Genomic DNA, 1,153,433 nt, shown 5'->3' on the forward strand with positions numbered 1-1,153,433 from the left:
GCTGTCTCTTTGGTATTGAATCAAAAGAGCTACAGAAATTCAACCTCATTGTCCAGTAGGCCAGATACATTTCTCTTTTAAAGCGAGTCATTTATCTATTGGTTAATTAACAAGGCAGGTGCTCTCATCAAAGCTGACACAATTGGAGTATGTGCACTACCATCAGATTGGCTCTGTCCTAGGCATATGTGGAATATTTTTGAGACCAACACGAAATACAAAAATTATGTAGATCTTGAAATTAAGTTAATCTGAAATTACATTGTCAATAGAACAACAAGTTTATTGTCCTTGTAGCTTTCGTTTAACATTTAGATGTCCAAATGTTGACTTTTGTGAAATATGGCAGCCAGAATGAGCTGGAAGCCTATTAGGAATGAGGTCTGAATTAGTATTCTCTTGGCACCAAAAATGTGCCATTCATATTTTCTTTTGTAGCTCTAATTACATATAATAATTCTAGGTTTTTCGTTTTTAAAAGAGCCCTTCATGTATAGAATACTGTAAAACTATTCAGTTCATATGTCAACCCTAATTAAAACCTATCTCAGAATTCATTAAAATTGGATCAACTGTGTAATATACCTTACAGCAGTGCACCGTTAGATGAAAAAACTCCACCCTCCATTTTCCCCTTTACAGTTTTTGTGGTCTAATTAATAGAAACCATTAATTTGGAGGGATGAATTAAAAATGGAATGAATAGTGTGGTCTTTGTGTGATTCTCTAAAGGTTTTCTATGCCATAATCAAGGTGAAGAGAAAATGCTTATTGCAAATGTCCTGAGCTGACAGAACCATATATTTGGAATCATTAAGTCTGTGGTAACTAGTGAAAATAAAATGTATATAATGAGGATAAAATTAAATGGATGATAGATTCCAAGCTTTAATGACTCAAAGAAAAAAACAACAACAACTCCAGTTTCTAAGTCCATGCTAGTCAAAGGGAAATAAAACTCATTATTTAAAAAAAAAATAGCAAGATGCTTTACGATTTTTATCCAATTTGTAGTGTGGTGATAGAAATTTGTTGAAGTGGCCCTAGTAGACATTATAAATATGTATGAAAAAGAATAATGAGTCTTTGCTATTCAGAGAAAATGAAGTAAAAAATGTGATCAGCTGAGTAATTAGGAAAATATATGCTTTCCAGGAGGGCAGAAGTGTGAAAAGCTCTGTGTTTTCACACCAGTACCAGAGTGGTTGTCCTTCTATTTAAAAAAAAAAAAAAAAAACTTTGAGAAGGTGTTCATAGACAAAAGTCTGACTCCGATGGCTATGTCTTAGTCCATTCAGGGAAATTACCATAGACTTGGTATCTAAACAAAACACACACACACACACAAAACATCTATTTTTTCCCAGTTCCAGAGGCTGGGAAGTCTAATCTCAAGGTGCTGACAGAGCCGATGTCTGGTGAGAGCTGCTTCCTGGTTCACAGATGACAGTCTCCTTGCTTTGTCCTCATGTGCTGGAAAGAGAGCTAGTTTTCTGGGGTCTCTTTTCTAGGGCACTAATCTCATTCATGAGGGTTCTACTCTAATGACTTTCACCTCCCAAAGGCCTAACCTCTTAATACCACCACATTGGGGGTTAGGATTCTGACATATTAATTTGGGGGACACAAACTTTCATTATATGCGATGGTGATAACTCTGAAGATGATTCACAATGAAGCCATTGCCATAACTTTGCACAGATGATCTACTAGAGAATAAAACAAGTACTAAAGAGGCTAACATGATAATTAGAGGCTAAAGCTAGAGGTAATGGTCTAAGAAGTTATTCCTTTAAGAGATTTGTTGTGGGCAACCTCCATTAAAAGTTTTTAGAATGGTTAAGCTAGTGATATTTTAATTTCTACTCCTGGTTCTATCTTTAACCATTAGAAATAAATTATTTGTATGCAAAAATCTCCCAGTAAAGTAAACTCACATTATTATTCCTGACCTGAATCATTTTCAAAGCTGAGCTACTACTGGGAACTGGAATTTGTAGTGTTTTAATGGGAAAAATTATCTTGGAATTTGATACAATGGATACTAACACCATAAAGCCTCTGTCTGCACCCTAAACTTGCTCCTGCGACTTCTGCATGAAAAGAATTCTACACACTAGTCATTCATATATAAATTAAAAATATAACTTAACTCAATGATTTTGTACTTTCAACAAAGAAAAACTAATTTTGTCTTAGGAAACATGTTTCATCTAATGCTTAAACAGCTCATTAAAGACACATGGTTGATCTCAGTGATATTGTGAATTATTAGTTAATTTCTTAAAAATTTATAAGAATGCATTCATATCCTTTTCTACTTCCCTGATTCTTGAACACTTACCAAGTTTGGTATGGGTATATCATAGTGAAAACTGTCTTTCATGAGATAAGAAACATGTTCAGAGGACATGATTCTAAACCCATGCCAAAAAGATAAGCCTGAATGAGTTTTTTATGTCTTCAAATTATACTACTTGTTGCTTATTTTTCATTTTTTGGAAATCAAACTGATAATAATAGGGCAAGAGTTCTCAGAAAATGGAATACCCGTAGACATTATACATTTCATAAAAGTTCTGAAACCTTTTTGTCATCATCATATTTGCTATCATATAACCTGAAAATAGGACAAAATAAAAATATTCTCTCCAGATAGTAACAATCCTTCAAACTTAATAGCTATGGCAGAAATTGGCTGCTAACCAAACTGGTTTTCCTTTCTGCTGAATCCACAGATAGACATCATTTATAAGCCTTTTTTGAAGTTGGATGGGACCACATGTCTGATGTCTGGCTCCGTGGCCCGTAGATTGTGAATAGAAGCAATGTATCCTACTTCTAATCTGGCTCAAAAATCAAAGTGAATGAAGTACAGAAATTTTGGAATTGAAAGAGATGGGAAAATGGCTGTCACTTCACTTCTAAAAATAGAAAATAAAATTGAAATACTTCTGGAGAATCCAATGGCCTATGACAAAGATCAGACCAAGGGTGTGGAATTCTTACTGAAGCAGGAATCAGACTTCCAAGGCCTCCACAGCCCCGAATGAGGACCTAATCGCCCACACCAACTTCAGATATGGTGATGTAGATGGTAGATATTTCCACAGGGTAAAGGAAAGGGCCAGGGAGAAAAATGGATAAGAGCTGTTCTCAGAATCTAAATTCAGAGTCTAATCAAGAAATATCCCCCTATCTATGTTTAGCAACCTTCTAAATGTCTGCTTGGCAGGATTTCATAAATTCTTACCATAGTCACTTAATTTATTTGTTTATTTTTTCCTGAATGGAAGCTTTTATTGTAGGTTTTTTTTTTTTTTTTTTTTTTTTTACTAACTTTGTAAATTGGGCATGTGTATGTTTTGAGAGTAAGGAATGGAAATATGCTGATTTATATTCATAGTGTTATTAGTCCATAAGGAACCACGTTCAGATTTAATGGAGAGTTTTTGCATCACCAGAAGATTCTAAACTTCTAGCTAGATGCAGAGACTAGACAAGACTTTAGGGAAATGTGAGAATGAGTTCTACATTTTGTTGTGGGAATAAAACTAAAATGAACATTTAGTGACTATAAGACTGAGGCATAAACGGGCTAAATTTAACAAAAATTATTTCTTCTTTCTTTTGGGCACACATTTTCTGGTCTTATCATGCTTAAACATGGCATATAGAAACTTTTCACGTGTTCTTCTATACTTTCTCTTCTTCTGCCTTGCAGTTGATGTTGAATGTCTGAGTTGACTATAGAAGCCATGTTTTGAAGACAATAGAGGCTTCATCAGCCTGGCTATTGAACACCTGTATGGAGGAAAGTACCCCTCACCTCAACCATGATTTTGCATAAATGAGAAATAAACTTCAATTGAAATAAACCACTCAGATTTCAGCATTTATCTGTTATATATATACTAGAGGCCTGGTGCAGAAAAATTTGTGCACTTGGGGGGAGGGGGGGAGATTCCCTCAGCCCGGCCTGTGCCCTCTCGCAGTCTGGGACCCCTCAGGAGATAACGAACTGCTGGCTTAGGCCTGCTCCCGGGTGGCAGAGGGCAGGCCCAATCCCTATGTGAAGCCCCTGGTTGGGCTCAGAGCAGGGCCGATTGGGGAGTTGGGGCACCACCCCCTGTCACACACAGAGCAGGGTGGATCAGGGGGTTGGGGCGCCACCCTCTATCACCCACAGAGCAGGGCCGATCAGGGGGTTGAGGCGCCGCCACTGCCACACTCAGGGCAGGGCTGATGGGGAGGTTATAGCTCTACCCCGTCACACACAGAGCAGGGCCCTTGGGGTGGGGGGTTGGGGCACCGCACCCTGTCACACACAGAGCCACAGGGTGATCAGGGGGTTGGGGAGCTCCCCCCTATCAGGCACAGAGCAGGGCCGATCAGGGGGTTGGGGTGCCTTCCCCTGTCACGAACAGAGCAGGGCTGATAGGGAGGTTGTGGCTCCACCCCCTGTCACACACAGAGCCGCAGGGCGATCAGGGAGTTTGGGCGCTGCCCCCTGTGACGCTTATCCCGGTGCCGGGAGGCATATTACCCTTTTACTACATAGAATAGAGGCCTGGTGCATGGGTGGGGGCTGGCTGGTTTGCCCTGAAGGGTGTCCCGGATCAGGGTGGGGGTCCCCACTGGGGTGCCTGGCCAGCCTGGGTGAGGGGATGATGGCTGTTTGCGGCTGGTCACACACCCTTCAGGGTGGGGGTCTCCACTGGGGTGCCTGGCCAGTCTGGGTGAGGGGCTGAGTGCTGTTTTCAGGCTGACTGAAGCTCCCAACTGCTCCTTTATTTATTTATTTATTTATTTATTTATTTATTTATTTATTTTTATTTTATTCTGGGCCAGCTTTAGCTCTGAGGCTTGGCTCCAGCTCTGAGGCCTCAGCTGCTGAAAGTAGGTATCTGGTTTGTTTAGGTTCTATAATCGAAACTCTGTATCAGCTCCAGCTCTGAGATCCCAGCCGGCTGAAAGCTGGTTTCTGGGGTTTTGTTTAGCTTCTATATTTGTTACAATGTTTCTTAAACTGCAAGCTCAGAGGCCGGCAAGGCAGGCGGGGAACGTTGCAGTCCTCTGTCACTGAAGCAAGCAAGCCTCATGTTCAGTTTAAGCTGCCTGGCTGCCGTCCGCCATCTTGGCTGGCAGTTAATTTGCATATCGCCCTGATTAGAGCCCAGTGAATGAAATTCGTGCATGCGGGGATGGTGCCCTCAGCCCAGCCTGCACCCTCTCCAATCTGGGACCCCTTGGGGGACATCACTCTCACAATCCAGAACCACTGGCTCCTAACTGCTCCACTGCCTGACTGCCTGATTGCCCCTAACTGGTCCCCCTGCCAACCTGATCACCCCTAACTGCCTTTGCCTGCTGACCTGATCGCCCCCAACTGCCCCCCTGCTAGCCTGGTCACCCCTAACTCCCCCCCCCCCCCCCCGCCAGCCTGGTTGCCCCTCACTGACCCCCTCTGCTGGTCTGGTTGCCCCTAACTTCCCCCTACTGTCAACCTGGTCACCCCCAACTACACCCCTCTGCTGGCCTGGCCACCCCTCACTGTCCACCCCTGCTGGCCTGGTTGCCCCCAACTGCCCCCCTGCCAGACTAGTCACCCCCAACTGTCCCCCCTTGGCTGGCTTGTTTGCCCCACACAGCCTGCTGTTCAGTCGTTTGGATCCCTCACTAACCCCCCTGCAGGCCTGGTTGCCACACTCAGTCTCATCCATTTGGTTGTTTTGGATGTGACAGCCCCTGGCGCTCTCTCTCTCTCTCTCTCTCTCTCTCTCTCTCTCTCTCTCTCTCTCTCTCTCTCTCTCCTTGTCAAAATACACAGCTTTTAAAAGTCCCACTTAAAATAGTATTTTTAAGATTAAGAAATCCAACATAGCATATTGCTGATTTTAATTGAGATTTTAATTGAGATTGTGTTTGAAGTGATAAAAATCATAAAATTTTGGGTTATGTTATAATCTCAACAACTAAACAACTATTCTGTTTTCAGTACTATCAATCTTATTGACATGGAAAGACAAGAGAGTTCTTTTTTTTTTTTTAAAAAAAAAATATCCCAATGATAGTATTTTGCATGAATTTTTGGAAGGAAATAGAACATGAAGTTGCAAAAATCTCTTTACATACAACATAAACCATTTGTGTATTAGGAAGTTCTTCAGTAGAGTGAAAAATTACAATTAGAAACATCAAGACAAATAAAATGAGTCTGTGGAGAAGGTTAAAACTGGGTATATTTTTAGGGAAATTAGAAGAAAATTGGGAAACATTTTTCATAGCAAGAATGTTGGCATCCATTAAGGTTCAGCTCAGAAAAGTAACACCTCAGTTCTGCAGCTGAAATTCTAGCCTGGGAAGAAATCAGTGGAGACTGTGGGACAGGGAAACTTTCCTTATGTATTACTAATTTCCTCCTCTCAGTTGTACTAAGGGCTTCTGATTTGGCAAGAAATATACATATTCTCACTGCCTTTTTAGTAGTTTCCTAAGAACAAGTGTGAGTCAATACTCAGTATTGAAATTGATTTCTATAATCCTGAGACCCTATGTTGCATTTTATTTATTTATCTATCTATCTATTTATTTAACAACTATTTATTGATCATCTATTGTGTCAGCCACTGCTTGTAAATATTAGAGATACAGTAGTGAACACAAAATTCTGCCATTATGGAGCATACTTTGATGAGAAAGACAGAAATTATGAAAGATAAATTGCTAAATTATATATTGTTAGTTAAAATGCTAAAGAGAAAAGCAGAGAGAAAGAAGAGGGATATAAATAATTGAGATAGAAATGATAATTTTTAAAAGATTGGTAAGATTTCAATGAAAAGGTAAAATTTGAGGAAAGATATAAAAGAACTTTTGGACCTATCCACACTGATATGAAAGCAAGATCATTCCAAGTAGAAGGAGGAGCAAGTATGAATACCTGAATAGGCAGCGTACTTGACATGTGTGAGGAACAGGAAGGAGGATCATGAGACTAGAGTTAAATGAGTGTGGAGGGAGAGTTGCAGGGAAATATTTATTGCAATTTACGATCAACATGAAACATATTGCAAGTTCAAATTCAATGTCACTTCTTTGAAGTCTTTTTTACCTTCTTCATACAGTTAATTATTGTGTCTTCTGTGCACCACAAATACTTTATAAACATACTTGCAATATTTGTGTTGTAATATTATATTGCAACATTTTCATAATTTGTGTTGTAATCATTTACTTATGTTTCCAACTCTTTCATTACACTGTGAGTCCCTCATCCTTATATAACAACACAGTGTTTTGGTAAAAGTGTGCACTCAATAAACACGTGGTGAATGAATGAATGAGTGAATGAATGAACGAATATCACATTGTAAGTCAGTCTAAATGATATAGAGCAGTGCAAAAAGGAAATTTAGTCAGTGTTAAAAATTCCCAGTAAATATAGGGTCATCATTCACTTTTCTAAAGATGAAAGCCTGATAGGTTAGGGAAATAATGATACCTCTTTCTTGACTGTAGCCATGAATTGCCATTATGAAATAAAGGACCTACAAAATAATTAGTCATGAATGTGCCATTTAACTAATAATTATGATTTTATATTTGTATTTTTCCAGGTTATAAATTTTAATCTTTTCTCTTTATTAATATTATTCAAATTATTGAATTAATACCTTTATAGAGAACAGAGTTTAGATAGAATTTTCTTTCTGAGGCATAAATCTGGAACTTGGTTCAAAGACTTTTTGAAAATGTCCATGTTATGAGAGCTTACCAGTGTACAAACTAACATTACTATAATCTCAATTTAAAAGAGAGACAGTTGATCTGATTTGGAATTCTAGGCTGTTCTATGAAGCTGCTTTCCCAAGGGTAATTAGCTTTGATATAAATTTTAATATGATTCTTACAATTTGCTCACACACATAATCTTGTTTTAGGCATTGAATTAGAATACAAAAAATGCCTCTTAAGACTAAAATATCAAACACATATATAAAATCCTTTATGCTTCTCTACACTTTAAACAAATAATTGTCATGAACACCAGACTACTATTAAGAAATCCCTTGTTTGAACTATTTATTGAAAGTGTATAGGTTTAAAATAATATGCTAATTCTATTCTAAATAACATTAGGCAAATATTTTGAGTGAGAGAGACTTTTTGTCTGTGTGTTTTGATTGCTCTTTTAAAAAAGAAAACTAAGCAAAGAAATTGCTTGCTCTTTTTTTCTCCTACTAGAAAATGTCCATCTTGAGGAAAGAAAAGTTGTTTTATCTATCTATCTATATCTATCTATCTATCTATCTATCTATCTATCTATCTATCTATCTAATCTATCTATCATCTATCATCATCTATTTATAATCTATCATCTACCTAGCCATTCATTCGACCTCCCCAAATTGAATTTTTCATCTTTATGAACTATTAACTTCAGACTTTATATAAACTACACTGTACTTGTCAAGACTACATCAAAGAAAATATAAAATTCTGATGAATTTTTCAATACATTCATTTTAATGAACAGCTGAAGAACTTTGGTGTAGGAGACCCTAAATATGAAGACATAATTGGATCTTTTTCTCTAATTACATTAAAATAGATAAACTTCAATAAATTAGTATGGCAGCAAACATATAATGGTTTCCATGTATAATTTTTTACACTCACCTACTTACAAGCATGTGTAATGGACAATTTTTATTAATTTTACTAACTTGTATCTGAACACCCTGCCTCTTCCTAAATGTCTCCAATGAACGGATTTTGGTTAAAAAAAGGGCCCTGTCTTTTGATTCTAAAACTTCAGTGGGGTAGATATTGCACGTATCTGACAGCTTAATTCTTGAGTATATAAGCTTAGGTATGGCCAACTGCTCAGGACTATGGATCTTGGGAAAGTGAAGCAGATGGGAACAAATAGATACTACTTAGGGTAGCAGTAATAGAGCTGAGATTCAAGTGGAGGTGACAGGTGTCCATGAAGGCAGTGCGCTTACCTGTGGCATGACCTTAGCTGGGTTTGGGTGCCTAATGGCTGCATTTTGGGTTGCATTTCCTGTCTTGGTGTCATCTTGTTCTCCCGATTTTCCATCATTGTGAAAGCGATCCAAAATTCTTTCAGTGAATTCCTTTTCTGCTCAAGTTAGCCAGTCTGTCTCTGTTGTTTGCAACCAAGACTGATGAAATATGACATGTGAATATACTGATAGCATAAATTTATGAAACACTGACACCCCTTAAAATAAAGCTGAACTTTAATTTGGTTTTGGAAAACATTTTTAATTTCTCTTAAAGCCTGATATTAAGAATTAAATTCTTAAGGCTTTGGAGATTTCTTTTTTATAGACATCACCAAACGTTTATATCTGACCATTATAGATCTGAATTTACTTCATTGTGAATATTTATAAAGTGCTGACCTATCCAAATTCAGATGTTATTTTTTTGACTGAGCAGTTTTAGCAATTGTAGGAGAATTCATCATTAACAAAGTCATAGAGCAATGGAATTTTTATCTCTTTCATTATGTTATGTGATGAAATAAAATATTGTCATATTTTCTTGAGAAATGGGTTCACTGCTGTCAAAATCTAATTTTAGATGAATAACAACTAAAATTTTAAAACTTAAAGGAAGCATGAGGAGTGGCAACTTGGAAAATATAGAATACCAACCTTTATTCACATCACTGTGTTTACTAATTATAAATGTGGAAATTGAAATCACATTGCAAAGAGAAGATATTATTTTTCATGATAGATCCAGGGAGCAGGAAGTACACACACACACACACACACACACACACACACACACACACAGGAAGTTTTTCCTTTGGCAATATTTTATTTTATGTTTTTAAAGTTAAATTTATATAGGTGACATTGGTTAATAAAATTGTATAGGTTTTAAGTGCACATTTCTATGATACATGGTCAGTATATTGCATTGTGTGCTTACCACCCAAAGTCAAATAATCTCCTGTCACCATATATTTGGCCCCCTTTCTTTCTCTCCCACCCCTTTCCTCTGGTAATCACTATACTATTGTTTGTGTCTATGAGTTTCACTTTTATATCCCACAAATGAGTGAAATTATATGATTCATGATTTTTCTCTTCTTTTTTGACTGACTTATTTAATTTAGCATAATATTCTCAAGGTCCATCCATGTTGTTGCAAATGGCTATATTTCATCTTTTCTTATGACTGAGTAATATTCCATTGTATGTATGTACCATATCTTTTTTATTCAGTTATCTATAAATGGAAACTTTGGTTGTCTCAATGTCTTAGCCACCATGAATAATGCTGCAGTGAACATAGGGGTGCATATATCTTTGCAAATAAATGTTTTCAAAATTTTCTCCATGTCAGCATTTAAAGCAGTTTCTAACTTCTGATTAATTAAACACAATATGTTACTTGTGCTACAATCTTAGTAAATGAATCTTAAACAGAAACTGTTGGCTTCACTCTAGTCATTTTTTCTTCTCCCCTTCCCCTTCCCCTTCCCCTCCTCCCCCTCCCTCTCCTCCTCTCCCTCCCCCCTCCCCCTCCCCCTCCCTCTCCCCCTCCCCCTCCCTCTCCCCCTCCCCCTTCTCCTCCTCCTTCTTCCTTTTTTTTTTTTTTTTTTTTTTTTTTAAAATTACCCAGAACATCACATGCCTGGCTTGCAAGCTTATTTTCCAGACCACTGATAGCAATGCGGGTTTGTGTTTGTGTGGATATGTTTTGTTTCATCAGCTTGAAGCAGTTTCAAATCTCTAGCTACAATTTCTTAAGGAGTATGTCATAAATGAGCTAATGACCACATTTATGCCATGTCACTTGTCAAACGTTTGGTAGGGACATGTTGAATTTGGGGATGACCACAGTCCATGTTTAAGAAACTACTTGAAGTATGGTGGCAACCATACTTGGGTGGGAATTGCTGTTTAATATTTTAATGCTGCTGACTTGGCTTCTGTCACTATTTGCTTGCTATTTTGATTTCCTGAATTATATAAAACATCCTATTGATTGTATACCCTATTGAATACCCTATTGATTGTAATGTAAATATCCCGTTGGTTGTGGTCATACTGGTTTTAGAAACCACATTCCTCTGTACCTGGAGACCAGCTCTGCACAATTACTCTAAATTGCCTCAGTGGCTACAGATAATGTGTTTCCATTGACTCAGTGGTCCCAAGACCCGAAACTATAATTAATCTTTGTAGATAACTAATCGGCTCAATTTAGCTTCTGTAACAAGCTGCTTTTTTTGCAAACCAGGTTCCTCATTCCAAACCCCGAGATGTAATGAATATCTTTGTGATTTTTGCCTATATAAATCTGGTGTTGGGGCTGTGTAAGCACTACGAGATTTGGAGAGCAAAATGCCCCCTCGTAGTCCGGGCTTCAAAATAAATGTGACTCCTTAATTCGACTTCTTGAGGCGTCCTTGTGTGATTCGCGGGGTACATTACAACACACTTAGAAGACTATGAAGGAGTTCTGTGGATCTTACCAGGTGCTTTAGAACCAGCAAGAAACCTTTGTTCTTTATTATTAGCATATTATAATCTCCAAAGAATATTCTATAAGTCTTTTTTCTAAAATATAGTTCCCAAATTTTCCCAGGAAATTCCATGAGCTTGGGATACTTGCTTAAACACAACTCAGAACTGCAGGAGATAGAAGTATACTGTGGTTAAGTGTGAAGTTAACTTCTTTTTTTTTAAATGTGAAAGGTCAAAATTAATGAAGAAACTAGCAATTTCTAAGTTCCACTGAGGACATTCCAATGCTTTTAGCAATTCTCTTGAAATGGAAGAGGAAAACCACCCCTTAAACATTTTAAAGCTTTGAAAGCCTAATGAGCCATGCTACCTCCTGTAGTTTCTACCAAACCAAGATTTGTGCAAGGACTGGGCTCATTAACATTTAGTGGAAACAGATCATTCAACTCTTGGAATAGCTTCTTGAAATATTTTCATCATTACCCTTGTATTTGGTTGCTGAAATATTGCTTTCTCAACTGTTACTTCATATTTCTTCTTGTTGTTAATGTAAATGTAAAATGTTGATTTCAAGTCCCATAGATGCATAACCATGGGCATAGACAATGGGGTGGAGAGGGCTTGGAGATGGGGGGAGACGGGAGCTGGATGGAAGAGGTTAATGGGGGGGGAAAGGAGAACCTATGTAACACTTTCAACAATAAAGATTTAAAATAAAAAAATAAAATCCCACAAATTAAATGTCCCTCTCTCCAAATGACAAAAATACTTTTTCTTTTCATGTGTCCAAAATATATTCATTTTTCAACAAGGTAGGTTCTTGATGCAAGTTGTTCCTGTTATAGTTTAATTGTTTACTTTTCCCCAACTAAATAAGGAAGAAAATTAGTAATTAGAATATACAGAAAATAGAATATTAGGTATATAGATAACTTAAGTTTTTTGATTCATTACAATAAAGGTTACTATGTTATCAAAATATTAGCAATACATTTAACTCAACTATTTTTAAGATTTTTACATCTCATAATTTTAGGGAAAATTTTGTGTTACAGTAAAAAAACCCTACATTATTTAGAACACACCCTTCCAGGTTACTTAATTCTAATTCTATGAGGACTTTAACTTTTATTAATTCGAGCTATTCTACAAGGTTTAGGTAAGTTATACTAAGGCAAAATGTACAGGGGGGTGGCAAAAGTAGGTTTTCAGTTGTTGGTATGGAAAATAATGCAATAATTAATACATAATAATAGAAGAAGAAACTGTTTTATCTACTAGCAACTGTAAAACTATTTTGCCCCACCTTGTATCTTGTGTATAGACATGTAAATGAATTCTGCTGGTTAAAGATTCAAGTGAATTCTCCTTCTCTGGAAAAAGCCAGTTTTGTTCCACTAGCAAATTAATTTCAATATTCTAAATTTATAAATGTGTCTGTTACTTATTGTCCTTTTATCTGGTTGTAACATCTTACCCTGGCCTTCATTAATTAATTGTGTTCATTTTGTATGTATATGAAAGTCACTCTTTTCATTTTTTTCTTCAAACTATGAAGTTATGTCCACAAGATTGGTATTATATTTGTCTTTTTACAACAAAAATACAAATGTATTTCTTAGGTTGTATATAATTTAATTTCTAAAATTATGATCTCCCTCTTGTTTTACTGCCCCAGCACAAGCAGATGTGCATAAAATTAGTATTTTGACATAAATTGTCTGAAACATAACTCAAAATTAAAATCAGTATTCTATTGTGAATTTTAAAAAATGTTTTCATGTATTTTGGTCTCCATTTCCCTAAGAATTCTGTTGATTGAAGATGCCTGGGAAATAATCTTAGTGGATTATCCCAAAATTAACAGGTCTTTTGCAAATTGCTATGTTAGAAAGATATATATGATGATGATAATATCCTCCATTTGGTGTGATGGGCCTAACATTACAAGGGCTGTGTGTCCAAAAGCAATTGCATTATATGTTTCATACCCCAAAAGTTTTAGATGAGATGTATACCATGATCTGCCTTTACACCACATCCCCTCTGAAGACATTGGAAAATAAAGAGATAGATTTAAAGAAAAATAATAAAGTTACTTATATGTAAATATAAATATACTTACAGTTGTTTGTGAAGCTAGAGATGTAATTACATCTTTCTTCTGTTCCTAAGGAGGCTAATGGAAATAGAAACACATTTTCCATTGCACATTTGGCTCAAACCTACCTCTTAGTAATTTATAATCTTCAGCAAGTGACTTAAAATATCTGAATCTCGTTTTCATCAATACATAGCAATGGCTGCTCAAGTGCTCTGGCACTGGAAAATATAAGGTAGAAATAGTTGTGGCCCTTCAGGAGTAATTCTAGCGGCTGCATCTGTCTCTGAGGCAAAGCACATTTCTTAGATTCAAGGTGTTGGGAGAGTCATGCTAGTCTTAGTATGATTGTGGGCGGAGCTTTTAGGAAGAAGTCCAAACAGTGTTCCTTCTTTCTTCCTCTCCCATAGACTGAAAATTATTTATTTGATTCATTTGTCAATCTGTTCTCTTTCCTCTAGAAATGTGAATCCCTAAATATTTTCAGTAAATAGAATTGTTAGAAAAAGGTGCATATGAAGGCGAAATCATATTCATTTTGGGAAGTTCAGGGGAGGTACTTTGGTGTTTGGATCAAATTTCACTGTTAAATGAATTATTCTTGGAAACTTTTCTCTTAAAATTCTTAAATTTCTGCCTGACAGGCTAAAGTAGGTAACTATTTCCCAAATACCTGGGTGTGGTTTTGAAGTATCTGTGTTCTAATCCTGTCATGTTCAAAGAAAAAATAGCTCTGCTTCACATGCTAGCTTGCAGGGTCTGAGACTTGATGCTTCTGCTTCCATGTGATCAAGTGTAGTATAAAAGTTACAAGGGGATAAAAAATGAGCCAGTGGGAAAATCAGATGTTTATTAGTGTGTTTTTATGTTTATGGGGGGTAGGGGTTTGGCAGATGTGGTTTTCCCAGAATAGCAATGACACGCATATTTCAAAGCAGCTTATTTCACCAAGCATGTATCTTTTTCAAAGGTTTGCTGTTTTGTTTGTTTATGTTCCTTTTTATTTGGTTGACCATCAGAGATGGACAGATTTGGAGATGAGGGCCTAAGTCATTCACTTAGGGTGGCTCTCATTTGCATATTATAGTAGTCACAAACTAAGAGCTCTCAGAAAAATCATGTTTTACTTGGAAAGCAGTTTTTAAGAAAATTGAATCTGAATGCCTTGAGGTGGAGTATATGCCCCCTGTTTTATACCCAGCTGTCTTATAAAATTATGCTATCTGTCTGAATCCTATACACATTTGAGTTTTTGGATACTTAGCCCATAAAATCAAAAAGATTTTATCATCAGTCTTTTGAGAACTCTGCTGCTTTTCAGCAGATAAAAGTCCTAAATAATGATAATAAAATCTTTCCAGAAAAATTCTTCTTTAGGATGGATGTCAAAGCTTTCGGAAAGGCTACAATGTGGAGCCCTTTGATACTGTAGCATCCCACATTTTCACCCTGTATTTCTTTGGAGTACCTGAAAGATGTGAGTGTGGTACCGTGGATGGATGAAACACAAAGAAGGAAATAGCAGAAATATGTTTAAATTATTTTCTTCCTTTTTTTCTCTTAAACTAATAAAGTTTTAAAATAAATCAAATACATATTTTAATTGATAAACTGAATTTATATTCACCTATTGGAAACAGTACAACATATCTTACATCAGATTACGAAATATGGATGTTTTACTAAAAGACAGGAAGAGTTTTTCCAAGTCTTTAAAGTAAATACATATTCAAAGGATCTTAAGGCATACCATTTATTCATATTCATATCTATTGAAATACTGTACATCCACATACTTCAATAAATAGTTAAAAACCTGACCTCTTTTTAAATCATTTCTGAAATTCAAAAAACAATTTTTATTGAAAAGATTAAATAGGTAACTTTTGGCTGTGTCACAAAGCTAAACACAATGGATAAATTAACAATATTCAATAAATTTGATCAATATAGATGATTGGCTTTGATAAACTTCTCAGAGTTTTCACACATTGGGGTATTTATGTATATATAATTTGTCCTGAATTATCTGGCTAATTTTCTCAGTTCTCCAGTCTACTTTCTAGATATAGTTTAAATGTCATGATGAAGCATTAATTTTTCAGTTAAGTTTTAAATCCTCCAAAAGTAGCTTTAAGTTTGACATTCGCTCTCTCAAATCTTTTAGAGTCCCCCATAATACACAATATTATAAATTGGGTAGCACTTTTCATTATATAATTGCTGCATAATAGGAACTTCATGGTGTAACAGGACTTTTGTTTTGAATAGGATCACTGTAAAACATAATTACACCATTTTTAATTAAACCAAGAATGCAAATGAACTACCCTAATATTCCAGTTCTTCCTCTCTTCCTCCTATTCTTGCTTTCCTTCCTTTCTCCCTTCATTCCTTTCTTCCTCCCTTCCTTCCTCCCATTCTCCCTCCCTTCCTTCTTCCTTCCTTCCTTCCTTCCTTCCTTCCTTCCTTCCTTCCTTCCTTCCTTCCTTCCTTCCTTCCTTCTTCCTTTTTATCCCACTGTCTTTACCTCCTTCACTTTTCTGTCTTTTCCTTTTCTTTCTGCTATCCTTTCTCAACTGCTTTTTATTTTTTTCTTTCTTCTTTCTTTGAAAAAGAAATTCAGGGCAACAAAAGGAATCCCACAAATGTAAGTTGTGGAAATATAATGCTGAAATGAATAGCTAGAAAAAATTATTATACATCAAAAGATAAATCAATTTCATAAAACTGCTATTCTGAAATTGCAACAATCTTGTACAGTCAGGACTGATAAAATGAAGTAATCAGACGTCTCATATGTCCATAAATGTAAAATCATCTACTTGAACATTATATGCAATACATTCACACAAAAAAGCAAATACTGTAGCCTTATTTGAACAATATTGAACTCATAAATACTCATGATTTCACTCTGTCCAGGGGTCTAGGAACTAGGAATGTTGCTGTGATACAGAAAAACATAGTGAATACCTCCTCTATTTAAAAATATCACTCAAGAACGTCTCTTCTAACATAAAGGCAAATACATATAGCTACTGAGCTATGACTGTACTTCTGTCACATTCTATGGTAATAACACCAGACTCCACAAATTTGGAATCATGACAACACTTTGAACTAATTATTTGGTTCATCCATAGTTTATATCTCGATTTACCTCACATTTACCCTACAAACCTTACAAAGAGGAGGTATTTTTAACTCTAGGAAAGCGGTCACTGTATAATATGCATTCTTGATCTGTTTCTTTCTCCCAAACAATGATACTGATGGTTAACACTTTTGTGGTAGCACCACTATTTCTAGTAAGTAGATTATTATGGAGTGTGCCACTTTAAAGCTGCAATACAAAAACAAAAACAAAAACAAAAAAACAACTTTGTAATTTGCTTCCAAATTCCACAAAGGATATTTTAAAAAATCAAGTCAATAATAACCAAAGTTAGAATGCTGTATGTATTTAAGAGAACATTTTAAATACATCAGTCAAAATAATGTAATAAATTATTAGTGAGTAAATTTAATAGCATAATGCCATGTTATTGTCATTTTGTGAAAACATTGTATATTTACGCCTCCTCATTTAGGATTCATTTTTCTAATTAAAATAGATTTATGGTGTACTTTGGGACTAATTTTACTTGGAAAAAAAACAATTTCCAAGTTCTCTCTTTCTGGGAAAAAATATTAGATATCCTAAATATGTATAATTTCTATGGAATTTCCTGTATTTATCTTTATTAGTAAGTTTTTGGTGTTTTTATGGCTTGCAAAGGGGACTGACTGTTTGCAGAAATCTCTGTTGGTGTAATGAAACTGGTAACTTTATCAAACTTGTAAAATGACTTTCAAGGCTATGGCCTTTTTTTTAGTAAAGAATAAAACCATCAAACTATTCCTGTAATATAAACTACTTCTTAAAGTAACAGCATTTTCCTTAAAAAAATGTAGTTTTCACTGTGATATATTTTAATACTTATGATAATTTAATAGTTAATATCTTAAGATATTCTCATCACTGGTCTTGTCTTAATTTGATCATATCATCCTTATACCATGTAAGAAAAAGATAAAGCATGGCAATATTTTTTTCTTGGCCTTACTTGTTTGGGGTGACATGGCTGTAGAGAATTATTACAGAATTTATTACAGAATTAGTTATTTCAGGGATTGATCTGCTGCAGACCAGCATGAAACATTTGTTGTAATATATTTTGAACAATTGTTTTATATAACATGCATCCCAAACTATCAACTGAGTGACATTTTCAGATGAAAAATATGCAAAATGCTCCAGTCAACAGGAGCACCTTCTCATACCACCTCTCCTGCCACGGAACCAAATTAATTTTGAGTGCTTACCAAGTCAGGTAATACTAGGTGATTGGAATTTGTGTCCTTTCTGAAAAACCATCCTAGCAATTTTGGCTTGGAATGGTGAAAGGAAAAGGTGGGTTGCTGGGCAATCTATTGGCTGGACTGTGCTGCCATTTTAAAGGGAATTATTTCCCAAAGTGGATCTAATATTTAGCTACATTGAAATAAATCATATGTCAAAGGTACCTGTATTATGTTAATTAAATTGTTTTTCATCACAAAATTGAGTTATTGTGGGGCAAATTTCACAAACCCCACTGGTAACGAAGGGATTTTTACAGTCCTATAGCTACTTTACTCTTTAGAGATCAGATATGGTTTAACTTTATCATTATAGTTTATTTTTGTTTTCAATTGTAGTGTTTGGCAATATGTTTTTATTAGTTGAAGGCAAAGAGAGAAATACTTCATGAAGGCACACCCATGCTGAACTTACAGGAAAGAAGCAGAGCTGCACAGCCAATTATATTACAAGGCTCATTCCTGAAACCTGAATATCATGCGAGCAGAAAAATCTAGATATGTGTGTGTTTTGAAGAAATGATCTGAAGGCAATACTATTTGCTTTTTTTTTTTATCAAAAGAGAAAAAAAATGCATCTTTGTAAATGCGGACTGATTCTTATTGAAACAGGGAAATGAATGCTTGTATTGCAGCCTTAAAGAATCACATATTCACTGCAATATTCGTTTTTGTAAACTACAGCCTGCAACCTAGCAGACCATGACTGAATGCTTTTGAAAAGTTGTAGGTTACAAACATGAAATCACAATTAATATCCTCTAAAAGTAATTTCAGAGCCTTCACATCTTAAAAAAAGGACAGTGTGCACTGCTTCACAAGGTAATGTAGCTAGTCAAAAAAAAGGATAGAATTGAAGTATTTACATAATGAGCATTCTACAGAAGGCGATCATCCCCTTGCAAGCGCTGCTGATTATATCCCACGCTGCTTTTAACAAACTGTACCCGATTGGATCCAGCCATCAGCACTTTCAGAGGATTCTTAAGAGCCTTTTATGGGTCTTTAAACTTATTGTAGAATGGCATTCTTCAGGTGGAATATGCTGGTGAAAGAGGACAGTGTCAACACAAGGTACCAGCAGGAGAAAAGAACGTCGGCGCTCCCGGTAATTCCATACTGGGCTGTACTTGGAGCTGGAAAGAAATGGAGAAAGACTAAATCAAAATCTAATTCGTGTCTTTCAGGATCTTAACGATAATCAAAAGGCAGCTGTGTATATTGGGGAGAGCCCTGGTATCGGAGTCAGACAGAATTAGGTTCACATCTGTTTCTGCTGTAGGACAATGTGTGACCTATTCGACTAACCTTTCTGAGCCTCATTTTTCTTAAGGAGAAAAACAGAAGTGATATAATCCACTTGGCAGGGCTGCAGTGAGAATTGGAGATGAAGTACTCATAATAACACATTGCACTGGGCTGAACTCATGCTAAATACTTACTATTTCACAGCTAACATTATTCCTCTTATATGCATTGTTAATATTTGTAGTAGTGAACGATATTCACTCATGCATATTCTTCAAAAACATATTTTTATTGAGATAAAATTGACGTATGACATTGTGTAAGTTTAAGATGTACAACAGTGTTGATTTCATATGTTTATATATTGTAATATTATTACCACCATAGTGTTAGCTAACACCTCTATTATATCATACTAGGGGCCCGGTGCACGAAATTCGTGCACTGGGTGGGTGGGGGGGTGTCCCTCAGCCCAGCCTGGCCCCCTCTCACATACTGGGAGCCCTCAGGCGTTGACCCCCATCACCCTCCAATCGCAGGATCGGCCCTTTGCCCAGGCCTGACGCCTCTGACAGAGGCGTCAGGCCTGGGCAGGGGACCCTCATTTCCCCCATCACTGGTTCTGCCCCCAGCCCAGGCCCGATGCCTCTGGCCCAGGATTCAGGTCTGGGCAGGGGACCCCCAGACCCCTCTGATTGCTGGCTCTGCCCCTTGCCCAGGCCTGATGCCTCGGCCAGAGGCGTGGACCCCCATCACCTTCCGATTGCCTGATCGGCCCCTTGCCCAGGCCTGATGCCTCCGCCAGAGGTGTCAGGCTTGGACAGGGGACCCCCATCTCCCCCCGATCACTGGCTCTGGCCCCCGCCCAGGCCTGAGGCCTCTGGCCCAGGAATCATGCCTGGGCAGGGGACGCCCATCTCCCTCTGATCGCTTGCTCCACCCCCCGCCCAAGCCTGACGCCTCTGACCCAGGCTTCAGGCCTGGGCAAGGGGACCATCATATCCCCCCAATCCCCGGCTCCGCCCCCCGCCCAGGCCTGATGCCTCATCACCCTCCGATCACCAATCACCGGATCGGCCCCTTGACCAGGCCTGAGGCCTCCGGCAGAGGTGTCAGGCCTGGGCAGGGGACCCCCAGCTCCCTGCAGTTGCAGGCTCCGCCCCTGCCCAGGCCTAACGCCTCTGGCTTAGGCGTCTGGCCCCAGCAGCGGGGACCTGCAGTGGCAGCAGGGGGTGCGGCGATCGTGGGCTTCGCTTTAGGCCCAGGCAAGGGACCCCTAGCTCCTGGGACTGCCAGCTTCGACCGTGCCTTTGCCCTGCCCCCCAGCTCTTAGCTCCCCCCTGGGTTTCTGATCACTGTCAGTGGCAGGGGGCTTCTTCCTGCTTTCCCTTTCGCCTCCCTGCATTGTGCCTACATATGCAAATTAGCCGCCATCTTGTTGGCAGTTAACTGCCAATCTTAGTTGGCAGTCAATTTGCATATAGCCCTGATTAGCCAATGAAAACAGTATCACCGTACGCCAATTACCATTTTTCTCTTTTATTAGTGTAGATAATTATTATTTCTTTCCTGTGGTGAGAATAATTAAGATCTAGTCTACTAGCAACTTTTAAGGTTATAATATAGTACTTTTGACTATAATTACTATGGTGTGCATTAAGTCTCCAGGACTTAATCTCTTGATGAGTTCCAAGTTTATACCATTAAATAACAATCCCAAATTTCCCCACCCCTAGCCTCTGGTAAACACCAACCTACTCTCTATTTTTATATGTTCAGCTTTCTTAGATTCAACATATAAGTGACATTATACATATATTTGTAAATCTTTTTTACTGGTAAAATATTGTACTAAATGCTGCAACAACAAACAAGTTCTCTCTTCCAACAATGTTTTTGGCGGTGAAGAAAGATATTCAAAAATATAATACAACCCTAGAAATATCAGAGTTGCATGTGCAAACTTCAATGACACAGAAAATTGTGTATTTAAATCTGTCTGTGCAAAGGAGGGATGAATTAACAGAGAATTTTATCATAGGAGATGGTCATTTGGGTAGAGGTTACAATATATTCAAAAGCATGAGGAAAAGAGAGAGCACAACATATATTCTAGGATCTAAAAGTAGATTAGTATTGTTGCACCATGAAAATGGAGGCCTGAAGTAGAGGGAATTAAAACTGGGACTCTAGGCAGATAGAATGATCTTAACTATAAAGAAAAGAGTTTAGCTCTTTATAATAAAGGAAGTTTTGAAGAATTTGGAGCTGTTGAATGATATGATTACATTTATTTACACATTAGAAAGATCACTGTTTTATACATGAGAAGCTCATGTGGTACCTGGCTAACAGACATTTTGAATATTTACTGAGAGATTTCACCCAGAGACTGACCACACCTTGGGAGTCTACCGAATGAATTCCACTTCATTTCACAAGAGAATAGTTACCTCTTTGAATGCGAATTAAATTGTGTTCCAGAAATTGAATGTCGCAGACATGCTCAGCCTTGCCTGAGACTGATTCTCACTTACCATAATAATTATAACAGCAATAATAAAAGAAACCTCAGCAACATACTTTTAACTACTTTTTCTTAATGAAACCTGGATTTCAAGCACTGTTTTCTAATACAAAATAAATAATGTAATAAAAATATATTATTTCACTGCCAAATCCATAACTCAAACCAGGAAGCAGTTTTAGTCACTGAATTTGAATTACCAGCAGGTAGTTTTTAATGGAACTTTCACCAAAGACTATATTTCCATGTTACAAGAAGAATAAATTGCCTTGTTTATACCTCTAAGAAATTAGAGGGGATGACAGATGCATTGGACCCTGCCAGTGGGAAGTTTTCTTCACATTACAATTGTTGGTTCCAGGTGAATGAGATTCAAGGGCTAAGATTACTACTCTTTAGTAAACACAGAGCAAAATCAACTATTTAATGCTTCTATTTGCATCACAAATGAGTCCTAAAGAATGAAAAGATTATGAAGAAAACACATCTTTATCATTGGACAAAGGTTTGATATATAACAAGTCTAATATAAAACCACAAAACTCCTTAAATTACTTTCCTTGTTCAAGCTTAGAAAGATGTTGTATTTTTAAAAATATAAATAAATATTTAATTGGTCTGTTGCCTTCTCAATGACAGCTATTTCAGAGTTATTTTTGCTGTGGTTTTTAAAGAATCTTGAGTGCAATCAAACCAGTATAGCAGGACTAATAACAAACAAAGCATATAAAATGATTTCATAAATAAGAAATAAATCCCAAAAACTAAACATGTATAACAAAGATAAAATTTTATTATCTTGACTAATTAAATAGTGCATTAAGTGGGTAGACTATAAAGGGCCCTCAAAACTCCATATCTATTCTTTAAAGTGCATTTTGGGGGCAATCTTTTCTAAATCTCCTCTTCTCCAACAGGCTGAGTAGATTACCCTAGTGTGTCATTAGGTCACCATATATATTTCTTTTTATACAACTGTAACACTGCACTGCTAATATATTTATACATAATCTATTTTACTAGATTGTAAACTCTGCCTGTTCATGTTTTATTTATTTTGATGTTTCCAGACACAAAGTCTGGCAAAGTCTGGTACCTAGTAGATGCTTAACAAATGTCTGTTGAATGAACAATTCAGTTAAATAAATAAATAGGTCAGAATTAAAAGGGGTATTTTTCTCTTATAAAAGGACTTTCTTCTAAGGCAGTGGTTCCCAACCTTCCTAATGCCGCGACCCTTTAATGCAGTTCCTCATGTTGTGGTGAGCCCCAACCATAAAATTATTTTCGTTGCTACTTCATAACTCTAATTTTGCTACTGTTATGAATCATAATGTAAATATCTGATATGTAGGATGTATTTTCATTGTTACAAATTGAACATAATTAAAGCATAGTGATTAATCACAAAAACAATATGTAATTATATATGTGTTTTCTGATGGTCTTAGGCGACCCCTGTGGAACCCAAAGGGGTTGCGACCCACAGGTTGAGAACCGCTGTTCTAAGGCAAGCCACTTGCCTACAGGCTAGAGAGTCTTCAATACACCTCTTTCAGTCATCCAGCAAATAGGCACTGAAGTAGGTACCAGGCTCTGTACAAAGTACTGGGAATACAAAGGCTAATATGATAAACATGGTTCTTTTGTTCCTTAATTCCATATATGGCCATATGTACTCTATATTCTCCTTTTTATCATATACCTTCAATGCCGTCTTTTTCCCCTACATGCTTTTACCTTCTACCCAGTCTCCTATTGTGTTAGATAAAGGTATATCAATAATATATTTAAAAATTAAATACTACTTTGCAACTAACAGAGTATATATTTGTCCGTTGATTTCTCATATTGATGTACTTTTTAGTCTTGTGAATGCAATACTTCTATTAATCCTAAAATAAAGTAGGAACCTGTTGCTGCATTGTTAGCATGCAATTACTATAAGAAATGAACTGTAGAATAGCTATTGACAATTAGTAGGCCAAAAAACAGAGTGGAGGTAGTCAAGGGAATGTGAGGTCAATTACCTAATGCCAAGTCATCTATCATGATTCATACTCCTTAAGTAGATGTTGAACATCTTTCATGTGCTGGGAATTGAACACAGCTAAAAATTAATACAACTCAATCTCCACACTAGGAAAGGTTCATTCTAGTTCAATATATAAATAAAAAATCAAATATAGAACATTAGAATATATGTAGTGAACAAACATGAGAGGGCTCTCCAAAGAGTCATGGTAGAGGTGAGTAGTCTAGGTGGCAGATACAAATACAATTATTTTTCACAAAATGCAATGATATACACATGCTAGTACATGTATATCTCACTGTAAAAAAATGGTGGCATTGGGGTTCATTGACTTGGGGTATCCTATTACTATATAACCTTAGTTCCATTGACTGATATTTATTTATTTTTTTTTTTTGTGTGTGTGTGTGTGTGTGTGTGTGTGTGTGTGTGACTTGTTGACTCAGTGATTTAGAGCACAAGACCAATAGCACTAAACGTAGGAGTCTCAGTGCTATTTGGACTAATTAGATTTGCTTGGCATGTTAAATCCCAATCAGCTACATAAGAAATTATAGGAAATCTTAAGAAATTACAGAAAATAGCTGTTAGTTATTAGTAATTAGTTATTAGAAATTAGCTTCAAGACCCAGTTCAAGTATCCTCTCCTTTGAAAGAGAAAACTCTTTATAAAATCCCACTTGCCAAATTAATTTGGCATCATTTTTGATATCTTATTTACATATCAATTTTTTTCATTAGACCAAGAATGTCAAGCCAAGATTTATTATATGCATCTTTATCATTGGTATTGAACAGAGTCTGATACTTAGTAAATGTTCACTAATATTTATTGAATACTGATAGTCCATTTCCCAAACTATCACCATAAACATACAAGGAGGTACAATGCCTTGAACACTTTTCCCAGAAGAATATTGCTTTTCACCATTCATTGTTTACTTTCTAAGACTTGTACAGAGTCAGAATACTTCCCTTCAGTATTTGAGCAAGAAATAAATCTTGAGGCAGCCCATAGAACGGAAGAGCAGGCACCCGACTTTGTACCTCATCCTCTTTCAGCAAGAGACTGGGAGTACAGATAAACTTATGGCCCTTAATATACATCTGAATTTCTTAGGAGACATCCAACTGTGCCTTTGGGATGGTCATATCTTTTTTATGTTCTTTGCCATGTTTTTAGTTGCCTGAGAATATCATACTGCTTCTCATCCTAAGTAAAATTAGGAGGAATAGGACATGTGAGGGTTTTGGTTTCATTCTGAGTGATATGGAAGCCTTAGGAGAAGTTTGAGCAGGGGAGGTTAGCTGACAGTTTTAAATAATTGCTTGGGTATCTTGTGACCAACTGACTGTCCTAGCAGATGCGAGTAGAAGACTATGTTAGCCTGAAACCTTCAGGGGTCTCCACTGACTATTGAGGGAAGCCAAGGCTCTGTAGCTCAGTATTCAGGGCCTCTGTTATCTGGCTCTAGTCAACTTATCCAAACTCATGCACACTCAGCCCCAGTCACACGACCCATTTTCTGAACACAAAAGTGTTTTTATTACTCCCTGTCATTTGCACACTCCATACCCTTAAGCCTAAATGGTCTTCCTTCCTATTTCTCTTCTTTATACATCAAAGTCCTACTCATCCTTAAAGATCTAAAATACCACCACCTCCAAGAGGCCCCCCTAATATCTCTAATAAGAAGTGCTAGTCTTCTTATTCCTGATTTCAGAAACAGTTCTTTTAAAATTTATTTTATATATATATGTAAATGTATAGCTTTCTCTTCGGTTTATAAAACATACGAAGTCATGGAACATTCCTCCTTATAATGTGAGCATCTATATCTTTTATAAATGTGTTCAATAGATGTGTATGACAATGAATATGGAAAAATGTTCTTAAATATGTATTTATATAATTCAGGACAACTTCTATAAAATACTTCATTAGTTGCTCCTATGATTTTTTTTACTCTTAAGACAAAGTGTGTGAGAGGGAAACTGTTCTCTTTCTTTTCTACTATGTCTTTAATTGTCTTTTTTTAAAAAAATTGATTTTAGAGAGAGAGAGAGAGAGGAAAGGAGAGGGAGATATTTAAAGCACACACACACATACACACACACACACACACACACACACTCAGAATGAATTTGCTCATTCATTTAGCAAATTGGATGTGTGCTATGTGCTAGGCATTCTCTGAGCAAAATAGAAGTGGCCTCTGTCCCCATAGAGCTTTCTCTTTAGCTTAAGATGTTGTCCATGAAACAAGCATATTTTACTTCAATCTTAATCTACACTTGGTTAAGAAATCATTGTTTCTCTGCCTATACAAACTGTCCTCCAAGTTATCTGCCAAAATATGTATTCTCTTCATTTTCTGGGTTTATTTTATTTAATGCCATTTACTGTACTGTTAGATATTTGGCCATTCTCCTGGTTTTCAGGCTCCTTGAAGGCAAGGAGTATGACCTCTTCCTTTCCCCTTCCTCTGTCTTTCCCCGAAGAGAAGAGTGTGGTGCATGGCCTTTAGAAGTGGTTCCAGGGCTGATCTAGTGCTGTGTTTGGTTTTGGCAGGGCTCCCAGGCCTGGAGCAGAAGGGCCTGGGCTAGTTGTGGAGTCCAGGCCTTTGGGATCTCTCCCAGTTGTCAACAGGAAGATCCAATCTGTGTTTTAACACATATCTTACATCTTGTCTAATTATAATTATCACCCCCAATTACTTACAGCTGCTGCATATTATTTTCAGTGTTGGCAGTTTTCCCTTGTATTGCTCCAGTTTTTATTTTTAGGCAAAAGCCAATGTAACTGAAATATTTAGTTTTGGTATAATACCAATTACTTGCCTAGGCAATTTTCTTATATTACTCAAGTTCATTACTCAAACTACTAAGATTCTTGTTGCAATCTTAGGTAGAGTTACTTAAGCTACATTAACTTTGCTTCCATAAGTAAAAACTGGCCTCAACTTACGTTTTACTGAGGAAGATTATGCCTTAATGAAAAAGTGAATTATTTACACCTAAGTTAGACTAGACCATATAAAAGAGATTAATGTGGATTCAAAATACAGTGCACATTAGTTTACTCAGAAATCACGCACCACTGATTCTATCCAAAAGACAGTGAAACTCCGTTTCATTACATACTGTGGGAGGCATTTGCTCCACAGATATTTGAGTCCTCTCTTTGGGGAGATCTGCCTCTTAACCCCATCAGTAGATGGAGGAGATACCCAGAACCTCAGATGACCCCCACACTTTTTTTGTATTGCTTAATTCTGCCTAAATACTTGGGGGAGATTAGGAGAGTGGAAGAGCCCTAGAACAGGATATGCTTTACAATAGACTGTATAACTTTGGGTGTGGTGTCTGGAAGAATCAGACAAGTCTCAGCACAGATAACATCAAATCATTATTCTTTTTTATACTATTTCCTGGGCAATCATATGGCCCAGGCCCTACTATGGGATGTGTTAAAAACACAGCACAAACCATGTCTTCTCATGGACTTTTCACATCTGGGGCACAGTGCCTTCTGAGGGAAGGGCTTTGTTTGTGTAGACATTGCACGCTCCTGTACTTAGACCCTCAAGATCTTCTGCTTCCCCTCTGGCTTTGGGGTTGAGGAATGCCTGAGTAGCATAGTTGTCATGTGGCCAGGGCACCGATATATATACTTACGGATTCCTTTTACACAAAACACCTTTATTGTACAAATTTCGTGCATGGGGGCGGTGGGGGGGTGTTCCCCTCAGCCCAGTCTGCACCCTCTCCAATCCGCGACCCCTCGGGGTGTCCGACTGCTGGTTTAGGCCTGATCCCCAGGCAGTCGAACATCCCTCTCACAATCCGGGACCACTGGCTCCTAACTGCTCACCTGCCTGCTTGCCTGATAGCCCCTAACTGCCCCCCCTGCTGGTCTAGTAACCCCCAACTTCCCCCCTTGTTGGCCTGATTACCCCCACCTTTCCCTCCCCCATGGGCCTGGTCACCCCACTCAGCCTGCTGCTCAGTTTTTTGGTTGCTCCTCACTATCCCCCCTGCGGGCCTGGTCACCCCATGTGTCCTGCTGCTTGGTCATTTGGTCGTCCCTCACTAACCCCCCCTACGGGCCTGGTCTCCCCATGCAGCCTGTTTGGCCATCTGTTCGGTTGTGATGGTCACTTAGGCTTTTATATATATAGACTAGAGGCCTGGTGCAGAAAAATTTGTGTACTCCGGGGGGGAGGGGGGGTTCCTCAGCCCGGCCTGTGCCCTCTCGTAGTCTGGGACCCCTCGGGGGATAACGACCTGCTGGCTTAGGCCTGCTCCCGGGTGGCAGAGGGCAGGCCCAATCCCAAGGTGAAGCCCCTGGTCGGGCTCAGAGCAGGGCAGATTGGGGAGTTGGGGCGCCGCCCCCTGTCATGCACAGAGCAGGGCAGATTGGAAGGTTGCGATGCCACCCTCAGTCACGTTCAGGGTAGGGCCGATTGGGGGGTTGGGGCACTGCCCCCTGTCACACTCAAGGCAGGGTCGATGGGGAGGTTGCGGAGCCACCCCCTGTCACGCAAAGAGCAGGGCCCATCAGAGGGTTGGGGCTCTGTATCCTGTCACGCACAGAGCAGGGTCGATCAGGGGGTTAGGGAGCTCCCCCCTGTCATGCGTAGAGCAGGGCGGATCAGGTGGTTGGGGCACTGCCCTCTATCACCCACAGAGCAGGGCCGATCAGGGGGTTGGAGCGCCACACCCTGTCACACTCAGGGCAGGGCCGATGGGGAGGTTATGGCTCTACCCCGTCACACACAGAGCAGGGTCCGTGTGTGTGTGGGGGGGGGTTTGGGGCACTGCACCCTGTCACACACAGAGCCACAGGGCGATCGGGGGGTTGGGGAGCTCACCCCTATCAGGCACAGAGCAGGGCTGATCAGGGGGTTGGGGTGCCTTCCCCTGTCATGAACACAGCAGGGCGGATAGGGAGGTTGTGGCCCTGCCTCCTGTCACACACAGAGCCGCAGGGCGATCAGGGGGTTTGGGCGCTGCCCCCTGCCACACTGATCCCGGTGCCAGGAGGCCTCTCGGCTCCGCTGATCCTGGTGCTGGGAGGCATATTACCCTTTTACTATATAGGATAGAGATCTGGTGCACGGGTGGGGGACAGCTGGTTTGCCCTGAAGGGTGTCCCGGATCAGGGTGGGGGTCCCCACTGGGGTGCCTGGCCAGCCTGGATGAGGGGCTGAGGCCTGTTTTCAGGCTGGCGGGTGACTGAAGCTCCCAACTGCTCCTTTTTTTCTTTTTTTTTTTTATTCTGGGCCTGCTTTAGCTCTGAGGCTTGGCTCCAGCTCTTAGGCCTCGGCTGCTGAAAGCAGGTATCTGGTTTGTTTGGGTTCTATAATCGAAACACTGTTTCAACTCCAGCTCTGAGATCCCGGCTGGCTGAAAGCAGATTTCTGGGGTTTTGTTTAGCTTCTATATTTGTAACAATGTTTCAAACTGCAAGCTCAGAGGCCGGCAGCGGCAGGCGGGGAAGGTTGGAGTCCTCCGTCACTGAAGCAAGCAAGCCTCATGTTTGCATCAAGCTGCCTGGCTGCCGGCCGCCATCTTGGCTGGCAGTTAATTTGCATATCTCCCTGATTAGCCAATGGGAAGGGTAGCGGAGGTACGGCTAATTACCATGTTTCTCTTTTATTAGATAGGATAAGCAGTTCTCAGACTGGTAGAATAAGGTTTAATTTATGAGCTGCTATTATCATAGCCAGCTTTGAATTCCTGTCAGTCAGCCTTTGTTTTTAACATTTTTAGAAAGAATTAGGCTAACCGGTGCACATTGGTACATTTTTTATGAAATTTGAGGTCTACGTTATAGAAAATCTGTATGTAGATGCTTATTTATGTTCATTGCAGTATTATTTACAATAGCCAAGATTTGGAGGCAGCCCAAGTATCCATCAGAGGATAAAAAAACTGTGGTACATTTACACAATGGAATACTACTCAGCCATGAAAAAGAAGGAAATCTGACTCTTTGCAACAGCATGGATGAACTTGGAGAGCATTATGGCAAATAAAATAAGCCAGAAAGAGAAAGAACTGCCACATGATTTTAGTTGCATGTGGAAGCTAATGAACAAAATAAACTAACCAACCAGATAGAAACAGACTCATTGATAGTGAATAAGCTGACAGCTGTCAGAGGCGAGAAAGGTTGTAGGGCTGGGTGAAAATAGTGAATGGATTAAGATAAGAAAAATACAAAAACACTCTGAGACACAGAAAAAAAGATACGTATTCTAACATTTTACATTTTTACTTTTTCACTTGGTCAAACTATCTTCAACACATTCCAACATCTTTTACAGACCAAGCCTTCGCCAGCATAAAATTATAGAGTACTTATTTTCACTGAAAGTATTTCCACTTTGATTTATAAACAACGAGGGGAATGGCTAGAGAAACCACACCATTCCTTTGTCTCTCTGACTCATGGAATTTTCCTGGCAGCTTGTTCCCAGCCACCGCTAAGCTGTTTCTCTGGCAGACCCCCAGCCTTGAATCTTTTCTGTTTGCTGACTAGCCATGTTGCCAAAGTTCATGGTACATAGCCCTATTTACTCAACGTCAACTACATTAGGAATATTAAGCATTTGTTTGATCCTGCTATTACCTATATTGATAAATCTGCCTACTTGTAGATAAATACTTTTATCTGCAAATAGCCAGCTAAAACTCTTCAAGAGAAACAAATTCTGCTGCCCTTTTCTGTCCTTCATATTCATTGAAAATGTTTCAAAGCTTGAATTGAATTGTTCACTGATATCTTGTAAATGTATTTTTTTTTTATTTTTTAGCAAGTCAGAAGTGATTTACAATCATCTATATATACTAGGTCTTCAGGAGAAGTGCGTTGCCAAAAGAGATGATTTTGTAGAACCCTAACTGGTTCTTTGAACTTGAGCAAAGCACAGTTGTTCAATCCAGGTAGGTTTGCAGATGGGTTTCTATATATGTGCTATTACATATTTTGGAGTATGTGTGTCTATGTGTGTGGAAGGGAGTATGTGTGTTTTAAAAGCTGGCTTTTTGTGTGTGAAATATTTACCCAGACATACAATACAAATTGCCTTGACTACATAGGTTTTTAGTTTGGGCCTTTAAGGAATCATTTAGGTGAAGAAAAGAGGTTTTCACAGCAATAAAAATAGAAACCCAGCTGTGCTCTTAAGGTCACTAATAGTCACTGCCATCAGCTGTATCATCAATGTGACATTGCTAGTGTGGTGAAAAAAAAAAAAAAGGGAGAAGTTGCAAACCAGTAAACACTGTTGCAAGTTGAAGGCATTTTTAAGGTCTGCATGTGAGGTTATGTGAGTGTGAAATTATTTTTGATATAAGTGTTTAAACTTGGAGCTTTGATGATCAAATTGTCTTGTTTATTACATTTTATTCTTTACCTCTTTTGTGTTGGGAAGGTTATCCTAAACTAGCTTCTTTTCTGTTATTCTGCAACATTGTTCTTTAAGAATGAAAAAAGAATTTCAGAAGGTTTGATTATTTCTTCCATTATTTTTTGGCGGGGGGGGGGGGGGGTGGAATACTCCATTTACCTTCCAATTTTTTTCTTAACTTTTCAAATGCAATAAAGCCAGTGATTACCTGGCCTGTAGTTCTGATTCACTTAAATTGCTCCAATTGTTATGCTCCAGGTTGATTTTCAGTGACTCTCAATGATTCGCTAATCATTTCCATTATACTTGGGCTATTTAAAAAACCTTCATAACATCCAAGGCCCTCTGTAATCTTCCTGAAAGTACCTCTACAGCCCTATCGCTGACTGCCCTCTGACAGGGTCTTCTAGTCACAGGAGGCAGGAAGGCTCTTCATTCTCAGAAAATGGCCAGGCACTTGTGAATTTGCTCACATACTGCCTTCCTCTGGGATTGACTTCTGTATCCTTTATTCTAGAATATGTTAGAATAAAACCCATCTTTCTATGCCTATCTCAAATGCAAACTGCTCACAAAATTAGACTCTGTCAGAACTTTAGGGATTATTTATTTTTTTAAAATACGTTTTTATTTTTTAAATATATTTTTATTGATTTCAGAGAAGAAGGGAGAGGGAGAGAGAGAGAGAGAAATATCAATGAGGAGAGAGAATCATTGATGGGCTGCATCCTGCAGGCTCCCCACTGGGGATCAAGCCTGCAACCAGGGCATGCACCCTTGACCGGAATCAAACCCGGGATCCTTCAGTCCACAGGCTGACACTCTATCCATTGAACCAAACCAGCTAGGGCAGAACTTTAAGGATTGTGGAGGACAGCCTAGCCTGCTGCCGCAGGGGTACAGGAGTGGGAGCCCTCTTGCTTGTGGGGTTCTTGGGGAGCCACTGAAATAGCATTTTCAGAAGCCTCCACGGCACAGTTATATTCCTTGGGTTGTCATGTCCCAGTTCTCCCAAGCCAGTCCTGAAAGAGGCAGCTGGGACTTCAGCAGAGCCAGAAGCTGGGCCAGTGTCCAGAGTTTCCCTTCCATGTTGCAGCCGGGTGTGGGTCAGCATTCAGGCCAGATTCAAGCCTACCAGTCCATCTGTGGAGTCCCACATGGCCCTGCACCATGCCGCACAGGGAGCCCAGACCCCTGCAGCAGGCGTCCTAAGAAGATGAGAGGGAGAGAGAGAGAGAGGGAGAGAGAGAGAGAGAGAGAGAGAGAGAGAGAGAGAGAGAGAGAGAGAGAGAGAGAGCCACTGACTCGCTCCTAGGTTTGATTGATGGGCAAGTACCTTCCCATGTCACTCAGACCTTACTGGGAATGTGTCTATCTGGTCTTCCCTTTCACTCCTTTCCTGTTAAATATTAACAATGGCATCAGCGCAACCCTTCAGTTTTATAGATGAGATGAGGCTGGTGGAGATTGAATGATGTGCTTAAGGTGGAGGCAAAAATAAAACTAGAATTCAAGTATGCTGACTTCTTGTGCTTCTGTTTCTATGAAATTTCCTGATTTGCTACCTAACTCTAGTTGGAATTAACCTGCCATTTCCTCTTTTCTCTTATAGCCATTTCTTTTTACCTATACTTTATCACTCCCCTGTTAATTTCCTTCAGTAGAGTCTAAGTTTCTTGAAAACAAAAATCGTATTTAATTTAATTTTGTATGACTCACAACACTTGATCAAGTGACTGGCACTGCAAAATATTTATTACAGAGAACCATAGAAAAATTGTTTTAATTTCTGTAGTTTAATGAGATTTTACTATAAAGTTCAAGAAAAAGAAAGGCATATTATAAGGAAGGTAATACCAATGAAGAACTCGGGATTTGGAAACATTAATGACCATTGTAGAGGGAGACTGGTTCTATTTTACTGAAAAGAAGAATCTTGTGTTCTTTAGATGTCTCTGACGATATCATACCATAAACTGGCAGAGCTACACACACACACACACACACACACACACACACACACACACACACACACACACATTGAGAGAACTGTTGGAGAATCGCTCTTGTTGGTGACTTCTTTTTTTTCTTTAAATATATTTTATTGATTTTTTACAGAGAGGAAGGGAGAGAGATGATTTTTTACAGAGAGGAAGGGAGAGAGATAGGGAGTTAGAAACATCGATCAGCTGCCTCCTGCACATCTCCTACTAGGGATGTGCGAGCAATCAAGGTACATGCCCTTGACCGGAATCGAACCTGGGACCTTTCAGTCCGCAGGCCGACGCTCTATCCACTGAGCCAAACCGGTTTCGGCAAGGTGACTTCTATTTGGATGCATTAGTTATGAATGGAGACCTTATTTGTATCAAGCACATCATGTACTAGCTGAGAATTTCTAAGCCTCAGTTTTCTCAGCTGAACAAAGGCAGTCAAAGCATCTTCCTCATAGTGTTGCTGAATAAGCAAATGAGCGAAGAAAGTGCTTAGTTAGCTAGTGCTCATTTAAGTGTTCATTAGATGGTAGCTTTTAAGATGCATTAGTATTTGTACAGACCAATGCAAACCCCTACTTTGGCCCAAGAAGAAATACCCAGCCCTAGCTGATTTGGCTGAGTGGATAGAGCATTGGCCTGCAGACTGAAGGGTCCCAGGTTTGATTCTGGTCAAGGGCACATGCCCAGGTTGCAGGTTGATCCCCAGTAGAGGGCATGCTGAAGGCAGCCAATCAGTGATTCTTATCATTGATGTTTCTTTCTCTCATTTCCTCTCTGAAATCAATAAAAATATATTAAAAAACAAATAAACAGAAGAAATATCCAGTTGTTGGAATGAGGTTATGTGTAACTCAAAATTCTACCACACCAACAATACGTTACAGCTGTAAAAATGAAGACCAGGAAATTGACTTATTAAACCAATTAATGCCTAAGTATCTAAAAATACTTATGAGGACTTCTTGTGCTTTGTATATTGTTCTATGGGCTGGGATATAGTCTTCATATATAATTCATCTAAGTAGAACACAATGCTCTGAGCAAACCATACCAATAACCCCTTGGGTTTCAATTCATGTTTGTTTGTTGTTTTTTCTACTTGGAATCACCTTCTTCTACTTCCTTCCAAATTTCAAGCCTCCGTATAGAATGCTTTTACTTCTCGTTAAGGACACAATTCAAAGGTTATCTCTGTGATAACTTATTTGGCCCTTCAACCACCACTTGTTCTCTCTGCTGAGGCCCCATTGGAATTCAAACCCCTCCCTCATGGCCTTGCTCACTGACTTGCCTCCTCACCCAGACTGTGAGTTCCTAAAGGGCAGGAACCTTGACTTTTCCATCTCTCTTTACTTCTTTTTTTCTTTTCCCTAGTGGCTAACACAATGATTGCACATAATAATGTTTTAATGAATAACTGCTTCTTTTCCCTCCACATAAGATAAATTTGCAGAATATATTTGTTTCACAGAACTTTTGTGTCCTACCTTACATCCTGTTATTCATTACCTCTTTTCTTTAGCTACTGCTGTGACAACCAGCTGTGTGCAAGGCAAACAATTCTGAGATATATTCCATATGGCTCCTCAGAGGGTCCCCAGGAGGGAGGGGCCCAGTGACCCAGGGACCAGCTCAATAATATGCTCTTGGACTGGCTTTCCCTTCTTCCCTGTTTAACTTGTTCCAATCTCCTTGAAATTCCTTTCCAAAATAATCACCTATAAGTGAGCTGCTCATTTTGGGAGGACCCAGACAAAGATACCACTCTTATAGGAAGCAGAGAACAGCAGGTTATAAGTACCGTGTCCAGTGTAACTTCCTACCCCCCTACAATGCACGGTGCTTTGCACATAGTAGATGTGCAGTAAATTAATTTTGGATAAATTGATAAAAAGTGAACATCCTATCTCTTCATCTCCACTTTTCTTTGCCTTTAATAAGTCACTTGCGTTGCTTTTATGAGGCCTGCATTAATTATATTGTTAGCAGACACATATTCTTAATAATGTAAAAGGGGCCTTAATTAAATCTGATTATTTTTTCCTCATAGATTTTTATCCCGGGAATATTACCCACTGTTTTATACCATCATCATTTTGGTTTCTGCTATACCAGCAACATTGCCTAATGAAAGTTCTGTCTCCTATTGTATTTTTTAAATATTTAAAAGCACCCATGGCTCTTATATTTTTTATTATGATTTCAACTATAAAATACTCATCTCTCTACAACCTTGAAAAGCTCATTTTCAAGGTTTCAGACTGCCTTGCAGTTTCTGCTTAAGTTGATCCAACTTGTAAAATGGGAAAGTGGAAAGTACAACTGCTACGAAAGGAGCTTGAGGACGTGTGCACAAAAATTAAGTATTTAGAGAACTCTAGTGCAAAGATGGTCTATCCGAGGATGCAAAGAAAAAAAGATAAATACATTTTCATAGTGATTCTAGCACTGAACACATTACCCACTATGGGTTAATATTGAATTTTAAGGATATTTCGTCACGTTCTTTCCTCCAAGTAGAGACAATATGATGCTTATAATTTCTCTGGACACTAGTCAAGCTATTTTTTAAAAAGGGGGAAGTGGGGATAAAGAAGGGGAAAAATGGGGGACATCTGTAAACAATAAAATAAAATAAAATAAAATTTAAGAAAAAGAAAAAGAGGGTGGGAATTTTCCAAACTATTATATTAGAAAACCTTACCACTGCCTCATTTTTTTTTATAGATATGGCAAATTTGATCGCATTATTGTTTGAAAGAGTTTTTGACTATAGCTGAAGTAAGGCTTCCTAGAACTACATTAATAAGTTTTTCAGTCAATCATCTGATAAAATTATATCCACAGTTCCTTTGATCACAAATCACAAGGAGAAGCCTTGTCATTTCATAAGACAGAGCCTTTAATATATTAACAGACGCCACACTTTAACAGTATTTTCCATTATCCTTAATCAAAATACAGCGGACCCTTGAACAATACGAGTTTGAACTGCACAGGTCCAATTGAGGATATTTTTCAAAAAATACTGTAAATGTATTTTCTCTTCCTTACGATTTTCTTAATATGTTATTTTCTCTAGCTTACTTTATTGTAAAAATACTGTATATAATACATAATATATAAAATATGTTTTAATTGACTGTTCATGTTATCAGTAAGGATTCTGGTAAAGAGTAGAATATCAGTAGTTAAGTTTTGGGGGAGTAAAAATGATACGTGAATTTTCTACTGCATAGGATGTTAGTGCCCCAAACCCACTGTTCAAGGGTCAACTGTATATACATTTAAACGTCAAACTGGAAAATTAATCTCAGACTCAAATAATTCAGAAAATGAGTAACTTAAGAAGAATTGAGTTTTATAATATTAATCACATTATTCATTCAACAAATGCTTACTGAAATTCTACTTTGTGTTAGGCATTGTGCTCAGTGCTGAATGTACAAAGATGAACAAGACTTACTCCTTAGCTTTGAGGAATTTTTATTGTCAAGTAGAAACAAAATATTCTACTCTGAAAGAAAAGGGATGACTTTTTACCAAATCATGTATTATTAGAATTCCAAGTTTAAAAGAAACTTTGAGAGACTCTATTCCCCTTTGTCAAGTATAATCAAATCAGAAATCTAGTTAGAGAAAGGCATTGTAGGGTTATGCCATTTTAAAGCCAACGGGACTGAAACCTAGACAGGAGAGAGCTGCACAGAGAATTAATTTAAATCGTCAGACTTTGAGTTTTGTGTCCTTTCCAGCACATTGCACTGCCCACATTAATTTTAGTATTGTGTTTCAGGTTTCTATAACTCTTACTGCTTATTAATATTGAATGAAGCAAATACCATCTGCAAGTGTTTCTAAATAAAATATGATCAAAATAATTTCATAATCTACTAAATTATCCAACAGTTACACATCACTTTAATTAGTCATTTCAAGTAATAAAACACAAATGAGTTTTTTCTATATACATGCTAGAAGTGACAGTTATTTTTCAAAATATCAAATCTTTGAAATAATTTCCAAGATATGTAGTCAATGTATGCTTTATGTATACCTATCATGTGTTCAACTTGTACTTTTTAATGCATCAAGCATATTGAAGCTCATAGTATTTCTTGATCAAATATTAGTGGTATCTGAATAATTGTCATATTAGAAATCTAATATGAATGGTTAAATTATTTGTATAAAGAAGAATGAGAACACTACCTAGAATCAAAATAATAGGTATCTAAAGTTCTGCAGAATGTCTAGATCATGTGTTGATTCTTCAGTTTCTCAAAGGTACACATGAATTCAGAAAAAGTAGCATTCAGAATATCTCTGCATAAAACACAGTGCTTTTTCTGTTTGCTTGTTTTGTTTTTAAGTAAAAACCAGTTTCAGTTTGTTATTCATGCTTGAGGTCAGGACTTGAAAACTTGAAAAATGGAAAAGGAATTAAGGGAACTCTAGATTTTTAGAAAGTAAGGTCTAGTATAAAAACAATAAATGTGACAATTTGGTTTTATTGCATTAACAGTTTCTGTACACCAATTTCTAAATCATTGCTAATGAAATCAGAAAGTCACATGTAAATATTTGCATTCTAATATACATTTTCTATGTCACACTAAATTTAAATGTAATTGCAATTAATACATTTAGTATTATTCTAATGGTCAAAAAGAGTTTCTAAAATTCCCTGTAAATTTATGTGCAATATTTAAGGAAAGCAACCATAAAGCCATTTCTTTTGTAGTTTTAGAAAAATGTCTTAATATAAAAAGGCTTGGGCTATGTAACTGAACTTGGATGTACTTTAAAAGTCTTAAAATTAGAAAAAAACAGATGATTATTTTCTCCCTTCACCAAAAAGGAAAAATGTATTAAATGTTAATATCGCATTGTTACAACCCCCCCTCCCCCGAAGAAATGGGATATAAAAAGGTTGCAATAAGCACTGTGAATATTTCTACTAATCTTACCAGAATCTCCTCATATATTAAACCATTTCTTGCTTATCCTGTTTAAACTGTTCTTCTGATATTCTTCACATATGAACAATATGATCCTTTGTTTAAGCATTATGGCAGATACCACATTATAAAAAAAATAATAGAGCAGCCTTATCTACATGTCTGAATTAGGAACAAGAAACTCACCAATAGTATAAATAGAATTTTTTCATTAAGCAGCATTTCTATTTATTACAGAGCAACAATATTTTTTTAGATTTCAATTTAACATTGAAAACAAATCCCAATTTTCCATCTCTTTTATGCAGCTGGCTGATATACAATGGCAGTGTCTATTGTTATAGAACTGGCTTATTTGTGTACTGAAAGCTTAACTCAAATTTGTATGGTTTAGAATTTCCATGAAATGCACACAATGACTAATTTCAGTATTCCCTAATTTGTCTTAATGGTTTTTTGGGTGAGAATTTTTCTTCTTTAAGATAGCCACAATGTCATTTTTTTTTTTCCATAAGGAACAAGGTGACAATTCCTATGAAATCTCAGAGTCCAATGCTAAAGGTAAGATCCTAGGTCAAGCTCAAAGTCATTTATAGGACTATGAAAACTACCTCAGACTAAATCTGGGGTTACCAGCTATGGAAAAAATAAGCCATGGAAAGTCTTGTTTTATTGTTTGCTGATAATGAAGTAAAATATAAGGTGGACATATTATGAAGAGGATTTTTAAGTGAAAGGAAGTGGTTGAGAAGAAACAAAGTGAGTTTTAAAAACATATTGAAACAAACAATTCTGGGGAAGGAGTTGTCTTGGGAGATCCCATGATTAAAAGCATTAGCAGAAAGACAATCATATTCATTTTGGCAACTTGCAAATACATCTCTGCACATTAGACATTTTTAGTCCTTTTCTACTTAAGGATGTGCTTACTAAATTATATGAGTCTGGTAATTCCAACCATTCTTTGAATATCCATCCTAAAATACACGTTATACTATTGAATTACAATTGGGTTTGTTAAGTTACAGAAAAGGAATCTTAAGTCAGTAAATATGGCTTGATCTCTAGATCACTGGATCATAAAAGTAGATTCAAAAGCTGTATTTGTAAAAGAGAAAACTACAAATCCTTGGGGAAAAATATTGTCAGTATTTCTGAGGTACCACCAATTAGAGCAGCGGTTCTCAACCTGTGGGTTGCGACCCCTTTGGGGGTCGAACGACCCTTTCACAGGGGTCGCCTAAGACCATCGGAAAACACATATATAATTACATATTGTTTTTGTGATTAATCACTATGCTTTAATTATGTTCAATTTGCAACAATGAAAATACATCCTGCATATCAGATATTTACATTATGATTCATAACAGTAGCAAAATTAGAGTTATGAAGTAGCAATGAAAATAATTTTATGGTTGGGGGTCACCATAACATGAGGAACTGTATTAAAGGGTCGCGGCATTAGGAAGGTTGAGAACCACTGAATTAGACACATATTTGTCTGTTGTTTATTTGAAGAGAGTACGTTTTTGTCACTTCATTGGTAGTAACGATCAGAAGCCCTTTTCCAGCTGGTAAGACATAATGCTGGAAAAAACTAGACTCTTCTACTTGGCATAGGTGACTTACTATTTTAATTCCTAATAAGACGTACTTCCACTGTTCAATACAGAGTGGTTATTACAGTATTAATAATCATTGGTTATTGAGAGTTTTAGGGGAGAGAATGTTTGTGACTATGCTTTATAGTGTATACATCAGTTTATAAAAGCAATTTGGTTCCAGGGCATAATTCTCAGGTGCTGATAGTTGGGTCTTTAAAGAAAAAAAAGTCCCTTTTAAATTTGTTGTCATTTGTTAAACGAAGAATGGTACTCTTCAGGTGATCAATCAACCCCCTCAAGGCCATAAGGTGAAGTATAATGACCGTCAAAATCTTCTTACCTAGATGCTCAGCTTTATCTATTAGTACTTGGTGTGATGAGTTATCTGACTTCCAAAAGTATCTCTTTTATCATTCATTTGTTCATGCATTTGTGAATTAATTTAGGAAATATTTACTTAGCATCTACTCTGCAAGAGTTCTCTGGGTGTGACAGGTAAGCCCCATCTCCCATTTCCGGCTAATGAATCAAACACTAATCAAGATACTGCTGTGCGTGGATTTTGTGAATATAATTAAAGTCCCAAATTAGTTGACCTTAAAATATGGAATGATCTGGGTGGGCCTATTCAAGTCTCATGAACTCCTTTAAAAGTAAGCTAGGTCTGCGTGGCTCAATGGTTGAGCGTGGCCCTATGAACCAGGAGGTCATGCAGGGTTTGATTCAGGTTGGGGCACATGCCTGGGTTGCAGTCTCGATTCCCAGCAGGGGGTGTGGGGGGGGCAGTGAATGATTCTCTCTCATCATTGATGTTTCTGTCTCTCTCTTCCTCTCTCTTTCTCTCTGAAATCAATAAAAATATATTAAAAACCAAAAAGAAAAGTAAAAGTAGGCAGTTTTCTCCACTGGTGGCAGAGAGGAAGTCAGAGACTACAATCCAGAGGGACATTCCACTTGCCCTTGCTCTTGCTGCCTTGAGGACCGAGGCCCTGTGTTAAGGAATGCATGTGAGCTTCAGAAGCAGAGAGCAGCCTCAGTCTTATAGCAGCATGGAAATGAGGACCTCAGCCCTATAACCCAAAAGAACTGGGGCCTGACACTAATCTGAATGAACCTGAAAGTGGATTCTTTCCTGAAGCCTGTAGATGCCTTGCAAAATTATACATGAGTCTCACCAAAACCTTTCATTTATTTTTTAAAAAATGTATATTTTTAATTTATAGTTGACATACAATAAATTAGTTTGTGGTATAAAAAAATTATTCATGGTAATTATTTCCTAGCGATAGAAAACAAATGCAACCAATGATCTCCTTTCATACTGGAAGACAAAAGCAATGCAAGGGTTAAGGAGACAAGATTTAGAAATAGGAAACCAAAAGGTGGAATGATTGAACATCAAATGAGCAGCCCATATAATAAGTGCTCTTAGCTCCAAGAAAGCTGTTTCACAGAGGGCTGGACTGCTTTGAGTTCTTCCTAGACCAGGGTGGGTATAAAGCATGGGAATGCTTGGCAGGGCAGTATTTCTCTTATAACGTCAAACAAATCTCCCTTTGAACCAATTTGTCTATCTTTAATTCATGCTTTTTTTAGGTGACATTCTAGAATCCTATGCTGTGTCTGATGTCTGTGTTTTCTACAAACCTTTCCTCAGTTTTGCAAACAATAAAAACAAAGGTTCCAATCAGAGACTCCAGGGGTCAGTACTATTGTCCCATTGAGTTGAAAGGAAATAATCAGGAGCCACTTATAAATCCAAAATTATTCCAATTCCACGCCGAGTCCTGAATGAGATAGTACGTACATCTATGTAATCTCTACCCAGAGGACTGCACGAAAGCTTGACCAGAAGCTGTGTGTGCATCCCCCCTCACACCTTTTAATTGTAAAAAGCCTACAACTGCATACTTATCAATGAATAACTAATCCTCGTAAGCACATAACCATGCTCATTTTCTAACCCCTTTGTGATCAAATAATGAATACAGATGCTACAGAAAATAGGCACCATGGCAAATTTGGACAAATAGCATTTAGAGGCAGAGACAGAAAGCTTTGTCAAGCATGATGCTAACAAAACATAAAGCAAAAATCTGGACCAAAAGACAAAACAAAACACCAAACGGTCCCCAGTGGCTCATGATTTCACAAGAGCCTGTATCTGGAGTCTCTTGGTTTAACATGATGCCCTCTATTTTTCTAGCAAGCACACTCTTACAGCTAAAAGATGTTTGTAGTATAACGATCATTATTTACCGCAGCTATTGAAGCTGCAAGAATAAGTGAGTAAATAAATAAAAATAATAAGTAAATAAACAGATAGATAAATAATAAGTAAAAAAAATACATACATAAATAAAATAAAGCCCTGAGCTCATCTTGTTTTCCCAAGGTTATCATCTAATTGTGTTTCCAGTGGGGGAAAAGACACACACACACACATGCCCTTAAAAATGCTTTTTTAATAGACAAAAAGTAAAGCTGACGCTTTTTTTACTTGTACAATTTCTTCATTTAAGCTGCTATTTGCTTCTTTTCATGCATGAGTAGAAGAAAGGATGGAATGAACAAAGCATGGATTTTCATTGTTCCTGCCATGTAAAGTTACAGCAAATAAATTACACAGAGGAAAGGATAAATGTAGAAATAACTGAAATCTTTTTATGTAGATGAGGTGAAAAGCAGTCTCCTTTAGAATTGCTTCTCTAGGTTATAATAGCAATTTATGTTAAGAGTCACTATGACAAATCAGCCCATAATTTATTTTAAGAAGTCAAACTAGCAAGATCAAGTGGATGGTAGGTGGTATTTCATCTTATCATATTAAAACAGTCTTCCCAAATGTAAAAGATAATCTCAACTGCAGTGTTCTGTAAGCAAACAGAAAATTATGTAAATCTGATTTCCTTACTAGGCGTTTGCTATCTCTTTAAAGCTTACTAAATCATATCCAGATCTGTAAACACAAAAGCACTGGATCCAAGATACATTTGCTTTTCAAACACTCAGAACGAAAAAAATAAAAAAATAAAAGGTATTTTGCAAGGTGTAATTGAAAATTTCCTATCTGTTTTCAAAAGCTAACAAATCAACCATTGTGTGAAATTTTAAAAAAGTACAAAACATCACCTCTTTACTTATTATGGGCTTAATTGCTTCCTCATAATGGAGTGTGATTGCAATAAGAATAGCGCCAGCTTTGAAAATTACATATCAAAGACATGCCAATGAGAAGCTGGAAGCCTACCTGGCAGCCAGGCTGAAGTTCTTCATCTGTACTTTAGTTTGCATGACTCCCTACCCCATCTCCTTTGGGCCTGTTTAGGTTGATTCCTAGAATAACTTGTATTTACTGTGTAAGCTCACCTAAAAATGTCTGCACCTGTATGCCCAAGCCTTGAAACTCCAAGGCATGTAGGCACACGCAAGTAGTTGGGTATTTACCTGGCCCCAAACTCAGAAATTGTCTTCCTTCTAGACACAAGCCCCCTGCATGGCCCAGGCTACAGCCTGCTTTTCCAGGGTAGAGAAGACAGGCCTTGTGAGCCAGATTGCATAAGCATCTCAAGTCAACAAACATGCCAATGGATAGACTGTCCTCATTTTCCCTTTTTTTTTTTTCTGAAGAAGAAAATCTTTTGATGTTAAAGTTAATTAGTTAAGTTCATTCCTATCATGGATTTGCATCCATTTGTGTTAACATAGCTTAATCTTTTTGTAAATATATGTCTGATCTTATATATTCTTTCACCAATGATTTCTTACTTTGTGTTTATAGCAAGAGAGAAAATCCTTTACTTTTTCTATGAAGCGCTGACCAAGGGAAATAAATCAATAGGTTAAAAAAAACCATTTACATTACTAGCTATGTTTTAGTTAATAGAGATGCATAGCATTTCCGGCACCTTTTAAAAATGAGCATACTAAAAACCAACTCCATTTCCAGATCCTGGCATATAATATGTTTAAGTGTTTGTTGAATAAATGAATTGTATTCAATAAATACAGTAAGCAATAAAATACAAATTTAATTTCTATATTAAGGAATCATGTCAATTGTAAAATAAGTCAATACTCCATTCTAACTGTCTAGAAGTTTAAGTGATAGACTAAGACAATGACACGAAGAGAGTAATGTTGCACTTCAATATGGCATGAGCCCTACAAGAATAATATGCAACAAAGAGGGTAGGAAAACCAATAGAGATGTGCTCAAAGGGAACTATGCAGCCACATAGAAGAACACACAGACTGCCAACACACACACTTCTCATATATGCCACCGCTTCAGAGACACACGCAGACACTTATCAAAGGGACAAAGGAAGACGGAGAATTATCATTATGGGTGGGGAGGGAGACTGCCCCAGCATTTTGTGTATAGGCTAATGCTCCAAAAGACTCCAAGCATCCTCCTGTATTTTCACAGCTGAAAATACGAATGGCAATGCTAGCTCTTGGTGCTTGCCCTTCTGGCTGGATGACATTCAGCTGAGCTCTGTGTTTAGCCTGTGGGCAGAAGGGTTACACACCTGCTGCACAGGCAGCCTGTGTTAAGTCTCATCCTAAATAGCAGACATGGAGAGACCAAGCCAAAGCTTCACAGAAATAAAAAGGACTTGTCTTTTTATCCATAAAACAGCTACAGTGTTAAGGCACTGAAGATAAGTCCTAATAATTTCAAATGCTGGGAATATAATGTCAGTGAAATACAAGGCTAAAGAAAATAAAACAATTTACATGTTTGAAGACCTCTTGGACTTACGACAAAGTAAGAAGAATAGCTGATTCTTTCATAGACCTATATACGATGTTTAACTATTGTTCTAAAAACTCTGCAAATATCAATTTATTTACTCCTCACAACAGTCTTACTCGCCCCAGTTTATAGATGGGATGAGCTGACACATGTAAGTGCTGCAGATCTGTTTTCAACCCAGTCTATATGATTTTAAGATCTTTGCTCTTAACCACTTTATCATGCTGCCCTCACAGAGAAGCAAAAAATCCAAACGTAAAAAATTTTTGGAATAAGATCTGCCATTAAGAGCAAACAAGCGGACACACAAACAAACAAAACCACCTTTGGAGTCAAATAAAGAAAAAGAAAAGAGCACTTTAAAAATATTTAGCACCTAGAGTTAAGGTACAGATAAAACCTTTTAAGACATCTCTTTTACAAACAAACCAGTATGAGTAAGGAGAAACCTTTGCGTGACCTACACATCATTTTTTTTTTTTTTGGTTTTATGGTTAAGAGGTAACATCTGGGTAGTTTCAGTATATTTTTCATAAACCACCTTGCCTTGAATTGCTGATACCACGTTATAGCATAGCCATGTTATTTTCAACGAACTTAGATTCAATGTACCATCTATTTCTAAAGAAGGAACAAACTATCGCCCAGTATTTAAATGGATTCTTTTACAAGTAAGGAATATACATTGCCTTGTACCACAGCAGTTTTTATTATTTTTAAGGTAAAATGAAAAAAAAAAAAAGCCTGAAAGATTAAGTAAAGTCTAAACTGCATTTCATTTTTAATTCAAATGCTCAGTGCATTGCACGATAAAATCCTTACTGGTGAAAATCTGGCTGAGTAAAACTTCCTTTTGTTAATAGCCTGAGCCAAATCACCCAGAGCCAGTGGCCTCTGAGGCAGTCTGCACAGAGAGCCATCCATCGGGGGCTTTGTCCATCTGTCAGGCCCACTGTACAGAGCGTGCCATTTTGTTCTCACCCTGGGAGCTCTCTAGCCAGTCTAGACACTCCCCCCACCACCTCATTATTCTGCAGCCAGACAAATGGGGGCAATTAGAACATCGTGGTAGGGGTGACATAAGATGGCATGGTGGAGAAGGCCCTTCCATTAAAAAACGCACACAGGTTGCTTTGCTTAACACTTTCAGATGGAAACTTTGTGTTTGTTTTCAGTTCAAAGTGATTCTGCAAGTGAAATGTTTAAGAGATGTATTTTGTTTTATAGTGAAAATACAGCTTATGGGTTCCCTGTGCCCATTTATGGAGGATTCACTGGTGTGTATGTGTGTGTGTGTATGTGTGTGTGTATGTGTGTGTGTGTATGTGTGTGTGTGTGTGTGTGTGTGTCTGTGTGTGTGTGTGTGTGTGTGTGTGTATGTGAGTGTGTGTGTGGTGATTTGCATTTGTTATTCAATGAAGTGTGTTTAGTGCCTACTATATGTTATAGGCCTTTTGCCAGCCCCGGTCTCTCTTCTCAGAATGCCAACTGCCTAGTAGGGCAAGGAAAACCAATGCCTAAAAAAATGCTACACGAGTACCAAGTCCCCAGGGCCACTGTTTATGGTCTCGTGCTGCAGTATCAAATGGGGGCAATGTCCCTTTAAACCACTTGGGCAACTCATCTCTGTATTTTTGTTGTTTGGCATCTTTTGGAAAACTTTGGCCATTAGTTGGAAGATGCCTTTTCTCCCTTTTAGCGAATAAGAAGATACCTGTTAGATCTTTGGTTTGCTTTGGGCCTCAGCTGCTTTCCTGACCCGACCTCTGCTCCCGGGTTTTGCCCTAATACACCCTTTATCTGCAGCTGTCTGCTGCTTTTTCTTGAGGCTTCACTAGGTAAGTGGGAAATATAATGTGCCTCTTTTCCTTGTTTTTATTTAAAATTAAGTTTTGTGTTTCAGATTTTTAAATGAAATTAGATACTGTGTAGTTAATGCAGTCATACTGTATTTTCACTGTAAAAACTCTTAGATGTGTGAAAGTCCTATACCACAGAATTACTTATAAAACACTGAAATTTTAGCTTGATGATACAGGAAATATATAATTCATACATATTACTAAATTTTCAGAAATGGTGTGTCATAACTTTTTTATAGCTGTGACTCTCCACATAAGAATAAAGATAGAAGTGATTATTTTTTGTTTAAGCAATAAATACATATTCCCTGACATTGTTTAGATATATTCAAAACCCACAAATACTGATTTGAAAGCAAAAGAGAATGTATCTGGAAATATGATGCAGCTATAAATCATGAATTCAGTTTAATATTAAAAAAGTACAGTTTGGATAAGGTAAAAAATGGCTATAGGATTCTAAGTTTTCTAGTAAAACATGCACTAATGGAAGAAGAGGAGATGAAAGATGTGTATGCAGGACCCTATAGAAGAATGTTCGTGATCAAGCCTCCTATTGTTTCAAATATTTCATCCAGTGACTATAAAATATCAGCTCTAAAAGCAGGTTTATAGTTAGCTTGTCTGATTAGAAAACTCTCTCATCTTTTGAATCTTTCAAAGTTTCCTTCAGGTCAAAATAAAATCAGGCATTCTTTTTACCTAATTAAATTAATCTAGGATTGCATTCATGTTATACAATATAAGGAATAATTTTAGGACAAAAGCTAATTTATAGCCCTAAAAGCAAAGTTGATAATTTTAAATTGTACTCAGAAAAAAATGTTATGTAGAAATTCCACGCTTCTATATTGGAGATATTTTATCTGAAGAGAAAAGGATTCATATTTCATTCATTCATTCACCCATTTGTCCAATTATTTATCCACTCACCCATTCAGCAGACATTTATTCAAGACCTACTATTATCCAGGTACTACTTACACACTAGGGATACAGCAGTAAACACACAAGTTTCTTGCAATTAGGGAGCTTCTATTCAGGCAAGGGAAGAGAGAAAAAAATCAATCAATTAATCAATCATTAGGTGGTGATAAGTGTTGAGAAAATTAAAAAAATAGAATATGGGAATAGGAAGTGATTGGAAGGGTTGGGTGCTGTTATATTTATGGTCATGAATTTGGAGACTTGTGACTAGAGAGTTGTATAAAGTAACAACATGAGCCATAAAGATATTTGAAGGAAAACTGTATTAAGCAGGAGGACCAGTTAGCATTAAGGCCCCAAGGCAGGAGCATGCTTCATGTGTTTAAAAACAGAAATAAAATGAGAACAGCTAAAATACAGTAGGAGAGTCCAATGAGAGGGTGATTGTAAGAGATGAGGTTATAGAACTGGGGACAATGTCACACAGGCCACAGTGGAGACTATTTGGATTTTATTTTTAGTGAGACAGGGATCTATTGGATGGTTTTGAGCAGAGGAATGACAAATTTTAAATGTATCACTCGGGCTATTGGTGGTAAAGAGTAGATGAAGCTGGGGAGACAAATTAGGAGTCCATAGGCATAGCCCAAGTGAGACATATGTTTTTGCAGTTGCTTTTAAGGAATCTTCAAAGTAGACACCAGCCACTGGGCTCCGCACTGTCCCATAACTGTCCTGGGCAATACAGAAGTGTGACTCCTGGGGCACAGTGTGCATGGGAGACAGAGAGGGAGATTATTCTCTGCAAGCTTAAAGGTTTGTTGATGCTGATACTAAACATGGTAGTTCTCTATATTTCAAAACAACTTGATAAGCAAACAGAAACAACTGAAAAAAATGACTAAAAATATGTTTTCAGTCAAATATATTTTTTTAAGAATTGAAACCATATTGAGGTTGTTGAATCAGTAATGAGCCATCAACTTAGAAATAAGTCCTGTTTCAAAGTGTATTGAACTCAACTATACACTTTGAAACTATATTTTAGAGCTTTAAATATAAGCTATATTAGTAGTTCTACAAATATTGTAGGTACATGACTATAAATATATGGTTCAGAAAAAAATTAATAATATTAAATATATTTATCTGCATAAAGGTAATCAGTAAAATCATTATAAAATTATTATTACATTTATATGAAATGTCTAGAATAGGCAAGTAGATAGAGACAGAAAGATTAGTGGTTGTAGGGCTGAAAGGGATGGGATGTTTTGCGGGGTGATAGCTAGAAGGTATAGAGTTTCATTCATAGGTGATAAAATTTTTATAAAATTGATTGTGGCTACGGTTGCACAACTCTGAATATACTCAAAACCACTGAGTTGTATGGTTTGCAAATTATATCTCAAAAAAGCTATTACCTCCTCCCCCCCCCCTCCCGAATGATGATGAAACTGATGGATGAAGTCTTACTCATTCATATAGAGCCATGGCTACATAAATTCATGTTTTAAAAAAATCTAACACATTAGTGAGTCAAGAATTTAAAATGCTTTGCACCAAATATGAGAATGTTTACAAACTTTCTGTCCACTTTGCATTTACGAATGATTATGAGAAAATTGGGGACAGAGGAAGTGAGGCTGAGAACAAACTTGTTGGAAAGAAAAAGTATCATTAATCATCATCTGACTGCCACTTATCATTAATTAACTGCTCCATGGAAATTAAGTGCCTGAATTTGTGCAGTCTAACATATGTCTAGAAGATCTGTTTGAAGTATCCTTTGTGCTTATGGTAAATTTCAGGCAAGGAGACCTCATCAGGTCAGGCATCAAGAAGAAGTATGACTTTCTTTAAGTCAAAGGAAGATTTATAGTGAACATGTTCTTCTTAAAGCAGCACCGCTTTTTAGGGGCTTTAAGACTTCTCATTATTAACAATTTTGAAATCTGGAGACACTTTCTCACAGGGATTGCATGCCCTGATGGGCATGGTTCTTACATTTATTTTTTTATCAGCAATAGCTACCAATCCGTGGTTCAAACCAGCTACCTACCAAATTACACTGCAATAAAGAAAATATTTTTTTTCTTGTTTTTGTTTTGTTTTAGGTTGAAAAAGTACCTAGGCACAATAGTAGTTTAGTAGTTTTCACTGGTTTGGAGCATCACACAAAAGAAGGCCCTGGATTAGGTGCTGTGATGAACTGGTCTCAATCCAAACCCATGATTCTAGTTGTCAAAGGAACCTAGACATCTCCCACAGAATATTGCAAGTGAAGTGGGGCCAGACACTCTTGAGTGAGCACCTGGCCCCATTTGGCGCCAGGACCTGAATACGCTGATCTGAAAGACTGGCAAGTGTCCCTGGCCAGTGACAGAGCAGTGGAAACCTGCCTCTTCTTGGTAGCTCAAAGGAAAAGCAGGTTCCAGGGGTCAGAGGCAAAAAAAAAAAAAGTGATTACTTTTGTGTCTGGCTGGATTATATTCATTTTTATCCTGCCCTGACCAGCAAATACCAGGTAGCTAGCTGTTCATTACCCTGTCTAAAATTCCCACAAAAACCAAAGTTCCCCTACATAACTTTCCAAACAAATCCCCAAATCTTATTTTCTTTCTTTACTCCTGACTACATTTTCTATCACTGTTTTTATTCTTCTCCAAACTACTCTAATTAATCACGTCTTTCAAGCACTATACAGTAAGCCTTTACTTAATTTGTCAAGGTTCTTAGAACTGTGGCTTTCATCAAAACGATGTATAAGGAAACCAATTTCCCCATAAGCTAATTGATATAAACAAGAGTCAAGTTCCTTTGGCATATTTTTGGTCACAAAAACATCACCAAACTTCTTAATAAAAATCCAAAATGCTTCTAATATTAGACATTGTAATAAATGTGAACTACACAAACATTTAAAGAAGATCAATAAAAACAAGTGAGATAATTCTCTCTTAACTCGCTTATTCCAGTTCAGGGTCCTGGTTGGCCAGAGCCTGTCCCAGCAGCTCAGGGTGCACCGAGGGAACCTATACTGGACAGGACACCCTTCCATCAGAGGGCACACTCATAGCCACACCCCAAATCACTCAGACTGGTACAATGTACATGTGGTAGTTCACCCCACATGCACATCTTCGGGATGTGGGAGGAAATCAGAGCACCTGGAGAAATTGCAGGCAGGCCCGGGGAGAATGTGCAAACTCTGCACAGACAGTTGCTCTGGGCAGGAATTTCCCTTTCTTTCTTTCTCTTTCTTTTCTCTTCTTTTCTTTTCTTTTCTTTTCTTTTCTTTTCTTTTCTTTTCTTTTCTTTTCTTTTCTTTTCTTTTCTTTTCTTCTCTTCTCTTCTCTTCTCTTCTCTTCTCTTCTCTTCTCTTCTCTTCTCCTCTCCTCTTCTCTCTCTCTCTCTCTCTCTCTCTCTCTCTCTCTCTCTCTCTCTCTCTCTCTTCTTCCCCCCCCCATTTGTGTTATAATGAAACAATGTTGAACTAAATGGCAGTTATTTGAGTAACCGCTGTATACCGCTGTAATCAATTTTGGGTAGGGCTCTGTGGATAAGAAGACCAACTGATTTTACAGAAGAAAAAACTGAGACAGGTGAATGAGAACCATAAATGTTCAAATAGGAGAAAAAGTGTCAAGTCTATTATGTATTGGCTGGGTTTCTAGGGTGTGAATGGAATTTCATCATATTACCTTTCCTTCAATAAATTTTAAAATATACTGAGTATTTACACTGATGCCCTATGTCCTTTCCACAGCTCATTAAAGGTCCTAAGCAGGACTCAGGGTGAGAGATTCCTATTTTCCCTTTTTTAGACTTTCTTAGCACTTCTGTCTGCTTCCCAAATTGTTTTACTGTTATTTGATGATCTATTTCTGTTCCCTGGTTTGTAAGCCTAATGAAAATAGGTGTCATGTTTCACCAACTATCACTGATTCACCTACAGTATCTACCACCAGGTAATATCCTGGTAGGTGCTAAATATTTTTGAGTGAACAAAATAAGTGCCTTTATCCAAAATATATTGCACCTTATTCTACAAGTAAATCAATGCATTTTGTTCATGGATGAACACAATGACTGATGGTTTATTAGGAAGTGAGACATACTGAATTATCAGTAAAGTTTCCTGAGCATTGATCCAATTTACCTGTCCAGGTGTAATTCTGCATTCATTGCCAATAACCACAGCCTGTAATAGAGTAATAAAGTAGTTGCTTTGATGAATATGATTTTATTTTGATTACAGATCTGTTTCCAAATTATAATTTCTATTCATTTTCAGCATACAAAAGTATCACAGAATTTTGATACATGAAGAAAATCTTCAGTAGTCTACATGTTGAGTTCACTTCTCATTATTTTAAATGGATAAGGATTTTATTCAGAAAGGGTTATCTTTAGACCCTTGCCATGTCAGTGTGGTTTAAGCACCAATAGCATCAACATCAGCTAGAGGTTGTTAGAAATACAGAATATTAGGCTTCAGCCAGACTATTGAATTAAAGTGTGCAATTTAACAAGATCTCTAGGTGATTCAAATGCACATTAAAGTTTGAGAGGCACCACATTAGGTCTTTATTTCTACCAAGGAAATTAGAAATGTCATTATTTGCAGAATTGAAAGAATAAAGTCTTACTGTGTCTGATTTTGATTGGTCCTACAAACTCAATCAGCTTAGCGGATGCAGGTGAGGAGCTTAGTAAGGTTTTGAATATTAATGTTTCCACATGATCAGAATCACAGAAACATATTGGTCACCTTTATTTTGAAATGGGATAAAACAAAGTAGCATTTATAGGGTGCTCACTGTGTGCAGAAATTTAGGTGAGGCTTTCCAGGCCATTACAAATAAATATATTTCTTGGATGGCATGTTTGTTTCAAGATATAAACAGTTGAATCTAGGGGACATGTGGCTAAAATAATTGTTATGTAAATTAGACCAGAATACATTTCTCCCAGGCAAAATTCATGGCCATGTCTGAGAATGTGATCAACCACATGACCCATGTGCTATGTGATCAACCATCACTTGGAAGTAAAGTGAGGATATCAACTACTTTGAAGTCAGTGTGACTGGGTACAAAAAGGAGTCAGTGATCAGAAAAACACAATCATGAATTTGTATGTAACCTGGTGTGGTAAGTTGTGCTATTGGCCCCAATCCATTAACCCTCCCTGTATCCATATGCTTTGCCATGTACTTTTCAGAGCCTCCCACTGTAGGTAGTGCTTCCCTGCTCATGACTTTAGTTCAGTCATGAGACTTGCTTGAGCCAATGACAAGAAAGAATTGGCACTGTACCAGTTCTGACCCTAGGCATCAAAAGAACTTGGAGAACAGTGATGCACAAGAGTGCATCATGTGAAGCTGGGGAGATGAGCAGAAGTCAGAGCATTCAGGGTCCTGTAGACAACAGTAATAGATTGGATTATATTTTTAGTGATGGTGAGCTTTTAAGAAATCCCATTCTACCCTCTAGCATAGGTATCTGAATACATGTTACCACCTTTACTAGATTTTTATAGTCCCTTGATGATGGAAATCTATATAATCTATCATTGAATTCTTCTATGTAAGCACAAGATGGGTGTTTTGTAAGTATGTCAAGTGGTAATTGCAATGGTTATGTGTGTTAATATGCTACCAATAACACCATTGGGCAAGCATTTACAAAAATATAATAATCAGATGGGGAAAAAACCTGAAAAAATATTGTTTATACTGACCACATCTTTAGTACTTTTTATTATTATTATTATTAGTTAAGGTATTACAAATGTGTCCTCATCCCCCATTAACCCCCAATCCGCCCCCTCCCCCCCCCCCCCCCGCCCCGCACACTCATGCTCCCATCCCTCTGTTGTCCATGTCCATTGGTTTGGCTTATATAGATGTATACAAGTCCTTCGGTTGATCTCTTCCCCTTACCCCCGCCCTCCCCTACTTCTGGGAATTGATAGCCTGATCGCTGTTTCTCAGTCTTTGGATATGTCCCTTTTCATCAGTCTATGTTGTTCTCTATAATCCACACATGAGTGAGATCATGTGATATTGATCTTTCTCTGACTGGCTTATTTCACTTAGCATAATGCTCTCCAGTTCCATCCATGCTGTTGCAAAAGGCAAGAGTTCCTTTTTTTTTTTACCGCAGCATAGTATTCCATTGTGTATATGTACCACAGTTTTCTAATCCACTCATCTGCTGATGGGCACTTAGGCATCTTTAGTACTTTTTGGTCCTTGAAGATGGGAATCTAAATTACCCAACACTGAATACGCTCCATGGTTATCACAAGGTTGATATTTGGTAAATATGTCAAGTGGTAACTGAAATAGGTACATGCCATTTATAAGTCAATGTTTTTAAATTGCTGATTATGACATCCTATAAAAGAAACAGAATTACAAAATGGATGTGTTCATTTACCATGTTAGAAAACACATTTCCATGAATTACGTTGAATGAAATACCACCTTTATATACTAGTAAATGTTTAGCAAATAGAAACTCCACATGTTACATGAGCATTCATATATGAAGCATTTTAAATAGTTTTACATTACTTTCCAAAATAACACATAAACAATTTGCTGTTATGAAATAATTAGACATTTTAACTTCATGTGGCACAATCCTAGCAAACGTTTAAAACTGTAGTAACAGTAGGCCAGGGTAATGGGAATTAGTCTTAAAACAAAAACATGAGACAGTTCTGAAACAACATTAGGGATCTGCCTACTGGGCCTTGTTTTGATAGGTTATGGATGACTCTGACCTTTTGTCAGAAACAGTTGAGGGTTGTTGTAGACAAGCATCTTCCCAGATGTTACAGCATCTTTACAGAAAAAATCCTATGTTCTTTTCCCCCTTTATTCAGGATCCTACTGTGTTCAAGTTAATCTGTTATCTGCACACTGAAAGGCTCAGATAGCAGGTGGAAAGAGGGAAGAATTGGTGATTTCTGCCACTGAGTAAATACTTGTTTACCATGAACCTCCTCGTGGGTCTAGGTCTAGGACCAGGGTCCAGAAAGCTGACAATTCTGTTTGTGTTTTTTTTTTTTTTTTTTTAATTTATTGCTTAAAGTATTACAAAGGGTATTACATATGTGTCCATTTTATCCCCCCGCCCTAGACAGTCCCCTAGCCTCCCCTATCCCCCAGTGTCTTATGTCCATTGGTTATGCTTATATGCATGCATACAAGTCCTTTAGTTGATCTTTTACCCGCCTACCTCCTGCCCCCCAACCCTCCCCGGCCTTCCCGCTGCAGTTTGACAATCTGTTTGAGGCAGCTCTGCCTCTGTATCTATTATTGTTCAAAAGTTTATAATGGTCTCTATTCTCCATGAATGAGTGAGATCATGTGGTATTTTTCCTTCATTGACTGGCTTATTTCACTTAGCATAATGCTCTCCAGTTCCATCCATGACGTTGCAAATGGTAAGAGTTCCTTCCTTTTTAGAGCAGCATAGTATTCCATCGTGTAGATGTACCACAGTTTTCTAATCCATTCATCTACTGATGGGCACTTAGGCTGTTTCCAGATCTTAGCTATGGTGAATTGTGCTGCTATGAACATAGGGGTGCATATATCCTTTCTGATTGGTGTTTCTGGTTTCTTGGGATATATTCCTAGAAGTGGGATCACAGGGTCAAATGGGAGTTCCATTTTTAGTTTTTTAAGGAAACTCCATACTGTCTTCCATAGTGGCTGCACCAGTCTGCATTCCCACCAGCAGTGCACAAGTGTTCCTTTTTCTTCACATCTTCTCCAGCACTTGTCGTTTGTTGATTTGTTGATGATAGCCAGTCAGTCTGACAGGTGTGAGATGGTACCTCATTGTTGTTTTGATTTGCATCTCTCAGATGATTAGTGACTTTGAGCATGTTTTCATATGTCTCTTGGCTTTCTGAATGTCCTCTTTTGAAAGGTGTCTACTTAGGTCCTTTGCCCATTTTTTGATTGGATTGTTTATCTTCCTTTTGTTAAGTTGTCTGAGTTCCCTATAAATTTTGGAGATTAGGCCCTTATCAGATATGACATTGGCAAATATGTTTTCCCACACAGTGGGTTTTCTCGTTGTTTTGTTGATGGTTTCTTTTGCTGTGCAGAAGCTTTTTATTTTGATATAGTCCCATTTGTTCATTTTCTCTTTAGTTTCAAGTGCCCTAGGAGTTGTATCAGTGAAGAAATTGCTTCGGCATATGTCTGAGATTTTGTTGCCTTTGGATTCTTCTAGAATTCTTATGGTTTCTTGTCGTACATTTAAGTCCTTTATCCATTTTGAGTTTATTTTTGTGTGTGGTGTAAGTTGGTGGTCTAGTTTCATTTTTTTGCATATATCTGTCCAATTTTCCCAACACCATTTATTGAAGAGACTATCTTGGCTCCATTGTATGTTCTTGCCTCCTTTGTCAAATATTAATTGAGCATATTGGTTCGGGCCGATTTCTGGGCTCTTTATTCTATTCCATTGATCTATATGCCTATTCTTGTGCCAGTACCAGGCAGTTTTGAGAACAGTGGCTTTGTAATACAACTTGATATCTGGTATTGAGATCCCACCTACTTTGTTCTTTTTCAGGATTGCTGCAGCTATTCGGGGTCTTTTTTTATTCCAGATGAATTTTTGGAGAGTTCGTTCTAGATCTCTGAAGTATGCCGTTGGTATTTTAATGGGAAGTGCGTTGAATTTATAGATTGCTTTGGGTAGTATGGACATTTTAATGATGTTGATTCTACCAATCCATGAACACGGTATGTTCTTCCATCTGTTTATGTCTTCCTCTATATCTTTTTTCAACGTCCTGTAGTTTTCTGAGTAGAGGTCTTTTACCTCTTTAGTTAAGTTTATTCCTAGGTAGCTTAATTTTTTTGGTGCGATGGTAAACGGGATTGTTTTTATAATCTCTCTTTCTGAAAGTTCACTATTGGTGTATAGAAATGCCTCAGATTTCTTGGGGTTAATTTTGTATCCTGCTACATTGCCAAATTCATGTATTAAGTCTAGTAGCTTTTTGATGGAGTCTCTAGGGTTTTGTATGTATAATATCATGTCGTCTGCGAATAAGGACAGTTTTACTTCCTCTTTTCCAATTTGGATGCCTTTTATTTCTTCTTCTTGCCGAATTGCAATGGCTAACACTTCCAGTACTATGTTGAACAGGAGTGGTGAGAGGGGGCATCCCTGTCTTGTTCCTGTTCTTAGGGGAATTGGTGTTAGTTTTTGTCCATTGAGTATGATGTTGGCTGTGGGCCTGTCATATATGGCTTTTATTATGTTGAGGTATGATCCTTCTACTCCCACCTTGCTGAGAGCTTTCATCAAAAATGGGTGTTGAATTTTGTCCAATGCTTTTTCTGCATCAATTGATATGACCATGTGGTTTTTTTCTTTCAATTTGTTTATGTGATGTATCACGTTTATTGATTTGCGGATATTGTACCATCCTTGCATCCCTGGGACAAATCCTACTTGGTCATGGTGTATGATCTTTCTGATGTACTGCTGGATCCGATTTGCTAAGATTTTGTTGAGGATTTTGGCATCTATGTTCATGAGGGACATTGGCCTGTAATTCTCTTTCATTGTGTTGTCTTTACCTGGTTTTGGTATTAGGGTGATGCTGGCTTCATAGAATGAGCTTGGAAGTGTTCCTTCCTCTTGAATTTTTTTGTAGTTGTCTGAGGAGGATAGGTTTTAGTTCTTCCTTGAATGTTTGGTAAAAGTCCCCCGTGAAGCCGTCTGGTCCTGGGCTTTTGTTTGATGGAAGCTTTTTGATGACTGCTTCAATTTCTTCCATAGTTATTGGCCTGTTGAGATTTTTAGATTCTTCCTGATTGAGTTTTGGAATGTTGTATTTTTCTAGGAATTTGTCCATTTGCTCCAGGTTGTCTAGTTTGTTGGAGTAGAGCTGTCCATAATATTTTTAACAATCATTTGCATTTCTGTGGGGTCTGTTATTATTTCGCCTCTATCGTTTCTGATTTTGTTTATTTTGGGTCCTCTCTCTTTGCTTCTTGGTGAGTCTGGCTAGAGGTTTGTCAATCTTGTTTATCCTTTCAAAGAACCAGCTCTTGGTTTCATTGATTTTCTGTATTGTTTTTTTGGTCTCTATGTCATTTATTTCTGCACTAATCTTTATTATCTCCTTCCTTCTGCTCACTCTGGGGTTTCTTTGTTGCTCTCTTTCTAATTCTTTGAGTTGTAGAGTTAGATGATTTACTACCATTTTTTCTTGTTTTTTGAGATAGGCCTGTAAAGCTATAAACTTCCCTCTCAGGACTGCTTTCATTGTGTCCCATAGGTTTTGGATTGTTGTGTTTTCATTGTCATTAGTTTCCAGGATGTTTTTAATTTCTTCTTTGATCTCATTGGTAACCCAATCAATATTTAATAGCATGCTATTCAGCTTCCAGGTGTTTGAGTATTTTGGGTTGTTTTTATTGTAGTTCATTTCTAATATTATGCCATCGTGGTCTGCGAAGATGCTTTTTATGATTTCAATCTTCTTGAATTTGGGGATACTTTGCTTGTGACCCAATATATGGTCTATTTTTGAATATGTGTTATGAGCACTTGAGTAGAATGTATAATCCGTGGCATTGGGGTGAAGTGTTCTGAAGATGTCTATTAAGTCCATCTGATCTAGTGAGTCATTTAGGATTGCTGTATCTTTGCTGATTGTTTGTCTAGAGAGCTTATCCAGTGCTGTCAGTGGTGTATTAAAGTCCCCTACTATGATTGTATTGTTGTCGATCTCTCCTTTGATATCTTCCAGGAGTTTTTTTATGAATTTGGTTGCTCCTGCATTGGGTGCATATATGATTACCAGGGTTATATCTTCTTGTTGTATTGATCCCTTTAGTATTATGAAGTGGCCTTCCTTATCTCTTGTTATGGCCTTCACTTTGAGGTCTATTTTGTCCGATATAAGTATTGCTACCCCAGCTTTCTTTTCCTTTCCATTTGCCTGAAAGATATTTTTCCATCCTTTCACTTTCAGTCTGTGTGAGTCCCTTCTAATGAGGTGCTTTTCTTGTAGACAGCAGATGTATGGGTCATGTTTTTTTATCCATTCAGCCACTCGATGTCTTTTATTTGGAGCATTTAGTCCGTTTACGTTTAAAGTTATTATTGAAAGGTACTTGTTTGTAGCCATTTCTGTTTTTGTGTGGCTGTTTTCTTTCTGATCTTTTTATTTCTTATTTTTATACCAGTCCCTTTAGCATTCCTTGCATTGCTGGCTTGGTGGTGATAAACTCCCTTAGCCTTTTTTTGTCTGTGAAGCTTCTTATTTCCCCTTCAAGTTTGAATGATAGCCTTGCTGGATAGAGTATTCTTGGATTCAGTCCTTTGCTTTGCATCACTTTGTAAATTTCTGTCCATTCTTTTCTGGCCTGATGTGTTTCTGTTGAGAAATCATTTGACAATCTAATGGGAGATCCCTTGTATGTAACTTTCTGTCTTTCTCTTGCAGTCTGTAAGATTCTCTCTTTGTCCTGAACATTTGCCATGGTAATTATGATGTGTCTTGGTGTGGGTCTTTTCGGGTTCACCTTGTTTGGGACTCTCTGGGCTTGTGTGACTTTTTTCTTCCCCACCTCAGGGAAGTTTTCTGATATTATTTCTTCTAATAGGTTTTCTAATCCTTGTTCATCCTTCTGTTGTTCTGGTACCCCTATTATTCGTATGTTGTTTCGTTTCATGCTGTCCCAAAGCTCCCTTAGGCTCTCCTCCTGTCTTTTAATTTTTTTCTGCAATTGCAGTACATTTTGCGTGTGTTTTGCTTCCTTGTCTTCTAATTCACTAATTCGGTCCTCCGCTTCTCCTAGTCTACTGTTGATACTTTCAATGGAGTTTTTCATTGCAGCTATATCACTCTTCATTTCTTCTTGGGTCTTACTTAAGTTGTTGATTTTTTCATCTGTTTCTTCTAGCTTCTTCCATATGTTATCGATTTTTTCATCTGTTTCTTCTTGCTTCTTGCTGAGGTTGTTGATTTTTTCCTCCATCCGGTTTATGCACTCTAGGACCCTTATTCTGAATTCTGTTTCTGTCATGTTGCATGCCTCTGTATTACTTAGCTGCTTTTCTGGAGAGTCCTCCTTCTCTTTCCTTTGGGGGTTTCTTTGTCTACCCATGTTTGATCTCACTGACATATCTAGACGTTGAGTCGTTCAGTGGTTGCTCCCTTGGTGGCAGTGACTCCTTGGTCTGTGGTTGCTCTTCGGGCGGTTGCGGTAGCAAGAAAGCTGACAATTTTGTCTACTTTCTTCAGCTATGTAAATCTTAGATATATATTTATGCATGAAATATTTACTGAGTGTTATTTACTCTTGAAATTCCTTTGTAAATCTCTTCTCTACCAGGAAGCCTTCACTGATCATTCTAGGTCTTAATGATCCATTCCTTCCCACAAGTCCCTATTTCTTGTATTACTTATTTGGCACTTAAGAGATATATCGCCTTTGAATGCCTTTTATCTTAAGATTATTTCAAAACATTTCATTGGGTCCACTTTTATGATCTATGTTATTTCTACAATTAAAGAATTGCTGAGGGGCAGAGGGAGCTCCTCATATATCTTTGTGTCCCTATAGCACTTAGCGGGGAACAGACAATATATATTTGTTGATCAAATGCATGCATGCATGCATGAATGAATGAATCAATGAATGGCTTTGTGAGCATTATTCATTTTTTTTTTCATGAAATTATATATAGTGGAGCCTTGACTTACGAGATTAATTTGTTCCGTGACGGAGCTCGTAACTCAAATTACTAATATGTCAATTCAATAGTGAACGAGTGAGACACGTGATGCTGGGCTGATGTTGTGGTGTTCACTGTGACGTTCGCTGTGCCAACTAGCGGTGGGGTATCTGAAGCTGGCTCATAACCCGAATTTTAGCTCGCAACTCAAAGCAAAAAATCAGCCGAGAGACGGCTCGTATCTCGAAAAACTCGTTAGTCAGGACACTCGTAAGTAAAGGCCCCACTGTAGTGTCTATTCTTGTGAAGCTCATATTTTAATTGGAAAAATATCGCATTCATGTATTTTTATAAATTCACCTAATGCTAACAGTTTTTTATGATTTGTGAGAAACATACGCTAGCCTATTTTTTTCTAATAGATGTAAGTAATATTCATTTGATGTTTATTTACAGTTTTTAGCAGATGGTAATATATAGCCAACTCTTGATTAAATGATGTACAGATTTTCTAGATTTTTTCATTAGCAACTTCAACTGTGTGAGAGGGTTAAAATGAGAAGTAAATTTCAGCTTTTGTTGTAGAAAAACTGTTGTAAATTGACAGAAAGATGAAAGCCTAGCCCTATTGATTTCTGTGACCCTTTAACATCATCTGTGGACATCATTTATGCTTTTGGTTCTTGAATCAATAATTATCAGTAACTGAGAATTGTGTTCTGTATCTACAGATTCTCACCAACATGTGTGGAAATACATCTTACTCTTTCTACTTCTACCCCTTACTACATTTTAGCTATAGGAATCCTAGAGCTTGAAGATATTGAAATTGTTATAATCAGAGAATGTAAGGACAAATGCCCCATCATTTCCAGTCCCCTTCTTTAAATGTTCTGCTGTATAGTCTATTTAATAGCTGCAACTACTCAACTCTGAATGCATTAAAACACAAATGCATTCAGAGACAATAAGAAATCAGTGGGCATGGCTATGTTCAATACAACTTTATTTCTGAAAATGGACATTTTAATCTTATATAATTTTTAAGTGTCATGACTTTTGATTTAAAAAGAAATATTTAGTGCCCGGCCACCATGGTTCAGTTGAGCATTGACCTATGAACTAGGAGGTCATGGTTCGATTCCCAGTTGGAGCACATGCCTGGGTTGTGGACTCAATCCCCAGTGTGGGGCGTGCAGGAGGCAACCGATCAATGATTCTCTCATCTTGATGTTTCCATCTCTCTCTCCTTCTCCTTTCCTCTCTGAAATAAATAAAAATATATTTTAAATAATATTTAGTAATTTAAAACCCATTTTAGCTGAAGGACCATATAGAAACAATCATTAAAAATATATAACTACTTTTTTGCTACTACTGCAGAGTTAAATCCTTGCAGCAGGGTTAAGTACTTGTGAGAAAGAACATAAACCCACAAGACAGACTATTTACTATTTGGCCCTTTAACCCTTTGAGTGCCAACCAATATCCTAGGAACTATGCTAAAATTGCCAAGGCATTGTTGCTGATTTTACAGTAGTTTAGGAAAAAAATTATGAATTGCAAGTAAATGAAGTTACATATTCAAAAACTTAAGGAAATCTTTACTACATTTGTTTTCATCTTTGACATATATTGTTTGCTGATTGTATTATAAAATACTAGTAGAAAAAAATTGAACAAAACATATAATGTTAAAATAGAGGGACACCCTTCTCCAATATCTTCCACAAAATAATCATCTTCACAGCAAGAATTGACATATTTAGCAATATCATCATCACTAATAAAAGCAGACTTAGAATTGGACGCCATTTCGAAGCTTTAGGGCTACAAAATCTGAGTAAACTTCATAAAATCGTAGTACCTGTAAAAAATTAGGCCGATAAATGCCAGTGGTCAATTTTAGAACTACAAACCTTCGGCACCATAAGTAATCTGCATTTAGGTGCCATCTGTCAATAAAGAGTGAACTACTAGCATCTAATGGAGGAGCGTGATAGCGCTCCCGGCACTTTTGGCCAAAGACTGGAGGAGTGCGATTGCGCTCCCAGGGAAACTCTAGGGGTTAAAAAAAAGTTTGTCAATCCTTGGTTTAGACAGTAAAATAGCAGTAAGTATTCAAATGCTGTACAAAGTATAATATAAAATACATTTTTGCCCCCAAAGCAACACACATTATAACATAATAATATTCATGAACTCACATAATGTATTTTGAACAGCTACTATGTACCAAGCTCTGTTCTAGGCATCAGTTACTACAGCTCAATAACATAAATGGGCATAATATCCACCCTTATGGAATTTACATTTCTGTTTGAGAGCCACATAATAACAAATAAACATGCACACACACAATGCATAAGGTAATGTACAGTTAAAATGATCCCCACAAATACTTCTGGCTTCTGAGCAAAATTAGAAATCACAGAAGTAGTACCGACAATTTTATTTTAGGGTTGTCCAAGCTTGAGGCTGCAAGCTGCCCATTTAAACTCTAGTTGGGGTTAATGACTAATGAAGAAAGCTTAAACTTCGTCTGCTCAGAAATGGCAATAAATCAAAGAGAAAATACAAGCTCAAGGTTAAGACAGCCTCAGTGTATTTTTTAATGAGTTTAAGCTTCAAAACTGTTTCAAAGCAAATATTTTAGATAATAGAAGAATATAATTAGAGAAATTTAGAATTCTCTATGGAGCCCTAAAAATAAATGTCTCTAAATATTGTTGCACTTGAAGTAAGTTGAAGATTTATGGTTATGGAGGAGCAGATTGATAGACCATAAAAATGAATTAGAAATTATGACTGGATAGACTAGAGTAAGTGATCTGCTTGGGGTCCGACTCCTGAGTGTTCTGACTTCAGTAAAGTTCTCAAAGCAAGAAACTTCAATCTAAACTGTGGATTTCTGAGAACAATTCAATTTATGATACTGGGAGATTAAGACAAGAAATATTCATGGCTTTAAATAAAAATGGAATTCTTCAATATGCTTATTCTTATGTTCTAGCAAGCAGTTGGCTTCCTGATGAGAACCTGCATGGGAGAAGTCCAATGGTCAAGTACAGTGTTTCAGTCACAGTTATATGACCTACTGGATATCTACAAGGACATTTAGCAAATGCTCTGTACAATGTGACTCTGCGGTGTAAAATCCCTGTCACTGAATATCCTAGCTTTCTGTTGTAAGAATTAAAAAGAAAAGCACAAGAAGGAAACAAGATCATACTGTATCTTTATTTTCAAATCCTCCCTCATATTTTCACTTTACTTATTAGAGTATCCTTTTGTAAGGAATTGTCAAAATAGCACTAAAAGGAACACTACTATTGTTGGTGAAATAGTCAAAGCAACTCAGAATATAAAATTTCAATCACGTTGCCGTAAAGAGTTATGAGTGCAGAGGACCTCATGTAGCCTTTAGAGCATCTATGACCACATTAGAAGATATTTTCTTCCTTATGAGAAGCCACGCTTCCTCAATTGAGATGAACTCATTGGAAATCATTTCACAGAAAACCGCGAGGAAAAGGAAATAGGAGGCATTTCAAATCAGTTGTGTACCAAATAGATTTCTGTTTATTTTGTCCTGAGACAACCATCTCAGAAGACAAAGCCGGGGGGGCTTCTTAAATGTCATCAAATAGTGACTGTTTCATAAAATCAGGAAGCACGCCTCCGCAGTGTGCTCACTATTTTGAGAAAGTAAAATGAATTATTTTTGACAAGATTGACTTTTAAGAATTGTGCACAACACTGTTGAGAAGGGGAAATAATTCAAAACCGACATGTTTTACATGGATTATGTCTCTATGACCAATTTAAAGGACTGCAACTTTAGTTGGCATGTTGTGATTTTAATTAAACACGGCCATATTAGATTGTTGTTTGTTCAGAACAGACACTGGGTATTCATTATTACTTTATTTTCTTTTTCTTTTTAATGTAAACTTTTAAGTGAAGTAGAACAGAAATGTGCATAAATTGTAATGTATAGCTTGAAGAGTTTGTACAAAGGAAATATATTCATGCCACCAGCGTCCAGATCAAGAAGCACCCCTGAAGGAACTGTGACCTACTTCTGGTAACTATTCCAATTTAAAAAATATTTTTTATTGATATTAGAGAGGAAGAGAGAAGGAGAGAGAGATAGAAACATCAAGGATGAGAGAGAATCATCTATCAGCTGCTTCTTGCATGCTCCCTACTGGGGATTGAGCTCACAACCCAGGCATGTGCCCTGACCCCATGACCTCCTGGTTCATGGGTTGATACTCAGCCACTCAGCTACATCAACCAGGCAACTGTCCTGGTTTTTAAGAGTAATTACTATATTGATTTCTAACTGTGGCAATGTTTTAACTTGAAATAAGCAGAATCAAACAATATATACTCTTTTATGTTTAGCTTATTTTCATTCAATATTATGTTTGCAAAATTTATTCATGATAGTGTATGTAACTGTAGTTCATTCATATTCATTTCTGTATAAAATTCCATCTGTTCTGTTGATGGACATTTGGGTTCTTTCTAGATTTGGGCCAACACTATTATGAATAACACTATTCTGTGCATTCTTGTATATAACTTTTGGTAAACATATGTCTATTATTTCTATAGGTATATCTAAAAGTGGAATTGCTATGCCATAGAGTAGGAATATGTTCAGCTTAATTAATACTGCCTAACAGTTTTCCCAAATGGCTTTGCCAATTTACACCCTTCCCCAAATGTTTAAGAGTCCTGTTTGTTTGATCCTAGCCAACCATTACACTCTGTCTTCTTCATTTTAACCATTCTGTTGGGTTTGGAGAGGTTTCAAATTGTGGTTTTAATTTTTATTGCCTGATGACTAATGACAGTAAGTGCCTTTTGAAACATTTATTGCTTATTTGGATGTGGTCTGTGTAAAGTACTTATTCACTTTTTTTCCCACCGATTTGTTGCTTGCATGTCCAGCCATAATTTTATTGTTTATAGAAATTTTTCTATATATTCAAGATAGAAGTCCTTTGTTGAATATATGTATTACTTACAAATATCTTCTCCAAAACTGGAAAAGTGGTTTGTTTTTTTATTTTTTATTATGTTGTATCATATTATTGAATAGAGACACTACCACTTTTTAATATTATCTTCAATTATTTATTTATCAATTAATCATAGTAAGATACATGATTTATTTGAGTCTTATGAAGTCCCAAATAGAAGGATCTATTTAACCAGCATATTCAAGTTTGGCCTATATTGCAAAATTCTATTCAGAAATTTTGCCCCTAAGGTATGATTAAAAATCAGGCTATATAATATGTTCTACCTTTTTAATTATCAAAATATTTTGGCCTCAGTGTTTTCTTTGTAATTAACTATCTCAATTCCTATATTTAAAATATGACCTTTTCCAATTTTGAATATAAATAAATGCTCAAAAGACTTGAAGATCATTGAAAATAAAAATAATTATATTTTACTGACTCTATGGGCATGAGGGTTTCATACCCAGTATTTCTATGCCACAACCTCTTCTTGCACTGTATGTGACTCCTTGGAGTCTGTTTTATAGTGCATTATCCTCTTGACTAGTATCCCTACAATGCCTGCTCCACCTCTGCTGGAAGCTAATTCCAGCAGGGCATAATAAAATGCAAGAAGTCCTCAAAAGGTTGATGGGCTTCTATATTCAGCAGGGCTGAATCATGCTATTGCTGCTGGAATAGCTGAAAGCATTTTCCCAAACCTAAAGATTTGCATATATTATTGCCTGCTGCCTGACAGCCAGGGCAGTTCCCCCAACCTGACAATGCCTACTGTATACCAAACCTTACCTTTGATATGTATATCTGCTTTGCTATAGGGCAAAATGTGTGACTAAAGAGCCCTGGTTCCGGAGATAGGGAGAACTTTGTTGCTATAGCTAAGTCTCCTCTGGCTCCCCCATGTATTCCAAATTTATATTTCTAGTCTCTTTATTAATTTACACGCAGCCCCTTCTCCAAATTCCTAAACCCTTCTAGATGCTGAGAAAGACCCCGGCACACCTCCATGAAATATACCTCCTTCCTGTTACCAGAGGTATCTCTATCAACATACATTGACATAGATCACATCCCAGGTAGAAACATTCCTATGCCTTAAAATAAACATTACTTGCAATTCTTTAAACAGCCAGGGGTTAGCACTCTTCCACAATTAAAATGACTTTACCCCCCTTATTTTCTTTCAACTCTGACTCCTTTAAATCTCAGTTTATACACCTTTGTAAGGCCTTCCCTGACCTTCATAAGCACAATTGATTCCACCATCTGGGCTCCCCAAATATTTGAAAACAAGTCATATTTATCTCCCTGTTTATACATTTTTCTCCCTAATTGACTGTGAAATTTCAGGCAGAGACTAATGTCTTACTCATTTTTCTGTTCACAGTGCTTGGAATGGGCCCAACAAAGTGTCTGTATAAGTCTGTTGAGTGAGTAAATGAATGAACCATTATTTTCTGTAAGGTTTTTTCCTTTTCAAAATACTACAAAAATATGAATAAAATTTGAGTGCAGAAATTGTGTCTCCTATCACAAGGAATGATTAAAAATAAAGAATAAAGGCAAAGCTCTGGTCAGGCAGCTTAGTTGGTTAGAGCTTCATCTTATATGCAAAGGTTTTGGGTTCAATCTCCAGTGAGGGCTCATACAAGCATCAACCAATGAATGTGTAAATAAGTGCAACAACAAATCAGTGTTTCTCTCTCTCTCTCTCTCTCTCTCTCTCTCTCTCTCTCTCTCTCTCTCTCCCTCTCTCTCTCTCCTTCTCTCTCTCTTCCTTCCTCTCTTTCTAAAAATTAATAAATGAAAATTAAAAATAGATGAAAGCATACATTTACATGGAGACTAAAAGAGGAAATTCTTCAGTAAACTTGCATTTTTTGATACTTTCCCAGAGCTGAACGTGAACCCCATGGGAAGGAAAAATATGACCCTAGAGAAGGACATTATAAGCTGTTTCCTTTTGTCCAGCTGGGCTGTGTACCGGTCACTAAATGGTTATTTGAAAATTTTCGTATTTGGGGTCTTTAGTCAGTATTGAAAGATAGAAGTGTTGAAAGGAGAGAAGTAAGGCTTTACAGAGCTGAGAAGAAAGAGATGGTTTGCAGTGCCTGCTGAGAAAAAAAAGCCATTGTTCCTTACACCCTGTCAGATAAGAGAACTCCTTGATAAGAAGAGGCTGTGAGAGATTAGAGAAGTAGATGCAACATTCCCGAAGCAGAAAACTCTCAAAGCAGGTGGCAGGGCAAGGTCTCCCCATGGATGCAGGGTAGGCTTCCAGCAACCACTATCTGACAAACACACAAAGAAGGTTAAGGTGCTCCCCAACTAAATGTAAGTTATACAATTGGCTCCAACTGTTTCACAGGAAACATTCTAAGTTACATCACGAAGAGCTTTCTGAAATCTTCAAGTACAGTGACAACTGCACAATAAAAGGGCATAGGATAAAAATCTCATTACTTTTATTTTTTTTCCCCTTTTCAGGAGGCTTATGTTTTGATGCTGTGTCTTTGTCAAATTTATTTGAGTTGTCAAAGTGTAACGTGAGACTGTCACAGAGAGAGTCTTAAAGCATAATGCTTTCATGCCTAGTCCGTGTGCTATTCATACGGAGGTACCATGGTATTGTCTACACTACCCATGCGATGTAGGTGTTAGATACTTCAGTGGCCCCCTCAATTTGAACCTGATCATAGCAGAATTCATATTGACTATTGCAATATCAAGGCTGGGAGAGGTATGAGAGTTAATGCAAATATTTAATCATCCAGCCCTGGGCGGTATGCTCAGTGGGTTGAGCACTGTCCCATGCACCAACAGATCACAGGTTTGATTTCCCAGTCAGAGCACATGCCTGGGTTGTGGGCTCAATCCCCAGTAGAGGACCTATCATGGATGTTTCTCTCTCTCTCTCTCTCTCTCTCTCTCTCTCTCTCTCTCTCTCTCTCTCTCTCTCTCTCTCTCTCTCTCCCTCTCTCATCAATAAAAACATTTAAAAAATTCAATCATCCATAAGAAAATTTTACTGTTTCACAATATAAGCTAGACTGATTAGAAATCGTTAACATTTAATTACTTTGTCACTATTTACATTGACTAAAATTATATTCAATGGTACCTACATTTTTGTGAATTTTGAACAATAAATTTTATGTGGAAAAATAAAACAGCACTACATTTAAGGCAGTTATTTGAATAAAGGGTCACCTTACTGATCAAATCTGAGCTTCAAAATTACCTCTGAATTTTTTAACTTGGAAGACAGACCATGCCGGTAATATTAATTTTAAGTTAGATTCTATGAACCATTATGCAATGACAGATATAAATAACTACAGTTCAATTTTTGGAATTAAATTTAAGAGCTACATTTTTATTGTTGTTGTTAATCCTCACCTGAGGATATTTTTTCCATTGCTTTTCCAGAGACAGTGGAAGAAAGGGAGGGAGGGAGGGAGGGAGGGTGAGAGAGGGAAACATTGATGTGTGAAACACATCAATTCCCTGCCTTCCACGCATGCCCTGACGGAGGGTGGGCAGGGAACCTGCAACCCAGGTATGTGCCCTTGATCGGGAATCGAACCCGAGACCCTTCTGTGCATGGATGGACACTCTAACTTAGTACACTGCCCACAGCAAGAGCTAAAATTTAAGTTTAACATAAGTAAATTATGTGCTAGCATTATTTGAGTAGCTACTTCAAGTTTATAATACAATTTCATGTACATTACTAGTATATCACTTAATTCTCATAATACATTTTTCAGCAAATTTTATCTCCCGCTCCTTTTTTATACATGGTAGAACTGAGGCTCAACAAGATTGAGTCATGTGCTCAGGATTATACAGTAATTAATTAAATGGACTCAGGACTCACACTTATGTCTCAGAACTTCAGATCCTAAACCACATTGTCATGTCAGCCTGGACTGTCTTTTTTTCTTTTCTTTGTTTTTCTATTGAGTAGCATAAACCCAGAATATAATTTAAAAAAATGAATAAATTTATATTTGCTGTTTTTTTAAATTAGGAGCTTATCATTGTATACCCATTATTTTTTACTAAAAGTTCTTTCTGTCATGAGTTCAGTGCAATCAAGAAAGGATGTGATGTATCATTTAAATTATAAATGCTGTACATAACTAAAACATGAGAAACATTTTCTTAAGAGGAATTATTAATATGTTATTCTAAAAAGTAGATGTAGTTTCAATAGTGGTTCTCTTTGGGTATTGAAAATATGGATGACTTTTTCTCTTTTATGTTTCTATACTTTCCAGATCATCTTTAATGACTATGTAATACTTGTGGCACTGGAAAAAATGTTTTAAAAGAAAGTGTATGGTCTCCTGTTGGTCTTCAATGTTTTGAAAATTTGAGCCAGCCCAACCTCTAGTGTATTGGACTTCAGAGAGCAGTCCAATTCTTACATCCTCTCCTCTAAACCTTTCATTTCTAATCAATTACACCAGTTGGGCATTTGGAAGATGCTCCTTCCAACTCTAGAATTCTTTAGCACTCCTTTGAGTAGGTCAGATCTGCTTGTTCAAGATAAGCTTTAAATAGAAGTTCTTAAATTGTTCCAAGACTGTTATAAAAAAGTCTGAATTTCTTTTTTTATCCTACTCTACAGTGAAAAACTTATTTCAGGAAAGAACCAGTAGAACCAACAGGTGCTAGTAGGTGCTACAGATTTCCTAGGAGTTGGAATCATCACTCATTTTACAGCTTGACTATTGGTCTTGAGGCCAATACTAAGCATATAGAAACAGACAGAGCTCTGCCTTTGTCCTTGAGGGGACTGTGTGAAAACTATGTTACTATGTTTATAAAAGCAAATATTTAAAGTTCCTTTGAAAAAGGATACTTTAAAAATTGGTTATTCCCATTAAAAATATTCAACAATCCTATTCTATATTCTAGTACATAATCCTAAAAAATGAGTCCCAGGTGTGATTTTGTTTTTTAACAGGTAATATTCATTAGACTGTAAATTCTTTCAGGGAAGGGTCTGTATCTTATATATGTTTACACCCACATCCTATCTCCTAGCATCAGTAGAGACTGAAAATTATCAGCTGAATAAATTCCATTCAAACACCATGAGGCATCTTTCATGTTACACTGAAAATATTTGTGATTTTATTGTGAGGAAAATAGCAGTTCCTGATAGCTGATAAATTGTATCAATTTATAAACTACCCCAATACACATACACACACTCATACACATGATTACCTGGAACCTCCTTTTATTTTATTCCTTCAAGTATTTATTTAGGTGGCCAATTCTCATCCCATTCGGTTTTATTAGTGCAGAGATGTGAAGATAATCCTCAATGATATCACTACACATAAAGCGCAACAAAATGTCTTAATTTTTAAAAGTTTAATAAGATTTCCTGTTAAAGTAGTAATCTACATTGCTACAAGGATTGAAAATAATTTTTACCTTTTATAACTGATGTGGTGAAACTTCTCATTTAATGTTCCAGATACAGCAAAGGTTTCCACAAGGGCAAGATAAAAGGGTTGCTTTTAGACATGCTCAGAGTAGGAGAAAATGCATTGTGAAAACACAGTTCATGGGGGAAATACGGACTTGAGTAGTCATTAAATCCATGTCCCTGTCTCATCACAGGGTTCATACTATCACTTCAGTTAATGATTTTGAAGCCTCCTTTGCCTTTTTTCTCAGCATCCAATCATGTTAACACTCCCTACCATCTACCACACTATGAAGTTTCAGATAAATGAAAGCAGTTATTAATGAAGAAAAGTTGAAGCCTATTCATTTAAAACAACTAAGAAAGGTGAGTAAAAAATAACTTCAAGGAAGACACAACATAATAGTTCTAGCTCCAGCAATGTCATCTGTACTAACAACCTTTATAAAAGCACCTATAGCAGATTTATTTCAGTAGCATAAACACTGGAAGAGTCCTTTGACTTCCAAGAGGATGAAATAATTCGTAGGTCATGAATACATAAGGTTTATTTCTTTAACCGAAAGTATTTCACCACTTCAAGAAGTATTTATGAGGCAAATTACTGGAATAGTATGGAATTAAATTTGGTTTTATATAGCATCCTTCATATCCCAAGTACCTCAATAGCTTTTCTAGAATACAGAAATGCAGTGACAATTGGAACTTGAAGAAGCTATTATGCATTTAAGGACAGGCTTGGATTCAGAGATTTGCTTTATGGATTCAGGGAATAGGATATTCTCCCACTCATCTTTGACAAGTTCTGTGTCATCTTTATGTCCTACCTGAGCTGCAACCAAAGACAGTCAGTGGGCCCTAGTGTAGTAGCTCCCTTAATTAGAGAGTAACCTGTCCCTAGGGTTGCAGGAATGGGGTTGCAATATTAGAAAAACTTTGGTGATAGGATTTGAAATCCTCAAATCTCTGGCCCTGTGATCAGTGAGTCATCATACTTGATCTAACAGGGGTGGGCAAACTTTTTGACTCGAGGGCCACAATGGGTTCTTAAACAGGACCGGAGGGCCGGAACAAAAGCATGGATGGAGTGTTTGTGTGAACTAATATAAATTCAAAGTAAACATCATTACATGAAAGGGTACGGTCTTTTTTTTTTTTTAGTTTTATTCATTTCAAATGGGCCGGATCCGGCCCGTGGGCCGTAGTTTGCCCACGGGAAAATACCAGTCAGTGCCCAGGCTATGAATAAACTTGCATTTAATTTCCTGGGAAGATGACAGTGACTAAACCAAGTTTTATGCCAAGATGGTCAAGAAATGGGAAAACTGGAGACATATCAGCTTATTGTGTGGTAGAATTATAATTTTTGCCAGGCTGGAGAAAGATCTGAAATAACAACAGCAGCCTTTTCACTAAGATGTGGGGAAAAGAAGCACAAACAAGTGCTATTGCCCTTCAAGGTATTTTATATGGCAGAACTGTTTGTAACTGGAAAGTATTGTTCTGTCAGAGAGGAACTCCCAGAGAAATGAAAAACTAATAAAGATCAACATGAAACCTGGAGTGGTTCTGAGAAGAATGTTCACTGATGGGGAACAGTACTAAATGGAGAAGGCCCCACACGCAGTAGTCGAAAGGTTAGAACTCAGCATTATACACAAAAGAAATAACCTCTGCCCTTTACTCTAAAGTAAGCCACAATTACACTGCAAATGTTAGTCTCACATTTGCCCACAAAAACTGGTGGCTGATATGGGCCCACTGTTTTCTTCTTTTTTGTTTCTTCTCTTCAACCCTAATTTGCGAGCTTGCTTTCTTATTTTTGAACTTATATAGCACATTCTATAGACTTGAGTTGCCCATTTCTCAAGAATATCCATAGCCTTAATTTATTCTCCACCCACCTTCTCAACTCTGTGCCAATCAGCATCAAATGACAATTTAAATGACTCATATTTCCGCCAAATTTAAACATTTCCTGTGCAGTTTGTGTTTAAGAAATTCTCACTAGAGTGTTTGCCTGCTCTTCTTATAGTACTGTCTGTTGTCATAATTTTAAATCCAACTGGTTTTGGCTTGTTTGTTTGATACAGCTTCTTGTCCCTTTACTTGATAGGAAGAGTCTCAGATATTTACATTATCTTCCACATAGATACTGTTCACATATATTACCACTACTCTCTGAACATATTCTCATCTTCTAACATGTATTCACATCACTTAATTGAATCCTTTTTTAATTTGTGTGAGGGGACATGGAATTTTCTCAAATATCCAGCTTTCCTTTGGGAATTTCTTTTATTTACCTTCCATTCTTACAATGTGGATCCCCAAACCCTGAATTGGTTGGAAAATTCTTGATTCTTGAGAGGAGCATGGGAAAACAGAAAAAGCATCACATCTGTGACCAGAAGAACCACCTTTAGATTTTGGTCTCCCACTTAGTGTGTATGCTTTGGCAAATCACCCCTTTCTATTGCCTTGTCTAGAAAATTAAGATACTTATAATATCTACCCTACCACAGAGTGAATCAGGGAATCAAATGTGATAAATGCAAAGAGGCTTTGTAAACTACTGTAGTGGACATACTAATAAGGTGTTATCTTACTCAGCATCCTTTCATAAGACACCATTCCTTCCCTCTAACAATTTGTGGTTATATGAAGGTGGCTCTGCCTCTTTCAGCCCTACCTTGTGGGTAAGCAAACTATCCAAGTTTGGCCTATTAGATCTCATGTCAATTGCTTTTGAATGCCAGTGAACCAATAAGACTTAAATATTGAATAACAGTTGGGAAATTTATTGAGACCAATGATCACATTCTGAAGAAGCTATCTATTATTTCCCATGATGCAAATTCCAAGAACTGATCTCTGTTCTTTTGCAAAGATAAATTTTTCAATATTGCCTACAATTCCATTATCCAACTTATCCAAAGTATCAACAGTATTGAGGTTGAGAGTAGCTTGTTCAAGTTCATCCAGTTAGCTTTTTGCAAAGGTGGGCCTTGAGTTAAGACTTTTGACTAAGAGATGGTGCTTTTATTGCACTGTCTTTGTTATCTTTTCATGTTTCCCAATTAAAGTTCTTAATTTATGGTTAATCACTGTAAAAATATAAATTTATATTCTATCTCCTGTGCCTTATAAGCTCAAAGAGATAAAACTTGAGGTTATAGTATGTGTATGTTTCACTGCTAGATTACAAAGTATTGTGTGTTACTCCTCAAAAATACCAGTTGGTTCAGAATTTCAATATGGAGAAATTCCCTTATTCATTACAAAAACATTTTCAACAAAGAATATCCCTTTGTAATTAGTTTTCAATAAATGGGAATACATATCATAAAAATGTAATCAAAATTCAAAACTAGAGTCAAATTAGAAGATTTCTAAAATCCCTCTAAGGTTTGAAGATATATTTAAATACTTGCTTAAGTATGATATAGATATATCTTGAGGGACTCTAAGCAGAGCACTGTGGAAAATCTGACCTGCAGAAGAAATCCTTGCTAGGTTTCAGTAAGGGTGTTTTTTGTAGAGTGGAGGATCTCACTGCTTGGTCCCTTTTAGTTCATAGGTAGGTAGAGAGCGTTTTGTCCAGTGTAATGAGGTATGCACAGATCTGGTCATACTATAAGGGACTTGATTATTTTGGAAGGTAGTAAATGTGCCCTAATCATTTTTTTCATCTTCACAATGACTGGCTCATGGCAAAATATTTGTAGAAAATTTGTAGGCTGCTATTGTACAAAACTCTGTGGAAAGTTGAGAGGTAAAGGAAATTCTGAAAAAGTTCCTATAAGACACACAAATAACTACAAGCACCAGTGAACATGTCCTGAAAATTTTACCATATAACTCGGCACAGATAAATCTCATTTTGTTCTTCTTTTCCTATATTTCTCCCTCCTTCTATGCTTATTTTCCCCAATTTTTAAAATGTCTTATTTTGGCATTCCAGCAATTTCACTGTACCTCTGTGAAAGGGAATGATGACAACTCATCCCAATTTATTTTAGACTATTCATTTTAGCACTGAATTTTCCTGTCCTGGGAATCTCTTTGACTTCTTGCTTCCCCGATTGGTTTCTATTGGATGCACTACTACCTTCCTCTAGTTTCTAGGAGTCCTCACATCTCTTCCACCCTCCTCTCTCTTCATTTGGTCACTAGGTCCTGGAATTCTACCTTCACAGGGCTCACATCTACCTCTTCCCCTCCTTCCACTCCCAGGGTCTATGTTCTCCTTATTTCTCCCCAATGCCTGGACACCAGGATAATATTTGTAATGTAGCATCTCATCAAATCACTCCTCTCTGCTCAAGGACTTTCAATGATGTGTCATCGCCTAATAGATAAAGTTAGGATCCAAAGATCAGGATCAGCCTCCTACTTCAATTTCTAATATTTTCTTTTATTTATTTTGAATGTGAACTCTGTAACATAAATGAATATGCTCAGTACACTCAAATCCACTTTTAATTTTTTTTCATTCATTTACCACATGTTTATAGTCCCTGTATGACTCAAAAATGGTGCTATGTCCTAGCGCAAGGATTTTCAATCTTTTTCATGGCACACATAAACTAATTACTAAAATTCTGCAGCACACCAAAAATACATATTTTGCCAATCTGACAAAAATAGGTATAATTTTGATTTATTCATATTGAACAGCTATTGTGTTGACTTTTGTCATTTTTTTTTAATTTGACAATCTAAGGGAAAAGAGGTCAGTGCCCCTGGCTAAATCAGTCAGGTATTGCATGTTTTAAACATTCTTGTGGCACACCAGTTGAAAATCACTGTCCTGGAAAAGAGGAAATGAGAGAGAAGGTTTCTGACCTTATGTGTATTGTTGTCTAGCAAGTTTTTCTTATTGCAAATTTAGTGAGGAACTAACAATGTTGACACTCACACTTGAATTTACATGTATTATTTCCCTTAGTTCTCACAACAGCTATTGTTTTTCCTATTTTATAAGAAAGGTAAATAAGACTCAGAGAAGCTACATTACTACCCAACATCACACATCACACAGATACACAAGTCTTCCCTTACAGTCATCATTGTCTCTAAACTCCCACAAAATTTTATTATCTGTACCAGTCCTTTGTCATTAGATTAAACATTGTCTTGTCTTAATATAGTGTGTATTTGTGTCTTGCAAACTCAGGTAAATTGTGAGCTCTTTGATGACAGGGATTGAGTGACATATTTTACAGTTGCCTCTGTAATGCCCACCATAGTAGTGCTTTACACATAGTAGGTTCTTATTAAACATTTATTTTCTATTGTCAGTTTGCATTGCCATGTTTTAAATAATTTCATTCAGACAGTCTCTTTGTTGCTCAATTTTGATATGGCTTTAAGTATCTCAAAAGTTGAAACTGTGTCTTTATTCACTTTTGTGAAGCCACTTCCTATCATGGGGTCTGGTGCACATGACACCCAACACATATTCCCTAAACGATTGGATGACTGAATTAGGACTCTGACTTCCTCATGGTAACAAGGGACATGTTTTCTACCTTCTTTTCCTAGTGTTAATCAACTACGTCTTTGACAATGAATTATATTGGATCCACAACTTGGTTATTTGTTACCTAAATGACTTTAACTTTCTCTTTAACAACTCTCATGCTTCAGTATCGCCCAGTTTCCATCAGTCTCATATGTCTCTGACAAAGTTATCTCCCCTCTGCCTCTTTGATCATGTCACCCCATTCCTCAAAACCCTCCCCTGACACACAAAACCAAACCAACTCACAGACTGCAAGCTTCAGGTTCTTTATCAGTCCTGGCTATTTTTCCCCCCTTGTCTAGTTTATCTATTTTCATTGCTTTAAGCATTTTCTTTCTTCAAGTAAAAAGTAAATTCTCCCCTTCTATCTTTTACTCTATATTTTGAAAACTACTATTTCAACTTGGGGATACCTTTTCTTCAATTACATCCGTTCTTAAATTTAAAAGATCAGCTCTGAAGGGGACATCTGTAATACTTTTAACAATAAAGATACATTTAAAAAAATAATAAAAGATCAGCTCTGGTATTTTTCTCTCCCAGAAAGTCTTCTCTAACCCTCTTCTAAGAAAAAAAAATCCACAAAATAAAAAATAAAAAATTAAAACCCCCACAAAATCTCCCTAGGGGTACCAAATTTATCTCTCAAATGGTTTACAAATCTGAGATTAGAGTGCTCATACCTCAATTTTCATTTTTTTCTCTGATATGTGACTGCATTAATACATTTTATACCTCTAAATATGTTACTTTCACACTCAATATCTTTTCAAAATGTTATGCTGCCCACCAAATTAGGCTTGCATTTAAAGTGCCTAATGATTGCTTTAAACTTCTATTTAACTCTGTACCTTACCTACCATTCCACTATCCTGGCAAACTTTGCTTTGTACCCCACCAAACCTTTTCTACATCCGTTCCGTTGTTCTTAATAAACCCTTCAGCCAAGCATGCTCCCCTTACCCTACATCTGCATGTCCAGATCCTGCCAATCCACCAACACACAGGCTAAGTGCCAACTCTTCCAGGGGCTTCCCTTAACTACCTCCACCGAGAATCCCAGCCTAAGCACTCATAATGTTTTCTTCACATAATTGATTATGTTCTGCATTACATACAAATTACTCATGCTTGTGTCTTTCCCTACCTGCTATCATGCCCAGAATTTCCTTACTCTCCTCTTCATGTACTAATTTCTTCAACTTTTAGATATCACCTCAATCATCACTTCTCATAATGCTTCTAAGAATTATCTGAACAAGTCAAATGTCAGTATTATTGTCACTCACAGCACTATGTACTTGGTCATGACACTTGTCACAGTTGCAATTTACCTTCAGTTGAGTGATTATTTCATTAATGTCTGGCTCTCCCTCTATGCCACAAAAGCAAGTCGCTATGTCTCTTTTGCTATGCCAATGTGCACATTCCTAACTAGACACAGTATTTGTATTGTAGCAGGTCCTTAATAGGTGGATAAATAAATGAGTGATACATATATTTACAGGTTGAGGATAATGTTTCATAGAAAGGATCACATATTAAAGTGATTTGTCACTTGATGAATACCATCAGTATTTCTGAGTTGGGGAGCACTGCTGAATGAGCCACACAGGAAATGAGTTAGATTGCTTCAGTTCTTCTGAATATTTGTGTGACCATGGACAACAGAGCCCGGGATCTGGTGGGATAAGCAAGGCGCCCACGACTAATGTATAAAATTTAAGTAGTTTCTTACATCTTGGAGAGTGAATGCCACACTAAATTTTATATTCTGGATACTTTACTTCCTTCACCCCAGTCTCTAAGCCTTGATAGACATTTTTCTTAACCTCTTTCAACACCAGTTTTCTTAATTATAAAAAGAGAATTAAAAAATGTATCTACCATATAAAGTTGTTTTTAATATTCTATGAGTTAAAATGATAGTGTACCTGGTGCATAGGACTTGTCAATAGGTATTAGTTTTATTACCTATTGTCACCAAGACTAGAGTAAGGCCTTGAGGCAAGGTAGGTTTAACTGGCATGATAAAGCAGGGCACATTCTGCAATTATCTGGAAAAAGAAGTTAGAAAGCACTACAGATAGTTAAAAGAAATATATAAAGAGCAAGAATAAAAGAAAGAGGAGTAGACAAGTGTCAGAAACAAACTCATTTGCTTACTTCTGATTAGGCCTAAAAAATTTTATAGTGATAGTAAAAGCAAGTTTTGAGGTTTTGGTATTTGGTTTAATTCAGGTTGTATAATTTAAAAGAAACTAATTCCATATCATTGACAAATAAAATATTTTTGAGGCTGACTGGTGTCTGAACCTGACCTAACCCTCTCTGGTCTTCCTCATGGATGATGAACTTTCTATTTAAGTGCTTACTTGTCTTCTTCATGATTGAAAAACTGTTCCTTATTTTCAATCAACAGGTGTTCATCCAATGTCACCTATTTACAATAGCAACACTAAAACCCCTTAATGTATAAAAAACATTATTATCCATTGTTATTCTCAAGAAAGGTAGTTGCTCCACATCTTTGGCTAAATTAACAAAAATATAAATTTTTTCTTGCCAATCTATCATGTTACAAAGATTCCTCCCCAAATTGTATATCTTCCTAATGTATACTTCTTAAAATAAGACAGATCACTTCTAAATGATGGTCTTTAAGATTTGTATAATTAGCCAAACTAAATTAACTTCCTGAACTTGGTCATGATTGCCTAATGTGGTCTTACATCCATTTTTTGTTGAAGAAGTTTGGATTAATTTATTCTCTTATAAAGTTTGAATGCATAATCAGATTCTAATTTGATTAAGCAAACTGGCCCAGAAAATTTTGCAAATTACTCTAATAGGTTCTCTTGGTATTTCCCACAGAAGGCCAAATGGATGTTGACAGAAGGACACACTGTTTTGCTTATAGTCTAATTTTCACATCTGACTTATATAAATGTCACAAGTGAATCTCAGACACATGGCCAATGTCAAATATCCATATGATGTCCTTATGAAAAAGCAATCTACATTTAAAGACTGATTAGAGAAGATGAATATTTAGCCTGAAAGAAACTGATTATTGAGGTGTGAGAATCAGGGACGGCATAATGGTATGGTGAGAACTTTCAAGAAAGGTGTGCATTCAGAAAGATATTCAGTGAAGATATTGTTGAGAAAATAGTCCACAGCATTTTCTCTCTGAATGCCATGTGCTATTCATTGTAATAAAGGCTTTATATAACTCTTCCTATTTATTCTTTATGGTCTCTTTAGCCTATGAGGAAATGGGATCTTAAATAGCTCAAATAATAGCCAGTGTCAGAAAACTGGCCGAAGAGGATTCAAGCCCTGGTTTTCTTATTCCTGAGGTTACAATTTTAATCATCACATCATACATGGGTTTGGCTACATTAACATACTAACCTTCATTCTTTAAAATGAGGTGTTACAGAACAGTTAACATTATTAGAGTAGTAGGTAATTGCATAAAAAACCTATAAATAAAATTCACTTATCAGTAAAATCAATGATGTAATCCAATGCAATGAGGGGAAAAATACTCAACAGCTTTAGTGTGAAACCCATAATTGCTCTTTAAGTAGGAATAGCCTAAGTTTGTTAGGAATGCCTTTTAATGTTCTTTCAGGATAGGACCCATCTTTTAAGATCAAGTAAAGATTTAATAGCTGGTATTAGGAAATTCAACAGAACCTTTTAGAAGAGGAGCCTTTTCATGACAGTGTGCCAGTTAGAGAGCAGTGGAAATGCAAAGAGGAAAATCAAGCACTAATAGGTGCTCTCAAGGTAGTTTCCTTTTGTAGTGCAAAGCAGGCCTTAGAAAGCAGGGCTGTGCCCAGCAGGATGACCTCCTGCCTGGCTGGTGACTGTGAGCATTAGGCCAATCACAGAAGATACTTCAAACGATTTTACCCTGGGGAGTGTAGTGAAAAAGGCTTTTGTATTAAAAGACAGAGATTGCTGGAATCTAATGAACAAAATAAGCTAACAAACAAAACAGAAACAGACTCCTAGATACAGAGAACAGTATATTTTCTTTTCTTTTTATTCATTTATTTTATTTTTTGAGGTTCAAGGCTGAGGTTTCTTTTTGTTTTTGTGGGGATTTTTTGTTTGTTTGTTTTGTTAATCCTTACCCAAGGATACTTTTCCATTGATTTTCAGAGAGAGTGGAAGGGAGGGGGAGAGACAGAGAGAAAAACATCCATGTGAGAAACATCGATTGGTTGCAGCCTGCAACAGAGCGAGGTGCGTGCCCTTCACCAGAATCGAACCTGAGACCCTTCAGTCTGCGGGCCCACACTCTATCCTCTGAGCCAAACTGGCTGGGGCTATTTTTTTCTTTTGAAGGAAAATATAAGGAGCATATTTTTTTTGGTACTGTTTATTTAAAACAGTCAATTGATTAATTGGTAAACAAGTTTTGACACAAAATTTTATTTATAACTTGTGAGTTTCAAAAGAAATAATCCATTCTCAATGACCAACTTGAGAAGACTTACACATATGTGTGTTTGTGTGTGTGGGTTTATGGTCACACTAGATAATACATATGATGAAATAGGGGAAAACATAGAAAGAAAATAAGATGAAGCTAGATGTAGACATGCTGTAAGGACTTGTGTAGTTCTTTCTTTTTACTGGATAATTCATTGACTTAACAAATATTTATTGAGTGCACCTTATGTACCTGACCCTTCTTTAGATACTGAACGTTTGAAGTGAACAAAGAAGATAAAAATGTCTGCCTTCATGTAAATTACAATGGAGATTGGATGGGGCGGGGGAGGGGGAGGATGGATAAGCATAATAGCTCAGTAAATTGCATGCATCGTACACAATAAAGTAACAAAGACTAAGCAACAAAATTAAACAGCAGAAAGGAGACAGTTGAGGAATGCTGGGAGAGGGGAATAGAATTTTAAGTGAGGTGCTTTTTTAGGGGGATTCACAGTATTCTTGTTCATCTGCTTCCAGAACTATGAAAGGACTACACTGCCCTGCCCTGTTGAATTTTGTCATGGTCACATGACTCACTTTGACCAATAGAATAGGATCAGAAATGATGTGTCACATTTGAACAGAAATCTTTAAGGGAAGTTCATTATTCTCCAAGTTTTCTTTTTCCTCATATGGCAATCAGTCACTGATGGTACAGGTTCCTGCGTCCACAGGTAAGGACACAGGGGCAGGGCTCTCTGCTGACCCTGACAGTCCTGCAATGTGAGCAAGAAGCAAGCACACTTGATGGCCTTTTATTATGTCACTATTCCACCCATCCTGAGAAGTACAAATGATCTGAGTCCATTTTAAATAGTTGCTGAAACCAGACTGCCAATGGGATGCTTTATAGCAGGAGGTTGCTGAACTATAGACCAAATCTGACCCCACCATCTATTTTGTATGTTCTGCAAGTTAAAAATAATTTTTACATTTTTCAGTGGTTAAAAAAATGAAAGATAAATCCTATTTTGTAACCCATGAAAATTATGTAGAATTCAAATTTTAGTGACTATAAATAAAATGTTACTGGAACCGAGCCACATCATTCATAATGCAATGCTTCTGGCGGCTTTCCTGCTACAACAGCAGAGTTTGTAGTTGTGTTGAGTAGCAAAGCCTAACACACAATTAGGCCCTATACAGAAAAACTTTGATGAATCCTGCATTATAGCATGGCTATATCATTGCTGAGAAAATGTGGTGTTACTCTTCCTGGGCACGAGAGTTCTAGTGTATAAAACCTTTCCATAGCTCCTGTAACAGGAGAACCTGTGAAATGTCATGAACACATTCACCAGGAGACTTTCTTATTTGCATTTCTTTTTTTTTATATACTTTATTGATTTTTTTACAGAGAGGAAGGGAGAGGGATAGAGAGTTAAAAACATCGATGAGAGAGAAACATCGATTCGCTGCCTCCCGCACACTCCCCACTGGGGATGTGCCCGCAACCAAGGTACATGCCCTTGACTGGAATTGAACCTGGGACCCTTGAGTCTGCAGGCCAATGTTCTATCCACTGAGCCAAACCGATTAGGGCTTTTTAAAAAAATATATATTTTATTGATTTTTTACAGACAGGAAGGGAGAGGGACAGAGAGAGTCAGAAACATTGATCAGCCGCCTCCTGCACACTCCCTACTGGGTATGTGCCCGAAACCAAGGTACATGCCCTTGACCAGAATCGAACCGGGGACCCTTGAATCCACAGGTATTTGCATTTCTTATTATGGCACATTGCAGATAAATTCATAGTTCATTAAAAGCAGTTCTACACTGGGACAAAATGATGCAACTACATGTTTTGTACAGGCTCTGTACTAGACTTTCTTTAACTCTCAAGGAATTTATACCCTAATTAGAGAGCAAATGCCCCCAAGAATACTAACATTAAATAGACAGGGCCTATGCTAGATTACTTGTATGGCCAAAAACCCAAGGGAGACTTCATCAGTCAGAGTGAGGCATGTCCCCTTGGAGAAGGTCAGAGTTAGACTCATCTCTTTCATGGGCTGCTGCTGTTGCTGCTAAACCCCAGTTGGATTTCAAGACATCTGCAAAGGCTCCATGTAGTTAATAAAAGTAATTAAAGTCAAGTTTTCATCCTCTATCAACAGATTGCTTACGTAGCCTCTTCATTAAAGAAACAGAGCAAAAAAAATCAGATTCTCAGGTCAAAGTTGACCCCATATTGTGTTATCAAGTCAGGGTTGCACAACTACTACATATTATTATTATTACTGGGCTGCACATTACTGTATCCAGTAAATATGCTATACTATACATTACTCTGATTTTAAGTATGACTCAGAATGGTTAAGGAATATGGGAAATCTGTTGGATTAGGAAAGATTCAATGGCTTTTAGTTATTAGCAACACGGTTAAGTTTAAAAGAGAGAGCAAATGAACTAAAGAGAAATGTAACTGAACAGCATGCACCAAAGGAAAGTGTTGAGGGGATGATAAAGAAAAAGGCAATGAATGAAATCTAGTCAAATTAGGGTCCAAGATTCCCCCACCCCCCGCCCAATACAAATACCAAAATCTGTGGATGCTCAAGTCCCTTATACAAAGTGGTGTAATATTTGCATATAACCTACCACATTCTACTGTATACTTTAAATCACTTCTTGGTTACTTGTAATAACTAATACAATATAAATGCTAGGTAAATAGTTGTCATACTATATTGTTTAGGGGATAATGACAAGGAAAAAAAAAGCCTTTATATGTTCAGAACAGGCACAACCATTGCAGGCCTAACCATATAGTACATGTCAGCAACAATTGAAACTTTTTTTTTCTAAATGGTTTTGATCCTCAGTTGGTTGAATACACAGACCTAAACCTGTGGATCTGGAGGGCTGACTGGATGTATCCATGTTAGTGCCATTCCCCTTTTAACTTTACCAATTTCACTAAACCAATATGGTTTTTAAATTATCTAAAATGGAAAACTAAAGATACTGAGTTTTATTATAGAGTACCAAACCCTCCCAAGGATACAGTTGTACTGCAGATGTAAGTCCATGCAGAACCTACATGTGTATAAATTAAAGAGCTTTCTTTATAGACCACAGAAAATGAAGCACACCTGCAAGCCAAGTCCTCTGGGAAAATATGCTTTCCAAATGAAATACAAGCATGCTGCCTCAATCGTGTGCACATCATTGACTAGACAGAGCACCTCACACTGGAAACTTGTTGAGGGAAGCCTGCACCATGGAATCCTATATAATAAAAGGCTAATATGCAAATTGTCCCCTTGACTGAGAGTTTGATAGGGAGTTTGACCAGGAGTTTGATCAGGGGCGGGGTCGACCTGCCAACTGCCCATGGCCCCTCCACCCGGCCGGCCCTATTGGCCCCGATTGGGGTGGGCCGGCTGGACCCCATTCATGCACGAATTCGTGCCCCAGGCCTCCAGTCTAAGATAATAAACTGAATCTGTGGTTAAAGCACCACCAAAGGCAGTGTGGTGGCACACAGTTCTGCAGCCGAAAGGAGCTTGGCTGGTGATTCACTCAAGAAAATCCAAGTCAGCTCTATCTTCAGGGGAGGATTACATTTCCAAAAGAGAGAAAGGCACTTCTCATCCTTCCTTCACTGGGAAAATATCTGGGGATGCTTGGATGCAGGTTCAGATCTTCGAATTTGCACGTTTTATTTCATTCACCATCTCAAATTCCTGCGCCTACTGCAATGTTAATACAATTATAGTACAAACAATGGGAAACAATTTTAAATTAGAGTTTTGGTGAGATCAACAGCAATAAAAACAATAAAGTCATTTATTGAGTGTTATTTTGTTCCAGCGACTGAGGTAGATCTGAGGATGCAGCAATGAATAGGACAGTGTCTGCAGTTCCTCCTGAATAGCTGCCAACACAATCCCTAATTACCCGCTTCATTATTTCAGGAGCAGAACAGTGCTGGGCTGCACATTGGTCCTGCTGACAACTGGTCCCCTGTCTTTGTGATTTGGGTACTGGATTGACCCCTAGTCTTCTAGAACTTATTTTAACAACATCCCCACGTGCTGATTTGGAGAAAAGGAGTGATACATTTTTTTGAAGACAGTGATGATATCAGGGTTGCAACTTATTTAAAGTTGTATATTTATGAGCCCATTAAGTTACATACACAACTCAATTTTGCAGTTTTCTTACTCATTTTATCACTACTTTCTTCAAGTCCAACTTTCTTACAGGATGGGCATTGGGGAGAGAAAGCTGCATCAGTGAATAAGTAAACTGCATCAGTGAATAAAGAGAAACTGTACTTAATGGGAACACATTGGGCGCCTCTGATCAGATTAATGGTATTATTATAGTTACACTTTAGGCAGAGGAACCTAGCACAGGTTATAGAATGGATAGAAATAGAAAAGAATATTATTTGGGAAGATATCTTAGTTTATGTTACAAATAATAGGTCCTTAAAATAGAATGTATATATACAGGATATTGAGGAAAAAATGATTATTATAACCGATTTCTGCCAAGTTGATATTAGAGATTAGTATTTTATGTGTTGTAAAATGATTAATAATATAATCTTTGAAGATTGACAGACCCACATTACACTCCTAACTCTCAGTTATCCTAGCTGTGAGATAACTTACACTCTTTGAATCTCAACCTGTATGCAAACAATAGGGATGATAAAAAGAAATATGATGATTTGTGTGAAACAGTTAATGGTGCGTGGCATACGATATATAGATACCAAATGAAAGCCCTTAGTAAAAGAAGTAGCATCAGTAATGGTAGTAACAGTACTACTAAAATGCTATGTAATTACATATAATCAACCACTGTCCAGGGCTTGATGTACATGTTCACTATTTTCAATCCATTTATTCAACAAATATTTACTGACCACTTACTTTCTGACAGGTTTTCCCTTCTCTGGGACCGGGGACACATGTACTTAACATAGTACCCCAAATTCCTGTCCTCTCAGAGCTTAAGTTCTAGTAGGAGCAGATCGATTACAAAATCTACAATAATAAAAGCGTAATATGCTAATTAGACTGGACGTCCTTCCAGAGGACCTTCCGGATGAGGCCGGGGCTGCGAGGGAATCCAGGGTCCCGGATGCCAGAGAGAAGCCAGTGCCAGCAGCCGGGAGAAGGAAGGCCTACTCTTGCATGAATTTTGTGCATTGGGCCTCCAGTACAAATCAGGGGCAGCCCTTGAGCCAGCTCTCAAACAAACCTGGAAAGTGCTTTTTCACATCTTTCATGCTTTTTATTTTACATGCCACAGCCAGAAGATTTAGTCCTTGTCCATGGCCAACATTTATGTAGTAATACTAAAACATGTATTCATAAAATATGCCTTATGAAATTAATAAAGGAAAGGAAAGTAGGATAAAATTGGCCTCTGTCTTCTAAGAAGTCATGCATTTTGGCACAGACCTTGAGGCTGAAAAATTGCCTTAGGTTAGTCAGTAGGTTAAATTTAGAACTGGAGCCATATGACTGGATCCTGAGGCTGTGTTGGTGTGTAAGGCCCGAGAGAGGCCTGCCTGAGGTCTGGTGGTTTGTTAAAGTGGGTGTCATCATGTGAGAATACAAAACACGGTAATAAACGAACGCTCAGATAATGATATAATCTGCATTGATCTTGTTATCTGTCATTCATGCTGTACTGCAGAGCCAAATTTCACTAATGCTTTAGGAACAGTAGGTGAAGGGCGCCTTTACTTTTTAGTGCCATATTTTTAAAAGTAGAAGGTTTTTAATATGAGAGGAAATTTTAACTAGTGAACTACTTATTTTGATCTGGTAGAATTTTTCTCATTTGCATTTTGGACAATTATTTATGACTTCTATAGATAATTAGGGGTTGTGTGCTTTTTAGAATACTGAAAATAGCATTAAAAACATTAGCTGAACCAGTAATTTCAATGGAGGTATGAAGTACTTTATATTTTGACCTTTTAAACATATTGTCCTATTGGAAAAAATTGCCTGTCAAAATTATAGCTATCTTTCCAATTGATATCCAGCATTATAAACAGCTCTTGACTTAGATATAACACATTTAAATCTAAATATTTGGTGGTAACCACTGATAATTGTCCTCATAAATCAAACTTCACTGGTTTTGAATATTTTAAATGGAATCGTATAGTATATTGTAAATAATAAATTATCTTCTAGTGAAAATTCTGTGCTTTCCAGAATGTTTAATTATCATTCCTCTCAACATATCTAAGGGTGAGAAACTTTTGTTTGTTATCCCACAGACAAGAAAACAAAATAGATTACACATATACAAGTATCTTATTAGCAACTTAAAATGATCCGGCAGTATCATTTGTCTTGTCCTTATAATCACATTGATGACTTGGAGGGGGAGGGGGATGGTACATATATTTTTGATGATTATTTTGATGTTTCATCGGTTACTTCTATTTATTATGTTAGTTTAGACAGCGGGGCAATGGGCTATGTCTAACCATGACTATTAATGAATCTTCCACGCGGGATGAATCCATCAGTGTTAAAAGTCTTACTGCCAAACTGAGCAAACACATTTCCTAAGACCTTATCAACCTTGACATGGAACAGATGAGCAAAAAGCTAAGCTGAACTGATGAAAAGTATCCCAAGTCATTAACTACTAATGATGGAGCTTGTAAAGTACCACATCTCTGGAGGAAGAAACTGGCTTGCCTTCTATGCATCATATTTTTATCTGCATTTCAATACTGCTTAAATATGTACTTCATTACCGGGCACAACTACCATAGAAGGGCACCTACTAAGTCAGAGCCATAAAACAGATCTACAGCCTGCTGGCATGTGAAATTTCTCTAATTTATATTTTTTATGAAACTACCCTCACATTATGTGGTTGGCAGCATAAATAATAAAGCATGTTACTTAAGCAATTTTACATTTACTGTACTAGTAAGTAAATGCAATGGCCACCCTTATTCTCAAACAATAAAAACTACCCAGCCTTTTCATGAAAGATGATTGCAATTTCCATTGGCCTGTATGTGCAATAAAAAACCATAACTCATCAAAATTTCAGCTATTTTCTCTTAAGATAGAAGAGCATTTTGCTTAAACATCGAACGTGATATTAAATATTCATGAAACTGAATAGAGTTTAAGTACTAAGTAAAACTCAAATTCTTTTCAACTAGATTGAAATTCTTTTGAACTAGGTAAAACCTGCCACTAACCTGGAGAAGTGTTCAAAAAATACCATAAAGCGATTGTACGATGTGTTCAAAGGGCTACAGTTATTTGGAATTGATTTTTCTGAAAAACGTGTTCCTCCTCTGAAATTGATTCATGATAACAGGCTCCATTTGGGTCAAACAGTATTTAACCGCTTGTAAATTTTAATTAAATGATTTGTCACTTTGAACACATAGTTTGTCATCTTGCAACTAAACGATGTGTCTTTATCAGAAAATGACTCAGGGGGAAGGCATTCATCTAATTTGTCACTTGGACACCCATTAAGATAATTTGGTTGTTGCATAGGGATAAAGTTGAAAATTTATAAAATAGGGTGCACCACTTTTAGTAAGCAGGATCACATTGTAAACTATTAAAAAAACATAATTTTCTCTATAATTAAATCCTAATAAGTACTTTACTTCTGGTCATTTTTCATTAGCAGATGTTTAACTTTCTGAGAAGAGAAAATTCTCTGGCTGAATTTAGTATCTGCATGAAAATATGGGGTCACACATGAAAAGCTATCCGCTGAATTACAATGACCTGGGTTGGGGGGCACTCATTCATCACAAGCATTTACATCATCACAGACCCAGCTGAGACCTTGTCTGCAGCCTGATTAATTTGACCAGAGATAGCCTGGGACAGAGTGACAGGGACACGTGACTAGTTATTGCGACTGCAGAGATCATAAAGCCTTTCTCTAAAGAAGGGCATATTTGGCAGAAAGGAAGGCACTAAAAATATTCATTTAGTGCCCAAGGATTATTCAAAGGTTAGTGTATATATGTTTAAGTGCTCAAGTCAAATAGGCCAAAGCCGATAATCACTGTAGATGACAGTGCAGTTGGATCTTTTCCACACTGACAAAGTGGTGACATCACCCAACAGGGAGCAGACATATTAGCCAACATTACAAAACATGAAATTGAAGAGTAGAGTATTTTTAGTCGTATTACTCTCAGGAAGTCCTGAACAACTCGGTGATAGAACAGGCTTGTGTGAAGTGAATTAGACCTTACCTATAATACCTTTTTCCTACTAAAGTCTAAGTCCCTTGAAGTCAAGGACCAAGCCTTAGATGCCAATATTCCCCTTCAGAGTCTATGAACACAATGCATCAAAATCTTCTGGGAGTGTTTTTATTTATTTATTTTATTATTCCAATGGCCCAATTTTCATATATGCAGGTTCAGATCTGGAGTAGGGCCCAGGTACAGGTATTTTCACATTCCGATTTGTAGCCAGGGTTAAGAAGCACTGAGCCGGCATAAGCAGTGCTCAAATAATATGCAGTGCTCATACAAGATTTGAGAAAGGCTTGTTTCTATTAGTAGAATAGGTGATCTCCTAGGCATTCACATTTAAAATTTAGCACTATCTTGAATTTCTATTTCTTCCTAACATCCTTTAATCATCCCTCATCCCGCCACTAGCAGCCTACCAACTGTTTATTCTTCTTTGATCTCCGTTTGTTCTCTCTCCTCATTATGTTTCATATATCCTGACACATTTACTAATAGCTATTACAAATCTGTTTCCCAGCCAATGCTGTTTTCTTTCTCTCACATATCTCATAACTCCATTAGTAAATGCTCCAAAAACCTTTGTAAAATACAACGCTTATTAAGTTATACCTCCGCTTGGAAACCTCCAATGGCTTTGGAAACTGAAACCATCTATCCCTACCTAGTTTACTAGTTACATTAATGTATTTTCTCTTCCATTGTCTTTATTATCAAAGGAGATTCTTGCCTAATAAATAAATGATATTGTGCATTGCAGGGACTTTCTGAGAGATCCATTTATTCTTCAGCAAAAAGCATCAGTAGTTTATATCCTAGACTTTTTGAATTCCTCATCTCAAAAGTTTCAAAATACTCTCCTTGCTGTGTCCAACAATTCTAAACAATTGTATGGTGATCCTTACCCTATCCTAACCAAGTTCCATGTTGAAAGGCCTACCCTAAACTATACAGCAAGTTCTCAATAAAACCTAACCTGATCTTCTTCCTCTGGGGCACTACCAAATTTCTCAAGATTGTCTTTTTAGTTACCTACATGAACATCAAACTCAGCACTGTCTTATCAACATGTTGCGTTAGTGATATTTGGGAAGCCAGTATTCTACACTTCTTCAATCCCAGCAGAACTGTGTCCCAGCATTCCTTCCCAGCCTGGTATTCCAGATCTTCCAGAGCAGAATCTCAACGATCTTTCTTATCGTATCACTTACAATTCACCTTTACCTTCTCTATGTGTCAGACTATGTGGGCAAACTTCTACTCTCTGCAGACATCACTACCCTTCTTATTCCATGTTGCTCCCTCATACTAACATCTCTCTTCAGCTTAGTTTTCACCCGAACTAACATTTGAGGAGAATTTATAACACAGCTAAACAATTGGGATTAGATTATTTTTATGGTCCCTTTGAATCTTTTTATGTTAAGACCTATCATTGAGTCTATGCCAGCAGTGAGGTAAGGAGTGAGCAATAGAGGGATATTGGCTAAAAGGATGGAAAGATGTTGATTAATGATATACTATCAACCACAAAATCCCCTGACTGGCTATGATCTTTTTCTAATTTAGAGATATTTACAAACTTGACTTTCACTTTATCTTCTTTCATTGTTTGTTAATGTCAGCCTTAATATGGCTTTAGTGAAATTTCAGTAGGTGAAGGTTTTGCTCCCTCCTCCTCCAGGATCATGACTATGGCGTAAAAAACTGAAATTCAATTGGCTTAGTGAGATGTGTGCCTCCCAAAGACATTTTGATTCTTAGTACTCTAAGATCTCTTAGGCACTTGTAAATTGGATGTACCTTGATTTATCTGTAGCTCTATTATCATCCTGGGCTGTAGAGCCAAGCTGACTGATCTGAAGTTCTCTTGGTTTCTATTTGTTTAGAAAGAGTGGTGGATTTGAAACCTTTCCTTAGACTGGGGGTTGGTGGAAAAGCTATTTTGTTTTATTCTGAGTCATGAAAAGGCAGTACATTTATATTATGTAAGTGATAATTCATAAGGCATTTGGGAAATGAGTATCACTTAGACACTTAGACATTCATTAAAAAAAGAAATTATAAAACAAAAACAGGTAGAAGTAAAATAAAAGCAAAAATATATGAGATCAAAAAGTGAAGAATTAAAAAACCTTACTTTGGGACAGTGGGGCAGAAAAAGAAAAAGCGAACCATAGAATAAATTCACAAGAAGGGAGGTAAAATAATTTTAAAATGTGTATTAATAAAATACATGTAAGATAAAATAAAAACAGAAGGTAAATTGAAGGACTCCAACAATTGTATGAAATAGATTTCTGCAGAATAAAACAGAGAATAATAGGGAAGCAATACTTGATAAGAAAATAGATGAGAATATTCCAGAATTAAATAAACATGAGTCCTAAGATTAAAAGTTCTCATTGAATATCAGCAAGATAAATGAAATGAAATTAAATACATACTTGACACATGAACATTATAATGAACCTGCAAAGGACAATAATAGGGAGAATATCTTAAAAGTTAAGAGAAATAGAGGATAGATTATCTCCAAAAGAGCAAAAATTAGACTGACAGAAAATTTCTTATTAGAGTAGATGTCAGGAGATCAGGAACGACAGCTTGGAATTACTTAGGGGGAAAAAAAAACCACCTAAAAAAACCCCCCAAAAACCTGTCAACCCAGACATACAATATCCTATAAAACAAATGGGAGGTAAAATGTTAACACTGGGCCTATGATTCCCTCATTATCTATTGGGTTGGCAACTGGGGGGAAGTGAATGACCTTCAGCTTCCTTATAAAATACCAATGACCTTGAACAGACCTCTTTGCAGTATGATAATGGTAATTACTATAGACAGGGAGTCTTTATCTAGAAAATGTTTTTCAAAGGATATACTTTGCGTAACTAGATTGCTTCTTGTAAATGAACCTGGAGTTTATGGATTTATGGAGCATGGCTTGCTGGAGAATGGGGGGTAGTCATCTAAGCACTCCCCTATGTCTGTAATTATCAGAGTATAAAATAAAAGAGCTCCAAGTCCCTAATGTCTTATTTTATGAAAAATTTAGCATACAGGGGTTGGCAAAGGTAAGTTTACAGGTGTGAGTACATGAAACATGAAGTTTATTCTTGTACTATTATGTATTATTTATTATGTTATTTACTTGTATTACAACTGTAACCCTACTTTTGTCTGACCCTTTATGGTGCTCAACATTATTCTGTTTATCTGAAATGGAAACACATCCTAACACAGGGAAAGGAACATTTTCAGAAGCTGCATATGTTGGTTTTGAGTTCTTGCAGGAAATGAATGTCTTGCCTGAGCTCTCCCTTGCCTGTATCCTTTGAATCATTAATCAAGTTTGGTGCTGGGTAAGTTCTATAATGTGCAGAATGTTCTTTGGAAATTCAACCCTTTGGGTTAACACAGCTATCATTAAAATATCCTGAACAAATTTTCAAGCATACCAAGAATAAGAAAGCTTGCCACCCACAGACTCGTACTGGAAGAACTAGAAGATGTTAACAAAAAGAAAAGTTAACCCAGAGGGAAAGAGGATACAAAAGAAACAATGATGAATACAGAAAGTGATATATTTTGGTAAAGTTAATTAACTGTTAAAGGAAGAAAACATAACAAAATCAGTGAGTGTGTACAGTCTTGTGTTACTTTACAATGGGGATGCCTTCTGAGCAATGCTTCATTAGTCAGTTTGTCATTGTGCAAACATAGATTTCATTTACACCAATGTAGGTAGTATAGGTTACTACACTATAAAGTATACCGCTGTCATATATGCAGTTCATCGTTCATTGAAACACTGAGCATGGATGTGTGTGTATATGTTTGTGGGTGTGTGATGCTTTATATAAACTCTCATGAGTTTTTTCTTAAACCAACTTGACTGATCTAGAGAAAATATGAGCCAGTTGAATGATTTATAATTGAATGGCAGGAAAGAAAAAAAAATGAGGGAAGACGATACTAGTCTTTAATAGCTTTAACAGATTGTAGAGTCAATTCTTGACTCATGTCCCTTTTGTAGCATTCAATTGTCACTTTTGACAATACAAATTAAAATAAATTTATAAAACAATATATGGCCACTCACATTTTATCAGGTGTGTCTTAAACAAGTTAACCTTGCCAACAGATGAGTCTGTCCTTTGGTCTTTGCTTCTGGGAAGCCACATCTAAGACCTTGGAATAGTTGGTAGGAGGTCTTTATTTGCCTGGGAGTCTTGGCCAATGTAAGCAATGCAGCTTTGAGCCACACCAAAAATGTGATTGAGGGTGGGGGCTTTGGGTCACATGGTATCAGCTGTATCTTCTGAAGGGCTGAAAGCTGAGATATCCTATGGGCAGTCAACAGTGTTTATGTGATAGAGGCCCAGTAAAGGCTTGGGACACAAAGGTTCAGGTGAGCTTCCCTGGTTGGCAATGCTCTGTGCATGTTTCAGACATCAGTGCCAGGAAAGGAAATCTTGACTCCCTGGGGAGAGAACAATGGAAACTCCACATTTGGAAGCTTACCTGGATTTTGCCCCATGTTCTTCCCTTGGCTGATTTTAATGTGTATCCTTTAATGAACAGTAATTAACAGTAATCGCAAGTATAGCAGTTTTCAGTGGATTTTGTGAGTCCCAGTCTAGTGGATCATTAAAACTGAGGTGGTTTGGGGGACCCACCAAACTAATACTAGGTAAAATGAAAATACTTAATGCATGCTCATCCACATGATTATAAGTTTATTTCTTTCACCCTGGATTGTCAATAATAAGCACATATTGTTGAGTATCAGCTTGATATGTACATGAAGAAGAGTATTGTCTATGAATCAATTTTAATTCTAACCAAGGCTATTTGGTAATATTCCTTATATTAAAAATTGCTGAATGTATGCAGTTTTATTATTTATTTATGTTTTGATTGAATTTATTGAGGTGACATTGTTTAATAAAATTATATTGGCTTCAGGTGTACAAATCTATAATGCATCATACGTATATTGTGTTGTGTGTTCACCACTCCAACTCAAGTCTCCTTCCATGATCATTTATCCCCCCCTTTACTCTTCTCCACCTCCCTTCCCCTCTGGTAATCACCATGCTACTGTCTGTTTCTATGAGGTGTTTTTGTTTGTTCGTTTTTGCTTACTCCCTTCACCTTGTTCACCCAGCCCCACAACCCCCTTCAATGTGCGCAATTTAAAGTGTTACAAAAACAATAACCAGACAGCTTTGCTTTATATTGTTTATATGAGGCAGATATTTCAAAGTCTGCTTTTTGTGTGTGTGTTTTAGCAGCAAATTTTGTTGACTTTCACTGGAAGCCCATCTTTAGGGCAGAAGATTTTGGTGGATGTTTTTGTGCAGCAGGTTTCTTGACATCTGTGTGTGGAAAGCTATTTTTCCCCCCTCACAGGGACTGGTCAAAGGCTGAGGTTTGCTTTCAGTGACATTGCGTTAATTGTCTCCCTTGAGGATGCCAGAGTGCTGAGGGCAAGTTAGCATTTCCTGACTTCTGCTTCCTCTGGATTCCATGCTCCTTGCCTCTAATAGCACTGTTTATGCCTGCAGCGTGGCTGCTGCCACCTCCTGCTTTGCTGGGACTTGCTCTACTACCGTTTACTGATGCCTGTCTAGTGAATTTAAGGGAGAAAGTGTCCAGTTACTTTGGTCTAGTTAGCTGCAGTTGGTGCTAGATGGACAGAGGGGTGGTTTTAAGGAGAAGCAGGGTTCTTGGACAGTGAAGCCCTTGCTTGAAATCCCTTCTGCTCGAGGCATTTTGTTCTCTCAGTGGATTATAGAGCTTCATTATATTTATTTTCAGTCTACATTTTGGGTTTGATCTCAAATGTCTCCCAGAGAGAATGAGGAGATATCCCAATAAACAGATCATGATATTATCCTCTGGGAATGGTTTTTTATTGTTTGTTTGTTTTGTTGCACAAGATCAACACCTGTAGGGAGTCTGAGGGCATGAGAAATAAAAGAAGTCATGATGATCTTGCACATGTATCACTTTATCAGTGTTTCCAAATAAACTGAAGCCTGTTTCTATTGATTTGAGATGCTTTTTCATAGGCTCCTCATAAAAGGAATGTAAGCTGTTATCCTTTGTCTCACTCTGCTTTGTTCTCCAAGAACGGACACTCCGTATATTATTGATTTCTTTTGCTATTAAAAGACACAATGACTGTGGCACACTGAGGATGTGTGTGCTGTGCACATGTGTATATGGCATAAAGAAACTCTGACCAGTCTACAAAGGTACAGGCTGAACATGTTATTCCCCTGATTAAAATCTTTCAAAATCTCCGATAGCAAGGAAAAAAAATTCTCAAATTCATTGACATGGCATTTGAAGCATTTCATGATCTGGCCCATAGACCCTTTTCCAGCTTCAATAATTCACAGTTACAATGATTATTTGTGAATATGACATTCCTCGCTCATAAAACATGTTTCATAGTAAATAGGTTTAACTTCTGAAAAGGATTTTTAAGTTCCCTTCCCAGTGCTATATCCTTCTCCTTTGTCCATAGTAAGTTGATATTTATCTGGAAACTGCACTCTTCTCCTAGTCTCAGTTTGGGTGGGGTTAATCCCCTACATCAGCACATCCTATTCCTCTGGATAGTAGATAGTTAATGAACCAAATTGGGCCACAGAATGAAAGCAAGTCACAAAATATAGGTAGGATCTACCAGAAGAAATCACTTTTTCGCCATTCCCCCGACCATGGTATTGAAAGGAATTTTAGAGATAAAACAGTAAGGGTTAGGGAGTCTTAGGAATAAAGAGGGTCCATGGGGGAGGGATGCATAGGTGAGGAAGGCATACATGCACAGAGAATAGAATAGTGCCACAGGATAAGGGGAGAAGACGGCATACACTCACAGAGGATAAAGAAAAGTCACAGAATATTGGGAAGAAGGAAACATACTTTCACAGAGGAGAGAGAAATCTCTACAGATGCTGGAAAGAGGGAAACATTTTCACAGGAGATAGAGGAATGTTGCAAGATAAGGGGGAGAGCAAGAGGGGGCACCACGTGGGTTTTGGACTTTGAAGCTGACACTCTGCAGAAGGGTGACCAATTAGAAAGCATAGGGTCATAAAATGGGGAAGGGGTCCAATTAGAAAGGAGCATGAAGAGATAAAGAACTACAGCATTTATAAACCTTAGAAAAAATGGGGCTCAGTTGGTTACCCCCTTGGGAACCACTTCCTACGTGTGAGTCTGTATTTGCTTCCAATAAGTTTCCACCCTTTTACTAACAAGACCTTTTAGTCTGCGAATTTGAGGCAAGAACTTGCAAGAGGGAGATCCGCTTCCCGAACCCCATGTTTTAGTATTGTGTGAGAATTAGAGGTCTGGAACTTGTCTATCATCTTGCTTCTACAGGGAGAGAGAATTTGATTTGTTGGATGTTGGTGTAGGCATGTGAGGATGAAGCTGATATCATGGATGATGAATAGACAGACACAGGGCAGAAGTAATTTCTCAGTGACATTATGAGCAGCTTAATCAAACATTACCTGAAGCCTACCCTTATTTCTTCCCAGCTTTATTGAGATATAATTGACACATAATGTTGTGTAAGTTTTAGGTGTACACTGTGTTGATTTGATCAGTTATATGTTGAAAAATATTTACACTATAGATTAAACCTTACCTAAAGACAGCACCCCTTACAATTTTTGGTTACGTGAGCCAATATATTCCTTTTGTTATGCCATTTCAAATTTTTGTCTGACACTTTAAAATGTAGCCAATGGTCCTACAAACAACTGCTTTGTAAAAACATATAAGAAGTATAGTCTAATTATAAAAGTTTCCTTATTGATAAAATATTTTCCGTTTGAACTAGACAGAACTAATCATTTTACTTTTCTAATATAAAAATAATTTAGCTCAAGAAACCTGATTGAGCTTTATACGTTTTCAAATCTTTACTTATCCTAGGTTCTGCTTAGCTGAGCCAGTCAGTTGAATCTGCTCTAATGATATTCCCTGTGCTTCTTTAGTTGGCCTGAACTTACTTCCTGCTGCGCTAGTCTTGCTTGCTCCTTTCTTTACCTGCTGACCTCTCTTAGGCATGTATGCAATACCCTGACATGGCATGAGAAAAGCAGTCAGAAAACCAGCATCCCATTGTAGCTGGTTAGATGTAAACCAAATCAATTCACTATCTAGTAGAATCAATCAGCAGAAAAAAAGTCATTATAACAGTATATCTCACTTGCTTGTTTTCTCGCCCAGACAGGCTAAATATTTAATAGGAATCCAGGTGTTATTTATTCATTTTTATTAGGTTCTTCTGACACCCAGTCCTACATTGTGATGGGCAATTACGGTAAATATATGTACATGGAGAGAACTTTGCTCTGGTAAAGTATTTTTACACCAATCCCAGTCCAATTGAGTTATGGTTTAAGTATCTCTTGCTTAAAAACTTTATTTATAGGTAGTATATATATACCTTAAACTGTTTGTATTCTTTTATTCGTGAGAAAATCAGAAACTCTGATTGGTACTGAATCTTTTTTTTATGACAATATGCAATTAATATTGTCATTGATTTTGTTATCTACAACGGTGGTGTTGCTTATTAAAGATTCTTAGTAGCTCTGAAATTGCTTGCATGTAAATAAATTACAACTACACAATTGTTTAGTGTGCTTTGAATATTTATATATTTTTTTACATGGTTTATCTAAATTTTACTTGATTATAAAATTTTCAAGGATGGCTTGCTTAACATTTTCAGGCTTTTAAAACATTGAAAATAAAAACAATTAGAAGGGCCTGAAAACAATGAAATTGGTAGACTACATTTCAGTCAACCTATATAATTAGAGTGGCCATATTTCCCTAACTCCTATTAATAATAATAAAAATAATAATAATAGCAATATTAGCCAGTACCTATTGTTTACTATGTAGCAGGCATTATTCTGCTCTTTATAGGGAATATAAGTTCATATGAGCTCTTTATAGGGAATAATTTATTTAAGCATCAAAGCAATCTTATTAATGACAATATTATTTCCCCCAATCTACAGATGAAGCAACTAAGGCCAGAGAGATTAGGCAACTTGGCTTGACCTTTTAGGATAATAAGTAACTAATAAGTAAAACTGCAAATCTCTCTCCTTCTTACTTTGTTGTACCCACTCCCCTTCCCCTCCTCCCTTCTCTCTCTCTCTTTTTCTCTCTTTCTTCAACCCTCCCCCTCCCTCTTCTCTCTTTCTTAGAAAATCTTTATCACTTTCTAATATACTGCATAGTTTACTGATTGATTATGCTTATTGTTTGTCTCCCCTGTTTGAAGGAGAGCTCCATGAGGGCATGAATCTTTGTTTATTGTATACCCCAGGCCTGAAGCAGTGAGGGCACACAGTGGGTAGGCAATGCCTACTTGCTGAATGAATGAATGAATGAATGAAGTTGTAGTACCAGCAGTAAATAAAGGGTGTCTGGCAGCAGAGTACTTGCTTTTATTCACAACTCTATCTCGACTCAACCAACTGGAAACAAGTAGAACTGGACTCTATAGTAAAAGAAAAGATATTTAAAATAATAACTTATGAATCATGGCCACACCAGGACTTTTTGTATCCCTAACCTCTAATTCTCTCGAAGAACCTTACAGGTGGGAATACTTATTCCTAGTTTAAAATTAATGAAACAGGAGAAACCAAGATGGTGGCATAGGTAAACACCGGAGATTGCCGCCTCCCACAACCACTTCAAAAATACAACTAAAAGACGGAATGGACATCACCCAGAACCACAGGAAGGCTGGCTGAGGGGAAATTCTACAACTAGCAGGAAAGAGAAAAGCATACCGAGACTTAGAGGAGGCACAGTGCTGAAGTAAAATACAAAGGTGCGGAGGTGCGGGCAGAGCTGGCTGGCAGCTGAGGGCGCGGTTGTCTGTTTCAATTGGGAGGGAGTCTCAGGCTCTGAGCTCCAGTTCCAGCCGAGTCTCTGGGGACCCAGACACAAACGGGAGAAGCGGGACTGTCTGGCATTGGTCGGAACTGGAGGGCAGCTTTCTCTCTGAGGGGCTTGCAGCGATTACCGGGACACTGAGAGGCAGAGCCTCTGGGGATGGAACTGAGAGCAACCATAACTGAGAGCAACCATAACTGCTCGCTCCGCCCGCCCTGTTGATCCCCTGGGACCCGCCCCGCTCAAGCCTTGCACACAGGCATTTGCTGGTTAGCCTCAGGCAGAGGCTAGATTAGCGCTGCCCTAGAGATCCAGGACAGAAGTTCTCCCACTGCAGACACAGCTGATTCTCACAGCCAATTGGCCTGGAGATCAAATCCCTCCCAGTGTTACCTACAACAACCAGGCTTGGCTACAAGTCTGTGCACAAAGGCCACAAGGGGGTGCACCAAGAGTGTCTATCTCAGGTAATTGGGACACTTAGCACAGAAAGCCACTCTATCGACACAGCAAAGCACAAAAAATGCCGAGACAAAGAAACAGGACGCAAATGACAGAAATGGAGGAAAGCAGGCTGCTGGATATAGAATTCAAAACCACACTTTTGAGGTCTTTCAAGAGTCTCTAGAGACTGCCGATAAACTTAATGAGATGTACAAGAAATCTAATGAGACCCTCAATGTTGTGATAAAGAACCAACTAGAAATTAAGCATACACTGACGGAAATAAAGAATATTATACAGACTCCCAACAGCAGACCAGAGGATCGCAAGAATCAAGTCAAAGATTTGAAATACAAAGAAGCAAAAAACACCCAACCAGAAAAGCAAAATGGAAAAAGAATCTGAAAATACGAAGATAGTGTAAGGAGCCTCTGGGATAGCTTCAAGCGTACCAACATCTGAATTATAGGGGTGCCAGAAGATTAGAGAGAGCAAGATATTGAAAACTTATTTGAAGAAATAATGACGGAAAAATTCCCCTACCTGGTGAAAGAAATAGACTTACAAGTCCAGGAAGCGCAGAGAACCCCAAACAAAAGGAATCCAAAGAGGACCACACCAAGACACATCATAATTAAAATGCCAAGAGCAAAAGACAAAGAGAGAATCTTAAAAGCAGTGAGAGAAAGAAACTCAGTTACCTACAAGGGAATACCCATATGACTGTCAGCTGATTTCTCAACAGAAACTTTGCAGGCCAGAAGGGAGTGGCAAGAAATATTCAAAGTGATGAATACCAAGAACCTATAACCAAGATTACTTTATCCAGCAAAGCTATCATTCAGAATTGAAGGTCAGATAAAGAGCTTCACAGATAAGGAAAAGCTAAAGGAGTTCATCACCACCAAACCAGGATTATATGAAATGCTGAAAGGTATCCTTTAAGAAGAGGAAGAAGAAGAAAAAGGTAAAGATACAAATTATGAACAACAAATATGCATCTATCAACAAGTGAATCTAAGAATCAAGTGAATAAATAATCTGATGAACAGAATGAACTGGTGATTATAATAGAATCAGGGACATAGAAAGGGAGTGGACTGACTATTCTTGGGGGGAAAAGGGGTGTGGGGGATGCGGGAAGAGACTGGACAAAAATCCTGCACCTATGGATGAGGACAGTGGCGGGGGAGTGAGGGCGGAGGGTGGGGTGGGAACTGGGAGGAGGGGAGTTATGGGGGAAAAAAGAGGAACAAATGTAATAATCTGAACAATAAAGATTTAATTAAAAAAATATTTCCAAGATAATTCTGCCACACAGGATCAAATGCATTGCGCTCAAAAATGTGCGCTCACCAGCCCTCTGCAAAGAGGGGGCTGCTGGCAGCACAGCTCTACAAAGTCCTCTAGGCCTCCTGTCTCTGAGGCCGCTCAGTCACAAGCTGCCTGAAGGTTATGGTGATTCACACAGGGCTGGATGCTCGAAGAGGAAGTTACAATGGGGGATGGTCCTCCCCTCGGATGCTTCGGTACTTAGCCATGTCTTCTGGAAAGACTTTAGAAAGTTCTTGAGTCAACAGGCTTTTAAATTTCTTCTTCGTATCAATCTTTAACTTGTTCATTTTTCGCCAGAGCTCTTTCCAGGCACTCTTTGGTGTAGAGTTGTGGGTTTCGACCTTGATCTATATATTCGAAAACTTCTAAAGGTACAGTCATGTCTGGAAGCTGCTGTCTGCACTTATCAATATCCTGTAAGCCGGTCACGATCAAATTCAGTTTCCGGTTGAGCCCGGCCTGGCTGCTGGGCTGGAAGTCGCTGACGATGATGCCGAGCTGCCGGATGTTCTCCAGAACTTCTCCAGATGCTCCTCCAGGTGGTCCAAGTTCTCGGCCATGACCCCACGACCCCCTGCAACCCCACTCGGGTCTTCCTACTTCCGCCCGAGCCCACCGCCACTTCCCTTTCCTCTAGGGGCGGGAGGAGGGGGCTGGATCTGGATACCTGAGCGCCTCATCATGGCTGGATTCCAGGAGCACATAACTCAAGAGAAGCAGGCAGAAGCTGTACTGCCTTTTATGGCGATGTTGGGGTCCAACCCCAGCAGGTCCAGGGGTCCCCAAAGGTGTGGACAGAGTCCCGTGAAGAAGGAATGACATGGAGACAGCCTTCAGTTGATCAGCAGCCTAGCCAGGATCTCTAGCCAAGATCTCCATCCAAGTTCTGTGTGTTATTGTCTTGTGACATCTGTATTTATACCAGTTGATTTTAATCCCATCAATTTCTATTCTAAAGGTTAGGGCGTTTCTTATCTCCATTCCAGGGAGTAAAGATTATGTAGCTTAAGCATGATTGTTCGTAGTTAAAGTGATTAACTACCCACCTGGCACTCAGTTAAGGGGTTTTATTCCCTCCCTAACTTCAGGGGAAAATCCCTACCTGGGGAAACAACCTTTCTCAGAGAGGTGACCTTGGTTAAAACACATAGCGCCAAGAAGGGGAGCAAACATATTGAGAACAGTATGCCATATACGCCAGGTCCCTTGAACCATATGCTGTGCAGATGTTTTTTCCCTGCACCGACTGTGCCAAGCAGCAAGGATGGACCAGCTTCCGGCATGGCCTAACCTTAGAAGTCCTATTATGTCACTTCTACCAGAGCCTTGGTAAATTTAGATTTCTGGAGAGGGAACCTAAACCCAACCTGCCCATGGGAGAAGCAAATTACATTGTTGGAAGAACAGGTAACATGGACAATCTTATTGAAACCATTTTCAGATAATACAACCTGTCACACTTCATATTGCAAATAATAACAATGATCTACCGGCCTTTTCCTAGGACTGCACAAATGGTTAAACATCTTCAAATCTTTTCTATAACTAAGTCCATGAAAGAGTTTGGAAGAAAAATACCCCCGGTAGATTTAAAAAGTACACAGTTGAAAAAATGCAACCTAAATTCATGATTAATTAAATAAAGAAACCTCTGAGAAAATTAAGAATAGAAAGAAACGTCCTGAATCTAATAAAGGATAAATAGTAAACTCTTGCAGAAGGCAGCAGACTTAGTGATGAAACTGTCACCCCAACTATTCAGTATTACTTTACACTGGAGTTCCAGTCAGCTTAGAGACAGTCATGGAAGTAAGTAGCACGTGGCCATTCCTTATGTCCTTGCTATTGTCTGCCCTTATTTTGACATTGAATCTCCTGAATTGTCATTAAAATTTATTTTTCATAAAAAAAATAAAATTAATGAAACAGGGTCTCAGAGATGTCAAATAACTTACCTGAAAATTACAGTGTATGACTAGTAAAGATGAAAGCCTGAGTCTGATGTGCTTTTTTCACACTTAAATATTAGGTTCCTTCTATTAAGCTCTTATTTCTTTATTTTATAAAATATCAATAGCTAATGTTTATTAATGGACTAGAGGCCCAGTGCACGAATTCGTGCACCACTGGAATCCCTTGGCCTGGCCTGAGGGATCAAGCTGAAACCAGTTCTCCAACATCCCCTGGGGGTCCTAGATTGTGAGAGGGCACAGGTCAGGCTGAGGGACCCCACCAGTGCAAGATTGGGGCTGGGGAAGGACTTGGAGGTGGGCCATCTGGGGAGGGACCACGGGAGGGCTCCAAGGTGTTTTCGGCCCATCTCGCTCAGTCCCAATCAGTCGGATCCCAGCAGCAAGCTAACCTAAAGGTCGGAGTGTCTGCCCCCTGGTGGTCAATGAACGTTATAGCGAGTGGTTGAGTGGCCTTAGCATATTATTAACATTTTACTCTTTGATTGGTTGAAAGGCCAACGGGTTGACCACTATGACTGTTTTGCATGCTTATTTCATGTAATAAATATTATTCCATAACTTCATAATTCAGGCACTATTATTAAGCCTTCACCAGGAAAGAAAATTGATGTAGCATTTGATTGAGGTCACATAGCTGGTCAGTGGGAAAAGTACTTCAGAAAACCCAAACCCAGGCCTTTCCACACTGTCCTGGGCAGCCTTCTTCTATAAGTTCCTGCTAGAGCCCAGTCCAGTAGATGTTCAGTCCATGCCCACCCACATGAAGAAATGAGAAAAAAAAAAAAATATATATATATATATTTTTTTTTTCATAGAATATATAGGAATAAAATATATGACAGAATTGAAAAATTAATTTAGCATCTATAAGCAAAATTTTTGCCAACTGAAAAATTTCTCTTTATTATAACCAATGACTCTTTTGGGAGCATAATCACTTGGGTAACAATAACCCTTTCTTGGTTTAGTCCATATATATTGAGTATACTTGTAGGTGGCTCACTTTGCTTTGTGCTCCTCTTTTTAAAATGGTACAAGTGATAAGAATGAACTCTATATCAAAATGAAACAAAACTTTTGAGTGGATTGGTGTTCCTTGGAGCATGGTTTTATGGGAGTAGTCTTTAGCTATTTCTACCAATGAAGACTTTAGAAACTATCACACTTATTCACAGAATGACCCTTTAAAATAAAACTATTTTGTAAACTATATTGCTAAGAGATAATGTATAATGTTAGGCACTGACTTTCTTAATCCTCCTCTCCCTGTTTTTTTTTTTTTCCTTTTAAGTGTTTATTTGAGCAACTGCTTTTATAAGTATCAAATTTTATTTAAATTGTTTCCCTTTTCTATTCATTTGTTTTCCTGATGAAGAAATGCTTTTTAGTCACGTAAAAATTACATTCATGCCTTTGGTTTAAAATTTATTAAATTTCCTTTTGTTGTTGTTTTTCTCTTTGTTTCTCTCTCTGAGCCCCATTTTTCTCATGTTCCCTGTATCCTTGTTTTCTGGACACTGGCCCACTCCTGAAGACCAGAGCCCAATTTCTGGAGCGAATTACAAGTAATTGAGCCTTGGGACTAATGTACCATCTCATTTCAAGCACCAGGTCTTTTGATATTGATGAAACACTGAGTCAGGTGCAATGAAGATTAAACCCCTGCTTATTTTTTAAAGTGCCATTAATTCTTTTTTACTAATACCTCTATACACTAAACAGCCAAAAGACAAAAACAAAACCCATGCCACAAATAACTGCTCATCTTCATTGCTGCCAACGCATAAACACATTAATATTAAATAACTAGTTTTCGAAACATTACAAAAAGGTATTTTCGGCTGAGTCACTGAGAAACATCTTGCATACATAGGATTTTTTTTAGCATAGAGGGGAAAAAACACCTGCCACAGCTCATCTCTCTAAACCAAATAAACTGTTAGGTAGGTGGTAGGCAACAGTGAGACTTATATTTGCCTAATACACAAAATCTTTTCTGATTTAAATATCTTTTTACATGTACAAAATAGCTGTCACTATTTTAAACATAAACTCCGGTATCAAAATATGACTAAGACATGTTGTTCTGCCTTTCCATTTTTATTATTTATTTAGTTTTGACTTTTAAATTTTTATTGTTGAAAGTATGTCCCCCTTTTAAGTTCTCATTTCCTAAGTCTTATATAGGAATTTGTGCCAGTAGAGAATTTTTTTATTGCTTATTAAGAATAAAAATATTTGGGTATCTGTCATTTTTAAGCCCCATATAGAAAGTCTCCAAACTGGACATGGCGAATAGAAGTTGTGTTAATCAGGACTATCTCAATGCCTACTCCACATCCGTACTTCCCCTAGTCCTTGCGGCTGGGCATAACTTAATCCAGTGAGCCATGTAGGCATTAATTCAACAAATAATTGACAGGTAACTATATATCATCTGCAATGGGTGCTGGGGATAAAGTCATGAGGAAAGCACTGCCCTGAGGACACTTCCATTCCAGTTGAGCAGGGGAAACACACTTTTGTAATTCAAAAAATTATTCAGTACAAGTGAGATAAAGACACAGATTAACCAGGGAAGATGCATTGAGAATGGCTGGGTGGGCTGCATTTAGAAAGAGCCTGGCCAGGGTAGGACATACCCAGAGAGGACATCTGAGCAAAGACTTGAAGAAGTCATTACAAGGGCACATGGTTATAGAGACCTATATTCCAGGAAGAAGGACAGCCAGTGTAATGGCCCTGAGACAGAGGCCACTGGACAAGTCATGTTCTAGGAATAACACAGAGCTTAGTCTGAGTCCACCGGATTGGCCAAAGGAAAGAGAATTAGGAAATACAGTCATAGTAATGGCAGAGTGCCCGATGATGTACGTTTATGGAGACTGTTACATGGTGCTGGGCTTTTACTCTAAGTGAAAGGGGAACCTATGGAGAGTTTTGAGGAAATAATCCAAGTAGAGATGATGGTATTAGTATTATATTTTCACCTCCAGAGATGATTGGACTCCAGTGAGGCGTATGTGTGTATGTTTAGTTATATATAGAGATAAGCCAAAGTAGGTTTACCATTGTGAAGCACAGAGTTTATTCTTGTATTATTTTTTTTATGTCTTTTTCCATATGAACAACTGTAAACCTACTTTTGCCTGCCCCATGTATATGTAACTATGCATAGAGATGTATCAAACCTTTAAGGTGGGCATGGCTCATAGGTTTTATCTCCAGTGCCAACTCTCATCTGTTGGTAGTGGCTGCCAGGTGTGCTGGGATGAGAAAGAGTCTGAGACCACGTTCTGGCTCAGAGGGAAAGTGTCCCGCAGTGTGTGAGGTGGTGTGGAGGTGATGGCAAATATGTTCAACCTCTGTTCAAAGGCAACTGTCACTAGTAGATTTTAAAAGGCAAAGACTTTCTTTCTCTTGGCTTAGAACACATAAACTATCATTTAACAGTAATTTCTACAATAGCAGTACCTAAAAAGGTTTTTAAAATGGCACTTTCACTAAGAATTTTCTTCATCAAGATATCTGTTCCTTAGCACTAAAGAACAAAATGTACCTCATTTTCTATACTCTCTGGAAAATAACTGATGTGTTCTTACAGAGTATAAACTTAAAAACCATACAGGCTTTTTAGGTAAACTAATTAACTATTACCATGTTCTCCTTAATATGACTGTGGACTTGGAGTTCTGACTGAGAAGTACTTTTGCTAATATCAGCCTGCCATTCTGTTTAGCTTTTGCAGTGGGCTTCGTGTATACCAATTTTCATGATGATTTCAGAATTCTTAGAATGACTTCATTTGGGCACATGGATAAAATACAGGCTAGATGTTACCCTCTAGTACTATTGGGATAATATTCCCCTTCACATAATGTTATATTTTTCATCCCCAGGGCCAATTAATTTTATTTATTGCTACTGCCTGTAACCCTTAAAGAATACATATGAATCTCCATATACATGTGTATAAAATAAAGCCTTAAAATGATTTATTCAAAATAGCAATCATTTGCATTTAGCAGGCATTGCAAATTTATCTTTCTGTATAATGCTGCTACATCTTAAAAAGGCAATATCACAAATGAGATTATCCCTTCAGAAAGCAATCCCAGACTAAAATAAATCAAGATATGTAGACTTTACAAATGGCCTCTAATATATTGAAGATTACCAGAAAGTGTGTGCAACTCAGATGTTCTAAGACAACAATTCATTGTGGAATTCTCAGTGAAGGTTTTCCTTTAAAGATATATTACCAGCCTCAATCCAAGAGCATTAATAATCTTCTACCTTTTCAGAGCTGAGAAGATGGACATGGGATCATACAAACTGAAGTCTTCCAGTCCAACTCCCTCTTTTTAGGGATGGAGAAACCGAGGTCCAGAGAGGGAACAACAGTTTAGTGAGCAAGAAAGGCAAGAAACTACTGGTGTTAACTCACTAAGGACTTTTTATTATACTACACTGACTTGGTCCAAATTTTCTTTGTATGAAACTCTGCCTCCAACTTCCTTGCCATCGACTAGAACACAATAAACCTTTAATATGTGGAGGTGATAAATTGGCTATACCATTTTTTGGCTAGTGGAAATATTTACAGTGTTTTCCAATAGGAGCCAAAGTTATGAATTAAATAACCATCACCAAGATTGAGGTTATTTTAGTGAGATGAGGAACAGGATTCTGAGTTTGGTAATTTTAGTCTTTGTTTAGTTAGTAGATAATTGTGGGAGTCAATTGAGAAAGGAAAGCAAAGCAGGCGGTGTGGTGGGAGGGGACGGAGAAAGGAAGAAAGGTACATTTACTCTATCACTTATCCTCTTCCTTTCTGGCCATAGACTTTACCATATAATTTTTTAAAAAAATATATTTTTATTGATTTCAGAGAGGAAGGGAGAGGGAGAGAGAGATAAAAAATCGATGATGAGAATCATTGATCGGCTGCCTCCTGCACAGCCCCCATTGGGGATCGAGCCTGTAATATGGGCATGTGCCCTTGACCAGAATTGAACCTGGGACCCTTCAGTCCTATCCACTGAGCCGAACCGGCTAGGGCCCATAGAATTTTCATAGTAAATAAAAGAAGACAAAATTCAACCTATTTGTCTAGGCAGGAGAAGAATATAAGAGGTTTGAGACAGACCTCTCTAATAACCCAGCTGATGCTTCAACTAGTATTAGCATAGCCCCAAACAAAGTGACATTCAGACTCAAGCATAGCATACTGGGCACAAAACAGGTTTTGCCCTTTTAGTCTCTGAAACCTTTCTATTGCTAGTTCAGCTTCCACTGTTAGAAAGTTGTTTTTAATGGCATATTTTTCTGACGGTATGTTATGTGTCCTGCACTGACATTTCAACATCCTTTCCCCTCCTGAATTCAAACCAAGTTTAAGAGCTAGAGATAAAATAAAATTATCACAGTTCCGGGCAACAGCCTCAAGTGAATAAATACTATTAATAATATTAAAAATACTTTAAATTATAAGTAATAATGCTTGCTATTGTTTCTCTTTTTGTTATGTAAAATCATATAGTATCTAACATTTCCAGTTATTTTCCCCCCACAATGTTCTGTACCATCATCTTTTTTTTTTTTTTTTTTATTAAATCCTCACCCGAGGATAGTTTTTCCATTGATTTTCAGAGAGAGTGGAAGAGGGAGGGAAAGACAGGGAGAAACATCAGTGTGAGAGAAACACATTGATTAGTTGCCGCCTGCATGCTCCCTGACCAGGACCCGCAAGGAGGAGCCTGCAACCGAGGTATGTGCCCTTGACTGGAATTGAACTTGGGACCTTGGGCTCTGCAGGCTGATGCTCTATCCACTGAGCCACACCCGCTAGGGCTGTGCCATAGTCTTGAAAGTTTGGTCAGGTGAAGGAGTGCATATACTTTGCTATGCAAAACAGCAAGGCTGCACAGCAGTTGGAAGGGTCTTAACCACTTGTGCTCTACATAGAGACAGAAAAAATTAAGAGGAAGGGAGAGAATACCTAGAAGATTTTTACACTTCAAAGGTGTTTATAAATGAAAGAAGATTCAACCTAAAATTGGCCAGTCTTTCTTTCATAAGATCACGCCACACTTTTAGGAAGTAATCCCTAGTAATTACTGTGAGAGCCCAGCAGAGAAGAATCAAGAATCTTCTTGATAGCACAGTCCTACCTACTAATGCTTTGTTTAAGGTGACAATGACATCTGAAGATGCATTCTCCTCTCCAGCTCCCCGGAAACTAGGAAACTACTTTCCCCTTTTTCCTCACTGCTGCCTCCCAGGCAGATGATTTTAGTATAATGCCTGTAACTACTCAGGAGCCCCCTCCTGAGATGTGCTTTGTTCTCTAAAGCCTTTTCAGCTGCATCCCTCTGATTCTGGTCCCAGAGCTTTGTGGTTCTTACACATTGTTATTGTAAATTCCACAAGTTGTTTATTCACTTATCAAACTCTCTGAGTTGCACACCTTCTTCCACACTATGTGGCCCTATTTCAGTAACATTAGTCAAATTTCCTAATATGAAAGTTGCCAGGATGGTTCAAAATGAAAATAATGAGCTAGCTGAGAAGTAAATAGTACTGATTTATAAAATGACAAAGTTTTGCTCAAAAACTTTGCTTATGGTGCGAACGGTTTATGTTGCCTAGATACCCTAACATCTGGTAACATAAAAACAAAAATATTTTGTGGACAATGGACAAAAGTTACCTTTTGTAAGCAAATGTACTTTTCCTTTAAATTTAAGAAAATTTTGTTTGCTCATTAATTTTTCTTTACAATGTAACAAATTTGCAGCAACCAATCCTATATTCTTTATTTTTTTTTTAAAAAAAGATATTTTTATTGATTTCAGAGAGGAGGGAGAGATAGAAGCATCAATGATGAAAGAGAATCATTGATCACCTGCCTCCTGCATTCACCACCTACTGGGGTTCCAGCCCACAACCTGAGCATGTGCTCTGACTGGGAATGAAACCATGATCTTCTGGTTCATAGGTTAAAGTTCAACCACTGAGCCATGCAGGCTGGGCTATTCTTTCTATTGATATGCATATTTTCTAAAACATGTTAATAGTGTGGTCAATGGAACAGATGAGCTTACTTGGCATTTTTTCCAGCATCTTCCTGATGGGTCTTGTACTACAGAGGCTGGAGACCTAAAAAATGGCATTCCCTGACTCACCTGGAGTGAGACTTCTAGATGTGATATATAATTCGCAAATAGCTGTATATGACTCAACCTCAGTGCTTAGGTTAACAGACAGAGAGGGAGTGGTATGTGGGTCCCTTTTGCTCCTGTGAAACTTACAGGAATAGTAGGGTTCTGGAGTTGGCAATATGGCCTACCCCTTGCTGATCTCAAGATTCTAATTAAAGAAGGGTGTTTCCAGAGGCATTAGTTTGTTTTGTTTTTTTAATTAATTTTTATTTTTTATTGCTTAAAGTATTATAAAGAGTATTACATATGTCTTCTTTTTTCCCCCACCTTTGACAATCCCCTGGCCTCCCCTACACCCCAGTGTCTTATGTCCATTGGTTATGCTTATATGCATGCATATAAGTCCTTTAGTTGATCTCTTACCGCCCCCCCCCTTCCCCCACTTCTGCCCGCTGCAGTTTGACAGTCTGTTTGAGGCAGCTTTGCCTCTGTATCTATTTTTGTTCATAAGTTTATAATGGTCTTTATTATCCATGAATGAGTGAGATCATGTGGATTTTTCCTTCATTGACTGGCTTATTTCACTTAGCATAATGCTCTCCAGTTCCATCCATGCTGTTGCAAATGGTAAGAATTCCTTCTTTTTTTTTTTTTTTTTTTATTGCTTAAAGTATTACAAAGGGTATTACATATGTGTCCATTTTATCCCCCCGCCCTAGACAGTCCCCTAGCCTCCTCTATCCCCCAATGTCTTATGTCCACTGGTTATGCTTATATGCATGCATACAAGTCCTTTAGTTGATCTCTTACCCCCCTACCTTCTGCCCCGCAACCCTCCCCGGCCTTCCTGCTGCAGTTTGACAATCTGTTTGAGGCAGCTCTGCCTCTGTATCTATTATTGTTCAAAAGTTTATAATGGTCTCTATTATCCATGAATGAGTGAGATCATGTGGTATTTTTCCTTCATTGACTGGCTTATTTCACTTAGCATAATGCTCTCCAGTTCCATCCATGACGTTGCAAATGGTAAGAGTTCCTTCTTTTTTACAGCAGCATAGTATTCCATCATGTGGATGTACCACAGTTTTCTAATCCATTCATCTACTGATGGGCACTTGGGCTGTTTCCAGATCTTAGCTATGGTGAATTGGAGACACTAGTTTTTTGTAGGATTTCCCAGATTCTCCAGCTTTCTGGCATTGGCTAATGTAGTGATTTTCATGGAAGGAAGGTATGAGCTGCTGTTCTAGAGCCAACCATGGAGACCAGCCTAGAAACTGTTACTGCAGCCTTCCAAAAATTTTGTTAGCATAATTCCCTGTAAAAGTCACTTTCTGCTTATGATTCCACAGAGATGTTTTTGCCACTGAACTTTCACTGATTCAAGTTTGAGGTCCTAAAACCAGGGTTTGAGGAACTGGATGGTTTTGAATATTCTCCAAATTCACCATTCCATTTCTCAGAGTCCATTCTTTCCCCAAACAGTGCTATGATTTTCTGCCCATGGCCTTATTCAGTAATTCACAGAAACAGATACTTCATGCAATTGTTGGCTAAATTAACCAAATATATTTGCCACTTTTGCCACCATGTACCAAGAACTACTTGCATCCTTTTTATATTATAAACATATTTTCCCTGATTTCATACACAAGCCATTCAAATAACCCATCCCAGATTCCTGTCTTTGAGTGTCTGTTACCTGCAACCACTAATGCACCAGAAAGATGATTAAATAAAATTAAAGGGTATTCCCCCACCCCCAAATATGGTGTTGTATAATGAAAGGATTGTAAAATTTGGAAATAAATCAATCTAAACTTGAAAACTGGGTTTACCATTTTATTTATTACTAGAGGCCTGGTGCATGAAATCTGTGCACTTGGTGGGGGGGCGAAGGGGTCCCTCAACAGGGCCTGCATCCTCTTGCAGTCTGGGAGCCCTCGGGGAATGCCTGACTGCCAGCTTAGACCCGCTCCCCATGGGGAATGGGCCTAAGCCCGGCTTCTGGCTGAGCGGCGCTCCCCCTTTGGGAGTGCACTGACCACCAGGGGCAGCTCCTGCATTGAGTGTCTGCCCCCTAGTGGTCAGTGTGCATCACAGCGACCGGTCGTTCAGCTATTGGTCGATTTGCATATTAGCCTTTTATTATACAGGATTGGCATGGCTTTGGAATGATTATTTAACCTTTTGGATTCTGTTTCTGAGGAGTTAAATGCCTTATAGAGTTCTTGTAAAGATTAAATGAGATAATATATTCTCATGCATAAAGCCCATGTTTTTCCTAGTGGACAATTATTCTTCCCCATTTTGTGAGGAAGTAGGAAAGATAAGCAGATCCTACAATAAAAGCCAAAGGAGGCAAGTATTTCCTTTGTTTGTATCAGGCCACATAGGGGACAGGAACAATGACCTAAATATAGTGAATTGAAGGTCTTTCCTGAGATTTGAAATCTTCCAGGTAGATTGGAATTTATTCGTTAAAAATACTAAGAAGGTAAGTGTGGAGTCCTGCCCTGACAGTTTTACGCTGACTATCCAGTTTTCTGTTTCTTGTCCCTCGAGAATTCCCTTGCTTCCTGTCCATACTCAGGCCTGGTTCCTGTCTCTTGTTGATGTGGTTAGATCCTAACTTATCTTTCCAATAAATTAATTTTTTTATTTAAGTTCTTCATAGTTGGTTTCTGTTGTTTCCCATAAGGAACCCTGATTGGTAGAGTATTCATTGTTCCACTCCAAAAGAGGAAACTAAGACACAAGAGGGTTTTGTTACTAATCCAAGGTCACATAGCTATGAAGTAGTAAAGCCATGATTTAAAGTTGGGTCGTTCAGACTGCAAAACCCCAGTAAAAGCTGTTTTTCTGCTAACAAGAGCTGTCTCACTAAGCCCAAATTTGTCCAAGTGATCTTATTTCCCTGGAGTATACCTAGGAAGCTCCTATTCAAGCCAGTCTGAGTTACTGTAAAATAGGAAGGACAGAAAACAAAAGGAGGATTTAGTACATTGCCTTCAATTCATCACACCTTGGCCCTAAAATGGGATAAAAACAGAAATGATTGCACTTATTGGAGAGAAAAAAATAGCCCCTCACCACCCAAATGAGGCAATAACCTTATGTTAATCCACAAATTAAATTGATTCACATTATCACTTAGGTTCTAATCTATATAACCCACTTACTATTTAAAAGTATGACATAATTTGAATAGATTCATACTATGTATTTTTCTTTACATTATGAAATAATCATTGGACTGTCAATGTGATGTCTATAGTTCTATAGTAGACACAATGTTCTTGTTTTATTTAAAAAAGTGTTATTTTCCAAATTATTCTTTTGTAGGAGTATGTTTTTTACTTTGTACATACCAAGATTATAGAAATCCAGCCAAAGGTGACAATAACTATTATATATTTGTTCTAATTTTGAAACACAAATTTAGAACTAATATACATTTTTACTCATCTAACTAATATGAAACTTCAATATTCTTATTCAAATAGTGCTTATGACAATAGGATACAGTGTTCATGGCCAATGACATTATTTTAAAAAGCAACATGTAAGACACACGACCTAAATGAGCATTATTCTCCAACTTTTCATTGATCTGTTTTATCATCTTTCTCTCTCTCTCTCTCATCTATCTCTATCTATCTATCTATCTATCTATCTATCTATCTATCTATCTATCTATCTCTATCTCCGTATATCTATATCTATATCTATATCTACATCTATATCTATATCTATATCTATATCTATCTATATCATCTATATCTCTATTTATATCTATCTATATCTATCTATGTCTATGTCTATGCCTATGCCTATGCCTATGCCTATATCTATATCTATATCTATATCTATATCTATATCTATATCTATATCTATATCATCTATATCTATATCTATCTAGTTAATCTATGTGTATCTCAGATATATTCTTTCTTGTTGGCAGAGTCTAGTGACTCTGGGGTAAATCCCCATTAGTCTAAACAAGTCCAGGTATTGTTATCCCCCCACCCCCATTGCTTGAAGAAAGACCATGTGACTCAGTCTTGGCAATGATTGAGTCATATCTCAGCAATGCAGGACCACTGGGGAGGTTATTCTGGGGAATGTTTCCTCAGTGATAAAAGGAACCACAGAAGAAGAAATGGCTCCTTTTTTTTTCCCTCTTCCTTTGGACATTGATGTGCCTGCATGGAAAGCCTGGAACTGTAGTCAATTTGTGATTTTAAGGGCCTTAACAGAACACAGAGCAGTATTAATGGAAATAGCTGATTCCTGAGTCACTGAATTAACTAACTATGGAGCTGCTTTCTTGTTATGTGAAATAATGTTTCCTTATTGTTTAAGCAACTTTTTTGGGGATTTTCTGTTATGTGCAGCCCAAAGCATCTTAATTGATACATAAAGCAAGTATCTCACAGATGATCTTAGCACAATGACTGGCCCACAGTGAGTGCTGGAATAGCATTTATTAGATAAATAATGAATGCCAGGAGGTTAACACTATTTGGAACTCACAGATTTAAGCAAACACTAAGGAGCCCATATTTATTTGGGCTAAGGATGATAATAACAGTGGCTAAAAGAAAATAATGGACATAATACAACTGATACAATTGAGGGAAATGCAGGAAAAGGAACATTTCAGAATCTCTAGTGACCGCCTCGGGGCTTGACCCTTTCTTTCTTGAGTGAGAACATGAGCTCACAGCGGAGTGTTTTCTGCTCACCGGCATCGCAGTGTGAATGCCATTGGACCCTGCCACGGCCAAGGCCGGCCCTCCCACGCTTCTAGCCTGTAGGCACCACACTAGCAAACGTGCTCTCATTCCCAAAGGGCTACATTTTCAAAATGGAAAAATAAGACAGCCGCCAAATGTGTAAAATATAAAACAAAACAGAAGAATGTGCTTCTTGGCTTTTCTATCAGCATTCTAGGAGATAGTCTTTTGAAGGCTCATTTAATTGGGCAAAGAGAAAATATAAACTACCATGGAAGGAAGATTCTCATTTGAGGAAGAAAGGTAGAGATAGCAGTGAAGAGCATATATGTCCCTCACAGAGAGAGCCTGACTACATCTGGAAGTGTTCCTGAGGCATAGGGAGTATTCCCCTTCTAATGAGAAGTTCTAAACCATTTGCAATAATGTCAGTACCTCTTGAAAATTATCAATTAAACTTTAATTGAAAAAACATTAAGGCCTTTTCTCCACCCTCATTATTAAAACCTCACAATTAACCAGGCCCTTGATCTTGAAGCTCTGGCCTTCAAGTGTCCATACAATGTACGATCCTGATCTTTCTCCCCTACCTCCAACTATAAGGAAATTAGTTCAGCAATTTCCCTCTCCCTTCTCCAAGCAGTCAGTACCTTCCTTTCTATTTTTCTCTATGTCCTCTTAGTTTTTATATTTATGGATTTGTCTCAGAATTTTATCTAAGTAATTTAATATAAAAATATTTACTGGAACTGTTCAAGACACAAAACTGGTTTGGTAAAACAAAATAAAAAAAAAAAATGCTTAAAACTTTGACCCTACTCTCAAGAATGACAGAAGCAAGTTTAGTAGACAGATACTTAAATAGTCCTAATATAAAACATACTGTGGAAAATTTCATAATGAAAAATCTTTAAGCAATGAAAATAGAAGGAACTGGCCTCCCACTGGAGTCTAAATGTAAACTGTTTTCTGCCTACTGCCTACTGAACCTCTTTCTTCATTTCAAATTCAACACCCTTAAGAACAGTGGTTCTCAACCTTGGCTGCACATTAGAATCACCTGGGAATCTTTTTAAAATCCTGACTTCTGGGCCTCATCCTCTGGAAATTCTGTTTCTTTGTTATGGGGTGGGGCCACAACATTAGTAACATAGAAACAGAATTTCCAGAGGATGAGGCCCAGAAATCAGGATTTTAAAAAGATTCCCAGGTGATTCTAATGTGCAGCCAAGGTTGAGAGCCACTGCTTAAGAAGGAAATTTACCATCTTTCCTCCAAAAATTGTTCTCCGTTGTGATGACTGTTTCTACCAGTACTAGCAGTTTCACAGTTAGCCTAGTCACTCATGCTTGAAAGATGGGTATTCTTCACATTTTCCTCAGATTCATGCTCCCCATCTAGCCATTTACCAAGGTCTGTTCATTTTTCTTTAAAACATCTCTTTTATCCTCCTGTTCTATAGTCGTTCCCACCTGTCTAATCCAAAATTGGATCACTTTACACCTATATTCCTGCAATTTCCTAGCACATGTCAATGGATCCAGGCCTTCCCTCACGTGAATCATTCTGTGTACTTCAAAAAACCCCCCAAAAATTCTAAAATAGGAAGAGACATTGCCCTCTAAAGCAAACATTTCTACAATTTGAAAATGCAGGTGAATAGCCATCTACAACCTGAATATTGATAGTAACCAGCTACCTAAAAAATGTTTAATTTATAGATTATTTTAATTAATAACAAGTTTTTTATATTTCCCTGCCCAGTGTGGCTCAGTTGGTTGAGTGTTGCCGCATGAACCAAAAGGTTGCTGGTTCCATTCCCAGTCATAGCATGTACACAGGTTATGGGTTTGATCCCCAGTACAGGAAGCAACCAATGAATGTTTCTCTCTCACATTGATGGTTTTCTCTCTCCCTCTACCTTCTTCTCTATTGGAAATCAATAAAAACATATTTTAAAAAATTATTTTAAAAAGTGTCTTATATTGCTAGTCTATACTTTTTTGATCTATTTTTCCCCATTGAATTTTAGTTTTGCTCATTTGAAATATAAAATCCCATCAGGCCTTTAAAGAAAGATCTCATCTTTTTTAAGCCCTATTTTTTTTAAAAAATGCCTAAATAGACACTTCCCATAATTGGGCCTGATAGAAATTTTAAGCCTCATCATTTTGATTGCCCTCTTTTCATACTTTACAGTTCCCAGGATCATTTAAAATGTGGAAATAAAAATACTTTGGAATTTCTCTACATAGAATTTTCATCATTCCACTCATCCCACAAACTCAAGAATCTTAAATATTCTCAATTTTTATAGATCCAAAGCACAACTTCTGAATTACTGTCCTCTGTTCTAGCCCAACTTATTTATCTCCACTTCTAAAATATCTCCTGCATAGCTAGATTGGCTCCTCACTTCAGCGTTCTTTCTCTTTCATTCATTCACATATACATCTAAGCCTTTCCTTATGTTTATTTTTTTACCAGAAATGACTTATCTCCTGTCTTAATGATCTCTTTCCTTTAAAACTCAGTTCTAGACTATGTTGCAAGGAATCTGGCTTTGCTAAAAGAGAAGTCTCAATTTAGCCCTGGACCTTTGGAGAAGATCTCTAGGTCTTCCGCATGTCCTGCTTGATAGGAGTGTCTCTGTTTGTCTGGGGGCTTTGGCCACTACCAGACAGTCTAACAAAATGATGTAAAACAAGGGCTTTGAGGCCGTGCTACATCAGTTCTGACCTCTGTGAGTGGGTGGAGACGAAAAGGCAGCCACACAAGCAGTCTGTAATTTTAAGCCCTAATAAAAATTGGACACCAAAGACTTGAGTGACCTTCCTTGGTTGGCAGTACTCAGTGTGTATCGTCACACAGTGCGTCCAGGAGGAGCTAACGCCATTCATGACTCCACAGGAAGAGGTCATCCAGAAGCTATGATTTGGGCCCCTCCCAGACTCTGCCCTATGCGTTCCTTCCTTTGGCTAAATTTCCGTATCCTTTTTTCTGTAATTACCATAAGCACAATAGCTTTCAATGAGTTCTCTAGTCCCTCTAGCAGATTGTCAAACGTAAGGATGATTGTGGGGATCCCTGAATTCATTGTCATCTGGTCTGAAATGACCATGGCCCTGGGGAACCCACAAAATTACAGCATATGTCTAAAGTGAAGGTAATCTTGCAGGGACTGTTCCCTCAAACTGTACAATTGGTTAAACTCATTGCTTAAACTCATTTCCTACTTAAAGCCTCCTTTAATTACTATCTACTTCACTGATATCCTCTTCTCTTAAATAGCTATAATATTTAAGTTGAGCATCACAAAATCTGTCATAAACATATACCATTGAAGGTAGATTATTAAACAGACATTAAGGTAAGTATCAGTAAAGGTTTGGATTTTGGTAACCATAGAAATTTAGTACTTTGGTAACTTCTGAGATCAGAAGGAAGTGAAAAAAAAGGGGGGGGGTATATAATGCTATGAAAAAGTGGGGTAAAGAGAAGATGATAGTAATATTGGCAATAGGATATTAAGTATTTTCATAAGAAACCATTGCATTAAAGGAATAGTTTAACAATTCTATCAACATTTAATGAGCATATACTAGGCATTGAAAATGTGCCACCAACTCTCTGAGGATGAATACTTGAAGAAAGTATCTGATAATTGTTACAATTTTTGACAGAAATTTATTTTTGAGTCTTTAGGTTTTGAGAATCAATCTAGATCTGCCTTTCCCACATCTTAAATTTCAGCTGAGAGACTGTCTACATGCTTGCTGCTTATGACTGGTTGTTTACTTCTTAATTATAACTTTTTTTAAAAAATTAAAGTTATTGGTATTACATTGGTTAATAAGATCATATAGGCTTCAAATGTACATTTCTATGATACATGATCTGTATATTTCATTTTTTTCTATTTCCTTTTCATGTAAAAGATGCCAATGGTCAGTGTACAGCTCTCACCCTGTTTAACAGAAAGGGATAATTTTAAGTAATGTAAGATACTCCAAAATAGAAAGAGTAGTCATGAATAGCACATAAATAGAGCTCATAAGTAAATATACAGATGGAAATAGGGCATAAAAACCAGAAGGGATAGAGGAATTAGAGGGCCAGAAGTGATCTATGTTGGCATCTGCAACTAGTGTGAGGAAGATATCCATGGAAACTTAGAAAAGTCCTGAAATTAGAAATGGTGATGGATTGATTCTTGGTTTGAGTACAGCAGCAGGTGGTGGAGGAGGGGGTGGGAAGAATGAAGGCACCCATTGGCCAGAAGTTTGATATACTCTTCTTGTATAATACACCTTGCTTTCCTGATCTTATTTTTACTTTTCTTAGAACTGTAAGGGGATCAGTTCCTTGGGCTAAGATTATGACAGATTACATTCTTATTTATTTTATTTGAAGGTAATGCTTTTCAGAAAGAAAATCATCTCAAATAGGCATCCTGATGAGTCCTGATGCACCTTAAATTGGGACAATTTTGTAAAAACAGAGTGTTTGATTTTCTGCATGTTCTGCTCAAATAACACTACAGACGCTGGCTGAGCTAGGGAGATGTGCAGTAGATTGGTAACAAAGCAAGAATTTATTGTTTACCTACCAGGGACCTATGATTTATCAATAGAATAAATATATAAACCCCTTCTTTATAGGCAGTCTCCACATTCCACCAGACCCCTTCATAGATAGTTAAACCACCTGCAAATTTGCTAACATCCATCCTCAATACTTAAAAATTGATCAAACAAAGTAATACATTACAATTTGATGTGCTTAGTCTGGTTTCTGTTTGAAACATTAGCTTATATGAAACAGATAAGCTAGGCATATTGTGTCCAGTTTCTATAATGCTGATTCTAATACAATAGAAACAATAGGGAGACAAGCTTAATTAATAATGAGATTTCCAATAAGAAATGCATGTTTAGTTGAAGTGATACTAGCTAGTACTTTACATACTGGGCCAGTAAGTGCTGATCAATTGACAAATGATGCTGTTCTTATGTAAAGAGAAACTTCTTTCTGATTGAAAGAGATGAGAAATACACTTTTTCAGCAAACCACATATATCTTTATGATTTTCTGTGTTCCAATAGCCATCTGAAATAATGCCATATATATTGTGCATTATAAATATATATGGAACTACCTGAATTTACCCTGCATATTGTTTGAAATGTGCATTTTTCTTTAAACAGAAATATTTATTTGTATTCTATAGTTTTAAAAAATTTCCAAATATGTTTTTCTCAAAACAATTTGAGAACCTTTTTAAAACTGAGGGTTTTCAATCTATTTTATGAGATCAGATGAATAAATTACTTTCAAGGCAGCTGATTCCCCAGGGTAGAATTGGTTTGTTGTTTCACTAAATTGTGGTGGTTTAAGAACTCATTTTTTTTCAATATAGAATCGCTACTTCTTTAAGAAGCTAAATAAAGTGGTTGAAGAAAGAATGTAATTGCAAATATATAGATGTAAATACATGCAGCATAGAAAAACATGAAGATATATAGACCCAACAAAAATTCCATGTAAATAAAACCTGACCCTAATGTGTTCTATAATTAGGACCTCATTTTCTATTTGCTAGTATTTGTTTGAATGATGTTAAATTACATAATTTTTATGTTTCAGTCAAGGTAGGATGCTAAAAAAATATCATCTCCATCTTTTTTCATAAAAAAACCAAATGTACGCTGAATTAAAACTTATGAGATAATAATCCTCCTGGTCCCTAACAAAATAGTGAAAATCAACATGAGTTCATTAATAATTATGGAAATGATATTGTTTCTGTAAGTCTGGGACTATCTAAAATAAGTATGCAAACAGAAAAACATGGGCTATTTTAACAGCTGATAGGTAGTGGTCATCTAGTACCCCCTTTTCTTGGAGTGGTTTAAAAATTCTCTGTATATTTAAGGTGAAGTTTGTTGCATTCAAAATCATAGCATCGTAAAGCATGCCTTTATCTTTCTCAAACACTTCTGTCAGGGTTAGGAAGTATTCTGCAGTAAGATAGTGTGTGATGGACTAGTTGACTTCCCAAGGTCTCTTAATCTATGAAGTGAAAATTAATATCCTTTCATCAGACAAGGCTGGTATCCAATTATCTGCAGAGCAGATGTTGTGCTTTTCTGCTGGGTATAAAGAAAGGAGATGTGCTTCTCATGCTTTAAGAGCTGTACCGATATGAGTCGGGCATGCTCACTGTGCTTTACTACCATCCTAAAGATAAACTGCTGGACTGTACAGCAACCTCCTGCAATCCCTCCAAACAGCAGAAATGAAAAGCAGAGCTATGAAAGGTCCAGCTTGGCTCTCTTCGTCAGTAAATTATGGGACTATAACTCATACAGCTGCGATGGGTACTTCCTGTCTGCCAGATCCCTTTGCTTCCATTTCTTCTGCCCACTGGGTATAGCCAGTCATTTCCAAAAGCTAATTTGCAGTTGATTATGCAATCTGCCAAACCCAATCAACGTACATACTCATGACCACTCATAAGATTATTTGCCTTAATCATAGGAGACCTCTAGGTCATTACTCCACCAGAGAGAATATATTCAGTGGAGATGGTTGAGAGGGTGCCCATTGCACAGCTGCCTGCCAGGTCTCCTGGCTTCCATTATTTTCATCTCTTGGATGCTGTCAGTTCCATCCAAAGTCATTTCAAAGGCAAATATTTCCCATCAGTGAAAAAACATCTGCTGACTATTGCCTTCAGAGGCAGCAGGGTAAATACAAAGACCTTGAGGTCACTTCAGAATTCAGGCTTTTTTTTTTTTTTTTTTTTTTTTTACTTTTAAGGGATAATAATGTTAGTTTGGAGTAAGAGTTCATTCTCTTCTATGTAGCAAAATAAACTAACAGAATGTCTACAAACAGGTGTCTAACAGAATGGTCTTCTAAAAACCAGGTCTCTTGCCCTAGACCAGTGGTTCTCAACTTTCCTAATGCCACGACCCTTTAATACAGTTCCTCATGTTGTGGTGACCCCCAATTTCATTCGTTACAAATTGAACATAATTAAAGCATAGTGATTAATCACAAAAACAATATGTAATTATATATGTGCTTTCCGATGGTCTTAGGCAACCCCTGTGAAAGGGTCGTTCGACCCCCAAAGGGGTTGCGACCCACAGGTTGAGAACCACTGCTCTAGATGGTTTGGCTCAGTGAATAGAGCATTGGCCCTCAGACTGAAGGGTCCCGGGTTCAATTCTGGTCAAGGTCACGTACCTTGGTTGCAGGTTCCTGGCCCTGGTCAGAACATGTGCAGGAGGCAACCAATTGATGTGTCTCTCTCACATCGATGTTTCTCTCCTTCTCTCTCACTTCCTTTCATTCTCTAAAACTCAATGGAAAAATATCTTCAGGTGAGGATTAACAAAAATAAAAATAAATAAATAATCAGATCTTTAACTTTGGGATTCTTTGGCCTATAATCCCTCTCAAATCACTGTTTGAAATTTTTATATTCAAATTTGTTTTTTTAAAAATGGGTCAGATCATCATATTTTAGCAATATATATGTACATATACATTGTACATGTATATTGTGTCTGTTTTATGTTGGGCACTATTATGGGCACTCAGGATGCAACAGCAAACAAAAATGACAATATTCCCTTCCTCATGGTGCTTACATTCTAGTGGCGATAGAAACATCGGTGCATTTATTGCAGGATCATTTCTTCCTGAGCCCTGACAGAGCCATTGCACCCTTCTCAACCTCTGCTCTGGAGAGTCACTATTAATCCATAAGAGGGAACATTTAGAATGAGACTATTGGACATCTCTGATCTAGTGCAGTGTATCTGCGATAGAGAAATAACTCAGCCACAAAACAAAGTCCATTATATTGAAATACCTAAATCAAAATATTTACACCATAATAAATGCCAGATAAATGTATGGACCCTTAACTATCTAAGCTACACCCCTTCTCAACACTGAGTCTCATTGAACTGTCAAGAAAAGTGATTCTATTTATTGAATGAAACTTCAATTTTAAAACATATCCTAAAAGGCTAATTAACAAATTGTTATTAAAGAATTTTTAATAAAATTTTTATAAACCCCCAATCCAAACATAATACCAAAAAAATCAATTGTATAATTTCTTCATGGATCTTCTGTAAATATAAATATATTTCAAGAAAATAATCCATAGTTAAATTTTGTTTAACTCATTACATCATAGGTTAATCTGGCTGCAATTGTGTTGAATATATTATTGCCAGTGACATCTTCGTTTGAGCAAGTTCTAGCCTCAGCTATTAGGGTTAGATTAGATTGAGAATGAATAAAACTATGAATGGACAAGTTGATGCTTGTAGAATTAATCTAAATGAGGAAATTACAGTAATAACTTTCTTCATTTTTCCTACTTTGAACTCTTCACTAGGATCCCAATTTTATGCTTTTTAAAATCTGATATCTAAAGTGAAAACCCAATATTTTACAAGGATAATGTCTTGCTTTTGGAATTCATCAATTTCTTTACATCTGATACATAAAGAAGTGCCATCTTCTTTGCTTGTATAAATTTTTTTTTAATTTCCAAAGAGCAGATAAAATACTATCTTACCCTCAAAGAGTGTATCATTTCAGCCAACTGCAATAGACTCCTCTAATATCTATCAACATTAATGTTTGTAAGAATAATAGCATATTTAAATATGATAATTTAAAATCTTAAGTTATAACTTTCTTATGTGGTCTTTTGAAATTGTCACAGATTTTCTTCTCCACAATAGGATTGACATTAGTATGCATATGGTACCAAAGAATAATATGAGATTTTCCAGGTATTTATTATCGGCCCACATAATTATTATCTATTTACTGTATACACACATGTACACACACACAAACTTCTATTTGTGACCCAATAAGTTGATATTTGATAAATACACAACTTTTAATCACTTGACATATATATAATTGATTTATATTTTTAAGAAAACAATGGCATATTTTTTTAAAAATTAATATATAATTTGGGATACATTAGTGGTGATTCAATGAATAAATGAACATTAATCTTACTATAAAGTAAATATTTTCAACATATTTTTAATGTAATTTGGGATCTAAAGAACCCCACAGTCTGTAATATTGCCGAATGCCTCAACCATCAGTTTTCTGGTTGTAAAATGGATTTGACCTGAATTTGAGAAACAGTGAAGTAGGCTTTATCATCTGCTTCTGCTTCTAAAAGCTGTATGACTCCAGAAAATATCTCCATGAGCCCTTTACAAATAAAAAGCCAATATTTTATGTTAATACAAATATGTGCACTCCCTGATAACATGCCAAAGAATGACAAAATATACAACACGAGAGTGAAAAGGCAGTGCTTATGAAAATGCAAATGGTAAGAAATTTCATGCAGCCTAAGTACAGATGAGGAGAAAAATACATTAGGGACATTTACATATCTGCCCTCAAAAGTGTTTATTGCAGCTATTGCAAATCACATAAAAAACATTTTGTTAAAATAAAGCATATTCATTCCTTGTTTATGTATTCAGAAGTTAAACATTGATCAGCATCTTGCCATATGTACAGAGTTCTATTGACTTCTTTCTTCCACTTTCAGAAGGCAAAACACATTCTACCTAAACTTCAGGTTTACGGTAAATTTGAATATATAATTAGGTATGCCCTGCAGTTATGCACTCACAGGCCAAATCTTTTGGAAAAGAAGATACACTCATACCTGAAGGTTGGTACACTGAGTGTACTCACAATTCCTTCTGGCTATGAATGTCTCCTAAGGCATAATTAAGTCTGTAAACTCTTGTGTTGCAAAACATGGTTAAAATGTCCCCCTCCCCAACCCCTCCAAGTCTAGGGTTGGCTTGATGACTTAGCACAGTGGTTCTCAACCTTCCTAATTCCGTGACCCTTTAATACAGTTCCTTATGCTGTGGTGACCCCCAACCATAAAATTATTTTCGTTGCTACTTCATAACTGTAATTTTGCTACTGTTATGAATCATAATGTAAATATCTGATATGCAGGATGTATTTTCATTGTTACTAATTGAACATAATTAAAGCATAGTGACTAATCAGAAAAACAATATGTAATTATATATGTGTTTTCCGATGGTCTTAGGCGACCCCTGTGAAAGGGTCGTTCGACCCTCAAAGGGGTCGTGACCCACAGGTTGAGAACTGCTGACTTAGCAGATTCAGGCTATAAAGAAGTTTTGTTGGAGTGTGACTTGGGAAGATGGAGCAAAATGAAAACAGAGCATTTTGTCAGCTTTTGTACCTTAGGTACGACTGATACCAAGCCCTGCAACATTAGGCTTTGATTAATAAGAAAGAAGGAGTAGTATTCTAGTCATTTATCAGCCTTCTGTATTGCAGGGTATCTCATAGTATCTAGTGTGCTTAATGTATAACTTGAATTTTCAAGACAATGATATAATATGCAGAGTCTCCGAATCTATTTGACCAACAGAACCATTTTGTCTCAAAATACACCACAAGACTAGTATTTGCAGTCAAGTATATACACTAAGTGGCCAGATTATTATGACCACCTGATGTTTGTAGGCAAATTAACTATAATTTCATGCTGAAGTTGCTAGAGGGCCAGACCATTATAAATAAGGAAGCAGGTTGTTTACCACGACAGTAGAAGTGATTTTTTTCTGAAGATATGGATAAACAACGTGATTTAACAGCCTTTGAACATTGGAGATTGTATATATGAACATGTGTATATTGAACATATGTGTGTGTGAGTGGCCAGATTATTATGACCACCCTATCAGTACTTCATTGGGCCACCTTTTGCCTTCAATACTGTGGTGATTCTTCTTGGCATTGACTCCACAAGATGTTGAAAGGTGATGTGAGGAATCTGACATCATGGCTGATGAATACCACTGTCCAGTTCTGTGAGATTTGATGGTTGTAGAACCAGCTGCCTGGCTCTTTTAACTTCATCCCACAAATGCTCAATTGGGTTGAGATCTGGTGATTGTGGGGGCCACCTAAGCAAGGTAAAGTCTCCCTCATGTTCTTGAAACGACTCCTGCACAATACGAGCACCATGGCATGGCGCATTGTCTTGTTGGAAGAAGCCATCTCCATTGGGATACGCCATCAACATGATAGGATGAATTTGATCAGCAACGATACTTAGGTATGTTGTGCTATTCAGACGTTGTTCCACACAAATTAAAGGGCCCAAATCACGCCAGGAAAACATGCCCCAAACCATAACATTGCCCCCACCAGCTTGAAGGGTTGTACTCATGCATGTGGGGTGCATGCTTTCATGCTGTTTCTGCCAAATTATCACTCTGCCATCTGCATGATGCAACTGGAAACGTGATATATCAGACCACATGACTTTTTCTCAATGCTCGTCTGTCAAATCCTTGTGTTCCTGTGCGAATTGGAGACGTTTTATCTTGCTAACTGCAGACAGCAAAGGTGTTCGAACAGGCCTTTGGCTGTTTTGCTGATACTCACTCCATGGCTCCGAGTGCCAACAATCATCCCACATTCAAAGGCTGTTAAATCGTGTTGTTTACCCATATCTTCAGAAAAAAATCACTTCTACTGTCGTGGTAAACATCCTGATTCCCTATTTATAATGGTCTGGCCCTCTAGCAACTTCAGCGCGAAATTATAGCTAATTTGCCTACAAACGTCAGGTGGTCATAATAATCTGTCCACTCAGTGTATAAACTCCCCTCTGTCTTCAAAAGCCTTTATTTCACTTTTACACATCATGTGTATTACATTTAATTGTTCATCAGATACTCAACCAAAGTGGAGAGGGTTTAGCTTCTGAGAGCCCAGAGACTTCCACAGAAGTTCCACAGGGTTGAAGCATTATTTTTAGTTATTGATTCGATGTAGATCAATGTCAGGATGTTGTAAAGTAAATCATCTGATAAGAAATGCTTTTGTGGTTCTGTTGAGATAAGCTTAATAATAATAAAAAAAGATATGGGCTTTTTTAATTTTTTTAACATTCTCATGGCCGAAACTCTCAGCATCTGTATTTGTACTGAGGTGATCGGTCAAAAAAACAAACAAACCCATAGAACCAATATTAAATATAACTGATGTGAATAAATGTGAGTGTAAATACACAATAAGCACATCTTTCTTCTTTTACATCTAAACTTAAATCATCCAAATTCTACATCAGGATTTTAGAAAAATTTACCCTCACATATGCATCTAATTTAGGGTTTAGATATTATAAGTGTGATTATATTCTGTTACATAGGTAGATTCATTGAAAATGTGTCAAAAGTTAGAATTACTGGCATTTTAGATGCAAGTAAATGATAACATATGATGCATAAGGAAAGTGATCATAGTTTGCTTAAAGCACAATTTTTATTCTTTATTCTAAAATTAAAACTGATATTTTCTTCTCAAAATAGAAATATTTCTTCCTTTTTGTAGAATCAAGTGTTATATTTTAAAGTAACTGTCAATTACACTAAAATAAATCTTTTGTAATAGTGAATGTTTTCAGTTGGGATTATTACATGTAAAAATAGTTCTCCCCCTCCATAACAGTGTTTACAAAGTATATACCATACACAAAGACTAAATGTCAATGGCACACAAAATTTGTATAATATCTGTTCACAGAAAAATTATGTATGACATTCCTAAGCTAGGTTGCACTGAGAAGGAAACAAATATTGACAAATTAAAAAAAAAATGTGTAGTCCTACCCGGTTTGGCTCAGTGGACAGAGCATCGGCCTGCGGACTCAAGGGTCCCAGGTTCGATTCCAGTCAAGGGCATGCACCTTGGTTGCGGGCACATCCCCAGTAGGGAGTGTGCAGGAGGCAGCTGATTGATGTTTCTCTCTCATTGATGTTTCTAGCTCTCTATCCCTCTCCCTTCCCCTCTGTAAAAGTCAATAAATTCTACATTTTAAAAAAATAAAAGTGATGCCTTTAAAAAATTGTGTAAGTAAAATAAACTATAGGCATAAGGTGTAATAGAAACTGTGAACATCAAGAAACTAACAGTTTTGCTATATATGTAACATGGATAAAAAATACCACATACACAGAGTAAACTAATACATATGACAGATTAAATAATTTCCCTGATAGAGGAACTATAGAACAATTATATAAATGATTTAGAAAGGCCGAATTCAGGCAAATCTTGTCGAAATCAGTTTTATTACTTTACAAGCAGACTTTATATAGTAGTTCAGAAAGTTAAAGTCTGGGACATTTTTTGGTGTTGCTTAGGCATATTTAGTTCATTAGGTTGCTGAACACATTTTCCTTCCTGTTTTCTGTCTGGTACTGAAATCTCTCCTCACCGCTCCCCCCCCCCCCCCCCCCCAAAAAAAAAAGTGAGCCATAGCCATGAAGAAAAGTACACAGTGGATTTTATCTTGGGAAATCTACCATTATTTAGGGTCTGGCTCTCAGTTTTGTGAGAATAAAAATCTATTTCCTCTATGTTCTTTAGTTAATAAAAAAGGTAAAGGGCTATTGCCACATAAATGCAGAAGAAACTGAGGTAGGTGTGCCAATTTCTCCATGTATAATAACAACTTCGGTTGATCAGCATCTTTCTCCTGAAGACAAAGCCTGCATTAGTACTGATATCTCCCTTTATTACATACATTCGAGTTTATAGATATTTTCTTAAAATATCTCAAAGCCCTAATAGGCATGTTTTTACCTTCGGAAACTGAGGTTTAGGGAAGTTAAATAGCCATTTAAGATCACACAGCTAGTAATTCACCAAGTCATTCAAACCAAAGTCTTAGGCAGTTTAGTTTCCCAAACTGAAATGTGTCTGAATTCCTATTAAATAGATAACATATTCTTGTGGACCTGAGACTGTTCATGGACCTGAGATTTTTAAAATTTAATTATTATTCATTACATAGGGGGATGTCTTTTTTCATATCTGGCAAAATGATTCTCTAAGGATTGTCATAAAAGTGAAAAGAAACAAAAAAACAAAATTCTCATAGAATTTGTGGGCCCTTCAGACTATGGGTGAGAATCTCAGTTGATAAACAGGCTTATTTTTTAAGATCACAGAATTCAGAGTCAGATAAATCCTGACTGCAATGACTCCCTCAGCCCCCCACCCCCTCCCCCACCCCCGGAAATTGCAATGAAAAGATCTACCCCTAGGGTTGTCATAAAGGTTAACTGAGATGATGTATTTAAATTTATGTAACACAGTGTTGGCTACAGAGTAATTGCTTAATCAATAGTCATGCTGTGATTTGGGTTTCCACCCAATGCTGTCCACTAGGACCTACTGACACTCCCCGTCCTCCCAGTTATTATAATGTTGCTCTTTATGTCTGGATTCAGATTCAGCCCCAAGCGTCCATGTCCTGCTAGGCAGATCCAGTTCATTTGTCTGCCAGAGAAATCTTCCCTGCACAGGGCTTAGAGGGACAATGTTTTGTCTCAAAGATTCCCTTGGCCTGTTACAAATACACACCCTACAGTCTGTTAAGATCTGGAAACTGTGTACAAGGCAGTCAAAGGCCTAAATCTTTTGTTTGTTTGTCTGTTTATTCAAGGTAATGCTTAAGCCTTATCTGTTTACTATTAGAAAACAGACTTATTCCCTAGTTCTTGAAGTAGCACTTCATTTTGGTTCCTGAGCACTACCTACAATGAGAAATATCTCGTGTGAAAAAATACGTACAATCCACTGACCCATAGGTCTTCTCTAGTGGCACAGGCATGGCTGAGACAGGGAAAGGCAAGAGGGGAGAGTAGATGGAGAGAATGGGAAGGTAATTTCAAATCTGCTTTAAGAAGGTATGAGGAAAGAATAAAGAAGATATGAGGTACCAGAAACTTTCTGTCACTCCATCCCAGCATAGCAGGTTTGAAGGGTTCATTGATCTGTGGTTACAGGCGCCCTCTGGAAATTTTTGCATTTGCACAAGACCCATGACTTTTGCAATTTTCCAGGGTAAAGGACAAGTTAGCTATGATTTGCCACGCTTGGGAATTTTAGTTAGTAGCCTAATGATATAGGAATCTGTAGGGTCATTTTCTATCACTTGAGGTTTGTTTCATGGCCTCTGACCTGGAGCAGCAAGATCTGTGTCTGAGTTGAATCTTTTTTCATTCTAAATTCCCAGATTTAATTTAAATGTTTCAGAATAAACTATATTCACAAAAGTTCTATGACCCTCTGACTGGGAAACAGTCAATTTAACTAAGCTCATAAGGAACAGCATGGCAATTTCACAGCTGATTTAGAACCATAGACCTTTTATACCCTTTTTGTAGGAAAGCCATAGAATTTAAGAGTTGAAAGCATTCTTTAAGATCATGTAACTCTATCACTCCATTTTTACAGTCTATTTTCCCAGGGAAATGAGAGTTCCTCGAGGACAAGGACCACATCTTAATCATCAACGTTCACAAATATGTTGGGACATGCCTGACACCCTAAACTAGTCACTGACTTGATTTTACATGTCCTAATAATTGTGTTGTACTCCCTAATTAGATTCTTTTATAACACTCAGTCCCAAACAAATGAAATGGTAAATGCAAATAGATGAGTGTGGCACCGTGCATTTCAACCACCAGGGAACGGGATGGAATTTTTCATTTCTCAATTGGCTGTGGATAATGAGCAATTTCAATACATTACTATTAAGTCTGTCGGAGCAATCCTTGCCCAAGGGGTTAGTGCAAACTGTACTCTAAGGAATATTACTGTAAGAAAAAAGCTCTTATAAAATTCCAACACCAGTCAGTATACGGAAAGAACACTTGTGAGTCTTCAGTAGAGAATACAGCACAGAGGTGCCACCTAGTGGCGGCATTCTTCTGGCTGTGAAAAGCACAGGTTTTTAGCATGGAGAATGCGATTTGAATATAGTTAGGGCATTTTAAAATACATTATAATAGAGAATGTATCTTCATAATTTGTTCTGCTCTGTCAAATGCAGTAGATAAGCTGGGTAATGCTCTGTAAGCCGTTATAAGTCACAAAGGCAAACTAGTGTAAGATGTTTATCCAAGTGCTTTCTCCTTATGGGTGCATGTAGTCTCATCTGTAAATAAATCCAATAAACAGAATTGCTAACAGATGATGTGTTAAAAAGTAGAGGACGCATTTCTGAAACCACTGTAATATTTTAGGGCTACCTCCTAAGATTATTTTTTAAATATAGCACACTCTGTACCACACAATATACACTTGATAAAGGATGTTCAATGAGTGAATGCATTTATGAATGGATAACTACATGAATCCTTGAACTTAAGGAATTTCAAGAGAGATGACATTACCTTTGAAGACGGACAGGTATAATTTGTCCTCACTGTCTAGATGACCTGTAGTGAGACCACCATCTGGGTAGTTTGGTATAATCTCATTTGAAATCTGAGAGAAATTCTGAAATTAAGGGACTTTGTTGATTCAAGTTAGGAAAGGGTTAGAGGGTAAAACTAGAAAAAGGATAAAAAAATACTATTAATGAAATATAATTTGAGAATTTCTGAGACGTGACAGCAGAAATCACCTCTAATAGGATATATGCATTCATGGTGTGAACCACGTCAAGTTGTCATTATCAATTGTAAGATGTGTGTATAAGACCTCTCTCTCTCTCTCTCTCTCTCTCTCTCTCTCTCTCTCTCTCTCTCTCTCTCTCACACACACACACACACACACACACACACACACAAACACAAACACACAAAACATAGAAAAGGCCAGGCTCATGTGTTCACATGTGTGGTTTCCTAACAATTATGCACCTTGCTGAGTTGATTAGTGCTACTGTGATACAATAAAAAGAAATAAGAAAATGCACTGAGCAGTCCATGAATTGAAAAGATTTTGAGTACCGGGCTACATGATCAGAGGCAGAAGTCCATATGCCCATGAACCAATCAGTAGTTTTTTGAAAACCACTAACATCATCTCTCTTCAAAACTTCTAAGATGCAAAATGTGACATTAAAGGATGACATTTGTTTGTTTAGATAAGCAAAAGATAGTTGATTCACTTAACAAGAAAACCAGTTGGCATATTATTAGGAAAAATGCCCAAACATGGGCCTCCCACTCAATAATGGCTCAGATTTGTGATCATTATCAGGCAGCCAATCAGCAGTTGAGTTTGGTTTGTTAGATTGTTGTGACATTGGGATGAGAATAGAAGTAGCACCCCTAACACAATACAGAAAGACCCGTCCAAAGAAAATATTTGCTGAGTCTTTGGGTAAGTTATTTAAACTCTCTGAATTTAAAATTCCTTACTTATAAAATGTTGATACAAATAATTCAGATATCACAAGATGCTTTTGTGAAGTAGATGTTGGTTGAAAATAATTTTAAAACTGTAATTCACTTTGTAATATGAGTTATGTATATCATCGTCTTCAAATAAAGCACTAACAGCCTTGTCTATTTGTACTTGCAAAGCCTCTATTTCAGCAGTTCTCAACCTGTGGGTCACGAACCCTTTGGGGGTCGAATGACCCTTTCACAGGGGTCGCCTAAGACCATTGGAAAACACATATATAATTACATATTATTTTTGTGAATAATAACTATGCTTTAATTATGTTCAATTTGCAACAATGAAATTGGGGGTCACCATAACATTAGGAACTGTATTAAAGGGTCGCGGCATTAGGAAGGTTGAGAACCACTGCTCTATTTAGTCTACTTAAGGTACACAATGGGTTGCAAAGTTGGCTACTACAGTTGACCAGATGGTCAGGAAGGGGCCTAGGATATAGATTCCTGGATTTAGTGATTTATATGGCAACAGAAAGGCTCTTCTATCCTATATAATAAAAGGGTAATATGCAAATTGACCCTAACAGCAGAACCACTGGGAATGACTGGTCACTATGACACACACTGACCACCAGGGGGCAGACGCTCAACGCAGGAGCTTCCCCCTGATGGTCAGTGCGTTTCCACAGGGGAGCTTTGCTCAGCCACAAGCCAGGCTGATGGCTGCCAGTACAGCAGTGGTGGTCGAAGCCTCTCCCGCCTCCTCAGCAGCGCTAAGGATGTCCGACTGCAGCTTAGGCCTGCTCCCCACTGGCAAGTGGACATCCCCTGAGGGCTTCCGGGCTGCCAGAGGGATGTCTGACTGCCAGCTTAGGCCCTTTCCCCTGGGGAGCGGGCCTAAGCCAGCAGGTGGTCATCCCCCGAGGGGTCCCAGACTGCGAGAGGGCACAGGCCGGGCTGAGAGACCCCCCTGAGTGCACAAATTTTTGTGCACCGGGCCTCTCGTCTGATGATAATCTCTCAGTGTGCATGGTTAACTTTGAAATTTGCAACATTAGAAATAAATTATTTAAAGTTAAATAGGGAGCCTTTTTAAAAACACTAATACCCCTAAGAAGGTGTATAACTGAGGTTGCATTAATCCCATCACAAAAGCATACACTGGTTTAACAACTTATCTATACTAATGAAAGGGAAATATGCAATTAGATCAGGAGATCTTCTGGGCAACCTTCCAGGGATTAATGGCGGAGCACAGGCCAGGTGGGAAACACCTGCCTCTGCTCTGCCATTGATCCCAGAGCCCCAGCAGGGTGGGCAGGGCCTCCATGTGGGCGGGGATCAATGGTGAGCCCAGGCCTGGTGGGAAGGGCCTCCTTCTGCTCTGCCATTGATCACAGAGCCCAGGCCTGGGGGGCAAGGCCTCCCTGTGGGCTGGGATTAATGGTAGAGCCCAGGCCGGGTGGGAAACACCTGCCTCTGCTTTTCCATTGATCCCAGAGCCCCAGCTGGGTGACCAGGGCCTCCCTCTGTGCAGCATTGATCACAGAGCCCTGGCAGGGTGGGCAGGCAGGCAGGGGGAGGCAGATGGGGGTGATCATGCTAGCAGGGGTGGCATATGGGGGTGAGCAGGCTGGCAAGGAGGCCAGTTAGGGGAGAGCAGGTTGGCAGGGTGGGGCAGTTGGGGGCATTCAGGCTAGCGGGGGGGGGGGCGAGGAGGATGGTCGGGGGGACAGTTGGGGCGATCAATCTGGCAAGGGGTGCAGTTGGGGGTGAGAAGGCCAGTGGGGGGAGGGAAGTTGGGGGTGAGCAGGCTGGCAGGCAGAGTAGTTAGGGGTGATCAGGCAGGCAGGCAGGTGAGTGGTTAGGAGCCAGTGGTCCCGGATTGAGAGAGGGATGTCCGACTGCCGGTTTAGGTCCGATCCCACAGGAATTGGGCCTAAACCGGCAGTTGGACATCTCCTGAGGGGTCCCAGATTGGAGAGGGTGCAGGCTAGGCTAAGGGACACCTCCCCCATCCCCCCAACACTGTGCACAAATTTCATGCACCAGGCCACTAGTCTACTAATAATAGCTGGCTGAAATTTGTTCATTTTCCCACTCTAGATATGGTCCTGGATTTCTAGTACAGTGAGAAGTTCTGGCTGCATACACCAACTGAGGATATGGATGTTCTACAGGAGGCCAGGGGCCACTTGTTCTTCAAAGGTGGTTGAGAACAGCGGAAATCAGATTGCTTATCTTCCAAGCAATTCACCCTTTATTCCTAAATGCAAAATCCCCATAAAAACACCTCTTTTCCTTTTCAGTTTGTTTTCTAGTATTCAGAATTGAAGTTAACTTAAAATAAATGCATTCCTACTTAGAACTAAAAACAAGCATTTGCTTGTGGCTTTTACAGAATCTGGTGTCCAAGAACAAAGGAAATGTTTCCTACATGTATTAGTGAAAGGCTAATCACTTAATCACACCAAAAGTCATTAACTCCAATTCTTTCAAGATTTATGAGCATTTCTGATTCTTTCCTGTATAGATTCTTTCTCTAATTGACCAGTGGGCCAGTTGGGATTTATCTTTAACGTTAAGATCTTTTAGTCTTCTGTGTGTGTGGGGGGGGGGGGGGGGGGGGGAGGGGGGTATATGTGTAACATCAGTTTATTTGTTTTATAATGTAATATTGTTGCCAATAATGTGGCCTGGTGAGTGTGATCTTAATAGATATTTTTACCTCTTGTACAATGAAATAGATAACTATAAATATCTATAATATTAAAAGCATAATATGCTAATTAGACTGGACATCCTTCCAGATGTCCTTCCTTCCAGACAAAGCCGCAGCAGGTGGGGGCCGAGGCAGAGGCGGCAGAGGTTCCTGGCCACGGCGGCGGGCGGGGGCCGGGACCAAGGCCCTTGCGTGAATTCCATACATCAGGTCTCTAGTTTAACATAAAATCTAACGATCAAATAGCCTGTATTCTCAAACTCATTACCTGCATATTAAAAAAATCCAAGGAGACTTGGATTCTGAGGGAAAATATTAGATGTAGAGAAAAAGAATGATTTGATTACCTGAGGTATAGACAGAATAATGGCCTCCCAAAGATGTCCACATACTTATGACTGGAAACTATGAACTTATTATATTACATGGCAAAAGGAAGTTAAGGTAGCAGATGGAATTATGGGTGCTAATCAATTGGCCTTAAGATAGAGAGATTGTTCTTTGTTATCTGGGTCCAATGTTATCACTGTAGTCAGAAGGGTCCTTAAATGTGACAGTGGGAAGCAGTGGGATCAGGGTCATAGTGATGTAGTATGAGAAAGACTTGAATGGCCACTGCTGGCTTTGAAAATGAAATAAAATAAACAAAGGAATGTGGAAATCCTCTAGAAACTGGAAAAGGCAATAAAATGGATTTCTTAGTAGAGCCTTCAGAAAAGAATGCAGTTTTGTTGATAATTTTAGCCAATAGGATTTATTTCAGAATTCTGACCTCCAGAACCATAAAATAATAAAATTGTGTTGTTTTAAGCCACTATGGCTATGATGATTTGTTACAGCACCCATAAGAAACTCATGCACCTAGGAAATCATCCATCCATCCATCCATCCATCTATGCATCCAACAAATCTTGCATGACTCCTAAATGCAAGACACTGCCACATTCACCTATTCAGGGTTCAGCCATTGGAACTGCCTTTTGCTAACTTCTATTTTCTTTCTTTCCACTGATCAACCAGGAGTGGTTAGATGAGTAAGAAATTTTCTCTTTTTCATGGAGATTTTGGGAGAAAATTCTACTTTCCATCAGCCTTTGGTTTTCTCTTTTCGAGTAGATATATAATGAGAACTCTTTCCTAAGGTAAATCTGGGCTCATGCTGGACTTAGAATAATGCATGTATTTTTCTTTTACAATATAAAATACAAAAAATATGCATTTCAATTCTTCTAATTTTTCATCATGTTGAAATACTCCTCACGTTAATTCACTCATCATTTATGTATTCATGCAATGAGATTGGATGTTTCAGACACTGTAAATAAAAAAAATAAAAAAAACACAAATAAAAATCTTGCTTCCTTCTGTAAAGGGTCTTGAAATCTAGAGGTACGATAGACACATATCTCCAAATGTAATGCAAGGCATTATTACTTGCTTTGATGATTGTAACATAACTCTATAATGTATTATACAGTCCTATGCAATAGTATGTACTTGGTAAATACTTATTAGAAACTCTAATGTCTGTGTTATTTTATGTATATATAGTAAAGTAGTGGTAATCATTAGTAATCTTAATACTTCTGCTATATATAAAATGATTTGATTTAGCATTTTAAAGGCTTGTTACTAGTATGTATGTGCTTGAAGTATTAATCCCTATGCTTGGACATACTTTACTTTGAGCCCATTGTAACTCAAAAGACCAATAGCCTAAAAATAATATCTTGAGACAGAGTTGATGATATGTCAATGAAGAAAGGACTGAATAAACAGTGAGAGCAGAGAGCACCCCACTTTTCATTATAAAAGACCATGCTATTCTAAATTGCATGACAGATTTTCTGCTATACTTTTATCTAGAAATTAATCAACTAATTATGGGTAATTATAATTAATATCTGAATTCATTATATTCAGTCATATTATTAGAATTTGAAATATATTCTGAGCTGTCTTAAATTCCGTATACTCTAACAATCAGAGAATAATGGAAGCTTGATTGTTTTAATTAGAAAAATCCACAAACCTTAAAATAAATTTTGAAATAATATCACAAGTTTGATACTTATTTTGCAGGAACTCATCACCAGCTTTTACAGAGATGTTTGTACTCAGATAACTATTTTCTTAAGAGATGGAACCAAACTTGTCCCTAGGACTGCACTTTTAGAGACTGCTTAGTGCCTACTCACCTCCATTCTTGATTTTTACAAAATATACATTAATAATATTCTCATTACACAAAACAAAACTTTGAATCTTTTCCCAAACAACAGGATAAAGTCTAAACCATTTGGTGTGACATTTGGGGTATTTTTGCTATCTTGGTTGGCATCCCCACCATCCATAGAGAGGTGGGATTCATCCTTGCTTGACCCTTTCCTTGTCCTCTAATTCTAATCAATAATCAAGCCCTGATGAATTTTCTTTCTAATTTTTGAGTTGGGCCCATTCTCTCCTTGTTACTACCACTGTCCTATATCAGGCTCTTTTCTTTTCCCTGATGCCAGTCTTGCTCATATTAATTCATCTCTTACCTCGATCCTCAGAGTTACAGGAAGCCTAATAAGCAGCCTATGTCTATATTTAAATAGATCAAGCTTCCAAGCAATGGACACAACACCCTTCATGAACTTTCCCATCCACTTTCCTAGTCTCACTGAACTCTGCTCAATTTACACTCCAGAAATTACTTGGAATTGCTCTCAAACACGCTGTGCTGCTCTATGCCTCTCTTCTTTTGCCCATGCTGGGTTTTCCATGTAGAATGGATTTCCCCCTTTACTCCTATATTTAAACTACAGAATTGAAAATTCACCTCCTTCAGAAAGCCTTTCTAACATTCCTCAGGTGGAACCAGAGTTCCTAGAGTGCAATACACACATCTCTGTGAAAGCACGTGTTGCATTATATAAATTTCTTCTGTTTTCATTCTTTCTGAAGATTGGGATGTGAGAATCTTGAAAGACAGGCAGTGGGCCAATCACTTTGCATCTCTAATACATAAGGTAGGATCTGAAACATTCAGGTGCTCAATAAGCATCTTGCAGTTCTTGAGAACTGACAGAAACTTCACAAGCTGACTTATATGTTTAACTTCTATCAGTTTCCTCGCATTTATTATGCTCTAGTTCTATGAACCACATGTAAGTTTATCATCTAGTCATCCACCCATCCATCCACCCATTCATTCATTTAGTCATCCATCCATCCATAGATAGTCAGGTACATGCCTTTGATTTAAGCATTTTCTATTGAGTAAACAACTGGGTAAATTACCCAGCCTTTTCTTGCTATCATGTAAGTACTTTATATTTATTATTTTCACCCTTCTCTATTCATGAGTTTTACTGAAGCACACTACTGTTACTTATGTTATTTTTCTTTTTAAAACAATGTTTATTTTATTGATGTTTTACAGAGAGGAAGGGAGAGGGATAGTTAGAAACATCGATGAGAGAGAAACATCGATCAGCTGCCTCCTGCATGCCACCTACTGGGGATGTGCCTGCAACCAAGGTACATGCCCTTGACCAGAATCGAACCTGGGACCTTTCAGTCTGCAGGCCGGCGATCTATCCACTGAGACAAACCAGCTAGGGCTATGTTATTTTTCTTATGTTCTAACCCTGAGGACTACATATGAGTTCTTAAACTATTTATTCAGTTTTTCACTCATCCAATTCTTGAGGTAAGATAAACCCGTGACAAATGGACATTTTTATTTTCTAACATAGAATACGATGATGCAATTAAAAAATGGTTTGATATGCTTTCTCAATTACCAGTGGAAATGCTAGAATATAAATATTTTATATATTTATATAAATATTTATATTTTATATAAATATATCTATAAACTGTTGTATGAGAGTGAGTTTTGGTTTAATTGGTAGTAAATTTGTTTTTATTTTATTATCTTCTTTTTAGGTGTGTTTTAAAAGTGATAAAAGATATGACCTAATGTAAACCAAAAGATGTTATGTAGTTAGTTGTCTAGAAACTTTTTAACATTTGTGTTTAATTTTTGGTTCAAATGCTTTGGCTAGTTCAGCATTTTTATTGAAGCCATTTGGCATACCCGGAGAACTTGATAAGTACAAGGCACAGTAGAGACCACGGATAAAGATCAAATCAGATTTCACCCTGATTTTTGTACTTTCTACCTCTTTGACTGTTTAAGGCTTTCTTTTGCTTGTGATGGTACCCACATTTTTTGTAACTATGCTTAATCTATGAAGATCATGTTCATATATATGAAGATTTCCTTCAGGCAAAGTTGCCTATTTCCTCTTCTAGACAGAAATTATAGGCTATATTATCTTTAATAATGCTTGTTTACACACGTGCCATTCTCTTTAATAGGTTATAAATCCCTTTAGGATAATAACCTTATTTCCCCACCACTCAGTGTCTGATACAGCTGTTACTCAATTCATGTTTGCTAAATGATGAACAATATCCTTCAGAGGAAGAAAAGAAATGGGGCTTCCTGGTGTAAGTTGAATTAAGGCATTTCCTGTTTTAAAAGTCCAGAAGAAACATTCTGTGTTGTTTTTCCCCCCCAAAATGATTTCTGTTGTTTAAGTGAGGTACACATAGTTGATGATCAACTATGTACTGGACATTTTCATTTTTGTTTTGCTGTATGCTTGCTGACCTTGGGTAAAAACAATTGTTTCTCTCTTTACTCAGCTGTAAAATGAAACTAGCCTTGTTGTATGGACTTTAAAATGATGGTACAACACTGATAAGTACAATGTGCTATTTTAAAGTAACGACATTTTTCAAGGACAGTTTAAGCTTCTGCATTGAGTTTTTGTGTGTTTCCAAATATGAAAAAATCATACTTTTTGTTTGTTTTTGTTAATCCTCACAAAAATATTTTTTCCATTTTTAGAAAGAGAAGAAGGGATGGGCAGGGGAGGGAGAGAGGGAGAGAGAGAGAGAGAGAGAGAGAGAGAGAGAGAGAGAGAGAGAGAGAGAGAGAGAAACATCCATGTGAGAGAGACACATCAATTGGTTGCCTCCTGCTCATGCCCTGACCAGGCCCGTGTATCAAACCCACAACCCAGTTACATACCCTTGACTAAGAATTGAACTTAAGACCCTCAATGCGCAGGCCGACACTCTAACCACTGAGAAACACTGGCCAGGGTGGAAAAATCATATTTTGAAAGCGCATTTCCATTTGTCTAAAGATTTATAAATAAGCCATTTTTACTACAAACAATAATGGCATTAATTAAATTAATTACAAAATAATATTTGTTTACTACTAAAGATTACTTCTAGGAACAAATTAAAGACAAATGTTAGGTGGGACAAACCCCAATTCCTTTTTTAAAAAATATTTTTAGAAATATTTTTATTGATTTCAGAGAGGAAGGAGAGGGAGAGAGAGAGACAGAAACATTAATGATGAGAGAGAATCATTGATCTGCTGTTTCCTGCACGCCCCCTACTGGGGATTGAGCCCACTACGGGGCATGTGCCCTGATAGAAACTGAACCGTGACTTGGTTCATAGGTCGACATTCAAGCACTGAACCACACCAGCCGGGCAACAAACTCCAATTCTTAATCTTTTGCCTACAGACTAAAAAAAGTTGGCTGAAATAATGTCTATTAAATTTTTTGAGTCCACATGAAGTCTAGTGAATGCTCATTTGGCTAGACTTTCACTTTTTGAATAGTCAGCTTAATGATATGTAGATAGTTATAACCTAGAAATGTAAATTCAAAATTAGAGAGTCACTGTGAATTTGAAACTAGAGTAGGAATTTTAGCCTTGACTTGTTGGGCTCAAGGTCACAGTAAAGAATTCTTCTGTAATATATTCAGGTAGACATGCTGCTCTAGCAAACTAATAGTTTTAGAGATACTAGTTTGTCCTCTTCAAGGTTGACAGATTTCAACTGTAACCTCCTTTTCATCCTTTAATAAATACAAGTCAAATATTAATCTTAAAATATACTTCAAAAATGATCACAAAAATGTAAATTAAAAAAATGGAAATGGTTAAATAGCTTTAATATGGCCTAATGGCAAGCATTTTAGGACCACTACCCAGAATAGCACATAGCAAAGAAATTATAATAAAAGTAGTCTAAATTTTCAAATTCACTGCATATCTCATTTGTTGTAAAAAAATGCCCTGTACCTTTCAAACTTTGAGACTCTGAGACTGATCAAAGAAGAGTTTTCTTTTGTTCTTATTACTTACTATATTTCATGGCCTTTTCTTGAATAATGACTTTAATAATTCAATTTTCATTCCCATCAGTTGAAACAGATTCTGACTTGTCAAGAATATAAAAATATAAGTTATGACTTTAGGACCTTCATTTCTTTAGAACTTATGGACATAAATGATATAAATCCACTTTTTTCAGTATATTTTCAATGTGTCCAATATTTTCATAACTATATCCACTTTATCTCTGCTTTAACTCTCAGGGAGTAATATTACAAAAATATGATTTGTCTTGAGTTATTTTATGTTCGTTTTTTCCACTTATGTAAAAGCAGTAAATGAACTAGTTTAAAAATCTGATATTTCTTATCCCCTGAATACTTCTGTGAGAATTTTCATTTACTATTTTTATTTGGATAACATGTTTTTAAAGGTTTGTTTTAAATGACTGGGCCTTTTAACAGATTGGCTTTATTCATAGGGTAAATTATCTTCCCATCTACCTTTAATGATCTTTTGCCTAGAGTTATATACTGCCAAATTTTTCATTTTTGTATCTTGCACAGCAGACTGCACATACTTTTAAAAGCTTTGTTTATCACTTATACCACTCTTTAAATCCTGCTGTAACCACATGTTCTTCAGATCCCTGATGAAGCAAGCCGATCTCTGGAGGCCTTTAACAAATTCACAATTAATGAAGGATAAGTTTCATTGAAAGCTGTGTTTGTTTTTGATCCTTCTATTTATTTCAATTAAACATATATTTATTAATTTTTCTACAATAATTTTTTAAAAGCTTACATAATCTTCATCAAAGACTGTAGTGATAAGGAGTTCCATTTTAAAACTACTTTCATGTGTTCATAGTTTTGAAACATTGAATCCTTGCAATAAATTACCCATTTTTGGGTCAGTGTCTGTTTGACTTTTTTAATGTCTGTTGCTTTAGGCATTCTATATGCAGTGGCAATAATTTTAAGGTCTCAGAGAACTTGAGAGAGTACATAGCCCTATTTTTATATAATACAATATATCTCTATGTATATATTACATATAATATTTTATATACCTGTTATATTCATATTTTTCCAAAATTTGATCTACACTTTTATCATACTCCCTATATAGTAGGTGCTTTACCACTAATGACATACTCAATTTTCATAATAGCTCTATACAGTAGATACTATTATTACCCCACCTCAACCTATTTTACAAATGAAGAATTTGAAGCAGAGAGGTTAAGTAATTTGATTAAGTTTACACAGCTAATTCTAAGTAGCAGACCTAGGATTCAAAACCAGGCAGTTGATTGCAAAGTCCATGTTCTTAACCTTTATGCTATGCATTGTTTGAAGAAACATGAATCTTTGTAGAAGCAAGAGCAATTTCTTTGTTTGCTTTATGACGTTAATATTTTTGTAAGAGTCCCTGCCACTGAAAAAACTTTTGATATAAATGATCTACTAAAAAAATCCTTAAGTCAACAAATACTATGTTACTAAATGACTCCACATAGCACTTCTTAAAATATTTTGCATATCATTCTTCTTTATCTGAATAAACAAGGAAGATAATCTACCTTTTTAATTTATCAAGACTTCCTCTAATAATTAGGACAATGGTTTAAGAAGAAAGTAAGTACTTATTTAACTTAATTTCAATCCATGAGGTGACACAATGATATGGAATTTATTAATATCCTCTTTAAACTTGATGGAGAAAAAAGAGATAAAAAAGTTGACTGACAAGATTAACAACTCTAAGATCTTATATGAGCCTGAGATTATATAACTCTGTGGAATCCATAGGTATTCATAACAATAAGACTTAGTGAGTCTTTTTATAAGTTAAGAGAAAATTAGATTCAAATGACTAAAATTCTAATTATATTAACGTGGCATTCAAACTCAGGAAGCTATTAATCCTACCTTTAAAATAGAAAAATGTTATTAATTATATAACATGAACTTTGTCTATATCAACTATAAAATCAGTTAAAATAGACTACTCAAATATGTTTCAGTTGAGGGATTATGAAATGTATTCTATAATTTGACCAGAAAGTGTTATATTATGAGATTTTTTAAATATATAATCATAGACTTACTTAAACTTGCTTCATTTGCGGGGTGGGGGCAATTCATAATCATCTAAAGTAATTTTAAGCATTTTTGATTGATTACAATTTGAGATAGATTTTTTTTTCATTTCTAAAATACTCAGTTTCTCAGATCAGCAAATCCTGTTTTAGACTAAAATTTAGAGGCATTTCTGGAAGGAGAGGAGAAACAACTATTTAACCAACTTATACCTCTTCATGGGTTGGCAGCATCAACAAATTCTTTTACTCAGCAGTTACAAGAAAGTCTATGAACTTTCTAAAGCTAAATAACTTCAGCAGTTCCACTTTCTTCTTTAAAGAGCCAGCAGCCAACTTTCAAATGAACTTCTAAATTCCTATATAACAGGATAAAAGTTGTTTCTAATATCAATAGCTTTTATCTTGATTTCATGTCATTCAGAAATGTTCACAATAGAAAACAACGCTTAAAAACTCACTTATACCAATGGCCTATCTTTTCAGACTGAGTATTTCTGGTTGAATTAGGAACAATCTGAAAATAAAACCCAACTGAAATAAGTCCTTTGACTTGTCAGTTTCAAGAGACCCAAATCTCCCACTATTATATTCCAACAGTGGAAGCATAGGTATTTCCCCAGCTATTGTTCCTTTTAGATGCACTAAATGCTGTCCTGTTTTATAAGGATTTTATAATAATGAAATACTACACCAAAGTAAATAGTTTTTAAATTGCTACTCAGGAAACATTGCACACTCTCTTCAGACAGGTTTGCAAAGATATTGCAGAAGCTAATCGCCTGGCAACTCTGACACAATGTGACACAGATTTACTGCATAAACCCTAAAGAATAAAGTAAAGGATATTAGTCTCACATCAGGGTCAGATCACAAAATCCAAAGGGAAGACAAATCACAGACAGACGAGGACAAGTAACAGACGTTAGAGCAGCACCGCAAGCATGTGGCCCGTGTTCCACTCAGTTTATTTCTATAACAATGAAGAGATCTTGTTTAATGGAGAAAGTACCCAGACATACTTTGTGAATGTATGTGGATACTGACCTGGACTTGTGACAGGACTAGAGGTAGTAGGCTCAATAATTTCTACAAAAAGGGAAAAGGAAAGAAAAGAAAAACATTTTGCGTATTAATCATACATAAAAGACAAACACTCATGAGACAATCAACGATCATGCAACACATACACAAGTGGTCTTTTATTTAAAGGCTTCCCTGACCTTGGGAACCATTGAACAAAGACCAGCCTCTGAGTTTACACAAACCCCATCAGTGTCTTTGATGTTAAGCCATCTTTCATACAGAGCCAACGTTTAGGAGTCCTTTCTGCATTCTAATCCACGGCATCATGTTTGACTGTGCTAAGGTTAAGGACTGAGCCTTAGAGTCCTTACAACTTCTTCCTAGAAAAACGATAAAACCTATATGTACAATGTCTTATTCTGAGAGAGCTAATGCCAGTTCCTATAAAGTCATTCAATCAGTTGTTGTTTCTTAATATGTACTAAAAAATGGGTAAAATTAAACTCAAAATGTCTTTTTGAAGATAAATCTCTTATTTTTACAAGCATATCAGCAGAATTTGGTCACTTAGAGGATCAGTGATGTCTGCCTTTGTGTCTCTACATAAAATGTAAACACACACAACCCACACATATGCAGAAACATGTACACATTTTGAATTACCTAAAATATATTCATGACTAGAAGGCACTGCTGTTTGTAGTCTAGATATAACTATGCCACTGGTCTATCAACCTAATTTTCCAGCAAGTATCTAACAAATAATAAATCTTAGCAAATTTTAAATTATGTATGTACTTTTATTTAAGATTTCTATTTTTAACTTTTTAAATAGGATGTTTCTTTTCAAGTGTTAAATGGTGGTGATCATAAGAATAATAGCAATACAAAAATTAAACACCATTATTGATAATCCCAAAGGCTATGAACAATATTTATTGAAGGAGAATGCAAATATCAGGAAAACTTGGCATTTTTGAGACACTCTAATGATGCATTGTCCTGAGAAATTTATTTCAGTACTAACTGCACACAGGTAATCTACTCCCTTTTAACCTAGTTAACAAATATGTCCCATAATAGTAAAAAAAAATCTAGATTCTTAGAACTAAACGCAGTGAGTATGGCTGTGAGAGGTAAAAGGATAGACGGTCATACAACATTTTACCTGTGAGCAAGATTTGCCTCCTTGCTCAACTATGTTCCTATGACCTACAAGAGAGGTTGTAGAGCACAAAAAGAAAATTTCCCTTTAAATTTGCTAACTGCTTTGGGGCTCTTGCTATCTTTCACTGATTCTTCCACTGATAAGGCTATGACAAATTCCATTCAATGGTGAACTCAAACTCCTTCTCTAATGGTCTAGTTCAGCTATTGCTTGGAATAATAAAATCCTAGTTTAGTAAGAATTATAAAATGGAGCTTCCAAAAATATTTCTGGGGGTTGATTTTTTGGATGAATTAAAGCCTGCTTGTGTTCCAGTCTGCAGGATTCCCTGGGTTGTGTTTTGACTGTTCCGAGCCAATGGGTCATGTAAAATGTTCAGGAGAGTGGATTCGGGTCATGGCTTAAGTTTCATTAGATCTGGGAAGGGGGAGTATAACTTTTGAAAAGAGACATTGCAAAATAATTACATAACAAGGTACAATTAAAAATTCAAAAGTCTTGTCATCCATCTGGCAGTGAGACTTGATGTCGTCGAGAAGTGACAACTTACTAAGACAACTCTGCACTAGCTTAGTTAAAAATGAGAGAATTTTTCTAATTTCCTTTACCGAGGACAGCTATATGCACTAATGTATCACAGTTAATATTTATTTTATGTGTCAAGCTATATTTTAGGTGCTGGGATTATAGTAGCTAATAAAACAGTTAAAATTCCTGATCTTATGGAGTCTATGGATTGTATCATGTAGGTTTTGAAAATATTACAATATTTCATTCTTATGTCAAAATTCCATTATTTATAGAAAATTAAAATTTAAAATAAAATATCATGGATAAACGCTACCCTAATTTAAAAATTATTCTTTTGTTAGGTTGCATAAACCCTCAATTATTTTTTATGCATTTATGGTTTTAATTTTTCTTTAAAAACTCCTTCAAAGAAAAGAAAATCTATGTTTAAATTTGTTTAATGCTGCATAGTGGATCTCATTAATATACACTAAGAGTGTGTACTCAAATAAAAGGATTTTATAATTCAAAAGAAGATTGAAAGCATAAAATGGATGGAATGGTAGAAACTCAATCAGAATATTTATTCAGGGGGAAAACTAAATTCAGTAGGACAGTGAACAGAGTTTTCTATGTTCAGTAATTTGGACATTTTCACTTCAATTTCTTCAACTGTTTGGCTTCCATTGTTTTGAATTTATAATGCTTATTTGAGTGTTCATTGGAAAAGGTGGAGTGGCATGCAACTACAGCTTCATCTCAGTGCAAGGATGGTAGAAGCAAACAGCCATCTCTGTACAGCAAGCTCTTCATTGTGCTTGCTGATGTAGAGCTAAACTGCTTATGTAAAGCCACATTGTCTTTTAGAAAGGTCTTTTGCAAGAATACAAAACTTTAGTGCATAGAAAATTATGTTGTACATAGCATTTATTCCATAATTTCATAGTCAAAACATAATTTAGTTTCAGAGTCAATGCAAGATATTTGTCCCACATTGGCCTAGTAAGATAAGTTTATGTAAAACAAGAATTGGGACCAGCTAAGTTGGTTGAGTTGAAGATTTCAGATTATAAAAAGCTAGAGGTCATCCATGGGGCTGGATGGGCATGAGCGGAAGAGAAACCAGAGGAAGTAAGGCCAAAGCACCAAGATTAGAAACGGCTGGTGCAGAAGGTTGTGGATGAGAGTCAGCTCAATTATTTGATGTGAGACAGTTTGACGAGTTAGAAAGGACCCAGATTAAACTGGTATTAACTCTCAAATTTGCCATTATTCAAATATGATGGTGAGCAACTTAACAAACCTATCCAACTCCAGCGTCCTCCTTTACTGACCATAGAAAAGAACTCCTACTTGGATGGTTGTTGTTAGGATTAAATATATTTTATGTAAACAACCAAGTGAGAGTGAGTAGCAGAGTAGTTTTTGTTATTACTTATAAAAGTGAAAGAAAAAATTAATATCTGAACCAATGACAAGAAAAGTAGAGGGTTAGGATTTGGGAGGATTTAACTTTATTAGGTAGAGAAAGATGGAGAACAGCATGAGCAGTCGAAACTATATAAATAACTAAATTCCACCTAGAATGTGAACATTGATTTTTTCCAATTAAAAAAGTTAATGTACTATGCTTTTGGGTAATTATTTGGGAGGCATATTGGCTCTTGGAAAATAACTATAGAATTCAAGGTATTTAACGGTTCTGATTTAAGTAAGAGTAGAAATTTATAGATCAAGATGTTACAAGTTTTGTGAGGGAGAAATGAACTTTAATTTTAAAATGAGGCTTTTGTGGCAAACTTCAGGCATGCATTATTAAGATATACAGAGATATTTTAAAATAAGTCCCCCTTATATCTCCAAAGTATAATGATTCCACTAACTCAATATGGCCAAGTTCTTTTTAATGAAATCTTTTATTACACAGAAAATACATACAGTTTGGATAATAGTTGAAGCTGACTAGATCCAGTAAGTCTGCTATAGATTTCCTTATATTCTTCAGGTATTGATTCAATTTTTCAAGAACTACTTTTTTAAACAGCTGTTAGAACAACAGTATTATTATTATATTAATTAAAATTACTAACATTTATTAAACTCTTAATGTGCCAGGTACAGTTACATATATTAAGTATATATTAACCAATTTCCTTATCTCAAAGACTCTAGATATGCACTATTATTAATTCCCCCTGTACAGATGAGACAATGGAGCACAGAGAGGTTAACTAACTTGCTCATAGTCACACAGCTAATAAGGAGTAGAAATGGGAGAGATGCTGCAATAGGATGTTTTAGCATTCCACTTTCTCAAACTTTTGGAAAAAATACTGTGCTGACTTTCATTATAGTTTTACTTAAATGGGGCATTCTTATACAAGGGATCTTACAATTAGTTACTCTTCTAACTTTCCCAGTAACAGGGTAAGTCTTTTTATTAGAGGTAGGTAATAAAGGAGTGGCTTCTGTCACCAAATTGGAAAAGAGACATAGTCAATTTTCATTTTGGAGGCGTCTTTAATAGAGGACTCTGGACAAAAGGGTTCGTAACACATAATTTTCAAATCTTGTTCTCATATTCCAAGCCCACACTAAATATAGTTGTTCACTTCTGTATAAGCCTTCATGCCATAAAGGGACAATTCTCCAAATAGCTCAGAGGACATGGACATAACTGGATTACACAGTCGAATAAGAGTCTTGACCTTGTAAACTCCCACTCTGTTAGCACAGTTTGACCAGATATTGCTTAGCTTTCAAGAGCGTTGTTGTTTTTATATGGATCAGATTTGAGCTGTTGTTTCATCTTAGTAATCAACTTGTAAGCAGTGAAATATTCTTCAGGAGGTGCCAAGTGGGCTCTCCTGATGAACAACAGTAAATGTGCTCAGTGAGACTTTCTCATGTGTCTCATTATGTGGAGAAGCAGAGTGAGCGCTCCGGGGTTAACAGCAGAATATATCATTGTAGGCAACTGTATTACTGTAGGGAATGGCCTCAGCAAAGAGATGGTTTTAATTGTACATAAAACAGAGGTGAAGAGAAGTTCACCAAGACAAACATTTTCGGCAGTTATGTGGAAAAAGGAGGTGTCCTGAAAAACAAGATTTTACTTTGTTAGTAAATGTGAATTTGGCCAGGAGAGGAGGAAATGCTATTAAAACAAGGTGTTGAGGAAACAAGTGTATTATAAGCAGAATGAGCCTTTAGGTAGATTTCAATACTATTGTTTACATTTTTCTAACCCTGCACACACAATATATTGCTAGATTGTCCAGCATCAAACCTCTTGGTTTCTATGTATTTTGGAAGTTCATATTTGGTTTCTTGGTTGTTATTTTATCTTTATGTTATTACACAGCCATGACGTGTGTGTTATCTTTTAGACTGTAGAGAGATAACATGATTTTGTGTTGAGACATGGCAGGAATTAATCCTTTTGGTTGCCATGGTTTCATCTGAAAGCTCTGACTCCCAATCATTGCGGAGTGGAGCAATGTCATTTCACAGTAGAATAAAGAGGATGTTGCCCTGCAATGACCACGGTTAGTGCTGATGGAAGCCGCAGAAGACAGCTTGTGAGCTAGGTTGGACACAGAAGGCAGAAAAGGTGACTCTTCTTTTTACCTTTGCGGGGAGGCCAATAAAGGGTGTGCCAGGCCTCCTAGGGCATTGGAATAGCAGAGACTTTGTGCAGTGAGAACAATTTAGACATCACACTTTTGCCTCCAGAGAAGAAACACATGACCTGTGAACGTTCATGGGGTTGTAGCTGACATCAGTGACCACACGGTCTCATACAAACAGCACTGTCCTGGCGATTAGGTTCCATCCTGTCTGCTAATCAAAGCTGTGTAATTCTAACCCAAGCCCACTTTTCTGACATGTAATTAAGAAGCTAGAATAGCTGGCCCTCCTACTTCACTGAGTTATTTTGTTTTCATCACATGGTTGTTGTTTAAAAGATGGTGTAGCACAGTGGTTAATAATAGCGGCTCTGCAGGAAACTTACCTAGGACCAAACCCTGGGTCCAAAACTTATAAGCCACTTACCCTCTCTAAGTTTGTGCATTTCGTAAAATGAAGATAACAATAATATCTACGATTCAACATTGTAGTGAGGGTAAATGAGAAAATGCATACAAAACACTGTGCACAGTGACTGCCTAGGAAATAATTAGTCATGGCTCTATAATAGTTAACTTATATTTTTAATCAACATGATGATAAATGACCTTTAAAACTATTACAGCACTATCAACTATAATAACATGTATTATGTTATCATACGTGACTATCATATAATTCAACCTGAAAAGTATTTTTCCCCTCAAGAAAACCATTTCGTTTAATGAAAAAAATTATAAAGGTATTTCCAAAATTTTATAAGGAAGAGCTTACATGTCAACATTAGCTGCATTTGCCCTCCCAAAATTCACTGAAACTTTACAAATGAACAAGATTATTCTGCATTTATTTTGAAGAAGCTTTAGTGCCTCGTGGAAGGAATATGCTCCATATAGCTGTTGTTTGCAGTGCTTGAGTGTGTGTGTGTATGTGACAGGGTAAAGGAGGATTCACAGAGGCATAGAATCAGAGTCGCATTGAGTATCTCTACATATGTGTTTAACTCCAGGATGCATATGAAGACAAAGCCCTGCATTGAAACTAAAATAAGCATGTTTGTTATCCTGATAAATCTGAGGGTGTATAAATGTTGCTGTACTTAATCTTGGTCAAAACAACTTCTTTGAATATGAAATATCCTCTTAGTTGACCCAAAGCCTGTTCGAGTGAGGAAAACGTTTCTGTAGTAGCAAAGGAGCATTAATAACAGATGGTGTACTCATATGCCTAATAATATTAATAACTTTCTAGACATATCAGTTGTTTTAATATAGTTCTTTACTGGGTCAAATTTTGAGAGAACAATTTTGGTCCATGTTATGCATTAAATAGATTGAAACGTTTGTCCCAAACTTCTCCTAAATAAACTACCAGCTTTCAGTAAATAGCATCATCTCAAAAGGCCACCAAAGAACTTTCAGTTTCAGTGAATATTTCAATAGCACTCAGGCGCCAGACTCTGTGACTTTTGTCATTATGTCAATGATCTCTGGAAAGGATCTGATGAGAGTGCTGTGCTACTTCTCAAACATACCACCCAATATCACGGGACAATACATACCTCAGCTTTCAGCAAACACACTTGGTTTTCACTCTCATGCAAATTAGAACAAATATCGAAGTCAAAAGAATGTAGTTAAGGACACAATACGCTTTCAAAAGAGAAGCATTAACCACTGATGTATTCATAAAAGTCCATTGTATTGATGTCATGCAAGGAAATGCAGAGCTCAGACAGCTGGTAATTAATACTTGGACCGTGTATTCTCTTAAACCTACAAAATCCTAATTACTTTCAAGGACTGAAATGCAACCTGTGAGCCTTTTCCAACTCTTCCCCACATATGACTGTGCAGAGGAATGGCTTTTAGTGACCACCTCTGGATTTTGTTGACACAGGGATCCCCAAGGAGCTTGCAAATGGCCAGATACTTTGTGATACTCACTTCACTGCATTAGCACGTTACTTTATCAGTTTGATACACTGGATCTAAAAGGTAGTTCGATGAATTTAAATCAACACTATTACTGAGACTTAGGCAAGTGAGGTATGCTTTTAATATGGTTGGAGTCAGAAGAAATATATTTAAATCTCTGCCATATACTAGCTGTGAGATGTCTTTTTCTAAAAAAATCTTTATTGTTGAAAGTATTACATATGCCCATTGACTTCTTCTACCCCATCCCCAACCTTACCCCAGGCCTTCACCACCCTATTATCTGTGTCCATGGGTTATGCCTATATGCATACAAGTTCTTTGGTTGAACACTTCCCACCCACCCACCCTCCCCCGCCTTCCCTTTGTGATTCGACAGTCTGTTCTATGCTTCTATGCTTCTATCTCTCTGGATCTATGTTCATTTAATTTATTTTGTTCATAAGATTCCACATATGAGTGAGATCATGTGATACTTATCTTCCTCTGACTGGCTTATTTCGCTTTTGCTGTGAGATTTTGTATACGTTAATAATGATAGGTAAAATGGGGTTTTCAAAATGAAGAACCAAGATGAGACACCTAATAGAGTGACTGGCATATGGCAGAAAGATACTAAAGTTTGCATGTGTGATTCCTTTCTTACTGTGATTAAAAAATTTTGATATTGTAGAAGAAAACTTTTAGTCTCCAGCTATTCCTATGCCCTACTTGGGCAATATATTTGTGAACACTGGGCAATCAAGAAAAACACACACCTTAAAACTAGTAATTACAAGGCAGTTTGAGAATAGTGACAAATGTCCCTTGGAGTACTGGCTTCCCTGAAAATATGTTAAATGAGTCCACCTGTTGGCCAGTGTGAAACAGCCTACAATGGCAAACTATGACCAAGAAGGATACTATGGAATATCTGTAATAAGCACTGAAGTGAGTTGCACTTACATGCAGCTTCTGTAAGCTGAGTAAGAACAGGTTCAACATAGAACAGCAGGAACAGAAAAGGCTGGCAGAATGTGTGTTCCTAGAGTTGTCCCATTGCTCTGTTTGAAGCCACATAGCAATGATACAACTTTTCGGATACCAAAGCTAGCAAAAATGAGGCCTACTAAGGAGCAGCTATGCTATTGGCTCAGCTAAGAAAAAATACCAAAGGCCAAGGGCAAAGCTTTGAGAGATGATCACAGTGGGTTTCCTAGAGAAGAGGTGCATGATCACTGTCACACCGACAAATCAAATTATTTGAAGATATTCATTTTTTTACCTTTTGGGTATCTATTTCCATGACATTATGCTAAGTGTGTGGGTTCAATGGTGATAAGACAAATTTCCTTCTCTTTAAAATACATTACATAAGAGATTAGCAATGAATAAAACAAAATAATTCATAGTTTACACTGTGGTAAGAACTATGGGAAACAAATACAGAGTACATTAGGAGCATGTAGCAGGGGAATCTGCATTGTAACTATGATGTGGGATTAGAAAAAACCTGTTGGAGAGCCAATACACTAAATTTTAGTTTTCATATTTCACTCATGTGCCTTGTCCAGGCTGGTGACTGGCAACAACACAAAGAAATGTTGATGGATTCAATGCTGGTGCAAGCTTCTAGCAAGTAGCTACCACGCAGACTGTACTGGGCACTGCTCTTGAGAATATGGGATGGTGAGAGGCCATGACAAGATGGGCTCTTTAATAATCCCAGCTAGAAACAGATGATGTTACAGCCTGAAGACATCTTCAAGGCTATCCTGATCCCACCAGTTCCTAACGGATGAGAAAATGAGTCCCAGACAGATACGTATCGTGATGTTCCAAATCACACAGCCCCTCAGTTACAGAGATGGAAGTAGAAGCTCATTGCACTACAGATCCAGTGACAGCGAAGAAGAGAGAAATCTTTGCAATGTTCTACCCAGTAATATTATTCTAAAAATGGCAATCAAAGAGAGAAAAGTCTCCTTAGTAATGTGCCAGGGTAGGTGGTATCATAATTTCACTACTGGCATAACGTTTGGTCCCATAACTCTATAAGGCAAGGAGAGTAAGTGACTGAGGATCAAGGACTCCACAAGCAATTTTACTTGGCGTCAAAGCCTGACTCAAACAATTCTGGAACATATTCAACTTTGAAAAAATTTTCTGCTTTGTCTAAAATTGACTTGGAAAAGTGCAAATGTGCACATGTATATTTAATAGACTGTCAGGTGAGTGTAATAGAGTGTAACAAGAGAGTATGTAAAATTACACATACTCATACATACATGTATACTGTATATGTATGCATATATGTGTGTGTTGCATGATATGAATATACATATCATGGTAAGCCTCTTCGTTTATTTATTTCCTGTATTTGTCGCTAGAATGTAAGCATCATAAAGGCAGGGAATTTGTTTTGTTATTGTATTCTCAAAGCCTGGAACTGCCTAGCACATAGTGGATGCTCAATAAATATGTATTATGTGAATAAAAGAACATGTGTGCAATTGCATGTGCTTATGTGGGTGCATCTGCTCATGTGTAAATATTGTGATGTGGACATTTGCTTATACATACATGTCATATATATGTGACAATTCTGCAAAATCCAGTGAAACAGGAGGATTTGTGACTCACAGACTCCAACCAAACATCTTAAGGATACAGTTTAAATAGATTGCCAAGATGAGAAGAATTCTATTACTGAGTCTGAATGGAAGTTTCAGCTTTGCCTGCAAAATAAAAGCTTTTTCTTAAAAAAAAAATTATTTTTAATTATGCAGGATTGAAGCAGTTACTATTATGCAAATTGAAATAGTAAGTCTGATCAAGATATTTGTTGCCCTGACCGTATAATAATTTTTATATTTTACTCTCCTGCCATTTAACTCCAAAATGTTTCATTATCACAAAGAAAGAAGATTGATAATGCAGAAGGGCATAACGAATTAGACTTACATGTGTCCTATTTGCACGATCTAATGCACATACATAAAAGAGAAACGTATGATTATAGTCAAGTTTAGTTTTAAAGAACAAACTGTTTCAAGCTCAATGTATTTAGTTATTACTTGGTCTGTATCTTCTAGTAGATGTTGTTAATATAAAGACCTTTAACATACTCAGAAACAATTTGAGCAAATATCAGTTATGACTGGTTTTTACCCCAAAATACATATTTCAGCAAAGCAAGTTATTCTTGGGCACACAGAATTAAACTCTTAGGAAATAAGTCCAGGATACAGCACCAGTTGATCAGGGTGGATAGAATGTTTAGCCATTCAAATCATATTAGGTTTAAGGCTTTATATGAATTCAAAACAGTTGGTTTAACATTATTTGCTTATTTAACTTTCTCCACCACAGTGTTTGAGGAAGATGCACTCATTGAGGCAATTGTCAGAAAACAACATTATCTATGTGGCAGGCCCCTCCGCCTTTATCTGCAGAGGATACAGTCTAAGACCCGCAGTGGATGTCTGAAACCACAGACAGTACCAAGCCCTGTATATATACATTTTATTTTTCCCTATACATACATACCTGCTCACTTAAAGGAAGCACTTTACAGCTTCTCTTTGCCATAACTGAATTGCCAGCATCACTACTCTTCTGCTTTGGGGCCATTATTAAGTAAAATAAGGGTTACGCGAACACAAACACTGCAATGCCACAGCAATCAATCTGACAACTGAGATAGCTGTTAAGTGACTAAAGGGTGGGCAGGGAGTGCATACAGCATGAAGACACTGGACAAAGAGAGATTTCACATCCTGGGCGGGACTGAGCTGGAAGGCGTGAGATTTCATTACACTACTCAGAATGGTGCTCAATTTAAAACAGATCAATTGTTTTTTGCTGAAATTTTCCATTGAATATGTTCAGACCCCAGTAGACAGCAAATAACTACAACCACAGAAAGTGAAATCTCGGGTAGGAAGGACTGCTGTATAGTGCCTTGCCAAATTCAGAAACTCCTCAACCTTCCTCTAATGCAGTGGTTCTCAACCTTCCTAATGCTGCGACCCTTTAATACAGTTCCTCATGTTGTGGTGACCCTCAATTTCATTGTTACAAATTGAACATAATTAAAGCATAGTGATTAATCAAAAAACAATATGTAATTATATATGTGTTTTCTGATGGTCTTAGGCGACCCCTGTGAAAGGGTCGGTAGACCCCCAAAGGGGTCGCGACCCACAGGTTGAGAACCGCTGCTCTAACGGTAGGCTCTCCCTTCCCTTCCTGCTCACTACATCTTTCTATCATTTGCTAAAGTAGTCTGTTTTAAGTGACTTATTTGTTTAACATTCATTTATCTAAATCATTTAAATAGAGCATTTTTTACAAATTAACATTAGTTTTGCATCGAAAGTGCCTAGAGGTAGTGGATGAGAAAAAAATAAATCCATACTAGAAGCCAGAAAACTTGAGTTCAGGTGGTATCATTTACTAGTTTAATAATTTTGGATTAAGTCATGAATGCTTTGAGCCCCACCTTGTCACTTGGAAAAAATGCGGAAAGTAATATCTATCTCTTTTACCTCACAATGATAAAATTGGTAAAATGGTAAAATTAAGCACTTTCTCTGGACTTTGTTTTACACAACTGTAGAATGGGGAAAATAATGACTTGTCTCATAAGGGAATTGTGAAAATTAAATGATTTCTGTCAAGATTTTAGCATAGTACTCACTGGGTACATAATAGGAACTTTAAAAAGTTAGCAATGATTATTAACTTGATGAAAATAAATTACATATGTGTCCTATATTAGTTATTAAAATTATTTGCATTTTCTATCTAAAGACAGCACAGGATGGAAAACTGTTGGAGAGGTGGATGGAAGGCAGTCTGAGTAGCTATGGTTGGAACGAATGAATTAGTCTACAATTCCATTGAGATCCGGGTTACTTTACAGGAACACAGCAAGTTTCAGTAGAAAGAAGGTAGACTATCCTGGGACTCTATCCTGGCTGTGATTAACTCTGCAGCCCTGGGCAACTTACCTATGCTCTCTAGGGTGTTTCCTCAGTCAAAAAGTGAAGCGAAGCCAAAACCGGTTTGGCTCAGTGGATAGAGCGTCGGCCTGCGGACTGAGAGGTCCCAGGTTCGATTCCGGTCAAGGGCATGTACCTGGGTTGCGGGCATATCCCCAATAGGAGATGTGCAGGAGGCAGCTGATCGATGATTCTCTCTCATCGATGTTTCTAACTCTCTATCTCTCTCCCTTCCTCTCTGTAAAAAATCAATAAAATATATATATATATAAAAAAAATAAATAATCCATCGTTAAAAAAAAAAAAAAAAGTGAAGCGAAGAGTCAAGAAAGAGAATATAACTTATCAGCTGCCACAGGCTAGTTGTGATCAGAATTGAGCTCAGAGTTCAGGTTTTCTGACTGCCGGGTCAGGTCTCCTGCTTTAGAGGCTAATTGGATGCTGGCTCCACCTGAATCACTTCATTTATTGGTTCAGGCTACAAAATGTATTAATTATTATAGGGAGTAGATTGGGTATCCGAGATATAAGAGTGTGCATGAAGAGACAGAATCTCTGCCCCATGAAGCCTAGTCTAGTAGGGAGGAGTGGTTTGGGCTATGGAGTCCCATGTTGGATTCATAGAATCCCAGCTGAGCTCAAAACCACAGATCTGAACTGGTTTGTCTACCTTTGACCTGTCCGCAGAAGGAACAGGGGTACCTTACTGTGGCGAGCCCGCATGGCCATGGCATACTCAGCCCCAGGGCACCTTATGTGCCATGCCAGCTCATCCTGGTTCAGTGACCCTGAGAGGGGGTGGTGAAAGATTGAGAAAAGACAGACAAGAGAATGAGCTGGTTCTGGGTGGGACGCTGCCCCCTGATGGAGAGAGAGCACCAGCGCCCACAAGCCGTGTCTTTATTTTATAGCAGATGCCACGAGGCAAAGTAAGGGTGTGGTCAAGATGTTTACCAGCATTCTCCTGGGTTTTGATCCTACTCAATTACATGCACCTGAATTATATCAAGCCCACATCAGACACGTGGGGCCACGTGTTTGGACCACAGGTTCAAGATTACAACTACAGCTGTTGGTTATAATTGTGCTGGGAAGGCTCTGCCCTCCAAGATGGGACTTGCACGTGGCAATGAGAGGACTGTGCCCTCTCATCGGTCCAAGGCTTGAACCTGTCCAAAACACTGTAGCGGCTCCCCACACCTTATACTTTTATCAGGTAAGGGCATACTACACATGCACCTTACTTTTTAGGAGTTTCACTAGTGTCCACGGCAACTACCAAACAAGTTTTGTGGGAGAGAAAATCTCTCCTGAGCTATCCCAGCTTGGAGGTGATTAGACTCCTTTGGAAGCCAAAGCCCTGTGTTGACTTCAGTGTTTCATATAGCCCCTTTAAATACCAATTTTGCAGATAGTCTACTGTCTTCTGTATCTTCTTTCCTTTTGCTTCTTTTCATCTCTTTCTCTCTTGACATATTCTTACCTTAACATTTTCCTTTGTCTTTTTTTAAAAAAATATATTTTATTGATTTTTTACAGAGAGGAAAGGAGAGGGATAGAGAGTTAGAAACATTGATGAGAGAGAAACATCGATCAGCTGCCTCCTGCACACTCCCCACTGGGTATGTGCCCGAAACCAAGGTACATGCCCTTGACCGGAATCGAACCTGGAACCCTTGGGTCCACAGGCCAATGCTCAATCCACTGAGCCAAACTGGTTAGGGCTTTCCTTTGTCTTTTAATGGGATGTGGGCTGTGACACTTTTGTACATGACTCATTTTGTGATAAAGCTCCCAATATTTCCATTTCCTATGGATTTGATGTGCCACCTGGAGCAGGCAACCCTGGCAACTGCCTCTGCAGGAAGAATCAGACTTGGTGGGGGAAATTCAGGCTGTGTAATGGCTCATAAGGCATAACTTTGACAAGGATGGACTCTGTATTTACAACTTATCCCATGTATGTATTTAAAGACATCATGATTTTATGGACCAAATGGTTATATCTGAGAAGAGGAACCTGGGTCTGATAAGCATATAAGTGGTATCCTATCAAAAGGAAATGTAATCTTTTATTTAAGATTTAAAAGAAATGAACACAACAGCTCTTCAGTCACTAGTGACTCTCCCAAACTATATAACCAGGGTTGGTTATAGTTAGAATAATGATAAATTGACCAAACTTTCTTTAATTCAAATCAATAAGGAATGCCCATACAATATACAATTTTAAAAAGGCTCATTCATTCAATAGACAATAAAACAAAAATTTAACAGTGAAAAATAAAATCACTTGGTTTATCTATTAATTAGCTAATTAATGAATTAATCTATCTATTTAAAAGTTGACTGAGTTCCTACTGTGTTCCAAGTACTATACTATGTGCCTAAGATACAAGGATAAATAAGACTCATTTTCAAGCGGGGGCAAAATAATTAAAATAAAATCTATGTAATATCATATAAAACATAAAGAAGGCAAATATGTTTTTAAAGGTGGTGATTTTAGTAGTATGCATGAATTGAATACATGCCGGGCAATGTTCTGAATGCTTTAACACATTAACCCTTTTAAGCGTCACAACAATTCAGGGAAGTAGATACTATGATGATCCCATTATTAAAGAGGAGAAAACTGCAAGTAAATAAATTGAGTCACCTGTCCAAGGTGACACGGAAAGTAAGTGGCCTAGCCAGAATTCAAATCTAGAGTACATTCACTGTAGCCTGTGTGCTTAACACTGAAGCCTTGGAAGGTGTTATGGTTCTTAGAAGGTATTGGGGAAGGGTGGTCCTCAGTATAACTGGGTGGAAAAGATAGCCTACAAGACTTAAGGAAGAAGAATTAATATCTGCATTAGCAATGATCAGTTTTATATATGAAGAACTGCTCTACTGGTTGATGCCTCTGTAAGTCATTTCTAGGTACTAGCTAATCAGGTCACAAATTCAAATGGATCATAATGAGGGTGAAAAACTAGAGGGAGGCTGGCAAGTTGGCTTGACACCCTAATCACTGTAAACATTGCTCTTATTTTATTTTAAAAACATCTTTTATGACTATTACAGCTAATAACTGTGTCTACCAACTTACTTTTCTTCCATAATTGTTTTGATTATGGCCACTACTATGTTTTCATATAGTTAAAGTAAGAGGTGGAAAAATCCTTCATGAATAGCTCTCCTATTCTCCTTGAAGCTTCTTTGTTTGAATCCTCATTTTACTGCCAGTTCAAAGCAAGAGTCCCTTGCCTTACTGTCTGATACTGTCCATCTAATTTGTTCATCTGTCAAGAGACACAGACAATAGACTGGAGAGTATTTGTTTGGGGATAATTAATTAGAAATTATAGCACATGTGTTTTGCAAAAGTCACTGGAGTAGAAAGAGGATAGGCTGTGTCTGCCACACACAGGCTATTCTTATGTCTTTCCGATTTGGAAAGAGGACTTCCGAAAACTGGACTCATAGCTCTGCAGCTTTAAGATCTCTTGGAGAAGAATCAAACAAAAACGGTCCACAACAGAAAGAGAATATAAAGTGAGAGATACTTAGAGATGTACAAAACATTGTAAAGTAAGCATGGGAGATTAAATAATAGGAAATTCTTCCATATCAGTGTGGTCCCAAACAGAAGTGGAAAAGGGAAGAGCGCTGCTTTGCCAGTTCCGCCAAAGCCAGCCTTCACGATGGCTTCCGTTATTCACATCATTGTACCAGAGCTGGTGTTTGACCAACAGCATGTGGCAGAAGTGATGGTATGTAACTTTGCTCCAGATGAAAAGAGACAATTCAACTTCTGTCTTGAGGCACTGCCCACCCCCTCTGATCAGTAGCTTGGGGAAAGGCATCTTATGAGCAGCTCATGGAAAAGTCCACATGGAAGTGACGATCTCCTCCCAGCAACCACTCTGAGTGATCTTGGAAGCAAATCCACTAGACGCATCAAACCTCAGATGACTACAGCTTCAGCTGTCACTTTGAGTGCAGTCTCATGTGGGACCACCTAGCTAAACCACTCCTGAAATCCTGGCCCCTAGACACTGAGATAACAAATGTTTGTTGTTTTAAAGCTAATAAGTTTGGGGTGGTTTATTATGTAGCAAAACATAACCCGAACAGTCCCACTATCTCTCTTCTTGAGATAGGACTGGTTCTGTGTTCATGGTAAGCCTTTCCATAGCTGGTGGCTTTTCTCAGCAGCAACGTTCCTGCTGTTTGGGTTTAACGCTTCTCTGAGATACCTTCACACTACGCGAGGTCCGCTCCATGCTGCCTTCAAATGCAAGGGTTTGTAATAATGGATTTTGTAGGGCTTCAACCCTCCATGCCAAAACAGTGCCCTCCAAATATCTCAACTTTCAGAAAAGAGGAGACATAATACTTTCAGGCTTTGGGCTCCAGTCTAGATTTGACTTCAGCTTCTCGCTGTTTCAAAGACATCTTAGATTCTTGGATATTCTTGACGTTTGAATCATGTGTCAAGATGTTGTTGATTCTAGTGATGGCAACATTTCATCTCATATGCAGAGCAGATTGTTCAAACATGCTGAGGCTGTGGTGCTCCTTCCCATTCTGCTGTTCCCAATTTTATTGTCACTTCAGAAATAAACCACAACACGGAAAGGAGCACTGAGGAGGCGGCTGTAGGAGCCCTGGGGTAGAGCTAAAAGCAGCTCCCTTGATTTTATGTTTGAGCCATCTGGTGCTTACATCAGCTACCACTTGTTTTCAAATATATATTATTTGTGACTTTGTAGAGCTGAATAACACGAGTCCCCTTGGTACAGCAAATATTGTCAACATACAGTGATTTAAATAAAAGAAGGAGCTAGTCATTTTATATAAGTCTGTGTAGAGAGAGGTTAATAGCTTCTCTGTACTGAGAATAGGAAAGTTGTAATACTAAAAAAAGCCTAAAACTTCAACCTCTTGGACACCAGGAAAATAAACATTTTTAGAGACAGCATTTGAGTCTTGAGTAAAGGCTAGCGTTTATCGAATGCTTCCTTTATCCCAGACACTGTGCTAAGCACTTCAAATGTTTTATCTGATCCAGAAAAAAGTGAGAAAATTCTGTAGCAATGAGAAACTTTTAAATATCAAGGAATTAGCTTAAATATTATTTGTTGTCTTGCTATCTATATATTCCACAGAGAGCAGGTTAATTTTCTTGTTATTGCACCATTTGGAAAGAATAAAAGTTCTTCTTGATCAGCTTGAGAGGGAAAGAGACAGTGTTCTGCATTGGCTCTCCTACACTTTGATATGGAAGCCACACATACCATGATCGCTCAGAATATCATTGGTTGGACCAAGTCACATGATCTGGCCTACAGTCTTCCTATATGCCTGCAAGGAAAGGAAAGCCAGATCTAAGGTCTCCCTCTAGAAGTCTCTAAAATACTTTCTTTAAACAGACATATTTAATATGTGAAGAAACCATAACACAGAGAGGTAAAGTGATTTTTCAAAATCATTTACCTAATAAGTGGTGGAACTGGGTATATTTAAACCTGGGTCTGTTAAAACCCAAAGCTCATGACCTTCACCAGTACATATGGAGGAAAGGATTCCTGGCCTATAACAGCTCTAACTGGGGGATAGGTGGGGTCATAATATATCTATTCTTTAGATAGCATTAGCATTCTTTCATGGGTTGTTTCAGATGTTTATTTCATATCCCCTAAGTGAGTGAGCACAGGGATCATGTCAGCATTTGACCACCATTGAAAGCTCAAGTTCCTAATATATTGTCAGGCACATACTCTAGTAGCAAGTGCTCAGTAAATTTTGGTTGAAATCTATGGAATGGATGCCTAATTTGTGACAATGAATTATGTACTAGTATTACTGTATATACCAGCATCTGAAGAGCATAGTCACTGCTGCTTTAGGAAGAATAAGAAAGTTTCCAATAGTCATTTCCTTCCTCATTTATACAGTAAAACAGTAAAGTTGAACTATATTATAAATTTCTCATTCTTCCATGAATGTAGAAGCATTATGGGGCAATCATGTCTACTGTCTAAGGCCAAATGGTGGAGCAGTCAGTTCATGTTTGAGTTATTTTGGCTGCTTCTTTCTTTGTCACATGAGTCCTATTTGGAGCTCCCAAGTTCATCACATATTAACTTCTTCATCTACGACCATTTTCATTCTCCTTCTCATTGTCCTATTACTTTCCAAGCTTCTCATACATTATTTTTTTTCACTTGTTCTAATATATAAATAGCATAACATTTTCAAGTTGAGACTGTCTGGACCTTGCTATTTTATTCCTTCTGAGCTCCTTCCTCTCCTAGGTCCTGAAGTTGCCATTTCCTAAAAGCACATTTGCTTCAAGAATCCATTCAGGCTCTAACTCACTTGCTCCTGTCAGAATCCTGAAGCTGACATTTTGTTGCTGACCCGATTTCTCTGTCTATTGCTGTGAACATGACTTTTCTTGAATCCAGCCCTCCACGCCAGAATACTATGACCACAACTATGGGACATTGATACTATCACCAAAACTTGAGACATTTGGATAAAAAAATTCTTATTCCCTTCTGTATAATACCCAGTGTCAATAGTCAACCTTTCATCTAGCTCCCGAGACCACAGCCTAACCTGGTGCCCAGGGGCTGCCCCCTATTATTCACCTGCTGCTCCTTATCACTTGGCAGGAGAAATTGGACCATGCTTTTTCCATGGTACAGAAATAATCTGCTTGTAGTACTTAGAAGACAATAAGTGTATGAAGAGGGATTTAGAAATTTTGTTCCCTTTTCAGTATCCTGAAATATACCACCTAGGAAAGCTACGAAATTAGTCCTACCTAAAATTCATTGTTTTAAGAGTATAATGCATCTCTCTGAGTATAACTTAGAATACCTACATCATAGGCATTATGTTGTCACAGAGACCAGCATTCTAAAAGGAATTTATTAGACTACAGTGTTGTGCTCTACATTTTATGTTCTTATGAAGAATTTTTATGGATAATGTTTATAAGTACTTAATTAAATGATATTGTATACTCTATCAGGATTGCCAATGGAATGTCTCTTATTTTAACATAAAAGTGCAAATATGACTACACTTTTACAATATGCAAACATACTCTTTCAAAGTGATCTTTATTTCTTATAAAATATAATCATTGACAGTTTTTGAAAATAGATCACATTCCATTAGAGATAATCATGAAGGAAAAATCATTCATAATTGAATTTAATTGAGGGGATTTCAATCACATTGTCTCTCTTTTTTAAAAAAAATATATTTTATTGATTTTTTACAGAGAGGAAGGGAGGGGGATAGAGAGTTAGAAACATCGATGAGAGAGAAACATCAATCAGCTGCCTCCAGCACACCCCCTACTTGGGATGTGCCCGCAACCAAGGTACATGCCCTTGACCAAAATCAAACCTGGGACCCTTCAGTCCGCAGGCAGACGCTCTATCCACTGAGCCAAACCGGTCAGGGCTCTTATTTTTAAATAAATAATGAGAAAGGGAAGGTGAAAAATACATTGCCTGATATACCATATAGTTGAGTGTTTCAAAAGACATTACAGGCAGCCATACCCATATGTACACATGCATACCTGTTTACAGCATATGATTATGTACACAAACAATATATTTTACTAATACTCAGTGTAATATACAAAAGAAAGACTAGAAATCAAGACTCGTGTTCTTGTTCTTTTCTGCACTTACTCATGTTTAGAATCTTAGGTAAATTACTTAATGTTATTTAGCCAGTTATAGAATAAAAAATTTAAATCAGAGCAAAGAACATGGATGCTAGTTTCTCCTCTCCTACATGTAGACATTTGATCAGGGCACTCATTTCTGGTGCCAACATGCAGTCTCAAACCTTTTATAGTACATCTGGCAGCTCTTCCAATTGATTTGATTTTACACTGATATAAAGTCCATTGGTCATCCCAGGAAGATAACTTTAAATGTTTCTTCTGCAATCTCATTAAAAAATATATATTTACCATCTTTCATATTGAAATAATATGGTAATGTTCTTGGTAATAACTTATTCATAGTCATGTGGATAATAGCAAAACAAGTGATAAGAGTATAAAAACATCTATATCTTTAATTACAGATATTATTTCCTTCTCCTTCTTGAAATACATTGTATATAAATAGGCAAAAATGCATTTTACTTTACCACATTGTCTGAGCAGAATTCAGCAATTGAAACTCTCCAATTTCTTGACAACACAAAAAATTGGCAATGATGTTTCTTTGCATTTGACTTAAACATAGGGACATACACCAATATTTCTACTCATAACTTTTTGCAACACAGATTTAATTTATTTACATTTTATATCATTCCACAAAAGAATTGAGTCAGCTTGTAAAAATGACATATATTTATGATGCAATTGCCTGCTTTTTTCTTGTTTTCTCCTAATATTAAAAATTCTACTGAATATACTTTCTAAAATAAGATTACATTTCAAACTACATTGTTCCCATAAAATATGTTTCTGAGAAGCATGTACCATAGTATTTTATATTTTACTAGAGTCCGGTTGCACGAAATTCATGCACGGAGTGGGGGTATCTCTCAGCCTGGCCTGCACTCTCTCTAATCTGGGACTCCTTGGGGGATGTCCAACTGCTGGTTCAGGCCCGATCCCTGTGGGCCTGTGGGAACCACAGGGATAGGGCCTAAATGGCAGTTGGACATCCCTCGCACAATCCGGAACTGCTGGCTCCTAACCGCTTGCCTGCCTGCCTGCCTGATTGCCCCTAACACTTCTTCCTGCCAGCCTGATCGCCCCCTAATCGCTCCCCTCCTGGCCTGATTGACGCCTAACTGCTCCCCTGCCAGCCCAGTCCCCAACTGCCCTCCCCTGCTGGCCCGGTCACCAACTGCCCTCCCCTGCTGGCCTGATTGCCCACAATTCCCCTCCCCTGCTGTCCATCTTGTGGTGGCCATCTTGTGACGACGTCACACGAGGGCATGACACCAACTGGGCTTTTATTATATAGGATACTTACCTTCTTTTTGAGAGGCCAGTCTTATATCTAAATTTTCTGGTATCTTTAAATAATGAGGCTATTTTAAGCATTTCAGAATGAGTAGTTAATTGCCTAGCCTGGAATCTGTCTGGTACCAAAGTATTAATGCCTGAATTAATTTTCAACTTATAACTGTTTTCATTTACACCTACTTCCTTGGTAGTTATTCAAGGCAATTTCATCTTCCCTGTCTGTGGCTTATATGTTAATGTATTTCATTTTAATGAACGCTCTTTAAGCTGTAGAAGTAGGCCATACGCTATCAGAATGTGTCATATGTGGAGAAATCTGACTCAAAGATAAAGCTTTCAGATGAGAGGTTTAAAGGAATTGTACAGTGGAGATATTTTTAAGTCATAGCTGAGATTTAGTCATCTGACATATATTTCTATAACAGGTTCCATCTTTTTCTAGGAATTAAACACAGATGAGGATTCATATAGGTTTGTGCAGTTTTAAAAAATTTTACCTGTGACTATGGTTGTGCACACAAAGCAATCTAAAAAAAAAAAAGTATGCTGATAGCTTTCAAAATAACTTATTTGACAACTCAAATTGCTTCAGCCCAAGTATCTTTACACTATTAACATACTCCTAATAATTACATTTAATTAGGTAGCAAATTTCTTTTCCTGTTTAACATATTTTTTTTGTTAGTGCCAAATATCTCATCATAGAACACTTTGAAAGTAAGACTTAATAGTAAATTGGGCTTATAAAAAGAACTTTTTATTGTAATAACCAAGTCAGCATTCTAAATGAAGATTTATTGCTTTAATTAATACTTTTGAGAACTAATACAAATAATTTTGTTGTTTGGCTTTCATCTTTATGCCCTTCAGATATTTTAGATGCTAGAGTAGGGAAATACAAATGGTTTATCATTATATAAACATGTTTACTCAACTTTTGAGCCCTGACAAGTTTTCTTTTTTGGAATATTGACTTTTTTCTATTATTGAAAAAGTGGGCATTAATAAATATAAATGAGACAGGTGTCAATCAAATGCTAATTATAGACCATGTTATTTTGCTAATTGGGCAATATTGTATGCTAATTAGGGACATTATTTTCAAAGAATTAAATACTAATATAAAAATCAAACAATTGTATTAACTCTCTTAATAATTCAGTTAGCAGAGATATTGGGGTTTCTCAGCCTCCTAAATCCTATTATTGCCTCAAACTCCAAAACATACAACACAGGATATTACATTTCTATTCTTGGATGGGATTTCTTTACAGACCCCATACTCTCCTATTCTTGCTGGTAAAAAGATTTGGACAAGCTAGAAGAAAATTCAAAGGCCCAATTTATCATTTCTCTTGATTAGAGAACAGCTTTTGAGCATGGAGTTCCTGGAATTTTTCTTCTCTGTATTTGACCAATTAGGTTGCCAGAATCAAAGATGCCAGCATGTAGAGCTGGCTAGGAGGTTGAAATTAGAGCAGCTCAAGTACCTAAAGGGGAAGGTTCAGTACACCAAAGTTCCAGGAAACCTAGAACCTTAAGCTCAAGATCTTTCCAGTATCTCCGGTGAAAGACACCAATAAGTACCCCAAGTACTCAACAGTTTCATTTTTCCCTCCCTCCTGAAAGTGCACTCTTTCAAAGAATCATTGCCCCCCCCCCCCAAAAAAAAAAAACAAAGTTGGGGAGAAGCAACTTGGAATTCAATTGGAGACCAAGTATTCTAGCCTTTTGAGTCCTAAGTTGAGAAGCCCTCCTTGGATATTGCTGCCCTGCAGCTTCCTCACTCTCAAATTACTGATATCATCTATTTTATATCATATCCAGTTTAAACAGCTCGTCATTTTCAAATATCTTTCAGCCAATGAGGATTTCTGGCATGCTGACTCTGACTGATTGGTAGTGTACATGGCTTAGTAGTAAAAAGGCTGATAAGTAATGCCTTCCAGGGAAGAGGAGAGAGAAGATGCCCACATGCCATGTTACCCCCGCCCCCAACCCCTCGCCATAGGGAGAGGCCATTTCCTTTCTGAATCTTGGTTTATGGTATTATTTGCCATATAAAAATGGGAATTTTTATAATGTTTACTACTTGCAAAAGATATATAGGTAAAGGAGCTTGTTTGTGTTCTCTGCCCACAAGGAAGGAGAAAGTGAAAATGTTATTCTAAAAGTGACCTGGAAGTGAGAATTCTATGAGCACTGCTGCGTGTGCACAGAGCAGAGCACTAGCCGGTCTCAGGGATCAATGTTTAATATTTTGCCAAGTTCTATTCCTTTTGTAGGTAACTTTTAAAAATGAGGTAAACATAAATTCATTAAAATAAAATAAATATCCTCTAGTAAGACTATATGCAGTTTATCTTTGAATGGGTGAAAGTCACTTTCTGATGCTCCTTTGTTGCTATCTGTTACCATAGGAGTTGAGAATATCTTCAAATGTCCTTCATCCTCACTGAGGTATTTGTAATATATACGCTTGAGAATAAGATCCTTGAGGAATTTTTTCAAATTTTTGTTGGGTTTCTATCTGACAATGTTCTTACATATCAGCCTGAAAACTCAGTCAAAGATATTTTTTTCTGGTGTTATGTTATGTATGAAAATATGACTATAGATCATCTCATATTTGATAGTATGAGATCATAAAAGATGGTACAGAGTTCTGAACTTGACATACCTAGTTAGAGAATATTATTTAATGTACTATAAAATATCATTTACCAGACCTCTTCTCTTGAAATGAAAATAAAGTAGTTTTTATATGAATTTTGATAGCCCAGATTCATCAAACCTTAATGCACAATAGCAGTCTCTATATTGCATCGAAAACTAGGATTTCCCTGCTGGATTTTAGCCTTTGAATTATAGAACTCATATTCCATGTAATGTGTCTGAAAAATCTTTCTATATATATTAAATGTCTGAAGCAGTCTGCTCATTACCTAGTCAAGAGATTGGCCAGACAGAAAGTGGGAAGTATTTGCTGAAGAGAGGGGGGCATATAGCTCTATTAGTTAATGGGGAAGAATTTGACTGTTTGAAGAATTAATGCAATGTGGCCATTATGTCAAATTGAATGTTATGGTTTACTTTGCAATTCCAGAAGCATTTACTATGATAATGTATAAATTCTTGTGCATACATTATCTTGGATAAACATAAAGTTCTAAGAAAAATCATCAATGTGTAACATTTTATCATTCTATCCTTTCAGTGACAGTGTTTTAAAATAAAATTTTTCCATTTCCTAACTCTACACACAAGTGAATACACACACACAAACTCATACTCACACAACCACACTCAGAGAAAATAGAACACAAAGAAAGAGAGAGGGAGAGGTATAGTCTCAAAGTGCAAATGTAAAGGGGAGGAGATATTCTGTTTTTGAAGGTAGACATAAATGTTCAATTAACCTATTTCTCATGTCTTTTTTATGACTATATATGGTGACAAATATCTATATATATAAAAGCCTAAGTGACTGTTTGACCTCTCAACCATCTGACCAGTAGCTATGATGCACAATGACCACAAGGGGCAGACGCTCAACGCAGGAGCTGCCAAGCTGTGGTGACTTGGCAGCTGCGGTCCTCAGGGGACGCACCCGGAACGAGAGAGGAGGAAGCCCGTTCTTGGGGTGTGTCACCCAAGAACCACCCTCTAGCAATCTGGGACCCCTCGGGGGATGTCAACGAGCCGGTTTCAGCCGAATCCCCACAGGCCAGGCTGAGGGACCCCACTGGTGCATGAATCCATGAACTGGGGCCTCTAGTTCCTAATAAGAGGGTCACAGACCAACAGATGTGTAAAACAGCAACATGAAAACATCTCAACAGATGTATAATATTTATTTTGGATGAAATAAATAGGAATGTGGAGAGCACATTTTGCAAAGCAGGAAGACTCCTTAAATTAGGAAGGCTATGAGTTGGGATGGTTTTAGACACATTCTATGGATTGATTTGAAGAATTCAGTAAATACCTTTTCCACTGCATATTCCCAAATACTGTGAGACTTGATAGTTTGCAGTTAAAGAATTAGTTCTTTGAAGTAGATGTAGTTCATCTCCCACATTTCTTTTTGGAAAACACAAATGTCTTTGTGAGGGTACATTAGAAAAACAACCATCTTAAAGACTGCAAAATAGGGGAAGAGATTGTAAAGAGAAAGGAAGGAGTGGAGTCTTAAATCCTGAGTTAGGTGAGGGCTTAGAATTGCTAATGACTTCTAAGTAGGGTGAAGCCTGAAAAATTTGGCTCTGTTCCAGACAAGTGTTAGCTGGAGGTGATATGGAACCAGGGGACTGTCAAGTCTAAAAATGCTTTGATAGTTACATCAAGTATTGGAGGAAATAAATCAAAATGAGGGAGAAAGCAAATATTGAGAAACTCTTTCTAGTTTTTCTTATTGTATTATTCCATTAGATTAAATTAAATTGCTTATCACTTTAATCAAGCAAAGTCTTTATTTGACACTAGAGGCCTGGTGCATGAAATTTGTGCATCCTCTTGCAGTCCAGGAGCCCTCAGAGGAAGTCTGACTGCTAAGCCAGTAGTCAGACATCCTTAGCGCTGCCATGTGCTCGTCAGCTGTGAGCCCAGCTTCTGGCTGAGCGGTGCTCCCCCTGTGGGAGTGCACTGACCAACAGGGGGCAGCTTCTGCATTGAGCGTCTGCCCCTGGTGGTCAGTGCACATCATAGTCACCAGTCATTCTGTGGTTCAGTCAATTTGCATATTAGCCTTTTATTATATAGGATATTTTTTCCCTTTAACTTTTTATTTTGAAATAATTTCAGACTTATAGAGGAGTTTCAATAGATAGAATAGAGAGTCCACATATACCCTTTACCCAGCTTCCTCTGAGGTAAAATCTTATGTAGCTATGAGACGGTTACCAACTATAAGTTATTGATAATCAATATAATTACCAACACCAAGAAATTAACATTGCTACAATATCCTTAGTTAAACTAAATTTTATTCAGATTTTCCCTGTTTTTCCACTACTGTGCTTTTTCTATTCCAGGATTCAATCCAAGAAACCATGTTGCATTTAGTTCTCATGTTTCTTTTGTCTCTTTCTAAAGATAGCCTGTGATATTTCTTTGGTGTCTTTCACTACCTTGACACTTTGAAGTGTACTGCTTGGTATTTCACAGAATGTCCTTCAATCTGAATTTCTCTGATGTTTTCTCATGATTAGACTAAAAGTATATTTGGGGTAAAAGTATAGTTTTTTTGTTTTTTTTTTAGCTGGAGGTGACATGGAACCAGAGGTATGTCATGAGACAGAGCTGATATTCCCAGCCCTTCCCTTTCTACCATATCAGGGTACAGTCTATCAACATGTCTATTGCTGGTAATGTTAACCTTAACTGTTAGGTTACAATAGTAGTTTCTGTTAAGTTTTTCCTCTGTAAAGTTACTATTTTTTTTCATACTCAGTTTATTAGCAGTGAGTCACTACGTCTAGTCCATAGCAAATGAGAGAGAAATTAAATCCCACCTTTTAGAGGGTAAAGTATCAAAGAATTTGTGAATATACTAGTATGTTAATTCCTCACAAATTAATACATATTTTGGGGATGATACTTTGAGGATATGCAAATATTTTATTTCTATTTAAAACTTTCCCACTTATTTTAATACACATCTGCTCTTACCTACAGCATTTATTGCCATGGTATTCTGATGGTGGCTTCCTATTCCCCACGTTTATGAATTAGAATTCTTCAGTAAGAAAGGATTATTACTCCCTCTCTGTATATGCATTACATAATTTATTTCTATTTGTATGGACACACAGATATTTATTTTATTCTTTGGGTTATAATCCATGCTATCAATATTTATTTTGTAGCTTAAATTGTTCCAGTTTTGGCATTTTGAACTCTTTTGGGTAGTTCCTATGTTCTTTTGATATTCTTCTCAACCTTTATTATTATTATTATTATGATGATGATGATTATTATTTGTACTCTCTTATCTATGGGCACCACAAAATTTTCTAAGCCCATCTTGTATTTTCCCTACCCATTCTTAGAGTCAGCCATTTCTCCAAGGGTACTTGGTCACCTGGTTCCTATTATTGGAGAACTAGAGGCCTGGTGCATGAAAATTCATGCACTGGAAGGGGGGTCCCTCAGCCTGGCCTGCCCCCTCTCACAGTCTGGGAGCCCTCAGGGGTGGGAGGTGACCTGGCAATCAGGGGAAGGCAATGCCCCATCACACCTCTGCTGCTGCCAATGCCGGCAGCACAGGCCTCAGCTGGCCCTGGTTACCTGAGCCTCGGGCGGCCCTGGGTGGCTGGGCAGCCACCATCAAAGGCTTCCCTGTGCCTCGGGCCAGCCCTCAGTGGCTTGGGGGCTGAAGGGTCTGGGGGTCTCTGGAGGCAGGTGTGCGGAGTGGCTGGGCCCGCCCAGGGGCGGGCTCGGCCTTGCCGTATGCCTGCCACCCTGGCAGGGCTGAGGGGACTGGGCACCACCATCTTGTGGCTGTGGGTGCTGCCATTTTTGAGGGCGTGGCAGTCAATTAGCATATTTCCTCCTTATTAGATAGTATGGTATTAGAAATCAAGATCTAGGTGTGAGTTGTGCTCATCATTACTGGGGTGTCAGTGCTTCTAGGCCTCTCAGCAAGTTTTATTAGGGAATGTATCTATGTATACTTACTTATGTAAGCACACATATCTAATTTACTTATATATCTGTTTGTATCCATATTGAAATCAACATGAGTTCATATTGATATTTCCAATCCTAATCAAGCACCACCGTTAATTATAGCATTTTGTCTTTGCCTAATTGTAATTTTTTCCTCGGACAATGGAAATGCTGACTCTCATTATCTATAAAATATTTACTTATTTGTTCATTCTAGTATGCATGAAATATTGATTTCAATTGCTAACCATAATTCTATGAGAAGTAAATGTACTAACTGGAGTACAGTTTATTTTTATCTTTAGCCTTACAGTATCAAATCAAAAGACAATTTTAGTAAGTTCCTTAGATCTGCTCTACTCTTCCACATTAATTTCAGTGTGGTTATGTGATTCATTTGTTACTCAGTTAGATTCATTTGTCACAGTCTGCATTCCATCTTGGGTTTCTCTGACATCCTGTTTAATTTTTTAAATTTACATAAAATAAAGTTCATTTTTCATGATGTACATTTCCATGGATTTTGACAAAGGCATAGAGTCTTGTATTTACTACCACAGTATCATGCAAAATACATTCATCATCCCCAAAGTTCCCAGTAAAGTTTACTGAAATAAACAAATAAAATAAACAACAACAATAGCAACCCTTTAAGTTTTAAATACAATTCTTAAAATTGCTTTGTGATGTGCCTCCTAGGTTGGACTGTGATTGTCTCTGGACAGATCCCACTATTTGCAGGGAACCTAATACTCCACAAAACACCATTGCATGTACACATCAATCCACACTAATATCTCTTAAATCACAATATAATTCTGGTCAAAACAATCTTCAGGAATTGTAAATGCTGTGAATATTTCATGATCTTTAGAAGACTCCCAAGATCTCAGCTTAGAACTGCTTGTTCAACCTAATATTTTACCCTATCACTTTTTCATACTTTATTTTACCCTCTCACTTTTCATACTTTATTCTGCCCAGTGTTCTCAAAGCATTGTCTAAAGATCAGCTGCCTCACCTTCACTTGAAGTCTCATGTCTATGGTTATCACCTGCATAGATATTGCCCTGGTCACAGAGAGGCTGTAGTGATGATGACAGTAAAGATAATGGTGGTGATAGCTATAAGTCACTTATAAAGAACTTTTATATGCACTTTTATAAAAAAAAAACTTTTTACAGTAATTTTTACAGATATTAAGTAAACCTATTATTACAATATCCACTTAAAGATGAGGAAATTGAGACTCAGGGATTATCTCCTGGCTAAAAAGCTAATAAATAGCAGATCTAGGACTTAAGTCGGGTCTTCTTTGTCAAATTTCTTACCCATCTCATTATCTGTGTTGAATCTCTTCAGTGCTACCACAGTGGGTGAAGGGGAGGGAAGGGGGAGAAGTAATAAAATCAATTTTCATCACATATTATCTTAATATATATCAAGTATTGTATAATTTTCCATCATATATATTCTACAATTTACTGTCTTTCTTTAATTCTGTAAGATAAATACGACCAGATGAGGACATCAGGACTCAGAGGCAGAACAGCTTCCCCAAGTCACCCATAAGACTTAACATCAAATTATGTGAGCAAAGACTGCATTTTCTTTCCACTAGATCACATTGTAATTTTGTTAAGGTGATTAGAATTACCCTTATCTCTGAGACCCAATGTTTTGTGTCTCATGAAGGTGAACATTTTAGATCCCTTAAAGGACCAGCCACGACTCTAATAGGCACTAAATGAGACAGGATTTGATGCTGTATGAAAGAGCAAGCTTTATATCCATTCTCTTTTCTGATGTAGAAAAAAATTCTGACTTTTGCCTCCTAGACTTCTGAAAGCTGCCCCTAAGGGAAAAATTCTCAAGAGCTTTAAAAAAGTAATGTAGCTTTTGCTAGCTAGCTACAACTGGTTTTGAATCAGGTTTCACTATGCATTGACTATATGGAGTTGGACAGGTTATTTAAAGTCTTTGAGATTAAACTTTATGTTCTGTAAAATTGGGAAACTATGTCATAATGTTGCAGTGACAACTAAGTAATATGCTGCATATGAAGTCTTTAGCATATTCTGTCAATGATCATGAGAGCAGGTATTAGGGTAGGCAACTCTCAGTCTCTCTTAGCTATTTCAACAACCTCACATTCCTTTTAGCCAATAAAGAGATTGAGTTTAAAGAGTTTACCAAGAACATAATTAAAGCAAGCCTCTAACAAAGATCAATGGTCCTGTTAATTTTGATTCAGCATTTAGATTACAAATGTTCCCATAGCCAGTGTGATTATATGTCCTGGTTTGCCTAAGACAATCCTTATATAATTTTTAATAGAGCCCTGTTTTACTCTATTAACTTACTATCCAAGTTTTTCAATTTGGATAGTAAGCTATGAGGTCACACTACTTAAAATGTTTTTAAAAAAGTCTGCATTAACTAGTTCCATTGTCTTTTACTCCTTAAAGATAAACTAAAGAGACTTACTGAACTGGATAAAATTACGTGCTCACTTGAATTTATAAAATACTAAGTCAAGCTAAATTTGAATTGATAATCCTAAACCTTTTGTAGAATAAAAATAAAGCTGCTGTTGGAATAGTCATATGAGATAGAAGTGCTTAGGGTCCCAAGTTTTCAATATAATTGTTCCTCCACAAACTTTGGCCTCCAAATAGCTAAAGGCAAGCATAAACAGTGAATGCACAGACACTCGGAATCCTGTATGGCCAATCATATTGAGGTCTAGAGTTTTCAGCGTTGAACAGATGGCTTAGGTGTCAATTTAGTATCTGCTCTGCTTACATCAAAAAGAGAAAAAAGTGACAAAGTATTTTTTTGGTTCTTTCTTTCATGAATATGCATAAATATAGCATTCATGAATCATTGAGATGTAGGAGACTGTTAAGTTGCACTTTTGCTAGAGTTAAAAAACACATATGATTAACCATACTTTGAGTAATTACATGTCCTTATTTAGAAGACATTTTTTTTTAATCTGTTCCACTGCTGGTTTTTGGGCTGAAGCAAAATGTAAGCACAAAAATACACCAATGATGAATTATTAAAGGTGTTATTATTCCCCTGTGGCTAAAAGCTTTCAGGTGTCAATGTAAGTTCCAAAGGTTTGATTCCATTATCATGAATAAATCATATAGATTATTTGGAAAAATAATAATTAAATTTTTTAAAATATGTATTTTTATTGATTTTAGAGAGGAAGGGAGAGGGCAAAAAAGATAGAAACATCAATGATGAGAGAGAATCATTGATCGGCTGCCTCCTGCACACCCCACACTGGGGATAGAGCAGGCAACCCCTGCACGTGCCCTGACCAGGAATCAACCTCCTTAGTTCCTGGGTGATGCTCAACCGCTGAGTCACAGCAGCCCGGTGGGAAAATAATAATTTTAAAAGATGATGATGAGAGAGTGAAAAGAGTACACTTTCTCAATAGGACTTATTCTGCATTATTGCCTTTTCTGTTGTTATCTTCCCTACCATTTGAAAGCATAAATTTTCCCTAGAACCTAGAGAAATAGTATTTCCTTCTTTAAAATACTGCATACAAATTTTCAGGTTTACCTTGGTATTTTTCTTGTTCTAGAACAAGGTTAACAAATGTATTGCTGTGCTTACCATTACTCCCATCATACACCAGCAAATAATAATCTGTATTTAGGTCATATTTTAGTCTACAGTGAGGGCCTTCATTTTACTTCCCTTTAAATCATTAATATGGATCCTCTTTGCTAGCTCATGCTATGGTAACAGTCTTAAAATATCAGTGCCTCCAAAAGAAAAAATTATTTCTTACCCAAGTTACTTGTTGGCAGTAGGTGAACTGCAATTCTGCTCCTTCTCCATGTGTCTTCCTTCTAGGGTCAGGCTCAAGACCTATTTCTTACCTGGCTCATGCCCTTCTTATGTAGAGAAAAAGTCCAAGACAGAGCTACTAATAGTTCTGGTGGCTTCTGTTCAGACATGGTGTACACTGATGTTGAGGGAAGGGAGGTCTTACACATCACTTAGAAGTGCAAAGATGTATAATCCTCTTAGAGGAAGGAAAGGGAGATTTCGTGACAAATAGTAGAATCTCCTGGAGACATAGGCTTCCTACCTGTTTTTTTTTTTTTTTTTTTTTTTTTTTTTTTTTTTTGAGAGCTATTGCGCCATGCAATATATTAGAATAGAAAGAGACAGAACTACCTTCTATTTAAATGCAGTGAGAGATTTCAGGTTTCCTGCTGACTCTGGGAGATACTTAATCTCCTGGAAAGGCACATCTATGGCTTTTGACTGGAAACCAATAGATAAGTGGCCAGTGCATGAACCCAAGATATGGCTGATTTTTTCCCCTCACGGTTTTTATGCTGCTTTGCACCTGGACTCCATGAGCTAGTTCAGAGAAAGTCCACAGAGCACTTTTGGACAATAATGTTTTAAATGCCTACATAATTTTGATTACAGATCATGCTTAAATGGATAATTTAAAATATGCTCCAGTCATACAGAGGGAGAGTAAATTATCTTCTATTATTTACAGAAATACTAGAAAGACAAGTAAACAGTTGCTAGGTCTTTTGCTATCACTTGAAGAAATAAAAGACTATCAAAATGGTAACACCATGAGCCTGGAGGAATGTAAGTGCAAGATATATTTATTTTTGTGTTACATTTTCTTAACAGTAGTAAGTCTGAAATAAGGAAAGAGACTTTTACTGGGAATACTGCCTTTCCAGTGTAAAGGAGGTTGGCAACTTTAATCAATAATTTCTAGCTTTTGAGAACTGGCAGTGGTGGTTTCAAAAGAGAAAGAATCACAGTGCTGAATGAAAGTTTGGGGACTTGTCTCAGCAGGTTGACATAAGATGACTTAAAATGATGCACTATTGGTGTCCTTTGTCCTCACCATAGGTGATAGATGACTTTGATCCAGAACAGGCACACGGATCAGAAAACAAAACAAAACAAAAAGCCAAGTTTCCAATCTATCATTTCAAAGTAAAGATGAACTTATGTTCAAATGGGGAAAGATGAAGGACAAAGGCATTACGTTTATTAAATACCTGCTCCCTTGCTACTCACAGCTTTGGTGTTACCCAGGAGCTTGTGAGAAATACAGACTCTTAGGCTCCAGATCAGACCTACTGTATCAGAATCTGCATTTTAACAAGATTCCCAGGCGATTTGCATTAACTTTAAAGTTTGAGAAACACATCTCTAGGATGGCCAGTTCCTCGCTAGGGAATGTGTGTATATCATCTTACATAATCATCACCACACAGTCATCACCTTCTTTTTCAAGGGTTAAGAATAAGAGAACTTGTATCAGATCTCATAAATTTGGTAAGATCACATACATGGTAACCAGTGAATCCATTAGTTTTTATTTCTCTCACTCTGCCATCTCCTCTCACTTTTATATTTTATTCTTTTGCTCTGAATATGGAAAAAAAATTAAAAGCTTTGCTTCTTTAACAACTCCATTTTTATACAATCCAAAACCCAATGCCCTCTCTACTCATATTTGCTCTCTTATCTCCCTCCCCTTCCTTAGAGCTGACAAGCACAAAGCTATACCGTAGGCACTAAAACAACAACAAACAAACCTTCAAAAATCAAAATGATCTTTTGTAGTTCAAAGAAATAAGGAAAATATTTATCCATATCTGTGCTTTATCACTTATGGATACTGATGGTTTTCATAAAATTGCCAAGGCAACAAGTACTATGTGGCTATGATCAAATATTTACATTCCACAAAGGTAAAACTGGAACTCAAAGATCATATAATTATTGAGTCAGAGCTAAAAAGGGTGTTAGAGATCATCTTATCCCATGTCCTGAAACCTTAGGTGACTCGAAGTTCACCTCTTATAGTGCTATGTTTAAAATCCAGGTGTCCTGATTCCCAGCTTGGGGTTCATCTTTTTCTACTACAAATCACTACCTTTAAAGAGGACCCATTAGTTAGAAATCATTACAGAAGCAAACACATTGTGCATGGTATCTTCAAATAAATAACCAGTCCTGAGAGCCTCTCCTCCCACCAGTCAATGACCCATTTATTGAGGGCTAACCAGGTAGAATAAAATGGTACTAAAGGAAACATTCTCTGATGGCTCCTGGGAGGAGGCCCTCCTTCCACTGCTTGGAGGCTTTCTATGAATTCTACCCAGAAACAGGGTTGAATTAGATTCCCACTGAGATCTTACTTGACTTAATCCTTGGCTTGGGGTTACTAGAGAATTAATGCATATTCAAAAGAAAAGAAAAGGAAAAAATAAGCAGCTGGAGTTTGTGTGCTTGTGCATGCTTCTATGTATATAGACACAATGGTGTAAACCTGACCAGGACGTCTATGATTCATGTCATTTCTTGTACACAGACTTCATCTCAGTTCTTAATGGTTTTCAGTAATAAGCTATTTGCTTAGCAAGAAAAATAAGTGTCTCTCCCTATGATTGCCAACATTGTCCTGGTTCCTGTGCAGAGCATATTTCCTCTTTAAGAACTCAGGCCTGCTAAGTAGGACAGAGCAACAAGTACTGGCATGCCGACAGGAACATGCAGACTACCAGCTGACTGATAGTCTCTTTCCTTGGTACACAGAAATGCAGAGAGACAAATAAAACAAACAGCACATACACTTGAGAGAAGGAAAGGAACATCAACTAACTATAATGAATTAAGTGGAAGTCATGGATACTGAAAAAGAGAGAATACTCAGAGGGTCAGTGAGGAAGGCTGGAGAAGACATTCTTAGAAATAGGGTAGGAATGTCCTCTCTAACAAACTTATATAATCCTTTAACATTTCCTAAATATGTTTTTATTCTGCATATTTTGATAATACTTTCCTGCTGACTTATGCCCACAGTTAAGTCCATCATAAAAAATAAATGCTATGATTGAACACAACGTCTAGCACACAGGTAAAAGGCCATTGAAGACAAACAGAGATGGGAGTTATGTTGCCACTAGCCAAGAAACATCAAGGATTGTTGGCAATCACCAGAAGCTAGGAGGGAGGCATAGAGCACATTCTATTCCAGAAAGAACCGACCCTAACAACATTTTGATTTTGGATTTCTGGCTTCCAGAACTGTGAGAGAATAAATTTCTGTTGCTTTAAGCCAACTAATGTGTGGTAATTTGTTATGACAGCCCTAAGAAATTAATACAGAGATCTAAATGAATAAATTTTGAATATACCTTTAGCTTTCAATGCATTTAGATTTTTAATATTATATTGTCATTAGAAAAATGTGCCAACAAGGAAGAACAAAATATTTTTTAGTATTTTCTGTATTTTAAAGCTAGGAAACCAAGGCATAGAGAAGGCGACAACTAGTAATACAACTTTCAGGCAACTTTATTACGAGCATTTATTGAACACTATTCTTCATCAGATAATTTGCTCTGGTGGTATTTGTGCATCTTCTCATTTATTCTTAGAAAAAATACTCCCTGTGAGATGTATTATATCTTCCAGATTAAGTAACAATGTGAGTAAATAACAGAGTTGGGTTTGAACCCAGGTCTCTTTAGTCCAAGTAAGTCCATGGTTTCAAACAGGGGTCAGAAAACTTTGTAAAGAACCAGGTAGCAAATACTTTTGGCTAGGCAGGCTAAATGACCTCCTTAGCTACTCTCCACTCTGGTCTTCGTATCTGCAGACAATGCATAAGCAAGTGGGCAAGGCTGTGTGTCCACAAAATTTTATTTATTGACTTTGAAATTTGAATTTCAGATGATTTTTCACTTGCCATGATTTATTATTCTTTTGATTCTTCCAATGATTTATAAGGGCAAAAATAATGTTTAGTTCATGAGCCATACAAAAATGGGTGGCTGAAGATGTTCTATGGGCAATAGTTTCAGACGCTTGTTTAACTATAACAAGACCAAGGGGACAGCCATGAAAAATCCTGGGAAGTAAAACTAGAAATATACTCTAAAAGGACACAAGGATGTTACTTCATTGAATTTGAAAACAAATATTTCGTTTGAAATGTTTTTCTTTGTAGCATCTCTCTTATAGCAGAGGTGTCTCCTCTTCTCCCTACCAGTCTGAGAGTCAAGTTCAATTGGCCAGTGAGGTCTTCTGTGAAAGAAAAGTGAATAAAGGTTTTGGATAGAAGCATAAAGCAGGTGTGGCAGAGGCCAGAATGAGGAAGGACTGGCTCATATTGAGGAGAAACAGGGAGATTGTTACACTAAATCCTGTGTCACCTGGGCCCTAATACAGAGGGAGTTATCAAAGGATGGCCAAGCAGGATAGAGAGGAAGTGGTTTAAAAAATGTCAGGTAAGTGGACTGTGGGGAGAAAACAGTAAAAGACCATTTTAGAGGGACAAGGAACCAATCTGGAGCTGCCTTCTTGCCTTCCTGCCTTCAAAATACCTGCAATCCAGACATAAACTAGTTGATCCTTAGCTTTGCCTGCAAGAGGAAAGTCCACAATTGTTTTTTCTAAGGTTTATCAGTTGACTGCACTCATGACTGATCCTAGATGAGCAAGAGATGTCTCTGTCCCTTCTTGACTCCTTTCACCCATGTGGATACCGCATCACCATACTGACAGGCCATCTGGTAAGATCATAGGAAGCCATGGCCTGAGACTCCTACATCTGATGTTATGGGAGCCAGAATGCCCAAGCCTGACATTCTTGAGCTGAGAAAATGAGTGATGCCTCTTATTAATATTCTAAACCAGTGGTTTCACCCTCATTGCTCTCTCTCTTTTTCATCACATTTAAAATTTTAAATGTAAGATAATCTGCTAGTGCTCAAAACCTTTTTAATTGATACTGACTCTGAAGTAGTATATACAGTGAAGTATAGAATCAAAAGATTAGGCATTAAGAGTCTAGAAGTGTTCTGATTCCCTCAGGACAATTTGACAATAAACAGAGAAAAGAAAGCTATCAATTTTATTTAGAGAAATGCAGACCCACAAAATTATATTATTTGCTTTTTGTCATGTTTTCTTTCTTTTATCCCTATTTCCATTATATTTCAAAACTATTTTCTTGAGATAAAATGTATTAAATAATGCAGAGTTTGGTGCAGTTTCAAAAGAACATTTTTTTTATATAGACTCTGCTATGAATACAGTAGTTGAGTATTAGATAAATGGCTCAAGGGAAGATTGTTCTAAAAATACTATTTTCCAGCAAAAGGCATAAATGATTTAGAATTGATAAGCATGTGCTATTACCTATACTTTTATCAACTGTGGTTTTTTTTGAATAGTCACTTATATTTTCTAGTAATGAATGTTTATATGCAGTGCTTTTCTGCTTTCTTGATACTTAGAATATAACTCAGGTAAACCACTAACACTTGATTTCCACATAATAAAGACATGAAAATTCAGAGTTTTCTGTGTTATTTATTTTAGATTTCACATTGTAATTGATTTGTCATTGTTCAGTTCAAAATAAAGTATATCGGCATATGCAATGTATAAGTTCAAAGACTCATAAAATGATAGCATTTCCATTCCACTCATTCAATCACACGTGTATCAAGAGAAAAGGCACTTTTGTTCATTGTCAGTTAGATTGTTGATTTCCTTGCCTGTTTTAGGGAAGTCATTTTATTAACTTGTTTCTGAAGTGGGCAGATTAGAGGACTTTTAAAGCTTCCTTGACAGGGAATATGCATTCTACACCTGAGAGCCCTAGGACCTCAAAGTATTATGAGCTCTAAGAAGAATCTTGCCAAATGTTTAGTCCTCGTGCCCCTGATTCTATTCTTTTCCCCCTGAGAGATAGTCTATAGATGTAGGGAGAAAACCCAGAAGGCCAGGAAGAGGGCTAGGTTTCCAGGAGTCCCCGAGGGATGTAGAAGTTATATGCCAGATGTGTAAACCCAGAAATAAGTAATTTATTAATTATTAGTCACTCAGATATTTATTGCAACTGCTATGTGATGAGTTCTCTGCTGGGAATTGGTTTTCTAATGGTAAATAGAAAAACATATTAGTGGGGATGTGAAGAACACCCTCCCAAAATTATAAAAATGTGTTCATATATAAATTTATATGTAGTTTGTATATATTGTATTTCCTATATGTGTGTATATCATCTGTGTTTTTAGAGTCAAGTTCAATTTGTCAATGAGGTGTATATATAGCATATAAAGTAAAATGATACATATTTCATAGGTGCATAGGTGTGTACATATGTACATATGAGTGTATGTGTGCATACAAACATAAATATATCAGTATATACATATATAAGGCTTCTTGTGGCAAGGATCTTGTATTATCTACTAGAGGTCCGATGCATGAAAATTTGTGCAAGAGTAGGCCTTTCTTACCCGGGCTTCCAGCACCGGCTTCCCTCCTGCACCTGGGACCTGGGCTTCCTTTCTCTGGCTGCCAGCAGGCACCCAGGACCCCATCCGGCTTCCCTTGGGCCTTAGCTTTGTCATGAAGGACGTCTGGATGTCCGGAAGATCTTTCGGCTGTCAAGTCTAATTACCATATTACCTTTTTATTATTACAGATTGTTAGGAGTAATGAATGAATTTTAGAATGTTAAGTCACTTCACATAAGACTGGACCTAGGGAATATATTAATAATCTGGGGTGGAAGGAGGGGTTGAGAAGAAGAAAAGGGGAAGGAGAGAAAGTGAGCCAGCACACATCTGCTGTGCAGCCTTGTCAAGATGCAGATAGGTAAACATGGTACTTGGATTCTCCCACAGTGACATCCAGATTACAACGGAACTACACAACAACCATCATTCAGACTGCCTGAAATCTAGTTTAACAGAAGTCCCTTAACTAAGGACATAAAGATAAAGCCACACATTGTCCAGGTGGTTAGAGTGTTCCCCCAATACATCAAGGTTGAGGGTTCTATCTCTGGTCAGGGCACATGCAAGAATCAACCAATGAATAAGTGAAACAACAAATTGATGTTTCTTTTTCCCTCTTAGTCTCCTCTCTCTCTCTCTCTCTCTCTCTCTCTCTCTCTCTCTCTCTCTCTCTCCCTCCCTCAAATCAATCAATCAATCAGTCAATCAATCAATCTATAAAAAGAGGCCACATAAAGATTGGTAGGAGGGGCAGAGATGCTGAAAGGACTGGTCCCACACTCATGTGTGGCAGATAAAAATCAGGATGGATATCTCTGCTGCAGAGGTAACCCCTGCGAAGCCAGGGGCCCCAGCCCCACACCAAGCCCTGCCCTGGGTTCAGTGCCAGGAATAAAAGTCCCCATAACTTCTGGCTGTAAAAATCAGGCAGAAGCTCCTGGAGTCCCAGGGAGTTCCTTTTAAAGGGCCTGTATACAGATATTGACTCTCTTGCTCTGAGCCTCAGCACTGGGACAGCAGCCAGAAAGACACCAGGGAGATATGGGAAGGAGCTGAATTTTTTGGCATCAGGGTGAGAGCTGGATGGTACATCTTTCTTCCAGACAGAAGTGCTGGCAGAGGCCATTGTTTCTTTGATGAGCCATTTCCCCACAGAGCCAGCTGATGAATCTAAGTCTCCATCAACCTTGGCTAATACTGTTCACCCCGCCTTGGTGATTCCCTAGGAAACTGTTATACCCAATTTGTTGTCCCACCCAAGCCCTTTCCAGTGTTTTCTATGTATAAATGGCCTGTCCTGTCTCATGTTGCAGACTTTCCTATAATCTCTCTAACAAGCAGCATCTGGCTTCTGTGTATCCCATACCTCTGGCTAAGTGGCCCAAGACCTGGCATTAGCAGCAGCCAGCCTTGGTTCACAGCTTGGCTTCTACTGGGTACCTCCAAGCCCAGCAGAAGTAGCAGCCATCTGCCAATCTCTTTGTAGCTGATAGCAGGCTTACTTGGGCAGTCACAGGTGGCACCTCCTAGAAAGCCCCAGAGCCAGTGTGCTGAGTGGAAAGCTTTAGACTATACTGAAGCACTACCCATTCACCTCCATGAGTGACACATTGAGGATAAACTCAGCAAGTACTTGAGCCCCACCAAAGTGAATTCTGCTCTGTGGGGTTGGCCCCTGAACAGTAGGGTCCTTCATGATGGTCACAGCCAGTTCTCATAGCCGATTGGCCTGGGGTGAGGTCAAGTCTCAATCAAGGCCCAACTACAACAGGAAAGTGTACACAACCCACAGGGAATGGTGCTCCCTGGAGCACCCAACTCAGGTGACTTGGGAAGCTGCACCATTGGGCCCTAGAGGGCACCTACTATATAAGACCATTCTACCAAGACCATGAGACATAACAGCTCTACTTAATACATAGAAACAAACATAGATAGCTGCCAAAATGAGGAGACAAAGAAACAGGTCTCAAATGAAATAACAGAACAAAACTCCAATAAAAGAACTAAATAATACAGAGACATGCAATCTACCAGATGCGGAGTTTAAAACACTGGTTATAAGAATGCTCATTGGACCTAAAAGAAGAATAGAGGAACTTAGTGAGAACTTCAACAAAGAGATAGGAAACATAAAAATGGAAATAGAAAAAACAAACAAACAAAAAAAACACTAGTGGAAAGGAAGGAAACACTAACTGAAATGAAGGATACTTTACAGGGAATCAACAGTATAGTAGAAAAGCAGAGGATCAAATCAGTGATTTTGAAGATAAGGAACCAGAAAACACCCAATCAGAATAGCAAAAAGAAAAAAAAATACAAAAATGAGGGTAGTATAAGGAGCCTCTGGGGCAACTTCAAGCATATAAACATTCTCATCATAGGGTTGCTGGGAGGAGAGGAGAAAGAGCAAGATATTTAAACCTATTTGAAAAAATAAAAACATTAAACTTGCCTAACATGGGTGAAGGAAAGAAAACATACAAGGCCAGGAAGCACAGAGGGTCCAAACAAAATGAATCCAGAGGCCAACACCAAGACACATCATAATTAAAATGCCAAAAGTTAAAGTCAAACAGAAAACCTTAAAAGCAATAAGAGAAAAGTATTTAGGTAGCTCCCATAACACTACCAGCTGATTTTTCAACAGAAACACTTCAGGCCAGAAGGGTTTGGCACGAAATATTCAAAGTATGAAAAGCAAGGACCTACAACCAAGATTACTCACTTTATCAAGCAAAGCTGTCATTTAGAATGGAAAAACAGACAAAGTGCTTCCCATACAAGAAAAAATTAAAGGAGTTTATCACCACCACCAAATCAGTATAATAAGAAATGTTAAGGGTCTCTTTTAAGAAGAAGAGAAAAAAAAGATAAAAATAGAAATAACAAAATGGCAATACATATTTACCTAGCAATAATTACTTTAAATGCAAATGGTGAAATGATCTAATCAAAAGACATACTGTGGCTTAATGAATAACAAAACAATACCCTTACATATGTGATTTTGGACTACTTAATTTCTTGATGACTCAGTTTCCTGAAAACCAGAAAAAATAAGTGTTGATGCAAGATAATTTGAAGGACCAGATAAAGGATTTTTAAATGTAATTCTGGCAATGTTATCTACTGCTGTTTTTCACAATCTTTTGACACACACAGGAGTTTTTCAAGGGAAGCCCATAAAAGGATTCTGGGAGAGAATAGCTTAGTAATTTTTATGTCTTTTATAGCAAGAAGAAGTTGTTTTTAATTTGTATTTGTTATTATTATAGACTTGGAATATATAAAAACCCTGGGTCATAATGACCAGTAAGGACTGAGGCTCGACCAACCAGAAGTCAGTCCTGCAGTCAGCGGTGGTTTGCCGTGGCAACCCAGAGCTGACTGTTTTCACTACAGGCGGGTGCCCCAGCACTGACTGCTGAGGGGGCTGTGAATCAGGGCCAGAGAGAGGCCTGAAGAGAGAAGCAGGGACTGATCTGTTGCCTCTGTGGCAGCTTTTGGTCAGCACTTGCCTCTCTCTCTCCCAGTCTGGCCAGCAGCTGGCCTTCATTTCTCTCCAGGCCTCTACCTGGGCTGCTGATCAGCCCCACCTTTCTGATCAGGCCCCATTGATAGGCCCAGAGACACTGACTGGCATAGAAACCTACCAATCAGAACCAAATCTGGATGAAGTGTGAGAAACCAATGGCTGCCTAGGAGGTGGAGCTTTTGACGCTGACTGGCATAGAAACTGACCAATCAGAACCAAATTGGCCGGCAGAGGCGGGCAGTTGGGAGCAAAATCAGGCTGGCAGGGGAGGGCAGTTTGGGGTGAGATCAGGCCAGCAGGGGAGGGCATTTGGGGGCAACCAGGCTGACATGGGAGGGCAGTTGGGGTAGAGATCAGGCCATCAGGGTAGAGCAGATGGGGACGAGATCAGGCCAGGAGGGGAGGGCAGTTAGAGGCAATTAGGCAGGCAGGCAGAGGCAGTTAGGGGCGATCAGGCAGGCAGGCAGGTGAGTGATTAGGAGCCAGCAGTCCCAGATTGCAAGAGGGATGTCCGACTGCCCCCAAAAGGTCCCCAATTGGAGAGGGTGCAGTCTGAGCTGAGGGAACCCCCCCTTCATGCACAAATTTTATGCACCGGGCTTCTAATACATATATATGCCACTTATGGTCTTTTATTTGACAAGTGGCACATAGTTACATTTGTACTCCAATGCCACTGACACTCTCACAGAACTTTATATGTGCCTTCCCTGCTAATACTACTAGTATATAGTTCATTGGGGTCTGAATATATATAAGTTTTTCTTAATAGAAAAAATTATCATATTCCCCAAGAGAAAAGTAGCTGAAATGTTTGTAAGCTTTAACCAAATTGAAAGGCTAGAGAGTTAATAAAATATTTTGTTTGTAGCTAATAGTCTAAAGCTTTTGTAATTGTTTTTTGTTGTTGTGTTTGTGTGGTTTTTGCTGGTTGGATGGTTTGTTTTACATTCATGGAAGAAGACTGTTTACTGGTATATATCTTTGATACTAGGTAAGTAGGTAAGTTAGCTCATTGTGAAATTAAACTGATGATGTTTCAAGAAGTAAAACGTTTCCAGAAAGCTAATCAATACATTAATGAGTGAAGAGCTCATATACCATGTGAGAAAATTCATATTAGAAAGTGAGACACATTTTAGTAAAAAAATAACATTTTATTATTACTTCCTTCTTAGTCATGAATATTTTTGGGGGCAGACATATCTAAAGATTTCTGAAAATTAAGATGCAGGAGCCACACATGTTCAGTTGCCTCTCAAAGCATGTGTAGGAAAGATGTCCTCACATTATTTAATCAATATAGGACTATTTACTGAGGCACAAAATCATCTATTGTTAATCATAATCTGAGTCAGCATCATGAACTTACCATTTTAACAAATAAATAGTAGTTTTCTGTATGATTGACCAAATTGGTTTTGCCATGACCCAGGTCAAACCAAATAATTGGCAAAAATGTGCAAAACTAATAGTAACAAAAACAAACTTTTAAAATCTGAAATATGAGATGATTATACAGAAAGCTGATATCTTTCAAGTACATTTTTTGGAAAATGCCTTTTTTAAGAGTCAGTAGTGTAAAACTGGCACAAACAAATATGCCTTGTCTACATCACAGCTAATTTTCATACCATGCCCAGTATAAGCATGGAGTGGGGAAGACAAAATTTCCAAATTAACTCTGAGGATCAGCCTTTCTCTCTTATATTAGAACAATGATGATTTCTGGGTTTAAATACGCTTTATTTAGCTCAGTTGCAACTTGCTCATTAGAGTTTAAAACTCTAACAGTCCATCAAAGCATTTGTGACCTCTCTAATCTCTTCCATTCCTTATTCTTAATCACAACTACTGAAAGTGTCCATTAGGCTTGCAAACACATAAGTGTTTTAACCCACTTGAGGTTGGAATCATTGTTATGGAAACAACTCTAGGTAATAAATGTCTGACTGCACATATCATTGTGCTAGACACTCATAAATGAATAGAAATGGCACCTTGCCTTCTGGTTTGTTATATCCTCAAAGGAACCCCTAGAGGAGTAATCAATGAACAGTTGAAATAGGATGGCCATTTTACATTGGTTTGCTAATATCATCTTTTTAAAAAATTAAATATATTTTATTGATTTCAGAGAGGAAGGGAGAGGGAGAGAGAGATAGAAACATCAATGATAAGAGAGAATCATTGATCAGCTGCCTCCTGCACACACCTTACAGGGGATTGAGCCCAAACCTGGGCATGTGCCCTTGACTAGAATCAAACCTGGGACCTTTTATTCCGCAGGCCAATGCTCTATCTTCTGAGCCAAACCAGCTAGGGTGCTAATATCATTTTTAAAGCAATTTTTAGTTCCGGGAGATGACTGGCAAAGGAAGTGTCCCTAGAGGAGCCTGGGGGTAAAGGAAACCTCCAGAGATTCCTTATAGTGAATAAGAACTCCTTTGCTGAAGGCCTCTCCTTCCCATATTTGAAGTCACATGATGTCACTGCCTCTGGTTTAAGAACACTGGGTTTGTTTAATATGGGTATGAATTGTTGTGTGCTAAGAATATAAATAGTTTGAGATTTGACTGAGGGAGTTTGTATTACTAAACACACGCATAAGAAATAAAATATAGGTTTACCTTTCTATGCCACCGAAGAGGGTTATAAAGAGAGCTCGATCTAGAAACAAACAATGGTCTCTATTAAAAATGAGACTCAGATAGATTACGATTAAGAGGATAGAACCACGGAATGGAGGGAAAGGAACTTGGACATTGGGATATTCACACTCCACATCTTCCTGATAGCAATTCAAAAGGTTAAAATATTTCTTTAAGGCCTCTGTAGCTATCTGTTCACTAGCCAATGACACCCAGAGCTGTGAGATGTATTGTGTAAACCAGCAAGCTTGCCAGACCAATCTGCTTTTATCCGACCCTGTGTCCCTTGAACTATGCCTCACTGTCTCTCCTGGGTAGAGGTGTAAGCGTTACAGGAGAGAGCAAAATATCCATCTAAGGGCCTGAGTCTACTTTCCATATTTTGTTTGCACCTGACCAACCTCTGGGTAAAATGCTTAGCTACAATGAAGATCAGAGGGACTTAGTTAGGTTATTAACATTTCCAAAAATCAACCTATTTATTTAATCCCACTCCATTTCCAAAAACAAGGGCAACAGATTTCGCAGACATGGAGTGATCGCTCAAAGACCAAGGAAATGGCTAACCTAGGAAAAGAAGCAACCTCTTCTGAGTCCCTGGCCAGATTTCTGATTTAGGCTTTAAGCGCTCTTTCTGTGGGAACAGCAATGGACCCAACTGAAAAACTATACTTTCTAGCTTTCCTTACAAATAGAGTGGCCATGTGACACAGTTCAGGCAAATTGGGAAAGCTCCTAAAAAGATAGCAGATTCAGTCAGCCTATGGCCCTCCCTTCTTACTTGGGGCATGGTTGTGATGTTGGAGAGCTGTCTGCTATCTTGTATCAATGAGACAATAAGAACATGCTAAGAGAGATTGAAGGAATAGATTTCATGATCCTGTTAACACTGTGGTGCCAACATGACGGCCAGTTTTCCTATCTCTAGACTTGTAGTTAGTTGCACAAGGAAAACAAACCCACAAATTTTTAAAGACACTATTTATCAGTGTCATTTTTTACCAGCAATGAAAATTAATCCTAAATGATATACATAAAGATATAGAGTATAAACACATATGTGTTCATATAAGAACATATTCGTTAAAGTCTCTGAGTCTAACTTATAACACTAGGAATGGATGTTATCTTAAATTGGAACTCTGCCTGCAATTGCAGGCATATTCCATTGCATCAGTAATTCTACCCTTGAGGCTGTGTTTGTAGGAAGAATCTGGTGACGAGGCTTCTGGTCTGGGCTCTGCCACTAACTCTCAGGGGTACGTTGGACTAGTTATTGGGCTGCAGTCTTCCCACCTCAAATATTAAGCTTAGATAAGATGACCTTTTTAGGACTCTTATAGCCTTTACACCTGAGATTTAACAACTAGATCTTTTTCATTCCCCTTATCTCAATCAATTTGTGATCTCACTTTAAGTATATTTTGGACTAAACAGACTTTTGTGAACCTAGGAAAGTTTCTTTTGCTTTGGGGATTTAAACATACTGCTTCCTCTCCCTGAAGCCCTCTAGCCTCTCCTTTTTGCCTGGCTAACATTCACTCAATCTTAAAATCTATGACTAGATACCAGTTTCTTTAGAAAGTGATGTCTGATCCTTGAGTGTTACATTGGTCTGATAACACATCTACATCTTCCACGGATTATACATTTCTTGAGGATCGGGTCCTTGTCTGCCTTATTCCATTGCATCACTGGATATGGGTCCTAGCACAGAGTTCATATTTAGCAATGAAAAGATGAATAAATGCGTGTTTCTGTAGAGAAAAGATATTCCAACTTTCAAATACTGGGCTAATGAACCAATAATTTCCAGTGGAACATGGCTTACCTATGTGTAAAGGTAGTTTGGCTAGAGTAGATATATATTTATTTATGTATGTGTGTGTTGTGGTATGTATAAAATTAAAGACTTTTCATAATATTAAATCTTAGATACATTTTCTAAGTATATACAGGTCCTGACTGGATTAGTCATAGAAATTAATAGGAATAATATACAATATTTGATGTGGTTTGGACAGTGATAGTGTAATTCATAATCGTGGCCTTCAAAGGCAACTTTCCTAAAAGCATTTCAAGGAAAATAAAAAACTCATTTTAATTTTTTAATTTTAGTGTATTTTTAAAATTTTTTATAGAGAATACAAATAATCAGTTGAATAAATAAACAATGAGATGACTGTCTGGTCCTTGATTGAATGCTTTTGGATGGACTATGCCCCACCTCACCTGCAGAATTGAAAATGATGAAAATGAGTTTGCCCTCTGAAAGTTAAATGATGAAAGCAACAGATTGGAACAGATATATGCAAAATTACCTCTTAAAGACAAAAAAAGATTATACAGCAAATAGAACTCAACAGAAACCTGATGGACTATATTAATACCTCTAAACAAAGAGTATGTTACTCCTAAGGGGATAAAACAGAGATCGAGGGTCTGGTCAGCTGCATGCACAGATAAAGGAAAGTCACAGAGGCCCATCTGGAAAGAGGAGAAATTCAGAGATAGATGTGATGCATGCACCTCACAGAGAAAAGAGAGCCATGATTACTGAACTTTATGCATATTTTGTCCCATTAGTAAAGCTGCCATTTTTTTAGAAGAATGAAGCGATACTGATTTGACCCTGATGCCATTAAATATTTGATTTATTTATCTCTCCTTGTTCTGATTCCAGGCTCACCAAGCAACCTGCTGACTATGATTTGGTGTCCCACGTGGGTTCAGCAACAGAGAGTGAGCCGATCCTACAGACTTCATGTATTTTCTGTTTTCACCCAGTGATTTCTGATGATGAATTAATAAAATGACTTCTGATTATGACATGGCTTCTCATGTAGCTTCATTTTAGGAACAGAGTGATCTGGTCATGATAATATGAGTATTATAATTTAAGTCACTCTCTTATAATTAATAAAGCAGTATCCTGAGGTCTACTCAGGTATATGTGGTGGCCTCATATATTTATTATTAATTAAACAGGATATAGGTAAAGCACCTGGCACCTCGTAGGAATTCATTAGTTGTCTTTCCTCTCTCTCCTCCATAGCTTCAGTCACCCTTTTTATAGCTATACTCTCTTGAACTTTATTGTAAGGTAGGGATATATAATTAATAAAGCAGTATCCTGAGGTCTACTCAGGTATATGTGGTGGCCTCATATAAGTTTTAAAATGATGACATATGTCTCAAGGTATGCAGCCTATAAAATATGGTTTTCTTATTTTAAACAAAAAGAATGTGAAAATGAAATAACTAACTTAAACATTTTGGGGGAGTCATATAAAACACACACACTGATCCCACCTATATAAAAGGCAACTTTTTTTTCTTTCGCTCTTTCTTTTTTATCTTTAATGTTGAGAGTATTAAAACAACCTAATGAATCTGTATTCCTCCTCCTCAGACACTGGACAGATTAGAGGAGAGATAACATTGAATCTGAAATAGATTGTGAGGTTAATATAAGACTTTGAACACTTTTAATGACTAGGTGATATATTTGTCTTTCTGTTTTCATAGGATTAAAATATTATAAGAAAGCATCCTTCAAGGCTTTAAAACTTGAATTTTGAATGTTGCTTAAAAATTGACATGGAGTGGGAATGAGGCATAGTGATAGAGTCCATTTTAAGAGGATGATGTTTTGTGTTGCAGCAAATGTCAACAAGGAATGTTTTCTGCATGTGTGGGCACTTAGGTATGCGTGAGTTTATCATAAAGACAGAATGAAATCTCAATTGTACTGGGGATATTATATGAGTTTGAAGAGATTGAGTCAAATCATCCCTACCTTACAATAAAGTTAAAGAGAGTATAGCTATAAAAAGGGTGACTGAAGCTATGGAGGAGAGAGAGGAAAGACAACTAATGAATCCCTACGAGGTGCCAGGTGCTTTACCTATATCCTGTTTAATATACGCTATTTCCACCTCTAGGTGAGCAAAGTAGAAAGAGATGTAATAACTCAAAACTCCCTTATAATTATATAATCTTATAATTAATCTAAATTATAAATATATAAAATAGGTATATAGAGATAGTAAGGTCTGTGTGAAAATAAAAGTAGTTTTGTGAGAAGGTTAGATACTGTACAATTAATATGCAATACAAGGGGTAAACATAAAAAATAGACATTTATAATGAAAGCCTGTTATGCCCTAGAAGAGTGTTTGTAATGTTATTTTGTGCCAATCTTAATAAAATAATTTGGAAGAAAGAGAGGGAGGTGTCATAGAATGCAATGTCATAGAGACTATGAAAGGTTCTTTTGCTTCCATTACAGTAAACATATTCTTTTTTCAACTTCTGCTTCTAGAACTATAAATTTCAATATATTTCTGACATTTTCTATATCTAATAGCACACTATCACATTGCCTTATTTCCCCCTCATTAATTTTCATTTGCCCTAAATTTTAGTACATGTATCGAAGGATTAAAACTCATATTTTCAAAGTCTGGAGAGATTCTTTGGGAGAAGCAAAGTTTTCTCAAATCCAAACAAACATAAAAATAAGCAAAATATCATTTGGGCAGCCAATTCTCTGACTAAGAGAATATTTTTAAAAGTAAGCCTGATTTTTCCCGAGGAACATATGAGACAATCTTCCTGCAAATTTCAAGCACAACCAAGTTGCTTCCCAAATTGGCCATTTGCACTCCAGGGCTAAAGCTGAAAGTGCACAGAATTGCCTGAGTAATTCAATTGCAGCAGAATCAATGCAAGTGTGAACGCTGCCCTGGTCAAAGGTTGGCCCTTGGGCTGAAACTTAAATCAATTTGGGGTAAGCTAAGTTTGATTACACTTTCAGTGATGAAGCTTTCAAAAGCAATGTTGAGCTTGCCTATTTAGAAACTGCTTAGTTCTATACCAATCCACACTCCTGGTTAGATAATCATCTACCTATGTTTTGGTAATGGTTAAGTCCTGGAGTTGAGCAAAAATGAGAGAAAGAAAGAAAAACAGAGGACATAATTCAGAAAGCAGAATATAAATAGCAGACGAGAGTCTGTCTCTAATAGTATGTGAGTCAGTGGTGGTTTTAGTCTTTTGAAAAAAAATATAATGATGACAAGCATAAGAGAGGCAAAGGAATCAGGGAGTATGCTAACAAGGAAAAGAAAGGTAAATCATAGATGGGAGATGATTATGATAGCAATATGTGTCAGTCTAAGGATATTTTGGCATATAAGACCCATGCTTTCAGGTGCTGCTGGCAGGAGGGATATTGGGGAAATACAGGTGGTTCTGAAGTATGAAGCGAAATGGGTGTAACAAAGGATGTCAAACATGGACTCCAACAAGCAGTATGCTAGCTTGAGAGAAATAAACCCTTTCAATTTATCTTTTTCCAGCAGAGTCAAGCCTGCAGGGTTGTGCAACCAAAGCTTATGCAAGTCTTCTTAAAATGTATTTACTCAGTTAAATAGTTTGATTATAGATATTATCTACATTTGGGTAAGCATATTATTATACCACAAACTACAGGTCTCCCAAGATGTTATGATTTATTTTTGGAGAAAATATAAATTTCCCTACAGGTTCAACCACTAGTTCTTAAAACATAGGCTATCATCCCGCCAGTTTCAGGAAAATATATTGTTATATCTTGAGTCATGAAGTCCTTTAGAAACCCAGTGATTCCTTATAATTGGACAGAGTAGTACTCTAATGGTTCTTTGACAAGAAAGATGATCAGCCTCACTAATTAGGCTGCTCCACATGTGCACTAATTGGACTGATTAAAAAATTAAAGAAAGTAAACAGAAGAGCATGTGACTGTCTAGTAACACATTTTAGAGCTGAGTAGCTTAAGTTACCTCTTTTCCTTAAAGCTTCTTGGAGAGAAAGCTTGTTAAAAAAGGACAGAATTAGAAACATCCAACCTACTAAACATGTCTGGCCATGCCATAGGTGAAATAGCATTTCTATGCAAGCACATCTTGCTTGACTTATTCAAATCTTACTTAAGTATACATTGGGCGGATATCTAATTTGCATCTCTGGAGAGAACTCTCCAATGAATTATATTTTATAAGTAAGGAAATCGAATCCATGCTGAATGGACACATTCAACAAGGACATGGCATTTTCAGCCCCTTCCCCAGCAGCTTTATGGCTACTAAAATGGAATTTACAGCATTTTAGAGAAAGCATGGCCCCCAAAAATATCATTGCTTTCACAATTAATTCTTTCTATTATTTTTCTTAAATCTGAAATATCAACACAGGGAAAAAAAAAAGCCAATTTCACTTTATTTTTTTTTCTTTTGGTGATGTTCTCTATTAATTATGCTTTACATTGCCCAAGGAGAAATGGGAAGTTTTATAATAATGCCACTTAGTACTTGTAATAATCAGCATATTCACACATATTCTTGAATTTTATAATAGGGGCTGCATTTCCATTTTCTTAGAAAAAGAATCACAGCACAGAAGTGGAGGTGGGAGAGTAGATGAGCCCTTATCATCTGATCAAACTATTAGATCAAACTTCAAATCTAGTCACAGCTGCAGAGAAAGCAGTGCATGATGGGTAAATATTCAAGAGACTTCTTAGAAATAATGGAAGGGAATCTCTCATAGGACCTCTAATATGCTCTGTCAAAGTAAAGGCTGAGAAAGGCACTATTAAAGTAGAGGATGGTAATTTTTTTTCTAGAAATATTGGCATATTTTTATTCTTTCAATGTCTTAATAAGCACGACTCTCATTTTATAGGGTCATGTTTGGACCCAGTTTGTTATAGGGTTAGAGCTTTGTGAAATAAAACAGCAAGCACAAAGGTCTATTCTAGTGCTTTTTCATAGGTTTTTGGGCTACAGAATTGAAACTGTGAACATGAAGGAAATTTCCCTGAAGAGTAAAAATCTTTGCAGAGATGACATGATTAGGCCAGCGGTGCTATTGAGCTAAACTTCATGGAAACTCACCACAGAGCAAAACACATAAAAATACAATTCTTTCTGTCAATAAAAAATAATTTCGAGTTCAACAACAAAAATGTACAGAAGGGAAAAATATTGGCAGCATTTCTACTTTGCTAAGGAGTAAATATAACTGTTTTGAATAACAATCAATAAATACTATTTTGAAACATATATAGATTTCTTAGAACTTAAAGCACTAGAGCTGAAAGAGAATTTGGAGATTAGTTATTCTCGTGACTTCATTTTATAGATGAGGAAACTGAGGCCAGAGAGTTAAGTATCTCTACAAGTAAAGGCCAGAACTTAAATAGTCTGACTCTTAAGCTAGGGCTCCCAATAAATTTTTGTGGTTAAATTTGAAACTCCTTTTGCTTTTGCTATATCTTTTTGGTACCTAATTCCCACACGGCTGCTACTTTTCAAGGCTGATCAATGACAGCAGCAAATACCAAAGCTCCCCTCTCTCTTTGGCATTTACTGACCCTTTGTCAGCTATGGGGACGTATGTACAGTCTTAGTAGCTTGAGGATACAGCTGTCAAATTGCCTTTTAACCTGAGAGAAACACATTATTAGAGTAATTAATCTTGTACAACCTTCTCCATCAACCTGACTACTTTTTTTTTTATCAATGCAAGTGAATGCTTATGTGCATGGCTGATTTAATGAATAATTCTAATAAAAAAAGACAATATCATGGTGATATACATAAGTTCATTAATAAATGAATCAAAGAACCGGTGCTGTTCTGGGATGCTCAGTGAGATACAGTTACACAGTTATTGAGGTGTGTAGATCTGGGCGTCTCTTGGCTTACCCTTCAATGTTTGGATTATACATAACAGAGAGGAAAGGAAAGGAAACTAACATTTAATGAGCACTTCCTTTGAAGTAGGCACTCTATCTCAGTCAGCTTATATATCCTACCTCATTTAATAGTCACAAAAATCCTATAAAATAAGTTTTCCCCCTCTTATTTTATGGGTGAGATGACTGAAGTTTAAAGATTGGGATTGAGAAAACTGGCAACATCATGCAATGTGGGATTGTGGTTTCAAATCAGATCTGTTTGATTCCAACGCTTTTGGTGGTTGGCTGTACAGTGGAAAGAACAGTGAAAGTAGAAAAATCTAAGTTACATTCTAGCCCTAGGTCTGCTGTGACAATGTACAGCTTTGAGTTCTGATTCACCTTCTTTGGGCCTAAGTTCCCTCACCTACGAAGAGATAGCTAGACCAGGAATTTTAAAACCTAACTTTCTGGAATACTACAACTTTTTGACAGGTCCTAGGGTCACTGTATCATTTGATACTGAAGGAAAAAGAGGGGATTTTCCAGGTTTACCTCCAAATCAACCAAAGTAACCTCAATTATATATTTGTTGTATAAAAAGGTTTGCATTAAGTTTTACTTGGAGAAAGAAAGGAATTCATTGATTTAAAAAGTTTGAAAAAGATTGACTAGGCAATATTTGACTTACTCTAGCTATAAAGTTATGACAATTGACATGGGTAACTAAATCTCTGTTAGTATTTATATTTGGTTTTCACTGGTGGCAATTTGGCGAGCTGGGGCGGCACAGGTTCCAACAGTTATTCTGTTTCAAGCTGTTGGGTTATTCGCGAGTGGCACTGAAAGACCATTTTGTGTCTGGCTTCTCAAGAACACAGCTCTAGGTTTAAGGTTGGGAGGGAAAAAATCCTCTATTTTTTTTTTTTTTTTTTTTTTTGCTCATAGTCCATTTCAGCAAATTTGCTTGCATCCAATAATCAGTCCATATTTCTGTTTAGTAGAGTGCACTTCCATTGGCAGATTTAGATATATCAAAATCTACCTACAACTGCAAACCTGATTTTTGTCAAATATTTTTTACTAAGACATCCGCAAAAGGCTTCACGTTAACATGAAGCTGTGAGGATAAAACAAGTTGCCTCGCACAGCATGCTGTCTTCAACAATCATCAATTCTAAATTTATTACTGCCTCTTTCAACCAAAACCCCATCTCTTTTAAGTTGCAAGACGAGAGATCAATTTCAATCTAAAACATGAATCATTCAGATTTGTGGTATCACCTTTCACATGGAATCAAGGTTCATTATAATAGTCAAAAATAACAGAGAGCCATACAATTGCTAAGTGGCATGTGGGACATTTGCAGCAAGCAGAGAGATGAAATATTACTTACAAGGGCACAGCTGGTTCCATGTTCAACAAATCAGTCAAAAAATAACGTTTGCCTGCATCAGTCAGATCTAAACAGGGAAAAACTGTTATGCTATCCACATTCTCACTTTCTCCAATAGCCTCTTCCATTTTCCTTTCAGATATAAGCTACTGATATATATATCAAAGAGGAGGTGTTTATAAAATTAGAAATATTTTCTAACATGAGAGGAGATTTTCTAGAAAGTTATATAGCACTGATTCTATAAAGCATTTAAAATTGGAACATCATAATCGTCTCCACAGGGTTGCCGAGGCAAGGAAAAGACAGTTTGGGTGGATCCTTTGGATGTTTTATATGTAATATTTCTTAGGCAAATGTTTTACTATATGAATAAATGTGTGTGTGCATGTGTGTGTGTGTGTGTGTGCGCACACGCATGCGCCTGTGTGCATTAGAACTTATCTTCCAGCAAAAGACTTGATACCACACTTTTGGGAACACATTAAATGGGGCGGAGGTGGCATCCACACACTGTATTAGTATTATTGTTATCTATTTTGAACTGTAAACGCTCTGCTAATATTAAAGTTGAATTGTCCCAAATATTTTCTTATATTAGGTTTCAGGAGAAGGTTGTATTAAACTAAGTTATGTACATTTTAAGTGCTTGGTTTATGTAGCTATGATCTCCTCCTTCTTAACTAATTCTTTTTCCTTTCCCTTTTAGATTTTGAGTCTTTTAATACATGTTCTATAAAAAAATATGTTCTTTTGTGAAACTGGGAAATGAAGCATATATCAAATGTCTTACCTATACTAGTAGATGTTACTTTTATTGGTTATTAAATTACTGATCAAAAGATAGTGTACATTTGATTAACTGGACCCATAGATGGCAGGATGGGACCATGTAGTTCACATTCTTTAAGGAGAAGACTTAGAGGAATCATCCCTTTCAGTTGCTCAGATTCAGGAAGCAAAAAACACAGTTGAAAATAATAATAACATAACAAATAATTATGAACCCCAATTTTTACTTAACAAAAATATTGTCTATGAACAATTGGCACACTGTCATCATTGCTACTTTTGTTAAAGCACTTGCTCCCTGAAGCTGATCTACAGATGAGTTAAGTGACTGCAGAATATTTTCATCCTCTCTTTCTCTCTCTCTCATACACATGCACATACATGCACACACACACACAAATACTTTTTAAATGCAGACATATTTCAGAAATTTCTGGATAGACAATCTAAAAGATGAGGGATCCATTGTATACTAGCTTCCCTATAGTTTTTTTTCATGATCCAGTTTGTTTTCCCCTTACTTGATAAAGTATATACTCTACCTGAAGTAATTATATAGATGAAATTACTAACTCCTGTACTTGGAACTGCAGTCCCTCTTATAATTACAGTCTAAGGCCTGTGGGCCATGGAAGGCAAAGGCATTGGATCATATTAAATCAGAGCATTTCTTCTTTACCTGGGGCCAAAGAAGCATGTGAGAAAAGAGGCAAACTGGAATGAGGGAGGCTTGCAAAACAGCAGGAAGCATGGCAAGTATAGTTCACCAAAGATTGACATTTTTGCATCTTTGTAGGCTAGAGACATCTTGACAGAAACAGCAATTGGGCCTTAAGAAACCCAAATCAGACCAGATGCTGAGGCATCAAGGCAAATCATCAGCCTGTGTTCTTCCTTTCATAGCTTAGCCTACAGAAGGAGGAAGCTTACTGAAGTGTTTCTGTTTCCTCATCAACTTATTTAACTTAATCCATAGCAATGTGACATCAAATCCCGGTTTTCTATAGAAACTGGTCTGGTGAAGATCACCAGTAACTGCCAGTTGTCAGAGACAGTGGCTGCTTTTCAGACTTTCTCTGACCTGATGTAGCATCATCACTGCTGACCTTCCCTCCTCTTGAGCTGGCCTCCTGCCATGGCTTCCACAGCACTGATCCTCCTCTGGCATCTCCACTGACACATGCTTCTGTAGGATGCTTTTCTTCCACTGCACACTCCCCCATGCTCCTGATGTTGATTTTGCTTGGATGTTGGTCCTTGCTCATCTTTTCACTCAGCTATGCAGGTTTTAAAGCTATGCAAGTTTTAGGCACTTGGTAGTCTCATAACTGAAACTACCACCTCTATTGTGATAACATCCTAATCATCTCCATTCTGGACTTCATATGCAGCTACCTACTGAACATCACTTCCAACTGATACGCCTAAAATTGAACTTATTTCTCTTCTTTCAATCTCTACCTTCTTCCTGGATCTAAAAGTGCTAATTTTCCTATCGCGTTCTATTCTGGTTAATGCCATCCAAACTAACTGTTGGGAGTTACCAAGGTTCCTACAACTGCCTGCTATTCTCTCCAGGTCTGGAACTTATCTAGAGTCCTACAGTTCCCTTTCTAGTCTCGATTCACTCACTCCTCTCTCCTAATTATCTCTTAACTCTCTCATTCCTGCTACTCTTTTTGTGCAATTATCTCCTTTTGCCTTTATTATTGTAAATCTATAGCTTTCCACATTGCCTAAGAAAATCTTTCAGAAACAAAATCTGTTTATATCCGTTTTTCACTCTCCAAAACCAGAAGGATAAAGTCCAAATTCCTTCCTGTCCTAATTCCACCACCTTGTCAAGCCTGATCTCACAACAATCTCTTCTTCCACATTTTACTCTAATCATATGTCTTCAAATTATTTCATACTGCAATGTCAGAGCTGTTCCATATGAGAGAATCTCTCTCTCTCTCTCTCTCTCTCTCTCTCTCTCTCTCTCTCTCTCTCCAATACGATTCCAACACCCAGGCTCAACCCAAGCACATCCTTAATTCAAAGGTCATCTCCTCTATACCTTGCCCTGAGTCATTGAGACTGACTTGATCATTCTCTTATTGTGCTCATAATTGTTGTTGAACAAATTCTGTGGAGTTCTGCCTCTAAAAATAAGACAGTGATGACTAAAATGGTATTTGAGCTACATCTTAGTCATAATGCATGTAGTGATATTACCTGCTCTAGAGAACATTGCTTTGATGATGCTGGAGACTGAATTATCAGCTTCTTCTCTACCCTACTACAATACAATTGACTAGATTGCATTAGTTTTCTATGTTCTTGTCCCCATTCTATCATTGTCTAAGAACTCTTTGAGGATGGAATCCCAGGTCTATTAATATTTTATTTCCAATATCTAGCATTTAGCACAGTGTTTTGAATATTATGAACAGTCAATATGCATATTTGAAGAATGAATTGTCTGAGCCTGAATAGAACAATTGTTTCAGTTCTGCATTATCTCTTTGAATTTTTTAAATGTCTGAACTTCTATGCTGTAAACATCATATTAATCTGAAATTAGTGCCACGAAGTCTGTTTTGTGCACTGAGCAAAAATAGCTTTTATAAATTAAAGAATAGCACTTTAAATTATTAAAGAAAACTTGATAAAAACTACAAGATGAACAAACATGTTACATGTTTGTTCTTTCAAAGGGTATGTTGTAAATGACACAATTTACCTCTTACTCCACTGATGGTTTTACATTCATAGTGATGGAGAAATGTATGAGTGAAAAGCTTGGGCTCCAAAGCCAGACTGTCAGGATTCAAGTTTTTGCTTTGGCTTTATTATTTATTAACTTATTAAGTATTTGACTTTGGCCAAGCTTTTAATCTCTCTTTATCTTAGTTTCTTCATCTGTAAGAGGGGAATTATAAAATTTATCTTTTTAGGTTGTATCTGAATTAAATGAACAAGTTTATATGAAGAGATTAGAGTAGGATCTGGTCCATAGTAAGCTAACAGTAAGCGCTGTGACATGATTTTGTATAGCTAAATGCACATTCTACAGTTAAAACCCAGTTCATTAATTTATTCATTGTCCTTTCAATCACTTACTCAATGTTGAATTTATTTATTCATTAAAGATTTGCTGATTGCCTATTAAATATTAAGCACTGTATTGTTTATATGAAATATAAAATATTAGATATGACCCTGTCTTCTCAACAAACGTAATTTGGTAAAGAGATGAAAATACATAAAAATAATTACTGTACACAGGAATGCAATAAGATCTTTAGATGAAGTTGTACAAGTATATTACATATGAATATTTTTTCAGACTTCCAGGGCTATGTTCATAATTATAGACAATGTCGATTGCATATTATGTCTTTAATCACAAGTAAAACAAATTGTGTTAGTACTTCATAGCACCTCTAAAATAGGAAGCCGGTGGCAAAGAGAGAGTGAGATCATTGAAGTCCATCCCAAAGATACCATGTTTCAAAGCCTTTTGAGCAGAGCTTCACTTCCAGATGATTGTACTAAGGTCCCCAGAGTGAAATAAACACTTACATAAGTGTCATTTGTTCCTAATTTGTGGCATTCATGAATGCTTCAATTTTGAATATCAGAATGTGACTTAGAAGTTTAAATAGCAAAAGCCTAACATATTATTAAGTCTTAAATTTTCTTTACTTTGCCTTTCTAATTCAGTTATTCTTTCAGATTCTTGAATATTTAAACCATATAAATATTAATAGCATATTGAAGAAATACCAATATTTACATTAATTTGGAATTCACAGTACTCTATAATATTTTCAGTGCTTTATATTATTCATAATTACACTAAATAAAGCATCGTCATGGAAGGAACTCCAGCAAGTATAAATGCCTATTGCATGACAAGCAATACTTTTCTTTCAGAGTGGAGATAATAAAAATATTAAGTAATAATATTAAGTAATATTAAGCTAGAAAAACAAATGAAGTAATATTTGAAAAGTGTATATAGAACAAATAATTTTCAAATGACTTTTTTTATTAACAGCAAACTGACACATATATTGTATATATATTATTTAACATCAGAGGTTTTTAAATCATGGTAATTCAAAGTTTACAAATCATAAAACTTCTTATTATAGTAAATTTTAAGTAGTAGGACTATTATATATCCCATCCTCATTTCTCCAAAATGGAAATGATCATGTCTGTGATTAACTAAAAATATTTGCATTTTTCAGAGACAGTTTAGGATTATAGGATGATAGCATAAATATATACATCAGGTTTCAGTAAAACTATAAGAGATAAGGATGATTCAGCTAACTGTGGAACTGAAAATACAGTGAATTCTCTGTCATCTCCTTTCAACATTTTGAGAAACACACCATTTCCAAATAAGGAATATCTAAGGGTTACAACATTTTGTTGTTGATTCAGCTGCTAAAAAGCACTAAAATGAATTGCAGGAGGAAACATTACATTAGGTTGCAGACCCCTCAACTCATCCTTGTGTTGGCTCTTCTGTTTTCATTTCTAGGAACTAAGATATATACTGTATTATATATATTAGTGAAACCTTAAGTTGTATTCTAAAATACACTTTTGAATAAAAATGTTCTCTTTATAGATAAAATATTTTGTATGTCATCATTTACTTACTATTTCATTGTGTTTATGGAATGTGAAATTCTTACTATTTCAAGATGAGTATCTAAAGAACATCAACCAAGAAGAGTACATTCAACCTAAATTAATCCACGTTTCAAGATAATATAACACATTTTAAAAGACAAAACAAAGAAAATCTCACTAAACTAAATATCTTTAGTCAGGAGACATTTTTCAGTGGATCTTATTATATATGCTTCCCCCCCCCCCTTTCTCATCTCTAAGACATTTTTCTAAGCACATGTAGACTTCTATAGAGATTATAAAATTCTCAAGCACCCATATTATTTTGGGGCCAAGTTACTCTGTGTAAGAAATGTATCACATCAAGTTGAGTTCTAAAATGGACATACTCTTTTACGTTTTATCTCTACTGATAGATAGAAGCCAAGAGGCCCATGGGGGCATTTTGGCAATACTGTTACTTACGGTTGAGAGGCAGGCTCGCATTGGTTGTGCCTAGCTTGTTGGCAGCCACACAAGTATAGTTCCCGAAGTGCTCCTGTGTCACATTGGTAACGGTGAGAATAGATCTTGTGCTAAAATTTTGAATGATAATTCCTTGTTGGCCATTGAAGAGCCTAGAAGACAAAATAAACTATAGGTAAGTATGTATTATAAGTATCATTTCCATTTTTATTTTAGATGGGATTGTAATGGCAACCCATTGACAGTTTTGACCACTGGCATTGGTATATAGCATGATAATGTTGAATTATATTTTCCTTTTATTAGTAGATATTGGACAGAAGAGGCCATATGACAACTGTAGACTGTTCTTATGGGATTATTTGCACTATTTAACAAACTGAGCTTAGATATGCATGACTGATTTATACATTGTTTTGTATTTTAGAAAATTAAACATACCAAAACAATGGCATCTTATCTGTTAAAGTCAAGAAAGAGTAGAAAAAATTAAATATAATAAATAGTCCACTAAAAGCACAAACTGATAGTTTCTAAGTAAACTGGTTGGGATATGTCTAGACCAGTGGTGCTCAACCTTCCTAATGCCACGACCCTTTAATACAGTTCCTCATGTTGTGGTGACCCCCAATTTCATTGTTACAAATTGAACATAATTAAAGCTTAGTGATTAATAACAAAAACAATATGTAATTATGTATGTGTTTTCTGATGGTCTTAGGTGACCCCTGTGAAAGGGTCATTTGACCCCTAAAGGGGTCGCGACCCACAGGTTGAGAACCGCTGGTCTAGACCAGTGGTCGGCAAACTGCGGCTTGGCAAACCGTGGCTTGCAAGCCACATGCGGTTCTTTGTCCCCTTCAATGTGGCTCTTCCACAAAATACCGACTTCTGCACATAAGCCACGAAGTTTCAATCGCACTGTATGTGCGCGCCCGCACATAGTATTTTGGGGAAGAGCCACACTGAAGGGGCCAAAGAGCCGCATGTGGCTCACGAGCCGTGGTTTGCCGACGACTGATCTAGACCATTTCAGGTGATATTATTGAATAACTCCCATTAAAGTTTAACCTACACCTGAGATAAGGTGGTTCCAGGGTCAATACCATTTTACTATTGCCATGTACAATGAGACAGAGGTATAGTGCTAAGGATAGTATTTAAAGTTGAGTCTCATCTCTGCCACATTTTAGGAATATGCTTATAATAGTCCTTTATCTTTTCTGGGCCTTAATATAGATTCAGTTTTTCCAGATTCCACCTGGACTACCCATTAATCTCTCTCCAGACTACCAGCAGATGCCCTCGCTCTCACTCTGGCTGGTATAGCTTCATTGTTCTCACTGCTTGCTATGCCCAGACCTGCTTCACTCTTTTCCTGAATCTACACTCAATGCTCATCATCTTCTTTTATCTCTGCCATCTAGAGCCTTCCCTCCTCATTGAGGTCTGATCTAGTCCCATCTCCCTTTCTCTGATGCACCTTAAATGAATCTCCTCTCTTTCACTCTGCATGTATCTTACCAAATGGTTGTAGCATTTATAAAGCAAAACCACATTCTTGAATTGTTTTTTCTAGCAATTTCTATGCACACAGGTCTTTTCAACCCAAATAAATTCAGATTCCTCACAAAGCACAGCCCTATGGACATACTTTATATTTGAATCCTACATTGCACTTAATAGTGGTATCCTCAGTAACAAATAGTTCAGAGTCAATGGAGTCTGGGTGATGTCCCGACACCATAGGGACTGGTAAGCTTCTTTCAGTGCCCCTTCAGGAAATTCTCTCTCTCATTATGAATTCTGCTGTAAGGAGGATGCCAATCAGATAATAACTTCTCCTAAACTAGCCCCTCTGTTTATTGTGAAAAAAGATGTGCTGATCACAATATGGGCTATGTAGGCTCATGTTAGTTTTACCTTTTAATGTGTTTAAGTTTTAGCATTAAATATTTCTTTAACTTTAAAGATGCTAATAAACGGCATTCCTCTGAGAGTCTAGATTGAAATTGTTTGCATTATGTTATGTGACTTGCATCTGAATTTAGATAAAATACACTGCAGTTATATGCAGATTAAAATAAGCAGCCATCCTTGATTACTTGGGGAATTCCTTATAGTTCATGTACTAGCTGGATTTGAATTATCTAAAACTCAAACTTTAATCAGATTAATAAAGCTTTGAGTTGAAAAAAATATTGGAAAATCTTTAAATTGAGCAATAAACCTAATGATCTCAAACTCTGACACAATAAATTAGGGCATAACAGCCTGGCTGGTGTGGTTCAGGGTTTGAGCGTGGACTTAGGAACCCAGAGGTCACTGGTTTGATTCCCTGTCAGGGCACATGCCTGGGCTGCAGGCTCAGTCCCCAGAAAGGGCATGCAGAAACATCGGCTGATCAATGTTTCTCTCATGATGTTTCTATCTCTCTCTCTCTCTCTCCCTTCCTCTCTCTCTAAAATAAGTAAAAAAATATATATATATAAAAATATATAAAAAATAAATTAAAAAACTAGGGCATAACATATTAAGACTATGGCAGCTTTTACTCCTCTGTCTCATATTGTAAATCTATCAAAATGTAGGCTAAATTCAGTGATATTACACATTTTTCTGCATCACATTAATAACTTTGCCTTTAATGAATTAGTTTATGTCCTATATTTAAAAAAATCAGTTTCATTGTTTTTAAGAACATAAGTATTATAGCTCAAATCAATTTGTTCATAATTATGCTATGGACTTATTTTCTAGAGAACTTAGCAACTCCCTAGACTACTAAACCCCATTGTGCCCCATCTACCAAACCAAGATCAATTTTGTTGCTAGATACTTGAGAAAAAGTCAGTGTCTTCACTTGGCTAGACTCTAGGGAGAAAATCTCAAGGGAATATTGAGATTCAATATTCCCTTGAGTTACTTTAAGGCACTGTGGTCTTATGTTCCTTATTGCTATCTTTCTAAGCTGGCTTGTAGTTCTCTGTCCTTTAATGTTACAAAGCCACAGATGTTGCTAGATCATGCATCACATCCATGTTCTGAATATCTAGGCCCATTTTTGACTTCTGCCAGCAGTGCACATCAGTGCTCCAACCCTTGCTATTCAGATCAGTCTGGCAGGTGATTATGACCAATAAAAACAGAAAAGGATTTTCCCTGGGGTTGTTTCTTCCCTAGGGGAAGCCAGCTCTCTGAGATTACTGGAGAATCCAAGGCTTCCTTCTTCTGTAGTTGGAAGTTTCAGAAGTGCTGACTCCTCAGGCATCACTTCAGAACCTATCTTTGCCTGGTGGATGGCTGCGACAGCCTTGGCAAAGCTGACCTTGAGGGAGAGTGACTTCTGAGATGGAGTGGATCTCTTAAGAGTATATCTCTGTGATTTTCTTGCAGGTATCCTGGGGGTAATAAAGAACTTTCTCAGCTATATCAATTCTGAAAATAGTAATTAAAATGCTACAAAGATGAGTTCTGCGCTGTGATTAGGGCCTAGGCTGGGCAACACATGTTCTTTGAAGATTTTTGAAGGCCCTTGAGAAAGTCAAAGCTGAAGATAAGAATCAGGTATATTAACAAGTGTTTACAACAGAGGGCATTTTAATCACAAGGGAGACCCTGTTAAGATGAACACATCTATTCTCAGTTACTGCATATAAAAATTTGAGCCACACCAGGAAGTCCTATCAATATGGCTCTAATGTAATTTTACTCCTTGATAAAAAACAAATAATAAAAGAGTTTTTTAATCGATGGTACTTATTTTTTCTTTAGGAAACAGATTTAGTTTAGTATGGTCTGATATAATTATATTATCTGTATTATCTGCAAAGAAAATGATTCTTTTTTTTATCAGTAAAAACATATATTTTCCAAATTGAATTGTTATTATGTGTTAAAGAAAATGCTTGATCAGTTTGAAGCATATATATATGAGCCTGTTCACAGGTGATCCTGGCCCCATAGATTTTTCATATCCATTTCAGATTTTTTTGAAACCAGACTTCCTTGCATTAGTGATGTGAAATCTGAAGTGGCAACTCAAGAAATTGTTTATAATATACCTTTCAATAAAACCAGAGAACTAAATTCAGAATGCTGCTTTATTTGGAGTTATGTATCTCTTTTCCCTAAACACTTAATTCTTTCTAGTTCTAAGGGAACCATTTTTGTGTTGACTTAGATTATAGAATGAGACATTTTTTTCTCATAGTCCTCCTCCCCCCAAAAGAGAGAGTAACTAATTTTGCTGGGCTAGATCAGCAGCATATGGTGCTTTTTTATAAATATGTGGCCATCTTTATTTTTTCACATTTTTACCATTCAATGGACCTCATGGCTATAAGATTCTTCTATTATTATGGTCTCCTACCTTCAGTCACCAATAGGAGTTTGTGCCACTATAAACTGAATGTTTGTGTCTCCCCAAATTCACATGTTGAAATCCTAATCTCTAAAGGTGATGGTATCAGTAGGTGGGGTCTTTGAGAGGTGCTTAAAAGGGATTAGTGTTTTATAAAAGAGGCTTCAGAGGGATCCCCAGCCCCTTCCGCAATGTAAGGATACAACAGGAAGTTTGCGACCCAGAAGAGGACAGTCACCAGATATGCTGACACCTTAATCACAGACTTCCAGCTTCCAGAACTGTGAGATAATTTTCTGCTGTTTCTAAGCTACCCAGTCTGTGATATTTTGTTATAGCAGCAGAAATGGACTAAAACACATACTGAGAACCATTCACCTTATTCTTATTCCTCTGCCTTGTGCTAATAAATGCCTCAAATCTATGAACTGCAGGATATTAGCTTTGCCAGAAGATGCTGACAACCTATCAGTGACACAGCCTGACCAACTAACTAGTCTTGAATTAGGGCAGCCTCTTATATTTTCATTAGAGGCCCGGTGCATGAAATTTGTGCATGGGTAGGGTCCCCAGGCCTGGCCAGCAATCAGGGCAGATAGGGGTCTTCCAGGTGCTGGCTGGGGCCTCCCTTCCATGGCTGCCGGCTACTGGCTGGGGCCTTCTTTTGTTCCCCACCACCTCCTGGTGGTCAGTGCACGTCATAGCGAGTGATCAAACTCCCAGTCTCCTGGTCAAACTCCTGAGGGGATATTTTGCATATTAGCCTTTTATATCCTATCTAATAATAGACAAACATGGTAATTGACCTTACCTTCACTACACCTCCCATTGGCTAATCAGCATGATATGCAAATTAACTTCCAACAAAGATGGCGGCTAATTTGCATACTGCAGGCAGGGCGGGACAGTGCCATCCCACCTGCCCCTCCATCATCCGGGACTGCAATCTGCGACCTGGGGTGGGGGGCATCCTGGGGCAGCTGGGTGGTGCAGCGGCGATGGGCTGGCCCACCCGGCCTCCATCTGGCCCTCCTGCAGGGGACCCGGGGCTGCTGGGTGGGACCATGGCGATCTGCCACCCGCCCGGCCTCCAATCGGCCCTCCCGCGGGGATCCGGGTCCCTGGTTGCAGGCCAGTGCCCGTGTGCAGCCACAGAAGCCACCTGCCTGCCACATCCCACCATGATCCACTGAGTTATGAGGCTAGAGAGTAAGGAGAACTTCCGCCCCTGAGTCAAAGTGGGGAGCGGAGGACACGGCCTCCCCTCCTAAAGTCGCCAAAGGACAGGACCTAACCTAAGCCACATCCTCTGAGAGAGCCCGGCAGGCACCACTGACCCTCTCTGTAGGCCGGGCCCCCCTCCCCCTTCCCCTGTCCCTGCACAGCTCCCATAGCTCCCCACTGGCTGAGTCAGGCACAACAGGTTTGCAGCCACAGGGGCGATTTAGCAGCTAATGAAAAATGAAAAAATGCGAGAATGAACAAATGAAGCAGCTACTGCAGTGGGGAAAAGACGTTCATCAAATTCGTTGTCTCTGAGAAACTGAGGCAGCCAGCACAGGCCCCTGCACAGGATGAGGCTTCTGCTTCTAAAGAAACGTCCTGGGGTTAGGGGTGAGGGAGGAGTCTGTGCTCCCCCTCCTGGTATTCTTAACACCCAGAAACCCCTCCCCAATCCAGGGCAGGAATGTTCCATGCTGATTGCCTCTAGAAAGCAGAGAACAAAGAGGCACTTCTTGACTTCAGGCCTCTAAACCAGTGATTCTCAACCTTGGCTGCACATTAGAATCACCTGGGAATCTTTTTAAAATCCTGATTTCTGGGCCTCATCCTCTGGAAATTCTGTTTCTTTGTTACTAATGTTGTGGCCTCACCCCATAACAAAGAAACAGAATTTCCGGAGGATGAGGCCCAGAAATCAGGATTTTGAAAAGATTCCCAGGTGATTCTAATGTGCAGCCAAGGTTGAGAACCTCTGCTCTAAACAGACTTGACCACTGAGGGCAAACACCTGCAGCTGAGAGGGGGCAGGCTCTGGGTGTCGAGGTCCAGAGCATGGAAGACCTCCTGGGGGAGCAGTGGATCCGGAAGCCTGTGTGTACTGGATCAGAGACACTCCTGCCTCCCATCCTCCCCTGCCCTGCACATAGACGTGCCTGGACTGGGGTGAGGAGGAGAAGGAGAGCTAGAGGAAAGGAACACTGAGTGTTTGTTGCCGGCCATGTAAAAAGGACTGTGACCTCCTCGCCCACTGAGTCACTCCCTAAGGCAGCAGGAGACGGAGGGTCTGAGAGCAGCCACACAGCGTTGTGGCCGTGACCCAGGCACCAAGATGGTGTACGTGCAACAGGGCTGAGGAGGTGTCAGAGGACCTCACCCCAGAAAGCCCAATAGCTCTTTGTGTGAGAGAGAGAAGGTGTCAGGGAAAAAGGGAAAGAGCGAATTGGACTCAAGAGGCCTCAAGGCCCAGATGAGGAGAATATACCAGGGACAGCATGGACTTGAGCTCTGAGGTGAGGGTCAAGGGCAGCTGGGTGGGGGCCAGCCCAGACAGAAGACTGAGGTCCAGATGTCCTTGATCCTGCTAGGCTCTTTGGCACCTCTGCCTGAGATATAAACTGTCTGACATGGAAGTACAACTCCAGAGAAGGGGGTGGGGAACCTAAGTTAAATAATATTTTGTTTTTGTTTTTTCACTTGGAAGAATGTGGGCTGAAGTTGAAGTTAGGTTTGGTTACTAAACAATAAAGAAAGCAACATTTCTTGCACACCCGACTGTGTGGTCTGAGTTTTCTGCTGCCTATAAACCGAGAAAAAGTTGTAAAATGAAGTACTAATCTCTAGGGTTTAGGTCAGACTGAGGAGTAGTGCCACTCAGCCAGAAGCTGGCTCATGGCTGGCCAGTGCAGAGGTGGTGGCAGGAGCCTCTCCCACCTCCGTGGCAGCACTAAGAATGTCCAACTAACGGTTTAGGCCCGATCCCTTGGGTGCCTAAGCCTTTAGTCGGACATCCCCCGAGGGCTCCCTGGCTGCCAGAAGGATGTCTGACTGCAAGCTTAGGCCTGATCCCCCCGGGGAGTGGGCTTAAGTCAACAGGTGGACATCCCCAGGGGGTCCTGGACTGCAAATGGGCACAGCCCGTGCTGAGGGTCCCCCCCTACCCCGAGTGCACAAATTTTTGTGCACTGTGCCTCTAGTATATATAGAAGTGTCAGGGAAGTATGGTAATAACTAGCAATACTTATATTTCTGACTCATGAAATGTTCAAAACCTTTACAATCATCACTTTCTCTCAGTCCATAGCTATCTAGGCTGGCCAAGAGAGCACACAGCAACACCACAGAGCAAACCTGACCACATAGCCATTGGCACTGATTGCTAAGATTGTGAAAATAAATGGACCAACTTACACCAGACCTCATCCATTTTATTTTTATAAATTCAGCCTCACTACACATTTTGAGGATTTTATTTATTATCTGCCTTTCCATGTCTGCAGTAACAATAAATATTTCTAGAAATCTAACTTTCAGGTGCAAATAGTCACAGAAAAGCTCCATTGCTAATATAAGAAACATATATGAGGGTATCAAATGACAATATTTATGATATTAAAATAACTTGGAATAGGAGTGGTAGAGATGTTCTCAAATAATGGTAGAACTTTCATAAGACTTAATTTATAAGGGAGTAAGATAATAATATATTATGTTATATAACTGAATATCAATACAATCTTATTAATTGATCTTTGGGTATTAGCATAGCATAGATGAAAGACAGTTCTTAAACCATACAAGTCATTTTTACAGAAAGAAATGTAACTTCCTGCAATGGAGTGTATATTTGCAGCACTCAAGAGGTGGTATGAGCTAAAGATATAATTCAACAAGGAGATTTATAAAAAGTCATGGGTAATGTTGAGGCAGGTTAACAGAAAAAAAAAAAGGAAAATTTACTGGCAAGTGGAATGCCAGAACAGTTGAGCAATTAACAGCCAGCTAATAAATCACAAGACTCTATTCTACTTTCTATCCAAAGATATCTAAGAGCAGGTAGTTTAAATCACCTTAGTCAGGGTGGTAGATAATTAAAAATAAACCAACACAGTTATAGTCAGATTAATCCAAGATAGAGATGAAACTAACCAATGTGCTCATTTTAATACATCAGCATATTAAACGTCATGCCCAGAAATCTAATGAATATTCTGTTGATACCCTCCCCTGGGATCGCCCCTAAAATCCCCACCTATAGAAAATAGATAAAACCCTCAGGACAAAGGACCCCAGCAAGTGCTCTTTGACCATGTCCTTGCTCCCCTTTCCTCAGACATGCAATTTTCTTCTTCTATCCTAAGCTCTGAGGGTCTGCATGAGACTTGCACCCAGAGGAGCAGTGGGCAGTGGCAGCTTCTCCTGGGCTTACCCCCTGACCTTGTCTCCAGGGGCTCTTCCTTTGCCACACTGTCCCAAGCTGTAATAAACTTACTCTCACTTTCACCTGGATTCATGTCCTGAATTTTTCCTGCAGGAATCGAGAACCTGGAGGTCGCCTGACAGGCACACACATAAGGGTCAGATTGTTCAGGTGCAGGGCCAGCCCTCAGCACTGAAGCAGTCCAGTGATAGTGGTAGGACTCTGATATGGTCTTAATGGAAATGAAGCTTAATTTGGTCACCAAACGATGATTGAGTACCTCCTGTCCTTAAGACACTGGTTTAGAAACCAAGAGGAGGAAGAGATGTGACATGGTTATTATCTAAGGGACCTTAGATCCACATGAAAATCTGAAGATGAGATTGAGATGGCATATAGATCCTTGTACAATACACTTCATAATGCCTCTCTCAATGACAGTATTCTCGCTTCAATATATTTTGGCTCTAAATCACTGTTGTACTTCTAGTCTTCTCATTGTGAGTATGAATGTTTTTATTTGTGGAACATGTTAGCTGTTCTTAACACACTTATGACTGAAGTAATCTAACAAAGATTTTTAGCATTGCACAAAAAAAGGTTGATGTTAAAAGTATGGAAAGTTGACCTTCAGAAAACATTTAAACATTTTCAAATGTATGTCAACTAATCTTCATCTCAAGCTGAGGAAGTATTATTAGACCATTTTACAGATGAAAGATAAGAAGTTTAGAAAGATTAAGTTAATTAATCTTGCACCAACTGATATGTGATAAAACCAAAATTCAGATCCAGGTCTTCTTACTACTATTGGTATTCTCCCCAAGTAGCTACTGGCATTTAAATCACTAAGCAGGAACAAGAATATTGCTTTTATGTTTGGAGAAGTCAGAAATCATCTTGGTTCAAGGAAATCAACTCAAACCAGAAAATAAGACAAATGGAGCTAAATAAAGTGTTATGTGGCATTTGAAATATACAAATACCACAAATACCAAGTTCAATCCATGGGGTGAATCTAATGGGGTAGAAAGTCAAAGATAAATGTAGGTTCAATTTAGGGAGCTATTTGGCGGTTTCCTTGGAGGTTAACTATTATTTGGGGGCTAGTTATGTGCATCAGTGCAGCCTCTTACCGAGGCTGTCTTCAGCCTCCAAAAGAATCTGACTCTCTAGGCTACTCTGAGAAACAAGAAATGAGCATTGCCTTCCTCTCTTCTCAAACTATATCCCCCAGCACACAAAATTTCAGTATCAATTAATGTTTGTTTTCTCCCCCTAGATTCACTAAATATTTGGGTGGTAATCTCACCCTATAGTATATATGCAATATGCAATTAGAATGGCAGAAAAATACAACCTAGACAAGTAGCAAGAATACAATATTTTTAAGTAATTTCAAAATTGTTTCTAAAGTTCAAGCGCTAGTGATGCTACAGAGTTATTGTCAAATCATCATCATATCAAATACTTCTCTTGGTGACACCACTTCAGTTGTAAGTTTTATATATTAGTATGGCTTTGATTGCTGTCAATATTCCCTGAGAATGCAACTCTACTAGGGTAATATTCCTGGGTGGTGTTGCCATTCACTGTGTTCCAAGCGTGTAGCATAGTGCCAGGTACTTAGTAGGTACACAGTGAGTAATTGTTATACGCCTGACTGAATAAATTGTTCTCACATTTTTACAATTTTTAGTTTTTCACCTGTGAAATTGGAAAAAAAAATAAAGGCAATCTGAATAAAGTGTTGATGTAAGAATGTTTTTAAATATATAAAATGTAACATCTATGCAGATATACATATCAAATGAAATAGGCACTAGATATATGATAGGTGTTATTATTGTTTAATGATAGGGTCTGTTTCTTAGAAAGAACAGATACATTTCCTCTCAGATGGCAGCAAAATATTAAATATTGAGCACACAGGAAATTATTTTGAAAGAAAAGATGTAGGAGAGTGACTGAAAAGATCGTGGCATCATGATTTTAAGATGCGCCACGCTCTCTCAGCTACATGAGCATTATCAACCTCATCTAGGCTTTTCACAGATGCGCAGGGTAGGTTTTAAAAAAGTTAAAAGGAGGAGTAAGAAACTAGAGAGAAATTAAAATTTTTTGAACATGCTTCTATAGCAACCTAGTGGTTTATCATGTTGCTTGGTACCCAAGGCTCAAAAACAATATGATATCAGTTACTCCTAGAAACAGACAAGAATATCATGCATCACTGTCTTAGCCCCAAGAGTTATCTATCTTTAGTTGCACATTTGAATATATTAATGCTATTATAATATATTAGGACGCTTTAATGATTTAGACTTTATTAGGCTATTTAAAATGTCTTATTTACTTTATCAATTTTAATGACATTGATAATTTTAGATTGGAGAGCTTTGAGCTGCTTTACTTGTGACAGTTTGATTCAGTTTGGGGGAGATACTGCCTGTTAACCCCACATAGAATAAACAAAGCCTACAGTGCAGGTGTCAATCCTCTCCTGACTGCAGTGAATCTTGTATCCCTGACAACCTGGCCTCTGACTAGATCTCTCCCCTATGCTTGAACTGCTTTGCGAACATCAATGTGTCCATGATTTTAATGTCAAATTTCATCCTACAATATACCAACACAAGCATTTTGCCGAGACCACATTCACATAATAGAAATCCTGGGAAGTCGGACTTGAGCAATAGAAACCGTCTTCCTTTCTGTAATCATATGTTGAGTTGACAGCATCACACAATCTAGGGTGACAGGATGCATTTGTACTAATATCCTCTTATCAGTTTGAAAGTGTATTAAAATAAGAATGGCTATACTTTGTTGTTATTACAAGGCCACACAACTCATTTTCACAACATAGTGTATTCCAAAACACCATGTTAAAGTCAATGAACAATGGTGAACAGGGCAGAATCCTCACTCTTAGGTAGATTATAGTGTAGAAGGAGTGATGGACAAGTAAAAAAGGTGAATATCCTATATAATAAAAGGGTAATATGCAAATAGACCAAATGGCAGAACCACCGAACAACCAATCAAAGAGTAATATGCTAATGAATGCTAAGGCTGCTCAACTGCTCACTGTGATGTGCACTGACCACCAGGGGGCAGATGCTCCCACCGTTAGGTTAGTCCCTCAGCCTTGCCTGCGCCCTCTCACACCAGGACACCTTGGGGGATGTCGGAGAGCCAGTTTCAGCCCGATCCCACAGGCCACTCCCCTTGGGAGGGCGCCAGATGCAGGGCTCATGGCTGGCGAGTGCTGCATGGCTGGCGAGCCTCTCCCAATCGGACTGATTGGAGTGGGACTGATTGGGAGCTAGCCCACAGCAGGCACAGTGGGGCCTGGATGAGCGGGAGCAGCAGGTAGGAGCTGCAGGCGGCATTGGACTGTGGGTTTCAGCACGATCCCTGCAGGCCACCAAGAGGGACCCTACCTGTGCATGAATTCGTGCACCAGGCCTCTAGTGCTTAGAGAGATAAGCTCATGGGAGTACTCCTGGAGAGCTTCCTCCAATAGTGAAAAAGGCTCAGGGTAGTTTTCCTGGAGAAGGTGACATCTCAATTGAGACTTAAGAACAAGTGGAATAAAGCAAGCCAAAGGTAATCAGACAAGAGTGTGCATGTGGAAGAGTATGATAGGGGTCAACATAGGAAAAGGCCTGAAAGACAAAGACCATGCCACAGTTTGGGAAATGAAATATTTCAGATGGCTATCATCCCTATTGTGAGAGGGTAGGAAGGCAAGATTCATAGCCAGAGAAGTAAACAGGGGCTAAAACATGAACGTCTACCATACCATACTGTGGTGTTAGGGATCTTATTCTAAGGACAATGAAGAACCACTGAAAGGATTCAAGTATAAGTTCAAACATTTATTTAAAAATTTAACTATAAATTTAAGAACACGAACACATTCCAGGGGAATGTGAGGCTGTGGATGCAGTATTGTATAGATCAAGAGCAGAATGGACTTCTTGGACACCTTTGACAATTTGGAGTCACTGTCAGCCATGACAGTTATGTCAAGTGCTATGTCAAGACTGAAGTTAATGGGATATAATGGGAATACCTTTAGGAGGGGTCCTAAATGCCCAAAACCACAACTCTGGGTGCCTGGATAAGTACTACACCTGCACACCAATATGAGTGGGACCTCCACCCCTGGTGGACTATAAAATCTCAGAGCTCCACCCACCCAATGCTCTAGCTTGGCTGTATCATGGATCACACTCGGAGACTTTCACTCCATGTGATGTGTGCCACCAATGCAGACACCTGCCGTAAGGGACTCTGTGCCAGACGCGTGCCCTGCTTACTTTTATCAGCTAAGCTCCCTCTCTCTGTGTCACATGCATGTGACTCTATTGGCTTATTGGAGCTGTCTCTCCTAATAAACCTGGCATTATGGAAAGATACAAATGTGTGTGTGAGTCCTTTCAGGGATGCTCCCTTACTCAGGAGAAATATTAACATCTCGGTGTCAGCGTGTCCCAAACCAAACTCAGCCTGATCCCTCCCAGCCTCAGATAATGGCTTCACCATTTACATTGCTATTGAGATAGAAAACGTGGGATACCTTCAGATTGTCATTTTGTTGTATCTAATCAGTCACTAAAATATACAAATACCATATTTCCTCTCTTGCTGTTTTTTTTTAATTTCAACTGCACAACCAATACCCTAGCTTCAATCAATTACATATTTTTCCCTTCCATTTCTCCCAATTGCTCCAAGAAACATTTGTGAGACAGGGAGTGGGTCATTTTACTACCTGTGCAAAGCTCTTCAATGCCTTCCCAATGTCTATGCAATAAAATTCAAATGTCTTATCCTGACATTTAAGACCTTCCAATTCTTGCCCTGAGTGACTTTCTAACCTTACCTCTTATTACACCTGATTTCACATCCTGCACCACAGGCACACAAAAAACTCTTCACATTATGGTGTGTGATGTTTCCACTGTTATTTCCTTGCCTGTGATTATTTTTGATCCCTTGCAATGTATGTAAAGGCTGCTCACCCTTCAGTGTCCAGCACAGAAGTTACCTTTCCTTAAAGCATGTGTTAATGATCTGACTTGAGTAGAATGTACTCTTGCTGTGCACTTTTACCAGACTCAATTTAGAGTTCCCTTAGGTTTTCTGACTTAGTACCTAATTCACTGTGATGAATTTTATGACAAATCATAGACTCTAAGTCAGGGGACGCAAGCTAGAGATGGTCTACTTTCGATGTTGTTTGACTAGACCCAAGTTTTAAATATAATGACATGTATTTATGTCTTGCATGGACACATGCCTTCCATTCTCAGTAATTGAAATGCTCCCACTTGTTTCACATATGTTTCCCTTATCTTCCCGACCTCAGATGACAAAGTCATCACAGAGGTGATGGAGTTGTGCTAATAAGAGTTTGGTTATTGAAAGAAGTGAAATATCAACAGAATGGAATTAATAAAATAATGTAAATAAACACAGAAAAATAATAGAGAGGTAACATTATAAATTCACGTTCCTTCAATACAGGAACTTATTTCCTTTAAAAATCTTCAACTTACCTCACAGATAGTGTCCAAAACATGATGTTGAATGAAGTAAAATCTGAGCTCAGCAAGGAAAATCATTTTTTTTCTTTTTTAAATTAAGGGATGATGAAAACACATATTGACACAATTTCACAACTTGGTTTTGAGACTAGAGGTTCACGGAAAGTCAAGCAGCTATTACAGAAGATGAGGAAGGTTTTTTTTTGTTTTGTTTTGTTTTTAATATATTTTTATTGATTTCACAGAGGATGGGAGAGGGAGAGATAGAGAGAAATATCAATAATGAGAAAGAATCATTAATCAGATGCCTCCCACATGTACCCCAATGGGGTTCGAGCCTGCAACCTGGGCATGTGCACTGACCGGAAATCGAACCGTGACTTCCTGGTTCATTTGTCAATGCTCAACCACTGGGCAACACCGGCTGGGCAAGGAAAATCATTTTAACATGGGTTCGTAATGAAGTTATTTCTGGTATCATTCTAAATCTAAACATGTGACTGCTCACTCGAGAGATGAGAGAAAGAATGAAAGAGTGATGGGGAAGAGATATATTTATAGTCTCTTCTGAGTAATCAAGGTTGTGGTGTGAAATCTAGATGAGGGATATTCTGGCACAAGAGTCAGGAAATTAAGAGTTTGTCTTGTTTTCTGCTGTTTTAAAAAATCACTTTATTGAGGTATACAAAGCTGTATATATTTATATGGGTTTGGCAAAAGTAAGTTTACAGCTTTTCATATGGAAATAATACAACAATTAATAAATAATAATATAAGAATAAGCTGTGTTTCACGTAGTCACAACTGCAAACCTACTTTTTCCCCACCCTGTATTGTACATATGATGTATACAAACCTGCAAAAATATTGAGGATATGTATACACCTGTGAATCACTACCAAGGCCATAAACATATTCATCATCTTCCAAGTTTCCTTGAAATTAGATTTCACTCCTTATCCAGCACTTCCCTTCAACAAGTCATATAACCTTTATGAGATACAGTCTTCCCTCAGGTGTAATTTAGTTAAAATGGTGCAAGGAATGGGTAAGATTATATGTGTGTGGTAAGATTGTAAAGTCAGCATGTAGGGTAAATCTGCATGTCATTAAAATTGTCCTTGAAAATTCCTTAAACTTCCTCACTTTAAACTACCATACTTTAAAAGAATCTCAAAAAGAGAGGGCAAATATGCCAAGGGGGGTAAAAGTCACCTTTTGGAGTGTGGGAAGAAAATAACAGATAGTCCATCTAAGAATGTCCATTGGCATCTTATCTTTTAAATTTGATCTGTTGTACTTCATTTAATGTATGCAGTATACCAGTTCAGAAATGTATGTGCATAATTTGTAAATAAGTATGTATATATTGGTAGTTTTTGCTAAGGTTTAAATTATACTCATCAGGATATAGGTTCCAAAAGTGTTCTAGTTGTAGACTATTGTTTTTATATCACTATCCATGGTTGAGCTCCAGATGAAGTGGTAGTTTGAGAACTATGTGATATTAAGTACACATCTTCAACATGAGATATCTGTTAGATTGGAGAGCTACACTGTCAGAGGCATATGGAAATGAAGACCAGTTGAAGGAACAGCAAAGTATGTCCCATTTTATGTCTTTCTGAAACTCATAGAGCAGTATACACGTCCGCACTATTTGAATTGTTATTATTATATGTTTATATCTTTCTTTTTTCTCTCTCTCATGCAATACTCCAAGTTTAAAGAGTTGACTCTATGTAAGTGAAATGTAAAAATGTGCACATTTTGCAAAACTACCATATATAAAAAATGCTTTGAATATCACAATGTGTTATAGAAATGTAATGTATTCCTACCTTTGACATAAATAAATTATATGAAAAACAGCAAAGAAAGAGGATCATTGATGATACAAAGAACTATTTTAACTCATTTTCTGCTCTCCTTGAAAATAAAATAAGGGAAGAAAACACCCTCACTTATATTTTTTTATTAAAGTGAATACTACTCAGATAAAATTTATGGCCTGTCTAGATGATAGGGTCGTATATATCTAGAATAGGAAAAACGAGAGGAAAGGTCACTTTATTTCATTATGATTTCTCAAGTTCATCTCACCTCTGTAGAACCAAGAATGAAAAATCATCATTCCCTAAAGTAAAAACCTAACCTAACTGAAAAAGGTCATTATATCTCTGTGTAAAGGGAGCATGGCATACTTAATTTTGGGCATTTTCCTATCCATTCAACTACCTACATACATTTTGTAAATATCTGTACATGCATGTTTTAGGCACATAGATAGCTAATCCAAAGCAAAACGGTAATACTTATCACATTTCCTCTACAGCAGTGGTATAGACTGACTAAACAATTAACAAGATTCTGAAATGAGAGATATGCTGACATGATATTGGCTATAAAATGACTTAAAATGCATAGATGAAATTTAAATTTATTGCTTAAAATGTCAAAATATTATAGGTACTCATCTCAAATACAAAATATTTAATTTCTTAGGTACACATTTGTTTTTTAACTGATATATAAATAATTTGTAATGTTTTATTATATACTTGCTTTTCATTCATGGAGCAAATCTATATTTACCTCATTTGTAACTTTTGTATCCCTATCTTAAATTCTGATGGAGGATTAAGAAAGAAAACATGTTATTAAAGAATTCCAAAAATCATTGCTACTATTGGTCATTTGCCTGAATACAGGCAAAGTGAATAATGTACTTTTTAAAAAAATGCCTAGAGCAGTTAAATGTCATTAGAAACCAGTGGGCTTGTCTTTCTAGGCCTCAGAGCGGGATTTGAGGATACCCAAAAAAAGGGAGGAAATTCAAACAAGCAAGCAAATAGCAAAATTCCAATCTGAGACAAAGGGTAATGACATCTTCACAAAGTAATGTAAATCCCATGTTTTTGCAAAAACATGAGTCCATTAAAATTTATGTATATAGTCTTAATCATAAATGAATGTACAGCTCTTAAGCCATAGATTAACTTAATTTCATGTCATCAAAAATATGATTTGCTTAATAGTAGTTGCCTGGTTCAAAGTGTCTTTTTACTACATATATAAGGAATATATTTCTTCTTATCAATCTTCTCTGTTATTAATAAAAACATTAATTTGTGGCTCTCTATTTAATTGAACACACAACTCTGATATCCCAATATTTAAATGTATCTGAAACAAAATTAAGTCTAATTGTACTGTCCCTGCCAGGTATGCTGAAAGAGATTACAGTGTTAAGAAAAGGACCATTTTATAGCAAGGGATAATATTTTCATAACAACTATTAAAACTTGAGTCATTCTCAATACTTATCTAAACAATGCAATGCATTATGGTCAAGTGGCTAATATTTCTAATACAAAATAATTATATTATCCATGATGGAGACAGTGTGGGAGTCATCTTTGAAGATGGCATCTAATGATTCTTATCTCCTGATACTTATGTTCCTGTGTGGCTCCTCTACATTGATTAGGATCACCCTGTGTAATCAATCAAGTATTGCAGAAATGACAGAGCATGGCATCTGAGACTTGGTCACAAAAGATACCTTCAGCTTCTACCTCGCTTTTTCTTGGATCACTAGTTTTGGGGCAAGTCAACTGCCATATCACGTTGACAGTCCAGCAGTCCTATGAAGACGTCCACATAGGGTTTAACTGAGACGCTGTCAATAACTAGTACTAACCTGCCAGGCATGTTGGAAGTGAGCTATCTTGGAAGCAGTTCTTCCAGCCCTCCTCAGGCTTCAGATGCTGATCAGAGATCTGGAGTCATAAATGTACAGCTTAGCTGACCCTGATTTCCTGACCCAAAAAACTGATTGAAATAATAAACGATCACTATTTTAAGCTGTTAAATTTTGGGTTAACTTGTTACTTGTTCAATAGATAACTAACAATGCCAATATATACAGGGAAAAAGGACATGGACTAAGAGGTTGACAAATCTAAAATGTATCTTGATGGCAACTTAAAGTTGGCAGACTCCAAAGGACCATATCTTAGTTTTGCCTTCAGTAAATTGAAAATAATAAATTGTACCTCACAGAGATTTGAGGACTAAAAAAGTTAAAAGTGTTTAAAGGGCCTGGAAAAATGATTTGTCTTCAGTAAGTATTTGCTTTTTTTTTAATGTTCTTTAAATTGTGCTAAATTTGACAAGATTTTCTTTTAAAGGTTATCAAGTGGATTATTTCCAGTACATAGAAATGGATTCCATAGAATGCAGAATGCTATGCAGAGAAAAGACTAGGGGTGGTCAGGTACTGTCTCTGTTTTTTTTTTGTGTGTGTGTGTGTGCTTATTTGTTTATATTTATTTTATTGACAATCTGACTTTGAACATTTAAGACAGGTGACTTTTTATAAATATCCCCTTAAGTAGAAATAAAAACAGTGTGTACATTATTTCTGAATATAGTTGTAAGCCCCAAGTATAAAAGATCTCTAGGAAATGAAACTTCTCCAGATGTTGTGGAAACTCCCCTTGACTCTGACAGGGTCTCTGACAGGGTCTCTGACAGCTTCGTGCTCTAGTCAGACACCTGGAGGTCAAGAAAACAACTCAGAAACATGCTCTATCTGTTGCTTCTCTGTGTGCCTACTTTGACTCCACTATTTTTGTGTCTTTGACTAAATAAATGGGGAAATTATAGCTGGGTGTTTTTATGTGTCATATTTCCTTTGGCTAATTCATAATTGATTTGCAATGCCTTTACATTTGGCCTTTAATGTTGACATTTCAATTGATTTTTGGTAGACTCTGAGGGGCCATGAGTTAAACTAAGTGCCATAGTGTAGGGGTTAAACTCATGGACTCTGCACAAAGAACTGCAAGACTTTTTGGGTTCAAATCCAAGCTCTGTCACTAACTTTATCAACCTGTGCAAATTACTCTGAAAACACTCTGTTCTTTTATCTCTCCCAAACAAGTAGAAGAAAATGATGATATCTATCTTACAGGTTCATTATAAAAATAAGCTGGTTAATATTTATTAATAATTTGGAACACTGCTTGTCAAATAGCAGTTGCTTGTGAGTTTTTCATTTTGATGAGGTAAATATTTGAATGGCCTGGGCTTTGAAACTACCATGTAGATCCAATTAGTGAGTGTAACAACAACTGCTCAGCAACAAGCATATTTCTTTCTCCTATTTCCTGCATATATTTAAGTGTGCTTTACTATAATATTGAGAGGAATTTGTATATTCTAATTATGTTTGAGAATTTGAATATTTCCTCAACTCCAATCCCAACAAAGATAAATGTATACTTTTCTCTGAAATGAAAATAAGTTTGCTATTTACATATGCATTTTATTTCATAGCTCTTAGACTTTCTCTAGATGTACAAGTGTGTTGGGGAGTGACACTGATTGGGGAATATTAATCTATCTTTGATAGGAGTGGTTTTAAATTTCTTTGAAAATCCAATAATAGCTATAGTCCATCTCCTCAGTAGGAAAAAAAAGTCACTGAAGTTATGACTATGAGCATCAATTGGCATTTTGCTATAATTGCTATAGGCCAAAAAAATGGACTAGGGATTATTACAGCCATTTTTTAAAGGTTCTGTATTTAGGAAAGGGAGAGAAAGAGAAAACAAGAGAGAGAGAACAAAAAATACCCCCAAAACAAATGAACAATCAAAAAATTCAGGACATCACCTCACAAAATATTGGAAGTAAAGTGGACTTTAACGAATGAGCTCTCATTTGCACTACTGGGAATAATTGTTTGTTAGCTTTTAAGAAAAATGACACAAGATCAAAAATGACTTTAGTTTGTCATTATTTAAAATGTTTTTATTTTTTTATTTTTAGTTAATTAATTATTTTTTTGTGGAAATTCAGGGGTGGGGCCAAGGGTGTGGGGGGACTGCAAGGATGTCCCATGAAAGGGAGGTTTCTGAACAGGTGGAATTAAGGTTCTATGCATCCACCCCATATCTACCAGAAAAGTATTACTTTCATACTGTAGCTATTACTTTTTGAGCTTCTAAACAAGATTGCATTTGAATAAAGGAGTTCATAACTTTCAAAGTATTGAGAACCACTTTTCTAGATGATTGTCCATAAAGATAATCACAAATTGAAGTTATCTCACCCTGGCAGGTTTCTCAGTGGTTAGAGCATCCACCTGCAAACCCAGTGGTCTAGGGTTTGATTCCTGGTCATGGGCACATACCTCGGTTGCAGGTTCCTCAGCCCCGGTAGGGAGTGCATGTGGGAGGCAACTGATCGATGTGGCTCTCTCACGTTGATATTTCTCTCTATTTCTCTCTCCCCTCCTCCTCCCACCCTTCCACTCTCTTTAGAAATCAATGAAAAAATATCCTCTGGTGAGGATTAAAAAAAAAAAAGAAGAAACAAATATGCTAAAGAAAAAAACAAAAACAAACAAACAAAAAAACAAACTGAAGACACCTCAACTGGGTAACCAGCTGGATCTGAGAAGGTTGTATTAGGGGATACATAATCTTATAGGGTGCAACAAGGGTGACCTAGAGAGGTTTGTCTTATTCTTTTTTTTATATATTTTATTGTTTTTTTACAGAGAGGAAGGGAGAGAGATAGAGAGTTAGAAACATCGATGAGAGAGAAACATCGATCAGCTGCCTCCTGCACATCTCCCACTGGGGATGTGCCCGCAACCCAGGTACATGCCCTTGACCCGAATCAAACCTGGGACCTTTCAGTCAGCAGGCCGACGCTCTATCCACTGAGCCAAACCGGTTTTGGCGAGGTTTGTCTTATTCTAAGTAAATAAAAACATGGGGGCTTCCATGAAGCCACAGAAAGGTAGATTTAAAATTAGTAAAAGCATTAATTACTTAGTTAAAAGAATTAAAAAGGGAATATCCCAAATGGTAGAAGAGATTCTATGCAAAATAGCTGCAAATTTTTTTTTTTTTAAGTAGAGCTACAGTCATGGTTGAACCTATCATTTGCTTGAATACATCCCTCCCTGGTTTTAAAGTGAAATATATATATATATATAGCTACTACCCTTCCCTCTACATCCCATCTTCCAGTTAATCCACAGCGGCCCCGCTCTTCTTTGATAGCTAAGACCAGCTAAAGAGGTTTGAATGTTTGAATGAGCTGACTGGTTGAAAATAAAGAGAAAGTAGTGGAGTCCTGACTTCTCTTGTTCAAATGTTCTTGCCAAGGCCTTCTGAGGTTTCTCAAGGGGACAATGGTACAGAGCTGAAGTTAGAGGAGCCTTAAAATCACATTGGATAGTCCTTTAACCATGTACTTTATTTCCTCTACAGCCCCTTTAGTGACAGAATATCTAAAACACAGTGAGCTATAAAACAAAGTGTTAGAATGTCTTGAGGGAGAGCAAGGCAGGTGAGAGTGTTGAGTCTTATCAAGGAAGCTGGGCAGAGACAGAGGCTCCCATGGCTTTTGGAGTGCTCTCATGGAGTCTATGCCCAAGTCCTTTAAGTGCTGGTTTACTTCCCAATTAAATGTGGTTGCCAGCAAGAGCAATGGTGTGCTGGTTCAGAAGGGAGAAGCACAAATAAAAGAATCAGTGATGAGGGATTTGCAGGCATTTCTCAGATCATATAAACCAAAGTGGACATTTCTTCAGGATGCTATTAGCTACTCTTCTTTCCCACATGGGACCCTTCAGTTTGCTTGCCTGCGAGGAGGCTGTTGAGAATCATTCAAGCCAGTTAAAGAAATTGTTTAAAGTAAGTATCTGAAACAGAAACACATTAGCTCAAAGTGCTTGGAACACAGTAACAATCACAAAGTCCTTACTTCTTTTCTCCTTTGTACCATTCGAAGGCTGGAGGCGGCACACCTGCACCTTCGCATCTTATCAATCCACTGCGTCCAGGGGCCACGGTACCGGATTTAATTTCCTGGATGGTAGGAGCAACTGAAAAAAGAAACACACACAAATAAACCGGTGGGTAAGTAAAAATCATCTTCAGCAGAAACATAACACACATATATTTCCATTCCTTCTATATTCAAAGCAATCTTACGCCTGATAGGCCAATGCATCACACTTTCAGGGTGTTATGCTTCTAATACAAGACTTTCAGCTTCATTTTTCAAGTTGGACAATAGACGAATGTTCCCAGAGAGTGTAGAGTAAATGCAATACATTTTGGCCTTGCTTCCTATTGGAAAACAGCATTGGTGAGGGACACACTTCATCTACACTCCAGTCAAACTATACTCCAATAATAGCTCTCAGATATTGAGCGATCGCTCGAAGCCAGGCACTGGACTAGGTGATTTTTGTTCATGATTTCTTCACAGCAATACCCTAAGCTAGATGGCATCATCCTTTTTTACAAATATAAAAATTGAAACTCAGAGAGGGTAAATAATTTGTCTAAGGTCACACAAGAATTTGAACTTGAAGCCAGGCATGTTGACTCAGAACCTAAGCTCTTTCAGTATTCTATGCTTTTCCCTGTCTGCTCCCCATGTATTAGCTCTTTAGCGATTTTTTAAAATGTGGTTTCTTCTACCTGGAATGTTGTTCTTCCTCATTTCCACAGATTCAAGTGCTAATTTAGGTGTCACCATCTTCAAACTCTTCCCTATTGCTCTGGCTACAAACAGTTTTCCCATCTCTAAGTAGTGTTTATAAATTTCCCATCCCAAACTATTTCTAACTTGCATTGCATTTATTTATCAGTAGCTCAGGATTCCTTGTTAGTTTCCTGAAGGCAGGGTAAGTATGTGATCAATTTGAATATTCATATATTAGAGCACAATGCTTGGCACAAAATGATGCTTGAAAAGGTTTTCGGTAGAATAGTCATTCCTTTATTTATTAAACAGTTATTGAGCCATCAAAAACTGTCAGGTATTTTCCAAGGCACAAAGCAGTTAAACTTCCTGACAGGATGAAGCTTGTACTCTAGGGGGATGGAGAAACAGAGTATAAGCAGTAAGTATCATAAATAATTAATTTAAATGAAATGTTAGAATCTGATAAAATATGTGGTAAAACATACAGCAAAGTAAGAGACATTAGAGCAAAGAATGGATTGGAATTTTATGTAGGGTAATTTGATTAGGATTCATTGAGAAGGTAAGATTTAAGCAACACACATAGTCTTCCAGGAAGAGGGAGCAGCTTGCAATAAAGGTCTGAGGCTCCAGCAAGCTGATTTGTTTGAAAAAAATATCAAGGGGATCTGTGTGGCTGAAGCAAAGAGACAGAGAGAGAGCAGAAGATGGAATGTGATGGGTAATTTCGTGCTATCTAGACTGGGTTCAGATATTTGCTAAAAATTACTTCTTGGTGTGTCCATGAAATATTAGCATTTGAATCAGTGGACTCAGTAAAGCATATTACCCTCTCCAATGTGTGCTGCCTCATATAATCCACTGAGGGACTAAAGAGAAAAAAAGGCACAGGAAGAACTCATCTCTTCTCTGCCTAACTGCTGAGCTAAGACAGCCTCTGAGTAGTTATTAAACCATTGGCTTCTCTGGGTTTCAGACTTTCAGACCAAGACTGAACTATACCACTGGTTTTTCTGGGTCTCCAACTTTTAGACAGCATATTGTGGAACTTCTGACTGTATAATCACTTAGTCAATCCCTTATAATATATATTATATATATTATATATATTATATATATTAAATATATTATATATATTATATATATTATATATATTATATATATGTAAACACATATACATACATATATACATAGGTGTTTGTATATACAGTTGACCTTGAACAACACAGGTTTGAACTGCATGGGTCTACGTATATGCAGATTTTTTCCAATAAATTCATCAGAACATTTTTTTGGAGATTTTCTTAGTACTCTGAAGTAAACATACCAATTACACTAGGCTAGCATAAGGCAATCATATTGCTGCTTCTTTATTACCAATGCATGAATGCCTATATATAAATACCAATTTCTTTTTTACATTATCTTTTCATTTCTGATGTCTACGAAGCTCTTTATTTCACCTTCAATGTTAAATGATAGCCTTTCTGGGTAATCTTAGTTGTAGCTCCTTGCTTTTCTTTACTTTGAATATTTCATGTCAATTACTTCTGGCCTGAAATGCTTCTGTTGGGAAATCAGCTGGCAGGCTCATGAGAGCTGCCTTGCAGGTAACTGTCTTCCTTTTAATGCACTTAAGATTCTCTTTAACTTTAACCTTTTCCATTTTAATTATAATGCTTCTTAGTATGGGCCTCTTTGGGTTCATCTTGATGGGGACTCTGCTTCCTGGACTTGTGAGTCTTTTTTCTTCACCAGGTTAGGAAAGTTTTTAGCCATTATTTCTTCATACAGATCATCCCTCTTCTTCTGGTACCTCTGGTACCAGAGGTACCTTCTGGTACCTCTAGGATGTGGATGTTGCTATGCTTGATGGTGTCCCAGAGGTCCCTTAGACTTTCATTTTTTAACATTCTTTTATGTTGTTGGTCTGTTTGGGTGTTTTCTGTTATCTTGTCCTCTAAATTGCTGACTTGATTCTCTGCTTCTTCTAACTTGCTGTTGATTCTTTCTAGTGTAGTCTTTATTTTAGATACCGTGTTCTTCATTTATAACTGTTTCTTTTTTATTGTTTCTATGTCCCTTTATATTTTTTCTATCTTCTTGTTTAAATACTCACCGAGAATTTCCATTGTTTCCCTAAGGTCTTTGAGCATCCTTATAGCCATTGTTTTTTATTCTGTATCTGGTGTCTTGGTTGCTTCCATTCCATTTAGTTCTTTTTTATGGGGATTTCTCCTCTACTTTTATTTGGGGCATATTTTTGATTCCCAATTTTGTCTGACTTGTGTTTATTATTGTGTATTAGGCAGGTCTGTGATGACGCCCAAACTTGTTATGGTGGTTTTATGTTGTAGGTGTCCTGTGGGGCTCACTGGCTCGGTCATCCAGACCACCTGAGCTCGGAGCTCCAGGAATGTCTCTTGTGTGGTTTATGTGCACCCAGCCTGTCATCGCTGAGTCCTAAATGATATGGGTGGGTTTACCCCTCAGGCTGACTGACTGTAAGGATAAACCTTGATCATAGTGGAGGAGCTGTCACGTGGGGGCTGTGCCCTGAAGGGACGTTGTTTTAGCCGCATCTGGTGCCTGCCAAGATCTCCCTTCGGGTGTGCCATTTTTGTGGTTAGTTGGGTCAGGCTCTGATCTTCTCTAAGGCTCCCCACTCATTGTGTTGGTTCTGAATCCACTTGGATGGGGTTCCAGTGCAGGTTTATATTGGTGCTTCCGGTAATCAGCCTAGAAATACCTGCCTGGAACTACCACACAATTCACTGTTTGTGGCTGCATCTATTGGGTCAGAGTTTGCATAGGAGAGGCCAAGCTATATACAAGGGTCAGCTTCCTTCAACTCTGAGCTAAGGGTAGATCAGTAAAAGTTCCAAGGCACTCTGAGCTCTACTTCATCCTATTGGACACACCCTATGCATTAGCTCTCTAGTGATTTTTTTAATGTGATTTTTTTCTACCTGAAATGCTGTTCCTCATTCCCACACCCTGAGGTTGCCTGGTCTTTCTCTAGAACTTTCCATAGAAAGACTTCACAGTGGGCCCAAGCTGGCTTCAAGCCACAGACCCTTACACAAGGCCCAAGCTCCAGAGGGCAGAATATCCGAGGGTCAAGAGAATGGGGCTAGTGGGTCTCTGCTCGCGGGCAGTGTGGAATGATGGAAGAGCAGACAGGACCTTGAGAGTCATTTTAAAGACTTAACTTTTCCTCTGAGTGAAATGGTGAACCTCTACAGAGGAAGGACATAATGTGACATTTGTTTTAAAGGTTACCACTCTGGCTGTTGTGTTGAGAAAAGACCAGTGAGGTCAGGATGAAATCTGAAAACTAATAGAAAGCTATTGCTGTAAGCAAGGCAAAGTTAGGTTGACAGCTCTAACTGGGGTCGTAGTATTAGAGGTAATGAAAAGTGATTGGCTATAGTCTATTGTAAAGTTGGAGCCAATATGATTTCTTGACATATGTGAAACAAAGAGAGGAATCACTTTGGAAGGTTAGAATACTGAGAAGGAGAAGACAGTGTAAGTAGAAGAGATTGAAAGGAAACATTGGCATTGTAAGCACGTGTCCTTTTTTAAATAGAATTTTAAGAGCAGTTTTAAGTTCACACACAATTGAGCAGAAGGTACAGAGATTACCCATATATTCCTTGTCCTAACACATGCATAGCTTCTCCATTATCTATACCCCCTACCAGAGTGGTACATTTATTGCAATTGACAAACCTACATTGACACATCATTGTAACCTAAAAGTCCACTGCCTTAAAATTTTTCTGTACTCTATTTATCTCTACCACCCCTGAAAATCATTGATCTTCTTACTGAATCCAGAGTTTTACCTTTTCCAGAATGTTATGTAGTTTAAATCTTATAAGATGTAGCCTTTTCAGTTTGGCTTCTTTAACTTACTAATATGCATTTAAAGTTTCTCCATGTCTTTTTCATGGCTTGGTAGCTTATTTCTTTTTAGCATTGGATAATATTGCATTGTCTGATGTACCACTTTATCCATTTACCTACTGAATAACTTCTTTGTTTCTTATAAGTATTGGTAATTATAAATGCAGCTATGCACATCTGTGTGAAAGTTTTTGTGTGGACATATGTTTTCAAGTCCTTTGGGTAAATACCAAGTCCTTTGGCTCATATGGTAAAAATATCTTTAGTTTTCTAAAAAAAAGCAACTGTCAAACTGTCTTTCTAAGAGGTTGTACAATTATGAATTACTACCAGCAATGTATGAAAGTTCCTATTGCTCCAATTCTTACCATCATTTGTAGTTGTCAAATTTTAGTTATTCTAATAGGTGTGTAGTGGTATCTCATTTCTTAAATTTGCATTTCACTGATGCCATATAATGTGGAGTGACTTTCCACATGTTTATTTGCCAACTGTATATCTTCTTTGGTGAGGTGTTTAGTAAGGTCTTTGGGCCATTTTTTAAATTGGGTTGTTTATATTCCTATTGTTGAGTTTTAAGTGTTCTTTGTATATTTTAGATAACAGTCTTTTATCATATATGCCTTTTATGATATATTCTCCCAGTCTGTGGCTTGTCTTTTAATTTTATTGATAGCACTTTACACAGAGTGAAATTTCTAATTTTAATAAAATCTAGCTTATCAATCATTTCTTTCATGGATCATGCCTCTTGGTGTTATATCTAAAAAGTCATCATCACCAATCCCAAGGTCATCTAGATTTTCTCCTATGTTATCTTCTAGAAGTTTTATATGAATGTCTTTTTTTCATATTTTCTTTTCCACCAATATTTAAAACAGAATACATTTTAAATAGCATTATGAGAAAAAGTTCAACATAATAAGAACCTTGAGGATGAAAATACTAATTCATTCAGATGAATGACTTGAGTAAATGTGCACTTTGGATATATTTTAGGTTTCTTTAGAAAGCAATAAAAAAGTACAGAGTTTAATGATTTTTCAAAATGTGGTGAATATGAAAACTGTAAACACTCCTAAAACAGAACAGTGCCTTTTCTTTAAAAAATGCCCTTGCAACTCCATCATTTTCTGTTAAGGATGATACTTCACTTTGAAATTATAGACCTCTACATGTCTGTGGTATTTTTATTCTTAATAGTAAAAGTTTAACTTATAATTCTGAAAAAAAATAAAATAAATATTTTTATTGAAGTGCTTGGCAATAATGCTAAAAAAAAATAATGAACATATTTACCCAGAAAGTCTCACCCATAAGAAAATGTGAGATAATATACATACACACATTTTTATATATGTATATATGTAAATACATACTACATATACAGTGTCCCAAAAATGTATATACACTTTAACAGCTGATAGCTCAAATTTTAAAATTAATTCTATTTTAAATAAACACCACCTTTATAATTTATGCAAAGTGTCTATATACATTTTTGAGGGATACTCTCTCTCTCTCTCTCTCTCTCTCTCTCTCTCTATATATATATATATATATATATATATATATATATATATATATATATGCCTAAATACAAACACACAAACACTCAATCATATCAGGAATCATTTTAATAATGGTTTCTGTGTTAAGCAAAGATCCATGTTCCCCTATAAAAGGAAATAAAATATACAAAAGACATCTATAAATAAAAACCCACCTATTAGTCTATTATTATGACACTGTTTTGCTTGTGAAAAGTATAGATCAGATTGTATTTCCACTCTTGTCCTCACAAACTGCCATCTCTCTTTTCCCCTGTCAGGCTAAGGGACCATAATCTTTTATGATATTCAGTTGTTATTGAAGATGAAATAACCATATGCATTAGGAGACCCATCACAAGCTTCTATTGATAACCTGGTTAGATCAATTAGTCTCTTGTTTGTCAAGGGGGCTGTGACTCACTACAAACTAAACCATGAAATCTGGAACACTGCCTGAAAACCCAGGTGTAATGAACTGAAATAAAAATCTAATTTGTCATTAGAATGCTTTTATGCAGTACAGTGTGCATATGGCTCAGCACTAGGTGTTTCACCACACAAGTCAAAGGAACATGATGCTCTTGTCTAAGCGTTCATGGGCTGCTGTGATGAACACCAAAAATGTCATATGGAAGTGTATAAATAATGAATCAAAAATTAAAATTGAGCATGATAAAAAAAGTCCCCAGAGTATTTTTTTGTGTTACAGAATTAAAGAGCTATGAGCTATGGGTAATCAATATGGAGAGGAGAGTCTCACACAGATTTCATTTTGAGGCTAAAATTCTTAACTTGAACTTGAAGGCTCTATTGATTATTCTTGGGAACATGAATAAACTCTTATTCATGTTATTCTGCCTCTTTTGTAAATGACTACTTAAGAGGAAGAAGATTAATCCACTTATTTGCTTTTAATACCTTCATCAATTCAACAAATATGTTTATTATGGGCCACATTGATAAAAATAATACTCCTGGCCTCATAGGAATATTAGTTTTGAGATTTAGGACTTTGGGGGTTTATTTTTTTTTTTTTGGGGGGGGAGTATATATACATGTGCAAACAGTAAATATATATTTAAATTTATATAAATAATAAGAGATTGATATGAACTGAAATGAAAACTGAGCAAGGTAAAAGAACAGACCCTTACTGATAAGGCATAATTGAACAGAGCCTTGAATGATGTGAGAAAAGGAATCAAGTAGTTATCTGTAGGAAATTAGTAAAGTAAGAGGAAACAGAGAAGTCAAAGGCCTGAGTTGAGAGCATGCTTGAGGTAGAAACATTCTTAACAGATTAAAGGAGGGGCAAGATGGTCTTTGAATTTTATTCTAAGGAGATGAAGTTTTAGATATTTGTAGTAAAGGAGTCACATGGTTTAATGAACATTTTATAAAGATTCTTTAGCTGATGTGTGAAACATAGTCTGCAGAGAGGCAGGTGAGGAAACAGACAGAGCAGCTAGAAGTCTATTTTTAGAATGATGAGAAAGTCATTGGCCAATCCACAAGAAAGGTGGGAATTGAGATAATTTTAATTAATTACATCATTGGTCACGAATCAACTCATTTTAGTTAACGGGCAGTGACAGGTCATACAGTCAAATTTCCAAGTTTACATCATTCTGAGCCCTATTATTTTGCACACATAAAAGAGTTATGTGGCCACAAAAATGTCTGATTATATCCAGTAAGTTTATTTTCTAGGGCATATCTCAGAAACTGTGACATATGAATTTCTTATCATATGGAACTTTTTCCAAACATATGAGACCACAAAATTGCAAAAGTTTTTATATTTGAGTTTTTGTGGGTCTTTATTTCTTGGGACATATTCTGGGTATACTGGACAGTTGGACTAGTAGATGTTTAAGGTCTATTCTACATGCTATGTTACATGATCCATGACTTTTCAGATCAAAAATCATCACAGATTCAACAGGCTCATGAGCTATAATATATTCATGAATTTTACATGAGGAGAAGACCTCAATTATTTGCATTATCAAGATACTTACTTGCCAGAAATATAGAATTCACAACACTTATGACTAATTAATTCTACAACTGGAGCTATAACTATATATATAAAAGCCTAAGCAACTGGATGACTGAACAACCGAGTGACCAGTCGACTGGTCGCTATGATGCGCACTGACCACCAGGGGGCAGACTCTCAATGCAGGAGCTGCCCTCTAGTGGTCAGTGCACTCCCACAGTGGGAGCACTGCTCAGCTAACCAATGGGCACCAGACACCAGGCTCAATGCTGGTGAGCGCATCTGCCATGGTGGCTAGCCTCTCCCACCTCTGCGGCAGTGCTCCTGAGTGGCAGGTGCACCGGGGCCAAGATGAGCGGGAACTCTCTGGTGCCCAGCCCTGGCTCAGGCTCCTCCCTGACCACGTGCCACTTCATGCACTACTACATCCCTCGGGGCATGTCGTACTGCTGGTTTCAGCCCATTCTCCACCTGGCCTGCGGGGATTGGGCCAAAACCATCAGTCCGACATTCTCCCAAGGGGTCCTGGATTGTGAGAGGGCACAGGACAGGCTGAGGCACACCATCAGTGCACAAATCCATGCACCAGGCCTCTAGTAGTGAATTATAAGCATGCTTGACTAAGTCATACAAAGCACTCATTTCCCACTAAAATGTTCCATGTCCTAAGAAATCAAATTGGGCCCTTCATAGAAAAGACAATCACATAATACAACCTGAATGATTGCTCCCAGAGCCTATTTCGTTTACCACCACACTCTATTGCTCTGTGAATTCTGGCCATGACCAGCAACACAAGCTGTTTTTATAGGGAGTGGGAGTGTAAATGTGTGCATCTACATGTGTTTGGGCTTCTGGAACTGTTTTTCTTTCCATGGAGATAGTTTTTTGTTCTTCTCAGATATAATGTCTTCCAATTACATCAAAGAAGCAAAGAAGACTTCTCAAATTGATGAGTACAAATGGCATCCTTTGGAATAAACTGATTCATCTGTATTGCTGAAATTTAGGGATACTGTCTTTATGTCAGATTATATATGACTATGAGCTGAAGCAATTGAACACTAAAGCAAATTAATTTCAGAAGAATTTTATTATAGAGATGTGGGGAACAGCAAAGAACAGATGTTGGGAAAAGTCAGGAGTGAAAGGGTGTAGAAGGAATATTTAACTCCTGTGTGATTAGATGCTTATAAAAGAGCATTCTTCCATTTTCATTTACTCAGTGGGATTATTTCCTATCATTGTTTAGCCAGTAATTTCAGGATGAAGATAATTGAAGGTTCTTCATCCCAAACTCCAGGCTCTGCAGGTGCAAGCAACAGAACCTTAGCACTTGGCACCCAATAAGCCTAATTGAGATTCAAGGGTATTTTTTTAGTTACATGACACCAGCCACAAAAACCTTCTTCCTCTCTTGCCATCCTCAATGGGAACATTAGTTTTGTACAGTCTTATTATTAAAAAAATAAGAAAGAATGGGCCTTAGTTGAACTGAGATAGTTGAAATGAAACATGAGAGTTCCAATTGCAAAAGTATTTTGAACATCACCCTTTCCCTCTCAAAATGATGGACAATGATGAAAGTACCATATTAAATACTTACAACAATACAGAAGGATGAGAATTAGTAAAAGAAAATAAGTCATTAAGAAATTCATCCTACAGAAACTACATAAAAAAGCACTGTGGTAAATAAGCATGTTGACCTTGGTCTAGACTCTAGAACTTGTGAGCTACACTAAAACAGCCTTGATAAAATAGTCTTTTTAAAAAAATCTAAGGTTTTCAGTACCTATCAGAAGAACACATCATATAGGATGTGTTCAGTAAAATATTGTTACAGATGAAATTGATGATAATTGCATAATTTGACAATCTTTCAAAGGTTGTCATAGATCCCATAGAAATGGATCACAAGTTCAATAAACAATTTCTATGAGGCAAATATATCCTTGCATTCTGAACTAATTTGTTCTCACAGAAGACTAAGAACTCCATGTTATTGCTAAGAGAAACATTTTAAAAAAGAATTTATTCAGTAAGATTTTTTTGGAAAAAATCACACTACTGAAATACAGCTGAATCATAATCTTCATAACATAAAGGACTTTCACATTGAATTACATCCCTGGCTGCTTTCTCAAAGGATGAAAATAATCCAGTTTATAATGTATCTCCAGCTTCCCCAAGACCTTAAACATTTAGCTAGTGGCAAAATAGTGTGGTGAAAAGGATCTGCTTTGCAGTCAAACAAAAGTGGTTCTAACATTCATTGTTTACCTACCCCTTCTAAACCTTAGTTGTTTTTCACCTGTAAATTACATAATGCCTACTTCACAGGGTTGCTGTATAGACAACATAAAACACTTCATGGAAAGTGCTTACCTCTGTGCTTTTCACTGAGTTAGAAGTAAACATTAGCTATTATTAAACAGGAAATATTACAAGTTTATAGGGTATCATAGACATGCTTCATTTAAAAGCATGGAATCATGATAAGGAATGGTTAGAAAAGGGAACTGATCATTTAAAAAAATACATTGCCGAAACTGGTTTGGCTCGGTGGATAGAGCGTTGGCCTGCTGACTGAAAGGTCCCAGGTTCGATTCTGGTCAAGGGCATGTACCTGGGTTGCGGGCACATCCCCAGTAGGAGATGTGCAGGAGGCAGCTGATCGATGTTTCTCTCTCATCGATGTTTCTAACTCTCTCTCTCCCTTCCTCTCTGTAAAAAATCAATAAAATATATTAAAAAAATAAAAAATACATTGTCTAAGTACTATACATGCGATTAATTTAATTACAATCTGGACTAGTATATCATTTTTACTCTCCCAGAATTCCATCCATATTCTACTTTTTAAGTGTAGTTAACCAAGAAAATCTCCTTGAAAGGCATTTGTGGTAAGTTTTGTCCTATTTTTTGTTGACCAAGAAGGAAGAGGCATGAGTTCATAAATGTGATACAAAATAAAAATTGTGTGGAACACAAAGGTATCCTCTCATGAAAGACATGCAATGGTGAAGGTACGTTATAGGTTAGGGCATACAGAAGATCATTGTAAGGCATAAAAAGATCAATGTATTGATTCAGTTAAGCATGTGATGAAATCTCTCACAAGACAGACAATAATAGGTGGGATTTCATATATAAACTTGACTTCAATGGTTTTATTAAACATGTAGTGTATTAAGCTGTTATCTCAGATCCCTTATGTTTACACAGGTACATAAAAACAAAACATTTTGTAAAACATTTCAGAGCTAAGATAGCAATTGCATATTAAGTCTGATTTTAGGTGAAGGCCCTTATATTGGTCCCCTAAACAGTCAAAGAAAAATCTGTGCATTTTTAAAAACTAAAACATCAGAAATTCTTTCCCTAAATTTATGGTTTGATGTTTTTATAATAATAAATGTGTTCAAAGTGGTTAAATATATGCAAGCTCTCATTAGTCATTTATATTGTGGTGTGAATGGATCTGAAAGTGTGTTGATTATTAATGTGTATCTGCTAGAAACCATTGAAGAATGAATGGTGGGGTTATCTGTGACTCATGAAGTCGATAAAAGAACAATAAAGAGAGAAAGGGTTATATAATGAGTTTGTTGGTGCTTAGGCAGAATTCATTCATATATAATGTTTTTGGCAAGGCTTAGCACTAGTGAAATTACAGCTTGAAGTAGCTGCCCCCTTATAGTCAGCAATGCTCACTCCACTGATGCATCAACTGTAAAATGTCTGAAATTTTTTGGGCCACCAGTTTTATCAATAGGAATTAAATGGTTCACTGTTTTCCTAGCTGGTGAACCCAAACTTTCTTTCTTTAGACTTCACTCATGATTTGATCTCTTCTCTGTTGTCAGTCATGCTGAAACTATAGTTGTATATGATTGATTTGGATACAAGGACACATTTGCAAGAACTGTGAAGTTGGGATTTCCAAAGGCATCTCTATTCTCAGTATGTGCTATCTTGTAACAAAAGTTGCCCATCAATCCAAACCTTCTGAATTCTTAAACATTTGAATGCATTATTTTCCTATTAAAACTATTATACATTTCCTAATATAAAAATTATTTTCAGTGAATCCCCAAAAAATAAAGATTAGGAGAGTTCAAATGTTTTCTTTAGATTACCCATAAAACATGAAAATATTGTTAGGAATTTTTTTCTCATAGGAAAATTTTCTAGTTGTAGTAATCAGTCAAGATATGTTATTTAAACTTCTATGTTTTTTGTTGCTGCTCTTGTTATGTTTTAAGTCATGGTTCATTTTAAAAGATTAATATTGATCTCCCAGAGTATAAATAAATTAGTCTTATATATAAATTTAAGTTTTTTTGCAGTCCATCAATGTAAAAAATGACAGCAATAAAGATGTATTTGGTAATAGATGGGGATAACACCAGCGGAATCTTTCCTTGGGCTGGTTTCTCACCAGACCATGTTTCTCTCTGGCCCCAGGGCCAACTTCTTCAAGGACCTAATAGTACATGTGAAGGCACAGGGAGCCTTGAGCTGGTATGGTGTTGGCCCTATGCTGAGTAATCACTGGATCAGATTTTTTAGTTGTCTGAATGGCTTATTATTTCTTTTTCTTTCTGTGGCCTCCAATAATCTTAAAATAGCACATTTAAAAAGCTGATTAAAATTGTTTAATTCTAAGAAAAATGAACAATTCATATTACTAATATATTCTGAAGAATTACTTTCCAAACATATTCTTGGAGAAAAGAAAGATTTTGAGTAGATAAAAAAATTAAAATAAAAAATAAGATTTATATTATAGAAATACAGTTGTAAACTATTCTTTTCTCCCTGCCCACCATCCTCAAATGCATGACAGAGAATGTTAGACGTCTAGCAAGAATATAGGAATGTGTTAAGTGAATGACATTTTCCAAAAGTATAGGCACAGATTCCCTAGTAAGAAAATGAGCATTGAACTGAACCATTTCTCCTCTCCATGTATTTTGAGGTGGCAATCAGGTGTGTCCTTACACCTGCATCATGGAAGTTGCATTGCTATAGTATTTCTGTGTGATTTAAAGGGTAAAGTAACCGAGGTCATGACAGTGACATGGATGTTCTTCATGCATAGACTTGCCATTTTCTTATGAACAAGTAGAGAAACAACATAGCAGAAAGGGATACTAGAGGTAGAATTGAGAGGTATTTTTTCTTTGCATTTGTAAAACACAGTTTTGCATACTTGTATTTATGAAGAAAGTTAAATCACAGGAAACATAATATGTAGTAACTAAGAGCAAAAGATTAAGAAGACATAAAGTAAGAGAGACATTTTACCCACAGATAGTATATCTTAAAGAAATCAAAAGACCTGGTAGGAAGGGTGGTAGAAGCACTGTAATTTTCATAAATAATAGTATGAATTTATTTGAGAGTATAGAATGTTTTACAAAGAAAAAATGTCATCCTTCAAAAAATGATTAAGCTAAACATGATATGAGAAAACTCCAACAGCCAAAGTAATTTGACAACTAAAGGGTGTGTCAAGAAAAGAAAAGTCTGACTAACACGTAAGAAATTCCATGTCAGCAACAGCAGCACATGGATGTTTGGGCTCTTTCTTCCTTTGCTCAGAAAGAATATATATATATTCAGCTGCTACCTTCCTTATAATCTCAATCTTATTTAGTGCCCCTTAAGTCAAAAATCATGCGATTCCTCTCTATTTATTGCACTCATCCTGTAAAACTTATCTGAGCATTTGATGAACAGTTGCTATTACTAGTCCATAAATGTCGTTACAAAACACTCCCAAGTCTTGAGAGACCCTATAATTTTGTAGGTCTGCCTTTAAAACGCATCTCATCACTTCTCACCACCTTATAACTACCATGATGGTGCAAGCCCACATTATCTCTTGCTTGGAAATATCATAACTGGTAACCCCTGGTTTTGCCTTTCCTCCCTCTACAGGCCATTCTCAGTGCAGTGGCCATCATGTTTCTGTTAAAACAAGAGACATCCTCCACCCTTACTACTACACGCAGCAATGCTCTGGCTTCCCCCTTCACTCAGAATACAAGTCAAATGCATTACAGTTGTCCACAGATCCATAAATAATCTGGCTTGCCTGCTCTTTCTCTGACTATACTTCTGTCCATGTTCTCTCTTGCCCAATCAGCTTTGGCTACACTGAACTGACTACTAGATATTCATGGGACATGTAACAAGAGTGTTCCTACTTTAGGTTCTTTATACTTAATAATTCCTCAGTCTGGAATACTCATCACTCAGATATATGTATGTCTTGCTAGCATCTTCATTTCCTTTTAGGCCAGCAGTTCTCAACCTGTGGGTCGCGACCCCTTTGGTGGTTGAACGACCCTTTCACAGGGGTCGCCTAAGACCATCTTGCATATCAGATATTTACATTACGATTCATAACAGTAGCAACATTACAGTTATGAAGTAGCAACGAAAATAATTTTATGGTTGGGTCACAACATGAGGAACTGTATTTAAAGGGCCAGAAGGTTGAGAACCACTGTTTTAGGCTCTACTCCAATTCCAACTTAATTAAGAGGACTACCCTGACCCTGTATGTAAAATATAATCTTATCCCCTTACCTACACCCCTTCCTCTTAACCTTCATTATTGTTCTCATTAATAATAATCTCCATACAACATAATATATATTTACTTCTTTGTTTGATGATTGTCTTTTTTCCCTTATTAGAAAGTACAATCCATACAGGAATTGTGTGCCTGTAAAATGAATAATGCAATATCTGCAAATAGGTGACCTTCATGTTTTTGCTATATAATATAACCTTATTTTTTCATCCCTTTAAACTTAGATGAATATGTAAAATACATATATTGTCAATATATAATCAATAATAAATGTTTAATATATTTATTATCCTATATAATAAAGAGGTAATATGCAAATTGACCATCACACTCTCACACAAGATGGCCACTCCCATGTGGTCACAAGATGGCCACCATAAGATGGCCGGCAAGGGAAGGCAGTTGTGGGAGATCAGGCCAGCAGGGGAGGGAGGGCAGTTGGGGGGGACCGGGCCTGCAGGGGAGGACAGTTAGGGGTGAACGGGCCATCAGGGGAAGGAGGGCAGTTGGGGGGGACTGGGCCTGCAGGGGAGAGCAGTTAGGGGCGACCAAGCTGGCAGGGGAGGGCAGTTGGAGGTGATTGGGCCTTCAGGGGAGGGAAGTTGGGGGCAACCAGGCCTGCAGGGGAGGGCAGTTGGGGGGACCAGGCCTGCAGGAGAGGGAAGTTGCGGGTGGCCAGGCAGGGGCAATCAGGCAGGCAGGGGAGCAGTTAGGCGTTGATCAGGCTGTCAGGGGAGTGGTTAGGTGGTGATCAGGCTGGCAGGCAGAAGCAGTTAGGGGCAATCAGGCAGGTGGGCAGGCAAGCAGTTGGGAGCCAGCAGTCCTGGATTGTGAGAGGGATGTCTGACTGCCGGTTTAGGCCCGATCTCACAGTCAGACATCCCCCAAGGGGTCCTAGATTGGAGAGGTTGCAGGCTAGGCTGAGGGACACCCCTCCCCGAGTGCACGAATTTTGTGCATTGGGCCTCTAGTATCTATTTACATATTTATTTATTTATTTATTTATTTATTTATTTATTTATTTATTTTTAATACATTTTACTGATTTTTTTACAGAGAGGAAGGGAGAGAGATAGAGAGCCAGAAACATCGATGAGAGAGAAACATCGATCAGCTGCTTCCTGCACATCTCCCACTGGGGATGTGCCTGCAACCCAGGTACACGCCCTTGACTGGAATCAAACCTGGGACCTTTCAGTCCGCAGGCTGACACTCTATCCACTGAGCCAAACCAGTTTCGGCTACATATTTAATTAAATTTAACATATTCCTTATAGTACTTAGATATTATTTAAAACAAAGCATCAGAAAGTAAATGGTTAACTTTAGCATTTTATTCTTATATACAATATAATATCAAATGTAACACTACATAACTTGGCATTAAAATACTATATTTCTGGACAGAAGAGTTCTAGAAAAAATTCAAGCACTGTTTGTCTATGGCTTCTACCAATATATTGTGACTCAGAAAGCAATTACTGATAACCTTTGGGCTTATGCCATATTTTAGTCAGCTATTGCCACACTAATACTATGTAACAAAGAACCACCACATCTTGGTGACATATGACAGTCAGCATCTATATCTCACTCATGTGTTTGCTCTCTGTCTATTCTGCAATGCCCATTAGTCAAAGCAGTCACTTGCTCAAGTCATCAATGAGCCATTCTGGCTGAAAGTCTCTTCCATACTAAAGTCACAGAGAGTTCAATGGGTTTGCCTTGAAAAGTTTATTTCCCACTAAGGATTTCTTCTTACTGAAGTAATCCTTTGAGATAGCCTAGTCATAGCATCAAAATAAATTATTTCAATGTGTGTGTGTGTGTGTGTGTGTGTGTGTGTGTGTGTGTGTGTGTGTGTGTTAGCTCTGTTTCTTCCAAGCTGGAAATAAACCTGTAATTGGTAACTAAACCAAATGTTCGCAGGGCATTTTAAATGCATAATACCTAAAAAACAAAAATAGTAAAACAATAGACAGACTCTACTGACATTCATTTAGCTACAGAAAATATGCAAAAACATTAGGTAGAACAGGTTTTGTCTTTTGATATTTTAATAAGCTTTGGAAATTTCATGCCTAATAGTTATGTTGCCCTAATTACTCATTATATTTCTAATAAGCATTTTATATTTAATTGAAATGCTTATAAAAATTTGGTATGGACAGTAAATTATTATAACTAGCATGTGCATAATGATTATGAACTGAATTTATTAACTTTGCTACCACCATTCAGTTTTGGTAACTTTCAGTTTCACCTTGGTGATTAACCACATGGTCAAATTAAACAAATATTTGTGTAGAATTAATTGTAAATGTCAAAAGCAGTGTCCTCTTTTTTTGTTTCTTGCCAATTTTCATCAAATTTTATTTTTAATAGCTGTTAATTAAGAGACAAGCTCATTTAAAAATATTAAAATATTATTAATTTTTCTTAATTATTTAAAGATTGTAGGCTTGTTAAGACATTTCAACAGGGAGCCCAATGCCAGGTGATTAGAAGCTTTCTGCTAGGTAATAGTGAGTGGTTTGTTGAGATGTCAGCTTATTTACATCCCAAACACAGAGGTATGCAATGAAAAAATGATAATTCTCATGTTTTATAAACAATGAGAATAGTTGGCTTATATCAATAAGAATTTCTTTTCCCATTTGGCATAAGTATTTCCACAAGTCTCAGATGTTAATTCTTTGTCAAATTATTTACATTAAAAAATACTAATAGCTGCAGATTAATTTTCTACCTTGAAATATAGTTCAGTGTCTGAGTCAAGTAGCAATCAATACATGCTAGTTGATTATTAGATGGTAATAAGATTTCTTTGTAAAAATTCACATTCACTTAGAAATAAATAAAAATAACCCAAACTTGAATGTTAATGAAAACATATCTTTGTCAGTTGAGGTCCATATTTTTGGACTCCAGATAATCTTACTCCTGACCTGGGTAATATTTACCTTCAGTGAACAAGGGAAGGTATGAAAGACAAAGGTCATGCAAGATAAGCAAGGAGGATTTTATCTAAAAAATTCCTTGATATAAATATATAGTATAGCAGCTAAGAGCTCTGCATTAAGAATTCAGTTAGGGTCTTAGCTCATAATTAGTTATTAGTTGTGGAATATTACCATATATGCATATGATAACATTTTAAAAAGTTTAATAGTTTTAAATGTTTTTATATAAGGAATGACTACATAAGTATATAAGGAATGAGTATGAGGAAAAGCCTTGAAAATGCTAGGTACTATCACAAATACTACTGCCACCCTGATTCAAAGTGATTATTTGGCAGAGCGATGCAGGTAACTTAACATTCACCTTTCTCAAATTATCTGGGATCATATCATTTATCCATTGATGAGTGAAACATATATATATATACTAATATATATATATATATATATATATATATACACATATATATACATATATATATTAGTATATATATAATCATGTATATGTGTATGTATACATAAATATATGTCTATATTTGCATAATTTTTAAATCATATGTCATCAATTGACCATTTAGAATATAGATATAAGAATCTCATATACCATTCCACTGTTTACTATGTACTTATATTCTAGTTTCCCTTTTGCATTACTTTTATGAAAGCAATCATCTCAAGACTTGTATGCTATTTATATATATTAATTAATATTGTTTAATTTCTATGATAGCAGTGTTATTAATAATAAAACCATTATATATAACCATCATATTATTTTATGCAAATTGTGGTATTTAAGTATGCATAGAAAACACATATAACTGCATATTAATATAGTATATTGTTAGTATAGCATCAATATTAGTAATAATGCTATTATCTCCATTAGTGCATTATAGTTTCTAAGCTATGGTTTATTTCTTAATAATCATTTTTTCTGTAAATAGCAAACATTTATTGAGCATTTGCTGCTTGTCATTTACCATGACCTTAGCAGCAAGAACTATGCTTTGCACATAATAATTTATATAATTTGAGTAAATAAATGAATGAATTATAGTTTTCCTATTGTGTACTCTGTTGACTTACAATAGGAAAGCTTTTTCAAGATTACTTTTACTTAATAGACTGAGTCAAAGGGTAAGGGGAAAATAACAAAGTGATAGATAAAACTTTTCTTAATCCAGTAAGTATTTTCATGGCAAGATTCTCTGAATATTTATTTAATTTCATGAATTAATTAATAAAGCATTTTGTTAAGAAATATACATAGTGCATAAGTCTTTTGAAGTATTTTTTAACATGATTTAATTCTAAAAACTTAAATTACTTTGAAATTGAGTTTGTGCCAAATTGTATATTCTTCTTGGTAATATAATACATAATACTAGAATAAATAAAAAAATGTTTCCTGTTTTTCTACCCATTTTTCTGACATCTATGCATTTGATTGTGCATGCCCAATCTGAAATTTTCATAACTAAACAGTCTGTACCTTGTCTATGCCTGGAGCTCTTGGTTCTTACCATCAGGAATTCTTTGTCATCTTGTCAGTAATTATATATTATAGTCCCTTGGCAGTCACATGTTAATATTTACATTTCTTAACTTTCCCTGAGAGATTTCAAAACCTCAGTACTTGTATTGTTATTTTCCTGTGATGCAAAATTGAATCTTGTATAATTCAATTGTGGGTAGGGTGGACTAGAGGAGTTTGGGTGTAAAGGGGTGAAAATTGGCTCAGTTCAGTTCATCATCCAGGGCTGAACTATGGAAGTGTCAACAGGGTTGGAAAGTCCTGGGGGAAATGATTGACTAAATATGGGATTTCAGGAGAAACATCCATTCTTAGGGAAAGTCAAAGATGAGGAGAGATTTTAATTTCATATATTTGGCTTCCTTCTACCCACTTGTTCACTCCCATCCATAGAAAGTAGAAAGACTGATTTTTGCAAGTAGAGAGGGATAGTCAATTATAGATTGACCACATCTCTCTCTTTCCTCTTAAGTACCTAGCTCTCAGAAGGACATGGACGTTTTACAAAACCAGGCAGCTCATGTGGGGAGGCCTGCACTTCCCCAGTATGTCTCTGACTGCAAGATAAGTTCACTTCTCATGAGCATTACAATTTGGTGCACCGGGCCAGAAACCTTGATGAATAGACAGGAGAGGAATTTAAGGCACAAAATAAGCATTCAAAGACAGAGGGTTTTGGCAGGACCAGGTTGCTTTGGACATGAGTTACACGTACTCTGTGAGCAATTTCTACAATTGTTTAGCTGTCTTGAATAGCTCTGACCAAGAGTACAGCTTTAGGTCTTAAATGTGCACCATATGGGATATTCACACTAGCATATGGGTCTTTGTCCTAAGAGAATTATTTTTATGATACAGATGAGCAGAAATATTATAGAGAAAGAGTCATTTTTAACAGGAGTGCCTTGGATTATGAATGTTTGAGTCAACTGTGCAAAGGTATTAATTGATGTTATGGGTAGGAATGAGATTGCAGGATTGAGAGAGAGCTTTTCAAAAACTGGTATCTCCTATTTTGTTCCTCTCCATCTTAAAAATACTTCATATTGTCTAAGCCAGGCTAATAATATAGTATCCTGTTAGTAATAATATTTTTTTGATCTTGTCCCTGGAGAAATGATATTGTATACAAGCAGAGAATGTTAAACATAAAACAAATAGTCAAAGAGAAACTAAATCTAAGCTAGAAGTAATTGGTTGTTTTTAAAGTACTCTTAATCTTATGTGCAAATACTTATCTGTATTATACAAATATAGGTGATTTTTTCATATCTTTTAAATATTTTCTGAATAGAAATCCTTAGAATGGTAGTGCTATAGTAGTCCCAGAAACAACTAAATATTTTGTTTAAAAATGTATTACAGTAAGTTCTGAGAAAGAAGATTGTCGGACTTGTCAAAGGAAAGTAAATAATTGGAAGCAATTTTTAAAAATCCAGATACATGAAGAAAATAATTTCTATTTCTAATTGGTTTCAGGAAAATTAATAGTCTAGAAGTTCTATGTATATTTCATACCTTTCTACTCTTTTGTAAACCATTTCATTTTTATTTTTTACTTCTTATTTTTATTATCAAAATGATGGAAATAGTTTTCTAAAAGGCAAAGGTAAATAGACTTTCATGTGACAAGTGAAACTATGAAAGATTAGAATTACTATCGGGGCAAGGTTTATCATGGAATGATGGATTTACAGGAAATAGCACTGAATCATTGCCATCAAAGGCAAACTGCTCCATTTTGAGAGAAAATTCCATAAGATTCTATCAGATTCTAATGTCTTCTAAGAGATATCATCAAGTAATATTTTTCAGACATCCATGGCATATTGGTATTTGATTTTATAGAATGCCTGTACTATTTTGAGTTAGCTATCATATTGTTAGTGATTTTCAAAAAAAATTATTAAAACAACAATTATCATAACTGAATGCTATTCAATGGAAACTTTAGTTACAAGCATAAAACATATGTGTTCCACTAAGCAACAATCTGGATAGTATTTATAAATGTGCCTGGGGTTCTTTAGAGGAGTCTTTTCCTATATCCTTAAGGTCCTGTTTCTGTAATAGAATCCCAGGTCCTCCAAGTCAGGGAAAGGACTGGAGTAAATGTCAATGCAGATGCTTACAAGTATTTATGTGGGGAACAGGAGTAGGGTAAATAAGGAGACATTTATTGTATGAACTGTATGGTGTACAGACTATCAATAAATATTTGTTCTATGTTTCCCTTTTTATGACAGAGAGGAAAAGTTGGTATTACAACATTTCCCATAGTTAGGGTGTTCGAATAATATAGTGTAAGTATCTTAACACACACCACTAATATGAACTGCTTTGATATGCACTCCCTTCATATGCAGAGGCCTAAAGAAGCCAAATAAGCTAGGACATTATTACATATCATCAATTTCCAAGTTTTTTAGGAACAAAAACTCATCAACTAATTTATACATCCTAGAAATTTAGGGCATTTACAGATGAATGAAATAAATTCCTTTCAGTTCAAAGAGTAAGGCTTTTCCCATATTATTGTTTGATTAGAGGCCTGGTGAACAAAATTTGTTCATGGTGGGGTGGGGTATCCCTCAGCCTGGCCTGCACCCTCTCTAATCTAGAACCCCTTGGGGGATGTCTGACAATCCCTCTCACAATATGGGACTGCTGGCTCCTAACCTTTCACCTGCCTGCCTGATTACCCCTAACTGCTTCTGCCTGCCAGCCTGATAGCCCCCTAACCATTCCCCTGCCAGCCTGATTGACACCTAGCTGCCTCCCTTGCCAGCCATCTTGTGACCACATGGGGGCAGCCATCTTGTGCAAGGGTGTGGCGATCAATTTGCATCTTACCTCTTTATTATATAGGATTATATGTTCAATTATATGTGATCATACAAAAGTGAAATATCCTAATATAAAATTAAGGGGAAATAGATTAAAGGAATGCTTAACTTAACTGAGATGGACTTTACAGTGATGATTATTTTTAGGTATATAATTTGGTATGAGGTAATTTAATATCCATGGATAGCAAAGATAGTAGTGATAGAAAAAATTCTAAATGTTTTCTGCTTATAGAAATTTTAAACAATCTATATAAACTTTCATATGCTATGTAATTTTAATCATAATGAAGATAGAATGGGAAACAGTCACACTGATGTCACTATGGCTAATCAATATTTACTAAGTATTATAAATACTTAGGAGAAGGAGTAGAAAAAGAGGAAAAGGAAGAAGGGGAAGAGGAGGAAAAGAAAGGGTTAGTTGACACTTACATTGGTCACTTAAGCCATGTTACTATCTCTGGCATCAATAAACCCATTCTGTCCTCACACATACAGTCCCTAGCTAAGTACTAATAATGAGAATTAATCTAAATTAAGCATATATTAAGTGTCAAATACAGCAAAGTTCTTTAAATGCATTATCTTAAGAATACATATATCTTAAGAAGTCTGAAGCTACTTTATTTTTATCTTAAGGATAAAAAAGTTGAAATCAGAGAGGTTGAGTCACCACTCAAGTTCATTTAGCTGACAAATTAGATTCAAATCCAGATCTTTCTCACTCAAAATTTTTCATTATACAGGTAAACATAAGTTATTCCACAAGCAGTTTGGACATGGCTATCTCGGTTCATTTAATTTCATTGTGAGAGAATAATCTTTTCATCTCAATTAAGTTTGCCACCTCCTCCTTGAAGACCACATAAATCCTTCCAGAAAGATATCATCCCTCCCTCCAGCTCAATCTCATCTTGTGGATCACATGGACCTGTTCACATGGCAGCACAGTATAGCTTTAGAATGGATTTAAATTCTGTGAGTCTTTGAGCTCCACAATCCTGTTTACTCCTTGGTAAAATGGGAATACACACCTTCATTGTAGAGTTGTTGTAAAATTAGATTATAAAAATAAAGCACTTAGCAAGTTTTTAATGTTTGGTTCTCTAGATTGGATGTGAATTGGACAGTGATAAGAACATAGACATTCTTCATATACTTAAAATTAACCAGAGGACCCAGCATATATGAGTACATGAAATTCATATATGAGGAAATGAAATTCAGCCCATTATTTCCCATCCTAATGAAGGACAAGGGACATGGCAAGAGCTAGCATAGGTTGAGCACTTATTTTGCGCCAGGAACAGCTCTCAGCACACACAGTTCATGGGCTAAGACACTTAACTTTCACAACAATTCTATAAGTACTATTATGATTTCCATTTCATAGCTGAGAAAAGAGAAGGAAAGTGTCTGAGGTCACACTCTTAACTGCAACTGTTTTATGGGTAGTAAACCTTTAGATTTAAAAACCCTTCATATTCATAGAAAGGATTATTATTAACATACCGGGCATTTTCCATAATGTTTCCACCTGTGTATATGCTAACTGTATTTTCTGAATCCTTTAAGAACACCATGTTCCCAATATTCAGAATCTGTCACTGGATAATACCACCATGTCAGAATACTGAGGGGAAAAATGGCCAGTAGGTTTTAATAACTATACTCATACTCATTTCACCTGGTACAAGGGGAAGGGATAAAATAAAGATATAATGAATGACAATAAGTCTATACCCCAAACTCACACCTCATGTGAAAGCCCAAGTCTCTCCTGTGCCAGTACTATGGTGTCAAAGGGAAGGCACGTGCATTTCTCAGCCCTGTGAGCCAGTGAAGAGCACTGTGCAAGTAAGCCGAAAAATAGACCATCTTTGCATGCAATGCTGCTGCATATTTGAGGGAAAATATATGGGCGGGGGTGGGGGGAGGCACAAAGCAAGTTCCCCACGCCAATCAATGGCTTTGTCAACTAGGTGAGTTTATGCTTTATCATTTTCATCAGCAGAAAAAAGAGTTGTAATTACTGAGCATTTCCACAACTCTTCAATGTGCGGCTACAAAGAGCTCCTTCAACAAAGCGCCTTTTCATCACAAAGGTTTGTGCTCCTATTTCTTTTGTTGCTCTTGCTAAAGACATTTTGTCAATATTTTCTCAGTCTTTGTGTCTTGGGTAGTATGAAGGTTAGTGTCTATGGTCTGGCAGAATGATAGAAAAATGTGTGTGTGTGTGTGTGTGTGTGTGTGTGTGTGTGTGTGTGTTGTGTGTGTGTGTGTTGTGTAGGGAGATGGAAGGTGAGGTATAGTCCTTTGACACTATTATTTTTAAAATGTTTTTTCAGAGCAAATACTGCACTGCTGGTGAAGAGAGAAATCAGAGTCACCAACTATTATTCATTTGTGTTTGGGCTCCAGGCATTTGTGACCTGCCAAGTAATGTGGTGTGGGCCCAACAAGCATGTTTCGTTGATGCACCTGAGTACCTGAGGCAGCATGAATAGAGATGTACATTTCATCTACAGCGACTTCATGATGTATTAGCAGAGGGGTTGAGGAAGGGGAGGGGAGGACACGAAACCAATCAGGACTCTCCAAGGAGAAAAATCAGGTCACTCAGCACACAGTTCCTCACTTCAGTCCTAAGGATGCTTTCGACTGTTTTTGCCAACCGACATTCATGCATCCAGACAGAACTGCTCTTCTTTTTTTCTGAAATGCTCAATTCCAGCCTTATGTATTGCCTGCCCTTATGACTCATTCATATGTTCATTTATACAATTATGGACCAACTATGTAGCTTCTATTATTATTCTCTAAGAGCAAGTAATGCGTGTAATGTGAATGAACTGCTGTTCAGTCAACAGTTTCCACTATGGGTTACCTCATTGTAGGAACAGATTATGTGTTAAATGCAATTCAACATGGGATTCTCTCTTGGTTGCTCTGTGGCCACACTGCTATCATAATGGGAGTAGAAACCATGGCCATGGAGAGAGCTGTGCATATGCAAAATTGGCTCTGTAGAGACTCATGGAGTTCAGGACTAATCTGCCTGGAACATGGAGCTTCCCTGAAACTGAAATGATGCTCTTGGCTTCAAAAGATACATTGCCAAGGAGAAGATGCCTCAGAGTGTCAAAGTGAATTACTTCTCTTCACAGCATTCTCTAGTCACCCCTAGTGATTCAAACCAGGAAACAGCAGAAATGGAATATCCTGGCTCCTTTTAATGGTAGGAAGTTCCTGTCTTAATGAAAGTGATAGAGCATGAGAAGTGGTTGGTAAATTTTAAGTCCTGGGAATTGAGTATTCCCACCCATCTAAATCTCTCCCAAGGTGACAATTACTTGAAAAATAAAGTTCTTCATTAATAATTCAATATCGACTAGAGGAAATTATTTCAAGAGCTGAATATATATGAGCTTAAATATTCAACCTCAGTTTGGAAGATTAAGAAGTCATTTATAATTTACTAAAAAATTGAGAGCTTTTGACTACAACATAAAATCTAATGACTAACTTGGAGTCACCAGATATTTGCCTTATTAATAGATTGAAATGAATGGATAAAAAAACCCAGACATTATTCTGTTTTTGTGTGTGTGTCTCTGTGTGTGTGTGTGTGTGTGTGTGTGTGTGTGTGTGTGTGTGTGTGTTCCCAATACCTAAGAGTGCTGGACACACAATAAAAACTCAATAGACATTCATGGAATGGGTGGTGGATAACTCCTCACCATTGGGCAATTAACCAAAACTTCTCAAACAAAAAAGTTCCTCCAAAATCTTTGTAGAGAACCAGCTGCTAATTCTGCTGGTGTTGATTTTGCAGAACCCACACAACAAAGTATGTAAATCCACGAACTCAGATGGCGTTTCTGAGGACACTGCTCATTACGACTGTATAATAAATGGGAGTGCACAAGTCACCATTAGCACAGAACAGATTGTTTGGGCAGCAAAGACAGCAGCTGTCACAGCTTGACAGCTTTCTTGTTAGTAAATCAGCTTTACTGACAGCCTATTTGATTGAGAACCACTGTTCACTGACAGTGTGTTATAGCTGATATACATATGTATCTCATGAAAAAATGAGACAGTTCCTGAAAGTTTGAGGAGCTACTACCCTGTGAACTACATTAAAAAAGAATGAACTTATGAAGCAGGTCTACTAGTGCATAAAACATGTTGTGTTCTGAAAAACAGAATGTTACTAACCAAAGTACACATGAAAGCAATGATGGGTGACCTAGTGGTCTCATTTCTGTGCATTGTTTAAATGCCTTCCTGTTATAAAAATTTTATTTGCAACCAAATGAGGCCAAAGTGAAAATAGAACCTTTGGGAGAAGCCCATTCATCCTACTTATTAAATCTTGGGACTGTCACAGGATAAATGTCGGGGGGCGGGGGTGGGCATGCCTTCTCAGATTTGCACTTGGGATAGAAGTACCATGAGCAGACAGGGGATGACATCAGTAAGAAGAACCAGTCATGGATAAGACAGGTGAGTGTGGTGTACACTACGAAGCACAGACTTGGCGATGTATTTCAATGCCGAAAAGTTACTGTTCAGGCAAAGTAGAGATATAGGAATAAGAATAGTTTACATATTTTTAAAAAGTGACAAGAATGACATCTCACTGGAACAGAAGTACCACTTTTATTCATTTGGTCTTCTCTGTGAGGTTCACTAATCTATGGTCCCTCAGCTTTTCTTTAGAAAGATCCATATGCTTGGGGCCTTAGGAAATATGGTGAGTTAATGCATTTACCTGATCACGTTCTCCAAGTTCCCATTTTCATCATTACTAAATTAGGCAGAGTTTCTGGCTTCTATGCAAATGAGAGGCAGGATTGGAATAATCAGCATGCTTGCAGTCAGGTAGCAGAGCAGCTACACTCAGACATTGAGGTAGGCTGGCTGGGTTGTGCCTGTCACTACTGGCAAATCCAACTGTTCTTGGTGTAGGTGCTGCTAATAATGCCTGGCAACATGGCCAGAAAATAAGTGTTTGAACAAATTATAAAATGTTTAAACCATGAAATAAAGTATAAAGCTGATCATGTTTAAAAAGAGAGGAATATTAATATATAATTTGATGTGTGTATAGAAAGAAAGAAAGAGAAATGGAAGGAAAGGAAGGAAGGAAGGAAGGAAGGAAGGGAAGGGAAGGGGAGAGAGATGGGGAGAGAGGGGGAAATAAAAGGGGAAAGAAAGAGAAAGAATAAGAAAGAGATCATGGGTATATCAATGAAATATTTTAAATGTTTAAGGAGGTCACAAATTAATTAGGGCAGCAGGGTTTTTTGTTTAATTTGTTCATTCATTCACTAGATTCACTAGAATTAATAAAATAGACTGTTCTTGCTCTAGTATTTAGTATGCAGTGGGAAATCTATAAATGTTTCTTATAGCTTACAGTAGGCAAAATATAAATATCTGTTCTATAAAAGTTGAATGTGTTTCTTCCTCATCTCTTTCGATATTTCTTCTTCTGAGAGTCTGTAGCAGCAAGAGTCTCAGGCAGAGAGTCACTGTTTTATCTAGTATTGGACTTGTATTACTGTGACTTTTAGGCAGGGCTAAATATACTCCTGAGTGAATAAGAACAGTTAAAAATAAAAAATAAATAAACAAAAAAGAGAAGTAAAATCAACCAGATAAAGGAGCACAACCATAAATTTGGTGTTGCCAATCCCTTTAAATGAAGATGATTTCTATTCTATTTTGGGCAACAAGGTCAGCCTGATGAAGCAGGGTGCCTCTTCTTCAGTGGGATGTAAGATGATATGAAATTGCATGTACCCCAGATATTTCCCCTACCCTCCTCTGACCTGACCTGAAGTTTCCCCAATCCTTCCCACAACATTAGGCTTGTCAACAAGTCTGTAGAATACAGTTTCAAAAGTTCAACCTTTTGGACAGAAGAGACCTTATGTTTCAAGCAACATGTCTTTTGAGTGATCATGGTAATGTTGGTGAGTTAGTGATTGTAGGAGTATCTCATGCTAGAAAAAAATGAATCATTGGAAAACTGGTGGTTGAATTTGAGAATAGATTGCAAAGTCAAGCAGCAAATGTTGCATCAAAAACATTAATTTCATTGACTTTTCAACTGTACAGGGCTAAACGTAGCTGAAAGAAATATATTGGCCTGTTATGCTGCCTCTGTAATTTCCTAAGACCCACTCTTAGGAAGCCAGATAGATGAGAAAAGAACCAGTGTTTAGGAGAGGGAAGGATATTGTTATTCTTTACACTGCTACTACCCCAATCATAATTCAAACACAAATGCATGCTCATGTGGGTGGTTGCTACAGTTTATAAACTTCAAGCTTCTTTGAATTCTGGTTCAGAAATATAGTAATTTTCCCAGATCCAACAGGACCTCATAAACAATCTATAGTACTTCAAGTGGTAAGTAGAATGCATTTAGAACTGGCATTTGATATGATTTGGAATCATAAAGGGTCAATAAAAATAATTAATTAGCTTTTCTGAATCATTTAAATGAATAATAAACAATTTGTGGTGGTTTTTATTACTTAACAAAAATGTTTCATGTGGAAAAACATTAGGCCAGAGGGAAGGGAACACAAAGCGACAGCACATTCTTTTCTTACCCAGTTAGAGCTTCTTCCACGCGCTGACAGTGGCAGAGCTCCCAGCAGCCCAAGGGAGCAACACATTCAACTGGGAGCAAAAGCCATCATCACTCCAATGGCTCTCACCCACCCAGATTCTGACCCTTGTGACTCTGACTGCTTCTCCTGTTCCCTGTCTGCTTTCAGTCCTCTGCAACTGCATGAGTCTAACCTTCAGGCCTCAGCTCTAGGTTTTTTCCCTGGAGCTGAAAACATTCTTCCCTAGATAGCCACCTAACCACCTTCTTCACTTCCTTCAAGTCCTTGCTCTAACCTTCTCAAAGAGTCTCTAGGGAGAACTCCATCCTATCTTATCTAATAAAAGACAAATAGGGTAATTAACCGTACCTCTGATATGCTTCCCATTGGATAATCAGAACTATATGCAAATTAACTTCCAACCAAGATGGTGGTTAACCGCCAACAAAGATGGCGACTAATTTGCATACTGCAGGCAGGGCCAGACAGCGCCATCCCGCCTGCCCCTCTGCCATCCGGGCCTGCTATCTGCGACCCCAGCGGCAGGCGGCCTGTATGGGACCTGATCCAGGGCTGGCGGGCGGGACCACAGTGATCCACCACTGGCCACGCCCACAAACGGCCTCCACGGAGAACCTGGGTTGATGGGTGCTAATGCACCAATCCGCCACCGGCCACACCCACAAACAGCCCTCCTGCGGGGATCCGAGGCTGGCAGGTGTTAATGCACCGAGCACACCCGGGCCGCGTTTGCCCTGCGTGAACTATGCAGCTGGGAGAGTGGCGAGGGGCCGCTGAGAGCAGGGCAGGAACTTCCCAGGGTTTGCGTCAGGCAGCCCAGAGCAGAGTGCAAACTATCCCGATGGGTAGCTGCTTGCTCATTCACTTACTTGCTCATTCATTCACTCATTCACTCGCTCATTCATTCACTCCTTCACTCACTCAGCAAACCCTCTCAGGTCCCTGGCACCAGGCCAGGTACTGAAGTTGAAGCAGGATAAGACACAGCTATGTCCTCAAGATGTTAGTAATTCAGTATGCCGCCAGGAGAGGGGTGCCAGGCCACTGGGAGCAGGGCAGGAACTTTCCCAGGGTGGGCTTCAGGAAGTCAGGAGTGGGTCCGGAACTTCTGCCGTGTTGCCATTGCAACACGGCAGAAGTTCCCGCCCCTTAGCTGCTTGCTCATTCACTTACTCACTCATTCATTCACTCATTCACTCACTCATTATTCACTCACTCAGCAAACCCTCTCAGGTACCTGGCACCAGGCCAGGCACTGAAGGTGAAGCAGGATAAGACAAAGCTATGTCCTCAAGATGTTAGTAATTCAGTAGGGCGAAGCAGGCACATGAACGAGGCAGTTGTATGCACAGATGCAGTGTACTGGGTTCTGTGAGGGCTGTAACTAACACCGACTTTGTTCCCTTGATAAAATGGGGCCTCAGGAGCCAGGCCACCTCAAGCCTGTAGGCCTGTGCCTAGGCCAGGAGTGGCCGGGGTCCTGGAACATGACAGAGGGTGCAGGTCGGGCTGAGGGGTCTGGCCCCACTCCTCACCCTGACCCCCGAGTGCACAAATTTTTGTGCACTGGGCTACTAGTCCTATCTAATAATAGACAAACATGGTAATTAACCATACCTCCGCTACACTTCCCATTGGCTAATCAGGGTGACATGCAAATTAACTGCTAACATAGATGGCGGCCAGCAGCCATGCAGCTGAAGCAAACATGAGGCTTGCTTGCTCCAGTGATGGAGGAAGCCAAGGTTCCCTGCCTGCCGCGGCCCAGCTCTCAGCTCTGGATGCAATAATGTTTCAATTATAGAAGCTAAACAAACCCTAGGTACCTGCTTTCAGCTGGCAGCGGGCTCAGAGCTTAGAGCGGTAGTGATGGCAACAGAGTTTCAATTACAGAAGCTAAAAAAACCCAGATACCTGCTTTCAGTCGCCCGCCAGCCTGAAAACGGCCCTCAGCCCCTCACCCAGACTGGCCAGGCACCCCAGTGGGGACCCCCACCCTGAAGGGGGTGTGACCAGCTGCAAACAGCCATCAACCCCTCACCCAGGCTGGCCAGGCATTCAACCGGGACCCCCACCCTGATCCGGGACACCCTTCAAACCAAATCAGCCAGCCCCCCTCCCGTGCACTAGGCCTCTATCCTATATAGTAAAAGGGTAATATGCAAACTGACCCTAACAACAGAAAGACTGGGAATGACTGGTCACTATGACACACACTGACCACCAGGGGGCAGATGCTCAATGCAGGAGCTGCCCTCTGGTGGTCAGTGCGCTTTCACAGGGGGGAGCTCAGCCACAAGCCAGGCTGACGGCTGCCAGACCAGCGGTGGTGGTGGGAGCCTCACCTGCCTCCTCAGCAGTGCTAAGGATGTCTGACTGCAGCTTAGGTCTGCTCCCCGCTGGCAAGTGGACATCCCCTGAGGGCTGCCGGGCTGCTAGAGGGATGTCTGATTGCCATCTTAGGCCCAATTGCCCGGGAGCAGGCCTAAGCCAGCAAGTGGTCACCCCCAAGGGTTCCCAGACTGCTAAAGGGCACAAGCCGGGCTGAGGGACCCCCGACTCCCGAGTGCACAAATTTTTGTGCACCAGGCCTTTAGTTCATAATATAATTTCCTACTTGGCCAGCGTGGCTCCATGGTTGAGCTTTGAGCTATGAACCAGGAGGTCATGGCTCGATTCCTGGTCAGAGCACATGCCTGGTTGCAGCCTCAATCCCCAGTAGGGGGTGTGCAGAAGGCAGCCAATCAATGATTCCCTCTCATCATTGATGTTTCTCTCTTCCTCTCCCTTCCTCTCTGAAATCAATAAAAATATATGTATATATATATATATATATATATATATATATATATATATATATGTAATTCCCAACCATTGACTGTCTGTATCTTTAATTTTTACCCATAGTGCTATAACATTCTAATATATAATTTACTTTTTTGTTGTTTTGTTTTTCATGCCAGTCATATATTGTCTGTCGTATTTTGCTAAAGTGAAAACTCAGTAAAGCCAGGTTCTAGTTTATTCACTCATGTATCCCAGCACTCTAAGAGAGTGTCTGCCATGTGATAAGTACTCAATTAATAGTTGTCAAATGAGTATAATAGGTGTGAGATCTTGGGAAAGGTACTGAAAACACATAACTCAATTTCTACAGCTTTTAATTGGAAATGATATTGATGTAGTGAGGATTGAATAGGCGAGGTATCAAATGCTTACCCTCAAGCTTGGCACATCTACAATATCCTTATTATTAATAATAAAAGGATCTTCTACATCCTCTTGTGTTACTTCCAATACCATAGTGATCCATATCCAGAGGCTTATTCTGATAATTTTCCCAGATTAGAGTCTGTTCATACACTGAGTGGCCAGATTATTATGACCACCCCATCAGTACAATGAAGTGAATTAGTTATGCAAATAATAAAACCTTGAGAGTATTTGCTTAGGAAGTTTTCAATATTCAGTATTTTTGGAAGTGTCAATGAAGTATTGATGGGGTGGTCATATTAATCTGGCCATTCAGTGTATGAACAGACTCTAATCTTGGAAAGACTCTATTGTTAGTGAAGGATTCTGAAGTCTACTAGAAAGAACTATTTTTTTCACCATAAAAATATTCCCCTCTTCTGTCAATTTCCTACTAGCTTTTCCTACAGGCTGTTCTCATACCATTTATTCATTTATATAAGTCTATATCTTACACCATTTTGCTACCTTGATAAGCTATATTAAGACATTCTCTTATGCACTCTACCCCTCAAACACAAATTAGGAACCAACCCATGTAATAAGGCAGGTTTGCATCATGCCCTTTCAGTTTTCTATTTTTCAATTCTAGCAGAAATCTTAGATTACATTTGAGTTTACAGTTATTTTTAGAACAACTTCACATTTTCTGACTTTTGAAAAATGCAAGCACTTTTAGAGTGCTTTTCACAGAGTATGCTTGGAATACACATTTGTTGAATAGTAGGTAAATCAAGCTTTGTGATATATTTTGAGCATAACAACTCAGAATACTAAATATTCAAGTCAGCAGTGTCCCCACAGTTTATGGTTTAATCCTTTAATGCAGAAAGAAATATGAGCACTTAATAACAGCACTACTTCTCACATATTACGCTTTATTTACCTAACATAGTTTTAGGAATACAACATATTCCTGAATTAGGTGGTATTTTTTTATTTGCACAGCAGCAAACAGAGTAGTCTCTCAAAAACTATTTTTATAATAAAGTAACAAATGAGTGAAATAAATCATTACCTTAGGACTTCTTATGCTTATTAAATATTCAGTAGAACCATTTTTGAAGCCCATGGTAAGATTTAATTTCTCTTACAGAAAATGACTAAGCCTGAAGTTTCTGGACATTTGAAGAATATACGAGAAGCAAAAGAGGCTAACATTTATCTCCACGTTGTCTGTAGTTCCTTGACAGATTAGGTAGAATAGGAAAAATGGGTTTTAAATTTTATTCAGGGTTAATCAGTGGACACATATTCGGTTGGTGAGAAGTTGAGTAATGATTGAGAAGTTCCATATTTAATCATCGGTTGCCCGCCTTGCCCTGCATAGGTCATGCCCTCTAGACAGGTATTTTTAGATTGTAACATTCTTACGAAAGAAAAATTGCTTCTCAGAATGTGATCCTGTTCTTCTACTGCTCCCATTATCTTACAGAAGTGGAAATAGTATTAGCACTTTGCCCCAAAATGTGAAAGTTTACCATTATAATATTTGGTGTTTGCAGACATGGATTCTTTGCCATTTCCAACAATGTGTGTGTGTGTGTGTATGTGTGTGTGTACATTTACATATATACATTCATGTACATCTATATATTACTTATATACATTAATATTTTAAGCAGTATTTCATTATTTTTCTTTGTGGTTTCCTAAGAAATAGTGAATCTAAATCGGTAGGTCACTCTGAACTGCCATAGTATCTCTTCTAGAAAAGCAGCATTGCCTCATAATTTAACTATAACTAACATGAACCCTCATTACAAAAGAAAATATGCCAGAAGTATCTATAAGTGAACTGATCCTCCCCCCCCCCAAGAACTATGTAGTACATGGCAATTAAGAGAAAGGTTGATTTTAGGGCACACCTAACACATGGGTTCATCCTGGTTCTCTGCAGGAGAATGTGTATTAGAAAGCAAGGCAATCTATTCATGGTGGGAGAGAATTATTAATGAGCATTACGCATTTGAAAAATGGTTTCTCTCTTCATGTTTAAAAATACATATATTATTTCAAAGTAAGGCATAATGGAGTCTGTTTGTCCTTGACCAGAAATCATATCTAAGTCTCAGAGAGAAAGCTGATCTGTTATGCTTCTGCACTGCTGAGGGGGATCTTCAGGGTTTTCCCACAGGAACACTGCAAGGCTGTGAATGAGACCAAAGCAGAACAACTTGCATACTATTGAGCTAACGTTTCTAACTTAAAATGTTGTCCCTCAGTAATATTTCTACTAATTATTATTATTATTACAGATACTGACTATGAGTGAATATGTTAAGGAACTAGTTAGCTATGGATATGGTATTTCATTTAAAAAATAATCTTCGTGTTTACAATGTGTGGCTCTAGCCATGTCACATTTATTTAAAATATATGCCAATGAAATAACTTATTTATCCAATAAAAGAAAAACCAACGGAATTCTTTATATTGTACCAAATGTGCTCAGGACTCTTTTGGTTCACCTCCAGTCATTCTTCATATGCTCTTTCCAGTCCCAAGTCTAAGCCATAGGAACTTTCTTTTGCCACCATTTTCTATCTTTGGGAACCACCTGCGAACACTGATTCATTTGGAAGGTTTTCTAAATGCTTGCATGCAGTCATCATTCTTTTCTAACTCAAGCGTCCATTAACCTAAACTTACAACTTTCAGAAATTTGACCAGCCAAAATTTCACTGGTTCCACAGAGTTTGCATTGGCCCCATCCCTGGTATGTAAGGGCAATCATATATCTTTCTTACAATCTTATCTATATCATTATTGGTGAAGAAGTAGTCATTTGCTTACAATAAACATTTGAGGTCTCATATAAGTACTTTGATTCTGTGCTAATAGATGAACTATCATTAAGCCATTTTTCTTTTTTCTTTCCCCTCCCTCCTGACAAGCTCTAATGACCATTCAATGACTCAGGAGTGAGATTTAATTCAGTTGTTATTTTCTCTGTGGTAATGATAGATATATACTGATTCTTCTACACCTTTTCCTTCATTCCCCTTTACGGATAATGTTACTCCTTGCAGCTAGGAGTGAAAAGAACCAAAGAACAGGAATTGAGTGTATGATCTCAGCCTTATTAGCAGCATGCACTGATACCTACAAATGTCAAACAATCTGCCTTCAGACAGTGTCTACCCTTAGCACACTATGTATGTGACCATAACAATGACACATTTCTATGGAAATCAAATTACGTCATGGCTACTACAGATATTATTCATAAGAGCATATGCAATAAGGAAAGAAGGTAAAATATATGAGAGAAAGCAATGGAGAACTCCTTCAATTCCAACACAAAATAATATGTAATGTATTCTACTAGTTTTCTTGAGCCAGAAATATATGTAGTCAACTGGCACTATTCCCACACAGTTGCTTGTAAGTTTCTTAAAATAATGCTTTGGGGCTAAACTACCTTATAAATCATCTTGGTCAAGAAACAATTTTGTTCAGAAATTCAATTTAAAACAAAAACCAGACCAGTTTCTGAATTACCTGATCACAGGGAAAAAAAAAGCCATTCAGCTATCAAAGAATGTATATGCAGGGAAACACTTTTATTTTATTTTTTTTAAGATTGGCATGGCCCAGAAAGCAAAGAACTTGATTGCCAGGTTAAATCCAATAATTTTGACCAAAGCAAAAAAAAATGTTCATGTCTATTTGGTTCTGTCTTCCCATTTTAAAGATGAGGAAACTGAATTTCAGGGAATTTCAATAATTCATTCAAGGGCTAAACATAACACTACAACTCTGTTTGCTTAGAGATGTTTTAGTCCTAAAAAACTGTGCAGCGATCACTCAGCTGGGAATTAGAAGGCCCGAATTCCACTTCTGGCTCTTCTAACAAGATGAGAGCCTCTGCAAGGCACCTACCTGCTCCGTTTCCCCGCGTGGAAACTGCGGAGCGGAGCAAGAGCATCGCCAGAGGATTCTCCCAGCTCTGAAGAGCCATGATTCAGCCACAGAAATGGCTACATTGCTTCTCTTGCTTTTCGTTTGTTTTTCGATGAGCCTTTAAGGGTGCCCTGACCGCAAACCATTCCTGTCAATTACTCAGGGGACTGCATATGGAAACGTTCACTTGCCTTTCTCTGGCTTGTTCATGATATCTCTCCACCATGTTCTGTTTTCAGTTACCATTCCCTCTTGTCACCTAAATCTTTTTCACTTCTTCAACTCATTTTTTTTTCTGTTCAGTTCCACACCTCAAATAATTTTCCAATGACTGTCGAGACTATGGCTGACTGCTTTCTCTGATCCTCTCAGCTGAAATTGACCCTTACTTTCTTTGCGCACATTTTCTTAATTTCACCACTCTCTAGTTATTTAGATATATGTAGAATGTCTAAGAATCATGTGACAAATGTCCATTTTAATTTTAATCAATGCAAATTAAAATCAGATGTCATATTTTATCTATCAAAAATGAGATATTACACAATGATAATATTCAGTGTTAGTTGTGTGTGCAGGAAAAACAAAAGTTTCATGTTCAGAGAGTATCATTTTAAACTGGCACAGCCTTTTCAGAAGGATAATTTGCTAAAACATATCAGAAGGCTTAATATGCATTATCTCATGACCCAAGAATTTCAATTTAAAGAATTTATTCTAAGGATACAAATAAAGATGTACAAAAGAGCAAGTGCTAGAATTATGATCTCATCATAGTATTACTATATAACCAAACTGAAAACAACCTATTAAAAAACAAAATGCTGTTTTAAATTGTGATATACCAGTATAAGATACTATTTAGCTATTAAAAAGCATGTTTATGAAGATTAGCTAATTGTATGGGGACAGGATAAATATATTGAAATGGAAAGGGTACAAAACTATATACATGGAATCTATAGAAACATAAAATTCAAAATTTTAACAGTGATTATTTTTGGATGAATATTCTTTTTCTCCTTATTCTCTGACTTGTAAAACCCATGATGTACTGCTACTACCTAAGAAGTCAAATTATAAATGTGGAGATATGTTATGTTTTTCCTGGCAGGGTGTCCTGGTCCAGGCAGTTTGAATGCTGAGATGAATGCTAGGTGGGAAGTCAGAGTCTGTGGCTTTACTCTTAGGTCTCTTCAGTGTGAACTAAAGACAAGTCAGACAAATTTTTTGACTTTCAATCTCCACATTTCTAAAATGATGTGATTGGAGAAAAGTGACCTTATACAAAATATACAACAAAATTGAATACACATGGAAGCATACAGTAAGGAGTTGCTGAACATTTTATTACTAAGTCTGACACTTCAGATTTTTCAGTGCTCCCATATAAAAATAAATAAATAGATGTATGGCAGGAAAAAATCGTATTTCTCTTTTGTCTATTTATTGGTGGAAAAGTTTTAAAAGATCGAGTCAGCCTATATGGAAATGCTGTGATGTTAAATAGAAATTTCAGTGACCCTTGCATAACAGGATCCATGATTGCCAGTTTCTTTCTGGTTTGAACTGGAAGTTGTAGTTTACACTATTTATGTGCATAATGACTCCATACAGATGGGGAAATCAGATCAAGTGGAATCAGAACTTTGGGTTCTAATTAGATCCAGCTGTTCGGTGGAAGTTGAATCTTTTATCTCTGAGGCAAAAAAACTAGTAAGCACAAGTTTCACAATTTAAAGAGCATTTGGAACCTGTGAAAATATAAATGCAGAACTAGCAAATTTTGAAATGTAGAACTGTGTCTTTATCATAAATTAATCCTGTCTTTTTGTGTTGTTATTGAGAAAAGATCATAGGAGCTTTCTATCTGCAGCTTCCGTATGAGAACACTTTTCTTTCTTTTCCTTTTGGCCTTGTATATTTTTCCAAAAAGGAAACTTTCTACCAATAAAGCTTTATTTTTTTAGTTGTATTTTTCTAAGTTTTGATTAAAATAACTACAATGTCATCACTGTATTGAGAGTTGTGATTTTTAGTGTAAAAAGAAAAAATTAAAAGTAAATATCAACTATATGGAGATCTAATTTTGCTTTCTAATGACTTTGAGGCATCAGCTTTTTGACACTTTTATTTAGGAAAATAGAATAATACTTAGATAAATAACTTTGTGCTCTTCTATGAGATAAATATTAACAGTGTTTTGATAATACATTCATACCTCAGTCTTAAAAATAATTTTTCAAAAAGTAAAACCAACCAAACAAACAAAACCCGACTACTATGTGGCAAATATCTGATCTGTGTTCTTTACTGATGTATGTCATTCCCTGGAATGGTGCCTGACACACAATAAACATTCAAAAATATATTTTGACCCTGGCCGGTTTGGTTCAGTAGATAGAGTGTCAGCCTTCGGACCAAAGGGTCCCAGGTTTGATTCCAGTCAAGGGCATGTACCTTGGTTGCAGGCTCCTCCCAGGCCCAGGCCCTGTTCGGGCTCCTGCAGGAGGAACCAATCAATGTGTTTTTCTCACATCAATATTTCTCTCTCTCTTCTACTCTCTCTAATAATTAGTGGAAAAATATCCTCTGGTGAGGATTAAAAAATACATATATTTTTTGAATGAATAGAAAAATGAAATTCAAGGATATACGTATTTTTTGATCAATGAATGAAATATGCTTATATAAAAGTATTTACATTGAAGAATAACAATTGACCTCTCTGTGGGAGATTAAACTTCCACTAAGCTGAGCTTGTGGAGAGAGTCTATATAGCAGAGTGATAGTAACATTGACTGGGGGGATGGGAACGGTATGGGTTCAATTCCAGGATAAGAATTTTGCTTATATAACCTTAGGAAAGTCACTAATCTTTTGAATCCAGATTGCTTTTCTACAAAGTATGTATAATAATGTCCAGCACAAGGAGTTGCTTTGAGGTCTGAATAAGAAATGTACAGATTCCATAAACAGCATCATATTAAGTTACTGCTCCCTGGACATGCCTATCTAACCCCTGTTTCTCTCTTTTGCTCTCATCCTTTGCTTTATCTTTTATAACTTTCAGCTCCCCTAATTGAAATACAACTTATTCTACCCAGTTCAAATGTAATTTCTCTATGAATCCTTTCCTGATTCTCCAATCAGATTTAATTTCTCTATCTTTGTCATAGCATTATCACATTCTATTCTGCATATTTTGAACTTACTTTTGAATGTATATATCTTGCATATTACTGTATTTAGTAGTGATAGTAACAACAGCAGCAGAAACTAGTATCAATTGAACACAAGTGTTTAAGTATTTTTCACACATGATCTTATTTAATTCTCACAATTTTACATAAGGTACTATTATTACTTTTTTTTTCAGCATTCGATGTTAAAGTTACCTAACAACTAAATAACTACCTATAAATTCTTTAAATGCACCTACTCTATTCCAGGAATTATACTAAGTGCTTTATTAAAAGCTCTTATGATTGTTATCTAAACCAATTGTATGATGTAAGATACATCTATATTTTACAAGTAGGGAAACTAAGGCACAGAAAAGTTAAGTAACATAATCAAAATTATGTAAACATAAATGACACTTAAGATTAAAAATTAGGTACATCCAACTCCAAGTCCAAAATCTGCATTCTTCCACTGCCCAATAAACAAGAGCATATTATTTCTACCAATTACTCAAGAAATACTTCTTTGAAAAAAACTATATTTCTTCTCACACATAATTATTCCACTATTTACACGGTGTCATAATATGGATCTGTATCATTTTTTGCACGAATTGTCAGACTTTAGTAAAAAATAGTTTGATTAGTCATTTTAGTTTGTAATCTGAATAAAATGTTTTCAGGTTAATTCCACTCTTTATCTCATTTTCTAACCTAGAAGTGAGCAAACTGGTCAAATCCAGCGATCTGAATAAAGTAAAGTTTTATTGGAGCATAAGGTAACCATCTGTTTACATATTGTCTGTGGCTATTTACACATTACAGTATCAGATCTGAGTAGTGGCCACAGAGACCTAAGGGCCCACAAACCTAAAATATTTATTATTAGCCCTTCACAGAAACAATTTGCCTGGCCCTGTTCTAAATCATTATGGGTTCTATATTATAGTCTCATCTTTGGTAAATTGTCTCCTTCCCTCTAATTCAATATTTTAAACTATCTTGGCAGATGTAGAAATTCATTGAGTCATTGACTCCCACTACTCCCCAAGGCAAAGTAAATTCATTGACAGTAGATCAAGGCTCTGTATTAGGTACTTCAAGTACCAAGTATAACCAACATCAATGCTAAAAAACAATCTGTTTGCTTCAATTTTTGTTTTAAAATCTCAATTTTCAGGTTCATAATTTATTATAATCCTTTTTAGTAAAAGGCTGAAAGAATAAAAAGTGGCAATGGTGACTGTAAACATAGTCTATGAATCTGAAACTCTTGACTTTCCTGTCAATCTAATATCTCTGATCTCACTAAAACATTCTTTGGAGTGTACCTAGTAAACACGAAATATTTTAAATAGTTCAGAAATGCCTAATATCCATGTGGTACTCCAACTTCGCCCCCCCCCCGAAATTTAAAATTACATTAACAATTTAAAAAACTTTCTATTTCAGAAATTTTTGCTCAACTAGATGCATTACATAGGGATTCTTTTTCCACATCATTCACTTTCTATTTTGCTTTCACATTTCATTGTATAAATTAGCTTAAAGTTTTTTATATTTGTTTATTGTATTTTTGGACCATTGACTTAACAGTATTATCTGATTGCTAGTGTTACTCTACTTGCCTGTATTTACGAAATAAGTGATGTTTATTAGAAGCAGACATTTATCACTGAAACAATGCTCTTGTATGCCAAGCATGGTGCTATTACTTCCATGGTCATCACAGCTCCTGCTTCTGTTGTCAGCATGATCGGGTACTGCGCTAAGGCTTTACATGCTGTTTTGTTATCATAACCATTTCAAGGTGGATAATATTTCCATTTGAGAGATGACAAAACTGCAGCTCAAGCTCATGGCTAAAACATGGCCAAGCTACTTTTAAAACCCATGGCTCTAAGGCTCCAAAGTCTCATTCTTTTCATTACATGCCACCTTACATCACCCCCTTTGTTATTGAAAAACAATCATTATAAAACCGTCTGTGCATTATTTAGCACTTAAAAGAGATAAGCTGTCAAGACATGACATGGACAAAACTTAAACACACATTGCCAAGTGCAAAAAGCCAATTTGAAAAGTCTACATTTGGTATGACTTTAACCACATGACATTCTTCAAAAAACAAAACTATGGAGACAGTGAAAACATCAGTAGTTGCCAGAGTTTCAGGAAAAAAGGATAAGGGATGATTAGGTGGAACACAGGACATTTTTAGAGCAGTAAAAACTATTCTGAATTATTCTGTTATGGTAGGTGAGTGACATTATGCATTTGTCAAAACCCAAAATATCTAGATATATAAACCCTAATATGCAAATAGACCAAACAGCGGAACAACCAAACAACCCATAGCTATGATGTGTGCTGACCAGCAGGGGGCATGTGCAGAACATGGCAGGTGTCTGCCATGGCGGAATGGTGGAGGTGAGCGGGGATGCCAGACCAAGGCGGGGTGCCAATCACTGTCATCGGGGAGAGCTTCTGGTGGTTACTGAAAATTCTTTGCTCCCCTGTGCCGCAGTCCCACCTGATGATCACTCCCACTGCTGGCGCTGGTACCGCTTGCACCTGCAGCTGGTGCCAGAGTCACTGCTCACACTCGCTGCCGGGGCCCAGCACCAGCTCCATCAGCAGGTGCGAGCGGTGGCTGCTGGCCCCAATCGCCCTGAAGGCTTCTCCACCTCCCCCTGCTTCTGAGGGGTAATTGGGGCAGCAGCTTCCACTTGCACCCACTGCTGGTGCCAGCTGCAATGGCTCTGCACCTTCAGTGGGTGCAAGCAGGACCTGTGCTGTCAGCATGTGGGAGCGGAGGCAGGAGGGCTAGCTGCCAGCAGAAAGGGAGAGCCATGACAGGAGGGGCTGGGCAGGGACACAGAGGATGGGCCAAGACCCACCCCTGTGCCCAATGCAGCCTCTCAGCCCACAGTTCCTTTCAAGGTGCATGAATTTGTGCACTGGGCCCCTAGTATAAAATATTAAGAGTAAACCCCAATGTTAGGCTTAGTTATTATTAATATATCAAGATTGGTTCATCAGTTGTAACAAATATACCATTCCAACGTAAGATACTAATAATAGAGGAAACTGGTGGTAGTGTTAGACTAGTCAGCTAGTTAGGTACTAAGCAAAGAGAAGGGAAAAAGCTAGCTAAGCTTAATTAAGTTAGGAAAAGAGCTTCCCAGACACTCCAGGGGATAGCCACATGGCCCCACCAAGGGATTAATGTCCCTCTGTCTCTCCACTGGAAGGACTGGCTTTCCAATCATCTGAGGGAGCAACCAGTCCCTTTGTCCAGATTAGGGTGGGGAGGATAAATGGTAAGGGGAAATTCCTCTGCTCAGGCATTCCCAGGAGACAAAATGGTGACCACAAAGGGAGGAGACAAACCTGGGAAAAGGGGATTGGACAGGGGTAGGGCCCAGCATAGCCCTAAGAAGATCCAGGAAAAAGACTGGATAGTGTGAAAGAAAGCCTGCTTTCATCCAAGCCCAAGGAAATATAACCAAAGCTTAACAAAGGCGGGAGGCATTCTTACTCTGGTGGCCACGCAGGCTGAAGTGCAGCACCGGATCTCAGGTGGGATGGGAACAGAGAAGGTGCTGGACTATTGGAGCCCTGAAGCCAGGCTAATGGCACGCAGCTCTGGGGCCTGGGCCTCCTTCTGGGCTTGGTGGGGACAAGGGTAAGTCTGTGGCTCCAGAGGCTGGACTTCTCAGCTCTTTGGAGCTGAGCCACCTGGTGGTGGATGAGACATCACCTAATCAGTGATGGCGAACCTTTTGAGCTCGAGCTCGGCGTATCAGCATTTTGAAAAAGCCTAACTTAACTCTGGTGCCGTGTCACATATAGAAATTTTTTGATATTTGCAACCATAGTAAAACAAAGACTTATATTTTTGATATTTATTTTATATATTTAAATGCCATTTAACAAAGAAAAATCAACCAAAAAAATGAGTTCGTGTGTCACCTCTGACACTCATGTCATAGGTTCGCCAACACTGACCTAAGTCCTTCCTTTGTTTTCACTCCAATAAATATTGCCACTATACCTCAGATCCTGCTATGAGTGTATCTCTGAAATAGATTTTCTGTGATAACATATAGAAGAATCCCATTTCCCCTGGCAACAGTCAGAGGGGAAATACAGGAACTCTATATTTCTGCACAAGTTTTCTAACCCAACACAACCTAAAATGTAAAGACTAGGGCTTCTGGTTTCTAGTGCTACACACAGTTCTAAAAGTGAGTAAGAAAGCTGAATAGACTGAAAACAAACAAACAAACAAAAAAACCAACTCTTCTTGGATCCTAAGAGAAGGGAGGACAGATGAGGAGGGCTGGGCTGCTGCATCCAAGGTTAAAGAGACACAGTTAAATACAGGAAATCACAGCTTACACTAGCAGGGACCCATCAGATGAAACCACCCAGGGAAGCTAGGCCATGGTTCAAACACCTGAAATGTAAGTGACGAATTGTCCAAGGCTCGGTGAGTAAATTCTGAGAGTTAAAAACTCCATGGGGATGCAGTTACTGGTGGGGAGGTGGGGGCACGATATTGTGAGATTTACATTCAGGACTTAGACCAGGTTCTGGCAGTAAGTATCTGAGTCAAAGCCCCTCAGGCTTCCAGCAGGCAAAAGGGAAAGGAACCATTCTGAAATGCACCAGAGCACTCATTTCATTTGAACAAGGCCAGCCCTCAGGTGAAACTAGTTAACCAGACAGAGCACAGCAAGGATGATGGGCCAGGTACAGAAACTCGCCAGGCGGAAAGCCCCGGATGCCTAGCAAGGGGCAAAACTGGGAAAACAAGAATCTTGCCTCCAGGCTTTCCTTTCCTCCCCTAGCTTATCACCACTGGTCATGAGACTTGGACCCCTGAGCTTTCATATCGCTGGTCACGTGGTTTAGACTCCCTGAAGATAACATCTACGTCTCAGTTGTATTTTTCCAGTCCCAGAAAAGCAGCGGAACCTGACAAGTGGCGCCATGGCTACCACAGGACCAGATGCACTGACATGGATTAATGACTCCCTGCCCTGGCACTGACCAGTCAATGGAGACCATGACCCTGAAAGAGCACTCCTGGAGAGCTGATGAATATTCTATTAAGATCCGCCCCTCCCAAGATTTCTACCTGCAGGAAAGAAAAGGAAGAAAGGAAGAAGGGAAGAAAGGAAGAAAGGAAGAAAGGAAGAAAGGAAGAAAGGAAGAAAGGAAGAAAGGAAGAAAGAAAGAAAGAAAGAAAGAAAGAAAGAAAGAAAGAAAGAAAGAAAGAAAGAAAGATGGAAGGAAGAAAGAAAGGAGGGAGGGAGGGAGGGAAGGAGGGAGGGAGGAAGGGAGGAAGGAAGGAGAAGGAGGGAGGAAGGAAGGAAGGAAGGAAGGAAGGAAGGAAGGAAGGAAGGAAGGAAGGAAGAGAAAGACTCTCAGGACAAAGGACCCAGAGCAGGTGTTCTCCCTAGGGGAGCATGCCAACCCCATTTCCTTTTCCCCTCTTCCTTTTAGGTGACCCCACGACACTTGTAACCAGGGGAGCAATGGGCAGCAGCAGCTTATCCCGGGCTAACCCCCCTGAACCTGTTTCAGGGCCCCCTTTTCTCTGACTTTCAGTGAGTCAGAGCAGCCCAGTCTAGGCTTTCCTGTTGCCTCCTCTATGCCCTTCCTTATTTCATTGTCCTAAGTATATTTTTTGCTGCCATCATGGATCCAATACCCTTTGGCTCAGTGCTGTGTAGCCCTTCCCTTTGGATATCCCCATCCCCAACCCCTTTCCTTTAAATAAATTCAATTTCTTTAGTCTGTGATGGCTATTTAGCCTGCCCACACATCACGGATTGAACCTTTCTCAACACCTAACTTGCTGAGGTATAATCAGAGCCTAACTGACTTGGAGGGAAAAAATACCTGACTCTAGGGTCTAGACCAGCCGTGGGCAAACTACGGCCTGCGGGCTGGATCTGGCCCGTTTGAAATGAATAAAACTAAAAAAAAAAAAGACCGTACCCTTTTATGTAATGATATTTACTTTGAATTTATATTAGTTCACACAAACACTCCATCCATGCTTTTGTTCTGGCCCTCCGGTCCAGTTTAAGAACCCATTGTGGCCCTCGAGTCAAAAAGTTTGCCCACCCCTGGTCTAGACCAATCTAGACATTCTGTCCCACCAAAGGGAAGAAACACTTGTGAAGTTCACAGTCTAGAGGCAGAGACAACTAAAAGACAGACCTAAACTTCAGATTATAGAGCAATCCTCTTGCCCCACACCTCACCACCATATTATAAAAGCCTATTTAAAGCAGTTTATCTTATCCAGTACATCATGAACAGCTAGCAAGAAAAATTATAAGGTATACCAAAAATCAAAAAAAAAACCAAACAAACCACAATTTGAATAATAAGAACAAGCATCAGAACCAGGTGTGGGAGGGAGGTTGGAATTATCAGACCAGGTAACAACTATGATTAATATGCTAAGAGTTCTAATAGATAAATAAGACAGCAGGTAAAGATGGGCAATGTAATCAGAGAGATAGAAATTTTAACAAAGAACCAAAAATAGATGCTTAAGATTAAAAATAATTGTAATAGAAATAAATAATGCCTTTGATGGGCTTATTAGTAGACTGGACACAGCTAAGGAAAGCATCTTTGAGCTATAAGATTTATTGATAGAATTCTTGAAAACTTAAAAGCAAAGATTTTAAGACTGAAAATAACAGAAAAGAATATCCAAATATATAGGACAACCTCAAAAGGTAGAATATATGCATAACAGAGATATTAGAAGAAGAAAGAGAAAAAGAAACAGAAGAAATATTTGAAGCAATAATAACTGAGAGTTCCCCAAATTAATGTTAGACACCAAACCATGGACACAGGAAACACAGCTCAGAAAGAGCCAAAAATGATAAATGCCATAAAATAAAAAAGTAAAAAAGAAATATATCACCGAAACTGGTTTGGCTCAGTGGATAGAGCGTCGGCCTGCGGACTGAAGGGTCCCAGGTTTGATTCCGGTCAAGGGCATGTACCTGGGTTGCGGGCACATCCCCAGTAGGAGATGTTCAGGAGGCAGCTGATCGATGTTTCTCTCTCATCGATGTTTCTAACTCTCTACCTCTCTCCCTTCCTCTCTGTAAAAAATCAATAAAATATATTTTAAAAAAAGAAATATATCTAGGCATGTCATTTTCAAATTTAAAAAAATTAAACATAAAGGAAACATTTTAAAAGGTGACATAGGAAAAAAAATACACTTGCTTACAGAGAAACAAAGGTAAGAATTATGTCTGACTTCTAATAAAGCGTGTAAGCAAGAAGAGAGCAGAGTGAAATATTAATGTGTTAAGGGAAAAAAGCAACCTAAAGTTGTATGCTCTGTGAAATTATCCTTAAGAACTGATGGAGAAATACTTTCTAAAAAAAACAAAAAATGAGAGAATTTGATAGCAGTACACCTGCTTTGCAAGAAATGTTCAAATAAATTCTTTAGAGAGAAGGAAAATTATACAATTGAGAAACTTGGATCTACATTAAAAAAAAAGGATAAGGAAAAGTATAATAAAAATAACTTTTTCTTATTTTTAACTGATTAACAACTAACAGTTTGTTCAAAATAACATCAACAAAGTATTTGCTTAATTTAGCTATGTATGATCTATGCACATAAGTGTTTATATATATATGTATATATATATTTGTGATTATGTATGCTTATATAAAAGTGAAAAATGGCAGCAATGACACGAAAGAAAGGAATTACAATGATTTTGTTATTATTCCCCTACCTGTGAATTACAGTTACTTGAAAATAGACTTGGATTAAATGAAAATGTATATTGCAAACTCTAGGGTAACTGCTTAAAGAAGTAACAGAGAAAAAAGATGTATAACTAATACATTAATAAAGAAAGAAAATGCAATCATATGAAATGATCAATTAAAATCACCAAAAACAGTTAAGGACATGATAGATATTAACCCAACTACAAAACCACTCTGAACATCAAAGGTCTATATGCAGCAATTATTCTATAATAATAAAAGGGCGATGTGCTAATTAAACCAGGTGTCCTTCTGAATGTCAGGATGAAGCCGAAGCTGGGGCTTGAGCAAAGCCTGGGTCGTGGGTGCCTGCCGGCAGCCGGAGGACAGAAGCCTGGGTCCCAGGTGCTGGGGGGGAAGCCAGTGTCAGCAGCCAGGGGAAGGAAGGCCTACTCTTGCATGAATTTTCATGCATTGGTCCTCTAGTATATATATATATATATATATATATATATATATATATATATATATATTCAAAGTGGATCACAAAACACAACTATCTTTGTAATATAGGAAATCCACTTTAAATATAAAGACACATAAAGGTTAAAAGTAAATGGATGGAGAATAATGTAACAGTAATCAAAAGAAAGTAGAAGGTCTATTAATTTCAGACGAAACAAACTTCAAAGGAAAGTTATCATGGATAAAGGAGGGCATTGAATGAAAAAGGAGTCAATTCTTGAAGAATATATATAATCCTTAAAATGTATGCACCTAACAACAGAACATCAAACTACATGAGCTAAAAACTAATAGAAGTGAAAGGAGAAAATGATATACTCACTATCATAGTTGAAGACTTCAACATTACTCTCACAGAAATGGACAGATTCAGTAGTCAGAAAACCAGTAAGGATATAGTTTAACTCAAGAGCACCCTCAATCAACTTCATATGATTGACATCTATAAATTACTTTATCCAACAACAGCAAAACTTGCATTTTTTCTCAAGATCACATTGAACATTCACCAAGATATACCACATTTTGGGCCATAAAATATACCTTAATACATTAAAAAACATAGAAATCATACAGTATTTGCTCTATAACAGCAATAAAATTAAACTAGGAATCAATAACAGAAAGATTAATAAAAAGTTCCTATATACATAGATATTAAAAACACACTCCTAAATAACACATTGGTCAAAAGAGAAGTCTGGAAAAAATTTAAAATATTTTGAATTGAATGATGATGAAAACACAAGTTATCAAAATCTGTGAGGCAGATTTCAGAGGGAAATTTATAGCATTGAATGCATATATTAGAAAGATCAAATATCAATAATCTAAGTTTCACCTTAAGAAACTATAAAAAGAAGAGAAAATTGAATCAAAAGTCATTAAAAAAAGAAAATTATAAGAATTACAGCATAAATCAATACAATTGAAAACAGGAAATAGAGTAAATCAATGAAACCAAAAGTTGGTCCTTTAAAAGAAACCCACAAAGTCAGCAAGCCTCTAGCCAGACCAACAAAGAAAAAAGAGAACCACAAATTAATGCTATCAGAAATTTTAAAAAAATATGGTGTCACTACAGATCCATGGAAATTAAAAGAATGGAATTAAAAGGATGATACTCTGAATAACTCAACTCAATGCCCACAAATTTTATAACTTAGATAAAACAGACCAATCCCTTAAAAAACTAAATGGAAAAAACACACAAAAAAGAAAAAGACAATCTGAAGGGTCCTACATCTATTAAAGCAATTGAACCAATAATTAATCACCTTCCAAAACAAAATGTACCAAGTCCAGGTATATTCACTGGTAGATCTACCAAACATTTAAGGAAGAAATTATAGCAATCCATTATAATCTCTTTCAGAGGAGAGAATTAGAAATAATACATCCTAACTCATTATATGTGGTCCTATTACCAACTCAGCCTGAGACAGTATAAGAAAAAACAACATACCTGAATTCTCTCATGAACATTGATGCAAAAATCCTCAACAAAATATTAGCAAATTGAGTCCAAAAATGTTTTAAAATACGTATACATCATGTCCAAGTGGCATTTATTCAGGGTGTTCAAGACTGATTCAACATTTAAAAAATAAATCAATATAATCCATGCCATCAACAAACTAAGAAAGAAAAATCACACAATCATATCAATAATAAAGAAAAAAAGCATTTGACAAAATCTAACACCCATTCATATAAACATTCTTAGTAAACTAGAAATAGATGGAAAATTTCTCAACTTGATGAAAACTATCCAGAAAAATTCTACAGCTAGCATTGTGCTTAATAGTGAGAAATTCTTTCCCAGTAAGACAAGGTATAAGGTAAGGATGTTGTCTCCCAGCACTCCTTTCAATGTGATACTGCAGGTCCTTACTAATGCAGTAAGGCATATTCACTGATTGAGAAGAAAGACACAAAACTGTCTTCATTCACAGATGACAATTATCTATGTAGAAAATCCAAAAGAATGGATTAAAAAAAGACTACTGGAACTAATAAGCAATTAGAGTAAGATTATTGAATACAATGTTAATATAGAAAAGTCAATTTCTTTCCTACATACCAACAATGAGCAGGAGGAATATGAAATTAAAAACATAATACTATTTACAAAAATTAAGCATTTAGTTGTGAATCTACTTAAATATATAAAACTAGAGGCCCAGTGCACAAAAATTTGTGCACTCGGGAGGGTCTCTCAGACCAGCCTGTGCCCTCTTACAGTCTGGGACCCCTCGGGGGATGACCACCTGCTGGCTTAGGCCCACTCCTGGGGGACTGGGACTAAGCTGGCAGTCAGACATCCCTCTGGCAGCCCGGCAGCCCTTGGGGGATGTGAACTTGCCAGCGGGGAGCAGGTCTAGCTGCAGTCAGACATCCTTAGCGCTGCTAAGGAGGCAGGAGAGGCTCCCACCACCACCGCTGTACTGGCAGCCATCAGCCTGGCTTGTGGCTGACCAGAGTTCCCCCTGTGGGAGCACACTGAACACCAGGGGGCAGCTCCTGCATTGAGTGTCTTCCCCCTGGTGGTCAGTGTATGTCATAGTAATCAGTGATTCCCAGTCGCTCTGCTGCTAGGGTCAATTTGCATATTACCCTTTTATTATATAGGATAGAGGCCTGGGTGCATGGGTGGGGGCTGGCTGGTTTGCCCTGAAGGGTGCCCTGGATAAGGGTGGGTGTCCCGCTGGGGTGCCTGGCCAGTCTGGGTAAGAGGCTGAGGGCCATTTTCAGACTGGCCAAACCCCCTTCAGGGAGGGGGGTCTGCTAGGGTGCCTGGCCAGCCTGGGTGAGGGACTGATGGTTGTTTGCAGGCTGGCCAAGGCCGCCAGTGGGGATCCTTACCCCATGAGGGTGTGGCCAGCCTGGGTGAGGGGCTGATGGCTGTTTCAGGCTGGCCACAGCCCCTTCAGGGTATGGATCCCCACTGGGGTGCCTGGCCAGCCCGGGTGAGGGGCTGAGGGCCATTTTCATACTGGCCACACCCCCTTCAGGGTGGGGGGTCCTGCTGGGGTGCCTGGACAGTCTGGGTGAAGGATGATGGTTGTTTGCATGCTGGCCAAGGCCCCCAGTGGGGATCCTCACCCCATGAGGGTGTGACCATCCTAGGTGAGGGGCTGATGGCTATTTTCAGGCTGTCCACAGCCCCCAGCCACCCAAGCTCCCAGTGGAGGCTGGCTGGAAGCAGGTATCTGGGATTTATTTATCTTCTATAATTGAAACTTTGTTGCCTTTAGTGGAGGCTACAGCCAGCCAGGGCAGGCGGGAAGCTTGGCTTCCTCCATTGCCCAGGCAACCAAGCCTCCTGCTTGTTCCAGCTCCATGGCTGCCAGCCGCCATCTTAGTTGGGTTAATTTGTATATAGTCGCTCTGATTCACTGGTGGGCGTGGCTTGGGCGTAGCAAAGGTATGGTCAATTAGTATCTTTGTCTTTTATTAGTGTAGATATCTATAGAGGAAAATTATAAAACTCTAATGAATGAAATCAAATAACTAAATATACAGCATATATTTCATATTTATAAATAGGAAGACTTGATGTTTTTAAAATGTTAGTTCTTAAATTGATCTATAGATTTAATGCAATCCAAATCAAAATCTAAACTGATTATTTTATTGGTATCAAAAAATAATTCTGAAGTTTACATGGATAGACAAAGGACTCAACCTAGCCAACACAATATTGCAGAAGAAGAGCAAAGTTGGAGGACTAACCCTAGCTAACTTCAAGACTTATTATAACAGGATAATAAAGACACTGTAGCATTGGTGAAAGAGTAAACAAGTAGATCAATGGAATAGATAGCTCAGAAACAGATGTCATAAATATAGTCAACTGATCTTTGACAAAGAATCAGAAGCAATGTGATGGAGCAAAGACAGTATTTTCAACAAATTGTGTAGAAACAATTGAACATTTTTAAGCAAAAAAAAAAAAAATGACACAGACCTTACACTCTTCACAAAAATTAACTCAAAACATATCACAGACCCACATGTAAAATGCAAAACTATAAAACTCTTAGAAGATAAAACAGGAGTAAATCTAAGTGACCTTAACCATGTCATTTTAGACACAACACCAAAGACACATCCCATGCAAGGAAAAATTAGTAAGATGGACATACTAAAATTAAAAAAAAAAAAATCAGCTCTGTGAAATACAATGTCAAGAGAAGTAGAGGACAGACTGGGGGAAAATATGCAAAAGATAAATCTGATAAAGGACTGTTATCCAAATACAAAGAACTCTTGAACTTCAACAATAAGAAAACAAACAACCTGATTTAAAAAATAGGCCCAAAAATACCTTAAGAGAGACCTCACCAAAGAAAATATACAAATGGCAAATGAGCCTATGAAAAGATGTTCCACATCATATGCCATCAGGGAAATGCAAATTTAAACAGGAGGTACCATTATGCCCTTATTAGAATGACCAAGATACAGCACATTGACAACTTCAAATGCTGGTGAAGATGTAGAGCAACAGGAATTCTCATACATAGTTGGTTGGAATGCAAAATTTTACAGCCACTTTGGAAGGCAGTTTGGTAGTTTCTTACAAAACTAAACTTACTCTTAGCACTAGATCCAGTAATCACATTTCTTGGTACTTACCTAAAGAAACTGAAAACTAATGTTCACACAAAAAACATGCACACAGATGTTTATAGCAGCTTTATTCATAATTGATAATAATTGGAATCAACCAAGTTCTTTAGTAGGCGAATGGAATAAATAAACTGTGGTAATCCAGACAATGGAATGTTATTCGATGCTAAAAAGAAGTGTGCAATCAAGTCATGAAAAGACACAGAGAAGCATTAAATACATATTTCACTAAGTGAAAGAAGCCGATCCCAAAAGGCTGTATATGCCTATCAGTAGATGAATGGATAAAAAAGCTGTGGAACATTTACTCAATGGAATATTATGGAGCTATGAAAAAGAGAGATCTCTTACCCTTTGAGACAACATGGATGGACATCTAAGGCAAATATCACATGATTTCACTTATTGGTGGGATATAATGAACAAAATGAATTGACTAACAAAAGAAGACCCAAAGCATGGAGGCCTGGAATAGATGGACATACCTCATGTGGGGTTGGAGGGACAAGGAGAGATAAAGCAAATAACTTACTAGGTATATACTTATATGAAAAGCTCATGGACACAGATAATAGGATGGTGAAGACCTGAGAGGGTGAATAGGGGCTGGGCGGAGGTGGTTAAAGGGGGGGGGGTATGTGAGACAACTGTAATACTTTCAAATATATATATATATTTGAATGATTTCAACTACAGTTGATTTTTGCAGAACCTGGGTGGATAGGATTACCAACACCCCCCCCCCCCATGATTAGTTGAATTCAAAGATGTCAAAGCAGGGATACAGGGGGGAGGGCTGACTATATTTTTATTGGGGGGGGGTGAGGAGGGAATCCATGCAGTTCAAATTGTATTGTTCAAGCATCAACTGCATTTGGGAAAAAGGCAAAACCAAACCATGGTGACAATAAAAAGATCAGTGGTTTCATAGATACTGGTCATTCTAACAAGGTTGTGCAAAGATATCTCTTGTTTAAATTTTCATTTCCCTGAGGCATTTGCTATGGAACATCTTTTCATATGCTTACCTGCTGTGGGAACCCTGATCAAAGTATGCCGGATGTTCAAGGCCAATCTGAGTGTGGGAGCCCTGTGCAGAATACGCCAGATGCTCAAGGCCAGTTCATCATATGCAGGTGCAAAAGCAAGGACATAGCGATTACTGTACACAATATGCAGGCATGCCTTTCTGTAGCCCAAATATTGATGTCACTATTTGGCAAGAAGCCATTTTTGTCTAAGTTAATATAAAGATGTGTTGTTGACCACCTGGTGTGAGGCTGCTTGGTATGGCTCCTGTGTTTGCTACTGTTAGCAAGGGCTGCTTTGTAGGGCTACTTCGTAAGCTTCTTTGAAGAATTGTTTTGTCTGATGGCTCCTTAGTAGTGATGGCTACTTAGGCTACAATAAAGACTCTCCCATATGCCTATGATTGCTCATATCTTCTCTAATACCTAGCATCCATGAAGGTCAAGTTCCTCTCAGAGGACCTGTGCAACCCACAATTGCCATTTATATATCTTCTTTGGTGAGGTCTTTCATAAGATTTTTCTGCACATTTTTTAAAATCAGGTTGTTTTCCTATGTAGAAAGAAGTTTAAGAGTTCTTTGTATTTGGATAACAGTCTTTTATCAGATATTCTTTTTCAAATATTTTCTCTCAGTCTGTGGCTTGTCCTCTCCTTCTCCTGACATTGTCTTTCACAGAGCTGGTTTTTTTTTTAATTTTAGTAAGTGCAATTTTTTCTTGCATGGAATGTAAAGATGAGTAGGCAGGGCACCGTGGATTTTTAGAGCAGTGAAAGTACTTTCTATGATATTATAATGGTAGATGTATATGCTTATGCTTTGTCTAGTCAGGGGTGGGCAAACTTTTTGACTCGAGGGCCACAATGAGTTCTTAAACTGGACCAGAGGGCCGGAACAAAAGCATGGATGGAGTGTTTGTGTGAACTAATATAAATTCAAAGTAAACATCATTACATAAAAGGGTACGGTCTTTTTTTTCAATAGTTTTATTCATTTCAAATGGGCCAGATCTGGCCCGCGGGCCGTAGTTTGCCCACGGCTGGTCTAGATACATAAAATATACAAAACCAAAAGAAAATCGTAGAGTAAATTTTTGGGTTTTGGTACTTATGATGTGTCAATGTAACATTCCTCCTTGGTAAAACATCTATCAGTCTGGTGAGTGATGTTGATAATGGAGAGTGATATACATGTGTTGAGGCAGCAAGCCTGTGAGAAATCTCTGTACCTTCCTCTCAGTTATGTTGTAAGTCTAAAACTGCTCTAAAACAGTCCACAAAATAAACTCCACTAAAATATAAAATAAATAAATCATGAATATGGTTGTGATTTCACTCATAGTTAACTCATTTCCTTCGCCCATTGTCTGTTCTTGAAAGTGCATATTCTGTACTCAGAACATATTCAGTAGGGTGTGAAAAGGCAGTGCCAGCTATGAGATAGGATGCAAGATTTATTGTTGGTTAATATCAACTAGGTCAAGTGATAGATAATTTCTGAACTCATTCTGACAGAAATGACAAGTGATACTATTAATGCAAGTGGATACATTCTAAACATAAATAAAGTTTTGACATTATGGGGTTCTGATTTTCAATGGATACATAAATTTGGGAGAAGTTTTCTAACACATGAGTTCAGTAATAGAATACTAAGTATTTCCGACTGACAAAAAATTCCCTAGATAAATGGTGGTGAAAAAATGCAAGATATTTTATATTGTGAGTTTTAGTATTGAAGTGTAGTAAAATCACCCATCACAGCTAGGCTATACATATTTGAATTTGCATGTTTGTCAATGGAATTTTCAGTTCTGTGCTTGGCTACCTCCATTTGAAACTCTTCCTATGGAGTCAAAACTACTTTTAATTTCATTCAGAAGAGAATTTATAATGTGTGCTTATATTCATTTATTCAAGAAGTTTTTATTAAGTATCTTCATTTTGGCAGAGTCCAGAACTAATTACTGAGGTGGGAGGTTTAAAAAAAATTATAGTGATGTTCTGAATGTTCAAAGGTCTTAGACAAAGTTGAAGAATAGCTTAAGCTAAGGAATTAATAGCATATACTGGGAAGATGGATTTTAGGGCCTTTTGTATTGATATGTCTGAAGAAAAGAGTGATCGGACCAAATGTACTAAACAGGCAAAAATAAATATGAAAATATCACCCTTTGTAGCTTAAATCCTATCATAGACTTAAAAACATTAAGTTCCTTGAATAAAAATTTCATTGAAAAATATACACAAATGTGTTTTCAGGGGATTTGTGGACTCCCATTCTTCCTGCAGTTAATGATTCTTCAGTATTGGGAATCTCCTAGCATTACTTTATACCAATACAGAATATACATTATGCAGAAATAGCTAGCACACAGCAGTATCTGTGTGATACAGGGGTATCTGGTGAAGTACCAATTACTGTTTTTGCAGGTGCTTGGGAAGATCTTGCAAAATCTGATTCAAATTCCTCTCATCTACTTGCCTTGGGAATAATCTATAGTTTTGCAGTGTGATCCAGAGCATGGATTTCTGAACACCCACTTCCCTCATATCCTTCCCCACTCCACTCTTCCTCTGCTGTTTCAGAGTCTGAAAACAGAACAGTAACACCCACATGTATTGTCTGTTTGTCAGGCACTGTGCTACTGGAGGAGTTACTTGAGGAGTAGAATGGTAAGCAAGGCAGACCAGTCCTTGTCCTTCTTTAGGTGTAGAAGGCACTGAGCAAATTATTACACAAATGATTGTTTAATTAGAGTTGTAAAAGGCACCAGAAAAGGGAAGGAAAAACTGCCAGTCTATTACAAAACATAGTCTCTTAATTCTTATCCCAAGATCTCCTGAGCAGTTACCCTAGCAAGCTTCGGCTTGGTAACATTAAGTACCATTATTGTTACACATTTAACATTGCTATCTTTTTGAAGTGCATATTTAATACAGAATTCTAAGCTAGAAGCAGTATATATATATATAATTAGCTTTCTTAACCCTGCACACAATCCCATTTAGTTTCCCCCATTTTAAAAGTGAATAAAGTGAATAAAGCTTGTCCAACTCCAGAGTATTTATCAACCAAGATTGAATTCTCACTGAGCCCAACTGACCCAAAGGTCGATCCCAGCGCTCACCTTCCCTATCCCAATCAAGTGCAATGCCTATTTAAAAAAAATCTAGTGCATTGATGTAAAAATGGCATAATTATCATTAAACCCTCATGGTACAGTGAAAAGGCAGCATTTTCTATTACAAGGCAAACCAGTTCTGCTGGCCCTTCTGCCCCTCTGCCATCAGAGAGAATTTCTTAACATCTTCAAGCCTTTGTTTATCTATAAAATGAGAAGTAGGACTAGATATCTCTTAGCCTTTTTCTATCATTGAAATTATGATAAATTTTGTTAATCAGATTCTACAGCCCTGACATAAGGGGAATTCTCCTCATGAAGAAGAGAATTTGGTGATTTATTTTTATTAATTTAAGTACCACCTTCCAAGTCTCAGTTATCTAGATATATCTGGTAAGTTCTTAGAGAAGGTTTTGACCTGTATTTTCCAAATAGCTGTAATGTGTCTCTAATTCATTTATTAACACATGGAATTGGTGTTCCCAAATTGGCTCCAAGGCCATACTATTGCAACATAGACATCTAATAATACTCTTCACTTCAAAAATAATAACTAGGCATTGTCACACGGTACATAGAAAGATGCAAGAGTATTGAGCAAGGAACCCCGTGGGCCACTGTAGTTTGATAAGGAGATCTGAAACAGCAGTCCACAAAGAATGTCTTGAAATAGCTTTACACTCAGACAGTGAAGCACAATAGTAAAAAGAACTAGTGAATTCTTTAAAAAGCAAACAAAACCTCATGTTTCTTCACAGGAATCATCCCTGGGATTGGGCTCTAACAATGGTTCAAAGAGATTCTATCTCGACCTTTACGAAAACTGTAATAAGTGTTGGGAAAGGCCTGAAATCAAGAATAAAATAGAATTCTCTGCCAAACATCTGTTCTTAGTGAATTAAACACTCGTTTTGGCTCTGAACATCATACTAGTAAACATCATCTGTACTCTGATTTATTTGTTGCTTTATATTACTATAAAACCAAATCACTAATCACAAAAGATGCCCCCAAATTGTGTTAATGTATTTAGAAAGAAATATTCAGTTTCTTCCTAAATGTCCAACATGAAGAAACTAATTTAGAAACAAGATCTTTCTAGAAAGAGTATTTTAATAACGTCAAGGATTAAAAAAGAAAGGCAATATTAGGGTCTGGCAGGAGAAGGGAGCAGATGCCAACAACTGAGAAAAGGAGCTTACAGAGAGCAGGCTGGGAGCCTGCCTGAACTTTACATATGCCAACTTTGATGACTTGATTATCCCTGGGGGCTCCTTTGTTAATAGATAATAAGGATGAAGTTTGTTACAACTATTGGGGATGCTTTACAAGTGCTTTCATAATAGAGAAAAAGAAAAGAAATGTTTTCAAAATCTATAGTTAGATTTAGAACTAAATTAATAACTACAACAGCATGGCTGAAAAACATATTTTATTCTTGTGGAGTAACTCACTCAGATAGGTTTAGTGACTTGTCCAAAGTCCCTTGACTATACATTCTTTCTTTTTCTACCAAATGACTAATCTTTTCAGTCATATTTCAAATGTCATTTCCCTCAACGATCCCTGCACAGCCCATCCAAAGCATAATCAATTGGTCTATGCATCCATTATATCATATGTATACTCCCACATGTTTTATTTTGGAGAGTGAACTTCTTAGGTGCAGGAATTGTTCATTTATCACTAGATCCACAATAGTTAGCACAGTGTTTGATGGGTAGAGATTACCATGTCAAGATTATTTTTGTTTATATTCTTTTTAGGGATAAATGGATATATAATTAAATCTTTAGTTGAATGAACTTATTTCTGTTGCCTACATGCTTTATGATTTATTCATTAATTTGACAATAATTACAATTTTATATGGGCAGGAATAAACTACTTTTTTTTCTGCATCAAGGATTCAGAAACCTGTATTTTCAAGTCTGTGCCAGATGCCTTGTAAATGTGCCAAACTTCTGAATCGCTTAATATGGGCCATGTGTTAAAGAGCTGCAGAACTGTTAGTTATGGCAAATGGTGGCTACTGCATCTCTGTGTCTTGCATGTAATCTTTTCTTTTTCTTCTTGACAAAACATTTTTAAGATGAGGCCTCTGATTACATCTGACCTATATAATACAATAATAATAAACAGAAAAGAGTAAAATAAAATTAACCAGAGTTTCTACAGAAATATACATTTTATCCACTTTAAACTAACTCTGTAAGGCTAAAACTTTCAGAGAACTACAGCCTTCTGAATATATTCTATGTCAGTAAATTTTGTACTTGACAATTGACATGAAAATATTATTATAGGCCACAAAATTATTACTCAAAATAATTCTTCAGCAAACCCAAAATGTAAAGTTGGAAGTCTCGATAAGGAAAGTCTGAAGGGTTTAGATGATTATTTTTGTAACACAATTGTGCAGGCTAAGAAATGTTCATTTTTTTGTAACTAGTTTGACCCAATCTGATGAAGTGGAGGTAGTGACTTCATGGAAAGACCACTGATCTTGGAGTTGGAGGGCTTTTGCTGACAGTCAATTTTCAAGACTTGCTAGCCATTTGACCTTATTTAACTACTTCTCCGAGTTCAGTTTATAAACAGCCAACAAGATTCCTAATCCTCAGTTGAGTGGGGAAACCAGAAACAGTTGGTAGTTTGTATGTTGCATGAAGGCATCCATACAGGAGAACAAGTTGGTTTAAAACCCAGTCTGTTCTTCAACAACCAAATTGTGAGTCCTGGAGTTGGGCTCTGTGAAGCAGGAGGCAGGGAGGGTATTCTCCTTTGCAGTTTCTTCTGCTTACCTAAGCTTATACCCCCTCAGGCTGCATCTGCCCAGAGAAGGTGAACTTTTTCTAGTTCACTCACTGCTGTCCTATAATCTCCTGTGATCCTGACTGTGAAAAAACAAACCAGAAGCTGTATCTATAAATTCTACACACATAAAAAACATTATTAATTTTAAACATCTTTGGGGGGGGGGGTTTGTTTTGTTTGTTTGTTTTGATGTGGTCTTTTATCAAACATGTTATAGGAGTGGATTATCAATCTATGGAAGAATGAATTATGCTTTAAATTTTTATCATTTAATGTAAATGATGAATATTCTAAGGGTAATACAAACTTTATAGTTCTATATATAACTACTAGAGGCCCGTTGCACGAAGATTCACGCAATAGGCCTTCCTTCCCCTGGCTGCTGGCACCGGTTTTCCTCCAGCACCCGGGATCCAGGCCTTTGGTCTGGCCACATCGGAGAAGCCAAGCCTCGAAGCTAGGCTTCTCCACTCTGGCCTCAGCGAGGCTTTGCTTCTCTGCTCTGGCTGCAGCAGTGAGGCTTGGCTTCTCGGCTCCAGCTGCAGTGGAGAAGACAAGCCTCTTCAGTCTTCAGTCGTCTTCAGACTTCACTCCGCGCCTTCATATGCAAATTAACCCGCCATCTTTGTTGGGTTAGTTTGCATGCTCATCCTGACTGGCTGATGGGTGTAGTGGAGTGATGGCCAATTTACATATTTCTCTTTTATTAGTGTAGATTATTATGCCCACTCCAGAAGAGAACTGAACTCAAATGAGAGAAATGAATGTACATAGTCAGGCAGCTAATTTGTGAAAAAATGAGAATTCAAACACAAATCTACCTGATATTCAGTCCTATGTCCTCTTTCCCCCACCCTACCATACTGCCTATATTAGTAGAGTTGAAAGTATTTCTCTCTCCATACTGCATCTTATTAGTTTTCTGGCTTAAGGCTAAAGGTTTAGAAGAAATGTAGCATGGAGATTAAAATTTTAGGCTCAGGAATCAAAGACACAGGTTTAAACTCCAACCCTGTCACTAAAATTGGGAAAATGAGTTCTTCTTTGTAGAACAGAGATAATGATAGTACTTCTTAGAGTTGTAAAGATTAAATGAAATAATATATAGAGAGCTGTTAGTTAGCACCATGCCTGCGTATAATACATAATCACTAATCTTTTCTAATAGGGAATAAGAATTTGTAGTTTAAATCTCAGTTCTACTATTGACTAAGCACAAAGCCCTGAATAAGTTATTTAACCACTCTCAGCCTCAGTTTCCTTCATTAGTAAAAATAGAATTAATTGCCAGTACTTATCTCATAGTGACTGGGAAAGAATTAAATAATCAAATATAATTAACAAAATATCAGCATCATTATAATCTGTAGATAAAGCTTAGATGTTTTTGCTATTCTCACTCTGAAATTCAGTGGTAGCTAAAGCAGGTGATTATGTGTGGACCATGGAATTGAAAGCAGCTATTGATATATACAACTCCCCACCCATTTTGCAAAGCAGCATCTCTTGAGAGATATTCAGGTACTATCATGCCCTACCTAGACTTGTAGACTGAATCTTGGTTATATCGCTCACTGAAAAAAATATTTAAATTTTTGTCCCAGTTTTCTCAACTGAAAAATTAGAGTTTTAAATAATAGATATATCACATAGTTACTATGGGTATCAATACTTTTAATAGAGTAAATTACAATGCAAAATATGATCATCTTTATAACCTAAAAAATGGGAATTCTGAATATATAACTATTGCAAAGTGACAATGAAAATATACATCAAATCATTTCTGTGAAAATTGTACTCATCTGAAATTCCTCAGTATTTTTAGGTTAATTTAAAAATAGAATTAAAAGTAGTTCAGTTTTATTAAAAAAATATCTACACATGAAAAAAATTGATTTATATAGAAACACCTCAAAAATATCAGTCTTGCTATCTATTTACTTTCAGGAATTAATTATTTTTAGCACTTTTGATTTTTAGTATTTATAGTGGTTACTTGTATTACTTAAAATAGTATAGTATTTCCACTGATTATATTTAAATTGTATATATTCACTCCTGGGGATGAAAGATGAATAGATTAGAAATTAATCCTTCTTTCTTCTCACTTTCCTATATCTTAATTCTTGGCATGTTATTTTATATCATCAATGTTTGCAACATACTTATCTTTTATTACTTATAATTAAGTTTTCTTTCCCAAATCTTGAACCCAGTAATTTAAAATCCACAAAATCCATCTTTGCAACCTATGAATAGATACATATTCTTAATTACAAACAGTAATTGTGTTTTGCTATGCCATTAAATTCCTACTCCTAAAAGAAGAAATTCCAAAATGCCAAAGTCTACTGGAATCCCATTTAATTACTTTTGCATTTTCTTTGCATCTGCAAGTTCAATCAGCTGTCGTTTCTTAATTTGTCTCCTGCCATTTTATTTCTGATAGCTTTTTAAAATTTTACTGGAGTACATCATTGAGAAATTGATCTAAACTCTGTGTCTTTGCCCATTTGAAATGAAATGTCTTTATTTTGCCTTGATAGTTTGGCTTGTATGAAATTCTACTAAGTCCAAAGTATTGGTTTTAGTTGTATTTACATATTATTAATGTACTAGGTTTAATTACCTGGGTAGCAGCCCTAGGTTTTCTCTAAAGGTAAGTCAACTGTCTCCCTATCTGACCTCTGTTTTAAAACGTAACTAACTCTCTTGAGAGATAACTATGGTGTCTATTAAGTGGGCATACTGACTGTATACTGACTGGCCATTTCCATTTTAGGATGTGTGAGGGTGAAGCTGTTATACATGCCGAGTCCTTTAATTGTTAAATAAGAGACCATTGTAGTTCAGTAATGAATAAAAAACTCCAGTGCATTTCCCACTGAAGTACAACTGACCTCTTAGTTTTCTTTTTTAACTTGTGCTCTTCATACCTTTGTTAATATCTAGCATTTTCAAAAATCATTTCTGTCTTCCTTAGATCCCCACACCCACATCATAAGTTCAAATATGCAGAAAATTCTCTTCTTACAATATAATTCCTGGGTTTTATTTATATGCCCAGTGGAAGCCAGTGGGATGAAATAATAGAGTTCTACTACTCTACAAGCAGTTCTTTCATTAATTACCTTGATGATTACCAGTGATCTGTGATTTCAGTTTCACTTCTGAAATTGGCACATGATACTTCTGAACTTGGGAAAGATGGCTCTTATTCTTGCATTTGTTATTTCATTATTTTCAACTTCAATCCCATTCTATGTAATATTTTATCTTCTAAGAATTCCTCAAAATTTCATTTGCGATTTTCTAGTTCTTCTTACACACACACACATACACACACACACATACACACACACAATTTTTTGTAATTTCATTGGAAATTTGCAAGATAAGGGAGTTAGATGTGTGTTTCAAGTCTGTTATTTTGTACTGAAATAAATAATATTAAATCTATTAATTTTGTTTTTGAACATAATTTGAAATGAAGCTTTGTGAGACTTCAACAATTTTCTTTTTCACACAATCAATCAAAACTTTGCCTTGTGTTACTTGGCCTCTAAGAGAAGAAAAAAATCACACCTCTCTGGCAAGGTTAAGGTACATTGTACAAAATATCTTTTTGTGTTTCTGACACTCTTTTTCCCTTGATCTGTTTAAGTTGATCCTATTATTGCAGCAGAATAGGAGAAGAATAGTAGTCTGCCATTTGGACTTACTTTATCTAGAAAAATGTAAGTTTCTGGGATAGATAACCTTTAATAAGAAGGTATAAACACACAGTTTCCATCAAATCTTTTTTTGGAATGACTATCCAAATGTGGAAATGAGTTAAATCCGACAAGATCAGGCCAAAGTAAAATAACTGTCAAAAGGTTAGGTCAGCAAAAGAAAATTTAATAACAGCATATCAAATATTTACCAAAGCTATTTGCAAAGTTAAATCATTCATGAAAATATATTAAACACTTTAAAATAGGCTTTCATATGACAGATGAGAAACACTTAGGAAGTAAAAGTAGAATATTCTGTAATAATAAAAATAATTTTTCTAAAACTATAGTTTCCTTTACACACAATTTTCATTTATCTTGGCTGTCTGGGGACAAAATACATATTATTTTAATACCATGTTTAAGTTCAACGTACTTCCTATTGACTTTAAATTATAAGGAGTTATTTGGCTTCTATAAACAAATGGATATTTGGGTTCAGAGTGGAAAATGAGCAATATCCCTGAGAGATTTCTATTGAACCTGAACTATATTAATTCTATACATATATGGAATCTTATCATGTGATAGATATGAATATACATGCAAGGGATAAACATGGTTCCTGCCTTTTAGGAACTCACACTCAACTTTGCTTGCAGTGATGTAGCACACACTCAAGGCATGCAGTTTGTTCCAATGTAAAATATTCATTTCCCTTAAATTGAGCCCCACTGTGCTTGATAAAACTCTCATCCACTCATTCTAATTCTTTGCTTTGGAACTACACAGATATTCATTCCACTTTTCATTGAATAAAACTTCATATACTTTGAGACTAATTACAACTTCCTAAACCTTTATTCTTCTGGATAAAAGATTACCAGTTATTTCAATTGTTAATAGAACATGTGCTCCAGAGTTTTAACACTTTAGTTATCTTCCTTGAAGGTATGCATTTTATTTTTGAAACTTTATAGGTTCTCTGGTGCCTACAACATAGAGTCCAATTTCTACTACAGGGCTCACTCATCATTAAAATATTAAATATGTTTATTTGACAGATTCTGTGCTGGGCATTTTGGACACAGTGGTAAACTAGAGCTAGTCCCTGCCTTCAAGAAGTTAACAATTTAGTGATCAGTCTCATTTTATGTTATTCTCCACACACATTAAACACTGACCCTGCTCCTCAATGTGAATGCGCCAATGAACCCCTAAATGCTTCGGAGAACTTATCTAAATATCTTAGTCACTCAAGTACATTATTTATTATCTACTTCCAAATAATGGTCTTTTCTTTTTAAAAAAATATATTTTTATTGATTTCAGAGAGAAAAGGAGAAGGAGAGAGAGAGATAGAAACATCAATGATGAGAGAGAATCATTGATCAGCTGCCTCCCTCATGCCCCCCACTAGGGGGATCAAGCCCACAACCTGGGCATGTGCGCTGACCAGGAATCAAACCATGAACTCCAAGTTCATAGGTTGATGCTCAACCACTGAACCATGCCAGCCAGGCAGAAAAGTCTTATTTTTTATACCATTTCCCTGTTCTGAAAATAGTTTAAAAACTTTGGGATATTCAATACCACTACAGACAATACTTATTTGCATTAAAAGCATGGGTCTCAAAACAAGTCCTTCCTTTATGGAAGCCACATGCTAAGAAAGCCCTTGAGGGGGGGCCATCACTTGTCTACCTTTGATTGCAGAGTGTGGAAAAAAGACCACCATGGAATAGGATACTCAGTTCTTTTAGAAGCCAAAGCATGGGGACTCAATCAGCATTAAACATGAAACATACTAGCATCTATTGTGGATCTATTACCACAGAACTTTTATTTAGACTGGGGCATAGAATAGGCAGTGTTCATCTCTGGAAATGCCAGTCAAGCCTTTCACAGGAAAATGAACCACATTGATGGTGAAATATTTCAATCCCAAACTGCAATTATGTTGAGATTTACTACAAATCCCTCATCTAACAATATACCTTCTCCATAGTAAAAGCTTGCTCTCCTTTTGTTCTGTAAATCTATGCCAAAATATAGTTCTCGTTATTATTTCAGAAGTGTTACATACTGGAGAAAGTTGTGCAGACAGGGCTGAATAACGTCTGCATTTCATCACTCTTTAAAATGTAATTTTGAACATTTTTTAAAGTTGCATTGTAAAACACATTACAGGCTATGATTATTTATTTTGCTACCAAAGCCATTCTATTATTTCCCAACTACAGAGTCTATAGAAAAATGTCTCGTGAACTCATATTTAACAAACCAATTGCAGTATTTTGAAAGCATCTGTCTATAGGCATTAACAAATATTTGACCAGGTATTAACATTTCTAATATTATTATAGTGTACCTTTCTATAGAAAAATATTAATTATTATATGCCTGGTCATCAATTGAAATCCATAAAGAAAAAGACAACAGAGTAGGCTGTACTGAGGAGGCAGTGCATTTGACCGATGTTGGGCTCCCTAAACAAGGTGGAAACCATATGTCGAATAAATAGAATCTTATCAAATGCCAAAATAAAACAATTTATTTCTTGACAGATTTAAGGCTAGAATTACAAAGGTTTGGCTTTCAATGTGAGTGTTGTCAGTTAAAAGGTAAATTCAGAATATTTTGAGCAATCAATGCAAACTGCCACAGTGACATTAAAAGCTGGTCTCAAAGACATTGTAATGAATGAAGCTTTTTCATGTAACTATGTAATAAAACCAAAGTCTGTGAAATACACACAAGTGAGAATGCGAATAATAATTCCAGAAATATGGTGCCAGATGGGCAAATTAGTGCTGCAATCTGGTGACATGGCCGACAGAGGTCCAGATGGGGTCAGGAGATCTGGGTTCTAGCTGCAAAGCTATGCCTTGGAGAGAACTATGTAAATGGGAAGGAATACAGTACAGAAGAATTATGGGAAGGTTTTAAGGAAAATCTTTACCTCATAATTTTGTTAAAAGAATCCATATAAGGTGTCCCAATAGTGCATTGTTTGATGAAGGCTTTACTAAAACTCAGCTATTACCTTTAAATTTAGTCTAACAAAATGATTAAGGGCACAGCCTCCTAAACCAGACTGTCTGGGTTCAAATGCCTCCTTATACCTCCTAGATTTGTGGCTCTGAGCAAGCTATTTCACCTCTCCTAGTGTCAGCTTTTGCACCTCTAAATTAAGCTTCATAGTAGGTTGCAAAGAATTAATGCTGTTCAGTGCTTAGAACAGTGCGTGGCATGGTTTGGGCACTAGATAAATTTTAGCTATTAGTATTATTATCACTATTAATATGATTAATCTACATAAAAGTAGCAATGGATTATATTTAGCCCACAGGTTTACTCTTCTTCTTTTTTTCTGAAATACTCAATTAAAAAAAAACCACACAACACTTTTTTCCTTCCTCTTCGTATTTTTTTTTTAATATATGTATGTGCTAACAGTTAAAATCATAATTTTGGTTGGGTTGAGCCAAATATAACTTTCAGATAAGACAATCTTTTTGTGTGTCATTTGGACATGTCTGACGAGCTCACAGAGAATCACAGAGGTTCATTCATAGTGGTAAATTGCCCATTACTCTCGCTCCTCTTTCTCATGGGAGAACAATGCATCCTTATTTGACCAGAGGAAGCTGAAACTCCTCTCCTTTGATTGGGGGAATACCTGGGCAATTACTGCCTGTGTCATTCCCAGGGCAGCAGTGAAAGCAGTCACTGAGAGCTGCTAAAGCATCATTTTTGTGACTGTCAGGCTAGAGGAGAAAAGAGCCCGGTGCTTTTTAGCACAAGCATGAGGGTACAGGACTACTAAATGTTAGAGTTACACTCATTCTTGGATAACTATTTTCATTGACAACTGATAGAATATTTATCTTTGAAAGATATGTATCATTAAAGATGTCACTAGCATTGGAAACAACGATTCCAATGATTCTCGTTAATGGGAAGATAGAATGTGATGGAGAGGACCAATATTCACTTTTTCTTGGGAACCTAGAATCCACCCTTTACCTAAAGCAGTGATGGCGAACATTTTGAGCTCAGCATGTCAGCATTTTGAAAAACCCTAACTTAACTCTGGTGCCGTGTCACATACAGAAATTTTTTGATATTTGCAACCATAGTAAAACAAAGATTTATATTTTTGATATTTATTTTATATATTTAAAAGCCATTTAACAAAGAAAAATCAACCAAAAAAATGAGTTCACCTGTCACCTCTGACACGTGTGTCATAGGTTCGCCATCACTGACCTAAAGCATGAAAAAATCAGAGTCACCTGAATAACACCTGGGAATTCCTGGAGACTTAGGGAAGGAACACAAGGAAGAATGCCTTGTTTAGAAGAGTTGGTGTTTTCTAACAGAAGTGGGAAGAGTCTTGCAGAGAAGGACTCTGTGGTTATAGTCAGAATATGAGGCTGGAGAGCCAGGCCAGGAATGGAGAGAAGGTTTCTGAGATCAGAGAGCTTTGTGTGAGACAACAGTTTAGGTCACATATGTTGTCTGTTGTTCCCATATTATTGTAGATTTGCCAAACTCTTTTAAAATTATATTAATTTTTAAATGTATTTTGATTCTATTTTGAGTGCATGCAGATTTAGAATTTTGATGTATTCCTAATAGTAGACCTCTTTATCATTAATTATGAAATGTTCCTCTTTATCTCTAATGAAGTTTCATATCTTAAGGTCTAATTTGTCAGATACCAGTAAAATTATGAACACCAATTCTCTTTTGGTTCATGTTTCATGGTATATCTCTTCCTATCTTTTTGTATGCAGAGCTATATCTTTGTATTTAGGTTGTGTCTGAACATCCTTAGTCTTTGAATCTTAGTATATATTCCATTTACTTCCATTGAAATATTTGGATATATATCTACCATCTTACTATTTTTTCTCTAACCTGCGTATGCTGCATTTTATCTTCTTTTTAATCTTTCTCAATACTTTATTGAAAATATTTTTAATATTTTATTTTTTCTGTGTCACTTTTTTGTTGAAGATGTTTTATTATCCTTTGATGATGTTTCTAGATATTAAAACATGCAATCTGAGTTACTGCAGTTTAATTTAGATGATTACTTTTACTATTTTACCTATAATATTAGTATCATAGAACACTTAGCTTTACTACTTACCTCCAATCTTTTGTGTTGTTGCCATCATTTTAATTCTAGGTATGTTTTTAATATTCTAAGATGCTATTAATAGTTCATATAGTCAATATTCACTGATATGGACTTCATGTTTACTCTCTCTCTTATTCTTAATTCCTTCCTGAATTTCTGTGTTACCATCTGTGATCATTTTTCTTCTACCTGTAGAACATTTTTTATGTTTTCCTTTAGTGCTCATTTGCTAGTGATGAATTATCTGAATTCTGGTTTATTTGAAAGCATTCTTATTTGACTTTATTTTTGAATAATCTTATTGGGGTGTACAGTTCTGGTTTGATATTATTTTATTTCAGCACTGTAAGTTATTTGCCCATAATCATTATGTATTTTTTAATTGAAAAATTAGGAGGGATATAGGGGGCAAAATATTTGATAGTGGAAGATATTTGAGTTTGGGTGGAGGACAAAAGCAATATACAGATCATGTATCATAGAAGTGTATACTTGAAACCTGTATGATCCTATTAATCAATATCACCCCAATAAATTTAATTAAGAAAAAGAAAATTTACCTGTTTGTCTTATTAATGCTCTTTTGAAGATATCGTCTTCTTTTGGCTGCTTTTAAGGTTTCTTTTTTTTTTTTTTACTGTCTTTAGTTTTCAGAAATTGGCCTATTATGTACTTTGCATAGGATTCTTAATAGTATACATCTTGTGGCTCATGCAATTTTAAAATTTTGATTCCATCACTTCCATCATTTTGGAAAAATCTTAACCATTAGAGCAAAATATCTCTTCAAGTTGTTCTTCTGGTCCATTATCTTTCTAGTCTTCCCTTGGAATTCCAATTATCCATATACATTTTTTACAATGTCTACTATGACTCATATTCTTTTCTGTACCTTAGTGCTTTCTCCTCGAGCTTTACTTTGAATATATTCTATTGACCCATCTTTCTATTCACTAATTATCTCTTATTGTATGTTTGACATGATGTTAAACCCATTGGTTTATCGCTTACTGTCAGTTATTATATCTTTTCAGAATTTTCACTTGATTATTTGTATAGAGTCCAATATGCTGATAAGATTCTCCATTATTTCATGTATTTCTTTGAAACTATTAATCATAATTACCTTATTGTCTTGTCTATTACTCCAGTGGCTTGGTTTTGTGTGTGTCTCTTTCTCTTATCTCTTTTTAATCTCTTGGGTTTAGCCATTTGTCCCTGTCTTCAGCATGCTGGTTTTTAAATTGGATGCCCTACATTGTGTATTAAAAATTACAGTTTCTAGATCATACTGTCTTCCTCCAGAAAACACTTTTCTTCTAGAAAAATAAGGTCAGAAACTGATTATGTTAATCAAAAGTAAGTGATCTTCATTAATATTTTTTAAAGTCTCTACATATCTCTGGTTGGTTCCCACTCATGGGCATAGCCATTTGTGAGTTCCAAATGCAAGCCAGGAGCTTACTAGGGACCTTCCCCTTGGTATCTATAAAAATACCAAATATTTTCTCAGTATAGAAAGATTGGTAGAAACTCAATTCAGTTTTCTTAAGGCTTTCCATTTAGTTTCTAAAATTTCCATGTTATTCTTAAAATTTGCCATATATTTTTTTTGGGGAAAAAAATCCTGTCAGGTGTAATTCCTTACCTATCTTTTCTCACCTGCATCTTGAACCTTAAAGACCCCTCTCACCCAGTTTTGTCTCCTCAGCATAGTGAGGTCTGAAAAAAATCCCTCTGCTCAAGAAAAACTTAGATTTGTAGCCTCCAGTCCTGAACCTTAAATCAGCAGAATAAAATGGCTAAAAATGTTAACTCATAATATCCTCCCTTCACAAATGTTTGCCTCAACAACTCTTTAATGCCTTTAAGTAATTCTTTGGTATTTTTATATTTTCTTCTTGTGTTTCATCTTGAGCACAAGTCTACCTCAAAAAAATTCATCTTTGTTGAAAGCAAAACTCCAATAAGCTGTTTTTAATATACTAAATATTAATCCTCATTCTGTTATATTGTGTTATTTTAACTTTGTAGTAAAGAACTTTATATATTTACTAGAAGCTCAGTGCGCGAAATCATGCAGCTCTGCCCACCCGCTCAGGCCCTGCCTGCTCACCTGCAGCCCTGCCCACACACCTGCAGCCCCACAATGCTCACAGCCCCGCCCACCCACGCTGGTCTTTGGTTGTTACGGCCACAGGCCTTTTATAACATAGATTATTATTAGGGTTTTCTTTTGGTCTAATTGAGTTTGATGGGGAAATATGATGAAGTAAGGTGAAAGCAATTCCACTTCATTTTTGGTGAAGTTCCAGAGATAAATGACTGGTGTCTTGTAATGAAGTTTATACTCTTGCTCCTGTCTACAGCCAACAGGTCAATTCAACTGTAAACACTGGAGAAGACCTATGAGGTAAGTAGCAACATTCAAATTGCTCCATAGTTAGTAAAATTCATCTTTAAGAGGAAAAAATGGAGGAACATGGCAAAACCTTGACAACAGTTATGAATAATAATTGAAAGAAAGGGAAATTATAGGAAACAATTGTAAGTGATAGAGTTTGAAAGGCAATGATTTTAATAAAGAAGATATAAAATGTATCTAGGAGAAAATTACTTTATATGGGAAACATATTTTAGGGTATTGTTCTCAAGCAATGATATCTAGTGTATTGTTTATAAGCCTGCCACCTTGCCAAGTTCATCATACATTCAACTCTATCTTAGTCTCCAATCTTTCATCCTTCAGTTGTCTCAGCTTCCATTATATTCCTCATTATGTATGGCTTGATCAATATCATGGTCAGGGTCATTCTGATTATCCTTTATTACAACCAACTCTTCTTCAACTGCATTATTAGTTTGTAAATCATAGGTTCATGATAGTGTTCAATTAACCACACTTACAAAATTCCACTTTATCTACCTCACTAGATTTATTATTCTTGTTTCACATTTCTAAGACAGATTTTCTTCCTGTCCTATATATATTTGTACCATCTCATAAATTACTTTCTTAAAAGTTACTTTAATAATAAGGGTCATGCCAAATAACTGCTATGAATGGCTAAGTATATTGAAGGATTAAACTTACCAATTTAATACTGATTCCTAAAGTTAATATCTTTTCCGCTGAGAAAATTTAGGGCAACATACTCTTGTAATGTTATTATTCACTTGATTAAATTTTTGATGTGGAGACCAAGTGAAATTAAAGAAAATTATTATAGTCATTAAAAATTAACCAAATTCCATCTTTGTAGCTTTTAGACAAAGATAAAAGATACCGTGGAGTAGCATTTTTAAAAATGTATTTCAAAGGACATCTATTTCTTGCTCAATTGTACGTTCTACTAAGGCAGAAACCATGTCTGCCTTGTTCGCCACTATGTATCCAGATTTTTACACAGTGGCACATTTTAGGTGCTTAACAAATATATGTTGAAGCAATAAACATATGAAAGGGGAATATTGATGTCAATCATGTCAATCAATGTTCTCTTCTTCACAACCACTCACAACCTTTCATTGAGGAAGTGCTCTGAGATTACTCAAAAGAAGGATAGATTGTTCAGTGTTTTCTTAATGTTGCTTTCAAAATAGCAGGCTGTAGTAATCACTTTGATAGAGGATTATTATTTACTAGAGACCTGGTGCACAAAAATTTGTGCACTCAGGGGTTCCCTCAGCCTGGCCTGTGCCCTCTCATAGTCTGGGACCCCTTGGGGGATGTCCACCTGCTGGCTTAGGCCTGCTCCCGGGGGGTTTGGCCTAAGATGGCAGTCAGACATCCCTCTGGCAGCCCGGGAGCCCTCGGGGGATGTCCACTTGCCAGCGGGGAGCAGGCCTAAGCTGCAGTCGGACTCCTTAGTGCTGCTGAGGAGGTGGGAGAGGCTCCCGCCACCATGCTGTGCTGCCAGGCTTCAGTCTGGCTTGTGGCTGAGCAGAGCTCCCCCTGTGGGAGCACACTGACCACCAGGGGGCAGCTCCTGCATTGAGCGTCTGCCCCCTGGTGGTCAGTGTGTGTCATAGTGACCAGTCATTCTGCTGTTAAGGTCAATTTGCATATTACCCTTTTATTATATAGGATAGAGGCCTGGTGCATGGGTGGGGGCCAGCTGGTTTGCCCTGAAGGGTGTCCCGGATTAGGCTGGGGGTCTTGCTGGGGTGTCTGGCCAGCTGGGTGAGGGGCTGAGGGCCATTTTAAGGCTGGTCAAGCCCCACAGTGGGGACCCTCACCCCTCTGGGGTGCCTGGCCAGCCTGGGTGAGGGGCTGATGGCGGTTTTCAGGCTGGCCACGTCTGCAGGAAGGAAGCAGGTATCTGGGATTTATTTAACTTCTATAATTGAAACTTTGTAGCCTTGAGCAGAGCCCATAGACAGCCAGGGCAGGTGGGAAGCTTGGCTTCCTCCATCGCCAGGGGCAACCCGAGCCTCCTGCTCTTCCAGCTCCATGGCCACTGCCATCTTTGTGATGGAGTGAGGGTTAATTTGCATAATACTCTTTTATCATATAAGATTATTATTATTCAACACAGGCCTATTCTTTGATACAAAACTTAATTAAACCTGGGGGTTGGGGGGTGGGAGCAGTTGTCAATAAATTGTAAGATAATAAAACTAAAGATGTCTTAGGATGAGGAAATATTAAATTGGGATTTTTTTTAAAGCTTATCATACCACAATTAGCTGCATGGTAGGACACTGTGGAGGTTACTAGTAAACCCAACAAATGCCACTCAGTGCTTGTACCTACATACTATGTCCAGGGCATCAACTTATTAGCATACTAACGAGTACTTTTGTCAAAGTTGACCAGGCATTGAGGTATAGCAGACAAGAGAATCCAAATGTGTTATCTTTGTTCACACTGTAATATTCAGTAGGAATGTGTTTAGTGCCATCATTGTGTCAATTACTGAAGGCACAGATATAATTTGGTTCCTGTCTATTTTGAATTTATTAATTAAAATACTAGTACTAATATTTTATTAGTCCAACAATGCTATTTCAGTTGGTACTTAATGTGAAAAAATATTCTCTTAATATTTTCTTTCTCAACACTGAAAACAAAGAAGCTTTAGAAAATGCATTTATTTCTCAAAAAACATATGCTTGTAATGAATAGCATCATTTGTTCCCACTACTTTAAAGATAAATGAGAGATCTACACACATTTATCTTTCCCATGTTGTTAATAAAAAATGTTTCCAGGAATTAACTAGAAGTCTAACTTCTTTCCACCTAAAGGAAAGCATCCACATAAAATCAATACTTACTACTATCTTAAATAGGTCACGATTTTGAAGTAAGCACAACGCTCATTTTTCACCCACAGAAAGATCCTGAAAACTGCAAAATGAACATTAGAACAAAAGATCATATATATGGAATAATCCAAAATTAGGACATGTTAGCACTTCCAGTGCATTTATTTTTACATTTATTTGAAGGTATCTTTCCACTTGTACTACTCAACTCTTCCTTACTTATAAAAAATGATAAGTTCTTTGTTGCCTATTCTATTTATTTTCATATTGTACTACATATCCAATGCTTCTATGCAGTAAATCAGTCCATAATCTTATAGGCTCAATTGATCAACAGATCCTGGAGTACACACACTGACACCAGTACACACACATGTACTCTACTTAGTACTGTAATTCAGTACTAGATGTCCTCCTGGATGACCTTCCAGACAAAGCTGTGGCAGTGGGGGCCAAGGCAGTGGTGGGGGCCAAGCCCCTTGCACAAATTTTGTGAATTGGGCCTCTAGTCTATATATATATAAAAACATAAGCAACCGAATGACCAAATGACCAAATGGCCATTTGACCGGTTGTTATGACATGTACTGGCCACCAGGGGGCAGACACTCAATGCAGGAGCTACCCCTGGTGGTCAGTGCACTCCCACAGCGGGAGCGCTGCTCAGCTGACTGATGGGTGCCAGACTCCAGGCTCATGGCTGGTGAGAAACAGCTGCAGCAGCACAAGCCTCTCCCGCCTCTGTGGTAGTGCCCTACCTAGCAGCAGCAGCCATAGACACAGTGGGCTGTGATGAGTGGGAGCAGCGTGGTGCCCAGTCTGGGCTCAGGCTCCTCCCCAACTGCCTGCAGCTTTGCATACTACTACATACCCTGACGGGTCCCGGATTATGAGAGGGCACAGGCCAGCCTGAGGGACCCTACCAGTGCACAAATCCATGCACAGAGTCTCTAGTGCAGTGGTTCTCAACCTTCCTAATGCCGTGACCCTATAATACAGTTTCTCATGTTGTGGTGACCCCCAACCATAAAATTATTTTCGTTGCTACTTCATAACTGTAATTTTGCTACTGTTATGAATCATACTGTAAATATCTGGTATGCAGGATGTATTTTCATTGTTAGAAATTGAACATAATTAAAGCATAGTGATTAATCACAAAAACAATATGTAATTATATTCGTGTTTTCCAATGGCCTTAGGTGACCCCTGTGAAAGGGTTGTTTGACCTCCAAAGGGTCGCGACTCACAGGTTGAGAACCACAGCTCTAGTGTATTATAATAATTATGCATTGAAAACTAACATTGTATAGATAAGATTGCCTTGAATGAACCAGCTATACACATAGTTTTCCCCATCACATTCTCCAATGAAACTCAAGTAGAACCTTACCAGAAGGACTTCTCTGACCACTCTACATAGCATTTCTCTTACTTTCTACTTACTATTTATTTTTTTCCTTGATAGCATTAATCAACACCTTACATACTATGCATTTGCTCATTGTATGCTTTTACTCAACAGAATGTAAGTGCCTTGAAACTTGTCTGCTTTGTATCCTTAGCGACACCAGCAGGGTGACATTCTAACACAAGTACCATTTGAAATATTGGATATATCTCAGATGTTTTATGCACATTATACAGAATTCTTAGAAGTAATATTCAAAGAAGGCCTTAGTATGCCCAATTAACAAATAGGAAACAAACTAATTTCAGGAACTCTTAAGTTACAGAGTTGGGCGTCTTTTAACTCAGGTCTTGCCTGACACCAGAACTATCACTCCCTCTGAATTGTCGGAAGCCGGTCCATCCTTGCTGCTTGACAGCCGGTAGAGCATGAGACTCTTAATCTCAGGGTCGTGGGTTCGTGCCCCACGTTGGGCGCCAAGCGCCCGGCCGGCCGCGCGCCGGGCCGGGCGCGACCCGCTCCGGGGACAGTGCCAGGTGGGGAGTTTGACTGGGGCGGTACACCTGTCAAACGGTAACGCAGGTGTCCTAAGGCGAGCTCAGGGAGGACAGAAACCTCCCGTGGAGCAGAAGGGCCAAAGCTCGCTTGATCTTGATTTTCAGTACGAATACAGACCGTGAAAGCGGGGGGGGCCGCCGGTGAAATACCACTACTCTGATCGTTTTTTCACTGACCCGGTGAGGCGGGGAGGCGAGCCCCGAGGGGCTCTCGCTTCTGGCGCCTGAACAGGGTTCCCTTAGGTAAGTCCCCCCCGTACTTGGGACGGATAGGACTGCACCGTAGGGTGCTGCAGACCCCCCCCCCCCCCCCATAGAGAATAAGTAGGGTAAGCGGGTAGTTAGTACAGAACTTAGATTGACAAGATGGGTCATACTGAGTCTAAAGAAAAAAGACTCTGTATTAATCTTTTAACGCATATGCTTACTAGCAGAATTGGAGTTGAGGTTTTTCCCAGTGAGACAGAAAGTTTTATAGAAGAAGTATGTCAATGGCTTCCAGAGGATGGAACTGTTAATTTAAAAACTTGGGTTGAAGTAGGAAAGCAATTAAAGAAACACCATGAATCTGACAAGGTCCTGCCATGTTTCTTTTCCCTCTGGGATTCAATCTGTGACACCTTGGCACCAGAGGCAAAAACGGTTGAACTTTCTCAAAATTTAAATAGTCCCTTGGCTCCACCCAGAGAGGACACATCATCATTGTCTTCAGCTCAATCTAAAAGCAATTTAGCTATGCCTACTGATCGGGAGGAGAATAAATATCATAAACATGACCGTTGGTCCTTTCCAGTCAGTAGAGAGGAGAATGGCCCTCCCATTCAAAACAGGCTCCCCAAATTAGAAAGGAAGCCTAAACCAGGTCCTGTGGCTCCTATGAGCTCCATGTCTAAATTTCAAAGGGCGATAAGAGAAGCTGAAGCTAATGGAGATCTTGAATTCTCACTCTGCTTCCCAGTTACATATGAGAATGAGTCTGGTGGGAATAGAAACCCCACCTTGGAGCCTATACCTTACAAAGTACTTAAAGAATTAAAATTGGCCTGCTCTGAATATGGACCTCTAGCTCCTTACACACAAACCTTGGTAGAAACCCTAGCCAGTAAATGGATGACTCCTTATGATTGGTCACAGGTTTGTAAATCCTGTCTCTCAGGAGGCGATTACTTATTATGGAAAACTGAATATGAAGATCTTGCTAAGAAAGCTGTAGCCACTAGCGAAAAAACCAGAAAAAGAATAACCCTAGACATGATATTAGGAGAAGGTGATTTTAACACGGCTGAGGAGCAAGTGAATATGCCCACAGAGGCACTTACCAAAGTAACCAGTTGTGCAGTAAGTGCCTGGAAATCCCTACCTTATACAGCAGGAAAAACCACCACTCTTACAGAGGTTAAACAGAAGGTCGAGGAACCATATCAGGATTTCCTTTCTCGCCTCATGCAGGCAGTCAAGAGAGTAATCAATAACAAAGAGGCAGCCGATATCCTAATCAAACAACTGGCTTTTGAAAATGCTAATAATACCTGTCAGGCTTTATTAAGGCCGATTCGCAGAACAGGAACTATAAATGATTTTATAAAACAGTGTGCTGATGTAAGTCCAGCATTTATACAGGGTGTAGCTATAGCTGCAGCTCTCAAAGGGGAGACATACCCTCAATATGTACAGGCTATAGGACAAGCCAGCAATACTACAGGTAATAAAAGAAATATGAACTGCTACTCTTGTGGCTTATCTGGGCACTTTAGCAGAGAATGCCCAAATAAAAATAATAATACTCAGGCCAGATGGCAAGCTCCTCGACAGCCTGGAAATACATTAGGGAATAATATTAATCCTCCAAAAACCGTTTGTCCCCGATGTCAGAAAGGATTCCATTGGGCAAAGGAATGTAGATCAAAATACCATAAAAATGGTCGGCCTTTAAACTTTACAAATAGCTCCCAAGGAGGTTATATCCCATCACCTCAATCGGGAAACTTGAGAAGGGGCCAGCCCCAGGCCCCTGCAATAATAGGGGCATCAACCTTCAACCCCTTTGCAAATTTCGATCAGTCAGTGACCTCTTCAGGGCAACCCCAGGCAGTGCAGGATTGGACCTCCACTCAACCACCCATGCAGTACTAACCCCAGACTCGCCAGTAGCAGCCATTCCTACAGGAGTGTCTGGGCCACTGCCTGAGGGAACTGTAGGTTTAATATTAGGACGGAGCTCCACCTCGTTACAGGGGATCTTAGTCATCCCAGGAGTTGTTGATGCAGACTACACAGGAGAAATACAGATTTTACTTTCCCCACCCACCACAACTATACAGATTCAGCCCAACCAGAGAATTGCCCAATTAATCCTGTTACCAATACATAAAATAGGGACAGCTGTTACCCAGGAAGCTAGAGGGGCCGGAGGCTTTGGATCTAGTGATGCAGCATTTTGGATACAAGAAATCCATGCTACTAGACCTACAAAAATTTTACAAATTCAGGGAAAACCAATTGAAGGTCTATTGGATACAGGAGCAGATGTTTCCTGCATAGCAGGGAAGGATTGGCCCTCTTCATGGCCCATGCACACCACCTCCACTTCCCTAGTAGGACTAGGCAAGGCATCTAATGTAAAAAAGAGTTCTCAGATTCTAACTTGGGCTGATGAAGATCAACATTCAGGAACATTCTGTCCCTATGTAATTACGACTATCCCCTTTACATTATGGGGAAGAGATATCTTATCTCAAATGGGAGTTCTATTATATAGCCCCAGCGGTGTTTGATTTACTCCTGTTACAAAATATTACAAGAAAATGAGTTTAAATATTCCTCTCCTCATCATGTTCTACAACATGCTCAATTTGTAATTAATATACTAAATGTAGATTCTGAGGGAAATTCCCCGATGTACAGGCATTGGAACCCTGATCTAACTAAACCTAAAGCCCTCGTCAAATGGAGAGACTTGCTTACAGGATCCTGGAAGGGACCTGATGTACTTTTAACCTGGGGGAGAGGATATGCTTGTATATTTCCACAGGACGCAGACTCACCTGTGTGGATTCCAGACTGTCTAGTCCGACCTTATGTCTCACCGCCCGCCATCTCTGCCTCATCATAGCACACTTGACCAGTGCCCGTCTGCAGCAGATGTGCAGCCCTGAGCTGGAACAATCTGTCCATTGGGAGGATCACATGTGCCTCCGTTTTGTCTTTCCACATGTCCCAGCTTTGCCCCACATCTCCTTTCCTTTTTCCTTTTTTTAAAATCTAACTACTTGTTTGCTGGTTCTTTGGCCTTTCTCCTTCTTTCCTGAACACAGCCTTTTCTAGAATCTCCCTACCCTACTGTTCCAGGAAGGGCATCTCCCTTTTATGCCGTGACTAGGGGTGTTTGGTATATGCCCCATACATGGAGTTGTCTTGTGCCAAGAGCCTGACATCCTGGGCTGAGAAAGCCCTGTTCCAGGACTCTCCTTTGTCCTGTATTGGCCCCTCTTACCCTTGTGACAAGAGGGACCCTCTTCTTACAATCCAATTGCCCATAGCTGTTGCCTGAGCTCTCTGTTCATGCTGAGGTTGAAGCCGCATGGTGGCTGGTACCATGGATCTGTCTCTGGCCCAATGGCGTAAGCTGGGCCCTCTCTAGAGAAGAAACCTGAGTTCCCTATGATCAATGCCAGAGCCCCGCCAGCAGGCAAGGGGATCCCAAGGCAGTTGCTGGGCATGGAGGCCAGAGGGACTTTAGGCTATCAAGGAGACAAAACTGCACCTCACATCACCCTACTTGGCCCAGAGATGGCTGGTAGTCAACGACGGGTAAGACTCCACAGGGTGGGGCAACCTAAGACAGGCACAGTCGGGGGCCAGTAGGAGAAAACTTGGGGTGCAACAAAGGTGGGGCACAGACCCCCCTCCCCAATGGTGCAGGGGCTTGAACACTCGGCCCTTCTGAGGAAGGTCTCCTGTCCCCATGGATGCTTCCTGCTTCCCATGCCCAGCTCAGATCGGGACCCAGGTAAAGACAGAGACTGGCTGACAGCAGCTGCCCTCTCACTGCAACAGGACTTGTTTCCCATTTCTACCTTGGACCACAGGGAAAGGGGCAGCTGAAGGAAAGGGCTGTGTCAGGATGCTGCCTTCTTCCCTTTCTTCTCCCTCTTTTTTCTAAACACTTCCATGCCTTGTAGTTCTTTTGCTTTCTCTTCTTTTTCTACTACCCTCCATTTTCCATATCAGCTGGATCCAGAGGGCACAGCTTACTCCTCCTCGGACATCGACACCACCATCAACCACGGCCCTGATGGACCCTTTGATGCAGCCCTTCAACTTGCTGACGCTTCGGGAAGCCTGTCGCCAGTGACGCCGCCCGCTAGTCAGACCAACAAAGACAACCAAACCAACAACTTGAGGACAGCTGAAATCCCTTGACTGAAGAGGCTGGCAACCTTCTACAGGAATGGGGCTCCTTCTGCGCTCCATCCACTATGTTTATAGCTATGCTCACTATCATTGCTTGCCACTCTTCTTCCCAGACTTAAATGGCCCAATCTGAGAGGTGGCCACTGATTTGCATGCGCTATCATTTAAAAAATAAAAAAGGGGGAATTTGCCGGGAGCCGGTCCATCTTTGCTGCTTGACACAGTCGCTGCAGGAAAGAAACATCTGCACAGCATATGTTTCAAGGGACCTGGCGTATATAGCATACTGTTCTTAATATGTTTGCTCCCCATAGCGCTGTGTGTTTTAACCAAGGTCACCTCTCCAAGAAAGGTTGTTTCCCCAGGTAGGAATTTTTCCCTGAAGTCAGGGAGGGGATGCCTCTCCTAGAAAGGTTGTTTCCCCAGGTAGGAATTTTCCCCTGAAGTCAGGGAGGGGATGAAACTCCTTAACTAAGTGCCAGGCGGGTAGTTAATCACTACAAACAGTCATGCTTAAGCTACATAATCTTTACTCCCTGGAATGGAGATAAGAAACGCCCTAACCTTTGTAATAGAAATTGACAGGATTAAAATCAACTGGTATAAATACGGATGTAACAAGACAATAAACAGCAGAACTTCGCTGGAGATCCAGACCAGAACTTGGCTGGAGATCCTGGCTGGAGATCCTGGCTAGGCTGCTGATCAACTGAACACTGTCTCCGTGTCCTTCCTTCTTCGCCGACTCCGTCTACACCTTTGGGGACCCCTGGACCTGCTGGGGTTGGACTCCGGCACTGAATGAGTCTTCTGGCATGTACAGGTACTCAAGAGTCATTCCACAGAAACATCCATGGCATTGAACCATTCTGGGGGAGCAGTATAGACAGAGTTTCCCATTCCCACTAGGCCAGTGGTGGGCAAACTGCGGCCCCTTGAGTGTGGCTCTTCCACAAAATACCACGTGCGGGCGCGCACGTACAGGGTGATTGAAACTTCGTGGACACACTCAAGGGGCCAAAGAGCCGCATGTGGCTTGCCAGCCGCAGTCTGCTGACCACTGCATTAGGCCATCAAGGAGAGGAAGGTGTCTTGTTTTAAAGGGTACGGCAAGAGCTGTTCTTGGCACCTGGAGTTATGAGTTTGAACTTGGATTGTATTTTCCAAAGGAATAGTGAAAAACTAATATTTACTACCAGACATATAGTTTAGATGCAATAAATTAATCTCTGTGGCCAGCTGGTAACCAAACATGCATGTGGCACATTGTATACAGCACACAAGTTCTATATATATATATATATATATATATATATATATATATATATATATATATATATATATATATTAATTGATCTCAGAGAGGAAGGGAGAGGGAGCGAGAGATGGAAACATCAATTATGAGGGAATCATTGATTGACTGACTCCTGTATGCTCCCCACTGGGGACTGAGCCCACAATCTGGGCATGTGCACCCTTCAGTCTATCCACTGAGCCAAACAGGCTAGGGCACACTCAGTTTCTTTATACTGATAATAAAGAGTGATTGGACTCCCAGCACATCATTACACTTTTATAAGAGTCAGGTATTCTATTTGTAAAAAAGGAAAAATTCTATTGGTAACATAGAATAGTTGTGAGAGTTAAAATTAGATAATTTAAAGTGTTTTTTAACGTCTACATTTTAATTAATTCTACTTTTTATTTGGGAAAAGTGTTCCAAGCCATGAAAGCCATTTTGGGGAGAACACATTTATAAATTGGGGACCATGATTATTCTGTAAATTACTGTAAAGAATAATTTCCTTTTCCTATGCCTTAAAGGTTTTGTGGTTTAATAATGAAAATAAGGAAGGTAAATATCTTCTAAATGTTATCTCTTGGTTAAAAGACTATTAGCATCTGGTAAGAAAAATAATTATCTTGTGGCCTTATATCATTTTCTCTCAGTCCCCAGTTCCAATGAGCCACAGTCAATGCAAATACAGTGACCTCAGAATGAAATGATTGCTGGAAGACAAGAAAAACCAATAACAACCAACTGTGAGTGACCTCACATGAAGTAGACTATTTCTTCTCCATCTGCACTTTCTTCAATCCCTACTGAGTGCCTTGTTTGGTAAAAATATCCCATCTAGTAGTCTCCATTGCTTGCTAACTACTATCTCTTTTAAATGTAACCCAAAAGGTGCATCACAGGACCTTTCTTATTGTTTTCTTTTTCTTATAAGATAGATCCATCTGATAAAATAGATGAAAAAATAAAGTAGTTTACTCCCTAAGCCTCTCTTACAAATCATGTCAGCAGAAAGGGGAAAGATCGAGTTAAAGAACGTTGAGGAGAGGAGAACATGCCTATAAAATGCCGTTAGAAGGGAAATTATGACACAGTAAGATTGCAGGTAGCTCCCTTGGTAGATTCTCAATAGAGAGTGTGTAACTAATAGTTCATAGCTTTAGTTTTCCAATCAGATAGATCACACCCCAGTGCATTGCATGAGCATGTGTGGGTTAGTTAAACTCTCAATTTCATTTCCTTCATTTTTAAAATGGAGACAACATTAACCAGACCCTTGGATTATTGTAGAGATTAAATGAGATAATGTGTGCAGAGTGTTTAGCTATGGGCTGGGCTGGCACATTGTTAGCCCTCTATCCTGGTGGTCATTATTCTGCCCCACCTGCTCAGAGCCAGCACTGTTTCCATTTCCATCCTCCATGATTCATTGATGGTGACAGGAGCCATTTGTTCCCACAATCTGCTCCCTGGATAGGAGAAACTCGTAACTCACCACCACCCAGGCAGCATTATCTTTGCTGCATGCTTTTTAATGATTCACAATCAATTACAATATCATCCTTTAAATTCAATCCACAGCAGTCAAATAATTATGTACTATAATTAAATTAATGATATTGAACTTTAATTTTAGTTGCATGGCTGCCTTTGATGTCTGCTGTACTCTCATTGAGCGAACATTGGGTTCTGGTGTGAAGTTATTGCATTTGTTTTCCATTCACAAAAGAGCAAACCTTTAATATAATTTAAAAAGATAACCACAAATAGAAGTATTTCCACATGAGCCCATTTGGAGGTTCACATTTGCTACTCATTAATTTAGGGGTTGAAATTTTAACATAAATTAAAATAAAAGCCTGTCCCACAGAGCATGTGTCTCATTCTTCATGTCTCAGCATGACCACACTGATGTTGGTGTTTAGTAATTTCCTTAAACATAATTTACAAATGAGAAAGTTAGTTGGGCTGGAGTAATGCATCTGTAACTTGCAGTCTAGCTTCCCAATACATTAAAATCCTGTTAATCTGAGACTCGAGTTGTAAAGAAAGAATCAAGATTATCAAGTAAAATGTAATGGAAAATGCTAATAAGATTTATTGGTAACAAGACTTTGGATTATAACTTATCTATTTTAATATTTTAAGTCAATTTGAAAATTGGTCTCAAAAGATATGTCCTGATATGGACTGAGCCTCAAATTCTATTAAGTTTTCTGGTGTGTGTGTGTGTGTGTGTGTGTGTGTGTGTGTGTTGTGTTTGTGTTTTTTACAGAGCACATGCAGATGCACAGTGATAAATTTATAAAGTACAATAATAAAGGAAAACAATGTACACACCTCCAAAACAATTTATGTAAACAAGTAATGAAAAGTGTATGCATTATTATATTTATATTATGAGGAAAGATAGGGGGCTGGCTGTTTATGTCTCGTTGGAAGTAACAGAAAGGGGATAAAGGTAATTTAAACCAGATACATTTCGTATGTGTATTTGGAACACTGAACAGCTATGATATATGGCAAAATGAATATTCATATTAAAAGCTTGTCTCTTTACTGTATAACACTGAAGCTTAGCATCTATTTCATCAGTCAATTACATGGCATAGTAAGAATGTGATTTATTTTATGGCAAAATTGGTATAATGCAGGAACTAATGAAGTGTTTATTCAAAATTTATCTTAACGTGGACACATTCTGAGTGACTGAGTATAAACAAATTTAATAATATCCCCTTACAAACTGCTTGTCAGGTCGGTCTAGAGCAAGTCTAATGTAATGGCCACATCAAAGAACTCAATGTATATTCAATAACAATATGCATAACACCTCTGTGGAAATTTCCTTACACTGTGAGCAGGCTGCCAGAAATGTGCCATCTTTTGGTCTTATTTATTAAACATTTAATACAATAGTTATCTATTGGGTGTCAGGCACAGTATTTAGGGCAGAGTAGAATTCACCCATCAGTAGTAGGGCAGAAAAAAACATCTTCAGGATGGTGCATTCATACACTCAGAGTTAAGAAACCATGGTGAACATTTGTTAAGCACACAGATTCATCTTCCACCATTTCAGTCTAAGTCCCTAATAATAAGAAAAATGTTCATATTTTTCAAATGTACTAATTTGTATTTAATTTCAAACTAACTGTTGGTTAAATAACTATTGCATGTTAGTTACCTGTATCTGATATATGTACACATTTTCAATAAAAAATTTATTTGGAAAAAAGAAAAAGAGAAGAAACCATGGTGAATTCAGAAAACTGTGAGTACCTCTGAGTGGGTGGGACACCATACTAAGAATGAGAAAAGGGGAGCCTGGAAGAATACTCGGCAAACTGGCAGAGGCCAAATCAAGAAGAGGCTGGTAGATTGCAAAAGGTTGATATAATCCTGAAGGAATAGAAAGCCACAGGAGATTTTTAAGCAGGAGAGTCACAGTATCAGATCTGTACTTTGTAAAGATAACTCTGGAAGTTACATGGAGAAGCTTTTAAATAAAACCAGATTTGAATTTCAGCTGTAATTTGCCCATTACTTAGTTTTTGGTCTCTATAAAATATTTAGTGCTCTACTTATCATTCTTTCCATCAACCTCACACTATCTACATTGCAATGTATGTATCCCACCCAACCTCCCCCCCCCAACCCCCCCTGTCTTCTTTAGGACTGTCTTGAGTTGTCTTGGCTTCTTTCTTCTTCATGTCAATTTTAGAATCAGTTTATCCAGTTTGACAAAAATATCTGTTGGAATCTCAATTGAAACTGTATTTAATTTATAGATCAATTTGGGGACAATTGACATGTTCACTCTATTTGCAAAACTGAGTTTTCAGATAAAAAACTACAGGAGACCACCCTAGCTGGTTTGGCTCAGTGGATAGAGCATTGACCTGCGGACTAAAGGTCCTGAGTTAAATTCTGGCCAAGGGCACATGCCAGGATCCCTACTAGGGGGTGTGCAGGAGGCAGCCAATCAATGATTTTTCTTCCATCATTGATGTTTCTCTCTCTCCCTCTCCCTTCCTCTCTGAAATTAATAAAAATATATTTACAAAAAATACAGCAGACCTCTCTATTCATTTAAACTCTCTTAAGTTCCTTCCAATAAACTTCACAATCTTTCCATAAAAGTTTTCCACATTTTCTCTAAGATATAATTTTGTATATATTTGCAATTGTAAATATATTTTTAAAAATAACTGGTTTCTGATTATTGATGAACTATTCAGAACCACTGCTAAATTCTATTAATAATTTAAATAATTTTATATAGATTCTTTTGACTTTACAGAGTGATCATCCACAAATAAAAATAATATAGAAGTCTTTTTTTTTTCTTTTAAGTTCTCTCATCTTTTATTTCTTTGCCATTTTGTACTGCAATGGTAAGAACATCTATTTAAATGTTAAGTAAGAATGCTAATGGTCAAATAATTTTCTTGATCTGAAAGTGAGAGTATATAATTTTTCAATATTAGATAAGATACTTTATGTAGAAACTTTGTACATGGCTCTTATGAAATTGAATAATTCCCCTTCTCATCATAGCTTACAAAATAAATATGCCTGAATTTTATGTAGTTTTTTATTGACTCAATTAAAATGACTATGATTTTAAAAATATTTTCCAATAATTCCATAAAACATTCTGAGCTATGTTTCTTCTTTTTAATTTGAATATTTATTTTTTATTGCCCATTTCCTCGTTCACTATAACATGTTCTTGGAGTTATATTTTACATATTTTAGACATTGCACTCTGTTATTTATATCTCTTTCTAAAATTCTGTCCCTTGTATCTCTGAATAGTATTTGAATAATTTCTCCAGATCTTTCTTCCAATGCACTGGTTCTCTCTTTAGCTATATCTATCTCAGTTTTGTTTGTTGTTTTGTTTATTTGGGTTGTAGTATGTTTAAATTTAATTATTCAAATCTTCATGTCTGGAAGCTCTATAAAATTTTTATTCAAACTGCTTATTCCTTACTCATATTTAAATTTAACTTTTTCTTATTAAAAGTATATAGTTACAAAATTCAGTATCTGAAGATTCTGTAAGTTTACTTTTCTTATCAGTTGTTTTTGCTAATTGTCCTCTATGTCTCATTGTTTCATTGTAAGTTGTATGATTTTTGTCTCTAAGATTTTAATTTTACTTGACATTTTAGTTATAGAGATATTTTGGAGCCTAGAATGAAGTTGTAATTCTTCAGGGAAGATTATCATTTTGTTTTTAAATTTAACCCTTTGGGGGGTCTTATTTTCATGCAGAACGAGTCTCCTATGGTTTTAATGGGTCTTGAACTTAATATTCTCTGTGAATCTGGTAAAGTCATCAAAATGCGCATTCAAAGTCTCAATAGTTCAGCAGATACTGTGAGGAAAAATGAATGTTTTATACTTACTTATCTCCTAGTTGTCCTAGAACATTAATTTTAGGGCCAAACCTTTTTGTGTGCACTCACAGTCATGCATTGTATTTATTTGTTTTTTTTTCTTTTTATTGAATTTATTAAGGTGACTGGTTAATAAAATTATGTAGGTTTCACATGTGCAATGCTATAATACATCATCTGTGTATTATGTGTTCCCTATCCCAAGTCATTAATCCCCATTTTACCCTCTTCAACCACCCCCAACTCCTCTTTCCCCCTGGCAAACAACATATTGTTGTCTGTGTCTGACGTTTTTTGTTTTTTTTTCCCTTAATTTTTTCAACTTTTTCATTCCCCCCTCCGCCAACTCCCCTTTCCTCTGACAACTCTCAGTCTGCTCTCTGTATCTATGAGTCTGTTTCCATTTTGTTTGTTAGTTTATTTTGTCCATTAGATTCCACATATAAGTGAAATCATATGATACTTGTCTTTCTCTGACTGGCTTCTTTCACTTAGACTAGTGCTCTCCAGTTTCATCCATGCTGTTGTTAAAGGTAAGATTTTGTTAACATAGTGTACTTGCTCCTGCTATTTCTTAAAAGACACCAAATAAGTTATCTAAGGTTTTTTTCAGAGGTTTGGAATCTTGTCATTGTGGTTTGGGAATTAAAATTTGTTATTAAATTTGGATCAGAACATATGACTCGTACTATTTATGCTTTGGGGAATTTTTTGAGATATGTTGTAGCTAATTTTTGTAGATAATTATGATTTATAAAAATTCGGTGGCTGCCCTGAAACATAGTCTATTCTTTGAGAGTACAAAATCAAGTATGTATATATATATATATATATATATATATATATATATATATATATTCAATATCACTAAAATTATCAAAATTCTTTATTTTCTTATTTACTTCTACTTGATCTGCAAAGGATGAGAGGTTTAAATAAAACCTTCTGCAAGCATTGGTAAATTTGTAAATATTTCCTATGACTTTATACAGAGGGTCTTCTAGTTAACGATGTTCCAACTTACAACTTTTCAACTTTATGATGGTGCAAAAGCAATACTCAGTCATACTTTGAATTTTAACTTTTGATATTTTCCTGGACTAGTGATATTCAGTACAATACTCTCTCATTATGCCAGGTAATGGCAGCAAGATGATTTTGCCCAACTGTAGGCTAATGTAAGTGTTTCAAGCCCATTTAAGGTAGCACCTTTAAAGTTCTTGTTTCATCCTAGAAACACATATAAATTAGATATAAGTTCAGTGTCCTTCAAAATAATTCATCTTCTCTTTCCTAGTTTTCATTTCTTTGGCATTTTCATGTATATTTCAGAAGCATTCTATCTTGGTTTTACTATCTAGGCAATCACCCCTAAACAATGTATTGTTTTCTTAAATTTATTTTTGAATTTTATTTAAACAATGTCATGTTATATATATTTTTCTATTTTCCTTTAACTTAATATTAATTTTTGAGATTCATTCAGACTGAGTATAGATTTACTTTCATTTCTGTATAGAAGTTTATTATATGGTAAGTTTTGTGTTGATGATTTAGGTTGTTTTTTGTTCTGTTGATACTATAAAGAATGCCTCTACAAACATTCTTGTATATGCCCTCTGGTTGATACATATACATATTCAGGGAATATACCTTGAAGAGAAATTGCTAAGCTGTAGGGTATGTAGATGTTCAATTTTACTAGGTGATATAAAATTGCTTTGCTAAATTATTGTTTAAATTCACATTTCCTCAACAGTATTTAAAAGTTCTTTTTGTACTATATTCTCACAGAAATGTAATATATTAAGATGCAGTGTTCTTAAGCTGTTCTTATATAATGATATGTGATTATAGTTTTAATTTGTATTTCCATAACAAACATGATATTGGACATCTTTATGTATGATCCAATAGATTTTCTTCTGCTATATATTATAGGTTTTCTGGGCTCTTTTTAAAAAGTAAATGTTTTTAATATATTTTCTGTATATTTATTCTTTGTAGGCTTTATGTACTTTAATACCTTTCCCAATTTGTGTTTTTTCTTTTTGCTATCTTTCATAAAAACTTCAATTTTGTTGTGGTATAATATATGTCATTGCCATAATAGTTTTCATTTTCCTGGGTAGTTTAAGGAAACTTTTCTTACCAAGCGTTGGAAATTTAGTATCTTATATTATCTTTTAGAGGTTTTTAAAAATTTGCCTTCTACAATTACATCCTCAATTTATCTGAAATTAATTTTGCTTACGTTGTGAGGTAGAGTTTCCTTTCACTACCTTTTACTTTTTACTTATGAAAACTATTTGCTCCAAAATGATTTATCTTTTCCCTTCTGCTCCATAATTTCTTCTCTTTTATATATCAGAATTCTATGTATGAATGGATCTGTTTAGGGGCTCTCTGTTCTACTCTAGTGGTGCATTTATCTATTGTACTGACACCACACATTTACATCTCTGTAGAGTTCTATTGCATTTTGGTATCTGTTAGGGTATCTTCTCCCCCAGACTTTTTTACTTTAGGCATTTCTTACATTACTAATATCAAATTTAGAAGTAACTTTGAAGTTTCATGAAAACCCAAGTTTGATATTTTTATTTGAATTCTAATGAATCTGTATTTTGTTTGAGGGTAATGATATCTCCAAAACAACTCTAAGTATGCTATGCGTCTCCATTTAATTAGGTCTAGCTTAATGGATTTAAATAATTATATATATTTCATTAGATTTACCTTAGTACTTTTATATTTTGTTGATATTCTAAGTATTATTTTTCTCAATTGGATGTGCTCTTTTTTTTTGGTTTATAACAATACAATTCAATTTGGTATGCTGATTTTATATCTATTAATCCTAATAAACTCACTTACTTGTTAATTTATCAGTACATCCTTCTAGGTTTTATATATAGAAAATGACATCATCTTGGAATAATGTCAGTTTTAATTTGTATTTTCAATACTTTTACCTCTAATATTTTCCTGTTCTTATTTTCCTATCCTGACTGTAAAAAGTAATGAAAGGGGTCATCCTTGTTTTAACTGATCTTAAAGAAAATGTATTTATATTTCATCCATGTGTATGACACTTACTATAAATTTTTGCTGATGCCCTTTGTCAGCTAAATGCATTTCTACTTAGCAAAGAGATTTTGTAGAACATTGATCAATTTGGATGGCATCCTATTCTTTCATGATACTTTAATTCCCTTTTCATTTTTGTAAGCACTTTAACATCTTGTTAATATTCTATTTGCAATATTTCCAATCATTGTATTATGTGTATTTATTTTAAAGTTTGTTAGTATTTCTGCTGCTGGCTTGTTTTCTCTTTTGTGCACTGGATTTTTTTTTATTAAGAATTCGTGCTTCTTAAATACCACTTATGAAAAATTGCAGCTTAGGTTTAAAATGTTTTTGACAGAAAATATTACTTTTTCCTCTGTAGACACCTAAAGGGCCATACCCTAGCACCACTTTACATTCAATTTTCTACTTGGCATTTCTCAGGGTCTTCAGTATAAAGTCAGCCCAAATCTACATGAGTGAACCTTGTGATATGAAATTCTCAGAGCATAATTTTTTTTTTCATAATCCCTTTCTCTTGCCCCATTGCCCTGTATCAAGAGGGCGATAAGCAAGATAGAGCTTTTGGTTTGTGTCCTGATTTACCACTTTTTCCTCTTTATGGTTTCGTGATACCAGTTTTTATGTGGCAGAACTGTCTTCTGGTTTTATATCTTTAAAACATTTTTCTTGCCCGGCTGGCATGGCTCAGTGGTTGAGCCTTGACCTATGGACCAGGAGGTCACAGTTCCATCCCTGGTCATGGCACATGCCTGGGTTGCAGGCTTGACCCTCAGTGTGGGGCTTGCAGGAGGCAGCCAATCAATAATTCTCTCTCATCATTGATGTTTCTCTCTCTCTCTCTCTCTCTCTCTCTCTCTCTCTCCCTTCCTCTATGAAATCAATAAATAATATATTTAAAAGAAAAACAAAACACATGATTGATGTTTTTATCTCTCTCTCTCTCTCTCTCTCTCTGTCTCTCTCTCTCTCTCTCTCTCCCTTCCTCTATGAAATCAATAAAAAATATATTTAAAAGAAAAACAAAACAAAAATTCTCTGTTTTACTATATCCAATCACTTAAATACTAGTTTTTAAAAATGTGTTTTTACTTATTCTAGTGCATATTTGCATATGTTCTTAGCGTTCCCCCATCTCTTTCTGAGAAGTGCTCTAATTCGAACTGATGCTTTGCAGTATGTAGTTTGTAAATACCCCACTCACTGTCTTTCTGATTTCTAGTTGGATGAATTTCCCAGGCCAAAGTGCAGAGCGTGTTTATAGTCACAACTGTTCTCTCCTTTCCTGGGTTTACCACGCAATTCAGATACACTTTTCAGGACCAAATTGAGTTTCTTTTCTACCAGTAATCTCTGGTACCACAATAGTTGGAGCCAATGGAAAGCTATAATCCCCAACAGATCAGGTTCTAGTACTCTTCTCATCTTTTTCCTCCCACATATACAATTTTAAATTGTGGAAACATTCCCTTTGAAATGCAATGGACCAATGGATAAAGGAGGGTAGGATGAAAGCAAGGGAATAATACTCTTCAAACGCTGCAACCATATACAGAGGGGAGATTACCCAGTGTTGTCTTTGGTGCAGTCTGGAAGTTTTTAAGCTAAGCAGCAGGACGGCAGAGCTGTTTCTTCCACTAGGCTAAGCAGGGTAGAGCATTGTTTTATTTAATTTAGTGTGTGTGTGTGTGTGTGTGTGTGTGTGTGTGTGTGTGTGTGTGTGTGTTATAATTCTCTGAGCCTTTTACTTTTGTTGAAATTCCACCTGAATACTACTGGTTGTGAATTACTTTTAAGTTTTGAAGGATTTTCAACCATTGTGCATTTTTCTTTGTTTTTAAGTCATATTTTGTCAGGAAAGATTATGTCAGAGGTAAATGGTGAGATGCTATTTTGAATCCAATTGTATTTTTGAGTCAAATCATACATATAAAGCCTGAAAGGCATGATATTCATAGATTATTTCTTCATGAATAACAAAATTTGCAATTAAATTTAGTTGCTATGCTTCATTTTGGAGGAAAAAGAGATCCATTATATCCTTACTCTTCTAAGAAAGCTTTCAATCATGGTTTCTGGACTATATTTTTTTAAAGAAAGATATGAGGCAAATCTTTCTACTCTACACTGAGCATTTGAGTCTATATAATTAATTGTATTAGTCAGGTGAGACTAAGCTGTGGTATCAAATCAACCCAAAATGTGCAATGAGTCAACAAAAATGAAGGTTAAATATCACTCACCTAATAGACCATAATGTTTCATTTCAGGGAATGGTTAGGAATAAAATGAGGTACAGAGGTGGGGACATTCTTCTTCATACAATTACTCAGGGCATCAAGAAAACAATAGCTGTGTTCACGTCAATGTGTAGCTTTCAATGTCAAACTATGGCTTACTATCCATTAGCTAGGAAGGGAAACAAGCATGAACGTGTGCATGGGGCTTTTTTACAAGCCAAGCCCGGAAGAGGCCCAGTCATTTCTGCTCACATTTTGTTTGCTGGAAATCAGTCACAGTGCCAAAACTACCTCTTTGTTTGTTTGTTTATGTTTAATTTTCAATTACATTTTACATTCAACACTTTTTGTATTAATTTCAGGTGTGCAGCATTGTGGTTAGCCAATCACATATTTTACAAAGTAGTATCCTCTGATAGTTCAAGTATCCACCTGGCACAATACATAGTTATTGCAATATTATTCACTGCATGCTGTATTTTACATCCCTGTGACTATTTTGTGACTACCAATTTGTACTTCTTAATACCTTAAGCTTTTTACTCAGTTCCCCAATTCCCTTTCACTCTGACGGCCATCAGTCTGATTGCTGTATCTATGAGTCTATTTCTATTTTGTGTATTCATTTGTGTTGCTCTTTAGATTCCTCATTTAAGTGAAATCCTATGGTATCTGTCTTTCTCTGTCTCACTTATTTCCCTTAGCCTAATATTCTCTAGGTCCATCCATGCTATCACAAATGGTAAGATTTCAACCTTTTTTATGGCTGAGTAGTATTCCACTGTGTACATGTACCACAACTCCTTTATTCACTGGTCCATTGATAAGCACTTGGGTTGCTTCTATATCTTGGCTATTGTAAATAACACTGGAATGAGTATAGGGAGCATATATTCTATTGAATTAGTGTTTTGTGTTTCTTCAGATATATATCCAGAAGTGGAATCACTGGATCATAAGACAGTTCCATTTTTAATTTTTTGAGAAACCTCCATACTGTTTTCTACAGTGGCTGCACCAATCTGCAGTCCCATTAATAGTGCGTGAGGGTTCCCTTTTCTCCACATCCTCACCAATACTTGTAATTAGTGGATTTATAGATGACTAGAGGCCCGGTGCACAAAATTTGTGCACTCGGGGGGGAGGTCCCTCAGCCTGGCCTGTGCCCTCTCGCAGTCTGGGGTCCCTTGGGGGATGACCACCTGCTGGCTTAGGCCTGCTCCCTGGGGGATAGGCCTAAGCTCGCAGTCAGACAACCCTCTGGCAGCCCGGGAGCCCTTGGGGGATGTCCACCTGCCAGCAGGGAGCAGGCCTAAGTTGCAGTTGGACATCCTTAGTGCTGCTGAGGACGCGGGAGAGGCTCCCACCACCACTGCTGTACTGGCAGCCGTCAGCCTGGCTTGTGGCTGGCAGAGCTCCCCCTGTGGGAGTGCACTTACCACCAGAGGGCAGCTCCTGCATTGAGTGTTTGCCCCCTGGTGGTCAGTGTGTGTCATAGTGACTAGTCATTCCCAGTGGTTCTGCTGTTAGGGTCAGTTTACATATTTCCCTTTTATTATATAGGATAGCCATTTTGACAGGTGTGAGGTGACATCTCTTTGTGGTTTTAATTTGCAATTCTCTGATAATTAGTGATGTTGAGCATCTTTTCATATGTCTATTGGCCATCTGGATGTCCTCTATGGAGAATTATCTATTTAGTTCCTCTGCTCAATTTTTAAATTGGAGTGTGTGTATGTGTGTGTGTGTGTGTGTGTGTTGAGTCACAACTAACTACACACTATTGTCGAAGCATTGGGGGAAGAAAGAAGATAAAATACATGTTTTGATAAACCACTTAAAGTTTCTACCACACTGAAAAATCTATAAAATTCTATCAGGGCACTTAAGTCTTAGTCACAGCTATGCAACTTGACCCTTAAAGAATTCACAAATCATCAGATCCTTCTATTTAGTAGTGAACTTTGCAGAACATTTCAGGAGAGACTTTACCAAAGACTTCATGTGCATGTGAATTGCACTGAGTCCAAAGTCCTTTTGACATCCACAGAGAAAAATAGAAGGATTTGCAAAACCAATAGGCTCACAAATATGAAACAACATTAACAAGTAGCATTTGTGAACTTTAGCTCAGTACTGATGCATTAGTACTTCATCCATCTGATAATGTAAATCCAATTGCACTAAATGCAGAAACATCCTCAATATCTGTTTTAGGCTACAGAATGCTAACTTATTTGGACTAAGAATAAGTATAACTTACTGGAGAAAAATTAAAGTGCATTAAGCTACTATGGCCCATTATATTATTTAAATATTAGAAATTTTATTAAGCTCCTAACTCTAACTCTGAAACAACTGGGGAGTTGTCACCGAACTACTTTTAAGTTGTTGATAAATTTAACAGAACAGACCTCAAGGCAATAAGAGCAGAATAGTGAAACTTTTTGTTTTGTTTAATTTGTTTTCTTCTGGTTAAAAACACATTTTATTAGATGTGGTATTTAGAATATATTTTCATTTGTATGTGATAAGACTTAACAATATTACTACCAATATTAATAGTAGTATATAGTATTATTGCCAAGATTTCAGAGAGAATTTTACACTTATTTTTCCTCAATTGAATTTTAAATCCCCTCCCCCTGACACACACATACATACGCATACACACACATTGTTTTCAATTTAGGGGTGTTGACAAAAAACTTTATAAAAAATGAAATTCTATAACAAAAGTAAGTTAAATTTAAAGACATTATCTAAGAAATTCTTCTCATATATAAACTATCATTCATTAGACAGAAATAAGAATATTGTTTCCAGATGCCAGTTATTTATTGATTTTTCTATTGCAACTATTTTTGAGCACATATATAAAATCCAGAGAAAGTATATGGAAAAAAAACTTTAGAAATTCTGTAATAGCAACATCCTTTCCAATGTAATCATCATCATTATCTCTAGATAAATACCATTTGAATGAATGTTATTTGATAAAATTGTTATGTACAGGGAAAATGGATTCTGAATGCAGATTAATCTGGCTTTGAACCCCATTTTTTAACTAAACTTATCTTAGATAAATGACTTTTACCTCATTAAGGCTTGATTGTCTATATGTTAAATAAAAATAACTTTTTGGAAGTCTAATCAGTATAATATATAAGTAGATTATGGCATATTTTGGCATATAGCAGGTGTTTAATAAGTACCACTAATTTAGTGAGAATTATAGCGGTTCTCAAAGTGTCGTATGAGGATGTCTCATGGTTTCTGACATACTTTAAGAGAATTATTTATTTGTGTAGAAAACTATTTCATTCTAAGTTTCATTTGAATTTTCATTCACTCACCCATGTACGGAGGAGTTTCTCCAACACTACATGATGTGTGAAGACCTCATTGCTCTGACTTATAAGTCTAATCTGCTTTGTGTTTATTTTAGTTATTTTTTAGCTGTGATTTAAAATATAGAAAACATGCTGTAATCTACTTTGTGTTTTTTTTTTTTAAATTTTAACTTTGAATTTTAAATATAGGGAACATGAAGAGATGTAATGTATACAATCAAAAGCTACTTGGGGATCTCAATAATCGTTAGGAGTGTAAAAGGGTAGTGAGATCAACAATTTGAGAAAGCTGTGCTATAGTCTCAAACACAGGGTCCTGCACGTATCATGATGCAGCTCCCAATACGGAGCTCTGAGTGTGCGAGGATGTTTCACGGAATGGACCATGACTGCATGGCGATAAGAACAGAGGAGTGAATCTTAAACATGAAACAAATACAGATTGTTCTAAATAATACATTATCATCTTTCATTTTAATTATAAAAACTAGAACTGTTTAATGTCCCCAGCAGAATGGGCTTTTTTGTTTGTTTCTTTATATTTGTGTGTGTGTGTGTGTGTGTGTGTGTGTGTGTGTGTTTGCACTGCAGTTAACTTCACTGTGCAGCAGCAAGCAGGCAGGCTTCCTGACTCTGCCACCATTACATTCACTATTAAACAAAAGCTCTTACTTCAGACAATATTTGAACAAACCAATTCTGAGAGCAGCGTTATTCCCAAGGATTGTTTATTGTGATTATCTTATCTCTTCACTTAGAATCCTTATTTTCTTGGTTCTTCCCTTTATTTCAGTGTCAGCCATTCTGACAGCTAGCACCTGTGTATATTCTGGTTATTCAAATCCTTCCTGCATCACACACGACGATCCTGCCTCGTTACCCTTCAGATTACATACTCTCTTTCATAAAGCCCCTGGAGTTTATAGGGTTGACTGAAAAGAATTACATTCCATTTTTGTGTTTACATGGAGGCAGGCTGATATAATAAAATAGCCTTCTGCTAAGAATTAGGATCTCAGGATTCCATTCTGAGAATTGTGAACTCTAAGATCTAATTTACAAAATTTTGTGAATGCAAATGCATATATCCATCAGGGGAAGAAATCTGGGTGATTTAACAACCATTAACTGTAGAATTCCATGTGTTCTTATTTTATATTAATTAATTAATTAATTCACTCAACTGATAAACATTCATTACCAGGCACAGTGTTAGGGATTTGGAATAATAATAATCTGCACTAAACATTTTCATGTATTACTTTCATGTAATTACTCATACTCTCCACCTAATCATTTAAGAAACTGGCACACACAAAGCTTAATAATTTGACCAAGCTCTCAGAGTAATAACTGGCAGAGCTAGACTTCAAAGCCAGAATGACCAGCTCCAGAGCTTGCCCCTGTAACCACTAAGCTACACTGCCTCAAGCACAAAGGTGAGTAAGAGGAGTCACCCTCCTGAAAACCTTGAGGCCACAGAAGAAGGCAGACATATAAACAAATAGGGTGAGGTGACAACTGCTACAAACTAATATTTTTAGAAAGACACTTGCCTTGAGCTAGTCACTCTGTTGTTTCAATATATTATGACATTTAATCCTCAGAACAAATTTTTAAGGTAGGTATAATTCTCTCTCTCTCTCTCTCTCTCTCTCTCTCTCTCTCTCTCTCTCTATATATATATATATATATATATATATATATATATATATATATATAGAGAGAGAGAGAGAGAGAGAGAGAGAGAGAAACTGAGGCCCTGAGAAGTGAACTAGTTTTCCAGTACTCCATAGTTAGTAAGTCATTGAGCTGGGATTAGAAAACATGTTGTCTGATTCCAAATCCTCTATCAGTGTCCATTGCAGATACAACATTTCTACTTTGAAATTCTCTGAAATTTATTTCTCCATTGTTGTACTTATTCTTTCCATGATATTAAAATTTAAAAAAGGTTGCCCAGATTTGCTAACAATGCATGAGAGATCAAATTATCACCTTTATAAACAGCTGAAAGAATTCACAAAACAAAGAATCGGGTTGCCTGGAATCATTAGACACTGAAGCCAAAACTGTTGCTTTGAATTTTTGTTTCCTGCCTCCTGGGAGTTGAATCCATGCAATCCCTAATAAACCTTGAACTTTTGGATCATAGAAACACATCGGTATCTCAGATTTAAGGGAGACAGTAGAGATGCTTTTCTCATTTTAGAAAGGGGGTTAATATCTAGGAGTTTAAGTTCATTGTCCCAAGTTTTATAATTAAATGAGTTAAAAATAGAATTCAGACCTCCTGTCTCATACTCCATTATCCAGTAATCTCCAAACATATATGTTTACTAGAGGCCTGGTGCACGAAATTCATGCACTAGGGGGGTCCCTCAGCCCGGCCTGCACCCTCTCACAGTCCTGGAGCCCTCAGGGGATGTCTGACTGATGGCTTAGGCCTGCTCCCGGGGGGCCGGAGGGAGCGGGCCTAAGACGTCAGTCATATATCCTTAGCACTTCCGTGAAGGTGGAAGAGGCTCCCACCACTGCCACTGTGCTTGCTAGCCTTGAGCCTGGCTTCTGGCTAAGCAGCACTTCCCCTATGGGAGCATACCGACCACCAGGGAGCAGCTCCTGCATTGAGAATCTGCCCCCTGGTGGTCAGTGTGTGTCATAGTGACCGGTTGTTCTGCCATTTGGTTGACTTGCACATTAGCCTTTTATGCCTTCAGGATCGAGCCAAACTGGCTCTCTGACATCCCCTGAGATGTTCTGGATTGCGAGAGGGTGCAGGCAAGGCCAAGGGACCCTACCTGTGCATATCGGGGCCAGGGAGGGATGCAGGAGATTGGCCAGCTGGGGAGAGACTGCCAGAGGGCCCCAGAGCATGTCTGGCCCATCTCACTCAGTCCCAATTGGCTGGACCCCAGCAGCAAGCTGACCTACCAGTCGAAATGTCTGCACCCTGGTGACCAGTGCACATCTTAGCAAGCAGTTGAGGGGCCTTAGCATATTATTAGCATATTATGCTTTGATTGGTTGAACAGCTGACCAGACAACTGGACACTTAGCATATTAGGCTTTTATTATATAGGATTATTATCACCTAGAAAATTTCTAAAACATTTTACCCATTTGTTTATAAGGAAATATAATATAGACCAATTCAGCATAAGGAGTGGTTATTTAGTAATCTGTATATTTAAAATGATTCCAAGATGATTGAATAAAATTCATTGCTAATTCTCATAATATACATGTCTTCCAAAATTGGTTTAATATTACTGTATATGTGGGTAGAAATAAGGGGAAGAGAAAGGAGGGAAAATATAATGAGCAAAGAATACTAATGGACAAGAAAGAGAAAATGAATATACACATGAAAGAAGGAATGAGTGGGGACAGGCAAAGTAAGCTCAGAGGTACAAAGGGAGTTTCCCCAAAATGTGGGCCCTTTTGTTCAAAATGTATCTACCACAACTCTTCTATATACTGCTTTCATTTCCACCATTCTATTCCCCTAATCACTCCACCTTCACTCTCTTCATACACATGCACACATGTACACAAAATATACAAATATGTGCAATGGCAGACCTAGGAACACCTTACAATTCCTGTGGATTCTCATGTTAACGATATGGAAAAGACCCAAGATTAATTCAGTGTTGCTCCCATTCTATGAATAGCTCTCAAGTGTTCAGTTAGAATGAATTCAATTCCATAAATTATCATGCTTGATATGTATACTCACTGAGGAAATATGCTGATGAAGTTGAACTTAAGTAAATACAGGTTTATGAACTGTGTGTTTGTGCAAGGTTTGAACTTTCGATCAGCTTGAAGAATATATTCATAAGAAGCCACCCTGAATTTTTCAGAGTTTGACACTTTGATATCTTACTAGAGCATGAATCTAGATGAGTACACCATCAGAGAAGCACACATATAAATGGGAGACTATATGTATATATTTTTTTCCTAACTTCACCTCCTAATTTGGCATAGAATAGTTTTTAGTCCAGAGAATTTTACTCTGTTAGAATTGCTTTCTTACTGTTATCTAATGGCCAGACTTTATCACGCTATTAATTTATATATATTATATATGATTTATATAAATATATATGTACATTTTCTAAGTGATGAATACCAACATAGAAAGAACTATAAACAAAACAAAATAAACAGACTCACCTAGCAAAAAGTTTTGCTCACATATTAAAGCAAGAAAATTGTTTCATCTTCCAATTTTAAAGGAGATAAATAATAAAAATATGTACATACAGTTACTACAGATGCATTTTTGATGTTCCATGAGCACAAGGGTGACAAATTACTATAGACTTTTAACACTAAAACTCCTCTCAAATCCTAGATAAAAGTATGGAAGAATACATTTAAGTTCAATTGAGTAGAAGACTCATTAAGTAAAAATAGCATTGGCACACTAGTCATTAATTGAAGTGTAAGTCTAAAATTTAAAATAAAAGATCAATGATGTCTCCTTCAATAGAAGAAATTAAGTATTCCTTAACTGAATGTTTAATAATAGTTTTACTTCAACTGAGGGATTATATAAACCATAGAATTAAGTCTATACCATAAAGTCCCAAGGTGAAAATGTTTTACTCTTAGATATTTTGTTATTCTACTGAGAAGAAAGCTTTTATTTAAAATTATACTAGAGGCCTGGTGCATGAAATTCATGCACTGGGGGGGGGTGGTGGTGGTCCTCAGCCCACCTGCCCCTTCGTAGAGTCAAGGAGCCCATAGGGGATGTCCTACTGACTGCTTAGGCCCACTCCTTCTTTGGTTTCTCCAGCTCAGTGCAGTCTGACAGACCCAGCAGTGTCTTGTCCCCTGATTTCTATGAGGCTAAGCAAATACTGCTGCTTCTGTTTGAGAGACTACTATTCCCACCACTCCCTCCCCCAAATACACACTTTTAAAAATAACAAATATATCTCAAATTCAATTTTGTCCTTCAGACACCATCAGGTTCAAAATATCTTACAAACTTCCCCTGATACCTCAAGGCTGTGTTTGGTGCCCTTCTGATAGCCTTGGGCAACACCTTATGATTGGTTTATCAAAGCACGTGCCACATTGCATTATAACTATGTGTTTCTTTTTCTTTTCCTTTCCTTGATGGTGTACTTGAAGGCCAGTATCGCAGGCCCTAAGACCTTAATAGTCTCATGGTAAACAATAAGTAAATAGGTAAATAAATATATAAATATAGATTTGCTGAAGTGCTTCATTATTACTCTAGAAATGGCATATGAACTAGTACTTTATTTAGAAGACAGCAATAGGCATTATTTACACCCTGAGTTCTTCCAAAGAAGTGTCAATTAGCCTATAAAGAAATATAAGATATAGGAAAGGAAGGCAAATTTTAAGCAAATGGGAAAGATGAAGTAAATGGAGTGACGTAGGAGCATAAAATGAAGCCAGAGATATAAACTAAGGTGATAATTATAAATTCACATAAAACCATTTGTCTCTGGTCATGATAGTATCTTTGCCCTATTCAAACTCTAAATGCAGAGATTTTCTCTTTATTTAAAGAAGATCTGTTTGTCACCTGCAATTTCTTCTAGTCTTAAGTCTGACATGCTTCCCTAACTTGCCCAAAGTTTTGGAGACAACTTTATGAAAAGCTTAAGAAAACTGCTCATTTCATTAGAAGCCTTGTCCTCCTCCTTCTCCCAGTGGCCCCTAAATTCAGGCTATGATACAATTGTACTAAGTTATACTAATTGGTACATTCTATTCCATATGTTTGGAGCTAGTGATATTGAAAGATAAAGTGCATATTTGCATACATAAATATGCATCGGATGCAAAATAATGCACAAATATATGCCAGTGATTTATTATATAAAATCTTAGTTCACAGTGTATCCAAAAATATCTTCACTATTTGTCAATAGCAAGTATAAATCAATTCTATTTTACTGGAAATTATGTGCAAAAAGTTTTCTCAAACCAAATAAAATGATCAATGCATAAATTTGACTGTCATGAGTGAAAACTGAAATGTCTAGACCTATATTTATCTCAATCTGGTTTACACTATAATTTTTCTGGTTAATTAATACTTTTCATTATTCATGTCTGTTTTGTTCTTGAAAATCAAAGAAGTTATTAAAGGTTAGAATCTCCCCGAACTCGATATTCTTATCTGTTAAAAAATGGAATTAGTGTTTCCTCTCTTTGGGTGAAAGCACTATCTAAATATTAGGTTACCTTTATTGAATCCACCCGAACAATTTAGTAAAAAGAAATATCAGAAGTAAATTACTCAACATACTGATTTCATGTTTTTCTTGGGGGGGGGAAAGAAAACACTTGAGATTGTGGAGAAAACCTAATATCTTCTTCCTGTTTTGTGTAGTAGAATGATTCCCTTAAAGAATGCTAATCTTTTTAATAATTAATTTATTCGGTGAGTATTTTGGCGGTGTCTCCTCTGGACCAGGTGATGTTCTACATGACAGGAACACATCATTGTATAAAGGAAAGGAAAATCCCTTACTGCACACACACACACTCGCACGAGAGAGAGAGAGAGAGAGAGAGAGAGAGAGAGAGAGAGAGAGAGAGAGAGGAGAAGTTGATTTTATTCAGTTGCCTACATACATCAGGCACTATAGGCTTTGTACTAGTATGTACATCATCTTATTTAATCTTTACCCAAACCCTGAAATTTATGTATTTTTGTCCTCAGTGTACAGAATTGGAAACAGACTCAGAAAAGTAAAGTGGTGACCCAAGTTCTCAAAGCCCAACAGATTATAGAACAGGGGTTTAAATAAGTTATTTCTGAGTATAAGGGCCACATTTCTAAAACAGTTACCCTTAAGTGGGAGAATGCATCTAAATAGGGTGGAGAACAATCAGCCCCTGACAAGATCAGAGCACCCTACCCCTTTTACTAACAGCATTCCTTTTGAAGGGCTAGGTCATGTAGGCTTTCCTGATTTCTAATATCTGGGAATCTGCTCCCTATAGAGAGCTACATTACTTAATTAGTCTTTGATACTTCCTAACCTTTCCAGATTTCATATTTAACTTCAAATAAGTCACCTTTGCTGATTTTATAGAATCTGAGTTCTCATCCCTAACCAGACTTTCATAGCTCCTGTTTTTCCCATTTCAGTTGAACCCATGGGTTTTCTGGAAGTCATTCATTCTTCCAGTGTGTGTGTGTGTGTGTGTGTGTGTGTGTGTGTGTGTGTGTGTGTGTGTGTGTTTAACAATAAAAATTGTGGAGCTATGATAAAAATAGTATCCTCTAGGCTGCTTCTGGGATGGAATGCAAATGCAAAAAGAACAGAGAAACTGTCCAACTCTAATCCACTAGCTCCCTCTGGCTTAGCCTACCAACTGGTTCCAAATTGTCTCTCTCTTGCTATGTGTATGTGTATTAATCTTTCAAGGTTTAATTAACATACTGCCATAATTCATTTTTATTATTTAGGTGTTTTTAAAAAAATTCATGAAATATATACATATGTTAAGTGCATGTATGAAGACATTTTTATATATAATTATAATGAAATACAGATCAAGACAAAGAATAGTCACCTAAAAAATCTGTAAATAACTCAAAATTAGCCGTTTTATTAAATCAACTAACTAGTGCAATCTATACAAAATACATCAATTATACCAATCATTTCACTACACAGCTGTTTGATTGAATTGAATAGAAACTCACATAACAGAGTGTCAAATATGATGTTATTTTTTATATGGCAAATACGATGTTATTTTTATTATATGTGTGTGTTTTATAATACAGTGAATATGGCAGAAGTATTAGATAAATAGTTAATATCAAACATCTCTAACTTGCAAGGAACCTAAATCTCTTTCTCAAATTGACTTAACACATAACTAAGTTTATTAGAGCTTATAAAAATTATTATATTTCATCTTGAACCCCATTTGGGGAAAAGGACAGAAGTTCTCTTCAAATTATGTCACAAAGCGACTGCAGTTATAGAAGCACAATCGATATTGATTAATAACGATGAACAGGATGGCTGCCTTGAACCTGGCACAATTCTATCCTCAGGGACTCTTGGGGCTGTCTGGGGATGAGCAGTTCTGTGCTGGTAACATTAACCACTCTACTCAAGTGTGATCATTGACAAAATAGAGTTTGCTCAGTAGGGCTTGGCTCATTTCCTTTGGGAAATCATCCCAGTAAAATCCTTCGATAGTGCTCAATTTTTTGACTTATAAGTTCATAAAACTAACACTTTTCAAGCCTCCTCATAACTAGGAACAACTACACACATACACTCACACACCTACATGACTTAGACATCATTGGTATATGTGTGACGTAACTATTCCAAACAAAGGCAAAATTTAGGTCTTGACCAGAAATCTGAACAGAACTCATCTCTTACATTAAATACTGATTCAATAGATATGAATGCAATTGATCAATCAGTATTATATACAATTCTTCATGGTACATTTAGGAAAAGGTAGGCTATCTTAAGTATAATTTTGGAAGGAGCAGAAGACAAAGTTGATTGTTTGAAATTATTAAAAGTTCTATTGGGTCCATTTTTTTAGTGTGAGCTATGTTAATATCATGTGTGTACCATGACTTGCACTTAGGACTGACTATAATTTAACTGAAATTAGTTCTTTAAAAAATAAAAAAATTTTCTTGTGTTCTGATTTTAAAAAGCAACCTCTTTTACTTTTATTCTAACTTTCCCTTTTTCTTTCCTGTTTCCCTTCTGAAGGTAAAGTTGGTTAACAAAGTCTTCTTTCTTACCTATCCTTAGGTGTCTGACACGCTAGAAAGGCCCTGAAGCACACTTTTCTGCTGATGAAATGTCTCCAGGCCCTGCTTCAAACTTTCCTGCTCCCATCCTGTGCTGGAAAACAATTACCCAGGGGCCTCTTGTGTTTCTGCATGTCTTGTGAGCAGAGGCACTGACAGCTTTTGTTCCCAGCTGTCTTTTCAAAAATGTGTGTAAGAGCGAACAGTCTCCAAAGACAGAAGAAGTAGCTCTCCTTATGGAGCAAAGGGCAGGTTTGTTTACAGTCCAGTATAATAAAGATAATTGCTCCCTCTGTGGTAAAGGGCAGGTTTGCTTGCTGCCATTATAAAAAACAAACAAACAAACAAACAAAAAACACAAAACACATACCAAGTTCCCTAAGCTCAGGCAACCTCAGCTATGACATAAACTGGGCATGTAGGTGTCACCCAGCCCTCATTGTATCACCCTGAGTGGTGCCTATGGGACTGCTGCAAGATGACAATACTCTGCCTACTGCTGTTGCTATGAGTAATAAACTGTCCTTTCTCTCTGTCTCCTGCCAATGTACATGAAACTGTGGCAGGTCCTTCACTGTTCTCAGCATCTTGTGTCCCCAGTTTCTGTCCTTCTGTTTTATATAAGGACTAGAGGCCTGGTGGACAAAATTCGTGCAGGGGTGTGTGTGTGTCCTTCAGCCCAGCCTGCACCCTCTCCAATCTGGGACTCCTCGAGGGATGTCCGACTGCCGATCGGGCCTAAACGGGCAGTCGGACATCCCTCTCACAATCCAGGACTGCTGGCTCCTAAATGCTCGCCTGTCTGCCTGCCAGATTGTCCCTAACTGCTTCTGCCTGCCAGCCTGATCACCCCCTAACTGCCGTCCCCTGCTGGCCTGGTCACCCCTAACTGCCCTCCCCTGCTGGCCTGGTCGCCCCCAACTTCCCTCCCTTGCCGACCATCTTTGACCACATGGGGCGGCCATCTTGTGTGTTGGAGTGATGGTGAATTTGCATATTACCTCTTTATTATATAGGATTCTCTTCTCCACCCAGATCCTATAGATGATGACTCATTGCTTGGTCAGTCATCTCTAAATCTTTCAATTCAGTTTCTCTCAAATTTCTGCCTCCTTAGTCTAAGGTCTCCCTGTGTGTGTAAAACACAGAATCAAATTAAATAATAAGTGACAATGAGCTAAAGTCGGCGGGATAAAAAGGATGAGAAAGAAAGTGTAAGTACGAAGGGAAATGTGGATTTTCCATGGAGGATGGGCCATGAGAATCCTTACAGCAGCTGGATTTTCAATGCCATCCCCACTGGAGACATCCCTCCTGGGTCTGGGGTTTTGGAGTGGGATGCCATGCTGGGCTAGGTGTCTTGCTAATTTAACAGTTTACCCCACCTTTTCATTTCTTTGTACTCAATGCTAAATATATTACTTCCATAGCAGTTCTATTTCTTACTTCTCTTCCTACCACTGCAACAATAAAATCAGTAGACTAACACTCAGATAAATATGGTTAGTAGTCATGATTTTTTACCTCTAATTTTAGAGAGTTCAGGAGGGATGAGCAATAGCCCTCTGCAACTGGAGTCATGAGACTCAATGGCTACTTATTACAAATGCAGATCTGCAGGCTGTGTACGCCAAGGATTTTGATTCAGTAGGGTTGATGTGGAAAAACATAAATTTTCCATTTTTAATGAGCTTCTTGGATAAATCTAAAGTTTGTCTGCAGGACATATATGAAAAATTCTGCACCTTTGCTCAGTCTCACAGAAATAGTTCAACCCCAAATGCATAGATTAGTCACTGACAAATCTTACTTTATGGCAGTGATTTGACCTGGCAGATGCTCTACTGTCAGGGGTATTTAGATAATTATTTTTGGCCCATGAAATGGAAAGATATGTGTTAATATGAAAAAACTGCTTTGTTCTAAAATTTTGGCATATATTTGGAATTTTTTTTCTGATCTATGGTATGATACTGTATTAATTATTAACATATCCACCAATAGCAAGATGTATAAATAGAATAAAAAAACTGAAAGCTATAACTTGTACTCACTTGGCAAAATACTAGTACCCTCAAAGTACTTTATTTGAATAGGTTAAATAATGCAAATTTTTTTGAGGAAAATACTAAGTGGGTATTTTTAAAAGTCAAGACTATTGCATCAGATAGTGAGATCATGTGATACTTGTCTTTCTCTGACTGTCTTATTTCACTTAGCATAATACTCTCCAGGTCCCTCCATGCTGTCTGAGGAGCAAAGCAGACCCAAAGACATGAAAGCTTGGAATAGACAGACTAATCTCAGAGGAAAGAGGGGCAAGGCAGGAAGAGATTAATCAAAGAGCTTATATGCATACTAGAGGCCCGTTGCATGAAGAGATTCGTGCAATAGGCCTTCCTTTCCCCTGGCTGCCAGTACCAGTTTTCCTTGGGCATCCAGGACCCAGGCCTTCACTCTGGCCAGAGCCTTCAGTTTTCACTCTGCCACTCTGTGCCTATGCATGCAAATTAACTTCCATCTTTGCTGGGTTAATTTGCATACTCTCCTGATTGGCTGGTGAGCATAGCAGAGGGATGGTCAATTTACATGTTTGTCTATTATTAGGTAAGATATGTATAACCCATGGACACAGACAATTGTCCTGTTGAAGTCAGGGAGTGGTAGTGTGAGGTGGAGAGGTCAATGGGGGAAGAAAAAGAACATCTGTAATCCTTTCAACAATAAAGATAAATTTTAAAAAACTATTTCAGTTATGGCTGTTGAAATCATAAGGTATAAAATAGGGTGTTAATGAAAAATATTTTACATCAATAGTTTGAGATGCATTTAAAGGAAGAGCATGGATAGTGACATTGATAGTTCTGCAGATATCTCTCACTACATCAACTTCCTAATAATGATGTTTATGAGAAAATTTATTTTTCTCCATGTTTTTTAAATTAAATAACCTAAGTAATAGGAGCAGCACAGTAACTGCTTTCTTTGTTGAGTACTGACCTGCACACTTCATTTCCATCAGGTTTGATTAGGAGTCTCACAGTTACATTAAGTCAAAACAAGCTACAGATGAAAGCTCCAAGAATGACGAAAACACCATGTGTCTGCAGTGCTTTAGAGGTAGGGATACCACCGTTTAGAATGGCAGGGACTTGGGGGATATAGGAAATATTTCCATCTGCACATTCAACTGAATGATGATGAGATTATTGGGGATAATTGATGATACATAAAACAATTTGACCAATATTTTAACATATATGCATTTTTCACATCATTAGGTGGTCTTTATCAATAGACTATTAAAAACAGCAACATAAATCTCAGACTGCATTTTTTCTCTGAGGTTGTTTTGATAAAAGTTGATGGGACTTACAGTTTACGACAATTTTTACTTTCTTCACATCCGGGAATGACACATCGTTTTCTGCACTACATTCATATTCTCCAGCCTGGTCCCTGGTGATTCCATAAATGTCCAAATACTGTCCGTTTTCAAATGGTTTGGCTACAAGAAAAAAAAAAATTAGAGCATGTTTAATTGTAGCCACCTGAGGCTTCATTCAAGTAAAACAACAAACTTGGGTCTTCCTATTAGATATTGGTGACAAAACAATTTCAAATGAAACTGGGCAATTATTAAAACCTTTGTTCTCCTGTGTTCAGAGGAAACGTCAGAGAAAAAAGAGCAAAAACCGAACAAGGGGACTATAACAATACTGTTTCCCCAGAATAGGATCTACATGTGTTCTTTTTAATTGATTGTGGTCTCCTAACCTTGTCATGCATCAAATAGAGCTTGGCACATTTCTGTAATTGAGTTCAACAACCTCCTAGCAGTGCAGATGAAGTTCGCTAATACCACTTGGTTCATATTGACTTTTATACACTGTATGCTAGCAACCTGACACTTAACCTAGCTAAATGTTACTTTCCTTTTGGGGAAATCTCATTCTCAGTGTTTCAAGTCAGATGGCTTGAAAATAGTAGAGAGATATAATAAATCATTATTATGTTTCAGTTTCCAAAATTATTAAATTTTTTTCAAGAGAGGTACATCTTATATACTATATATGACTCACACCATAAACCTCAAAAAATCTTTATGGCTCTCAAAAGAAAAGTTATAGTGGTCATTAAAAGCACACTAAATTATCTTTATTTTTAATATTTCAGGAAAACATCCTATTTGACTAAAAACTGCAGCAGATTAAAAATATAAAGACATAATCACAGGTGAAAGAATATCCCCAATGAGTTAGATTGAAAAAAAGAACTATGCCTTCTGAAATAATGGAATTTTTATTTATTTGAAAGCACAGAAACATGGGGCGGGAAAGGCTGTGATTATCATGGCAAACGAAATGTGAATTTCAAGAGGTTGCGACCCTTCTCCCTTCTTGGACAAGCCTTTTAAAATCACATTTCAAGGCATACCAAAGAAAACTGGAAAATAAAACAATGATTCCATTAAATGGTCTGTTTCCAAAATCATCCATAGTTTTGTGTTCATCTTACTTTGTCACCAAAACTATTCTAATAATGTATGTTATACAACCAGTAAGAATATTGAATTTTATGTGAATGAAGCAAAATAAAATTTAGTTATGCTGCTCCAAATCTAAAATCCATGTCAATTAAAAACAACAACAACACTTTTATTTTTTTCCTGTGGGATCTGTTACCTGGCCCTAAATCAGTTGCTGCTCTGTCTGCCTTCTAGGTTACTAAGACTTTGTTAGTTGCAACCTGGAGTGTTTAGGATGTATATTATTAAGGCATTACTTCTTTTTTTTCTGGTTAATCATGAAGTGTAGACAGAGGAGTGTTATACTTGGATGGTGATTGGCTGGTAAGCTATCTCAGGTATAAGAAGAAAAGTTACAAAAGCACAAGTTGTCTTCAAAGTCCATATACTTAAAATCTGATTCTCTAATCACTTTTTTGGTTCCACCCAGTGTCCTTACCTGACTCCAATATACAAGTAAAACATTGATTGGTTTTCTATTGTTCCCGTCCTCTTCTCTTATTTTCACTCTTGTTAATGAAAATAATCTAAGCTTATATGTATCTGTAAAATCTACTAAAATATAGGGAGGGCAGAATCCTTAATCACATCCTAGAATTTTTAAAGTATAACTTGAATTAATGCAAGAACAATATTAAATGGAAATTAAAGTATGGAAGAACTGATATACTGTATCAGAATTAACCTGGATAGCAATGAAAAATGAAGCCAATCACGTTAAAGGTATCCTACTATAAAACATTGTGAAAACAAATTTATTAAGGCCTAACTTATTTTCAGCATTAAAATGTTACTTGAATATTTCTATTTTTGTGTACTGAGATAATTTTTAAAAAATGTATCCTCCAAAATGAATTTTTTGATAAAAAAAAATGTACATTATACCTGTTTGAATAATCAACTATTTTCTAATTCTTAAATAAATAATTAAATATGGTGTGTGTGAGTTTCTGTATTACTGCCTTTTGCTGTTTAAACATTGTAGATATATGAACAATTGTTCTTAAAGTATTGAAGGATAAAAAGGAACACATTAGAAAGGTATGTCTACCAGGAAAAAATAAAAAAGGCTCTGAAAGATTAAAAGCAACTATAATAAGCTGTACAACAAAGATATCTCCAGTGTCAGAACCACTACATCAGCCAACTCCAAAGAACACCATTTGTAACTAGTGAGTGTTTATCTCTGGAGCTTACTACACAATCTACTTAACCCTATTTCGGGATCTTTCTCAACTCCACCAAAGAACAATGTCCCTATTTACAACTACCAGAATTAGCAGTAAGTGTGTATGCATTTCTTAATCCGATACCTATAGAACCTGTGAATGAATGGTATTGCCAACACTAACCATCAGTAATATAGCACTAATATAAAGACACTTATGGGGCGGGGGGGTGGGGGGAAGCATAACTTCATGGTAAACTTTATTTTTCTCACTTACATTCAACATACTATGCATTAGCTCTTCCTATATGTGTGCTCTAAGTATTCTCTTGTGTTTATACAAGTAGCTCTGTTTCTATCCTGAACTCTTCCTTGCTGTCTTCTCAGTCTGATCTCACCAGGCATAAATTTCAGGTTTGAAACTTGGAGTAGCCCATCAGGACTCAAACTCTGAAGCTTCCTAGTTGTCTGTACTTGGCTTGGCTGCCTCTGGTTTTTATTGTCCTATTTTCCCCAATAGTAATTTTTCACCTTACTTGTGGAGCCCAGGAAACCAATCATCTTTTATACTTGGCTGGGTTGCCTCTTTTTCCATCACTCCTGACACAAGGGGAGAGGATTTGAGCATAGTACATTAAAATGCAAAGAACATTTCAGTCTATGCAATGTAGCCCAACTACTTTCCCCAACGGGAGGGTAAAGAGCAAGACTGAGTGATATAGGGAGTTAGAGACATGAGGACCATCACCAACACCAAGCCTTTACAGTGTTTACGAGGGTATTCAATACCTTCGGGTGCTCTTATAAATTTAGATGAAAAATAAAAACATTATGCAATATTTTCTTATCTTCTAGGATACCAATATAAATAAATGTCAATGAAATACGGCAGCCCTCTCTGGTCACAGATTTTGCCAATCTCTGTGAGTGCAGTGACAGTTTCTGTTTTGTTCATCTCTGTGTCTTCAGCCCCAGGGGCATGCCTGAAACATCCTTTTCTTGGTAAATATTTAAGTAAATAAATAAGGACACTTATAAAATGAATGAATAAAGCCCTGTAAAGATAAGAGCACAGAAAATCAAAACTAAACACTTACATTCAAAGAAGTTGTCACTTCTCTTTCTGAGCCCAGGAGAAGGAAAAGGAATTTACAAAGCATTGCCATCTTTGCTGACATCCTGAAGTGATAGGTGATGGCCATGGTGAGAACAGACTACAGTTTTCATAGATCCTTTGCAAAATCATAAAGACTAACAAAAACTTTCAATACGATTTGAAGAAAAAGGGATAAGTACTGCCTATACTCTCAACAATAGTTCTCTTTTGTGTGTAGTCTCTTCCAGGCAGAGGTAGACTTGTCTCAAAAAATGAAGAACTGAAAAGATTTCCCATGCTTTTAATAATGCCACTATTATCACCATTTTCAAAAGGAAAGCTGAAAAAATAGGATGTAGCTATGCTTTATAAAATCTCTCTCGTCAGATTTATAAGAACCTGGCCAGAAATATTGCTATGGTGGCCACGAAAAGGGTATTAAGACTTAGCTTCATGGTTTGATAAGTCATATGAACCATACTTTATGTTGCACATAAAAATTGCTAGCAACAGCATCAAATTTCTACAAAGTACTAATAAGTTTCAGGAAAAAAAAAACAAAACATTTGACAAAATAAATCTTGCTTTTCTTAATTTCTAGGACATCATCTTTCATGAGTTTTCCTCTCATCTTTCTGATCATTTGCTTTCACTTTTTCAAGAGAAATCCTTTACTGTTTCACATCCTTTAAATATTGATTTAGTCCTGACTTTTTTTTCCCCTCACTGAGGACACTATTTACAGGGGATCTTGTTCTTTCATTTGCATTTCATTACTATTTATGTATTGATAAACCCTTGCTTGATCTACTTAGTCTATAACTCTAACTTGAAACTTAAATACATTTAACCGGACATCTCCATTTGGATGACTCACCGACATCTCACAGTCGACACACTCAACCCAGCCTGCCCTTCCCTGCCATCTCTGCAGCTCCTCCTGTGCTCCAAGCCTGTGAGTGCTTTGACCATCACCCAGTTGCTCAAGCCAGAAACTTCCTTATTAACTTTGACAATATATTTATCTCAGTGCCCACAGCCATCAGTCACTGTGTCCTGTAAATTTTGCCTCCTAAGTAATTCTCAAACCACTTCTAGAAGCCCCATGTCTCAGTTACTGGTCTCTGAATGCATATACTCAGGTCAATGATTGTATATTGATTTGCAGAGTTTTTTCAATCGTTTTCCAAAACCCTTGCTCAGAAGGAGTCATCCACTTTTCAAGGTTTTACTGCAGGAGTATATTTTGTTAGGGTCTCATAGCCATTTATTACTGAATGGTCACCTGCAAGTGAATTCTCAAAATATCCTTCAAAGGGTTTATTTACATTTATGATTGTTATTTTCTGTTAGCCTATTATCCACCAGCATATTTGGTATCCTGCAAGTATTTCTTCTACGGACTGTACCATACTGAGAAGTTAGGGATGTGGGTTCTAGAACTGTCTATCTGGCTTCAAATCCCAGCTCTGCCATTTATAGATATATTTTACAAGAAATTTAATGGTTAGTTTACTCATCTGAGATGTGTGAGGATAACAGAACCTGCCTCATATAGATGTTGTGAGGATTAATTGGGTTAATGGAATTAAAGCACTTAGAACTCATCCTAGGAATTAAAAAATGCATTAGCTGTTATTACAATGCACAGGTTTAGGCATGCCAGGAAGGTCAATTTAGATAAATATTGTTTCCATGGTGAGAAGTCACTATATTCGAGAATTAGTGCTTCTGTCTTAACAGGTTATTCAAGGGAACTAGAAGTTAAAGTAAGAAAGTCAGTCAAGTAGCATTATTAGAAATTACCAGTTCAGTTCTCATACCGCTGTAGGAGATCAGCACACACATTGCCCTGTAGATCTGTAGGTGGAGTTGACAGTTAATCTCATGTGGGGTCACTTCCTCTCTGTCTGAATGCCCAAGGGCAATTTAACCTTCTTGATTCACTCCACTTTTCTCCTTTCTTTATATATATATAATATATGATATATGATATATGATATATGATATATGATATATGATATATGATATATGATATATGATATATAATATATATTATATATCATATATTATATATCATATATAATATATCATATAATCATATATCATATATCATATATCATATATCATATATCATATATCATATATCATATATCATTATATATTATATATTATATATTATATATTATATATTATATATTATATATTATATATTATATATTATATATTATACTAGGGACCCGGTGCACGAAATTCGTGCACTGGGTGGTGGTGGGGGTGTCCCTCAGCCCAGCCGGCCCCCTCTCACATACTGGGAGCCCTCAGGCGTTGACCCCCATCACCCTCTAATCGCAGGATTGGCCCCTTGCCCAGGGCTGACACCTCTGCCTGACACCCAGAGGTGTCAGGCCTGGGCAGGGGACCCTCATTTCCCCCCATCACTGGTTCTGCCCCCAGCCCAGGCCTGATGCCTCTGGCCCAGGCGTCAGGCCTGGGCAGGGGACCCCCAGACCCCTCCGATTGCTGGCTCTGCTCCTGGCCCAGGCCTGATGCCTCGGCCAGAGGGGTCGACCCCTAATCACCCTCCGATCGCCTGATCGGCCCCTTGCCCAGGCCTGACGCCTCCGCCAGAGGTGTCAGGCTTGGACAGGGGACCCCCATCTCCCCCCATCACTTGCTCTGACCCCCGCCCAGGCCTGATGCCTCTGGCCCAGGAATCATGCCTGGGCAGGGGACCCCCATCTCCCTCTGATTGCTTGCTCCACCCCCCCGCCCAAGCCTGATGCCTCTGACCCATGCTTCAGGCCTGGGCAAGGGGACCATCATATCCCCCCAGTCCCCGCTCCGCCCCCCCACCGAGGCCTGATGCCTCTGGCCCAGGCATCAGGCCTGGGCAGGGGACCCCCAGCCCCCTCTGATTGCTGGCTCCGCCCCCCGCCCAGGAGGAGTTGAACCCAGCCAGAGGAGTTGAACCTCGCAGGTTGAGGGCGTGAGTACGGTCGGACGCCGCAGCCGCACCGCCGGCCCGCGTCCGGGTCTGCCGGCGGGATCAGGTTCCGGGCAACCGCTGGCACTCACACCCCCAACCCGCTCTCGGATGGCGCTGTACCATCTTGCCTGCAATATGCAAATTAGCCACCATCTTTGTTGGCAGTTAACTGCCATCTTAGTTGGCAGTTAATTTGTATATCTTGCTGATTAGCCAATGAAAAGGATATCGGTTGTATGCCAATTACCATTTTTCTCTTTTATTAGTGTAGATATTATATATTATATATTATAATATATATATATAGTGAATATATATAATATTCACTATATATATTATATATATATATATATATATATATATATATATATATATAGTCATCCTTGAATAGTCTCTGATCTGAAAACAATATTCAAAGATGGCTTTTAGCTTTGAGTTTGTGAAGGGAATTGTCAGCTGAGTGAGATAGCATCTCTCTGGACTTTTTTTTATCTTTATGCACTTGATTCTTGCTGCCTGAAACACCTTATCCTTCAATTCACCCTAATCACTGCTTCTCATCCTTCAGGTCTCTGCTTATGCATTACCTCCTCAGAGGAACCTTTCATGACTTACTCACAACACAGTCTAGTAGATTCATGTCATATGTTTATAATATATATATATATATATATATATATCACTAATGTTATGTGTTATGTACATGTTTCCTATTACTTATTTAATTATTCGTAACTTTTAAAATATGTTTTGTGTTACACTGTAAATTCTGTGATATAAAAAGCCTCAACATATTCCATGTTTATTATGGACTCTATATATTTGTTGACTATATGATTAAAGAAAGATAACAATAGAAAGTTCAGAAAATTTGACATTTCATTAGAAAAGGTAAATTAATCTTCTTATTTAAATAATGATTAACCACATCACCATAAATAAAAATAACATATACCTTTTATTAATTCCTTATTGTGTGTAAGGTATCGTGCTAAATGATTTTATTATGAATTCCTCAGTTAAACTTAGGTATACATATGAGGTAAATTTCATTACATATAATAAGACTAGAGGCCCAGTGCATGAAAATTTGTGCACTGGTGGGGGTGGTCCCTCAGCCCAGCCTGCCCCCTCTCACAGTCCAGGAGCCTTCAGGGGATGTCCTCTGTAGGAGGTGACTGGGCTGATCAGGGGAAGGTGCCGCCCTCATAAACCTGCTGCTGCTGCCACTGCCGGTTAGGGCAGCTGCGAGGCCTGAGCCCCAGGCCTCGCAGCCATTGAGGCTAACGGCTGCCTGAACCCATGGCTGCCATGAGCCCCACACCTTGCAGCCACTGTGGTTTTGTCCGGATGGATGTCTGCCCTAATTAGCACATTATCCTTTTATTAGTACAGATACTAGCATTTAAAGAGGTTACATTTCTTTCTGATGAGCCCATTGACAGATATGATATTCAGAACTAATTTCAAAACCTATATGCCTGATCTATATATCACTGAAATGCCACATTAGCATTAACTTTATAAATGGTGATAATAAACATGCTTATTCTCTATATGCACTAAAGTAGGTCACGTCTATGTAATCGTTGCTCTTAGAACTATAAAGTAATATATAGTTATTAATTTAATTTTTGAATGATGTTATTGGTCTTGTGTTAGTTTTCTATGGCTGTTATAACAAATTACCACAAATTTACTGGTTTAAAATCATACAAATTTAGTATTTAGTTCAGAAACACAGCACAGGCCTGTGATAATTAGAATAATGGGTCCCCCAAAGATATCCAGACCCTAATCACTGGGGTCTGCAACTCTATTAGCTTGCATGGCAAATAAGACTTTGCAGAGTTGATTAATGTCAAGTACCCTGAGATGGGCAATTAATTATTTGGAAGGGTCCAATCTATCACATGTGTCCGTAAGAGTAGGACAGGACGAAAAAAGAGTGCACTGAGAGATGTGACGGGATAAGTCACTATGGCTGACTCTGAAGATGGAGGAAGTGAGGTCCAAGCAAGGACAGCTGCGGCCTCTAAAACCGGGAATGGCCCTCAGATGACAGCAAGGAATTGATTCTCCTCTAGAGTTTACAAAAAGGAACGCAGCTTGTCAACACGTAGCTTCTAACCTGCTGAGACTGGTGCCAGACTTCTGACCTACAGAAGTGTAAAGTAATACATTCGTGCTGTTTTAATCACTGACTTTGTGGTAATTTGTTACAGCAACAACATGAAATGATACAGGATCTCATTGAACTAAAACAAAAGTGTCAGCAGTACAAGCTTCCTTCCTGGAGGCTTGTTTTGCTCCTTCAGGTTGTTGGGAGGAGTCTGTTCCTTGCAGGTGTATTGCCGGGATCCCCGTTTCCTTGGTGGATGGTTATTCTCAGCTTCTAGAAAAGAAGTTCTCAACCTGTGGGTCGCGACCCCTTTGGGGGTTGAACGACCCTTTCACAGGAGTTGCCTAAGACCATTGGAAAACACATATATAATTACCTATTGTTTTTGTGATTAATCACTATGCTTTAATTATGTTCAATTTGTAACAATGAAATTTGGGGTCACCACAACATGAGGAACTCTATTAAAGGGTCGTGGCATTAGGAAGGTTGAGAACCACTGTTAGAGGCTACTCTCATTGCTTGGATCACAGCCCTCTTCTTCCATCTTCCAAGCCAGCAAGTGGTGGGTCAAGTGTCTCTCCTAATTTAAATCTCTATTGCCTCCAGTCTCATCTCTCTGAGCCACTCTTCTGCCTTTCTCTTCTACTTTTAAGGACTCATGTATTAAATTTAGTCCACCTGCCTGATCCAAGATAATATCCTTAATTACATCTGCACATTCTCTTTACCATGTAAGGTGACATAGTCGCAGGTTCAAGGGATTGGGGCATGGCCTTCCTTGGTATCATTATTCTGCCTATCACAGTTCTTCACTAGACTTGGCAGTCCTACTTGCATATAAAAATTTTAATTTGTTTATAATTTTCAAAGACAGCAGGAAAAAATAAGTGGCCTTAGTTATAAAGTTGTTGAGTTTATTAATACCTCTGAAAATATGAGTGAAGTTAGGAAAAATAAATCTAATAAGACATTCCTTTGAAGCAAGTTATTTTCATGAGAATGTACCACAAATCTAATGGGTAATATGATTCTGGGAAGTTTTGTTAGAGCACAGAAATAGTGGGGTTTAAAGGAGCAATAAGAGGAGGGTGTATGGTTAGATGAAATTATGGAAATTATATACTAAATGATTGAAACAAAGGTATCAGAAGCAAATAAATGCAACCAGTGATTAAAAGCTCAAGGTTTTTATTGTTTTGTTGTTATAATTTATCATAGTACACCAGATAGCACTGAAGGAAAGCTCTCAATTCAGCTCCTGATCAATTGCTGCTTTCTTTCCTGCCTGCATTCTTTCCTTCCATTCAATAGATATTAATTATGTGAGAATCTCTGACCAGTGAACAAGATTGTTTCCATTTCAAAAAGCGAATAGTTAATTGGGGAAGCAAAAATATAAGCAGGCAAGTTCAATAAAGTGAAATAAGTATTATATTTGAGACAAATATAAGATGCTATGCCATCATAATTGTGCTGTCATAATTTCAAGTAAAAATTCTAAAAGTTTGGCCTGGCCAGTATGCCACAATGGTTGAGTGTCAACCTATAAGCCAAGAGGTCCCAGGTTAGATTCCCAGTCAGGGCACATGCCCAGGTTTTGGGCTCAACCCTCAGTAGGGGGAGTGTAGGAGGCGACTAATTGATGTCTCTTTCTTTCATCAATGTTTCTATCTCTCTGTCTTGCTCCCTTCCTCTCTCGCTAAAAATCAATAAAAATATATTTTAACAATATAAAAAATTTTAAAAGTTTGGTTAGGTCAGAGCATTAATTTAGCAAGAATGGGTAGAGGTGAGGCTGGTATTGTCAGCAGAGAGCAAAGCCTTTAAGGTCTTGTACAATTTTTAATGAATTTGTTTGAATTTTATAACTTGAGGAAGAATTACACTACTATAAGCAAAAGAGTATGATACATTTGAATATTTTTAAACAGATAACTCTGGAATTCTGCTTCTAGTTACATTTAGGAACAAAGACCAGACTTACCTTTTTTGCTATAAACCACTAGAAAAATTGATAAATTATTTGAAAGAACTTTTCACACATTCACAGCATATGATATAAACAAGGTGAGCTCCAAGGTGAGCTCCATGGCTGTCTATCTGAAAGCAACTTTCACACCCTAGGCTCAGAGAGGTGGAAAGCACAGCCCAATGATACCATTGAGCTAAACAATGAAAGATTAGAATACAGGCAGGCCAAGGGCCCTGGAAGTAGTGGTACAGAATTCTAAGGAGAAGAAACCCACACAACCAGCTACAGGAATCTACATTTGTTTCCTTGCATGTACTGAGGCCAAGGCTTTACATGCATAGGAAGAAACACCAAAAAAGTTGGAGAAAGAAGAATGAGTGTGTAAGTAGGAGAATTCTGAGAGGTCAGACAAGGAAAGTAGACATTTGGTCTCTGACCATCAAGAACCGGGAGGCTCCTGCAAGTACCAGAGCATTCAGTGGAGGGCTCATGTTTAGGTAGTAGGGCTGGTAAAAAAACAAACAAAAAAACACACAAAAAACAACAAAAAACAAAACTAAAGACTTATATAGACTTCTTTTTAAATTTTAAAAGCAAGGTTCAATGGACCAAATTTATCTTTAAACAATGCAGCTTCCTATGAGAAAAAAATCCAATACATTAAAATCAAAACAATATCTAGACATTCAACAATGTAGCAACACAAGGTCCAATATTCAATAAAAATTACTGTATATTCCAAGAAGCAGGAAACTGAACATATAAGGGGAAAAAATCAATAAACAGAATGAGATATAGGAGTGATAGAGATGATAGAATAATCAGACAAAGGTTTTAAAGTAGCAAGCTATTAAAACTATGTTCAAGTATTAAAGAAAATACATGAATATAATGAGATAAGTGGGAAATAGAAAAAAATGAAAATTTTTGATATAGGGACACAAAACATTTCAAATAAAATATTAATTTGCTGAAATCAACAGCACAGTAGATACTGAAAAATTATTAAATTTAAGAGCATAGCAAGAGTATCTCATATTTATGCAATCTGAAGCAAAGGGAGAAAAATACTAATAATGAAACAAACAGTAATAAGTGGAACAGTATAAAATGTTCTCATATATGGATACAGTAGGTCCTCGGGTTACGTCGGAGATCCATTCCTACAGTGCCACATAACGTGATTTTCGCTGTCGTAAAGTGGAACCCACCTACATAAGCACCTACGTCACCCACATGGAACACATACACAGCAGCAATGACGTGAAACAGTAAAAAAAAAATTAAAAGAAAGATAACAACCTCTTACTTTTACTTATGGTAAATAAAAAAAAACCAAAAACATAAAGCATATATATATATATATATATATATATATATATATATATATATATTTATATATTTATATATTTATATATTTATATATTTATATATATAAATAAATGGGAGATGGCGACGTAACCACGAAACCCCGTAACCCGAGGACTGTATGTATTGGGATCCTATGAAGGGGCTAGAAAATATATTTAAAGAAAATAAGGCCACATATTCTCTAAACTTGATGCATACAGTAAAATGGCAACTCCAGGAATCTTACAAACTTCAAGCAGTATAAACACAAATAAAATCACTCAAAGGCACTTTATAATTAAGCTGCTGAAAACCAGAGAGAAATCTAACAAGTGGCCAGATATAAAATACACACTGCATACAAAAAAATAGAAATAAGAAATTTGCAGATGTTTTATCTAAAACTATGCAAGCTTGAATACAATGGAAAGACAACAAAAAAGAATAAAAATTTTAAATTAATCTCATAAGCTTCAACCCTACAAAGCTAGAAAGAGAACCAATAAAACCTAACTTTAAGTAAAATTAAAAATGGGCAAAATAGAATTAATGAAACCAAAATCTATTCTTTTAAAAGTTTACTGAAATGGATAAATCTTACCCAGATTAATAAAGAATATAAAGAACGATGACACAAATTGACAATATCAGAGGTGAGAGAGAGGGTATTACTATAGTTATAAGAAAAAAATGAATGGCTACTAATCAAATATTAAGAAAAACTTCCTATCATTTAACACAATAATTTAAATTAAATAGACAAATTCCTTGAAATACACAAATATCCAAACTGACTTAGAAAAATACAAAATATCAATATTTAATATCCATGCAATTAGAAGAAATTAAATTTGTAATTACCCACAAAGAAACCTCCAAGGTCATGTTTATTAAGATTTTAAGGAAGACATAATATCAGGTTTACACAAATTCTTTCTGAAAATGGACATGGAAAACTCCTCAATTCATTTTATGAGGCTAGCATCATCTTAATATCAATACTAAAGACAACACTAAAGGGAAAAAGTAAATATATACACAAATATTTTTAAAATGTATAGTAAACAAATCCAGTAATATTTTAAAATTATAACACACCAAACCAACTGTGTTTTTTTCAAGGATTGAAAGACTTGTTATAAAACTGAAAAAATAAAGCAATATAATTCACTATATTAAGAACAACAACAGAAATATACAAGTATTTCTAGATGCCAATTACTCATTGAAAAAATTTAACATTCATTCAAGATAATAAAACAGTTTCAGAAAACTGAGAATTAGAGGGAACCTTTTTAACCTGACAAAAACTTGTATGAAAACCCTATATCTGACCTTATATTTAATTATGTAAGAATAAATGCATTCCCCCTAAGATGTGGGTCAATGCATGGTTGTCTGCCCTGACCCATATCTTACATATTCTACATAAATTAACTGAACACTCATCATTGACCTAAATGTGAATCCATACAGCTATAAATATTCTAGAATAAAATGAAGGAGAATGTCTTTGTGACCTTGACTTAGGCGAAGAGGTTTTAGATATGATACAAAACCACAAGCCACACAGAAGATATTGATAAATTGGATTTTGTCAAAATTAAACAAAATGTTTGCTTTGTAAACACCATTAGTTAAAAAGGCAAGCTACATAATGAGAGAAAAGTTTATAAATTACATTAGACAGAGGGTTTGTATTCAGAATATATAAGGAACTCTCAAAATTCAGGAAAAATATACAACTTCATTAAAAAAAATGAGCAAAACACTTAAACAAAAACTTTATTAAAGAAAATACTTATATGGTAAAAAGACATGTCATAAAATGATGAACCGGCTTAGTCATTATAAAAGTTAAGGGAAAAAAAGAAAGAAATGGAGAAAATGAAAGAAAACAAAACATAAAAAACAAAACACGGGTTAGTGCAGGTGAGAAGTAGAACACCTTGAGTTCTCCTGTATTGCTGGCAGGAATGTAAAACCCTACAGTCCCTTTGGAAAGCAGTTTATCAATTTTTCATATTATTAAACATGCAGTCTCACTCCCAGAGAAATAGAAGCTCATGTTTATACAAAAATCCTATATAATAAAGAGGTAATATGAAAATTAGCCCCCACGCCCTCACAAGATGGCTGCCTACAACCAGGCCGGCAGGGTGGTTAGTGAGGGATGACCAAACGACTGAACAACAGGCTGCGTGGGGCGACCAGGCCGGCAGGGGGGCCGTGAGGAGTGACCAGGCCGGCAGGGGGGCAGTTGGGGGAGACCAGGCTTGCAGAGGGGCAGTTAGGGGTGACCAGGCTGGGGGGTGCAGTTGGGGGCAACCAGGCTGGCAGGCGGGCAGTTGGGGCCAATTAAGCTGTCAGGCGGGGGCAGTGAGGGGCAAGTAGGCCAGTGGGGGTGCAGTTGGGGGCAACCAGGCCAGCAGGGGGGCAGTTAGGGGCAACTAGGCTGGCAGAGGGGGACTGTTGGGGGCAACCAGGCCAACTGGGGGGCAGTAAGAGGTGACCAGGCCAGTAAGGTGGGCAGTTTGGGGTGATCAGGCTGGCAGGAGGAGCAGTTATGGGTGATCTGGCCAGCACACAGAGGCAGTGAAAGGCGATCAGGCCAGCAGGGGGGGCAGTTAGGGGTGACCAGGCAGGCAGGCAGGCAAGTAGTTAGGAGCTAGCAGTCCTGGATTGTGAGGAGGATGTCTGACTGACGGTTTAGATCAGGCCTAAACTGGCAGTCGGACATCCCCCAAGGGGTCCCGGATTGGAGAGGGTGCAGTCTGGGCTAAAGGGACTTCCCTCCCCGCTCCGCCCCGTGCACGAATTTCATGCACCGGGCCTCTAGTATGTATATAAATGTTTATATTTACTTTATTGACAATTATTAAAACTGAAAACAGCCCAAATGTCCTGTAATCAGTGACTGCGTAAACAAATTGTGGTACATCTATATAATGCAATAACACTAACCAATAAAATTATTCATATATGCGTAACAGGAATGAATCTCAAATACATTTTACTAAATGAGAAAGTAATAGACCCAAAAGGCTACATGTATTATTTAATTTATATGACATTCTGGAAGTAGCAAAACTATACAGGAGAATAATAGATCAGTTTTTTTGTTGTTGTTGTTCAGGGTTGGAGAGGGGAGAACAGTTGACTACAAAAGGGGAGTATGAGGAAATGTCTTAGAGCAATGAAACTGTTCTGTATGTTGAGTGTGGTGGTGGACACATGAGATGTGTTTGTCAAAATCCATTGATCTTTACACCACAAATAGGGTCTATTTTCTTTATATAAATTTAAAGAAAATCCATATTTGTATACTACTACACAGCCACTAAAATGCCCCAAATTTAAAAGATTTTATAATACCAAATGTAAGTGAGAAGATGGAGCATTCAGCACAGCTCTCTCCTCAAAATGCATAGTCCTTTCCTGACCCTTTCCATTCTGTAGGGAAGGAGTTTTAGCAGTAATCTAATTGGTTCTTGGTCAGTCATATTTTAGCAATTTCATAGAGGTGATGTGAATTACAACACACTTTACTGTATGTTGCCTTAGGATTCCAGCTGAAGGTTTCATTTTAGCATCCTGTTATATTAGCTTTGTGACTCAGAGCTCTCTGTGGATAATATACTCTGTACTCCAGAGCCTGGCCAGAGAAGAGAACTTTGACTTCTTTAGTGTTTAATTATTATCACACATTCATGCAGAGAAATAGAACTCATCAAGGATTTCATGAGAAGAATTCATTTAATTCTTCATCTATTTAATATTTTTCATTTCAGAATAAGCCAGATAACTGTACTCTTTCACTGCCACATTCTGGTTTCTATTAAAATTTCCTTTACCAAACTTTCACTGAGGGACATAATAAGAAAGGCCATATGGAATTTCCTATTACATTTTTATCATAAAAGTTATTGAGTTCCGACGGCTATAATCAATGTGTCTATTTACTAAGGACCCCTGGGAGAAATTCTTTGTGCATCTTAGCACCAGGAAAGACTCTACTTCTGACATGCTAATTTGCTTTGATAGTATGATCCATGATCTTATAAACTGGTTGTTTCTCTTTTTTTATAGCCCAGTAGAAAATTTAAAGCCACAGTAAAGGAAAATACACTTTTGATGTTTCTATACCTAATGGTGTTTTGAGGATCATTAAGTAATATGTGGATAGATCAGAATATCATAAATAAGAATATAAACCAAAGAGATTTGGAAAATAGTGATATTACATATATTGGTAATAGAGCAGAACTCCGTTAAAATCAAATGGATTAGATGAGTTCCTATTAGTTATTACCACAGAGACTTTGGATCTTACTTTGTTTACAAGCAGAAATATTTTCTGAGGACACAGAACACAAAGAAGCATGGTATCTAATAGAAATGCTGTAATAATTCTGACACCACCTTGAGAATATCAAATAACATTATTCAAGTAACTAATCATAGTGAGGCTTCTAAAAGTTGCTCAGCATTTTGAGGGAGTAGACAAATAACAAAGTTCACGCTAAAACAGTAGTTCTCAACCTTCCTAATGCCGCGACCCTATAATACAGTTCCTCATGTTATGGTGACCCCCAACCATAAAATTATTTTCGTTGCTACTTCATAACTGTAATTTTGCTACTGTTATGAATAGGAATGTAAATATCTGATATGCAGGATGTATTTGGCGACCCCTGTGAAAGGGTCGTTTGACCCCCAAAGGGGTCGCGACCCACAGGTTGAGAACCACTGCTATAAAACGTGTTCATATGAATTCCTTTATAAAAAGAAGGACAAGCGAGGTAATTATGCAACAGTAATAGAGGAAGAAGTAACTAGGAATATGGGTTTCAGAGCAGACGCACTGGGTTTCATGTGATGTGAGGTAACATTTTGAATCTCTCTTGGGGTCAATTTTCTCCTATGAACAAAGAAAACAACACCTACTTCACAGGAGTATTATGAGCATTTATTGTTAGAATACATCTAAAGCACTGTATAAAATACCAAGAATTTTTTTAATTTGTATTTATAAAGATGTATTAATAAAATAGAAATTATGACATGTTGTTCATTGCCTGTAGCATTTGTACTTAAAAGATAAGAATTGTTTCCTCACATATCATGACATAATTTGATTTTGTTAACCAAAGCTTACAGAGCCAGGAGAGCAGTTTAATCGTTTCAAGTGGAAGAAACAACACATATGCCTACGCCCATCAGGTAGGGATTATATTCACTCAATATTGCGCTAATAGATCCTTTCTACCTGCCGTTACCCATTTTGGAGTTTGTGACTGTTTTTCTGGCCTCTCTACATTTGGCGGTCTGAGACCCATTTTCCCTGGGAAATAAGTGATTTAATCTGCAGTGGTAAGTTTAGTCATTTAGCTAACACATTGTACATTATACTGGGGAAGAGTTACCCCCTCCACCTTCTTTCCTCCTCTGCCCTTAACATAAGCACCTTGCTCAAGAGGGGTTAATTTTGAAAAGAAAGCGCCTGCAGAGAGAGGAACCAGCTGTTACTATTTACATGCTTGTTTGCAGCTAAGTTCTGTTCAGACCAGGTTGAGGCAATGCAATATTTACTCTCTCTGAGCAAAGCCATATGTTATTGGTCTGCACTATGTGAAACCTCTATTATGTTCTATTTGAACGTATTGTAACTTATCTGAATGCACTAGTCTACATTGGCTATAGTCTAATAAAGCTATCTTCTCCAAATAACAGTAGTTTCAGTTTTAGAAGGTTAAACTGGGTACCAAAAAATATTGTTTACACTTCCACTATGCCTATAACTCACTCTGGGCTTTATATGTCTCTTTACATATTTGCTCCTTATTTTTATATCTGCAAAATAGAAATTGTTTTATTCCTACTATTACTTTTCTTGAGTAAATCCCAGTCACAGATGCTGCTCTTCGCAGTCATGTGAAATAGCCCAGTGTCTATGTAGATCTGTAGAGCTCATTTTAATTATGTGCCATAGCTCTCCTATGTGTCGATATATTTTTCGTAAGTTTCATCAAGGTCAAAACTTAATGTATTAATATTTTTAAGGTGCATGTAATATATAATAGTGTTCTGATTCAAGAACAAAAATATAAATCTTCAATGAATGTTTTTTGGTTAACATTGCTTCATGTTATGGGCTGAATTGTGCAATTCCTAAAATACATATGTGGAAGTCATAACCTCTGATGCTACAGGATGTGACCATATGTTTGGATAGGATCTTTAAAGTGGGCCTTTAATTAATTTAATACTAGGTCATCGGAGTGGGCTTCAATCCAGTATGACTGGACAGAAATATGCACAGAAGAAAGACTATGTGAAGACGCAGGGAAAGATGGTAATCTGTAAGTCAAGGAGAGCGGCTTGGAACAGACCCCTTCCTCATGCCTCTAACAGGGAACCAGCATGTTAACATCTTGATCTTGGACATTTAGTTTCTAGAGCTGTGAGAATATACATTTTTGTTGTTTAAGCCACCCAATCCGAGGTACATTGCTATGGTAGTCCCAGTAAACAAATACAGATGTCTTATGAAGACAGTAAAGGCAAAGCCTGCCTATTATGATACAATACTTATATTTATAATGCTTGAAATTTGATATATTGTCTCCTATAACTTTTAGTATATGCCATTTTTCACAAATTCCAAATATTTGTTTCTACTATTTATCCTTAAACAACATGGAAATTATCACAGAATGTAGATAAGAGCCTGTCATTTTTCAAAAGCACTCAGTTGTTTGTTGTGTTTTTTTTCCTGTAAAAAACACTTGTAACATATAAAAAAATCAAAGCAGTAATCCCTTCATTATTCCATTTCTGTCTCCTTTATATTCTCCTTTGTCTCTATTCTAACACTCCATCCTATTCCCACTAAATAAGGTATCCCCTTCTGTATGCTTAAGAGCAGGGGTCCTCAAACTTTTTAAACAGGGGGCCAGTTCACTGTCCCTCAGACAGTTGGAGGGCCGGACTATAGTTTAAAAAAAAACTATGAACAAATTCCTATGCACACTGCACATATCTTATTTTGAAGTAAAAAAAACAAAACAGGAACAAATACAATATTTGTATTTGCATGTGGCCCGCGGGCCATAGTTTGAGGACTCCTGCTTAAGAGTTTGCCTATTTGTACCAAATCCCTTGGTCCCTCTTATAGAATTTCAGCCAAAAAAAAAATCTATACTATTTCTATTATGAGCAAAAAAAAAAAATAATACTGCTTACCTAATATCTGAGGTTGGTGCTAGAAAGTAAATAAAATAAGAGTTTGAGTTTGAAGATGTCATGGAAGAGAGTTTGAGGAAATAAATTGGGCCATTCTCTGGGGAAATGGTTTTAAAATCTTTTGTTTTTACCCCAAATACATCAAGCCTTGATTTCTGCCAAAAAAAAATATCCTTTGAGTTAGCCCTTCTTGAATGTGAACTGACATGATGATATATAAAGCTTAATGAGAGGTTCTGTTCTTAACTTTTACTCTCTCTACAGCCAGTATCTAAGAAACAGAGAACTCCAAAGTTGTGGCTTATTAATACGCTAGAGGCTTGGGGCATGAAAATTCGTGCACTTGAAAGGGTCCCTCAGCCCGGCCTGCACCCTCTCATAGTTCAGGACCCCTCGGGGGATGTCCAACTAATGGCTTAGGCCTACTCTCCATGGGGGAGCTGCCATGGAGGCGGGAATGGCTCCCATCTCTGCCACTGTGCTGGACAGCCATGAGCCGACTTCTAGATGAGCGGTGCTCCCCCTGTGGAAGCACACTGACCACCAGGGGGCAGCTCCTGCATTGAGAGTCTGCCTCCTGGTGGTCAGTGTGCATCATAGCGACTGGTTGTTCCTGGCCGTTCCACCATTAGGGTCAATTAGCATATTATTCTTTTATTATATAGGAATAGAGGCCCGGTCCACGAAATTCATGCATAGGGGGGATGTGCCTTAGCCTGGCCTGTGCCCTCTCCCAATCCAGGACCCCTCAGGTAGGTTCCCTAGTGATCAGGGTCTACTGGGGCTTTCTTCCCCCCAGCTGCCAGCAGCTTGCCCCACCTCTGCCGCTGCCACTGCTTGCCATCTGTATGGCGTTGCCCCACCCTCCCCCACCACTGGTCGCCTCCCTCTTCAGGCAACAGGCATGGGGTGCTATCACTTGGCTGGCCTGTGCCTCCTTCTGCGGGGCAATTGCAGGCTGGCTCCACACACCCGCCACAGCATTGCTGGCCGGTGGCCTGGGCTTCCCTCTGTGGGATGATCGATTGTGGGGCTCTGCAATCAATCGCCCAGCAGAGGGAAGCCCCTCCCACTGGGCCAGAGCTCCATGATCAATCACTGCACAGAGGGAGGCCCCATCCACCCATTGCAGCACTGCTGGCTGGGTAGCCAGGGCCTCCCTCTTTGGGGCAATCGATCATGGAGCTCCCCCATCAATTGCCCCACAGAGGGTGGCCTGGGCCTCCCTCTGTGGGGCAATTGTGGGGCAATGGCGCCACTCCCCCCCACCGACCAATTGCCTTGCACCTGCCTTGCTAGTCTGGCACCAGTGCGTGTCATAGCATGGTCATCCGGAAGGTTGTCCAGACAGTCATTCTACTGTTTGGTCGTTTGGTCAATTTGCATATTATACTTTTATTATTATAGATGGGCAGTGTTTATTGTATTTGTTATAGAAAAAAACCAAAAGTTATTGAATGAAAGAACAATAGAATAAACCAAGAATGAATTTACAAAGTAATGAATTTTCTGGTCATTCTAGAGTTTCATTGTTAATGTACTTGCCTCTAGGCCTGATATATTCAATATATTGGTGGATCTGAAATTGATATAAAAATGGAGCTAACATAATTGTTATCATCATCTGGGATGACCTCATGCTAGCAGTAAGAGAGAAATCTTCCACCATCATTACATTCCCAGATCTTTCAAACATTTCTGGACAGACCAAATAGAGCCCACTATTTTTGAAATGTCAAGAGCAAAGTGAGAAATAGAGACACTTTAGAGTACTTAGAATGGAAGACAATCAAGTTTGACCAAATGTAATCTCATGAGCCTATAAAGAAGCCTATACTCCACATGATGACTATTTCTCAAATAATGCCCATTCACTAAGAAAAAGAAAGCTAAAGTGAAAAGGCAGTTGTGGTAAAAGTCTATGATGGAAAAAAACCATTCTTTCTTTAAATTTTTAGATGTTACTATATGATTATAAGAGGAAATAAGGAAATGACAGCTATTTTAAAGAAAAAATGAATACAAAGATGGTAGATATCCAATAGCAATGACAATTTTAAAACAAAGCAAATATTTCCATTTTACAATATTGTAACAATATATGAAGGGATATATTGTGCTATAAAATAGGTGATAGGAATATGCTGGTTCAATAAAAGTGATACAACCTATTGACTATATCACTGACACCTCTATGCAACAGGAGGAAAAAGAAACTCTTTGAGGCCATAACTGTCTTTCTCTGTGTAGCTGAATCAGAAGCAGTGTACAAATAATCCACACATATGCATGGCGGATGGGACATAACGGGCATCGAAAGCTTTGCCAACAATCAAATACATATATTCAATGCTGGCTTTCCTGTGGCTAACATTCCTGTCATCATCACTGATTCTTTTAGTTAAAGGCATTTTTTCCCCTAGAAACTCTTGCTTAAAATGTAAATGCAATAACTAAGAAGTAAAATATATAAACTTATCGGCGCCCTATTTCCTTAATAGATCTAAAATGAAATCCTAGCTCCACCACTCTGTGAGCCTAAGCAAATTCCTTTATCTCATTTTAACAGATTTCTGCATTTGATAAATGGCATACCAAAGTGACTACTAAGAATAAAAAATATTGCACAAAATAGTAGAACCAAGTTTTCTATGAGGGCTAAGAGAGAAATGCTTTGATGAACTCCAGACTTTCAGTTCCATCATAATCTGCCCAAATATGAGCACCACGATTCACAATCCGTTTCTTCTGAATTCTTTCTCTGTAGGAAATCAACAGTTAAAACTATTACTTTTACTGTGAACAAGGAGGTCAATAGTTATTTCTCCAGAGAAAATATCAGCTCACACTACAATATCTTTTCAAATATAACAGGTGGAAGCAAGTCAGATTAGATAAAAGTGTTAATTTATTTATAGAGCAGCAAAGAGAAAATCAGAGATACAACGAGTTTGCACATTTAAACACAAATCATTGACCCTGCCAGAGATTTAGGCAAGTCGATTTATTTCACAAGCTATGAAAAGAATTTTACTCAAAAATGGTGTGAGCTTGGCAATCTTCCTTCCCTAAAGATTTCTGGTATTCACACCACTTTTTTATTTCTATTTTCAAACTGGTAGAAAGTTGATTCCCCTGTCCTTTAGTCTCAAATCACCCTCTGGCAAAACATTTATTTAGCTCATGATGGTGATCAGTTGAAGAAATATTCAACAAGCATTTAATATAATGAATATATTGATTGCCTCTATGAGAAAAGGTGTGTGGCATTCAGTCATTCAGTAAATACTTATTGATAAAACATTCTGTGTTGGTCATTATTTTAAGGGTTGGGAATGTAAGAGTGAACAGCATACCTATTGCCCTTGTTCACACTGCACTTTCAGCGTATGAAGGAATAAAAAAATGAAAGAGAAAAGTAAACACAAAAGTGACTATCAGATAATTATACATGATGGGCTGGGAATTAAAATGGAGCATGTTTTCAGAAATTTTGCAGTACTAATAGGTTAGTCATTCCTGGTTACAATATCAGTACACTGTACAATGTTTAGAGTTTCCCTGGCCTCTACCCACGAGATGCTAGTAGCAGTCACCCCATCTCAAAACTTTTCCCACACATTTCCAAATGTTCCTTAGGGGACCATACTGGCATCTCCAGTTGAGAACCACTGAAGGAATGTGATATGATAAAGAGTGACTACCTAGTCACTGGATGAATGGGCTTTAATGATCACACTAGGCTGTTTAAACTGAGCCCCTAGAGCAGGGGTTCTCAACCTTCCTAATGCCGCGACCCTTTAATACGGTTCCTCATGCTGTGGTGACCCCCAACCATAAAATTATTTTCGTTGCTAATTCATCACTGTAATTTTGCTACTGTTATGAATCGTAATGTAAATATCTGATATGCAGGATGTATTTTCATTGTTACAAATTGAACATAATTAAAGCATAGTGATTAATTGCAAAAACAATATGTAATTATATATGTTTCCCGATGGTCTTAGGCAACCCCTATGAAAGGGTCGTTCGACCCCCCAAAGGGGTCGCGACCCACAGGTTGAGAACCGCTACCCTAGAGCCACCGTTGTAAAGACTTTAGAGAGAACCATCCATTCAAAAGAAACAGTGCAATGGCTGTACGGCAGGAACAAGAGTGCCTGGTTTGAGGGACGGAAAGATGGCCAGTAAGGGGAAGAGAGGTGTGAGAGGAGAGTGGGACAGAAGTTAGTTTACACATGGTTTTTCACCAGGTAAGGAATTGTATTTTATTCCATGTGTAATGAGATGCCACTCAGAGTTTTCATCAATGAAGGAATATTACCTGGCTTATGTTTTAAAACAATCACTTTGGCTTCTGTCTGGAGAATGAGTTGAGGAGGCATAAGTAGAAGATGGAAGACTAATTAGGAGGCAATAACTGTAGGAACAGTGAGATGATGATGGGCTCAATGATCTGAAAGTATCGGTACACCTTCAGGAATCATGATTGGCATGTACACATTGCAAATGTGTGTTTTCTTTCCAGACCCTTCACTTGTGCATAGGCCACCTCCTCTCTTTCCTATCATCAGAAATATCATATATATATATATTCCTATTTCATCAGTACAATAGGCCATTACATTTTTCATTTATTTATATAACATTTACTTTATAAACTTATTTACTGAATAAAATTAAGCTGCATTCAGGGATGTAAGAGATAAGATCCCTGTCATTAGAAGCTAACTTTTCACTGAGCATAATGTTTCATATTATACTACATTGATTCCATAATTTTTGTTTCCTACAGTCAGGAAGATCTTTTATAATTTTCTCATTATGTCTGTATGACAGCAAGGAATAATAGGAACAAATAAATGGGCATTGAAGTCAGATATGTTTTGTTTTGTTTTAACCCAGAGGCAAGCCTTTTTAACATTGCTTGAATTCTTTAATTGTGTATAAATCACAAAACCTATATATTTTGCAAGGCTTTTTATTCATTAGAAGAAAACTTTTATTTTTGGCCATTTAATGTATGTTTTGTTTTTATTTTAAACAGTTTCATCCAGCTAATACTGTCATGCAATAAAATGTACACATTTAAATACAATTTAATGTTTTAACATAATACACCCACGAAACTGTCACCCCAGTCAACATAATGAGCATATCCATTGCCCTCTATAGTTGCTTCATGCACCTGTCCAGTCCTTCCTTCCTGCTCTGCCTGTCCTCCTGCATTCAGGCAATGCTGCTTCTCCTGTCATCATACACATTAGTTTGTGTTTCCTAGTATTTTATATAATTAGACTCATACTGTTGCTTACATAGTTTCTGACATAAAATCTTTTGTCATTCTTATCTTTGTTCCTCTATATATACTGTGTCCTCTTTCTCTGGCTTCCATTAAGACCGTTCCCTATTTTCACTGTTTTTTGGCAATTTGTTTATGATGTGCCTTGTAATATTTTTCTCCTTTCATCTTTCTTGGGCTTGGATTTCACTGAACATCTTTGGTTTGGTGTGATATATAGAAATATATTTCCTCTTTGTCCCGAGTTCCTGGCACAGAGGTCCCAAAATGCGTGGTATTTCCTGAGTGATAAGAAAAACAGGTATATTTTTCGTTCTGATGAATTCACTTTTGGTGGGTCCTTAAATTTCTTTAGGACAGGAGTTGGTGATCTGAAAGTCTAAACACTGGTTAGAAGCTTGGAACTTTCAGGCCCCCTCCCCTACCACACCACATCCAACCTCCAGGCAGGGAATAGAGCCTGGAGACGGAGTTAATCACTAGTGGCCAATGATTTTATCAACCGTGTCTATATCAAGAAACTTTCATTTAAAAATGACAACCTAAACGATGGGGCTCAGAGTGCTTCTAAGTTAGTGAATACATCCACATGCTGGGAAAGCTGTGCATCCTTGCTCCTTGGGCAAGTAGCTCCTGTGCGCAGGTCATATTTTCCTGCTTATTTGTGTGCCTTCTAATTTCTTATCAGATGGTACACATTGTCAGTTTCACTGATGGATCATTAGATACTTTTGTATTCCTATAAATATTCTTCAGTCTTGTTCTTGGATGCATTTAAGTTACTTGAAAACAGTTTAATCTTTTCCAGTCTTGCTTTGAATATTTTTAAGGTGGGACCAACACAGTACTCAATCTAGGACTAGTTATTCCCCACAGCTCCAGACACTGTTACCTTTAATTCTTTTGGTTGATTTCACCCCCTACTCGGTTTTTTTTCTTCACATAAATGTGGGAAATGTGCTAATAATATTCAAGGGAAGACAATTTCCCCAGACTCTTAGCTTCATCTTTTTATTTCCAAGAGTGGGAGAGGCTTTGCTTAGGTTTCACCTCCCTGGACCACAGACTAGTTGCTCTCTTAAAGCAGAAAGCTGGGGAAACTGTATGGCTTTCCTTCCTTATTTTCTGTCTCTGAGGATTCATCATTCTTCATTACTCAAAGTCCATTATCTTCCAAACCATTGTTTCATATATTTTGTCAGTTTCTTGGTTTGTCATAGGGAAAAGAACGAGTCTCTATTATTCCTTGGCCGAAAATGAAATCAAGATGTTTTCAAAATATCTGGCCCACAAAATGATCTCAACAATAATAAAACCTAAAATTTAATATACTTGGTATTCTAGATACTTAGGAACTTATACTAGGTCCTTTAGGTGCATGGCATTTTCTCTCCATTACTCTCTCCCTAGCACTCATTCACTGGGAAGTTCTGTGGTTATATACCCTCACCTTGATACTTCTTTGCAATGATGCAACTAGGCACCTTTATAAGCTGTACTTGAAATTTTATTTTCTGTATCACCATGGTGAAACTTTGTCATTTGTTCCTCTATATTTCTACACAATTCCTTTTTGTTTCTTATCTAAATGCTCTTCTATTTCTTTTTATTTACTTATTTATTTATTTATTTATTTATTTATTTATTTATTTTTTGCTGGTAAAATTTTAAGATAATTTGGGGTTTAAGTCTCCTTCATGCTGATGAAGGTTAAGAATGTGGGTTAACTACATTATCATCAGTTAATCCTGTGGCCCTTTTTTAGTTTTCTCTGTAATCTTTGCTGAGGAGCAGGTAGTTGTGTCAAGTGAAGGGAATATGCTGAACTTTAAGATTAATCATTTCCTATTTTAACTGTATCTTCAAATCTAAAAAAAGGAAAATAAACCTGTTTAAGACACAATGTTAGCTTTTAGCTCTAGGGAATTTATTTCCAGAGTCCACGCTCAGGAAATCTCTGTAGGCAGGGCTTTTATTGTTATTATTCTCTTTGAGAATACTCTGAGAGATCTAAACTTGCCTTTCTTTTCTCCTTTTTTTCTCATTTAATACACTTCAGGCATCTTGGATTATGGCACAATTTCTAGTGTTTACTCAAACGCTCAATTAGGATGATCTCCTATGTCCAAATGAGGACAGTATTCTTGCTGGTCCTCTGTGATGGAAGAATTGACCTTATCTGCTCCACATCTCTCTACTTCCATTTTTGTCCTTGTGTCTGTCACAAGTTGGTTGAAAAAAAAAATTGATGAATATGCTATCTTTAGGAAATGGGCATGCTCTGAAGAACTGATCAAAGATAGCTTCTTAGTACTGATGCCTGTGAAGGATGTTGGATGACAAATTGCTGCTGTTGTGAGTTATTGGAGTTAGTATATAGAAAACTTTAAAAGTACTTCCCTGATACTTATTTGAAATACAGCTGTCACTGTCAAAGCTGGAATCCTTTTTTGTCTGTGAAATCCGACTCTGAGTGTTTCTTTTATACTTTGTGCAAGTAATAGTAAAGTATCAATTTTTACTCCCCCCCAGTTTTAGAGTGAGTAGAAGAAAAAGAGAAATTGTGAGAGATTTTTCTTACTTTGCTCTTCAGAGTATCACATGATAACTGCATTAGCTCTGATTCTGTTCTTTTAAGGTGACAGAAATTCATTTTAAGCTACTTAAACAGAAAAAAAATATAATTTACTGTCTCAGGCAATTGAAGAGTCCAATGTTAAGTCACTTGAACTGAGACATTTATCATCAGAATTCATAAGACCTACATTTCTTGGTAATGCTTCCTTTTCTGTTTTTTATTATCAGGCAGGTTTCTCTATGTATCAGGAAAGAGAGACAACCCCCTCTTTGAAAAGAGGTGGAAATTAACACATCTTAGTGTGCTTAATCTCAGAAGGATTGAGACCCTTTCTTTCTAGTATCCAATCAATTCAACCCTAAAATCTCTGATAAGCCCTGATGTGGTGATGTGGCCATCTCTAGAGCAATCAGTGTAGTGAAGGAAATCTATCTACATATATAAAAGCCAAGAAACCAGAATGACAGAGTGACCAGAACAACCAAAATGACTGGTCTCTATGACGTGCACTGCGACGGCCAACTGGCCAGATTGGGCCTGATTGCCCCCCCCCCCCCCAACTGCCTGTGGCTCCTCCCCCCAGTCATCCTCACTGCTGATTGCTCCCCAACCCCGACTGGGGGCAGGGCTGGCCAGCCAATTGCCTGTGGCCCCTCTTCCCAGCTGGCCCCACCCACAACCATGCCCCCGTGATTGGGGGCAGGGTCAGCAGGCCAACCTCCCTGGTCCCCTGCCCCTCCACCGGCCAGGCCCTGATTGGCCCCAATCAGGGTGGGCAGGCCGAACCCCACCCATGCACAAATTTGTGCACTGGGCCTCTAGTGATATAATAGAACTGTTGAAGCTTCCATTCCATGATCGTGCTGGAGGAGATACAGTGAATCTGTATATCGTACCACCTAGAACAGTTCTTTCCCCAAAATATTGACTTCATTACCAAGGGAGAAAAAAGAAATGGTTGGCACACTTTATTATAAATATCTACTATCAAACACCTCAGGTATACTTCTGTGGCATGCCTCACTTGATATCATTAAAGCTTCTAGTGATAGCTTAGTCTTCTTAGATTCAGAAAACTGAGTCCTTTACTGTGGTCAGCAAATGACTGAGGGCTTTGACATTAACAAGATGCTGGACTTTCTGCCATCTTATTTATTTCTGTCCCTTATTAATCATCCATGATTCAACTAAGCACCCTTTATAATCTGAACTTAAATTTTATTTTCTGTGTCACTATGATGAAACTTTGTTATCTGTTTCTCTATATCTCTATCCACTTCCTCTCTCTTTCTTATCCAAATGCTCTTCTATTTCTTATAACTTCTTTTTTGCTGTTAAAATTTTAAGGTAATTTCTGAGTATATATAAGTTTAATATACGACCTAGAGAGGTAAACAAATAATAACCATTTTGAGTTAACATCAATAAAATAAATCTATGCCGTAACCAGTTTGGCTCAGTGGATAGAGCGTTGGCCTGTGGACTGAAAGGTCCCAGGTTCGATTCCGGTCAAGGGCATGTACCTTGGTTGCAGGCACATCCTCAGTGGGGGGTGTGCAGGAGGCAGCTGGTCCATGTTTCTCTCTCATCGATGTTTCTGACTCTCTATCTCTCTCCCTTCCTCTCTGTAAAAAATCAATAAAACATATTTTTTAAAAAAAGAAGAAGGTGGTGGCCATGTCAACATCATCTTTAAAAAAAATAAAAATAAAATAAAATAAATCCAGGCTATGCCAAAAAATCCAGGAAAGTGGTGAGGTAAATGACTAATACGTTGATAAAGAATTTTTCAATTAGTCATACTTCAGGCATTAAAAATGTATTAGGGTCCAAATGAATAAAAAAAAATCAAGAGAAGTAGATATCACTCATCTACTTCTCAAAGATATCACATTCTAATTTGAAAGAAGCACAAGCATCAATAAAATAGATCCAGAGCATGCAACATACTGATGAATCTCAGAGGGAATGGGAGGGGGCAAGCAGGAAGAGTTTAACTAAATAACTTATATGCATATAAGCATAGCCCATGGACACAGACAATAGTACAGTGAAGGCTTGGAGAGGAGGCTGGAATGGGTGGGGCAGTGGGGGGGTCAATGTAGAGAAAAATAGGAGACATCTGTAATACTTTCAGCAAAAAATAATTTCTTTAAAAAGCATAACTATAAGAACAGATTTTTGTGTGCTGTGGTGTAAACATTCATAAAATCTCAAAAACTCTCAGAATGGAGCACTCACTGAAGACTTGGAGGGAAAAGCAAGACTTGTACAGTCTAAAAAGATGAGTTGCCATCATGGAGGGCATTTCCAGTTAACAGTGAAGGAAAAAGGTTCATAGGCAAGAATGATCTTATGGCGCTAGCCAGTTTTGCTCAGTGGGTGGAGCATCAGCCTGTGGGCTAAAAGGTCCTGAGTTCAATTCTGGCCAAGGGCACATGCCTGGGTTGTGGGCTCGATCCCCAGTGTGTGGTGTGCAGGAGGCTGCCAATTGATGATTCTCTCTCATCATTGATGTTTCTATCTCTCTCCCTCTCCTTTCCCTCTGTGAAATCAATAAAAAAATATATTAATAAAAAAGAATGATCTTATGTCACATGTGGTAGAAACAGTCCTAAATCTGCTTGAGCAGAATGTGGGGTTTATGTTAAAGAGCAGTGAGAAATGCCCTGAGAACTGCTGGTGGGGTATGAGGCCTTATCAGTATGAAAAGTTGGGAAGAGCCCTAACTGGTTAGGCTCAGTGGATAGAGCATCAGCCCAGGGACTGAAAGGTCCCAGGTTCAATTCCGATCAAGGGCATGTACCTTGGTTTCAGGCAAATCCCCAGTAGGAAGTGTGCAGGAAGCAGCTGATAGGTGTTTCTCTCTCATCGATGTTTCTAGCTCTCTATCCCTCTCCTTTCCTCTCTGTAAAAAATCAATAAAATATATTATAAAAAAAGAAAGGAAAAGTTGGGAAGCAATAGCACAGGCTGGGATTAAATGTTAGAAAGAGGCAAACAAAGTTTGGCACAGTGCAGTCATGACCCGGAATCATCCAATCTGAGGAGAGGTATCTGAAAACCATGCAGTCTTCTCAGTACACAGGCTTCTGGTTTGAATCCCAGACAGCAGAGGCAAGGTTCCTATGGTGTGCAGGGGCGTGTGACCAGAATATCCAGTCAGAAAGGAGTGTATTGCCTGGCCTCTGTGGCTCGGTGGTTGAGCATTGACCTATGAACCAGGAGGTCATGGTTTGATTCCAGGTCAGGGAACATGCCAGGGTTGCGGGCTGGATCCCCAGTGTGGGGTGTGCAAGAGGCAGCCAATCAATGATTCCCTCTCATCATTGACTAGTGGCCCAGTGCACAAAATTTGTGCATGGGGGGGTGTCCCTCAGCCCAGCCTGCACACTCTCCAATCTGGGACTAAACTGGCAGTCAGACACCCCTCTCACAATCTGGGACTGCTAGCTCCTAACTGCTCACCTGCCTGCCGGCCTGCTTGCCCCCAACTTCCCCTCCCGCCAGCCTTCTTGCCCCCAGTTGCCCCCCCACTTGCTGGCCTGATCATCCCCAACTGCCCTCCCCACGGGCCTGATGACCCCAAATGCCCTCCCTCCTGGCCTGATCACCCCTATCAGCCTCTGCCTCTGCCTCGCCACCATGGCTTTGTCTAGATAGAAGGACGTCTGGAAGGTCTCCTGGTCTAATTAGCATATTACCCTTTTATTAGTATAGATGTTTCTATCTCTCTCTCCCACTTCCTTCCTCTCTGAAATCAATAAAAAATATTTTTTTTTTAAAAGAGAAGAGGGTGCTGACTGAAGTCAGTTGCTTATATAGGTGAGAATCCAAGAAGCCAGTGGAGGGTGGGATGGTGGTACATTTCAATTCAATTAAACAAATATACAACCAGTTCTGGAAGTAGGAGACTTGTGCAAAAATCTGTAGACAAAGAAGGAAAAACAACCACTGGGGTCTTGGCCGAATGAGTTAGAGAGAGGAGGGACTAAGACACAGGACTGACCTTGCTACTGAGAACACTACTGGTGAGATTGATCTTTTTTTTTACTGCCCTCTGAGATGAAGACTACAGACCAAACACATTAAAACAGTTCTGTGTTCTGACTTTCTTCTCTTTTATTGCGTGTTCTTAACATATCTTTTATTGATACCTTATAAAATTATTTCAATGGAATTAACAATTTGTTTCTCCCCTTCATTTTACAGGGGGCTGCACTGGTTGTGTGATTTTAGGCAACTTACATAATCCCTCTGATCTTCATTCTACTTCATTGTCTTCAAAATGAAAACAATAATGACTGACTGCCTCTCAGAGTTTTGAAGATTAAATGATATAAAATATGCCTTAGTACATAGCACAGAGCTACCCCAAGTACATGTTTATTAATGCAAGTTTTCTTCAGTTCTTCACACTCTCCTTTCTTCCTCTTTTTTTCTATTTCAAAACGAGGTGGAAGTTAAGAAAAAGCAATGAGCAGCAAAATCAAGTTATTCTTCCATAGTGATGTGCTACCCGATAGGAGAAGGATGAAGGAGCTGAGAGGCAGGTATTTTCTGTGGTTTTGATGTGTGATGAAGAACCACTACCCAGCTCTGCAGGAAAGCCTGATAAAAGAAGAAATGTAAAATCTCCACAATGGCCTAACAGCTATTACTGATCTGACCTGCTCTCTGATCTTTCAGGTTTGATTTCCTCACCTCTCTCCTTTGTTCTCTCTGCTCTAGCCTCACAGGTCTCCTCACCTCTCTTCAGACCTGAAACTCTCCTGTGTCAGGGACTTTGCTCACATCTTTGTTCAAATGTCACCTTCCTAGTGAGGCTACATTTTAAATGGCAACATCTTCCTTCCTGCTCCAGCATTACCATTCCACTTTATCCGGTTTTATCTCCCCACCCCCCAACCCATCTATTTAATCTGCTTCTAACATACTATGTGATTCAATATCTATTATTTATTTTCCATCTTCCTTACTGAAAAAAAAAGGCTTTACAAAGAATAAAGCTTTTATCAATTCTATGCACTCCTCTGCCCCAAATTCTGACATCTGGTAAGATATTAATAAATCATTAGTAATTTCATAAATAAAAGTTGTATTTTACAAGGTAAATCTGAGTGACCTACATTAGTAAATTAACAAAACTCATTAAGAGATATGGCTGAATGGTTTCAATGAGAAAACAATTAATTAAGATTTTTTTCTTTGATCAGAAGACAATACTTACAAAGGTGTGTCCAAAACTAACTTAGAAATAAAATTGGATAAAAGTCAACCAAAGTAATTAGAAAACAGGAAAATCTCTGTTCAGTCTAGTAATTGGAATGGGACCAGGAAGATGAATTCTGGAACAGACAGAAATTCTAAAGTCAACGGCATGAGAGGCTTCATAAAAAAATTTTTTTTTACAATAAGAGGATACAGACAACCTAGAGTAATTTATTGGAGAAATAACTAGCATGTGTACAGATTTCTTAGGAATAAATAATGCAGTGTGGGATGGTGACAACTAGAGCCTCAGAGAGAGCTGTTAAAGTGCTTATTTTTCACTCTGATCAAAGAAAATGTTGATAACAGCAATAGAGAAGATACAGGAAATGATTTAGAGAAATAGATACAATTCAAAAAGTCTAGAATAAAGGTCTACATGTCTAAATTGCGATTCACGCTGAGATAATAGTAATGATGCCCATGATTTTTAAAAAATATATTATTTTGGTACAGTTTATATGTCTTATTTAACCAAGGTTTGTGAAAGACAGTTTTCACAAGAAAGTCCTATGTGATGCACACATAAAATCATCATATAATTTCCATATATATATTTTTTTTTCCTTTTTTTTTAATCTGGAAACTATATATGCCTTTCCAAACATGAAAATACATTTCTGAAAAGCATTTTAGATTCACTGCCACATTTTCCAAAATATTATCAAATAGATGATTAACATCTATAATTATTTCAAAAAATCACAAAATATAAATAAAAAGTTCTTTCCAATATTCACAAACTTTTTTTGCTTTCATTCAGATTTAGTAGCCAAACTGTTTGGCATTTAAACCTTCTTGATCCATCCATACCAACAGATTCAGATACATATTTGCTTCTAGGGTAGAGAAGCACTGGTATTTCTCTTTGTGTGTGTGTGTGTGTGTGTGTGTGTGTGTGTGTGTGTGTGTAGTGGTGGAGTGTATTTCCTTTTATAAAGAAATTACCATTGCCCTAACTGGTGTTGCTCAGTGGATAGAGCGTCGGCCTGTGGACTGAAGGGTCTCAGGGTCGGTTCCAATCAAGGGCATGTACCTTGGTTGCAGGCACATCCCCAGGAGGGGGTGTGCAGGGGGCAGCTGATCGATGTTTCTCTCTCATTGATGTTTCGAACTCTCTACCCCCTCCCTTCATCTCTGTAAAAAATCAATAAAATATATTTTTTTAAAAAGAAATTACCATGGAAAAGAAAGTGATCCAACAACAAAACAAAAAGGCAACCAAATGAATGTGAACAACAGCTCAGACAAGGGGTTAATATCCAAAATATATCAAGAACTCATACAACTCAATACCAAACAAACAATCCAATTAAAATACAGGCAGAGGACCTGTTTTATAGCTCTCCCAAGAGGATATACAAATGGTCATCAGATATATAAAAAGATGCCCAACTTCACTAGCTATTAGGAAAATACAAATGGAAACAGAATAAGATACCACCTCAAACCTGTTAGAATGGTCATTATTGAGAAGACAGGTAATAAAAAGTGCTGGAGAGGTTGTGGAGAAAAAAGAACCCTCATTCACTGCTGTTGAGAATGTAAACTGATACATCCACTATGGAAAAAAGTATGGCAGTTCCTCAAAATATTAAGAATAGATATACGATATGACGCAGAAATTCCTCTAAGGGGAACCTATCTGAAAAAAATGTTTATTCACAAAGATATATGTACCCCTAAGTTCATTGCAGCATTTTTCACAGGGCCAAGACATGGAGACAACTGAAATGCCCTTCTATAGCTGACTAGACAAAACACAATGGAATACTACTCAGCCATTAGAAAAGATAAAATACTGCCTTTTGTGACAACATGAATAGTCCTTGAAAATATTATGCTAAATGAAATATTTTCAGGAAAAGCTAGGAACCATATAATTTCACTCATATGTGGAATATAAAACTGAAACTCATAGATACAGACAACAGTATGGTGGTTACCAGAGGGAAAGGGGTTGGAGGATGGTAATAAATAAAGGGGGCCAAATACATATAACAGAAGATGATTTGATTTTGGGTGGTGGGTACACTCTGACAATACAGATCATGTGTCATAGAAATGTATACTTGAAACCTATATGAAGTTAATAACCAATGTCACCTAAATAAATTTAATTTAAAAAAGTGAAAGAGTCTGCCACCAAGCCCACTGCTTCAGCCACAGGCCATGTGACACAGTTCCTAGACCCTTTGGTGAGAGCAAAAATGGGGAGACAAAGAAACAACCCCCAAAGGAAAGAAAATGAGGAATCACCAGAAAAGAAACTAAATGAAATGGAGGCATGCAATCTTTCAGAAAAAGAATTCACAGTAAGGGACATAGTGTTCCTAAACCAACTGAATAAAAAAATCAACTTATGTAAGAATCAAGAGGAAATAAAGAATGATATAGCTACAATAAAAAAGTAATGAAAAGTTTAAATAGTAGACTAGAAGAAGCAGAGGACTGAATTAATGAGTTAGAAGAAAGGACAGAAAACACACACAATATGAACAGCAATTGGAGAAAAAAAATTAGAAAGCAGGAGGAGAGCCTAAGGGAGCTTTGGGACAACATGAAACAAAGCAACATATGTATAATAGAGGTGCCAGAAGGACAAGAAGAGGAGCAAGGATTATAAAACCTATTTGAAGAAATAATTACAGAAAACTTCCATAATTTGAGAAAGAAAATATTCACACAAGCAGAGAGAGTCCCAAACAAGATAAACCCAAAAAGATCCACACCAAGAAATGCTGTAATTACAATGGCAAATGTTAATGACAAAGAGATAATCTTAAAGGCTACAAGGAAAGATAGAGAGTTACCTACAAGGGATCTTACATTAGATTATCAAATGATTTCTCAACAGAAACACATCAGGCCAGAAGGGAATGGAATGAAGTATATAAAGTTATGCAAAGCAAGGGACTGAATCCAAGAATTTATTCAGCAAGGCTATCATTTAAAATTGAAGGGGAAATCAGGAGCTGTGCGGACAAAAAAAAAAAAAAAAAAAAAAAAAAAAGGCTAAGGGAGTTAATCACTACCAAGCTAGCAATGCAAGACATGTTAAAGAAGAAACAGAAAGGGAAGAAGGAACACAGGCATAAAGAATAAAAATGGCTACCAAAAAGTACCTATTAATAACAAAAGAAACCATCAACAAAACAAGAGAGCCCACTGCATGGTGAACATATTTGCCAATGTTATATCTGATAAGGGTTTAATCTCAAAAATTTACAGAGAACTCATACAACTTAACAAAAGGAAACTAAATAACCCAATAAAAAAAAATTGGCAAAGGACCTAAATAGATAATTTCTGAAAGAGGACATACAGAAGACCAAGAGACATATGAAAACATGTTCAAAGTCACTAATCATCTGAGAAATGCAAATCAAAATGACAATGAGATACCATCTCACATCTGTTAAGATGGCTATCATCAACAAGTCAACAAACAACAAGAGCTGGACAGGATGCAGAGAAAAAGGAACCCTCTTGCACTGCTGGTCGGAATGCAGACTGGTACAACCACTGTAAAAACCAGTATGGAGTTTCCTCAAAAAATTAAAAATGGAACTCCCATTTGACCCAGTAATCCCACTTCTAGGAATATATCCCAAGAAACCAGAAACACCAATCAGAAAGGATATATGCATCCCTATGTTCATAGCAGCACAATTTACAATAGCTAAGATTTCAAAATAGCTTAAGTGCCCATCAGTAGATGAGTGGACTAAAAAACAGTGGTACATCTACACAATGGAATACTACTCTACTGTAAAAAAGAAAGAACTGTTACCATTTGCAACAGCCCGGATGGATCTGGAACACATTATGCTAAGTGAAATAAACCAGTTGGAGAAAGATAAATATCACATGATCTCACTCATTTGTGGGATATAGTGAACAACCTAAACTGATGAACAAAAAAAATCCAGAGACAGAGAACCATCAAACAGAGCATCAAACTTCAGAGGGAAGGCAGGGGAGGGTGAGTTGGGGGGTAAGAGATAAACCAAAGGACTGTACACATGCATATAAGCATAACCAATGGACACAGACACTAGCGGGGTGAAGGCATGTGCTGGGAGGTGAGAGTTCAGAGAGAGGTCAATGGGGGGAAAAGGAGTCATTTATAATACTTTAAACAATAAAGAATTTTTTAAAAATGTGAAAGAACAAAAGCAGGTAAAAAATGATTTAATTTTGTCACTATTAGACTTTTTACTTTCTTTTCCTCCTAATAAGCACGGAAGCTCAGAGAGCAAGAAAAGAAATTTGTCAGATTTTGTTCTTAGGTGGATTAGTGATTTCAGCAACTTAAGGAAGATAAGACCAAGGAGATCATTCTTATTAACAAGACAGTATGAGTCAGGAAAGTAAATTTCATGTGATGAATTTTAGATGGTATGTGTTCAACAGCCTCTCTCCTCCTCATTTTTTAAAGCAGCATATACCATTTTGTAGAATAAAATACATAGAACTCAGGTCTCAGCATTACCCTTAGAGGAGCTCCCTCTACTCAGATGGCACTATTGTCAATGGCCATCACTGCATGATTACATGATGGTGGTGTTCAGCTTCTGTGATTAGCACTTAGGGTGAGGAGCGATCGCTCTGACATCTCAAATCATACTTTCCAAAACACACATTGTTTTTTAAGAGAGAATGTAGCAAGATACATTATTTAAAAAGTTAACAAAAGTATTGCTAATTATAGGTAATTTTTTGGTAGAAACAATAATACAGGGTGTCCCAAAAATGTGTACAAACTTTGAATTATTATAAAGTGTTTATTAACATACAGTTGATTTTCAAAATCTAAAAGAATCTACAGAAATGAATATTTTTTTGTCAATGCCTATTTTCAAACTTATGATCATTCTGGTCCAGATACTGCTGATAAAGCGAAGCAATGGAATCGCAAGCATCAAGAATAATTTTGGTTGGTATTTGTGAGCCCTCAATTTGACTGTTGCTTGTGTTGTACCTTAAACTTTATGTTTTATGTATCTCCATAAAAAAAGCCTAGAGGCACATTAGTATGAATTTTCTTTGTTCAAAGCTGAGTCTTGATTCACCCATTATTTCAAACCATTTAAGCCTAAAAAGGAGTGAAAATTAAGTGATTTATCAGCTGTTAAAATGTATATACATTTTGGGGGGGATGCCCTATGTAGTGGAAAAAAGACAATTTCTTCAATATAGAATATAGAGACAGGAATTCCTTTTTTTGTTGTTGTACCAGTTTCATTAAAAGACAATTACACATTGCTTCTCTCTTGACTCCCCGCCAGAAGAGCAGGCAAAATTGGACTTTCCTAAAGTGATGGTTACTGTTATATGCCACTGCAGAAAATACAAAACTGACATATTGTTTTCATATACAGTGTCTTCTGAAGACTAGTGCTTTACTAGCACGTAAGCATTACATGAAATGAGTATACAATTGTTGGAATTTAATTTTCAGATAGTTTGAAGTTCTAGAGTAGTACTTCTATGAAAACTTGATATCTGCTCCTATTCACAAATGAACAAGGGGAAGTAAATGAGGAGAATCAATAAGCATGATTACTTGTTAGGCTTCAATTTACACTTTCATTGTAAATATATTGATTTAGAATTGATGCCTCCAGTTTTTATAAGACAGAGGTCCTTATCAGCAATGAATAATAAAATATTACATTTCACAAGTCTATACAGATTGTAGATAACTTGGTTTTCTATCAGGAACAATGTGTTCAGGCAATGTGTTTGATTTTATACTCATCAATTACTATCTTTAATTCATTAGTGACACATTCAACACACATTACTGAATGCCTCTTTTTTTGCCACTTTCCATGTTTTATATTAGAAATATAAAGTATGGTAAACTGCTTACTTAATTAATATGCCTATTCTTCTATATTGTAGACATCGTTTTGTCATTAGCCCAATATTTGTAATTTTAAAGAGGTATCTGGGGGAAAATGTAATGCAACATTCAAGTAAAACTTTGGGTACCAATTTCCTGAGATTGCATTTTATAGTTCTTTTGAAAGGCACTTGCATTTTATATTACTAATACATAAATAATCAAGAATCCTGACTTTTCTCCAAACTGCTATTGTTCCAGAAAGCACAAATCTGACTGCAGCATTGCAAAAATGTATTTTCTGTTTGTTTGTTTGCTTACTTGTTTGTTTGTTTTGGGGGGGAGGTAGGAGAGAAGAAAACAACCGCCTTGAATAAAAAACATTTTATAGGACATGCTCTTGATAGGATTATGGAGAAAATGTTTTCCCGTTTTCAGATAACTTTGGGAAATACTGGATTAAACAAAAGAAGCACATTTTCAGATTCTGGACTTCTTAGAGCCTTTAATACGGAAATGTGCACTGTGACTCCTCAAGAAAGGTGTGCTCAGCTTTCCTCAGGTCAGTTTGGTCAGTTTGGTCACAGGAATTTTTTTCCTGTAGATCATCTACTGGTTATTGTCCCAAAGAAAACACGTTGGGAAAGCTGCCCAGTATGCTGATTAGCTTCAGAGATTAGACCGAGATCTAAAAGTCAAGCATATCTCCATCTTAATACTGAGACATCTGATATGTGTACTGCTGTTTCGAAGGAAGCACATTGTCTTTGTAGAAAATGATAAGAATTGGTGAGGGTTCAGAGTGTGGAAGTCACTCAGATTGTTTGTGGGAAAAGTTTTCAGCTGTGCATTTTAGCACCTGAGAGGCAGCATTCCTCCAGGGGACTTGAATATATACACTGAGTGGCCAGATTTATTATGACCACCTGACATTTGTAGGCAAATTAGCTATAATTTTGGGCTGAAGTTGCTAGAGGGCCAGGCCATTATAAATAAAGAAGCAGATTGCTTACCACGACAGTAAAAGTGATTTTTTTCTGAAGATATGGGTAAACAATGCGATTTAACAGCCTTTGAACATGGGATATATTTGAATGTGAGTGGCCAGATTATTATGACCACCCCATCAATACTTAGTTGGGCCACCTTTTGCCTTCAATACTGAGGGAATTCTTCTTGGCACAGACTCCACGAGATGTTGAAAGGTGATGCGAGGAATCTGACACCATGCCTGATGAATAGCACTGTCCAGTTCTGTGAGATTTGATGGTTGTGGAACCAGCTGCCTGATGGCTCTTTTAACTTCATCCCACAAATGCTCAATTGGATTGAGATCTGGTGATTGTGGGGGCCACCTAAGCAAGGTAAAGTCTCCCTCATGTTCTTGAAACCACTCCTGCCCAATACAAGCACCGTGGCATAACACATTGTCTTGTTGGAAGGAGCCATCTCCATTGGGATACACCATCAACATGATAGGATGAACTTGATCAGCAATGATACTTAGGTATGTTGTGCTATTCGGATGTTGTTCCACACAAATTAAAAGGCCAAAATCATGCCAAGAAAACATGCCCTAACCATAACGCTGCCTCCACCACTTGAAGGGTTGTACTCATGCATGTGGGGTGCATGCTTTCATGCTGTTTCTGCCAAATTCTCACTTTGCCAATTGCATGATGCAACTGGAAACATGATTTATCGGACCACATGACTTTTTTCCAATGCTCGACTGTCCAGTCCTTGTGTTCCTGTGTGAATTGGAGACTTTTTATCTTGGTAACTGCAGACAGCAAAGGTGTTCAAACAGGCCTTTGGCTTCGATATCCCATATGATGCAGTGTACAGCTAATTTGCCTACAAACATCAAGTGGTCATAATAATCTAGCCACTCAGTGTATATATATCCCACATTCAAAGGCTGTTAAATAGCATTGTTTACCCATATCTGAATAAAATCACTTCTACTGTCATGGTAAACAACCTGCTTCCCTGTTTATAATGGTCTTGCCCTGTAGCAACTTCAGCATGAAATTATAGGTAATTTTTAGAAACTAAGATGGCGGCATAGATAAACACCGGGAAATTGCCGCTCCCACAACAATTGAAAAATACCCTAAAGGACAGAGTGGACATCACCCAGAACAACAGGAAAGCTGGCTGAGTGTAAATTCTACAACTAGAAGGAAAGAAAAGCACACTGAGAGGCGCTGCGGAGGTGAAGTGCAGAGGTACGGCGGCTCGCGTGCGCGCGGGCAGAAAGGGGGTGGCACCTGAGGATGCGGCTGTTTTTTTGAATCACAAGCTCCCAACTGCTCTGAACTCCGGTTCTGGGAAGTATCTGGGGACTCAGGACTCATACGGGGAGGAGCGGACTCTCGGGCAGTGGGCCGAACTTGAGTGCGGCTTTCCCTCAGAGGTGCTTGCAGCCACTACCGGGACACTGAGACGCGCGACTCCGAGACGCGCAACTCCGGGCGGAGAATCGGCCATAGCTGCTTTCTCTGCTCTTTGACTCCCTGAGACCCTGCCCCACCCAGGCTTCGGCAGAGGCTTTTGCATGTGAATGTACCTAACTGCAGCCGAACCAGGCAGACCCGGAACTTCCAAGAGAAGGCCCAAGGCCCCGCAGCGCTTGCATTGCTTCACAGCTGAGCCTCTTCGTGGCTCCTGCTGTGTGGCCTCAGGCAGAGGCTGAATTAGCACCTCCTTAGATCCAGGAGCCACTGTACCCAGTGGTCAGAGGGGGACCATCCAGATTGCAATTCCTCAGATCCATAAGGGACACACTCAGGGAGCAGACTCAGTGAGCACCAAAGCCCCACTGAAGCAAGTCTTGCCCCAGAAGGGTGTCTTCAGCACAGAAGTTCTCCCACTCCAGACACAGCTGATTCTCACAGCCAATTGGCCTGGAGGTCAATTCCTCCCAGTGATCCTACAACAACCAAGGCACCAAGAGTGCACCAAGAGTGTCTACCCCAGGTAACTGGGGAGGCTGAGCCACTGGGCCCTACAGGACACCTGGCACGCAGGGCCACTCTATCAACACAGGGAAGCAGCCAAAATGTGGAGACAAAGAAACAGGTCACAAATGGCAGAAATGGAGGAAAGCAAACGACTGGATATAGAGTTCAAGGCCACGTTTATAAGGTTTTTCAAGAATTTTATGGAAACCGCCGATAAATTTAATGAATCCCTCAATAAGTATAGTGAGACCATGGAGGACATGAAAAAGGACCAACTAGAAATTAAGCATACACTGACTGAAATAAAGAATAATTTACAGAGATCCAACAGCAGACAAGAGGATCCCAAGAATCAAGTCAAAGATTTGAAATACAAAGAAACAAAAAATACCCAACCGAAAAAGAAAAAAGAAAAGAGATTCCAAAAATATGAAGATAGTGTAAGGAACCTCTGGGACAACTTCAAGCGTACCAACATCAGAATTATAGGGGTACCAGAAGGAGAGAGAGGGCAAGATATTGAAAATCTTTTTGAAGAAATAATGACAGAAAACTTCCCCTACCTGGTGAAAGAAATGGACTTACAAGTCCAGGAAGCGCAGAGAACCCCAAACAAAAGGAATCCAAAGAGGACCACACCAAGACACATCATAATTAAAATGCCAAGAGCAAAAGATAAAGAGAGAATCTTAAAAGCAGCAAGAGAAAGACAGTCAGTTACCTACAAGGGAGTACCCATATGACTGTCAGCTGATTTCTCAACAGAAACCATGCAGGCCAGAAGAGACTGGCAAGAAATATTCAAAGTGATGAATAGCAAGAACCTGCAACCAAGATTACTTTATCCAGCAAAGCTATCATTCAGAATAGAAGGTCAGATAAAGAGCTTCACGGATAAGAAAAAGCTAAAGGAGTTCATCACCACCAAACCAGCATTATATGAAATGCTGAAAGGTATTCTTTAAGAAGAGGAAGAAGAAAAAGGAACTCTTACCATTTGCCACAGCATGGATGGAACTGGAGAGCGGATAAATACCACAGGATCTCACTCATTTGTGGAATATAATGAACAACATAAACTGATGAACAAGGACTGATCCAGAGATGGAGAGGCATTGATTGGACTGTCGGGCCTTGGAGGGAAGGTAGGGGAGGGTAGGGGTAAGGGGGAAAGATCAACCAAAGGACTTATATGCAAGCATATAGGCCTAACCAATGGACACGGACAACGGGGGGGTGAGGGCATGAGCCGGGGGGGGCGGGTAGAGGGTAACGTGGGGACAAGGACACATATGTAATATCTTAATCAATAAAAAATATATTAAAAAAATTATAGGTAATTTGCCTACAAACGTCAGGTGGTCATAATAATCTGGCCACTCAGTATATATATATATATATAAAAGAAAAACTTTTTGGCAATTTTAGTCTACTTTCTAACTGAAGGTTACCCTGTTCAAATTTTCTCTTATTTATCACCCTGCCTTCAGTTTGTTCAAATTGTAAATGTCACAATTTAGATTGAGTGAAAGTAATGTAGATCTGATACATTGTTTATATTTCAGCTTCATATCACACTTTTGGCTGAAGAGCCCAAGGCTGTAAGAAATTTTCAATAAAGCAAAAGTAACAGAAGTTAGTTGGAGAGTGGAGAAGCTACGGCAAGGAGAATGAGAATGAAGGACATAGAAAAAGTAAGAGTAAATCCTGACAAATAATTCAAAGTTATTTTTTAAAAAATATATCAGAGTATAAAACAATCTATATATATAAAAGGCTAAGTGACCGACCATGCATCCATCCAACTGTCCGACCGACTGACCAACCAGCCAGTACATATCATGTGTACTGGAAATTAAAAAGTAAATTTTGACTCGTACATGTGTGATATTTGTCCCTGTCTGACACTGGCCTCACATTTAAATTAATTCAAAGAGAATTTCCTGTTATGCCAGCATTTGTGATGACTATTAGTAAATCACAAGGACAAACTCTAGACAGAGTAGAAATATTCCTACCTGAACCCATTTTTGAACATATTTATATGTTGCTTTCTCTCAAGTTCGAAGAGTGTATGACGTTAAAATTAAAGTTGTAAATACTTCATCACAAGGAAAATTAGTCAAGCACTCTGAAAGTGTTTTCATTCTTAATGTGGTATACAGGTTGATATTAGAATAAGTTTAATCAATTTATAAGTCATTGTTTGTATCAATGTTGTTTTTATATCACATTTTTGTTGTTTTTATATCATGTTTTTGTCGTTTTTATGTCATGTCTTTGTTGTTGTTATATCATGTTGTTATTGTTTATTTTCTAATCAATGTATATATTATTTTCTTATACACTTTACTAATTTCCTTTCATCTCTGGCACTTCTATTATAGAAAAAGGGCGAATAGAGATACTAAAATATTTCTTCTAATTAATTCCTTTCAATGTACACGAATCCGTGCACCAGGCCACTAGTAGTAATATAATATAACAAAATTAAATGGCACATAATTAGATATATCTTACAAATGTATGTATAGTATGAATTCCATAACAGAACATATCACTGACAGTCTCTTACAAAGAAGAAACAATGAGTCATATGTTATGCACCTCCACCATGGACATTCCTTTTCAACCATCATGTTGAAACTTCCTAAATTGGAAAGTATCAAATATTTCAACAAGATTAAATCTTTCAACAAGATTAATATCTAGAAAATCTGGTTAATTTTCATACTTCTGTAAGATTCTCATAAAAATAAAAAAAATAAATAAAAAATCTAGGCTTTCTCATATTACTGAGAGCCATTGATTCCTTTATGGTAGTGTGGGACTGACACATTCCAAAACTTGCCTGGGACCCTAAGGAAGGGACAGAGTATAGAATTCACAGAGATACACCAGGTTTATTTGTAGAGCTGGGGCTCTGAATCCAGATGGCCTCAGTTCAACTTATATATTGTTCCTTTCTGTTAGGGTGACTTGGGGCAAGTTTGTTAACCACTCTTAGCCCAGCTTCAATATCCTTATCTATAAAAATGGGTATAATACTAGTACACACACCTTGTAGAATTGTTGGAAGATATACTAACTTAGTTTTTAAATATTTTTTTATTGATTTTAGAGAGAGAGGAAGGGAGAGGGATAGAAATAGAAACATATGCTGCTGGGGATTGAGCCCACAACACAGGCATGAGCCGTGACTGGGAATTGAACTGGTAACCTCTTGATTCATGTGTTGACAACCACTGAAGCACACCAACTGGGCATACTAACTTATTTTACACAAAATGCTTTGAATACTGCCTAGCATTAGTAATAGCACAATCAATAATTATTCTCATCATTATTTTGATATTATAAGTAACTTTTATCCATTAATTATCCTCTTTCTTCTATGTCAATGTCTCTACACTGTCTTCTCCCTTTTAGTCTGATTTCCTCAAAGTGAAAATAAATGTTCCGTGAGCTATGCTTCTAACTTAATCATCCATTCCATTTTTCTCCTTCTCTTCCTGCCACACTTCATTAAAGTCTCATTTCTCCCAAATGCAATCGGTCCTTAAACCTCTGTCATCTTAGTGCACCAGGAAACAGCTTTCACTCAGTTCACCAATGGCCTCTTAGCTTTAAATGCATTGAGCCTATGCATAGTCTTGCCATCATTGTCTTTGATAGACTTAAATGCCTTATTAGCCTTTTTAAGGAAGCATGTTCCTCTTCAGTCACTTAAGTGGTTCTTCCCTCTCTTTGCCACTTAATTTTAGTCATCCTCCTAAGCATCTTTCCTTGGCATTTTTAAGTTCAATCTATATACTTCCTACCTGAGAATATCTTTTACCCCTTCAGTTATATGTTGCTCACTAGATGTGGCCTATTTTTTATTTGCAGTTACTAGTCACATTGACATTTCCACATGGATGCCTCATCAGCACTTCTAACTCAGCATGAATTTCCCATTTCTTGATTCTGTTTCATCCATTATAATGCTGCCAGATTTAGTATTCATCTTTCAGTGCACACTTCAAATAGACCCTCCTTTACAGATCCTTCTAAGAGTTTCAAGTTAAATTTTATCAGAACCCCACTCTTCGTTTGAATCTCTTACATATATGCGGTTAGTTTTTACATATATATCCATTTTTAACCCACTACTGACTATAAGCTGCTGAGAGCCCAAAACATTGTTGTAATTCTTAAAGTTCTTAAAAAAATGACAGATGAACAAACAATATTATAATTAATAAATGGTTGCTGAATTGAATTGCTAGATGTAAAGGGAGGTATTACCTCTTAAAATGATAAATGAGACAAAGTGATTACATGATTTGTACAAAAACATATAGGAGCATAATACAGTTGCAGAAATTAGAGTAAAAAATAAACAAGATTCTAATGACTGTGATAAGAATAGCAAAAATGAATATCTATCTATAGATTTTTTTATATAATGTATACACATATAATTAAGTATAAAGAAATTTAAAAGCATAAAATTAATTATATGCTTATATTATACCCAAGCTTCTTTTGTGATGATAGGTGAGGGCAACAACTAAACAATGACTCATCCTAGAATAATATTATGTGCTCAAGGTCATTTAAGAAAAATTAATTTTAAATTGTTACATATGAATCAAAGGGCTAGAAAGGACTGAGAAAGTCATCTACTTTATACTCCTGCCTCAGGGGTATAGAGGGCTTAAAGTTTTTACATTCTATTGAAATGATCAATTAATATTCAGTGAAAGAGACTATTCATAGAGTTTCAGACAATGTGATTCAGGATCTCCCTAGATTGTTATTGTTTCAATATTTTCATCACTCTCTGTGTAAAAAGCCTAAAATTACCAGGGATGTTGACCAAAGCCAGATTAGTTAACTAGATAGAAACTTTGTTTTATTTTTTTTTTAAAGAAAATACTACCCTCTAACTTTTGAAATTAAATGAAATTTTTCTTATTGATTATTTTCTGTTATTACACATAACCTTTGTATTATAGTATTAGATGCTCCAATTTTTTATATTTTTGGAAAACATTTTTATGACTCTTATGACCAAAATAGAATCTGGGTTTTGATATTTAAGAATTTGTAAAATAATATATACACATATATGTATTTTACAAAAATTATTTTTCTTTTTTATGTATACATTCAGAGATTATGAAAGTATAAGCAATATATTTTATTTTACATATCAATTTTACAGTTAACCATTACATTAACATTCAAAATGCACATTTTCTTTCAAAGTTTGTGCAGCAACATTAGAGAAAACCATATGACTTGAAATAATCGGTAATTTGTATATGGTAATTGGTACAGAGTGCAGTTTCTAGAAAAGGTACAGTTCTTATCTAAGCCTCTCCAAGTTGTTCAAGCCAAGAAGCCATCTACTGATTGCCTCTAGGGCATAGTTTGAATGGAATCAGGAGAGTCCTCCTAGACCAAAGTTTCTACAAGAGATTACCTGACAGCCAAGCACCTTCACTGTCATCATGCCTTCTTGTATCTGTCATAATAGAACTAAATGTTTGCTGGAGAATAAAATGCACTTTTCAAGATGAAGGAGGAGAAAAAATGTGGATAACTATCTGCTCTCTCACAAGTAAGAAAAGCCAACTTCTGCAATTCTATTCCAACCAAACTAAAAGTGCCAGGTGATGTTTAACATTGTGAAGGCACATTCCGGATGGGCTCTGTAAGAGGAGATAGGAAGGAACACTTGAAAATGCAATTCAGTCAAGTTGGGTGCTTCCTAAAATTGTTCTCTAATATCTGGATGGGAAGAATTCAGAAACCATTCATACATGTTTTAAGCAAAAAGAAAGAAAAGTATGTGAGAAAAAACACACACACAACTCTTTCGCCTATAATAAATTCCAAGCAAAGTAGAGATGTAACCTGAATTTTAAAATAAGTCCTTTTGATTTTTCAACTTATGAAAAAGGAAATGAAACAGGCTCAATTATATTATATCCAAAATGTCTTTAAAATGTGACCTTTTATTCAACCAGTTTTTTAATAGTTCTAAAATTACAAATTCTAGTCCTGACTTTTCTGTATATTTCCTACTCAATCACCTTTGGGATGGAGGTAAGAAAATAACCCTTTTTCTTGTAGAGGAATACTAATGCTGGCTGGAAGCCATAAGCCTAAGTTTTTCCCATCCCTCAAAACGGAGATAAAGGTGGATAAATGTTATTGTTCCAGTAACAAAGATAAGAAGAAAGTAATAAAGTGGGAAGAGTACCCTCTCACAATGCAAGTTACCATTAGTTTTAAGACTTTTTAACTATAAACATGACAAACGAAGTGGGGAGTAAAATATGTTTTATACTTTTCCAGTCTTCCTTCAGACAAGGCCAAAATAACTATATGTATATTTCAAGTGAATTTTCCTACAGTGCCATTTACTAAGAAATTAAAAGTTGGATCTAATAGCTGCCTTTTCATCAACAGGTAATAAACACCTTAACCTCCTCCCTGACCCATTTTCTGGATCTCTCAGATCAGGCTTATAGCCCCCATGGCTGGCAAGGGTTACAATCCTTTTAGGCAACGCTGTATCTGCCCAGAATCAATATTTGCTTCTTCCATCAGATGACTTCCATCCAACAGCTATGGGAGGGAGAGTCCTTGCTGGGGTATGAAAGTCTTATAATCCTTCTTTTCTCTCCTTCCTAGGTTACTATTATTCCATCTCTTTCCCCTGAAGTAAAATTCTAAAAATCCTGCAGACTTTGTCCTCTATGAAAAACCTATGAAACTCAAGGTCTTTTTGTTTGTTTGTTTTTTTAGTTACTGAGTATACATAGAATTGCATGATATGAGCTCCCTGCTTTCCCTACCTAATTCAAATTATGACCTCTCTGTTTATTATTAGGAACTAAAGAGACAACATAACAGGAGAGAGAGAGAGAGAGAGAGAGAGAGAGAGAGAGAGAGAGAGAGAGAGAGAGAGAGATCAAAACAAAAAAATCAAAAACCAAAGTCAAAAAACCCTCTTAAATCATTCTTATAAATGACTGGATAATTCCCTCATATTCTACTTTTGTGCAATTGCACCTTTTTCCCAATGAATTCTAGGAGTGTCTAAAATAAAAGCTTACTTTTCTTTCATGACCTTCACAAAATCAGGAAATTGATTCATTCACTCAATAAAAACTTTATTCAGCACATATTAAGATCTAAGTGACATGAATATAGTAGTGAACCAAAAGAATAAAATCAACCATCTTAATGGAGTCAGTAGATTTTTGTTTTCCTGCTTCCACATCCCTATTGATTGCATATTTATAAAGCATAATTCAACTTATGTTATTTCACTGCTCAAAAGTATTTAATGACTTTCAATTTTTACCAAATAAAAAATAAGGTCTAAGATTCCCACCATTTGTCCTAAGTATCCTCACTGTATTCCCAAACACTCCTTGCATAGGACCATTTGATGATACCCTACTCCAGACTTTCCCTCCTCTCCCATGAGCTCCACTATTGGGAGATCACTTCTATTTCAAATACTTCATGATTTCAGAATTGTATGTGTCCCATCTAGATCTGGTATACCACATCTGTGCCTTCCCTGTAATTGTATTCATTATTTCTCTTAGGAAATGTACATCATTCATTTCTATAATACAACTATGTATACCTCCATCTTCCTAATACACTATAAACTTTTAAAGGCAGTCAACCTTATTTGTATATTTTTTTCAGCCATTCTTCATTATTTGGGCCTCTAATAAAGCATAACATATAGGTAGTTCTCATCAAATTGTGAATGAATTATCCCATTATTGCTGTATAATATTTGTATTATTCTTTAAGCTTGCTACTCTGTACCATATATGGATTCTGTATATAGAGATTAATATAAGTATGTTTTAAGAGAGGGACATGTAATGGAATTAAATATCTAGTTCACCTAAAAAATACAAAGCCTACTTTTCCTCCTGGATAACCCACATCCTAGGAACCAGGTTGGGGCCCTAAGGAAATGAGCTTATATGATGCCATAAAGATGTTTCCTGGGACAATAATGGAAGGGCTTGTCTGCTTGCTGTACACAGGAAAATAAAATAAAATAACATAACATAAAATAACATAACATATAAAATAAAATAAAATAATGTAATATAAAATAAAATAAAATAAATAAAATAAATCTTGACCAACTGAGATTTTGATTTAGTGAAAATTCTATATAATAAAAGCCTAAGCGTCTGTTACAGCAGAATGACCAGAACGATCAGTCGTTATGATGCACACTGACCACCAGGGGGCAGATTCTAAACGCAGGAGCTGCCCTCTAGTTGTCAGTGCGCTCTCAGAGGGGATTGCCACTCAGCCAGAAGCCAGGCTCAAGGCTGGCAAGCACAGCAGTGCTGGTGGGAGCCTCTCCCCACTCCATGGTAGCGTTAAGGAGCAGTGAGCCAGCCGAGCGGTAAGGAGCAGCGAGCAGGCAGGCGGTAAGGAGTGATGGGTCCCAGACTGTGAAAGGGATGTCTGACTGCTGGCTGAGAACCGCTCCCCAGAGAGTGGGCCTAAGCTGGCAGGCAGACATCCCCCAAGGGGTCCCAGACTGTGAGAGGGCACAGGCCGGGCTGAGGGAGCCCCCCCTCCCAGTGCATGAATTTTGTGCACCAAGCTTCTAGTTTAATATGTAAGGTATACCATTTAACATCACCCCTGCCAAATTTCAGGGGATCATATCTTTGGTGCCTTTTGGAACCAGAAAGCAGACATACTAGTATTTTAATATTATCATTTTATTACCTTCATAAATAAGTAATGGGGATGTTTTAACAAATAATTTTATAGTCAAGCTAGGCCATTGGATGCTTCAGAGTTGATAAGTAAAAATTTATTTTCAGGAATTATTTTGTAAGCCTCCTGCTTCACTTCATTGTGACTCAGAATACTGAAAGAGACACCCTAGAGATGTTTCCTCAAGTACCTCATTAACCATCAGAATATGGAGTCTAAATTACTCACAGAAAAAAGTCTGACCAAATGATTTCTTTCATTTACTGTTTCCCTTTTAGGCATTCAACCACGTGACATTGTATACTAAATTCCACACATTCATTATTGCTCTAAGGAGAAGGCACCCAGAGTCGTGGGCTGATCTGTTAATTCTTTATGTGGATCCTTTTTGGGCTGGAGGTTTAACAACTATAGTTGCAGAACATAGTGAAAAGTTACGCTAAAATTCGGGCTCAGAAAATATCTTAAAATCTTTCTAATAATATGGAGCTCTGAGCATCTATGGACACTATAAAATTAATAGGAATGATGATGAATATCATATTTGTGTTTATCATCTTTTGCCATTACTGATCAATTTATTTTTAAGTCATGTGATAGTTGCTTTCTCATATAACCCTTTCCCTTACATCCCTTTCTGTTTCAAAAGTAGATATTCTGTGCTTTAGATCCTCCAGGCTCATCTTCCTGGGAAAACTAATTCAGCTCTCCAAATATCCATTCATGCTTTATGTAAGTATTTGCCAAGTTACCTACCACATGCATTGCTTCTTAAGTTAAGAACTATGGGGGATCAAAAATATATAATACAGAATTATCTTTCAAAAAGAAAGTAATGTATCATTGAATATACATACAAAATAACTTTTGCAGAGGTTGAGATAGTACAGAATTGAAGTTATCTGATTTTATCAGTAAGATTTTTATTTGAATAGTTTATAATTCAGCTGTCATTGATTTCTTCAGCCTAAGAACAATTTCAACTAAAATTTTCATAACTGGGTCAGCCTCTTTGTTAACAATGAATCTTAATTTTAACTAATGTTTAATATGTTGAATCTGAAAATGTCTTTCAGTGTGGTATTATTAAAAATAATGTCATTCATGTTCAAAATGAACCTTACTTATAGATTCCCTTTAAATGCTATTGTTCTGTCAGACTTCCAACTCAGGGCCTAATAGCCTATAAAATGATCTTCAGTGGGGTGTCGGTGCGGGTGAAGATCAGCCTACAGTTGCAGAGCTCTGTTGCCTTTCTGAGCATCTTTCTACCCTGAAGCTGGGTATCATGCTTGACTTTCTCATTTAGCTAATTGGAACTTAAGTCTTGTGAATTGAAATGTCCTTTCTTAGTCAGATAATTGAAGCAAAGTAGACTCTACTCTTAGTTTCTATTCATTCATGCATCATCTAAACATTGAAAATTACATCTATATATATAAAAGCCTAAGTGACCGAACAACCGAACAACTGGTTGACCGGTTGCTATGATGCTCACTGACCACCAGGAAGCAGATGCTCAATTCAGGAGTGGCCCCTGGAGGTCAGTGCGCTCCCACAGCAGGAGTGCCACTCAGCTGACTGACCCATCCCGGTGGCCCACCAACCCAGTGGCAGCCACTCCCTCCCTCAGTCGTCCTGCAGGTCCAATCTCCAGAGAACAGGCCAGGCACTGACAAACTGGTGTCACTGGCATGATCCCAACAGCACAGCTGGCCTCCTGGAAGCTGGCTTCGGCACCGTGGCCTCTTCTCCTCCTAGATGCTTCACAAGGAAGAAACAATATAAAAGAGACTGACAGGTGGCTCCCGACAACAAGTGCGAATGTCAGCAGGGCGGATCTGGATCCTGGGCCGGCAAGGGCATCCCACTGCCCACCGGGAGGGTCAATCGTGTCCCGGCCACCCCATCCCTCTCGGGATGGGCACTAGATGTAGAGCTCATGGCTGGTTAGTGTTCCCGCGGCAGGCGCTAAGCTCTCCTGATCAGGACTGACTAGGCACAAGTGTGAGGGCCCGGAATGAGGGGATGAGCGGGAGTGGCAGGCAGCCTTGGACTACAGGTTTCAGGCCAATCCCTGCAGGCCACGCAGAGGGACCCCACTCATGCACGAAATTGTGCAACAGGCCTCTAGTATGAAATAACTACCTTCTTAGTCAAGAATTGGAAATATGATTGGTCCTGAAATTATTTATCTCTCCTTTCTGGTTAATTCTACAATTCTCTTACACCAGCAGCTTGGATGACCTTAGGATTTACTAACAACAACAACAAAAAAAATGCTGATTTAGTTCTATATCTGGGGAGCAAAAGTTGTCAACTAAGCCTAGGCAGATGACATTTGGAACTTGTCATTATTGTTTTAAGCCACTGACTATTATATAAAGAAAAAGAGCATACATTTTATAGTTATAAAGCTCAAATTCCAAGATCTAATTTTGTTCTTCAGACTTAACTTCTCCTCTGTAAAGGAGGGATGATCATAGAATGTTTATGATAATTAAGTAAGATAAAAATATAATGTGCTTAACAAATATAATGTAGCAAGTGCTCCATAAATAGTAGCAATAATGATGATAGTCCATGTAAGATTAAAAACACATAAATCAACATCAATACCATATATCCGTATCCATGACATGCAGTTTTAATTAATGCATATATGCTCATCTGTCCTCTCCAATTTTAACACAGGAGTCAGGAAACTTTTTGAGTAAAGATAGGGATGGTAATTATTTTAGGTTTCCTGGGATTTACTATCTCTGTTGCAACACTCAGCTGTGTTGTCCTAGCATGGATGCATGCTTCAATAGGTTGGATTTGGCAAGGGAGCTGGGGCTGAATGTAGTTTGCTGACTGTTGTGAACTGAATATTTGTGTCCTCCACAAACTCAAATATGAAAACCTAATTCCCAAGGTGCTGATATTTGGAAGTGAGGCCTTTGGAAGGTGATTAGCTCCTAAGGGTGGAGTCTCATAAATTGTATTAGTTCCCTTATTAAAAGACCCACATATAACTCCAAAAACTCAACTCTTGAAACAAAAAATTCATAAAATAGACTAAATAAATAAATAAATAAATAAATAAATAAATAAATACTTCTGCTCTGTGAAAGAAAATGTCAAGAGAATGAGAAGACAAGCCACAGGACTGGGAGAAGATATTTGTAAAAGACACATCTGATACAGCACTGTTATCCAAAACATACAAAATGCTTAAAACTCAACATTAAGAAAATAAAAAACCCCTGGGCCAAACACCTGAATACACACCTCGCCAAGAAATTATAAGAATGGCAAATAAACATATGAAATGAATCTCCACCTCATTTAACATCAGAGAAATGCAAATTAAAAACTATAAAATACCATTACACGACTATTAAAATGGCTGAAATATGGAGCACTGATAATACTAAGTGCTGGAGAGGATAGAGAGCACGTTGGAACTCTCAAACATTTCTGGTGGAAAGCAAAAAGTGGTGGTATGCATCCACTTAGGAAGGCAGTTTGCTGTTTGTTTTTTGTTTTTGTTTTTTTGTTTTTAACTAAATAGACCCTTAGCTTATGATCCAGCTTATCATCTTCTTTGGCATTCACTCACAGTAGTTGAAAACTTATGTCCACATAAATACCTGCACACAGATATTTGTTGTAGTCTTATTCATAATTGCTAAAACTTGGCAGCAACTAAGGCATGCTTTAGTAGGTAAACGTAGCACCTCCAGATGATGAAATAGTATTTAGTGTTGAAAAGAAAGACGTTATCAAGCAAATGAAAAATAAATGGAGAAACATTAAGTGAATATCACTAAGTGAAAGGAGCAAATGTGAAATGGCTACATACTATGTGATCTCACCTATGTGCATTTTAGTAAAAAGATAAGTGGTTGTCAGGGGTGAGGGGGTGGGAATAGGTAGAGCACTGAGAATTTTTAAGGCAATGAAAATACTCTGGTGATATTTTAATAATGGATGCACATCATTATATATTTGTCCAGACCCACAGAATGTACAATACTAAGAGTGAACACTAAGGCAAACTATGGAGTTTAGGTGAGTATGATGTGTCAATGTAGGTTCATTTTTGTTAACCAATGTACCACTCTGGTGAGTGATATTAATAATGGGTGAGGTTATGCATGTGTGGAGGCAGGGGGTTAGTGGGAAATCTCTGTATCTTGCTCTTCATTTAGTTGAAAACTATACTACGGTAAAGAGTAAATTATTTAAATGAAAGAAAATAAAAGTTAAATCCCCAGAGAGCTCTTTCACTCTCTTTCCATCATGCTAGGACATAGTGAGAAGATAGCTGTTTATGAACAAAGAAGTTAGCTCTCACCCAATTTGTCAGTGCCTTGATCCTGGGCTCTGTTCCCTCCAAAAATGTGCAAAATTAATGTTTGTTGTGTAAGCAGGACAGTCTATGTTTGTTGTTGTTGCTGCTGTTACAGCAGCATGAGCCGACTAAGACACTGTCCCTATTGTAAATCACAAAATGTTTTTACAAAAATCTTCAATCCACATCTCCTTAACATAAATGTCCATAGATCCAACTAATAAAATGACCAATGTCTGTCCATGGTAAAGTTTTACTAGAGAAATGAGAGTATGTAATGAGTTTTTTAAAAGACAAGTAAAGGTTAAGTTAAAGCAACTTCTTTTATTTTGACAAACTGTTCTCTTTTGTGTTAAAGCATTTAATTGAGGACTTGATGGTGACAGATGATGTAAGTTAATTTTAAAGATTTTATTTGATCTTATAAAATGCTGACTCGATCCACAATATCACTCACCACTGTGGGCCAAATAATAGAAATTGCATGGCCACCAAAGGTAGTGCAAAATTATTGTTTTAATTTCTATAAGAAAATACTTCATTATTAGTTTGTAAAATTATATTTCTAAGTTGAATAGGAATTTTAAGGACTTTTTGTTCAACCATTAGCTTATACATAAACTGTCATTCTAGCATACCTTATATATTCCAAGCAACTGAAATGCCCTCTTTGAACACTTCACGATTTCAATGAAATCTTGCTTTACTTTTATAGCACTACTGGAGTATGTTCTCTTTTACATAAAAGTAAAAATATGTCTTCCTGTAACATTTAGAGTATACATTGTCCTTTGTCTACCCTCCAAGATTACACATAAATGATTGATAGTCATATCACAGAACATCCTTTTGATATTTGAAAACAGCTCTCACTCACAAAATAAAAAAGAAGAAAACCAAAAAAACCTCTCTTCTAACTAACAAGGTAAAAAATTTCCAAGTTCTTTTCATTTTTCTTAATTTTTATTTATTTAGAGAGAGAGAGAGAGAAAGAGAGAGAGAGAGAGAGAGAGAGAGAGAGAGAGATTTCTTGTTCTACTTATGTATGCATTCATTGGTTGATGTTGTCTGCACCCTGACTAAAGAATGAACCTGGCATATTGGGAGGATTCTCTAACCAACTGAGCTATCCGGCCAGGGCAAATCTCCAATACCTATTTCTTATCCTCACTCTTAGTCAGTAATTTTGCTTTGTAATTTCATTGATAAAATACAATAAATCGTATGAGAAATATCAGCTCTGATAATCAAATATATAGGCTTATCAACATTTGAATCTATAATCATTACATTGAGATTTTTAACATTTAATTAAAGATGATAAATTAAGATAGGTACTAGCATAAGAGAAGGAATATATCGTGCTCATAGATAAATAAATGACTGAATATTGAAAACATGCCAATTCTACCTCTTTAATCCTCAAAAATTCCTCTGGGTAATTTGTTGTTTTTGTTGAGGAACTTTTCAAAACTTTCATATGTACTTACATGGAAGAATGAAAATCCAAAAAGAGCTAAAAACAATTGTAGCTTGGCTGCTGTTGCTCAATAGCTGAGCATAGACTTATGAACCAGGATGCCATGGTTTGATTCCTAGTCAGGGCACATGCCCAGTCCCCAGTGGGGGGAATGTAGGAGGCAGCCAATCAATGATTCTCTCTCATCATTGATGTTTCTATCTCTCTCTCCCTCTCCCAACCTCTTTGAAATCAATACAAATATATTTTTAAAAATTGCAGGGAGTGATTATCACATCATAGCTAAGGTGCTATAAAGCCATTTAATAAAACATATGGCAAACATAAAGAGCAGACAATTAGTCTAGTATTCTGTGTCAGGCTTTGTATAAATATGTACTTAATGAATACATAAAGTTATTAAATTTATTGCTAAGGACTGCAACATGAAAGGATATAGGCTACTTGGAGGAAACAGTGCAATTGCAGAAGACAGCAAACCAGGATAGGCTGTTCCAGCACACCTGAAATACTCTTTTATCTAAATTATTTTGTTATACCTGAAAGCTATTAAGTACCCTGAATTCATATTTTTTAAAGCAAGAAAGAGTCAAATATCTTAAACTTCTCATTATCTAAATCCTTGAGTGACTACCAGTTAAGATTTTTTTTTTTCCTATTAACTCTCCCTGGAAGTTAACTTCCAAAAATACAGGTAAATTAAATTTTCTCAAAGTATGTTCTCTGTTCTGCCACTCTGTCATAACATTCACACAATATCAACTCACCTGAAAAATTATATATATAGTTTACATATTTCTAAATTTTCCAAAAGGAAATTAATGGATGTTTTCTGCAGTCTCATTTCTCTTTTAATTACATGGTACACTCCTTCTCTAAAATGCCTTTCAGTCCGCCTAGGTATTAGCCATTAAAAATGGAATATTGCTTGTCTCAATTATGTAAGAAGCTTATCTGATTCTAAGGGTCACTGAAGTTTCTAACCCTCTTCCGAAAATAAAGGATATAGAGAGCGTAAATGATTCCGTTGCATTATTGGCTTTCAAATGACAATTAAATTGAGTGTAGGAGGGAGGCTCTCTTCCCTAAGACTATTTCCTCCAGTGAGTAGTAAAATACATCAGCTTTTTATTACATAAAGAGGCAATTGACTTAGTGACAAATAGACACAGTTGTAGAGAGCTATTCTGAAGTCAGGCATATAAATCTCATTTTTAAAAAGTGAAGTATTTCCTGTATAGATATTTACCAGAAGGGATTCTAGGTAGGCATATCAGTCAGCCAATCTCCTTCCATTAAACCCAGCTCAGTATAGCACATAGAATCAATATTAAAACATATAAATATAAATGTTGGAATCAGTGTCACTTCTGAGTGAAAACAGGCTTGGGGAAATTTTCTTTTCATCATCTTTATATAATAATAGAAACCTTAACAGAAGAGTTGGGGTGGGTTGATTTTTCATTTTTATAATATTATTTTTAATCCTAACCCATCCTTACCCCACACTTCACCCTGGAGTTTTACATGGAGGTTTTATTAGAGAAATCTACATTACAAAGTTTTAGGGAAGAAAACAGAAAGAGTTGGAAAGTTGAAACTACCTCCTAGCTCCCAGGTTCTTTCAAATCCAGTTTTGTAGGACACAACACGTCTCCTAATATCCTACTGATGCTTGCTTCAGATTGATTTTGAAAATGCTTTTATGTTGATTATTCCATCTTGTCTTCAAAGTAATCAATTTGGGTAAGTATAACTTTTCCCATTCTGGTTCAAGAAAATTAAATTCCAAAGAGGTTAGTTTACTGGCACAGGCACAATTTGCAGAGCTGTGAGAGAAAAACAATTCTGTTGACTCCCATTCCAGTGCTCTTTTTATTTTCCCTACTTCACCCCAGAGAATACATCACGGGGTATAATTAGCCTTTTAAGCAGGAGTCTGTCCTTCAATGTCAGTGTTATAAGTTCCTTGATTATTGAATATGCTGGTTTACAATGTAGTTCCCAAGGGTAAATATGAAGCTCATTCCTGATAAAAAGTATAAGTAGGCCTGAATGGACTCATTGAGTAAATATAAGTACCTTCACTCTTGTTTTAATTAAAAGGTAGACTGCTATCTTTTGGTGGAAATATGATGATATATTAAGACATTATCAATGACTTATGATATCTGTATTGTGGGGAAAATAAATGAAAAGTTTAAAGGTTATGCCCTTTGATTGTGTATGTTTATGTATTTGGTGTGTTTATCCCTTTTAATTGACTAATCCAAATGAAATTAACTTTCTTTTCAGCCTTTAAAAAATTTTTATGATGATTTTCAGAAAAAAAAATACCCTGGGACCATTTGGTTTTGACATAATGGCATAATTTAATACAAATGAAATGATACAAATACATGTTCACTTTGGTCTGAAAATGGACAGTGTCTCTAATACTTGGAGAAACTAAGTTCTATAAAGGACCGTAATATGCTTCTTATGATTCACACGAGAGGAGAAAAAAGGCCATTTAGAGACTGATCAAAGAAAACTCTCTGAAAAGAATGGAATCAAAAGATTGCACAATGAGAATGGGCGCAAACTAGAAAAAAGGCTCACCATAAATATAACAAGATCGTGATGCTATTGTTTTTCTTGAAATGAAGCAGAGTTTAACTTAAAATAAGAAGGATGTTTTTACTATGTGCTACCAAAATATACTTATTTGACCCTGAAATAACTTATAACTTATTCATAATAACAGCATCTGGAATAAAATATTCTGATGTAATATATAGGGGGATATTTAATTAAGGAAACAGTTCTCCCTTTTACCGCTATTACCAAGATATCACAATTATTCACTGAATTACCATTTGGCAAATTTCATTTTGAATAAAATACTGAATTCAATGTTACCTCAATATAAAAATACTCATATTTTATGCAGGCTAACTACATAGCAACAGTGTCTCCTAACTTAGTATATTCATTTAATTATGTAAACCTCAGTTTCTTTGTGAGTAAAATAGACATGATAATAATAGCACATCTTTGCATTGTTACAAGAATATGTAATATGGCACACTTGAAGCACTTAGCATAGTATCTGCAATGCTATAGCTACTAAAGAAAGGGTAGTTATTAATACTTTCAAGCTTTTGTCTCTGATATCCTATCTTTGACTGCTACTTGGGGCCTCTTCTTTGAATTCATGTGTCCTGTCCCTGTCCCTCCTGCTGCAGCTGACTCTCAGCTCTAGCTCCACTTCCTAGGTGTAAGAAAGCTGTGTTCTTAAGAAGCTAAGGGGCTTGCCCAAGAGCTCATAGTAAGGTGGCAGGACTTACACTTAAGACTTTTTCTCTTTTCATTAGCCATGCAGTCTTGCTATAGAAAAGATGTTCTATCAAATGAGGAAATTGTAAAGTACTTGGTGTACATCTCATTCCTGCTTTGTGGGTTTTTGTTTTCCCTTTTATACTGCATCCTCTAACACAGAGTAATATCCAATGTGATTAAGGAATTCAGTGGTTTCAGGTTTTGTCACCTTTTTCAAAAGTGATGAACTCTTAGCTAAGGTCACCCAGGAGCTTCCCCAAACCTGTCCTTTTAATTCGCCATTTCAAACTTGCATACACAGTTTACGTATTTCACTTTTAAAGGATATAGATAGTGCTTACTATAGTTTAGATTGCTGTATAATTTGAACACATCTAGATATGTATTTGACTGCTGGAACAGTCAATGATCAACATTTAACACAATGAATCCCCATTAAGGGCATATGAGGCTCCACTGGGGATGTCTCTGAAGATCACTATTATTAAATCATACATATTCCCATTGTTTGAGTTCCCAAATCTCAAACAGAGGCCTTATTGATTTTACTAGGCAGCTTTTCCCCGCCACGGTTTGTTTCTTGTGCTTTTCTCTACCCACTGGATGTTGATCAAGCAGTGACTTTTATCTAACTGCGTGGGAACTATTCAGCCTAGAGCTGCTTCTGTGGCTGTCACTCAATGAATGCCCACAGGCCTCCTGAGCAAATGTGCAAGCTTCTTTCCCAAGAAAAAAATTCTGCCTCACTCAAAGGTGGCTACATAAATTGGCTTAAAGCAGCATTCTTCCTAGAGAGAAGTCCAGAAACAGATTTTCTCTGTGTAAAGAACAATGTAATCAAGGATGTATCCATTCTGAACTCGGTAATATAAACCTTACTTGGAATAGATATGGAGGTAATATAAACCTTACTTGGAATGGATATGGAGGTAATTGTGTGAAAGTAGTATCTATAAAAACATGAAAATCAGAGATTTTACATTTTAAGAATTTGAAGAAAGGTCAATAGTCATCTGGTCGACTGGTTGACTGAAGCTTGGCAAAATAAAGCAAAAATGGATGCATTTAAAGAATTAGTTGAAGAAATTGGGAGATAGTTCTTACTGGAATTATAGAACACCTAGGAAGTACTAACCATGAAATCAAGTATTGGCCTCTAGAAATTAAGCAGCAGTCCATGTTCGGTATAATATAAGGAGGAAATGGGATCGTTTTATAATCTAAAGCAGGAGTAAGAACATGGGAAGGACCAGATAATAAATATTTTCAGATTTGCAGACCAAATGGTTTCTGTTGCCATAACTCAAATTTGCTGTTGTAGCATGAAGGAAGCCATGGACAGTGCAAAAATAAGTGGGTGTGGCTGTGTTCTGATAAAACTTTACTTACAAACACAGACAGAAGAAATTTGTTCTACAGGTTGTAGTTTATTAATTCCTGATCTAGAGAAAATATACAATTTTGGTTTTATTGACTTGATAGATAAATAGATCAGAAGGGTATCTAATGTAAAATTATCAATGATCTATTTTTGCATAGCACTCTTTTATTTTAAACTAGTGGCCCGGTGCACAAAATTCATGCACTTGAGGGAGGGTCCCCCAGCCTGGCCTGTGCCCTGTCACTGTGCAGGAACCCCGCAATCCATCACCCCAAAGAGGTAGGCCCTGCCTACCCATCCGGGGCTCCTTGATGGATTGCCCCAAAGAGGTAGACCAGAGCTGGGGGTCCTGCCTCCATGCAGCACGAAGCCGCAGGACCCTCAGACCTCGCCACATGGAGCTGAGGGACCTCCAGGTCTCGCCGCCCAGAGGCCTCCGCTGGGTCCCGCCTCCTGGCCAGGCTGCATAGAGGCCTCTGGAACGCGGGCACAGGTGCACAGAGGCCTCTGCTGGGTCCTGCCCCAGGGCTGGGCCACATGGAGGCCTCCAGACCCCCGGTGGAACCACGTGGAGACCTCCACCGGGCCCCAGGTCTCCTGGTGATGGATTGTGATGGTGTGATGCAAGTCTCCTACGCTGCAAGTTCCCACCCACCTGTGCCTGCTGATCGGTCATTATGTGTGAGGGTGTCCCAATCATTTGCATATTACCCTTTTATTAGTATAGATGTGCATCCTTTACTCTTTTTTGCATTAACATATTTTTAATGAAAAAAATGATAATAAATTACAAAATTTTGTTAGTATAATATATATATAGCTAATTATACACTAAGCAAATTTTATAATTTCATTAAATTTCAAAATTTATAATTTTAATTTATTATACATTATAACATCATATATGTATACATTAAATAAAAATTTACCACTTGTTCTCACTTTTATTTCATACAAAAGATATGTTAGAAAAAAAAAGAAAACAGGGTACACATTTAGAATAAAAGACAGTACTATGTAAAAATGGCTAGTTGATTACATATACATTATATATACAATATGTATATTATATCTAAAATATATAATTGTATCTGTTTCTGTGGAGAACCTAGACTAATACACTGGCCTATAAATACAATATTATGGTATCAATCATTAGTGCATTCTCTCACATTCATAGGTAATATTCTTCATAAGAGATTATATATTCTTTATTACTATTTCAGTAATAGGGATTTTACTACCTAAAGGGTCTGGGCTTCATTTTACAATAGCTCTCATTATTAGAAATTGTTCCAGAAAATCGTGTCCATTTTGAGATTAACACTATTCTATAACAGTAAGCCCGTAAACCAGAAATTCTAATTCTACTCTTAGCAACTCCATGTAGCCAATACTTCATACCCTTTATGCTCTTTTTAGTGATGGTTAATAGCCTGGGCTTTGGAGTCTATTGAAATTGATTGTGAATTTTAACTCTGAAACATACGATTGTAGTTCTGGGGAAAATTACTAAAAATTAAAGCCCAGTGCTTTTTAGACTTTAAATGCAAATAATGCCACTTATAGGATAGAGTGTTTTATTTTTGAGCTTTACTTAAGGAAATGAATATAAATTGCATGGCAGATAATAAGTGCTCACCTAAAAGGATATTGCTGATATTATTGTTGCTAGTGGAAACAGAAGAGATAAAATTATTACCCAAAGTCACCAGAAACATATTTCAGTTTTTAAAATTCAGTCAAAAAATTTAAGCACCTACTATATTGAAAGCACAATGAAGACAACGATAGAAGTGTATTCAGCTCTTATGGATCTTATACAGTAGCAGAGATATTCCTGTACCCATATGGATCCTCAAATGTAGGCCCTGGTTAGTGGGTTTGTTAAATTTCAGTTTTGGGACCATATTTAAATACTTCCAAAATAATAATATGCATCTCTATTAGCAATCACTGAGGTGCATACTGCCCCTTTCATCATTCATGATAGCGAATCACTAACGCCAATAATGTCTTTGCTTGTGGACTGTTAACAAGATTCCTCCACCAATTTTCTAGTGATTATCCATACCCTTGTTTGTATTTTGAAGATGGGCTTTTCCCATGTACATAGTCGGTCCATATCACCTATCATAGATAGGTTTCAAGATCATGAATGTTTTTAGAGATATAAATAAAAAATAATTTAAAAATAATAAAATTGAAAGGAGTGCATAAGAAAACTGTTGCTAAGACAATCTCAATTGCATATCTTAATCCAGGCATGTTTGATGTTTAGTCTAGACATCATGATTAAAGATAATTATGTCAGGGCCTTAACAAGCTCAACATGTGTCCTTCTTTGCTTTAGTGGGGTTTGGAGAAATCATATTCTATTCAACCCCTTACATCTGATTACCCTACCATCTGTAGAAACAAATCCTAGAGAGGATAAATTTGAATACTGAAACCTGGTAAAGGTGGGTTTCCAATTCCATTATCAAACTGCCTAAATCAGAATTTTAAATCCACCTTAATTCTTTCAGATTATAGTCTAGGACTGTATATGGACTCGATTTATCACAAGCAATATTTGAGAGATTCAACACAAATTTAAGAATCTATCAAATTCACCAAATATACCATCTTAAAAAGTTTACTTTTTGGCTTAAAGACTCAAATTGTATTTGACTGATTATTTTCTGTAGTTAGAGTGAGCCAGTATACTCTTTATTGTATACATCGGAATCAACAGGTGTGTAGATTGTAAACTTTTTTTTCTCTAATCATCTGGAAACTACACCAAATCACTTCCTTCTTCCTGATTTAACTCTGTGGATCCAACATATGCTCTGTAACATTTCTGAATGGTGATAGGAGCAATTGTCAATGTGAGATGGCTGCAGAGCAAGAGAGCACCTGAGAAGAGAAAGGCTGCCTTTTTTGAAGGCTGCACCTCTGTTACAGAAAGAAAGAAAAGGAAAAGAATAGTGATTCCTTTGAGCAATAAACTGCCAGGTGACATTTCCAGGCTGGTGCCATTCAGAGCAGCAGATGCCTGGGGTGATGAATTGGGCATACAGCACACACAATTTCAGGACAAAGCAATGGAACAGAACTAAGAGACAGGGCATGTTATCAAAAAGAGGAGAATAGAAGCTTTCCTGAAAGAGTTGGAACTGAGAAACTTGGTGCTCCTCATAACTGACAGGAATGTTGCGATGACAGAGCTGAGGGAATGGAGCTTGTGACCAGCCCACAATCCACACCTGTGAGTTTTTAGCTCTTTGTGCACTCTGTTGATCACCTTGGGTTGAGGTATAAAGCATAAAGAAGGAGACACCACTTTTACAATCGCTACTACTTCTGCTTTGTTTTTATGATCTATTGGCGTTTAAATGTTCGTCAATTACTATTACTAATGAACCTTTTAACATAAACGTTTTTGTGGTTTAAAAGAACCCCCTTTAAGTTGGAGAAGGCAACACAGATGAACAAAATTAGCCATGCACTGATAATTGTTGAAGCCAGATGATAAGGACAATAGGTTTGTTATATTATTCTGTCTCTTAAACCTTATACAACAGTTGAAACATCCCATTACTCTCCTCCTGTCACGAAAAATTTCTTGGAAGAGATAAAATTTCTCCACTGGTTCTCCACACCACACCTACATTCCTTATTTAACCCACCCTATCTGGCTTCGTTTCCCATAGTGTCACAGTTTTATCAACATCAGAGTAATTTCCACAATGCCAAAGACAATAGACACTTTTCTGTATGTATCTTATTATTCCTCTCCCTACATTTCAATCCATTAGATATTTGTTCTAATTATTAAAACAATCTCCTCTCTGAGCTTTATTCTTCTAGGTCTTCATCTCTGAGTCTAGCAAACCTTCCTAAGTCTCATTGCTCTCTTGCTTTCCAAATTCTCATTGACCATGGGCGACCTTCTTATGTCTCTCTACTTGCCTCCATATACAGGCTTATACTCATGACAAGTCTTATTTCTTATTCTGGCCTCTTCCTTAAGAATGAGCCTCATATATCAAATCATTCATTGACATTTCAATTTGCATGTCTAATATGCCTTACAACTTAAAATGATCAAAATTTTAATTTTTCTCCAAAATATATTTTTCTCCTGGTTTGCCTCACCTCAGTTGACAACACGTCCATTCTCCAAGTTGAGAAAGCCAGGAAGCTAAAATCTACTGCCCATCTCCCACCTCTCCAAGTCGCCCGATTTTACCTGTATAATATGGCTTTCACCTACTTTATTCATCTTCACTGCAATCACCCTTGTTAAAGTCAACATAATTTCCCACTTCACCTGCTACAGTGGTTTCTTAAATGGTCCCCTGCTTCTTCTGATAGGTTCCCTGCAATTTGTTCTCTACGTAGCACCACAAACTTTTATAGATTAGCAGCAAGTCATGCCATTTCTGTGCTCAAAAATTTGCCATGGTTTCCTTTTGCATTTAGAAAAGAAAATCTTATCTCCTCGCCATGGCCTACAATCAATCCCTAGTTGATATGAACTCTCAGCTAATTTCCAACCTGACCTTAAGCCACTCTCCCCCTTTTATAAGCTAGGTCCAGGCTTTCTGTTTTAGAGCACACCAACTTCTTTGCTGCCTTCAAGCATTTACAAATGCTGTGCTCACCACAGCACTGCTACACACAGCAGCCTCCCTCTCTTCAACTTCAAGGTTCAGTTTAGAAGTTAACTTTTCAAAGATGCCTTATTGTGTAAGCTTTCCCTATGGGGAGCAGCCCTCACCGTTCTCTTCCTTCTCTCCTTCCCCCACCGGCAAGCATCTCCTAAACTCGAAGGGTCCCCACAAGACTTGCAACCAGGGGAGCAATAGGCAGCAGCATCAAGTTCCAGGCCAATCCCCTGAACCTGTCCCTAAGGCCCCCCTTACTCTGACTTCCCATGAGTTAAGGCAGCCTAGCCTCAACTCTCTTGTTGCTTTATGCTAAGCCCTTCCTTGTTTAACTATACCCAGCTTTAATAAATGTACCCTCATAGTAAAAAAGAGAGAGAGAGAAAGAGAGAGAGAGATGCCTTATCATTGTGTTCAGTCTTTAGTAAATGTGTTATTGTCTCCCTCTTTTTTAAAAAAAAAAAATATTTAGACATTTTTTAAAAATATATTTTATTGATTTTTTTTTTTTTTAATAGAGAGGAAGGGAAAGGGATAGAGCGTTAGAAACATCAATGAGAGAGAAACATCTATCAGCTGCTTCCTGTACACTCCCTACTGGGTATGTGCCCGCAACCAAGGTGCATGCCCTTGACCGGAATCAAACCTGGGACCCCTGAGTCCGCAGGCCGACGCTTTATCCACTGAGCCAAACCGGTTAGGGCTATTGTCTTCCTCTTTACCTGACTCTTTGCAACAAGATTGTGAATCCCTTAAAGGTAGCAGCTGTATATTTTCCTCTTATAACTGTATACTCAATGTTTAGCAAACTGTATAGCATGTGAGTATTCAATAGATGATATTAGAAGAAAATTCATTTAAAATAAATATTCAAAATATAACCATTATGTGATGAGTTAGGGATGTTTTTCTTAAACAATCTACTTTTTGTAAAACATGTAAGCCAGGCAGAACACTTGAAACCCTGGATGTGCTTTGTTCAGTGATGAAATTAAGAGTTTCTCTGTGTTTTGTTTTGTTGTTTTTTAACATATGAGATATATCTAAGAAAAACTTACCCTTGCAATAAAACTTATTGATCACTCAGGACAATTCAATCTAGTGGAAATAGTTAGGAGCTGGCTAAGAAGGGTTGTTGATTTTCTCATGTGTTGCCTGCTGATCACCTTTCAATCAGGTATTGTATATCTTAACTTGTGTCTGAAAATTTAAAAAGTGCCAATATAGACGTTATTTGAAAGATAAATATTTTTCATACCTACCCCATTTTAATAAATCAGTTTCTGGGTTAATTGTATATTGTAGGTTTATCTATTCAATGGATAGCATTGCTTATACAACTTTCCCCCAAATCAATTAAATGTTTCCCTGCAAACCACCAGTCCTCTACTGTTCAAACACGGGTAGGGAAGCCTTTATCATTACAGATGCGTGTTCAAAATCCATAATTATTCCTTGTCATGTCACAAAAGAAAAAAATGGTATATATTTCCATGAAATACCCGGTTGTAATAAACTCCACGGAGAGTCTTGCTCAGAGAGTTCTCTCCTTCTCTTCAATCGGTTCTTTTGTCCTGTAATTGAATTGAATTTGCTCCTCGCCCCATTCCTTCTAGACAGCTTCTCATTTGAGGGCTCTGAAGATGTATTACACTAATATATCGTCTGAATGACAATGCTATGATGATGCATGGGTATAATACATCTTCAGGGCTTCAGCACTGTCCAGAAACAATGCAGTTGGCACTTGATTAAATTTAAACCTAATGCAGAAGGAAACACTAAAAAAAACACCACTACTGGCTAACAAGGAAGGCAAAAAAAACCCCACACTAAATAAAAAAGTTATTTCAATGAACTTCATAATCCTATATACTTTGAAGACAAGTTTTCAAGACTTTAGCATGGCTTATTATCAATTTGTCAAGTTATGTAAGACTATTCTTTATATAAATTTATAAAGATGATGAAGAAACATGGCCCGAGTTAGACAAAAATACACAATAAATCTAGTTATTTAAATCACAATTTCTTCGGCAAAGCGTACATATAAAATTTTATGCAATAAAAGTTTCATTTTGCCTCTTTTGTCAGTCTGGCAAAATTAGCTTCCACATTTCAGGAGTTATTTTCATTATGCATTATACTAGGAGACATTTCATGAAAGTTGAACCTCTTCCCTTAGGACAAAATTCCCTTTGAAACATTTTCACAAAGAGTGAAACTACTGTCTTCTGAAAGAAAATATTTCATAAATTTTAGGAAACTTTAACAGGCTGAAATTGGGTGGCATAGTACGAGGATAACTTATTGATGATAATAATAATAATAATCAGAAAAACATAGCACTATTTTTCATGTTCTGGTCATAGTATCCTTTATATTCTTTATCTTGGCTTTTTTCAGGCTAGTAATCAAACCAAACTCTTGAGAGACTTGGGCCTTTATTATGAGGGCAACCTCTCAGTAATATATAGCTGTTTAAAAGACCTTTCTTTTGTTCTTTATTTTTATACATTTTTTTATACCAAAAAGTAAAGCGAAAGAAAAACCCAAAGGTATCCCTCTAATGCATTATGTTTCTTGTCTTTTCCTCTCATCAATACCCTTTTATGAGAACCCAAATAAATAATTAAAACTTTGTTTGTGGAACTTATTCTGGTAGTTGCTCAGTAAACAATTCTACTTTCTATGTAGAGACAACTACAAAATAACATCTCACTAGTGTAGCAATGCAATCATTACATTGCATTTATCTGATTTTAATCAAATAAGAACACAGGGTTTATCACTGACATCTTTTATCATATGTCCTCAAGCAATTTTTACATAAAGATAAACTGAAATAAATTTTGATAATAGCTTAGAATTTGGCACTCTTAATTTGTGTTTGCTTTAAATACTTACATGTACTATCTCCTTTATATAATAGCCCTGTGACATGATTATTTATTATTATTATTGTCACCTCCATTTTGCAGATGAAGAAACTGAGGCACAGAGAGCTTAAGAAATTTGCCCAGGATGACACACACAGTGAGCGGCAGAGCAAGGATTTGAAGCCAAGTAAGTCCAAGTACTAAGCATGCCCGTTAAAGCACTGTGCTCTGTTGCCTTAATAAGAGTTGGAAATATAAAAATGTTATTAGCTTTTTCTACAACCTCATTGGGGAATAATAGATTCACAATTATTATAAATGAAAATAATGAATGGTAATATTAATTTTTAAGACATTAATCAGTTAATATTAGTTTATTGATCATGTAAAGAATTTATAGTATTCTAAAACACTGTCATTTAACAGTTAATTATTGAGAACCTACTATGTAGCCTGTTAAATAGATGTTAAAATGAGAGCACCCAAATGATGAGATAAATAGTGTTTATCATAGTTTTATTGATCTATAATCCAATATTATTAAAATCATTCTAATTTTATACTAGTGAGAATTTTTCCTAATTATGGTCAAATTAATCAAGGAAAATATAATTTTAAAACAAGCTGGAGTATAATTAAAAATGCAATAATAACATATCCATTTTGAATGAGGAAAAATGGTTATAGTGCTTCTTTACATAGCAGGTCATAACTCCTCTATAAATAATTATTGCAAGCCAAACATATGCTCATGTCTATAATTGTCAAGGACATTTTGAGTCTTGATTTAAAAAAATCATTATTAACATATTTTCTTTTTATTATTTATGTATATTTTCATAATTATCCTGTAACAGCTCTAAACTTCCAGTAGGCCTTGTTTGCATACAAATGGAGCCTTGATGGACATGATCGTACATTTATGGGGAAGTGAAACCAAGTTGTGCCTTCATTGGCTGCCCTGGCTTCAAATGAACATAATGCTCTTTTCCTCATCAATGTGATACATGAAGTTGTAATAATTCACATGTAAACTAGTGAATATATGTTAACCTAAGATATATTAGAACAGTGCCTGGAACACACTAAATGCTAATGAATAATACTTAAATACTTTTTGGGTTCATTTTATACATTCACAGTACCTACTGGTGCTCTTTCTGCATCTTTTTGGGATCTATCTCAATATATGAGTGGAATTTTTACCCAGGAAGTCCTACCTCAGCATGAATTAGCATGACATTTACAACCAAAGTAAAGCTGCATTTTCTAACTTTCATTTGTCTGTTTCTAAAGCCCTCTCTACTTTTATTCAGTTAGTGGTGGGCTCTCTTTATTCAGAACCTTTAAACAAGCCCCTAATTTGTTTAGACATAACCATTTATGTAAAACCTTTCCCTAATACAGGCAACATGCCACTGACATCACTTAGAAAAAAGACTCTACCAAAACCTAATTCCTAGAATATAAACACCCGAATGCCAATCTTTAACCCCAAATTTAGTCCATTAAAGGGAGACAAAATCCAGATCTATTATGAAACGCTTTGAGATGCTTGATGGATTCCTGTTTCCTGTTTCATTATGAATAAAGCACTTTCCTCTTAGAACAGTGGACTATTTTTTTATAATAATGCATTGTACCATCAGATCCATTGTTTAACCTTATATGTGTCTTAAAACACTGAATATTTTGTTATGTACAGTCATATAGTAGGCATTATCATCAGGTCCATTGTTTAGCCTTGGATTTGTCTTAAAACACTGCATATTTTCTTGCTTTCTGTAGTCATATAGCAGGCATTAACAGTTCTGAATACAGAGAGCCCACCACTAACTGAATAAAGGCAGAGGGGGCTTTAGAAGCAGACAAATGAAGGTTTAAAAATTACTATAAAGACAGAATCAGAACAAAGAGGCAATTGTAACTGCATACATAAATCATTTGTATGCAATCTCATGGTAAAAGTTTAACTAGCCATCGTTATGTAGATTCATTCATTATATAATTTTCCTTTAGTAAAGTCATTATGGAAGTTCCCCAAAGCTCTACATAGAGTGCGGCTCTCCAATGGAAATGGAAGCATAAATTGTAATCCGAATATCTGGTATTGTTGAAATGGCATGAGCATAAATTGCTGATTTTACTGAATTTTTTCTTCCTAGCATTAAATAGCAAAGTGTAGTGTCAGGATTGCAAACCTGAGACAATGTTCAAAGAATTAAGTGTTAGGGCGATAGGCTGCAGCTTGCAAGGAGCACACACACACAGCCTCTTCATCACAACACTCTTCGTGTTGGCCCAGCACTCAAGCAATCCTTTCACAAGAGGAAATTATATTAGAATCAAGAGCAATAATAGAAAGTAGTACTTTCCAGATTATACCTGTGATGATATCAGAATTATTAACAGCAGATTTCAGTAGTGTACATGAGTTTTAGATAGTAACTTTCATTTTATAGTCTTTCATGTGTTTTGTTCTCATAATTAGTAATTAACATTTTCTCTCTTAAGAATGTATTTAATTCTCTTTAAAGGTTACAGAAGCTTTAATGTGCTAACATTAAACTTGTATGTCTTGCAGCTGTGAAACAAAATGTAAAGCACCTCTTTTAAAATATTTAATGCAGGGCTCAGCAAACTTATCCTTAAAGGACCAGATAGTAACTAGTTTAAGTTTTGTGTAATTACTCAACTCTATTATTATAATACTAGAGGCCCAGTGCAAGAAATTGGTGCACAGGTAGGGTCGCTAGCAGCTGCTGGCTGCCAGCCGGGGCCTTCCTTCATTCTGAGCCACCCCCTGGTGGTCAGCACACGTCATAACGAGCAATGGAACTCCAAGGGGGGGGGGGTGCACTTTGCATATTAGGCTTTCATATATATGTAGATGACAGCAGCCATAGACAATATGCAAAGGAAGGAGTGTGACTGTGTGCCAACAACAACTAAAACTCCATTTATGAAAATAGACTGTAGGCCAGTTTGGCCCACAGACCTTAGGCTCCTGACCCATGGTCTAATGAATATTTGACCTTGTTTATTGTGTTTATTCTGAAATAACTCTCATTTAGTAATCTCAAAGTCCTTAAAAATCTCTTCATTTTGAATAATTTATTGTATTCCTGATTGAAAATTTATATTATTTATCTTATAAAGGAGAAAACCCATAGCAATACTTGTAGAAAGCATACTTATGGAAAGCATAGGGAATATTGCCTTTTATCTTTCAGTTTCTATACTTTAATCCACATGATTTCCAAATAACGTCTTTGGCCATTTTATGGCTACTTCGATGTTAAACGATGACTGACAGTATTCTATCCCAAGCAAAGATATACTTCAGAAATGAAGGCAAAGCAAGACATGCACAGATGAAGACTGCTAAGATAATTTGTCTCCAGAGCCTAATTTGTGCCTGGCCCTGTGCTAAGCCATGGGATACAATAGTAAACTGACACTGTTTCCCAACATAAAGAGTCCCCTGTCCCATAAGCCTTAGCCAGTGGTTCTCAACCTTCTTTTGCTTTAAATACAGTTCCTCATGTTGTGACCCAACCATAAAATTATTTTCGTTGCTACTTCATAACTATAATGTTGCTACTGTTATGAATCGTAATGTAAATATGATATGCAGGATGGTCTTAGGCGACCCCTGTGAAAGGGTCATTTGACCGCCAAAGGGGTTGTGATCCACAGGTTGAGAATTGCTGCCTTAGACAAACAAAGCCACCAACTATAATTCTGAAAAATAGTTCAACTCACGTGGTACAACTAATGTACAAAAAGCACTCCACTTTTCCTGGGATGCTTAAGAATGGTTTTATTATGGATTGGATACAGGGATAAAGGATGTTCCTAATAGCAAAAACAATGTGTGTTAAAGTAGAGAAATCAAATTTCCATCTAGACCAGTGATGGCGAAACTATGACAAGCGTTTCAGAGGTGAGACGTGAACTCATTTTTTTGGTTGATTTTTCTTTGTTTAAATGGCATTTAAATATCCTATATAATAATAGACAAACATGGTAATTGACTGTACCTTCACTATGCCTCCCATTGGCTAATCAGCGCAATATACAAATTAACCACCAACAAAGATGGCGGCTAATTTGTATACTGCAGGGAGGTCTGGGCCAGCATGAGCCGCATTCAGGGCCCCCATGGCGGGACCCCCATGTGTGGCCCTGGGCAGCGGGACCCTGTGGCTGTGATCTTGATCGTGATCGTGATTGGAAACCAGGCCGCAGGCAAGGTGACACCCCGGGACCCAGGAGCCACCTTGCCTGTGGCCCGTGATGGTGATCAGAAAGTTGGGCCGCAGGCAAGGTGACACCCCAGGACCCAGGAGCCACCTTGCCTGTGGCCCGTGATCGTGATCATGATCATGATCTTGATCGTGATCAGAAAGCTGGGCGCAGGCAAGGCAGAACCCTGGGACCCAGGAGCCGCCTTGCCTGCATCCCATGATCCTGATCATGATCAGAAAGCCAGGCCACAGGCAAGGTGGCCCCCTGGAACCCAGGAGCCCATCGGCAAGGTCTGCAGGCGAAGCAGCGATCAAGCTATGGGGGGGGGGGGGGGGGCAGAAGGAGCTACAGGAGCAGCTCTAGCCGGAGACTGAAGACTCCCACCGGAGCGTAGAGCAAAGACTGAAGGCTCCAGCCACAGCAAAGACTGTGTCCAGAACGAAGATGGAAGGTGGTGGCCAGAGTGAAGGTCTGGGTCCCAGGTGCCAGAAGAAAACTGGTGCTGGCAGCCAGGGGAAAGAAGGCCTATTGCACGAATCTTCGTGCAACGGGCCTCTAGTATAAAATAAATATCAAAAATATAAATCTTTGTTTTACTATGGTTGCAAATATCAAAAAATTTCTATATGTGAGACGGCACTAGAGTTAAGTTAGGGTTTTCAAAATGCTGACACGCTGAGCTCAAAAGGTTCACCATCACTGATCTAGACTAACTGGATGCATAGTTTTGCCTCACATCTAGTTCTTCACTGCCCATATCCTTTTAAGTCTCCACCACTGGGTTTCTGGCCCATTGTCACATGATCACCAAACAACCCAATGCAAAGGTAACTATTTGGCTCTTATCTGACCTGATTAACATTGCTCACTGCACAGTGCTCCAGGAAGTGTTTTTCTTCTTTTAATCTCTCAAAATCATGGTTGTTTGCATTCTTACATCTCTGACCTTTTGTTTGTTTTCTCTTTATAAAAGCTTAATAATTTTTTTATTAAACTAAAGTGATCCATGTCAAAAGAGTGCATTCAGAAAATAGTTTAAATTTGGGCAGTGGGAGTCAAAAGGAAAAGAAGAGTTTAAGATATTAATGAAATAAGAATCTAAAAGAATGGAAAGAGATGTAATCCAGAACATAACAGGAGAAAGGTGCCTTAACTTATATTGAGTTAGGTAATATTCTTAACTCCTATGGATAATTACGGTGAGAATATCCTGCCAAAAGGCATGAGGCAATTGGAAATTAGAAAACAAAGAGTTTGAGACATACAGCCATTGTTTCTCTCATATTTTAGCTTCAGAACCAAAATAATATCTTCATCAGATAATAAATAGCAGAAGGATAGAGTAAGAACATACCTGGAGATTTCAGACATCAAATAATAGGAATACACTAGGTAACAGTGATTAAGATAAACAGCAATGACTAGTAAGTGAAAATTTGACAGAGGCTTTAGAAATATCTCAGGTTTGTAATCTGTAATCTATCATTTAAAAATTTATCTTTTAACTTTTCCTATTTTTTCTGGATCTAGATTTATTGATAAAATGATATGTGGTTAAAATGTTTATTTTGTCACTGTATTCAAAATCAGGTGGCTTATGTAAACTGTCAATGTTCTCCAGGAGTTTGAAGTGATTTTTGGCTTCATAACACACTCATTTGAGAATAGTTATATGAATTGCATTTAAGAGCTGTAAATAGTCCCCTCACTTTCAAAAACAGGCTTGGAAGAGTCTATCTAGTCAACATTAAACACATTTGAGTAGTCCATGAATAGTTAATATTATGGAATATTTGCTCAAAGTTATGAAATCTTTTCAATACCCTATGACATTCTATTTAGTCCCCATAATACTTCTATGAATTATTATCATCACTTATTACTTAAAATTAAAGAGGTTAACAATTTTGTCTAAGATCTTACACTTGGTATGAGAAGACCGGTGTCTTAAATTCAATTCTGATTATCATCAAAGTTCATGATCTTTATCCCTGCTATTCTGGTACTACCTGGTGCATAATAAATTACTGATAAGAATAAGAACAAATCATATATTTTATGTTAGGGATTTGGGAAAAACCTTAAAAATTTTCTGAGTAGATCAGAGATTACTTAAAACAATTGGATTTCTTATGAACAAAGATGTATGAACCTATTTAAATCTCCATCAAAAGAACAATTTCCTATTTATATTTTCCTTAATATAAATATTTTTACTATTAATTCCATAAGCATTTTTGTATACACACAACATTGCTGGCCCCGTTCCATGCTAATTGTTAGAATAAACCAAATAAAATATAGTCTACCCTTTGCACTGAGGTTATGTCAGGTCTTGTGGTTATTATAATATCACAGGAAGTAGCCTAGGCCTCTGAGTCTCTGATAATTTTGCTGTAAGCCCGACTAACTGTTAGCTATCATAAACCAATCTGTAATGATACTAACCCCAAGTGTATGCTTTCTAATCATTTGCAGTAAGTGAAGTGCTTGATTCCAGAGCTGGGGCAAAAAAGACACAAGATGAGTCTGGCATATTTTATCATGAAGGAAAAATAAAAATGCTAAAAAAAAAAATGATGGGACATATCACAACAACACAAGAGTCAGAATGAAGTCACCCCACTGGCCAAATAAGGGACGATTTGAGCATCAAAATAATTAGAACAGTAATGAACTATAATAATTTTTAAAAGTTAGGAATCCATAAGTCTATATCATAATACGTAGATAAATAAACAAATAAATAAATAACAGGGGGAAATGAGGCTCATGTTGACAGCATAATGCCAAGTGCTAATTGGTGACAGTAAAAAGAGTACTTCAGCTTGAAAATATCCTCTTTGATGATTATTAGGGTAAAGATTGGTTCACAAAAGAATCACTGGTAATGCTAAATCTAAGTGTAAGGTGGACAAGTAGCAGATATTTGTATGTTATGATCTTAAAATCTTCCCCTACTGCTTATTGGTAGCGTAGGGCAAGAAAAAAATAGCTACACAGTACAGAAATCAGACAACATCTTGTTGAGTAATGGAAATTAACATAAAAAAATAAGGAACAGATGGATATCCTGTGCCTCTAGATATCATTCCTTGAGAAGGTTACAACTTCATTTATTTATTTCCAGATGGGCATAACTAGAATGCAATCGTGAAGAAACGAGCCAAACCCAAAATGAGAAATATTCTGTTTTAAATAAAGGGTACACACATTGTTAAAAAATATCAATGTTCAGTAATGACAAAGAAAGATAAAGAATTAGTCCCCAGGCTAAAGTGATATGACAACTACATACAAAACTTGGATTCCATAATAGAGAAAAAAGAATTCCATAAAGGACACTATTTGATCACTTGCCAGAATTGGAAGATGGATAGCAGTGGAATACAAGTATAATGACAATGTTAGACATATGAACATCTGTGGTTATGTAATAAATGTCCTAATTCTTCAGAAATGCACACTGAAATAACTGGGGAGAAGAGAGCATGATAAATACAGGTTGCTTTCAAACAATTCAATGAAAAGGTATAATACATGTATTTTTATACATATTCTACACATAACAAATGATGAAGCAAATGGGGAAAATGATCATGAATGAAAATTTTGATTAGCGCTTCAGAGTCCACAGATACAGAGGGCCCACTGTATGCGCTGATCTTATAAGTCCCCCATTTTATATAGCACACTTAAGCATCTGCAAATTTTGGTGTCTGGGGGTGGTAGTGGTCCCGGAACCAATGCTCCTTTTATAACCAAGGAACAAGTTAAGTTTTGAGGAAGTAAAAATGATCAGGAATGAAAATATAATAACGTGTATTTTTCTACATATTCTACACATAGCAAATGATGAAGCAAATGGGAAAAATGATCATGAATGAAACTGAATAAAGGATATAGTGTGTTCTTTAAATGATACTGCGATAATTTTTAAATATAAATTTGAAATTAATCTCTGACTATAGACTAGAAAAAATAGAAAGAAATCACTGGTATATGTAAACTCTAAGGAAACTCATATATCCAAGACAGTTCTCTGGAGAGATGAGTTTTAGGAAAATGCACTGAGTTGTTTGAACTAAGAAGTGAAAGAGCAATTCCAATGGCCTCAGGTGATTAGTGTCTGCGATGTGGTGGAACACACAACCTAAGTTTTCTGTAGATTAGGGAGAAGCTCTGTGGAGTGATCATTCTGTTACTACATATTTCTTGTTAATTTTAAAAATGGAAATAGACCATGAATGAGTTGGCAAAAATTACCAAAGGTATTGGTAAAAAGATGGAAACAAATCACACAGGTACAAAAGCTAGACATCTCTCCCAATGTTGACAGGGAGGACAGTTGACCCTGGAACAGCAAGGGTTTGACCTGCACGGTTCTGCTTATATGTGGATTTTTGTCAATAAGTTCCCTGTGCTAATTTTGATGAGTGCTTCAGAGTCCACAGATACAGAGGGCCCACTATACGCATGGATCTAGGCCATTTTACATAGGGCCTGAAACTTTTAGTGCTGTCAGGGTGGGGGGTGGGGTCCTAGAATCAATACCCCTAAATAACCAAAGGATAAGTTAAGTTTTGAGGGAGTAAAAATTTATAAGGGGCTTTTGGGATGCACAGTGCCAGCACCTCTAACCTCTGCATTGTTCAAGGGTCAACTGCGTAACTGTTTTTAACACTAAACTTTGCTTATATGGTGACTGCTGTTTTGAGCCACATTTCTTTCATGAAATAGCAAAATTAAAAAAAAAAAGAGAATATACAAAATATTGATATTTCTTAGGTAAAACATTAGCATACCTGAATTTTACAATTTAGCATTCAAATGTAAATATACAAATGGACAAAAGCTAGTAGAATTATCAGGCATGTTACTTAAAGCAGGAACTCCACAGTTCTGCACATTTAAATATAGATAGTTAACAAATTATAATTTGAAAATATTGGAAGCATTTATAAAAATATCAGCCATGTCTAGCTATTTATTGGATAATAGTTGATACTTATGCTAATTTTTCTAATTTGCTCTGTGTGGCAGGATCAGGAAAACAAATCTATGTACAGTTTAACTTATAAACCCAATCTGTCTTCTTTCAGCTTCATGATGTTATGCATTATCATTATTCTAATAACTTCACTAACCAATATTCATGCTATTTAATTAAACTAAAATGTACCCAAGCACTTTAAAAGGAAGACTATGCATAATAACAAGCACTGCAAAGCAGGAGAGTTAAATCCAACATATTAATCTTAAATTGTATAAAGATGGAGATTCTGTGCCTCGTTCTTACAAAAAAATATATTACCATATCAGATTTAAACCCCTGGAAAGATGATTAAGAATCAGTCATACATTTGCATATCATCTTATACTTTATAAAGCATGTTTAGGCCTAGTATCTATTTGCAGTCTCACAATAGCCAGGGATCATTATCATTTGATTTTGGAAAGTAGGAAACTAGCTGAGAATAACCGAGGCTAAGCGATTTGCGCTAGCATTGGTTGCACTGATGACTAGGGAATTGGCGATAGGGACACATTTATCCCAACTGTTAGTCCTGCATTTGTCTCACACTCCACGGAGAGCCCTGTCACTAATTCAGTGCTCACATGCCAGTTTTTATGATCCTGTAGCCACTCTCGAGAGTGAAGTGTTTGCAGTCAAGAGTGCACTCATGCTTCAGAAACATTATAGAGACCATAATGCGTATCGTATAAGTGTATACTGCTGTTATATTGATTTCCTTCTCACGTTAATAGTAATACTAAGCATATGATGTGAGTAAGTCTCATCAGACCTACTGCATAAATGAGGAAACTGAAAGACACTTAAGGATAAGTGATATTAAAGAAAGCATTAGCAGATCAAATAGATGTTCCAGCTGTCCTCTTCCTATGCCTCTATAAAATGTGTCTTTCTGATTTCTTTAAAAGCATTTTCATCACAATAGCCTTGTTGAAACTATTTCCACTAAAAATATAGAACAAATAAAAATCAATTTTCATTATCTGAAATGTTGTGGCATCCTGTTCATTAAAAGCACCGCCTTCACGTCCATGGTAAATTTAAAGCTATATAGTTCAAATGTTAAAATCGGACACAAGTTGATGATTCTGTTAGAGTCGCTGCTGTGAAAACAGAAGTGTTTGGATGATTATCCTGTTTCCTAGGGTGAACTTCCTCTCTTCATGTCACGCCCCTTAATTCCACAGAGGCACATGGTCTTGTACAAGTCACTTAAGCTCTTGGGTTTTAAGATCCCTTCATCACTGAAAATGTAATTCTAACTACCAGATCCTTGATTCTGAACTGCATTTTCAAATTAGACGCAGCAACCTCATAGTTTGTATAATGTGATTTCCCCCTGATTCCCTTAGCCGTTCATGATGGCCTATTAACATGTGCGTGCGGACAGAATGAAAAGCTTTACACATGTCAACGAAAATATTTCACTTGGAATATTTCCATTTGGGCCTTTTGTCTATGGATGTGCAATTCTCCAGGATACTAGGATGAAAATAACTTTGACTAAAAATCATGAGACACGGGTTCTATTCCAGGCTCTGACAGGAAATGTTCATTTAACTTTTGTGAGCAACAGAACATTTAGGTATAAAGAATAAGTATACAAATACCAAATACGCGTCCTGCCTACCTCATGAATAAGATGTAAGAGAATAAATTGACTCAAGTTTGGAACAAGTGAGGTTAAAGGAGAATAGTGAACAGCACAAACAACACTGGCATAGTTCTGCTTTACCTGACGGGGAGATGTGCCGCCAAGAAATGGTAGGCTCTGGTTTCCCAGTGGCCAAACAAATTAGGGTGACATTGGTTCCTTCATTGATGGTCATATCACTTGAGATGTCATATATCTTCGGAGGAACTGGAATGGTAAAACATGCAGTGGTCAGAAAAAAATATATAAAATTCTGTTGATCTATATATGATAACTCCATGATCTCATGCACTAAAGCTGGGGTGGTGGAATGCACTTATGGCCTATGATCATGATCAGTACCCCAAAGATAGATTCTCTAGCTCCTCAAGACTCTCTTAGAGTTTTCTTTGTTAGTTGGTTAGTTTTATTTTTTCTAAATTTTAGATGTGTAATATTTAATAACAAAAGTGTTTAAGTGTTGCTTAAATTAAAGTTTTATTGTGGATATTTTTTATTGTTGTTGTTAAGCCTCACCCAAGGATATTCTTTTTCCATTGATTTTCAGAGAGAGTGTGAGGGAGGAGGAGAGAGAGAGAGAGAAACATTGATGTGAGAGAAACACGTCCACTACTAGCCTTCCACATGTGTCCAAACCAGGGCTAGGGATCAAGTCTGCAACCAAGGCATGTGCCCTTGAACAGATTGAATCCATGATGCTTCCGTCCACAGGCCAACGCTCTAACCACTGAGCAGAAACCGATAGGGTTATTGTGGATATTTTGTATTAAATAAACTGGAGTATTCATAATCAATCTGTTCTATCCATGAATCTTCACCATAATGATGGTTTTCTTGTTGAAAAGAGTAAAAAAAAGTGGAAATTTAGAAGAGACTTAAACTAAAACAGTTGTGCCTACATCTTGATTCAAAAGCTGAGTAAGATAAAAACATGTGCAGGACTGGGAAGTAAGATTCCGGGTTCTCAAAGGCATTTTGGGCCTCAATTTTCTATCTGCTAAATAGTAGGGCTGGAGATTGCCAGCATTTATGTTCTAAGAGACACTATTACTAGGGGCTGTGACACTTGTGTTCCGCAAGAGTTTTCTTGTCAGTGATGGCTGGAAACCACTGGTTGAAACAGTTCTTCACTTTTGGATTTCTTAGAGCCTCTGTTATGCCCACTGTACCTCTCAAGAGTAAAGGGGAAAATATTATGTTGTATTTTTTTATTGTCCCTTATGTATTGGACTATGGGAGCTTTGATCCCAGCAGCATTTGGTGAAAAGTTTACAGACCATGGAATACAAGTTGGGAAAGTTGGATAGAAAAATCCTTAAATTAACTTCCTGGATTAAAATGTCCATTACTCTCTCAAATACCAAATGGTCTCATTTAAACCTCAAACAACATGGATATGAATCCTGGGTCCTCTACTGGCTAGTGAGTTATCTAGGGCAAGTTACTTAATGTATCTCAGACTCAGTGTCTTCATCTGAAACTTGGAGGTAATAATACAAACCCCATGTAGCTGTTGGGAGCATTCTATAAGTCAATACATGTTAAAGGACTTATAAAAGTACTTGACATTGTTAGCTATTATTTTTAGATGCCTTAAAAGACATATCATATTGTTTTTAATTTCAGTACTGCCCTTTTCCCATGCCTTAAACTGCTCTCAGAACTTCATCACTTTGGTAGTGTATGACTGGCTTATAATACACATTTTGGTTTACTATATAAAAATTATAATGTACTGAGAGAAACATTCACTGGTTGCCTCCCAATGGCAATTAGATACATTGATAACTATTAGAAAAATATTCTTTTTTTACTGAAATATTTTAATTGTTAGAGTTTCTTCATGCAAGAGATATTTAGACAGTTATTTAAAAAAAAACAGTAACTAAAATCTATCTTAAGGATAAATTAAATTACCTATCCTGTGAATATCATCTTTGATTTTTTAAATTAAATCATAACTCTGCTATAAGAAAAATCTAAGATAATTATTATGGGTATAAAGCATTTGATTATATGTAACTGTTGCTATGATTGAAGAAAATGCTTATTCTTAAGTGATATACTATTGTAACTGTTTCTAAATGACATATTTTTAATGAGCATTTAAAACATGTTATCATTAAGCTCTTCAGTGAGCTATTCTCAGGCAAATAAAAAAAATAAAAACCATTTTAAACAGGTACTCTTTTTTAGCTTAACTGACACAGAACAAAAATATAGACATTAAGATACTATAGACAGAAAATAGGAAAAAATGTGAATTATCTATTACTGGTGAACAGGAGAGTTAATAAAAATAAAGTTACTACATTAAATAGGAATACTATTGGCTATGTGGATGTATGTATTAATTTACTACGGCAAACTATGAAATACATGTGTAAATATACAATATTTGTATATGTGAGAATATACAAATATACACAAATGCACATACACACAAATACATATATACTAATGCACACTATTAATAAAATAAAAGAAAAAGTTACTTAGTACTTTCTCCTTTATATGGAATATAGTACATAGAGATCAGCCTAGGATGGTTAGTTCATTTATATATTTTAAACACATAACTGATTCAACTTTAGATAGAAGTTGTGTATATATTTAAGAGAAATGATGAAGTGTCATAAGACCATACATCCTATCCTCTCAATTACATTATTTTGTCAATTCTATCAGATTTTAAAGTAGTTTAGTTTCCCCTTATGCATCTGCTTGTATTTTAAGCAGTAAACATGAGTGGTACACTGATATTAAGCACAATATTTGACTTCGCAAAGAAACAACAGAGTTTCTTAGCCATAAACTTAGATTTGACATTTAACTACGGGAAATTGATAAGGGAAGAGTACTGAATTCCAGGTGTGGCATGTCATCTCAGTGATTGCAATCACCTCTTGGGGCCTCATGATTCAGGATATGCTACAGGGAAGGAACATATGGAAAGAGGCGGTAAATAAGGGAAATCCCTTTGGCAAGGCTCTTCTCCCCAGAATGCATCACCTGTTGACATCAGATACTGTATGTTAGGGTGGGAGGTGGAGGCAATGAAATCTTTCACATGCACTGTAGTTTGTGGAGGCAAAAACAGATGTTGCTTCACTGAATATTCAAAGCATTTGTCCATTCTATTTAAGAGTTCTACCAAATGTATGAAAGGTTAATTCTGGACACACAGCAAATGTAGAAATTTCAAAGCATAATCCTTGCCCTCAAGGAACTTAAAATTAAGAGAAGGAGGCAGATAGGAATTTAACTAAGATAAAATAAATATTTTCCATATTTTTCTTTACCATTTTACATGAGTAACACATATTTAATAACTATGCCTTCTGGGTTCAAATTGGCAAAGATTGGTTTCATATTGGTTTATTTTAATGTGAAACATGTAGAACAACTTATGCACAAAGCTATTTGGTCCGGTGCTATTTATAATGGAGAAACACTATTAATAACCTCAAAGTAGGACAGCATAAATGTAGACATTGTCAGCTCTATATCCAGAATAAGGCATGGTGCTGGGGAAGGGTTTGGGATCATTCCAGGTGCATCAGGCTAAGGGAAAATGAAGAGAAAAGAGATGCTTCTACGTTGGGTGGCAGGGACTGGGAACGATGCTGTTATCTCAGGCATCTTAAGACCATCTGGTTCTGGTATCTCTTCCTGGGTTACAGATTGTGTGTAAATGATCCACACGCACACAGGTGGGAAGGACTCTATTGAGCCTTCTGAACAACAAAGCAAGCAGTGTGTCTAATGGTATGTCCAATATGCTGTGCTCTAGCATAGAAAAACAAGAGTTAAAACAACTTACTATTTATTCTAGATGCCTGATCCTTTTCTACATAGTGTATTCCAAACTTTCTCAAATGCTTTATTTAATAGATTTTTATTGATTTCAGAGAGGAAGTAAGAGGGAGAAAGAGATAGAAACATTATTGATGAGAGAATTATTGATTGGCTGCCTCCTGCATACCCCACACTAGGGAACAAGCCCACAAACTGGGCATGTGCCCTGACAGGGAATTGAACCTTGATCTCCTGGTTCACAGGTTGATGGTCAACCACTGAGCAACACTTGCTGAGCTCAAACACTTTATTTAGAAATTTGATTTAAATGATGTGTTTACAAAGGAGCAAATGTGTTAAATCAATTCAATTATTTTAAGTAACTATGAATTTTGGACTTCTGTGATATTATTAAAGTTTTTATGACCACAGCAGTGTAATAAAAAATATGTTATTTGTCTAAATGTAAACTTGTTTAATTTACAGTAAATAATTATTCTAACATTATAATTACTCTCATCATCAACATGACACCATAAATAAAAACAGTAAAGGGCAAAAGTTCTAGATTTCATACAAAATCATAGAATATTTCTCTCCTAATTGGACTTTAATTGGGGATATACGAGATTTTATTATTTTGTTTATAATTATGTGTTGTGTATGACCAGTGAAAGAGATTGTAAAATATCAGAAACTTTCCAAAAACAGAAGTTTGGGGAGGAGAACCAAAATAGAGGTGTAGGCAAACACCTGTGCTTGCCGCCTCCCACAAACACATCAAAATTACAACTAAAATACAGAACAACCATCATCCAGAATCGCCGGAAAGCTGGCTGAATAGAAGTCCTACAATGAGAGAAGCAAAGAAGAAAGCACACTGAAACTGGTAGGAGCTGCGGAGGTGCAGAACAGGCTGGTCTGCCACCCAGGTGTGCTGCTTTTTTAATCAGGAGCGGGATCCTCTCTGCTGAGGCCTCTGGGAGGAGCAAAGGGTCCCAAACCACACCAGACTCTCAGCCCAGGGTCCCAGAGCTGGGAAAAGAAGTCCCCACAGACAGTAGAAACTACTGGCTATAAAAACCAGTGTGGATTGGGGCTCAGTGACACAAAGGCTGCTGGAGACCCAAGTGCTCCTCTTAAAAGGCCAGCACCATGAACTTAACTTACAAGCTCCTGCTTCCTCTGAGCTCCCATGCTGGGCGAGTCTCTGGGGGACCCAGAAACATATGAGGAGAAACTGGATTGTCTGGCATCAGGGCAGGAACTCAAGGGCAGCTTGCTTTCAGAAGGAGATGCTCTCAGCAGTCGTTGTTCCTGTGCTGGACCTTCACAGTGTCAGAGTTGACTGACAGACATTTCTGTTTGCTCCGCCCTGGTGATTCCCTGAGACCCTGTCTCATCCAATTTATAACCCCATCCAAGCTGTGCACTTCAGCTTTTGCATATTAATGGCCTTTCCTTGCTTAGGCTAAAAACCTGTCAAGCAAGCTGCAGCTGAGTCAGGGAGCCCCAAACCTATCAATAAAAGGCCCAAGACCAGCACCAGGAACAGCCTGCCTTGCTTCACAGCTGAGCTTTGTCTGGGCACTTCCAAACCCAACACAAACAGGAAGAATCTGCAGATGTCTCCATAGCTCCTGCTGGATGGGCCCAGTCAGTGGCTGACTTTGCACCTCCCTGGAAACCCAAGAGCCAGTGTGCCCAGTGGTCAGTGTAAGACCATACCAGATTACAACTCTACACATCCATAAGTGACACACTCAAGAGGCAGACTCAGTGAACACCAAAGCCCCACTGAAGCAAGTCCTGCTCCATAAGGGTGTGTCCTGCATAGCAACTTTCCCACTGTAGTCATAGCTGGTCCCCACAGCCAATTGGCCTGGAGGTCAATTCCTCCTAGTGACACCAACAGCAATCAAGGCTCAACTACAACAAGACTGTATGCACAGCCCACAAAAGGGTAGACCTAGAGTGTCCACCTCAGGTGATTAGGGAGGCTGAGCCACTGGGCCCTACAGGAAACCTACTACATAAGGCCACTCTATCAACTCAAGGAAACTTAGCAAATCTACCCAACACCATAGAAACAAACACAGGGAAGCAGCCAAAATGCAGAGATAAAAAACATGTCACAAATGAAAGAAATGGAAGAAAGTGAACTACTGGATATAGAGTTCAAAACCACCATTATAAGGTTATTCAAGAATCTTCTAGAAACCTCCAAGGGGCTTAGTGAGGCTTTCAAGGATCTTAGTGAGAATGCCAAAAAACTGGAAAAGGACCAGTCATAAATTAAGCTACACTAACTGAAATAAAAAAATATTATACAGGGATTCAACAGTAGACTAGACCATTGACCACTGGTGGTCTCTGAGGTCCAAAAGGTTGGCAACCACTGGTTTAAGTAAACCTTTGGAGCAGTGGTCACCAACCAGTGGTCTGCAGCTCACTAGTTGTCTGTGAGGTCTGAAAGGTTGGCGACCACTGGACTAGAGGATGCTGAGAATCAAATCAATTATTTGAAATATGAGGAAGCAAAAAGGAAAAATAATTCAAAAATATGAAGATAGTGTAAGGAGTCTCTGGGACAACTTTAAGCATAACAACATCCAAATTATGGAGGTTCCAGAAGAGAGAGAGCAAGATATTGAAAACATATTTGAAAAAATAATGACAGAAAACTTCCCCTACCTGGTAAAAGAAATAGACTTACAAGTCCAGGAAGCACAGAGAACCGAAAAAAAGAGGAACCCAAAGAGGACCACACCAAGACACATCATAATTAAAATGCCAAGAACAAAAGACAAAGAGAGAATCTTAGAAGCAGCAAGAGGAAAGCAGTTAGTTACCCATAAGGGAGTGCCCATATGACTGTCAGTTGATTTTTCAACAGAAGCTATGCAGGTCAGAAGGGAGAGGCAAGAAATATTCAAAGTGATGAATAGCAAGGACCTATAACCAAGATTACTCTACCTACCAAAGCTATCATTTAGAATTGAAGGTCAGATAAAGAGCTTCACAGACAAGAAAAAGCTATAGGAGTTCATCACCACCAAACCAGTATTATATGAAGTGCTGAAGGGTATTCTTTAAGAAAAGGAAGAAGAAGAAAAAGATAAAGATTAAAAAATATGAACAACAAAGTGGCAACAAATACATATCTATCAACAAGTGAATCTAAAAATCAAATGAATAAAAAATCTGATGAACATAATAAATTTGTGAATAGAATTGAATCAGGGGCATGGAAATGGAACAGACTGATGATTCTCAGAGTTACAGGTGTATGGAGCAGGTGCAGGAAGAGATTAGACAGATCTTATATGCATGTATGCATTACCTATGGACACAGACAATAGGGTGGTGAGGGCCTGGGGTGGGGTGGGAACCGGGTTGAGGGGAGCTATGCATTAAAAAAGAGGGCCATCTATAAAATCTCAACAAAAAAGATTTTTTTAAAAAGAATCAACCAATGAATGTATAAATAAGTGGTAAAACAACCAAAAATAAATAAATACATTAATAAATAAAGCTATAAAAAATAAAAACAGAAGTTGTAAGTAGATTGAAAGTTTGTGTTCAACTTAAATGTTTTATAAAATTTCCATATACATTTATTCCTCTTTATTGAATTGATTAGGGTGACATTGGTTAACAAAATTGTACAGGATTCAGGTGCACAATTCCACAACACATCATCTGTACACCATATTGTGTGTTTACCACCCAGTCAAGTTCTCCTTCCATCACCATTTACCCCCTCTATACCCTCCTCCACATGCAATCCTCTCATTATTGTCTGTGTCCTTGAGGTTTTTTTTTTCCTTTTTGTCAATACTTCCATCCCTCCTTTCCCCTGAGAGCAGTCAGCCTGCTTTCTGTCTATGGGTCTGCCTCTATTTTGCTTGATAGTTCATTTTGTTCATTAGACTCCACATATGAGTGAAATCATATGGTACTTGTCTTTTTCTGACTGGCTTATTTCACTTAGTATAACGTCCTTTGGTGTTGCAAAGGGTAAGATTTCCTTCTTTTTTTATGGTCCAGTAGTATTCCACTGTGTATATTTACCACAGCTTTTTTATCCACTCCTCTACTAATGGGCATTTAGGCTGCTTCCAAATCTTGGCTATTTTAAATAACTTTGCAATAAATACAGGGGTGCACATATTATTTTGAATTAGTGTTTAGTGTTTCTTCAGATATATTCCCAGAAATGCAATCTCTGGGTTGTAAGGCGGTTCCATTTTTAACATTTTGAGGTAACTTCATACCGTTTTCCACAGTGGCTGCACCAATCTGCATGTCCCCCAACAGTGCACAAGAGTTCCCTTTTGCCTACATTCTTGCCAACACTTGTTGCTTGTTGATTTATTGGTGATAGCCATTCTGACAGGTGTGAGGTGATACCTCATTGTGGTTTTAATTTAAATTTCTCTGATGGTTAGTGATATTGAGCATCTTTTCATATAGATCCATGTAGAGAGTGCAGAAATAAACCTCACATTTAGTCAGGTACTATAGGTAGTCAATATTTGACAAAAGAGGCAAAAACATACAATGAGGTAAAGATAGTCTATTCAATAAATGGTATGGAGAAAATTGGACAGATACATGCAGAAAAATTAAACTAGACTACCTTTTACACCACACACAAGACTAAACTCAAAGTGGACTGAAGACTTAAATGTTAAACACAAAACCATAAAAATCCTAGAAGAAAACATAGGCAGTAAAATCTCAGACATTTCCTCATAGCAATATTTTTTTTCTGATATATCATCTTAGACAAGGGAAACAAAAGAAAAAACAAACAAATGGAACTATGTCAAGCTAAGGTTTTTGCACAGCAAAAGAAACCATCAATAAAATGAAAAGACAACCCACTGAATGGAAGAACATATTCACTAATGATACATCTGATAAATGGTTAATATCCAAAATATAAAGAACTTATAAAACTCAACACCAAAGAAACAAAGAATCCAATTACAAAATTGGCAGAGGACTGGAGTAGACACTCATCCAAAGAGGACATACAGATGTACTATATGCATTTTAAAAAATCACTCTGGATCCCTCAAATTAATAATCTGCTTTGATTTTAATTATTCAAGGGTCTCAAATTCAACTGCTACCTAATATACCCTGTCCTCAACTCCTATTCATTTGCTTCCATCATGAGAGAATGGTGCATATTTCAATGTATCTATAGATTTAGATTCATTAAAGGTAATTTACATCTCTTGTTGGTTTCACTTTCTCCAAAAAAGTAGGCAATCTGACCTGCCCCAATTAACTTTTGCCCATTTGAGTCATCTATCATAGTGTCATTGGGCAGGGTATAAAGCAGTATCAGCAAGGAAAGTCAGATAAATCACATTCAGACCAAATACCAGTTGGTATCATTCCCTACCGTGTGCAATATAATGGGCAATTGAGTTTGTGAGAGGTTGCATGGTTTACTTTGTTGTTGTTAATGTGTACTTATTTCCTGAGCTATATAAATAGGTTTTTGTTGGTTTAATCAGCGGCCTTCACTGATTTCAATTAAATTTCTTCCAATAATTCATCTTGTAGTCTGGAACATAGCCATTAAAAAGTCAACACAAGGATGGCTAACCTACACATCGCAGGAGTCATATGAGGATAGTGTTTTATTATACTAAAAGTCTGTTCAGATGATTTTTTTTTTAGAAATAATAAATAAATTAAAGTTTACACCGTTACTTAGTTGCATGAGATTCAAGTCCAGGTCACACATAATATTGAGAACCATTAGAGGATGTATTTGATGGTGAACTTAACTGTAAATTCAAGACATAGACTATTTGGATCTGTAAATTTACATCGGCTCACTGGAATCAATTACATGCACCATCGAGTTCTTAAGTTGTAATAGACCATGAAACACCACAGATACCAATCCATTGGAGGCCTTCTTTAAACTGCCAGGGATAAATGTTGAATAGAGTATTTATTTAATCCAACATACATAACATTTATTTAGTTACACTCACAGATTATGGAAAAAAAAATCAGTTCAGCATTTATTGTAACCATGATATTCCTTAGTCAGGGTGTAAAATTCATGTTTTAAAGGAACACACACTGAGTGTACTCCCACTCATTCTCTGAAGTCATAGACTCATTACAAAAACCTTTAAAGTTTTTACTATCACTGTCTGAATTATGCACACAATCACTAGATCTCTTCTTCAAACATGTTTTCCAGGCCAAGCAGGAAATAAAAGTAAAAGTGATTCTATCTTTTTGGGGTCCTGCTTGACAAACCTCTTCACAGTGAATTCTTCCACCCTAAAAACCTACCAGAAAGACAAAAACACTGAAATGTGAATTTTTTAGTGAATGCTAAAAGGTTAAAATTTCATTTTAAAACACTGCATCACTGATAACATCAATCATCTTAAAGCAAGACCCAATTTTTCTGAGTATGCATCTTGTTGAAATAACCATTTGCACCCATAACCCCCTGTCCCTTATCACTCCTCTTTTTCTAATAGTCTCTTTGTTATAGTATGCTTTGCAATCTGTCATTGTCATTGGTTTTTATTTACCTGTTCATTGCCTGTCTTCTCTTCATAGTACATAAGTAAAGTCTTATTGTAGAAACACCGTCTGCTTTATTCAACAGCATATATATCACCAGCACCTACAAAAGTGCCTGACATATATGGGATATTCAACAAGTATCTGTTTTATTTTTCTTTCCTGTACTGAGCTAATATTTCTTCAATCTCTTAAAGATTTCCCATAGAGTTTCATACTCTGGAGAAAATGATGTAATAAAAACTCTGAGAATATAGTAAAAATATAATTATAAAGCCAGGGGTTCTATGTGACTTTTTCAAAGATCCTCTCACTTTGGGGATTCAGTATTCCTTTTAACTCTTCTAAAAAAAGGTACTTTTCTATTCCATTACCTACCATATTTTTTGCTGTGCATAAATCAGAGAAATAATTGAATGATGGTCCTATATATTGATTTTCAACAGAATGGGCTGTGGCATCTTAGGCAGCACTGTGCACACTGGTTACATATTCTTTGATTTTTACTTGAGAAGTCATGCAAATTTAGGGTCAAACGGATTTGACTCTAAGAGTATGTACCTATTATTTTTGCTTTTTTCTCCCCTCTCCACAGACTTGGAATCTGATTTAGTTGGAATAAACAATATCTCTGAAGATTTTTTAAACTGTTTCAGTGAACAAGCTAGACATAACTATAAATCTGGGGAGAATTGGCTTTTCTTGCACTCCATATCTGGAAATGGCTGGCAATATCAAAAGAACAGTCCTACTTTCCCCTGGCTGCCACTTCCCTTCTCTGTCTTGGCCAGCCCCCAGAAAGCAAAAGCGGATCTACGTTACATAACAAACCTCCTGGAAAAGGTGTTGTTCTCAAACTGAAAGAAGAAATTGTTTCATGATTTTTTTTAAATTGGTTTGCTTGCAGGTGCTGGATGATTTCCTGGCCTGAATCTAACTAGCAACATTGTTTTCTCCAGTCACGGACTCTAACTGACTTTTTGTAGTTTATGACATTTCACAGACTTCTGTGGCTTCTCCCCTCATTCTATCACATAGGTAGTGACAGGAGGGAAAAATATCCAGGCATGACTTGCAAATGCAGACTTGCCAGATTTGTGAATTACCTGCTGATGGAATACAGCAGAACTACTTTTGGGGGCAAAGAACATGTTTGAGGAAAATGGTATCTTTCAGATTTTGGTTCAAACTTTGAATCATGTTGCTTAGTGGTTTTTCATTTTTTGGAAACCCACATACACATTTTTTTTTTTCTCAATTGACTGTGTCTTTCAAGGGGTCAGTATATAAAATGGCAAAACAGTCAATGACCTATTTTAATCACTCCATCCCTCCATCCATACAAATATTTATTGAGCACCAGCTTGATTAGGCAGAATGACCTTAAAGAGTATATATTTAAAGAGTTAGAAAGACCTAATACTATCCTATATAATAAAAGCCTAATATGCAAATCAACCGAACAGCAGAATGACCGGCCACAACCACTGGTTTCAACGACCGGTCACTATGATGCGCAATGACCACCAGGGGGCAGACGCTCAACACAGGAGCTGCCCCCAGCCCACAGGCCCTGACTGGTTGCAGCGAGAGGGGGGGGGGGGGGGGGGGCGCTGTCAAGAGGCGGCACCAGGCCAGCCAAGGCAGGTGCCAGTGGGGGCCCCCCAATCGCCCACCAGTTGCCTCCCACTGCGGGGCAACCCGTGGGCAATCAGGGGACCCCCACTGGTAGTGTCAGGCCAGCCAAGGTGGGTGCCAGTGGGGGTGCCCCAGTCACCCCGCCCATCACCCTGCAGATTGGCCCTGATCACCAACCAGGCCTAGGGACCTTATCCATGCATAACTTTCATGCACTGGACCTCTAATTAATTATAATATGGAGTCATAAATCCTACAAAGTGGATTTTGTAACTACAAGGTGTTTGGGGAACACAGAGTAGTAAATATAACTCTGCCAATGGAGTCAGAATTGGAGAAACTACAGAGGGCTTTATGAAACAGATGGCATTTGAGTGGAATTTGATGGTTAAAAATAGTTTTCTGCATCCAGACAATCATCAGGCTAATCTAATGAGACTTTTTCAACCCTAGGATTGGGAGTAGGGCTAACTCAGGAGATCCTAGACAAATAGTTATTGAATAAGTTACAAAATCTATAGGTTTGAAAACTGATTACAAGGTACCAGAAAGACCACTGCACACACATTTCTTATTTATTTAAAACCTCCACTCTAATCAGGAAGGCCTTCCTTCACATCCTCAGAGCATAGTTATTTACCTTCAGGGGCCTAATCTATAATAATAAAAGCATAATATGCTAATTACACTGAATGTCCTTCTGGATGTCCTTCCTTCTGGACAAAGCCACAGTGGGCGGGGGCTGAGGCAGAGGTGGCGGAGGCCCCCGGTCACGGCAGTAGCAAGCAGGGGCAGGGGTTAAGGCCCTTTCACAAATTTCGTGCATTGGGCCTCTAGTCTATATATATAAAAGGCTAATATGCTAAGTGCCCCTCCCTCATCTGACCAGTAGCTGTGACACACGCTGACCACCAGGGGGCAGATGCTCAACGCAGGATCTGCTAAACTGCAGTGACTTGGCAGTGGCAGTTCCCAGGTGACGCACCCCAAAACCAGAGGAGGGAGCCCAATTCCTCACGGGGTCGAGGGATTCCACCTTCGACCATGGGTTATGTTGTTGCTGAGGCATTTTTGGCCCTGAATCTGGTTTACTGCATACTTGTGTTTGCGTTCCATACCTTGTATGATAGCAACTTTGTAGAGTGCCCTCTTACACTCTGGGACCCCTCGGGGGATGTCGGAGAGCCAGTTTCAGCCTGATCCCCACAGGCCAGGCTGAGGGACCCCACCTGCTGGAGGGGCCCCGTTTATTCCACCTATATTCTTGGAGCCATGGCACCACCCCAGGTGCAGCCAGCTGGGGAGGGACCTGGAGGGGTTGGCTCCAGGGTGTGTCTGGCCCTTCTTGCCCAGTCTAGCCCCAGAGGCCACCTTCTAATTAATGTCCTTTCAATGTGCATGAATCCATGCACCAGGGCACTAGTATTAAAATAGAACTACCCTTAGAAGAGATGAGACTTGAGTAACTTGATTTCTTTTCATAATTCCTGAGAGCAGCACGATGGAAGTAAAGAGGGCTTCAGACTGGAGGTGGAAAGTGCCACGGGCAACTTGTCCCCACTGGGTTATTTTCCCTTGAGAAACTGCAGAATCCATTTTTCGAAGCAGTGAGCAAGACAATCAGCAATGGAGAGAAGAAAGCAAACATCTAAGAGGAATACCCCCAAGGATATGTAGTCATGGAAAATCAAAGCGGCAATAGTGTTCCTCTCTTGCCCTTTTCTCCATCTCAAATTGACTTCCTAAATACTAAATTATGCATCAAGTAGGATGAGAAAAAGTAACTACTTCCTAACTTTTAAGACAGATTTCTTTTTTCTCATTGAAGAAAAGTGCAGTTATTTGCTAGGTAGATTTTCAATGGCAAATACACACACACACACACACACACACGCACGCACATGCACATGCACACACGCACAATCTCATGAGGCTAATGGTTTAGAAAGAATAGGTTTTGGTAGCATAATATTTATTTAATGATTTTAAGTTTTTTGATTGAAGGCAACTTTTTTACCTGCTATCTAAACATTTTGAAGTAAAACATGCAACATTGTTTTACAAGTTTCAATATTTTAGACTCTAAAGGTGTTTTCTTTTGCTTCATTTTGGCTAGAGGATCAATAGATGGTCTTTACACATGAGTGTTTATACAGCAGAGTGCAAATCCCTGCGGTACCTCAGGCTAGCTTCAGCTCCACTTATTGGTGGCTCAAAATATAAAATACTGCTTCAAATCAGAACCATAACAGCAGATACCCCCTCAGGCGGGGGCAGCAGTGGCAGCAGCAAGGCCAGAGCACACTTGCAGCCGGTTGTATATCACAGGGTGTCTACCATGCCTGCTTAATTCACCCTCCTCCCTAGCAGAAAACAGGTACAAAATACACAGGGAGAATGCCACAACTGAAATACCTTAGAGCACCCAAATGCAGGTCCCCATACCTAGTGAGGCAGAATTCTCAAGGAGCCAACTTTATCTTTAAAACCAGCAGCGATAGTAATATTTTATTAAGAATTAATAATGAGCTTTTTCCTGGAAACAATTTGGCAGCATATTTTAAGAACTTTTAAAAATTCCAACCCAAATGAGCCAATGATTTCTCCTTCCAGGAATTTATCTTGAGGAAAGCAGGTACCTTTTGTGAATATCGTCAGTATTCCCATAAACCTGGTGGCCAGCTCCACTGTTCTGTTTGGAAATGTGCCAGAAAACACCCCCGGAAGAGGCCCGGGTGAACTTTTCTTGCCTCGTCCTTGGCAGTGAACTCTTCTCCACATAAACCAGAGGAAACAGCCCAGCTGTGTCATACTAGGATCCAGCTGCCTCCTTTTGCAAACATTTCCCATCTCTAAAAGCTTGCTTTAGAATTTTTTTTTTTTTTTTGAAACATGAGTCCAATGTCTACCCTTGGACTCCTAGAGTTATAATGTAACACCTGGCTTCTCCTTTCATGAGGTAAGTCTGTTTCCATTAAATATGAGTTCCCCTTGATAAGCTCAGGTTTTCATAAATGTATTTTGGCAGATTTCTGTATCTAAAGGCTGCTAGGTTTTAGGGACTTGCAGAGATGATGTGTCATTGCAGCACAATCAGAAAAATCATGCCTTTTATAAAGTACTCTGGTTTCTTTGTTCTTTGAACATATTTATTTTCCTAATTATGAAGGCAGTATGCACCTCTTGAATATAATGTGGAATTAGATATAAAGAATGGGGGGAGGAATCTATTAGGTTGAAACATCGAATATTGCCTTTTTGCAGGTTGAAATCAAATGGCTGCTGGTAATGTCATGTGAATCACTCTTAATTGTTTGATATATTTTATTTTGTATTTTTATGCAGGTATTTTTACAAAGATCCACAAGGCCCAACAACCTCACCAGAAAATTGTGCTTAAGCCTTGGCTGAAAATAAAGTGTCCTTTTCTCTAAGACATACACCCTCTAGAAACTGAGCTAGAAGGTAGTAGGAGAAGGATTCAAAATCCAGCACTTTAGTTCTCTTCCTTTTCTCATTGGACACAGGTCTAATAAAAGGATATCTATAGCAAAGATTAATATGTGTTGGACGTTACTATGTGTAATGTAGTGAGAGCTTAATCACTTTTACTTTGTTGACTGAGTGGGGCCTATCATGGGGCAAAATTTTACATATCCAGTCCCCAATTTCTTCTCCCATCCACCCACTTACTTCTTTGTGAGTTGGCTTATGTGACAGTTTTATAATGTGGTCCCAAGTTCTCCCCCCATTATAAATGGGGTCTTTGTACTTTCTTTGCCCCATCCTCAGTTGAATTTGAGTAGGCTCCTGGATGCTTCAAATAACAGAACTGAGAAGAAAAGCTAAGTGACTTCCAAGACTGAATCATAAAATGTCATTTGTCATCTGCCTTGTTTTCTGAGGACACTGACTCTTGGAGGTCTGAGTTGCCACATAATTAGCCTGACCACCATGGACCCACCATGCTGGAGAGAATGTGTGGAGACCCCACATGGCGAAGTTCGGGCACAACAGGAACAAAAAGAGAGCTTAGGAAGCACCTCAACACTCTAGGCCCTAACTGTTGAAGGCACCCAAGTGAGGCTTCAAATACCTTGTCCAAATTGCGATATTGTGAGCAAAGTACATACTGGTAGTTGTTTAAAGTGACCATGTTCGGCATGGTTTGAAAAAGAATGGTGAAAATTAGAGGACTTATGCTGGAAGCCAATTCCAGCATGTCATAATTTCAAAAGTTTCATCAAAAGGTTGATGGAACTTGGGGACTCAACAAGGGCTGAGTCACATATGTTGTCACCTGTTGGGAATGGCTAAAGGCATTTCCCCAAACCTGAAAAGGGATGATTGTTTGCTGCCAGACAGCTCAGGGCATCTTAATCTACATGTTATTGCCTCCTACTGGCCAAACACCTGAACAGCCATAGGCTAATTCTCCCCATTCTGACAATGGACTCTATATAGGAAATCCTGACCCTTTGAAGTGTATATCTCCACCTCGCCTCAGGACAATTTGTGTTAATAAAAAGCATGGGGTCCTGAGACGAGGAGATCTTAGCTCCTTTTAGCTAGGCTCCTCTGACCCCCATATGCCTTTCAAAATTATGCTTCGTCTCTGGACTCTTAAGTTACACACAGCCCCTTTTCCAGATTCCTGAACCCTTCTTGATGCCGGAACAAGAACCCCGGCAGACTTATACTAACTGACTTCAAGACATTATTATACAGTTACAACAAAGAAAGTGTAGCATTAGCATCAAAATAGACAGTGGGACAAAATAGAGACTCCAAAATAGATGAGTACACTTCCCATGAGGTCCAAAGCCCTGGTTACTTATATTAAAAACTATGATACCTAAAGCAATGCATACATAACATCGTGACTGATGTAGGTGAAGAGAAAATGTGCAGATGTGCATTGTGCGTTGTGAGTGATAGAGCCTAGTGGGGAGCACCGGTCTAAAGGGGGTAGTATCACTCATAATTTCTATTTAGGAAATAGATGTCTAGGTTTTCCCATCTTTCAAACATGAATTTTTCCTTTTTTTTTTTTTATGCCATACCAAACTCATCCAAGTATCTGTGACTTACCCTGGCCCCAACCCAAAGGGTACCATTATGGGAATTAGAAAAATTTGCCATTTACTGAAGACACTTGATCATCACGTACTGGGAAACTGTCAAAATATAGAAATCTACATGGGCTATGAAAGCAAACACGGCCCACGGATTTATGTGTGTACAAAATCCTCACCATGTGTTCCAAACCCTGTGCAGTCTGGATTCAGTCTTAAAGTCCTAATCTTGCCACCCCTGCCTTCCATCCCTCAGGCTCTTCATTTACCTTGTAGGACCCAAGGATTCTGTTTTCACATTACATTGCTTGGTTCCTCATCAAAGCTGTGCATTTTCACACTAATGTGTGGCTGCTCACCTGCCATAGAATAACCATGATTAGGTCTCCAGAGTGGCCAGAGTCCTGGCTTAGGAAATATTCTGAGAATGAAATTTATCCAGAAATTTAAATAATAAAAACATAATTCACATTAACATCCTGCCCCCCCAATAATTATCACCTACATTTTAAAAATCATCATGTTACTTTATATACTTTTCTCAAATGCTTTATTTACGTTTTCTGAATGAAACAGCCAAAGGTTACTCTGCAACTATATGCCAGGAGATCTCAGTAGAGTCCTGTTTACATGCACAATTTCTCTCTAAAATTGGGTTAAAAGGCAATTTGCCATGTTGCCAGCCCCTAGATCATTAGTCACAGTGGCCTAAGTGCATTCTGTTATAATTCAATACCAAAGAAATTGCTTTTATGGCATTAACTATATTATATTCAAAATTGTATAAATTATTGAAATACTACTATGACTACTGCCAAGATATAAAATGGTTCACATGGAAAAAAAGTTGCATTTTTAATTATTCATTGGAAAAAAGTCAGACTCTTGCCAGAAATTATTTTATACTTGGTCTAGCTTCTGGGACTTACATTTAAATATGAATCACAAAAACTCTGAAAATTTCATATACTCATAATTATCTTGCTTTAAATAAGTGTTTTATCTTTTTAACTCTTTAATTTCTATCAAGTCGGTTGAATATTGTAAATTGTCTTGTATCTAGGTGTTATACTAATGAGTATTTCATTAGTATTAGTAGACAAAGTAATCAAAGGTAATTCCTTTTAAGTTATGATAAAATGATATAGAGGATTCACATAAAAATACTGAAATTTTATAACTAACATTTATTCAGTATTTTAAGTACAATACAGAAATTATACAACCAATTATATATACAAACACATAAACTATAGTATACATATATGTGAATATATATTCATATGTTTTGTAGTGATATATATACATTATATTTAATATGTGTGTATATCTTTTAAAATCATAGTGTTCCTCTGTTTATGCTGAAATATGGTAATAAAGGGGCAAATGTAATTATAGAAAGCTAACCTCAAAAGATCTCTCTATATAAATGTATGTATATATATCATTTATTTGGTCAAAAGATATGTACTTATCCCTTGCTATGGCACCAGGAAATATGGTAGGTTCTAGTTATTTAAAAACTAATAAAATAGAATTGCTTCTTTTCAGCAATTTATATATAATGGGAGAAAGCAAAGATTGAAGTGAATTAAAATTATAATTACATGAAGTTATAAAAGAGACAAATATATGAAATATTAATTCTAAAGGGAAATCCCCTCACCTAGATGAAGGTAAAAGCATGGTGATGGAGATGCAAAGATGCACTTTGGAATAACATGTTGTAACTACCTAAACAGAGAAGTGCATTCCAAGTAGAGGCACAGAGTTGGGAAACATCGGGACTCATCTGTAGACCATGTATTCACCACTGTGGTTGCAACAGTTGAATGAACTAATTTAGCTGGAAACAGCTAAAATTATTCCTCCTATTCACTTTCAAGATATGAACAAATTAATTTTTCTGCACATTTCTAGAGAACTCGCATAAATGCAGGAACTATTTTCTGTTAATCCCTGATTACTTTGCAGAATCATACTAAGTACACAGTAAGTGCTCAGAAAGTGTTGAATAAGAAGGTTTTCAACATTTCTAAATTTTCCTTATTTGAAAAGTTAGTCTTTAACACATTCAATGAAAAGTCATATTCTTCTTCATATTCTGAGAAACAAATATTTTACAATTTCTCCCTTCTGAATTAAAACAAAACAAAACAAAACAAAAACACAATACTTTGTGAGTAAACTACTCCTTGGGTATCCTATATAATAAAAGCCTAATATGCTAAGTGCCCGGTCGGCTGGTCTGCCATTTAGCCAATCAAAGCATAATATGTTAATGATATGCTAAGGCCACTCAACCACTCACTATGATTTGCACTGACCACCAGGGGAAGACAGTTGACTGGTCAACCAGTCACTATGATGTGCAATGACCACCAAGGGGCAGATGCTGCGACTGGTAGGTTAGCTTGCTGCTGGGGTCCGGCCAATCAGGACTGAGCAAGATGGGCTGGACACTCCCTGGAGCCTCCCATGGTCCCTCCCAGGCTGGCCAACCTCCTGCATCCCTCCCTGACCCCGATTGTGTACCAGTGGAGTTCTTCGGCCTGGCTTCCATCCTCTCACATCTCCTTGAGGGATGTAGGAGAGCCAGTTTCAGTCTGACAGCAGAATGACCAGTCGCTATGATGCTCACTGACCACCAGAGGGCAGATGCTCAATGCAGGAACTGCCCCCTGGTGGTCAGTGCATTCCCACAGGAGGATTGCTGCTCAGCCAGAAGCCAGGCTCATGGCTGGCTAGCGTAGCAGCAGTGGTGGTGGGAGCCTCTCCCGCCTCCATGGTGGCACTAAGGATGTGCAACTGCCAGCTTAGGCCTGCTCCTCCAGTGGGCCTAGGCCAGCAGTCAGACATCCCCTGAGGGCTGCGGACTGTGAGAGGGTGCAGGCCGGGCTGAAGGATCCCCTGAGTGCACAGATTTTGTGCACCAGGCCTCTAGTTATTAAACAAGAAATATTCATTTATTTAGCCTCTCCAAGGTACTAGGTGTGCATTGTTATATTACAGTTGAAAAGTACCATTTACTATTATTTTTGCTTTTCAAATAATATAATATTATATGTTTAAGAACTTGAAAATGCAGTTAAGACTGAGAAATATATTCCCTTGGGCACATGTTCTATCGCTACATCTCCTACCTGCTGAACTTTCTTGTTTTAAACACTCCGGTCTCATCCCTTGGCAAAACCTCCCAAAACAAGCTAAATCCTCTCCTCTTTCTGAAAGTTGGAACACTCAAATGATCTACACAATAAAAATTAGCTATTTTTTTGTTATATATTTGTGCCTATCCTTAACTATCATTATTTATTCTTTTATCACAGCTACTACTATAGTGGAAGGGTAGAAAATATACCTAAATTTTTGGGTTGAGTGTTGAGAGAAATGAAGGGCTAGGTGTAGCCATGTCAAAATAACTAAATTTACTTTTTGGATAGGTTAACGAACATAGTAGATAAATGAATTCTATGAACATTTGGAGTTTATAAAAACCTCAGGAGTCATTGACAGTTGTTAATGATAGTTCAAACAACAGAATGGAGACATGGGGATGAGGAACTCACACAGCCAGGAAGAATCCTGTCTGGTTAAGCAACTACAACTAATGTTGGCGGGTGGATTCATGTCAGTATGAAGTGAGAATGTTAGAGATGTACCATAGGAATCTGTGCTTTGCCTCCTGCTTTCTTCATTGTTAAACAACTTGGATGAAATTCTTAGAGACAAGCTTATTGATAAAACCGTACCAGGGGCTGTGTGTTCAGTCATAATCACTAGAGTTTAAGAATGGAACACTGATATGTTACTTTACAATTTAGTGATCAATCAAAAGAGTCAAGTGCCCAGGCACAATACCATGTATAGACACAGCTGAGGTAGCTACATATTTACCTAAAGATAAGAAATATAAGAAAGAGAAAATTTTGGATTGATTTGTGCATGTATTCTTAGTTGTTCTGGTGGGCAGAATAATGGTAGATTTCTGGTCATTATAATAAAGTATCCTAACAAGAAGTGCCCTCACAATGAAAGAGATTATTTTATCTATAATAATAAAGGCATAATATGCTAATTAGACCAGACAGCCAAAAGACCTTCTGGACGTCCTCCTGGATGACCTTCTGGACGAAGCCAAGGCTGCAAGGGCTGGCCGAGGCTGTGAGGGGCTGTGAGGGCTGGCTGAGACAGCCGGGGCTGTGAGGGCTAGCCAGGGCTGCAAGGGCCATGCCCCTTGCATGAATTTCGTGCATCGGGTCTCTAATAAGAATATAAGCTCCTTGTCATCAAACCGTTCTCAGAGAATATTGTAGATGAGTAGGATTAGGGAAGGGATATTTATTTTGAGTTGGGTGCTTGGGTCAAATGTACTCCTAGGATTTTTCAACTGTTTGGTTCTTTACTCTTTGCTGAATGGTATATGGTTATATGATGAAGCAAATCAGAGTAAAACAAATGAACTGCCGGGAGCCGGTCCATGCTTGCTGTTTCAAGGGACCTGGCATATATGGCATACTGTTCTTAATATGTTTGCTCACCTTCTTGGCACTGTGTTTTAACCAAGGTCTCCTCTCTGAGAAAGGTTGTTTCCCCAGGTAGAGATTTTCCCCTGAAGTTAGGGAGGGAATAAAACCTCTTAACTAAGTGCCAGGCGGGTAATTAATCACTTTAACTACGAACAATCATGCTTAAGCTGCATAATCTTTACTCCCTGGAATGGAGATAAGAAACGCCCTAACCTTTGTAATAGAGATTGATAGGATTGAATCAACTGGTATAAATACAGATGTAACAAGACAGCAAGACTCAGAACTTAGAACACAGAACTTAGAATACAGAGCTTAGAACACAGAACTAAGAAGACAGAACCTACACAGGAACCAGAAGACAGAAGAACTTCGCTGGAGAGAACATGGCAAAAGATCCTGGATTGAACCTGACTACAGAAATTGGCAAGAGAACCTGACTAGAACCTGGTGACTGAACCTGACTGGAGAACCTGGACAGAATCTGGCTGGAGAACCTAGCGAGGGAACATGGCTACAGAACCTGGCTGGAGAACCTGGAGAACCTAGCAAGAGAACATGGACATAGAACCTGGCTGGAGATCCTAACCAGAACTTCGCTGGAGATCCAGACCAGAACTTGGCTAGAGATCCTGGCTAGGCTGCTGATCAACTGAATGCTGTCTTCGTGTCATTCCTTCTTCACCGACTCCGTCTATACCTTTGGGGACCCCTGGACCCGCTGGGACTGGACCCCAGCAATGAACATAATAAAGGGTCTGGCTAAATGGTTATTTCCTATATTTCCTCCAAGTCCTTAAGATATAATAGGTCCAAATAAGTTCTACTGAATTTGTGGAATGGAAAAAAAAATATTTGATTATTATTTTAAGGAGAAAAAGAGATGATTCTCTGCTATTTGAATATTGCAATGGCCAATTTTATATTTGCCTTTCCAAACATATGAATATTGCATCAAGTGTTTATACCTAAGCAAATTTTTGAGTTTGTGTGCATTATACCAGCCACAGTGAATGCATCCAGATCAATGTGTTAGTATAAGCAGATGGAAATATGTTTCTCAGCTGATGAGTAACGTTAGAGCCCTTCTCATCCTGTTTCACCAAACACCTAAACTCACACACTTTCTGCCCCAGTTCCTCTTTTGTTCCACATTTATCTCTGAGTTGCTTTTAATCTTCAGAGACTGGATGGCTACCTGCCCTTTAAAAATATTTTAAAAACAGCAGTGACTATGGTTTATTTTGCCAGCCAGTTATTTTATTGAAGAAAACATGTACCAAATGACAGCAGAGTCACCTCACCAGCTGATGAGAGGAATTATTATGTATATAACATTGTGCTTTTTGTAGGGAGTCAGCACAACTGTGCTGTGATTGCAACATCAAATAGTTCCTATCAGGCTGAGAGATGTAAGACTCAAAGGTCTCTTACAAAACTGAGTTGTATGCTTGATGCTGAATGGTACTTTTTAAAAAAGTGGAATTAAATAAAATTCACAGGAGAAGAAAATAAACTTTTGTAGTAAAGATATATAAACTGTTCCTTTCTGGGTACAGCAAGGGTGCTAATTGATCACCAAATTCATTTTCTCTTCTTGACATACAATTAGATTGTGTTTCCCAGAATATTTTGCAGTTACTTATGAGTGAATTTTAAACAATGAATCTGAGCAGATATGATGTGTGTAACTTCTATGCTTGGCCCACAAAAACTTTCTTTCATGGTCCTCCATTTTATTTCCCCCTTTACAGCTATGCACGTAACCTTCAAAACTGAAAATCATATTTGGAAGATGACAGAAATACAAGATAGAGAACTGGTCTCTAGTAGCAAAAAGTAGCCTGACTGGCAAGGCTCAGTGGTTGAGCACTGCACTATGAACAGGGAGGTGAGGCCCATGCTTGGATTGCTGGCTGGATCTCCAGTGAGGGGATGTGCAGCTAATCAATTACTCTCATCATTGATGGTTCTCTCTCCTTCTCCCTCTCCCTTCCTCTCTCTGAAATGAATTAGAAAAGTGTTTTTTTAAAAAGTAAATAATACACACACAGTTTTATAGAAGAGATCTACCAATATTTAAGGGAATAATCTCTGTTTTATAACCCACTCAAAAGTAGATTTATAAAGCAGAATGTAAAGAAATAATTGGTATAAATCATTTCCTAAAAATAAAAAGAGAAAAACCTCACCAATTCATTTTATGAAACCAATATAATATGACATTAAATATGGACAAGGACTGTCCAAGAAAAGTAATTTCACTTATGCACAAAGAAAAATTGTAATTATAATACTGAATCTATCAAGTGAATCCAGCAATGTATATTAAAAATCATGCCTTATTCTAAGACTGGGGATATTAACAATTTATCAACTTAGTACTCCACAGAAATAATTGAAGGAGAAATGATCATGTCAATAGATTTAAATAAAGCATCACATAAGAAAAAAAAACACTAAATTTATAACAAAAAAGTTGCAAACTAGGGACAGAAAGTTTTTTTCATAATGTGACTAAAATGATCTACCAATAATTCACAATTATCATTATCTTTAATTATGAAGTGCTGGATATATTTCATAAAAATGGAAACAAGATTAGAAAGTCCATTTTCACTACTTCTATTTTACACTGTCCTGAACTTCCTAAGCAATTCAGTAAGTTAGGAAATAAGTTAGAAATGTAACTATTGGGAAAAAACGTCTAAAACAGTTATTGATCATCTATATATATAAAAACCTAAGCAACCGGCCAACTGGCAGACCAGTAGCAATGATGCACACTGACCACCAGGGGACAGACAATGCAGGAAAAGAAACCACAGGCATGGAAACAAGGAATAGACTGATGAATCTCAGAAGGAAGGGGAGAGGAGGAAGGTTGGGAAGAGATTAATCAAAGATCTTATATGTGCACACTAGAGTCCCAGTGCATCATGTACTGGTGAGATCCCTAGGCCTGGACTGTGTCCTCTCGCAATCCAAAGAATCTCAGAGAGCCGGTTTTGGCCCAATCCCCGCAAGCCAGGCCAAGGGACCCACAAGTGCAGGAATCCATGCACCAGGCCTCTAGTATCCTATGTAATAAAGAGCTAATATGCAAATAGTCATAACACCATCACACCATCACACCATCACACCTTAATGGCTCAGACACTCAATACTGGGGAGAGAGGAATGGGCACTAGCCAGGCACAAATGAGCACACAAGAGAGGAATGGGGACCAGCCAGGCACAAATGAGCTCACGAGAGAGGAAAGGGGACCAGACAGGCTGCAGCCCAGGAGAGGGACAAGCTGCCTATCCCCCAGTCCCAGGAGCCAATGGCTGTGCCTGTGCCTGTGGCTCAGGAGAGGGACAAGCTGCCTGTCCTGTGGTCCCAGGCACCAGTGCCTGCACATGCAGCCCAGGAGAGGGACAAGCTGCCTATCCCCCAGTCCCAGGAGCCAATGGCTGTGCCTGTGCCTGTGGCTCAGGAGAGGGACAAGCTGCCTGTCCTGTGGTCCCAGGCACCAGTGCCTGCACATGCAGCCCAGGAGAGGGACAAGCCACCTGCCACTCAGTCTCGGGTGCCTGCATCTACAGCCCGGGCAAAGCCACCCACCCACAGTCCCCTGTACCTGTGGCCAGCCTGGGTAAAGCTGGCCCAGGTCCTGGATGCCTGCGACTGGCTGGAGGAGGGAATCCTGGGTCCCGGGTGCGGGGTGATTCAAGGACAGTTAGGGGCAATCAGGCAAGCAGGGGAGTAATTAGGGGTGATCAGGTAGGCAGGCAGAGGTGGTTAGGAACAATCAGGCAGGAAGGCAGGCGAGCGGTTAGGAGCCCACGGACCCAGATTGTGAGAGGCAGTTGGACATCCCCTGAGGGGTCCTGGATTGTAGAGGGTACAGGGTGGGCTGAGGGACTCCCCCATGCATGAATTTCATGCACCGGGCCTCTAGTCCTATATAATAAAAGCCTAATATGCTAAGTGTCCAGTCGTCTGGTTGGTCATTCAACCAATCAAAGTGTAATATGCTAATGATATGCTAAGGCCACTCAAAGGCTCACTATGACGTACACTAACCACCAGGGGCAGACAGTCGACCAGTCACTATGATGTGCACTAACCACCAGGGGGCAGATGCTCTGACCAATAGATTAGCTTGCTGCTGGGGTCGAGCTGATTGGGACTAAGCGAGATGGGCCAGACATGCCCTGGAGCCCTCCCATGGTCCCTCCCCAGTTGGCCAACCTCCCGCATTCCTCCCCAGCTCTGATAATGCACTGGTGGGGTCCCTCAGCCTGGCCTGCACCCTCTTGCAATCAGAGCTGAGGGACGCCCGCACCCCCATGAGTGCACAAATTTTGTACACTGAGCCTCTAGTATAATACAATTGTCTTTGCAGAATATTCAGGAGAAGTTACATATTATTGAAACTGATAATAATGGTGAGACTTTAGCTAGCATACAATAAAAATATCTTAATTTTTCCTCAATACATCCAAGAATTTTAAATTATATTAAAACTTCCATTTGTATTCATAGAGGTCAGCAAGGTTAACCTGGTATTAATATTGAAGGGTAGAGGACAGAGATTAGCCACAACCACCTTGACTAAGAGGAAAAAGAAAGATAAGTTAATTCTTTCACACTCTTAAAAATTATAAAACTCTGGTGGAAAAAAAACATACCAGAATGAAACTGATTCATACAAAACACATAAAATGCCCAGAACAAACTCAATCAGAGGTTTAGATAATTAATTGCTACAAATTAGGGGAAAGGAATGTATAATTCAATCAGTGGTATTAAGAAATTCAACTACCTTAGGAAAAATACAAAAGTGGATCTTGGCCTCACATCATGCATATAAATAAGCTGGACATATATTAAAAGCCTCAATTTTAAAAGTAAAATATTTAAATGTTTAAAAAATATAAAGTAACTTTATTATATTGAAGTTGGGAAGGAGTAAGACATAAAACACACACCATAATGAAAAAAAATCAATAAAGGTATCCATGTTAAATTTAAAAATGTGTACATGTAAATATATGTATACATATATGTATATGTAAAACATGACATATGTGTGTTTACATGTATAAACATATGCATGACATATTTATATATGGTATAAATATATGACACCATAAATAAATGTAAGTGAAGTGGCAGCTTTATAGGACATATTTATAATGAATTTACACAAAAAAATGATTAGTATTCTGAATATGCAAATAATTTCAATAAGTTTTAAAAAAAGAAAGAAAAAGAACGTGTTATTAAAAATGGATGAAGGAATTCATAAAAGAGGAAAATGTGATGACTATTTAAGTAGTGAAACTTCATTAATAGAAAAAATTAAATTCAAAGAACACAATTTCAAATCCATAAGGTAAAACTTTAAAAATTAGATAATACTTAGGTAATGATAGTGTCAGAAAATGGAATGTCATATGATAATGAAAACATATAAATATGTGAGCAATTTGAAAATAGCAAATCAAACTGAAGATGCACATGTATCTCTACAGTTTCATTTCTAAGTATTTACATACCCCAGAGCCTTGTTACTTTAAAGTGTGGTCCTTTATCACCTGAGAGCTTGTTACAAAGGCACATCTCAGGTGCACCCAGATCCACTAAATCAAAAGCTGCAATTTAACGAGATCTCTAGGTAATATACTATATGCATATTAAAATTTTAGAAGCAGTGTCCTAGATAAAAGTAGTGGTTCTCAAAATTGGATGCACATTAGGAAAACCTGGGATGTTCATAAAGTATTCCAATGCATGAACCTTAATCCAGACAAACTGAATTGCCAACCATATATTATATTCAAATAAATAGTAACTTAGAGCAGACAGAACAAGGAATCAAGAAAGGGAAATAGAAAGTAAATGTTTAGCTGCAAATATTATTTCCATTTTTAAGTGAAGTGAATTGATATTATCAAATGGTTAAATTTGTGTATTGGTATAATGATGTTGATATCTTTTCAGTTATTTGTATTTTTCAAATTTCAAAATAACTTAGAAATTTAAACAAAATGTGTACTAAAAGGGTCCTTATTTCATGCGGTGTTGTGAACCTGAAAAAGGATGTGATGCTTGAAAGAAGAAACGGTTTTGTAAAGTAAATGCTATATAAGTATTAGCTGTCATTATTAATAACAATTCTTTTAAGAGAAACTAAAAAAACACACAGGTTAACTTTCTTTCTCATAAAAAATGAAACTCATATAAAAGGAACTGAAAGCATTCATCATTTTTCAGTCTCTTTTTAATTACTTGCTTAATGCTTATGCATACATATTGCTTCTTCCATTCTCTTTTACATTTTCTTGTTTCTCTAAACCCATAATAAGTGAGATATGCAGCAATTCCACAAGTACATTATCCCATGGTTTTAATAAAGAATTTCTATACATCAAACATTAAATGTTTTTGACACAACATATGATTGATGTTACAATAACATTGAATTATTTAAAACCAACAATCACACAAAACAAATATAAGCAAAAATACAACAACATCGATTAAAAAAACATTAATTTATCTTTTTGTAGGCTTCATTTTCAGGAAAGAAATGATGTTTGATGTTTGGTACCACCAAATATAAAGCCAATGGATTGAGACCAAGGGGGCATTAAAAAGATATATTTTCCCCACCTTATTTGGAAACTGAAAGTTCATATCCTTCAGGAAAGAAGCAGTGCTTTGTTTAATGGTATACTGTGACAGAAAGAACAGCTATCATTTGGATCAAACTAGCCATTGGGGATCATTTCAAAAGACTCAGTAAGTCCCAGAGAAATAGTGCGTTTCTCTGTGTGTACACACAGGTCTCAGATAAGCCAACTTTTGGTCATAAAAACCTAGCTTTTGTAGCAATGCTGATGCTAAACTTGGTCTCTTGACTGCACATCGATACAGTTCAAAATTCTGATTGCTAAACATTTGGTTAGCCTGAGTTTCCATCCAATATCTTGACCCTGGCCACCACGGACAATAATACAATTTTCCTTCTAAGTGTATGGCTGCCTTCTTTGTGTGTGCTCTATCTCCTACACAGCCTGGGCCTGCTTTAGACAGTGCAGAATGAGTCTTATTATTTACCCATCTCCTTGTCTGCAGGTGCTTTTTTTTTAATATATTTTGTTGATTTTTTACAGAGAAGAAGGGAGAGAGATAGAGAGTTAGAAACATCGATGAGCGAGAGAAACATCGATCAGCTGCCTCCTGCACATCTCCCACTGGGGATGTGCCCGCAACCAAGGTACATGCCCTTGACCGGAATCGAACCTGGGACCCTTCAGTCCGCAGGCTGATGCTCTATCCACTGAGCCAAACCGGTTTCGGCTGCAGGTGCTTTTGAGAAGATGTTCTGCCAATGTATAGCATTACCATTAAACACATTCCTCCCTTTATTTTGAAGACAATGATAAAGTTACTGTGTTTTTTCAACTCATTCAAAAACAATATGAGTTGGTGCTTTTTTATCATGTTTAAATGATCTAGAAAAGGAATGAGATTAAGAGTCAAAAGAGAGGTTCAAGCAATCTGGATGTAGCAAAACCTGGGGTGACTGAGTTGCTTGTTTTTTTTTTTAATTTATTGGGGTAACATTGGTTAATAAGATCATAGAGGTTTTAAGTGTACATTTCTATGATACATGATCTGTATATTGCCTTGTGTACCCACCATCCAAAGTTAAATCATCTTCCATCTCCATATATTTGGCCCACTTTACCCTCTACAACCCTCCCCATCTCCTTCCCTCTGGTAACCACCATATTCTTGTCTGTCTGTGTCTCTGAATCTCAGCTCTATATCCCACATATTAGTGAAATCATATGGTTCTTAGCTTTTTCTCACTTAATTTCCTTAGCATAATATTTTCAAATGGAGTTGCTTGCTTTTAGTACAGCACATAATTAGCTGAAAGAATTTTTCAAAATGGATTCCAGTGTAAAAAAATACTTCATTAATTTTATCCATCAGAAAGTTGGTAAATACCTATCATGCACACAAGGCAGTGTTCTCCCTTAAAATAAATAAATAAATAAATAAATAAATAAATAAATAAGCAGATGTCAACTTTCCATCAATCTCCTAGGGAACCAGGAGCCATGAAAGTACAAAGAGAATCACAAAGGGAGTCAATTTCCCAGACAAAATAATGGTATACCAATCAAGTTCTGGAAGCATCGAGGAGCACTTTAGCCTGGAGTGCTAGGGAAGACTTCACACAGGGGCCTGATATACCAAATTAGGAGCCTAAAGGTAGGGACCATGGGGTAGCAACTTTTACAAAAGACACTAACTTATTTAATTGTCTTTATTTCCTCTTAATAATGTGCAGTGGGTGCTGACTCCTCATCTAGAATTAGGTCTTGCCCCATAACCTATGTCATACATTTTCTATTTGTATTCATCATCTTTATGGAATATTTTTAGAAAAAATAAATACAGCTTTTTTATTTAACTTTAATTGTTATAGAATCCAGTTATAGAATTTGCTCAAGTATAAAATCTCTATGTTTTTTTCCCCCATTAAGTATAATTTCTTGTCATTTTTTTTTTAAAAATTATGTTTCTTTAACATCAGCCAATCGGTGGCAGACATTAAAGGATACTGAGCCACAATAGTCCCCTTTCAGATCCAGGTTTCCTCTTTTCATATAAAGCAAACAGAACACAGCTGGGTGGGAGCAAGAGCACAGAGAAGCCAGAACCCAGAAGATATGAGTGGCTTTTATTTTTATTTTTTATTGTTTAAAGTATTACAAATAGTAGAACATATATCTCCTTTTTTTTTTCCCAATTGATCTTCCCCCGGCTTCCCTTACCCCCCAATACATGCCCTCACACTCCTCCCAGTGTCTTGTGTCCATTGGTTATGTTCATATGAATGCATAAAAGTCGTTCGGTTGATCTCTTACCTCCCCCCATGAGTGGATTTTTGTATTGTCACTCACTCCAGCCCATTTAGAGGGTAGAATTAGAGTAGGTGAAGAAGGGAGTGTCCACAGTTAGCCCAAAGATAAAACGCAATTGAAAAGATAAAAAAGTAGTCTTAAATAGAAACTTCATGGTGAGGAATCACTTAAATGAGAAATAAAAGATGCAAAGGGTAGCCTGGCCAACATGGCTCAGTGGTTAAGTGTTAACCTATGAACGAGGAGGTCATGGTTCAATTCCCAGTCAGAGCATATGCCTAGGTTGCAGGCTCTATTCCAGTGTGGGGCATGCAGGAAGCAGTTGATCAATGATTCTCTCTCATCATTGGTGTTTCTATCTCTCTCTCCTTCTCCCTTCCTCTATGAAATCAATAAAAATATATTTTTAAATATGCAAATGGTAAATATAAAAATAACTCCTACTAATGAGTAAGAAAAAAATTATAAAAAGGAAAGGTGACAAAGCTAAGACACTGGGTAGAAATCCTATATAATAAAAGGGTAATATGCTAATTGACCCCAACAGCAGAACGACTGGGAATCACTGGTCACTATGACACACACTGACCACCAGGGGGTAGGTGCTCAATGTAGGAGATGCCCCCTGGTGGTCAGTGTGCTCCCACAGGGGGAGCTCTGCTCACCCACAAGCCAGGCTGACGGCTGCCAGCACAGCGGTGGTGGCGGGAGCCTCTCCTGCTTCCTCAGCAGCACTAAGGATGTTCCACTGCAGCTTAAGCCTACTCTCTGATGGCAAGTGGACATCCCCCGAGGGCTCCAAGGCTGCCAGAGGGATGTCTGACTACCATCTTAGGCCTGATCCCCTGGGGAGTGGGCCTAAGCTAGCAGGTGGAAATCCCCCGAGGGGTCCCAGACTGCAAGAGGGCACAGGCTGGGCTGAGGGACCTTCCCCCCGCAGTGCACAAAAATTTGTGCACCGAGCCTCTAGTTTAAAATAAAATAGCATGCAATAAAATAGTAAGACATATAATCTAATTTTGATAGCATGTTCACTATGTGCCGGACACTCTTCTAATCACTTCTATATATTAAAGATTCCACCTTCACAGTATTTATGAGAGACACCACTACTTCCATGATAATGATGGGGACACTGAGGCAAGATCATTGACTTTCTTAGATCACCTACCTGTTAACTAGGAATCTAGGATTCAAAGTGAGGTGTTTTGACTCACACCTGATCTGGTCTCTAAGACTATATAGCAGGAAAATAAATAAATATTAGAGATTTATAAAACAAACTCTGAAGAGAAGCGCATTATATATAGAAAACTTAAAAGCGTTAGGGAAGAGTATTGGCAATCTGCCACTATAATCCTTTTTGACCTTCTATTTTGTGAGCTTGCCCATGAATGCCTTCATGACTTGATGTACTATATATGTTGCATATAGTAGCTGAATCTATTATATTAAGATATTTATTACTCTGCATAATTAATTATATATCTTCACTTGCCTACCTTACCACACTGTGGGCCTCTTGAGGGTAGAGAGAAAGATCTTGTATTGATTTGTGTTCTCCAACATCAGAAGGATGTCTGATAATATTGTAGGTATTCAAAACTCCTAGTTTGCTCTTCTCTTTATCCCTGTTCCTTATTCCCATGGCACACCATTCATATCCTCATATTCCACTTTCAAAATCATTTGTTTTCTCTCCACATGGAAATTCTCTATGCGCTTATGAACTTATGTACTGCCTTCTTACTTTTTAGCAGACATGTTCCTCTGTTCCTGTACATGCCTAACCCTCCACTGGGCATGGAACCCATTCCTTTCAATGGCTCAAGAGATTCATTATATCAATTATTCTGCTGTCTCCTACATCATCCAGTATTTCACATTTATTGGGTCATTCATATAACATGTGCTCTAATTTCTGGAATCTAAAAAAAACAAACAAACCAGAAACAGAATAAAACAACACAAAACCTCTTGAGCACTCTTTCCCCTTCAAATATTACATCACTTTTAGACTAAAATTCCTCAAAATAGAGTCTATACTCACATTCCCAATTGTCTCAATATACTTCTCTCTTGATTTTATTTTAATTAAACTTCCAGCACCACTACAACTCTATATTGCCTTCTCTCTTATTATTCTAGTGATTCATGTTCTTTCATCCTGTGGCCAGTTCTCAGTCCCCATTTTCTTTTATTTATTTTTCCTCTTTTAAACACTTTATTTTACTTCCAGGTTATCACATTCTCCTTTTCTTTTTTTTTCCCAGTGGCCTCACTTCCCAGTCAGCTCTGATGGTCCTTTCTATCTCACTGGCCTCCTGGTGTTAGAGAATCTCAGGAATGAATTTTTGGGCCTGTTCTTTGTCTATATTATTCCTTTAGTGATTCCATCAAATTGTATGGTTTTACACACCAATAGATGACAGATCTTCCCTGAATTATAGACAGAGTTTTTTGCTGAATTATAGATCAAAAAATGTATACACACTTTGAATAATTATAAAGGTATTGTTTATTAAAATACATTTCATTTTTAAAATGTGATAGAATCAGCTGTAAAAGTGTGTATACATTTCGGGGGGACATCCTGTATAAGACTGCCTGCTCAGTATCTCTACTTGAGTTCTGACATATACTCAACCTTATGAGTCTAACAAGAATTCTTATTATCCCCACTCAAATGTTCTATGTTATCAGCCTTAAATCATAATTAATGATAATTGGTGTTTCCAATGTGCTCAAACCAAAATCCTTGAAGTCATACTTAGATTCTCCCTTTTTCTCACACTTCACATCCAATGTCAGCAGAACTTTTTCAGTTTGTCTTCAGAAACTCCTAACTGCTCTTTCTGTTACCATTCTTGCCCTCTATTATCAATTCTCAACAGAGAAGCCAGAGTAACTTTTATAAAATAAAGCAGACGCATTGCTATTCTGCTCAAAACATCCCACTAGTTTTCCATCCCTTGTGTACCGCATTGTGTTGTTGATCACAATGTGGATGCTAAAGGCAGATCCTGTCAGAGCTCAGAAAGAAAAGCGCTATACAGAAAGCTTCTATTATCTTCTAGAATACATTTATCATTATGAATGGATATTCTTAGAAATATGAGCATTAAGAGTGCTTCTGATGAGGTGTCAGATGAGAATGAGGAATATGCTATTGGAAACTGGAGAAAAGGCTATCCTTGTTATAAATTGGCCAAGAGCGTGGCTGAATTGTGACCTACTGTTTTGTGATAGGTAGATCTTGCAAGCTATGAAGTGGGGTACTTAGCAAAGAAGGTTTCTAAGCAAAGAGTTGAAGGTGCAGCTAGGATCTCCTTATGACTTATAGTAAAGTACAAGAGGAGAGAGATGAAATGCAGAAGGAATGGTTAAGCAAAAAGATACTAGAACTTAAAGATTTGAAAAATTCTCAGGCTATCTCTACTGTCAAAATGAGAAAGTGTGTTCTGGAAAGAAAACCAGGGATGGAACTGGATCATCACTCCCTAAATCCATTTCCTATGCATTTAATCAGCCATCTCAGCAGAAGCCAGGATGAAGCAATAGAGCTATTTAGCTACCAATCTGCCTTACCTTTCAAGAAAAGGGAACCTGTGGCTTCAGAGTTTACCAGGGCTGCCACTCCCACCACAGGCCCAGAGCATCCAGTCCCAGAGGGCAAGGCTGCTTCCACCCATTTCAGAAGGTGAGGTCACATCCTAGGTTTTAGTGTCCCGGGATAACCTTGCAAAGAACCGTGGTGGTGCAGGGCCTTCTCAAAGAGCCAAGGAAATGGATCAGAAGCCTGGGGCTATGGAGGAGACACTGCAACCCCAGTGGGCCTGGAGGGCAGAGCATCCAGCCAGAGAGGATCATTCTTAAAAATTAAGATCTAGTAGAATTTGTATTGCTAGGTTTTGGATTTGTTTGGGATCTACTACCCTTTTCTTTGATCTGATGTCTTCCTTTTCAAATGAGAGTGATTATCCCATCTAACCACTGCATTTTTTTGCACAGAGGAAAGGCCATGTGAAGACATAGCAAGAAGGGGGCTGTCTGCAAGTCAGGAAGAGAGGCCTCACCAGAAACCAACCTTGATGATATTTTGATCTTGGATCTCCAGCCTGCAGAACTATGACAAAACCAAATGTCTGTTGTTTAAGTCATCTAATCTGTGATAGTTCATTATGGTAGCTCCAGAAGACCATCACACCCAGAGAAAATGGTAAAATCATTCCAGTGCTAACAGTGGCCTTTCCCTCCTCATCTTATTACTTTTTCAATATCATATATTACTCGCTCTAGACCCACTAGCTCCTTGCTTTCTGGCCTTCCCCTGCTTTAAGGACTATAATTTGCAGTTCCACATGTCTGGACTCTTCCTTCAGATATCTGCAGAATGTCTTCCTATACATCTTTTAAATCTTTGGTTAAATGTCACTTTAGGGAAAATCTTTTCCGTGATCGTTGTATTTATAAGTTTCACCATTCCACCTTCCTTGATAAAAATTCCTCCATAGAACTTATCTGAATTATTTATGCATTTTGTTCTTTGTCCACTCTCACTGAAACAAATGTTCCATGGTAACATATTTTTATCAATATTTGTCCCTGTGAAATCCTCATTACCTAGAATAGATTCTATCACATTGTAGATGCTTAATAAACATTTATTAAACAGATTGAAATGCATTTAAATTTCCTTCTCTGAAAGTCAAAGAATAATTACTTTCATATTTGAATTTCTAGTGCCTACAGGGTAAGTATAAAGTATTAAATTTTATGTTAAAATAATTTATATCTTATTAAAAAGAGTCAAAATAAAGCAATACCTCAGATATCAGTCTTACATGAAGGAATGAATGTTTGATGATATTAAGGAGAAGAATTGAGCATCTAAAATCACAACTCTACCATTGCCATAATTTCTGATATGTATATGAACATTTTTAAGTAATTTTTGAAAATTATTACTAAGAATCTGACACTTATTTTAGACTGTTTGTTTTTTCATGTGTTATAAACTTGATAATAAACAGCAATCACATGCCTTGTTGCCAATCTTCCCAATGACTGTGAACGTTGCTAGGTGGATTAATTAGTAAGAACAGATGTAATGCAGTTCTAAGAGATCTGCTGGCCATGGTCCAGTAACTGGCCTCCTAGTACAGTCTCAGTAAAGTACATATTCATATGTAGACACCATCCTATTTACATTCACGTGTGAAATCACAGAGAAGGCTGTATATGATTTTTGAATATCACTTTCAATGATAATAACACTCTAGCACAATTTTAGAGATAATTGGAATGTTGTGTGTTGCTGGAGATTTCATTGCAAGCTCATTACAGTTTGCAAACAATATTTACAATTTTTCATGTTTCTTTTTGTAAAAATGCTTAACTACTTGCCTACTGTAATGTATAATAGGAGGAGAATTGAAATCCATCTGCACCTGGTTTATTTAAATGACAGATTTCATTCATGTTCTCAGTAATAGGTATTGGAATGGCAAAGAGAAATTAAGTGGTTAATGAAAAAATAATGACTATAGAAAATTTTTTTTTGCAAACCTCTCAAGCTCTCATTATCAAAATAAAAATGATTGAAAATAATCCCCAAAGAATATAAAGATTTCAAACTACTACTTTTTTCTGTAATTGTGTGTGCAAATTAGCTGCCACTCTCTTACTATGAAATTTTCATTATTATTTTTAATATAAAGAAAGACGTAATTCAATAATTTCAATTTTGGGTTGGATAATACATAATTATAAATATGTCATGAAAAATCATGTCACAATAAAAAAATCTTTGTAACCCCATTTGTTCCTGGCTTAATCCTTTTAATAAGTTGTTTCTCTTTATCCAAGAAACTATAGAAAAGATGATATTGATATTGTAAAGAAAATGCTTTATAAAATATTCACAAATTTAACACCTGAGCTAAACATCATTGGAATGAAAAAATTATCTTAAAGTTCTCTCATACTGGAGTAAGAATCCCTATGACTTGGGGCTTATATGGTCAAAGAGTAAAGCTCTGTGGTAATAAAGTTTTTACCACTGTAATATAAAAAGTATCAAATGAATATGTAGTTCTATGCAATGTAAAAAAAATTTAATTACAACTCAAAATCATTTTGGAAATACTCTCCTTCTCCCTCCCACAATAAAAAATCCATCCAGTATTTTTCTCACTTCAACTATAGCTTCCTTGTGTTAGAGCCATAAATTGGCTTTTAAAATTGTTTTAATATTAATATTAGTTCATATTTATAGAGAAGTTATTATTTTCCCAGAATTATAGTAAGAAATTTCCATACATTATCTCATTTAATTCCCACAAGGACCTAAAAGGAGATATTCTTAGTATATCTATTAAATAGGTCTTTTAAAAATGAGTAGTTAAGTAATCTGCCCAAGTCATGAGGCAGGTACATATCTGAGTTTGGCTAAGATTTAGATGTCTTTTGGCACTAAGCTCTTTGCTTTTATTCACTATTCTACAACTTGAGTATATCACACAAATGTAAGTATCACACAGATATATTCATCTATTTTTTGCAATGAATGGACTATGGGATGTTTTGAAGAGTTACTGAAAAATGTATGAATTGAATTTTGTGTAATTTGGCTACAACTTAAAATTTAAACTTTCAACATTTATAAATTGAGAAATTGGCCCAGAATGCATGCTTAGTGGTTGAGCATTGATCTATGAACTAGGAGGTCACAGTTTGATTCCCAGTGTGGGGTGTGGAGGAGGCAGCCAATCAATATTCTCTCTTATCATTGACATTTCTTTCTCCTTCTCCCTTCCTCTCTGAAATCTGAAAATATATTTTAAAAATAGAGAGATTGAACATTATCTGTAAGAGGTAAGAAAATATAAATAAATCAAACATATAACAACAACAACAACAAAATATACTGAACAAAGCCTAACCAGTAATGTATACAAATAGAAGTAACAATGGACAAAAATAGAAGTAAGGACAATGATACTACATTACAAATCAATGATTTAGTTCCTTGTGAAGAAGAACTGAAGTTAATAGAAATCTTTCATGTTTAATTTCATATGATGCTTTATGTAATTCTTATGCTATGTTATAGATTTAGGCCTAGTTTATGTTGTTGTTTTTTTTTGTTTTGTTTGTTTGTTTACATTTCCAAAATACTAGTATACGATAACAAACCATCTCAAAATTTTCTAACTCAACATTTAAACCCAAGAGTTCTATTTGGATACCTAAGATACAATTGAGAAAAGAAAGCCTCTTCAATAAATGGTGCTTAGAAAACTGAAAAGCCACATGCAAAAGAATGAAACTAGATTACTGTTTGTCCCATATACAGAAATTAAAAATGGATCAATGACTTAAATATAAGACTTGAAACAATACAATGGAGGAAAACATATGCAATAAACTTATGAACCTTGGTCTTAGGGAAGAATTTATGAATTTGACTCCAAAACCAAGGAAAGTAAAAGCAAAAATAAATGAATGGGAACATATCAAACTAAAAAGCTTTTGCACAGCAAAAGAAACTGCTAACAAAAAAGAGGTAGCAAACTATTTCGGAGAAGATATTTGCCAACAACAGTTGCAACAAGGGGTTGATATCCAAAATATATGCATAATACATACAACTCAACACCAAACAAACAAACCAACCAACCAATTAAAAAACAGGCAAAGGACCTGAACAGACACTTCTCCCAAGGAGACATACAAATCATCAACAGGTACATGAAAAGATTCTCAACTTCACCAGTTATTAAAGAAATGCAAATCAAAACTACAACAACATGATTTTTGTACAAACAAGAGAATGTACTTCACCTTCCCTGAATCCAAGTCAATACCAGTTCTTAACTTCTAAAAGCATTAAGGTGAAAATAAATAGAATCTTTTGCATAATTACTTTCCCCAACTCCCAGTTACATAATGTTGTTTTAGATGAAAGGGGAGAACAATAGGAGAAAATGAGAGATTTTTCACAGAGTGGTAAACACCCAAAATGGACATGTGATTTTTTTTCTACCCAGAGAGTAAATTATCTAAAGCTTTTAAATCAATGCACACCAAATTGGCTCAAAGCAAATACAAAACAACAACAACATCCATCTATGTGTAGTTTGCTTTCCATATATGGCAATTCCTCACTGGCTAGCGAAACCTAATAAGAATGTTGTTTGCCATTTACCATGATTAGATCCACTGTGATTGAAAAGCCTCCCTTTAAAGATCTCCACCTATTGCTTATTAAACATACACCTCCATGTGAGCTAAAGCGGCAGCAGCAGGGGAACTGACAAGATAAGTGATGGCTGCAAAGGAAAGAAAAATGGCTATGCCTCCATTCACTGTTTGTTCCCAGTTTATTGGTGTTGCAGAAGCATGTGGGCCCTTTTGGAAAGCTGTGCTTTTCTGAGCTTTTGATTAACCTGGATCATCATACATCTCCCATCATCATGACACAAGGCAGCTAAGTAAATAAAGATAATAGGCGGTGGTTTTGTCTCTAGAAATTTATTGCTATGGATAGTCTGCCAGTTATCTCATTTGCCTCTTTTTTCAAAGAGTGATTTAAGCGTCACCCACATCGTGCAACAATAGTAAACTAAGTTGCCATAATCATTCATTCATTCACAAAATATTCCTTGTGCATCATCTGTTTCTCAGGCTCTTTCCTAGGCACTGAGGTTATGAAGATGAATGGAGCATGGTTTCCAAGTCCTTTGCAATGTACTAGGTGTACCGGTTAATAATGCGGATTTTTTTTAATAGCTGGAGTTACACATATGTTGATATATATGCGATTTGATATGTATGCTATTTTGTTGTATTGACAACAAATTTCAAAACTTCATACGTCAAATTTGCTGAAGGTGTTAACATCATAGATATTTTTACACTTAAAAATGTTGAATTTCTTGCCATAAAAAGAGCATTTGCGGGAAGTTTTAATTCATTACTTTATTTTGAGGAAAACTGCTGCTGAATACTTCTGGAAGCTTATGGTGAACATGTTCCATCTCAAGATACTTGTGAACACTGGTTTAAACGCTTTAAAAGTGATGATTTCAAAGTGAAAGAAAGAACGTCCAGGTCAACCAAAAAAAGTTTGAAGACCAACAATTACAAGCATTATTGGATGAAGATGCGTGTCAAACTTAAAAACAACTTGCAGAAAGATTAAACGTTGCTCAGCAAACAATTTCCGATAGTTTACAAGCAATGGGAAAGATTTTAAAGGAAGGAAAATGGGTGCCACATCAACTGAATGAAAGACAAATGGAAAACTGAAAAGTCATCAATAAAATGTTGCGTCAACGTCATGAAAGAAAGTCTTTTCTGCATCGAATTGTGACTGGTGATGAAAAGTGGATTTATTTTGAGAATCCCAAATGCACAAAATCATGGGTTGATCCAGGTCAACCATCAACATCAACTGCAAGGCCAAATCGCTTTGGAAAGAAGACAATGTCCTGTGTTTGGTGGGATCAGGAAGGAGTGGTGTATTATGGGCTTCTAAAATCAGGTGAAACCATTAATACTGATCGCTACTGACAACAAATAATCAATTTGAACCATGCTTTGATTGTGAAATAACCAGAATGTTCCAGAAGACACAGCAAAGTAATTTTGCTTCATGATAACGCACCATCACACACTTCAAAACCAGTTAAAGACACGTTAAAAGATCCGGCCTGGGAAGTATTAACCCACCCGCTGTATTCACCAGACCTTGCTCCTTCAGATTACCACTTGTTCTGATCAATGGCACAAACACTTTCTGAGCAGCACTTCAAAACATACAAAAAAGTAGAAAATTGGGTCTCTGAATGGTTTGCCTCAAAACAAGAAAAGTTCTATTGGGATGGTATCCACAAATTACCTGAAAGATGGAGAAATGTATAGCTAGCAAAGGCCATTACTTTCAATAAAGCACTTTTGATGTTTCTCTTGAAATTATTATGTTTTTCTTTGATTAAAAAATCCACATTATTAACCGGTACATCTGGTAATGAATCCAGATGATAAAAAATACTCATTAAAGATCCAAAATCTAAAAATTATTCTCTTTACCAAAGGTATTCATAGCAATAATTAATGAAAATAAATAATTTTTCTGTTAACTATTCATTGAGTTTATAGAGATATCATTGTTATATACAGCATATAGCTTTCTTTCTGCCAATGGGAAGCTGATATATGTGATTTGGTACTGAGAAGTGTATGTGTGTGTAGATACTCAACACTCTAAAAGAACACCATTTGTACAGATACAAAAATGTAACATGATTACTCAAAGTTTTTTATTCTCTGTGGATCCTAAAACATCTGTATCTGTAGTTTAGAAATAATTTCTTTGAGCAAGTCAAGGGAAATCTATAATAATAAAAGCATAATATGCTAATTAGACCTGGTGTCCTTCCAGATGAAGCTGGGCTGCGAGGGAAGCCCGGGTCCCAGGTGCCAGAGGGAAGCCGGTGCCAGCAACCAGGGGAAGGAAGGCTTACTCTTGTACGAATTTTGTGCATTGGGCCTCTAGTATAAAATAAAGAAGAAAATATGGTTGTGTATGAAAAGAAACTGAAATCATCTCAGAAAAATAGTAGTAATTGTAAAAAGATTTTACAGAAGGTTTTATTGTCACTGAGCTGGGATGGTTGATCCAAATGAAATTGATTATGAACCATAAGCTGCTTTATGTTAGAGGAAATAATACATTTTCATTTAGTCAAGCTAGTAATCTTTACTATTAATAGTTACTAATACCCTGACATAACTGGCAATGGCAGACAGAGGGGCAGTTTGGGGGAAGGAAGAAGGCTCCTACACTGAGGTTTAGCTTGCCTTTGCATGCTGGGCCTAAGGGTGGCTCTCCTATTTGTCTTAAATTAAAACAAAAGTTATTTGAAATGATATTATAATGGCCTTTTTAAAAATCATAGTGTTTCTTCTACACAGAGAATGAGATTAACAGCATGGTGTGCTTTCCCTCCAGAAGATCTAGTATACATCTGAGCTACTCACCTTATTGTTAATTTTGTAATTTTCCAGTCAGGTAATCTAATCACCCTCATGGATAGAACTGGAACAGTATTAAAACTGAATAAAAAATATTGAATTGCAGTAAAAGCTTTTTAATGAGTTTACTGAAATAGAAATATTGTACAAGACTTGCAAAATATGTTAACCCTTGTTTATGAAGTTATGTATTTCTCAAATTTGCTTTTCTACAAAAGGGACATTCATAGGCCTAAACATCAAGAAAAACTCCCATGAACATTCTAGTGGTTTTTAACAAGATGTACAATAGCAGAATATTCCATTGTAGACTCTGTGAAACACTTTATGGGAACTTCAGGTGTGACCCAAAGGAGTCAGTAAAAAAGGTAGATTAGAGTTACCCTTAAATCTTTCAGGAAACTGTACCATCGCTGCGAAGAAATACTGAAGGCAAATCCCATTTTAATAATTACTATCTCCAAGGCACTGTGCCATATATTATTTATTTTTATAGTAACCTCTAAGAGAATATTATCACCATTTATTAATGAAGGAATTAAAGCTCAGAAAATTTATGTTTCTTATCTCATTTGACAGAGCTACCCAACTTCCCCTTTGACTGGAGTACTTCTTTTGTGTAAGTGGTTCCTTCTTGTCATTCAGATCTGAGCACAGATGTCACCTTCTTGGAGAGGCCTTGCCTGACCACCTTATTAAATAGCAGCTGCATCTCTCAGTCCAAGTCAGTGACTGTCTCATTAATTCCTTTTATTTATTTATGGTACTTACAACTTGAAGTGATTTTACTTATGCACATATGCATGCATGTATATAAGTATGTATGTATGTATGTATGTATGTATGTATCTTTCTCCCTTTTCTACCCCACCACTAGAATGTAAGCCTCTGAAAGAACTTTTCAATTTGTTATTTGCTGTTTATCAGCCTTTTGAAAGGTGCCTATACTTAGTAGTTGTTAAATTAATATTTGTTGAATAAATGTATGAATGAATGGATAAGTGAGTGAATGAATGAATGAAGTAATAGAGCCAAGATTCAAATCCAGGTTGTTGGATTCAATCCTATATAATAAAAGGGTATATGCAAATCGACCCAAAGGTGGAATGACTGGTTGCTATGATGCACACTGACCACCAGGGGGCAGATGCTCAATGCAGGAGCTGCCCCCTGGTGGTCAGTGCGCTCCCACAGGGAGAGCTCTGCTCAGCCACAAGCCAGGCAAGCGCAGCAGCAGTGGTGGGAGCCTCTCCCACCTCCATGGTAGTACTAAGGATGTCTGACTGCGGCCAACATTCCCTGAGGGCTCCCAGACTGCTAAAGGGCACAGGCCATGCTGAGGGGACCCCCCCTGCCCACAAGTGCATGAATGTCCTGCACCAAGCCACTAGTATTTAATGTTCTTTTACTATATATCATGTTGCCTGCAGATACTCTAAATCTGAGGATTCTAATCAGGGTCTTTGTTCCTTGCATTTACAAAGAAAACAATTCTTCAGCCCACTATGCTATTGGTAAAATCTATCATCACTACCCTCTTTCCTTCCCTTGTTCAGTATACCTATCAGTTTCTCTTTCCATTTAAGTCATCCAGTGATCTCTGATAAACTGGATCATAATTAGAGATTGTAAAAGGCTCAACCTATTTCTCTTTCTTGAAATTTGTCTTCTTTTCCACAATCAGTCAACACTACCCTTATACCCTTAATTTGTTTTTTACTCAAATTGTATTTCAAAGTGCATCAAAAAGATCAATTCCTTTCAAACACCCTAATTTCTTCACTCACATTATCCTTTACAAAATTCGTCTGGGAAACTCAAAAACCCAGTAAAATCAAAGTATTGCCTACATACTTGCTAGCTACTGTGAATTCAAATTTATGACCACAAAACTCACATGAGGCCTGAATGGGTGCAATCCAAATCACTTCCCTCGCATCCTGGCTTTCCAGTGCTGAACAAATCCATAGCTTCTCTTTCCTCAGATCTCCTATATGATTCCCCTGCCTTTTCACCTTCCTCCCCAATTACATGCCTCTAGTGGAAAATTTATAGAAAATCTCTTCTTACCCCCAAATCTCTCACTTAATATGTATATGTTTCTACACTCTGCCTTCTGGACTATTACCATGGATAAAGTATTTCTGATCCTATCAAAGGCCAGCCATTTGAATTGTACCTGTATTACATCCATTATGCTCCTGAAAATCTTTCCTTTTCAAATCATGTCCTATTTTTTAGAATTATCTTTAGTGACCTCTTATTTAAAAAACAAAACAAGCTTTTTATTTTGATGTAGTCCCATTTGCTTATTTTTCCCTTTGTTTCTCTTGCCCTAGGACAGCAGTTCTCAACCTGTGGGTTGCGACCCCTTTGGGGGTCAAACGACCTATTCACAGGGGTCACCTAAATACATCCTGCATATCAGATATTTACATTACGATTCATAACAGTAGCAAAATTACAGTTATGAAGTAGCAATGAAAATAATTTTATGGTTGGGGGTCACCACAACATGAGGAACTGTATTAAAGGGTCACGGCATTAGGAAGGTTGAGAACCACTGCCCTTGGAGAAGTGTAGGCAAAAATTCTGCTACGTGAGATGTCTGAGATTTTCTGCCTAACTTTTCTTCTAGGACTTTTATGGTTTCACCACTTGCATTTAAGTCTTTTATCCATTTTGAGTTTATTCTTTGGCATGGCATAAGCTGGTAGTCTAGTTTTATCTTTTGCATGAGATAATACCTCATACCTGTCAGAATGGCTGTCACCAATAAATCAAAAGACAAGTGCTGGCAAGGATGTGGAGGAAAGGGAACTCTAGTACACTGCTGGTGGGAATGCACACTGGTGCAGCCTCTACAGAAAACAGTATGCAGTTTCCTCAAAAAATTAAAAAATGTAACTGCCATTTGACTCAGTGATCCCACTGGGAATATATCCTAAAACTCTGAAACACCTATCAGAAAGAATATATGCAACCCCTATGTTCATAGCAGCACTATTTACTAATAGCTAAGATTTGGAAACAGCCCAAGTGCCCATAAGTAGATGAATGGGTAAAAAAACTTTGGTACAAAATTAATTGACCAACAAAATAAGACCTGAGGCATGGAAGAATGTGACAGACTGACATATTTCCATGTGTGTTTGTGAGGGGAGGAGGGGGAATTTGAGAAGAGATCAACCAAAACACTTATACATTTATATGCATAGCCAATGGACACAGACAATAGTGTGGTGAAGGCCTGGGGGTAGGAATAGGGGTTGGGCAGAGGGGAGTAAAGGGGGAGAATGGAAGACATCTATAATACTGTCAATAATATATACATGTATATATATATACACTAGAGGCCCGGTGCATGAAAATTCATGCACTGGAGGGGGAGTCCCTCAGCCCAGCCTGCCTCCTCACAGTTTGGGAGCCCTCAGGGGTGGGAGGAGACCCAGCAATCAGGGGAAGGTGATGCCTCCATCACACGTCTGCTGCTGCCACTGCCGGCAGCGCAAGCCTCAGCCAGCCCAGGTTACCTGAGCCTCAGGCAGCCCTGGGCGGCTGGTTGACTAAGAGGACTGGGGGACTCCGGAGGCAGGCGCGGGCCCAGCCTTGCCTGCCCCAAGGGGCTGAGGGGACAGGGTACCACCATCTTGTGGCTATGGGCACCACCATCTTTGAGGGCATGGCAGTCAATTAGCATATTCCCTCCTTATTGGCTGTGTGTGCCACCATCTTTGAGGGTGTGGCAGTCAATTAGCATATTCCCTCCTTAATGGCTGTGGGTGCTGCCATCTTTGCAATGGCATGAGTGTCAATTAGCATATTCCCTCTTTATTAGAAAGGATATATTTTAATAAATAAATAAAAATTTAAAAACAATAAAAGTCCTCTTGATCCCCTTTTCTAGCCTCCATTTCTTTATCTGCCTTCATTGTAAACTGGCTTTCCAACTTTCTGTAGTTGCATTATCTCCTTAAAACTCTCCAATTAAATTTTTGCTTCCACCATCTTTTGGAGACTCTACATGGGAAGGAGACCTATGGCCTCTGTGCAGACATGGAGTGTACTGCCTCATTTCCCTCAAGAAAGGACCACTGTGCAGCAGCCAGGGGTTGTGGTCAGCAAGTTGGCCAAATATTTCTTAGATATTTGCTGCAGTTTGACAGTTTCTTCCACTTTGTCCTGCTTACTTTATCCTTTATTTCACAGGTGTTGTTCCCTAGTAAGTATCTTATACCCCCAAATCAGTATCTGCTTCCAGAGAACCCAACCTGTGACAGTCAGTACCTGGAAGGATTTCAGAATCCAGGCTGCAAAATGGGGTTTGGTCTTAGGAGCTGGATCACAAGTCACTAGGCAGCCATGGCAACTTATCACTAGCCAGGGGAAACACAGGTGTTGCCTTGGACAAAGTGGCTGTCCAACTAAAACATTCAACTTTGGTAATTTGGTTGACCATGAGGATATATTGATAGACTGACATATACTAGCAAGTGATTCCATTACTGTTATTGAAATGAATGGAGAAAATACTCTATCCTATATAATAAAAGGGTAAATGCAAATTTACTGAATGGCAAAATGGCCAGTCTCTATGATGTGCACTGACCACCAGGGGGCAGACACTCAATGCGGGAGCTGCCCCCTGGAGGTCAGGTGCTCCCACAGTGGAAGCGCTGCTCAACCACAAGCCAGGCTGAAGGCTGGTGAGCACAGCAGCGGTGGTGGGAGTCTCTCCTGCCTCTGCAGCAGCGCTAAGGATATCCAATTGCAGCTTAGGCCGGCTCCCCATCAGTCGGACATTCCCTAAAGGATCCAAGACTGCTAAAGGGCGCAGACTGTGCTGAGGGACACCCCTCCTCCTGAGTGTACGAATGTCATTCACTGGGCCTCTAGTATATGAATAACAGGATTTCATAGCTATTGCTAAGCAACACAGGTGTCCTGTAACCATACAGCCTAGTAGAGTAGTGGCTGTTATGTACTTGAAATCTGGCTATTCCAAACTGAGATGTACTATATATGTAAAAATCACAACAGATTAGAAGACTCATTACAAAAAAAAAATCATAACTCATTAATTTTTCATGCCAATTACATGTTAAAATACTATTTTAGTTATACAGGGGTGGGAAAAAATAGGTTTACAATGGTGAAACAGAGTTTATTTTTTCAAGTTAATAAACTCTGTAATAACCAAAACCTGTGTGTCTTTCCATACACACAACTATAAACCTACCTTGGATAATCCCTGAATTGAATTAAATAAAACATTATAATTTCATGTTTTAGTTTATTTTGTTTAGTTTCACTTTTTAAAATGTGACTACTAGAGATATTTTAAAGTATATATGTCCCTTGCATTATACTTCTACTAGTAGCCCAGTGCACGAAATTCGTGCACATTAAAAGGGAATTAATTGCCCTAACCGGCTTGGCTCAGTGGATAGAGCATCGGCCTGCGAACTCAAGGGTCTTGGGTTTGATTCTGGTCAAGGGCATGTACCTTGGTTGCGGGCACATCCCCAGTGGGGAGTGTGCAGGAGGCAGTTGATTGATGTTTCTCTCTCATCGATGTTTCTAACTCTCTATCCCTCTCCCTTCCTCTCTGTAAAAAATCAATAAAATATATTTTTTTTAAAAAGGGAATTAATTAGCAGAGATATTTTAATATTGCTATTTGCCCTTTTTCTATAATAGAAATGTGAGAGATGAAAGGAAATTAGTAAAATGTATATGAAAATAATATATAAATTTATTAATAAATAAACAGTAACAAAAGGATATAACAACAACAGAGGCGTGATATAAAAATGACAAAAACATGATATGAAAACAACAGTGATGCAAACAATGACTGATAAAGTGATTAAACTTATTCTAATATCTTCCTGCACACCACATTAAGAGTGAAAACACTTTCAGAGTGCTTGACTAATTTCCCTTGTGATGGAGTACTTAGAACTTTAACTGTAACATCACATGCTCTTCAAACTCGAGAGAAAGCAACATATAACTGACCATGTGCAAAAACGGGTTCAGGTAGGAATATGCCTACTCTAGAGTTTGTCCTTGTGATTTATTAATAGTCATCACAAATGCTGGCATCACGGGAAACCGTCGTTGAATCAATTTAAATGGGAGGCCAGTGTCAGATGGGGACAAATTAATTCTTGGAATCAGAACAGCCTCTCCCTCGATAATGTTAGGTCGTAATCTTTTGATAATAAATCTGGTACCATTACAAAGACCCCCATTTACTATTAAGATTTCTCAATAGCATGATGATTGCACCCACTTTCAATTTTAATTTATGACACAGCATTCCTGAAGGAGTAATACTATTCAGAAATTCGATGGGGAAATTTTCCTTTGTTTCTTTGTTATGGGGTGGGGCCACAACATTAGTAACAAAGAAACAGAATTAAAACTTTATTGTGGGTAGCCACTACAGTGTTTTGGACAGGCTCAAGCCTTGGACTGATGAGAGGCACAGCCCTCTCATTGCCACGTGCAAGTCCCAGCTTGGAGGGCAGGGCCCTCCCAGCACAATTATAGCTAACAGCTGTAGTTGTAAGCTTGAACCTATGGTCTGAACAGGTTGCCCCACGTGCCTGAGTGTTGTGGGCTTGATAGAGTTCAGGTGCATGTAGTTGAGTAGGATTGAAACCCAGGAGAATGTTTGTAAACATCTTGGTCACACCCTTACTTTGCCTTGTAGTATCTGCTATAAACTAAAGGCATGGCTGTGGGCATGATCACTGTCTCTCAGAGAAGCAGCATCCTACCGAGACCCAGCTTTCATTCTCTTGTCTGTCTTTTCTAAGCCTTTCAGCCGCCCCACTCAGGTTCACACTTTAGAAAGATCTGCCTCCAGGCTCCCAGGATGGGTTCCTGCCTCAAACTCTGCCCTTACAGGGAACAGCTCAGGGAAACAGCTCCGGGGAGGGTGCAGCCATTGCCAAGACAACCCCTGTAGGACTGACTTCCTTCCGCTGGTCGCTGTTCATCCGTATGTGACGAACACCACCCATCGTTTTTATATAAGTAGATTGTGCAATATTGCTCTATAGAAAAAGAAAGAAACACCTGAAATTGAATAACAGGCAGTTTAAAGTTAGATTTAGAAGCAAATGGGCTTTTTGTTTTTATACAAAGAAACTAGAATTGTCCCTAGGGAGAGGTTGTAGAAACCTGAGGGCCCAATTCTGGATTTAATAGTCAGATTGTACAAGCATTACAGAGGTTTAAACATCAACTAAGGCCAAGGTTAGGATGGAGACATTTGGATACATTCCTCTAAAAAAGATCACTCCCTAGATTTTTTGAGTTTTGTGAGCCTGTGGCAGGACCTACCCACCCACTGGGAGTTTGCACCTACTGCCAGCCCTGTTGGAAGATAGTTTAAAGTCCTCTCTCATTCAGGGAAATATGTACCCACTTCAGGACTTGTCCTTCTCTCCTATGGCACTGGGTCTTAATCTATGATTGAGTCACAGCATAACCCAGGTAGTGAGTGATCTGTGCCCCAAAAGAGCTACCAGACCCAGCCAATGTGTCCTAAGTGGGGTTGGGTAAATGCATGTGGGACTGGTTTCCAAACAGGGTTATTCAAGGGATAAAAATTGGACAGGGAAAAGTTTATTGACTTGCGTGTGTCTTCCTAAAGTACAGGACTTAACTAGCAAGGATCCTCCCAAAAATGGTTGTGAATCCTTACTAGGATGACTCCTAAAACTAGGGGAAGGTGATAGCACACACTGAGCAAAGCTGAAAAGCCAGGATGTCATGGCAGGCACTGGAAGAAGGATATAGGAGGCTCAGACAAATGCTCAAATGAATATGCATTGTACAGCTGGAAGACTCAGCAGATGACTACATTCCACACTAAGGCCATTTTCTAAGGCCATGAGGAATGTGCTAAAGGGATGGCACCAGCATCAGTAAAAGTTCATTGGTAGCTGTCTGGACAGAACTGGAAGAGAAGAGTGATGTTGCAAAGCTTTACTCAATGCCATCAGTGCAGGTAATTGAACTGAAAAACAAGAGAGACTAAGTGGCAGTGCTTAACTACCATTATCCAAGAGGCTTCATTTTGTTGTAGTGAATGAATAAATAGCCAAGGAAGCCTGAACCACAGGTGGCCATGGAGATTTTAATAGAACAAGGCATCCTTAGGGGTCAAGTAGATGAGCTGTCAAAGGGAGAACTACTCAGCTTGTACCAGCAAAATAACACAAGGTTAGATGAGCAGGGCATGAGGGCAGCCGTACTGAAAAAAAAAAAAAAGTTATGATCCTTTGCCCAGTTTCTAAAACTGAGTTAGTTTTCAGCCAGAAGACCCATTCACTGAAGATGGGATAGGGTTTTCAGGTGAAAGGTCCTCACTACTGGATGGAAAGTATACATGGTGATGATGCCCCCAGTCCTTCCTCCAAAAGACTGTGGTCATTTACTTGGGGTAAGCAAATGCCTAGATATTTGACAACTGTTACACACAGGGTCTGGGATGACATTGATACCCAGAGACCATCATAATGGTCTTCCCGGTAAAGTGAGTGTACATAAGGGTCAGATGAGAAATGTAGTCACGGTCAATGTCCATACATATCCACTAATGGTATATCTCCTAATGGTCAATTCTCCAATCCTTGAATGTATAATCAAGAATGGCACTTAGAAATGTGATAAACATTTTTATTGGATCTTTGACCACTTGGGTAATAGCTACTATATTGGGTAAGGTCAATTGAAAGCCCCAAACCTGTTCCATCCCCTCCATAGTAATCAGGAATTGAACAACATTGTTGAACTGTGAGAGTGGGGGAAGAGGTTAAAGATTAGTGCTGCTTTTATGGATGTAAAGGATGCAGGGACATTTGTTCTTATAACATCATTATTTAATTCACTAGACTGAACACTAGAGAAACAAGATGGATCCTGAAAGATAACTGCAAGCTTAACCCAGTAATAGTCCCTTTGTAGCTGCCATGCCAGATGTGGTATATTTGCTAAAGCATATTCATATGGCCTCAGGAACTTGGTATGAAGCCAATATTCTGGGACATGTATTTGTTTCTATCTCAATCAGAATAGACAGTCAGAAACAGTTCACGTTCACCTGGATTGAACAACAATATTAATTTACAGCTTTGCTCACAGCTATGTTAATTCTTCCACCCTCTGCCATAATATAGTCTGAAAAGATCTGGACCATCTGGACAACTCATAATACTTCAAATTAATCCATTACATTGATGATATTATACTGATCATGCCAGATGAGCAAGAGGTAGCATTCTGGAAGCCTTGGTAGAGCACATGCCTTCCAGAGGGTGAGAGGTCAAAACTCTGTAGATGAAAGGGCCTCCCATGTCCAAAACAATTTACAGGGCTCTAAGTAAAGGACAAATCACTGTATATTCACAAAGTAACACAAAGAAGGAATCATAATGTCCTAGCAGGTCTTTTAGAGTTCTAAAACAAAACATATTTCTTCCATAGTTAGAAATGTACTGGTTGGTACACGCAAAAAAAGACAAACATTTAGTAAAGCTCAGAACAGAAATGGGCTTTACAGCAGATCCAGGCTAAGGTGCAACAGCCTCACACTTGGGTCACAGCATATGGTGGATCCTATGGTGTTGGAGATGTAAGTGGTGAGAAGAACACCATATAGAAATTGTGGGAAACTGAAGTGACAATCATAGCACATTCCCCTGGATTTCTGAAGAAATGATATGCCATTTTCAGAGGGAGAATCATATACTTCTTGAAAAACATGTGCTGCTTGGTCCTCACAGAGACAAAACCCCAAATCATGGGACACCACTTGATGTGTGGAAATTACATGATCCTGAGATTGGTCCCTTCAGATACACTAAGACTTAAGGTTTATTTCTGGACCTCTCCCAACAATGATAAAAAAATGAAAGTGGTACATGTGGGATAGAGAATGAGCAGGACAAGAAAACACAAGCAAATAGCAGATAGCTTATGAACCCACAGAACCCAGCACTACTACAACATCACCCCTTTCTCCAGCCCACTTCTAGGGCACATGGAGATGAGATATGACCAATTGATAGAGGGTTTACAGAAGTGTTGTCTTTGTTTGCAAGTCAAAAAATATAGAGCAGCTGAACTACAGGGTTAAAGGATAGTGGTGAGAAAAAAAATTACTTTCCTGAGTTGGGACCTCAGGCAGTGCAACTGGTCATGTACTGTGTGTGAAAAGAGAAGTATCCCAAATGGCAGTTAAGAGGTGGCCTGTGCAAATGTCCTGGAAGTAAAAGACTGGTACTCTAGCCAAGGAGTAATGAGGCAGGATTATATAGATGGACCTATAAGAATGGGCACAGCATGAGAAGATCTTTGTATCACACATTAAAATCCACTAGAAAGCATCCACAAGGGAAGAAGTATTAAACAACCAAGCAGATAAAATTATCTGGCCTCATAGGTAACATGACTCATGTGTCCTTGGCCACAAAGTGCTGGCACATAAACAAAGCAGCTATGATGCCAAATATGAATATTACACATGGATCCAAAAGCATCATCTCCCACTTATCAAGGCTGCTCTAGCTACTATTGCTGCCAACGGCCCAACTTCCCACCATAGAGACCAATGCTGAGCCCTGGATATGGCACCATTTCTTGAGGACAAGTTGGCTACATTGTTTTAAACCTGGAAAGACCACCGGTTTGTTTTCAGGAAAAGGCATCCATTCCCCATATAGGGTTGCTTTTCTTGCCAATAAAGTCTTAGCTAGCCCCACTATCAAAGGCTCACAGTATGTTTGAGCCACTGGCATGGAATCCTACTAACCAGGGATCCCCTTTTGTAAAATTTATTTATTTAGTAAATAAGGTGCATGAGTGGATCCATGATCCCAGGACCCACTGGTTGTATCACATACTTCACCCAGACTGCTGACCTGAAGATGTGTTAGAATAGCTTGCTGAAGTGCCAAGTTGCAGGCACTGTTTTGCAAGGAGGGGGTACAGAATATGGACTAAACCAAAAACCTTTATATTTGCTATGGTACTGACTGGAAGAATAGGTCCAGGAGTGGAATCACTTGATCCTAATCTAACTCTATGGAGACAGGGCAGCTCCCTAGACTATTGGAAGACGTGCCTCCGATTCAGGCTCAAATATCTCAGTAATGGAGATGCCTCCCTCCAAAGTCCAAATTTCTGCTCATTTCTTACACCAGGTCATACACTTTTTTACAGGACGATGGATAGTGAGTACATCCATTCTTTTCTGAAGAAAACCAAGTTTCCACTCAGTAGGGTATAATCTTTTCCCAATCTTGTGAATGTGGTTATCACAAATTATTCCTAAATTGAGCACGGTTTATTCCATTATGTCCACAAAACCTTGTTGTATCCTTTCTATAATTCTGGGTAAAAACAATTGTGATAGGGAATAGAAGTTAGGAGATAAATACATTGTAATTGTTTGGGGGGGAATTTTTTTTTGTAAAGAAGATAACAAAATTTGCATTTCCAGGGTAATTCTTTCTGTCAAAAGTTATAGAAAATAAACGTGAGGTTTTTTATATATTTTATCTTCCATTTTCTGCACACTTTTTTTTTCTACTTCTCAGTATCTCAAAACTGAACCTATAAACCTTAGGACCTATTTCCTAAATTTCAAGAAACTTAGGCCTCATACCAGCGTTTTCAGTCAGTATTTTGTTTCTTCTTTCATATTTCCAGAATTTTTATCTCTTTAGGAAATGTCTGTGCAGATAAAGTGTTGGGAAAACACCAGCAATGATAGCAGATTTACCACCTGCCCATTTACTGCCTGCAGATTTATGGCCAATGCAGCCTATTTTGCCATCTGGGTCAAAGTCATATTTTCACTGGAAATATTTTGGTAAGTTATCGCTGGCATTTTTTACATGCAGGTGGTGATTATACCGGTTTTATGGCACTTTCATAACTGTGCGTCTGACTGAAGTGCACAGAAGCTGATCTTTTGTGAATGTCTACAGAAGCGATTTGATGAAATGGAATGCACTCTATTCATTACATTTACCAGTGTATGGGGAACTCCTTTAACATAAAATGTAATCTGGAAAAGGAGCCAAGTTATCTTCCCTGGCTGTGTCCAGAAGTATAGATTATGGTACTAAAAAATAAAAATGGACTACTCTTGGACATTGAGGCTAGAGTCATCTGTACAAAGAGATTTTCAGAGTTGGTCTGGGCATCTCTCCAGAAAAGCACCAAAACTAGTTAATTTTGATGCTTTGGCCTTTGCAGTGTTCTCATCTTTACATTTTTTATTATTAAAGAAGATGTTTCAGTCTGGTGTATTTTTTTATAGTTATGTAGCTACATTGTGAAGGAGAGCCTTATGATTATATAGGAGTTATTGGAGAAAGCAAAAAGCATGAGACTTGAAATAAGGAGGCCCAGAGTAAAAACAACAACAACAACAACAAAAAAAAAACACAACAAAGTGAAGGGACTAGCAAAAACAAGGGAAAAAAACAACCCACAGACATAGAAAACAGTATGGTGATTACCAGAGGGATAGGGGGTTGGGGGCAGGTAGGAGAGGGTAAAGAGGGCATAAATGGTGACAGAAGGAGACTTTACTTTGGATGGCAAACACACAATACAACATACAGATGCTATAGTATAGAATTGAAACAGATATAATTTTAGTAACCAATGTCACTCCAATAAATTCTATATTTTTTAAAAAGAAAGAATGAGACCTGAATTTGATGTTAAGTTCTATAACTCCAGAGCCATAAATCTTACCTTATCCTCTCTGAACCTCAGTTTTCTCAGTTGTAAGTGAAGGAAGAGAGTAATAATAGAAACTATATACTTTTTAAAATATATATATTTTATTGATTTTTTACAGAGAGGAAGGGAGAGGGATAGAGAGCTAGAAACATCAATGAGAGAGAAACATCGATCAGCTGCCTCCTGCACACCCCCCACTGGGGATGTGCCCACAACCAAGGTACATGCTCTTGACTGGAATCGAACCTGGGACTCTTGAGTCCGCAGGCTGACACTCTGTCCACTGAGCCAAACCAGTTAGGGCGAAACTATATACTTTTTAAAATGGAATTATAACTTACATGTACAGATATCAAGTTTTCAAAACAATAAATTTTGACTTCTGCACACTTCTGTGCAACCACCATCCAAGATATAGAATATTTCTATCATCCCAGAAAACTTGGTCATGCCCCTTTCAGTCTATCTATCCCTAGCCCCCTCCACACATACAAGAAATTACTTACTGACTTCTGTAGTCATAGACTAGTTCTGCCTTTTCTTGTACTTTATGTAAATAGAATTATCTAGTTTCTATTGCTCAATAAAATGTCTTTAAAATCTGTCCATGTAACATATATCAATCATTTCCTCTTTCTTTTTGCTGAGTAGTATTGCAATATATAAATATACAACAATCTGTTTATCCATTCTCCTATTTAAGGATATTTGAGTTATTTTAAAATTTGGACTGTTATGATTGAGGTTGCTATGGACATTCATGTACAAGCTTTTTATAGAGATATGTTTTTATTTGTCTTGGAGATATGTCTAGGTCTAGGTACCATTTTACACTCCCACCAGAAATTCTAGTTCTTCTACATCTTTGTCAACACTTGGTATTATAAGTCTTTTTATTTTTACAGCTCTTGTGGGTATAAAATAGTATTTTATTATTGTTTTAATTTATATTTCCTAGATGAAGAATAAGGCTGAACTTCTTTTCATATGTAAACCTCATAGAACTTAAACGGGCTTTAAATTCCCTTCAGAAAACAGTCTAATGTATGAATTCTTTTTTTATTTTCCCTTGATATTTTATAAATTACCTATGAAACTTTGAAAAATAATATATTAAAGGTGTATAATAGAAATATACACTTGAAATCTCTATGATCTTATTAACCAATGCCAACCCAGTAAATTTAAATGAACAAACGAACTAGTGAATTAGCACATGTTTAATTCTACTTGCAAACATTTTAATTCAGAAGATATGGCATAAGGCCTAGAAATATAACTCTGATTAAAAAAATAAACCAGTGGATTATGTTACAGGTATCTGACTAATGCTATTAATCTGTTTATTAGATCATAAAAAAGTAATATAAAATTAAGAGCATAGACTTTAAAATAAAGAAGACTAGATATCAGATCCTAGTTTCCAGTTACTGAGTATGTGATTTTGGGCAAGTTGCATAATCTCTCTATATCTCAGGTTCTTCATCTGTAAATTGAGGGTAAGTATAATACTTACTCTATAGAGTTTTGAAAAGCACCAAATGTGATGATGCATGTAAAATCACTACCATTGTGTCAAACTCATAATATATGCTCAATATGCTTTGAAAAGGAAGGGGAAAAAAAGTGAGAATTTTTTGAAAAAACTAAACAAATCAGAAACTTAATGTCGATAATTTGATATATGCCTTTACTGCTATTGTTTAAACCAGGGGTCCTCAAACTTTTTAAACAGGGGGCCAGTTCACTGTCCCTCAGACCATTGGAGGGCTGGACTATAGTTTTCTTAAAAAAAAACTATGAACAAATTCCTATGCACACAGCGGCGGCAAAAACACCCAGCGGGCCAGATAAATGTTTTTGGTGGGCTACATGTGGCCCGCGGGCCGTAGTTTGAGGACCCCTGGTTTAAACTATTCATAAACTGTAGACAATCTACACTAATAAAAGAGAAAAATGGTAATTGGCATACGGCGCTACCCTTTTCATTGGCTAATCAGGGCTATATGCAAATTAACTGCCAACTAAGATGGCAGTTAACTGCCAACAAAGATGGCGGCTAATTTGCATATGTAGGCACAATGCAGGGAGGCGAAAGGGAAAGCAGGAAGAAGCCCCCTGCCACTGACAGTGATCGGAAACCCAGGGGGGAGCTAAGAGGTGGGGGGCAGGGCAAAGGCGACCCTGGGGCCCCCTTTGCCCTGCCCCCCAGCCATGATCAGAGAATCAGGCACCTTTGCCGCCCTGGCCAGTGATAGCAGGAAGTAGGGGTGGAGCCAGCGATGGGAGCTGGGCACGGTCAAAGCTGGCAGTCCCAGGAGCTAGGGGTCCCTTGCCTGGGCCTAAAGCGGAGCCCACGATTGCGGGGCCGCTGCAGCTGCGGGTCCCCGCTGCCCGGCTGGATGCCTAGGCCAGAGGCGTTAGGCCTGGGCAGGGGCGGAGCCTGCAACCGGGGAGCTGGGGGTCTCCTGCCCAGGCCTAATGCTTTGGCCAGAGGTGTTAGGCCTGGGCAGGGGCAGAGCGGGAGATTGCGGTGCTGCTGCCGCTGCGGGTCCCCGCTGCCCGGCCGGACGCTTAGGCCAGAGGTGTTAGGCCTGGGCAGGGGTGGAGCCTGCAACCACGGGGAGCTGGGGATCCCCTGCCCAGGCCTGACACCTCTGCCGGAGGCCTCAGGCCTGGTCAAGGGGCCGATCCGGTGATTGGTGATCGGAGGGTGATGAGGGTCAACTCCTCTGGCCGAGGTATCAGGCCTGGGTGGGGGGCTGGGGGTCCCTTGCCCAGGCCTGATGCCTGAGCCAGAGGCATCAGGCCTGGGTGGGAGGCAATGCCGGGGATTGGAGGGATATGATGGTCCCCTTGCCCAGGCCTGAAGCCTGGGTCAGAGGCGTCAGGCTTGGGCGGGGGGGTGGAGCAAGCGATCAGAGGGAGATGGGGGTCCCCTGCCCAAGCATGATTCCTGGGCCAGAGGCCTCAGGCCTGGGCGGGGGTCAGAGCCAGTGATCGGGGGAAGATGAGGGTCCCCTGTCCAAGCCTGACACCTCTGGCGGAGGCGTCAGGCCTGGGCAAGGGGCTGATCAGGTGATCAGAGGGTGATGGGGGTCTACGCCTCTGGCCGAGGCATCAGGCCTGGGCAAGGGGCAGAGCCAGCAATCAGAGGGGTCTGGGGGTCCCCTGTCCAGCCCTGAAGCCTTGGCCAGAGGCATCAGGCCTGGGCTGGGGGCAGAACCAGTTATGGGGGGAAATGAGGGTCCCCTGCCCAGGCCTGACGCCTCTGTCAGAGGCGTCAGGCCTGGGCAAGGGGCCGATCCTGCGATTGGAGGGTGATGGGGGTCAACGCCTGAGGGCTCCCAGTATGTGAGAGGGGGCAGGCTGGGCTGAGGGACACTCCCCCCACACACACACCCAGTGCACGAATTTTGTGCACCGGGCCCCTAGTATTCTATAAAATGTTTCTTACTTTGTTTCATCTTTCTTTCACCTGTGTTGTTTTTGTAGACTGACATGTTGTCCCAGGTCTTGGTATTCCCAATTTTCATAAACTTCTCATGTGATGAGTAGTAGAAGGTGTGCTTCTGTCAAGCTGTTAATTAACCAGTACAATGTCTCAGAGATGGCCTCTGGTTTCCTCCTGCGTCTCTGTTTTCATCTGATGCTCTGATCTAAATTGTTTGGTTCTTGTTTCTGAATTCTCAGCTCTCTTTTCCCTTCCCTTCACACATTAAACGAAAATATGCAACCAAGCATGCTCTCTCTTTCTCTATTATTTTAAATCTACTTATCTGCATATTTCCATTCCATTAGTACTCTCATGATGATATTTTTAATTATTAACATAAAGGTTTCCTTTCAATTCACAACCGTGACTCTACCTATGAATTACTTCATTCACTAAATGTACTCTCTCCTTTTTAATGAAAACATCTGTTTTACACATTTGAGATTCATTCTGCTCTGGCTGTTTGTTTGTTTGTTTGTTTTGTTTTACAAATCAGTTGCAGTGTCTGTGAAAATGGAGGAAGGAAAACTCATCAAAATGGAGGCAGGAAACCATGAAAGGCGACTGTTCAGACACTGCCACTCATTGCAGCTTATATAACTAGCAAGAAGGGAGATTTCTTCCCAGCTTGCCTCAGCAACAGAAACAGCACTCTCCCCAGCACCAATAAGAAACCACCACAACCACACCAACAGGCTTCTGTTCAGTACTATCCTCCCCAGTTTCCTCCTGCAACCCAACAAATGCTGGGTTTCCTTTCATCTCTTCAGATTTGCCTATGGATTGACATGGTCCGCATGTCTCAATCTGCAAATCCTCTGCTATTCCCAATAAACTCACTGATCAGATAACTGTTTGCTGTTTAATTTTTAAGGTTGACATTTCCTGTTTAAACGGGCTTTCCTTCCTTTATCTGAATAATTTGTAATCAGCGTGACATACATTTTCTAAAAGGAGATATAAGTAGATTTTCATTTCGTTAAGATTATATATGAGCCTATGGAAGTAAAACAGCAAGATTTCCTCCCCTTTTCTCTGTGAAAAGAAAGGTGTAATGTCTTGGTTTCAACCACATAAGAGAGTTGCCTGTTACTCATTTTTACAAACGTACACAGTCCAAAAGGGAAAAGATTTTTGAGTTATTAGAATTTTTTTCTTATTGATGAGAGCAGGGTTAGCTAGTAACCAACATAACTGTATTTCTACAATATACAAATAAAATGATTCTCTTTATAGAGTACTTTTTAATACATTAGTGAAGCCTAAGGATAATGAGAAACATAAGAACATCCTTTAAACTAAATGAATATTTGTCAATAGTTAACATTTTATTAATGATGATAGTCCACGTTCCTTTATTAAGGGAAGGTGAAAACAATTATTACAGATGTCCCCTTTGTGTTTGTGTCTGTTTTTCCCCCCTATTGACCCCCTCTACCCTGCACACGCCCCTCCTAGGGCTTCCCCATACTATTGTCTGTGTCCATGGGTTATGCATATATGCATACAAGTTCTTTGGTTAATCTCTTCCCACCCACCCACTCACCCTTGCTTTCCCTCTGAGATGCATCAGTCTGTACCATGCTTCTAAGTCTCTGGATTTATTTTGTTCATCAGTTTATTTTGTTCATTATATTTCACATATGGGCGAGGTCATTGTCTTTTTCTGACTGGTTAATTTTGCTTAGCAGAATACTCTCAGGTCCACTGCTTTTAAACTTATACTTTTGCTCAGAGTGGTTTTCACTTTTGGCATTTCTCCTTTGACAAGTGATTTCTAAAAACATGAGAATAAGGGTGGAATTTAGATTGCTATGACAGTTCAGTAAATATCCAATAATTATATAGAAAATTAAAGAAGTCTTTGTTTTATATTTTACTTATTCAAAAAAATGGAGCAGAGAGGAAAAGGAAAAGGTTTTGCTTGAGAAATAAGTGTTTTACTACTGAGCAATAGAAGCAATCCCAGCTTTACCTCTGATGGGTGAAATTTGGTAGGCTGCTGGAAATTCTCACAAGAATGTCTAGCTTTCCATTTTCCATGTAAATTGAAGGGTCTACATCTCTTACCAACAGTTATTTTGTCACGCAATCCTATCCAATCAATGGAGAGGCTGGAAGACTGACTTTAAATAACCATTCTTCAGATTTTTATGCCATAGGTTTTTCTGCTACAGTTTGTAAGTCAGTGTTTTCGGTTTTATGGAAAATGCCAAGGGGGGGGGGGGGATAAAGATAGAGAGAGATGACTAGTGCCAGGACTTACTGAAGTCCCTTATTTATATACTAGAGGCTCAGTGCACAAATTTGTGCATGGGTGGGGTCTGGCTTGCCCAGCCCCAATTGGCAGATAAGGGCCAGGCCTCTTGGGAGGAAGAGATGGCGAGAGGTTGACTGGCTGGCTTGCCCTGATTGGGGCAGATCAGGGCTGGGCTGGCTGGGGGGAGGAGTTGTAGGCAATTGGCTGGTGGGACCCACCACTGAATGAGGCTGGGTGAGGGGCCATGCTAGGTTGTTTAGCCAGCTCCACCCCTGGTTGGTGTGGTGGGGGCTGCTTAGGGTTGGGGCCAGTCAGGGGAAAGGGCTGTGGGTGGTGGGCTGGCTGATCCAGCCCCTGAATGGGGCTGGAGGGGGCTGATTTTGGGCCTTCAGCCTGGGGGAGGGGCCATGGGTGGTTGGCCACCCAGCCGGCCCTGCCCCTGATTGAAGTGGGGGGGGGGGGCACTGATTGGGGGCAGAGCTGCCTGAGGAAGGGTCTGTGGGCTGATTGGGGTGGTGGGGGCACATATGGAGCAGGGCCAGCCTCGGGGAGGAGCTGCAGGCAGTTGGCTGGCCGGCTCTGCCCCTGATTGGGGGGTGGGGCCCCATCTGGGGCAGGGAAGCTAGAGGAAGGGGCTGCCGGAAGTTGGCCAGCCAGCCCCACCCCCTATTGGGGTGGGGGAACAACGAGGGGTGGGGCCAGTGGTAGGAGATGTGGGCCGATCTGGGTGGTGGTGGCATACTGGGGATGGGGCCAGCCAGGGGGAAGGTCTGTGGGGGTGTTGGCTGGCCACTCCATCCTTGATCAGGATGGGAGAGGCCACTTAGGGGACAGGCCAGCTGGGGGGAAGGACCAAGGGAGGGTGGCCGGCGGGGGCCCCCCCCTGCCAATTGGGCCAGTTTGCTGGCCACAGTGGGCGTCATCGCAACTGGTCATTCTGGTCATTACAGCATTCCGGTTGCTGGCTTTAGATAGATAGATAGATGATAGATAGATAGATGATAGATAGATAGATAGGTAGATTTTTAAGATTGTTCTTAATAGATCACCCAGAAAACACAGATATTAATAACAAATGGCAACATAGAACTCTTCTCTAAAACATGTATCCAGAGTTAACTATCTGAAGAGAAAAACAAGCAACACACAATTCTTATTCTTTTGATTTCAAAAATGTTTCCTTCTTAGAACAGAATTGTTATGTAACTATACCAAGAGATAAACATCACGTTAAAAATACCATAATGTCCTCAAGATTTTTATCTCTACCTAAATTGACCCAGATAAAAATACAAACCCCTTTTTACTATAAATAAGTAAAGATTTTTATCTCTACCTAAATTGACCCAGATAAAAATACAAACCCCTTTTTACTATAAATAAGTAAAAAAGAAAAAGAACAACATGTGAAACCAAATGTCATGTCATGTCAAAAGTTCAGCTAATAAATATTCAATTTCTGACCATTTCTAGAATAATTAACAATTCCTTTCTAATACAGCTAAAGTTTCAAAATCAGATAAAAGACAGAAATTTCTTTTAAAGCCAGAGGGGTATTCAAATTTTAGAATTATGCCATTATAACACTATCCTATATAATAAAAGGCTAATATGCAAATAGACTGAGAGGTGGAAAAACAGAACAATCAGTTGCTATGATGTGCACTGACCACCAGGGGGCATGTGCAGAACATGGCAGGCATCAGCCACGGCAGGATGGTGGAGCAGGTGAGCCAGACCAAGGTGGGGTGCTGGTCGCTATCATCGGGGCGAGCCTGTGGTGGTTACTGAAAATTCTTTGCTCCCACGAGCTGTGGTCCCACTCGGCGCTCACACCTGCTGCCGGCGTCAGCCTTGCTTGCACCCACTGCTGGTGCTGGACCTGCCCCTCACACCCGCTGCCAATGCCTGGCACCTGCCCGGATTACTCAGCACCGTCAGTGGGTGCAAACAGTGGCTGCTGGCCCCAATCGCCCCTCGGGGCTTCTCCACCTCCCTCTGCTCCTGAGGGGTGACTGGGGCAGCAGCTGCTACTCGCACCCACTGCTGGCGCCAGCCCCAATCTCTCCGTGCCATCAGTGAGTGTAAGCGGTGCCAGCATAGTTAGTGTGTGGGAATGACGGTGGCAGGAGCGGGGCTGCCAGCAGACAGGGGATCTGGGACCATAGTGGGAGGGGCCAGGCGGGGCGTGGAGGATGGGCTGAGACCTGCCCCTATGCCTGTGTGTTTCTGCAGCCTTACAGCCCACAGTTCCTTTCAAGGTGCATGAATTTGTGCACTGGGCCCCTAGTGTACTATAAGAAAGATATGGACTAAATATTTTGGGGTAATTGAAATGGAATAAATAATTGATTGTGATTACTCTCTACTACACTTCATCTCTCTTACTCTACAACTAGACTGAATTTCAGAGCAATATGTGTGTATTCATATGTGTCCAATATGTTTAATTCATTTCTATGCGTATTGTTAGTATTCAATAAGTGTTTAAAAATTTTCTTTAGTCTTGCATTCGTTCTAATTTTCATCCTTTAAATGGAAAGCAGTAATAGGAACAGAAAACAAAGAAAATGACCATAATAAAGAGAAAAGAGCAGTTGCATTTTGGGCTCCTAAGGAGCACCACAGAAACACACCCTGTTGCTGTTACATAGGCTTTTGACCTTTTCTTTTTCCTTCATTACAAAAGACAGGTTTCCTTTCTCTCCTTTCCTTTCTTTATTTTCTTTTATTTTTTTTTTCAAATGTTCACCTACACAATCCGCACAGCTCCCCACAATTCCACTCTGTCTTTTTACTCTTCTAATGAGTATGTCGGTCATGTCTGTGGGATACAAGTCTACATTGCCTCCTATTTCCCAGTAACCTCGGCCTGTTGCCATCAGAGACCAAATTCTTGAGTTTCTAACTTTCTAGCAAAGTACACCTGCTGTCCTGCACTCCACAGGAGCTGCTGTTTGTTCTGATTCTGTGTCATTATTTATTGCCTGCAGTGTGAGCTGTGCTCCCTCAAGGAAAAAAAGGTTTGGCTTATGTTTTCCTCCCAATCAATGCACAATAAATACTGCTGACGGCTGAGCGATGAGAGGAGGCTGAAGCCTGAGGGCCAAGGGCCTGTCTGTGTGTTTCAGAAGAGGATCCATTCACAGAGAGGGAGGAGGGACATACAATCATAATTGGAAATTGTGAAACATGAGTATAGTTTCACCCTCCTATCTCATGTCACAGTCCATTGCTATTATCTGAAGTCTGAATCCATATAAGTTGGAAACAAGACTTCACTGTATTTCATGATTAAAAAAAAAAAGATTCTTGAGTTTGGATTGGACTATTATATAAAATCAAACTGAAGTCAATTATAATTAAATTTCACAAGGTAGTTTTTTTGGTCATATTCCTTTCAGTTTCTTTTCTATGACAAATTAAACTAAAATCATCATTTCTTTTGAGGTCGAACAGTCATTGAATCCAGCCTATCTCTGGCATCACCAACCTGTAAGGAAGACTCTGCTGCACTTCCAGCAATACTCCAAATCTCAACGCAATAAGCTCCTATCCATGTGATGAGGCAGACAGCTCACTGTTTTCAGAGATAGCACACTCCAATTACTTCTGGCAGGGGCCCTGATATATAATCAGAGCTGCTGCTACTGCACTACGTCAGCTCAGGATTCTAAGGTTCCAAATACTCTTTTGGTCTCTTGACCATTATGTCTGACTCATAATTATGTGTTCATTTCCACCAAAATAGCAACAACCAAAGTGTTATGATTCACATGTTTATGTTCTGCTAAAATTCACATGTCAAAATCTTAACCCCCATGTGATGGTATTGGGAGATGGGGCCTTTAGGAGGTAATTACTTTAGGAGGTAATTAAGTCCTGAGAGTGGAGCCTTCATGAATGGGATCAGTGCCCCTGTTAGAAGACGCATGACAGAGCTTGCATTCTCTCTCTCTCTCTCTCTCTCTCTCTCTCTCTCTCTCTCTCTCTCTCTCTCTCTCTCCCTCCTCTCTGCATGTGCCACCTATAAACCAGGAAGAGAGATATCACCAGAATCTGACCATGCTGACACCTTGACCTTGAACTTCCACCTTCCAGAACTGTGAGAAGTAAATGTCTGTTGTTTATAAGCTATTTAGCCTGTGGATTCTGATATAGGGGCCTAAACTGACTGACAGATCAGGGTTTCCCTCCTTTCTAGCAGTAGCTCTCTCTAACACGCTCTTTCCAAGAAGAGATATCTCAGAGTCCCCAGGGATTCACAGTGGGTCCACAGTGAAATGTCTAGTTCTACTCTTGACATGCACCACCATCCTTCCCAAGGCGGTGGGGCCAGGAAATGTCAGGCACAACCCTTTACTACCCAGAATAACCACTTTCCCAAAGTAGTTCCACATGTAGCCTACCCAAGATTCTCAGATTTCTCTTCTCAGTGGTGATTGTATTTCAGAACCTTAATTGACTTTCTACTCTAATCTTCTTTAAAAGCACAGGCCATGAAAAAATGCTTATACAAATCTCTGCCAATTGGGGCTAAATTCAGATTCTCTTCCACAGCACTATGGGTTCCCTATAGATCCAGGGATAGGACTAGACATCTATTTCAGAGTCTCTAAACATTTCAAGATACACAGAGGGCCTTGGAAGGCATGACGGAGTATTATCTAACATAGTTTCATCTCTGACTCATGTATTTATTATTTCATTAATTCATATAATAGACATTTACTGAATATCTAATAGGTGTCAGGCACTGCTCTAGACCAAGGATGGGTAACATCTGGCCCTCAGGCCGTAGAAGGCCTGCAAATTCTTTTGGTCTGGCTCTGCTAAGGCATTAGCGGTGAGTTAATTAAATGTCTGACCAAGTATACCAGGCTAACTTTTAAGCTGATAATGTGGTATGGCCCTCGAATAATGTTATAAATATCCAAATGTTCCTTGGCAGAAAAAAAGTTCCCCACCCCTGCAGTCTGGACCAAGAGTTGAAAACATTTTCTGGGGTTTTGTTTGTTTCAATACCTGTTTAAAGTTTCTTCCTGAAATGTGTTTTCATTAGAGATGTTGAATTGGCTTCAATGCTTCTTTGATTATCCTTATCGTATATTGCTTAACAGTCCTACTGATGAACACTAAATGCAGCTTAATGGCATGTAAGAGAAGAATGCATACCTCTCTTCCTGTGCTCTCCCTCTTGCAGATGGTGGGTATGAATTGTCACCTGTGGTCTGTGGGGGAAAATGATTACGCAGGCACAAGGCAGGCCATTCCCTGTGGCTGAACAGTGGGCAGCACCAAGGGCAGGGACTGTCTCTCCTTTGGATTTCTGCCTCCCTCCCCACCCGGGGTTGAGGCTCAGCCGTATGTCACGATGGTGATGTCTGCAGCATTCTGAGTACAGCTCCTATGTGAATGTTAGTTGATATTTTCACTGATGTTAAGGAGTAAGACAAACATAAACAGTGAAGTCGTATGTTGGAACTTCTTTCATCTGTCAAGAATGTAAGTGGATGCTGAATTAGATAATAGTTTTGAAGACAAAAGCATTTCAGTTTGTTGTGCTATTGGCAGTAAAACAGCTATAGGCAAGACACACTTTTAAGTTTAATCTGTATTTTCAACATTTTCTTAAATCTAAAAATCAATAAAATAATAAATTCATCCCTTAAAAAAAAAGAAAACCTTTTCTGCAAAGGGCCTGATAGTTAATATTTTTTGCTTTGCAGGGCATAAAGTCTCTATTCAAACCATTCAATTCTGCTTATTGTAGCACACACAAAAAAGCCATAGCAAACATGTAAGCTAATGGGAATGGCTGTGTTCAATAAAACACAAGGCGGGAATGTTTATGTGGGCACGTTTGAAATACCATTCCATTAGGATAGTTCTCTAGTTTATCCCATCTTGATATTTCCTTCTCTGAGCCACTATTAAAGCTTAGCTCTTAGCTTTGATATCTAGTCATTCACTCCACAAGCATCCCTTTAGTGTTCACTCTGTGCAGGACACCGTGCGTTATGGGAAAACATAATTCTATAAGCAACATTTTCTGCTGTTAAGAAGATCACACCATACTTGCAGGGAAAAACTGTGTACCATTAGCATCCTCTGGATCTAGGCGTTCTGGAGATATTTTAACCTGTTAAATTAGGAAGCATTTCCGAAGGCTGACTCGACATTTCTCAAAGTGGCCTTAAGCAGGAGCACATTACATGGGCGAAGGAAAATGAAACATACAGCAGCTTTCTTTGGGTTGATAGGTCCACACGTAAAGATGCAAACAGAAAACCAGTATTCTGTCCTTTAGGACAGTGTTTTAGCTCAGCCAGCAGTTGCTGTGACAGACACTGAGAATCTTGTGCTCTGGAAGCCTAAACATTCAAATCCCAGGTTCTCAGTTACCATCACTGAGCTAGATTCTACCAAAGGATCAGAGGGTTAATTATATGTGGTTTCTGTCCATAAGGAGCTTTTTGGAAGAATATAGTTACAAATGAAACAGATTGCTTCACTTCATGAAAGTTCCTTCATGCCTGTTAATCATTACAATCATCTTTAGATACAGTGCATATTGCTAAACTTTGGTTTAGAGTTAAGTATTTAGAAAGGAAGAGTTTTAAATACTTCGACAAGTAGTCAATGAGAAGCTACTTCGAGGCAAATACTTCTGGGCACATAGAGTTACAGAATTAAACAAATTAAACAAGTGACTCTTTCTGGCGTCAGAGGGCTCATTATTGAGTGGGAGACACAATCATGGGAATAGACAATTATAGCACACAGTGATAGGTGCTGTTACACAGTATTAATGGTTGCTATGGAAGCACAGGGGATTTGAGTGTGGACTGAAGCTGTTAGAGAAAACGTTGGGAGAAATGAAACTTGTGTTGGTCTCTGAGGATGTTAGTAGGATTTCAAATAAGAGAGGGGATGCTGAGGCAATTTTGGGTTGGAAGGAAAGCATTCAAAAAGCAATGAGGCAGGAATAAGCCTGCCTCTTGGTGTGGTATCTAGGTGTGCTGGGACAAGTGGGAGCTCCGGTGTGAATGGAGTAGGATGTACCAGTTTGAATGTGTTTATCAAATGGTAAGAGGGAATGACTCCAGGTTATTCAACAGGAAATAACAGGAGAACAGTGGCGCTTTAGGAACATTGGACTGGTGTAATTATGAACGATGGGTTACAAATGGTCAAGACTGGAGTGAGAGAAAGCAACTGAGCATCCCTGTGAGAATCACAAGCCTAGATGACTGAGGTGGTGATGGGAAAGGAGAGGAGGGCAGGAGCTGAGAGACAGTTCAAAAGCGGAAATGACAGGATGCAATGACAGACTGAATACTAGGTTCGAATGAGAGGGAAGAGGAAAAGACAGTCGGGGAGAATGGTGAAAGCAGTGACAGAATCAACACAGCCCCTGCAAACTGACAAGCAGAGGATCAAAGTGACACACCACTAGACGCAGATGTCTGAAAGCTCTTCATCAGAGATACTAAGCTGAAAGGAAAGTTTCCTCTAGATTTTTCTCACACAGGAGTACATGGATACATGATGAACATTACCAAAAAAAAAAAAAAAAAAAAAAAGGTCCTCTAAGGCTGTAGCCAATGTGACCTCATATGTCAAGCCAAATTAAGGCCCGCAGAGTAAGAGTCAGCTCTGATATCTATACAGTTCAAAACTGCAGATAGGCATTGCATTCTCCTTGTGAAGTTTCATCCAGGTCACCTGTAAACTATAATAAAACATCAAATAACAATACCTGGTAGGCCTTGAATAGAGATGTGTTGAACTGGACTGAGGACTCGGGGTTAACAACAAGTCAGTGGGGAGTAGGTCTAACTTTTTAACACCGCCCACCATGTAAGCAGAATGGAGAAAGAACAGCTTTAAAAAGCCACGAAGCCAATGCCCAGTGAGGTGAAATGTGATGGCCTTCGAAAAAGCAAGTGCAAAGTGCATTGCAATGAGTACATGGAAAATTTCAATCAGGAAAGCCCATCCTATCTAGAATTTGTTCCCTTCTCTATTTAAATGTTTGGCTTTGTCTGAGTGGTCCTGATTGCAAACATGTTAAGAACATATAGGGATATTAAATAACTGGGTATCTACATATCTGTGAACTCAATGTGGAAAGAACCTGTCATTCTTTGGGCTCTGAGGTCACGTTTGATACATGGAGATAAAAACATCATGAAAAACAGATTCAGAAACATAATACAGAGGGAATGCATTTTCATTACTTAACCAATAAAGATAAATTATCTGTTTTCCTTGATGCAGACTACTGTTTTTGAGATGATCAGAAACAGATTTTGTACTGCCTGTTATGATTTATGCACAATAACATGAGTCAACTACATGTGTGTTTTTTTTTGTTTTTTTTTGTTTTTGTTTTTGTTTTTGTTTTTTTACCTGAAAAACATACTCTGTGCACTGGGTAGTGGCAAGGTATTGGGACTTTTCTTTGAAACAGGAAAATGAAATGGATCTTGTACAATTCTGAGTCAAATCCTATTGTTTTCTAAAGGCAAATACCATTAACTTCTATCAATGTTTCCTTCTCAAGAGTTAGAAAGAGGAAATTATACACCATGAGAGAAAAAAACACACACTTATTTCTCAATGGTTGATCAAGCCTAGAATGTGTTACAGAGAGAATCTTTCTAGAAGAGGCCAGCGTTTTTATGGGCTGGAGATAATGAAGAGGAAAGCAGAGCTGCATGCAAAATAAATGGCAAATGTCATTTTGAGTCGGTGGCTCTCGCATGCTGGTGCTTGGTGTGATTCTCTATTCTGTCTCTGGCAATATATAAAGCTGGGTCTATCTTTTAGTATTTGTCTTGGGCTTATGGCTGTAGTAGAATTGGTGTTATAAACCAATTGCACCAAATGTACTAATATATTGTGTTCTCTACAGAGTGGGTTGAAGAAATTTGGGTCCAAGTCCCATTCTTAATATGCTTAATTATTTTGACAAATTGTTTTAGAATTTTATGTGTATGTCCCTTTAGATCCATAGCACTCTCATTGCAATATAAGTATGGCATTTAAACCAGGAAATTTCCAATTAGTCTACATCCTTGCGAATAACTCGCCTTGTTCTGCCTACATTATTTAGCTTAGAGTTCTTTCTGAGATCATAGATTCTTTTAAAATTAATTGCATAAAAATGCCAAGCACAGGGCCTAGCATATGGCAGGCACTTAATAAATGTTTGTTGAATAAATAAATGAGTTTGCTTCAGTCTTGGATTTTGGCCTATCTTTTTATAATGTTATCCAAATAAACTGGCTTGTGTTGGAGTGAAGCCAACTCTATGGATATTGGAATTTGCTTCATAAACTTGTCTTGATTCATGCTTTAAACATTTGGATTGAAAGTTAGGAGAAATTTATATCTAGATCTTCATTAACTGTTAATTACTTAACTTGTTTTCTTCTGGGAAGGACAAGACCTGGGCATAAGGTCATACAACTTGAGAGTAAATACTGGCTCCTACATTACTATAACTATAACAGAGCTTTGTTAGCTCTGAAATTCTGTCTTTAGATTTTAGGCAATAATATTTATCACTTATCTACTGCTGCATAAGAAACACCCCAAACTCCCAAACTTAGTGGCTTATTTGTTTTTACTCATTAGTTTATAGAACATCTGGGTAGTTCTGCTGATTTAGGACAGGCTTGGCTGGTCTCAGTGAGGCTTCATTGTAGTCTTTGCCTTATAGCTAGTTAGCTGTCAGCTAGGGCATTGAAGCTAACTGGGTCATGCATTCCCATCAACATTTTCTCATGGTATGGCAGAAGTTCAAAACAGTCTTCTTTTTTAAAATATATTTTTTATTGATTTCAGAGATGAAAGGAAGAGAGAGAGAGAAATGTCAATGACGAGAATTAGTGATCAGCTGCCTCTTGCACGCCCCCTACTGGGGATCAAGCCAGCAAGGGCTGCTGCCATGAGGGAATTGAACCCTGACATCCTGGTTCATAGGTCTACACTCAACCACTGAGCTACACCAGCTGGGCTTCCCTCAGTCTTCTTGAAACCAAAATTAAGAATTAGCAAAATGTTGCCTCTGCCACATTCTAGTGTTCAAAGCAAGTCACAAGATTAGCTAAAATCCAAGGGTTGGGAAAATAAATTCAATTTTTAAAAGATATATATTTTTATTGATTTAAGAGAGGAAGGGAGACAGAGATAGAGTGATAGAAACATCAATGATGAGAGAGAATTATTGATTGGCTACCTCCTGCATGCCCCTCACTGGGGATCGAGTTCATAACTGGGCATGTGCTCTGATGGGTAATCAAATCATGATGTCATGGTTCATAGATCAATGCTCACACACTGGGCCACACCAGCCAGGCTAGAGTCTATCTTTTAATGTGAATAATTGTAAATTCACATTGCAAAGGCTTAAGGACAGAGAGGACAGTAGAGAACTGTGATCATTTTTTTCACTCAACCACAACCTAAGAAGTTGTTCATAGTACCTGCATATATGCACTTAATAGAGAGTATTTATTGTTATTATTAACCTATAACCTGTGCTTTCTTGTTAGCCTTTTTCTTTCACTCATATCTTATTCCTTTTATGTGTGCAATTCCATAGTATTAATAAAAAACTAAGATTGCTCAAGTAAAATTTTGTTTATCCCCCCTATCAGGTCTCCAGTATAACTAAGAAGTAATTACAGGACAACCTATAGCCATAAGGGATGGCTCCTGTAATTTTATTTAATTCTTCAGTTTCTTGATCTTATAATTCACTGTTGAAGTCAAGTGAGGCATTAAAGGCAGCATAGTTAAGCAATAGTCACAGAGTTAGAATTATGACTGACAACTCATATCTATGTAATCTTGTGCTAGTTAATATCTTTATACTTCAGAGTTATAGAGTTACTGAGATGTTTAAATATAAGTTTTATATATATTTGTGTGTAGCATATAGTGACCCTGGTATGTATGTGTGTTTGTATATTACATTTAATTAATTAATTAATTTCAGAGAGATATAAAATCATGAGTGTGGCCTCTTGGATAATTAGCAGACATGGCAAAAATAGTGTTGTGTGGCTGGTTGACTGGGCCCACTCATTTTTCTCACATTTACACCAATCCTAATCTCTGAGTATGTGTGACAAGTTATTGACCTTTGAGTTAAAGCCAAATAGACAAAAAACCATGAATGTTAAACCTACATATTCTATTTTTAAAGAAAATCTAGGCATGTAATTAGAGTTCATTTTTCTTAATTTATACTACACTAGAGGCCCACTGCAAGAAAATTCATGCACTGGAGGGGGCGTCCCTCAGCCCGGCCTGCCCCCTCTCACAGTCCAGGAGCCCTCAGGAACGGGATGTGACCTGGCCATCAAGGGAAGGCAATGCCCCATCACACCTCTGGTGCTGCCACTGCCGGCAGCGCAAGCCTCGGCCGTCCCTGGTTACCTGAGTCTCGGGTGGCCCTGGGCGGCTGGGAAGCCACCATCTGAGGCTTGCCTGTGTCTCAGGCATCGGCTGGGCAGTGCCATCAGAGGCTTGCCTCCACCTTGGCTGGTCCTGGGGGTCTGAGGGGACTGGGGGACTCTGGAGGCAGGCGTGCGGAGTAGCCGAGCCTGCCTGACCTTGACGCACACATGCCACCCCAGCGGGGCTGAGGGAACTGGGTGCTGCCATCTTGAGGCTGTGGGTGCCACCATCTTTGAGGGCGTGGCAGTCAATTAGCATATTCCCTCATTGGCTGTGGGCACCACCATCTTTGAGGGTGGGGCAGTCAATTAGCATATTCACTCCTTATTGGCTGTTGGTGCCACCATCTTTGTGATGACATGAGGGTCAATCAGCATATTCCCTCTTTATTAGATAGGATTCTTTTATTTGGTTCTATCGTTCCTGAAGTTTTGTTTTCCTATTTTTATTTATTTTATTTTATTTTAATTTTTAAATCTTTATTGTTGAAAGTATTACATATGTCACTCTTTTCCCCACTTACCTCTCCCATCCTGCCCCCATCCCCCAAACCCAGGCTTTCCCCACCCTATTGTCTGTGTCCATGGGTGAAGCCATATATTATTACTCTACCACACTTCTGAGGAAAGCACGCTGGCCAAATGAGACCTGATAATTCAATTCCCTGCAGATGCACAGAGCTAGATTTAGCAGCATTTCCAAGAAAGAAAGGAGAGAGGGCAGAGGGGGAAAAACAGAAACAAAAGTTGTACCTCATAGTATTCAGAAAATTTGAATTATGTTGAAGTTACCCATGTATTTGTATATTAAATAAATAACTAACAGATCTAGTGTCTTCTAAGGTCAAGCAGACTTTTCTTGTCTTTTCCAACCTCCACCAATACTAATCTGCCAGCAAGCAACTCTATGATTAACAATTCAAAGAGGCCTCTGTACACTGCTCTGGAACTGCTTATGAGGAGTGTCTAATAAAAACAGTAGAAATAATACCAACTATTATTTATAGAAGCACTTCTTTATATGTCTGATACTCTTCTAGGTGTACTACTTATATTATCCTTGTTTCTAACAACAGTCTTCAAAATAAATACTATTCTATATTTTACATAGAGGACAGATGCAAAGTTGAGGAGCTTACAAGAAAAGGACATGGATTCAAATACAGATTTGTCTCATCCCAGACTTTATGCTTTTATTGTAAAAAATACTTGAACACAGACGTTATAGTTCTCTTCATTGCTTTTACTTGAAATATATTCATTCTTTATTTTTCCCAGAACATTCACTCATGTTTGTTGTACTCTTGCTAGCACTCTCCTTAGTCTCTATATCTCTCTTTTAATAATGGGATCCAATTGAACCTAGCACTCCACTTATCCCATAGTAAATAGTTTTATAACCTTATGTTTCCCACATGAAATGTTCTTTTAATATTCTTAAGCATGCCACTGCAATTTTCCCCTCATTGACACAGCCTTAATTAACATCCCTTTAAAACAGTAAAGCAAGATCCATGAAATAGATATTGAGTTAGTGTTAATCGTTCACAATTGGGCACTCATATAATTAGAAAACTACTGGAAGATATAATCTAGTTCTCTCATTTCTTTTCTAGATATGTCAATAGGAAGAACATTTCAAAAGTTAAATGAGTTTGGAATCTCCTTGATGTTCTAAATATATTACTGTCAGAGAAAACATACATTAAATAAGACTGACAGTAATTATTTTACTAAAAGTTTTATAATCCTGGGTAATATCCCAATTTTTCACATTATATGAAGTACATTTATAAAAAAATCTGATCTTATATTTTCCAGTTTCTACAGTTTAGTTTATTTTCTCTTTCATCCAAAACAGTATATGGTCAAATATGTATTTTAAAAAATTATCTGGAAAATCATAAGTATATGCATTTGAGAAAATGCTTTCTTTACAAGAAAATGAATATGGATGATACAAATAACTCAGAGGTTAGACACCATGGAGAAAATATTAATGTTCTATCTATGACAAAGGTGAATTGTATCTTAATTGTTTTTAAATATAACCACATAAGAAAGCACAAAATTCTATGTACTTTGGGAGCTATGTATTCTTGGGAATTAATTATAACACAGTGATTCCTTTCTTCAGAAAAAAAATTCATTTATACATATACAAAACCATTAGGGGAAATCATTATTAATGCTAACTAAAGGACTCCTAGTTTTGGTGAAAGTAAACTCATTGATATGTTAGGATCTCAGAATTCTACTGGAAAATATTTAGGTAATAACAAAAGGCTGCATTTAGCTTACTGATGAGCTAAATTGGAAATATAAATGCATATTGTCTTTAAAAGTGAGTGTGAAGTGTTTTGTTTCATTCAGAGTAGTCTTGAACTCCAGTCTGTTAAACATCTTCATAAATGATCTGCAGTTAGTTTTTAATGACATTAATTAAATTCTCAGATGAGAGAGGATATCAAGTGATGAGATATCATATAATAGTACAAAAAGCCTAGAAAAAAAATGGCATGAAATTAATCAAATGAGATTTAATCTTGCATTGCAAAGGCCAGTATTTGATTAAAAAATAGATCCAATAAAAGTTGAAGTAAAATTAAAAATTGGTTTCAATAAAGAGATTCTAATAGTTAATATAAAGTTGATTTGATATTCTGTAATGGGCTTTGAGAAAATGCAAGCTGTTTTTAAAATAGAAATGAATATGAAATCCCCATAGGAATCATCACCTAAAAATTCCAGTGGCTGATTGGGAAAGTTGAAATGTCATGGACAACTTGTGCTGTAACAGAACCTTCATGACCACTAGACACCTCTCCAGCAGAAGGAACCCAGGACCCCACAAGGAATCTTTGGAGAAGAGGATTGAAAAAGAAGTACAGCTGGAGGAAAAGGCATCCGATTTGTTATGACAATTTTCTACAAACTCCTCAAAGGTACCAAACTTTTCTAAAGAAGTAGTAAAAATTAAAATAATGAGGAAAATCAAGATAGATAAAAATATATAGCTTTGATAGAGAGATTCAATTTTGATTGTGATAACATAGGCTGCTTCTTCATTAGCAGAGCTGAACACATCACTTGCAAGTATTAAAGAGGATTTTATTTTAATGAAGGCATTTAAACTCTTCTCCATAATAGAGCCTTTATCCTTATTTATGCAAATATTCGAGTATGTATTGGGAGAAAACATATTCACAGAGGGTTCTTCAAAGTGTTGCTTTTGCAATAGTTTTTAGAGCCTTCATATTGTTATTCTTTGAAGGAGATGCTGAAACTCCAGCTTCATAATTACAGCTTTACAAAATAAGTGCTTTCTTTTGAGGGTTTTAGTGGCAATTTCTTCTTACTAGTATTAGGATAATGGCAACAGAACATAGCTGCAGGTGATGATGTAAAATAGATACCAAACAAGAATGTACTAAGGCTTTTCCATTTTTAGCAAATGTGATTATATGTATTATCTCCAGAGCAGGTTTCACCTTTTCTGTAAATATAATTCCTGAAGAAGCTCACTTTATGGAAGGACTATAGACGTGTGCTTTTTTTTGAGTTTCTCTTTCATACATTACTTAAGTGAGCCAGGACACATTGGACATCAACATCTGAGGATTATGTTCAATTACAGCAAACATGTTTAAAGTTTCACTACCATAAAAACTCTAAAGTGTTCAAAAGTACAATGTCATTAGATCATGTTAAACATCAGTATTTTTATATGTTCCGAAGTAATTTTTTATTTTATCTACATAATTTAAACAATAATAAAATGATTTCTATTAAGTTGATTAACTCTTCAATGGGGTTCATTCAAAAGACTGAATTCCTTTTCATTGACAGTAATAAGTTTCTGTGGCTTTTCAGATATGAAAAAAAAAAGGCTTTAACTATGCTGTTTCGTCACTGCTATATTGAAAAATTAGTGATCTGGCATGCCTAATTTAATTTTTACTTTAAACATGTAGACCTCACTCTACTAAAAATAGGATATGATACTCACAATAATCACCACCTAAAAAATTCCAGTGGCTGACTGATCACATTGGCCACTTGGAATGAGATATACTAGTATAGGTTTGTGCCACAATAAAACCTCCCTGATGACTTATGTCTCAATTGGGCTAAGTCACAGTGCCCAGATATTTGGTCAAACATTGTTCTGTATGTTTCAATTAGGTTGTTTTGGATTGGGATTAATATTTAAACTGGCACACTTTGAATAAAGCAGCTTGCTCTCTACAATGTGGCTGAATCTCCCCCAATCAGCTGAAGGTCTGAATGCAATAAAAGATTGACCTCCTGCAGCAAGGGGGATTCTGCCAGCAGAGGTCCTCTAGATTTGAACTACAACATAAACTTTCCCCTGGGTCTCCAGCCTGCTAGCCTACCCTGCAGATTTGGGATTTTCAGTTCCTTAAAATAAATGAGCCAATTCCTTAAAATGAATCTCTTTTTTCTATAGTACAGTTGACCCTTGAACAATGTGAGGGGGGTAGTTAGGGGTGCTGATCACCCATACAGTTGAAAATCCATGTATAACTTAAGCCAGCCCTCTACTCATTCTTGGAAAATTCCCAGATGAGCGAACCCACATAGTTCAAACTGCATGTTCAAGGGTCAACTGTACATACATTCTAATAATTCTGTTTCTCTGAGGAACCTTTGATAATACAAACAAAATGCATGACCATCAGGTACCCACTCAATGGACGGAACGGGGGTTACATGAGAACTCCTTGGCAAAGAGTATTCTATAAAAAATACAAATGTTGTTTCAGTTTCTGTATAAAAATATAAATTACAAATAGACATTTAAATTTAAACCCTTATTTTGAGAAAAAAAAATGAGGCCCTTATGGGGAAAAGGGTATGGCCACCTTCTATAATTCCGTATTCAAGAATTAGCTTTTTAAAAGATATATCCAACATGGTGTCAAATCCCAAATTTGAGAGACTGAGACAGACAAGCATTTATTTGTATCTGGCAATAATGATCCCCCCATTTACTCTATTTCACAGACATATTTGTACATACCTTTCCTCCCTCTGGACAATATACTATCATGTGACTCAGTATAATGTGGTAGTTATTAGCGCCCATCCTGGGGTCATGATGAGGGAAGGTCAGGTAACCGCTCAAACCACCAGGTTCCTCATCTATAGAATGAGAATACCAATGCCTACTCCACGGGGCCAGTATAAGGAGAACATTGCAGTGCTCTTCACATAAAGCATCGTAGGATCTGATTCTTCCTTTTAGCCTCCTTAAGGAGCAATGGTGGTTTCTTACGTACATTCCACCCCACCCCACACATCACCTAGTTCCGTGTTTTCTATGTGGTCAACTAGATAATAACTAAAGATAATAGCTACCAATTATTGTGTGTTTATGGTCTATTAAAAAATGTAGAATTCTCATAAATTCCTATTTTCCCCATTTTTTGGATGAGGAAGCTAGTGCTCCGAGAGCAGTGGCTCTGAACATCACACACAGCTTCTCAACAGTAGAGTCAGCATTTAATTTGAGTCTAAATCAAAACTGTGCTCACTGCGCTTTGCAGCGCGCTGCCACTGTCTATTAGAGGATGGGTAATAGGCATTTGTTAGTTCCCAAATCGCATGGGAAGTTGCCATTGATCACAACATTCTGTCCTTTTATTTCCTTTTTATGCTGCTTGATGATATGGCTCTGTCCCACTTTGAGAGCTAGGAGTCTGGCTGTTTTGGCTTGTTAGACAGTGTAACAGAGTAAAAAAGAAAGTTATGAAAGCATCTTCCTGTTGATTCTTTTGAAGGAAAAACATACCATCTATTGAGCTTAATTTTTAGATTTATCATGCTTGGACAAGATATAAACTTGTCATGGACAGCATCTATCTTTCAATGCCTCTTTCCAGGAGGCTAAAGATAAGTATTATATATGTTTTGAAGATTCTTACAGACCCCCATGTCTGTGCTCTTAACAAAATAAGAAATTTCTCTAAAATGTTTGAAAATGTTCTCCATTATGCCTAACAAATACCACACTAATATACACTGGGGAGATGTTCCCACGTACATTGTTAAACATGTGTTTCAACTTTTCATGGAGCACTTTTCTGCATGCATTGCAGTTATAATAGTATTAGAAATTTCATGTAAAAAGAAAATATTAGTCTAAATTTTAGTTGAAAATATTAGTCTAAATATTAGTTCTAGGATAGAGTGATTTCCTCCATTATGAAACACTTTTCAAATTCCAGGGAGTAAAACATTTTATTTCAAAGATGTGCCTCACAATGCTATCATTAAATTACCATTGTTATTCCTTAACTCAGGAAACTCTGTTATGAAGTCCATAGACTGATTTTTGTAACCAATAGATCTGCTACTCTTACATACTGAATTTAGTCACCAAGTTAACTATAAAATGACCCTCTTTGTGAAATAGAAGATTACATAAATTTCCCAAATCCATGGTACTATTGCTAGTTTAAAAAGGAACTTCTTTAAGCAATATTTCTGCCTTTTTTATTTTTGTAAAATTATTTTACAATTTTCAGGGTAAGTAAGCATGGCATTGCCTCAAGTGTCACATCAGGTACATCTAAAAGGCAAATGCATGTCAGTACCATACCCATGAGGGAACTCACTTTGATTAAAGAGGACATCCATGCCCAAGGAGAGCTGCTGTCATCAGTTCCCCAGTGCCCTGCTGTTTGTGGTGCAGGGGGCAGGGAAGGACTTTTATGATTGCTTAGAAACACAGCTCTAATCTTTGGAGGGAAATAGACATAGATATGGGAAAAGAGCATCCAATGGAAAAGCAAACCAGTAAAAGCAACAAAACTTGCAATTTGTTTGGAGAATTTTAAATAAATCCATTTCCCATTAGAGTACAGAAATTGGGGGTATTGTCTTTAGTGCACTGAAATGGAAGTTAACAGGGTGATTTTAGTGGTTATATCCTGCCAGAGGCAAGCCTACTAGGCAAGGGTTTGTCACAGGCCAGTTTTGCATCCTTTGTATGTTCTTAATGTTAGAAGGGATTTCTCTTAGAACAAAATTAAAGTCTCATCCTGTTGTTACAAAGGGCAGTGAATAAGGACCAGGACCGGAGAAACAATTGTAATAACTCTAAAGACCAAAAGAGAAGAGAGTAGTGTCATTAGTGAGACCTAAAGCCAACCCCAGAGCCAAGACTTTGAATATAAATCTTAGTTCAGCATTTGAAAAATTTGAAATTGGCCTATTTTTTACACCTCATTGTTTTTCTAATTGAAAAGGCAAGCAAGACACATGAGATGCATTATCTATTAGGGACAGGATCGCTCCATTAATTCAATATTTTAGTGAAAACTTAACGTGTCTAATTGACAGGAAGCATAAAGTTTAAAATCTGTGGATGTGATAGGCAGCACTTACTGTGCTGGGATATTGAACAGCTCTCTCCCTACATTTGCTTCAGTTTCTCCAGAAAGTCAGGCTATCTTTCTTTTAATTGAACCAGGGATGGAGGGGGGAGAGGATGTCAGACCTCTCCCACTGATGAGTGTCATATCCAATTGCCACTCTTACCAGAGGGAATGAAACTGGGTTAAGGGGACAGGTTCTGTATTTTTTAAAAATTACCTGCCATGTATTTTTTCCCAAATGTCAGGTGGCAGCCTCTATTAGAGGTATACCATTAATCAAACTAATGAGAACCCTGGATGTAACCATCCCTTAACAAAATCATAATGCCTCAATGCGGAAAGGAGCAGGACGGAAGAATTTTATGAAGTAGACCTTTCTGCATAAACACTTGCGTTTGAGTCACTCCAGGGTGTGCAAATCAGGGCCTCCTGATCCCTGCAACAGTTTAATGTTCTCTAAAGGAGAACACTGTGTGACTGAATCAAAATCGTTTTGCTTATGGTTAAGAAAAAAAAATCACACTTGCTTTGCAACGATAAGGCATTTCAAAATTATTCTTAATGATCTCAGTCTTATTGGCGATCCTTCAGGTTTTTGAAGAAGATGCTAAAGAGAGAGGAAGTATTTTTAGGGAAATATGATCTTGTAATCAGTGGTAATGTGGGGACTGTTCTTGATTTTTTTTTCACATCCCTAAACTACTCTGAGTTATTCTGTCATACTGTTAAATGTAGACTAGCAAGAATGGCATGCAAATCAGAATTTTATGCCTGCAGGCCTGAAAAGAAATAAATTAAAAGTTCCTCATCAGAAGGAACAGTTCAGCCTCATAGAAGCAGCAGCAAAGAGTTGGGAGATACAAGCGATGAGCAAAGTCAGAACTCTAACATGTAGGGACCTGCCTTGGCCATGCCATGGACAGAGACTGTCCTGACCAGCTACACATCATGATGAATATCTTTGAAGAGGCAGGACTGCCAGAGGTGAAAATCCATATGTATTCAAAAAACTGCATTTCAATAAGAGTTTGCATTTGCAGACAGGGATTATTTTCCTGTTTTCAAGGTTTTGGAAATGTTTCTTTAAAAGTTTACTTAAAATTTGACTAGATTTAAACTAAAGTTGACCCATCATTCTGAGGACAAGCAAAAGAGAGATTTTCATTAAAGTTAAAAAATAATATAAATAACTCTTTTCTTTTCAAACAAATCAGTGGAGTCGCTAAATATTTGTGGAAATTATTCTTAATACACAATGACTTACATAATATTAATTGCAGAGTATTCTGTTATAACACATTTCCTATGATAATGCCTATCTAACTTTATGGTCAGAAAAAGTAGCCTATTTTTGCCTTAATTTTTTCATAATGGATTATAGATTTTTATATGTCTCTACAAAACAGATTTCATGCTATAGAAAATAATGTTATACACATATGAACAGGCAGAAATAATAGTCAGTTTATTAAATAGTCAAAATGTAAATTATTATACTTAGAAAACCAGAATGAAGAGTAGGAGAAAGTAAGAGAAAAGATAATGTCTCACCTAATAAACTCCATAAAGACTTTGTTCTCTAACCCAGGAGAACAGTCTTCCACTTTCTTCACAAGTAGCACTAAAACTAAGTACCAAAACAAAGTGATAATGAATAATCATATCTATTAAGCACTTACTCTGTGCTATGCCCTATTCAAAACACTTAAACATTGAACTCAACTTTCCCAATAATCTTATACATAGCTGATACTATTATCCCCATTTTTAAACAAATAAGAAAACTAAAGCACAAAGAAATTGTTTGACCTAATTCACACAGCAAAAAGACAGCAGAGCCAGATTCAAACCAGGTACAGACAGTTTGACCTCTGGGCCTGCACTTTCTGTTATGCATCTGGGAGCCAGAAATGTTTCTGTTTTCTTTGCTCTAAGGTTGGCCTTACAATTTGGTGAGTGAAAGGCAAGTGTCTCCTCTCAGCTAAACAAAAATTTAACTTATATTGCTTGTCTAGCACCAAGTACCAAGAAGTACTATTAGTCACACCTACCTAAAATAACAAGAGGGCTTAACTACTGGTATGTGATTATCTCCATTGGTCCTCAGAGCTTCAAACACACACACACACACACACACACACACACACACACACACACACACACACGTGTAGGTTATGGCATTTAAAAGATTGCCAACATGTTTTCTGGAGTATGTTTTCTGTGACAATAAAAGTGAGCAAAGAGTAAAGTTAGTCATTGGCCATTCCCTACCTTCTTTTCTGCCTCATTGCACCCTACAACACAGAGAAACTCAGTAATTCAATACAGATTGCTCATTAGAGGTCCTCTCTTTTCTTTACCATCACATACATTCAAACACAATTATCTTGTTAGACTACACTCTACTTTAAAAAATGAATTCTTCCTTCTTCTTTTCATATAACTACTTCTCTTCACTGGTATCACCTAGCAAAACCTCTCACCCTCACTATAAAATGTTTGACCCAAACCTACTGCAAATTCTGAATCAATAACACAAAGGTTGAGAATATTTTACTACAATGGGGAATAAGGCCTCTTAAGGCCTCATCACATCTCCTTTGTTGTGTTGATATTGACTATTTGGACTATTACTGAAGATTTCTTCATTTTAGTGCAAAATAAACTCCTACACAGCCCTATTAGGAATATCCTCTGCCATACCAATCTGAATTCCTACTAAGTGAATCTGTATATATTATTATCTACATGTTATTTTTTAATCTTCTTTTTTTTGGGGGGGGGCAGGATGATGAGAAATTATTCATAAATACATGGGCTTTTGATTTTATAATATTCTTTCATGTTAATATTGAGCAAAGAGAGCACTGAAGTACGAAAAATTGGCATCATGTCATACATTCGGATGCTCTAATTAAACTATAGGGCATCTAGAGAATGTAATCTAGATGACTATCTCGGGGCGCCATAATTGCCTATAAAGATCCCAACACTAGTTTTAGTAAATGTCCTCATTAAAGTATACTTAAATGCTCAATCCTGAAGCACTGCAGGTTGAGAGTTCCCTGAGAACAAAGGGTATAGCTCAAAATCACTTTTTAATCAGAGTCTATGAGACAGTAGTCTCATGGACTATATAACATCAGGCTACCTGTATTTATCTAACCACCCCTGATGGTTTCTAGTTTAGTGTATTTCCTGTGAGCCCTTCAAAGTGCTGAGCTGGGCTATTTGAGTAGAGAAGAGAGTTTTCCTAACAAATAGCCTTGGCTATCTACATGACAGCAAAGGAATATTTTGGCAGGAAACTACAGAACACAGCAGGATACCAAGGTTTGAACAAAATGTTTTTATGCACTGTGTTACCAGGGGAATTGGTTTACATGTTGACACTACCGCCCACACAGAAGCCCCAGTTTATTTCCTGACCAAATGAGTTTTTCCTCCTAATGTTTTACAAATACATCCTAAATCTATTTTTTACATAATTTAATAAATGGTTTTGATGACTTATATTGAACTAAGATTTTTTAAGCACTTCCAGCAAGAGGTGAATTTCTTTTAAATAGCAGTTTCTTTTAAATTAATATTTAGCTACATTTAGACATAGCCTACTCTTTGTATCAGGAAATACAAAACCCTGCAATGCCTATATTTCTCATTTCACTCGACACAGTTTTATAGCTCCAACTCTGAGCAAGGGGCTTTGCATGATCACAATATATTGATATTCGTTAGTAAAAGAAGTAAGATCTGTATGCACATTTTAACATAAGGTAGATGAGAGAGATGCAGGTACAGTCATATGGGAGCTTGGTGGAGATTACTTCTGGTGAAAACAATCAACTAGAAGTAAGTTTTTTCTTTCTCTCATCTGGAGCTTATGCATGCCAGTCTCTACTACTCCCTATTGTTAATTCTACCCACTCCACTCATTTTGTTACCTACCTGGCCCTTTTAGGCACTTGAGTTTGTGACTTCTATAGACAATGGGTCATTGTTGATTGTATTGTAATGGGGGTGGGGAGCTGACAGGTATTTTCAGGACTATAATATATCTGCAATTTTCAGATCTGATTAAAGGAAAGACAATACTGGAAATAAATAAAACAGAAAGTTTTCAGTAGTATAAAGGATAGGTAAAAACAGGTGTCATATTAATGCAGAAATGGCCAGAAAATAATTCATATAAAAGTTATTCCAAAAGTATAATCAAGAGAATTTTGATAACTGATTGGGGAAAAAAGAGAAAAAAAAGATTAATATTACTAAAAAATGACTGGTGTGCTTAATAGAAATGGGATAAACCAGAATATGACTAGAGATCACAGATATTTCAATTTGGAACATAGTAGTGAATTGGATTTTTAAATTTAAGGTAATTTCCAATTCTCATGAGTCATGGCAAAAATCAATGCTGACCTTCAGAAATATTTGCAGATTCTAATCAATGACAATAAACTGTGACAATGATGGGATTATATCTATTCATGTCATCTCAGAGCTTGGCAAAGTGTATGTATGCCCTCATTTTTATTGAATTAAATTATAGATAATATGTATACATTTTTATCAATCTTTAGAGTGCTATCATATTTTCACAGACCCTACTCATAACTTTGAACAATTAAAAGTAAATTTGTCATTTTCAAATCTACAGCATAATGAATTCTCAGATAGAACTCTACTCTTGTTAATTATTCCATGTGAAGTATAGGAATTTAATGTGACTTTGCTGAATGATGATTACAAGAACTCTGAGCTATGTTTAGAAGCCCATTAAAATATACATGTTAAAATTTTCAGAGACAATTGTGTAGTGTATAATGGAGTAGAATTCCACCAAATTGTGTCTTTGTCTTGAGATTTCCATGAGCATATCAGGGATTTGATTCATTCAAAGTAGCAAAAAGAGGCAGAAATAAGAAGCTCCTGCTAGAGAAAATTGAGGGCTAACAAGAGAGACATATCTTGATTCTCTTTGGTTCATTCTTCTGTGACTCTAAATTTATAGGGTTTCTGCTCACAACAGCCAGATCCAGAAAGGCTAAAGAGACAGAAGAAGAAAGTAGAGGAATAAAGAAACTTTCTGTTATCATAATCCAACTTTGTTTTTTACAAAAAGTGTCAAAACTTGTCTATGCTTTCCTTGGAAGAGGATTACATTTATGAAGCAGTACCCTTTTGGTTGTAGCACTGCTGTAATCTGTTTTAATGTAAATGTGCTTAATTCATAGAAAAATGGAGTAGTCATGAAATATGCAAAATGAATTACTAAATGAGACAAGACTAGTGGTTTTCAGACCTCAGTTCAAATGGCAGAGTAAGTGCCAGCTGATATTGCTAATTCTGTATTGTGGTCCATTGGGAATTTGATTTTTACTGAAAATGCTTTCTTTGAATAGTTAATCTAATAATAAATCTCTTCAACTTTAGATATTTTGTTCATTCTGATTTGCCCTATTCCTTGTCAACCTGGAAAACTCTTATCCACTCATTAAAACCCATTACAAGCCTTATATTTTCTTTAAAACTATCCTTAATTCCTTTCTTCAAAATTTATTGGGTAGCTTTCATATACCTCTATTTCATATACCTCTACTTAACATGCTGACTAGAATTTACTTTCCCTGTGAGCTGTAAATGTGAATTCTTATTTTTCAGGCCCAAGTTATAGTTATCTCTATGTTCCTAGTATAGTACTAGAATACAGTAGGTTCTCAATAAAGTCATGTTGGGCAAATGAATGAATGAATAAAAGTATATTTTATGTACCCCCAATATCTAATACAACCTCTGGTATTTAAAAAAATATTGAGTGAGAATAGATTCATCTCAATACCATAAATCAGTTGGTCAGTCAGGAATTAATGAGAACCAAAAAGTTGTAACAGCCAATGTCCCTTGAAGCCAAGACCCAAGCAATTTGGGGATATTACAACAGAATAAGGTCAGTTATATAAGTCTTTTGAGTTTACCCTTTTCTTGACCTATGAGTTTTGATGCTTGAATTTAAGCTCTTCCACACTTCTTATCGTTAAATACTCCCCAGTGAATATCACATTTAGGCATGTAGAGGTTCTATAAATCATTTTCATTGCCCAAAGTCCCTTTCTGAAAATGTACCTCTGTTGTATATTTCCCCATATGCAGTCTGTCAGGTCAAACTGCAACCCGTTTCATTTTCTTTCAATAAACTCAAATCCCTGACCTGCCAAGTTCCTTGTAAGAAAATGTGGCAATTAGAAGGCAAAATAACGTTTATTCAATCGATATGTATTTGCTGACAAATAACATTTGTATAATCTCTGGTTTTCCCTGATGGACCTTGAAGAAATTTCATTTTTTTTCCACTAGTGAGGTTATTTAGAAGACCCTTAATAATATATATTTTTTTCTTTTAAAATAGAATAAATGAATCTGGGTGCTCCCTCAGTCCTAGGAGAAAAGCAACTGATTTATGAAGCGGAAATAGCCAACCCAATTCTGGAGGAAGCTGCCAAAGCCATTTATCCTCTCGGAGAAATACAGAAAGTCCTTTAGAAGATATGTATATTGACATTTAGAAGATGCTGAAAAATAATTTTAAAATGTTTACTATTGAGACTTAGAATGTATTAAAGATAATGTTTATTTTTTCATTATGCTTAATCATCTTTATGGTTTAGTAACTATAGCTTTGAATTATGTATTTTAATAAAATCTTAAATTTACAGTATACTTTTCTTCAAGGTACTCAAAGTATTTTGGAGGGCACAGGTAATAATTGTTATCATGAAAAAAATCATTTTAATAGATGATTAGGGTGGTGATAAGGTGAGTTAATTCTATTAGGAAATGGCTGGATTCACAAAAATACATCCAAAGTGTCTCATATTGGAAATTTTATTCTTAAAGATATAATTATGGATCATGATTCCAGTAAGCAAATATCAGTGCATTCTACTCTCCAGCTATACTTTGCAACCCCTCCACTTACTCCCAAAGATGCCTTTTTACAATTTTCTGTGTCTTGACATGCTGCATTTGCTATACTTGCTATACTTCTTATGCCCACCCTTACAAGCCCCTCTGGCTAAGAGTAAGGATGGGGTAGAAAAAGGCAGATATTTTCAAAGTGTTCACCTTCATAGTAGTGAAGTCAAAATAATGAGTAAAAAATAGTGCCTATTTTAAAGGAAGAATTGGTCTAGTAAGAAGACAGTAATCGCCCTGACCAGTTTCGCTCAGTGGATAGAGCATCAGCCTGCGGACTGAAGGGTCCCAGGTTCGATTCTGGTCAAGGGCATGTACCTTGGTTTTGGGCAAGTCCCCAGTGGGGAGTGTTCAGGAGGCAGCTGATCAATGTTTCTCTCTCATTGATGTTTCTAACTCTCTATCCCTCTCCATTCCTCTCTGTAAAATATCAATAAAAAATAAGTCAGTCAGAGAAAGATAAATATCACATGCTCTCACTCATTTGTGGATTATAATGAACAACATAAACCAATGAACAAAAACAGATATAGAGACAGAGAAGCATTGATCAGATGCTCAAAACTCAGAGGGAAGACAGGGGAGGGTGAGGGTGAGGGGGAGAGATCAACCAAAGGACTTGTATGCATGCATATAAGCATAAGTGATGGATGTGGACAACAGGGGGTGAGGGTGAGGGCTGGATTGGGAGGATGAGAGGACATTGGGAGAAAAAGGAAACATTTGTAATATCTTAATAATAAAAGGAAAATAAAAAATACAATAACAAAATATATATGTATATATATATATTTTTTTTTTTAAAAAAAAGAAGACAGTAATCTACCCAATTAAGTGTCCTACCAAGTAATGTATACATGAAGAGACATTGGTTCATAAAGAGCCATTTATACAGTATTGAGCGATCTCCTATAAGAAAGCACACGGTCCCAGCGGGAACTGTTGTGTCATTAACAAACGTGTATTCTCTGCCATATGCCAGATACAGTGGTCAGCAAGATTTAGTTTCTTGTTTAAAATAACTCACAGTCTAACACACGTCATATTATGGAAGCAGATAGGTTATGCACCTAATAGTTCTTGGCTTAGGCAGGGGAATATAAAGAAAGGTTTCAAAGTAAAAGTAAAGCAATAGTGAGATAAATAGAATTCCAGACTTATTGCAAATATCATCCATCTTTTTACTCTTTTGTCCATTTTCATACTTATTATCTATCAGCCTGCTTTGGAGTCAAAAGAGTTGGGTTTCCATTATTATTTCTGTATCTAAGATTTAGTTTCCTCATCTGAAAATTGGAAGAGCAAATGAGAGAGTGCAGGCAAGGCTTGTAAACAAGAAAGAGTAATGTTAATGGTGGTGGTACATGATTCTTTACCTCCAACTTCTGGGTGATTATAAAACTCCATTATTGTTTTTGAAAACAGCACAGAACCCACTGATTTGAAAAAGAACATGGGTATTTAAAAATACCTTATTTTAGAATTTTTAAAATATGGGTTGAAATTGTGGTTACTAAACCCTTTGTCATTTAAATTTCCCGAGCCAAAGTTTTCTCACCTGAAAAATATTCTGACCCATAAACATTCCTGGTTTTGTAAGAGGATGTATATAAAAATGCTTTATGAAGTGTTAAGCTTTGTAGACATAGACGGTGCTGTTATTTATCTCTTGGCTATGATAAATTAATTATATCCAGCTTAGTTTCAACAAAACATTCACTTTCCCTTTATCTCAAGCATTCTATAAATTCCCTGCTTTCCTAGAATCTCTAGAGACTCTAACTAATGGGATGATTCTTCTTAAAGGCTTGCTGTAGTAAGTCTTTCTTCTTTTTTCCCTTGAAAAACTAAACATTCTTACAGGACTTCCTTTCCCTCAGAACATTCTCTAGGGCATTGACTTTGGCAGGCTTCACTTTCCCTTTCCACTCTCTAACACCACGTGTTGTAATTTGGCTTTCACTTTCTCCTATCCTAATTTCCATTTTTCTAAACATATTTTCCCTAGTGTTCTGCTGAAGTGGTGATCATCGGTGGTCAGTGTGCAGCAGCACAAACATATTTTTGATTAGTTGATCCTTCGGGTCAACAGCCTAGAGAGCTACTATTCAGATGTTCTTCTCAAATGCTTATCCAAAACTCCCGATGAAGAATGCGCTTCGTATTCTGATTCTTTTGAAGCATTCTTTTCTAAAACTCAGGACTCCATTGCTCATAATGAAGTTTCCAGTTAGTCTTGCCAGTAAATTTTAAAAGCCATGATGGCTTTTGCATTAGATGGAACAGACTGCCTGCAGAGCAAGGCATTTGTGTAACCATCTCTGAACTCATCATGTAAAACCTGAGCTTTGTGAGTTTTAATGGGAAATTATTACAGTGGAACTTTGCTAATTCATGTTAGTGATGAAGAGTCCTATTTTAAATTGCTGCATTTCTCAGTGATGATTGGGGAAAAGTAAAGAGAATTGAAAGGAACTTAGCTGCTATTTTCCTCCTGTTTCAGACTGCCTGCATATTCACAGGGGACATTCAAATCACAGCCTCCTTATGGAAAACAAATGAACAAACAAAAACATCTTTAAATCCTAATTAGTAAACACCTTATGGCTAGCCCAGCAGATGTATATGGAGGACAAGTTATTCATACCACAACTATACTTGCATGAAAGTATGAAGTACTGTTTTATTATCCCATTTCAAAATGACATTATTTTATTTCCCTACTCTAAATAAATGTGACATTTCATTGAAAATCAGGTCTCTATTATTATCATTGTTATTTTTTAAAAAATATATTTTATTGATTTTTTACAGAGAGGAAGAGAGAGGGATAGAGAGTTAGAAACATCAATGAGAGAGAAACATTGATCAGCTGCCTCCTGCACACCCACTACTGGAGATGTGCCTGCAACCACAGTACATGCCCTTGACCAGAATCAAACCTGGGACCCTTCTGTCCACTGGCTGATGCTCTATCCACTGAGTCAAACTGGTTAGGGCTATCATTGTTATTTCTTACTACCTCTATTACTATTTCCCAAGCCACTGTCTTCACACACTTAATTTTCACAACATTTCCTAGAAGTTCTCCCTGCTCTGGCCTTATTCCCTACCAATGTGTTTTCAACTCAGCAGCCACAGAAAATGCTGTTCAAATGTTATATGGGATGTCACTTGGTCAAAAACCTCCAAACACCTCCCAAATCACTCAGAATACAATCAAAGGACTTACGATGGCCTCGAAGGCCTTATATGATTACTTGATACCTTTTTCCCCCAATTCTTGATCGCCTGCCTCTCTCACCTTATTCACTCTGGGCCTCTCTGCTGTTTCTAGAATATTCCAAGTATCCTTCTATCTCAGAGCCTGTGAACTTGCTGTTGTTTCAGTCTAGTATGGCTTTTCCTTAAAAGCTGCATGGCTTCCTCTCTCACCTTCTCAGTGCTTTACATAGATGCTATCTTCTCAGTTATTTATCCTCTGATCACTCTATCAAAAATATATCCTGTTCTTCTTCTCCTTTCTGGCTTTATGTTTAACCATACAACTTACTAGAATCTAATTCAGGGGTCAGTAGAAATTTTCTGTTAAAAGAAAGATCCAGATTCTGCAACCAGTCTGTACTAACACAAAAGCAGGTAAATAAATAAAATGGCATGACTGTGTTCTAATAAAACTTTATTTATATAAGCAGGAAGCAGGGCAGATTTAGCTCACAGGGCCTAATTAGCTAACCCTTGGTACAACATATTATATATTTTACTTATTGTATCTATGATCTGTTTCTTGCCACATTTTAGATATGAACTTCACGAGGGCAAGGGTTTCGTGGCTCTACCACCATGGCCACAACCGTACCTGGAACACAGGTGACACTCAATACAGTAACTGTTCAGTAGAAGTTTTTCATTTATGTATCTAAATCTCAAGGTAACAAATCACACTTTAAATGAGGACAGTGGAAGAGGAGGACCTCTGTCTCCATAGCCACGTTCCTACTTCTTCTGGAAAATAACCCAAGGACCATCTGCCATACTCATAATGATTAATAAAGAAGGAAGAGGTGCCAATAGTCTGTTTCCAGATCCCCACTGCTTTGTAAATTCTTGCAATATGCCTGAGCATTCCCTTCCAAATCCTGCCAATCCAGGTCAAACATACCCTGCTATCCTTATTGTGGGCGCACCAAGAAGCTGGTAGGCCTAAGATATATGTACTAATGTGGCTGGGGAGAAATTCCACTCACTCATGAACTACCCAGGAATGGAAAGTTTGTGAGAGACAACAGACTTTTTCCTTCTTTCCTTTTAACACGCATTTCTGAAAACATGACTTTGCAAGTCTCTTAGAAAGTAGATCATCACACTGAACAACCATTCTTTTATTACACTCTTTATAGTGCTTTCTTTGGCAGCCTATTCACAATATTTGCCCAGTGGATCTTGGGGACCATCTAATATTGTCTAAGTATAGTGGCAGGCTGTTTAGAAGACTTTATGTTTCAGGAAACTATGATTTAAATTTACATTAGAGTAACTCTTTAACACAAATGTTTAATTAAAATAGTTTTTAAAATCATACATTAGAATTTAGATGATCACTAAATACAGTGAGAGACCATAAGATTTGCTAGAATTTACTGTGTGCAAAATACAGTGATGGGTGAGTACCCAAATTAAAACAATATAAAGCTTCAATTCCATTCCTATGTAACTGCAGAAGGATAACATTTTAGAGTTGAAAAATCACTAAGGATTTGAATTACACCTTTGCCTTTTATATACAGATGAAAAAAGTGAGCCCCAGAAAGGATAAACAATCTCCTAATTCATAAAGAATTTCTGTGGTTGGGAATAGAGAACACACCAACTTGAAAAAATTAGATATTATTTTTATAGAATAGCATATTTGCATAAGCAATTTAAAATAGAATGATTTGGCATCTGATAAAACCAAAAGTAAGAAGAGACCATAGAGAACAATTACTAGTTTGCTAACAACTGAAAGCTACAAGTTACTCTCTTTTAACTATGGTTTATTTACATCCTACAATAGGGAAATGGATGATTTGAGAAGCCACACAGCACAGGGCTTCTGATCACAGGCTCTGGAGCCAGCAGCTTGGATGTGAATGACAGTTTCAATACCCAATAGCTCTCTGATCTTGGGCAGGTTTCTTAATCTCTCTGTGGCTCAGCTTCTCCACCTGTAAGACGAGGATGATAATGGCACCTACTTCCTAGAGTCATTGTGAGAATTAAATGTGAAACACTTAGAAGAATGCCTGGCACACAATAACCACCATACACTATTATTATAGTTGAAGGGGGGTGGACTGCACAGCTCCATGGGAGTGTTCAGAGGGCTTCTGTCCTTCTCCCTAGAGGCAGTTTTGGTCCCCCCATTGGAGATGCTAGGAGGCACTGAAGTGCCTACAAGCGTTGGAAAGAGCTGAGACAGAAATCAGATTTTCAGGCCCTAAATTCAGTTATCTGCAGACATATTTCCATCCTATGCTGCCCTTCCATGCCAGCAAGAGCAGGGGAAATAGATCTGCCTGCATCTCTAGCCTTGGCTTAATTTGCACAGTCTAGCAAGTAATGAGAAAGGGATAGCTTTGCTAAGAAAGATGGCTAACCTTTATAAATAAACTGATTGTTTGCAAGCATAAAATGAAATTAATTTTGGATTATTACAGGGGAGACGTGAGTAAACTATACTTATTAGGGCATAATGTAGTCACATTAATTCAAGATAGTGAGTAATTATCACTGTTTCCATTTTTCATTTTAACCATTGAAGAGGTCTGACTCAGCAGAGTTGAACTGAATGAAATAGATTTCCCTCCATGAAAAGTAAAACCATGTATTTAGATAAAGTAACTTCTGCCAGGACATCATTTATAAAGATCACATCCGCTTTTCTATGACATGATGTAGGTTTTACACACACAGAGGTGGCAACCTGCAGAAATAATTTACTCAAGACAAAAGAGCAACATTTGAGAGGTTTCTTTTTGCATTTTGAGGGTGTTTTCCCTGCATTATATGTGATTCATAAATTTGGCTTAATTTATTTTCAATATGTATAACAGTTTTTTGAATGCTTATTATATGTAGGTCCCCCACCAATCATTAAAAAAAAAATCACTTTCTTTAATTTTCCTGCCACAATGCCCCTGCCACATTTATTAGATGAGGAACTAAAAGGGATGAAGGACTCTGCTAGAAAAGGGCAAAAGAGGGAATTAAATCTACAAGTGCTAACTTTATACCTCACACTCCTAACTCTTTATGTGACAAAGCTATGCTCAAGTTCCCATTTCACTCTCATTTCTGATGTCCCATAATTCACCCATTAAAAAAAAAATTACTATAAGATAACTTCTGTTCCTTCCTTCACTCTCTCTTTTCCTAGATGTCTCCTAGAGAAAACTATTCTGGCCTAGTGATCTTACAAAATCATCTCAACCTACATCCCGAGGTAAATCTTGGCACTGCCCATAGATTCCTCTGGTCTGCACTTCTATTAAAAGATCAATGTCTTTCCATTCTGTTCTGTGTACTGTCCCATGCATTTTAGATTTTATTGCACTGTAATCAATCGATTGACATATCTGAGTGCCTCTCAAAAGAGGGGCATGTCTTTAGATATCTTTAGGAACTCAGTAGCTAGCACAGTGTTAAGCACACAATATGCCCTCAATAGATGTATTTGAATACATGAGTGATTGAGAGAATGTTGGTTATACTTATTTTGTTTATTTGTTTTTCAATTAGAGTTCCTACACGTTTATTAAGTTCCCAAAGTAGATGCCATCTTCCACAATCAGGAATAGAAAGTGTGTCTTCCACAGCCCCCTAAGGGAGTAGAACTGACTGGTCTGGCACCAAACCAAAGTGATGACTACACATGATGAACAGGAAGACTGTCCATTATTAACAGGATGTTAAAAGATCATTTCTTATGAATTCCTATGTGCTAATCACTTTACAACTGTTATATTTAAGATGGCATTTTTTTCATGGGTCTTTTATAGATGAGAAAAACGAAACTTGGCAAAGTAAATGGATCACTAACTCACACAGTACTGCTCGGAGACTACCTCAGATCTTTCTGACAAGATCATTTGGTGCTAAATTGTGTTCACTTTCTGGCTTTTCCCTCAGTTATGGTGAGCAGTATTCACTGGTGGTGACCAGATGGTTGCCAAGGAGCTATAATAGCATAAGGCCCCCTGGTCCATAGGTTTCATGGTATCACCTTTGGCATTGCTCATGCTAAGTCATTTTCTGTTATTGAGATTGCACATCTTAGTCCTTCTGGGAGACACAGGTCTGCAGTTCATGGACACAGTTGCTTCCTGAAAGGGAAGTTTTAGCCCCTCCTTCACTTCATCCCCAGGGCTGTGTGACATGGCCTGAATGCTCTAGCTGTGACTAGAATTTAAACCTTTAAGAATATTATGTGCATAATTTGCTGGCCTTCCATACAATTTGATTACACCTAAAAATTAGAAGGTCATCAGAGAAAAACAAGAAAATAAATTTCTCTGTGAGGGAACTGTGACTAAAGTAATTTTTCTTGATATATTGACGAATGTTGTATAGTAGGTGAAAAAAGTGGCAGATGACATTTTTTATTTCCTTAATTTATTGACACAAGTGCCCTTCAGCCTCCAAAGAACATTCATCTGACAGAAATTAAACAAAATTTCAAAGGAAAGGGCAACACAAAACAGGCACTATGTCCAGTGCTGAAATAGAAAAGGAACCACACAATAAACAGCAAAATCCCTCCTACAAAGCATACAATAAATAAAACATCAAAAGCACAAACAGAAGAACACAATTAAAGGAGTAAAGTTTCAGTCTTCCCCTGAAGGACATAAATATTATTATTTATTATTTATTATTTATACGGTGCTCTACATGCACATGACTTTATATCCGAGGTTGAATAACACACGAGAGAAAAATAATTATCCTGTACGATTTCCGTTTTAGGGACACATTGCGAACAGGAGAAATGCATAGGCTTTTTTCATATGAAGAAAAGCAAATATACTGAAAGCAGTTCTATGGTCCCCTTTGTAGAGAACAGTTTCTAGTAGGTTTTGCAAGGAAGAGAAGTTCAAGGTCAGAGTTGACTGGGTGTTTGCATTTCTATAATAATCATTAACATGGTGAATTAAAACATGGCAAGTAGGAGGCCTGATAATATGGCCAGAACTTTCCAGTAGCCACTAGCTGAATTCCTTCCCATTTTTCTTATTTTTAGCATTTGTCCCCTGGTAGATCAGATCTGAAATGTCTTTCTAGCCATGCCTGGAAGCTCAACAGAGAACTTCTCCAACAATCTCACAAGCATTGAAACCCCTGCATAAAAATCTCCTTGGGTTTGAAATATTTTGAGTGTTTTCTGTACAGAACAAAGACATGTACATGTTAAAGATGTCTTATGAATAATACTATTATATTCTATTGTTCTCCTTCTGTGCTGAAAGTGTTATTTTAAAAATGCCAACATCTAAAATATACCACAGTTTTCCTAACCCAGGTTTGAAATACCTTCATGTTCTATCATTGAGCATGCGCAAATAAGGCTACAAACAGAAGCCTTCTTTCCCTTTACTTAAAGGGAAGGATGAGGAGAGAAAAGAGGCAAGTTAAATGCCAAAGGTAGTTTCTCTTGGGGCGGGGGGGGGAGATCTATTTGAATAATATAAGAAAGACTTAATTGAATAAGTATCAAAGAAAAAAATTGACAAGAACAGTAAAATATCTTCTAAGTAGAACATTAGCAATTACTAGAAAAATAAATTTTAGTTTCATAGGCAGAGTTGAAATTGTTTTGGACATGATGTTTCATAACATCATATCATCCGTTATAATGTCAGTAAGAATAGGCTAATCAAATAATAATAAAGAGGAGACACTTTCCCAACTATTTAGTTCTTGTAATATTGCAATATTTAAACAATGATAAAAGGGCATAGCTATTGTGAATAATGTAAGCTGTACTTTACTAACACAAATATCTGACCCTACCAAGTTTTTCACATTTTACTTAAAATGGCTAAGATATTAAACCATTTCATCAGAGTTTTCTTCCAATATTTTGACCCTTTAAATATTCTGTACTGTTTAGCAACTCTCACCAATGTTATTGGTAGTTTATAGATTCATCTCTGGACAGGGCTACTTTTGTGTTAAGCTTGTACCTGATTTTATGGTCAGTAAACAATGTTTATGGAAGGAAATATAGTATATTTTAATGACTATAGTATATTTAAAAATAAATTTGGTGAGGAGAGATAGTATAATGGGATGCTTTCTGGATATAGTGTCAAAGATTCGTCAGGGTTCTATACCTAGAATTATGAATTTGGCAAAACATTTAACCTTTCTGAATTGCAGTTTCCATATCTGAAATATGGGAATCTAGCTAATTCCTTTTTATTGCTCAGATTAAATAAGACAGTGTAAGTGAAAGTTATTTGTGAGGCATAAAGTTCATAGAAATGATAAGTATCAGTTTTATTGTACCTTGAAAAGGGAAATAGTAAACTGAGAGGTACATTATCCTTATAAAGGGATTTAAATCTATTGAAATGGATAGAATTAACCTAAATTGTTTGACTAATATGTCATATAAAGAATGATGAAGAAATTGGGGTTGTTTAAATTAGGGAAAGAAATACTAAAGAGGGATTCAATCTCTATTTAAAAATATTTGAAAGTTGGTAAAATAGAATAAAGAGTTGACTTCTCCTTTGGTGTTTCAGAGGACTGGCACATTAATTATCTTCTGATCAGAACTTCCACACTGTTAAATAGATACTATAACTTTCTATCCACAGAGACATATTAGCAGTAATGAAAAACTGCCACACATGCTAAAAAATAGAATAAAATATTTTATATATATGGATATTTAAGTCTCCTTCCAACTTTAAAAGTGCATAATCCCTTCAAAAACTAGTATGTGTGTGAAGTAATATCAAAAAGCAACATTTGTTAGTTTTTATTGAGTCTCCATATTTTAGAGTAAGTTAATTATTTTACATACAAGCAAATAAAGGAAAGCACAGAGATTGATTTAAAGAAACATTATTTGGGGAGGCTTCTTCTCTCTTTACAAATTGAAAACTAATAAACAACCAAACAAAATAAAACTCTACCCTTTACTTGTAAGATAGGATTTCCCAAATTCAACTAAATGTCACCTTTAAGTAGTAAAATTCTACATGTGTTAGGAATGGTCTATTGGAAGTATGGGGCACTGATAAGAAGATAATTTGAAAATAATTAAAGAGTTGAGATTTCCTTTGAAAATAAATAATGGTGAAGTCCATTCTGAAAAAGGACTGCATGCAGAGACACATCAGATTAGGAAGCAGTGGTAAGGCGAGCAAATTTTTGAGTTGTAGAAGTTTAGCTTGATCTGGAGAATCCAGATTTGAGTTTATAAGTTAATCACTGTCAATACATAATTTACCATGTGAAGGTGCATACAGGCCACAACAGAAACGGGTAGAGGAAAAGGCTCAAACTGGTGACGCCAAGACAAATACCATAGAATTCAGTAAGGAGAGAACATTGAGGCTGAGACACTGAGGAAAGAATTCATGGATTTGGTGAATTATCCTGGTCTTCAATTTGTAAAGGCTACCACTGTTTGAGCACAACTGTCAGCCAACCATAAAATTATTTTCGTTGCTACTTCATAACTGTAATTTTGCTACTGTTATGAATCATAATGTAAATATCTGATATGCAGGATGTATTTTCATTGTTACAAATTGAACATAATTAAAGCATAGTGGATAATCACAAAGACAATATGTAATTATATATGTGTTTTCCAATGGTCTTAGGCGACCCCTGTGAAAGGATCGTTCAACCTCCAAAGGGGTCATGACCCACAGGTTGAGAACCGCTGATCTAGGATTTTGAGGGGCTTTATACAATTTTGGTGTCCCTCTGTAATAAAAATAATACAAAATTAGAAGAATAAAATTCAGACAGAGAATTATAAATTTGTAATACCTGAGAAATATCAGAAACATCCAAACCCAGAAAAATATTATATTTTATTATTTAAATATCTGACTCACATAGGAAGGCATTCCTCCTCAGCCTTTATGTTTTAGCATAGACATCACCTTTTCTCATAACTTGTATCCTTTACCAGTTTTTACTTTCTATGAAGGCAGGATCTTTCTGTGTCTTGTTTATAGATTAATATTTAGTACTGAGTAGAGTTTCTAGATTAAAATAGTGGTTAAGTAAATATTTGATGAAAGACTAAATAGATGAGAGGAAAGAATTCTAAATGAAATTAGGCAAACTAGTTATTTAAATCAATTGATACAAGTCTTCCAAATCTGACTTTTATATGGAAAGAAACTGGTACAGATATTTTAAGAAGATATGAATGATTATGAACTAGAGAAAAAAATCCTAGAATATAGTGCCATGGTTTTAAATAAATCTTACTAGAAAACATAGCAGGCAAAAGTGATTACCTTTCCAAAATCCTGGGAAACAGATAGTCCATAAGGGAAATGCAATTAGACTCACGCTTATTTAAGGTGACGGATACTCATTGCTAGATAACGTTGACAGTGCCACATCAGGCTCATTTTCAGGTAATAGAGCGCTATGGTGGCTAAAATGGTAGTATAGGTTGGGAATTTGCCCAGACAATATTTGTATAGGTAAAGATTAAGACATGATAATAAAAATAGGGAATATATGTTCAGCTCCTTAGAATATAATATCTCTAAAGTGTATTTTGATTTCCTTTTTCCTCCTTTCTACTTAATAGGCAGAAACTATCAGTATTTTTTCCAATAATCTATGATATGTAGCAGTAGCCTTAATATATATTAATGGATTCCTCAAGCTCATTTGTAGTTGCAACAAATATTTCTATGAAGTATTTGTCATAAATTGAGCACTATGAATATACCAGAACTGAAAAAAACACACTTGGTTTAAACATTTTTAAATCTAGGAATGCAATATTGACAAATACCTATTACAAAGGCTACAATTTTAAAAGATTAATTTAAATAAAGGAATTAAAATAGTTCATGGATACTTATATTAGTTAAAGGAACATTTAACAGGTTATTTCCTGCTCTTTGGCAAAACAGCAGATTAGTTTGAATAGGTCACCAGTAGTTAAATAAAATTCAGAAATCGGATGAGAATATGTACATGTATATTAAAATGGCCTACATTAAATTCATACTTTATTTGCACCATAATTAAAGCTTTGTCGGGGTGAGGGAGTGATTAGGTATAGCTGCCTGCTATTTTTAATTCCAGAATTTTGTATTATACTGTCTTAAAGATTAGGTAATAATTTTACTATTCATTTTTACTCTTGTGAAATTATGCTGGCCTACAGCTAGGTTGAAAAATCACAGGCCTATGCATGTGACTATTATCTGGCTCTATAAGTGCCTTTTTATTCATTCAAATCTGTGTGCTCAAATTTGAGTTCATATCATACTCATGCAATGTTTTTTAATGAATGTGTTAACCTGAAGGGGTGAATGTTCAAAACACTGGAGAGGCAACATTCACCCAAAATGCAATAAACTAACAGATTTTGTATGTGCCTCGCCTAAGCAGAGTCTTGAAAATTCACCCTGAAGGCTGGAATATTTTGTTTGTAAGAATCTCAGCTTTCATACGAACACTTGGGGATAAGAGTGCCGTGAGAAGCAAGTCTAAATAGAAGTTAAACTCTATTGCAGAATTGCATTAAGTAGAAGAGCCATTCAGAAGTTCTCCTCAGTCTTAGAGCTCTTTCTCCAACATGTGTCAAGATTATCAAGTACTTGACTATTTATCATCAATGTTTCAGTGACTTGGGAGTACAGAGTATATGTTATAAAGTGCCATTTATGTAAAGGCTTACAAAAGTAGTGACATATTATGCTGAGACATGAAAAGACATAGCCCTAAGGAATGGACTCAGAAGTGAGTGACCTAGTCATTTTTAGAGGTCTTACCTAAGTCTTAGATCTCTAAAATTGCTATAGTTCTTCAGACTCTAAATTGATAGAACAGTATTTCTGGTAGACTATATGTGAGGACTACAATGTTTTGAAATAATTTTGCCTTGTCAGGGCACCTCTCATGGCACTATTATAAGTATCACGAGAAAAGTTAAAATAAAAGTGACTGACTTAGGACTACACAACTTTTTTTTATGTGGTGTCTCAGTTTTTCTGGTTGCTTAGGTTCATTCTGAGCCCAGAATGCATATTGAGCAGCCCTGTCAGTTGCAGACACTTTACACACCTTGTACATTTGTTGTAAGCCATGAGACAATATGCTTTATATTGGCATGCCACTGCATGACAAGTTAAACTAATTTGTACTAGACAAATAAGAACCTAACAGACTTTGAAACCAGTAATGAAAGCTTTAAATCACATTACCATCTTTTCTGGCAATAAAATAGCTTTTTTAAAAAAAATCAGATTTAAATGTATGTTCCTTTTATTTGTTTCAGAAGAAACTTATTTTCTATACTGCCCACAGAGGGTTCTTGTTTTCATAAGGTTTCATTCATGAATTAAATTTTCCATGAACTTGAGCTCTAATGATCTACTAGTATTTGTGTTTGAGAATAAGGGAGATATTAATTTATTCTTTCTGAAAAGAATTATGTGAAGTATTACTCACAGCAGATTTTCTTACTATAACTTGCACAAAATTAAACACTCTCTGCAATACTAACCTTGGACTTTTTGTCTATGAAATCCACATAGTATTCTGGCCAACTCAATGATAAAGTGGAAATAAAAATAAATGGTGGAAATCATAGGAAATATCACAAAACTAGTGAAAAACTATAGTATATTCAATTGTTAAAGAATTTCTGAATCAATCTGATGATAATTATGTGATTAAATATTGCCTCAAATTTGCTTTGAGGAGGTGTGGCATGTAGAAACCCAATGATGATTCTGTCTGAGTACACTCAAGTGGAAGCCTGTGTTTTTTCTGAGATGGTTTTGATATATTCTGCTAAATTAACTACTTGTGTTTTTAAGCTCTATGGTTCTCTAAGACATGGTTGTATGGATCGTTCTAACAACTAAACTTGTGGTGTTACAGACATGAGCGCTGTTAGCCAAATTTATCTGTGTCAAAGCAGTTACAGGGGGCTCAGGACTCAAAATGAGCAGAGGGGAATGTTATCAGCAGAGGTGATGCGTGTCACTTCCTGGTTGGTTGGAGAGCCTCTAAGGCAGGGGTAGGGACCCTTTTTCTCCCAAGGGCCATATGGCTATTTATAATGTCATTTACTTAATATAAATTTATGTTGCTTGAAAAAAGCTCTTAGATTTACTGAATGTCAAGTCCTGCCTGTGGTTGCCTTGGCAAGGACAGACCAAATGAATCTGGGGAACCTTACACAGCCTGCAGGACAGATATTCCCACCCCTGCTCTAAAGCATTCTCTCTTTTCCCTCCAGCATAGTATCATGTTCAAGATGGTGGCTGGTCTGTTTTCTTGGATCTGCGTCTATGATGAAAGATCCTCAATCTAGCACAACTTACATAGGACATGAACAAAGAATAAAACTTGGTTATTGTAAGCCACTGAAAATTAAAGGTGTTAAAATATTGCAGTGCAATTTATTTAGCCCATTCTGACACATATGGGCTGTGTCCAGTTCGAATTTCAGTAACATATTTCTGGCCACACTGCTGAGAAAGCAGTTTGTATGAACTTAGAACAAACATAGGCAATGGTTTATAGTATCTAAGATTTTGATGGTATAATAAACCAACAGTACCACTACTTCTCATTCTTGTTTGTTCCCATGTGCACATTGTTGTCTCTCTTTTCTACTTCATTTCTTCTGTATTGTCTTCCTGAAAATGCTTTAGGAGGTTAGTGGAAGCTGGGCTACCCTTACACTTCACCAATGTTTTACATTCAGACAAAATCACCTGCATTTTATGACTCAGACATACTTTTTTTTTGCTTTGCCTCTTAATTCTTATGCATTCTTAAGATGTAGAAAAGGCAAATAGGTTATTCTGAGATTTTGAACAAAAAATAAAATCAGAGGGAAGTGTTTTCCGCAGAGTTTTAATGCAAACATTTACCTACTTATCCAGAATAACATTTATGTTTATAAAGAGATTTGAGCTTCAGACTAAAAAAAATGTTTAAATATAAAAATAAATATATGAAATATATAAAACCATAGCAAAACATTATTTCTAAATTTGTTTTGCAGTGTGGAGAAGCTAAAATATATGCTAATGAGAAAAAAAAACTACAAAATTTTTAAAAGGAGAAATGTTATTGTAGTATTGGTTAGTGAAAAAGTTTTGGAATAAAAACACTAGGGTAAGTCCCTGATAAAGAACTTTCTTACTATATGACCCCATGTCCATTAATTAATATATGTGAATTATTGCCTCTTTCACTTTAAAATATGGGAAAAATGACATCTACCTTACTAATGCGTATGGTAGCTATATGCAATTATGAAAAAATATATAAAGACATTGTGCATATTTCAAATAATCTGCATATACATATGCAAAATTATTATACTTCTCATGCCTCTACTCTCAATCAATGGAAAATATGAATTGAATATGATGGGTAATGCCACCAGTGAGTCAAGCCATGGTGGGTGTTACTGTAATAGTTCATATTCATCATCGCTATGGTTGAAAATGTGCATTTAGTTGAGGTTGAATAGTTCACATCAAAACAAAATCTCATCTGTATGACAGAAAATGTTGTGTTCGGCTTTGAACATAATCCAAGACACTCAAGACAGTAGCAAAATTAGGCAATTGGAAAAATCAGAATAAAAAAGGCATTTCTCATGCTTATTTGCTTCAAAAGATGCTCTGATTTTGTTAATTGCCTCAAAGAGTGCTTCGATTTGCTATTTTCTGCAAACAGTATTCTAATCTAGTTTATCCTCTGAGTCGCAGCTGTGTTCAAGTATCCTAATAGATTTGGTGCATGCTGAACTATTTTTCTGCAATTAATTCACTTGGTTGTTCATGTGAAATGATTTATACCTATTTAGATCTAAATTAGAAGCATTGCTTATGAAGTCATTAATATAGCTTTTAGATGACATTAATTTGCACTTAGTACCTCTCATATAAGGATCTCAAAGCACTTTATGAAAATACATTGTTAATGGAAGGAAAAAAGAAGAATGAACACTGTATTCAGGAATGATGTGCAAGATACGAAATAAAAGTTTATCCTTACGTTTTAGTGTAAAATAGTTCTACAACCTCCAATTTCTCATTTTATTCCCCTGTCTAGTAAGTTTGTGGGTTTCTGTTTAACCACAACCCTGTTGACCAATCTCATACTTACAAGCCAACATTGACTGATTCTTTTGCCAAATGATGTGTCCTCTCCATTATTACTTCCTGCCTTTTAAATATACCAACCTAATATTATAATTTGCCTGCTCTGAAAAATATTGAGAGCATGTAAATTACTTGGACTGAAGTGGGTCGAAGCTGCCAAGCCTGCTTTTTAAGCATGGTAGCTTTCTAGAGGCCCAAGTGTCTTCAATTAAAAGATGCTAAACACTAGAAAACTTGGGTTTTCATTCATCACCATAACATCACAAGAAAATGTTCTGCAGATATTGATTGCTGAGGAAACTTTTGGTTTCCATAGCATTTATTTCCTCTGTAAAATATGCCTTTATTAAATCACAAAGGCAAATATGAATAAACTGGTAAGCCTTAAAAATGACTTTGTAGTAGATAACACTGCACAAGGAGTCTTGAGAAAAATGAAGTCTAGCCCCAATTCGTCATCCTCCTCTCTGCTATATTAATTTGCTTTAATTGTGCTGAAAAGCAGGTCTCTGTTTTAGACCATAATTAGAATATTCTGTATTGTCTTTATGAACTTGTCCTGATCCAGAAGTGTCCACCAAGTAAAGGTAGTTATACTGCCAAGTTAGAAATTTTTTATTTAGTCTTAATCTCTCCTGAACTTGGTTTCCATACTCTGCATATCCCCTGAGATTGCTATTCTCTATAGTTCTCAAATTTTTAAGCTAGCTGTAACCGGTTTGGCTCAGTGGATAGAGCGTCGGCCTGCGGACTGAAAGGTCCCAGGTTCGATTCCAGTCAAGGGCATGTACCTGGGTTGTGGGCACATACCCAGTAGGGGGTGTGCAGGAGGCAGCTGATCGATGTTTCTCTCTCATCGATGTTTCTAACTCTCTATCTCTCTCCCTTCCTCTCTGTAAAAAAATAATAAAATATATTTAAAAAAATTTTTAAGCTAATGAAGATAACAAGAAGCTTTTTTTTTGAGAGTATCTTTAAGCATTATTTTAACATAGTAAACACCCCCCACCCTCAAAAAACAAAACAAAAAAACAAGAAATTCTTGAATATAGTGGGGGGTTTTTCTTTGAACTGTCCAGTACTATTCTATACTGTTAGTATTCTAAGCTAGGAATATGAGAAACAAATCAGTTCACTATCCATTGCTAAGTTAATGATAAATATTACAGGTATTTCAGAAGATGAAGCATAGGCAACAGTGCTTAAGAAAGATCTTATGAGAAAGTGGAAACTTGAATTAGATCTTAATGGACATTTCTCTATAGATTTTTAAAAATATTTTGTAGATATAACCATTCATTCATTCATAGCAAGCAATCTGAGGATCTTAGATGTGTCTGAAAGTTATATAGAAAGACAACAGGAATGAGGAGTATATTCCAGCTGCAGTGGAAAGCTCACAGGTTTGAAATCCCTGACTATAAATAGTATGTGGAGGATGGGAATAAATGAAATTGCTATAAGTCAGAGTTTCATTTGGGACATATCCTATATAATAAAGAGGGAATATGCTAATTGACCCTCATGCTGTCACAAAGATGGTGGTGCCCACAGCCAATAAGGAGGGAATATGATAATTGACTGCCCCGCCCTCAAAGATGGTGGCACCCACAACCATAAGATGGCCAGCAGGGAAGGGCAATTAGCGGCAACCAGGCCAGCAGGGGAAGGCAATTAGGGGCCACCAGGCCAGCAGGGGAGTGGTTAGGGGGTGATCAGGCTGGTAGGCAGAAGTGGTTAGTAGCAATCAGGCAGGCAGGTGAGCATTTGGGAGCCAGCAGTCCCTGATTGTGAGAGGGTGCAGGCTGGTTTGAGGGACACTCCCCTGCCCCAGTGCATGAATTTCATGCACCAGGCCTCTAGTCATGTAATAAATGGGAAATAAAGCGCTGGTTTAAAACTAAACAAACTGGAGAATAGAGAGGAGGAGGAATTTAATGTGATAAACCAGCTTTAGAATACACATGCTACCTGCATTTTGGAGACCAGGATAGATTGACAAGAGACTTAGAGGAAGTGTACCCTATAGAAAGAAGCTTTCATAGCCCAGAAAAGAGATAACAAACTATGGCAGTAATAGTGAGAATAGAAACATCATGTAAAACTCTAGCAACAATGACTGTGCAGGGTAAGGGGTAAAATGTGAAGTGGTGAATGATAAAAGAATCAAAACAATTTCAAAACAATGCTAGCACAGTGGAAAGAGACAAACAAACTAATAATAATCAAGAGAGCCAGCTCTACCTAGAAAAAATTCCAGCAGGGGACCAGAAGTAGCTACATATGACCTTAGAAGAAGGAGTAAGGACTATAATCAATAATAGTAACTGTATTAGTTTGATAGGGCTGCCAAACCAAGTACCACAAACTGGTGGCTTGAATAATAGAAATTAACCATCTCACAGTTCTGGAGGATAGACTTAAGAGATCAAGGTGTCAGCAGTTTTTCAAGGTGTTTTGAAGCCTTTCTTCTTGGCTTGTAGATGATTATCTTCTATCTCTGTTATTTACATGGTCCCTCCTCTGTGACTGTGCTAGTTCTAATCATCTCTTCTTCTATGGACACTAGTCATAGGAGATTATGCTTCACCTTCATGATGTCATTTAACCTTAATTACCACTTTAAAGGCCTATGTCCAAATACAGGCATTCCTCTTGATATTGTACTATGCTTTATTGTGCTTCACAAGTGTTGTCTGTTTGACAAATGGAAAGCAAGACTAACAGAGTGGGTCCAGAGACAAGGAAGCAAGGAACAGAGTGCAGAATCTCAGAGGAAAGGTGGGGGATGGTGGGTAGGTAGGAGATGATCAACCAAAGACCTTGTGTGCATATATGCATAACCTGTGGGTACAGGGCGGTGAAGGCCTGGGGTGGGGGGACAAAAGAGCTCATATGTGATACTTCCAACATTAAAGATTAAAAAGAAAAAGAAAACAAGAATCTTCACCAGCACAAAGGCTGATTCCCTTCACTGTGATATTTGCTCTTTTACGGTGGTCTGGAAGTGAACCTGCAATGGCTCTGAGTACAGTCACATTACTATATGCAGAGGGTCAGGACTTCAACATGTAATTGTTGGGGTGGGGAACACAATTCACTGTTAACAACAAATAAAGTAGACTTGACAACAGTGGAATTGTCCTGGTGTTAATTTACTATTTATACTTTTACAATAATGTGCATTACTTTTATAAGATGAAAATAATAGCATAAACTGATGAACAAAAATAGACCCAGAGACACCGAAACATCAAACAGACTGTCAATCCTCAGAGGGAAGGCAGGGAAGGGTGCAGTGGGGGAAGAGATCAACCAATGAACTCATATGCATATGCATATATACATAACCCAAAGACACAGACAATAGGGTAGTGAAGGCTTGGGGGAGGGCAAGAAGAGGGAGAGGACAATGAGGAGGGAAAAAGGACATATGTAATACTTTCAACAATAAAAATTTATTTAAAAAAATAAAAAAATTGGGGAAAATTATTTGCCTCAGCAGATAACCTGAGATGCCCCAGGTATAAGTACTTTGTCCTTTATGAAGGTAGTCTTATTAAGTTTTATATTGTAACTTAAGAACAACAAAATATAGCATACCCTGAACTTTATTTAGACTTCCATTAGTTATATCAGGGTAATCATTTACTATTTTGCTGTCTCTAACTCATATTAGAAATGACTCCAAAATCATCCTCTCCTCATAATTTCAAACAATAGGAAAAATCCATTCTGACTTTTATTTGGTGGGTAGAGAATAAAGAAATACTTGAATGACTTTTTTAAATTAATAAATAATCTAAAATCTATTCTGACCAATTTTAGTGGTCAATGTATTCTTTTACATTTATATTTGCTTCCCTTATAAAGCTGTTTTGCAAAGATTATCCATCTCTGAATAAAGCCCTCTCTTTATGCTTCCCAGCAGTTGTTCTCACTTTGACATAAATTAGAATCACTTGGAGGGCTTGATAGACCATTGCTGGACCTCACCCTAAGTTTCTTATTTATAGTCTGTAGTGTAGCCTGAGATTTTTTATTTTTAGTAAGTTCTCAGTAATGTTGATGCTGCTGGTACAGGAACCATTCCATGAAAACCTCTGCTCTACAGTCATATTTGCAACTAAAAAATCAAATTATTCCATTTAACTTTGAAAAAGTATTTTTTCAAATGAAAATATATAGTTTTAATTAAATAAATTAAGTCACCATTATGAATGATGAGAAACTGATGGAAATAATTATGACATGCATGGTATCTAAGAGGATATGAAATTAACCTCTGCTATCACCACCAAGAACCAATTGAAGAGGTGAATAACTCTAAGAAGTCAGTGTTCATTTAAAGTATTTGTTGCTTGACCATGTGTCGCCTTAGTCTTAGCCACATTAGTGTGAAGATAATAAAATCAATATCATAACTATCAGTGCATTCCTCTATTAAGAGCTATAACTAGGTCAATGAAATAGTTGTCTCCATTACCATTACAGATCCAGAGACAGAGAAGCATTGATCAGAATGTTAAACCTCAGAGGGAAGGTAGGGGAGGGTGGGGGTAAGGGTGAGAGATCAACCAAAGGACTTGTGTGCATGCATATAAGCCTAACCAATGGACACAGACAATAGGGGGGTGAGGGCATGAGTGGGGGGACATTAGGGGGAAAAGGACACATATGTAATACCTTAGTCAATAAGGAAAAAATAAAATAAAATAAAATAAACATTTTGAACACACACACACACACACACACACACACACACACACACAAAAAAAAAACAAAAACACAAAAACAAGGATGATGAGTGGTGAGAGGTATTTCTTGTTGCCCTTGATTGAAGCTAAGGGCACTGTCAGAATAAGAGATGGTTCTCACCAAACCCTATTCATCAATATAAAAAGAGGACTGAAATGAAATACATTGGCAGCCTTTAAGGAGTTAATATCTAAGAACAGAGAATTGTTTTGAGAAACTAAGTTTGCCTTTAAGGAGATGAGAATTACCAACAAGTTGGCTCAAGCCCAGCTATTTTTAGGGAGGCTAATCAACCACAGGAGACATTTATGGAAATGTGGACTTTTCTGATGAACCTTCTGCTGACACTATGGATGGAGAGATAATTAAATGCACCATGATAATTACAGAGCAAACTCTTGCTCAAGAGTTTAAGATCCCTAAACATGCAAGAAGTTCTAGTTTATCAAGAGTTTTGAAGATTTTTTTTTTCTCTATGGAAAATGTTTTAACTTTTTTACTCTTTAATCTTTTTAAAAAAAATCCTTACCCTAGGACATTTTTTCTATTGATTTTTAGAGAGAGTGGAAAGGAGAGAGAGACACCAAAAGAAACATGGATGTGAGAGAGACACATCTATTAGTTGCCTCCTGCAAGCACCCCAACCAAGGCCGGGGATTGAACCTGAAACCGAGGTACATGCCCTTGATTGGAATTGAACCCTAGATCCTTCAGTCTGCAAACTAACTCTAACCACTGAGAAAACTGGCTAGGGCACATTTTTTCTTTTATCAATATCTTTCCTAGTTAAATGTACTTATTGTTCATATTTCAAAGAAGGAAGGCTGCATTTTGAAGTGCAGTTTGTACCATCTTCCTAAGTTTAATAAAATTATTATTTTAATCCATTTAAAAATATATTTCTAGAGATAAAAATTATATTCTCTATTACCCAAAATAATTCTGTAAAAATATGTGAAAACTACGTGTTAGCATAAGCAAGTTTCTTTGTTGATGTCTTTTCCTTTGTTGTCCTCTGGTCAAATTTTAAGACAACCTTTGGTCCTAGATGAATTTTCTTTTTACAAACATTTATTTTTTTACTCCTTTGAAATGAGCTCCCAATATTTTGATAAGATAAAAACCTTATAGTTTCAATGAAGCTTTTTAAAGTACTCTTCTACCCTCTGGTAAAATATTATTGTGCAGCCTCCTACCAAGATAACCTACTGCCTTCAATTCTGGCTGTATGCATAAATATTTTTCTTCTTCCCTAAAAATGCAATGCCTCAAAAAAAGGTTAAGAGCATTGGACAAAGGCTCTATGCTTCCAGCTGCTAGCATTTCCCTTAAGACCTCACATCTTCTTGCTACAGTGAAGAATAAGTAGTGGAGGGGCCTTGATGCTTAATTATTAATATTTATAAAAATTTAGGTTAGATTTCCAGCTGAAATTAAACGTTTTGGAGTTCTGTGAGAATGATAGGCAACATATCCAGTAAATATAATAACAATGGCAAGTGCTCAAAATATTGAAAGAGAGATGTTGTTCTCATACTTAAGAAATTTATTTTATGGACTCATCTTTCCTTGGTATCTTACACTTTTTATCAAAAAAGGATTCTCAAGAGAGTTCTGTTCAATTAGAATCTTTCCTACAGTGTAGCATGTTTCAAAGAAATTTCTCCTCTATAAATTCTATAGATAACAGGATCCCTAAATATGCAAGTGTTTTATGAAAAACGTTTGTTTGGGACAATAAAAGTCTGATGTAGAAAAGGATTTTTACAAAAAGAAGAAGGATGTTTAGGAGGGGAAACTAATTTGCTTTGGGGCAAATTCAGCTTTTCATAAGAATACTGATAGTTTCTTCCTTACGTTCTGGTGACATCAGCAAGCCTTCTGGTGCTTGCATGCAAATTCCCTAAAGAGTTTTAAATCTTAGTCTAAAATAAATCATAACTGTTAATTTTTTGGCAAGTTTCACCTCAATTAGGCCTTTGCACAGACTTCTACATTTACATTTCTCTAAACTTGTTATTATGCACGTGTATTTTAAAATATACAGACTATTTATGTATAAAGCTGTAAATAAATGATCTTAGCTAAAGGTTCTGCAAGGTACATTTGTTTTCTTGATTTATTTTCACTTGATTATGGATTATTACATTTAAAGGGGTGCATTTTTACTATAAAAATGCATGTGGGAAAGAAGATGGGTGCAAAAATTTCTTGACTATAATGAGTATAATGTGACTTTCATCTATTGAAAAATGTGCCGGGTCACAAGTGAGTTTCCAACTGAATTATTTTAGTACTAATATGTTCTTTTTTGAAAGTCTCTCCCCTTCACCCAACTTTTTTTTTTCCTTATAGTTTTGAAGGTATGTGCTTAATCTTGCGATTTCAGCTATATCTGTAGTGTAGAAGGCAGCCAGTTCTTAGAATGGCTGATAAACTAGTTGACCTCTGTAATCTACATTTTTAGAGAAATACATTTCAACTGCAGATGTTTCCAAAGGTAGAAAATCTGGGAAGAAAATTAATCTGTAGCCGACAGATGTTTTCATATTAATGCAGATTGGAAATACTCTCTTCCAAACATGTTGCCTTCCTGTGGAATTCAAGAGCACTGTTATCTCACTCCCCTAGGCTCTCAGATCCTAAAGCCTGGCACCAAGATGGCCCCTCATCTAAATAAACAGATTCAAGCCTTGCTTTAAAGGGTGCAATTTAAATCTGTTGACTTCTACATTTGCCCCTTTCCATTTAATTCAATTAGTTGTATAACTGGTGATAAAAATATTTCAAAGTCCAGTAGAAGGCACAGTGAGTTGCTTATATCAAAACTCAGAGTCAGTATAAATGTTGCCAGAAGATTTCATCCTATTTGGGCATTTTAAAGCATCTTAGGGAATTGTTTTCCCCCTAAGGACTTTATTATTAATGGGAGCTGCCCATGTGCTCTAAGGAGAGGATGGACTTCCTCAATTAGAAGACCTTTCAAGAGAGTTAACCAAGAATTTATTTTCTCATTTAGGGAAGAGAATGTTTCCTAGAAGAACACTGAATCTTTCATGGCTGCCTTTCTTGCAAACACAATATGTAAAAATTTTAGTTCCTTAAAAATTAAACATACACTGTGAAATTTAATAGGGCCAAAAAGGAACCTATTTTATTATTTCTGTTTTCTCACCCCCAGGTATTCATCATAACAGATTATCAGCTCCACATACTAAAAAAAAATCATCTTCATCAGAAAAAAACAAAAACAAAACAAAACAAAAAAACATGTTAGGTACTTCCAAAATATTCTATTTCAGTGGTACCCAATCTAGATCTGAAGGAGGTTGCAGGAATACCTTTTGTATACCATTTACTATGTGACTATGAATAATTTCCTTTGCTTTCTGCTGCTATGTTATTTGAGAGCCATATTACCTACTTCACAGAGTCTGAAAGGTTAGAAAAAAATTATCTAGAATAGGTATTTAAATGGATAATTTGTAACAGTTTATCAACTGCCAAAATATTTATTTCTGTTTAACTCATTATAGGTGGACTCAAAAAGTGTAAGTTCAGCTTTGTGTCTGTTTGGACTTAGAATGTTAATCTTTTGGGAACTCAGTTTTTTTCTATGTATAAAATATTACTTCAACAAATGTAAATTACACTTTACTCACCTCATCTATAGCACCATTGTAGGATTTATTCATCACAAAAATATATTGCCTTAATTATACTCCATTCAGAACATAAAACTGCCACCTTTTATAATGTTACACATTGCATGCAATAATGAGATGATTTTAATAATTTCCTTTAGATTGAAATACCTGATTAACTATATAATCATTATATATGTTTACTTCTGTGATTTAATACTAGAGGCCTAGTGCATGAAAATTCGTGCACTCCAGGGGATCCTTCAGTCTGGCCTGCACCCTCTCTCAGTCCAGGAGCCCTCAGGGGAGGTCCACCTGCCGGCTAAGGCCCGCTCCCTGGGGAATCGGGCCTAAGCTGGCAGTTAGACATCCCTCTGTCAACCCCAGAGCCTTCAGGGAATGTCAAACTAATAGCTTAGGCCCGCTCCCCATGCTGGACATCCTTAGTGCTGCCACCGCTGTGCTGGCCAGCCATGAGCCAGCTTCTGGCTGAGCGGTGTTCCCCCTGTGGAAGCGCACTGACCACCAGGGGGCAGCTCCTGCATTGAGCATCTGCCCCCTGGTGGTCAATGAAACATCATAGCAACTGGTCGTTCCAGGTAGTTCCACTGCTAGGGTCAATTTGCATATTACCCTTTTATTATATAGGACTAGAGGCCCGGTGCACAAAAATTTGTGCACTCAGGGGGGAGGGGAGTCCCTCAGCCCGGCCTGTGCCCTCTCGCAGTCTGGGACCCCTTGGGAGATAACGACCTGCTGGCTTAGGCCTGCTCCCGGGTGGCAGAGGGCAGGCCCAATCCCTAGGTGCAGCCCTTGGTCGGGCTCAGAGCAGGGCCGATTGGGGAGTTGGGGCACGGCCCCCTGTCATACACAGAGCAGGGTGATCGGGAGGTTATGATTCCACCCTCAGTCACGCTCAGGGTAGGGGCGATTGGGGGGTAGGGGCACCATCCCCTGTCACACTCAAGGCAGGATCGATGGGGAGGTTGCGGTGCCACCCCCTGTCATACACACAGCAGGGCCAATCAGGGGTTTGGGGTATTTCCCCCTGTCACTCACAGAGCAGGGCCAATCAGGGGGTTGGGGCGCAGCCCCCTGTCATGCACAGAGCAGGGTTCATCAGGGGGTTGGGGCGCCACCCTCTATCACCCACAGAGCAGGGCCGATCGGGGGATTGGGGTGCCGCCACTCTCACACTCAGGGCAGGGCCGATGGGGAGGTTATGGCTCTACCCCGTCACACACAGAGCAGGGCCCTTGCGGGGGGAGGGTTGGGGGCGCCCTGTCACACACAGAGCAGAGCCGATCAGGGGGTTGGCGCGCCGCACCCTGTCACACACAGAGCCGCAGGGTGATCAGGCAGTTTGGGCGCTGCCCCCTGTCACGCTGATCCCGGTGCCGGAAGGCATATTAACCTTTTACTATATAGGGTAGAGGCCTGGTGCATGGGTGGGTGCCGGCTGATTTGCCTTGAAGGGTGTCCTGGATCAGTTTGGGGGTCCCCACTGGGGTGCCTGGCCAGCCTGGGTGAGGGGATGATGGCTGTTGGCAGCTGGTCACACATCCTTCAGGGTGGGGGTCCCCACTGGGGTGCCTGGCCAGCCTGGGTGAGGGGATGATGGCTGTTTGCTGCTGGTCACACACCCTTCAGGGTGGGGGTCCCCACTGGGGTACCTGGCCAGTCTGGGTGAGGAGCTGAGGGCTGTTTTCAGGCTGGCAGGTGACTGAAGCTCCCAACCACTCCTTTTTTTCTTTTTCTTTTTTATTCTGGGCCAGCTTTAGCTTTGAGGCTTGGCTCCAGCTCTTAGTCCTCCACTGCTGAAAGTAGGTTTCTGGCCTTTGCTTACAATGTTGCGATTCTGCTGGCTGAAGCCCGGTAGGTTTCTGGGGTTTTGTTTAGCTTCTATGTTTTTTACATAGTTGCTTGCAGCTCAGAGGCCTGCAGCGGCAGGCTGGGAACATTGGAGTCCTCCATCACTGAAGCAAGCAAGCCTCATGTTAGTTTAAAGCTGCCTGACTGCCGGCCACCATCTTGGCTGGCAGTTAATTTGCATATTGCCCTGATTAGCCAATGGGAAGGGTAGCGGTTGTACGCCAATTACCATATTTCTCTTTTATTATATAGGATGCTTTCATGTTGACTAATTCTGGATTTTTTGCTAAATAAATAGAAAACACAAAATGCTTATTTTTTTATTCAACTAGAAGTTTATCACAGAGAGATAATTCAACACAAAAATCTGACCATTTAATAAACTCCCCAGAGGAGAAAGTTTGTCTAGCATAATGATAATTAGAGGTTATTACATTGAAATATAGTTTTCAGTGATATTAAGGAGATATTTTTTCCTAAAGTTAAAATGGACTCACTTGATAACCTCACAGAACACAAATTGTTTGCTATTATTGTTAGAAACAATACAGATTTAAATGAGATAATTTTTCTGAAAAGTGTAGAGAAGAGCTAACAGCAGCCTAATTAAAATAATTCTCTGTACTTTCTTTAGTATTATGACTCTTGTGTCCTTAACCATTATGCTATTCTGTCTTTATGCTTTACTCAAATCAATAAAATGAAGTGGTTCAATTTCTCCACGGGGCCCCTTAAAATATACAAAAATAATTTCATTTATTCTCTCCTAACACAGATATCTTTCTTAACATGGTCTTTAATTGGCAATTGTTTCCCTCTGTGTGTGGTGAGCAGCTTTTATCTTGACCTTACTTTTCATTGTTGGTTCTTTCTTTTGTTTCAAGGGTGATATTTTTCCTCGTTTCTTGGGAGAAGTGATATAAAATTTTTTCAAAGAATTTCAATTTTTTTGCAAGTCATCTATTATTCATTGTAACTGGACTACCCACACCCTCACACACAGACTCACCCACAGTCTAAATTTATACCATAACTGATCACTGCACATGCGAACCATTCAAATATTAGTGCACTGGATCAACTAGTTTATAAATACTTCTATTTAATAAGTTAATCAACCAAACCAAATCAACAAGTGATTAAAATCACAGAATTTGAAAACTGAAATATGTCTTAAAAATCTTCTAGATCCAATTCAAATTTCATGTTTCTCTCTCTGAGTAGAGAGAGGTTTGAATTTCTTATTGTACATGTATGGTATGCAAAATCCTATACTTGTCGTGTGGGAAATGGAGAACTAGATGATACACTCACCACTTTTATGAAGCAAGTACAACAAAGCGAAGTTATATTTTGAAAGAGTATGTAATGATTATTTAGAATGAAACTGAAAGACATGTCAGGAGCTAATACTATATAATAAAAGCATAGTATGCAAATTGTCCCCTCAACCTGGAATTGTTCAGGAGTTCAACCAGGGGTTGGGGCCAGCCAGGGGAAGGGAGGGAGGCCCTGCTGGCAGCCGGCAGCCACTAGGGACCCTACCAGTGTACAGATTTAGTGCACTGGGCCTCTAGTCATATATAATGATTCAAAGCAATTGCCTGGTTGTTGGTTTAAATCACTTGGAGAAAGGCTGGGTTTGCTCTTGATCTTATCTCTTTTTGTAAACGTTTTTTCTCTGTATGTTTCAGCTGGTAATGTGAAAGAATCAGAAACAATTTACTGAGAGTTCCATTTTGACAAGCTAAGACCTATGCCAAGTGCTTTTTAAATCTTGTTCATAAACCTCAATGGCCCTTGAATCCCTCTGCCTTGGTCAAAATGGAGTTAAACTGTGGAAGGGTGAGTTTTTCTTAGCACAGGTACTGGCAATTTCAGTCCAATATCTCTCCACCTGGGTGATTCTAAGGATGTCACAAAATAATGAGCACAGTAAACAATTAGCATCATCCAAGAAACAGCGCTCAAATAGTCTGTGGCATCTGTTTGGCCCTAGCTCTAAAGCTAATAAGAGCCAGGACTCTCCAAGGTACCTTCCTTTTCAGCTTCAAGTCTAATTACACTTCCTGCATTTCAAACCAGTGATGTACTTTCGGCTAGAGAGAACATTCACATTATTTTATAGTAAAACAAATTAAGAAACCCTGCATAAGTGGGCAGGATGCCAGCTTGCAGTTCTCCCAGAAGACCTGACTCACATAGCTATGGTCCTTGTAGGAATTCTACTTGTTTAGATTTTTTTAAAGATTTTTTTTTTTATTACAAGGAAAATTTTAACATTAGCTCTTTTAAAAACTTCTGTAGTAAAGCACAACATTAACAAGGCAACTATAAGAAAGAGGATCTGGAGGGATAGAAAAACACATGGAGTTTACAAATAATAGCCAACATATGCAATAAAATATCCAATCTTCCTAGAAAATGGTTCACAAGCCATTAATTAATCACACTGAACATGATTTTTTTAATATACACAGAAACACTAGATAGTAGGGAAGTACTCAATATTGTAGGGAATTCTTTATCCATGATCACACACATTAGCATTATGATGTGTCCAACTATCTGGTAACATACTGTATGTTTCTCTTGAAACCTTTATCTGTTCTAGGTTCACTTGGATATTTTTCATAACCAGACAAATGGGTTTTTACACACAGCATGGACATTGATATGTTTTTCACAGAAATACTAGGTATGTTTATGTTATAAAAATGGGTAAGATAGACTCATGCTTTTAATAAGAAGGCAGGCAGAAGACTTAGTTTAAAAGATTTAGACTTAAAATACTAATTAAAATCTTGAGATGAAGTTTCTATATCAAAAGACGACAGCATTTTCACTTATGCATGTCTGGGAAAAGACTATCAACTATTAACAGTACTTACAGCAAACTTAAAGTCTAATGTTTGCAAGCTTTCAAAGGAGTTGCTAATGATACATAGAGGAACAAAAGGTTTTGGAATTTGGAACAAAAGGCTTTGGAATTTGTAACAAAAGGGTTTAGACTAGTCCAGGGAAGTTTCTTGAAGTCAAAACCTGCTAAACATGTTCTAACCTTGAGAATTATGATTACTAGATATGCCTTAATAAGAATAGTGAATAAAAATGTTATATCTATTTTGGCAATAATAATTTAAGAACAGTAAGACCTATACCTTATATTTTATTTTTCTTCCAAGGTATTAACCCATAGCTACTAGTGTTATATTATGTATTATGTGTCTTTGTGGCCTCTGATTATACTACAACTAGAGGCCTGGTGCACAAAATTTGTGCACTGGGGGGGGGGGGCTGTCCCTCAGCCTAGCCTGCACCCTCTCCAATCTGGGACCCCTTGGGCCTAAACTGGCAGTCGGACATCCCTCTCACAATCTGGGACTGCTGGCTCCCAAACGCTCACCTGCCTGCCTGCCTGCCTGATTGCCCCTAACCACTTCTGCCTGTCAGCCTGACCACCCTCTAACCACTCCCCTGCCAGCCTAATTGACGCCTAGCTGCCCCCTGCCCACCTGATTGCCCCCAACTGCCCTCCCCTGCCAGTCTGATTGCCCACAACTGCCCTCCCCTGCCAGTCATCTTGTGGTGGCCATCTTGTGACCACATGGGGGCGGCCATATTTGACCACATGGGGTGGCCATCTTTTGCGAGGGCATGATGGTCAATTGCATATTACCTCTTTATTATGGAACAAATAAAGGAAAGAAGGGACAGATGGGAGCAGGACAGATAAATTAGTCTTTAGTTTATCACATCTAATAAGGTAAGTTATTTGTTTTAGGTGAAAGACTCACCCTCGCTTTTTAATATCAGCCGGCTTATGAAATGGCCATATAGATGGTAAGAGGCATTCTAAAGCTTCTTATTGTTCATCCACTCCCCAACTTGCCTTAAACAGAGGGAAAGATAGAGCACTACTTGAGAGGCATTATATAGGTATTGTATTTTTATATGTATTTTATTTAATAGTTTTCTGAAATAGAGGCCAGAGAGATGTAAGAAGTGAGGATAGGAGCAGAGAGGAGAGGTTGTGTCTACTACTGTTATCACTTAGTTATTTTGTACTGACCAGTGCTAAGCACAAAATTCCACTTTGGGTGTAAATATTGACCTATTTATCTACAAACAGAACAAGTTTTAAAAATGCAAGTCTGTTTTATTTATTTTTTCTTTCTTTTCCTCCTTATTCTCATCCCACTTATGAGGTCAGGAGCAAATATCTAGTCCTTTGTATTAAACTATTTTTTATTACCTCCCCTTTCTTTACTGCCACAGTTCTTGCTCCCCAATATTCATCTTTGTTACCTAAGGATAAGACTGGTGGAAACTAACCTTCTTTATGTGAAATTCCTAATCTAACTGCTCTCACCCCCATCCAGAGTCCCATTCACTTATCTGTTTGTTTTTTAACTTTTTATTATATTTTATTTTTATTGGTGACATTATTACAGATGTCCCCATTCCTCCCATTGTCCACCTCCACCCAGACCCTACCTTCTCTTCCCTCTGGCCTTCACCACATTGTTGTCTATGTTGCTGCAATCTTCCTGGTGGGTAGTACCAGAAAATGTCAAGGTAGCTTCACCTTTTGAAAGGCCACACATTTACACTCCTTAAGAATGACAACCACATATATGAAAGCCTGACAGTCTCAAATTTATTAACTTTGCCACTGGCCCAGAGTAGAGGTTAGCCTAAGTATTCTAATATTTTGAGTTATCTCTGTATAGGAAAAAAAAAAAAACTTATTTGGAATAGAGGAAGTCAAAACACACAATCTATTAGTATTTTCTTGAATGCTACCATAAGTTCAAAACAAAAACATTATTAATAGTTCAAGAATAAGAGGAGGTACATTTAAACAGGAATAGGGAATATTTGCAGCATCTTTCTAAAATTAGTAACAATGACACTCTTTTCTATGTACTGAGCAGTTACCATGTAACAAGTATTACACTAAATTATTTGAATGGATGATGCCACTTTCCCTTAAAACAACACTGAGATGTATGAATTACTCTCCCCAGTTTACTGATAAGAAAAAAACAAGTTCAAACAAGATAAATAATTATTGAGATACTGGTTGATATTCAACCAGTACTAGAGGATCCTGATTACTAAGTTAGCTTACGTGTTAAAGACAAAGGTCTTTTAATAAAACCTGAAATCATTTACTGAGTTTTAACTTTTTTAAAGAACCTACACAAGGAAAAATAAGGTCATACACAATTTACTAAAATCTCTCTACATAAAAGACTAATATGCAAAGTGTCCCCTCAGGAGTTTGACTGGGAGACCAGGAATTTGATCACTCACCATGATGTGCGCTGACCACCAGAGGGCAGCATGGAACATGGCAGGCAACCAGTGGTGGTGGCAGCACATGGGCGGTGGGGGAAGGAGGAGGTGGGGAGGCAGGGAGGCTGGGGACTGCACAGTGGTGCTGCATGGGGAGCAAAGGGAAGGAGGAGGCGGGGAGGCAGGGAACCTGATTGGCCCTGATAGCAAGTCAGGCAGGCCTCAGGACCCTACCAGTGCACAAATTTTATGCACCAGGCCCCTAGTATATAATAATAAAAGCATAATATGCTAATTAGACCAGATGTCCTTCTGGATGAAGCCGGGGCTGCAAGGGAAACCCGGGTCCTGGATGCCAGAGGGAAGCCAGTGCCAGCACCCAGGGGGAAGGAAGGCCTACTCTGGCATGAATTTCATGCATTGGGCTTCTAGTATATAATAAATGTCTACAAATTGTTTCCAGGTACTTCTATGATATGATTCTGGAGTTAACTGTCATTATGGACTCAGTAGAATGTTTTGTGAATAGTTGGGTGGAAGAGACTTGAGTGATAAATTAGGTTTTACTTTGGGTTCTAATGTATTTCCTACTTGTATGCCTCAATTGGACCAAGGTTTTGTTATTATTGTCATCATCACTATCAACTAACTTTAATAAATACCTATTATTTAATAGATACAGTCCTTCCCTTTTCATATATTATCTCACTTAATCTTACAATAACCCTTTTAAGTAGATTGTAATTTTTATTGAGATACGACCTATGTAGCACAAAAGTTACCCTTTCTTATGTACACTTTCATTGTTTTTAGTATATTCACAAAATTATACAACCATCACCATATTTTCATCAACCCCATAGAAATGCCATAACCATTAGTATTCACTCTCCATTTTCCCTTCCCTCAAACACTGATTTATTTTCTATTTTTATGGATTTTCCTACTTTAAATCTTTCATTTATATAGTCTTTGGTGTCTGACTTATTTCATTTAGTGAAATAAGTTTCTAAGATTCAACCATAATGTAGAATAATAGTACATTATTCTTTTTTGTGGCCAAATAATATTCCATTCTGTGAACATATCACATTTGTTTATCTCTTTATCAATTAATGGACATTTGTGTTTTTTTCTCTTTGGGGTTATTATCAATAAAGCTGTTAAGAATATGTACAATTTTTATTTGGATATATGTTCTTGATATATATATATATATATATATATATATATATATATATATATAATATCTGGGAGAAAGATGTAATTATACAATAAAAGTAATAACAAAGTTCATAAAAACTTTTGAGTTTAAACAACTTAATCTCAAATTTGGTCACTCTCCATAGTATTATATCCTTGTAAATAATTTGGGAAAATCTAACCAATAATTATAGTTTCACTGTATATTTAATAGTTTAGATAAATATTGCATTTCAAAGAAAGAGATAAAAGACAATATATTCAGGAACCCAGGAGAAAACCATTTCTGATTTAGAAATTTTAAATAACAGTTTTAGCTCTTTTAGAAAGTTAATAGAGTTTTTTGGCTTAGGTATGGAATTTCTTTTTGAGGAACTGATGCATTTTAAGTCCTCAAATGTCACAGTTACTAGTGTGCCATGTCTAATAATGGAAGAAGACTCATTAACTAGGAATTACCGAGAGTCTGTAAATAGTACATAATTTATCTTCTAAAATTTGGCTAAAGGCACTCAATGACATTTTGAAGTCAGTCTGATTGGTGTTTATAATATCAGTCATTAGGGAAGTTAACATATTCTTTCTCAGTGCTATGGCTGTGTCATTTTTTTCTCTCTCTCTCTTTAAATCCTCACCCAAGGATATGTTCTTATTGATTTTAGACAGAGAGGAAGGGAAAGGGAGAGAGAAAGAGAGAAACATCACTGTGGGAGAGAAACATCAATCAGTTGCCTCCCACAGGTGCTCTCACTGGGGATCAAACACACAACCTGGGTCTGTGCCCTGACATCCTTCAGTGCACAGACTATGCTCCCGCTAACTGAGCCACACTGGCCAGGGTTATTTTCTCTTTTTAGTATATTTTATCCTCTTTATGTAAAAAGGATTTATCTTAGAAAATGCTTAAAGACATAAAAATCAATAGGTTTTTTTAAAATGAAAGGTGCTATACAGCTTATATGCTTGTTTCATTTAATATTTTAGAAGTCTAAAGCAAAGCTTGAAATAATTGAGATCCAAAGGTTTGGCTTGGGTGAAAAGAGAGCAATCTTTTACATAGATGCCTAGAAATACAATAAGAAAGGTGTTTGTAAAAGCAAAATTCCATGGTGAACATGTCCATTTTTAAAACCTCTTTCAGGAAACTGAGAAATTAAACCATTGTCTCCTGCATTGATGCCTGATAAGCAGTTGAATCAAGGTTTGTCACTGTTTTCTAAACTTCCTACATAGATACCTGAGTTCTGAATATAGACCTTAGACTGAGACCCTGGGAAAGGGGGGGGGTTCAGTGTTGCGTCAGTATTGATCTCTGAATTTCAGGGTATGGAGGATGATTCAAGAGGGAGAGAATAGGAAGACAGTGATAAAAGCCTATGGGCCCTGGTCTGAAGAGAGGGTCAACAAACATTGGACAGAGATTCTTGGATACCAGACCTGGAAAAGAAGGTTAAGAAAAGAAGTGAGGAATTATAGCCTGAGATTCTCTGAGATTCCAATAGAAAGGAAGAAATACTGAAGAAGAAACTGTTAAGAGCACCAATTCACTAAGACTTCCAACTCCAGGAACTGGTTAAAATTTTACACAATTTGCATTTTCAGTTTTACAGTTTCTGCCTATAGCTTCATTTACCCAAATTAAAACCAATATTTATATTCTAATTAAATGTGATTTAATTTAATGTAGAAATAGTTATTATTAATGTTGGAATGTCTTTAAAGCAAGGTCATTTTATTCATAACTAGTGGCCCGGTGTACGAAATTCGTGCACATTAAGAGGGAATTAATTAGCGGAAAGATTTTAATATTGCTATTTGCCCTTTCTCTATAATAGAAGTATGAGAGATGAAAGAAAATTAGTAAAATGTATATGAAAATAATATATAAATTTATTAATAAATAAACAGTAACAAAAGGATATAACAACAACAGAGGCATGATATAAAAACAAAAACATGATATAAAAACATGATATGAAAACAACAAAAACATGATATAAAAACAACAGTGATGCTAACAATGACTGATAAAGTGATTAAACTTATTCTAGTATCTCCCTGTATACTACATTAAGAGTGGAAACACTTTCAGAGTGCTTGACTAATTTAACCTTGTGATGAAGTATTTAGAACTTTAACTTTAACGTCACATACTCTTCGAACTCAAGAGAAAGCAACATATAACTGACCATGTGTGAAAACGGGTACAGGTAGGAATATTCCTACTCTGTCTAGATTTTGTCCTTGTGATTTGTTAATAGTCATTGCAAATGCTGGCATCACGGGAAACTGTCATTGAATCAATTTAAATGGGAGCCCAGTGTCAGATGGGGACAAATCAATTCTTGGAATCAAAACAACCTCTCCCTCTGCAGATCCTGTTAATACTTCAGCTTCGATAATGTTAGGTCGTAATCTTTTCATAATAAATCTGGTACCATTACAAAGACCCCATTTACTATTAAGATTTCTCAATAGCATGATGATTGCACCCACTTTCAATTTTAATTTATGACATGTCATTCCTGAAGGAGTAATACTATTAAGAAATTTGGTGGGAAAATTTTCCTTTTCAGCATCATCTGTTGAGTCAATGGAATCATTACTCAAATATATGTGAAAATCTCCATCGAGTATATCCAAAATTTCTTCATTTAATTTTTGAACATGCTCATTTTTTGGACACAGAATCGCATGTTTAGATATATTTTTAATATTATCTATAGATAAACTATTTCCAAAGGTAGCTTCAATAATAGATCCATTACAAATAATTTCATGGAGGATTTCAATAATATCCATTCCTAAATGAAAACTGCTATCAAGTTTGCCATCTCCAAGTTTTACTAACCATTCACTATAAGCAGAATCCTCTGATCTCATATTTGTTGTAAGAGATAACTTTCTGAAACATTCCCCAAACATTACAGAACTTTAAACTTGTTTGTACTATGGCCAATCACATAGCATGCGGTACAATACTGAGACTTTGTCGAAAATCCCCTTCAAGAAGGAGAACTTTCTTACAAATACAACATTCAAATTCTTAATTTCTCTTAGTAATCTGTCTATGGCGTTTATAGCATGACTGGATGCCATGGTGCATTCATTGATGAGTTGTTGGGACTTTTTAATAGTTTTAGCAACTTCACTGTTTATATCGAGTCTAGAAATTGAAGTCTCATTTGGAATGGTAATTTATATTGGGAATGAAAGGTCCTTCCACCGAGAAGTAAATTTGCAGCAATTCCTGTAGACGCTGTGGGTAAAACAGTACTGCCACGACCTCTAATATAATGTATTAAAACTTTATACAGATATGCAGGTGAAAAGGATTCCTAGCTGCCAGACCCCTGGACAGAAAGCTGGCCACCTGTCAATTCAGTGAGGAATGGGGCTCCCTCCTCCCTCTTGTCAGGGTCCGGGATGCAGGTGAATGGGGCTCCTGGCTGGCAGGCCACTGACAGCAAGGTATGCAACAGCAGATTCTGTGAGGAATGGGGCTCCCTCCTCCCTACTGTCAGGGTCTGGTTTGAAGGCCGGCCATGCCCCCTGTTGGACCAGACCCAGAGTTCTACCATGCTTGGCCTCTGCCTCAACAACCCAGGTCTGACTGCTGCTGGGCGCTCCCAGGGTGGGTTCTTCCCTCAGGCCTCATGGGAAACAGCTGGGGGAGGGTGCAGCCCTTGGCAACACGACCCAGGACTCAGTGCATCCATGCTCTGAGGGCAGGTTCCTGCCTCAAATCTCGCCCTCATGGGAAACAGCTCTGGGAGGGTGTAGTTGTTGCCAAGACGACCCCTGCAGGACTGACTTCCTTCTGGTTGGTAGAGCCTCAGATGTGATGGGTTACACCCAGGGTTTTTGTATAAATAGGTTAGAGCTAGTCCATTCTGGTCAGAAGCCATTTTATTCCTTTTCATAGCAGGTTTGTCTGAAATTTTCCAGATTGTTCCCATTTAGTTTCCTCCGGAGCTCATCAAACATGTACTAATGTTTTCTCCCACCAAGTGTCCAAATGACAGTACTACTGGCCAAAGAACCTCTCTCACTGGTGCTGATTTTTCTCTGGCCCTGCAGCCCTCCTTATGTCCTTCCAATAGGATAGTTATTGGAGTACTTGAGGGCTTTCCAAAGGGCTACAGAGAAAATGGGGCTTGTGAAGGAAAACATTTGGGTTCGATACAACCAAAAAACCCTCATCATTGCACTGTCTGCTCAAGTAGTGTTCCATTTTTTCTACTTCTGAACAAATATTACAGCATGCTATTTAGTATGCAGTCCTGCTTAAGGAAAGTCCTAAGCAGTTTCTATGACCTGATATATGAGGATTTCCTCACAATGATAAAAGCCAGGGGTTTAAGAACTCTTATATTAAATGCTACAGTAGAGTTAGACCACATTTAATCACATAACTTATGAACTAGAGGTTTAGAAGTATAATAACCTATGCTTTCCCCTATTAGTCTCTGTTTAGTATTTACACAATACATTATTTATCCAAGTCATGCAAATAAGCACATTACTTATTGTTATGAATTAAAATTATTTATTGCATTCACTTTATTATGTTGAATTGTCCAATTATTTTTGAGGCAATTTAACAATGTAAAAATCCCTAAGCATATTTATTTAGTTTTTGGAAACAGAAATAGTTCATTTTCATTTAATAATATTCAAATCATCTTAATTGCCTTCACTGATACATGTAATGTTTTGAATCTTAATAATTAGAGTTATTTAACTTGCAGGGTAGCCAACTATGTACTGGAAAATGAGGGCAGGGCTCCAATTAATATGAGAAAAGAATGTTTGCATGTTTTAATAACTTTTAAGAGGGAACATAAGATTTAAGCTGTAACCACAATTATAGAAGCTAAAGATAGCACATTTATTTGCTTAACTTATCTCTCAATATGTAAAGGATTATTGTGTACATATTGAGCTGTTTTGTTTAAATAATATTAATTTGAACTGGGGAAGATATATTGAAGTGAAAAGACTCTGAAACAGAGAAACAAGATCTATTACTAGGCTCTAATTGTATTTAGGTATAAAATAGAGAAGAGTGAAAGAAAATATATAATCACCATCATCATCATCATTATCATCATCATAGCTAAGCAGTACTAATATGTTTAAAATATTCCCTGATTAATATTCATATAATGTGTAAACAAGTTATTTCAACACAGATCCATCTGACCTAAACACCCATTTTTTTTACACTAAAGTCATCTGATAAAGACATTAAGTATACTTGCATATACATATTAAGTTATAAAAAGTTGGTATTTTTCTGGGTGAGCTTCATTTGTAGATTATGTTTCCATGTGTTCTTGTGATAATAACTTATTGGCTATGTTAGTTAAATAAAAAAAAGAAAAACAACTATTGAGTCTAGGACATACTAATGAATCATTGAAATACTATGATTAATCCTCTTTTATTAGCTTTCCATTTTTATTTTTTATCTATCTATGAAATTTACTTCTGCTAAGTCTAGGATTTTTACATCAAATAAAAAGGAGGAAACAATCCATAATATGTAAACCTCCAGAGACCTAGTTGAAAAATTAGAAAACCAAGTTCTCTTCACATTACTATTACTTAAGCCCAAGTTCACCATTGTACACCCATAGAGGCACTGTTGACTTTTGATACCACTGTGGTGATATCTAATCATTTTTATTTCTGCTCATATTTTTAGTATGTTTACTGAATTAGAAATGTTATTTAGCTTAAAATTATTTTGCTCTCCAGATAATTAAAGCAGGAATTTTATTTTCAATGCTATTTTTATGCACTTCACTTTATAAAACATTAACCAAACTTGACAAAAAAATTGTTATATGATGATAGCATTTCAACTAAGATATTTAATATGTCAGATATTGTTAGTCTTAAATCAGTCAAAGAGCACCATTGTGACCTCAATCTTTCAACTAGAGATGTCGTAAAAGTTCCTTGACTAAGGTTATGTATTTAATCATGTGACAAGAGTGATCATTTATGGAGTTTGGTATGTATCCAAATACATTTCCATTTTATGTTTTTTCTCTTACTTTGAAGGATGCTATATTTATATCTATATCTATATCTATCTATCTATCTATCTATCTATCTATCTATCTAATTATAATTATTTTCCTTTTCTGTAACCAGGCAGATATGTGTGATAGGCATGCTATTATTTATTGAGTTTAATGTTAGTGTACAGAAACAAAGTTCTGGCCTTATAATTTGTATCAGTCGTATTTGTTCATTTAATAACAATTGATTTATTACTTTGCTTCCCTATTTATACAATACAAGAGCTTATTATGATGAGTCCATGTCATCATTCTGCTATGTATTATATTAAAATCCTTTAGTCTATCTTTTATCTACCCAAAATGAAATTCAGTATGAAGCAGTGCCTCAGGGAACAAAAGCAATTGTGATTCCATCACTAAGGACAGCAACTGTATTTATCAGCATTACATGAAAATGAAAAGTGGGGGCTTGGGCATGTTTATTAATAATGTGATTTCAAGTAGATACTACTTACTAAAATTATAATATTGATGAAGAAAGTATATTACAAATTATAAAACAGCTTGATTAATAACTTTTATGTGCCCATCTACATAACTGGACAGAAATGCTTGACAATTGTGGTACAATTTCCAAACTCTAATTGAGTTTGCCTTATGGTACTACACAACACTATCATTCTTAAATGAAAGATAATACAATTGCCATGGTAGAGACAGAAAGTCTGATAAAGTAATATAACTTAATATAGTAGCAATGTTCCTTAAACTTTTGAACACTGTCATTCAAGATTTATCTCTATGTCTCTTCCAATATAGGACTTGGCAAGACTAACAGTCTCTTCTTAAAAAGAGAAGTAATGTCTGTCTGGAAACTTGTATAAGCCAATCTCTATACAACTGCCTGTTTCTGCAAGCAAACTCATTAAAGAATGATCATGTTTATTAGTATTTCTACTCATTTGGTACCTACCCACTCAATATGTTGTCTAGAAAGACCTCACAATGTAGATGATGGTGGCGTCTGGCAATTTTACTATCAACACACACAGTTGCTCAAAAGAGCAAGATTATGTGATCCTACCATCAGCAGTGTGACCTAGCATGTGCCATACCCAACACTGCAGCTTGCCTGTGAGTCCTTACTACCAATAGAGACAGTAGTAATTCAACTCATTTAAATACAACTTCTGAATGAATGCTACAGCAGCCAACTTAATTCTCTCCATAATTAGAATGCTCTCAAAGGACTGTGAAATATTTTTCTTCTTTAACCAGGACATTTTGTATAGCTAACTGGTTTGTTTTGTTTTCACAGTTTGCAACTTAAGAATAAAGATATTTGATCCAATATTTTGGTTGAGACTTTTGAAAAAGTACTTAGTGTCAGTTATGATGTTATTCTTTGATTTAGTTTTCAATTCAGTTTTTAATGCTTACTTGTCTGCAGACACAAAACAAAAATGGTTAACTATTTTTTCTTAAAAAGCTGTGTTTAGATATAGTTCATTTATTTTAAAATCATATTTTGACAAATCCAAGGTACCTTATATTTTTACAAACATGCCTTTATTTACATTTACATATTATTCATACCAAGGAAATTCATATGTAGTTGACATTTTCCTCTTATGCAGAATCTAATTCTTAGAACAATGTAAATATGATCAATAAGAATAAAAATCATGAAGATTACTTATTAAGTTAAACAATATGAAATTTATTGGTCATTAATTAGTCCTTTACTGTATTGATAGAGCTAATGAAGTAAAATGTAGCTCTGAATTTAACAATAGTTTGAGATAGCCTCTCTAATATAGGAAAAATTATAAAGCTAACAAAAAGGAGAATATGTTTAAAGCGGGATCCACTGATCACTGCTTTCCAAAGAAATTAAGCCACAGATAATAAGCAATTTAACACATTCTGTGCATGGGAAAAGAGAACAGGGACATTACAATACATGTATAATTTACAAAAATGACATTTTGAAGGCTCACTAGAAATATATGACTTATTAACTCTTTCCCTCTGCCAAAATAAAAACTAACAAAAAAAAAAATATATAGTACAAGGTGAAGTATACACTTGGCATCTTGATAATTTGGATTTCAGAAAGTGTTTCTAGAGCTAGAGTAGTTTCTATCTCTTAGCTACACCTAACTCTTACCTAGCCCTAAGAAGCAATTAGTAAAGGAAGTCATCAGGAAGTTAATTGCAATTCAGAAGACTCTCCCTTTGTTTTCTTGCTTTGATTGTTCCTGCCACCAGCCTGCAGGTTAACTCTGGTTAACTCCAGGGAAATTGTTAGAGATAGGTCATTTTGCCTTGGTTCTTGACCCTCATGGTCAGTCCTCTTACTTTCTACCTGCACTTAATTTTATGTGAAAAAGTTTAAACTAAAAGGGATGATCAATATTTATAGAATATACTGTTTCTAATTTAATGGAGATGAAAAACGTTGCTCAAAGAGAGCACTTTCATGAAGATTTAAGAGTAATGTCTAGGTCTATTCTCTGTTTTCATTACTATATCTCCATAGTGTTTGGCACTCATTGGCTCTAATTTGTGGTAATATGATTGGCCCAAACTTTGAATTACCCATTATTACAAATATCAATTAAATGATTTGGAATAGATGCAAAACTATCTGAGGAAGAATCTGAAAAAAAAAGACACCAGTTAAGTCCATATGAAATAATCACTGAGTCTCTTATATACAACACTAGAGGTCTGGTGCATGAAATTCGTGCATGGGGGCATCCCCTCAACCCAGCCTGCACCCTCTCCAATCCGGGACCTCTTGGGGGATGTCCAACTGCCAATCCCCAGAGATTGGGCCTAAACTGGCAGTTGGACATCCCTTTCACAATCCTGGACTGCTAGCTCCTACTCGCTCACCTGCTTACCTGCCTGGTTGCCCCTACTGCCCCCCTGCCCCTGGTGGCCTGATCGCCCCTCACTGCCTCTGCATGCTGGTCTGATCAGCCCTAACTGCCCCCCACTGCCGGCCAAGTCGCCCCCAACTGCCCACTCCCTGCCGGCCCTGTTGCTCCTAACCGCTCCGCCCTGGCCTGGTCACCCCTTATTGCCCCCCCCCCCCCGCTGGCCTGGTTGCCCCTAACTGACACCCTCTGCTGGCCTGGTCACCCCTAACTTCCCCCCCACCAGCCTAGTCACCCTTCACTTGCCCCCCTGCCAGCCTAATAGCTCCCAACTGCACCCCCCCCCCCGCCAGCCTGGTCACTCCTAACTGCCCCTCTTTGCCAGCCTGGTCACCTCTTACTGCCCCCCCCCCCGCCAGCCTGGCCACCCCCAACTTCCCCCCTCTGCTGGCCTGGTCACCCCCAACTGCCCCCGCTGCCGGCCTGGTCACCTCATGCAGCTTGCTTGTTCAGTCGTTTAGTCATCCCTCACTAACCCCTTTGCCGGCCTGGTTGTAGGCAGCCATCTTGGGAGGGCATTAGGGTTAATTTGCATATTACCTCTTTAGTATATAAGATGCCTTAGAATCTTTTGTAGCACAGTTTTCATTCTAATTTAATGCAAACATTTCAAAAAGTATAACCACAATTATATGTCTGAATTATGGCAAGGTTTAATCCAAACATAGACCAGTTCTAGAAAATGTGCTAGAGTTGAAAGAACTCCAGACAAAGAGAAGAGCAGAAAGGGAAAGGAACTAACATGAAATGAACATTCCATGTTTGACAGGAACCCAGTCACATACTTAAATGTCTTAAAGGTATCAGAACCCATATAACATCCTCAGAGATAGGCAATGAACCTCAAAAGGTTGAAGAAAGGAGGCTGCAAGAGTTCCTCCAATTAGGAAGAAGCAGAAACAGATTTTAAATTTAGATCTACTTGACTCCTTGCTACCCTATAGCTACCAAAATCATTCAACTAATATGAGTATTAGTGCCCATAGCTGTGAATTGAGACAGCTGATGTCTAAAATTTCTATGCATAAGTTCTATTATCTGAAGTCCATCTAATCAATGCCACAGTTCTTAATCACTCAGAGCAGCATATATTATTACTTTGCTCTATTCCAAACTAACTCATGTGTTTTGTTGTTTGCTATTGTTACCAATGTAGACACTAAATAATTTTTAGTTTATTTCTATTTCCTTTCTTTTCTCAAGTCTAAGAACATAAGCCAACTTATATGCCCTCATTTATTACATACATATATGTGTTTAAACAGTGCAAAGTTAAACACTGTTGACCAAGGACAACTCATTTGGAAGCACTCAGAATTTTAAACTTGGAACTCCCAGTAATGTTATTTGAAGTTTAAAGACTCTTGTTGCTGAGATACTTGGAGAATTCCCTTTGGATTGCTTGCGAGGTTTTCAAAACAATTAAGTCTACGCTACAGTGCCCTGAGGACATAATCCTAAAGATGAAAGATGCAATGATTAATTTATAGAGAGTAGGCTTTAGAGAAGGCATTGCTTCATGCTGTCATGTATAGCGCACATGGGCAGAAGCCCATTTGAAATAGCTGGTGTTTGTTCTTTCATAAAGTATTCCACAAATCAGGCAAAATAGAATTGGAAATGAAAGAGCGGGAGGAAACTGGAAATGATTGTAAAAATACAACTTTATATTTCTTCAAAGATATATCTGGGAATAAAACAGCCTTTTAATGTTCTGATGTTTGTTGAACATGATTGCTTTGTCATTGTTTGGTTGATCTCACCAAATCACTTCTAAATTATATATAAAATTTTTCTTCTATCTTGTTCTTTTTGTTCTGAGCTAGGACAAGATGATAAAAGTGGCTGACATTAGTGAGTTAATTTTATAATCAAAACTGACATCCCATTCAAATACCCACAATGTAAGAGAGTAATAAATTGTCAGTTTTAACTAGAAAGGGGTTTTTATGTGATTTTTAGAAGACCTGAATATTTATTTTGTTCCACTTTATACAAATCTATACAAGATTTATCTCGTTAGTTCCAAAAGTATGTCTCTCTTGGACAGATTTAAAAATAAGTTAGACTTCACAAACATTATAAATACTGAATCAATATGTTAATATTGAGGAGGTATTTGAAAGATATATTAACACAAAAAGAAAGCACATATTACATCAACATTATTAAATGTATTTAATCAAAGTCATTTATTGTAGGTATGCATAGACTATAAATAGTGGAGGATTTACTTAAGTATATTATAGAATCAGCGGAGTTTATCATATGATTAGATGCTTACAGAAAAATAAAAGGAAAAGCATTAAAACTAAACTCGACGGGGTAGGATAGCACATCTTGGTTTTATTTTTAAAGGTTTTTTTCCTCATCACTGATTTTTAAAAGTAACTTCACAAAATCAGACATTATAATTTAGCCAAAGGACTTTCAGTGATGATTCTCACGCATTCAACCAATATTTAACAAATGTTTATTGGAGGCCAGACCCCATGCTAAATGCTGATGATAAACTTCAAGTAACACATCATCCCAACCTTTAAGACACTGAGAACCCAGTGGGTACATAAGCAAACAAGCAACTAAAATTGAAGTGTGAATATTTAAATACTGGAATACTTAGAAAGGTTTGTAGTCAAAACCAGTTTTAAAGGTGCAATTTAAATGAAATACTTGAATGCCTATTAGGTACCAAGAACCCTCAAAGACAGGCCTGATTATCCTCATTTTACAGATGATTAAACTGACCCTGCCTGATTATAACTTGAAATTTTTCGCTGAAGGTACAATGTTAATCATGGTAGAGTGGGAATTGAAGTCCACGTAATTTGACTAAAAAATCCATTCTATTTCTGTTTTACAGCTCTGCCTACCATTCTAATCAATTAATAAGTGAAATTACATTCAAAGTTACATTCAGTTTATTTGACAAAATCCTAAGCTTCTGGAGTAAGTTAAGAGACCATGTCTAAGGCTATCCTAGAGCCTTGGCTTCTAGCCAGAATTTCCTGCAGAGTTTAAAATATATATATATCTATATCCAAGTATTAGCACCACTTTAGCAAGACAAATATCATTTTATTGGTTTACTTTCATTGAAATCCTTCTCCAGATGTAAACATATCAAACATTTACAAAGAAAAACTAAGGAACTATGTTAATCAATGACATTGCTTCAATGTTTTTGATTTAAAGTGTGTATTTACAGGCAATATACTAATTTTTTTCAATTCTTAGATTTGTATAAAAATAAAGCATTTGAAAGAATTTTGTATTGTACTATTTACTCAAGAGGTAGATCATATCCTTTAAAGACCTGGCTCTGCTATTCTCTTATACATAAAACTAGAGGCTCAGTGCATGAAATTCATGCACAGGTAGGGTCCCTAGGCCTGGCTGGTGATCAGGGCTGATCTGTGGGGCCAGTGATGGAGGGGTCCCTGCTGGCACCTGCATTGACTGGCCTGGCACTGCCTGTTCACTGGCCCCATCCCTCATTGCTACCACCAGGTGCCTCTCTTTGTGGGGCAACCAGGGGGCTATTGGGGAGGCCCCCCACTGGCACCCACCTTAGCTGGCCTGGGGTCTGAGAGCTGGGGGCAGCTCCTGTGTTGAGAATCTGCCCCCTGGTGGTCAGTGCACATCATAGCAACTGGTTGTTCATCCAGTTGTTCTGCTGTTTGGTTGATTTACATATTAGGCTTTTATTATATAGGATGGGGATAATGATAACTGTTCATGGTACTTAGGGAATTGTTGTAAATAATGCAAATAAGATAATAAATGCAAAAACAGTTTTAACTATAAGCATGAATAAAGCTAAATAGTGGACACTAAGTCCCATGAGTGTGGGGGCTGTTTGGGGGACATAAATACCTGATGGAATTGAGGGTAAGAAACAAAAAATTGCTTAGCTAGGTTATATGGATATTTAATAGCAAATTTGGAGTTAGAATCTTAAGTATAGTCTCTTTCCATTGTATTACCTATTCTAAACATAAACAGGTATAGTTGCAGAGAAATGCAAAAATGAAGAAATAATGCCAAGTAAGCTTGGTAAAAGCTACATTGAAAAATCAGAAATTTAAGGCATAAATTTTGTAGTCAGTTTTTAATTTGAATCCTGGCTCTGATACTTCTTATTTTCATTATTTTGTCTAATTATCAAACCTACAAGAGCTCCTTTCCATAATTTCCTTGTTCATAAAATAGTAGTAATTACAATATTTATATATTTTTTGATTTTTATTGATTATATATAACATAATGGAAATTAAGCAGTTTGCATGGTATCTGGCATACAGTAATCACTTAAACACACACAACTGACATATTAGTTGTCTGTAGCTGCTGCAAAAAATTACCAGAAACTGTGCCTTAAGGCAACAAATACACTTATTATCTTATAGTTCTATAGTTTAGAAGTCCAAAAACTGGTCTTATGGGGATAAAATCAAGGTGTAGGCTGGTCTGCATTTCCTTATCTTTTCTAACTTCCAGAGGCTGGCCACAGTCATTGGCTCTTGGCCCCTTCCTCAATGTTCAAAGATAAGTCAGTCCTCAAATCAAATTATTTTGATCTCATTTTCTTTTCTGTTATTTTTAACTAGTGGTCCAGTGCACAAAATTTGTGCATGGGGGGGTCCCCTCAGCCCAGCCTGCACCCTCTCCAATTGGGGACCTCTTGGGGGATGTCCAAGTGGAGATTGGGCCTAAATCAGCATTGGGACATCCCTCTCACAACCTGGGACTGCTGGCTCCTAACCACTCACCTGCCTGCCTGCCTGCCAGATCGCACTTAACATACTCTGCCTGCCTGCCTGATTGCCCCTAACCTCTCTGCCTGCCTACCTGATCATCCCTAAACTGCCCCTAACTTCTCTCCCCTGCTGGCCTGATCTCGCCTCCAACTGCCTCTGCCTGTCTGATCTCCCCTAACTGTCCTCCCCTGCTGGCCTGATCTCTCCCAGTTTCTGTCTCTCTTTGTTTTTCTTAGCAGTCCTCCAGGCCTCCCTGTGTCCCTCTTCCTCTTTCCTGGCTGGGAAGGGGCGGGGCCAGTAGGGGCTGCTCCACCCTCTACCAGCCCCCCCCTTCCATTCAGGCCTCTTCAGGCCCAATCTGTTTTGTTTCCTCATTCTGAGAGAGGCTCTGAGAGCAAGCTGGGAGGGAGGGAAAGTAAGGGAGAAAAGGCTGTGAGCTGGTGGGCGCTGTATGTGTCTGTGCATGTGTGTGGTTGTGAGTGTGAGTGCTGGCCCCGCCTCCCCCATCCCTGTCTCTGCTGCCACAAGTCTCAACCCACCAGAGCCTGCTGCGAGTGCAGCCTGGGGCTTAAGTTGAGTCTCTGGTCATTGTGGATGTGATGGACCCAGGGTTTTTAAATATTAGGATTGAATTTTGAGGAGAGAGAGAAAGAGAGAGAAACATGGATTTATTGTTCCACTTATGTATTCATTGGTTGATTCTTGTATGTGTCCTGACTGGGGATCAAATCCGCAAACTTGGCATCTCGGGATAATGCTCCAAACAACTGAGGTACCCGGTCAGGGCTTGACCTTATTTTCCATCTTGTCTTCTATTTATATGGATCCTGGTAATTTCATTGAACTTACCCATATAATGTAGGACAAACTTTCTATTATAAGTTCAGCTAATAAGCAATCTTATTTCCATTTGCAACCTTAATTCCTTTTGCATGTAAAGTAACATATTCACAGACTCCAGGGATCAGGAGATGGACTCTTTGGAGACCATTATTCTGACTACCACAGATGCTATGATTTAAAATAACTGCTTTTATTTTATATGTATATGTATTTACTATATATATATTTCAGAGGAGAGTGTATTTCATTTACATATATATATAAATTTACTTTAGATTGAATATTTTCATATACCTTATAATAATTCCAAATCTCACTATTAACAATAATTTTATTTTTCTCTCATATCTTTAACAGTAGTTATAATTGTTTGATACATGTGACTCAGTGCAGTTCTCTGGAGGGAATTTTTATCAATTTGAGTAGTTTTAAAAGTATACATTAGATGCTAAATTCATATATTTCTAACCTCATATATTTACTAAAATATGAAAACAATCTGTGCCTACATTACATTTTCTACTCTTATTTAGAGTGGACAAGAAAGAAAAGGAGCCCACATGATGTCACTTCTAAATGCATATTTTTGAGTGATATTCCATGTTCTTATTTTGGGATTTCTCAATCTTAGAGATTAGATTTTGAAGGACGAGACAATATGTAAAACTGAAAGAAGATCCAATGCCAAATGACATGCCTTCATCAACTGATTAGAATTTTTCTTTCCTATTCATTTTACCCTGATTTCATTTCCAATTATTTTCCTTCTAGTTGTTCAGCACTTTTTAATCTTTCATAACAAAGGAATAGATGGCACATACACACAAAAGAAAAAAAATAGAGCTGCCATTCCCGAATTTTATTTTACAGTCATTAACACATGGTTGTAAACTCTGGTAACACAAAATGTTTCTCCTAAAAAAAGGGAAAATGAAAAAAAAAGAAACGCACAAAAACTGATAAGTAAGTATACCCCTTGGTGTACATAAGACATTTTTATGGCCTGTCTCTAATCCCTCAGTGGATTAAGCTTCTCTGCGAACATCTGATCACAATACCAACATCCCCTTCATTAGCATAACCAATGCTAAATTTGAAACAAAGACATTCTAATTTCTTTGAGAAGATTGTGAGATACTTCTGACCCTTGAGAGCAGAGTTTATGGTCAATCTAGAATAAGATATTGAGACACCAAACCTGAGTAAGAATTAACTCTTTCTGAACCAACCTGAGCACTATCTATATCCTGTAAGAAGGTACTAGCAGGGCACCCATTAACATAGGACCCTGGGGTCAATTTCATCAGGGACAGACTTGATCCATCCTTTACTTCAACAGTCAAAATGTAGGTAATTGCTACATTAATGAATGATCAACCTTATTTTTTCTTCCATCCATATTTAACAGAAGAGTAAATGAGGCACAACATTATTGCTGTGAATGCATAAATTAACTGGATATATCACTTGCTTCTGGATTTCCAAAGCATGTCATAAAATTTCTACAGGCTCCCTCTCAGGAGACAATAAGAACAAAAAATAATACTTATAAAGAAATCTGACAATTTAATTAAAAAAAAAAAAAACTAAGCCAAGCGAAGAGAAATAGGCACATAGATTTTCCCCATTAATCAAAACTTTTTGAAATTCATACGAAATGAATTTATAGGGGTGCAAAATCTTTACAAATTAAGTCAAGATTTATTTTTTAAATACTACACTATGGTTTTATGTTCCCTTCTCCGCTATTAATTTCCCAAGAGTATGGAACATCTGCTGATTATGGTAGTGGTCCAGGCAATGAAGGCCAGATGCTTTAAATCAGTGGTTCTCAACCTGTGGGTCGCGACCCCTTTGGGGGTCTAACGACCCTTTTCACAGGGGTCGTCTAAGACTATTGGAAAACACATATATAATTACATATTGTTTTGTGATTAATCACTATGCTTTAATCATGTTTAATTTTTAACAATGAAATTGGGGGTCACCACACCATGAGGAACTGTATTAAAGGGTCGTGGCATTAGGAAGGTTGAGAACCACAGCTTTAAATCATTATGATTCATCCAATCAGCCCACCTTATATATGATTTTAAACTTGATGCTATTACTTGGTGCTGTCTGTCCCATTTATCATTAAAAGTAAGCCCCCTCTGTCTTTTTGGCAGCAGTTCAGAGGTCTTAGTTTATTACTTCTATAATTTTCCACAAACATCTAAGTACTACAGCACTACTCCTTGGTCCTATGGAAAAATATGGTTCTTCCTTGAAAATAATTTTTGCATAGTGTTCTGATGGGATTATAGGAGCTGGGAAATACCACAGTCTAATGTAGTCTCAGTCTCTCTCTCTTTCTCTCTCTCTCTCTCTCTCTCTCTCATTATGACTCTCTTTATGTCTTAATATCAAAATATTAAGAAAACAGTTTGCTTCCCTTTTGAGTAGCTCCATACAGAGACCCATGCTGCCATCATTTCACTATAAAATCTGTACATATTATTGCCTATTTTAACAGTTGGATTTATTTGCTCTTGTCTTCTTATTCTGGCTATTGTTAATGATCACCATTGTGTATGTAAAAGACTTTTGACTACTACTAAGTACTTTCTCTTCCTTTAGGTGGCATCAAAAGCAAAGAACTTATATGCATATATACATAACTCAGGGACACAGACAATAGTATGGTGAACTCCTGGGGGTGGGTGGCTGTGTGCGGACTGGAGTGAATCAACGGGGATAAAGGGGGACATATGTAATACTTTCAACAATAAAGATAAATTTTTAAAAAGTATTTCCAACAATATGGTCTGTGAAAGGGTGAGGGCTACACCCTCCATCTTGCCCCGAATCCTCCATTTTTGGGCAGAGCCATGTGCTCAGCAAAGAGCTCCTTTCCGGAAGAAGCCCAAGCCTCTGCTAGCCACACCTAGGATTTCTTTAAACTAACCAATGACAATCAAGGGAAGTGCGCGCCATAGATATGACCACATCCTGTGTAATGAGACACCGACTTGCGCCTGGCCAATTGGCGGGACCCACAGTCCCCTCTCTTCCCCTTACTATAAAACTCCTCTTCCCACCGGGCTACCTCACTCTCTGCCACTTGCTGCTGTGCCAGTAAGGAGGGTAGGGGAGCCCAGCCCGGGTTTGAATAAAAGACTCTTTGCTTTTGCATCGGACACGGCTGGCTCCCTGGTGGTCTTTTGGGGATCCTGAAATCTGGGCATAACAGTCTGTAATTACTATGTTATTACAGAAGTTAGAGGCCACACAATAATGTCTTTTTTTTTTTTTTTCATTGCTTTGTTGGGTTGGGAGATGACTGATTTAAAATTAAGAATTTGGCAAAAATTTCATCAATTCTAATAAAGTGACTGGGTGGTATTTTAACAAATTTAGGTTTAACAACAATCTTTTGTCATTACAAAGGGAAAACTGGCTTGGCATATGCATTTTTCTATCATCCCACTCCACCAAACAACAACAACAACAACAAAACAAAACAAAACCACCTAAAACCTGAAAGTTAGAGAAACAAGCATTTAATATTTGTACAGATGATCTTCGGTACATCTATTAAAGGAGACAGAGTGACACTGCAGAGGAGTAACCGAGGAGTTAAGTCACTGATTTTTTTTAGTAACTATGAACACCCATACAAATGTCTTAAAAGACTTCCATTACAAATAGTAATAATAGCATCATTCATTGAGTACTGACGGTGTTCAATATTTAATACATTTCATCTCTAAATTTTAAAGGTAATGCTGTAATATATAGGTTTCATTATCCACAAGGCCTCCCAAAAGATCAAGTGTCTTAATCTTGAGTTTACACAGAGACTAAGAGAGAGCCAAGCCCCAGATCCAGATGTCCTAATGTAAAACTTTAGCCCTTTCCACTGTGTAAGCATCAGTGATGGCATCATACTTTTGGAGAAGCCATTTTCTCTACAAAGCATGATTCTATTAGCTGACTCATATTAGTTATGCTCAAATAAATTAATTCATTATGAAAATATTTATTAAATATAAATAAAGCATGTTGCCTATTCTCATGTGGTTTATATTTTGGCCTGAAGCACAGACATATTAACATATTGGACTATGATAGAAGGAGGAAAGGGTCAAAGAGGACTCAGAAAAGAGGTGATTGATTTTAATTAAAGGGAAGGAAGAGGTATTCAAGAAGAAACAACAATGTAGAGATATGAAACACCAGAATTTTTTAAGAGAACAGCAAAATGTTTAGCACATTCATAAAGTAAAGTTGGGCAAAGGAGAGGAGAGGGAGCACCGTTGTTGCTCTGGGGGGAGCAGGCCATGAAGGGTTTGCTTGCCATTCTGGTTAGGCTGCTATTTAGAGAGAGATATACAAAATATAATCATTTCTTTAAAAACCCATTACCTATTATTTGATGTTCCATAAGTACACACACACACACACACACACACACACACACACACACACACACTAGAGGCCTGGTGCACTAAATTTGTGCACTTGCAGGGTGGTCCCTCAGCTAGTCTCCATCCTCTCACAGTCCAGGAGCCCTTGGGGGATGTCCGACTGACAGCTTAGGCCCAATTGGGGAGCAGGCCTAAGCTGTCAGTAGAATATCCTTAGCACTGCCGCGGAGGCAGGAGAGGCTCCCACCATCGCCTCTGCACTGACCAGCCATGAGCCCATCTCAGGGCTTCTGGCTGAGCAGTGCTCCCCCAGTGGGAGTGCTCCAACCACCAGGGGGCCAGCTCCTGTGTTGAGTGTCTGCCCCTTTGTGGTCAGTGCGCGTCATAACGACTGGTTGTTCTGCTGTTCAGTGGATTTGCATATTAACCTTTTATTATATAGGATTTTTAAATTCTTTTCTTTTTTTAAATCAGATCTTTTTTAAATATATAGTTTTATTGATTTCAGAGAGGAAGGGAAGAGAGAGATAGAAACAACAATGATGAGAGAAAATCATTGATTGGCTGCCTCCTGCATGCCCCCACTGCAACCTGGGCATGTGCCCTTGATTGGAGTCAAACCTGGGACCCTTCAGTCCGCAGGCCAATCCTCTATCCACTGAGCAAAACCAGCTATGACAGTCTTTATATTTTTTAAATTTTAAAATGAAATAAATTACAAACTTCAAAACAAAATGAATGTTATTAGAAACAAATTCCTTTTATTTTTCCTTACTAACCACCACAATGTTAGGTAACTACCAATTTGTGGTAAAATTCCAGGTGCCGTGGAGATCCTTAAAAAATGTCCCATTCATCAATAAACAATCAAAATATAAAGATACATGTAGAGCCATCAAGTCAGAATACCAAATACCAGAGATTTTTCTATCTCAAGTACACACTATTCTTTTCATTAGACTATTCCAAATGGTAGGCCTAGTGTTTTATTCAGCCATCTACAAAGTTTTCAGTCTGGGCTCAAACAAAGGGGTTCCATGGAGCTGTAAAGGATGGGCAATTTTTGAATATTTGCTTGATAGTAGTCAGGAAAAGAGAGAAAGGTAGAGATTGGTGTAAAATTTTCTTCTTGATGTTTCATGTGTATATGTATGACCTCTACATCTCTAGCTGTGTTGGTGTTCTTAATTTTATGGAATAGTCAGAGAGGACTGAGGCCACAGTAGGCAGAGGGCACTGCGCAGCATTTGGTGCCTATGGCTGCTCATAAATATCACCATGGTGATGATATGGGATGTTAAGTACTGCAGTGGGACAAGGAGAGAACTGAAAATTTATGGAGCATATTAAATCAAACTGGTATATTCAGTTATCTTTGAACAGTAATATAACAATTCTATAATAAGTAAAACAAATAACTCCTATTCTTTCAGAAGGTGATGAACCAGAAGGCTGACCCCTTCATTTACCATAAAGAAAAAGAACAGGGGATAATTTTGCTTCAGAAATATATCGCTCTTCCTATTTGATTAACTCCATATTTTAAGCCTTGTGTATGAATTGAAGGGTCGAGGGACTCATATATTCCCTCCCTTTGATCTTCATAAGGCCATGTTGATTTTTTAACTACATGCAAATGCAAAGAGTAAGTCATACCACATTTTGGCAGCAGCCAAAATGGATAACAAACCACACTTCAGAAAGCACAGATTGAGTTAGGTTGCCTTTAAGGGGACCACACTGCTGTGTACTCCGAAGTTAAAAGAGGAACATATCATGCTGTCAAAGACGAGTGGGCTGTGAGAACTGCAAGCTCAAAAGCCTTGCAGTAATCCCAACCACATGCCAAGTCTCAGAAAGTGGGGCAGTGTTTCCTTTGGAGATGGGAAACAATACTTCAAGGTATGCAAAGCTGACAACTCTCCATGAGAGATGGATGAGCCATGGTATGTTTTCTACCTTCAAATAATTGTTCAAATGCTCTGCAAGGCATTTTCATTAGCTAAATAAATGCCTTTGAGAGCAATTTTATTTGTCTAGATAAAATGTAAAGTAACTCTTTCCAGGAGTCTTAGGAGGTCAGGAGCTTAGAGGGTAAATGTATGTTACTTTGAAAAATACACATAGCGATTTCTGTTAAAAACGCTCTTTTAGGTTTACGCTAAACCTAAAAAAAAAAAATGAGTATGCCAATCTTACAAATTTGAGTCTTCTCCTTTGTGTTGTTCTTCTGACATTTCATTCTTGGTCACTCAAACCCCAATTCACTAATATACTCTAAACCTGACTCACTTTACTTCATTTCATTGTTTGCTCAGAACAAATTACATAATAGGCAAAGATTGAAGGTCAAGTTTATCAATTAAAACCCATAGCAATGTAGCATCTATTAAACCAGAGTACACTGACTCCCTTGTGGCTTAATCCACATGGAATTTTTCTAGATGAAGCGAGTGATTTTCACAGATATCAGCAACATTATAAGATTTCAACAAAGAAATATTACTAGATATATTATAATTTGAAAATTAAAGTGCTCACATTCACAAGTTTAACATCTCTACCTTCACACCATTTCTTCCATTTCCACAGTATCCACACTAGTTCTCAGAGCCTCACTCAAGTGTGAAGCATCAAAATACTTTTCCAATTTGATTTTCTTTCTCAAGTCCTTGTATCATACATCTGTATCACCCAAATTTAAAAAAAAATAAAAATCAGTTACTTTGCTTCTATCCACCCCATTCCCTTTTAACTGAGCTTATGCTGGTTCAAAAAGATGTAAATTAAATCACTAATGCATGAAAATATGTTATTTCCCATGATATTTCAATAAGAAAGCCTCAGAGTAATGGTAGTTCATGTCAACATGATTATTACACAACTCATCAGTTAAACAACAGTGCCTTTTGTAGATAAGTTGTTGACAGATGTTACCAAGTTCTCTATTGGTTGACCTTCTTTTCTGGCTTCTTGATGAAAATGTCATAGTGTTTTAGTGTCAGGAACTCTGACAACAATTAAAAATGATAGTCATTCTTTCCAGAGGAAAAATATCAAAATATATCAAATTTTACATATACTCTCATGGATTTAACAATAAATGAATCCCTCAATTAATTTATTTTTTAAAATATTTTTTATTTATTTCAGAGAGGAAAGAAGAAGGAGAGAGAGAGAGAGGAAATCAATGATGAGAGAGCATCATTGGTTGGCTGCCTCCTACAGGCACCCCACTGGGAATAGAAACAGCAACCTGGGCATGTCTCCTGACCACGAATCAGACAGAAATGTGACCTCCTGATTCATAGGCCAATGCTCAACCACTGAGCCACACCAGCTGAGCAATAGTTCCTCAATTTAAACTCGCGTCACCTTGTTTTGGCTAGTATAATATCTATTTTTAGGGTAAAAATAAACCTCAATAAATAAATAAAAAGCCACACTTTTTATCAGCCAAGGAAGGATGTATCAGAGTTTGAGAACAATTTTTATTTAAAAATCTCCAACAAGAGTTTGTCAACCTTGTCAATATATATATAAGACTGTGTTTCCACCATTGCCAACTGCCAAGATGATGGAGCTGGATGAATGACTCTAAAGTTTCCATAGGATGATACTCAAAAGTGCTGCTTCCCATGGAAGCTTCTTAATCTGAGAAAGCTCCAGGCCATGGATCCCCAGGGTTCCCTGCTCCACAGCTGCTCCTCTCAGCAATGAATGCCTCCTGTCAGCAGTTGAGCCCAGCAATCGCAGCCTCCCACAGCTGCTCCCCAAGTCCCATTGCTTCTCACATGTTCAAACAACCTCCACCAGCTTCTTGATCTCTCAGGAGCTGCCCATTTGAGCATTTCTTTGTCAGCACCATTCCTAAAAGGTGTCCTATGGCAATATTCTAATGGAACCATTCCCCCAATCTGAAGAACTGGTCCTGTTCCCAAACCACCAATCCCTCAACCCTCATTCGATTTTATGGAACAAAACCATGTGACTTCATACTTCTAACTACTCCTTCAGCCTTTGCTGGGTCTCAAAGTAACTTCTCATTCAGCTCTCAGTGCTTTATTATGCACACTTAGAGTAACTTCCAAGCAGTTTCCTACAGCTAACCATCAGTTCCTGCCTTATATTCAAACCTCAAGCTCTTCTCCGAGTCAACTTCTTCACTGCAAAAGCTGAGCATGGCCCCCCATAAAAAGAGGACCAGTTCCTTACTTCCTTTCTATGCAACCTGCATATACATCTGTCCTAGCTAATACCTAACTTTAGTGCATTTATGTGCCTCATGCCAGTATAGCCCCACTGGTTTATAAATTCCTTGAAGGGAAAAGCAAATTCCTATTTGTGGATTTTTGTTTCACTAGCACCTAGAACAATGTTTACCACAAGACAAATGCTTTAAAAATGTGCCTACGTTGCATTAGAGTTAGTGTCCAAAGTCAGGTAACTGGTTTATTGGAGAAAAATCCCAAATTGCTTTTTATTGTTTCCCTACAAGGCACAGGTGCAGCTATAAAAATCAAGGCCCAGAATATTGCTGGCCAGCTCCTAGCTACCAGGGTAAATGTACAGCAACACTGCACAGCCTCTCTGTATGCTATTTTTCTTAAAGTTACAGTCTGTGTGGATAATGAAAGACTGCCATTACCACTCATGCCATTGTGTATGTGTAGCTCTAATGTTCATTAAAGATGCGACTGAAATGCTAATGATAATTGCACCCAAAAAGGTAATAAAGAGAAACCCAAGGCTCACATAAATGCCAGTATTTAATGAGTATGCATACGTTCATCTTTTCTCCCTAATTTATCTTACTTTCTGATAATTAGTTTAGTAAATCTGAGATCCCAATGTATGTGTAATTAACTTAAAAATTTGTTTTATATTTGTTTTTTTATACTCAGAATATATACTCAAGAATAAAATATATTTTTTCAGAACATAAAGAGGTAGTTATCGTTATATAAAATGGTTACTTATATGAGAGATACATGTTAAAACATACCTTTTGTGATTATCTGAAACTAGGAAATACTTGAAATTTTAGAGAAAAAATCTGTAACAGTCAGAATCCAGTTAAGAAACTAGAAAGTGGCCTAGCTGGCATGGCTCAGTGGTTAAGCATCGACCTATAAACCAGGAGGTCAAGGTTTGATTCCAGGTTAGGGCACATGCCCAGATTGTGAGCTCAATCCCCAGTAGGGGGCATGCAGGAGGCAGCTGATCAATGATTCTCTTTCATCATTCATGTTTCTATCTCTCTCCCTCTCCCTTCCTCTCTGAAATAAATAAAAATATATTTTTTTAAAAAAGAAAGTAGAAACTGATTTAAGAATTCCAAATAAGCAGGGTTTAAACCAGGGAGTCATTCACACAGTGGTGAAGGGCAAAAAGCCAAAGCATAGAGAAAATGAGGACATTTGTAACAACAAGGAGCCACTAACTCCTACAAGGAGGCGTCATTACCAGAGCCCAGAGGTCAGGGCTGTTCCCCAGGAACTGACCCCACAGCATGGAACTGCCCAGTGTGAGCTGTGTGTCATCGGGAGGATGGGTGTCCAGCAGAAGCTGGGGCCAGGGAAGAAAGTCCTTGCAGGAGACACAATCTGTGGCAATAGGAAGGGAAAACAGCCTGCCTTCTTCCTCCCTCCTGTCCCTGATCTCTTTCCAGTGTCTCCCACTGGGTGAATCTGCCAGAAACCTGAACACATAGCAGCCTGGGAACACACTGTGAGTATGAGCCAGCCCCATTGTTTAAAGCACAGCAAAAGAGGTACAAAGAATGGCTCTGAGATTAAATAGGCAAAAAATGATTGCCACCATATCTTTTCCTTAATTTTAGGCAGTAATCAGGTTTTTTTGTTTGTTTGTTTGTTTGTTTTTTTAAGTAGAAGTCTTTTCAATTATTATAGCCTAAAACTTTAACACTGGTATAAAATTTATTATATCTTTCACATGGAACTTTTCTACAGGAAGAATAATTACTTTTATTAACATTTTACAATTAACTTTATTACCTATATTCTAAAATAAAAATCACTTGGAATCAATGAGAACAATCTCAATTATATCCTAATTCAAACAGAGAAAAAAGAAAGGCTCTGTATATTATTAGCTCACTGGAAAAAGACAGATGGTAACATCTATTGAATGCCTACTCTGAATCAGACACTTGGAGACATTTCTCATATAACTAATTGTTTTTTAAAATTCTCACAGCAATCCAGAGAGTTGGGTATTATTTTATACTTCTCAGAGAATGAAAATGAGGCTTAAGGAGATAGACACTTAACTAAGTTTACAGTCTTTATAAATATCAGAGCTGGAAGTCACCTGACATCAATCTTATGCCTATGTCACACTAAACTAGGAGAACACAAGCAATTATTATTTTTAAAGGGAAAATCATCCAAACCATTACTAAATGAGAAAAACATCAGAAGAATTTTACCTGGTCATTGCTAGCTTGTACTCCCAGGGGACTTCAGTCATTCATTGTATCATTTATTAATCATTTATTTTATCCCCAATTATATACCTGTCCTTGTTCTAGTCACTAAGGGTAGGGTAGTAAGATAGATAAGATCCATACTTACATGGAGCTTGCCACAACCTGCTAGGCCCTGGAACATTTAAGCATGTGTCTATCTTTTCTACTAGTTCAGTGGTTCTCAGCCTAGAATGATTTTTTTACTCCAGCAGACATTTGACAATGTCTACAGATATTTTGGGATGCCACAACCAAGGGATGATACTGGTGTCTATGATGTTGATGGCATTGTTTTCTGTCCATTCAGGCTGCTATTAGAAAATATCATAAACAGGGTGATTTATTAACAACAAACATTAATTTCTCACAGTTTTGAAGCCTGGGAAGACCAAGATCACCTCACCGGAGATTCTGTCTGATGTGGACCCACTCTTAGATGACCATGTTTTCATTGTTACAATTTCACATGATAGAAAAGGGGAGGGATCTTTGTAGGGTCTTTTTGATAAGAGCACTAGTCCCATTCATGAGGGCTCTGCCCTCACAACCTAAGTATATCTCCAAGGCCCTAACTCCTAATACCATCACATTGGGCATTATGTTTCAATATATGTATTATGAGGGACACAAACATTCAACCTATAGCAGTCAAAGGTGTTCCTAAACATCTTATAATATAAAGGATATTTCCTCCCTTCCTATAACACACACACACACACACACACACACACACACACATACACACACACACAAACACACACACACATTATATGGTTCACAATGTCAATAATGCCAAGTTGAGAATGTCTCTCCTAGGTGTGTATGAAGGCACCTTTATTTTTGAGTGTGTATGTGTGTATTAGTTTTTTTTCAGTTGCCATAAATTCCTATAAATGGAGTGGCTTGACACAACACAAATTTATCATACAGTTCTGTAGGTTAGATGTCCAGTATAAGCTCAGTGAAAGTCGACATGTTGCCAGGGCTAGGTTCCCTTCTGGAGTCTCTAGTCAAGAATCCATTTCCTTACCATTTCCATCTTTGAGAAGCTTCCCATTTTCATCGGCTTATGATCCCCTTTTCTGTGTTGAATGGAGGGTTGAGTCCTTTCTACATTACATCACTCTGACCTACTTCTACAGTCGTATCTCCCTCTAATTGCCTTCTCTCTCTCTTTTCCACTATTAATCACATTTGTGATTTCATTGGGCTCACCTGCAAAATCCAAGATTATATCCCTGTGATAAGATGAGGTGATTTGCAATATTAATTCCTTTTGTCTTGCAACCTCACATAGGCACAGGCTCCTTGGTTATTTTTGGGTACCATTACTCTGCTTGCCACAAGGAGGAATGTATGGGAAACTTTTAGCAAAGTTATTTGCACAGAGTGGGTACTGAATTAAAATGGAACTACACGGTATTCCATTAATTAAGCTAAATGCATCTTAGAAGTCCTTTTAAAATGGACCACTTTTACATGAAAGGGTCATAGTACAGGAAAAACAATTCACATGTTTTGCCTTCCTCTACACTGATAAAGAGCTCTGAAATATTCTTAAGTCACCAACATGCCATTTTAAAATGTGTCCATCCATCAACTTGCTCAAATCAAAACCTGGAAGAATGGGTAAAATACGTGAGAGGACATTCTAATTTCCTTATTTTTGACCCTTTAAAAATATTAACCCCTTGTATGGGTTTGGCATTAGGAACTTTGTTTATAATTTTTGTAGCTAAGACTGTCTGTTCCACATAAATATTATGTTCTCAAAATAACATCCCAAGGAGAAAAAAAATTTGCAAAATTTGGTATCTCATTTATTATTTCTTCACTATAGCATGGTCTGCATTTGTGAAAACATGGGGATTAGCAGAGGATAAGGATGCTATGACCTGAAATGAAAATAAGCAACCTAAGTCATGAATGCCTAACTAATCCTCTTAATTTAAAATTTTTCCTGTTATGTCAGCATTCCTGGTGTTATGCCCTAAAGATAACATCAATACATTAAGTCACAGCTTAAGCAAAAGTGATTGGCGTGAAGCTGGGGGAAAAAAAAACAAATCTCTATTGAGTCCCTAACATTTGTCAGGCACTTTCCTGAATATTTGAGATTAAGACCCAGTTCTTACCCTCAAGGAGTTCACTGGGGTTCTTATTTGAAGTCCACACATAGATTTAGGGAGTTTGTGATCATTCTGTTCAATAAAACAACTTTTTAAAATGTTAATGGTATATATTTCTAGAAACCAGGTCTACCGGCTACAACCAGATTTTCAAATGGGTTCATGATCAGAAAATGTTTAAAAACCATTGGTAGATGCAAACCTACTAAAGTGGGTTAGAACTATCTCTGACAGCCAAGTGCAGGTGCATGGTCCACTCTTCCTGAGTCTCTCTACTGCTCTCTCTAGATAACTAACTAGGAGATGCTGAAGGAATGGGAAGTGAAGCGGTGTGGGGCAGAGAGACCTGGGGACAGAGAGTCAGTCTGATTCTGAAAATTGAACTTCGCTACCAATTTTAATTATGCCATTTTCCTCTTGGCACTGCACATAATTAATTCTTATTGTTCCACTATAAATCATAAGATAAACAATATCATTAGCAGATTCAAATTTTCTCCTCTGCTAACTTTTATCTTTGTCCTACATAAAGGTTACGAGGGGCATGCCATTTAGAATTTAGTTAATGAAAACACAAAATCTTAATTGCGTTGGTGTAATTTCTTAACTACACACATAACTTAGGGACAAAAACAGTGAAATAATTTTATAGATTAAATCTTATTGCAATAACTTCCAAGGAGAACACAAAGTATTGCACCAGACTTAGATTTCACTTGCAGGGTTTCTCAAAATAAGTTGACCAGCTAAAGGGTGGTAATCTTTCATTTATAGAGAAATGTTTAATGCTGATAGTGTACATTGCATTGTTATTTGACAGGTATTACACAGTTATTGTCTTTGTTTTTTTTAGGAAAAGAATAAAGATAATCTAAAATAGGCAACAAATATAATTAGTTTACAATGTAATACGCAAAACAAAACTCAGAATTACTACCAAGAAAATTAAAAAAAAAATGTGATCAGTCTAAGCTTTGAGATATCAAACTAACTGCTTCACGAGCTAGAATAAATATTTATCAATCATTGAAGGGACTTTTAAAGTGCAGCAACTTTTGATTAGAGGGGTAATTCCTTCAATATCTGTCAATTTTATTTTTCTTGCTATTTCACACTTCTCTTTCATTTGTAAATAACAGCATATTGAAAGTTGATAGGAAAATACCATCAATATTTCATTCCCTCTGTACAGTAGGCAGTACATTATAGATTTTTACATAGTTTGATGAATAATACTACCCTAATATAAGATTGTGTCTAATATTAAATTATCATATACTACTTTTTTTGTTAGGAAAACATGATCACTACACTTACAGAAAAAAATGTTTTTCAATGAAAAAACTATTCATTAAAACCTAACATCTTTTCTGCTACTGCTTTAGTCTCAATCACAGAAAAATAATGGCCTATAGTCTTTACTAAAGACTATATTTAAAAAAAAAAACACAAACAAGGATATTTAAAAAAAGAAGAAAAGTGCCTATCTTGGAAAAAGTGCCAATATTCAAATGAAAATTTTGCTGAAAATTTGTTCAATTAACCTTACTTCTTATGGCCCCTAACAGTTAAACCAATAGCATAATTAGTGTCAACAACCTCCCAGATAAAAGTGAGGTAATGGCTTCCTAGAATCTGTCCTGATACACTGCCATGTAACCATAGCAATTGTAGCCAAATTGAAAAAAATAAAAATAAAAAACACCATGAAATAATTCACCTGAAAAAATGCATTAAGTTTTAAAATTTTTATGAAATACTTCACTGCTTAAAAAAGCCTATCTCATTTAAGTCCAGATTAATAGACCTGAGTTTGTCTGTGAGGGTATGTTTGAGGGAATAATTTTACTGAAGTCTAGATCACAAAAGACACCCAAAGGATTTATTTTTCTCAGGTTTTACTAATTAGGCATAATTGTTCTAAATTGTTTAGATGCCAGGCCATTATCTGTCTGGACATCAACAACACTACCTCATATATTTCAACAAATTAAATGCTTCCAACTGGATAAAGACAATGAGAGTCTGATTAGCTAAAGAGGCATATGTCTTAAAATGCTTAACATTCCTTTCTTCCTAACTTGGAAATCTGGACATTTCAGATCAAAAGAAAGAGAAAAATGGGAGGTTTTAGGTATGGTTCCAGTGTTATTACTACATCATTGTGGGGGACATCTGTAGGGCAAATACAACCATATTTAAAGCTTTTAATCTACTCAATTGGTCTTTGACCCATTGATCAGTATTTACCTATTGATTAGTCTGTATGAGCTCAGTATATTTTGGCTCCCATTGAATTAGGGTAAGCAAAAACTTATTTATGGTAGAATAAGCAAAAAATTCCTGCAGAAGAAATGAGTATGAGTATGTATACTCTTATCCATGTAACCTATTTGATATCAATTACTTGATATCACTTATAACCTATCAATTATTTGGTAACACTTATAACCTAATTTTAGAGAGTAAATGATGTCATATATATGTATCATCCCATATAAGGTGATCTTAGAAATTAATCTCTGTAATCTAGTTGATGCAATAAAGATATGGATCATACAGAAAAATGAAGTCACTTTTAGGGAATATTCTTCTTAATATTTTTTCTAAAAAAAAAAAAAAAAGAGTTCATGGACATAGAGAACAGACAGGTGGTTGCCAGAGGTGAAAGGGGGAGAAATGGGTGAAAAGGGTTAAAGGTTCAAACTTCCAGCTATAAAATAAGTCAGGGGAATGTCATATACAGTATGGTGACTATTGGAGGTAGTCATCTAGAGAATGTGATGACAGCTTGGTTCTGGATCTGAACCTGGGCAGTCTGAGGGTCATTACCCCTCCACTGTGCTTGGAATGAAGGTTCTGCCCACTGTTACCACACTAGGAGCTGTTACAAAGATGCAGCCTTGAGAATAAGGTGTCATTGAAACTACCTGCACTTTATATATGACTGAACCTTATTATCCTTATTAATTGAACCTCTATATAAACACTTAATGTTCTGGAAAAAGGGTCTGGAGGCCTACTTGTCTTACAACCACATAAGACAAGCCTTGTGTGCAAGTTCCTTTACTCATTAAACCTTCCAGCTATCTACCACTCTGCCTCTTTCGTGGTCTCTCCTTTCCCTCCATATACCAAGGCCAGTTTAAGATTTCACCAGGGGAACTCCCAAGGTTTCAAACCAACAATGACTATATATATATATATATACTAGAGGACCGGGGAACAAAAATTTGTGCACTCGGGGGGGAGTAGGGGGCCCCTCAGCCCGGTCTGTGCCCTCTCGCAGTCTGGGACCCCCTTGGGAGATAATGACCTGCTGGCTTAGGCCTGCTCCCGGGTGGCAGAGGGCAGGCCAAATCCCTAGCTGCAGCCCCTGGTCGGGCTCAGAGCAGGGCCGATTGGGGAGTTGGGGTGCCACCCCCTGTCATGCACAGAGCAGGGTGGATTGGGAGGTTGCGATGCCACCCTCAGTCACGCTCAGGGTAGGGCCGACTGGGGGGTTGGGGCACCACCCCGTCACACTCAAGGCAGGGTTGATGGGGAGATTGCGGCGCCACCCCCTGTCATGCACAGAGCAGGGTCAATCAGGGGGTTGGGGCACTGCCCCCTGTCACTCACAGAGCAGGGCCCATCAGGGGGGTTGGGGCTCCGTACTCTGTCACGTACAGAGCAGGGTCCATCAGGGGGTTGGGGAGCTCTCCCCTGTCACACACAGAGCAGGGCCCATCAGGGGGTTGGGGAGCTCCCCCCTGTCACGCACAGAGCAGGGCCGATAGGGGAGTTGGGGCACCGCCCCCTGTCACACTCAAGGCAGTGCCGATGGGGAGGTTATGGCTCTACCCCATCACACACAGAGCAGGGCCGATCAGGGTGTTGGGGTGCCACACTCTGTCACACACAGAGCCTCAGGGCAATCAGGGGGTTGAGGAGCTCCCCCCTATCAGGCACAGAGCAGTGCTGATCAGGGGGTTGGGGTTGCCTTCCCCTGTGATGAACAGAGCAGGGCTGATAGGGAGGTTCTGGCCCCGCTCCCTGTCACACACAGAGCCGCAGGGCAATCAGGGGGTTTGGGCACTGCCCCCTGTCACGCTGATCCCAGTGCCAGGAGGCCTCACGGCTCCGCTGATCCCAGTGCTGGGCGGCATATTACCCTTTTACTATATAGGATAGAGGCCTGGTGCATGGGTGGGGGTTGGCTGGTTTGCCCTGAAGGGTGTCCTGGATCAGGGTGGGGGTACCCACTGGGGATCCTGGCCAGCCTGGGTGAGGGGCTGATGGTTGTTTGCAGCTGGTCACACCCCCTTTAGGGTGGGGGTCCCCACTGGGGTGCCTGGCCAGTCTGGGTGAGGGGTTGAAGGCTGTTTTCAGGCTGGTGGTTGACTGAAGCTCCCAACTGCTCCTTTTTTTCTTTTTATTTTTATTCTTGGCCAGCTTTAGCTCTGAGACTTGGCTCCAGCTCTTAGGCCTCGGCTGCTGAAAGCAGGTATCTGGTTTGTTTGGGTTCTATAATCAAAACACTGTTTCAACTCCAGCTCTGAGATCCCAGCTGGCTGAAAGCAGGTTTCTGGGGTTTTGTTTAGCTTCTATATTTGTAAAAATGTTTCAAACTGCAAGCTCAGAGGCCGGCAGAGGCAGGCGGGGAACGTTGGAGTCCTCCGTCACTGAAGCAAGCAAGCCTCATGTTCGCTTCAAGCTGCCTGGCTTCCGGCCGCCATCTTGGCTGGCAGTTAATTTGCATATTGCCCTGATTAGCCAATGGGAAGGGTAGCAGGCGTATGGCTATGTATGGCTAATTACCATGTTTCTCTTTTATTAGATAGGATATATATATATATATATCTGGCTGAGTGACCATCCAACCTTCCGACCAGCTGGTAGGTATAACACACATTGACCACCAGGTGGCAAATGTTAAACATTCAATGCAGGAGCTGCCAAGCTACAGTTCCTTAGCAGTGGCAGTTCTCAGGTGACACACTCGGAACCAGAGAGGAGGGAGCCCGATTCCTCGTGGGGCTGGGAAATTCCAACAGGCGGTGGGACCCCACCTGCTGGAGGGACCCCGCTCACTCCACAGAACCCCTTCAAGGGACCACGGGAGGTTGGCTCCAGCGCATGTCTGGCCCCTCTTGCCCAGTCCCGCCCCACTCGCCACCTTCTAATTAATTTCCTTTCACTGGGCACAAATCCGTGCACCAGGTTACTAGTAGTTAATAATACTGTACTGTACATTTAAGAGTTGGTAAGAGATTAAATCTTAAAAGTTCTAATCACAAGAAAATAAATGTGTAGTTATGGATGGGCCTAGTCCTGAGCTATCACTGCATTCAGCCAATGACCATTTTAACATTTTAGGGCTCTGTAAAACTTTTCCTAGTGCTGATAATTTTTCTTTAGTTAATTTTTTAGCTTGTTGAAAGTCTGAAATATTTACTGTTGCAGAACAATGACTTGACTTTCCTAATATATTGGACATTTTAATGTGCTTTTTGACCATTATAGCTCTTTCCTTCTTTATAACTTTTGAGGAAGACAGGCCTATGCCTTGTGATGCCATGTTATTGCCTATAAGCTCAACTCAGAACAGAAGTGTGGTGTCTTCCTCTTCCAGCATGAACCTTTCAAGGCTTTACGAATCATGAAAAGGATGTTAACATTAGATTAAGATGTGCTGGTCTTTACAGAATATGGCTCTATGCTGTAGTCAGATGGAATAACTACTCCCAAGATATTCATTAGTAAGTATAATTTTGAAATATCTGTACCTAAATTCCTATTCAAAGATCCACCAAGAGAAATAATATTTGTTGAGGTTTGACTCAGGAAGGACAGGTTCTAAAATTTACTCATAGATGAACTAGCATCTTATTGATTTTATCTTTCGATTTTTTAATAATGTTTTAACTTCCCTGTACTTTGGGCTATATTGAAACATGTTATAAGGAACAATCTTATGAAAGAGTACTGTGAGAACTACACACTTCCTGTTGAGTTGCTCCTCATAGCTCGCAGTGATATTCTGAGATGACTCAGTGGAAATCCTTCTCCATTCTGAGTAACAGGATCAAGGAAGTAAGAACTGTAAGTTTTAACCTTATGGTCCATGAAATGAATAACTGATCCTGTTTCTCTTGTTGTGTCAGCTGCTATAAATCTTAGAATTATTTTTTTACCAGGCTTCAAACATATATAGAAATCATGTTACAAATGTTATGATCTAACCTTATCATTTGCTTCAGATTTCTCCTACTTATCTTGATTTACTAAATACTTCTTTAAAAGCTGCTTTAAATCCCTTCCAATATAAAACAGACTGTTAATAATAAATTGTGTTTGAATGCATTTTCTTTCCACTCTACAAAGCCTTTCTCAAAACAATGAGTAAGCCTAAGGCAAGGATCTAACATAGTCATAGTTTAGGGTCTTTGGGAAGTGAACAATAAAATGAGATGGAGTTGACAGTACAGGATATTTATTAAGGGATATCCTTGTGATAAATCCTTGGAGAAGGAAGAAAGTGGGATTGAACAGAGCAAGATGATAAACTGCAGTACATACTGCTCAACAGCTTCAGCTGCCTACGGCCAAATGACCCATCAGAGTCACTTTCCTTAGGCTGAAAGAGAGCGGCCTTTATGCTTCCTGCTCAATCAGTCATCAGATACTGGTTGCTCTAGGCAGAGGTTGACTTTGGGCAAGGTGGTTCTCTAGGCTACCTTCAAAAGGGTTGACCATTAAATATCATTTGCTAATGTCATTTGCTTGACACCTTGCAAGCCCATCCTTGTAAAGAGAAGCATAGCACACTATCTATCACTGAACAATTAGGTAACTTGATTTATTAGCAACATCCTATATAATAAAAGCCTAATATGGTAAGTGTCCAGTCGTCCATTTGGCTGTTCAACCAATCAAAGAGTAATACTAGTATGCTAATGATATGCTAAGGCTGCTCAACCACTCACTATGACATGCATTGACCACTAGGGAGCAGACAGTTGACTGGTCAGCCAGTTGCTATTACGTGCACTAACCACCAGGGAGCAGACACTCTAACCAATAGGTTAGCTTACTGCTGGGGTCCAGCTGATCAGGAGTGAGCGAGACGGGCCAGACATGTCCTGGAGCCCTCCCGTGGTCCCTCCTTGGCTGGCCAACCTCTCACATCCCTCCCTGGCCCTGATCATGCACCAGTGGGGTCCCTCGGCCTGGCCTGCACACTCTCACAACCCAGGACCCTTCAGGGGATGTCGGAGAGCCGGTTTCAGCCCGATCCCACAGGACAGGCTGAGGGACCTCACTGGAGCATGAATTCGTGCACTGGGTCTCTAGTATTACTTATAAGTAATTTTTTCACTGAGTTTGTTAGCTAATTTCTAACCCTTTAAGCAAAACCCAAATTCACCACATTCTTCAAATTCCATGAGTACATGCATTTTTCGGCTCAGTTGGTGAAAGAAAATAAAGCACACTTGCAGGGTAAATACAAGATGCCACTGTCTGAAAATTGTTTTGTATGGTGCACAATGGAAGTGTTCTACAAATGCTATGAATATATGTTTTTAATTTTTTAACTGAAATCTTTTTTACCTTTCAAATCAAAAGCTCATGATCACAACGGATTTTTTACTTATTTATTTTTTGGTCATCTGTCTGTTTGGTTTTGACTGCCATGGATCTTAAGACCTTCTGAGGCCTCATCTTTCCAATGAGAACATTAGAGTTTAGAGAGGCTTGATAATTACCCACTTCATGAAGAAAATTTTAGAATTGAATCCAGGTTTTCTAACCCATATCCCAGTGTTTTTTCTCCCTCATTGCTCCATTCATTAGAGCTATTGATATTAATAGCTCTAATAAATCAATAGCACCAACGAATTTCCCATGCACAATGTCAGCCTTGGCATGATATCCCATTTATTCCCTCTCTCTAAAATGATTTTAAGTAGCTTCTTTGAGTACATAGTTGCAACAATTAAAGATGAGCTTTATTTTTTTATCAGCCAATGTTTGTTTGACATTGGTGATTACTACCCTTCTTTCAATTGCTAAATTTCTTTTTCTTGCTGAGGAAAGGCTTAACAAATTGTTTGGCAAAGAACATACACTTCAAAACTATCCAGATACACTGAGCACCAGACAACAGAACAAATTCAGAGACTGAAGAGATGAGCACATCAGTTTATTTCCGTTCTTTGAGAGGAAATGCAGCTTAAGCAGGCTTGACTTTTCATGACATTTGCTAAGTTCTTGAATTGACTGACAAGCCTATTAATGGATTCCCTGAACTTTATTAATGTAATTGGAAAACTGCTCACATGCCAATCAACTTCTAATAAGTAATTATGCTCATAAATATGTAAAATTATTAGCTTTTAATTTGTCCCAAGCACATGCTTTCAACATAGTAACCAATTTTTCTTCTAGAGGAACAAAACGTAATACTGGTAAAACATTCAATGAGTGTGTTCCTAATACGCATTCCCTGAAGTGGTACTCAAAAGTTCACCATCATCAAATGGCCAGCAAAAAAGAATGCCAGAGTAAGGCGTGCGACAGCTTTTAAAATGTGCATAATACTAAACAATCTATGTAACATAAGGTTAGAAAGAAATCCTATGGAAATCAAACAAGTTTCTAGGCAGGCTTATATATCCATAATCTGGTTTAAAAATCTCCTCCAAACATGGAACAAGAAAGAATGAGAAAAAATGAAAGAGGGATATATTCATGATCTAAAATACATCATTTAAATCTAAGCAAAACATTTGTATCTCAAGTCACTCAAATATATTATTGTCCAAGTTTACTTTTTCTTATGTAATAAGAATCTTTTGTAGTCTCTGAGCTAGAAACACAAGTCAAAGGGCACTGAACTACACAAGAGAATCAGATTAGGCCTAGATACAGAAGAAATGTGTTTCTGACTTATAACCTCATGTTAGTTTTTGAAGCTGGACAAAATCCTGCCCTCTGGAATCTCTGGATAATCTCTGAATAAAGGTGGGCTTTGGTGAAAAGTACTATCTTCTCCTATGCTTTTGAAGGCGGGGTTTCTTAGAGTTAGCAATGATCAAAATAAGAAAAGCCAATGAGAAAATTCACTGATTTAATTCTCCATTATATTTTCTTCCTTAAAGTTAATAGCTTAATTAATAAATTTAATTTTTATCACAGTTAAAATATTTACTAACAATGGAAGTTGTATTTGAATTCAGGTTTACATTTATATAAGGAAATAGATTAACAATATTTTCCAGATATAAGCCACTTGCATAAATTAACACTTATTAGTAGTGTAAATTATTAGAAGGGTTAACTCAGAGGTAGTACAAATAACTTGCTTACTCAGCATTCCTGTTAGGAATAAAACATGTATTCACTGGCACCACATTATCATACAATTTGTTATTAATTTTACTTAGAAATGATGCAATGTCATTTTGAGTTCCACAACATAATATTTCTATGCAACCAAACCATGATTAATCTAAAACGCATGAGGAAATAATGTAAATGGCAAAAATATACATTTTCCATTCTATTTGCATTATAATTTCATTTTTCTTGAGAAGCATTTGTGTTCAGAATAAATATGCTCTTACATTTTAGTGTGCAAGAAAAATAACATAATTTGATGATTCTTTTTGTATTTGGAGATTGCAAGTTAGCTAGCATGATTTATGATCTACTGAAAGTATGGCAAAGTAGAAAGCATTGTGTATCATATTTTTTCAATTACTCTATATTTAAATTAAGTATTTCTAGAAGGCTGCTTCTTTTCATTGTAACTTTAATCAAAGTAAACAGAAATTGGATTGAGACAGAATGTTGGAAACCTGCAGAATTACTTTTAAAGAGTTATTCTCCATATTTTAAAAAGTTCTAATATTTTAATGTATCCCTCATGGGTTATCAGATATTTATTTTAATGTATCAATCATGGGTTCTCAAAGATTTATTGAAGGGGTAACTCAAAGGAAGATAAGAAGTGAATCATACACAAAAAATCACAATGTGATGTGAATTGATTTTATCTTGGTATGTGGTGATTCATATGACTATAATACCCATTACACTTAATGGAATCTAGGAACATAAATCCCTGAAGACTATGACCACATGTCTTTCAACATTGTCAGTTACTTCTGAATAATTTTGCTATCTAAAGATTGAACATTTCTGCCCTAGCTGGTTTGGCTCAGTGGGCAGAGCGTCGGCCTGCAAACTGAAAGGTCTCAGGTTCGATTCCAGTCAAGGGCACATGCCCAGGTTGTGGGCCCGATCCCCAGTAGGGGACTTGAAGGAGCCAGCCCATCCATAATTCTCTCTCATCATGGATGTTTCTATCTTTCTCTCCCTCTTCCTTCCTCTCTGAAATCAATAAAAATGTATTTTAAAAAATAAAATATAAAGATTGAACATTTCTAAGCATAGTCCCTCCCAGTAGAGCAGTTATGGAAATGCATACCTTGCACAGTTAGATGCACCTGCATTGTTCTCGGCGTATGTTGAGTCTGAACAGAGCACGTGTATGGGCCATCATCTGTCACATCCACATTTTGTATCTGGAGGCTGTAGTCCCTTTTATTCAATGTTGAAATTGAAACTCGAGGATCCACGGACCACTTATCACCTCCCGCAAAAATAATACTTGACCGGTTCAGCCAGGCACCCTTTGAAGCTCCATCTTCCAAATAACACCTACAAATTACCAGAGACAGAACACTATTAATCAAATGAAAATGAGAGACATTATCTTTGTTCTGACTGTATTCTCATCTGATGAATTATAGCACTTCATCACATCCTAACATCAGACATAAATACGGGAAACATGAACACACTGGTAGGTCTCCATTCCCAATACAAATGTGAAACAATACCCGCATACAGTTTTGTTTTGTGAGAGCATGTGTGCGTGTGTTTTTATTGAAAGCCAGTCAAAATCAGTTTTCATTCTTTCTGTGTGACAAGTAAATTTAATAAGGCTAAATTAGTTCATGTAACAATTTCTGACATTAAAACACATTCTGTTCTTTGAAATAATAAGTAGGAAAGGTGTACGAGTCAGCCTCTAATTCTGAATATAATGTACCAGATTCAGAAAGCAAAGCATAGAATAGTACCATATACATGTTTAATTTTAAAATCTCCTGCGATTTCAGAGTGGTAAGTTTGCACACTAAAATTATAAACTGCATTTCACTGATAATATTGCTGCTGTAATTAAATGTAGCAATTTTAGTAGTAAATTTTTGCTGCCTTTTCAATGAACTGACCAGCAGTTTTTCCAGGTAGCATTCATTTAATCAATAAACATTTATGAAGCATCTACTACTTATGGGTTAAAAAAAAAAGATATTATCCTTACTCTTCTAAATGTTTAGTCTAGTAAGGAAGACAACCAAAGAATGTAGTTAATACTGTACATTAATAAAAAATAATGTTATTAATTCAAGCTAAGGTCCACGAGAGACAAAAGGGGGTTACTTGACTCAGTAAGGGTGTTGGGGTATAGAAAATGGCTTTCTGAAATTGGATAGGATAGGGAATGCCCGAGCTAAAGCAGTGCGAAGTGGAAGACGTAGCCTTTTAGACAGAGGTGCTGTACGTGGGCAACACCATGGAAAGGTGAGAGAAACAGGCATTCCCAGGATGTACAAATAAGCATGAGCTATAAGGGAAAGATGAGAGAGGCACCTGGAACGGTGAACTGGAACCAGGGGATGATGATAGTAAGAATGATGACAGTAGATTTTGAGGCCAAATTTGAAGCCATTTATTCAAAGTTGTACTCTGTAACAAGATTCAACTATATAGCTTTGAATCTGATAGAAGTCGGGCACATCAAGACTTAGAACAGAAGGCTCTGGTCATATGTCAGTGATTTTGCTGAGGCCTGGAATTCTGTTTCATCTGGAAAACATTCTGATACAAATTAAAGACTGGTTCTCTTAAATGAGTACAAAGCACAACTACAGAATGAAAATACACACACATCGAAATAGTTTGACAGCATTTCGACAGAACACCTTGGGGGACTGAACACAGTGTTTGAGGTTGCTCCAAAATTGCAAGCTGAATGCAGCAGGGGTAGGTTGCTGCCAACTGCATGAAACTAATCAGTGGGTGAAAAAAATAAGGAACAGGGTACATTGCAGAATCTCATTTGTAGTCAGCTTCACCATCTACAGAATCCAAACTAGTGGAAGTCATGAAGGTCAGTGTTCATTGAAAAGTTTTTCTTTATATATGTAATGAAGACAATAAAACCCACTTTAATGATATAATTAAACAATTATAGTGTATTTCTATTCTTTTAAATATGCAGAAAGAAGATACAGGATGCCTATTTCCATTTCACAAGATCGCATGTATACTTTTGGGTACAATACTAACATACCACTACCAGGGTTGTGATAATTCCAACGTTTGTATTTACTATCTGGATTTGTGAAGTTTATTGTGTGACCTCTCCATTCATGGCCTTCACACATTACCTGGTGCTCATAACAACCCTGTGGTGTATGGATTGCTATGTCTAATTCATCACCAGGAAATAACTGGAGCTTTGGTTATATGACTTGCCTTAGCCACACCAGTAGTGAGTGGCAAAGTTGAATATATAATTGAGTCAAATATTTCTGCATCCAATGCCCTTTCCACCATAATGCATGCAGATCAAAGACTTTTCAAATAGGTTTCAGAAATGGGAAGAGTATTAGAATGTTGCAGATATTACTGCAAGTAATTTCTTATTTACTGAATATGACCGACTACTTAACCTGTCCTATTCTAAAGGAAGCAGAACATTAATTATTAATGGATATTTGACCATGAAAGTCTGATTTTGAACACTCTGCTCTGCATTTCCCTCTCCCTAGAGGCAGAAGCAGCTTTTCCTTTATGTGGGGGGTATGAGAGAACCACAGAGAGTAACTAGCTTATAAACACGAATGCTTTCATAGAGCTGATCTGGGTTGTAACTTCTAGTCTTAGCATAAGCACTGTTCCTCTGTCCTGGCATGTCAGGGACCATCAGGAAGAATAGAAGTTATGTTCTACTGTGAAAGTAAAAAAATGAGCCCTTATGTCCTCTGGGTTAGGTAACTATATTTCATAATTGCTATTGGCCCCAACTCAAAGCTTTTGAAGACATATATTAGAAAAATCCTCAAATGAGACTCAGAAAAAAAGAAGGAAAAAAAACACATTTTTTTTTTGTATTATTTCCTCGGATCGCTGCATAATTATTATCAAATTATACTACTGAGTTAGAACTTAAATAACTCAACTATAATGGATTTCATAAATTGGAAGTAGCAAATCGTTCTATTTCATAAAAATCATAAGTTACTTATATAGGGTTTATATATTTTAAGGTCAACTATAATATGATTATATAAAATATATGAAATAGGCCAAACAAATAAATCTATTCCTTGAGAATAACACCTATGTCCTCTACCTCCACATTCACCCTATTTTTTCCCCTTTACAATACAAAGGATTCTGCCTGGCATGTGTGCTGTATTAAGAAAGAATTCTGGAGGGAAGGAAGGAAGGTATCATGAACAGAGCCAGTCAGCGTGAACTCTTAACTGTGATGATAGACTATGCTATGTATTCTTAGAGCCGGACATCAGCAAGGGTGAGAGATTCTACCTGTTTAGGATGGAGTAATTCCTGTGTGAGGGAGAGGCTGGTGAAACAAAGATAGTCATGTAATTAATGAGAGCAGTATAAAGCCATAATTCTAGGTAGCAAACTCAGATCTTTTTATCCTCTCCAGATTTCTAAATGGAATATTTTAAGAGCCAGTGAGTTTAGGATCCCTGTAAGTATAGATAATAAAAATAATAATAAAAATGTTTAATAATGAATACATCCTTTAACTGAGTATGGCATGAATTTTCTTGAAAGTGTTTTATTTCTTTTTTAAAAAAAATCTTCTCCATTATCTACTTTATAGGGGGATGAGTGAAGCAGTTCAAAAATACACTCCTCAGCATAAGCTGTGTTAGCACCATGACAAATACTTCAATTTTCAGTCAATCATCCAGGTGTTTTGTATACATAGTTCCAAACATCTGGTTGTTAGAAATATGACAGCTATGTGGGGAGGATGGGTGAAGGGATGAGGAAAAAAAAGAGAAAGAACCCATTGACCAGGACAACAGTGTAGTGATGATAGGTGGGTGGAGGTGGAAGAGGGTATAGGGAGAATAAATGATGATGAAAAAAATAAAATTTAATGTTGTTTCATAATTTTTTTAAGACATAAAGAAAGAAAATAGCTGGAATATTTATTTTGTTTCACGATTGTTAATTATATCAACCCAACTTTGGGTTGATAAAATTAACCCAAAGTTAATGCATTCCTAATCAGAATTGCATTTACTTCTGAAGTCTCTGAAGGAGTGCCTTTATAAATGATATTACCACATATTAGCAGGCCCCTAGTTTGGGAGCAATAAGTTCTATTTGGTATGCTACTAGCTGATCAAACTGATGTTGGAATATTCTAACTGACTCTGTCTGTGATATTATCACCTGTGGTGATTAAATATGAAAGTTGGACCTCAGAGAGTTTAGTAGAAATTAGCATACTTAGGTTATTTATTATTTTTTAAAGCTCTATTAGGGAAAAAGCCTATAGCTACTGAGGAATGATTTGTTTCACTTTCATATCTCTAATGCCCTATAACACATTCCAAAAACATAATCCTTAGCCCCATTACCAGTATGCTACACACCAGGATTTATTCAAGTTTAGGGAAAGAGACCAGCTTTTCTCTAGACACGGTGATTAATGAAAGTTCTCATCAAAGGTACTAACTAAAAAAAGAAAATTTCTTTTATTAATTTCCCTTGGATTCAAAACTATGCCATGTGAAAACAATATTGCTGTGAAGAAACTGGCTAGCTACCTTCATGGCTGTCTTTTCATGGTATCACAAAGTTCTAAATTTGACAGGAGAACTTTTAAAAGAATACAGAGAAAATAAAATAAATTCAGAACCCATACATCCTCCATGCTAATTCTTGCATGCAAAGAGAGCATTGAGATCCTGAAGTCCAGGCCACAATGAAAGGAAGTAAAGCACAGATTAAAAGAAACAGAACAAATTCTATCTCTCTTTTACTTGTCTTTATTTTTAAGGCACTCTCTTTCTTAATGTCTTTCATGCCAGTTATTCACTTGATAACATCACAGGTAGACATAAACATAGAGATAGAGATGGAGATGGAGATAGAGATAGAGATGATAGAGATAGAGATAGTGATATAGAGGTAGAGATAGAGATCAATGTATATTAATATAGATAGACATGTGTATACATATATACATAAATAATTTTATGATTATATATTTAATATTTTCCAGATAATAATATCATTATATATAACATAGTGGTTGACTTAATACTTTAAGTTCTCTTTTACTACTATTATGACAAAATCTTATTTGTAGCAGAAACAATTATTGTTAACTTCTATTTCTTGGCAGGTGTAGGAGGTATAAGACTTTGTCAAGGAAAACCCACACAATCAACAGTTTGTCCAAATGAGCTTCAGTTACTTAATTAAGTACTCATGCCTTCTAAATAATGAGAATTGCATTTTATATAAATACCTATGTAAAATGTACTTGTGCAGGTAACAGCTAAATACTATTATGTAGAAAATACTATTATGGCAGACTAACATTATTGTCTGCCAAATACTCTTGTAAGGGTATTACATATATTTCTCACTCAATCTTTACACCAACACTTTGGGACAGGTATTGTAAAGTACTATGATAATGCTTATTTTACAGAGAGGAAACTAAGATACAGAGAGGTTAAGTAACTTATTGAAATGACTTTCTTATTGAAATTTGTACTGTATAGAAATAACTTTATTATGATAAAATTGAATTAAACCTTCAGGCATAAGCTTTCTAGTAATATCAATGATACATGTACAGTGAATTTTAGAATGGAAATTATGATATGTTGGGCATATTTTACTTCATGTAGCATAAAAAAGAAAACTAATTTCTAATTTTTTAGAGAATGAAATCCATTTCCTTTATATTTCCTTCAGGCACTTCTTTATAATAATAAAGATATATTAAAATATATTGATAAGAGACTGAAAGTTATCAGCTGGTTCCTAATTATAAGAAAAATTCTCAAACAACTTAAATATTTTAATATTTTAAATCAAAAGAAAATAATAAAAACTTTTCAAGAAAAAAAAATAAAACTTCTGCTTTTTTATTTTTTTATGAGATCTAAACCTAATTCCTAAAAGATGGGAACTTTAATGCAATCAAATGATAGTGTAAATTTATGTCTTTTAGTCTTACTTTACTCTGCAATTTAAATTATTTAAGTCTTTTTTAAAAATAATATTTACTCAACATTTTCAATGTCTAGGAAATCATTAAAAGTTGGTTTTGGATTAATCACTAAATTTTAAACATTAAATTCACTTATTTCAACTTGTAATTAAACCATATTTTTCTATAATACTACAATTTTATTTATCTTACTCTTTCCACTAGCTTATGTAAGTTGAGCCTCCATGTAAGCAAAATATCAATGTTTGGTAATGGCAACACCAAGGAGTTTTTACATTTAGAATACTTGAATACATTATTTGTAAAACATTCAACATATAAATTAGCATTTATGAAGTAAAATAAGTATGGGTAAAGAGAGCCTGTACCTTATCCTATATAATACAGAGGTAATATGCAAATTGACCATCACTCCAACACACAAGATGGCTGGCAGGGGAGGGCAGTTGTGGTGATCAGGCCAACAGGGAGGGTAGTTGGGAGGGGCCAGGTCTACAAGGGAGGGAAGTTAGGAGCAACCAGGCAGGAAGGGGAGCAGCTAGATGTCAATCAGGCTGGCAGGGAGTGGTTAGAGGGTGATCAGGCTGGCAGGCAGAAGCAGTTAGGGGCAATCAGGCAGTCAGGCAGGTGAGCAGTTGGGAGCCAGCAGTCCTGGATTGTGAGAGGGATGTCCGACTTCCCATTTAGGCCCGATTCTGGTGGGATCGGGCCTAAATGGGCAGTCGGACATTCCTTGAGGGGTCCCAGATCAGAGAGGGCGCAGGCTGGGCTAAGGCACACACACCCCTGTGCAAGAATTTTGTGCACTGGGCCTCTAGTAACTAAATAAAATAGAAAAGTCTGATTGGTAAAATGACTTCATTTTCGGCCTACTACTGAGGTCTAATCATCATCATCTTGTCTTGATAATAATAAAAAGTTTCATTAGCTGATTGATAACTATGAATGGACTGAGAGGAATGGAAAATACTTTAATGCTTGATCACATTTAACATTCACAGATCCTTTTGAGAGGTAGGTAGATCTTATCTTCACATTAAGAGTGGTGCACGCATGAATGCAGGCTTGATGAATGAGGTAGAGATTGTAAAAAGGACAAGGTGTTACATGTTGAGGAAGTTAGTTTAGGACTAGCTTTTTTCAAATGACTTTAAGCATGAATAGAATTGGAAAATGTTTCTGTCGTTTCTACTTTTTGTTTTTGAATCCAACTAAACCAGCTTGCTTTCTCCCATGTGGACTTGAATGTGAGATACTTGGATCTGGAAGGGCTTCAAGATTTCTGTTAACTAGCAGGTGCTCTGAACCGCTGTGGGGAGAATTCTGTCTGCAGTGCTGCTCCCTGGCAGATGCTTCCTGGAGAAGTTGGACTTTCACCTCAGGAGCTATAAAGGGAGTGAGCACTACATTCAAAATGCATGCAGGAGACGTTTAAAGTAACTGCATCTGAGAGGGAGAGTCGAATCAGCCCAGAGAAGTGTCCCAATAAAGCGCTAAGCTCCAGGCACACCTTGCTCTTCTGTCCTCGCTGGGAGAAAGCCAATACAGACACCTCATTCTCAGAACCAGGGAAAAATAACATGGAGTTCTGCAGTCAAACAGTATCAGCAACTCTACTTCCTCGCATCAACCATCTTTGTGTCTAAGTCATTTAGAAAGTATTCTATTTGCATATAAATACAACTAATAAAATAAGAAACATAAAAAAATATACAGAAAGGTATATACTTCTTTATAGCATTGGTGAATATGGACATTTAAATAATAAAGAAAAATTATAAGAATCATTCTCTCTGTGTTGATCTTTTTTTTTTTTTTTTTTTTAAATATATTTTATTGATTTTTTACAGAGAGGAAGGGAGAGAGAGATAGAGAGTTAGAAACATCGATGAGAGAGAAACATCGATCAGCTGCCTCTTGCACATCTCCCACTGGGGATATGCCCGCAACCCAGGTACATGCCCTTGACCGGAATCGAACCTGGGACCTTTCAGTCCGCAAGCCGACGCTCTATCCACTGAGCCAAACCGGTTTCGGCTGTGTTGATCTTTAAACTTTCTGCTGGTCACTGCCCGGTTTTTCTTTCATTTTTTTCTACTAAAATATATTCTGAACACAAATTTTATTTTATGAATAAAAATGGATGCACGGTACAATTAATTGAAGCTAGTCTTGCAATAATTAACTAAAGTAACCATTAATCCATGTGTATATGTCCTCTTCTGATGAAATTGACTAAACCATATTTCAATATGATCTATGCCTTCAAATATATGAGGCAATGCACCTCAGAGGGAAAAAACAAAATGCAGTTTGGTTATCCATGTGCTCCCTGAAAACAAATTTAAATTGATTATATTTTTGCAAAAGATGTTAAATGTTAAAAATAGTCTTCAATTTTAACTCTTATCTAGATCACATGGACAATTCTTAGAGGCTGCACATAATGTAGCGAGTTTAATATTGGAGTGCAAATGTCAGCTTTCTTGTGCACTATCCCTGGAAACTGGAGTAAACTTTACTCACCTTAGGTTTCTTACCTTTATCATGGGATTAGTAAAATTATTGATCTAAAATCATTATTATGAAAATTAAAATAGTTTGTTTAACATGTCCAGGATGGTGCCAGGTACCTGGTAAGTGTGTAAATAAAGGCAACTTTTATTAACCTACCTTCCTATGGTTGACTTTGTTTAAAAAACAAGACAAAACAAACTACCACCATCATCAATGACAACAAAAAGCCTGTGCTATAAAATATAAATGCAAGAAGGAAAATGAGGCATTTGCAGAGCTTTGTTTATCTACATTATCATAGTATAGGGCTGGTTCACAAGAAATGATTTTGCAGATAGATGAGTCATTACTTCCAGAAAAGCTTTTCTTCCCTTCGTACTTCCCAATCTTAAAGCAGAACCCATGTAGAAAAAGAGAGCTTTGGTGTTATATTTTTTTAATTGTACTTTGAAATTTATATAAATGTCTGATCGCTATGTTGTACCTCTGAAACCAATCTAGTATTGTATGTCAACTATAATTTTAAAAAAATAAAAGTTACTTCTCACTTAGTAAAAAGCATATATATTGAGACTCAAAACTTAAGTTTAGAAACCAACTCCCTGGTTTACTAGAAAGTTAGGGGTCAAGTAACTCAATCTCTATTAAAGCTTAGTTACTTACTTGCAACATGGAGATAGTATTACCTGTTTTATGTAAGTCCTATCTATAATAATAAAAGTGTAATATGCTAATTAGACTGGACAGCCTTCTGGACATCCTTCCGAATGACCTTGCAGATGAAGCCACAGCAGCGGGAGCGCCCAAGCCCCTTGCACAAATTTCGTGCATTGGGCCTCTAGTTTAGTATAAGATCAGTTGAGTCTGTGCCTGGAAGGTAAACTTGAAAACTTATAAAGCAAAATATAAGTGTAAATATTTTATAATTATGATAAGTTTTATGAGTTAATTTTCCTCAGAACTATAGGACATAGTTATAAATCTCCACTTGGAGATTCCATGGGCATTATGATCTTCCAAATTTCAGTGAGATGAAGTAAAATGGTACCAATTTGTTTTCTCTTTGCTTTCAGGGTCAATAAAATGATTTTCTACACTGTGGAAACTATTTTACATTTTTCAATTACCTAAAATTTTTATTATAAGCTAAGTTCCTTGTAAAAAATATAATTTTTGATTGTTATTATGGCTATTTAAAAATAAAGCTGTTAATTCTTTCATGTATCCAAGAAAAACTAATAACATAGTGATTTGATATTCGCTATCATCCACTTGCAAAATAATGAACAAGCTCTAGTCTAAAATAAATGCTATATTGTTTCTTTTTCTCCTAGACCTCATATTTTCATTCTACTTCTACCATACAGTTTGATCTCAATCAATTTTTTTTTAGCTCTTTTATTGATACCTTATCTTCTTTGCAATAAAATTAAATATATAAATTGGCTATTAAAAATTCTTATGACTGTAAGAATTTAAATGAAAAATATATTCTGGATAAAGTTAGTTTTACAATTATTGATAGCATACAATTGATTAAATTATATTAAGCATTCTGATAAATATTTATTAAATTTTGTGTTTTACTTTGTGTATTTAATGCTGTATGTCTTAATGAGGTGGTATTATCTAGACACATGGACAAACTTTTTTGAGTAAACATACTATACTAGAGACCCAGTGCACAAATTCGTGCATAGGTGGGTCCCGCGGTGTGGCCTGCAGGGATTGTGCCAGAACTGGCAGTCCAATGCTGCCTGCCACTCCTGCCTGCTGCTCTTGCTCATCCCAGACCCGCTGCACCTGCTGCGGGCTTGTGCCCAGTCAGTCCTGATCGGGAGAGGCTCACACTGCCACAGTGGCACTCACCAGCCATGAGCCCTGTGTCTGGCACCTGTCCCAGGGGGGAGGGGGGAGGGGACACAATTGGCCCTCTGGGTGGGTGGTGGGATGCCCTTGCTGGCCTTAGATCCGGATCCATCCTGCTGACATTCCTGCCGATTGTCAGGAATCACCTGGTGGCCACTCTTTTATCGTTTCTTCCTTGCAGAGCGTCTAAGGAGGGGAAGCGGCCACGGTGCCTGAGGCTGACTTCCAGAAGGCTAGCAAGCACTGGTCCACTGGTTCCTGGCCTGTTCTTCGGAGATTGGATTTATAGGACTACTGAGGGAGTGAGTGGCTGCTGCCGGGCTGGTGGGCCACAGGGATGGGTTGCTCAGCTGAGTGGCACTCCGCTGTGGGAATTCACTGATCACCAGGGGGCAGCTCTTGCATTGAGTGTCTGCCCCCTGGTGGTCAGTGTGTGTCATAGTGACCGGTCAACCAGTTGTTCAGTCCTTCTGTTGCTTAGGCTTTTATATATATAGATGCTTACATGACTCTGGGTCCAGAATTAATTGTGATAAATCCAGTTTTCTTAAATTAGACTATGGGAATGGAATGAGTCCTGTTATAGAGATGTCACTCAAATCTTTTACTCCATCAGAGACATGTAAGTAATGTCACCAAAATCATTCCTAAGGCTCTGTCAGTTTATAACCCTATTATAACTTCCTGCCAATATGTTGAAAAGCAATTTGGAAATTATCTATTCATCGTCTCAACATCAACACCAATATTTTAAATAAACTCCTTGTTTTATTGTGTGAAAGTTTTATACTTTGGGCCATGCTCCGTGATATGCTCCAAAGATTTTGTGAAAGAAGATTTAAAAGCAGGAGGTATGAATTGGAACAAATCCAACCACAGACCTACTCTCAGGAAGGTCACTTTTAGGGGAAAATATATAAAAAATTAAGAACAATAAAATTTTAAAAACTGTCAGTTCCTACATAGACCTTGGAAAATCATTAAACACCCTTTGGGTATTTATACCACAGTTTAAAACATTTTGATATCTAAAATTCTATATTTCGTGTCTTTTTCTGCTGTTCAGCTATTGAACTCACTCCTTATTTAAAGATATAAGCATATTTGTCTCCAATTTTTCTCCTTTTCCAACTTCAGATTCTATCTGCTTCGGGGTAAGGAAAACAGAAGACTGGATTTGTGTGAGAATTATTGGAATGTTAGTTTACAGATTAATTTTAGTACCCCAAAGACGTTATTTATAAAGAAAAGGTCCTTCTTAAATATAATTTCAAAAGGTCTTTCACTTTCATTGGTGTTTTAAGATTATCCTTACAGTTACTAAAAATCTGTTGAATACAAAACAAAACTTGGTTGAGACAGGCTATATTATAATTGTCCATATATCAGTAAATTAAAATTATTTACCTCATCTCTTAAAACTAACAGTAATAATATCTGAATTTTGCTGAATTCCATGAGTTTGATTATTCATTTGTATTTCTTAATATTTAAACACACTTGAAAATTTTAAGCCAGTACCCATGGATTTTATATATTTCTTTTTAAACATAACCTTGGTAGTCTCTTCTCCTTTTGAGAAATCTAAAATATACTTATCTTTCTAGAAGATCAACTCTTCTGTTATTATTAAATCTTTGATACCTCAAGATATGTGTGTGTATTTCAAGAGCTGTGTTTGTGTATATGTGAGTGTGTGTGTGTGTGTGTGTGTGTGTGTGTAAGAGAGAGAGAGAGAGAGAGAGAGAGAGAGAGAGAGAGAGAGAGAGAGAGAGAGGAGACATTTGATGCAAAAACTGATAGGAAATGAAAATGAATATTTATAATTATAAGAATGGAAATTTTGAATATGTAACCAACATTTAATTTATATTCATTACATCTGACTAGATGCCTACAGAAAATTCCAGAGCCTCCAACTCTTGCTGGAGGATCCATCCAGCAGTAGTCTCTAGTGGACAGCTGGACCTGTCAGATCTCAGTGCCTGGCTGGCTGAGGAAAGGAAGTGCCTCCAAGGGATGTAAAATTCCACTGTGATTTGTGAAAAGCTGAAATTCCAGCCATGAATTTCTGGCTGGGCCTCTGTTTATTAGATCACTGTTTATTCTCCTACCCCCATGACTGAATTCTCAAGGTCACAATTCTGTGATATTGGTCATTACCTTCTTGATCCACTCTAAATAGTGAACCTCAAGAGTCAAGAAGAAAAGTATCACTGTAATGTTCTCTAAAACAGGTGAATTGGAATCTGGTGAAATGTTGATATGCTTTCTCCAAGGATAACTGTACCCTGAATTCAAACAACATGGGGTTGAATCACAATTTTTCCTGACTCCTACTACCTTAGACATTTGGAGACTATTTAATTTTTCTCCCGTTTTCACACTTGATTCTTTAAAATGAGGAAAGTAATATGTCCTTGAAAGAGCTATTTTGAGGATTAACTGAAATGTCCCATGTGATAATACCTAAGCACTTAACCTTAAATACCATTGCTTTGGGAAACTCTTCCTGACATCTCTATTCCATGCCCCAAGGCAGGTTTAATTGACCTCTCCTAAAGTCTGCATTGCCCCAGTACATTAACTATCTTGTTCGCCCCTTGCTGTGAAATAGGATTTTTTTATTTATTTATTTTAAAGATATTTTTATTGATTTCAGAGAGGAAAGGAGAGGGAGAGAGAGATGGAAACATCAATGATGAGAGAGAATCACCAATTGGCTTCCTCCTGCACACCTCCTCTGGGGATCCAGCCCATCACCCAGACACATGCCCCTAACTGACATGAAACCCAGGACCCTTCAGTCCACAGGCTGATGCTCTATGCACTGAACAAAACCGGCTAGGTAATCATTTTTTAAATCATTTTTTAAATCAGTTATTAACTATGCTAAATCGTAAAGGACCCTAGTAGTTGACTGGTTCATTGTGATGTCCTGCAACAAGTGCATTTCTGTCACATAGTTAATGCCTAAAATAGATTGTTAATACTATGAGAACTCTACATAAAGTACTGTGAGAATGGTGCAAAAAAGAAACAACAAACTGCTGGGAACGAGAATGGGTGGGACTAGCACAGAGCCAGCACTGACATTCACCTTATTCCCATTGTACTTCAAACCTTTGCTCTTGGTTATCCTTAAGGTAAGAACAGACAGAAATCTCTGGATTTCCTCCACGGTTCAAAACATGGAATACAGCATGTGGAACAAAAGGCTGTGCTCACTAACTGCAGAGGTTACTTGTACCTGCCCCTTCATTTTACCATGAGAATAATTTAGTGATGCAAAAATCTAGCTTTGATGTACTGAAAGGAAAACAAACCTCCATTTGTCTCAGAAAAACAAATAGAAGCCACTCACATAGTGTTTTATTTTCTCAGAACATGTGATCAAAACTCAGGAGCTAGTTTAAATAGATAGTCAGTGAGAAAGCGTTATAAAGAAAACTTACTTGGTACATGCATAAATATATTGTTTAATTATGGGAAAAACTTACTCATTTGGTTTTAATTTGATTGGAACAATATGCTATTTTTAGATTATTAAATTTTTGATGATCTACACACATGTTGATTGTAAAATATTATTAATGTTTATGTCAATTAGGTCAGAGTTCTTAATTTATGACAGTAAGTCTTTCACTTCTTAACCAAAGAAAAATTTATTGTTCACTGTCTTTAAAATTATCTGCATTTTCTTGCTGAACACACTAATCATTACTGTTAGTATCATTTGTAGTTAACATAATTCTTATTTGGATAACATCATTAAACATAATAAATGTATATAGTAGTAACTTAGAGAAAAAAAGAGTAAGAATGGAAATTTAATACGTTTTTTTAATTAGAAATATAAGATGTAGTACTTCTGAAATTTTAAGGGTTATTACATTTTTTTTTTCACTTGAGATATTTTCCTCCTCAAAGACTTTTTTGTTCCTGAGCTGGTTTCCTGTGTGTGAAACTCCTTACCGTTTACTCCACCATTCTCTGCCTTAGCCATTAATCTCTCACATGAAGCTGCCAAAAATCTTCTATGAAAATCAAAGTGTGCTATATCCCCTTTTCTTATCTTTCACAGCGCATCATTTTCAAGCAGCCCAGCAAGTTAGTTAAGCATAAACTGCCTTGTAAAATTCATGTTGGAAATACAACCACGCTTTCCTCAGCTTTTATTCTGTTACCAATATTTCACAATTGTCTTTGCAATCAATACTGAACACATGAGGCTATTGTTTCCTGGCTTGCTTGTCTCCTGAGCTCCTTAATTCATGACTTGCTTCTGATTCAAAAGCACTTCCTAGATGTCATACTATATATACACATGCATCCTTTTATTCTCTCTAATTGGCCTTTCTAATTATGAGCCCTAAAAAAAACTATTATATTTCTTTGTTTTCTATAAAACATTAGCTTACTATATGTATGTTTTCAGGATTTCAAATCAAAATTGTATAATTCTTTGACAGTCTACATTAGTTTGCATGTACTTAGTACAAAAGAAAAAAAGATGAATTTAAATATATATGACTTTATGAAGAGTTACTAGGTTTTCAGGCGACATTTTATTGAGTTATGAGCAAATGAATGAATAAATTTCCTTTGAAATACACACCCACCCAACAATGAAAGTAAACTATTTTTGCCAAAGCATACTTCAGATTTTTTAAAACCCCAAATTGTCTTACAAATAATGAGAAACATTTATCTTTCATCTTTAGTAATGACTGAAAGTCATGATTATCTGATAGATTTCTCAGTGACCCTTGTGAAATGAGTTGGTCATCCCAATCAGTTATTAATGGACAGGCAACTATAGTGGAAAATCACCAATAGTATCATTAAATAAACTGCACTTTATATTTAAACACAGAAAATAAAGTGAAACTGAGCTATATTTGTCTAATCTCATTGAGAAATAATCATGCTTCAAAATGAATTCAAGATTGTTATTTTGAGATAGAGTCTGAGTTAGTTCCCATTTCAATCCCCCTTGGAAATTTACTTTTTAGTTATAGCTATGTAAGAACACTACAAAATTAAAAGACAAATACAAAAAAAGTCCTTGCTTTCCATAAGCTTACTAATCAAGAATGGAGGATATACAAAATATTTATACCATGATAGACATGATAGAAGTTATATAAGAGACAGACTGGTATAGAACTTTTAGGCGGTGAGAACATATCTTATTGCATTAGAAGAATTAGAAAAACTACTAAAAATAGGGAAGGAGGAAGGTAAAAAGCCAAAGAGAAGATAAAGAGGGAAAGCATAAGTCTCCCTTGTGTAGCCTGAGTTGAAGTTAGGATTCTTAAAACAGACAGAATATTAAATTAGAAGCTATTATCTTCACCACCAATCATGAAAGACTAGTCTAACTTGTCAATATAGAAAATTCATAGGAGGAGATAGATGGGAGAGCCATGATCAAGATGAAATTGTTAGTCTTGAAAGAGGTGCGGGGGGGGGGGGTCTAGTATAAGACAAGAGTGAACAGATGGCATTCTTTTCAATTGTAGAAACTTGTATATCTAGAAATATCCAAGAACTCCTTAAATTTGGGGAAATTAGAAAGAGGACTTGGCTTGAAGACAGAGATAATAATTATTTTTTAACATATTGCATTTGATACATAGGTACCGTCACCAGGAGGAGATGGTCAACAAGTAATTATAAATGCAGTCATTAGTAAATAGACATATATGGACATTATTCACAATAGGTGTAAGTATGGTCATGCTATGGGGCATTATGAATAAAAAGGAGTTTCAAAGACAGAAACTTACAACGATACCACTAATTTTGTTACTGAGAATGATAGGACAAAAATATATTTTAACATGAAAATCAAGAAAAATTTTAATAAGGAGTGTCTTTAAGTGTCTAATACTATAGAGAAGTCAAAAGGGACTGAAAACATGTCATTAACTAGAAGATTACTTCTCAGTACATTTTTGAGAGCTGTTTCAGTGCAGTGATGAAGTAAGGATGTAAGTATTTTAAGAGGTTTTAGTGGAGAAGAGAATGAACAGAAAACTATAATTTTATAGTTTTTATAATGTATAGTTCTTTTATAAGAATTAGATTCATGTAAAATTGAAACTTGATAGCTTTCTCAAGCTTCCTCCCTTTCAATCTCATTGCATTTTTATGTCTCTAAGTATTATTTCTTTAGCCTACTACCTATATACAGCAGGCTTTCAATAGAGAAAATAGTGACTAATTAGATGATCTTGTGCATCCCTAATCTGTAGCCTTTGAAAGTGTAAATCACAAACTCACACTTTGGTCCTGTTGAATTGGTAAGCATTATTTAATTACCAATAATACTATTCTGAAATTTTATTCAAAGTTTGTCTTCATCCAACTAACATTTTTGTATAAGTTTCTTTAGAGTCTAGTCAATATTTCTGTCCTCAAAATAATATATTTATTGAATATTTTTTCATCTCATTTAATTTATTTGGATAATTTTAAATGTATAGATGCAGGATAGCATCTGACACCATTTCCTACTCACTTAGGACTTTAGAAAAGATAATGCTTAGATTGTTTATTTCTTTCTCATTATTAAATTTTCAATTAGTGTGTGGGTGGTGGGGTATTTTTAATCCTTAAAATGTATTTCTCTATTTCCTGTCTGTATAAAAAATGGTTATTTAATAGCCAGCTATATTGTGTATTTTTGGAAAGCAAAGACAAACCAAGGAAGGGAGAATTTCTTTAAGGAAAAGGGCTTTGACATGAATTGATTTACTTATTATAATGAATCCAAATTCTTTATCTTTCTGAAAGAACATGAACAACAGTTTATAAATTCAGGCTTTGAAAAACTGAAAGAGGTATTCTAAAGTTGGTTGGATATAAGCCTAAATAAAATGAAAACATAAAAAAATTATGCTGACCTAAGCAATTACTGAGATAATTTGCATATAATAAACTGAGAATTAATGGACATTACATTGAAGCTGAGGGAAGTGTTTGAATAATCATTATTGTCAAGGATCCATGCTTTTCTGACTTCCAAAAGGAAATTCCAGGGATCATGATATTACAAACAAAAATCCATACAAGTACATTGCAGAGAATACAAAGTCTAAAAATTAAATCAATCCTAATGAAAGTATTGCAGTCTTGTAGCTGTCAATCACATGTAAATAATCAAATAACGATTACCATCATTTCATCATTAGTGATAAACTAAACACTAATCAACTATACACAAGTACTTTATAAAAGCTGAGACTTGGAAGGCTGCAATGGTAAGATTAGGGGGGGGGAAAACTAATGGCAAAGATTTGTCATCAGAGACCAACGCAGAGATCATCCATACCCTCTCACTTCCAATTACTAAGTACGGATTTGAAAGTTGGGCAGTGAAGAAGGCTGGTAGGGAGAAAAAGATGCTTCACTTGAAACATGGTGTTAGAGGATAGCTCTATGAATATCCTGGACCACCATAAAGCTGAACAAATGGGTCCTAGAAGAACCGAAGTCTGAAACATCCCTGGAGGCAACATGACAAAATGGAAACTCTTCTCTTTTGAGCACACCATAAGCCAGGAGGCTTCTTTGGAAAAGATGATAATTCTGGGAAAAGTACAGGCAGTAGGAAAAGAGGAAAAGCAAGTATGAGAGGAATTCACTCCATAAAATAAGACATAGGCATGGATAGACAGGAGCAGAGTAGGGCTGTTCCGGACAAGAGGTGTAGACATCACTCATTCATACAGACCCCAGGAGTTGGAGCTGACTCAATGGCACATAATACACACACTTTATAAAGCTTTTGCTGTTCCTATACTTTACAGAAAAATATATGAAAATTAATAGTATAATACTACACACTAAAAATGAAGCTGAAATTTGAACTCAAGGTATAACTGAATCCAAATAGCTGGCCCATTCTACTAGATTTTCCAAACTATTATGAAACTACAGTTTTCATAGATATCTTTCAATATACCCACAAGCAACACTTTTTTTGCCTGGCATGTTACAAAGAATTATCTGAATAAGTCCATAAAATAAATAATATATTTTGGTAGGTCTTCATCAGATCTTGAATTACTGGGCCCAATGACACAGTAACAGAACAGAAAGGCAGATAATATTGTGTAGAAAGTAATTCTCTTATGTGGAAGTGGATACATACTTTTTTATTATTATTATTGATTTCAGAGAGGAAGGGAGAGAAAGAGAGCGATAGAAACATCAATGATGAGAGAGAATCATTGATTGGCTGCCTTCTGCATGCCCGCCATGCCACTGGGGATTGAGCCCACAACCCAGGCATGTGACGTTGACCAGAATTGAATCTGGGACCCTTCAGTCAGCAGGCTGACACTCTATGCACTGAGTCGAACCAGCTAGGGCTATTCTTGAATGTTAATATTTTCCTTTTCCTAGCCTGCATATATAAAAGGCAGTGAATTCGGGCTCTGATATCCTCTGAAAGAACAGATTGCAGATAGCCTGAAGTCAGTCTTGAACAGCAAATGTCAAGCTGGCCACACTGCGGAACAAAGGAAGAACTAGTATTCTAGTTCAGGTAACTCTATTCTCTTACCTGCTTATGTATTATAAATATTGATTATTTGTTTGCTTTGGTACTGCAGGGACCATGAATAGAGTCCAATGCTTTACTCTGACCAATGTATCAATATTGGTCTTTAGTGATTTGCTCTAGATCAGTCTTCAGCTTTAGTGTTAAATGAAGGCATTTATTAGTTATTGTTTATAGTTTTGAATTCACTTTTTTTTTTCCCAAAAGAGTTAAGCATTGAGAATTGTTAGAGTAAGGTTTTCTAAAATATCCACACCTCAGGTGTAGGTCAGCAGTGGCACAGATCATGATACATATCTCTGATGTCAGTCTCTTTCTTGATTTTGTGGCGAAGTCCATAAAATTCAGTTTCCACAGAACCTTCAGCTGGGTTCATTTAACTATGCTGTTGTTGGGGAAAGAACAGGCTTATATTACCCTGACTGGTTTGGCTCAGTGGATAGAGCATCAGCCTGCACACTGAAGGGTCCCAGGTTCGATTCCAGTCAAGGGCATGTACCTTGGTTGCAGGCACATACCAAGTAGGGGGTGTGCAGGAGGCAGCTGATCGATGTTTCTCTCTCATTGATGTTTCTAGCTCTCTGTCCCTCTCCCTTCCTCTCTGCAAAAAAATCAATTAAATATATATTTTTAAAAAGAACAGGCTTATAAACAAATCACACTTCTGTGTGAAAGCTTATGTTCACACATTGTCTGTAGAGAACATTTGCCCTGTTTTAAAGATGAAGATGTGCTGAAGACAGCATTAAAATGGATAAATTCTTTTTTTTTCATTTGAATTCACTTGTAAATCAGGTATATCTCAAGATACAAGTAAATATTTTAAAAGGCAGAGCAAATACTGAATAGTTTGGGCAACCAAAGGATACTCCAACAAATATATACTGTACACATATATGATCTGATTTATTGCAACACTAAACATAGTTTCAATACTTAAAATTGATTATCAACTCCTGGAGTTCAAGGATATTCTTGCTGCTGATAGATTCAGAGCCCAGCACAATGTCTGACATCTACAATGCCTCAACTTTTATTGCTTGAATAAATTATTAATTAAATAAATCATCTTTCAGCATGATTATTAGCATACAGTACAAATACATCATATCCAAAAAAATCATGGTGAAGCAGCATCCTCTTACAAAACTAAATTCTCACCTTTCTTCTCTTTTAATTATTTTTATTGTTAAGGCTGCAGGAATAGTGAAGGAGCTAGCACTCTTTCTATACATGATAAAAGTAATGAGCAATAAGAAACCTCAGGCTCAATTAGTAAAAACTTATTAAAGTAAAAGTGAGAAAAGAAATCAATGTTTTATAACACTAATAATTTTAAAGCTATACAATGTTTATGAAATTTTTTATCAATGCATGCCAGTCATATCAGGAAGAAATATTCACATTTTACTTTCTGTGAATTTTAATGGTCATGTAGGTATACACTTGGTCTAAAGTGTAACTGCAGAGAATGTGGGGTTCTTGGTACACAGCCTAGCATATATGGCTCAAAAATAGAATCTGAAGACTTGGACTCTAGGTATTATTGTCCTACCAACTGTCGGCTATTCAGGAACTAGTGCAGCCGTGGGCCAGATCCAGCCTGTTTGAAATGAATAAAACTATTGAAAAAAAAGACCATACCCTTTTATGTAATGATGTTTACTTTGAATTTATATGAGTTCACACAAACACTCCATCCATGCTTTTGTTCCAGCCCTCCAGTCCAGTTTAAGAACCCATTGTGGCCCTCGAGTCAAAAAGTTTGCCCACCCCTGAACTAGTGTCTGTAGACCTAGGCTACCTTATCTATGAAGTGAGATTAATATTTTCCAAAATGAGTGCCATGGAGATACTTCCTTGGAATATTAAAAGGCATCTCTTCAAAATGTAGTTCCATGTACATACAAATAAACTAAAATATCCTATATAATAAAGAGGGAATATGCTAATTGACCCTCCCACCATTGCAAAATGGTGGCGCCCATAGCCAATAAGGAGGGAATATGCTAATTGACTGCCCCACCCTCAAAGATGGTGGCGTCCACAGCCACAAGATGGCGGCGCCCAGTCCCCTCAGCCCTGTTGGGGCGGCAGGCATGCAGCAAGGCTGGGCCCACCCCCAGGAAGGCCTGGCCTTGCTGTGCGCCTGCCTCCAGAGTCCCCCAGTCCCCTCCAGCCCCCAACTGCCCAGAGCCAGCCCGAGGCACAGGTAACCAGGACCAGCTGAGGCTTGCACTGCCGGCAGTGGCAGCAGCAGAGGTGTGATGGGGCGTCACCTTCCCCTGATCTCCGGGTCACCTCCTGCCCCTGAGGGCTCCCACACTGTGAGAGGGGCAGGCCGGGCTGAGGGACCCCCCCTCCAGTGCATGAATTTTCATGCACCAAGCCTCTAGTATTTCCTTATAATAGGGATTCTCAGAACATTTAGTGTATTAATATCCATGAGGGCTTTTCAAAAAAGAGAGAATACATAGGTATATCAAAACTTATTTGTCTCCTAACATCCTGTCCAAGATTAATCTTGCAGAATTAGTGTCTCAGGGAAGCAGAAAGATGACAAACTGAAAGCCATGCCTATAGCCCACTGCATACTTCAGCAAGGTTCACTTTGTCCATTCTGCTCATTTAGAAACTCGGTCTATATACCAGAAGACTAAATGCCAATAGCTATAGTACTAGGATTAAATGCAAAGGTAAACATGATATTATCAGATATTTTGTTTTACCTGGGTAATTTGAAGCTCTAAATCCAGTATCAAAAGCACCAAAGTTACATTAAACCAATTTTAGACAAATAATTAGTCCACTCTTTATAAAAATGAATCAAACCAAATAAGTATAGAATTGGTATTTTTTTAGATAAATACAAATCAATATAATGACTAATAATATGCAAATACAACATTTTGAAGATTTATAGCAACAGAATGCTTTTGTTTCCGCAGTAGGGAGGAAAAAAGCATATACTAATTAAGTTATTGTGTAAAATATTGTCTTCTTATGAGACAAAATCATTTCTCAATAATCACTTTTAAATAATATCACATGAATGAGTCAATTGAAAATTAGAACTCATTCAACATATCAATCCATCTCATTGGTATTGTAAAATTGTTTAACATAGACAAAATGTCCATATGAACAAAATCTTGTTGTTGGCAAATCAATAATTGTTTAAAAAATGTATATGACTCTACCAAGTACAAAGGAAAACTTAGTAAACTTATAGAATAATGTATCACCTTATCATCAGATAACTTACAAAATATACCTTACTACCTTACTACCATTCTACCCACTTTTATTTGATTAATTGTTCTTAAATTATAATTTGATTATGCAATTCTTCATTACCTACAAAATCAGGACCAAAGGCATTATCCTGGAATCAAAGATATTTTATATACTTTACTTAGAGTCTCAGTGCACAAATTTGTGCACAGGTGGGGTCTGACCTGCCCAGCCTCAATTGGGGCAGATCGGGGCTGCACCTGGTGGGAGGAGGAGATGGCAAGAGCTTGGAAGGCCAGTCCTCCCCAATCAAGGCTGATCAGTGCCAATCCAGCTGGGGAGAGGGGCCACGGGTGATTGGCTGGCGAGCCCTACCCCCAGTTGGGGTGAGGGGGCTGATTGGGGGTGGAGATGGCTTGGGGGAGGGGCCACAGGCCGATCGGAGTGGGGAGGGCCAATCAGGGCCGATCACAGCGGCCTGGGGAGAGACTGTGGGAGGTTGTCCAGCCAGCAAAACCCCCAATTGGTGTGGGGGTGCCATTGGGGGCAGAGCTGGCTGGGGAGAGATCAATGAGGGAAAAAAGAGACTTACATAATACTTTAAACAATAAAGAATTTAAATTAAAAAATTTAAAAAGCAAAAATAAATAAAATTAAATTAAAAATAAAAAGACGTGTGGCTGTATTAAGCAATAAAAGAAATTAAACAATACTTTTATTTTCCTGGTATATACAGAAATAAATTAACTTCAATGAATCTAAACTTTTTCAATATCTTTGTTTCCCAAGATATACCCTCCTTTGTCAATATTTCTTTTTGGTTGAAGAAATGTTTTACGAATATGCATGGCAAAGTATTTTAAATATAATATTCACATATGGACATGCTAGATTCAGTTTGCTGTTTCTCTGGAGTCTGATTTATTTTGGGTCTAAGTAAATTTAAATGAATAGTTAGTTTTGTTATCCTCTTTTTAACATATGTATTTCCTAATAATTTAATTGCCTATAATTTATTTTTAGTACTTTTAAAATTTCATAGTTATTTCTTCATATTTAATTCTACTTTATTTTCATGACAAAATTCCTTTACATCTCCTAATAGTTATTAATTTTGACTGACACTTCCTGAATTGAAAATATTTACATACATGAAAACATTTTTCCCAATATGTTCCACAGATAATTTTGATTAGAATCCAAAATGAGCATCATCAATATTGAAAATGCAGTCCAGATTATCTTACATTATATATTTTATATACTAGCTTTCCAAAAATTGCACATCATAGAAATGATAACAATGTTATTTTATGTAGACATTCCTCTATCTCTCAAATCTCAAACAAATAATTTTCATAGGTAAGCACTAAGGCAAGTATGTATTCACTTTGAAAAGTATCAAAAATTACATCCGCCTTCATGGATGGATGGTACTCTTTCAGATTAGCAAAACTGACTTTAAAAACTTTTTCAAACACAATCTCTGGAGTGTTTTTTGTTTACATAAGTGTTGAAGAAATCTCAAACATTCCTTTTAAATGAACGCAGTGATATTTACTGACCACCTCCTATGTGGAAGACATTGTGCTTGCCCTATGAAACTTCTTCGAACCTGGTTCTTGAAGAGAAGTGTTTTTCTAATTATTCTGTTATAACACTAGAGGCCGGTGCAAGGATTCGTGCACCGGTGGAGTCCCTCGTCCTGGCCTGCACCCTCTCGCAACCTGGAACCCCTTGGGGGATGTCAGACTGTCAGTTTCAGCCCAATTCCCACAGGCCAGGCCGAGGGACCTCACAGGTGCATGAATCCACGCACTGGGCCTCTAGTATGCATATAAGATTTTTGGTTAATCTCTTCCTGCCCTCTCCCTCCCCTCTCCCCTCTGAGGTTCATCAGTCTATTCAATGTTTCCATGCCTGTGCATTGAGCATCTGTCCCCTGGTGGTCATTGTGCGTCATAGCTACCGGTTGAATGGTCAAATGGTCTGACAGTCACATAGATCTATATCTATATCTATCTATATCTATATCTATATCTATATCTATATCTATATCTATATCTATATCTATATCTATATCTATATCTATATCATCTGTATCTGTATCTATATCTATATCTATCTATCTATATCTATATATATGATTGCTAGTTTCTTTGTACTTTGTTTTATAGTCCATGGTCAAAGTTACAAGATGGCATTTGTTCTACAGTAGGTCCTTTAAAGAAATGTTTATTGTCACAGAAATTTGAATCTGATACAAAGCAACTGGATATAATTTTACACGAGTTTTATACTGTCTAGAAAATTATCATAGTATAAAATACAAATGCAAATTTCCTTTATTTCCTATTAAAGTTTAATTTTTAATAGCCAGAGCAGATTCTCCAATTAATTATATCACTGTCATTAGGCTTTCATTTCTTGCATCCTCCTAAACTCTGTCCAGCATCCCATGAACATTAGTGGCTCATTAGAAGGCTCAGAGTTAATCCACAAGGCTAAACATCCGTTCCATCATTAAGGTCTGCTTTTCCCAGACTTATAAGTAAGCAAAAATCTAATTTTAGTTAATTTTATTGCCTAGGTCATAGCAGTAAATTCAACTCATTCTGGAAACAACTCTTATAAAATTACCTTTTATTAAAATGGACTATATGTTTGTACAAATGCAAAAATGTTCCCATGGAGACAAAATTCCTTAAATGCCAGAATATAAAATAAAATTATGCTTATTTTCCTTAGGTATCATTTGGTATAATATTAACTCCAGGTTAGTATAATTTGATGACTCCTAACTCTTCTATAAGCAAATTATACTAATACTCATATATCAGACTTTTGTCAAACACACACAGGGGAGAATTTTATCATATTCTCATTTTGCCTAAGCAATTCCCTGATAATATTTTAGGCTCACTGTGAAGAATCACTCACTTATTGCAATATACTGGATGTTTATGTGATTCCAAAATTAATATATTAAAGCCTAATTCAAAATGTGATAGTATTAGAAGGTGAGGGCTTTGGGAGATGGGATTAGTGCCTTTATAATAGAGTCCCTAGAGAGCTTACTCACCCCTTCTGCCAAGTGAGGACACAGCAAAAAGATGGCTATCCATAAACGAGGAAGCAGACTCTCATCAGACACCAAAGAAATCAATGCCTTCATCTTAGATTTCCCAACCTCCATCACTGTGAGAAATAAATTTCTGTGTCCTTTTTTATTAGAAATTCAGTCTATGGCATTTTTGTTATAGCACCCCAAAAGAACTAGACTCTCATGAAGTCCACAAATTTAAGCTGAACTTTAGTTTTTGGTGTGCAGAAGGCTATGCTCAAATCCAGTAAGTGCCTGTTAGTTAGTACTTTCATCCCACAAGTTTGTGATTGATACCAAAGTCCAGCATTTAATCTTCCTATTTCTTGTACTAGAATGCTTGAACCAAGACTGATACATACTCTATTGAATACTACTTGTCCCTAGCAGAGCTTCAAAGTGAAATTCTACATTTATAGATGACACTAATGCCAAAAAGAAATGATTTAAATAGCAGGTATTCTTGTAAGAAAGGACTTTGGAGTCAGTAGAGTAAGATCCAGCCCTTGACACCGCCACTTATTATTTGTCACTTGACCTCCCACAACATCTGGTTTCTCAGCTGTATACATTACAACATTACTAATTCAGTCCTAGCCCATTTGGTTCAGTGGATAGAGCAGCAGCCTGCGGACTGAAGGGTTCCGGATTAAGGGCACAAGCCAGGGTTTCGAGCTCAATCCCCAGTAGGCACTGTATAGGAGGCAGATGATCAATGATTCTCTCTCATCATTGATATTTCTGTCTCTCCTTCTCCCTTCTTCTCTGAAATATATATATATATATATATATATATATATATATATATATATATATATATATATATATTAAAAGATTACAAATTCACTGACCACACAGGTGGAAGTGAGAATTAAATTAGGTGATATATTGGGTGTAAAATCATTAAGCCATGTGAGTCACAATGGAAAGAGTCATGGGAATAAAAATGCCAGAATTCAAATTTCAGGTCTGTCACTTACTAATTCTGTTCTCTTGGACACTCACTTCATTTATCAATCTTTAATATTTTTGCAAAATTTCAATATTAATAATGAACTTTGGAGTTGTTGTATGACCAAATGAGTTGACATCCATAAAAATTCTTGGTAAATGTTAAAGAACTTTTCAAAGACATTATCCTTATAAGTATGATATGGATAATAGCAGATTTGAAGTCAGACAGACCTAGATTAGAATTCCATTTTTCCACTTAATGGTTATGTGACTTTTCCAAGTCAGATAACTTCTCTGAGCTCAAATTATTTTCACTTGTAAAATAACTCTGAATCAGTTATAGTAAAAGAACTGATGAAATAATCATAAATCAGGGGGCAACATCTAAATATGCTACTTTATTAATATTAACCTACTTAAAAAATTCTTAGGAATGAAAAGAACTGACAAACTCAACTGTCAGCCAGTAATGCTTTCATGAAAAAATTCAATACAGTCTTAAAAAGTGATGAATGCCAAAATGTCATATAAGACAAAAGGAAAGGGATATATTATAACAACACATTTCATGAAGAAAACAGTACAATGTACTCTTGTCAGCACTAAAGGTCAATACTTTTGTGGGCATCATTTAAAAGCTATTGGAAACAAATCAGAAAACATGATTTATTTTTTGGTTTTACACAGATGTGTCAGAAATGATAATAAAGGGAAGTGTATAATTATTGTGACAAAAATCCACAGCATTTGCATTTACATACTCTCTTGAAAAAATGATTTCTTCCCTTATGAAACTACCATTTTACTTCCTCTCAAGTAAAATGAGCAGGAATGAACATTTACAAAGGAAATTAAACCCTCTTGATCTAGCATGGTCAGTGGTCAGATGGTATAAGTGGAGAATTAGCCTGCAATCATTGGCATAATGATATCTCTTTATACTGAAAATCTGTCCTAGTTGGCTCTATTCTATATACTTAAAAATCCTTTAGAAATTAAGATTCACCTATCTCTTAGATAATGATATGTTAAAGCATATCTCATTATTGCATTTATAAATGCTGATTTGAAGAATAAAAAATGTCTCTTATTGATTTCCCTTAAATAATACACTGTAAAAATATCTTGGGCTTTTACTTTATGTCTTCTAAATTCCCATGTATTTTTCTGTAAATATACATTTTTCTGCTCCTTGCTCTCACCTAAAAAGATGAATCACGTTAGTGACAGTTGTTCTTAACCCCAGATGGACATCATAATCAACTTTGTAGCACTTTAAACAAAAAAATATACTAGGCCTTTGTTTTAAAAACAATGAATGCCTGTTTTTCCCCCCTGAGGTGATTTGTTTTACAGCAAATCATCTGTACACTGTATTGTGTGTTTACCACTCCAAGTCAAGGCTCCATCCATCACCATTTATAATTATATAGAAATAATCACTCCTTACTTTAAAACCCCAGTATCGCTCCCCCAAGGAATTAACTATTTCTTTCACGTCTTTCTAAAAATTATATAAACGAGAATACTTTTCTATACCTATATCTGTTTAAATTTTTTAACATAAATAAGTTAATCTTATATTATAAATACCTTGCTTACCTTTAGAGCATATATAAAATATCTTTGCATAATGCATACATTAGTGCTTAAAGATTTATCCATGAACTGTTCACAGGAGAGGCCCTATATGATATTTATCAGGGCAAGGGGTATACTAAAGAGAAGCCAGCATACTAGATTTGAGAGGTCATGAACAGTCATTCTGTTTTACAAAAGGAATGCAAGGCACTGTTAACTTTGATGTCTTCTAGATTAAGTTTCATTAATTATCTTCTAGTAGACAGTTGCTAATCCAATGCTGCAATAAATAGACTTTGAATGTTAACAATGTGAGTACAGCTAAATCACAAATTCATAGAAGTGAAATTGCTGGATCAGGGCTATGTGAATCTTTAATTTTGCCAAATTGTCTTCTCCACTATTGTGTTAATTATTCCTTTCATCATCCCTGTCTTGGTGTGTATGTTTTAAATATTTTGATGAATATTTATATTGAGTTTAAACATATGTAAAAACCAAAATAATTAGAATTTCTGTGACTGGGTCTGAAGATTTTATAGCTCACCTCCTGGTATTCATCAGTGATTACTTCTAGGACCTTCATGGATTTCAATATCTGTGGATACTTAAGTCCTTTATATAAACTGATGTAGTATTTGCATATAACTTATGTCTACCCTCCCATATGCTTTAAATAAGCTATGCATTACTTATAACACCTAATATGATGTAAATGCTATGTAAATAGTTGTTATATATTGCATTGTTTAGAGAAAATATTTAGTAATCACTTCCTCTTATTTAACCAGGCTAGATTTTTTATATACACAGTACTTGTGGAAATTTCTCAACAGAATTTGTGATACAGTAACTAGAAACTGAGATCCATGAAATAACACTCCGTATATCCCTTTGGTGCTTTGTACAGCTATGTTGTTGAGAAATTATGGTTATACATTACATCAGAATCCATTCTGCAGTCAGATTTCTTAAGTAGCAACAAAATGAGGGGTAGTATTCTCTTCTCTTCTCAAAGCAGACCTTGAATTGTTGTACAAAGTTTATACCTGAGAAGTTTAAAGTAAGCTCAATCATAGGGTCTTTACCAATTCCCACCTAAATTCTCTACACCTTCCTCATACCACTTGTGGCACACTGTATTTTCCGAAGCTGGAAACAATATCTTGAATCTCACATACTCTTCTGCAATAGGCCTTGCCAATCCCTGATCAACTGGTGGAGTCTAAGTTCCCTCCTCTTAGTCTTGGGTAGGCTTAATGATAGGTTCTAACTGATAGATTGTGGTGGGAATGATGAGGCAAGAAATTTTGAGGTTAGATTTTTAAAAAAAGCCATATGATTGCTATTCTGTTCTTTTATAATTCTCACTTTTCAGATTATTCCTCCCAGGATTTTTTTTTTCCCCATTTGCCAAGGAAAGGCTATGTATAGATGACCTGGCCAGGAGTCCTGAATGTGCCCACCTTTTGATTCCTACCAACAGAGGTGCCAGACTTAGGAATGAAGAGGCCTCCAGATAATTCCAGCCTCCAATCATTTGGGTCACGCCCAGGATTTCAGTTCTTCCAAGCTAAGGACCCAGACAATTCTGAGCAAACATAAACCAACCCCATTGTGCCCTGACTGAATTCATGATTCACAGAATCTGATGGCAAATTAAAATAGTTGCTATTATATGCCATTACGTTTGGGGTGGTATTGTTATGTAGTAATAGGTAGCTACATTACCAAAAGACTGTTTTATATTTGCAAGTGTTAGAAAAAAAATATTTACCTACTGCATTTACATATAATCACATAAAAACAAAATATTTTCCAAAGCATTGTTTAGTGAGTGGGAGTTTGTGAAAGCAGTATTTCACACACACACACACACACACACACACACACACACACACACACACACCATTATATAACCATGATTCTCAACTTGAAGAAGTACTGAATTCAGCAGTCACTGTTAGGAGCCTATTGTCTACCCAATATCCGTGGATGGTTATAAATAATTGGTCTAAAGGAAACATGGTCATTATACTGCCTTTGTTAGTTATTGGTTTAGCAGCGAGTTTTTATCCCAGTGCTCATAAATGAGACCAGACTCAGACCCAATGGAGGGGTCTGAAAAATATTTTCTTTCCCTGATAAGATAATCGAGGGAATATACATAAAATTATTTGTCCATGTTCTGGCCATTGTACCACCATGATCACTGTGTAATCACTGACTTTGTGCTCTTAAATTTTGCTATATGAAGAATTGAGCCTTGATGTCTGAAGCAGTGATGGCTATCTTCTAAACATAAGGTTAAGGCCAAGGGAATAATGGAAGTTCTGAACCAAAACATAGGTATGGCATCACTGATCCACCAAACAAAACCTAGAGTCACATATCTCTATATCAAGCAAGACAAGGTATGTCTGTATGATTTAATCAACTTTAGTGAGTTTTTTCTATGCCTACAGCCGAATGCATTGTGAATGCTACCCTTGGTTCAGATGAAGTGTTACCCTCAGCAGATGGCCACTTAGGCAATTCTTCATAATCTATGGTGTGAATGGTATTGATGGATTTGTGTAGTGTAGTGGCCCTCTCAGTATGCATTCTAAATCTTCCTTTGGGGATTAAGTATTTCTGGATTTCAAAGACTAATTTAACTGCCAACCACAACATTTTTCTTTTGGAGAGACATTGTGGTCTGAAAAAATATCTTTCTTATTTTCTAAGGGGATGTCCTGACCAATTATACATTCTTAGACCTAGGATTTCTGCCTTGAATTAAAGTTTGGTGAGGATCAAGGTGATGTGTTTATTTATCCATGGAAAATGGTTAAAGAAAACACAAGTTGCCCATCTACCCATCCTATCTAATAAAAGAGAAACATGGTAATTGGCGTACGACCGCTACCCTTCCCATTGGCTAATCAGGGAAATATGCAAATTAACTGCCAGCCAAGATGGCGGCTGGCAGCCAGGCAGCTTGAAACTAACTTGAGGCTTGCTTGCTTCAGTGATGGAGGACTCCAATGTTCCCCGCCTGCCGCTGCAGGCCTCTGAGCTGCAACTATAAGCAACTATGTAACAAATATAGAAGCTAAACAAAACCCCAGAAACCTGCCGGGCTTTAGCCAGCAGGATCACAACATTGTAAGCAAAGGCCAGAAACCTGCTTTCAGCAGCAGAGGCCTAAGAGCTGGAGCCAAGCCTCAAAGCTAAAGCTGGCCCAGAATTAAAAAAAAGAAAAAGGAAAAAAAGAGCGGTTGGGAGCTTCAGTCACCCCCAGCCTGAAAACAGCCCTCTTCTCACCCAGACTGGCCAGGCACCACAGTGGGGACCCCCACCCTGAAGGGGGTGTGACCAGCTGCAAACAGCCATCATGCCCTCACCTAGGCTGGCCAGGCACCCCAATGGGGATCCCCACCCTGATCCAGGACACCCTTCAGGGCAAACAAGCTGGCACCCACCCATGCACCAGGCCTCTACCCTATATAGTAAAAGGGTAATATGCCTCCCAGCACCGGGATCAGCGGAGCCGCGAGGCCTCCCGGCACCGGGATCAGCGTGACAGGGGGCAGCGCCCAAACCCCCTGATTGCCCTGCGGCTCTGTGTGTGACAGGGTGCGGCACCCTAACCGCCGTCCCCCCCCAGGGGCCCTGCTCTGTGTGTGACGGGGTAGAGCCATAACCTCCCTATTGGCCCTGCCCTGAGTGTGAGAGTAGTAGCACCCCAACCCCCTGATTGGCCCTGCTCTGTGGGTGATAGAGGGCGGTGCCCCAACCCCCTGATGGGCCCTGCTCTGTGCATGACAGGGGGCTGCGCCCCAACCGCCTGATTGGCCCTGCTCTGTGCGTGACAGGGGGAAATGCCCCAACCCCCTGATTGGCCCTGCTCTGTGCATGACAGGGTGTGGCGCCGCAACCTCCCCTCGACCCTGCCTTGAGTGTGACAGGGGATGGTGCCCCAACCCCTCAATTGGCCCTACTCTGAGTGTGACTGAAGGTGGAATCACAACCTCCCAATCGCCCTGCTCTGTGTATGACAGGGGGCGGCGCCCCAACTCCCCAATCTGCCCTGCTCTGAGCCCGACCAGGGGCTGCACCTAGGGATTGGGCCTGCCCTCTGCCACCCGGGAGCAGGCCTAAGCCAGCAGGTCGTTATCTCCCGAGGGTTCCCAGACTGCGAGAGGGCACAGGCCGAGCTGAAGGACCCCTCTCCCCCCTGAGTGCACAAATTTTTGTGCACCGGGCCTCTAGTTCTCTTATAATTTGGAATTTTACATATCATTTTCTATGTTAGAATGTATGATTCATTTTAAGAAAATGTTTACCTTTTTAATATAAGGCAATATAATAAATTGGAATTTAGATAGTTACATTTGGGAAATGAATATTGAACTCAGATCTAAATCACGTAGAAATTATTTTGGAACATTAATCTTTCTATACCTTTTAACCATCAGCTTCATTAATTCTTGCAATAAAAAAGAAAAAGGGAAAAACTAATTTTCATTTTGCATGTTTAGAAAGTAAGAGGTTATAAATGAGTCAATGTTTGTATAGTATGCCATGTCATAAAAATGGCCAATCTAGAAACAATTACATTATTGAATCTGTTAATTTATTCATTGATTTGATAACCATGTGCAAAACATTAATGTAGAATGCTAATAACTATGTCACTAAAGTTCAATAATTCCCCTCATTCATTCAACTAACATTTGCTGTTAGTAATAATATTACAGACTCAAACTTTAAAAGTATATCTGCATGTGTTTTTTAGTTTAAAAATAACTGCACCTCCTGGTTCTTAGTACTTCATTAAATGTATATATCTCTCCCTTTCATTATAGCACAACTAACTCTTCAAATGACAGCTAGTTAATCTGACAAACTCACTCAGGTTAAGGTTTTAATATTAACGAATGAACACTGGTCCTTTGTCCAAAGCAGCAGTTTTTTGTTAATATGTGCATACCTCCAAAATGTCTTAAGTTATTGGCATTTCACATACCATGGCAAAAAAGTGAAATAAGCCCTAGTGTTCCTTCAACCAAACTAAGTAGATAGCCACTTATGCTGCCCATACATGTTTGAGCTATACTCTTTTCCCACCTACTGATACTGATGGTTTCCCTCTGCTAAATTCCTCAATAGCAGGTTTTAAAATATATCTTATATTTTGTTTTCCAAGTGATTTTGAAAGTGGAAAAATATAAATTTCTAACTGTAACTTATGTATAAAAATGTCCTTTTAAAGAGCTAAAGAGTGTACAATGTTTCCCATACTGAGTTTTCAGTATAAAGAAGGCATCTTTTGTAGTACACTGATAATCAGCCATGCCTCAATCACATCCGCAGGCAACTCAAAAATTCCTGCAGGTGATGACAGCCAGTGCAGATGGTACTTCTCCCCTCTGATGTTCTGCTCTGTGGCACAGAAACAGATATTAAAGGAGTTAAAAAGCAACATACGGCTTGAGACCATAGAAAAGTGGTTGATCATGCCTAAAGGACAAGAAAATAAGCAGCTTTGAAAATGCTTCATAATATTTAACATGCTCACAACTTGGAAGAAGGGAGCAACTCAATTTTATTATAATTTTATATTCAGTAGCTAAGTCTGGGCTCCACCAGCTGGGTTGTTAATACAGGTCAAGGAATAATTAGCTGCATTTGTTTCAGTTTTAGAAAACCTAAATGAGCTCTTAGTATATTCAAGGCTAAGAAAGAAACAAGATTTCTTCACTGATGTAATAGGTTCTGACAAAAACATGAGAGCAGAGAGCAGAGGATTATTTCACTAAGATGCACTTATGAAAAATAATGAATGGAGAACTGATATTATACTTGCAAAATTCAAATAAATGCCAAAACTCTGTAATAAATGGATGATGACAGTGAGGCAAGTCCATGCTGGTGTTCCTACTCATAGCAAGCAGGCATATAAAGAAAATAGAGCAATTCAATCCAACCAACATCCAAAGGCACTAATAATTTTTCTTCTGTGGTACTCTCAGACAATGGTACATTTAAATTTTATATCACCACAGGCCTTTGCAGAGAAGGAGACCCTGTAAGCTTGAATTTTAAAGAAATATGATCCTATCTTATTTGAAAATTTTCAACAACATGAACAAGTTGAATAGCAGGAGATTATATGTTATTATAATTTTTTAATCAGAGAGTTTTATCTCAAAGCAAATTCATCTGCCATCATAATTTTACATATAATAAGTGAAGAGTATTTCCATGAAATCAACAACTCTCGCTTGGCAAATTCCAAAATAAACATAAAATAAATAAATGAATGTACCCAGGGGATAGTACTAGCCATCATTACCTTCTTCATTTTCATCTTTTAGTTCAAAATAATCCATAGGCACTGCGTGTGTTTATGATGTGAATTAAGCACATATTTGATGGTACAGTAAATCATTTTTAAAATCATAGGAGTGGAGAAGTAGTGACATAGTCTTATGTCCAATGCATATATGCCACATTCTTCATATTCCTTCGTTTTTTACTCATAGACTCATGTGCTGAAGTGAGAAACCATTTTGTAATGATGTATGGTGATTAATCAGTCACACAGAAGACTTGTAGCCTCACTGTCACTATTGAGAACAGCATCCAGGAAGCCAAGCAAATTTCTCAGATTGTCATGTTTTAAACAAATAAGATTTAAAGGATATCACTTTCACTCCTCAACCTGCTAACAAATTACTTCAACTAGCTGTTCTCTCTAACAACTCTGAAGCATTATCAACTTTTCATTTAGAAATTAAATTTGTATAATTATAAAAAAATGTACAAGTTGTACTGGAAAGAGGAAACATGGACGTGTAACTTAATCCTTCATACAGGAAAAACTTCTGAAAGGACTCACCACTCAACCAGTGAGAGACAATACCTCAGTGATAGTTGACCATAGCTCAGATGTCACACATTTAAAACTGCAGGTGTATATATACACCATCATGTTCTAACAACTGAGATTCCTCATGGGAAATCCTGTTATATAGCATTTCACTGCCTCTGTCATCGTGTGGCTGATGAACATTGGAGGAAGCATACAGTGCAGGTTAGGTTTTGTACAACCCTGGGATGCTGGCATGGCCATGACCAACCAGTTAACACAATCACCTTTGAAGTCATGACTGTCCTATCATGTAATCATTACTTGCTTCCCTACCTTTCTCAGTATATTTTAACACTTACCATTGAAGTGGGGGCTAATGGAATAAGACTTGTAAATATGCTGTCTGAATTCTCAAAGGGTGATTAGAAAGTCCTAGATTCATGAAGAAAGAGCAGGAATAAGGACGCTGGGGATGCACTGTTTGATAGTCATCTGCTCACTGGATGCCCAGATGTGTTTCCTTCTTGAGGAGCAGTGTGCCAAAAAGTCAGAATAAGCCTTTTTGGAACAATATGAAGACACTGAGTCATAAATGGCTAGGCAGCTTTCTGCTTCTGTTTTATCCCATGCATCAAGATATTCTGATTTCAATTTTTCACAAATTGCATTCATTTATTCTTTCAACCTACATGTAAGTGTCAGTCAGTATTCAAAATGTAGCTAAGAATATAGTTGTGTGACTTGCCCTCACAAATTTATAGACCATTGAACAAACAATCACAGCAGGCACACAGGATAGGGTAGGCGTTGCATAGATGGCCTCGGAGCCCATAGCAGATTCACCAAACCTACTCTAGGTCGTCAGAAAGGACAGTCCATCAGAAGTGGCGAAGTGAGACAAAAGAGTAGGCCGAAGAAAAAGGGTGGCAGAAAGCTATGTAGATGGAGGGAACAACATGGGGAGAATCTTGAAGGCCAGAATGGGTAGAGCATAATGAGTTGGGAGGGGAGAGGTAAACAGGAGCTGAAGAAGAAGGCAGGGGCCAGATCCTGGTGGACACTAAATATTACTTTAAAGAATGTAGTTTTCATTTTAAAGTTAATAGGAATGTAAAAACAATTTTTTTTTCACACAGGGTGATGGCATAATTTGTGTTTTAGAAATGTCACTCCAAATTTAAATGATGCTGCTCTGTGACACATGGCCTTGGGCATGCTTACATGTAAAAGAAAGAGAAGATGTACCCAGGTGATTATAATGGCTACTAAATAAAATATGTACCAAGCACAGGCCCTGATACAATCATACAGGTTTAAGGGAACAGACTCTGGATTATATTTGTGTTTATATAGCAGTGATGGCGAACCTATGACACGTGTGTCAGAGGTGACACGTGAACTCATTTTTTTGGTTGATTTTTCTTTGTTAAATGGCATTTAAATATATAAAATAAATATCAAAAATATGTCTTTGTTTTACTATGGTTGCAAATATCAAAAAAATTTCTATATGTGACACGGCACCAGAGTTAAGTTAGGTTTTTTCAAAAGGCTGACACGCTGAGCTCAAAAGGTTCACCGTCACTGATATAGAGCCTCCAGCTCCACACCAGAGTGAGGTGACTAGTCTCACCCCCCTACACCCACCACCAAGTTCAGTTCTGCTCAGAACTTCAGAATGTAACCTATTTGCACATAGAGACTTTGCAGATGTAATTGGTTAAGAACCTAGAGATAGAATAATCTGTGTGTGTGTGTGAGTGTGTGTGTGTGTGTGTGTGTGTGTGTGTAGGAGATGGAGGGTGGGTGATAAATCCAACAACAGGTGCCCTTATCAAGAAAGGAGAGGAAACATAGAGACACATAGGAAATACCTTTTAAAAGGAGGGAGAGGTTGAAGTTACCCCCACCAGAAGCCAAGGAATGCTCGGGGCCAATAAAAGCTATAAGAGACAAGAAAGTATTCTTTCATAGAGCCTTCAGAGATATCTTGGTCCTGTCAGTAATTAGGTTATGGACTTCTGGCCTCTAGAATTCTGTTAGAATAAACTTCTGTTTTGGATTTGTTTTGTCTTGTTTATTTGTTTGTTGTTGTTTTCAAAAAAAGAGACCCAGTCTGTGATACTTTGTTATGGCATCCCTAAAAATCAACAACAACAAAACCTTTGATGTGCTGTTGAGTAAGCCACACAACTGTCTCATTTCATAATTTACAGGGATATTATGTGAATTGTATGAGATAATAACTGAGAAATACTTAGAGCAGTACTTTGCTTGACATAGACTGAATAATGAATTCTAGTTCCTATAACTATTACAAAAATACTAAGTAAATTTAAAAAATGGTTAAACTATTTTTATTTGTAAAGCATCACATTCAAATTGATAATTACTTTGTAATTTTGTTGAATTATCCATGCCACACTTAATGATATTATAATTAAAATATTTACTATTACTGTCAAATTATTAAAAAGAAATTCAGACTTTAATAACAATGCAACTGTGCTTTTTTTTAAAAAAAAACTCTGTCCTTAAAGTTGCATATTTCATTTCTATCAAAATATTTTCAAATGCATTTGTTAACACTAAATGCTTCCTTCCCTGAATGCAGTTTTTTCCTTTTCATGTAAGAACATCATTGGCACAATATTCTTACTTTAAGAAGATACTCACATTTCAATATAATTCTCTCAAGATTGTTTTAAGGAAAATAATAGAGTAAATGACAGAAATGAACTATCCATTGCAGTATAATTTATCATGGAGTGGTGCATACCACATCTGAAAAAGATGCAGTGTAGTAATCACTTGGAGTAGTGATAACGCATAATTGTATGCTAGTCATAAATTATAGGTGAATGGCAGTTTCAGCTAATGAGTGCCAAATAGCAGTGCAGGCACTGGAGTGATTAGATAAGATGTGGTTATGAATGCATTTATTACTGGAGGATTACAAAGCTTTTCAAATTAGAAATGGCAGCTATGTAAATAGACACCATGCTGAAACACTTATATCTACAACATAAAATATCTAAAGCAGTGGTTCTTAACCTTCCTAATGCTGCGACCCTTTAATACAGTTCCTCAAGTTGTGGTGACCCCCAATTTCATTGTTACAAATTGAATATAATTAAAGCATAGTGATTAATCACAAAAACAATATGTAATTATATATGTGTTTTCCCATGGTCTTAGGCGGCCCTGTGAAAGGGTCGTTCGACCCCCAAAGGGGTAGCAACCCACAGGCTGAGAACCACTGATCTAAAGATACAGATATTTACCATGGACAGAGAGAGATGAATGAAAAGCAGAAACCAAGAACAAAATAAATCCCATTGCTGATATGCCCTTCTTCAAAAACGCTTCTGTCAGATTAAACTCGTTTCGTGTCACTTTAGGAAAAAACATGTACATTCCTAACTTCAGCTGTATTTGTTCTCCTCTATTACATCTTAAAATTAACTTGTGTTGCTTATCTGACATGGGAACACGTCACTCTCCACTGGCTGGCAGTATTAGTATTTGTCTCTCTAGAGAAGATTACAAAATTCTACAAAAGAGCTACTACTTTATTCCCTGCTTTATAGATAGTTTTTTACAGGGTGGGGCAAACGTTGCTATTCAGTTGTGAGTACACAAAACATGGAATTTATTCTTGTGTTACCATTTATCATTTATTGTTTCATTTCCATACAAACAACTATAAAGCTACTTTTGCCCCACTCTGTATATTCAACTAGTCCCTGTTTATACTTGAGATGCTATGAGATTTCCATATATTTTGGTACAGCAAACCCAAAAAGGTAATTTATGAGATATAACTGAGAATAGATTATTTCAGCAGTACTATTTCTTCCCTAGTTAATTCTTCACTTTAAAATATATTTTAACTATACTTTATTGTTGTCTTTTTGTTGGAAATAGAAACTCATTTTTTCTTTGTTTTTTTTTTCATCACCATTTATCCCTGCTATGCCCTCTTCAACTACCACCCATCCCTCTCCCCTCCACCCTCTAATCACCACATTGTTGTCCTAGTCAATGAGTTCTTTCATTTTTTTCTCTCTTTTGCTCAATCCCTCCAGCTCTCCAGCTCCCCCTCCACAGCTGTCAGCTTGCTCTCTAGAAACTCATTTTTTTAAACTGTAGGACAAAATAATGTTTCCCCTAAAGTCTCATTTTAAGAGCGATTATAAGTTTCACTTGCTGAGGTAAGTGAACAGATGCATACATATTTAGAAATAGAGTAGCCCTGGCCTGGCCACTGTGGCTCTGTTGGTTGAGTGTCACCCCGTGCACTAAGAGGTTACCAGTTCAATTCCCTGTCATGGCCCATGCCTGGGTTGTAGGTTCCATCCCTGGTAGAGGGCATGCAGTAGATAGCTGATTGATGCTTCCCTCTCACATTGATGTTTCTCTTCCTCCCTCCCTCTCCTTTACTATCTTTCTTAAAAATAAATACAATTTTTTAAAAAATAGAGTAAAGTGGAAGATTTAAAAATGTAAATTATATAGTTTTCTTTGAAATTATAATAAAATGAGAAAATGCACAAAATTAACAATTTAATTATTTTTATTTACCTACCTTTGCCCTACAGTCCTTACATGGTTTCTTTTAAACTGCTTCTCTATTAGATTTATTTGACTATATTTTGTTTTTATTTGAACAAAAATAAATAGATATGTACTAAAGTAAAAATGGCTTCTTCTGGAAAAGCTTTTATTTCTGAAAATTAACTTCAAAACTTTTTTTTCAATAAATCAACTGTTGGCACAAAAGCTATAACATTTTTAAGATTTTTTCCCAAAAAGTGCTTTTTAAAATTCTTAAGTTTAATTCAAATAAAATTTCAGTATATTCTCTTTTGGTAAATTTAATATTTCCTTGCTCAAAAATATAGAAAATGTTATAGTAGAACTTCCAGTTCTATGTGTAAGGGTTTTAGTAGTCACAATGCCATTATAACAATGAATAAAAAGCTGAAAATCAACAATTCTTTGATGCAGAAGAAAAGTGAGGACACAGAAAACTGCTGCCCAAAGATTAGACAGACAGTCAAGCAAATACCAAGAGTCATAATTTACCAGAGCAAAAACTTATGAGTAGAAACCACTGCCAAGGTGGGAAAACCTGACCTGCAATTGAAAAATTGGTAGAGGCTCAGTACCAGTGATCGGCAAACTCATTAGTCAACAGAGCCAAATATCAACAGTACAGCGATTGAAATTTCTTTGAGAGCCAAATTTTTTAAACTTAAACTATATAGGTAGGTACATTGTTATTAACTTAATTAGGGTACTCCTAAGGCTTAGGAAGAGCCACACTCAAGGGGCCAAAGAGCCGCATGTGGCTCGCAAGCCGCAGTTTGCTGACCACGGGTATAGACAAATCTGAGAGCCAAAAACTTCATGAATATCCAGTTATAGGGTGGTCCCCCACCTTTGTGAGCTTTATCTCCAGAATCCCAACCAGATTTTCATAGTAATATTGGAGAAGGAAAAATAAACAAACAAAACAAATACTGTGCTTCTATTAAGGGGAAAGAAAAAGGAACCGTTTTGCAATACACCAGAGCATTCTATTCTTATAACATGGTCTTTCCTCTGGAGAAATTATTTAATCAGAACCTAATTTGCTGGGGTTTTATTAGAGTCTAACTGGCATGGAAGAAGGGAGACACCAAACTCCACCAGTCCCAATCTTCCACAAGAGAAAAGGGGAATACTTAGTTCTCACCCACTCTGGCCTTCTATATGGGAGAAAGTAAATATTCAATTCCATGCCACTCTAAATATTCTGTACCAATTATTGGAGGTGAGGGAGTAAGGGGAGACACTGAGAAGCACCTGTGAAATCAAAGTTAAGAAGTATAGTCTCACTAAAAATCTGAGGTCTAATCATAGGACTATAGAACACTTCCCACCCACCCGCAACATGTCACCACCACATTACTAGAAGCTTACTTAGAGCAATTCCTTTTATACAGTACACTAGAGGCCCGGTGCACAAAATTTGTGCACAGGGGGTGTGTGTTCCTCAGCCCAGCCTGAACCCTCTCCAATCTGGACCCCTTGAAGAATGTCCAACTGCCCGTTTAGGCCCAATCCTACTGGGCTAAATGGGCAGTTGGACATGCCTCTCACAATCCAGGACTGTTGGCTCCCAACGGCTCCCCTGCCTGCCTGATTTCCCCTAACCACTTCTGCCTTCCAGCCTGATCACCCCCTAACCACTCCCCTTCCAGCCTGATCGGTGCCTAACTGCTTCCCTGCCGGCCCAATTGCCCCTAACTGCCATCCACTGCCAGCCTAGTCATACCCAACTGCCCTCCACTGCAGGCCTGGTCCCGCCCAATTGCCATCCCCTGCAGGCCTGGTCACCCCCAACTGTCTTCCCCTGCAGGCCTGGTAGCCCACAACTGCCCTCCTCTGCCAGTCATCTTGTGTCCACATGGGGGCGGCCATCTTTGACCACACGGGGTGGCCATCTTGTGTGTTGGAGTGATGGTCAATTTGCATATTACCTCTTTATTAGATAGGTTAAGTACAGCATGTCTGGCTACCAGATAGATTAGATGATAAATAGATGATAGATAGATAGATAGATAGATAGATAGATAGATAGATAGAGGATAGAGACATAGAATACTAAAAAGCAAAAAACATACTTTGAAGAGACAGAAAAAGCATCAGATCCAGAGATGGCAGAAATGTAGATGCTATTCAAAATGATAACAATAATGATTAATATTCTTAGGGATCTAATGGGTAAAGTAAACAGCATTCAAGAATAGGAGGACAATGTCAGCAGAGAGATGAAAATCCTAAGGAAAAACCAAAAGAATTGCTATAAATTAAAAATATATAATTGCGATAAAATGATGAATGTCTTTGATGGGCTCATTTGTGGACTAAACATTGCTGAGAAAAGAATCTTTGAGCTTGAAGATCTATCAATAAAACCTCTAAAACAAAACAGAGAGAGAGAGAGAGAGAGAGAGAGAGAGAGAGAGAGAGAGAGAGAGAACAAAAGCTAATAAAAACAGAACAGAGCCCTGACCTGTTTGGCTCAGTGGATAGAGCGTCAGCCTGTGGACTGAAGGGTCCCAGGTTAGATTCCGGTCAAGGCATGTGCCTTGGTTGCGGGCACAACCCCAGTGGGGGGGGGGGGGCAGGAGGCAGCTGATTGATGTTTCTTTCTCATTGATGTTTCTAACTCTCTGTCCCTCTCCCTTCCTCTCTGTAAAAAAAAAATCAATAAAATATATTTTTTAAAAAAAGAACAGAATATTCAGGTCACTATAGGACAACCACAAAGGTGCAGCATATTCATAATGAGAATACCAAAATAAAAAGAAATGAACAGGAAAAAAAACTTGAAACAATAATGACTGAGAATTCCTAACACCAAACCACAGTTCAGAGAACACCAAGCAAGATAATGTCCAAAAATGAAAAAGTTCAAGGATTAAGGATGGCATAGCATAATAATAAAGGGGTTAATTCTCTGAAAAGACATAACAATTCTTAGGCTTTGTGCTGGGGTCCAACCCCAGCAGGTCCAGGGGTTCCCAAAGGTGTGGACGGAGTCGGCGAAGAAGGAAGGACACGGAGACAGCGTTCAGTTGATTAGTAGCCTAGCCAGGATCTCCAGCCAAGTTCTGGTCTGGATCTCCAGAGAGGTTCTTCTTAGGATCTCCAGCCAGGTTCTGTGTCCATGTTCTCTTGCTACGTTCTCCAGCCAGGTTCTGTAGCCATGTTCCCTCGCTAGGTTCTCCAGCCAGGTTCTGTCCAGGTTCTCCAGCCAGGTTCAGTCACCAGGTTCTAGTCAGGTTCTCTTGCCCATTTCTGTAGTCAGGTTCAGTCCAGGATCTTTTGCCATGTTCTCTCCAGCGAAGTTCTTCTGTCTCTAGTTCTGTGTAGGTTCTGTGCCTAGGTTCTGTCTCTCTTGGTTCTGTGTTCTAAGTTCTGTCTTATTACATCTGTATTTATACCAGTTGATTCAATCCTATCAATCTCTATTACAAAGGTTAGGGCGTTTCTTATCTCCATTCCAGGGAGTAAAGATTATGTAGCTTAAGCATGATTGTTCATAGTTAAAGTGATTAATTTCCCGCCTGGCACTTAGTTAAGAGGTTTTATTCCCTCCCTAACTTCAGGGGAAAATCCCTACCTGGGGAAACAACCTTTCTCAGAGACCTTGGTTAAAACACATAGTGCCAAGAAGGTGAGCAAACATATTAAGAACAGTATGCCATATATGCCAGGTCCCTTGAAACAGCAAGGATGGACCGGCTCCCAGCAGCTTTGCATGTGCTTCACAACAGAGTGACAAACTACATGCAGCAAAAATTGATAAAACTGCCAGGAGAAATAGGTGAATCCACTATCATTACGGGAAATTTTAACACCCCTCTCAGAAATGGACAGATCCAGCAGGCAAAAAATCACTAAGAACATAATTAAACTCAACAGCACCATCAATCTTCTGGATATAATTAAAATCTATAGACTACCTTATCTAACAAAAAGCAGAATACACATACTTCTCAAGCTCACACAGAACATTCACCATGAGAGATCTCATTCTGAATCATAAAGGACACTGATAAAGCCCTAACCGGTTTGGCTCAGTGGATATAACATCAGCCTGCAGACTCAAGGGTCCCGGGTTCGATTCTGGTCAAGGGCATGTACCTTGGTTGCAGGTACATCCCCAGTGGGGAGTGTGCAGGAGGCAGCTGATCAATGTTTCTCTCTCATCGATGTTTCTAACTCTCTATCCCTCTCCCTTCCTCTCTGTAAAAAATCAATAAAATATATTAAAAAAAAACAAAACACTGATAAATTTTTAAAAATCTTACAATGTCTGCTTTCAGACCACCATAATATTAAAGTAGAAATCAGTAACAGAAGGATAAGTGAAAAAAAAAATCCCCAAATACATGTCATGTAAACAATAACTTCCAATTAACATATGAGTCAAAGAAGAAATCTAAAGAGAAATTTTTAAATATATTTAATTAAATGAAAATAAAAACACAATTTATCAAAAATCTGTGAGAGGCAGAAAAAGCAGTGTTTAGAGGCAAATTTATAGCATTAAATAATATTTTAGAAAAAATAAAAGTAATAATCTATATTTCCACCTTAGGATATTAGAAAAGAGCAAATTAAATTCAAAATAAAAAGCAGAATCAAAATAATATGATTTAAATCATAAGTCAATGTAATGGAAAACATAAATCAATAGTGAAAATCAATAAAAGCAATAGCTGGTTCTTTAGAATGATCAATAAAATTTATAAGCCAGGCTAACTAAGAAAAACAGAGAAACTAAATTAGTAATATCAGATATGAAAGAGGATCTGTCACTGTAAATCTAATAAACATTAAAAGAATAATAAAGGATTTCTGTAAGCAATTCTTTGCCTCAAATTTGATATCCTAGATGAAATGGACCAATTGTTTGCATGATAACAATATGCCAAACCATAGGAAGAAATATACAATCTGAATAGGCCTATATCTATTAAAGTAAATGAATAAGTAATTAATAATCTTCCAAAACATAAAACATCTTGCTCAGATGCATTCACTGGTAAATTCTACCAAACATTTAAAAAAGAAGTTATAACAATTCTCTAGTCTCTTTCAGAAGTAAAAGTCTTAACTAATTCAATGAGGCCAGCATTATCCTAATACTAAAAACAAAGACATTACAAAAAAAATGAAGCTACACAACAATATCTCTCATGAAGATAGATGCATAAATCCTCAACAAAATATTAGTAAATTGAATCTAGCAATGTATAAAAAGAACGAATATACAATTACCAGGTTCATTTGTCCAAACTCAATGAATGACAACACCAAGAATGAACTCTTAAGCACACAATGGACTTTAGGTGATAATGATATGTCAATGTAGGCCCATGAAATGTAACAAATGTATCATTCTGGTAGGGGAGTATTGATAATAGGCTGCTATTTATGTCTGGGGCAAGAACTATACAGGAAATCTCTGTACCTGCCTCTCCATTTTTACGGGAATCTATAAGTGCTCAATAAAATAAAATAAAATCTTATAAAAATAACTTTTGAGTGTCAAAAAATGCTCTAATACTTTAATTGATTTTTAAGTACTTTTCTTTGTATAAACTAATTATATACAATTTCCTTTATAAAGTGTGTAGTACTTTGTTAATCTCATTTGTCTTTATATCTCTAACATTTTTAATGTAGAACCTTGAACAGTAGTTATTCTATAAATATTTATAAAATAAATCATTTTATATATAATGCATAACAAAATCCAACATTTGGCAAAATCTAAAATTTCAATAAATAGAAATCTGTATCATATCTGTACTGCCCAGCTGATTGGGTTGATACCTTAAAGTTTTAAATATATGATCAACAAACTGATAATTTTCTAATTATAAAAATAAATGTGAGAGAATACAATTTTTTATATCATACCAGTGGTATACACTCAAAATTAGAAACTAAGCTAATTTGAATGGGTCAATATAAATTTAAATATTAATAAGATGTTTAAATACTATAAAATTGTTATAAGTATAACTTACTGATCACTTTTTGTGTCTAGAAATGGTAACAAGAACTCTTTACATTTTAAATTTTAACCACAATTTCATGAGATAGGACCTGGAACCATCCTAATCATAGCCTATTCACAGACAGGTCACTTTTAGAAAAGAATACTTAGCAACATTTAAGACCAAGAATTTGCTGGAAATAACACGCTCCTGACTAGCCCTTAGAACATCATCATGCACCCTCAGGGTAGTTGTACCATACTTGAAGCCTTCAAACTACTGTAGTGTGCCTGGAATTCTATGTCTTATGTATTTTACTACTGTTGGAATTATTTACCTAATGTCACATAGCTAAGTAATGGATGCTGTAATTCACACCTGGGTCTATCTAACTCTGACATTGGTCTTTTCAGTCCTTTTGCTCTACTGTTTTCCATAGATATGTTGATTAGATCTCATTGGATTGCATACCAAACAAAGTAATTTTAAATAATGAAAACAAAATATGTTTTCCTCTAAATGTGTTCATATTCTAATTCCTAGAACTTGGTAATATTACTTTATTTGGGAAAAATTCCTTGCAGATATAATTAACTTAGAGACTTTGAGATGAAGGGATCATCCTGAATTACCCAGGTGGGTCCTAAATCCAAAGAGTGTCAGTGTAAGAGACAAACACCTGGGCTTTGACAGATAGAAGAGGAGGTGGCGGATGATAATGGAGGCAAAAATCGCAGTGATGCTTCCACCAGCCAAGGAATACCTGAATGCACCAAGAGCTGGGGGAGACAAGAGACAAAATCTCCCTTAGCGCCTTAGGATAAAGCATTGTCCTTCTGTAGATTCAATTTGGACTTTCATCCTCTGGGCTGTGAACAAATAAATTCCTGTTGTTTTAAGCCACCAAGTTGGAAAACTAATACGGATTTTCATTTTAACCCAGAAATGTTGGTGTTTGTAATCTACCATGGAGAACAGAAGGGCAAAGTGTCTTATTTAAAACATTTATCTTTAAGCAATGTTTGAAAATTACTTGGGGGAAAAAGGGGAATGATCATAATATTTTTTCCATTGCTCAGCAAAATGAATATCACAGATGATAAACAGCCAAATGTGTACTAAAAATATAAAATAATCAATTTTCATCCTTACTTGGAAGGATATGCACAGAGCATAAGAACAGGGTATTAGAAACGAAGAGGATGCCCTGAAGAGACTGCATGGTCCCAGGGTTGATACATTACATTGCCTGTTGCTTCTTGTGCCTGTAATACTAACTGGACAATCTATTTTTTTCTCTTATTTTTTTTCTTCCCTTTTCTTTTTTTCTTCTTTCCTTTTCCTTCCTTCCTTCATTTCCTTCCCTTTTTTTTGAGCACTCTGGGAGCCCATTCCCATGTTCATGATGCATTTGCATTTGTTCATTCATCGTGCAAAAAAATTTTTAACAGAGGAATTTATTTTTTTTACAGAAGGCAGTCAAGGAAGTAGGTTACTTGTAAAGCAGTCATCTCTACACACCTGGCACTCTTTATCTTCTCACTGCAGACACTCACACCACTGCCTCAGAAACCCATGAACATTAACCACATGCCCTCGGGATATGCAGTACTATTGATTCTGACATGCTGATTTTCTCTATGAAATTGTTCACTATCTTTTAGATATTAACAGTAGGTAAGCCAAAATAGGTTAGGCCCTGAGTATTAACATGTATGCTTATCTGAGTAAATAAAATGAATAAAGTCATAATCATGATTCTACACTTGGAGGATATCAAATGAATTTATTTATAATTTTTTGAGTATATTATTAAAATTAAGGTTTATTTTTTGAGCTTTTCATAGATTACTAAATTAAACTATTTTAATAATATAATTATTCCTATAAAATAGTCCACAAAGTATGATGAATATAATTAAACACACACATTAGTTTTGAATTGAGCACTAATGAAAAAATGATAAAAAATTAATGGGTAATAGGCATATCTCTTGATTTGCTTGCAATATTTAAAAATTATTTAAGGGCAAGTTTTTCTGAATCTTATATGACTAATAAATCTTTTCATTTCAAAATTAGTCTGTTTTATATCTGATTATATATTAATTATTTTGCAAATGTCTACATCTGAATTCAGTTACTCAACATCAGAGATTAGCATATCTTGCTTATTTCATAAATATGAAAGAATAATAGTTATATCTTAATCATAATGTTTTACCATCTTTTATTCAAGTCCCCACTGAAATTAACAGAAGCTTTAATTAGCTCAAGATTAACTCAAGACTGAGAAGTAATGATTTCATCTTGTGTCAGTGTTTCCTTCAGTAATGTACTTAACTGTCCAGTTTGGCACTCACAGAAAAGACTTCATGCTAATATGAGTCTAGTGGGAAAGCCTACATTCGGAGAAGACATACCAACTTTTTTTCAGTCATAGTTCTGAATTTCAGAAGTAGTTATATTCCACTATATACACGTTGAATCACTTATTAAACAAGCATTACAAATTTCAAAGAGGAATTCCTACTTTTCCTAAGAATCACATAAAGAAGAATCTTAAATGTATTTCTATGGAAAAGCAGAATATAGTCAACATAATTTTAAAAGTAGAACAAGTAATGTAAGCTTAGTCTTCAGGAGGTATGGGGGAGTTGAAAGTGGCTCTGTTCTTTCTGGCACATTTCTTCTCATTACTTTTGCCTTCTTATATTTATTTTTCTCTTCTTCACAATGTGTCTAATATACTATACTGAAGATATGTCTTAGAACCTTAACATACTGCAATTTAATGAAGTACAGATAATTAGAATAAGAAGGATATGGAACAGGAGCAATAGTATGTCACTGTTATCTACTGCTCTTCTGTCCCATTTTTCATGCAAAATTTGGAAATCAGTAATATTTTTAAAGTGGAGTCTGACCGTACTTTTCCAAGAGCTCCTACATCTGTGCAATGAAATCAACATAGGCATGAGGTAATATTAGGTAATTGTCAGAAATTTTCATTAAAACATATTCTGTGCAGAAGGAAATATCTCTGACATCGAACCTGGTCTTTTTCACTCTACTGAACGGAGTCCTAATTGAAGATCCCGATCAGCCATGTGACTGGAGGCAAGTCCCTTAAGTTCTCTGTGGCTCAATTTCTTCCCTATAAAACTAATATTTCAGTTGGACTAGGTAATCTCTAAGGTCCCTTCCAGTTCAAAACTTATAATTATTAGGTTTATTTTATCATCCAGTCAAATTCACCTATCATTTTGAGAAGAGAATATCAATAAATTGAATCACCTGGTATTTGGAAAGAGAAAACTACTTATTTCCAGTTTCTCCCAATTGCATAGCTCTTAACTATCTTGTGTGGTTCCCACCCTTCACAAAGCTGGAAATACAATAGGTGCTCAGTAAATATGTTTTTAACACATTGAGTCTCTATTAGTGCTCCAGCATTGGGCTCCATAACCATATTTATTATGAAAATAGAATAGCTTACATAGTAGACTCATGCATAAGCCAAAAACTAGAATAAATTAATCTAAAACAACCCAAAGGGACATTTATATTTTCATGTGTTTTGGTTTTGGTTTTGTCTTCACTTTAAGACCTCACATTATCACATCATAACTTTGAAACACAGTTATGAGATTTCATCCAAAAATAAAACATTGATGCAATTTGGATCCCATCCGCTTATAAAATATGGGTGTGAATGAACAGCTAAAAGAATAATGAGGGGGAGCCTTTGACAGTCCTCTGAAATTTCAGGGCTATTGTTTTATTTTATGATTTACTGGAATATTTTCTTTGAATATGCATACTTCATAATGCATTAGATTCAGCCAGAGAGTTTCCATTTTATTTAATTTTAACACCTGATAAGTGAATCTGATTGAGGGAGCCTGGCTGGTAGCTATAAGAGCTGGCAGAATTTTCTATTTTTTTTGGGGGGGGGGGGTGATCTCAACTGTAAACAATTATCTCTAAGTTTTTGGGAATGAGTACAGTTTTTTAAAAAGTTACTTTTAAAACAAAATTCTTTCTGAGATGGTAAGAAAAAAAAGAAATTTTATTGTTCAAATTTCTTTTTACAATTTGTTTTTAGCCTTTGCAACTAAGGCTTTTTCGATTATCTGCTGAGATGTGGGAGAGTTAGATAATATCGAGGCTTCACGTCTCAGAATGAAATAACTGAAACTTGTCCTGCAGTTTATATGCATGCTGTGAACTACTTAAGGATTTTAAATACACACCTAGATTGGAGCTATTCAGTTCTCCTTGGAAATAATGAATCACGTACATTAGCATTGTGTACATTGTGGAGGTAACAATAATGTTTAATGACTTTTGGATTTTGTTTTTGTTTTTGTGCTTTGGGAAGGTTTTGTGTTTTTTTTTGCATCTAGTGAGCAATTTCCCATTAACAAGTAATTTGTTACATGTTGTTACCTGATTCTTTCAATTTATAGAAGAAATGAGAATTTCAAGAGAAGTGAGTAAAAAAATACAATAGAGCATAAAAACCTACTTTTCAAAAATGAAATCTCTCTTTCTTTGGGCTTTAAAAATTCAAACTAAAGACTACATACAAATATGGGCTTATTTTGAACCTATAAATATACAAGTTCGATATAAATCAATAATCATATGAATTTACATGACTTTTTTTTCTTCTAAGCACTTTGAAAATATCACCCCCCCAAACAAATATCTCATTAATCCTTACCAACTCCTGGCTTGAAAGGGTAACATTCTTTTATACTGATACTAAAGGCCCGGTGCATGAAAATTTGTGCACTTGGGTGGGGGCGGGGGGTGGGCGGGGAGGCGTCCCTCAGCCCAGCCTGCGCCTTCTTGCACATCCAGGACCCCTCAGAGGATGTCCACCTGCCGGCTTAGGCCCGCTCCCAGGGAGATCAGGCCTAAGCCATCAGTCAGACATCCTTAGCGCTGCTGAGGAAGAGAGGCTTGTTGCTGAGTGGAGCTCCCCCTATGGGAGCACATTGACCACCAGGGGCCAGCTCCTGTGTTGAGCATCTACAGCCTGGTGGTCAGTGTGCATCATAGCAACCAGTCATTCCTGGTCGTTCCACCATTAGGGTCAGTTTGCATATTACCATTTTATTATATAGGATTTGGCATTGCATAGAAAACACAGCATCTTTATGGCTCAGTACAGCCACCTAGAATCCCAGCTTCTTTAATTTTAGTTCATATCTTTCTTCACGCCCAGCCAATGTAGTTTAGTTGTTGAACACTGACACAAGCACCAAGATGTCACAATTTGATTCTGGGTCAAGGAACACACCCCAGTTACAGGATCTATCCCTGGTGGGGTTTGGGGGGTACAGGTGGAAGCCCGTTGATATTTCTCTCTCATCAATGTTTCTCTCTCCCCCTCAATCTCTCTAAAATCAATAAAAATATATTTTACAAAATATTTTTTCACAAAGAAACAAGTGATTCCCAAACACCCGAGTCCTGTTTTCTAGATCCTCTCCCGGTTTCATGAAGTAAACAACTGTATCTATGACTTCCTTCAACAATTCCACAATGCTTTTCTCATTGCAATACATACAGCAGGGGTTCGATAAAGGTTGACTAATTAACCTGAAGCAGACTGCAGTGTTTGGATACCTGTAAAACTCCAACTGGATTCAGATACTCAGATAGAGGGACAAACAAAGCAAAATGATTTCATTAAACTAAGTTCAATTAGACAGTGCCTGCCACAAAGATTAATGAGTATAGCAAGACGTACAAATAAAGCATAATTCACCAAAGCCTATTTCTAAGGAAAAAAATCATTGAAAGGCTAAACACACAAGATCAAGAAAATCTTCCTTGTATCAGGACAGATAGAAAGATAGATGCATTCTACTTCACTTATGTACAATTCATGGGAATATTTCTCCTCCAGGAACTCTCTTTGGTGTTCATGTGACTTTGCATCTTTGTAGTTCTTATAAATCCTGTACATTAAACAAAATCTTGCACATGCTAATTGGATTTGCTAAGTTTAGCTAATGAATGTTTTTTTAAAAACTATATTTAATAGTTTAATCATAGAGAAAACAGCATGAAGCATAATCATTTTTTAATGATTAAGATCACTTTGCAATTGAAATTATTTAGCCGATTGTAGTCTATATCTGCAATGACTTAGAAAGAAATACTGATTTATAGTTAAACTCAAATTATTAAAAGTATTAATAGTTATACAACTTACTGAAAACTTATTTTAAAATTGCTATTAAATATATCAATTTTACTTATATGATGACATAAATAATTCTACATAATGATATTTGGGAAATGAAGTCGTAGAAAACACATTTCTTTTCCCAAGGCAAAAATCAGATTAAGTAGCTATTTTTCAATCTAGTAACAAATAAAATAGGATTTTTTTTTAACTATCATCACTTACTCCTCTGGGCCATGTAAGGGAGAGGTACATCTGCAGTTGCAGAGCAGAGCATAATTCACCACCTTCCAAAAATGTCTGCATCCTCCACAGGAGCCATGCTTTCGTCAGTCTTACTTTAAGTAATGTGGACAAGGGGCCACATGCTGACCCGACAAGCTCAGGATAGGCCTGCAGGGCATTCTTGCAAACTCAGAGACCTAAAGTAACCACAAAGGATGGTCTGAAATTAAACTTTAAAAGCAGTTATGGTGGGCAGTTACATCCTAGGCTGGTATCTTCACTGAGAAGGTCAACCTTTACCTTAACTGAGCCTATCTGTCTTTTTGCCTCTATAATAACATACCCTTGAAATGTCTAGGTTAGCAGTTCTCAACCTGTGGGTTGCGACCCCTTTGGGGGTTGAATGACTCTTTCACAGGGGTCGCCTAAGACCATCGGAAAACACATATATAATTACATATTGTTTTTGTGATTAATCACTATGCTTTAATTATGTTCAAATTGTAACAATGAAAATACATCCTGCATATCAGATATTTACATTATGATTCATAACAGTAGCAAAATTACAGTTACAAAGTAGCAACAAAAATAATTTTATGGTTGGGGGTCACCACAACATGAGGAACTGTATTAAAGGGTCGTATTAGGAAGGTTGAGAACCACGGGTCTAGGTAACTTGTAACTTCCTTTCCTGGAGCCCCTGGGGCACAACCAAATGTGCTGGGCACAGGACAGATACCACAAATTCCTTCATTTTCATGTTAATTGTTCTTGCACCCACCTAAGTATGTGTCCATCATTTTACTTTTTATCCAGTCCCAGGGGTTTCCCCTGCTTTGCTTTATCCCACCTCCTTAATCTATCACCAATGATTTCATGTAACCCACCTATGTCCCTCCTTTGATTGCAATGTATAAATACAGATGTAACCCGTCATTCTCTGGAGCATTATCTCAATTCGTTGAGGTTCTGCTTTGAGGTTCTGCTTCCGGGCATATGCCAACAGTTTGGCTCAAATAAACTCACAAAAATTCCTTACAGGTTTCAATGTTTTTTGGGGTTTTTTTACATTGACGGTAAGTAGAATCAAATGAAATACACTTCACACTTCTGCAAATGCTCTTAGTAAGTCTTTGGGCAGCTTTCTGAACAACCAGAGACTCAGAAAGAAAAGACCTATTTAGAGTAAATGAGCCCTGGCCTGTGTTCCCAGTGGTTAGAGTGTCAGGCCTTGCACTGTAGGGTCACAGGTTCAATTCCTGGTCAAGGACACATACCTGTATTGCAGGTTCAATTCCCAGCCCTGGTAGGAGGCAGCCAAACGATGTGTCTCTCTCACGTCAATGTTTCTCTCTCTCTCTCTCTCTCTCTCTCTCTCTCTCTCTCTCTCTCTCTCTCTCTCTCTCGCCATTCTCCCCTTCTACTCTCTCTAAAAAGCAATGGAAAATTTTTATAAAAAAAAAAAAGAGAAATGAGTTCCATAAAGGGAGGTTGAAGAATGTGCAAGTCATGCATATGTGTTCACAAATATAAAACCAACTGATTCCAATAGCAATGCGTACAGATAAGTAATTGGAGTAAACTCCACTTTTATTACAATTTATTAGTTCATTTTCCTATCTATAACTTTAAAATGTAGTCAAGAAATTAACCAAATGTGATTTAAAATATTCATGAAATTCTGTGAGTCATAAAATCATGATGTCAAGGGAGTATCAATGCTTTCATTAATCCAGCTATGATAAAATGCCTCTTTGAAATATTTCGCGTCATTGCATTCTGTTGATGTAAATCTAGCCCTGAACACAAGCTTTCAGAATTTAAACTTTGCCCTTTCAGTTATCTCCATGCCACTTTTTGGATCTCTTCTCTCTTTTCATTCCTTTCCTTTGTACTGCATCCTGCCCACCCACAGCAATGTTGTCTTAACTTTCACTGGTTCCACAGCTCAGTCATCACCTATTGTGTACAATTCCCTGATGGTTCTATTGCTTAACAGAATAGTTATTCTGTTGAATTAACTGTTAACATCCATTTTTCTCACTTGTAAAAGTAACACAGCCATTATGGAAAATTTGGTAACTATAGAGAAAAATTATAAAATTTAAATCTGTATAATGTTATGTAGGTTCTAGAGCTAGACTACTTTTTTTTGGATTCTAGTAGCATTAGACAAATAATGTAACCTCTGTTATTCTCAGTTGGATCATCTACAAGATAGGCATAATAATTCTTACTTCATGTAGTCATGGTAAGAAATAATTGAAAGAATCTATATGAAGTGAATATCAGAACACCTTACATATAGTAAGAGTCCAGTAAATGTCCTATAATTAATTTTCAGAAAAAATCCTGATATTTTAATAGCAACATAAATATTTTCAATCACATAAACCAGAATTCTCAGTTAGTCTTTGCTGCTTTCTAGGTGCATAAACTTAAGCATACTTTTTAATAACAAAAATAATGATATAAAAGCAATAGCTAGTTCATATACAGTACTTACTATGAACAAACATTTTATAAACCTTTTATGTATATAACAACCAAATCCTCAGAGCAATCACAGGCAATAAGTGCTGTTATTATTCCCATTTTACAGATGAGAGTCTGAGGCATGAAGAGGTTAATCACCTGAAATCACTCAGCTAGAAAGTGAAACCTTATGCTAGAATTGGAACTCAGGATCTGAGTTCTGAAACTCTGTACCACATTACATTAATCTCTGTGAGCTTCAGATTCCTCTTTTATATTATAAGAAAAGTAATCTCTCCCCCACAGGCAAAATCATAATCCTAAGTACAAATCAACAGAAATTACAATAATGTGTGAAGTATGACAAATACCAAAGTCTTTGGAATACTGTAATCATATGAAGATGGGTTGGATTTCTCTTGAACTTCCTCCCCTCATTGTACCTTTCAAATTGTGAAGACATTTCCCTACAATTCTGTATAATAAAAATATCCAGAGCATTGTGGTAAGCACTTTATGTGTTATAGTTCATTTAATCTTCACAGGGTTGATGTACATGAGGAAACTGAATTGTAGAGAGAGAGATAAAATTACTTGCCCAAGGTTAAGACACAGATAAATCTCTGAATTAAGATTGAAGGTGGGCAGCCTAACACTAGATAGAGTCCACAAAGCCACATTATTTTTTCATAGTTTCTATATGAAATGGAAGGAGTGTATTCATGCCCTGGATGTTTCCTTCAATGGCTTTGAAAATGTATAGACAAATATATTAAATTACACATATCTACAGTTTTATGGTATCTATATATAACCATAGAGTAATGCACAGAAAAGAAGCACTTTATCTATTTGAATCTATTACGCATTCCATTTATTTTACATCAGTGACTCCCCAGACTATCTATAAAATTAGGGGATTTGATAGACTTGTCTATTCACTCTCTAATTGGTAGACAACCTGCATTGCTTCACCATACTTGGAAGTGCATTATACTTGATGAAATCATTTTCTTCAACCACCAGGGTTTCTCATGTTTGAAATGAGGATAACTTTACTCATGAGAAGAAAATTGGAAAAGAGAGCACTTGAAGTACATTAGCTGAGAGAATATATAAGAAAAGACTGTTAAAGGGAAAGGGAGACAAAAATCTTTAGTACACATAAAACTAAAAAATGTTCACATATTTATATTTATTTGTTCTCCAATCTCATCTAAAAAGACATAGCTAATTAAATTTGGTTTCACTGTGTGAGAATTCTATCCAAGGCAGAGTAATTGTTTTTTATCATTTCATAAAATAATTCTTAGCTACTAAAAACATTTAAACCTCTAAATCCAAGATATTTATCACTAGCTTAAAATTGGGCTTCAGGCCTTAACAACAGCTGGTAATTCATCTACCAGATATATTCCACATGATAGTGCATTATGAGATTTTAAAGGAAACATTTGTCTTGCCTGAGTGAATGCTGGAAAGTTTTATTTTCCAGTTTTTTGGGACCCGAGAACTCAGTAACACTAAGATCCCCTGCCACATCTGGCCTGCCCTATGGACTAGTCTTTATCTTATGCTTCCCCCTTATGCCCTTTTGCAACTTTCCTGCTTTCCCTCTTGGTCCTGCTCATAGCCCCCACACCCCTTATATTCTCTCCTCCAAGAACATATACCCAATTCCAGAGACATGCAGAGGCTCACGATGTTGATCAATGGAATAAAAATGGTCTAATAGGACTGTGGATGTTTCACAATAATTTCTAAGTGCCTGTCTCTCTGGGCCACCCATTGTATGACAGCCCCTCCTTTGGCATCATGACCTACCCTAGGTGGCTTCACTGGACTGTATCAGATTTGCAGATTTGCAGACCCCACTTCCAACCAGCGTCTTTGAAGTTCTACTTTCCAGTAATTCCCCTGTCAGAGATTGTTCAGAGTCCTCCTGTCCCATGACATTTTCCTATTCAAAGTCCTTGAGACCAGAAAGGGAAGGGCAATTCTTCTGTAGGAGGAAAATACAAAAACTAAATAGTATTACAAGGGTCTGTGAAAATTTAAAAAAAAAAAATTGCAATGTCTACCTTGATATTGATATTTTAAGGGAGAAACGTTTAACTCAAGGGTTAAGTGCTTTAAAAGCAAAATGTTGAGTGATTTTGTGAGCAAGAGGTTGTCTGGAAGGGGCATTCCTGTGCAGTCTCGAGAAACAATCTGCTTAGAAAGGAATTGCCTTGCTTTTTCAACAGGATGGCCTCATCAGACGCTAGAATTCCTTAGGAGTTCATGTCCAGTTCTCTCCTGGACCTACTTAATCCTGCTTGTTCTACAACCTTCATTTATTGCATCCAGATAAAAGGGACAAGATATTAGAATAGCAAGTGGTGAAAGAGTTACTCCAGTGTTGAAATCAAGGCCTGGTATCAGCTTCATGTCTGGCCTACAGAAAAGAGATAAAGAGACAGACAGGAGAGTGAGTGGGAAACAACAGCTACCAGGGAGCAAAGCAAACCACTCACCTGACAGTGATCTATTGAGAGGGTAGATGGAGGGGAGTCAGTGCAAACATAAGACTAAATATTGTCAACCCAATAGCCCACCACTGAGTAAAGAAAGAGAGGGCAGGCACAGAATGCAGGGCACTGACCCTCCCTGACTGCTGCTGGAGCGTGAATGTACCTAGCGGTGCTCAATGAGCCAATTTATTTGAGTGCACAGGATAGAGCACACTGGAGAAGACACCACAGAAGCACATTCCTCTTGAAATTTCAGCTACCATTGAGCAGGGGAGGGGGGGATAAACACCCCCATTTGTGGTACAAAAGGGAAAAATTACATCTATTCATGGCCCGGGGAAAATCTCTAGAATATTATTATGAATTGAGGAAATCAGGAGATTTTTATAAAATATGCTTTATTAAAGCCATTTATTTCTGACTCTCTTCTTAGTTCCTTTTGTATACAATTAACTCAGTGAAAGGATGCGGATGAGTGTAAAACAACATTGCCACATGGAATCTGAAAGAGTCGTCCTGAAAGGATGCTTTGGGGGCTGATCAAAACCTCATTTGGAAATTCTTCTCCAGCTTTAAGTCTCTAATAAAGACAGACACTGTTTCTTGTTCCCTAAGACCACTTCCAGGCTACAGATGGGCATGCAGAGGAGGGGCCTTTGCCCTCTTCATCCCTAGGGAGTTCATGCCAGGCAAAGGTTTGTTTTTGGTCGCTAAATTCCCTAAGAGAGATGAGTCTTCCATCCAACACACAAAGGATAAAGCCCCAGGCATAGAATAAAGGACAGAAGAAAAAAAAAAAATAAGGTGTTCTGGGGATGATATGAAGAGTAAAAGAAGATAAGATAAAAGGGAAAAGAGAATTATAAATGTTTCAGGTGAGGGAAATATAAAATTAAAGAAGGTATAAAATTCAAGAGGGTAAAATAAAAGAGGGAGAAGAGTACAGTGTTAAATATACATGTAACAATAGTATACACACAAAGAAAGTTTATTATCAAGAACCATGTGGCTTAGAGGACTCACAGAGAATGAAAACTTGCTATAGTTTTATGTGGCTTGATTAAAAATAAAATGGTTATGATAAAGTAAATGGACATATATGATTTGGAGCACAAGGGGATTCTACATATCCATGTCTCATTCCTGGATCATCAACCATACCTGGTATCACATCTTATCTCTTTGTGCTAAGTACTGCCATATTTGGAAGTCCACTTTTTTAAAAAATTGCTTAAAATATTACAAAGAGTAGTACATATGTCTCCTTTTTCCCCCCTTGACCTTCCTCCGGCCTCCCCTAACCCCCCCCCCCCCATGTCTTGTGTCCATTGGTTATCTTGTAACACATATTACTAGCCCAGTGTGAATTAATTTTGGAATTAGAAACAGAATATTGGGGTTGGGAAGTAAAATAGGATAGAAGTGGCTGGCATAGCAGGAAAAAAACCCAAAAAACCTATGAAGTTAAAGTACCTAAAATACACAGTACTGTCATTCTTTGTCCTGTGACTCATAAAGGAGGGACTGAACATGTGGGATAAAGATTCACAATGCAAGACACTGGGCTCTATCATGCTGGGTGTAAAAACGCCTTCTGTGCACTAGGGAAGGTTTGGGGAGATACATAAGACTAAGAAAGCAAAATAATGTTGTTACAAAGTGTTTGTGTGTGTGTCTGTGTTTTCATCTTTAGCATCCAAATTACTCTGTTTCTCTGGGGCTACCAAATGGCAGGAAGAGTAAAATCTAAATGCCTGGAGGTAGATGCTGAAAGAGAAGGGAGAGGGAATGAAAAGATGTGAAATGCCGAGGACCTGTTTACATCTAAACAAATTTGCCTAGCTGATCCTGCAGGAGTGTACATAGAGGTGATATGAGTCCCAAAGCACATGTAAACCTAAACACATGTTTACCAGCTGTCCTCTTCCACAGATGTTCAATGAGAACAAAATAAATTAGATCAACATTTAAAAAATGCATCCAGTAGCTATTTGCCCAGGGAAACAAGACAAGTGGCTATTTCAATAGTTGATGTACCAGGTCAGAATACTCAATATATGGTAAAAATTAATGAGCCAGTAAGTGATCCAGCTGCAGATCTGATCAATTCAGCAACTGCATTCTGTGTTGCCTAAGTAGAACAAATGAGTAATGGCATTTTATGGCATGAGCTTATATAACTGCAAATATTATTAATGATTTTAATCCATCTTTAAAAATGACCCAAGTCCATTTAAAAAAGATCCTTCCAGCATGATCATTCTGTCAAGTTGGGGAAAATAAAGCCTCACCATAAATTGCACCGGTAAGTATATTACTGAAATCACTACTAAGTATTTCTACTAAATTGTATTGGTCAGAATATTTCTAACAAATTTAACAACTAAAAGCCTCTATTTTTCTTTTATAAAATATAAAGCAGAATAAAGAAGACATTGGAATAATTTTGCATCACAGCTTTCACATTTGTTACTCTCTCAACCAAAACTTGTGTAGATTTTCTCATTTATATACCATTGCAATTCTTGTTCTCCAATCACTCATCATATGTAAATCTTAATGCATTTCTAAATAGCCTGGCTGTTTTCTCTGAACCTTTTTGATCTCTAATATGCCTTAAAATGAAATAATCTAACTTGGACCATGTACAATGGGGATGCATCAGTTGATATGGAGTCATTATATCATTTTACTATTAAAGGTTTTCCTTTTCCTTGAGTGCAAAGTGCTTTTGTTATTAACTACTGAGCTGCAGTAGAAAAGTGTCTTCAGTATCTGCAGTACTACATTCCTTACAGAATTCAAAAGGTTGCCATATAGTTTTAATAGTTTAATCTACAAAAAAACAGGTCAGATTTATAAAAGCTGTACATCTTATATAGACAAGTTGAGTTCCATCTGTCATACTCATCTGGTTCCTCAGAATGCTTCAATTTTTTTGAAACATCTCATTATTAGTTAATATCAGTAAACAAAAACACTACCTTTTTCTATATACATAGATTTTTCATAGACATATTCATATTTGTATAAGGGACAATTAAATAGAGAGTTATGTATTTTGATAACCTTTTTATGATCCCATCCTCTCTTTATAAGGGGCATCTAAATATGTGATATCAATAACAATTATGGTATGCTGGAAAATTGCAGTTCCTAGCTATAAAATGCATGCCAATAAATATATTTCTATATTTGATTTACATAAACAGGAATAATAATGTGGGTACCCATCATTTATCACTGGTAAAATTATAACTTAGTAAAATTATGAAATATCTGTCTTTTAGAATAACCCTGTCCTACAAAATCCATTGATTATATTACTAATTTTGGAAAATACATCCTAGGTATTCTCTAATATCATCTCTAATATTTGCCAATTTTCATCAAAAGACTTAACTAATCCCCAGGCCTCTGTTCGTGTCACTCTGAATTTTGTTTCTGAGAAAACTCAACCCACAAACATATTGATATAACTTTTTCTTAAATTATGACTCTCATATTCTCCATCTACAGACCCATATGTATAATTAATGACTAAATGGTCACAGACACCTCAAATTCAATGTCTTCAAAACTGAACACTTTTTCCCTGTACCAATCCTGCATGCTTTCTTGTAATCCCTATCTTTGAAAATGATATCCTATAACCCAAGACAGAAACCTGAGTGCTATCCTAGATGTCTGTGTCTTATTTATTCCCTGCCCTACCTTTTACAGAATGCAAGTTCTTTGGCTGAAGTCATCATAAATTCTTGCTGGCTATTTGCAATAACTTCCTAGTTGACTTTCTCACCTCCACTTTCCTTTCCCTGAAATCTACCTTCTGATGTTTTGTCAGATTTAGCTCACACATTGCAAATTTCCCCTCCTTCATACTCATTATTATTATTATATAATGGATCTCTTATTTTTAGGATCACATATTTTATCATCATCCGTCCCAATCTCAGCTCTTGGCACACCTCTCTTCCCTTTCAGCCTCTCCCACCAATAACAAACACATCCTTTGGTTAAGCCATAGAAAATGCATTGATTTCCTAAATAGGCCACATTTTATGCCTCTGTAACTTAGCTAATGCTAGTGCTGGGATGTTCTTACCTCTTCTTCATCTGAAGAATATTAACTGGTCTATGAAACTTCTACAACTTAGCTGCCACTCCTCTGGGGACACTTTCCTACCTTCTTCACTCTCTCAGCAACTTACATTTACTTCTATCAAAAAGCATTTTTTTAAAAATTCTCACTCTCACTAATATTTGTTTGTCTATTTAATCTAGATTGTGAGTTATTTGAAAACACGAACTAAGTTTGCCAAACTTTATATCCTAAGCCTAACATATTATAGGTCTTCATGAGATGTTAGTGAATGAACAAATGAGTATATAGTACTACTATATATAGAATATTATTGTCTATATATTATTGATACAGATAACATAAGTTGTTCTTGAAGAATGCTATTAATATCATGATATTATTATTTAGAATTTATATACATATATGTTTACAATAGAAATTAAATTATTAGCAACAATTCAAGAAAATATAAAAATAAATATAAAATGAAAAAAATAGTCTTTAAATAAAAAATACTATAGGACTCCAAATCTTGAACTACTAAAATTTTCTTAAATATTTGAAAGCATCACTAATGCATAGTCTTCCTTAAGACATCCATAATTACATGTCTAAACACATGACCAGTAGAAATATATTGCCAGTCACATATGTAGCTACTTTGAGGAAACAGTGAAAAGAAGCATGTGAAGTTATTATCATTATTTTTAAATATATTTTTATTTATTTCAGAGAGGAAATAAGAAGGAGAGATAGAAAATCAATGATGAGAAAGAATCATTGATTGGCTGCCTCCTGCACATTCGCACAACCCAGGCATGTGCCTTGACTGGGAATTGAACTGTGACTTCCTGGTTCATAGGTCTATGCTCAACCACTGAGCCAGACCAGCCGGGCTATTTTTATTAACACTTTACTTAATTTAATACTTTTTAAATATCATTTCAAAATCTAATCAATATAACATTTTGATGATATATTATACAAATATTTTTTGATACTAATCTCAAAATCTATTGTGAATTTAATAGTTATAGCACATTTCATTCAGGACAGATGCAAAAATAAGTGTTTAATAGCCAGGTGTGGCTAATGGCTACTGCATTGGTAAGTTTATAAGAACTGTGAGGTTAAAATTCACTCCGTGGCAAATCAGTTAGACTTCAGCTCTGAATGAAATCTGAATTAGGCTAGGAAAATTAGTTTTTGTTTGTTTTTAAGTAGTAACTATGACCAAAGTAAAGTTTACATCACTTTAAAGAAATTAACCTAGAGTGTATCTTCCATAGAAAATAAGGATGACTCCCGAAGTGTAGCTGGGGTTTCCTTGTCACTATCATAAGGAACGCCAAATGAACAAAACACACCAACTGCAGACTTGAAAGCAACGTATGGAGGGCCAGCTTGCTCTGCCAGAGATTTCCTGAGGCAGGTTTTTATGCAGCACATGATTTATTCTATGAAGAAAAACTGTTCGGCAGGTTACTTTATGGACAAATGTGGTACGGCTAATTCTGGCAGTTCACACTCTTCTCAACTGAGGATTTTTAGCTTCCATCCCCTAGTCATTGCCCTGAGTCAAGCTCCACATTATTATAATATTATGTATCCCCTAACAACTCCCTTAGAATGACTAAAAGAAGTTTTCAGGCAGAAAAGTAATTCTTTGAAGCAAGTGAGAATGGTGTAATGGCCAGAGCACAAAGAAGAGAGTTAACAGAGTTAATTTCTGGCTAAAGTTGCCCACTGACTGACAATGTAGGCAAGCCAGTTGACTTCTCTGTGCCTCATTCTTTACACATGGCTAAACTTGAGAAAATAATGCCTCATCTATTTACCTGACCAAATTTACTTATAAAAATAATGTTAACTGTAAGACTCAAATCTCCAAAAAGCCAAACATTACATTAAAATGGGTTGTTTTATTAAGATAAGCATTGTCATTATTTTTAGTGAGATAGTGAAAGTTGAAGAACATTTAAGAAATAATAACAACATTAATATAATCATGATAATAGTCACATATGTACTCTCTATCAGAAAATGTGCTAAATGTACCATCTGGCTTAACCTTCATAAGCTACCCTATAAAGCAGGCATTATTATTATATCCATTGTACAGATACACTAAATGAGATAACAGACTAAAGAATCTCCTCCATGTCATGCAGTTACCAAGTGCAGATTTGAGATTTAATCTCTTGACGCCAATGCCCTGATCTTAACCAGAGTTACTGTCTGAGAGCTACCCGTGGTCACTTAGAGCATTTTCCAAATCCAACCATTTCTAAGGAGTTCTTCTTATCTATCTGAGCATGTCCAATCTGGCCCAAATGAATACCTATTATAAAGGAAGGGAGAGGGAGAGAGAGAAAAAAACAAACAAACATGGATATGAAAGACAAACATTGATCGCTGCCTCCTGCACAACTCCTACTGGGGTTCCAGCCCGAAACTCAGGCATCTGCCCTCACCAGGCGATGCCATTTTATATACAGGACTTAAGCCTTCAATAATTTAGGTATGGACATGCATTTCCAGAATCAATCCTCCATGAATAGTGAGGAACAACTAAGTTTTCAGGGAGTCTAAATTTACATGCTGAGAAACAGAGAGAAGAAATAAAAGAGTCACGATAGTCAAGCTGCTAAATGATTAAAATCAAATTCTTTTGAGGAACCTATTCTATTCTTTTTTAAACTAGTTTAGCAACTTAAACTTTTGAACATTCCAGTCCTGCCTCAATGTCTGAATGTACATCAAACCTCCAGATAACCCTCTGATTACCCCTTGAAGGACTAAAAAAAAAATTTAAAATATCCAGACCACCTGACATCCATACAGCCCATGAGTCATCAAGAGAATTACATATGGGACCAATCAGAGGCTAGGAATACAGGCCGGATTCTTTCCAGAATGTGGCTTTTACTATAAGAACTCTTAACTTTTCATTCTTTGGAACACTCTGGGTATTGCTTAGTTGTGTTTCCAGTGGCAAACCTAAGGACCCTTGAATACATGTTTAACCTTTAACCACCAGACTCTTTTTGAGTTAGTTTGAAAAGACAGATTTTTGCTGGGGTTGGGGGAGCATAACTCCTGAGCTGTTCAAGGGTCAACTGTATATATTCACCCACTTGCAGCCAAACAAAATTATTTTTATTGAGACAATTTAGAACCATGCTATCCTACTACAAGTGGAAGCTCGCTATTTCTTCTGCTTATTCATTCGTTCTTATCTATTATTTTCTCATAGACATGTGTCAACCCTTTTCTAAAACCCCCAAGGATCCAATCAATTCCATCATTTTAAATAGATGACTTCTCTTTCTACAGCGTGGAACAATCAAAGTCATTAAAGTGGATACTCTGACAATCTTTCTAACCATCTCAAAAATATTAATGATTTTTCATTCAACTTTCCTTTCAGGACAACTATCCTCACTTCTAAGGCTATGTTTTGAACATATGATCTTGATGTCATTCCTTCTTAACTTCTTCAATCAATCCTTGCCTTTAACAAATGTATATATATTTTTATTCCTATCTAGTTTTGTATTAGGCAGTTAGACATACATGAATAGAACAAGAACAATGAGTCAGGTACAGAAGGTCATCAAGGCAAAAAGCAATGTGTAAAACTGGGAAAACAAGGACCTTGCTCCTAGGGTGACCTTTCCTCCCCTGGCATATATGCCGGTCATGTGATTTAAACTCCCCGACCTTCCCTCTCATTGGTCCTATGGTTCAGACCCTCCCTGGGCTTTTCCCCCTTGGCATATAGCTAATCATATAGTTTTGAGCCCTGTTAAAGGAGGAACAAGGAACTGGAGAACAGCCTCATAGAATCCCATACAAGCCCTTGCATAACCATTGCCTTAAGCATTAAGCCCTAGAGATAACATCTAAGCTTCCATTGTGTTTCAGGTCCAGGCTCAGAACAGCAGCAAGGCCAGAGGGGTGATATCATGGCTGACTCAGGACCAGATGCTATAACTAATCACATCCTGTCCTGGCATGGACCAATCAGTGGAGACCATGACCCTGAAAGCACACACCTGGCAAGCTCATGAATATTCTATTGAGATCCTCCCCTGGAACCACCCTTAAAAACCTTATTCTTAAAAGCCCTTAAATGAAGGACCCAGCTCAACTCTCAAGCAGGCCTGTACCTTTCTCCCAGTCCCTTCCCACAGATACATTTTCCTTGCCTCTTTCTGCTAAGCTGCAAGAGCCCTTCTTTTGTCTCTATAACTGGTTTCTTGAGCCCATTTCTTCTATGGTTCAATCAATATATATATATTATTGATTTCAGAGAGGAAGGAAGAGGGAGATAGATAGAAACATCAATGATGACAGAGCATCATTGAATGGCCACCTCCCACACACACCCCACCAGGGACTGAGCAGGCAACTTGCATATACCCCAATCGGGAATCCAACTGTGACCTCTTGGTTCATAAGTCAATGCTCAACTACAAAGACACACTGGCCAAGCTATCTCTGTGACTTCCTAAACATACTTTTGCTTGTATTTGAGTCTTGGCTCTGAATTCTTTCTTAGACAGAACTCAAGTACCAAGTACTGAGGTCGCTGTTTCGCCTCCAACGTTACAGTTACTATGGAAGGATCAGGAGATGTAAAAATAAATAAGATGCTTTTTGTTTTCAAAGCTCATTTTCATTGTCATAGCACCTCTAAATGTTGACCTTTGACCCTTACATTCTAAGTAAAGTGCCTCTAACCTTACTGTTATAGTAATAAGTTTAGTTAGTATAGGTTAGCATAAGCAAACTCCATTTTATATTAGAGTGAATTTTAACTTTACTTAGAAGTGAAACTTAACTTCTGTGTGTGTGACCCTGATAAGAACTTTGTAGCCCCCTGTGTGTGTGACCCTGATAAGTACCTTGTAACCCCCTGCGTGTGTATCCCAATAAGTCCAGAAGGCACCACCGGAGCACACTGATATGAGACACTGAAGGAGCCCATCCATCGGGTATAAAAGAAGGACCCTCACACCAGCAGCCAGACGCCTATCTGCCCTCCACAGACGAGACGTTCTCCTTACCCTCCTGGAACCTGCCGTTCCTGCTCTGCTCCTAAGCCCAGATTGTTAGAGGCCTCTCTTCATGACAAGAGACCGAGTACCTGCAGCTGCATATCTGATGACCTCCATGTGTCTCTGTTAGCGAGTGTCTCCTGGTGGCCTGCCAAGGACTGAAACACATCAGCTCTCTGGAACCCATCAGCTCTCTGGTAAATAAACTTGTGTGATTCTTGCATTCTGTTTGTCTCCTGTGTCTCCTCTCTTCTTAGCTTTGGTTTAAGCTCGGCCTAAATAATAAAGTACCCTTTGACGTCTGTATTGGTATATCCAAATGAGGCGCACTGGGTCACCTGTGCATATGTTCCCATAGAAGTGGAACACTTACTAATGAACTTTGAATTTACTTATTCCCAGGTTTTGTTTTCCTTAATCCTCTTTGAAACATGCTCCTTATTTTATTTCTATAATATAGTATGTTCAAAAATTCCTCCTTTTTGCTCTCTTTACCTACTTACTATAATCCATCAAAGAAAAGTATACTCCATTTCTTTTTTAAAATCAGTTGTTAGACAATATGTTTACAGTTCATTAATGCCACCTCTATTTAATGTTACTTCAAACTTAATATCCAGTCCTCATTTCTATTCTCAGGTTCAGTTTTATAATTTAAACTACCTGTTGAATAAACTGCCATTATCTAAAATTTGACATGGTTAAACTGATGTTCTCATTTTACCCATAAAATTATTTGCTTCTGAAGGTGGACAAAGTTTGTCCCCCAAAATATACGTCTTTGGTACAAGAATTATATTTTGATGATTATTTTCAAGAAATAGACATGGGAAAAGCTCCAAAAACCCAGAAGTTACCCTTTTATAAGGAACATTGACATTTATAAGGTAAATTAGTAAGGGTTTCTCCTTTTATGTAAGAGGTATAGAAAAATACTAAATTTTTTAGAAAATTATAAATGAAGAAGGCAAGAACATAAATCTGTATATTAACCTTAGCTAGTTTACTGTGCTCCCCCTAAATTCCCCAAAGCTTTTCATAACTGGCTCCCCTATCCTCAACATCTTCTTTTGTCTTTTAATGGAGATCCTATTTAAGGTGGTGCCTTTGACCATTTTAAGGTGTTAGTTTTTCTCAGTATTTTCCATATATACAGAAGGTATCATGTTTTTTGAAGATTAAAAAAATTAATGCATATTCAATGTTTTCAATGATTCTTTGCATACAATTCAATAATTGGTGTGCATTTTTATTCATTAATTTCATCTTATTCCAGATATTCTAGGCAGGAGGCTGTTTCATTGAAAATAATTTCATGATATGCCTATAAAATAAACCAGTTCATAAAAATCCAGTTTCAAAGACTACCCTGGAATTATTTTTTTGCAATGTCTTCTGACTTTGTCATTTAAGTAAAGCCCCCATTTTATAGTGTCACTATAATATTAATGAGTAAAAGAAGCTAGAACTGTTCGAGTAGCTGTGTGGTTTCCTCCAAAACTTTGTGAATTCTTGTGATTAACAAAGGTCGTTTTTTTAAAAAAATGGAAGAGTTCTCTATGAAAACACATGAGATCTTCCATGACTGAGTTCTCAGTTTCCCATTCCTATCATTAACACCTGAGTAAAGGTGCCTATTATCTCTAACCTGGACTATTGAAGCAACTTTCTAGATACTACATTCTGCCCTCTCCCCATTGTTATCATATTTATCTTTCGAAGACACAGGCTGATCATGACTCTCTACTGCTTAGAACATTTATTTAGCTTTCTACTGCTCAGAAAATAAAATTCAAAATCGCTGGAAGAGAATTCAATACCTTCTACAATCGAAGTGTAATTTATCATTCCACCTTATAATGCCATTACTTTTCTCACACACGTACATTAAGGCCAAATAAAAGTCATTTTATATACTTTTAAGTCTCATGTTTGTTTTTTGTTTTTTTTTTGTTCTCCTTACAATGCCCTTCCTGGACCCACTCCTTATTTTTCTATACAGGTTCTTACTCATACCAAAACATACCACTTAAAAGATCATATCCTCCACAACATGTTCATATGCTATACCCCCATATACTTGTGTATGTATATATAAGTACATATTTTAAATGTATTGTATAATATGTCTTTAGAATATAAGTATACATATAAAATAATGTATAAATATACACATAAAGGTTATATACATATAATCAGAGTATAGAAATTTATATAATGCACATACTTGGGAATATAATAATTCACATACAAAACTTTCTCTTCTATTAGGTCATAAGCTCTGTGAGATATGTATCTTAGCACAGCGTCTGGTACATATTAAATTATCAATATAGTTTTCTTAAAGGTGTGAATATGTAATTGAATGCGTTACCTTTTGTTTTATCATCTATGAAAGATACAAACTCCAGTCTTTATAATGGTTTTCAGCAATGCCTCATGGACAGATATCAATTTCTAAAATGTACTTTCTGAGTCCCAAGTATTTGACATTACAAAATTATAGGAGTGAAAAGGAATATAACAATGCCCACTCCAGGCTTTGATGGGGCCATCTTTACTTAGCAAAATACCTTCTCTATTTTAAAAGACTTCAACTTTGAATAGAATTTCATAGCCTGCCCATTTGCTCATCCTATATAATAAAGAGCTAATATGCTAATTAGACCAAACAGCAGAACAACCATCTGGACAACCTTTCAGACAAAGCTTGGGCTGTGAGGGCTGGCCAAGGCTGCGAGGGGCTGTGAGGGCCAAGCCCCTTTCATGAATTTCATGCATTGGGCCTTTAGTCTATATATAAAAGGCTAAGCAACCAGTTGACCGTTCAATAGGTCTACTGGTTGCTATGACATGCACTGACCACCAGGGGCCAGGTGCTTAATGCAGGAGCTTCCCCCCAGGTGGTCAGCATGCTCCCACAGTGGGAGCGCTGCTCCGCTGACCTCATGAGCAGGGCAGGATAAGCGGGAGTGGCTCCTCCCCAGATCCCGGCAGGCCATGCAGAAGGACCCTACCAGTACACCAGTAGTGTTTAATAATATCCACTATTAATTCCTACAATAATTTTGAGATTATTTTTCAAGGTAATTGAAGCATTACTATTTTTTTCTCCTTTTTTTTTTCCCTGTCTGGGAAGATGACATATAAAGAAGATTTTGAGGCCGAAACCAGTTTGGCTCAGTGGATAGAGTGTCGGCCTGTGGACTGAAAGGTCCCAGGTTCGATTCCGGTCAAGGGCATGTACCTGGGTTGCGGGCACATCCCCAGTGGGGGATGTGCAGGACGCGGCTGATCGATGTTTCTCTCTCATCGATGTTTCTGACTCTCTATCTCTCTCCCTTCCTCTCTGTGAAAAATCAATAAAATATATTTTTAAAAAAATATTTTGAGAAAAGTTAAATATAACATTATAAGCAAGGACTATGACAGATGGGTCTTGGCTTCAGAATTAAAGCACCTCATCTATTTACAAATATCTATTTTTACTTGGGTTTGTTGATTCTGTTTCCTGAAAACTTTTAAGATATACTCTTTCTCATTCCTAAGATTTGCTATATTTGCATTTTGGACAAGGCAACTTTCCCCCTCCCCCTTGATGTCTCAGCCTTGGTTTTCCACACCTTTAATCACTGAAAATATGCACCTTTCACTTAGTTTATAGACTGTTAATAACACTTTTTTTTCTCACCTGAGGACATGTTTATTAATTTGAGAGAGAGAGAGATCCAGTGGTTGTGTCCTGTAGGCACCCCGACCTGTGATTGAACCCCCACACCTAGGTATGTGCCCTGACCTGAAATTAAAGTCACAACCTTCTGGTATACAGAAGGACACTCAACCAGCTGAGCCACCCGACCAGGGCATGACACTTTTTGAGCTTTGAAGGCATCAGTCTTAATACCTAACCCTTGTTAGATGTAATATTTTGCTTACTTTGTCATTAATTAATCTACCTTCATTTTTTCTTGTTCTAGTGGCCCTGGTTTGTCTCAAAAGCAGAGTCTATAATCGAGTCTCTATTTTGTGTTGGTCACTGTACTGTGAGCGAAATAGCCATTATTTTGTTTCATTCTTATAATAACCCCTTGAGGGAAGTCATCAGAAGACATAACCACCAGTGACCTGAGAACTGGACCCAGGCAACTGAAAGCTTCTCACCCCCTCCCCTGTCCTTGGAACATGCATTTCACTTGCCTTCCCAGAAGCCACTCCAAGGACACAGTCTCCAGATAGTCATGTGGTGATGAGACTATTCAGGCTGGGTATGTGACTGAACCCAGTTAAGTCTGCTGTGTACATAACTGAACCCAGTTGTTTCTATAAACTTTTAAGATTCTGGCAGGTGAATGTGGAAAACTACCTGTGACCACCTAATACAAATATTTTAAGTTTCCTTGCTTATTGAACCTGCCCCCTAGCAATGTGGAGCTGTCTGAATTTTTTGTTGGTCTCTTCTGATCCTCCTGGTAAGAGGCCATTTTCAGATTACATTTGGCAAGCTCCCTGCCAGAGCCTTAAACCAAGGCTCATTAAGGCTAAACAATGTAATCAAAATTCCTGGTGTACACTCAAATCTAACCTCAAAGCCTATATTTTTAAATCTCCAAGTTGTTCTGAAAACTGGAATATCATAGTGATAACTGTCCTAGCAATATCATCATATATAACCTTTATTATAAGATTCCTTTTCTTCCTTTTTAATTTTGAACTTTGAACAAAGGTAATAATTATGGGTATAATGTGGAGAACAGTATGGTGTTTCCTCAAAAACTAAAAATGGAACTCCCATTTGACCCAGTGACCCCACTTCTAGGAATATATCCCAAGAAACTAGAAACACTAATCAGAAAGGATATATGCACCCCTATGTTCATAGCAGCACAATTTACCATAGCTAAGAATTGGAAACAGCCTAAGTGCCCATCAGCAGATGAGTGGATTAAAACCTGTGGTACATCTATGCACTGGTATACTATGCCACTATAAAAAAGAAGGAGTTCTTAACATTTGCAACAGCGTGGATGGATCTGGAGAGCATTATGCTAAGTGAAATTAGTCACATGATCTCACTTATTTGTGGAATATAATAAACAACATAAACCGATGAACAGAAACAGATCCAGAAACAGAGAAGCACCAATCAGACCATTGAACCTCACAGGGAAGGTAGGGGAGGGTGGGGATAAGGGGGAGAGATCAACCAAAGGACTTGTATGCATGCATATAAGCATAACCAATGGACACAGACACTAGGGGGGTGAGGTCACGAGCAGGAGAGTGGAAGGCAATGGGGGGATAAGGACACATATGTAATACCTTGATCAATAAATAAAAAATTAAAGGGAATACTATTTACTGAACACTTTACATGTTAAGCATATTACTCATAATCATTTTTATACTCACAATAATACTGTCTCCATTTTATAGATAAGAAAATAGAGTTGGAGGAAAATTTAAAAAAAAACAAAAACATCTTGGTGCAGCTTAAATTGCCATAACTTCAGAAGTGTAAATGTTATTCTCTATAAGTTTATTTAAATTTGTTTGAAATATATTTAGTTTTGTGAATTTAATAATACATTCTTTTTTACTTTTTGTTTTAGTCAATGAGAAAATGAATGCATTCATTTTCATTTCACATTCTCAAAAGTAGCTTATTAATTTTTTTCTATATTGTTATATCCTTATATCCTGATGAACCAGTGAGCAATTTATCAAGCTACCCCAAGGTGAGGGTGCTCTGCAGCACCAATTGTTTATTTTATTGTAATATCTACATCATTTATTTCCTATCTTTAAGGGTCTTGCCAATCAAAAATCTGCATCATCTTAGACTTATTAAAAATGCAGGATCTTGGGCTTTCTACTAGAATCTTGATTCAGAATCTGAGGTTTAGCATGTTCACTGGGTGATGTGCATTAATGTTGAGAAGCACTAATTTAGGCATCAAATTTGATCTATAATCACAAGATCACAACAAGTGAATGCTCTGGACTAACCACAAAGAAAAAACATGCGGAATATTAACATATAACCATTAACATCAGACACCAACCAAGAAAAGCAGAAAAAAACAAACTGAATGATAGACAATTAGGTATTAGTCAAGTCCTTTGATGTTAAGAAGGGCATTTTTAATATTGCATGCAATTCTATGGATAGCAGCTCAAATGCTAGCCCAGTGGAAGGTCAGAACTTCACAAGGTTGAAGAGAATGGAAAAGCAATTGCCAATAAAGTATAGCAGGATTTCATCTCCATAGAGACTACCCTAAAAGGAATATACTCTTCAGTAACTTAAAGTCTCATTTGAAGGAAACTGTGTTCTTCTGTTACATAGATTATGAACATATATATGTTTTTCTTTTAGTGTTTCCCCAAAAATTGACTTGATAATTCATTGCAGAGTTTTCCTGGGGGTTGCAATGGATTTGCAGGTTTTTTTAAATCAATTTTTTTTTCTTTTTCTTTTTTAACTGGTGTATTAATAAAATTCAAGCCTACTGTTTTTTTGTTATTTTATCTTTTCCACACTACTTCTCAAAGTTTAATATAATCAGTTCTTGGTCATACAAAAATTGTTGAAATTCTTTAGGGAAAAATTAAATTAAATCTAGAGGTATATTCACTTCTTTTCTACCTTTAAATTGTGCTTTGATGCAATAGGGGAAACAGTAATGGGGTAACTTTTATTTTGTTTTATTTTTTCTATATTTTTTTATTGTTGATAGCATTACAGATGTCCCCTTTTTTCCCATTGACCCCTTCCACCCTGCTCCTGCACTTCCCCAGGCCTTCCCCACACTATTGTCTGTCCCTGGTCTATGATATATGTATAGAAGCTCTGGTTAATCTCTTCCCACGCCCCCTTACACCCTTCCCTCTGAAATACATCAGTCTGTTGCATGTTTCTATGTTTCTGGATCTGTTTTGCTCATCAGTGTATTTTGTTCATTAGATTCTATATATAAGTGAGATCATGTGATACTTGTCTTTCTCTGACTGGCTTATTTTTCACTTTGCATAATACTCTCCAGGTCCCTCCATGCTGTCTCAAAAGTTAAGAAATCCTTATTCATAGCTGCACTAGAGGCCCGATGAATGAATTTCTGCAAGGGGTTTTGCCCTCGCAGCCCTGGATGCCTTGGCCCCTGCAGCCCAGGCTTCGTCTGGAAGGTCATCCAGGTTATCTGGATGGTAAGTCCACCATCTGGTCTAATTAGCATATTAGCTCTTTATTATATAGGTTAATATTCCATTGTCTAAATGTACCATAGTTTTTAAATCCATTTATCTACTGATGGGCACTTGGGCTGTTTCCAGATCTTAGCTATTGTAAATAATGTTGCTATAAACATAGGGGTGCATTTTATTATTACTATTTTAATAAAGTTTCATATAAAATCACAAAATAATTTTTTTTAATTTTTTATAAAATCACAAAATAAAAATTTTAAGTATAGCAAGGTGATACTATTGTCTTTAGTTCCCTCCATTGAATTCCTTAACCTTCCCCAAACCCCCAAACCCCCAAACACACACACACACACACACACACACACACACATCCTAGAGAGAATGGGTAAAACACAACTCACAGTGCTACTTAGGCAAATAGAATGTCAACTAATGTCAACTAATAAACAGGAACTTGTAACAATGTGATAGAATCTACAGCCTCAGGAAGGAGTCTATGGTCCAATGACGTGATAGATATGCTGATTAAGGAACAATAGAAGAGAGCATGTAATGCTTCAAGAGTAAATGTTCAACAGAAGTTTAAAAAAGCAGGTGGAAGAGTGTTGGAATAATGAAGCCATATAACAAGAGGAAATGATATTTTCAAACTTAGCATTCATATTGCTAATCAATAATGTCATATGGATTGTCTACTTTTAAATGTAAATCAATACTAACTTTAAAAAATGCAATTCAGCAATTCATTAATTATTCTTTACAAATTGCACCAGAGAGTTGACCACAGATCTTTCATGGTTTCCTTAAATCAATGCAAAGAACACATAAAATGTAAAATGCTCCTTGTTTCTAAGCTTACTAAAAATAATTTCTGCTAATGGGTTACAATTTTAATAGCCCATGAATAAAAACATTTGGAGGGGGTTACACATGTTATTAACCTGTAAAATGGCTTAAAAGTAGCATTTAAAATTAGGCAGCATTCAGATGGACTCTTTCAAGGTTAGCAAATTACAGCTGAAAAACAGAGATTTAGAGAAAAGCTAGAAAGAAATCCAATTCTGTGTTCAGGTATTTGCTTCCTTGACACCTCAGATTCAGGAATGCTTATGATGCTTATTCAATGCCTAAGGTATCCTTTCAGCATTGATGCGTTCAAACTCTACCTGAAAAGTTGGGCCTGCAGGGTAGGCTTTACCACCCTGCTGCCCTTCTGATCTGCCTGGTGAAAACTGACTTTCATAGGATGCTTTGTAAATACCAACATTTCTGTACCTCAACTCAAGCTGAAGCAGCACAGCAAAAATGCGGCCTGTCAGCAAACAGGCCATGCCGCTCTAAAAGGGGCTTGGCAGAATTCAATTAGAAAGTTAAATGAGCAAGGAGGAGATATTGGTGGAAAAGGAAAACACAAGAAATTGGCAAAGAAAGGCACTGCAAAAGTAAAGGCCTTAAAACAATAAAACGCTAATAGTCTGATATTCCAAGCATGTAGAAAATGGATAACTTGGAAAAGAAAAAGGTCATGAAAAAGGCCATGAAGTTATTGGAAGGTAAGATCAAATTTTGTTTTAAGGCCATATTAATTGAACTTGATTATACTGATAGACTTTCCTTATTGTGTGGGCTTATATAAATAAGCATGGTACAATGAATGATATAAAATCTCGCATGGAAACATCAAGTTAAAGGAATATACACTGCATTTTTAGTTTTGTAGAAGCTATTCGAGTAAAACTTGGGAGAGCAGAATGAACAAAGCTAAAATGTTTTATTCCAATTCAGAATTCTTATAAAGCACATAATTTCTTTATTTGTGTTATAGCTTCATATAGTCAACCTAGTACCAGAGATTTACAGTTTATTTACATGAGGTGTTTACATGTAGTAAGGGGGAGATGAATGGATAGATACTAGTAAGTGATTGAGAGATTAAAGGGTGGAAACATAAAGGTAAGCTTTCCTGCCATTTCTTTTATGTTGTGCGATCAGCGTGCCTGGTTAATTGAAGAGGAAAGAACTTTAAATAAAATAGGTATTTTAGTTCCTTCAGCAACAGAAATTTATTTCTCACTGTTCTTGAGGTTAGAAAGTCAGATCAGGGTGCCAGCACAACCAGGATCCAGGGAGAGCTCTCTGGCTGGTTTGCAGACAGCTGACTTGCTGTGTTCTCACTTGGAGAGAAAGAAAGCTCCCTCATGTCTCTTCTTGTAAATGCACTAATCCCATCAAAAGGGCTCCACTTTCATCACCTAATTATCTTCCAAAGTTCCAGTTCCAAATACTATCACATTAGGGGTTTCAAGTTTCAACATCAGGAACATTCTATTCATAGTGAAAGGGGTAAATATACTTCCCCTAAGAAACATCTGCTTTAAACCACACTTTTTTTCTTCCTTTTCCTTTCCTTTTGCCCAATTTGTGTGTGTGTGTGTGTGTGTGTGTGTGTGTGTGTGTGCGCACACGCGTGCGTGCACACACCCTTGTGATAGTGGTGATGGTGGGGGATGTATAATAAATAAAATCAAGAAGTAAATCATTACTACATGTATATGCATGACTCTAAGTAATAAATACAAGTCCTAATGGATGAGATACTCATTTGATATTAGAAGCAATGTTCATATACAGTTTATTTAAATGAGCCATTTTCATATGGCAAGGGAGAGATGAATGGATATACTAGAGGCCTGGTGCACTAATTAGTGCACAGGTGGGGGGGTCTGTCCAGCCTGCCCCGATCAGGGCCACTTGAGCCAGGCCGGCCAGGTGAGGGGACATGGGAGGTTGGCCGGCCTGCCTTGCCCCCAAAGCGGGGTGGGGGGAGGGGGGTGATCAGGCCAGGCTGGTCAAGGGAGAGACCACAGGAGGTTGGTGGGCTGGTCCCGCCCCCTGGTCAAACTTTGGTCGAACTCCTGGTCAATAGGACAATTTGCATATTATCCTTTTATTATATAGGATACAGGGTGGGCAAAAATAGGTGTAAAATTATGAGTATACCAAACATAGAGTTTATTCTTGTATTATTATTTGTTAATTATTGTATTATTTTCCATATAAACAAATATCTATTTCTCCTTATAAATTTTAATTATTAAAAATATGATAAAATATCAAGACTTATTTTTTAAAAAACTAAGCATTTACATTTTATAATTAAACACAGCTAGATGTATATTTCTTTGAAATTTATAACAAGTAATTTTAAAAACCTGGGTCCAAATTGCTTTAAATAGTTTTAGTTGAGTTATAATTAATACATGGTCATAGTAGTTTTTTAAAATAAATCCAGCTTCCATATTTCTTTGATTTAAGTAGTAAGTTGATCAACGTATAACGTCTGTAGTGACTTTGATATTTTGAAATATTTGGCAGTAGACAATCATGAACTGATCAGAAAAGAATCACTTATGAAAAACAATTATATAATCACCTATATTTTGATTTGATTCATCCTTTAATTCTCCTCACATATTAGTAATACAAATAGTAATTATGAAATATATCTTTCAGTGGTTAACCTTTTCCAATAAAATTTTACTCATTTTTACAGGACAAATATCTTTGTTACCAATAAGTAAATAGGCTTAAATTTCTATGAAAATAAAAATTTATGATAGGCTACCAAGTTTGCGACCACGATGTCTGTCATTTAATCGTAGCATTTAGTCAAATTCAAACCTTCCTCAGTGTAACTCACATATAGTGAAAACAAAATATGCAAATAAAGTCAGTCTCTCGAGAAGGGTAAATTCAACCGTGAAGCAGAATAGATTTTCATTTTCCTAATGCACTGTGGCACTTCTGTGTGTCCACTTACATTAGCCTATGAAAGTATCTCCAGTTCTGTCAACCCCAAGAATGTGTTAAAATGACATGGTAAATTTAGAGTTCTGAGAGTAAATAAGCTTTGTGTAATAAAGGCCTTTAAGACCACATAGTTATAGCAGAAACATTCCATGCATTTTAAATGCCTATAATCATAATTCTCCACCACAAAACGTAATATATGTTCTATCAGAATTATTATTTTCCTCTATAAGTATCAGTGCCACCAAACCAACTGCTGTACTCACATTCTCTCCTGGTCAGTACACAGTCTAATGCTGCCAAGAGTGTTAGGAAGGGAAGAAAGGAATCCAATAAGGTACATTACACATTTTGACATTAAGCACCCTAGTAATTAGCCAAGTACCTAACTGTATAATGTCATAAGAGAGAACATGACAATTAAGTCAGACGAAAAGTGTTTCAAAAAAGTCCCACTAAAAGGAATAATATTAGCGACCAACTAACGGAGAGGTAAATTTTTTATACATTTCAAATAAATACACATCTAGATTTGTTTAATTATAAAATGGGAATGCTTAGTTTTTAACTTGTTTCATTGTCTTTAATTAGTAAATATTACTTTTTTCTTTATTGATTAAGGTATTACATATGTTTCCTTATCGCCTCATTGCCTCCCCACCCCCATCCTCACCCCCACTCATGCCCTCACCCCCCTGTTGTCTGTGTCCATTGGTATGGCTTATATGCATGCATACAAGTCCTTTGGTTGGTCTTTCCCCCTTACCCCCACCCTCCTCTACCTTCCCTCTGAGGTTCAACGGTCTGATCGATGCTTCTCTGTTTCTGGATCTGTTTCTGTTCATTAGTTTATATTCCACAAAAGAATGAGATCATGTTATATTTATCTTCCTCTCACTGACTAATTTCACTTAGCATAATGCTCTCCAGGTCCATCCATGCTGTTGCAAATGTTAAGAACTTCTTTTTTATAGTGGCGTAGTATTCCATTGTGTAGATGTACCACAGGTTTTAATCCACTCATCTGCTCATGGGCACTTAGGCTGTTTCCAAATCGTAGCTATGGTAAATTGTGCTGCTATGAACATAGGGGTGTATATATACTTTCTGATTGGTGTTTCTAGTTTCTTGGAATATATTCCTAGAAGTGGGGTCACTAGGTCAAATGGGAGTTCCATTTTTAGTTTTTTGAGGAAACTCCATACTGTCTTCCATAGTGGCTGCACCAGTCTGCATTCCCACCAGCAGTGCACGAGGGTTCTGTTTTCTCCACATCCTCTCCAGCACTTGTCGTTTGTTGATTTGTTGATGATAGCCATTCTGACAGCTGTGAGATGGTACCACATTGTCATTTTGATTTGCATCTTTCAGATGATTAGTGACTGAGCATGTTTTCATATGTCTCTTGGACTTCCTTATGTCTTATTTCGAAAAGTATCTATTTATGACAATTGCCCATTTTTTGTTTGGGTTGTTTATCTTCCTTTTGTTAAGGTGTATGAGTTCTCTATAAATGTTGCAGATTAAACCCTTATCGGTGATAACATTGGTAAATATATTCTCCCATGCAGTGGACTTTCTTGTTGTTTTGTTGATGTTTTTTTTTTTGCTGTGCAAAAGCTTTTTATTTTGATGTAATCCCATTTGTTTATTTTCTCTTTAGTTTTCATTGCCCTAGGAGTTGTATCGGTGAAGAAATTGCTTTGGCATATGTATGAGATTTTGCTGCCTGCTGATTCCTCTAGTATTATGATGGTTTCCTATCTTATGTTTAAGTCCTTTATCCATCTTAAGTTTATTTTTATGTATGGTGTAAGTTGGTGATCTATATATAATAAGTTTTGATACTTCACCACATTTTTAATAATTATAATTTATAAGGAGAAATATATATTTGTTCATATGGAAAATAATACAATAATTAACAAATAATAATACAAGAATAAACTCTGTGTTTGGTATACTCACAACTTTACACGTATTTTTGCCCTACCCTGTGTGTGTGTGTGTGTATGTGTATATATATGTGTATATATATATATGTATATGTATATATAGATATATATATCCCTATCCATTCATCTATCCCTTATTATATGAAAACTAGAGGCCCGGTGCACAAAAATTTGTGCACTCGGGGGGAAAGAGGGGGTCCCTCAGCCTGGCCTGGGCCCTATCACAGTATGGGACCCCTCAGGGGATGACCACCTGCTGTCTTAGGTCCGCTCCCTGGGGGATTGGGCCTAAGATGGCAATCAGACATCCCTCTGGAAGCCCGGCAGCCTTTGGGGGATGTCCAGTTGCCAGCGGGGAGCAGGCCTAAGCTGCAGTTGGACATCCTTAGCGCTGCTGAGGAGGCAGGAGAGGCTCCCACCACCACCGCTGTAGTGGCAGCCATCAGCCTGGCTTGTGGCTGAGCAGAGCTCCTCCCATGTGAGAGCGCTCTGACCACCAGAGGACAGCTCCTGCATTGAGCGTCTGCCCCCTGGTGGTCAGTGTGTGTCATAGTGACCAGTCATTCCCAGTCCTTCTGCTGTTAGGGTCAGTTTTCATATTACCCTTTTACTATATAGGATAGAGGCCTAGTGCATGGGTGGGGGCCGGCTGGCTTGCCCTGAAGGGTGTCCCGGATCAGGGTGGGGGTCCCGCTTGGGTACCTGGCCAGCCTAGATGAGGGGATGATGGCTGTGTGCATCTGGTCACACCCCATTCAGGGTGGGGGTCCCCACAGGGGTGCCTGGCCAGTCTGGTTGAGGGGCTGAGGGCCATTTTCAGGCTGGCGGGTGACAGAAGCTCCCAACCGCTCCTTTTTTTCTTTTTTTTTATTCTGGGATTTATTTACCCTCTATGGCTGTCACTGGAGCTGAGATCCAGCTTTAGCTCTGAGGCTCAGCTCCAGCTCTGAGACCTCAGCTGCTGAAAGCAGGTATCTGGGTTTGTTTGGCTTCTATAATTGAAACACTGTTGCAGCTCCAGGTCTGAGGCCTGGCTGGCTGAAAGCAGGTTTCTGCGGTTTGTTTAGCTTCTATGATTGTAACATTGTTTCATAAAATGCAGCTCAGAGGCCAGCAGCGGAAGGCAGGGAACGTTGGCTTCCTCCCTCACTTGAGCAAGCAAGCCTCTTGTTCGCTTCAGCTGCCTGGCTGCCGGCCGCCATCTTGGTTGGCAGTTAATTTGCATATCGCCCTGATTAGCCAATGGGAAGTGTGTCGGAGGTATGGTTAATTACCATGTTTGTCTATAATTAGATACTAGAGGCCCGGTGCACAAAAATTTGTGCACTCGGGGGGGGAGGATGGGAGTCCCTCAGTCCAGCATGTGCCCTCTCTCAGTCTGGGACCCGTCAGGAGATAACGACCTGCTGGCTTAGGCCTGCTCCCAGGTGGCAGAGGGCAGGCCCAATCCCTAGGTGCAGCCCCTGGTCAGGCTCAGAGCAGGGCTGATTGGGGAGTTGGCGTGCTGCCCGCTGTCATGCACAGAGCAGGGCAGATCGGGAGGTTGCGATGCCACCCTCAGTCATGCTCAGGTTAGGGCCGATTGGGAGGTTGGGGCACCACCCCCTGTTACACACAAGGCAGGGTCAATGGGAAGGTTGCAGCGCCACCTCCTGTCACGCACAGAGCAGGGCCAATCAGGGGGTCGGGGCGCCGCCCTCTATCACCCACAGAGCAGGGCCGATCAGGGGGTTGGGGCGCCGCCACTCTCACACTCAGAGCAGGGCTGATGGGGAGGTTATGGCTGTACCTCATCACACACAGAGCAGGGACCGTTGGGGGGGATTGGGGCGCTGCACCCTATCACACACAGGGCGATCAGGGGGTTGAGGAGCTCCCCCATATCAGGCACAGAGCAGAGCTGATCAGGGGGTTGTGGCACCTTCCCCTGTCACGAACAGAGCAGGGTGGAGAGGGAGGTTGTGGCCCCGCCCCCTGTCACACACAGAGCCTCAGGGTGATCAGGCGGTTTGCGTGCTGCCCCTTGTCACACTGATTCCGGTGCCAGAAGGCCTCTCAGCTCCACTGATCCCATTGCTGGGAGGCATATTACCCTTTTACTGTATAGGATAGAGGCCTGGTGCATGGGTGGGGCTGGCTGGTTTGCCCTGAAGGGTGGCCTGGATCAGGGTGGGGGTCCCCATTGGGGTGCCTGGCCAGCCTGGATGAGGGAATGATGGCTGTTTGCAGCTGGTCACACCCCCTTCACGTGGGTTTCCCACTGGGGTGCCTGGCCAGTCTGGGTGAGGGGCTGAGGGCTGTTTTCAGGCTGGCGGGTGACTGAAGGTCGCAACTGCTCCTTTTTTTTTTTTTTTTTTTTTTTATTCTGGGCCAGCTTTAGCTCTGGCTCCAGCTCTGAGGCCTCTGCTGCTAAAAGCAGGTATCTGGTTTGTTTGGGTTCTATAATCAAAACACTGTATCAACTCCACCTCTGAGATCCCGGCTGGTTGAAAGCAGGTTTCTGGGGTTTTGTTTAGCTTCTATATTTGTAACAATGTTTCAAACTGCAAGCTCAGAGGCCGGTAAGGCAGGCGGGGAACGTTGGTTTCCTCCATCACTAAAGCAAGCAAGCCTCATGTTAGCTTCAAGCTGCCTGGCTGCCAGCCGCCATCATGGCTGGCAGTTAATTTGCATATCTCACTGATTAGCCAATGGGAAGAGTAGTGGTCGTACACTAATTACCATGTTTCTCTTTTATTAGATAGGACTAGAGGCCCGGTGCACAAAAATTTGTGCACTCGGGGAAGGGGGGGTCCCTCAGCCCAGCCTGTGCCCTCTTGCAGTCTGGGACCCCTGGGGAGACAACGACCTGCTGGCTTAGGCCAGCTCCCGGGTGGCAGAAGGCAGGCCCAATCCCTAGGTGCAGCCCCTGGTCAGGCTCAGAGCAGGGCTGACTGGGGAGTTGGGAGCCACCCCTGTCATGCACAGAGCAGGGCGGATCGGGAAGTTGCGATGCCACCCTCAGTCACGCTCAGGGTAGGGCCGATTGGGGCATTGGGGCACCGCCCCCTGTCACACTCAAGGCAGGGTCAATGCGCAGGTTGCAGCGCCACCCCCTGTCCCGCACAGAGCAGGGCCCATCAGGGGGGTTGGGGCTCCGTACCCTGTCACACACAGAGCAGGGCCCATCACGGGGTTGGGGAGCTCCCCCCGTCACTCACAGCGTATGGCCGATAGGGGAGTTGGGGCACTGCCCCCTGTCACACACAGAGCAGGGCGGATCAGGGGATTGGGGCGCTGCACCCTGTCACACTCAGGGCAGGGCCAATGGGGAGTTTATGGCTCTACCCCGTCACACACAGAGCAGGGCCAATCAGGGGGTTGGGGCGCCACACCCTGTCACACACAGAGCCGCATGGCAATCAGGGCGTTTGGGAGCTCCCCCCATCAGTCACAGTGCAGGGCTAATCAGGGGGTTGGGGCGCCTTCCCTGTCACAAACAGAGCAGGGCTGATAGGGAGTTTGTGGCCCTGCCCCCTGTCACACACAGAGCCGCAGGACGATCAGGCGGTTTGGGCGCTGCCCCCTGTCACGCTGATCCCCTTGCTGGGAGGCCTCTCAGCTCCACTGATCCCATTGCTGGGAGGCATATTACCCTTTCACTATATAGGATAGAGGCCTTGTGCATGGGTAGGGGCCGGCTGGTTTGGATGAGGGGATGATGGCTGTTTGCAGCTGGTCACACACCCTTCAGGGTGGGGGTCCCCACTGGGGTGCCTGGCCACTCTGGGTGAGGGGCTAAGGGCTGTTTTCAGACTGGCGGGTGACAGAAGCTCCCAACCGCTCCTTTCTTTCTTTTCTTTTTTTATTCTGGGCCAGCTTTAGCCCCGAGGCTTGTCTCTAGCTCTTAGGCCTCCACTGCTGAAAGCAGGTTTCTGGCCTTTGTTTACCTTCTGTATTCGAAACAATGTTGTGATCCTGCTGGCTGAAGCCCGGTGACTAAAGCAGGTTTCTGGGGTTTTGTTTAGCTTCTATATTTGTAACATAGTTGTTTAGAGTTGCAGCTCAGAGGCCTGCAGCAGCAGGCGGGGAACGTTGGAGTCCTCCATCACTGAAGCAAGCAAGCCTCATGTTCGCTTTAAGCTGCCTGTCTGCCAGCCACCATCTTGGCTGGCAGTTAATTTGTATATTGCCCTGATTAGCCAATGGGAAGCAGTCATATGCTAATTACCATGTTTCTCTTTTATTAGATAGGATGATGGCTCATGTAAACAAACTGTATATGAACATTTCTAAAGTACTGTCATGATTTACTGTAGTAAAAACTATGTAAAAATAAAATGGCTGGCAAATAAAAGGCTAGATTGCCTTTACCAAGTCCCTCTGACCCAGTGTCAATAGTCTCTGCTGCATCCTTACCTCCCTTACTGAGCACAGTGGGAATAAGTACATTGTTAACCACTTTTTGATGAGTGTGTATAGGGAGAGATCAAGGTCAAAGTTAATGGTGTAAATTTCTGTTTGTTTTTGTATGTCTTAAAACACCTGTGTTTCTCTACATATCTCTTTGCTGTTAGTGAGGTCTAAGTATTTTCCTTCCAAAGGTTAAAATTCTCCATCTAAAAATAAATACTTGCTTCCATTCATGAGAAAGGAGAGTAAATATTAACACTGGGCAATGAAAAAACAAAGGACAGGATATCACTTAACTATTTCGGTTTCCCCTAGATGCACTTGCATCATAAATGTCTTTGGGCTCATTTATGAGAGTGACCATTTCTTTCATAACTGCTCATATATTCCTACCAGTCTAAAGTTTTAGCATCCCAGTGAATTTAGGCATTAAATTCTTTTAATTTTTTTTTTTTCTGTTTCTAAGTCAAAGAAATAAAAAAAAAAAAATTGATAAAGAAAGAGAAGACATTTCTCCTTCCCTATCCAACCTGACCAATTTTCTTATTTTTTTTACAGGTCAACTGATCCAATTTATATATATATATATATATATATATATATATAGATAGATAGTTGATTTTAGAGAGTCAGGGAGAGGGAAAGAGAGGGAGAAACACCAATGATAAGAGAGAATCATTGCTCTGCTGCCTCCTGCATGCCCCATACTGGGGATCAAGCCCTCAACCCAGGCATGTGCCCTTGACCGGACTCGAACCCCAGACCCTGCAGTCTACAGGCCAATGCTTTATCTACTGAGCCAAACAGGCTAGGGCTCTCTGTCTTTTTTTTTTTTTTTAATCATTTTAAATCTTTATTGTTATAGGGGTCAATGGAGGTAAAAAGGGGTCATATGTAATACTGACTGATTTTCTTTTTTAGAAATATATATTATTGATATTTTTACAGAGAGGAAGGGAGAGGGATAGAGAGAGTTAGAAACATCGATCAGCTGCCTCCTGCACAACCCCTTCTGGGGATGTACCCACAACCAACAGACATGCCCTTGACCGGAATCGAACCTGGGACCCTTCAATCCGCAAGCCGAAGCTTTATCCACTAAGCCAAACTGGTTAGGGCTTGACTGATTATCTGGGTCACACTCACTGTTGGCAGAAGGGGAAGCCTGGGTGCTTCTGAAGAAGGAAGGTCACTTCTCTCCACTAGCTGAGACCCTTTTCTGCCACCACCAAGCTGTTACCACTTGCTCTATAGCTACCAGTTGGAAAAAATACATATAAAACTCTAGTATCAAAGCCAGTATAAAAAGAATAGAGCACCAAAACTGTAACTTCCTATATAAAAAGTGAACTAGTTAAAAAACAACATTTGCTATTATTTTCTTTGATTCAAAGCTACACATTTTAAATTTGTAACATTAAAAAAATAATATAAGTCTAGAAAATATACTCAGAAGATAAATGCTGTTTTCTATCATATATTAATAATTATATATATTTTTTCATTAAGTACATTAGTACTTTGACCAAAGCTTGACTTTTAATTCTTGTAAGTTTCTCAGAGAAAACATGTCAAGTGAGTCATCTTATGGTTGGGTAATGGGCATATAATGAGAGAGAGAGACTGGTTCTGGACTATGAAGAAGAATTAGGACAGATAAGATAAAACTTTGAATTTTTTAAAAAGTAAATCTGTATGTCTCAATATTACATTTTACTTTAATTAATATTTGGGGATAATTTTATTTAAAAAGCTAAACATTACTTTGGAAGATAAAGAAATAATGAAGGTATGGATATACAAGCTCATTGGTGGTTTTTATTGGTGTCAGTGGGTATCATTCACATTTTTATAGAATAGAACATTGAGTTTAGTTGACGTCATATACCCAAAGCCACAGTTACTAAATAGATCAATCAAAGAAGTGTTAGACATTCCTTCCAAGGATCCCAATCTAGACATCTTCGCCTATGAAGCCTCTGTTTTTGTTTCTACAAAGAAACTTTTCTTTTTACTCTAATAAAATACGTGTATTTGGTCTGTTTGTAATCTACCAGTATGCATCATGACATTTTCCCTAGTCTATATTTGGAGTTTCCCATTCATAAGTCTAGTACACAGGGTAAGTTGTAAGTCATGTCACCACACCAAACTCAAATTTCTCATCTGCAAATAGGAATAAAAATACCTACCTCACTGGGCTGTTTTAAGAATTAAGAGATAGTCTGTGTTAAGCCCTTACAATAGGGCCTGACACACAGTAAATGCTCATAAATTTTAAACATTATTATTCTGAATCTCCATATCCACATCAGATAGTAACCTCACTACAAGTTGAGACTTGACCTATATAATTCTTTTTGTGCAGTCCCATGATTGAGTCAGTGCTTCATATAACTTGTCCAGGAGGACAGGTGATATTAATAGAAAAAATAAGTCAAAACTTGTAAGAGCAGTATTTCAACTTTATATTATCTTCATTACAATGGCCTATAGTGTCTGTCAAATGCACACTCCTGGGTTATACCACTGATGTTTCAGAAAACTTCTTCACAAAAACTTTAGGGAAAAGATGAAAGTCAAAAATATCTGCATTAAAACCAGGTCCTAGCACAGACCACTGCTAAGAATCATGAAATCTACCTGAACAACTTCTCATCTAAAAAAGGGGTGGGAAGAAAAGGAGAAAAAAGGGTGATAGTGTTAATAATATCAACTTCACAGAATTATAAAGTGGATTAATGATATTTTTGCCAAAGAATTTTATGTAGCAGATGATGAACAAATCTAGTATTTCATTCCTGCATCTTTTTCTTTATCCTTCATAACAGAAATAATCAGAGCTCAATATAAGGAGGTTCTTTCTTGTCAGCGACGGAAACTGCAGGAGACTCCTCAAACCATTCCTTTGCCTCTACATTTCAGGGACTGTTCCTCTTTAAATTCTCCCAGTCTTTGTGAAGGTTAGCATATGGATTCTTATATAATATTCTAATTTTGTTTTCATTTAAATACAAAATTAGCATAGTTTTCCCAATTTCTCTTTACTTTTCCCTTTTTTAAATAAAAATCATTCAACTTTCAGTGAAAAGTTTTTGTTTGTTTATAAAAAGTACAATTTCGAGAGAAAAATAATCTTTGAACAAAGTAGTTCTCAAAGACGCTACTACCATCAACAAACACAAGTAACAACCTAACAATTAGGGCAGGAACTATTCTATGACAGATTACATGTAACCTAAGGGGTTACCCATCCAAAATTCCCAGTTTGTCTCCCCACAGTTCTGCAGTGTATTCACCTGTTTTATATCTAACTGGCCACTACACGCTGAGCTATTCAATAATAGGAACCATGTGTTATTCATATCTTTGGCCCCAATACCTGGCAGCACTGGCATATCATAGACATTTATGTTCTCAAAGAATGAATTAAATTTAGGGTAGATATGTGTAAATTTGGGAACATAGCTCAATACAAGGGTCAAACAGTCATTCTAAGTTTGTTAAATCTGGGAAGTGAAAAAAAATCTTAGCTATTAAATGCAAAAAAAGGAAAAAGAATGTATAATAAAAAGAATCTCAGCTGTCAAAAACCACATGGAGGAAATGACAGCAAAAAAATCCAGTGTCAAAAAAAGACAAAAATGATTTGACTAAAAACGAAGTCCCCTCTGCCACTGTTCAGCCAGCTTGTCAGTTTAATTTGCCAATGGAGAAAAGAAGGGAGATAAGTCAAAACAGGTGTTTGGTGTTTTTGTGGGTTTTCCCCCTTTTTAATGGGGGAAGATGAAGTGCAAGCACAGCTCTGCCAGCGATGAAGAGCTGCTGACACCTGTGGTTCCCACGTCCCACGCTCAGGAGATAGGTCAGAAGCAGTTACAGACAGCTGATAAAATGAGGTGCTGATACAGGTAGGAAAAGAAGGCAGAAGAAAATCAGTGCTGGATAAAAAAAAAAAAAAAAAAAAAAAAAGAAGGAAAAGGAAAAACAAATGGTGCTCCTAAAATGTCCAATTCTAATATGGCCTTTTTTATCTTTGTTTTTCTAATTAGTACAAAGCCATACTCTTTTTCTTTTCCCTCCTTCTGTTCAGGAAAGAAACATGATGAAAACAGTTAAAAATGAAATTTTTGCCTTATGTGCAGTATATAAATCTATATACCTGCCAGGCTCAACGAAAGCCTTGCAGTTTTTTCCCCCTGGATATTTATATTCCTTTCCACCCTCCCTCCCCTACCCCATTCCTCACCCTCCCACTCACACCAGGGCAATTGTGAGGAACTCAATCGGAACTTGCCTTTGGCTACAATTCTGAGGGGTCACATGGGCAAACACATAGGCATTTATTTGCTGATAGAAACCTGGGAGAGGACTGGGTAGATGGGAGTGGTTCTTTGATCAGAGGAGGTCATCATGACCATAGTTAGACTTCTAAAGTTAATTTAAAATAGATACACAGGGCAACCATGCCAGTGTGCGCCCTAGCCTTCACCAGTATCTTCATTCATGAGACTTCTTGTTCAATGAGGCCCTAGAAATAATATTTTGGTGCCATTAACAGTGGAGAATGAAAAGATGATGCCATAAGAAAGATTGTTTTAAGCTAAAGAAAAAAGTAACAGAAGGAAAACTAAGTATGTATTTAAAACCAATATTCCTTTCAAGTGCCTGTTTTTTTTAATTATCTAATGCAGTACCCTCTGCATGATTTTGGTCATGTCAATAAAGATCAATTTGGGCACCATGGGGGCTGATGAACACTCTGATGCTCTCCCCTGAAAGGGGGCTCTGAGAGAACATAAGAATTCAAAGGATATTACTGGGCTCAGCATGTCTGAGAAGTTCATTACCAGCAAGTGCCTGAGTCAGATGCAGTTGGTATTAGAATAATTCAGAAAATCAGTGGGTGAGCTGATATCTTGGGGAATGAGAAGTTTAGGGTTTGAAAGGACAATCTTTCAATGTTATGCAATACAGAGCATTCACAGAGGAATACCGACTTAGCAAATCAAACACTCTCAGGTACTAGGTGGAACACTTAGAGGGTTCACACATTTTTAAGGTTATGTTGCCAAATGGAACTATTTTCTAATACTCAGTGGGATCAAGCACAACCAGAGACAGAGCAAAATGGTATAGGGATGCTAGAAATGAAGCACTACACCACAATATTTGCCCTAAAAAAAAAAAAGCTGATATGCCTAGGGACAAAAAGGCATTCAAACAGTTTACTAGAATACAGCATGGTCACTGCAAATATTAAAAGCAATCGATCGTGTAAAATGGGAATATAGTTAATTGGCATTAAATCCAGTGTTTGATTCCGGGGTTAGAAAATTCTTCTAGAACTGGTGATGCCTAAGTGGAATCTTAAACACTGAGTTGGAGTTAATCTGCCCATAAGAACAATATACACAAAAACAGAGAAGCAAATAAAAAAATATGGTAAAGTGTGCAGGGACCTAGCAACACCTAATTAGTGAGAGAGCAGACATTGATGAAGCGCATGCAGGCGTCTGGTGGGGATGGAGAGTGGGGCATGTGCAGGGCTGGAGAGCCTTGTGCTCTGTCTGAGTTCTAGGAGTCACCCTGAAAGCAAAGGGGAGTCAGCTTTTTATTAAAGTGTGTCCCTGTGGTACAATGATCGAGGTGTATTTATCTTCCAAACCCCAGGGGAAGACAGTACTTCAGTTCCTAAGGTTTAAATTTCAAGTTATATATGTAACTCTTGACCCTTTTCAACAGCCTGTTTTTCTTTCAATCAACTGTATATGAAATGAATGAAATTTTTGGAGGGAAGATAGTACTCATCTCTCTTCTTTGTTTTTATAATTTTTTTTCTTTAAAAAGGAAACAATTGAAATCTAACTAGAATCATGACAGTATATAATCTCAAGCATTCTCATGTAATATTTCTGCTAACATAAAGTAGCTATAAATAAATTGTCTCATTTATTAATAAAAGAACAATTATTAATGATGGAAGGTATTAATTGATTATTATACTCTGGCAATTATGAGCACTTGCAAAATGGAAAGACTAATTTTGGTGCAGCTGAAAACTTTATTCCTAAAATTCTGGTTATCAGACTGTCATGTTCATGAAAGAAATTTTTTTAAACATTCACTATTCTGACATTTGACATTTAGTATTTAAATTTTTTAATACAAGCAGTTGAAAACCTAAGCAGTATGAATTTTACATGAATTATGATTAATAGGTAGATCTTTATCAAGATATCACTTAGGAAAGTGTGTGGGAAGAACCCTAGTCCTAAGAGATGCTCAGTGGGGGAAAAAAAATATATGGCTTCATAGCTAATTAAAGTTGGGAATTGTAGAATTTTAAGAGATTCACAATGAACATTAGCATCTAAAAGCTCTAAGAAATGCTGGAGGTGGGGGGAGCTGTTCATCGTTTTTGTATGCAACATTTTCAAAATTTCTTTAACCATGTAACTACTTTAATTTTAAAGTGAAACTTATTAACATTATCATCATGATACTACAATTTATTGAATGCTTGCTTACTCTTTGTCAAGAATTTTGTACTACAAATGCCATTTAGTGGTTATTGTATCTCTTCTAATATGAGGAACCCAAATATAAGGAAGTGGCCTGCAGCCCCAGGAGTGGTGGGAGAGCAGGGATTGAACCTAAACACAGATTGTACATTTAGACATTTATGTAATTCTGTTTAACTTTAAAATAGTTTTTTTTAAAACTCACTTCAAAAATGGTTTCTGAGATACTTGACAAAACATTTCCCAGTAATATCAGTATTACCGCTACTGCTAACCTCCCTTTAAAATTCAGTATACAGCCAAAACCGGTGTGGCTCAGTGGATAGAGCGTCGGCCTGCGGACTGAAGGGTCCCAGGTTCGATTCCGGTCAGGGGCATGTACCTTGGTTGCAGGCACATCCCTAGTAGGAAATGTGCAGGAGGCAGCTGATCGATGTTTCTCTCTCATCGATGTTTCTAACTCTCTGTCTCTCTCCCTTCTTCTCTGTAAAAAATCAATAAAATATATTTTAAAAAAAATAAAAATAAATAAAATAAAATAAAATTCAGTATACAGCGTCAGCCTGTTTGGCTCAGTGGATAGAGCGTCGGCCTGAAGACTGAAAGGTCCCAGGTTCAATTCTGGTCAAGGGCACATGCCCAGGTTGTGGGCTCATTCCCCAGTGGGGGGCGTTCAGGAGGCAGCCAATCAATGATTCTCTTTCATCATTGATGTTCATATATATATATATATATGTATATATATATATATATATAGCAATAAATAATAATAATCATAATAAAATTCAGTATACAATTTTTAGTTCACATATATTCATGTATGTAGCATAGCGTGTAAAAGTTATATATCTTTGAAACTCCTAAAAGAATGAATGTCCAGAAGTTATATTAACAATATTATATTCAAATACCAAAATTTAGTTAAATAATGTTCAAATAATTATTTCCAGCTTGTAAATGCAATATTAACAATGTAATGCTCTCATTAAATCGGTGTAGATATTGAATTTTTAAAGGTCTTCATTTAACTATGATGTTCTCATCAAGCCAGAAATGCTTAATACTTTTTACCCATTACAACAAAGACACTCTTTTTCATAGCAATTATTCATAGCTCTTGGTGTGAGTAGAAGTGCAACAATTAAGAGGTCTCTGACATACAACAAATGAAGGTATTTCTTCATAAGTAATACACCAAAAGTGTAGGTATTTGGTTGTCATTAAAATTATATTAGGGTGCATTTTTCACAGGGTTGTTTTCTAAGTATCTATTTTAAGAAACTGAAGTAAATAAGGCTGTGCTCCGTATATGCTATAGCTAAACCTCATTCGTTCCAATTATTTCTAATATCCAGGAAACATATTTTAGAGAACACACTAATATGAGTCAAACCATAAAATAAAATTAAAAAAAATAGATACTTTTTGGAAAAAGTAACTCCTTGAAATTATCATGCAAACATAGAAGATACTGAATAAAAGTCCTTCTCGCTACTGGGTTTTTAATGAACATAAATGAAATTGGTTACTCTGTTTTGCCTTGAATCTTTTTTTTTTTAATTTAAAGTATGCATTGTGGCATTTTGCCTTCACCAAAGCAAATACATTGATCTATTAGAATTGTTGCATCACAAAAATGCGCATTTTAATGTCCCATGGCTTGAGCATCCATCTATGCTATTCTACTAAAGTTGTGAAAACAAATAGTTAACCTCTACTAGTAAGTCATCTGCAACCTTTCTTTTTAGAATTTACCATGGATAAAATGATCATTAAGATTTTTAAGGTAAATTGCTACAAACATCGGTGTCCATGGTCAAAATCCTAAGAATATCAGAGTAGAAACAGGTCTCCAAAGTTACCTAGTCAGTTCTAACCGTGAATACAAATGTAGGCTGACATTTTGTTTGCTCCAAAGAGAACTGAGAAGAGCAAGCATGCTGCAGTGACGTTTAGATAAAGCTAAATTTTCTCAATTTATGAAATTGTCTTTCATTCTGAGATCATGCCATCTTACAATTTTGTATTCAGTGACCTTTATTTATTTAGAAAAATTCCTCATCATATCACTGATAGGTTTGGATCCAATCTTAGAGGAGCAATAACAAAGACTGACCCCAGTGAGAACAGAAGATTCAACTCAAAGTAAACAATGCAATGTGCAAGAAAGAGAGATACAAGAAGTAATTAACACCTGTTACCTACCATCCTTTACAAAGAATTTCTAATGTGATCATCTAAAAAGACCTTCAAGGTATAAACTGTGTTACTTTTTACAGGCAGAAAAACTGGGGATTAGAGGGTTAATACTTCAAAGAGGTTGCGATTGTGAACCAGTTTGGAAATTGAGGCCTGTATGCCTCTGGAGCCCACGCTCTGTGTCTCAAACGCATTGCCTCCACAAATAAAAAGGACCAGAAAACCATGCAATAGTTAAAGGAGTAGGCAAACAATGTAAAAACTTATAAAATTCCTGACATTTCCTCCAAATACTTCCATAATGAAGATAACAGAATTGGACACAAGATGCTTTCCTCTTAAGTATTAAGATCTTGCTAACATGTACAGAGGAGATACCCACCTATAAGCCAGGAAGATATGTACAGCAATTTATAAAAGTCCATATTCCAGGAGCTCAGGTGCTTGGGTTCCCTCTAAGAAACACTGCTCTGCCCTTTTCTCAGAGGGAAGGCACGTGGTTCAGCAAGTTGTGTTTAATATGCAGTTGTTACAATGCTATAACCATTTTGATCTGTTCAGAGATTTTGTTTTGCCTCCAATTAATTATAACCTCTGGTTCTTTTGTCTTATACCTGAGCACCGTTATTTATTTAGCTTTTTTGGAAGCCTTTGAGTATGGTATGCATTTATATTATTGGACTTTGTTCTAGACTTTTATGACTATAACTATTATAGTTATTTCAATTTATTCTATATAATTTGATAAAATATATCTATGGAGTAAATGCAATGCAATATGAATATAAACATATGTAAATATAATATACATATAATACACATGTATTACCCAAAGAGAGTTAAAAGAACGAGCTACATGAGTAGATAAAGAACTAGAATAAAAGCAGACTGTGTCAGTTGACATCAAACAAGCTGAAGACAGGGTCTAAGCTCAAATCTCATTGTTTCCTTGTAATGTGCACTGCTTGTTATATATAACCGCTGACATAATATTTGCTATTATTTCTTCATGAAAGTAGTACAATAAAATAAGCTTCTTAAGATCAGAGAACATGCATTATAACTTTATGACTTGGCAAACCACCTAGCAATATTTAACCTAAGAATATTTGTTGAATAGATGAATGAAAAATTGAATGATCAGTTTGTGCAAAACTCAAAATTAACTTTTAAATGATTCCAGCACTTATGCCATCCTGTATATCCCAGAGCTATCACTCCAGCTGGCTTTATTCTGAAAGCTATGAGCTTTTCTTAAGACAGATGTAGTGGGTCTTATAAATCTGTTACAATCCAATTGTTTTCTTATGCAGAAGACTGGTTTTCTTTTAATTAGTCACAGTTTGAGAAAGAATCTTCTAAAATTACTTCGGAAAGATGTGTTAAAAAGCTGCACAAAAATAACAGTTTCAATTACATTGAATTAAAGGAGGATTCCTTAAATAATGCTATGAATAGGCCCAAAGAAGTTAAGGGACTTTTATGAAGGAAGCACATTATATAATGAAAAATTCTTTAAAAGAAGATAGATTTTCTGATTTCTAAAACTACACTTATCTACTTGATGAGAACATAAGCTCCACAAGGGCAGATATGTTTATTTATTTTACTCTTGATCTGAGATCCTAGAATATTATGTGGTTCATTAAATGCGCTGAGTATTTCTTAAATGAATGAACAAGCCAGTGAGGAAATGGGAGGTATAAAGTTTACTGAATTATATAGAGCCAATGGTGTATATTTGTTTGCACATTCTAGATAGAAAAGACTAACTAAATATATTTTTTAAAAATTATGAACAAATATTTATTGAAAGCTCACTATGTGCCAGCCATTAGTCTGAGAGCTGGGAGCAGAGGAATGAACAAAATAGAAAATGCCCTCGCCTTTATCGAGCTTACAATCTACTGAAAGAACAAAAGAAATTTACAGTGGTTGTCAACTGGCTGTAGAGTTTTAAAAAGTTGCCAATGCCTAGGATGTCTCCCTTCTCTCACCCCACCAAGACATATATCCATGTAAAATGCTTCTGGCAATTCTGGCATTTTTGATGTGTAACTTATAATTTTAATAACTTTTCAGGAATTGTTGATATGCAGCTAGTTTAAAGAAAATCCACAACTAACACATGCTCATAAAATATAAGCCAGGCAATGATAAGTGCTGTGAAGCAAAATAGCGCAGGCAAAGGCAAAGGAACTGGCAGGGACTGCCCTCTAGCAGTGCATGTGCCTACCTAGGGAATGACATTTCAGGAACTAGCAGAAGGCCAGTCTGGCTAAGCTGAAGCAAAGAGAAGCATGGTAAATATTTTTCAAGGAAATAGGGGCAGCATGGTAAATATTTTTCTCAAGGAAATAGTCAGGGGCCACGACAAGGATTTTATGCTTTCATTTAACTGGGATGGAACAGCATTGGAGGAATCTTAGTGAAAAGGAGCATGATCCGGTGTACGTTACACAGACATCCTTCAGGCTGCTCTGCAGAGAATATGCTGTACAAGAGCAAGAGTAGAAGCAGCAAAACAATCAGGAAGTATGAGAAATGGTGGGGACTTTTGGGTGGGTGGCAGCACAGGGAACCATGATATATGATTCAGTGGGCATTTTGATGTTAGAAATGAGGATATGTTTGCATGGATTGGACATGATGTGAGGAAGTCAAGGATGATTACAGGGCTTTTAGCTCAAGCAAAGAAGAGAACAGCAGTGCAGTGGTCATAAATCTTGGAGTTTCGTGTTTATGTATTTCCATCCAACTGAAAAGATAAAGAAGATGGATCTTGGTCCTAAAATAGGATGGTTAAATAATCTACCCAGAGTTCTCTTTCTCTTCCACATGTATATACAGGAATAGTCCTATCATATGGACACAGCATAGACACATTTTTGCATAAGCAGATTCACAGCCTTAAAATGCTCTTAAGTTTAAGGAACGTTTTCTTGTTCTACACTGGAAAACAGTGACGGAAAAAAGAAAATAGAATACAATGTTGTCTTGAAATGCAGCTAAACCATATCATGGATCCATCAGTATGAACCTGAAAATCTTTTAAGAGTTCCTAAAAGTTAGAAAGAACTAATAAATGAAAGTATATCATCAAAGACATAAATGAAACGTTGACCAGATCAATAAATCAATTTCAAACAAGTAGAAGCCTGGAGACAGTAAAGGCATTTTAAATTGGTTTTGTCTTAATTTTAAAGTTGCCACTTCCATTTGATGAAAGTTGAATAAAGGTTGAGCTTCATTACTGTGCCTAATTTGCCACACAATATCATACTCCCTCACGATGTTCCATGCAGCACTGCAGATTTGAAGCTATACATTTTATTTTATTTTTAATATTTTTATTTTTATTGATTTCAGAGAGGAAGGGAGAGGGAGAAAGAGATATAAAACATCAATGATGAGAGAGAATCATTGACCGCTGCCTCCTGCACGCCCCCTACTGGGAATTGAGCCCACAACCCAGGCATGTGCCCTTGACTGGAATCGAACCCGGGATCCTTCAGTCTGCAGGCTGACGCTCTATCCACTGAGCCAAACCAGCTAGGGCTGAAGCTATATATTTTAACCTCAATTCATTCACTGTGTCAATAATAGTTTGTGTTTTATCACCACCAGTTCTTTTTTGAAGGCATCCCTCATTTAAATACACTTTTTCACTTAAATCTTTGACTATCCAAATCAATCACATTTACTGAGTATGTGGCTATCAGTGAGCCAATGGTTTCACATATTTTAGTTATAATAAAATATATAATGTTGTAAAGCAGGTATTAGAATTCCTGTTTTTTAAATGATAAAACTGAGGGACTAAAGTAAAAAAAAAAAATTTGCTAGGTCACTTCTTTTTTATCTTTATTATTGAAAGTATTATATTTGTCCCCTTTTTTCCTCCACTGACCCCTTCTAACCCACTCCGGGCCCTTGCCCCAGGCCTTCACCACACTATTTTCTGTGACCATTGGTTATATATATGCATACAAGTTCTTTGATTGATCTCTTCCCACCCACTTACCCTCCCATGCCTTCCCTCTGAGATTCCACAGGCTGTTCCATGCTTCTATGCCTCTGGATCTATTTTGTTCATCAGTTTATTTTGTTCATTAGATTCTACATATGAGTGAGATCATGTGATACTTGTCTTTCTCTGACTGGCTTATTTCACTTAGCATTATACTCCAGGTCCCTCCATGCTGTCTCAAAGAGTAAGAGATCCTTTATTTTTTTTTTTTTTTACAGCTGCATAGTATTTCATAGTGTAAATCTACCACAGCTTTTTTATCCACTCATCTACTGTTGGACACTTGAGCTGTTTCCAGATCTTAGCTATTGTAAATTGTGCCACTATGAACATAGAGGTGCATACACTCTTTCTGTTTGGTGTTTCAGGTTTCTAAGGATATATTCCTAGAAGTAGGATCACTGGGTCAAAATGGCAGTTCCATATTTAAGTTTTTGAAGGAACTCCATATGTTTTCCATAATGGCTGCACCAGTCTGCATTCCCACCAGCAGTGTGCTAGGGTTCCTTTTTCTCCACATCCTCACCAGCACTTGTCATTTATTGATTTGTTGATGGTAGCCATTCTGACAGGTGTGATACCATCGCTTTTTTTATCCACTCATCTACTGATGGGCACTGTTAAAGTTTCCTTTGCTATCTAACATTTTTAATATACATACTTTATTTTTAAATTACATTTTGCTTTGGCAATAAAGCATAATAGATTTTGAGGAAGATGATTCCAATATAGATCACCAGAAAATACTAGTTAGCAGGAAATTTGGGGACAGAAAGTCTGCCCAAAGGCCAAAATTATAAGAATGCTTGAAGAAAGAGAAGTAAATTATGAAAACTCTCTTAAATTGATTGGCCTAATTTGGCTACCTCAAGCCACTCTTGAAGGCAATAGACAAAACACCTGGCCCGGAAAAGGTGGAAGACTGAAAGAATTCGCTCCCATAATATTAGACCTCTGACAAGCAACAATCTAGGTAAATAAATCAAGAAAAACACTCCTTCCAGAAACAGAACAAACACACCGAAAAGTAGGAAAACTTGCTAGTTTAGACCAGACAGAAAATGTTAGACTAGGTAAAAGAAAACACAGCCTAGCTTTATGCTCTTTACAAGACAAATTGGATAAAAAAATACACTGGAAATTAAAAGTCAAAGGGCAGAAAAAGGTATATCAGGCAAATTCTAAACAACAGAAATCTGATATAGTTATAGTAACATCAAAGTAAACCATAAGATAATTTAGTAAAACAAATCAACAACAACAACAAAAAATCCTATATAATAAAAGCATAATATGCAAATAGACTGAATAGCAGAATGACCACCCAGATGACCATTCAAATGACCATTGGGGAACCACGCTATGACACCCACTGGTGCCAGGTCAGCCCAGGCGGGTGTGATGCGATTGGTCAGAGGCTCGCTGGGGCGATCAATCCGGGGCCTTCACAATTGCCCTAAAGCGCCCCAAAGAGGGAGGCCCAGGCCACTAACCAGTGGGCTGTGGTGGGTGTGTGGGACCTCCCTCTGCGAGGGGAGCCAGTGCTGGCAGCCAGGGGAAGGATAGCCTACTCTTGCACGAATTTCATGCATTGGGCCTCTAGTAGATACAATAAAAGTCACACAAGTTAATATGTTTTAATTTAACACAAAGATATAAATGTCTAATTTTAGATGGTCTTATAGGATAGCCACAAAATGATTAAATAAAAACATGACACAGTTACTAGAAAAAAAATTCAAGCATGTCTTTATAGTTAATTTTTAGAACATGCAGACAAAGAAAAAATATTACGAAATTATGCAGATGGTATGAAAGTTATTATTTACACTGACATAAGTCATAAATGAACTGTTTCCATGCCCAAAACACGTTCAATAAACTTAGCATCTATTTATAAAAGAAGCTTTAAAAACTGAAAAAGGATATATAAGAAAAATCTTAAATTTATAAAGAGCATTAATAAAGGGAACAATAGTATTATCCATAGTGAAAAGCTAAATGCATTTTCTTTGGAACTTGACACATATTTGCTATCATCAGTTAGTTTTTAAAATCTAGCAAATATTTTAACCAGTACAATATGACAAGATAAAGAAATAAGTGGTATAGCTTGTGAAAGAAGTATCCAAATGGTCATTATTCACAAATGATATGCTTATCTTCGTCGAGGCACCAAAAGAATTACAAATTCATAATTAAACTTAATAACTGTTCAGCAAGGTTGCTGTACATAAAACCGACATTATAGAAAACAACTGAATTTTTGTATTGTAATAGCAAGTATTTAGAACCTTTCATTTTAAAAAAGTATCTTACACAACAACAAAAATACAAGGTATCTAAGAAAAATTTTGATAACATTTAAAAGTTAATATAACATTTAGTGTTAGATAGCCCCCCAGAATATTAGACCCCCCAGAGCAAGGACGATGGGCCAGGTACAGAAACTCGCTAGGGCAGAATGTCCTGGATGCCTAGCAAGGGGCAAACCTGGGAAAATTAGAACCTTGCCCCCAGGGTAACCTATCTTCCCCTAATACATCACTGGTCAGGTGGTTTAGATCCCCTGACCTTTTCCTCCCTAAAGATAACATTTGGCCTCAGTTTTAACTCTGGGCTCAGAAAATCAGACAGGTGGTGTGGTGGTTGCTTCAGGACCAGCTATATGGAGACCATGACCCTGAAAGAGCACACCTGGGAAGCTGATGAACCTTCTATTAGGTCTCTCCCCTGAAACCTCCCTAAGATTTCCTCCTACAAGGGAGGGATAAATACGCTCAGGACAAAGGATCCAGTGCATGCCCTTCCTCAGAGGAGCATACCTGTGTCATTCCTCCACTGCACCTTTGCCCCAACCTCTAAGGACCCCATGAGACTTGTAACCAGAGGAGCAATCAGCAGAGGCAGCTCGTCCCCAGCTAACCCCTGAATCTGTCTCCAATGCCTCCTTTTCTCTGTGTAGCCCTTCCTTTTGGATATACCATCCCCTATCCCCTTTTCCTTAAATAAATTCAATTTTTCTTTAATCACCATCTGAGATGGCAATTTAGCTTACCTGCTCACACCATCCTCCATGTTAATCTTTCATTTAGACTAAAACAAATATAATAAATCTATTGGATTTTGAAAAGCTCTTAAGAAGCAATGACAATTTTTAAGGTTTATTTTACTGTGTTTTTTAAAGGTTCCAAAGACTCATAATAAAAAACAATAGAATCACTCAAATCAGTTAAGAATAAAATCTTTACTACCTTATTCCTTTCATGAAATGTTATTTTATTTACACAAATAATTGCATTTCAGTGCAAGAAAATGCCCTGAAGTAGTAAAAACACGTAAGAAAGTAAGAATGAAATCTGTATGTATCCAACTTCTTTCATTAAAGAGTATTTCATTTCCTCAATTCATTGCATTTCAGTGTTATCAGCATTATCATTTCTGTGGTAGAAGTTTTTAAAAAGAAAGCTGACATAAACCCTAACTCTTTCTCTATGAGTGTTCAGGCAAATTTACTGGGCTTATATTGCTACTGGAGGCCCAGTGCATGAAAATTCATGCACTGGAGGGGGGTCCCTTAGCCAGGCCTGCCCCCTCTCACAGTCCAGGAGCCCTCAGGGGCCAGAGGCGACCCAGCAATCAGGGGAAGGAGACACCCCCATCACACTTCAGCTGCTGCCACTGCCAGCAGCGCAAGCCTCGGCCGGCCCTGTTTACCCGAGCCTCGGGCAGCCCTGGGTGGCTGGGGGACTGAGCAGACTAGGCACCACCATCTTGTGGCTGTGGGTGCCACCATATTTGAGGGCGTGGCAGCAATTAGCATATCCCCTCCTTATTGGCTGTGGGCACTGCCATCTTTGCAATGCTGTGAGGGTCAATTAGCATATTCCCTCTTTATTAGACAGAATTGTGGTGGTGACCATGGTGGTATTGGAACCTAGGCAGAGGCCTTGACAACTGGCCTAATTCAAATTAAGCCCAAACCCTTTACATAAGTAAAATTACCTCATTTTTATTGCTTATGTATCTGTAACCACTTAGCTAAGTGTTTACAGTTTCTCCCCATACCTATTTGCTGCCTGAATCCTAAAAGCTGATTTATCAGGGGGGTATTAAAAAGGCTTAGTGCTTTAAAATGCACATGCAAATTTTCCCACTTAGAGAGTCAAATCGGCCTGTTCTTGTGTAAATGAGAATTAGGCTGCTAAATCCTCCATAATGATATTAGAAAATATCTTGTAAATTAAAGCAAGGGATTTTTAAAGTTAATATAATGCTTCCCTGATAGATTACATGCCATGTTTAAAACATTTTAATAAAAAAATCTTAGCAAATAACACAAGAACAATAATTACTCAAACAACAAATTAAAGAGCTGAGCTATATAAAGGCTTTCAAATTCACTGGGGATCAATAAACATTAAAGTGAGAAAGAAACAGTTTAATGAACTAACAAAATAACATAGTAGGAGTATTAGGACTAGTAAATGTCATTATGTTTTATTATACTCTCCTTTGAAATTATGCCATGTTTTCCTATCTTGATACACTGTACTGTTTAAACAAAAAAAAAATAATCATATCATAGACAAAGATAGTGAACTCAGTGGGTTGCTTACAACTCTTACCGTCATCATATTAGTAATAACCTTTAAAAGGACTATCATATTTTTTAAAAATCAATTTTTATAACCCAGCTCCAAGATACAAGTTATTAATTCTCTCTAATACATAGCATCACCCTTACTAAAATTTAGAATAAAATATTTTACTTACACAGGTCATTTCTCACATAAAGCCATCTAGCTGCATGGCTTATTACTGAAATACATACCAGAAATTAATTGAGAAAAAGTCTACATACTAAAGGTTTTTAATCACCTCATCATATATCTCTTACCTCCATCTAAAATAAAAACTAAAAAATATCTGTATATAGTATGTATTATCTCATGTTTCTTAGTTGAAGCAAGAAATTCAGCAATTACTTTTGTTTACTCAATTTTAAAGGAAATATTTCCTGTTAAAACTTTTGATGAGCTATAAAATAAAATAAATAATTTTTAAAAATTGATGGTAAATAGTGTCACAAAAGCACCACGACATTTACAACCATAAACTACATACCCTAGGAAAAATTATGTATCCACTGGTGCATTTAATAGGCAATGCAAACAAAATGCTTTTCTGCCAAGCTATTAATGAGCAAATTTCCAAATAATTTCCTGAGCTTCTTATGAACTCCACATAAAGATGTAAAAAGCCTTTACTGAACATTGGCACAGCCACGTTTTATTTAATCAATGCTATCACTATATTCAGCTCTGTATTTACTGTCAAAGAAAAGATTTGGTCATTATCATGAAATGTAAGAATGCTTCAAGCTCCCAGAACCTGACAATTGCTAATCTTTAAAATCGCTCTTTACACAAAACTTGACAGCTATAAGCTTGCTTCTTTAAAAAGGAACTATACCTTGATGTATTATAATGGTAAATTCAGATTTCTGAGCATAAGATGAGCATTAGCATAATATAATTGTTTCTGCCTTTAGGGTAGCCAATCAGATTGTGCGAATGCACCTAATCATGGAACCCTTGAAGTGATTTGCCACTTGGGAGTTATAGTGAAACAATCCAATTTCACTTTTCTACAAATGAATTAGGATCCAAAAATCAAGAAAGTCTATTAAACTTTTAAGAAACACTTTTCAGTCCAGACACCAAAGTGTAACTCATAAAACACATTGCTATGTTTTTATATCTCATGGAGCAGGGGTCCTCAAACTTTTTAAACAGGGGGCCAGTTCACTGTCCCTCAGACGGTTGGGGGGCTGGACTATAGTTTTAAAAATAACTATGAACAAATTCTTATGCACACTGCACATACCTTATTTTGAAGTAAAAAAAAAAAAAAAAAAAAACTGGAACAAATACAATATTTGTATTTGCATGTGGCCCGCGGGCCGTAGTTTGAGGACCCCTGTCATAGAGTATAACCTTTACAATGACCCCACCAAAAAAATAAAGCCAGAAGCTGCTCAAATTCTATATATTTTCAACATTTTAACAATATGGACTTTATAGATATTAAATTTTATATTGAACCATAATTATCTCACAATATTCTTACCATATTGGAGACTAGATGTTTCCAAAGTTCCTACTGGCTACACAAAACTTAAAGTAAAAATGATTATTTTAACTAGCTTGATACTCTTCTATCATGGTTTTTAAAACACTTATTAAGTAATAAAATATATTGATTGGTTCAGTAAATACCTAGAGAACACCTTCAAAGTTTCCAGCCACTGTGTTAATCCCTGGGAGTCAAAAGTTAACAAAATATCATCATGATTAACCCCAAACCACACATTAGTGCCAAGACAGGAAGATAGGTCCAGGGTTAAATTGGTAAAAAACAAACAAACAAACAAACAAAAAAACACGTAAAGTTTTAATTTCAGGATCTACCTGGAATCATGTACTGCATTCTGATTTCCACTTAGCAGCATTTAAATATATCGCTGACGAGAGGCAGGGTAATTTTTGTCCTCCTTTGTACTTCCTGCCAAAAACTAAGTTGCAGTTCTGGAAAAGAGCGCCCCACTTTCCAGAAGGGACATCATTAAAGCAGATGGCTCATTGGATCAAATAAAGGAGCGTCCCTGCTCACTGTGAAGTGGCTCTCATTTTGACTAATTTACTAGTAAGAACAGAATAGATGGGAATACAGAATTTCAACAGGTTGATTCAAGCTGTCATTTTTCCAGTCCCATTAAATGGAATATTAATGGAAGACTGCACCTAAGACCCTGGTATCTACTTCTAATCTATTTCTTTTCTATGGTAGAGTCCTCTGCACAGAAAAAGAAGTAAAAGTAGTTGCCAGCAAAGTTGAACTTTGACATTAAAATATAATTTTAAATATGAGTTTTTGTCCACTATTCCACTCACTGTATACTGTTCCCAATTAAATTCCTTATGCAAACAAAAATCAGTATCTCTTTATCCCTCCTCATCCTTAACCCTCAATTCAATCTTCAAGCCGCAGTTATCTGGCTGCTTCGGACTTCTGCCTCTGCTGAAGTTGCTGGAAATGGCCACTATCTGCATAGCAGCAGGCATTCTGCATATAATGGATGCTGTCTGTCACCCATCTTAATTTCATTGACTGGGCCTTGTGATATTGCAACCCATTCCTCCCTGAAATGCTCTTTTGTTTTGACTGCAGGAACCTGAAAAATTCCTGACCTTATTTCTCCTCCAGCAATCCTCCATTTGCTTACCTGGATTCTCTTTCTCTAGTCATCTCTGAAATGTTCCTGCTCAATAGGAATCAGTTTAGGCTTTACTATTTTCTTTCTCATTTTATGTGTACTTCCTAGATTTAAGTATCATTCCCCTGGCCAAGGAGGCTCAATTATTTGAGTGTCATCCCATGCACCAAGAGGTCACTGGTTCCATTCCAGATCAGGGCATATGCCTGGGTTTCAGGCTCTCTTGATCCCCGGTGTAGGGCATGCAGGAGACAACCAATCAATGTTTCTCTCTCTTTCCCCTTCCCTCTCTCTCTCAAATTAATAAAAACATATTTAACAAAACAAAAACAAGTACCATTTATATGAAAGTTTGTGCTCCTTCAATTGCCAATTTGCTTGTATCATATTTTAATATAGGTTTTATCAGGTTTCAGCTGCCTCCAATAGGCTCAAAACTTGTGAATTTGTATCTCTAGCTTGTATCTTGTAGTTGAGTATTAAATTCAACTATCTGTTAGATCCTTGCTAAGCAAAGTGTGGTCCATGGACAGATATTACAGCCATCACCCATGTTCTTGTCAGAAATGCAGAGTCTCAGCCTCACCCTAGATCCACTGAACCAGAACCTGCATGTAAAGAGGACTCCCCAATGATGTGTATGTGCATTAAACTTTGAGAGCAGCGTACTCAAATTTCCCATCAACACTTCATGCGCATAAAACTTGCTTTCCCACAAATTCAACATTTCCCTCCCTGCCCTGATTCCAACTCTTTCTCCTGAAATTTCTATCCTAATACCTGGCTCCACAAATCCACTCAGCTAATCAAACCAGTTATTTCAGAGACATCTTCACTCTACACAAGAAATCACTGAATCCTATTTAAGCTACAGCTTAAACCGTACTAAAACTCTTTCTTCCTCTTTTTACCACAGCATAGCAGTAATCTAAGCTTTCATCAACTCTTAAGTTAGCTATCTCAAGCTTTCAAATTGACTCCATCATCCTTGTTCTAATCTAATCTGTTCTAATCTGACTCCATCATCCTTGTTCTATATTGGCATTGTGTTTCAAAAGCATGGATTTTATTTATACTCCCCTGATTAAAGGCCTTCACACAAATATATCTGGTTTCACTAAGGCATAAATAGATTCCACTATTTATTTACATTCATTTGTCAGGTCTCCTGATAAATGAATGTAAATAAATGTATGTAATTATTCCTCTCTGCCTATAGGATAAAGAAACAAATAACCCCCTACCCCTCATCTCCTGGTACCTACCTACTTTTGACCACTTTACCCACAGATTTCAGTTTCCTGAACATATCACACTGGAGTTGAAGCATTTAGTCACTCATGTCGCTGTCTTTGTGAACACTGATATTTTATGTAAAATGTCTTCTCCCCACCTTTTTAAGTCAGTAATATACCTATTCAACCTTCAAGAGTCCTCTCAGATATTTCTGTCTTTGTCAATTATTCTGATGTTCTCCAAATAAACTTTATCACTTTCTTTATATTCTCACTGTATCCTACACATCTCTTTAATATAGCATTTTGAAAATTACAGGAGTTTCAATGTTTATTTCCCTTATTAAATCATGAACACTTTGAAGGTGAAAACCATGCTTTATATTTCTAACTTAGGGCCCGATGATTAATAAAATGTTTAATAAATAAATGAAATAAAAAGGTGAAAAAATGTACAATTATAAAAAAGAAATTCAAAGAATATGAAACAGCATAAATATCTCTAAATTGTTCAAGGACAAAGAAAATTGAGTCAAATGACTAGTTTAAGAAAATATCAGAACAATTAATTATATAGGTTGATATGCAAAGATTGACTCCATAAAAATAATTTGAAAATGTAGAAAATAAATTTGTGTAAAAGAAAAACGAAAGACAATGAGGAAGACATTTAGAGAGAAGGAAGAAAAGGGAAGTGACCTCAGTATTACTTTATATGCTAATGAAGGTACTAGAAAAGGCAAGCAAGGGGCAAGGCTCCTTAGCAATGGAATGGCTGTATGAGCTGGCAGTTCTGGATTATTAGTCTGTGGCACTCATAGGATGGATCACTTCACAGTCTATCAAGTATTGTGTGCTTATCACTGAGTCATTGTGATGTGTTTATAGACAAGTAATGCTGTCTCCTATGGAATATTAAGCATATGTCATTGAAAACTATGGGCTTTTAAAGAGAAAACATTATGCCAACTTAAAAAAAAATTATACTTGTACTTCAAAAGTTATATGCAACAAAATAGAAGATAACTAATTTGAATAGCATGGGATAATTTAAAGGATGAAAACATATTTCAAGAGATTCACAACATGCAAAAATTGTGTTTATGCATGATTAATTAAGGGAGTAATACTATCTGAAAGATAAGTAAGTCAGAGAGTCCAAATATAGTAACACTATTCAGTCTTTATGCCTTGTCTAATTTGGCAATTGAAGTAGATTTCAGTATAAAAAATATGTGAATATAATAGGATTATATTCATACTAAAAGACCATGAACCTGTTGTAAAAATTGTTACTGATTTTTCTCCTTCCACAAATCCTAAATGTTAAGAAATTTTCAAAAGAGCTACAATGTGGAGAAATGCTTACAGCTTTGCAAAGATAGCAAAAAATATAAAGCCAGTCCTCATATAACTACAAAAATGTCAAATTCACTTTTGCTAAAGCTCATTGGCATAAGTGAAAATCTACATTGTAAAGTTCTTACATGTAAGGTCCTAACTAGAGATAATATAGACAGTAGTCTATGGAGAGGCAGATTTAAGATAGAATACCACAAGCTAATAGTTAGTGTTCAAGAACTTCATTCTAAGAAACATGACTTTGTCATTTAAAAGGTACAATAGCATATAATGTATAGTTCTTTATTTATGGAGTAATAGAGTGATCCTATCAACTGATAAAGCAATGCAGGCTCTTCTCAAATATAACCACCACACTGAGAAATAGAAAAAAAATGTATTTTCAGAAGATAAATTGAAAAATATGTATCATATATAATTAAAACCACATGGGAGCATTAACTAAAAGCAAATGTAGTTAGAGTCATTGACATTCCCAAGTGTTTGGGGGGTTAATATACCCTTGTAAAGGGTGACAAATATTTGAATGCTCACAAGAATCACAAAAAAACATTGGCTGAAAATTTTACATACTTTCTTGGGAAAGGAGACACTGAACTGGGACCTAGGACAGAAACCAAATGAAGAAAAGAAGCTCCTCACATAGCACCCTTGAAACAATTATGTTTTCTTCATTTTTCTTAAAATTGAGTTATAAATGTTTTCTATTACATGTGCTGTTTAATATTCATCTTCATTTTAGTAAATAAAAGTAAAGACCATAAAATCTGACCACATTGACTAGAAATCTTTCTACCTATGTGGCCTTGGGCAGTTTATTTAAACACTCTCAATTTCCTCATTTATAAAATGGGAATGAATGAATGAATACATAAATAAATAAATACCTTCTAGGTTTATTACAAGGATTAAAATTTCTAATAACTCATGTATTTAGAACAGAGACTGAGCCTGGCATACAATAATTGCTATATAAGTGTTGGTTATTATCATCATTATTCTTAAAAAGTATACTACCAGCTGTAAGAAAGAAATCTTACCATTTGCAACAGCATGGATGGACCTGGAGAGCATTATGCTGAGCAAAATAAGCCAGTCAGAGAAAGACAAGTATCACATGATCTCACTCATGTGTGGAATGTAATGAACAAAATAAAACTGATAAGCAAAATAGATCCAGAGGAACAGAAGCAAGGGACAGACTGTTGAACCTAAGAGGGAAGGCAGGAGAGGGTGGGAGGGTAGGAAGAGATCAACCAAAGAAGGTGTATGCATACATGCATAACCCATGGACACTAACAATAGGGTCCTGAAGGCCTGGGGCAGGGGGCGGGGGCGGGCTAGAAGAGGTCAATGAAGGGAAAAGGAAATGTATGTAATGCTTTCAACAACAACAAAAAATTAAAAAAGAAAAAGAGCCCTAGCCAGTTTTGCTCAGTGAATAGAGTGTCGGCCTGCAGACTAAAAAGTCCTGGGTTCAATTCTGGTCAAGGGCACGTGCCTGGATTGCGGGTTCGCCCCAGTAGAGGGTGTGCAGGAGGCAGCCAATCAATGATTCTCTCTCATCATTGATGTTTCTATCTTTCTTTCCCTCTCCTTTCCTCTCTGAAATCAATAAAAAGAAATATTTTTAAAAAAAGAAAAAAGGAAAAAGGATCAACATTTCACAAAATACAAACATAGTGCAAAGTTTCAACAGTTATTCACAGCATCAAAATTCTACTGCAATGTAGCAGATAAGTTGAAGTATAATCAAAGAGCATTTCTGAAAGCAAAAAATTAAACTTCAGGCTTTGCCACTATTATAAATTAATATATTTACTTAACCTAGGAAATTATGAAATCTTTTAATATATGTATGGGATATGCCTGGCATGATAAAAAGGACTGTACTATTTCAGTAATCACATATTTTATTGAAGAGCCTTTGGGCTATTTTAATATTCAAATCAGTTGAATATTTAGTGGTAATAATGTAAGATTAATATGTGTTCAGGCACTTGCTCCTTTAACAACAAACATTACAGGCAAGCTGTTAGCCCGCTATAGTGGAAAGATTTTTTAAAGCACTATCAAAAGGGAGGCTTTTACAGGTTGGAATTTTATTCTGATACCATATATTTCCATAAATGATGCCATTTCTGAAAGTACGAAACATTTATCATCAACTTCCCCACTATTACGCCTTCAAGTAAATTCATGCACCTTAAATTTTAACCGCATTACCACAGGCAATCATCTTATGATCATTTGTCTAGTTTTAATTGTTTATTAAGAAGTTCGCCAAATTTTTGAGACATCAATAGTATGAGACATCTAACTGGGTTTACAAATTAAATAGCTTTTCAGAAATTGCATTTTATACTCTACTAATGCTTTGCCCTGTGTATGCTATCTAGTAAAATTACAGATCTACATTTTCTTTTTATATATAAATTCTATTTCATCATACCAACACAGTACGCCAAACAGTATTTTTCTGGGGGATTATTACATGTCCCTGAAGAGGACAAAGCCACTAGGACTCATGCTTTAAAATACCCTCTTAGGTATTCTATAATGACCCAGAACATTGGCCTGCCTTGATTTATTGCCTAATTTTCACATTTTAACTTTAAACAAGGAAAGCAACAAAGTGCTCTTCTTTTATGAGAGAATGCATGTGTTTCAGGACAGTGGAACAAACCTAAGCAATATTATTTTCTTGCATCCAGTCTTAAAATGAAAAAAGCACAGCAGCCGTGGAACAGAGGCACCCTGGAACGCATGCAGAATGAAATGACACCTTTTTCCCCAGATGAAATTAACTACAGAGTATACTTATTTGGAAACATTTGGCCAATTACAACATATAGTGGTACTAGCCAAAAGCACACAGGTGTGTTACTTCCTGGCAGTGTCGGGTGTGTTACTTCCTGGCAGTGTCGTTTTATTTTTTTAGCCCTTAAAAAACACCAGAAGGGGTTCTATTGTGCATGCAGGTGTGATCACCTACTGTGGAGCATAAATTGTATCTCCTTTTAGATGAGCAGAAAAGAAAAGGGAAGAGTGTTTGGAGTATTTACTTCTTGGCTTGTCACTATGTTACTTCTTAACTAGGTTGGTCCATTTAAAAAATAAAATCACACCTTCTACATATCTCAGTTTCTCTCTTCTCATCCACAAAACCCCATTTTGGCACGTTCTATTAAACTGAATCTCAAATAGACAGAGCAGGTAAGAAATATCTTTGTTCGTAAGGAACTGGAATATTGGTGGACAATTGCTGCTACCTCCCTGGCTCAAGGGCCCCCTTAATAGGTTGGGAAAGGTATTTACATTTACTGGTCCTTATTGTAGAAGGGCAGTAAGGCATCACAGAGTAGTCGATGATGGTTTACAGATGATTTTCACAACATTAGCAGGACTGAAATTTGGCTCTCCCCCAGTCTCACTGAACTAAGTATTATTTCCCTGTGTTTATGGATATAGATAGGGCTCGGGAAGTTAGAATGTTTTGCTTAAATTAAAACGGGAAACAGATCACAAAGTTCAGACTCCAAATCTTATTTTTTAGAATGTATGCCTACAGTTATTTTTATATACATGTGGGTGAGAGTGGCAGGGATGTCAGTGGCACTGCTGGGAAAGGGTACTCAGAACGAAAATATTTAAAAGTTCGACGTATTCTACAAAAATTAAAATCGTTACCAGGAATTGATAAGGTCTCTGAGCCAGATCTTGTGCTTGGCACTTTATTATTTTAATAAGTTGCTACCAAGGCTTAGTTCCTTTTACAACTTCTATTTGACATATATGGAAACAGAGACCAGAAAGTTAAATATGAGAAAGCTCATATGGCCCTTGAGCAGAATTAGGATAGGTTCACGTCTCCCATCTCCCAGTGGCCATACTCATTGTGTTAATAGTGTTTAATAGCGTCACACATTACAGATGGGCAGCTTCAGGAATAACTTTAAATGTAAGGAATCGCATCATAGTTGAAATTTATTAAGGTACACGATTCAAAAGCTGTTCTCCAAAATAGTGTAAATGTCTGATTATTTCAGGTTCCATGTCAACAATGTACAAAATCTAAAATGGCACTTTTAGTATTAGTACATTTTAGAGAGTTCTGATGTAATGCTATTAGAAGAGAACTGTTTACAACAATCTATCTCCTAGACTGATTACTGAGATATTCCATATACATTATTAATTTATATAGAAATGAATTCAGTCTTGAAATATAAAACCTCTACATAAAGTGTCAAGCATTCCCAAAGCATTTAATATTTCTGAATGTCACAAATGTTTATACGGTTCTGCATCTTCCCAGTCTATGGTAGATAAAAATATGCTCATCTACAGATTCACAATTAAAAGCAATATTAAATTACACAGATGGAAAATTAAATATTTATGTTCATTTAAAACTGTGTTCTATTATTCTATTACTAGAGGCCCAATGCACGAAATTCATGCAAGAGTAGGCCTTCCTTCTCCCGGCTGCCTGCACTGGCTTTCCTCCTGCACCCGGGACCCGGGCTTCCCTCGCAGCCCAGCTTCATCTGGAAGGTTGTTCAGAAGGGCATCCAGAAGACTCCTATCTAATTAACATATTACGCTTTTATAATTATAGATGTTAGGATAATAAATATAGATGTTAGGATGTTCAAAGGGAAAAACACATTTCTAACCTGTTTCTCTGTGCTATAAAGCCTATATAAGAATATGAAAATTAAGGATAATATATAGGCCAAATAACTACAAATAAACAACAATAGTTAATTTTCTGTTTGTTTTTTAGGTGGGGCCTAATTAAGTATATATTAATTTAAAGTGTGTGTACCAACTAAGTACAGAAAACAATGAAACAAGAGCTTTAAAAAAATTGATGATGATAACCCAGTTGGTGTGGCTCATTTGGTTGCGCTTCATCCCATGCACTGAAAGATTGCTGGTTCGATTCCTAGTCAGGGCACATGCCCAGGTTTTGAGTTGAATCCCCAGTCAGGATGCATTTGGGAGGCAACTGATCAAATGTTTTTCTCACATCATGTTTATCTCTCACATGGATGTTTCTCTAAAAATCAATAAAAATATATTTAAAAAAAGAAATGCCTTTAAAAATTCGATGCTGCAAATCTCGTATTTTTTACTTACTAGTAAAATTGCTACTTTTTCAGACACAGATTCAATTTACTTGATGGATCATGAGTGATGGTGATGCTTGAATTTTGTGTTCTTGCCTGTGAAAACATCCTGCTACTTCAATATCTATCTCTGTCATAAATGAATCTGTATCTGATATTTACATTAAATGCATATTTTTACCACCTCTGATATGTTGAGCATAAAATCGAGGAAACATACATTGAGACTAACTTGAGAATTACCAAGATATAGGGATATTTACTTGGAAAAAATACAGCATAAGTCTGTATTTAGAAAAGATAGCTGCTCTGTGTTATTGAGCATTTACTATATTTCTGGCACTACTAACAATCCTATCTAATAAAAGAGAAACATGGTAATTAGCATACAACCACTACCCTTCCCTTGGCTAATCAGGGCAATATGCAGATTAACTGCCAGCCAAGATGGCGGCCAGCAGCCAGGGAGCTTGAAACTAACATGAGGCTTGCTTGCTTCAGTGACGGAGGAAACCAACGTTCCCCGCCTGCCTTGCCAGCCTCTGAGCCTGCAGTTTGAAACATTGTAACAAATATAGAAGCTAAACAAAACCCCAGAAACCTGCTTTCAGTGAGCCTGGGATCTCAGAGCTGGAGTTATACATTGTTTCGATTATAGAACCCAAACAAACCAGATACCTGCTTTCAGCAGCAGAGGCCTCAGAGCTGGAGCCAGAGCTAAAGCTGTCCCAGAATAAAAAAAATAAAAGAAAAAAAAGGAGCAGTTGGAAGCTTCAGTCACCTGCCAGCCTAAAAACAGCCCTCAGCCCCTCACCCAGACTGTCCAGGCACCCCAGTGGGGACCCCCACCCTGAAGGGTGTGTGACCTGCTGAAAACAACCATCATCCCCTCACCCAGGCTGGCCAGGCACCCCAGTGGGGACCCCCACCCTGATCCAGGACACCCTTCAGGACAAACCAGCCAGCTCCACCCATGCACCAGACCTCTATCCTATATAGTAAAAGGGTAATATGCCTCCCAGCACAGGGATCAGCAGCGCCTTCCCCTGTCACGAACAGAGCAGGGCAGATAGGGAGGTTGTGGCCCCGGCCCCTGTCACACACAGAGCCGCAGGGCGATCAGGGGGTTTGGGCACTGCCCCATGTCACGCTGATTCAGGCACAGATATGAATGCATTTTTATGTACCATTATGTAACATATAAAAATACAACTCTCTATTAATAAGTGTACTTCTAGAATGTAATATTTGCCAGGTCATTTATCGGTATTTGCTCCCTGAACTGCCTGTATTTTAAAAAGCACCATTTTTTTTTTATTTTTTTTTTTTTTGGTATTTATGGTTACCATCCAAAGTTGCTGCCACCTGCTGATAGTATTCCTTATTATAAAAAAGTTCAAGTTCCTTTGGTTAAGTGTATTTCCTAGCATTAGTAATTCTTAGCCATTTTCTAAATACTATGTCCTCATAGGTCAAAACTTAGCAAAGGTGTCACATAACTAGTAAGAAGTATAGTAAAGTTTGAAAGGTTTAAAGCACAAATCCAAAGCTGTTAACCACTATACTATAGAGGTTTCCTCCTTAGAAAAATCTTTAAATAAGTGTGTTATATACATAGTATCAGATGTCCTACAGTGGTAAATAAGAATAAGCTAGCTGTACACACACTACCAAGGATAAATACCTATGACATAGTGTTAAGAAAACAAAAAGAGGTTGCAAAACATTATGCACATAACAAGATGTTTACATTTATTTAAATAATGAATTATAGATCAATAGGTTTAAGCTAAGGATGGAGCTGGATATATTTCCACAGGATGCTTATATTTCTTTCAACAAACCATGGATGGTTCAAGAAAATGTAGTTTTCAAGGTCAAGGGATCTATTCAATAAGTCAGGAGTCTTTGTTGAGATATTGTGTTCTGCCACCAAGCATACAAACTGATGCTTTTTTTAAAAAAAAATAATATCTCTTGTATAATATCTCCATCTGCAAATGATTTCTGCTAAAGACATTGGGGTACAAAAAATGAAACCTATTATATCTTTCTTCAAAAAGCTCGTGACTTTTTTCCAAATCCCTTCATTGCAAAGATCTTTGTGTTCCAAGAAACAACATTAGAAAATATTATGGATGCTCCATGAGTCAACATATTATAATAAAATAAAAAGATTCCAATGTCACACTGAATAAAAGGCACTGAATATCAGACACTTCTAGTTTTTGAGGAATCCAATAATCAGGCCATTGAAGATTCCATCATTGATTAGAGGACAAGAATAATATATTTAACAAGCATATGTGTCAGATTCTATAATATGAATCAAACAAAGAGTGAATATGTGAAAGGGAAATTTTCCCAAAGAATGAGACAGTGGAATCTGGCATAAAGTTTGTAAAATTAAGACATTTTCAGGTAACAAAGTAGGAAATGGCCATTCCAGGCAAACAGAACAGAAGGAATCAAGGCATGGAGGTGGAATAGACCATGAAAAGTTCAGAAAACATCAAAGTATGCATTGGAATTTTAGGTCAGTACAGTTAATATGCAGTAGATTATAACAGTGATTGTCTGATGTTGAAGAAATGTAAATATTATGGTAAGGAGGATAACTTCTTTCCTGTAAGTATGAACAACCCACTGAGATTTCTGATTAGGAAATGACATGGACATTTCTTAATTTCAAAGAGAACATGTAACCAAGATAAAGGGTGGATTAACGGATGTGGAGTAGCTTTTGCAGATGCTCAGACATAAGATCATGCTAGCTACAACAGAAAGTTAAGCAAGAGAAAATATGAGATATTTCAAAGGTAGGCTCTGTTAAAATTATATAATAAAAATTTACATTTCTTCTGGCTTCTGATTTTCCAACATTAATGCATTTTGATTTGACAGTAAGAACTCTCTGAGTCTTGAAGAGTCAACGATGACAACAACAAAATCCTCTCTGTTATTGGATAGCAGCTGCATATTGTGATCAAGAGGACAAAGAGGATTTTGGATTTTCTACTATGTAGAATCCCAGAAGGATATAAAACATAATAGAGGAACTCTCCACAGCTTTATAAGAGGAATGAATATAATATCAAAGAATAAATACTCAAGGACTGTCTTCTCGTATTAAGTGCAAACACCAATTGCATGTCAAGAATGTAGAGAGGGGATCTTCAGATTCACAAAAATATGAAATTCTTTTATGATCAGAGGAATATACAGGCTTATTCAGTTTTTACTTATACTGATCATAGTTGGCAATATATTTAAGAATATTTTCCAGTGAGAAAAAATGCTGCTTGTAGGCATTTAACTCAGAAATGCATTTCCTATATATCATGAGGTAAAGAAAGAAATATTCAATATACACAGCTGTGAAATGTAATTGCTAGATACACATGCAGCTGCAAAGAAATAAAATATTAAGGCATACAAACACCTTCAATAATTTAATTTCCTGAAAAACTAACAACTTATACCACATATTTTTACATTTAACTATTTGTTTTCTATAGATTTGCTTTTACATATTATAATGGTCAAGTCCACAGTATATTTGAAACTCTTTTCTGGTAAAGGCTTTGTCAAAGTCTTCCTCTGAATCCCACAGAGAGGATCCCAAAATGCTGAAGGATAATACAAGTCAGATAAACACTTGTTACATTAGAAAGAAAATTTTCACATGAATCTGCAAGAGACAAGAGCATCACAGTCGCGTAGAATCACTTAGAATGAACCATTCTCCAGAACCACTCCCTATGAGGATTGCATTCACAGTGCACAGAAGCCAGCAGTTAAGCACCACTTAAATAAAAAACACCTTCTTGAATGAATTGGTAACAATAGACCTTGAGTATAAAATGGAAATGGAATAGATGCTGATAATGATGAACTTGTCAGCCTGCTAACTCTCAGCAGTTACACTGGCAAGTGTAGTAAGAGCAGTGACAAAAATATCAGAGAATAAGTCCATCAACTCTGAACCTTACTGAAAGGAAATTGTGTGTGTGTGTGTGTGTGTGTGTGTGTCTGTCTGTCTGTCTGTCTGCCTGTCTGTCTGTCTGTCTGCATATGCATTCAGGAAAGAAAAAGGACCTAATGCCTGTTACAAGGTTCTTGCTATAAATGAAATATGTGGTTAATTACATGCAGATTATAATAAATATAAAAGGAAACACCAATGCAATTGGTCAAGAACAGCACTTTGAATTTGGTTAAATATTAAATCTCACCCAAATACCATCTTGCAACCATTCCAGGACATAATTTTCATAATCTTCAACCTTCCTCTCTCCACTAAAGACCAAAAGTAAAGGTAGACCCAATCACAACAGTCTCCCCACTCTCTGGCCATCAACCTAATAATCTGGTTTCTGTTTCAATTCATTCCTATGTCAGTATGTTTCAGGTAGTTGATGCCTCTTTATTGAAATTTGTTACAAACTGGGAATTATTCCATGTATCTAAGTTAAACTTTGGCCGTCAACTTTTTTTGTAATAGGTTGAATCTCAATCATTTTGTCCTAATCATTTGTCCTTTATTTTCTTCTTCTGTCCCTTTGGGTCTCTTTCTGCATGTTTTTCAAGGATTTGGATTTCTTCATGTGTTTAATTCAGTTAATATATACCTGTAGTATTTTATTGTCTTAATTACAAATACTTACATTATTTCTAACCCATATATTCTCTTTCTCCTTTTGTCTCCCGAAATTGCACATTCCATTAAAATTGGATGTTTTCCTTCTTGAATTGTGTGCATATTCAAAGATGGAGAATTAAAAAAAAAATGAAAAGCAAGGCTCCCCAGTGTTCCAAAGCAAGATGCCAAGTCACACCTATGCTATTGCTTCCAAGAGAGGAATCAAGTGCTGGTTCTGTGACTCCAGACAGCTCCCCCTTGAGACTATCATGACTGATTTTGAAGAAACTGGTGGAGGATTTTTTTTTTTTTTTTGAGAAATGTTTCAGGTGTGGGGTACATTTCTTCACCTGATGTCAGGACCTTCAACACTCATAGTATGTGGAGTCTTTGACCACAGACACAAAGGCAAGATATTAAGTGTACCTTGTTCTCAAATAGCAGGGGAAGGGGAGGTGACCACGTAAAGAATTCCCACACTTGCTGAGTTTCTCAGAGCAAGTGTATTTGGACCATTTGTAGACCATAATGGAAAACAAGCAAACCTGGGATGACTTAGACGATTCCACCTAGGAAACTTGCTTCTCAGGTCATGGCAAAGCTACAAAACTACTGTAGAATGAGGGGGCAAATTAACAGAAACGGCCCAGAGAAGGTTTATCCTGCCTAAGAGGAAGTGCAGTCGGATATTTCCAGGAAAGACATGTCCAAATAAAGTATTAATTTTGAACATCTGCCAAGAACAGAGAGCACTGATATGACTTCACAATGACACAAGTCAAAAAATAACTTTTTTGTATCTTCTCTCTCCTCAGTCAGTAATCTCCTTCATTCACTCAAGTTAAAAAAAAAAAAAGTAAAAGTTAAATTGAACACAGAATCCTCTAAAGCAATGGTTCTCAACCTGTGGGTCGCGAGCCCTTTGGGGGTCGAACGACCCTTTCCCAGGGGTCACCGAAGACCATCGGAAAACACATATATAATTACATATTGTTTTTGTGATTAATCACTATGCTTTAATTATGTTCAATTTGTAACAATGAAAATACATCCTGCATATCAGATATTTACATTATGATTCATAACTAGCAAAATTACAGTTATGAAGTAGCAATGAAAATAATTTTATGGTTGGGGGTCACCACAACATGAGGAAGGTTGAGAACCACTGCTCTAAAGTGTATATTATACAGCAAAAAGGTTATATAATTTCTTTAGTACTGTTATGAACCAAACTGTTATATGTTTGTATTCATATGTGACTTGAGGTGTTTTTTTTTTTTTAATCTTCTCAACATAATTCTGACCTTGTTCAGCATAACATAACCTCATCAGAATTCCGCACAATTAAAATCTATTCTTTCATAACTGGTACAAAATATCTCTATTGATTTAAAAAATATTTTAATGAGCACTCGGAAATGCATCCTCATAGCAAAAAGAAAAACACTATTATGAAAAGGCATCTATTGTTACATTAAATAATCTGTAAAAAAAAAAAACAAACAAACAAACTAGACGCAAACAAGCTTGTTAAATCAGCATCTATCTTCATGTCTATTTGAAGAACCTCCAAATATGCCAGACTTCATAAGTTTCTCTAGATCAAATTCAATACCCCAACATGGGAGATTCAGAAGAAAAGAGCTTAGAAAAGATTAGAAGGAAATGTATATACTTTTGTATGAACTTATCTACAAAGTATTTGAAATATCTAAAAATGGTAAGAGAAGTCCAAGTGTATTTTTGGGGACTGTGGTTTTATCAGATGTGAATTCTTTTGGTAAAAAATCAAACCTGGCTCATTTCTGAAATAAGATAATTGAGGAGAAAGAAAAGCATCAATGGCAAATCTAATGACCTAATAGGGAAAATGGAGACAGAAAGACTCAATGTCTTAAAAGAGAAACATTAATGGGAAACACGAACAAACAAACACCTGCATTTCTGAGTGTCAAACTAGTCATTTAACCACAAACTTCATGCCTACATATATAACTATTAGCCTTAGTGTCAAAGAATATAAGTGTCCTATATTTGAACAAAGAGTAAAGTTTGAGAGAAAGTAAATACTGAAACTCTAGTAAAATAAATTTGACAAAGGATGAAATGATAAAAATTAAATATTTTGGAGATGCACCAAGAAAAATAAAGCCAAGAGAACAAAGAACATACTGAGTGAGGTAAGTGTATATGGATTTAATTTTAAGATACTTTCTTAGGAAAATATAAAAGGAACACTAAATTGGCTTCAGAAAGAGATAATGCTTTTATTCAATTCAATGACATTGCGTTTAGGTCAGTGCAACCCTTCAAAATAATAAATTATCAGTTCTAGATTATAGCCATATGAATGACCTGAAGCAACAGGTATCTATTTTATATTAAATTAGATGAATAGTTCAATTTATTCAGCAGTAAATAAAATAATACTTAGTTGTTGAAAACATTTGACCATTTAATAAACCTTTTCCAATGATAAAGAAAAGTATGTATAGAGCTTTTCAGGGGTCTATATGTAGTGTGCTTTATCTTACCAGAATACAAACATTTTAAATATGCCAGACATTAGAGAGAGGAAATATTAATTCAAAATAAGGATATTTGCTAGATGCTTAATGTATAACAAATGAAGACTAATAAAATGATTAGAAGATCTACAGTAAGATACAAAGAAAAATGTTGCAGGCAAGAATATTGGAATGTTCTATTATTGATTAGCTGCAGTCTGTGCTCTACAAACATCCATCCCCTTCTAATATCTTTCATTTTTAAGTAGGCGGAATGGTACACAGATTGCAAGAAAAGATTAACCACCCTCCCGCACTCCCCATCAAAAAGCTCTGATTACTTTAAAGTGAGCATTCTCAGATTCCTGGCTTCTGTCCAAGTTCATTTTAAAGATTACTTTCTCCTGTTTTCTCTCTTTTTTTTTTCCCCATTCCAGCAATCTGTTCTTAGCCTTTTAAATATCTACTTAACCATTTTAGCAAGCATTTCAAACATACAGATGAAAGATGATATTTAGTATTAACAAGATATTGAAAGTTAAAGCCCTAGAAACAATTTCAATATTTATCTCTGAATATCTTTTGTAACCCAGAATATAAGAAAATTAAGGGAGCATTATTTCAATTCATTGAGGTACTGCTTCCTAGCATATGTCAACAGTTTGCCTCAAAAAACCACAAAAATTCTTAAAAAAAAAAAGAAAATCAAAAAAATGGAAGCAGAAATAGAGTTAAAAATCTAAAGAAAGGTCATTGGATTCTAATGAGTAATTATGTAAGATGATTCCATTTCCTAAAACGAACACAATCCATGATTTTTAAAAACGTATATTGAAAAATAATTAAAGAAATATGCACATTTTAATATAAAAATATGATAGCTTAATATCATGCATAATTCAGATATCACTAAATATGAATTTCATAAATTATCAGTAATTTATTAAAACTAAAAAAAAAGTTTTCCAGTCTTTCATATGATGCTAAAATAGATTCCAGAATTATCTCCGATAGGTTGGGCCAATCACTATTTATTTTAATTCACAGGGAGTATTCCTATTATAAGTAGTCATTCAATCCTTATATGTTAAAGACATGAAAAAAAACAAATAGAAATCAAACTTTTGATGTAAGAAATGTATTAACAAAGGTTACTAGTAATACCCTAATAAGCATTTGATTTAGCAATTGACACTCAATAGTTTTATTATAAAATGATGGCCATTAAGTCTTTCTCCCCTCAGTAGATGAAATATCATCTATAGAAGTACATAGCACACCAAGTGTATAAGTTCTCTTCATTGGCACAGAAGGCCCTCCAGAAGTTAGCCTTATACGTACCCCATGAGGCTGCCAAAATGGACCAGCTACTTAGTACCCCTTTGACTCATTTCTGCTTTTCCTGGCTGGGAGTTCCCAGCTACCTTCAGTGTTCTTCCCTGTCTTGTGTCTTCCACTCCTGTAAGTGTTCAAAATCTAGCCAACCTCTCTATCCCTGAGAATTCCACTCAAACATTAAATTTGTTTCTTAAAACTTTATTTTTATTATCCCCTGCCAGAAGTGGTATAGACAGCACTGGATTCTCATAGGACTTATTCTTTGTCATAATTTATATTATTATATAGAATGTAAAGTTGAAACAACGTTAGTTTTCATTACTCCCATGACATTTTTTTTTTTTACACATCAGAAAACTGAAGTCTCTGTTTAATGAATTGCTTAAGAGTCCATCGTTTGAGGCAGAAAAGGACTGTATCCCTTCTTCTACTTGCTTGCCTCCCCTGTATATTGAATAGCTCTGCATGTAGTTCATCACCCCCTTTAAATGTATAAGCTTCTTCAAGTTTTATATTTTATCAGTATATATTTACACAGCAACTTTTCTAAAAAGGGCAACCATTGAATAGGTAATGAGTGAGGTGGAAAGGGGAGGGCAGGCATGAGTAAGTCTTGATTCCACTAGAGAGTAAAAAATTCTCTAGAGACCCCAGAAGGAAAACTATTATTTCTAAGATTTTTTTTTTTGGTCTTTTCTCCAAAACTGCAGTGGTTAATCCTTTGACATCTTCAAAGTGAAATCATATTCAGAACATTAGTTCTTTTCTGCATTTACCATATTCTATAGACATTCTGAAAAATTAAATCAAACAATCAACAACCTTAAATAAACAACAAAAAAGAACATCTCAGGAGCAGGGATTCTCCCAATACAACCTGTATATCACTTGCCCCCAATCACAAATCCTGACTTTCCATGCTAATGATGAAGCCCATAAAGTTATCAGAAATAAGAAAGAAAATTAAGATCGTGCGATTGTCTTTAGGAGATATAGAAGATAATGAAAAAATAACTTGGGGACCACTTTAGAAAGACTGGTCATTAAGATTTAACTAAGAAAGAAACATTTAAACTGAGACTGGAAGAGGAAAGGGAACTAAGCGCAGGAAGAATTTGAGGAAGTTTATTTAAGCCGGAGGAAATAGTAAATGCAAAGATATATTTACATGACCTTAGGTGGTAACAAGGCATATCTATCAGAAACAGAATTTTTCCATGGTTTCAAATAAAACAGAATAACCATGTAAAGTGGTAGAACAGAAAGTTTTTGCACACATTTTTTTTTTAATTTGGATGCAGAGCCCAACAGCACAAGCATCCTCAAGCTCATTCCTCTGTGTCTCCACCATCATTGTGCACATGGCTAATACACCAACTTCACCAGGGAGTAGGCTAAATACAGGCATGCCAGTTTCCTCCACTAACAGGTGAATTTTTGAGGGGGGAAAAAAAAACACATCTCTTAGTCATCTTTGTTCTCCAATTCTTAGCATATTGCAGGAAACTAATAAAATCTGAATTGTTGATACATTATATTTCATTTTACTCCATAAAGTGGGCTACAGTCCAGAATGGTTGAAACTTTCTAACAGCAAGTTTGGGGGTATAAGCCTCTGACTAATGTGAAGAAAAATACTTGCATGCTTTGCTACTGCATCTGGCACAGAGACATTTTGTTGATTTATAAATAATTAAGTATTTTTGCATTTTTTTTGGAGAGAAATGACTGCTAATATAGGATAAAAATAAATTTAAATTACCTTATAACAACGGATTCCATTAAAGTCCCCTGCTTTTCTAGACAAAGGACTTTTTGTTTCTATTCTATTCTAAAAAGAGAAAGGTAAAAAAAAATGTAGGAAAATCATAAAAATTTTAAAATTAAGTAATATGATATATAAAATTAGGTATATAATGATTAATATTAAAAGCATACTTGGAATATGAAAATCTTTAATAAACTAAATGCTTTATAAATAAATTAGTAGATACACATAATGACTCACCGATTGAAAAGTATTTATTTCTTTATAAAAATGTTTCATTTAAATTGATTTTATTTTTTTAAAATATATTTTATTGATTTTTTACAGAGAGGAAGGGAGAGAGATAGAGAGTTAGAAACATCAATGAGAGAGAAACATCGATCAGCTGCCTCCTGCACATCTACTACTGGGGATATGCCCACAACCCAGGTACATGCCCTTGACCGGAATCGAACCTGGGACCTTTCAGTCTGCAGGCCGACGCTCTATCCACTGAGCCAAACCAGTTTCGGCATCATTTAAATTGATTTTAATCTCAAGTTGGAAACAATGATTGTCATAAAATTGTGTGATCTATACAATTTCAAACAAAGTAATGAATAATTATTTTTGTTCTGTATACGTTTTGTTGAAAGATTAGTTGCTAGGTCTATTTGTGACTTACTGCTATCCCTTAACGAACTGAATTATTCACTAAAATGTTTTGTCCACTTAAATTCTGACAGAGAAAGACACACTTTTATTCTTACCCATGGGTGACTATTCCAGATGTCCCGCTTGTGTGATGACAGTGATGGTCCAATATTGGATGTAATAGTCAGCCTCCAAAATAGCTCGCAATAATCTGCCTCCTGGTATTCATGTGCTGTCCCTTCCCTCACTGAATAAAGCTGACTGTGCTACCAACAGGGTATTAGGAAAAGGACTGACCTGTGACATCTGAGGCTGGGTCATAAAAGGAATTCTGGCTTCTACCTGGTGCTGTCTTGAATTGCCTGCTCTGGGGGAAGTAGTATCATATACTCCAGCAGCCCTATGAAGAGGGTCACATAGAGAAGAACTAGAGTCTTCTTCCAGGAGCCGGCACCAATTTGCTGGCCAGCTGCATGAACCAGCTTGCAATGACATCCTTCATTCCCAATCAAGCCTTCAGATCTGACCTTAAATAATAACAGTCTCTGATATTCAAAATTTGTTCAGAGTGAAACAAAAGCTTGTCTTCACTTAACAAAAGAACTACTTTTCCTAGTTAAATAAGGAAATAGAAAAAAAATCTACATTTTTGTTATTTGGTTTGTGGAATTTGGGAGCTTGTTCATTGACCCTCAAGTTTCTCATATTCTGGAATTCTTCTCTACCATTGCCCTGATAAGCCAAGTTTTCCACCCCATTAAAGGACCCACTCTCCTTAAAATCTCACAGGCACTCTCCAATTTTTGCCTTTGCATGTTATATTCCCAGTGCATTTTAAACCCAATCCTTTTCTGAATGGCTAGTATGCCTACACATTCATCATTAAATTTCATGGGACCCATAATTAGCATTTAGTGTACAACAAGAATATAGTGAAAGTGTGAGGCCACACATTTTGATGAAGCACCTTGCATTTGTACGTCATGAAAATACACAGTACAATCACATATACTGTCATGAGAAGACAACTTGATATAAAATGGAAGCATCTGTACCTAATATGGATTGTTCCAATATACAAATATTTGTTTTAAGCATTACAATTCCAATCATAATAAGAGAAACACTTCTTTTGGAAAGTGACCGTGATGATACTATGAACCCTGGAAAGAATCTAGCTCATTTGTGGTTTGGAACAAAATAAGATATTTCACCAAATCTACAAAATTACTGGCATTTGTATTATGATGTACAATTTTTATAGTATTAAATATTTCCTTTTTTTCTAGCAACCCCCCACCCCCATTTGAATTATAAGGGCCACTGACATCCTCGAAAGTGTGCAAAGTTTCTTTGCCAAGATAAACTTAGCTTGGAAAACAACAACAACTCAGTAACTTGTAGCACAGACGGAGCACCTGTGAGGCTTGGCAACATCGGTGGCTTTGCTGCCTTGGTGAAGAAAGGAGTCCCGCACTTGACTGTGACTCACTGCTTTCTGAGTTGGCATGTGCTGGCAATAAACACACTGCCAGCCATCCTGAGAGGATTTTTGTCTACTGTCCTAAAAGTTGTCAACTTTACCAGAGCCAGAGTCTTGAATTACTGCCTTTTTAAGAAATGTGTCAGGAAGATGGAAGGAGAATACAAAGTTCATCTCTAGTAAATAGAAGTTTGCCAACTTTCTAGAGCACATGTTCCAAAGCCCTTGATTGAACTGAGTAAAAAGTTCAAGAGAAAGATAGCTCATCCTTAGAACAATTTTATAGAGTGTCTTGGTGGCTTGATTTACTTGGGGAGTATTTATGGCCATAAGAATGAATAAATTTTTTCATGTAGGGCCTTGTGACATGGTTTTTGATGAAGTGGGTTATTTTGTTTAACTTCCTGATTGGGGAGAGAAGTTTGACAACTACATGAGCTTCCTTCCAAATGCTATTAAAAGCACTTATTCAGGGGTAAGGAGGTCAGGACACCACCTTGCCAAATTCCTCCAGGAAAATATCTTTAGGTCTCTGGAGTCACAACAGAACTCTTGCTTACTGGTTGTGCTGAAAAGCCTTTTAAATTTAGCACACTGAATAATTCTGATATTGGCTTTTAAAAAATCAGAGAAGCAGACCTGGTCACATCTGACCCCAACTTGTACATGTGTGTTTTTTTGTTGTTGGGAAAAACAAAAACGGCAACAAAATGATATTCAAAGCATATGGAAAGACTGAGTCTCCCCCCCCCACCCTAAGAGACTTGTGTTTACAGGAAGAATGATTATATTTCCATCTCCTTTACTACTAGTAAAGGAAATTGATCTGGCAACTGGGTAAGATCAAACACATATAAACAAATTATGTGACATTTAAATTTTGTTTGTTTGTTTTGTTTTTTACATAATATCTAGTCAACTATCACCTTTAAATACAAGAAAAATATTTTACACAATATTTAAATAAGAATCAGTACCCTATACATAAAAAGTAGTAATTAAACCTTTTCCAATTAAATTAAATTTTATGTAGCATGGAAAAATGTTCTTAATTTTTCACATCACAGTTTGTGCTTGGTTCTAGATACAATTCAGTTGACCCATTCTTTAAAATTAATTGCCAGAAACCCTGGTAAAGTAGTTAACATTAAACTCAAAGTCCACATATCTCCAGCCAAATTCTATTTGTAATTAGCTAAGTACTCATTTAACTTACAGGAAAATGAGAAATGTTGAATTATTTAGATACTGCACTTGTTTTCAATCCCTTTGTGCCCATACTAGTATCATATTTTGTATTTATGCAGAATTTCAATATCAAAAGTTTTTAATATAATAATTTTAGAGATAATATTCCTATCTCTAAAATTAATATGGCCATTTTTCCCACTTTAATTTTATTTAAGATTATTAGCCCTGGCTGGTGTGGGTCAGTTGGTTGAAGTGTTGTTCACCAAGAAGTAGCAGGTTCCATTTCTGGTTGGGACATAGAACCTGGTTACTGGTTCATTCTCCAGATGGGAGCATTGGGAAGGCAAATGATTGGTGTTTCCCTCTCTCTCTCTGTCCCTCTCACCTTCCTTCCTCCCTCCCTTCCTCTCTCTAAGATCAATAAGAAAAAAAGATTTGTATAACTTACACATATTAGAGCCTCAACTAAATGTTTGTTGAACCTCATTTAGTACTACAAATATTCTGAATGAAACCATCTCTTCCGACAGAAAGCATTGTTCAAGCAATTAGAAGAGTATAAAGCCATAAGGTAAGATGATAAAATCTAAACTTGCCAAAGTTAATTAGCTCTGGGGAATAATTTTTAAATAATAGGTACATTAGCTACAGAAAATTACAGCAAAATATCTCCTGCATAAAAAATAGAGTGTGTGGTAAAAATAAAATTGTGAAGCAAATGTCTTTTCTAACCTAGTGCAAAGTAGATCCTCAGAGCTTTTTCATATTAAACCGGAAACTCTCCAGTGTGCAGGGGAACCCCTCAGGAAGTATGCCATCACTGAGCAAATGACTGAAGCTTTTGATTGTTGAATATTTATATCCATAGCCCTAGCATAGCACTTTGCATCTGTTCTCTCTCTCTCTCTCTCTCTCTCTCTCTCTCTCTCTCTCTCTCTCTCTTTTTTTTTTTTTTGCTGTTTGAAACCCTTCTCTGAATCTTCAGTCTTAGACTAAAGATTCTTTGAAATAGTTTATTAGTCAACTTGCCTGGCTCAATTCCACAAACTAAGGTACATTATTTAAAACTTTAAATAAATTTTATTTTCAAAATGAAATTGTATCCCTGAACACATCTACTAGTAATTTATATCTACAAATACCGTGATACCTTATTTAGCAAAACATATTAATTTCATTGTTTTGATGACAGACTTATTTTGTAAGTCTTTGCCACATCAGGGTAGTATTCACCATAAATGTCTCATTAGTAATTAATTTGCTGTGAGATTTCACCCAACATTTGATTTTCATATATGCTAACTATACAATTAAAATACCACCTTTTCAGTGGTTCTCAACCTGTGGGTCGTGACGCCTTTGGTGGTCGAACAACCCTTTCACAGGGGTTGCCTAAGACCATCCTGCATATCAGATATTTACATTATGATTCATAACAGTAGCAACATTACAGTTATGAAGTAGCAAAGAAAATAATTTTATGGTTGGGTCACAACATGAGGAACTGTATTTAAAGGGCCAGAAGGTTGAGAACCACTGGACTAAATCATCATCTCTTTATCTGTACATAAAATAAAAACTTTCTCCCCATATTAACTTTTAAAGAGTTCTCTGTATATATATTAGTAGTTGGAATGCTAATATAAGTTTGAGAAGTTATGATTTACAAAATTAGAAGAAGGCGGAAACCACTAATTATCCCTGGAGATCAAAAACTTAGTATTTTATTTGCAAATACATTTAATTTATGGAAGCTATAGTACTCAAATAAGAATATTAACACATATGGCACTTCTCATCTTCAAAGCCTTTTTCCAAATACTAAGTAATTAGCGAGATTACACATTCAATAGGTGACATGTGGACCACATGTTTTCCTTTTTCAAAAAACATGACTTGTTTATATGGTAAACTACATACATATTTTCTTCTTGCTGCTACCAAATACCATAATTTTTTTTTAATCTCTCCTACTAATTGTGAATATTTGCTCCAGGTCATTAATATAAGCATATTTAACAAAGGTTAAAGGCTTAAATTAAAGATGAAGTATACATTATCTTTGTCCTTAATGCTATACACCAGGCCTTTTGAAGGAATTATTTACAGTTAGTTTCAATTAATGCAATGAAACAAAATTACTTTACCCTTTGCTGAGCAAATAATTGTCTTTATTTATTGTTTTCTCTATATTCACTACTGTAAAATGCTGATTGACTTGGCCCATTCTAGAATTCTCTGCTGTTTTAATGTATACTTTCCCTTGATTCTTTGGAGATGTATGCAGATACACAGATTATGCATTGATTTAGACAAGTAGAAACACCAAGCAGTATTTATTAACAAATTTATTTGAAAAGGGGGTACTATTCTATTCCCAAATACATTAAATGCTTATAGAAAAGATATAACAATTTGGAAAAGTAAATACCAATTTATATGTATTTTGAAAAATATGAAATATAGTTTGATAAAAATATTTTATAAAATAGAGTTCATATTATACATGTTATCTGTGAAAAACATTTATTCAATTCTCTAAAAATACAAAGCACAAGAAAAACAAAAGGGAGGTTACATACCTAGAAATCTGGCTTCTAATACTAGGTCTGAAAGTAACTAGCTGTGTTACTTTAAGTAAGTTACTTAGTCTTTCTGGCTTGCCGTTTCATCATTACTAACAACCTGAATTTAAGCCTATAATTTTAAGATTTGAATGTATATTTTTCTCTATTTATTTCTTATATATTATTCCTACTTCATTGGTAAATCAGTTACTTCTTTTAGATATCTGCGTATATATTATGTGGGATTTGAATACATCTCATTTCCCAAAGAGTCATTAGATATAATGAGTTAATAATACTTCTTGATGTTCTTATGTTATATAATAAGCTACTACTCTCAATGAGTTAATCAAATCTTTATTTTTCTCTGTGTGGGTCTTGTTTGGTTTAGGGGAGAGGCTTAGTGAAGAGAGAAACATTAATTTTGTACATTCCCAAAGTAGAATGAGTAATTATTTACTATTCATTTATTCATTTTTTTTCTGGCAGTTCATGGAGGGTTACTTTGTTAATGATGACTCGAGGATCAAAGAGTTTTAGCTAGGTCTGGATAACAATATGAGAACAGCTTTTTCTTTAACACCTCTCAGAATTAGTACTGTCAGTGCCCTTCTGGATTCTATGGTGGAAATTGCAATTAGAATAATCTATCCAGTAAGTGAAGTTCTTGCTAGAATTATAGTGCTTTACTTTAAAAAGCTCACCAAAATGTTAAGGATATCATTAGATTCTCACTAAGTTACTATTTTAAGACACAAATGTCCCCTATTGCTCATTAATAAGATTTCCACTGATCTATGTCCCGTGATTACATTTAAGATGTAGAATAGTAGCCAGTAATTCATTTTTATTGAATTAGTTCTTTCTCATTACACATAGCAATGTTTTAAGTAGGAACTAATAGGATGTAAAGTTAACTTTTGTTTTGAAGTCTATTTGAACTATATTTTCTTTACTTGCCCACTAATACATCCTATTAGCCACCCGTTTCTATTTACTCTGCCTCAGAACAATTTTTCTGATTCCACACAGTAAATTACACATGGGTCCTTCCATGTCCATTAATGTGGTTACATTCTTGTCAAGTCTGCCTGTACTGAGGCTGAGCCAGTCCTCTCTGCTTTGTGCTCCCATAGGCCAAGATACTTAGTTTCTACCTCAGCAGTTTTCATTCTTCCTTAAAGCCACTGCCCTCTTCCCTCTCTCCACCTCCCACTACCATTCCCCTGCTAAGAATTCCTGAAATTGGTAGGAGCGCCTTAATAGATCTCTAAGTACATGGTATTACTGCTGATACATAACGTTATTATTTCTTTAAGGGAAGGAAGAATAGGCGGATAAAATAATGAATTACAAAAGTTATTTACCACACTCAAAACATTAGAAAAAAATTGCTTATTCAATTCTGGCAACGAAATGTAGGTTGTGCATTAGAGGAATACAAGTAAATTGAACTTCAAGTTTTAAGTATTCGTTTAGTTTTGTGCATCTTAGATTGTCATGGTTAACACTGTGTGCTAGTTCAGGTAGCTGGGTTCTACAGAAACACATCTATTATAGTTTCACAGTTTTCTTGGGTCATGGTTATAAGGAACATGTTCACAATTCACTTAGCTTAAGATTTGGCAAACAAAGAAAAGAAGGAATCAACATTCTTCACTTCCAGGCCACTGATATGGCTGAAAGTCTGCTGGCCTAAAGGAGCATGAGAGGTCCTCCTCAGATCTGCATACTCTAGAGGAGAAATCAGTCCGCCGTATCAGTCCGCTAGGTCTGCCATAATAAATTACCATAGACTGGCTGGCTAAACAACACTTTTCAAGTTCTGGAGACTGAAAGTACAAGATCCCAATGCCAGGAGGGTCAGTCCCTAGTGAGGATGCTCCTCAGCTCATGGAGAGCTGACATGACTGTGTTCTCACACAGCAGAGAGAGGGAGAGCACTCAGATATCTCTGCCTCTCCTCATAAGGGCACCAGCTCTCTCTGATCAGATCTCCACCCTTATGATCTTATTTAGCCTCAGTTACCTCTAACATGTCCTATCACCAAATTCACTCACATTGGGTGTCCATAGTTTGGGGTTTGGTGCTTCAGCATAGGATTTAGTCCATGACACATACACACTCTCTGGTTTTCTTACAAATGTATTTCGCTGCTATTTCTTGAGTTAATTGGACACAGCTGGACACAACTGAACTAACAGGGCACACATCCAGTTGTACAAAATACATCTGCCTTTGGGGTTCAGGACCTGAGCATTCCCTTCGCATGCAACTTCGCTATGCCCAGGATAAGCTGGACCCTGCACGGAATAAGACTCAGTCTGGAAATCTGGAGCGAAGTGAAGGAGTCACCACAAATGGTGCTCACAAACATTTTGCATTTGGAAGTGCCCAAGGTAGAGGAACTTGGCAAAGATGACCAAGAGAAAGGCTTCCTTTGTAATCTAACATTAGAGCTCCCAGCACGCTCCAATTAGGGTCTATGATATCTGGCATGCTATCTGATTAACAGCAAGTTGAAGCGTGTGTGGCTGTTGGTTCATTTGAAGGTGGGGATTCAAGCGGTCTCTAAGTAAAGGGGTAAATGTTATACAACAGTAGGGAGTTAGAACAAAATTTTTAAACAATAGTTTTGTCGATGTCTAGTTTGTTTCATGCGTTCCTTATAGTCACGATGACTAGGATTCATTTTATTATACAAAGATTAAGTTGGTAAGCTAGGCATCGACTACAATTATCACTTTAGTTTTGAGTTATTAGGTAGGAAAATGTTTTATTTAAACAAGGCTAGCTTTACATTTAGTGTCATTGCCTATTTATTACTCACCAAAAAAAAAAATCAATATGTATTCTAAATTACACATATAATTGTTTTGTGTTTTGGTGCTTAATTCCTCTCCTTGAAATGCACGAAAAGAATTAAAATGTTCAAACTGTTTCCTTTAATTCCTTTCATGCACATTTGTGGGGGAAATTAACCTCCACACTCTAAAATGATTGTATGTGTAATATTAAAAATGGAACATCTCATTTCCTTTTTATTTCTACTGTGGGGATTGTAAACACCAGAGGTATCTAATGAAGATCTCACTTTTACAACATCACAAAATGAAAAAGGCACATTGGAAATACAACTGGAAGCTTGTCTTTTAGATTGGTCCCCAGACCTCCTGCAACACATTGATTTTTTTCCCCATTTTCTTGTTGCCTTTTTCTTACTTCAAGTTTCTAGTAAATTTAATGTGACAAGGTGTCAACAAAGCAGCCACAGAGAGACCAGCATCTAGTTACAACTTAAGCCTTCTCTATCAGGCTCCTTGATTTTCTCATTTTAAGCCTGGGGGTAAGGATTATATACATCTAATGCCACTAAGTACTGCTAAAATGCAATTCCACAATAAATGGTCTAATCATCACTAACATTGCAGACCTTAGATTTTTTTTTTTTTAGACCCTGCCTCTATAGACTCACAGACCATTCATTCTTTGTGGAGGGCAAGAGGGTAAAAGTTTCTTTGCCTTAACAGATCAAGTCATTGCTTATCAGATACATGCTTTTAAATGAAATAGGATTTACTCATTTCACCTTCTAAGTAATAATTATTAAAAGTTTAAAATTGTTTCTTTTTTAGCATTGTTGACTTTATCCAATACACAATTATAAGCACGTGGCAGTCTTGCCACCACTATTTTTTTTTTAATAATACACAGATTTAGTGGATATTTTGAATCATAATATATAACAAGTAATGATGACAGAGAGTAATATCCTACCTTTTGGTTAGTTTTGCTCATATATGAGGCAGAATTGTTGCATTAGTCTACTGCAGGTTGAATGATCCATGAATATTCATCCAATAAACATGTTTTAATAATTATAAAATTAAGTACATCTAATAAATGTATACACTATGCATGTTAAATATTAAATCATATTTTACCAATTGATATTTTTAAAACAAAACAGACAGGAAAGATCACATTTGGAAAACAAAGAATACATTCCTCCCTGACTTGTAATTCTTATTTCACACGTAAAACCTGTGTGTCCCTTCTATGACAGAGCCTGAAGCATTTCAGATTTCAACATTATTTAGATGGAAACTCGAGCTTTAAAGAATCCATCTTGCAATCCTCTGACAAAGTAATTGGTTGGAAAAATTATAATAAAATTTTCATAAAGTTCTTATTTATGAAGTGACAAAAATTGCTTTTAGGAAATTATGATATTAATAATTTATATTCATATCAATAGCATTCTCAAATACCTCAAGCCCTCTACCTTGAACGTTATAAGCACACTTTGATTTTTCTCCCACAAACAGACAGTTAAATATGCTGAGACACATTGAGATATAGATACAGATTATTCATTTAAGAAGATGGCTCCTTGTTTAATTAGAGATTTATCATCTTAACTAGCCGTACTGTTGCTCTGAATTAGTTTTCCAGGGTTTGCAGAATTAAAGATGGTAATAATTGATGAACCTTAGCTGTATTTCCCCCGAAGGGTGCAAACTTTTATTACATTTCAGATGCAAAACACAATTAGCCTCTAACCTAACCATGTTAATCTCCTTGAGTTAAGCCTATATGTTTCTGTTTGTCTAGAAACTTTTAATGAAAGATCTATGTCTTTTACAGCCAATTTTAATAACCTCTTTATTTGCATCTCTGCCCTTGTTTAGAGGAGGAGTTAATATGATAAGCTCCTGGATTACAGAACACGGTTTTAAAATTGAGCATAAATAACATTCTGCGACATTCAATTGAAGCAGCACTCAGCAGGCGATGGACATCAACAATAAACATAATTCAAGTCCCAAAAGTTTGCATGTAATTAACTAAGATGGCTACATTAGTGTCATCCATTATGTTCCATTCTGTAAACTCCAGACTCCTGACCATTAAGCAGGGCCATTTTAACAAGACTGAATTTAAAAAAAAAAAAATTATTTACTTCATGGATAAATACTTCTTTAAGTTTTAAAGGTGGATTTTTTTCTTCTTCTCAGCAACAGAATGGTTGCAACTTATCCATACCTTACAGTGGTTCTCAACCTTCCTAATGCCGCAACCCTTTAATACAGTTCCTCATGTTGTGGTGACCCCCAATTTCATTGTAACAAATTGAACATAATTAAAGCATAGTGATTAATCACAAAACAATATGTAATTATATATGTGTTTTCCGATGGCCTTAGGCGACCCCTGTGAAAGGGTCGTTCGACCCCCAAAGGGGTCGCGACCCACAGGTTGACAAAACGTTGCTATGTTTTTCACAGCACGATCTCAAATGCTCGCCTGCTCCCAAACTATATTTTCTGCTGAGCAAAGGCTTTGGTGTGGTAAATATGCCCTGTCTCAAATGGAAATAAATGATCACTGTGGATTTCCTCACTCTGGGCTAGAATCAATGACACAGCTACTTCCTTACTCCTGATAAAATGGCTGATAACTATTGTGGGCAATCTAGTTTTATCTTGTATGAAGGATTCATGTTATAAAAAGGAAATAAAAAGAATATCAACACCTTCCATTTCCATGCTGAACTACATAGGTAAAAAAAAATGTTTTCTGTGGTTCAGAACTGTCTAAAATAAAAGAATGCAGTAACCTTATTAACCTCTCACTGTACTGATGGTTTAGCTCAATGTCCTCTATTTCATTACCAGCAGTGTGAAATTATTTCCTCAAAATGTAATGGAGAAATCATGTCCAAAAATGGATTCATTTTGGACATTTAATGATAATTTTTCCAGAAACACCACACCACACATATCATTTCCAAGCATAGAATCATTATGATAGTTTCTAACAAATAGCATCATTTATTGTCAGACTCTTAATAGTGAGATGCCCACAGCCAAAGGTTGTGTCTCATTCAACATCCTGCACTTAGCCTGGTATCTAACTAACATATGAAGACAATCTATAAAGATTTATTGAATGAAAACTAAATACATGATTGAATGAAAAGAAAGATTTTTCCCCACTCACCAATACATACCTAGAACAAGAAGAAAAGATAACTTTTAATTGCATGATTTTCATAAAAAGTTGGCATAGAAATTTTACCCTCATCCAAGTAACTTATCTACAATCATTTCTATTAATGATGTAAGTTTTCTTACCTTCTGGAAATGCTTAATGTTCTACAGTCAATAAAACCCCATTCTATGAAGCAGGAGCTGCACTACTCTGACAGCAAATTGTGAGCTATGTCTAGCCTATTGTATTCCCTTCTCAGGTTATTGCATGATTTTTATAATAGACTCCTTTCCTGCCATCTCCTCTTAGCCCAGTCCCTAACCCCAGGCTACTTCCTACATTGTTACTGGAGATAATTTTCTGCAACATGGTTTTATCCTTGCCTTTCCCTAATGACAGTTTTCGAACAGCTAGCATATCATTGCTTCAGGAATGAAGTCAAAGGGACTCACCACATCATTCAAAACCCTTTCCAAATGGGTCCCAACTCCATCATCTTGAACTGCAACTCTAAACAAAATATACTTACTGTCTTCATATAAGGTTACCCCCAAGAATTATGAATTTAGCTTTCTCTCAGCCTTTATTTTTGTTTCCTCTGTTTACAAAATGTGTCCCAATTTCCAATCCTCTGTATTTAACTGGCAAGCCCAGCTCCAACATCACCCATTCTTTGAAGCCTTACAGAATCCTCCAGGCAGAATTAATCACTCCCTGATCTGTGATACCATAATATTTGCTATGTATTTCTATGACAGCACCAAGCATGCTCAATATTAGTAGTATTTATTAGATGTTATGTCTTGGACTACATGCATTTATGTGTCTCCCTCTTCTGAAGGGAAAAAGACTCTCCTCATTCATCTTTGAATGCTTAGCTTCTAGAACAGTGTGAAGATGCAGAATGAGTTCAATAAATATAAATAGAGCATGAAATAAAGTGGTTACAAAGGACTTTGGGGACACACATATTTTGCTTAGTGACTAGACTGATTAACTCCCAATAGACCTGTGTGGCTTCTTGTAATCTTTCACTCCCAGTGTCAGAGAAGCAGGGGAGTGGGGGGGGGGGGGAGGCTGCGCATGTCTCAGTAGCCTTTTTTCTGGAAAATAGCTTTTTTGATCTAAAGTAAATGCAGACTAACTGCTTCTCCAACACCTGAGGCAAGAGCTAAATTGTCAACTTAGCTGACCATGGTGGTCTCTGCCTACCCAGCCTCCAGTGGGTATGTTTCCTCAAGATAGCTTGCCCTGAAGGGAAACCAGGGCCTATCCACGGGGCCTTACTGACAGGTTCAAACATGGGTAGGCACTTTCAGAGAGAATTTATCTCCAACTCCATTCTTCTTCCTCTATTATTAGGATTAGACTGAGCGGAACACTATTTATCAGTGGCACTGGAAAGTGGGAGGAAAGGCAAACAAGGAGATTCTATATGTGATTTTGAAGATGCATTTATTTTGGAAATTATAATAAATCAGGATACAATATTTACTTTTAAACAAATGAGCTCTGTTTAGTGGATCAGTAAAAATCATTTTATGTGATAAAATTATAAGTATTGAAACTAAATAGTCTCTCTGGGGCATTGATCATCCCAATCAGCTAATGGGCACTGTGTTTTACATATAATTTCTTTAATCCTTTAAAATTCCTTACAAGGGAAGACAAGGACACTGGGACTCACATAATTTAACTGACTTTTCCTAGGTCATATTTGGTAAATGACAGAGCCAGAATCTGAACCTGAGTCTCAGATATGTTAAAACCACTTTTATTTCCAGCACTCTCTGAATGTAGGGCGTGATTCTAAGTGTAACTATGTAGATTTAAATACGTAGATTACACATTACAAGCAGTTATAAAACCATCTCACATGCCATCCTGCAAGTAGCATCTGGGAGTAACCCGCTAGGTACCGAGGTGCACAATTTGAATTATGACTGTCAGTCCACAAGGTAGCAGCAAGTGACAAAGCCCAGATTTTAGCATTAATTACCCTGGCTATGTGCTCCTCCTAAGACATATACTCACAGAATCTCCTTCTAAGATGCAGTCTGCCAGGTGTTAGGTTTAATGTCATTTATGAGAGCCACCTTCCTGTAAAAATAATTCCCAGTGACAAGGTGGCTTCATAGACTCCATTTCAGCTTAAAGAACAATTCAAGAGGTGCATTTTATAATTTGTTTTCTATAAGGAAGCAAAGAGAAACATCTAAAAGTTTTAAAAAAAGAAGAAACTTCTTCCTTCTCAACATTATGCCAACTAAGAGAACAAGGCGTTAAGGCTGATGCAGAGAAGTGATGGGTAATTAAATCTGTGTCATTTATTTTTATAGCAAGACGAAGCCTTTATCAGGAATTGCACTGCCTTTCCAGTCTCTCAGAAAAAAACATTTTCACTTCGCTTTTTTCTCTTCAGTTACTACAAACAAGCCCTCCAAATACAGAAACCAGACTCAGTTACCTAAAGAAAAGAAACCTCTAATCCTCTCTCCAGGCATGTGGGGAGCTGAGGCTCCTTTGCCTCTGCGGCTTTGTTAGTGCCCCAATAACTGAAGCAAGATAAACTCGGACAGAACAAGCAGTATGTTGATAGTGTCTGTGCAAAAGCTCCTGTGGATCAGCCAGCTGGGATCAAACCAGAGCGCAGTGGCCCTGAGCACTACAGCTTCCATTATGCTGGCCCCATTCTTTCACCAGCGCTGTCCAAATACAGTCATTCTCGTCAATTGATGATGCATTTAGTTTAACTTTCTGCTCAGAATGGACTTTTAATGGGATCTGTGTTTCCAAGGAATATTTTCTACAAAAAAAGCAAAATGTACACTGTGTCTCTTATTCATCTGGGATGAGAATCATCGATATTTTTGTTATCGCCATTAACCCTACCTAATACCTGATATTTAAATTGTTCCTTCAACATTGCAAAGTATTTTTATATTTTTTTGCCTTGTATTATTCCTACAGTAGTCTTTTGTGATTGGGGAGATCTGTCGTGTGGTTTCCTTTAAATAAATGAGGAAACTAAGAAATAGGGAGTGCATGGCACCTCATCTAGGCTTTTAGCATGTACTTACAGTGTTGGGATTAAAAATGTCTGCTAACTCCAGGTTTTGTTTTGCATTATTATTAATATTACTATTATTATTATTAGATTGCATATATAACTGTATATCAAAAGCAAATATCAAACACTCTGAGGAAAGCCAATTCCAAGCATCTCAAGATAGCCACTGTTATTTTGGTTTATACAGATATAGATGTATACATATGTATATGCTCATACGCACACAGTGAAAGCAAACAGATAAGTTACTGTCATCATACAAGGTTATAAAGTAGTTTTTCACTTTTTTTAAGGAACATGTTCATACCTACATTTTGCACCCTTGTTCTATCACTTTCTAAGGATAAATTACAGGATGTATAACTTCTGGGTCAAAGAAGGGGCACAATTAGAAGGATTCTAATCAGCCTATCAACCTGCCATTAAATCACCCAGTTTCTCCTTAAAACTTTATATTTTCTTGGAAATCCTTCCTCTACTGCACCCGTGATTTAGTGAATGGCCCTAAATGGGGTAACTTGGATTTATTTTATCAGAATATGATACCCACTAAACTATTACTTTCCCATAGATTTGGACATGAAACACTGCCTTGTACATAACTGCCCAAGCATCAAACAAATAAACAAACAAAATCAATCTGCAGAGACTGTTTCGGAAGCTGAGAACCTTCTCCACTTGCTTACTCAGAAATGTCCCCAAAAGTAGAAGGAAAAATTTGAATGAAGTAATGGCAGCTGAGGGGAAAAGAGGCTATTGTTTAGGTTTGGCTGAATTAAAAAAAAAAAGTATGAAGCACACACTTAAGAGATGTTCATCTTTATATTAATACTTATATAAGGGAAAAACATGAGTAATTAATTCTTATTTTGTTCCCAACAATGCTCTAAGCATTTTTCTACATTACCACATTTAATGCTCACAACATCCCCATAATGTGCTATTTTTAATTGTCATTTCACCCATAATCAAAATTATACTTAGAGAGGTTAAGTGACTTACTTCTCAGAGGTCATCCTGCTAGGAAGTAATAGAGGAAGCATACAAACCGAGGCAGCCTGACACCAGAATCCATACATATAACCAACTTGCAATTTAAAACATTTAAAAATAATTCTTCACTTTAAAAAATAATCTAAGTACTCCTTTAAACATCAGAATATAGAGAAAATACTATCAGTAATAAAAAACAGGCATTTACTATTTGCCAGAATATTTCTAATACGTTGTGAATCACTTTGAATGTGTTACTTATACCAATATTGCACATCAGAAGACTCAGGTTAAGTAACTTTCCCAAGTTCTCTCAGCCGATGAGTGGTAGAACTAAAATCCAAATCCAGGCAGTGTGGCCTAGATTTGTGGGCTTAACTACCAAACTATAGTGCTTCTCATTGACATTTATTTCAATTTAACCATTTTTCATGAGTAAAATAATTGTGTAAAATAAGATCTAAAGGTAAAGAATTAGTTTAATACACATAGAAGCCTATAATGGATACCAAATCTTAAGTTTCTGAGTAGCAAGAGAAAGAATGAAAGTGAAGGCTATGGACTGAGTCATGTCCCTTCACAAGTCCTATGTTGAAGGCCTAACCTTCAATGTGGTCCTAAATGGAGACAGGACATTTAAGGAGGTGACTGAGGTTTAATGAGGTCATATGAGTGGAGCCTTAATCCAATAGGACTGGTGGCCTTAGAGCAGTGGTTCTCAACCTTCCTAATGCCATGACCCTTTAATACAGTTCCTCATGTTGTGGTGACCCCCAAACAAAAATTTATTTTCGTTGCTACTTCATAACTGTAATTTTGCTACTGTTATGAATCGTAATGTAAATATCTGATATGCAGGATGCATTTTCATTGTTACAAATTGAACATAATTAAAGCATAGTGATTAATCACAAAAACAATATGTAATTATATATGTGTTTTCCGATGGTCTTAGGCGACCCCTGTGAAAGGGTCATTCGACCCCCAAAGGGGTCGCGACCCACAGGTTGAGAACCGCTGCCTTAGAGGAAGAGCGAGAAAGAAACACCAGGAAGGTGCATGTACCAGCGAAAGGCCTTGTGAGGACAGAGTGAGAAGGCACCTGTCTGATTGTCTGCAAGCTGAGAGGCCTCAAGGGAAACCAAACCTGCTGGCACCTTGATGTGGACTTCCAGCCTCCAAAATTGTGAGGAAATAAGTTTTAGTTATTTGGGCACCCAGTCTGTGGTATTTTGTTTTGGCAGCCCTAGCTGACTAAGACATCGACCAACCTCTAATGCAAATTTAGTTACTAGAGAACAGTTAAGTGTTGGAGAAGGTCTGAAAAGAGAATTTTAACAAATAGATAAAATTCTAGTGATACATTACCAGAGCAGAAAAAAAAGTACATTTTAGGTCATCCCAGCACCCATTCTAATTTTTGCCACAAAATCCCAATAAAATCAAAACTTATATTTATTTCATAATATATGTATTGCACCTGGTAAAATAAGTAAAAAAAAAAAATAGTTGTAGCAACATTTGGTGACAAAATAACAAGTTCTGAAACATGGGAAAGATCGATTTGATTTGTAAACCAAATTATATACCTTTTAATTTTAAGATTCCCAACTCATGAATCTTTCATACTTGGTAGTATCCTGTACATTAGAGATTTAAATTTTGTTGTGGTGTAACTGTGTCTGTATATGTTCAATTTCCATTACTCTTAATGAGTGTTCTGCTCAAACTGGTTTGTAAAAAGTTCACAGTGTAAAACACATTTTGATTTTATGTAAAGATGATATTCATCTTGTCATACCTCAAACACCAAGTAGAAGATAAAATGCATATTTTAACACCATAACCATTTCTTACTAGAGAAAAAAATTGACTAGATGTCTACTCCAATTTTAGGAAATACAACTTATTCAATTTATAGAACTTTGAAGATAAGGTACTGTAATTTACAGACAATTTACTTGCTCCAAATCCTGCCTGAACTGTAGTTTTACACTGACTGAGTTTCCTAATCTATGTTCTAGCTTGTCAATTTGTTGTCCACTCTAACAAGAAATATAATCAATGATGCATAATAATACCATGTTTGTGGGTTTGAGTAGATATGACAACCAGGGGAAAATAACTTGTTCTTTATATACATGAATTAAAGTGTTTAAAGGATTTATTTTCCTACTTAAGACATACAGAAATAGCTGGTATCTATTTTTAAAGAAGGTTACTCTGAGTATAATGCCTATTGTTATTGAAGATTGTATTCATTATAAAATATATGATAGACAACATGCCAAATAGAATGAACCAAATTATTGTTCCTGTGTATCTTATGTATGGGTTTTAGCATTAAGGCATGAAATGCTTATTGACAAGTTCTTCTCTAGCACCATACTGCATGGGAAAACCAGCACTACAACAGATAACTCTTTTAAGTTACCTCACAAATTACAATCAGAGGGTCACTGATTATAGCTTAATTCACTCTATTATGTGAGTGGATAAATCAATGGACAGGAGAATGAAGGATTAGGTAGTCCATGAATTTTAGCATGTGTGCTTCTAAGTCAGTGCTTTAAAAAGGTTGCATAAGGTAACACAACTTCTTGAAGTAATTACAACTTTATAAATTCAGGCTATTTTAATAGAGTACCAGTATAAGCAGACTGAAAATATTTTACCTGAATTAATAACATTTATAGTTATTGTTAGCAATTATAAAATAATTTTATTAAATGCTAAAAGTCTATAAACTTGGAATGATTTTTGAGGAATGTGTTATATGAAGTATATACTAGTGTCTAAATATTTAATTATTCAAATTTAACAAATTTATTGTCAATAATATATATATTTAAAAGAGAAATTTTTAAATATATTAAAATAGTTATATGTTGTTCAATTAACACTTGGAAAATGTGTTTTTCTTAGAAGAGTCATCATGTTGTCTGATTAATATCATGGCTAATAGAGAAACCTTCAGATTTTAATTAATAATTAAATAATGAACCAAAAATAATTTTGTTATATATATTTGAGTGTCTACTTATGTTTGTTATATAAAGGAATCTTAACATTATTTTTATCACATTATGTATGCATATTATAAATCTACTTCTGCTACCTCCCAAATAAATATCCTCCTCTCTCCATCTCCCCTTTACACACACACACACACACACACAATATTTCTATCTGTTTTTTTCTTTCTCTTACTATCCAGTACCCCTCCCAAGTATTCACCCCTGAAATAACACTGTATAGAGCCAGGAGAATGGTATCCTACTAAAATGAATCCATTTTGTATCTGTAATCAAGTCCTATAATGTGAATGCTGCAACTGCTCTGGAAAGATCTTTGACTATACCACCAATCATACATGCAAGAATTCGTGTAGCACACTAATGAGGAAGTTCTCTCAGAATTGCATCAGATATGACTTGGCAGTTTTGACAATGTAATCCTTCTTTATAGGGTCTGAAACACAGAAGATAATTTCAAGTACCTTTAGATCTATTAAAATAGGCTGCATTAATTTTTCACATAGCTATATATGACACTTATTAGTGTTGTGATGATTTAACTATATCATAATCTATAACTCACGATAATTAACAGTGGACCTCACATGACAGGTGTAATTTTAAAAATATTTTAATTTCAAAATTAAATAAATAGAAATGCATTTTGCTTTTAAAATTACTATTACAAAATTCAATAAACTTTGAAAAGCTGATCCACAGATTACTGATTTTTAATAGTGTACAAAGAAAAGCAAAATTAAATAAACAAAAATATATTTTGCTTTTAAAATAACTATTGCAAAATTCCATACTTTTTGAAAAGCTGATCCTCAGATTATTGATTTTTTAATCGTGTACAAAGAAAAGTAGATTGTTTGCATTAATTAAATTGGCTTCAAGCTTTTTAGAGTTCTCCGTAATGTTTTTTTTTTAAATATAGCTTAATGCTTCTTTCTTGTAAAATTGAAATTTCTCTCCTAATGGCTGTTTTGTGTACTTTCTCTTTTCCCAAAAGACTCATAGGATTCTCATTTCAAGTTCTGTCAATACTAGATATCAGTGATGACTTGGTTAAGAAAGTTTTCATGTTTAATACTGAAATTTCCTATGCTTCAAAAAAATTAAAAAAAAATAAATTTCCTATGCCTCAATTCATATTTTATTACTACACGTAGCAGAAGTTTAAGATATGATAAAAATTGAGAGCTGTACTTAATAAGTAATAAAATAAGGATTCTAAAATTAATATCTACCTACTTAGATAAAAGTGTTAAAACATGAGGCATTTTATATTAAATGCTATGGCAATAGAACATCAAAGTTAGACTAATGCTTAGGATGTGAACACTGACATTAGCAATCCCTGACTCCATCATAAAACCAAGGACAACATAAACACCCATCCAACTAAACTTTGATAGCTGAACTTCATTTTTACTATCTGCTTAGGATATTTTTTTAAAGTCTTATTTATTTTATAGTATAGGTTATACCATATTTAAAAATTAAGATCTTTTAAAAAGCACACATTATTTGTTTTTAATAAAGGTATTCAATGTAAAATTTTATGTCACCTCTACCTTGTAAAATGCCCCTTTTCATATAAATGGGTCCATTCTAGCAATTTTTAAGACACAAAAACTCAACCAATCACTATTTTACATTTCATTCATGTATCCCACAAGATTAAGTAGAGCACTGTTTTTGTTAAAAGCGACAAAGCAGAACCCACCCTTTAAAGTTCTTTGAATAAGAGAGAAGTGATACTCTCTTGTGATACTACACCTTCACTTCAAAAATTCTTAGTCAAAAATGAGTACACAGGTCTTTGTATATATGTTCCAGCCCAATAGCATGTTCATTTAAATGGCAATATTACTGAAAGCAACTAGTCCTAATTAACTCAATTTGTTTCAATAAATATATTTCAGATATTAAGAATCTAAGACTGAAAAATCAATGTAGTCCAGGCAAAAAAACTGCATTAGCTGTTCTTTTTGCCTACATCTCAGCATCCCCATTAGAGTCTGTGTATGTACATGCTGCCTATGGTGATCCCTGATAAAGTATTCTTCATCAACTCTCCGCAAAACCACAGTGCCACCCTTGATCCTCTTCTTCCTTTTTATTTGTACGATGTCCAATTACTCTCCTATTCCTTTTGACTCTACAACTGAAATATTTTTTTGCATGTGAAAAGGGTCTGTTTCTATTTCCACAATCCCTTCTCTAGTTAGAAACATTAATCCTCTCTCTACAACCAAAGATATAGTCTCCCTGACACCAATGTCTTCATTCTCTAGTCTTACTCTCCCAGCCTTCCTCTGCACTGCATGCTTTCTGAAATGAATTTAAACATCATGCTCTCTTTCTTACAGAACTTTTGATGGCTCCCATTGAAAGGATTTAGAAACAGGAGAGGCAGTTGGGGTAGGATTCATAGGAAAGGTATGCATACATGATGGATGGAGCCAGCTCCAAACCCTCAGAATGTTTATCTTACAAGAGGAGGGGGGACACCAGGTGAGCTTTGAAACTTTGAAACTGATACCAACCAGGGAAGGGGGAAATAAGCCAATTAGCAAAAAACAGAGAGAAATAAAATGAGGAAGGGTCCAATTAGAAAGTAGCATGTGCAGACAAAGAAGCTGCCAGCATTTATAAACCCTGAGACAAAAAGACTCACTCATTTTTCCCATTTTGGGGACCCCTCCCCGGGAGGGTGTTTCCATTTTAGGGATCCCTCCCTAGGGTGGAGTTTGTGGGAGTTTGTATATGTTTGCAGTAAACATATGCAAGTCCTTTTGTACCCAAATTTTATTCTTCAAATTTTGAAGGACAAGAACCAGGAGAATTCCAGCTTGCCATTCACCATATCACTATGGATTTTAGAATAAATGTCAAAATCCTTACTCTGTCTTATTATTCTTGTTAACCCTTTTCAAGAACCTTCAGAGAAAACTCCTTCCCATAAATATATTATTTTTACTAAGCTCAGTTACGTGGCATTAACATTGACTTTGGTTATTCATTTTTCATTATTTCCTTTTAATGACACTCTTTTATTTATTTTTATTCATTTCAACTAGTTTCTTTTTTTGTCAAGATCAATTGAGATCAAGTGAAGGTTGTAGGTATTTTCACCAATAGTATCCTATATAATAAAAGGGTAATATGCAAATTGACCTCAATGGCAGAACAACTGGGAAATCCGGGGGTGGGGGGGAAGGGAGTGGGTCTAAGCCAGCAGGTGGAGATCCCCTGAGGGGTCCCAGACTTCGAGAGGGTGAAGACTGGGCTGAGGGGCCCCCAGGAGTGCACAAAGTTTCATGCACTGGGCCTCTAGTCTTTGCTGTAAACATTTGCTGCAAGAATGCTCACAGCAAACATTTCCTATACATATAATCCTTCCCTCAAAATAAAGATGAATGAATAATAATGGATTTGATCTAGCCTCTGCAGGTACTGGGTTTGAGTCTCTAGGTAAAATAAAGGCTGAGTGTCTTTACTTAGTACTTTATCCATGTGGTTCTCAAATGCATCTTCTGAGTTCATTTCCCAGCACTCCCTGTTTTCTAGTTTTTCGAATGAGAATTCCTTTTGAGTTACAAATAGCATGACCTATCAGGGCAGTGTCATTCAAATATTGCTAAATAATTGCTGGAGAACTAGGCCTGATTTCTTCATTCACATGCAGACAATAATGACAAAATATGCCCTCCTGGTGTTTTGAACTCCTGGATGAAGATAAAGGTTTATGTATTTAATTTGTAAATTTTCCATCAGCTTGCTGTCCAGTCGAAGCTTTCCAAGGAGCAGACTCCTAAGTAAAGATTTGAAAGCAGGGCATTTATTATAGGAAATGCTCCTGGGATTAAACACTTCAGGGGGTGGGAGGCCGTTTTGAGCATGATACAGAAAAGCTCAGCCAACCCCACTGATATCTCTGGAGATAGGATAGACCTTCATAGTTATTCCTATTTGTGTCAAGGGCATCAGGCCTGCATATGCCCTGTGATGGCCAATCATTGGTTTCAGACTTTAACAAAAAGAATGTCTGAACTGGTACAAGGCAGTTGTCTTCATGGGCTATCTTTTAACAACATTTCCAGGAGTTAAGAAAGTAATTTTCGTACCTGAAACTGATGTGGGTGATACTACACGCTGTGCCTATTTCGTCCATGACCTATGTTTCTATGTGTCTACGTATCAATCTTAAAGTATTAACACAAAATAAGGAGAAACATAAAGCTAACTTTGTAAAAGAGGTATACAATTTGATACATCAATTTAAATAACATTTAAGTATTTAAATAGCATACATTTCACATTGAATGCGGCATCCATATGTTCTTAAACTGCTACAAAATAAACAGATTAATGTCCAAGGTTTTTCTAAAATATAGTTGATAAAACTCAAGCTTTCCTGAGTTATACCTCAGACAGAGATGTCCTTAAGAGTCATGAAAGGGTTGCTGTTACAAAATATTTTTTTTTCATTTTACAAAATAAGAAGTGACATGAAAAAGCAAAATGGAAGGTTATGGCGTATCTGTAAAAATGTTATGATATTGAACTTCAAACTATACAAACTAATATCACAGAATGACAAGTAATATTTGATGTTAAAATACAGACATAGAAAAGTCTTAAGGCTCAAATATGCAATATTAAACATAACAGATAGCATATTAAAACAATGGCATATTTGCTCAGTTTTAAGATGTACTCTTCTACATTTTGTCACCTCTCAAATTAGTACAGAATTTAGAATTAATACAGGGTCATTTAATTGGATTTCATTCTTTCATAGGGATAGCCTATACAATAAAAGCCTAATATGCTAAGTGTCTGGTCAGCGTTCAACCAATCAAAACATAATAGGCTAATGATATGCTGAGGCCGCTCAATCCCTCGCTATGACATGCACTGACCACCAGGGGGCAGACACTCGACCAGTCAACCAGTCGCTATGATGTGTTCTGACCACCAGGGGGCAGACGCTCCGAATGGTAGGTTAGCTTGCTCCTGGGTCCGGCCAATCAGGACTAAGCAAGACGGGCTGGACATGCCCTGGAGCCCTCCTGCAGCCCCACCCTGGCTCCCAACCTCCCACATCCCTCCCCGGCCCCAATCATGCACTGGTGGGGTCCCTCAGCCTGGCCTGTGCCATCTCGCAATCCAGGACCCCTCGGGTTATGTCAGAGAGCTGGTTTCAGCCTGATCCTGCAGGCCTGGCAGAGGGGCCCCACTGGTGCAAGCATTTGTGCACCGGGCCTCTAGTATAAAATAATATGTCCTACAATAGAGGATATCTTAGATTTGATGAAATATGGTATTAACTTCAAGGGAGATAAAAGTAAAAATAATAGATTAAGTAGAGATGACAAATGTATTTATGACTGTACTTATACTCCTAAAGTTTATTTGTTAGCTTTCCCTATAAAATTAATATAAATAATTGTTACATTTCTATGTACCACTTATACATTTATATAGTTTAACTATACTACTATTAGTATATTATTTGTTATCATTTGATATGCAAATGTATCTCATATATTGTGGGTAAAAGAAAATAAAACATTTTTCCATGCACGGCTGTTCCAGGTTCTAGAATGCATTCGTCTACCCTTATGACATTGAAAGAACACCAGCTTTCTGATGAAAGGGAAAGTCTAAATTTGAAATTGGTATGCTAACCTCCTATCACACCTATTCAAAATTATGAATAAGCATAGATTTTACTTATTTTTACTTTACTTAATATTTCCAAAAGTCCTTGTTACAGTGTGGCATTTATAAAAGATTATAATTTTCATATTGTAAAACTAAAAAGAAGTAATACTTTCTCCATTTTATGGACCTGCCATTATATATTTTATTCTGAATTTATGATTTTATGATTCCTAAGTCTTTTTTTATGCTTCTTAACGATTCAAATTAAAATTGGTTGAAATCTTTTGAGAGTCAGGCATATAGAGTACATATTTCATGTGGCATTTCTATATTCCACTTTAAGGACATGAATATAGACAATCCTGAACTTGAAATATTGTAGCTTGAATTAATTCTATGCCTAACAGATATGACACTTGAAACATGGAATAAAATGAGTTAACTTTTTTTCCTGTAAATCACTTTTCAAGAATGTTAGAAAACATTACAATATTTCAAGCTACCAAATAGATATACAGAAGTTTAGCACATATTTTATTTTTACAAATAAGAAACCCATGATATGTAATTAAAGTGGAAAATTATCTTGGTAGCAAGTAAGTGATACAGGTTTCATGAATTCTTCAATAAAGTTTGCTTTCTCTCTGTGATTTACCTATAGTATTACAGAAAATAAGCAAGTCAGTCTGAGAAAGGTTGACTACTCAGTTTAAATTCTGAGTTACAAAAAAATGCTTAAAATAATCCTCCTCTAAACATTACATATGTGATGATTAAGATTATATACTGGAATTTAAACAATTAATATGTAAAAGGTGGCTTCTCTCCCTGTTTTTTTTTTCTTTCAAAATAAGAAGAACTCTGAGCTTTCAGGCACATTTTTTAAAAAATCATTTCAGCAGAGTCAAGCTGTGAAGCTTCTACAGCTCATCTGCATATACTAATTTTCATCCAAATTTTTATGGTGCTGACCATCTGGATGAATGAATGCTACAGATGACTACCCAGGTCCTTTCAACAGAAGCTAAAGTTATGCCTGCTGCTATGGAAAAATATATTTTGGTTGATCCTCAGGAAGTCATTTGTCAACATGCTGGAAAGTGAAAATGTGCCTGGGTTTGTTCTGCATAGAATTTCTCTTCTAGGTATTAATTTATAATTCTGTAGACTATGAAAAAGAGTGTCAGTTCCCAATTACTAGTAAAGAGGTTAAAGAATTAAGGTTAGAATCAGAGTCCTTGGGTTTGAGTAGGATTTAATACCTTTATTAGTTGTTTGTTATTTATTGGCAAATCTCAAACTCTCTGAACTCCAGGGTCTTCATCTTTTAATAGGATAACAATACATGGAATGAAAATATAGAATTCCAATCTGAAACCATAAAACTAGAAAGAAAAGCAAAACAGCTTCTTGACATTGGTCTTGACAATGATAATTTTGGACACAACACCAAAACCACAAGCAGCAGTAGCAAATGAACAAGTGGGACTACATCAAAGAAAAAGCTGCTCATCAAAAGAAACCATCAACCAAATCAAGTGGCAACCTACAAAAATGGGAGAAAATATTTGCAAACCATCTATCAGATAATGGGTTAATTTTTAAACATATAAATAACTTATACAGCTCAATAGCAAAAAAAAAAAAAAAAAAAACCAAACAAAAAAAAAAAAAACACACAAAGAATCCAATTAAAAAATTGGCAAAGGGCCTGAATATATATATATATATATATTTTTGAAAGAGAAGACATACAAATGGCCAATAAGTACATGAAATCAGTGCTCAACAATACTAATCATCAGGGAAATATAAATCTAAACCAAATGATATAACAACTCACACCTGTTAGAATGGCTAATATAACAAAGCAAAGGTAATAAATGTTGCTGAGAATGTGGAGAAAGGGGAATCCTTGTGCAGTGTTGGTGAAAATGTAAATGGCTGCGAAGACTATTGAAAACAGAATGGAAGTTCCTCAAGAAGTTAAAAATCAAACTACCATATGACCCAGCAATCTCACCTCTGGGCATATATCTGAAGTAAATCATTGTCTTAAAGAGAGATAGATACCCTCAGTTCACTGAAACATTAATTACAATAGCCAAGACACAGAAACAAGTGTCCAATGATGGATGAATGGATAAAGAAAATGTGAATGGATAAAGAAAAAAGCCAAATTCATAGAAACAGAGTACAATGGTGGTTGCCAGGGGCTGGAGAGTGTAGGAAATGGTGAGATGTTGGCCCAAAGATACAAACTTAAAGTTGGAAAATAAATAGCTCTGAGGATCGAATATTAAGCATAGTGATAATAGTTAACAATACTGTATTATGTACTTGAAAGTTGCTAAGAGAGTAGATCTAAATGTTTCCACCAAACAAAAATAATAAAATAAAAAACAGAAGTGAATTACTTAAGCAATTCACAACATAATTAACTTTATTGGGTTAAAAGTTTTGCAATGCAAATATGTGTATCAAATCACCATGTTGTAAACCTTAGAATTACACACTGTCTTAATTGTGTGTCTGGTATCTTTGCCATAAGCATCTTTGCTGTAAATATCTTTGCAGCAAGCATTCTTGCAGCGAACATTTTCACTTTACAACTAATTGGCTGTAAGGCTATTTTGCCTTAAAAGATAAAATAACTGGTTGACAGTTTGGTTTTCATGAGACAGACTTAATGTAGTTAAACTTGTTATTATTTTGGTTTCATTTCTCCATTGACAAAGTTTTCTCAGTGTTCCCATTTTTATATTATATAAACCTTAGCCCTCACAATGGTTTATACAGTAATGAGTTAATGTGGTGGTTTTAAAATAGTGTATGATAACAGCTATGTATAATGCCAGATTGCAAAGCTTTATGTAAAGCCAGATTGCATACTATACTAGAAAATGCTAGCACACCAGTTTGCAAATCCTAAGTGAGCAGTCATCCCTCCCACCCGGCAAAACCAAGTTTACCAAACTATGACAAATATAAAAGAGGTGGTTACTCATCCACAACAGTGCTGGAGAGATTTAATTATAAATTCTTTAGTTAGAAACAGATACGGCTCTTAATGAAAGAAGGACTTGTAGCAAAAAGGAAAAGGGCAATGCTGAATAAGGAGATGAATCATCGAGCAAAAAAAAAGTCTAATACTAATGAATGAATGACTTTGAAAACAATGCCTTTCATTTTTCATAATAATCTGTTTGTTATAAATTTTTCATGATTCATTTCGTACCTTTTAGTATCCCTTTTTCATATTTTATTTTTTTACAAAAATTATCTTACATCTATATTAGTTGTGCTCCAAAAGTGACTGCAGGAAAAAAATGCTTGCAGCAAACATTTGTAGCAAAAATTCTCAAGGCAAAAATACCTAGAACCTCCCTAACTGGTTTGGCTCAGTGGATAGAGAGTCAGCCTGCGGACTCAAGGGTTCCAGGTTCGATTCAGGTCAAGGGTATGTACCTTGGCTGTGGGCACATCCCCAGTAGGGAATGTGCAGGAGGCAGCTGATCGATGTTTCTCTCTCATCAATGTTTCTAACTCTCTATCCCTCTCCCTTCCTCTCTGTAAAAAATCAATAAAATATATTTTATTTATTTATTTATTTATTTATTTATTTTTTTAAATATATTTTATTGATTTTTTACAGAGAGGAAGGGAGAGAGATAGAGAGTCAGAAACATCGATGAGAGAGAAACATCGATCAGCTGCCTCCTGCACATCTCCTACTGGGGATATGCCCGCAACCCAGGTACATGCCCTTGACCGGAATCGAACCTGGGACCCTTCAGTCCACAGACCGACGCTCTATCCACTGAGCCAAACCGGTTTCGGCTATATTTTAAAAAAATACCTAGAACCATTAGTTATATCTCAATAAAGCTGGCGGGGGGGGGGGGGGGGATTCAAGGAGTCCAAATAAGTGTCCACTGAAAGGCAGAAGAATACATAAAACATTAGCAATATTTAAAAGTCATAAACAGAGAATATTCTAGGGGAAAAAATGTTACCAAAACTGACTTATGATGAAAAAGAAAACCTGACTAGAACTATGACTATAATACATGTAATATAACATAGAATTAAAGAAACCCAAATAGACTTCTGAAAAACTGCAGAATTTTATTGGTATTCAGAAAAATGTAAATAAATTAGTACTCCACAGATATTAATGTTTTGTCATTCCAAATATCAATAAGGGCTTGAGGTCATAGAAACACATACTGGTAAGAGTATAAGTTTGTACAACCGATTTGGAGAGAAAATTCATTAATACTTAGTAACACTAGACATATAGAATCTTCTCAGACAGGAAGTCTACTTGTAGATACCTTCCTTAGAGGAAATCTTGTACTTGAGCAAAGGGGACAAGGGATAGAAGGTTTTGTTACAGTATTGCAAATAAGGGACAACCCTGTCTCAGAGGAATCAATAATTAATCTGTTGTTTATTCATTCAATGCAACACTATAAAGCAATAAAACACATCTTCATATTAACCTGGGAAAATCTCAAAAATAACATTGACTAAAATAGAAAGCTGGGAAAATATGCACACCTCATCATGTTGTTTCTCTACATTTTAAAATAAAGCGCACTACACCCACCCTATTATATATAATTCACATATAAACTTCCAAATGGTTACTTTTGTAATCCTTTATCCATAGGAGAGAAAGCAGATAAAACACATACTAATATGTATTTAGTCTTGAGTTATGTGCCTGTCATATACGGGCTATTCTTTTGTTTACTTAAATTCTAACATAACTTCAAATCAAAGCAGTTTGTATAAGAAAAATATAAGAATAGCTCTAAGAATCATTCACTCATGAACTTAAACTAACCAATAATAAAATTAATCATAAGATGAAACCTGCCCTTAGTATCCAGATATAATTTTTAAATTTAATTTCTTACTAAGAAAAATTAGTGTTCTTTGGACATAATGGCTTGTTCCAGGGTCTGGATCAAAAAAAAATAAATAAATAGAAGGGGAGCTTAGGATGTCACAGTGTATGAGAAAGCAAGATAACTACCTGGGGCTGTGGGATTAAAAGGCAGGACCCTGCCCCTTCTGATTATGGAGAGGGAGTAAATTGGTGGCCAACTGCCACTGGTATGCATTCTTACACATTTTTTTTTTATTATGTGTCCCTTATTTATTGAAGCTCCTAAGAGGATTTCATCTCTACTCCTTCCCCTTTCATCTATATCCCTGAATAATGTTGTAAGGAGATAAGGAGTTAGCAAGTCTATTTTGACTTAAACTACATCCTTCAACCTAGATCATGTGATTTTGGACTCCATTTACCTTAGTTTTTTGTTTCGTTTTTCAGTTGGTTAAAAACATTTATTGGGCTCCCTCATATACTCTATCAGTATATTTTGGCCAAGAAGCATGAATAAAATATTCTCAAGAAAGGCAGCTAACTCTTCACCCATAACCCACCATATCAACAATAATGACAAAACAGAGCTATCTTTCGGCTGGGAAAGGCAACCTGACATCATGGCCCAAATTCTTTGCAAACTCCAAAAATTGTCACCATAGTAGCCTCTTTATATACCAGTGACAGCTCAAACTTTATAAATTGGTTTGTGTATTTGAAAAGCTTTGCTATGTGTGGAAGTAACAAAAAGCAATACACAGAGAAGGCAACATGCCACTAGATAATTTTGTTTCAAAATAAGCTCACTCAAGCATGCTTGGCTTAAGCCCCCACCTGGCTTTATAGCCAAAGACCATCTCTAAATTTTACTGAAGGTTAAAGTCTAAACTGAATGTCCAAACTCAAAAGAGTGAGCAAAAGTGAGAGAAAATGTGCATACTCATGCTCAAGCTCTGCCTTTTAAAGATATAGTTTCCTTGTCTGAGGATCAGCCTCTTGCTTCCATGAGTAACAACTCCTCCCCGTGTAGGGGACAGTCCATACCAGTGGACCTCAGAAATGACGGAACCAGTGGCTTTCAAGAAAATAGGTTTAACTAATATCACCACTGGGTTCCTCTTTGCTGTGAAGGTGGTTCCTCTTCAAAGTCAATAAACTTCGGAATTAGAGCTACCTTTGTTCTCATTCCCATGACAATGTTGCCTTTTACCCAACACTTGTGATCCCGGTAAATTTGGAAGATTAAAGATGCCCCGCTTTTTGTGTTCCAGAAAAGGCTTAATGCAAAGAGGCATCTTTCCTTCCCCATGACTTAGACAAGGCCCAGAGATCCCCCCTTGTTCACCGATGGCAAGGCTAGACGCAGAGCTGAAGAATTCTCACTCTTTGCCTCATAAATAATTTCCTAACTAATTTATCCCAACTGATCTATAATTAAGAACAAAATCCTTGTTAATCAGACTTTCCCCCACACTGTGGGACCCTGGGCTGCTCTCAATCTAAGCCAGCATAAAACGCCAGAGAATAGGCTGACTTAAGGGTCAAACATTCTCTGAGCTACTGTTTTATCACACCATCCTCATTCATCCTGCTTCCCCCAACTCACTTCTTGCTAGCTTTGCTGACTCTTCCTTACTAAAGAAAAGCCCTTTTCCTCCTAACGTTTGAGATGCTTGCAGCTCTCATGGGCAAAGCATAAGGCAGAATTCCCCATACTCTTTTTGCAATAGTCCCTTTAGCTTTCTTGCAATAATCCTTTTGAATAAAGTTTTTCCTTACCGAAGTCCTCATTTGTTTTCTTGTTGACACTAGTGATAATAGCCTGTGGGAGAAACTTCCAGTTCCCTCCAATCCTCATTCTCCCATTTTCTACAGCAAAAGAACTTCTGATTTCCAACTTTGAAATATAATCTACACCTCCCAGGATCCCTTCCAACTAAATGCAATCATATAACAAAGTCTGAGGAAAGAGACATATACAGAACTGGTATTCAACTTCCAAAATGCTAAATAAAGGAAATGCATGATTTCTTTTCATACCCTGTACTCTGGTTAATGGAACTTGAATGTGATGTCTGCAATTGGAGCAGCACATTGGAAGTGAGACTTCAGCCATGTGTGGAAGATGGAGAAACAATACTGAATGAGCCACTGTTTTGGGGGGAGTTTTATCACCACATTTCCTGATAATTGAATTACATTACTTAAAGTCACCTTTTCTCTACATAAATCCTCTACTAAAAATTTAAACAAACCTTTGCCACCTCACAATAAATCCCACTTACTGAACAAATATTTTTAGAACTGCTCTTTTTCAAATCAAGCACAAAGAATTGAAAGAGAACTTACTAGAAATGAACAGTGGACAGTCCCCTAGAAATTACTACAAATTAGCTGTTGATGCAAGTCTTTTTCTACAGATTTTCTTTATTAGACTGTAATAAATAATTAGAAATAATCAGAGCACAGTGAAAATGTGGCACAACTAATGAGTACCCTGTTGAGAAGACGCATATTCCTTGTTTATTAGCTTGGAACTAACAATGTCTTGCTTCAAGAGTATAATTCCGACATCCTATCCATTAGACAGCCTGTCTTTTTATCCATGCTCAACTATGAGTACTAATTTATTACTCCCTAATTTAACCCAAAGAGTTATCCAAATTGCAGCCAAAATGAAACAGCAGAGACGTAAAATGTAGTGTACTGGTATGCAAACATAAAACCAGGAAAAGCAGTTGTAGCATAGCAATACCTCAAAGAATTTACTTTACTATAAGGCCACAAAAAGATTTAAAGTAATCTGAGTACCACTGATATCTTTCACCTTTTACTTTTGAGCTGAAAAATCTCATTAAAATGTATTCATAGCTGCTTGGAAAGCACATGCACACAAATATAAAAAGCATTAACTTGAAGACAAGAGATTTTATGGATCTAGCTTTGTCTTTGGATATGTGTTCACAAATTCCACTGATATCAATAGAAAGAATATGCACTTATTTAAGTATGAAAATTCACCATCACTATAAATTAAAATGATATAAACATTTCTATACATGTATTATTTTATCATATAATTATATTAATTTTACTTCCCATTCAATCTATAACTCCTGTTCCTGAATATAACTTTACTTCAAATTATAGATAAAGCTATGGAAATGCATATAAAATTAAAATGAGTTAATTATGTTAATTATTTAGATAATATGAACCTATTTAATAATGTCACATACAATTGCATATTTTAATAAGATATGTCAACAAGTTAATGTCATATGTAATGTTTACATGTCTATGTAACTAAACTAATACAGATTCAAGTTAAAATGTAACAGTAACTTCAGCATTATTAATGCTCACTTGTTCATTTAAGAATATTCCTCCCTGAGTGATTTTTGAGTGATATAATTGCTTGATAATCAGATTTTACTTTCCTAACAACTCTACAACATCACATCAACTTTAATTTACAGTAAATCTCACCTAATTAGTATACCAGTGGGAACAGAAATACACCTACTAAGTCATTGTCCCAGATATACAAATCCCATAGGAGAAAATTAAACTAGCTAGTAAACATTTTTCTTAAATTTTAAAAATTAAAAGCGTATCTTATTTAAGAAAAATCAGTCCTATTTAACAATCTTAGTACAAGAGCAAATAAAAATTACAGAGAAATACATATTTTTTCTTAAGAACTTAATAACTAAAATAATGTCAGTCATTATAATAAATATATGTTTGCATGTATTTCATATTCAATATTCAGTTGATACAAGTATAGATAAGATGGAATATGTGTGAATTATTTCAAAATAATTAAAATTTGGGCCATTAAATTTACTTTTGAATTTAGAGCAATTAAGAAACAAAATAAAGACTTACATACATCTTAACAATTTTCTATCTGTGTAAAGAGAATCCCAAGCTCTGCTTTTGAATATGAAAATATATGTCCATGTATTAAGTAGTGAACTTTGATAGTTTCAAAATAAAGTTGTTTTAATAAATTTAGTTATATCTATTTCTAGGTAGCTAGATAGCTATGTCTATGTATCTATCTATCTACCTATCTAGAATAAATTTGATCTATTTATTTTAAATTGAAGATCTCTAAATGAAAAACTTAAGTTTTTGAATTCTATTTCACTTCATAGATAATCTTAATAGGATCAAAGATTGTATTTATTAATTTGAAAAAATATCTCTCCAAAACTACTATCGCTTTTTTTTTTTCAACAGATGGAGAACCATTAGCTTGCTTGAGTAAATAACCCTCCAACTATTATATCTATCAGCCTACCAGTAAAATATTTTTGACAATGTGTAAACTCTATAATATTTATATATTGGTGCCATTATTGTTAGTTTTAGAACAGAGATTTGATGTTACAAATACATCTTGTTATTCTTCTAGAGTCTAACATCAGAGGTTTTAATTTTAAGTAAAATGTTTAATATCATGACACATTGAAAATAAGCTTGTATCTTGATAAGCAGTCAGTGTCTTGAATGTATTAATTATTTATGTACAAACATCCAGGTAGTTTTTGATTGAGATAAAACTAATTCTAGAATTATGGTTTTAAAACTTGCTGTATATATTGAATATTTTTCAGATTCTTAGATAACATACAAGATTAATTAACTTATGCATTTATAAAACATACTCTCCTTATTACTGTGGATAATTAAAGAATGATATGCAACCTGCTAAAAAGGTTTTTATAGTTAAAAATGAGAACTAGATATTTAAATTTTAAAAATTACAATAAACTTAGGATTAAGAACTACATTGAGATAAATCCAGTGTTATGAAAACATAGAATGAGAGTGTGACAGTTAACTGTTGAGATTCTAGAATTATCCTATATAATAAAAGCCTAATATGTAAATCGACCGAACAGCAGAACAACCGGTGGAACCACCTGTTGCTATGATGTGCACTGACCAACGGGCCTCTAGTTCACTTATATTCTGCTCTGGTCATGTACCTGCTATAGGATTTATTTTCCCCATTTGGGAACGAAGACAAATAATAAAATAACCTCATAAGGTTGTTATGAGGTGTCAATAAAATGAAAGGATGAAGCATGACTAGCACAGAAGCTCGTACATACAAAGCACTCAGAATTCCCCTGGTGGAATCAAGGAAGGCTTCCTGGAAGTTTTGGTAGATATTCTGGGCCCACCACTTAGCAAGATGCCTAAAATGAATGAATAAATGCATGCATGAAACCATAAATGGATCTCTGAATGGGAGAGGTAGTATTTCAGACTAAGATACTAGTTAAACCAAAAAGAATAGAAATATGAAACAGCGGGTTCAAAGAAACAATTAGTAGTTTCATGAAGCTGCAATATAGTAAAGATGAAAAGATTCACTGTGGATAGGTTCTAACTATTCAGATACTTGTACTGCTCAGAAAAACATAGGCAGGACTTGGGTTCAAACGGGAAGTCTCTCCTGGAGTCTTAAAGGAAGAGCCATTATCATTATGAGCCTCCAGTTCAGGACATTCTGGAGAAACCAAATAAAACTATAGAATAACTGAGATAAGACAGCTTCCTCAAGCCTCATCCTACCTTAAGGCTACCACTTACTACTATCATTGCTTATGCTGCAAACATTTCTTTTACTCAGCAGGTGTGTATTGTAACTTCAGACTGCTTGGTTTCCTTTACCATTAGGATTGTTCAGGGAAACTTGAATATGCTGATAGGCCTATTTAAAGCTGCTGAGTCGTGTGTGTGTCTGTGTGTGTGTGTGTGTGTGTGTGTGTGTGTGTGTGTAAGCCATTTTGATATAAGATAATGTTATTTTTATTATGGACACATTTTTATTATATTTTAAATTTGTTTCTAATCTTTGTCAATCATCCAATCTATAATAACATTATATTATTCTATGCATATTTAATAACTTTTGAATAAAGATAGTGTTAACTTTTCATGGCAACAAAAACAAGTTCTTAGACAGTACAGTAAACAATAATTGTGATAAAAACACATGGTTAGGGTTTAAGAAATTTGTTTTAATTATTGCATAATATCTCAATACTAGGATGAGTTGTGTGGTTGTTGGTAAGACCTTCTATCAGTGGTTCTCAACCTTCTGGCCCTTTAAATACAGTTCCTCATGTTGTGACCCAACCATAAAAGTATTTTTGTTGCTTCTTCATAACTGTAATGTTGCTACTATTATGAATTCTAATGTAAATATCTGATATACAGGATGGTCTTAGGCAACACCTGTGAAAGGATCGTTTGACACTAAAGGGGTCACGGCCCACAGGTTGAGAACCGCTACTCTAGATCCTCTTTATCTTTAAAATGAATGGTATGAATATACAAAATCTAAAGGTCTCACAATTCTATGATTGTATAAATACTTAGAATATTTGGCTTAAACTCAGTATAATAAAAGCCATATTCGTGAAGAAAGGTTATATTTAAAACATTTAATAAGAGAATGGCATTTAATAATCAGAACATCAGAACTATATTTGCAGAAATAAGTACAACCCTATAAGAACAACTTTTACTTAATATGGAAGAGATGGCCTGTATGGCAGAATAAAGGAAATGACTAATGAGAAGCAGTAAATCTCTATGTCCAAAAAAATAGGTGTACCTCAAGTTTCCAAGAAATTCTCATTAGGTAGGTTATTAATCCCCTCATTCAGAAGAATCAATTCACTGACTAGTTTCTAGACTCGGAGCTTTTTGTGGAGAATGGGATTGGTGTAGTCTACAGCCTTCCTTAATGGCTAAGTAAATTAATTTGGGACACTTTGTTGGTAATCAATGTAGATGAAATCAGAGAGGAGGAAAAGTGACTTGTTAGTGTGGTCCCTAGACCAGTAGTAAGAGCATCCCTCTGAGCTTGTTAGGAATGCAGAATCTTAGCTCTCATCCCAGATATACGGAAGTCAAAAACTTTGGAGGGATGGGGCAACAATCTTAGGTTCAACAAGTAACAAAGCGATTCTAATAAACACTAACCATGAAGAATGACAGACTTAGGCTATCACAGTGGGCTGTCATTATGATAAAAAAGAAGACAACTGCTTAGATGGTGTATTTCAGATATATTTGTTCTGACTCATCTCAAGTTCTATAGGTTAGAAAACAAAAATTAGGTAATCTGCAGGCCAGCAAGCAAGAACTGAGCCAGCTGAACCCAGATCGGCCTTAAACAGTTCATATGTATAACCGGTATTGCATCCATTAAAAAAGCAAGATCAAGAATATTAAACTAATGATTCCTGGCTCAATACCTTAACATTTAGCTTTGAATTTATATACCATTTTAAAGATGCTGGCCCCAAGGAAATTTTCGATTCCTTTAAAGAAACAGAAACATAAGTTATCAGTTAAGAATATAAGACCATACATAATGTAGTTCTAAAAGAAGTTTTTGCTTCTTTCAGAGGCAGTAGTTACAAAGCCATGCTTGTCCAACTTTAATAAATCACCTAGGAAATCTTTTAAATGCAGAGGTTGAATCATTAGGCCTGCGATGGGGCCTAGATATGGCATTTCTACCAAGCTCCTAGAGGAGTGACTTTCAACCCTTTTCACCTCATGGCATGCAGAAACAAATTAGTAAAATTCTGTGGCACACCAAATAATGTATTTTTTGCTGATCTGAAACAAAAAAAAATGGGTATAATTTACATTCATTCATACCCGATGACTATTACTGTGTCAGCTGCTGTCATCTTTTTATATGAAAATCTAAGGGAAAAAGGGTCAGTGCCCCTGATTAAACAGTCAGGTATCGCATGTTTTAAAAATGCTGTGGCACAGCAGTGAGCCAACCATGGCACACCGTTTTAAAATCACTGTTCTTCCATAGAACTCACTCTGTGTAGCAAAGGTATGGACGTAGGATCTGGACCAGCACAACCATTTATAACCATGTATGTATGAGTAATCAATACATTTTTCTGGGCCCCATCTGTAAAATCTGGATAGGAATAGTGCCTATCTTTTAATGAATGTCAGATTAAAAAAGTTACTATATGCAAAATGCTTAGAATAGTGTCTGACACATGCTTATCATACAATATTATTTTTTAGTTTTTTATATTTAGGCCAGGGAGTTACCGATCATTATAAAATATGTAATTTTCAATCAATATTTCAAGTGATTAATTCATATAAAGTAATATATAAATATTGCTTTTGAAACAGAAAATCCTGCAGGAAAAAAAATGACAATTTTTAAATTAGTACAATAATGTTTTTTTCTTATGAAATACTGCCTGACTCCTAGCTCATATTACATATGCTTACTGCTCTCATATTTAACCATCAAAGATAATATCAATAACTTCTACCAAAACATTTCTTTTTCCTTATACTCTTTTTTCCTATTCTTTAACTCCATCTTATTAGTTACAGCCTATGTCCACTTGGGCATTTTAAATAATTTCTTACCCAAAGACAGAAGATTAAATTATGGGCTATTAAATATATATACTAATTAGTCCAGTGATTAATTTCAAATTTAGTTGAGATAAGAAATCCTGAATCATACCTAACTTCAGGGATTTATGGTTGGATATTCTCCTAATTTCTTAAATAGGAAAATGATTACTACTATATTTTATGAGCCTTTTAATCATGTAAATGGTCAAATTGGAAATTAAAGTCGGAAGTTAGGTATCTGCCAGAGGACCAATAGCTTACCATTAGATTTTAAACTCTATCAAAAAAAGTGAGGTAAAGATGTAAAATAATCCCTGACTGCTATAAATAACTCACATTTTCATACTAAGAGGATAGTGTATATTTCTTTCTTTAAATATACACAGGAGTAAGAGACCTTAGAGATTTAATCACTCCCCTGGGATGTTGCCATTTAGAATCCTTTGGGTATATAGTCTTTATATTAAGGAAATAACCTAAGGTGAAAAGTTCATCAAAGAGTAATTATATATCTGCATATCTGGAGCCAGAGAAAGAGACCTAAAATATTCCAACTTCAGTTCACAGAAGAATTTTCTTTTTTTTCTTTCTTAAAAAGTAAGAGCATCTGCCATGGAAATAAAGGGTAGTTTAGTGAGAGTTTACTTTGTAATTAATATGCATGGGAATTTACACAGTTAATTTACATTCACATTTACAGGAATTACCTCTAACCTACATATTGACAGAAGAGGCTCTTTAATTTTATGAGTCTAAGAAACCTATCTAAGTGCCTAATTTTTTTCTCCATTGCTTTTAATTAAAATAACTCCAGGATCATCTACCTGATAATTTGGATAATTTTTTAACAGGAAGCAAGTTTGCTCACTGAACACATTTGCTAGGCTTGCCTAATGACAACTTTAGATTTGAAAATTAAAATGAGCACATTCACAGCAGGCAGCAGGTCCATTCACAGGAAGTCAGAACACCTGTTTGCTTGCCTTCTCCCTGGTAAACCAGACAGCTGTGGGGCTGTGGGTAAGTCATCTAACACCCTGACTCTAGTATTCACATCTGAAAAATAAGGAACTGAGCTAATCTCCAAGGTGCTATCAAGCTGAAATAACATGAAATGTCATGGTATCTCTAAAAAATATTTAGGAATTCTCTAGGAGATAATTTTAATGCTTTCCAGTGTCCATAATGATGTAATTCTAAACTATTGAGCTTTTTGGAAAAAAAAAAAAACCCATGTATCTTTACCTGCCTCTGATACATTAAAATATTTAAAATTAATTGGAGCCCTAACCGGTTTGGCTCAGTGGATAGAGTGTCAGCCTGCGGACTCAAGGGCCCCAGGTTCGATTCCGGTCAAGGGCATGTACCTTGGTTGTGGGCACATCCCCAGTGGGGGGTGTGCAGGAGGCAGCTGATTGTTTCTAACTCTCTATCCCTCTCCCTTCCTCTCTGTAAAAAAGTCAATAAAATATATTTTAAAATTTTTTTTAAAAAAATAAATAAAATTAATTGGACAATCCTCCACCCCCAAAATTGTAAAAGATGGTTTCAACTGTTTTTTTTTTGTTCATCCTTCTCAAAAACTAGAGAAGTTTCACTAAAAGCAAGCACAGAGTAAGAGAATATGCCATGCTTACATGTTTAACATCATATTCTCTCATATATACTGAAGCACCCAATGTAATGTTTAATTATATCGCTGATGACAGTGATGATCATGGTATTATGGCCTTCTATTGATCAGATCTCTCATTTTCCTTCCTCTTTCTTTCTTCATCCCTCTGTCTCTTTTCTCTTTCCTTCCCTCCCTCCTTCCTTTCTTCTTTCTTTCCTTTCATTCCTTCCTCCATTATTCCTTCCTTTCTTCCCTCTTTCCTTCCATCCTATTCTCCTTCCTTCATTTGCACAAGACTGAGCTTGATATATTTAAGGGCCTCACAAACCCATAGGAAAGGCAAGAATAACTAAATCATTGGAACGATAGAAAATGCAGTTTCATATCACAGCCTTATGTAAGCCAGCTGAGAGTACAGAGCAGGGAGGAGCACAGTGATGGCGAACCTAAGACACGCGTGTCAGAGGTGACAGGTGAACTCATTTTTTTGGTTGATTCTTCTTTGTTAAACGGCATTTAAATATATAAAATAAATTTTAAAACTATAAATCTTTGTTTTACTATGGTTGCAAATATCAAAAAAATTCTATATGTGACACAGCACCACCAGAGTTAGGTTAGGGTTTTTCCAAATGCTGACGCGCCGAGCTCCAAAGGCTCGCCGTCACTGGATGTTCGGTGACGTACCCAATGCCCCGCAGCTCTCTGGTGTGCCAGGGAGAAGGCAAGCAGGAAGGATGGCAGGAGAGACATCAGAAGCTTGACTGAGACAGTGTAACTACCTTAGTCCTACAGAAATAACCAGACCAATTATATTAGTTGGCTGGGGCTGCGATAGAAAGATACCATAGACTGGGTGTCCCAAATTAGAATTTATTTTCTCATAGTTCTAGAGGCGGGGAAGTCCAAGATCATGGTGCTGGCAAGGTAGGTTTCATTCTGAGGTCTTTTGTGTGCTCCCAGGTCCTGTCCTTTGTGTGCCAGCAGATTGAGTGAGCTCTCTGGTCTCTCTTTTTATAAGGACACCAATCCTATCAGATCTGGTTTCCCACTCTTATGGCCTCATTTAACCCTGCAGGCCCTATTTCCAAATACACCCACATTGGAGATTAGGACTGCAACATATATATTTTGGGAGGACACAAATATTCAGTCCATGACAACGATGAAGAAGGTGAACTTTGCATCAGTCTAATTGGGCAGTGGAGTGAGAGAGGGTTCTATGTGCCAGGCACTATAAAAAGTTCAGTACAACTAGGGTAGAGGTAATATGTCTGAAATTTTCAGAAAAAAAAAAAGGCAAGAAATGTAGGCTGGCTGAAATCCTCAAATAATAAGGCATAAAACAGGACTATGTTAGGATCCTCAGCAATGTGTTCTAACTAATTTCTACCTGGTCCATATTTATTCTCTAATAACCAGTGAAGGAGCTTTCTGACTCAATACACCCCACTTTTTGTCAACAACACACTGTGAGGTAAAGATGGATTTGTAGTAGGTGTCTACCTGAAGCAGAAACATATGTGTTTATTACATAGTAAGCTTTTTTCTGAAATAAACATACTTTGAAAACTATGTTGCCCTATAATTTTAACTTATCTAGCACAGTTTTATTTCATACAGAGCACATAACTAACAAGTAAAAAGCAATTATGCTTTTTCTTCAATTCCAATCCATAATGAACACAACAGAGATGAGCTCACTTCTTCTTCTTAGATTACAATGTACAATTTCCTCAACTACTTATTATTGCTGGTGAGTTTTTAATTTTCTTTTGGATATTTTTAAGGCCTTGTATCTACTACACAAGTTCCTTAAAAACGAGAAAATCCACTGGTAACGCAAAACATAGAACAAATTAGGGATATGAGTGTAACAATTTCACATTAGTATGTTCTCTAACTAAACTTTAAATGGACTCTTCAAGGATTTGAAGAAGAAAATATTTACAAGTCATTTTCACACTTATCAGTAGTTTACATTTGTGTAAAGGCAAGATTATCCTGTGGCCATTATGTTTTTCTAATGTCAGAGATTTATTATTCTAAAGAAAAGCTATATTTACATATCAAAACCTAGTGAGAGAATTGATAGAATAAACAAGATGGCTGCATAGGCAAATGCCTGTACTCACCACCTCCCACAACCACATCAAAATTACAACTAAATTACAGAACAACCATCATCCAGAGCCGCTAAATGGAAGTCCCACAACTAGAGAAGTAAAGAAGAAAGCACAGTAAGACTGCTAGGAGGTGCAGAGGCCAGAACAGGCTGTTCCGGCACCCACGTTGGCAGCTTTTTTAATCAGTAGGGAGATCCTCTCTGCAGAGGCTGCCCATAGGAGCAAGGGGTCCCACCCCACACCAGACTCCCAGCCCAGGGTTCCAGAGCTGAGAAAAGCAGTTCCTATGGGCAGTAAGAACTACTGGCCATAAAAACCAGTGTGGATTGGGGCTCAGTGACACAAAGGCTGCTGGAGACCCAGCTGCTCCTCTTAAAAGGCTGGCACCATGAACTTAACTTACAAGCTCCTGCTTCCTCTGAGCTCCAATGCTGGACGAGGCTCTGGGGGACCCAGACACATATGAGGAGAAACTGGACTGTCTGGCATCAGAGCAGGAATTAGAGGGCAGCTTGCTTTCAGAGGAGGTGCTCACAGCAGTCATTGTTCCTGTGCTGGGACCTTCCTGGTCACAGAGCTGACTGTCAGCCATTTCTGTTTGTTCCACCCTGGTGATCCCTTGAGACCCCGCCTCATCCAATTTATAACCCCATCCAAGCTGTGTGCAGCAGCTTTTGCATATTAATGGCCTTTCCTTGCTTAGGCTAAAAAACCTGTCAAACAAGCTGCAGCTGAGTCAGGGAGCCTCAAACCTATCAATAAAAGGCCCAGGACCCAGCACCAGGAACTGCCTGCCTTGCTTCACAGCTGGGCCTTGTCTGGGCACTTCCAAACCCAATACAAAGAGGAGGAATCTGCAGATGTCTCTGTACCTCCTGCTGGGTGGACCCAGGCAGTGGCTGACTTTGCACCTCCCTGGAAACCCAAGAGCCAGTGTACCCAGTGGTCAGTGTCAGTCCATACTAGATTACAACTCTACACATCCATAAGTGACATACTCAAGAGGCAGACTCAGTGAGCACCAAAGCCTCACTGAAGCAAGTCCTGCTCCATAAGGGTGTGTCCTGCACAGCAACTCTCCCATCATAGTCATAGTTGGTCCTCACAGCCAACTGGCCTGGAGGTCAATTCCTCCCAGTGACACCAATAGCAGTCAAGGCTCAACTACAACAAGACTGTGCACATAGCCCACGAAGCTGTGCACCTAGAGTACCCATCTCAGGTTATTGGGGAGGCTGAGCCACTGGGCACTATAGGATACCTACTACACAAGGCCACTCTATCAACTTAGCAACTCTACCCAATACATAGGAACAAACACAGGGAAGCAACCAAAATGTGGAGACAAGAACATGTCACAAATGAAAGAAATGGAAGAAAGCAAACTATTGGATATAGAGTTCAAAACCACAGTTATAAGGTTACTCAAGAATCTTCTAGAAACCCCCAAGGGTCTTAGTGAGACTTTCAAGGATCTTAGTGAGAATGTTAAAAAAAAAAGGAAAAGGACAAGTCAGAAGAAATCTAGTGAGACCCTCGAGGTTATGAAAAAGGACCAACTAGAAATTAAGCATACACTGACTGAAATAAAGAATATACAGGGATTCAACAGTAGAGTAGAAGATCCTGAGAATCAAATCAACAATTTGAAATATGAGGAAGCAAAAAACACCCAACCAGAAGAGCAAAAAGAAAAAAGAATCCAAAAATAGTGAAGATAGTGTACAGAGCCTCTGGGACAACTTCAAGCACACCAGCATCTAAATTATGGGGTGCCAGTAGAAGAGAAAGTAAGATATTAAAAACCTATTTGAAGAAATAATGACAGAAAACTCCCGCTATGTGGTGAAATAGATTTAAAAGTCCAGGAAGCACAGAGAACCAAAAAAAAAGAGGAACCCAAAGAGGACCACACCAAGAAACATCATAATTAAAGTGCCAAGGGCAAAAGACAAAGAGAGAATCTTACAAGCAGCAAGAGTAAAGCAGTAATTAACCTACAAGGGAGTGCCCATACGACTGTCAGCTGATTTCTCAACAGAAACTATGCAGGTCAGAAGGGAGTGGCAAGAAATATTCAAAGTGATGAATAGCAAGAACCTACAACCAAGCTTACTCTACCCAGCAAAGCTATCATTTAGAATTGAAGGTCAGATAAAGAGCTTCACAGACAAGAAAAAGCTAAAGGAGTTCATCACCCCCAAACCAGTATTATATGAAAATCTGGAGGGTATTCTTTTAGAAGAGGAAGAAGAAAAAGATACAGATTAAAAATTATGTACAAAATGGTGGCAACAAATACATATCTATCAGCAATTGAATCTAAAAATCAATAGAATAAAAAATCAAACAGAATAAACTGGTGAATAGAATACAATCAGGGGCATGGAAATGGAACAGACTGATGATTCTCAGAGGGACAGGGCATGGGGGTGTGAGGGGAGAGATTAGATAAAGATCTCATATGCATGTATGCATTACCTATGGACACAGACAATAGGGTGGCAAAGGCCTGGGGCAGAGTGGTGCCAGGTGGAGGGGAGCTAGCGGGGGGGGGGGGAAGAGGAGCATCTGTAATAATCTCAACAATAAAGATTTTTAAAAATAATAAAATAAAATAAAATCCACAAAACAAATAAGAAACCTAATGAGATATTGCATTATATTAATAATGTCTTTTTTTACCTAGAAAAATATTTGTAAATAGTGAGGTTCATGTAGACCATTACTTATAAGTCAGTATTTTACTAAAACCAAAGCTTGGTTAGATAAAATTTATAAATTTTGTTAGTAGATATTCTTAACTTAACATTTTGATTTCTTAATGAGCTTCTTACAATAGCAAAGGTTAGATAATTAGCATGCTGTTATTCAAGCAAGCTTTAAGTAGAAATCACAAATGCAATTAATTCATCTCTTACAATATTGAAAAGTATAACAAATCTTGCAGAATTTTGTTGCTTAAAAGTCAGTAACAACAAGGTATCCAGGTATTTTTCCTCCCCTTTTCTTACTATTTAATAATTAATAGTGTAACTTCTCACTTAACATATCAGACTCGGCCTCATATAATTTAAAATAGTATGCATCAGTCTGCTAGTGCTTAAAATGAGGGGAAATGACTTAAAATATAAGCTCATAAAATTCATTATTACAAATATGGAAGACATTATGAAGGAAAATATCAGAGGGTTATGTTAAAAAGGAAAATAGCAAGAGAGACCTAATTTATGTTTGGTGGAGGATTATGGGAAAAAAAGTCTAAGATTTCAGTGATTAATAAGTGTATTCAGGGAAAGAATTGGAAACATTACGCCAGGCAAAGAGAATAACTTGTGCAAAGGCCCTGAGCTGAATTAGGAACGAGGTTCTTGCTCTTTCTATCTCAATGAGTACAGGGAATTCACACACACGTCGTATGTTGTCATAATGTGAATTGGCAGTAACTGTACTGATTAATTATGGAGTGTGGTTTTCATTATGAAAGTATGTTGTAACCCTCGTCTACAACAACTGAAAACCTCAGACAAAATTTATTAGGCTGGCATCACAATTACTTTGTCTGGGTGGTTTGTTGTTTATGTATCGGTGATATGAATTTTAAGAAAAGAGGGTTGATAGAATGCTATGGCAGGGATGAGAAGAGAAAGGCCATTACACTGAGCAAACACTAAGTCTAACCAAAGGCTGGATTTTCTCAATAATTAAACTGTCAAGCTCATTTTAGCTACAGAATACCTTTATTTCTAAATTTTCTCCAGAAAAAAAAAAGGTTTGTCATTGAAACTCTGAAAATCACTGACTGCTTTTTAATCTCATTTTCTCCATTAAAACAATCATTTCTGAAAGTGATTATTGATAACCTAAGGCTCCTTAGAAAGACAAGTATATTTAGTGAGTACTGGGACTCAATCTTGGAGGAACTCTGTCTGACACAGATAACTCAGCAGTCTAGCATAGGAAAGAATACATCTTCCTAACAAACTACGCTTCCTCCTAGCTGGGTCCTCACCCTTCTTCCAAAATATCTATGCTGTGAGCATTTAACCATCAGATATTAGTTAAGTGCCCAGCATTCACCCCATGTATATAATCATCTATTTATTTTAGCATCTGTTTCTTGGATAGCTACCTGTGCTTCTCTTCCTTATATTTTCTTGTTCTATCACAACCCAAGAGGTTCTCCCTCAGAGTTCACACTCATATGACACATATCCATTAACAGAGTTCAAGTCATTGCACTAACTCCAGAGCTACTTTTTCCTAATACCCACAGAAATGCTCTATTTCTCCCCCTGGTTTTTCTCCTCTGCCCCTTTGCACCACAAATCTCTTCCCATAAATAGCTCAATAATCGTTCAAATTCATTTTGTTCAAGTTAACATTCCCAGTACTTTCACATTTAAAAAAAAAACACACACAAACAAAACTGAATGGGCTTCTTCTAAGAAGGATTTGAGGGTTGATTTTTGTTAGGTTTTTTTCTTCTTCGGTGTATGCCTAAACACTAATCGAACCAAGCAAACCATAGTGCCAAGTTACTCAATGGAAATGTCTCCATAGAAATTACTACCTCATCAAAAGTAACTTTTGTTAAAATGAAAAACAGAGGAAACCCTTGAAAATTCCCAGAGCTGACAAAACCAGTCTTATCATATAGACAAAGCTTAAGTTAGCTTATTTTGCAAGACTTGTTCTATCTGTGTAATTTCCTGCTTATGTCTATGGAAATCAGAAACAAAATTTGAACTGTTTTCCAAATTTGATATGAGGTAACTTGTGTAAAGAATAAATAGTCACTGCTTTCTCACTATATGAGTTGCTTTATAACAATATACCCATGAACCTCATTCCATGTTTTAGTTTGATTGGTGCTGGTTTGCAAACTGTCTTTTTGGTGTGTGCACAATAAACCTATACTAATTATTACCTCAGTGATTCATTGATTTTACTTCTATAATTTCTGAGCTTTTGATATTTTGAAAAGTATGAATGTTTAAAGAAAACAAATGTTAGGAAACTTACTAGTAGGAAATATCGTATATAATAAAAGCCTAAAATGCTAAATGTCTGGTCAACCAATCAAAGTCTAATATGCCAGTGATATGCTAAGGCTGCTCAACCGCTCACTATGACATGCACTGACAACCAGGGGGCAGACACTCCAACTGGTAGGTTAGCTTGCTGCTGGGGTCCGGCCAATTGGGATTGAGCAAGACTGGCCGGATATGCCCTGGAGCCCTCCCATGGTCCCTCCCCAACCCCTATCTTGCACCTGTGGGGTCTCTCGGCCTGGCCTGTGCCCTCTCCCAATCCGGGACCCCTTGGGGGATGTCGGATAGCCAGTTTCGGCCTGATCCCGCAGGCCAGGCCAAGGGACCCCACTGGTGCACAAATTTGTGCACTGGGCCTCTAGTAAATGTTTATAATCACATAAGGTAGACCAAAAGTAATATGAGTAAATTGATAAAATAAGCTAGTGCAATACAACTTCCAAATAAGTTGAAGGAATGAATTAATGGTTCTGTATGAACATCAAATAAAACTTCACCTCATGAGTTTCTGTTTTAAATATAGAAAACTCCAGTATTTTTCTAACTACTACAATCCACAAAAGAAATTATTCTATCTGTGAAGATGACTAAAAGCTAAAATGTACAATTTAAAAATAATAACATTATATTATGTAAACATGAAAATTAAATGCAATGACACATCTCAACCTGGCTGATGTGGTTCAGTTGGTCGGAGTGTCATCCCATACACCAAAGAGTTGTGGGTTTGAATCCCAGTCAGGGCGCATACACAGGTTGAGGTTTTGATCCCCTGTCCTAGCATGTACAGAAGCAATGGATCAATGTTTCTCTCCCTCTCCCTCTCCCTTCCTTTTTCTCTAAAAATCAATATAAAAATATAAAAGAATGCCCTCAGATGGGAACTTAAAAAATGTTTAAATGAAATAAGACATCTAATTTTTCAAGCTTGCCTTTTTATATTATTGATATAAATCTTTAGCATATATACAAAGATGAATGGCAATTTTAGATTAAAATACTGTTTCAAATATCTTGGTAATAATTCATATGTTTATTTTGCACTAAAATATGGATATTCCTTTGAAAATTTAAAATAAAAGTCTATTATATGCTGCCTGGGAAAATACAGCCATAGTTTCCTTACTTTATCAAGGCTTTGCTGTTTGGTATTTTTTTTTTTTTTTTGAGCAAAATTATACCACTTGTAAGAGTGAAAATCTTTTACTGTAGGAATCAAGTGAAGATTCAGGAATACTTCTGCTAATTGGTTAGTGTGGTAAATTTCCCTTGAATGCTTTATATTAATTAATGAATCCCCTGCCTCCTACTTACTACTTGTAATAAAAAATCCTGTTTAAATTATGTTCTTTTCTTTTGTTAATGCCAAGTTAAGCATATTGGCTACATTTCTCAAACTCAGGATATCTCCTTCCCAATATCTGACATTATGATGTGTGTGTTTTTTTAACTGAAACTTTAAAAGAAATTATTAGATCTATTACCTAATTATTATTTAAATCTTTCTAATACAAGTATGCATCTCATAGATTGTAAAATTTGCCATCTACAAACTCCAAAACTGCTGCAATTTTAATAGTAATCCTTGACCCAAGCCAATCTCAGATCATAAATGCTTATTAGGGTTTATCCTATAATAAAGGCTAATACGCAAATTGACCCTAACAGTGGAATAACCAGCTGCTATGACACACACTGACCACCAGGGGTCAGACACTCAACATAGGAGCTATCCCCTTGTGGTCAGTGTTCTCCCACAGGGGGAGCACTGCTCAGCCAGAAACTGGGATCATGGCTGGCGAGTGCAGTGGCAGTGGCGGGATCCTCTCCCACCTGGAAGAGCTAAGGACCCCTCGGGGGATGTTCACCTGCTGGCTTAGGCCCACTCCTTGGACATCCCCTGAGGGGTCCCGGACTGTGAGAGGGTGCAGGCCAGACTGAGCGCCCCCCCCCCCAGTGCACAAATGCCATGCACCAGCCTCCAGTTTGTAATAAAAATAGAGCTGTTCTCCTCTCTCTCCAAGTTAGCCATGAAAGCATTTTATTTTCAATTCTCCCCACCACCTCATATCTCTGCTTCTCCCACTCCCACATTTACATTTAATAATTAAAATTATGGGTTATAGACATTGCTTTTTCTTTAAGCTTTGATCCAAAATATATGATTCTTAAAGTATGAGTAAGCATCTTGCTAAGACTTTCACAAGGCCTAAGGCCCAGTTTGTAGTACTTTTCTTTTCTCTGTGGAACACATTTCTTTACACTTCAAATACAAAGTCTTATATGATCAATTTTCCAATTAAGGATGAAAAACACCAAATAATTAGAAATGATGTTTGATGTTTCAAGGTGAACCTGAACTTCACTTCATTTTAAATGTTCCTATAAAGGCAAATGCCTCCTTTATTCCATTCTTTGGTTTATGGAGATCCCAGACCTTGAGTAAATAAAAACTTGAGCAGATAACATAATGAAGCAAAAAAATATTTTATAGCATTTCACTACATAAAAAAACCTCAATATAAGATCTCACTGTATGTGTAACTCATTGTATTAGTTGAGTTCTTCAGAAAATTTTAAAGGTAACTATCAAGTTTTATCCAGCTTTGTTTTGTTTTTATATAAAACAGAGTTAAAACAAATGTGACCTAATATAAGAGTACATTAAAATATAGTTTTTATATAGATCAGAAACTCATAAACACAGTCACTAAATAGCCTGTTAATTATAGTTTCTGATATTTTTAGAGTTTAATTCATTTAAACTTTAAATAATACATTCATGCATAACAATAGTTTTCATTTAACATATCTTCAACAAGTCCATAATACTATGTAAATATTTTTAGACATTTTATATTGAATCTTCAGTTAAAATAAAATTGTATAAAGTCTTGCATAGATTGTCTTAGGTTTTTTTTTGTAGGGGTGGTTGTTTTTTGTGTGTGTTTTTTTCTCTTAAAATCCCACTAACTTGAAAGACATCATATTATTTTATCTCTCTTTTTTTTTACTTTATAGAGGTATAACTGACAAAAAATGAAATTGCGATAAATTTAAAGTGTAAAATGTAATGATTTGCTAAATGTATGCACTATAAAAGGATTCTAAAATACGAGTTAATTGACACACCTCCTTATCTGAAAGGTGGTATTATATAACAGTTAAAAGTAAAGACTCTTCAGGTTGGGTTTGAACCCCCCACCCCCCAAACAACAACAACCACTACCACTATCACCATCATCATCTACTAGCTTACAGATATTAGGAAGTTATTTAACCTCACTCTATCTCAGTATGATTGGGATTATAATAGTATCTTTCTCTTAGTGTTGTTGTGGGGATTTAGTAATATATGAAAAACAGCTATTATGTCTATTACACCCACACTAAGCATAAGTATTAACTATTATTATGAAACTATTCAGATTATTTGATAATACGGATGGCTAAGGAAAGACCGCCAGGATACTCGGTTGTGCCTCATTATTTTCCTCTATCACATGGGCTTGTGATTCTTCCATGGTCTAATTCAGACCATCAATTTCTCTTTTTAGACAATGGCATTATAAATGGTTTAATAGAAAAAGGTAAACTGGGCCTTTATTTGAGTTCAGATATTTTTAATCACTGAAGAAAAATGTTGGGCTATTGTTTTTTCTGTCCGCAAATCTTCCCATTTCATGTTTTACAAAAGACCTAGAGAGTGGGAAGATTCTTATAAGCTTCAGTTCAGAGAATAGCAGAATTTCACTAAGACCAGAGAATGGCTGGCCTGAGAGATCCATGAAATTGATTATTATATATATATATATATATATATATATATATATATATATATATATACCTCATGAGTTGACTAATTCTTAGGGAAGGAATGTCATAAATGCTACAGAAAGATGTCTGAGATCATTAGGATTATCCTTAAAATGATCAAAGAAATCAAGAATATAGGTAATTTGTCTAATACTTCCATATCTCTTTCTGTGTGCTCTTTGCATTGGACATTGTAATCTGTTCTCTTTGGTTTAATTTGGGACATATTTTGACTCCTGGTTTTAAAAAATTTGATATAAACCTTCTTCTATTATTTGTCTATATTGTAGAATCAAATGTGAACTCCAGAGTTTTAAATGCTGCTGCACAGCAAGTGTCCTGTAAATAGTTCTATAATCAATCTTTTAACAAAAAGAACAAGAATGTAGAGCATTTCCTTCAGTACATCTATCTATGACCATGGCAAATCAAATAACTGGGTAGACCTTGATTGGTCCTATCCTTGGACCATAATGGTTTATTGTCCAATTCAAGCTGAAGATATTTTTTCTAACCTAGTAAAAATTCATTGTATATTTTCATGTCTTTCATTCCTTAAAGTGGTGAGATGCTGAAGAGATGTGTTCTGTTCACTACTTAGGACCTGTAAAATTTTTGAGATTATGATTTTTTTCTTCTTAAATGGAAATGGCAAAAGGGAAATTGTTTCAAGGAAATAAATTAACATATCTATAAACAGATGGATGATATAAAAACACTATCAAATGAGTAAAACTCTTTACATTCATGAATTTTCTTCTTTAATAAAATGAAACTGGGCCTGGTAAGTAATCTTCGTGAAAACATTTCTCCTTACAGGTCTAATATTTTGCTAATTTTGTACAATGATTTGGCCATTTATACAGTATAACTTTGATTTTTATCACCAAATTAATTCTCACTGATGTAGCTAGCATCTAAACTATTTTACAGATGAAAAACTAAAACTTAGATGTTACTTTTAAATATTATACATGCAAGTTTATTTTGTCTTCTGCCTATAGATCATTAAATACTTTTAGCTGACGTGACTTTAAAAAAGGAAAAAGCAAATATTTTGATGTATATATGTAGCAGTATACAATTGAATTTTAAGTGGATAATATTCTTATATTGAAATATAAGTAAAGCATCAATAGTAATCTTGGCATTGCCAAGATAGAAGACTGAAATTTAAATACTCTGATGCTAAAAATAAAATACTTTGATTCTCTTCTAAGGGCTAAAATACACTTTTATGTTCTTTCTGACCAATTTTCTATTTTTGAGGAATAAAGGAACAAATGAGGAACTATAGTAACCATCAAGGGCCCAAGCGTGTTACTTGAAATCAAATCAATACTTAATTTTAAAACATCCACAAGGAAAGTTTCTGTACTAGTCCATGCAGAAAACTATGTACTAGTACATGGATGTCCTCATTTTTACTTAAAATTGATTTTATCTAACTTCAGTACTTCTTTCCTTTTTTTAATTATTACAATCACCCCAAACCATTAACTCATTACATCTCTGCTCATATAAAACACCAGCATAAGATCTTAACTATGTATTTGTTCAGGATACTGCAGAGTTGAAAGTTTTGGTGCCCTTCTAGAACTTAGTCACTTCAGTAAGCAGTAAATTTGACTTACTGTAACCACATTAATTTTAAGTGGGATTTATTGCTATGCTCCAGTTGTGGAAGGAGCACTGCCCGGTTTCCATCATACAGCATATAAACAGTTCTAACTGATCTGTTTATTAGTTAGAATTACTTTCTGTGTGTTTCACCAGGCATGGAACTTCATCTACTGAGGACAAAATGTGCTAAGACTTAACCACCAAGTTTTTGCAGTTATAATCATACTGTATGTCTTATTAGACTATATGTGCTGCCATAATAAAACAGTGTAGACTGGGTGACTCAAACAACAAAATTCACTTTTCTCACAGTTCTAAAGACTAGAAACCCATGATCAAGGTGCTGGCAAAGTTGGCTTTCCTGCCTTGCAGATGGCCAGCTGCTGTGTGCCTCCTATGGCATTTCCCCTGTACACCTGCAAAGAGAGCTCCAATGCCCTCTCTCTGTTATAAGGACACCAATATCATTGCAGGAGAACCCCACTCTCATGACCTAATTTAATCCATTGCCTCCCAATGGCCTATTTTTGAGTTAATTGATTTATTGAGTTTTAACAACATATTATGTTGCTATTTTAAATAAAGGTTAGATCTTTACATAGTTTCAATAGGCATCTATCCATCCGCCCATCTATTCCTTCATCTCTCTTTTTTTTTAAAATATATTTTATTGATTTTCCACAGAGAGGAAGGGAGAGAGATAGAGAGTTAGAAACATCGATGAGAGAGAAACATCGACCAGCTGCCTCCTGCACATCCCCTACTGGGGACGTGTCCGCAACCCAGGTACATGCCCCTGACCGGAATCGAACCTGGGACCCTTCAGTCCGCAGGCCGACGCTCTATCCACTGAGCCAAACCGGTTTTGGCAATTCCTTCATCTCTTATGTATTCCTAAGGCTCACACCAAAAACGCCATGCTGACTCTGCAACTCTAAGAAGCAGCATTTCGATCCCTAGAGGACAACAGTTAGCAGATGAGTTACTCCTGAGAAAACTAAGGATCCACTTAGTTTCCACAACAATCCTCAATAAAGTGTACCTTGCACAGAACAGTGCAGCTAATTCAGGAAAAAAGCATACTTACAAAAAGTTTTACTCGTATGATGAAAAACTTTTGTGTAATGTGATGAGTTAGATGACACAGGTGGTATTTCAACCCCCACTCCACCCCCCCACCATCCAGACAATTCAATTATGCTCTAAAAAATTCAGAAGCCCCCATGGTCTTTATGAGTGTGACCTTCAAAATTAAAATGTTAAATTAAAAAAAAAAGCCAATTTGCATTAAAGTTGCATTCCTGTTATTTTATAAGTAACTTAGCTATAGGCAATATTTTATGCTCTAACTGTAACTTGTACCTATAAAATGCAAGAAAATTGCATTTAAGTTCCATGAACTACTCACATTTGGGAGATACTAAAAACAGCCCAGGTCTGTAAACATGGTAACTATATATATAACTTCCTTCTAATGAGGCTGTAAATGAAAAGCTTTTAAAGTGGGGTTTTTGCTAGCTGAATCCTTACCAAAGCAAACTGAAGTGTCACATCTCATTATTCAACAAAGCAATAAAATATAATGTACTAATATATATGCACACACATATTTTATATCTATATTTAATATTATGAAGCTATTTATATTTACTTACATAGTAATTTTCCCTAATTATTGCACATTTTATGGGTAAAGCAATAATACAGAAAATCAAATGAATCCACATCTAAATAAATACTAGAAACATTTAAGAGGCAAGCCTCTTCTGCAACAGACCTACTATAAGAAATAATTTTTCAAAAAAAAAACCTGCTGCATTTGTTGAATGGCAATTGCTTTCAATCAAAATAAAGTGAACAGGTGGGGGTAAAAAGGTACATAGTCAACCACTCTTTGATCCTTTCTTGTTCTCATTGTGCAATGTCCACCATTGCTTGAAACTATTCTTCCTTATTTTTGTCTTCCTATTACAAGTGCTTTTCTTTAAATGTACAACACCAAACCATGGCTTTTATATTTGCTCCAAAGTAAAATGAAGTTGTTTAAACAGCTCCACTGATCATGGGCTTTCCAATTAAAAAATGAGGCGACATAGATTATAGATAGATAGATAGATAGATAGATAGATAATATTTAGGATGATTAAGCTGGCATTGTCTTACAGAAAAAATATATCAAGAGATTTTTAATAAATGATAGCAGATTTGCGGTTATTGCTAAATAGTAGTTGAACAGTAGTAGTAGTAGTAACAGTAACAGAAGTATTAATAAGTCCTTGAGGTATGTTGGAACAGTGGAAATTTAAAAAAGGAAGTAAAATGGACATTTATTGTAGACAATAAAGAAACAATAAAAATGTGACTTTGAAGTAATTATTTGGCATTTAAATAGTGGTGTCTAGGATAAGAATTGTTCCATTAATCACAATTTACTGAAGAAGGGGGAAGTTATATACACCCAGCAGCTAAATATTGAAGAGAGAGATCAAGTTGGGTATATAGAGGTGAAGTCTACTCCATAGCAATGATAGCTAAGTTATTTAGGTTATGAATAAGAGTCAAGGGAACAACCATGAAGAAGGCCTGCATTTAAGGAGTAGCTAAAGGAAGAATAATCACACTGAAAAATACTGAGCAGACTGGTGTGGCAGAAACAGGGGAGCTCAACAAATATTCCTTGTGCTTTCCCAAACTTCTCCTTGTAGAAGGATCACATGACTTGTCCTGGATAATGGGCAATGGGAGAAGTGACATGTGATTTTCCTGGTTTGCAGCATTAAAAAAATAGCAGTCAACCTCCAGTGTTTCTGCCTCTGAGTCAACAATGATATTTCTGTGTGTTCCAGGTGATGTAGCTATATGATTATGAAGTCTCCATCACCTGGATAGCTTGGTGACTATAGCAGAGTCCTGCCACCCTGAGTATAAAGTGAGTAAAAAAGAAACCTCTGTTCGTTAAAACTAATGCAATTTGGAGGTATTTGTTACTGTACTGACATGTCCTGAAGAGTAGTATATTATAAAGGAGCTACAGAAGTACATGCGGAAGAGTTTTAAGCAGAAGAAAATCACAATCAATGTTGAATGTTTTGAAGATGATGGTTGGGTGTGTGTGGTGATTTGAAGTCACCACTGATACTATGAGAATAATTTCAAAGCAAGGCAGAAGTCTGACTACAAGGAATAAGTGGTGAGGAAAGTTTGGCAGAAGACAGATTATTTTATCAAGGACATTTTGAAGTAAAGGAAAAATATTGACAGGAAAATAAAAACAGCTATAAGAATCATCAGGGTTTGCTGAAATCTTCCTTAGGATGTGAAAACTTGAGATTATTTCTAAATATAAAGAGAGATAATTACACAGGTAATAATAGCAGAAGAGGACTAGGACATTAATGAAAAAAGTATGGATTGGAAAAATAAGGAAGGATGGAGGTGAAACATAGCAATGAAAGGCAAAGTTGATCAAGTGCATATTCAAGGCCTTTATCTTGGTGGAGAAAGTTGCTTTAATAACTGAGAAGAAATTCAGTGTTAAGTTTATTGAGAATAGATTTTTGGAAATGTTTAATGGAAAACAAATGGGAGATTCATAAGAAATTCTAAAGACTGAAAAATCCAGAAATAACTAAAATAAATATGAATGTGCCCTTGTAAAAGTAGGATCTAAACAAAGATTTTGAGCAGGACCAAAATTAGATCACACCTTTTCTAAAATGATTGCATTGGATTGAAGAAAATGTAAAGAACTGTAAAGATAATTACTGGCTAATTCACTGAGCGTAAGCTATAAGAAACAATAATGGAAAAGTTAAAGAACAATTTAATAAAGGTAACAATAACATACAGTAAAAAAGACTCATCATCTGTAAACAATATAAAAATATGACTAGATACAAGGAAAAGGTTTTCTCCCAGTGGTAGATTTGAAATTTCAGTTAACTTTTCTTGCTTCACTATTCTGTAGCATGACAAGCTGAGAGGCATTGGAGCACTCAGATTCAATTTGAGGAAGCAGTGACCCTGGAACATGTGATGTGAAAATTTTACTGTCCACTTCCCCAAAGTGCTTTGTTCACAGGCATGTCTCATTATGCAGGAAAAGTTCAGTAGACATTACTATGTTAGTTTAAATCACTCATATTAAATTCCGGATATGAGTTCTCCATTCCAATTATGAAATCAGAGGCAAGAAGAAGAAAAATTAGATTTGAGTGATAAGGTTTTGATTTCTAGTATGATTGGATTTTGCCTCTAAAATGGCAGGTTATCAATTTATTCCCATTGCCTTGAATGAAAAGGTAAAATAAAAATATGACTAAGGAAGACAACCATGCATTTTGAATAAGAAACTCATCACTTTGTCAAACTTTTTGACAAAGAAGAATTGAATGACCAAGAGCAGTAGTAGTTTAGAGGTGAATTTACTACTTGAGATTATAAATTTTGGATAAATCATTAGACAAATTGTGAATGAAGTTAGTATTTACAATGTTCCCTCTCTATCAAAATCAAACGTGTCATTAAAATACAGATATAGCCCTAACCGGTTTGGCTCAGTGGATAGAGCGTCAGTCTGTGGACTCAAGGGTCCCAGGTTCGATTCTGGTCAAGGGCATGTACCTTTGTTGCAGGCACATCCCCAGTAGGGGATGTGCAGGAGGCAGCTGATCGATGTTCCTCTCTCATCGATGTTTCTAACTCTCTATCCCTCTCCCTTCCTCTCTGTAAAAAATCAATAAAATATATAAAAAAAATAAAATAAAATACAGATATAAATATGGATTTATATATATGAACCACTCCTGTTTCCTTTCATGGCCTTAGTAAGAGGTGTTCAGTTGCTTTCTGTAACAACTCCATAAAATTCACATTATAAAAGATTCGAGCTTGATTTATGCAGCTTCTGTAAGAAACCACTTTTTTTTTCAGATAAGAAGTTTTCTCTTAAGACTATATACAATGATTTGAGTGAAGTATCATTAAGGTGGAAATAATCACACATCTTAAAAGTAGGTTACAATGAATCAACTGATTGCAGAACTGCTTTGCAATGATAACATAGAAAGGAAATAATATTGGAGATATTATAAATTTCATTACATAAAATTACCTCAGTACAGATTTGTGAAATCATACTTACAAATAGAATGATCTATTTCATAAACTTCATAAGTCCTACATATACTTCAGCATACCTAATTACTAGAGAACAGGCCTTACTTTGGAAGATGGGACTTGTATTGACAATATGAAAAAATTGGCCCGAGAAGAGTAGAATAGATGCATAAATGTAATTTTCAGAAGTTTTTATATTAAATGTTAAAATATGCTAAACGGTTTTACCTACTTAAACCCAAGTTTAATATGTTCTCTTGGCTGGGTTTCTAGTTTCATTTCAAAGAAGAGATAAATTTAGCATTTTTTAGGCAAAAATATGGCATATCCATTGTGCTTTGGACTTAAAACATGTTTACTTATTCACAGCATTCTCTAAAACTCATTTTTCTACTCTAAAGTTATTTTACTTAGTTTATTTAAATACATAATTATATCAACATCAATCACACACACACACTCACATATAATAAGTCTATTTCATTCTACACAGGCCATTTTTCCTCAATGCTAGCAAGCATTAGGCTGAGCCCTTACACTATTTCATCCCTTTCCTGAAATCTGTGGTTAGTCTGCTAAATACATCTACACTAATAAAAGAGAAAAATGGTAATTGGCGTACGGCGCTACCCTTTTCATTGGCTAATCAGGGCTATATGCAAATTAACTGCCAACTAAGATGGCGGCTAATTTGCATATGTAGGCACAATGCAGGGAGGCGAAAGAGAAAGCAGGAAGAAGCCCCCTGCCACTGACAGTGATCGGAAACCTAGGGGGGAGCTAAGAGGTGTCCTGCCCCCCAGCCATGATCGGAGAATCAGGCGCCTTTGCCGCCCTGGCCAGTGATAGCAGGAAGTAGGGGTGGAGCCAGCGATGGGAGCTGGGCACGGTCGAAGCTGGCAGTCCCGGGAGCTAGGGGTCCCTTGCCTGGGCCTAAAGCGGAGCCCACGATCGTGGGGCTGCTGCAGCTGTGGGTCCCCACTGCCCAGGCCAGATGCCTCAGCCAGAGGCGTCCTGCAGGGGCAGGGGCGGAGCCCGTGCGATTGCAGCGTCCCCTGCTGCCACTGCGGGTCCCAGCTGCTCGGGCCGGACGCCTAGGCCAGAGGTGTTAGGCCTGGGCAGGGGCGGAGCCTGCAACTGCCGGGAGCTGGGGGTCCCCTGCCCAGGCCTAACGCCTTGGCCAGAGGCGTTAGGCCTGGGCAGGGGCAGAGCGGGAGATCTCGGGGAGCTGGGGGTCCCCTGCCCAGGCCTGACACCTCTGCCAGAGTCCTCAGGCCTGGTCAAGTGGCTGATCCGGTGATTGGTGATCGGAGGGTGATGAGGGTCAACTCCTCTGGCCAAGGCATCAGGCCTGGGTGGGGGGCTGGGGGTCCCCTGCCCAGGCCTGATGCCTGGGCCAGAGGCATCAGGCCTGGGTGGGGGGTGGAGCCGGGGATTGGAGGGATATGATGGTCCCCTTGCCCAGGCCTGAAGCCTGGGTCAGAGGCGTCAGGCTTGGGCGGGGGGTGGAGCAAGCGATCAGAGGGAGATGGGGGTCCCCTGCCCAGGCATGATTCCTGGGCCAGAGGCCTCAGGCCTGGGCGGGGGTCAGAGCCAGTGATCGGGGGGAGATGGGGGTCCCCTGTCCAAGCCTGACACCTCTGGCGGAGGCGTCAGGCCTGGGCAAGGGGCAGAGCCAGCAATCGGAGGGGTCTGGGGGTCCCCTGCCCAGGCCTGACGCCTGGGCCAGAGGCATCAGGCCTGGGCTGGGGGCAGAACAAGTGATGGGGGGAAATTAGGGTCCCCTGCCCAGGCCTGACGCCTCTGTCAGAGGCGTCAGGCCTGGGCAAGGGGCCGATCCTGCGATTGGAGGGTGATGGGGGTCAACCCCTGAGGGCTCCCAGTATGTGAGAGGGGGCAGGCTGGGCTGAGGGACACTCCCCCCCCCGCCACACACCCAGTGCACGAATTTCGTGCACCAGGCCTCTAGTCTAATTTATAAGTCTCATAATTTTTTAAAGCACAATAGGGATTTCTAGAAAATAAATAATAATCAATAAAGATCAAGTTTTTAAAGAGAATAGAAAGCAACAACAACACATGAACTTTATAACCAAATAATTGCTAGAACCTCTCAAAGGGTAAGAAAATAACTGAATAGGTATTACAAATAATATTTTTAAATCACTTTGCACTGCCCTCTCATGCAGTCATTCACTCAACAGACCAGAAATTATGACAGAGATTCAGAAAGACTTTCTCATTTTTACAAATAATTATTGTGTTCATTTTTACCTAAGTACTATTTCAATACCATGAACTGTTAACATTCTCCCCTAAGTTCATTAGAGGCATTATCAGTGAGACCCTCCTAGTTGTAATTTACATTTTGTCTCATGATCATTTGAATTCCTTTAAAAGTATAGCATTACATAAGCAAATATGATCTATATGCAATATGATTACCCATTCTAGAACTAAATAAATGATATGCTATTTATAGTTTATAACTTAAGACTAAGAGTCTGAGGATATGTAAATAATTCAATATGATTCATTTTACATATATAAAATTTTAGCAAAAGGAATATTTCATATTATCGCAAAGATATAACTTATATATATATATAAGAAAAACAGATTATAATTTAGAGAAAGTACTTCATGGAATCAAGAATATATAAAGAGTTATTTGCAAAGGAAAGCATACTTATGAGAGGCAAGATAGAGAATAGAGTAGAAAATAGATATTGCAACCTCCTTAGGATTTCAGAGAGATATTTAAAGCCACAGAGGTGGATAGTGGCAAAACAGAGACCATGAACCAAGCCTCCTGTATCCGCTTCTGGTTTACTATGCTTGGCATTAATTTTAATTCAATGCATGCCATAGTTAAGCATCCACTTCTAGCTTTTTTAAAAGACTAGTTTTTCCTTTCATTTAAAACACCACTATAATTACCAGATTTTTTTCCTGTTAATCTTCACCCAATGATATTTTTATTGATTTTTTTGAGAGAGTGGGAGAGGGAAAGACAGAGAGAAACATCGATGTGAGAGAAACACATCAATTGGTTGCCTCCTGCACGTGCCCTGAGAAAGGCCCAGGCTAGAGAGGAGCCTGCAACCAAGGTACATGCCCTTGACTGGGACCCTTTGGTCTACAGGTGGATGCTCTATCCACTGAGCCAAACCAGCTAGGAAATTATAATGAACAGATTTTAATATTAGAGTCTTCTTTGATATTAGAGTCTGCAATGAATCAATAACTTCCCAGGTGAGTAAGTGCCATTATTAGACACAGTTATCATGGTATAAAAAGCATTCTATTACTTTAATATCATTTTCACATAAACACATTTGCAACTAAACAACATACAAAATAATTTAAAAATGTGATTGTCCGGACAAATTCCTTATATCACAGCAGGAAGCCTAGAGTAGGCTTAGACAGAGGAAACACATCGACAGAGGAAAAGGGGGACATCTGTCATACTTTCAACAATACAGATAAATTAAAATAACAACAAAACACAATTCAAATAAGGTACAATAATTCATAATCTATGCTATTACTTCACTCTGTTTTATCTGAATCTTTTATTTCAAGGGAGATTGGGGGTAATGGTTCAGAGGGAGAAAAAAGAAGAGTCATAAATACAAATACATCTAATTCTCAACATGTGATAAGTACAATGCACTCATGCCTGATTCTTTTTAACACCACAGAGATGAGTATTGTTAATGAAAGATTTTCTTGATAAGAAGCTACAGAAACTTATTAACCTTCAATTGATTCTATGGAGTTATTTGGAGACAAGTATTATAATCACTGTTTGTCTTCCAAAATTACAAATGTGCATTATTCTTTCTTCACCTCTCTATTTGCTTTGGAAATGTCATTCTTCTTACTGTGAAGCCAGAAACTTGAGAATTGTCTAATTCCTTCCTAAGATCAGGACCCACTAAAAGAAAATGAACACTCACTGATTTAAGTGGCAAACTTCTAACTAGCTTAACCAACCAACCCAAAATTTGCATTAAAAATATTGATTTTCATGTTTGTAAAATAAGGAAATATGACAATTAGGACATAGAAAAAATTTGGACTGGTTTATGGCTGTATGTAAAATCTTGGACTTATTGTTAGGAATTCTTTAAAAATGTATAATTAGAAACCTTTCTTCTCATTTTTTTTCTAATCAAGCTAATATATAAAAGAACGAAAACACTGATGATATTTCTTAGAAAGCCACAATATGGACTTTCCATTATATCAACTGATAGGAGTGCAAAGGCTTAAAGAAATGAATACTCCTAGAACTTGTCCATTCCCAGTCAGAGAAAAATAAATACCATATAATCGCACTTAAATGTGGAATCCAATGAACAAAATAAACTGACACAGAAACAGAAACAGAGGCATGAATACATGGAACAGACAGACAGCTGTCATAGAGGAGGGGTTTGGGGGGCTGGGTGAAATAGGTGAAGGGATTAAGCCAAATATCAATAAAACACATAGACAGAGACAACAGTATGGTGATAGCCAGAGGGAAAGCAGCTTGTGGGGGAGGTGGAGGTGGGCAAAGGGAGGGAAAATGGGAACAGAAAGAAACTTTGTTTAGGGCAATGGACACACCATGCATTGTGCAGATGAGGTTTTGTTGAGTTGTATACTTGAAACCTGTATGATTTTGTTAAACCAACGTTAACCTGATAAACTCTCTAAAAAATTGGAAAAAATATTTCTAATACTTGCTTAACATTTTATTATGCTCTCTCTGGAAAGAAGTTATTTTCCGTCATTAGCCACTTTTTGATGCTTGTTTTTGAAAAGTCAGGTTATGCAGAATTTAAAAATATTATAAGCCAGAACAGATCTTTTCTCCAATCAAAACTATATAACCAACTCTTAATTATTTCAAGGAGTATTTCTATGAATTGAGAAACTTAAGGATACTATATAACCTATGAATAAACATGCTAAGAAATACAATAGTGTATACCTGGCTTTCACAACTTTTTATCCTATTTCATTTTATATTTCATCTATTGATCTGTGATTTCTATCCCTATATTTTAACTCCAATAATATATTATTATTTGTAATTGTCATAGTAAAAATATAGATATTATCTTTGGGAACCTGAAAATAAATAGAAACCCAATGTATGAGTAGTTATTCTATCATGTTGCTTACATTATTTGGTTTACTGCATTTAGTTTTGACTTATTGAGTAGGAGTCAATAATAGTTACACAAATTTAATAACTGTATATAACAATGTGCAGACTTTTCAGGCTCCAGTGTATAGTGAATTGAATGTGAGTTGCATGTCCTTGGGCTGGTTATTAAACTTTTCTAAACTTCAGTTTTCTCATCTGCAGAATGAGGGTAACAACAGTGCCTATCTTATTGAATTGTTGTGAGGATTCAGTCATGTAACCCATAAAAAGCAGGTACCACAGGTCTGGCATGTAGCTGGAGTGAAATAATATTAGTTATTCTAATTATAATTATTAGATGTATTTTTGTCTTCTCATACTAGGTTTTATAGAAATTAACCACTTGGCTCCCTTTCTTTTCTTGCTTCTCAAAGCATAGCAGATTATGAACCTAACATTATGAGAAAAAATGAATCACTAATATAATTATACCAATATGCATAAAGTACTGTTATTAAGTCAATTTATTTTAATAAGCATTAGGCACAGCATTAGACATAGTACAGTATGAGAAGATGAGTAAGATAAAACATGGGTGTGCAAAGACATCAGAGTTTAATGGAGACTAACAGATAAAGAACACTCATGACAAATGAGTAATGATAAATATAAAAACTCATTTTCTTTTCTAATCCAAATTATGGAAGTTCTCATCGTTTGCAGTCATAAAAACCTTTGTTCCATAAAAACCCCTTATTGATATGAATAAGAGAATAACTGATTTTGCAATGGAGCTTCTGAAAGTCAAACAAAGAATTGCAGGGAATAGTAAGAATTGTTGTGCAAGTTCCTGAAATGTTTGTGGCAGGAATTTGCACACTTACATCTCTGCTTCCTACAAGAGATAAGTACAAAAAGGTAATAGATTTTTTCCTGAGCACCTATCATGTGCTTCATTGTTTTCATTTTGGTAATGATCATCACATTTTCACAGTAATTCTGTGAAAAGGCATTATTTTACAGACAAGAAAGTGAGATTTAGAGTTGTTAATATGAAGAATACCACACAGTGGTTAAGTAGCAAAATGAAATTTAAAATTAATTTATTTTATTCCACATTCCATAGTCTATCCATAATACTAGGCAGTCTATTTCATTTCTCCATTTTCATTTTCCAACTTGAACATTAACCAAATAGACCTAATTCTTCACAGTTTTTATTTATCTTAAGAATATTAATGGCCCTGCATCTTATTGTTCTCTTTTGATAAAAGGGAGATAATACCTCTTTGGCTTACTTTTTTGTTATATAATTATCTGAAAATACAAAGTGGCAATGAGAGTCCTGTCTTAGTATATCTTCATTAGAGTTTATATATTAATTATATTTTCCACAATTCATTACTTCTTCCATAATATATCCAATGTTATTATGTTTTATCTTCCAATATCCTAATGTTTTGTTATTCTAAACAAATGTTATTCTAAAGTTCCATCAAGTTATGCAGTCATTGATTGATTCTTAATTGACATATTATATCTATGGTGTAGCCAATAACTATTTGGTTTCTTCCCCCTTTTATTAAAGCAAAGACCCGATGATTTACTTTATTTTTAAATATGTTTTTTGTTTGTTTGTTTTAGAGAGACAGGAAGGAAGAGGGATAGAGAGATAAAACATTGATGAGAAAGAACATCGATCAGCTGCCTCCTGCAGGCCCAGTACTAGGGATCGAGCCCTCACCCAGGGCATGTGCCTTGACCAGGAATAGAACTGGTAACCTCTTGGTTCATGGATCAATGTTCAACCACTGAGTCACACTGGCCTGGCAGAGCCATTGATTTAAAGGAACATGGGGCCCTAACCAGTTTGGCTCAGTGGATAGAGCCTCAGCCTGTGGACTGAAGGGTCCCAGGTTTGATTCCGGTCAAGGACATGTACCTTGGTTGCGGGCACATCCCCAGTAGGGAGTGTGCAGGAGGCAGATAAATCGATGTTTCTCTCTCATCGATATTTCTAACTCTCTATTCCTCTCCTTTCCTCTTTGTAAAATATCAATAAAATATATTTAAAAAATTAAAAAAATAAAAGAACATGGGTGTTGGTTACAAACATTAAAGGAGGCAATTTTTTTCTAACTAGAAAATAATTCCCCCCGATTTTCAGTTATAAAGTTAATATGTTCAGGGAATCTAATGCATAGCATGGTGACTATAATTAACAGTGCCATATTATGTAGTTGAAAGTTGTCAGGAGATATCTTAACTGTTATCACCACACACACAAAGCTAATATTGTGAGGGGTCAAAATGTTAACTAACTTAATGTGGTAACCATTTGTAATACATACATGTTCAAATCATCATGTTGTATACATTAAAGTTACATATATTGCATGTCAATAATATCTCAATCAAAGTTGGAAAAAGAAGGCACTATTGTAATCTATAAAAATGACACTATTGCATTAAGTAATTTAAAACCTGAATTGCGGTGATGCCAAATGAAATTTTAAAATGGTGTAGACATAAAAGATAGTAGCAACAATGTGAAATAACAGGGGCTCTGCCACCTCACTTATACTGGTTGGAATCCAATTTGGTCCTTCTTCTGGGCAACATCTAATTGTGTCATTTAAGCGATCAAAGGGTATCTGTAGACAGAATACCATCCAAAAAACATTAATTTTGCCCTAGCAGGTTTGGCTCAGTAGATAGAGCCTCAGCCTGCAGACTGAAGGGTCCCAGGTCAAGGGTACATTCCCTGGTTGTGGGCTTGATCCCCAGCGGGGGGCCTACAGGAAACAGCCGATGATTCGCTCTCATCATTGATGTTTCTATCTCTTTCTCCCTCTCCCTTCCTCTCTGAAATCAATAAAAAAAATATTTAAAACAAACAAACAAACAAAAAACACATTAGTTTTGTAAGGTCTAATTTATATCGGGACAGAGATAATTAGTAACAATTTTGAGACCTACCTAGCAATTCAGTGGGAATGACCCACCTACATACATGAAGTGACATGCATAGATGGAGTGATATGGTGAGTGATGAAAAACAAAGAACAGAAAATAATCTCCCCAGGCTGGAGGATGCGGAGAAGTGGGGAAAAAAGAGAAAGCAGTCAATAAGATACAAAAGAGAATGGATCTTCCTAGGATCAGAAGTGGGAATGTGCAATGTCCCAAGAAGGAAAAATGCATCCAATTCTCTATTTGTTGCTGATTACACTTCCTGGAACTTCTGCCTTTTCTCCTCCCCTCTCCTGCTTCCTCTGACCTCTTCCTCAAAAAGCCCTCTGACTAGAAATGACTTATTACAAAAGATGTAACGGTTTTGGATCTCAGCTTTTGAGAACACTTTTAGAGTATTTGGGTGATTTATCCGGTAAGTCTTAAGTGATGTCCTCACTGAAAATCAACCTCCTTTTCCAAGCCCCTCTGTCACTATCATCCTTAGCAAAGGCATAGCTTGCAATCCTGCCAGCTCTCCTCTTAAATAAGTTTTTGCTGAGTAATTTGGGGTTTCTCCAAAACTTTTATATACCTACTTTTTCTACTGTTGCTCTTTTATTTTCCTTTGTTTAGCATCACCTCCATGACACACACCAAAATTTTCTTTAATTCTTCCTTCTGTTTCTCAAGAAGCCATCTGAACTAATGTATCAGAATGAATCTCTGACCTATTTCATTAAGTGATCTGAATTTTAATGTATTCATTCTTCAGCAAAGTGGGAAGTCAGGATTGCATGTTTAGCCCTGCCCCATGAAGCATCTAGGAAGATTGGACCCCAGGGAAACGAGCACCCAAGTTGCCAACCTGGCTCATGAGAGGCTCAGAGAGCCACTAGGCCCAAGGATTGCATGACACCCAGAATTACTGGCTTACCATTACCAACAAACTGTCTGGACCAATGCTTAAGTCAGAGTTCCTTATGAGACTGAAATTGTGACTGAGCTTTGGAGTTTGGAAAGCCAGAACCAAAACTGGGTTTACAGCCAACCCGACTGAATGGCGACTCCAAATCAGAAATTCATATATAAAGTAGAGAAAGCAAAATAAGATTTATTTGTTGCAAATCTGTTAATCCTCATCTGGGGATATTTTTCTATTTATTTATTTATTTATTTATTTATTTATTTATTTTTATTTTTTAGAGAGTGTGGAAGAGAGATGGAGAGACATAGAAAGAGACACATCAATGTGAGAGAGCCACATTGATTGATGGCCTCCCGCACGCACCCTGATCAGGGCCAGGGATGGAGCATGCAACCAGGTAGGTACCCTGGACCAGAATAATACCTGGGACCTTAAATCCGAGAGCCAATGCTCTATCCACTGAGCCAAACCAGCTAGGGTTATTTGATGCAAATCTGAGCTGGTGAAATAAAATTTATAGCTGCTATCTTTAGAGAGTGGACTTGAATGATGGAGTAGGCTATTATAGGGAATAGTGTGTGTGTGTGTGTGTGTGTGTGTGTGTGTGTGTGTGTGTGTTTAGCATAGAACGAATACGAGAGCAATGCCAGAGAAAAGGAAAATCATAAGTAGAAAAGTAAGCAAGGAAATGGGGAAAGTGTGGTGAAGGATGAGAAAAGCTGAGGAATTGTATCTACTTTAGTTCAGTATTTCAAATTACTTTTTCTAAGAAGATTCAGACTGTGATCTTTCCTTGATCCTGGATTTTCTGCCCTCTCAAAGTTAGGTGGCTTTCATTTTCCTCAAATGCCATCAGACTCTCAGTCAGTACAACCTCTCACAACACTTAAGCCTGGATATAATTCTTGTGTATGACAGCACCATGAAGATTGCTTTATCAAGCAGGGTACTATTGCTGTTCTATCGTGCTTACACTTCTACCACATGGCCCGCTGAGCCAGCCATACCTCTATTTTCTCTTTGTGAAAACATTTGTAAAATTTCATGTTATAATTTACTAATCATAAAACAATGTAAGTTATAATTTTATACTTAAAACTTTCAGAATTGATCAACTCATTGAATGCAGTAGTTAATTTTATGTGTCAATTTGGCTGGGCAATAGAGCCCAGATACCTGGTTAAACATTATTTTAGAATTTTCTGTGGAAATAATGTTTTAAAATGAGACTAACATTTAAAGCAGTAGGCTCTAAATAAAGCAGATTATCCTCCATAATGTGGGTGTCCTCCATCCAATCTGTAGAAGGCCTTAAGAGAACAAAAAACAAGAAGGAATTCTCCAGACAACTGCCTTTGGACTCAAGCTTCAACTTTTCCCGGGGCCTACCCTACAGATTTGAAACTTGGAAAACTTTCATAATCATGTGTGTCAATTCCTTAAAACATCTCTCTCCTATCTCTACCCATCTCTTCTCTCTCTCTCTCTCTCTCTCGTTCTCTCTTTCTCTTTCAGTCCTGTCTCCCAGTTTCCAAATTTTTTATACAGCATATGAGTAGAAAAGAGTCATTTAGGCCAGAGTAGAGCTCCATGCCTCCCAAGTCAGCAAGCCCTTTCCTCTCCAGGGCCTATGTCCGGAGCCAAAATGAACACACAAACAAGCAAGCCCAGACTGAAGTCCATCCCAGGACTTACTATGCTTCACCTTTCACCTACAGCCCTTCAACTTACTAACTCCAGTCAGACCAGATATATCTATACACATGATATATACATAAAAATGTAGAAATAGATCTAGCTCATTCTTATTGATTTTGTTTCACCTGATAGCCCTAATACAATGAACATGAAAATCAGACTTGGAATCTATGTATAGAAAAGCCAAGCGACCAGAATTCTGAAATGACCAGAAGGACTGATTGCTTTGACGCGCACTGCAGCCCTGATCACCCCCCTGCAACCCAACTGGGGGTGGGGCCAACCTGCCAACCCCCTGCAGCCCCTCCCTCCGGCCAGCCCGGCTCCCGATCCACCCCCCCTGACCCCAATTGGGGGTGGGGTCAACCACCTGTGGCCCCCCCGGCCGGCCTGCCCCTGATTGCCCCCCCCCCGACCCCAATCAGGGGCAGGGCCAGCCAGCCAACTTCCCATGTTCCCTTCCCCCCTGCCAGCCTGGCCCCGATGGGCCCCAATCGGGGCAGGCCGGCCAGACCCCACCAGTACAAGAATTCGTGCACCAGAAACTAGTGATTACATAAACAAAACTGATTCTTCTTTGAAAGGAAGCTTTCCACTTTCTTATAATATTTCAAATTATGAGAAAATATTTTAGAAGATATTGCTTTTTTTGTTTTTTTTTTTTTTTTTTTTTTTTTATTGCTTAAAGTATTACAAAGGGTATTACATATGTGTCCATTTTATCCCCCCGCCCTAGACAGTCCCCTAGCCTCCCCTATCCCCCCATGTCTTATGTCCACTGGTTATGCTTCTATGCATGCATACAAGTCCTTTAGTTGATCTCTTACCCCCCTACCTCCTGCCCCACAACCCTCCCCGGCCTTCCTGCTGCAGTTTGACAATCTGTTTGAGGCAGCTCTGCCTCTGTATCTATTATTGTTCAAAAGTTTATAATGGTCTCTATTATCCATGAATGAGTGAGATCATGTGGTATTTTTCCCTCATTGACTGGCTTATTTCACTTAGCATAATGCTCTCCAGTTCCATCCATGACGTTGCAAATGGTAAGAGTTCCTTCCTTTTTAGAGCAGCATAGTATTCCATCGTGTAGATGTACCACAGTTTTCTAATCCATTCATCTACTGATGGGCACTTAGGCTGTTTCCAGATCTTAGCTATGGTGAATTGTGCTGCTATGAACATAGGGGTGCATATATCCTTTCTGATTGGTGTTTCTGGTTTCTTGGGATATATTCCTAGAAGTGGGATCACAGGGTCAAATGGGAGTTCCATTTTCAGTTTTTTAAGGAAACTCCATACTGTCTTCCATAGTGGCTGCACCAGTCTGCATTCCCACCAGCAGTGCACAAGTGTTCCTTTTTCTCCACATCCTCTCCAGCACTTGTCGTTTGTTGATTTGTTGATGATAGCCAGTCTGACAGGTGTGAGATGGTACCTCATTGTTGTTTTGATTTGCATCTCTCGGATGATTAGTGACTTTGAGCATGTTTTCATATGTCTCTTGGCTTTCTGAATGTCCTCTTTTGAAAGGTGTCTATTTAGGTCCTTTGCCCATTTTTTGATTGGATTGTTTATCAAGAAGATATTGCTTTTTTTGTTTTTAAATAAAGAGTACAAGAAAAATGTTTGAAAATATCATTTATTCTATTTCCCACCATCCTTGGGAACAGAAGCACCTGACCTAACTGATCACCTAGGAGAGTCACACTGCAATTCATTGAACTTGCAGATTATGATTGAAGGGAAATTAGGGTGCTCATGAAAAGTTTGAGTTTTTGACCACGTTAATTCTTGTAAGAAGATGTGGTATAAAAATGGCACTGTTGTTTTTGATGCCAAAATGGGATCAGCAGAATATTGAAAAAACTGGCTTTCCAAAACCAGGTGATTTTTTGTTTGTTTGTTTCCTGGAAGACAGAGACTAAGCATGCCTTTGATTCAGAGTTTTGCTGTGTTAAACTTCCTGAAGTGAGCCTTGGAGTTATGTCAGTAAAAGGCAAAGAACTTCACCAGGAACAGAAGTCCTTGAGAAGCTGTGAATGATGCACTGATTTTTGCCTTTTATATTTTAATGTGATTTTTTTTTTTCATTGAGCATATAAAATAATGTCACACTGCTCTGGGTTGAGAAGAACACTTTCTAAAAAGAATGGGAGCCTCACCACGGTAGCTCAGCAGTTGAACAGTGACCCATGAACTAAAAAGTCACAGTTTCAATTCCTAGTCAGGACATGTGCCTGGATTGCGGGCTCAATCCCCAGTAGGGAACTTGCAGGAGACAGCCAATCAATGATTCTCTCTCATCCATGTTTCTATCTCTCTATCTCTCTCTTCCCTTTCTCTAAATCAATAAAAACATTTTAAAAAAGGTAATTCCCACCATAAGTCATAGATCAAGAAAATATGGCTGGCAATAAGTTTGATAATGCTACCTAATAGCAAGTTTTAAGTTAATTCATATTATAGCTATCATCTCTTCCTTCAATTTATGCAAATTTTTGTTCAAGGTTTCAGCCCGGCCTCAACAGTGTGGGTCTTCAAACTTGTTAAGGCCAGTGGGGCATTAGCGTCAGTGACTCGAGTGATGTTACTTGTGCCAGAAATTTTGATACCATCAATGGCTTCTGGACCCAGCAGATATGAGCAGATTGCAGCCTAACAAAGCAGGCTATACACATGGATTTCAAATGAGAACAACACCTTGGGACGCGCATATGTGGGAGGTAAGAAAGGGTAGTGTTTTTTACTGCTTCACTAGAGAAGGCTGTAGGCATCTAATGGGTGTGCCAGAGATAGAATTACTCCTGCCATATGCAGAAAGTACCACAGATTACAATACACTGACTAATCTAAACTCAAGTTAGGGGCATGAACTAAAAGAAAGGAAATTAAATGTGGATTCTGAGTCTTGAAGGTGTAGGTCTTACCTCTTCTGCCATGCCATCGTGATGGCGGGAAGGGTGTCAAAGGAGTTCTGATAACACAAATATAAGCTCATGAAATCAAGAGAGCAATTAGGGTTCAACCAGTAATAGGACATCGCTTAAGAACATCTGGGTTAATTTAAAGTTTAGATGGTCTTTTATGTGTAGCCTGAAATTAAGCAAAAGTTCATCAGCCTCTTTGAAACATAAGAAAAATATTAATTAGGGAAACAACCTTGGGCAATATTATTATGGTTCTCAACTCAGTTTGGAGGGTCAGCAAAGAATAACAGAGATTTCCATTTTCAAAACATACTGTAAATAAGTTTCACTCTGGGGAATGCAATGGAAATGGGAGCGGTATTGGTGCAAAACTTTTATTTAAAAAAAAAAAAAACCAACTTTTATTTTTTAAATACCATTCTATACTTTATTATTTTATAATGTTGTGCACATTAAAGGATATTCAGAAAGTAAAGCCATAAATTTTAAGTTTAAATATATCTATCTATCCATCAAATATCTTTCAAAAGTAACTATGATCTGTAAAGCAGCAAATGCATTAGTAATAGCATTTAAAAAGAATTGCTTTGCAAAACATAGATCCTTTTGAATTTTGAATAATAACATTCCATTTACAACCTCAGATTTAGCATTTTGGATTTCCTTAAAGTCATATGCAGCCTTCATGCTAATTAAACACCTTGTTGTACATACAGAAGATAATCAACCAATATCTGATCTGTTGACTAAAATAGTCAAAAGTGGTTTTAATTACACTTCACTTAACCCCTACCTCATAGAAACAAAATATCCCAACATGATTCCCACCCTCCTGGCACACCTGTGTGTGTATGTCACACACACACACACACACACACACACACACATTTATTTGGTAATGATATGTATTAACAATAAAAAGTACATTATTTTAATTAGTTTGCTTTAAGTAGAATAATTATACTGACTTTCAAATAGCAGATTAACACTTAAAAACATTTAATTATATAAATAAAGATTAACATACATCTTCAATTGATTAAGTCTGTGAAAATGTTTAGACTAGTTATTTCCACTTATTTTTTTAGAAATAGTTTGCTAACACTAAAATATTCTCCAATGTCTACATCCATAGGAAGTTTTAATAAAACATTTTCATTGATCTTGATAACAAAATATTGATTGAAATATTTTAATAAGTGACACGTTAAAATCGTTCCCTCATAGCTTAGTTCCATATGCCTCTGATGATGTATCTTTATCTGAGCTGTTTATTTCTGGTGTAAAAGCTCAAGTGAAAACTTAGCAGTTTTCTGTGAACTCTGACTCATAAAACAATCGATGTATTGCAAACCATGTTGAGATTAATCTATTCCATCTCCTTACCATCTTTCTGCTTGATGAGTTTTACTGACAAATATTAAAATAGAGTGGAACCACGGAGTTCCATTCTTTTTACATGCTATAATGCACATTCTGGGAATATTTTATGTAGTTTTTAATGATGTGTCTAATTAAATTCATTAATTTTATTAGACCGAGAGGTGTTCTGCATGGTTTCCTTTTGTCCTCCATGATCCCTAATAAAAGGACTTAGTGGTTACCCTCGCTGCTTTATCGTTCACAGTAGCAGTACTCTGAAAAGGTAGGGAATTACCTGATTGAGAATATAGCTTTAACGTAACATATAATTTAGCAACAATGACACTGCTTTCTGTGCTTTAATCTGCTAGCATTCTAGGCACAACAGAAACATCTACCAAGAGATCTTCGACTTTGCTCTCTGGAGGAATACAGAGAAAACCCCATTGTGCCTGGATAGGCTCTGCGGCAGGACAGGGGGATTTGAAACAGCCTGTCCACTTGCACACACTATGTCCCTGACACTGCTAGTATTTCAGGAACTTCCCTCTGCTCCCCAGTCCCGTAAAGTCTGAAATATATTCCCCAGTGCAAAAGAAATACCTCCTTTTGGTTTGTGGGCAAATGCTTCCGAGAAAGGACACCTGCTAGTTTAACATTCTTTATATAGGCCAGACTGTAAGCAGAGGGATGTTCACTTGCCTCAGGGTATTTTTGATTCTCAAGTGCCACCTGCTCTAGAAACTGCAGCCAAATGTTATCTAAGAGAAGTGGAATGAAGTATGGCACAGAAATCCCGTGGCTACAGAAGACTCTATAAACACTCCGGCTTCTAACTCTAGAAAGTCACCTGCATCCCTCTGATGGAGATGAGATGGGACCGACGCCTCGGGCACTGCTGAGACTTCTCTTCAGCAACAAAGCACGTTCCTCCTCCTGCTTCTCAAAGCCAGATGCAATTTTTGAGGGCATGGAATTATTCCTATGGGTCCGAGACCTGTGTCCTTACAACACTAAGCTCAGTGGCTTGTACGTAATACTGGATGAAATGTATTAAGAAAAAATATAGCATAATATTTTAAATCCCCTTAATAGGTTGAACTATATAAAACACTGGCCCTAGAACCACACTATTTGTGGTTGAATCCAGACTCTGCCACTTACAAAATTATAGTGGATTCGGATGGGTTTCATCTGTCTTTCTTCTAATCCCCTTTTCTGCACCATTTTGTACCGCAGAGAATGTTGAGCTAAAAACAGTATTTCTGAAACTCCCTTTCAGCAAGACTTCAGCAGTGACTGAGGTTCCACCAATCAGGTTCCAAATAGGAAGTGGAAAGAGAGGTGATGGGCCACACTGTACTTGCTTTGGTAGTGAAGGTTGAGCAGGTATTTTGTGACTCCGGTGGCAATAATCCTGGCAGTGGCTAGGGTGGTATGTTCTTGGAGCAGGTAGTGAGAGAAGTTGTGCCTGATTATTTTACTTTGTAATTGTAGTAAACTAGCAATTCTACACCCCTAACCACTCGCCTGCCTGCCAGCTTGTCCCTAACCGCTCATCTGCCTTCCTGATCTCCCCTAACCACTCTGCCTGCCTGCCTAATCTCCCCTAACCACCTCTGCCATGGCCCCCGCCACCGCGGCTTCATCTGGAAGGATGTCCGGAATGATGTTGGAAGGTTGGCAGGGAAGGGCAGTTGGGAGGACCAGGCCTGCAGGGGAGGACAGTGAGGGGTGTCCAGGACGGTGGGGGAGGGCAGTTGGGGGGGACCAAGCCTGCAGAGGAGGGCAGTTTGGGGCGACCATGCCAAAAGGGGAGGTCAGTTGGGTGTGACTAGGCCTGCAGGGGAGGGCAGTTGCGGGGGACCAGGCCAGCAGGGGAGGGCAGTTGGGGATGACCAGGCCTGAAGGGGAGGACACTTGTGGTGGACTTGTCCTTCATGGGAGGGCAGTTGGGTGTGACCAGGCCTGCAGGGGAGGGCAGTTGTGGGGGACCAGTCTTATAGGGAAGGGCAGTTTGGAGGGACCAGGCCTGCAGGGGAGGACAGTTGAAAGCGACCAGGACTTCAGGGGAGGGCAGTTGGGGGCAACCAGGCCTGCAGGGGAGGACATTTAGGGGTGACCAGGCTGGCAGGGGAGGGCAGTTAGGGGCAATCGGGATGGCAGAGAAGCAGTTAGGCATCAATCAGGCTGGTAGGGGAGTGGTTAGGGGGTGATCAGGCTGGCAGACAGAAGCGGTTAGGGGCAATCAGACAGGCAGGCGAGCGGTGGGGAGCCAACAGAACTAGATTGTGAGAGGGATGTGCAACTGCCCATTTAGGCCTAAATGGGCAGTCGAACATCCCTTGAGGGGTTCCAGATCGGAGAGGGTGCAGGCTGGGCTGAGGGATACACACACCCCTGTGCACGAGTTTTGTGCACTGAGCCTCTAAATATATATATTGCAAGTGTTTCTACATTCCCATTTCTATTTTGGAAACTATTTTCAAAATTTTAAGTAAATGTATTTATGATACTTAAATATTTCATTTCTTAAGCAACTTTTATAAAACAATATATATGTTGTATATCTGAAACTAATATGCTATATATCAAGTACATTTCAATAAAAATGGGGGGAAGATAGATACAAATCCCACCAAAAAAAACTATAGCAGACATATTTAATAGTAAAATATTAAAATTCTCCTTCTGAAGTGACAATTAAAAGACAAAAATTAAAAATGATTCAAATGTCCATCATCAGGAGAATGGAATATTAATCCTATATAATAAAAGGGTAATATGCAAATTGACCCTAACAGCAGAACAACTGGGAATGACTAGTCACTATGACACACACTAACCACCAGGGGGCAGACGCTCAATGCAGGAGGATATAGGGGGAGCACTCCCATAGGGGTAGCTCTGCTCAGCCACAAGCCAAGCTGCCAGCTGCCAGCACAGCGGTGGTGGCGAGAACCTCTCCTGCCTACTCTGCAGTGCTAAGGATGTCTGACTGCAGTTTAGGCCTGCTCCCCACTGGCAAGTGGACATCCCCTGAGGGCTCCCGGGCTGCCAAAGGGATGTCTGACTGCCAGCTTAGGCCTGATCCCCCGGGGAGCACAAATTTTGTGCACCAGGCCTCTAGTCTATCATATATTCCTCTAATGAAATACAAAACGATAATTTAAAATAAAATGAACTACTGATTCACCCAACAGCATAGGTAAATCCTACACACTGTGTTGAGCAAAGGAGGACATCATAAAATAGTTTTATTTTATTTATATTAAATTTAAGAACAGGCTAAATGAATTGATGTTTTTAGCATCAGAAGAATGATCACCTTGGGTGAGTGGGTGAGGTGTCAGCAGAGCACTTTTCTGAGGTAATAGAATTGTTTTATATCTTGATCTGGATGTTGGTTGCTCATATGCTTTCATATGTTCAAAAGCACGGAGCTATATGCACTTCATATTTGTACAGTTTCCCGTCTCATGTATTTTAGACATAATTTAAAAAATGTTAAACCTCAAAGAAGATAACACTGCACATAAATTTTGGGGAACACATAAGTACGGGGCAGGGCGCAACAGTAGCAACAGTAAGCTTAGCATTGTTTGTTTGGAAAATAAAACAATAATATATATATATATATATATATGCCTAAGTGACTGTTACAACCTGGGTTGACTGGTCATTATGACATGCACTGACCACCAGGGGGCAGACACTCAATGCAGGAGCTGCCCCTGGTGGTCAGTGCGCTCCCACAGCCAACCTCCAGCAGTCCCTTCCCCCGGCTGGCCAGCCGCCCTGCTCAGCTCTGGTAAGGACTGGGCGAGATGGCCCTGATAGGCCTTAATCACCTGCTAGGCGGAGGAACCCCACCCATGCACGAATCCGTGCACTGGGACTCTAGTTAATAAATAACAACACAAGAATAAACTCTGTTTTGCCTACTCACAACTGTAAAGCTACTTTTGCCCATTCCTATAGATTTCAGTAAAAAAGAATATTAGGAAAAGAGAGTTAAGCATGATTTATTTATATCCAAAAAGTATTTTGACTACACTGCAAAAAGGAAAAGGTCAATCTGCACAATATATTTTATGGATAGAAAAAATGATTTGGTGATGAAGTCGAAACTTTAGAAAAAAGTATATATGCAATTGAATAGTATAACTGAAAATATAAGAAACTGGAAAGATGCTATGTATCCTGTAAATAAACTTAGAAATTAGAGATTAGCCACCCAATACAAATATCCTATTAATGTTTTATATATCTGTGAATAATTTAATACTTCTTAAGATGCTAATTTAACAACCTCTATTTTTTAAAAGGAGAAATTAGGTCTATTAAAAATTCATTCCATTTTTCCTTACCCTTTGTAATTTACAGTGATCCATGTATCATTCCGAAGCTATATAATTTAAAATATTTTTATAGTTCACTTTAACACACAATGTTATATAAAACTTTTTTAAAAAATGATCTGTGATTGAGGTAACTATACTTGATTAAACATAACTCACTAGAATAGAACAAATTTTTACATATATATATATATATATATATATCAAGATTATGCTTAAGCTTCTGTGTAAACATTAAATTTTGGGGTGCTCAAAGAAGTAATTTTTCACATGAAGTTATTTTCTTACTCTATATATTTTGTATATAAACTACTTTCATTAAATGCTGCTATAACATATGATAAATCATCTCTTTGTCCCATTTAAAGCTAAATAAGTTCAGGTTTGTGCTGACAAAACCAAAATTTTACTCTAGTGTTACAATACATCTCTTACATTGACATTTATGACTACACACACACACACACACACACACACTCACCCACATCACATCTACACATCCCCACATACCAAAAAACAAAGGTCAATTTTATAAAATATAAAATATCAAAACTTATCTTGCTATTTTTTTAATTTGCTAAAAATTAAAAAAATGTATAAAATGCTGAGCCCAAAATTTTTGAAAGTCAATACTATATGTATAAGTATGCTGTAGCATATTCAAGCTTTTACATGTTATGTACTAAAAGTATAATAAATGTCAGCCCAGCCAGTGTTGCTCAGTGGTTAAAGCTCGACCTACAAACCAGAAGGTCACAGTTCAATTCCTGGTTAGGGTACATGCCAGGTTGCAGGCTTGATCCCTAGTGCAGGGCGTGCAGGATGCAGCTGATCAATGATTCTCTCTCATCACTGATGTTTCTATCACTCTCCTCTCCCTCTCTGAAATAAATTAATATATATATAAAAATATCATATCTAAGCATCTAGATTATCTTTAGCTATGAGAAAATGAAAAATAAAGATAACTCAAGTTTTCCTTCATTATGTTAGTAAATATCTCGTAAGCAGTAAAAGTGTTGCTTAGGATTATAAAATAGGCAAAACTATGAAAGCAAAATGTGTTGGCAGACAAAGTAGGGTGAACTTTATTCTATCCTCCCCTCACCCCTTTTTAAATTTATTTTTCAACTATAGTTGACATGTATCCTCTACCCCTTTTTTTCAGAAAAATTATTATCTAGATATTTAGTCAAAATCCACTTAGATAAACTGTAATAAGGAGAGTTTACCAACTAATCTATGATTATGAAAATATTATTATTATTTTATTTTATTTTTATGGGGCAATGCAGAGAATTTTTAAGGTATATATCCAAATAACCTTCTACTATTTTGATGTAAATGTTGTTTACCTGGATACCAAACTGAATACTAATTGCTTTCCTAAAAGGAGGTTTACTATAAAGCATGCATGATTACTTTCTTCAGGAAGAATTTATAATTATCAATAATACCACCACAGGAACATATTTCCAATGCTTGTTCAAAAAATAAAAACCACCCTATATTCACTCAATAAGCTGAATTTTGCTACAAATATATCAGAACATGTTGTATTTATCTATTTCCAGAAAGCCTTAAACCACTGCTCTCAACAAGCTGTTCTCATTTATAATACAGTGCGTTTTTAATGCTGGTAAATGGGGAATCCCAGAGCAGGTGAATAAACAGGAAGCTTCATCTAGTGCTAACAATCCCCCAGGACACTATTTGTAAAGAAATGGCCTTTGTAAGAACATGCACAAATGTGCAGTTTGATAATGGGCAGAAAACTTGTGAATTTTAGTCCCAATCCATTTAGTAACTTTATGCTTTTTCACATACGCAAACATATACAAATTTGTGACCTTGGTCATGTTTATGAAACTCTCTCTCTCTCTCTCTCTCTCTCTCTCTCTCTCTCTCTCTCTCTCTCTATATATATATATATATATATATATATATATATATATATATATATATACTAGAGGCCCAGTGCATGAAATTTGTGCATGGGGGGGTGTGCCCTCAGCCCAACCTGCACTCTCTCCAATCCGGGACCCCTTGGGGGGTGTCCAACTGCCGGTTTAGGCCCGATCCTGGGGATCAGTCCTAAACCGGCAGTCAGACATCCCTCTCACAATCCTGGAATGCTGGCTCCTAGCCGCTCACCTGCCTGCCTGCCTGGGTGTCCCTAACTGCCCTCCCCCCCGCCGACCTGATTGACCCTCACTGCCTCTGGGTGCTGGCCTGATCACCCCTAACTGCCCCCCTGCCGGCAAGGTCACCCCAAACTACACCCCCTTCCAGTCTGGTCATCCACAACAGCCCTCCCGCTGCTGGCTTGGTTGCCCCCAACTGCCGAGCAGGCCTGATCGCCCCTCATGGTCCCCCCACCAGCCTGGTTGCCCCACACAGCCTGCTGTTCAGTCGTTTGGTCGTCTCTCACTAACCCCCCCAGCTGGCCTGGTCGTCCCATGCAGGCTGCTTGTTCAGTTGTTTGGTTGTCCCTCACTGACACCCCTGCTAGCCTAGTCATAGGCAGCCATCTTATGAGGGTGTGAGGAATAATTTGCATATTGCCTCTTTATTATATAGGATATACATAGAGGCCAGGTGCACAAAATTTGTGCACAGAAGGGGGTCCCTCAGTCCAGCCTGCACACTCTCTAAATCTGGCACCCCCTGGGGGATGTCTGACTACCAGTTTCGGCCCAATCCCACAGGGATCCCTGCAGGATCGGGCTTAAACTGGCAGGCAGACATCCCTCTTGCAATTGGGTAGGCAGGCTCCTACCCACTAGCCCAGGGGTGGGCAAACTTTTTGACTAGAGGGCCACAATGGGTTCTTAAACTGGACCGGAGGGCCGGAACAAAAGCATGGATGGAGTGTTTGTGTGAACTAATATAATTCAAAGTAAACATCATTACATAAAAGGGTACGTTCTTTTTTTTTTTTTAGTTTTATTCATTTCAAACGGGCCAGATCCTGCCCGCGGGCTGTAGTTTGCCCACGGCTGCACTAGCCTGTCTGCCTTCCTGATCACCCCTAACCACTCTGCCTGCCTGCCTGATTAGCTCTAACCACTTGCCTGCCTGCCTGCCTGCCTGATCGCCTCTAACTACCTCTGTCTGACTGCCTGATCGCCCCTAATCACTTGCCAGGCTGCCTGATTGCCCCTAACCACTTGTCTGCCTGCCTCATCACCCCTAACAGCCTCTGCCTTGGCCCCTGACACCGTGGCTTTGTCTTGAAGGACATCGGGAATGACATCCAGAAGGTCATTCGACTGTCCAGTCTAATTAGCATATTATGCTTTTATTATCCTATATAATAAAAGAGTAATGGGCAAATTGACCCTAACAGCAGAATGACTGGGAATGACTGGTCACTATGACACACACTAACCACCAGGGGGTAGATGCTCAATGCAGGAGCTGCCCCCTGGTGGTCAGTGCGCTCCCACAGGGGTAGCTCTGCTCAGCCACAAGCCAGGCTGACAGCTGTCAGTACAGCGGTGGTGGTGGTAGTCTCTCCCGCCTCCTCAGCAGCACTAAGGATGTCCAATTGCAGTTTAGGCCTTCTCCCTGCTGGCAAGTGGACATCCCCCGAGGGCTTCCGGGCTGCCAGAGGGATGTCTGACTGCCAGCTTAGGCCCAATCCCCCGGGGAGCGGGCCTAAGCCAGCAGGTGGTCATTCCCCAAGGGGTCCCAGACTGCAAAAGGACACAGGCCGGGCTGAGGGACCCCCCCGAGTGCACAAATTTTTGTGCACTGGGCCTCTAGTTATAGATAAGTATGCATGTAAGTATATATACATATATAGATTATACATCATTATGCATATATGTGAATGATATACATGTGATTTAGCAGCAATTCTTAAGGCTTGTAGAATGAGCTCTCTAATTATATAAAATATTAGCATGGCATAAAATGGAGTGAAACTATGTGCACAGATGGCATCTGGTTGCCTGCCCTGATGGAAGCCAATCAGGGGTAGGGGCAGCCGGGGGGTGGGCCGTGGGAGGTTGCGGGGGGGGGGGGGGGCGTCAATTGGGGCCGGTTGGTCACTGCAGTGTGCATCACAGCAACCAGTCATGGGTCATTCCAGTCATTCCATTCATTCCATTGTTCTGGTCACGTGGCTTTTATATCTATGACTAGACGCCCGATGCATGAAATTTGTGCAAGGGGCTCAGCCCCTGTAGCCACGGTGGCTGCCTCTGCCTCAGCCCCCGCTGCTGCAGCTTCGTCAGAAGATCGTCCGGAAGGTCGTCTGGTCTAATTAGCATATTAACTTTTATTATTATAGATAAGGTTTATATTAAAGTCAGAAGGTATTCTAACTTCTTACATGTCACTCAATAAAATGTCAGTTATAACCTCTATAAACTGTTTTGAAATGAGTGGCAGCTATATAAAAATGGTTTTGCTAAATAAACTCCTGTGATTGCATCCCATTCAAATTTCATATTATATTGCTCTTACAAAACCAAGAAAATATTGAGTAAGAAATATAAAAAGCCCTCATTCTGACCAGGAACAACTGAATGTCCCAGATAGAGGGTTACATAAGCAGGGGCATATATAATTTAGTTATTTTCACTATAAAATTAAAAAATTGTATTTTAAAATTTATTCATGGCCTCTAAAACAGCAATAATGGTAAGAATAATACAATTTTTATAGCACTATCATTACTACAATATGCCAAAAGACGTATAAACTATAAAGGCCAATACAAAATATAGCCAAATAAAAATTTAAATTGAGTCCATAAACTATATATTGAATTACATATATTGAATATCTATCGTTATTTGTAAATCAGTTATAACATTTCAATATTAAAATCAAATGGCATTTTATTCTATTTTATGAATATAACAAGAAAACATTATTACTATTATGGATATACACAGATCACAGATAGTGTATTACAAAGACCACATATAGCAATGAATACGTATTGTATTCAAAATATGTATGAAGTAATGCCATAGGATAATACACCAATGCCACTTTTGAAAGCTTTTACACTTCTCGCACAGAATCAAGAAACTTTAACTATTATAATTAAATAGTTCCTTTAAAATTATTGAAAGTAATCAACCTTTTCCCCCCACAGCACAAGAAAGTAGGTGGCATGAAAGTTAAGTAACATGACAATGATCAGGTGGTGACACAGGTGAGAATAGAACTTGGTGTCCAGAATTTTAATTACATTTTGTGTTCCTCAAAGACAATTTCCCAACAATGAAATAATTCTAGTTTATAATAGTAAGATTATGAAATCCTTAAGAAAAACTACTAGTACTATTTGAGTTAGTTTACTATGTGATGTGATTCTTCCTGTAAGCCATCAAAAAATACAATTGTGTGTGTGTTTGTGTGTGTGTGTGTGTGTGAGAGAGAGAGAGAGAGAAAATATTTTGTGAGAAAAAGCCAGTGGTGTAAATTAGTGTTTCATTTCTATCTCCATAGTCCCCGATCTTTGCAAATTCCAGGCATCTTTTCCAAAATCAAAGTACAATTTTAAAACTAAAGTTACTAAAATCTGAAATAATAATTACAATATTTTTCAAATGTTCTTTTATGTTAGCTTTACTGAAGATGTAACTGAATCTTAATGAATACATATTATTTTATTTTTGCTTCATTAACTTTTCATGACTATAATGAGCTGCCAGAATGAATCCTGACTGTCTTTAGTTTTAGTGACTTCCCAGGAGATCATCAATTTAAATTACCAGAAGGAAATGGGGGAGTGGGGAGGTAGCAAAGGGCATAAAGGGGATAAATGGTGATGGAAGGAGAGGACTTGTGGTGGTGAACACATAATACAATATGTAAATGATGTATTATAGAATTGTACACCTGAAACCTATATAATTTTATTAACCAATGCCATCTCAATAAATTCAATAAAAATAAAATAAATAAATAGAAGAATGTCTCAACCATAAAAAATATATAAAGAAAATGCAAAAAGAAATTTTAAACAATCATGGGCTGAAAGTCCACTCCCTAGAAGCAGCATCACAGTATGGCAAAAGCCTAGGACCAGAGTTCAAGTTCTACCTCTGTCATTTATGGCCTCTAAGGCTTGAAGCTAGTTTTTTGTTGTGTTTTTTTTTTTTTTTTCCCCTCCCTGAGCCTATTATTTCTTCTGTAAAATGCTGGTGGAGTCAACTGTCCAGGGTCAGAGATTTCATTCTCCATGTAAACTAATATGTCAGCCTGCCACACTTTTATAAAGGCTTCCAGTGGACAGGAGACTGTTGGGTCAGAGAAAAAAATCAACTTCATTATGCATTTCCTGAGCTTCATATTTTCATCAGTTCCTTTTCCACCCAAGAATCATGGGACAATGCTAAATGGCCCAGAAGGCTACTGCAAAGTGGGCTTATCACAGCGGAGGTTGTCTGAATTTAGGAAACCCCCAATCTTAGAAAGGACTTCCAGCAAGCCTGCTCATTATTTGGCCCAGAGGAAGATCTTATCTTAATTACACTGGACTAAAAATATATACCCCTTCTGCCCTGGAGGGAGATACCACTTCAGAAACCTCCTCCAAAAGGAAGTCAAGAACACAAGTTGTCACAAATGTATAAGAATACCATGGATAATTGCCCCCCAACAGGTAATAACATCATCTTTGTAACTATCAACAGCCAAAATGTATGAATGATAGCACTTAAACATGCAAAAGTTGTCATTTGTTATGTAGTGTTAGTTTACACCACTAGAAATGTACTTTAAAAAATAGCTTCAGTAGTGACTGCTGAAAATTAAAAGCTTCTGAAGATGGTAAAATAGTCTAATTATTAAAGTAACTCTCAATAAAGCCTGACACCTTGAACATATGTATTTCATCTATAAAATAAGCAGATCAACGAGTAGCTATTGTCTTTCTTTAGTGCACTCAAGTCTTCAATAAAACAGTATCTGGAAGAAAAGTAATTCATCATAATCAAGGAATAATTGACTCACAATGTTTTTGTTTCTAAAAGGGAAAGAAATGTCTTTATATGCAATTATATATTTACAATCCTATATCATCTTTTCTGAAGTCCAGAAGAAAAAGGGGAAGTAAACATTGTTAGCTCTAACTGGTTGAGGCACAAAAACAACACAAATAAACAAAATAGCTAACAAACATGCATTAGAGAGGTATTTTAGGAAGAAAGAAAATGGTATGAGAACATAAGTTTCTGTCAGTGAAATGAATATAAATAATCCCCAGGAATAGTGATCCTACACACGCTTAGCAGAATCTTACAGAACATTTAATATGACCTAAAAATTATCTGGATAAAAATCTTATCTTCCTTTGATGACCACACTAAGTAAAGCATGAAATATTTCTCATTTGCTACAGGAAGGAGGTTGTTACAAGCTCAAGAAGTGTAAAACCATAACAAGCTAAGATTGCATTATACAGTATAATCACACTGGATCCTGATAAAGCATTACATTAAGGGTTTGCAATGGTGTTAAATCTCTTTAAGAGAAACACATTCACAGAGAACAGGTGTGGAACATTGTAGCAACTGAGACAGACAGTATTATTAAAGTGCAGCAATAAATCATAAAATTGTACATCTGAAAAATTAATAGCCGTCCCTGAGTGTGAAATTTAATAAACAGTGGTGCCACTAAGTAAACATATCAGTTACAACTCAAAATTGCAACAATAACAGACAATATCCATAAGTTGTATAAAACAAGATTCTCAGAGATATGAGTATGTTTGGCAGTCATATATAAGTGACCATGCTAAATCTGAAATAGTTTTGAAAATTCTATATATTTTAAGGAAATTATTTTGCAAAAAGGCGTTAAACATTTTCTATTAATTTGCTCTGATTTTGGTATGTTCAATCCTTTTCAATGTTATTGTTAAACTTCTTGAATAAGTATAAGTACTTCTAAAGTCACATTTCTATTGTTTAATTCATATATCATTTACTCACTTGACTAGGATGTATTTAATTTTCTAAATACAGCAAAATAAAATAAACTACATCCAGTTAATATTTAAGTTATAATATATTTTTATTCATTAATAGAAACATAGGTTTGTAAATTCCTTTTTGCATACCAAAATCAGTGGAAGTGGGTCACAAATACTGAGAAAGAAATGTAGAGCAAAGACTTTTTGGTCAAACAAGGAAAATAAGTTATAAGAGATCAAAATAATAAAATGCCGCAATGTGGGCCAGCAGAAAACATTTGGAGGTCCAATTTATTTTTAGTATTTGAAGCAGAATCAAATTGCAAGTTCTAAGAGAAAAAATGAAAAGCAATGTAAGTAAATAATATTGACTATTCTCTCAATTAATGACAATTCTATTCACTTAAAGTTGTTAAAAAGAAAGAAAAAAAAACTTGAAGCTCTCACACTCCATATCCAATTTGTCAAAAAATACTTCTACCCCTGCCTTCAAAATATATTCAGAATATAACACATTTTCACTATCTGTACTATTAACACTCTGGACCAATTCACCATTACATCTTGCCTGGATTATAGCAATTGCCTGAAATTTGGTACCTTGCTTTGATAGCTTCACCCTTAGAGCCTTTTCTCAATCCAGCTGCCAGAATGATCCTATTAAAAACTAACTCCGATATTGTAAGTTCTCTGCTCAAAATAGCCAATACTTCTCATTTCATTTGGAGGCAAATCCATCTTCTTACAATGGTGGACAAACAGCTTGTGCTCCCCCAACCCCATTATCTCTGAGACCTGATCTTCTGTTTACCTCCTGCTTATTCCAGCTATTTTGGCTTCCTCAGCGAAGGCTAAATGCCCCTAAATCCCTGACTCACATCCCTAACAGAATATAAGCTCCATAAAGACAGGGATGTTTATCTCTCTAACACATAAAGTAGTTCCCAACAACTAGTAAATGCTTGATAAATATTTGCTGGTTGGATGGATGGGGAATAAAAGAAAGAAAGACAACTAAAACAACTGAGAAATTCTTAAAAGAGAAACATCTGTCTACAAGGATCTAATGTTCATAACACAAATTTTCTATTGCACCATTTGTTAGGTCATGCTTGTATCCATCTAACTGGCAAACACTTTTACATTATAAACTCTGTCTCCTGAGCGTCCCAATTTACTTATTTAAAATTTCCTTTAATCTTGATCAAGCTCCTTGATAAGGTTAACTCTATATACTTTAACATCTAGAATTCATCTGCTTTATACACTTATTATTGAATTTATGTGACAATACACATTTAACAAACATGCATTATGTATTTGTTATGGTGTCCCAGACACTCTGATGTACAGAAATAAATCAAGAACAAGAAAAAATACCTCTCCTTGGGATCCCATAGTATAATTGAGGAACAAGTCATGCAAACATAAATGATGATAGAATACAAGCTAAAAAATGGAAAAATTAAGACAAAAAAGAAATAAATTCTAACTGGGTGGGGTTAGAAATTTCTAAACAAAGATGGCCCAGGGTATAATAGTATCATTAAAATTTCATTCTCAAATAAACTACTTTTAAATTTGGTGGTAACTTGAAAAGGAATAGCAATTGTAGAGATTACAAAATTTGTTTTTATGACATCAGAAAGAAATATTATGGAGACTTTTAGTGTTGTATCATTTCCAGAGAAACTGTTTAAATAATTTTAAAAATCTAATAAATTGATTTTAAAGACAACCTTATAATATTAATAGAATTAGTTGAAAACCTAGAAATACATCACACATGTGAGTTTGATGTTTTTAGATTCCACATATAAGTGAGATCATACAGTATGTTTCTTTCTCTTTCTCACTTAGCATAAAGTCCTCAAGGATCATCCATGCTATCACAAATTACAGGATTTCCTTCTTTTTTTTAGACATAAAATTCCCATATATCTTTATTTCTATCTCTAAACCTATATCTATACTTATATCTGTATCTGTATTTATATCTACCTATATCTATATCTTATATCTTCTTCATCCATTCATCTCTTGACAGACACTTATGTTGTTTCCATATCTGGCACTTATGAATAAAGCTGAAATAAAGATGGGAGTGTAGATGCCTCTTCCAGATACTATTTTCATTTCTTTTGGATATATACTCAGAAAAGATACAATTGGCCAACAGGTACCTGAAAAGGTGCTCAACTTCACTAATCATCAGGGAAATGCAAATCAAAAACATACTGAGATAGCCATTCACACCTGTTGGAATGGCTATCATTAAAAAGACAAGACATAACTAGTGTCAAGAATTTGGATAAAAGGGAACTTTTGTGCACTGTTAGTGGAAATATAAAGTGGTGCAGCAACCACAGAAAGCAGTATAGAGATTCCTCAAAAAAATATATTTAGTTTGTGTCAGGCAGGGGAGCTTCTCTTCCACTCAGTTCTGTGTTCTCCCAGTTGCACCAGATGTATACATGTGTTTGATTCTTGGTATTCTGTTCCTAAAGAAAGTGACATATAATTAAATATTCACTTGTATTTGTAAGTGGACTCAGTGATCAAGTAAGTAAAAATGTAAAATGCAAAGAAATATGATATAAACATTTTTAGATAAAAGCTGAAAATATTTTAGCAGATTCTCTAGCACATAAGTAGCAGAATCAAAAATGTCCTCTGTTTTGACTTTATGATTAATATTTTAAAAAGGCATTAACTTTATATTATACTTTAGTTATAGTATACTTAACCAATTTGAGTAAAATAAGTTATGAACTTTCATATAAACATTGTAATGATTCTTTAATTTTAAAAGAATATTAAACAATGTTTACATATTTCCAAATTCTGTCAAAATAATGCTATAAGGTTTTGCATAGCTAAAAAGACCATATATTTTGTAAAAAAATTTTTGTTACAAAAAATTTATTGAACTATCGTTTACAAAGAAAACAAACTAAGATGGTATTATAGCACTATATTTACTAAACGGTTATTACCATGAAAATTTACACATTATCTTTAAATGCTTCCACCAACAGTGCACAAAAGTTCCCTTTTATCCCAAATTCTTGACACTAGTTATGTCTTGATTTTTTGATGATAGCCATTCTAACAGGTGTGAATGACTATCTCAGTATGCTTTTGAGTTGCATTTCCTTGATGATTAGTGAAGTTGAGCACCTTTTCAGGTACCTGTTGGCCATTTGTATCTTTTCTGAGTATATATTTTAATTCATAACTTGCTTACCTCCATTAAAGTTATATTTAAGTATTACTAAAACTATAAAAATAATAATTTCTTTTTGAGGAATTTGCTTATGAACAATATCATCAGGATCTATATATGACAATATTAATATTTTATATTCAAGAAAATTTTATTACTAAGCCAGGATTTATCCTAAATTTTATTATATTTGCGGTATTATATTAATTTCTTCCCACTATTTAAAGCAATAAATAAGGATTTACACTACAGACTAAGATGGAGTAAGAGGACTAGATTTATGCCACAAGCGAAAAACCAGACATAACGTAAGAAACAATTTAAAGACATGAGATTTAGACTCTGAAGGACAGTGATTCCTGGGAGAGGGCGAACAAACGAGTGAACTCTGTGAGTGCATCAGCTTGCTGCCTAGTGTCCCCACTGTGGCACAGGGGCAGTAAACAGAGCTAAATGAGTTGATGTGACAGAGCTGAGCGACTGGGATTTCTAAGGCATGCGAGTTTTCAAGACAGAATAAGAAAAAGAAACTCATGGATATTTAGAGGGCCCTCCTTCAGTACTCAGCAAAGTGCTCATCAGTACAAACATTTGAGGAAACTACCCAAAAGGAGGGAAGAATCTTCTGAAAAATTAAAGGGAACAGTACTTGGCACTCACATAGGTCACACAGAACAGTGACAGTTTCCACTAACCACATGCGAAACCTCCTGATTCACAGAGTATTTGGTGGAACAGCCCAAGCTTGTGCCTTAGTGGTGGGGAATAATTTGCCTGGGACTGAACATCTCTGGTTTGCCTAACATACTTTAGTAGTAAAACCCTAAAGGATAACATTGTTTCCAAGTAATGAAAGTGCCAGGAATGGGTTAGAAAACTCACTCACTGGGTAGTTTGCAAGAGCGCCTGGTCCTCCCCAAGCCTGAGATAATAAAATCAGAGCACAAAAAAGGCCTCGGGCCAGGTAGCACACATTGGCCTGGTAACATGTGTTTGTTGGCCTGTTCGTTTTCACATTCTCTCATTCTCTCCTCAGAGCAAGGATGCAGGCCTAGTGGCGCATGCCAGGTCCCAAGCACTGGCTCCAAGTGTGGGTGACTCTAAGTGCGAGCCTGGGTACTGCAAGCAGCACCAGCCAGAGGGCGGGCGGGAGCAGAGGCTAAGCTACCCAGATGAGGACAGAGAATGAACTGGACTAAGCTTTGGCACGACTGAACCAATGGCACAGTATTTCTAGACCCTGGCGCTTTTCCTGAAGACAAGGTTGGACTTCTTTCACAGCAGGACGAATGGAGATAAGACACAAGGAACCTGGGGGCATTCTTTTATTTCTATTCCAAATTCTAATAAATCTCCCTACTACATGTCACCTTCCCATGTATGGGTCCCCGAAATGCTTTACTTGTGACCTTGTGGAAGGGCCCTATTTTTAGTAATACATTTTTAGAGACATTCTATAATACATGCACATTTAATTTAGGTAAGTTAGTTTTATACCAAGTAATATAGCAATAGAAAAACTGCTTTTCCTTAAACATTGTTACCAATCTAATTTTTTCTTTCATGCAAACTAAAAAAATACATATATTTTTAATGAGCTAATAAAAAATATTCATTGTTGACAGTGTTACAGATGTCCACCTTTCTCCTCCCCCCCACCCCCCCCATTGCTCCCCTCCACCAGGTTCCTGCCCTGCCCCAAGCCTTCAGCACCCTATAGTCTGTGTCCATAGGTAATGCATATATGCATATAAATTCTTTGGTTAATCTCTTCCTGCTCCCCTCCTCCTTCCCTCTGAGTTTCATTGGGTCAAATAAAATATATGTATTTTTTTTTATTTTAGTAAAAAAATAATATAGTCAAACAAGTTCATGTATCCAATATATACAAATAACCAATTTTGATTCTTGAACAATGTGGAGGTTAGGTGTGCCAACACCCCTCACACAATAAAAAATCTACAAATAACTGACTCCCCAAAAACTTAACTAGTAATAGTCTACCATCACTTGAAGCCTTATGAACAACAGAAAAAGTCTATTAACACATATTTATATATGTATTATATGCCATATTGTTATAATAAAGCTAGAGAAAGAAAAATGTTATTAAGAAAATCATAAGAAAGAAAATACATTAACAGTATTTACCCAACAAAAATCTGCATATAATTGACTTTTGCAGCTCAAACCATCTTGTTTAAGGCGAAATTCATCAATTAGATGCTAAATTATTAATAACTAATATGATATGTTTAGATAATAAAAACTTTTTCCACTTATTCATTTTTCAGTATAACTTTTTAATCGGGACTTATATTTAGATTTGTAAAGGAGTTAAAATTGTCAATTCTTTTTTAACAAAATTACACTGAATGCCTAATACGTGCCACATAATTTGCTGCATGATATGGATATAAAGATTAAATATGTAGATCTTACCATTATATATGCCATTATATGTACACCACATAATATAACACAGAAGAACTCACAAAGTGCTTGAGAACATATTAAATTAAGAACAGTATATTGGAAAAGGGGAAGGAGAGAGGCATCCAGGGAAGAACTCAAGTGTGTAATCTATATATAATCCAGATGGTGGAATCAGGGAGCCACAAAGTAGTTCAGTTTTATAGAAACACAGGCCATGAATATCAAAGATGCAACTGGAAACACATGGAACAATCTTCTGAGGATATAAGAACACTTTGTGAAATAAGCAAATGTCTGAATATGTAATTTCCCAAATTTATGGAAATATAAAAGATATATTTTATACAGATTTTCTAGTACTGACATATGAATTTATGCCAGGGAACTCTATTAAAAGATAAGAAAAATTACACATTCAATAAATACAATATCCATTCACCCTATGGTATGTATTATCCTGAACTGATTTAGAAGTTGTTTATTAAAATTTGAATAAGTCATTCTCTTATTAAAGTATTCTGTAATCAATGGGATCACCAGTAAATTTATTGGGAACTTTTATTAAACTTTAATATTGGCCAATGGATAATGTCTTAATTATAGCAAGGTATTTCTCTAGAGTCTGTTTAAATGATGTTAACTACAGATTTTTGACAAAATCCATTGGCCCTCAATAAACAGTTTCTTTATAAACCTGGAAATATACATATTCCCTAGGCTAAAGACAACAAAAGGAGAAGGGTTTTTCTTTCTTTTTTAAATACGTTTTTATTGAATTTGGAGAGAGAGGAAGGGAGAGGGAAAGGGAGAGTAAGAGAGATAGAAACATCAATGAGAATCAAACATCCATTGGCTGCCTCCCGCATGACCCCTACTGGGAAATAAGCCTGCAACCCCAGGCATGTGCTCTGACCAGAAATGGGAATCAAACCAGTGACTTCTTGGTGCATAGGCTGACTTTAAATCCACTGAGCCACACTAGCAGAGCGAAAGGGCTTTTCTTTAATGTACTGTGCCCCTTGCTGTATGGCTGTCTATATGATACAAGTTTAACAAAAGTAAATCTCCACAACTGCTAGTCAAACAATGACAACTACTAGAAGTTTTATGCAGTGCTATCAAAGTAATAATTAATAATTTATAGCAAAAAGGGAAAGCATGATAATAAAAGTCATAAGCTAATAAAGAGAAGGAATTAATAACTGCGTGAACACTGTCCCCATGCAATCATCATAAGTAAATTATTTTAACAAAGAAACTCTGTACCAGAGAATCAAATAGCAGAAACTGGAGGGGACCCATAGTTCATCATTCATTCTACTTCACATGACTCCAACTCCATGCCCTCTGATCAAGGAGGTAATTGGTACTTAGATTTTATAATTTAATGCTTTGTCAAGAAGGTTTCACTCTGTCAGAGTGTGATTTTTTAATTTCCTCCTAAGCAAAAGGTAATTCTGAATGATTATCAGACACACACAGAAACAGAGACACATAGACATGAAAAATGTAAGACTGATCTTCAACAGTCACCCAATTTTCAACTATTGAATATAATTTTAGGACACAGTGAAGTTCATTCTACAAAATCATTTGTTTCACAACCTGCTATGATGTTGATAATTTGTCATAAAAGACACATTTTCCCACTATCAGTGTTATTTCAGGCAACAAGCCAAGCCAATAGCTAATCACAATAATCTGAAAGACACACAGACAGACAGATAGAAAGGAAGAAAAGAAGGATAGAGATAGAGATATAGAGAAACATAGACAATACTTTGGTTTAAAGATACCTTAATATATTTTGTCTCATTTAAACAAAAGAACTAATTTGTTGAATACTATTTTTCAGAGAAGCTTACATATGCAATCTCATAATCTTAAAAATATCAGGGACTCAAATACCCAATCATCCTTAAACTTGGTATTTTGGGGTTCCTGGTCCAATCATCTTTACATTAAACCATATTCTGTTAGTTAAAATGTATGATACTTAGAAAGGAGAGGATATAAGATCTAAGAATATTTCTCACTAGCACATTCAAATTAATTACATTATTTGATTATTTTATATCTTCCTGTGGAAGATATTTTGTACTACTATGAAGAAATATGTAGAGTGGTTCATAAACTGTGTGTGTGTGTGTGTGTGTGTGTGTGTGTGTGTGTGTGTGTGAGTGTGTGTGTTTGAGTGTGTGTGTGTGTGTTTGGAACTGTGTGTCAAAAGCTGAGGGATGTCTGAGAGAGCACTGGCAAGTGGAGAATGAATGGGTGGCAGGTGGTGGAGATGGCTGGTAGGGTTAAACTCAGTGGCGCTGAGGACATATCTCTCTTTTTGCCTGTTGTTTTATTTCCATACCTGGTACAGTTGACTGGAGAGTAGGTGTTCCACAAATATTTGTTTAATGACTTATCGGGATCAGAATGAAGTTCACCTCAAGATACAAATTTCACAAATTTTGCTATTCCTGCACCATATCAAATGAGATTCCACACACGAAATTGTGTTGTTTTTTTTAAATTTTGTTAGTTCTTCACAATAAATGAGCAACTAATTCTCTGTATAAACCTTAGTCCTTCCTCATTCTCAGGTAATCAAACTCAGGCAACCTCTGGTTCTAATACATACTTAGCACAGAGATTAACATGGGGTGAGATAATAAAAAGTACATGAATAAACACAATCTAATGAACGTATTAAAATGCTGCTCATTATTTAGAAAAAAAATACTTCTTCATTACCTATTAGAAAATGGTGAAAAAGACCACAACTTGACTAGAAAGTAAAATGATGGCAACCATTACTAACCCATAATCATGACTATTTACACAAGGCTTTACCAAGAGGAAATATTACATTTTTTTAAGATTATAGATTTTTTAAGATTATAGACTCTGTAGTCATACCACCTGGCTTCATAATCCAGCACTAAAACTTATTGTTGTGTAATATATGGCAACTCATTAACATCTTTTGGGTTTTCATTTCTCTTGTGTACAGTGGGGATTATAATATGTCTATTTTATGATTGTAGTGGGGATTGCATTATTATTATGCAGAATTTATGTTCAGCCAAATAAATTAGTACCTAATCACACTATACACATAATAAGGTAACTTATGTTCAAAAATGGTCAAAGTATAGACTTCCACTTACTAAGATCTAAGAATATTTCTCACTAGCACATTCAAATTAATTACATTATTTGATTATTTTATATCTTCCTGTGGAAGATATTTTGTACTACTATGAAGAAATATGTAGAGTGGTTCATAAACTGTGTGTGTGTGTGTGTGTGTGTGTGTGTTTGAGTGTTTGTGTAAGCTACTAGTATGAGCTACTAATTTTCAGGTGGCAAGTGATGAGCTTTATATAGATGAAATAAATTAGCAGAAAAATTTAAAGGTAATCATTGGTCAACAATGATGTAAAACTTACTACATTCTTTTGATTTTTTGAAATTTAATGACATGTAGATTTTATTTATTTGTTTGTTTTCGTGACATGTAGATTTTAGCATAACTAAACTTCTCTCACACTTAAAATCTAGTAACAAAGAAATACTGAGATAGGTTTTTCAAATTGTTATTAAAATGAATTTATTTTCATCCCACATTTAAGTGCCCATAGAAACCTCATAGTTTAAAAGTGTGCTTAGCTAATGCACTCATTAATTCAGGAGGTAAGTACAGAAAACTTATCATTTGCCAGGAACATACAAGACATTCTGTCAGTAGTTGTCCAATATGCTTTGCAAGACTTTTTACCAGTTCTGCCAGACAATAACACAATGAGTACACACTTATGATTAAAGATAGTATGACTTGGTGAAGTGTAAAACCAGGTGGATGTACAAAAGTAAACACTTTATTGAGAGAAGCATTCAGACAGCTAGACGGAATACCTTTCCTTACAACAACGAAGCCAGGATCAGATGGTTTCCAAAGATTTAAAGAAAAATTAATGCTAATCATCAAATTCTTCCAAAATATTTAAAATGAGGGCATACTTCCTGACTTATTTTATGAGGCCAGCATTACCCTGACACTAAGTTTCATGATTAAATATTCATTTTTTCTTATTCACAAAAGAATGTCATTTTAAAGCTGCCATTTTTTTTACCCATTGGTGAATATACTTTAAATAAGTATGGAAAGCAAGAGAAAAACCTTGCCTAGGTATATATTTTACTAAATATTGACAATATTTTAGTATCTCATTATGTTGTAAATTGAGTCCACTCAGGTTTTATTCCTAGATAATGTGCTGACAAAAAAGAAATTATATATATATATATATATATATATATATATATATAATATATATATAATATAATATATATAATATATATATTATACATATATATATATTATACATATATATATATATATTATATATATATATAGTCTCGATTAAGTGCTTTTAATTGGGGAAGGACTTGTAAGAATACCTGGGATTTTCTTGATTTTCTCTATGCCTTTCCCCTTTTACATCAATTCCACTTTTAATGGAGAAGTGTTGTATCTCTCAGGTTTTGGAGTAGAATTAAAAAAAAATGAAAAATAACTGCTTATGTACATAGGATTCAGAAAAATAAGCACAAAACCAATTCTGAGTTGAATATTCCAAACATACATGATATTTCTGCTCACTTTAAGATATGCCGACCTTCTATTCTTTGTAAATTATATCTAATTTATTCATTTATTTTTATTAAATGTGTATTATTGAACAACCAGGCATATGTTAAGATTTGGACATACATATGGAGGTACAGTGGTGAATGATAAGACAATCATTAATAACAATTTATATTTTTCAATACTATTTGCATTTGAGATGTCTGACTAATGTAGAAAATATGTAATTGCACAACTATAAGAAACACTGTTAAAAGTGGATTAAGTAATGAACCATACATATGCAACAATATACTATTGTTGCCATAGGATGTAAACTGGAAATTCAGGATATAGAGTGAATGTGCATGGAGCACACTCTTATAATCATATATCCACATATTTCACATGTGAAAGAAGCAAATTACTGTAATAATATTTTAGAGTTTTACCATAGTTGGTACTCCTTAATACTCCACTATTGATACACAAACTGCATAGATTTGAACATTTTTCCCACACAGCTTCTCACCCCTCTGATAAGAATATATATATTTCAGAGATGAGAAGATCATTGAACAAGGGCCCATTGATTCATACACTTTAGTAGGAAGGAATCTGTCTTGTTTTGAAATGTATTTTTGCTTTTCTGACTATCCCCCCACAATCCTCAGAACCAAAGCCATTGTTCTTATTTTTTTTTCCTGATTTGTTTATAATATCTCTTACCTTAGAAAATTAGAAAGGAAAACTTGACCTTGGCCCTTCATTCAAATTTACATATGCAACTCAACCCCCAAGGTTTGTATTGTTCTTATATAATATGTATATATTACCTGTCTATCTTCAAAGTGAACTGTTGATAAAAGCATGAAATGTCAGAGTCATGCATTTGTCATTTTTAACAAAGACTTATATGAAAGACATTGTAATTCACAATGGTCAATCTGGAGTTTTATAAAGAGTGAATAAAATATGTCCACATGGTCTTCAAAGAAGAAAACAAACCCAAGCTGGTTTGGCTCAGTGGATAGAGTATCAGCCCATGGACTGAAGGTTTGATTCTGGTCAAGGGCATGTGCCTTGTTTGCAGGTCCCCCGGCCCTAGTCAGGATGCGTGGAGGAGGCAACCAATTGATGTGTTTCTCTCACATCGATGTTTCTCTCTCTTTCCCTCTCCCTTCCAACCTCTCTAAAAATCAATGGAACGATATCCTTGGGTGAGGATTAACAAAGAAGAAAATAAAAATTCATCAGGACTTATCCTAACAACCTCTTCAATTATCGGGGTTAAGATAATACTAATACACCTCAAATATTCTGAATAGTAAGTAAAAAGACATACTCAGTAAAAGGTATCCAAGTTATCTACTTAAAAAATTTATATTGAGTATGTTCTTCTGACTTTCATTTAGGTATGCCCATGTAGTTTTCTTTTCACTCCATGTACATTCATCATTGAGAGCTCATTTCAAGCGAATCAGGTTGTTGAACAACAGTTTGTCAGCTGCGAACTCTAAATGTGATAGCAGAAAATATAGTTTGCAAGGTGGTGTGAAACAGAGTTTTGAATGGGGCACTGGAGCAACCATGTGCAACCTTTAAGTTGATAGGAGAGCATGCATGCATCATGCTTTTCTAAAATATATGTTGTTTTTGCCTGCCCTATGAAGTGAGATATGTTTTGATGGGTTAGATTGATAAAAATTGCTTTTCTGTCTCGCCATAGGTAAGTGGGCATTTCATGGTATGAGACACATTTCACAAGACATAGGTCATCATAGAAATATTTTGTTTTGAATTTCTGATTTTCTGTGTGATTCCATTCAAACATTTATTCTTCACTTTCATTAGTTTCCTTTTTACTTTACTCAGATTAGCATAAAAAACACTGCTAGAATATCACTCTATTTCTTCTTTTAAAGGATTGTTCCCTTAGTAAATGTTATTCCAATTAGGGCTTATTTTTATTCATTCCACCCATTTTTCATATCTACTTTTATTTTCCACTCAAATATTAAGAACTCAATCTGCTATGACTTATATTATCACTCTGGAATTGAATTATTTTTGTCTTTCTTTGAAAGTTAAAGAACATTATTATTCAGAATTCTCAGGTTTATTTTTGTTTTTTTACTTAGACACTACATGATTCCCATCAATTCTTTTTTCTGTTGGGTAGTCTTGGGGAGTCAAGTAAAACGTCTTCACAAAACTACATAAATTCATGTCAGAGCAAATTCTTTCACTGTGTCAATAAAAATACTATATCTGTAAAGCTGTTTAATTTGCCATTTTAAGACTAGTGGGTAGGTGGCATAATTAATTTCACATAGCACATGTTGTTTGTGTACATTCACACAATTCAGAGACTACATTTATAAGTAGAACCTACGGTGGAACTTTGGGAAAAGTAGAATTTCCTACTACATAATGGTGTGTAATTTCTTTCAAATTCACAGGGACTTATTATACACTTTCTTCATTGACCTGTAGTTCTAATTAATGCATTTTGGTTATGGCTGACTTAACTAATCTCTTTTACTATGAGAAACCGCTCACAATCTGGGACCCCTCAGGGGATGTTGGACTGCTGATTTCGGCCCAGTCCCCGCAGGCCAGGCCAAGGGACCCAACTGGTGCATGAATCCATGCACTGGGCCTCTAGTATGCATATAAGATCTTTGGTTAATTTCTTCCGCCCTCCTCCCCCCGCATTCCTCTGAGATTCATCAGTCTGTTCCATGTTTCCATGCTTGCGCATTGAGTGTCTGCCCCAGGTGGTCAGTGTGCATCATAGCTACTGGTCGAAGAGTCTAACAGTCAGTCAAATGGTCAAACGGTCACTTAAGCTTTTATATATATAGATAACTGTAAGACCAATTTATAACTTGAATATCAGACATATTCAGAAAACCTGTCACACATATCTCTGTGTTGTTCTCTTCATATATCACTACAGTGGGGCCTTGACTTACGAGTGTCCCGACTAACACGTTTTTTGAGATACCAGCTATCTCTCGGCCAATTTTTTACATTGAGTTGATAGAGCAATTTGAGTTAACGAGTTCCTTAACGAGCTCCTTAATGAGCCTGGTCTCGGAACGAATTAAATTCGTAAGTCAAGGCCCCACTGTACTCTGAATCGTCTCATAATTTGCCTTATGGAATCCATTATGGTCTATAAAGTCCCCAAGCTGAGTGTCTTAGAGAAGATGTTGCAGATTTCCTCTACCATTCATTTATTAACTTTAATATTAATTTGAATTACCACCAGCCCTGACACCTGTCACAAAGCACAAGCCTTCCAAGCTACAAAGATACTATGAATGTGTAGTTGACATGCATTGACTTGAGAAGAAAAGCCAGTCATTGTTTCTTAAAAAAAAAAAAAAGAAAAGAAAAGAACGTATAATAAAGGAGGAAGCCTGGCTGAGATTTCTTCTAAAGAGTGTGATGTTTAAGAGACTGTGATATAAAATTCTTGCTTCTATAATAACCATTGAAAAAATAAACTAAAATAGATTTAAGGAGGATAACATTTCTAATAATTATTTGATAACTGCAAATAAAAAACCTAATAAGTTTACTTGGCAATATCAAAGACAATATATCCAGTTTCACTATGTGTACTTCAGATCTGAAATGTTGGCATAGAGATATTTTTGGTGGTGTTTGGTAAGCATCTTGGTAAAATGGATCATACTATAATGTGGTTAATTAGAGTTTGTGGAAGAGCCTTGACTCCTGTATCCACAACTGGCCAGGAAAATGTAACAAGTTTAGATTTGATAATGCTCTTTTTTTTTTTTAATAGGCACATTCACATTAATGTTTAAACCAGAAACTGAGATTCTGAAAGTTGTATAAAGGCCAAAATAGTCATTTTAATTACTCACATAATTTTTGTAATGCCACTCTATAACATGAGCAACAAAAAGGTTATAATAACACAAAACTTATCACCATCTCCCTGATTCACATGCTTTTTGTTGCTTGGTTTATTTCTTGGTCCATCAAAACTTCTCTGATTCTTTAGCAAGTATTATTAAGAAATAAAAGAAAAGAAATAAAATAAAAGAACAACAAAAACCAACCAACTAAACAGGTAAATATCTTCCTTGTAAAATACTGACTTTAACAAATTCAGAGAAATATTTTGTTAAAATAAAAACAAAAATACCCCAGAGCATAGTGATCAAAGTTTTGCATAATGGTTCTCTCATAATTTATTCTTTAGTACATAGCAATTTGATTCTGACTATATATATATTTACACTTTTTTAAATGTAGTTAATACTGAATATCTACCATATATCAAGCAGTATGCTAGTCAATGGAGATATGATGTTTGTCAAAACAAAGGAGATTCCCCTAAAGAAATTTATAGCTTATGGCTTTCTGGACAGATAAATAAGAAATGAGCCCTAACCAGTTTGGCTCTGTGGATAGAGTGTCGGCCTGCGGACTCAAGGGTCCCAGGTTCGATTCCGGTCAAGGGCATGTACCTTTGTTGCAGGCACATACCCAGTGGGGAGTGTACAGGAGGCAGCTGATCAATGTTTCTCTCTCATTGATGTTTCTAACTCTCTATCCCTCTCCCTTCCTCTCTGTAAAGAATTAATAACATATATTTTTAAAAAAGAAATGATAATAGCAGAGTATATAAAATTACATGTAAACACACACACATATACAGTAATACTCACATATGTGTGATACTTTATGGTAAAATATGAAAAACACTTTGTGTTTATGTTAAACACTTTAAAAGCGTCATTACTAGCATTACTACTATATAAGGTGTATTATAAGTCTCATCAATGCAATAAGACTAAAGAAACAAAGGGGAGGTATAATATTATAAAAGAAAAATAAGTGATATTGTCACAGTCTTAGACAATATTGAAAAATATGTCTATGACCTCAGAAGGAGTTGATTTCTTTAAAAAGACAAAAAATCAGCCAAATAATAAAAAATTTATTTTACTATATCATGTGTCATTGTATAATGAAAAAAGTGTCAATTCATTTGTAAGATATAATAATTCCAAAGATGCATACACAATAAAATAACCAATGTTTTACACACAAAAATTCATAGAACCAGAAGAAAATATATATAGTAATTACCAAAGTAGGAGATGTCAATGTTCTTCTCACAATATTGATAAATCATTTTGAAATATAGTACAAATATAGAATATTTAAAGAACACGACAACATAGGCTTAATGGAGGTACATGAGTCATACAGAGCATGCTCATTCTCTCACGTTTATGTCAAGCAATTTCAAAAGTGTCCGTGTACTAGTAATTAAGCATAGAACTGAGCTAAAGAAATGACAGAATCATGTTTTATAAGCATAATTTTTTTTAAAAAATGAAATAAAAGAGTATTAAATTTATATATTTGGAAATTTAAAAGTACATAATCAATGTGATAAATCATAATGGGATTTTAACACATTTATAATTGAATGATAAAAAAAAATCACTACACATCAAATGTTGATGAGTAGAGTGAAAGCAGTACTTAATGGGACATTCATAACTTTAACTATATCAGTAAAGAAGAAAGGCAGACATAAATAAGCTAGTATCCAACTTAAGAAGTGAGAAAATGTAATAGTGTCTACCTGTGAAAACTAAATGGATCAGAAAAATGAAGCTACGAAGAAAAAATTTATGAAATTGGTAACAATGAGACAACTGAGCAAATCAGTGATGCCAACAGATGATCTGGAAAAATGTGAACAGCTTTTCAGATGTCTGGACAGAGGTGAGCATATATATACGCTAACAAATATGAAGCAATAAAAAAGTAGAGACTTAAGACACAGGAGTGCACATTTTAAGGCATAAAATGAAATCCCTGAGAAACCAGGAATTTGTTTCAAGCAAATTCAATGACAACCAAAATTAGAACCCAAATAATTTTTCTGGTTTCTAGTTCATGATGGTCTCATTCCTGTTGAAGCCAGTCTTCCCAAAGCCTCTTCCCAAATTGATTTCTGTCATCAAGGGAGCTCAGGAAGCTCTGTCTCCTTCAAGTCACCATGGGGCTATTTAAATTTCTAGAGCAGGAGCATAACAAACACCCACCTACTGGGAAAGATTGTAGGAATGCCCAACCCATGTAGAAACTCACCAACTCTGAAATATTTGAACTGATCAAAGACCAACAAGGTGTTAGAGATTGTGCACCTCATGAAAATTTTACTTCACTCAGAATATAAATGTGTGTATAGAGCTTTATAATGACATCTCAGAGTCATATCCTAAGAAGGCACATAACTTTAGGTTAGTATTTTCTGCACATGATTCACAGGGCAAATCTGAGCCCTGCTGTTTTGGCAGTTACTAGATGTCCACAGGTCACTGGGTACATTAATACATTAATAAATTATCCTTCAGAATGAATGTCAGCATGCCATATTTCAACAGAATGGGTGAAGGATGAGACTATTATTAGAGGAATGGCTATGAATAACTTTATGGTTTGAATATAATAATACATATAAAACGTAACATAAATAATGATAAATATTAGAGAATAGCTCTGCAAATTCGTCCTCCAGGAAAAAAAATATATATGGCAGAAAATATAACAATCCTTAAATAAATTTTGTCATTTGTTCTCTTATTACTTTAATTCTACTTTTTCTTCGATCATAATGTACCAGTAATTCATACATCTCAATTATGCCATGAGTACTTTCTAATTGTTTTAACCTTATCATCATTGCTGAAACAACCACAATGACTCTTATTCCAGTAGTGATTCCAAGAGCATTTCTCTTCAGTAATAAAAATGCTCACTTCAAATGTGAGCAGTTAAAGGACATGGAAAAATCAACTCTCAAGTTCAGGGAAAGAAGACCATCTTTCGTAATATTTACAAGTCACAATTTAAGGGAAGAAATCTCATGAGCAGCCATGTACCTAGTGGCCTAGACAATTATCCTAAGGACAATCAGATTTACATTTTGAAATAATTACCATTTTAGCAAGGATGGTACTCTTTATAGCTAGTGACTGCATCATAACTCAAATTCTTAAAAAATGATATATTAACCACATTGTGATTCTCAAGAGATTTGGGTATTTTCACCTACTAAGATTATTCATTGAACATACAATATTTATTTTCATCCTCCTATTATCTTAATATATTTACTAAGCACAGAATAATTATACCAATATTTGTAAAGCCAGTTTAGGCTTTCAAGTTCTTTATAGGCAGAATAGCGTTAGCACTGTATTGGGGTTTGGGAGTCAACAATGCTATCTAGCACTTTTTTTTGAGGTTTCAAAGAAATTACTCAACATGGGTCTTAAGTAAGAACAAAAATATTATTGCAAGCAATGGGGACAAAAATCATCTCATTTCTTCTATATAAATTGTTTTACCGTTCCAATGGAATTGCTATTAAGCAAAATAGTCTTCCTTTTCCACAGCACGGGACTGACTTTTCTTGATAGAATTGTGCTGGCTATGACAAATTCTATACATACAAACTATTTCTTCAATAAATACAAGAGTTACCTTCTTTTCTTTTTCTCTTTCTTTTTTAAATTGTCTAAAGTTTTACATATGTCTCCTTTTTCCCCCTCCCCGGAATGACCACCCCTCCCCTCCAGCCATTTCCAACTCCAGGCAAGCTCCCACTGGCCCAGTGTCTGTGTCTATTGGTTATGCTAATATGCATGCATACAAGTCCTTTGGTTGGTCTCTAACCTCCCCTTCACCCCCACCAGCTCCCCTACCATTTGTCTCTGGGTCTATTTTTGTACATCAGTTTATGTTGATCATTATATCCCACATATGAGAGATCATATGATATTTATCTTTCTCTGACTGGCTTATTTCACTTAGCATAATGCTCTCCAGTTCTTATTGCTGTTTTTTGTCACTGCTATTATTATCACAGTCCTTTTTTAAACAAAGGCACTACAATGTTTCTGATATGTCCTGCTTTCATTTCATAAATTATATCTGTTATAAACCAGTTAGCAGCAGTAACAGTCTAGAACAAATGAAAGAGAAAAAATTTTGACTAAAATGAATAAACACAATGACAAATGCTTTCCTTTTTTATTTTTAAAATTAAAAAATGTTGTTCGATATCTCCTGATTTTTAAAAATTTGAGATCACAAATAAATTATCTATATTTGATATAAGATTTTCTACCCTTTCAGATTATTTTACTCCAAATAAATAGCTTGCACTTCCAAACTATAAAGATATTTTCATTTCTATAACAGTGATACATTTTACAAAAAAAAAAAAAATTCCTGCAAAGATTAATCCAATCCCTAATGTCAGCTATTGTGATCACTTTTATGACAGTGAGGTCCAGATTCTGCATGTTGTGCCTCTCATGTGTACATCTCATACATAGATATGTGCCCTTTACACGTAGAGCAGCTGCACAATTATAAAACACTCTTCCTAGTAGGAGGAGGGCATTTGTTAAACTTGGGCAAAGCGAGGTGAAACCTTCTATCTGATGTGAGCATGTCAGCTGGGCCACCATGATAAAAACTTCGACAGAAGGAATGCAGTGGGGCCCTATTCACAGCCCCTGCTTCCTCTGGTTTCAAGGCAGCACCACCTCATCATGTGAGACTAACTGCAAGGACTGCCATTCATCAACACTGACAGGCGTGCTATTCGCTCCCCTCTGAAGATATTCCCATTCCCTTTTACAGGTCAAGAGCAGATGCCAATCTATCACTACCACAAAGCTAGCACTACCACGTGGCTGCTTGAGAGCAAAGCTGAGTGCATGATGCCCTGTCTAAGAGGACAGAACGTAGCCCTTTTCAGAGCAAATACTTGACATTATTTTCTGGAGACAGTTTCCCACATTTTTACCATATGATCCATGGAAGTACTGTAAGATAAAGCCAGGGCTCCCCACAGCCACAGTGTAGGCCTACACATGACACTGCACGCAAAGATTATGGAAGGGATTCTATCATGTTCCTCCAGGGGCAGGTTTGAAAAGCTCTGCAGTAGGGCCAGGCATTCTTTGCCACCTGAGGGAGTGTCTGTGTTGTCATCAATGAAAAGTGGGCACTTAAAGTCGTTGAGGTGTTGGCTCAGGGTCAAAAGACATCCTGAGAAAATATTCTGTGAATATAATATTCTGTAATATTGGCGGGGTGTAAAGTATCTGAGATGATGTAGTACAAGAAACAGGATAGTCTGTGAAAATGCTTCCCTGCAGTGTAGCTCTCAAATTCTGGAGTAGTTCTTGCCCAGCTACCCTATTGGCAGGCCCAGGCGGCAGGGCCCACTGTGCCACTTGATGTAGTTGAAAAAGCTAATGCTGGAGAATACTTTTTGTTTGGCACAGTGTCCCGACTAGTCCCACTAGCTTATAGATATCACACTCTATGATCCCTGCCATCTTCTGTTCCCCGTTCCCCTCTTCCCCTTTCCTGCCTGATGCATTTACCTCGAACATTTTGATTTTAATTTTAAATCAGATAGAACTGAAATAGAGCTGTCTCTGCAGAAATGAAACGGGAGCCCTTTTTTCTAGGTCACCACATTCCAGATTGGAGACCATTTGTGCAATAAATGGAGCTATCATCTAAAAATGAATAATAAAAACTTATCTACAGTATATATTACTTGATCAAGTTTCCCAAGGTCATTACGTTGGTTGAGTTTTAAAACATGGTGACCAGAATTGAAGTGAAAACAGAGCTTTTAAAAAAAAAAATCATAAATCCTCTGTGGCATGAATTGTCTAAGAATTCAGTTGATAAAGATGAGCCCTAAGAGGATCTAAATCAGCATGTTAAATTGAACCCAAAATAAAATCAAACACAGGTGGAAGGTCCTTATGAGGCTGAATAATGCATCTGCTGAGGCTGCAGGTGGTATGTACTTTGCCTAGATAATGTGAAATTAGTATAATAGATCCTAAATGTCTACTAAAGGTTAGACATGAGCATTTTTCTTCCGTGCTTATAGGTGTCTATTGCCATTCCAATTTTGATACTTTGGTTTAAAAATCCACCTAGGTTATAGTATCAGCTGTAAACTTTTATTTGTAAGAGAGAAGCAGAGTATTTAGGATCAGGAAGAGTCTTTCTAATAATCCCCTTACTCTTCAGTAACTTCTATCCTTCATAAGTGAGAAGAATCTCTTCTATCTAAGAAAGCAATAGGCCAAACCATATAGGTCTTGGTTGATTGAACACAACGCCTTGAATATCACTCCCAGGTAACATACAGAGCGCAGATGCAATATTGGGTTCACATGCGTAAGGTAAATGAGTCACTGAATTCTGCACAATACAAAACCTCCCCATGGTCTTCAAGGACTCCAACTATGAAGTATCACAGAGCTTCAGTAAGATGGGCAATTGTCATCTAACTTCAAACATTAAATACTGCAAGTAGTGTCACATACCCATTCTCCTCAAATTAAACAATTTGAGTTTAAAGACTAGAAGAATGGAGAGCTTTGCTTAGGTATCACATATTTTAACTTTTTGTGTCTGCTGCCACACATTTTATTTGTTTTGCCTATAATTTAATATTAAGTGCTGTTTAAGTGCTGTGGTCATTTTCTATCTTTTTAAATATTTGGGGGTGGGCAAGATTATGCATATTTAAATGAGGTACCATAAGAAAGACACAGATGGGTATATGCACAAGTCTTATGGATAAAAGAATATTTTTTTAAATATATTTTATTGATTTTTTACAGAGAGGAAGGGAGAGAGATAGAGAGTTAGAAACATCGATGAGAGAGAAACATCGATCAACTGCCTCCTGCACATCTCCCACTGGGGATATGCCCGCAACCCAGGTACATGCCCTTGACCGGAATCGAACCTGGGACCTTTCAGTCCGCAGGCCGACGCTCTATCCACTGAGCCAAACCGGTTTCGGCCGGATAAAAGAATATTTTAGGCTTTACATTTTATATAATTGAATTCATTTAGCTTTTGAATAAAAACAAAATTACATATAATTGACTAACCTGGAATTAAGATATACCGTAACTTCCAAAAGAGTTTCCTGCCTCTTTAACACAAACATACTGTGCAGTCATAGTTAAATTAAATGGACTTTACACAATCTGTTCATTAAATTATCGTTTTGGAAACTCTTCTTTATGTTTTTTTATCGCTATTCGTTTTTGAATGGCTAACTGATGTTCTTGCAAACAATGTCTCACTTTCCTGCAAAAGATAAGTTTGATTTTTCCAAGGCTGGCATAGCTCATTATACAGTAGTACGGAGTGTGACACTATCAAAGTTTCATTCCTTTTCCCAACTCAAACAGCTGCTACCATCTCCGAAGAAGCAGGTGTTGATGCGTGAACAATATTAGCACTAAAAGGAATAGACCGTTTGGTGATGACTTTTCTCACTGGAATATTATAACAAAATACTTTTAAATTCCTTAAAGTGCCCAGGTGGGAAGGCAAATTAAACTTTAAAACATCTAAAAATATCTTAATAGTTTCATTTGTTCTCCTTCCCCTTACAAATCCAATATGCAATTATCAGAATTACAACTTGAAAAAGAATATTACATTTCAGGGGTTTTATTGTTCTTATCACTCTGCATGAAAATATTTTTAAATAAAAAGGTCAATTTCAAAAGTTAAAATGCCCCCAAAGTAGTAGATGTAAGTCAAGTAGTGCAAGCATTCAACCCAAATTTGGAACTTTAAAATAAACCCAATTTACAATAATATTCACATGGAATTTATCATGACACTGAAAATACTAACAAAGGAAATTTTACTAACAAAGGGAAGATCATTAGAAGACCTTTTAAGTAGATGGAGCTTTCTCAGAATGTTAGAAAGTGCCATTTATGTAACAAAGCATTGTTTTTGAGGCTAGAATCTCAGACTATTGGAAGGTAGAAGAGTGTCATATAAAACTGTGTGAGCGGGTTCTGCCTCCTAAGGCTAAGACTTGGATTTTTTATTTGTGTTGTCAGTCCTTTGGTTCTGAGGGAAAAACAAGCAAACAAAAACACCCAGTTGAAACTATTATTTCAGTCACTCCATAGCACGAATCTACCCATGTTTCATGGCCGACTGCATTCTATGAAAGAAACAGAGAACTGCTGTGTTTAGTAATGTCAATTAGGTGAATACCTTTATTACATGTTTACTGAGCTACAAATTGTTACTTGGAGCAGTTGTTTCAGGAACTCGAAACATGACTGAAAAGAATTACTGCCAAATGGGTCCTGCAGTCCCAAGAATCCCTTTACCATATTCTGAGATGGATTCTGAGAAGTGATTGACTTAAAGGGCACAAGGATCCATACTTTGGAAAGAGGCTACTCTTTGGGCAGCAAAAATTACCAGGTGGTAACCGTTAGTCTTGTCTGGATTCTTAGGTAAGTGATGACTTGGTGTGTTCTCGGGTTGTAATAAGCTGGTCCACATCCCCTAGATTAGTGGACCTCAACCAGGGATTTGCCCCAAAGTGGTATTTGGCAATGTCTGGAGACACTTTTTATTGCCATGACTTGGAAGACCAGGGTTGCTCCTACCGCGAACAGAGCAGCCACCTCTTGAAAGGATAGCCAGTCCAAAAGGTCAAGACCACGGCTGTTGAGACACCCAGCCCTGGGTGCAGGGCAGGCATTATGCTGCTCTGTGTTTTGTGCTTTCCCTTAAAGGTTTGTTCAACCAGTATTAAAAGTTACACTTCAGGCTTAGCTGTGCTCTCAGAAATTATGGAAAAGTTAATAACCACAACTGGCTTTAGACAGTATAATTCAGTTAAAGTGAACTCTGTATTGAGCGCACAAGGAAAGGACGGGGACACCAAGGGAAGGCATTGCCTCACTGCCCATCTGGAGAGACAGGCATCGTGAACACTGCTGTGCCCAGCAAAGCACTGACATCTTGTGTGACAGCAAACACAGCAGTGAAGCCAGGAAAGGGGAGTCCAGAGCAGAGCGACATGAAAAATGTGTTGTTAGAAACACATGAAACAAGCCCTGGGACACTCCACAAACCAGCAGGAGATCACTGAAGCACTGAGACCAATGGAGCCTTGAATACTAACAATTTAGGCACTAAGGGCCACGGTGATCTCATTCCATGACCTCATATAAACTGCAAAGGCTAGAAGGCTTTAAGTGACTTTTTGCTCAATAACAAATACTTATAAACCTATATTTATAATAAAATAAGCAATTCCTGAGCCGTAAGAACACAGCAGTTTAAAACAGAAACGTTCTTGCTCTCTTGAAGGTAGTATTAGATAGGCATTGCAATAATGTAGACCATATTTAATTAGAATATCATTAGTGAAATTTTCATATTTTTTGAGAGTGATATAGTTTTCTGATAAAAATGCTATGTTTTAGACAATTTTCCAAAAATGTTACAGATTGCTGATGTTTGGAAAATATAGATTTATTTAATCTCTCATTTATTTTGAATTCGTGAAATAAAACTACATATTAAAATTTTATAAATGGCACATTTTCTTGGGAACAGAATTAGAACAATATTATGAGATTCACCAAAAATATTACAATGCACTTATTCATCTGTATTCTATCACGGTGACAACCTAAATTTAACCATGCTGTTCAATCTACGGGAACTTTTTTTTACAATAAATATATGAGGATGATTACACATATTGAGCAATCATTATATTGTCACTTCATCCTTGTGACAGATACTATTATTATTCCTACTTTACATATAAGGAAAACTCAACATACACAGGGTGTCACCAAAATGTATATACACTTTAACAGCTGATAGCTCAAATTTTGTCTTTATAATTATTCAAAAGGTGTGTACATATATTTTTGGGACACCCTATATAACTTGCCATAGGTTATCTTTTTGCTACTTTATGAGGCCCATATCTTACCCTACCCTCAGAGCCTCTACTGCTAACCTGTGACATAAAGTTAAGCTTTAGCAGTAAAGCCTTTGTTTAATAATTACATGCTTTTAAAGCATTCTTGCTATTATTTTATGCTAATTTTTTTATTTTACTTGCTTTCTTTCTTCCATGCCCACATCACACAAAAAACAAACATGATTAGAAAAAATAAGCTACTAAAAATAGCCAAGTTAGAAGTCTGAAGACCATGCAGACCAAATGGAGGCGTGAGAATGTCATTTTAGAACAAATATGTTCCTAATCTAGGCTCTGAGCAGTTATACCACTTTATCTAATTTATAAATTATCTGGAGGTGCCACTTTATAAAAGCCAAGTCAAAACTTCTCAAAATGCTTTTGTGTCCTCCTCTTAAAAACGTCTAGGCAAATATTACACCATATTACTTGGGTCAAAGATGCACATTTTTTTTCCAACTTTTAACATAAGAAATTGTAGTGTGTGTTATTTCATTATTGCAACATGGGTCATTTTTCCTATTAGGAAATGAAAAATAAACAATTACAAAAACAATTGTTATACCACAGACAGTGAAGCTTTTCTGGTAAGTTACGAGTTTATGCCTGACATGCAGTGATACCACTGGAGCAAATATTCCTAGGATACAAAGAGTATAAAGTGATTCTAACTTACATAAATCTCCAGACAAGCGTTTTTTAAATTAAATAACAATAACAAGCAAAATAGAGACAGACTCATAGATAGAGCAGGCTGACAGCTGTAGGGTCAGGGGCTGAGTTGGGGTGGGAGTATTGAGAAAAAAAGAAAACAAAGAGAAAAACTCAAGAACTAGAACAAAAGTGTGGTGATTGCCAGAGTGGGGGAGGTTGAGAAGGATATAGGGAGAATAAATGGTGATGGATGGAGACTTAACTTGGGGTAGTGAACAAACAATACATTGTACAGATGATGTGTTGTGGGATTGTGCACCTGAAGCCTGTATAATTTTGTTAACCAATGTCACACCCCAATAAATTCAATAAAAAGTAAAAAATAATAATCTATTGCCCTGACCAGTGTGGCTCAGTGGATAAGAGTGTTGTCCCATGTGCTGAAGGGTTGCAGGTTCTATTCCCAGTCAGGACACACACCCAGGCTGAAGGCTAGATCCCCAGGAAGCAACTGGTCAATGTTCCTCCTTCATATAGATGTTTCTCTCTCCCCCTCTTTCTCCTCCTCCTCCTCCTCCTCCTCCTCCTCCTCCTCCTCCTCCTCCTCCTCCTCCTCCTTCTTCTTCTTCTTCTTCTTCTTCTTCTTCTTCTTCTTCTTCTTCTTTCTCTCTCTCTCTCTCTCTCTCTCTCTCTCTCTCTCTCTCTCTCTCTCCAAGAAAAACCATATCCTTGGGTGAGGATTTAAAAACAATATGTTGCAGCAGATTAAATGCATTAGCCAATATGAGAATCTAGTCCATTTTAATTAGGTCAGGCGTCAGGGAAACTTGAAAAAAAAGAAAAGTAAAGTGAAAGAGAAAAAACAACACAGAAAAATCCAAAGTTAAATTAAAATAAAGCCATTTAAAACTAGAAACCATAAGGGTAGATGCAAAGGCGGCTTCCATCAGGTTCAGCAAGTGTGCAGGCCCCAAATGTATATCATTTTACTCATACACAAACCATAAGATCCAACTGAAAAGCTCATGAAGTTTGTGCTATTTAAATATTTCCTTTGCTCTTAGAATTCACACCTTTTCCGTGGAGGACCTAATGCTTAGTATCTTCTGTCAGTGTCCCGAGTGCTTATATTCACAGCTCCCTGTTTTGCCACTCCCCAGTTTTCCTCACTCCCTTCACTATTATAGAAAGAAAATTATGGTAGAGCGAAGCAAACAAAGTGCACCTATTTAGCATTTTTATTAATGCAGTGGTTAGACTAATCATGGATATAAATAACAATGAAAATTCTGATAGGGAAGAGGAAGGTTTTAAAATGTCATTTGCCTATGCTAAGTATCATTCTAAATAATTTCCTAAAAAGGAAACCAAATGTTTCTCTTTGCTTTTACAAACACACTTTAAAATCAGACTCTTGGTAATTTAAGTTAACTAACATGACCATTTCCTTATCTGTAAGATTGTTGGAGCTGAAGTTAGGAGTCTTGATATAGTTTGTGATATTAGATGTGTCATTATTGGTATTACAGTAACAGTTATAATTTATCAGAACAGTATCTTATGGGAAAATTACCATCAGCAAAAAATAATGCTGATAAGGGGAATAACAAAACATCAACAGTTGTCACCAACTATTAGATAGAACCTAACATTAGAACTTTTAATTAGAAAGGTCATTCACATTGAGAAAACAGTTTTTGTGGTGAAACATTTTTATTTACAGAAGATACATTGTTTAGTTAGAGGGAAAAAATGGGTCCAAATAGAATATTAAATAAGTATGTTACTACTACTTAATAAAATATGAGTTCATACAGACAAGTGAAGAATATACACAGATTGCCATTGGCAGTTTTAGAACCAATGATTCTAATGAATCTATGCCACCAAGTTAACTAGGCCTTTAATCCAATAGTAAATAGAGTACTGGAGAGTATGAAGAATTGCAAATGTCCTTCAGCTTCTCTCTGTCTGTACCTGCATCAGTACAAGAAGCATTTCCTACTCTGTTTTCTTTCATTGCCATACTCCTCTCTGGTCAACTCTCCTTTCTTCTACCAATCTCATTCTCTTTAAGCAATTGCCTTTTCTTTACCAAATATGGCTTCTTGGAAGCTTAAAATAAATTTTGTAGCAAGGCACCATGACGTCTATCCTCAGTATCTAAATATTTGTGAAACTGTCAGTGGCACTAGGGTTGCTAAACAGAATATCTTTCTTGATGTGGGAAGCATTCTCCTCACTATTCTCAATCTGTGGGTGCTGCTGGTTTGGGAAATAGATTAGCAAGAAGAAAAAGACTATGGATACTTTCTCAATATGTGTCCCCTTCCAACTATCACATTGGCTTTTGTTTAGGTAAGTAAGTGACATTTTTTGTTTGGTTAACTATCTTATTAAGAACTTTGATTTCTAGTATCAGAAAGTCAACTTGAATAACCTTAGGCAAAAAGAGTTTACATAATTAGGAAGCACAATGATATAGGCAGAGTTGATGGAATTACAAGCCAGAACTTTTTTCTGTTTTCTTCTCTTCTTTAATCTGTATACCTTGTTCTCTTAAACATAAAATCTCAAAATAGAGATTCTTTATAAATTGGGAGATAGACAAGCTTTGGGCTCACCTCTTGAGTTTTATCAATAAAAAGGAAAGGCATTTTTACTGCCAAGTGTGAGGTTTAAAAGATTATATCCCAGATAAGAATTGAATAACTTGGTTCAAATCATTATCTCCTAAATTTATGTTTAAGGCCAGATGGCCAAGTACTATGATTGACCTCCCCTGAGTGACAAGCTAGTGCCTTGGCCAACCCTGGGGGGTAGAGAGATGAGACAATATTGTGAGCTTGAGGTGGGAAGCAATTCCTCAAAGCAAGAAGATGCTGTTCAAAACATAAGAAAGGAATTCTCTCTGGACAAAGTACAATGTTTCCTTAAGCTTTACTCTTTACAGTAGAAAAGTAATTAAAATCTCACAGAATGAAGAGATTTTTAAATGACATTTATAATATAGGAAAGTTAAAGGGAAACAAAAATTTGGAAAACATAATTTAAAAATTATTGAATTGTGAGTAACTAAGCTATTGAAAATTAAATCATTTCATGCAATATTATTATGTTTCTAAGTAAACAAATTTTGTCAAACAAATCATTATTCAAACCTGCATATATAGTGATATACAACATATGAAAATTAGTATAAATTAATATATCTAAAGCAAAAGTGTTTTCAGTGCAAGTGGAGCTCTTGGGGTGTCAAGAGGCCCTCATGGGAGAATGGGGTCCTCCTGGAAAGCTTTATTGATGATGCAAGATTAAGAGGGCTCTCCTCCAAGGTCCCATCTCTACCTGTCCCACCATGGACAAAGCTCAATCTTGCCTTCAGCAGGACCAGAATTAAGGCCACTGCCCAGAATTTCTGCTCCATATTAAAGTACAGGCCAGCCCAGCATCTGGCCAGCTTAGCTTGTGTTCCCAGATGCGGTCTATTGGGCGTGGGGTTTACATGGCCATGGGCAAGCAGCTGCTTAAAGGCCACATGGGCATGGAAGAGAATAGGCCATCTCACCAGAGAGTATGGGTCATGGAGCAAAATCATGAGAATTCTCTGTCTGGGGATTTTAACCAGAAGCTTCTTCAAACAAACCAATTAATTTTTGGAAATGTCATGCTCTTCTGATGGGGTCCACCCCCTAGCAAACCCACTGTCCCCAAGGCTAGACTGACAGGCAAGCACCTCCCCTGTACCACCCCAACTTTTACTGCACATACGCTCTTCTCTCCCCTCACCCCACTAGAATCCAGTACCAGATGGGGAAAGGAGGGTGTTAATCCCTTGGAGAACAGTGCTGTGTGAAGCTGTAGCTTCCTGGTGACTGTGCTTATGATGTCTGACTTCCCCTTGCTTTCTTTCCTTTATTAATATTACTAGCTAGTTACAATGATAACAAAAGGGGGGGGGAAGTTTTATTATAGTTTTCTTTCTAGTGCTGCTTATTGTCACTTAAAAATGGCCTCTAACTCAAGGTTTCTTCCATCTTTTCAACAAAAAAACTTCTGTCTGCCAAAGACATAGTTTACTCTAATTGAGCTCTAAAAAATGAAATATAAATAAACCTTGAAAAAGTTTTCCTTAATATCCTGATATGAAATTGTAAGCATTACATATTACTCTCACTTTTTAACCAATTAACCAATTGTTTTCTTTCAAACTAATGTGTCACTGTATATTGATTAGTTTATGGAATTCATCTCTAATGTATTAATTGTTCCAAAATTACAAAGGAAGCTTTTCAAAACTTTCTCACTGACTTCTATAAGGCCTTTATTTAGAAGGTATTTACATGAAATATTGGAGAAAAACTGATGAAATAAAAGAAGGCGGGCTCTTTTCTTTCTTGCCCTTCTCTATTCCTCTTCTCTCTGTCCAAATACATACACAAGTATACATAATCAAACAATTTTGAAAGGAGGAGAATTAAGAGATCTTCTGTCTTTAAATTTATTTGATTTTATTATTATTTTTTATCTGAACAATGTGGCTGTCGAAAACAAAGTTAACACTGCTCTGAGTACAATTATTGAGATTATCCTTTCAGGTCAAGGGAGGAGAAAGCACCTTGATCTACTAGGTACTAGCCATGAAGGAACCTCAATCTACAGAAAGGGTGATGTACAGAGAACGTGCTATAAATTTGGTGAAGGTTTGGAAACTTTATCAAATGCATAGTAGCTGAAATAATTAGGGTGACACTGAGAATAATGGGGTATGCAAAAGAGAGAAAGAGGACATGACAATGATTTTGAATTTAAAAAAATACTATCATAAGAAAAATATACTAAAGTTATTCCCTGCAATTAAAAAAATCAATATAACTAGTAGGAAGTTGCACAGTCATATATTCATACATATTCAACACTTATTATGAAGAAAATATATTAAATGTTGTGTTGTTGAACAAAATTCTCATAATGTCTCTATTAGGAAAGTTTTAAATGTAAATTAGACCTTTAAAAATGATATTCATATTTTTAAATCATCTTTAGAAATTCTTCCCCTGAAAATCAGTAAGGTGAAACTTTCAATACATTATTAAATATTGCCTTTTAATGGACCTTAAAAAGGCTTTAAATGTTCTAAATAAGCAACTTATATCATATATTAATTTAAAATAAATAAAACTACTGTATAGTATTTTAATTCTGATTTTTAAATTAATTATATAGTCTAAGATAGTTTGCCTCTGGCCTGGACTTAGTGTATAAGCTTAGAATTTTGGAATTAAGTACATTGTCTCTACTGAATTTTCTTATGGTTTTTAATATTATTTCTGCTTCTGACCTTTTACAAGATTCAACAGGTTAATGAAATATAAACTCTCTATGCTTATTCTTATGCAAAGAATAATTATTTTCTTCAAGGGTTTTTATGTGATCCAGAATTTATGTCAAATTCTCTGTGTAATCTCCATTAAATAGATCTTAAATGAGGCTTTCATTCTGACCCATTGTTTTATTTTGTTGCATGTTGTTTTTTTGTTGTCATTTAATCCCTTTTCACCCAGCCCCTCAACTGCTTTTAACACAGAATGAGATCTGACACTTCCTAATCCCTGAGATCTTTTCCAAATTTAGTGAACTTTAACAAATGTCAGCTAAAGGTTCACTGGCAAATTGGAGGTGAATAGAAAACAAATGAAAGACTCAACACACACATGTTCAACAGAAGAGGAATAAGAGATATCTCGTGAGATCGTCATATTGAAAAATAATTAAAGCGTGGGACCACTAATACTGGTTTTAGGAGTTTAGAGAGAATCAGAGAATTCAAAATTATATTTCCTTATACTTTATATAAATTATTTTATTTAGATACACACAAAATACCTTTATTATTTTGTATTTGTACCTTTTTTAAAATCTCTACTGCAATATTCTAATGATATGTCCTGATAGGTTATAAGCCTTTGGTAGTTCTGTGTTCCTCTGAAGTACTGAGGGTCTTACACATCCTAGGCACTCACAAATATTTTGAATTAAGAAATGAATATTTCATCTATATCTCTGTAACTTTTTAACTGACATGAATCTACATTCTAGACCTATCCTTAAATAGCACCTTTACAAGACCTTTCTTGGACATCCTACTTGAAATTGCAAATCCACTCTTATTTCCCCCGATTTATTTTATAGAATTTATTTCCACCTAACACACTATATGTTTTACCCATTTATATGTCTCTCATCAGTTTCCCCAGTTATAATGTAATCTCCATGAGGACAGGGATTGAGCTGTTGTGGTCTTTACAACAATGCCGGTGTTTAGCCCATGGTAAGTGTTAAAAATGAAATGTAGGATGAGCCAATGAATGCAAATTTTATCATTCTTGGAACTTAAAAACTTTAAAGAGGTTGCTAAGCCAGGAAAATCCTTAATCTTTTCAAAGTGAGTCCTTGCAGCTCTATGTTTATTTTCATTGAGCAACGGGGGGAAAAATTTTTTTTTTTTTTTTTTTACAATTTGATACCTAGTACCCAAATTTGCTAACTTGTGATATCCACTGTGCTATAGTTTCAGGTATGGCAGGCTAACCTTTCCTATGGTGTCCTAGTTCAAGCATCACCTTTGTCTTTGGGTTTCCATAGAGAATCCTTAGATAGGATCGGAGATATTTCAGTTCTATGCAGCTGTTATTACACAGGAGCCCTAATGAAGTGGTGGTGAGATGTAGTGGGAAAGGAAGCACTCAGTATTCCTATGATTAGGTGTCAGTCTTTTATTGAGCCTGTGCCTCTGGGCTGCAACCTCAACAAGTACTTTTCATTCCTCTGCCCCTGCCATCCACCCTTACAGGAGACAGGGAGGCTATCGGGACTGGAGTTGGGTCCTTCCATTCCCACAGGTCTGTTAGACTCTAGTAAAAACCCACATAGCCAGACTCTGGTAAGATAGTGTCCATTGAAGGGAGGCCTAGTTAGGAACAGAGTTCTCTGGGTGTTTTTCAAAATGGCTCATTTTCCCCTCCCCCAGCCATATGTGATATTATTTGCTTGTTATGCTAAACATATTGTATTATTTTCCTATTGCTGCTGCAACAATTTACAACAAACTTAGTGGTTTAAAATAACACACACTTATATATCACAGTTATGGAGGTCAGACATCTGAAATGGGTGTCACTGGGCTAAAATGAAAGTGTCACCAGAGCTGCAACCTCTGGAGGCTCTAAGTGAGGGCCTGCCGCTTACCTTTTCTATCTACCAATACTCCTTGGCTCATAGCTGCTCCTTCCATCTTCAAAGCCAGCATCTTGGGTTAAATCCTTCCATGCTGCTATTTTTCTGTTTCTTGTTCTTCCACTTCCTTCTTCCACCTTTAAGATCCTTTGTGATTACAGCGCACCCACCTGGATCATACAGGAGAATCTCCCCACTGTAATGCTAACTTTTAGCTATGTTCATTCCGTCTGACATTTAAACTCCCTTTTGCCACCCTAGCTTATGTTGCTCAGTGGATAGAGCAAGAGCCAACTGACCGAAGGATCCTGGGTTCGATTCCAGTCAAGGGTACATATCTCCATCACAGGCTCCTCCCCAGCCCAGGCCCTGGTCAGGTAACCAATGTGCAAGAGGTAACCAATCGATGTGTTTCTCTCACATTGATATTTCTCTCTGTTTTTCACTCTCTCTTTTACTCTCTAAAAATCAATGGAAAAATATCCTTGGGTGAGGATTAATAAATTAATTAATTAAATAAAATAAACTCCCTTTTCCCACATAAACTAATGTAGTAACATGTTCTTGGTATTAAATTCATTTTAATGCAATGTAAATTAATGTTATATTGCCAGCTTTCATGGAAATTTTGTAAATATGTTCTTGAAAGTATGACATTGAAAGGGAAAAAAATGTCTGCAGTAATTACTTCATCTTTGTGTTTCCTCCCTCAGTTTATGGGCTACCTAATCTCTAATGATTTAATCTGAAGTTTAAACCTTGGCTTCATATCACATAACATCTTTTTTATTATTATTCCTGTTCTATTAAATAATAAAAGATGAATGAAAATAATCTGATAGTGAAGTAGTATTTCATGATTATAAAGCACTTTCTTTTCCTTATTCAATTGCACAACAATCCTCTCACATAAGCACACAAAGCATTTTTTTTTCAATTTTATCTATGGTTTTAATTTAATGGTATAAAGTTGTTCAAGTTATTATCCTGATTTTTAATGTATAATTTATTTTTAGAAGAGTTTTAAGCTCACAACAAAACTGAACTGAAGATATAGAGACTTCCTATATATTTCCAGCCCCTTAATGCATACTGCCTCCCCCACTATGAAAATCCTGCACCAAAGTGGTTCATTTGTTATAATTGATGAGCCTATATTGACCCATCATCATCTCCCAAAGTCCATAGTTTATGACTCTTAGTGTTGTACATTTTATGAGTTTTGACAAGTGTATAATGACATGTATCTGCCCTTACAGTATCATTCAGAATAGTTTCACTGTTCTAAATATTCCCTCTGCTCTGCCTATTCATCTCTACATTCCTCCTTATCCCTTGGCAACCATTGATCTTTTTACTGTTCCCATAGTTTTGCTCCACTGGCATTTTTAAATCTTATGTTACAGGTGAGTTAACTGAGACCTTAAAGATTCACCACCATGCCTCAAGCCACCTAGCCAGTCAAGTGTCTAGAATTATATTAGAACAAATACGTTTTGAATCTACTAAGTTAAGTGGATTTATTTTAAATCACGTTACTTTTTCCAAATGATGTAATAAGTTCACACCCTAATGTCAATAGATCAAAAGGCTAGGAAGTTATTCTATGTAAAACTTTTAAAAATAGAAAAGAGAGTCTTTTTACAGCTTTAAATCTGTGTTTTATTGCATTACCATGAAACAGGGGAGGCAGTGTGGGATATTGAATAAAAAAAAGCACAGAATGAGAAGGCAAGGGTTCACTCAGCTTTGGCAAATTTTTTAGACTTTCTGAGAATTTATCTGCAATGTGAGGATAATATTGTCAATCATTAAGAACTGTGTAGGCTAAGTCCAGACTTGGTACATTTAAACTCACTGTGTAAATTATAGAGTTCTTTAAAATATAATAAACCATTGTAATAATTAGATTATAATTATTAGATTTGGTTGCCCAATTACCAATCAACAAAAGATGACAGGCTATGAGTTGACTCAGGCAATGCTCACAAATTGATCAGAAATGAGTCATTATCCAAAATTAACCTACTGAGAAGAGGAATGATATCTAGAAGTTACCCCTGCTCTCCTGATTTCAAATCAATGCTTTGCCCATCTTGGCCTTTCCTCTGTTTATGCTAGTGAGTTGTCTACTTATGCTTTCAGATGTGGTTTCCTAACGTCACCTAAGTGGAAAAATGTTTACTTTTCCTCTTTGTAAATGTGTAAAATTGCTACTAGTATGACAGTATCATGAGTAGTTAGAATTCTCTAAGGAAATAGTCCCATCACCCAACAGTGCTGAGATAGGGAGAACCAAGATGGTGGTAGAAGTAAATGCCAATACTTTCCATCACCTACAACCACATTAATATTACAATTAGAATACAGAGCAGCCATCATTCAAAACCACCAAAAATCTGGCTAAATGGAAATCCTTCAACTAGAGAAGTAAATAAGAAAGCACATTGAGACTAGTCAGAGTGGCAAAGGTACAGAACAGGCTCATCTGACATCCAGTTGTGGAGTTTGTATGTTTTTTTTAATGGGGAGGGATATCTCTGCTACAGAGGTCTCCCATGAAAAGTAAGGGGTCCCAGACCCACACCAGATCCCCCAGCTGGGAAGAGAAGCCCCGTAACTTTGGACTATAAAAACCAGTAGGGATTATGGCTGAGTTGCAAGGAGGTTGCTGGAGACCCAGGCAGTTCCTCTTAAAAGGCCCACCCACAGACCTGCCGGGGTCCAACCCCAGCAGGTCCAGGGGTCCCCTTTTTATAGTCTTCGCCGACTCCGTCCACACCTTTGGGAACCCCTGGAACAGGATTCCCCTAGGTAAGCCCCCCCCCACTGAGAACCCCCACATTCGGGACGGATAGGACTCCACCAGGGTACTGCTGACCCCCCTATAGAGGATAAGTAGGGTAAGAAGGTGGATAGTACAGAACTTAGATTGAGAAGATGTGCCATACTGAGTCCAAAGAAAGAAGACTCTGTATTGATCTTTAGATTAAGAAGATGTGCCATACTGAGTCTAAAGAAATAAGACTCTGTATTGATCTTTTAACACATATGCTTGCTAGCAGAGGAATTAAGGTTACTCCTAGTCAGAATGTTTTATGCAAGAAGTATGTCCATGCTTTTCTGAGGAAGGAAAGGTAAATGTAAAGGCATGGGAGAAGGTAGGCCCAAGGAGCCTTATCCTTAACCCCAATGCAGCCTTTCCACCCTGGGAAAGTGCAGGATTGGCAAGCTCTCCCTGGGGTGATAGATCAGGCCTCAGGTAATAGCGGAAAGCGCCAATCCTACTCTTAAAATGGATACAAGAGAGCATTTGGGTTTTTTTTTTTTCTTTTTAATGCCTCCTTTTAAAAAATAAAAAAGGGGGAATTTGCCGGGAGCCAGTCCATCCTTGCTGTTTCAAAGGACCCGGCATATATGGCATACCGTTCTTAATATGTTTGCTCACCTTCTTGGCACTATGTGTTTTAACCAAGGTCTCTGAGAAAGGTTGTTTCCCCAGGTAGGGATTTTCCCCTGAAGTTAGGGAGGGAATAAAACCTCTTAACTAGTGCCAGGTGGGTAATTAATCACTTTAACTATGAACAATCGTGCTTAAGCTACATAATCTTTACTCCCTGGAATGAAGATAAGAAACGCCCTAACCTTTGTAATAGAGATTGATAGGATTGAATCAACTGGTATAAATACAGATACAACAAGACAGCAAGAGCCAGAACTCAGAACACAGAACTTACAAGACAGAACTTAGAACACAGAACTTAGGAGACAGAACTTAGAATACGGAACCAAGAGAAGACAGAACCAGGAGGCACAGAACCTACACAGAACGTTCTCTAGAGACAGAAGAACTTCGCTGGAGAGAACATGGCAAAAGATCCTGGACAGAAACTGGCCTCAGAACCTAGAGACAGAACCTAGCGAGAGAACATTGGCAAAAGATCCTGGACTGAACCTGACTACAGAAATTGGCAACAGAACCTGACTAGAACCTAGTGACTGAACCTGGCTGGAGAACCTGAACAGAACCTGGCTGGAGAACCTAGCGAGGGAACGTGGCTACAGAACCTGGTTGGAGATCCTAAGCAGAACCTCTCTGGAGATCCAGACCAGAACTTGGCTGGAGATCCTGGCTAGAGATCCTGGCTAGGCTGCTGATCAACTGAACGCTGTCTCCGTGTCCTTCCTTCTTCGCCAACTCCATCCACACCTTTGGGGACCCCTGGACCTGCTGGGGTTGGACCCCGGCAAAGGCCCACCCACAGACCTACATGAGCCTGATCCTCTGAATTCTATTGCTTGGTGGCAGCATTGGGTGAACCAGGGACAAATGGGGAGAAACTGGATTGTCTGGCATCAGAGCAAGAACTCAGGAGTGGCTTTCTCCAAGATAGGGGTGCTTGCAGGGGTCATTGTTCCAATGGTGGGACCTCCCACATTGCAGAACTGACTAGCAGCCATATCTGAGTTTCTATCAGCCTGGTTCACACTAATTGATCTGCCCTGATGATTCCCTGAGACCCTACTCCATCCAATTTGCAGCCCCACCCCAGCTTTGAGAATGACCTGTTTGGGCTCAGGGTTCAGACTTTTCTAAAATCTCCCAAACAAGCAGCAGCTGGCTTCAGTGTGCCCCATGCCTATCTATAAGAGGCCCAAGACCCAGCACTAGCACCTGTCTACCGTGCTTCACAGCCTGGCCTGGCCTGGGCACGTCCAAGCCCAATACAAGTAGCGGCCATCTAGAGATCACTCTGTAACTCCTTCAGGTGGCCCCAGGCAGTGGCTGACTTTTCACCTCCCAGAAGGCTCCAGAGAACATGCACCTGGTAGAAAGCTACAGGCCATACCAGATTACTACTCTACACATCCACAAGCAACACATTCAAGGGGCAGACTAAGTGAGCACCAAATACCCACTGAAGCAAGTCCTGCTCTATAGAAGTATCTCCTGCACAGCAGCTCTTCCACTGTAGCCTCACCTGGTCCTCACAGCCGATGGCCTGGAGGTCATTTCCTCCCAGAGACGCCAATAGCAATCAAGGATCAACTAAACAAGACTGTGCACGCAGCCCACACAGGGGCGCACCTAGAGAGCACAGCTCAGGTGACTGGGAAGGCTGAGCCACTGGGCCCTACAGGACACCTGCTACACAAGGCCACTCTATCAACTCAAGGAGACTTAGCAGCTCTACCCAATACATAGAAACAAACACAGGGAGGCAGTCAAAATGCAGAGACAAAGAAACATGTCACAAATGAAAGAAATGGAAGAAAGCAAACTATAGGATATAGACAGAATTCAAAACAAAGTTGCTCAAGGATCTTAATGAGAGCTTCAAGGGACTTAATGAGAGTTTAAAGGGGGAAGGGGCCACGGGAGGCTGGCTGGCCGGCCCCACCCTCCGATAGGGCGGGTTCACTGGCTGCAGTGGGCGTCATAGCAACCGGTCATCCCAGTTGTTAAGACGTTCCAGTCACTGGCTTTTTAAATATGTACTAGAGGCCCGGTGCACAAAAATTTGTGCATTCGGGGGGAGGGATCCCTCAGCCTGGCCTGTGCCCTCTCGCAAACTGGAAACCTTCGGGAAATGCCTACCTGCTGGCTTAGGCCCACTCCCTGGGGGATTGGGCCTAAGCTGGTAGTCAGACATCCCTCTGGCAGCCCGGGAGCCCTCGGGGGATGTCCACTTGCCAGCAGGGAGCAGGCCTAAGATGCAGTCGGACATCCTTAGCGCTGCTGAGGAGGCGGGAGAGGCTCCCACCACCACCACTGTACTGGCAGCCATCAGGCTGGCTTGTGGCTGAGCAGAGCTCCTCCTGTGGGAGCGCACTGACCACCAGGGGGCAGCTCATGCATTGAGCGTCTGCCCCCTGGTGGTCAGTGTGTGTCATAATGACCAGTCATTCCCAGTTGTTCTGCTGTTAGGCTCAATTTGCATATTACCCTTTTATTATATAGGATAGAGGCCTGCTGCATGGGTGGGGGACGGCTGGTTTGCCCTGAAGGGTGTCCCTGATCAGGGTGGGGGTCCCGCTGGGATGCTTGGCCAGCCTGGGTGAGGGGTTGAGGGCTGTTTGCATCCTGGTCAAGCCCCCCAGTGGGACCCTTACCCCATGAGAGTGTGGCCAGCTGGGTGCGGGCCTGATGGCTCTTTGCAGGCTGGCCACAGCCCCTTCAGGGTGGGGGTCCCGCTGGGGTGCCTGATCAGCCTGGGTGAGGGGCTGATGGCTGTTTGCAGGCTGGCCACAGCTCCTTCAGGGTGGGTGTCCCCATGGGGTGCCTGGCCAGCCTGGGTGAGTGGCTGATGGCTGTTTGCATCCTGGTCAAGCCCCCCAGTGGGACCCTTACCCCATGAGAGTGTGGCCAGCTGGGTGCGGGCCTGATGGCTCTTTGCAGGCTGGCCACAGCCCCTTCAGGGTGGGGGTCCCGCTGGGGTGCCTGGTCAGCCTGGGTGAGGGGTTGATGGCTGTTTGAAGGCTGGCCACAGCTCCTTCAGGGTGGGGGTCCCCACTAGGGTGCCTGGCCAGCCTGGGTGAGGGGCTGATGACTATTTGCAGGCTGGCCACAGCCCCTTCAGGGTGGGCGTGGCTTGTGAGTGTAGCGGAAGTATGGTCAATTTGCATTTTTCTCTTTTATTATATAAGACTAGTAGATATGCATTACCAATGCCACAGATAATAGGGTGGTGAAGGTCTGGGGCAGGGCAGTACCTGGGTGGAGGAGGGCAATGGGGGGAAAAGAGGGACATTTTTAATACTCTCAACAATAAAGGTTTATTTTTTTTTTAAATTAAAAAAGTGCTGAGATAAAATATGTTGAAGAAGAAAACTAGGGTTTTGTTTCAAATAAATCTTTAAGTAGGGGTTACATTTAAGGAACATATGTGAATTCAAGTGCTGATTTTCTGTATAAAAACAATTCTTGCTTGTAATTTTTAGAAATATTATAAAACCAAGATATTACAATTTGGGATTATAGCTGTTTTGTACAAATAAAATTTTACTCCTTTTTAAAAAATTTTATACATTTCACACTTTAAAGCAGCCTTGCACTGAGGTATGGGCACTGTAAATACCACTATTTTATATCATTGGTTTGAATGTATCCTAGTAGTCTTTATGTACATAACACCAGGAAAATGAAGATTATAAACACTATAAGATACATTGTGGACCTTAGAATACAGTTAAAAATCAGGAGAGGACTAAATATTTCTGGAAGATTTTCTAAGAAAGCTACATAAATTATACTGATATTAAAAATATAATAAATACTTTTTCTTGAAAATTAATTGGAAAAGCAGCATTAAAGATAACCATAGCCAACTACCTTTATCCCCTCTGCTTTTTTATACAGTTTTAACAATGGTAGTTAGAATTTTAAATAGAATTTGGTCCCTTTGTGTGTGTGTGTGTGTGTGTGTGTGTGTGTGTGTGTGCGCGCACGCTCATGCGTGCATGTGTGTTTACCTTATAGGATATTACACTTCCCTTTGATTATATAACTTTCATATCTATTTCTACAGTGATCAAAACAATTATATCAATACATTATTAATATGATCAAAGCATTTATAGAGCAGCTACTATGCTCTAAGCCAGGGGTGGGCAAACTTTTTGACTCGAGGGCCACAATGGGTTCTTAAACTGGACTGGAGGGCCGGAACAAAAGCATGGATGGAGTGTTAGTGTGAACTAATATAAATTCAAAGTAAACATCATTACATAAAAGGGTACGGTCTTTTTTTTTTTTTTTTTTTTTTTTTAGTTTTATTCATTTCAGTTTGCCCGCGGCTGCTCTAAGCCCTGTGCTAGGCGCTAGGAATACTCCTAAGCGTTTGCCATCAACGTAATCAAACTCTCCTGGGAAGGACACCAGAGAATTAAAATATAAGGTAGTAAATGTGATAATAGAATTGTACACACAGGGTCACGAGAAGCCAGAGAAGGGACATCGAACCAAACCTAGCTCCAGAAGGAGGTCAAACTCAGTTAGCTAATAGTTAATAAATGAGTGGAAGTTAATCAGTCAACAGTGGGTATAGGTGAGTCTTCCGAGGCAAGGAGATATAGATAATAGCATTGGCTTAAGAATATTAGCTTGTCATTCTACAAGAAAAAGAATAAACACTTTATAATGGCGAGAACATAAACTATGATGCAGAGTGGCAATAAGTGAATTTGCAATTGTAAGCATAGACAATCAAGGGAGGCCTCCAAACCTTGACATATACAACTTGGAAGACTACTGAGAGGTTTTAAGCAGATAATGAAATAGCCAAACTTAGATAATTTTAGCAGCTACAAATTAGGAGCTGGACTTCAGTGGGAAAAGAAGCAAAGTTCGGGAACAGTTAAAAGTCAGTTGCAAGATGGATTTAATGAACATTCTGCATATAAAATGAAATGATTAAAGGATTACACCATCATCTTCACAATAGTGAAAAATGATGCTGATTGAAGAGCTATTATCCGTCAGATACTGATTGAAGTGCTACAGTTATATGATCTTGGTTAACCTAATGAGTTAGGTCCTCCTTTTATGTTTATTCCAGAAAAGAAGAAACTGAGGTATGCAGAAGACATAAATGTTTTTTTCATGGTACACAGTTAGCAACAGGCAGAGTCAAGATTCAAACCCAGGCATATAGGGTGTGATATGCTGAGTGAGAAAATAGGAGTAGTAATAACAATGTCTAGTTTCTAGCCAAATTTACTCCAATGAGTGCCACCAACTGAGGTTGAGAAGCAATGAGAGAAGCTCATTTTTTAAATATGTATTTTTATTGATTTCAAGGAGAAAGGGAGAGGGAGAGAGAGGTAGAAACATCAATGATGAAAGACAATCATTGATTGGCTGCCTCCAGCACATCCCCTAATGGGGATTGAGCCCAAAATTAGGCATGTGCCCATGACTAGAATGGAACCTGGGACCCTTGCGTCCCCAGGCTGAAGCTCTATTCATTGAGTCGAAATCACCTAGGGTGAGAGAAGTTCATTTTAATCTTTTAGTATACCACAGATCAACCATTTTCCTATCATTGGACACTCATTTCATTTATTTCCAATATTTTATTATACTACATTGAATATCATTGTACATACATAATTACATGTTTTGAATTATTTTCTCATATATAAATTAATTATAATTTTAATATTAATGCCAATAGTATATGAAAGTAATAATTTCTTCATAAAGCTTACTAATATTATCTATTTTATTTCCTACCAACCATTAATATTCTGACCTTCTGGATAAAAACACAAACCTCTCCCCATACACACACACACACACACACACACACACACACACACACCCCACACTATTTTATTTATTTTTATTTTTATTTTTTTTTAATATATTTTATTGATTTTTTACAGAGAGGAAGGGAGAGAGATAGAGAGTTAGAAACATCGATGAGAGAGAAACATCGATCAGCTGCCTCCTGCACATCTCCTACTGGGGATATGCCCGCAACCCAGGTACATGCCCTTGACCAGAATCGAACCTGGGACCTTTCAGTCTGCAGGCCGACGCTCTATCCACTGAGTCAAACCGGTTTGGGCATCCCACACTATTTTAATGTAATTGTAGAATATCCTTCTTCATCTCCCCTCCACCATGCCTTCTAGAAATGTCAGTACATTCACAGGTTATTTCTCAATCACTAGAAAATACCTGCAATGCATATAGTGCAAGGAAGGATAATGAGGTCTGTTGAGAAGGGCACAATGACGCTGAGATGAAGCATAGCTTACCGCTTTTCAGATCCTAGCTATGGGCTCTGAGAAAGTCATACCTTTCTAGAAACTCAGCATCTTAAAAATTAAGAAGGAGAGTATTAACCTAGTTCTCAAAAGTCTTTAAAAGGAGAGGGTGTGTGTGTGTTTAATTACAATACAAAGAATTTATTTAATAGAGTGAAACTGGAGTCAAGGATATTGCACACATATTTTCTATTTCCAACGTTGTTTTTGTTCATACTTTAGGGGGAGGTATTTAAAGAGAACAATTTATCAAGTTTAATTAAAATAGTTACCACTCTTTCCTCTATTCTTTTATTCTCAACAATTAATTTTATTTTTGAAAAATCAAAGATGTTGAATTTGGGATCAATACCCAATTGTATTTTCTGACTTTTATGACCATTCCCTAAAGATACAGCATCCCATTAGCTAGTCCACTTCTCTGAAACTCACACATTGTTAACTTGCAGAATCCCAATTAATTCTCCTCTCAGTGGCACCTTGTCACAGCACTTCCCTTGCCCTCTATGGATTCTGCTTGACAGCTGGCATGAACAAGTAGCTAAATCAGGACACCAATGGCTCACAGAGGCTTGAGGACTCTTACAGCCCTTCTAGCTTAGCTTGTGTCAAGCAATGTTGTGACACTGCTTTTCTCCTGTGTGTTAGGGGAATCCCTAGCTCTAAAAATTATCAGCTTATTAGATGTGTTGGTCACATTTTTTATTATCGTGCCAGATACAAGATACACTGAAATTTTGCATATGACTCACTCAGCTACCTGATGAAATAGAACAAAGAATGGTGTTGTTAAAATGCATCAGAAATAGGATTTTCTAAGAAGTCCCAGCATTGTATTTATCATAATCATCAGCAGCATCATCATCTCAACTGCATTAGCTCAAAAAACAGAAAGTCTACACACTAATGATGTATGGTCTGAGATAAAAGTTTTTAGTAGCTGAAATGACTACTGCCTCATTATTTAAAATACTACACCAAGAATTAAATGAAAAAAGGTGCACATGAAAATTGAAAAGTACAACTTCTGTAAGTACTAATCTACTTCAAAAATATTGTGTGTTCATTCAATAAAATGGTGTGCAGATAATTCAATTATTTAATTATGAGCACTATTAATTAAATAAATATATCATTTGTCTACCTACTTGGCTCTGTGTTTGTGTGTATGTAAAACATATATTTCACATATGTAATAATTATGGAAAAGTGATAGGTCACACATAATTTCTAGCACCTATAATAAGACTTGACAATATTTGTGGATTTAATTATGTAAAGAATAATAGAAAGGCAAATTAATAGGGATTGCAGGATGCTCACATGAAGGTTTTTCTGGTTATTTTAGATATAGTCTAAATAATCTTGACTTAATACATTTTTATAATTTTACAGTAAGTTTCATACTACTATATGAACTATATTTGAAATTTTGATAGATAACCAACACATGATGTAAAACAATCTAATTAAACTTCATATCCATTCTCACTATGATATGTATTGCTTCAAGTGATTTTTCTTTTGCCCAAGATTATAACGAACAAAACTGAATATTTTTGACATACATGAGTGTTGATCTTCCTCTTTACCACAAAAGTCGGGTAAATGCTCAAATTCTCCTTATGAAACTATCTTCAAAGACTTATCCCTTCTCTTCTTTTAGAACAAACTACTGACCCAGTCTCTACTGTGGTAACCACTGTTCTAGTTTATTCATTTCTAGACTTTTGAGTGGTCTATTTTATTTTTCTTTATATCTTCTATAGTCACTTATTCTTTTGTTCTTTCAAAACATATATCTAGAAAGAGAGTCCTTTTAGGTCAACAATACCCTAAAAAGTCAATCACAATTGTGTCTTAGATGCATTTGCAGTATTTCGGGAAATTACACATTTAAAAATGTATTTGCTCTTAGTTTCTGTTTCTGCTCTTGGTGCCCTGATAACCACCCTTCTGCTCCTTTTAGGGTCATTCTCTTCATCTTCCTCATTCACCCAAATGCAGGTTGTGCTTGAGGCTTAGTTCCTGACCCCCAGATCTCTTTCCCACTTACCAAACATCCAATATTTACCTCATAGTTTTAACTCTCACCACGTGGCAAATGATGCCTCAGTCTTCCATCCTTCTCTTTATGAACTCCAGCTCTTAATTTCTAATTCTCTTTGGACAATTCTATTTTTATATTACCCTGTTGTTAATATAAAAATCAACAGCCCCCCAAAACCAAAATCAGTATCTTTCTCTTGACCAGCCCAGACCCTCTTCTGAATATTCCTGTTGGAGTGCATAGTTTCACTATGCTCAGGCTCCAAACCTTGAGGTTAAACTTAACTATTTCCAGAATTTTCCCCATTCTGGGATAAGTTAGCAGGTCTATTTACTCTTCATTCTCAATGTATATCACATAGTTCTTCCTTTTAAAAAAATACAACCTAAATCTGGGCTTCCTAACATTACAGTTATGCCCAATAATAGCCATTCAGTGCTTTCCAAGAGGCCAGATTAATCACTGACCCAGGTTTCTACAATCAAATAGTCTGTCTCTTTTTAAAAACATTATACTGGCTCTGGTCTCCTCATTGTCCTCCAAGCATGTGTACATAATGGCTGTTTATACTCCACTATCTTTTTATCTCAAATGCCATCACTTATTTTCTCTGACTATGCAAATTCTAGCCATATTTCAGTCGGCTTCAAGTTCTACATCCCATGATAGTGACTATGTTTCTATGCCACAATAGCAAATATTCAATAGCAAATTGAAAATCTATTTTTTTTCTTAAATCATATACTACCTGCATGCTCTGTTTATGTGAAGTTATACTTATGTCATATCTTCAACTATATAAAAGGTTCCTGAAATTTGGGGAGGCTTTTAAATTGTTGTGTCTCAATTTCCTCATCTGTAAAATGGAGATGAAAAAATTATTTGTCTCTTAGCATATGTATTATTTTGCATTATTGGTCTCAATAACTCATCCCTCCATACAGTCACACACTCTGCCGTGTAACTTTGCAGACTATACACTGTGGACATGGCTCACTTCCCTGTATCATGACTACTCTGGGCTTGTATTGACCAATAAAGTGAGGCTGACAGTGTGCTAGCTTTGAGCCCAGACTTTATAATGCCTTCAGTCATTTCATTTACCTACTTGCATATATATATATATATATATTGAATTCAGAGATGAAGGGAGAGGGAGAGAGAGATAGAAACATCAATGATGAGAGAATGTAACTGATTGGCTGCCTCCTGCAAGCCCCACACTGGTGACCAAGCCTTCAACCAAGGCAAATGCCCCGATTGGGAATTGGGAATTGAAACGCGACACCTCCTGGTTCATAGGTTGACACTCAACCACTGAGCCACACCAGCTGGGCATTTCTTGCACTCTTGCCCAAGCCAGTCCACTGATCCCAGAAGTAAAATTAAAGGTACATGAATCAGATGCATCCCCCACACAACCACTGATCTGTGAATGAACCAAACTGAAACCAGAACAACACTTCAACTGCCTTCAAAGCCACAATTTAAAAACTTTCTGGAGATTTGTAGCTTAAACATATACTTATTCTGGAATGCTGCTGAGATTCTGCAGTTAATTTCTACACTGAACTGTTATGGCAATAACTAACCACAACAGGAGAGTTAGGGGTAAAATGCCTGTGGAATGATCAGAACAGTGCCTGCTACATAGTACGTGCTCAATAAGTATTAAAACATTATTTAGTTATTTAAATTTATCCTTCCAGAATATAAGAATGGTTTTATAAGAAAAGTTCAATAAATTTTAATAAAATTATATAAATCAATTAAGTATAAAGGGCTAGATAAGCTGCTTTTCAGTCAAAAGGTAAGATTGTAGCTTCTATTTCCAAATTGAATGTTGTAGTAAAGAATGCACTTCTTATGAAGAAACTTCCCAAGTAGGATTCTATACCCAAATTTCTAAATATACCACTCACTCTTTAAAACTAATATCTTGTTGCGTATGGTCTGAATTTAAATGACTTTGAGAATAACAACTACACAGCTACATTATCTATATATTAAAGATAGTTAAACAGATATGGTTAATAAAAGAGGAGGACCAATAGGAGACTTGCTTGTGGCCTAAAAGAATAGTCCTGTTTGTGATACTTTATATTTACCTTAAAATGGAAACAAAACATTTTCATAAAATATTATAGAGAAAAAAAATTCAGGCAGACAATGGTATAGTGGTCATGCAACTAAGGACTAAAAGCAAGACCAAAATCTAGGTTGGCTGCCTCATAATTTAGTATTATTGGCATAATGATTTTAAAGGTAAGTGCTCCCTCTTTTAATACATCAAGTGGCTAATGAGATTAAAGAGAAATATTCTTATTAAAGAACTGCATGAAGGTGGAAAAGGTGGGCCCCTCCAACCTCCCTTTAAGAGGTTCTGCTTCCGGGAGTATAGTTAAGTGACAATTCCCAGCTCTGCACCTTCAGATCATCATGGTATTTATTCCAAGGCCAGATTTTCCCACTTTTCTTCCAGTCAATGACCAAGCATAGGGGTACTAGAGCTTGGCCATTTCTTACTCTCAGGGGTCTCTTTTGACCTTGGCTCAGGGACATGAAGTCACAGTCAAGACTGTCTTCAAACTGTGCTGTACTCTGAGGCTCTTCCTCCCTCTTTCTTCCTTCCATTTCCCCTTCCACAGATGTCAGGCCTGTGTCAGTGTCTGAAGGCTCTCCCTTTCTACTTCCACTCCCTCCCCTTTATCTTTCTTAATTGTTGTCTCTTTAAGAATCATGCATCCAACCCTGGGTTGATGACTGTGTCTCAGAGGACCTAAACTGAGCTGTAATAAAAAAACAACATATATGATGATTCCGCAAATTTTAATTGATTTACTTTCTTCAAACTTTTTCTTGACAGATAAAAGCCCCTTCCCTTTGAACAACTGGTTAAGGAAAGAACCTCAGACTTTATAGAGAGGACAGGTTTTTTGCTGCTGTTGGAAGGAAGTTTTAGGGAAAGTCAGAGTTTTTCTACATAATAGTTCAACAAAATATGGTCTAATCCATGAGCTGAACTCTTCAAAGCAATCAATCAAATATGAATATACTTCTTGTGACTGACTTCATAAACTTAGCAATTACTTGCTCAGGGTCTGAGAACTGAACAATAAGAGCTGCCTTTTCCCAGGAGAGCTGTAAAATGGCTGAGTGATAAGTAGGATAAAAACTGCACAGATGGAAAGGAATTAATTGAATTGTCTCCATGCATTGAACAGTGCCTTCTATTATTAACATTGTATTTTCTACTTGATGTCACCATCATGGTGGGGGGGGGGTTTAAAAACTAATTTTTTATTAGGTCAAAATCTAAGATGGAACGTATATCTGGTGAGAATAATTCTTAAATTACTATTTGGGTGTTTCCTAAATTTTGCTCAGCTGTATAGTAAGTGTAGAAGTGCTAAAGACCTACATGTATGGTAAGCCTTTCTGTATCCAAACCAACTGAGATGATTCATACAACCTTTGTATCACTTAACTGTTACATACACACTATGTTCACCTAAATGGGAAAATAAATGCTCTACTCTGGCATTGCGTGATTTCATTCTTTATATCTGAATTCATGTGAAATACAGAAGATAAAAACATTTACTAAATGCTAGTTATGACCTTCCAGATCATCAGACATGATTAGTTTTTATTCATTCTGTAACTTGGCAACCCAAGAAATTTCTCTTAGTAAAAAAAAAAATAGTAGCTCCAAATCCACTCAGCAATAAAACATCTTTCTAGAAGAAGCTGCTCTTCTCCAAAGCTAACTTGGAACATCTCATGTCACAAAGTTGAGACCATTCTGTCATCTGTTGATTTGTCCCAAACTAGCTAAAATTTAGCACACCATTCTCTCAACTTTCCACATGAATTGGGAAACGTTAGCTATAATCAAATTCTATTTCAAGTTTTTTCTCTATTCACAGGAAAGCATTTATAAATGCTTCTCAATAGGATTCTTGAATATCCATAACTTGTTTTCCACTCATTCTGTTCTCTACTCAATCAAAGTGGCTTTTATTGGAGAATTTGTATCCTTAAGAATGGTTCGTCTTAGATATTGTATAAATTTCTGCCTAAAGTAATGTATATCTTAAGCCAGCAGTTCTCAACCTGTGGGTCACAACCCCTTTGGGGGTCGAATGACCCTTTCACAGGGGTCACCTAAGACCATCGGAAAACACATATATAATGACATATTGTTTTTGTGATTAATCACTATGCTTTAATTATGTTCAATTTGTAACAATGAAAATACATCCTGCATATCAGATATTTACATTATGATTCATAACAGTAGCAAAATTACAGTTATGAAGTAGCAACGAAAATAATTTTATGGCTGGGGGTCACCACAACATGAGGAGCTGTATTAAAGGGTCATGGCATTAGGAAGGTTGAGAACCACTGTCATAAGCCATTCAAGAAGGGCAGCAACACAGAGGGAAGGGGAATGAGATGAATGACACTCTACGAATGCTAAAGTCTCAATTTTGCTACTTACTAGACATAGAACTGAGACAAGCTGAAGTAATTTTATCATTATAACTAGAGGCCCGGTGCACAAAATTCATGCACAGGTAAGGTCCATAGGCCTTCCAGCTGCTGGCTGGGGCCTTCTGCTGTTCCATGACACCCCCTGGTGGTCAGTGCATGTCATAGTGAGCAATCGAACTCCCAGTCTTCCTGTCAAACTCCCGAGGGGACACTTTGCATATTAGCCTTTTATATATATAGACTAGAGGCCCAGTGCACGAAAATTTGTGCACTGGAGGGGGTCCCTCAGCCTGGCCTGCCCGCTCTCACAGTCCAGGAGCCCACAGGGGATTTCTTACTGACAGCTTAGGCCCGCTACCTACAGGGAGCAGGCCTAAGACACAGTGGGGCTTCCCTCTGTGGGAGGCGACCATGCTGATCAGGGGAAGGCGCCACCCCCATCGCCCTGCTGGTGCTGCCACTGCTGTCCACGGTCGCTGCGAGGCCATAGCCCTAGGCCTTGCGACCGCTGGGGTTCATGCCTGCCTGAGCCCCGGGCCTCGCAGCCGCTGGGGTTTTGTCTGGATGGATGTCTGGATGGATGTCCAGAAGACTTCTGCCCTAATTAGCATATTACCCTTTTATTAGTATAGATGAGTCTTAAGACACTACTGAGACTCTTTCTTTTCATTTGCATAAACTCACAAAACCAAAAAAACTAATTAGCAGTAAGAATATCTTAATCTGGAGCTTTCCAATTCTATATGTTTTACTCTTGGAGGTATTGCATCCTGTTCTGTCTTAATAATGTGCTTCCTCATCTTTAAAACAGGAATAATAAAACCTTATAGGGTTAGTTGAGAATTCAATGAGATAAAACACTGAACTTTGAAAACTATAAAATCTTTTGCAAAAGACTGTCATGAATCATCTGGTAGTACTCCTTGGGGAGTGTTTTGTGGGATCTGCACTTGCAACAAGAGGAAAGTCATACCCACATTGTTTTTGTTTTTATTATGTTTTGTTTTATCCTTTCTCTCTCTTGTAGGTGAAGTGCTTTCCAACTTTATTCAATATGAAAAAAAAAATCTAGGCCAATTTTATTTTCTTTCACTGCTTCAAAAGCAACCACTACTATGACTTAGTACTCTGAATTTAGGATGCTGTCTTTTTAACTAGCCAATCGCAATGCACTAAAACATATTCTTCCCCTTTCCCAAAGAAGTGGTGTCTAGTTCCCAGTGCTTTTCTCTTTAGCCAGAGGAGGGCTTTCTTTATTTGGGGTTTATCCTTACCCTTAGCAATTTATCAGCTGAGATTTCTCTCCAACTATAGAGCTTATTCTTTAATAGAAAGTTTCTTACCCTTCAAAACTTTACCAGCAAGCTTTACATTTTTTGTCTCAAAAGAGACACTAAGTTTTGTTTAATTTATATTAGATTTTTTTCTAGAAAATACTAATTAAAATAATATAGAAGGGTTCTTAACACAGTATTAAAATCAACTCAAATATTTAAGGTTTACTTAATAAATTATCAGTTTATTTGATTTGACCAATTAAACCAAAGACTTGGTCTCAGAACTTTCTTGAATGTTATGTACACAGTTTACAACCTTAGGGGCACCATCTTCGACACTCCCCTAGGTCTCCCGTGGGGAAGCATGAGACTTGGTTGGAAAGCTTGTAAGAAGGATATTCCGAGAAAAGCGAAGTGTGTGGAAGGCCGCCTGCCCTGTTTATTGGAATTTCCTCCAACCCAGTCTCATGCTTCCCCACATACAACTGATAATACAAACGTGTCTAGGTTTTACTATGTTTTCTTGGATTCAGGCTGTAAGATTTTGAGCTTCTTCTTCTACTTTTTATTCTTTATGGAATTTCCAGGAGAAAAAAAAAATAACACACCCAAATATTATTTTTAAACATGCCACGTAATACACAATTGAAGGGACCAGCATCCTGCCACCCTGAAATTGCTTTTTGGGATATTAATTTTAAGATGTTTCTTAAGAAACAAAGGACGCACAACCTTTGACCCTCCCCCCTTTCTTACCCAAGAGATTCAGATGGAGAAATCTGTTCCAGGAAAGAGGTTTTAGGATGCTGCCTTCGCCTAATTTAAATTACATGTTGTACATAAAGGGCTTCAGGCAGGTGCCTGTGAGCTAGATACTCCCTGTGCCCCACTGTTTCTGAGTCCAGCAAAGATTGTTCTGCCATGTGTGTTCAGCTCTTCCTCAACTACCTGTAAATTGCCCATTCTAGCTTCTAAAATGTAAGACCCCTTACCCACCTTTTCTCCTTTGTCCAAAATGTCATAAATACCCAATGTTGCCTCACAGGATTTATCATCTCCATGTTAATTCCCCATGCACTTGGAATTAAACTTTGACTTTCTGCTATTAATTTGACTCTGTTAATTTGGTTATTAGCCCAGTCAGAAGAATTTAGAAGGTGGGCGGTAAAGTATTAAAATATTTTTAGCCTCCACACAACTCAAAGCTAGTATATTTTAAAGGAATAATAATAACAACAATAAACATTTACTGAACCATAGACCAGGTAGAGCACTACGACCTTTCCATGCATGACTGTATTTAGTCTTCATCACAATCCAGTTAAGTTAGTTAGCATTTTTAACTTCTATTTTGAGGACTAGGTGACTGAGACTTAAAGAAATTGAGAAGTAGTAAAGCCACTACTGAAATTCAGACATGTAGGAAAAGTCTTAGTCACTATGATATATATCCTTATTTGCATTATATGCTTCATGTAATGTTCCTACTGATCATTTTACACTGGTCAATTTAGTCAATGCATACAGAACTGTTGCATCCAGTTTAATACTATCAAGCACTTAAAAATCATTCTAAGGCTCAGAACAGTTTTGGTTCCTTGAGCCAAAGGAATGTTAAACTGATGTTAGATGCTGATATATTTGCTCTCTGGGATGAATGTGAAGAGACTCACACTAGCTACTTCATGCCATTCTCTAACTGTATCTTTACCTGTGCTTGAAAGTGGCATAAGTTTCGAAGCCAAACTATTTTAGAAAGATGAACCTTTGGAAAGGGTCAGTTATTCTGTAAATTATGAACTTAGAGAGATCAAGCATTAGGGATTTTTCTCAATAACGATGGTCATAAGTTTATCTTTCAATGTGACCACCAATGGCACATCTTTTAAATCTTCATACTCTTTATATTTAATACTTTAGCTGCCTTCATGTCACTTCCCTTGTGGACTTGTCATTGCTTAATTCTTGGCAATAGTTCATTAATTGGAATAAAATAAATCACATTCTTCCTTTCAGTGCCTGTATTTTTATATTTTTAATATATTTTTATTGATTTCAGAGAGAGGAAGGGAGAGGGATAGAGAGATAGAAACATCAATGATGAGAAAGAATCATTGATCATCTGTCTCCTATATGCCACCTACTGGGATCGAACCCACAACCCAAGAATGTGCCCTGACCGAGAATTAAACCATGACTTCCTGGTTCATGGGTCAACTCTCAATCACTGAGCCACAGCAGCTGGGCCAGTGCCTATACTTTCAAAAATGAGGTTTTTCAGTGACTTTAATTTAAAGATTAATTTATCTGAGATAGCGTTTGTAGCTTTTTGCTTAAGCAAGAATCCTATACAATTATTATTACTCATCCTAGGAAATGTTTGCAAATTGTACATCTTTATCCATGAGACACACAGATCACAAAGAACAACAGTTGGCATATGAAACTTAGCTGTCACCCTTCTGCATTATAGTGATATTAAATATGGATTTACAAACAACTTTCCTGAGCTCTACATTTCTACTATTATAACCAGAATTAAATTATTATTTTGATTTTATTTAAACAATAGTCAGGCCATCAAGTCAGGATAGGCACTTCAACATTGACGGGGTTAGCACTAGCCCCAGATAGCAGTTAGAAACAAAATTGGAGGGGAATTAATTCTCAACATGTAGTCTTTTTTCAATATCTGCTCTTAGATCCATAAATATATGTTCATTAGGCACAGAGTCTTTGCCTCAAATTTCTGACATAAAATATATTTTATAAATGTAACACATTTGCAAATTTCAATAGTTTGCCAACTGCCAGCTTGATGCCCACCATCTCATTTTTCAGCTTCAAAAACAGTATCTATGTTTGAAAGGTAAATTTACTTCTTGTCACATTGTAAAATTCTATGTGTGTATCTTTCCTTTAAATATATAATTATGTTATTGTGCTATATACTCATTCTTGGAATGTTCTCTCCCAAAAGCTGTGCAATGTAGCAATTTTTCCTTTACCTTTCCATCACACTTCATTTGCTGTAATATACAGCTGAAGTGATTGAAATATCAAGCTGTTTCTCACCTCTTTAGATTTATTCATATTAGTCTCATACTCCGGAGAGTTCCAATTCATCTTTTAAAGCTCAGCTCAGTAATCAGATTTTTTTGTTGTTGTTAAATCTCATCCGAGGATATTTTTTCCATTGATTTTTAGACAGTGGAGGGGAGGGGAGGAAGGAGAGAGAGAGAGAGAGAGAGAGAGAGAGAGAGAGAGAGAGAGAGAGAGAAGAGAGAAACATTGATGTGAGACACATAAATTGGTTGCCTCTTGATTGTGGCCCAACTGGGGTCAGGGATATGCCTTTGAACCCTTGACTAGAAATAGAACCCAAAACCCTTCAGTGCAGAGGCCAATGTTCTAACCATTGAGTGTACTGGACAGGGCAGTAATCAGATTTTTGAAATTTTCTTGACTTCCCTATGCCGTGGTACTTATAATATGTTCTGGACTCCCGAAATAATGTTGTCTTATACTCCCCTCTCTGTATATAAGTCTTTCATTCTTGAAAATAAGCTCTTCAATGCTTAGATGCACTTCATTTATCTCTATATATGGAGTGACTAGTATTAGTGAGGTCCAAATAGGCCCTGGAGAAATGATGTTTAGATTGATCAGATTAGTGAAACCATAAATTATAGCCTGCATAAGAAGGTAGGTGTTATATTGCTTGAAATATGTTTATTTTCATGTTTTATAAATGTTCTTCTATAAAGCAGATAAATATAATAATGACAGTCATATAATAGGAACTGCCATTATGTTGTTCATGACACAAGACTGTATTCCTCAAGTCTTCTGCTGAAAAACATATAGTCATTTAGAGGTTGAGAAAAGATTCAAAGTCAGGTCTTTCTGGATTTAAAAACCTTATCTCGGTCTTTACTGTCAGATGGTAATATGCAATGCCTGTCTTTTCAGTTCTTCTCTCCTTTTTTCTTGTTTCTTTACTCAGCCCTCATTTAATTCTTTCTTTAATTCACAGCATTAAGAAGTCATTGCCTTAGAATTATTTTTAAGAGCAAAGTTTTTCATTTCTTTATTAAAAAATATTTTTATTGATTTCAGAGAGGAAGGGAGAAGAAGAGAGAGATAGAAACATCAATGAGAGAGAATCATTGATCGTCTGCCTCTTGCACACCCCACACTGGGGATCAGTCCCGCAACCTGGACATGTGCCCTGACCATGAATTGAACTGTGATCTCCTGGTTCATGGATCGATACTCAACTATTGAGCAACACTGGCCAGGCAGTCTTAGAATTTTTGTCTTAACAAAATTTTTAAATTTTCTGTTAATAAAGAAGTATTGGCACATTAGGCAATATAAATTATACATGATTAGGAAATTTTAATTTCATTGTTCAAATATAGCTATATTAGGTATAAACTGAGGAGAAATAGAGTCAGAATATATGGACACATGATGTATCTATGCCAAATATCATGTACATTTTCTTATTTTCAGCTGTATATGTATACGGGTGTGGTTACTTCTAGAGAAAATAATATAACTATGCAAGTTTTTGTGAGAATGTTGTATATAATTTATGTGAAATGACTTGATAAATGCTAAGTATATGGAAAATGCTTGCTGATAATTACCAAGGAATTACCTTTAACTGAGCAACTTAAATGGAAACATGACTTTACATTTCTGAATATTTATTCAGATACTTTTTATTGTATTGAAACTGGAAAAATAGTTTTGGTAACTCATATGCAGAATAATCACACATTTTTATTTTTTGCCAACAAAAAATGGTGTTCCTAAACATTTGTTTCTATTTAGTTTTATTTTCTACTAGAGGCCCAGTGCACAAAATTTGTGCACTCGAGGGTGTCTCTTAGCCTGGCCTGCGCCCTCTTGCAGTCCGGGAGTCCTCGGGGGATGTCCTACTGACGGCTTAGCAGAGTGGGCCTAAGCCATCAGTCAGACGTCCTTAGCACTGCCACAGAGGTGGGAGAGGCTCCCGCCACCACTGCTGCACTCACCAGCCGTGAGCCCCGCTCAGGGCTTCTGCCCCCTGGTGGTCAGTGTGCATCATAGCAACGGGTCATCCTTCCATTCGGTCAATTTGCACATTAGCCTTTTATTATATAGGATGACGTTACTAGAACATATCAATCAAATGTTATGTCATAAAATTAACACGTTGGTTAAAGTTTTTATATAAGCAAGAAAGTATATGTCTGCTAATATAACTGAATAAATAATAATGATGAATGATGAAACTACCTAGAGCAGGGGTGGGCAAACTTTTTGACTCGAGGGCCACAATGGGTTCTTAAACTGGGCCGGAGGGCCGGGACAAAAGCATGGATGGAGTGTTTGTGTGAACTAATATAAATTCAAAGTAAACATCATTACATAAAAGGGTACGGTCTTTTTTTTTTTTTTTTTAGTTTTATTCATTTCAAACGGGCCGGATCCGGCCCGCGGGCCATAGTTTGCCACGGCTGACCTAGAGTCACTAAACTACAATTTGGAAATACCTGCCACTCCCTTTAGATGCAATATAACTACTTAATCATTTTTGTTATCTTTATAAAAATTCATTTAAAATGTTAATATATGACAATACATGGTAGGCAATGATTAAAACCTTCAACCCATTCAGTTATTCTGCATTTACTAGTTAGATTCTATGTCATATAGATTCTTCTACGTATAGAATTTTTGTCATTTTGCTGGCTTTGACACTCTCAAGTATGTATAAACAGTGATTCAATTAATTTTACAGGTTTTTCCATTTTAGTAAATGTTTACTTAAGAGCCAGTAAAGGTTTACGTGATAACTCAGTAACTACAAATTCCTGTGTATACAGATCATTTGATGTGATTCCTTAAAACTGCCAACATACATACAAGGTTCTGTATGCATAATATTCTATTAACATGCTCTAAATTAAGTTATTATATATGTGTCCTTATCCCCATGTTACCTCCTATTCCCCCCCACTCATGCCCTCACCCCCCTGCTGTCTCTGTCTGTTGGTTAGGCCTATATGCTTGCATATAGTCCTTTGGTTTATCTCTTCACAGTTTCTATGTGGTCAAAAGTCCATGGATGATTTCTAAAGCTAACTGTTACCATTTTGAGGCAATACCTGAAGGATTAAGTGGAGATCAAAAAACACACACACACAGGCACATACATGAAAGAGAAACTTGTAGAATCAAATGCTTATTTTAACTGGTTTGTTTTCATAAGCACATAAAAGTTTAAAATGCTTCCTTAGACGTCAGGATGTTTCTTATTTAAACACACACACACACATATCCAAATGGTATGTGTATAGTCACAATAAATAACTCCCTAATGGAGACTGTTTAATAAATTCTCAAATCAGTTTTTATCTTCTTTACCCTTACCAAACTCACACGCATATATAATCTTTTTATAAATAAAGTTTGTCAGCATTCATGTAAAAGATCACCTTTAAACTATGATTGAAAGCAGGCAGCATGCAGCGTAAATGGAACACTGAAGAGGAAAGGTAACGTTTTGCTGAGCCATTCATGTCAACTTAATCTCTGCCCTTTTGGTGAGGAGCTAGGAAAGCAGAGTGGGTGGGTCCAGCACGTACAGTTACTTGCAGCACCAGCTTGCAGTGCAACTTGCCTCTTTCACGAATCAAAACTCAGAAGCAAAAGTCTAGTCCCTAAGGTAACTCAGGTAACCCTCCCTGCAGATCTTTCAGCTTACCACTGAGTATAGATCTTTCAGCTTGTTTGAAATTATAGTGTTTGCTCATTTTATTTTTAAATGCTGCACTTAAAAAATAGTTTTGGAACAGTACAAACATTTTATTTAAATGGGTGGCTCAAGCATGTTGGTTTAAATTAAACCACATGCTTGGGATATTCATGGAGCTATGTAAGGACTATATTTTATGAAAATGCAGGATGCTGAGCTGCAAAATTTAATCTGGAGGGCACTTGTCCTCAGTCAAGCGAGACAAGATGTATTAGCCATAAATGAATTGCAGCAGTGCTACTTGCGTTTCTTTAATTTTCTAAACCAAGATTGTAAAAAGAATCAGTGGTATTGAATCCCACTAGCTATGGTGAAAAGGCAGTGCTCAGAGATAAAGAGCAATTTATCTTCTGCTGTAAAAAAAAAAGAAAAAGAGCAGTTTTGGCAGAAAGTAAAATGCATCACAGTATAATATACTCTAGGAGGAACATTACAAACTATGGATTTTTTCTTTAAATTTTATGGGTACTGATTCAGTATATAGTCCCAAATAAAAGAAAAATGAGAGGGTTAATTGCAAATTAGAAATATTAAAAATGTAAATTACAGTGTAGGAGGGCATATGCATATGTCTTCATGAGACACATCCGTAGCAATGAATCAGTAAGAAGAATATATTTCATTCATGTAACTAAAAATACTAATTAAAGCTTCAAAAATTCCATGCATTACCACTATTAAATCAAACAGTATTGATAATGTGGAATTATCACTTTTGTTGGGTGTTACTTTGACGTATCAAGTTATAGTTTACAGATAATAGGGTTTATCACATCCAGATTTTTAGTAAATGCCTGATGACTCTAGCATTGGATGGTAGGATAGTTTTGCCTAAGCTTCAGATCCTGATTTTTATCGTGTTTTTCTATATATAAGGTTAGTGATGACTGATTTTGTCTCTCTTGTTTATTATTCCTATCAGTACACCAATAATACTTAATACATTTGTAAAGGAAAAGTACATTCATGTCTAGGCTATGACTTTTGAACTCTATGAGGAGGAGGATGGATATATTTTTTTCTAAAGTCATGAAGCTAGTGAGTGATGGAACCACTCACTAACATTTAGCTTTAAGTATATACGTAACATTATATATTCAGATAACAGAAGCAAGAACTTCTGTAAGACAACAGAGATATTAATTTTTGTCTGATTTTTCAGATCTTTGAACATGAATAATTTATAATTTGTCCATGTCATCAAGGTAACACTGATATTAGGATGCCTTATAATTGAAAAGCAAATCAAAACACATATTTCCTTGTCTATCTTTGCAATAATTTCATACAGAATAGTCACAAAAGTTTCAGTACATCAATGTTCTGAAAATCAATACAAACATAATGTAACAAAGTGTCAGAAAAACATGCATATAATCTGTAATATCTCTCTTTAACTTTAGTATCTGTGTGACTCAAAAAGGAAATTTTAAGAACTATAACATTCTGTCACTCTTCCTAAACACCCATATTATAGAGATTATTGGCATCAGAGAAGTATATACACAAAATCCTTAAAAGGTAGAAAGAAAATATATTTTAAGGTCAGCAATGTCATTTAATCCTCTTTCTAATTCAGTATCACAAATATGATTTTTTCATGTTACACTTTTCTTTATTCTTAGATTATATTGTATTATTTTATTTTAGGAAATTAGATGCATATTTTGTAAAAATAATTTATTTCGGATCACATACAGATACATTCCAGGTCATATTATAACCCTGAAGACATGTCTGCCATACATCATTTTAATTATTTGAGACTAGCCCTGTACATCAATTATGGAGGGCTTACCATCATAATATAATGCCATATCTATGAAATACAAAACCTAAGGATGATATCAAATTTTTTAATGATACTGGTCTAAGGTATTATTTTATTACACTAATTCAATGGGCATCATTCTTATACAACATAAATAAAATAATACATAAAATATACATTTTAATATTATTATGAACATTTGAAAAGAGTGCTGAACTGGAAAATCCATTAAAATCAATAGAATTTAAATCTATCACTTGAAATTACAGGATTAATTATTCTACCACAATATATAGCATTAATATTTGTCCAAAGGTCTATTTCCCTTACAACATTTCTGTATATCTGAAAAGAGGGGCCTATTTCTTTACTAGATTAAGATAAACTTTATAGAGGTACAAAGCCTTGCTCTTTCTACATATACATGTATCAGAATGTTAAAGGGAATGGTACTAATATTTTTGTAAGTTTATTTTGTCTAAAGTACTAATCAACAGGAAGAAATAAATTAGGAGTCTTTTTTATTTTTAGTGGTAACATTCTGTTCTAAATAAATATTTTACTCGCCATCTAACTTTGAATCAAAAGTAGAAAATGTAATTACTAAGAAGTAATTTCTTTTAGAATCAAAGTCCAGAGCAAACACGCTCAGGGAAATTGCCAAGATTCTCTAACTGGTTCTTTCAAAAACACAAAAATCAATTATAGGACTCAGAACTAGACTGCAAGCAGGTTTATACATCAGCTTTCCAGGGTGATAGCAAACAGAGAAATTGATCTTGAATTTCCACATCCCTGACATATGGAGGTTTTTTAATTTCTCTTGCTTCTCGTTTTTGTGAAAATTCTGGTTTCATGACTACATGTCATGAGCATGGTAAAAGAGCTTCTCAAAGTGCTTAATTGGACCTTCATGTCATATCACGAGTTTTCATTGGTCCCAGCTCTTTCCCATGTCCTGGAAGGCTGTGCAGATGGGTCCGAAATAGGGAAAATGCCTTCCATGTCATCTGCTGTATGGAGTGATCTGCACAGTCATACAAGAGGTACTGTGCTGCAGAGTTTGTTGTAACTTGAACATTAAAGGGACTTCTTTCTCATGCATGTATGTGATGGCATCTTTCTGTTCAATATGTCACTGTTCCATCACGACAATGAAACAGGAGTTTATCAAGGATTAATAGCACTGCATTCAATATCTAAGCTTAACCATTATAATAGGCTAATGGCCTAATGGAAGGAGGCTCATAGCTATGACATTGTTTAACAAAAACCACAAAAGTACTTTAGGAGAGTGGATATATTGCTTTGAGGATGAAGAGCTCCTGCTCTTAGTGATGCTTATTCATTCTTTCCTAATAATTTCAAATTTTACCACTTGTTACTCTAACAACCTGTTTCTAATTTCCAGTACACAATTCAGAAAAAAATCATTTTCTAGAGGATGATAGGCCTAAACTCTTTCTACATTTTTGTAGAAGTTGCCAAGCATAAAATTATTGATAAACATATGTTAGGTTTAATAAACATTATTCTTCTAAGATGTAATAACTTAGATATTTTTTCTTATTATGTAATATAATATGTTAGTTTAAAAACTATCAACCAAAGAGAAATCAATGTTTAAGTTTAGAAAAACATGATGTAATTTTACAGAAAAATGAACAAAACCCCACAAAATATTTGTTAAAGTAATAACTGGTTTAATCAATCATTTAATTCAGGCATCTTTTCCAGAATAGTAGATTACTATAGACTAAAGATTAAATATTTTAAAATGATCTTCTTAAAAGCAATTATTCATTATTCATTATTGATCAACAATGTATACTTATAAACCTGCCACTTCATTTGCTGGCACAGAGTCAGTCACTGTCTAACACTTAGCAATGTAAACTTCTAAGTGCTGAAACTTTCTCTAGTTTCATCTTAAGAAAAATTGTCTTCTACATAATATGCCAACAAGGAAAAACATTTGGATTCCCAACCTACAGATCTAAGAATAAAAAACCACAGCAAAGAACTTAAAATATATTGCTCAAAAGTGGTGCAAGACACTTCTACATTTGGTACGAGTCTATGACCTAAAACCAAAGTAAGACTTTTTCATAGCTACAGAATAAGAAAGAGTGAATTTAGATTATTCACATAAAAACAGATTTTAGTGAAGCCAGTTAAAATTCAGTTTGGTATTTAGATTTGTGTTCTTTAATTTAAAGTGGCATGGTTAGTGCATTACACAACACCATGAGGATCCCTCACAATGAATGATAATCCTGAAACTGTTTAAAACAAGTGGTACTTTAAGTACCAAGCACAAAATTCATAACTAATATATATTTATTAAATAAAAAAACATAAAAACAAGTACGAAATAACTAAGTCTTGATAGTAAATTAATTTTGTATTATCTCAACATTTTAAGCCACATAAGACAAAAGGTCATCTCTCCTTGGAGAGTATAATGTGCCATTGCCCTCCTGGTTCCCAAAAGATCTGTAATTGGTGGGAGGATGAGTCAGAGGCAGCTGGCATTTCCAGTAAGTACTTTCAGCTAGGTACTTCTAGAGAAGTACCTAGCTGAAAGTACCTACACTTTTTAGATGGCTGCACCTAATAAAGATCACATTTTTCAGCCTCCTTTACTAGGGGCATATATCTGGCCTAGTTCTGGCCTAAAAATTGGGGGTGGAAGAAAGGGAAAAGGTAGCCTGTCTGGCCAAAGGGGAAAGAATATGAGTTTCTCCTTTCCTGTCCTCTCCTATAGGCTCGAATGAGATGTGATGTGGAACTGAGAAACTTTAAGCCATGAGGTGGAAGGGACCTGGGTTGGTATGTGATAATCAGGAACTCCACACCAATCCTGAATTACTTATCTCTGGAAATTGATGTGTGACAGAATTCAGTTTCTGTCTTGTTTTAACAGCTGTTATTTAGTATTTTTTATCATTTATAGTCAAACCTACTTGTAAAACAGAAGTTAGTACTCAATTTGATTGTTTTCTGGCTTATTGTTTTCTTTTCTATCTTTTTCTACTTTATGCTGTCTTTGATCAGGAGAACAACTAGAAAGGTTAAATAGATAATACCAGCTGAGAAAATATTTTTTTCCAAGTTTAGAGAAACTTCTGGCCAGCAAATGTAACAGAGGTGATGAATGACATTGACTTATACTTAATCAGAAATGTAATATAAAGTACAAAATTCATCATCCCAAATATCTGGAAGTTAAAAACATCTGAGGATTTTTACACTATTGTAAAAAGGAGAGATTACTACTTTGAGTTATAATAATCTTTCAACATAATTTTTCAATAGAGAATTGGTCAGTTATTTTAGCTTTTACATAGTCCACAAATTCTAAGTACTCTTTAACCACCAGATGGAACCTTCCTTATATATTACTAGTGATAAAAATTTTCCCTATGTACTATTATAAAATGACTTGGTAATAGTTATCATTTATATATACGTTTTTTAATACCATCTCTACAAAGGATCTGCCAATGCCTATTGCATTCATTTACATTGTGTGGAATGTCAGACAATTATATTACCAATATTTCAGTAACTAACAGCACATCCTCAGTTAATTGTATCTTCCTTTGTTAGGTCTTATAAAATACTTGGTTATAGTTTTGAAAGAAAGCATATTAATTTCTCCAATATTGAACATTTGTTGCAATAATATCAAATTTATACCATTTTTTTCTTTTTTCATGTCTTCTGAGAATATAATACTCTTAATTTCACTTTAAATTACATATTATTGTAATAATTATGTAGACATTTTAAGTGGCAACTAAACTCCATCACTGTACTCAACAATGCACACCACTCAGGAAAATTATGAATATTTTGGATGAAGTTTGTACATGCACATATAAGCACAACAGTGTCATCACTACTGCCTGTCTGACCACAAGTGTAAGATTCCGTGGATTTGAAGATGTGTCATGATTTCAGCAATCTTGAGATGTGGGAGAGGTAGAGGAACTGTCTTAGAATCAGTGGAATGCAGGGTATGTGTATTTACTAAGTAGTTATTTTGTGTTAAACATTGATTAAATTCCTCTCACTGAAATATTAATTTTAATAAAAAAGTATGTATAGTAAATTACAATCAGATGTTCATAATCACCAAATCCTCCAACCTTACAATGAATTTGGCCTAATTTTACCAAAGATGCATATATACAGTGAAATGTCAGGATACCAACTAAAACACTAGAAGGCTAACACTTCATTTAAAAAGTCACAGGGATAACTTTGTGATAGCTTGAATTATGTAAATTACTATATGTGTTTCTTGACTACAACCACACAGATCATTCAATAGGTTCCTTGTAAAGATCTTTAAAGTCATCTAAACTCACCATTTAATGAGAAAAAAAATCATTTCCTTCTTCCTCACCATTTTTTTCCTCATCAGCATGCACTCTCCAAATAAGATCAAAATTGATTTTAAGAATAAAAGAATCTTTACAGAAGTAAGCCATAAGCTAATACATGATAACAAACCCAGCCATTATGGTCAATAGTTGTATCAGTAGAACCTCTGTGTTTTTCAGTTCCCCATGCAGTGATACATAAAAGTCAAAGAATGTTGAGTTTTCAGGGGGGAAACTGTTGATGCTTGCTGTCTTTTACAGCTTGGAGGATTGCTCACAGTTCACAGCATGTGAAACAATGCAATCTGTTTTTCATATATCCAACCTAATTACATCCTGACTTCCTTCCAGTATTGCTCCAGTTTGGGTTTCAAGCACACACAAAAAATCTGTATAAAAATAATTTAGTCAGTTTCAATGAGCTATATAATATATACTGATTCTCATTTCTACTTTAAAGCCAATATGCAGAATAATTAACTCTTATGTTTAATTTCATAATGAGAATAAAATGTTATGTAATTAAAGATGTTAGGATGTAGCCCCTAATTCTGATTTGTGAGAAACACTAGAAATATTTCCAGTCTCCCTTCTGTAACTTGTCATGGCAAATTTAAATCAAGTCGTCACCTCTGTAGAGACAAATGACAGTGCTTAAAATAAAATTATATGACTTTGTGGAATGCAATATAAAATAAGCAAACATGAGATTATTGATTATAGGCAAAGCAAACTGTTTGGAGTATGGAGAAAGTATTATACTGAGAATGTAGGATTTTCCTCTCATAGGGTCATAAATGGGAAGAGGGCAAAAACATAATTTTCCTTAGGAGAAGAAAATCACCAAATTAAATTGCTAATATGTAATCTGAAAGTTATTTTGAGTTAAAATAACGAGGCTTATCTTCTAGTGACCAGATTCTTTGATTTTATATTACTTTCCCATTCTAACCCAACCCACTTATGTATACCAGAACTCTCTAACATAATTACTACCTGCTTGAATTTCCATGTATGGGAAAACCACATTGGGTTAAAATAACAAGATTCTAAAAGCCAGAAGAGTGAAAGATACCTCTTTGGCCTTCATGTACTTAAATATTACTTTGAAGATGACACTGGATCAAGCAAATGCTAAAATTGCGTGTTCAAGACTAGTTGTAGTTCTACTAAACTGGAATGAGAACATGGATGTTGTTAATCTTCTAATATTTATTTTACACTCACAATTCTTTGCTACTTAACAATAAAGCTTCATACTAGGAGTCCTATATAACAGTTGATTTTTGTTAATTAAAAATATTTCCTTTAATTGTTTTTCAGATTAATGCAGATATTTTCTATTGAATATCTAGTATGTGTGAGACATGTCAGATGCTGGAGATACGGAGATGAATGAAATATCTCTATTCTCATGAGGACATGGTTTTGTAGAAAAGACAAAGAAATAAACAACTAACTCTAATATAATATGATGTGAAAATGTTATATTAGAAGCATGATTAAATACAATGTGAGCACAAATGGTATGATTAATTCTGTGGAGTGGGAAGGTCGGACAATTTTGTGTGTATGGGAAATGCTATTTTTAAAAGCATCAACTACATATTGTTATCAGATCATTATACTTGAGTCTTAGCACAAACTTATTTCTTAAAAATGTGGTATGGTATAAGAAGAAAACACAAATAACTTGAACATTTATTAAAATATCTGAACCAATAGCAACACTGAACAGTCAAGAAATACCAGTGTCCTAAAGTTCATTGCACACAAGTACCCAGTGATACTAATTTTGTGTTAAAGTGCCTCACAATTTGATACTATTTATAAGACTTGCTAACTTTCTACATTTACAGTCTTGACCTTATTTAATAGCTACATCTCCCAATAAACTAACCTTGATATTTTACTTTGTTCTCACTCTACAGGCTGATTTCTTTCCATACATGGGGATGAGTAATGAGTTAGAGATTAAAGAGGCTGGGTCCTCATAGTTGAGACAACCATTAAAAGAGAAGAGGGGAAACAAGTCATGTTACATTTTATGACATCAACTCTCATTTTCATTTTAATCCCTACAGCTAGTGTTTTAAAGTGACTTATCTTTATTTTGTTATCAGTGAAAAGAACTTAAATAATGCTCTTGAATGTGTCTCCCTTTTAATTGAATTAAGACCACAAGATAAATATTATTAGCCCTCTTTCCTGATTATGTGTCCTAGTTCATTTTAAAGTACTTTAGTAGGTATATATTGGATCAGGTGTAAACATGAATATATACATATACAATATATTGTAAAGTGAGCTTCACACAAGTTGAAAATTAACAGCTAAAAAGTAAAACCATTAATGTGCATTATATTTATACTGTGTTTATGTTCATTATTCCAAAATGGTAGCTATATGGAAACAAAACAAAAATATTTCTAAGACACTAGTTTTAATAATAATATATAAATAATTTTAATAATTAACAAAAATAGCATACAAATAGATCCTTTTAAATTAACCAGAAACTGTAAAACCAAGAAAAAGAATTCAAAAAGAATGTAACCATATATTTCTAAATGAATAAATCCATGAAACTTATTAGAAAAAAATGTTATGCCAGTGTTAAGATTGTACATATACACAACAAAGATTGTGAAAAATTTGTACTTACATTCATGTTCTTACATGAAATGTTAAAAAATATTATATATTCGTTTTAATATAAGTACTTACATCATTAGTAAGCAATTAAGGACATTCATAAAGAAGTCAAGAACTGTTTCTAATTAATAAAAAATATTGAATTTATTTTTATCACCTGTGGACATACTACTGGAATGAATTGCCAACACAATTAAAGCCCCAGACATCATCATTTCTTATATACATGATGTTTCTTACGATCTTATCAATTTTTTTTTTATTGATTTCAGAGAGGAAGGAAGAGGGATAGAGATAGAAACAACAATGATGAGAGAAAATCATTGATCAGCTGCTTCCTGCACATGCCCACACTGGAAATCGAGCCCTCAGCCAGGCATGTGTCCTGACCAGGAATCACACCGTCACCTCCAGGTTCATAGGTTGACACTCAACCAATAAGCCACGCTGGCCAGGCTTATCCATTTCTTTAAATAATTCCAATACTGTGTCTATGAGCTGAATGGGAAGATTTGGTATGTAACTTTTAGGACAAAATAATTTTGGATTGAGCCAGGCTGTAGTGATAGCTGATTTGGGCATTAGTATACCATTCACTTTGAATTGAGCATTCATTTCCCAGAAAGATTATGCCTAGAGATGGAGACTTGCTAAACTTCTATACAAAAGTGAACTTTAAAGTACTAAAATTTCTGAGTGGTCAAAAAAAAAAAAGGCTAAGTATGGAAATCTGGGGATGCATCTAGTTTTATGCTAGGGAAGAAACAGAAAATCTACAACGACCAAAAGTGAAAAAACAAACAACAAAACAAAGACGACTGGATTTGAAAAATACAAAGATAGAACCAGAAAAGCGAATAACAAATACTTACAAAGGACATATGGAAATATACATATTTTAAAGGGTTGGTTTGCAGCAATGTAGATATTACATGTATATATCAGGGAAAGAAGAATTAGTTATTCTTAGTAAGTATAAGGACTGTAAAAAATTGAAACATATGTTATTTGTTAGAAGGTGTTTAGAACCAAAAGATGAAGAACAAATGCAATGGATGAATAATAATATCTTGATTAAAATGGCTGAAAAGACAAAGGAAAGATGCTGTAAGTTTGAGAAGAGCAAAAGACAGAACAAAACAAACTACAAGCCAATATATAGGCTCCTTAAGCAGGCAAAAAAATAAAGTAGATGCCCTACAAGCATGCAGGAGGCAGCCAATCAATGCTTCTCTCTCATCCATGTTTCTATCTTGCTATTGCTCTCCCTTCCTGTCTCTAAATCAATAAAAATATATTTAAATATATATGCATATATAAAATAATGTATACATTATATGTAATATATCCATATCTATAAATAATTTGGCAAACTATGAAATGCTAATATATATTACAATATTAGTTTAAATATCAGAGTAGAGATATATCAGAGAAAGGATACTTTTTTGTCAATATATCTCTGTTACATTGTGATAAGATTCTGTTATTAACTCTCTGAATAGAAATTGGATTTTTATTTTACATCATATTTATTCACTCAAATAATGAACTAGATACACATATTTTCAGTTCTCCACTGAAATATTCAGATATTTTTTCTTCCCATATATTGTTATGTTGAACTTGAAAATGTAGAATAGTATCTTTAATGAGGCTTCTTTAGAAAAATAAGAATGGATTAAAAAACTGTGGTACATCTACACAATGGAATACTATGCTGATGTAAAAAAGAAGGAACTCTTACCACTTGCAATAGCATGGATGAAACTGGAGAGCATTGTGCTAAGCAAAATAAGCCAGTCATAGAAAGATAAATATCATATGATCTCACTCATTTGTAGAATATAATGAACAACATAAACTGATGAACTAAAATAGATCCAGAGACAGAGAAGCATCAAACAGACCATCCAACCTCAGGAGGAAGAGGGGGAGTAGTAAAAGGGAAGTGGGGGAGAGATCAACCAAAGTTCATTGATGTAGTTTAAAATTTTACATCGCAATGAACCATTTTGAAAACACCACTTGTCAACTTTTGTCATCCTCTTCAACTCTATATTTGGTGAGGCTAATTTTCTTTCTATATTCAATCAAATATCATGTCAGAGATTGAATGCAGAATCAGAATGAGGATCCTTTTGTCTTCTATTAAGGCAGACGTTGAAGAGATGTGAAAAAATGTAAAACAATGCCATTCATCTCATTTTAATATATAATTTTATACATAAATTATATAATTTTATAACAATATGTTGTTTACATTAATGTAATGGGTTTGTCTGTCATTTATAAATGAATGATAAATATTTTTAAATTTCTCAATTTTAACTTATAATATAATAAATATGATAAGCCACATAAGCAGAATCTCTTTGGTATCCTAGGTATATTTTTATGAAGGTAAATTTATTTTATCTTAGGTCTAATTAAATTTAGATTCTAATAATTAAAAACTCCAAAAAATTTTTAGAATAGACAATTAATTTCATGAAAATAAATGTATACCACAAGCAATTAATTCATGTCTGACTTTTGCAGCAGAGCCATAAAGTTTTTTACTTTTTCCAAAAATAATTTTAACTTTATTAAATGATCATTTTTTTTTGCCCAAATACTATGCAAAAGCTACCTTTGCTTTTCATTTATGTTGTACTTTGAAAGAATTTTTCTCAGTAATTCTTATATCCAGGGTGGCAGATGGCTCATAGGATAGGTGCCTGAAATGGACAGGACCAAATTAAAACATTTGGCTGGAACTTATCTCTGGAAGCCAAGCTTTGTGGTAGGCAGTTGGACACCAAATTTATCAAAAACCCAACAGCACTCAAAGCAAAATTAATCTCAAAAGATATAAATGTTCAATTTCTGAAGCGATTCTTATAATCTAGATCACTACATAACACTCACCTTTAAATATAACTTACATTCTGAGCATTTGTTTATAAGCTGTTCTAAGTAAGCAAGGATAATAAAAATTAGGAGGTGATAATCAAAATAGTCAATGTCCATATGAAAACTGTGTGGAAGGTAATAAATACAGGCTGGGGCAAAATTAGGCTTATAGTTGGAAGTATGCAAAACAGTTTAATATTGTATTATTATTTATTATTGTATCAATTTCCATATGCACAATTGTAAACCTACTTTTGCCCCACCACATATAAAATTAGGAAAAAATCACATGAAAGTTTTAAAATCCTTCCATTTACACAAAAGTTAATGAACATAAGATAAACAGAAATGGCTATGAACTGTATTTAAAAATATATAGAGAAGACCTCCACCCCTGAAACTTACATTTTAAACGTGAGTAAAACTTACAAAGTTGTCATAAAAAGTACAAAAGAAAGAGTCTTTTTAAAAAGAGATCGTACTATGTGTCAGGTGTATGGTAGGAACTGAGGAACAGTATGAAACAGTTGCTGAAGACTGGGTAAGACAATTGAGGTAGGCAATCAGGAATGTAAGAGTGGTGGCTGGATGAAAGGGTGCAAGGGCATTCCAGTAAGTAGGCAAAGCCAAAGGCGCGGAAATAATAATTCTGATGAAGAGGAATAAGCCTTGGTTAAGTCAATGATATATCAAAATTCTAAAAATTCTAAAGCTATTAAATCCAGGCAAATATTCATATTCTTTTCTGGTAATTTTCTGGGGAGCAGAAGACAGGGCGGACACTTACAGAAGCAAAGTGCAATTCACAAGAATGAATGAAGCCAAATTCAGTATTGATGGAATTAGAAACATTTTTGTCCTGTTTGTGTAAAACATTTACAGAATTGACTCAGTCTTTCCATATGCTTTGAAGATCATTTTGTTGTTGTTTTTGTTTTTCCCAACAACAACAAAACACACATGGATTTGATATGATGATAAATTATGCAGTTTATAAAAATCCATAATAAAATTTTTATATTAGGTATTATGAGGACATTCATGCACATTATTCACAAAGAACATACTTTCACTTATAATCACATAATAGTACCATCTTTTAAATCACCTTTCTATGAGAAATATTCAGCTATATTATACTGTAAGGGGAAAGGAAATATTGAAAATGAAATAGTCCAAACACCAAAAAACATGGACAATCCTGAAATTTTCAAATATTGTTCATATGTTATACTTTGTTTAGTGAAAATAAAAAAAGATGCTTTATCATATACTATGAATGTTTATTTTCAAAGATATATTTTCTAATAAAATGTAATTACAAAGTAATTTGGAGTTCCACAAATTTACACATAAAGAAATTGTCCCTGTCATCACAGATGAGGAATCCAATTGCAATGTGCAACTAACCTCACAGAAACACATACACAGCACAAATCAGGATGGAGACAGCAGTCTCTTGAGTGAAGCCTCATCTTTCTCACGCATGATGTCTTCCTTCCTCACACCCACATAGCACCTGGCTTACCTCTAACACAGAACTCATCGTACTGCACTAATGTTGCACAAGTACATGTTTTCTTACACTGTGACATCTTTCAGGATGGCATTCAGATCTGCGTTTGGCTGTAGGTATCCAACAACTTTTTTTTGAATGGATGAATAGTGACTAATGCCAGGACCGTAAAATCATTACAAAATAATCATCTCGAAACAAGTCAAATATTTCCAGCCTGTACTTCTTACCATGGATAATAAATATGGTCAGTGTTCACATTTTCTACATTTTAAAGTATTAATTAAAGTTGATATTTATTATAATTGACATATTATACAATATATTATATCTAATTCCTTATGTATAATAATAATGATATATATGCTGAGTTATTTACTTGATGGTACCATGGAAATCTTATTATTTCCCAAGTACTTTCTTTGTAATCAAAATTAACTTAAGCAATCTTATTCTATGAATTTCACGGGAAGAACATATTGGTTAATAATTTATATTGAAGTAAATTAACTTATTTCAGAGTTCACTGCTTATTTCTAATACATCATTTTTTTTCATGTAAGTCCTAACTCTGAACAACATAGATTATAATCAATAGGCATGTTTATAATTACATGACTAGGATCTTAAATATGGCTATAATATAGTCAACTCTAAACTTGACTTCTGTTATAATTACATTAACTCTGATGAATAGTGCAGGAGCATAACAGTTGAACAACCACTTTGAGATAGTGAAGAGTTTATTATTTGTCTATCACCTATATAATTTGTCACAAATTATTTGTTTTGGTTCTACAAGTAAAACTGATATTGATGGCAGTTACCTACATCTCCTTAGCTATAAAGACAAACTGCTTCTATGATTTTTTTCATGAAATTTCAATCTAACTATTGCCTTAAGTCCCAAATTCCATTGACGACATTCTTACTGAAGCTCTTCTGTGTACATAATTTTATACTAAATACTATCCCCATGTGAATATTGATAGTAATTTTTACAGTCTGCAGTTCGAATTTACTAATAAGCTCACATTGTTTTAAAACATATAATCACTCTATAGTTACCTGTAATTCCCTACTGAATCTTAGAAAAAATATAAATTAAAAAAATTTTACATTGGGCAAAAATAATTTTCTTAAGAGAAGAATTCGCTACTCTACAAAATTTTGTAAAGTAGAATTCAAATAATAGAAAAAGTTCATGTACAGATAGGCTTTTTCAGGAACCAAGGTCAATATAACAGACTCAAGGGATTTTAGAAATAGAAGAAAACTCAGTTTATCATTTTCCAAATTTTCCTTCTGTGTAACTTTAATGTTACCAGATATGAATAAGTGTTAATTTAATAAGTCATGCCTTGGTAAAATACAGTTATTAAACATGGCATGCAATGCCACTTTGGAAATTAACCTTGAACATCAGCATACTAAAAACTATGAAAATCTCTAAACATTAAATTTTATTTAAACAAAGTCTCCTTTGGTCACTGAGCCCATTCCCATCATGTTTATAAATATCTCATTTTCCAAAGCACCATGTGTAACACGACTTAGTCCATGGTGGTTCTAAATCCTGGCCTCAGCATCATTGACACTCCTCCATTTATAGGCAGGGTCTATATCTTCACACCTTGAATCTGAGTCTGGGTGGGCTTGCTATTGGTGGGGTTGTTATTTGTCCAATAGAGTAAGGTGTGATGACCTATATGACTCCTGAAGCTAAATCCTAATAGACCATACAGCTTCAGCCTGGTCCAAGTGCAAATGCTTGAAAAACCCTCTCAGAACTCAGTCGCTATGCTGTTAAGAATCCCAAATGTAAATGCCCTATCTACATACTTTAGTCAATAGTCTCAACTCTTCCTGACTTTTAAGTCATCCAAGAACAGGTGTTATATATTTGGGTGTAGATGCTTCTAGATGAGTGCTGTCCAAGAGAACATTCTGTGATGATGAAAATGTTCTGTATATTAGCACTAATAGACACTAGCCACATTTAGCTATTGAGAATCTAATATATGGCTAGTGTGACTGAAGAACTGAAAAGTGAATTACATTTCATTTTAATTAGTGTAAATTTATATATAAACTAGTGGCCTGGTGCAGGGACTCATGCACTGGTGGGGTCCCTCAGCCTGGCCTGCACCCTCTTGCAATCCGGGACCCCTCGGGGGATGTTGGACTGCTGCTTTCGGCCCGAGGGATGTAGTAGTGCATGAATTGGCAGGTGGCCAGGGAGGAGCCTGAGCCAGGTGTCATGTGCTCCCGCTCATCCTGGCCCTTCTGTGCCTGCTGCTACCTTGTAGCGCTGCTTCGGAGGCGGGAGAGGCTCACGCTGCCGCAGCTATGCTCACCAGCCGTGAGCCAGGCATCTGGCGCCCATTGGTCAGCTGAGCAGCGCTTCCACTGTGGGAGCACACTGACCACCAGGGGGCAGCTCCTGTGTTGAGTGTCTGCCCCCTGGTGGTCAGCGCATATCATAGTGACCAGTCAAACAGTCTATCTATTTTATATATATAGATAGCAGCTACTCCATTGGACAGTGGGCATATAATTATAGCCCCTTGCTATTTGCATCACCCTCTGCTGACTCCCCAGACATCACAGAGCAAAGATAAATCACCCTATCTAGCCCTGTCCAAATTCCTGACCTAAAGATCCCATGATCATTTCTGTGTTATTCAACAACGTTTGGAATAATTTTTCATGCAGCAATAAATAACTAAAACAGAATTCCAACCTCCTAAGTATTAGAAATAACCAAACTAAGGTCCAAAAACTGCACTTTGCACAAGTCGATGACATGTTTGCTGAAAAACTTAAAATATAATGCAAAAAAGAGAAGTTTGAAACTATTATCAGAAATGGACTTTTTTAAAATAAAATTGTTAAACTTGGTAATCTAAAACCCCGCGATGAGTGATAGATGGTTCTCATTTACATAATGCATTCCTGAAATATGTTGTAAAAGTAGCCATAAGTATAACTGAAATTCCATTAGTCAAATAAAGGTGCTGCTTACTTTATATGGTCTTCCCTTAAAAATACACAAATTTAAAATAAAGTTACTTGCATAGAAGTTATACCACTACATAGCAAGTGATGCATATTTGTTAAACATTGACCAAAAATAACATTACAATAATTCTGATACTTCTCCTATCCCTCAAAAAATGCCATGATTAGTTTACTAATAAATAAGGTATCAGTAGGACAACCAATACAATTTCATAAGTAAAATACCTTTTTCATTCCTGCTGTATTCAGCATATAAGTTAAAGGCGTCAAAATAAATTAGAAACACAAATCAGCAACATCCCCATTTTCCAGCAGCTTGACAGCTTTGTTCTGGTTTAGATTCTCCAAGGACAGTCTCAGGACCAAGATATTGATTTGCACCACTGCACTTTTCGGACTAATTGTTACCAAAGCAGACCCTCCACTTAATCAGCTCATTCTCACAGTAAGAATGGCCTTCAGTTTAAATTCATTAGGCTGATAAATGACAACATTATGGCGGCATAACAATTGCTTTCATTAAAAATATTTTGACAAAGATTAGAAGACTATTGTATGCTGAACTATACTAAATTGACTACCTAAGTCTCTGTCCCCTAAGAATTTCACCTTTCAGTGATGTATGCATTCAACATTTTCTAAGTTTTGAAAAGGAGTTTCCTCTCTCATAACATTTATCTTGACAACTATGTCAGTAGGATAACCATGAAAAGAACACTGGTTGGGAAAACTGTCAAATTCATTGACCCTTTTCCCTAATTCATGTCCAAGTTACTTAAGATGTAATGAAAGGATATGGGAGAGTAGAGGATGCTATTTAAAATGGGGTTAGGGCCCTAACTGGTTTGGCTCAGTGGATAGAGCATCGGCCTGCAGACTATAGGGTCCCAGGTTCGATTCTGGTCAAGGGCATGTACCTTGGTTGCGGACACATCCCCAGTAGGGAGTGTGCAGGAGGCAGCTGATCGATGTTTCTCTCTCATCGATGTTTCTAACTCTCTATCTCTCTCCCTTCCTCTCTGTAAAAAATAATAATAAAATAAAATAAAATAAAATAAAATAAAATAAAATAAAATAAAATAAAATAAAATAAAATAAAATAAAATAAATAAAATAAATAAAATAAAAATAAATAAATAAATAAATAAATAAATAAATAAATAAATAAATAAATAAAATGGTGTTAGGAAAATCTTGAGTATCTCCAAGAAGAATTCCATGCAGGGAATACATAAATGCAAGTACACTGAATTATGTGCTCTTTACATGTAATATTCGATATAATTCTCATAGCTTCCCTATGATAGGTACTATTATTATTACTACTGTATTATTCAATGTATGAATAAATCTAAGCTTACACAATCAAGTAACTTGAAACTTGTCCGTTCAGAGAAAGACAAGTATCACATGATCTCACTCATTTGTAGAACCTAATGAACAAAATAAGTTGATGAACAAAATCAACCCAGAGACACAGAAGCATGGAACAGACTGTGGAATCTTAGAGGGAAGGTGGTGATGCGTGGATGGGTGGGAAGAGATCAAAGAAAAAATAAATAAATAAATATATATATATATACATATATATATCCCACATTCAAAGGCTGTTAAATCATGTTGTTTACCCATGTCTTCAGAAAAAAAAAATCCCTTCTACTGTCGTGGTAAACAACCTGCTTCCCTATTTATAATGGTCTGGCTCTCTAGCAACTTCAGTTTGGAATTATAGCTAATTTGCCTACAAACGTCAGGTGGTCATAATAATCTGGCCACTCGGTGTATGTTTAACCTATGGACACAGACAATAGGGTGGTGAAGGCCTGGGGTTGGGGGGTGGGGTGAGCTATAAGAGGTCAATGAGGAAAACAAGGGGACACCTATAAAACCTCCAAGAATAAATTTTCTTAAAATAATAATTAATTATTTAATTTAAAAGGAGAGTTTGTTTCTAGCTTTGAGTATTATAATATATCCAAGACTGGTTGAGTAAATTGCATATACAAAGACAAGAGTGATTATTGTAATTATTAATTTAATTAACATGTTATGTTCTAACTTAGGCTATATTTTTTTTTACTTTAAAAAGTGCATCAATTTATTTTGTACCTTCCTAATAGTCTTGAATAAAGGAGTGAATGAAGACATCTGAGTAGCAAGGAAAAACCTGATTACAAAGCTGAATCTTATAGACCTTTGTTTCTCCACCACAGAGCAAAAATTTAACAGGATTGCACTAAGTAAATAAATGCCCAGGCTCTTAAAAACATGCCGGTGCTATTAGCTGAGGCCTTCAGACCAGAATCCATATCCTAGAGCAGTGGTTCTCAACCTTGGCTGCACATTAGAATCACCTGGGAATCTTTTTAAAATCCTGATTTCTGAGCCTCTTCCTCCGGAAATTCTGTTTCTTTGTTATGGGGTGGGGCCACAACATTAGTAACAAACAGAATTTCCAGAGGATGAGGCCCAGAAATCAGGATTTTAAAAAGATTCCCAGCCCTAACCGGTTTGGCTCAGTGGATAGAGCATCAGCCTGCGGACTGAAAGGTCCCAGGTTCTATTCCGCTCAAGGGCATGTACCTTGATTGCGTGCACATCCCCAGTAGGGAGTGTGCAGGAGGCAGCTGATTAAAGTTTCTCTCTCATCAATGTTTCTAACTCTCTATCCCTCTCCCTTCCTCTCTGTAAAAAAAAAATCAATAAAATATTTAAAAAAGGATTTTAAAAGTCAATGGAAAAATATCTTTGAGTATTAACAACAACAATAAAAAATGGTACTGAGAGCTATAATGGCTTAATTATTGTTATACTAGAGGCTCGATGCATGAAATTTGTGCACTGGGGGTGGAGGGTTCCCCAGCCCGGCCTGCGCCCTCTCACAGTCCGGGAGCCGTTGGGGGATGTGCAACTGCTGGCAGTCAGATATTCTTAGCGCTGCTGTGGAGGTGGGAGAGGCTCCCGCCACCACTGCTGTGCTCGCCAGCCATGAGCCCAGCTTCTGGCTGAGTGGTGCTCCCCCTGTGGGAGTGCACTGACCACCCGGGGGCAGCTCCTGCATTGAGTGTCTGCCCCTGGTGGTCAGTGTGCATCATAATGACTGGTTGTTCTGCCGGCAGGCCAAAACCAGCACTCAGACATCCTCCAAGGGGTCCCCAATTGTGAGAGGGCACAGGCTAGGCTGAGGGACCCCACCGGTGCATGATTGGGGCCGGGGAGGGATGCAGAAGGTTGGCCAGACAGGGAGGGATTGCGGGAGGGTTCTAGGACGTGTCCAGCCCATCTGGCTCAGTCCCAATCAGCTGGACCACATATGAACGTGCAGATGTCACATGGTTAGACCGGGGGTCCTCACAGGCTCTGTTAATTTTTTTAAAATTCTTGTAATTGTCTGATTTACTTGTTTCAATAAAAGCAAAACAGCCACACACACACACATAAAAAAAAAAAAAAAAAAAAAAAAAAAAAAAAAACTGGTCAGAATGTCAGCCCCTTGGTGGTCAGTGTACATCATAGTGAGAGGTTGAGTGGCCTTAGCATATTATCCTTTGATTGGTTGAACAGCTGACTGGACAAACAGACACTTAGCATATTAGGCTTTTAATATATAGGATTAGAATAGGCAAAATGGCTATCCATTCCATTTTCACAGAACAGTTATGAAATTGATCTGATTTGGAGAAAAATTGAACCTATATGCATGCAAAGCATTTAATCACAATATGCTATGGTTAAATAATGTATCTAGGAATATTCATGACCTGAATGAGAAAGAAAACATTGGAAAGAATTTGAACTTTGAAATCAAAGTTGGGATACACACTGTTATACTTAATGGTTTTGAAACTTCGAACAAGCAAATTAATTTCCTTGGAACTTAGTTTACCCATCTCTAAAATGAGAATGGCAAAAGCCTACTTAATGGCAAAGTTAGGGGAATGAGAAGCAATATTATAAAACAATGTCCCATAAGTAATGAGCACCTAATAAGCAATAGAGAAAGTTTTAAAAATTGTATCATTCTGACAGCTATTACCAGAGTCCTCTAAGAATGTGAAGTACTTGTAGGGGAGAATATTTTAAAGTTAGATGGCTTGAGGTAAAAAGTGCAATCTGAAGGTAAAGCAACAACAGAGGGTATGAAAGAAAAGGTTAGGAAGAAACTGGTTTGCAGAAGACACGAAGAATCATTTTGCTTCCAAGAGGGAAGAACCCAGAAAACCAGAGATCAGAATTTTTTTTTAAGTTTTTCAAAGAAGGGTCTGAGTAGTACTTAGCTTTAATCCATCTCTTCCTCTTCCAAGTGCAATGCAGGAATTCAGTAAAATTAAATTACTAACTGAATGAACAAATGTTGGAGTTTATTTAATACCCTATACAAATGGAAATGTAATCAACTATATTTTTAAAATCATTACCAAAACTATTTTTCCAGCTCGACTTGTAGAAAAGCCATAGAGTCTTGACAAAAATAGTATCATCCCATGCTACTGCAATGTTTAAGCAAGTTGATACTGAAATCTTTATTATGAGGCATTATTAATATTTTCAGTGTATTGTCAAATAAATGCAGACACCTATACATGTATATAAAACATTACTCTGATTGTAAATAATACTTTACTTATCAAGAGTTGACTCTATCATTTAATATTTTTAAATAGGCCAGAATTATATTCTGAATTTCACATTTTTTCCAAAGTAAATGATCTATATTTCCCAAAATATAGCATTATCAATTGAGAATTTTAAATATTCATTGCAAAAGCAGTGATCAAAGCTGGGAAAAGTAAAGTTATAATCTGGAAGATACACACTTAAACTGACTGTTAAATCCTTTAGTGTTATATCATGTGGCTATAACAATATTTTTATATTCTTTCTTTTTAAAATAGATTTTTAAATAGAACTAATAATGGCAGTTTCTAATCTATGTATATAAAAGGCTAATATGCTAAGTGTCCATCCGGGTAATGACATCACGTAGCAATGCCCAGCTTCCTCTCCCTGGCGACTAGCCTCTTTGGAGTTTCTTCAGCCCAGTAACACGACTTGCTTTATAGCCAGGTGGAAACATTTTACACTGTAACCAAATGTCTGTGAAGCATTTTCCCCTGCCTCATCTCATTTGATCCTCATAGAAGTCCTGGAGTAGGTAGATAGGAGAATCGGTGGAATCCTATTTTCTTTTCATTAGCCGGAAAATGGAGATTTAGAAACTTGACCCACTGAAAAGAAGTAAGAAATGGTGGACCTTGAAAATGACTTCAGGTTTTCTTACTGCACAGAATATAGTCAACACTGCTGCAGTTAAATATTTTACCCTTTGTTCTCCCTGCATGGTCTCCAATTATAATGTGCTTCGTGTTGACATTTACTGCTGTGTTGCTGAGAATTACCTGAAAGAGAACTTGGGGTGCTTCACTGGGCTGGAAAAAGTTTAGCTAAATCAGAAAGCAGGTCTAATTAATCAAGTTTATTCTATATCTATAAAAGACTAAGTTGACTCATGCATGCACAATACATATAAAAGCTCTTACTGGCGCCCATCACATGAGTGTGTTTCCATCTGAATTTGGTTGACACTTCTATTATAGAGAAGGGCAAATAGTGATATTAAAATATTTCTTCTAATTAATTTCCTTTCAATGTGCACGAATTTGTTCACAGGGCCACTAGTGTATTATTAAATGCCTGTAAATTAAAATTTGTTTAGAGGATTAGATTTGCCCTCTGATTTCAAAGATGTTTGCCCAAATTCATTAGCATGTAATGAAAATTACATTTCTAAATTCCACAATCTTCTAAAACATTCTCCTTTTATCAAAAGCAGATTTTGTACAATAAAGGGTACACTGTAATTTTTCCACTCAATCCCTTTAAGAAGTTAGTAAAATGAACAATCAATCAATCCACATGATCTTTACACAGTTGCTCAGTATATTAGAATAGATCATACAGATAATCATGAGTTTAGTGGGAGTTTTCTGATTGTAGAGGATTTAAGCAACTACATTGGATAGAACACCTTGCAAATTTCACTGCTGGAAATCTCACACATGAATAATTTGTCAAACTAATTCTAGCAAAGCAAGCAAAGTTTACACTAATAGTTAAAGTCTGCTCTTTAAGAATTGAGTTACCTTTCTCCCTAAAATGTTATCTTTGGCATAATGATATGATAGTTGATTTGAAAAATATTTGTATATAATGCCTAACATTTAAAAATAATGTAGTATTGATTGGTACAAATGTCATAGGGGAAGTTATTTGTATGGCTTTATTGCTAGAAAAAAATTTGGTAATTTAAGGTAATACCAGATAGGATTCAAATGGCATTGTACATGTCATCAAATATGTAAATCAAATTATGGTGTTCTTTTATTACAAACAAAAATCTCAACTTTTGCTGAGTTATTATAAACAAAGCAATAATAGTCTTTGGCTAGTCCTTGAATTTCTTTCTAAAACATTATTAGTAGCTAGTCATTTTCCATTTTTTTATTTATCTTATATCCAATCTCAATTAGTTCTATTTATTTACAATAAAACTGAATATATCTCTAATTTGTCAAAGTTAATTCAAATTCTAACCTTACAGTATCCCAATTCTATTAAAGATATCCAACTTCCTGTCATCCAAAATTTAATGCTCTTGTTTAGCCTCCGAAACAGTAAATTATATAAAATAATATTGATCCTCGAACTGCATCCTTCCATCTAAGATTTAATGTAGACTTTTGGGTCAACACTGAGTCATTCACAAATATACATTGTTCAGCTATTCTAAAACATGCCCACTTTGCTAATAATCATTAGTACTTCTAAAAACTTTTTGCTATGATCTCTAAAGAGTATGGAAGGATTCCCAAGGTGTCCAAGAGAGTCCTCATTCCTGAGTCATGCTCTGACAAGAATACCATAACAAGCTTATGATGAATAAATGCATGAAACTGTTGGCTAAGGAGCAACCAAAGAGAATAGGGTGATAAAAGTGATAGATTGTCACTCTATTTATACCCATTTCTCATCCCGTCCTTCAGACTAATTCTGGAAGACAGGCCTGCCAACAACTTCCATAGCTTCTTTTTGTATTTACCCTTTTGCCTTTCTTTTCTCTCTTTTTGTAAAATGATTTTCCCTTTCCTTTACTATATGCTGAAATGTTGCCTCCTCCATAAGTTCTTTTGATTAAAAGCACAAGTTCTGAATCAAGATTGCTTGGATCTGATCTTTGCTCCACCATTCAAGACTGAGGTCTGGGACAAGTACATGTCTTCATTTGGCATCAAGTTCCTCACATTTATCAAGGGGATCATGGTATTACTTACCTCAGGATTGTTCTAAAGATTGAATGAGTTAATGTATAAAAAGGACTTACAACTATAGTAAGTACTATGCGAGTATTTGTAATTATTATTCTTATTGTAATTACTGATGTTATGTGAGATATTTTCCACCTTTACAGAATGTATTACTTTATCATGTTTCTTCCTAAATAGCTTTATACATATCTATTATGACATTGTGATAATTTTGCTTGTTGATTTGTGTGGTTCTCTGCCTATACTGTGAATAACAAGAGAGCAGAAGCCATCTACATTAATCTCTTGATCTTCTGAACATAGATGATTCTTAAATATATTATTTTATTTTTAGGAAGAATGGCAACTAAAACAAGTGAAGGGATACACAGGGCAGAGCTTTCTAAAGGAGGTAAGACGCTGGTTTTGCTTTTATTGCATAAAGTCAGTAGGTCCTGAGATAGTTCACCAATACACAACCTCTCTCACAGAGATGCAAAGGAAATCGACTAAACATTGCTTCATGAGTTGCCTGCATCTGGATCATAGGGGGATGGGTATTTTAAAACTATAAATAAAACTACTCTCAGCTACTGATCAAGATCTCAGAGAGTGGCCTCGGAGTTGATATTTTAACAAGCTTTCAAGTTAATTTTAACTCACAGCCAAGCACATAAATTACGTCTATGCTACATTTTAATCCATTTGGATAAGGACATCCAGCTTCCTTAGAGAGAAGGTGAGAGAAAGTCACTTTAAGTAGCTGAATGAGCTGTGTTACCAACCATATCCATGGCCATAACTGAGTAATAGCCTGGTCCTGAAAAATAATGAGTGATACATTTTCCTTAGAGTAATAGAAAATAGTTTGAATTGTGTCATAGAGCCTTTTTTTTTTTTTTTTTTTTTTTTTTTTTTTTTTTTTTTTTTTTTTACTTTTATCAAGTGTTTTTGTATATCTGGAAGGATAAGAAAAATGCATTCCATTATGTGGAGCTGGGCAGGGGAGGAGCAGGGGCACAATAGAGGACTAAAACAATCTAGGTTGTTGCCCGTCCTTAAATCGCCATGGACTTTGTCCTGTTACCATACAAGTATGAGGGTATCTAACCTCTTTGGAGCCTCTTTTTCTGCCCTCAAAAGCAAAAAAGATAGGAAACTATAGAAGGACATAAAAAATCTAAAAGGCAGGGAGATTAAATTTAATTTAAAAGAGGTAAACAGTGAAGTCTTGAAAAACAGCTAGCTAGCTATGTAGCTAGGTATTCAGTTCTCAATCCGGATAGTTATGGGGAAACATATCTCCATCACATGCTTGCTTTCACCAAATTTTAACATCGCATGTATTATAAAATTATATACAGAAGATATACTGAAACACTGTAGCTTCTATCCTCAAGGAATTGAAAATATCTAAGAAGATGTTGACACATACATAAATATATATTAAGGTGCAGTCCCTGTTAAAAGCAAGGTATAAAAGCTAAGATAGTCTTGAGGAAGTAGCAATCTGTTATTGTTGTTCTTATCAATAAAACTTTTACATAGGAGGTAATGTTTCTCCCTGGCCTAAAAGAATGTACTGAATATAAAAAAGAATCAGTAGAGGATGGATAAAAGAGAGTTATCTTGTACATTTTGTACATTTCAGCAGAAAATTGTGAGATAAGGGGCAGAAATGGGAGACCATAAGATGTATTTAAGGTATAACAACACATAGCGTGGCTGAACTATCAAGTGTCAGTGAAGGTTGGTATGTGAAGAATGAATTGAAGGGTGACAAGAAAATATGAAACAAAATCATATTTATAAAACAATTAGAAAAATATGAAATACAAAATATATGAAAAACAGTACTATTATTTTCATGAAGAAGGAGAAAAAAGTAAGTGTGACAGAAAGGCAGAAAATATGGTATTTTGAATAGCAAAAAGAATTACTTATTGAGAACAGAATGTCATTCTTAATAAGAAATAATGGGAAAGGAGAATAAATCTCTAAGGATTTCAATACTAATTTCATTGATAATAGGAACTACTTCCTTTGCATGAAGTAACATGATTAAGATTATGTGTTGGGACACAACATTTGAAACAGTTAAGACCTGGGAATAATCTTAAGCAAAACATATTTATGAAAGTATATATTTTAAAGTAAGACTATGGGGTATAAAAAATGTGAGGATTATGGATTATATACAATTTTTGAAGTACCTAAACTAGCACCTAGTCCATCACTGGAAATAATTGATTCCAACTTAAATTATAATCTTATAATTGTAGTATTAATTATCATGGGCTATTTCTCTGTGAAAAAGTTTTCTTTATCCTGTAAGAGAGAAATAAGGAATGAAAGGTATTAACAAGTTTATTTTTGGGTTCTCTTTCCACTCTATATCTGAACAAGTCACTTTCTGTTTGCCTAGGACTTTTCTGATCTGATAAGTTTCACTCTTCTAATATTTCAGAGTACTATTTTCATTTATATACACAAAATAATCTATAGAGATTTCTGTTATGAAGAAAGAGTTATTATGATTCAAGTGACACTGTGTGCTATGCAGCTGGGTATTCTAACTCAGGATAAAAATATTTTGTTATTCCAGTAGTTTCTGTTTGCTGAGAATAGTTAAAAAATGTTTCCATGCCATGCAGATTTTTTCTAAGAAAACATATATTCCTAACTTTAATATAAAACGAAAAATTCCAAGCTTTGTTATTTAAATTTTATTTATTCTTTAATGTATCATCTTTCATTATTTTTTGCAATAATCATTTATGAAGGTTAAAATTAGGAAAAGTCATATCAGTATATAGATTCATCAGAGACCTATGCCACACTAGATGAAAAAGTCTGATAGAATATTGAATAAATACTTGACTGTTTAAAGGAATTTATAACATATATTTTGATTTTTAAAGGATACGATCTGCATATGTAAAAACAATGTCAAATACAGAATTATTCATCATTTAAAGCAAGTGTGATTTTACAGTTTACTATGGGATCTATGCTTTCTCTAACTAGTGAACTATACTCTATTACATGTGAAGATTTGTTTATAGATTAGCCATGAACTAGTGGGGATTTAAATGCAAAGAATCAGAGGAGATTTTACTTTGGGTGATAAACATACAATACAATGTATAGATAAAGTTTTATAGAACAGTACACTTGAAAACTATATAAGGTTATTAACCAATGTTACCCAATAAATTGAATATTTTTTAATTACCAAAACTTTTATAATGTCATGTTTAATTTTGATATAAAATGAAATAATTTAAAAAATCATTTACAGGAAAAATAATAAATGAAATCAATACCAATTAAATGTTAGTCAGGCTAAAAAATTTGATTTTCACATGTTACAAAGTATTATAAAACTAGAGGCCCGGTGCACAAAAACTTTTGCACTCGGGGGGGAGGGGGGGTCCCTCAGCCCGGCCTGTGCCCTATCGCAGTCTGGGACCCCTCCAGAGATAACGACCTGCTGGCTTAGGCCTGCTCCCAGGTGGCAGAGGGCAGGCCCAATCCCCAGGTGCAGCCCCTGGTCGGGCTCAGAGCAGGGCTGATTGGGGAGTTGGGGTGCCGCCCCCTGTCATACACAGAGCAGGGCGGATCGGGGGGTTACGATGCCACCCTCAGTCACGTTCAGGGTAAGGCCAATTGGGGGGTTGGGGTACCGTCCCTTGTCACACTCAAGGCAGGGTCGATGGGGAGGTTGCGGCGCCACCCCCGGTCACGAAAAGCGCAGGGTCAATCAGGGGGTTGGGGCACCGCCCTCTATCACCCACAGAGCAGGGCCGATCAGGGGGTTGGGGTGCCGCCACTCTCACACTCAGGGCAGGGCCGATGGGGAGGTTATGGCTCTATCCCGTCACACACAGATCAGGGCCCGTGGGGGGGGGGGGGAGCTCCCCCCTATCAGGCACAGAGCAGGGCTGCTCAGGGGGTTGGGGCCCCGCCCCCTGTCACACACAGAGCCGCAGGGCGATCAGGGGGTTTGGGTGCTGCCCCCTGTCACCCTGATCCCGGTGCCGGGAGGCATATTACCCTTTTACTATATAGGGTAGAGGCCTGGTGCATGGGTGGGGCCGGCTGGTTTGCCCTGAAGGGTGTCCTGGATCAGGGTGGGGGTCCCCACTAGGGTGCCTGGCCAGTCTGGGTGAGGGGCTGAGGGCTGTTTTCAGGCTGGGAGTGACTGAAGTTCCCAAACGCTCCTTTTTTTCTTTTTCTTTTTTTATTCTGGGCCAGCTTTACCTTGAGGCTTGGCTCCAGCTCTTAGGCCTCTCGCAGCTGAAAGTAGGTTTCTGGCCTTTGCTTACAATGTTGCGAATCTGCTGGCTGAAGTCCGGCGGTATTTGTTATAATGTTTCTTAAACTGCCCACTTAGAGGCCTGCAGCCACAGGCGGGGAACGTTGGTTTCCTCCAACAATCCTCCGTCACTGAAGCAAGCAAGCCTCATGTTAGTTTCATGCTGTCTGGCTGCCGGCCGCCATCTTGGCTGACAGTTAATTTGCATATCTCGCTGATTAGCCAATGAAAAGGGTAGCGGTCGTATGCCAATTACCATGTTTCTCTTTTATTAGTGTAGATGGGAGGCATTGTTACTGTTTCCAATTATTAAAAGTGTCAAAGTGAAATATCTTTAATGTTCTTATGTTAGACCCTTTCTTTCCAGAGTATTTTGTTTTATTTTTTAAAAATTTTTTATTGATTTTTAGAGAGGGAGGAAATGAGACAGGAGGAGAAGAGAGAGAGAGAGAGAGAGAGAGAGAGAGAGAGAGAGAGAGAGAGAAGAGAAACATCAATCAGTTGCCTGCTGCACGTCCCCTAACCAGGATCAAACCCACAACAAGGGCATGTGCCCTGACTGGGAATTGAACCAGCAACCTTTAGGTGCACTGGATAACACCCAACTAACTGAGCAACACTAGCCAGGACCAGAGTATTTCATTAGGGACATTGGATGCTATATTGAAATTTGAAATACCTAAAGATATGTGTTCTCACTTTGGTTTGACATGCATTGGTCATATAGCCTTAGGCAAGTTACATACAAATAATATATATGTGCAATGCAGTGAATAACCTCCTTATGTTGGGTTGCTGTAAGCATTAAATGAAATAATTTAGTAAAGTTCCAGTATAGTACCTTGTGCAAAGTAGGCACTCAGTAATTGTTTTCCTTACTACTTTCTCCCTCTTTCACCTTGAAGACCATATTTCATTTCTTGCCTTACTACTTAAAATTAGTTTTTATTTATTATTTAAATGTCTGATAATCTGCAATTGGTTGATTTCCATCAATTACTCTGCCACATGTAAAATCCCTACCTTTACTTTGCAACCTATTGAGTAAGGACTCAGTAAGAAATCACATTCTCTTCCCTCCTTCATGAAACAACAGCCATTTCCTTGGCACTGTGGTAAATGTTAACAATACCAAGAGTAATAGCATATGATCTCGACCCTTAAGAACCTCAGCCTCTAGTAGGAGAAACAGACATTGAAACAAATAATTAAAATATAAATGAATAAATGATCATTCAAATACATGAAAAATTTAAATCCCTCCTTAATTTTAATATGTATTCTTTAAGCCATGCTAAATACCCATATCAAATTGATTTCCTCATTACCTGCTATGTGTTAGGCTGATGTAATTAAGCAAACAGACAAACCAGTCTCTACCAGAACAAGAGGTTTTGGATCCATAATGAAAGCCAAGCAGTTTCCAACACAGAGCTATCAGTACAGTGCTCCTGAGGCACTGATGTCACCTTCCATCTGTCACTGGAGATTTAGCAATGTGACTTATGATAGAGACCCTGGTGTCCTACAGTCCTCATTCCTTTGATGATGCAATCCTGTGCATTTCATCTGAACTAATAGGCTTGTGTGCCCTCCTTTCACTTCCTCATAAAGAGCCTGATGCTGGTACAGTTAAGTAAGACACTTGTCTTCAAAAACTTACACAAAATAACAGAGACATTAAAAGTACAAAAATTTAAGGAAATAAAACCCCTGAGGCATAAGCACTTAGTGTACTTCATATCATGGAGCCTGCTGATTAGAATGAATTTTAGAAAAAAGACACTTCTCAGTAAACTACTTTTTCCAAAAAGTCTACACTGCATTCTCCTTCTTTCCATTGTTCATGGGCCTCATGTCAACCAATCACTCTTTGGCATGGAAACTTAATTTTGACATAAGGAGAATGTATCCCTAATCTTTATGCCTTTTCCATAATAAATTATGTTTAACCCTAAATATATCAAATTGCAAATGAAAGCAGTCAACTCTGCATTCAGGACAATAACATCCATATATATAAAAGCTTAATATGCTAATTGTTCGTCCAATCGTTCAACCATTTGACCAGTCACTATGATGTGCACTGAAAACCAGGTGGCAGATGCTCCAACTGGTAGATTAGCTTGCTGCTGGGGTCTGGCTGATCAGGACTGGGTGAGATGGGCCAGACATGCCCTAGAGCCCTCCCGCAGTCTCTCCCCGGCCCTGATCATGCACCAGTGGTGTCCCTTGGTCTGGCCTGCACCCTCTCACAACCAGGACCCCTTGGGGGATGTTGGGGAGCCAGTTTTGACCCAATCCCTGCAGGCCAGGCTGAGGAACCCCACCGGTGCATGAATCTGTGCACTGGGTCTCTAGTAGTCAATAAATAATCATTGAATATTTTTTAAATATATTTTATTGATTTTTACAGAGAGGAAGGGAGAGGGATAGAGAGTTAGAAATATCAATGAGAGAGAAACATCAATCAGCTGCCTCCCGCACATCTCCCACTGGGGATGTGCCCGCAACCAAGGTACATACCCTTGACTGGAATTAAACCTGGGACCCTTCAGTCCACAGGCCGACGCTCTATCCACTAAGCCAAACCAGTCAGGGCAATCATTGAATATTTTATTTTCAGTCAAAATTTTTTTAAATTCATCATAGAGACAATTAACTGTTATGCTTATTTTGTTTGTAATTTTGTTTGTTTGTTTTTTAATTTTAAAAAACTTTAGAGATAAACAACTTTGTAAGTATCTCAACAAAGTGATTTAGCATTTTCTTTTTGTGCTACTTAATTTTGTTGTTTTGAGTAGCTAAATACTGTTCTAAAATTAAGATCTGAAAAGGAAATATGAGGTGAAATTACATAATTTTTATTCAATAAAAATACACAGTTCCTCAAATACAATGACAAAAATATATCAAGAGGAAAAATAATAAAGTTAGAAATAGTATTTACCTAAAATTTCCCCAATAGCCTTGCATCATTTGGGTTAGATGGACACAAAGAAAACAGGGATAAAATTGACTTTTATTCAGTAAAAAAATAAAAAGTCGGCCTCTTTCCATAATCCACAAAAATGCTACATCAAAAGAATTAAGATGGAAAATTAAATTAAGCTAATTTTATGAAAACATTTGGTCCTTAACATGAGAAAAATTTTATAACATGGTATTTGGATTTGCAAATTAGATTGTATGTATTGCTATACTTATGATCATCATGAATATAACTTTGGAACTAAGGTCTTCCTTGTTTGTTTGTTTTAACAAGAGAAAAAACTCGAGTCCCATAGATTAAGTGAATTACTTAAATTCAAATAAAAAATATTCAGATAGGATCAGATCCCAAATTTCCAGACACAGATTTTCTCTCTCTACCACAGTATTACATAGACTAATATGGCATGAATAAATGAATTAATTAATTATATGTGAGAACTTTAGAAGGTGTATATGTATTTTTTCTTTTGAATTCTGAGAATGTGGGACAACTACTCATGTTCTATGAAATGCATGGAACATGGCCCACAAATACTTTTCTTTTTACACACTAACCCTGACCAATAGTTAGAAGCCACCTAGATGTGTTAAGATTCTAAAGCTGTGCCTTGGTTAATCAGTAGACAATAGTTGTGTAATCATATCAGGTAGAATGATATGTCCAAGTACTTTAAATCTTTGAATTCTTTATTCCTCAAGCTGTTATGTTACCCAGAAACCATCCAAATTAGAAATCACTTTTATCATAGAATGGAAGAAAATTAAAATGAGGAACAGTCCTAATGTGACCAGATTTTACAATAATTAATACGTGTATAGACCTATTGAATCAACTAATGAGTAGCCAGTATGAAAAAATCCTGTATCTACATGATAAATCTAATGTATATAATTAAACAACCTTTGAAATGAGCTTTACCATATTTTACAGTTAGAAAAAAAAGCATTTTTTAGGATTTTAAATAAAAACAATTACAAAGATGACTTAAATCAAAATTTAGTGGATCCTAATATTCTTCTCCTTCCAGACCATCCAAAATTAAACAATTTCATATTAGAGATAGCACAACATAGGTAGGGGTAGTAAGAATGCAAATTCCGAAGCTAGCCTTGAACTCCATCCAGGTCAGCAGATTGTGAATGCAGTCACATGACTTAGCCTAATTTTATCTCAATTCTTCTACTTGTTATTGTGTTCAATAATAATACCTACTTGAGAGAGACATTGTGAGGATTTAATAAGATGATATGATACCTGGAAAACCCTTAGAACAATACTTGGTACATATTAAGCATTCAAAACAAACTAGGTACTATGTAAAGAAAACAGCATTTTTGTCTCTGATGAACTCTTACAGTTAGAGCTTATTATAATTTTTATTATTTGACATTTTTATTTTTATCTAAAAATTAAAGAAGGATGGGAGGGATAACAATGTGGTTTATAAAGTAAAATATCAAGGTTCTGGCAAATAAAACAATGACAAATTCATCATGATGTCATAATCATAAAATATACTTGCTGCCCTCTAAGTTATTATTCTTCATATATCACCCATTTAATATTCAAGGTGAATTACAATTTAAAGCAGTTATACTTTTGAATATTATTCCTTTAAAAACAAGCAATTTCCACAAGCCCTAGTTGCAGTATAATGAATTAGATACTAAAAATTTGATCTGTGAAGGTAAAAAAATTAAAGTACAAAGCATTAATAGTCACATACCACAAATGTATTAGATTTATATATAAATATATGCGTATATATACATATATATATACATACTTACTACTTAATAATAGTAAATGCCTGTTATTGGTTAAAAAAGGTAATTCATACAAATCATATCTAATTATTTCTACACTATGAAGGTACACCTCTAGCCAATAAAATGTCCTTATAGATGCTGAACATGCCCTTACAGATGCTAATGTTAAAAAGGTTACTTTGTTTTCTTAGAGGAATATATCTCTTAGATAGCAGGATGGATAGCTTTAATATAGTGGGAGAACAACATTATCTATTTCTCATGGTTGATTGAGGATTAAATGGTAAATAATCTGGAATTTTAAGAATTCTTTTTAATTTTGTTTTATTGCTTAAAGTATTACAAAGAGTATTACATATGTCTCTTTTTTTTTTTTTTTTTTCACCATTGGAATTTGAGGCATTCTCTGAAAGTCATGTTTCTGTGCTGCTGTCCAAGGTAACTTTCTTAAGAAAATAATAAAAATTATTTTTCTATAAGTATTATAAAAACAAAGATTGACTACAATTATAACAATGTAGAAAAAGATGCATGAAGTGTGTATACTTACTGGATTATATCCATTATAATTATTAACTCTCATTACTTACATGCATTAAGTATCTCAAACATTACATGATTTATAGTGCTCTTTTATGCTACTTTATATTATTTCTAAAAATAAGTATATTAATTTCTGTGTGACATGAAGCCTGGATAAATATTTTCTGATTAGTATATAAAGTGATCAAAGTTTTTAATTAAATTTGAGCTGGAAATTAAATTCTCCTTGTTTTAGGTTAATAGGAGATTTATAGAGAAAGCTAGATTTATCCTTTCAGACTTATCTAAGTATAGCATCTTAATCTGATTTTCCAGTATACCATATTTAGTCCCTGATCCCAAGTTAATTCTCTGTCTCATTAACAATTTATTTTATTTGATTTTTATAACAATATGTGGTAGAGAACTTCCCATATACATGTGAATGAATTTTCTATTTATTCATAATCAAAATATATATTCTAGGATGCAAGAGAGGATTACTGCATCCAGGTTGCTTTTAATGCCTTAGCATTTTTATTATTAATTTCAAGATGTATGCCTTTTAAGAACTTTCTATCTATGAAATAACCTATCTTTTTTAATATCCAAGAGATTAATAAATTTTAGATCTGTTACATTTTATAAACCTGTTCTGTCTACTTTGTAGAGTGACAATTCAGGTAGAAAATTCAGGGATTTTCTACCCACCTATATGAATTTTATGTACATTTTCAACTTTGTTTTAGATATATAAAGCAAAACACTGTTTGCTTGTGTGTCTTCTATCTCACACTGTGAAGTGACCATGTGGGAATTGCAAATACAGTCAATTCTCATTACTCGTGGTAGTTATGTTCTATTAAGGTGCTGCAACCACTGAATCAGCAAATACCAAACCATTGCTCCTAGGGGAAATAAAGGATTAGGTTCCTGGGAGCCTCTGGTTACAATATTTTTGTCACCTGATCAATATATGACCTTGTTTTATGTATGTTTCCATTTAAATATGCCTTAACATTTAAGGCATTAAAAACCATGGTTTTGACATGAATTAAGGTCTAATTAGCTCATTGAACTCACAACCAATAGCATTATAACTCATGCCATAATGAAATTTACCTAACACATGTATTTTCTCCCTAAGACCATCACAGCCCTTGTACTGAAAACATTACTTCACTTCAGCATCATGCATGGGGGCCATTTTAAATAGTGAAATCACAAACAGAAAGCAAAATAACAGAAAATGTGGCCCTAAATAGACTGCAAAAATGACACTTGTTTACAATATGTTAATAGTATGAGCTGAAAGAAGTGACAACGTGTCTGACTTCACGTTGGAATGTGTGCATGAGTCCCCTCAAAATTTTTGCTGCTCTGTGCATATGTACAAATGACTGTGAAGTGTCCCAATATTCATTTTGGCTCGCAAATAAGTTATAGCAAACTTGCAATTATGAAATCTACAAATAATGAGGATCAACTGTATGTTGTCAACATTTCTATGCTGGGTCATCCAGCCAAAAAACATTTTCTAATTGATTAAGAAGTGATTAGAACAGATTTTAAGTAATCTATTCAGCAAATCAACCAAAAATTACAAAAGCAATATATAGGACTACAAGGTTGATAATGCCATTTTTATTGAAACGATCCATGTTTGTCACAAGTACTATTCAACTTTTGAGTCAACTGTATAGTTATGGCACCATTAATAATTCATGAAAATTGCAGAACATTTTAATGTAATATGGAATAATTTTAATAATTTTATATATTATAACTTAGACTTTGCAAATAGTTAAACAGGTATCATCTTTTAAATTATATTACTTTAAAATAATATAGAAGAATATGACTATTGGCTCTCAGAAAATAAAATATTTTGGCTATTCATTTAGAAGACTCAAACATTAATTTTAAATATAGAAGAAATACATATAGATGAGTTAAACATTTTAACTTAGTACGAAGTTTTCTGCATAAACAGTGATAGAATATATTATTAATATTTCATTTAAAGAAAATTGCTAAATAAATATTCCATTAATCTAAAAGTAACTCTAAAATTCCAGACTTTATATTTCAAAAACTTCATTTTAAAACCTAAGTTTCAAGATGTTATTGACACAGAACTATGTTATACAAAACTAAACCCTAAGTGGTGTTAAATGTATAGGTTATACAAATTAAATACAAGTTTTAAAACAAGAAATCAAAATATTAATTACTTAATGCCCTAGTAATATTATTACCAGTATTTGTTATAAAGTACTCCCTTGAAATATTTAAATTCCATTATTACAATGAGATGAATTACAGTTATAGAAAGTGTTTTATTCCATCCAATAAAATCAATTTTTATCTGTCCATTGTTTGTTTTCAATAACCTGAACTAATGATTCCACTTCCAGTCTTTTGCTCTCTCTTCTATCAATTACTTTTCTAAAATATAATCCTGACTAGATCATTCTGATACTTGAAACAATTCAAAGCCAATAAAACCCAAACTATTGCCAGTCTTAAAATACCCCTTTATGATCACATCCTTGTCTAGTTCTTAAGCCTCACCTCTTGCTATGTCTCCTCTACATAAGATATCTGAACAATAATGCAGTAACTTTAATTCACCCCAAACCACTCTGTTTTATGTCTCCATGCCTTTCATCCTTATCGTAGAATTCATTTTCCTTTAGGCTGCCTACAGAACTCTTACTTATTTAAAAATCACTCTGAAGTGTTGCCTTCCCTATAACTCTTTACCCAACTGCCTTGAGAAATATGTTATCGTGTTTCACTTTAGAACTGTTCACATCTATTTGTAGTTGCCTTTTATCATACAGAAGTAGGTTTCCAAAAGACTTAGCATCATTATTTATTAATAATCTTTATTTTGTATTATTTATTTCATAAGTCAAATACAAACGCAGTGCTCATCACAGAGTGTGTGCTAAATAATGTGTGTGTAGAATGACAAAATGAAAAAGACCTGCGTCCACTCCACACTCACTGTCAATCTGGTTGAACACAGAATACAACCATGGTGTGATTCTTCATTCAATAAACATTCATTGGTAATAGAAAATAGGGAAATATTTTCATTATACATATTAGCAACACACATTAAAATGGATTAAAAAGATTCAATATGTAACATAAAGTTCATCAAATACCACTAACTGAACTATCCCAAGCTATATTTTTATTTTAGATTTATATGCCATCTATTTTCAGAAGAATTGAAACATTGTGTTAAGTATAAATTAAATACATTCAAATATAGAGAGCAGATAACAGTTAACAAAGGATGCATTTATCAGCTAGGCACTCTTCTAAGTACTATAGCTATATTGATTCATTTAATCCTCATGGCATGAAATGATATAGGTGTTATTTTCTCCATCACCATTACAAAGAAATAAATGAAGATACATATCACATGATCTCGCTCATTTATGGAATATAATGAACAACATAAACTGATGAGCAAAAACAGATCCAGAGACAGAGAAACATCGATCAGACCATCAAACCTCATAGGAAAGGTAGGGGAAGGTGGGGGTAAGGGGGAGAGATCAACCAAAGGACTTATATGCATGCATATAAGCCTAACCAATGGACACAGATAACAAGGGGGTGAGGGCATGAGTGGGGGGATGGGGGGTAAGGTGGGGATAAGGGCACATATGTAATAACTTAAAGAAATTTAAATAAATTAATTAATTTAAAAAAAATGAAGATACAGAAGTTAAAAAATAAATAAATAAAGCAAAACACTTGCCACAAGTTACTCATCCAGTGTCTGAGACCGCCAGAGTCAAACCATGTGGTCCCATTCCAGAACTCATGCTCTTAATCATACCTCAACACCTCCCCTACCTCAGGTGACAGAATGAGGAGCAGATATCACTAGACCCTCGCTATGAACTTAAAGCTAGACTTGAGCATTAAATTACAGTCTGCATTTTCTTTGGCTCATTGCAAATACAAATATTTTTTGATTATTGATATCTTATCCTGGACCAAGTATTTTACATATCTATAATAATAAAAGCATAATATGCTAATTAGACCAAACAGCCAAACAACCTTCTAGACGAAGCTGGGGCTGTGAGGGCTAAGCTCCTTGCACGAATTTCATGCATTGGGCCTCTAGTTATTCTATAAAATGATTTCTGTAAAATAACATTTTAGTATATGGCCATGTAGTATATCTTAATGAATACTGTGTCAACTGACTGGATAAGGAGAGGAGTATTAAGAACAGATTTAGTATCATTTTATTTTTCAGAAAAAACAACAAAAACAACAGCAAATTTAGGTAATGTTTTCATTGTCAAACGGTAAACAACTGTATCAAGATGGAAATTGATGTTTCCAAAACATAATTCCTTATTTGATGTAAAAGTTATATGTTAAACTGAGTTTCAGTGAATGTTTATATTTCTGTACATAATTAGACTCAAATGCCACAAATGCTTTGCATTCTGATGTTCTAATTTACTATAACGGATATAGTCTGAAGTACCTAGAGGAATAAATAAAGAGTGTACCTATTAAACCATCTCTCAAATATCTATTCATTCTTTCAACAATGTTTATTGCACCTTTTGTGTCAGATGCTTTTGTAAGTGCCAGGGACACTGCATCAAACAAATCAAACAAAATTCCTCCCCTCATGAGCTTATACTCTACACCCAACAGTAAACAGATAAATATATAAAAAAATTGGTATGTCAGGTGGTTATGAGCACTAAACAGAAAAACGCAATTGATAAGGTGACCCCAGATTAGAAACCAGAACTAACAGAGGTGGATGACTAAGGGAGCAATGTTTCAAGATTAAGTAACATGAACAAAGGTCCTAGGGTAGAGCATGATTTTCTATAAAAGTACATAATCCATTCATCATCTTATCCCATATTTTTTGTCACCATATATTCCAGAAAGCTTGTTTTTATTGCTACTCCATAATTTGTTTTCACATGTTCATATTCAATGTGAATGGGAAAACATACTTGCCAATGATATATCTGATAAGAGGTTAATATGCAAAACATATAAACAACTTATAAAACTCATTACCAAAAAAATAAACAATCTAATTTAAAAATAGGCAAAGGACCTGAATAGGCATTTCTCCAAAGAGGACATACAGAGGGACAACAGACATGAAAAGATGGAAGAAGGCTTGACTTGGGGTGGTGAACACAATACAATATACAGATGATTTATTATTTAAAAAAACAACAACACCAAGATGTGGGTTTCCTATAAGTACAGGAGTTAGGGAGACAGTAGTGTGAGATATAGCATACTGTAGAAGCTTCTTGAAAGAGAGTGAGGCATGATATGGATTGTAAGGCATGTGTAGAAAAAATAAAAATATATAAATGGCCCAGGCATGTGACTTGGTGATTGAGTGCTGACCTATGAACCAGGAGGTCATGGTTCAATTTCTGGTCAGGGCACATGCCTGGGTTGCAGGCTCAATCCCCAGTGAGGGATGTACAGGAGGCAGCTGATCAATTAATTCTCTCATCATTGATGTTTCTCTCCCTCTCCCTTCCTCTCTGAAATCAATAAAAATATATTTAGGAAATCTGTATGGAGATATTTAGGGACAATGGTTTGAGTTGGTAATATTGGTACATAATGTTGAAAAATTAGAATAGAGCCAAGATTATTTATTATTTAAATTTGGAATAGTATCAAAATCACATATTCTATTTGGAAGGACAGAAAAGTCACTTGGTTATTTAAAAAGAGAGAGAAAGAATAAAAGAGAAAGAACACATTCAATGTGATGAATATTTTTACGATAGTTCCTGCCATCCTTAATAGTAAAAATATGCCATGACAGTAACTGCACACATATTTATTGATAACTACTGAAAAGCTTAATATTAGTAAGGCATCCTGAGGTCTAAAAAAGAAATAAAATTGAACTCCTCACCCCAAGAAATTTAACACACTGTCATGTGAAATATAAGATAGGTAAGTTAAATTGGAAAACAATTAAAGACCAAATTGATTAAGTTAGATTCCATTTAAATAGGGAGAAAGAGAGAGGAGAGGAGAATTGCAATTATAGGTGAAGAATAATAGGTTTTAAAAAAGGAATAATACAACACACTGGCTAAAAAGGATCAGTTTTACTAATATATCTGATTCCTTTTTGTTACAAATGCCCCACATTTTCTATTCATTATTTGGGATATTGGTATTGATACCAGAAATAACAAAAACTTGCCTGATACTACCTGTATTGCTTACTTTTATAAGTCTAAGTCAACTTGTCTAAGCTATTGTGCTCAGTTGATTGTTCAAATACTAGTCTAGATTTTTTATAAAGGTAGTTTTCAGATGTGATTAACATTTAAACCAACAGACTTTTAAAAAACTTATCATTATTGTTGAAAGTATTACAGATGTCCCCCACTTTCTTTCCCATTGACCCCCTCTACCCCACCTCCCAGACCTTCACCACACTATTGTCTGTGTCCATAGGCTATCCCTATAGCAGATTATCCTCTGTAATGTGAGTTGGCCTCATCCAATCAGTTGAAAAAGGTTGAGGTTTCCCAAAAAAGAAAGAATTCTCCTCAAGACTGCAACAAAGAAATCCTGCCTAAGCCTCTACCATTCTGGCCCCCTCACAATCCCATAAAACAATTTCTTAAGACAGATCAAACTTACGCCCCCCCCCCTTTTCTTCCCTCCTCTGATGGATAAATCAATGAATGGCTGGATGGATGGATAGATGATGATAGATAGATAGATGATAGATAGATGATAGATAGATAGATAGATAGATAGATAGATAGATAGATAGATAGATAGATAGATAGATGATCGATAATAGATTGATAGATAGATAGATGATAGATGAGAGAGAGAGAGAGAGAGAGAGAGAGAGAGAGAGAGAGAGAGAGATGCACAGAAAATACACATACATAGAGGATATGCACATATATATACTGATTCTCTTTCTCTGGAGAACTATAATATACTACCCTTGAACTATAACTAATTACCATTTTCTCTACCTAGTTAAAAAAAACTTAACATATGCATGCATATTGTGATATTCATACAACAGAGAAATGATAACTCGTTAGAAACAAATGCCTGATTAGAAATGTAGCTGTTTTGTTTAATTAGGAACAATAAAATACAAATACCTACATTCTAATAACAAAATAATCAAATATAAAAGAAATATGAAAAACAAGCCAATGAAGAATGTTTACTTTCTTATTTGCCATTATGTCTAAAGATACAGCATACATAGCATAAAATATTCTTTAATAATTTTTGAATCCTGTAATACCTTTACACATTAGAGAACTTCAATAATAGAACAATACATTTTAACTGTTAAAGTTCTTTTCTTTTGTCCATTTTATCTGAAAATTTACAGTGTTAACATGTGCTTTTTTTGACATAATTAGAGTCTCAGGCACTGAAATATATTCAAAGCAATATGGAAACCTAGAAGAATGTGATTTTCCCTGCCAGCAGCAATCTGAAATAGGGCCATATCTATATAGCCTAAACAGCTCACCCCCACTGGGAAATAGCAACCTCCCTGTTATGGAGATGGCATTATTTTTCAAGATGATCTGCTACATGTACTGCTACTCAGCATGCTATCCATAACTCTCCAGATAAATTGAAGGGACTGAAAGATTTATGAACTCATGAATTCTTTTCTTGTAGGGAACCCCAACCGAATTCACCGGAGGGTTTCTTATGTCTATGTGAGAATCCTTTGGCAAAATAGAAAACATGTGGAAAGAGTAATGGGACATTAAAATCGACTCCTGTTTACTAGAAATTCTCCTGCGAATGTGTACAAGAAGAGTAACCTAGGACCATACTATATCTTCTTAGGTCGTACTATATCTTAAAAGGGGGCATATTATATATTGTTGACCAATGTACCTTTTCTTTAACCATTTTACATTGATTATTTTGAAACAAGGAATTAGTTTAAATAAAAGCTTTGTATATTATGTAGATCTTATTCTACCTATGAATTATTTTGTCATAAAAATCAGATTAGCAATATATTGATAGATACTAATTGTTATTTATTTCAAAAATATATATTTAAAAATATATATTTAAAAATGACACAGAAATAAAAGACTAACAAAAATACACACTATTTTGTTTGAATGATATAATTATATCTTTATAATAAAATAATTTTCTTACAATGTTTATTCAAAACAATTTTTCTTTGCACTAAAGAATGCAGTCCAGACAAACTTATGAAATTACTTTCTAGAAAAAAAAATAGATTAATCAGATAGTTTTATTTACAAAAATTTCAGCACATTATTTTGTAGATATCATGGTTTTTGCTACATATAATTGGTTAATTATAAAAGCACATTTTCTCATTAACCACATTTTATTTGAGTCTCCCAAGGGCAGCCATTAGTGAATTTTTACATAAAAATATGTGCTATCTAACCTCTTATCTATTTGTTTATGGAAACCAGAGAATTATTTGAGAATTCTTTTACCACTGTAGTCTTGAGACAAGTTCCTTATCAGGGCTCAAGTATTAGTGTACCAAACTCTAGAGCCAGGGCTTGAGTTTGGTAAACTCAAGTCTCAGTTAGCAATTCTAACTGTATCACATTTGTTATTTCTCTTCTTCCACAATTAAGTTCTGTTACTTTAAAATTCCTTTGTAAAGTTAACTCTATAATTTAAAAAGTATTAATTTACCTTTTAAAAATATTGTGAAGAATGTGTGTCTATGTGTTTACATGTGTGTAAATATGTGTGTGTTTGTGTTTGAGAAGGAGAGCATGATTTAAAAAAAAAAAAAAAAAAAAGGTGCTTCTCCAAATTAACCAAGATAAGTGCTCATTTGGGGGCCTCTAGATATAACTCCCTAAAAGTGGCATAAAATTTAGAGTATATAGTCATATATAACCTCACATCATCTAATCCAGACCTCTTATTATAAATGGTCACATTTAGGGCAAAGTAAATTTTTACAAGTTTAGAATTCAATTAAATTGCTAAGGAACAATAAATCGGTAGTGCCTGCCTAAGCTAGGTATATGTTTGCATTTCTTTTGTTGTTGCTGTTGTGCTTGTTGTTTTAATTACAGGACATTTTTTAGTTTGGCAAGCATAAATACTGTGGCCAGGGGGTGGGGTGCTCATGTAATTGGGTGCATTGGCTCTTATAGGCCTAAATATGTAGAGATTTTTCAAATTATCTGAAAACGTACATTCATAATTTATACTGAATTTGTTGGACAGTATTTTTTGTTAAGATATTAAGCTATAAACCTCCACTGCCTCATCCATCATCTTTTCCTCACTGTCAGCAAAGAATGGCTAATAGTTCCATTTTCATTCTCTCTTTTGAAAGTACTTGAAGAATTGCAAAGTTCATGTTAGAATGCTTTGGGGATTCTCTAGGAAATCCTTCCATCTCATTAGGCTTGATGCCCAGAAGTTTAGGAATGAAAGTCACACAACACAAAGTCACAAAATCAGAATACTCATATGGAGTGACAATAAGACTGAAGATGGATTAAATAACAAACCAACATTCATCTTCACTGCAATATATTACACTTTCTGTCATATCTTAGGACACAGCCAAGTACAAGTCTTTTCCATTCGACTACAGAAGAGAGCATGGGGACAGAAAATTGACCTTAGGAAGAAGTGGTATACAGGAAGGGTTCATACAGAAAAAAGTAAAGGCTAGAACATTGTGTTATCAACAGAAATAAAAATAAGATATCCATAATAGATTTTAGAATAATTCCAAATGGAATAGATATAAAATGAGGTACAGGAAATTAATCCAATATCTACATCTATAGTTGGAATCAATAGAAATATTATTTGGATATCAGGATATTAGCAACAAACTTAATACCAAGCATAATAAATGTGTATTGAAACCATGATATTGATGTAGAAATTTCAGGAAATTGGTATTGTGTTGGATATGTTATTGAAAGAAGAATTGGTAGAGATGCTAACTGAAACTGAAATGCAGATTAATTCAACATGAAAGATTGAATATAGAATTTTTTTCAATTCCATCATATTAAAAATAAAATGTTGAAATCTGAAGTGGTAACAAATGAATTTCCCTAGGCAAAACAAATGAATTTCCCAAATAAGAATTAGGTGACATTCTCTAACAGAACAAAGACTAACCTATGTTCTCTCCTAACCCAAATTCTATACATACTCAAAGGTTCACCTCAAATCCCACTTCACTCCTAGATTTCTATACCATATATACTCCCCTTTCTCTGGATATAAGTATCATGTAGTATCTTTATAAAGAGTTTACTATAAATTATGCTGTTAAATCTTTCGCAGGTGTATTTCTTACTGCTACCATCAAAGATTCTTCTAATGGACACCATCTTTATAAGTTTCCAATACCTAGTAAAATTGTATGTACTTAGGAGGCATTCAAAGAATGTTTGCAGCTTGGAGGAAATGAAGAATGAACATTTCAAGGCATCAAATTAAAGTTTTGAAAGCTTTTGTGTTTTCAAAGATGAGACCTTGGCTCTCATTTCATGTATACATTAAGAAAAATCATTTTATTCAACATATGGTTCAACATGTTTCAATAGCCAGTAAAATGTTGACATTTTATGTAAAGCGTTGCTTTATTTTTTTTCCATTGAACTACATTTGTCCTTTCTTTAAAAAGCGTCTCTTTTACTTTTTTTTTCTAGTGAATTTTTCTAGAAGCTTTATGGCCATTCCTATGTCTTCAGATAGCCCCTTAGAAAACTTATATATCCACCTCAATATATGCAGTAAGATGTATATGTTTCTACAACATTTTAATATATGTTTATGTTTTTTCTCATTACCCACATTAGGTTGTATCTTCTCAAATGCTCATATAGTCTTTCATTACCTCTGTTCATTGTATTTATGAGTCATCACAATCATATGAAAAATAAACCCATAATCAGGTCCATTTTTGCGCAGAAAGTACAGGTTGGTTAAATGTTTGCCTTGTGTATTAATGCAACATGCCCATTATTTTTTTTAAATCCTCACCCGAGGATTTTAATTTTTTCCATTGATTTTGAGAGAATGGAAGGGAGAGAGAGAGAGAGAGAGAGAGAGAGAGAGAGAGAGAGAGAGAGAGAGAGAGAGAGAAACATCAATGTGAGAGAGACAGATCAATTGACTGCCTCCAGCAAATGCCCTGATCAGGAGCCAGGACCAAGCCTGCAACTGAGGTAGGGGCCCTTGACCTGAACCAAGCCCTGGACTCTTCAGTCTGCAGGCTGGCACTCTATCCACTGAGCAAACCAGCAAGGGCCATGCACATCATTATTAATAAAATTTTATTTACAGTTGAAGTAACTGATTTTACTTATAAATGATTTGAATAAAATAATACCATGAATGATAATTCCATCAAATTAATTAAAACCAATTTGTTTATTTTCAGCAAAATAAAATGACAGTTAAACAGCTGGCACACAGTAGGTGCTAAATCTATATTTGTTAATGAATAAATAACTGTCCAGAAAACAATAAAAACATCAGGATACAATCTTATCTTACTGTGGATATTAATGTGTCATCTGACTCATGTATGGTACTTAAAATCTGCTCATTTAAGAATGTCTACTATGATTTATCAACAAATACGTATTAACTTCAAAACATTAAACTTCCCTATGAATGTAGTGAATATTTATTATTTTTCTCCAAATTAAAAATAATAGCTTAAAATTATACTGGGGAGCAATCTAGAAGCTTATATGTTGTGCTTTATAAGGTAATTAACCCACTCAATAAAAATAATAGACATTGGAGCTTAATTACTGGAAAACATATATTTTATAAAATAATCCACAGAATCTGTTTTGTTTAAAGCTATACTATCACCAAAACATTAAGTCTTAGAAATTTGTAGTTTAGGTTAACAATTGGGCATGCAGTGCACACACTGAATAGAATTTTACCTTTTCTACTAAAGAGTATTCACCAGATGATAATTATTATCTGCTAAGTGTTCTTCAGACTAACTTGATATCACCAAGAAATATCACAAAAATGTTGACACAATGCTCATCCAGCTGGGGATTCCAAACAAGCCTATTTTCCCTGCCATTTACTATACATTTTAACTGCACCAGCTGGCCAGAGCCTTTCCCTTACCCTATTCTCAACAGAAGAGAACAAGAATGTGTTTTTTATTTGTTGGTTGATCTTCTTTATCTAGTTTACACTGATGAGGAGGTAGGAAATTCACATTTAAAATTAAGTTATGCATTATAATTACTCTGACCAGGCAACTTCATTGTTTTATACATACCAAATATATTTATTTCCTAACATCAATTTCATTATTGCAGTTCACAGAGGGAGAAAAAAATGAGCTAAACTTTATGTATAAACTAGAATATAGATTCTGTGCATAAACAAAATTTTTAGTTTTTATTTACTGGTTTTAATCAAAATTTGTGTACTTGATTAAATGAATAACACAGCTTACCTATCAAATTTGAATTTATATTAAAAATAAATATAATGAAAATGGAATGCATATGAAATCCATGTATTGAAGTGGTTAACTAAATATATTCTAGAGTAAACCAAACCCAGATTTAAACACAAACTAAGATCTGTAGTTTAATGTCTTTATCTGTATTTTCTTTAAGCAAACAGATAAGAATAGCTCATAATAATATTTCTTAACCTACAAGGTTGGGTAAGCAGTGAATGAAAAAAATAAATACATGTGTAAGTTTATTTACACAGTTCTTGGAAAATTATAACACTTGATTATCATCACTGTTTTTATTAAAATATTAATATAAATATACACATATAATATCATACTGGTTTATATCCCATATGTCCATCCTCCATATATTTTGAGATTTATATTCCCATGCATTTTTGGAGTAGACATTTTTCTATTGCGAATAAATTGAAGGGTAAAAAGGGAAAGGCAACTCAACCTCCAGTATCTCCTTCCTACTCACTGGTGCACATCTCTTGTTCCCTCCTTCACGTCCCCAGTCCAGAGATGTTAATCTCAGGCTACAATGGTTGCCTAATCATTCTTCACTTGGAATCAAAGCATGTGAAGACTAGATATCTTAGGCCCATAAGAAATGAAAATCAAAATGTTGTATATTTAAGAATAATTTCTCCCAGATAAATCACTGACCTCTTTTAGCACAAAAACCATATTTAAAATTCTCTAATTTAGAAAAAGGTTATTTTTGTAATTGTTTTACGGTAAAGGTGATGGAAAAGACTTAAAGGATACCAAATTAAGAATGGCAGTAAGTCACAGATATTCTCCAATATTCCCAATCCTTCCCAAATCTCCATTTATGCAGGTTGTCTTAGCCTGAGGCCAATGAATCAAGGACCACTGGGCTATAATTCAATGGCTCTCAACCACAGGTGATTTTGCCTACCAGAGGACATTTGACAATACATACATGGAGATCTTCTGGGTATCATAACTCAGGGTTGGATGCTACTGGTATCAAGTGGATAGGGGACAAGGATACTGGTAAACTTCCTCACCAAAAAGGACTGCCCATACAACAAAGAATTCACCAGCCAAAAGATCAATGATGCCAAGATTGAGCAACTCTGGCTGGGCTTTTAGAGGCACAGAGTAGTTATCTGTGTGCATGTGGACATCTGCTGACCCTCCCACACCCAGGGCCTCTGATTTCATTAAGATTATCATTATTACAGATGAGACAAAACTCTCCAAAAGAAAAAAGAGATACATTATACATAAATAACTATAGGCATTTCTGAAGTAAAATTAGCTATTACCCGGAAGCCCATCAGGTATTGTGACTAAATTATTATATGTAATACAAGTTTGTAACTAACATGGTACAAATGCATAGAAAGAAGGTTCTTAGTCATTTGGAAACTCTGCCTCAAAGTTTACAGAAAAGATAATGAATACTGAGAAATTAGCCTATAATTGGAAAATAATCTAATATGTTAAATCATAATGTATTTTTGTGCATTAAAATTCACCTATCACTTTTTTAGTTCCATGAAAAAAACAGATTAGGTGCCAGGATATCTCATGTTAAGTTGTTTACTCAATAGATTTTACTAAATAAATAACCAAATGACCTTGGTTATTTTATCCCTTAAAATTCTCCCAGCGTTGATTCTTTCTGAGGATCACAAGAAAGATTAACTTACGGAAGTTCTTTAAAAAGTGTATCTCAATATAAAATATAATGACGTTTTTCTGCTGACTTCCAAGCCCTTTATTGTTATGCATTTTTGAAATATTTTTTTATTTTCTGCCTTTATACCATGTGATCTGAACCATGACAAGACCAAATAAATTTTTTTATAACTAGGTTTAATCAAGCTAAAGTTTGCAGTAGAGGGAGAGTTTTATGTCATTTGTAGTAAGAGGAGAAAGGTGTAGTATTTTATTACATTCCACAGCAACATGGTGCCGTTTTTCAATATATCAAACCTATTACAGAAAGGGAGGTTATACATAGACAGAATACACCTCATTATATCCTTTCAAAGGGTAACTATCATGTTATTTAATGGGCCAGTACAAGAGCACGAACATGAGTAAGCCTAATAAATGTTCTTTGACAATAATGAGGTACAAATAAAACGGTTCTTTTTTGTAGTTCTGTTAAGCAAAATTGCAATACAGGCAAAGTTTATCTTTTGTTATCACTAATCTTTTTTATTGTTTTCATTCCTCAGTTCCCAGTAGCAATTCTTTCAATTTTTTCCATTTGATTTTTGTGTTTGTGGATTTGCTTTTCTTTTTTCTTTTTAATATATTTTATTGATTTTTTTACAGAGAGGAAGGGAGAGAGATAGAGAGTTAGAAACATCGATGAGAGAGAATCATCGATCAGCTGCCTCCTGCACATCTCCTACTGGGGATATGCCCGCAACCCAGGTACATGCCCCTGACTGGAATCGAACCTGGGACCTCTCAGTCCGCAGGCCGATGCTCTATCCACTGAGCCAAACCGGTTTCGGCTGCTTTTTCTTTTCACTTAAAATATTTTTCTGGCCGAAACCGGTTTGGCTCAGTGGATAGAGCATCGGCCTGCGGACTGAAAGGTCCCAGGTTCGATTCCGGTCAAGGGCATGTACCTTGGTTGCGGGCATATCCCCAGTAGGAGATGTGCAGGAAGCAGCTGATCGATGTTTCTCTCCCATCGATGTTTCTAACTCTCTATCTCTCTCCCTTCCTCTCTGTAAAAAATCAATAAAATATATTTAAAAAAAAAATTTTCTGAAATAATTAGCTATAATATGAAGTTAAAATAATAATAGTAATAATATAAAAAATCTATCAATTGCTTACACTGTATCCTATAATGAACCGCCTTATGTAAATTTCCTCTTTTTATCCTCACAGCAACTCTAAGTACAGATTCAGTTCCATTTTATAGATAACAAAACCATGTTTTTGAGAGGTTAAGTGAACTGCCTGAACACCCAATAGCTAGGAAGTAAATGAATCTACATTGGTCTGATTTTGAAACATATGGGCTTAAAAACTATACTTCCCTGGAGGGTGTTTATATAAAGACTAGAGGCCCAGTGCATGAAAATTCATGCACTGGGTGGTGGGGGTCCTTCAGCCCGGCCTGCCCCCTTTCACAATCCGGGAACCATCAGGGGATGTCCTACTGAAGGCTTAGGCCCACTACCCATTGGCCTAAGCTGCAGTCTGGCCTCCCTCTGTGGGATACAACTGGACCAATCAGGGGAAGGCGCTGCCCCCATCACCTCGCTGCTGCTGCCACTGCTGGCCCTCACAGCCACCGTGGCTGCCAGCCCTCCTCTGCCCTCGCAGCCACTGCAGCTTTGTCCGGAAGGATGTCTGGAAGACGTCCAGTCTATCCAGTCTAATTAGCATATTACCCTTTTATTAATATAGATATCCTTCATCCTTGGATTTACCCCAAACCAAGATTTGATTATCTACTAGTAAGTCCAGTTAGTATGAAGAATATTTTCAAACAGAAACTTTATTCTCATCCGTTAATTTATATGGTCTATATTAGCAAACAGCATGTAATAATTTACTAATATTTACTAGGCATTTACTATGCACCAGGCACAGTTTTAAGTAATTCACAAGTTTTTTTATAAAGTGAATCCTCATAACAACTCTCTATAAAATAGGCACTATTAGTGTCACCTGTTTATAGATCAGAACATCTGCACAGGGAGTAAGCAATCTGTCCAGTCACACTTACATGGTAGCAAAGTTGTGATTCAAAATCAAGCAGTGAGAGTCTAGAGATAACACAGTACACTGAGATCCTGTTACCTTGTCAAGTACTCCTCAAACTAACTCACCCCAATGAAATACCCTGTGGATGAAATACACATTATTTAAAAAGTTGCTCAAACTGGAAAATAAGATTTTAGATGAATTCCTTTTGGAATTCAATGCAACTTCACACTTCATTCAGTATTCCATAATACAGTAAGAGAGGCAAGATTCTTGAAAACTGATATTTGTATGCAGATTGGGTAATTGCATTCCTTTCTGATAAGTGAAAGAATTATAAAAAATACTCTAGCAGCAAAATATAACCAAAACAATTCTGGTGCCAGGCATAGGGCGATATCTGGGTAGAGGGGGGCAGTGAGGGGAAACCGGGGGGATATCTGTTATGCTCTCAACAATAAAGAAAGATAATAAATAAATAAATAAATAAATAAATAAATAAATAAATAAAATAATTATGGTGGATTAAAAATGATCAATTTTAAGCAGAAGCTGAAAAATAAACACCATATGAAGACATTAGTTTTCCCAAAATTTCCCCATAGCATATTCTTTAGGAATGTCTTATAAGATAAAGATCATATTGGTCAGTTCATCAAAAAGGAATTTATAATGTTCATAACCAAAATATTTTGTTTTCACTTAAACATGTATATTCATATGTCAGTATTTAAAAAAATTGAGGCAACTTCTGTTGTTAGCAAATATGACTACTGACTAAAGTTCCACAGTCTTTCTTGTACCATATACTGCTCCAATTAAGATTATCATACTTTTAGTTTCTGTTTCTTCAAAATGGGATGAGAATTTAAAGAATCTGTGAAGCATTCTGAGTATAGAATGCATCTACATTTTATTATTTTCCTATAAATATTTTACAGTTACTTCATCTACCTCTAGTTAAACTTAATTGTTTTTAACGATTGCCTTTATCAAATAGTTTCTAAGCATTCAACATTATTTTTGTAGAAGCAAATATATTTTTTGATAACACTCATTTTAACTGACTCTCCTAATCTCAGAATTCAACCGACAGGAAGAAAAATAATGTACGTATTAAAGAGAAATACTGCATGCTGTAGGCACCAGTTAGAATTTTGTAAAGGAAATTAAAGAGTACTTTCCAAATACAGGTCAACTAAAAGAGCTTCTTTTGTATTAACATTGTATAGATTAGCTTTTCCCATAACACCATTCGGGGAAATGCTGATCAAGAGTGATCAAAGTGCTCTATTATTTTACTAGTGGAAATTACCTACCCAAATTGAAAGTTTTATTTCTCCAAAGGGGATTTCCATGTTTTTAACATGTAAATAGTTTTTTTATGAAAAACAGAAGGAAAAATCTATTGCCAAATTTAAATAGTATATGCTTACAAAAGCAACCTTAAATATTTAAATAATTAAAAATATTGATGGCTAGTCTGGAAGATGGCTGCCAACAGGAAGGCAGACTGCAAATAGTGTGAGAGGGAAAGAACGAAAGGAGAGTGTGTGGACGTACAGGAAGTGTATATTTGTGGGTGAGGGACAGCTATACTCCAAGATACTGTTGGGGACTGCTGAACTGGGCTCCCCTGACCAGGCAGCCTCCACTGCTGCTGAAATCTCTCCTGGAGTGACAGCTTTGCTGTGGAGACTGCACCATCTTCAAGGGGAGAGTGGCTATTATCAGAAGCCTATACAGCCTGGGTCTCGACAACCACAAAACCCAGCAACCAGCTGCGAACCCAGGAACACCGGATCTCTAGCAGCAAGTATACGCAGACTCGGATGAGCTCTGCACCTTCTCACGGAAAGGTCAGATTTTGCCTAGGAAAAGGAGAGAGAGTGCTACAAAACCAGACACCTGGAGAAGAGAGATCATGGAGAAACAAAGAAACAGCCCACATATGAAAGAAAAGGAGGCATCACCAGAAAAGGAAGTAAACAAAATGAAGGCAAGCAATATGTCAGAGAAAGAATTCAGAGAAATGGTCATACGGTCACTGAAAAGAATGGAAGACAAATTCAACAATATGTGCAAAAACCAAGAGGAAATGAGGAAAAACCAAGATGAAATGAAAAATGATATTGCCGCTATAAGGAACTAAATAGAAAGCATAAACAGTAGACTAGAAGAAGCAGAGGACCACATCAGTGAGCTAGAAGACAAGGTAGGAAACAATACCGAAGCAGAGCAGCATCTAGGAAAAAAAAAAAAAACAAACAAACAAAAAAAAAAAATTAAAAAACAGGAGGAGAGCTTAAGAGAACTTTGGGACAACACGAAATGAAACAACATCTGCATAATAGGGGTGCCAGAAGGAGAGGAAACTGAGCAAGGGATAGAAAACCTGTTTGAAGAAATAATGACAGAAAACTTCCCTGATATTCAGCCCTGATATAAGGAAGAAAAAACTCACACAAATCCAAGAAGCTCACAGTGTCCCAAACAAAATGAAACCCAAAAGACTAACACCAATGCACATTATAATTAAATTGGCAAACACAATGACAAAGTAAGAATCTTAAAAGCATCCAGAGAGAGACAGAAAGTTACCTACAAAGGATCCCCATCACACTAGCGACTGATTTTTCAACAGACACACATCAGGCCAGAAAGGAATGGAATGAAATATACAAAGTCATGAAAAGGTAGGGTCTGACTCCAAGAATACTGTACCCAGCAAGGCTATCAATACCCAGCAAGGCTATCAATAAAAATTGAGGGTAAAATCAGGAGCTTCACAGACAAAAAAGGACTAAGGGAGTTTATTACAACCAAACCAACAATGCAAGAAATGCTAAAGGCTCTGCTGTAAAAAGAAGAAATAGTAAGCGAAGAAGGCATAAAGAATAAAAATGGTGACAAACAAGTACCTATCAATAATAATTTTAAATGTAAAAGGATTAAATGCCCCAGTCAAAATACAGGGTAGCTGAGTGGATAAGAAAACATGACCCACATATCTGCTGTCTACAGGAAACCCACCTCAGAAAAAAGGACTCACACAGACTGATAGTGAAGGGATGAAAACAGGTTTTTCAGGTGAATGGAAATGGAAAAAAAGCTGGAGTAGCAATAGTTATAACTGACAAATTAGATCTCAAAGTGAAGGACATAACAAAAGATAAGGAAGGCCAATTCCTAATAATAAATGGAGCAATCCAACAAGAAGAAATAACTCTGGTAAACATATATGCACCCAATACAGGAGCACCCAAATACATAAAAAAACTTCTGAACAATATCAAGGGAGAGATTGACAGCAATACAGCTATAGTAGGGCACTTTAATACCCGACTATGACTGTTGGAAAAATCATCTAAACAAAAAATCAGCAAGAAACATCAATCCTAAATGATTCACTAGATCAGATGGAATTAATTGACATCTTCAGAACACTTCACCCCAAAGCCACAGAATATACATTCTTCTCAAGTGCACATGGGTCATTTTCAAAGATAGAACATATACTGGGTCACAGGCAAAGTCTCTTCAAATTCAAGAAGATAGAAATCATATCAAGCATCTTCTCAGATCACAATGACATAAAACTAGAAATCAACCACAATAAAAAAAATCAAACACCCGGAGGCTAAATAGCGTGATATTAAACAATGACTGGGTTACCAGAGAGATCAAAGAAGAAATAGAAAGCATCATGGCAACAAACGACAATGAAAACACAACAATTCAAAATCTATGGGACACAGTGAAAGCAGTCTTGAGAGGGAAGTTCATAGCTCTACAAGCCTACCACAAAAAACAAGAAACAATGGTAATAAATTACCTAACTCTACAACTCAAAGAGTTAGAAAGAGAGCAACAAGAAAAGCCCAGTATAAGCAGAAGGAAGGAAATAATAAAGATCAGAGTGGAGATAAACGAAATAGAGACCAAAAAAAACAATACAAAAGATCAACAAAACCAAGAGCTGGTTCTTTGAAAGGATAAACAAGACTGATGAACCTCTAGCCAGGCTCACGAAGAAGCAAAGAGAGAGGACACAAATAAAAAAAATCAGAAATTAAAGACGTGAAATAACAACTGATCCCGCAGAAATACAAATGATTACGAAAAAATACTATGAACAACTCTATTCCAACAAAAAGGACAACCTAGATGAAATGGACATATTCTTTGAAAAATACAAGCTCCCAAAACTCAGCCAAGAAGAGTCAAAAAACCTGAATAGGCCGATAACTACCAAAGAAATTGAAACAGCAATCAAAAATCTTCCAGCAGACAAAAGCCCTGGTCCAGACAGCTTTACAGGGGAGTTCTAACAAACATTCAAAGAAGAAATAAAACCTATCCTCCTCAGACTATTCCAAAAAATTCAAGAGGAAGGCACACTTCCAAGCTCTTTCTATGAAGCCAGCATTACCCTAATTCCAAAACCAGATAAAGACACCACAAAAAAAGAGAATGACAGGCCAATATCCTTGATGAACATAGACACTAAAATCCACAACAAAATTCTAGCAAATTGGATTCAGCAATACATTAGAAAGATCATACACCATGAACAAGTGGGATTTACTCCAGGGATGCTAGGATGGTACAATATCCATAAATCAATAAATGTGATACATCACATAAATAAACTGAGAAACAAAAATCATATAATCATATCAATTGATGCAGCAAAAGCATTTGACAAAATCCAACACCCTTTCTTGATAAAAACTCTCAGCAAAGTGGGAATAGAGGGATAACCCCTCAACATAATAAAAGCCTTATATGACAAACCTATAGCCAATATCATACTCAATGGGCAAAAATTAAAACCATTTCCCCTAAGAACAGGAACAAGACAAGGATGCCCACTTTCACCACTCCTGTTTGACATAGTACTAGAAGTACTAGCCATAGCGATCAGACAAGAAGAAGAAATAAAAGGCATCCAAATTGGTAAAGAGGAAGTAAAATTGTCATTATTCACAGATGACATAATTTTGTACACAGAAAACCCTAAAGACTCCATCAAAAAACTACTAGACCTAATAAATGAATTTGGCAATGTAGCAGGATACAAAATTAATGCCCAGAAATCTATGGCGTTTTTGTACACCAATAATGAACTTACAGAAAGAGAAACGAAAAAAACAATCCCATTTACCATTGCACCAAAAAAATTAAGATACCTAGGAATAAACTTAGCCAAGGACATAAAAGACCTATACTCAGAAAACTACAGGATATTGAAAAAAGAGATAGAAAGACATAAACAAATGGAAGAACATCCCATGTTCATGGATTGGTAGAATCAACATTATTAAAATGTCCATACTACCTAAAGCAATCTATAGATTCAATGCAATGCCTATTAAAATACCAACAGCATATTTCAAAGATCTAGAACAGTGATGGCGAACCTATGACACGTGTGTCAGAGGTGACATGCGAACTCATTTTTTTGGTTGATATTTCTTTGTTAAATGGCATTTAAATATATAAAATAAATATCAAAAATATAAGCCTTTGTTTTACTATGGTTGCAAATATCAAAAAATTTCTATATGTGGCACAGCACCAGAGTTAAGTTAGGGTTTTTCAAAATACTAACACACCAAGCTCAAAAGGTTCGCCATCACTGATCTAGAACAAACTCTCTAAAAATTCATCTAGAATAAAAAAGGCCCCGAATAGCCACAAATGTCCTGAGAAAGAAGAACAAAGTTGGAGGGATCACAATACCAGACATCAAACTATATTACCAAGCCACGGTTCTCAAAACTGCCTGGTACTGGCACAAGAACAGTCATATAGACCAATGGAACAGAATAGAGTATCCAGAAATTGACCCAAGCCATTATATTCAATTAATATTTATCAAAGGAGGCAAGACCATACAATGGAGTCAAAACAGCCTCTTCAATAAATGGTGCTGGGAAATTTGGTCAGATACATGTAAAAAAATGAAACTAGATCACCAACTCACACCGTACACAAAAACAAACTCAAAATGCCTAAAGGACTTGAATGCAAGATGGGAAACCATAAAAACTCTATAAGACTCCATAGACAGGAAAATTGCAGACATATGTCATAGTAATATCTTTACAGACACAGATCCTAGGGCAAGAGAGACTAAGGAGAAAATAAACAAATGGAACTACATCAAAATAAAAAGCTTCTTCACAGTAAAAGAAATCATCAACAAAACAACAAGAAAGCCACTGCATGGAAGAACATGTTTGCCAATGTTATCTCCAATAAGGGTTTAATCTCCAACATTTATAGGGAACTCATACAACATAACAAAAGGAAGCTAAACAACCCAATCAAAAAATGGGCAAAGGACCTAAATAGACACTTTTCGAAAGAGGACATTCAGAAAGCCAAGAGACATGCTCAAAGTCACTAATCATCCAAGAGATGCAAATCAAAACAACAATGAGGTACCACCTCACACCTGTCAGAATGGCTATCATCAACAAATCAACAAATGACAAATGCTGGAAAGGATGTGGAGAAAAAGGAACCCTCCTTCACTGCTGGTGGGAATGCAAACTGGTGAAGCCATTGTGGAAAACAGTATGGCGTTTCCTCAAAAATTTAAAAATGGAACTGCTATTTGACCCAGTGATACCACTTCTTGGAATATATCCCAAGAAACCAGAAACACCAATCAGAAAGGATATATGCACCCCTATGTTCATAGCAGCACAATTTACAATAGCTAAGATTTGGAAACAGCCTAAATGTCCATCAGTAGATGAGTGGATTAGAAAACTATGGTACATCTTCATAATGGAATACTATGCTGCTATAAAAAAGAAGGAATTCTTACCATTTGCAGCAGCATGGATGTAACTGGAGAGCATTATGCTAAGTGAAATAAGCTAGGCAGTGAACGAAAAACACCACATGATCTCACTCATTTATGGATAATAAAGAACATTATAACCTGATGAACAAAAAGATAGATACAGAGGCAGAGAAGCATTGAACAGACTGTCAAAGTATAGCGGGAAGGCTGGGCAGTGTTGGGGAGGCGGGGCGGGTAAGAGATCAATCAAAGGGCTTATATGCATGCATATAGGCATGACCAATGGACATAGGACACTGGGAGGGAGGGGTGAGGGCATGTGCTGGGGGGTGGGGAGGCCAGGGGAAGGTCAATGGGGAAGAAAGGGAGACATGTGTACTATTATTTGTAGTACTTTAAACAAGAAAATAAAATTTAAAAATATATATACTGATGACTGTAGCTAGTCAAAACAGACAAAAATAAATGCATCCTGATAATTTAAAGTTGTCTTTACTTGAATGTTTTTATATTCCTTGAACAACTGCTATGTAAGCATTTCTTTCTGCAAAGAATTCTCTCTCTCTGACTTTCTAGCTCCCAAATTAATTGTGTAATTGGCTAGATAACCAGCATTAATAGATATTCATTCTTGCCTGATAATTTCTTGTTTTGAGATAGAGAGTGAAATAAGGTAGAGAGTTTAATGTAAAAAATAAATTTACAACAATGTATGTTTTAGTGATTTCTCCATATTAAAAAATATGTAATTGGTACTTAAAGGTAGATGATATAGGAAAGTCTAGATATGGTCTACCAGAAACCAAGTGATATTATACATCAGATACGAAGAGAATTTTTAGAATGCCCCAAGAAAAGTCCGAAAATCAGCTCCTCAATTATTTAGATTAGAGAGAAGTGTCATTCATTCCATTGAGGTTAGGAGGCTTAGGATAGTTTAAAAATGAAGTAGCAAAAGCACAGACATGCTATTTAAATGAAGAATTCTTTGCAGAAGAATTTCAAATATTGTTTACTTTGATGGTCAAACAGAGGATCAGGTGGCAATCATGAAGGGTTCATTACATATATTACCATTCCAACCAAGAAAAAATGATAATGCAAGTATACTGAGAAACGTGTAGGATTTAGAGGAAACACATAATGTTGGCAAGAAGGTTTTGTGGCCAGCAGAAGAAACTGAGAGAAAGAAAATATACTCTTCATGGACATTCAGGATATGTCAAAACTGGCAAATTTAGGGGGAAATCCATGTACAAAAATATTAAGGAGAGGACAGTAAAAAGACAAATCATTTTAGATGAAATAAAAATGAGCCCAAGAAATAAAAACTACTGAATGAGATAGTCATCTCATGTTCCGATTTTCTCTACTTTTCAAAGAAAGCTGCCTTGAATGAAAAACAGGTGAGCCCCAGAAATTATTAGAGAACAAATATAATGTATAAAGCACAATATGACATGAACCATCCCTTTAACTAGATAGTCCTGGCCATAAGTTGCAGCTATATGAAAGGATGGATGAGGAAGGCAAAGAGAAAAGACATTGACATTGAGTGTCAACTGTGTGCTGAATACCACTTAGGACACATTCACATATGTTATTATCAAGATTGACAATAAGTACAGTATAGGAGTAGCTAACAGTATTTTCATTTTACCAACAATAAAACTGAGTTTCTTTAAAACCAAGTAACTCGCTTGTGACCAGAGAGCCAATAGATGGTAAAGTAAAATGTGAAACGTAAGTTCTTTACACTACCCAATACTGTTTAAAACACAGGTTGAACTACAATGTAAGTTCAACAGAATGGACCTTATCTCTTATTATCACTATATTTCAAACTTATAAAAAAGTGTCTAGTATATGACAGGGACTCAATAAACATATGCTGGAAAGTGATGAATGAAGGTCTGATAAAACACGTTCCTACCAAAAAAACACACCTCCACAATAAAAAAAAAAAAGATAAAGAAAAATCAATTCAAATATTCCAGAATTCAGTAAACATATTCTATACAAATACTAATATACAAAGTTCTGTGAAGGATTTGTGATAACATAAGTGAAAGACTGTTATATAAGATAATGGCTATTATATTCCTTTGCAGAATCATAACAGACAACAGTATACTGTAATATAAAATTGATGGAATAAACATTTAAAATGGAAAAAGTTGTAGGAATTCAAAATTCAGAAAATAAGGAGTTAGAATTGAACTACAGAAGGCTGAAAATGTTCCTAAATACTATGAGACAAAAATAGGACTTTATGTTAGGAAAGCTTTGGATAGCCAAGGAATGAGACATCAGGAAATTTACTCTCCTCTTTGGGACACATGTAAAATCTGTAAAAGGTGAATATGAAAACACATTAAAGAAGATTCTTAAAAATCTTATAACACTTACAAACTTATAAAAATAAGTTTCCACTCAGATTATAAACTATATAGTATATCTCTTCTACAGCTAGCACAAAAAGGCAACCCATCTACTTCCCATATGTTCAATTTTATACACTGACTGCAATTAAACAAATGACAAATGCTGGAAAGGATGTGTTAAGACTTTATAACATATTAACAATACGTTTAATAAAATTGGAATAAAAACATCTTTTTTGATTCCTGAATTTTTTAAATTTATTTTCCCATCTATCTTGGAAAATAATGGTGCTTTACTCTAGGCTGCCTAACCTTTTTCAAGGAGAATTTTAAATCAGTTTGATTCATTGTTTTAAAGTTATACCAGAATTCACAGTCAAATGATTAAATTGAGGACTTGGTGAACTACAGCAAGCAACCTATAGCTTTTCCTTTTTGTTAATAACTACAGAATACAAAAAGCCTCAGGAAATATTGTGCCTTAAGTAATAATAATGAGCATGGGCTTTGGAGACACACAAGTCTAGGACCAAATTATGGTTATGTCATTTACTACCTGTATTAAAGTTCAGAAAGTTATTTATCTTCTATGAGATTGTTTCTCCACTTATAAAGTAGAAAAAATGTAGGTTGTTTTGTGGATTCATCAAAGTAACCAATGTATAATGCCTAACTATAAATGATGCCCAAAGTCGTTTTTCTCTTGTATTACCAGTAACTTATAATCATTAGGGATGAAATCATCTTAGATGAAATGTTTTTTCCAGAATATATATCGTTTCAGATAGATAAAAAGAAAAAGAGAAACCTCGTGGACATAGACAACAGTGTGGTAACTTCTAGGGGACAATAATATGGTAACTATATGCAGTTTTAGATTGAACAAAGAAGAAAAGAAAAAGAGAAAAAAGCTCATGGACACTGACAACAGTGTGGTGACTTCCCAGGAGCTGGAGGAAGTACAGGGGGATAAATGGTGATAGAAGGAAACGTGATGTGGGGTCGGGAACACACAATACAGTGTATAGATGATGTGTTGTGAAATGTGCCCCTGAAACCTGTATAATTTTGATAAGCAGTGTCATCCTAATGAATTCAATAAAAGGGGCAGGGGAGAGAATTCACTATTTTCCAATCTAGTGAATGCTTATTACTATCTAATATATGTTAAGTACTTAATCTCATTTAAAATAATTTAACATTTCCTTAAATATATAATGCATTCTTGATTTTTTATCATTGTTTATTTAGCAGTATTTTAAAATGCATATGGTACTTATTAAATGTTAATAATTGGATAAACAATAAATTTATCATTTGTTTTTTATCTTTTAGTGAGAAGCACAGATTTAAAAAGTCACGAGGTTTGGGATAAAAGGACCTAGATTTGAATTCTAGCTCAGCCACTACTTGTTCTACCCAGGGCAGATTACCTTACCTTTCCAAGCCTGTGTTTATTTGACTACAAAACCAGAAAAGTTTTGCATACTATTGTGATGGTATGTCATATATAGTAAGTACTCAATGAAATTTGAATATGAACCATGATGTTCAGAGTTGTAACTTGATTATGAACTTAAATCATTCTGCTGTGCACTTAGGAAATATGCAGAATTAAAAGAAGCATTCATATTTTCTGAGCTTCTACTGAGTTTATTGCCTGTGGATAAAATGGCAATATAGATAGAAAATTCTGGCCCATACAGTCTGCTTCTGAACCCTATTGTCTTCAGCATAACATAGAGATGTCATAAGGGTCATAAAAGCATAGTTAATCCTGAATAATTATTTGCTGTCCCACCTACAATTCACAGTTGACATTGTTTTTTAATCTAGGTGTTGATGGTAGTTGATATCTCATTGTTTCAATTTGCATCTCTTGGATTATTAGTGACTTGGAGCATCTTTTCATACGACTACTGGCCATCTGTATCTCCTCTTTGGAGAAGTGTCTATTCAGACCCTTAGCCTATTTTTTAATTGGATTGTTTGTTTGTTTTTTTGATGTTGAATTTTATAAGTCCTTTATAAACTTTGGATATCAACCCCTTATCAGATGTATTATTGGCAAAAATGTTCTCCCATTCAGTGGGTTGTTTTTTCATTTTGCTCATGGTTTCCATTGCTGTGCAAAAACATTTTGGCTGGATGTAGTCCCCTTTGTTTGCTTTTCTTTTGTTTCCCTTGCCCGAGGAGACATGTCAGAAAACAATGCTGCTACAAGAAATGTTTGAGATCTCACCGCCCATGCCCCCGCCCCCCCACAGGATTGCTATAGTTTCCAGTCTCACACAGGTTCTCTAATCTGCTTTGTTTATTCTTGTAGACGGTGTGAGAAGGTGGTCTAATTTTGGTTTTTTGTACATATCTGTCCAATTTTCCCAGCACCATTTACTGAATAAACCATCGTCACCCCATTGTATATTTGTGTCTCTTTTGTCAAATATGAATCAACTATACAGACATAAGTTTGTTTCTGGGCTCTCTATTCTGTGCCATTGATCTACACGTCTGTTTTTATACCTATACCATGATGTGTTGACCAGCTCACAACTGTCAAAATGGCTATCATCGATAAATAAAATAACAAGTGTTGGCAAAGATGTGGAGAAAAGGGAACCCTCCTGCACTGTTGGTTGGAATGTAGATTGACCCAGCCACTGTGGAAAATAGTGTGGAGTTGCCTCATGAGATTAAAAATTTAACTGCCTTACGACAAAGCCATTATACTTCTGGGAATATATCCAAAGAATCCTGAAACATTAATTTGAAAGAATATATGCATTATATGCATCAGTATATTCACTGCAGTGTTATTTACAATACCCAACATTTGGAAGCATCCCAGGTGTCTATCAGTAGATGGACAAAAAGCTCTGGTACACTTACACAATGGACTACTACTCAGCCATAAAAAGGAAGGAAATCTTACCCTTTGCAACAGCAATGGATAGACCTGGAGAGCATTATGTTAAGTGAAATAAGCCAGTCAAAGAAAGATAAGTACCATATGATTTTACTCATTGGTGGAATCTAAGGAACAAAATAAACTAACAAAATATAAACAAACTCATAGATAGAGAACAGAATAATGGCTATCAGAAGGGAGATGGGTTGTGTGTTGGGTGAAAAAGGTGAAGGGACTAAGAAAAAAATAAAAATAAAACACTAATAGCTCATAGATGCAGACAACAGTATAGTGATTACTAGAGAGAAAGGGTAATGGAGGGATAAATAGTGATGGAAGGACACTTGACTTTGGGTGGTGAACACACAATACAGTATACAGATGACATATTATATAATTATATACCTGAAACCTATATAATTTCATTAATCAATGTAACCCCAATAAATTCAATACTTTAAAAAAATGATATCGCTTTTTTATGAACTATTCCAATGTTGTCATCAGTTGTCACCTCTTCCATTCTAAACCCTGTCACAAATATTAATCTTCACCTTCTAATTTTTTTACTGCCATCATATTGTACTTTCTTCTGTCTCTTCTCATTTCTTCTTCAGTCCTCATACTTCCTATGACCATCCAGTTACAGTAATGCTTTACCTCTGGTAAGTTAATTAAATCAGCATCAATCTATTCAGCATAAAATTTATGGTTCTTGTGCTATTGAGTGGTCTTGGTCTGCACCCTAATAATTAAAACCTCTTTTGCTGTGTTTTGACTTTCCAACTGGGAGTCATTTCATTTGCTACTGGGTTAACAATAATAAATACAAGTTGCCCATTAAATAGACTCTTTGAAATATAAAATGTCAAGAGTTTAGCTGAATTACTCCATACTATTGTTTCCTTAGCTTTCATTTTGTGTGGCCGAAAGGCCAGCAGGGACCTTGAACTAGCATCAGCCCTTCCTTCAGTTCATTCCCTAGATAATAACCTGAAGAATCATAGTAAATTGAAGTGCCTGATATCACTTCCCCAGCAGTCCTTGAAATTAGCCTCCCTGTCTCTCCTCTTGTGCCTTCCCTTTGTTCTCACCTCCTCCTCTCCCTCTCCCTCTCCCTCTCCCTCTCCCACTCCTTTTCTCCCTCTCTCTTTATGGTTTGAATTGACCTATTCCACTTTCATCAGCAAGCACTCCTCCTATGACCTTAATAAAGGCATATGTCCCAGGTCCTGCCACTTCCTCTGCCTGCATCTGGCCTTGAACTCCTCTTGTGGCCCTTGGAGGCATGTCATGTGTGTCCTACTGAACTTGTGAGTAATAAACTTCTCTGTTTCAATTTTTCTTGTATTCTTTTGAATCAGGGCTCACCATCTGATACCCCAGGAAGCTACTTATCAAATGTTATTTTAACAAAATCACTATATATATATATATATATATATATATATATATATATATATATATATATATATATTCAACAAATAAGTATAATGATTTCACATATAATTGGCACAATGATATGTGGAAAAATATACCATGTCAGTAATCAAATTTCAGATTGATATCAGGAAAATAAAAGAAACACAAAATCATTAGCTAATATAAATTGAGTTCTTACTATATAGTAGGTACTGGGTTAGCATTTTACAAGCATTTCTCACATCATCTATGTCATTTTGCTAGGGAGGTACTAAGTGAAGATGAGGCATTTGTTCATGTCGCATAGCCAGTAAGCAGAGAAATAAAAACTCAAACTCCCATCACCCCTATTGTGGATACCTCAAAGCATGATGGGTTTTTCAATGAAACTATACAATTATAATAAACGATAAACTCTGTGCATAAGCAAAAGTAATTCCTTATATCTATTTCGCATTAATGATATATAAGCAAAACATTGATTAATGGCATATTCTCAGGAAGACAAGTGAGCAATTATTCAAAGATTTATACATACATAAATTCCTCTTATACTACAAAACATTGGTCCTTGATCCCATTGCAGGCCAAGGTATAGAGCTACTATCTATCTTTTATAATAAACATAAACAGACCAGCAACTTTGGAGGCAGACATATACCTGAGTGTAAAATATGATGTATGTCTAACATTATTCCAATTATAACATGAATTATTTGAACTAAAATTCATTTCTTTTATTATAATTATTCCATATAGTAAAATTTATGGGCTTAATTTTTGTCATCACAGTGAGGTGGTTTTATTAGAAATCACTCATATAGCATAACATACTTACATCTCTTCCTTCCTCCTTCTTTCCCTTCCTACCCCTTCCATCAATTCCTACTCAGCATTCAGGTTTTGAGCACTAATAATATGTCAAGCAATATATTAAACAGTAGAAATGCCATTTTCTATTCAGCTTATCAATTACCTAGACATTAATTTGAAAATGGATTACTCACAAATAAAATATATCTAAGTATGTTCTCCTGTAAGAGATATTATATCTATAAGATTAGAAAAACTTTATGACCCCTTTGATTTATTCACTTAATATCCCAATACAATGGTATGTAATGTTACTGGAGAGAATATATAGGCAATACTCTCTTGCCTTCTGATTACAGCTCTTACGTTCACAATATCTCCTAAATCCTGTTAATATCTTTAAATTTAATTTAGTTCCATGAGAGGAAAGGAGTTTCTGGAGACAACAGAACACATTTTTTCCCATGGCCTTTTAGATCAGCCAAACCTTTCAACACTTTATGGCAGGAGCTATAGCTTTAAAGAAATCTTATTTTGTAGCATGAGCATGGGCACTAACCTGTGTCTAAATGACTTAGTGAAATACAGTAAAGAATAATTTAGTTCTGGATTGAAAAGGGTTATAAACATCTCTCTTAAACTGAACAAATTACCAGCTATCCAAAAAGTATAATATATTGGCTTCTGTTCAAAAGAGTAACACTTAATGTTGGCAGCACTGCCAAAGTCTTGCTTTCTTATATTCCCCTTTTCCTAGAGAAAGTGATTAAAAGACCAGTTCCCATGCCAGCTGGATGCTTAAGAACAGCAAAGGTCCTCTCTCAAGATTCAGAACTTGATAAGGCTTAGAAACCACTATGCTAATAGATAACCTCCCCACCGTTATAAATCAAAGCCATATGACCACATTAAAATTCTATCAGCTGTAGCAACACCCTGTGGTTTATAAAGTACTGTTGCCCTAACTCTGGAAGACATTTGGAATGATACAAAAGTTCTGCCCTGTTTGGGGTGTGTAGCTACTTTTCACAATTGAAAGCTTTTCATCCATAGCAAATGGCCGATTCTCTCTACCTCTTTACTTTTATTGATTTCATTTAATTGAAACCTTAAGAGAAAGGAAGAGGAGGCTCCAGGCATTGAGGTAGAAACAGAAAAAATGTTTTGCTGTTTTGAACTGTCCTTGTTATCTGCTGATTATAATTGCAAATAGCAAAAACCTTCCTATATAATTTAAAAGCTTGGGTCTTCTTAAAATTATAACGACATCTCAAAAGTCTTCCAATAAGTATCCCATTGCATTTCAAACTTTTTCTTCTGAAACCCTCAGTGAGACATACACATCTAAAATCTTGACACAACACACACAAAACACACACACCATAAAAGCTTAATCGAACAATACTTAACTTACCTTTATTATATATAATGCCTTTACTCTTATGAAATACATTTTATTTTAAAAAATACTTTTAGTATACTTTTTCTTCAAGGCACACTGTAGTTTGTATCTTAGTTTAAAGACACTGATTGATTCCAATGTGTCTTATCCCTAAATTAGAACTTTTGCAGGAATTACTTAAGGCAGAGAGGCTCCTCATATATAGATTCAATAAAAAGTGCTTAATCACTATAAGCATGCAGATCCAACACAGTCTGACAGATATTACAGTTATTAAATCTGAAACAATTAATGAACTAAAAAAACAAATACATTTATTCTTTCATTTCTCCTTCAGTGGTGTCATTAATTAAAAATAGTGATGTCAGCCTGATCTATGCAGAGTTATCTGCTCAGCCCTAGGGATAGATGAATAACAGTTGTAACGCTTACAAACCCAGGTGTTTTGTCAAACAAAATTAATACAGCTAAGAACAGAAAGTACATTTTTTAAAAGAATCAAAAATAGTACTATTATTAAATACATTTAACCACATTTTAAATATGGTGAACTAATTAAAATCCAATCTGATAATGATTATAACCATGTAGGAAAATGTTCGATTTTACTCTCTAGTAGTATGGGAAGTTCTTTTTTGTGTTGATGAATTTGAAACACATAAAACACCTAATCAAAGCTCATGTTACCCAATTTTAATTTAAAATTTTCTTTACAAAAGCCAAAAAGCAGGTAATGTTATACTGCTCAGGTAAAATAAAACATTAGACATAATTTTCTCTTATACCTATAAAGCATCAATGATAATCTATAATGAATCAGCAAAACTTTGAGAAAGATGGAATGGCAGAGATCAATTAGCAACTGCCCTCCCAATTCAGAAATCCTTTCTTGAGCATCTTTGAGAGAGGGTCATTTCATTAATGATGGTTTCAATTAAGATCTTTTCTGTGAAAGTGTGGAAAAATGTACCAAATAGTAGGGTTTGTTTATATTGGAGCCAGGCACCTAAACAAATATCTTTCAGAAAGTATTTTGAAGAAGCTAGGGGAAAAGTCACCACATCATCTAATAGTCAGTTAAGAGGGAGAGTAAATTAAAACAAAACAAACAAACAAACAAAAAAACCACAATATCCACTAATGAAGATCCCCTTAGCTATTCTATATAAGTTATGTGATGTCCATAATGTCTTAATTTATGCTAATTGGAACAGGATATGGTAGAAAAGTAATTTGATTTCTAATTATAAGATTCAAATGGCTTGAGAGACTAATTTCTACAGTAGTCAAATACTTCATGGGCATCGTTTGAAACATGGGCATCGTTTTGGTCATATACTTTATAAGAAACTGAAAACTCCTTGGGTATTAAGCTACATAAAAGAAAGACCTTTAATTCCCATTGATTTAAATAGGCAAAACTGTAAGAATTATCTCAGCATTTTGATCACATATCCACAAGCATTGTTTAGCCCTGGTTCTCTTTTGCTCAGTCAAAAAAAAAGATATAGTATTATTGAATCTTGCTAATATATACCCATCAACTTCTTTATTTTTCCCTCCCATAGCAACATTACATATTTTTTCACTAAACTTATTTATTCAATTGTAAATTTAATTAAATATTTACACACTTGTTTTATTCTCATTATAATCTGGGTATGGAAAAAAACAAACAAACAAACAACTATCCATCTTTCTTGTTTGTAATATTCCCCAATGTGGCTATCCAATGCTAGCAAGCAACATTATGGTGCCATGGGTGAAGTAGTAATTTAATCAAATATAATTAAAATCACTGAAACCATTACTTTTCACTTTGTATTAATAAGGACTCTACCAGAAAAACCTAAAGCATTCTGGATATTTAAAACAGAGGGAATTTAATGGAGGGAGCTGATTACAAAGGGATGGAAAAGCTGAGAAGCCAAACCCAGCAGTTAGAACAGCAGGAAACCATTACTGCTCCTAGCATGAAAGAACAAATGGATGAGGCATAAACAGAAGCCCAAGAGCCAGTTATGGGGTGGAAGATGGAACAAAGAGGTTCCAGTGGGAGATGGAGACATTGCTGGACATTGCCCAAAGCAATGAAGAGGGGGAGAAACAAACACTCTGGCCTCTCACTCATTATGTCCTCCATTCTCCCAAACTGCCTATTCTTGGCCAACTGCAGCCTGAAGACATGGCAGACTGAGAAATATGGCTGAGGAATTAGCTCCACCATCTACCTCCAACAGCCCAGAGCAGCAGAAGGGTGAAGGTTGGATCTGGTCAATTGGGCCCAGAACTGTCACATGGAGGATGTGAACATTACTTGAAATGCTTCGGAAGTCAGGAAATACAGAATTAATTTATTTCATGGAGCAGTTTACTTACAAAGCCAATCTATTTAAAATAAGTACTTCATTAACATGTTTGTGTTCCAAGAGTTCTATAACTGCATGGGCTTACCAAGTCTTCAGGATGAAAAGATTGTGGGGGAAAAAATTCTTTATAAATGTTAAAAATACTATTGTTCTTAAGTATAGTAAATGATTGCATATTGATATGCCAAGTATTAATTAATGCTAATAGGGCAGCTCAGAAAAATCCCAACACGTAATATTGTACCAATTCATTCCATATTCTGAAACACAGTTTTCCAATTAAGTCAGTATGACAATTTATCACCCCTTCTTTTTTTTAAAAAAAAAAGGGGGGGGGGAATCAGAATTTTAAATATACTTGTTCAATGGCACTATTTAATAAGTATATAGGTTTTTAAATAATGCCTTAATGTTTCAAAATTGAAATATCTATATACTTGAAAATGTACCTGGAATGTGTAGGTGTGACTCAACAGATAATATGAGACTTTTCAATGATATTCTGAAAGTACAGCATAATTGATTTCTATTGCTATTGGTAATTCTCCATTCCCATATGTGAATCATTTACTTTCTTGCATCCAAATAAAATGAATTAACTTAATCAAAGGCAAATGTATAGGAAAAATAAGCTGAGAAGTAATGAATACTTGTCATATCCAGTTGTAAGTCCACTTATAAAAGTTTTGTGTCTTCCAACGGATGTACCTTCTGTGGAAATGTGCTTTATGTTTTTGCTTTAAGCAAAAGTTTCTTCCTTTTACAATATCATATTAGGATCTCATAAAAGTTCCATTTCAATCAACTACATTAACAGATGTGTGTTCAACTTTGCTCATGTAAAATATGTCACATTTAAGAAAAGACTCTCCTTTCCTTTGGTTAAAACATGACAAGCACAGAAGAGAATATTTTGAATTCATAACAGGAAGGTGACGTAAAATGTGCAAAATTCATACAGAAGAGTTGAAGTAGAAACAGATTGAAATAATTTCCTTAAAATGACATGTGTTTTTAAAAATGTTCAGACACTGGCAGGATGTAAATGAGGATGTTCCTTGTATTGTTTCCAAAGAATATTAAACATAACATTAACATAACTGTGCTTGTTAATAAGGTAAGAATAAAATAATTTAGTCACACTAAGACAACTGTAAAACTATATTTAAAAAGTCATCTGAAATTTATGTAATGATACAGAGCTGAGTTATGTTCTCCTTGATTTTCCACGTGTAGAAATACCAGATCCTGAAGTGTGATCAATGTGGTTCTATCATCTCCTGTCCTTTGCTCTGTGGCCCCATGAAACATTAACTCAAATCTTCTACGTACTGCAAAATGCAATATGAAGACTGGAGAAAAAGTTAATTTCTCCATATACAGTTTAACAAGTTTTCTTAAGTATAAAACACTAATACATATAAATGTAGTTGCAATCAAAGTCACTTTTTAAGAAATTAATGAATGTTTAATTTGTGCTTGTAACTAATTACAATGTACTCTAGACATCCATGCATTCATTTGAATCCAAAGTTTAAGTAAGAGATACCAAATGTTACTTTATTGAGTAGGTGCATCCTTAAATACTTTATAAAGAAGGTCCAAAAAGCTCAAGTGAATCCTTCAGAGATTTATCAGTGCATAATAACATCATTAGAAGAAATGGACATTTTGACATTTAATGTATTGTTTTACTAACTTTAAAAGCCAAAGTTAAAGTGATAAGCATGCTGAAATTAGTAAATGAAATTTCATAGTAAGTCCTCTATTTAGGCTAAACAGAGAAGATGGTTTACAAATTATAGATATGGGTAGTGGACCAGAGAATGTATTTCCCTTTTACATTATAACATGCGTTAAGGAGAGTTTTGTTTTTCTTGATTCTTTCTCTAAAACAGATATTGTGGCATTTTGGAGATAAACATGTTACATCCGACCTTTAAACTTCTGTTTCATTAATGTAACCACAAGCAACAGAGTCACTGACTGACATGTTTGCACTTTCAGGCCTTTGGCTCTTAAAGTTATTTGATAACTGTTATGCCACTATTTGCTTTTTATTGGAGACACCTTGAGGAATGTGTTAGATGAAAAATGGAGTATATTGTGTAAAACTTAGTAAATGATATAATGTAATTCAGTAAAATATTTTCTTGAGCATTAGATTTCTGTGCCTTAATTGGGGCTGGAGTCTATAGTTGAGGGTAAATTTTGTTTATTTTGTTTTGTTTTCTATGAGTTACAGCACAACATCAAGCACAATTCTAAATATCCAAAGCAAAAACACACTATATAACTCTGTAACATTACTTTTGATGAAAAATATGTCACCTGACTTACACTCAATTAGTCTTTTAAGTTCTGTCTATTCTGGTCTATGAACAGAGCCAATACCAGTTGCTCTGTTCATAGATACTCCTTTATTGGAGGAGAGTAAAGAAAAATAACTGAGAATTTCTTGTAAATATATATGTAAAAACAGTTAAAAATCCATGGACGATGTAAAAAAAATAAAAAAAATAAAAATGGGATGGTCCCTAGAGAATTCTAGAATTACTATAAGCAAATTACTTCGGATAAAAAGTAATGCAGCTCAGATTTCTATTGCATATGACCAAAAAAAGGATTGTTTTTATTTTAAAAAACACACACTGTAATTAGTTAGGAATATCATTTAGAAAAGACAGAGATTCTAGTCTGTTTAAAAATGTTAAAAGTCAAAAGTTCCCTGAAATAGGATATTACAAAGTCAGGACACAGAAAAAAAAAAACAGGAGGGGGTGAGGTACAGTGCATACAAGTAAACAAGGACTGCACCACACCAACAGCACGGGGAAGATATCTTTCCCACTAGTTAGAGAAGCTTTAGTATTGAAGCAATGAGCAAACTAGCCATAGGTCTCCTAGAAGCAAACCGTGAGTTCAGCTATTTTAATTAGCCACAGTATTTACTAGATTATCCATTAGAAGCAAAATGCCAAGGTATATCCTCAAAAGACAAGCAGTCTAGCAAATTCTTTAGTTTGAAAATATTAATGCTCATTACAAATAAGCAATATGCTTCTACAAACATATAAATTATAACTCCCATTATGTATGTTTGCAGCCTCTGAAAACAGTGTGTCATCCTTACCACTATTGTTCAAACTTTTAAAACAAACTTAATATAAAGAACATAAATATGGGCTTAATTTATATCCTCTATGTGACAAAGAGCTCATTGCTTTTACCAACAATGAAGAGGTATTTTACTAGGTTATTAAAAAATTATGCATTACTTTTGTATATGCCAGGTGGCATTCTGTGTTCACAGCAAAGATAAGAAGATATATTATAAAAGCACATTACTAGTTTATATTAGATACTATAATAGTATTCCACACAAATTTGGACTCATAATCATGTTTCAGAAGCTGTAAGTTATATACCACACCCAGATCCCAGATCATTAAATTTAAAATATGTTACATGATCCAAACAGAAACATATCCCACTCTTTCACTTAGCCATGCCATGTATACTGTGCAATCCACTCTTAGAAGCCAACTACCACCCAGTGGAGAGAAAGAAGATCTTTCAGGCAGATCTGAGGTGTACATCAGGTGGGGGTGCCGGGGGGAAGGGAGGGCGATGGGAAAAGAAGGAATAGGGGCGTTTAGCCTTGTTTAGATCTAAGTACTGCTGATCATCCATTTATATTTTCACAAGAGAGAAAAGGTATCCAGAAGCTCACTCCGCATTGTTGCTAGTGGTAGCATCAGGCTATGAATGTTCATTAATGACAAAACATTTCAATGCTCAAGCTTAGGGGAAAAGGAGGGAGAAGGGAGAGTGAGAAAAAGGAGTAAAACTGAAAATTGAAGGAGGGAGGGAATAAAGAAGAAAGAGGGAATAGAGAAAATGAGGAGAGAGAGAGAGAGAGAGAGAGAGAGAGAGAGAGAGAGAGAGAGAGAGAGAGAGAGAGAAGAGGGTTGTACACATGTGTGAGTGACAGCATGTGGAACAGTAGAGAAGTGTGTGCCTTTTGAACAGTAAAAGAGAATCTGAATGTGAAAGTGGTTGCTAGACCATGGAAGAGCCGATGTGTGTGGGGATGTGAAGTAGAGAATATGTGAAGGAGTGTGTTTAAGAAAAAGAGATTTGCCAGGGTGAAAAAAAAAAAAATAGTACTGGAGGGTGTTAGAAGGAAGATGCCTGTGTATGTGGCAGCGATAGGGAAAGAGATGGGAATGGGACTGACAAGATCACAGAATAGGAACATTAAGGAGGAACAAAAACGGAGTGGGTGGGGTGAAGAGTGGAGGAAAGGAGGTTAAATTAGAGAATGCAGAATTAGAATGGAGGTGATAAAAAGAGAAAATTGAGGATAAAATCAGAATAGAAGGAAAGAATGGAGAGAAAATAGAAAAGGGAAGGAAAGAGGCAATGGATGGGGGGAGAGTAAGAAGAGGGTGGAGGAATGAAAAAAAAGAAAGAGAAGGGAGAAAGGGGGAAAAACGGTAAAAGGAAAGAAAGCTGAAGAGGGAGAAATTGAGCCGAAGTGTCCAACTGAGAGGGAAAATAAATGGGAGCTGGGAGCAAGCAGTTGGGAAAAGTCGCTTAGACTAGCGTCAAACAGCAACAAACCTGACAAACTTGTCAGACTCTCCCAGAGTACCCAATGCCAGTAAAACAGAGACCTCGTGAATGGAGTTTCAAAGTACCACCTGCCCCTCCTAACCCGCACGCTCCACTCATCCCGGGGCTACTTGGCGTCCGGGCAAAGTGCTTCAGCATCAGGAGCCCAGCTCACTACCTGCCCCAGCGGAAAGGGACCAGGCAGGGCTGGGGCAGAATTAGCACCTGGGTGTCTTGAGATGTGGTCTTTTGATAACAATCCCCATCAGCGTTATTACTCAGTTTAAAAAAAAAAGGGGGGGGGCAAAAAAAATAAATAAAAATAAAAAGGTGGAGAGAGAGAGAGAGAAGGATAGACTGAGACAAGTACGAAAAGCACGCCGTTCTTCCTACCTAAGCACCGCCGTGTCCCCTTTTCTGACCATCATGTTGTCCACGGCCGCCCAGGGAAAGTCCACACTCTGTCCAGCCGGGAGGCAGGAGGGCAGGAGGCAGCACAGGCTGAGGAGCACCGCCGCCAGCCACTGGTTCGAGCAACAAGCACCCTGCACCAACAGCATCATGTCCATCCCTGCTAGGGCTGCTCACTCTCCAGAAGCTTTCAGCTCGCACTCCCCCACCCCCTGGTGCTGGCGTCTTCCCGGGAACCAGGCGGCGCGCCACAGGATTTTTTTTTCTTTTTTTCTTTCTTTTTTTTTTTTCTTTTTTGTGGATGGGTGGGTTTCTTTTCTTTCTTTCTTTCCCCTCTCTAGTTGTTGGGTGTTGTTTTTCTCTCTCTTTTTTGCCTCCCCGCCTTTTCCTCTTCGCTGTCCCTCCCTCCCTCCCCTCCCACCCCCTGGCACCACACTACACCTCCTCTCGGTTGCTTTTGGCCGAGTCCGGAGCGTGTCTGATTCTCGGGCGGCTCGCACACCATCTAGCGAGGAGGCGAGCGCGCGGCGAGTGAGGGAGGAGGCGCGGCGAAGGCGGAGGCTGGGCGAGCGGCGGCGGCTGCAATCGCCGCCGCAGCAGCAGCAGCAGCAGAAGCAGCGCGGGGCGCAGCGGCCGCCGGCGGCCCCCGGCTCGCGCGCGTTGCCAAGCGGCCGTTTCCTTAGCAACCCCGCCCGGGGATTGGGGGATGCAACAGGGAGGGGGGCGAAATGAATGGAGGGAAAAAAAGGAAGAAAATGAAAATATCTATCAGGAGGAGGTATATCACAATTACGCAGACTGCGGGGGAAAGAGAGATGCCTCCTAGACAGAAGGCTTCCCTTCCTGGCATATGCCCTGCTTTTGCTAGAAAAGTCTCCGTGTCGGGCCGAGGAGGAGAGCGCAGAGGAGCGCTTGGCTTTCCCTCTCCCGTGCGTTTCACCTTTGGAGGCACCGTAACTTTCAAGTCCTCCAAGTTGTGGCCGGCGCCATCATGACGCCTGGGACTGAGAGGATTTGTTGTTTCTTTTTTATTTGTTTCCATTCTCGCCTGGGCGGCTGTGCTACAGTTAACAAGCAGCCAACTAGTTCACTCTTTACCTCTTTTCGGAAATAGGTAGGGACAGTGGGTGGGGCTGCTTTTTGAGGGGACGCGCGGGAGGTGCATGCAAGGCTTTGCAGTGGAGCAGCTGGAGTGTCTATAGGGTCAGTCAATACGGTTTGGAGGACGCCTCCCTCCCCCGTGTGTGTTGACACTAAAGTGTGTCTGTGTTTGTGTGTGTGTGTGTGTGTGTGTGTGTGTTGAAAGTGTAGAGTGTGTGCATGTATGTGAGTATATGCCATGCGCGTGCTCGTGCGCGCGCGCGAATCGTGCACGCCGGGCCAGTGCGCGCTCTGCACGCAGGCGCACTGAGAGGGCCCGGGAGGGTAGTGCGGGGATGCAGAGTCGGGAAGAGACTACAATCTAGTATTTTAATTGTGTAGAGCCAGGCCGTCCTGTTATGTAAGAGGCAGTTTAGCCCGTTGGAGCCGATCAGGCGAGATGATCAGCGCATCTGTATCCAGGCAGGGCAGGGTTACGGGGTTTAACGAGTCACAGGATTGCATTTTTTAACAGCCTCCAGGCCAGGATGGACAGGCTTCCTGCTCGGTGGCGCAGAACCGCTCCCCGGCCTCCCCCGCCGCAGCCCCTTAGTCGCTCGCCCCGGGGCTGCGAGCCGCTGTCCTGGCCCACGGCAGAGTGGGGTGCTGGGCAAGGGGCCGCCCCCTTCATTTTCTGCTTCGTCCCTTCTTGAATGCATGTCCAGCTTCAAGAACCTTTAGCTATTCCGGGTTGTTTGCAGATCCATGAGAGAGAGAGACCCGAGGCTGGAGTCAATAGCAGTTACGCCAATCAGCCAATCAATCTGGTTCAGTGAGGAGTTTGGAAAGCAAAGCGGGGAAGTGAAGGGGAGACACAAGTAGAGTAATTAAAAAACACGCTCAGCACCCGCTTCCTTCTTCCCTTCCTCCACCTCTAGCCTCCTTAAGCAGCCTTTAAAGATGTTCTTCGCCTGATCCCAGTTCTTCTTGGAAGAGATAAATAAAACCTCGCACGTCCCTAACTCGTTTTCCATAATGCTAGCAGGGTCCTTTGGCGAGGCGCACAGAAGCAATAATCTCTGCAGGGGTCAGCATCCGGCTGCCTCCCCAGACTGAGCTCTTTACGAGGCGGGCAGGGAGTCGTTTTGCTTGGCGGTAGCCGCGCTCAGAGTGATTTTTATCGCGGTGCACGAGGATCTGTGCAGAAAGGGAAGGGTTCCATCACCTGTGACCACTACACTGGCTGATGGAAGAGCCCCTAACCAGCATCACCTCCCCGCTGAACCGACACTCCAAGGCTTGGCAATTAACCAAACCGTTTGCAGCAGGAGTTACTGATGTTATTGGTATTCAAGCCTAACTCTCAAACCCAGCTCAGAAATTAAGAGCGCAATGGTATTCAACCGCATTTTGAAACATCAATAAAATGTTAGTCATTTGCGGGTGAATGGAAACATTCTCCTTACAGTCTTTTACGCTAGGGAAATAATTGTCAAATGAGAGACTCCTGCTAATATTGATGCCAAATAGCTAGATCACACTGTCATCGTGTTAACTGCATTTTTTCTTTCTTCCTCGCGTGGTACACTGATGGATAAAGCTTAAAATTATCTAGGGCAAACGGGGGATTAGAAAAATCGACATGTCATGTCCATGGGCAAAACTATGCAGCGTTATTTAGAATTCTCTCTAGAAATAATTGAGATTCATTTGAAGGGAAGCAGAAGACACAGCTTCCAGCATTCTGACTCAGTTTAGCTCTGTTTTATGCAGGAGTAGGGTGCCAGCGTTTTCTAGTACAAGCTATGAAAAGCATCCTTTTGTAACTGCTGTTTCCCAGAGATCTGACATCTTCTGGGAGGAAGGAGGAGGGAGCTGAGATTTCTGTGACCAGGGATGGAGCTATGCAGCGGTTTTAATATGTACAACAACCCTTCAGGCTTGTAAAAGGAAACTAGAACCACTTCTATTTTAAAGGCAAAGAGTTTATTTCTATTTTTTTAAATCACTTCCATTCACTGATCACAAAGCACTTAACTCTCACAAAACCCACAGGGAAGCAATAACTAAACCTAGTTTATAGATAGATATGTGGGCTAGTGGAGAGATTATTTACATATATGTGGGGCTGTAACTACAGTACTTTTGCTGTTCTAGGGAGGGAAATGATTTTTAAAACTTCTAGCACTTTCTTCTCCCCTCCCAACCTTTCTAAGGGAATATATTTGAGAGGATTTTACAGGGTTTTGAGATCCTAGATTTCTTCCCAGCATAGACTAAAATCCTGGCAATCTTGGCTCGTTCTGAGAAAAATAAAATAAAAACAAGAATACAAAAGAAAGGAAACCTCCCTGCTTAGTTAGCACATAGGTCCTTAGTATAATTTGTTTTTAAGTATCAAGAATAGGTAACAGCATTGTTTGAACTTTTTAGTGGGTGTAGTAGAATGGTCCCTTGATCACAGTTTTTAGGAAGTGACATTGGAATGAATTACTACTTCCTTTGAGTCATGTACCTTTATTTTGTTTTCAAAGCTGGACTTCTAATATTTGAAGAAATGTGATAACCAGTATGGAGTGAGTTTGGAAGGAGAAAGGTGGAGCCTGAGTATAATTAGTGACTATGACATCATGTAGCTTGGTTTACACCCTTGTTTTTCATGCCCCGTGACTTCAGTGTTGTTGAAAAGATAAAGTTATAAGGAACCTTGTTAAACCTCCTTAGTTTAATTAGCTTGATTTTTATTCCACAGTGCAAATGAAATTATTATTAGGGAAAATTTAGACTATAAGTTCACATTTGTTTTCTGATACTGAATGAGTAAACCCAGGAACATTTTTCATGCTATTACTGTCTAGGCATGAGAAATTTTAGGCAAACAGGTCTCAGGATCTAGTGGAAAGAACTAATGAGATACCTTTGTAATTCCTGAAAGAGTCAAACAGGAGGCTCTTATAAACAGGACATATGGATAATAACTCCTTAACTCCGTCCATAATTGATTTTCTATTTAATTAAGCTAGTTTAAGCTTGGAGCACCTTATCAAATTAAACTGACCTATAGTGATGATTTGCAGGTCACTGTCAGAACTAAGATGTTCAGGGAATTTGTCCGGGGGTGGGAAAGTCTTCTTTTATAGAAAGGTTTCTCAACCCAGACACTTTAGGTATTCAGGGCAGGTAATTGTGGTCAGTACTGCCTTGTACATTGGGAAACGTTTAGCAGCTTCCCAGGCCTCTATGCACTAGATGGCAATAGCACCAGTAGATGGCAATAGTTGTGATAACCAAAATTTCACCAGATGTTGTCTAAATGTCCCTGGATTAGGGGAGAGAGGGCAAAAATCACCTCAGGTTGCGAAACTCCATTATAGATTACATTTATAAAAACATATCATCTTGTGCTTTCACACAAAATAGTAAAGCAGGTTTGTAGGGGGAAAAGTATTTTATTTGAATTCAATAGCTACCATAGTAGCTCCCCCTTATCGATTAAATCTCTACATTCACCTGCCATGTGATGGAGTGACCTAGGTTAACAAAGATGTAATGAATTTAAAGGTTGATTATAAATGTCTTTCTATGATTTCTCTGTGGGAGCTCTCTTATTTAAGCCAGAGTTGAAGTGATAGTCCTTATTTTTAAAAGAAATTGTCATTTTGCAGTCGTTTGAATAAGAATATAAATAGATGGCGAGCTTCTTTCTTGCAAGAACTAACTTAAACCTTTGTATTCTTTATATAGTGACAGCTATAAGATGCACAGTCAGGAAATAGCTGTTAAATAAAGGAAAATGAAAACAAAGTCAGTTCCCTGTTAAATCACTCTATGCAAAATAAATCATATATTCATACTTTTACCACTTTTAAAAATATCAACTTATCTATTAAATGTAGATGATAGGCAAAGAGGTAAGAAGTTTTGTTTTTGGTTTTGTTTTTGTTTTGTTTTTTGTTTTGTTTTTTTTGAGGGGGGGACGGGGGTTGCAAGGATACTACACTGTTTTCAAAGCTCTTTAAATTATTGTCATAGAATCTCACTGAAAATTTCACCTAAGTATTTAAACCAGAAAGAGAAGTCTTATAATAAATGTGAGTGGTTGTTTGTTTCCAAGCTTTGGCAATTATGAATAAAGCTGCCTCAATCATCCATATGCAAATTTTTGTGTGGTCATAAGTTTTCAACTCCTTTTGTTAAATACCAAGGAACATGATGCTGGATCCTATGGTAAGAGTACCTTAAGTTTTGTAAGAAACTGCCAAAGCACCTTAATATTAATATGAAAATTGTCTGAACCGCATCAATAAGCGGACTTCCAAAGTGGCTGTACCGTTTTGCATTCACATCAGCAATGTATGAAAGTTCTTGTTCCTCCATATCTTCACCAGCATTTGATATTGTCAGTGTTCTGGATTTGGGCCATTCTGACAGGTCTGTAGTATCCTATTATTTTCCTTTACATTTCCCTGATGACATATGATGTGAAGCATCTTTTCATATGCTTATTTGCCATCTGAACATCTTCTTTGATAAGGTGTCTGTTAAGGTCTGTCAACCAAACTTTATTCAGTGCAAACAGCTTAATTATGTTACAGCATGGAGGCCGCTCAGTAGTGTCACAGCTCAATTATGAGACAGCACAGCTCTGGAACAGCACAGCTCTGGAAGACCATGGCTCTGAGGCAGCCCTGGGGCAAAGTGGCCTGTGTCTAGGTCTCCCTGGGGTGACTTGCTTCTCTGGTTAGACAGCAGTGCTTCTTCCAATATGGTCGAGTCCACTCTGTCCTGCTCCAGTTTGATCTGGATGCACACTCTGCTTCACTCTGTTCTACTCTCTGGCCCTGAGTATAAGACATACCCCGCGTTTCTGATTCAGCTCCAGCTTTCCTGGAAAGGGGAAGTGCACTCTCTGAGACAGAGGGGAACTAATTTATATAAAGAAAGGTTCCCCACCTCTCCTCTCTGATCAGTCTATTCTCATGCAAATGAGACTTCAAATCCTCACAGAATCCAAATCAGAAGTTTGGTCCAAAAAGCAATCTTCTGATTGGTCAGAATTGAGCCACTCTGATTGGCCAGTGAAGAGGCTGATAGGGACATAGCTGGAGGGCTCTGATTGGACAGGGACAGTCTCAGTTCTATTGGTTGAAATAGAATTCCAGGAACTGCTCTATAAGGGCTGACTCAAACTGCAGGAACAAAGAGCAGGCAGGCATTTTAGTGCAGGAGGCAGGCAGCTTAATTCAGGCTTCTTCCTGAAGTGTGGCTTGTGTGAGAGCTCAGCAAACATATCTGGGACATTATTAGTCACTATTTCTTCAAAAAAATCTTCAGCCCCACCCTCTGTATCATTTCTTTCTGAGACTCCAATGGCATAAATGTTAGCTCTTTTGTCATAGCCCCCTAAGTCCCTCAGATCTGTTTTTTTGGTTGTTGTTTTTTTCTAGTCTATTCTCACTGTTGTTCAGAGGAGGTAATTTCTGTTCTACCTTTGAGTTTACTTGGTCCATACTCTGTCCTCTCCATTTTGTTGTTGATCCCATTCTTTGAGTTTTTGTTTTTGATTATTCTGCTGTTCTGTTCTACATTTTTATTTTAGTTCTTTATACCTTTTGTTTATTTTTTGTTGAGACTCTTTTTCTTTGCTGAGACTGTTTCTTTGTTGAGACTTTTTTCTTTTCATTTGTTTCCATCATGTTTTTCATTGTTCAATGAAACATTTTTAAGATAGCTTCTTTAAAATCCTTTTCAGATAATCCTAACATTAGTGTCACCTTGGTATTGACATCTATTGATGTCATTTTCTAATTAAGTTGAAAGTTTGCTAGATCATGGTATGTTGATTTTTTAATTGATTATTTTGTTATCATGAGACTCTGGAAAATATTGAAATCATCTTTTTAAATAGTATGCTCACAACCTCCTCCTAGGAAAAAGGGCTAACGTCTCTAGAGTGCCTGATCAGGGTAGAAGTCTATGTTCCCAACCGTAGGGGGGTGGTTCTATGTTATTGATAGGCTGATGTGGAAATTCAGGTTCCCACTAGGCCTCTGTTGCTAGTACTCTGGCTGGGAGAGCAGCCACACTTTTTTCTTGCTCCCCGCATGGTCTCCACTGACACCATAGTATAAGGCCTGGTCTCCTTACTTGTAAGTGGTAATGAAACTTCTGACTCACCACCAGGCCTCCTCTAATATACTGGCATGTGTTATCACCCCCTGGTGGGAATGAAAATCCTGGCAACTCAACTCAACCATTTTTAATACCACCACACTGCCCTCATTCCCACTCCTGACCCCAAGGAAGGAGGTTTAAGAAGCTTTGTGCAGCCAGTTTTGTTTTGGGGAGTATTTGGCTGGGCTTGAGCAATTATTGTTTAAAAGCTTTCTTCTTGCCAGGATGCCCCTTTCCTGGTACTTAGGCTACACTGAGCAGGCTTTTGTTTGGGAATTTTTGTCCATGCCTCTTGGCACTTGTAAATTGCCAGCCTCTCTAGCACTCAGTCTGGCACAATGCATGAAGCAAAAGGAAAACCCAGGGAACACACAGCCAGGTCACTCCATAGGTCCTCAGGCTCCTGGCCAGTCTGTTTTCTTTCAGAGTTATCTTGTCTTTGTTTTACCTTTACTGTCAGTGTGTTTAGTACACTTGGTGGGAAGAACATCTAATCCATCTTTTCTAATGCATAATGACATTATTTTTTTTCATTATAAATTTTATTTTTCTAAGTAAGCTCAACCTAGGTTTTCATCTCGTCTATCAGTATGTTACTTGAACCAAGCTTGTTTTTTACTATTATAGAATATAATGAAAGTAATATCTATTATGGAAACATAAAAGTTTAAGGAAGAAAAGTTTAGTGTATAATAAACTTTCTTAATCACAGAACTTCACTGGCCAAGTGAACATTTTCAGATACCCAGGCTGTGTTTATATGATACCACTGAAATGGCTGTGTTTCTATCAATCTATATTTTGTGTTTCCGTCACTATTGTTGATTATCTATGCCAGTGGTCGGCAAACTGTGGCTCGCGAGCCACATGCAGCTCTTTGGCCCCTTGAGTGTGGCTCTTCCACAAAATACCACATGCAGGCGCGCATGTACAGTGCGATTGAAACTTTGTGGCCCATGCCCAGAAGTCGGTATTTTGTGGAAGAGCCACACTCAAGGGGCCAAAGAGCCGCATGTGTCTCGCGAGCCGCAGTTTGCTGACCACCGGTCTATGCCAATCAGAAACACTTAATGGCTATATAAGTAAATGTGAAGATGTTTACATATAGTAGAAAGACCTTATGGTTTAAAATGAAGGAAAAGTAAAATTTCTTATGGATGTAGCTAATTTTAAATCAGTATTTTAACATTGCATAATGATTATAATTGGAGTGAAAACTGAAATAGATGGCAGGAGACCTTAATTTTTGGCAAGTTTTAGCCACTAGGTGGTGAAGGATCAAAGACAAATCTTTTCTTGGCTCCATTCCAGTTGTTGCAAGGCAGAGGGATTGGAATAATATGTAATCTCTAAGGTTCCTTCCAGAATAAAGTGATGAACGGCATGTGTTTACTGATTGAATCATGTGAATTAATGCTACCTGCTCACTGGCCATCTCAGTCCCTCCTGGATAGTCAATACTAACATTCCATTTTTCAATTCCTCTGGATACAATGATTGGGTAGAAGTTGTCCAGTCAATTAGTTTCTGTTTTATTATTATGTTAAAGTTTATAATGTACATTACTAAATATAGGTGACATATAAGCTCAATTAATTTTTTCTCAGAGTTTAAGGGAGGGATTTATTTGGACTATGAGGTGGGAATTTATACACAAATAGAGTAATGAATAATGGACACCGAGTTGAAGCTGGCTTTATAGGATTGAAGGAATTAGAATTTCTTTAGACATTGGTGGGAGAGTAAATGCTTTCCTTTTTTGTTTGGTACATATTCTTTCCTGGTGTGCACATTCAAGTGCAGGTGCACAAACGCACTTTATTAATAATGCAATATATTTAAGGATCAGCATTGGCGTAAAGAACATTTTAATGGAACACATGTAAGTAGTTTTAAAATTAAGACAATTCTTGGGGGGATGAGGACCCATTTGTAATACCTTAACCAATAAAGAAATTAAAGATAAAAAAAATTAAGACAATTCTTCAGTCTAAAGAATGTTTGCCCACCTCCCCACAATTTCTACATGAGGCATGTACCTGATCGTGTTTTAAAACACATAAAATTATGCTCTATTTCTATAATTATAATCTAGGGGCTACACTTACACTTATTTGCCAATTTTAATGAGATTTACATGGTAAGATTTATGTGTGATCATTTATGATCTAATTTTCCATTACCCCAAAAGCAAATCCAGATGCTCTCAGGAACTCTTAATAATATTTAGTCCTGACTCCTTTGAGAAAGAAGAGAAGGATTGTGGCCAGACAGTAGTAAAATGTCTTACAGTCTGATTAGCTAATTTTTTCCAAATGCTTTTTCTGCTGGCCATATCTCCATTCAGAATCCAATTTTGGCATTCCCAAATGACTAATTTATCTGGATTATTCATATATAATGAGTGTGTTATTTTTCGGTGCAGGATCACATGGCTTTGGAGACTGAAATCAACTTTATTTCATTAGAAGTGATTTTCTAATTTCCACACAATTTTCACTGCAAAATGGGGGCAGCAGTATGAAATAATGATAGATTAATATTTCTCATATTCTCAAATAATTGCTATTTATATTTATCATGATTCCAACTCACAAATGTATTTATTTCAAAACTATTTTTGTTCTAGATGATTAGTGGATTCTCCAGGTTATCTTGTGACCTGGGACACCATTAACACAGTTAAGTTTAAGAAGCTGCGAAGTCAAGAAATTTAAGATAAAACAGATATAATGTCTGAAAAATCATAATATAAAAACTCACCACAAACATTCACTGAGAACTTATTTGCCAAACATGGTGTTTTAATTATTATCTTATTTTATACTAGAGGCCCAGTGAATGAAATTTGTACACGGGAGGTGGGTCCCTCAACCCAGCCTGCACCCTCTCGCAATCTGGGACCACTGGCTCCTAACCGCTGGCCTGCCTGCCTGTCTGTCCCTAACCACTCTGACTGCCTGCCTGATTGCACCTAACCACTCTGCCTGCCTGCTTGATTGCCCCTAACTTCCTCTGCCTGTCTGATCATCCCAAACTGCTCACCTGCCTGCCTGATTGCCCCTAACTGCCTCTGCCTCGGCCCTCCCAACATCCAGAAGCTATCATTTGGCTATCCGATCTAATTAGTGTATTATACTTTTATTATTACAGATATTACTACAGGCCCAGTGCATGAATTTGTGCACCAGTGGGGTCCCTCCACCTGGCCAGTGATGGGGGCCAATCAGGGACATCTTGCCCAGTCCTAATCAGGGCCAATGGGGGCTGGGCCAGCTGTGGAGGGACTGAGGGAGGGCTCCAGGGCGTGTCGGCCCCTCTCGGCCAGTCCTGATCTGCTGGACCCCAGCAGCAAGCTAAACTACCAGTCAGAGCATTTGCCCCCTGGTGGTCAGTGCGCATCATAGCAACTGGTCAAGCGGTCAACGGAATGGTCAACTGATCAGTTGGACACGTAGCATATTACGCTTTTACTATATAGGATTTTTTTGTTATATGTACATTACTTTAGAAAACTGAATATTAAACACAGAAGTACTTACATTTATTTTAAAATATTTGTTAATTATAGCTGTAAAGTAAAGCATGAAGTTATTAACCAATCGACAAAATTGTTTCATTTCAACATCTCTCTGAAACATATTATTCTTTTCTTTTTATGTTAAGTATAATAAATTTGTCATTATTAGATTTTCATCATTAAGACCCCTACCATATCTCACTTAATATTTGAAATCAAATTAATATCCAAACTTATTTTTATTGAGCCTATAGTTTGATTTAGAAGAATAAATAATAAAGTTTCATTTGTTTGCAATTTATCGGCAAATAGTAATTGAAAATTTTCCATCTCTGCTCACCATAAAATAATGATTCTCTCTTGACTAAATAACTTGTCTCCAACATTTCTTTTTCCTTACCTACAACCTCATATTTCAAAATAATTTTTCTAAAACACAGAAGTTATTTCCTCCCTCTTCTTATTCTTTTATATGCTTCATATTATCCTCCGGAAGATAACGAAATCCTTAATATAGTCCACAGGCTGCAGGAACTGATTTATCTCCTCCTTTATGATGTAGCCTACCATAATGTTCTCATATACAAATTATATATTGTACAATCTATCTGTTATTAAATGTGGGAGGATACTCTTTGAACACCAGGAGGCAAGATCAATCAGAGAGCCATCTTAGAGGCTGGCAACTCCATATAATTATTTGAATTTATAATATTGAAATTATATCCTAATATAATTTATATATATATAAACTTAGCCAACTTTTCAAGTCACTAACATTCTTCTAAACATTATGTTTAGTTACAAAATACTTCATTGTGTAGCTGTATGTAGTTCTAATTTTTTGACATATCTCTTATTGAAACATTTAGGTAATTTTACATTTTGCCATGTTAAAACAACCAATGAGCAAATTTAATTTCAGTTTAAAATTTAGTGTTGAATCTTTACACAGAAATAAATTAATATGGATCCTTAAAATGCATTACTAGAATTAGACTATCTTGGTCCAGTGGCATAAACCTAAATGATAAGCTTTGGATATGTTGGAAAATTGTTCTCCAAAAAAATTATTTCAATTTATTTTTCTATTAGCAGAGAATTGTGGGTTGTGTTTTTCTGATTTGATAATCAATGAAAACTCTTGCACTTGTTTTAATTAATATTTATTTGATTACTAATTCTGATGAAATTATTCATAAGCTCACTGGTGATTCATATTTCGGAAATTGTATATATATATATATATATATATATATATATGTAAGTGGATATATACAGGGTGGAGCAAAAGTAGATTTATAGTTGTGTGTATGCTAAACACAGAGTTTATTCCTGTATTATTATTTAGTAATCATTGTATTATTTTCCATACAAACAACTTTAGACCTACTTTTGCACTACTCCATACATATACATATACATGTACATAGATTTAATTTTTGAAAATTTTCTTTTTCTATGAATATTTATAAGACATTACATACTAAAACTATAAATATCATTTTCTTATAAATTTATTGTTAGAACTGTTAGATTTACAGAAAATTGAGGAGGTAACACAGTTTCCCTTATATTAAAATCTTACATTAGTATGAATCACTATTGATATATTACCATTCAAGTCAATACTTTATTCAGATTTCTTTAGTTGTTACCTAATGTTCTTTTTCTGTTCCAGGATCCCAACTTGGATCTACGTTACCTTATTGTCACATCTAAGGATCCTCTAGCCCTGACAGTTTCTCAGATTTTCCTTGTTTTGATGACTGTTCAGTTTTAAGGAGTACTGACCAGGTGTTTTGTAGAATGCTCTTCTGTTGGAATTTTTCTGATGTCTCTTTTATGGTTAGGCTAGGTTTATAGCAGTGGTTCTCAACCTTGGCTGCACATTAGAATCACCTGGGGATCTTTTTAAAATCCTGATTTCTGGGCCTCATGCTCCGGAAATTCTTTTCTTTGTTATGGGGTGGGGCCACAAAATTAGTAACAAAGAAACAGAATTTCCGGAGGATGAGGGCCAGAAATCAGTATTTTAAAAAGATTCCCAGGTGATTCTAGTGTGCAGCCAAGGTTGAGAACCACTGGGTTATAGGTTTTTGAGAAAAAGATTTCATAGACAAAGTGCTATTTTCTTGGCATCATCTCAAGGATCCATTCTATCAAAATGATTTATTGCTGTTGATGTTGACCTTGAACACCTGGCAAAGTGGTATTTCTTTAGGATTCTCCATGATAAAGTACCTCTCTCTACTTTCGTGAAGGTGGTATATATATATATATATATATATATATATATATATATGCCTAAGTGAGTGACAGAACAATCAAACGACCGGCCGCTATGATGCACACTGACCACCAGAGGACAGAAGCTCAATGCAGGAGCTGCCCCTAATGGGGCAACCTCCCACAGCCAACCTCCTACAGCCCTTGCCCCCCAGCCAACTTCCTGAAGCTCCCATCAACCCCAATCACCAGCCAGGCCAAGGGACCCCACCCATGCACAATTCATGCACCAGGCCTCTAGTATCTACATAAAATATTTATAATTCCTCTGCATGGGAGATTTGTTTATCTCCCATATTTATTTATTTATGCAATCATTTTAACTTATTTATATTATTGTGGGAACACTGATATTTATTTCATAGTTTGGATTACAATCCAATGTTACTTTATTTTATTGCTCAAATTGTTTGAGGTTTGGACATTGGGTGGCTCTTTCAGTGGATCCTTTGACGTATCCCTATCAAACTCGGTTTTTTAGCTTTTGTGTTTTTTTGTTAATCCTCATCCAAGGATATATTTTTTTGCATTGATTTTTAGAGAGGGGAGAAAAGAGAGAGAGAGAGAGAGAGAGAGAGAGAGAGAGAGAGAGAGAGAGAGAGAGAGAGAGAAGAGTCGATGTGAAAGAGACACATGGATTGTTTGCCTCCCCGTATGTGCCCAGATCAGTGGGGATCAAGCCTGCAACCAAGGTATGTGCCCTTGACAGGAATCGGACTCAATAACCTTCAGTCTGCAGGCCAACACTCTAACCACAGAGCCAAACCAGCTGGAGTGAGCTTTTGTGTTTTCTGGTAATTTCCTTACATTTTGGCATTACTTGATGCTTTAGATCTCCATATTCATCTTTTATATTTCCTGCATCAGTAATAGAGACAGGAATTCTCCATGAAAACTTTCCTTTCTTTTTTTTTTTTTTTGTAATTGGAAAATAGTATGAGAAACCAAAATATGGATACTAGGTATGCTTATTTTTACCAGGTTATCATTGTTTCTAGCCCTATCAACTGATGGGGCAAAGAAATACATGTGTATCCTAACCAGTGTTATAGAAATATTTATACATATGTGTAAACATGAGTTCATACTGATATCTCCAACTGTACTTTATTAAAATATAGATCATTTTAAATTTTTCATCTTAACTATGTGCTAATTCCCACTCAAAATAGTGAGAAACATAGTTCCCACTATATGTTATCAAGTTACTTGATTGCAGTATATACGTATTGTAGTATCAGAATTGTTAGCCCATCCCTCCATGGAAAACTACTTTATTAACTACTTTATTAGGTGGAGTTCTTTTGACTTTAGTGTTATGATTCCACTCATTTCCAAAGCTACTTACATTAGCACCTTTTCCTCCAACCCAATTCAATGAGATCGTTTCATGCATTTTAAATAACAAATTCTTTTGTCATCATCTGCTTTTTATTCTGGTATCCCTTGATGTTTTAAGTGAGATTCTTTGAAATTTGCATACATTAACTTTTACTTTTTGTGCTGTAAAGTTTAATAGGTCTTGACCAATGCATAAGGTCATATACCCACAATTAGAGTATCACAGAGAATAGTTTTGTTGCCCTAAAAATTCTCCTGTGTTTCACCTATTTAACCACCTCCACATCCTTAGCAACCATTGACCTGTTCAACATCTCTATAGTTTTCCTATTTCCAGAATGTTATATACCTGGAAATCTTATAGTATATAATTTTTTCAGATTTCTTTCATGTAGCAATGTATTTTAAAGGTTGATACATGCCTTATTGTGGCTTATTAACTCATTTCTTTTATCATTAAACTAGAGGCCTGGTGCACTAATTTGTGCATGGGTGGGGTCCAGCAGGCCTGCCCTGATGGGGGCTGATCTGGCTTGGCTGATGCAGGGGGAAGGGCCACAGCAGTTGGCCTGTCAGTCCCACCCCCAATCAGGGTGAGAAGGCCAATCAGGGGCAGGGCTGTGGGAGGTTGGGGGGGGGGTGATCAGGGCCCCAATCGGGCCGGTTGGACACCGCAGTGCTTGTCATAGTGACTGGTCATTCCGATTGTTCTGGTCGCTTGGCTTTTATATATATAGATAATATGTCTTTACATGGATACACCACAGTTTATTTTTCCATTCACCTATTGAAGGACATTTTGGTTGCTTTTAAGAGATTTTGAATAAAGCTTTACAAACTGTATACAGGTTTTTATGTGAACACAAAGTTTCAATTCATTGGGGTAAATATCTAGGATCAGGATTGTTGGTTGATCTTATAAGACTATGTTTAATAAAAAAAAAACAAAAAAAACCAAAACAAAACAAACAAACAAAAAACCTGCCAAACTGTCTTCTAAAGTTGTTGTGCCATTTTATATTTTGACCAGCAATGAATTAGAGCCCCTGTGGTTCTGTATCCCTGTCAGCATAATTCTTTGGATTTTAGCTATTCTAATAGGTATAAAGTGGTACCCAGTTGTTTACATTTATCATTCCCTCATTACAGAAGGTGTTCAGCATATTTTCATATGATTTTTTTCATCTGTTTATTTTCTTTGGTGAGGTGTCTGTTCAGACTTTTTGGCCATTTTGAATTGAGTTATTAACTTTCTTATCATTGACTGTTAATGATTTTTGTTTTATTTGGATAAAACCACATTATCACATAAATATGTCACAAATATTTCCTTACAGTGTGTGGCTTGTGTTTTCATTCTCCATTTAGTGTATTTTGTAGGGCAGAAGATTTTAATTTAATAAAGTCTAACTTTATTTTTTCCTTTCATGGATCATACTTTTTGTTTATATTTGGAAACTCATCACCAAACCCATAGGCACCTAGATTTTCTATGTTATCTTCTAGAACATTTTTAATCTTCTCTTTTGTATTTAGGCATGTGATCCATTTTGACTTTATTTTTGTGTCAGGTATAAAGTTTGAGCCTAATTTCTTTCATTCTTTCTTTTTTATTACATATAATGTCTGATTGTTCAGCGCCATTTGTTGAAAAGAGCTTTTTTCTTCATTGAATTTTCTTTGTCCATTTGACAAATATCAGTTGATTGTACTTGTGTGGGTCTGTTTCTGGAATCTCTATTTTTGTTTCATTGACATATATCTCCTTTTTTTTATAACAATACCACCCTGTCTTTTTAACTGTAGCTTTATAGTAAGTCATGCAATCAGGTAGTGTGAATTCTCCAATTTTATTTCATTTCTTCAGTATTGTGTTGACCATTGTATGTCTTTACTTTTCATCTAAACTTGGGAATCAGTTTGGCAACATTCACAAAATAATTTGCTGTAAATTTTATTGTAGCTTTATTGAATCTATAAGTTCATTTTGAGAGAACTGTCATCTTAACAATAATGCTTCTTCCATTACATGAACAGTGATTATAAAATTAATGTCTTTGTCTATCTTGTGCAAAAATATATGAATAGTAATTTGTATTGTAGTTTATATTAATACTAGAGGCCCGGTGCACAAAAACTTGTGCACTCAGGGGAAGGGGGTTCCCTCAGACCGGCCTCTGCCCTCTTGCAGTCTGGGACCCCTTGGGAGATAACGACTTGCTGGCTTAGGCCTGCTCCCGGGTGGCAGAGGGCAGGCCCAATCCCTAGGTGCAGCCCCTGGTCGGGCTCAGAGCAGGGCCGATTGGGGAGTTGGGGCGCCTTCCCCTGTCATGCACAGAGCAGGGCAGATTGGGAGGTTGTGATGCCACCCTCAGTCACGCTCAGGTTAGGGCCGATTGGGGGGTTGGGGCACCGCCCCGTCACACTCAAGGCAGGGTCGATGGGGAGGTTGTTGCGCCACCCCCTGTCACGCACAGAGCAGGGCCAATCAGGGGGGTTGGGGCTCCATGCCCTGTCATGCACAGAGCAGGGCCCATCAGGGGGTTGGGGAGCTCCCCCCTGTCACGCATAGAGCAAGGCCGATCAGGGGGTTGAGGAGCTCCCCCCTGTCACTCACAGAGTAGGGACGATAGGGGAGTTGGGGCACCGCCACATGTCACACTCAGGGCAGGGCAGATCAGGGGGCTGGGGCACCGCCCTCTATCACCCACAGAGCAGGGCCGATCAGGTGGTTGGGGCGCCGCCACTCTCATACTCAGGGCAGGGCCAATGGGGAGGTTATGGCTCTACCCCATCACACACAGAGCAGGGCCCGTGGGGGGTGGGGGGGTTGGGGCCCCGCCCCCTGTCACACACAGAGCTGCAGGGCGATCAGGGGGTTTAGGCGCTGCCCCCTGTCATGCTTATCCCGGTGCTGGGAGGCATATTACCCTTCTACTATATAGGGTAGAGGCCTGGTGCATGGGTAGGGCCAGCTGGTTTGCCCTGAAGGGTGTCCTGGATCAGCGTGGGGGTGCCCACTGGGATGCCTGGCCAACCTGGGTGAGGGGCTGAGGGCTGTTTGCAGCTGGTCACACACCCTTCAGGGTGGGGGTCCCCACTGGGGTGCCTGGCCAGTCTGGGTGAGGGGCTGAGGGCTGTTTTCAGGCTGGGACTGAAGCTCCCAACTGCTCCTTTTTTTTTTTTTTTTTATTCTGGGCCAGCTTTAGCTCTGAGGCCTCGGCTGCTGAAAACAGGTTTCTGGCCTTTGTTTACCATCTGTATTTGATACAATGTTGCGGTCCGGCTGGCTGAAGCTCCGCTGAGTAAAGCAGGTTTCTGGGGGATTTTTAGCTTCTTTATTTGCAACATAGTTGCTTCGAGTTGCAGCTGAGAGGCCGGCAAGTCAGGCGGGGAACGTTGGAGTTCTCTGTCACTGAAGCAAACAAGCCTCCCTGTTCGCATCAGCTGCCTGGCTGCTGGCCGCCATCTTGGCTGCCAGTTAATTTGCATATCTCGGCCCTACTCTGGGAGTGACAGGGGGATTAGCCAATGGGAAGGGTAGCGGTTGTACTCCAATTACCATGTTTCTCTTTTATTAGTGTAGATAATTTGACTTTGTATCTGTTAATATATAAATCCATGAAGCTTTTTGGTGTTTGTTTGTTTGTTTTAATGAGATAATGAAGGAATTAATTTTTGATTTTATTTCATCATCTAATTAATACATTCATATTTATCAAGTACTAATTTTTATACACCCAGAGATATATTTTTTTCCCTCTCTTTGTAGGATGGTTTTAATAGTTATGGCCTTGTTACACTTTCTGATGTTTATCAAGACTGATAACCTATTGCCTAATTTTATGAAGCCCAGTTAGAATGTTAGAATCCAACAGTGTTACTTTTTATGGGAGTCAGAAAAATACCCTCACTTTCCCCAGAATCCCTGCCTCGCCCAACCAATTTTTGTATTTATTCAAATGGTATTGCCTATTGAATGGCAATTCTCCATAGGTCTCTCATGTTTTTCTGCATGTCTTTTGAGCAGAGGCACTGTCTGCCTTTGGTTTAGACTACCTTTTCAAGGAATTTTATATAGCTTACAGACTTGAAAGAGATAATCTTTACCTCATCCCTCATATCCTTCCTGATAAAAGGCAGGTTTCTTTACTGTCGAATGTATTAAACAATGTCTTCTGGGGCTAAATCTAAACACACTTGCTGCTCATTATAACAAATATAGGCTCCTTAAGCTTAGAATTCCACTCCTGTATGCACTCCCCTGTGTGTGGGGGGGGGGTCACCTAGCCCTTTTCAAATCCCCCTTTGGGAAAGGGAATTTGAGAAACTAATATGCATGCCAATTCTCTGGCTACTGCTCTTACAGTGATTAGTACACTGTACTTTGTCTCTGACACAAAAGTCATGTTGTTTGCCAGCATCCATGAAACTACGGCATTCTAACTTAACTTGCAAGTCAGGAGAAATTTCAGAGCATTCTCCATTCTTGGCACTGTCTTTATTGCAAGCATGTGAAGAAATAAAAATATAAGGACAAATCAAGAAAGTATCTAGCACAAAATTCAAGATGTTTAGCACAAAACTCAAAGTGTCTAGCACAAAATCCAATTCCCCCTGGGAGAGGGAAGCAAGAAGGATTTGATGAGGGAAAGGTACTTGGTCAAGTTTCTGGTGCATAACCAATACCCCGCTTCTTAGCCTGAATAGTAGTTAAATGGATGCTGAATTTCTAGTTTTTATTTAAACTATGAATATGTGCTTTATGCATTTTTCTCTATGTTTTCATAATGAAAATAGTTAAAATGATAGATTTGGTACTCAGTGTACATAATATGTATTTAAGCACTTAGAACTTTGCATATAGTAAATGCTAGAAAACATTTTTTTTAAAAAAGCAGGATGTACATATTTTATATTTAGTATAATACTTAATTGTATAAAATGTAAGGCAATAACCTTAGAGGAAAGTGAAGCCAAATGCTAATAATATTTATCTTGAGTGGTATGAATACAGACTGTTTCTTTTGCCCCCCACCTTTACATTTAATTTTGCAATTTTTTTTAATACTACGTAAGTGAGATGGGAAAATTTCCTTAAATTAACAAAAACAAATTGTAAAAACATCTTTACAAATTTTTCTATTACATGTGCCACTAAACTATGTGCATACACCTATGAAATATGCTAATAATGAAACAGTTACCAATTTGTGAGATAGTAAGATACTAGGAATCATACACAATTCTTCATACTGGAGATATAAGGCAAGATGAAGAACCAGAAATGTGAATTCAATCTAGAAGTCTGAATCAGAAACCAACCCCTCCCACTCTGAAAGGACTAGACTGCCTACAGGGTTTTAAAGCAAAGTGTATGCCTTTCAAGGAATGCTCAAAGTGGTCATTAAAATACTCTTTCACTTGCTTTAGTGATAATAATGATGGATTAATAGAATAATAATGTCTTTAATATGTAGCAAAATATCAATTGGTAACATTTGCTATTCATTTTGCCAGTAATTCACATGTATCCTCTCATTTAATTCTCAGCACAACTCAGTGAAAACAGACAGGTCCTAGTCCCTCCCTTTTTACAAATGTGGAACAACTAAAATCAGAGGGCTTTAAAGTAATTAGTCTTAACTCATACATCTAGGATGTGAGGAGCCATGTGTCAGAAAACCACGCTGTCTAAATATGAAATAAAATCTGAAAACAGCCAGGTATACTGGCATATTTTTAAAATCATTTATATGAAAAAATATACAAAATTATACCCTTCTATGTCTTATCCATTCTTTATCTTGGGTATGAATTCACTTTTTATTTTGTTTGCTAGGTTAGGAAGACAGAATAAAAATGAAATTCTTCCTGGAAAACACTGCATGAAAATATAGTGTTATAAAAATCTTTCCCAATTTTTGACTGTTGTTATTTCATGCTTTCTAAAGTCAGATAAGTATGGTATAAAATCCTCTTTCTGCCTTCAAATCCTTGGTCAAGTTTTGATAGCTCATTGATACTCAAATTATTTATTTATAAAATTTTATAATCAAATGTATAAGGTTATGGATACTAAAGCTGAACCATTTTATGAAAAATGCTTAGTTTCATAAATAATTAGTGATATTATTTTTCTGTTTGGCAGAGGAAGTGACAGAATAATGCAAAAGTGAAAGGGAAAAGCCTTAGCTTGTTGGAGCCTCTCCATACATTCACATACCTTCTACCCACAACACTTTTGAATAAATTCTCCTCTTACTCAGAAATTAGGCAACATTATTGATTGTGAAGCTGGATTGTTTTATGTGAAAATATTAAACTGAAACAATGTTTTGTCACAATTCTCTAATATGTGTGTATTTTTTCCACAACAACAAGTAATCCCCAACCCCAGCTCTTGTCCTATAGTTCAACTCAATTCTGACACTATCTACCTGGGAGACTATTATCTCTCCCAAACGTTAGGGGCTTAGTTCCACAAAACTGCCTGAACCCCCCACTTTGGAAGCCAACCTCAAATCCTGTGCTTCTGACCAAACTACTATAGGTCAGAGGTTCCCATGACCCCCTCCATGGGTTGTATTAATTTGCTAGAATGGCTCACAGAACTCAGAGTAGCATTTTGCTTACTGGATTACTGGTATATTGTAAAAGGATATAACTCAGGTATAGCCATATGGGAAAGATACATAGGCCAAGGTAAGGGGAAAGGTGCAGAGCTTCCAAGCTCTGTTGGTGTGCCATTCTTCCCAAATTTCCATGTGTTCACCAACTCAGAAGCTTTCTGAACACAGTCCTTTTGGGTTTTTTGGAGGCTTTATTACATAGGCAATGTTGATTTAATCATTGATTATTGGCAATTGATTCAATGTCCAGCCTCCTCCCATACCCAAAGGTTAGGGGAGTAGGATTGAAATTTCAAATCATGTTGTTATTGGTTCCACTGGCAATAAGCTCCCACCTAAAAGGCATTCCAAATGTCACCCCATTGATAAATTTTCAGGTGTGATTGAAAGGGGCTTGTTATGAATACCAGTACACCTTTATAACTCTTATCACTTAGATAATTCCAAGTTCTAGGAGCTCTGTGGCAGAAACAAGGACAAAGACCAAATCACATCCCATGTACATATATAGATTATGTGTTTATGTGTGTCTAATCACATCCAAAATCTCTGAGGTCATAGAGGAAAATATTAGCTCAAAATGTTAAGTTTAGGTGTCTGAAAACATGTTCCAAAAACAATAATAATAATTCTGCAACACTGAACAGCAACAACAAAAATCTGTCCAAGCAGTGACTTCAGAGAATGAAGAGGAATGGTGGAGAGACATTGAACCTAATGAGTGGATAACAGGAGCCTTACCTGGTTGTTGGTTTATAAACCTGGGACAGAGAATCTAGGCTTTCAGTTATTACATTATATATCAAAATAAACACAAATGAGAGTTAAAGACCTTGGTCCATTAACTCCCAAGTGGAGCAGCTTGGGGGCAATAATCACCTCTAAAATCCTCAAATCATTTACTTATTTGGTTTAGTATCTACCCCTGAGGTCCAGCAGATTGCTCAGGCTTACTTGATAATATGCAGGACATTCTGTCCAAGTAACAGAATTATCACACACTTTCTATGCCTGGCTACCTTCCATCTTTCTTTTCAGCTGACCCCACATGAATTGTGATGGTGTTTGTGGAGCATGTGTATGCTGTTTCTGCTTGTGCAAGGTGTTGTCAAGGAAATAAAGAAATTTCTGAAGTATTTAACTTTTGTTTTCAGATTGACTCTAAGTAATATTGGGGTAACGCTATCTTTATAAATGAAATGATTCAGATCCTTAATTTGTTTTTGAATTTCAAATTCCATAAAATATAAAATGCAGTAATAGTAACTATTATGTTATTAAGATATTAATAAAACTCAGAACTTAGCTAGTGACTTAAAAACCCTCATTTTGGTAACAGCTCACATACCTTAAACATGCTGAGTTATGTTTACTAAACAGCTTAATAAACTGCTGCTCAAACCACAGGATATGATCATCTCTAGCATGGCTTATTGCACAGGAAACACCATAGGAGATAGGCTTATAAATGCTGATGTGAAGTATAAAATACTGATAAGCAAATGACTAAATGACTTAGATTTAAACTACTTTATAGAATGTTTTGAGATTTGTTGTTGTTTATCCTCATGGGAAGATACTTTTTTCCATTGGTTTTTAAAATTAAATCTTTATTGTTGAAAGTATTACATATGTCCCTCTTTTTCCCCTCATTGACCTCTTCTAGCCTGCATCCACTCCCCATGCCTTCACCACCCTATTGTCTGTTTTTGTTTTTGTTCTTTAGAGAGAATGGAAGGGAGAGGAAGAGACACACAAAGAGAAACATCAATGTGAGAGAGACACATCAACTGGTTACCTCCCTCATGTGCCCTGACCAGGCCGGGGATGGAGTGTGCAACCAAGGTACATGCCCCTGACCCTTGACCTGAATTGAACCTGTGACCTGTCATCGAAAGGCCAATATTCTAACCACTGAGTGAAAATGGCTAGGGTGAGACTTTTTTTTAACACTAGAAATAAAGGACTGAGTAAAAACAAATGGAGAAAACAAAGGTCATATCATACAAAATCTTGGAATATAAATATCGCTGACTTTGTTTATGCACCATCACTCAGATGGTGAATAAACTGCAGCCCTTGCTTATATTTACTTTTCTGAAAATTTAAAACACCTCAAGGTGAAGTATTTTGAAGAAAGGCCTATGTGTTATTAGCATGAAAGATTGATGGTAAAGTAGAAAACAAAGGCAACAGAGATTACAGTGGAGTGAGGAAAATCCAGCAAAGAAAGAAAAACATTGCACAGAAGGCTGCACATTTCTGATAAATTGAAAGTACTTCAACTTACAGAATTAGAACATTGACTGTAAGTGTGGTAATTGATATATCGCTTGTAGGAAATGGTGACATAACATAAACTAGTATGTAGCAGTTTGTTTTCAGGAGCAATTTTTTAATACCAGGTTCTCCAAATGAGGCTATATTTTATAGTAAGTGGTAGGAAGGTTTCAGAGATTCAAAAAATCAAAGAGCAATGGTTTCTAATTAATGGAGGAAAACAGGAGGCAATGATCTCAAAATAATTGTCTTGTTCAATATTAGAAAGTTATATAAAACCTAGAAAAATAATCTTAATAATATTGCTGATTGTCAAGAACTGTGAAAAACCTGGCATTTAATCTTACTTGCTAGCTTATAAGGTATATTGCCATGACTTCATGAATGCTAAGAGGAGACATGAGACTCCTGGGTCAGAGACAAGTTTCCTGTTCCCAGCATTAGTAATAGCCAAAGTACAAATACTTTCTCTTTTTTTAATATATTTTATTGATTTTTCACAGAGACGAAGGGAGAGGAATAGAGAGTGAGAAACATCGATGAGAGAGAAACATCGATCAGCTGCCTCCTGCACAACCCCCACTGGGGAAGTGCCTGCAACCAAGGTACATGCCCTTGACTGGAATCGAACCTGGGACCCTTCAGTCCTCAGGCCGATGCTCTATCCACTGAGCCAAACTGGTTAGGGCACAAATACTTTCTTGTACCCTTCTCCAAGCCCCAATTCCCACAGGAAAAAGAAAAAGCCAGGTTATATCTGCAAACACAGTTTTCTTCCAGACTATCTTTTCAAGAATGTTTGCAAAGTGAACAATCTTGAAATATAGAAGTAGTGTCTCCCTCCTTATAAAAGGAAAATGTGTCTACTATCTATAAAATAATGTCTCCCTTTGGGGCAAAAGGAAGTTCATTATAAAGATTGTGTTTCCCTTAGCTTGGATTGCTCAAATGTTCTCTTTGCAAACATCCTTGAAAAGAGTCTGGTAGAGAACCATCACTGCCTCTGCTCTCAAGATGCAGAAACATGAGAGCTCTCTGTAGAATTGTCTCCTGATACTGACATCTCACTATGTGTTTAGCACTGTTTTAACATTTTGTTTCTATTAACTGATTTTCTCCTTAGGACAACACTATGAAGTTTTCCTCATCCTTATTTTAGTGAGGAGGAAAATGAGGCACAGAGAGGTAAGTCACTGCCGACTGGTATGTGACAGTCTGGTTCAAAAAACATACTCAAATCCCTATGCTATCTTGTAGTGGGAATGTTCTTAGGAGAAACTTTGGGTAAATTCAATATATATAGGAGAATACACAACATCATGGAATAGCCACTTCTTCCACTATATATACTAGAGGCCCGGTGCACAAAATTTGTGCATGGGTAGGGTCCCTAGGCCTGGCTGGCAATCAAGGCCGATATGTGGGGTGACCGGCAGGGCTATTGGGAGGCCCCCACTGGCTCCCACCTTGGCTGGCCTGGTACCGCCCGCTGGCCTGTGGGCTGGGGACAGCTCCTGCATTGAGCACCTGCCCCCTGGTGGTCAGTGTGCATCATAGCGATCGGTTGCTCTATCAGTCGTTTCCCCCTTTCAGTCAATTTGCATATTAGGCTTTTATTATATAGGATATAAACATATATATGTATATATATATTTAATAATATATGTATGTGTTATTAATATCAGAGAGGAAGGGAGAGGGAGAGAAAGATACAAACATCAATGATGAGAGAGAGTCATTGATCGGCTGCCTCCTGCACGCCCCACACTGGGGATCAAGCCAGCAACCCGGGCATGTGACCTGACCCTGGGAATCAAACTGTGACCTCCTGTTTCATAGGTCAACATTCAACCACTGAGCCACACTGGGTGGGCCCACATTACATTTTGTGTGACACGTGTGTGCAATAAGAAAAAAAACCATCAGAATATCCATGTGCCCTAATATTTGGGCACTTATAAAAATACTTTGAAATAAAGAGAAAATAATGGGAAGTTGGATTGAAACATAAAAAAAAAAAAACATTTCAGTGAATAAAATATAATCAGGAAAAGGAAAGCAAATAAATGAAGAACAATTAAGTCCCCTTGTTTGCCAGTTCCTACTAAGGAAATGGTAGGAGTTAATATAGAAAGACAATGTAGTATGATGGTATATTTGGTATGATTTGGTCTACATTTATATTAAAATTAGATGTTTAATCAGTTGAACCTTTATGTTCATAGAATGGCTTCAATATTCTCAATGTAGCCAGTATTCTAGGTGCTGGGGCATATGCACAATGGTGAATAAGACAAGGTTGTTGCCCTGGCCAGTGTGGCTTAGTTGGTTGAGTGATATCTCATGTATCCAGAGGTCACTGGTTGATTGCCAGTCATGGCACATGCCTGGGTTGCAGGCATGCAGAAGGCAGTCCATGGATGCTTCTCTCTCCTTCTCCTTTTCTCACTCTCTAACCATAAAAAAAAATAGTTTTTAAAAAATATAAGGCTGTTACAATTTTTGAACTTACATTTTAATGGGGGAGACAGATAATAAACAGATAATCAGATATGGAATAAGTTTTCAAATAATTAAAGCACTATGAGGAAAAATAAACAGGGTAATGAAAAAGACAATAACTAACTGATATTTTAATTAGGGTGTTCATGCAAAGCCCTTATAAGAAAGTGTTTTTTGATAAAAATTTGTATAACATGTCTCCGTAAGGGCTTGACTGGTTTAGGTACTGTGAGGGAGAAACACCTATACAGGTGGACCATATAATCACATCTAAAAACTGTGTTGTGGGTCATCTTTTTTAGAAACATTGGCAAAAACACAGAGTAATCAGTGTGAAAATTAATAATCAAGATAGGGGATGTAGTCTTAACTAGAAGTAGTCGGTAATTTTTCCAGCTAGTTTGACTTTTGTAATTGATTCACTTTTGGTTGCTTAGTTTTGTTTTGTTCTAAGCAACAGGTCCCACTTATGCATATTCTGAATTGCCTGGCCATTGCACATAAAGTCAACTCATTGCTCTTCCTTTCGTGTATGGGCAGAAATGAATGCCTTCCTTATCTGTAATGTGAACTTTGTTCGCCTGCATCCTAACTGCCATATGATCTTCAGAAAACTTCTTAGCTCTGATTAAATTATCGAAAATACTAAAAGTGGTTCCAGGACATATATCTCTTCATGTGTTTATAAGCCAGAAGCCTTCATGTATATATAACCCAGAGGAACTTGAATTCACTTTTAATTAGGTTCCCAAAATAGTAGAGATGTCAGAGAAAGACATTGTGGTAATTTTGAGAGAGTAGGTCAGATTAATTAAAAAGGTCTAAATTTAAGAGGACCAAACAGACCTGGAGCTAGTCTGATCATCTCTTCGACTCTGCCACTATAGAGAAGCAACATGATTTACTTTTGAAATAGCACGTTATTCCCTAATATGATTATACATTTGTTTATTTATTGTTTATTTTACCCTTGAAGCAGGAACTTTGCTTTGTTGAGTTTTTTTGTTTGTTTGTTTGTTTGTTTGTTTTGTTACTGCATTTCCAGTATCTAACAAAACTTGGCACAATGTAGACATTCAAAAAATATTTGCTGAATAAATGAATTCTGTAAACTTTCAATATTCAAGCATTTGAATCAATTTTTAAACATAATATTCTAATTTGTTCTCTACCGTTTTATGTTGATTCAAAAATTAAAATTGCAAAGCTGCAAAAAATAAAGCTAGCCCACTTGTAACTATTTTCTTTATTCAAGTGGGTTGGAATTGCTAAAGAAAGGAAGAAAGACTTAAATGTAAGTCATGAAACCATAAAAATCCTAGAAGAAACCATAGGTAGCAAAATCTCTGACATCTCTCCTAGCAATATGTTTACTAGTACATCTCTTAGGGCAAGGGAAACAAAGGAGAAAATAAAATAAATGGACTACATCAAAATAAAAAAACTTCTGCACAGAAAAAGAAATCATCAACAAAATGAAAATGGAGCCCACTGTATGGGAGGATATATTTGCTAATGAAACATCTGATAAGAGGTTAATTTTCAAAATATATAAAACTTAACCAAAGGAAGATAAACAATCCAATTAGAAAATGGGCAAAGGATCAAAATAGACAATTCTCTAAAACAGACATACAGATGGCCAAGAGACATATGAAAAAATGCTCAAAGCCACTAATCATCTGAGAGATGCCAATTAAAGCAATAAGGTATCAACTACCATCAACAAATCAACAAATGAAAAGTACTGGGGAGGATGTGGAGAAAAGGGAACTCTAGTACACTGCATGTGGTAATGCAGACTGATGCACCCACTATGAAAAACAATATGGAGTTTCCTCAAAAGAATAAAAATGGAACTGCCATTTGACCAGTAATACCACTTCTAGGAATATATCCTATGAATCCTGAAACACCAATCAGAAATAATATATGCACCCCTATGTTCATACCAGCATTATTTACAGTAGCTAAGATATGGAAACAGCCCAAGTGCCCATCAGTAGATGATTGGATAAAAAAGATGTGGGAAATTTACGTAATGGAATATTATGCAGCTGCAAAAAAGAAGGATCTTTTAGACTTTGAGACAGCAAGGAGGGATATGGAGAGTATTATGCTAAGTGAAATAAGCTTGTCAGAGAAAGACAAGAATCACATGATCTCACTCATATGTGGAATCTAATGAACAAAATAAACTGATGAACAAAATAGATCCAGAGACATAGAAGCATGGAACAGACTTAAAAATCTCAGAGGGAAGGGGGGGAAAGGGGTGCTGGGAAGAGATTAACCAAAGAACATATGTGCATAACCCATGAACACAGACAATAGTGCAGTAAAGGCCAGGGCGGGGAGGGACTGTGTGGGGTGGAGGGTGTCAATAGAAAAAAAAAGGGGGGGACATCTGTAATACTTTCAACAATAAAGATAAATTTAAAAAAATAAAATAAGATAAAGGAAGAAAGGAACATAGGAAGGGAAGGATGGAGGGAGGGAAAGAGAGAAGGAGGAAGAGAGTAAGAAAAGAAGGAAGGAAACACAATATAAAACAAAAAGAATAGCTTAAAAATAAAGGGACAAACAGAAAAACTAAGAAAAATAAGCAACATCTAAATGAAATAACAGCTGATACAATTTTGAAATTGGAAACTGTCACAACATGACATTACGAAGTAGTAGTTGAGAAAAAAGAGTGAGTATATAAACTGCAATTTTTTTTCCCCAAATACTGGTTTGTAGAATCTCCAACTTTTTTTTAAAAGCTATTGCTCTTCTGGGTTCCTGTCAAATTCTGCAGAATCAACAATTACTTTAATGGGCAAAATATAAAAGAAGGGGGTGCCTGGCTAGTGTTGCTCGGTGGTTGCTATTTGACCCATGAACCAGGAGGTCACGTTTCGATTCCTTCTTGCATGCTCCATCCCCAGTAGAGGAGGTGTAGGAGGCAGCTGATCAATGATTCTCTCTCATCATTGATGTGTCTTATCCTTCTTTCCCTCTCTTTTTCTCTCTGAAATCTATAAAAAAATATTGAAACAAACAAAAAAGTTGGTTATAATATTTACTTTGGAACAAAATTAAGTTGGTTTTGAATCCTGACTCTGACACTTTTTAACTGGTGACCTTGTACAAGAAACTTACTTATCCTCTCTAAGCCGCAAATAAAGATAGCAATAGCTAACTCAGAGTGTTGCTGTGAATACTAAACGTGCTTAATCATATAACGCATTGCCATTTACTACCTAATTAGTGATCAATAACTAGCATTTCATATTGTTATAGGGAATGTTCTAGACAGATACATAATGAAAATTGATTCTAACATGAATAAAATGGTTCTTCTTCATTGGTGTTAATAACACTGAAAGACCTCGGGGCTTCGGGAAATAAGGAGATTAGAAATGTACATGTGGGGCCCTCTGTCACCACCACTGGGCCTTATTAACTGATTTTGTATTAGCATCATATTCTGAATTTAAACTAAGGGTCAAATGTGGGTGGAAGGGAAAGGGATTAAGATACTCTGTGCACTTGCTATGTATTGAATGAGGCACCATTCAAGCTACATGACAAGTGCTATCTCATTTAATTAATTTCTCAAACTGACACATTTGTCCTTTTTTCAGAGGAGAAAAATATAATTCAGGTTAATAAATTAACTTGTCCAAGAACATGCATATAGTTAATAAAGGATTTGGAATTTGAATCCAGAGCCATCTAATTAAAAAAATATGTTCTCTTTTACACTCTGATAGGTTAACTGAATTTCCCTCTAATTCTGAAACATCTGTATCAGAGACGAGAAATCAAGGGGAAATGATTGTTTCCTGCCAGAAAGCAGCAAAAAAACATATGGTGAAATGCAGATGTGGTCCAAATTCCCAAAGCATGTTTTTTACCCAAGTAAATTTGTTTATTTTAATATCTTATTTTAAGAGCATGTATTTATTTTCAGAATGTAGCCTTATCTTATTTTTCTTTACAGAGGAACACAAGAGAATACTTGTATTCTGCAAGGCTAAGGAGGCTGTCTACCAGGCATTGCCTAGCTGACTGGGAATAATGTAACACCCCAAAGACAGAGGTTTACCCTTGTAGAGTTTTAAAAAAAATGACTTATGGGCTCAAAACAATGGCCTCTCACAAACAGTTTTTTTTTAAATGATGCACATTTTATGACTGACTGTGCATAACTAAAACAATCTGAGACAACTTAAGGATATGATGAATTTGTAGGTTATATATTAGGGCATCTCACAGAACTTGAGCACAGGAATGAAGCCAGAACTCAATCAGAGGGGCTCAATTTGAATATGGAAAGTACTCCGAAATCCACTCTTTTTTATCTCTGCTTCTGTGATATTATGAAATAGTTTTCTCTCTGTGTTCACTGTGTGAAATATGGATGTATAAAGTACATATGCATATATGTTACATTTTGGAACATACAAATCTCTAGGCACTTACTCGCTGTGTCTGAATCTTAATACCAAATTACTGGGAAAGAGAATCTGAATAGTTAGAGCTTAGGTCAAGAATTTAATCATAATACAATCAACTGTAGCCATGGGGCTGGTGTCATGTACAAACAAAGCATGCAAGACTCATGCTTGTAGGAAAAGGAATGCTCTCTTGGGAGGGGAGAAAGCTTCTTCAATGGAAATAAGTTACCTAACTTCTCTACAACATATGTGCATAACGAATATCTATAATAATAAAAGGGTAATATGCTAATTAGACTGTACATCTTCCAGATGTCATTCCAGATGTCATTCCGGATGTCCTTCCTGGCGAAGCCAGGCCAAAGGGAAGCCAGCTGGGTCCAGAGTGCCTGCAGGTGGCCAGAAGGAAGCAGCCAGGGTCTTGAGTGCCTGCTGGCGGCCAGAGGAGGGAAGCAGCCTGGGTCCCAGGTGCCGGAGAGAAGCCGGTGCTGGCAGCTGGGGAAGGGGGGAGGGGAGAGAGAAAGGCCTACTCTTGCATGAATTTTTGTGCATCGGGCCTCTAGTTTTACATATAATTTCAGACAACTTACTAACCATTCAGAGATTCAGATTTTAAAAAATCATTTAAAAAATCCTGTTCTAGATCCAAAATCTGCTTGCAGCCCTAGACATTTGTTTTGCAAAGTATGTACGTGTGTATATTTTAATGGTATAGAAATTGTTTTGCCTCATTTTGCAAAAGTAGAGTATGTTGCTTTAAACAGCAGCTGGATCATTTTCTGTATATAAACATAGAATCAATTTACAGAAGTAAAGAGAATTTGGGCTAGAAAAGGAGAGCAAAGAGCATGTCCAGGAAGATAACTTGTGTGTAATCACTTGAGCTTTCCTGACAGATGGGCGCTCAGTAAACAATAATGTTTTAATAATATTTGCACCCTGTGCAATTCCATGCTGCTTCCATCTTGCCTTTGCCTTTGCTGAGGTCAGCAAATATCTGCCTTTGCAAAGTGAAGTCAGAGGTTCCCGCTGTAGTGAAAGTGAGACTGTGGTGGAGATGCCTCTCTATTAAGAACCAAGCAATGACATCTACATCCTTATGCATGCCTGCTGACAGGCATTTATGATAATGACTTGCAAGGTTTGCTGACCCTGGTTGACTCAATCTGTTCATTTCTGATTTATCCATTCCCATTAGAGTGCTTGTTTATGGATGCAAATATTATTGCCAAAGAGAACACTATTTTGTTTTTTGGGGGGAAAATAAAGTCCGAGCAAATGCTACTTTTTAAGTCTATAAACTTTTGTTTTCCTATGTAATGACTCCTTGAGTCTTAAAATCTAGATAGTAAATTACCAAAAAGGCAACATTATTTATATATAAACAACAAGTCATGGTTTTTAAGAATATGCCTATCATTATAGCAAAATTAATTGTATGGGAGAGGTCCTCTTTATTCAAGTGATTATTTTTACTTATCCATAGAATAAAATTCAAAAGGTATGTGTGTATATATCCTTTCTAAACAAAAAATAGATTTCTTATTTATTTTTTTAGTTCTAAAGACATGCATGTATATAAATATATTCAGCAAAAGTTGTAATTTGGATTTATAGTAGGCAGTTCATCATACCAATATAATTGTTAGGGATTAGGTTTCCACTCTTAGCTCTGCTTCTCCCTATAAAATACTTAAATTTCTTTGCATCAGTTTTTCCATCTGTAAAATGGCATATAGAATTTTGTGAAAACTTAAAGTATTTAGCATACAGCTGACAAAATTTAAGGACTTTATATATTTTATATCATTGACATTAATAATGATTACAGTGATAATGTAAAATTCAAGATAGTATTAATTAATAACTAGTGATAAATTGTTAATACTACCAGTAATAAACCAAACAAGAAAGAAATAATGTGTTTTAGAAATAGGATAATACTGTTCAGTAAATATATTCATTCCTAAATACATCTCATTGTCCACCTCCCATCGCCAAATTAAACTGATTACTTTAATGATGCACTGAATTTGAGTAGAATCTAAACTAAGAACATTTATCTATTGTTAATAGTAATGCTTGTAGGTTGAAAAAAACAAGCAAACTACAAAAAAGTAGAATACAGTATATTTATCCTAAAGACTCTTTATGAAATTAACACTGAGTGAGAATAGTAATATATAAATTTGGTCTTATATAAGCCTTGAGATTTCTGAGGGAAAAAATCAAACAATATTTTAAGCTACACATAAAAATACTCTATTAAAACAGACCTTTCACACCTGGGAGAAATTTAAAGGTCACCTAAAATATTCTGTCTTATAAAACAATTCATAGAAGAACATAGGGAAAAAGAAGAATGCAATCAAAAATGAACTCTCATTTATTAATTTCTTTTTTCTGAAATGGACATAGGGAACAACATGAACCTAAAATGATTAAGACCTTAATGAAATGGAGTAATTGATTTACCTGATAAATCTAATGTCATAAAGATGCTCACAGAGGTAGGAGAACAATGTATGAACAAAGATATAATTTCAGCAAAGAGATATAAAATAACAAACAGAAATCATACAGCTGAAGAAATATATTAACTGAACTGAAAAATTCAATAGCGTGGTTAAAATCAGACTAGATGAAGGGGAAAAAAGGGTCAACAAACTCAAAGACAAGGCAGTGGCATTCATCCAATCAGAGGAGCAAAAAGAAAAAGAATGAAAAAGATTAAAGATAGCGTAGAGGAAATATTAATACATAAGAAATAAAGAGTAATGAAGAATAGTAGGGAAATTCAATACCCCATTTTCAACATTAGAAAGATCATCCAGAAAGAAGATCAATAAGGAAACAATGGACTTAAATTATATGCTAGGCCAAATGTACATAACAGACCTGTGCAGAACATTTTATACAACAGCATCAGAATGTATGTTCTTCTCAAACACACATGAAACATTCTGTAATATAGAACATATATTAGGCCACAAGCAAGTCTTACTAAATTTAAGAACATTAAAATTATATCAGACATCTTTTCTGATCACAATGATATGACATGATATTAATTCCAAAAAGAAAACTGGAAATTCCACAAATATTTGGTGATTAAAAAACATGCTACTGAACAACTGTGTCAAAGAAAAACTCAGAAGAATAATAAATAATTTTAAGGGAAATAAAAATAGAAATACAATGTACCAAAATGTATGGGATACAGATATGGCAATTTTCAGAGGCAAGTTCATAGCAATAAAGGTCTACATTGAGAAAAATAAGATATTAAGTAAACAACCTAACTTGACACCTCAAAGAAGTGGTAAAAGAAGAATAAACAAGGTCAAATTTAGAAGAAGGAAGAAAATATCAAAGGTAAGAGTGGAAATAAATGACATAGAGACTAAAAAGAAAATAGAAAAAAAATCAATGAAAGTAAGCTATTTTTTAAAATATACTAGTAAACAAAATTTATAAACATTTAGCTAAACTCATAAAGAAAAGAGAGGGCTCAAATAAATAAATTTAGAAATAAAAGAGGAGACCTTACAGCTGATACCACAGAAATACAATGAATTATAAAAGACTACATTTGACCCTTGGACAACCCAGGTATAAACTGCATGGGTCCACTTATATGCAGATTTTATAATAAACACCTGTATTTTTTGGTTTAGAGTTGGTAGTTCACAGACTTAGAGTGCTGACTATATGCAATCCAAAAACTTTTATGGAACCACAAAAGACCTTGAATAGTCAAAGGAATCTTGAGAAAAAACAAAGCAAAAGTGATAACATCTTCTGATTTCAAACTATATTGCAAATCTATAGTGATCAAAACAGTATGGTATTGGAATAAACACTAACAGAGATATGAATGCAATAGAATAGAGAGTCCAGGAATAAATCCACACATATATGGTCAATTAATTTATGACAAAATAGACAATATACTAGAGGCCCAGTGCACAAATTTTTGTGCACTCGGGCGGGGGGTGGGTCCCTCAGCCCAGCCTGTGCCCTCTCACAGTCTGGGACCCCTCGAGGGATGTCCACCTGCTGGCTTAGGCCCGCTCCCCGGGTGATCGGGCCTAAGCTGGCAGTCAGACATCCCTCTGGCAGCCCAGGAGCCCTCGGGGGATATCCACTTGCCAGCGGGGACCAGGCCTAAGCTGCAGTCAGACATCCTTAGCGCTGCTGAGGAGGCAGGAGAGGCTCCCTCCATCACTGCTCTGCTGGCAGCCATCAGCCTGGCTTGTGGCTGAGCAGAGCTCCCCCTGTGGGAGCACACTGACCAACAGGGGGCAGCTCCTGCACTGAGTGTCTGGCCACTGGCAGTCAGTGTGTGTCATAGTGACCAGTCATTCCCAGTTGTTCTGCTGTTAGGGTCAATTTGCATATTACCCTTTTATTATATGCCTGGTTCATGGGTGGGGGCCTACTGGTTTGCCCTGAAGGGTGTCCCGGATCAGAGTGGGAGTCCCGCTGGGGTGCCTGGCCAGCCTGGGTGAGTGGCTGATGGCTGTTTGCAGGCTGGCCACAGCCTTTTCAGAGTGGGGGTCCCTTCTGGGGTGCCTGGCCAGCCTGGGTGAGGGGTTGAGGGCTGTTTGCAGGCTGTCCAAGACCCCCAGCAGGGACCCTCACCCCTTGAGGTGTGACCAGCCTGGGTGAGGGACTCATGACTGTTTGCAGGCTGGCCACGGCCCCCAGCCACCCAAGCTCCCAGTGGAGGCTGGCTAGAAGCAGGTATCTGGGATTTATTTATCTTCTATAATTGAAACTTTGTTGCCTTTAGCAGAGGCCACAGCTGGGGCAACCAAGCCTCCTGCTTGCTACAGCTCCATGGCTTCCAACCGCCATCTTGATTGGGTTAATTTGCATATAGTCACTCTGATTGGCTGGCGGGCGTGGCTTGGAGCATAGTGAAGTTACGGTCAATTTGTATGTTTCCCTTTTATTAGAATACACACACACACACACACACACACACACACACACACACACATGAAGAAGCCCGGTGCATTAAATTCTTGCAATGGAGGGGGTGTCCCTCAGCTCAGCTTACACCCTCTCCAATCTGGGACGCTTCTGGGGATGTCTGACTGCCAGTTTAGGCCTGGTAGCCGGACATACCTCTCACAATCCTGGACTGCTGCCTCCTAACTGCTCGCCCGCTTGCCTTCCTGATTGGCCCTAACCACTTCTGCCTGCCAGCCTGATCACCCCCTAACTGTTCCCCTGCCAGCCTGATTGACACCTAACTCCTCCCCTGCAGGCCTGATGGCCCCTGATGGCCCCAAACTGCCCTCCCCTGCTGGCCTGGTCACCCCCAACTGCCTTGCCCTGCCGACCATCTTGTGACAATGTGGGGGCAGCCATCTGTAGTGAAGTGAGGGCGGCCATCTTGTGATGAAGCAAGGGTGTGAGAGTCAATTTGCATATTGCCCCTTTATTATATAGGATATATATATAGTTTCTTCAATGAATGGTTGAATGGTGTTGGAAAACTGGATAGCCACATCACAAAGAATGAAACTGGACCCTCTACCTTGCACCATACGCAAAAATCAACTCAAAATGGTTTTGAATTAATAGTAAGACTTTATGATAAAACTTTAAGAAGAAAACATAGGAGAACTACATCAAACTAATTGTAGATTTGTAGATTTTACAAACTCTCTCCTTCTATGGTGGTAAAATCTGTGGAAACCTGGAATTCTCAAAGATGTGTTTGTCCATGGTGGAAGATCTTTTGAGCTGTGGTACTTAACATAGAGAATTTAGAGCAGAGTGATACACAGACACATTCTTACGACATCGCTTGCATATTCCCATAGCCAACTCTACCCTTTTGACATGTAAGTTAAGGAGACAATAAATTTTATCTTTTTCACTTAAGGTAGATTGAATTGGGTTTTTGTTACATCCAACTAAGAATACTAACTAATATAACTGTTTGTCAGCTATCTCTTCCTGAGGTTGAATTTTGAAAACTAAAAACAAAACAAAACAAAAAACAGATCTCTATATCTTTTCTATTCTTCAGTTCAGCAGTCATGTAAGACACTAATGTTATTTCACTTTGATTTTGTTTCTTTTTTTTGAAAATGAATATGATTTAAGAGAAAAAAATGGGGACACTAATTAGGGAAACAATAAAAAAGTGTTCAGTGTAAACATTTATATAGTCATGACAACAACTTTAATGACTGAATGTGTATAATGCACAGGGTATGCTTTTAGACACTTCATACTCACTATTACTTCATTTATGCATCATGATATACTCTGCAGGTTTTTAATTAATGGTATAGTTACTGGCATTCTACAGAGGAAGAATTTGAATCTCACAGAGACTAAATAACATTAGTAACTTTGCATGTCTAGCAATTCACAAGATCAAGTTTCAAGTCTAGTCAGTCTGATTCCAAGGGAAAGTCATGATAGCTTAGAAATAGTGGCATTTTATGAAGAATATTTAATGCTGCATATATTAAAAGTATATGTCTTTGAAACACTGCATGTCTTTGCAGACAATATTGTTAGATTTAGCCATGATGGCAAAAAGGGCAGTTTTCCCCTACTACTTACTATTTAGTATTAAATAGAGACATGGCTATAAATATTTGTAAAAGATTTCTCATTAAAACCATCTGTCATATTTACATCTGCATAGAAATTTTAGGTGAACTGTATACCATAGTGGAACAAATTGCTCAACGCAGAACAGTATAATTAAATACTTACTGAATAGAATTTTGCTTGTACTAGGATTTTTCCAATCTGCATACCTGAATTCACAAAACTAAAATATCTCCATTCTATGTTTGTGTTATATTGTGTATGATAAATACAAATAAGAATTAAGATAGGTGTTTATATTCCAGCAGTAACTCCTACAAAGAAAGCCTATTGATCACAGAATTAAGCTGTCAGTTCCTAATTTAGAAAGAACTATTTTACTCTAAACCAGCAAATGAAAATATTAAAAACAATAAAAATAAAAAGCTTTAGAAAACAAAACACAAGGCAAATATCTTCTAATTCTGTTGTCATCTGAAATTAGGGTTACCTTTCACTTTATATTTCTATATGTAACAAGTAGATGTGTCATTTTGCAATAAGAACTAACATGTTTCAAGTAAACCATTTCACACTGAATCTTGCTGGAATTGTGTACTTACCTGAAAAGTGTTAAGACTTTTTCCCAAGTTCAAATATCCTTGAAGGAAAATTTATAGTTAATCTTGGTCATGCCCTTGAGCTGTCTTCTAGTTCACAGGAGTGAGCCAAGCAAATGAAACTCAGATGTACATGTATAAAATTTGACACAGTACTCATTGGACTACTTAGATTTATGAGATAACTTTCATTGGCTAAACATATTCAGTTTAGAGCTCTGAGGTAAAGCATTTCCTGTGCATAAGGTTAGCAGTTCACTTATTTCTGTCACCCCCACCAAAAACAACTACAGCAAGATCCTCTCAACAATACCTGATATAAAGTTGGAGAGGGTTGAAATGTGTTTTCCCAAGATTGCTTTTCAGTTATTTATTTTTGGGTGAGTTACTGATAAAGGACAGCAGGCCAGCCAAATGTTCATGTTTCTATGTATATGGAATAATGCAATCTTGCCTAGTATGTTGTAATCTATTATCTTGAAAGAAAGAAGATAAGAAATATACAAACATCACTAAAGTATCATAAAGTTTTCGCTATAAAAAGAATATGTGCTCATGGGCACTTTAAAAATGGTAGTGTAAATTATTGAATCTTTGCATTTCATTTGGCTAGTTGGAAAAATTATAGAATTAAAGGCAAGTGTCTTCCTATTTATGGGGGGCTCAAGGGTGGCCATTTGTTGAGAGCGAAATAGCTAAAACCCGATATGATCTTGATGGAGAAGCAAAGTTTATGTACCTGAAAGGACAAAAAGGAGAACTTTGTGAGAGGCATAGGAAACCGTGATGACTCATTCCTTCTAACTGCTTTTCCCCATTAAAAGAAGAAGAAGGAAAAAAAAGGAAATGGCCAGGACATCCTATAGTAAGGGTGATATAGCGAAGAGTAGGCCAAATTTAATCATATATATGACTTTTCAATATTGGAAAAATGGAAGCTGACACTGTCTGGGTACTGAATACAATTTCCTTCGTAATCAAAGGCATCGAGAGATAAATCCTGAGCTCATCATCTATATGATATAAAACACAACACAACACAACACAACACAACACAACAAAACACAACACACTGCAAGTTCAGGGGAACACAAAAGGAGAGGGGCCCTGAATCCAGTACTTTCTGATTGGTTTCACCCTGTGATTTTTTTTTTCTATATTTTTAAGCTTTAGGTACCAAAACAAATGTTGCCAGTAAAAATGGGGTCCTTTCACAAAGTCTCAAGGAAAACATTTCTGGAGACCCATGCATGGGTGATTGAGGTGTTGTGGTAATATTTATTTGGATAGAAATAGAAGGCTGAAGCCAGGTTCTATGTCTCATCTATGTCCGTCAGTCCAACCTTTACTTTGTTAAGCCAAGAACAAAGGCCAATGTCCAGGAGTTATGTGCCATGTCAAAGTTTAGTCCACTTTGGCCTTTGTACCATCTGCCTAGCTGTGCTCAGCAGACGCTGTGTTGCTATATCCAGGCTTGTGCTTGGAGCCCACACTTGGAGTCTGCAAGGCTGCTGAGCCACAGGAGACTTCTAGGCCCACATGGCTGCCATGAAGAGAGAACACAAGAATGAACAGGGCTAGCATAGGCTACCAACCTAGAAAGAATGAGGTTGTTAAGCTTGGATTATATGATCTTGGGCTTGAGAAGGACCAGGAACCCTTTCAAACTAGCCAGTCAACTTTCCAATCTTTCCTGGGCTTCGGATGGGTCCTCCCCCTAACCAATCCATTCCCTAGATCTTCTGAGGTTCTGTATCTCTTATCCAATCCAATCCTTTTCCCAGATTAGACAGACAGGCCTTCATGGTCACCATCTTGACTCCTGATGCACATGCCTTGTAGTAGAAACACCTCCCCCGTGCCATCTTGGTTTCTACTGGGCATGAACCCAGAAGAGGAATTTTTCCTGTTCTTTTTATTCCTCCCTGAGTAATGACCAGTAACTATCTTTCTTGCCCCCTCCTGGATTAAATCCAAGGGCAGAGGATGCAAAGGTTCCCTGGGGAGTGTGTGAAGCTGTAGCTTCCTAATGAAGCAAACTTCTTAATGTCTGACTCCCTTTGCTACCTTCCTTTATTAATATCTTGCTATCTACAGTAACACATAGACCTCTCAGTCTTTATAAGTTTCATTTCAAGGGCTAATCATAAATAGTTTAGGAAAAATAAATAAACAAACAAACATGATCTTTCTTTTCAATACATCTACCTTGATGTTTTAATGTGTTAGGCAAAAATGTATTCTAAAGTTACCATATGACACTTTCTAGGACAATGTTTTGTGATAAAAAGTCAACTGGTAGGCATATAAAAATAAGGATGAGAGAAATATGTGCATGGAATAAAGATATAAGTGTCTTCACAAATCTGATAAGTATAAATACCTTTGAATAGTAATCAATAAATCAATATACTCTAAAATGTTCATAGAAATAAGGTCTTGTACTAAATTATCTAAATCTGAGTTTGATAATCTTTACAATGAAGCTGCCTGAGCTTGAAATTTTGTATGATTATATCTTCATGAGTACAAGGATTTTAAACAAATTCTGGCACTACCTCCCCCTTGATAGAATCATAATTCACAGTTTCAGGGCTTCGTCCATAAGACGGTCTTCCAATTTAAACCAACAGCTGTAAACTCAGGTTATTACCTGTGCCTCTGACCAAGTGCCTATCAATCTGAGGTCCTCCCCCGCCCCATCCCCTCCTTAAATTTGATTATTTGTTAGAACTGTTCATAGAATTCAAGAAAACCTGTTTACTCACCAGATCACCAATATACTAAACAGGATATTAAAGAACAAAATTCAATAGCCAGATGAAAAACTACATAGGGAAAGGTCCCCCCAAAAGGAGTTTCTATTCTCTTGGAAGGTGGGGCAAGACAAGGTGGAGTGTGGAAGGGTTCTGTTTCCCCGTCGTGGAAACGCTACACAAGGTGCGACAAGCTGTTCTTTTGGGTTTTTATGGAGGCTTCATTACACAGGCAGTATTGATTAAGTCATTGGCTACTGGTGATTAAGCCCCGGGCTGAAACTGAAAGTTCCAATTTTTTAACCCAGTAATTTTCAACTAGTGTGCCACAAGAAATTTTAAAGCATGTGATATCTGACTATTGTGAGAGGCGCTGACCTATTTTCCCTTAGATTGTCAAATAAAAAAATGCCCACAGCCAACACAACAATAACCACTTGGTATTAATGCCTTGTCTTGACCCATAACTATGTACAGTAGTTCATATAATAGAGATGCATCTTATTGGTCATGTCACATAATAAGGTTACATGTGATTGGTTAATTCTTGGTACCAGAAATCCTTACATATAAGCACAGGCACGTGATTTTTTTTAAATCACTTTGAAGCAAAAAGCAGAGGTAATAATTTTTTTTTATTTTTAAATCCGTCAAAATTATACCTATTTTTTTGTCACATAGGCAAAAAGTTATAATATATTTTTTGGTGAGCTGTATAATTTTAGTAATTAGTTTTTGTGTGCCATGAGATAATGTTGTAATCACACAAGGACACCTCAAGAAGTTGAATTAAGGAGTCACATTTATTGCAAATCCAGGACTACGAGGGGGCATTTCGCTCTCCCAAATCTCGGGAACCCTCGGGTCTTGGGATAATTGTGCTGTCCTGGTTCCCAGGTACAGAGGAATGTGCTTTCTAAAACCAGTATGACCACAACCAATGGGGTATTCACATTACAATCAATAAGGCATTCAATCAAATGGGATGATTTATATAATTCAGAAGATCAATGTAACTTTTCTATTGTTAAACAAAGCAAATAAGTACAAAAGCCAAACAGCAGGGTGAAAGTTAAACTATAGTTTCTACCTGAGATGATTGCTACCATACTTCAATAAGGAAGGTTCAAAATTGCTGCTTTAACCATATTATTGGCTCCTATTGGCAACCAACCCCCAACTTTGGGTGGGGTCTCAAGTCAGCTCATTAACATAACAAAAAACACTATTTCCCTCAAATTCCAAGGGGTTTGGGAATTGTGAGCCAGGAACTGTGATTGAAGACCATATATGTATGAGAAATTTTGGTCATCTAAATCACATATATATATCACATTTCAGAGGCACTTTCAATTTCTATGAGTAATTCTTTTGGATCCCTCTCCTATTACTAGGAAATGGAGCATTTCCTACCCTCCCCCTTGCAAAAGGGAGAAGAAAACCAGGGTGAATTCTTGTTAACCTCTGGCTTTCTCTTACATAAACAGGAGTTAGGTAATGAATATTGATATTGGAGAGATCAACTAGGTGCTTTTAATATCTGGCAGAGACATTTCTAGATAATCTGTAGAGATTGTTGGGATACTTTCCACCCATTTTTTCTTAGAGTTGGAGATTCTATCATGAGTCTAGAGTAAATAGATCATTTAAAATCCTATTACAATATTTTTGACTTGAGAAGGAACATGATCTGATTTATATTTTCCAAAGATCACTCTACTTGGTAGAGAATAGATTGGAAATAAATATTAAACCTGCAAGACAAGTTAGGTGACTTCAGGGTAAACTAGGCCTTGCTATTTAAAGGAATAGCAGAATCAAGTCTCCTAGGGGGCTTGTAAAAAATAACACATGTCAGGCCTTACACCAGTGGTTCTCAACCTTCTGGCCCTTTAAATACAGTTCCGCATGTTGTGACCCAACCATAAAATTATTTTCGTTGCTACTTCATAACTGTAATGTTGCTACTGTTATGAATCATAATGTAAATATCTGATATGCAGGATGATCTTAGGCGACCCCTGTGAAAGGGTTGTTCGACTGCCAAAGGGGTCGCGACCCACACGTTGAGAACCGCTGCCTTACACCAACCTAGTAAAGCAGAACATATATTTTAGCAAGATCCTCAGGTAATCTGTATGTTCATTAGAATTTGTGAAAGGCTTGAAGGTTACTGCAGCTAAGAGGATGAGTGTGGAATTGAGAAGAGAAGAGAGAAAGATATATTTTTGAGTCATAATTTGTGATGACTTTTTGTGAGGAGTGAGGAAATGGAAGAAACCCACAAAGATGACTTCAATTTCTAGTTTGAGAAGCGTGATGGTGGCTCATGGCCTTTGGGAGAGGACTATTCTTGGTAGAAAGGAAAGAGAAGGTGTAGATTTGGTCGCATCAATTTAAAATTGTCAAGAAAACATCTTGTTATGCCCCAACCCATCCCTACCTCCCACTGCTATTTCACCCTTTATCTTTCTGCTGCAGTGTATCTCCCTAGTTGAAAAAGTATGATTAGTCTGGCCAGTTACAAATCTGAGTAGATCATTCTTATGGTTTTCTTATTAAAAAACTCCACAAAACAAATATAAAGTCCATATACCAAAGAATGCTCTTTTATTTATTTTTAACTATTTGACACTTCTATTCTGATAGTCATTATTTAGTTAATGGTACCTTTTTATCCATTGCTTTTATCTTCTGTGAGTTTGAATCATTGTCCAAATAAGAAAAAACTGTTCAGATCCTCATTTTAAAGAACACTTGAATTTTGAAAGAAAAATAACCAAGTGATTGCTCAGAAAAATAAAAGAAAAATGAAGTGAATATAAAACAAAATCACCTGTGTGTCTAATATAATCATTCTTTCCTTTTTTACAGCTTGCAAAATCAATGGCAACAATTCAAAATCAGTCCTATTTCTGAAAGGGTTAGTAGGCAATTTATGAATACCCCTTTATAGAAGTAGATAATCCTCTCTAGTTAGAATATATTAGAATTTACATCTTTATAATTACTATGTGTTCTCTGGCTACCTGGTCAACAAAGAGATACTTATCTAATACCTACAAATCACAATATATCACCATTGCCAGGGCAACATCATGGGAATAAATCTTGAGGCAGACATCATAAGGGTTTTGTGATTTCCATGGTGGCTAAAGGAAAATTAAAAAATGATTCTCTGAGGTGGACTATGAGAAAGCTACAGAATGCTATAAAATAACCCTTTTGATGTGCACTATTTTATTACTAATACTGTGTGTTTAATGAGTTTTCCTCTATGGGGTTTTCTTTCTTGTTTTGAGCTACATTAAGAATAAAGATGAAATAAACTAGTTCAAGCAACATGGTAAAAAAATGTTAAAAGCAATCAAAAGTTAAAGTAGATTTTTAGGTGTAGTACAAAATATTAAAATAGGAGCACTATTCATATTTAATTTGAAAATGAGGACACAAACTACAGGGAACCTAAATAACTTTCTCAAGCTCATTCCACTCCTAAGTAGCAGAGCTGGATTTGCAACCCAAGCAATCTGGTTCCTGAACTGTATTCTTAACCTCAAGCTAAAACTGCCTTAGCTGGATAATGCAAGACACACACACACACACACACACACACACACACACACACACACACGTACGCACACACATACAAAGTTATTCTGTACACAAAGTAGGTATAGAATCATTTCATTGATGTCATTAAAAACTTGTTCTCTTTCTGAAATGTTCAGAGAGATTTTCCTGTCACATTAGATACATTTTCTTTGTTTTATGTTTATCTATCTCCATCCTTAGTAAGCATGCTTTGAAATTATATAAATGAGCATTTTGATCATGATTTAATGATTTTAAATAATACTTACATAGCCATTTCCTTGGAAATTTATCTCTTGATTAGATGCAAAAAATCTTTACAAATAAATTGGCTGAGTGAGATGATATAGGAATCCCCAATAGAGTAATTTTTTAAAGTTTACATTTTTTTTAAACTACAAAGTATAGACTGGCTTAGGGTCCTATATATTATAGAGCAAATCTACTCCCAAAACATTAAGCAAGTCTACTTCCCAAAATATCTATTAAATTTGAGGCAATGGTTTCCTTCTTTTAAGCATACAGTGGGATCTCTATTAGCAAATTGAGTGGGGAAATTCTTCGTTCTGCAAAGCTTTCACAAATATTGTAGGAAATTTAGCATTTTCAGACCCTGGTCAGTGCAAACCAGTAAAAACTGAAATTGCCCCCACATTATCCAATGACCCTGATAGAAAACAATCAAACAAATTAGGGGAAAATAAGAGATAATATTTCTACCACTCACCTATCTACTCTCCTCTCTTTCCTCATACACAACAGACCAATTTGAGCACTCAGTAGGAGTCATTTAAGAAATGGGAAAGAGCCCTGGCTGGTTTGGCTCAGTGGATAGAGCGTCGGCCTGCGGACCGAAGGGTCCTGGGTTCGGTTCTGGTCAAGGGCATCTACCTTGGTTGTGGGCACATCCTCAGTAGGAGGTGTGCAGGAGGCAGCTGATCAATGTTTCTCTCTCATTGATGTTTCTGGCTCTCTATCCCTTTCCCTTCCTCTCTGTAAAAAGTCAATAAAATATATTTTTTAAAAAAGAAATGGGAAAGAGACCTATTATGTATACTTGAGAAAGAATGAAAAGAAGCAAATGATAACATCTCTCAAGAAAGGTACTCATGATCCAGGCATTCTCTCTCATGATGGATGCAGCTGATTAGAGACAACTTATTAATGTCCATTTTGGGACCATGATTTGAGGGCTCTAGTGTCCTCTCTTCCAGCAGTTTGTTCTTACAAGTGAATATCATGGAATTATCATCCAAATAAGCAAGTTGTACACAACAGTATCCCCACTTCTTGTCAAGGTTTTAGTCCTAACTTAGTCCTCTTTACATATCTCTTCGAATCACTTTGCTTTTGTCTATCATAGCTACGATGGTCAAGGCAACTCTGTCAGCATTTGTTTGGGAACTTAGTTCTTATTTTAACTGATTTGCTTCATCATAATTAGACAGAGATTTAAATATTTTCATTTGTATTGTCTTTAATCAAATTTCTTTTTAAAACCCAAAGTTTAAAACATAGTTTATATCTCAATTTAATCTAAACTTAAGTATAGTCAGTGTGATTTTCAATTTAGCGTTACTAATATGAAATCATCATGATGCCTTTGTAATAACCTGGTTATTATTTAATAGGAAAGGAGGAATATAGGCATGGCATTTATACAATTTTGCCAAAAAGCTGCATTTAAGCCTGCCCAAGTCTGTTTTCCAGCTCATTGATGGTGGATGGACTAGGCAAAGGTGGTTTAAAGGCATGCCCGGTAAGATCTGAGTGACATGGAAGGTCCTTGCCTGTCAATCATACCTGGGAACAAATGAGTAGCCAGGATGGGCATGGTCATTGCAAATGCTTAAAACCTGAATATATAAACTTCTAGACAAAGAAGAACTCCAGGGCTCCTGTGACACTTATTTCAGGGACTGTGCTCCCCTGCACCCACAGGCTAATGGGCCTTAATTAGCCTAGATGCTGCACCACCACACCTGGCTGCAACATGGAGCAGAAGCTCTGGACACTGGCCTTGCTGTTGGAATCCCACCTGCACCTCTTTCAGGACTGGCATAAGGGGGTTTGGACTTTGGAACCTGAGCAATGTAACTTCACAAAAATAAAGCCTTTTTCTGCATCTTATTCTCCTGTGTGAATCAAAAAAAAATGCATTTTCTGAAGGTATTGCAAGAACCTTGCTCCCATGAGCAAAAGGGAAGTTTGATTCTCTCATAACAATTATGTACAGAGCACTTAAAGCAATCATTCTCTACTTAGGTTATATTAGTCATGAGCCAGTATGTCAAAATTTTTTTTATCTTGAGCTGTTATTGGAAGTTACTTAGCTTTACATAGATTGTAAGCTCTCCGTAATCAGGAACTGTGTTTTATGCTTCCTGTGTTACCCACAGCCCCTGGCACAGGAGAGAGAATGCTCACAATATGTTTTTATTTGAAATATTTGTACTTCCCTTCAGCTTTCAGACATGATATGCAAGAATTATCTTCTGTGAAATCTCTTCACTCTTCTGCACTCATCCAAAGCCAATTCTTGAGACATCTATGCTCCATGTCAATAAGATGTACAGCATTATGATTCACCAGCCATCTCCATTGTTAGCTTTGGAATTGCCAGGTTTTTTTTAAAAAAAGTGCTAACAGATAAAGTAATAAGAGTATTAGAAAATATATTGGCTGCAGGAGCTGTTGTTATTGAGGGCAAAATGGAAGGGACTTTATATATTTCCCAGAAATATTAATAATTAAAGATTCCCTTAAATCGGGGTTGCTTGTAGCTAAAGCCATATCTTAATTTTTTTTTTTAAATTTGCTGTGGCTTATTTTTTAAGCTTTATTGTGCAACCGAATCATAAGTTCTATGCCAGTTCAAGGTGTTTAAAATATATTCATTGTAATGAGTTGGCACATGGTCATTTTTCAATTACATTAATTTAGTTAAATTACAGATAATGATAATGTCAATAAGACCTCTTTTGTTTTTCATATATAAATCACAGCTAAGTATGGAACTACTTTAAAATCTGCCTACTTAAAAAAAACAAGTATCCTTATTTTGCATGAGGAGTACATTTTGGTAGCATAGCCTTATTAGTTTAATTTTTCAAAAAGGAAAGTGATGTCCTAAACATGGAATAAATAAAGAGGAATTAATATTCCTGGCTGTTGAGGCTTGCCTAAGCAAAATTGTGAACAGCCTGGAAAGGCCATAGGACCAGTTGCTATTGTGAAAACATGTGCAATTGTTCTCCAGTACAAGCACCGATAGTCTCTCAGCTTGGGCCAGTCTCTGGACCGGCTGTCATATTCACATCTAATTTGCCATATCACTATTAAGGCTGCCCTGTTTTGTGTTTTACCTGTTCAGAGTTTTTCTCTCTTAAGAAACTAACATAACATACATCAGCTAATGATTTCACACATAAATCCATTAACCCATTCCAGGAACCATCATTTACTCTTTGACACAAGTTGAGTGGAAACCTAAGCATTTGCTCTCCCTTTCCTGGTGGATTTAAAGAATAACTAAGTACCTGGCACACACAATTCCCCCTTTGAAGCAAGTGAGCAGGAACAGGATCCTCTCCACAAGCGGTCATGATGTAATGTATTGGCCTGAGAATCTGCATCCTAGCAAAGACAACCTTTTCTGAGCAGCTCCAGAGTTTTGCCTCAAACTAGAAAGGGGCCAACTGATAAAATGAGGTCATATCTCTTGAGGCATAGGAATACAAAGCAGAGAGAAGGGGAGAATCATACGAGGAGACAATAGAAGGAGATAGTAGCCATAGAGGCAGAAATGTGAAAAGGAGGGAGAATGAGTTATTGTGTTGTGAGTCCCAGAGTAGGGCTATTACATGTTCTCTTCTGAGGGAAAGACACGTCACCAAGACGGAGACTGATGCCCAGGTCTACTACTGCAACCCGGATGGCAAAGCATATTGATCTAATGTTTCTGCTGAGATACTTTCTTTGGTTCCTTTTTTTTTTCATGTAGCTTTATAATAAATCCCTTTATATGAACTAATTTCCACATCACTATTCCATTATAATGTGTAAAATATCAGCTAATAAAATCCTTCCATTTGCTCCTTCACTAATACCTGGGTTTTATAGCATTATATAATTTGTGTTCTTGCAAACACATAATTTCATACCAGAGCTTAGGGGAGCCTCGCTGGCTAACTGGTTGCCTCTATTCATTTCATGTACCTCACAGATCTCTTCAAAGTTATAATCCCAAAGTGCTAGTGCTTTAGAATGAGACTTGTGCTTGTTTGTTTTGCCTTAATAGTAACGGTTCTAATGCACAATCATAGAATTATAGTTGCATCTATTAAATGCTGCTTTTGTCTTTATTCTTGTGTCTGAATCTCCATTTGTATGAATAATAGTAAACGCTGAGAAACGTAGAATGTGACTTTTACTTACTTTGCGAGCAGCCACTATCAATGCTTCAACCATATCCCCTTGGCACATCATAAATGGGTACCATACTGCCTCCTCTAATCACAGGGGTGTGCTCAGCCCCTCACATGGAGCATGTGAAAGTTCAGACACACCCAGGGGTAGCTCTCCAACAACGCTCCATGAGAGTTGGCAAGTAGATACACCAACTTCCAGGCCCCTCCAAATGGAATAATTTCTACCTAAGGTGGACTATGTTATATATGGTTTACCAGATGTTCCCTAGTTGTTGAAAGTAATGCCATGCTTATTAAGTACTTGTATTAGTTTTCTTAATCTCTTTTTGGTCTTTCCCACTACTCTACTGATAACGTTCTGGGATTACTTCAAGTATTTGTCTCAAGGTCTGTTTCTGGAGAACCCAATTTAATATACTTTGTTCCCTTTCAATGCCATTTTATAATTGGAGTTTAGACAAAGCTTCCATATGCATATTCATTTCTTTATTTTAAGAGTAATGAGTACATCTCCATCAGAGACAGATAGTTGGCAAATCATAGATTCTATCTTAAATTTAAGCAAGTACTTGTATTACTAGTTTTATTAAAGTACAAATACGGGCAAACATACATCTCAATACTTGTTTTTCTATAGTTTCTTCAAGTTAAACTAGAACAGGTAATTCCTAATTTAAGTTATCATCTAGAGAAGCAGCATCCTAGCAGAATAGCTGACTTTGCTATGCCTATGAGGTAACTACAGAGAGATAGTTATCTTAGTAAGCAAATCTCATTTACATTTAACAATTTTGTTTATAAAATGTTTCTATTTCAAATATCATTAATTTTTAAGAGTTTTAAATTACGTTAAATTCTGTGTTTAGTTAAGATGTTTTTAGTTTAAGTCAGATGTCATTGTGAACAAGTTTCTTTGATAGTCCTTTTTCTTACTCTCTTTTTTTCGGATTAGAATTTCAGAGGCATATCCCATGGTTAAGGAAATATAGGAAATAAAAGGTTCTGGAATTATAAATAATTTTCTATTAACACCAGTATAATCTGTAATGGAAATAATATTAACTATATGTTATACATATATTAAAATATTTGTGGATGGGCAAAAAAGATAGATATTCACATTTAAATTTTGACACCTCATTTGCTTTTAACTTAAATCTTTGCTAAACTTGGTTTTATAAGGATAAGGACTGTTTTTCTGATTATTAGTCTTTTTTAATACATGCAGAATAATGTAACTAGTAAGGAGTTCCTTTTCAACTCCTTGTGCTGGAGATACAGTATAAGTACTTTATTACTTGTTGACAGGTTGCCTGTGTATCCTGTTTAAAACATTATGTCTCCTAGAAATAGATTTGTTCCATAGAGGTAGTTTGACATGGGCACATCTCTTATTGCCTGCAGTAATAAGCAACACAAAATGTAGACAGGTCAAATGTGACATCACAGGAGCAGGATATGAGAATGAGCATTCTACGGCAAATATCACATTTATAGCTCTCATTTCCAGTAACAAATACTGTCAACAATAAGCTCAATTATTTTACTAAAATTGGAAAATACAAAGTAAATAAATACTTTATAAATAGTCTTATTTTGGAAAACAGTATTGCCTGAACTGAAAAATTGAAGGTAAATGTCAGATTTTGACAGAATATTTTCCAACGTACCTTTCCAAACATAAAATCTATTCACATTCACCCTTTCCCAAATCCTTCTCCTTGATATATCCTGCTTCCCCGAATGCTGTAATGAAAACCAGAGTTCATGGCAAAACTCAAGCCTCTCTGAGCTCCCTTACCTCTCATTAGTTGAACCCAGCTTTGTCAAATTTTATTCCTTCAGCCGTCTCCCGTGGCTCCAATGAAATTCAGACATCTATTGATATAAAAAATGTAAAGGAAATACAAGGGTAATTTCTTCCCAAAGGAAATATAGTGTACTTTAATAATATATTGGGAGCATGTGGCCGGGTCAGTCTGTTATTTATCCTTTTGGCTAGGTTATTTTATTTAGAAGTCAGCAGAAATAAAACAATAGCATTCTATATAGAATAATTCACTTTCCAATCGCTAGTTTCTGTGTAAAAAACAAAACAACAAAGCAACAAAACCAAACTGAAGAAAATTTTTTTGCATTTTCCTCATTTGATTTGCATTTGCTTAAAATTCACCTGAGAGAGATTAGAAATAAAATGGAAAATGTTTTGAAATATACTGAAGGAAATTTCCATATAGAATAATAGAATATGATTTCTAATAATTAAACATTTCTAAAAATAGAATAGGCTGCCTAGTGAGTCAGTAAAAATAAAACAAAACTGCCAAAATACATATTAAAGCACTTGTAAGTACTGTAGAAGGAAGGACTTCTCTCTGGAAATCTCTGCCCCCTCACAGAACTTTTTCTTCTGGAATCTAATATCACATTTCTTTTTCTTTTTTTATTGTCTAAAGTTTTACATATGTCTCCTTTTTCCCCAATTGACACCCCCCCCAGCCATTCCCACCCTGGGCATGGGTATATTTTTTAATATCTTTACAAGATGTAACTACAAAGTTGGCTACATCCTTTATTCATTTTATTTCATCACCGATCCTTGCTCATATCAGACTCTCATAAATATGTTTAGTTATAGTAATACTAGTGGCCCAGTGCATGAAATTCGTGCACTGGGAGAGGGTGCCCCTCAGCCCACCTGCACCTCTCCAATCCGGGACCCCTCAGGGGATGTCCAACTGCCAGTTTAGGCCCAATTTCTGTGAGCCTAAACCAACATTCGGACATCTCTCTCACAATCTTCGACTGCTGGCTCCTAACCGCTTCTGTCTGCCAGCCTGATCATCCTCTAACCACTCCCCTGACAGCCTGATTGACGCTTAACCACTCCCCTGCCGGCCCGGTCACTCGTAACTGTCCTCCCCTGCTGGCCATCTTGTGGCTGTGGGCGCTGCCATCTTTGAGGGTGGGAAAGTCAATTAGCATATCCCCTCCTTATTGGCTGTGGGTGCCACCATCTTTGCGATGGAGTGAGAGTCAATTAGCATATCCCCTCTTTATTAGATAGGATTAATATGCACCTTTTATCAGACACTATGTTATACACTTTGCATTGATTATGTCATTGAATATTTACAAGAACTCTATAAGACAAGTACTATTTTTAACTGTTTTTATCAAAGAACTTAAGCATTTCAAACGAATGCATGCATGAAGAAATACAGAGGTGGGCAAAAGTAGTTTTACAGTTGTTCATATTGAAAAATACATGCAGGTTATGATCATTATAATAGCTTTATTAAGGCTGTGTTTTGTGAACTCACAATTGTAAATCTACTTATGCTCACACCTGTATATAAATTAATTAGTAAGTAAACATGGGCAAATGAATGTTTAAGTGGGAAGTTGGACTAGATAATATATGATATTCTGAACGTAAGAGCATTATATTCCATGTCTATGAATACAAAAGCTATATATATTAATGTCTAATGACACAATCATGTATATTCATCACCACCCCTTTAATTTCTCCTTTTAGTATCTTTTGCATTGCTTCTCACAGGTGCCATACATCAATAATTGTATCTTTGTTGCTGTAAAAATAAAGCAGAGTAGAGAGTACAGAGATAAATTATGTAGAAATTAATACAGCATCTACATATGCACATTTACTAACAGACTGTTGGCTTTACTCCCAATTAAATTCCTTTCAGTAAACATTTAATGGGCCTCTGCAAGACACTGAATAATACAATGAAACATTCTTATTACTGAGAGTTGTAGGTTGTAGACTCATTGAAATGGTCTCTCTTGGAGTTGTATGTGACATCAAATAGCCCTGCTGATTTGTTTTTTATTAGATTACAAGTTGCTTGGTATTATTAAACAGCAAGAAAATGAGTCTCTTTTGAAGACCAGTGTGATACTCTTTGACGTAATGGAAAATAATGTAACTTCATAGCAATGTTGATTTGCCCTCAACGGGCTTTATATATATATATTTTATTTTTCCTGTGTTATTAAGCATGTGATATTATAATTTTATACTTGGAGGATAAGTTAAATGTAATTTTCAAAGGCTGTATTTTTTGTCTTCAAGTGTTATTTTTTTTTTCCTATCTCAGAAGGAGCCTGATGATTATTTGAAGGAAAGAAAATATTTAGAAGCATCTGTAGCAATTCAGTGGAAGTATAAGTAGGGAGGAGGTTGAAGTTTGTCAGGAAATGGACTATTTAACAGATACTTTAAATAATATCAATAAGATTAATAGGTATTGGTTCTGACTATCTGTTGTAACTATTACAATCCAAAATAAAGCTGAAAACTGAGACCTCTGCCACCTTAAAAACAAACATTTGTTTTCACTCCCAAGGGTATTTTGGGAAAAATCACAGCTTTATATTCTGAATTCATCATATTGTTCCTTATTTGATCTGTGAGCTTGGTTTTACTTCGTAAGCTCACTGAATCTCTGTTTTTTTCATCTCTAAATTGGAAAATATTTTTCACTTAATAAGGCTTGCAGAAGAAGCACATAATGAGTATAAAATGCTAAGCACAGTGCTAGATATGTAGCTGATGTTTATAAATAATATACATTTTTACTCTTGTTTTTTCATTATCCAAACCTTTCACCACTTTCTAACCCAACCTTCATGAATCTTTTTTTTTAGCAGACCAATTCATAATGATACTATCTTATGATCACTTTTATAATTTGAAATCTGTGGCACATGCACTTACTTATTATTCTGTTTTCTCATGAATTATTTATAACTTTTTTCATGTACACTGCACTTCAGTTATAGAAGAATGCGATGATATGGGGGCCCAGAAATACTTGGCCAAGATTTATTAAATGTGTAATCTCTGGTAAGTTATTTAAACCTCAGTTTACTCATCAGTAAAGTAAGGGTTGTCATATTGCTCCATTGGAATTTTGTGATATTATTCAAGGTGATAACATTAGTGAACTCCTCAAGTAAAGTTCCAAACCTAATGTAAGTACTTAGTATTAGCTTCTCTCCCCCATCCCCCACCCTCCTTAATTAACCAGCATTTTGCTCCTTGGAGACAATAGCCAGGTCTTATCTATCATGGCACCATTTAAGAAATTGATTTGTCTTTGTGCAGTGCTCACACTTGACCTTCTCTGTCTCTAAGACAGTGGTTCTCAACCTTCCTAATGCCGCGACCCTTTAATACAGTTCCTCATGTTGTGGTGACCCCAACCATAAAATTATTTTCGTTGCTACTTCATAACTGTAATTTTGCTACTGTTATGAATCGTAATGTAAATATCTGATATGCAGGATGTATTTTCATTGTTACAAATTAAACATAATTAAAGCATAGTGATTAACTACAAAAACAATATGTAATTATATATGTGTTTTCCGATGGTCTTAGGCAACCCCTGTGAAAGGGTCGTTCGACCCCCAAAGGGGTCGCGACCCACAGGTTGAGAACCACTTCTCTAAGGCAATGTGTTTCAAACTTCAGTGTGCCTAGGAAACACCTGTGAATCTTAACAAACTGCAGAGCAGATTCAACAGGTTTGGAGATTCCGTACTTCTCAGGTGAAGCTGATATTGCCTCTCCCAGAACGCACTTTTATTGCAAGCATTTAACTAGGTTGGAGGAGGTAATCAGAGGCTGTGACCGTGGGTTGACCCGTGATCTTAATTGACCTGGGCAATTGGCGATTTCTCACCCCTCCCTGCCTTCAGAATGTAAGTTTCGAGCACCATTCCCACAGTAGGAGCCCTTTCCAAGGATGCAGCCTTGAGGGATTCTGAGACCCTCTGACCAAGTAAGTGACTGAACCCAGTTAGGCCGCTGTATAAGCTTTTACCTTTCTGGCGGACGGTGCAGAGATGTACTTCTCTTGTAGCTGCCCCAGGAAAGTCTCCTATGTCAGTATTAAGCCTACCACCAATCTACTGTACGTAGTCTCTTTCTTCGATCTCTTGCTGCTCTCTGCGCTTGGGGCCCAGTTTGTGATACAAATTATAATTTTGGTCAGAAATCTGTTGTAGTTCTAAAAGCCATTCTAATGATACAATAAGTAGGAATAATACCAAGATTGAGCAGTACTAAGGATTCTGACATACTTTTTTTCACATAGTCATTCTTTTAAAAAATATATTTTATTGATTTTTTTTTCAATATATTCTATTGATTTTTTACAGAGAGGAAGGGAGAGGGATAGAGAGTTAGAAACATCGATGAGAGAGAAACATCGATCAGCTGCCTCCTGCACATTCCCTACTGGGGATGTGCCCACAACCAAGGTATATGCCCCTGATCAGAATCGAACCCGGGACCTTTGAGTCCCCAGGCTGATGCTCTACCCACTGAGCCAAACTGGTCAGGGCATCACATAGTCATTTTTGATTCTAAAAGTTTAAACATTTTTTTTTTATGGGGGGGTTATTTCTAAGACTGAAATCCTCTTTTACAACAGGGTCCACAGTTCTGTATGTGAAAACAAAAAGAATACTTTTTGTTTTGTTTTGTTTTTTAAAATCTAACTTCGGTTTTGAGTGCCTCTTAAACCGTTTTTGTATTTCTGGTTCCCTTCAAACTGTTTTTGCCTCGGGCTCCTCTCCTGGTGACCCTATTCTAGCCTGTAGGCCCTCAGTTTAGTGACAGCCTGCGGGCAAACACCTTATTTGCAAATACACCTCAGTTGATCATCTACTCTTGTGGGGAGTGTTCTAAGAAGCTCTATAAACTATTGTTTTTTTGAACAGACCATCTTGGGAGAGCGAGGAATTGTTGCTGTGGGTTTGGCAGGCAGATTTTGGAAGCAAGGCAAGTGTAAGAAACTGAAGTGGCATGAAATGAGTAAGTACAGTGCTTGTTCTTGGTCTGACTAGTGTGGCTTCTGGTTTTTTCATTAACATGTTGCCTACTTTGATCTCTTAGCCACTCCTACTCCAGTCCCTAAGGTATAAAATATGACAATATCATTGATATAATTGGATTTTTCCCTTAGGTACTATATAAGTGCTTACATGCCTAAATTGTCAGGTTCTGAAGCAGAAATTATGTGTCATATAAAAATGGCTTTCACATGTAGGATATTAGACAAATTAGAGAGTATTTTATAAAACCATATGGTAAATAGAAGATGCATCTTTCCTGGTTTTCTTATAGAAGCATAGTCATAGGCATGACAGCAGTACTTTCCTAGGAGATAATAGCTGTATTCCATTCTGATGCTGTGATTGCAGAGTTGAATTGATAGGATGTGAAAATGTATTTAATTAGATAATATGGTATTAGTTAGATTATTATATTGGCTTCATTCTGATGTCTTTCATTAGTGATAATATTGGTTTTAAGTAGGACATTAAATGATTCTAAGGAAACTATATTTTATATAGCCACTTTGTGATGGATCAGTACTTGAGATGGGATCAGACAATACAAATTGTTTGAAAACTGAAAGCTTTATTTTATTTTCTGTGTGGCAGTGGTGTAAATAGTGGTTATTTATTTATTTATTTATTTATTATTAATAGTATTTAGGAACAATCTGTTTTTACCTCCCATTAAATCAGTGCAGACTTCTGAGCTACCATCTAATCCCTTGATTTCCTACAGTTTAGCAGACACTATATGGAATCCAGGGGATAAATTAATTCTCTAATTTTTATAGAATTATTTTGGGGAACAAAGTTTTGGTGGTAATAATTACCAGGGGTCCTCAAACTTTTTAAACAGGGGGCCAGTTCACTGTCCCTCAGACCGTTGGAGGGCCTGTCTATAGTTTTAAAAAAAAACTATGAACAAATTCCTATGCACACTGCACATATCTTATTTTGAAGTAAAAAAACAAAATGGGAACAAATACAATATTTGTATTTGCATGTGGCCCGCGGGCCATAGTTTGAGGACCCCTGACTTAGACCATAAAACAACTAAATGATAAAAGGCAAGGGAAAAAAAGAATCAGTCCACAAGTAAACTGACAATAATTATTCTCTAGGTTTATTTCTGAGTGTTCTGAGTATTCTTATGTGCTGGTGAAACCAAAAATGTGGTGTTTTGAGTCTGAGTTCTTGTCTGATGAAAACAGAAGAATTAAGTCACAGACAAAAAACAATTAATGGGACCAAAGTTTATTGGGAGAAGCCAGTCCTGGAAAAGGTTCCAGGAGCAGGCCAGCATCCAGACCTTCTTTTCCAGGCTACAGTCGGGAGTAGTTTAATATCCAAGTTAATTAAAGTCTAATAGTCTGTGTGTGGAGGCGCATATGGCCATAGGCCACCTGGGCGAAGGGGGATGTTCTCCCTGGCAACAGGAATGTCAGGTATCCATTGTGCACCGGCCAGGGGAGAAAGCAGAAAAGGAGCACGTGCTTTTTTGTGTGTATGCTTGCCTCACTGCCTTGTGACCGGTTATCTGCATGCTGTCTGTCTTAGTAATATCCACACATTTTAAAGTTCATGCTTCTCAGGTGCACCCTTCTCTCCTTAGTAACTCCGCCTAGCTATGTTTCTGGTTTCACTTCCTCCTCCCATGGTCCCGTCCCTATCTACCTAACTTTTTTCTGTTTCACTGGGTCATGAAGTTAGTCAGAAATGCAACCCAGGATATACTATTTAGGATTTTTGTTTTATTTATCTATTTCTTCATGACATTTAAAAATATATAATGTGGTAGCAAATACATTCTTATAAATGTACATGTTAATGGAAAAATAATGAAGGCTCTGATGAGAAAACAAAAGAACACAAATGGCCTCTAAGCAGAGAGACATATGTTCATATTACTAGTAATTGAATGAGAAATGGACAAAAAACAATTTAGTCTCAGACAAAAAAAAAATCTGTTTTCCATATTGAAAGTGATTTTGAATAGGGGGAATGAAATCTACAAATAGTGCTAATGGTAGTGTAAATTTTTTTAGCATTTAAAAAAAATTACAGCACATTTAAAAAAATCTTAAAATTGTGTCACTTTTTATTTTAATAGAAATTAATCATAACGGTAGAGTTTTAACTACTAGGATGTTAGTTTCTTTTAGAAAATATAATAGCAAAATTTTGGAGGTCACTGAAATTTTGAGTAGCAATAGGAAATTAATAATTATATACCATTATATAGGTTTTCCCCATTATTTGAAAGTAGGGCATTTCTATGAAGCCTTTTGTAAGCTGAAGTGGCATGAAGCGAAGAAGCAATTAGCTAAATGCTATTTTCACTTTTCACCTTTTTTGTAAAATGGAAAATCTTTGGATTTCTTTTCGTTAGTGAAAATAGGTATTAATTAATGTAGGTCTTTCATAAAAGTGATGTAACAAATTTGGAAAAGCGGGGGGGTGAATGTACTGTAATATTAAAATGGATTGTGTAGTGGAATATTTAATGAAATAAAACTATATGGCACAATTTTAGCAGAAAGAGAAGATAAAAAAATCTAAATATTATCTTGATTTCAAAGTTACATACAAAAATTCCAGTGTTCATTAATTTGTCAATTCATTAATTGAATAAATAGTTTTAGCCACCTATTATGTATAAATTATTTTTAAATGATAGAATTATGAATTCTTCTTGTCAACACTTTCTAAATTCTCTATAGTAAACATGAGTTTTATATTCTTTCAAAATAAGGCACAATGTTTATAAATCAATATAATACATTTAAAATGATTTTAGTGTTCACGTATAGTTCCTTACACTTGAATCTGGGTTTATTCTGTGATTTGCTTTGGACCAATAGAATATTGTGGAAGTGATGGTGTGTGATGGCAGAGTCAATTCCATAGGAAGCTTAAGCTTCTGCCTGAGCCTCTTGGGACCCTTGGGTAGGATTTTGCCTGTGAAATGTTCTTTTTTTTTTGAACCACGTGTCCATACTGTAAGAAACCCAAACCACAGGGAATGGCCAAGTGTACACACTCTGGTTGATAGCCCCAGTTCAACTTTAAGACCAAAAGCCAACACCAACTATCAACTGGGTGAGTGAACAGTGTTAAATAAATACCTAGCCCAGGTAAGCCTTCAAGTAACTGCAGGTATAGTGGACATCTAGCTAACGCAGCATGCTAGACCCCAAAGACAACTAACTACCTGGCTAAGATCAGTCAGCCCACAAAATCATGAGAGATATGAATACATTCTGCATTAAAGCACTAAGATTTGGGGTGGTTTTTGTTCACTAACCAGAGCAGGAAACTTTTTGACCTAAAATACTTAAGAAGTCTTTTGTGCCTTAATGTAATCTGTCATCTGATTGCCTCTTAAAATAGATTTATCATTCATTCCCCTCACAGAGCTCTACTTCTGCTCTGATCCACATTGATAAGTGCTCCCCACATGTATGAAATGCTTTTTTCATGTCTCCCTGCGCTCTTACCCTCACACAGAGTGTCTATATCCACTATCAGATATTCTGTAGGACTTAGACATGCTCAGAACTACTGAAGGGAAGTTTATGAAGTAGGGGAGGACCAGCTTTTTTAATTCCCTCTGTTCCAAGTATCCCGTTGGCTTTCTTTTTGAGTACTCTGTGAGAGAAGCCTCTCCTCTCTTATGTATCCCAGACTCTGCCTTACCTACTTTTACAGAAGTGAAAATCAAACCTTAAAATTATGCATCTAAAGCAAAGAATCCTTGTTTCTTATCTTCTCACATTTAGAAATGCGTTTCTACTTCAGTGTGAGTTGGGAAAATAAATTGACCCTCAGAATAAAAGTGGAAAAGGGAGGGAAGAGGAAGTACACAGATACAGATAATAAATACTCAGGTTAATGTTTGAGAGACAGTGATACAACAGTATATGTTTTCTTTCAACGGAAGGGTAACCCCTGTAGTCTTCTTGATGCATTTTCTCTCTACTTTTAATAGGTCAGACTGATTCAAGTCTTATGAATCATATCTTTTCTCCTCTCTTTTTCATTCTCAGGACTTCAAATATCTTATATTCATGGCAATAAGGAGTCTGAACTATACATAATCAACCTAGACCTTTTTTCTGGATTTTGGGTTCATATTAAACTGTCTTCCACACCTCTATTTGAATTAGTACAGAAAATGTCATGTGTAATTGAATTTCTGAATTCCTATTCCCCCCACCCATCAACCACCAACACAACCAATGTGCCTCCTCATATAATTAGAGATTTTAATAAATAGCCACTCTGTTCTTCCAGTGTCAGGCCAAAATCTTAGAAGCTATTCTGGATTGCACTTTTATTTGCCTCATATCGCCTCATGTAGTCATCCTAATTGATTTTCATCATTCCATATTTGCCTTTACCCCCACAACTCTCTCCACAAAATACATAAGAATCCTAAAAAAATCAGATAATCTCATACTTCTGCTTAAAATTCTAAATTATTTGAGTTTAAATCAGTCTTTTGAACCAGTAAAACTATAGTGTAAATACATTATTTCAACTTCCTATAGGCTGTGTATTTATCATATCATCCTTACTTTTTCTCTATGTTAGTGTTATTTTAGGTTTTATTTGTCATTTGGTATGATTTATAGCAGGGCTCCTCAAACTACAGCCTGCGGGCCACATGCGGCCCACCAAAAACATTTATCCGGCCCGCCAGGTGGTTTTGCCGCCGCTGCCTGTTGCTTAGCAGCCGACTTGTCCCCGGCCCGCAGTAAACATATGTGGAATGTGCGCTGCACTCTCCGACTCTCCTCCTCTCTGTCTCTCGACTCCTCCTCTCAGTCTTGGGTGTGATTGGACTAGTCACGAGCTTGCCTGTGCAGAGCCTGCTGCTGCCTGAGGACCAAGGTAAGAACAAGTTAGGTTTTTTTTTTTTTTTTGAAGTTAGGAGGTCTATTTTTTTTTTGATTTTGCAGTTAGTAGGGCCTTTTTTTTGAAGTTAGGAGAGCCTTTTTTTTGAAGTTTTGTTTTTTTTACTTCAAAATAAGATATGTGCAGTGTACATAGGAATTTGTTCATAGTTTTTTTTTAAACTATAGCCCCGCCCTCCAATGGTCTGAGGGACAGTGAACTGGCCCCCTGTTTAAAAAGTTTGAGGACCCCTGATTTATAGGTTAATTTTTTTAAAAATATATTTTATTGATTTTTTACAGAGAGGAAGGGAGAGAGATAGAGAGTTAGAAACATCGATGAGAGAGAAACATCGATCAGCTGCCTCCTGCACATCTCCTCCTGGGGATATGCCCGCAACCCAGGTACATGCCCTTGACCGGAATCGAACCTGGGACCTTTCAGTCCGCAGGCCGATGCTCTATCCACTGAGCCAAACCAGTTTCGGCATATAGGTTAATTTTTTAATGTTTTTGGGGTCTGAGAATGCTCATTTTTTTCATATAAATTAATGGTAATTTGCTTATTTGCTTTATTCCATTGGGACTTAGGAAAGGTTTCATGGAAAACTCTACTTTTGGATAGTGGTGAAAACTGGGATGTGCCTGTACCTTTATGTGTATGTACTTCCTTGAGTATTTACCTATTTGAGCATACACAGTAATAGAGAAATCAATAGCAACCCTATCAAAATTGTATTTTTTTTGTGTTTTTCTAATTTGAGAGAGAGATATTGTGGAAAGAGGAAGATTGTGAAACATTCATCTAATTGGAATAACAATGCACTGAGTATTTAGAAAGTTTTGGGTTATATGGAAAAAGATTTAATGGAAGTAACTCATAGAATGAAAGATTAATTATCAAGGTTTTCAAAGGTACTTTTAATTTAATTTAGGCTGAACTACTTTTCAATTTAAGTGACTAACTTTAGTATTTGCAGTTTTTACATATTTAGAAGATAGTCATTTAAAAATGCAGTTTAATATTTGATTCATAAGCTACTTTAGCTAATGTTTGTTTATCAGCTACTTGGTGTTCAGTGAACAGTTGTACAAGACTTATTAAAATTCAGAAGCCAAGACTACCCCCACTATGAATGATATCATGGATGAAAACAGTATGGGATAATTCAAATGAGCCAGTTAATGTGAAACAGCAAAAACTCACTTGGAAGAAGGGTTTTAGTTAAATGCCACTTAATTATTATAATCAGATTCTAAATAATTTCATAGGTAAATAACTGTGAATTCAGTTACTTTTGTTCATTATATCAATCAGGTAAGTTTATAGTAGGAGTAAATATTTGCTTAGAAGCTTCTACATGGTCATAATTTCAAAATCATGATTCACTAATGTTTCATATTTAATTTTCTTTTATTTTAAAACTGTATATATGCCATATATTAAGTAATATACTTGAATTCAGTATATTCTATAAACTATTTTGTATTTATTTGTTATTTTAAGGTGATAGTGTTATATTGCAAATCTTTCTTTCCTAATAAAGTGTATTTTTTATATAAGTACAAAAAGTACTTCCATGATTGAGATCACTTTTTAAAAAAGGACCTCAGTAATGCTTTGCAAATAAACTCACAAAGCTATTGCAATGCGTTAGAACATATCTAAATATCAGTGGGCTTAAAGTTAAGAAAATTTTGCTCTCTGGGAAAATTCAAGTTTTGTAAAATGTACACCAACCAATTTAGCACCCTGATATTTTTCAACTACCTCTCATATTTCTGATATTCAGGAGGTGTATTGTTAACTAAGACAAATAAGTATGTAGCATCTATACCAGCCGTGGGCAAACTACGGCCCGCGGGCCGGATCCCGCCCGTTTGAAATGAATAAAACGAAAAAAAAAAAGACCGTACCCTTTTATGTAATGATGTTTACTTTGAATTTATATTAGTTCACACAAACACTCCATCCATGCTTTTGTTCCGGCCCTCTGGTCCAGTTTAAGAACCCATTGTGGCCCTTGAGTCAAAAAGTTTGCCCACCCCTGATCTATACTAATAAAAGGGTGATATGCTAATTAGACCAGGAGACCTTCCGGACGACCTTCCAGGGATTAACGGCAGAGTGCAGGCCGGGTGGGAAACACCTGCCTCTGCTCTGCCATTGATCGCAGAGCCCAGGCCTGGTGGGCAAGGCCTCCCTGTGGGTGGGGATCAATGGTGAGCCAAGGCCTGGTGGGAAGGGCCTCCCTCTGCTCTGCCATTGATCCCAGAGCCCCAGCCTGGGTGGAAACGCCTCCCTCTGTGCAGCATTGATAACACAGCCCTGGCAGGGTGGGCAGGCAGGAGGTGGGGGGCAGTTGGGGGTGAGCAGGCTGGCAGGGGGAGACAGTTGGGGGCGAGCAGGCTGGCAGTGGTGGGCAGTTGGGGGTGATCAGGCAAGCAAGGGCGGCAGTTGGGGGCAAGCAGGCTGGTGAGGGGGCAGTTGATTAGGCTGGCAAGTGGTGGCATCTTGGGGTGAGCAGGCTGGTGGGGAGGGCAGTTGGGGAGGAGCAGGCTGTCAGGGAGGGCAGTTGAGGTTGAGCAGGTCAGCAGGCAGAGTGGTTAGGGGAGATCAAGCAGTCAGGCAGGTGAGCAGTTAGGAGCCAGTGGTCCCGGATTGCAAAAGGGATGTCCGACTGTCGGACATCCCCTGAAAGGTCCCAGATTGGAGAGGGTGGAGGCTGGGCTAAGGGACACTCTCCCCCTCCCCTGTGCATGAATTTCGTGCACCAGGACACTAGTAAATAGTATAAAGTCAGAGAAAGAATCAGCATAGCTCCCAAAATGGATGTAGAACATGAAGAAAAGAGTAAAATTTTAAGTGCAGAATGCAATCCAAGTTTGGGAAAATTATGAGAAATAGAAAGTGATCTATTTGGACTAACAATAAGTGACCTATTTGAAACAACTTCCTAAATATTTTTCCTTATACAGCTTAAAGTTTGTTGCTATAAATAACACTAGGACACAAATGTAATTAAAAACAAAGTATTAAATTCAGCCATTGGCCTAATTCAAGTAAAGAAGGGAAAAGTGATATTTTGTTCATAACTTTAAACTTAAATTTTCTTTTAATCTCCTGCTACATTCAGTATCTCTTTCTAAACATTTGTTTTTTATTTTTGCTTTTTAAAACTTAAATTTAGAGAGAGAGGCAGGGAGAGGGGATTGAGTCCACAACCCAGGCATGTGCCCTGACCAGGAATTGAACTTGTGACCTCTTGGTTTATGGGTTGACCCTCAACCACTGAACCACACTGGCTGGGCAAGATCTCTTTTACCTTCCTGTTACTGTGGTCATTAGTCATCCAAATGGATTAAAAGAAGAAACAACTTCCTAAAAACATAATTATAGTGGCTATACTTGAGGTGCTGTGCTTAAACTAAAGATGAATTCCTAATAAATCCAGGTGGAAAGTGAAGGCATTCTAAAGCAAAAGCTTTTAGAATCCATTGTAAGCACTTCCTCCCTCCCTCCTTCCCTGACTTTTCCCCTCCCTTCTCCTTTCCCCTCCCCTCCCATCCCCTCTCCTCTCCTCCCCTCTCCTCCCACCTCCCTTCTCTTCATCACATCTCTTTCTCATATACACTTTCTACCTCCTTTTTCCATTTTTCAGAAGCTCTGTCTAATTGGCCTATTCAAATAATCAAGGACAATATCTCTGTTTTAAGGTCACCTAAAGTCATGTTTGCCATAAAAGCTAATGCGTTCACAGGTTTCAGACATCTTTAGGATGGGGGTGGGACATTTTGCCTACCACAATGAACACTACATTAAACTTATTTTCCATATACTTCTCCACCAATCCTAACATGATAGAGAGTTGGAAGAAGGAATTCATAAACCAAGAAGGTGGAATTTTTATTCTTTATTTTAAGACACCTATTTATGAATTATGTAAAATGTATTAATACAGATACTATTTTCTTGGTTTATAAAATAAAATTAATTATTTGTAACATATAAATTCTCCATTGATGTGGCATGTGCCTAAAAGAACTAAATCACCCCTAAAAATGATATGACCTCATGTCTGATAGAAGGTAACTATTGAATCTGAAGCCAAACTTTCATGAGTTAACTGGTTTTCTTTTGATTCCAGGTGGATTATATACTTTGTCAGAGACATATATCCCAGTCTTAAATATATTTACTGAATAAATAACTTTTTAAAGGAAAGATAGCATATTTTATTTCCTTTTATAGTCTCAATACTCAGAATAAGAGTTGGTATTTTTTTCCCCTCAATATATTTAGGTTGACTAGATTGACATCCAAATGATAGTCAGATTTTTTAACTTACAATTTTTACTGCTTCCTTCCATTATTCATCCAAAGGGTTTTTGTTGTCACATTTACTAAGAATAGGTCAAAGTAGTTTAAAGATTAATTGAGAGATATAAAATGTTTTAAAAATACTTTTTCAAATAGTATGTAGAGACCATTCTGAATCAGGACTATCTTTGGATCAGGAAAGCAAAAACTGTGCCTTTTACTCACAATGACTTCAGAAATGAAGTGTCCATATATGAAGATAAGTAAATTCTAATTAGCCTTGTCTATCAGCTAACTGTTTCTATATACTTAAACCCATCAGATTATCGTGACAACCTCATTGTATTTAAGTGTATCTGCCTAAAATCATAAATTGGTTTAAAATACGAGTTAATATGAATTCTATTTTTGCAAAATATGCCTACATATTAATATAAAGTATTAAAAATGTTAAAACTTATCTCATGGAAATAAGGTGAGAAATATGAAAGAAGTGAAAAAAGTTCTGAGTGAATCAAAAGTTAAATTAATTTCTAAGCTCTGCTTGGTAGGCTAAGCTCAATTATTAGGAAACTACTAATTGTTATTCTGCAAAGACCCAAGTATGTGCCTTTCTTTTGTATTTGTTACAAGCAGATAATGAGCTAAACTTGCTATGAAGCAAAAAGTTTTGCATAGTGGCTCGTCAAATGATTTTGAGTTTAAATTTAGCCCTTTCTTTGATTGTTTTGTAAGACTTGATTATATAAAAAAGTGATGAATATATAACTTAAAAATATCTGTGCCTTCTCCATGTGTTAATTTGGTAAAGATGCCCAGAATCAATGATTTTGTTGTTTTTCAAAGTGAAAAGTGTTCTTTTTCTCATTATGAATGTAATATTAACACTGAAAAACAATTCAAATCCTAAATAGAATGAAAAATAAAAATAAAAAACAAACAAAAAAAACCTCACTAATAATTCTATCATCCAAATCCTTTTAGGTATTCCCTTTATGGACATAGGAATTATTAAATTATCAGATGATCATATTTTACATAACATGTATAACCTATTAATTTATTTAAAAATTGTGGATGCTTTTCCATGGCAATAACATATATCTATGTTATCATATAAGTGTTGCATTGTATGGCTATGACATTACTGCTTTAACCGGCTCCCAAATTATTGAGATTCAGATTGCTGCCAATATTTTTAATTATGAAGGATTCTGGAGATGCATATACTTGCCATTATTGTTCAGCTGTGCTTAGGAATAGAATTAATTGATCAAAAGATATGCCCTTCTAAAATTTTTGTGGGTATTTGGGCTTCTAGTGGTTTATATATTTAATCACTCTTGCCAAAAAGAACCAGATTTGTTGTGCTAAGCGTTTTTGTTTTCCTGTCTCATTTATGAATTTCAGTTTTGAAAATTATTATTTACCTCCTACTGGTCCTTTATTTCTTTTGTGTAGTTCTCCCCTAATTTATAAATATTAATATTTAATGTAACACAATATTTATGAGCATGGACCTGGAGCCAGAACACTTAGATTTGAATGCTGGTTTTGCAATTTGCTAATTTGGTGATGCTGGATGGGTTCTTTAACCCTTTGAGTGCCAACCAACATCCTAGGAACTATGCTGAAATTGCCAAGGCATTTTTGCTGATTTTACAGCAGTTTAGGAAAAAAAATATGAATCACAAGTAAATGAAATTACATATTTAATATTTTCCACAAAATCGTCATCTTCACAGCAAGAATTGACATATTTAGCAATAGCATCATCACGAATAAAAGCAGACTTAGAACTGACACTGCAGGAGGAGCGCGATAGCGCTCTCGGCACTTTTGGCGAAAGACAGGAAGAGCGAGATCGCGCTCCCTGGCACTCTAGGGGTTAATCTCTGTGTGTCTCAATATCCTGGTCTGTGCACTGGCAATAATAATAGTATTTACCTCTTAGGTTTTTGGCTGATTATTTTGGAGAGCATTTTATAGAAGTTGTTTGGGGTCATATTTTAATAATTCATTTTAATTTGATATATTAGGAGCAGAGACTATAGCTTATTTAAAAGAAAATTAAGTTGTTTTCATGGTCAAGTAGAAGATTTTTAAAAAAGATTTTTATTCGATAAATGAAGGTTTAGATCAATTGTATTTTTGAGAAAATTTAAACTAAGGAAAAATATATGCTGTGTCTTTTTCCCTTGTGAATGCTTTTGTTCTTAGATTCTACTGTGCTGGAAACATTGTCAGGATTTTTTTCTGTTGTTTATAGTTGTCTAGGAATCTTTTGTTCATCTCTTATTCCAAACTTGTTTTTATCACTTTATTTTATTTTTTTTGCTAAGCAACATATGTATAGATTTTGTTTTTACCCATTCTAACAATTATCTGTCTCTAATCTAGAAATTCACCATGTTCACATTTAGTTTTATAAATGCTATAATTGTTTTTATTATTTGCATTTTATTTTATGTTGGCTATTTATTTTACTTTGCTGTTTTCATTTTTATTATTTTTCTGGTTTTATTATGCTTTTATTATTTTCCTTGCTAATTATGTTCTACTGTTTTTCAATATGGATTTGCTTGTTTTTCCATTTCAAACCAATAGAAGTTAATATATATTTTCCCTTTATTATGTTATTCACTGCAAATGACAATCCAAGACAAAAACTTTAGAACACATTAAATTCCCTACTTTTTTTTTTTTTTTGCCTCCTGCATTATTCAGAATAAATGAAGCTATGCTATGTGGAGCAGAGTCCCCAAAGCTATGTTGCTTACCACATTAAAGTTTTCACTTTTTCAAAGTCTAGAAGCTTTAGCATCTCTGAAGGGAAGCTCCCTCTGAGTGGGGATCTAGTGATTTAAAGTGTTTCCATCTTTTGACACAACCATCTCAACATATGGGCCCTCAGTGACTGTGGCAGAGGAAGAGAAAGCTGAAGCTTCAAGCAGTATGTTTATAGCCTCACTACCACTCACATTTCATCATCCAGTTTTGTCACAAGGTCTCACCCTCACTTTAAGGAAGTCTGGAAAATAATGTCTTGACTTGTGCTCAAAGGAAATGATGGGAATGCATAGCCCTGGTCTTGCTTTCCCTTCCCACCCTTCTGAATTCTTCATTTTTTTGGAATAATTTAAAACTTTTAGTTTCAGGGTTTATTATTTTTCATATATCTAATGTGTATATAATTGAATAATATTTGTATAAGAAAATAGGAATCAGAAAGAGAAGTTATTTTTCTTAAGGAAAAAAAAAGTAATAGGTTTATATATTCTAAATAGGAAGGCATTAGGAAAAAAACCGTTAATAGGGAGGATACAACATTAGTTTATAATCTTTCACTCATAAAAGTGTGGGCCAAGAACATAGATTTCACCCGGCCAGAGTTGCTCAGCGGTTGTGCAGCAACCTATGAACCAGGAGGTCAGGGTTCAATTTCAGGTTGGGGCACATGCCTGGGTTGCAGGCTTGATCCCCAGTAGGGGGCGTGCAGGAGGCAGCTGATCAATGATTCTCTCTCATCACTGATATTTCTATCTCTCCCTCTCCCTTCCTCTCTGAATCAATAAAAATATATTTAAAAAAAGAAAAGAAAACCAGATAAATGATAGAATATATGGATGAATGCTTCAAAAGCGAGTAGAGAATATGTGCTATTATTTACTCTCTTACCTCTTATAGGGATAGTAGAGGCTCAGTTGGAATGGCAGCTAGATAAAATAGTGCAGAGTAGTAAATCAGGGATGCATAACTGTTGTTAGACACTGTTTAGAAGACTCAATATTTTCAGGAATTTCAAAAGCATGTGTCTAGGTGAGGTTGTTTTTTTGTTGTTTTTTTAAAATCATACTTGCGTCTCAATGATGCCTTTCTATATAAAGAATCTAGTTTTTTAAAAATAAAAATAAAGTCTTTTATTTGATTATTTGTTACATTTTATTCTGCTCATTCTGGAATGTCTATATCGAAATGTCATGTCTTCTGAAGATATTATCCAGGATTCTCATCTTTCCCTTCAATAGTTTTATTTTTTTTTCTTCATCATATGTTTTGATCCTACACTAGTCAGCGGTTCTCAACCTGTGGGTCGTGAACAATGAAAATACATCATGCATATCAGATATTTACATTACGATTTATAACAGTAGCAAAATTACAGTTATGAAGTAGCAACAAAAATAATTTAATGGTTGGGGGTCACCACAACATGAGGACCTGTATTAAAGGGTCGCAGCTTTAGGAAGATTGAGAACCACTAATTCTCAATATTGATCATCCTTTTTTTTTTAGTTTGTTGGTTGAACTTTAAATTGTAAAATTATTTTAAAATATATTTTATTGATTTCAGAGAGGAAGAGAAAGGAGAGAGATACACATATGGATGAGAGAGATACATTGATCAACTGCCTCCCACACAACCCCTATAGGGAATCCAGCCCACAACCCAGGCATGTACCCTGACTTGGAATTGAACCCTGACCTCCTGGTTCATGGGCCGATACTCAACCATGTAGTCACAATGGCCGGGCTGTAACAGTACTTTTAAAACACATGATAAACAAATCTTATTCTTTATTTGAAAATGTTGAGATTTTTTATTGCTTTACTAGAGGCCCGGTGCACAAAATTTTGTGCACTCGGGGGGTGGGGTGGGGGAGAGGGGGTCCCTCAGCCCGGCCTGTGCCCTCTCGCAGTCTGGGACCCCTCAGGAGATAACGACCTTGGTGGCTTAGGCCTGCTCCCTGGTGGCAGAGGGAAGGCCCAATCCCTAGGTGCAGCCCCTGGTTGGGCTCAGAGCAGGGCCGATTGGGGAGTTGGGGCGCTGCCCCCTGTCATGCACAGAGCAGGGCGGATTGGGAGGTTGTGATGCCACCTTCAGTCACGCTCAGGGTAGGGCCGATTGGGGGGTTGGGGGACCACCCCCTGTCACACTCAAGGCAGGGTCGATAGGGAAGTTGTGGCGCCACCCCCTATCACGCACAGAGCAGGACCCATCAGGGGGTTGGGTCGCTGCCCCCTGTCACGCACAGAGTAGGGCCAATAGGGGAGTTGGGGCACCACCCCCCATCACACACAGAGCAGGGCGGATCAGGGGGTTGGGGCGCTGTCACTGTCACACTCAGGGCAGGGCCAATGGGGAGGTTATGGCTCTACCCCGTCACACACAGAGCAGGGCCCGGGGGGGGGGGGGGGGTGGGGGCGCCGCCCTCTATCACCCACAGAGCCGCAGGGCGATCAGGGGGTTGAGGCACTGCCCCCTGTCACACATAGAACAGGGCCAATCAGGGGGTTAGGGCGCTGCACCCTGTCACACACAGAGCCGCAGGGCGATCAGGGGGTTTGGGTGCGGCCCCTGTCACACTGATCCCGGTGCCGGGAGGCATATTACCCTTTTACTATATAGAATAGAGGCCTGGTGCACGGGTGGGGGCTGGCTGGTTTGCCCTGAAGGGTGTCCTGGATCAGGGTGGGAGTCCCCACTGGGGTGGCTGGCCAGTCTGGCTGAGGGGCTGAGGGCTGTTTTCAGGCTGACGGGTGACTGAAGCTCCCAACAGCTCCTTCTTTTCTTTCTTTCTTTTTTTTTTTTTTATTCTGGGCCAGCTTTAGCTCTGAGGCCTTGGCTGCTGAAAACAGGTTTCTGGCCTTTGTTTACCGTCTGTATTTGATACAATGTTGCGGTCCAGCTGGCTGAAGCCCTGCTGAGTAAAGCAGGTTTCTGGGGTTTTGTTTAGCTTGTACATTTGCAACATAGTTGCTTCGAGTTGCAGCTGAGAGGCCGGCAAGGCAGGCGGGGAACGTTGGAGTTCTCCATCACTGAAGCAAGCAAGCCTCATGTTAGTTTCAAGCTGCCTGGCTGCCGGCCGCCACCTTGGCTGACAGTTAATTTGCATATCTCGCTGATTAGCCAATGGGAAGGGTAGCGGTCGTACACCAATTACCATGTTTCTCTTTTATTAGTGTAGATAATCTCACCTGAGTCCCTAATCAGTTTTATTTATTTGTTCTAAGTGTTCATCTTGCCCTTCCTTTCTCTGGTTCTCTAATGTCTTAACTTGTTATTCCTCTTCACTTGCTTATTGTTTCGTGTGGTATCACCTGCCAAGCCAGGTCATTAGTGATTGGTGGCCAGCACAGCAATTTAAAACTTACGGACTGGTGGTGAATCAGGGCGAACTCAGACTATCAGGGATCCCCCTCCAGGTATTCACAAGTCATCAGGAACAGGTTGTTCCAGAATAATATGTGACCATGTTGGGGAAACAAGCCAAGAAAGACCCTCATCAATGTATTGATCGTTTTCTGTTGTCTCCTGAGCTCTTTCAGTGAATCACATCCAAGAACACCATCTATGGTTATATTGGTGTCATACTGCGTAAGAATGACCAGCTTGCACCCTTCTGATTAAGCCCCAGCGCCAAGAAAGGAGTATAACTGGCTTTTTTCTAATATACAAGAAAATCCCACATGGAATAATAGTGGCCCTGTTGAAAGCTTTGTCCATGGTATCAAAGCTAGACAAGCCCCCTCTTTGCTTCAAGACCCTCAGGTCCCACCAGGATTAAAAGAGAACATGCCTTTGGATTTCTTTGTCCCCTAAGGTTGTAGGAGACCTGCTTAGTGAACCTTTCAGGCTCCTGCTATTGTTCCTAACCAGGTGATAGTCTCACAGCAGAAAGAGTAGAAAAGGCAGCTATCTAGTTGGAAGAAAAATTCAGGGACATCTAAAATATGTTTTCATCTTGATAAGACTTACACATTTTATTGCTTTTAAATAGCACTTCATTAAACAGAAAGTTCTTTATCTGTTATATTTTCTACATATATATTTATCACCATTTGCTATATTTTATTCCTATGGTTTTATTTATTTTTCTTTTGGAGAGAGAACTTGTTGTATATATGAATATATTTGAGTGTATGCGTGTGTTTATTGTCATATGTAATTTTAAAATTTTAAATGTACCAGTAGTTACCTTCACGACTTCTAAATTGGACAAGAGATGAAAATGTATTACACCAACTGGTTCTTAACAAGTGTTTATACACACACATAGACCCACCTGACTGGTTTTAACGATGGAATAGTATTTCAATATATGTGTAATTTAACTGATCTCCTCTTGGTTTACACTTTTTTGGTAACATTTTATTATTTTTAAATACTGTTATAATGAGCCTTTTGTAAAGTTACCTTTTCACAAATAGCATGAACAAGTATTTATTGAATATATATCAAGGATCCAGGAGATCAGAGAATAAAGAACTAGTTCTTTATATAAATGCCTAAAAAGAAATTTCTGGATCAAAGTGCATATTACTTGAAAATTTTGTGTGTTAGCAACTACTTACACAGTTACCCATAGTATAAAATACTGCTTGTTTCTTCACAATTTCCTCATAGAGGATTTAAAAAATTGTTCTTTTTTATGCTGCCAATTAAAAGGTGAAAATGATAATGCATTGTTGCCTTAATTTGCAATTTTTTATTCGAGTTTGTGATGGAGCATCTTATATGCTTGGTCATTATAAATATATATTCTTAACTAAATTGCTTTTTGTAACTGATTATTTATCTCATGAATATTGATTTATAAAAGTTCTTTACACAGTAAAAATAGTAACTCTCTGTCATGATTAAACCTTATGTTTCCCTGTGTATAACCCAAGATTCAGTGGCAGAGAAGAGCTAACACTAACTGGATAAATGAGAGAGGGATTCATGTGGCTTACAGACCACAGGTCTGAGGAGCATCTGGAGCCTGAGCTGTGAGAATGACACCAAAGTGGACTGCCATGGGTGTTGCTTTTCTTGAATAACCCATTTGATGACCAAAACATATACCTTCTGGTACTACAGGCCCTCCCACACACTGCATTTAACCAGGACCTGAACTCAATTCTTACTGTGTTTAATTGCATAGGAAAACCCAAGTTCTATCCAATAGCCTAGTTGCTCAGGAGCAAATAGGTAAATATACAGGCCCTGTGAACAACAACATACATGAAAAACAGGTTATAAAGAATACTGTGATTGTAATTTGCTTAATTTTGTTTTTAAAATAAAGTCTCATGAGCCATGCAGGAATTTAAATCACCAATGTTTTCCTAGTAGAAACAATTGTTGTAATTTTCCAGAGAGTAATCACTCACTTTAAGACGCATATATGTTTTCCTTCAGAATTATTTTTAAAAATATTTTGAAATATTAGAAAATATTTTTTTAATTTTTCTACATTTGCAAAAATGTTATAAGGAATATAATGAATTTTTATGTACTATCCTATTTATCCATCAATTAACTAATATTTCCTATGGACTGATTTAAAAATGAATCAACTTTATTGAGGAATAAATCACAATATAAAATCCACTTTTTTTCAGTATACAAAAGTAATATTTTAGTACATTTACAGAATTGTGCAATCATAATCACAATCTAATTTTAGAACCTTTGCAGTTATTGTTATTCCTATTCCCACCCCAAGCCCAAGCTACCCTTAATCTAGTTTCTGTCTCTAGCTTTACCTTTTCTGGAATTTTATGTAATTGAACTACAGTATGCGGTCTATTGATTCTAGCTTTTTCACTTACCGCTAGAGGCCCTGTGCATGAAATTCGTGCACAGGGGAGGTTCACCTCAGCTCAGCCTGCACCCTCTCCAATCTGGGACCCCTTGGAGGATGTGAGACTGCCGGTTTTGGCCTGATCCCCGGGATCAGGCCAAAACCGGCAGTCAGACATCCCTATAAGAATCCTGGACCACTGGCTCCTAATTGCTCACCTGCCTGCCTGCCTGGTCGCCCCTAACTGCACCCTGCCCCTTGCTGGCCTGATCGCCCCTCACTGCCTCTGCATGCCAGCCTGATCGCCCGTAACTGCACCCCCTGCCAGCCTGGTTGCCACCAACTGCCCCCCCCACCAGCCTGGTCACCCCCAACTGCCCCCCCCCCCCGATGGCCTGGTTGCCCCACGCAGCCTGCTTGTTCAGTCGTTTGGTTGTCCCTCACTAACCCCCCTGCTGGCCTGGTCATAGGCAGCCATCTTGTGAGGGTGTGAGGGTTGATTTGCATATTATCTCTTTATTATATAGGGTGTCTTTTAAGTTTATCTATGTTTTAGGACCTATCAGTATTTTGTTCCTTTTATCCATTTTTCAGTTGACTGACATTGAATACTTTCCAATAATGAGTATTAACACTCATGTAAAAAGTTTGTATAAACATTTGCTTTCATTTATCTTGGCTGGATATTAGAAGTTGAATTGTTGGGTGTAGCAGACAGAGCAGTGGCCCACTGAAGATGCCCATGACCAATCCATGGGAACTGTGAATAGTAACCTTTCAAGGCAAAGAGTCCTTTGCAGATGTGATAAACATCCTTAATTTGGCAGATTATTGTGGATTATCCAGGTGGGCTCATAGTAAGCACAGGGGTTCTTATAAGAGAGATGCAGGAGAGTCGGAGTGAGAGAAGGGGACCAGGTGATGGCAGCAAAGGTCAGAGAACCAGGGAGAGAGGCTTAAAGATGCTCCATTGTTGATTTTGACGATGGAAGCAGGAACCATGAGCTAAGGAATTCTGGTGTCTTTTAAAAGCTGGAAAAGGCAAGAAAATTGGTTCTTCCACAGAACCTTCAGAAGGAATGCAGCACTGCAGACACTTTATTTGAGCTCACTTTTGGACTTTTAACCACAGAACTGTAAGATAATAAATTTGTGCTGTTGTAAGGCACTAACTCTATGGTAATTGATTACATCAATAATAGGAAACTAATACACTGACTATACAACATAATCCTATATAATAAAAGCCTAATATGTTAAGTGTCTGACCATTCATTCATCCATTCGACCAGTCGCTATGACGTGGACTGACCACCAGGGGGAAGATGCTCTGACTAATAGATTAGCTTGCTGCTGGTGTCTGGCCTATCAGGACTGGGCAAGATGGGCTGGACATACCCTGGTGCCCTCCTGCAGTCCCTCTCCGGCCCCGATCATACACTGGTGGGGTCCCTCGGCCTGACCTGTGGGGATTAGGCCAAAACTGGCTCTCTGACATCCCACGGGGGGTCCTGGATTGTGAGAGGGTGGAGGCGAGGCTGAGGGACCCCACCAGTTCACGAATCCATGTACCGGGCCTAAAATTATATTTATCTATATAAGAAATTGTTTTGCCAAATAACTGCACTGTTTTTATTCCCACTAATTATGTCTTAGGGATCTAATTTCTTCATATTCTTATGAACATTTTCTATTTTTTTGTCTTCTTCATTATAGCCTTTCTAGTGGATGTGAAGTAGTATCTCACTGTGTTTTTATATTCATTTCCATAATGACTAATACTATTGATCATATTTTTATGTGCTTAGTGGACATTTGTATACTCTTTGTTGAAATGTTTATTTAATATTTGCCTTTTTAAAAATTATGTACTTACTGAGTGTAAGAGTAACATATTTTGAAAATATAAATTACAAATAGTTTCTCTTAGTATAGGGCTTATATTTTCATAGCTTAGTGGTCTCTTTTAAAGCATGGACATTTTACCTTTTTATGTCTAATTTGTTCTCTTTTATTTTGTAGTCCTTCCTAAGAAACCATCTATGAAACACAAGGTCAAAATATTTACTTCTATCTTTTCTTTCATGAATTTTAAGTTTATTCTTATGGTGAAGTCTGCAATTCTTCTACTCAAGAGTGTTTTGGCATTCTTGGTACTTTAAATTTCATACACATTGTAAGGTCAACTTAATTTCTTCAAAGAATATCTGCAAAATGTCAGCTAGGATTTTGATAGGGTTTGTGTTAAATCTGTGGATCAATTGGGAAATGTTACTATCTTAGCAAGTCTTTAACTTTTTCCATGTAATGTTAAGTAGTTTTAAAAGTATAAATTTTGACTTCTTTATTAAGTTTAATCTTGGATATTTTATTGTTAAAATATAGAAATACAACTAATGTTGTGTAATGATCCTTTATCCTGTGATTCAGCCAAAATTATTTGTTTTAGCAGTTTCTTTGTGGAATTGATTAGGTTTTTAGAGCACAATGACATATATAAAAAAACAGTTTTACATCCTTCTTGATTACCTTTATTTCAATTTCTTCCCTGATGTCACTGAACCCTCAATGTACTGCTCAATGGTAGTTGTTAGATATGCTTATGTTCTTCCCAATTGTGGGGAAAAGCATCCAGTCTCTTAATATTAAGTAGAATGCTAACTTTGAGTTTTCTTAGATGCTATTTACCAGATTGAGGATGTTCTATTCTATTTCAAGTTTTTGGATCTTTGTAAAAAAATTCTTTATTGTTTAAAGTATTATATAAGTCTCCTTCTCCCCCCATTGACCTCTCCCTGGCCTCCCCGACCCCCAGCACATGCCCTCACCACCACCCCTGCACCCCCATCTGTGTCCATTGCTTATGCTCATACGCATGCATACAAGTCCTTTGATTGATCTCTTACTCACCCCCACTCTCCCTCATAGGTGTGACAGTCTGTTTGATGCTTTTATGACTCTGGTTCTATTTTTGTTCTGTTTATGTTGTTCATTATATGCACAAATGAGTGAGATCATGTGATATATATCTTTCTCTGACTGGCTTATTTTACTTAGCATAATGCTCTTCAGTTCCATCTATGCTGTTGCAAATGGTAAGAATTCCTTCTTTTTTACAGCAGCATAGCATTCCATTGTGTAGATGAACCACCATTTTTTAATTCACTCATCTGATGATGGGCACTTAGGCTGTTTCTAAATCTTAGCTATTATAAATTGTGCTGCTATGAACATAGGGGTGCATATATTCTTTCTGATTGGTGTTTCTGTTTTCTTGGGATATATTCCTAGAAGTGGGATCACTGGGTCAAATGGGAGTTCCATTTTTAACTTTTTGAGGAAATGCCATACTGTTCTCCACAGTGGCCGCACCAGTCTGCATTCCCACCAGCAGTGCAAGAGGGTTCCTTTTTCTACCTTTTTCTACGCATCCTCTCCAGCTCTGTGGTTTGTTGAATTGTTGATGATAGCCATTCTGACAGGTGTGAGATGATACCTCATTGTTGTTTTGATTTGCATCTCTCAGATGAGTAGTGACTTTGAGCATGTTTTCATATGTCTCTTGGCTTTCTGTATGTCCTTTTTCGAAAGGTGTCTATTTAGGTCCTTTCCCCGTTTTTTGATTAGATTGTTTATCTTCCTTATGTTAAATTGTATGAGTTCCTTATAAATTTTGGAGATTAAACCCTTATCAGAGATAACATTGGCAAATATGTTCTCCCATGCAGTGGGTTTTCTTGTTTTGTTGATGGTTTCTTTTGCTGTGAAGAAGCTTTTTATTTTGTTGTAGTCCCATTTGTTTCTTTCCTTCTTAGTTTCCATTGCCCTAGGAGCTGTATCAGTAAGGATATTGCTACAACAAATATCTGCTATTTTGCCACCTATGGCTTCTTCTAAGATTTTATGGTTTCCCATCTTATGTTTAAGTTCTTTATTCATTTTGAGTTTATTTTTGTGCATGGTATAAGTTGGTGATCTAGTTTCATTTTTTTGCATGTATCTGTCCAATTTTTCCAACACCATTTATTGACGAGACTGTCTTGATTCCATTGTATGCTGTTGCCTCCTGTGTCAAATATAAATTGAGCAAAATGGCTTGGGTTGATATGTGGGCTCTCTGTTTGGTTCCATTGGTCTACATGTCTGTTCTTGTGCCAGTACCAGGCAGTTTTGAGAACAGTGGCTTTGATATCTGGTATTGTGATCCCTCCAACTTTGTTCTTCTTTCTCAAGATTGCTGCAGCTATTCGGGATCTTTTTTTTTTTTTTATTCCAGATGAATTTTTGGAGAGTTTGTTCTAGGTCTTTGAAATATGCTGTTGGTATTTTAATGGGGATTGCATTGAATCTATAGATTGCTTTGGATAGTATGGACATATTAATGATTCTGAGCCTTCCAATCCATGAACATGGTATATTCATCCATTTGTTTATGTCTTCTTCTATCTCTCTTTTTCAGCATCCTGTAATTTTCTGAGTACAGGCCCTTTACTTCTTTGGTTAAATTTATTCCTAGGTATCTTAGTTTTTTGTTGCAATGGTAAATGAGATTATTTTCTTAGTTTCTCTTTCTGTGAGTTCATTTTCTACATCATAAAAGGCTAGTGTCCCTTACAACCGCAAGGACCAGACAGAGGACCCATCACCGTGAGGTGCATTGAGCACCCTGGACCCGTCCCCTTCACCCCCCTCACTCCACATGAGCAAGGGCTCCAGGCAGCGCAGCGGGGTGGGGCAGCTCCTGCTCCTGGAAGTAGGGCGGGGTAGCTCCAGGCTCCTGGCACAGAAAATTCAAACAAGGAGGTACGACTGAGGCAGCGGATCAGATTTTAAAATAACTGCTTTTGTGCCACAAATGTGGAGCTGGAAAAGCGGTCCGGGCTAGGCAGTGTCTCTCACTAGAATGATCACCATGTGTTCCTCCTCCAGTTTGCCCAGTGTCCTCAGTGCTGACTGGAGGTACTGCTGCGAAAAGTTGGCGACTCTTGGCTCCAGGTGGTGGGGTGGGGCGGATCTCAGCTCCCCCTGGACAGCTCGAGGCTCCCTGCTGCGGCTCCCCCCTCCTTTGCAACGTCCCACCTAGCAGTGGAGGAGGGATCAGCCTCCCTCCTTTCCAGCCCCCAAAACCCTCCGAAACTGGGAAGAAATGCCCGCAGCCCAGCAGGGACCAGCGCCTCAGGCTCCCCACCCTCTTGAGCCCGCACCCGGCCTCATGAGTGGCTGCCGCTCCCCTCAGCCATCAGCCCCCGGCCCGGCGCAGGAGGAGAGGAGAGGAGCAGGGAAGCTGTTGGTGAGACTCTGTGGGGTTCAGCCGGCCTGCACGAAAGCTCTCCCCATGTGCCTCCCTGCCCCACCTCTGCTGATGGGATCCGGCCCCTGATGCGCATTTGTCTGGGTTGCCTCCAACTTGGGAAGGTCAACGCCCAGCTGCCTGCCAAGGCCTCAGGCAGTAGACGCCCCGCGGTCCCCATGACAAAGAGGTCATGTAGGGTCAAGAAGACCCTGCCTCTGGTTGAAGCTGGTGCTGTGGGAGCAAAGGGACCAAAAACCAAATGGTTATGCCCAATAGCCATCGAACTCCACACGTGATGTGCAAATTAGTCATTGTTAGAACCTAATTTAGTACTGGTGTGCCCCATTTTAGCAGACTCCTGAAATAGACTTACCATGTTGATAATTCACTTTACTACAGAAAGAATGCACACAGATTCTTGAAATAAGCAAAATATTTTGCACCTCATAGTACAAAATGTTTAAACATCATTAAACATAATCTCTATGAGTAAAGGGAGTTGATTAGCAAAATCTAATATACCCAATTCAAAATGTCATTCAGAAATGCATCTACTGTGTAAAATCAAAGTATGGGATCTAGGGTTTGGAAAAAGCAGCTTTACTGCGCTCGACCTGCTCATCCCCTCAGCCTTATGCTCTGCACAAAAGTCTCAATAAAGAGATGGAGCAGAAGGAAAAGTAATGCCTCAACACACTGAAATTTGTCAGATTCTTCAACAAATATTTATAAAAGTTGTTTTAACTTTGTGCTTGTATTACAGAAACACAATACAGCTCTGTCCCTATCTTCAAAAGGCTTAAAGTCTCTGTTAGTTCCCAGTAAGGTTAACCTGTAAACAGCCAAAGAAGGAACAGGTTCCAATACAATTCTTTTTATAAAAATTACAGAGTGAAAAACTGTCCTTACTCTCTCCCTCTAGAACAGCGGTTCTCAATCTGTGGGTCGTGACCCCTTTGGCGGTCAAACGACCCTTTCACAGGGGTCTCCTAAAACCACCCTGCATATAAGATATTTACATTATGATTCATAACAGTAGCAACATTACAGTTATGAAGTAGCAATGAAAGTAATTTTTTAAATATTTTTTAATATATTTTATTGATTTTTTACAGAGAGGAAAGGAGAGAGACAGAGAGCTAGAAAAATCGATGAGAGAGAAACATTGATCAGCTGCCTCCTGCACATCTCACACTGGGGATGTGCCTGCAGCTCAGGTACATGCCCTTGACCAGAATCGAACCCGGGACCTTTCAGTCCGCAGGCCAACGCTCTATCCACTGAGCCAAACCGGTTTTGGCAACGAAAATAATTTTATGGTTGGGTCACAACATGCGGAACTGTATTTAAAGGGCCAGAAGGTTGAGAACCACTGCTCTAGAACAAGAATTAAAAGGAGCAAATAAATATAATGAATGAATTTGAACTCCTTTGGGGACCCCAACCATCAGTATCTAACACAGGTTTGTGAGGCCTAAAGTTTACTGAACCTGAAGGACTAATTTTAGGGGGGGGGGGGGGGCGTTAATAAGGTTCAAAAATGACTTTATTTAGAATCCTATATAATAAAGAGGTAATATGCAAATTGACCATCACTCCAACACACAATATAGCCACTCCCATGTGGACACAAGATGGCCACCACAGATGGCCAGCTGGGGTGGTTAGTTGGGACCAGGACTGAAGGGGAGGGCAGTTGGGGGGGGGACCAGGCCTGCAGGAGAGGGCAGTTGGAGACGACCAGGCCTGCAGGGAAGGACAGTTGGGGGCAACCAGGCCTGCAGGGAAGGGCAGTTAGGGGTGTCCAGGCTTTCAGGGGAGGAAGTTAGGACAATCAGGCCAGGGGAGCAGTTAGGCTTTGATCAGGCTAGCAGGAGAGTGGTTAGGGGGAATCAGGCAGGCAGACAGGCAGGCAGGCAGGCAGGCAGGTGAGCGGTTAGGAACTAGCAGTCCTGGATTGGAGAGGGTGCAGGCTGGGCTGAGGGACACACACACCACCAACCCCCCTCCACTCCCTCTGCCCGCCCCCCCCCCTTGCACAGGGCCTCTAGTAAGAAAATAAATTACAAATAACTGTAGGCCTGGGGAATCTGTCCCTTTCTCTTTTAAATCATTTCGGGCAGGTTATCCAAAATGCTGCTAGTTGCAACTTGCTTGCTCTCTTCCCCAGAACAAATCCAGTCCTCACAGGGCTTCTGAAGCTTCCTTAGCTTTACCATAAAACAAACAAACAAACAAAACAACAGCAACATTTTAACAACACCCCTTTCTGGACAAAATTCTTTCTTTTTAAATTTTTTAATTTTATCAAAGTAGTAAATACATAGTTCATAATGTATCTTTTTTTCCCATAATAGGTGTGTAGTGTAGTGGAATATCATTGTTATTTTTATTCTATTGTTGACACTATTATAGATGTCTCCCATTTCCCTCCCTTAACCCTCCTCCACCCAGCCCCCCACCTCTGGCCATCACCACACTTTTGTCTATGTCCATCCCCCTCCCCTCTGACCTCTGTCAGTCCCTCCCATCCTATATAATTAAAGGCTAATATGCAAATAGACCAAACAGTGGGACAACCAGTCGCTATGATGCACACTGATCCCCAGGGGGCAGATGCTCAGTGCAGGAGCTGCCCCCTGGTGGTCAGTACACTCTCACAGGGGGAGTGCCACTTAGCCAGAGCCCTGAGCTGGGCTCATGGCTGGCAAGCGCAGCAGCGGTGGTGGGAGCATCTCCATAGCAGAGCTAAGGATGTCTGACTGCTGACTTAGGCCCGCTCCCCCTAGGACATCCCCTGAGGGCTCCTGGGCTGTGAGAGGACACAGGGTGGGCTGAGGGACCCCAGCTTTATGCATGTTGGGGGCGACTAGGCCGGCAGGGGAGGGCCATTAAGGGCGACCAGGCAGGCAGGCAGAGGTGGTTAGGGGTGATCAGGCAGGCAGGTGAGTAGTTAGGGGCATTAGGCAGGCAGGCAGGTGAGTGGTTAGGAGCCAGTGGTCCTGGATTGCAAGAGGATGTCTGACTGCTGGTTTAGGCCCGATCCCTGTGGCCTAAACCGGCAGCCAGACATTTCCCAAGGGGTCCTGGATTAGAGAGTGTGCAGGGCAGGCTGACGGACCCACCACCACACATGCATGAATTTCGTGCACCAGGCCTCTAGTTGGTGTATAAAAAAGCCATATATTTCTGGGTGTTAATTTAGTACCCTGCTACATTACCTAATTCATTTATTAATTCTAGTCACTTTTTGATGGAATCTTTAGGGTTTTCTTTGTACAATATCATATCATCTGTGAATAGTGACAATTTTACTTCTTTTCCAATTTGGATACCTTTTATTTCTTCTTGTCTGATCACTATGGCTAGCACTTCCAGTACTATGTCGAACAGGAGTGGTGAAAGTGGGCATCCTTGTCTTGTTCCTGTTCTTAGGGGAAATGGTTTTAGTTTTTGCCCATTGAGTATGATGCTGTTTATAGGTTTGTCATATATGGCTTTTACTATGTTGAGGTATGATCCCTCTATTCCCACTTTGCTGAGAGTTTTTATCAGGAAAGGGTGTTGGACTTTGTCAAATGCCTTTTCTGCATCTATTGATATGAGTATGTGATTTTTGTCTCTCAATTTGCTTATATGATGTATCACATTTATTGACTTGCAGTTATTGTACCAGCCTTGCATCCCTGGAGTAAATCCCACTTGGTCATGGTGTATGATCTTTCTAATGTAATGCTGGATCTGATTTGCCAGAATTTTGGTGAGGATTTTAGCTTCTATGTTTATCAGGGATATTGGCCTGTAATTCTCTTTCTTTGTAGTGTCTTTATCTGGTTTTGGGATTAGGATAATTCTGACTTCATAGAAAGAGCTTGGAAATGTTCCTTACTCTTTAGTTCTTGTTTAAATATTTGGTAAAACTCCCCTGTGAAGGCATCTGGCCCAGGGCTTTTATTTGCTGGAAGTTTTTGATGATTGCTTCAATTTCCTCCACAGTTATTTTATTTTGTCTTCTGAATCTTTCAAAGCCCATTGAAGTTATTATAAACACCATGCATATTTTATTAATTTTTAGTATTAATATTCTTTGCTTATGAACTTATATATTCATGGTGAAATTTTAACATTTTTATTAAGAGTATTCAATCTGAGATAACATTTTTTTCCATATCATGTGTGTGAGATCCCTTGAGTGTTTTTTGTTTTTGTTTTTTGTTTTTTGCTAGCCACCATATGAATCTTCCTTGAACTACTTGGTTCAAATTATATTTAGTAGATCTTCTTTAGGCTGTGTAGGACTATGTTATAATTAAAGTAGAGATTATTTGTTATTCAGTTTTGGCTACTTCACTGTGTTTCTGAAGACTTTCAGAGAAAGGAAATATAAAACTATAGATATTTTAGAACAGTCACTTCTGAAGTTTTTGTGTGTAGTTATTGACATCCCTCAAGGTCCTTGTCACATGGTATACATTCAATATCTTTACTAACATTGTTATCTTGTGATATCATTTCCTAAAATGCCTTTACATGTTTTAGAGGTTATCAATTATTTTTCTGGAATAGTTTTGAAGTTCTTAAAACATGACAATAAATCAAATGAAAACACTAATCATTACTACTTATTATGTATCTGATATGTGCTAGGCATTATACTAAATATTTGACTTAATAATTCTCATTTAATTCTTATACTGTCCTATGAAGTTGTTCCTCTTATATTAATTTATATTTTATCAACATAAAACTTAAACTCAGCAGCTAAATATCTTCTAATTTCCACAACTTTCAAGTAGTGAATTCAAATTCAGGTTTGTCTCTCTCTAGAGACCATACTCTTAATCATTAGGTAATACAGCTACTTAGAGAGAATTAGTGTTTTTGCCATGAAGGCACAATCATGTTTACTTTGAAAATATTTTTCTAAGATAGTTGTGAATTAGAGAGTAGTGTATTATGAAACGTCATGATTTAGAAAATTATTAGTGGCTGAAATATTCCTACTTGACATCATTCATTCATTTATTTATTCAACCCATAATCATATCTTGTGCCTCTTATTCTGAGCAGAAATAGTATGAGTCATGAAAAAAATATAAAGAGGAATTATTTTCAAAGCTTAGGTGAACCACTGTATAGTGTAATACAGCTGTGGAACTATTATATAGTTTATGGAAGAGAGGGACACTATTTTAACTTGGATTGCTCAATACCTTTCAACTAAGCTGTTAACTTTCTACTCAAATATTGCAAGATAACAGTTTCCAAGATTGGTTTATAATCCCTCAATGACAATTTAGCAATTTGTGTTTTTACTACCATTGTGACTGCTTTATTTGACTACTTAATAATGCCTTCTGCTTCATTTCTCACATATATGCCAGCATTAAAATCTTGAAAAACATCATTTCCTTTTCAAAAATATATTATTTACAATATGTATTTTTAAAAATAATTAGACTCTGCTTTTTAAATAATGGGCTTCTTCTTATAGTTTTGGATCTTATAGTTTTCTATGTTCAAAGCAGACAAATATATATATTTTTCAGTCACTGATCTTAACCTATTTGCAAAAGCTGATGGATTCATGTTGCTGAGGTATGCTATCTGTACAAGAACAAAATGGTCTTGTGGTCAAATCATAACATCCATTAAAAATGATGATTCTATTTGATTTATTTTTCTAACTCGTGAGGACATCCCTCTTTATGTGGCTTTATCCTTTTTTAAATTGCAATATTAAGTATGCTGTCCTCCCTTATCTCAAAGAAACTTCAGAAATCCTCTTGTGCTAACTTGAGGTAACACAAATACCCGACTAGGTCAAGTTACAAGACATACATATTAAATATGAATTAATATGCTTCCAAGATTATCACCCCCAAAATATGAATATTGGAGGCTAAGAATCTTATATTTCCATAGCCAAATTCATTGCTAGGAGAAAGAAACATGATAAAACACCATATGAGAGATGAATGCCAATTATCACTCCAAGGACCAGACACAAATTTTTAGAAAGAATATGATATGCAATCAAGAAACTAGAACAAAATTGTATTATCATTGTAGAGAAACAATTTAAATCTTGCTACATTTATACATGTTGATGGAAAAATGTGTAACTGAATGACTGTCACTATAGATGGATCGGCCTATAAGTGGATACATTTTGAAGGATTTTAATGATCCACTCTGCATTCTTTTTAGTGAGCTTCATCAACTTGTTTACCTCAACAATGTAATGAATTCAAAGAATCTTCAATTTAAATCCTTATTTTGGTCTCTTGTGCCTATGTGTAAAATTATATAATGTATATATCTATGGGAAAGGGTATATTTGACTACCATTTTGATGAGTGTATTGAAGTAAATAAAAACGTGGTAAAAAAAATAAAAAGAGAAATTATTTTCAAAGTGGTAAATATCATACAAATAAGTTACTGACTTCATATCCACAGCGCTACTCATGATACTTCAGGATATTAAAATATTAAGACCATTGCAGTTTAAAGGATCATGGAAACTACTAGCCTTGGATTTTCTTAGTGTCGGGATATTTATACTACTTTGAGATTTGAAATTCACAACTGTGTGTGAATAAAAATTTAAAAATTTAGATCATGTTATAATTAACTATATAAACTACATAAAGATTTGGGGTGTATAAATCTAAAATGCCCAGGTCAATTCATATAAAAATTCCAGTAGTTCACATTTTAACAGTTTGGATTTATGATCCAAAATTATGCCTGAAGTACTAAATAGCTATAGTTAATAATTTATTACTTTTGTCAGTGTACTCAGGCACAACTCTAACAGGCAGTATAAATACACTTTATTAGTGAATACAGCAAAATGTGATGAAAATAAATTTTAGAATTACAAAACTGATATGATACTTTCTGTGTCTAAGGGCCATAACTTTGGGTTGTTTTCAATGTCCAATAGGGTCATACATTTTTATTGGATACTAGAGGCCCAGTGCACGAATTTCACACACCCTCATCCAGGACCCCTTGGGGGTACCCTCACTCCTTACGGCCTGCCTGCTCACTTCTCCTTAGCACTGCAGTGGTGGAGGGAGAGGCTCCCGCCACCACTCTTGCGCTCGCCAGCGATGAGCCCAGCTTCTGGCTGAGAAGCACTCCCCCTGTGGAAGCTCCTGCATTGAGCGTCTGCCCCCTGGTGGTCTGTGCACATCATAGAGACCGGTCATTCTGCTGTAACTGTTGCTTAGGCTTTTATTATATAGACTAGTGGCCTGGTGCACAAAATTTGTGCACTCAGGGTGGGGGTCCCCTAGGCTGGCCTGTGCCCTGTCACAGTGCAGGAGCCCCACGAATCCATCACACCAAAGAGGTAGGCTCTGACCATCCATCCAGGGCTCCTCAATGGATTGCCCCAAAGAGGTAGGCCGGAGCCGGGGGAGGGCTGTGGACCCATGGGCCGAGCCACAGCAGAGGCCTGTGGACCCCTGGTGCAGGCACACGGAGAGGCCTCCACCTCGCTCCACCCCAGGCCCTGACGCTGCAAGTCCCCACCCACCCACACCTGCTGCACACACAGTCTCCAGCTGAACGGTCATTACACATGAGGGCTTCCTGACCATTTGCATATTACACTTTTATTGGTATAGATTTTATTCCTGCAGCAATATGTGAATATGTGAGTGCTTCAACAATACTGTGGTTTGTGGCTGAAAATTTAAAATTGAAGTCTACATAATGAGCTTAAAGGAATTTCCTGTCAGAGAGTGAGTAAAAACAAACTTCCAGAACCTGTGGATATGGAAGCATTACTGTTTGACCCACATCTGTATCATAGTTAGATACTATCAAATGTCTTCAGGGAGTATGAAAACAGGTGATTTTTATCCTTATCTTAACAGAGAGGAAATTAGTAGGTTATTTTCAACCTTCCTTTAGCTCAGACTTTTACAGTGACCTGAAGACTAAAAATATATTTCAAATTACAGTTCTATCATAGAGAGCTAAGAAAGCAACAGGATAGTTAAAGCATGTCTTAGTTGAGTTTTCTGGAAAGGGGTAATGATAGTAGTGGAAATATTTTCTCTGCAACCCTAATCTGACTACCACTAATAATAATAGAAAATGTGATAGATATCAATCTAAAGGTTTTAAATCAGACCCAAAACCTCAAGTTATAGTCAACATCTGATTAGCCTGAAATATTCAGCTCTGATTTATTTATACTTTCCTCTGGTGCAGGGGCAGACTTAATTATTATTATTTTTTATTTTTTTTATCTATTGTGTGTGCCCAAACCATCAGTTTCATTTGTGGACTCGTATAGTATACCTTCTGCAAGTCAACAATTAATGAACTGAGCAGATCTATCAGTTAAGAAATTATGAAATGATTCAAATTGATTATCCAGTTTAATTTGCCAAGCATTCTCATTGATCCTACCTAACTACGAATCAATTTGTTGCCAAGTATGTATGTTTCAGTTACACTACAAGTTAAAAATTGATTTTTTTCCAGAGATTTGGTTTTCAACAAATCATCCTAGTTGACTTGAAGAGACTCTTCCTGAAAAAATAAGTTAATATCGATTTTGTAAATTTGCATGAAGATCTTATTTGAAATAAAGACAAAGTTTTCAGGTGTCATTTGTTTTGAGTATTTGGAGAAATGGTATTACAATGAAGAGTGTTTTTAAAAATTTTATAATATGTGGTAAAAATAACAGACAATCACATCTAACTACTTTATACACCTGTCAATCTAAAAAGGACACATTTGATTATTAAAATTGCTTCCTTATGAAAATATTAGCAGTATAATCAGTGACTATTCTTTAGCTTCATAAGTTGAGGCTTTTATACATTTTGGATTAGATTTTAGAATGATAAAGTTCTACAGAGATTCAGTTTTTATACCTGTATTGCATTTTTATCTAACTTCAAGGTTTCTTGGTGATTTTATACAGGATTGATCTACCCTTTCATTGATACTGTAAACATATTTGGTTTCTTCCCTAAAATTTGAATAAAAAGCTAAATATTCAGTTTATCTCACTATCACTTTCTGCCTTATATTTACTTTTCTACAATTCCACATGTGTACATCATCTCTCTTCACAACATCTTTTCCTGATGACATGAATCATGCCATTGGAGAACCTGTTAGTTTCTTCCCAGTGATGTAACCAATTACCATAAACTTGGTGGCTTAAAAATACAAATGTATTCACTTACAGTTATGGAGAAAAAAGTCTACCTGGGATAAAATCAGATTGTCAGCAGGGATGTATTCCTTCTTGTTATAGCTTTGTTTTAAAGTCAGTTTTGTCTGATATAAGTATTGCTACCCCAGCCTTTTTTTTCATATCTGTTTGCATGAAATACATTTTTCCATCCTTTTACTTTCAGTCTGTGTGTTTCTTTTGATCTGAAGTATGAGACTCTTGTAGGCAGCATATACTATATATAGGGCTTGTTTTCTGATTCAGTCATATACCTTATATCTTTTGATTGGAGCATTTAATCTGTTTACACTTTTTTAAAAAATTATTGATTATTACTTTTTAAAAAGAGAGAGATTGATTTGTTGTTCTACTTATATATGTATTCATTGGTTGATTCTTGTATGTGCCCTAAGCAAGGAGCAAACCACAACCTTGGCATGATGGGATGTTGCTCTCACCAACTGAGCTACTCAGCCAGCTGATCCATTTACATTTAAAGTAATTATTGATAGGTATCTAGTTATTGCCATTTTATTATTCATATATTTGATCATTTTCCCCTTTCTTAAAGAAATTGCTTTAATATTTCTTGTAATACTGGTTTGTTGGTAATGAACTCCTTTAGTTTTTTTCTTGTCTCAGAAGCCCTTTATCTGTCCTTCAATTCCAAATGATAGCTTTGTGGGTAGGGTAATCCTGGTTGTAGGTCCTTGCTTTTCATCACTTTGAATATTTCATGCCAGTCCCTTCTGGCTGCAAAGTTTCTGTTGAGGAATCAGCTGGCAGTCATATGGAAGCTCCCTTGTAGGTAACTGTTTTACTCTTGCTGATTTAAAGATTCTCTCTTTGTATTTGGCATTTTAATTATTCTCTCTTAACCTTTGGCATTTTAATTATGACGTGTCTTGCTATGGGCCTCTTTGGGTTCATCTTGTTTGGGACTCTCTGCACTTCCTAGGCTTGTATGTCTATTTTCTTCACCAGGTTACTATTACCAGACTGAAGGGGTCTATTTCCCTGCACACATCAAAGCCCAATAAGACACTAACAGAAATTTGCAGTCTAGAAAGTAAGGGCTTATTTGTTGAGAAAGTGGTGCCACACCTGGAGTCACAGATGAACTAGTTCAAAGACCTGGCTCCCTGATGGTTTCCAAGGGATGGATTGGATCATTAATCATGGTGACTAAAGCAGTTAGGGTCATGCTCTCTACTGATTGCTTGGTGTTAGGGTAGGTGGTAATTGATCATTGTATCTGGTCTTGATGTCAGTCATGGCATTGCTTTGTCTAGTTCATTTTGCTTTCCTGGAGCTGGAGTTAAAACACAACTGAAGCCAAGATGTTATTTTTAGTTTGATTGAAAACTCTTCCCTGTGGTCAATAGAACCAAGACCTTGTTTCTAAGACTATTGACTGTTGACCAGAATCTCATTGTTCTGAAGTCTTAATGTTAAGCAAGGTAAAGCAAGTGAATTGTGGTGCTGGATGAGGCCAGTTTGAGTCAAAGGATAAAAACAAAAGGAAAGGTCAGATTAAAGAAAATAAGGTTTCTTCATGGTTACACCAGGGAAATTTTCATTATTATTTATTCAAATAGCTGTTCAATTCCTCACCCTCTCTCTACTTCTTTTGGTATCCTTATGATGTGATTGTTCATAAGTTTTATGTTATTCCCAAAGCCCTTAAAATAGCCTCTTTTTTAAATACTTTTTTTTTTCTTTTTGCTATTATGATGTGGTGTTTTCTGCTCATTGGTCTTCCAAATTGCTGATTTGATCCTCTGCTTCATCTAATCTATTGTTGATTCTGTGTAATGTATTCTTCATTTCAATTATTGTATTCTTCATTTCTAACTGGTTCCTTTTTTATATTTTATACCTTCACTTTTATATTTACTATGTCTTTGTTAAAGTTCTCACTGAGTTTATCTACTCTTCCCCTAAGTTCATTGTGCATCTTTATAACCAGTGTTTTGAACTTTGCAACTGGTAGATTGCCTGTCTCCATTTTATTTAGTTCTTTTTCTGGAGTTTTGTTCTGTCACTTCATTCAGCACGTTTCTGTGTCTCCTCATTTTTCTACCTCCCTGTGTTCATTTCTATGTATTAGGTAGACCTGCTACATCTTCCAGCTTTGGTTGAATGGCCTTAAGTAGTAGGAACCAGTGGCACAGTGTCCTTAGTCACAGGAGCCAGGTGCTCCAGGTGTGTGTCTTGGTATTTTGTGTGTGCCCACCTGTTGTATTTGAGCCTTGATTGCTGTTGGCACCTCAGTAGGTGTGAATGACCCTCAGGCTGTTAGTACTGGCCCTATCTACAGCAGAGGATCTCTTGTGCAGAGGCTGACTCCATGGATCAGAATTTTTGTTAGTAAGGCTCTGGTGCCTGCTCAGTCCTCTGTCTGGGTGTGTTGTTTGTGGAGGTGGTTAGGATCTGAAACTATCTACCAGGTGTGTTGGTTTTGAGGCCTCTTGGGAAGGGCTCTTGTGTAGACCAAATTCAGCTGCTGCCAAGTGATCTGCAGAAGGTTGCTGCTTGTGCTTGGCTTGGAGGTGCCTTGTAGAGGCTAAGCTTCTATTAGTCTTGGGCTTGGGGCCACTTAGCAAGAAAGTATGGTGTGTACCAAGGTCAGACACTCCTTATTAGGGATTTGTAAACCTTTATGAAATTTTAGGAAAGCCTACAGCAAAACAATTTGGGTGGGATGGGGTCTTAAGGAATCACCAGGGCAGAGTGAAGGGTGCTAGCCAGGTTGATGGAGAGACTCTGTCTCATTCAGCCACAAAGCTCCTCAGCCACAGACGCTGCTGGTTATCACAGCCAGAAGTTGTGGGCACTCCTCTTCCCAGTACTGGAACCCTGGCTGTGGAGCCTAATGTGGATCTAGTACCCCTTGCTCCTAGGGGAGACCGCTGAAGCTGCGATATACCTTCATATTCTCAACTGCCATACATAGGTGTGGAATCAACCTATTCTGCATCTCTGCCCCCCCTCCTCCCCCCTACATGTCTCAATGTGGCTTTTTCTGTATATCCTTAGTTATAGGATTTCTGTTCAGTTAGACTTCAGGCAGTTCTCAGTGAAAGTTGTTCTGTAGTTTAGTTGTCATTGTGATGTGGTCATGGGAGGAGGCAAGCATAGTATTTTACCTTCTCTGCTCTCTTTACCAGAAATCTATCATGGGTACTTTTTATCGTTTCCTACACTGAAAGCCATAAAATTTTGTGAAAGGTTTTATTGTCCCTAGTACCATTTTTGTGAGGGTCTTGCAAAAGTTGGCAGTAATGAACCAAAGGAAGATATTTAAACTTGTGCTTGCTTCATTGTTCATATAGCAGAGAAAAGTGAATAAGTCTTCATCAATTTTATCAGGAGATGAGATTTTTGTTTTTCTATGGGCTTCTATCATGTTCAATATATAGTATAAGCAGTGAACATTTTGAATAGTCATAAGAAAAACAAGTGATTTTCTCCCTCAGGAAAATATTATTCTTTCCATTTTTATGTGACTAGTTATAGAGGTTTTCCACATCTTATCTTTGCATACAAAGATGGGAGGAAATAAGTAAACTGACAGTTAGTTCCTATTGTAATAAAAGAAAATATTTACTAACCTCTTTCTATGTGCCAGACACTTAGTATTTTACTACATATACATATTTAATCTTCAGAGCATCCCTATGTGATAAATTCCACTTTACAATTGTTGGAACTGGGAGATGCAATTTCAAACAACTTTTCCAAAGTCATATTAATGGCTAGTAAATGTGGAGTTGTGATTTGAACCCAGGCAATCTATTTTTCGAGTTCATACTCTGACCTGCTATGTGGATCTGCCTTTAGAAGTCATGTATGGGCTAAGTGCTTCACCTCTCTTTTATCATTTAGACATCATAAGATTCTCCCAATTCCCAATGTCTGAAATCATTATAATGCAAAAGCAAAAAAGGCAGCCTGTGATACACTTCAGAGATGTGCCAAGTAGCTTCACACCACAGATTTGGGGCATTTATTCAAGTTTGCAATCATTCCAAACTGGTCATGAATAAAGTTCTGTGCTAAAGGCTCTGAGTGATGTAAAGGTAGACTAGAGACTACTATTGCCTCAGAGGAGCCCATATTCTATCTAGTAGGTCTGGTATTACTTGTGGATAATCTCTATAACATTGTACCAGATGATTTTTGTTCATAGTGTTTTCAACCCTCCTTTCTCCACAACCACAGTCTCATTCTTGCCAGTTCCAAACCTGTTGGACTTATCACTAAGTAATCCTTGCTACTTGAGTAGACTGCCTCATTCCTGTTTAAGAAACTTAATATCTGCCTTATTTTTTACCTTTAGGTACCTGAGTCCTTTTATTGGTCTGCTTGGCGTGTAAATTACTATAGACTAGATGCTATTTTAAATTTTCCGAGAATCCCAAACCAAGGATAGTGGTTCTTATATGTAATTACAGCCTGGTGACTGGAATCTGAGGACTGGCTGGAAGATGAAGCTGACTTCCTGCTTACTGTCCTTCATTTCTAAGTAGCATCCATTCTTGTATTTCTGTTCACATGCTCTGGCTCAGTTGAATTCAGTTCAACAAAAACATATTGAGTGAAAAGACTTAATATTCAGTCTCCGGAGTTAACTCTTGACTCCATCATTTCTACTTGTGTGGCTCTGAAGCAACTATTCACCTTTTCAGTTCTAGTTTGCTCATCTCACAATATCAATAATAATAGCAGTAATAACACTAACCATATTTGGGCTTTTCTATGTGCCATGAAAATAAGGAAAAATTAGAAAATCAATGCTGTAAATGAGAAACTCCATAACTGCGTCAAAATATATGGGATTATACAGAAATAAAAGGTCTACGAATGTATGCATATAACCTTTCTGTTTCTCTGTGTGGGGTTTTGTGTTGGAGGTGTCACGTTTGGCATGATATGGGATGTGGTAAGATGGAAATCAGACAAGAGTACAGAGAAGTGAGGGGATGCTAAAATTCAAAAGGAGGCACAGATGTGGGGACAAACCATGGACATTTGTGGTTTGATAAAAAAGGAGCCGGGAATAGAAGGCAAGTTGAGTTACCTAGGAAATCAGGTGAGATGACTGGAAACTGCACCCGGGGAAGCGATCACTAGAGCTGTTTAATTATGAAGATTGACATCTCTTGCCTCGAGCTACTTTTAATGAGCCTGGAGTCTGGGGTGTCTGCGCCTCCTTCGGCAGCATTACTGTCAGATGCTGCCCGACACCTAGCAGAAGGAGCAGCATCTCTAAATCCTGGGTTCATTGTAGTGTCAGAAATTCATACAGTCACACAAACGTCTTTCATTTTCTTTTCCTACAAGAACACAAATTTCTACCATGTTAGGGTACATTTCATTCTAAAAGTTTAAAATGTTTTAGAGATTCTAATGGCCAACATGGGATAAAGGGGATACATGTTCTGTGCACAGCCCCCTATTGATATATGGATATTGATTGATATTGATGCTCTCACCAAATCAAGTTTTACCTTTATATTGATTAGAAGAGAGAAGAAAGGTAAATTTCCACTTTTTAAAATAAACTTAAAAAATAAATTGCTGCAACATAAATTGGGATCGTGAATTTACATATCTGTAATGGTTTTTGTTGCACTTTATGGAAACAGTGTCAGAATTTTAATTTTAACTCAAGGAAGATAAAAGGTTCTGTTGTTTCACAAATGAAGAGGATATCCGTTTTAGACTGAATAAACAGTGTTGTCACTTCTTTTTTTAAGAAGGAAGATGGGGGAGGTATGAAAGTATAAGGGTGTGTTTGAGGGTTGGGGGTGAGGTGAGTAGGGACATAAGGGAGAATTCTAGAGTCCTTCTCAAGTGCAATCAGTAGTAAACTCCAAATGAACCAACTTTTATGAACCACTTTCACTATTTCTGAGGGCTAATGTGGATTGTATAAGTCAGTGAGCTTCCTCCAAGGCCATCACTTCATAAAAAAATAAAGGAAAATGTCATTGCAGTGGCTGGATTGCTGTACATATTAGAAGTGATTTGTTGCATTCATGAATCTATAATCGCACCTGCAAATGAGGAAGGAATCTATAGAAATAGGAAGCATTTCCAAAGCCATGAATATGCATGCCTGCCGTCTGTGTTGCCAGAAATATCATAATAAAAATAGTTTGTAAGTATCCAGGATCCAGCAGTACTGCTTTTATTTTCCAGATGTCAGAACTCAGCCATGAAGGAAAACTGATAATAAACATGAAGTTCAATATTTAGAAGTCACTGTTTGTGACTTCATTTTTAGAAAAGCTAGTTTTATGTGTATTGAAGGAATACAACTGATTCTGAGAAGTAGTGTCAGGGGTACCTGGAAAGTTCAGTGTCTCAGTGTCTGTTTCTCTCCTCAAAAGAATGTTTATATGTTGTCTGGTGCCTGGACCTCCTTCACTAAGCGTTACTTTTAGTTTACTAAGACTTTGTTTATAAATACAATTGAAAAATATAAGAGAAACCATATCTACAAATCTAAAACAAACAAACAAACAAACAAACACATCATCAGTCTTTTAGCCATTAGAAAGAATTGAACCACAGATTCTCACCATGGATGTGTAGTATTCTGGCATCCTGTTTGTCCTACCAGGAAGAGAAGAACAGACTCTTAGTCTCTCTCAGACTTGATCTCAACTAGCTGCTTCTGCTGACTCCTCACCCTCAGTCATGTGCAATGTGGTCTCCCAGGCCATGCCAAGAGGTTGACAAGTATACCACAAAGGAGCAAGCCAGGAGCAATGAGCCATTGGTGGCCCAGGATTGTATCTTGGAGCTATAACTGCATGTGATGGCATTTTCTGTCCCTCCCTGTTAGCAGTTTGGGATACAGCCCAGAAAGGTGGAGACAGGAAGAAGAAAATCTAATAAAGCAACCATAACCCATGAACTTTTTATTTTTCAGGAGTAGGGACAAACAAATTTGTATCAAACCAGTCACTTGTTATTGCTTTGTTCTATTGTAAGGTCTATTTGAAGATAGTTGGCCATGGTGGGGGAGAGGTAGCATGTTTGGCTGCACAATAGAATAAAACAAACTGGTCCAAACTAAAAAAAAAAATAGAAAAGATTCTCTCTTAAGAGGTATTTTCCACAGAGAGTATTAGAACAATCATGAGGTCTTTCAGGTGTTGAGGACCTGGGTTCAAGGTATGTTGGTAATACTGTGATTCAGTCCAGTTAAATGTATTTGGATACCTGACACAAAAAAACACTTTCTGTCTCTCTAATCCAGCGGTTCTCAACCTGTGGGTTGCAACCCCTTTGGCAGTCGAACGGCCCTTTCACAGGGTTCGCCTCAGACCATCCTGCATATCAGATATTTACATTACGATTCATAACAGTAGCAAAATTACAGTTATGAAGTAGCAATGAAAATAATTTTATGGTTGGGGGTCACAACATGAGGAACTGTATTTAAAGGGCCAGAAGGTTGAGAACCACTGCATCTATTCATAAGACTTGATTTTGCATCTTCATTCTTTCATGAATAATGGTAACTGAGAATGATGGGTGTGTGAAAATGAGGTTTGTTGAGAAACATACTTAAGTCTTCAGAGAGTTTGGGAATTAATTGTCTTTCCTTTTAATCACATTGGTTTTTCCTTCAGTATATTTAGAGATTAACTTACCAGCTTCTTTGTGAATCATACATTGAGGTCTTCAATACTCATTAGTGTTACAAACCTCTGGGGGAAAAGCAGTGGCAGTCTTGGATACATACAGTTTTTTGGAACAGTGATTAACTTAATAAATATGTGTCAAAAGGGAGAATCCTCTGGAAGTGCTGTTTCATTAAAATCCATACTTTGTATTCTAATAGATCACTTTGCTATCTGGCAAAGACATGCTAATTAAAACAACAGGAACTATTTCTTCCCTTTAACAAGTTAGGTTTCTTTTTTTCACATATTGATGTCTGTGTGCAAAACTTCATGTTATTTTACCTTATTTAATCAGGAAAGAAATTGAGTGATAATGAAATGCGATCCTAGTATTGAGATATTAGTTCAGTGGTAGGATCATGATGTCATGGAATATGAGAGTGAGAAGCAATTTTAATTAAATAAATATTTACAGCATTGCTCCAGGCCAGTTGCTTGTATGGTGTCCTAACTGTTCAGTGTTGAACATGAGGAGTTTATGCCCTTTTAGATTTCAGACTCTGAAAATGACACCAACAAATAATCATTCAATACACAATATAATGTGGTACCTGATATTCTAAGGAAATGCAAGGTATGTGATGATATATACTTGGAACATTTAAACTACTCCTATGAGTAGAGAGTGGTAAAGGACAATTTTCCAGAGCAAATTACTTTAAGATAAAACCTGTGCAATATACAGAAAACATTAAAAAAAAGAAGAGGTAGGATAAAATGTTCTAAGGGAAAAAAAATCATAGGTAAGGCCTGCTATGTGAGCTATCTTCTTTAAGGTTACTCAAATAAACTGTTTGGTGAGGTGTTCAGAATCAGAGCAGAGCCTGAAGGAACAGGAACGGACCATATAAGGCAGATCTTTTTAAAATTCAGACCTCATCTTTAGATCAACAGAAAGGATGAGAGGATTTTAATCCAAAACTAGCTGTGTTGTCTCAGCTACTCTGAGTCGAAAGTTTTGACTTCTGTCTACAATTTGGAGTTTATCAGTGAATGCTCTGTATTGAATATAATTTTCTTTCTCTATTTTTCTCTCCCTTCCCCTTCCTTTCTCATTGTCCCTTTATGGCTTTTGGTCTTTATCATTTTTTTTTCTCTCACAGAGTTACTGATATTATCCTAATGACTAAGTTAAAGCAGTAGGTATATACGGTCAGTCATTGATTTATATCATGATACATGTTACATGACAAATGCAAATATCTCAATGGCTATAAATGGACTAATCAAATTCAGTAATGACTAAAAGAAGGTACTAAATTTTTCTAGCATAATTTAACATGCAAAAATTTGACTTGATATAAATAATAATGAAAAATAAAACCTACAGTGACAGAAGCTATTATAACTTATTTTCAGTAGGGATATAATTATTAATAAGTTATATCTTAATTATGATTTACATAGAGAATAATGAATCCTAGTGAAATATATTTTGGTAAAAGAAAAATATTCAAATTGTTTAGTAGTACTCAATGGGAAAATGATCAAGCAGTTAAATTGGCTCAATGAGTTCATTACTAAAATACTTGATAAAATTCATTACTCTATAAAATTCCAATTGAAATGTTTGCATTTTCTGCTGCTGTATAAGATGGGATGAGATTTATCTTTCTGCCTGAAACAAAAATGGATAAAATATACAGAACATTGTTTTTTAGAAATCAAATATTAGGTAATGAATGAGAGTGATCACTGAGAAATGGAAAACAGAAAATGGATCAATGGAACAGAATAGAGAGCCCAGAAATAGACTCACATGAATATAGTTAACTGAATTTGACAGAGAAGCTAAAGTCATTCCATGGTGAAAGAACAGAGTTTATAACCAATGGTACTGGAAAAATTGGACATCCACATGCACCCCACTCCACCCCCCTCCACAAAAACTAGAAACAGTTTTACTTTCTTTACAAAAATTAACTTTGGAATGTAAAAAGGAAAGATACTAGACTCCTAAAAGATAACAAAGGAGATAATCTAGATGACCTTGGATTTGGCAATGACTTTTTAGATACAAGAATGTGTGATTCATGTACAGGACAAAAAGAAGGCAACAGAATCTGCCTGTGAGGGAGGGCTCAGGTGTTAGACTTAGAATATATTTTATTTTATTTTATTTTATTTTTTTAATATATTTTATTGATTTTTTTACAGAGAGGAAGGGAGAGAGATAGAGAGTCAGAAACATCGATGAGAGAGAAACATCAATCAGCTGCCTCCTGCACATCCCCCACTGGGGATGTGCCCGCAACCAAGGTACATGCCCTTGACCGGAATCGAACCTGGGACCTTTCAGTCCGCAAGCCGACGCTCTATCCACTGAGCCAAACCGGCCAGGGCAGAATATATTTTAAAAGAACCATTATAAATTACTCAAGGAACTAAAGGAAAAAACATTATGATGAAATTGTTTCATCAAACAAATAATATCAATAGAGAGGAATAATTTCAAAGATACAAATGGAAATTCTGCAATTGAAAAATACATGAACAGTAAATTAATATTCACTAGAGGATCTCAGTTGTATATTTGAAATGGCTGACAATAAAGTAGTAAACTTGAAGATAGATCCTGTAACCTAAGACCCAGAGAAAGTAAAAGGATGTAAAAATGAACAAAGCCCATTGAAATGTGGTGAATAATTAAGTGTACCAACATATATATAATAGGAGTATCAAAAAAAGATTATAGAAAGAAGGAAAATGGCTGAAAACTTTCTAAATTTGGTGAAAAATATTAATCTATATTTCCAGTATCTCAATAATCTCCAACAAGGATAAATGGAATTAGGTAAAACAAACAAACAAACAAATAAAAAGCACCCAGATATATCAGAGCAAAAATGTTGAAATTCATTTTTTGTAAATTTTATTTTTTAGTGTATTCCTTAGACATTTATATTTTGTATATAGATAGTACAAGGTTACAGGATACAAGATCTATATATATGGTAAATTTAAAAATTCAATAATATTTTTATACACACACAAAATAAAAAATCTAAAAATGAAATTAAGAAAACAATTGCATTTATAATAGATTCAAAACTAGAAAAATACTTAGGAATAAATTTAAATAAAGAAGTGCAAAACTTACATTTTCAGAACTGTAAAACATTGCTGTAAAAATAAATTCTAAAATTTATGCAAAGAAATTCAGTTAAGCAAACCAGCTTTATAAAATAGTACATTGAGAGAACTAAAAGTACATGATTTCAAGACATTTTTAGTTAAGTACTGGTGAGGATATGGAAAAATTGGAACTCTCATGCACTGCTGGTGAGAATGAAAATGATACTACCACTTTAGAAAAAAAAGCAGATTCTTATGTTAAATACTGTATATTTCTACCATATGATCCAGTCATTTTACTACCTATTATTTACCCAAGAGAAATGAAAGTATATGATCATACCAAGGCTTTTACATTGATATTCACAGCAACTTTATTTGTAATAGCCAAAATTGATAGAAATTCAAATGCCAAAGTATAGAGGGGTGGACAAGTAAACCATAGTAGATTTGCACATTAGACTATCATTCAACAATAAAAAGGAATAAACTACTCATATACATATCAGCATGCATATATCTCAAAATATTTATTTTCTGTGAAAATACCACAACCATGGGAGTAGAGGTGTATGATAACATTTATGTAAAATTTGAGAAAATTTAAAGTAATTGAGAATGACATAAACAATCAGTGGTTGCCATGCCATGGTAGGAGGGTGAGAGCAGAGATGTACGTGAGGTAAAGATTACAACGAGGCATGAGGATTTTGAGGGTGGTGAATATATTTAAATGTTTATTGTTGAGGTGGTTTTACAGTTGGATATGTATATGTATATATATATATATATATATATATATATATCAAACGTCACATTATGTGCATTAAATATGTGCAGTTTATTGTATAACAACTATGCCTCATAATATGTTCAAAGATCATTTGCATTTAACACTTTTTTCAGAGGTAAAAACCAAAGAGTAACAATATGACCATTACTAAATTGACAGATTTATATATTTGAGTCATTTCTGAAGCAAATAAGTGACACAGTCAGAGTTACACTGTAGAAAGTTATTTTCGTTTTCACTTTTATTGCAAACTAGTTATGCAGAGATCACTTCAAAGGCACTTGCACTAAAATTCAGGAAGAAATGATGGTGCATTGAACTAATGATGTGTTTAGGGGCCTAGAGAGATGTGAATGGTGTCCAGAGATATTTAGAAGGGAAATCATAGTTAAGACTTGATGACTAATTTGTAGGTAATGGATATGAATGAATCAATTCATAATTTCATTTGGGGAACTGTGTAGGCGGTGCTTTGCATATAAGACATTGTTGCTTTCATAGCAAACTAATTTGTTTCATTTTAGCCAAGGAAATGGAGAGAATTTAGTGACATATTTAGAGAATCAATTTAATATTGTGTTAGAATATAGAATGTATAAATCAGCAGAAAGATTGAAATAGATTAGGTTGGATGTCCATACATTTTTATTGTCTGGATTATGAACAAAACAACAGGGATATGAGGTCATGCAGGATTTGTTCATTATAAGATTTCCCTAACAGCCATCCCACAAATCTTCCGTAGCAGGGAGCAGGAGTCAAAGTTGGGTGTCAGCTCTCTATGTGCTTTTATATCATCTAATGCACATCTTACCAAGTGGAGGCATCTACTCCATAATGGTTTCAGTAAGGGGTTATTATGCATTTGCTTAAAATATTCAGTGACAGGAACAACTCTCTGAGAATAGCAGTTTGTTTCAACCAGCTTCTAAATTATTGAAAAATTCAATTTTTATATTAAATTCCAAATATATAACCTCAATCATTTAATGAGAACATTTTTGAAGGTCTATTATATTGTAAGTACTACACAAAACACTATGATCAAATAGGGTAAGGAATAAGAAATAAATTGTATCTCTCTTTGACTGACTGATAGCCTACTTTATTTCTTACTGATTCTTCTTTGTCTATCAGAGCACAAAATTTAAGGCATGTTTATTCTGCATATCAGCTCTTCAAGTATTTAAAACAGTGCTCAAATGCACCCTAGACTAAATCTTTTCAGTTTCCCAACTATATTTAAAATACCATGCTTTGAATTCAACCTGGTATTTATTATATGGAAATGTTTTAGTTTATCAATGTGACTCCTCCTAAAAGTGTTTGGTTACCAACTCAAATAGGACCTGCAGATATTAATGTAATCTAACATTTCAGATCATGTGGTGAGAAAAATCATTGTGTCACATTCAGCCCTTAAATAAATGAATATGGAGTGATGGAAAAGCAGCTGCTTTATTATTTTGTGTTATTACTCATAGTCAACAGATTCCACTCAAATTAAGCTGAAAGAACATTATTTAGGGATATAGATAAGTTACTGAGTCATGGAAGGGCTAAAGAAACAAATTCTAGGCTGAGCTTCCTGAAATGACATTTTGCTACTGTAGCACTAGTCCTTCACAGAGGCTGCTGCCTTTTCTATGGTAAGGAAGGTCTAACCCAGGAGCCTGCCACAGAGCTGTCATAGCTACTCGTGATAAATTAGGAGCTGACACACCAGCTGCCAACATGACCTGGTGTGATGAATATACAATAAAATATACAGATGTTGCATTAGAGAGTTGTATATCTGAAACCTATATAATTTTATTAACCAATGTAACCCCACTAATTTCAATTTAAAAAAAGAATATGCTTTCACTGCCATAATCAGCAGGAAAAATAATAGATGTCTCTGGGTTGTGTGATGGCATTTAGATACAGTACCAAAGGCACAATCTATTCAATAAAGAATTGATAAGCCAGACTTCACTAAAATTAAAAGAAAATTACTATGTGAAATACACCAGCAAGAGAATGAAATACACCAAAAAGAAGTGACAGACTGGAATAAACTATTTGCAAGAGACTTATCTGATACAAGTCTTTTATCCAAATTATACAAAGATCTCTTCAAATTCAAGAATATAAAAACAACCTAAGTAATAAATGAGCCAAATATGTTGACAGCTCACTAAAGAAGATATACAGATGGCAAATAATCATATGAAAAGATTCATATACTATGTCATCAGCAAAATGCAAATTAAATAAAAAAGAAGATATCACTGCACATCTATTAGAATAGTCGAAGTATGGAGCACTGACAACACCAAATGGTAGTGAGAATGTGGAGCAACAGGACTTCTCAATTCATAGCTGGTATGAATGCAAAATGGTACAGCTACTTTGAAAGACAGTTTGGCAATGTCTTACAAAACTAAACATGCTCTTGACATATGATCCAGCTAACACACCTCTTGGTATTTACACCAAAATGTTGAATACTTATTCCACATAAAAACCTGCACATCGATATTTATGGCAGCTTTATTCATAATTGCCAAAACATGGAAGCAACCAGGATGTTCTTCAAAAAGTGAATGGATAAACAAACTGTGATACCTCTTGACAATGGAATTTTGTTCAGTGCTGAAAAGAAATGAGCTATTAAGCCATGAAAAAAAATATGGTGAAAACAAATGCATATTTGTTTTCATCATAGTGAAAGAGGCCAATCTGAAAAGGCTACATACCACATGATTCAAACAACATGACATTCTGGAAAAGTCAAATCTACGGCAAGGTTTCTTTAGTTGCTCAAAATTATGATCAGGGGTTGGAAGAGGAGAATACATAGGTAGCTCACAGATGATTTTTTTTTTTTTTTTGAGCACAAAGGATTTTTAGAGCAGCAAAACTAATGTATAAGACACTATAATAATGCATATATGTCATTATACATTTGTTGAAAAAGCACAGAATATACTACACCAATAGTGATTCTAAGTAAATCACAGACTTTGGGTGATAATGATGTGTCAATGTAGGTTTGTCAATTATAACAAGTATGTCACTCAGGTGGGGGATATTGATAATGAGGGTGGTAATTCATGTGTATGGCTGGAAATCTCTGTGCCTTCTGTTTTATTTTTCTGTTAAATTTATCTAAAAATTGCCTTTTTTTTTACATATAGGTGGCTTATTGTGTGCTACTTTATCCGTGAAACTCAGCTCTAAATTAAAGTCATGAACATTGGCATATGATTGCAAAAACCCAAGTCACTCAAATGTGTCCTAGCTACTGGGGAGTCAATGTAGTTTGATTAATTTCACTTTGGAATGATGAGATTTATACTTTATAGAACTATAAGTGTGGGAAGAATGGTTAAAAATATTTGAGATATATTTGACCCAGTGATCCCACTTCTAGGAACTTAATCCTAAGAATCCTGAAACAGGAATAAGAAAAATACATGCACCCCTATTTTCATAGCAGCACAATTTATAATAGCTAAAATCTGAAAACAGCTCTGGCTGGTTTGCTCAGTGGATAGAGCATCGGCCTGCAGACTGAAGGGTCCCAGGTTCGATTCTGATCAAGGGCACATGCGTGGTTGTGGGCTCGATCCCTAGTGGGGGGCATGCAGGAGGCAGCCGATCAATAATTCTCTCTCATCATTGATGTTTCTCTCTCTCTCTCTCTCTCTCTCTCTCTCTCTCTCTCTCTCTCTCTCTCCCTCCCTCCCTCCCTCCCTCCCCCTCTACCCCCCTCTCTCCTTTCCTCTCTGGAATCAATAAAAATATATTTTAAGAAAAAAAGATCTGAAAACAGCCCATGCACCCATCAGTAGATGAGTGGATAAAATTTTACACCATAGAATGCTAAGCAGCAGTAAAAAGGAATGATCTCTTACCTTTTGAGACAGCATGGAGAGACCTAAAGAGTATTATGCTAAGCAAAATAAGCCAGTCAGAAAAAAACAAATATCACATGATCTTATTTATAAGTGGAATCTAATAAATAAAATAAACTGACAAACAAAATAGATCCAGAGACATGGAAGCAAGCAACAGACTGATGATTCTCAGAGGGAAAGTGGAGGGGGAGGGGTGGATCGAGAAGAGATTAACCAAAGAACTTACATGCATATATGTAAAACCCATGACACAGACAATAGTGTGGTGAATGCCTGGGGGCATAATAGGGGTAGTGGGTCAATGGGGGGAAAAGAGGGACATATATAATGCTTTCAATAATAAAGATAAGCTAAAAAATTTTGAGATAAATTGATATTCATTATAATCCTTCTCAAAACTGTTCAACCTAAGACCAAATGTCTACATGTAAAATACCATTGCAATGGAATAGATTCCTGCATATATTGACCATAAGTAAATCCTCTTCATCTTTTCCCTGGCCTTCCCTAGAGGGACCTGTGGTAATTTACTAGTATGACTTCACGTTGGACAATGAGTGGTGCTCAGAATGTCCAGTACAAAATATATTGACTCTAAATTGATGTTTATCACTAGAGAACTGAAAATGAAATAAAACAAAACAAATAAACAAAAATACTGTTTCAATGGTCAGCTTCAGGATTTATAGAATCAGGTCAATGGACTTTCCATTCAATTAATCTTACAGTGAACCACTGACCAATCCTATGGTTGTTTCCAGTCCCAGCATGTATATTGGTAATACCTGGCAGAAAAACACACGAGTTCCTCAGCTAGTGTGAGGACTTTTATAGTAAAAAGGACCTAATGTAAGTCTGAAATAATCTTGCCACCTATACCTCCTTCTAAAATTGTAATACTGTATCCATGGGGGAAATTGTAAAGATGAGTACCACATTTTAATAATTAAATATTCTTGAAAATATTAAAAATAGAGCTGCCATACAACCCAGCGTTTTCCAGTTCTAAGTATTTATCTGAAGAAAACAAAACACTGCTACTCGCATCCTCTTACACTCACATCAAAATTACATAAATTACATCAAACTACAGAGAATTATCATCCAGAGCCACCTGAAATTTAGCTGAACCAAAGTCCTACAAATAAGGACATGAAAAAGAAGCCACATCAAGACTGGTAGGTGTAGAGGAGATGCAGAATGGACGGGTTCTACACCCACCTGTTGTGAATAATAATTGAGAAGGATATCTTGGGTAAGGAGGTCCCCCCTGAAGAGTGAGGATCCTAGCCCCACACCATGCTCCCCCAGCCCAGAGTTCCAGTACCAGGAAGAAAAGTCCCCATAATTTCTGGCTGTAAAAAACAGTGAAGATTGTGGCTGGGTGAGACAGAGGGCTTCTGGAGTCCAAGGTATTCCTCTTACAGGACCTACACACTGTATTACTCATACTCACTCTCTCTGAGCTCCAACACTTGGGCAGCAACTTGAAATGAACCAGGGACGTACAGAAAGGAACTGAATTGTCTGGCATGAGGGTGAGTGTGGAGGGACAGCTTTCTCCCAGACAGGAGTGCTGGCAGAGGACATTGTTCATTTTCTGAGCCTTCCCTCTGCACAGTCTGCATGAGGGTGCCATACCTGAGTCTCCATAAACTTGGCTATCTCTGTTCACCCTACCCTGGTGGTTTCCTGAGACCCTGCCCACCCAATTTGTGGGCCAACCCAAGCTGTTTCCAGTGGCTTTTTCATACGAAAAACCTATCTTGGCTCATGCTTCAGATGTTCCTAAAATCTCCCAAACAAGCAGCATCTGGACTTAGCATGTTCTGTACCTCTTACTAAGTAGCCCCAAGCCCATCACTACTAGCAGCCAGTCTTGGTATGCAGCATGGCCTCTACTGGCCACCTCCAAGCCCAGCACAATTAGGAGTTCTCTCATATTGCTTTGTAGCTTATGTGGGTGGCCCCCGCAAAGTACAGGAGGCTGACCTTGGTCTGCACCTCCCAGGAGGCTCCAGCACTAGCACTACTAGTGAACAGCTTTAGGTCACATCGACACATCACTCAACCACCTCCAAAAGCAACATACTTATGGGGCACCTCAGTGGGCACCAAAGCCTTGCTGAAGTAAGTCCTGCTCAGGGGGTGGGTCTCTTCAGAGTTGATCCACCACAGTATTAATGCCAGTCCTTGCAGCCAATAAGCCTGGGGGTAAATACCTCCATTGCCTGGCCAACAATAATCAAGGCACAATTATAACAAGACAGTGTACATGACCACACAAGGAAGGGGGCACACCTATTGTGCACAGTTCAGGTGAACAAGGAGGCTGTGCCACTGGACCCTACAAAACAATTTGTGCATAATGCTACTCTATTAAGCCCAGGAGATATAGCAGCTCTACCTTACACACAATAAACAAACACAGGGAGGCAGCCAAAAAGAGGAGTCAAAGAAATGTGTCTAAAATGAAAGAACAAAACAAAATTACAGAAAAAGAATGAAATAAAATGGAGACAGGCAATCTATTGGATGCAGAATTTAAAACACTGGTTATAAGAAGGCCCAGTGAACTTAAGGGAAGGGTACATGAACTTAGTGAGAACTTCAACAATGAGATAGGAAACAAAAATGTAGGTAGAAAACATAAAGAACCAGTCAGAAATAAAGAATACATTAACTGAAATGAAGACTACATTATAGGGAATTGATAGTGAAGCAGATGAAGCAGAGGATCAAATCAGAGATTTGGAAGATAAAGAAATAAAAAACACCCAATCAGAAGAGCAAAAATTAACAAGAAAATTCAAAACAATTATGATAGGTTAAGGAGTCTCTAGGGCAACTACAAGAACACCAATATTTGCATCATGGGGATTCCAGAAGGAGATGAGAGACAGCAATGAATTGAAAACTTATATAAAAAAATAATGACAGAAAACTCCTCTAACCTAGTGAAATAAATAGACATAAAAGTGCAGATTCCCAAACAAGATGATCCCAAAAAGGTCCACACCGATACACATCATAATTAAAATGCCAAAGGTGAGGGATGAAGAGAATCTTAACAGTAGTAAGAGAAAAGTAGTGAGTTATCTACAGGGGAGCTCCCATACACTGTCAGCTAACTTCTCAATAGAAACTTTTCCGGCCAGAAGGGATGGGCAAGAAATATTCAAAGTGATGTAAAGCAAAGACCTACAACCAAGGTTACTCTACCCTGCAGGACTATCATTTAGAATCAAAGGACAGTTAAAGATCTGCCCAGACAAGAAAAATCTAAAGTTCATCACCACCAAACCACTATTACATGAAATATTTAGGTTTTTTTTTTTTTTTTAAGAAAAAAGGGAAAAAAAACAGATTAAGTATGAAAAATAGAATGCCAATAAGTACATATCTATCAACAGTTGAAATTTAAAAAACAAAATAAACAAGAAGAACATAAACACAGAACTCAGATACACAGAACATTTTGATGGTTGTCAGTTGGGAGGGGATTGGGGTGATGGGTGAAAAAAGTGAAGGGCTAAAGCAGTACAAATTGGTGGTTACAGAGTAATCACAGAGATGCAAAGTACAGAATATGGAGTATATCAATAATGTTGTTATAACTATCTATGGTGTCAGATTGATATGAGGATCACTTAGTTATATAACATCTATTCTCTATGTTGTATACCTCAAACTAATATCATATTTATGTCAAATATAATTGAAAAAAATTTAAAAATATTTGAAGTAAAAAAGTAAATGAAATACTAATTAGGAAATATATATGCACCCTTATATTCATTTCAACATTATTTACAATAGGCAACATATGGAAGTAACATAGGTATCCATCAGTAGATGAATTGATAAATAAGTGATATAGGGTGTCCCAAAATTCACGCAAGAAGTAATTTTGATAGAAAACACAAGTTTATAAAAAAAAATTGTAAATGTTTTATTGATTCATAAAGTATACAGTATACAGTTATGTATGGGATAGCACATCAGGTAAATGGCCTCTACGGCTTTGCTGGCACATATGCAAAGCTGTGATCTTCATTGGTCTTCATTGTCCCTGCTCCTGGGCCATAATTGGTACTTGGTAATGCTTATCAAATTGAAGGGATTGAAATCAAAGGGCAACAGATATTAGACTCTGATTCAATAAACCAAGTAAAATTAGGCTTTTATTTTTGTTGTTGTTGTTGTTGTTGTTGTTGTTAATGCTCATGCAAAATTCAAATCTTGCGTGAATTTTGGGACACCCTATATATCTATATACAATGGGATATCACTCAGCAATAAAAAAAGAATAAAATTTTCCTATTTGAGACAGCATGGTGGACTTAGAGGATATTATGCTAAATAAAATAAGCCAGACATAAAAGGACATACTGTATGACTTCACTTATATATGGGATCTAAAAACATAGTACAATTAAATAAACAAACCAAAATAATAAAATACTCCTAGATATAGACAACAAGCTGATGTTTGCCAAATAGGAGGAAGTCAGGGATGAGTGAAAAAAGTAAAATAAAAAACACAAACATGGTGATCCCTATCTCATTCTTATTTTCTCTTCTTATTTGGCCTGTGAATAGACCAAATATGTTTTGGGGAATAATCAAATGCAATCATATGGTGATGCCAATCACAACTCCAATTACAGATGTAGTATCTTTGTATGAGCAAATAAATATGGCCCCTAGTGCCTATTACCCAGTTTCTAGCCCGGAAACAATGCTTTTCCTTCTTATACTTAGGAGAACAGGTAATCAGAAGTAATGGTTGAAAAAACAGTCTTGCCTAATACTAGGTCAAAGACCTTGCTCTCGGTCATAAGTAGGCTGTAGAGATGTGAAGCTCCATGATATCTCACAGATCATCATGCTCATCTGCTACATTGATAACATTATGTAAATAGGACCCAGTGAATAGAAAGTAGCAAGAACCTTAGGAGCCCATAGGTGAGGTTTCTAGTCTAGTTATTTGGGGATAAGATGACAGTCTACTTTAAAATATAAAATGCAATGGTGCATCTTGCATATCTGACACTAATGAAGAAGCAAAAGGCTAGTGTGCCTCATATTTTGAATAAAACATATATTATGTTTGGATATACTGCTCTGATTCATTTACTGACTTACCTGTAAAGCTCAGCACTGACTTGATCTCTGAGCAAGAAAAGACTATACTTTGGTTCTAGACAATAGTTCAAACTGCCAGTCACTGGGGCTTCGTGACTTAGCAGACCCATGGTATTGGGAGTGTTGTGGTAGATGGAACAATTGTATGGAATTTCTGAAAAGCTGTCATAAAGGGATAAGAGCATAGACCTCTTAAGCCATGCATTTATCTACCAATAACTATTTTCCACTTGAAATGTAGCTCTGCTCTGTTACTGGGAGTTTGTAGAGTGAACACCTGTTCGTGGGAGTCCACAACTATGCAATTTTTTATTGCACATCATGAATTCTGTGATCTGATCCACCGAACCATAAAATTGGATGTGCACAGTACATTCTATTGTAAAATGAAATTAGACTTAGCCATATAGGTCTGGGAAGGCACAAATAAGCTGTATAAACAGATGGCTTAGAATCCCATGGTATTTGCTCCTACTGCTTCACTGACTCTCCCTCAACTATCCATATGACCTCATGAGGAGTTTCCTCTGACCAGTTAATGGAGTAAGAAGAAATGAGTCTGGTTTTCTGTTAGATCTCCAAGTTATGTTGGTATTGGCTGGCAGTAGACTGCCATTGCTTACAGTTGCACTCACTGACAGCCCTTAAAAACAGTAGTGAAGAGAAATTTTTCTGATGTTTCAGTTCCTATAGAAGAAGAGATCGCCTGAAATATGTATCTATAGTTATTTATGACAAGTGGCTAATGAATTGGCTGGGGGGAAAAATAAATATTCTCCAAAGAGATCTGGACAAAACCAGTAAAAGGATGGAAAAGATATGTCATGCAAATGGAAATAAAAAAAGAGCTAGGGTAGCAATACTTTTATCACACAGAATAGACTTCAAAACAAGGCCATACCAAGAGACAAAGAAGGACACTACACAATGATAAAGGGGTTGGTCCAACAAGATGATATAACGCTTGCAAACATTTATTCACCCAACGTAGAAGCACCTAAATATACAAGGCAACTCTTCAGGGACTTAATGAGGGATATTGACAGTAATATAACCATAGTAAGGGATTTGTACACCCTGTTGGCCTCAATGGGTGGATCTTCCAGATGGAAAATCAACAAGGAAACAGCAGCCTTAAATGACACACTAGATCAGATAAATTTAATTGATAGCATCAGAGCATTTCACCACAAAGGAGCAGAATATACATTTTTTTCCCAAGTGCACATGGAACATTTTCTAGAATAGGCCACATGTTAGGATACAAAACAATTCTCAATGATTTTAAGATGATGGAAATCATATCAAGCATCTTTTCTGACCGTAGTGGTATGAAACTAGAAATTAATCACAAGAAAAAAACCTGAAAGACATGGAAGCTAAATAACATATTACTAAACAATGAATGGGTTAACAATGAGATCACAGGAAAAAAATCAAAAGATACCTTGAAACAAATGAAAATGAGAACACCAAAATCCCAAGTGTAGGGGATACAGCAAAAGCGATCCTAAGAGGGAAATTTATAGCATTACAGACCTATCTAAGAAAGAAGAAAATTTCAAATAAACAATTTAACTTTACACTTAAAAGGAACAGAAAACAACAACAACAAACAAAGCCCCAAAGAAGTAGAAGTAAGGAAATAATAAAGATCGGAGCAGGAAAAAAAATAGAGTAAAAACCAAAAATACCCAATGAAACCAAGAGCTGGTTCTTTGAAGATAAATAAGATTGACTAACAAACAAAATAGAAACAAACTCATGGATACAGAGAACAGAGTGACAGCTGTCAGAAGGTAGAGGGTTTGCAGGTCTTGGGGGGAAAAGTGAAGGGATTAGGAAAAATAAAACAAAAGGCATAGACACAGATAATAGTAAAGATTACTAGAGGGAAAGGGGAGTTGGGGGAAGTTGAGAAAGGTAACAAGGGGATAAATAGTGTGGAATTAGATTTGACTTTGGGCAGTGAACACAATATAATATACAAAGGATGTATCAAGAATTGTACATGTGAAAACTATATGATTTTATTAATCAATTTCTCCGCCAAAATTCAATGAATTTTGTTAAAAAAGAGAGAAAATAAGTAAGCAAATAAAGAAGTAAAATAGGAATATTGTGGATATTTTAGAGTGGACATAGTATGGAGATATACATGTCCTATCTAATTTTCCATTAAGAAAATGTCTACTTTGGTTGAAAGTGCCTACATCTTGGTAGACAAGATGATTCATTTTGTGGAAAATAGTGTGGTTTTCCCCAAAGTCATATCTCTTGCAAAATGAGTCCATGAACATAATAGCCATGATGGATACTGTGTATGCAATTGACAATATAGGTTTACTCTCAACAGTGCTGATCTGAGTGCCTAATCTGCCCAAAGCAGACACTTAATGTGTCTCCAATATTAAATTATTCTCTAGGAGTCCAGGCATCGGTTTGAAAAAGGTTGATTATTTTCAACTTTTTAAAAATCATTGTTGAACATCACTTGTAATTTATAAGAATAGCCTGAAGCACGTCTATCAACACTAACCTTCAAAAATTTAGATAATCACTTATGTGTTACTCTTTTATCTCAATTACATCATATCTGATTAGAAAACAAACTTTACAGGAAATGTGGTAGGTAAAGATACTCATGTCAAAAGTATTCACTAGTCTTACCACAGGACCTGAAAATAGAATAAACCTTTTGAAGGCTCAAGTATACTGCCTGATTAGAAATAACTTCTGGTATTATATGCCTTAAACAGATGGTTAAACATGTTATTCTCCTTTTCAATTTAATGGAGAAAAGTAAAGCTCATAAATGTGTGAAGTGGTTATTGCACTGATATGTCCATGAAGCAGCATGACTGGAATATCAATCAGTATTTATAATTTTAAATTTATAATCTTTTATATGAGATTTAAAAAGTCTTAAATTTTTATCTAACCTATCTATTGAACTTCAGCTCTCATGAATATTTTCAACTGACCCTGTGTTTTATTCCCATCAAAATATTTATTCTCCCAACCCACCCACCCCCCCAAAAAAAATTAATGTATACCTTTCTGTTGCAAAGAGTCTCTGAGATGCCAGGGTTACAAATATAAGTGTGAAGTTCCTGCATTCACAGAATGCACAGTTTAGTTTGTAAACTGTCTGACTGTGTTAATATGAACATACTATATCTTTCTTCTTCAACAACTATTTACCAAGCGTTGACTATAGAGACAATAATGTGGTAGGTTGCAGGGTAAATAGAGATGAACATAATTAAAATTATTTAATCCTAATATATAAAAAGCCAGGGGCCGTCATGACCGAAACAACTGGACGGACAACTGAACAGCAAGCTGCGTGGGGTGACAAGGTCGGTAGGGGCATTAGTGAAGGATGACCAAATGACTGAACAGCAGGCTGCATGGGGTGATCAGGCGGCAGGGGGGTTAGTAGGGGTGACCAAATGACTGATCAAGCAGGCTGTGTGGGGCAACCAGTCCAGCAGGAGGGCAGTTGGGAGGACCAGGCCAGCAGGGGTGGGCAGTTGGGGGCGATCAGGCAGGCAGGCAGATGAGCAGTTAGGAGCCAAGGGTCCCGGATTGTGAGAGGGATGTCCAACTGCCAAACATCCCCTGAGGGGGATGACAGCAGTTGAACATCCCCCGAGGGGTCCCGGATTGCAGAGGGTGCAGGCTGGGTTGAGGGGATCACCTCCGGCCCTCACCCCCCCCCACACACACACAAATTTCATGCGCAGGGCCTTTAGTTATTTAATATAAAAATATATCTTAACAGGAAAATCTTAGTACCAGATAGAACATAACAAATGGTCATGAGAAACGCAATGTAAAAATAGAGAGTTTATATCAAGCTGTGTCATGATTCCAATGTGTGATTATTCTGGATGAAGTTTTTCTTTTGAATTAAGAAAGGACATACTTATTTCATATGTCTTCTTTATCAGCTATAAATGGCAAAACACAACAGTGAAAAAGGCTAACATACCATCCTTAAATTTCAACCTGTTGGCATATGTCAAATAACTTATAATTTAGACTAGTTTAAATATAGGTTGATAGTTTCATTTTTATTTCTTTTTAAACGGAAGTAATAGATGGGTGAATCTTTTCAAGTGATAGGAAATGGAAAAAACTTCAGTATAACTCTCAAATCTTAACTCAACATACCAGTTTAAGTCATTAGTATAGCTCAGCTGGAATTCTTTTTAAAGTATTTTGAAAATAAAATTTGATAGAGAAGATGTGGGAGAGAATACAGGATTTCCATGATTACATATAATTATGTCTTAATGGTGAGAAAAATAATGAGTGTATTAGGCTATTGAGTCATTGTGGGTGGAATTGTGGAGGAGGAATTGAAAAATAATGTTTTTTTAAAAATATAATCTCTAAATTAGAAGGAATATGTGTGAACTTTTATTACTCAGAGCTTGACCATTAATATCCTTCGAGTCAGAATGGCAAACACAAAGTATCAAAGCTAGATAGTTGCCACAGAGCCAAGATCTTAACACTACAGAAATATTTTAAGATGAAGTTTTGATTTGCTGATTTTGATTTCTATTTTTAAATTTTTACTAAGATGGTAAAACCATAGCAGCTTCCTTGTTTAATATTATGAGTCACTAATTGTTTAATCCTGTATATTAAACCAGTGTAGTCTGTTCTATATATTAAACCAGTTTCATGAGATACATCAAAGACTTTTATGCCTGTACAAGTATCCTATAAAAATATATGAATCTTTAGCAATGTCACTAGAAATAACGTTTTTGATTACTTAAGAATTTTATAATAATCTAATAGATGATAAAATCTGACATGACTTTTTCTAACTACTTTCTTGAAATTAACCTCTGTAAAAATAACCTAATTTCTGAAAGTTTATTTTCTGGACGCTATGCTTAACACCTGAGTAGAATACCTACTTTGAGTCTCAAAACAACTTCTTCTTCTTCTTTTTGTTTGATCTTTATTGTTGAAATATTACATACCTTATGTCCCCTTTTTCCTCCCCATCAATTCCTTCTAGCTTGCCCTTGCCCTCTGCCTCAGGATTCACCACTCTGTTGTCTGTGTCCATCGGTTATGCATATATGCATACAAGTTCTTTGGTTGATCTCTTCCCACCCACTCTCCAACAACTTTATTATCCTCAGTTTATTTATTCAGGCTAAGAATGATTACTCAATTATTATGATGTGGAGCCCATACTTTGTCAAAAGCAATATTCTATATTTCTATTCTTCCTGTTCTTCTACATTTCAGTATTCTATCAAAGCTTTTGCCGAAACTGGTTTGGCTCAGTGGCTAGAGCGTTGGCTTGCGGACTGAAAGGTCCCAGGTTCGATTCCGGTCAAGGGCATGTACCTGGGTTGCGGGCACATCCCCAGTAGGAGATGTGCAGGAGGCAGCTGATCGATGTTTCTCTCTCATCGATGTTTCTAACTCTCTATCTCTCTCCCTTCCTCTCTGTAAAAAATCAATAAAATATATTTAAAAAAAAAAAAGCTTTTATTTTATCTTTGTTCATTTGACTAGCCTAGATTTCTTCCTATTTTCATGTTCCCCCATGTTCCAATCCATATTTCTAGAACCATTACCTAATCTGCTATAAATTTTACCTGAACAGCTATATATATAAAAGCCCAGCCACCTGAATGCAGAACGACCAGAATGACCTGAGGCTATGATGCGTACTGAGGCAGCCAAGCAGTCTGATACGGGCCTTGTTGACCCCCCCCCACCCGACCAGCCCCCAGCACCCCAATTGGGGGTGGGGATGGCCAGCCAATTGCCCGTGGCCCCTCCCCCCTGCTGGCCTAGTCAAAGAGGCCCCCATCAGGGTGGGCTGGCTGGACCCCACCTATGCACAAATTCGTGTACCAGGCCTCTAGTATTAATATTTTAATTTATAGCACTTAGTACATAAACATTTGTGAATTAAAATCATAAATGCTACACCATTAAAAAATAAAAAAGTTGAATATATGAAGAATTGAAGTAATTGTTTTCCTAAATAGAACTTCCTCAAACTTCTCCATTTTTACAACTTACACAATCAACATAATTTTACCATGTATTCATATATCTTTACTTAAATTTATACTTATATCTTCAATTACCAACTTCTCTGTATATTATTTATTATAGATAATTTATACACACAATATAAATTTTGCTAGCTAGATTCTAACTTATAGCTCCTCATTATTTCCAACACTAAGTATATATGAATATTCTTCTTCACCTTTATGAGTTCAGATTCTCTTCCACTGAACTATATATTTATTTGTCAGAGAAATCTTCCCCAGGTATTAAAATGATAAATACATACTCCAATTGTTTAACTCTAAACCCTTTCCTGGACTAGGAGAGGAAAAATACTGGCAAGGCATTTATAGTGAAAAAAAACCACAATTTTCGAATTTTAATTCAATATAAATTTCAGAGTCTTTGAAAATAACCTCTTGAGATTTCCCAATTGAAAATATTTCCAATAATATTTAGTAATATTTACCAACATTATATTTAAAAGTAATTTTGTCTTCAAAGGTAATTAGATATATGCTATTTATATCAAAGTTAAGATTTTAAAAACAAATACTCTTGTTAAAAACTTGGCAACAGAGTTTTATACTTTTATATGCTTAGTATCACCTTTATTAGCATAAATGCAGTTTTTGTTTAACTATGGAAGTTAAATTTAATTAATAATTAATGCACCAGGCAACTCTATTAAAGCATCTACACTAATAAAAGAGAAACATGGTAATTGGCGTACAACCGCTACCCTTCCCATTGGCTAATCAGCGACATATGCAAATTAACTGGCAGCCAAGATGGCGGCCGGCAGCCAGGCAGCTGATGCGAACAGGGAGGCTTGCTTGCTTCAGTGACGGAGGACTCCAATGTTCCCCACCTGACTTGCCGGCCTCTCAGCTGCAACTCTAAGTAACTATGTTGCAAATATAGAAGCTAAAAAACCCCCAGAAACCTGCTTTACTCAGCGGGGCTTCAGCCGCCGGACCGCAACATTGTATCAAATACAGACGGTAAACAAAGGCCAGAAACCTGTTTTCAGCAGCCGAGGCCTCAGAGCTAAAGCTGGCCCAGAATAAAAAAGAAAAAAAAAGGAAAAAAAAGGAGTGGTTGGGAGCTTCAGTCCCAGCCTGAAAATAGCCCTCAGCCCCTCACCCAGACTTGCCAGGCACCCCAGTGGGGACCCCCACCCTGAAGGGTGTGTGACCAGCTGCAAACAGCCATCATCCCCTCAGCCAGACTGGCCAGCCACCCCAGTGGGGACTCCCACCCTGATCCAGGACACCCTTCAGGGCAAACCTGCCAGCCCCCACCCGTGCACCAGGCCTCTATTCTATATAGTAAAAGGGTAATATGCCTCCCGGCACCGGGATCAGCGTGACAGGGGCCAGCGCCCAAACCCCCTGATCGCCCTGCAGCTCTGTGTGTGACAGGGGGCAGGGCCCCAACCCTCCGCCCCCCACGAGCCCTGCTCTGTGTGTGACGGGGTAGAGCCATAACATCCCCATTCGCCCTGCCCTGACTGTGAGAGTGGTGGCACCCCAACCACCTGATCGATCCTTCTCTGTGGGTGTTAGAGGGCGGTGCCCCAACCCCCTGATCCACCCTGCCCTGAGTGTGACAGGGGGCGGTGCCCCAACTCCCCTATCGGCCCTACTCTGTGAGTGACAGGGGGGAGCTCCCCAATCCCCGGATTGACCCTGCTCTGTGCATGACAGGGTATGGAGCCCCAACCCCCCTGATGGGCCCTGCTCTCTGCGTGACAGGGTATGGAGCCCCAACCCCCTGATGGGCCCTGCTCTGTGAGTGACAGGGGGTGGCGCCGCAACCTCCCCATGGACCCTGCCTTGAGTGTGACAGGGGGCAGTGCCCCAACCCCCCAATCGGCCCTACCCTGAGCATGACTGAGGGTGGCATCGCAACCTCCCAATCCGCCCTGCTCTGTGCATGACAGGGGGCGGCGCCCCAACTCCCCAATCGGCCCTGCTCTGAGCCCGACCAGGGGCTGCACCTAGGGATTGGGCCTTCCCCCTGCCACCCGGGAGCAGGTCTAAGCCAGCAGGTCGTTATCTCCCGAGGGGTCCCAGACTGCGAGAGGGCACAGGCCGGGCTGAGGGACCCCCCCCTTCCCCTGAGTGCACAAATTTTTGTGCACCAGGCCTCTAGTATGTTTATTATTTTAAAAAATGCAGATTAGCCCCTGGCCAGTGTGGCTCAATTGGTTGGAGTCTCCTCTTGTACACAAAAGGCAGCAGGTTTGATTTCTGGTCAGGGCACATACCCAGGTTGCAGGTTTGATCCTCCTGTCAGAGTGTGAACCAACAAATTGATGTTTCTCTCTCTCTTTCTCTAAAATCAATGAAAATAATAATAAAATAAAAAATACAGATTAAAATAGTCACTATCAACTATTTTAGTTTACAAATGAAATTAACAAAGGATGGAAAGAAGACAGGAAATTGTCATGCATAATAAAGCTTAAACTTAACATTTGATTGAATGATACTATCCTTAGCTTTTAAAATATGGCAAATATAAAAATTCTTTAAAATATTTCATTTTAAACAAAGTAACTTACATGTTGACTTATAGTATAATTTCCATTAATAATTGACTGGGCACATGATATTTGTATCCTCAAAACAGAGACAAGACATTTTAAAAAACAGGCTGATCCTATTTATGGAGACTTTCTGGAGTCCTATAATAATACACAAAGCAACTCTTTTCATACTTATGTAAGGCTTACATTATAAAAGTTTATTTGTATACTGGTTTTGGGAACTAGCCATGCTTTGTGAAAAGGACAGCTATTGAAATACTCCAAATCATCATACAGAAACCAGAGATTTATATTCACATGTAACCAGTGGCCTGAGCAAATGGAGTAAAATCTAGTCCAAGAAAGAATTATCTCACTTAAATAATCTACTTTCCAAGTTTACTCTCTGGATTTAGGGTAGTATTGATTTTGGGCAATATTTGCTTAATTATTCCCTGAAATAATTTTGAAAAACTAGTGTGTGCCTCCTCACACATTTTAAAAATGACACATAAAAAAATCAATTAAGATTTTTACAGTTAGCCTGGCAGGGGTGGCTCAGCGGTTGAGCATAGACCTATGAACCAGGAGGTCAGGGTTCAATTCCTAGTCAGGGCACATGCCTGGGTTGTGGGCTCAATCCCCAGTAGGCAATCAATGATTCTCTCTCATCATTGATGTTTCTCTCTCTCACTCCCTCTCCCTTCCTCTCTGAAATCAATAAAATACATTTTTTACAAAAGACTGTTAAAGTTAAATGTTGCACTTCCAGTGCTCTTGATGCCACCAGGGACAATACTGAAAGGGAAATGCCAGTTCAAAACTGAGCTGAAATGTTACTCAGAAGAGTTGGGCTCTAAATGTGAAGCTAATTCAAGAATTCTGTAACCAATTGTTTTTGCGTATATTTTTTATACATAAGAGTGAACTATGATAAAAAATATATGTCTGAAAGAAGTTTAAAATATTCCAAAAAGTAAAAACAAATGTTCTAGGAGATTAGGATATGTTGTATTGTTTAAATGGCAGCATGCATTTTACTACCTTGGTTCTTTATAGTAGCGTTTTTATTTATACTCTGTCTCCTGATACCCTTTGGCATTTTTGATGTTATGAAATAGGCAGTCCCTGTAAGATTCTGAGAAGAGGATGGTTTTGAGTTGATGAGACTGAAGACAAAACAAATGCAATGTTCTTAGTGAGTGATGATTATTATGAGCCTAAATGAGGAACATTGGGGGTTCGGATAAACAGGACAAGACAAATCTGAGAGAGCTATATTGGAAGCAAAACAGAAAAAAACTTAAGTGATAGATTTATGTGCCATGGGTGAGAGAGAAAAAAAATGTCTATCTTCCTGGACTATTAATAATTATTGGTATATTTTTGATATTATATTATTTTTAAAATATATAAATAAGCATAAGGACACAGTGCAAGAATTCCATGGTTGAAAAAAATAAAAAAAAAATTGGGGTACAAAGTAATGCCAAATTTTCTGTTCGGTCTGAGTTCATTGTCTCTCAAAATAAAAAAAAATGAGTTCACAGACAAAACCAGTTTAGTAGAAGCAAAGTTTATTGAGAGAAGGCAGTCCTGGAAAAGGCGCAGCTGGGGTTCCAAAAGCAGGCCAGTGTCCAGAGCTTCGGCTCCATGTTGCAGCCAGCTATAGTTCAGCATCCAGCTGTAGTTCAGAATCCAAACTAATTAAAGTCCATTACTCCATGTGTGGAGGTCCATGTGGCCACATGGGCGCAGGTGCCAGAAGCCGGTCCATCCTTGCTGCTTGACACAGTCACTGTAGGAAAGAAACATCTGCACAGCATATGTTTCAAGGGACCTGGCGTATATGGCATACTATTCTTTTTTTTTTTTTTCTTAGCCTCATTGATTATATTTATTTATTTATTTATTTATTTATTTATTTATTTTTTTAATTAAATCTTTATTGTTCAGATTATTACATTTGTTCCTCTTTTTTCCCCCCATAACTCCCCTCCTCCCAGTTCCCGCCCCACCCTCCGCCCTCACTCCCCACCCACTGTCCTCATCCATAGGTGCACAATATTTGTCCAGTCTCTTCTCGCATCTCCCACACCCCTTTCCCCCCCAAGAATAGTCAGTCCATTCCCTTTCTATGTCCCTGATTCTATTATGATCACCAGATTATTTATTCACTTGATTCTTAGATTCACTTGTTGATAGATGCATGTTTGTTGTTCATAATTTGTATCTTTACCTTTTTCTTCTTCTTCCTCTTCTTAAAGGATACCTTTCAGCATTTCATATAATACTGGTTTGGTGGTGATGAACTCCTTTAGCTTTTCCTTATCTGTGAAGCTCTTTATCTGACCTTCAGTTCTGAATGATAGCTTTGCTGGATAAAGTAATCTTGGTTGTAGGTTCTTGGTATTCATCACTTTGAATATTTCTTGCCACTCCCTTCTGGCCTGCAAAGTTTCTGTTGAGAAATCAGCTGACAGTCGTATGGGTATTCCCTTGTAGGTAACTGAGTTTCTTTCTCTTGCTGCTTTTAAGATTCTCTCTTTGTCTTTTGCTCTTGGCATTTTAATTATGATGTGTCTTGGTGTGGTCCTCTTTGGATTCCTTTTGTTTGGGGTTCTCTGCGCTTCCTGGACCTGTAAGTCTATTTCTTTCACCAGGTGGGGGAAGTTTTCTGTCATTATTTCTTCAAATAGGTTTTCAATATCTTGCTCTCTCTCATCTTCTGGCACCCCTATAATTCTGATGTTGGTACGCTTGAAGCTGTCCCAGAGGCTCCTTACACTATCTTCATATTTTCGGATTCTTTTTTCATTTTGCTTTTCTGATTGGGTGTTTTTTGCTTCTTCGCATTTCAAATCTTTGCCTTGATTCTTGCGCTCCTCTGGTCTGCTGTTGGGAGTCTGTATAGTATTCGTTATTTCAGTCCGTGTATGCTTAATTTCTAGTTGGTTCTTTATCATAACATCAAGGGTCTCATTAGATTTCTTCAGGATCTCACTACATTTATCGGCGGCTTCTAGACAGTTCTTAAGAGACCTTAAAAGTGTGGTTCTGAACTCAATATCCTCCATTGAGTTTTGTCCTGTTTCTTTGTCTCCGCATTTTTTATGCTTTCTTGGTGCACCCCCTAGTGGTCTTTGTGCGCAGTCTTGTTGTAGTTAAGCCTTGATTGTTGTCGGCAATACCGGGGGTGATTTGACCTCCAGGCTAACTGGGTATGAGAGTCTGCTGTGTCTGCAGTGGGAGAGCTTCTGTGCTGGATCTCTAGGGTGGTGCTAATCTAGCGTTTGCCTGAGGCTATCCGGCAAATGGCTCTGTGCAGGGCTTGGGCTGGGCGGGGCGGGTCCCCGGGGATCTACAGGGCGGGCCGGAGCGAGCAGTTATGGCTGCTCTCAGTTCCGTCCCTAGGGGCTCTGCCTCGCTGCAAACCTTGGAGAGAAAGCTGCCTTCGAGTTCCGACCGAAGCCAGACAGTCCCGCTTCTCCCGTTTGAGTCTGGGTCCCTAGAGACTTGCCCAGATCTGGAGCTCAGAATCTGAAACTCCCTCCCGATTGAAAACAACAACCGCGCCCTCCGCCTCCAGCCCACTCCGCGTGCACTCCGCACCTTAGTATTTCACTTCAGCACTGCGCCTCCTCTGAGTCTGGGTATGATATTCTCTTTCCTCCTAGTTGTAGAATTTCCACTCAGCCAGCCTTCCTGTGGTTCTGGATGATGTCTGTTCTGTCTTTTAGTTGTTTTTTGAAGTGGTTGTTAGAGGCAGCAATCTCCGATGTTAACCTATGCCGCCATCTTGGTTTCTCCTCTGGCATACTATTCTTAATATGTTTGCTCCCCTTCTTAGCGCTATGTGTTCTAACCAAGGTCACCTCTCCTAGAAAGGCTGTTTCCCCAGGTGGGGATTTTTTCCTGGAATTAGGGATTAACAGGACTAAGGAAGAGAATAAATTAGTGAAACCCCCTAGTGTTACCGAAATACGATGTACTACTTATGAAGAACTTGGACTAAGACTGTTGGCAATAAATTTGGGACTTCTTGGGCCCACATCCCCAGTGGTCTGCCCACCAGGGAAAGCACCAAAGCCTATACCCCTGGAGACTCACCGACACAGGGCAGTCCCAGGGAAGGCAAGCAGCGAGGCTGGGAGGACATAACCGTTACTAGGTAGGATAATCTCATTCAGTCACTTCCTTGTAGTTTATCAGTAGAGTAGTAACTTTGGAATAGCCCTTATAATGGAACACAGAGATTAACCTAGATAGGATTAAACTGAACAGAACTAGATTAACAAACACCCTAACCTTTGGAATAGAATGGATAGGATTAAAATCAACTGGTATAAATACAGATGTAACAGGACAATAAAGAACTGAGCCTGGCAAAAGAACCTCACTATGCTGATCAACTGAACGATGTCTCCGTGTCATTCCTTCTTCGCCGACTCTGTCCACACCTTTGGGAACCCCTGGACCTGCTGGGGCTGGACCCTAACACGCAGGGGAGCATATCCCCTGCCATAGGAGAACCAGGAACCCAGTGCACCAGAGAGAGAGGAGAGTGTGCTTCCTGTCTAAGGGTAGATACATGTGTTGCTAGCTCCTGATTGGTCCTTTCAAAGAATTCTGCTTTAGCTACATCCTTGGGATTGATTATATGCCTCATTGCCTTGTGTCTGGTTATTTGCAAGCTGCCTGTTTTAGCAACATTTTAAAGCTCACATTTTCCTTACATGTATGCTCTTCTTTCCCTGCCCAGCTGGGTTGCCTTAGTAACTCCTGCCAATTGGTTCCATTCCCGATTCTACTTCCTCCCTCCTTGGTACTGTCCCTGCCCACCTAGCCCTTTTATCTCCTCACAAAGTGTAGTATACCATTGATTATAGTAATGCTTGTGTAGAGTAAGGATGGGGGGGTCAGAGATTAATAAATCAATCTGTTTTGACAAAGATTTTTTTTTTGCATTTTTGTTTCTCTCTTTAGTTGAAGGCAGTTAATTATGTGCAAAGAAAGCATGTTCACCAAGGGCAGTGTTGGAGTGAAGGTCTAGAATATATTAAAAAGTACCTAAAAATTAATCTAACTTTATTCATCTAGTCTTTTATATTTGGAAATAAATAGTGAATACTCTCTCTTTCAGGGTCTCCTATTTCATGATCTAAATAATTTCACAATACCCTACCTAAAATCTTGAAATAAAATCAATTAACAGAAATGCTACATTCTCTAATCACTTATATTCTTGAGTTTTTATTTAATCTTTTTAAGTATTTTATAATAAAACTGTTTCCTACCTCTAGTTTAGTGTTAGAGCTTTGCTTCATTGATTAGGGAGTCATGCCTCTAACTAAAAGAAATATGCATAATTTGTTTTGAAGATGCTTTATTCTCACATTGTATTAAGGTCAAAGGGCTGCTCTTCTAGCTGGGGCATTGGTCATTGTTTCCTAATGGGCAGTACAAACTGCCAAGTTTATATTCATCGCTAAGGATTTCCCAGTCCTTTGGTGAAAATGCAATATGATTTGTTCGCTGTGTACATCTGGCTAAGAGGTTTTCAGATTTCTTTGGGGCTGAAAATCACTTATCACTCTTTTGTTGGCTTGTGTAATAACAAGAGCTCATTTATCTCATAAAATGCATTATATTTTATGAGATAAAATTATATTTTATGGCAGTCTTACATTATAAAGTAGTATACATTTTCCCAAACAAAGTTTTAATTTGCCTCTAAGTTTTAAAGGCTATAATGGATATTATTTTGTGAATTAAGTAGAGTTAATTTTCCTAAGAGAGAACATAGCCAAGGTAAAAGGAAATGGGGATTTGTGTTAGGTACATGTGTTATCCAGATGTATGAAAACATGAGAGAGATCTGGATGATCATGAGAATGGAACCATGCAACTTTAATGAACTGTTTGGTTGTGCTTTCAATCCAGTTCTTTATTATCAAATCGTTTCTCTGCTCTTGGGCCAGCCTTTCATATTATTAATATTTTCAGTATTCACCTTCCACTTTAACTTTTTCTCTTGGGGAAAATGAAGAAATCTTGTCACTACACTTTGAACTTGTGAGAAAAATGGATAATATGCCAAACTTTTTTTCTTGAGTTTGAGAACTTTCAAAGACTCATAAAATTTTGAAATCACATTGTGCATTTACAGTGAATTCAAGATTAATTTTTACATTCATTTTCAAAATAGATTAATAATTCTTCATAATCTCCAAAATGTTTACACAGTCATAAACAGCAAAGTTCTCCAGGTGCCATTCAGATAGCCTTATTGGGGGGAGGGGGGAGGAGGAGGAGAAAAAAGAAAAACAAGGGAGAAGAAAAGTTATCAAACATTTTTATTTTCCATTTATTAAATGTAATCACCTTTATTTAATTTATTTTTTTAAATATATTTTTTTTATTGTGTTCAGAGAGGAAGGGAGAGGGAAAGAGAGATTGAAACATCAATTATGAGAAAGAATAATTGATCAGCTGCCTCCTGCATGTCCCCCACTGGGGATTGAGCACGCAACCTGGGCATGTGCCCTTGACCAGAATCAAATCTGGGACCCTTCAATCCACAGGCTGATGTTCTATCCACTGAGCCAAACTGGCCAGGGCTGTTTTCCTTTTATATACAAGATTGGTTTTTAAAATTTCTCCTGTTTTATAAAAGCTATTAATAGATAACAATTTTCTCTAAGCAGGGGCCCTTATTTTTTATTTGAAAACACTGAAAATTTTGAACATAATATGAGAACCAATTAATTACTCTTAAGTAAAATAAGACCCAAATCCAAGAATTAGTGTTTACCAAATTCTCATTTGTTAGTGTCATATGCCAGAAGGCATGCTGGTGACCTAAGCCACATTTGCGTGACCATCACATCTCAGTTTCTTTGCCCATTGCTTACTGTGTAGGAATATCCTCAAAACAATACAGTAAAATTGGAAAATTGATTTTCAGTAAGCATATTAACTACTGAGTGTTTGATCATGATGTAATGTTTTAATATTTTGAAATATTCTATGATATTGTCTATGATTGATTCATTGTTTAGCAAACACTGAGAATTTTGTGTTTAATGTATTGATACCATAATTTGAAAAGGTACCAAAATATTTTTCAAAGTGTAAAACATTGTTTCACTCAATTTTTTTGAAATTTAGGAGTGCTGCTAATTGGCAATCTATATGAATGTTTGCTCCAGTACAATCTGTAATCAAACCAGCCATTGACATAAGAAAATTATCTTTAAAAAGTATTGTTCTTACATTTTTATATTTTTTATTTTATAATAAACTTATTACAAACATTTAAATAAAATGTCATATTTCCATTATTATATACAATGTAAATATGCTTAGTTGTGGGTATAGAACTAGTGTTGGGCAGGCCTAGACCAGGATAGTTAAAATTGATTCACTGGTGATACAATGTATAGGACAATATGATTTTTATACATACAAGTAGTAAAGAAAAAGAAAATATCAAAGAATTTGACAAAAATATAGAAGTTGGGCTGTTGAATTTGGAAGTAAAAGACAAGTTAGGTATTTTCTTATTAGTGTCTCTCTATTTTTTTTAATTTTAATTTATTGTTAAATTAGGCTGTGAATAAATGAATAGGGAGTTTGGATTTAATCTCCCTCCCCTCTTCTTTAACTGCAGGTTCTCTCCTTCCCATTTGTGTCATATTTCTCACAACTTCCTAGTATAGCCCTGCAACTGCTAAAGTGCTTGCAGATTTGGCCAATCACTTTATTGTACCTCACAGCACTTTACTTTAGAAATATCCCTACTTCTAAATTTTTGCTTATAGCTAGTCCTTTTCATTATTTCCATCCAAATGCTATTAATTAATGGATGGTCATTTGTCCCATACACCCACCATTCCCAATGATTCCAAACCCACTGATATTTTATTTATTCAAACTCTCATACCATTGGATTTATTTCTCAATTTAGAAATTGAATACAAACTTTTTTGTACATTACTTAGACATTCATGCTACAGTTGAGAATTGTGTTTTTTTTGTGTGTGTTTTTTTTGAGGAACAGCTTAGATTACATATTTTATAATCCTTCTAAAAAAATATCACAATGTTGAATATAGAGTTGGTCTTTAGTATATATAAGAAGTGATTTGGGAAGTGACATTTCCATAGTTACCAAGAGGCCTGACTAAAATCAAAGGAATGAAATTGTTTGCTCTTGTCTAAATTTACCCCATTAATATATACAAGACTTTTTTTTTTCTTTTAAAATTTTATCTTCATTGGCTCTATTAATTCACTGGGTAAAAATGCATTGGTGGGTATTCACATCCTTCCCATCAAATTGGCTGCTTGCATACAACTGAAAGGGATAAAGACTGAAAATCAAATTAAAGCAGAATTAGTGTTCTGATAAGCCTTTTTTATATTTCACATAATATTTTGATGCACTTTAAAAGGGAATAAATCTGAAGCTTTCTCAAATGTGGTTAATTTTAAAGATAGATATCTAAAGCCAGCTATAAAATAGAATCATGCCAATAAAGTAATAAGGCAATTATGTATTGCCTACATGCATATGTCTGCATGTTCTTCACAAAAGTCTTCTAAAAACAAGCACTTACATGAAATTCTTAGCTCCGTTCACAATAACTTCATTGACAGAGTGGAGCTGTTAGAAAGACATCAGCATAGCCATTATAAGAAGCTGATGATTAATAATAACTTCTGACAAATACATAGTAACTATTTATTGTGTCGCTAACTAATGATTATGTACGAAGCCTGCGCCTACTCTTCAGTGATTCAGTATAAATTCGATGAATGGTTTTCTTGTTATGAATTTTAAATGCAAGTAACATTGCTATATTTATATAGCTAGAAGTCAATCAAACACCTTCTATCATTCAAACCAAAAGCTAAAGGGATACTTTCAATGTGCTGAATTTTTAGATGGACATGTAATATTGGGTCAAATATCTTTTCATTAAAGCACCAGGTAGTCTTAACTTTTATGGCATGGTCAACTTCTGTCACAAAAAATAGCCCACAAAATCTCTTATAAGGTTAGTCATGTGCTATACAAACCTAACAATGCCTTTCATTTTTCTTTTTTTTTTTTTAAAGTGATAATCAATTCTTACCCTCAAAGGAGAAATTGCCCTTAATGTAAGCTTATAATACAAGTAAAGCTATGCATGCAGCCCCAAGCATTGACTTTTTCTTACAAGCAAAATAACAGAGATGTTTTTTCATTTATTTTGACAAGCTAAAGGCAGATACTTCACAGACATTTTTATAAAGAGAAAAAGGGAAACTTTGATTGGTTTGATTAAAATGCATTTACTCAACCCAATAACAAGTTATTGTTAGTATTTATATGCTCTGCATACTCTCATTTTGAAGGATACCAATGTGCTTTAAAGCTCTTCTAAATAAATATCCCCAAGTACAAACTCCACAGGAAAACATATGCAGAGTGAGCCCCAGGCAAATTTGACATAGATTAAAACAAAAAGCAACCTTTGATACCTTCTTATATACCAAATTAGTTCTCGCTTTTATTGTTATGTCATTCACTGAAGGAAGACAATTTTTAATTCCAACTCCCTGTTATTAGTAAGGCCTGACATCCTCATAACCTCATCTGAAGTACTTCTACTTACTAGTAGGTTCAGTTTATCTCAAAGGCCCTGAAGCTCTAATTTCATCCCTTCACCTGGGGTCACCACCTGTGGTTCTAGGCTGTGTATGTAGGGTTGTTCTCTGCATCAAGGCACCCAGTTAAGGGGTGAATTATGAGCAGAAATCCATCCAGCCTTCCAGTTGCCAGGTCAATGGTGGTCCTATTTCCATCTTTGTTTTCCTGTAGGTTAATTTTTTTTTTTTAATGTAATAACCCCAGAGTTTTCTGAAATCTATTTCCGAAAAATACCCTTGTGTAGTGATGGCTTAACTTGCTGAGTTATATCTTCGAAACAGCAGCATTTTAACATGTGACTTCTGGAAACTTACTTTCATAAGCTAACAAAAATCAAACCTCTAAGTAGTGAAATTTAATAACCGGGGTGGTCCGATATGGCGATTTTTGTAGATCTGTGGATAATGTAAGGTTACTAGTTATTAGTTACTGATTTTTCTTTTAAAGCTGAAGACATATTAATTCTTTTTTTTTTTAATATTTTTTTTTAATATATTTTATTGATTTTCCACAGAGAGGAAGGGAGAGAGATAGAGAGTCAGAAACATCGATGAGAGAGAAACATCGACCAGCTGCCTCCTGCACATCCCCCACTGGGGATGCGCCCGCAACCCAGGCACATGCCCCTGACCGGAATCGAACATGGGACCCCCCAGTCCGCAGGCCGACGCTCCATCCACTGAGCCAAACCGGTTTCGGCCATATTAATTCTTTTTATTTTTGGTGTAAGGGAACCAATAAACTCTTTACTTTAGCTTTAAGATGATGTAAACAGAACCATGAAAACTGTTCAGCTGGTGTGGCTAAGCGGTTGAGCGTCAACCCAGGAACTAAGAGGTTGCTAGTTTGATTCCTGGTCAGGGCACATGTCCAGGTTTCGGGCTCAATCCCCAGTGGGGGCCATGCAGTAGGCAGCCAATAGATGACTTCCTCTCTCTATCTCTCTATCCTTTCCCTTCTCTCTCTAAAAATATATGTATATGCATATGCATATGCATATGTATATGTATATGTATATGTATATGTATATGTATATGTATATGTATATGTATATGTTTTAGAAAACAAACAAACATGAACGCTTAAGTGAATCTAAGATGTTAATAGTCTTCTTGGAAAAGAGAGTCTGTGCTTATAAAGCACAACAATTCTAACTGCTTTCTTACTAATTATTTTTTCTCACCTTTAAACTAATACCCAATGTGTCCAAACATAGAGAAGAGAATATAATTCCTGGGAGAGAGGTCAAACTCCAATATTATGTAGAAATGATACAGGAATTTTATTATGTCTACAAAACAAACAGAAAATTCATCGACTGCCTAATATTATTCTTGCCAAATTGTGTGGAACGCATTTGCTGTAACAGTAGGTAGGCTGTGTACTTTTTATTCTCACTAATGAACAGTATTTAAATTGCTGAAATACCTCCCATCATTTTTTCTATTTCCTTCTAACCTATTTTTTCTCTCTTATTCTAATTAGAACATGTATTGTTTGATCAAGTCTCTATTTTACCACTTGGCTCACCTTTGCCTTTGAGCTTCTTAGAAGGAGAAAAACACTATAATTTTTTTTAACAGATGCTTCATTATGAGAGGTGAGTAGCTGAGTTACATTGCCATCCCACCTTTCCCCCATGTCTGGCAGTTGTTGTGGGCTGTTAAACAGCTTTAATAGAAGATGAGACCAGCCTCTTGCTCTGAGGGCATGAAAACTATTTTTTATTGGTCTCTCTATCTCCATGGTTCATTAAATACAATGTAGAGTCATTTTACTGCAGTGAGTGGACCCTTAGAAAGACCTGACAGTTAAATGAAAGTTGTCAGTCTTCCTTCTGTTCTAGCTAGATTGGATAATAAAAGGGCAGAACCTAGAAGTGAGGAGCAGAACTGAGATCAATGTACCAAACAAATAAAAGAAATGTGATGAGTTCTGGAAAAATGCAACAGAAGAAGGCGTGGGCATTTAAGTGTCTAGCCAAATAGAGGCCAGTGGTAATGAATCTATAATGAATGGCTTTAAGAATTGCAACTGTGCTTTGCATAATAGGTAAGTGGAAAGCTTGTGGCCTAAAATTTACAAAGAGAAATTCTAATAAATTGCAATGGAAAATAGAATTTGGGTATAGAAACTATTAAAAATTATGGTTCATTCCACATAGAGATTGTTGATATCTATTCATATTCAGAAGGAGAAGCAATGCTATAATTCAGTCCCAGTCTGAGTCTGAAGGCATGAGAAGACAAATGCTCCAGCTCTAAGATTGTTGGACAGAAAGAGCAAATTATACCTTACCCAGACATTCCCTTCTATTCAGACCTCCAATGGACTAGATGAGTTCCATCCACATTGGGGAGGATAATCTGATTTACTCAGTCTACTGATACAAAGTGAATCTCATACAGATACACCTACAGAGACATACCCACAGTAATGTTTAACCAAATACCAAGGCAGCTAGCTGGTGGCCCAGTCAAGTTGACACATATAATGAACCATCATAGCTGGTATTAGGAAAATGTTTCTTCTTTCTTCCCTATTCCCTCACCACTTTCAATCATTAATATTCAAATAAAAAAGGCTTCTTTATCCAACTAGTCTAACTATGACTCCTCTACAACAGTTATAAATATCTGGAGAGGATTTTAACAGGAAAAGAACAGCCTACTGAATCGTAAGTTTCCACACCCTGTTTTTATTCTGCTTTCTGATTCCTATCTTTAACACAGTGTCTAGAATTATTTCTAGCATATGATTGGTTTTGGAAAATATACATCGACTAAATTAATTAATTAATAAATAGCACCTGGTATTGTTAAATAGTACCCTGTTGGATAAATGGTCTCAGCTACTGCTTTGGCTTTTTACTCAACTCTCATAAACTTCCTGTTTGATGTATATCTCCAAGTGACTTTGATTTCTAAATACATTTTGGAGCAGTGGTTTTAAATATTTAATGTACTAGTACATATGAGTCACATCTATTGAAGTGCAGATTCATTTGATAAATAGAAGGGGGGTGGTATTCTGCATTTATAGCAAGCTTCCAGGTAAGGTCAACAAAGGTGAGAAGACCACAAAGGTGTCAATAGCAAGGATCTTCAAGATACTCTGAAAGAAGAAAAGGATCAGAACATTGTTTATAAAAATAGTCATTATAACATTTAGCTTGTCTCAGATATGGGGAAATTAAGATTCTTCACAGAGCAAAATGCATTCATTTATTCATTCAACAATTATTTCTTAAATTTCTAGTATACGGCAGGTTTTGTGCTAAGTGGTCGGCAAACACATTAGTCAACAGAGACAAATATCAACAGTACAACGATTGAAATTGAAATTTCTTTTGAGAGCCAAATTTTTTAAACTTAAACTATATAGGTAGGTACATTGTTATTAACTTAATTAGGGTGCTCCTAAGAGCTGCATGTGGCTCCCGAGCCACAGTTTGCTGACCACTGTCAGCTAAGCCCAAGACAAAGAAAGGTAATAAAACCACAATTCCTGCTTTCAAAGTGAATATAGAGATGTGTGATGGGGCTGGGGTGGGAGTGGGGGGCCTGTCAAAAGCAAACACACACTCACACACACACTCACACTCACACACACTCACACACACTCAATTAAATAGATCTTTTAAAGGGTTACCCATCAACACAGGATGTTATGGAAGTTCAAAATTGGGATAATTATTTGAAACTTAGTACGTTCCTAGTGATATGGTGTCTAACTTATGTTTTAAAGGAAGAGTAGTGATTATTTCAGGAGTGCATTCTAGATAAAGATAGGACCTTAGAAAATAAATGGAAATGACAGGGAGAGGACAGGCTGTAGATGGAAGTTTATAAATTCACGTCTCATGTCTCCTATTTTTATTTTTGTAATGAAAGATTTGACCAACTGCTAAGTAAGGGTAGAGGTGAAGTGATGGCATAGGGATTTGAGAAGAGTATAGAAAATAGATTGATAAAGGAGACAGACCATGCCAAAGTCCCAGCTGAAGTTTAAAGTATAAAGTTGTATTGTCACTAAGATGTATGGTTGCATGTGTTTGTTTGTTTGTTTGTTTCCCCCTGCTTCTTGGCTTTCAGAGAAGAAAACATTGTTAGTTCATTGGATTGATCTTAGCTTAAGATTTGACCAGAAGGTTATAATAGGAGAATAAAAGTGCAAAAAGTACATGATTTTTTCTATAAAGGGCATATCTGGAACCAGGGTAGAAGATTGAGTAAAATTAAAGGAATCAATGGATGATAGGGTGGAAAGAGACAGAAAAAATATGTGTAAAGTGACTGAGATATCTGACTGGTAGATTACAGTTACAGAAAGAGAAGTTTGACATTGAGATTTGAGGATTTGTATAATTTAGAGATGCTGAAAAGGATAATTCAACTGGAATTGAATCCCACTGTATTTGTCCCTAATATGTGTACTATGAACTAATAAACTCTACTCTCTTACAAATAAAGGTCTAACTGGTGGATAGAGTGGAACAAGGGGGGGGGGGGAGTTAGTTTTGAACATGGCTTTTTTTAGTAAATATTTTGAACGTCATTAATTATTCTTCTGTCATGATTTTTTTTCTTGAAATAAACAATACCGGTGTAAGTGACAAAAACATTTAGTGACTTATAACCTCACTATTACAAGAATTGTTGTGGCACGCACCTTAAGATATTTTGCTTGGCAAGTATGTTATATTTCTGCTGCAGTTCTACTTTTTATTCATTTCTGGAATTTACACTAGCAGCAGACTTTTGAATTTTTCCTAGGAAAGGTATTGGATTCTTCAACACAGTAGTCTGGAATCATAACTCAAGGAATCAGAACTAGAGTCCAAGATGGAACATATTTGTCATTTTAAAGATGGTAAAAATGAAGGTTGAGAGGCTTGTCAAAGTTCATATGACAAAGTTAACAGCACTGTTAGGACCTTAATATTTTTGCCTTTGGTGAACATGTTTTCTGAACCTCATATCAGGTGATTAGTGCATTTTTATAAGCAACTAGTGGCCCGGTGCACAGATTTATGCACATCGAAAGAAAATTAATTAGAATATTTTAATATCACTATTCATCCTTTCTTTATAATAGCAGTGTCAGACATGAAAGAAAATTAGCAAAATATATATGAAAACAACAAAAACATGATATAAAAACAACATTAATAAAAACAATGACTGATAAATTGATTAAACTTATTCTAATATCTCTCTGTATACCACATTCAGAGTGCTTGACTAATTTCCCTTGTGATAAAGTATTTATAACTTTAACATCACACACTCTCTGAACTTGAGGGAAAACAATATAAACTGACCATGTCCAAAAATGGGTTCAGGTAGGCATATGCCTGCTCTGTCGAGAGCTTGTCCTTGTGGTTTATTAATAGTCATCGCAAATGCTGGCATCACGGGAAACTGTCTTCGAATTAATTTAAATGGGAGGCCAGTGTCAGACTGGGATAGTTGTGCCAATAGTTGGTTTTCAGACATATTTTGTCAATGATGCCGCTTTCTTTCAGCATCAGGATGTCAATTAAAGAAACAACCAAATTCATGATTGACAATAACAGATCGAAACACATGTGTGCGATTGGCGCCAGTGAGAGCTTTATATGTATCACACCTGTTTGAGTCAATGTTCATTTTTAAATTGCCAGTGTGCGGCATATGTACCTGCCGGTCGGTCAGTCAAATGGTAGGACAGATGTACGTTTGGTCACTTAGCCTTTTATATCCTATATAATAAAATCCTAATATGCAAATCGACTGAACAGTGGAACAACCAGGGGAACAACGGATTGCTATGCTGTGCACTGACCACCAGGGGGAAGATGCTCAACTCAGGAGCTGCCCCCAGCCCACAGGCCCCAAGCTAACCAAGGCAGGTGCCAGTGGTGGCCCCCCACCCCCTCCCGATCACCCCACAGATCAGCCCTAATCACCAGCTAGGCCTAGGGACCCTACCCATGCATTAATTTCTTGCATTGGGCCTCTAGTATAGGGTGTCCCAAAATTCACGCAGGAAGTAATTTTGATAGAAAACACAGCTTTATAATTAAAAATTGTAATTTTTTTATTGATTGATAAAGTATACAGTATATGGTTATGTATGGAATAGCACATCGGGTAAATGGCCTCCATGGCTTTGCTGGCACATATGCAAAGCTGTGATCTTCATTGGTCTTCATTGTCCCTGCTCCTGGGCCATAATTGGTACTTGGTAATGCTTATCAAATTGAAGGGATTGAAATCAAAGGGCAACAGATATTAGACTCTGATTCAATAAACCAAGTAAAATTAGGCTTTTATTTTTTGTTGTTGTTGTTGTTGTTGTTAATGCTCACGCAAAATTCAAATCTTGTGTGAATTTTGGGACACCCTATATATAGATAAGGTAGAATGTTTGGAAATATAGTGTTCTAAAATAATTCTTGTGTCTAGATTGGTATAATTAATATAATCTAGAACTCTCTTTTTCTATTGCATTCTCTTACTCTTAAAATTTTCAGTAAATACTTTGCTTTTTATTGAAACATCTCTTCACATATATGTAGATTATAAATTCATTGAAGGCAGGAAACAAATCAAAGTGTGTTATTTTATAATGAAGGCTCAAAGATGGATTATTAAATTATTTTACATGGCTTTAGTAAACAGAAAACATTAAACAAAAAGAAATCAGCATTCTTGAAGATGACAAAAAATATGCAATTTTAGATACATTCCCATTAGATTAGATGCCTTCCTTATTTCCAGGCTTCCTGTGTTTTTAGGCCTCCATTTTCCTTCTAGATATAAATTCATTTTTCACTAGGAAAGCCTGTCTGATAGTCATAGTATATTTACAGCAGACATATAAGTAATAAACCCCCTGTTGATTGAAAATCATATTTATGTACAAGGCAATTGTCCTCACATCATTTAAAACTTCCTGCACTATTATTTTACCTGTATTCCTCATTTTGATTATTATGCCACATATGGGTGGCAGGCTTAGAAGAAACATATATCTTTTATATTTGAATGGTTTTGAATAGCTTTTCTCTCTTTCTCTCTGCTTTTTAAAATTATCATTAATTTGCTAAGAAGCAAAAGATGCCAACACATTTTATTTTTGATTGAGATAATTTTATTTTACCTAATATAGTCAAGTCCATGATATGGTCAAACATTAAGGATGGGAAGGCATATTTTTCTGGTATAAAATGTGTCAACTTTTATAACTGACCTTAACATTTCCCACTTAAATTAACAAAATAAATACGTAATAAACAGCTCAACTTATATGATCCCTAAGATAATTGTGGTCATACTGTTGTCTCTCAGTCCCTCCTGCTTATTAGGAAATCAAGGCCATGAAAAGATAAGTTGTGCAAATTTTGTTGGCTAATATTTGGCAGAGCTAGAATCTGAGTTTCCTGACATAGAATCCATTGCTATTGCTACTACACTATGGTACCTTCCTGTGTATAAACATAATTATGCCTAGAGGCCCAGGCATTCTTTCCCTTTCATAGTTTCTACACAGCTGTTCACTGTAGCACATTAGTTGTATAATATTCTGATTAATTATGTTTTGAAGGAGATGCTCTTTCAAGAAGTACATGTTTATTTGAGCAGATGCTCTAATGTCTAAAAATTATTGCTAAACTTACTGGTTATCTTAATGTTGAGAAAACTGGAGACTTTGTGTGTGAATTATAGGAGGAAAATCTACCTCCTAAAAATGGTTAAAATGCTAAAGGCTGGCTTTTGTCTATCACATACCAGTAACTATTTGAAATTTATCTTTTATTTTTCCTTTGAAGAGGTCACCACTGGCTATAAGAAGGTGAAATCTGAAGATACATGTGTGAAACCATTTCTATGCTCATATATCAAACACTCTCCCTATCAATTACATACAAAGCCAAGGTAAAGCTAGAATCTGAATGAATGACATATGTATTTTCGTTGACTTTAATGTAAAATAGATTAGCCTGCATTTTAAATCCGTTCATTTTTCTAAAGCGAGTTTCTAAGAACATTATCTCTGGGGAATGTGAATAGGTTGTCTGTGGGAAGAAAAGAAAATAGGTTTTTAGATTCTGGTTGCTGTTGCACTACAAACTTAAAAAAGGCTTACTTATTCTAGGACATAAGAATGTACTGAGGGATCTCAAAATGGGAAAGACTTTTTCAGTGTTATTTGAACATGTAAATAAAATGTTTGTGTAAATTATCTCATGGTTACTCATTTACCTTACATATTTACGTAGGATATTTTTTTCCTCTGGAAGCAATTTATATAGTTCAACTTGACCATGCAAAATCTAAATTGATGCTTCTGATTTTTCCAGAATTCATTCTTTTTATTTTACATTTTCAAAGCAATGTATTTTTTAAAAAATATATTTTATTGATTTTTTTTTACAGAGAGGAAAAGAGAGGGATAGAGAATTAGAAATATAGATGAGAGAGAAACTTCGATCAGCTGCTTCCTGCACACCTCCTATTGGGGATGTACCTGCAACCAAGGTACGTGCCCTTGACCGGAATCAAATCTGGGACCTTTCAGTCCTCAGGCTGACACTGAGCCAAACCGGTTAGGGGAAAAGCAATGTCTTAAATGAGGAGTATAAGAATAGCCAAATGACAGTTGTTTGGGTATTAAATAGTAAGCATAATTCACATTCTATTTTGTATTCATTCACAAAATAAATTAGAAACACCTGAACTTTAAATCAATCTACCTGCTTCTAATAATAACATGAATTTAAACTATGTAGTCAGAATATTCTAATTTTTTTCTTAAAAGAAAACTACACAGGTTGGCTGTTGTGGATCAGGGGTTGAGTGTCGACCTATGAACTAGGAGGTCATGGTTCAATTTTTGGTCAGAGCATATGCCCGAGTTGTGGGCTCTATCCCCTGTAGTGGGTGTGTAGGAAGCAACTGATCAATGATTCCCTTCACCATTGATGTTTCTGTCTCTCCCTCTCCCTCCCTCTCTGAAAGCAATAAAAAATATATTTAAAAAAAGAAAAGTAAGCAGAAGTATTAACATATTTCTATAAATTTATCCCATGGAAAATATCCCTAATTATTTACCTATAAAAATAAGTAAGCTATTGCATATTAATTCCCATTTAGGAAGTAACAAAAATAAAACAATGCTCTAAACCTGTTTCTCCATCTTCAAAATAGGAAAAATATTCACTGATCAGTTTTTGTGATCAGTAGTTATAGTTAATGTATGTTAGTGTAATACTAGGAATATTGTAAGTCTCAACATCCTCAATATAGGCTATTTTTGTTATTTACAATAGTGAAATATAAGAGACATTTTATGAACATTACTGGAATGTATTAATGTGTTCATTTATACCATTTAGCCAAATAAATTATATGTTGAACAAAGTAGACAAAAGTCCTTATCTTTATTGGAGAGTGCATTAAAATTATAAGAAAATAATAAGGTATGTTTTAAAATGATCAGAACCAAAGAACAAAGAAAAAGGATGCCCATTAGAGCAATGGCTGTTTGAGGTAGGAGTGTTCCTATTGTAGGTGGGGTGGTCAGTGAGCAGGTGACTTTTTAGTAGAGCCCTGAAGGCGGTGATGTGATGATAGTTGTGTCTATGTGGAGGAAAATTATCCAGCCAGATGAAGATCTCTGCAAAGGCCTTAGGGTAGGAGGATGCTGACAGGGAGATATTAAGGAGGTCACTAAAACACAGTGAACAAGGGAGAGGAGTATAAAACATGGTCATAAAAGTAATGAGGAGTTAGACCTTGCAAGGATTGGTGGGGCTTTGGCTTTCATCTGAGTGAAATGCTGAGTAAAGGGGGTTTTAAGTATTGGGATGATGTTATCTGGCTTCTATCTGGAATGAACCTTCTGGTTACTTTGTCAAGAATCTATTGTAGGGGAGCAAGGTGATTGCAAGGAGGCCAGTTTGAAGGCTAAGACAGTATTCAGAGAAGAGATGATGAAGATAATGAAAATGGTGACTTTTTTGAATCATTTTATAGATAAGAAAATATTATTTCATCTTTTCTGTTCTTATGTCTCATTGAAGTCTCCTTGATTCATTGTGTTTATCTTACAAGTTTTGTGGGGATTTTAACTTTATTTTGTCAGGCAAAATTCAATAAACAGTTCATGAAATAACAGAAATAGAATAAACTGACCCAATATTTCCACTTCTGAATATTATCCTAATTTTATATGAAAAAAATGACTCATGTACAAAGATAGGGCTATTGAAACATAAACAAAAAAGAATAAAGAAAGGAAACATTCTACATTTTCTACATTTTGAGTTTTAAAATCACTTAGTACCTTTATATTTTGTAATATTTTATAGTTTTTAAAAGTAATGCATTGGGAAAGAAAGAAAACACAAAACAACACACATGAATACAATATTGCACAAGTGAAAAAATATAACATAAAAGCACTTAAATGGTGTATTAGTTTCCCAGGACTGCTGTAACAGATTATCATAAACTTGGCAATTTTAAACAATAGAAATTTATTCTCTCACAATTCTGGAAGCCCAGTGTGAACAGGGCCAATGCTCCTTCTAAATGTTTTAGGAAGAATCTGTTCACACCTCTTTCAGCTTCTGGTGGCCCCAGGTATTCTGGACTTGTGGCAATATAACCCCAACCTATATCTTGTACTTAGATGGAAGTCCTGTTTATCCCTCTGTGTCCATTCCTAGTAAGAACACCAGTCATTGGACTTAGGGCCCACTCTGTATCCAGGATGATTTTACATCTGAATCCTAAACTAAAAAACCTAATTTCTGAATAAGGTCACATTATTATCTTCTAGGTGGACATTACTTTTGGCATATGCTGTTTAGTCAACTATATATTGTATTACTGCAATACTCTCATATATTATGCAAAACTTGTGTTATCCTATATAATAAAAGCCTGGGTGGCATTATGCCCTTGTGTGATGTTGTCACAAGATGGCCGCCACAAGGTGGCTGGCAGGGGAGGGCAGTTGGGGGCTACCAGGCCAGCAGGGGAGGGCAGCTAGGGGAGATCAGGCTGGCAGGGGAGCATTTAGGTGGCAATCAGGCTGGCAGGCAGAAGTGGTTAGGGGAAGTCAGGCAGGCAGGCAGGCGAGTGGTTAGGAGCCAGCAGTACTGGATTGTGAGAGGGATGTCCCACTGCCAGTTTAGTCCCGATCCCACCTAAACCGGCAGTCGAACATCCCCGGAGGGGCCCAGATTGGAGAGGGTACAGTCCAGGCTGAGGAAACCCCCCCCACACACACACACAAATTTCATGCACTGGGCCTCTAGTATATTATATAAAACTAGAGGCCCGATGCACAAAATTTGTGAAAGGGCCTTGGCCCCCGCCACAGGGGCAGCCACCTCTGCCTCAGCCCCTGCCCACCGCAGCTTTGTCCAGAAGGAAGGACGTCCAGTCTAATTAGCATGTTACATTTTTATTATTATAGATAAGTATAAGAAATGTGTCTAGCTTGATTTTGCTTTAAAAGTAATACATTTTACTTTTTTATATTTTTTATATTTTTTTTCATTTTTTCCAAATAAATGTGGAAAATTTATTACACTTGTTGAAAATTAAAAACAATAAGAATTCACTGGTCAGCATGGGTCAACAGCCAGTGGTACCAAGCAAAAATTATTTATTTTACATCAGATAACTAAGTAGGATTGAGTACTAACATTTTGCTAGGAATGAGAAGTGACATGCTCTAACTACTGCTATAACGGTGTCACAATGATGCAGTGCTGAGAATAGGCCACAAGGGATCAAGGATGAGGGTGGAAGCAAGCCTGGATGCTTCCCTTGTAGTTATCCAGCAAGTATATATTGTTAAGGTATCAGTACAGAGTGGTTCCTCAAATCTTCATGTCCTGTGTCCTGCCCCTTCAGCATTTTGTAAAAGTCCTTGGTGGAAGCTACACTTGTTATGTATGATGCTCTAAGATGACACAAATCAGAATGGGGTGGCCATTTGATTAGTTGACAATTAAATTTCAACATTCTTTGGTTGCCAAATATGATACACCAAACTGGGTAGATTCTTGAATTTAGGTTATTGGATGAAAAATTTATAATCAATAATTATCTTATTTTGAATCTGTAGCTGTTTTATAGTGTATTAAACACACAATGGAAGGTATGTATCTAGATTTAATAAACTCTAGTAATTGGAGTGTTCCTTTTTTGAGATTTGGTTAAATATAGTAAATCGAGAAAGAAATTATTGTTTTCTCTGAGCAAAGAAACATCTGACATTTCTGACAGATATTTTTGGATTATACACAAATCCTGAATTCCGCCAGTTCAACAAACAAAATGAAATCTCCCTCTGATATTATTTTCAGTCCTGACTCTTACATAAGACATCAGATAGTTTGTCAAAAATTATGTCACAAGAGGCTAAAGCAGCTGTTATTTATGCTAAACTAATCTGTGAGGCTAGCATCAGCATGAGAAGTTCAAGTCCAAGGGACAGAGGAGGCCTCCCAGTGGCCTGCCTGTCATTGCTAAGGGAAAGAAGGTTACAGAAGCAGCTGCTCACGGCACCAGAAGAGCTGCTTCCTGGGCATCACTGGGTTTTTAGCAGTGATTGTGAATCTGACCTATTCAATGTGGTTCACTTAACAAATATAACCTCAGAGGGGAGTACAGATCCTCTGGTTTTCAATTTACCATGGGCAGTGTAACAGGGAAAGTAGGAAGCAGATAGTGGAAAGCTAGTGAAAGTTACAGGCATTTCCTTCTGGAGAAAAAAAGCCAATATATAAATTTATACATATATGCACATATATAAAATAAATGGAGGAGAGGATGCTCTATTTGCCATATATTAATGGAATTTTTTTTTTAAATAAAGATATTTTATAGCAACCATATATGATTCAATTACAATAAAATTAATAAGTGAATGTGTTTTTTTCAAATGTAGATATCAGGTAAGAATTTGGCAAATATGACTCTGGAGCTCAACAGAGATGTGAGAGCTGAGAATCCACATTTGTTCTAGAGTACTTGCTAAAATTAGCAGCTCAGGAGCCAAACTGACAGAATTTGAATCCCTGAGTTGGTATGTACTCACTTTGTAAATTTGGCCAAGACCCTATAGTTCTCTAGTAAGTATTCAGTTTGTTCAGTTGCAAAGTGAAATTTAATTTTGTCCTGAGGATTAAATTACTCAATATATTTAGTGCCCATTTCTGTATTATTATTATTGTTACAAGAGCCCCAGTGCACGAAATTCGTGCAGGGGGGTGGGGTGGGCTGTCCCTCAGCCCAGCCTGCACCCTCTCCAATCTGGGACCCCTCAAGGGATGTCTGATGTTGGACATCCCTCTCACAGTCCAGGACTGCTGGCTCCCAACTCCTTGCCTGCCTGCCTACCTGATTGACCCTAACCGCTTCTGCCTGCTAGCCTGATCACCCCCTAACCACTCCCCTGCCAGCCTAATCAACCCCTAACTGCTCACCTGCAGGCCCAGTCATCCCTAATCTCCTCCCCTGCAGGCCTGGTCACCCCTAACTCTCCTCCCCTGCAGGCCAGGTCGTCCCAACTGCCCTCCCCTGCTGGCCAAGTCACCCCTAACTGCCCTCCCTTGCCAGCCTGGTTGACCCTAACTGCCCTCCCCTGCCAGCCTGATTGCCCCTAACTGCCCTCCCCTGCTGGCCTGGTCCCTCCAACTGCCCTTCCTTGCCGGCCATCTTGTGTCCACATGGGGGTGGCTATCTTGTGTGTTGGAGTGATGGTCAATTTGCATATTACCCCTTTATTAGATAGGATTATTATTATTGATTAATGATGACAAAAGCCGATTAGATGAGACTATCTAGTAAGTATAAATTATTTTTTTATTTTTTATTTTTATTTATTTTTTATTTATTTATTTTTTTAAAAATATATTTTATCGATTTTTTACAGAGAGGAAGGTAGAGGGATAGAGAGTTAGAAACATCAATGAGAGAAACATCGATCAGCTGCCTCCTGCACATCTCCTACTAGGGATGTGCCCACAACCCAGGTACATGCCCTCGCCTGGAATCGAACCCAGGACCCTTCAGTCCACAGGCCAACGCTCTATCCACTGAGCCAAACTGGTTTCGGCAAGTAAGTATAAATTATTTTTTTAAAAGAGCACAGAACCCTGGAAAACTGTCATATTTTGAAGTCAGGAAAGGATAGATGAGGCAATAAAGGTTAATGAAGGGAGTGCTCAGTGAAATAGGAAGCAAATCAGGAGTTTGTGTAGTCTTGTACAAGAGAAAAAATGTTTTGAGAAGGGAAAATTTGGCAGGCCGGCATGGCTCAGTGGTTGAGCATCGACCTATGAACCAGGAGGTCATGGTTCGATTCCAGTCAGGGCACATTCCTGGGTTGTGGGCTCGATCTCTAGTGTGGGGGAGAGGTGTGCAGGAGGCAGCCAATCAATGATTCTCTCTCGTCATTCATGTTTCCATCTCTCCCTCTCCCTTCCCTCTAAAATCAATAAAAAATACATTTTAAAAAAATTGAAGGGAAAATTGGTCATTGAAATTGCTCAGTGTTTGAGGAAAATGAAGAAAGAGGATTGCTCAAAGGGTTGATTCAGCAGAATGGATTCATTAGCATATTGGATGGAAGAGATTTCAGTGGATTGGTGGTGGGGGAAGAAAGCTGTAGAGGGGTGATGGGCAGGGGACCTGGAGGCACAGTGGTCAGGATGGAGTGTAGAGGCAGCTCTGGAATTCTCTTCCAAAGGTGAGCACAGGAATTCGAAGGTAGCTATAGAGTAAGATGGTATCAAGTGAGTTGTTTCTTCCCTCTAAAACAGGAGCATTTCTGTGGGCTGATAGAATTAATACAATAAACAGCAGGAACCAGGCTTCTGAGTTGGTGACAGCAGATAGGATCCACAGTACAAGCAAAAAAGTTGATTTTAAATTTGTGCACCAAACTTGCAAAGATGGCAGCATATTTGAATATAGGTGGTTGCCGGGGTCCAACCCCAGCGGGTCCAGGGGTCCCCAAAGGCGTGGACGGAGTCGGCGAAGAAGGAAGGACACGGAGACAGTGTTCAGTTGATCAGCAGCCTAGCCAGGATCTCCAGCCAGGATCTCCAGCCAAGTTCTGGTCTGGATCTCCAGAGAGGTTCTGCTGTTTATTGTCTTGTTACATCCGTATTTATACCAGTTGATTTTAATCCTGTCAATTTCTATTACAAAGGTTAGGGCGTTTCTTATCTCCATTCCAGGGAGTAAAGATTATGTAGCTTAAGCATGATTGTTTGTAGTTAAAGTGATTAACTACCCGCCTGGCACTTAGTTAAGGAGTTTCATCCCCTCCCTAACTTCAGGGAAAAATCCCTACCTGGGGAAACAACCTTTCTCGGAGAGGTGACCTTGGTTAAAACACACAGCCCTAAGGGGAGCAAAACATATTAAGAACAGTATGCTATATACGCCAGGTCCCTTGAAACATATGCTGTGCAGATGTTTCTATCCTGCAGCAACTGTGTCAAGCAGCAAGGATGGACCGGCTTCCGGCAGGTGGTTTTTGGTAAATTTGGTGGTGAGAAGATGATAGTTTTAAAAAAAATTGCTTATATTTTCTCAGTAAAATAAATAATAAGCAAGACCAACCATTGAGACTTGAAGGGGAAAGACTATTAAAGTTATAGTTTTTTATTAATACATTTTTATTGATTTTAGAGAATGGAAGGGAGAAGGAGAGAGAGAACATCAATGATGAGAGAAAATCCTTGATTAGCTGCTTCCTGATTGCTCCCTACTGGGGATGGAGCCAGAAACCCAGGCATGTGCCCTGATGGGGAATCAAACCTTGACCTCTTGGTTCCTGGGTCTAAGCTCAATCATTGAGCCACACTGGCCTGGCTAAAGTTATAGTTTTGAGGTAAAATTGAGGCTCACCATGTCCCCATAGCTTCTTAATGTATTTCTTGTATTTTTTCTATAATGTTTTGAAGTGTATAGACAGGTAAAACATAAGGATTCGCAGATATATGCAGATAGGGTTCTAAGACAAATACGTATGCCTTGTACTTTAATAAAATGTGGAATAAAAAAGATGAGGGGAGCCCGACCGGTGTGGCTTAGTTGGTTGAGTGGGGTCCCCTGCACCAAGAGGTAGCCAGTTCGATTCCAGTCAGGGTACATGCCTGGGTTTTGGACTTCATCCCCAATAGGGGTCATGCAGGAGGCAGTCAATCAATGTTTCTCTTTCATCAACGTTTCTATAAAAAAAATAAATAAGACAAAGAAATAAATAAAAACATATTTTTAAAAGAAGGTGAGGGGGGCTAGATATAATTAAGAAATCATGGCCATCCTTGATGTGGATGCAGTTATCTACAGAGAGTATAAATAAAAATGAAGAGAGGACTGGATACAAATTCTTGAGCAATGCCTCTATTTAGAAATTGTCGAGGAAACAAAACAGAACACTGAAACAAAGTGGTCAGAAGGTTAGAAGACAGAGCAGGAGAGAGTAGAGAGTAATAAATAAATACCAGATTTCAAATAAGATTGGTCAGCGTATGTAGTTTCAAGTGGTCAAATGATAGTGTTAAAAGGACATTTGATTATTAATGGCTGAAGATAAAGCCATATCTCATGAAGAAAAGTCATGAAACTAACAAGAGGGGTCATATACCAATCTGTACATTTTGTTGAAATTCATAAAACATTCAGTAAGAATACTAGAAGATCAGGAGCTTCTGTTGGCATATAAAAAATTAATTGGTGCCAAGAAAGAGTAATTAATCAATATATTTAAGGGGTTCTAAGATTTTCAGTGAATGGTCACAAAATGGACATCGCAAAAGCACAAATAAATGAATGAACAAAAGCATAAAATGTTTGGAGTCATCCAGTAACTACCACATTCAGATTTGTTCTTTGGTCAGATAGCCAGGAAGGCAAATTTTACATTATTCTTAAATAAATAAGAAACGTTTCCTGTAACACTAAATATATTCGGTGCTTTGTACTCCAGGCTTATTACCCTGGGAGAGGTGCATGTCTCCTTCTGTAGTTGAAAGGCTCTGCCAATAAGGTAGGCTGTTAAGTGCCCTGAGTGTTGGGAGAAACTGCCCTGACCGGTTTGGCTCAGTGGATAGAGCATCGGCCTGCGGACTCAAGGGTCCCAGGTTTGATTCCGGTCAAGGGCATGTACCTTGGTTGCGGGCACATGCCCAGTAGGGAGTGTGCAGGAGGCAGCTGATCAGCTGATCGATGTTTCTCTCTCATCGATGTTTCTAACTCTCTATCCCTCTCCCTTCCTCTCTGTAAAAAAAATCAATAAAATATATTTTAAAAAAAAGGATGGGAGAAACTAGATTATATATCTCATAAAACAAAACAAAACAACAAAAAAACAACTCTTTGTAATTGGGTGGTTGTTCTTCAGATTAAAAATAAAAAAAAAGGACACATTATCTGTTAGGTTAAATCTACTTAGGTAGTTCAGGAAAACATAAAGTCATGAAAACACACACACAAAAAGCCAGTAAATTGATGAAAAGTGCTGATTTGAGCCAATTCAAACTTATAAATTAGTTCTTGAAAAACTTCTAAGATAAAAACTGCATCTTAAAATTAAATTATACATAGTCAGATGAAGTAAAAAAGAGGGATGATTTTTCAGATAGATGTTAAGTGCCTGTAAGAAAGCATGACGGCTTAACAAATTTATCCCAAAGAAAATTGTTAGTGGAATGTCATAGGTTGCTTGATCTTTTATCTTCCATAAAGCTTTTAGAGAGGTATCTAACTATTGTGCTGACTTTAACTTTAATGTCCTAAACTAACCCTAGTACAAACTATATGTATAATATAAAGTATCTTTTATAAAAACAATTCAAAGTGTATACATGCTTCTCTGGAGTTGTGCCAACAAATTTTAGGGAGCAGATTTGCAACTTATAAACAGTAAGATGTAATCACAGCTGGGTTATTTTTGTGTTTGTGTGGGAAAGCAATAAACAGATATATAAATAAATGTAACTCATGCAATTTCCAATGTGAACAAAAAAATTTTAAAAATGATTTCAAGGGAAGGAAAAAGACTTTGTGATTAAATATAAAGCTTTAAATATGGTTCAGTCTATGATGAGATTTTAAAAATTATTTTTACCAAGATTCAAGTTTTAAGAAAAACTTAGCCAGGTCTCTCTCTCTCTCTCTCTCTCTCTCTCTCTCTCTCTCTCTCTCTCTCTCTCTCTCTCTCTCTCTCTGTGTTTAATATGTTTTTTATTGATTTGAGAGAGAGGGAAAAACATCCATGTGAGAGAGAAACATTGATAGGCTGCCACCTTCACATCCCCTACTGGGGACTGAATCTGCACCCTGAGCACGTGCCCTGACCTGGAATCAAACTGGCACACATCATTGCACACTTCAGCCAAATGAGCCACACCGGCCAGGTGTTCTTTCCCTTTCAATCTTTGCTGTCATCTGTAGAACTTGAGTTATTGGGTTTTGGAAGGGACTGGAGCAAAAGAGAATGGGATATCTTCTCACATCAACTTCAAACATTTTTACTCCCTAAGAGAGAGAGAAAAAGAGAATTAACATTTATTGAATCTACATATTCACGTTTTTGTCATTCTTTAGATACCCTAAAGTCGCTATGCCATTAAAATCTGTCTGTAACTCCCTGACCCACACTAAAGCTGTTCCTATGAAGACCACTGTGTATGGTTCTAACTTGCTTAAAGCAAAAGGCATTTTATGGTGATATCACAGCTAGAATATTCAAAGGATATAATTGTTAATCTCTCCTTTTTATGATGTTTATGTTTAAATGTTGTTCATCTCTCCTTAAAAGACTTCATTCTCCTTTTGTCATGATATCACACACTCCTGTTACCTTTTTGCTCTACCAATTTTATTGTTTTGCAGGTTATGTCTCCTCTGCCCACCCCTTAAATATACTAGATCTCAATTATTTAAATGCCGAGCTAAAGTAGTTGTATCTAAGAACTAGGTCAGAGTTCCAGTTACTAAACCCATTGACAGTTTTACTTGATACCCCCTGGGCCTATTTTAAAGTAAGTCCTTCATCTTCACCCTGCCACTGTGCTTCCTGTCTGTCTCTGCTCTTCAGTGCAGCCTGTCTAACCTAGATACTGACCCGGGAGTGGAACTGCACTCTTTATCCTCCCTTATTCCGCTCTCACCTCTGAAATCCAGTCTCTCCCCAGTCCTCTAGGTCTCATTGCAGAGGAGATAGTTTTGCCTGGCTCTCTGCTCACCCACTTAAGATAATTCTATAATTTCTTACTCCTCCCAAAATAAGGTATTATAATGCTGATGGATCAGAGTCTAGGTTATTGATGGGCTCCTGTGCATTAATGGGCATGATCCCTGTGCATGATTGCAAATGGACATTTTGGTTCTTCTTCTTTTGTGTGAACATGATATTCCATGGTTTGGGTTCCCATAGGCAGCTAGAAGGTACCATGATAATAAAATTTGGCTTTGGATTTAAGGAAATTTAAGACATATATAAACCAAAATTGAACACTAATTCTTCTTCCTCAATTATATATATATATTAGAGACTCGGTGCATGAATTCATGCACCAGTGAGGTCCCTCAGCCTGGCCTGCAAGATCGGGCCGAAACCCGCTCTCCAACATCCCCTGAGGCGTCCCGGATTGCGAGAGGGCACAGGCCAGGCTGAGGGACCCCACTGGTGCATGATCGGGGCGGGGAGGGATGCAGGAGGTTGGTCAGCCGGGGAGGGACTGCAGGAGGGCTCCAGGGCGTGTCTGGCCCATCTCGCTCAGTCCCGATCAGCTGGACCCCAGCAGCAAGCTAACCTACTGGTTGGAGTGTCTTCCCCCTGGTGGTCAGTACATGTCATAGTGAGCAGTTGAGCGGCCTTAGCATATCATTAGCATTATGTTTTGATTGGTTGAACGGATGACCAGGCGACCGGGCACTTAGCATATTAGGCTTTTATTATATAGGGTATACATATATGTATTTATTTTTTCCGAAAATATTACCAATAATCCAGTTGGCTCATGAGAATCTTGGCAATAATCTTAAATTTCTTGTTCCCTTCCTCTTTCCTTTATATTTAATTCACCTATGGGTCTTATACTCCATTAATATATATCAAGTCAACTAATTTCTTTACTCTTCAGTATCTACTTAATCTAAGTGATCATCTTCTCTAATCTTTATTATTGTAACCCCCTCTCCATGGTCTCTGTGCTTCCACTCTCACCCACTCATGTGGCAGTGAGAATGAGATTCATTAAGAAGTGAAAAAACAGCATGCTACTGGTAAAAGTGAAAAGAAGTAAGAGAGAAAAATCAGTATTTCATATATGCACTTTTTTCTGCTTGTAAACTGGCCATTATTCTTTTTCCTGAAACTATTCCCCTTCCCCCCAAAATCTTGCTATACACAGCAAATAATATGTACTAAATTCTCACTTTTTCCCTCTGAAGCTCTGAGGCATTTTCTTATACTTTGAAATTATTCCCAGCTACAATCTTACCTAATGTATTTCTAGAAAATCACAGATACCCCATTTTCTGATCTGTTGTATTTGTTACAACATCTCCCACTGAATTCCTGAACCAGTGACACAAATATTACATTTATATCTAGTTATAGCAATAACTCAATTTAAGATTCACTGTTTTTATTAATAATAATAAAACTAATTGCTATAACAAATATATGCCAAAATATATAATACCTCTAATAATATAGAAGTTTATTTCTCAATAATCTAAAAGTCAAAGAGGTTCCTAAAATAGATGGGGGAATATTTTCTCTATCAGGTGGTACAGGGGCTCAGAATATTTTTATTTTGAGGATTATCCATCCTCTGAGAATTTACCATCATACGCATCTAGATAGCACGAAGAGAAAGAGGCATTGTATCACACCTTTTGCTTAACAATGTTGTCCTTGAATGGTTTCCAGTCTCATACCATTGGAGAAAACTCAGCCATGTGGTTCTTTCTTCTATAATGGTATCTGCGCATAATACTGCTGCTCTGTGTTCAGGAAAAATATAGGTAAATAAATGAAATTTTTGCTGGCAAAAGGTAGTAATCATTTAATTGAGAAAACATGACTTAACTTTTAGAATAATCTCTAAAAGCTAAAAAACAGTTTTGTGTTTTACAATTTAATATCAGGAAAAAACAACAACCATCCAAGATGATAAATTTTTAAAAAAATATGTCAAGAAAGGAGAGAAAGAAATGAAATGATGGGACAAATAAAAAGAACAAACTAGAATAGATTAAATCTAAATATATCAGTATTTGCATTAAATCTAAATGTATGAAATATTTCAATTAAATAAAATAATTTATAAGATTGAATATAAACACACCAGTGAAACTCTAAAATAAATACATGTAGAAGGAATGAATACAAAACAATAAAAAGGTGTATAAAATAGAAATAACAAAAGAAATCTACCAAAGCTCTTGTAATATTTTAAAAGTATAAAAGAAAAAGTATAATTAGAGATAAGGAGTGGATTTTGTGACATAGATTGTACAATTTTCTGTTCATTAAACTTAAATTTAACATCAGACAAAAATATCAGAATATATAAATATAATATTTGAATATTATTATAAACAAGTTTGACCTATAGGACATATAGGAAACAATGTCCTCAGCATTTACAGAACCCATATTTGAGACCATATCAATTAAAAAAAATACACTGTAACAAAAACATTTTAAAAACTTTCAAAAGATTTTAGTCATACATAGAGTATTTTCTGACATTATTATTACAATTTTTTTACATATATTAGAATAAATGTAATTATAAAATTCTCATATGTTTGGAAACTTTCATTTTGAAATGTTATTTTAAATTATTCATTGGACAATAAAATAATCAGAATGGAAATTAGAAAATATTTTAACTTAATTATAGTGAAGACTAACTGGTTAGTGTTTTAACCTTTCTAAATGTAATTTTCATCCTTGAGTGCATTTATTATAAAATATGCTTAAAAACTTAATGAGCTAAGCATTCAGTTTATGAAATAATAATAAACAACTCCCAGCAACATAAATTCCAAAAACAATGGAAGTAATATAAAATTAATGTTAAAAAAGAAATTAACAAAGTGGAAAAAATGCTGTAAAGAGATTAAACAAGTCAATTTGGAAAGATGAGTTGGTAAATTTGTGGCAAGATCAATGATGATAAAGAAAAATAAAACAAATAATCAATACTTTAAATTGCATAAGGAAATCCTTCTACAGAGAATACAAATAAAAACAAATAAAAGGATATCTTGTATAATTTTATGTCAATAAATTAGAAACTACCTTTCCAGGTTTCATTCAAGTAGCCAAATGTTACAGAGTGTTAAAAGGAAATTTGATTATTAATGGCTTAAGATAAACCCCTATCTTATAGCACTTATTGCATTTTAATTGTCTTGTCTATCTCCACAACTGCATTGTGCAAATTGGGTTTTATTGGTATATTCTTAGAGCTTAGCTCAGAGCTCAGCTCACAGTAGACAATAAATATTTCCAGAAGGGGAGAGGAAGGAAGGAAGGGCGGGTAGGGGAAGAAAGAAGGAAGGAGAGGAATGAAGAAAGGGAGGAATGGAGGAAATGGTAGGAGGGAAGAAGAGGAAAGGATGCTTAATGCATCAGGCAATGCAATAAGAGAGTGGTTGACAATGCTTCCTGTAAAGGGTCAGGTGGTATATATTTTACGACAATATGGTCTCTGTCCCATCTATTCAACTCTGCCATTGCACCACAAAAATATATCACATTATAATAAATCTGTATTTTCTGAAATAGGGAGCTGGGTGGATTTGGCCATAGTTTTCTGGCCACTGAATTTGGGGCTTTACTTACATTATTTAATTAATTCTCACAATAACTGTGTGGTCAATGAGCCCAAAACCAAAAGATTATATAATTTATCCCCAAACCAAAAAAAACTAAGAGTGGTGAAGTTCAAGGCATGCTTAACTTTACAGAGAAGAGAAAATGAGAGTCAGAATACTATTGACTATCTACTTTGCATCTCTTTATTATAAGTTAGAAATCTATAGATTAATAAAAATGTGCACAAGATTCGATAGATAATATTTACTACTAATCTTAGTTCTTGTTAACTAAAGACCTCAAGTTCTTAACTATTGTCACATGAGTTTATTAAATTAATAACTTTCTCATTTCTGATTTTTCTGCTCTTTGCTGTGAAAAAGCTTTCATAACCATTAAAAAGTCTATTGTTCTTTATTTTGGTCCTCTTAATACAAAATACCAGCTAAATGAATGATTTCACTATCACAGGAAAGTAGGTAGTCATATATTGCTTAACCTTTACATGTATACAAAGCAAACAAATAAAAAACACCCACATATTAGCAAGCATCAGGAGTAGGAATAAGCATAAAGAAAGAGTATACTATTTTATATAGGTTCAGAGATGTCTATTTGTCAGATCAGAATCTTAGAGAAAGGGTTTGCATTTTTTAAAATTATAGTTATGTATTTATGCCAATGAATAAAAATAACATGGAAGTAGACACTGAATAAAGCTGAGAAGTATCAAAATAAAATGGCTGCTAAACATATCATTGTATGTTATACTCAATGTCTCAGGTTCAGTCTGTGAGTGAAGACATACATGTATTGGAGTTAATAGCTCAGTAACACAATATGAAGAGCAATTACTGTAAGAACTTATAAAGGACAGAAGAACTGAATTTGACTTCCTAAACTTTTAAAACTGTTGGGCCATAATCTCTTCCCTATTACTATGTATGGGGCTTTGGACAATAAATTTAACTACTCTAAATCTTGATTGACTAATCTGTTTAAAACACTGTAGAGTGAAATTAGGACCTGAATAGACACGTCTCCAAAGAGGACATACAGATGTCCAAGAGACATATGAAAAAAATGCTCGAAGTCAGAGAGAGGCAAATTAAAATGACAATGAGCTATCACCTCCCACCTCCCAGAATGGCTATCATCAACAAATCAACAAATGATACGTGCTGGCAAGGATATGGAGAAAAAGGAACCCTACTACACTGCAGGTGAGAATTCAGACTGGTGAAGCCACTATGGAAAACAGTATGGGGTAACCTCAAAAATTAAAAATGGAACTGCCATTTGACACAGTGATCCCACTTCTAGGAATATATCCTACCAAACCTGAAACAACAATCAGAAAGAATATATGCATCCCTATGTTCATAGCAGTGCAATTTACAATAGCTAAGATCTAGAAACAGCCCAAGTGCCCATCAGTAGATGAGTGGATAAAAAAGCTGTGACACATTTACACCATGGATTACTATGCAGATGCAAAAAAGATGGTTCTCTTGCCCTGGCCAGTGTTTCTTAGTAGTTAGAGCCTGCCAGAGCACTTAAGAGTCTTGGGTTTGATTCCTGGTCAAGGGCATGTACCTGGGTTCCAGGTTTGATACCCAGCCCTGTCAGGGCATGTGCGAGGGGCAACCAATTGATTTGTCTCACATTGATGTTTCTCTCTCTCTCTCTCTCTCTCTCTCTCTCTCTCTCTCTCTCTCTCTCTCTCTCTCTCCTCCCCTCCCCACTCCCCTTCCCTTTCACTCTCTCTAAGACAGCAACAGAAAAATATCCTGGGTGAGGGTTAACAAAAAACAAAAAAAAAAGAAGAGGAGGAAGGATCTCTTACCCTTTGAGATAGCATGAAAGGACCTGGAGAGTATTATGTTAAATGAAATAAGCCAGTCAGAGAAAGACAAGAATCATATGATCTCACTCATATGTGTAATGGAAGGAACAAAATAAACTGATGGACAAAATAGACCCAGAGATATAGAAGCATGGAATATACTGAGGAATCTCAGAGGGAAGGATGTGTGAGGTGGGGCGTGGAGTAGGGTGGGAGGTGGCGGGGGTGAATGGGGGAAAAAAAGGAGACATCTGTAAAACTTTCAGTAATAAAGATAAATTAAAAATCGCTGTTATAATAACAATGGCAGCTAAATCCGCTGATCCCATCCTTATTTAGCTTTATTAAAGAAGCAAAATTGTTTTTGTTTTCTTTCATGTTTGATTTAGGCTAAAGGCATCATGAGTATATTTATCACTAGGGACTTCAGCTGACAGACAGGTGTGACAACAAAAATATGCAACCTATGCTTTTGGAACAAAGCTTCTTAAACAGAATTGATAGTTTCCTTTTAGTAAACATGGAGATTGGCATATCAGCATAGCACTACTCTGCGTGGTTTAGGGTAGGAGAGACAATGGAGGGGATGAGTGTTTCCAGGAATGAGGGTAGAGACACTATATTTCTTTTGTAACCAATGAGAATTAAGAGTAAAACATCAGCCAGGAGAAAGAGCAGCGATAATGAGGATCTATAGCAAGATTATAGGAGAATTAATGGTGTAGAATTAATGGTGTATACATATATACACATACATATATATGTACATCTATAATAATAAAAGTGTAATATGCTAATTAGACCGACAGCCGAACAACCTTCTGGATGTCATTCTGGACATCCTTCCAGATGAAGCCACCGTGGAGGGGGCTGAGGCAGAGGCAGTTAGGTGCGATCAGGCAGACAGACAGATTGGTTAGGGGCAATCAGGCAGGCAGGCAGAGTGGCTATGGGCGTTGAGGCATGCAGGCGAGTGGTTAGGGGTGATCAGGCAGGCAGGTAGAAGAGTGGTTAGGAGCCAGTGGTCCCAGATTGCGAGGGGGATGTCCAACTGCCAGTTTAGGCCTGATCTGCAGGGATCCCGAGGGGTCCCAGATTGTGAGACAGTGCAGGCAGGTTGAGGAACCCCCCACCCCCGTGCAAGAATTTTGTGCACCAGGCCTCTAATATATATATTCGATGTGTGTACATATGTGTATATATATATATATATATATATATATATATATATATATATATATATATATCCTAATAACTAAATACTTAGGTGTAATAAAATTCTACAATATACTCATATAAGTGAGAGAAGACTTCAGTCTCATGTTTCCTGGATAGTATAATTTAAAATTTAACTCAGTTCTAAGAAGCTTGTTTTTGGTCCTGACATTACTATTAATTATATAGTTTTCTATACATGGTTAATTGTGATTAAACACAAGTACCTTGACTCTCCAATTCTACTGTTAACTCAAGAAACTTGTACTAGGTAATATCAATTCATGCTAAATGCCTGGTTAAGTACTTTACATGCATTATCTCTTTTAATTCTTAACACAACTCATATCACATACATGCTTTAACCATTGTCATGTCATTGTTGAACAGACTGAGAGTGATGGAACTGAATTACCCTTGCCTAAGGTCACTCTGCTGGTATGGAATCCAGAGATTTCTGACTGCCAAAGCCCATACCTTTAGCCATTCTACTATATTTCTTTAAGAGGCATATTATTTCAGACATACTGCAACTTTAACATTTACATATTCCATAAGAGTTTTTGTGACTGCTATTATAGTTATGTAGATGAAAAGCAAAAAAAAAGTTTCTGATGAAAACTGTTAAAGCACAAAATTCAACTGAGTAGATTTGAAGATCTAATTGGCTCTATTAAGCAATTCATGAATCTGGCAGCATCCCATCTCGCAACCAGAAGGGCTGTTCAAGGGGCTGTACCAAATGAAAGGTTTTTATGGAAAGGAGGGTAGCACAAGGGAGCTGTTAGCAAAAGAAAAGACAGGATTATTTTTAGGTCAGGACACCTTTTTTGAGGAGAAGGGAATGGCAAGGTTTTTATTATGCAGATTGCCTCTTCTTTCTCTGAGGGACCTAGAGGGTCCATGTGACAGATTACTTCATTGGTGTTGACCAGAAAATACCAGACTGGTGGAATAAGATTACATTTCTGGTGACAGTTGGAACTGCTGTTGAGTTAGATTTGTTATCACAGGCTTTTAGCACCAGTGACTCCATATTGGGCCAGTGGCTTTTCTCTTTAATAAACAATTGAGCAAGCCACTCTTGGCTGATATTAGTGAGCAACGCCAGGTGAGACTTCATTCACGTGGTTGTCATAAGTGACTGAAATTGAAATTTGATTCTCTACTTGGCAAAATAGTCTATAATTTAAATATGGCTGGGGGGAAAAACTATTAAAAGGTAAATTGTTTACCCAGAAAACACAAAACCTGTTCCTTTTACTATTCCTCTTTCAGCAAACTGTTACACTAAACTTAACCATTCCTACAAAACATGCAACTAAACTTGTTTGAGCAAATTCAAACATTTGCACAAATAAATAGACATAGCAATGTGTCATAAAATTTTGCCAATTTACAATGCCTATATTACCTCACAACAAGATTTTTCTTTATTTAAGAGCTATTTTATTCCTTCTTTACAATTTTCAACATGCATTTCTCTTCCCCTTTAAAAACCAGTAATGTGTGGAGGAACGTGTCAGCTTAAGCACAGGTTGTAAGGGTTCCAATTTCCAGTGAACATAAACTGCACCGATACAACTTTCTGTGATAAAAAAAAAAAAAATCCTCTGTAAAATTCCTTTTTGCATATGTTTGAATATTATTCACAATGGGAAATCTTTTCTATAGAAACACTTTAAAATACGATGGCTGACTGTTACCAGGTGAATGCTTCTTTTTAAACACAGCCTTTTATAATCACATATACTCTTTCTCCTTTTCCGTGTCAGTCCAGTCGTGGTAAAAATGAACAAAAATACAAAATTCAGTATAATTTTACCTTTCACATCAGCAAGGGAACAATGGCAAGTGGCTTTGAACTGTTCTTCCACCCAGCATTTCAGTTACTCTTGAGATGAATAGGTACAATAGGGGTTGAAATTTTCCGGGCCAGAGTGTAATGGTGCCCAGTGCTGCTCCTTTCTGAAAGAACCGTACACCTATGGACAAAGCCTCCGGTCTGTTACCATGGCCCTGAATAAAGTGGCTGATGAGCACGTGAGCTGTTTCAAGTTGCAAAAAGGAAGAACTTACATTCCAGTTAACTGCACTGTCTCTTCCTGGTACGGATTATGCCAGCTGAGATAATCAATAACTTATCAGGCTGCCGAGAGCCCATTAGCATGTGGTTAACATGCTGGCGTTCACAGCAGTGTTCTTAAATGTGGGAGGTGGCCCTTTGGTATAACACACACTTTAATAGTTTAAGCTCAATAATCATAATTCCTGTTTAACATGGTATTAGATTGATGATTATAAGTGAGAAGATTGTTTTCATGATCTATGTAATCTACTCTATCAATAAAAATAGAACTGAAGGCTCTTGGCACAATTCATTTCTCATTTCCATTTACAAGTGGGCTCTAAATATAAGGAATCAGGCCGGCCCAATTAATCACAGCACTGAACAATGTGTCTACCTGAAAAGAATGTAAAACCACTGCTATACGAAAGTTTAATTTAAACCCCAGGGCCAAATTAAACAGCCTTTCAAATACAGAGATTATTGTCCATTAACAGCAAAACACTATTATGTCTTTTTTTAAAAAATTCCGATTTAGGAAATTATTTCCAGAAAAAAAGGGAAATATAACCAATTTGCTAAACCATTTGGAGGGGTTCGAATCATATTGCTGTCACATGTTAGCATGAACAAAATAATGACAGGAAGAAATAAAATCAGTCTACTAGGAAGCATTTAAGATCCCAAATTTTTCATTTGCATCCTCTGAGTGACAAAGACCAGGTTTTGCATCTGGTGTCTGTGAACTAACTGCATTTGCCACTGTCTACTCCTTAAATGCAAAAACAGTTAAGTGAGTGAGCAGGATGCAATATTTCATGTACTGTTCCCACGTTGGGATTGTCATATTGCATCTGTGGGATTAAATCTTTTAAGGAGTTGTCAAATTTAATTGGCGAATTTGCACAGTTCTGGTTTGCTGGATACATCACACCACCAAGATCTTTTTCTTTTATCGCTTTCTGTTAACTCCATGATTTAAATATTGCCATCTGTGAATAAAGTCTGCAGAATTAAGCAAGCAGCTTTAGTAAATTAAAATCTTAACTGATGCATAATTTGAAGGTTTGAACATTGCTTATTTGATGTTTGGTATACTTACCTTTCTTTTCTCATGGCGGGTATCATATTTTGTACATGTTCAGTATAGTAGAATGTCTTATCAACAATTTGGTAAACTATTAAAAAAAAGGGCAACATCTTTAACATCACACAGTGCTTTCAAGAATAAGGACAAATACTGAAAATGATTACTTCAAATGAAATCCAACTTTTCTTCCCATGTACAAAACCTGTATTGTCTGAGACCTAACACTCCACTGGCATTACACCTGCGAAGTTTGCTTTCACGGCCTCACACATCTTCATCTCTGTGGCTTCTCTTCAGGTCTTGGCTTACATTCAGCTTCCACAAGATGTACAGACAGCTTTCTCAAACATCCTAAGCTAGCCCCCTCCAGTTGTTCTCAATTATCCCCCAAAGGTGTTCTCCTTCAACATTATTAAAAGTTATAATCCTATATTTAAAATTGTGTTTCTTTGTATATTACATGTTGACTCACAGAATGTGCATTTCACAAGGACAGGGACAATGGTTTTTTTGTTTGTTTGTTTATCCAGCATCTGGTAGAGTGCTGGCAAGCAGTAGTGGAGATGGAGTGATAGGGAGAGTACAGGAAAGTTAACTAATAATAATAATAATAATATTTATGATAGCTAACATTTTCTGAGTTTTTTTTTTATGCCAGGCACTGTGCAAGGGGATTTACATTATCTCAGTTAATTGTTAAGCAATCCTTGGAGGTAGATGATACTATTATCTAAAGTTGGCAGAGGGAGACTTGAGGCTTAGAGAAGTTAAGTAACTTATTTAGGGTCATAAAATTAATTATGTTAGCACCAGGATTTACACCCTGGCCATCCCACTCTGGAGCCCACATGGAAAAGCTTGCTATATTAATGAGTGGATGTGTGAATAAAGGAGAAGAGGAAGGAAGGAAAGAAGGGGGAAAGGCAGGAGGGAATGATGGAAGGAAGGAAGGAAGGAAGGAAGGAAGGAAGGAAGGAAGGAAGGAAGGAAGGAAGGAAGGAAGAAAGGAAGGAAGGAAGGAAGGAAGAAAGAAAGGAAGGAAGGAAGAAATAAAGGAAGGAAGGAAGGAAGAAGGAAGGAAGGAAAAGGAGTATGCTACAATGTATAATACACTTTTTTTTTTTATGAATTCTGACCTTTAAATACCTAGCAACTTTAATAACCTAGCTTTTTAAACTCTGGGTTCTCAGAATGAGAGCTTAAAAGACACACCAAATAATGCTTTCAGGTGAATAGAATACACTAACATGTATAGCTATCCTGGTAACCATCATAACACTTGAGAATCAACATTGTGAGTGAAACACCTAACCATAGAGCACCTGTGGCTATTTCACTAAGCCCCATGAAAGGTAGAGTATTCCAGGCCTGACACAAGTTATACAATGGTAACAATGACTAATATTGAATTACTCTTCATCTGTGTTTAGTTTTGCAATAAGCACCTTACATCGGCATTAACCCTCAGTTGTAGGAGATAAGCACAGAATCACAAGCACAGCAAACCTCAAACTCAGAATTTAGACCCAGGCATTCTGATTCCAGAACTATAACCTCTTGGGAAAGGATCATCTCTGTGTAAAATTGGAAGTCATGGAAATAGGTGGGATTGTGAGAAATTGTTAAGTTTATTGGTAGACATTATGCATTGATTGCCTCAATTAATCCTCACAGCAACTTGCATTTTTTGTATTTGACAAGTTCAGCCAATATGTGGCAGAACTAGGATTTGTTCTTAGCCCTGTGTGTTTACAAAGCCACAAGTGGGTGGAGCTTAATGCATTCTGTAGTCTTTTCCAGAGAGGAAAAGCAGCTGTTGCATGCTATAGTATTCGAAGTGCCCATTTGAATCATTCGAATGCTATTTCTGGTGTAACTTTGAATAGCTAAGACACCTTGATCTACTCCTTTAAGAATGGTTATATTTTCTAGATACAGCAAATATGCAAGTTCAGGAACTGTTATGAAATGATGGTGATGCCTGCTATCTAGTGCCATCTGAAAGAGCAGGTTCTTCTCCTGAATTGGTAAATTGAATGTTAAAAGTAAAAAAAAAACAGCTTTACTTTGAATTTGCTGATTCAAAAATATATATAAGCATAATCATTATTTTAACAACTATCTATATATTGTTAATAAATGAATTACTATTTGAAATAAGACTTTTGAAAGATAGGATTTATAAGCACTGATCTATAAATGTGGAGATTCAGTAGAAATCTCCTCTATAATTAAAGTTCTATATTATGAAATGGATATATTATACCTAAGTTAAATGATGAGTGGTTGATTATTGAGCAGCTCATATGATATTCACCATGAGGTGATTAAATAATTAGATCCCGAGCTATTACTATCCTGAGCTATTTGAAGATATTTAATGTTATAAAAATTGTGTTTCACTGGCCGATGTTGCAAGGTGGTTAGAGCACCAGCCTGCATACCAAAAGGTCGTAGGTTCCATTCCTGGTCAAGGGCATGTACATGGGTTGCAGGTTCAATCCTCAGCCCCAGTTGGAGTTGGATCACATGCAGGAGGCAACCAATTAATGTGCCTCTCTCATATTGATGTTTCTCTCTCTCTCTCTCTCTCTCTCTCTCTCTCTCTCTCTCTCTCTCTCTCTCTTTCTCTCTCTCTCTCTCTCTTTGTGTGTGTCTGTCTGTCACTTACTCTCTCCCATTCTGTCCCTCTCTTGCACTCTCTATAAAAATCAATGGAAAATTCATCCTCCAGTGAGGATTAAAAAAACAAAAAATGTTCTAAGGACTGCTTTGAAGACTTTTCTCACTATCTTGGACATCAGAGTAATAGTGTAATACTAAACACAGAGTAATACTAAAGTAAAATGCCTACAGTCCTCAGCAGCCATCATGGATTTTAGCAGCTGGATCTGCCAGTGGGATGGAGAGAAGATGCACCATCCTGAGTGTTCTCTTTCAGGTGGGAGACAGAAGTGGAGCTTACACTCAACATTCCAGCGTACTGCCCAAGGCAAAAGGGCAGGCGGATTTTAGAACCAATCGTGGTCCTGTGGAATTTGGAGAAAGAGAATAATCCTGAGAATTCTCTCTCCAGAGGGATAGGAAGTAGTGGAACATGCATATCCATTAAAAAAATAATAATAAAGAAGGATTGAGAGAATCCCAGATTCGCTAGCCAGGCTCATTGGTAACAGCCTTTCCCTGCCAAAGGCAGTCCATGAAGACAGGAAGAGATCATTGTCTCATCAAATGCACAGAAATCAATACAAAGCTACAGGGAACATAACGGATTGGGAAATATGGCACTACCTAAGGTACACAAGTAAATCAGGCGTGAAGAACCCTAGAGTAATGGAGATCTATGAACTGCCTGACAAATAATTCAAAATGATTTTCTTAAAGAAGCTCAGTGAGCTATAAAAAAGCACAGATAGACAAGTAAACAGAGTCAAAAAATGATACATGAACAAAATGAGAATATCAACTATGAGATGGAAACTAAAAATTAACTAAACAGAATTCAGGAACTTAAGAATATAATGACAAACGGAAGAATTCTATTATGAGATTCACCAACTGACTTAATTGTGAAGAAGAATCAGTGAACTTAATGATAGGTCATTTGAAATTAACCAAAGAAGCAAACAAACAAACAAGAAAACAAACAAAGAGCAAAGTAGAATATCTAAGTTAGAGAAATAGATGACAGCAACATTACCTAATCAGAACTAGCATACTTAAGACTATCATACCGGGAAAACAATCTCCCCATAAAATACTGGTAATGAGACTTATTACCAAGAGGGTAGTATGAAGTAGGAACCATAGGCCAAAAGGAGATATTTTATGGGAATCAGACTTACCAATAAAATAGATGGTCTAGATTCAGAAATGCTTCTAAGGCCATAAGACATCTCAATTATTATGAGTTTTTAGAAAGGAGATGGATACATCTTTTATACCTCATCTTATCTAATAAAAGGCTAATATGCAAATCAACCGAATGGCAGAACAACTGGTCGCTATGATGTGCACTGACAACCAGGGGGCAGATGCTCAAATAGGAGCTGCCCCCTGATGGTCAGTGTGCTCCCACAGCGGGAGCGCTGCTCAGTCAGAAGATGGGCTCACGGCTGGAGAGTGCAGCGGTGGTGGAGGGAGCCTCTTCTGCCTCCATGGCAGCGCTAAGGATGTCTGTGGGGAACAGACCTAAGCCATCAGTGGGACATCCCCTGAGGGCTCCTGGACTTCAAGAGGGCGCAGGCAGGACTGAGGGACCCCCCCTTCCCAAGTGCACAAATTTTGTGCACTGGGCCTTTAGTTTTATATAACTACATGTAGAAATATGTGTAGTATTAGCTATTGCATTTGATGTATTAATTTCCAATAAAATTTTATGTGAATATGACAATATCCAAATTAAAGAATCACTGAAAATGTTGTTATAATTAAATCCTGATAGGGTTAGATTGCACCTAAATATTAGAGCCTACAATAAATATAACTAAGAATATTTTTGGTTTTATGTATGTATGGAAAATGATAACAGTCATTTAAAATGTTAACTAATATGTAATTAAAAGGAATATACAATGGGATTTAAACTGTGGAATAAATAGTGTAAATCAAAACTAGTATTATATTTTAAATAATGAATGCATCCTTTAAAAAGTTATAGATTTCTTTTACATGGAATTTTAGAATTAATAATAACAGAAATTACCCACAACCTTATTTATAATATTAATTTTTCACTTTATTTGACCCTGAATATGTCCAATTATTCAGGCTTTGATTTCTTTAAGAATGTGACTTTCTTATATGTTGGTGAAAAAATCTGAAAATTATGAAAAAAAATGCTTATTTGAAATTTGGAAGACCTAACCTACAAAAAAATCCATTTTCAAACACTTGGTTATCCATAAAGCTTTTTCAAATCCTTTCGAACCAGAGGCAGTATAATTTGATTTTAATCCTTAGCTTTGAAGTCAAACATCGCTTCAGATTAGCACAAAATAAATGGTGGGGGATTAGTGGAGAAATAAAAACCCCGTTACAATATATGACGTCATCTTCTCTGTTGCGTAACTTTCAACTATCACATACAGTAAAGATGTTTAAGTTGTGCCCTGATCTGATTTTAGATTCTACCTAAGCCCATTTCAATATGGAATAAATAATAACGATTCTGATTCCTATTACCAGTTTCCTAAAGCTGAGCAATTTATATTTTGTCACTGCACTTCAGTTTTTCTCTTCTAACATATGAGACTATACTATTATTTCCCAAATACAATTGGCACATAGTAAACACTCAATGAATGGAAGTGATTATTAAAATTCTCATTTTATATTTTCTTCCTTTGAACTCCTGCCCTTCCCCCCCCCACCCCCCAACATTTTCTGGCATTTATCTCTGAATCCTAAGCTCCTTGAGCCACTCAATGAGTATTTGATGCAACTTGGTATAGTGCTTTGTTTCTCAAATATCAGCATGCACAGAACCAGGAAAGGTTGTTAAAAATACAGATCCCTAGCTTGTGCCCCTATGCTTTCTGACCAGTAGGTCTATGGTGAGATCTACAAATGTGTGTTTCTCTCACTTTCCTAAGTGATGCTGTTGCCACTGGTCTGGGGACTGTATCTGAGAACTATTTATATATGGTGAGAAATTAAATTCACATTGGAATCAGTTATACTGGTACTAAAATCCTCACTAAAGTACATGGTAGTATTTTAAAACTTAGTAAGTTACCTCAGTTCCTTTAGAGCAGGGGTCCTCAAACTATGGCCTGCGGGCCACATGCAAATACAAATATTGTATTTGTTCCCATTTTGTTTTTTTACTTCAAAATAAGATATGTGCAGTGTACATAGGAATTTGTTCATAGTTTTTTTTAAACTATAGCCCGGCCCTCCAACGGTCTGAGGGACAGTGAACTGGCCCCCTGCTTAAAAAGTTTGAGGACCCCTGCTTTAGAGTGCCACTCCTCTCTTGCGGGTAAAGAGAGTAGATATTCAGTATTAAACCCGCTTTGCTTAGAAACTCAGTGAATTAACTATGCCTTCCCTGGTCCTAAGGTTGGATGGCCTGGGACACCCAACAGCCCCCCTCCTCAGTACCTTTCTGAAGCCCTGTTGCTCTTCTGTCCTCCTCTGGACTATTGATAGCTCAGTAGAAGTTCTGCTTGTAATTTCCAGTCAGCCCCCATCCTTGCTCCCCTCTAACCACCCTCCAGTCCCAGAATGGGTCTGATTTTATTCATGCTTTTGTTTCTAACCTGGATTAAACTCTCAGCTGGACACTGACTCAGAATCTACTTCCTACTCAGAGACTATATGACCCCACAACTGTGCCAGGTATTGTACTTGGGGAATAAAACACCTTTTTGAGCAGTAGATGGTCTGAATTCAAGAGAAAGGTTAAAGCCTGACTAAATAAGTGTGCTAATCCTATACAGTGATATTTGATATAAGAAGAAGCTTCAAATTCCCAGGAAGAAAAATAGTACAGTGCAGTGAAGGGCAGACACTTAGAAGGAAACGGCATTTCTCTGGAGTTTACCTAACTACTGCGCTACTAATCGCTGCAATTGTTAGTCACTCAGACAGTGTAGTGGTCACTTGTAAGAGTTCCTGAAAAATTATCTGGTCTCTGGCCAGAATCACCTGTAACTATTGAGACAGTCTCGGATTTACTTGGTACTGTTTGGAGTACAGACATCACAATCCACTTTCTCTTCTATCCCATGGGAATGGACTCAGTTCAGTCAGAGACCCCATCATTTTAAATTCATCATTTCACTGTGTACTGATGACCAGACAACAAAAATGTGTCCTCACATTATGGGTATTTTCACCTTTTTTGTTTTGTAAAAATTCTTAACCAATAAATGAAAAGCTGAAAATCCGACTTTATTTTGGTTTGTATTTTAAGGACTTCTATTTTGGAGCATATCTACATATGGACAATACTAAATATTGCTATTTGCCATTACTTTCATTTCCTTTTGCTAAAAAAGTCCATATGACTGTAGCCGTTCACTCTGAGACGTTTGGAGATAGTGATTCCCGGTGAAGTGAGACGGAGGCATCAACCAAGGCAAAGGCCCACATCTTCAAAGAGCTGGCAGGAAATGTATTAATGAATTATTTGTTTCTAAGGACCAAGTGCCGTAAGGCACGTTCAGGATCCAGACCCCAGTGCTATGTACTTTTGAAAAACTAAAAGTGACAGGGCAGAATCTGGATAGCTTTTAACTGCGGGAAACAGGGGCGTGCCATCGCTTTCATTTCCCTGACACGCGTTCGGCGCTATTCATCAACCTGGTTCTTTTCTTCTCTGACCTAACCTTTCGGTGACAGTAAACATGACTTGACAGAGGGTCCGACACAGAAATTACATGATCTTTAACCTTTTTCTGATTTGTGACAGGTTTGGGACACATCTGGACTAATCCATCAGGGAGGAAAAATACCCTTGGAATTATAATATGACAGTGATCTTCAAGAGCAAACAGCCTTGTGTTTGTGTAAACTCCTTTCCAGATTAAAATGAAATGAACAGAAGAGTAATGTTCTACCTAACGAAGCTCATTTAGTTAGAGTGAAAGGAACATTTTCCATCACACGAAAGGCAATAATAGTTCGGCATGCATTTTTGAAGTGCTCATATAGCAACAAAGCCTCTTGGAAAATAGATGATAAATTAATTCTCTGACTTTAATATTAAATAGAGATGTGTGTGTAACTGAGAAAACAAAGAGACTGTAGACATCTGCGGAATTTAGGCATTTAAAGAGTTGAGATGATTGATATAAATATATCTGTAGGTGAAAATGTCTTTATAAATAACAACATTTTGACTTTCCTGAAAAAAAAAATTGTTCTATAAAAATACAAATTAAATGAAAGGGGGGAATCATATGCAATTGTAAACATTTAAGGTTCTCCTATACTCTGGGGTAGAAAATAGGTGTTTTCTAATTTCTTTTATTTTTTTCTTTTTATCAGGCAAATTTGTATAATCATTTGGAACTAGAGAAAATCTTGGAAATCCAGTTTAATAACCTCTCAGCAAAAGTAGAGAAAATAAAGCATTTAACCTCTATTAAATACTGCACTTGCTTCAATGCTTTTTTACTTATGCTGCATATAACTGTATATATTCAACTACCAAACCAGCATACTCACACAATTAAGCAAATTTTCCTGTCCCTTATCCTGCTCTCTACATTGGTATCATAGATGACTAAAGAACGAACAGACAGTCTCTGCAATCTTATGTCCTGGGATCATTGAACCCTCCATTTTCTTTATTAGTATAAAGTCCCTACACATATGATTTCAATAATAATTTTAGTAACACTTTGAATACTGACTGCAGATCATACTTGAGCCACTTAGCAATCTGTCACTCAGTGTATGCCAGAAAACTATATTCCTAACGTGCAGAATTCTTGGTGAAAATGCTCTGCCCAGCCTCAAACAAATTTTAGCAGCAATTATACCTAGAGCTGAAATGTATGTGTTCAGATTATAGGCTATAATAAAATTAATAAGGATTTTAAAACTGATACTGACTAAATGGCCAAGTTATTTTTTTTTTTCGAAAGATGGAAATAAAGAGGGAAGTTATGCAAGTTCCTACTATGCTCCGGTGACACTGTCCATCCAACTATAGGTTTATTTCACTACGTTCTTCAGCTCCTTTCCTTAAAGGTGTATTTAAAGATGACTCTAAAGATGTATTTTATAAGTAAATATTTTGGACTTCAGATTGCACTTCTTGGTTTCAAATGAAGGCTTTGTTTTGATTCTGGCATTTACTCAACAATATACACTTGTAAAATACTATTTAAGTACATGCAGAGATTTCTAATTTAAGGTGGAATTCATGAAAGCCTCTTTTAGTCCATATTTATTTAGAATTAATGTAACATGCTGCATTTTTAAGTCAAAATGACTTGCTAATTAATCACTTTTTACTAGTTGACTTTTAAGGTACAGTGAAGAATATTTCTATGTTGCTATAAATTCAGTACATCAAATCCATAGGATAATGAAAAATATTCATTTGTAAAACTACCCTCATGAAATACTCTTAAAGATGTGTAGATTCTGTGCATAGGAGAGGCCCAATGGAAAGCAATTGGAATAGTGTTGGAGCATATGTCCAGGGATAAACAAATGTTGGCATTTTATGTAGAATTTATCTTGAACTGTCTATAGAAAATATAACTGACTCTCATGATTGGTCATGTTGTACAGATAAGACCAAAAGGTTGGCTGGGGATTGTGTACTGACCAGTATTTTGATAACAATATCAGCTTCAGATTAGGGAATTCCTGCAGTGTCCTGGTGAGTCAACATATCTGGAGATTTGAAAACATCTCAATAAATTCCCTGTGGTCGTGGGCCTTTTCTGATGGGTTCATCTTTCTAAATCTATTCCAGAATTGCACACAGTGTTGGTAGAGATGTGTTTACATAATCCCTTCTATTATGTCATTAAGCATCCCTTCTATGATGTCTCACCACCCCAAATAAACATACCTCCTGAGTCAACTAGCATCTTTGACAAGCACACATCTTCAAAAGTGTCGTTTAAACCTAGTTTTCCACTGCAATTCCACTTCTGGGGATATATCTAAAGGAAAAAAATATCACTATCCTGAAGAGAATTGTATGCTCAGATTCTTTGCAGCATTTTTTACAATAGACAAAGTATGGACACAATCTATTTTTCCATTGATGGATGACTGAACAAATATGTTTACAAATATATATATATATATATATATATATATATATATATATATATATATATATATATATATACTAGAGGCCCGGTGAACAAAAATTTGTGCACTTGGAGGGGAAGGGGGGTCCCTCAGCCTGGCCTGTGCCCTCTCGCAGTCTGGGACCCCTCGGGAGATAACGACCTGCTGGCTTAGGCCTGCTCCTGGGTGGCAGAGGGCAGGCCCAATCCCTAGGTGCAGCCCCTGGTCGGGCTCAGAGCAGGGCCGATTGGGGAGTTGGGGCGCTGCCCCCTGTCATTCACAGAGCAGGGCGGATTGGGAGGTTGCGATGCCACCCTCAGTCATGCTCAGGGTAGGGCCGATTGGGGGGTTGGGGCACCGCCCCCTGTCACACTGAAGGCAGGGTCCATGGGGAGGTTGTGGCACCACCCCCTGTCATGCACAGAGCAGGACCCATCAGGGGTGTTGGGGCTCCTTACTCTGTCATGCACAGAGCAGGGCCCATCAGGGGGTTGGGGAGCTCCCCCCGTCACGCACAGAGCAGGGCTGATCAGGGGGTTGGGGCACCTTCCCCATCACAAACAAAGCAGGGTGGATAGGGAGGTTGTGGCCCCGCCCCCTGTCACACACAGAGCTGCAGGGCGATCAGGGGGTTTGGGCGCTTCCCCCTGTCACGCTGATCCCGGTGCTGGGAGACCTCTCGGCTCCGCTGATCCTGGTGCTGGGAGGCATATTACCCTTTTACTATATAGGATAGAGGCCTGGTGCATCGGTGGGGCTGGCTGGTTTGCCCTGAAGGGTGTCCTGGACCAGGGTGAGGGTCCCACTGGGGTGCCTGGCCAGCCTGGGTGAGGGGATGATGGCTTTTTGCAGCTGGTCACACACCCTTCAGGTTTGGGGTCCCCACTGGGGTGCCTGGCCAGACTGGATGAGGGGTTGATGGCTGTTTGCAGCTGGTCACACATCCTTCAGGGTGGGGTTCCCCACTGGGGTGCCTGGCCCGTCTGTGTGAGGGGCTGAGGGCTGTTTTCAGGTTCACGGGTGACTGAAGCTCCCAACTGCTCCTTTTTTTTTTTTTTTTTTTTTTTTTTTTATTCTGGGCCAGCTTTAGTTCTGGCTCCAGCTCTGAGGCCTCTGCTGCTGAAAACAGGTATCTGGTTTGTTTGTGTTCTATAATCAAAACAATGTATAACTCCAGCTCTGAGATCCCGGCTTGCTGAAAGCAGGTTTCTGTGGTTTTGTTTAGCTTCTATATTTATTACAATGTTTCAAACTGCAGGCTCAGAGGCTGGCAAGGCAGGCGGGGAACGTTGGAGTCCTCCGTCACTGAAGCAAGCAAGCCTCATGTTAGTTTCAAGCTGCCTGGCTGCCGGCCGCCATCTAGGCTGGCAGTTAATTTGCATATCTCCCTGATTAGCCAATGGGAAGGGTAGCGGTCGTACGCTAATTACCATGTTTCTCTTTTATTAGATAGGATATTCATCCATAAAAAAGGAAAGGCATTCTGCCACTTATGACAACATGGATGGACTTTGAAGGCATTATGCTAAGGGAAATAAGTCAGAAAAAAATCCCACTGCAAATACTATATGACCTCACTTATATGTCAAAAATAAGAACAACAAACTCAGTGATGGAGATCAAATTGGTGATTTCCAGAGGTGGTGTGGAGGAAGGAAAATTAGATAATGGTAGTCGCAAGGCTCAAACTTCCAGTTATAAGATAAATAAGTTCTGGAGGTGTAATGTGTAGCATGTATAGTATATTTGAAATTTTCTAAGGCAGTTCGTAAAGGTTATCTTCACAAGCAAAAATAAAGTAACTGTAAGGTGATGAATGTTAACTACACTGACTGTGGTTATCTTCTTGTAAAATATACATATGACAAATCATTATTCTGTCTACTGTAAACTTATACAATGTTATATTTCATTTATATCATGTCAGAAAAATCAGAAACGTAAGTTCCCCTTTCATAAAAATTCTGAAGCTTTCCACAATGGTACAGGGTAGATGCTCTAGAAATATTTGTTGGCTGAACAAAAGTGCTATAGAGTGGGTGAAAAGCATAGAGGGTTAATGGACCAACCTGCCGGTTTCTAATTTAAAATCTTAGGATTTCTCTTGGGTTCGTGTAAGGAAAGGGCAGTAGTGTGCTTATAAATGTTTTTAAAAATGGCTGTAAAACCTAAGTGAGTGACCATTTAAGCTTAATTAAATTCTATGAATTGTGTATATTTGTAAGTTACTATGAACTAATGTTGGATGATTGACAATATTCAGAATTTTTTCTGGTATGTAGCATCAACAAACAAAATTAAATGAGTGTTTTTTTCTAAAGAATTTTCAAAAATCTTTAAAGAGGACAGATTTCTGCCTGTTAATAAATTTTAAAAATGACATTCTCTTTTTCTAGGGGGAAAGGGAAATTTTTGAGTTTAGGATTATAACAAAGGATAACAATATATAAAAATAAAGGCAACAGTATTTTGTAGGAATTAAGCTAACTTATTGAAAATGCCTTAGTGTTTTCTGTTAATAGTAGCCTGTGAAACAAGAAGAACCAATAAATTTGTAGCTTCTACTGTAGCACTTAGAATAGGAGAATATGCTTCATTTGATACATAAAACACATATACAGGGTGGGGCAAAAGTAGGTTTATAGTAGAAAACAATGCAATAAATAATAATACAATAATAAACTCTGTTTCTCATACTCACAACCTACTTTTGCCCTACATCTGATCAGAAAATGAATGGTCATAAGGGAAAATGATATGTGATAATTATTGAATCCTAAAGTGAGAATTAGTTGGCCATTGACCTAATTTAACTTGCCCATACCAAAAGCTTTTTCATGTGGTTTCCTACCCCTCTAGAAAAAATTCAGGTCCTGGAGATCAATTTAATAAGTGTAATGCAGACTCAGAAAAAAGTTGTACCCAACACCTTTAATACTAGTGATAAAATTTCCCATTATTGATTTTGGATTTGATCTAGAAAATACTAGCATGTGTAATCTCTTAGAAATTATAGATTTACCTTCTTGGGATATTCTTAATAATGCACTTGTTAGAATTGTAATTTATCATTGGAGGACTTCCAGTTTAATGCTTTTAATAAGTAGATGGAAACAGTTTTTGAACTTTGTCTTATTGGCTTCACAAAAAATTATATACATATTGTAAAAAAGAAAAATCATAGGAAATTTTATAAACTTTAGGTCTTGATTAAGAGAAGTAGAAGAGGGCTTCTATAAATTATTGATACTTAGTAATAGACCTTGTCTGTTGCTGATTTTCCTGTGACAAGACAAATACATATTGACTGTTGAGATCTAGAGGGATAGTAGAAGGAAATAGCATAATTACATAATAGTAAACTGTATGGCTTTAGGTAGTACTGAGAACAAAGTAATATTTGAGTTTGGAACCAGTGGGAAATAGTGCATCGCATTTTATTTATAACACTAAGATCTTACAACAAAAATATATGTCTATGCATATTAGTATTTTTATAAGAAATGCAACAATAATACACTTGCTAAAACAATAAATAAAAGGGTCCCTCTTTGACAAATATTCCACAGTAGAAGCAGTCTATACCTTGCTTTAGGGCTTCAAAGGATATTGAGCAAGATTGGGTAAAAGCTTGGTGAATTATATATTACTTACATAGGTTAGTCCATAATATTTTTAAGGTATCAGTGGATTTCTTAGCCCAGGGGCTATCCCAGACCTCAAGTAATTCCTCAAGTTGGGATTGGGTTAATTACACAGGACTAAAAAAACCAAACATTCATTTGAAAATGATTAGTGTATGTTGGATACAGGGGATGGCAGGTATTTCAGAAAACAGTCCATCTGAAAAACACTTGATTTAATAGTTACACTTTATAAAGTATTTTTTAATCCTCACCTCAGGACATTTTTTAAATTGATTTTAGAGAGAGAGGATGGAGAGGGAGAGAGAAACATCAATGGAAGAGAGAAACATTGATCAGTTGGTTCCCATAAACACCCTGACCTGAGTTTGAACCCTCATCCTGGGTATGTGCCCTGACCAGGAATCAAACCCATGACCCTTTAGTGCACTGGATGACTCTTCAATCAACTGAAGCATAGCAGCCAGGACTAATAGTTACATTTAAAAGGAATCTCTCAATAATAAATGTGTTTGTGCTTTCATAAAGAAGCAAAGTTGACTCACAGGAGGGCTGATAATTATCATTGCACATAGGATTAGGGGAGAGCCTGAGGGATACTTTAAAATCTACCACTTCAGTAGTTTAAAGATTCCTAAAGAGGTCTACAGGTAGTGGTAGGACTTACAGTTGACAGAATAGCCACTCTGCCATTTAGAAAGTTGTTATTGGAGATGTTTCCCTTTGGTGGTTTAACATAATCACTGGAAATTGGGTGCTATCGTCTCCCTTGGAGCTCCTTTCTAACTCTCAGGCACCTCTAGTTTTTTGCTGTTTTTTATTAAGATGGCACAGTCCATTTTGCATTGGCCCCTTTATCTACAAAACCAACAAATATCTTGTTAAATGTTTTTTTTTTTTTTAATGTTTCTTAAGATTGTGGCAGTTCTCCATTCAACCACTTATTTTTAAATCCATACTTTGAGGTCCAGGGCTCTTTTTTTTTTCTATTTAAATATTCTTCAAAGCATTCTGCCAAAGGCTAAAGTTCATACAATGGAGTGATGGGCAATTCGGTTTTTCTTCACAAATTAGATCAACAATGTCTGGTTTCAGGCCATCTGCAAAAACGTTGGAGATGGTAGTAGAAATGTCAGCATTCAGGCCAAAGGCTGAATATTATCTGAAGGCACTAATTAATTATCTCTGAAGTCTCCTATGGATTCACTATTTTGCTGTTTGTAAGATTGAACTGAAGTTTATATTATTTAGCCAGACCTTAAATATAGTTCTTAAAATAGGTTGTCCTAACTTCCGTACACTTCAGTATTTCATTTCAGTAGAGTTTATTTCATTAAACTTCAATCCTTCTCAGGGTTCTGCAATTAGCCTTTTCCAAGGCAAGTTTTTGCATCTCCTGATTCCACCAAAAGATATACTAATTTATAGAGGTCAGCAAAGCCTCAAGTGTATGTGCCCAAGGCAAGTCTAAATATTTTAATAAAACTTTTTTCCTCTCTGTGGGGGATTTTGGAAGTCCTTAACAATGTCACAGAGATATGTAGTTGATTAAGGTTTGAAGTCCTGTACCAGGAATCTTCTTCAGGGGTAACTTAAATTTTTAATGAATGTTTCAAGAGAAAGAGAGGATGAAAGATTCAGAAGTCATTGACTTGAATTAAATTTGTGGTTAGAAGTGGAGATAAGATAAAAGTGAGAAATAGGAAAGGTAGAACTGAAATTGCCTCTTCCTTTGTTCCTTTCTAGGGATTCTTTCAGGGAAGCAATATTCCTCTTTGGGTCATATGTGAAAGCTTCCTCATACCGGTTAAGGAATGCAGACCACTGAAGTCAGGATTTCGTTCTTTTTGGTTCTAAGGCTCCTTCCAAATGAAGATTCCTTTTAATAGTTGAAAGTTCCAAAAAGTGTCCATAGTAATTTGAAATTGTCTTTCACCATTGTGAAATTACCAAATTTAGTGGGGAGGTATTCATGGACTGGCAAAACAGAACTCACAGGAGTTCTAATGGACACAAAGACACGATTAAGGACAGTTCTTACAGGGTTTTGAAAAGTTGACAGAGGGCTAAGTTGATGTAAAATACACCACTCTAATGAAATGCACTGAACTCTAATATCTGACTCTAGGATGAAACTTATTGGCCAGATGTCTGTCCACTCACTATTGACTTCTTCATGCAGTAATTGCCCTTGATCTGTGAAGGACACATTCCAAGACCCCCATGGAATGCCTGAAACTGCTGATAGTATCAAACCCCATGTTTGTTTGTTTTTCCTATACACACATACCTATGATAAACTTTAATTTATAAATTATGTACAACAGGAGATTAACAACAAATAATACTATAATAGAACACTTATAAGAACATACTGTCATAAAAGTTACTTGAATATGGTCTTCCCCTGTCTCTCTGATAACTGATCTGCTAACAGAGATGGCTACTACATGATTAGTGGGTAGGTAGCAAATACAGTGTGGGTATGTTGGACAGAAGGATGATTCACATCCAAGAGGGATGGTGTGAGATTTCATCACACTACTCAGAACAAATCACAATTTAAAATATATGAATTGCTTATTTCTGGAATTTTTAGTTATATATTTTCAGATGGTGGCAGACTGTGGGTAACTGCAACTGCAGAAAGTAAAACCATGGATAAAGGGGGTGAATGTATAGACAGACAAAACCAGAGAAACTGTGCAAGCAGATGGACAGTAGGAGAAATGTTAAAAGTCAAAATTTTCAAGGTAAAAAAATATATAATCTGCTCAGAATTCAAAAGCCAAGAATTCAAAAATAAATATAAAGTTATAAGACTAAATTGAATTTTATAGAGCAGATTCATTACAAACTTATTTTGTGTCTCAAATAATTTAACCTTTAGCAGGTGGATTCTAACAAAGTGTTAGATGTGCATCCTATTAGTGTGTCCTAATCTTCAGTGACAGGTGTCTTCACTGAATTTTGGTGGAATATCTACTTCTGTTGAAGCCCAAAAGCCAAGGATGATCAGAAACACCCAGGAGAAACTTAGGGGCCTCCCAGAGAGGGGAATGACTTCATAGGTTTGGGCTTGTGTCATGTTCTGAGCACTGTTCCTGTTCTGTTGGAAATATCATTATCTGATTGTCAGCATGGGTATATTTTCAAATTCTCACACTAATGCAGTCCTTTGAAATGCACTAAGGCACTGTTTATGGGTGAAGACAATGCTTTCTCTATACTGATTTTTATTAACATAAGCCCACTAGGTATTACACAATAGGAGTTGGTGTAACATCAAATTTCATTTGCTTTTTTTTTTTCTTTCTTAATATATTTTATTTATTTTTTTCACAGAGAGGAAGGGAGAGAGATAGAAAGTTAGAAACATCGATGAGAGAGAAACATCGATCAGCTGCCTCCTGCACATCTCCCACTGGGGATGTGCCCGCAACCCAGGTACATGCCCTTGACCGCAATCGAACCTGGGACCCCTCAGTCCGCAGGCCGACGCTCTATCCACTGAGCCAAACCGGTTTCGGCCATTTGCTTTTTAATTCCTTTATTTACTCTTACCATATGCCAACCACTGTTGTAAAGTTTAGACATATAATAAGGTTTAAAACACATAAACAAAAAGAAAATTCTTTCTGTGTTAATGGGCCTTACATTCTAGTGTCCTAGTGATAGAGATAGAAAACAACCAATTTATAACTAAATGCATTCAGGCAATAATAAGTGCTAACAAGCAGATGAACAAGGGTAAGGTGACAGAAGGCTACAGAATGGAGTTTGGTAATGGTGTGCTCTTTTAAACAATCAACAGGTGGCTTTTCTGAAGCATTGACTTTGAGAAAAGATAGGGGTGAAGGGAAGGAGTGAGCATTTTGAAGATCCAAGTGAATAAATTGTATTGCAAGCAGAGAGAACAGATTAAGGGTGACTGTGGTTAGGGCAGAATAAGATGAAGAATGTCATGAGAAAAGGTCAGGGAGATAAGCAGTAACTAGGTCACATGGTGTCATATATGTTGAATGTGATAAAGAGTTCAGATTTCTGTGGGGAGCAATTATAGGGTTAAGCTGCGGAATGACCTGTTGGCAAAGTCACAAACAAGTCCCAGCTTAGATGGCACAGTCCTCTTTCATAATTAGGCTTGACTTTATAATGCTCCCTAGATCTTATCTGGGAAGCTATGGGCTGAGGGAGATGCAGCAAGTGCTGCCAAAACAAGTGAAACCCACAAGAACAAAAACAAGTGAAACTCAAGAGAACAGTGCAACTGTGTTTACCTCTGACTATAAAATAAAGGCTCAGCTTGCCTCTGTATCTCTCTCTGTGGCCTCAGCCAGGCACAGGGAAGATCTACGGAGACTAAAGAGAGCTATGCTGATCATCTGAATGCTGTCTCCTTGTAAATCATTCTTCGCCGACTCCATCCACACCTTTGGGAACCCCTGGCCTGCTGGGGCTGCACCCCGGCAGATTTCCTCTTCAGTTTTGGGAGTTTCTGAGCAAATAGACATAATCTGTTTTATTTTTTAATATATTATTCTGGTTGCTGTGTGTAAAATTGGTAATGGGGGTATAAAAGGAAGAAAGGGATAACAGTCTGCTGCAATAATCAATGTGAGAGATGACAGTGGCTTGACCAGAATGATGATGGAGTCGTCAGATGTGCTTGTGAAGGTATGACTTGAAGCTGGAGTCAAAAGGACTTGCCAATGGGTAAGATGTAGTGATGATACAGAAAAATAAAGGATGATACCTTAATTTTGGGCCAAATAAACTGAGTGAATAGTGAAGCCATTTCAGAATGGGGAAAACTGGGGGACAATGGAGAGTTTGGGAAAAAATCAAGAGTTCTGTTTTGGAAATGCTGTGTTTGAAATATTTCTTGGACATCCGTATGTCACTCTCAGCTAGGCTCACAAGAGAGGAAGAACCGGGGATGGGCTGGGAGCCATCAGTGCACAGATAGAAATTCAAGCTTTGAGCAGATAAGGTCACTTAGGACAGGTTTAAATAGACATAAAAATAAAATTGAGTTTTGGGGAATCTCAAAATATAGAATTCAGGGAAGAGGAAGAGATTCTAGCAGAAGGCACAACATGAAGTAGACAGGGAAGTAAAAGATAATCCAGAGTATATACCTTCTTGAAAGCAACCAAGTGAGTGGTTCCTATGGAGGAAGTGACCAACTAAAAATTCCAGGTGCATCTAATATATATATATATATATATATATATATATATATATATATATATATATATATATATATGGTAGATTAATTCCAGGTTCTGCATGCTTCAACTCTTGAATGGGGTACCCTTTTCTTGCCCTAGTTGAAGAGGTCTGAATTGCTGGGTAACTGGCTTTATAACCTAGCCAGAGACCCACTGATTTTATCTCAGAAAGCATTGCAATATTGTGTCTCACTTACAACCTAAAAATAGAACCAGGAACTTGAAACCTAAGGAATATACTATATGCAGCAAGCACTTTGTCACTATTAAATGTTAGCTTATTTTCACCGTTCATATTTTTCTTCTGTGTCTATATTTTACATAAACTGAAAGATGCTTTTTCTGACAAAAATATTTCCTGTCAAATTCCAGCACCATTTGGGAAAGTCATTGAATAAACTAATAGTAGGCTTCTGAGCCAAGAGTAATTATGTCACATTGCTCTTCTCTTCTTCGGCAGGGAGCTATTTTGTCCTGTAAATGAGGCCCTTTAGCATAAGCACACTTTTACACTGTAAAGTGAAGGAGGATTTGATGCAGATGTCTTTCAGGTGAGATAGAAGATACTATTTTTCCCACTTCTAGATTAATGTAATGAAGTGGTCAATCAATCAATCAACAATTAATCAATCCTGATAATCACTGTAGCAGATGGTGATGAGAAATGAAAACATACACCTGTAAAAGTTGTCTCTTCTTGATAGCTGAACATTACCTGACATTTTATATTCAAAAAATACTTTAAGATTATTCATATTAGTTTTTCCTTTAAGCCAAATTTTGAGGAGAGCTATTTCTCTGATTGCCATTTTTGGAGGAGCAAACTGTTTCAGGAAGGTTAAATAATTTGCCCAAATATAGTTAGAACATTGATGGCAGAAGTGTGCAGCCCATCTAGTTCATCATAGGTCATTGCAACAGGTGTTTCATCTAGATTTCTCATTTTCTTCAGAAGAGAAACTCAAAGATATAATGATCATTTATGAAGTCGAGTTTATACTTTGTGAAGGTCAGTAAAAGGCCATTTTATAAATTTATATTAATTTATAAAGATTATAGGAGAAAAGACTAAGGGTTTTAAATACATACTTCAACTACAAAAATTTTTTGAACATAGAGTTTAGTTTGAAGGCCATAAAATGTCTTCAGGAAATAATACTAATTATGGCTAGCTAACATGTATTGGTAGTTATCAAGTAGCATTCAGTACGTCAAGCACTTAAATTATCTCATTTGAATCTTATTAAACACTAGGAGGCGAGTACTGTTATTATAAAGTGAAAAATGAGGATGTATGCCATTTCCTCAAGGTCTCAGATAAAAGGGCTGGAAACGGGGAAAAAAGTCTTTTTATGGTTCTAAAGACCAAATGCTTAATCACTATAGGACATTACTTCAGAACCCACTATGTTCCAGAAAAATATGCTATGTGCTGTTTCTACATATGTGTCTTACATAGTTAGAAAATGCACTTGTTTGTATATATAATAATATTATGATGGACATAGCACGTAGTACTTCAGAAATAAAGCCACAATTGGTCAAATGAATCCTTTGCCAGGCCAAAAATTTGGCACAACTTCAAGCAGATAATAGCAAAATGTTTATTCAGTATATAACCTGCATTGAGACTGAGTGCTACTCAAGATCTGTTTGGGAAGAACTTGGGGCAACATTTGTTCTCCGCATTGCCCAAACCCCAAATTTGCACCCTTGCCCCCCCCCAAAAAAAAACACAAAAAAAACACACGCAGAAAAATACAATTAATCAGAACTACCATTCTTACCATGGCTTTAGGCACCTTTACTACTTGTTCGTATTATCCATAGCCTCATGCTGACCATCCCCACCCAAAGCACCTTAAACTTAATTTTTCTTCTACTCAGATAAGTCCTCTTCCTGAGAGGAGGTTTTATTCAATTGATGTAATTCCAGTGATGCATAGTGCCTTTGTAGATTAACACTTTGGTCAAGGGTCTGCTTGACCCACATAAGTAAGTTTCTTTTAATAGAAAGGACTGAGAAGACTTTCCTAAGATGTCACACCCATCAGTTAAGGTAGCACCAGCTGCTTTAACAACAAAGAAAATAATGACTTTACACAGTGAACACTTACTTCTTGAATACATAAAATGTAATGATATTTCTGATTGGTGCATGGCACACATTCGAATGAGGGCACGCCTTTTCTTCTTGTGAACCTGCAATTATCTAAGTGCTCAGATCCTCGAAATCCATCCTACAGATAGGGAAGAAAGGATGCGGGGTGGGGTGGGAGCATATCCCTGCATGCTTAACCACTTTGTCATCGAGAGGTGCATCAAGCTGCTCCTAGCCCATTGTTGGGTATAAGTTTCAGTACCTCACATCGATTCAGTGGGGCTGGCACATGTTAAAGCTGGAGGGCCATCACCTTCTCAGCAACAAGTCTACACTATGAAAAAAGAACAGCACTTAACTATTGTCTCTGACAAAGGATGCAGAGTGGCATGAGATGATTGGGCAGGGCATTCCAGGGAGAGGGAGCAGCGTGCTTGAAGATTGTGAAAGCATAATTATGTAATATTGTTACACGAGTGGGAGCTCAGAAGAGGCAGTCAGTAATTCCAAATGTGATTTAATCAGGAAATATTGAGCACTACACATGTGCTCAGCATTTTGTAGCCGAAGAGAGAACATGGAGTTTACTAAAATGTAGCCCCTGCTATAAAGATATGTCTGATTCCTGTGCACGAGGTAGAGAGTCACCCAACTATTATTCACAGGGTTCCTTCTACTTTTGATTTCTAATACATTGTGAGTTACTAGTCAATGTTAATTTAACATTTTGAATTCTGGGAAAATTCTGAGCTAGCTATTACTTACTTAATTTATCAAAATCTCATGTAAATAGAGAAACTAAGATGGCGGCATAGATAAACACCGGGAAATTTCTGCTTCCCACAACAATCGATAAATGCATCAAAAACACAAGGTGGACATCATCCAGAGCTACAGGAGGGCTGGCTGAGTGTAAATTCTACAACTAGAAGGAGAGAAAAGCACACTGCGAGCGGGAGGAGCTGCGGAGGTGGCGTGCAGAGGTACGGGGGCTCGCGCGCGCGCGGAAAGGGTCTGGCACCTGAGGACACGGCTGTCTTTTTGAATCCGGAGGGAGACACAAGCTCCCGACGGCTCTGAAATCCGGTTCCGGGAAGTCTCTGGGGACCCAGGGCTCATACGGGGAGATACTGGACTGTCTGGCAGCGGGCGAGCTTGAGAGCGGCTTTCCCTCAGAGGTGCTTGCAGCCGTTGCCGGGACACTGGGACTCGCGACTCCTTAGGGCAGGGCTGAGGCTCCGCCATAGCTGCTTTCTCAGCCCTTTGATTCCTTGAGACCCCGCCCCACCCAGGCTGCGGCAGAGGCTTTTGCATATGAATGCCCCGGCCATTTGCAACCTGTAATTACCTAACCGCAGCCGGGCCAGATAGACTCAGAGCTTCCAAGAGAAGGCCCAGGCCCCACAGCGGCTTGCATTGCTACACAGCTGAGCATCATCAGGGCAGCTGATTCTCGCTGCCAATTGCCCTGGAGGTCAATTCCTCCCAGTGATCCTACAACAACCAAGGCATAGCTACAACAAGACTGTGCACAAAGCCCACGAGGGGGTGCACCAAGAGTGTCCACCTCAGGTAACTGGGGAGGCTGAGCTACTGGGCCCTACAGGACACCTAGCACACAAAGCCACTCTATCAACACAGGGAAGCAACCAAAATGCGGAGACAAAGAAACAGGTCACAAATGGCAGAAATGGAGGAAAGCAAACGATTGGATATAGAGTTTAAGGCCACGGTTATAAGGTTTTTCAAGAATTTTATGGAAACCGCCGATAAATTTAATGAATCCCTCAATAAGTATAGGGAGACCATGGAGGACATGAAAAAGGACCAACTAGAAATTAAGCATACACTGACTGAAATAAAGAATAATTTACAGAGATCCAGCAGCAGAAAAGAGGATCCCAAGAATCAAGTCAAAGATTTGAAATACAAAGAAACAAAAAATACCCAACCGAAAAAGAAAAAAGAAAAGAGATTCCAAAAATATGAAGATAGTGTAAGGAACCTCTGGGACAACTTCAAGCGTACCAACATCAGAATTATAGGGGTACCAGAAGGAGAGAGAGGGCAAGATATTGAAAACCTTTTTGAAGAAATAATGACAGAAAACTTCCCCTACCTGGTGAAAGAAATGGACTTACAAGTCCAGGAAGCGCAGAGAACCCCAAACAAAAGGAATCCAAGGAGGACCACACCAAGACACATCATAATTAAAATGCCAAGAGCAAAAGATAAAGAGAGAATCTTAAAAGCAGCAAGAGAAAGACAGTCAGTTACCTACAAGGGAGTACCCATACGACTGTCAGCTGATTTCTCAACAGAAACCATGCAGGCCAGAAGAGACTGGCAAGAAATATTCAAAGTGATGAATAGCAAGAACCTGCAACCAAGATTACTTTATCCAGCAAAGCTATCATTCAGAATAGAAGGTCAGATAAAGAGCTTCACGGATAAGAAAAAGCTAAAGGAGTTCATCACCACCAAACCAGCATTATATGAAATGCTGAAAGGTATTCTTTAAGAAGAGGAAGAAGAAAAAGGAACTCTTACCATTTGCCACAGCATGGATGGAACTTGAGAGCAGATAAATACCACAGGATCTCACTCATTTGTGGAATATAATGAACAACATAAGCTGATGAACAAGGACTGATCCAGAGACGGAGAGGCATTGATTGGACTGTCGGGACTTGGAGGGAAGGTAGGGGAGGGTGGGGGTAAGGGGGAAAGATCAACCAAAGGACTTATATGCAAGCATATAGGCCTAACCAATGGACATGGACAACGGGGGGGTGAGGGCATGAGCGGGGGTGGGGGGCGTGGGGGGTAGAGGGTAACGTGGGGACAAGGACACATATGTAATATCTTAATCAATAAAAATATATTAAAAAAAAAATCTCATGTAAATAGATTTTTAGCAAGAGAGAAGGAGAAAGGCGAAAGAGAAACATAGATATTCATCTGTGAACTGCCTCCTGCACACCCTAGGAATTGAGCCTGTAATCCAGGCATGTGCTCTGACTGGGAATTGAACCAGCAACCTTTTGGTGCATGGACAACATCCAACCAACTGAGCCATAGCAGCCAGGGCCCAAACTCACTTTTTTTTTTTAATCTATTTTTATTGATTTCAGAGAAGAAGGAGAGGGAGAGAAAGAAATAGAAACATCAATGATGAAAGAGAATCATTGATCGCCTGTCTCCAGCAAGACCCACACTGGAGATTGAGACATGTGCCCTGACCAGGAATCTAACCGTGAACTCCTGGTTCATAAGTTGACACTCAACCACTGAGCCACACTGACTGGGCACCAAACTCACTTTTCTAGAATGCTTTCAAAATGCTGAATTGTCTTATTGAAAGGAGAAAAAGTGGTAAAGAAGATACACAGCATCCCAGCTCTCATGGAATCCTATAATTGTGGAAGTTTTATGAGTTGAGGATAATTTCTAAATTGACTGATATCTGGTTTGAGTTTGAAGTAGGCATACTAATAATACAGACATAGTGTCTTATTATATGAGGCCCTTCAAGTGTAGTTTTCCATTACTATTTTACTGGTTTCCAGAAGATTATTTTTCAATAAACAATATCCTATATAGTAAAAGCCTAATATGCTGTGTCCAGTCGTCCAGTTGTCCATTCAACCAATCAAAGCATAATATGCTAATGATATGCTAAGGCCACTCAACTGCTCACTATGATGTGCACTGACTACCAGGGGGCAGACAGTCAACCAATCAACCAGTCACTATGACGTGCACTGACTACTATGGGGCAGATGCTCTCACTAGTAGGTTAGCTGCTGTGGTCCAGCTGATCGGGACTGAGTGAGATGGGCTGGACATGCCCTGGAGCCCTCTGGTGGTCCTTTCCCAGCTGGCCAACCACCTGCATCCCTCCTTGGCCCTGATCGTGCACCGGTAAGGTCCCTCAGCCTGGCCTGCACCCTCTCTCAATCCAGGGCCCCTCGGGGGATGTCAGAGAGCTGGTTTCGGCATGATCCCTCAGGCCAGGCCAAAGGATCCCACTGGTGCAAGATTCCATGCACCGGGCCTCTAGTTATAAAAATAATACCCAAAACCAAGATTCACATAGAAGGCTATTTAAAACATACATTGTTTTTCTTTGTACAATACCAGGAAATCTAAAATAAATATTAAAAATGAGACTAGAATAAACTACTAAGTGAACATTTTAAGCTATTTTGGGGAGTAGGTATTTAATGACTAAATTAGAGGTGGGCTAGACATTTCATTGAGAGAATCTGATGCATTTTATATTTAGATTAGATCTAAACATTCATATATGTAAAATTCAATGTAACTTCAAAGGCAACTTTTCAGCCAACACCTGATTTATTTTAGTTGATCCCAGTAGCTGAAATCTGAATTAGAATTCATTTTTCCATTTAAATGCAGATTCAGATTTTCTACCTGAGGGGGGTTGGGGAAGTCATTTCTTTTAACAGGAATACTAATACATAGGGAAGTTTCATGTACATGAATATTTCTTCTCAGCACAGGAGTTCTTTTCTTGTGATATCTAGAATATTTATTGGAATAATTTTATAACCTTCTTATATTTACTTCATCATTTTATTTAGCTATAATTTCATGTGCTAAATAATGCAGATAGATACAAATTAAACTTTCAGTGGCATTGGAAAGGTGTGTGGGGATTTAAAATGGAAGTGGTGAATTAAACACCACTGAGTGACAAAATTAAAATAGAAAATACTGAAAAGCTAGGTGTGTTAATATATTGACAGAGCTGTAACATGTAGAGCCATCTTCTGCCTTTTTATTTATTTATTTTTTTACTTTTTAAAAATTGAATCCTGGAAAGAGTTTTAAAAAGAGAGCCTCGTGTTATGTATGCCCTCTCATGAAATCAAATTCATACATGAAAGGATGCTACATTTGTCTCTAATACAGAGATTTATAACACAGGGGAAATCAAGGAGTAGAGATCAATCATTGTAAAGAGTTATATTAGCAGCTTATTAAATGATTTCTTCTTGTACCCAGTAATAGCTAATGAAATAATTCCATTTTAGTTCAAATATATGACAATTTTTGCCTGTTCAAATGCTATGAGGATCTCAGTCCAAATATGTATATATACAGTAGCAATCATTTTAGGATATTTACATGTGAACAAAATTTAAAGTTAGAAAACTATATTTATCTTAGATATTTAATAGAAAACTTTACAAAGTTATTTTTATAATGTATCTCTTCCCTCAGAAGAGATTCCATCTGGCAAAGTATTATTTATGGCAATAGTACAGTTTGTCATTATCAAAGCTTGAACATTTGCATGCATTCCTTAAACAAAAACAAAATTGAATACACATTATGTGCTCTGCTGGAGACTTAGAGGTTAAACACACAGTCTCTAAAACATTTAGCATACAACCTAAGTAAAAAGCAACTTTTAATACTCTGAATTTTATAAGATTTAAATTGAAACATAAAATCTTACACACCCTAACCTTGGTTTCCCTAACACTACCTTCATCTGTTTTTTGTGATTTCTCTGTGGATTTCGTGTGTGTGTGTGTGTGTGTGTGTGTGTGTTTGGTAGTATTCCATATCATTCGGAACAATGTGTGCTTACTATACTACACTTCCTGTAAGTCATATTGTCAAGGTGCGACCTTCATCCATAATCTCTCTCAGGGATTATCAAACTTGACAGTGTGTAAGAATCACTGGGGTGCTTATGATAAAGTAGGATGTGGAAGGTTTGGTTGGGGCACAGGTTTTTTTTTAAATATATTTTGATTGATTTCAGAGAGTAAAGTAGAAGGAGACAGAGATAGAAACAGCAATGATGAGAGAGAATAATTGATTGGGTGCTTGGGGCATGCCCTACACTTGGTGCATGTGCCCTGACTGGGAATAGAACCGTGACCTCCTGATTCATAGGTCTATCCTCAACCCCTGAGCCATGCAGGCCAGGCAGAGGGCACAGGATTTTGATCATGAACTCATGGTCATTTTGATACAGGTCATCTAGAACTACACTTTGAGGAACATCTATGTACAAACTAAAAATACCCCAATTTATTGTTGAAATCCAGATCTCTTATTTGGGCTTCACTGACACATAATCAACTACCTACTAGAAATTTCCTCTTGATTGTTGCAAATGCTCCTCATACCCTACAAACTTTCCCTCATCACAATGCCACTGCCTCAACATATTTTTTCTACTATTCCCCTGGCTTAGAGAATTCAACCTTAATATTTCCATATGATAAGCTAAAAATGTAGGTGTTATCCCTAACTCTTCAATCCACCTTATTCCCCTCATATGATCCTATATAATAAAAGGCTAATATGCAATCGACTGAAAGGCAGAACGAACGGTCACTATGATGCACACTGATCACTAGAGGGTAGACACTCAATGCAGGAGCTGCCTCCTGGTAGTGAATGTGCTCCCACAGGGGAGTGCTGCTCAGCCAGAAGCCCTGAGCTGGGCTCATAGCTGGCGAATGCAGTGGTGGTGGCAGGAGCCTCTCCCACGTCCGCAGAAGCACTAAGGATGTCCGACTGACCCCAAGGGCTCCTGGACTGCTAGAGGGTGCAGGCCGGGCTGAGGGACCCCCTGGAGTGCATGAATTTTGTACACTGGGCCTTTAATCACTTATAAAATCCTATTTATAACTCTTAATTTGTTCTCTTATCTGTGCTTCCTCTACTCTTACATTACTGCTACCTCTCCTGTTTACAATCATCATTTCTCACATCCTATATAATAAAGAGGTAATATGCAAATTGACCATCATGCCCTCGCACAAGATGGCCACCCCCATGTGGTCACAAAATGGCCACAACAAGATGGCCGGCAGGGGAGGGCAGTTGTGGGCATTCAGGCTAGCAGGGGACGGCAGCTGAGGGCAATTGGGCCGGCCGGGGAGCAGTTAGGCATTGATCAGGCTGTCAGGGCAGTGGTTAGGGGGCAATCAAGTAGGCAGGCAGGTGAGCGGTTGGGAGCCAGCAGTCCCGGATTGTGAGAGGGATGTCCCAGATTGTAGAGTGTGCAGGCTGGGCTGAAGGACACCCACCCACTCCCAGTGCACGAATTTCATATAGTATATTATATATGGACTTCAAAATTTTCTCTGACCCTCCTAAATTAAACTTATACTAGACCAGTGGTTCTCAACCTTCCTAATGCCACAACCCTTTAATACAGTTTCTCATGTTGTGGTGACCCCCAACCATAAAATTATTTTTGTTGCTACTTCATAACTGTAATTTTGCTACTGTTATGAATCGTAATGTAAATATCAGATATGCAGGATGTATTTTCATTGTTCGCGACCCACAGGTTGAGAACCGCTGTTGGACACTGTAAACCAAGTGAAATTTCAAGAAAGCAAATTAACTGTGAATACATGAAAATGCCCTTAACATAGTTATTTTTCTGTGCATAATAGAGCCCATCTTAACTATTCAATGCCCTGTCTCTCCTCTCTCCTTGCACGCCTACTGAACCTACTACAGTCCTCCAAATGCACTCTACTCTTCTTTATCTTTCGGTCTTTGCATGTGCTGTTTTATTTGCTTACAATTCTCATTTATTAGTTGGCTAATTTCTTCTCCATTTAGATGGCACATCTTTGGTGAAGGCTTCCTTATATAAGAAGTTTAGATTGGAACCATTTTCCAAATGTGCTAAAATTGCCTATTTTAGCCTATCTTGCATTTCTCCCATACAATATCTGGGACATGCTTATACTAAAAATATTCATTGCTTATCTGAAATTAAAATTAACTGGAAGCTTATATTATGTCTGGCAACCCTAACATGTACCCACATAATTTGTTATATTACAATTGTTATTTTATTTCTTTGCTATTCACGTGTATCTTTTCAGAAATTGTAAATTCCTCCTGGCAGGAATCATGTCTCCATTTTTTTTTCTACATTGTGTCACTGCACTTTTAAGATAGTACTTGGTAATTAAAAAATATTTGATGAAATCATGTACCCAATATTCAAACCTCCCTACTTCCGGTTTTCACTATGCCATATTGCTTCTAAATCAAAACAAGAGAAAGCTTGCATGTATTACATGTGAATACTCCAAATATTAAAAAATACTGTTTAATTCTTGACAGAGACTAGAATGTCGCATCATAGCAAGGCCTATGAATGATTATATGTTGGGGTTAATTTACCCCTGTACCACAAATATAATTCAGAGAATCATTCCATGAACCCAAAGCTTTTCTAGTCCAGTTTTCTGAAAGAGACAGGAAAGCATTAAATAATGATATGTACTGTCATTCTTAGAGCTTAATTCAATCAGAAATACTTTCTATTCATAAAGCATTAAAAGGGAAGTCAATTTTTTTCCATTTGTACTCAACAAAAGAAAAATCCATAGTTCTCAATTCTCAGATTTTCAAAATCTTAAACAATGTTCTTTGAAAATAGAGCCATTTAAATAGTTTTCTTAGTCTATGTACACTAGTCTCTGTATTGTGCCTGAACACAGTGATCTGGATATTCTGAGTAAGTTCTGAAAATAGAAAATACCGATATCAATTATAGGGCCATTAAAACAAAGCTTTTCATAATTGACTGTAGCAGCAATTGATCTTCAAATGTCACAAGATGCCATGGGGCTCTTAGAATTGATGATGGATAGCAATTTTAGCAGAATTAGGCAGACACATCACAAAGCAGAAACAGCATCTGTTACATGATAAGGAGTTATTGGTGTATGAAAATAGTTGAAAAACAATATTTTGGGACTAGTTGGGAAAAATGTGCATTTTCTCTCTTTAGTGGTATTTGAAAGTACAGAAATAACAGAAAATGTTAAATGGTATTTATTCATTGAACACGAATTTATTGGGGCTCAGCATGTGCCTGACATTAATATTCTCTGCTTTGAGTGGAATTTAGATAAGTAGCAAACAAGAACAGAATAACCAACTTTTGATTCAGAAACAGCAATTATATTCCAGTTCATGATTTGTAAGTTCTAGATTTGAGGACGCCGAGTTTCTGTTTTTTGTTCAGTGCTTTGTAAATAAAACAAATTAGTTTATCCCCATCCAGTAAACAAATTAGTTTATCCCTGTGATAGTCTTCATTCAAAACCCAGTCCCCATGCTGTTATGTCCAGCAGAAATCTTACCTACATTATCTCTTTTCAACTATTCTCTTCATCTTACTCCTTCTTTCCATTTCTACTACTGTCCTTTCTGTGAAGGCTGTCTTTTATTCTTTTGTTGTTGTTATTGTTCTAATTTCCTGTCTCCTATATTATAAGTCAATGAATAAGCATTTGTCCTGCTAGCTCACAATTGCAACTTCCATATTATTTTAGCTTCTTTATGAAGCAAACAGATTTAAAAATCAAAAAAATAGTGGCAGCAAAAGTCATTATTTTGAAAGTCATGTCATTCACCTTAGTTACCCTCTACTTCCTCCTTTTTGTCTTTTTATCTTGACCTCTTACTCATTCTTTACATTAACTGAAAAAATTACTTTATAGTCTTTCCCTGTATCCTTACTCCTGTTTTCATTCTCATGACATTAATATTTAGGTAAGTGAAACATCCCTGTTTTTATTTTCTTTATTTCTTTACCTCCAATGAATGTTTTCTTTTAACTTCTTTTCAGTCATTCACTTCCTTGGATGCAAGGTACACTCTCACATCATCATTAGCAGAAACTGTGCCACCTCTATTTTAAATATGCCCCTTTCCAACAACATTTTTCTATTCCTTTGACTCACCTGTTGGATTACCTTTAACAACACAATTCTTTGGTTACATTGACCTTGACAATTCATTAAGCACAACTGCCTCACTTTTTACCTTCTCTCTTGACACCTATATCCCAGTCATTATAATCAGTTCACCATAAATACCATGAACTTACCTGTCTCCCTTTGTGTCTCACTCACTTGGCCATTTCCCAGTATTGGATGACTCATACACCTGAAAAACTATGTCATCTTGGGGGGAAAAAATCATGTGATTATTTTAAGTTGATTGTTATCACTTTAAATTTAGCAAAAATCATTGTGAAATGGACTAGCATTCTTCCATATTTTGTTCATTTAATCAACAGATTTGCATTGGTAACCTTCTATATACCAGGAGCTGTTCTAGTTAAAAATGTCAAAGCAGATTTTGTTTTATGAGGCTTATATTCAATTGGGGTCCAGAAAGAAAGACAGACAAAAACTGAATGAAGACATAAGCATACAGGAAATAGAAGATAGTACTGAAAGCTTACTTATTCAGGGAACAAATAGATACTGAGCACTTACTGTCTATTAGGCATAACATTACAAAAAATAGGGTAATGGTATAGAAAGCCCAGAGGTGATAGAAGCTTATTTTAAGGGGGGAAGATTAGTCTACCAAAGCCCTGAATTGGAGAAAATCATGTTCTATCCAAAGTCTGGAAGAAAATACTAGTACAGGAGGAAAGTCAGGGTGGCTGGAGTGTGGTCCTGGGAAAGACTGATGTAAGCTGAGGTTGGAGAGGCAGGGAGGGACCATGGTGTGACATGTCAGTCAGCCAAATACATTTTCCCCTTTGGTTATAAGCCAGGGAAGAAATACCAACTCTCCTTCCTCAAACATTTTCGATCTCTGTTCACTCTAAATTCTAAGCTAATGCCATCATTTAGAAAATACCAAACATCAAATATAAAATACCCTCCTCAGCTCTCCACCCATAAGCCTACCATATTTTTTTTCTTCAATTCTGTTACAATGGATGTTATGACATATCTCCTTCATTTGTAGTTTTGACCTAACTCCTACACTTCCCTTCACAGACTCTTCTGTTCTCCAATGTTATCCAATGTCATTAATATCTATCTCCATCATTTCAATCAGCATTAAAACTTATGCTAATTAATTTCTCCCAAGTCAGAATACAATTCCATCCTTAACTCCCTCCCCCATCTTCCTCTAAATAAATCTCTCACCCCAATAAACACCCGATATATCTGCCTCAAAATTATCAACAGTTTCCTCCATGTTTAAATTAAAGGACTTTTCACCATCTCCTATTTCCATATTACTTAACCTCTCAGCAGCATTCCACACCAGTGAACACTACCTAGTAAAATAACAGACAATTTTTTCTTTCTCAGTGTTCACAAATACATTCCTCACATCTCTCTCTCTCTCTCTCTCTCTCTCTCTCTCTCTCTCTCTCTCTCTCTAAAAAGCTCTCAGACTTTTTGGTATTTGTTCCCTGAGTGGTTAAGTAAGGCCCTGTGTTGAAAAGTAAAAGATCTAGTATGGAATAAATTTATATTTTAATAAAAAATATCATTGACATCCCACTTTCTACAGTACAATAAGCATATGGAAGGGTGTTTGTGTATGTGCATAAATTTGTCTTCTAAGGTATTTTAAGAAAATATATATATATTCATCTACATAAGATAATATAAATATAATTCATACTATGCATCAGTCACTGATATAATTAGTGTGTGTCCTTATGAACTTAATCTCTCTGTGTTATGTGCAGAAATGTCTATTCCACAGTTTAATGAATTACATTCCTCTCCCCCAACTCCCTTTTGCACTGGGTTTTACAAAGCAAGCCGACTCTAGAAGCCAAGAAAAGAAACAAAAGTAGAAAATAATTGGCAAATATTTTAAAGCAAGCATTTCTTATGTTCATGACATTTTAAATGACTACATTTTTTTCCAGAATACCTAAAATGCAAAGTAGATCATTTCTTTCAACATTTTATTTCAAATTAAATAAATATTCAAAGAAATCTCAGTATGTTTGTTTTTAATGACTCTTTCTCCATCGACTAATGCCATTTTTGTAGCCCAAAGCAGGCTTTTAAAAACTATAGCGCAGTAATTGCTTTATTCTGACAGGAACTTCCATGTGCTGAAGATGTGAACATAATTCTTTGATTGGCCTATTCAGATGTAAACATACCCAGTGGGTAAATGAGTTCAGATTATTAATCATTTTCTGAATAGTTATCTATTTATGAACTTGTTAATGAGATTTTACAGGTTTTCTCCCCATACGTGTCAAAGATAACTGGTCAACATGAGGACATGTTTGAAAGATTTGACAGTACTATAAGATAAGGTGGGATTCTGTTTTTTCTGCTGGCACCTCTGAGCAGCAGAGTTCTTTGTCAAGTTACTGTACTCTTTCAGTTCCTCGAGGCTGGAGTTTCCTTAGCTTTGCATGCCAGACTGCTCAGATCCCCAGGCATCAGAATTAATCCAGTGTTTACATCTAAATGGCTTCCTTCATTAAACTCCAACTTTGATTTTCAATATATTAAATGTGTATGTTGTTCAAAGGAATAAAATGATCTCAAGCATTTATTTAATTGGCTTTGTTGGCACAATTACTAAATTAAGTATTGAGTATTCTTTCATCTGGAATGATCATTTTAAAGCTGTCATTTTACAAGCAATTTTAAAAGAATAACTTAATTTTGAAGTTAATATTAGTGAATATAAGTTATTTTCTTGCTGGATGATACAATGAAATTGGACCAAATAAATTACCTTGAAAGTATAGCCAAATTAAATGTATGAAATTTATAAACTAGAACATTTTTAAGAGATTGAAATTAAAAATATGTTAAAGAGTTGCTAACTTCTCAAGTAATACTGTAACACAAGCTAATGGCTAATAAAGTATTGCTAATTTAAGGTACTTCAAACCTTTTTCACTGCATGCATAAGGCTCATGTGAATGGAACATTTTTCTGTTTATAAGTAAATGATAATTCTAAATCTCTAAAAAGAAGTATCTTCTTTAAGTAGGTTTATGTTCTAGTTTATTATATATTTTAATTGACTACATAGATTTTTTTTCAGACAATGCAAAGATAAATTTGGCAATGAATTCTAAAAATGTTATAAAAATTAAATTTCTATACTTTAGGGTATATTGGGATACCTCTATAAATAATACATTGATCATAAAGAGGAAATAGATTTTTTTGTAAAGATGTTACACATGGTCATGTTTAAAAGCCTATTTAAAGGGCAACTCCTTTAGATGAAAGAGGATGGAACATAGATAGATTCACATTCCATTATCATATGATATGACCTTCAATGTCTTTCCAAATCTGAGATAAAATAGCATTCTCTGGATATATAGAAAAAAACAAACAAACATGGCTTGCATTTACTCTGCCAATTCATCTTCTGTATCCTGTCAGAAATAGTCAATTCAGAATTATCAAGGACTCATTTTAATCTTGGTTTCAATTTCTTTGCCAGAAGCATTTTGCCAGAGAAAACAGAAGTAGCAAAGTTTCCTGCTCTGACTTGCAACTTACATCTCTTTCTCTTTCTCTTTATGTCCAGATTAAGGACAAAATCTGAAAGACCTTGGAGTTACTTTCAGCCTCTTAATCATTCCATATTTCCAGCATTCTCTAGATGTGAAAAAGATGAGTTGAATCACTAATTTCATCCAGGACTTTGATAATGTCCATGGTAAAAAGTACTTTCCAAATGTCAGTTTCCTATTTCAAAAGCAGCCCCTTATTCTGTGCTTGTGACAAAACATTAAAACTAGCAGATGCCTTCTATATATCTGATTTTGCATTAAAGATCAAATTTCTGATTTTTGCTTCAGAAATTTTATACAACACGCCATTTGGGAAGGCCAATATTTTGGTTCACTTGTCAGTGGTAATCAGTGTTTAACGAAGCAGAGTGTAGCTATGTTGATATTTTTACTGTGGCACTTGATCATTTTTTTCATTGGCAGACCCACAGATGGCCTTTTTTTAATCCAGAAAATATCTGGCTAAATACATTCTATGTTGGGTCTACTGTTGTTCACATATTCTTTGGAAACCTCGGCTTCCTTTGATTTTTACCATGGAATCTTTTAGAGTGAATATTTAAAAATATTTACATTTACCTTTTAACTTTCTTGAAAACCCTACCCAATCTGCATCCCAACCTACCTTTCCAAACTTTATTTTACTGATCCCTTCAAATGTTTTCTGATTTAGCTAAATGGACTTGATTATCATTCTACATGCACATCCATCACGGTCTCTTCATTCCTGTGCTTCCCTTCTTTGAAATTTTCCTCACCTCCAACAACCCACTGGAATCCTTATCTCAAGCAATGCTGCCAGCTATTGCGTACCACATGTGCAATGCTTCAACTCTATAGACACTGCACTGACTTTCTTTAGCAGATATTTTTCCTTTGAACTACGCAAGTATTGCCTTATCTACTGGAATAATTTCCATTTGTAAATAGTAGGCTCCTTGTTGCCTTTCTCCTTTCAGAGTACTTACTCAAGTATTCTCACTACAGTTATCCTACAGTTTAGTCACTGCTTCCATCCTTTTACCAACCCTTCTACTTTGTCTCAATCTTTCAATTTTTTCTGTCCATTACTTTGAACTTCATGACACTTTTTATATTACTTATATCCCCTAGGGGATTTTTGTCTTTATTTTTTTTTAAATATATTTTATTGATTTCTTTTTTTTTACAGAGAGGAAGGGAGAGGGATAGAGAGTTAGAAACATCGATGAGGGAGAAACAGCGATCAGCTGCCTCCTGCACACCTCCTACCGGGGATGTGCCCACGACCAAGGTACATACCCTTGACCAGAATTGAACCTGGGACCTTTCAGTCTGCAGGCCGACGCTCTATCTACTGAGCCAAACTGGTTAGGGCTTTGTCTTTATTTTAAACTCAACCTTGGATGAATAAATAATAGATTTGCCTGTGTTCATCTTCTACTCTAGGAAAAATATTAGAATCCACCAGATGAATTCTCTGTGATCTGCTTATACATACATCTTATTCTACTAGTAAAGTTCTGAATACTTCTGTCTGAAGAAAATCTCCCCACCTGTGTGTGGATTTCATCCACTCCTCTACTCATTGGCATGTTATCCTTCTCTGACAAGCCTATCCTTTTTTTTTTTTCCTATATATTCAATTTCTCCTCATTGTTTCAGATATCCTAAACATAGTCAAATTTCTTCAGTTAGTTAAACAAATAAAACCTTAAGCCTAAACTTTATTCTCCCCTTCATTCCTCTCCAATTACAGGCTCATGTCCCTTGCCTTCTTTATGGCCAGACATTTAGATAGTGGCCTATATCACAGGTTTAATCCTTATGAGTCCATGAAATGACTTCATGTTGATAAAGATAATGGATATTTCTAAAATACTTAACTTAGTTATGTCTTTGGAGCATTTGATGCAATCAACCACTGTTTTCTGGACATGACCTTCTCCTAACTCTCTGGCTATTCCTTCCTTTTCTCTTTTGTAGTTCATCCTCCTCTACATAGCTAATAGATTTAGAGTTCCTCAAGACTCAATACTAAACCTCCTCCATTCTCACTTTATATTCTCTTACTGGGTAATCTCAACCACGTCCAGGGACTTAATCACCACCCATATTCATCTCTACCTCAGATTCACGGCTGACCTAGACCTGCTACTCTAAGTCTTATACATTCAATTTTCCACATGGTAGGTATTTTCAAAATAAAAGCCTCATATCATCTTTGAGGCTCTCCCAAACTCTCCCAGTCATGCTTAAGCTTTTTCAATATTTTCCATAGGGATTTTCCCACTCTAAGCTCTCTTTATTTCAATCACCAGTCCCCTTTTTTATTCACAGTGGTCTTCTGTCATCATGGTTGTATTGTGTGGCATTTGGTTTTCTTTTGGGTTAAGGAATATGAAATAATAGTGCATGAAATTTTGCATGGGTAGGGTCCCTAGGCCTGGCCAGTGACCAGGGCCAATCTGTGGGCTACCAGCAGGGCAATCGGGGGGCCCCCACTGGCACCCACCTTGGCTGGCCTGGTGCCACCCCCTAACTGGCCCTGGCCCCTGCTGCCACTGGTCGCCTCCCTCTGCAGGGCGATCAGCAAGGCAATCGGGGGGGCCTCCTGCTGGCACCCACCTTGGCTGGCCTGGGCCTGTGGGCTGGGGGCAGCTACTGCATTGAGCGTCTGCCCCCTGGTGTTCAGTGCGCATCATAGTGATCAATCGATCCTCTGGTTGTTCCGCTGTTCACTCAATTTGCATATTAGGCTTTTATTATATAGGATTGTTCTTTAATCTAGAAATTCTGATTAATGTTGGCTATAACAAGTTCTATTTAAATTGAAATGTCACTTTGTTGTCCCTTTAAGACTGACCTGAATTGATTAATTATTTACATTTTACATTATATTAAAACCCAGATTTCTGGAATAAAAACTCTAGTACTGTCACACCTTTGAAGTTTGGCTTTGATAAATAATTTTTTCCTACTTCCCAGGGGAAAAAGTGGTTATAAAAGCTTAATATAACATTATACATTTTCCCAGCTTACCCCTCATCATGATTTTGAGAGCAGCATGCATAAAACAGTAACAAAAAAGTTATTTATTAAGGATGATTTATTTTAGCACATTTTAAAGTAATCATTAATTTGTGACCTTTCATTAACAGTGGAGAAGCAGAAACCACAAGCAATAACCACTAATCACTAATTAAAGTCACTGATGGGAGAAATTTGAAAGAAACAGTGTTTATATTTGTTTTGGAAGAAAATTCAGAAGTATGCAGGGGTCTGGTTAATGTCACACATTTTACCTATGTTAGTCTATCTAATATCTTTTAAATTGTACACTCTATATTAATCACCACTTTAATTTAATAAAATTTACATATAACATTGCCTTTTTTAAAAACAAAAATGAAGGTCAATTTCACTAATTAAAAAGGAACTTATTATCACAGGATGGTGTTACAGGAAATCCTAAAAAAATTTCCAGGTTTGATTTTATAATAAATATTTTAATGAAAACATCACTGAAATTACATTCAGAGAAAGATAAATATCACATGATCTCACTCATTTGTGGACTATAATGAACAACATAAACTGATGAACAAAAACAGATCCAGAGACAGAGAAGCATCGATCAGATCATCAAAGCTCAGAGGGAAGGTAGGGGAGGGTGGGGGTAAAGGGGAGAGATCAACCAAAGGACTTGTATGCAGGCATATAGGCCTAACCAATGGATGCAGACAACAGGGGGGTGAGGGCATGAGTGGGGGAAAGGGGGGTAATGTGGGGATAAGGACACATGTAATAACTTAGTCAATAAAACAAATAAAAGAAACAAAATAACAAAACATTTAAAAAGAAGAATGATGAGCAAAAAGCACTTTACTCCTCATCTATAATAATAAAAGTGTAATATGCTAATTTGACCGATCTTCCAGATGTCCATAATTCTGGACGTCTTTCCTGATGACCTTTTGGATGAAGCCGCAGCGGTGGGGGCAAGGCAGAAGTGGCTGCCATGGTGGGCAGGGGCAAAGGCAGAGGTGGTTAGAAGTAATTGGGCAGACAGGCGAGCATTTATGGGTGATGAGGCCAGTATGCAGAGTGGTTAGGGGTGATCAGGCAGGCAGGCAGAGGGGTTAGGGGTGATCAGACAGGCAGGCGAGTAATTAGGGGGATTAGGCATGCAGGTGGAGTAGTTAGAGGTATTCAGGCAGGCAGGCGAGCGGTTAGGAGCCAGCAGTCCCAGATTGCAAGAGGGATGTCCGACTGCCAGTTAAGCCTGATCCAGGATAGGGCCTAAACCAGCAGTCCGACATTCCCCTGAGTGGTCCTGGATTGCTAGAGGGTGTAGCCGGGGCTGAGGGATCCCCCCCTCCCCCGTGCATGAAGTTTGTGCACCGGGCCTCTAGTATAATTATAAAAAAACACTAGCCTCCTGATTTGTCTTGCTGCCTCCAGTCTGGCTGTAGCAAAACTCTACTCTTTTCTGCCACCAGAGTGGTCTCTTTCTTTGCTCAGGTTCTTTGATTTTCTTGCAGCAATTAGAATCAAGCATGATGTCTTCAACTAAAAACCCTGGTCCTTCATGATCTGGCTAGACCTGTCTATCATTTGAACTTTAGTTAAAACCATTATAGAAACACACAACCTCTCCTCCAGCCATATGCAATGGCTAATGGTATACCATTTCCCAACTTCTTTATGTGTTTCTATTTTCTTTCTTTGGTCATTCACACATTCTGTTTGTACTCCATGGTAAAAGCCTCTCCCTTTCTTCACCTTATCCATGCTTATTTTTCAAATTAAACTGAATATTGTTCAGTTCAAATATCACCTCCTTTAGGATACAGTTTCCTGATGTCCCAATGTCTTTGAGAACCCAGACCACTTGGCAATGAACCTCAGCAACATACTTTATAACGTTAAGCATCAATTTACTTGTCTGACTTGGAGAAAAACTGATATACTTTGAGGATTAAATCTTCTTTAAATTAAATCTGCTGGCCTCTAGCATACTGCATTTATTTGCCAAGTATTTACAGATCCAGTGTGATATTCCAGATTCTTCGTTTGGAGCCTCAGACACAGAGATTAAAGATATATGATCGCCATCTGAGGAGTGGATCATCATGTGTTGATGTAAGAAAGTCCAAACCTGAAGAAAAATTTTATAAGATTTTATTTGAGCCAACATGCAGACAAGCCAGGAAGCAAGATCTCAAATGCTGCAGAGAATGGCAGTTTGCAGTTTCTGTTATATATTTAGAATTAAGGAAGGAACATAAGGAAGACTTTATGGTGGGGAAAAATAAGGCAGGAATTGAAATAAAGGATAAGTAATAGGATTATGTGCTATGTTGAGGGTGGTTATGCTTCTGGGGGGTCTAAAAAAGAAACATTTAAAAATGTGTAATAGATGCACAAAACAGTGGGCAGGGCTTGATTAAGGCAAATATAAACCTTTTATAAAGTTGCATTCATGAGATGTGACTACCCATCATAATTAGGAATTAATGATCAGATCAACCTGTGAGGTTATTTTCCATCAGATTTATTAAAGTGCCTCCTTTTTGTCCACACGTAGATAGAGAGTAGAGAGAGACTTAACACTTAGTTGCTAATTGAAGTACTAAAGAAATCTCACCTTTGAAATGTGTCTAAAAATAGCTAAAAACTATAATCACAAAATGGTAACAAGAATGACAAATTATTACTATTGATTATAGTATGCGACCTAAATTTGTGACTATGCTATATAATTTTAAGTAAACTTCAAGAATGAAAATTGAAATTCAGCTCCCTTCCTTATCTTACTCCAATTCCTATGACATATGACATATGAAGCATTTCATTTATTGATTGAGATATTTGGTCTGGAGGATCAGGTTTTACCCAGCCACCGTCTTGATATCTCCTTCCTAATCTGGCAGTGTAAAGGTTAAAGACTAAGACAGAAGCATTAATCTAAAAATAACTTGGAATCTTCATGGAGAATTTTAGGAGGGGACAAAAATACGTCTTTATGTTGTCCAGGCTAATGACCTACTCCAGACGCAAATGAAACACTTGCTCCTGGCCATATTCGAAGCCGACGAGCAGTAGATACAAGTGGCATACATTTCTTAATAGTTTCAGTAAGAAAGCTTTTGTCCCAGAGTGTGCTGGCGGCCGCTCTGTCAATGGAAGAATTACTGCCCAAACGCCAGCTTTCTATCAGGATACCCCAGGTTGAGGATTTGTCTCCAGTACAACAGGGGTGCAAGAGCACTCAAAAATGGGGTGCGGCATGCAGTGTCAAGGGGGGATGATCTTGTTACTCAACAAGATGGGGAAAGCATGGTGGGCTTCACTTGTGGGTTCAAATAGTACATTTTCCATCAGTGACTGGAGAGGGAAAAACACTTGTTTTATTTGAACCCAAAAGAATTCTCTAACAGTTACAGATATGATTAACATTGCTCTTAAGACAATGGACACATACAATTTGCTCTATCTATTTCAAAATAGTATTATTCTTGTTGGGCAACTTGGGTAGCTCTACCACTAAATGGTACATAGATATTTAAATGGACATCTTGATAGAATTTAAGATACATATTTTGGTGAAACTCTTCATGTGAATGCTTCCTTAAAAATCAAATTCTAATAGAAAAATGGATTAATGCTTGTAAAGTATCTAGAAGAAGATGTTTTAACTGGAATTTTGGGGACGTATTTTCTCTTTGCCCCTTATTGGGTGATAAGGACAGGTTACTGAGCAGAACATTTTCCCAAGCAATCCATTCAAAGACACAAAAGAATCTTAATGAAAGTGATGGAATTCTGTGTGGCTAAGGGTGCTGTGAAGAAACACAGGCAAGTAACTCTACAAATTGGACAGATAAAGAGTTGAGGGTGACTCTATGATACTAAACTGTATTAAAGAAAATCTGGCATTGTTCCTAGAGTTCACGGCTCTGTGCCACTTAATTGAACACTCATGATAGATGTGCATTTCCCTGTCATGCTTATAGAGAAATGCTTGGTATGATTTTTATTAACATGGGCAGTGCTGAAACCTGTTTGATGAGCATGATGCCTTCAATGCTAGCAAAAATTCAGAGAAATAATAGTGGAGAACAGACAGATGGAAGAAGACATAGTTTTGCTCGTAACATCAGAACACATCACTTAGATAATCAGTATGCCCTATATAGAATTAGGCCCAGAGAAGGAGAAAGTCTAACTGTCAACTTGCCACTGGCAAGGCACAACAATATAATTTCCATTAAAAAAAAAAACACATCTTGATTTTGAGAATTTGTGTTACTTAAATAATTAAATTATTTATTATAATATTTTGTGGTAGTTGAGAATTCCTGCACTGGATTAGGAAGTCAATTAAAAGTTGCTATTAAAAGTTTTACTTGCTCAGAGAGAAACAAGCCAATGCATGAGTCTGAAGAAGCCATTGCAGTCTAGACATGGAATTTATTGTCTAAACTCTATCAACTTGTTTAAATGAAAACTTTAGACTTGGTTAGCTATCGATAAGAACTACTTTGTAAATGATATAATTAGAGATGTGAAAATGACATACCTCTTTGCATTTGACTTACCTTTTCATTGCAAAACTATGAATGTTGCTTGTTTATAGCACTACTAGTACTTCTGCCTACCAACCCCATTACCAACTGCTTATCCCATTTCTGCTAATTCTGCATGGTCTAGTTTAGAATTCATACATTCTTGGAAGCCTCCTTTAACCCTCACAACTGCACCGCTGCTATCCCCCTTAAGTTAATCTTTTTTATATCAGTTCTTACGTTGTATTTATATTGCCTATTGACTTGCTCACCTCAATGAGATTATGACCTCTTAGAGGACAGAACTGCTGGCCAATTTGAAATTGTAGCCCAAATTTATGACCTAACATATTTTTGAATGAATATATTAAGGAAGGTATAAATTAATGTCTTCATGTATTATGCAAACCAGCCATGCTTTATAAGTCATATTTGAAATATGTTCTGAAAATAACATGTTATCTTGTGAAACATCATAGAGTTGAAGTAGAACATTTGAGTATAAATATGATCATAATGCATTCATTCATCAACGCAAAAGAACAATTACTTGAGTTCTCTGGGATACACAAATATGCATATGCTTGTATGTTTTTATATATATTCTGTATCTCCCATAAACCCTAACATATATATTTACAGTTGGGGGTGTTAAAGAAGGCTTCCAAGAATGTATAACTTCTCATCTAGAGTGTAAGGGATTAGCAGAAATGGGATAAGCAGGTAGTAGGTGGTACTGAAGTAGGCCAAAGTGGTATTGATAAATGACGTAGTTTGCAATATATAATATATTATAAATACATTTTCATCAACATCTCTGTGAAAAGGGTTAACTAGCTAGCTTAACACAGGAAGGGAGGGGTCCAGAGAGAATAGAGACATCTTGGCCTAAACAATTAAAACAGCCATAAACCAAGGACAGAGTCATCTCTGGCCTGAGCAGCTGGGAGAGCCATAGAGGTGATAAATATATGACCAAGAGAAAAAAAGAGGCCCCTTTACTCTTTTGAGCAATGAAGACAGCAGTTTCAGTCTGAAGGCTTGGCAAGATAAGGTTGCTAGATAGATCAACCATAAAATAGATGAAAAGTAACTCCAACTTTTACAGATAACATGGATATGTGAAGGACAAATTAAAGACACAGAATATCGGGGAAAAGGAAACATTTTCACAGAGGATAGAGGAATGTTGCAAAATAAGGGGAAAGGAAGAGGGGGCACCATGTGGGCTTTGGCCTTAGCAGAGTAATCAATGAAGAAAGCACGGGGTCCTAAGTTGGGGGAGAGTCCAATTAGGAATGGTTATGTTCAGACAAAGAGCCACAGCCTTTATAATGCCTCAAGACAAAGAAAGCAGCAGCCACCCTCTTTAGGGGAACCTTTTTCCATCCTGAGCCAGGAGAGACAGAGTCTTAAAATTAGAAAGCTTAAATTAGGAGTTTTAGAGATAGTGTCTGCTTGCAATAAAGTTTCTTCTGCTTGCAGTAAAGTTTCTGTACTTCTCACCTACCACCTTTTGTCCATGGCTTCACTTTTGAATCCGTCTGGACAAGAACCCAGGTAAGAAATCACTCTTACATCCTGCTCAATAAAAAAAAAATCAACCAAATCATCTGCAACATTAGCATTTATTATACTAAAAAGGCTATGATATATATATACTCTCTTGGATATGGACACCAAGAAGGAAATTATATATATCAGCTCTATAAAAATATATTGAACAATATTTTATATTAGTCTAAGATAAAACAAATAAATATTAAAAGATACATTTTAAAACTAAGTTATTGTTTTATTTGATCCAAGCAACCCTTTTAACTCACATTTAATCATAATTAAAGAAATTTATTTTTTTTCTTTGGAGAAGATTGCTGTGTGAATATGTAAATATTTACATAATATTCATTGTAGAGTTTACATTGAAAATAATTTTTGTTACCAAAAGTTATGATCTCAAGTATAACATATCTAATATTTTGAAGAAAGTTCACTAGGGGTACGAGTTTATGTTACAATAAAAATTTGGTAAATACACAGGATACTAAATGCATAAATTAGATTTATGCCTTAGAGTAGACCATACATTTATAAATATACAATTTAGAGTGCTGCCAATTATAAGAGAAAAAACACTAATCTTTGGCAATCAGTTTATTGGGAAAAAGGAAACATATTTTTCTTTTTTGGTCATTTAAATTTAGTCCTTACAAATTTCGTCCAGTACCTTCTTTTTTCTTTGACCTATTACTTTGAATTACTCTCAGAAAATATTTACTTTACTTTTGAAGACTATACCTTGTTGATGTAGTATATATATTTAAATATTTTCCAAATAAGTATAAAACATGAACCTTGATAAATTATATATAGAATCTTGTTATATCATTAAAAATAATGAGTTTCACTATTAATTAAAATTATATATATATATTACATGTATATATATATATATAATCACACTATTCCAATTTATGATTTTAATTACTCTTGCCTTCAAGGTAAGAAGATAAGCCTATAAACCCGAGGCTTTCAAAACATTTGAAATTTGATTCAACATTTTATGAACTTAGAAATACTTGACTATTAGGTTTATTAAAATTATTATTTTAATTGAAGCATCACTCTTTTTTGATAATATCTTTCTTAGTAAAATTCTCAGCACTTATACAAAGGCTTTGTTTAAAATTTAAATTAGAGATAGAAGACACAAAAATATTCAACAAGGTCAGTCCTTAAATTTGAAGAGTTCCTGCACTTTGCAATGCATCAAACAGTAATTTGTAACTGACAGTTTTCTTACCTAGAGTGCTTCTCAGTCAAGAGATTGTTCTCCAAAGACAGTCAGCTGGGTAAATGTCAGAAGCTCAAAAAGTAAATTATAGTACAAACAGTGTTGATATTTCTATGAAATGGAAGGAAAAGCATATTTATTTTTAAAATATAGAATTTTATTTAAAACAAGTGAAACCTTCCATTGTGACCTTTACAAGATTCCAAACAGTGACGAATTTGGTCATTACAAATAACCTTTTCCAGAAAGAGCTTTAGCATTCGGGACTTTCATTTGATAATGTCTGTGAATTAATTTCCTTTCTACGAACTAACTCATGATATTAAATTTTTATGAGGTATTTTATTCCTGATATTAGAGTTTTAAACAAATTTTAGAAGGGAAAAAAGGTAAGGGAGCAGTTTTTGATCGTCTGTCATTTTAACTTGTTTGGGGGGAAAATCATTCAGTCATTTTTTTTGTTTCTTCCTTATACAAAATTATATACTTGTGTGAGCTTTGTGAATAATTATATCTTCCAACATTCTTTATAGTGCTTAGTATGCTTTTTTTCAGAAGGTTCATTCTGAAGCAGTTTCCAACTTAACAAATAAGTTGGAATCTCCAGGTACATTCTGAAATCATTTGTTTGGAATCTGGTACTCCTTTTCACCATGTAAAAAATATTGTGTATGGTGGCTTCAACTTGTTTCCCAAGTTGGTCTTCACTATAGTTTTAACTCTTGGAGATCCAAAAAGAACTCAAATATAGTAAAAAAAACAGCAACACACCAAAACAAAAATAAAACCACAACATTTATATTTAGAATATATAAAATGAATTATAAAATTATGAAAATAAATAAAAGAGTACGCAAATTATTACCACAAGATCTAAATATCTAGCATGATATTATTTCTCTTGGAATATGATCTCCAAGTTCCAATCTGGAATTCTAGGACCATGTCCTGACCCAATGATCCTGGCAAAAAAGCTCTTTCTCCTCACTCCCATATCTCCGTGACACTGAATACTTAGAGCAGTGGTTCTCAACCTGTGGGTCGCGACCCCTTTGGGGGTCGAACGACCCTTTCACAGGGGTAGCCTAAGACCATCGGAAAACACATATATAATTACATATTGTTTTTGTGATTAATCACTATGCTTTAATTATGTTCAATTTGTAACAATGAAAATACATCCTGCATATCAGATATTTACATTACAATTCATAACAGTAGCAAAATTACTGTTATGAAGTAGCAACGAAAATAATTTTATGGTTGGGGGTCACCACAACATGAGGAACTGTATTAAAGGGTCTCGGCATTAGGAAGGTTGAGAATCACTGACTAGAGGATCACAGTTCTGTTTCATTGACTGGGATTTCTTATAAAATGACGGGTTGAGAAAGGCAGAAGCAGTGAATGCATGACAAGACATAGGAATTAAGGTGCCCCAAAAGGCCAGGTCTCTTTCCCTGATTTAAAATCTTTGCCAAGTTGTTTTGTTTTGTCGGGGTTTTTTTTCCCCCTCCCAGGAACACTATACCTTCTGTCTTCTCCACTGATAGTTAGCTGATGAATTGCAAACCCTGTGGACCACTGGGGAATAGAATACTGTACTTTATACCAGATAGTTTACACAATCTTATGGGGAATGCTGAGTGTTCCTTGTAAGCTAATACATAATAAGAGGAGTGACTTTAGCAAGTTTCAAAAATTCTTAAGAATCATTAACAAAAATTATATGAGTAGTCATTGGAAAATAGAGAAGACTACATTTAGACCTTTCTTCTCAGTTGTATGTGAAAGACAATAAATTTCCCTGACCCCTCCATCTAAAATATCAGTCACAAATTCTACTCTCTTATCCACAGTTATGTTTCCTTTATTGTAACTGATATACACTGAGTGGCCAGATTATTATGACCACCCGACATTTGTAGGCAAATTAGCTATTATTTCTCGCTGAAGTTGCTAGAGGGCCAGACCATTATAAATAGGGAAGCGGGTTGTTTACCACCACAGTAGAAGTGATTTTTTTCTGAAGATATGGGTAAACAAGGCAATTTAACAGCCTTTGAACGTGGGATATATATATATATATATCTCCAGATTATTACGACCACCCCATCAGTACTTCGTTGGGCCACCTTTTGCCTTCAATACTGCGGCGATTCTTCTTGGCATTGACTCCACGAGATGTTGAAAGGTGATGAGAGGAATCTGACACCATGCCTGATAAATAGCACTGTGCAGTTCTGTGAGATTTGATGGTTGTGGAACCAGCTGCCTGATGGCTCTTTTAACTTCGTCCCACAAATGCTCAATTAGATTGAGATCTGGTGATTGTGGGGGCCACCTAAGCAAGGTAAAGTCTCCCTCATGTTCTTGAAGCCACTCCTGCACAATAGGAGCACCGTGGCATGGCGCATTGTCTTGTTGGAAGAAGCCATCTCCACTGGGATACGCCATCAACATGATAGGATGAACCTGATCAGCAACGATACTTAGGTACGTTGTGCTATTCAGACGTTGTTCCACACAAATTAAAGGGCCCAAATCATGCCAGGAAAACATCCCCAAACCATAACACTGCTCCCACCAGCTTGAAGGGTTGTACTCATGCATGTGGGGTGCGTGCTTTCATGCTGTTCCTGCCAAATTCTCACTCTGCCATCTTCATGATGCAACTGGAAATGTGATTCATCAGACCACATGACTTTTTTCCAATGCTCGACTGTCCAATCCTTGTGTTCCTGTGTGAATTGGAGATGTTTTATCTTGGTAACTGCAGACAGCAAAGGTGTTCGAACAGGCCTTCAGCTTCCATATCCCATATGATGCAGTGTACGGCTAATTTGCCTATAAACGTCAGGTGGTCATAATAATCTGGCCACTCGTAATAATATATATCCCACGTTCAAAGGCTGTTAAATTGCGTTGTTTACCCATATCTTCAGAAAAAAAAAAAATCACCTCTACTGTCGTGGTAAACAACCTGCTTCCCTACTTATAATGGTCTGGCCCTCTAGCAACTTCAGCGTGAAATTATAGCTAATTTGCCTACAAATGTCGGGTGGTCATAAGAATCTGGCCACTCAGTGTAATATTTATTTTCTGCTTCTTCCTCTAGAACAGAGGTTCTCAACCTTGGCTGCACATTAGAATCACCTGGGAATCTTTTTAAAATCCTGATTTCTGGGCCTCATCCTCCGGAAATTCTGTTTCTTTGTTACTAATGTTGTGGCCCCACCCCCATAACAAAGAAACAGAATTTCCGGAGGATGAGGCCCAGAAATCAGGATTTTAAAAAGATTCCCAGGTGATTCTAATGTGCAGCCAAGGTTGAGAACCACTGCTCTACTAGGAAGCAGCTATACACTAGGAAAAGTGTCAGGGTGAAGGTGATGAAGGCTAGCCCAGCAGTTCTTGGCTTTGGAGATGGCAGAAGGGGAGCATGAACCAAGGAATGCAGCTGGACTAGAATCTGGAAAGGAAAGAAAATGGGTTCTCCCCCAGAGCCTCAAATGCAGCCTTTCCAATACTTTTATTTTAGCAGAGTGAGACTTATTTTGGACTTCTGACCTATAGAACAGAAAGATCATAAATTTGTGTTGTTGTAAGCCACTAGCTTTGCGGTAATTTGTTACAGCAGCCATAAAAAAACTAATACACCTCCCTTGGCTGCTGTTCTTTTCAGGCCAACAGCAATTTTGGTAGATGTCAGAGTATATGGATGTGTCAAATTGAGACTTCCTTTATTACACTTTTTGTCTAGCTCTCATCCATTGATTATTCCTTCTTTGGAAGACCAGTAAAGAAACATTTTCCCACAGTGAAGTTCTGTAGCCATAAGTCACAGATACAAAGCTTGATTATATGCTTTAAGAGCCTATTTCATTCTTCTCTGTTAGTCTTGAACATACTTTTTGAGAGAATGAAATGCTGAATGGATAAGCACATAAGTGGCCTAATGTTTACTCTCCTACTAAAACTAGTGTAAATATTTTCCACCTGGAATAAAGATCAATCCTTTTTTTCTCTCTCTAATGGAATGCCAAGAGTTTCCTTAACAATTTCCAAATTGGAACTCAACCTTAAATTACTCATGTTTTCTAATTTTCAGCGGTAGCATACAAACAAGACTTCAGAGCAAGTGCTTCATTCAAACAACATGCAGAAACCATAATAATTATTTTTTTTAACTTCTGAATCTATTATCCCAAATACAATCATATTCTCAAAACAAATTATATCTCCAAGCCAGGTCAGTCTTGCTTTTATATGTCAGGAACAGGTAGCATTATATGGGAAAGAAAGAGAAAAAGAATCCATAAAAGGGAAAGTTTTAGCCCTACCAGAATCTTCTTCAATTTATGCAATGTCTATAGAAAACTCCTCTTAACTTATTTCGAAAAGAATCCACAATGAAGAGTTTCATTTTTACAGCATGCTTTCATATTCTTAAGAAGCTATGGCATTTGAGACACTCCTACTTCCTTGGAAATTCAGAAATGGTTCTCTCATGTCCTATTACCCTTTGCCATTTCTATTCTCCTTCCAAGCCAACACAGCTGTGCTCTTACAATATTTTATTGCTTTTTTTGTTGGTTTCTTTTTTCTCCACTAAATATAGTAGAGAGGTTAGCGTCTTGTCTTCTTCAGCATGACAATAGGGCACTAGAGAATCCGGTTCTGCCCATTAGAAATGTGGCCCAATGTGCAGTGAACTTGACCAGCTGTTCTTGGGAGAGAGTGAGGGGATGGGTACAGATGGGGAGACCAGATATTTAACTTCAACCTCAGTTACCCTATCAGGTATAGAGTTGTGTGGGAATCTCCTCAATAAAATGTGAATTTAGGAAGAAAAATATTTCCTGCTGACACATCATTAGCTAGGAACAATGTACCTCATCATTTTGAAAGTCATCTAGTGTATGGGTGATGTCTTGTTATAAACCTTCTAAATAACACTGCTTTTAAATGATTTGCCAGTGATACTTATTTTATTATGACAGCTTTGCTTTAGAGATGTTCATAATGAGATGGCTGAAAGGCCATTAATTGTGAAATGTTAACGTAATATCACATTTTACATAATTCCAGGCAAAAATGTGGAAGTTTATTGACTATTACTGTACAGTCATGTGCTACAGAATGACGTTTCCCCAGTGATAGACTGCATATATGATGGTGATTCTTTAACATTGTAATGGAACTGAATTTCTTGTAAGAAACGGAAGGCTATGTGGTTAAGGAGGTTTTTTTTTCTCTGATGGGGGTAATATCTGTGGGATGTAGCAATTGATTCCTTCTTACTCAGAGCACCTCAGTTTTGAGTGCATAGTTTACATCCCAATCAGTCAGCCACTGACTTGTTTCAGCACAGAGGAGCCCGTCCCTCCTGCATCACTGCACTACTTTTTTAGGGGTGATACAGCCCTCCTGGATCTAGCTTGAAGGTCTTAAGAGTGCATTGCTGTAAATTCTTTGTTGAGGACCTAAGATCCTGTACAAGGACACAGGTAATCAGGAGCTACCTTAACACATATTAAGTGCTATTGACACCTCAGTAAAAGCTTTCTATGTGTGGAACCAGCCTGTCCCAGGACTTAAAAAATGTGTTTAGGTCACAATGATGTAAAACATAGATAAGTTTTATTTCTTCCATCAATCCAATGCCAGGGAGAGACCTGTGTATCAGACAGGGTCAATGGGACTACGAATGGAGTCCTCAGTTCTACACTCCCTCCATGTTAAAATTCCTCTTTTGTTAAAAAAGAAAAAATGAATACCACGAAGTTCCTCAATCTTACTACTGCTCCAACATGCAATGGCTAAAATGACATTGTCAAGACAATTCCATATGTCCCTTTATTTCTCCATCTTGATTTCTTATTCCTACTGATCCTCAGGCCACCTTTTACTCCCTCCTCTCAGTCACTATTATGGTGACTTATGCCTTACCCAGCCAGTTTATCCTCAATATTTTCAAGCAATCCGGCCCTCACCCGTGTTTATGGAGCAACATTGACGACTTTGATTTCTGTCTCTGGCCCTGTCGAAAGGAAGCAGGGAGAGGGCTGTGGGGCAGTGTTTATAAAGCCCACAGCAGTGCACAGTGATGTCCTACGTGGACCTTTTGAGCTTTGCGTGTCAGCATTTTGAAAAAACCTAACTTAACTCTGGTGTCGTGTCACATATAGAAATTTTTTGATATTTGCAACCATAGTAAAACAAAGACTTATATGTTTGATATTTATTTTATATATTTAAATGCCATTTAACAAAGAAAAATCAACCAAAAAAATGAGTTTGTGTGTCACCTCTGACACGCGTGTCATAGGTTTGCCATCACTGACCTAGGTCTTCACATTCACTCACCACTCACAGTCACTCACCACTCACTCACTGACTCACCCAGAGCAACTTCCAGGCCCGTAAACCCCATTCTTGGTAAGTGCCCAATACAGGTGTATCACTTTTTTACCTTTTATACCACATTTTTACTGTACCTTTTGTATGTTTAGATGTACAAATACATATCATTGTATTATACAGTATTTAATACAATACCATGATGTGCAGGTTTGGAGCCTGGAAGCGATGGGTATGTAGCAGGCTTTGCCATCTGGCTTTGTGCAAGCGCACTCTATGATAGCACAATGATGAAATCACCCAATGACACATGGCACTGAACATATCCCCGTCATAAAACAGCACACCACTGTGTAAAGAATCATTATTTAAAATATGATGAAAATAATCTCAGGCAAATGTAAAGATCATAAGTTTAAAGAAAATCAATACACTGGTCAAGTATTTTCTTACCTATTTTTATTTTCTATTGAAAATAATACATTACAATAATGTTAACCTCCATCTTTCTAACAACAAGAACTCAGCCCCATAAATGAACTAACCTTTTAACAAAAGTAAGATGATGTGGGAACATGACCACTCCTCTGCACACAAATTTCAACCCAGTTGTTTGAATGGATGCTGATTGTTCTGTATGAATTACAGAAGTAATCATACCTTCTCTGTTTTGATCATAGAGAAGAGACTTAAAAAAAAGAAGATACTGATGAAAGTATTTGAAAGTAATTGGAGAGTTTAATTCTTCTATTTCTCCCAACTGAAAGTAGGTTTACTTATTCATAATTATTGAAAAAAATCTATTTTTGATAAAAATTCACCCCAAATAGATGAATGTAGGAAAAAAAATGCTTATAATAATACCATGTTAAAAATAATCATTGCTAATGATTTGGGGTATGTTCACCAAATGCATTTTGTAGCATACATGGCTTTTATAAAAATAGAATAAAATGTACATATTGCTTTGCATATTATCATTTTTCACAAATCAATATACTGTGGTCCTATTCCCATGTCAATACATATATGCCTGTCTCCTTTATAAATTGCTTTATTTCTATAGTGGACATTCAAAATATAAGAACATATATGTCAAATATAGTAGGCATATTACAAAATCTGGACATTCTATTTTTCAGGTAACCATCTATACTAATAAAAGGGTAATATGCTAATTAGACCGGGAGACCTTCCAGACATCCTTCTGGACAAACCCATGGTGGCAGGGCCAAGGCAGAGGCAGTTAGGGGCGATCAGGTCAGGAGGGGAGGGCAGTTGGGGGTGATCAGGCTTGCAGGGGGGCAGTTGGGGGCAAGCAGGCCAGCAGGGGTGGTTAGTTGGGTCTGAGCAGGCTGGCGGGAGTGGGGCAGTAGGGGGCGAGCAGGCCAGCAGACAGAGTGGTTAGGGACAATCAGGCAGGCAGGCAGGTGAGCGGTTAGGAGGCAGTGGTCCCAGATTGCGAGAGGGATGTCCCAGATTGGAGAAGGTGGAGGCCAGGCTGAGGGACACACCCCCATGCACGAATTTCGTGAACTGGACCACTAGTATTTTATAAATAAAATTGTGGTGAACATGCATCTTCTTCTTTTGCGGGGGCACTGTAGGTGAAGAAAATTATTTCAAGGAATATTTATCCATATCTTATTGTTTTTGGTACAAATTTTTACATTTCCCTGAAGAAAATTTATATAAAATTTCCTACTATTATTTTGAAGAGTGCTTATTATAAGACTGTGTTGAAAAATATTCTTACTTTCTTCATCATTCAAGAAGGAATAGCAAATCATTCTTTTCTACAAAATTACTGGAAATAATCATTTTAAAATTAATTTTTGTTAATATTTGAGTATAGAAAAGTGTCCCTATTCTATTTTATTTTTGGTTGTGGATGAGGCTAGATATCTTCATGTTTTTGAACATTTTTTGAAATTATCTGCTTGTGTTATATACCTATTTTAAAAAGGAGTTTTAATATTTAATTACATACTAGTACATTTTTTTTCTGGTTAATAGAGTGATCTAATCATTTTATCATGTTTTATAAATATTTTAAGGTATTATTAATGGGGTATTACAGCCCATTCTTGAATGTGTCTCAATTTCTTAGATACAACTATATGAAATTTCTGTTCATACATTCAAAAAGTTGAATATTAGCAATTTCATACCATTAAACCTAATACATAACCAGTTTTTAAAGACAAGTTATTGAAGTTGTTTCTAATGCTTTAATATTACATGCTTTTTTAATGTTATTGGGAAACCGATTAATAGTCTAAATAACAATTAGAAGTGACTATAAAAATAAAGTTTTCCCAAAGGATGCCATTAAATATTTTATTCTGTTGGCATTTGTAATACTCCTGAAATATTAGATTTTTAACTTAGAATTAATACAATATTTTAGCATAATGAAATCTATAGTAATATATAGTCATATAAAATAAACTGAAATTGAAGTGTGTGAAATTTACTTTAATCAATAAGTATATGTGATTCATGTCTCTTCTGTATAATTTCAAATGTCTGTAAAGAAGATAAATGTTGTATATTTGGACAAATTGATCTGAAAACATATTTCTGCTTCAAAAGCATCCCTGTTTCCATAGATTTGTAACATGCAATAAAATTTTATTTTAAGTTTAGGTTTGGTTTTGCAGATGCTATGCGACACATATATACAGGAAAAACTATATAAGAAAAGGAAAGACAATTAACCTTTATTAATTCCTTATTTTATGCCTGGCAATTTATTTCCACTTGTTTATCAAATGGATTAATATTCTCTCATGATTATATGCTGATCAATATGGTGTAAGACTGCCATATTTAAGAAAAATAAAAACAAAACAGAATGTCAAGTTTTAATTTCAGATAGAAACTGGACCTTTAAAAAAGCATGTTTCATTTAATATTGGACTTATAATTTTACTGAATATTTATTGTTTACCTGAAATTCAAATTTAACTGGGCATCCTGTATTTTACATAGAAACTCAAATAGGAAAAAGTTCAACAGTTTAAACAGATTTTTTTTTCCTTTTGGAAATGTGAGCCTAGGTCAGTCAGATCTTCTAATTTTTCAAAAGAAATGGTGGATTCATATTTCAACATGATTTCTCATAATTTCATGTGTCCCCAAATTATTAAAACACTTTAAATTACAGTGTAAAGTAATCGATGCATGTCTGTGGACCATGACTGGCCTGTGGAACACCTGTGGGTATCTGAAGACGATGTAATAGGTCAAAGGTTCTCACACTCCAATGCAGAGAGAAGTTACCTCAGGATTTTATTAATATGCAGGTTCTAATTTACCAAATCTCAGGAGGAGCCTGGAATTCTGCATTCCGAACAAACTTCCAAGTGAGGTTAGTAGTTGCCTTCTGCTGACCACACTTTGAATATCAACGAATGCATAACAGAAAACAAAAGGAAGGGATAAAAGAACAAGCAAGAAAATAGAAAATTAGGTAGATATCCAACCTATAAAAGGAGACACTGAAAGCATTGGAAGAGTTGGGTTAAAGGTCTCATCCATATATTATTGTTCTTGAAATAAAAAAGCCAGTGACCTAGTGTAAAGAATAAAATCAGGACAAATGCAAATATCTGATTTCTTTATCATATAAAACCATGGTTCTCAACCTTGGCTGCACATTAGAATCACCTGGGAATCTTTTTAAAATCCTGGTTTCTGGGCCTCATCCTCCAAAAATTCTGTTTCTTTGTTACTAATGTGTGGCCCCACCCCATAACAAAGAGACAGAATTTCTGGAGGATGAGGCCCAGAAATCAGGATTTTAAAAAGATTCCCAGGTGATTCTAATGTGCAGCCAAGGTTGACAACCACTGATATAAAACATTTTAATAAAGTTATCTGATTTGGAAAAATAAGCAACTTAGCTAACTATGGGAATGGCGAGGTGTTAGCTATATGCACACAGATGCACAAGTGTGGCACACACAAGTATATCCCTAAAAGCTATTAATGCACATAAAGATATATTTTCACATGTCCTACTACTTTGTGATTCAGCTGCCCCTTGGGAAATACATTAAAGGTGGATGTATACAGATGATTATCAAGGTAGAGGTTTAATTGCCTCTGTTCATTGACTGCCCAATCATGAAAGTACGATAAACCACTATGTCTGTCAGAGACAGCTGTTGGTCTCTGGGAAAGGCAAAGATGGGAGAAGGATAGTGATAGAAAGCAGTGAGATGGAAAAGGCAGAGACTTCAAGAAATGCCTAATGCAACCATCTATCTAGAGGAGGGTGGGGATTGCAGCATCTGTTCACCTTCCTTTTTGAGAAAGGAGGAGGAAGGATATTAATAGAAGTGAGGCGAGCCGAAACCAGTTTGGCTCAGTGGATAGAACATTGGCCTGCGGACTGAGGGTTCCCAGGTTCGATTCCGGTCAAGGGCATGTACCTGGGCTGCGGGCACATCCCCAGTGGGAGATGTGCAGGAGGCGGCTGATCGATGTTTCTAACTCTCTATCTCTCTCCCTTCCTCTCTGTAAAAAATCAATAAAATATATTTAAAAAAAGAAGTGAGGCGAGATGGAGAAAGATGAAAGAAGGAAGAAACTTAAAACACACTATACAACATTGAGGGCTTACATCGTAGGAAATTGTATAATGCATGTTATTTCCTATAATTTAGCATGTTCTTCCCTGCCCAAACTCGACAGGTGTTCGGTAGCTTACTGTGATTGTCAAAAAGTTAACACAGGGACCAAAGTAGTTAGCTGTGGGAACCTCTGTCAAATCAATGAAATAATTATAGCCATGCAGTTAACAGTCCTGCTGATTCTAAATAGATATTTTGAGGCAGATTAGCCCATCTGCCCATGATTACAGTTACATAATTTTTGCTCGGGTTTAAAATGATCACACTTAAGAAATTCAAAAGTGCTTTTTTCTAATAGAAACATGTTAATCTATGTAAAGAGTTTGGCAGAAATTTGCCTTTCAAAAATATCAATTCAAAATAGGCATCCTATCTAATAATAGACAAACATGGTAATTGACCGTACCTTCGCTATGCCTCACATAGGCTAATCAGCACAATATGCAAATTAACTTCAAACAAAGATGGTGGCTAATTTGCATACTGCAGGCAGGATGGGACAGCATGAGCCGCCAGCGTGAGCTGCCATCCAGGCCCCCATGTGCGACCCCAGAAGCCGCCTGCCTGCCACCTGTGATCGGATCCGATCCTGGGCCACAGGCCGGCCCCAGAAACCCCAGAAGCTGCCTGCCTGCCACTCGGGATCGGATTCGATTGGGCCACAGGCTGGCCCCAGAAGCAGCCTGATATGGTAGTAACTCTATCAGTAAGCACCCTGAAAGTCAGTGGCATAAATGCACCAATTAAAAGACAGATTATGAAGGTGAATCAAAAACAAAACCCACTTTAAATATAAAGACACATATAGATTAAAAGTAAATGAATTAAGCTGCAGCCTGTTTTGCTCAGTGGATAGAGCATTAGCCCGTGGGCTGGAGGGTCCCAGGCATGTACCTCAGTTGCTGGCTTGATCTACAGTCCCTATCAGAGCATGTGCAGGAGGCAACCAATCAATGTGTCTCTCCTTTTCCCTTCACTCTCTCTAAAATTCAATGGAAAAATATCCTTGGGTGAAGATAAACAAAAACAAAGTAAATGGATTAAGTAACATTAAAGAGATTATAAGAAAAATATATTCTAAATTTTGTTAGTTGTATAATGGTTATGTTTAAATTATTAACACCTAAGAAATTGGGTGAAGGGTACATATAATATGCTGTAGTATTTTATAGTTTTTTTTACATGTATGAAATTATTTCAAATTAAAGTATTAAAAAATTAAAAATTAATAAAATATTAATTGAAATGTATCTGCATTACATGAAAAATCTCCTAATTGCTTCTAACATAATTTATTAAATTGTGCTAAAATTTACAAGGGTTCAATTAAAAAATATCTTAATTCTAAATGATATAATAGAAAATATATAATAGTGCAGTTATAAGCACTTATCTGAAAATAAAAATTTAAAGAAGTGAATTTAAAGAAGGGATTAGCCAAAGAAAATATATGCACAACCCATGGACACAGACAACAGTATGGTGATAGCCAGAGAGAAGTGGGGGGCAAGAGCTGGGTAGAGTGGGCATAAGGGGGAAATAGGGACATCCTATATAATAATAATAAAAGGCTAATATGCACATTGACTGAACGGCAGAATGACCAGTTGCTATGATGTGCACTGGCCACCAGGGGGCAGACGCTCAATGCAGGAGGTGCCCCTCTGTTGGTCAGTGCACTTCCATATGGGGAGTGCCACTCAGCCAGAAGCTGGCTCATGGCTGGCCAGCGCAGTGGTGGTGGCAGCACTAAGAATGTCCAACTAACAGTTTAGACCCAATCCCTTGGGGGCCTAAGCCTTTAGTCGGACATCCCCGGAGGGCTCCCTGGCTGCCAGAGGATGTCTGACTGCAAGCTTAGTCCTGATCCCCCTGGGGAGTGGGCCTAAGTCGACAGGTGGACATCCCCCAAGGGGTCATGGAATGGGAATGGGCGCAGGCCGGGCTGAGGGACCCCCCCGCCGAGTGCACAAATTTTTGTGCACCAGGCCTCTAGTTGTTTCATAAGGGTGATTCTTACTGAATTTGTACCAGTATATATTAATGCCTGTCACCATTTGAAGATAAGCAAATCATCCAAGGAAAATTGCTGATATTAAGGAAAACAGAGTAATTAGGCCAGTGTTACACCTACCCAATAGTGTGTCAGCCCCAAGTTATCCCATCTACATTTCTTTTGTGGCTTGTGAATTATTGATTTATTTAAATCTACTATTGTTTCTCGTATACTCTAAATTTTGTAATAAAGTGTAACTTGACTTGCTTAAGCCAATGGTTATCAAAGTGTGGCCCAGCAGAGCAGTAGAATATCACTTGGAAAACTTGTTAGAAATGCAAATTATTGGGCTCCATTATAGATTTACTAAAAAAAGAAACTTTGGGGAGTAGGATCTAGAAACCTCTATTTAAAACCCTCCAGGGCAACCTCATGCTCACTAAAGTTTCAGAACCAAAAGCTCTCTTTTTTTTCTACATGTTTCTGAAAACGTCCATCTTCAAGAAAGCCCTAGCGACAGATGTGACTCTTACCATTAATGTGAGCCAGATGACTAATTCAGGCAAATTATTTATGATTGAGACATAATTTTGAATACTGCAATTTTTAATAACATTCCTAAATACTAATGTCCTTGCTTCATGGCTTGTAGGAATCAATTTGTATTATGTAAATTTGTAACTTTTTAATAAAAGTGGAACTGGCTTAGAGTTTATCACTACGTTATTTGCAGAATTTGTGTACAAATATTAACTTATCTGCATTACATAAAATATAAGCCAGTTGCGCTATTAATTCATGGAACCCATGGTTATTGCACCTGTGTGCTATTGCAAATCTATATCCTTGAATTACATTCAGAACAATCAGATAATAAGTGATTTTCATCAATCAGAATTCTGCAATGTCTTGATTACCTATAGTTAAGGAATGGAGAAGTTTATCTACAATTGCCATCAGGAGAATTAGCTCACAAAACTGGAGTTTGCAGTCAGCATGGCTCTTACTAAGCAATTCACATTCACTGCAAAAGTGAATCACCCATAGTTGGTAACCAGAATGTAGCTGGTAAAGTATCTATGATCATGTCTATAAGTTAAGAGAAAGTCATTTGAATAAAATTATACAAAAAGGCAAAATAAGTGATAAAAATGCAATTGGATTCTTCTCAAGTCTTACAATTAGAGCCTCTTTACAATAGAGAACAATTGAAAGAGGTTTTAGCCTAGAAACACTGCACATATTTTTACCCTTGTTTAACTATGCTACTGCTAGGCAACCAAGCCAAGGGTATTAAACTTTGCTCCTCGTTTCTTCAAAAAGATATTATTTTTTCCCCTAGTTTTAGTGTGTATCATATCAGGGCAATCAAAATACTCTTGGGGAAGTTCTGATTGCTTGCAATCCCTTCAAAAAGGGGCACTGTTTGAGAGATGCACATTGAATATTTATTCAAAATCACACAATTATTTAAATGTGGTGCATGCCCTGATTTAGAATTTGGGCATTTACTAATTTGATGTAAAACATTTGTGACATGTATTATATTTCTGCTAATAACTCATTTTTATAAATTGCTGATGTAGACAACAACAAAAATGTATTCAGTAAGGGTACTTTACTTCACAATGTACTTCTATTAATAGGGTAAAATTATTAAATTTATATTATTTTTCAAACTGTTTTGTAATTTGGAAATGAATTGGACGTGACAATGAGGTTAAGTGAGTTACTCATCAACACCTATGGTTTTGACAATGCTACATAAGGCTACCTTCTAGTTTGTTTTATTTCGTGAAATCAGGAGGTGCATACCTGTCACTTAATTAAACTTATAACAGAAATATGAAATGTTATGCCTGTTAAATTATTGTCAATAATTATTTAATGAATATAAATAATAAAGCAATGCTTAGATTATGGTTAGTGATATAATTGAATAATATAAATTAATAAGAGTAATTAATTACATCAGTCTTCCAGACATGAAGCATGATACATTTTATAAAATTAGCATTTCAAATATTCTCATACTTTTTAGATTAGAAGGTGTGTTTAAATTTTCAGTTAAAATGTTGAATGTGTTAAAAAACTTAATTTTATAGAGAATATCCCATAAATAGGTTTCAGAGTAAAATCCTTAGAAGGAAAATTATCTTGCCTCCAGGAATTATAGAAGACCTTAAAATACAAAATTATTTAAATTTGGAATTGTCACTACTCTTTATGTAGCAAATTGCTATATGGTGATTGAATATTAATAAGATGCACCATCAGGATTTCTGAATTGGAAGTGAAAATGGTGAGGAAATGTTCAAGATATTGGTCATAAAACACTGATATAAATTCACCCTGACTTTAAAATCAGACCCAGATAAATATATCAGTAGGTAAGAAACAATACAGTAACCTTTCTTCTAGTGAATATATGAAATTGATATCAAGATAAAATGAATCCACAGTTTCTAAATTGTGTCATTTTCTAAACGTAAGATTTTTCTTTCTGGAGTTTATATGACTTTGGAAAATAAAATATCTTTGGAAAAAGTAATTTTTCCCTGTTTTCATCACTGTCATTTCCCAGTCTCTGAATCAATTTCTCTGGAGCGGGAATCACTTGGCCTTAGCATTTAGGCTCAGTTCTGCCTCGTTATACTACCTGTCCTGAGTTGTACTTGAGAGTCATTTAAGGGTCTAAACCAGCACTTGTGGAATAACATCAGGGTACCCTCATTGTGACTTAATTCTCAACTGGTACCCCATTCTAATAACAGTTTCTGCTTTTTCCCTGCCCTGCATAGGACCTTACTCTCCCAGTCATGATTCCTCTGCCTGTATCATTGTCTGTGTGATCTGCCTCAGTCTTTGCTTGTCATTTTATGATTGAAATAATATTCTTTTTCTTTTCATGCTCCCCTTCTCCCCAACTCTCACCCCCCTTTACTATTCAAAACCTAAACCAGAGCCTAAGTCCCTGTCACCAGCCAAGAGAAACGTAATGCAAACTGCTTGCTTTGCTGCCCAGATTCTGGGGCTAATTTAAAGAAGTGCAACCATCTATCTAGAGGAGGGTGGGGACTGCAGCATCTGTTCACCTTCCTTTTTGAGAAAGGAGGAGAAAGGATATTAATAGAAGTGAGGAAATTGTATACAATTTGCTTCCATGCATACACGTCCTTTGGTTGATCACCCAGTAGTCTCAAAAACAGCGAGTCACCTAACTGTTGGGGTCCTCCTCAGTGCGGATTGCTCCACTGGCTCATAGCTTGACGTATGTGATGCTGTACTATTCAGGCAAATGAAAAATAACAGTGCTTCAAAGCATGAAAGGAGAAACCACAGATATGCCAAATCAAGTGGCAGCTGTGTGCACTATACAGGCCCTCATACAAGCATGTATTATGCACCTGCTATGTTTATTAAGGGAGATTATCCTATATAATAAAAGCCCAGTGACCATAATGACAGAACGACCAGAAGGACCCCTCGACCAGTCACTATGAGATGCACTGACAACCTCTCGGTCCCTTTCCCCAGCCTGCAGGCTCCAATCGCTGATGGCAAATGGGGAACCGGGGTAGGTGGCAGGGGATGCGGGCGGTGCCAGGCCAAGGCCCCCACCCACTGGTCACCCACACACAGAGGGTGACTGGTGGCAGAGGTGAGGCCGGTGAGTGGGTGGGAACGGCTGATCTCTCTGTCCCTTCCACTGGCCAACAGGCTCCCATTACTGGATGGGGAACGGAACGGGGAACCAGAGTGGGTGGTGGCAGGGGGTGGGGCCAGCTGCCAGCAGCCAGGGAAGATGGCCCTGATCACAAGCTAGGCCTTGGGACCCTACCCGCACACTATTTTGTGTGCCGGGCCTCTAGTTTTTAATATAATTTACCATGTAACTAAATTAAACTAAATTTGAAATTGTGGAGAGATTAAAAATGGACAGTTTTTGTTTTGAGGATGTTGTGTTCTAGCTATGGAGGCAGAGAAAAGATGAGAAACATAAAGTAGGGATGCTTAAAGGATAGTTTTAACAAGAAGAATCTAATTGCCTCAAGTTTAGAAAAGATGCACTATCGTTTTTTGGTAATTGGTGTAGGATGGCAGTGGGCATGGTGAGTAGGATACAATGTTTGAAATATAATCAAACCTGTAATTATTTTGATTTTTGTAACTGGTGGTATTCCATGCCCACTGCTTTAGTTGCAGGTAGAGAGAGAAAGGTGTGTTTGCTCTTTCCGTATTTGGCATCCACATTTCCAGTCTCAGCACTACATCCAAATGAAAGGATAAGAGGGGTATCATCACTGAGTAGATGGCACATACCTGATATGTAAACAACTGAGCAGTCAAAACACCCAAGGCTGACATTCACTCTTGAGTGTGTAATACTTTCAGCATTTCAAGTGTTTTGTAATTCAGTCAAACATATCAGTCTCAACTATAGGAAACAAACAATTCATAAATCTTCTTATTGTGAGACCTTAGAAACTAAATACTTCTTACAGTTTTCTAAACACTGATGATATATGTTGCTCAAAAGACATAACTAGGTTGAACATTATAGCAACATCTGTAGAAGCAAAATGAAAACTATCAATATGTGTCGACACCAGCAATAACTCTCTTTAACCAGCTGCATCAATTAATACGCGTTCTGTAACAGAAGCAATACATTTTCAAAAATGGGGAGGTACCCATATCTCAACATCCATTACAATGAAAAGCAGCCTCAGAGAATACAGCCCCTCAAAGTTTAGTATGATAAATTCATCAGGTGAAAAGTTTAGCCCCTATTTCAATAAGGGAAGCCTCTGGGATCACTTGAAGGAAAAGCAGAAGAGGAAAGAGCAAATCACCTGGGAACCGCATTACCATAATTGAGCACTTAAATGCATAAGAAACACATTGAGACCACTTAAGTAAATAAGGAGAAAGCTATGTAAAGACAGCATCAAGATGCTACAATTGATCTTTAACTGCTCCCATCTCTGGAATTAAATAAGGCTGGCACTCTCAGGACTAGTTCCTTAGCATTGAGTTAATTAGTTATGTGCCCTGCTTCTCCACTGACAGCTTGGGTATGAACCCAAGCGCCAGCACCTGGCAGATGTGTCATCCTGGGCAAGGTTCTTATTTTCAAGACTCAGTTTCCAAATAGCATTGCTTTATAGTGTTATGATTTTAAATGAGGTCATCGGATAAGTGTTTGCCATAGTGTATGGCCCATTATAAACTCTCTATAAATGTATTTTATTATGACATGATACTAATCATTATTATATGTAATGTATATAAATATGAATATATCTCTATCTCTATCATCTATCTATCTATCTATCTATCTATCTATCTATCTATCTATCTATATCTTGATGTTGTCTTCATATAGCTTTCTCCTTATTTACTTAATGGTCTCAATCTGTTTCTTATGCACTATTATTATCTATAATAATAAAAGTGTAATATGCTAATTAGACTGAACGTCCTTACGGATGTCCTTCTGGACAAAATTCCGGATGAAGCAGTGGTTGTGAGAGAAGCCCAGGTCCTGGGTGCCAGAGGGAAGCTGTTGCAGGCAGCAGGGTAAAGAAGGCCTACTCTTGCATGAATTTCATGCATTGGGCCTCTAGTTATATATGATATGTAGTTATAATTATTATGACCAGTTATGAAGAGACATATAAGCTTACAATACATACTTATATAGGCAAGTACAAAAGAGTGGTTTGGTAGTTAATAGGATTTTTTATATTAAAAATATATCAACTCAAAAGAAATATTAAATCAAGACTATTTGGATCTTCATTAGCATTACTTTATTTTTTTAAGGGAAATTTAAAGGAAATTGATTCACTGAGATTATAAATCTTATACTATTCTAACCAAGTAGGGAAATTTAAGAAGGTGAAGTTGTACAAATTTTCTTATTTTTTCACTGAAACTACTTCAAAATATAGCATCAATCTTGGTTAGTATAACATAATAATTTGGACACTAATTATTGAACTGACTCTTACACCAACCTTCTATAACATGTGTGGATCTAGTTAAGAGATCTTGCACATTACATGTTGCATTGTATTATTTAATTATTTTGGTAAACATTTTATTGAAGTTCAAAATATATAATCAAGCCATAAATTTTAAGTTTACATGCTGGTAATCCTATCTAATTAAGAGGGAATATGCTAATTGACCACCACACCCTCACAAGATCGCAGTGCCCACAACCAATAAAGAGGGAATATGCTAATTTCCTGCCACACCCTCAAAGATGGCAGTTCCTTCAGCCCTGCCGGGGTGGCCGGCATGTGGCACAACCAGGCTCTCCCCCAGGCGGGTCTGGCTGCTCTGCGCACCAGCCTCTGGAGTCCCCCAGTCCCCTCCGCTCCCCAGCCACCCAGGACCAGCCCCGGGCACAGGCAAGCCATGGATGGCTGCTGCCCAGACACCCAGGGCTGGCCCAATGCTCAGGTAACCAGGGCCAGCCGAGGCTTGCACTACCGGCAGTGGCAGCAGCAGAGGTGTGATGGGGGTTTCGCCTTCCCCTGATCGCCAGGTCGCCTCCCGCACCTGAGGCCTCCCGGACTGTGAGAGGGTGCAGGCCGGGCTGAAGGTTCCCCCTCTCCAGTGCATGAATTTTCATGCACTGGGTCTCTAGTATTTTTTTTTTTAATTTCTTTATTGGTTAAGGTATTACAAATGTCTCCTCATCCCCCCATTAACCCCCAACCTCCCCCCCATTCATGTTCTCACCCCCCTGTTGTCCATTTCCATTGGTTTGGCTTATATGCATTCATATAAGTCCTTTGGTTGATCTCGCCCACTTACCCCCACCTTCCCCTACTTTCCCTCTGGGGATTGATAGTCTGATCGCTGTTTCTCTGTCTTTGGATCTGTCCCTGTTCATTAGTCTATGTAGTTCTCTATATTCCATAAATGAGTGAGATCATGTGGTATTTATCTTTCTCTGACTGGCTTATTTCACTTAGCATAATGCTCTCCAGTTCCATCCATGCTGTTGCAAATGGAAAGAGTTCCTTCTTTTTTACCGCAGCGTAGTATTCCATTGTGTAGATGTACCACAGTTTTTTAATCCACTCATCTGCTGTTGGGCACTTAGGCTGTTTCCAAATCTTAGCTATGGTGAATTGTGTGGCTATGAACATAGGGGTGTATATATCCTTTCTTATAGGTGTTTCTGGTTTCTTGGGATATATTCCTAGAAGTGGGATCACTGGGTCAAATGGGAGTTCCATTTTTAGGTTTTTGAGGAAACTCCATACTGTTCTCCATAGTGACTTCACGAGTCTTTATTCCCACCAGAGGTGCAGAGGGTTCCTTTTTCTCCACATCCTCTCCAACACTTGTTGTTTGTTGATTTGTTGATGATAGCCATTCTGGCAGGTGTGAGATGATACAACATTGTTGTTTTGCTTTGCATCTCTCATATAATTAGTGACTTTGAGCATGTTTTCATATGTCTTTCGGCCTTCTGTATGTCCTCTTATGAAAAGTATCTGTCTAAGTCCGTTGCCCATTTTTTGATTGGATTGTTTATCTTCCTATTGTTAAGTTGCATGGGTTCCCTGTAAATGTTGGAGATTAAACCCTTATTGGTGATATCGGTGGCAAATATGTCCTCCCATGCAGTGGGTCTTTTTGTTGTTTTGTTGATGGTGTCCATTGCTGTGCAAAACCTTTTTATTTTGATGTAGTCCCATTTGTTTATTTTCTCTTTAGTTTCCATTGCCCAAGAAGCAGTATCAGAGAAGAAATTCCTTCAGCATATGTTTGCGATTTTGCTGCCTGTGGATTCCTCTAGTATTTTTATGGTTTCCCGTCTTACGTTTAAGTCTTTTATCTATTTTGAGTTTATTTTTGTGTATGGTGAGAGTTGGTGGTCTATTTTCATCTATTTGCATGTATCTGTCCAATTTTCCCAACACCATTTATTGAAGAGACTGTCTTGATTCCATTGTATACTCTCGCCTTCTTTGTTGAGTATTAATTGGGCATAGTGGTGTGGGTCTATTTCTGGGTTCTCTATTCTATTCCATTGATCTATATGTCTGTTCTTGTGCCATTACCATGCTGTTTTAAGAACAGTGGCTTTGTAATACAGCTTGATATCTGGTATTGAGATTCCACCTATTTTGTTCTTCTTTCTCAGAGTTGCTGCAGCTATTCGAGGTCTTTTTTTATTCCAGATGAATTTTTGGAGCATTGTTCTAGATCTGTGAAATATGCCGTTGGTAATTTAATGGGGATTGCATTGAATCTATAGATTGCTTTAGGTAATATGGACATTTTGATGATGTTGATTCTACCAATACATGAACATGGTATGTTCTTCCATCTGTTTATGTCTTCCTCTATCTCTTTTTTCAGTGTCCTGTAGTTTTCTCATATAAGTCTTTTACCTCCTTAGATAAATTTATTCCTAGGTATCCTAATTTTTTTGGTGCAATGGTAAATGGGATTGCTTTTTTAGTCTCACTTTATGTAAGTTCACCATTGGTGAAAAGATATGCCATAGATTTCTTGGCATTAATTTTGTATCCTGCTACATTGCCAAATTAATTTATGAAGATTAATAATTTTTTGTTGGAGTCTTTAGGGTTCTCTATGTACAGTATCATGTCATCTGCACATAAGGACAGTTTTACTTCTTCTTTTCCAATTTGGATGCATTTTATTTCTTCTTCTTGTCTGATCGCAATGGCTAGTACTTCCAGTACTATGTTGAACAGGAGTGGTGAGAGGGGGCGTCCCTGTCTTGTTCCTGTTTTTAGGAGAAATGGTTTTAGTTTTTGCCCATTGATTATGATGTTGGCTCTGGGTTGGTCATATATGGACTTTATTATGTTGAGGTATGATCCTTCTATTTTTACCTTGCTAAGAGTTTTTATCAAGAAAGGGTGTTGGATTTTGTCAAATGCTTTTCTGCATCAATTGATATGACCATGTTGTTTTTATCTCTCAATTTGTTTATGTGATGTATTATGTTTATTGATTTGCGGATATTGTACCATCCTTGCATACCTGGGATATATCCTATTTGGTCATGGTGTATGATCTTTCTGATGTACTGCTGGATCTGATTTGCTAGGATTTTGTTGAGGATTTTGGCATCTATGTTCATGAAAGATGTTGGCCTGTAATTCTCTTTCATTGTGTTGTCTTTGTCTGGTTTTGGTATTAGGGTGATACTGGCTTCATAGAATGAGCTTGGAAGTGTTCCTTCCTCTTGAATTTTTTGGAATAGTCTGAGGAGGATAGGTTTTAGTTCTTCCTTGAATGTTTGGTAAAACTCCCCTGTGAAGCCGTCTGGCCCCGGGCCTTTGTTTGCTGGAAGCTTTTTGATTACTGCTTCAATTTCATCCATACTTATTTGCATATTGAGATTTTTAGTTTCTTCCTGATTAAGTTTTGGACGGTTGTATTTTTCTAGGAATATATCCATTTCCTCCAGGTTGTCTAGTTTGTTGGAGTAGAGTTGTTCATAGTATTTTTTAACAATCCTTTGTATTTCTGTGGCGTCTGTTGTTATTTCTCCTCTTTCATTTCTGATTTTGTTTATTTGGGTCCTCTCTCTTTGTTTCTTGGTGAGCCTGGCTAGAGGTTCATCAATCTTGTTTATCCTTTCAAAGAACCAACTCTTGGTTTTGTTGATCTTTTGTATTTTTTTTTTTTTTTTGGTCTCTATGTCATTTATCTCTGCTCTGATCTTTATTATTTCTTTCCTTCTGCTTACACTGGGCTTTTCTTGTTGCTCTCTTTCTAACTCTTTGAGTTGTAGGGTTAGGTAATTTATTATCATTGTTTCTTGTTTTTTGCAGTAGGCTTGTAGAGCTATGAACTTCCCTCTCAAGACTGTTTTTGCTGTATCCCATAGGTTTTGGATTGTTGTGTTTTCATTGTCGTTTGTTGCCATGATGTTTTTATTTCTTCTTTGATCTCTGTGGTAACCCAATCATTGTTTAATAGCATACTATTTAGTCTCCATGTGTTTGATTTTTTTGGATTGTTTTTATTGTAGTTGATTTCCAGTTTTATGCCATTGTGATCTGAGAAGATGCTTGATATGATTTCTATTTTCTTGAATTTGAAGAGACTTTGCCTGTGACCCATATATGGTCTATCTTTGAAAATGACCCATGTGCACTTGAGAAGAATGTATATTCTGTGGCTTTGGGATGAAATGTTCTGAAGATGTCAATTAATTTCATCTGATCTAGTGAGTCATTTAGGATTGATGTTTCTTTGCAGATTTTTTGTTTAGAGGATTTGTCCAATGGTGATAGTGGGGTGCTAAAGTCCCCTACTATGATTGTATTGCTGTGAATCTCTCCCTTGATACCCTCCACAAGTTTTCTTATGTATTTGGGTGCTCCTATATTGGGTGTGTATATGTTTACCAGAGTTATTTCTTCTTTTTTGATTGCTCCCTTTAGTATTATGAAGTGGCCTTCCTTATCTCTTTTTATGTCCTTCACTTTGAGACCTAATTTTTCAGATATAAGTATTGCTACTCCAGCTTTTTTTCATTTCCATTCACCTGAAAAACCTTTTTCCATCCCTTCACTATCAGTCTGTGGGCTTTTTTTCTGAGGTGGGTTTCCTGTACACAGCAGATATATGGGTCATGTTTTCTTATCCACTCAGTTACCCTATGTCTTTTGATTGGGGCATTTAATCCATTTACATTTAAATTTATTATTGATAGATACTTGTTTTTCACCATTTATATTCTTTACCCCTGTGTCCTTTCTCGTTTCCTATTTTTTTTCTTTTTACAGCAGACCCTTTAGCATGTCTTACATTGCTGGTTTGGTGGTAATAAACTCCAATAGTCCTTTTTTGTTTGTGAAGCTCTTGATTTCACCCTCAGTTTTGATTGATAGCCTTGCTGGGTACAGTATTCTTGGATTCAGACCCTTCCTTTGCATGACTTTGTATATTTCATTCCATTCCCTTCTTGCCTGATGTGTTTCTGTTGAGAAATCTGTTGCTTGTTTGATGGGGGATCCTTTGTAAGTAACTTTCTGTCTCTCTCTGGCCGCTTTTAAGAATCTTACTTTGTTGTTGGTGTTTGCCAATTTAATTATAATGTGCCTTTGCTTTGGTCTTTTGGGGTTCATTTTGTTTGGGATTCTGTGAGCTTCTTGGATTTGTGTGAGTTTTTTCTTCCCTATATCAGGGAAGTTTTCTGTCATTATTTTTTCAAACAGGTTTTCTATTACTTGTTCAGTTTCCTCTCCTTCTGACACCTCTATGATGCGGATATTGTTTTGTTTCGTGTTGTCCCAAAGTTCTCTTAAGCTCCCCTCCTACTTTTTAATTTTTTTTTCTAGAAGCTGCTCTGCTTGGGTATTTTTTCCTACCTTGTCTTCTTGCTCACTGATGTGGTCCTCTGCTTCTTCTAGTCTACTGTTGATTCTTTCTATTGAGTTATTTATAGCAATGTTGTCATTTTTCATTTCTCCTTGGTTCTTCTTCATTTCCTCTTGGTTCTTACACATATTGTTGAATTTGTCTTCCATTCTTTTCATCCACCTCATGGCCATTTCTCTGAATTCTTTCTCTCACAGGTTGCTTGCCTCCATTGCCTCCATATCGTTTTCTTCCTTTTCTGGTAATGGCTGTTTTTCTTTCATATGCAGTCTGTTTCTTTGTCTCCCCATGATCTCTCTTCTCCAGGTGTTTGGTTATGTAGTTCTCTCTCTGCTGCGTTGATTTAAAGGCACAAAATACAACACAACAAGGCACAATGCACAAGGTACTGAACACAAATGTATTCACTATACTAATAACCCCAAATAAAGGTGACCACTAGATCTAAGAGAATTAGGGGATAAAGAAGAAAGAAGAGAAAAAAAATAGAAAAAGAAAAAAAAGAGTGCAAAAATGAAAATGGGAATAGGAAGAAAAGGTAAGAGAGAAAATATAGAGAATGAAATAGAAGAGGGGAACAAACTATTTATATGGGGAGAAAACTCCAATAGAACAGCCATTAATCCCAACAAATTCCAGCAACAGATCCCTGGAGATGAATGCAAACTACAAACAACAACTAATATCAAGCAAGGAGAGGGAAAACAGAGGCAAGAAAATAACTGGGAAAAAAACAACATAAAAATAAAAAGAAAAAGCAAAACAATCTCACAAACAAGCATAAAAAACCCCCATTATACTCAACAATCAAGCAAACCACAACAAAATGACAGAGAGAATAAAAAAACTTTGGATAGTGAAGAAAGAGAAGAGAGAGGTGTATATGGATTTAGAGCAGGAGGTTTAACATGGGGTAAAAATAAGGAAAAGGGAAATTTAAGCAGGGATAGGGTAAGAGAAACAGGACAACAAAAGGGGAAAAGTGTGGAAGAGAGTTTTGGCATAAAGGTCCAGTTGAGGTAGAGTAAAAGGATGCTAAAGGAAAGATGAAAATAGAATGTAGAACACTAATACCAAAATATTCACCTTAACAAGACATGATCCAAAGGTAACAAAGCATGAATGTACTCATGGCACTGATAACCCCAATATAAGCAACCACCCGAGAAAATATAATTAGGGGAGAGAAAAGAGAGCACAAATGATATCTAAGAGAGAGAAAAAAAAGATAGGAGAGAAAAGAAAAAGGAGAATATATGTTTATGGAGAAAACACCACAGAGCCAATAGATAAACCAAACAAATACAAACACCAAACACTCAGTAAAGAGGGTGGGGCAGAATCTGTAGAGGCTGAGGTGATATACAGGAAATAAAGTTAAGAATTGGATAAATATGGGGAGGACCTCAATTCAGTATAGAGGAACTCCCGAGCCTCTAGTTTTTTATAAAGTGAACACACCAAGGTAGTCAGTGCCAAGATCATGGTTTAGATCAGTGATGGCGAACCTATGACACGTGTGTCAGAGGTTACACGCGAACTCATTTTTTTGGTTGATTTTTCTTTGCTAAATGGCATTTAAGTATATAAATATCAAAAATATACATCTTTGTTTTACTATGGTTGCAAATATAAAAAAATTTCTGTATGTGACACGACACCAGAGTTAAGTTAGGGTTTTTCAAAATGCTGACACGTCGAGCTCAAAAGGTTCGCCCTCACTGGTTTAGATCATTCTAAGCCTCTTGTGCACCTGTGCTCCATTCATTACACACCCCGGAAGTAGCCAGTATTCTGACTTCTATCACCACACCTGAAATGAGGTGGTAAATGCTATTCTGTGTTTAAGGTTCTTTTGTCAACATGAGTCTATAACATTTATCTATATAATTGCTTGAAATATTGTATTTTCTATTATGTAACAAGTGTATTTCCCATTTTACTATTGATTGTGGTTACTTTCAGTTTTTCGATGTTGTAAATTGTGCTTAATAAACATTCCTGTACATGTCTATGCTGCACCTGGTTATAGGATATACAAACATTTACTTATAGAAAAGACTGCCAAAAATTTTACAAACTTGTACCCATCTGCAATACCACTGGAAGTGTATGAGAGCACTGTTGATCCAGTTAAGGGCCCAAAAATGGTATTATAAGTTTCTTTAAGTTGTACCATTCTGGTGAATATGGAACAGTATCTCATTGTGGTTATAATGCACATTTTACAGATGATTTATAACACTGAACATTTTTATATGCTTATTTTTCCATTTGGATATCCTCTTGTAAAAAGCTTGCTCAAGTTTTTTCCATCATTTCTTGAAGAAATTTTCTAATTAATTTATAGGATTCATTGAATAGGAGTTCTTCTATGGATATATGTATGACATTTTTTCTCCTTTTTGTGGATTTGCCTATTGAATCTCTTAAAAATGTCTTTTAATAAACAGAAGTATTCATGACTGATAAAATCAAATCTGTCCATCTTTTTCTTTATGATCAGTGATTCTTTTTTTTGTGTGCTCTGTTTAAGAAATCTCTACCAATCTCAAAATCATGAGTATATTGTCCTATAATAATTTCTAGAAGTTTAATTCTGTTATCTTTTACCTTAATTCTAAAATGTATTTCTAAATGATTTTTTAGAAATCATTTAGGTTCAAGTTTCATTTCTTTTTTCAGATGAATACCATTTTTAAAGACATATTGAAGTCATGTAACATGGGTTCAGTTCACGGCAGACTCTTCATATTGCAGGAGTATATTTCTGCTTAAAAGAGGTCCTTACCACTTTAAGTAGCATCTATCTTTTTATCTTTAACACTAGAGGCTCAATGCACAGATTCATGCACCAGAGGGGTCCCTCAGCCTGGCCTGTGCCCTCTCGAAATCCAGGACCCCTTGGGGGATGTCAGAGGCCCAGTGTACAGATTTGGATGTATCCCCACAGGCCAGGCCAAGGGATCCTACCGGTGTACAAATCCATGCACCAGGCCTCTAGTATGCATATAAGATCTTTGGTTAATCTCTTCCCGCCCTCTTCCCTCTCTTCTTCCCTCTGAGATTCATCAGTTTGTTCCATGTTTCCATGCTTATGTGTTGAGCATCTGCTCTCTGGTGGTCAGTGCATGTCACAGCTACTGGTCGAATGGTTGAATGGTCTCTTAGGCTTTTATATACGTAAGAACAATTTCCCTGCAATGCTTCTTTTGAGAATGCTATTGAAAATATTTTCAAATCCTAACAATTTAAAATTTAGATATGGCAGAAACCTTTTTAACAGTCCTAATTGCTAGGATTACCAATATAGTTTACTCTGGCTTTAATCTCTTTCAAAATAACTTCTTTCAGGTTTTATGGTATCCTTGCAGAGAAATAGTGAGTGTACACTGGCCTTTGGCAATGACTATTTTATATTAGTTGTTATTCTTTAATGCATTCAGCCATGTATTCACTCAACAAATATGTATAAAATATAGGCTCAGTGTTAGGTTTTACAGATACAATGGAGTATAATATAGATGTTTTTATTTATAGACAATGTACACTTACTATGAAATGTAAATTCAAATATAAATGATTACAACAATTAGCAGATTTTCTAATTTTTAGAATGGGGCATATGCATTCTGAGGTCATAAATATATGGTTTTTGAGGTCATAAATATATCTATTTTGCTGGGGAATAGTTTGGTAGACCATTCTTATTAAAGCATATTATTAAATAACTTGGTGCACGGATTCATGCACATTGAAAGGAAATTAATTAGAAGAAATATTGTAGAGGCTGGGGAGGGATGTCGGGAGGTTGGCTCCAGGGCATGTCCAGCCCGTCTCACCCAGTCCCCATCGGCAAGACCACAGCAGCAAGCTAACCTACTGGTTGGAGCATCTGCCCCCTGGTGGTCAGTGTGCATCATAGCGACCAGCCGAACGGTTGAACAAATGGTCAGACACTTCACATATTAGGCTTTTATTATATAGGATTTAAATCTTTTAGAATTGAAAGGATATAAAACAATTAATTTGAAAAATTACATTTGTTTTTTAAATATTTTGTCTGCTATAATTTATATATATATTTGAAACCACAGTTCGTGAATAGATATAAGCTGATTTAGAAAAAAACAATAACTACTTAAACACAAAATAGAAAATATAAAGCAGAGAAAGATAAAAGAAATAAAGTAATTCTTTAGTATTAAAAAGCATGCTGAAACAACATAGTTAAGTAGCTAAATATTAGCTTAATTGCATTAAAGCCAGTAATGCAGTGTTAGCTTAATATAATAAAGCAGCCTGGGGGAAATTCTGGGTTCAGATCAGACATCCATTGTTTTTGCAGCAAAAAGCACGTGCTTATTAACATAAACTATGTGGCCACCATCGAATTGGAATATGAGCTGCCTAACCAAATGAAGGCAGAGGAATGAAGTTTGATCCATTTGTCAGAATCATTGTATACCAGCATTGCAAAACAGATTCTGAACTTGATCTATAATGATATAGCTCAAATCAAAATTCTGCAGATGATAAAATGAGAAGGTAATGAGGAAAATGTAAAGATATGTTTAGACAATCAGTGAAATTATTCTTGCATAAAATCAAGCTGTCCAGATTACTTTGTGTGGAACACAGTAGGGAATGACCTGACCTTTTTAGAAAATTATACGTTTAGGATAAAAAAATATATATATTCTAATTTTTTAACCCACCCTTAACCTATAATGAATATTCATAAAAAGCTTAGCATCTTTCCCTTTCAATTCATAATCAAGCCTGAAGCAGATGCTTTTTGAGATATACCCATTTCAACAGTTACAACTTAAATGTATTCTTATTTTACTCATAGTTGAATTAAGTGCAAAAACTTAATAATGCCCTTGTTTCTAGTCTCTTGTCCTCTCCATATAAACTACACAAATTATTGAATGAAGCTATTGTTTGATTATATCAATTTCTCTTACAAAATGCCATAATTTCCAATTGCTTCAAATATTATCATCCATTTTTTTTCTGCCTTTACAAACATACATCAGCCATTTGATGAGATATACTTTTTACTGTTAAAATGGCTTGACAATTCTTGCTCTTGCATTATTCATGGAAATCATGAATTGAGTTATCAGTTTAATCTGGTGCTTTTAGATGATATTGGAAATGTATTGGCACCTTGTAAAACATGGTGGAGCAAACGTAGGTTTATAGTTTGTATGAAAAATGATGCAATTATTAATAAGTAATAATACAAGAGTAAACTCTGTTTCCCATACTCAAAACTGTAAACTACTTTTTTCCCACCCTGTATTATTGTCTTGTGAAAATATGGTTTGAATTCTAGCCTATCTTTGCACTAAACTTTTAAATATATTATTTATAAACTTGGCACTGCAGGTAATTCTTTGCTTATAATTTTTGTTTCATCTGTTACATTTTCATAAATATTAGCTATCAGTTTCTTGCATTATTAATTCCAATATATGTTTTATTATTTTATACTTATCTGATTTGCCTTTCTATTTCATATCCTATTCTCCTCTTAAGATTTTAAACATGTATACGCTTCAGTTTTCTGTTTATTCACTTAATCAACCAATATGCATTAAATATTCAAAATGAACCAGACACTAAGTTAGACACCAAGAAATTACTAATGAATATCATAGATTACCCTCGGCAACCCATGGAGCCATTACATTTACAAAGAAACATTTAAACATGTTGTTAGTTTTCTATTGCTGGTTAAGATTTTATTACAAATTTAGTAAGTTAAAACACTCATGTACTAGCTCACAGTTTTGTGTATGACAGGGTCAGCTATAACCTGACTCAATGGAGTCCTCTTTTGAGGGCCTCTCAAGGCCAAAATCAAATTATCATCATGCTGAGCTTTTATCTGGAAACTCTGATTAGGATTGCATTTTCAAGCTCATTCAGATTGTTGACAGAATTCAGTTACTTGGTGTGGTGTGGCCAAGTCCCAATTTTCTTGCCACTTCACTTTCAAGCCAATAGCAACATATTGAATCCCCCTTTGCTTCAAATCTCTGATTTCTGCTAACAGCCAGAGAAAGATTTCTATGTGCATGTGATTATATTAGGCACACCCACATAACAGGGGATATTCTTTCTAACTTAAGTTCAGCTGATTAATAACCTTAATTACATCTGCAAAACCCTTTTGCCATGTAGCATAACATATTCATGTTATGGGAGTATCACCACCTGGCAAACATTACAGAAGACAAAATTCTACCTAACACACTTGTGAACTAGAAAATATATATCAGTATCTTCATGGTATCTTTGTTGGAAAAGATGAAAAATTATAAACAACACAAATACTTATCTAAATATAATTGTCTAACCATTACACTGTACACTTGAAACTCATAATAATATTGAATATAAACTGTAATTTTAAAAAATTAAAAATTTTAAAAAGAAAAAAATACACAAGTGAATTGTGGTCAATTTACATAATAAACTATTATCAAGAATTTAAAATTAGAATAGAATAGAGAACCCAGAAATCGACCCAAACCACTATGCTCAATTAATATTCGACAAAGGAGGCATGAACATGCAATGGAGTCAAGACAATCTCTTCAATAAATGGTATTGGGAAAATTGGACAGATACATGAAAACAAATGAAACTAGTCCATCAACTTACACCATACACAAAAATAAACTCAAAATGGATAAAAGCCTTAAACATAAGATGGGAAATCATAAAAAATACTAGATGAATCCATAGGCAGCAAAATCTCAGACATATGCTGAAGCAGTTTTTTTTCACTGATACTGCTCCTAGGGCAATGGAAACTAAAGAGAAAATGAACAAATGAGACTACATCAAAAAAAAAGCTTTTGCACAGCAAAAGAAACCATCAAAAAAACAACAAGAAAGCCCACTGCATGCGAGAACATATTTGCCAATGTTATCACTGATAAGGGTTTAATCTCCAATGTTTACAGGGAACTCATACAACTTAACAAAAGGAAGATAAACAACCCAATCAAAAAATGAGCAATGGACCTAAACAGATACTTTTTGAAAGAAGACAGAAGGAAGGCCAAGAGACATAAGAAAACATGCTCAAAGTCACTAATCATCCAAAAGATACAAATCAAAATAACAATGGGCTACCATCTCACACCTGTCAGAATGGCTATCATCAAAAAATCAACAAAGGACAAGTGCTGGCAAGGATGTGGAGAAAAAGGAACCCTCGTGCACTGATGGTGGGAATGCAGACTGGTGCAGCCATTGTGGAGAACAGTATGGAGTTTCCTCAGAAACCTAAAAATGGAACTCCCATTTGACCCAGTGATCCCACTTCTAGGAATATATCTCAAGAAACTAGAAACACCAGTCGGAAAGGATATATGCACCCCTATGTTCATAGCAGCACAATTCACCATAGCTAAGATTTGGAAACAGCTTAAGTGCCCATCAGCAAATAAGTGGATTAAAAAACTGTGGTACATCTACACAATGGAATACTACGCTGCGGTAAAGGAGAAGTTCTTACCATTTGCAGCAGCATGGATGGACCTGGAGAGCATTATGCTAAGTGAAATAAGCCAGTCAGAGAAAGATAAATATCACATGATCTCACTCATTTATGGAATATAATGAACAACATAAACTGATGAACAAAAACAGATCCAGAGACAGAGAAGCATCGATCAGAATGTCAAACCTCAGAGGGAAGGTAGGGAAGGGTGGGGGTAAGGGGAATGATCAAGCAAAGGACTTGTATGCATGCATATAAGCCTAACCAATGGGCACAGACAACAGGGGGTGAGGGCATGAGCGGGGGGCGGGGGGTAATGGGGAGATAAGGACACATATGTAATACCTTAATCAATAAAGAAATTAAAAGTAAAAAAATAATTAATTATAGCTACAGACCATAGTATGTATACATTTGAACAATATAACATTGAAGAATAAAAGATTAAGTTAAATTAAAATTAAACCAAAATAAAACTAAATGTAAACATTTCCAAAAATGACTGATAACATTATATAGGATAATAGTTCTCTCTAGGGGGAAATTTAAGGAAAAGTTGAGGTAAGAATTCATAAATAGATTTAAGGAACAAAAAAATGTTTTTAAAAACATGAGGATTTACTCTAGTGTTATGTTTATAGATTTTTTTCTATTATAAATAGGTACATACTTAAGGAAGAGAGTCATATGTGGGCCAGACTTTTCAGAACATAATGAACCAAGGACTTTGAAGAATCAAATTGTATCTGTATGTATGGAATTGCTAAAATATTAAATGTTATAGAAGAAAAAATTTCAGGGTGCTTTGAGATAAAATAACATAGGTACTGATTGAGGATAAGAGCATAAAACAATCTTTCTTTAAAATAGTATTTAAGCTGAGCCCGGCTGGTGTGGCTCAATTGGTTGGGCATCCTCTGGTGCACTGAAAGGTTGCCATTTGAATCTTGGTCAAGAGCACATGCCCAGGTTGCAGGCTCCATCAGGGAGGGGTGTGCCAGAAGCAGCCGATCCATGTTACCCTCTCACATCCATGTTTCTCATTCTCTCTCTCCAAAATCAATAAACTATTCTTAAACGATAGTACTTAAGCTGAGATTCTGAGGTTAAGGGCACAAAAACAACCTTTCTTTAAAATAGTATTTCAGCTAAAAGATGAAGGTCTACAATTATAGGAGATTAGGTAGGAGTGCAGGGAAAAGCAGTTATGTCTCTCTGGAAATGTGAGTCCAGAATTATGACTGGAAAAGAAGTCTGTTATGTGCTTTAGGGGCAGGGGCCAGATGTTGCTGCAGGATGCGGAGTTGTGTGATGAAGCATATTTTCAAAAAAGATGACTTTGTTCACTAAACAACTTGAAACTGGAGGATAGGAGGTTATGCCTTGGGATCAGGGAGACTCCTGTAGAGGACATTTACTGCTGAAGATGAGAATGTAGTAAATAAAAATAAAGTATTCTATGGCATTTGACCTGAATAATTGGGAGAATGGAATCACCGTTAACAAAAACAGGAAATATGAAGGGGGTAATAAATTTGAAAGGTTATTACAATTTTATATTTGAATTTAACTTTGAGAAGCTCATTGCACATTCAAAGGTATACGTTAAGTATGCAATTATATGTATCAGTGTAGAGTTCAGGAAAGCATCAAAAATAGAAATGCAGATTAGCAAATTATTAGAATATACATTTCATTTAAAAGCCAAGATACTGGTTGTTAGGAATCAGTGCTAACTGATGAGTCCTGGGACTGTCCAACATGTATAGATCTCAAAAAAAAAAATTCAATTAATTTGCACCAAAAAATAATATACAATAAATAAAAATTTAATGTCATATACAAATGTGTTTTTTTTTGTGTGTATGGAGCATGAGTAATGCAAATTAAAGCATATGAGCAGGGAGTGATACCCAAAAATGTTAGGATCATGGATGCCTCTGAGAAGAGTGGGAAAAGCATGAATTTGGGAAAAGCATACAAATATCTTTCAATTTTGCCATTAAAGTTTATTTTTTAAGAAAAACAACTTGAACATAGGAAAATTGATTAAGTGGCTGGTAAGAGATTAGACAAAATGACACAGTGTGTCAGAGAATTCTATTTAAATGTGTTGTTTTTTTTAAACTAAATGGAGTAGTGATATGCACTATAATTGAGGAAGTTGTGGCTTTCAGGTTTTTTTTCTTTTTGCTATTATTATGAATTTGTTGTTTAATTTTGTACAAAGAGTGGCAAGAACTCATTTGTTTCATTCTGACCAAGAGACAGCTTTTGTTAGGAGTGAGATAATTTAATCATTAAAATGGGAGCAGGTAAAAAGAGGTGATAAATGCAGTTCAATTGGTGTGATTAAATAGTCCATATCTTTTGGCTTTTAATTTTTCTAAAGTAAGAAACAAAGCCAAAAGCTGAGAGTTACAGCTTTTGAAATGTCTAATGGAGACATTAGAAATTTGAGGGATCTGGAGATATCAGATAGTATCCTAAAAGTAGGATAGCAAATTATTATAAAAATAATTTAAAATTTCTAAGGGTTTTAAGTCTTATTGAGTTAAGGATGTTGGTAACAATTGGAAATAATATATATATATATGATCCCCCCACCCACAAAAGTGGTCTACAGTTACGAGTAAATCATTGGGTTGAACTATTATCTGAAAGGAGAAAATTTACTCCAGCTAATGTCTTGGTTATTTTAGCAGGCCTTTGCAGTTAATGGAGCAATATCATCAGGCTGTTTATTTGCAAGATCGGTGTGGGCACTAGATGACAGGACAGGACTTGTACTACTTCCAGGGAAATGTTCACTTTCAACCAGGTAAAGCATGAATGCTAGACTGTTCTATGAAAAGCTGGAAAGTAATTGTGCAAGTTTGAAGGCTTAGCTGCCTGGTTCTGTTTTGGCCAAAATGTTATCCTCTTTCTGAACAGCAATGTTCCAGCTCCATGACTAGGAAAATTTAGACTGGATGGAATCCAAGGTCTGCAGTTTCACCACTTAACAGACTCTTTGATTCATTATATTGAGGTTTGTCCTATTCCATGGCAATATATCTCTATAGAGGACTGTTTCTAAATGCTGGATCAAGTAGAAGCAGTTTATCACTCACTGTTTCCCTCTAAATCTAATAATTAAATCTATCACTTTGGGCTCTTGCTAACACATGCAACATGGTTATTTAAAATGAATGACTATTGCATTTTTTAAATCTCTATTTATTTTACAATAAGTCCTATATTTAGGAGAGTTTCTGAGTCCCCTCATAGTTGGTTAGTTAATCATTTTAAAAGTGACATCATTATTTTACTTGAAACTACCCCTTCTTTTAAAAAATAATTGTAATAGCCTCATCTTTAAATACCATGCATTGGTCAATACTATTTGCAGAAATCCTTTCAAAGTAGTTTAGGCAAGAAAGATATGTATAGGCACATATCTGTGGGGAGCTCAGTAGTCATGTTTTATGCAGAGAGTGGTCAAATGATGTTTGTAAGAATCTCTAATATTATTTCTTATCTCATGACCTGGGTTGGGCTTCTATCAGAAAATACCATGGACCTGGTGGTTAAACAACAGCCAGTACTAGTCTTTGTCCTAATTCTGGAGGCTGGGAAGTCTGATCTCAAGGAGGCAGCTGATTTTGTTCCTGGTGAGGGGCTCTCTTCTAGTACTGCAGATAGTTGTCTTCTTGATGTAGCCTCACATGAGGGAAAGAGGAAGCTCAGGCGTCCCTACCTATCACTATAAGGGTATTGATCTCATCATAGGGGGGCTCTACCCTCATCTAACAATAGTCACCTCCCAAAGGCTCTCCCTCCTAATGCCATCACATTTGGGATTAGGACTTTAACATCTCAATTTGAGAAGAGGAAAATGAGCATTGGCTCATTAACATCTGTCTTGGTTTTCTTATTTCAAATTCACATGGTAGGCAAGCTTCCTTCATGTGGCATGGCATGCCATCCATTGCCCTGGACATATGCCTCTACAACTTTTAAACTGTCCTGTAGAGATGGCACTGGAGTATAGTCATGTAGTGTAAATGTAAACTAGAGTGAATTAGAAAAAAATTTTAGAGTATACCCAACCCCCTGAGCTCTCATTATCCTACAGAGAAGTATACTTAGGCCAAGCATGTCTGAGAATAAGACAGGCTCTTCCAGGAGATTCCATCCTTCTGTACCACTATCCTATCTAATAAAAGAGAAACATGGTAATTAGCCGTACATCCACTACCCTTCCCATTGGCTAATCAGGGAGATATGCAAATTAACTGCCAACAAAGATGGCGGCTAATTTGCATACATAGGTGCAATGATGGGAGACAAAAGACGGAAGAACGGTGGCAGACAAGAGCTGGGGGCGGGCATACCAGGGGGCCCCTCCCTTTGTGATAGCAGATCCGGGCTGCAGGCATGGCTGCACCCACCCCAGCCAGTGATTGCCATCAGAAAGCCTGGCAGCAGGCCAGGCAACACCCCCGCCTGGGGTGCTGGTGATCGCCATGGCGATGGGAGGAAGAGAGAGCCGGGGTGCAGGACCCCCAGGGCCAGGGGTGCCGGCTGGCCTGCGGCCCCCTGATCTGCCATGGCGAAGGGATGTGCAGGGCCCCAGGCACTGCAGTCGGTCACTGGGTGCAGCTCTGCCTGCGGTCCCCTGATCTGCGATGGTGAAGGGAGAGGTGGCCCACAGGCAGGGCTGCACCTGGGAGACCAGGTGCAGCCATGCCTGCGCCCCCGGGATATGCAATCTTGAAGGGAGGGGCGGGGCAGCAGGCATGGCAGCACCCTGGGCACCGGGTGTAGGCCCAGGGTGCAGCCGAGCCTGCGGCCATCTGATCTGAGATGGAAGGGAGGGGCGGGGCCACAGGCATGGCAGCACCCAGGGCACCGGGTGCTGAGGTGCCTGTGGTCCCCTGATCTGAGATCGGGAAGTGAGGGGGCGATGAGGCAGGGAGGGACCCAGAACACCTGGAAGGTGTCCTGCCTGGCCAGGGGACCTGATCGCATCCCCAGGGAGGAGGCAGGGAGGGACCCAGAACAGTGGAAGCCGTCCTGCCTGGCCGTGGGGGACCAATCATGTCCCTGGCGATGAGGCAGGGAGGGACCCAGGACACGTGGAAGCCATGGAAGCCATCCTGCCTGGCAGCGGGGCACCTGATCGCATCCCCAGCCGCGAGGCAGGGAGGGACCCAGAACAGGCGGAAGCCGTCCTGCCTGGCCATGGTGGAACGATCATGTCCCTGGCGATGAGGCAGGGAGGGACCCAGAACACGCAGAAGCCAGGTTTTTTTTTTTTTTTTTTTTGATTGTGTAATTATTTATTACAAATAAATGGTGGTTTCACATCTGTCAAAAACGGGTCTTCTTTTTACATGTGTGTGCAGGTTCTGATGTACAAGAAAGGGTCATATGCTTAGTTTGTCCATGCAAAGCTCACAGGTACATCACTAATTACTTTAAAAATAGAATGATCTCTTTTTTTTAACCAATCTGTTTAGATTCATGATTAGTAAAACAGTATGACGCTAATCAAATACAGTGATAGGAATTCGGAAGTGTGACACTGATGGTTCTGGGCATGTGAAGGGTGAGGGACAGAAGGGTATACATGGCCTTCCCTTCAGTTCTGCTGGAGAGATGAGCTTGGAGGGCCCAAGCTGCTCCATGCCCAGAGGAGGTGGGTGTGGTCAGTGGCTCTGTTACAGAACTTCTTGCCAAGCAGAGACCTTACCCAATCCACAGGAACCTTTTTACTCCAGAAAACAGGAACAGCCAGTTCCCAATGGGCATGGGAAAACCAGTGTCCCCTCCTGTGCACGGTGTCCTGATGGGGTGACAGGGGAGGTGGGCGAGGGGAGCAGGGCAGAGTTGTTAGGCAGCTGGAGTGGGAGTGGAAAGGCCATGAAATGTCCACAGTCCTGGCTGTGCCCACGGCCTGGGCTGCTCCTCCAGGCCCTGGCTGAGGGATTAGGGCTGATTCTCTCGGGAAGGGGATATTCCATGGGTGGAAGATTTACAGGCTCAGGGTGGGCCGTGTGTTAGTTTGGGGCAAATCCCTCAGCATTCCTGCTGCCAAGCCCTCAAAGGAATGAGGAAGAGGCACCCCTCACCCCCAAGACCCCTTCGTGGACATTTTAGCATCTACATGATTTTTAATCCCTTCAGGGAGACTTTCTATCCTGCAGTCCCATCCCATCCCATTGTTGCTGTTTGTCTGCCAGCTGGGTAGAGCATCAAGGGGAAAGGGGGTTAATACTCACTAAAAGACTACTGATCCTACTGGGAAACCAACCTATTTACTGTACTGTTGTAAATATCATACCCTTTATATCCTGTATATTGGCTTCTTTTAAATAAAGTGAAATGTCTTAGAAAAAAAAAAAAGGCAAGGCAGGGCGGGACCCAGAAGACCCGTATGGGGAGTGCCATTCAGCCAGAAGCTGGCTCATGGCTGGCCAGCGCAGTGGTGGTGGCGGGGGCCTCTCCCACCTCTGTGGCAGCACTAAGAATGTCCAACTAATGGTTTAGACCTGATCCCTTGGGGGCCTAAGCCTTTAGTTGGACATCCCCCGAGGGTTCCCTGGCTTCCAGAAGGATGTCTGACAGCAATGTTAGGCCAGATCCCCCGAGGAGTGGGCCTAAGTCAACAAGTGGACATCCCCCAAGGGGTCCTGGACTGTGACTGGGCACAGGCCAGGCTGAGGGGACCCCCCCCCCCCCGCAGTGCACAAATTTTTGTGCACCAGGCCTCTAGTGTGTGTGTATGTATATATATATATATATATATATATATATATATATATATATATATATAGCCTAAGCAACCATCCGACTGTACATATATAGCCTAAGCAACCATCCGACTGTTCAACCATTCGCCTGGTAACTATGACACACAATTACCACCAGGGGGTAGATGCTTTGACCAGTAGAGGAGGGAGCCTGCATCGGCCATGGGTTAGGTTGCTGCTGGGGCACTGTCGGCCCCGAATCTGCTTCATCCGCACCCCAGACCCAGAGATCAGTTTCGGCCCAATCCCCACAGGCCAGGCTGAGGTACCCCACAGGTACACGAATCCGTGCACCAGGCCTCTAGTATATTTATAAGGAAGGAAGGCAGGAAACACCTAGTTGAGTACATTAACAATGGGAACTTACTGGTCAAGCAGAGTCTCTGGAACTAAGAGGCAGAAATGAGCCTGTTCCTCCCTTGAAATGGCTAATTGAGACTTGCTTGATGAACTTTCAGATTAAGCTTAACCTCATAATCCACAAGGAAGAGCTGTATCTCCCTGCCTGTTATTCTTGTTTCTCAGCAGTTCCATCCTTACACTTCTGTAGAATGCTTTGTGATTCTGGAGCTTACATGCAATATTATATTAGTTTCAGATGTACAACATAGTGATAGACATTTATATACCTTATGAAATGATCACCCTGATAAATCTAGTACCCATCTGACACCATACATAGTTAATACACTATTATTGACTATATTCTCTGTGCTGTACTTTACATCCCCATGACTATATTTATAACTAGCAATTTGTACTTACCTGAGATAAAGGAGCACCTGATTGAAAGTCTTAGCATGACTATTTGGAATTACAGAGAAATTCTCAAAAGAAAGGGATTGCTATCACTAGAATAACGGGAATGGGAATGTCTGAGGGGCCAAGCGAGGAAGCTCTAGCCATCACAGACAGATAGCATTGCACTGTTTATCCACGTATACAAGTGTATGCACTGCTTATCTGTCCCCTTTAAGAGTGACTTTATTAAGTGGTCCAAATTAATACATTATAAACATGGTGTTGTTTTATTTTCTTTTACTCCAGTCACTGTTTCAACCATAGTCTGTGAAACATTTTGTTATACTTCCCAAATAATATTGGACAGATTACAAAACACCCTGTTACTTTCAAACCTATGTGGTTTTAGTTTTCAATTTCATCTTTACTTCAACTGTTTCCCCTCCTCAGACATCTAAAAATATCATTCCTCTTCCTTCCACATTCAGAGGTGAGAGATATGTATCTGTCTTTGAGATACATCCTCTTCTTGTCTCCTCTAAATTATGTGTCCTGCAGTGGGTTGGGGCTCATAGACAAGAGAGGGAAAGTTACATGAGCTTCTCTATAAACAGATGGTGTTGTAGGTTTCTTTCTTGGTTGGTTCTGACAGCTTTTCTGACCACCACAGATATTCTCTGTGTGGAAAGTGTGCCAGTGATTGGAGGCACATGTATCACATTTTCTGGAGGTGCTGTGGTCCTCCCCACTGCACAGTTCCCTGATTTGTGAGGTCTGGCTCAGGCGTCCTAGGCAGTATACCCACCAGGCCTGTTGCTGTGCTATTTTTTACAGTGGGGCAACGTCTCATTATAATACCAACAAATACAACTACTTCTTATTTCCCTTGACCGATTGGAAATTTGGGCATTTATATGGGGTGAACATAATCAATGTCACTGCTTTCTTCTATTGGTATCCAAATAAGGAAGAGTTGGCCATATAATTCAATATCATGTAAGATATTTCGTGACTAATTTGGCTGGACCACATGCTCAAAGATTATTCTGGATCTTTCTATCAGGGATTTTTTTTTGTGTGTGTGTGTGATGAGGTTTATATTTAAATTGATAGACTTTGTCCTCCATAATGTGGATAATCACTGAAAGGGTTAAAAACAGTATAAGATTGATCTTTCCCAACAACAAAAAAAACCTGCAGCAGATGGCCTTTGGACTTGAAGTGTGTATCAACTCTTCCAAACTAGGTTGCTTATTCTGCAGGTTTTGGACATGCCAGCTTCCATGACGTGAACCAATTTTATAAATGTATGTTTATTTTATTCAATTACACAAATTCATATATATCCTATAAACATTTTTCTAGAGACCCCTAATACAGAAATATTAAGAAACCCAGATCACTCACCTGTAAGACTACAATAACAGTTAATGAGAGGTGGGGTGGATTGTTGGCCCTTGTGGTCTACATTATTAAATATATGTCTTCTTGTTTCCTTGAGATTGGCCCCACGACCATTTTTCTTTTATTTTCCCTTGCTCAACCTAACAACAACATAAAAAGGTATAATTTTGATTCATTCACACTAGATGACTATTGTTGTGTTGACTGTTGTCATTTTTTTATTTGACAATCTAAGGAAAAAGAGGTCAATGATCCTGACTAAAGACTCAGGTATTGCATGTTTTAAATATACTTGAGGCACCATTTATTGAAGAAACTGTCTTGACTCCATTGTATGCTCTTGCCTTCTTTTTTACATATTAATGGACATAATGGCTTAGGTCAATTTCTGAGTTCTCTGTTCTATTCCATTGATCAATATGCCTGTTCTGATGCCAGTACCAGGCTGTTTTGATTATAGTAGCTTTGTAGTATATCTTGATGTCTGGTATTGTGATCCCTTGAACTTTGTTCTTCTTTCTCAAGATTGCTTTGGCTATTTAGGGTCTTTCTTGGTTCCATAAAAATGTTTGGAGTATTCTAGATCTGTAAACTATGCCATTGGTATTTTAATACAGATTGCATTGAACCTATATATTGCTTTGGGTAGTATGGACATTTTTGTGGTTCCATGTAAATTTTAGAATTTTTTTCTATTTCTGTAAAAAATTCCATTGAAAATTTTACTGCATCAAATTTTATAGATTGATTTGGGTTGTATGCACATTTTAACAATAATTATTATTCTAATCCATGAACATGGGATACTATTTTCTTTATTAATGTCTTCTTTAATTTATTTTATCAAATATAGTTTTCAATGTACAGATCTTTCACCTCTTTTGTTAATTTCTAAGTATTTTATTGTTTTTGATGCTATTATAAATGATATTATTTTATTTATTAGTTTTTAGATACCTCATTATTAGTATATAGAAATGCAACTGATTTTTGTATTTGATTTAATAACCTACAACTTTACTGAAACTGTTTATTAGTTCAACAGTTATTTGGTGGAGTCATTAGGATTTTTCTATATGTAAGATCACGTCTTCTGAAAACAGGGACACTCTTCCTTCCTGATTCAGATACCTTTTATTTCTTTTGCTTGCCTGATATCTCTGGCTTGGACTTCCAAGACTGTTTCGTATAGGAGTGATGAGAGTAAGTACCCTTGTCTCATTCCTGGACTTAGACAGAAACTTGCAACTTTTCAACACTAAATGTGTTAATTGCGGGCTTGTTATATATAGCCTTTATTACTGTATGTTGAGATACATATGTTCTTTCTTTACCCAATTGTTGATATTTTTATCATGAATGGATGCTAAATTTTGTCTAAAGCTTTTTTTTGCAACCATTTGAGATGATTATGTGATTTAAAAAATTTAAAAAATATATATAATCTTTATTGTTGAAAGTATTACATATGACCCTTTTTCCTCCAATTGACCTCTTCTAGCCTGCCCCCAGGCCTTCATCACCCTATTGTCTGTGTCCATGGATTATGCATATATGCATACAAGTTCATTGGTTTATCTCTTCCCACCAACCCCTCTCTCCCCTGACTTCCATCCCTGTGAGGGTTGACAGTCTGTTCAATGGTTCTGTGTCTCTGGATCTATTTCTGTTCATCAGTTTATATTGTTCATTAGATTCTACATATGTGTGAGATCATGTGATACTTATATTTTTCTCACAGGCTTATTTCACTTAGCATAATGCTCTCCAGGTCCATCCATGCTGTTGCAAATGCTAAGAGTTCTTTCTTTTATACAGCTGCATAGTATTTCATTGTGTAAATGTACCACAGTCTTTTAATCTATTCATCTGCTGATGGGCACTTAGGCTGTTTCTAAATCTTAGCTATTGTAAAATTGTGCTGCTATGAACATAGGGGTGCATATATCCTTTCTGATTGGTGGTTCTGGTTTCTTGGGATATATTCCTAGAAGTGGGATTACTAGGTCAAATGGCAGTTCCATTTGAGGAAACTCCATACTGTTTTCTACAATGACTGCACCAATCTGCATTTCCACCAGCAGTGTATGAGGGTTCCATTTTCTCCACATCCTCACCAACACTTGTCATTTGTTGATTTGGTGATGATAGCCATTATAGATATTTAAACTTTTTATTTTTATTATTGAAAGTATTACATATGTCCCCCTTTACCCCCACATTGATCCCCTCCAACTGCTCCTACTCCCTACTCCAACCTTCTGATCATGTGATTTTGATATTTCATTTTATTAATGTGTCATATCACATTTATTGATTTGTGTATGTTCATGGCATACTTCAAAGACCTAGAACAAACTCTCCGAAAATTCATCTGAAATAAAAAAGACGCTGAATAGCTGCAGCAATCTTGAGAAAGAAGAACAAGCTTAGAAGTATCACAATACCAGATATCAAGCTATACTATAAAGTCACTGTTCTCAAAATTGCCTGGTACTGGCACAGGAACAGACATATAGACCAATGGAACAGAACAGAGAACTCAGAGTTCAACCCAAACTATTATGCTCAATTAATATTTGACAAAGGAGGCAAGAGCATACAGTGGAGTCAAGACAGTCTCTTCAATAAATGGTGTTGGAAAAATTTGACAGATACAGGCAAAAAATGAAACTAGACCACCAATTTACATCATACACAAAAATAAACTCAAAATAGATAAAGGACCTAACCATAAGACAGAAACCATAAAAATCCTAGAAGAAGCCATAGGCAGCAAAATAGCAGACATTTGTTGTAGCAATGTCTTTATGGATACAGCTCCTAGGGCAATGAAAACTAAGGAGGAAATAAACAAATGGGACTACATCAAAATCAAAAGCTTCTGCACAGCAAAATAAACCATCAAGAAAACAATAAAAAAGCTCACTGCATGGGAGAAGATATTTGCCAATGTTATCTCCAGTAGGATTTAATCTCCAAAATTTATAGGGAACTCATACAACTTAATAAAAGGAAGAGAAACAATCCAATCAAAAAATGGCCACAGTACCTAAATAGACACTTTTCTAAAGAAGACATACAGAAGACTGAGATACATATGAAAACATGCTCAAAGTCACTAATCATCCAAGAGATGCAAATCAAAACAACAGTGAGGTACCATCTCACACCTGTCAGAATGGCTATCATCAACAAATCAACAAAAGACAAGTACTGGCAAGGATGCAGAGAAAAAGGAACCCTCATGCACTGCTGGTGGAGATGCAGACTGGTGCAGTCACCGTGGAAAACAGTATGGCGTTTCCTCAAAAAATTAAAAATGGAACTTCCATGTGACCCTGTAATCCCACTTCTAGGAATATATCCCAAGAAAACAGAATCACCAATCAGAAAGGATATATGCATCCCTATGTTCATAGCAGCACAACTTACAGTAGCTAGGATTTGTTGAATTATCCTTAATGGCCCAAGAATGAATCCCATTTGATCACTGTGTATGATCCTTTTAATGTACTGTTGATTTCAGTTTGATAGCATTGTGCTGAGAATTTTTTGCACCTGTATTCATCAAGGATACCAGCCTATAGATTTTTCTTCTTGTACTGTTCTTGTCTGTCTCTGGGATCAGGGTGATGCTAGCCTTATAAGATGAGTTTAGGAGTGTGTCTTTCACTTCAGTGTTTGAAAGTATTTGAGAAAGACTGCCATTGAATAATCTTTAATGTTTGGTAGAATTAACCAGATAAACTGTCTGGTGGTGGGTTTTCCTTTGTTGGGAGGTTTTTCATTACGACCCAATCTCCTTACTTGTAATTCATCTGTTCATATTTTCTGTTTTTTCCTATTCAATTTGGATATGTTGTAGTTTTCTAGGAGGTTATTTATTTCTTCTAGTTAATCCAATTTTTTGTTTTATATTTGTACATAGTAGTTAAGTTTTCTATGATTCTTTCTATTTATTTGTTGTCAGATTTAATGTCTCCTTTTTTATTTGTAATTTTATTTACTTGGGTTCTCTTTTTTGTTCTTGGTTAGTCTACCTAAAGTTTTGTCTATTATGCTTTTTTAAAGAACCAACTGACTCTTGGATTTGTTAATCTATTTTAATGTTTTCCTCTTCTCTATTTCATTTTTTTCCTCTCTTATTATTATTATTTCCTTTATTCTGGTAACTTTGGGTTTAGTTTGTGTGTTTTTTCCTAGTTCTTTAAGGTTCAAGATTAGATTTTTTAGTTGAAATTTTAAAAATATTTTTCTGGATGTATGCATTTGTTGCTACAAACTTAACTGGTAGAACTTTTTTTCCTTCATTCCATAAGTTTTGGTATGTTGTTTTTTTCCATTTTCATTTGTCTCATTACTTTTAAAAATCCCATTAGTTATATTTTCTGATACACTTTTCCTGTCAAAAGAAGGAGTCAGTTTCTCTTCTTGAAAATGGGCCTGCCTATGAGACATCCTAAATGAAAAGAATGTGGTAGAAATTACACTGCATGCTTTCTGAGGCTATGAGGGGAAGGCCTTGCAGTTTTTTCTGGTAGCTCTTTAAACACTGGCTCTGTATGTTTCTTCAGTCATTATGGAAGAAGCCCAGTTACAGTGAAGCTGTGTTTGGAAAGAACACACACACACACACACACACACACACACACACACACACACACGGAGTGGGGGGAGAGAGAGGGATTCCAAAGAAGGCCCATCTTTTCAATTGTTACATGTTGAAATCTTTCTAGACCAGGTGCCAGACATGTAATAGAGAAGCTTCAAGATCACCTCATGTGCCCTAGTTGGTTTGGCTCAGTGGATAGAGCATCAGCCTGTGGACTGAAGGGTCCAGGTTTGATTCCGGTCAAGGGCACATGCCTGGGTTTCTGGCTCAATCCCAGTGTGGGGAGTGCAGGGGGCAGCCAATCAATGATTCTCTCTCACCATTAATGTTTCCATCTCTCTCTCCCTCTCTCCCTTCCTCTCTGAAATCAATAAAAGTATATATTTTTTTAAAAAAAGATCACCTCGTGTGAGAACCCAAGTGATAACTGCTGAACCAGTCATTTTCAAGTCTTGGGCAAAATAAATGATGCCTTCATATTTTTAGCCACTCTTCTGCAAGTGACTGGTTACACAACATAAGATAAATACAACAGACACTTACCTTTACTGGATCCTAAATCAATTATTTATTTTTGATATAAAGGAACAAGTGTAAGAATAAAATTCAAATAACAGTCAAAAAGATTTTTCATTTTTTAAAATGTTCAAGATGCTGTTATGTATCTTGAAATTCGGCCAAGTGACAATTAAATATAATTCTCCTGGTTTCTCAGCTTCTACCACTATGGAGATTTATTTCATTCATTTCAGAAATCTGAATAAAAGAGGACCCTAATCACCCAAACACACACACACTGCACACACCGAACCCCATATTCCACCCAGCACCACCACTGCTCTGTAGTGGACAAGCAAGGAAAAAAGGTTTTCCATTATTTAGATCCATAGGCACAGCCTGGTCAATAATGATTTGACTATTTTGGCTTAAAATTGAGCAGTTGTCACAGAAATTGCATCAAATCACAATGTTCTTTGTTCAGTTGGGGTCCTGAGAAACTCAGCACTCCATCTCTAATAGAATTATTATGTAGCAGTTAGTGTGCATAATACTCTAAGATAGAGAGAAAGCGATACAAGAATTTTCTAGTAGTCTGTGCTTTCGTGTTCTTCATTGGTTTAACTTGTACAAATTTTCTTTTTGCAATAAAGCAGTCTTATGATTTCAGTGAAGCAGGAACAGTAGTGACAATTTATGAAGGCTGTTCTTTCTCTGAGGGGAGAGGGACAGACACATGGCTAATCACCAAGTGTCTGGGTCTACAAGCTCAGATTTCCCAAGGGGAGCCTGGCTCAATAGATGTGTCTGTTTTCTAATGAAAATATGGGTATATTTTTAGATGCCAGGATAAGCATTAGAAATTATACATTATATTGATATGTTCTATAACAATTTATAAAACAATAGGACTTATTTATTCCTGCATAGGAGAGGCTAAACTACTGGCACATTCTCTTCCCAAATCTTACTTTGTGTATACATTCTTAAACCTCTTTAGAAGGAGTCTGCTCTAATGAATGTACTATGCTTGATTGGTTGCTTTTTTAAACAATAGCGGGTGGAAGGTTAGGGATTTATTAATGGAATGCTATCTTAGTTTTAAAATATAAAACTTGTGAGAACATCTTTATCAATGAATTTAGAAGTGCAGTTCTGTGAAGCATTTGGAAGTAAATATCAATGCTCTGAACTCTCCGCTGAGACACAGTTTGTCTCCTGTGGAAAATTAATTCTGACTAAGTAACACAGACAGCAGTCATACTGGCCTCAACTGAATTGCAGATGTTCAAGCTTCACTAGAACCTTCTCCCATTCCTGGCACCTGAGTTCTGAACATTTCACCTGTAACCACAAAATGAAACTGAACCAATGGGATTTACATGCCCGGCATGGGAGCACTAATGTTGGCAGCAGAGGGGAGGACTCGTGGAGGAGGCCCAAGTCACTGAAACAGCCCTGATGAAGTGAATCGCCACTAAAGGAAAGAGACTCTACATATGCAAGCTGTTTTCATATATATATTTATATATATATATTTTTTTTCTTCATAGCTGGGTTTGTCTCAGGAGTAGTTGTTACAAGAAGTTTTGTATCCTATACATGTAAATACGTGAAAGCCCACTTAAAGCCAGCAAAGGACAGTATCATGCTTATATGCTAAAGAGAAGGCAGTCATTAATAGTCGCATATCAATACAATGCACAAGAAATAGAGAGATAAAGGCATATATCACTTAAATAGAAGTTTTGGAAATTGAAACTGGTTAAACTTTAACTTGTATTTCCTTAAGTGACTTTTATTTTCTAAAGCTGAGAGGATGGGCCATACAGAATGCTATATATATCTCTTGCCTTTTTTAGTCCTTATGATGACTACAAGACTTCTCTGAAGAGATTTTGGTAAGATATTGTATATTTTAAATATATTTTATCGATCTTTTACAGAGAGGAAGGGAGAGGGATAGAAAGCCAGAAACATCGCTGAGAGAGAAACATCGATCAGCTGCCTTCTGCATACTCCCTACTGGCGATGTGCCCGCAACCAAGGTACATGCCCTTGACCGAGATCGAACCTGAGACCCTTGAGTCTGCAGGCTGACGCTCTATCCACTGAGCCAAACCGGTTAGGGCAAGATATGTTTAATATTTCCAATAGATTCATCATCAGCTATAAAAATTATCAATTTATTCTTTGGTCAAATCTAACACAGTAAAGAGAACTTATTATCAAACATATAGGTGTGCACAAAAGATTTTTACTTTTCTGAATAAAGACATAATATATAGTGCTTGACATTGCACCTATAACTTTTCACCTCAGTGATTTTAATATAATGAATAATAGATATGTAATTTTGACTTTCAACTCTATTAAGAGATAGATTTTCATCTACTACATTAAATTTAGATTCACACCTTTTAGTTCAATCAATAGAGTTTCCATATAATAGTATGTTAGTCATCAAATTTCAAATTTGTTTGTGATTACTTTTGGTGTGTTTTCTTTTTCCATTTGAAGTGTTTATTTTCTTGGTTTTATATAGTTCCAAAGACATTATATTTACAGATTGATTTAGGAACAGTTTGATTCAATACAAAAATAAACATTTTTCTTTTACTCTATTAGGTTGTCATTGTCTCCATAAGCAGTAGTTCTCAAAGTATCATTCCCAGATAAGTAGTGGTATTATCTGTGATCTTATTACCAACAAAAGTTTTCAGGTCATATGCAGAACTACTGATTCAGAATCCCTGGGGATGTGATCAAGAAATCTAAGTTTGAATGAAATCTTCAGATGACGCTGATGTGTGGTCAAGTTTATGGAACATTGGATATAAGAATAAAATGTGCCCTAACTGGTTTGGCTCCGTAGATAAAGCGTCGGCCTGGGGACTGAAGAGTCCCAGGTTCGATTCCAGTCAAGGGCATGTACCTTGGTTGTGGGCACATCTGCAGTAGTGAGTGTGCAGGAGGCAGCACATCTATGCTTCTCTCTCATTGATGTTTCTAACTCTCTGTCCCTCCTCCTTCCTCTCTGTGAAAAATCAATAAAATATATTTTTTAAAAAAAGAATAAAATGAGTAGGATTACAAATAAAATATAGAAAAGGCCAGGTAGATTTGGGGAGCTTTCTACTTTTTACTTAAAATCTATGGTAAAACATGCATATGTTTGTGATTGCTCCTGTAAGTACAAGTTTATTGAGGTAAGATACTTATCTAATTCATCATTAAAACTTCATCCTATCTAATAAAAGAGAAACATGGTAATTGGCGTACAACCGCTACCCTTCCCATTGGCTATTCAGCGAGATATGCAAATTAACTGCCAGCCTAGATGGCGGCCGGCAGCCAGGCAGCTTGAAACTAACATGAGGCTTGCTTGCTTCAGTGATGGAGGACTCCAATGTTCCCCGCCTGCCTTGCTGGCCTCTGAGCTTGCAGTTTGAAACATTGTAACAAATGTAGAAGCTAAATAAAACCCCAGAAACCTGCTTTCAGTGAGCCTGGGATCTCAGAGCTGGAGTTATACGTTGTTTTGATTATAGAACCCAAACAAACCAGATACCTGCTTTCAGCAGCAGAGGCCTCAGAGCTGGAGCCAGAGCTAAAGCTGGCCCAGAATAAAAAAAAAAAAAAAAAAAGAAAAAAAAGGAGCAGTTGGGAGCTTCAGTCGGCCTGAAAAGAGCCCTCAGCCCTCACCCAGACTGGCCAGGCACCCCAGTGGGACCCCCACCCTGAAGGGTGTGTGACCAGCTGCAAACAGCCATCATCCCCTCACCCAGGCTGGCCAGGCACCCCAGTGGGGACCCCCACCCTGATCCAGGACACCCTTCAGGCAAACCAGCCAGCCCCACCGATGCACCAGGCCTCTATCCTATATAGTAAAAGGGTAATATGCCTCCCAGCATTGGGATCAGCGGAGCCACGAGGCCTCCCAGCACCGGGATCAGCTGAGCCGAGAGGCCTCCCAGCACCGGGATCAGCGTGAAAGGGGGCAGCGCCCAAACCCCCCGATCGCCCTACGGCTCTGTGTGTGACAGGGGACGGGGCCACAACCTCCCTATCCGTCCTGCTCTGTTTGTGACAGGGGAAGGCGCCCCAACCCCCTGATCAGCCCTGCTCTGTGTCTGATAGGGGGGAGCTCCCCAACCCCCTGATCACCCTGCGGCTCTGTGGGTGACAGGGTGCGGTGCCCGAACCCCCCCCCCCCCCACGGGCCCTGCTCTGTGTGTGACGGGGTAGAGCCATAACCT

The 1,153,433-nt window shown here is 37.1% G+C and overlaps 1 protein-coding gene and 1 pseudogene across 1 annotated transcript; both read right to left on the reverse strand.

Annotated features, from left to right (window-relative positions):
- Positions 1-18,538: 18,538 nt before the first annotated feature.
- Positions 18,539-903,702, reverse strand: NEGR1 (neuronal growth regulator 1). The gene is made up of 7 exons (XM_036351917.1): positions 903,348-903,702; positions 568,607-568,839; positions 411,462-411,587; positions 332,549-332,680; positions 225,397-225,517; positions 203,268-203,419; positions 18,539-19,157 (listed from the first exon to the last, which is right to left on the reverse strand). The coding sequence occupies exons 1-7, from the start codon at positions 903,521-903,523 to the stop codon at positions 19,033-19,035; spliced, it is 1,065 nt and encodes a 354-aa protein (XP_036207810.1). The 5' UTR covers positions 903,524-903,702; the 3' UTR covers positions 18,539-19,032.
- Positions 100,763-101,164, reverse strand: LOC118677467 (annotated as a pseudogene).
- Positions 903,703-1,153,433: the final 249,731 nt, after the last annotated feature.

This window comes from Myotis myotis, unplaced genomic scaffold, assembly GCF_014108235.1.
Source record: "Myotis myotis isolate mMyoMyo1 unplaced genomic scaffold, mMyoMyo1.p scaffold_m19_p_2, whole genome shotgun sequence".
NCBI classification, from domain to species: Eukaryota; Metazoa; Chordata; class Mammalia; order Chiroptera; family Vespertilionidae; genus Myotis; species Myotis myotis.

Bases quoted from the DNA above. Each gene is read 5' to 3' on its own strand.
- NEGR1 (XM_036351917.1), bottom strand. From the start codon at position 903,523: ATGGACATGATGCTGTTGGTGCAGGGTGCTTGTTGCTCGAACCAGTGG. The intron at 568,840-903,347 runs GTAGGAAGAACG...GGTAATTTGTAG, and splicing joins GGGGACACGGCGGTGCTTAG to GTGTTATTTGGAAGATGGAG. The intron at 411,588-568,606 runs GTATGCATTTCC...TTACCATTCCAG, and splicing joins GGTGCATCTAACTGTGCAAG to TTCCTCCGAAGATATATGAC.